Source organism: Giraffa tippelskirchi, chromosome 9 (genome assembly GCF_054371585.1).
Source record: "Giraffa tippelskirchi isolate mGirTip1 chromosome 9, T2T-mGirTip1v1.2.pri, whole genome shotgun sequence".
NCBI lineage: Eukaryota > Metazoa > Chordata > Mammalia > Artiodactyla > Giraffidae > Giraffa > Giraffa tippelskirchi.
The window spans coordinates 146300331-147451992 of record NC_137283.1 but is presented as its reverse complement, the minus strand read 5'-3'; the positions used below and the strand labels follow the sequence as shown (position 1 = coordinate 147451992).

Here is a 1151662-nt window from a genome sequence, read left to right as displayed (position 1 = left end):
AAGTAACTGTCTTTGATTTTTCTAACCATGGCTAAAACATTTATTTTTTTCTAACATTGACTTTGAGATTTTCTCCAAATTCTTGGAGATATCACGTGCATAGACAGGGTATGGCACATTTCGCAGCAAATACATTTGCTGCCAGAATGATCAAGAGTTAAAAGAGAAATCACACACAAAGGCCGACATAGGAACAAATGTCCAACTTGCTTTACTTGAGAAGTACACTGCTATAAGTGGATGGTATTATTCTATACCAGTGTAAATGGGGAAGGTACTTCATCATCAGGCAGCCTCCTGTTCCAGCAAGTCTGCCTCCAAAGATAGCTCCAAACGCACATAAAGGACTCAGGCTCTATAAGTCAGGGAGAATGTCAGGAAAAAGAGAGATCAGTCGATATCTCAGAAAGTTGGTGCCAAGAGGATGGAAGTAAAAATTGAGAGGAACAATCTATAGCCAGGACTGGATTTAGAAGAACATTAGTAAGGAAGTAAACGCTGAAAATTCAGAGTGTAAATGCCCAAGAGGGAGCCATTTTGACAGAAATGGTGTCATAAAGGGTAAGTGAGAAAGGTCATTTCTTTACATTTTATACTGGCATTACTGCATTTTCTTTGCAGATTGTTCTTTTTTAAATTTTTTTCTCTTTCTTTTTTTAATTTTTTTAAATTATGAAAGTTTGATAACACATTTTCAGGAGACTTGGAAAATACAGAACAAAGTTACATATAGTTCCACTATATATTACAATTATTTTTTAAATAGATAAATTAAGATTTTTAGTTGGAGTTCCAATATCAAACTCTCGAAAATTAATGGAATGAATATACAGAAAAGTAGAAGGATGTAGTAGACCTCAAAAGCACCATGAACCAATTGAACATAATTAAGATTTATCCAATTTTCACACAACAGTAGGATACAAATTTTATTCAAATTCCGATAGATTATAAACTAGGAGACACTGAAACATACCAGGGATATAAAACAAGAATTTGCAGACTGTTCTGAAGGAGCTAAATTATGTATCTTAACATCAAATGGTAATCAGTTATTAATACTCATGTCCTCTTGTGCATACACTGAAGTTACTTGTGCTTAAACAGACTAGTCTGTAGGAAACAGTATTTTTCCAAGTATCCTCAGCTTCCTAAAAGAAACTGTTGTAAAAAAATAATGAATTGAGTTCACAGAATACCAAATTTGAATAAGAAACTTACATTTTTATCTCATTCATTAAAGAAATTTTATTTTCCCCTTGTGTGGTGGAAAGGTTTCCAGTCCCTCCAAGGAACATAGGGATCTAAGGCCCTCCAAGAAAATACTACTTTTAAAAAATTTATTTTATTCAAGCAGAGTTGATTTACAATGTTGTCTTCATTTCTGCTGTACAGCAAAGTGATGAAGCTATATGTATATGTACATTCTTTTCCATATTCTTTTCTATTATGGTTGATAACAGGATATTAAATATAGTTCCCTAGGCTATACAGTGGACCTTGTTGTTATTGACTCTATACATAGTAATTTGCATCTGCTAATCCCAAACTCCCAATACTCCCTGATTTATTGACTACACCAAAGAGTCTGACTGTGTGGATCACAACAAACTGTGGAAAATTCTTAAAGAGATGGGTATAACAGACCACCTTACTTGCCTCCTGAGAAATCTGTGTGCAGGTCAAAAAGCAATAGTTAAAACCAGACATGGAACAACAGACTGGTTCCAAATCAGGAAAGGAGTACATCAATGCTGTATATTGTCACCCTGCTTATTTAACTTATATGCAGAGTACATCATGCGAAATGCTGGGATGGATGAAGTGCAAGCAGGAATCAAAATTGCTGGGAGAAATATCAGTAACCTCAGATATGCATATAACACCACCCTTATGGCAGGAAGTGAACAGGAACTGAGGAGCCTCTTGATGAAAGTGAAAGAGAGTGAAAAAGCTGGCTTAAAACTCAACATTCAAAAAACTAAGATCACAGCATCCAGTCCCATCACTTCATGGCAAATAGATGGGGAAACAATGGAAACAGTGAGAGACTTTATTTTTTGGGGCTCCAAAATCACTGCAGATGGTGACTGCAGCCATGAAATTAAAAGACACTTGCTCGTTGGAAGGAAAGTTATGACCAACCTAGACAGCATATTAAAAAGCAGAGACATTACTTTGCCAACAAAGGTCCGTCTAGTCAAAGCTGTGGTTTTTCCAGTAGTCATGTATGGATGTGAGAGTTGGACTACAAAGAAAGCTGAGCACCAAAGAATGGGTGCTTTTGAACTGTGGTGCTGGAGAAGACTCTTGAGAGTCCTTTGGACTGCAAGTAGATCAAACAAGTCAATCCTAAAGGAAATCAGTCCTGAATATTCATTGGAATGACTGATGCTGAAGCTGAAGCTCCACTCCTTTGGCCACCTGATGCGAAGAACTGACTCATTTGAAAAGACCCTGATGCTGGGAAAGACTGAAGGCAGGAGGAGAAGGGGACGACAGAGGATGAGATGGTTGGATGGTATCACCGACTCGATGGACATGAGTTTGAGCAAGCTCTGGGAGTTGGTAATGGACAGGGAAACCTGGTGTGCTGCAGTCCATGGAGTTGCAAAGAGTTGGACACGACTGAGCAACTGAACTGAACTGAATCCCAAACTCCCAATTCATCTCTCCCACACCCCTCCTTCTTGGCAACCACAAGTCTGTTCTCTGTGCCTATGAGTCTGTTTCATAGATAAGTTCATTTGTGTCATAGTTTAGATTCCACATATAAGTGATACTATACTGTATTTGTCTTCTTCTTGCTGACTAACTTAGTATGATAATTTCTAGGTGCACCCATATGGCTGCAAATGGCATTATTTGTTTTTTAATGGCTGAGTAGTATTCCATTGTGTGTGTGTGTGTGTGTGTGTGTGTGTATACTTTCATGGTGGCTCAGTGGCAAAGAATCCACTTACCAATGCAAGAGACACGGGCTCAATCCTTAAGTCAGAAAGATCCTCTGAATAAGGGAATGGCTACCCACTCCAATATTCTTGCTTGGATGATCCCATAGACAGAGGAGCCTGGTGGGTTTATAGTCCATGGGGTAACAAAAGAGATGGACATGACTTAGCAGCTAAACAACAATAACCACATCTTCTTTATCCATTCATCTATCGATGAACATTAACATTACTACCTTGTCTTGGCTACTGTAAATAGTACTGCTATGAACTAAGGATGCATGTATCTTTTTGAATTGTAGTTTTATCTAGATCTATGCCGAAGAGTAGGATTACTAGATTACATCCAACTTCTGTTTAGTTTTTTGAGGAACCTCCATACTGTTTTCCATTGTGGCTGTACCAATCTACATTCCCACCAATAGTTTAGGAGGGTTCCCTTTTCTCCACATCAGCATTTGTTATTTGTAGACTTTTAAATGATGGCCATTTTGACCAGTATGAGGTGGTAGGTACCTCATTGTAGTTTTGATTTACATAAGAAAATGTTACATTTTAAGAGACCATTTCCTGTAGACCTTAGACATATAGCCGGTTCATATATAGATCATGCTATATTTGTAATAAAACTGTGATTGAGTTTTAGCTATATTTGAAAGATGAGCATTAAGTAACATTCTCCCTAGGAAACCTCAGCAGAGGAATACTCCATTACTCTGGATGAGATTCAGAACCTGATGCAGGTTTATGCTAACGCTCCAAATGATTGGGCTGATTGCTCTTTGGTTGACTGGTTATATCTAGTAGGTGCATGCTAAGTTGCTTCAGTTGTGTCCAACTCTTTGCGACCCTATGGACTAAAGCCTGCCAGGCTCCTCTGTCCATGAGATTCTCCAGGCAAGAATACTGAAGTGGCTAGTTGTTTGCACCTCTAGGGGATCTTCCCAATCCAGGGATTGAACCTAAGTCTCTTATGTCTCCTACGTTGGCAGGTGGGTTCTTTACCACTAGCCCCCCTGGGGGATGCCCCCCCCACTGTACTGGTCCCAAAAGAAGGGGAACCCAATATTATAATTTCAGGGCAGCCTAAGACAACAGGGCACCCATGCGATGCCTTCCCGCTCTTAACACCACCGAATTCCAGTGTAGAAGTGCCATCCATTCTCCAGACAGATAAGAGTGGGTTCGACTTTCTAGGGGACCCAAGTGTCCAAAAATTCCACTCTCCTTTCTCAACTGAAAACATGAGGAGAAAGAAGAGAAAACTGGAACAGCATACTCTTCTCCTTGGCTAAGGAAGTTCCTTTCAGAAGGCTCAGAGGCAATATAAATACTTGTGTTTTATCCAGTCCTTTAAAGTCTGAATCTCTATGTGAAGGGTCAACTGTTTAGGGAAGAAAAAAAATCTGTTTCAGTTCATTAGTCCTTACTTAAACCAACAGACAAGGAAATATTACTGATTTTACAGGGAAAATAGGTCTGCTGCTTGAACAGAAATTTGAACATGCCATCTGCCTTGAAGTGCCAAAAGAGTTCCATTTCACCTTTTACAACCCCAAAGCTCTCCTGTTTATTATTCAAAGTATTTGTTGGTTGAACTAAAGGTAAATTCTAAAAACAAAAATCTTGTTTCCCTATCACCTTTAGTGCCTGGTTGAGGGGAATTACCTTGTGTTTGACTCAATTCATCTTTCAATATGGGATTCCGCCCGTGTGTTGTGAAATCTCCTAAGGTTATCAACAGAGCCCAGCTTTACAAGATGCTTCCTTGGCTTAACAATGAGGAGAAAAACAATCTGTGCTAGGTATTTAATTCTATTTTTATGATGCATTTCTTTCAAAGATTTTTCAAGTGGAAATCAAGGACTTTGTAAAATTATCTTGAAAAAAATCTTTGTTCTTGGCCTTGGGAGATAACGTTGAAGGGAAAGTATGATGTGGGAAAACCAGGAGGGAGAATAGATGGGAAATGTGAAGATACAAAAAGATGGCATCCTTGAGTCTCCATCAGTGCCTGTATTCACCAAGCCACCTTAAATAATCACACAGTCTAAGGAAAACGAGTAGGCTTAGTACAAAGGCAACTTTAAGACAATCCCCCCAACTCCTCTTCCAAGCATATTACTGCTCTAGAGCCCATACTAAGTAGGAATTATTGTAATTTGTAGCTTTCTCATCTCTTTTTCTGTGTTGTTATCAAGTCATGATAAATCTCGAATTAAAGCAATTTACAAGCGGATAATATTAATAAAGATCACATTAGCAATAACACTGGTTAAGCACTTCTTTATGCACTTACTATATTAAGTGCTTTATTAAGCACGCACCATAGGCCAGTCTCTGCTAAGTACTTTTCGTGCTTTATTTCACTTGTTTCTCATGGCTACACTGTGTGAAGTAGGAACAATTATTTTTTTCCCATCTTAATAATTGAGAAAACTAAATCTCTGAGAACATAAATAACTTGCTGAAAGTCAGCTAGTGAGGGGCAGACCTGAGAGGTTAACACAGCCAGGCCAACAGCAAAAACCAAGACCCCAGGCAATATTGCCAAGACAGTGAAGAGGTGTTTGAATTTTTAGTCTGTTAACACAGGCAGTTTGATGGCTACTGTGAATCGAAATAGGAACATAGCTTGGCTTGTGCAGGGCAGAAAAAATGTTTATTCTGTTTTCTAGGATGTAGGCTGGTGACAGAAAGTAGACCCTAGAGAACAGAAGCACTTGGTTTCAAATGAACTATCTGCATTAAATATTCAGCTTTCCTGCAGCTTAATGCGAGTACAGAACCAAGAGAATGGGCCAGTTGGCAAGGGCTCAGGCTTGGTGTGAACAAATCTCTGCATTGACCCTGTGGACAGCCTAATACATTATTAACTAGTCAGACCCCAGAGGGGGCCCAGGGACCCATAGTTTCTTGGGGGCATTGGTGCTGCCTCCCTAGTTAGACATGATGTCTGTCAGACCTGGGCTCTGGGTTGGTATATACTGATGTTGGTGAAGTTCACACAGCTAATTTTCTGTACCACCAGCCAAATGCAAGAAAAATGTGGGCTCTTGGACACTATGAGCTCAGTACCTTTGCTATTGCTTGAGTGGTAGGTGTGTTTATTTCCCCTCTGATACCTGGGCAAGCACCCAGGTCCAGGCCTCTGGCTAAGGAAGCAGGAGGCAGAGGGAAATTGCCAAAGGACTGGCTCCAGCAAATGGTTCCTGCTAGCAGCTATTTGATCATCACAAACATAAAGAGGAGGGGAAAGAGCCAAATCCATTTTGCAACTGGAGTTCTTTGGGTGTTCAGTTTCTTTGTAATATACTGTTAATATGATTAAAATGGAGGCATTCAGACTTAAACGGTTGTTGGAATAAATTAGAGACATCAAAATTGGCAGAGTTTAGGTTCTGAAGAACTCCATTCTGTCAGCTCTCCCTGAAATTTAATCACTCTAATATCAAGCTATTTTTCTTCATGTTGTGAAATTTGGCAGCAAGCAAAATCAACAGGGTCACAGCTTTGAAGAGGAATTTGTTGCATCTTGGCAGGAAAATGACGGAGATTCTAATGCCTAAGAATTCTTCTTTCAAAGGACCTAGGAGAAAGTCACTCTTAATTATTTAGATTACTGCAGGGAGTATGGAAAAGGTTTGTGTGTGTAAGTGTGTGTGTGTTTGTGTTCATGTGTGTGCGTGTGCGTACATGTAAGTACAGTCAACAGACACTGAAGTCAATTTGGTGAAACTGATTTTTCTATGTAATTCTGCTCTCTTTAAACACTTTTCCGCTGGCCTTTCAAAAAGAAGCAGAAGCAAAAATTCAAATAGAAAAATACCCTTAAACATACATGTGACAGAGAAAACGTGCAGGGAATGAGAATGAGAGAGATGCTTTCGTATTTCTACACACACATGCATGTGTGCATAATGACATTTCAGTTGCCCACACAGCAGGTGTAAAGAAACTTGGTCAAGTTGAGTTAACCATGTCTTGATGGTTTGTTATGTCTCAAGCATTTCTAGGTGGCTCAGAACCAAAATTCTTGAAGAAGGCAAATTCAAAAGTTTTTCTGAATGGTCTTTATACCTCAAACTTCCAGATTCTTTATCTTGGTTTGTCTCTACATCCTCAACTCATTAAATCTAGTGCAGAAGGGCTGGAAAACAGATAATTGACATTGGCTAATGAACTAATAGGAGTTTCTAGGCTAGTTATTTCCCAAAGAACCCTTCACTTCTTCCTCCAAACACACATACACACACACACACACACACACACGAATACACACACACGTGCACTCAGAACTATCTGCTCTTCTATATGTGTGTGTCCACCAGATTAGAAATGGCATCTATTTTCAGGGTATTTTAAAGATTTCCCTGCAGGTTATCCAAACAGTAGCTTTGGAAAAAAAAATAAAACCCTCATAAATGACCACATTCAGATTGTCTTTTGAATGATGCCCTTGCTAACCATGAAAATAAGCTCTCTCCAGCATGCCTGGGGCAGTACTAAAAAAGAATCACGCAATGGCCTTAATGAAAATCCAGTTTTAGGACTAGGAGAAACTTAATATACTGTGTCTTCTCTCTGAGGTCATGGCTCTATTCTCAAGGAGGTTAGAGCAAATAACATTTAAGGGTGGAAAACATCACATGTAAAATACGCACTGGACAGAGAGCTTAAATTACACTACTCCTAGATGTGCAAGGGAACAAAATGGAGACTTTAGTACCTATGGTATGTCAATTTGGGCTTATACACAATCAGCCAAAAGGCAGAGTCTGGGAATCAAGTTCTTTCCATTTTTAGGCCTTGATTCTGTCTAGTTTGGGTTTTCCCAGGTAGCACAGTGGTAAAGAATCTGCCTGTCAATGCAGGAGACGCAAGAGACATGGGTTTGATCCCTGGAGGATGGGTCCTTCCTTTCCTGGGTCGGGAAGATCCCTGGAGTTGAAAATGGCAACCCACTCCAGTAATCTTGGAATGTTCCATGAACAGAGGAGCCTGGTGGGCTACTCTAATTTTTGACCTCATACAAGTCACCTCCCCTATTCAGGATTCTTATCTGTAAAAGCAGGATGAACATATTGATCTCCATACCATTGTGACTGAAAAGCATGAAGATGATTCTTAGACATCAAAGTATTTTGAAACTAACAAAGTGCTTTACAAATGGAAACCATGATATTAGGATTTACACAGAGGAAAACCAATACATGTAAACATTAATAGAAAGGAGAGACCTTCCTTCCAGTGAGGAAGAGGCTCTTGAAAAGGTAGAAGGGACTGACTGCCATTATTTAAGGCCTGTGGCATGAGACTGTGTAATAAGTACCTTTTCCATTCCTATCTCCCAAGTGGCCACTTGGTTTGAGAGCCTACAAGGTCAGTGTGAGTTGAATTTCCAGTCTGCTGATGTGTGTTGATGTCATGGTTGCTGAGAAACTTGTGTTTTCCCCCAGAGATGATTTGATATGCTTTTCTATAGATTCCGAATTCCTGATCTTTTCCCCCCTCTTAGTGCTAATGTAATGAAAACAGAATTATTACCTAATGATCCAAAGTCCTAGTTAATTCTCCAGCTGACCATAATTGTGATTCTTTGACCTCAAAATTCACAGTGAAGTCTGTCAATGGTGGAGCATTCTAACCGGAGCCCAAGACTGCAGTGGGCAGTGGGAGAAATTCAAGTGAAAAGGATCTTCTTTTAATTAATATTATTACCCACCAACAAAGGAAAGGAGAGGCCTCTTGGGCCTCAGATGCTAACGGGAGCAAGGTTAGTGAACCTCTGTGTTTTTATGTGGTTTTTTTTTTCCTAAAAAGTTACCAGCTTTTCAAATTACAAGCCTGCTCAGTCCCCTAACAACCTAGATAGTAGTTTTTCTATAAATAGCTTATCTCATTACATTCCTGTTTATTCTCTGTCTAAATGGTTTTGTGCTTCATCCTTGCCTTCTGTTCATAAATTCCTAGGCTCAAAGCCAGCTTTGTATTTTCATCCTTTGGCGTAAGCAGAGTATAGAGTGGAAATGAAGAGGATGAAAGCAGTGATTCCCTCTCTACACCCACCAACAAGTGCCCTAACCCCATGGCACCAAGGGCCAAAATGAAACTTTGGTCAAGAATGTGAATGAGCTAGGTAAATTATAAAACCTTAGATAAATATACATGCATATGCATATATGAGTATTCATTTGCATATATGTATATATAAACATATATTCATGCATATATGTGCATATGTACATGCATATATATTCATTCATATTCTTTAACTAAGAATATGTCAAAAACTTAGTAAAAGGTAAGGAAGACAATGAGTGCCATCTCGTGGAAATACCAACCACTACATTTCCCAAATTGTCTCTACAACAAACATTTTTTTAAATGCCAAACCAATATTCCTGGGAGTAAAGATTTTCTTCCTATCTTTCCAAGTTGTTCATCCAAATTATAATGTGTCTGCTATATACACAGTGTCATGATCCAATGTGCCAGGATACACCTTAGGGAATGAACCATGTTCATGGTGATGGGTACTGTGATGACTCAGGAGAAAGTGCTTTCATTACTCACTCCAGTTCAGGTATAAGTCTCAAAAGTCATGATAATAAGTGGAAAAAATGATAAATCTAGGACTCACAGTGTTCTGTACATGACATGGTCTGTGACTGGTTGATGTTGATGCAGCCAAATTTTTCTACTATGTGAAAGTGAAAGTCCCTCAGTTGTGTGCGACTCTTTGCAACCCCATGGACTATACAGTCAATGGAATTCTCCAGGCCAGAATACTGGAGTGAGTAGCCTTTCACTTCTCCAGGAGATCTTCCCAACCCAGGGATCAAACCCAGGTCTCCCACATTGCAGGCAGATTCTTTACCAGCTGAGCCACAAGGGAAGCCCAAGAATACTGGAGTGGGTAGCCTATCCCTTCTCCAGCAGATCTTCTGGACCCAGAAATTGTACCGGGGTCTCCTGCATTGCAGGCGGATTCTTTACCAACTGAGCTATGAGGGACGCCCAATCATCACATTATTTGCACTCTGCTCACAAGCAAAACTCAATTGATCTATCCTAAGACAAGTATTTTTAATTTCAATAAACTGACATTGCAATATAGTAGCCTAGATGCAGGTATAGTACTACAAGCAGTTGTAACCAGTGACCTGAGATACAGACGTACATGAAATGCCTGCTCATACTTGTCGTATCCAGATATGCGTAAGAAGGTGAACTGACTTCCTGGTGCAAACACGACCAGGGACAAGGCTTTCATTCCAGGGCAGGGTGAGAGTCAGTGGTGAAGCAGGGTTTCTGTCAAACATGTGAGCATAATTAACTAATAGGAGCTCCTCACTCAGCAGAAGAAAGTGTTTTTGTAGCTATTACACAAATGGGAAATGCAGAAGGGTAGCCGCGTCAGAGCTTATGGCCATGAGTGAAAAAAGAGCACTAATGTTAAGAGTCGCTAACATCTACCCTTTCATTCACTCATTGACAAATATTATAAAATGCTATGTGTGTAGTCTGCATGACAGATAATGCAAGAGATCAATCCAGGCAAGAACTAACAAAGTTCCCTACCAAAAGGGCTTCCATTCTAGCTGAGATTACAGACAATAAATAAGCGAAACATTCTGTTTGTTTGAGGATGATAGAAACTAGGGAGAAAAGTAAAGCAAAGAGGAGAGAAAACCCTGACGGGGAGAGTGTTGCAATTTTACATAAGGTGGCCAGGGAAGGCCTCATGAGATCAGGACATTTGTGTTGAAACTTGAAGGATAAAAGAGAGCAAGGTTTGCAGAAATGTGGGGCAAAAAGCGAAGAGCCTGAGGCAGGCCGAGAAGTAGATTTCCCAGCACCAGATGCTAGGTTAGGGTCTATTCACATTATATCCTCTCTACAACCCTGATGGAAATCCCCTTTGACAGTGAAACATCCAGCACACCAGGAGACTGCCCAATGTGCCCAAGCTGGTACTTGGTAGAATTAGGTCGGAACCCAGCTTAGCCCTGGGCTAGATGTGTTTTTACCCACTAAACCCAGTAGCTGATCAAATGGGTCTCTTCTGGAGTTTAGGGAGGAGGAGCTGTGGCAGGATCATAAAGGAAGGATGTTGCTAGGGCCAGAGCCTAGAAACACCTATGATGTTATTGTTGTTTTGTAAAAAACAATAGGTACTTTTCATACAGACTATGTTCTTGTCATAAGTCCAAGGAATAGAATATTACTGTGTGACCTCATCTGATATTCCACATGTTCATATTTAAATTAGACCTTATAAATATTCTAACAGCATATGGACTGGTAACTTCAATTACCAATTGGGTGATCCTCCACCTGGGTTTGTGTAGAGTTATTGGAACGGAAGGAATGAGGATATTAAAGTGAGTGTGTGCCTACCAGACTAAAGGAATTGACCCTTGTCCCTCCATATCACAGAGTTTGGGTTTTAGCTTGATGTTCAGTGTATAGAAGAAATAGATCCCAGCTCAACAGCGCATGCTCAGAGTAGAGACGCTCCAGAGTAGCACGTGGGCTCTGCACTCTGTTCAGGGTAGGAGAGACAGCCCCATACACATCTCAGACACCAGACATTTGTCGTGGGAGACAGGAAGCACGACCACCGGCCAGTATCGCCTGCAGCCTGTCCTGTCTCCTAGGACGGATTTCTTTTGCCCGGGGCTGGAACAGTCAGAGCAAAGTAGTGGCTGCAGTAGACTGCTCACCTGGTGTGGCTGCTGCCCGGTATGGACGGCCCCCATTACACAGCTCTTCTTCTCCCCCAGATCAGCCTGCCCACCGTGAGTGGGAGGATACAAACTGCTGCTGCTGCTAAAGTCGCTTCAGTCGTATCCGACTCTGTGCGACCCCACAGACGGCAGCCCACCAGGCTCCCCTGTCCCTGGGATTCTCCTGGAACTGCTTAAATGCCGATGGGATTTCCTAGGGGTGGCGCAGTGGTGAAGTATCTACCTGCCAATACAGGAGAGGCAGGTTAGATTCTTGGGTGGGGAAGATCCCTTGGAGTCAGAAATGGCAACCTACTGTAGTATTCTTGCCTGGAAAATCCCATGGACAGTGGCGCTTGGCGAGCTACAGTCCACGCGGTCACAAAGAGTTGGACACAATGAGAGACTGAGCACAGACACGCAAATGCAGATGAGGTTATGTTTTCACATTATGGGTCCCATTACTCTTTAGAAAACACTTTAAGATTTTACTGCCCTGAGATCTTAAAAACACTTTAATATTTTACTTAAAAACACTTTAAGATTTTACTACCCTGAGCATGTCACCAGGCTGGTCAGCAAGGGGACTTGAGAACTCGCCTGCTGACCCAGTTACAACCCAAATCATCACCGGTGAGAGTCAATTCTCCTCTGAAGTCTTTTTGAGAAGATTTGACAGCACTTTTGATCCCCACTTCTATATTTAACAACAATAATAGAAATGTTTTTGGAACATTTTTTACCCATCTTGTTGTCCTTTAAAGTTTTTTTTTTTTCTTTTTTCCCTATTTTCAAAAGAAATTGCAGCTTCTGAAGTTAATTCACTGACTGCTTGAAAACTATTCAGTTGTCCTGAAGAATCTGGTGTCAACTCACAATAAGATCTAGAAATCACATTTTATACATTTTGTGCTAAAAAGTGATAGATGTTTGATATATCCTGTGCTGTCTTGGCTTTTTTCTTTGACTTTGGTTTTTTTGTTTGTTTTGGTTCTCTTATCTCATTGACTTCTACCTCTTATAGGAAGAATCCATCATTATATAAAGAATCAGTACTGATTTAAAGGTCCATATGCAATTTTAGCACAGGAGAATCTGCCATAAGCATGGCTGTACCAAGTGGTTTGTATGCAGAAAGGAAGCAGTTGGGGCAGGGAAGTGAGGGAAGGGGAGTCGAGGCCATACAAGGAAGTGACTAGGTAACACAGGAGGGACAGGAAGTGAGCTGCCTTGGGGTAGGATGTCCACAAAGGCTATCTTTGGCCCCAGCACCAAACTGAAGGGGCTTCTTTAACCTCCTCTTTTGGGTGATGTGCCTTCCTGCCCCCTCCCTGAGTCCTGCTTTCCTCAGGATCTATCTTTCTCTCTCCAAATTTTCATATGAAAAATGATACTAACAATAGTTACCTTTACTTGAGCACGTGTGGCAGTTAATCCTTTTAAAAATCCAGCTTTGGCCATATAAAAAAAGTGCAGAGAGATTAAGAGATTTGTCCTATGTTACACAATTTGTAAGTGGCAGAGCTGGGAATTAATCCCAAATTGGGCAGACTCTGAGCTCATCTTTCTTCTGTTCTATGTGACCACTTTGTGCCTGTTCTAGAATCGTTACATTTTGTGATCATGTTCAAAAGGTCCAGTGAGTTCCAAGCTTGAACTTCCAGACACTTTCAGAAGCTGAAGAGGATGGGAGTAAAACAGCAGTGCATTTTAGAGGGTCTTCTCAGTGTCTGTCCTTAATGCAGCATATTGCCCTGTGTGTATCAGTTCTACTAGAATTTAAAGACCGCATGTGTCAAGCTCTGTGTGAGGCTCTGGAAATGATAACGACTTCCCCTCTCTTGCCCTCAATAACCTTCTGGAGAGTTCAAGTTGTTGAGCAACGTCTCCAGAATTTTTTTTCTTTTTCTTGTTAAAAGTAATTCTGATCTCACCTTAGCAGAATTCTATGGTATCAGTTACTAGAGATATTTAAAATTTTCATTCCCATGCTCAATATTGACTCCATTTTTCAAGTTTAGAGTTTATCTGTTCATCAGTTAGAAAACAGTAAACATCTAGTATTTAGTATGCCTGGTATTAAGCTTATACTGAAGTAAAGGACCTGAAAGAGTCCAAAATTTTTCACCAAATGAAACCGATAGAGCCCTGGCCAAGTTACAACCTTTTTCATTCTAGGTTATTACATGATATTGAATATAGTTCCCTGTGCTATACAGAAGGCTCCTCTTGTTTATCTGTTTTATATATAGTAGTGTGTATTTGTAAATCCAATATTCCTAATTTATCCTTCCCCTCTCTCTCACTTAGGTAACCATAAGATTGTTTTCTATGTCTGTGAGTTTGTTTTGGCTTTGTAAATAAGTTCATTCATACCACTTTTTTAGATTCTACAAATAAGCGATATCATATGATATTTGTCTTTGTCTGACTTATGTTGGTTAATATTTTCACAGCTTTTAGAGGTGTTTTTTAATCTGATGATAGTGGAGAAATTTCTGGTACTGATGAAAAAAACTTAGTCATGTGATGAAAATTGTTGAAGTTAAGAAGCAGGTACATAGTGGCTTATTCTGCCATTTTATATTTTTTCATATGCATGAAATTTTCCAAATTAATTTTTAAAAAATATTACCCATGTATTATCTTTTTGTTTATACCCAGGTTTAGCCATCTCATCTAACAACACAGCAAAAACTTTGCCCAATGTTTTGCTGAAATCTAAATAACCTTGGTCAAGAACATTCCTCTCAGTTACTTGTTTGGCAAATCTTCAGAGTTCTTCCAAAACTGGAATTAATCATTAAAAAGTTAAATGAAAAGAAACTTAAATTATCAAAGTCTCTGTTAGTTTGGCTTCCAATCTTGGCCATAACTTTGTTGCGTATAGCAAACAGTATTCTTGTGTTATGTTATCACTGCTATAGCATCAGAGTTGTACATTTATGTATATTTTGGAACCTTAGTTATTTTCTGAGTCAAAGGATGAGACAGCTCATTCATCTATGAAGAGAACTAAAGGTCACTGGGTACAAAGACATCAATGGAAATATAATAAGAAGGAGTCATATTTACCAGAATTCCTCTAGGGAAAAAGAGTTGCAAGAAGTACTATGATGAGACTCTAGGGATGAGAATAAAGACTTCCAAGACTTGTGCTCAGGTTTCAAGAAAAAAAACCTGATTCTGAGGTTAGTGGGTCAGTTAAGAGTGAGGAGATATACAACAGTGTTAAGTTCATCGGGGATGAGGACTGAATTAGTCAGAACAGCTCAGCACAGCTGGTGCACCCCTCCTTCTCTACCTCACCCCACAGAATGTGTAATGTCTCTCCTTCACAGGTGTCGAACAAATACATTTAAACCATCAGTTTGAAAGGGCAGCAAATTATTAAGTCAATCTTGGGTCTCAGAATTTAATCTGCAAAATATTAAAATGATAGCCAGATTATTAGAAAGAAAAGGAACACGTTACCAACGCTTTTCTAAAGATCTCACTCTCAGGATGATTTCACCCAATTTTGCTTTAAGAATTGTAAATGTTACAGGTTCAGAGACTTAGGAGAGGAAAACGCACAACTAAAAAGAAGTGAAATGCCCAAGAAAATGGACTGAGTCATACATACCTCGGAAACCCAGACACCCCCAGGGCCAAGAGAGAGTTGTCCAGGAGGACTTTATCCACCCACTGTGGCCAAAGGACTGAAGTATTAGTAGCTACGAGGTGTTTCCACTCGTTTTCGTGGGCACTCTGAACCCAGTTGCTGTAGATACAAAGGATGTGAAACTCATCTAACTAGCTCTGGGTTAAGAAAAGGGCAGGTATAGTCATGAGAATGGTTAGAAATGCCTAAAGAACTTCTTTGAGGGTGTATCGTCCAAAACACAAAAATGTGAAAGACATGACCTGGATAGACCCCCACATCTCTCTCATCAGGCCTTGAAAATTAGTCTCCTCTTGTTAAATAGGAAAGGTTACCGTTTAATAGTTAATGAAGGCCAGGGAATCTGAACAGATAAGAGCCAGATCTGTGCAGACAGCATTTGGGACAAACCCAAATCCTCTTATCTCTTCTCAGAAAGTCGGCTGTTCAGAAGATATTGCTTTAAGGAGAGGGAGGACAGGAACAGAAGCACAGACGAGGAGACCCACTATCTTTCTGAAAGAATGCAGACCCCATGAAGAAGTGATGCTCTGCTGCTTTATGGGGAGATACAATGACATGCTATATTTTTCCCCTTAATTCAATACACTGATGCCCTGGTAGTTAAACTTTAAAACATGTACACTATTGTGGATGTATTATAAGATTCCTACTTTCTTTTACTGCTTGCACTGCTCTGTGATCTATATTGTTTTATACCCAAGTGGCTCATAGTCCTCACATGAGGAAATGTTCTGAGCTGAGTGAAACCCAGGAGGAAATGGAGAAGAGGTTAAGCTTTCTTTCTTGGAGGCATTCGGCTATCATGTCTTTGGGCTCAGGGTTATTGAAAGGCAGACAGTAATAAAGGTATCTTGCTCCACTTTGACTCCCATACCCTACCCCACCCCACCTTTTATGTCTCTCTCTTGAAACAAAGCTATCCCAACCTCTCTAATTCCCTGAAAGCTCTATCAACACAGGTCCTGATTTCCTGTCGACTAAAATGATGTACAATGTGAGAGATGCAAGTTTTATTTGGGGCAAAATGAGGACTGCAGCCCAGGAGACAGAACCTCAGATAGCTCTGAGAGACTGCTCCAAAGAGGCAGTGAGGGAAGGTTGATATATAAGATTTTGGTGAAATGGGAGTTCAGTGCAGTCAGGCGCTTAGTTTACAAGGTTTTCTGCGAGGAGCTGATGTCACCATGAAGGGATTTAGTGCTTTTGTAGATGTGAAGAGATGCAAGGATTTGGGATCATGAAATCAGTTCCTAAAAATATCTAACTAGCTAAAGACCTGTTCTACCCGTTTCCCTGGAGCACGGAGTGCCTCACTCTCCACCTTGAATTTCCCTCAGGGGGTGTTGAAGCTCAGCAGCTGCAGCCACACAGGGTTTAGTCTCCACAAAGGCAGAAGTCAGATGCCCTTGTTGTTGTTCAGTCACTGACAAAGGTTCTCGGCAAGTGCCATTTTGTATTTGACACTCCTTCCATGGACGCTTTTCCATCCTTCTTTGACAGTATTTCCCTCCCATTCGCTGGGGACCAGATAGAAAAAAATGCCTCCTGCCCCTGCTACTTCGCTGACTGTTCAGTATGTAAGCTCCTGTATCTCTGTTCTCTCCCATCTTTTCATCCCCAAAGGATCCTGTGCTGTTCTTCCTAATACCTCTCTTTTCTCTTCTGCCCTCCCTTTCCAACTTTATTCTGTGTCCTCTCTTATGCTATATCCACAGCTCCCCTTTCCCTGAGCTCCTTCACTGAGCATTCCTCTCACATCCTTCCTTAGCTAGTGCTTAAATGAGGCTATTTTTCCAAAACAAGTGGAGGTAGCCCAGTCCCCCAGATCCAGCGACTTGGGTAGTAGACTCCTCATTCTCAAGCCTACTTTCAGGCAGGAGTCCTTCTCTATTATTTAAAAAGCCTTGCTCTTTGGAGACTTGGGACATCCAACTAAATCCCCATCCCTCTTTACCTCACTCCTTTATTAAATTCCTCGGTCTCCTCCTCATTCTTGGGAAGCACCTGGTTTACAGCCTTATTCTCTATCATGGGTTACTTTTCCTGTTCACGTGAATTACTCATGCAACACTCTGGTCTCTGAATTTTTAATCTTCTCAGAGCCAATCAGCTTCCGTTTTCCCCACTCCAGCTCCTCATTCTTAGGGTCCCACACTTACCAAGACCCTTCTCTGATCACAGTGTCCTACACTTTCAGCCTGCTCAACCTATGTGGTTGTTGTTCAGTCGCTGTGTCATGTCCGACTCTTTGCGACCCCATGGACTATAGCCTGGCAGGCTCTTTATGTCTATGCATAGCATACTCCATTATCAACAACATTCACCAGAATAGTACATTTTCTAACAAGGATGAAACCACATCGACACATCATTACCTGAAGTCCATTGCTTACCTTAGGATTCACTGTTGGTGTTGTATCTTCCATAGGTTAGGACTGATGTAGAGTGACTTGTATCCTTCATTATAATATAATATAGAGTATTTTCACTGCTCTCAAACCCTCTGTGTTCTGCCTGTCCGTCGCTCCCTCAAACTCAAGAATCAGTTTTAGTTCTTATATGAGATTTCACTCATGTAATAAATGAATTTAAGCTACTTCCTTCTCTTTTGATGCTTTTAATACTTCAGTGTGAAATGGAGTAGTTGTCACTACAACCCAAAGTATTGGTTATAGTACAGTGATTCTAGGGCAAAATTTAATTTGAAAGCAATTTAAAATTTTTATTTTTAGAGTTACGTTGTGCCTCTCATTCATTTCATAGGAATAAACCCTAAAATCTACTTTCTGCATAGTTTGATATATTTTATTCTTTATATTCGGAACATAAGCATAAAATTAGTGTGTATTGCTGTTTGAGAATAATCCTTTGCTTCAATTCCTTGACTAGAGACTTAAAGCCTTTCTCCTTTGTATTACCTGAACAAAATACACCCTATTCTCTTGCTAAATATCTAGAATAGAATATACATCACTGAGTTAAAACAGCTGATGTGGATCTTCTCCATTATTGATAATTTAGTGATCAAGATTGATACTTTTTCTCAAACTTCAATTTGCTTGCAACAATTCAAAAATGATAATGCTTGTTCCTGTGTTAACCATTATATCTCATTACAATTCCAGGATTATCTCCCTATTGAATTTGAATAAATGGAGAGAAAATAAGAAATGCAAAAGATCACAAAATAGTAGTTTGGCTGAGATTTAAAAACAGGGTCATAAGTAACTCAACACTGAACATTACCATGTACAAGAAGTCAGGTTAAAAACAAACCCAAACCCAAATGCAGTTGCTAGCATGTTTCAAACCCCTTTATTTCCTGCCTATGCCTACCAAGTCCTACCTATCTATCAAGTTCCACTGAGTTGATTGATTCCAGCAGGTCACGTAGATAATTCCTAGCTAAAGAATGACTTTTAGGGGTTGGGACAGGTCAGTTTTAACAAAGAAGAGATGAAGTCATGGTTGAAGAGCCAGTGATGTGTGGGCTGAGTTTCCTGAGAGGCACCTACACTCTACCCAGTAGGGAAGTTCTAAACGGGATCCAGTTCATGAAAGGTGGAAGGAACTGAAAAACATGCCGGACAGACTGCCAAACACCAAAGGCTGCATCGTATTCCCAGGAAAGAGGAAGTTAAGATAATGCACAAACACAAGATCCCTGACTGCAAAACACATTTTTGCTTAATAAGAAAGTTTGGGAGAAGAAACACCATACTATTGAAATTCATTTGTTTTGTAGCAGAAAAAAAGCATTCAAGTAAGCCTTTATTGAATTAATCACTTGAGTTAGAGCTATGAAACATGATTTGTATCAGAATGCAATCAGATGGCAGCCTTTCTCATTAAAAAAAAAAACAGTCTTTATTTTAATGCCATGATTTTTAAGCAATATCAGGGATCTTAAATTTGAATTCAGAGGCTCTTGCAGAAGGGTTATAACACATCATTATCTGCCTCTAAACTCTTGTAGGCCAAATCCCTCACCTCCCTCCCAGAACTGTTTTTCTGAAACACAGGTCAGCTTGAGTAACTTTCCTCCTCAAAAACCTACATGGTTTCCCACTGCTTTGGGAGTAAATTTCTAGCACAGTGTTCCAAATTCTCTATAATGTAGCAACTTTTTGCCTCCCTTGGTTCATAACCCAGAGGTTCTCTGAATTAATCATTTACCTCCCTCCAGAGCTTTGCTCAGGCTGTTCCTGTAGCTTGTTTTGCCTTCCCCCTTGCTCTGCATTTTAAGATTCCTTAGTCTTCACTTGACTACACCTTCCCCTTGAAGCTTCTATTAACGCACCAATGTGAAGGTACCTGTCCCTCTCTGTAATGTCCAAGTTCTGTCACACTCACACAGCTGCTACACTGCTCTGTATGGTTGCCATTTGAACTCTTGTCTAAGCTCCCCTGCATTACAATCAACTTGTTTAATACTTTAAAAATATATATATTAATGTTCACTGCTACTGGGGCTTTCTCTAGCTGCAGTGAGCAGGGGCTACTCTCTAGGTCAATGTGCGGGCTTCTCTTGTTACAGAGCACAGATTTTAGGTGTGTGGGCTTCAGTAATTGTGACTCACGGCCTTAGTTGCCCCATGGCACGTGGGATCCTCCTGAACTAGGGATGGAAACCACGTCTCCTGCATTGGCAGGCTGATTCTTAACCACTAGACCACCAGGGAAGTCCTTTAATACTTCCTTTCACTATGGCAGTGATTCTCAAATGTTAGCAAACATCAGAATTACTAGGTGGGCTTGTTGAAATACAGATTGCTAGGACTCCAGCATTTTTGATTCAGTAGTTCTAGCATGGGACCCAGGAATCCACATTTTAAATAACATTCTCTGGTGATGCTATTGATGAAAATTTAGTAGGTGTTTTATTAAGATGTTTAACATTGTGTCTAAGAATATAAATGATCATGGTTTTCACTTACGCATATGTAAAAGAATGGACTTTATACAATCTCTAAAAGTTAAAAAATTTATGTGTTAGTATCATCCAAATAGTTCTGATGTGTACTAGGACCTTTGAAATGGGCTGATAAAGCACATGGTGAACGAAGATCTACCGGTAGGGAATTGAAAGGAAAGTGCAAATTTTCCTCCAAGACTCATGACAATTAAAGTAGTTTCTGTTTTACCCACCAGGAAATGGGAGCTAAGAAAGGTCCCAGAGCAGAGGTATAGCAGGACCTGGGCTCTGTCTGGTCTTAGCCTCCCGTGCTCATCTGCTGTGAGCTTCCCCCATAGCTCAGGGGGTAAAGAATCCACCTGCAATGCAGGAGACATGGGAGATGTGGATTTGATTCCTGGGTTGGGAAGATCCCCTGGAGGAGGAAATGGCAACCCACTCCAGTATTCTTTCCTGGAAAATCCCATGGACAGAGGAACCTAGCAAGCTACGGTCTACGGGGTCAAACATGACTGAGTGAGTAAGCACATATTGTATGCTCATCTGCTGCGCTTCCAGCTCCCCACCAGAAACTGCGCCACCTTTGAAAGAAAATATTAAGTTCAAGCTCAGGACATGCATGAATGCTCAGAGACTTCAGTCGTGTCTGAGTCTTTGCGACACTATGGATTCAGGATCACAAGCAAAAAAGTCTCTGTTTATTTTAAATGAGTTGTAACGAGTAGGTGGCACGTATATGGCACCAGGTGTGTGTTCTCTACTCCCTCAGTATTCCCTGGAGGCATGGACTCTACTCTTCCGTGTCTTTTAAGCCAGGACATCCAATTGCCTGGTCATGACCTAAGGCTCAGTGGTATTAACCTTTTCTTTCTATTTTTTGGGTAAATGTGCACATGGCTCTTTTTCTCTCTTTGGGGAAATCTGAGAGATTAGAACTACTGCCACCCAGAGGTCAGAATAAGTCAGTGAAACTGATGATTTACCCAAGAATGAGTGTATATGTGGATGTAGGGAGCAAAGTTTCATAAGAGAGTTATGAGTTTCTAAACATTATCTGGCTGCTCTCAGAGATTAAAATAACCTAGACAGATGTGTTTCCTCTATGACAATCAAATGGGGGTAATGAGAGTATTCCTGAGCTCAGACAACCTTCTGTTGTAGAGGTGGTACATGTTGGAGGTGGTTCAGGTTGGAGGAGGTACAGGGTAGACTTTTCTCTGGAGCAGGAGCTTCAGCATCATCTAGGAACATGTTCCAAATGCAGGTTCTCAGGGTTCACACCAACATGCTGAACCAGAAATTCTGGGGTAGTGCCTGGAAATCTGTATTTTAGCAGGCCCTTCAGGTGATTCTGATTCAGGCTAAAGTTTAAGAATAACTGCTAGTGTTTAGCTATCAGTAAATTAGGCTGCCCCTCAAACTATACTTTATTTTTTCAATGACTGTCACCAAGTCATAAGCAAGCTGCACTTTGGGACAAATTCTCTAGATACTCCAAAGTGGTTTTTGATAAGGAAGATCATTTTTGGAGAGATTTAAGGAGAATGTAAAAGCTTATGTATTTTCTCTTGTGTGTTTGTTATTTTAAAATTTTGTTTTGCATTGACTGTGCATTTGAGAACAGACATTTAAATTATAGTATGGAAAAAGGCTTTGCTATGGAAGTTTATATTTGAAAGTTCACTTGAAATGTTGTCAGATCAAGTCCTTAGAGTTTAACTAAGAGGCTTAGAAGGTTTCCATGCCTTCCTGAATCTCACAGTACTGTTAATCCTATTGCTTTCTCTCTGTCCTCCATGAGGCACTCTACTTTCACTGGGTTCTGCATAAGTAAAGGTGATATAAAAATAGTAGTAGTAGTAATAATAAGTAAATAGTGCCTTTCATTTACTTTGGCCATCATATACCATACCTCTATAAATCAATGTCTAGATACAATATTTCCATACAGTAGTTCAGAATGTCTCTCTCTTTGGGTCTTTATAATGTTTAATTCAATTTTATAATTGTTTTGCAATTATGAACTGTTCTTTGAGACTGATAGCATTTAAGAGTTCTAGTCTTGAAGTAGTCACACACGGTATACATACCTCGTCATTCTGCATCTAATTGTAGAATACCCCCAGGAAATTTTAGGGTTTCCATAGAGCCTGAATTAAGCATTTCTGCTTAAAGAAGCTCAATTTTAAACTGTGGATGAAAAAATCTCTTTCGCAATTATTAATTTTAGCTAAAGATTTTCTTTAGAAGACTTCTTTGCTTCACCACGGGTCCCACATAAATAATCGGCACCTGGTTTTCCCCACCTTCACCTTCATTGCCCCAAACTCAGCCATGCAATTGTAAACTTGCAGCAGCAGAGTCTAAGGGGCGAATCCTCCAGTTTGCCTTCCATAGACATTCTCTCTCCTTCTCCACAAGGACCCCTGCCCTGCCACCCTCCATTGGCACTGTCAATATTATTGGAGGGTGGGGGCAAGTTCTGGAGGCAATTTTTATATGCTTCACTGTACCAGAGATGGGCTTCCCAGATGGCTCAGAGGGTAAAGAATCCGCCTGCAATACAGGTGACACAGGAGACACGGGTTCAATCCCTGGGTCGGGAAGATCCCCTGGAGAAGTAAATGGCAACCCACTCCAATATTCTTGGCTGAAAAATCCCATGGACAGAGGAGCCTGGCATGCTACAGTCAAGGGTCAAAAAGGGGGTTGGACACAGTGGAATGACTAAGAACACCAGAGATAAGCAGAACATACAACTCACCACTGTGTGCTAGACAGGCAGATGCCACCAAAATTTTATGAACATTTGGAAAGCTTGCTTATTTTAGGGTTTTGTTCAGAAATAAGTGCTTGGAACTTCTGTTTCTCTCTCTCCTCTGTGGCTCTGTCTCTCCAAATGATGAAATTCCCAACTAGCGACCACAGAGAGCAGATTAGTGTGAAATTTGTTCTAGTAAAGAAGCTGGTCCAATCAAAGTGCCAAGGGACATGCCACAACAGATTTACAGTTTGCACAATAAATAAAGAGCCAAAGAGCCCGAAGGGAGGTGAGAGCCAAGGATGCCCTGGAGGACTGAGGACTGAGGCAGCCACAGAATCAGTTGATACTGAGGCAGTTACAGCGCCAACAACCTCTGTTAGGTACACAGACATTTGGAAACAAAACAGTGGCTTCCCTGGTGGCTCAGAAGGTAAGGAATCTGCCAACAATGAGAGAGACCCGGGTTCCATCCTTGGGTTGGGAAGACCCTCTGGAGAAGAGAATGGCTTCTGTTCCAGTGTTTTTGCCTGGAGAATCCCATGGACAGAGGAGCCTGGCAGGCTGGAGTCCATGAAGTCGAAAAGAGTAGGACATGACTGAGGGCCTAACACTTGAATCACATGATAAGGAGGCCCCGGGTAAGCATGGGACACTGCTCCTTAGGTGTTAGTTATTCTAGAATTCACTAGCATAGATGACTGATTGACCACATAAGCCACAAAGAAAAATTTGAGATTCAGCATGGTTCCAGGCATTTAAATTGGAGTTGATCAGTTAAATGCAGGGGCATGCAGACAGTGGGGCTTAGCTGGAAGAAGTACATTAGGTAGGTTGTGCCAGTGGATGGGGTAAATGGCAGGGACAGGAGGACTTAGAAGATCCAAAGAGTGGGTAGAATTTCATAAACTGGGTTTATTTATTTTTTTCTTAATATGCTTTTCAATTTTCTTAACCAATTAAGAAGAAAGGGTCATTACTGTCTAGGCTGAAAAAAAATCTGGCCCTATTTTAAATCCTTTTGTGAAAAGCTCAGTATGACCTAGGGATGACAAATGACTATGTAAAATGGGATCCTAAATAAACAGTTAATCCTTTGAAATATGCAAATTATCTTAAAATCTTACTGAATCTAGTACATTTTTTTTTTTCAAAAGGGCCTTCTTTTAAGTTGAACCAGCATCTCATAAAATGTCATGGGTTTTTCAGTCGATAAGCTTCAAAACATATGTTTGGGATAACGATGTATAGCGAATGTCTTCATTATTCATGACAACAGTACACACACCATTTTAATCTTCATTATCCTCTGTAGACAATAGCTAATTTATCTGCAGCAGGACTCTGAGCAGTGAAGTGTTATTTCTGTTATTGAGTAGGCAGAGGGATTAATGCAAGGTGAAAGACCTTGATTCTCCAGGGTCCCGTTTCTCAGCACTGATCCAGCAGAAATATCGAAGATAAACTGTTGACTGTCAGCAAACAGAAAGGTAGAATGTTTGCCAGTTTGATTGGAAAGCTGTGCTGGCGTTTGCTTACCCTAGAAGGCTTAAATGAAGCAAGAATTTGAAACACTTAAGAGCCCATATGCATTTCTACCGAAATGCTCCAGTTACAATGACAGACTCTTTGCTACCTGTGGGCTCCCCATGTCCTTCCCTCTAGGGAGACAGAGGCAGTTTAGCTTGGCTGTCCTTAGAGCATCCTCTTCTCTTTCTGACTCATTCGAATCAGACCTCCTCAAAGTGAGCAGTTTCACCATCAGGCAAGTCTGCAATGCTTTCTCTCTCAGTAGCAAACAACCTTTAGCTATTCTTCCTAACTCTGCCCCCTGTCCCCCAACCTCACGTGTGAATCTCTTTTGTCAAGTACATTCACAGCTATGGGAGAACAGCTGGCTAGCTTTCTGGCTTCCTAGGACCAATAAAATTCTACTGCCCTTTCTTGATTTTTTATTTTTTTGACATTTTTATGCAATTTGCCTAAAAGTAGTTCTGATGAAATTAACCAGAAGTTGATTTTAGAGGATCTGGTAGCGCCAAAGTTTATTTTAAGATGGTATAACTCTTGATCCTCCATGGTCCTGGATCTTTTCTTTTCCTGTATTGGTGAATCCAGCTTCAAAATAAGGGGTCTCGAGTAGTTGCGGTAGTTCATACCGTTTCACTACTTACTAATTATGCAAATTTGGAAATTTGAGCAAATTGTTTTGTTTAAATTTTGGTTTCCACGTCTATAAAATGGGAGCCATCCATACAAGGCACTTGCATAATACCTATCTCATACCAAGCATTAAAAAATTGTGAACTACTATTTATTATTTGAGAGCCATCATAGCTTGAGAATTAAATGTACAAAAGAAGTTGGATCTTTTTATCAGGCTAATGGAGTCCTTTGAAGCTTTTTGAAAAATGTTTATAATTTGTTTTGTTTCCTACTTCTAGAAAGAAAAATAGACCCTTCCTTAAGAACAAAGAAATGGCTTACCCGTGGCTCCCTGGAACCATTTAAATTTTGTTAACAGGAGCAAACCAGCATCTCCCCAGCTTTATGCCAGCTTTGGCTGCTCTTACTCCCTTTTCCAAATTTCCTCTTCAGAAAAACAACTGACACTTTCTTACATCTTCTTCTCCTCCATATTTCAAAGTCATCCCTCTGGATGATCCTAACCTTTGTCACCATGCTCTTTCTGCCATTTCTTTTGAGTCCACATAGTTTCAAGAAGCTAGACATAGATAAAAACGAAGCAGATCTGCCCACAGGAGTTTATAACAATGATTAGGAGAGGGGGGCACTGCAGGGGGAAATAGTTCATCTTGATCCTAACAAAGGAGAGAAGATCTTCAAAAGACGAGTGCCTTCCATTTAGTTTAATTCTCCTTGGCTTTTCTTCTTTTCCTCTTCAGAACAGTTCTTGTCTGAGTTACTTCTCCTGAGATGATGTGAGCAGAGGTGCACAACGATAGTGAAACTTTTATTAATTCTGGCTCAGTCCCAACCACAGAGCAAAAGACTCCTTCAAATCTAGGAAGCAGTCAGTGGCTGGAAAAAGCAGAGATATGAGGACAAGGAGGGGAGGGGAGATGGATGGTTGGTATGGACAGGCTGCAGAGAACAAAGCAAAGTCATCTCAGAGTGGCACCTCTCAGAGCTGTCCAGACAGAGCCAGGAACCTTGTCCCTTTCCACAAGTGGTGTTTGCTCCCCTGTGACAAGCTGATGGAATAGCCTATCGGAGAATCTTTTGTAGTCTTTTCCACTCCCAAATAGAATACAGAAATTGCCATACTGTTCTCAAGTCCAGATCAATAAAAAGGTTGTATGTGAAGTGGGCTGAATGCTTCACCGACTGATGTCCCAAAGTTGGACAGTATATAAGAAAAGTCTGGAGTAAGTTGTTGCTTTAGGAAAGGTGGTTTTGTTGGGAACAGTTCCTATTTGGGGGAACATTTTGGCAATATCATTTGAATAAAACATTAATATTTAACACCCACAAAAATCTCCATAGATGTGTATACAAAGTTTAAAGTAGGCATAGAATTTTCCTGAAGTTCTAATGTTTCTCCCTGTATTTTACTCTTTGTGGTTAAAGAAATCAACAAACGAACATAATAACCTGCTTGAAAAATGGCTAATCTCATAAAGCATTCTAAAAATATTTACAAAATTAAGACAACTATTGCAGATTCTATCATCTTGTCTGTCTTTCTTTCTCATATGTTAACAAAGACACGGTGGAGATATTGGCTTGGGGACATTGAGTGTTTCTCTCTGCTTATGAGATTCTGTCTTGACTCTTTCAAAGGCAGAAAATAATTCTTTTAGCTTGATAATGAGCCCAGGTACCTTTATTTACTCTTTTATATGCTCTATAAAATGTTTCCCTGTCTCTTATTCTTTTTATACGTGCATGTAAGGGCCACTTTCTTCTGTGGGAAAGAATAACTCCATATACAATCCTGAGTCAGTTATTGTAAGTCTGAAACCCAACACTGTATCATTTTTACTGATGCTGTCAACCGCTTACTATCTTCATGGTGGCCAATTCCAATTAATGTTTTATCTCCATGAAAACTCAAAGGCATATAAGCCTAGACACTGGCTTTAACTTAAGGGCTTATTTGGTTGATTTTCCTAAGATATCATGTAACAAGATTTCCACTCCTCCTGCCTCCTCCAGTCCCTCTCAGAATGACCGAGAAAGACCTGAAAGCTAAAAGAGTGATCACATTTTGATCAGGTGTAATTTAAACCTTCGTCTGAGTCTGAATGAACATTGGGAAGCAGAAATAGCAGAGTTTACTGTAAGGCTTGGGGAGTGCTGAATTGTTCTGCATAAAAGTGAGAGGAAGTTAATCTTTGTGTTCACGTGAGAACGAATACAGAGAAGCTGGGGTGGGTGAGGCTAGGGACGTGGAAGCAAGGCAAGTGACTTTCAGGCTAGAAATCTCTTTTATTCGATTCTAGATTTTTGGTGGAGAGGCAAAATCAATCTTTTCCTTTCTTTTAACATCTCTTCAATCCTTCAGTAAAGTCTGATACCCACTCAGAAGATTTTTTTGTATAGAAATCAAGGGAAGAGACTGAAACTGGACTCAGCCTTTGGGTTAGTGTGGCACAGGAAACGCTGGTTCATCTGGGCCAGAAGGCTGGAACCAGGAGTCTCCCTGAGAGTGTGAGTCCCAGAAGGAGTTAAGGGAATCTTTAAAAAGATAATGCATTTTCTCTGGGTTATGGTATAGGAATTGGGGCCAATTTTACCAACATCTTATTGAGGCAGCGTGACCCCAGAGGGCAACCGATTATGAATCTGTGGCCCTGAGTAGGTTTGAAGCCTGACTACTATTAGCTAGTTAATCTAAAGTTAATATAAAGAGGGTAGAGCTTAGTTTTTTCATTGGTAAAATTGGAATAATATTTTTTGTAATTCAGTGTCATCAATTGATGCTTAAGATGGTTAAATGGAACATTGTTGAAGAAAGGGATAGTCTCAAAGTAGCACACTCCCCCCCCATATTATATTCAAATGTAAGGAAAAATGTATCTTTACAATTGAGAAATTGCAAGCAATCTTATAATTGAGATGTATCCAAGAGATCAAACTTAAAATGGCCAATGAGAGTGATAACGATACAGAGATTTGTGGAAGAACATCCTTGATTTTGAGAGATGCATGCTGCAGTAGAGGCAAAGTGTCATGTATAACTTACTTTAAAATGTACCCTATTATGCACATGTCTGCCATATGTATACCTATGTATGCACATGGGCTTCCTTTGTGGTTAAGTGGTAAAGAATCCACCTGCCAATGCAGGAGATGTGGGTTCAGTCTCTGAGTTGAGAAGACTCCCTGTAGAAGGAAATGGCAACTGTCTTTAGTTTTCTTGCCTGGGAAATCCTATGGACAGAGGATCCTGGTGGACCGTAGTTCATGGGGACATAAAATGTTAGACATGACTTAGCTACTAAACAACAACATATAGTGTTAGTCTCTCAGTCATGTCCAACTCTGCGACCCCATGGACTGTATAGCCTGCCAGGCTCCACTGTCCATGGGATATTCCAGGCAAGAATACTAGAGTGGAAAGCCATTTCCTTCTCCAGGGCATCTTCCTGACCCAGGGATTTGAACCCAGGTATCCCGCATTGCAGGTGGATTCTTTACCACCTGAGCCACCAGGGAAGCCCCTAAACAACAACATATATGCATATAGATAATATATGTATGTTTGCATGTGTTTCTCTCTCTCATAAATATATTAGTCTCTCTCCCTCTCTCTATATATATATCATATAATACATATATGCTGTGCTGGGCTTAGTCATGTCCAACTCTTTATGACCCCAGGGACTGCAGCCTGCCAGGCTCCTCTATCCATGGGGATTCTCCAGGCAAGAATACTGGAGTAGGTTGCCATGCCCTCCTCCAGGGGATCTTCCCAACCCAGGGATCAAACCAAGGTCTCCCGCGTTGCAGGCAGATCCTTTACCAACTGAGTCACCAGGAAAGCCAAAGAATACTGAAGTGGGTAGCCTATCCCTTCTCCATGGATCTTCCTGACCCAGGAATCAAACCGGGGTCTCCTGCATTGCAGGTGGATTCTTTACTAGCTGAGCTGCCAGGGAAGCCCATAATACATATATACATATCTCTCTATACATATATATTATTCTCTCTATATATATTGCATATTATGTAGATTTAGCATGCAAATTGGGCAAAATGTTAGCAGTCAGTGAATATAAGTGAAGAGTATATGTATTTATTTTACTGTTCTCTCAAAAAGGTTTTCAAAATAAAATGTTAACTGTGTAAATAACTGAAGTAAAATACCTAGCATCACATCTGGCATGTGCTTGTTTTGCATTGATTACCTTTTCCTTTTTCTTCCTTTCCCCTCTACTACATGTGTCCACTTTCCTCCAATTGTGATTAGCCCTCATTATGCTTGTTTAAATATACCTTAGGTGTAGTTGCATTACCCTAATATAAAAAGTAGTTTCTGAAAAAGCAAAAGCATGAAAAAGGAAGAGTGCTATAAAAATGCCCGGAGTGATGCTAATTGGCAGCTCTGGAAGGTTGTTCTGTTCTCTAAAAGAAGTGTCCCATGGTGTAGCATATTAAACACTTGGCATAATTAAGAGGAAGAAATCAGTAGTTCAGAAAAAAGAAAAGATACTCAGAATATAAACATTTCTCAATACTGAAATAGACCAAACATTTTACTTCAGAGTGCTGATTCAGAATGCAAAACCAAGATTATCTTTTCTTAGAGCTTTTCTCCCCAAAGTATTACTGATAGGTGGTAATGCCAGTGGAAATGATGAACATTTATATGGAAGTTGCCTCAGGGTCCTGAATTATGTGCACAGCTAATGATATACCATTGAAAGATATGTCTGAAAAACCTACTGGCCAGCTTCACTAGTGGGTAGTGTTCTGGGGTAGCTTTTCTTTCTCTGTGACAGCTAAATGCCCTTAAAGTTGGAATGGATGTAGGGAGGAAATGGAGTCTGTGTGACCCTTTGGGCCAAGATTCTCTTGAATTCTACTTCTTCTCTTGGTCCCTTTGTAAAATGAGCCCCCTGCCTTTTTAAAAATTAATTCTACCATTAATCCTCAAGCTTCCCTGGTCAAGAGAAGAGAGTGGAAAATTATCTACCCCAACTTGCAGAGCAAGGAAACAGGAGGACTCATGGGGAAATTATTTTCTAAAACCATGCAGTAAAAACTCAGTCTATCCTTCTAGTTTTCTTTTACTCCATGTATATGAAGCACTATGTGAAATACAGAAAGATGTGAGGAAGAAAAGCATTTAGGGTATAATTTCTGCTAACTAGATAATTATGACAGCAACAACAAAAATATATGATTGTGTGACATTGCTGTGCTAACTGCAAAATTCTACCCATATGTAGGTTGCTATGATTTTATTCACCAAAGTCATCATCATCATCTTCTTCTTCATCCTCCTCTGTGTTTATATGATAGAATTCTTGGAAATTGAGGAAGAAAGAAGAAACATTATTTACTGTTTGGGAAAACTATAAGTAAATTTTGAGTGAAATCCATCATACTGAAGATTTTTAAAGACATACTTGTGCAAAGAGTGGGGCAATTGTCTTCAAAGGGAAGATGTTGCTGGTGTGATGAGGAATGAGTTCAGTTCAGTTGCTCAGTCGTGTCTGACTTTTTGTGACCCCATGGACTGTAGCACTTCAGGCCTCCTTGTCCGTCACCCATTCCTGGAGCTTGCTCAAACTCATGTCCATTGAGTCAGTGATGCCATCTAACCATCTCATCCTCTGTTTCTCTCTTCTCCTCCTGCCTTCAGTCTTTCCCAGCATCAGGGTCTTTTGCAATGAGTTAGTTCTTCACATCAGGTGGCCAAAATATTGGAATTTCAGCTTCAGCATCAGTCCTTCCAATGAATATTCAGGACCGATTTCCTTTAAGATGGACTGATTGGATCTCCTTGCAGTCCAAGGGACTCTCAAGAGTCTTTTCCAAAACCACAGTTCAAAACCATCAATTCTTCAGCACTCAGCTTTCTTTATAGTCCAGCTCTCACACCTATACATGACTACTGGAAAAATCATAGCTTTGACTAGACAGGCCTTTGTTGGCAAAGTGATATCTCTGCTTTTCAATATGCTGTCTAGGTTGGTTATAAATTTTCTTCCAAGGAGCAAATGTCTTTTAATTTCATAGCTGCAGTCACCATCTGCAGCGATTTTGGAGCCCAAAAAAGTAAAATCTCTCACTGTTTCCATTGTTTCCCCATTTATTTATCATGAAGTGATGGGGCCGGATACCATGATCTTAGTTTTCTGAATGTTGACTTTTAAGCCTGCTTTTTTGCTCTTCTCTTTCACTTTCATCAAGAGGCTCTTTAGTTCTTCTTCTCTTTCTGCCAGAAGGGTGGTGTAATCTGCTATCTGAGGTTATTGATATTTCTCCCAGCAATCTTTATTCCAGCTTGTGTTTCCTCCAGCCCAGTGTTTCTCATGATGTACTCTGCATATAAGTTAAATAAGCGGGGTGACAATATATAGTCTTGACGTACTCCTTTCCCAATTGGGAATCAGTCTGTTGTTCCATGAGAGGGAGGATGAAAAACTAACTCTAAGCAGTAGAATGGTGAAGTAGCAAGAAATATGGCAATCAGGGTTGGAATAAAATGTGAGAGGATGGGAGGCCCAGCAGTTAGAAGGCAATGAAGCCTGTAGTCTTAGATTTTAATGGGATTCAGGAGGCAGGTAAAGAACAACTCTAGGATTCTAAGAAAGCAAATATTGTGATAAAATGACACTTGGGAAGATGAATTATTTTCAAGTATTTTGCCAGCATTGCTTTGCTGAAAAAGGTCCATCTAGTCAAAGCTATGGTTTTTCCAGTAGTCATGTATGGATGTGAGAGTTGGACTATAAAGAAAGCTGAACACCGAAGAATTGTTGCTTTTGAACTGTGGTGTTGGAGAAGACCCTTTAGAGTCCCTTGGACTGCAAGGAGATCCAACCTGTCCATCCTAAAGGAAATCAGTCCTAAATATTCATTGGGAATTTTCATTGGGAAGGACTGATGCTGAAGTTGAAGCTCCAATACTTTGGCCAATACCTGATATGAAGAACTGACTCATTGGAAAAGACCCTGATGCTGGGAAAGACTGAAGGCAGGAGGAGAAGGGGAGGACAGAGGATGAGATGGTTGGATGGCATCACCGACTCGATGGACATGAGTTTGAGCAAGCTCCGGGAGTTGGTGATGGACAGGGAGGGCTAAAGTGCTACAGTCCATGGTGTTGAAAAGAGTCAGACATGACTGAGCAACTGCACTGAACTGTACTGTGGACAGTTGAAACCGGAAGAGGAAGGAGGTTTTTAAAATAGAACTAGTTCAAGGAAATAAAGATCTTGCTTTGATCAGCTATACTAAGATCAAAACAGTGGATGTTTTGAGAATACACCTGGCACAAATTGCTCAAGAATTAAGGTTTTTGCTAGACCTTAGGTGTGGGGGGAAAAAAGCAGACTATAAGGTATCTAGAGTCAGAAAAGATTCCCCTGGGAGCCTGAAAAAACAAGAGGGATCTAAGTGAGACTCAAGCCTGTTGTTAGACGAGACTGGAAACCAGATTAGTGTTAAAATCCGGTGCAGGGAAGATCTTGTCTCTCCCAGCCATCATCTGAAATCTGCTGATCACTGGCTCCTGCTCTCTAGTTCTCTGTGTCTCCAGAGTTACTGTGAAAGAATCTTCTCTCCATCTCAGAGCTGCAGGGCTCCAGACGTCCTGTTGTGGTCTCCCATTACCAGGACAGAGTCAATGCCAGGGCAGTGACCGTTAGCTTGCTGATGCATGTGTGTGAGGTCTTGCTATTGCTGTTTCTTCTTGTTTTGTTTCAGAGAATTTCAAATAAGAAGTGATTTTAAAAATTGATGTCATCTCCTTATTGCTGACTTGTATACTCTCCTTGCAAAGAAAGAATTGAGTCGCCCTGCAGTGTTCTCCCTCAACTCAAATGTGCTGCATGGCACAACCATGGGTGTACACACACAGACAAGATGCAGAGGATGCTATGATGATCTGGAACCATGTCCCTGTCTGCAGCTCCCATTCTCCTCACAAGGTGCCATAGTTTCCTCTCCCTGCTGCCCAGTATTGTGGGAAGAAAGAAATTCTAGAACCTTGTTTTTTAATTTATCTTTTTACTATATATTTTGCTATCAGGACACCCAAGAACTCCTCATACCATCGTGTGTGTGTGTGTTAGTTGCTCAGTCATGTCCAACTCTTCATGATCCCATGGACTATAGCCCACCAGGCTCCTCTGTCCATGAGATTCTCCAGGCAACAATACTGGAGTGGGTTGCTATTTCCTTCTCCACATACCATCATATTATATATTTATCACGAAAATGACTAAGTCCACAGGGGCCTAGGGGCTTCCCAGGTGGCTCCGTGGTGAAGAATCTGCCTGCCAGTGCAGGCAACATGGGTCTGGAAAGATTCCCTGGAGGAGGAAATGGCAATCCACCCCAGGATTCTTGCCTGGAGAATTCCATGGACAGAGAAGCTGTCAGACTGCAGTCCATGGTGTCACAAAGAGGCAGACATGACTGAGGAGACTGAGCAAGCACACGTGCATAAGGCAGATATAATTATCCTTCTCCTCATTGTCTTTGTTTTTTACGTTTTTAAAGTTCGTTTGATGTGGACCATTTTTAAAGTCTTCATTGAATTTGTTAAAGTATTGCTTCCGTTTTACGTTTTGATATTTGGGCTGTGAGGCATGTGGGATCTAAGCTCCGTGACTAGGGATTGAACCTATACCCTCTGCCTTGGAAGGTGAAGTCGTAACCACTGGACCACCAGGGAAGTCTCCATCTCATTGTTTTTGAATGTGAAAAATTGAGGTACAGAGTAATAAAACAACTTGCCCTAGATTATGCAGATAATAATGGGGAAGTTCCAAACACTCAGGTGTCAGCTTTGGGGGCACTTAACCCCTATGATACAGGATTTCTCTGAATGAAGATGGAGATGTATGTACCTCCAGGCAATGCTATTTATGTGAACAGGTTAAATCTGGCAATTCATAAACTTGAAAAGAAGTTTCATATGTTGAAAAACAGCAAGGCTTCCATTCTGCCTCCATTTCCCCTCATGTTAGCCCACTTTCACATTTTCTCCAGTCTTGGGAGTGGGAGAATTGAGGCATTATGGATCTTTCTGCAAATTCCAAGGCCATGGGTAAAAGCCTAAGTCCAGGGCCCTGCCCGCATAACTCTTAACCTCTCCAGAGGATACAGATATCCTCAAATTTGGATACCCTGGGCTGCTTCTGCAAAGAGAGACTCAAGATATAAGGAGAGTGTACATCAATTATATCTCAATTTTAAAATGTTGAAAAAAAAGGATAGAAGAGTGGATGAGGGGGTTATCATCCTGTATAGTAGAGATAATGTATCATCTGTCATATCATCTTTGTTTCCCTTAGGTATCATATGACCAATCTTCAAATTTCAAAGGCAGCTGGTATAAATAACTCAGAACTCTTATTTTTATCATTCCAGGATACCACTGTGGTAACTGCTGTGGTTGTTTTTGAGTCACTAGCCCAAATCCAGCTTTACCAGTGACTGTTCATCCATGCAATTAAAACATAAAGGGAGGGTGGTGGTGGTGATGGTGCTGGGGCTTCTTCCCTGAGCAGAAGGCTATGGCCCGAGCAGTTTCTAGTGGTAAAGACTGTGTTTCCACTACAGTGGTCATGGGTTCAATCCCTGGTTGGGGAACTAAGATCCTACATACTTGTGGCAGGGCCGAAAAAAAAAAGAAAAGAAAAGAAGGGGTCTCTGGGTATGACAAGCCTCATGACCTCTAGATGAAAACACCTCCATTCTAGCCAATGTGTGCACTCACTACAGCCCAAACCTATTTTATGCTTTATGCTTTGGTTTTGGTTTATGTCTTTTCCTCTTTCAGTAGTATCTCTTCACTTTATTGGCCTAAATCCTTCCTATCATTGAAAACTCAATTGAAATTGTCCAAGAAGTCTTCCAAGCTTATCCCACCTGGAGATTGTTGCTATCATATTTTAATTTATGTTCCATTTATTTTGCACACATCATTTACCACTTTCCATAGCCTACTCATGAGTCAGTGACTCATCTCCCCAGTGACATTATATGCTATTTGAGTCTACATAATAGATATTTAATAAAAGCCTGTTAATTGAGAGTAACTTCAACTAAAATCTCTGGAAACTCATTGGGGTCTTAATTTTCTCTTGTAAATCAATATCCTGAAGGGCTGCCCCACCCCCCTGAAGTACTAACGTTACAGAAGTGTGTCAAGGACAAAACCAAGAGTAGAATGCTGTCTGTTAACCAAAGAGAGGGAAGAAGTATCAGAGGAGACTCTGACAAGGAGATTCAATGACCTTGACTACCTATTTTAAGGCAGCAAGGATTTTAGGCTCCCAGAATCTATCCCATCCCAAGTAAAGCCACCAAAAACAATGGCATTAGATGGGTGGATTATCAGACTCATTTCCACTAAGATCATGCCATCCTGCAAACAAATATAAAAGAGGAGATTCATGAATTAGAAAATCAATTTAGAATCTATGGGGAAGCCAAAGGATATCTTAGCTTGACCTTTAGCACACAGTTTATTTCAGACTAAATTTTATTATGGAGACACATTCCACAATAGGCTTGTAGTGAGGAATAGAATCTAATCAGAGCTGACAGCAGCTCCCAGCCTTAGCACAACTAACAGTCTGAATGAGAACTTGACTAGGTGGGAATCTGAAATGAAAATAGGGTGAGCTTATAAGACGAGTATCTCCATGAAACCCAAGGAGAGGCTAGCAGGGACACTAGTTACGTGGATTAGACTGGCAATGGTTAAAAAGTTAAGTAACTCACTGCACTGAAGAAAGAAGCTAAATAAATGCTGTTTTTTGAAGTCTGTCTCTCAGCAAAAATTCAAGTGAGAACAGAAGTAGCTAAAATATATGAATGCAAATCAGAGGGAAAAAACCCACAAGACAAAGAAATGGTTTAGGAAAATAATTCTTTGAATTTAAAGGATTAGCATGAAAATACTCTACTCTTTCTTTAAGGATCCTAAGGAAACAATTTTTAGAACCATTGTGCATGACTGCTAAAAAAAAATTCAATTCTGATTTGCAAAGAAGACAAAAATCTTACAATCATTTCACAGAGTTAGATATAAAAATATAAAAATGATTTCCTTACAGTTAGGCAATGAGTCAGCATGGGTCCAAGTTTTGGATGGATCTTTTGGCATCAAATCTGGAAAAATGCTTTCAAATTCTAAAATCCTATACAAATGGATAGAATAATTACCAATAGCTTCCCAGGTGCCTAAGTGGTAAAGAGTCTGTCTGCCATTGCAGGGGACGTAAGAGACATGAGTTTGATCCCTGGGTCAGGAATATTCCCCGGAGAAGGAGGAAATGGTACCCCCACTCCAGTATTCTTGCCTGGAAAATTCCATGAACAGAAGAGCCTGGTGGGCTATGGTCCGTGGGGTTGCATAGTCAGGCACAACTTAGTGACTGAGCCCAGTGCAGCACAATTATCAATGAAGACCTATTGCTTTTCACATAGAAAGCACCTTACAAATCAGGTTAAATTGATTGTACACAGAGAATTGTTTTTATGTCATTTCTTTCTCTCTTGAGTTGTTTTATTATCTTTTTTTCTTTCCTTGTCTTTTTTTAATCTCACTTCTTGGTAACACTTGTGCATGATATAAATAAAAAGTTTCCCCACTTTTATTACTATAGGCAGTCAATAGTCAGTTTTGTTCATTTCTTATGTATACTTCTAGAGTTAATCTATGCACTGATAAGCATATATGGACAAATAGAATTATACATTGCATGTTATTCTGCATTTTGGTTTTGTAATTACATTTGTCCCATATGAACTTTTACATAATTGTCTGCCTTATCTGTCTTGGATGCCATATAACACTTCATTGTACATATTTATAAGTTAGATATATATTTAATTACTCTCTACCAGTGCACATTTAAGTTGCTTCCAATTTTTGTTTTTATTTCCAGCAAGGCTTTAATTAATATATTTGTTCAAAGACATTTTGCGTGAGTGGGAGTATATTAGTAGAATCCATTCCTAAAATTAAAACTTTCCAGGTAAAACGGTAGGGTGCATCTGTAATTTTGATGGATATGGCTAAATTGTTCCTTATAGGATTTATACCAACTTATATTCATAACAACAAAGAGTGAGAATTGCCAGTTTCCCCACACTCTGGTCATGAGCATGTTCAGTTCAGTCACTCAGTCTTGTCTGACTCTTTGCGACCCCATGGACTGCAGCATGCCAGGCTTCCCTGTCCATCACCAACTCCTGGAGCTTACTCAAACTCATGTCCATCAAGTCGGTGATGCTGTCCAATCATCTCATCCTCTGTCGTCCCCTTCTCCTTCTGCCTTCAATCTTTCCCAGCATCAGGATCTTTTCAAATGAGTCAGTTTTTCGCATCAGGTGGCCAAAAAATATTGGAGTTTCAGCTTCAGCATCAGTCCTTCCAATGAGTATTCTGGACGGATTTCCTTTAGGATGGACTGGCTGGATCTCCTTGCAGTCCAAGGGACTGTCAAGAGTCTTCTCCAACACCACAGTTCAAAAGCATCAATTCTTTGGTCCTCAGCTTTCTTTATAGTCCAACTCACATCCACGCATGACTACTGGAGCATGTTATTTAAGTTAAAAAAAATCGTTGGCAATTTAACCCAGACACAATGTTATCTCCATATTTTGTTTTTCACTTTTCTTTTTCATTTCTTTTCTTGAAGAGCTGCATCATTTAAAATATTTTTAATATCTATATTTTAATTGTTAAATACATTTATTAAAATTTAAAAAATTTAACACTTAAAATGTATTCATAATTTACATCTTATTGATATAAATTGTCACATTTGCACTTCACCTGTCATAGTTTTCTCTGAGCCTCTTCATTTTCTCTTCTTAAAGTGGAGAAGTGTATTATCACCAATGTGGCTTTTATTTAGCACATCACTATATCCTTTGGCAACCTTATACATCTGTTCATTTGTTATCTATCTTTAAATGTCAAAATATTCATGAGTACAATCTATCTGGTTATATTAGCCAATAAATGACTTGATTGGCATCAATGAGGGAAAGTGTCAGAATAAAACTGAGGGTTTTCCATGTTTCTCCTTTGAAGATGATTATGAAGTATCATTAGAGTTTTTTTCTTGCAATGAGCACATTTTGCAAATTTTTTATGTGATTTCAACTCATAGTCAAACCGAACTCCCCTGTTTCATCTTTGAAGTTCTTCTCAAGTCTCAGGAATGGAAAGGAGATAAGCTATTTGAATCTTTTAGGAGGTTCTGAGGTCAGGAAAGAAAGAGGAGATGACTTTTACTAGGAAGGAATGGACTGCATTTTTACATACACAAATAAGGTCTGTACTATCAATGAAAACCTCCCATGTGAGACCTTCTGGTGAATGATTGATGCCATCCCTCATGTCTGCTGAAAACCTCCCTTGGTGTGTGCAGGCTGCATTTCTCTAATCTTATTTCCATGAAAACACCAGCAGAGAGTGACAGCCTACATTTGGCAACACTCGATTGTGTCACGTGACTCAACAGAGCAACTCGGAGGTGGACAAAGGAACTGCACTAGTCTCCGTTGTCAATTTTATTGACAGAAAAATGAGCCATTAAAAAAAGGGCATCTGAAATTATAGACCTAATTTAGTTCCTGTGTCTTAACCAGCAGTTCAATAAAGCTTGAAAGCAGTTTCCATGTACCTAAGTGGCTGAGTGTACCTGTTTTAAAACCTGTTGAGTCAAGTGCCCAGAAAAGTCAGAGATCTGCTGATTTCTGTTCCCTTCTATAAAACATATTGCCTACAAACCTGGAAAATATTCAGCCCTCTGCAAGATGACATCACCTGACTAAGAAGTACAGTGTACACAGCCAATAAATATTTGATGATGTATTTTTGAAAATCATTACTCTTACTCACTTGCATTGTAGAAATCTTGCATTATTGATTCTGACAAAAATAATAATTGGAATTTTAAAACTATCATTTATATGTAAGCCACCTGAAAGTTAGGGTTTATTCAATGTTCTATTTTGATTTCATAAATTAGATGAGAAAGATTTAACCTTTGGGACCATATATAAAAGGACAATCCTTTTTCTAACTTGCTTCGATAGCACTCTTTGAAGCAGAGTGTGACTTTATCTGTTCATAGGTTTGGGGAACTTACAAAATTTAATTATCCACTGAGATTTATTTATTGTTTTCAGATTAGAATATTGAAGTCTAATATTTTCAAGGGGAACAATGACATTGACAAGGCATATTTTTGTTTAAAGCTTGAAAAGGTAGAGGCAATTAACTGGGTTTAAAAGAAAGAGAAAGAGCACTGTAAATGTCTTAAATATATAGGAATATCTAAATATTTCTTATAACTCAAGGTATTCAATTTAATAAAATTGATGAAGGATAATGTGCAGTTTGTGGCATCTTTTCCTTAGTACTGAATACAGCCTAGTGACTTGCTATAGCGTTTACAACAGAGATCACACCCACTACCCCCATGAGTTTGTGGCTGAACTTGAACCTAGAATGAGCTTGTAAAAGGCCCTGCTGACAAAAGTCGGAAAGGCACCTTAATGGATAATGTGGAGTGTTACATAGAGTGAGTCACTAGGGTTTCAAGGCAACATCAATTTGGCCATAATATGTTTCCATGGTTTCCACACTTATCACTCTCTAACTTGGTAATGAGCCCGAGTAAAATATGACCTGACTGGATTATAGCAATAGGAGAATGTGAAGAACACTCTTTTTATAGTTTCTTCTCTTATAAAACACTTGACTGACTCCTTTTGCTAAAGCTATCCTAACTTTTACTGTATGGGGCGGTATGAGGTCATCAGCTCTCAGTATTTCAGGAGGATTCTATGTTGCAATCAGGTCAATATTGTGTGTCTTGCTTGTGGTATTAGAAGAAAAATATATCTGCCCAGGAACAAGAGTCAAAACAACAATGCTGGACAGAGGTGTAAACAAACACAAATACCCAGTGATGCCAGTGTCTATAAAATACATGAAATGCACAAAAATCTGCATCCCTTATGGCTAAGTAACAGAGCTGGCAGGTAAAAGTAAAAAAAAAAAAAAAAAAAACAACAATCTGCTGTAATAAAAGTGTTCATGCAGAGTTGTCTGGAGAATAGACACAGTGCATTCAACTTTCCCCTCATTAGGTGATGATCAATGCTTAGGTGATGAAACCACGTGGGAGCAATTTATCATGTTGTGATGTTTTAAAGGTCATGGCATCACGAACTCAATGGACATGTCTGAGCAAACTCTAGGAGACAGTGAAGTTCAGGGAAGACTAGCATGAAAGTCGCTCAGTCGTGTCCGATTCTTTGTGACCCCATGGAGTATACAGTCCATGGGATTCTCCAGGCCAGAACACTGGAGAGGGTAGCTGTTCCCTTCTTCAGGGGGAACAGATTCCCAACCCAGGACAAAGTGCACTACAATTGGGAGGAAGGAGCTTGCTCCCTGTAGTATTGAACTCCACACCTGTCCTCTCTGCCTCTCGCTTCTCTTGCACTTGGCTTGATTCACTGAAAGTGACAGTGAAAGTCACTCAGTCGTGTCGGACTCTTTGCGACCCCATGGACTATACAGTCCATGGAATTCTCCAGGTCAGAATACTGGAGTGGGTGGCCTTTCCCTTCTCCAGGGGATCTTCCCAACCCAGGGATCGAACCCAGGTCTCCCGCATTGCGGGCAGTCTCTTTACCAGCTGAGCCACAGGTAAGCCCAAGAATACTGGAGTGGGTAGCCTATCCCTTCTCTAGAGGATCTTCCCAACCCAGGAATCATACTGGGGTCTCCTACATTGCAGGTGGATTCTTTATCAACTGAGCTACTAGGGAAGCCCCACTTGACTTCGCTTGACTTGGACTTGCACTTGACTTGTACTTGGCTTGACTCACTGCTGCCTCTCAACTTCCTTTGTTGGATGAGAGGCTTTACTGATAGGCTTTGGGGTGCCTAAAGCCCATCAGGTGGGGAAAGTGGCCCTGCTGACAAAAGTCGGAGAGGCACCTTAATGGGGAAAGTGGCATGAAGGACCTTTATCTCAAGCATTTGGCAGAGAGGTACAGGCAGCCCAGGTATACCTGTAGAACCCTGAGACAGTGTTGCCTGACAACAGGCATCCTTGTGCTTGGGTGATGATTGCTGCTGACACCCGAGTCATGCATGAAGAGTCCCTGGCCAAAGGTCATAGAGACCTGTTTTTCCTGAGCTTTGGGAAAGCCCTTCTAGTGACCACTGATGAAAACCACTGGAGACCAAGTTTATTTTCAGTTTTTTTTTTTTTTCCAAAGAAAACCAGAGAGAGAGAAAGAGAGCGAGAGATGTCTCTACGTTCAAGGCTAATTAAACAGGGGTTGCACAGTGACCATGAAAATTCCTATCCATTTTCATGTTCCAATACCTTGGAGACCAAAGGATAAGAGTCTCAGAATAGAGAAGTCATCTTGTTTTTAAATTCCTCAAATGTTTACATCCGAGTAGAAAGCTCTGGTCGTGACCAAGTTATCTATTTCATCCCATCGCTAGTTGTGTAACCTTGAGTAACTGATTTGCCATCTCTCTGTTTTGAGTTCCTTATTTGTAAAATGGGAATAGGAATGATTTCTACAATAGTGTCATCATGAAGCTTAAATGAGACAATGCCTCTGAGGATGCACTATATGATAAAGACCCAATAAATATCACTCAGCAGTATTATGATTTCAGAGGAACAGAAAATATGTATTTTTTCTAATTACTACATATTTTCTAGCTGTTCTTTGCACAGAATACTTTTGCTCAGAAAAAAAAATAACCTTCCAGAAGTGCTTTTATATCCCCAGGGGCTATTAAAATGTCTAGTTCTATTATAAAGACTTCTGCTTTCAGCCCAACAGACATGCTCAGAAATGGAATGGACTCTGGGGCAGATGGGGTTTCAGGTTTAATGACATCAGGTACAAGGCAACTCCCACCTTAGGCAAGTTTGAAAATACCCTCTCTGCCCTTCCTAAACCAAAATCAAGCAAGTTACAGAGTCAATAAATTATTTCTGGGCTCATGGGTCTGTTTTCACTAATTCTTTATTAATTATGTATTATTTATTGAGTTCTATATGTGAAAGTGTTGTAAGCTAGCTGGCTTTGGGACTGTATGTAAAAAATATATCACACACAGTCTATTGACCTCCAGCAGCATATGTATAGTAAAAACAAAGTCATATTTAAAATTATCATAATAAAAGGTGTGGAAACTCCTGTGGGAGTTATGTAAACACAGAAGCTCAGAACATTCACTTTTTTCCTACTGAAAATTTTGGATTTTGCTGTATAATTATGCTTTGAATAAAAATGTATTTAGGGAGGAGAAATGACATAAACAAAGGTGTGGAAATGCTAAACATTATCACTTTAATAAGGAAAACTACTAATTTGCATTTTCTACTGTGTGCTAGGCTAGCAGGTATATATATATATATATTTATTTATTTATATATATATAATCAAATTCAGATTCTAGAGAGTATGTCTTAGAGTAAGCAAGAGATTAAACTGCAAAAATAAGCTAGGACAAGAACAGGGTTTATAATCCTTCAGTAGGAAAAAAGTGAATGTTAAGGAGGTCAGCCCTCCCTAACAGGAATAAAGCAGTTTTCTGATCTGAGGTGAACTTCCGGCCATGGTGCCCAGTGGAAGGTGATCAAATGAGTGTAGGTTTGGTCTGGTGGGTCAGACGAGAATCCTGGGTTAGCTCCCAGGATTCAGCATTTCACAGTCATCCTATGAGGCAGGTCCTTGCCCACTTTCAGGTGGTAAGAATGAGGCTCATAAGACTTAGGTAACTAAGTCAAGGGCATTTAGACAATTTCAGAACTGGAACTAGTATCCCATACTTGCTTGGCTGACTTCCAATACATGTCCATTCTCAAATACAGGTTGTTACCCTGTGGCTCTGAAACACCTCATGTTGTTGATTTTAGAGAGAAAAGCGGAGCCTTTATGCAAAGAAATAACTGTAACAGGTTACAATAAGTGGCAGTGAGCCCAGTATGCTTGGCTTGCTTGAACTGCATGTAAATTGTAGAAATGCTAATGGTTATAAATGTGCTAATATTTATTTGCAAGGAGTTATAGGGGTAACTACAGAAAACTTGAGAGAGTCCCAGGACCTGAGGATTCAGAATTCATAGGATTGAAAAGTGAGAAAAGCTTTGAGATCATCTAATTTGATTTTATCAGTAAGGAAACACAGAGAAGCCGATGGCACCCCACTTCAGTACTCTTGCCTGGAAAATCCCATGGACAGAGGAGCCTGGTAGGCTGCAGTCCATGGGGTCGCTAAGAGTCAGACATGACTGAGCGACTTCACTTTCACTTTTCACTTTCACGCATTGGAGAAGGAAATGGCAACCCATCCCAGTGTTCTTGCCTGGAGAATCCCAGGGACGGGGGAGCCTGGTGGGCTGCCGTCTATGGGGTTGCACAGAGTCAGACGCAACTGAAGTGACTTAGCAGCAGCAGTAAGGAAACTAAGGCTCAGAGAGATCAGGTGAATTATCAAGGTCATATGGACAGTGAGTGAGTGAGGGCTAAGTCTTTCTATTATATATTAACTAATTGCTTTCTTATGAGAAATTGGCTCACATGATTATGGAGGTTAAGAATCTTTCATCTGCAAGCTGGATATCTAGCTTTACACCAGTGGTATAATTTGGTCTGAGTATAAAGGTCTGAGAACCATGGGAGCTAATGGTACAAACCACAGTCCAAGGACTAGAGAAGATGAGATGAGATGTCTCAGCTCAAGGGGGAGGCAGAGAAAAATGATCTTCATTCTGGGGTTGTTGCAGGCAATTTCGTGTTTCTAATATCCAGATCAGAATACTCATGATACTCAATGCACGGTTCTCCTATGCTCTCCATGCCTGGACCTGTGTCATTCTGTTTAACACATAAATTCATTTTCTGAATATTTAGGGACACATGTTATAATACTTTGGGCTTCCTAGATGTTCAGTTCAGTTCAGTTCAGTCGCTCAGTCATGTCTGACTCTTTGCGACCATAAGGACTGCAGCACGCCAGGCCTCCCTGTCCATCACCAACTCCCGGAGTTACTCAAACTCATGTTCATTGAGTTGGTGATGCCATCCAACCATCTCATCCTCTGTCGTCCCCTTATCCTCCCACCTTCAATCTTTCCCAGCATCAGGGTCTTTTCCAATGAGTCAGTTCTTTGCATCAGGTGGCCAAAGTATTGGAGTTTCAGCTTCAGCATCAGTCATTCCAATGAATATTCAGGACTGATTTCCATTAGGATGGACTGCTTGGGTCTCCTTGCAGTCCAAGGGGCTCTCAAGAGTCTTCTCCAACACCACAGTTCAAAAGCATCAATTCTTTGGTGCTTGGCTTTCTTTATACTCCAATTCTCACATCCATACATGACTACTGGAAAAACCATAGCTTTGACTAGACAGGCCTTTGTTGGCAAAGTAATGTCTCTGCTTTTTAATATGCTATTTAGGTTGGTCATAACTTTTCTTTCAAGGAGTAAGTGTCTTTTAATTTCATGGCTGCAGTCACCATCTGCGGTGATTTTGGAGCCCCCCAAAATAGAGTCTGTCACTGTTTCCATTGTTTCCCCATCTATTTGCCATGAAGTGATGGGACCAGACGCCATGATCTTAGTTCTCTGAATGTTGAGTTTTAAGCCAACTTTTTCCCTCTCTACTGTCACTTTCATCAAGAGGCTCTTTAGTTTTTCTTCACTTTCTGCCATAAGGGTGGTGTCATCTGCATATCTGAGGTTATTAATATTGCTCCCAGCAATCTTGATTCCAGCTTGTGTTTCATCCATCCTAGCATTTCTCATGTTTTACTCTGCATAAGTTAAATAAGCAGGATGACAATATACAGCCTTGACATACTCCTTTCCTGATTTGGAACCAGTCTGTTGTTCCATGTCCAGTTCTAACTGTTACTTTCTGACCTGCATACAGATTTCTCAAGAGGCAGGTCAGGTGATCTGGTATTCCCATCTCTTTCAGAATTTTCCAGAGTTTGTTGTGATCCACACAGTCAAAGGCTTTGGCATAGTCAATAAAGCAGAAGTAGATGTTTTTCTGGAACTCTCTTGTTTTTTCGAAGATCCACCGGATGTTGGCAATTTGATCTCTGGTTCCTCTGCCTTTTCTAAATCCAGCCTGAACATCTGGAACTTCACAGTTCATATACTGTTGAAGCCTGGCTTGGAGAATTTTGAGTACTACTTTGCTAGCATGTGAGATGAGTGCAATTGTGCGATAGTTTGAGCATTCTTTGGCATTGCCTTTCTTTGGGATTGGAATGAAAACTGACCTTTTCCAGTCCTGTGGTCACTGCTGAGTTTTTCACATTTTCTGGCATATTGAGTGCAGCACTTTCACAGCATCTTCTTTTAGTATTTGAAATAGCTCAACTGGAATTCCATCACCTCCACTAGCTCTGTTCATAGTAATGCTTCCTAAGGCCTACTTGACTTCGCATTCCAGGATGTCTGGCTCTAGGTGGGTGATCACACCATCGTGATTATCTGGGTCATGAAGATCTTTTTTGTACAGTTCTGTGCATTTTTGCCACTGCTTCTTAGTATCTTCTGCTTCTGTTAGGTGCATACCATTTCTGTCCTTTATTCCTAGATGGTGCAGTGGTAAATAATGTGCCTGCCAATGCAGGAGACTTGAGTTCAATCCCTGGGTCCGGAAGATCCCTGGAGGAGGAAATGGCTACTCATTCCAGTATTCTTGCCTGGAAAATTCCATGGACAGAGGAGCCTGGCGGCTACAGTCCATGGGGTCACACAGGACTGAGCACACACGCATATGGGTTGTAACTCTTTAGAGTCCCTGATGACTGGTACAACTTGAGTAGGTGCCAAGCCCCACTCTGTGGCAGAGGCAACATGTGGAGTGAAGAGCAAGTCCCAGGTGTCTCCCTTGTAACTTTGTGCTTTCTCTCTCATATATTGACTGTGTCCCTGCGAAGCTTGGACCTCTGATGGTCAGCCTCCGGACAGCACAGGATAATGTAGCCAGGAGATACACCACCAGTTCTCATGCAGTTTGTCCGTGTCCTCACTCCACACCAACTGAATGGAAACCAGGAACTCACCTGCTCTTCCCAGGAACTGACCTTGCACCGCTGTCAGAGGGGCTCCTGTGCATGTTTGCTGGGAGGCTCAGGGACACAGGGGTCCAGTCTGTGGAGCATAATCAGGCCCTCAGGCTCCTTCCCACAGACACATACATTCTAGGGGCCAAGGGTGTCTAGATATGTGTCTAGCAAAGCCAGAGTCACTGTTCCAGGCTTTGGATCCCTGCCAGTATCTCTAAACCCAAGTGAATGTGGGATAATGTGTTCATTCTACCTGTCACAGGCAAAGGAGGTCGTAGAAATTAGTTAATGAAAAAAGTACCTGGGAGTTTTGCCAAGCTCATTTTTAGTTCATTATGCCATCTATTATTAATACATGATTGCATAATGATCACTTGGTCTGACTTCTTTGCCTTATGTACAAGGTGGTGGTTTTCCCCATTTGTGCTTGTAGACACTGTAACAGAACTGTGTTCAAGGCTGAATTTTTAAATCTGATTATCTTAATACTTGGAAATTCTTGCTGATAAATACAGGTCTTTTGGGGGGTTCTTAACTGATTTTGTCATGAGGCTCACATTTCAGAACGTAGAAAAGAGAAAAAGAATATTACCATTGTGAGTTGAGCAACTGGGAAGAAATGCAAGATGAAGTGAAATGGTGAAGAATGTGGAAAAAAGTAACACTGCTATCTTAGTGTTCAAAATAAACTAAGATAATTTGAAGAATAATAGGGTTTCCCAGGTGGCAATAGTGATAAAGAACCCACCTGCCAATGGAGGGGACATAAGAGACAGGGGTTTAATCCCTGGATCGGGAAGATCCCCCGGAGGAGGGAATGGCAACCCACTCCAGTATTCTTGCCTGGAGAACCCCATGGACAGAGGAGCCTGATGGGCTATAGTTCATAGTGTCCGAAAGAGTTGGACACGACTGCAGAAGTGACTTAGCATGCACACATGCATGGAGAATAATACAGTACGCAGATTTTTTTTTTAATTGCCACAGAAAAATGGACACAATTTCAAAAGAAATGAGATTCTCAAAACATTCTGATGATACAATTTTGGAAGACCTTGATTGCAAGGCTGTTTAAGAAACCAGTGCAGCAGGAGAAGGCTCACTGTCTACCTTTAGGATTTTGACTAGAAAAAGGAAGGACCAGGGCATAACAAAGACAAATTTTTATAGACCCATAAGGGGAAGTGTCTTCTTTTCCAAGAAGACTAAGGTGTGTCCCTACTTTATTCATCTTCATAACTTCAGGACTTATTGTAATATTAGGGTCACTACATTTCTTTCATTGATTCTGCATTTTGAAGAAATTTTATCCCAGGTTCTTATAGTAAGATGCTGATATGATCTCAGCATCATTGTAGATAATCATAATGAACTACAGAGAATAAGACAGATGTCAAAAGATACAAAAATATTGTGGCAGAGACACCTAGTTGACCACCCCAATAGCTAGTCTCCTTTTTCTTTTTTGGTAATGGAACTCATTTCATGCAGGGGTAATGCGTTCCATAAAGGGCATACAAGTCTCAGCCTGTCTTACAGCTTGGTATGGCCATATTCTGGCCAAAGGATTATAACAGCCAGTGTTAATGTGCTAATGTGAAGTATAAGAGCCAGCATAAATGTGATTTCTGAGTTGACTGAGATCACTTAGCTGGGGTTTGTGCTCAGTCACTCAGTCATGTCCAACATTTTGAGACCCCCATGGACTACAGCCCACCAGGTTCCTCTGCCCATGGAATTTTTCAGACAAGAAATACTGGAGTGGGCTGCCATTTCCTATTCCAGTAGATCTTCCTGATGCAGGGATCAAACCCTTGTTCTTGAGTCTCTAGGATCGGCAGGTGGCTTCTTTCCACTGCATACCTGGAAGGTCCCTGAGCTGGGGAGAGTGGTCCTTTTGTCCTCTTGCCGATCTAACTACCGCCATCCCGTAATGACGCCATTTTAGACCTTGACACAGTGTAAGGAGGGAAGTTATGTGCTGACAATAGTGAAGGATAAAAATTGGAATCAGGATTCTTGATGGCTCTGTGGAGCCATCATACCTAACTCTGTTTACTCCTGGATTTCTTTTATTTAAGAGGGGGGAAAAAACCCACTTTTATTTGATTACGATTATATTATTTTGGAGTATCTCTTACACAGCTGACCCTAACTAATAAAATTTCCAGAGACTACAAATGGTTTTCAGAGACTAGAGATAAGTACTTGTAAATTCCAGGAGAAACCATCCTGACACATTCAACAACAATAATTCTTGTCAAATTACCTTAAGTTTTTTGGCCTTGTTATCAGATTAGATTTCACCTAATAACCAACATTTTGGGAAGACTTACTGCTTGCTGTTTTAAATCCCTTACGTATATTATCTTTTATAATCATCACAACAGGTACTTTGAAAAACCCCATAAAGCAAATGATAAAACAGAGACAGAGAGGTTTAAAAAACTGATCCAGTGGAACACGGTTGATGAAGACAAGATACACACTCAAGGAGTCTGAGAATAGAGGCCACTATCTTAGCTCGCTTACTGCACTGTCTTTCAGGGGCAAGACACAGATAACAAGTGAATTTTAATTTTGGTGCATTGGATACAATCTCATAAAAGCAGGGTGGAGAAATGATAGATGGCCATTTAGATAAATTCAAGATGCCCAGTCAATGTCATCCTGGAAGGAAGTGTCCCGGTCCTTGTCAAGGTATCTTAATGCACTTCTGTTTAAGAATTTTATTAATGGCTAAGGCCATATCAGGTCTATTTATCAAATATGCAAGAACTAGCCTGGAAAGGAGAAGATTCATGAAAACATGGGAGGTCTCATCAAATATTTATTCCATAATTTTAGAGCTTTAGCAGCCTCAGAATCACCAGTTTAATGCCTTTCAGGAATGGTGGGGATGCAAAGTGGCTACGGGATCTATGGGGACACTCTTGAAATTCTACAGTGTTTGATAATATTCTGATAAGTTATATATTTACCCTTTGACCTAGAAACTCCACTTCTATATTATTAACTAGATACACTGGTGAAAATAAAAAACAACCAACCAACCAAACAAACAAAAAACCCAAATAAATGTAAGGGCAAAAATTCACAAAGCTATACTTTGTACACTAGTTACATACAACTTAATTTATTTGATATCTCAGATAGTAAAAAATCAGCCTCAATACAGGAGACCTGGGTTCAATCTCTGGGTCTGGAAGATCCCTGGAGGAGGAAATGGCTGCCCACTCCAGTGTTCTTGCCTGGAGAATTCCATGGACAGAGGAGCCTGGGAGGCTACAGTCCATGGGGTTGCAAAGAGTTGGACACAACTGAGAGACTAATATTTCAGTTAATTTAAGAAATAAAGTTGTAAGGAAAAAATAAAAATTAGATGGACAGGGGAATATGTAAATTAAAAGAGACTTAACCTATTGTAAGTATAGGGTCTCATTTGCTTTCTCATTCAAACAAATAGGAAGAAAGGGGGGAAAGAGACTGGGGGGTGGGGAGAATGCACAAGCTGGTGAAATGTGAGCACTGCATGTATAGTTTAAGATATTTAGGAATTATTTGTTGTTACAAAGTCACAGTCTTAATATTTTAGAGAAACTGTGATTCATTATGGATAGTTTTATATGATGTCTGGGATTTGCTTCAAAACAAACCCAGGGAAGACAGAAACTGGGTGAAGAAAAAGATGAAATAAGATTGATCGCAAGTTGGGTGCTATATTTATATCTAGGTATTAATTATGAAGGCATTCATTGTTCTGTTACATCAGCTCTTATACATGTTTGAAATTTTTCATAACCCAAAGTAAAAGTTAAACTATATTTCTCAATTTTAAATAAAATATTTTAACATGTTAAAACTTTTTCCTCTTGAAATGTACAGATACAGCTCTTTAAGAAAAGAAACTTGCCAAGAAAGAAAAAAAGGTATCAATAGCAAAAACACATTTGATTTGAGGCAGAGCTAAGGAGAAAATTTTGGGGTTCCAGAAAATTATTTTAGTGCTCTTTTTATTTTATGGTTGACTTTCAGTCAATGGGCAGTGATGTCAAAGGCAGCATACTGTTTTCTGATTGATTACTTACTGAAGTAACCAATCAAGGTTATACAAAGGTATATTTTGACTCTAAAATAACAAAAAATTTTCCTCCAATTGAGGCTATTGAGAGAAAAATTTTCGCCAGATTTTGGCTAGCCCAGGTCTGGTTGAATACACAGGTTGAGACTTGATGTCCACCTGTTAGGGATGCTATAAAGAGAATTCCTGTATCAGCTTGGAGGCTACATTAGATGAATTTGAAGATCTCTTCCTACTTGCTGATGCAATAATTCTATAATGAGATTATCCTTCTTGATTCAACACATAACTCATAACTCTTGCTGGAGGGCTGGCATGTGCTGTGGGGAGCAATGGTACCTGATTGGAAAGAAAAACACTTGATTTTCAGGTACAGACTGATGCAGTCCTTCACAAACCAAAAACTTAAAGACTCAAATTATTAATGTGAATAATTGCAGTTTTAGTCATTTTGGGTTTTAATACATATATTTAATTCCTAGAAAGTGTAAGGTGTTTGGCCATAGATGAGAAAGGCCCTGGTTCAAGTGCTGAGTGCCTAAATGGGTTTGATATCTATGACTTCTCCTCCCCCTTCCCATAACTTGTTTTACCTGCATGGAAATATGCTCAGAGACAAAGTTCTATTACTTAACTTGAGTTCTAAGTGTGAGTTGAAAGCAACATGTCACCATTCCCACCATTCCCAATAAACCATTTTAAGCTTTATTTCTAACTGGAATAAATATATTTATTTAAAAAATAACTCCTGATAAATCAAAAATGAAAGAGGAGATATTACAACTAATACCATAGACATATAAAGGATCACAAGAAACTGCTATGAACAATTATGTGCTGACAAACTAGACAATCTAGAAGAAATGGACATTTCTAAGAAATGTCAGGAAAATTTCCTATAAATCTACAAACTTCCAAGACTGACAAATAATGAAATAGAAAATCTAAACAGAATAATGATTAGTAAACTAGATTGAATCAGTAATTAAAAACCTCCCAACAAACAAAAGTCCATGAATGAATGGCTTCACTGGTGAATTCTACCAAGCAATGGATAAGGAAGCTGTGGTACATATAGACAATGGAATATTACTCAGCCATTAAAAAGAATACATTTGAATCAGTTCTAGTGAGGTGATGAAACTGGAGCCTATTATACAGAGTGAAGTAAGTCAGAAAGAAAAACACCAATATAGTATATTAACACATATATATGGAATTTAGTAAATCGGTAAAGATAACCCTGTATGCAAGACAGCAAAAGAGACATAGATTTATAGAACAGTACTTTGGACTCTATGGGAGAGGGCGAGGGTGGGATGATATGGGAGAATGGCACTGAAGCATGTAAATTATCATATGTGAAACGAATCGCCAGTCCAAGTTCGATGCATGATACAGGATGCTCGGGGCTCGTGTGCTGGGATGACCCAGAGGGATGGGATGGGGAGGGAGGTGGGAGGGGGGTTCTGGAAGGGGAACACATGTACACCCATGGCAGATTCATATCAATGTATGGCAAAATCAATACAATATTGTAAAGTAAAAAAATAGATAAAGAAATAAAAGAAAAGAATTAGTAATAATTCTTCTCAAACTCTTCCAAAAAATAGAAAAAGAAGAAGCATTTCCAAACTCATTTTAAGAAGCCAGAATTACCCTGATACCAACCATATGAAGATATCACAAAAAAAGGGAAAATTACAGTTCAGTATTCCTGATGTCCACACTTAGCCAAGGTAATCTACAGATTCAGTGAAATTTCTATCAATATTCCAATGATGTTTTTCATAGACTTAGAACAAACAATACTAAAATTTTTATGGAACCATAAAAGACCCCAAATAGTTAAGGCAATCTTGAAAAAGATGAACAAAACTAGAGGTATCACACTCCTTGATTTCAAACTATATTTCAAAGCTATAGTAATTATAAACAATATGGTATTGGCATAAAAATAGACACATAGATCAGTAGAACAGAATAGAGAGACCAGAAATAAATCCATGCATATATGGTCAATTAATTTATGACAAAGGAGTCAAGAATATACAATGGGGATATGACAGTCTCTACAATGAATGGTGTTGGGAAGGATGGACAGCCACATACAATGGAATAAAACTGAACCAGTATTTTATACCATACAGAAAAATTAACTCAAAATGGATCAAAGACTTGAACATAAGACCAAAACCATAAAACTCCTAGAATAATACAGGTGGTGAGCTCCTAGACACAGGTCTTGGTGATGACTTTTCAAATCTGACACTAAAAGCAAAAGCAACAAAAGCAAAAATAAACTAATGGAACTACATTGAACTAAAAAGCTTCTGCACAGTAAACAAGATCATCAACAAATAGAAAAGGCAACTAATGAATGGGAGGAAATTATTGCAAATAATTTATCTGATGAGGACTAATATCCTATATATATATATATATATATATATATATATATATATATATATATAAATACCTCACACAGTTCAATAGCAAAAAACCCCACACAATCTGATTTTAAAAATGGGCAGAAGTTCTGAATAGACATTTTTCCAAAGGAGACGTACAGATGGCCAATGGGTGCATAAAAAGATGCTTATCATCACTAATCATCAGAGACATTCAACTCAAAACCTCAATGGACTATATCATCTCACACCTGTTAAAATGGCTACTATCAAAAAGACAAGAAATGACAAGTGTTGGAGAGGGTGTAGAGAAGAGGAAACCTTTGTGCTCTCTTGGTGGGAATGCATATTGGTGTAGCTGATGACAAAAGCTCAGCTCCTCTGTATACTAGTGCCAAATTGAATCTCAGAGACAGAGTTTTGGGTAAAGTAGAAGAGAACAGCTTTATTGCTTTGCCAGGCAAAGGGGAACACAGTAGGCTCCTGTTTTGGAAAAGTATGTGTCCCAACTTGGTAAGGATAGTGAGCAGTTTTCTAGTAATCATTCAAAGAGGGTGTGAAAAGCTCATGAACATTTTTCTCATGGGTTGGTGGTGAGGTAAGTCAGCATCATCAGCTTCAGGTTCCAACTGGTCTGGGGTCTATAAGCTTGTGGGAACCATACCATCCTTAATCATTAACTTCTCTCACCTGTGGCTCAGGAGACCTGGGTTCGATCCCTGGGTTGGGAAGATTCCCTGGAGAAGAGAAATGTTACCCACTCCAGTATTCTGGCCTGGAGAACTCCATGGACTGTAGAGTCATGGGGTCGCAAAGAGTCGGACACGACTGAGTGACTTTTGCTTTCTCTCACCTGTAGGAAGTTTCAGTATCTGCAAAACAGCTCAAAGAGATTGTTGTATGTATCTGTTGATGGGGAACCACAGCCTTGTCTCAAGGCTGCACTGCTGTTTCTCTTGACTGTTTGTTTCCCTCCCTTCCCTAATTAACAACTCCTTGAATCTGCCCATTGAAACTCAGGGGAAGTCATGGAGGCTGAAAGAAGGCTATTTCCTATAATCAAAGAAATGGGGGATGCAAAGGCTTTGTGCTCAGGAGCCCCACAGGGCCCTGCTCAGTATCACAGCCACTATGGAAAATATTAGGGAGGATCCTCAAAAAATTAAAAATAGAATTACAGTAAGATTCAGGAATTCCACTTTGGAGCATTTATCTGAAGAAAATGAAAACACTAACTCAAAAGATGTATGTACCTACCTGTTCACACAGCATTATTTACAATAGCCAAAATATGGGAAGCTACCTGAGTGTTCATCAATAAATAGAGTAGGTAAAGAAGACATGTGTATATATACATATATATATATATATATATATGTATATACACACACAAAATGGACTGTTATTCAGCTAATGAAGTCCTCATTAAAAAATAAATCTTGCTATTTGTAGCAACATGGGTGTATCCACAGTGTATTATATTAGGCTAAGTGAAATGTCAGACAAAGACAACTGTATGATCTCTCCTATATGTAGAATCTAAAAGAATAGACAAAAAAAAAAAGAAACCAGAAGATCATAGATACAAAGAACAGATTGCATGCTGCGTGCTAAGTTGCTGCAGTAGCATCCAACTCTGCAATGCTATGGACTGTAGCCCGCCAGCTTCCTCTGTCCATGGGGATTCTCCAGGCAAGAATACTGGAGTGGGTTGCCATTTCCCACTCTAGGGGATCTTCCTGATTCAGGGATCGAAACCCGCTTCTCTTATGTCTCCTGAATTGGCAGGCAGGTTCTTTACCACTAGCGCCACCTGGGAAGCCCAAATTGGTGGTTGCCAAAAGTGGGGGGTGAGAAGTGAGATAAATGGGTGAATTTTTTTTTTCAGTTTAAATAAATTGAATAAAATTTAAATAATAATAAAGAATTCCTAGTGTCAACAAATTAACAGGGTGAGGGTTGAGGTGGGTGTTCTGAAATGACACAGTATAACTAATCCAGCTGTTTTGTTGATTCCAGAGAGAAACTAACCACATGGTCTATATCAGAGATGATCGGGAGTCCTGCTGCTCAGGCTGAAGGTGACTGCCATCCAGGAACTCAGAGTTAGCCTTGCAATGAATGGTTCAGGGAAAAATAAGTGCTGGACTTCCAAAGATCTGAGTCCCTCCTGTCCCTAACATTGCTATTAGCTTCTCTCTCTTTCTGTAGTTGTCAGTGACACTTCTGCTTTATTGATTATGCCAAAGCCTTTGACTGTGTAGATCACAACAAACTGTGGAAAATTCTTCAAGAGATGGGAATACCAGACCACCTTACCTGCCTCCTGAGAAAGCTGTATGCAGGTCAAGAAGCAACACTTAGGACTGGACATGGAACAAAAGACTGATTCCAAATCAGGAAAGGAGTACATCAAGGCTGTATATTGTCAGCCTACTTATTTAACTTATATGCAGAGCACATCATGCAAAATGCCGGGCTGGGTGAAGCACAAGCTGGAATCAAGATTGTCGAGAGAAATATCAATAACTTCAGATATGCAGATGACACCACCCTTATGGTAGAAAGTGAAGAAGAACTAAAGAGCCTCTTGATGAAAGTGAAAGAGGAGAGTGAAAAAGCTGGCTTAAAACTCAACATTCAAAAAAACGAAGATCATGGCATCTGGTCCCATCACTTCATGGCAAATAGATGGGGAAACAATGGAAACAGTGAGAGACTTTATTTTCTTGGGCTCCAAAATCACTGCAGATGGTAACTGCAGCCATGAAATTAAAAGATGCTTGCTCCTTGGAAGAAAAGCTATGACCAATCTAGATAGCATATTAAAAAGCAGAGACACTACTTTGCCAACAAAGGTCCATCTATTCAAGGCTGTGGTTTTTCCAGTAGTCATGTATGGATGTGAGAGCTGGACTATAAAGAAAGCTGAGCACCAAAGAATTGATGGTTTTGAACTGTGGTGTTGGAGAAGACTCTTGAGAGTCTCTTGGACTGCAAGGAGATCAAGCCATTCAATCCTAAAGGAAATCAGCCCTAAATACTCATTGGAAGGTCTGATGCTGAAGCTGAAACTCCAGTATTTTGGCCACCTGATGCAAAGAACTGACTCATTGGAAAAGACCCTGATGCTGGGAAAGACTGAAGGCAGGAGGAGAAGGGGATGACAGAGGATGAGATGATTGGATGGCATCGCCAACTCGATGGACATGAGTTTGAGTTAGCTCTGGGAGTTGGTGACAGACAGGAAGGCCTGGCCCGCTGCATTCTATGGAGTCACAAAGAGTCAGACACGACTGAGTGACTGAATTGAATGGAACTGAACTAAGTGACATGAATCTCATCTCCATTCTATATGGATTATTTCTGATCTAATTCTCATAGCCCCTGCATTGCAAGAGATAGATATAAAGATCAGATGGATATTACAGGAAAATTGGATTGTTCTGCAGCGAGTGAGATATGAAAAAGCCTTTACCCAACCAAGCAGTAGACAGAATTGTCATAGTAACTTGTGTTTCAAATAAAATGCTTCATAGATCAGAGGTGACACTGCCTTTTGTAAAGTGTGAAATTGGTCGTTCTGTCAGGCAGAATGATGATCAAAAAAGGAAAAAGAAAGAATACACATAGTTTACTATCTATTTATTATGTTATGATCTGCCTCAATTCACAAATATCTACCAATACCAGTATCTATAGATATAGTGATAAGATTCTTTGAAAGGCTACATATTTACTATATTTTCATGCTTGGTCCAGAGCAAATCTGGTTTGAACCTGCAGATAAATCATCTCCAGCTCTAGAATGCTAAAGGGTTGACTTTAAATAGGCACCTGCTAGATTTCCAATGTGACAGATGAAAATGTCTTGCACTTATTACTCAATTATATTTCCTCTTTTACACTTCAGGCTATATATTGTTGCACCCTTGACACTGTTTTTCAGTTCATTCTTCCATCTTCCTTAATCATTTTGGCACCCAACTCACAATTTTGCTCCTTATGTTCTGCCAAGATCCCTGGTGTCCCAGTCAAGTCCATGGCCATTCTAGCACTTACACTTTAGCACATACCACTTTGTATTAAAGTTTTACAATATATAACATATTACATAAAATTTTATATAAATATATAAAAATAATTTTTATCTCTCTGAACACTGTAACTATAACAAGCTTTACATTTCCCATACACAGACCATAATGTTTTACTGCAAAAATATAAGCATAACCAATATTTGCTGTGACCCAGCGTGTGCTGGGGACAGCTTTTATCTTGCTCTCACCCTTCTTACCATCCCTGTCACCTTGAATCCTCCCTAGGGTCTAGCATCTATCATGGCTATGATGGTAGAAAGAGATTTATAAATGTAATCAGGCTGCAAAGAAGATACACTTTTAGGAAAACTCATGAGAAAACTGGCAGGGAGCTCATCTCAGTGCAAAATATCTGCTTATCCCTTTGTCTCTGCTCTACAGACCAGATCACTTCAAGGGATCCGCCCTCTTTGCCAGTCTCCCAACTTTCAAAGGCCTCTAACAGTAGACCAAATACCCAGTAACTCACCCAGGGGCAGAGGTAAGTAGAGGAAGCCGTGATTGTTATTTACTTATTTATTTTTGAAAGGGTATAAAGGCTTCTAGAAAAGGGTATGCAGGGTGAAGATTGGGGATGTTCTCTGTGAAAAAAATGGGGCTCAGTAAGGCCCTTTGACCGTGGATGGAGCTAGAGGGCAGGTTGGAATAGGTAAGAGAAGTTATTTCCAAATCACCATCATTTTGTGGACTTTGAATGTATTATTAAATATTATTAAAGATCCTCTATGATTCCACATAAATGCTTAGCCAGCTTACAGGTGAATCTTTAAGTCCCATAGCAAGTGGTGAGTGTTGGCAGTATACTTAGGAATGGTACAATCTCAGTGTCTAGGTGAAGTACAACTTTGGATGAGAAAGGACTGGAAAAGAGAAAGGAGTCATTTCCAGAAGAAGGTGCTGAAGTATGGCTCTGGGCCAATTTGTTGAGAACCAATTTACTAAAATTAACTTCATGAATGACCTCCTGATTCATGAGGGTTTTGTTTAAGTGTTGATATAGTTCCTGCCACTACCTCTGCCTCTCCTTGACCCTGCCTCTGAACTTGACCCTGCCTCTCTAACAAACCAGCCTGGGTAAAACTCTGAGACAGGGCAAAGGAAAGCACAGCTGATGATAAAACTAAAACTTTTAAAATATTCTCCCCAGTTTGGCCAACTGAGCATTTGACAAGCTGTTTTGGATAAATTGCTTTTCAGTGCAAGTTGGTGGTTCAGTCAATGAACTTGCTTCCCCAAAGTAGGATTATTTCCTCATTGTCCCTTTCTTTCCTAGCATGGGTTTCTGTCTCTTTCACATTCAGTTAAGATAAACAGAGATGAGATCCGTGAAGACATGCATGCCCAGCTACGCACAGACGCACACCATGAGATGACACGTGCACACCAGGATGTACAAACCAGTCATAAAATCAGAAAGACTTCTCAAAGGTCAGCGTGTTCCCCACGGCTACACTCTTGTCTGATTGTGATGCAAAATTACACAGAATTACGCAAAATTACACAGAATTACGCAAAATTACGTGATGCAAAATTACACAGAATTCTTGTGTTTAGTCTTTCTGACCATGGTGGGATTTTAGTTATTAAAATTGAGTAATCAAATTTAAGAATTATCCCAGCCTGGATCCCCAGGCACAGTCCCTCTCTAATTTTCCTGGCTGTGAATCTTTCCCGCTAAAGGATCCTTAGTCTGTATCAAAGCATCTGTCTATGCAATGTCATCAAGTCTCACGTGTCTTAAATGCCAGTGTCTCCCACTGCATGTTCCTTGATTCTTCAGCTTCTATACACTCCTTTGTTGCTTCCACCAGACTCTAAGTCTGTTGGAAAGGTCCTTAAAGGAAATCTGAGAAATTCAAAAGAAAGTGGCAGAGGAATGCCAATTAGAAAAAACAACAAAATACTAGTAGTAACCTGTATAACTGGCAGAGCATAAAAAAGGAACTATACCTGTGTTGGTTCATAATTGTTGGTGAATGTACAAACTGGCATCATGTTTCTGGAGGGCATTTGCAAATACACAAACTGAGTGTCTTAAAATATCCACTGATCTTCAATTTATCTTCCAAGATTTTTCCTAAGGAAATACAAATTTACATAAAGATTATTATCCCAGTTATACATACCATTGTAAAGAATGGAAATATCTTTAATTTCCATCCCTATGGGATTAACTGAATATATTACACTACATTTATATGATATATGATAAAGAATACTATGCAGGTATTAAAAACGATCACAACAAATTGAGGAAAATAATAGATTTTTAACCAGTATGTATAATATCGTAATGCTTTTTATAGTAGCATACACAACATTAGGAGGGAAAAGACCATTAATTCATATACTAAATTAAATGACAGCATTTATCTCTAGGTTAAGGGAATGTGGGTGAATTTTATCCTTTTATTTCTAGACCTATATTTTCCAAACTTTCTACAGTTAAGATGTTTTCAATGAAATAAGCTTGATCTCTTTCTTATTTTTCTTTAAAAAATAATTTCATGGTTTTCCTATATGGAAATAATTAAGAAAAGAAAGAGATTAAAAAGGCAGCTCTAGTTCTTTACTAGAAAGAACTACATAATACTTTTTCTCTCCCTTTTAACCAGTATCTTTTTGTAGAATACAGTATCAAAAGATCATGACACATTTGAGGGAAATTAAAAACAAAATACATGTGCATACACACACACGTGTGCATGCTCACCTTAAATGGTAAAATAGCAACAAGATGCAAGCAATTTCAGAGGAAAATCAACCGATATTCAATTTCCTATTCCTTCTTTAAACTGCCTGATAAGCCCAGTAAATTTGAGAAGGGATGAATTTCCTCTCTCCTTCCCATTAAAAAATAAGCTGTAACAGTATGTTTTATATTATGTGACTTTTACTACAATAAAAAATATTAAAACAAACAAACTAAAAGAAAAAAAAAATCAAGCTGTATTTAACGCATCAGCAAGGTCTGAAGCAAGGCGCTGGTAGGACCCCTGGCTGCTGGATGAATGGATAGAAAACGCTGAGCAAAAACCACTGCGGCACAGCGCACATCAGGCGCCCTGCTCGCTTGAGATCAGGGCACAGAGAAGCTGCTCACCGAAGGGTCCTATTATCATTTGGTCTTAAAAAAAAAAAAAAAAATTAGGACAGTCCTTTTTGGAAAACAAACAGGAACACTGAACTCGTGTCGCCGGTTCACAGGCAGCTGACAGCTGTAGGCAGCCGCAAGTCAACCAGAAGAACTACTGAGCCGTTTCCAGGGTTTCATGGGAAGGAGAATGACTCCCGAGAGCCCGTCCTTCCCTCTGGGGAAATGGGCGGCTGGGTCCCCAGATGCGCCTCTCTCCCGGAGTCAGACCCGCGTCAGCATCGCCAGGCCGGCGGGTCACCCGGCCGGAGCGTGCGCTCTCCGGTTGCATAACCGTCCCGCGCGGCGGTCTCCCGCCCGCGCGCTTGTCGTAGGCGCCCCCTGCTGGACAGACAGGAAAATGACACTCTCGTTGACATCCCCTCTTCAGTTCAGTTCCGTCGCTCAGTCGTGTCCGACTCTGCCACCCTATGGACTGCAGCACGCCAGGCCTCTCGGTGGACATCCTCTGGCTCCAGGCTTTCTTCAGTAGACCGCGTTTTCTCACTGTGCTCCACCAGAAGCGCGTCGACTGCGGAGAAAGAGAAGCGATGAACCTTCACCCCACAGCACAAACATCCACTGGAGCATTAGTCCGTAGACAGTTTCCGTGGGAGGAAGGGGTCATTCTCAGCAGTTTCCACACTTGGCTTCAGCTCTTGCCTTAAGCTGGAACACTGGAGAACGGAGAGGCCGGGCCTCCCTCTGATAGAGCCTAGAAGGGGCCAGGCAGGATTTCTTAGTGTCCAGGGGAACCTGAAGGGACAGAGTTGCAGCTTTCTCTTGCCTTTAACTCCTCATCGTATCATAGAAGCAGAAAGACCTTCAGACCACAGGGACGTCCTAAAGCGGCTTTCTTTTTCCCTTACTCCAATCTGGGCAAACTATTTGTCCCTTCTGTCAATCACAAAGGTCTCCCTAGAATTGTAAGCTGTTGTCCTCACCCAGGTATAAGAATATCAGAAGAGTTCCATCTAGCCTCTTAATCATCTCTTTTAAAGTTTTATGACCACTCACTTGTGTGGGCTGTTGTTGTTCAGTCCCTAAGTCCCGTTGGACTCTTTGCAACACCTGTATCCTTCCAGGCTTCTCTGTCCATGGGATTCTCTCAGCAAGAATACTGGAGTGGGTTGTCGTTTCCTTCCTTCAGGGGATCTTCCTGACCCAGGATCGAGCCTGAGTCTCCTGCATTGCAGGCAGATTCTTTACCGCTGAGCCATTGTAACAGCACACAATTTCCCATACCCTGTATGCTTTCCCTGAAGGAAGGTGGCATCGTTATTGTTCCGCTGAGTAAAGGTTAATGATATTGTCATCTTCCCTCTGCTCAGCTTGTGATCAATGTGACACGTTTCTCACTGGAGCTGTGGCTAAAGTGTGGCTGGGCTGATCAGAGATGATGGGACCAGCAGGGTTGTGCCAGAGCAGGACGTGGGCCCCCAGAGTACTCTCTGAATCTTTTAGGCAATTCTTGCCATTTAATCTTGGTCCAAGTTACTTATGCTCCTGTCTTCTCATGGTTCTCAATCGTGACTGCACTTCAGAATCACCCAGGGAGTTTTTAAAAATCACTGACACTCATGCCCTGAAATGATTTAATTAGAACCTCTGGGAAGTAGAGCCAAGGTATCTGTATTATTTTTTTAAGATTCTCAGATGACTACAAAGATCACCAAGGCTTAAGACCACTGCCTTAGTCTTTACCTTCCCAGCTTGTAGGACATGATGTTATACAAAATGGGAACTCAGCAATGTTTGATGAATGAGTGAGTGAGTGAGTGAATGAATGAAGTCTGAGAAGGGCAAATACAGGTGTATACTCCTTTATGACAAATGGGCTAAAATGTTGTGGTTAATGAATTATACTGATAGTAGATCAAACAATAAAGGCAGACCCAGAACTAGGTGTGGAAAGCTCCAAAGACAGGCTTAAGGGGATGGGTCTGGTGGTTAACACTGACGAGGAAAGCCCTGAAAGTGTATATTGTCAGTATTTGTCTTGTAAAATCCTCCCTTTCTCCTTGGAGGGTAAGGACAACAGGACAGGAAGGAGTGGGAGAGAGAAGAAGAAATTGAAATCTCACAGCTGATTAGAAAAAGATGAGGGTGGTGCTGCCTGTGTTTCAGGGAGTCAGTCTGACAGAAGCCCTTGCTGAGCACATAGCACATGGAACCTGGGGTGCTTGGGTTGGTGGAAGTAGAGAACCAAGGGGGTGTTTAGGGAGCAGGACGCAAACCCATCAAAGAAACGCAGGGGCAAGAATACACATTTGGAGAGTCCAGGCAAGTCCAGTCTCCCTCTCAAACTAGACAGTGACCTTCTTGAGACCAGGAGCAGTATCTTTCTCAGACCTGTTCTGAAAAGTTTCTAATTTCTCAAATATGCGGAAGTGGGCTTGGCTTCTCAAGTGAGTGCAAGCAATAGGGGAACTGACTGAAAAATTACGGACAGAATCAAAATTCAGTGGGATTGTGTAGGAGTTAAAATTCAGGCAGTGAAGGGTGGGGCAAGTGCATCACTAGAGAAGAGCCAAGTGCTTAAGAAAGAAAATGGGTCTCAGGCAGGACAAGGGTGGCCCTCAGGAACTACATCTCCAGGCTGCAGCTGATCAATTTTCCTAAACAACCAAGGCTATTTCTTTTTTTGTTTTCAGATTCTTCATATTCAAAATAGAATTAACAGCATAGAGTTTCTCTTTAGGGTTGGGGCAGAGCAGTGTGTCTTAGGTCTGACTTTAGAATGATCTGCTTCATAATTCTGAGGAAATCATTCTCTCCCAGAGAATTCCAAATACATCTGGTTTATTTAATGCAATGGAGTTGGTAGTTAAACATGGAGACTTTTAGGTAAAAGTGGAAGGAAAAAGTTCTCTTCCCATTCTGGGATGAGGGAGGGGGCTTTGGTGAGGTCTTGGACACTCACAAACATTCCCTGGTTTGGCATTCAAGAGCCTTGTCCAGTCTAATCATGACGTGATCCACTGTATGATACAAATGTGAACACTTAATTTAAAGCATCCTCTTTCTCCCAGCTTGGGCCTCAGCCAGGCCTGGAAGAGCCAGAGGGACAGCTGAGAACCTTGGAGCCCGCTCACTTGCTAGCTGTTGTTATTTGAAGCCTACTGAGTTTAGGGAAGAATGGATACATATATGTATGGCTGAGTCCTTTCGCTGTTCACCTGAAACTATCACAGCATTATTAATTGGCTATACCCCAATACAAAATAAAAAGTTTTTAAAAATAAAATAAATATTAAAAAAATAATAAAGTCCACTGAGATTGGGTCCAGGGGAATAGATGGATGAATAAGGTTGGGGTGAAGTGTTAGAAGCCGGAACAGTTGTCACCTCTGGTCAACGCTAGATGTTTGAAGCTCTCTTGGGGGATGTTTGTTTGTGAGTCTTTGGAGGTCCTTCCTCCGGAGACCCTGACCTGAGCTCCCTAGAAATGGACAAATCCTGTCGCCTGTCATCGGCAGTCAGCTGTGACTCCCAGCTCCGTCCCTGGAATGAGAGAGGAGGACTCGCCCTGCTTAAGAGAGGGGAAGCTAGCTTGAAATGAGATCCGGCCCCTTCTTCCCCTCCTGAGGCTTATCACATCACCTCTGACTTTAGTCTTTTCAAACGTAACTCAGAATTTAGATCTCACGTTCCAGGACGTACTCATCAAACGCTCCTAAGAGTCCCCATAAAACCCTGCTCATTTGGGCTTAGAATATGGGGGCATCCATCCCCTTCCCCATGTTGGAAGGACTCAGGGAACATAACAACTAACTCCAGGTATGTTCTTTGGGCACTTCTATCGTAATCTTTTATAAAAGTTGCAGGTGAGGTCAAGCACCTCCCTTTACAACACAGGGATGCTTGTCACCTCTAGCAGTTTTAAAATATACCTATAAATTCTTCTGGACTCCCTACTGGCTCAGCAGTAAAGAATATGCTTGCAATGCAAAAGCTACTTGAAACATGGGTTTAATCCCTTGGTTGGAAAGATTTCCTGGAAGAGGGCACAGAAACCCACTCTAGTGTTCTTACAGACAACTCCATGGACAGAGAAGCCAGGCAGGCTATGGTCTATTGGGTTGCAAAGAATCAACCACGACTGAAGCAACTTAGCATGCACGCACACATAAATTCTTTTATACTTCTCTCTTTGAGAAATGGAGCCTAATTCCCTTACCCTTGGGTATGGGCTGGACTTACTGACTTATTTCTAGTAAATAAAATAAAAAAGTGATGTTATGATAATTCCAAGATAAGGTCATAAAAAGACATTGTGGCTTCCTGCTTACCCTGTTCTTCTCCTTGGATCACTTGCTCTGGGGGAAACCTGCTTCCATGTCGTGAGGACGTTCACACAACCCTCTGGAGAGGTCCAGGTCTGTGTGGCAAGTAACTAACCTTTCTGACAGTTGCCCCTGAGTGAACCAAGGAACATGCATCTTCCAACCCAGTCGCCTCCAGGAGCAGCTCTCCTCCAAAGATGGAAAGAGTTGGTGGAACCATCTCAGCTGCTTCTCCCAGTGGGTGGGACAACTTGAAGACATGCTCTACTCACTACCTCAGGGTCTGCAGAGGGATGGAGTCCCACTTCCACAGGAATAACTAGCCCATTTATGGGCTACACTGGCTTCCTTCCCTTCTAGGTCTCACTTTCTCACTCCACTGCTGGTGTCTCCTGAGTCATTTTCCAGGAAGCATTAATTATTTGTACTCAAATTCTGTCTCAAGGTCTGCATGTGAAGAAACCTAAATTTTGTTCCTTCCACCCCTTTCCTCTTTGTCCCATCCCCTCGCCCCCATACTCTCTTCCCTTGGAGAAGATGGACTGAACTGATTGGTGAGTTTTAGAGAAGGTGTGGAGAGTGGATATCTCAGCCAAGGCTAAGTTGTCTCATCAGAGATAAGTGTGTCAAGGTCAGTGTGTGTCCTGTCTTCTTGAAGCCCACAGTTTCTGCAGCCAGTGCTCTGATTATCAGGATATACTCTGCCTTTGCATGGAGTAGCTGAGATTTGAGGTTTGCAAGTTCAGTGGGGATTAGATATTTTAGATAACTTGATTGTGGATAATAGATCAATCTATAATTTTCAATTCAGTCCTCTCTCTAATAAGCAACTGTCATTCTCTTTCCCAAATTATTTTAGTATTCAGGAAGGGTAAAAAAAGACTGTTTTTTATTTGTGCTCTAAAACTTCAACTACATGAAAAATATAGAGGGGTGAAATGTCTTATTTATGAGCATTTTCAAATAACCTGCAAAATTAATTGTAGAACATTATACTGACTAGCTGTTCTTTGTCTATTAAAAAAGCTCAATCTTTAAGTAAGCTACCGTTGTTAAATGTTTATCTCAGGTAATCAAACCCTTCAAAAGTCTGAAAGGGGAAAACAACATGGCAGGAAGCAAGTTTCCATCTAACTCTGCTATAGGGTCCTAGAATGATGTGGGAATTTTAGCTTCACAAAATGAAATACCTCTTTGCTTAGTGTGAATTTGTTTCTGGCACAGTTGGAAGTCCTTAGTCATAAGCTTCTGGGTATTTTCTAGTCAAGATGGTATTTAACATTTACTTTTTAGCTGCATTAAGTTGAATTCCATTGCACCCCCACACATCGCTACCATTCCCTCAGAAAAAAATAATTACAAAATGATAAAGTTTTTTTTCAATAAAAAGGATGTGGCCCACTCAAATATTAAATTCTTTTTGAAAAAAAAAAAAAAGGAACAGAAACACACAGTAGAAAGTAGAGCTAAAACTGTGGATGTATCAACTTGAAGGAACAGAAACAGGCATTTTGACTTCTGCAGGATGATGGAAACCAAATATATCCCATAGACAACAGGAATGAACCAGAGGCAGAGTCAGGGTGTAAAATTGGGACCTAGGGTGGTATTCTCCCTCCAATGAAAGGAGACAATGAGTGTGCTCACTGTCAAGTGCTGTGACTTGTCTAAGCTGCACAAGGGGAAGAAGAACGCAACCAGTACTTGAGCCAAGCCACCTATGAGCAAATACGGAAGCCAGAAGTCAATGATCTTTAAAATGCTGTGTGAATTTAACCGTCTCCCCAGAGCGCCCTTTGCAGTCAAACTCTACCAGTGGCTACAAATGCACTAAGAATATTTGCCATTGTGGTCTCTCACTCTAATTATTAAAGGATGTATTTATTACTACAAGAAAAAAGTCAGCCCAGAAGAAATAAGCAGAATTCCAGACAATGCAGCCAGTTTAGAAAAACCGTTAAAGTCTGTCAGGAAAAGTTGAGCTGTATGTATTCATGAGTTTTGTTAGTCTGCTAAAATGTTGATGTATGACAGATAACCTTCATTTATAACCTTCATTTATGTAAATGGTTTCTTCGGCCTTCCCAGGTGGCTCAGTGGTAAAGGATCCACCTGCCAATGCAGGAGATGGGGATTCGATCCCTGGGTGAGGAAGATTCCCCTGGATGAGGAAATGGCAACCCACTCCAGTATTCTTGCCTGGGAAAGCCTATGGACGGAGGAGCCTGGAGGGCTACAGTCCACAGGGTTGCAAAGAGTCAGATACGACTGAGCATGCACAAACCTCCAAGTTTCTTTAAGAAAAGGAAATCAGTCCCCTTGATTGAAATGATAATTCATACGAGTGGCCGAGACTATATCAGGAGCAATAGTGACAGAGAAATACAAGCATGTTTGTGCTTCTGTTTTTAAGAAAAAGAGAATAATTTTGTCTTACAGTTGTGCCATTTTTTTCCCATAGTATGAAAGACTATAGTGAAGAGAAAAACTTGGAAACTGTATTTTACTTGGTTTGTAATACCTAAATCTGCAAAAACCAAACAAAAAACAACCACAAAATATTTAAAATTTTTGGAGAACAAAATTTTGAATGAATGTGGCTTAACGGTAAAGAATCTCCCTGCAGTGCAGGAGACACGTGTTCAATCCCTGGATCGGGAAGATCCACTGGAGGAGGAAATGGCAGCCCACTCTAGTATTCTTGCCTGGATAATTCCGTGGATAGAAGAGCCTGGAGGGCTACAGTCCATGGGGTCGCAAAGAGTTGGACAATGACCAAGCAACTAACACTTCAATTTCAAGTCTAACTAAATTTATGTGTATTGGCATACATAGAGCATACACCTGAGTAAAAAAAATCATTTTGTAGAATATTTAATAATGACACCATATAAATTCAGTTTTAAAACCATGTTGAACATAGGCTAATACTCGTGTGACTATCACTTGTGTCCAAAGAAATTAGTACTATCATCTTGCAATTTCTTCTTTTGTCCCCGGAGAAACTCCCCTTCCTAAAGGTAACCACTATTCTAATACTACAGTTTTATTTTGTTTTCCAACTTTATATTAATGAAATCACTTAATATTAATTCTATTATATCTTCATTCTTTCATTCAACATTACTTTTGTGATATATTGATTTGGGTTTAATTATTTATTTGGAGGAAAATTCTATGTATCATCTGTTCATTTTGAAGTCATATTGCATCATATTCTATTAGTTATGATACATTGAGCTTATGTCAGTAACAGTAGTAAAACACCCATAAAGTCTCAGTGGATTAACACAAAGTGTTTATTTCTTGCTCCTGCAAAAATGCTCTGCAGGTCAGGTGAATCTCTGGAACTATCGTCCTCTACACACAACTCAAAGACCCAAGCTGCTTGGGTCTTTTGACCGTGATATTTCAAGTGGCTTCTACACTTGCTACCAATAGGGAAGCAAAGGAGGTGAAATCACAGGGTGACTGTCTTCTATTCCAGCATGGAAGTGACATATCGACTCACATCCATTTGTCACAATTAGTCATAAAGCACTTCTCACCTGCCTGGAAGCTGGAAAGTATCATCTTCGGGATGCCTAAGCAAGAGAGGAGAACCAGATAATGGTGGGCATTAATGAAGTCTATCACATATACCTTAATAATATAAACTTTTAGATAGATCTATCATAAATTACATATTGTAACTATGATAGAAGAATTTTGGCTACTGTTTGTAATAAACTAATGATGGATGAAACTTATTTAAGCAAGATAGGAAATTCAGCTGCAATAAAGGAAAAAAGTGACAAATTTAACTACAAAATATGATGAAATTATTGTGTATTAAGGAACATAGTAAATAAATTAAAATCTAAACAAACTGAAATGTAAGTAGCAAAAATGTTCCATTAAAATTGTTATACATTAAGGATATTAAAGATGCTTATATATAATGATATGCAAGGTTTTCTATGATTACTAAGTGAAAAAAAGCCAAATTGCTGAATATCTAATGTTATTACCTCTTTTTGGCAAAAATGATTGGGAATGACACTATGAATAATGATTATGTCTGGGCTCATACAGCATACTAATTACTAGTTTCAAGATCCTGAGACAATGCAGAGGATCACATCCCAGCTCCATAAGTTACTGTAAAACTGGGTAATATAATCTCCTCCTTTTTAGTCTTACATTTTTTAAAAACTGAATATCTAGGATGCTAATTATTCTACTTCACAGGGAGGTTGTTATAATTAAATAAATAGACTAATTGTCAGACAGTAGATAAACTACACACTGCAGCTCTTATATATGTTGTTATTATCTGTATTATTCAAATTTATTTTAAAATGAGCATGTATTAGCTCAGTAAAAATTAGAAGAAATCTGTAAGGTGCACTGAACTTTTCAAATAGGTTTTCCTATACTACATATGACTGCTCTTTCCTAAATAATTTGAACAAATGCATAAATTTGAATAAATCTGAATGTTTATAGGTGCCATCTCTTGATTCCTGGGGCTAGTACTGGCTCCATTTCCACTTTCCTGCTACTGACTGATTGAGATGCTTCTCCAGTTTTTGACTCCTAGATAAAGCAGGTTTTTTCATTTTGAGTACTATAATCAAAAATTTTTATCATCTTTACCTATTTCTCCTATACATTTGGAGCACTGTAATTTTAAATAACAAATGAAATATATATTTTTTCACATAAGGTATAAATAGCCACCATTCTTTTGTCCTTACTTCTGTCTTATTCCTTTTTGTTTTCATTTTTTGAGGGGAGAAGAGACTTTAATGTAGAAACCCTGACTCCATGGTTCCCACTTACCTGCCTTTTGGGGACACTGAGAGAAGTTAGGGAGAAGTTAGGGAGCTCCTAGAAATGTGATAACAAATTTTGAGGATTAAGGAAAAGCAAAATCCTAGACTCAGACTATCTACCCAGTGACAATATTCTTTGGAAGAGTGTGGTCTATGTATGAAGTATTCAAAGCATGAACAAGCCTTCTTTCCCTTAAATTATAATCAAATGCTTTATTGTTGTCGTTCAGTCACTCAGTCGACCCCATGGACTCTTCGTGATCCCATGGACTACAGCTTGCCGGGCTTCCCTGTCCTTCACCGTCTTCTGAAGTTTGCTCAAATTCATGTCCATTGAGTTGGTGATGCCATCCAACCATCTTATCCACTGTCGTCCCCTTCTTCTCCTGCCTTTAATTTTTTCTAGCATCAGGCTCTTTTCCTTTGAATTAGCTCTTCACACCAGGTGGCTAAAGTATTGGAGCTTCAGCTTTAGCATCAGTCCTTCCAATGAATATTCAGAGTTGATTTCCTTTAGGATTGACTGGTTTGATCTCCTTGCTGTCCAAGGGGCACTCAAGAGTCTTCTTCAGCACCGCAGTTCAAAAGCATCAACTCTTCGGCATTCAGCCTTCTTTATGGCTTGTCCTTTAGCAATTGTGAGGAGGAGGACGGATGGAAGGTTGAAAACTAAAAAGGTGAAGACTATGACAAAGCTGAAGGAAGGACATTGAATCAGTGGATATTTGTAAAGATGTAATTTTTTTCCCCTTTGCTTCGTTATGAGAAAATTTACATAATGAACTTTAATTTTGTTGGGAATTGAAGCAAATCAGTTTGCAATATCTAACTTCCTTCCCCTGGCCTTCCTTAGTTTTAGGTCATCACATATTAGGAGTTATTCTGGGTGCCCTATTATTCAGCCTTGTATCTGGGGCTTGGGAATCACTTCACATTTCAGCAGATCTTTAAATGTGGCATCAAGTTATCTCATAATTGACTCGTTGCCACTTGGTGTTTCAATGCACAACATTTCAGCCAAATTAAAGTACAACAGATGGGAAAAGTCACTTGGAAAGGAACACTAGTGAATCAATTTAACTTCCTCTTGGCAAGCTAGGATTAATATACTGATTTCAGATACCTAAGGATTCATTTCAGTTGGGGTTTGGAACATAGGTACGTAGGTTGAAAACCCAAGCAACATTTAGTGCTTATTTTGAGCCTGTAAGAAAATCTCCCCATTTCAGCTGGTTTTTTATCATAGTCATCTTGTATCATCATCACCATAGGTATGGAGATGCTGTTTGAGCATTGCACTGCTGCTCACTGCTTGTGAGATCAGCCAACACTACTGGCATCAGCTTGGTGCTTGTCAACCTTGTTCACAGACAGGAATAAAGCAAGAAAATCAGAGCTAGTCAGGACAACTCTAAACAAAGCCCCAAACACAAAGTTCTCAATGACATAATCTTCTGCTGTAATATAATGTCCCATTTAGGGTATTTGCCCTGATACAATTCACTGATCTTATTCAGATTTCTGTAGTTTCACTTATAGTCATCTCTCTGTGTGTATTAATTTTTATGCAGTTTTGTCACTTGTGTAGATATGTGTGTCCATTACCATAGTCAAGATGCTGGGTACTTTCCACACAACAACATTTCCTTTTTAAAATGAAACCAAGATCCTCTCTCCAAATTCTGGCAACCATGAATTTGTCCTCCACTTCTAAAATGTTGTTATTTCTACAAAGGTATATAAAGGGAATCATATAGTATGTAACTGGGGGGTTGGTTTTTTTCAGTGATTGTCATTCCCTAGAAATTTATCTGCTTCATTGTGTGTTGTTTTTTTTTATTTTTTAATTGCTAAGTAGTATAACCATGGTATATGACTAGCACCATTTATTTGCTTAATAATTTACCTATTGAAGTACATTTGGGCTGACTCTGAATTTTGGCTATTGTGAATAAAACTACTATGAACACTCATGTAAAAGTTTTTGGGTAAAATGTAAGTTTTCATTTCCTGGGATAAATGCTCAAGAGTTCAACTGCTGGATTATAAGCATGGGAATTGAAGCACATCAATTTGCAACATCAAGTTTCCTTCCTCGCGGCCTTCCTTGGTTTTAGGTCTTTACAGATTAGGAGTTATTCTAGGTGCTTTCTCATTCAGCCTTGTGGCTAAGGTTTGACTGATTTAATTTTTTTGAGAAACTGCCACATTGTTTGCCAAAGTTGCTGTACCTTTTTATATTACTACCATATAAATGTATGTGTGATCTAGTTTTTTCTTATCTTCACCGGCATTTGGTGTTATCAATATTTTTAATTTTAAGCACTCTAATAAACTATACAGTGGTATCTTATTGTGGCTTTACTTTGTGTTTCCCTGATGGTTAATGGTCGAGCAATTTTTGTTGTGTTTATTTGGTATCTCTTTGTTCTCTTCAGTGATGTCTCATGTCATTTGCCCATTTTCTAATTCCTACTGTTGGGTTTTGAGAGTTATTCATATAAATACTAGTTCTTTGTCAGGTATGAGGTTTGCAGATATTTTCTCCCAGTGTGTGGTTTGACTTTTTCTTCTCTTCATATGATGCTTTGCAGAGCAAGTTTTTAATTTTGATGAGGCCCAATTTACCAATTTTTCCCTTTAATGGATTGTGATTTTGGTGACAAATCTAAGAATTCTTTGCCAAAGATCCCAAGGATTTTATGTTATGCTTTTCTAAAAGTTTTATGTTTCCAATTCAAATCTATGGTCCATTTTGAGTTAAATTTTGTTTGAGGAAAGAGTTTTAGGCTGAGATTCTTTTATCTTTTTCTCTTCTTTTCTTTTTTCTCCTCCTCCTCCTCCTCCTTCTTGTCTATGGATACACAGTTGCTCTGGCAACATTTATTGTAATGCTATCTTCCTTCCACTGCAAGAGTTTTGCATCTTGATCAAAAATTAGTTAGGCATACTTGTGTGGGTCTGTTTCTGGATTCATTATTCTGTTCCACTGATTTATTGCCTATCATGCTACATTTATCACATTGTTTTGATTATAATAGGTAGATAGTTAGTTAATATAGGGTGGAGTAATCCCTCCTTTGTCAATATTATTTTAGCTAGCCTAGGGCTTATGCCTTAGAGAATCTTTGGTCCCTGGGGACAATGATGCTTCTTTGACCAGGTACCAGCTGTAGCTGGGTTTCTCCTGATGGATCACTTGACCTGCCTCGGTATCTCAGTGAAAAGGGGGAGTTGCAGACCTGGCAAGGAAGCAGAATGCTTTCTCTAGCTGCTTATTTATGGTGGGGCTACCGTTTGATCATCCTTGCCTGTGATGTCAGCTTACCTGATATTGTCAGAAAGATTCTCATTCTAACTGGGAGAACATCAACCTATTTGATTGCCTTCTTTTGCTACTTTGGTGATCAGAAAACAATGAGTTGTTGTGTGTGCATTAGTTACTCAGTCATGTCCAATGCTTTGCGACCCCAAGGACTGTAGCCTGCTAGGTTCCTCGGTCATGGAATTCTCCAGGCAAGAATATTTGAGTGGGTTGCCATTCCCTTCTCCAGGGAATCTTCCTGACTAAGGGATCTAATCCGGGTCTCCTGAATTGCAGGCAGATTCTTTACCATCTGAGCCACCAGGGAAGACTTCTTTGTTGTGTGGGGAGAAGAACTATGGCCTTGCTTCTGTGTTCTTCCTGCAATCCTGGCATCCCAAACCAGCTCACTCTCTTACAGTACTCCAGAAGTCTCCTTTGGTTGTCTCTGCCATCATTTCCAGATTTTATAGGTCTGCTTAGTGGGGAAGACGAAGGATAAGGCTGTAAGTCAGTGTCTATCAAATAGATATTTTAAAAAGCAAATAGATAAATAACTGCTTATTTAAATAAAAAAAGATACTGGTGTGTCAAGGGCAACATTTGAAGCTTTATGCAGAATTAAATAGACATTTCAGAGTCTTGAAAACATGTGCCTTATCCCCAACCAACCAATGTTCTTGTGCTTTATTAAAATGCTCAAACTTTTATTCTTTTCTCTTTTTCCTTTGACAAAAATAGAGTCTGGGCTAAATTCCAATTTGAATAAGTATACTGATCTTCCAAATTCCCCTGGCAGTGTAAATCACATGCAGTTTTCTTCGTGTTCTGTCTTTAACTAGTGAAACAAGACGGCTGTGCACATTGAGATAGATGCCGAGTTCTACTGAGAGCTGCCTGGAGATGAAACACCTTTTAATTAATTATCCCACCAGATTTGCAATAACACCAAAGCCCACCAAGCTGCATATTTGAACCAGCACTCTTTCTCTCAAATTGTTCTTGCCATTGTTTTTGAACCTGATTAATGCTTTTATGAAAATAAAGAGATCTGTTTGCTGAAAAAAAATCATGTTGACATTTTCAAGTGCAACATTTGGATGAGTGTATTAGCTCCTGCCAATGAATCTGTACACGATCCGGTTCTTTTCCCTCCCATGTGATAATTCTACTGCAGGAAGAATCTCCACTGCTACCTCTCAATTGAACATCTTCCAGTTAAATCTCTTTGCTCTTACTTCCTTCTTTAATGACAGCTCTGATGTCATATAGTATTTTGTATTAGATGTCATTCTCTTTTTCTTTTTTTTGAAAGACATAATCTTAAAAACTTAGGATTGGAAAAGGTTAAAAATTCACAAGATGTCCAACTTAAATATTTATAAGGAAGATACATTTAAACTAAACAATTTACACTATATTTAAGAACCTCCAGAGAAGAAACTTTCATGACAGCTAGTGCAGATACATTCTAATATTGAATAGCTTTGCTTCCAAATGAATGTCTCCAAGTTGACTAGATATAAGTTCAGTTCAGTTCAGTCGCTCAGTTGTGTCCGACTCTTTGAGACCCCGTGAATCGCAGCACGCCAGGCCTCCCTGTCCATCACCAACTCCCGGAGGCTACCCAAACCCGTGTCCATCCAGTCGGTGATGCCATCCAGCCATCTCATCCTCTGTCATCCCTTTCTCCTCCTGCCCCCAATCCTTCCCAGGATTAGGGTATTTTCCAATGAGTCAACTCTTCGCATCAGGTGGCCAAAGTATTGGAATTTCAGCTTCAACATCAGTCCTTCCAATGAACACCCAGGACTGATCTCCTTTAGGATGGACTGGTTAGAACTTCTTGCAGTCCAGGGACTCTCAAGAGTCTTCTCCACCACCACAGTTCAAAAGCATCAATTCTTCGGTGCTCAGCTTTCTTCACCATCCAACTCTCACATCCATACATGACTACAGGAAAAATCACAGCCTTGACTAGATGGACCTTTGTTGGCAAAGTAATGTCTCTGCTTTTAAATATGCTATCTAGGTTGGTCATAACTTTCCTTCCAAGGAGTAAGTGTCTTTTAATTTCATGGCTTCAGTCACCATCTGCAGTGATTTTGGAGCCCCCCAAAATAAAGTCTGACACTGTTTCCACTGTTTCCCCATCTATTTCCCATGAAGTAATGGGACCAGATGCCATGATCTTAGTTTTATGAATGTTGAGCTTAAAGCCATTCTTTAAAGAAAAAATAATTTGCACTAAAAGAAAATATTTAATTATGCTACTATCCCTTATGCTAGTTGAAAACTGCAAATAAATTTCTAGAGCAGTAGTTGTAAGAATTTTATGAGATATAGGCATCTTTAATAATCTGATGAAAGCTGTAGATTTCATCTAAGGAAAATACATATAATTACAAGAGGCTCAGGAGTCACCTAAAGCCCATCCAAAGTCCCCAGGCTAAAGAACCTTTACTCTGGAATGTAAGTCATTGTTTTTTAAAAACTTCTAAAGTGTATCTTCTAAAATTCAGAATCCAACTAATTCAGAGAGTAGAACCCCAAATGAGCTTTAAGTGTATGAGTTATGGTCCTTTGGTTATGTATAAAAGAAACAAACTCTGGTTAACTTAAGCAGAAAATCATTGGAGAGATATTTGAACAGCTCATAGATCTGAAGAAAAACCCAGACCAGAAAAGATACCAAGTGAAGTAACACATACTAATATAATGGACAGTCCTTTGAGATGCGCATGACTCAGCTTTAGCTCTTTTATTGATGCTAACACACACATGCGCGCACACACACAAACACCAATAGAGGAGATTTGGGGCAGGCAAGAACAAGAAATTAAATGTACATTATAGTATCCTCAGGCTCCTAGGAAGATAAGAATGGAAACTATTGCTATCTCTTATTTTAACTGCCTTTTCTATTTTTATTATGGCCACAATTATTCTAGTCTCATTAACTTATACCTACTTACAAATTATCTATAGGAACTTTGAGGAACCAGGATACAAACACTGGTCAGTTTCCAAGAAGGACATACTTTCAAACAGCTACTTCAGATATAGCCAAAGAGTATAGTAGACAAGAAGAGATTCAGGGACCTTGCAGCTCAAATGAACAAATAGGTCTTCCCAAAGTGCAAAATCAGACTTGATCAAGGATCTTCTGCACTGTTTGGTGGAGGCTTCACAAGTCTACCCAGCAGAATTTCAGAGTTGCTATGATACAGTGATGGGTGTGTCTCCCATCCTTGCCCTTTCATTCACTGTTTATTCTGTGATTCACACTTGTATCTCCTTGTATGTTGGAGTTGTCAACTACAAATTGACACTTGCCAAGAGCACTGCCAGGTGGCACTACTGGTAAAGAACCCACCTGCCAATGTAGAGACATGAGATGCGGGTTCGATCTCTGTGTCGGAAGATCCCCTGGAGGAGGAAATGGGAACCCACTCCAGTATTCTTGCCTGGAGAATCCCATGGACAGAGGATCCTGGCAGGCTACAGTCCATAGGGTCACACAGAGCTGGACGTCACTGAAGTGACTTAACACAACCAAGAGTTCTGTCTCTTTGGAGCAGTCTCTCATAGCTATCCGAGGTGCTATCTCCTGGGCTACAGTCCTCATTTTGCCCCAAATAAAACTTGATTCACAGCTCTCAAGTTGTGCATCTTTTTTAGTTGACAGAGTTGTGTGAGGGAAAGGGCCAAAAATCAAATAAAGGGATGCTCTTCTAGCCAAAGTCATCAGTAAAAGGTATATGCTGTCATCAGATTGGAATGTTCTCATTTCAGTTGCATGGATCTGAGCTCTCTGGTTGCTTTAATGATATATAATTTAAGATCCTATCTGGAGAATGAAGCTGTCTCAACTAGACTATGATACATGTCTCCTGTGAATGTTGTAAAATACCATTGTTGACAACCTGCCATCTGGTGTTATCACAGTCTCTTAGTGGTGTAAATCCTTTTTTAAAGCTCTGTAGATTGTATTTTTCAATATTTTCACTTGAAGGCCAATACATTTTTGAAAATGATCATAAGCATTTATATAAGCCTATATTCACATCAGCTTAATAACCCAGATAATGCAAATCTATTCGATATCATTTACTGAGAGCCTACTCTGTGCAGTTCTGTGCTATAAACTGTGGATAATTAAGATGCATAAGATATGACAATTTTAATGAGGCCCTGACACTCGAGGAGACTATAAACCATTACACAACAGAGAAAAAATCTTCATACAATGCATTATAAATTATTCTAATGTGACAAACTAGTAAAATAGTAATGAGACAGCTGAAGAGATGAAGTTCATCAGCCAGACTGGAAGTATCCAGGGTACTGAAGGGCCAGGATTATTGAAATGTGTGGATGATAGATGAGCTTCTCATGAAGAATTTTCACTTCCCTTCAGGAAATTTTTAAATCATTTCTGTAAACCACACATGAAACTCTTTGATTTTCTCCTGCTTTCTTGTTCTTTGCCTTTATGAAACTAGACATGACTAAAATGTTGATAAATGGAAAAAGAAGAGTAAATAGAAGTCTGAATGAATCATAAATTGGAAAGTGTCTTTAGATTTCAAGTTGACTATTCTAAAAACTATTTTCATAGAGTGTTACTTTAAAAATTTGATGACTTCAAATGATTTGCTGTGGAAATGAAGGTCCTTATACAAACTTAAACATTATTTGCCAAAGGTTGTTTTCCACACATCCTAATGTAAAAATATGCAGACTTTGGGCACATGCTACTTCAGAAGCAACTGAGTTAAAAGTTAGCTGAGTTCATGGAGAAATACATGAAAACTTCAAAGGTCCTTGAAAGAAAAATATATAATCATGATTTTGTATTAATCAATGGAATAGTCTTTGATGAAGTTATATTTAATATAATTTTGGCCATTTGCACAAGTTTGAGCTAATCTACTTGGTGAAAAAAGCATGTAAAATATTTTTCAAATCCATAAAATAGTATAAATATGTTAACTAACTTAGCCCAATTTCACCCATGAGCTACAATCATGACATATGTTAGTTAACCTTTTAAAGATTAACTGATAAGTCTTTAGTGAGTGAAAATTGCTCAGTTGCATTGAACTCTTTGCGACCCCATGGACTGTATAGTCCATGGAATTCTCCAGGCCAGAACACTGGAGTGGGTAGCCTTTCCCTTCTCCAGGGGATCTTCTGAATCCAGGGAGTGAACCTAGGTCTCCCATATTGCAGGCGGATTCTTTACCAGCTGAGCAGAAGGGAAGCCCAAGAATACTGGAGTGGGTAGCCTATCCCTTCTCTAGAGGATCTTTCCCAACCCAGGAATCGAACTGTGGTCTCCTGCATTGCAGGCAGATTCTCTACCAACTGAGCTATCAGGGAAGGCCATAAATATTTATTTATTTGTCTGTGGGTCTTTAATTGCAGTATCCAGGATCTAGTTCCCTGACCAGGGATGGAATCCGGTCCTTCTGCACTAGGAATTCAGAGTCTTAGCCACTGGACCATCAGGGAAGTCCTGGACCACCAGGGAAGTCTTTACTATGTAACATATTAATTTGAGGGCTTCCCTGGTGGCTCAATTGGTCAAGAATCCACCTGCAATGCGGGAGAACTGAGTTTGACCCCTGGACTAGGAAGATCCCCTTTCCTGTGGCTCAGGCGGTAAAGAATCTGCCTGCAGTGTGAGAGATTTGGGTTCATTCCCTGTGTCTGGAAGATAACCTAGAGAAGGGAATGGAAACCCAGTCCAGTATTCTTGCTTGGAGAATACAATGGCCAGAGTAGCCTGTCAGGCTACAGTCCAAGGAACACAAAGAGTAGGACACAACTGAGCGACTAACACTTACTTACATTAATTTGACATAGTTTTCACTAAAGCAAACATCATTTTTTATGAGTTCTTTTGTGTCTAAATATATCAACCACCTACAGTGAAAGAAAGAGACAACCATATGCTATCTGAATTGGTGATTCTGAATCAATAGTTTGATAAACATTGAAAATAAAGATGATCATTATATTATATACCAGATAGGAAAGTGATTTACAGGTTAGTGAATTTTTATAATTTACAAAGTGTATTAGAAGTGTTGAGCTTATTTGAATAAAGTTAGAATTGTTTCAAGTTACAGGTTGAATATATGTATCTATGTGTATATATATATATATACACACACACATACCATAGATATATATAGTAGAGTGATTATACTGGTTCATTTCAAAACAAATACCACTCATGTGGTGATGCTGCCATCTGTGCTCATACCAAAAACCAAGATATTAGCCTTAAGTTCCAGGCACTTGTAAAACCTTCAATATGTAATGAAGCTCTTACAAGAAAACACACCTGTGGTTAGAAACTATTTTATCTAAATTAAGATGAATAAAATCTGTTTTATAATTGAGTAGACAAAAAATACAGTGAATGGAGGCTCAATCGGTAAAGAATTAGTCTGTAATGTGGGAGACCTGGGTCCGATCCCTGGGTCGGGAAGATCCCTTGGAGAAGGGAATGGCAACCCATTCCAGTATTCTTGCCTGGAGAATCCCATGGACAGAGGAGCCTGGTGGGCTACAGGTCATGGGGTAGCAAGAGTCAGACATGATGTAGCGACTAAACCACACAACCACCACAGACAAAAAAATATTATAATAACCTTTTTGAAATAAAGTTCTTTCATGATGTTAATTTCAGAAATGTTCTGTAAAGGTCTTTGAAGTTTTTCATTAGGCTGGTATAAATAATCACACCCAGGATATGGTCCAAGCTAGGGGTTAAGTGTGGTATCACAATGTTTCTCCTTTGAGGTAAAGTTCATTACTGCCTGGCTTTTCCTGCCACATCTCCCCCTCTTTTTCCTTTTTCAAGAGTCAGTGGAGGCAAGGATTTCTTTTGAATGAAAAGACGCAAGGTAAGTATCAGTTACCATATCAAAATATATGCAGCATTTCACATGCAGAATATATCTTATATGTGCAAATAGTTTATATTAACAGGGAGCTTGAGACTAGAGATCAATGTTTTATTGTTTTGGAAACTTGATTTCTAGAAGCCAGTTAAAAGTTTTTTGAAGTTAGCAATTTTCTGATCCACTTAAATGAAGGCTATCTTTTGTTACATTTCAAAAAACACTTTAGTTGACACTTTGATTTTGCAAATGGAAAAATTACAATTTTATTTTTCAGTGGAGGTGTCGGAGTCACTGAGGAGTTAAATTGCTTTTTTTTTTTTGTAGTTAGGAGACATGGATTCTAGTTTATTTATTTATTTATTTTTTTTTTAATTTTTACATTTTTTTTTTTATAAATTTATTTATTTTAGTTGGGGGCTAATTACTTTACAATATTGTAGTAGTTTTTGCCATACATTGACATGAATCAGCAATGGGTTTACATGTGTTTCCCTTCCTGGACCCCCCTTCCCACCTCCCTCCCCATCCCATCCCTCTGGGTCATCCCATTGCCCCAGCCCTGAGCATTTGCTTTTGTAATGATGTTTCATTATCACCTGAATTGCACCCTGGGGATTATAACCATTGACTCAGAGTTGAACCTTGAGGGTAATAACTATAGACTCAGAGGCAGGCCTATGCCTGCTGAAGAGGAAAACAAAAGCTGTCTTTTCTGCTTTTACAAGAGACCCTGAGAAAGGAGGAGTTTGTTGACCTTGAAGTACTTGGTGGGGGGTGGGTAGGTTGTAAAGAGGCAGAGTGTAGGAAACTGCTGCTGCTACTGCTGCTAAGTCACTTCACTCCTGTCTGACTCTGTGCAACCCCATAGACGGCAGCCCACCAGGCTCCCCCGTCTCTGAGATTCTCCAGGCAAGAACACTGGAGTGGGTTGCCATTTCCTTCTCCAATGCATGAAAGTGAAAAGTGAAAGGGAAGTTGCTCAGTTGTGTCGGACTCCTAGCGACCCCATGGACTGCAGCCTCCCAGGCTCCTCTGTCCATGGGATTTTCCAGGCAAGAGTACTGGAGTGGGTTGCCATGTCCTCCTCCAAGCGATCTTCCCAACCCAGGGATCGAACCCAGATCTCCTGCATTGCAGGTGGATTCTTTATGGTCTGAGTCACCAGGGAAGGCCATACTATGGAATATTGCACAGCAATTAAAAAATAATACATTACTTTTGACTAGATTTTTTATTATATGGTGAGAAAAATCAAGATTTTTTAATGTATAATAAAATGTCAATTTATAAAACAAGCCACGATATAACATAAAATATTGATGTATAATTATAGGAGATAAGTCAAAAATATGGTAATATCCACACTAGATTGTTCCCATGGATTATTTGGGAGGGAAGATTGGTAGATCATAGGGCTGTAAATGGAAGGGTAGGCAAAGTGTAATAGAGAAAACATGCATGTATTTGCATACTTAATTAAGTAAATTTACAATATATTTGTATAAAGAATTACTTGTATATGGAATTATATGTATTCTGTATACATATACATATATATATAAAGAATTACATTTTTAATAATACTTAAATGAAAAAATAAAACCATCTGTTGAGGTGGAAGGGCTTCCTTGGTGGCTCAGAAGTAAAGAACCTGCCCGTAATGCAGGAGACCCAGGTTCAATCCCTAGGTCAGGAAGATCCCCTGGAGAAGGAAATGCAACCCACTCCAGTATTCTTGCCTGGGAAATCCCATGGACAGAGGAGCCTGGCGAGCTACTGTCCATGGGACCGCAAAGAGTTGGAAACGACTGAGCAATTGAGCAGACAGGCGCTGAAGTGGAACAGTTTTGACTGGTTCAAAAATACTGTGGGAGTTTTCATCACAGAAAGTCATGAACTGGAAATGTGTATTCGGGAAAGTCAGTTTGTATGATGTGTCTCAGTTAAGGCATTCACTGTTTTTTGGAAACTAGCATACAAGAACATGTTCTGTGTTACAAACTCTGCAATGCTGGTACACAGAACAAGAGATGTGTGTGATCACATTCTCTATGCCTGGGTTCCTCTGACTCATTAAGTGTCCAAACCCTTAACAGTTTGAGTGTGTGCTTAACCCACAAGTGTTCTTGTCCAATGAAGGAGGTTTGTTGACGTTCTGCTTTGAAAGATTTTTAAAAAGGTACAAGTCTGAAGCAAATAGTTTTATTAAAACAGTTTCTTTTGAAGTTTCATTTATTTGGTGAGTTTCTTTCTTTCTTCCTTTTTTGAGTGTGCTTTTTCATGCTTGCATCTAGACTCATATAGTGTCATCTCTATCCTATTCAGTGATTTCAAAGCATATTTTAAAAAAATATTCTATTTGAAAGTCTTTAAAGTTACAGAAAAACAACAGCCATTTTTCTCACTGTTGAATTTTTCAAAGGGATTACGAGCCTATTCTAGAACTAACTCAGAATGAAGCAATTCAGAGTGAGACACATAACACTTTATTACATTCCAAATATTTTGAGACTATTTTTTATTGAAATTAGAAAATTTTAAACTCAAATAGTAGCTTTCTGGGAAAAACCAACAAATTAACATCAAAACACGGAAACTACTTCTAAGGTGGGAAAATTACTTTTCATTTGACCTAACCTCTTATTTTTATCAACCGGCAAAGTTAAAGATAATGAAAAATAGGTTTTTCTTCTCCGGAAGAAAGGTGGTGTTGGGCATGTCCTGGTCACTTTTTCTTCTCTTTCTTTTTTTTGTGTGTGTCGGGAGCTGGGACCTTCTTTTCCGGCTCCACTCGGTTTGCGGCTTCCTCTGCAGCCCGAGCCTCCAGCCTTAGGCGCTCAGCTTCCAGTAATTTGTTCCTATATTCTTCCCGGATGTTAAAGATCTTCTGCCGGGCTTCGTCTAAGGAGTCCTATTCCGAAAGGAAACGACAAAAACAAAAACAGCACCCAAGTACCTAAGATCCACGGGTAGAGCCTTATTAAGTTTCCAGAAAAAACAAACTACACTCCCTTTCCTCATGCCAATAGAGTCATGTAGGAAATTACTGAAGGAAGATGAAAGTTAGGGTATGATCTCAAATGTTCACTAATGAATAAAACATGAGATAACAAAGGGCACGTGAGGTTTTACACAATGGTAAATAAAAGCATGAGTTGGAGAAAAATAAAGAGAAAGGTGAAGAAAGGAAGAGACAGATTTTGACAAAGCAACTACCTGCTTTAAATGAGTTCAGATATAATCTGTATAAAATATTCAGCCCGGCGTGTTTCTCACAGTAACTGTGCTCAGTAGATGACTAGTTCCCCACACATACTCTAGCCCTAACAAAATGTCTGAGCTGTACTTGGGGAACTTCCAAATAATACCACTCCTCTTCTTCCTCTCTCTTTACCTTCACTTCTTAAGGTGGATGGTGCCACCACTTTCTGAGCTTTTGAGAGATTCTGTGGAGCAAATTGGGTTGACACTTTTTTTGTTGCTGTTGTTTGTTTTTTCTTTTAATTTATTTTTTAATTGGAGGAAAATTACTTGATAATGTTGTGTTGGTTTCTGCCTTACAACACAAATCAACCATAATTATACATATACCTCCTCCCTTCTGAGTCTTCTTCCACTCCCCTCCCCTCATCCTGCTCCTCTAGGTCGTCACAAACCGCCAGGCTGGGCTCCCTGTGTTACAGAGCAACTTCTCACCAGCTATCTATTTTACGCATGGCAGGAGAAGGAAGTGGCAACACACTCCAGTATTCTTGCCTGGGAAATCCCGTGGACAGACGAGCCTGGTGGGCTGCTGTCCATGGGGTCGCACAGAGTCAGACATGGCTGAAGCAACTTAGCATGCATGCATGCATTGGAGAAGGAAATGGCAACCCACTCCAGTATTCTTGTCTGGAGAATCCCAGGGACAGAGGAGCCTGGTGGGCTGCTGTCTATGGGATCGCACAGAGTTGGACTCGACTTAGCAGCAACAGCAGCAGTGTATATATGTTGACATTACTTTCTCCATTCCTCCCACTCTCTCCTTCCCCCAACGTGTCCACAAGTCCATTCTCTGTATCTGCGTCTGCGTTCCTTCCCTGCAAATATGTTCACTGATACCATTTTTCTAGATTCCAGATATATATGTGTTACTATATGATACTCATCTTTCTCTTTCTGACCTCCTTCACTCTGTATGACAGGCTCTAGGTTCACTCTTAAGAGTTTTTGTACTGCTGGCTTAGGATTTGGCTGCCTCAAATCTGTTAAGGCCATCTTCCTCCAGCTGCTTTCCAAATTCACAGATGTTTTGCTATTGTGTCCTCTCCCATTCTTCCCATTTTGTGAGTAAATTTCTAGTACTGTATTTAAAAGGGATTTCAGGGAGTGAGTAAATTAGATGTATAATTAATTTGCCAATTTTCTGAGAAGTTCGGAATGAAAGATTTTCAAGACTTCTTTCTACCTAGTTAAAATGTGAGTCTCTGATATCTTTTTAATATTACAAAAGAATCTATCAACTGTGATCCAAGTGTATGCCCTTGTACACTCACCCGCATTTCTCCATACATTTCCAGCACTTTTTCTTTCACTTTAACCCTTTCTTCTTGCTTGATATCACGAATGCTAAGGAGTCTGTTCCGATACTGTCGAAACTGGTGGACCTCCTCTGCCTTTTGCATTGCCTGTTGCTGATTTAGCTCATCTGTTTGCAGCAGAGGCTCAATATTTGTTTTTCTTGATATAAAAACATCAAAAGAGAAACATAAGTCATTTGATAACTCTGAAATGACCTTCAGCACTAAAATAATTTAAAATCTTATCAACAGAGTAGTGATCTGAATCAAATCAAATATAAGAAACAGAAAGAATAAACCACTATTTTTACATGGACTCGGCTCCATTTATTAAATCACTAACATTTTAGAAAATCATTTTAGAAAAATACATTAGATGTACTATTTGAAGAGGTGTTTGTGGAATTGGTATTTGAAACTATGAGAATATTTTGTAGGTTTGTTCTTTTTAATTTATAAGCTAGCTTTGAAAGTGTTTAGAAATGTACTTCATAAAACTTATAATTGTGCTTGTATAATTACCTCTATTAATCCTATTGTTTGGTTCCTAAGAAAATTCAATCTAATTGAATAACAGCAGCATGTATGATGGGGTTTTTCCATAGCTCAACTCACCTTAACCAGGCTACAAATTAAGTCCTTACAGAAAATATTTAAGTGCTTCTATAACTGACTTAATAAAACATTTGCTAAATTTAACATATAAGCTATATATTTCAAAAAATTTGAATGCACTGAAAATATATTAAGCATTTAATTTCAAATTTTCAGTTGTTTAGCAACTGCCAATTGACAATATGTTCAAAATTCTATGACCACAGATGTCTACGTTAATCATGTTATTAAAACTTACCGTATATATTGATTTACATCTACACATTCTAATTTCTTTCGAATAAGCTGTGGAGACATTTCCAAAATTGTTGGGGATCGTGAACGAGGCCCTATTTAAAAAAAAAAAAAGTCCTAGGCTTTCAAGAAGGAATCAACAATGACTAAGTAAATAAAGTATATCTTATTTAAATTGAAATATGTTGGGCTTGCCACGTTTAATGTGATTTAATGATTTATTGAAATATAATTATGCTTTATGCTTATCCTCTAGCTGGTGTTACTATACTTGTAGTTAAATGGTGATAACAAAATTAATGTAGAAAAAAGTGAATATGCTCTATAAAAAGAGTTACAAAATCACTCTATTTTAATTAAATGAAAGCAGAGATCAAAGAAAGCCATACTATGTTACAAAATTTCATTATAAGAAAGTTAAATAATCTAATATTTAAAGAGTTTGATCTATCCTTGCAAGCTATACTAAGCATTATAGGGGTGGAATATAAAAATGTTTTTAAGACAGTAGCCAGGAAACTGAAACAACTGAAATGTCCAATGACAGATGAATGAATAAAGATGATGTGGTATATATATATATATATGTATATATATATATATACAATGGAATATTACTCAGCCATAAAAGGAACATAATTGGTTCATTTGCAGAGATGTGGATGGACCTAGAGTCTGTCATATAGAGTGAAGTAAGTCAGAAAGAGAAAAATATCATTTATTAATGCATATACACAGAATCTAGAAAAATGGTACAGATGAACCTATTTCCAGAGCAGAAATAAAGATGCAGACATAGAGAATGGACATGTGGACACAGATGGGTAAGGGGAGGGTGGAATGAATTGGGAGATTAGGATTGACATATATCCACTACCATGTGTAAAATAGGCAGTTAGTGGCAACCTGATGTATAGCACAGGGGGCTTAGCTTGGTGCTCTGTGATAATCTAGAGGGGTGGGATGGAGGGTGGGAGGGAGGTACAGGAGGGAGAGAATACATATATAAATATTATAAACATATAGCTGATTCACTTCTTTGGATGAGTGGGAATGCTTTGGGCTATAAGTCTCAATATACTAAGAGAGCACTTCTCCTTAAATTGACCCATAAATTCAGTGTAATTTCTATCAAAATCTTAGTAGATATTTTACAAAAGATGACAAGCAGACCTCAAAACTTATATGAAAATGGAAATACCAATAATAACCAAAATAATTTTGATAAAGATTAAGGGGAAGGATTTCAACTTCATGATTTCAGAATTTATTGTGAAGCTAACAATAATCAAAACATTATGACTTGACAGCTTTTTAAAAATTTAACCATAATTTTTGATCCCTATTTGTATAAAATATCCAGGAATGGCAAATCTATATAGACAAAAAGACTGAGGCTGGTGGTGGGAATGCAGAGTGACGTTGAGAGGGCACAAAAGAATTTATTTGGATAAAAGGAATATTTTGAAACAATATTTTGCTACTGGTGGCACAACTCTGTAAACTACTAAAAAGTATTGAATTATACCTTCAAAATTGGTAATTTGAAGGTATGTAAATTACACTTCAGTATTTTTTTAAAAGAGATTAAATGGTCTGGAAAGGCTGAATGGTTAATATCTTAGTCTCTAAAGTTTTTTTCTTGAATCTATTCTTGTGGGTTCATATGAGTCTGTGGGGGTTCAAAAAAAGTTACTTTTGATTTTCAGTGTTCACTTGTTATACATTACCTAATCTACTGGACTAAAAGATACTGGGTCTTTTTTGTTTTTCTTTGAGAATAATTGCTTTACAATGTTGTGTTAGTTTCTGCTGTACAACAAAGTGAATCAGCTATATGTTTATAATATTTATATAGGTATTCTCTTCCTCCTGTACCTCCCTCTCACCCTCCATCCCACCCCTCTAGATTATCACAGAGCACCAAGCTAAGCCCCCTGTGCTATACATCAGGTTGCCACTAACTGCCTATTTTACACATGGTAGTGGATATATGTCAATCCTAATCTCCCAATTCATTCCACCCTCCCCTTACCCATCTGTGTCCACATGTCCATTCTCTATGTCTGCATCTTTATTTCTGCTCTGGAAATAGGTTCATCTGTACCATTTTTCTAGATTCCGTGTATATGCATTAATAAATGATATTTGTTTTTCTCTTTCTGACTTACTTCACTCTATATGACAGACTCTAGGTCCATCCACATCTCTGCAAATGGCCTAATTATGTTCCTTTTATGGATGAGTAATATTCCATTGTATATATGTATATATATATACCACATCATCTTTATTCATTCATCTGTCATTGGACATTTCAGTTGTTTCTGTTTCCTGGCTATCATTTAAAAATATTTTTATATTCCACCCTCATAGTGCTTAGTATAGCTTGAGCAGATAGATCAAGTACAAGGATAGCTACCCCTACCCCCCAAAAAAGAAATTACACTGAATTTATGGGTCAATTTAGGGAGAATTGCTATCTTAGTAGGAGAAGGCAATGGCACCCCACTCCAGTACTCTTGCGACTTAGCAGCAGCAGCAGCAGCTATCTTAGTATATTGAGTCTTCTAGCCCAAAGAATTCCCACCTTCTATCCCACCCCAAAAAAAGATATCTCAGGTCTAAAGGCAAAGGAGAAGCCCCAGCGAGTTGGTAGAAGGGGCAAAATCATGTTTAGAATCAAACCCCATACCCACCAGAGACGCCAGAGGGCTCAAACAAAACCTTGTGCGCACCAGGATCCCGAGACCCCAAAGAGACTGAGCTAGACCTGAGTTTGAGTCCCCTGCATAGGTACAGGTCAGCAGTGGCCTATCAAAGGGGCAGGGGCTCTGGGTGCAGCTACCTGGTCACACAGCCTGTGGCATAAGCCCGCTTGGAGGAGGTCGCCATTAACTCCACCATAGAGCTGCTGAGCAGACAACCCACAAACTGCAGAACAATTATATCAGAGAAATTCTCGCATTGTTAAGAAAGTTCTAGGGCCCACAACAGATTCCCCAAACTAGGGATCTGGCAAAGGAACTGAGAACCCCCAGGGAATTTGATTTTGGAGGCCAGTGGGATTTGATTACAGAACTTACAGAGAACTGGGGAAACAGACTATTGGAGGCCACAAACAAAACCCTGCATGCGTCAGGACCCAGGAGAAAGGAGCACTGACCCCACAGGAGACTGGCCCAGACTTGCCTGTGAGTGTCCAGGGGTCTCCGGCAGAGACATGAGCTGGCAGTGGCCTGCTGCAGGCTCGGGGGCATTGAGTGTGGCACTGCGTGCATGGGACCTTTTGAAGGAGGTCACCATTATCTTCATTACCCCCACCATAGCTTTGTCTCAGGTCAAACAGGGAGGAAACCCCACCCATCAACAGAAAATTGGGTTAAAGATTTAGAGTATGGCCCCCATCAGAAAGCTTCCATAAGCCTCTTATCCTTCTCCATCAGAGGGCAGACAGACTGAAAACCACAATCACAGAAAACTAACCAATCAGATCACATAGACCACAGCCTTGTCTAACTCAGTGAAACTATTAGCCATGTCATGTAGGGCACCCAAGACGGACAGGTCATGGTGGAGAGTTCTGACAGAATGTGGTCCACTGGAGAAGGGCATGGCAAACTACTACAGGATTCTTGCCTTGAGAATCCCATGAACAGTATGAAAAGGCAAAAAGATATGACACTGAAAGATGAACTCCCCAGGTCAGTAGGTGCCCAACATGCTGCTGGAGATCAGTAGAGAAATAACTCCAGAAAGAATGAAGAGACGGAGCCAAAGCAAAAACAACACCCAATTGTGGATGTGACTGGTGATGGAAGTAAAGTCCGATGCTATAAAGAGCAATATTGCATAGGAACCTGGAATGTTAGGTCCATGAATCAAGGCAAATTGGAACTGGTCAAATAGGAGATGGCAAGAGTGAACACTGACATTTTAGGAATCAGAGAACTAAAATGGACTGGAATGGGTGAATTTAACTCAGATGACCATTATATTGACTACTGTGGGCAAGAATCCCTTAGAAGAAATGGAATAGCCATAGTCAACAAAAGAGTCCAAAATTCAGTACTTGGATGCAATCTCAAAAATGACAGAATGATCTCTGTTCATTTCCAAGGCAAACCATTCAATATCACAGTAATCCAAGTCTATGCCCCTACCAGTAATACTGAAGAAGCTGAAGTTGAATGGTTCTGTGAAGACCTACAAGACCTTCTAGAACTAACACCCCAAATAGATGTCCTTTTCATTATAGGGGACTAGAATGCAAAAGTAGGAAGTCAAGAAACACCGGGAGTAACAGGCAAATTTGGCCTTGAGTACAGAAAGAAGCAGGGCAAAGGCCACTAGAGTTTTGCCAAGAGAATGCACTGGTCATAGCCAACACTCTCTTCCAACAACACAAGAGAAGACTCTACACATGGACATAACCAGATGGTCAATACTGAAATCAGATTGATTATATTCTTTGCAGCCAGCAATGGAGAAGCTCTATACAGTCAGCAAAAACAAAACTGGGAGCTGTCTGTGGCTCAGATCATGAACTCCTCATTGCAAAATTCAGACTTAAATTGAAGAAAGTGGGGAAAACCGCTAAACCATTCAGATATGACCTAAATCAAATCCCTTATGACTATACAGTGGAAATGAGAAATAGACTTAAGGGACTAGATCTGATAGACAGAGTGCCTGATGAACTATGGACAGAGGTTCATGACATTGTACAGGAGACAGGGATCAAGACCATCCCCAAGAAAAAGAAATGCAAAAAAGCAAAAAGGCTGTCTGAGGAGTCCTTACAACTAGCTGTGAAAAGAAGAGAAGTAAAAAACAAAGGAGAAAAGGAAAGATATTCCCATTTGAATGCAGAGTTTCAAAGAATAGCAAGGAGAGATAAGAAAGCCTTCCTCTGTGATCAATGCAAAGAAATAGAGGAAAACAATACAATGGGAAAGATTAGAGATCTCTTCAAGAAAATTAGAGATACCAAGGAACATTTCATGCAAAGATAGGCTCAATAAAGGACAGAAGTGGTATGGACCTGACAGAAGCAGAAGACGTTAAGAAGAGGTGGCAAGAATACACAGAAGAACTGTACAAAAAAGATCTTCACGACCCAGTTAATCACGATGGTGTGACATCCTGGAATGTGAAGTCAAGTGGGCCTTCAGAAGAATCACTACGAACAAAGCTAGTGGAGGTGATGGAATCCCAGTTGAGCTATTTCAAATCCTGAAAGATGATGCTGTGAAAATGCCACACTCAATATGTCAGCAGATTTGGAAAACTCAGCAGTGGCCACAGGACTGGAAAAGGTCAGTTTTCATTCCAATCACAAAGAAAGGCAATGCCAAAGAATGATCAAACTACCACACAATTGCACTCATCTCATACACTAATAAAGTAATGCTCAAAATTCTCCAAGCCAGGCTTCAGCAATACGTGAACCATGAACTTCCAGATGTTCAAGCTGGATTTAGAAAAGGCAGAGGAACCAGAGATCAAATTGCCAACATCTGCTGGATCATCGAAAAAGCAAGACAGTTCCAGAAAAACATCTATTTCTGCTTTATTGACTACGCCAAAGCCTTTGACTGTGTGGATCACAATAAACTGTGGAACATTCTCCAAGAGATGCAAATACCAGACCATCTGACCTGCCTCTTGAGAAACCTGTATGCAGGTCAGGAAGCAACAGTTAGAACTGGACATGGAACAACAGACTGGTTCCAATAGGAAAAGGAGTATGTCAAGGCTGTCTATTGTCACCCTGCTTATTTAACTTATATGCAGAGTACATCATGAGAAATGCTTTGTTGGATGAAGCACAAACTGGAATCAAGATTGCTGGGAGAAATATCAATAACCTCAGACATGCAGATGACACCACCCTTATGGCAGAAAGTGAAGAAGAACTAAATAGCCTCTTGATGAAAGTGAAAGAAGAGAGTGAAAAAATTGGCTTAAAACTCAACATTCAGAAAACTAAGATCATGGCGTCCAGTCCCATCACTTCGTGGCAAATAGATGGGGAAACAGTGGAAACAGTGGCTGACTTTATTTTTTTTGTGGAGGGCCTTCAAAATCACTGCAGATGGTGATTGCAACCATGAAATGAAAAGATGCTTACTCCTTAGAAGGAAAGTTATGGCCAATCTAGGCAACATATTAAAGAGACATTACTTTGCCAACAAAGGTCTGTCTAGTCAAGGCTATGGTTTTTCCAGTAGTCACATATGGATGTGAGAGTTGGACTATAGAAAGCTGAGCGCCAAGGAACTGATACTTTTGAACTGTGGTGTTGGAGAAGACTCTTGAGAGTCCCTTGTACTGCAAGGAGATCCAACCAGTCCATCCTAAAGGAGATCAGTCCTGGGTATTCATTGGAAGGACTGATGTTGAAGCTGAAATTTCAAATCTTTGGCCACCAGATGTGAAGAGATGACTTATTTGTAAAGACCCTGATGCTGGGAAAGATTGAGGGCAGGAGGAGAAGGGGATGACAGAGGATGAGATGGTTAGATGGCATCACCAACTCAATGAACATGAGTTTGGGTAGGCTCCAGGAGTTGGTGATGGACATGGAGGCCTGGAGTACTGCATTCCATGGGGTCGCAAAGAGTTGGACATGACTGAGCCACTGAACTGAACTGAACTGAGAATTGCAGAAAGTTTGCATTGTTTTAAGTCACTAAGTTCATGATTATTTTTACAGGATAGGAAAATCATACAATTAAGGTAATTTGTTTTTATTTTTATTAAGTATTTTATTTAGTTGTACACCTTTGGAATTTTGAAATGTTTCTTAATCAATCTTTTCCATTTTATCATTGCTTTTTGGTAGAGGCTATGTCAAGTTTTCACTGTGCCATGCAAAAAATCCCAATCTCCCACTGACCATTTAATCTTGATTTTCACATGTGGTTGTAAAAGTCTCCAGGAATATTGTAAAGTTATTAATTCATAACAACTTATTAAAAAGGATTATTCATTCATAAATATAATCTAATGCAAAATTTTATAAGCATAAAAAATAATATCATCAAATTAGTTTTTCATTTTTCAAAAGTATGCCTTTATCAGCAGGAGACAAGTGAGAAAAAAGAATACCATACTACAAACCCCAACTTTGCTCCATCATTGAAACAGAAATTCAGTCAAGTTTTTCACTTTATAACATTAAATAAAATATTCCTAAAATATTGGCATCTTATATACAATTCTAGAAGGACTCTTCTAGAAACCAGTGATTAATAACTTATTTTTTCATTATGGTTGCTCTGTGATCTTAGATTTCTAAAGTTCAAGTGTTTTTCTTAGGAACATATCTACTTTTGTTGCATTTACTTTTGGCATTCAAACTTGAATTGTTTCTATAAGACACCAACTCTGCTGACTCTGATTGGAAAGAAAATGTTTTTGATTAATTAGACGTTTGTGTTCTTTTGATATCCGAGCCTGTAAAGTCAGATCCGACTCTCTGCGACTCCATGGACTGTAGCCTACAAGGCTTCTCTGTCCAAGGGATTTCCCAGGTAAGAGTACTGGAGTGGGTTGTCATTTCCTTCTCCAGGGGCTCTTCCCCAGCCAGGGATCGAACCCGGGTCTCCAGCATTGCAGGCAGTTGCTTTACTGTCTGAGCCGCCAAATAATATATATTTTAACAGAGAGGGTGTAAAAGCGGCCGAGAAGGTTAATCTTCATGTTCATCTGTAAAACTGTTGTGTCAGAATAAAGTGTATCCGAATAAGGGGCTTCCCAGGTGGCGCAGTGGTTAAGAATCCACCTAGCAGTGCAGGAGATGTAGGAGACACGGGTTTGATCCCTGCATTGGGAAGATCCCTGGAGAAGGAAATGGCAACCCACTCCAGTATTCTTGGGTGGAAAATCCCATGGACAAAGGAACCTGGCAGGCTACAGTCCATGGGGTCACAAAAGAGTTGGACGCGACTGAGCATGTGTGCACAGAATAAGGTGTAAGCAGAGTATGGACTTGGACCTCCATAACGGTGTAGCTCAAAGTGTGTGTGTGTGTGTGTGTGTGTATGCACGTGCACGCGCACATGTGTGCTATCTTCTGTCTGCAAACAGATACTCTATGGGATGAGTCCTGAGAGTATACATTTAGAAATATTTTTATAGCAATTACTCATCACTGGATCATTTTATTGTATTCTATAAAAGTTTCAGTTTGCAACAGAACCAGCAGAAAACTTTTCATTGTAGATTGTAAGAAAATAACCATTTAAAAGGCATAGTGAAGAATGAGTGAGTGAAGTTGCTCAGTTGTGTCCAACTTTTTGCGACCCCATGGACTGTAGCCTGCCAGGCTCCTCCGTCCATGGGATTTTCCAGGAAAGACTACTGGAGTGGGTTGCCATTTCCTTCTCCAGGAGATCTTCCTGACCCAGGGATTGAACCCGGGTCTCCTGCATTGTAAGCAGATGCTTTACCGTCTTGAGCCACCAGGGAAGATCCATTGACTTATTGTAAAGCCTGGAGAAAAGTTTGGGAATAAAGACAAAGGCACTTTCCAAGGCCCCCAGAAATAATAGGGAAGTTGAAAGCCAAGTTTGAACTCGAACTTGATGATGGCTTGGTGTTACAAAAAAAAATGCTTGGATGTGAAATCAATAATGATATTGTTTACATGTCCTCTGGCATTATGGAGGAAGTTGTTCTAAGTTACCTTTTATATATGAAGATAGTAGCAAGAGTAGGGTAGTATTTGAAGAGTCACAAACAAATGAGTAAATAAATGTACATATATGTATATGTATGTTGCTATTTGGGGATTCCCAGGTGGTGCTAGTGGTAAAGAACCTGCCTGCCAATGCAGGAAACATAAGAGATGTGGGTTTGATCCCTGAGTTGGGAAGATCCCCCCAAGTAGGGCATGGCAACCTACTCCAGTATTCTTGCCTGGAGGATCCCATGGACAGAGGAGCCTGGCGGGCTACAGTCTACAGGGTTGCAAAGAGTTGGACACAATTGAAGCAACATGGCACACACATATACTGCTGTTCAATCGCTAAGTCATGTCTGACTCTTTCGAGCCCATGGACTGTAGCCCTCCAGGCTCCTATGTCTGTGGGATCCTCCAGGCAAGACTGCTGGAGTGGGTTGCCATTTCCTTCTCCAATGTATGTGTGTATATGTATGCAAATGTAAAGCCCAGAGCATGTAAAGCTGTCACAGGGTCTACAATCTCCTATGGGTAAGGTGTGTTCAGGAGTGAGGGCCAATTTGTGATGCACCAACAGCAGAGGTGGGAGCAACACACAAAATTCCAGAGAACAGCTAAATAACCGGCCCTGTGATTCTCAAGCAGGATTGCTGCTACAGCAGCAGTATCTGGGTATACAGCAGAGTTTCAGTGCCATATTATATACTAGAACCACACAATAGCACATCCCTTTTTGGTGGGAGGGTAAGTAAATTTCTTTTTGATGGTGTATAATTAAACTTATCATTTTATATTAAGATAAAATGATAGTAAGACATATTTAAGAGTGCTTTGAAGAATTTTTTGCTTGAGGACAAGCTGCTTTGTCTCTAGATCTTTCATCTCTGCTCATTCTTACCTGTCCTCTCTGTTTTGTGACCCCTCCTTATTACCCAAAACTATACCCTCATAATAGGTTAATATCTAAAATATACAAACAGCTCATACAACTCAATATCAAAAAAATAACAATCTGATTAAAAATGGACAGAAGACCTGAAAATACATTTTTCCAAAGAAGACATACAAATGACAAATAAGCACATTAAAAGATGCTCAACATGCTAATCATCAGAGAAATGCCAATCAAAACCACAATGAGGTATTACTTCACACCTTTGGAATGACTATTGTCAAAGACACTATAAATAACAAATACTGGCAAGGGTGTGGAGAAAAGGGAATCCTTGTACACTGTTGGTAAGGATGTAAATTAGTGCAGCCATTGTGGAAAACAGTCTGGAGGCTCTTCAAAACACTAAAAATAGAGCTACCGTATGATCTACTCCAGGGTATATATCTGAATTCCACTCTTGGGTATATCGCTGAAGAAAATGAAAACACTATTTCAAAAAAGATACACGCACCTCAAATGCACAAGTTCCATAGCAGCACTATTTACCATAGTCAAAATATAGAAGCAACCTGAGTGTCATCAGCTGATGAACAGATAAATAAGATATGTTGTGTGTACACACACACACACACACACACATATATTTGGCCACCTGCTGACTCATTGAAAAAGACCCTGATGCTGGGAAAGATTGAGGGCAGGAGAGCAGGAGAGCAGGAGGTAACAGAGGATGAGATGGTTGGATGGCATCATTGACTCAATGGACATGAGTCTGAGCAAACTCCAGGAGATGGTGAAGGACAGGGAAGCCTGGCATGCTGCATTCCATGAGGTTGCAAAGAGTTGAACATGACTTAGCAACTAAATAATCAATCAATCTATCTATCTATATATAATACAATGGAATATATTGTATATATAGTGGAAAAATTTGTGTTAGAATAGAGGAACACAAATATTTAACATTTGTTATAAAAGATGTAGGACACTATAGATAAAACAGAAAGAATCTATATTTAGTGACAATTGTATATGCTATCACTGCAAAAAGAAATTCTCACTTTTATCTCTAGGTAAAGCATTTATTAATCAGGTCCTTGAGCAGATTACCACTCTAGTAATTAAAATGAAGACCTATGAATCCTATATACATATTTTTCTGTGTTCAACCCTAGCCATCATATATGTTAACATAATATCTTTTCCAGAATCTCTATTTCAAAATATGGATTTATCTTATCAATAAGGGCAATACTTACGGATATTTTCCCTCCGTAAGCTCTGCTCACGCTCTTCCTTCCCTGCTGGGGAAGATCCTCCACTTTCACTGTTTGTCGACTTTGCTAGATCCTTCACGCCCTTGCCTGTTTGCCACTTCTTCCACAACATGCTTCCTGATGGGTATAGACTCTTTGTTATCAAAATTCATGCAACTCTTTCTATCTGACTCTTTTACGGCACTTGAAGATATTACTACTAAATACAACATATGCAGCACTAAAAAAACTTGCATTCTATGAAATCACACACACAAAAATAACAAGACATATAGAATACATAAATATGTGAAGTTCAAGAATGGGAAAAATTAATTCATCGTGATAGAGATCAGATGAATGGTTTCTTTGAGGAAGGAAAATTCTGGGAAAGAGAATGAAGAGGACTACTGGGATGTGTTGTCGTGATCTGAACAGTGGCTCATGAGTATACGTGTATGTGAAAATACATCAAGCTGTTCAATTAAAATATGTGTCTTTATTAACTGTAGTCTACACGATAAGGTCAGCCTTCTCTGAGCTCTGTTCTCCACTCAGCTTTTGTCTTTAACTGGTGGTGAATCCCAGTTTTAGCAAAGAATCCAGCTAAACTAGTTTATTGAGAAGCTCCCCACCACTGATATCCAATTAAACTTCTTATCCTTCTCACTTGATATTTAATCAAATTTCTCTTCCCTGACCCTTGATACCTAACCATATTCATAGAAGTATTTTTTCATTAGTTCCCTGATTGCTATAAATCTTCATTTATTTCTCTTGTGTTCAGAATTGAGTTCAATCTCTCTTCCTACAACGGTCTTGAATAAAATCTTCTTTGTCATTTTTAACAAGTATTCAGTGCAATAAATTTTCTTTTATATAAACCTAACATAACATGTAAAAAATTAATAATAAAATCTAGCGCTTAATGAACAAGGACTGTATTCTATTCACCTTTTATTCCTAACATTACATTGAAAGGAAAGTGAAAGTATTAGTCACTCAGTCATGTCCAACTCTTTGTGACCCCAAGGACTGTAGCCCACCAGGCTCCTCTGTCCATGGGATTCTCTAGGCAAGAATACTGGAGTGGGTTTCCATTCCCTTCTCCAGGGGATCTTCCCAACCCAGGAACTGAACCCAGGTCTCCTGCATTGCAGGAAGATTCTTTACCGTTTGAGCTACCCAGAAAGCTATTACATTAGACTCTACTTATTATAGGAGTGAGTACTTTAAGAGTTAGAAATATTTCATTTTTTGTCAATTTTTAGATATATGATGTAGGAAGAATAAGGTGACCCTCTGAGTTTTTGTCTTTAAATGCTATAAAATAGGAATAAATAGTAAGGTCTACCTCATAGTTGCCATAGGTTAAAGTCAGGCAATAAACAAAAGTACTTTGTGCCCACCCCAGAAAAACAGGATTAGGATGAAATTTACTGCTTATACTTTTCATATGAAAAGTTATGGAACATTACTTTTATAACAGTTATTGAGTTATACTCCTGAAGATGTGAAAGTGGAAAAGCACAACTTGTGAAGTGAATGTCTTTAGCCTCCCTGGACAGTTCAGTGCGGTGATAGATGTAGGCTGATAAGTATTTGTGGGAAGACTCTCGGGTGATGAACAGCACTGTATGCATGCTGGCTCTGTTTCTTGGTAGCTTGTGAATTTAGAAAATTACTCTGGGTCTGTGTCCTAGTAAGTTGGAAATAATATTATATATATCAGTGGGATGATGTGAGTATTAGATGAGATAGAGGTAAAGAATCTGTCAGCCAGTGCAGGAGATGCATGTTTGACCCTGGGTAGGGAAGATCCCCTGGAGAAGGAGATGGCAACCCATTCCAGTATTCTTGCCTGGAAAATCCTATGGTCAGAGGAACCTGGTGGGTTACAGTCCATGGAGTCACAAAGAGTTGGACACGACTTAGCAACTAAACAACAACACCTGATTAGTATTTCATAATCCCAGACCCAAGCAAGTCGCTCAATAAAAGTAGTTAACTTCATTATTATGATTCTTATTGCTATTATTTATTGTTATTGGGATTAGAAAAGTGCCAGATTTATAGTTGTATCCCTACCTTCAAGTTCATATACTGCTACTTTCTAACCAGACTGCACCCTTATTTCTGGTTTCATCTTTTCTTAAGTGGTTAAAATCACATCTACTTGGGGACAAAGTGAACATCTGCTTGGTAAAAAGAAAATGCTTCAGAACCTATTTTCTTATTGAACAGTCCATGACTTCATAATCTTATAAGGAAATAGATTCTAAATTTTTTCTTTTTAGCAACCATGACTTGTTGACTAGCTATTAAGAAGTACAGGTAATGGCTCCGTGCTTGAGGCAGCTGGAACAGGGCCCACTGACCTTCTTCCCCTGCTTTGATTTGGCTTTCAGACACAGGCACACACTCAGCATCAGGCGTTTTCCTAATGAACTGGCTGAGATAATGGAGACGAGCCTGGGCAGCCTAAAAGACAGACAGCATCAACACATAGTCCAGGAAACACCATCTCAACAGTACTCATGACAAGGGGGAATGTCAATGAATATGGCAGTCTGGTCCAGGCCAGCTCTTACGAATCATCAAAGAAAAAAGTTCTGAACCATTCATGATTTTGACAGTGATTTGTGAGAACTAGTGAAGAAGCAGTCCTAAAACTGACACTGGGCATGCCAGCTTAGATCCAGTTGCTTCTTAATTTTTTTCGTCTGCCTCAATAACCCTGAGTTGGGGATATGAAGCATATATAATAACAATGTTTCACTATGGCAATGATTCTTATATAAAATAGAGAGAGGAGGATTCATGAAGTATGTGTATTTCACAAGGGCAGTGTATGCTTACTGTTCATCTAAGGCATGTTCAGAGTACTTGAAAGCATGTATTAGACATTTTTATGCTTTTTTAGTTGGCAGTGTTAAGGACACAGAGTGTTAATCCCAGATGATGTGAAAGAACAAGGTGACCTAAGGTTTGGGCCATAAGTGGTACCATAATGTGCTTTGCTTTCACAAGTCATCTGGGTATCCAGATAGTATTAATAACATTTCACAATGTGTCCAAATGTGGTCTTAATATTTAGTTAGTTGATGTCTGACAAAATTTCAGATATTTCCTGAAGTAAAGACTATGTGGTTTCACCAATATAGCTCTTCCTTCAAACCATGCCCAGGAATGAAAGGTAAAGGACAATTTTTCAAACTCAGATAACCTTGATCGATCTTCCTGGCTCTGTCATCTCCCAGGCTTGCTTCATGGCTCGGATTTCATCTGCTCGTTCTGTATCTTTTTTCACTTCAAAAAAGTCTGCTTCATTGTGTTCAGTGACCAGCCTCAGAATCCAGTAGGGTTTATTCGGGTCTTCTTGTTGAGGGTGGGCAGCATACATCTGATAAGGCACAGTAAGAAAGTTGGGGTCAGATGCTTTCTTCCTTTCAAAAGGGTCTAGATTTTACCTTACGATCCATAATTTCACTATCAAGTATTTTACCTAAGAGAAATGAAAACATGTGCTTGCAAAAAGACTTGGAAAAGAACATTTATTATAGCCTCATTCATCACAGCCAGAAAATGGAAAACGATATAAACATCTGTCAATTGATGAATGGATAAACAGACTGTAGTTTATTACTTTGTTGTTGTTTAGTTAGGAAGTTGTGTCAGACTCTTTGCGACCCTTTGAACGGTAGCCCACCAGGCTCTTCTGTCCATGGGATTTCCCAGGCAAGAATTCTGAAGTGGCTTGCTATTTCCTTTTCCAGGGGATCTTCTCAACTCAGGGATCAAACCTATCTCTCCTGCTTGGAAGGCAGATTCTTTACCACCGAGCCACCTGGGAAGCTCACATGGACTACTACTCAACAGTAAAAAGTAATAAACTATTAATGCACACCATCGTGTGATTGAAGTTCACACAGACAATATACTGAAATAAAGAAGTTGAGCATAGAAGAGTACATCTTGTATGATTCATTTGTATGAAATTCCAGGACAGGCAAAACTTGCTTGGGGGAGAGGTGTGGGGATGACAGACTCCACTGTGGAGAGGTTTAGGGGAATTGCTAAGCTTATGGAAACGGGCTATAACCTAAACATTGACAGAGATATGGGTTACGTGATGAGTGCACTTGTCAAAATTCATCTCACTGAAGTGTATATTTAATATTGCTGTATTTCACTGTATGCAAATTTCAACTAAAAACTATAAACAATTCTAAATTCCACTTAGGCTCATTCATACCATCTCTTTACATGAGGGCAGAAATAGTTATTTCCAAGTCTGCATATATTGATATACGTTTGTTATGAAAGATAACATTTTGATGTCTTGTAGGATCACTTTCATGCACCTTAGGCTGGGAGCCGATTGTCATAGGACTTGAAAATGTCTAGAAAACTGAGACTTATGGATAGCAATCTGGTAGGGGGAGGAGCTTGAATCTGATGTGGTTTCTAGCACTTTCCATAAGACTGAGACAATGTCAATTATCCATATTACATAATGCAGATGGGGAAGTGGAGATTAGGGGAGGGGCACTGAATAAAGTTTTCATAAGCAGTTTGGTTTTAACATTACTGAAAAGATCTAGCTTTCTACAATATTCCCTTAATACTCTGATGAAAATTTAAATCTCACAATTGGAAATTCTTTTATTTGTTCTTTCTAAAGCACAGCACACAAGCTCTTGCCATCTTTCACACTGCTTAATAAGTAAGTTTTTAAGAAACTTCTCCAGGATAAAGTTTTGATTAGGGAAGGGAACACTTTCAAGAACTAAGGGAAAGCCACCTGTCTGTAAGAATTTATGGACTGAATTTAGCTTATTTGCTTTAATTTGGAATAGTTTCATTGTAGTTGTTAATGATAGGACTATTTTCTCAGAAAATTCAAATAATTGATTTTATATCAGCAAATGATAAACTGGAGCTACATTTGGAAAAGTTAACACTCAACATTATCTTGAAGTTTCAAGGCAAAAAAAGTGGTTGATTGGAAATTCATCTATATTTTTGAGCCACATAATGTTGCAAGAAACACATTTTGGATAGAAAACATCATCTGATCCTTTCACATTTCAAACATAATTGTAATTTGATAGAGAATGTTCCATTTTTCTGCTTTTTTTTCAGATGATATTACACTAAAAGGCAGCATTTGGACTGCAGAATACAGCTAGTGAGAACATAAGTAATGTAAATTTAGGAAGAGATTAGCTTCTTTACATGAAATAAGGTCAGTGATCAAATAAATTCAACATGATTTTGGTGACTAAAGCAAAAATGCAAAGTATATGATGTTTGGTTCATATGCTAATAAATTTTCAAACAACCAATATCATACCAAAAGCTACTAAAATCAACTAGCACAATATTAAGATTCCTAAAGCTCGGTTCATTATCAATGTCATAAAACCCAACTCCCATATGAATTCTGAAAGCAAACATACACTTTGTGCTTCACATGATGGTCTAAACATCATATTTTTCAGGATTCCCTAAAACTCTTGGATGTTTGAAAGTTACCTCATGCTGAATCGCACAATTCCATACTAAACTTGATGTATCTTCTGAACAGACTTCCATTTTGGAGAATATGCACACATTCCTCACAGTTTGGAAAAGAACAGAAGGCTTTCACACATGTCCATTTTTAGTTTTATCCAATCATTAGCTTTCTGAATAACTTTTTTGGACAATATTTTTGCAAGTTTTTCCATTTTTTTCCTTATTTTCTTTCTATGGACTTCAACCCTTTTACCTGAATCTTATCCAGCTTTTCATTTCAGCTTTCATCTAGAGGTACGTGTTTACACATTATGGGATTGAATCTAAAATAGGTAACAGGAAATAACAGAACATCAAGTATTATATGGGTTTTTTCTGTATCTGTAGCACTGTTGATAATTTCAGTTCAGTTTTCAAGTGTGTGAATGTCACAGTGTTTCTCACGTCACTCTCATAATGTCCAATGCCCAATATTCAATGTCCTAGGCACGCTAATGGGATGTCTGACCAAAGACATTTACACTCGTTCATTGCTAATACAGAGGGGTTAGTTGGAAGCAAACTTCCCTGTTGATGAAGATCATTTTCCAAATGCACACTTTGCAAAGTAGCCTGGAGCAGCAAATGCAGCTCTGGTGGCCTACCACATCTTATACTGACAGCCTTCCAACAACTAAGAGCTAGTAATAAAATCTGTTGGCATTATCCCTCTGTTTACCATGGTACCTACTGCAGCCACCTTAAGACTTCTGGGATTTCTTGCTATTCCTATCACTAGTGTGTATCCCATTCTATCCTTAAGAATACTTCCCAAAGTTTGACTATCATAAAATGCAGGGCTCCGATTCATTTTGACGGTTCCAACAATGACATTTTGTGAAAACACATCTTATCCTCATTTTTGACAGAGTTCCTTACTTTTACCCAAGGACATATGAAATGATTCCAACATGAAGCTAATATGGTGCCTGTACTTCCACCACAAATGCAGTCAAAGAACTGATAAACTGGCTTGTGAGTGAGTTCAGCTGATTTCCATAATGTCTGAAGAGTTGTCACATCCCTTATACCTCCATCTTCAATTGTGCAAATTCTTCCTCTCACTGGATTCATGTAGCCAAATTAGAGCCAAAATTTTTGTAACTGTAGTCTGAAAAATGCCATCTTCAATTTGTCTCAGTCCTAAAAAATATGGAATAATTCTTTCCTTGGCAGCCACTCCTTTTCCCTCAGGAGAAAAGTCACTTCTTCAATCCATTAATGCAGAGCTTTGGGTCAGTTGTTCTTAATGCTTGAATGAATGCCCAGGTTCTGTCATCAATACTCATCCTGGCAGTTTTTTCTTGATGAAGAAATAAATGCTTTTTCTTCTCTCCATTTTTGTCTTTGCTCCTAGTCTTGCTTACTTTTATCTGCCTCTTCCTGGAACTGAATCATACTTTAATTTGGTAACGAGTACACCAATATAACTACCTACACTAAAGCTCATCCACCTTCATTGAAATGAGTAAGAGAGATTGCAGTACTTTGTTTAGTAGTAATAGAAACTAGAGGAAGCTCAGGTGACCCACTGGGACTTACAGGCTTGTCCACACCATATAAAGAAGATTCTGAGTCTAGCTTCTTACAAGTCAGGACACCAGTAACTGAAGAACTGCATTTTCTCTTTTCAGTGTTTCTATTTTCAATTTATGATTTGTCTCGGAAATGTTTATTTTCTTTTTCTGAGACTTTCCCCCTCACCTTTCAAGTATGAATTAATATGATTTGATAAAAGGTAGAATGACTCTCCAAATCTTGTGGTTAAACCATTTGTGCAATGAAAACGACTTTGTTTACTCTTTCTTCATCTTTATACCCTGACTTCTCTTTTCTGCTGATTTAACACTGTTTTTTCAGAGATTTGGCAGTTTGCTTACCATTTACCTGTTTTCATTGGCCACTGTAGGATACTTTTCTTAATATTTGAGAACTTGCCTTATTGAGCTAAACATGAAATCATTTCATTCTGATTGCCGAAAAACAGCCTTTGAAACAAAGCTCAAGGATGACATATGAATGCTCACTTTTCTAAGTCCCTTAGGAGCACAAATGCTTAATTTCAAAATTCTAATATATAAACCTTGATTGCTTGTAGAGTACCAGTGTTACTTGAAGTATGTGCTTCATTTTGGTCTGTTTACATTTCATTTTTCTTATACGAAATCCTCTTTGTTGGCTGATGTGGCTTATCCTCCAATAATGCTGAGGTGGGCCTAAGAAATACAGTTGCTTGTTTCTCTACTTCTTCAAAAGACCATTTGCATTATGGGATGCAGGCTGAAACTGCTTCTGTAGCAGTGGCAAATCTCCTCTTCCTGGCATTCACATTGGACTGGAGCTGGCTTGCAACAGCTGAGCTTTCAATGCAAACAGAGGAGCAGCATCTTGAGCACCACCAGCCCCTCAGTTTCCTCTTGCCGCCAGTGGAAGTTAAGTTAAGGTTATTTACCTTTCAATGTTTCCAAAGGCATACTCCAAGAGCTAAGAAATTACATCTTGAAAATGTAAGTAGACAGGTTTTTCTATGACTGGAGTATGGGAAAACAGAGTCATCATCTTTGAAACTGTTCATTTTTCTTTAGTGTCTGTTTTACTACCAATATCCTATTTGGTTACCCAAGCTGGGAGATATCCTTTGTTCCTTCTTGCTCTTTGTCATCCCCTTTGAATTAATAACTACATACTGAGTCTGTTTCTTAGCTATTTCTTTATTTGTCCTCTTCTTCCTTTCTTTGACCTGTATCTGAAACAGCTTGTACTCTATTGTCTGGACTATTGCGGTACTTTCTGATGGTCTTCCTATCTCTAGTCTTTTTGACTTCAATTTCATACCCTTAAAAGTCATCAACGTATCTGAAATGTAAATCTCATCATGTCAATACACTTCTTATAGGCCCCACCTCCCACCTCCAGCCCTGCAAAGCCTAAGCTGCAATCACCAATGATGGGAAGATTTTGTCCTTATAGATAATTTGTCTTGAGTTCAGTGTTTAAACAGCTTGAATCTGAGTATATTTAGGACTGTACTTGTACTCCTCAAATTTCCCACCCACATACTCCTCCTTACCCCTAATCATTGGGATTACTTAACTGGCAGTGAAAAAATTTGGAATCAGGATCCCTGGCTTATAGAGTCCCACCTTTCTAACCAGGCTTGAAGGCTCCTCTCCACTTGACCCTTACTTACCCTTCCAGCCTCATACCTCATAGCTTAGTGACTAAAAAACCAGATTGTGTTGGATTTTGCCTCAGCATGTCTTTGATCACTGACTCAGTTCAGGATTCCTCTAGGCAGAGGTACCTATCCTTTTTACCACTGTGCATATCATATGTAACATCACAAATCTCTTTTTACCTTCAGTCTCCTCCATTAGACTGTGAGTTCTTTGAAGGTAGGGGTTGTATAATAGTAATATTAGAAATCCAAGTCCCCCAAACATCTTACATATTAAAAGCTCAATTAATGCTTTTTGATACTAAACTAAAGAAGACTGATTACAGAAGATGTCCAAGGAATGTATTTAAAGTATCCAGATGATTGCTGAACACAAGGAGATGGAATTTTTCAGATTTTTCCTCAAAAGATATGGTTAAATAGTGACCCAATGAGCCTAAAGCTATAAAGCGATTCTGATAAGAAAAAGCATCACACCCACCTGAGGCTCAAAGCGAGGTGCTTGTTTTTCTTTGGCTGTCTTTTCTTTCTCAGAAGACTTTTCTTTACCTTTTCTTGTTGCTTTGGAAGTTCCTGAAGATTTTTGTCCCTCACTAATAGTGTGGGAATCTGGACTTCCTAAGGTAATTAATTCCTCATGTTTCTCTCCATGTGCTAGCAGAAAAAAAGGAAACCAGTGAGTTATGATATAACATATCATATAGGAAAAAGGGAAGAAGTCAAAGGAAAATGGTTAGTACAGACTTTCGGATTTTTTTTTCTTTTTTTAAGCAAACAAGTAAACAAATGAACAGAATTTTTATAAAGACCTATGAGACTCACTTTTATATAATCGAGAGATAATTCACATACTATAAACTCCCCACTGAAATTATAAATCTGCAGTTTTGGCTTATTCATAAAGTTATGTAATGATCACTACTATCTAATTTATTCCTGATCTGGATGTTTCTAGGTCCTTTTCTTGCCTAATTGCCTTGACTAATATCTTCAGTACAATGCTGAATTGATTTATCTCTGTTTTAATATTTATTAATCCCTTCCCACTGCCTATTTTGGGTTTAATTTTTTCTTTCTTTTCCAGTTTTCTGGTTTTTTTTTTTAAGGTGGAAAGTTAAGTTATTGATTTTAGATCTTTGTTCATTTTAAATGCAAGCATTTATAGCTATAAATTTCCCTCTTAGTTCTGCTTTCATTGGGCTTCCCAGGTGGTACTAGCGGTAAAGAATCCGCCTGCTAATGCAGCAGACATAAGAGACATGGGTTCAATCCCTGGGTAGGGAAGATCCTCTGGAAGAGGGCATGGCAACTCACTCCAGTATTCTTGCCTGGAGAATTCCAGGGACAGAGGAGCCTGTTGGGCTATGGTCCACAGAGTCACAAAGAGTTGGACGCGACGGAAGTGACTTAGCATGCCTGCAGGCACTGCTTTCATGGCATCTGGTATGTTTTGCTATGTTGTTGTTTTTCATTCATCTCTAAGTACTTTTAAATTTCCATTATAGTGCACTTCATTTCTTCATGTGGATACAAGTTACTGCCTAGTATCCTTTGATTTCAGCCTGAACGACTTCGTCCGGTGTTTCTCATAGAGCAGATTTGTTGGTACCATTTTTTTCAGTTTTTGTTTTTCTGGAAATGAGGCTTTGAAAGAGATTCAGTTCCATTTTCCTGTACCAGAAACACAGACTGTTAGATTTCAAAGATACTGCTTTGCTGGAGACCAGGGGATGGGACTGAGATTAAGTAAAAACCCTATAAACCTTCCTGTCCTTAAAGAGATAGGGTCATTTTTCTGGAATAGAGCCTTTGATGATTTCCAGAATTCTAAAAGTTGATTCTGATAATCTCTGCTAGTTTTTCTTATTGTTTTTATGGAGGAATTAATTTTTGGAATCCTTTTTTTCTTTTTTTGGTATTTCCATTGATGTTCTCCTAGATTTCTTTTCTTCTTTTAAGCTTCGGAGTTATCTCTGCACGATGTTTGTCTGGAGCAGAGTCCTGAGAGAATGGAGAGTTCACATAGTCCGGTTTTCTCACAGTTGCCTGGAGACCTTGTCATAAGAGCATGAAATAGCAAAAAGTTCTGTGGAGGTAGGTGCGATTCCACTCCAAACAGCTCAGCTCTTGAATGTGATGAGTAGGCAAAGTAAAAAGCGGACTGATTTAACTTGTGGGCAGAAAAGTGAAAATAATAAGACTACAGAAAGAAAATAAGGTTACTTAAATGAGAGCGAGAGTGAGGCACAAGGGTAGAGAAATGATGACTCACAGCAACTTAGTCAAGAGACAAAGAAGAAAGGAAGACAAAGACTTTTATAGGAAGCCACACAATAAAATCATCTTTTATCAGAAACCCAGGAGAGACTGTAGAGACACTGCAAAGGACATACTTTCTCTCTGGTTTTTTGAGATCCTTGGTTAGCCAAAAACTTTGAGGGTGAAAAAGCACTACTTGCACAGAAATGGGAGCCCATGTATTTCAGCACTGCTTCCCTGCAGAGCTCCTCATGGTGCCTCTGGTACATACAGATGGTGCAGTACCAGCTCTCCACCTGTAGCCCGGGTATGAGAAAACTGGGCCTTGACCAGTCTCATTGGCTATAGCTACCACCTCGGTTTCCTACCCCAGTAAAATACAGGTCCCAGAGGTCTCAATGGCAGCAAAGTCAGGATTTAACTATATGTTAGAGATCTATCTGTGGCCAGTGTTACATAACAGGACCTCATAAAAGCTAGAGTAGAGGAAGTCATTCTTTTTACCTTGTGCTGCCAGACAACTCTGTTACCAGTAATGCTATGCTTATCGTAAAGCAGCAATTCACAATTGTAATGAATGTATGAATTACTCAGGGAGACTGAAAAATGTAGATCTTGAAGCCCAAACCTCAGAGAGTCAAACCCCTTCGAGTCTAATATTGTTGTTGTTGTTCACTTGCTCAGTTGTGTCCAACTCTTGCGACCCCATTGGACTACAGCACACTAGGCTTTCCTCTCCTTCACTGTCTTCTGGAGTTTTCTCAAACATATGCATTGAGTTGTTGATGCCATTCAACCTGCTCATCCTCTGTCACCCCTTTCTCCTCCTGCCCTCATCTTTCCCAGCATCAGGGTCTTCTCCAATGAGTCAGTTCTCTGCATCAGGTGGCCAAAGTATTGGAGCTTCAGCTTCAGCATCGGTCCTTCCAATGAATATTCAGGATTGACTGCCTTTAGGATTACCTGGTTTGATCTCCTTGCAGTCCAAGGGACTGTTTCTAACTGTTTCTAACTGTTGCTTCCTGACCTGCGTACAGATTTCTCAGGAGGCAGGTCAGGTGGTCTGGTATTACCATCTCTTGAAGAATTTTCCAGTTTGTTGTAATCTACACAGTCAAAGGCTTTGGCGTAGTCAACAAAGCAGAAATAGATATTTTTCTGGAACTCCCTTGCTTTTTCGATGATCCAATGGATGTTGGCAATTTGATTTCTGGTTCCTTTGCCTTTTCTAAATACAGCTTAAACATCTGGACGTTCACGGTTCACGCACTGTTGAAGCCTGACTTGGAGAATTTTGAGCAGTACTTTGCTAGCATGTGAGATGAGTGCAATTGTGCGGCAGTTTGAACATTCTTTGGCATTGCCTTTCTTTGGGATTGGAATGAAAACTGACCTTTTCCAGTCCTGTGGCCACTGCTGAGTTTTCCAGATTTGCTGGCATATTGACTGCACCATTTTGACAGCATTATCTTTTAGGATTTGATTATTCCAACTGGAATTCCATCACCTCCAATAGCTTTGTTCATAGTGATGCTTCCTAAAGCTCATTTGACTTCACGTTCCAGGATGTCTGGCTCTAGGTGAGTGATCACACCATCGTGGTTATCTGGGTCATGAAGATGTTTTTTTTCATAGTTTTTCTGTGTATTCTTGCCACCTCTTCTTAATATCTTCTGCTTCTATTAGGTCCATACTATTTCTGTCCTTTATGTACCCATCATTGCATGAAATATTCCCTTGGTATCTCTAATTTTCTTGAAGAGATCTCTAGTCTTTCCCATTCTATTGTTTTCCATATCTTTGCATTGATTGCTGAGGAAGGCTTTCTTATCTCTCCTTGTTATTCTTTGGAAGTCTGCATTCAAATGGGTATATCTTTTCTTTTCTCCTTTGCCTTTCATGTCTTTTCTTTTCTCAACTATTTGTAAGGCCTCATCAGACAACCATTTTGCCTTTTTGCATTTCTTTTTCTTTGGGAAATGGTCTTGATCACCGCCTTCTGTACAATGTCACGAATCTCCATTCCTAGTTCTTCAGGCACTCTATCAGATCTAATCCCTTGAATCTATTTGTCACTTTCAGTGTATAATCGCAAGGGATTTGACTTAGGTCTTACCTGAATGGTCTGGTGGTTTTCCCTACTTTCTTCAGTTTAAGTCTGAATTTGGCAATAAGGAGCTCATGATCTGAGCCACAGTCAGCTCCCGGTCTGCTGACTGTATAGAGTTTCTCCGTCTTTGGCTGCAGAGAATATAATCAGTCTGATTTCAGTATTGACCATCTGGTGATGTCCATGTGTAGAGTCTTCTCTTGTGTTGTTGGAAGAGGGTGTTTGCTATGACCTGTGTGTTCTCTTGGCAAAATTCTGTTACATCTCTTATATAACATGTTTTTATGTCTCTTTTACTGGCAGGAGAGTTCTTTACCACTAGTGCCATCTCAGAAGCCCTGACACCATGCCCACAGACATTAAATAATCAATAAAGAACATGTGAAATCAGATTATATGAGGAGAGAGGTGGGAGGGGGGTTCTGGAAGTGGAACACACGTACACCCATGGTGGATTCATGTCAATGTATGGCAAAACAAATACAATATTGTAAAGTTAAAAAATAGATAAATAAACTAATTTAAAATAAAAAAATAAATAAAGGATTTTTTAAGATTAAAAAAAGATTATATCTATTAATAGTATCATACACTCTACATTTTTAAGATGTTAAGAAATGTCAGATGAAATGGAATCTCAAGCTGCCCCATCAGGTACTTCTGGGGCAGTCTTTTCCTACCACTCATAGTTCTTAATGAGTCATACACTTAGGCATATTTGATTCCACTCAAATTAGCATATTCTACAGAGGAGGGCATGGCAACCCACACCAGCATTCTTGTCTGGAGAATCCCCATGGACAGAGGAGCCTGGTGGGCTATTGTCCATCGGGTCACAAAATCTGAAATGACTGAGTGACTAAGCACAGTACATATTCAAGTTGACATACACGAGCATTATATAACTGTGTATATTTATATATTCATATATATATGTATGGTATTTCTATTTATATTTACCAAGTTTGATTGTAATTGTATTGGTGTCTGTGTGCTACATATATATATAGATCTATAGCATTTGGTTTCTTCAAAGACTCTGAACTGAAAATATACCATGCATATAGGTTTTTGTTTATATTTACCATGTGTGATTGTAATTGTATTGATGTGTGCATGTGCTATATACATATATGAATATATAAATATATAGTATCTACAACCTTTGGTTTCTTCAAAGACACTGAACTGGATACAAAATGCATGTATTGTGCCTGAGAAAAGCAACAATGATATTTATTTGAATTCAGGAAATTATTTTATATTTCTGCTAATAAAATTAGCACTGGGACTTGCAATCAAATACTTTTGAGAATGATAAAGCTTATGCTTAATGCAAATAGTTTAGAACTTCAAATATGTCGGCCAGGAACATAAACAAAGGGCTTCCCAGGTGACTCAGTGGTAAAGAATCTGCCTGCCAGTGTAGGCCATGTGTGTTTCATCCATGGGTCAGGAAGCTCCCCTGGAGGAGGAAATGTCAACCCACTCCAGTATTCTTGCCTGAGAAATCCCATGGACAGAGGAGCCTGATGGGCTATGGTCCATAGGGTCAGACATGACTTAGTGATTAAACAGCAACAACAAACATAAAGACTTTAAAATAACAAGATGGCGAATTATTATACATATAAAGGCAGATAGTATCACCAAATATTACCTGCTCAGGATTCTCCATTTTCTATTTTCTTAACTGAAAGTGAGCAATTTTTACTAAAACGTAAAGTATTGAAATATACTAAAGGTGGCACTGTTGCTTCATGTTAACCAGAGGCCAGACTTTTAAAAGTTTTATAATAGTTTCAGGCTTTACATTTTATCATGAGTTGTAACAAAGTAAATTTTTGAAAAAAATTAAATTAATATATTTTATTTCTCATATAAATTAGATATTGAGTTTAAATCAGTTAATGGGGCAGTATTTCCATTTAATTTACATATAATTTTAAATTGGGTCACCAACTTATTAATGAAAGAAATGCTTGACCAATTTATATTTGATATATTTATAATTGAAAAGTAAGCTAAGTTAATAATTTCAAGACAATGATTACTCAATTACTCAAAAATATATCTCACTCTTAAGGTTATAGTTTGTAGGCTATGGATTGTAAATATAATTGACAAATGGAAGTGGACACATTGGCATTTTTTAATTTAAACATATTGGCTACCAAAAAAAGCACATTTATAAGCATGAAATTACAGAATGATTATTCTGAATTCAAAAGCTATGTAACTTTCAAAGAGATTGTCCAACAAATTTTTTCAAATAAAGAATTTTCCAAGCTCATTTTAAATACAATTCAATCCTGAATTTCTTTGCTACTTTCAGCAAAGGTGACACAAGGTGTCATTTAATTTTAGCAGGTGTCATTTAATTTTAAGTGTCATTTAATTCATACTTAAAATTGTCAAATGTGATGTCAAAAAAAGAAGACATGCAATTATTCCTAAAGACATTTTCTAGTTGGTACACACAATAATGATAAAAACATTTTTTGAAGTGCTGCTGGGTTCTAGTAACTTTATATATATTGTCTTGGATCTTCATAACAACTCTGAAACAAAGGAGTTATTATATAACACAGAAGTTATTATAATTTTACAGGTGATAAATAACCCAGTTTCCACTACATGTACAGTAGCTTAGCCACTTTACTGTAATTCTCCATTTAATGTTAACTTCCTTTAAAAAACTTAATTCATACTATTAACTTGTACCATAACCAAGATCTACATTTTACATTATTCTGGTTCTTAAATTATACTACTGTGTTCAGATACTGAAAATCCACCTGTGCTGGATTTTGAACTTAAGAAACTTACACGTTGTACATTACATCCCTGGGGGTTATTTATCTTATAACTGGAAGTTTGTGTCTTTTGACCACATTTACTTATTTTATATATCCCCCAGCTTCCTCTTTGGCAACCACCAATCTGTTCAACGTTTCTATCAGTTCTCTTATTTCAGATTCTGCATATAGCATTTGGCTTGCTCTGACTTTTTTCCACTTATCATAATATCCTCAAGCTTCATTCATGTTGTTGCAAAGGGCAGGTTTTCTTTATTTTCATGGTTGACTGATATTCCATTATACACACACACACACACACACATATATAGATATATATATATGTCTTTACCCATTCATCCATCAATGGGCAATTAGGTTGTTTGCATGTTTTGGCTATTGTAAATAATATTGCAATGAACATGGAGGTACAGATATCTCTTGACGATAATGATTTCATTTCCTTAGAACATATAACCAAAAGTGGAATTGCTAGATCTTATGGCAGTACTATTTATAATTTTTTGAGAAATCTTCATCCTCCATCTGTAGTGGGCGCACGAATATACATTTCCATTAACAGTGTATAACGGTTCCACTTTCTTCATATTCTCTCCAATACCCGCCATCTCTTAACTTTTTGGTAATAGCCATTCTAATAAAATATCTCATTGTGGTTTTGAATCATGTTCCCCAATGATTGGCGATGTTCACCATCTTTTCATGCGTCTGTTGGCCATCTGTATGTGTTCTTGGGAAAAATGTTATTCAGATCCTTTGTTCATTTTTTAATTGAATTGTTTCTTTTTTGATACTGAGTTACACGATTTCTTTATATGTGTTTTATGTTTATATCAGTTCAGTCGCTCAGTCATGCCCAACTCTTTGAGACCCCATGAACTGCAGCATGCCAGGCCTCCCTGTCCATCACCAACTCCCGGAGTCCACCCAAACCCATGTCCGTCAAGTTGGTGATGCCATCCAACCATCTCATCCTCTGTCATCCCCTTCTCCTTCTGCCCCCAATCTTTCCCAGCATCAGGGTCTTTTCCAATGAGTCAATTCTTCGCATTAGGTGGCCAAAGTATTGGAGTTTCAGCTTCAACATCAGCCCTTCCAATGAATAACCAGGACTGGTCTCCTTTAGGATGGACTGGTTGGATCTCCTTGCAGTCCAAGGGACGCTCACTTTTCACTTTCATGCATTGGAGAAGGAAATGGCAACCCACTCCAGTGTTCTTGCCTGGAGAATCCCAGGGACGGGGTTGCCTGGTGGGCTGCCGTCTGTGGGGTCACACAGAGTCGGACACGACTGAAGAGACTTAGCAGCAGCAGCAGCAGCACTTTTACCAGCTTTTCGTATTGTATTATGCTCTTTTGTAGTGTGCAATTTTAGTTTTAAAATAATGTACATAGGTTAATTTTATGATTGGGTAATCTTGCTTGAAATTTGAAAAGAATATACATTGAAAATATTCATTCCTTTAGATTTAATTATTATACTTTGTAAGGGTGGCTCAGTGGTAAAGAATCTGCCTGCAATGCAGGAGATACAAGTTCTATCCCTGCACCGGGAAGATCACCAGGAATAGGAAATGGCAACCAACCCCACTATTCTTGCCTGGAAAACTCCATAGATCAAGGAGCCTGGCAGGCTGTAGTCCATGGGCTCGCAAAGAGTCAGACACAAGCATGCACACATGCAATATATGTTTAAGAGTAGAGGCTGTTTCAGATTTTCTTTAAAATCTAAAGCATCAATCTATTTTTTCCTGCTCAGAAATATTGAGAATAGTTTACATTTTGAAAAAATAAACCTGAATTCTCTTTCAGTGGAAGATTCTTCTTCTCTTAAATATTTTAAAAACATATCTTTAAAGTTATATTTTTTAATAACTTGGACAAAACTAATTTATAATTAGAAAAGTTTAGAGTACCTTTGTTAGATAATCATCAAGTAATTTTTACTAACTGGACAAAATTTGTTTAAACTTGACTGAACACTCATATATTTTTTGGTTTTCATAACCAAAAAGTGAAAATGTTGAAACACATAATCAGTTAATAGAACAGGAAATGCCACTGGATTAAAGCATAAATTGTAAGCAATAATGTTTTAGTAATTACATGACAAATTTACTGTTGAATATGTATAGATGATATAAAATGCAGGAACCGTATTTGGAGTGACGTACCTTTGTTATCATTTTTCTCTAAGTCTTTTAGTGCTTGAACAAACATCTGTTGATTTTCAGTGAGAGGCCAACTGTTATATAACACCAAACACTGTATAATATACTTGTATACCTGGAAAAATGCAATATTTAAGTATTAAACAATAAAACTAAACATAGTATATGCTTAATCATTTACTATTTTATGCACATAATAAATGCATTTTTTCTGGATCATACAATAATGATTTAATTAAATACTGTTAGATGTTCTCCAAAATTCTGTAATACCACAGTCTATAATATCCTCTCATCCCCACCAACACTATCATATATTCTAGTATTTATAATTTTTGCATTCATGTTTATAAGTTAAATTTATTTTACTTTTGTTACTCAGTTTTGGAATCTGAATTACATTAATCTCTTAAAAAAAGACTGGAAGGTTTATACTGTTTGTCTATTTTCTAGAATAATTTGCTCCTCAAAAGTCTGTTAGATCTGTCCTGTAAAGCCACTAGGCCTATGCTTTTTGGAAAGGTATGACTTTGATTATCATTTGTTTTATTATTCTTATTATTTCATATTTTCTACTTTTTGTGGAGCAGCTAGTCTCTTCTTCCTCCTACCCGAGGAATTTTAGAATTAAAACAATTTTTCTAAGTTTTAAATTAGCTAGTATGTGTGTGTGTGTGATCAGTTGCTCAGTTGTGTCCAATTCTGTGGCCCCATGGACTGTAGCCTGCCAGGCTCCCCTGTCCATGGAATTTTCTAGTCAAGAATACTGGAGTCAGTTGGCATTTCCTCCTAGAGGAGATCTCCTCAATCCAGGGACTGAACCTGTCTCTTGTGTCTTGCAATGGCAAGCAGATTCTTTACCACTAGCACCACCTGGGAAGCTCTAGCTAGTATAAAGTTGCATATAATATATAAAAAAAAATTAAACCTGTTGTTTGCATTTATACCTTCATCCTATTTTTTTTCTATATTTGATTCATTTATGTTTTCTTTCTTTTTTCTTACTTGATTGGTCTTTCAAAAAGCATGTCGTCTTTATTAATCTTAAAAAGCTTAGAGTTTAATTGTTGTAGATTTTGTTCCCTGTTTCTTAAATTTTTACTCATTTTATCAATATTTTGGTTTACAAATTTTGATTTGTAGTTTTCATTTTTATTGAGCCTTTGTATTTAATCCTTTTAAAGGATTTTTAAGCTTAAGAATTATTTAGTATATTTACTCTGTTTTCACATTTATGTGATTTTAAGCTGATAATTATTAATTTCTACATTATTAAATTATGTTCAGATAATAATTACACAATATAGTTTGGGTTTTTTTGAGGCTTCTTGTGTGTTCTATGAAAAAGTATATTTACTTTTTATGAGATGAAGTGTTCTATATAGATACCTAAAAGATTAAGCTTATATTTAATATTTCAAATCCTAATTATCAAATGTATTTTGTTTTTCAACTTAATTTACTCTTTTCTGAAAAGTATGTGTTAAAATATTCAAGTATTAATTGCTAATTGATTTTTCTATGTAATTCTGTGTGTGCTCAGTTGCTCAGTGTCCAGCTGTAGTTGTGTCCCATGGACTGTAGCCCGCCAGGCTCCTCTGTCCATGGAATTCTCCAGGCAAGGATACTGGAAACTTGCCATTTCTTTTTCCAGGGGATCTCCCTGACCTGGGGATCAAACTCAAGTATCTTACATTGGCAGGTGGATTCTTTACTGCTGAGCCACCAGAGAGGCTTGGTTTTGACATTTTGTTTTTATTTTTCAATTAGTTTATTTTCTTGATCTCCAATGGATAAATCATGTTTTTATTTGCTGCCTTAAATTATATACATTGTTCTTTATTTCTCCAATTTTAGGAAAAGAATTGTTATTATTTATGTTAAACTTTTAGGAGCAGTACAATTGAATAAATGTTCTAAATGTTAATTACCTGCTGTGGTGTGCTAGCATTTTCATCTATAGTGGGTACGTAACTGGTTTCTTCATCCATAATAGGCTGACCAGTGTCTACTATTGCACTTCCAGGCCTTTTATAGGATTTCTGACCTCCTGCAGATTTTTTCTTCATGTATAAATCTTGCTCTTTCTTTAAAGCAGCATGAGTTGAAAGAATTTGCTTGCTGGCTGAATATGAGAAATATTGTTTATGTTAAAATATGTGGAACACATAATTATTACTGTGTTATTTATTGTATCCTTATAAAACACACTCAAAGGGACAGGTCAACTTATTTTGTTTTCATGAGATAAAAAACATCACTGGCTTCTAGGAAATATCCTGGTCTTAAAGAAACACTGTAATGGTATATGACTTGGTAGAACAATGCATTTTCTGAGTAACCACTGATTGCTACAAGAATGTACAATTCAACAAATTCTCATTCATTTGGTGCCATTTGAATGACAATAAACTATTACCACATATTCTGACTATTTCAGTGTTTAATACTATGCACGTGCATGTTACTGTAGTTTTTAATGTCTATATTATTTCATAATTGACAAATCATATAAGTACCATTACATTACTCACATGATTTGTTAATTAAATACAGCTATCAAATGATATAATTTACATAAGTTCTTAGTCCTAGATGGAGCTCCCATAAAAATAAATTTCTTACATAGAAATTTAATAAACTAGTTGTAAAATCTGTATGTTGAAGGTATAAAACATTATTGAGAGAAATTAAAGATATGTGTTCATGGACCAGAAAATTCAATTTTGTTAAGATGCCAATGCTCCCCAAGTTTAACAAAATTCCAATAAAAATCTAAAGCTATAAACCATATGGTATATCCATACAATGGAATAATACTCAACAATATAAAAAGGAATGGAGTAGGAACAACATAGAAGTACCTTAAAAACATTATGCTGAGCGTGCTAAAAGAGTATTTGCTTTTTATGAAGTTTTAGAAGATGCAAAACTAGTTTACTGTGTCGGGAATGTGAACAGTGCTTGCCTCTTTGGGTGTTAGGAAATTGAATAGAAATAGCCTGAGAGAATTTTTCTGGGTAACAGAAATGTTCCATATCTTGTCAAGAGTGTAGGTCACACTGATAGATAAACTTATCAAAACTCATCAACTTAGATTTATTTTTTTGCTCTATGTAGACTATACTTCAATAAAAAATTCAAAATGAATCACACAAAGTCCCTATCCTTTCCTTCATTACTTCCTTCAAATGTGTAGTTAATCATTCATAACCCACTGTTATGAAAAATATTTGAAACAAATATAAAATAAGGAAAACATCTTCCTTAATATATGATAGTCTACACATAAATTAGAAAAAAACAACTAATTCCAATAAAAAAATGGGCAAAGCACTCAAAATATTTTTCAAAGAAAGAAATATTAAAAGTTGATATATAAAATATATAAAAATATGCTTAAACTCACTAATGATAAGCAAAATATAAATAAATCTTCTTTAGCATTCAAATTGAAATCAGAAATATGAAAAACCAAAAAATATGATAACACTGTCATTCAGGGGAGTGGGTAAAAGAAGATAAATTTATACAAACTCAACGGAGGGCAATTTGACAATATATACCAAAATCACTACTGTCTGTACCCAGTGACTCAACAGTTCTACTTCTAAGCATTTATCTAATATATGCATATTACACTTTTAGAAAAACGTCTATTCAGATTTCTTTAAAAACTTAAGCACTGTTTATATAAACTAATGATTAGAATGATCACACATCACTATCAGTAGGAGACTGCTTGCATTAATTATGATAAATCATCAATAAATTTGAACCTTATACAACTATATAAAATAAAATGTTTTACTACTACTCATCCATATTTCTTCCTCAAATCCTCAATTGCTTAGATTTGAAAATTTTGTGGAAAATTATGAATTTTATATTACCCTTAAAACATGAGTACTGATATAAAATATTATTACTAATAAGTATATGAGATATACAGACATGCTTTTAAAATTTCCATGAGATAGCAAAAAACCTAAAGAGGCTTAAGATTTTTGTTCCTAGCTCATTTCAAAGCCTTCAGTATCTTTGCAATGGAATTTATTCCTTTTTTAGTACCGCATAATATTTGTTTACAGGCTTCCCTGGTGGCTCAGATGGTAAAGAAACTGCCTGCGATGCAAGAGACCTGGGTTTGATCTCTGGGTCTGGAAGATTCCCTGGAGAAGGGAACGGCAACCCACTCCAGTATTCTTGCCTGGAGAATCCCATGGACAGAGGAGCCTGGTTGGCTATAGTCTGTGGGGTCACTGAGCTACTTAACACTTAACTTTTCCATGTTTGCTTACAGAATATATAACTTAATCTGTCATGTCCCATTTCACTACAAATATAACACACATAAACACATTTTTTGCGTGTATTTTTAGTGGAACCCTTTCAGAAATACATACAGTAAAAAATTCATAAATGGATATGTTTCCAAGAGAAGCACCTTAAAAAATGTTTAGAAAGGAAAAGAAATTTTAATATCTGCTTATATGATTCATAAACATAAACTAATAGCATTCTTTAAAAATAGGAGTCTGTCTGACATCTAAATAAAGAAAATATCTAATGTATGATAGCTACTCTATCAACTTCTATGGAGAAAATTTTCAGTCTTTTCTGTGAACCATAAAGAAGTCCTGAATAGTTGGAAATAAATAGGCTTTACTTGCATAGAAATTCAATACTATGAAGGTATAATTAATCTACGTATTCAAAGCAATCAGAAGGAAAACTATTTTTTGGTTTCAGGGCAAATTTAAAATACTGTATTTAAGTTTATTTAGAAATACAATTATGAAATAGAAGAACATTCTTGGATAATGGCTCTAATTTGGGGTCAATTTCTGAATTATGTTCTCATTATCTTTCTCCTCCGTTGCTGTCATTTTCTTGGCCAGAAGTAAAAAAACTATCACTGTGTCAAATGTTTATGTGCGATTCTCTTGCTAAAGCTAACTTCTTTAAAAATTAATTTATATTTTTGAAGGATAATTGCTTTATAGAATTTTGCTGTTTTCTGTCAAACCTCAACATCAATCAGCCATAGGTATACTTATATCCCCTCCCTTTTGAAACTCCCTCCCATTTCCCTCCCCATCCCACCCCTCTAGGTTGATGCAGAGTCCCTGTTTGAGTTTCCTGGGCCATACAGCCAACTCCCATTGGCTATCTATTTTACATAAGGTCATGTACGTTTCCATGTTATTCTTTCCATACATCTCACCCTCTCTTCCCCTCTCCCCATGTCCATAAGTCTATTCTTCATGTCTGTTTCTCCACTGTTGCCTTGTAAATAAATTCTTCAGTACCACTTTTCTAGATTCTGTATATATGTGTTAGAATACAGTATTTATCTTTCTCTTTCTGATTCACTTCACTCTGCATAATAGGTTCTAGGTTCATCCACCTTATTAGAGCTGACTCAAATACATTCCTTTTTATGGCTGAGTAATGTTGCTCTCAGTCGCAGAGTCGGGCACGACTGAGTGACTGGACTGAACTGAATATTACTCAGACATAAAATGCTAACTTTTAAAGTGAAATACTTATAAGCTATACGAGCAGGAGGAGAAGGGGACGACAGAGGATGAGATGGTGGGATGGCATCACCAACTCAATGGACAGGAGTTTGAGCAAGCTCCAGGAGTTGGTGATGGACAGTGAAGCCTAGTGTGCTGCAGTCCATGGGGTTGCAAAGAGTCAGACATGACTGAGCGACTGAACTGAACTGATATGATAAACTACAGTGTTTGCCTCTATGAATACAAATCAAAAACTTTGGAGAGTAATGTTAGGGGCAACTAGTTACTTAAAGAAAAGATGTAAGGCCGTAAATAGGATAGGAGAATCGCCCACAGTACCTGCTAAAGTTTTGGAATTACAGTATTCCTGCATGAAGTAAAGCAAAAAAAAAAAAAAAAAAAATCTGTACAGCATGGATTAGAGAAAAGAAAACAAAGTCATCTTCAAGAGTAAGAGTGGCATTTGGACTGGCAAAACCTAATAGTACCCTTACTGGTCTTAACATACTTGAAGAGAAATATGTATAAATATTATATCTTGTTATTTGGGCTTACCCAAATAAATATATAGAAATGGTGCAGGCAGATTGGCATGAAAAGCCACAAAGCAGAAACATGAACTAGTACTGAAAATGATCTAGAGGATGTTCAGGGATAAAGGGAAAAAGATGGGAGGAAAGGAGACATGATCTGAATTAATTTGCTGTTTTAACTAAGCTCATTGTATTACTGATATAATAGGGAATTTCCCACCTTCCTGTGTCTAAAGCATGACATTTGTGCCCTAATTGTGTGGTTACAATGTAGTGTCTTCTCAATTCTCTGCTCCTCCAGATTTTCATTCATATTGGAAAGGAATGTCCCTGGGCTGTAACAACAGTTTCCAGGGTCAATAAGAAAGGAGAAAAAGAGTCCTGATTTGGTTGCATTTATTTTAAAAAAGAGAAAGAATATTAGAATATTAGAAAATAGGCAACAGGTAAATTCTTTTTAGTAATTTGCTTATATACTTGAGATAATCAGCATAAACGCTATTGGGAATAATGAGAGATCAGGAAGAATGCCAGCCACCACATAGTTATGCAAAGATCAGCTAGACAGTATAATCAATTTTAAAATAAGGCATGAAGGCAGAAATCAGAAAAAGCAAGCTTATCAAAATAAATGTAAGAGGATTACATCACCCCATTTCAGAGATTAGAATCTTAGATTTAATGGAAAAAAATACCCATTTATAAGAGAAAGGTTGAAAAGCTAAATGTGTCAACCAAAATGAACAGGCAAATGAAAACAAATGAAGAACTAGCATTACTATCATACAATCTATTAAAGTTAAAAAAATACTGCTTTATATTCATTTAAAAGATATAGCATATCAATAAATATAAAGCAAATGCAGAACTTTTTGCAACTAACAATGTAACATATAGATATGTAAACTGGAAAATATTAGAGATAAATTTGTACACATTTTACAATTAAAATAGATCTTAACATACTTTTTTAAAAACTTACAAGCCATTAAGATAAAATGTAAATGACTATTGAAATTTTAAATATTGCAACTAGCAAGTTTTCTTTTTATTATATATACATAGAGAGAATGTGTGTGAGTGCACATGTATTTAGACATCAAATCATTTACCTGAAAAATAGAGAATAAGTGTTCTTTATAAACCTCAATGTAATACTAACCAAAACTGATTTGAATTAGGTAGCAGTGAAAACATCTATCTAATGCTCAAAATAGAAAATATATAAATCACACTAACTCCAAAAGTTTAAGTAGATATTAACAACAGAAAACCAGCTAAAACAGTTATTTGGAAATTGTAAAAATATTATAATAGTTAAAAGCGAAAGGGAAAATATGATCTAACAAACCAAATAAAATAGTATATTCAAAACATAGGAATGTATTGAAACATCATGGATAAATAAGTTTTATTTCAAGAATGTATTCCAAATTAAAAATTAATTTATTAGACTCAAAGGAATAAAATTTGATGATTTTTAGAAACAAAGAAGTAACCAATAAAGTTCCAACCCTATATTAAAATCCTTAGCTATCAATAGAGAAAATCTTTCTTAAATATTATAAAGGGCATTTATCAGAAGTCAACAACAAACATCATACTGAGTGGTAAATGCTCTAAGCCTTCCTATTTAAGAATAAAATAGGTTTGAAGACCCCAACCAATGTCACAAATAAGAAAAACAAATATCATTTACCAAAACTGGTAATATTTTGCTTTTGTTTAAAATGAGAATGTAAAAATGGACAGTAGAGGTGTAAAAGCTAATATGCTAACAGTATTTCTTTTTTCTGGGTTGTATGATTACAAAAAATTTCTTGCTACCTTGTTTATAATTTTCTATTTTTCAGCTTTCTACATTGGGCATGTGTTACTTTTATAGTCATAATCAAGTTATTAAAATAAATGAATGTATCTTACAGTATCACTGTTATCTCTTATTTCAGAAATAATTTTATTAATTAAAAGATCTTGTAACTATTACATTGCAGGTAATAATTTCAACATTTTTATTAATTTTAATAAGCAGAATATTTTCTAAAGATAATGAATTTGTAATAAAAGTAAAAAAAAGAGACAGATATAAAGAACAGTCTTTTGGACTCTGTGGGAGGAGGCGAGGTTGGGATGATTTGAGAGGGTAGCATTGATACATGTATATTATCATATGTGAAGCAGATCGCTGGTTCAGGTTCAATGCTTGAGGCAGGGCGCTCAGGGCTGGTGCACTGGGATGACCCTGGGGGATGAGATGGGGAGGGAGGTGGGGGGGGTTCTGGATGGGGAACACACGTGCGTCCGTGGCTGATTCATGTCGATGTTTGGCAAAAGCCACTACAATATTGTAAAGTAATTAGCCTCCAATTAAAATAGATAAATTAATTTAAAAAATTCTTTCAAAATAATAAAAATCTATTTCTTATTAGAAAATCTCAGAGGGCTCAAGTAATAAAGCTTTTAAAGTACAATTATAACAAATCTATTGCTCTGCAGGGACTAATGTCGTGCACAAATGCAATCGTTTTCGAAAAATACTATGGTATCAAATTTTACCGATTTTACTTGCTATTTTATCTTAAAACATTTTTACCATCAGTTACATAAACATCTGTTTATGAATCTATATGTAACCAATTTTAAAAGCCACACTTACACTGGGAGCTCAAGGCTTTCTCATTCCCCAAGAAGTTAATTGCCGGTATGATAGCTTGACCCTTCCCTGTGGAGCTCACGATAACTTCTTCATTTTCTAAGATCTGTAGCTTGATGAATACATCTGGTTTGGATGTGCGTACGTGTATTGTAACAGGATGTGGCAATGCAACTTTAACCGAATACCTGAAAAGAAAACACATTCATCTTTATCAACAGGCTTTTCTTCAAATCACTAAGGAAATTGTATCATTTACTGACGTGATAATCTACAAGTAAATCTACTTTATACAGTCAGTTAAAATCCTGGAAATGTTAGTGCTATTATAGACTTTGGCAAAAGATCCCGGTATGCTCCGGTAAAATGAAATTACGTATGAGGTGTTTATTACTGTCACATCCCAAGCAGAGATATGTAACGTTTAATGAAATTACATATGAGGTGTTTATTACTGTCACATCCCAAGCAGAGATATGTAACATTTTATTTAGATATGATATGCACTCACTGATAAAATCTGATAGATTGCAAACTATGCCACATCGCACCTTTCCATCACGCCCTCCTCTCCAGCGGAACAAAGAGCACAATTGGCAGCAGCTTTCAAAACTTCACTGTCAAGTGTTTTCTTTGAGTCACAAGAGTAGAAATCAAAAGTAGTACTTGTCACCTGTGCTCTCACCCTCTGACCATGCCAGTTGGGAACCTCTTGGAAAAAGAATGAAAATATGCAGTCTAATTCCTTCCTAACTCTGTCCCTTAATACAGTCTAAGATCTCTAGTCTTTTTGTTGGGGTTCTTTCCTTCTTTAGGTGAATCGTTGCAAATGCTCAAGATTCTATAAACTTTCAGTTTCTCTACGAATATGCTTTTCTATCTTCTCTCTTCTGTATCTTAAGTTTCCTCACTTTACTACTTCTTGATTTTGGCTTTTGTACCCGTGGAGGTCTCACCTGTTTAAAAACAGATCAAAACAAGACAAAAACCAAACTGAAAAATCTCTTCAACCAACCCTGCTGTTCAGCCTCAGCTCTATTTTACTCCCTGCTTACAGTCTAAGGAGAGTTGTCAACTTCTACTGTCTCAGCTCATCACCTTCCATTCACTCACAACACCCCACTCTGCCCCCAACAAGGTGCTAAACTTGCTCTTGCCATGGTTTCAAACAGCTTGTCACTAGCCTAGAGAAATCTCAGTTCTCATCTTCCTTGACCTCTCAGGGGAATTTGACAGGGTTGAATCAACCCTCATTTCTTCTTTCTTCAAAAACTTTTCCCCATGGGCATAATAATTTTTGTACCTCCTAGTTCAGGGGTGTTTTTCAAGACTTCTCTCAGATCGACATTCTCATGAATATCAGAGAATCTTAAAATTCTGCCCAGAATCTGACTCTCTTTGTACAAACTTTCCCAGCCACTTCAATGGGCAGAAATAGAATAATCATTTCCAAAACCATGTTTCCAGCCCAGCGCCCCTATGCAATGTCTCTCAGACATTTCACTGGCCTACCAGTGACTGCAGCCATGAAATGAAAAGATGCTTGCTCCTTGAAAGAAAAGCTATGACAAACCTAGACAGCATATTAAAAGGCACAGACATTACTTTGTCATATAGGTCTGTATAGTCAAAGCTATGGTTTTTCCAGTAGTCATGTATGGATGTGAAAGTTGGACCATGAAGAAGGCTGAGCACCGAAAAACTGATGCTTTTGATGTGGTGTTGGAGAAGACTCTTGAGAATCCTTTGGACTGCAAGGAGATCAAACAAGTTAATCCTAAAGGAAATCAATCCTGCATATTCATTGTAAGGACTGAGGCTGAAGCTGAAACTTCAATACTTTGGCCACCCGATGTGAAGAGCTGACTCATTAGAAAAGACCCTGTTGCTGGGAAAGATTGAAGGCAGGGAGGAGAAGGGGATGATAGAGGAAGAGTTGGTTGTTTGACATCACTGACATGGATGGTGATGGACATGAGCTCAAACTCAGTAGACATGAGTTTGAGCAAGCTCTGGGAGTTGGTAATGGACAGGGAAGCCTGGCATGCTGCAGTCCATAGGGTCGCTCACAACTGAGCGACTGAACAATAACAAAAATAGGATGAGGGCCAAGAAACCACACGTGCAAAATGGGCTGGATCTTACATAACAGTTATACAATCATATTGCTCTCTGTTTTCAAAAAAGTATAAAACTGAAGTTCAAAATTAGGATTTTACCAAAAAATTTGTTATTTTTGATAATATCAATATGTAAATAAAATATGTAAATTTAAAGTCAACTATTTAAAACAAGATATTTTAAAGGAATGCATTTCCTTTCTGTTACATACCTGAATATAATTTTCTTATCATTGGGCATGTAATAATCTCTGATTTCCTTTATGGCAAAGGTATTACATGGAGGGTCTCGAGACAGGCACGGGAGTGGATGATAAGAACCAATGAGGCGCAGTTTCCATCGTGAGGATGACACATACATGTCACCAGTATATGCTTCAGCCACGAATGTGTAGCCTTTCTACAACAAAGAAGAATTACACTGAAGTAAGTAATATTGTTACTAGTTTTCAAAGATACAATATATGGTTTCACTAGGGTTGATAGTATAGTGGTCAGCATAGCTGCCTTCCAATATATGGGTGGTGCTAAGTCGCTTCTGAACGTTGAGCTTTAAGCCAACTTTTTTCACTCTCCTCTTTCACCTTCATCAAGAGGCTCTTTAGTTCTTCTTCACTTTCTGCCATAAGGGTGGTGTCATCCGCATATCTGAGGTTATTGATATTTCTCCCGGCAATCTTGATTCCAGCTTGTTTCTTCCAGCCCAGCGTTTCTCATGATGTACTCTGCATAGAAGTTAAATAAGCAGGGTGACAATAGACAGCCTTGACGAACTCCTTTTCCTATTTGGAATCAGTCTGTTGTTCCATGTCCAGTTCTAACTGTTGCTTCCTGACCTGCATACAGGTTTCTCAAGAGACAGGTCAGATGGTCTGGTATTCCCATCTCTTTCAGAATTTTCCACAGTTTATTGTGACCCACACAGTCAAAGGCTTTGGCATAGTCAATAAAGCAGAAATAGATGTTTTTCTGGAACTCTCTTGCTTTTTCAATGGTCCAGCAGATATTGGCAATTTGATCTCTGGTTCCTCTGCCTTTTCTAAAACCAGCTTGAACATCTGGAAGTTCACGGTTCACGTATTGCTGAAGCCTGGCTTGGAGAATTTTGAGCATTACTTTACTAGCATGTGAGATGAGTGCAGTTGTGCGGTAGTTTGAGCATTCTTTGGCATTGCCTTTCTTTGGGATTGGAATGAAAACTGACCTTTTCCAGTCCTGTGGTCACTGCTGAGTTTTCCAAATTTGCTGGCATATCAAGTGCAGCACTTTCACAGCATCACCTTTGAGGATTTGAAATAGCTCAACTGGAATTCCATCACCTCCACTAGCTTTGTTCGTAGTGATGCTTTCTAAGGCCCACTTGACTCCACATTCCAGGATGTTTGGCTCTAGGTGAGTGATCACACCATCGTGATTATCTGGGTCATGAAGATCTTTTTTGTACACTTCTTCTGTGTATTCTTGCCACCTCTTCTTAATATCTTCTGCTTCTGTTAGGTCCATACCATTTCTGTCCTTTATCGAGCCTATCTTTGCATGAAATGTTCCCTTGGTATCTCTAATTTTCTTGAAGAGATCTCTAGTCTTTCCCAATCTGTTGTTTTCCTCTATTTCTTTGCATTGATCGCTGAGGAAGGCTTTCTTATCTCTCCTTGCTATTCTTTGGAACTCTGCATTCAGATGGGAATATCTTTTCTTTTCTCCTTTGCTTTTCGCTTCTCTTCTCTTCCCAGCTATCTGTAAGGCCTCCTCAGACAGCCATTTTGCTTTTTTGCATTTCTTTTCCATGGGGATGGTCTTGATCCCTGTCTGCTGTACAATGTCACAAACCTCTGTCCATAGTTTCTATTTCTATTTCTAGTTTCTATTTCTTCATGGGAAATAGATCGGGAAACAGTGGAAACAGTATCAGACTTTATTTTTTTGGGCTCCAAAATCACTACTGATGGTGACTGCAGTCATGAAATTAAAAGACGCTTACTCCTTGGAAGGAAGGTTATGGCCAATCTAGATAGCATATTTAAAAGCAGAGACAACACATGTAAACCCATGGCTGATTCTTCTCAATGTATGGCAAAAACTATTACAATATTGTAAAGTAATTAGCCCCCAACTAAAATAAATAAATTTATAAAAAAAATAAATAAATAAAAGCAGAGACATTACTTTGCCAACAAAAGTCTGTCTAGTCAAGGCTATGGTTTTTCCAGTGGTCATCTATGGATGTGAGAGTTGGACAATGAAGCAAGCTGAGCGCCAAAGAATTGATGCTTTTGAACTGTGGTGTTGGAGAAGACTCTTGAGAGTCCCTTGGACTGCAAGGAGATCCAATCAATCCATCCTAAAAGAGATCAGTCCTGGGTCTTCATTGGAGGGTCTGATGTTGAAGCTGAAACTCCAATACTTTGGCCACCTCATGCGAAGGGTTGACTCATTGGAAAAGACCCTAATGCTGGGTAGGATTGGGGGCGGGAGGAGAAGGGGAAGACAGAGGATGAGATGGTTGGATGGCATCACCGACTCGATGGACATAGGTTTGGGTAGACTCTGGGAGTTGGTGATGGACAGGGAGGCCTGGTGTGCTGCGATTCATGGGGTCGCAAAGAGTCGGACACGACTGAGCGACTGAACTGAACTGAACTGAAGTCGCTTCAGCTGTGTCCAACTCTGTGCGATCCTATGGACTGTAGCCCGCCAGGCTCCTCTGTCTATAAGATTCTCCAGGCAAGAATACTGGAGTGGATTGGCATACCCTCCTCCAGGGGATCTTCCTGACCCAGGGATTGAACCCATGTCTCTTATATCTCCTGCATTGGCAGGCAGGTTCTTTACTATTAGGGCCACCTGGGAGGCCCCTTGCTATATATGGTTTCACAGTACTAAAATGCTTTATCTTAATATACATAAAAATCTCCAAATCTCTTGATAAGTGACAAATCACTTAGTATTATGTTTTTTTGGAGAAAATCGAACACTCTAATATTTCTGTTTGTATGTGTCCCTAGCCATTAAAAAATGCTTAACTGTGGTAGATGATTATGACATTTCCTTGTAATTCTTCTAATGCTACCTAAGACAAGTTAGTATTTTTTTTTTTATCATTGCCTCCTGGATTAGCCCAATAGCTTCCTACTTCATTTCCTTGTCTTTTCAGAATCACCTTTCTAAATATGAGATGAAAAAAAGCAGAAGAGTTTATGGAAATATAGTTCCTTTGGTATGACAAGTAGCAAGTAAAGCTATTGAATTAGCAGAGGTCTGGTTCCATGGAACCCAGTTGAGAGCCTGGAGATGAGCTTTTAAGGTGGAGAAAAGAAGCATTTAAGGAACCTGGGAAAGTGACAGCACACAGAAGTTCAAAGCAATTCTGAGTTTATGATTCCAGACATTTCTAACAAGGCAGAAAAATACAGATTTTGTATTCCAGTTGCTCTCTGATGCAGAGAAAACTCTCTGATGTGTTTGTGGTGGTTTAGTTGCTAAGTTATATCTGACTCTTTGCAACCCCATGGACTGTAGCCCACTAGGCTCCTCTGTCCATGGGATTCTCCAGGCAAGAATACTGGAGTGGGTTGTCATTTCCTTCTCAAGGGGATCTTCCCGACGCAGGAATCAAACCCGGGTCTCCTGCATTGCAGGCAGATTCTTTACCGACTGAGCTACAAAGGAAGCTGATGTGTTTAGATTTCCAGAAACAAAAATTAGACATACACAAGACAGAATGAATTCATAACACTCTAATAAATGTCTAGGGATAGTAACTAAAATCCCAATACCTGTAATGAGCTCAGAATTGCAACACCTATAAAGACCTTTGATATTATGTTTGGGGCAAGTAGAAAAGGGAGATAAATCATGTATACTAAAATATTTTTACCTGCAAAGATTTATTGCTGTTTTTATTATTTGAGCTTGTGGGACTAATGTATCAAAGAAGTCAAACAAAATTACGTGACTCATTTCATGTTTGTCTAGACTCAGAGAACAATTTTGAGAGAGAATAAAATATTTATAAAATGGTAGGATAGATATATTGATAAGTGATAATCTAAACTAAACTAGTGATAGAATTTTAAGAGAGAACCGGGCAATTTTAAAGGATCTCAAGACTCTGGAATAAAAGTGTAACACAACAGAGTACCAAGTACTGAGAAACCACACATTAATTATTTCAAATCACAGGTTATGGTCTTTGAAAAATTATGAAAAAAAATGTCAAATTATTCTGAAGGATTGACTGTGTAACCAGATTTTTTTTTAAAACTTAGACCCTAGTTCTATGGATATACATTAGAAAAAGTTGACCTAAAATAGGCTACATATGTGTCAAATGCCTTTGCAAGTGCCAAAATGCTATTGCAATCATAGACTAAAAACAACAGGGCAATGATTATCCTTTAGGTCGGTTGGAAGTCTTTTTCAAGGCTGTTCTGTTCAAGGCAGTTCTGGGAACTACTTTGTAGAAGAGCTTAGTAACTTGGAGAAACATTTGAAGACCAAGAATCATGATGAAAGGAAAACCATACCACAAAAAGGACAAGAGAAGCTATTTTGCTATTCATACAGCTCTATACTTTCCTCCACATTCTCTCTATTTTTTTCTAAAAAAAACACAAGATGAGAGGGTAGAAGACAGGAAGTATTTGAGAGAGGGAATGGCTATGTTTGCTGCAATTCCAAATTTACAATTTAGAAATAATATTTAAACAGAGATAGAGTGTTCTCCTGAATAGTGACTCAATGGTGTCATTTAAAGCTACCCCCAAAACTTAACGTTTACTCAAGGAAGAGAGGTTTACAGTGGAACTACTAAGCAAAAGCTAAACCAAACCCAAAGTATGCTACATGTGAATAAGGATCAGAGTCTTGTGTGGTTCCAACTAAATATCCAACTAAAGATCTCTACCAAAAGTAAGTATCAATGACTAACATGATCAGTATTAGTATACTTACCTGGTGAAGTAAAGAGCCCATCTCTAGAATTTAATAACATCTGTGAACTTAGTAGAATCTCCCTTTGAATGAAATCATCTTTTTCTTATGGATCTTTGAGACGTTTGATTTCCAATTACAAATGTAAGAAATTTTTATATTCAAAACGAAATCTAGGCCAAATCTTGGTGAGTGGCTGTATAAACACAATCTTCAAACATATTTAGGAATCAAATAAAATACCCAGTGGGAAACTGAGACAACCTGATGATGATTTGTGCTCTTTACCTCCATTTTCATTTTAAGGGTTTGTATGATTTTATAATTTTAATAATGGAGATTTCTAACATTTTCCTTTTGTCATATTTTCTTTGGTGAAACAATAAGAAGGGGACTAAAAGGCGAATGTTCTGGCACTCACATTAAGTACCTATTGCTGTCAAATACATGAGACTTCTCTGCAGAAAGACCAGAGCCTTATTATGGACTGAAAACACATCTGTTCTACCTTCTGCTGGAAACTTTCAGGGTGCTGGCTTCTCACTGCCATTCTATCAAATGAGGAGAATCAATTTAAACCTACCTTATTCTTGGTATAAAGATAAGGTACCACTTTTTGGAACACCTTTGGCACTTGTTCCATTGTGTCATTGTTAACAACGTGGAGCATACAGACTGGAAGTGTAGTATATACTTTGGGAACCAAAATCATATCTTGAGGAACCAAAAATGTTTCTCTGTAATTACAAAAGAGTGAAGTTTCCCTTGGTATGAATCATAAAGAAAGTCTGAAATTAGGTTTGAAGCCAAGAAATAAAAAAATAAGTTTAAATTTGCAAATAACTTAAAGTTACACATACTGTTTTCCTTTATAATTCTAATTTAATTATTAATAATTAATAATAATTTAATTCTAATAATTTATACTTTTTTTTCATGCAAATACTAACCTTTTAAGAAATCCTATTTATAAATAATTTGTGACTCTAACATGCTATTGCTTGGAAATTAAATGATTTATTTCTATACTAAAAGCATATCAGTTTATTATATTATGTGTGCATGCTTAGTTGCTCAGTCGTGTCCAACTCTTGAGACCTCATGGACTGTAGCCCACCAGGCTTCTCTATTCATGGGATTTTTCAGGCAAGACTACTGGAGTGGGTTGCCATTTCCTCCTCCAGGGGATCTTCCTGGCCCAGGGATTGAATCTGCATTTCCTGTATCTCCTGCATTGCAGGTGTATTCTTTACCTGCTGAACCATCAGAGAAGCCACATTCATCAAAAGATCTAATAGTTACTTCATATTCTTCATATTTTGTTTAATGAAACATAGATAAAATTTCTATAATAGCTCATTTATGCACATCAGATATGGAAGGAATTTCAACTAAGTTCTGAAAGCAACTTAAACGTTCATACTTTTACTATCACAAATAAAACTCTCTATATATGAATATTTTATGCCACTTAGGGCTGATATTATTTGCCAATATATGATAGCCTCACCTGAAAACTATAAACCAAGTATTTGGTGGCTGGTCTGTGTAAGTCACAGTATAGTCAGCAAAAGCAATCTTAGTTTCTTCATCTTGATAGCATGGATAAGATTCCATAGATTTGCACTTGCTTTTAAACATAAGTCTGGAAAGGTAAAAATAATTTAAGTACCAATGGCAAAAGCAATTTTTGAAATAAATTTTATTTACAAAAAAAAGAACCACCCCCCCCGCCGCCACCAAAAAAAACCCCAGCATAAAATATGGCAGTTCACTGTTGGATGGATTGAGTACTTCATCAAATGAAGGCTCGTTGTGTGTGGCTCAAAGGCAGAGGTGACCATTTCAGGTCAACCATGATGTCTCTCGAAAGTGCCCAAAGTTATCTGAAGTTCTTAGTTGAAGGAGAACCTAATTCATGACTCTGGGAGTAATTGAAATTTACAGATGGGAAATCAGCACCAAAGATCAAGCTATAAGGGTGAGAAAATTAGAAGCAGGAAAACTAGCAATAAAACTGAGTAGGAGCCACTGAAAGTCTGGGGATTTGATGTAGAGAATAAATAATAGAACATAGTTTACAGTGAGGAATTGATTTGCAAAAAGAAAAGATTTTAAAATAAACCCTAAAAGCAAAGGCCATGAACAATGGGAGAGTGCCAGAGTTTTCCTTGTACATGATTTCTAGTGCAACTATGTTTCTCCATGATTGCCCCACTGGAAGGCTGTGGTATATTCTGGAACACAATGGAAATGATAAGAGAGATCCTGGGTCCTGTAGCTCCCACCCATCCAGGAACCAGAACCAGCCTCAGTAGCACTAGGAGTCTCAGGTCTTTTGTATAATGTTGAGTATTAGCTGGGAGAGAAGCTCTAATGGTCATAGACAGTGGCTCTCTGTAGAGGTCTAGACAGAGCTAGAGTTGCTCTTGGCTTCCAGATGGTGGATGGCTTGACTGTACTGTCAGTGGGAAGCAAAGCCATAGAAATCCTCAGGGAGGACAGGATTCACCTGCTCTTTCTGATGCTGGTCTTTGGTAGTGGAAGGAAAATGATAAGTTTATATTTGCACACCAGCGTCCTTAGTCGTGTCCACTCTTTGAGACCCTTTGGACTGTAGCTTGCCAGGCTCCTCTGTTTATGGGGTTTTTCAGGCAAGAATACTGGAGTGGGTTGCCATGCCCACCTCCAGGGAATCTTTCTGACCAAGAGATTGAACCCACATCCCCTGTGTCTCTTGCATTGCAGGTGGATTCTTTACCCCCTGAGCCATCAGGGAAGTAGGGTATTAAAAAGCTTTTAAAAATAATTACAAGAACAAAGACCAGGTTGGTTATATCTTCTGGTTCATGTGGCATTTTTTTGGTACTTTCTATATACACAACCATGTTGCCTGTAAATGGTGGTTTTATTTCTTCCCTTCAAATTCTACTGACACTTATATTGCTTTATTACCTTTTTGCTCTTTTCAGAATTTCAGGATTACCTTGAATAGAAGTGCTTGGGCAGGCATCTTTGTCTCAATCCCCAGCTCAAGGAAAAGCTTTTAAACTTTCACCACTAATTATGTTTACAGTAATTTAAAACATATACTAGGTACCATAACATATTAGGGAAAATCTTCTCTAAACTTAGTTAGCTAAAAATTTTTAAATTTTGAATTTGTGTTGCTTTTTTTCAAATTTTTTTTTGTGAACCTATCCAGAGGACCAAATGATTTATTCTTTTTCCCTGTTAATGTGCCGTATTAATGCATTCCCTAATGTTAAACCACTCTTGCATGTCTCAGAGTGGGAAACCCACTTAATTGAAAGATATTACCTTTTTATGTAATTCCAATTTGATTTGCTACATTTTTTCATCTAATTTCAAGAGGGTGACTGGTTTGCAATTTCATTTTTTTTTTTTTTACTATGTTTGCTGAGATTTTAAAATTAAAGTTTTGAGTTGGTAAATGTTTCCTCTTCTTTTCTGTTCTCTAGAAGATGTGTAATATTAATCTTATTTCTTAAATTCGCTGGTTGATCCATTTAGCATATTGCTAGAGAATATATTATGCATCCTTGCCTTATCAGTATTTCATCTAGATTATTACTTTTACTGTTTCTGCTGTAATGCCAGAATCTTAGAACTCTGTAGCTCCATTTACCCAATTTCTGCATTTTGCATTGCTAAGGTTAAGATTTTACCACTACATGTAGCTATTAGTCGAATTGTCCTTTGAAAATGATGTCTTATTTTTCTGGTAACTTTGAAGATTTTTCTTCTGGCCTTTGGTTTTTAGTGGTTTGACTATGATGAGTCTAGGTATGGTTTCCTTTGTGTTCTTCCTGCACAGACTCTGCATACAGTCTCTTGAAAATACAAGCTGATGTATTTTATCAGTTTTAGAAATTTATCAGCTATTATATTTTTATATTCTGGTACTATAATAATATAAATATTGGACTTTCTAAGCATGTCCTACATTTTCTTTAGTTCTTTCCTTATTTTCCACTATTTTTCTATTGACCTATCTCCCAGTTCACTAATCTTTTCCTCTATTCTACCTGATATGCTGTTAAACTAAAACATTTTAAATTTCAGTTGTTAGAAATTATATTTATGTAATCTCCATTTAACTGTGCTTTATTAATCTAAACTTTTAATCTATTTTCTCTTTATTCTTTATTTTCTTAAGCATTTCCATAATACTTACTGTTAGAGATGTGGTCTGCTAGCTCCTACATCAAAATGATCTGCTCTTTTTTATATTTGTTGTTGTTCAGTTGTTAAATCATGTCTGACTCTTTACAACCCCATGGACTGCAGTGTGCCAGGCTTCCCTGTCCTTCACTATCTCCCAGAGTTTGTTCCAACTCATGTTCGTTGAGTCAGTGATGCCATCCAACCATCTTATCCTCTGTCGCCCTCTTCTCCTCCTGCCCTCAGTCTTTTCCTAGCATCAGAGTCATTCCAAGAAGATTTGTGGTTAAAATGCAGTTTTCCTAAGGCCCAATTTACCTCACACTTGTCCCTGTTTCTAGAGTGCTGTTCCAGGGATTTCAAGTGATGACTTTCACTGTTGAAGCCTGGAGTGCTACAGTCCGTGGGGTTGCCAAAGAGTAGGACACAGATTAGCAATTGGACATCAACAATAGCAATAGTCTCCCCTAGCAGGTCCTAAACTTTTAACTTGTGTTTCTTGAGCACCAAAAGACTTCAAGAAACTCTGCTTTGCTTCTCAGAGTTTTCCTGCTTAGAATATTAGATAAGTGCTGTGAAGACAAATAAGAAGTAGTAAGTGGGGAAGTTCAGAAGCAATGGTATGTTTCTAGCTTCAGTGATTAGGGAAAAACCCTACAAATATGGTGGCATTTGAACTGGAACTTGGCGGATACCAAGATACTGCAATTAAAAAAAACATCATTACACTGCTTTACCTTAAGAGAGAAACTGCATACTGTTCCATATTCTGTTCCAACACAGCCCAAACTTTCTGAAGAGTATCTGCAACACTGGCATTTTCCTTTGTATCTAAAAATAACAATATAAAAGCTGTAAGGTGCCTGAAAAATCATCTTGTTCTAAGCCCTTCTTTTACAGGTGAAGCACTTGAAACTCACAAGTAAGGTGATATCCAGAGTCAGAAGCTTTACTAGCAATAAAACCATGTTTAAAATACAAAGCTATGAACCTCTAGCTGAGAGTTCTGATCATCATTTTATGCTGTTTCTCTTCATCTCTCGTTAAAAAATCATAAAATGCTCTTTGATCTAATTGAATATACTCATCAAAGAGTTTACAACAAAAGATCACTTATCACAGCAGAAAAGTCCTTATGAATGCCCTTGTATCAGAAACTATAATCCATCCATTTTTTTCTAAAGAACAGTGGCTAATGGGATCTCACTGAAGCTTAACCTAAAGCATAATCCACAAAAGGCTTAAAGAGGAGATGATCTGACAAGAAAAAATGTGAATCCATCATAAGCGTCTCAAATTTAACAAGTCAGAAACTGACTTTTTTTTCTAATTATCTTAATTTCTTCATAGAACTGACTGGTATCTGAAATCATTATCTTAATATATTTACTTTCCATGCCTGGGACCACTATAACACAAGATTCATCAGAGCAGAAACTTTGGAAGTTTTACTAATTTCTATAAGGCCAGAACATAGACTAGTTCTGCACACACAAGAATTATTCAATAATTATATGTTGAGTGAGAACACAAATACTATTAAAAAGCTGCTCATTTTTGTCTTTATAAACAGAAAAAAATTATTATATGAATATACTTTTTACAGTATATATGGACAAACAACAGGGATATTTTTCTATCACAAAACTATGCAATGCAGTCTGTTTGTTTAACATTTATGGATCTATAGTTTTTACTGCTTTGATGAACATTTTGATATTGCTCATTAAATGTTTCAGAGATACTTTTGCAACAAAATGTTTCAAAATACTCAAAGAATTCTATGGGAGGCAAGGCTTTTTACATAAAAATGTCAACAAAATTTCCAGAATGAAAACAATTCAATATAATTTTTTGCCTTTGCAGTGTTTTATTTTGAGCTGATAAAACAGATCTTTTTACAAAATAGTTTCATATACAAAAATATATTTGATTTGATAAATATAATAATACACTTTGAATGCATTTTATGCTGAGTGTATGATACCACAGACATACATGGAAACGTCTTCATTTAATTCATTCATGCATTCACTTTGAAAAATGGCCTAGAAATGTAAAATTATCTATGACTTAGCTGAAACTGACTGCTGTGCATTCCGCTAGGCACTGGGGATGAATGGGAAAAAGGCCAGTTTCCTGTTTTTAAAGAACTCACAAAAGACAGGGAAAATACAGCTGATCATTCATTCAGCCAATATTTGCTGTGTGCTCAGTCTGTGCCAGACACGGACTAAAGCCACACTGCAGTAAATTGCAGGAACAAGAGTTTGAGCATACTTACCCGCACCCTGAACTCAAGAAATTTCAATATTTATAGAATTAAAAACAATTAGCTGAGCCATAGAGTTGAATGAACCTAAAATACTTTTTTGTTAGCATGTAAACAAACATTCCGGAGAAGGCAATGGCAACCCACTCCAGTGTTCTTGCCTGGAGAATCCCAGGGACGGGGGAGCCTGGTGGGCTGCCGTCTATGGTGCCGTCCGACATAGAGTCGGACACGACTGAAGCGACTTAGTAGCAGCAGCAGCAAAAAAATATTCATCTTTATTTATGCAGGGGCTTCCATGGTAGCTCAGACGGTAAGGAATCCTCCTGCAATGCAGGAGATCTGGGTTCCATCCATGGGTTGGGAAGATCCCCTGGAGAAGGGAATGACTACCCACTCCAGTATTAAGGCCTCCATGGACAGAGGAGCCTGGCAGCCTACAGTCCATGGGGTCGCAAAGAGTCAGACACGATTGAACGACTTTCACTTCACTTATTTATGCAAGTTCATTTTATAAATGATTGAAAGAGTATACCTGGTGTTCTCGCTTTCATAAGCAATCTGACATATGTTCCTCTCCACATGGCTTGAATTTTAATTGCCGCTGCTACTTCCTCTGGAGAATACTCTTTATCGCTTGTTGGCACACTGTACTTAACATCTACCCATTCCGCTAGAAAGAGAAAAACAAACCTTGGACTGAAAGTTAATCTAATCTCTACTTCAGTTTTCACTGCCTTTAACTTTTAAGGCCATCTGCATGTCAAGTGCCACAAAGATAGATTTGTTCTTATATTTAACATTGCCTTCTGCAGGTGGTTCCTTTTTAGAATAAAACATTCTGGAGAAGGGAAATGCTAAATACTGACACTTTAGTGAAATACTGTTGAATGCCTCTGTGAAAATAGCAAGAAGGGTCTCTTAAAGTTGAAAGAAAATGTTAAAATCGTGGGAATAGAGCATTGGGAAAGGAAGAAATGAGGGTTACTGAGATCAGAATATCTTCCCAGAATTCCTCAAGTTGTACTATATAGATTAGTGACTGTCTGCTTTTTAAGGTCAGGAACAAATAAAACTGGGATATTCTGGGCTCCCCTGGAAATACGTGAAACAGGGGACACATGTCAGATCTTCGGAAACTTTTGAGCTTTCTCAGGGCGAAGCTTGAACCCTACAACTGTCAATACTGACATATTCGATCTATGCCACAAAAATTGGGGGTGCATTTTTCTTAAATTATGTACCCTATATAAAGCTAGGAACTCCTTGGTCACATAAACACCTAAAATTAATCAGTACCTAAAGAAGCCTCTTCCAAAGAAGAATCGAGTAAATCCAAGTCCAAAACCATAGCACGGAATGCAAATTTGATGTTGGGTGGAGGTTTTGTTATTTGAGCTTTTTTCATTAAACGCCATAAAGAAATATGAAAAACCTGAAAAAGATAAAATGTATTAGTATATTTTCTAAATCAAGGAAATACTCTTACCTAGTCAGAGAGGCTCTAAAAAAGTTTCTATTTCTCAGATATACACATCATCTAACAGAAGACTCTTTGAAGACTCCCTCATCTGTTAAGAGACCAAATTTATTTAACATCTGATGAATTTTAACTTGATAAGATTTAATCAACACAATGTTTATAATGTACATTCAACCAAAATTAATATTAAATTGACTGAGGAGATACAGTATAAAATAAAAATTATTGTTCTAAGCAAGTTAAATACCAGATTTCTCTTATTCTGAGATGCCATTTATTGTAAGATAGACTATTAATTCATGTGCTTCAGGAAAGAAAATATGCCACTCAAGGTTTTTGTCACTTTCTGTCACTTGTGAGCATTTACTTCCTATTGAAAAATCTTTTATAAATTTATTTAGGCATAACTTTTCATCATGTATCACACTTAAACATATACGAAAAAATAAAATAAACTACATATATTGGTTAAGTATTCCAAAACATATTCATACTCAAACTCCTACTCTTGCAAAACACTTTTTGCAAGCACTTAACATGTGTGTTTTCTATACAGTTCTGTTCATTGTGTTGTCAAAAACTTTGAGGATGCACCATTGCCTAAAGAGCATTCTTCTTTTGTCGCTGGGTTTTTTCTCAAGCCACTGACCCTCATTCTGGAAGTGTTGATGCCAATTCATTCTTGATTTCACCAAAGAGGACTGATGGAAGGTTTCTAGACAACAACCAGATCACATATTCCTTCTTTCAAGTTCTTTTTTTCACGATTTTTATCCTGAAATGTTGACAGACCCCACATATCCAATCACACCATTGGCGATGATAACCAACCACGGCACATTTCTGCTTGTTTACTTGTAGCTATTTACATGTTCACAGAGAGTAAAGCACTTGATAGATTAGGTAGGGCTGAAGTGAAAGTCGCTCAGTTGTGTCTGAGTCTTTGCAACTCCATGGACTCTAGAGTCCATGGAATTCTCTAGGCCAGAATACTGGAGTGAGTAGCCGTTCCCTTCTCCAGAGGATTGTCCCAACCCAGGGATCGAACCCAGGTCGCCCACATTGCAAGCAGATCCTTTACCAACAGAGACACTAGGGAAGCCCTAGGTAGGGCCCCCTGGGCACTATTTGTGGTGACTTTCATCCAATCATACCTCTCCCTCTCCCTGAGCTCTTAGGAAGTCATTCTGGTCTGAGGAAAACCCCTTTCTCTTCATACACATGGTCATCCCAAATGCCAGGTGAATTTAAGATTCCCTATGTGTAACAAATGGTGCCATCAAATTCTTTTACTTAAAGACTATTTATCATTTATCTTGAGAATATGTATGTAATGGGCTCTATCTGATGAACTATACAAAAGAGAAATTTCCTTGGGTCTTTGTAATCTCTTTAGCAGATTGCCCTTGATGTGTATCACATTCTAGTTTAAGGTTTATGCGATGATTTTCGTTTTCTTCTACCTTTGTGGAGTTTTTCTTGGTTTGAAGATTGTTCTTAATTATCTTTCCCCAACAACACCTTATGCTCAGTTAAAGTGGAATAACAGGGAAATTGAATTTCTAGTATCAATAATTTCTAATATAATTATATCTTATATAGTGTACATATTGTTTGCTTATATGAAATTAAAAATTGACTGAGTGAAATGATTCTAGACAGAGACTATGCACCCTTCACAAAAGTTAACTCAAAATAAATAGTAGACGGAAATGTAAAACATAAAAGGATAAAATTTCTGGAAGATAAGATAGGAGAACATCTAGATGACCTTGGGTAGGGCGGTGCCTTTATGTACCCATCACTAAAGCCATGACCCACAAGAGAAAGAATTGATAAGCTGGACTTCACTAAAATTAAAAACTTCTGCTCTCTACAGAAAATGTCAAGAGAATGAGAAGATTTTGACTTCTCTAATGACTTCATCGACTGGGAAAAAACATTTGCAAAAGAATATGTAACACTCAATGATAAGAAAACAAACAACCTGATTAAAAATGGGCCAAAGACTTTAACAGACACCTCACCAAAATAGATATACAGATGGCAAATAAGCATATCAAAAGATGTTTCACATTGTATGTCATCAGGGATATGCAAATTAAAATGACTTACCACTGTGCTTTAGGAGAGCCCAAATCTGGAACACTGACAACATCAAATTCTGACTAGAATATGGAATATCAGAAAGTCTCAATCATTTTGATGGGAATGAAAAATGGTACAACCACTCTTGAAGAGCCTGATGATTTTTATAAAGCTAAACATACTCTTGTTATATGACCCAGCAATTACACTCCTTTGTATTTACCTAAGTGAATTGAAAATGTATGTCCACCCAAAAACTTGTACACGGTTGTTTACAGCTGCTTCATTCATAAATGCCCAAACTTGGAACCAACAAAGATGTTTCTCAGTAAGTGAATAAATAAACCGTGCTATATCCAGACAATGGAATATTGTTCAGAACTAAGAAGAAATGGGGCTTCCCAGGTGGTGCTGGTGGTAAAGAACCTTCCTGCCAATGCAGGAGATGTAAGAGAAGTGGGTTCAGTCCCTGGTTGGGGAAGATCCCCTGGAGGAGGAAATGGCAACCCACTCCAGTATTCTTGCCTGGAGAATCCCATGGACAGTGGAGCCTGGTGGACTACAGTCGATAGGGTCTCAGAGTCTGACATGACAGAAGCAATTTAGCATACGAGAAAAAATGACCTATGAAATCGTGAAAAGACAAGGAGGGAATTAAATGCCTATTTCTAAGTCAAAGAAGCCAATCTGGAAAGACTACATTATGACATTTTGGAAAAGGCAAAACTATGGAGACAATAAAGAGATCAGTGTGTGCCAGGGCTCGAGGGAGGGGAGGGATGAGTAGGCAGAACACTTAGGATTTTTAGGGCAGTTAAATTACTATGTATGATACTACAATGATAGATCTATGTCATTATACATTTGTCCAAGCCCGTAGAATGTATGCCAAGAGTGAATTCTAATGTAAACTGTGGGCTTTGACTGGGCTCATCAGTTGTAAGAAATGTACAACCCAGGGGGGATGCTGGTAAGTAATGGGGGAGGTGTGTGGGGGGTGTAGGGGATATATGGGAAGTCTCCATACCTTCTGCCCAATTTTGTGATGAACCTGCAACTACTTTAAAAATTGTCCTTAATAAAACAAAATTTAACTGGGTATCCTGTGTTTTAATTTCTAACTCTAGAAACACTACTCCCCAGGGGCTATTTGACAATATCTGAAACCATTTTTAGTTATCACAACTGGTGTTTAAAGGGTGTAGGCAAGGCATGATGCCACTGACAGTTCAGGACCACAGCAAAGATCAACCGAAAGGTCAACAGTGAACAGGAGTACCACTCTCTGTTTTGTATAACTCCTTTGAGGCTTTCATTAAAGGAGGGTGGCAAAAGTAGGAAGTCAAGAAATACCTGGAGTAGTGGGCAAATTTGGCCTTGGAGTACAGAATGAAGCAGGGCAAATGCTGATAGAGTTTTGCGAAGAGAATGCACTGGTCATAGTAAACACCCTCTTCCAACAACACAAGAGAAAACTCTACACATGAACATCACCAGATGGTCAATACAGAAATCAGATTGATTATATTCTTTGCAGTCAAAGATGGAGAAGCTCTATACAGTCAGCAAAAACAAGATCGGGAGCTGACTGTGGCTCAGATCCTTATTGCCAAATTCAGACTTACATTGAAGAAAGTAGGGAAAACAACTAGACCATTCAGGTTTGACTTAAATCAAATCCTTTACAACTATAGAGTGGAAATGACAAATAGATTCAAAGGATTAGATCTGATGGACACTCGAGTGTCTGAAGAACTACAGATGGAGGTTCGTGACACTGTAGAGAAGGCAGGGATCAAGACCATTTTCCCAAGAAAAAGAAATGCAAAAAGGCAAAAAGATTGTCTGAGGAAGCCTTACAAACAGCTATGAAAAGAACAGAAGTGAAAGGGAAAGGAGAAAAGGAAGGATATTGCCATTTGAATGCAGAGTTCCAAAGAATAGCAAGGAGAGATAAGAAAGACTTCCTCAGTGATCAATGCAAAGAAATAGAGGAAAACAATAGAAGGGAAAGACTAAAGATCTCTTCAAGAAAATTAGAGATACCAAGGGAATTTTTTATGCAAAGATGGACACAATAAAGGACAGAAATGGTATGGACCAAACAGAAGCAGAAGATATTAAGAAGAGGTGGCAGGAATACACAGAAGAACTATACAAATGAGATCTTAATGACCCAGATAATCACAATGGTGTGATCACTCACCTAGAGCCAGACATCCTGGAATGTGAAGTCAAGTGGACCTTAGGAAGCATCACTACGAACAGAGCTAATGGAGGTGATGAAACTCCAGTTGAGCTTTTTCAAATCTTGAAAGATGATGCTATGAAAGTGCTGCACTCAATATTCCAGCAAATCTGGACAACTCAGCAGTGGCCACAGGTCTGGTAAAGGTTAGTTTACATTCCAATCCCAAAGAAAGTCAATGCCAAAGATTGTTCAAACCACCGCACAATTACACTCATCTCACATGCTAGTAAAGTAATGCTCAAAATTCTCCAAGCCAGGCTTCAACAGTATATGAACTGTGAAATTCCAGATGTTCAACCTGGATTTAGAAAAGGCAGAGGAACCAGGGATCAAATTGCCAACATCCATTTGACCATCAAAAAAGCAAGAAAGTTCCAGAAAAACATCTACTTCTGCTTTATTGACTATGCTTAAGCCTTTGACTGTGTGGATCACCACAAACTGTGGAAAAATTTTCAAGAGATTGGAACCCCAGACCACTTGACCTGCTTCCTGAGAAATCTGTATGCTGGTCAGGAAGCAACAGTTAGAACTGGACATGGAACAACAAACTGGTTCCAAATCAGGAAAGGAGTATGTCAAGGCTATATATTGTCACCCTGATTATTTGACTTATATGCAGAGTACCTTATGAGAAATGCTGGGCTGGATAAAGCACAAGCTAGAATCAAAGATTTCCAGGAGAAATATCAATAACCTCAGATACGCAGATAACACCACCCTTATGGCAGAAAGTGAAGAAGAACTAAAGAGCCTCTTGATGAAAGTGAAAGAGGAGAGTCAAAATGTTGGCTTAAAACTCAACATTCAGAAAACTAAGATCATGGTATCTGGTCCCATCACTTCATGGCAAATAGGTGGGGAAACAGTGGAAACAGTGAGAGACTTTATTTTGGGGGGCTCCAAAGTCACTGCAGATGGTGACTGCAGCCATGAAATTAAAAGACGCTGGCTCCTTGGAAGGAAAGTTATGACCAACCTAGACAGCATATCAAAAACAGAGACATTACTTTGCCAACAAAGTTCTGTCTAGTCAAAGTTATGGTTTTTCCACTAGTCATGTATGGATGTGAGAATTACACTATAAAGAAAGCTGAACACCAAAAAAATTGATGCTTTTGAACTGTGGTGTTGGAGAAGACTCTTGAGAGTCCCTTGGACTGCAAGGAGATCCAACCAGTCCATCCTAAAGGAGATCAGTTCTGGGTGTTCATTGGAAGGACTGATGTTGAAGATGAAACTCCAATCCTTTGGCCACCTGATGCAAAAAACTGACTCACTGGAAAAGACCCAGATGCTGGGAAAGATCGAAGGCAGGAGGAGAAGGGGACGACAGAGGATGAGATGGTTGGATGGCATCACTGACTCAATGGACATGAGTTTGAGTAAACTCCAGGAGTTGGTGATAGATAGGAAGGCCTGGCATGCTGCAGTCCATGGGGTCGCAAGAAGTCGGACACGACTGAGCAACTGAACTGAACTGAAAGCCAGGATGCTGCTCAGCCCCAACAGTGTGAGGAAATATTGATACCTCGAGAGCGTCCACCTATCAGTGGGGAAGGAGTTGGTGGATAAATAGTACAATCACCTCATCCTTTAGTAGGATGTTTCTGAGGGATACCCTCCACAGTTCACCAGGATCCTCTGGAGGACTGAGACCGAGTAACCCATAGCGATCATTATCATATCCTTTAACAAATATGCTTTTCTTTCTCATTTCATTCTTCCGACTCTCTCATTTCTGCTTGCTGTCATACTTTCCAAATTGTCTTCATCCAAAACATTTTCTCAGCTCTGATTTAGGGGATCTTATCTAATATGAGGTATATTATTACAAATAGAACATGTTCTTCTAGGAACTATATAGCTTGAACATACTTACCCTGAAGTGCTGTGTACTTAGTTCTTTATCCTGGAGGGGGATAGGGTACTGAGCTGTTTGTAGATCCTTCAGGGCTGCAGAAAGTTTAGCCTTATCTCTGAAATTAGCAATCACATGTCCAACAGCTTTCAAAATTGTTAAAGCCTGCTCTGTAAATCGGTAGCTCTCCTGTGAAGACCAAACATAGTACTCAGCCTCATTTTCATTTAGGTGTAATTAGGTTTACAAAGATTTAGTTTCTTTTAATATATTAAAAATCTGTTACGTGACTGACTCAATAGTTATTTATGGAGGATTTACTCGATCAAAGTATTTCACCAGGAGTCACGGGCAGAGAGATGTTAAACAAGGAACATGACTGTTGCTCTTGTAGGAACACACAGAAAGAACACTAACCCTGCTGGGAGCCAGGGGAAATTTCTCCACAGTATTACTATCCAACTTTTGTTCTGAAGAACGTCTAGGAATTAGTCTGACAGCTGTGTGGTATTTGATGACTGAAGGGCAGAGAAGAGTTCAGGGAGAGAGCAATTTAAAAAAAAAAAAAGAAAAAGCAAGAGGGTGAACTAGCATGGGCTTCTGGCTTCCTTCTGCTATAAACTTGAAGAAACAATAAAGCAAGGAGGAGACAGGGATATCAGGGAGGAACTTATTTTTAAAGATGGAGAAAACCCTGAGGAGTTGCAGACAATGGAGAAGTTGCAGAGCAGAGGGTGCTTACAGGCAGTCTGCAGAGGGTCATGTAGGAGGAAGTCTTTGTAAAGTCTGCATTTGCCCCTTTCCTTAGGGGCGCTATCATCACTCCACAGTTCCCCGTAGAAATTCTAAGGACTAGTCCAGCAGGAATAGCATGAGAATGGAGTGAGAAGCTGATGAAAGCAGAGGCAATTGACTTGCCATATTAATGCATTTACTTCCCCTTGACTTTCTCCCAATCCCCTCAAAGCTTTGGGAAAATTCTCTTCTTAATAGTGTCTCTCTGAAATGAAACCATAACCAAAAAAGTCACCTGGTTAAGTGGTAGCATTGGGAGTGATCAAGGAGGGCTCTGAGAAGCTTGAGTCTCTGCTTTTGAACCAATCTATATCCCCCTTTCCTTCTTGATTAGAAGTGAAGATTACTGGGGCCTAAAAGTCAGCCCCAATAACTTATAAGATGGAGGAGCTGATAATCCCAGGAAAATATGAGTTCACAGACCTAAATAGTTAAACAATTAGGGAATTAAATCACCTAAAGTAAGAAACAAACTGCTTCCATTTCCTGACTATTGTAAACAGTTTTGCTATGAACATTGGGGTGCATACATCTTTTTGAATATATGCCCAAGACATATGTCCAGGAGCTGGATTGCTGGATCATATGGTAGTCCTATTTTTAGTTTATTTAGGGCTTCCCTCGTAGCTCAATTGGTAAAGAATCTGCCTGCAATGCAGGAGACCCAGGTTCAATTCCTGAGTCGGGAAGATCCCCTGGAGAAGGAAATGGGAACCCACTCCAGTAGTCTTGCCTGGAGGATCCCATGGACAGAGGAGCCTAGCAGGCTACAGTCAATGGGGTCACAAGAGTTGGACATGAATTAGCGACTAAACCACCACCACCGTGGAACCTCCATACTGTTCTACATAGTGGCTGTATCAATTTACATTCTAACCGACTGTGTAGGAAGGTTTCCTCTTCTCCATACTCTCTCCAGCACTTCTTTTTTGTAGATATTTTGATGATAGCCATTTTGACCCATGTGAGGTGATACCTCATTGTGGTTTTGCTTTGCATTTCTCTAATAATTAACAGTGTTGAGCATCTTTTTTAATATACCTGTTAATCATCTGAATGTCTTCTCTGGAGAAATGTCTATTGAGGTCTTCTGCGCATTTTTGATTGGGTTGTTTTTTGACATTGAGTTGTATGAGCTGTTTGTATATTTTGGAAATTATCCCCTTGTCAGTCACATCATTTGCAAATATTATCTCCCATTATCTCCATCTCCCATAGGCTGTTTTTTTCATTTTATTGGTTTCTTTTGCTGCGCAAAAGCTTTTAAGTTCGATACATGCACCCCAATGTTCATTAGCACTATCTACAGTAGCAACCTAAATGTCCATCAGTATATGCATGGATAAAATACTGGAATATTACTCAGCCATAAGAAAAATGAAAAGCTGCCATTTGCAGTAACATGGATGGGCCTCAGAATATCATAGCGGTTAAGTACATAAAGACAAATACTATGTGATATCACACGTGGAACAAAATAAATAAGTACAAATGAATCTATTTACAAAACTGAAAAACTCGTAGACATAGAAAACAAACTATAACTAACCAAAGGCAAACAGGTAGGGGAGGGAAAAATTAGGAGTATGGTTTTCAAGGATACACACTGCTACATATAAAATAGATAAGAAACAAAGATCTACTATATAATACAGGGGACAATATCCAATATCTTATAATTAACCTATAATGGAATATAATCTGAAAAATGGAATATAAGCTGAAACACTTGGCTGAACACCTGAAACTAACACGATACAGTAAATCAATTCTACTTCAATTCAAAAAATAAAAAAGAAACAAACAAACTAGATAAGCCATACTATGTAAAAAACATTTTTTTATTTATTTGTTTGGAGTTTGAGGCAGAGAAAGGTTTATTTCAGGGCCACGCAGGAAGATGGTGGCTCATGCTCTAAAAATCCCCAAGTTGCCTGAAGGATTCTTTGTTTTTAATATTATACTATCATCATGTGTGCTCAGTCACTCAGCACAAAATCAGTTGCCTGATTTTGAGGTCCCATGGATTGTAGCTCACCACGCTCCTTTGTCCATGGAATTTTCCAGGCAAGAATACTGGAGTGGGGTGCCATTTCCTCCTCCAGGGGGTCTTCCCAACTCAGGGATCAAATCTGCGTCTCTTGTGTCTCTCGCATTGGTAGGAGGATTCTTTACCACTTAAGCACATTTATTATTCATCTAAATTATATAATTGTGGCAATTAAGTTGGCTGTCTTTTTTTTTATATTTATCTTGAAGAATCGGACATGACTGAGCGACTAACACTTTCAATTTTGCAATTTTGTTTAGTACAATTTCTTTTAGATAACACTGATATTTTTCCAGGTAAAATTTTTTTTTTTTACACAGAAGAGAAAAAACAAGAATTTAAAATAAGCAGGGTAAATCTAATTAAGGTTTTAAGGGACATAGAAGGTGGGCTTGATGATCTTCCTTCTGTGTCTATTGAGCCAGAGTCAGGTCTGATGAGAGATGATGCAGACAGAGAGGAGGCGGCCATAGGGCATCCTCAGGACCACTGCCTGGAGAGGCAAGAATGCATGACTGGAGCGTATCTGGGCCTTGGAAACATGAGCACGGAGTTGGTTTTGAGCCATCCTGCTTCCGCTCTGGACAAGAGGTTTACTGACTGGCTAAGTGGGTCCCATCTCATTAATATGAAGTTGTGATATATGGAGATAGATTGGAAGAGCAGGTAAAGCTGAATTATGCAGTAGAAAGGCCCTATAAATACTTGTCTCCCAAAATGCATATGCATATGTCTAAAGATGTCCTTGAGAGGATGTCTAGACCAAGACAGGACCTGAAGGAAGATTTATTTATCTCTTTTCTTTCAGACACTATCAGAGTCGAGGAGCTAGAAAAGCCAAGAGGTTAAGAGCAGATGAAGAAATGACTGACACTTTCATGGATCCTCTCCCCCTGAATCTCAGAGTCCCTTCCTTAGGACAAAGAAAGAGGAAAGGAACATATAAAATATCAAAAATTTAACCTGCATTGAAAAAGGCTGTACTGATCCTTTATGTTTCTCAAGGGAACAATAATATTGATACTATGGGATCTGCCTTAGGTGTTAACAGATATGTAAGGGAATTCAACAGAGCAGACGTGAGTAAACAAAATAAATGAAATAGAATAATAATTATTTTTAAACAAAATGATTTTATTTGTATCCCTACAGAGTTTAGACTGCTTGTTAACATGTTGTATTTGAGAATTTCTTACAGAATATACTTAATAGTTTTAAAAAGTAAAAAAAATGAATAAATTGAATAAAAAAATAGAAATATGATTTAGTTCAGGATCTTTGAAACTAAAGCACACACACAAAAATCACAGTTGCTAACCAATTTACCGGCTCAAAGTTGGGTAGCACAACATCTTCATCCCCAATGACGAAGGTCACCATGCTGCAGATGTGTATGGAGTGGCCCATGGGGGAGTATGCAGTGAAGAGCAGCATGTGTCTCCTAAAGAGAGTGGACACTACATATAGATCGAGGGTCTCCTTTGTGGTAGTCCTTGCCTCTGTTAGCTTCTTGATGATACTTTGTGCTCAAATGAAGTCAAAGGTTAGTATGGGCGGAATTTTGTAACACAGATGAGGTAATGACTGATGAATTTTTACTCTGAAAGAACCCTCAGAGAGCATGGAATCTACATTTCACTAATTATGTTGGATAAAAGTGGTCACACTAAATGACAAAGTTGCGCATATTGGAGACATCTCCCATGCACTGCAGACGTATTGCAAAAGACTGGCCCTGATTTTCCCCTCACAACAGTAATAATTCACATTGGCCAAGTGCTTTGTAGATATCATAGTCATTTTCTCACAAATGCATAGCTTCACGTATGTTACTCTTTTCTCTCCTACCAGGTTGCAGCACCATGGAGAGGACTGAGAGCATGTCTGAAACCTTTCTGCTGGCTGCTTAGGTCCCTGTGGGGGGAAATGTAGATAGAAGTAGTACATTGTGAAAGTGTTTAGCTGCTCAGTCATATCCTACTCTTTGTGACCCCATGCACTGTGGCGTAGTCCGCTAGGCTCCTCTGTCCATGGAATTCTCCAGGCGAGAATACTGGAGTGGATTGCCATTCCCTTCTCCAGGGGATCTTCCTGACCCAGAGAATGAACCCAGGTCTCCTGCATTGCAGGCTGATTCTTTACTGTCTGAGCCACCAGGGAAGCCCAGATAAAAAGTAGATTTTTTATCAGTTCCCCATCCTTGGTCATCTTGATGAATGAGCACTCAGACAGAATAATGATTTCTGGGAGAATCTTTCCATACTAGAGTTTTTAGGGAAGATGTGAAAAATACAGTATTTTTAAAATTCATTATTCCTCTAAGAATATTGGATGCTTGCCATAGATTGTTTTAGCACTTTATTTTGTTGCTTGGGCTTTGCTTTTTGAATAAGAGCCATAGCTTTTCATTAATCACATAGAATTATCATGATTGATCTTGGGAAATTCAGCAAAATATTTATCTTATCTGAAATATGAGGTAATATTTTGAACTTCACTTATCAAAAATCATGAAAACTTTTCAATTATATATTTTTTCTTTAAAATGGAAATGTGATGTGTTTAACCAATTGTATCTTAATTTAAAATAAAACTACAGGTAAAATAAAAAATAACTACAGGTAAAACTATAGATTTATAGAAAAAAATGCTGTTTTTCAACCTGTTTTTAATTAAAATCATGGTTCTTATTAAGAACTATGGCATAATAAAACAAAAAGATCATTTTAAATAAATTAATTTTAGGAAATACTGGGTTAAACATGTTTAAAATGTACTCTTTACTAAAGAAGTTTCAGCTCTTTTGACAATTATGCAACTTTCAAAAGGTACAGCATTTCTTCAGTTTATTTGTTCACAGAATTATTTTTCTTAAGAATCAGGATGATAGACCTATACTTTGTAAAATCACTTTAGGAAACAACATATTAGATTCCATATTGTTTCATTATTTAGTAGTCAAAAGTTTACAAGCCTTCAAATAATTCTTAGTATGGGAAAAATGAAGTCACTCCATACCCAACAGGCAGGCGAACCACTGTAGCCTTGGTAGCATAGGTGTGAATTGTCACAACAAGATGGCGTGGCCTCAGAGATTTCCAAGAAACCGTCTCAACTGTAAGTAGTCCAGGCTCTATGGGAGGGCTGTTCTTTGTTAAAGCTTTAGGAAAAGTTAAAAAAATTATATATATATATATATATATAAAATTTGATTGTGAGAGTATAGTTGGCTATCACTAGTATTGCTTTTTTATCAATATGCTCGGTAAATAGTTACAGGAAATAATACTCGAGAGGAAGCAAGATCTTCATTCCTATTCCTACTTTTCTCCTCATAGTCATTCCCCCAGCTGAAGAAACCAGGAATGGAAAAGTTAGAAAAAAAGAGGTCAGCCAGGGGTATTTCATTGTAGTATACCACTGCTTTTCTTATGTAGGGCAGTAATCACAATATCCTGCTGGATGCAATTTTAAAGGAGGAAAATTACTACATCTGGGAAAATGAGAGATTTCCCTAAGAAAGTGCCAAAACAAGGGCAAAATATGCTACATTTTATCTAAGTTTTTTACCTTTGATTCTTAGCTTTAAGTGTGTGGAGAAATAACAGATAATTAACAAAACTTTCATTTCAATTAAATTAACATTTTAAATTTAATTGCATTTTGTAAATTAATTAAAACAATCTAATTAAACTTTAATTAACTTTTTTTAAATCTTAAAATGGGTAGAAAATATTATTCTTCATTGGTAGCTGAGGGCAAAATATTTCTTACCTTGTTTTGCAGCTAACTCTCAAGCTCATGTTACAGGCCACCACGTGATCTGAAACATTTCCATGCTTTTGGAGTTTCAATGTTCTAGGATGTGGTGCAGCTTAGGAACTATTGGTTAGGTAGACATACAAAACTCACACCACTGAAGTCTGGAAAGTTTATTCAACAAATATTTATTGCCTACCTGCTAAACATCTGATACCACTCAAAACATTGGGTATATCTTGGTAGGAAAACCATAGTCTCTGCCCTCAGGGTAGGCAAGAAATTCAATATTAAGCATGCAGCAAATATTTATACCTGTACAGGGTCAGGGCTGTTCATTTGAGTTACATATAAATGCTTTAATAAACCAAGTCAATCAAAGAATACTGTTTTGTGCATATGTGCATGGTTCACAAGTAACCGGTCTTAGAGAAGAAAAGGAACAGTCTATCTGTTAGAATAGGAAGGAAAGGTGACTAGGGCTTGAGAGAGTTCAATATGAGGAGATGAGGAGGTCATTTATGATCTCTTCTATCTCTTCAGTGAAAACAGTAGCAAGGTCATCAACTGAAAAGGAGGAAGGATGAGAGTGGGAATTGGAGATATGAAGATGGAGAGATATCTGCAGGTTTGCAATAATCATCCATAAGAATGAAAGTTGAGAGAATGAATGAACTTGGGGAATGTTGACAGTGCTTAGGTCATTTGTTTGTTTGTTCTTTTTGAGGTTTGTGGTCCTCAATTTAAAATGGGTCTATGCATTAGCTCAGTTACACTCAGCTGCTCTGATGCAACCCAGGTCAGGCACAGAGATATTTTCAACCAGTATTAGGGTTTTGTCAGGAACATAACTTGAGAGGGTAAGGAAGCACTTGTGTTGAGGGCACATGTGAAGAAACACCAATAAATACAATGATGGACCATGGAAACTGTGCTGGGAATCAGAGAAATAAGGATCTGATGAGGGTGGACACAGAAAAAGTTGTAAGGTTGATGAATGGTGGTCCCCATTCAGTCCAAGAATTGTAGGGGTGGGAATTCTAGACAGAGTGAACTGGAGCTTCAGGTGTGGGGGTCAGAGAGCTTAAAATTGATTGAGATAATACAGTTATTGGTACAATAAAGTCTAAATCAAACCATGATAGTAGGGGCCCAGGGCGGGATGGAGATAAAGGCCTTTAGAAGAGTCAAATCAAAGGAGAAAGAGTTCGTGATTTTAAATAGATCTTGAAAGAATCAAGAATGATGACATGTATAGGGGGAAAGAGAAACAGAGGGACTAGGTGTGCTAAAGAGGTGACCACATGACCAGAATAAAGAGAGAGATGGGTGGCAAGAGTGAGCATACTCCTTGATGTCAGAGGAGCAGGAAGATCTTAGGAGGTCTAGAGAGGGAATAAGTTCCTTCATTCAGTGTCTAAAACTTGTAGTATACATTTCCCCTGAATAGAAAGTGAGCTGGGCTTTCAGACTGTAATTTTCTCATAGCCCTCTTACCTCCAGATTCTCCCCAGCGTACCAATGCAGAAAAGCAAATCAGCAGTTCAATGGGCTTTAAACTGTCCACGAATAGGTGATAGGACACACGTTCATCTGAAAACTGCAAGAAATAGACTAATTGTTGCATTTCATATCAGCCTATTAAGGCTGGTATTTCCCACTTCTAATGAAAGTACAATACCTGACATTCATCGAGCATTTAGTGTGTTCTAGACACCACAACAAGTACTTTACAGATTTAACGAAAGGAAGGAAATCACACTGGTGCATGCTGGTGTCTGAGAGACTGAGACCAGCCACCATATCAGAGAGAGCCAAAGCTCTCCTCTCTGAGTAAAGAAAGTGGGTATGCTTGTTCCAGAAATAACAGTAGAGGGAGAAATTGAGCCCACAGCTGAGCAGTGCTCAGAAAATAGGTCCCTGATAAGTAAACAGGGAGAGAATAGAAATGCATTAAGGTAGGCTACTTGGGTTTCTCTGTTGGCTCAGATGGTAAAGAATCTGCCTGCAATAAGGGAGACCTGGGTTCAATCCAATGGTTGGGAATATCCCCTGAAGAAGGGCATGGCAACCCATTCCAGTATTCTTGCCTGGAGAATCCTATGGACAGAGGAGCCTGGCTATAGTCCTTGGGGGTCACAAAGAGTCACACACAACTGAATGACTAAGCACATGCTACTTGGTGGTTTTTGCTAATACTCCTTCATTCTACAAGGTCTTCAGAAATATACCCATTGCATGCTTAATGATCCAAACTGGGGGCTTCCCTTGTGGCTCAGCTGGTAAAGAATCTGCCTGCAGTGTGGAAGATGTGGGTTTGTTCCCTGGGTTGGGAAGATCCCCTGGAGAAGGGAAAGGCTACCCACTCCAGAACCAAACTGGATTTTTGATTAGGGCATGCAAGAAAGTACTGTCCACGACTGGAATATCTCTTAGTGGACAGGCACATAAGGATTACATGAATATGATTTCAATCCATCTTAGGTGGGTACTATTAATATCTATAATTATGGATGAAGAAACTGAAACACAGAGAGAGTAAGTAATTTCATCAAAGGTCACAGAGCTTGCAAGTAGCAAAGCTGAGATTCAAAAGTAAGTCTGTCTGTCTACTAATACCTAATTCCAATGTTGGTCTTTCAATTATTGTGCTATTACTGCACTTCAATTTCCCAGTGCTTCAACATAATTTTGACTGATGGTGTATGGTAAATGTGTTAATTTAATTGTCATTATACTTTAAAGGCTTTCTATATTATTTTACAACAATATTTAAATAACAAGTTGAAATGCAAAAAAAAAAAACCCGTTATATTCTGAAAAAGAAATCCTTAATTACAAAATATAATAAGATTTCTAGAAATGTTTGATGCAATATAACTATTTAAAATGATTGCATCACTCAAAGTTTTCCAATAGTTAGCATTTGACACTTTATTTTAGTTTTATTTTGTTTTCTTTTGTCTGCAACATGTTGGTGATAGAGGCAGTTGTTTCAAATACTCCCTGTCTAAAACTCTGAAGGACCCTGGAATTGCCAGTGTAGCCTGTGTGAGCAAGGAGGAGGCTCTACCTATAGCTCATTTGCCATAATTTTAAATTGTCTGAGAATTTGAAGATGAGGTGGCCCTGGAGGCCACATGCAAGGAATCTGCCCTGGTGCAGGCATGAGACATCTTTGCAAGCCCCCTGCCAACTCCCATGACATCACCCATGGGGACAGCTAAGGGACGTGCAAGGACAAGTCTCAGATTCTGTGTTCCTAGTTCAGCAGGCAGTGCCTGTGGCCACTAAAATCAGGACTAAAAGTGAAAGTGTTAGTTGCTCAGTCGTGTCCGACTCTTTGCGACCTCATGGACTGTAGCCCGCCAGGCTCCTTTGTGTGTGGGGTTCTCCAGGCAAGAGTACCGCAGTGGATTGCCATGCCCTCCTCCAGAGGATCTTTCCTACTCAGGTATCAAACCCGGGTCTCCTGCATTGCAGGCAGATTCTTTACCATCTGAGCCACCAGGGAAGCCCCTAAATCAGGACTGCCTAGCCTCAGATCATGGGCAGTCCAAACTAAAGGCCATTAATGTTGGGTACTAACAACATCCTCTAAGTCATCATTTTCTCAGACCATTGATGTTAAAAAAAAATTCAGGGGGATGAAGGGACACATGATGGATGCTGTCACTTTATTTTGCCAAGCTGGAACTTTAAAAGGAAAATAAAATTCTGTATTTACCATCACTTCATAAAAATGTCCAAACACACACACATACACACACACATATATATTAAGGTGGTAATGTATAAAAAAAACTCATGTGCCAAATGCTCTTAGTAATAATAATGACAGCCAGCATTTATTTTCACTTACTAAGTATTAGGCATTCTTCTGTTTTACACAAATTCTCTTGTTCCTTTCTCAACTCTGATGTAGGTCTCTCACTGCCATTGTATAAGTAAGTAAACTGAGGCAAAGAGTCCTATCCCAACTGAAATCTGCTTTCAAAACCAGGCAGTCTGGCTCCAGAGCCATGGATCTGCTTCCTGCAAGGCTGCACTAGTAAGAAAGGAACAGGCTTCACTGAGGACAAACCTGGTTCTCCTGATGTTTGTGCCACTTACTAGTTTGGTGATCTTGGGCATTTTACCCAAACTTGGTCTGCCTCAGTTTCCTAACCTGAAAATTGATAATAATAACAGTCTTTTCATTGGGTTTGCCTTGAAGAGTTAATGCAATAAAGAACCTAGCTCGAGGCTGGGAACAGAGGGAGCACCTATAAATGACTATCATTTAATTGTTGCCAGTAATTTGAATATGATGACATTCCTAAATTAACTGTAAATGGTAAATAAATATCATACCACACACTGGGTTCTGCTATTCCCAATTAATAGTTTGGGTTTAGTTTGTTTGCTTTTGCTTTGTTTGTGTTTTTATCTTCATAAAGTCAAAGTATTCCTCTGGGTACTTTTTGTAGACAGACTTCCGAGCCAGGTCAATCATCCTGCCAGCCCCAGTCACTAGTACGGAGCTGATCTGTACTTTCAGAGCAGGCAACTAGCTCTGGAGGGATGCTCAAAAAGGCTTTCTCTGTCTGCATTTTCATCTAGTACAAGTGCAAAGGGAGAAGTCATCTCCAAGCCTCCTTACTTCCTCCAACACTGCATTAGCTCAGAGAGATGTGGAGTTAACCACTGGGGTATTATCTGCGTAAGTGATTAGTAGAAGACCCTAACAATTTTTTAAATACAATTTTATTAGAAGTTTAGAAATGCTTGATAAATTTGAAAGTGTTTTTCACTAGCATGATTCCATCAAAAATTTAAGAAGTGAAAGAGACGATATCATAATGTATTTACCTTGAATTCTGATTTTTGAAAGTTAAGGCAATATGAACTTGGTTTGTGGAAAATATATATAGTCCTGAAAAACATTTATAACAGGTTATTGTCATTATATGTAACAGAGTAGTACTACATATTAAGTTTCTCAGATATGAATAAGGTACAAAACAGGTAAAGATAGATGAAAGTTACAAGAAATAATAACAACTCAGAGAGGAAAACATGGTTGCCAGGGCTGGGGGTGGGGAAAATAAGAAGAGATTTGTAAAAAGAGTACAAACTTTCTGTTACAAGATGAATAAGGTTTGAAGATCTAATGTGAAACATGGTGAGTATTGTTGATAACACTGCATTGTATAATTAAAATGTGCTCAAAGAACAGAACTTAAATGTTCTCACATAAAATAAAAAGATAAACATATGAGGTGATAGATAATGTTAATTAAATGGATGGGGGGAACTTTCACAATATGTGTTTTAATTCATCACCATGTACACATTATTATTATTAATTTTTCTTATAATTGCTTTACAAAGTTGTGTTAGTTTCTGCTATTACAATGAAGTGAAACAGCTATATGTGTACATATATCCCCTCCCTCTGGAGCCTCCCTCCCACTTCACCCCTCTAGGTTACCACAGAGCACTCAGCTAAGCTCCCTGTACTATATAGCAGGTTCCCACATCTATTTTACATATGGTAGTGTATATATGTCAGTCTTAATCTCCAAATTCATCCATCCTCCATGCATACTTTAAGTATTTATAATTTTATCTGTCAATTGTACATCAATAAAGCTGGGAAAAATAATAACTGTATTGAATTAGTTGCCTGACAGGGACACAAATGATCTCTCGGTGAATAAACTTACACAAAAAAATAAGTCTTTGAGAAGAGGCTAAAATTGGCCTGAGACTGATTTGGCTACTCATGCTTCATGTGGACAATCAACTCATCCATATTTCCTTCTAATATTTTTGTTTACTATTAGATCAACACAAGACTAACACTGGCCTAACTCTTTTAAATGAAAGCTAAAAATCAAAGGCTTATATATCCATTATATTACACACACACATGAAATTTATACTTACTGAAAGCATACACAGAAGTCTTCAAAATCCAACCATATTTCTTTAGAAACACTGTTATTTATTGTTGTAAGTTCCTCCTGTGATTTTTCCTGTGTTGCTGTTGTCTGGCTGATCAAATCTTTTTCCAAACTGATTCCCTCCGCTGGATGGACTGTGTCATTGAATCCATAGTCTGCTGGTTCATCTGTGTAGAGCAGAAGACAACAGTATCAAACACACCTAGGCTGCTAAATACTAAGTTATTAAGGTATGGAAAACAGTAGAGGGGAGCTCATATACTGAAATCTGTTTTCGAGACAATATTTCCTGAGATTGTCATTTCCATGCAGGCCTCAGATTTGCAGAGGTCCATGCAGAGACCCATTTTCATACACTCAGGAGAATTTAATGCTAACTTGTATGCAGAGTGTCCAGAAACCCTGAAATAACTTTTGTAAATTTGTGCACACATTCTTTAGAGATTGTAAAGTTATAACCAAATTTAGCTACTTTACGCTTTATGTATGATCAAACCAGTCACTCCTAAAGGAAATCAACCCTGAATAGTCACTGGAAGGACTGATGCTGAAGCTGAAGCTCCAATACATTGGCCACCTGATGCGGAGAGCCAACTCATTGGAAAAGACCCTGATGCTGGGAAAGATTGAGGGAAAGAGGAGAAGGGGAAGACAGAGGATGAGATGGTTGGGTGGCATCACTGACTCAATGGACATGAGTTTGAGCAAACGCAGGGAGATAATGAAGGACAGGGAAGCCCGGCATGCTACAGTTCATGGGGTCACAATGAGTCGGACATGACTTAGCAACTGAACAATGCATGTAAAATCTGCTATAAACTGACATTAAGAGATGGGATGACCCAGACAATAGAAGAAGAAACAAAAACTTGAAAGATCTACGGTGATTGACATCTTTCTATAAGACAATTGATCTCCATAGTCAGTGATTCTGCAATCTTATTTTATGTTTATCAAGGCCATAAATTTCCCATATACTTTCTGGAACCACAGTGTTATATATACACATGCCACACAACACTGTTTTTGGATTTGAGCCTTGGGAGTTTGCTCCCTGGGTCGAGAAGATCCCCTGGAGAAGGGAATGGCAACTCACTCCAGTAATCTTGCGTGGAGAATCCCATGGACAGAGGAGCCTGGTGGCACTCCATGGAGTCACACAGAGTCAGGCAAGACCAAGCAACTACAAGTCCATGGGTCACAGAGTCAGACACGACTGACCAACTAACACTTTTACACACATAAGTCATTATTTAGGAACTGAGGAATTTGCAGTGGTTTTAGTGCTTTGATCCTAATGTGCATGCATTAAAACACATGAGCATGACTCATGGGGCTTTAATCAGATTGTCTTTCATTTTGACTTTAAGCTTGAATTTAACAAGTGAGATTATCTGATTTTTCTAGCCAGGAGCAGATTAGACTCAACACATCAGAGGAGACATAGGAGGGGGGTTGCTGAGAACAGGAGAAGGGAGAGCAAGAGCTGTCAGAAAGCAGAGACCCCTTTGTATTTTGATATCTGAGAAAAAAGTCATGAGAAGATTATTGATTTACCTTTTCCGAGTACAGCTTGTGAAGCAACATTTCCCTGTGAATTGAAAGGAACACACTGAGAAATCATTTATAAATTCAACAAAACATGACTGCTCTCTAAAGCACCACGGTTTTTAAAAGGGTTCTTACAGTCTTCTAAACACTGGAGAAATCGAAATTTCTCTAAATCCTTACTAAAATATACAGCAAAATGGAATTTGTTTTAAACGTTAAAATCCAAAAGATGTGAATTTGACTGAGAGTTTACATTTGTGATATTAAAATACTGCTTATATGAGCTTATTACATGTTTGAATCTTATAAGAAAATTTAAATTAAAGTAATAATATCCCTGAGTAGATGTGTTAGATGGTATGAGGCACCGATAATTTATACAAATTGACTAAAATGAAATTATGATTAATGGTTAGTATACAGAAACTACCGGGGCTTCCTTTGTAGCTCAGTTGGTAAAGAATCAGCCTGCAATGCAGGAGACCTGGGTTTGATTCTTGGGTCGGGAAGATCCCCTGGAGAAGGAGATGGCAACCCACTCCAGTATTCTTGCCTGGAGCATCCCATGGACAGAGAAGCCTAGTGGGCTGCAGTCTATGGGGTTGCAAGAGTTGGACACGACTGAGTGAATAAACACACATACAGAAACTAGAAAGGATTCTTTAAAATTAAAAAAATGGTTTCTCAAACTTTTAACAGGGAAAATACATTGAATGCACATGTAGTACTCTGCTATTTCTGGAACACAATTAAAATAATTTAAAAGATAAAATTGTATAAATTTATACAGACTGGTGATGGGTGATGTTAACAATATTTTGGATGACGTAAAGTGGGTGGAGAAGACAACAGAGTAAAGATAATTGAATATGAAGTGTTAGTGAGAAGCAAGCCCATCCAAGCTTTAGAAGCCCAGAAACAATTAGCAGGCATCTGAGAAGGAGAATACTCCAATACTTTGGCCACCTGATGCGAAGAACTGACTCATTCGAAAAGACCCTGATGCTGGGAAAGAATGAAGGCGGGAGGAGAAGGGGACGACAGAGGATGAGATGGTTGGATGGCATCACCGAATTGATGGACATGAGTTTGAGTAAGCTCCCAGAGTTGGTGATGGACAGGGAAGCCTGGCGTGCTGCAGTCCATGGGGTTGCAAAGAGTCGGACACGACTGAGCGACTAAACTGAGCTGAAAAGGAGGAAATGAGGTACAGGCTGAAAATACAGGGGTGGATTGAGTGTCTATATAAGGAACAGACGAGTCCCCACTTCTCCCTAATCCCTTCTGGTTTAGCATCTATCCTTCTTCAGCCTAAATAAGACACTGGAGCTTGATTCAAGTGGAGAAATTAAATGAAAAATCTCCAGATCTGGGTTCACAGACAGTGTGGGAAGCAAGAGAGGCTACTACAAAGAGAGGAGACGAATTAAGTGAACATGCACATGATGAAATTTGAGACTCAGGAACTCTGCTGCTTGGCTTTAATAACTCTGGTGGATAAGAGTATGACAATCCTCACCATCACATTCCACCCCAGCAGGGAGATTAGAGAACCCTTAACCTGAGAAACTGAACAGAGCTGGAAGAAAAGCTCAGGGAATCTCATATTTGGAGCCAGTCCCACCCCCAAACGAAGCTCATTTATCCCCAATTATCTCAAATTAAAGCTACCAGCTAACAAGCTCTATCCATGCCATAAAGCTTCTTCCGATCAGCAGCCCTTTAATGTCATAAACTCCATATATGTATAGCAAAGTACTGCCAGGCAACTGAGCAGAGAGTCCCATATAAAAGAAAGAAACTAATGGACGTGGGTAGAGAGATTCGTAGAAACCAGAAATAATAATATAGGGAGACGTTTTAAAAGTTAGTATTATCAGAAAGTTAAGAAGATAGTCATTTATCAAATAGTAAACTTCTATAAAAATACATCAAGGACAAGGTAGAGCTCTTAGAATCTAAAAATAGGAAAGTGAAATAAATTCAACAGAAAGTTTGAATGCAAAGTTGTTTAAAAAAAAGACAAAGAGGCTAAAACTGAAAAAACTTTTCAAAGAAAACATAGGTGAAGAGCTTCGTGACATTGGATTTGACACGGGTTTCTTAGATTTGACAACAAAAACACAGACAACAAAAGTAAAAAGAAATTGGACTAGGTAGAAAATCTCTGTCATTCAAAAAGAGATAATCAACAGTGAAAATGCAGCATATAGAATGAGAGAAATCATTTGTGAGTCGCATGTGTAATAAAGGGTTAACATCAAGAATATACAAAGAACTTCCTGCTCTCATAATCTTCACTTCTGCATCTTTTCTCAGGGAGTATTAGAAGATGCGTGCCATCGGAATTAGAGTATAAAGTAGGAGGACAGCATAGTTTCCAAAAATTAGAAAATCCATCAGAGGAGAGAGAAAGAGAAAGTCCCGCGATGACAGTTGCAGGTTTCTATCAGTTTGAACAAGAGCAAGAGAGCTAAGGATTCCAGGAGTGATGTCTCCAGGAAAATAGTCGGCATTGATAGAGTTATCTCACATGTTCCTGCGGTGAAGGTGTTCAGAGGGTGTTTGTTTAATGGTGTTTCTTTAAAAAAAAAAAAAAATCATTTGGGACAGCTTCCTAATGTGTCATAGAAAAAATAAGCAAGTGAAAAAAAAAATGAAGCAATTAGTTGAACAAAAAGTTGTATAAGAAAAAATACCTAATCCTTCCACAGCTAGAATATTTTTAAAGAACAAATATTTTTATCCCTTATCATCTTTCTTCCATTACAGCTGGAAGTAATGATGAAGGTTGAAGAAGCAACAGGTAAATAATTAATTCTTGACCTGTGCTAAATCTTAATTCCTAGGGAATATCTGAAAATAGCCCTGTTTTCCCTATCATTTTTATCTATTTTGAGGCAAAGTTAAGGCAGTTTTGCTGTTTAAAAACATGAACCATATAAGGCTGAGCTAGTCTGTGATAACAAACCAGTCCTGAAATCTCAATGGCTTTAACACATAGGGTTAATGTCTCTCTCAGATTCAGTTCATTTGGGGGGACCCCATTTAAAGGGTTCCTTTCCCAGCTGAGACATACCAACATAAACCCTTGTATTTTGTAGCCCTGACCCTGGGACACATGGTTTCCTGATTATTGTGGGAGGAGCAGAGGGCTGCAAAGCCACATGCAGTCACATCCATTGCCTCAGCCAGAAATAACACATATCACTGTTGCCTGTGGCATATTAGCTAGATTGGGTGTCCACAGCAAGCTCAAGGGCAGGGCCAGCTCCAAATGACCTGTGTGGAGTACTGTGAAATGAGTACATAAGAAGCTTGTTTTCAGTATTATTTATTGTGCTCAAATGCATTTGTGTATAATATATTTCACAGTTTAAGGGGGAAAAAAACTTTCATAGTTAAGAACTGGACTAATAATAAGAGTAACATAGTTACCTGAGACATATTTTTTGTCAATTGGTTTAAATCTATCTGGCTAAAGGTTGCAGTTTCATCATTTTCAGTAAGGGAAGATAAACCAGATCCTGGAACCAGGCCTTTCTTAATAAAAGATCGTACAAAATGACTAATGAAAAAAAAAGAACAATTTCTGTTAATCTCTTGTTTAAAGCTACTAATAAATAACTGCAGTTTTTATTGAGATACAAGTGACATACAACATTATTATTAGTTTCAGGTATACAACACAACAATCAGTATTTGTATACAGGGCAAAATGGTAATCACAACTCTAAGAAACGTACATCACCACACATAGTTACAATTTTTTCCCCTTGTGATAAGAACTTTTAAGGCCTACTCTCTTAGTAATTTTCAAATATATAACACAGTGTTATTAACTATGGCTTCCCTGGTGACTCAGCAGTAAAGTCTACCTGGGTGGATCCAGGAGACACAGGTTCAATTCCTGGGTTGGGAAGATCCCCTGGAGGAGGAAATGGCAAACCTCTCCAATATTCTTGCCTGGGAAATCCCATGGACAGAGGAGCCTGGCAGGCTACAGTCCAAGGTGTTGCAAGAGTCAGACATGACTTAGCAACTAAAGCACCATCATTATTAACTATAGTTATCATGCTACACATTGCATTCCCAGGACTTATTTATTTTAAAACTGGAAGTTTGTCTCTTTTGATTTCCTTCACCCATTTCATCCACCCTGACCCCCTGCCTCCGGAAGCCACCAGTCTGTTCTCCTGTATCTACGAGTTTGTTTATTTGCTTAGATACCACATGTAAGTGAGAATATATGGTATTTGTTTTCCTCGTCTGCCAAATTTCACTTGGCATGATGTCCTAAAGATCCATCTATATTGTCCAAAATAGCAAGATTTCCTTCTTTTTTTAGTGATTGAATAATATCCCATTGTATTAATGTTTTGTCAACAATAGAAAGTCCTGATTTTGTTCATTTTATCAGTCTCCTTCCACAGCCAATAGTATTTTTTTTCTTTGTGTTAAAAACATTTAATTGCTTTCTATACTACTGAAGCACTAGTCTCTGTCAGTCACCGCAACACTATAAAACTTTTCTGGGACACAGTTTATTTTAAAGCTATGGTGGTCATCTTTTTGATGATCAGAACACACAGGAATCTTACATTTGGAATTGATTTAATTAAGTATCAGAGTAATGTATCAGTGAAATAGGAATTGGAGTCATTCGATGCATGAGACAAATGCTCAGGGCTGGGGCAATGGGATGACCCAGAGGGATGGGATGGGGAGGGAGGTGGGAGGGGGGTCCAGGAAGGGGAACACATGTAAACCCATGGCTGATTCATGTCAATGTATGTCAAAAACTACTATAATATTGTAAAGTAATTAGCCCCCAACTAAAATGAATAAATTTATATAAAAAAATTTAGTTATGGGTGTGTGATATTTATAGTAGCTACCCAAGTACACAGTATTTTCTTTCAGGTTATTCCTGACATGACCCCCAAATCACCATTGCCACAGTTAGTTTATAAGTACAATATAATAGCATCACTGATTCAATGGACATGAACTTGGGCAAACTCAAGGAGATGGTGAGGGACAGGGAGGCCTGGTGTGCTGCACTCCATGAGGTTGCAGAGTTGGACATGACTTTAAAACTGAACAATAACAGAAATATATTTGTTATAGTACAAATATTTTACATAGGTGTGTTTCAAAGATAAAATTAATTTTCATGTATATAGAACTTCCTTTACTTTTGGATTTTTCCTTGCTAGTGTTTGGTAAAACTTGCTTTACCTCAAGGAAAGCTTTAGTCTCAGATTTACCTGAAACTGCCGCTAGAGGGTAGCACAAACACTTGTGAGGCTCTGATTCTTGCAAACAAGGCCAGGAGCCAGGAACAGGCAAACCAGGCATGTGGTTGCTACAATGACAATGTTCCAAGGAAAAGGAGTTGTGTAGCAGTCACACTCCAGGGCTCATCAAAAACAAACCAACCGACCAGCTTTCTCTTATGCTGACCTGAGAACTCTGGCTATCTAGCAGTCAGGTAGGGTGAAATGCCGTTCACACATATTTTTGCTTTTGTCTAGGCCAGTTACAATGGATATACGAGGAAATCCGTAACAGGTTCAAGCAGTGAATACGTTAACTGAATCCAATCAAGTGTTGAAGTCACCTGGACCTGGGTTACAGAATTTCATCCACTTTAATTAGGTAAAAAAACTGAAAGAAGGAATAAGAAAATCAAGTAAGGGAGTCACACGGGAAGTTCAGGTTATGAAATCAATCCTTTTGTGGTCCTTCTTAGCATAGAGATTGTAGACGTCAGTGTGCAACACTGAATCCTGAAAAAATTAGTCCTGGTGGTCTGCAACTCCTGGTCATACAACCCACAAAATATTTGAGTAGTACGCAATCTCAGTGAGCTAACAGATAATCAAAAACTATTTGGAATGACAAAGTTATCATCTTAGTGGGTAACACTAACTATAAAATTAAGTAGAAAAATTACAAAGTTTACTATTTTTATGTTTAAGAAAATTCTGTCTCTACATGGTATTTTGTGTTTGCAATAGATGAAAAAAATGTAGCATGTTACATAATCTAACAAATTAGGCCATAAAATATAGCTTTTTATTTAATTTTAGGTTTATAATGAAGTTATGGAGGCGTCCCTGGTGGCTCAGTGGTAAAGAATCCGCCTGCGATGCAGGAGACTCATCAATCCCTGGGTCGGTAAGGTCCTCTGGAGAAGGGAATGGCTACCCACTCCAGTATTCTTGCCTGGAGAATCCCATGGACAGAGGAGCCTGGTGGACTACAGTCCATGGGATTGCAAAAGGTTGGACACGACGGAGAGTTATAGGTATAAGAGAATTTTTGGTTTGTAAAATCTAATAGTTAAGTGCAGTCGCTCAGTCATGTCTGACTCTTTGTGACACCATGGACCACAGCACGCCAGGTCTTCCTGAACATCACCAACTCCTGGAGTTTACCCAAACTCATGTCCATTAAGTCGGTGATGCCATCCAACCATCTCATCCTCTGTCATCCCCTTCTCCTCCTGCCCTAAATCTTTCCCAGCATCAGGATCTTTTTCAATGAGTCAGTTCTTCACATCAGGTGGCCAAAGTATTGGAGTTTCAGCTTCAACATCAGTCCTTCCAATGAACAACCAGGACTGATCTTCTTTAGGATGGACTGGTTGGATCTCCTTGCAGTCCAAGGGACTCTCAAGAGTCTTCTCCAACACCACAGTTCAAAAGCACCAATTCTTATGCATAGGAAGAATCAAGGTTCCCCAGAAACATCATTTTGATTATTTGAATTTTTAATGATTTATATAATTGGTAAGGGATTTCCTTGGTGGTTCAGACAGTAAGGAATCTGCCTGCAATGAGGGAGACCTGGGTTCAATCCCTGGATTGGGAAGATTTCCCGGAAAAGGGAATGACAACCCACTCCGGTATTCTTTCTTGGAGAATTCCATGAACAGAGGGGCCTGGCAGACTACAGTCCATGGGATCGCAAAGAGTCGAACATGACTGAGTGACTAACATTTTCTTCTTTCTCATATAATTGGTAAGAGTTTATCTATTTTTTTTTTTGGCTTTTAAAGCACTTAAAGAAAAATGAAATATGCCACTGTTGTAAATGCAATTTAAAATGTTTAAACAATTCAGCTGACTTTTTTATTTAAAACTTTTATAGAAATTAATAATTTATTTATAAGATTTTTTATAAGTTAAAATGAAAGTTTGAGGAAAACTAGATTTGCAAATATAGAACAGAACAAATCTTTCAAACCAAAGTAGCAGCAAATTGATTTTTCTGTTCATAAGCTTCACATGGCTAACTATGTCTACTTTGCAGCCTAGCAGTCCCTCCTCACTCACTTTTCAGTGTTTAATCGTTGATGGCACAGAACTGCAGGAGGCTTAAAAGTAAGAAATTTCAATAATATTTCTAACATTTTCAACTTAACTAGAATCCAGAAATTGTAGATTAACTGGCTATGATGCAAACAGGCTCTAGAAGTAGGAAAATACAATGAATAGACATCTGATCTAAATTCTGACTGCTTTTATTCATCAGGTTATACTCTTATCATGGATTTTAATATATCCAAGGGAAGGATAAACCATGTCTAGTGGTAATTGTATTCATGACATATATAAGCCATTCGTATACATAAAAGCCATTCAAAAATTTTAATGGTTTAAAAATTTAGAAAAAAGTACACACATCATAAATGTAAAACTTGATGAAAACCTACCAAGTAAACATGGCCATATCACCATTATTCAGATCAAGAGATACTGTCAGGCCCCACAGATCCTGCCAGGTGTCCTCGCCCATCACAGCCAACACTCCTCCCCACAGGTAACTTTCCGACTATTGATTTCCAGCACTATATATTGCTTTGTTTTTCTTTTTAATATCTGTATTAGTAAAATAATTAAAAGTAAACCACATACATTTTGTACCAGATTTCTTTGGTCTAATTATTTTGTATGTGACATTTATCCCTGCTGATTTTTGTTGCAGTATTTCTTTCACTTTATATCTATGTATTATCATATTATATGTCTTAGGTTTTACTATGTTATCCGGCTGCAGTTTTCTCTGTATTTACATTATGTGACTTTTCTTAGAAATTCCTGAATCTTGATTTTTTTTAACTTTTGGGATAATTTTCCCATTATATTTTTATTTCATGATTATTCCCTAAACTCTATCCTGTACTTCTAGGACACATATACAAGTATGTTGATCTTTATCAATTTGTCTTATAAGTCTTTTACTGTACTTTCCCTCATTTTTTTCTTTTTGGTTTTAGTCTCTGAAATGAGTCTGGATATTGTCTTTTGACCTGTTTTTCATTTTTCTAACTTGTCTTTTTTTGTTTTACCTAATCTGTGATAAAACACATCCGTTGAATTCTAAATATCAGTTATTTTGTCTTCCTTGGTTCTAGAATCCCATTTTTTAAACCATTTTACTTACTATTGAACATTATTTATTTTTATTTTTTACAACTTTATCGAGGGGTTATTGAAGTACAGTTAACTGCACAAAGAATAAATTTGATAATCCTTGATATATGTACATATCCATGTGTTAGTTATCAATTGCTTCATAACGAATCACCATACTTTTAATGGTAAAATCATATCATCCACTACTCCTTTTCATTTCTGCTATCTGTAGACTTCATTTTCACCACGATGAACTTCCCAGGTGTCACTAGTGATAACGAATCTGCCTGCCAATTCAGCAGATGCAAGAGATGCAGGTTCAAACCCTGGGTGAAGAAGAGCCCCTGGAGTAGGAAATGGCAACCTGCTCCAGCTCCAGTATTCTTGTCAGGAAAATTCAATGGACAGAGGAGCCTGCCAGGCTACAGTCCACAGGTTCACAGAGTCAGACACAACTGAGTGACTGAGAACATAAACATGAACTCATTAAAAACATTAGACCCAGGATCATAGGTTTTATTTCTATCCCTACTATCACATTCAAATATTGGTAAATTTAGATTCTTCCTTCCCTTCTTTCTTTTTCTTCTTCATTGTCTTTGCTGTTATATTTAGTTAGCTCTTTTTGTTTGTTTCTTTCCTTCTAAGAGTGACAGACTTCATCTCCCAGGTATTTATGACAATCATTTGATTTTGTGATTTAATTTACCAGGTATTAATCAAAAACATTTCCCAATGCTAATGTTTAAAGTAAAACAAAATACTGTGTTGTTCTCAAACAGATGCCAAAGCTATAAAGCCTGACATATTTAGGCCTTATTTTAACCAATTCAAAATTTATCTTAAATGTTTATTACTGTGAAATAGAACCTAAATTTTTGTTTTCCTATAATCACTGCATTTATACAAACTTTAATACATTTGCCACCAAACCATACATTTTTAACTACGCAAATCACAAAATACTTCATCTGTTAACAAGAGGTATTCATGGGAAAGACTTAAATACTTACGTTTCTGTTGGAATTGTAAATGGAGTCATTCTATAATTCAAAAATGGACTTGAAATCTCAAGAAACTGGTCAGGCTTCTTTATTACTATTTCTAAAAAGAGAAAGGTAGTGTTCTATACTTGTTAAAAGAAATATTCCAAGATTATATGTAGAATTTAATATTTAATGCAATACTGATTAGATTATCTATTTACTCAGCAAATTTCAATAGACTTAAATAGAAATGTATGTGATACATAAAGTTTTCTACTAAAAAGCCTTTATAGATCCTGCCAATTTGAGATTTCTTTAGTCTTCCTTCAGTTGTTTTCCAGATTTACAACATGAAACAATGAAATCTCAAGGGAGAAAGTCAGCCATGTCTTCTAGAATTATTACTGTACTTGGCATTTGCTGCTATTTCAAGTACATGAAAGACTTTCTATAAAAGTCTTTTACTAAAAATGCTTTCTTTTAGTTAACCTCTAACAACACAATTGCTCAAGACATGAAAAAAAAAAGTGGGCTAAATACATGAAGTTAGTAGTAGAAGAACAGAAAATGTAACAAGTAAAAGTCAGAAGTAGAAAAGAAAGCAATAGGTCAAGAAAATAGTTATGGGTATTCCTAAAGGTGTCTGAAGCTGACACAGAAGTAACTTCTCAATGGATAAGGCACACAGCCCATGCACTAATATGGTGAACACTGAATTAAACGTTAGGCATGATTATCTTAACAAAAGCTCCTATAGCAGTGGAAAAGATGCCCACAGGATGAAAAGAAGTGAGAATATGACACAGTGCATATATGACTTTTCTGTGCTTGTTCTGTGATCATCTCTAAATTGATCTCTTTCTCTGTTTCCTGTTCATTTTCACTTGAAATACTAAACCCAGTGGAGAGAAGAAAGACAGCGATGTGGTAAGCCTCGAAGTGGAAGACCTCAGTTCTGGAATCCCATCAAGCCTGAGGTTTTCTTCCACAGCTTACAACAGAGACATAGAGTTATACAACAGTCAGTAGCAAAATCAGAAAATAATTGTATGTTTAGTATTTTTCCTTTTTTCATCTATTTCTGATGTTCTGAAAGAAGAACTGTTTTAAGTGTGGCTGTATGCATTTAGGGTTTCCCAGGTGGCTCAGTGGTAAAGAATCCACCTGCCTTTGGAGGAGATGCGGGAGACAGTTTCCATCCCTGAGTCAAGAAAATCCCCTGGAGGAGGAATTGGCAACTCACTCCAGTATTCTTGCCGGGAAACTCCCGTGGATAGAGGAGCCTGGCGGGCTACAGTCCACAGGGTCACAAAGAGTAAGGCACAATGGAGCACAACAACCTATGCATTTAATTAAAATATAGCTTTTAATTAAATTAAAATATACCAAGATTTTTCTCTCAAGCATCATGTAAATGCTGTTATTTGGAAAAATGAAAGTGGACAGGAAGGAAAGAGGGAGGGAGGAAAGTTGGAAAGTTCCTGGAATCAAAATCAACAGTTGGCACTGGAGTGGCATCAACAGCCTGTTGCAGAAACTCAAGGAATGTAAGGGAATAACTGAAATAATAAAGCAGGTGGGAGAGAGGCAGACAAGGCTAGTAAAAAAGAAAATGAACTGACCGTTTCTCACTTACATCTAAGCCAGATATTTCTTTAATCTTTGTTCTTTTCTGGCAAGGATAAAACATGTTGTGCTAGAAAATTTTTGCCACCAGCTGTACTGGTTGTATCAACGTAGGCAGAAAGCAAATGTGAGGAAAATTACATGGTTAACAGTTGTTATTTATATCTTAAAAATATGTAAATTATGGTCAGAAGTAGAAGGCAAGGAACAGGTAAATACTCCAATCTCTGTGGCTATCGTAGTTTTAGGATCCTGAGTACCACTGAGACTTATGTGTTACTCTGTGGCTGAGACACAGTTCTTTTGTCCCATGCACTGAAGGATCAGCAGTACTTGAATTGGTAGCAGGAACACAGCAAGCACCATTATTAAGAGTACAAGCCGTGGTTCATGGGACCAACCACTTAAAGCTTATTTACATGCTTCTTAGGGATGTCTTTAGTAAATTGGCACTACGTATGTTCACTGTGGCTTTGTCTTCATTGTTCATTCAAGGACAGGTCTAATGTAATAACCTCTAGAATGTGATGACCTGTTACTGGATGAATACAATTAGAAGATAATGAGGTACTGGAAAAGAAAAAGAAAGAAAATGAGAAAGCAAGGAAATGAACGCACAAAAAAAGATAACAAAAGAGATAATTTAAGCTTTCTGGAATAGGAAATATATACACACACACACACACACATATATATATAAACCACAGCACTCCAATTCTTTATCATCTTTCATTAAAAGCTGCAAGTATACAGAAAGGCCATATGTTTACTTTGAATCAACATAAACAAACTGAGCTATTCTGTTAGGCCATAATTGTTTAAGTTTTAGTTTTGTTTTTTCATTCTTTGGGTGATGGCCCAGTAGGACACCATCTTTGAATTGACTGAATTCATTTGTGGTCTTGCTCATTTCTTCTCTCGCCATGTTGGTCGCTCTTCCATTCAAACATGGTGCTCACAGAAGGAGTGTAAATGAAGACATAGAGAAATGATTCAAGGAATAAAAAATTAGACTTGGATTATAAGGAATTCAGAAGTAAAAGACAAGAATAAGAATCAGGTGGGAACAGACGCCTTAGCATATTCTCAGCCTGTGTGAACCTGTGTATTTCCGAGCACAACTGCCATTCACTGGCTACACGACAATACTGACAGGAGCCATCCCAGGCAGAAGTCCTACTCCTACAGCAATTTCAAATAGAATTCAGTCAATTCAAAGATGGTGTCCTACTGGGCACCACACAATGATCCCCATGTTCGAAATTCGCACCAGTGGGTTAACATATATGCTATTTAACTTTCTGTATTATTTGCTCCAAACCATTTTTCTGTCACAGTTATAATCATAGTGCCATCACCCAAAGAATGGCCTTTATTTATCTGGTCAGTTTAGATGTGAAAACCAAACTAATCAGAATCTGAGATGTGCAGAAGTCATCCTTTCAGACATAAAATTAGATGGAGTCTTTAAGTGTAACGTTGGATTGCTTTCTTGATATATCTCTTGCATTACAAATAGAACTATTATAACTTCATAGAGAGAAATGTTGATTAGATTTTTGGACAATATGAACCCTACCTTTAGCTTCATCTGTTATAACAGCTTCCTTTTTTTGACGAAAGAGTTTCCAGGGAGGTACAGGAGGTGGTTTTGGCGGTGCTATAAGGGGGCAGGATCTAGTTCTTGTGACCAGCACAGGATGGCTATAGATATGGGAAAGCCCATATTCTCTAAGCTTCTCAGCAGAATCAGCCTAAAAAGTGGAAGGCAGAGTTAAAAGGATTCTTGTATTTGCTTTATGCATTTAAGATAACACTTTTCATCATTATAGAAATAATATCACCACTAGAGAGATATAGTGGTAGTATTTCTGCATCCTTTAGTGTAAGCACTAGGGCTTCCTTGGTGGCTCAGATGGTACAGAATCTGCCTGCAATGCAGGAGATACAGCTTCGATCCCTGGGTCAGGAAGGTGCCCTGGAGAAGGAAACAGCAATCCACTCCAGAATTCTTGCCTGGACAATCCCATGGACAGAGGAGCCTGGCGGGCTACAGTCCGTGGGGTCGCAAAGAGTCGGACATGACTAAGTTACTAACACACACACATAGTGTAAGGGCTATTACTCTCTGTATTTCTTTCAATCTTTTAGGGTATCTGGGGCTCCCTTTATTTACAAAATGAGGGACTAGAACTAGAAGTCACTTTTCAGTTCTAAGAGTTTAAGATTCTATGATATTGCAGAAGTCTCGGAATATCAGTTTTGGTCCAAAATTAATCAACTATTACTTTTGTTGGGCAGTGGAACACTAGAAAACAAAACTATCAAGGCATTCAGAAAATGTAAGATATAATATTAAATAATTAAGTATGGTATTTTCATCTATTGTATTATTTAAATAATTCAAAAAAGTATTAGCTTGATGTAAAGTATGTAAGCCAGTTTCTCATACTTCATTTTATTTCCAACATACTGCACAATAGTTCTGAATAAGGTAAAGTAATGCTTAATAATTGTCATGGTTTGATATTGAGAAATTTTGTTTAAGGGTCCCAAATTTCCTTACAATAGAATTAGGGACAGAGAGTAATTTAAAATAGTGAAACATTCTAGTGAAATATGTAATAGGCCTCTTCAGGAAACATTTTTGAATAATTAGTGTTTTTGTTGTTGTTTAATCACTAAGTTGTATCTGGCTTTTTGCAACCCCATGTACTGTAACCTGCCAGGTTCCTCTCTGTCCACAGGATTTCCCAGGCAAGAGTATTGGAATGGGTTGCCATTTCCTTTTCCAGGGGAATCTTCCTGACCCAGGGATTGAACCCGCATCTCCTGCACTGGTGGGCAGATTCTTTACCACTGAGTCCCCTGGGAAGCCCAAATGTAAGACAAACCATGTATTTCCTTACTCATAACACCCTTTCACTCCCTTACTCAGTCCACCTCAGATATTCTAAAAGTAAAGGTTTGAAAAGATAGAGGAGGCTTTTTTAGAAATCCCAGTTAACCCATTTAAATAAAACAAAAATCATAAATAAACAAATAAAACTAAAATTTAGGAGACCCAGAAGGAATAAGATGGGGGGAGAAGGTAGGGTAATACGTGACACTGTTTCTTTCCAAGTTTTGCTTTGTTTTCTTGCCTTCTTTACCAATTCCTCACATAAAGGTAAAGTGTTGACTTTATTTTACATGTTGGTTTTGTTGTCTTTGGGGCCAGAATTTTTTGCTATGTGCTCCATTTAATAAAATTCCATTAGAAAGAATTTTCTTCTGTAGATTTATCTTCAAAACATGATGTCATCTTTATGTTCTGATTTTTACCAAGAGACCCTGCTTATCCTAATAGCTAATGTAAAAGAATCAGCAGGAGACTGTAATGTTGGAGGCAGTTCATTACAGCTTGGAAGCTCATTTCATTACTATTACAGATACTGGGCCAATTCCTGAACCACTGGACCCTGTAAGACATTTCAACCCTCACAGGGAGGATTTATAACACTCTGCATGTCCAGGCTCCCTCCCACACCTCAGACTGTCTCTAAAACTTCTCCTTTTGCAATCTGTGCAAACTCTAGTTGTCCCCCGAACCCAGTGGGTTATCCTTCACCGCCAAACTTTCCAACATAAGCTTCCTTCTGCTTCACACATATGCTTTTTCCTATTTTTCAGGCTAACTTTAAAGCCACTGCTCAAAAAATTTTTATTTTTTCCTTTGGAAAGACTTCCCTCAGTTCAGTTGAGTCGCTCAGTCATGTCCGACTCTGAGACCCCATGGACTGCAGCACACCAGGCTTCCCTGTCCCTCATCAAGTTCAGTAGCTTGCTCAAACCCATGTCCATAGAGTCTGTGATGTCATCCAACCATCTCATCCTCTGTTGTCCCCTTCTCCTCCTGCCTTCAATCTTTCCCAGCATCAGGGTCTTTTCCAATGAGTCAGTTCTTCCCATCAGGTGGCGGAAGTAATGGAGTTTCAGCTTCAGCATCAGTCTTTCCAATGAATATTCAGGACTGATTTCCTTTAGGACTGACTAGTTTGATCACATTGCAGTCTTCTCCAACACCACAGTTGAAAACCATCAATTCTTTGGTGCTCAGCTTTCTTTATGATCCAACTCTCACATCCATATATGTTCAGTTCAGTTCAGTTCAGTTGCTCAGTCGTGTCCGACTCTTTGCGACCCCATGAACCGCAGCATGCCAGGCCTCCCTGTCCATCAACAACTCCTGGAGTCCACCCAAACCCATGTCCATCGAGTCAATGATGCCATCCAGCCATCTCGTCCTCTGTTGTCGCCTTCTCTTCCTGCCCTCAATCTTTCCCAGCATCAGGATCTTTTCCAATGAGTCAGCTCTTCGCATCAGGTGGCCAAAGGATTGGAGTTTCAGCTTCAACATCAGACCTTCCAATGAACACCCAGGACTGATCTCCTTTAGGATGGACTGGTTGGATCTCCATGCAGGCCAAGGGACTCTCAAGAGTCTTCTCCAACACCACAGTTCAAAAGCATCAATTCTTCGGTGCTCAGCTTTCTTCACCCTCCAACTCTCACATCCATACATGACCACTGGAAAAACCATAGCCTTGACTAGACGGACCTTTGTTGACAAAGAAATATTTCTGCTTTTTAATATGCTGTCTAGGTTGGCCATAACTTTCCTTCCAAGGAGTAAGCGGCTTTTAATTTCATGGCTGCAATCAACATCTGCAGTGATTTTGGAGCCCAGAAAAATAAAGTCAACCACTGTTTCCACTGTTTCCCCATCTATCTGCCATGAAGTGATGGGACCAGATGCCATGATCTTAGTTTTTGAATGTTGAGCTTTAAGCCAACTTTTTCACTCTCCTGTCTCACTTTCATCAAGAGGCTCTTTAGTTCTTCACTTTCTGCCATAAGGGTGGTGTCATCTGCATATCTGAGGTTATGGATATTTCTCCCGACAATCTTGATTCCAGCTTGTGCTTCCTCCAGCCCAGCATTTCTCACGATGTACTCTGCATAGAAGTTAAATAAGCAGGGTGACAATATACAGCTTTGACGTACTCCTTTTCCTATTTGGAGCCAGTCTGTTGTTCCACGTCCAGTTCTAACTGTTTATTTCTGACCTGCATACAGGTTTCTCAAGACACAGGTCAGGTGGTCTGGTAGTCCCATCTCTTTCAGAATTTTCCACAGTTTATTGGGATCCATGCCATCAAAGGCTTTGGCATAGTCAATAAGGCAGAAATACATGTTTTTCTGGAACTCTCTTGCTTGTTCGATGATTCAGCTGATGTTGGCAGTTTGATCTCTGGTTCCTCTGCCTTTTCTAAAACCAGCTTGAACACCTGGAAGTTCACGGTTCACATATTGCTGAAGCCTGGCTTGGAGAATTTTAAGCATTCCTTTACTAGCGTGTGAGGTGAGTGCAACTGTTTGGTAATTTGAGCATTCTTTGGCATTGCCTTTCTTTGGGATTGCAATGAAAACTGACCTTTTCCAGCTCTGTGGCCACTGCTGAGTTTTCCATATTTGCTGGCATATTGAGTGCAGCACTTTCACAGCATCATCTTTCAGGATTTGAAATAGCTCAACTGGAATTCCATCTCCTCCACTAGCTTTGTTTGTAGTGATGCTTCCTAAGGCCCATTTGACTTCACATTACAGGATGTCTGGCTCTAGATGAGTGATCACACCATCGTGATTATCTGGGTTGTGAAGAACTTTTTTGTACGTGACTATTTGGAAATAGATAGCTTTGACTAGATGAACCTTTGTCAACAAAGTAATGTCTCTGCTTTTTAATATGCTGCCTAGGTTTGTCATACCTTTTCTTCCAATGAGCAAACGTTTTATAATTTCATGGCTGCAGTCACCATCTGCAGTGATTTCCCTAGTCACCCACTAGACAGAAAGATGTGTCTCTGCTATGTGTTCCGTATACATTTTTTTCACTCCTTTATTAATTCATTTATTTGGTTACTCATTCAATGCACTTTATTTAAATGCTACATCTACCATATTCCAAGCAACTTCTATTATGCCAATATTCTAACTCTATTACTGTTTGCTTGTCTGCTTTTCTCATTGACTCTAAACTTTGTGGGGAGAGTCCTTATTAATCATGCTCAACATGGTGTCTTCCTCAGATTCCAGCTAGTTGTTTAGCAAAGAATAATTAATTAACATCTGTTGAATTAATGAATAAATGTGTGCTTTTTTTTTTTGCCTTTTAAATTAAAATTTTTTGTTTACCAGTTTTTCAGTAGAACAGACAAAAGTTCAAGTGAATTTTTCTGTGCCTTCTTTTTCTGTGTAATGAAGATGTAAATTTTATCATTTTGTTTTTCAATTTTAAAAAGTATTTAAGTACTTCCCATGGAACACTCCACAAAGCATGGCTCATGGGCTTTTGTAGTCCACAGTATTAGAGGGTTTAATTTCTCTGGAATAGCTAAGGCAATGGCCAATGTCACGTAGTAAGATTAACAAAAAAATAAAATCAGGGCTGATGTAGCCATCCTAAAAAGAGACTTAAGTTGAGGGGCCCCTGAGAAGCACACTTGGATTAAACCATGGCTAAACTTGAATAACTTTTAATTAAAAACAGAGGAACTGCTCTTTTCTCTACATTCATAATAACATATTATGTCAGATTGTCTTGACAATATTACCCTTGTTACACTGCAGACTTTTGCAGTAAGGAATGTTTCCTATCTTAAAAAAAGAAGGAGAAGGGGGAGGCAAGAGAAAGGAAAGAAAAGGAAGAAGAAATGATAACATCTATGCTCTTTGATCAAATCATCCAGAAGACAAATGTAAGTGCAATAATCATACAATTGGTGTATTTACATTTCAACCAAATTTCCATTCAATTTTTTAACAGTAAGCTGCTTCTAATTAATCAAATGATTATATTACTGTCTTCTTATACTTTAATGTAATGATTTCAGACACATGGAATTCTAGCAATAAAGTGCTGGATGACTGAAGTCCCCCTAGAGGGTTAGGGATCAATACAAATGCAATAAGGTGTTTGTCTAAGTAGATCGAAGAGTAATCTGGTGAGCTTTACCCTTTAAAAGGGAAGGAGAAAAAAATGATTTTTTATGTCCCAAACTCAAAGATAACATAAAAATTATGGGAAATCCATACATCTCATGTAACTGTTAAATATTATGTTGTCAAATGTTTAACATCACAGGAAAATGTTAATGATACAGTGTCAAGTGAAAAAAGTCATTTCCAAACAGAAAATAAAATAGAATTTCCCTGAGTAAAAAATTTATATACATATACATGTAGAAAATATGCAGAGAAGAAAAAGAAAAAGCAAAGTATATATGCCAAAATGTTAATGGTGTCTATGACTAGGCATTTATATTACAAATATTTAAATTTTATTCCCTTTGTCCATATTTTCTAAATTTTCTATAAGTTGTTAACTTTCTAAGAAAAAAGCAGTTAACATTTTTGCGTGTATTATTTTAAGGCATTCATAGCAGTGGTTTACTAGATATGAATTCATTTAATTTGTCTTAGGCTAAGAAAATATGTATGAACTGTTTATAGAATGGTGATGTATTATTACTTAGAAATGATTTACACAATTCTCACTGAAATACATAATTTGATGCCCTTTATTTACAATGAAAAGAATTGATAAACTATATGAAACTACATCTTTTTTTTTTTAAGATTAAACTATTGCAATCATCTGGGCTTCCCTGGTAGCTCAGCTGGTAAAGAATCTGCCTGCAATGTGGGAGACCTGATTGGATCCCTGGGTTGGGAAGATCCCCTGGAAGAGGCCATGAAAACCCACTCCAGTATTCTTGCCTGGAAAAGCCCCATGGACAGAGAAGCCTGGTGGGTTACAGTCCATGGGTTTGGTTGCAGAGTGGGACGCAACTGAGGCACTAAGCACAGAACAGCACTAAGAAAACTGCCTGTACTGAGTCCTTGTACCTAAGTGTTTAATTACAGAGACAACAAGACAGAAATTCAAGAATAGAATTTTAATTGAATTCTGGTATATTTTCTACTTTGGTTGTTGCAAAGGGTGTTGACAAACTTTGGAAAATTCTTAGAGATTGGAGTACCAGACCACCTTACCTGTCTCCAGAGAAATCTGTGTGCAGGTCAAGAAGCAACAGTTAGAATTGGACATGGAACAATAGACTGGTTCAAAATTGGGAAAAGAGTAGACAAGGCTGTCTACTGTCACCTGGCTTATTTAACTTATATGAGAGTACATCATGCAAAATGCCAGGCTGGATGAATCACAAGCTGAAATCAAGATTGCTGGGAGAAATTTCAACCACCTCATATATGCAGATGATAATACTCTAATGGCAGAAAATGAAGAGGGGCTTCTTGATGAGGGTGAAAGAGGAGAGTGAAAAATCTGACTTGAATCTCAACACTTACAACTAAAGATCATGGCATCTGATCCCATCACTTCATGACAAATAAAATGGGAAAAAGTGGGAGCAGTGACAGATTTCCCTTTTTTGGGCACCAAAATCACTGCAGACTGTGACTGTAGCCATGAAATTAAAAGACGCTTGCTCTGGGGAAAGAAAGCTATGACAAACCTGGACAGTGTATTAAAAAGCAGAGACATCACTTTGCTGACAAAAGTGCATTATAGTCAAAACTGGTTTTTCCTGTAATCATGTATGAATGTGAGAGGTGGACCATAAGGAAGGCTGAGTGCTGAAGAATTGATGCTTTTGGATTGTGGAGCTGGAGAAGACTCATGAGAGTTCCTTGGACAGCAAGGAGATCAAACCAGTCAATCTTAAAGGAAATCAACCCTGAAAATTCATTGGAAGGACTGATGCTGAAGCTGAAGCTCTAATACTTTGGCCACCTGATGTGAAGAGCCAACTCACTGCGAAGACCCTGATGCTGGGAAGCACTGAAGGCAAAAGAAGAAGGGGATAGCAGAGGATGAGACGGTTGGATGGCATCTCAGACTCAATGGACATGAATTGAGCAAACTCTAGGAGATAGTGGAGGACTGGCTTGCATTCCATGGGGTTGCAAAGAGTCAGACATGACTTGGCAATGGAAAAACAACACTTTACTGCAACAAATGACCACATACACACACAAACACTGTAAATTATACTGAGTTTCTTGGCCTTGAGTGCTTACCATCTTCTCTAATAAAAATATCTTCTTTTCAAACAAATAGAGAGGTGTAAAGGTTGCATATACAACCATCTGAGGGGACTGTATTGCTGAAGAACCTGTAAATCCAAACACATATTGCATCATGGAAATTCTAGCCAAAATGGGTCTGGTAGGTCATGGTAGACTGTTCAAATTTCTTAATGAACTTATCTTTCTGATGAAAAATAGGTAAATGACTTTACATGAATTTAAAAAATGTTAACTCTTAAATGTACATCTATTGTATAGAATGTCTCATTAGTTTTACTTTCATAATAGTACCATACAGTTCATTAAGAAATCATTTTACTTCAATGTAAAAAAGTTATTACATAAACTCACTCTAGCTATCAGCCTATGTAACTTAACGTTCATAGAATCTTTAATTTGAATTTGAAGAAGTCTGGGAGTTTCTATGTCATTTCAAGGAGAAAGAAAACACAAATTAATCCTCTCATGAGAAAGGGAAACTAAGAAGGTAACTTAGTTTGAAATGTATAATGCTTGTAGATTTGCTTCTGAGAATCAATATTTATTCCCTAATATCCCTGAAATTACTACATTTGATTCATGGTGTTTTCGTCCTTTAAAGATTCTGGTCAAAGGAACAGAATTTATTTTCCTCTTGTTTTTATTTTTAATTGAAAAGTTTTGTTTTATTCCTTTAAAGTTCAAGCAGTTATGTATAAGTGCACTGCTGCTGCTGCTGCCAAGTCGCTTGTCGTGTCCGACTCCATGTGACCCCATAGACAGCAGCCCACCAGGCTCCCCCGTCCCTGGGATTATAGTGATTATTATTTTTTTCTTCTGTGAATATGCCTCATATCAATTTGATTCTTAGGCCAGCTAGAAGAATCTGGAGAGACTAGAGGGAAATTTTTTCCTTCTCCCATACATATTTTTCATGGAACAGAGATCTGAACCCAGGCAATTTTAATCTTCAGTCCAAACTTTGAACTATATTCTGTATCTTGAGGTTCACCTTAACTGTGATTTTGGTAGAAAAAAATGCATTGTTACCTTCATTTTTACAAAGAAACTCAGAAAAATGTTTTGCAATCTCACAAATATAAAAATTGTCAGTAATTTTGGGGATGTTATATCATCGACTATCAAAAAAGACTGCTTAAGGTATCAATATAAGAAAAAAATGCTTAATAGAAAATTAAAAATACAAAAAAATGACTAGTGTTTGTATTTTCTTTACCAAACCACCAAATAGCTTTCTGCAAAAATGCAAAGCCATAGTTATGAAACTGTTCTCACAAAAAAACACAGTAATGTATTCAGAAAGAAGACAAAATGAAAAAAGAATGATAAAGCATAATACTGGAAGTAAATGGACATATTTTCATGTAAAGAGAAGTGAACTGAGAATTATACATTCTGGCAAGATAGATGATCCAATGTTAGGACTATAAAGTTTTTAAAAAAGATTTTATATATACATGTATATATATAGAATTTATATAGAGGCGGACATATACTAATATATATCAATATCTAATCAAATATTTATGTAAATATACTTATATATTTTATAGTGTAAAATATGTTATATATACTATAATAATATATATTAGTCTATATCTTCATTCATGTAAACACTTCTGTGACTGTTGTACCACAAGTACTTTGATAATCTTAGCTTCTGTCTCATATGTAGGATCTTGCTTCATTATGCACAACCATCTGAGAGCTTAACAATTATGGGCCACTCTGAAAAGCTTATTTAGATATATCTGAACAAGAAATACATTTCTGTGCTCCAATGTTCTCCAGCATTTTCGGAAATGTGTACAGTAATTATTATTCTAGGGGACTGAGAGCTTACAATCTGACAGAGACTGTAGAGAATATTGTACATCTGATGAGGGTCTTGAACCATGTATTGACCATTTGAATTTTTCCTTTTCTCTTTCCTTCTCTCCATCTTTACTCCTCTTCTTTCCAAGATCTTTTGCATCAGCTTTGTCTAACATGTTAAAAAAATACAATAAATCCTTAAACTACAAAATCTCAATCTATATTGCTTATTCAATTAGTGTTGAAGAAGAAAGCTAAAACAATAGTATTATTTAAGTGTAAAAAAAATACCCACAAACTTCCCCAAACACTACTCGCCTTGAATTAGTCACATCAAAACAAAACAAAAGCTTTAAAAATTGACATATATTGTGAAAGACATGGCAGTATTGACTACAAATAATTTTATGCTAAATGTAGATAATCAGATGAATATAATTTATTTGTATAAAATCATGGTGTTAGGCTAATCTCATTTTAAAAAGAAAAAATTATCAGGAAAAAAATGTATTTAAAGTTGAGTCCTAAATGTGGAGCCCTCTTAGACTTTCTTTATTTAGGGCCTGCATTTCAAGAAACTCAGCTTTCTGCTTCTAGAATATCTTCTGGTGGAGACTGGCCACCAACCAACATCCACACCAACATCTTATTATCCACAAGATGTGCATAGTAAACCCAGTACCCAGAACCATCTACCACTTGAATTTCCATCCATATTTACATTTGTGTGAAACGTGTTTTCCTTCACCTTAAAAAATTCCCTGAGATTTTTTATTTCCTAATAAATCCCTTCCAAGTCTAAAACAAAAATTTCAAATTTCTGCCATTCATTTTTTTGTCATTTTCTAAATTTGTAATCAGTATTGATCAGGTTGTTTTCTTTGTTTCCAGTTTTTTTAAATTTATTTATTTTAATTGGAGGCTAATTAATTTACAATATTGTAGTGGTTTTTGCACATCAAGTTGTTTTTTTTAAAAAAATTGAATATATAAAAAAACTATAACATTAACAACATGTGCTGTTTCTTAGCCTGTAAAATAAAACTATCTCGGATCTTAGCTCTATATTAGATTTAACATCTATGTTAGATACAAAGGCAAAGATAACTATAAGTGTAGGATGAAATATCCAATTAGGAAACAAATATAAAAATATATGACTTCATGTGTGATTTTTAAAATAGGCTTCCCTGGTGGCTCTGACAGTAAAGAATCTGCCTGCAATACAAGATACCTGAGTTTAATCCCTGAGTCAGGAAGATCCCGTGGAGAAAGGAATGTCAACCCATTCCAGCATTATTGCCTGGGAAATCCCATGGACAGAGGAGCCTGGTGGGCTACAGTCCACGGGGTTGCAAAGAGTCAGAGACAACTGAGAGATTAATACTTTCACTTACACTAAAAGCCTAGTCAAAACTCATAATTTAAAATAATGTATACTAAAATCTATAAATAAGAAAAACATACTCTTCACATAGAAATTTGGAAAGTATGCAAAAATATTTACCAAAATGTGTTTTTGCCAATACCATGAATAAATTTATTGTTTCTCTGTCATTTCATTTCACCCATCTGGCCACCCCTCTGAGTAAAATTAGCAGCTGAGTCCTACGTCCTAATGGAGATAATCTTCCCCTAGTTCTGCACAAGCTTCTGCCCTATTTTAAATAATCATGAGAACCTTCATCTCCACCTCCACCTTACTCTCAGCTCATAAATGGTCTGCTTATAAAGAGAGAGAAGTCTTTTTTCAGAAACCCTCAACTTCTCTCTATCAAACCCATTCACCTACTGATATCTACATCTATCCTCTCTCTCGTGCCCTGTGCCAATCTGTTAGGATGGAGGAGACATTGCTCCCCAGGTTGGACCAATCCCTTCACTTTGGCTCTCTGGAAACCTATGCTATGGCTGTCATCTCAACTACCTCTTCAAAATCGCCACTTAAAAATACTCAACCCTTCTTCATTAGATAAAAGTTTAAACTTTTAAACATTAGTTAAAAGTTTTTCACGAATCCCCCGTTTTCCTTGATAGCTTCCACTTTTTTGCTCTCCTATTCTTCACAAATTTATAACAGAGTTGTTTATACATTATTTTACTTCCCACTTATTTCTTAATCTCTCCAGTGTGTCTTCCACTTTCATCATTTACCAGTGCCCAGTGACCTCTGTATCATACAATCTAACAGAGAAATTTGAATTCCCATCATATTTCAACTCTCAACATTATTTGGAACAGACAACCTCTCTGATTCTTGAAACATTCTTTTCCTTTGATTTTCAACAGTGACGTGCTCTGCTGATCTTCCTATTTTTCTGGTCATTCTTTAGCCTCCTTTGCCAGCTCGTTATTTTGTACCAGCTCTCAGATATTTAGCTTCTTTAAGGCTAAGTCTTAAGGTTCCTAGTCTTCTCACTCTACACCATCTCCTTGGGAATATCATTCATCATTTAATTTAGCATGCATTTGTCAGTGATTCCCAAGTGCATATCAACAGCCTGGAACTCCTGACATGAAAAGTACACTTGATTTCTTAAAGGCACCTTAAACTCAACATGTTCTAAATCATTTTGTGATCTCTCCTCCTAAAGTGATTCCTCTTTTTGCATTCAGTTCAGTTCAGTTCAGTTGCTCAGTGATGTCTGACTCTTTGTGACCCCATGAACCGCAGCACGCCAGGCCTCCCTGTCCATCACCAATGGCCGGAGTCTACCCACACCCATGTCCATTGAGTTGGTGACGCCATCCAACCATCTCATCCTCTGTCATCCCCTTCTCCTCCTGCCCTCAACCTTCCCCAGCATCGGGGTCTTTTCCAATGAGTCAGCTCTTCTCATGAGGTGGCCAAAGTATTGGAGTTTCAGCTTCAACATCAGTCCTTCCAATGAACACCCAGATTGATCTCCTTTAGGATGGACTGGTTGGATCTCCTTGCAGTCCAAGAGACTCTCAAGAGTCTTCTCCAACACAATATTTCAAAAGCATCAATTCTTCGGCACTCAGCTTTCTTTATAGTCCAACTCTCACATCCATACATGACCACTGGAAAAACGATAGCCTTGACTAGATGGACCTTTGTTGACAAAGTAATGTCTATGCTTTTTAATATGCTGTCTACGTTGGTCATAACTTTCCTTCCAAGGAGTAAATGTTTTTTAATTTCATGGCTGCAATCATCACCTGCAGTGATTTTGGAGCCCAAAAATATAAAGTCAGCCAGTTTCCACTGTTTCCCCATCTATTTTCCATGAAGTGATGGGACCAGATGCCATGATCTTAGTTTTCTGAATGTTGAGCTTTAAGCCAACTTTTTCACTCTCTTCTTTCACTTTCATCAAGAGGCTCTTTAGTTCTTCTTCACTTTCTGCCATAAGGGTGGTGTCGTCTGCATATCTGAGGTTATTGATATTTCTCCGGGCAATCTTGATTCCAGCTTGTGCTTCCTCCAGCCCAGCATTTCTCATGATGTACTCTGCATATAAGTTAAATAAACAGGGTGACAATATACAGCCTTGACATACTCCTTTTCCTATTTGGAACCAGTCTGTTGTTCCATGTCCAGTTCTAACTGTTGCTTCCTAATCTGTATACAGGTTTGTCAAGGGGCAGGTCAGGTGGTCTGGTATTCCCATCTCTTTCAGAATTTTCCACAGTTTATTGGGATCCATGCCATCAAAGGCTTTGGCATATTCAATAAAGCAGAAATAGATGTTTTTCTGGAACTCTCTTGCTTTTTTGATGATCCAGCAGATGTTGGCAATTTGATCTCTGGTTCCTCTGCCTTTTCTAAAACCAGCTTGAACACCTGGAAGTTCACGGTTCACATATTGCTGAAGCCTGGCTTGGAGAATTTTGAGCATTACTTTCCTAGCATGTGAGATGAGTGCAATTGTGCGGTAGTTTGAGCATTCTTTGGCATTACCTTTCTTTGGGATTGGAATGAAAACTGACTTTTTCCAGTTCTGTGGCCACTGCTGAGTTTTCCAAATTTGCTGGCATATTGAGCGCAGCACTTTTATGGCATCATCTTTCAGGATTTGAAATAGGTTAACTGGAATTCCATCATCTCCACTACCCAGATGAATTAAACATACTACCATCTATCCAGTTTTGCAAGTAAGAATTCTATAAATTCTCTTTGCCACATCCAGGCAGTTTTTACTTTATAAGTATCTCTCAGTCATTTACTTATGTCTGCTTCTCCACTATGACTATCCTATTAACCTACTCCAAGCTACTATCATCTCCAACATGAACTTATACAATAATCATCAGATTGTTTTTCTGTGACTTCTCATGCCACTGAGCTTCCACCTCCACCTGCATTCCAAGTTATTTTTTTTCTCAGAGAACCAGAATATCCTTTTCAAAATGTGAAATAGATCATGATTCAACTCTAAACTCTTCAGTAGCTGTCAATGGCTCTTTGGTAAGGATCAAACATCTTAGCATGACCTAGAAGTTCTGACATGATCACTCTCCTACCTACTTCTTCATGTTCTTCTTAAGCCCCTTAATTCCTCACATCCTCTCTTCCAGCTGAAAACATCTACCAGGTATTCCAAGTCACTGTCATTTCTGCTGCTGCCTCATAATATTTATATATGCTCTCTCTTCTACCTAGAATTCTTTTCCTTCCACAGTCCATCATCTTTCCTCAGATATCCTTCTAATTTTTGCAAACGCGGCTCAAAATTCCTTAAGGAATTCCTCCCTCGTGCCCCAGACTAGGTCTCCCATATGAACGACCTATAGTTTCCTGTATTTCCCTTCAAGACTCATGCCTTAGTATGTATTTATGATTTTTAAAATTAATGTTAGTCCCTCTCACATTACCTAAGCTCTAAAAGATGAGATCCACATCTGATTTCGTTCAAGTTACCACTAATTCTTGTAACACTTATAGGTATTCACAGCAAGTAGTACATTGATCTTTGTGACTCCATGGACTGTAGCCCACCAGGCTCCTCTGTCCATGGAATTCTCCAGGCAAGAATACTGGAGTGGGTTGCCATTGCCTTCTCCAGGGGATCTTTCTGACCCAGGGTTTGAACCCGAGTCTCCAGCATCGCAGGCAGACTGTGCACTGACTGAGCCACCAGGGAAGCCCAAGTACATTGAATGAATGGTTAACTGGATGGGTGGATGCTGCTGTTGTTAAGTTGCTAAGTCATGTCCAACTCTTTGCAACCCCATGGACTGTAGCCTTCCAGGTTCCTCTGCCCATGGGATTTCCCAGACAAAAATACTGGAATGGGTTGCCATTTCCTTCTCCAGGGGATCTTCCCAACAGAGGGATCAAACCTTCATCTTCTGCATCACAGGCGGATTCTTTACCACTGAGCTGCCTGGGAAACCCGGATAGATGGAGGATAGACAGATGTTAATTTGTGATACATGAGAAAGGTATTCCAGGTTCAAATTAATTTAAGATACACTAGGTAAAACAAATTTAACCTGGCTATTTTTTCATTTTTGCTTTCTTTCATAAACTAATGCACATTAGATTATTTTAAGAGGGATCCATGATGGAGCAGATATCACATATACTTAATTTTTTTGCTTATCTTTGAGGAATATTTACAGTAGTTATATCAGGGCAGTATATGATTGGAAATGCTGATGTGCAGGATCTAAATAAGAACAAAAAATCAATATCTTATAAAACATAAATATCTGAAAGACCATTATAGATGTTATCACAGTTACACAAAAAATTGAGTATTTTCTAGTATATTCAACTCTACTCACAAGCACTATTGTTCATATGTATGGCTATATGAAATATTTCAGAAAGTATAAAATGATCACTTATTAAATATATTTCTCATTTTAAGAAAAATGCTTCTACACTTTGTAAAATAACTTGAAAATATATTTTTTAGATTTTAACTTTCACCTTATAATAAACAACCTGCAAATCATAATCTAATGATGATTAATCTGTGTTCATTTCACATTTTCTGAAAAGAAAAATAGGACCACTTTTCAGGTTTGGTATTTTGGCCCTTTCCACTCTACATACGACATATAAGAAAGATGTGTTTAATGAAGGGAAATTGAAAACTTAATGTCTTTTTCTATATTAATACTATATTAATTTAATATCATTAAAATATATAATTACCTTTGATTATAAGGAGAGCAAAATATAGTGAAATAATTAACATAAACATGACTGCAGCTCTAATATTCAGGAAATAGAGAAACTTGAATGACTGTTTTCACAACACTTAATAAATGACAATGCTTATAAATAGTTATTAAATTCAGCAACGATTATAAAATGTTTATATACAATATCCATACTGAATAATAGTGTGATATAAATTGTCTTACCTTTTAAAACCCTTTCACTTTTTTCAGGCAATTTTAGTGTCGTTATTGAATTTTCAGGTTTGAATTCCTTGCCATCTTTCACTTCTTTCCCATCCTTCACGTCTTTTCCTTGTTCTTTTAATTTGGCATCTATGTCAGTTATTTTACTTTCAGAGCCAGACTCATCTGACAGCTTAAACTCGGGCAATATTTCTCTCAAGAGCTCCCAAACTTTGTCCTTATATCCTGGGCTTAGGTGAAAAACAAAATTAATTTCCAAATTAAACTTTTTACTCCATATCAAGAAATTACTGACAGAAAAAACATGAACTTGCTGTTTCACAAGACTGATCAATAGTTACTTCACATTTTAATTAAAAACACCGTTATATATTCATTCATTCAACTAGCATTGATTAAGTGCCTACTCTGTGCTGGGCTTTGCTGATGCAAAGAGACCAAACACAGAGTTTCAGTTAAGATGGTGATATAGGAGGATTCTAAACTCACTTCTTCCTAGGGACACAGCAAATTTACAACTACATACAGAACAGTTTTCTTTGGGAAAAAAAAAATGCTAGCTGAGGAATTCCTACGTATCTGTCAAATGAGAATGAATAGGAGAGGCTGAGACACAGTCTTGCCATAAAACCCAGCCAGTGCAGTGACCCACAATTTGGAGAGAACTCACATTCTTAAGATTTTCCCTGAGGAGGCAAGAGTTTGCACCCTGCACCATCTGGCATTCCAACTTCTAAGACCTGAAGATCAGAGAGAAGTTCCCCAAATGCACAGTTTTGAAAGCCAGCAGGGTTTTCATCCATGAGGCCCACAAGGTTATAGCAAACTCAGAAAGTGAAAGTAAAGTGAAAGTTTTAGTCACTCAGTCGTGTCTGACTCTTTGTGACCCTGTCGACTGTAGCCTGCCAGGCTCCTCTGTCCATGGGATTCTCCAGGCAAGAATACTGGAGTGGGTTTCCATTCCCTTCTCCAAGGGATCTTCCTGATCCAGAGATCGAAACCAGGTCTCCTGCATTTCAGGCAGGTTCTTTACTGTCTGAAACAGTTCTTAAAGGGCTTTCATGGACTCACCAATCCCAACGCCAGTGTATAGAAGAGCACCCAATAGGAGACTTTAATACCCCACTTTCTTCAATAAATAGATCTTCCAGACAGAAAATCGATAAGAAAACATTGATCTTGTGAAAGTTGCTCAGTTGTGTCTGACTCTGCAACCCTATGGACTGTAGTCTGCCAGTCTCCTATGTCCATGGAATTCTCCAGGCAAGAATACTGGAGTGGGTAGCCATTCCCTGCTCCAGCAGATCTTCCCAACCCAGGCATCGAACCGGGTTCTCCTGCATGCAGACGGATTCTTTACCAGCTGAGCTACCAGGGAAGTTCACTGGTCTTGAGAGATACATTAAATAAAATGGACTTAGACACATACAGAACATTCCATCCAAAAGCAACAGAATACACATTTTTCTACATGGAGTATTCTCCAGAATAGATCATATTAAGTCACAAAAAATATTTTAATGAATTCAAGAAGATTGAAATCATAGCACTCACCTTTCCAACCACATCTTTTCTAGTATGAAACTAGAAATTAATTACAAGAAGAAAACTGGGAAATTCATGGCTATGTGGAGATTAAACAACATGTTACTGACCAACCAATGCGTCAAAGAAGAAATCAACAAAATGCTTTGAGATAAATAAAATGGAAGTACAACATAACAAAAATACAACAGATACAACAACAGCAAAGCAAACGTAATAAGACAAAAGTAATTCTAAGAGGTACATCAAGAAATCAGATCTTAAAAAAACTACCTAACTTCACACCTTAAAGAACTAAAAGAAGAACAAATGAAGCCTAAAGTTAGTAGAAGGAAGGTAATAACAAATGTGGTGGTGATAAGTCACTTCAGTCATGTCTGACTCTTTGAGACCCTGTATGGACTGTAGCCCACCAGGCTCCTCTATCCATGGGATTCTCCAGGCAAGAGTATTGGAGTGGATTGTCATGCCCTCTTCCAGGGGATCTTCCCAAATAACAAATATCAGAGTGGAAATAAATGACTGAGAGACTAAAAAGACAATAGAAAAAAATCAAAGAAACTAAGAGCTGGTTTTTGGAAAGGATGGACAAAACTGAAAAGCCCTTAACTAGAGTCACTAACAGAAAACAAATAAATAAAATCATAAATGAAACAGACATACTGTACTTAATACACAAAATACAAAGAACCATAAAAGACTAGAAGAAACAAATATACAACAAAGCGGACAACCAAAAAGAAATGGATAAATTCCTAGAAACATACCACTTACCAATACAAAGAAACAGAAAATCTGAACAGACCAGGTTTTAATTTTAACTAATTCAAATTAAAATCTGAATTAATCAATAAAAAAATAATCCAGTTAATAAATGGGCAGAGGATCTGAACAGACATATTTCCGAGGAAGATAAACTGATGGTCAACAGGTACAACAAAATGCGCTAAACATCACTAATCATCAGGTAAAATGTAAGTCAAACTCACAATGAGTTACAACCTCACATGCATACTAGTTATCATCAAAAAGACAAAAAATGACAAGCATTGGCAAGTATATGGAGCAAAAGGAACCCTTGTACACTGTTGGTAGGAACACAAGTTGTTATAGCCAGTATGGAATACAGTATGGAACGTCCTCAAAAAATTAAAAATAGAACTATCACATAGTACCACAATTCCACTTCTGGGTATTTATCCGTAGGAAATGAAAGCACTAACTCAAAAAGACAGAACTTTGTCAAAAAGGACAATCTCATGTTCTCTACAATGTTATTTATAATAGCCAGGAAGTATGTGTCTACGGATGGACGAATGAGTAAAGTGTAGTATTCATATACACAATGTAACATTGTTTAGCCATAAAAAAGGAAAGAAATCTTGCCATTTGCAACAATGTGGATGGACTTTGAGGACATTAGTAGTGGTGGTTTAGTTGCTCAGTCATGTATGACTCTTGCAACCCCATGGACTGTAGCCGGCCAGGCTCCTCTGTCCTCTTGTCTGGGATTTCCCAGACAAGAATAATGGAGTGGGTTGCCATTTCCTTTTCTAGGGGATCTTCCTGAACCAGGAATAGAGCCTGGGTCTCCTGCATTGCAGATGGATTCTTTACTAACTGAGCTATGAAGGAAGCCCCTTGAGGACATTATAATAAGTGAAATATGTCAAAGAAAGACAAATACTGTATGATTTGTTTCACTTATGTATGGAATCGGAAAACAAACACACTCATTGATACAGAGAATAGATTTGTGGTTGCCAGAGGCAAAGGGTGGGATTTGGGCAAAATAGTGAAGGTATTCCAAAAATACAAATTTCCAGTTTTACAATAAATGAGTCAGAGCATTGTAATGCACAGCAGGGTGACTGTGGTTAATAATACAGTAGTGTATACTTGCAAGTTGCTAAGAGAGTAGATCTTAAAAGTTTTCACAAGAAAAAAAAATTATGACCATGTGTGGTGATGCCTGTTAACTAGCTCCGTGCTGACCATTTCTCAATATATAAAAAACATTGAGTTACTGTGTTGTATGCATTCATGCTAAGTTGCTTCAGTTGTGTCCGACTCTGTGACCACATGGACCGCAGCCCATCAGACTCCTCTGTCCATGGGGATTCTCCAGGCAAGAATTATTGCAGATGGTGAGTGCAGGCATGAAATTAAAAGATGCTTTGCATCTTTGATTGCAAAAAAAGCTATGACAAACTTAGATAGCATATTAAAAAGCAGAGACAGATTTTCTTTTCTTGGGCACCAAAATCACTGCAGACTGTGACTGCAGCCATGAAATTAACAGACACTTGCTCCTTAGAAGAAAAGCTATGACAAACCTAGACAGCATATTAAAAAGCAGAGACATTACTTTGTCAACAAATGTCTGTCTAGTCAAAGCTATGGTTTTTCCAGTGGTCATGCATAGATGTGAGAGTTGGACCATAAAGAAAGCTGAGCACCAAAGAATTGATGCTTTTGAACTGTGGTGTTGGAGAAGGCTGCAAGGAGATCAAACCAATCAATCCTAAAGGAAAATAACCCTGAATATTCATTGGAAGGAATGATGCTGAAGCTGAAACTCCAAAAATTTGGCCACCTGATATGAAGAACTGACTCATTAGAAAAGACCCTGATACTGGGAAAGATTGAAGGCAGGAGGAGAAGGGGATGACAGAGGATGAGATGGTTGAATGGCATCACCGATTCAATGGACATGAGTTTGAGCAAGCTCCGGGAGTTGGTGATGGACAGGGAGGCCTGGCGTGCTTCAGTCCATGGGGTCACAAAGAGTCAGACACGACTGAGTGACTGAACTGACCTGAACTCCGTAGTTCTCAGTATGCTTTTGCTATCCTATATCCTTTCCTCAGTGAGTGAATAAGCACAACTACATTTTGGGTTCACCTGTACGTGTATGTAACCCTCAACTCATAAGCTCCAGCTCAAATCTCTCTTCAGATAACTAGGCTCATGTGTACAACCATCTTACAGACATCTATTCAATTGATCAACCAACAAAAACATCCTGTTGACCATCTTCTACTTTTCAGTCAACTTAGAAAAGTGAGAATGACCAAGACTCTCTCCTTGAAACTCTCCTCAATTAAAAAATATATCCCATTGATCCTTCTTCCTCCTACTGCAGTAGACAACCCTTTCAACGTTCTGGTTTTTTTTTGTGGAACGTTCTCTCTTTTCTTTTTTTAATATTTATTTATTTGGCTGCAGCAGGTCTTCGCTGCAGCACACGGAAACTTCCATCTTCACTATGGCATGTGGGATCTTTAGTTGTGGCATATGAACTCTTAGTTGCAGCAGGTGGGATCTAGTTCCCTGACCAGGGATCAATCTGGGGCCCCCTGCATTGGGAACGTGGAGTTTTAGCCTCAGGACCATCAGGGAAGACCCCCTTTCTCTGTTTTTATTAGTTTTTTCCATAGAAGCCCTTCTGCAATACTGCACAAACCAGTTTCCCTGCTCCAGTCCTCATATCTGTTCTCCTGCTCTGAGCAAGCCTCCAAACTCGCAAGCTTGATCGAGATCATCCTCCTGTATAAAATCTCTCAGCGACATTCTGTTATGAATTTCTTAACTTCGTCTGTTTTGCTTCTGTACACCTCTCCACCCCCTACTCATCTCTCCTCTAGAATCCAGCAGCCATAATCCACTCCTGCAGATTCATGTGCTTTTCTGGGAGTACGCCATGCTGTCTTGCACTTCCATGCTATTCTTTCTTCTCTGAGTTGGCTTCCATGCCCCAATAAACCTCACTAGTTTCAACTAATCCTTTGAGATCAGTTTAAGCATTACTTTCTGGGGAAATTAAGCTATATGTTCCTGCACTGGATTACCAAAGAATCTTTTGCACACTTCTAGTTTAGCCTTTTAAAATATTTTTAAAATTATTCTATCAATAAACATTTATTCAGATCATACTGTGTACCGGTCAGGCAGTGTCATTTTTTCTAAGCACAGGAAGTCACAACATTGAGAAAGACAAAAAAGAGTTCCTATTCTCATACCGTACCATCTCAGATGGAAGGCAGTGATAACTTCTCAGCGGAAGGTAGTGATAACTTTCATAATAAAAATAAAATAATAAACAATGGACTATGGAATCATTTGGGAAAGAAATCATTTAAACCTAGATGGCTGAAAAGGCTTTTCTGAGGAGCTGATATTTAAGCTTGGTGAGATCTAAATGTTATGACATATCCAGCCAAGTAAATATTTGATAGAAGATCATTTAAGGCATAAAGAAAGAACAGTTCAGGTTAAGACCCTAAGGGATAATGATTTTAGAACATTTGAGAAGTGGAATGAAGATGTGGGTGGCCAGGTAGGATTTTTCTTTTTTTTTTTTTTGCATATAATCCCTCAAAGGCTCTGCAACCTAAGTGGTGCAATCATAATTGAGGTATAAGAGAAGGTTGCAAATTTTATGCAGTCACAAATGATAGACTAGGAAATACTAAAATCAGGATTAAAACAGATCTTTTTGAATCCAAAACCATGTGTTTTTTCCACCTACAATGTAACAGATGTTATACTGTGAAAAAGAAACATTCAAACCCCACAGGATGAGACTATACAACTTCTTGGACAGTTAGACTTAAGTATGGGATGATGGAGTGCTCCATTCTCAAATGAATGACATCAAGATCAGATAAATTTGGGTAGAAAAACATCATCTCTTCATTTGAAATTGCCAGACTTTTAATATCCACTCTGTGTTTCTAGTATAACACAGAGAGTTACAACTTTTTGTTTTCAAATGATAAGACAGTGTTAACTGTAGGAAAATATGAGGCAAGGTCAACAATTGCAAACCTAGCAATGTCTCCCTTTGGTACTTCTATGCGAGAGGGAAGGGAAAGGGCTGTCTGTTGAAGACATCACAAAACACTTTTCACCCTATTGATTTTCATATAGAAAAAGTCAGTAATGAACACAACTTGAAACTTCAATATTCTGATTCTCCTGGACCTCTGTTAAGCCATGACCATGATCGATGAAGCCCCAGAGGCTGTCTTGGCACATGGAATCCTTCGTAGTAACAGAAACATCCAACTTCTGAACAGACTATGGCTTTGATCTTATCGTTCTCCTGCTTTCCGTATCCTTTTCCTCCCTTCCTCTCAAATCAAACCCAGCCAACAGTAGAGGCTCTGATCAAATCAGAACTTTCTCCAGGAAGCCATGCCCGACCCCTCCCTGCATCCTTGGCAGACAGTGATTTCAAATTAAACATTTCTTAACAATCATTATTACAGTTCCATGACATTCTTTTCATTTAAAATTATACACATATATACACATGAATTAACTTTGTGATTTTATAGTGTAATTGAAATTTTAAATTATATGAATAATGTGGCAGAGTATTCATAATAAAAAATCCTACACATTATGACATAAATCAAAGAGAGTACGTATCTTTTACTTTTTGATTATATTTAGAAGCAAAATGACAAACTTGAACATCTGAGTCAGTCTCACTTATTTGTTTAGACTTTTCTCTGCTTCCAAAGGTTGATTATTAGCTTTCATACCTATTTCTACATAATATTAAATAATCTAGTGATATGCATTAGGGGAAAGAAATTAGCACTAATTATGTCTCTACCGTACATCAGCTACTTTTTCCAATACTCTCACCATTTCAATTCCCAGAACAGCCATATAAGATAGGTAATTTTTTACCCCTATTTTACATACGGAAACTCCGGGCCCCCAAAATTATATTACTTGTAAAATTTACATGGCTTGAAGTAGGAAGTATAAAAATGTAAATCTAGATATATAGTTCTGATCCAAAGCTCAAGATTTCCTCCCTTATATCATTTTCATAGACATTTTATAAGCAATCGTATATTCATGCAACTTGAGCATCTAAAATATTGCAATTTTAAATTTAATTATTAAACTGGTCTTATAATCATGAAAGTATATGAACACTGTTTTCAATTTTCATGCATAATTTCACTGTATGATTCTAGCAAAAGACTATTCACAATTTTTAATTTAATAATTTTCTAGTCAAGAATTATTTTGATCTCCTGTTTCTTTACCACCCTCTGATAGATGTCTGATGTTTTCATGTCTCTGGTATCTTTACTGCAGGAAAAATTAAGGGAAAATTATAAGTATTCCATCAACATTGAAGATAAAAAAATTAATGAAGTCCATGTTTGTAAATCCCACCCTCTCTCTACTTCTCCTTGCTGACATTGACCATATTATGCCAATAAGTACTCTCTTAGATATCAGAAAATGATTTTCCATGAGAAGATATAAAAGGCTGCCATCTGGACCTTTCTGAAGGCAAAAAGCAAGGTGGTTCTCTTCCAGGAAAAGGTGTCAAGGAGTTTGTCTATCCTCCTAATTTTTCCCTACAAATATTTTTATTTGAACTAAGCAATGGCTAGCTTATCCTACTGAAAGGATGTTTTAAATCCAAGTGACTAGAACCTGTCTTCAATCTCCTTTAACCTGGACCCTGGGAATGCTAGCTTTCTAACATCAAAGATCAGAGATGATCCAAATTGATAACTGTACTGTGGATTTGATCTTGTAAAAATCAGCATTCTGATTGACGGGATGTTTAGATCTACTGATATAATTATTCTCTATGCACCTTAGTCTGATTAATTTTCTGTGTCAATGGTAATATGGTCAAATCATATGTCTATAACCTTTATGTATGAAGCAAAAAATATTTGTGAAATTTTAAGTAAGCTTTGCATTAAATGCTCTCTTTTTACATAGACAAACAATTTTCATATATCTAGATCATATGAGAGAAACACTATGTGCTTTTGCTCCAGAAATATTTAGATTCAAATTTTACCTCCAGGTACAATGTACACAGCTTCAGGGAATTCAACCACTACGAGCTTCAGTTTTCTTATTTCTAATGATATACAACACTGAGCTGATAAGGTCATTCGGATAATCAAATAAGATCATCTTTTCAGGACTGTGAGTTTTAACTGGAATGATATATTAAAGTGCCTAAGGTCTAATAGACATTTTAGTGTTATTTATTCCCTAGTATAGGTAGCTAGTAAAGTAATGCTCAAAATTCTCCAAGGCAGGCTTCAGCAATACATGAACCGTGAACTTCCAGATGTTCAAGCTGGTTTTAGAAAAGGCAGAGGAACCAGAGATCAAATTGCCAATATCTGCTGGATCATCCAAAAAGCAAGAGAGTTCTAGAAAAACATCTATTTCTGCTTTATTGACTATGCCAAAGCCTTTGACTGTGTGGATCACAATAAACTGTGGAAAATTCTGAAAGAGATGGGAACACCAGACCATCTGACCTGTCTCTTGAGAAACCTGTATGCAGGTCAGGAAGCAACAGGTAGAACTGGACATGGAACAACAGACTGGTTCCAAATAGGAAAAGGAGTACGTCAAGGCTGTATATTGTCACCCTGCTTATTTAACTTCTATGCAGAGTACATCATGAGAAACGCTGGGCTGGAAGAAACAAGCTGGAATCAAGATTGCCGGGAGAAATATCAATAACCTCAGATATGCGGATGACACCACCCTTATGGCAGAAAGTGAAGAGGAACTAAAGAGCCTCTTGATGAAGGTGAAAGAGGAGAATGAAAAAGTTGGCTTAAACCTCAACATTCAGAAAACTAAGATCATGGCATCTGGTCCCATCACTTCATGGGAAATAGATGGGGAAACAGTGGAAACAGTGTCAGACTTTATTTTTTTGGGCTCCAGAATCACTGCTGATGGTGATTGCAGCCATGAAATTAAAAGACGCTTACTCCTTGGAAGGAAGGTTATGGCCAACATAGATAGCATATTTAAAAGCAGAGACATTACTTTGCCAACAAAAGTCCGTCTAGTCAAGGCTATGGTTTTTCCAGTGGTCATGTATGGATGTGAGAGTTGGATGGTGAAGAAAGCTGAGTGCCGAAGAATTGATGCTTTTGAACTGTGGTGTTGGAGAAGACTCTTGAGAGTCCCTTGGACTGCAAGGAGATCCAATCAATCCATCCTAAAAGAGATCAATCCTGGGTGTTCGTTGGAAGGTCTGATGTTGAAGCTGAAACTCCAATACTTTGGCCACCTCATGCGAAGGGTTGACTCATTGGAAAAGACCCTGATGCTGGGTAGCATTGGGGGCGGGAGGAGAAGGGGATGACGGAGGATGAGATGGTTGGATGGCATCACCGACTCGATGGACATGGGTTTGGGTAGACTCCGGGAGTTGGTGATGGACAGAGAGGCCTGGCATGCTGCAATTCATGGGGTCGCAAAGAGTCGGACACGACTGAGCAACTGAACTGAACTGAACTGACAGGTAGCTAATTAAAAGTTGCTTTCATTTTTCTGTACTGAATAAATGTATGAGTAAATATTTTGCCATAGTAAATAAGTAGCATTGTTTTAATATTTGTGATTCAAATATTTAAGGATTAAATTTACTATATATGAGGAAAAAGAATTAATCCTGCAATTCTCAATAAATTTTATATAATACTATAACATGCTATTTTCCAAACATTTTGAAAAATGTGGCAATGTTTGAAATTTTCTTTAAGACCAAGAATATTTTAGTTAAAGAAACTTTACTGGGGAAGAAACAAAAAAAAAATATGAGTAATTTAATGGTCAAACATACTGGAGAGAAATGACTTCTGGTAACCAGCCTGTGAGTGCGTGAATCACTGTGAACTCTCCCAGTTCTCTCCTCTCTGCCACGTGGATGCTGAAAAAGCAAAAACACAATAACACAGTCAATAACATTTGAAAACAGGGAGAGGTCTTTAAAAGACAGGAATCTCTAACAAGCCGTGATAAAAGAATAAATGGGGCTCCCCAGATGGCTTAGTGGTAAAGAATCTGCCTGCTAAAGTAGGAGAAGTAAGAGTTTCGGTTCAATCCCTGGGTCAGGAAGATCCCCTGGAGTGGAAATGGCAACCCACTTAAGTATTCTTGCCTGGAAAATTCCATGGACAGAGGAGCCTGTTGAGCTGCAGTCCATGGGGTCACGAAGAGTCAGACACTATTGAGCACACACACACACGCATGATAAGAATAAATGTAGGGGTCCCACTGGTTATAAATGACAGCATGAGAATATACTTTTCCAACAATCAGATGACTTGTTTTGATAAGGCATTTAAATCGATCCCTGATAGCTCAGTTGGTAGAGAATCCGCCTGCAATGCAGGAGACCCTGGTTCGATTCCTGGGTCAGGAAGATCCCCTAGAAAAGGGATATGCTACCCACTCCAGAATTTTTGGGCTTCCCTTGTGGCTTAGCTGGTAAAGAATCCTCCTGCAATGCAAGAGATCTGGGTTTGATGCCTGGGTTTGATGTCTGGGTTGGGAAGAGCCCCCTGGAGTAGGGAACAGCTACCCACTCCAGTATTCTGGCCTGGAAAATTCCACAGGAGGAGCCTGGCAGTCTATAGTCCATGCGGTTGCATAGAGTCAGACACAACTCAGCTACTTTCACTTCACTTCATATATATATAGATGATATATAATCTCTTCTGTATATTCAACATATTATCATGTTCTTTTAAAAATAAGGCAGTGTCTTTCCTCTTTCAAGTTTCAGTAATTATCATAAGATTCCTATGAGTCTGTATATTAAGCCAGTCTCACACATGGCAGGGCAAGATGAGCATCAGACATTTTTGATAAAATCCTTAGATAATTTTAGAGAAGCCAGAAACATCCATTCTATCTTGTACAAAAGAGTGGATCTGCCACTATGGCATAAAGTCAATGAGACTGTGATTGATTAAATATCACTCCTCTTATTTTAATCCTTTACTTTTAATATTTTTCTGAAGTGATTAGTCTATTTTCAGTAACACACACAAATGCTATATCTATATTTTGCTCAGGAATCAGAGCTTCAGTTCCACCTTATGCCAGTGGTGGTGACTGATGGTATTGATTGGTATACATGTTTTTTAATTCAGAAATAAATCTAAGTCACACACTCCATCATTTAGAAATTTAAATAGGTTTTTTGTTTGCAGATTATAAACCGTGATGTGTCCACATATCTCCAAGATAACAAATATCTACTGGAATAGATATTCACAGTCCAACCTCCTCTTTGAATAATCATATTTAGGAGGTGACTGAGCAAAGCTCATAAAAGTAATGTTTTTTTCCTCTGCATATGTCACAGTGATATTTAAATAACTACTAAATATTAATTTTTAGTGTAGAAAGCTAAAACTCACATTAAGAAATTCATTATCTACTGTAAGATCTGAGAAAAACTTTTGGATAAATATAAATTGGACCACGTAGTGATTTCCACTTCAAGGTCTAAGAAGCATCCTACATTAAGTCTGGTCCTTTATTTACAAGTTAGATTTGTTTGTTTTTCAAAAATAACCATAATGTCATTTTTCAAGTTGCTTTAAAATTCTACTGTAGCTTTAAGAAAGATAAAAATGCCACTCCAGTTATCCGGGTCACGCATTTACTGCTTCACTGGCCTAGCTGCTCTCATTCTCAGGACTTCAAGTTACATCTGAGGATTAGGAACATTATTTCCTTTCAAAGATAAACAAACATAGTTGTTACCATTTTAAATACTTAGTAGTATTCCGCTATCTAAATGCTCCGAGCTTTTTAAAATGATTGAAATTAAGGGTTGCAAACTGGCTAACACAAATTCCGGATAGAAAATTGAGGGTTGGTAACAGAAAAGAGAGATGAAGAGGGTGGCAGTGGGAGGGGCTGTTTTTGTTTGTGTGGCTTTGGGAGAGAAAAAGGAAGCTGAGCCAAAAGAAAACCTCAAAAAAGCAGACCAGGCTTCTGACTGACATAGCTGTGTATTATAAAAGAAGGGGAGGGGGCTGAGCTTTGAGCCAGTGGCCGGAGTGGCCTGTTAGAGCAAGTGGGAGTGTTCTGCTGAAAAGGACCTGCGGTGATAAACTGCAGGAGGCGGAAGGGTAGCAAATTCAAGCTGGTGCATTGTGTGTGAGAATTCTCCCACGGATTGGAGACACACAGTTGCCTTGCATTGGCAACTCAGGTATCAAAGCTTTTTTGCACCACTCAGGCCAGAATAAAACACTAGTGGTAAAGAACGCACCTGCCAATGCAGGAGATACAAGAGATGCAGGTTCAATCCCTGCCTCAGGAAAATCCCCTGTAGAAGGAAACAGCAACCCACTCCAGTATTCTTGCCTGGAAAATTCCATGGACAGAGGAGCCTGGTGGGTTATAGTCCGTGGGGTTGCAAAGAGTCAAACACGACTGAAACAACTCAGCACTGGCACAAGGGCCAGAATAGAAGGACCACAGTCTGCAAGTGGAAGCGAAGGCACATCTTGTATAGGCTGGTGCAGGAATCTAAGACACAAGCAGATTTCCCAGGAATATTGAAGGAAACATGATAGTTTTCATTGTGAATGTATACAAACGACCAGTGTTACCTAAACCATGAGGAACACATGGACATCCTTCAGAAGAGATCAGATTTTCAAGATTAGCAAATGATGGCTGCATACACAGAGCCTAAGACTTTAACTGGATCCAGGATACACTGGAGCAAGAAATGGCAACCCGTTTCAGTATTTTTGCCTGGAAAAATCCCATGGACAGAGAAGCCTGGTGGGCTACAGTCCATGGGGTCGCAAAAGAGTTGGACATGACTTAGCAACTAAACAACAACAGGACATATATTCAATAATTAGATGAACCAGTATTTTCCCCTACAAAATAACTTCTTTGTTTCATTAAACTGAAACTTTACTTTCCATGACTGACTTTCCAGAATCAGTTTTGAGCATTTTTCTTGGGGGAATTTTGTCTCATTGCTGGCTAACATAACACTTCAAACCAGTGGCTTTGGAATGTTTATTGTTATATTAGAAAGTTTACACTGTTTGGAGAAAATGCTTTTTAAAAACGATTTTTTGAAAAATAAAGCTATGCAATATTGATGCATGGTTGTTGTTGCTGCTGTTTGCCATTTTGTTTTTATACAAGTGGGTGATAATTCTTTATTCTACTTACTCAACATTTGCCAGCTTAATGATAGCTTTACACAAAAGCATTGGCCAAAGTTCAAATTCATAGGTTGTAGCTGGAAGCAATAGATTATTTTCTTCATCAAAAGGCAGAAAGTCATCAATAGTTATCTTTCTCCAGCAACCCTAAAGATGAGAAGAAAGGAATATACCGTCAGTGATTTACATTATTTTTTCACACACATTCTTGTATACTGCTGACATTATTATTTACAATTTTTATAATTTTATTTTATAATTGTTATTTTATTTTAGCATCTTACATCTAATGACTGACCTACTAGTATTGCAAACTACTCTGAGAATTTTAGCTTATTATTTTATTTATTGTAATTAAAACATATCTATATCTATATCTATAGTGTCACTATTTATGAGGTTTTCTAGCACATTCTTGGATGCCCCATCCTACATAATGGGGTAAATTGAACTATTTCAAAATGCAAACCAAAACATCATACAATCATGGATAAGTTTAGGCACAATTAAATAACGTATTTGTAGTGATGATGCAAATTCTCCAAATGTAACTTTAGTAATGATTTTCTATCCTCATAGGCTTAGTGAGATTATACTTCCAATTATCATATTACTTTTACTCCTAATTAAAGATCTATTTTGGACATAAAGTTGGTTAATTCTTTATCTAATAAAATCATGATATATTTACCTATATATATCACTTCATAATTAAAAGTTTGAGATAAATGATAAAATTAATGATTGTGAGCTCAAACTTCTTTAAACTTTGGTTTTACATGTGAGATTTTATTTTGAATTCATTCCTTTTCCCAAGAAACATTTTTCAGCAGTGATGCAAGCCTTGTGAACTCAAAGATCTGCATAATATATGGCTTATACCTATATCATTGAATTGTTTATAGTCTAAAGAGGGAGGGCATATAGGAAAATAATACAAAATGTAATATGTAATATGTTTCAAATGCTCTGGAATAAGAAAGGAAAATGTGACTAATTTGCTCAGGGGATGTCTTCACAGGAAGTTGACATTTGAATTCAAGCCTCAACGAACAGTATACTTTTCCTAGGTAGATAGGAACAGTAGGGTGAAAATGTCCTCTTTTTATGACACTTGTAACTGAACTCATACTACATTATTTAGTGGTTATGTGACTTTTTATTTCTTTCCTTGTGGATAATGTAGGGCAAGATAGGTTTGAAGGAACAGATATTTAGCTATCCTCTCTTCTAACATTAAGTAAAACAACTCAAAATAATACACAGTAAAATTGAGTGGTTTGATCTCCTTGCTGTCCAAGGGGTGGATACATAAATGAAATGTTATGTATATATAACTGAACTGAAATCACTCAGTCGTGTTCGGCTCTTTGCGACCTCATGGACTGTATAGCCTACCAGGCTCCTCAGTCCATAGAGTTTTCCAGGCGAGAGTACTGGAGTGGGTTGCAATTTCCTTCGCATTTATATATGTATACATAAATACAAATAATTTTTGCATTTGGTATTTTTGGACCTAACAAAAGCAGAAGATATTAAGAAGAGGTGGCAAGAATACACAGAAGAACTGTACAAAAAAGATCTTCATAACCCAGATAATCACGATGGTGTGATCATTCACCTAGAGCCAGACATCCTGGAGAGTGGAGTCGAGTGGGCCTTAGGAAGCATAACAATAAACAAAGCTAGTGGAGGAGATGGAATTCCAGTTGAGCTATTTCAAATACTAAAAGAGGATGCTGTGAAAGTGCTGCACTCGATATGCCAGCAAATCTGGAAAACTCAGCAGTGGCCACAGGACTGGGAAAGGTCAGTTTTCATTCCAGTCCCGAAGAAAGGCAATGCCAAAAAATGTTCAAACTACCACACAATTACACTCATCTCACATGCTAAGAAAGTAATGCTCAAAATTCTCCAAGACAGGCTTTAACAGTACATGAACCGTGAACTTCCAGATGTTCAAGCTGGTTTTAGAAAAAGCAGAGGAACCAGAGATCAAATTGCCAACATCCTTTGGATCATCGCCAAAGCAAGAGAGTTCCTGAAAAACATCTATTTCTGCTTTATTGACTATGCCAAAGCCTTTGACTGTGTGAATTACAAAAAACTGTGGAACATCCTTCAAGAGCTGGGAATGCCAGGCCACCTGACCTGCCTCCTGAGAAATCTGTATGCAAGTCAGGAAGCAACAGTTAGAAATGGACATGGAACAACAGAATGGTTCAAAATCAGGAAAGGAGTATGTCAAAGCTGTATCTTGTCACCCTGTTTATTTAACTTATATGCAGAGTACATCATGAGAAACGTTGGGCTGGAAGAAGCACAAGCTGGAATCAAGATTGCTGGGAGAAATACCAATAACCTCAGATATGCAGTTGACACCACCCTTATGGCAGAAAGCGAGAAAGAACAAAAGAGCGTCTTGATGAAAGTGAAAGAGGAGAGTGAAAAAGTTGGCTTAAAGCTCAACATTCAGAAAACTAAGATCATGGCATCTGGGCCCATCACTTCATGGCAAATAGATGGGGAAACAGTGGAAACAATGAGAGACTTTATATTTTGGGGCTCCAAAATCACTGCAGATGGTGATTGCAGCCATGAAATTAAAAGACTCTTGCTCATTGGAAGAAAAGTTATGACCAACCTAGGCGGCATATTAAAAAGCAGAGACATTACTTAACCAACAAAGGTCTGTCTAGTCAAAGCTGTGGTTTTTCCATTAGTCATGTATGGATGTGAGAGTTGGACTATAAAGAAAGCTAAGTGCCGAAGAACTGATGCTTTTGAAATATGGTATTGGAGGAGACTCTTGAGAGTCCTTTGGACTGCAAAAAGATGCAACCAGTCTATCCTAAAGGAAATCAGTCCTGAATATTCATTGGAAGGAGTGATGTTGAAGCTGAAACTCCAATACTTTGGCCACCTGATACGAAGAACTGACTCATTTGAAAAGACGCTGATGCTGGGAAAGATTGAAGGCAGGAGGAGAAGGGGACGACAGAGGATGAGATGGTTGGATGGCATCACTGATTCAATGGACATGAATTTAGACAAACTCCAGGAGTTGGTGAGGGACAGGGAGGCCTGGCATGCTGCAGTCCATGGGGTTGCAAAGAGTCGGACACAAATGAGCGACTGAACTGAACTGACTGAATTTTTATCATAGCATGTAAATGATGTATATTGGACATTTTTACTGAGTTTACTTTTAGTGCTGCATAATTTTAAAAGACCATCAAAATGTTTAATTATAGAATCCTTGTATGGAAAGATGTCTTTTTGTTAAGATAAACATAAGTTAATAAAAGCTACTTTAGAATAGTCATGCTCAAATTTTAGTATTTTCCATGATGGGAATACCAGACCTCCTGACCTGTCTCTTGAGAAACCTGTATGCAGGTCAGGAAGCAACAGTTAGAACTGGACATGGAACAACAGACTGGTTCCAAATAGGAAAAGGAGTACGTCAAGGCTGTATATTGTTACCCTGCCTATTTAACTTATATGTAAATTACATCATGAGAAACGCTGGGCTGGATGAAACACAAGCTGGAAACAAGATTGCTGGGAGAAATATCAGTAACCTCAGATATGCAGATGACACCACCGTAATGGCAGAAAGTGAAGAGGAGCTAAAAAGCCTCTTGATGAAAGTGAAAGAGGAGAGTGAAAAAGTTGGCTTAAAGCTCAGCATTCGGAAAACTAAGATTATGGCATCTGGTCCCATCACTTCATGGGAAATAGATGGGGAAACAGTGTCAGACTTTATTTTTTTGAGCTCCAAAATCACTGCAGATGGTGATTGCAGCCATGAAATTAAAAGACGCTTACTCTTTGGAAGGAAAGTTATGACCATCCTAGATAGCCTAGTAAAAAGCAGAGACAATACTTTGCCAACAAAATCCGTCTAGTCAAGGCTATGGTTTTTCCAGTGGTCATGTATGGATGTGAGAGTTGGACTGTGAAGAAAGCTGAGCATTGAAGAATTGATGCTTTTGAACTGCGGTGTTGGAGAAGACTCTTGAGAGTCCCTGGCTCAGAGGTTAAAGCGTCTGCCTCCGATGCCGGAGACCCGGGTTCGATCCCTGGGTCGGGAAGATCCCCTGGAGAAGGAAATGGCAACCCACTCCAGTATTCTTGCCTGGAGAATCCCATGGACGGAGGAGCCTGGTAGGCTACAATCCATGGGGTCGCAAAGAGTCGGACACGACTGAGCGACTTCACTCACTCACTCACTTCACTCACTCACTTGAGAGTCCCTAGGACTGCAAGGAGATCCAACCAGTCCATCATAAAGGAGTTCAGTCCTGGGTGTTCATTGGAAGGACTGATGTTGAAGCTGAAACTCCAACATTTTGGCCACTTCATGCAAAGATTTGATTCATTGGAAAAGCCCCTGATGCTGGGAAAGATTGGGGGCAGAAGGAGAAGGGGACAACAGAGGACGAGATGGCTGGATAGCATCACTGACTTGATGGACATGAGTTTGGGTAGACTCTAGGAGTTGGTGATGGACAGGGAGGCCTAGCATGCTGCGATTCATGGGATTGCAAAGAGTCGGACACGAATGAGCAACTGAACTGAATACTTCAATTCCAGGTCATGATAACTACTGGCTATATACATTTATACCCTCTTTCTCCTCTGACCAAGCTGAATAGAAAATAAAAAATATGTTTTATAAATAATAGTTCAAATCACAATTATAAAAAATCAAGAAAAGTGTAATCAGAGATTCAGTTCAGTTCATTTCAGTCGCTCAGTCTTGTCTGACTCTTTGCGACCCCATGAATTGCAGCACACCAGGCCTCTCTGTCCATCACCAACTCCCGGAGTCTATCCAAACCCATGTCCATTGATTCGGTGACGCCATCCAATCATCTCATCCTCTGTCATCCCCTTCTCCTCCCACCCCCAATCCTACCCAGCATCAGGGTCTTTTCCAATGAGTCAACCCTTCTCATGAGGTGGCCAAAGTACTGGAGTTTCAGCTTCAACATCAGACCTTCCAATGAACACCCAGGATTGATCTCTTTTAGGATGGATTGATTGGATCTCCTTGCAGTCCAAGGGACTCTCAAGAGTCTTCTCCAACACCACAGTTCAAAAGCATCAATTCTGCGGCGCTCAGCTTTCTTCACCGTCCAACTCTCACATCCATACATGACCACTGGAAAAACCATAGCATTGACTAGACGGACTTTTGTTGGCAAAGTAATGTCTCTGCTTTTAAATATGCTATCTAGGTTGGCCATAACCTTCCTTCCAAGGAGTAAGCGTCTTTTAATTTCATGGCTGCAGTCACCATCAGCAGTGATTTTGGAGCCCAAAAAAATAAAGTCTGACACTGTTTCTACTGTTTCCCCATCTGTTTCCCATGAAGTGATGGGACCAGATGCCATGATCTTAGTTTTCTGAACGTTGAGCTTTAAGCCAACTTTTTCACTCTCCTCTTTCACCTTCATCAAGAGACTCTTTAGTTCTTCTTCACTTTCTGCCATAAGGGTGGTGTCATCTGCATATCTGAGGTTATTGATATTTCTCCCGGCAATCTTGATTCCAGCTTGTGTTTCTTCCAGCCCAGCGTTTCTCATGATGTACTCTGCATATAAGTTAAATAAGCAGGGTGACAATAGACAGCCTTGACGTACTCCTTTTCCTATTTGGAACCAGTCTGTTGTTCCATGTTCAGTTCTAACTGTTGCTTCCTGACCTGCATACAGGTTTCTCAAGAGACAGGTCAGATGGTCTGGTATTCCCATCTCTTTCAGAGTTTTCCACAGTTTATTGTGATCCACACAGTCAAAGGCTTTGGCATAGTCAATAAAGCAGAAATCGATGTTTTTCTGGAACTCTCTTGCTTTTTCGATGATCCAGCGGATATTGGCAATTTGATCTCTGGTTCCTCTGCTTTTTCTAAAACCAGCTTGAACATCTGGAGGTTCACGGTTCACGTATTGCTGAAGCCTGGCTTGGAGAATTTTGAGCATTACTTTACTAGCATGTGAGATGAGTGCAATTGTGCGGTAGTTTGAGCATTCTTTGGCATTGCCTTTCTTTGGGATTGGAACGAAGACTGACCTCTTCCAGTTAGAGGTTTCCAAAAAATCGAGTGGTCATTATTATATAAATGAGACTATTTTCCCCTATTTTTATATTTTCTCCTATTTATATAATTTCTAATTTCCCCCTATTTCCTCTCCAATAACAGGTGTGCTATTCCCACTCAGGGCAGAGCTCTGACTTCCACACTTGATCTGAAGTAAACAAAGCAGTTTCTCTCCCCAGCAGAGTCAATGGGAAGATCTGACTTCCATCGTCCTTCCTTCCTTTTCTTCAGGAAAGAGGAGACGTCTGGCCTGGAAGAACCTATTATTTCCATAGCCACTCATGCAGTAGAGCACACTTTCCCCTCCTCGGCTGCAGCAAGGAGACTGTGAGATGGTTAACTGTGAGATAGTCAGGTTTTATAAGTTAAACTGAGATTTGAAAGTGGAAGTGAATGTCGCTCAGTCAGGTCCGACTCTTTGCAACTCCATAGACTATACAGTCCATGGAATTCTCCAGGCCAGAATACTGGAGTGGGTAGCTTTTCCATTCTCCAGGGGATCATCCCAACCCAGGGATCAAACCCAGGTCTCTCTCATTGCAGGCAGATTCTTTACCAGTTGAGCCACAAGGGAAAAGTTCACAAAAGTGATCCAGGGTGTACATCACAAATCTAAACAGGTTGCTGCTGCTGCTGCTGTTAAGTTGCTTCAGTAGTGTCCGACTCTGTGCGGCCCCATAGACGGCAGCCCACCTGGCTCCCCCGTCCCTGGGATTCTCCAGGCAAGAACACTGGAGTGGGTTGCAATTTCCTTCTCCAATGCATGAAAGGGAAAAGTGAAAGTGAAGTCGCTCAGTCGTGTCCGACTCTTAGCGACCCCATGGACTGCAGCCTACAAGCCTCCTCTGTCCATGGGCTCTTCCAGGCAAAAGTACCGGAATGGCTTGCCATTGCCTTCTCCCTAAACAGGCTGACTACCTGCTAAAATAGATGTTTTAATTAGAAACCAAAGTCATTAAGATATAACAGCAATAACATCCAGGAAACTGTCCAAAACGTCTCCTCAAACCAAAACCCAGGAATATCTTAACTTCAGTAAGAAAATGCAATCTATAGGCCAGAAAGTCAAAATGACAGAAAAGCTGAAATTTTTAGGCTTGAACTATAAATCTGCTGTTAAAATATGCTCCAACAAGTAATTATGAACCCTCTTGAACCAAAAAAATAGAAAATCTCAACAAAGAGAGAGAAAATATTTAAGACGATGAAATAGAAATTTTGAACTTAGTATTAAACAATAAACAAAACTGTTGATAGCAGAAAGCAAATTTCAGAGAAATTAGTGAACAGCAAGTTAAATCAATAGAAATTATGAGCAATAAGGGAAATATAGATTTAAAAATTATGATGAGTTTCAGGGACCTGTGAGACAATGGAAAAATATATAACATGCTATTAGAGTCAAAACACACACACACACACACACAAAAGGTACAATCAATATGAATATGGAGCTGCAATAGGTTTGAGGAAAGATTGAAAACTTTCCAAATTTGTCACAACCTAATCTTACAGATTTAAGGTGCTCAGAATGTCCAAAACAGGATAATGTCAGAGAAATCAACATCGAGGAATCTACACACATTAAAGTCAAACTTCTAAAAACTCGAGACAAAGACAAAAGCCTGAAAGCAGCCTGTGAGAAGACATCGCCTACAAGAGAACAGCAGATTGCTTTCCAGAAACGACAGAGGCCAGAAGAAAGTAGCACACTTAATACTGAAAGAAAAACAACTGTCAACCCCAAATTCTGCACTGAGTGAAAATATTAAGAATAAAGGTGAAATAAAAATGTTTTCAGATAAAGGGAAGAGAAGATAATTTGTCACCAGGCAACTGGTTGAAAAAAAATGGCAAAAGGAAATTACTCAAAGGCAAAAAAAAGAAAAAGATAATGGAACATCAGGAATGAAGAGTAAAGGAAAGAGTAAACATATGGTTAAATTATGGAGTATTCTTTTCCCCTTGAGCTTTTAAAATTTTATTTGAGATTTAAAAGCAACAGTTTTCATGAGGGCCTCAACATATGTAGAGGAAACATTTCAGACAACTATGTTATAGATAGAGAGGTGTAAAGGAGTCTAAAAGGTAGGTAAAATTATATTCCAGTTTAAGCGGTAAAATGATATTACTGGACTGTGATAAGCTATGTGTGTATATTTTAATCCCTAGATCTATCACTACAAAAAAAATCCTCAAAAACACTAGGGATAATAATTCAAAAAGACACATGCAACCCAATGTTCACAGCAGCATTATTTATAATAGCCAAGAAGACATGAAAATAGCCTGAATGTCCATTGACATATGAATGGATAAGAAGATGTGATATTCTTATATACAACAGAATATTATCCAACCATTAAAAATGAAATACTGCCATTTGCAGACATAGATGGACCTAGAGATTATTATACTAAGTGAAGTAAGTCAGACAAATACAAATATTACATGATATCACTTATATGTGGAATCTACAAAATAATATAAATGAACTTACTCACAAAACAGAAACAGACTCACAGACATAGAAAAAAAAGAAAGCAAAAAACTTACGGTTACCAAAGGGGAAAGAGGGTGAGGGATAAATTAGGACTATGGGAATAACAGAAACACACTACTGTATATAAATTAGATAAATAAGGATATACTATATAGCACAGAGAACTATATTCAATTTCTTGTAATAACCTATAATAGAAAAGAATCTGAAAATTATATAGATATGTATATATATACATAAAACTGAATCACTTTGGTAAAACACTGGTCATAGCCTAAATGTCTGTCAATATGAAATTAGCAAAGTATCTATCCAATTGTCTCCTGCTATCTGTAGGGGAACTGGTTCCAGAATCAGTCACATGTACCAAAATCTGGACATACTCAAGTCCTACAGTTGGCCCTACTCCCTTATTTGAGAATTCAACCAAGGGCAGATCATAAATATATGGCTGTATTTATTTTTAAAAAGTAAACTTTCAAGTGGACCTGGGCAATTCAAACCTATGTTATTCTAAGGTCAACCGTAATTATTGTTATGTTCAAGCAATGGAGTACAAGGTAGATCAACAAATATTAGCATAAAAAATGTCCATGGTTAGGGAAAACATACAGAATGATGAATACTATATGATGTTACTGCTAGTACAGTTTATATATAGTGTGTTTACATATATACTTCTAAGAAAAAGGTTTAAGAGGATAAACATAGATAATTTACTATGATTGTCTGGGTAGGTAGACTCATAGGGACATTTCATTTACTAATTTAAACATTTTAATAGTGTTTGAATGTGTTTTAATAAAAGCATATATAGAGTTAATAATGAGTTTTCCTAGTGGCTCACTGGTAAAGAATCTGCCTACAATGCAGGAAACCCAGGTTTGATCCTTGAGTTGGGAAGATTCCCTGGAGAAGGGGATGGCAACCCACTCTGGTATTCTTGCCTGGAGAATCCCATGAACAGAGGAGCCTGGTGGGCTATAGTCCATGGGGTCGCAAAGAGTTGGACATGACTGAGTATGTTTTAATAAAAGCATATATAAAATTAAAAATAATGAATTGAGAATAAAAAATTTCCATTTTGAAAATAAAAGTAATTGAATAATAGGAAAGAATTTGTCATGGCATATGCCTTGAAAACACTGTTTAAAGAACAAAAATGTCACTGTGTGTGAGAGACTTTGTTTCAAATGCTGACTGCAAACTCTGCCCAGACTGTGGGTTGGGGTATGGAAAGTACAATAGATAGGGTTTATGCGGGTGTGTCCTGCACCCACAGTTGAATAAACTCCAAATTCTATAATAACATTGTGCTTAAAAAGTATACAAGTTAATCAGAAATAAAAAATAGTATGCTTTTGTATGGAGAGATAGATGACGATTGGGGAAAACCACTGGTCTCAATGTGTGTGTTTTCTTGCTTATTCAGAGCTAAATGAAAGCACTCAGAGAAAGATTGCCAAGAGCAATACATATTTCAAGTGGAGAGCAATAATGTAATTGCTTTTTTCAAGGAGCCCAAGGAATGCTGATATTGGAAAGTACCGAGGAGACCATATGTAGCTCAGTAGCATTGTTATCACTGCCAGGTGAAAGAAAAAAGAAAACTTTGTTTTATGATACTGTTCTTCATGCTACCTAATAAATTTTTGTCTGGTTGATGTCAAAGAACTTTGAGGCTATTCTCTTAGAATCCAAACTGGAAAAAAAATGGGAATACTTTTACAGGAGAAACAATACACTGGTATAAAAACTTGAACTTTAAGTGTCATGCCAAAGGGTTCTCAGTGGTTGGCTTACTTTGAGGACGTGACTAAAAGTGAAGTGCTAGTCACTCAGTCGTGCCTGACTTTGCAACCCCATGGACTGTAGCCCGCCAGGCTTCTCTGTCCTTGGGATTCTCCAGGCAAGAATACTGGAGTGGGTTGCCATTCCCTTCTGCAGGGGATCTTCTCAACCCAGGAATCAAACTCGAGTCTCCTGCATTGCAGGCAGATTCTTTACCATCTCAGCCTCATAAATGCTTCAAGGGGCAACAAGAAAGAGGGAGGAGAATACATGTAAAAAGGCAGAAGGAGAAATCAATGTCCAGTAAGAAACAAATAAGAAGGTGTCTATAAATGGAAGGGGAAAAAAAGCAATGAGGAGCAGCCTTAAGGTGTACAAGACTGTACGGGGAAGGAAAACTGAGGTAGGGCAGAGGATGCATCTCCAGTATATCATCTTGAATCAAACAGTAGAAAGTAACAGAGAATGTATGTATGAACACGTTTCTGAAATATTTGCAGTGAAAACTGAAGGATAGACACATAAATACTGAATTAGAATTGGAAGAGGAAAAAGCCAGAAATTAAATTGTGTATGTCCGGAAAAGGACATACATAGTGAAAATAACAATTCATTTTACCTTTTCAGAAATAATTTCCTCTAACTCTGTACTACACCTCATCTGGAAAGAGGTGTTGACTTAGCCCTACCACCTGGGAATTAGGGGGAGAGAGGCAGAAATGTTTGATCTTAGCCCAGAGAGAATAGATATCAACTAGAAAACCAGGTGGCCATCTCTATTCCATGAACATGGTCTCTCAAACAGCAAAGTTCTTGTTTCTGTCTCTTTAAAAATTGCCTCTATCTATTCACTTCCCTGGTGGCTCAGCCTGTTAAGAATCTGTCTGCAGTTCAATCCTTGGGTTGGGAAGATCTCCTGGAGAAGGGAATGGCTACTCACTCCAGTACTCTTGCCTGGAGAATTCCATAGACAGAGGAGCCTGGTGGGCTACAGTTCATGGGTTGCCAAGCGTCGGACATGACTGAGCGACTTTCACTTTCATCTATTCACTATCATCACTCAGTATTTTACTATACTCTCTAGGGCTACAGTCCAATTTTAAAGAATGGATCAAAGTAGAAGAGAACTAGCAAGAGGTTACTGTAACTTGGCTTCTGTATTTACTTTACCAAAAGAACTATAGATTGGGCCAATGGTGAAAATAAGAATATATGTATGAACAAAAGCCCTGGGAAAAGAAAACATCTAGAAAGCAATAGCTTCATATTCATATATATATATATCCTTATATTAATGAAATGTTGGGAAGGATTGGGGGCAGGAGGAGAAGTGGACGACAGAGGATGAGATGGCTGGATGGCATCATCGACTCGATGGACATGGGTTTGGGTAGACTCTGGGAGGTGGTGATGGACAGGGACGCCTGGCGTGCTGTGATTCATGGGGTCGCAAAGAGTCGGACATGACTGAGCGACTGAACTGAACTGAACTAAGTGGATATTTCATACTCAGTGCATAAAGAAAAGTGAAGCAGATTCAGGGGAGACAGCATCAGGGTTTCAGGCAGGGTGGAGAGTGCTCAGAATGAGTGCCTGAAGTGTTCAACACAGGAGATACTCAGGCATTGGCTATTATAGTCTAAAACAGGTTACCAGCTACTTTTTCCATATGTAAGAAAATGATCATTCACATAATCATGTACAGAGGAAAATAGACGTCAATATTGTTACCCCCAAAATTCACATATATATTCTAAGTAAATAAAATTTTGGAATGCATATTCCTTCTGAATGAAAGATGAATCAAAATAAAATGTTCCAGAGAAGGGAAGCTGTAGTAAAAACAAACAAACACAAAACAATGATGAGGAGTAAGGATTAACCCTTTTATATGTAGAACAAGGAATAAACAATTATAAATATGTGTCCAAAGATAAATACTAGTAGAAATGTTTACCCAGAAATGCTAAGAAAACATTGAAATGAGAGTAAGAGGTGCATTTTATTCCAAAAAATCAAAGCAAACTATAAATTCCTTATAATTAAAGTAATATGGTATCTGAAGAGAACAAGGAAAGTAGTGAAAGAAAAGAGAGTCCCAAATCAAACACAATTTCAAATTGGAAAATTAGTGTATGATAAAAGCAGTTTTTAAAATCAATGGGTAAAAGATAAAATATTGATATAAAATGCTGGGGCAACTGGCTGAGGTTTTTTAAGTAAAAAAAAAAAATAAACCAGTTCTTCATTTCTCACAGTAGATGAAACAAATGAAAGATCTAAACATTAAAATAAAACTAAAGGGAAATATTTTTTGTATTCTTGAGGTAGTACCTTATTTAAATGACAAATATCCTAGATTCTGTAAAGAAATATAATGACATAATTGACTACATAAAAATTACAAATCACAGTCAGGTGGAGGCCACACAGCTAAAAAGACTAATTTAAAAAGTGCTTCCTTTATATTCACATTTATTATTACCTACAATGTATAAAGCCTTCCCAAGTGGCTCAGTGGTAAAGAATTTGCTTGCAATCAGGAGACAGAAGAGACATAGGAGACACAGGTTCAATCCCTGGGTTGGGAAGATTTCCTGGAGGAGGAAATGGCAAAGTGAAGTTTGGGATGTAAATTGCCTGGGAAATTCCATGGACAGCGGAGCCTGGCAGGCTATAATCCATGGGGTTTCAAATAGATGGAGACAGCTCAGCAACTAAACAATAACAATGTATAAAAGAATACAATTCCATAATAAAACTTTAAATAACCTGTTTTATAAGTAGGCAATAGGGGCATACCAGAGGAACTAAGCAAGTTTGGGCAGTTGAACCACAGCAAGGTCATATTGTGAGAGAATCGGGCGGATGTGATCACTACATCCCCTCTATTTTTGCATCTGGACTCAAGATGGGCAGGAGAGCATCTGGGAAGCTGATCGTGTGGGTCTCCCACTGACTCTACCAAGGGGTAGGAGGAGGAATGACCCATTCCTTTGGCTTCCACAATAGGAGGCAGCAGTGGGGGAAGAGAGGAGCAAAGAAAGAATATGGGAAAGAGGGGAGGAAACTACTAGTGTTGAGAATCTACTATTTGTCAGGACGTTGTCCGGTTCTTTTACGTAATTACCACATTTTATTGTTCCCTGTATTTGTTCCAGGACATATTGCATGCCTATTCTCTTGAGGGAGATGGTCTCTCTGCCTTTCTGTGCAAGGGACCCTGAAGGGCCCATGTGGCCCTAAGAATGGATCTGGAGATACTGAAGATGAGAAAAGCTTTCTGTCAAGTCTCAGTGAGCACAAATAAGACCATGCTCTTCAGAGATGAGTGCCAGCAAGGGGCCTATCACATAATTCACATGGAGCTAATCATCTCAGTGCTCAGCAGTTTAGCATCATTCCCCACACGTGACACCAAAGAGGGACCAGAAGAAGTCACTGGACATGGGGTTGTCTTTCTGATTCCTAGCCCTCTTTCCCAAGAACTATAGTATCTAAAGAGGCAGGTTAAATGACTGTGTCAGACTGACATTTCCAAATTAGACTAAATTCATTTTTAAAAAGTTTCTGAATTCAGGAAGGTGTAGGTTTCTGAGGAATCTGTACAGTTAAATAGAAATCACATTTTCTTTGCAAAATGGTATACAGTGTTAATAAACATTGACCCTATCCAGGAAGAAATTAGAAAAGATGGGAGGATGTCAACGAGCAGAGAGAGAGAGAAACTAACAGGGTTGGTTTACTGTTCTGCTGACGCTGTTTTGAAATTCTTGATAATTTTGAACTTCGTCCCAACTCAAGTTTAGGCAAATGTACAGAAGTGGGTCTAAATACCCAGGCATCTGACCTCCTTACTCTTCCCGTGTTTACTTTCTTTCTATAATCCTACACTGTCCTCTGTGTATCCACATTCTTAATGCCAAATCCTCCCTCTCATTCCTCTGTACACATGTAATACTCTAAAGTCTACTCTGTCAAATCTGCCTCCTGATTGGTCAACATAGAAGGGTAAAGGAATTTAGGAAGTTATTTTCTCTAATAACACTTTGACTTTCAAGGTCTTGAAAAAAAGGTGTTATAAAAAAAAATAAACCCAAACTCCCATTTTGGATTTCAAAGGCTAAGATTCCCTTCTCTACCTTTCTATTGTGCATGCTCAGTTGCTAGGTCGTGTCCGACTGTTTTGCAACCCCATGGACTCCTCTGTCCATGGGATTTCTCAGGCAAGAATACTGGAGTGGGTTGCCATTTCCTTCTCCAGAGAATCTTCCCAACCAGGGATCGAACCAGCATCTCCTGCACTGGCAGGCAAATTCTTTACTGCTGAGTCACCTGGGAAGCCCCTTCCTACTGTAATGATCCTATTGATTCCTAAGCATTGGCCTTTCAGCATTCCCCAACCCAGGAAGAATAGATGGCTCCGGCTCATTAAGGAGAAAGCCATGTTCTTAGAAATACACGATAGCATGATTTACTTTCCTCATTGCCTCAGATCTTCAAGAATACTTTTCCTCTGTTGCCAGGCCCAACTTCGTGGGTATGTGACTCGTGCAATCACGTGGGACCCCACACTCTGCAGGACCTCATGCCTTGCTTAAAGTGCTGATATCACCATCTTGAAATGGCTAATAACTTTTGAACAAGAGACTCTACAATCCCATAGCTGGGCCTGCCTGCAGCTCTGGGCCTTTAGAAAAGAGCATTCCACCATGACAAACCCAAAGGTGTTTAATATAATCTAGCATTGTTCAGTGGGGTGTGAGTCTACTTCATTGTGTTAATTAAGGGGTTTTGAATTCTCTACTTGTGCTTTCTACTATCCCGTTTGCTTCTTTTCAGGCGAAGGTAAACTATTTCCTGTGTCAAAGTGAGATTTTTTAACATGAAAACAAATATGAAGTTCAGGGCAAAAAATGGATCAGATCAGGCCCTTCAGGAGAAGCAAAGAGAGGACTGGATCACACTTAAGCTCAAACACTGTTTCCCGCCCATGACCCTGATACCACATCAGAGAAGGCAGAGCCCTATGCATCCACCTGCCTACCCAGCCTGCCCACCTGGAAGGTCAGAGGCAGCAGAGGACTGCCCCTCAGGGGTCCCAGCAGCACTAGTTTTACAGAGTGAAGTAAGTCAGAAAGAGAAAGACAAATATCATATATTAATGCATATAATCACTGCAGATGATGATTGCAGCCATGAAATTAAAAGACGCTTACTCCTTGGAAGGAAAGTTATGACCAACCTAGACAGCATATTAAAAAGCAGAGACATTATTTTGCCAACAAAGATCCATCTGGTCAAAGCTATGGTGTTTCCAGTAGTCATGTATGGATGTGAGAGTTGGCAGTCCTGGTCGTTCATTGGAAGGACTGATGTTGAAGCTGAAACTCCAATACTTTGGCCACCTCATGTGAAGGGTTGACTCATTGGAAAAGACCCTGATGCTGGGAAGGATTGGGGGCAGGAGGAGAAGGGGACGACAGAGGATGAGATGGCTGGATGGCATCATCGACTCAATGGACATGAGTTTGGGTAGACTCCAGGAGTTTGTGATGGACAGGAAGGCCTGGCATGCTGAGATTCATGGGGTTGCAAAGAGTTGGACATGACTGAGTGACTGAACTGAACTGAACTGAATGCATATATGTGAAATCTGAAAAAAAATGGTATAGAAGATTTTATTTGCAAAGCAGAAACAGAGACACAGATGTAGAGAATAAACATATGTATATCAAGGGGGAAGGGGCATGGTGGGATGAGTTGGGAGATTGGGATTGGCATATATGCACTATTGGTACTATGTGTAAAATAGATAACTAATGAGAGCATGCTGTAGAGCACAGGGAACTCTACTCATTGCTCTGTGGGGACCTAAATGGGAAGGAAATCTGAAACAAAGGAGATATATGTATATGTATTGCTGATTCATTCTGCTATACAGTCAAAACTAACACAACATTGTAAAGTAACTATATTCCAATAAAAATAATATATATATATATATTTAAACATTAAAAAAATAAAAAGCACAGGGAACTGGTATCACAGAGGATGCAACTGTGTTCTTTTAAATCTCAAATTACATATGCAGGACTTTTCCCCCAGTAGGTACACAGTTGACAGCCTTTATAAACTGTCTCATTTTCTATTAGCTTCTTTAAAAGCAGGTAAGAGAAACATATTGCAATATGAAAGACACACAAATGTTAACACATGTGTACAAGAACTTACCATCCAGTAAAGCTTCACTACATACTTTCCATAGCTATTAAACAAGGGCATGTGACCCTTCACAGCCTTGCATAGAGAGTATATGTGTTCCCAGGGCTTCCAGACCAGAAGAGGGGGTTCCCCTGCTGTTCCTTTAAAATAATTGGTCAAAGCACTCCCATTGAATATCTTCCACACGGTATAGATTTCGCTGATAATCCATCTCATTAGCTAGAGGTAAAGACCAATAGTGTTCATTAGTTATTTTTCAATTGTTGGCACTGTAATTTTGGGAGTGGGTGGAGTTGAAAATCTACTTCCAGTAGTACTATTAGATTCTACGTGTAATATATTCTACATTTTTATTTCTGACCTACAGAATAAAGTCATATATCTTGCTTTTGTTCTCAGAAAATATAATCATAATACAAGCTAAAAATCCTTAGCTAAGAGCTGTCTTTCAGAGTAAATGGTCAGTGATTTGACACTGACCACCATTTTAGCTGTGTGTGTGTGTGTGTGTAAGTGTGTGACAGAAAAGGAGAGAGAAGGGAGGAAGACTGAATACTTCTGAGAGCAATGATGGCTTTATTTTGGAATTTTTATAAAGGATTGAGCTGTGAAAGTGAACGCATTAGTTACTCAGTAGTGCCCAACTCTTTGTGAGCCTATGGACTGTAGTTCACCAGGCTCCTTTGTTCATGGGATTCTCCAGGCAAGAATACTGGAATGGGTTGTCATGCCCTCCTCCAGGGGATTTTCCCAGCTCAGGTATTGAACCCAAGTTTTTTAAGTCTCTTGCATTGGCAGACGAGTTCTTTACCACTGCTGCTGCTGCTGCAAAGTCACTTCAGTCGTGTTCGACTCTGTGCAACCCCATAGACGGCAGCCCACCAGGCTCCGCCGTCACTGGGATTCTCCAGGCAGGAATACTGGAGTGGATTGCCATTTCCTTCTCCAGTGCATGAAAGGGAAAAGTGAAAGAGAAGTCGCTCAGTTGTGTCCGACTCTTAGCGACCCCATGGACTGTAGCCTACCAGGCTCCTCCATCCATGGGATTTTCCAGGCAAGGGTACTGGAGCGGGGTGCCATTGCTCTTTACCACTAGTGCCACCTTATTGAGCTACTATTCTGTAAATGTGAGAATTTGAGAAGATAATGATCCTTCTATCTCAATAAGATCAATTAGAAAAGCAATGAGACATGAGAAAGAAGTAAAACTGGGCACACACTTAAATACACTCTAAGTCCCGTATTCATGTGTTGATCAGCAGGTACAGCAGTGCTCCAGGTAAAACTCCCACCTGCAAGGTTTTCATCAGGCGGCAAGGCACAGTGAAGAGTTGAACTTCAGAGTATGTTTCACTGCCTAGTTTGTAAGGAGATTAAATACTTCAGTCTGAAGTCATAAGATTTATATTTTTCTTAATTTGGTTATCTAGAAAGCTTCTTAAAGGTAGGTTAAGTTGAAAAAGACAAATCAGATATCCTCCTATGTACCTGGAGATTTCACTATAGAATTATTTTATACTTCCTTTGTGGAATTCAAAATATGACACAAATGAACCTATCTACAAAACAGAAACAGACTGACAGACATAGAGACAGTCTTGTGGTTGCCAAGAAAGAAGGTGGGGGGGGGGAAATGGACTGGGTGTTTGGGATTAGCAGATGCAAACTATTATGTATATAATGGATAAATAACAAGGTCCTACTGTATAGCACAGTGAACTATATTTAATACTCTGTGATAAACCATATAGAAAAAATATACAAAAGAATGCATGCATAATATATATGTATATATGTAGAATTGAATCACTTTGCTGTAAAACAGAAACTAAGATAACATTGTAAATCAACTACACTTCAATAAAAATAAATAAATAAAACATTTTACACTTTCATGGAAAACATGCTAAAGTGTTTAGAATTCATAAAATATAAAACATTTCAGAGATAATTTGATACTACTCAGTACAACCTGACAAAAAAATAAATACTTTTATTTTAGTATTGGCCAAGATGTTAAAGATAAGAAAGACAAAATGTTTGAATTGATAATAACTACATCCCACTCCTATGACTGGGCCATCGGAGAAAATAATGAAAAAATCCCTGTTTCTGATCTAACTACCTTAGGAAAGTGGAACAAGTCTACTTATGATGGATAGAACCCCGGGTGGAGAGGGAGAAGGTGAATTCCCACAGGCTGTGGGACTGCTGCACTGAAAATCTGTCTTGTGTAGGTGAGGTATTGCATTTGAACTGAATTTCCTGATTCCTCCACATTGGCAAGTCAAACACCACCAGACACCCTAATGTAGGCTTGGACTGGCAACAACTTTATGTTAATTGCTAGGCACATGGATCCAGAAGAGAAATGCTCAGCTGGTGAGAACCTGACTACCCTGGTCCATGGCACAAGCAGTGCTAATATTAATATCTCCTCCACCGACTCTCTTGCTAAACTCAATTAAAGAGCTTCTCTTCCTCTTTGAGTGTCTGGGTATGAAATATTTAGTTATACTAAAATTTAAAGGTGAGGAACAACACTGAAATTGACCACCTGAGAGTTGTTTAAGCAGGCCCAGAAGGCATTCTTCAAGGAGCTTTTTGGTTCCTACTTCCCCAACCTACCTCACTGCAGAGTAAATGCTCATTGGCTGAAAACAAGTCAAACAGGATTTCATTTTTCACAACCACTGGAGCCTGAAATAAAAATATATAGAGAGAGATATTGCTCCTTGGGAAAAATTAAGGAAATGTAGTTTACTGATACAATTTCATGTGCTACATACAGGCCAAATTTGATTTCGTTTCTCACAGAGGAATTGGAAGAAATAAAAAAAAAAAATCTTATTCTATAAGATAACCTCTGATAGAGCTGTGACATTAATTTAATAATGTAATGCCTATAAAATACACTATTTTAACATAATAAATTGTTGTAAGATGTAACATATGCAGATAAATTTAGCATGCATACACACACAGAGTTTAAAACCTGATTTGAAATTTAAATAAACCACTCAAGTTAAACCTGAAGCTTAGTTAACATCTGGTAGCTAGAAAAATCTCTTCATCTTGGATGAAAAATATTAACTGAGACAGCTTTTAAAAATCTTGTTTGACTTCAAATCTTGTAAAATCTTTTAAAGTTAATTTTGTGGTCATTATTTCATTTGTATATATCTAAAGTTGCTTTTATATATGAAGATCAGTAAAGGAAAAAGATAATAGGGAAAAATATGACTTGTAGCAAATGTTTTTAATTAGTTACAATTAATATCAACTTTATATACTTAACACACCAAATTAACATGAAAATGACTTTGATTAGCAAAGTAGATTTTTATAGAAACTCAATCATCTGTATAACTAGCACCTTGAAAACTCAATAAAGTACTTTCAAATGTCTGAGAGAAATTTACCTACAACTACCTTGAAGGCCAGAATTGACTCTTAAGTTCATAATTTACAAGCGCAATTTATAAAATTACATACATATATTGTATCAAAAACATATATATATATATATATTCAGTGGCTTCCCTGGTGGCTCAGCAGTAAAGAATAATGCAGGAGACACAGGAGATGTAGGTTCGATCCCTGGGTCAGGAAGATCCCCTGGAGAAGGAAATGGCAACCTACTCCAGTATCCTTGCCTGGGAAATCCCATGAACAGATGAGCCTGGCAAGCTACAGTCCATGAGGATGCAAAGAGTCAGATATGACTTGGTGACTAAACAACAACAATACATATTCAGTAAATTTTATATAGAAAGGTCATTATTGTTTCACAATATTTTTGTCTAAACTTTATGTATGTCCATATTTATTGGCTCAGATGGTAAAGAATCTGCCTGCAACACAGGAGACCCAGGTTTGATCCCTGGGTCAGGAATATTCCCTGGAGAAGGGAATGGCACCCCATTCCAGTATCCTTGCCTGGAGAATCCCATGGACAAGCAGAGCCTGATGGGCTACAGTCCATGGGATCCCAAAAGGTTGGACACAACTGGGTGACTAACACTTTCACTTTTTCTTGTCCATATTTAATGTCTCAAAATCAAATGTGTTTATCACTGTGGACTCAGACAATACAACTTGGCCAGCACTATTCTAAAACTACTGCTTGGCTGGACTTTCAGTTCTGGCTGTTATGGTCCACTCCCAGCACGACAGACCAAGAGAAGGGGTCAGTGCAAAGGGAGAGAGGTAAGAAGATGGATGACAGTATTTCAATAAGGTGGAAATGTCATTGTCAACAATGAATTCATTTATTTTTAGTACAAGTGTATCTCTCAGACCTAAGATATGCTAAAAAGATAAAAAGGTAGAAAACTTTCCTACTTATTCAAACTTACAACACTCTCACTTCATGGAATTTATAGTCTTCATTTGCTTGGAATGTAAATTCTGTACTTAGAGTGAGTAGAGCCTGAGTATTATTAATAATACATACATGTTAAGTTAATTGTATTAATATCACAGAATTTGCGATCTTCATTTCAAAGCCACCTAACAATATAACTGATTTAAAAGTAAGATTTGTATAAATTTGATTTATTTAAAGCTTTTTACAGACAGGCATTGAAAAAGTACTCTGATGGACAAAGATGTACTTTCTTATTTTCTAATTTTGATAAATATTTAAGGTTTAGTGTTTCTGACTTTCTTAACTAATATCAATAATTGAAAATATGATGGATAAATTCTATTTTCTTCATTAGTAGCAGTGCTGCTAAAAGCTTAAACTCTTAGGAATAAAATCACTTTGCATAGAAACAGAGATGCAATGAATTCCATAATCACAGACGAATCCACTCCATTTTAATCTTCTGACTAGCATTAAGTACCTAATTTAGCCTACTAGTTTTCTATGCATTAGATGAAAGTGGGAGATTCAAGAAGGGAAAAAAAGACATTAGTGATAATTAAGCCTATAAAAATACCAAATATATTCAAACTAACATAGCTATTAATTAGGAAGATAGATCAATGTATCTAAAGCTTTACTGTATATAAGCACTATTTAAAATGAAGTTTTCTTGGGTGATGTGCACATCAGTATGATTCAAATGGAGCTCAGATATGAAAGTGGCCCTTGGAAAATGCTTCAAAAATTCCTGGAAGAGAGAAACCCAAGTGCTATTCTCTTGGACTGGAAAATTAATGCTAATGAACTCTAACCTAAAAAGACACTTCCATAAGATAAGAAGCAGAGAGGAGAAAGTGTGTCAGGATTTAATGAAAAACTTTGTGCAACATTTTAGGTTGTAATTTGACATCATGCAGAGAAGAAGAAAACTTGAGGCCTTAAGCAAAATGTCAATATTCTTTTGGAAACCAGTACAAACTATATTGATAAATATTTATTTCTAATTTAAATGCCAAAAAGTAATTACCTTTTCTTACTAGATACCACAGGAAAACTCCCTTAAGTTGTTTTTAAAATGCAAATTTTCAAAAGTAGGATATTATATCTCATAGCTAATACAAATTTTGTTTAATAGTAAAATTATCTCTTACCCGATTGATTAAAAAATCCTGTGGACGTTTCCAGGAATAAATTTTCAATGATGATGGTAACTCAATTTTTCCTTCAGGGTCTTCAAAAAAATGCTACAAAAAAAATGTGTTAAGTTTTTTCTCTATATAGTTTTATTAAAATAAAAACAACTCTACCCCAATAAAAATAAATATATCAAATGGATCTGAACAATAAAGAAGCATTTATAGAGGAATTTGTGTGACTGTTCTCAGAGCTAGTTCATAAAGTACTTAGAGAATATTGAATTAACATTGCTGTAATTAATTAATGAAACCTTGGTTATTAAATAGCATTTTGATTGCAGAGGAAGTAGTCCAAACAAGCATGAGCTGCTTTGGAGTGTGAATTAGGTATGGTAGGGAGACAATTTTGAATGGGCCAGTAAGGCCATATTTTCCATTGAAAATATTGTTTTTTTAATCTAAGTAGAGAAGATTTAAAAAATATTTACTTATTTTTCAATGGCTAGAATCATAAAAAGGATTGCATGTAAATGAAATTTGTACCTTTGACCAGTGCTCAGCTGCTCAACTGAGAATTTGCAAAATCTATCTTGCTGATGAAAATTCCCAAACAATCCCTATAAGACCTGAATTTCTATTAAAATATGTAAAACATGACCATTTTCATTTGAACTCAGAAAGTTCAAAAGTCCTTTGCATCTAAACATTTCATAATTACCTTAGGTATGGCACAAAGAATACATTATCTCACATATTGTTATTTGAAATTGTTCAATACTAACAATGTCAGCAATTAATTATATTTACTGCCTTTTGTGTAAACAAATTACTGATATGAATCATGCAGTTTGTGATTCTTCACTTTGTGAACAAAATGTAAATGCTAATAAGTACCACTTCTGAGAGTTCTTTGCAAATAAAGACAATAGAGTTCAACCTAGCCATTACGGCAATTTTGTGTTTTGAAAATTGTACTGTGTTCTAAAAGTACTTCTGTTAAATGAATTACTGCATCAAATAAATGGGCCATATTTAAAATGAAACCCAGACTAGTATCTTCTACAAAGAGGTTTTTAGAAATAAATATTCTTAAGTAAGCAATTTAACTGGAAAATGCAGGAACTCAATTCTCAGCTCCAATCTCAGGGATGCACCATGTTTAAAAGCCACAGGTAGGAACTTTACTGGTGGTCAGGGGTTAAGACACTGCCTTCTAATGCACGGGGTACAGGTTCAATCCCTGGTTAGGGAGCTAAGATCCCACGTCTCGTGGCCAAAAAAAACAAAAAATAAAACAGAAGCAATATTGAAACAAAATCAATAAAGATTTTAAAAATGATTCACATTAAAAAAAATCTTTTAAAAAAAGTCACAGGTAAATGAAGGTTGAGAGAGATTTTTACTGAAATATCTTGGGGTACAGATATAAGAGGGATTCAATTCTTACCTTGTAACATCTCTTAAAAATTTATCTTTCCTATAATCTCTAAATAACAACAGCTCACAATTTCGTGGGGGCTTCTCAGTTCCTAAACCAACATTTCTAAATACCTGGTTACCAAGTCTCTCGAAATCTATTAGCTAGCTTATTCTATCCCTTTCATTCTTATGAATTTTTGGTCATTTCTCTCCTCCCATTTACTTAAATGCAGTTCACCAAAGCTCAGGACTAAAGACCTGGAGAGACAGGTAGGATGAGGGGAGTCAAGGTGGACACAAACAAAATTTCTCTTTTTAATGGAGGCTGTGGAGAAGAGTGAGCACGTGCACATGTTAACAAATCCTATTCCACTTGCAATCAAAAACCAAACTGAAGTCTAGCCACATTCAAGTCTACTTACAAGTACAGGGCTCTTCCCCATTTTGTCCTTTTCTTTCGCACCTTTGCCAGCATCCCACTTCTCGGCATTTATGTCTGCTTCGCTCCATTCTGGCCAGATTGGAAATTTCCCCTTCTTCTGTTCAGACGGTTGTACATTACTGCCAAAAGGGTACTGACTAGAGACAGAGAGGGGAGGTGGTTTGAATTCAAATCTCTGAGATTTGAAATACTAGCTAATTTCATGAAATAAATTTAATTATCTTATTAGCAAACATATTAAACATATTTTCAATACAGTCATACCTGTAGATAGACAACTTCAACATGTTAAGGTTTTAAAGACTGAAATACCGCAAACAGATTATTCTGTAAGCAAATTTTGAGCATTAGCTCCTATATAGCATCACTGACTCAATGGACATGAATTTGAGCAAACTCTAGGAGATAAAGAACAGGGGAGCCTGGTGTGCTGCAGTCGATGGGGTTGCAGGGTCAGGTACGACTTAGCGACTGAACAACAACAAGTCCTTACTTTCTGAGGCGGGACATTCATCATCAACATAGAAGGGGAATAACAATGAAGGGGAATGGTGGTGGTTTAGTTGCTAAGTCATGTCTGACGCTTGCAAGCCCATGGACGATAGCCCACCAGGCTCCTCTGTCCATGGGATTTCCCAGGCAAGAATACTGGAGTAGGTTGCCATTTCCTTCTCCAGGTAAGCTTCCTAATCCAGGGATCGAATCCCGGTCTCCTGCATTGGCAGGCAGATTCTTTATTGACTGAGCCACCAGGGAAGACTATCAAGGGGAATTTTTATATATAATTCATACCCCCCAAAATTCTTTCTTTGTATAATAGTAATACATTAGCTATAGTAATAGCTTTCTGAAGAAGAGTGCAACTATAATTTGGATTTTTCCCAATATAAAACGTCCACTATGGTCATCATTTTAAAAGAAAATTTAGAAATACATATCAGATAAATAAGAAAGGCATACTCACATCATTCTAGAAACCACATCATTAAAAATTATTCATCCCCTCAGGTTAATGTACAAGGATATACATCTCTCTTTAAAAATGACATTATTCATCATGTTCTCTTTTATAGATTGCTTTTGTCCACTTATCAGTACACTGTTGATAGTTTCCATGCAAATAAGTGTTTACATATCTAAATACTAATTTAATGATTGCATAATATTCCATTGTATGATATATTGTCTTTCATTTAACTAATTGTCTATATTTGGAAATTTGAGGCTTTTAATTTTTAAATTATTCCCAATTATTAGCAAGACTGTGATGGCTGCCCTTTTGCCAAATCTTTGCATACATTATCATTTCCTTAGGACAAATTTTAATAAGGAAACTTACTGCATCAAAATGCTTGCATGCTTAAAATTTGTGGTATATATTTTGACTAATTTTCTACAGGAAAGTTGGACTTACACTCTCACCATTAGTATACTGGAGTTTTCCTATCTCTAAACCTCTGTTTTTGCTTTTTCTACATTTTAATGAATGGTAAAGTCTAAAAAAGGCATCTCTAACTATTTGAGTTTTAGCTACTTGTGAGGCTGGAACCCTGCTCTGGACCCTGGGATAAGCAGTGAACAAATCAGACTTAAATCTCTACTCTTATTGAGTTCAGACTCTAGCAGTGGAGACACATAATAAACAGTGTAAATTGAGTAAAATAAATAGTATTAGTATAAAGTGAAAAACACTAAAAAGAATTACAAAATAGGAAATGGAACATTTACAGTTCAACTCTCACATCCATACATGACTACTGGAAAAACCATAGCTTTGACTAGACAGACCTTTGTCAGCAAAGTGATGTCTCTGCTTTTTAATAAAGTACCTAGTTTTGTCATAGCTTTTCTTCCAAGGAGCAAGCATCTTTTAATATCATGGCTGCAGTCACCATCTGCAATTTGGGATGATGCAGATGAACCCACTCTTCATGTTAGTTAAAGTTAGTAATCAGCACTAGTTCTCTGTATCAGTCTCTCTGTGCTTGGGAGCATTTCCTTTCCTCTGGGGAGCAAGATCTTACCTTATATCTTTTAAAACAAAAGGTTCCACTTTCATAAACTGATAAGCCTTCCCTGGCAATCTAGCTGTCATTCTGACTTTCAGTTCCCTTCTTATTTCTGGATCCTGAATATTTTTATTTCTTTATGTATGTGTTTCTAGGTGTTATTATTTTTACAAATTGGAATCCACCATCTTGCTGGAAAAGAAAGTCTGATAATACATACATTGTAAAGGGGTGGTTCTAAGTAGCACGTAAGAAAATATGAAAAGGATGACTACGATAGTTATCAGGGAAAAGGGGCAATTTTTCACAATATTAATTTAAAAAATCAAGGTATAAATTAGTGTATTATAGTATCTCTGTTTTACTCGATGTTGGTACAACCTTACAGATAAAAAAGAAATTAGCAATTTTTTATCCATTAAAACCATGGTAAAATTACCTCATTTTTAAAGTTTTTACCTCAAGTTCAAAACCACTAAAAACTCATTTTGTAAAAGGAAGATTTAATTAAAAAAAAATAAGGGTTCTATTAAGACTATGTTTTGCTTTCCTCTTCATTCTGTCAAGTGTAAGTAAATATAAACTGGCTCCCTCCCTTAAGCTGTTAAGCCTTATTGCTAATTGGCCTACTTTCCTTGTAACATGTCAAATTTATTTCCATCTATATTAAAGATCACTTAGAAAGAATCTCATTAGAGATATTTTATACCAGCTCAGTAGCTCCCCTATTGTGCTAAACACACAATACAAGCAGTGGTCAAATACAGCCCAATGTCAAATATACCATAGACTTCGAATGATTGCGTACAATTGTTGCTTTTGAAACTCTCAGCACAGTGTGCCTTTGAATATCATTGCCAGAATGTACCTACTGTTCTAGCATAGTTGGGATCCTTTAAAATATTCAAAGCCCATTATTCTTGATTTCATCATTTCTGAGAATAAGATAATCCTTAAACACAAAAGTAACCCAGGACTTTTGAAGATTTAGGAAGTGGTACTTTTGGGAAATAAATTTTAAAAAATTGAAACATGCAAAGAAATCAAACCTGCCCCTGAAAAAATCAGGGGTATATGCAGAGTTACTCTATTCATATAGCAATACACCCAATACTAGTAAATGATTTAATTAATTAGAATTACAAGTTGTATAAAAGATTTTGGAGGTAAGTATTTCCTCTAGTTATATGACTAAATGCTTTATTCTACACAGTTAATCTAAATATTCTATTGAGGTAAGTGAACCATCCTGACCCTTTTAGGAGAGGCTAGCAATTTATAAGCAAAACATATCTGTGGAAATTTATTGTTTTAAAAAATAAATTAGTAAAAGTCAACAAGGATTGTTTATAATATAAAATATGCTCAGATACTCAGTCATGTCCGACTCTTTGGGACCCCATATATATTCCAAATACCAAATGATATTCCAAAGGAAACCAATGTTTAGAGGGAAGAAAATTCTAGAAAGCCAGGCAAGGGGCTGGTTTCTAGAACAGAAATACAAAATGTAAAGGTTCTTCTGGGGAAAAGAGAGCAAACACAAAAGAAGCAAATTTATAACAGAGGGCCAAGTCAGACATCTGACATGAAAATGATATATCAAGTGGGCAACACATACAAAGGTGTTAAATTAATTATATATTTCATTACTAAAATGAATTTATCACGATCGAAAGTTATTAAAAATGTGAGTGGCTGGTTGCAGAGTGTGAGGGATGGGCAAAATGGATGTAAATGATCAAAACATGCAAACTTTCTATAAAAAGTAAATGTCATGACCATGTAATGATTAACATAGTGACTGTAGTTAATAATACATTGCTGTAGCTTTGAAAGTTACTAAAAAGTAGATCTTAAAAATTCACATCACAAGGAAAAATATGTGCAACTATGTACCGTGACATGTTAACTAGACTTACTGTGGTGATCATTCACAATGTATACAAATATCAAATCATTATGTTCATAGCTGAAACTAATATAATATTATATGTCAGTCATATCTTAATTTTAAAAAGTTAATGGACTAATTACAGAAAGAACTTCTAGTGGTGGTTTGGGGGCTGGAATAGTGTAATCCACAAGCAAGTACTGGGAACTGGGTGTAATCCACAAGCAAGTACTGGGAACTGGAATTGAGTAAGCTTAAAAGTTTATTTTGGAAGAAAAGCTGAATTCACCCTGCAAATGTCAGGAGACCAGAAATAGGCTTCTTGAATGAGCAAGTGGCTTCCCTGGTGGCTCAGCGGTAAAGAACATGTCTACCAATGCAGAAGACATGGGTTCGGTCCCTGGGTCAGGAAGAGCCCCTGGAGGAGGAAATGACAACCCACTCCAGTATTCTTGCCTGGAGAATCCCATGGACAGAGGAACCTGGTGGGCGACAGCCCACAGGGTTACAGAGAATCGGACACGACTGAGCAACTGAGCATGCAGGCACGAGTGGGTCGAGTATTCATGAGCTCCTAGCTTTCAACGAAGTCTGGAATAACTCCCCTACAGTTTATGGTGTAAGAGGCAATACATCAATTTCTTGTGATTCCACAAGGAAATAGCCTGGCCAAAAGGGAAAAAATGGGGACGGAGTGGCTCTCTACCTCTATGGATGGGGTACTAGGAATAGCACTTCATGCATGGGAAAAAAGTCTCCCCATGATAAGACTTGACTGGAAGCAAGGGTGTTGTAAAAATGCTCCCACTGATCAGAAAAGAAAAATATTCTTCAGGGGGTTCAGAAAAGCAGCTACTTGCCAACTGATGGAAAGCAGTTTAATAATGTAGCAACTATCCTGTCCTTTTCACTAGAGCATCCCTGCAGAATGTCAGAATGGGTAGGAAGAGACTCATCCTAAAAACCATCCAAACCTAATGGCAGAAAATAGCATGCATGAGCTTAAAATATCTACAAAATATGAACATTACAAAGCAAAAAAAAAAAAAGAAGGAAGGAAACTTTAAACTCAAAGGACAGTCAGGAAATCACACTCCAGGAAAGATAAATACGGTAGCAGATTTAAAAGATATTTAAAATGAATATATTTAGAATTACCAAAGAGATAAAGGAAGAAACGTTTCTGCTTTACAATGAGAACAAGAAGATACTAAACAAGCAAACAAAAAATAAGACCAGTATAAAAAATAGACATTGGAAAATTTTAGCAATGAAAACTTCAGATATTGAAAGAGTAGACTAAATAAAGCTGAAGAGGACTAATGATTTAGAAGGTAAAATTTAAAAAAAATCAAGTTCTTGCATAGATAAAGAGAAAATGTGAAATGACAAATAGATAGATCATTCTCAGAAGGATGAAATGGTTAAAATGGTGGTGGGGGTGGGAGGGGGTTTAGGAGAAATATTTTATGATATTACTGCTGAAAAATGCTCAGAATTGAGAAAGACATGTCTTCAGATTGGAAAAAGCACATCAACCAATAATAAAGCACAAGTGGGAGGTCAGGAGATGGAATTCTGAATCCAGGTTTATCAGCTGGAAATTATAGGCCAATGCTGAAAATGAAAATCTGAAGAATTGAGCAGTTACCTAAAAATAAAGTACAATCAAATTGACAGCAAATAGTAGACAATATAAAGCAGTGAAGTGATGTCTTCTAAGCTGAGGTGAAATAACTGTTAACCTTGGAATTAAGACTCAATTAAGCTCTTAGTCAAAAGTGAGATAGAAACATTTATTTTAAATTAGATAAAAAAACATTTTTAAAATGTGAATTTACCATAACAGATTCTTGCCCCCTCCCCGCCAAAAAAATAATGAAGGATTTATCTTCAGGAAAATAGACATGAACCTAGAATTAAAGTGCGGAATACAAGTTTGCAATGGTAAATAAATGAATCACTGTAACATTTTGGTAAAATCCTAAAAATTTATTTCATGTAAACAAATAATGATAATAATGACTTCATGCTTTTGAAAGTATCCAAAATAAAAGAGATGAGAAAGGGAGGGAATTCTGACAGACACCAGTGTGCCTAAATTTTCTTTAGGAATAATACTAACTGTGGACTTTGTAGGAAAATACTTAAAAATGAGTGTATTTTAAAAGATCAAGGATTGCCGGGATTTCCCCAGAGGTCCAGTGGTTAGGACTCTGCCTTCCCCTGGTAGGGGAATTAAGATCCTACATGGCATGCAGTGTGGGAAAAAAAAAAAAAAAACAAATTGAGGAATGTCTTGGTCAATTTGGGATGCTATAGCATCATACCATAGAATCAGGGGTTTATAAACAATAGAAATATGTTTTTCACAGTTCTGGAGTCTAGAAGTCTGACATCACGGTGTCAGCATGGTCAGGTTTTGATGAGAGCCTTCTTGTGTTTTACAGATGACTGATTTTCTCTGTGTCCTCATGTGGAGCAAAGAGGTAGATAACTCTCTGGCCCCTTCTTCTAAGGGCACTAATCCCAAGCATGAGGGCTTCACACTTATGACCGTATTACTTCCCAAAGCCTCACCTCCAAATACCATCAAATGGGATAAGGGTTTCAACAAATGAATTTTGGGGTATACAGACATTCAGCCTATTGCAAGGGGTATTTCAAGAAATAAAATATAAAACTTCCAAACTAAGAAGAGAACAGAAGGAGAGGATCTGACATTAGGGAACAGCTCACTATGCTTTGGGCAGAAGGGAAATAGGAAATACAGAATTTTAAAAACTAAGGTCAAATGAACAAATATGACTGGAGACTAAAACATTTTAGGAAAAAACACTATTTCAGAATGAAAAAGGAATCTCGACCAACAGCTCGCTTATTTTTAACTCACATTTATTGAACACCTGCTGTATGACAAGCATTAGATGATGGGATTACAGACATGTAAATATATATCTATGTTCTTGAGTTTATTTTGTAAGGCAAGCAGGTAAACAGAAAATTTCAGAATAATGTGGTATGTGCAGATATGGAAGTATTCACAGGTGGTAAAGAAGGGCTATTGTGCCCAATATGCGGCAATTAGGAGAAACTTCCTGCAATAAATAGCATCTAAACTGTCTCGAAAGAGAACTACAAATTTTCCATATTGAAAAAAGAGAAAGGACATCACTGTGAAAGGAAAACAGCATACAAGACAGTGGCAAGAAATAGCAGTGTGGGTTTAGAGAATTACGGATTCTTGAGTATCTGCGTGAGCATGTAGCACAAGGTGAGGGGAAATCAGGTGGGAGAGAAACACAGGTAGGCAGGCTGCCTCCATTAAGGATTTTGCCGAGGCACTTGAACCTTATTTTCTAGTTATTGGTGACTTGGCCCACTATACCAAGAACATGCTTTATTTTTAGAGACATATTATTTAGCATTTACTCATAACAGACCACTGTTTAAGACAGGAAGTTTAAGGAAGACTGAAGCTGCAATACAACTCAAAAGTGAGCACAATATAATAATTATGAACATCTTTTTTTGAGATAATCTTCGTAAGATCTGGAAGTTGCATTCTTTTAATTAAAACTTCTGTATCATGATGTCTCCATTACATCAAAAACCAATGTTAAAAAATATAACATCTTTGTGACACAATGGACTGTAGTGCACCAGGCTCTTCTGTCCACAGAATTTTCCAAGCAAGAATACTGGAGTAGGTTGCCATTTCCTCCTCCAGGGATCTTCCTGACCCAGGGATCGAACTTGCGTCTCTTGCGTCTACTGCATTTGCAGGCAGATTCTTTACCAGTGTGCCCCTAGGAAGCAATATACACTGGCAATTATAGTAAATTTAGAATTTTATTTTAAAGTAAAGAATCCTATTCACATTTACAATATATTATTTGTGGATACATCTCAATCAGTTCAGTTCAGTCGTTCAGTCATGTCTGACTCTTTGCAACCCCATGAACCGCAGCATGCCAGGCCTCCCTGTCCATCACCAACTCCTGGAGTCTACCCAAACTCATGTCCATTGAGTCAGTGATGCCATCCAACCATCTCATCCTCTGTCATCCCCTTCTCCTCCTGCCCTCAATCTTTCCCAGCATCAGGGTCTTTTCAAATGAGTCAGCTCTTTGCATCAGGTGGCCAAAGGATTGGAGTTTCAGCGTCAACATCAGTCCTTCCAATGAACACCCAGGGCTTTAGGATGGACTGGTTGGATCTCCTTGCAGTCCAAGGGACTTTCAAGAGTCTTCTCCAACACCACAGTTCAAAAGCATCAATTCTTCGGCGCTCAGCTTTCTTTATAGTCCAACTCTCACATCCATACGTGACCACTGGAAAAACCATAGCCTTGACTAGACGGACCTTTGTTCACAAAGTGATGTCTCTGCTTTTTAATATGCTGTCTAGGTTGGTCATAACTTTCCTTCCAAGGAGTAAGTGGCTTTTAATTTCATGGCTGAAATCACAATCAGCAGTGATTTTGGAGCCCCACAAAATAAAGTCAGCCATTGTTTCCACTGTTTCCCCATCTATTTTCCATGAAGTGGTGGGACCAGATGCCATGATCTTAGTTTTCTGAATGTTGAGCTTTAAGCCAACTTTTTCACTCTCCTCTTTCACCTTCATCAAGAGACTCTTTAGTTCTTCTTCACTTTCTGCCATAAGAGTGTGTCATCTGCATATCTGAGGTTATTGATATTTCTCCTGGAAATCTTGATCTCAGCTTGTGCTTCCTCCAACCCAGCATTGCTCATGATGAACTCTGCATATAACTTAAATAAACAGGGTGACAATATACAGCCTTGATGTACTCCTTTTCTTATTTGGAACCAGTCTGTTGTTCCATGTCTAGTTCTAGCTGTTGCTTCCTGATCTGCATACAGGTTTCTCAAGAGGCAGGTCAGGTGGTCTGGTATTCCCATCTCTTTCAGAATTTTCCACAGTTTATTGTGATCCATGCAGTCAAAGGCTTTGGCATAGTCAATAAAGCAGAAATAGATGTTTTTCTGGAATTCTCTTGCTTTTTCTATGATACAACGGATATTGGCAATTTGATCTCTGGTTCCTCTACCTTTTCGAAATCCAGCTTGAACATCTGGAATTTCTCAGTGCACATACCATTGAAGCATACTTTGGGGAATTTTGTACATTACTTTCCTAGCGTGTGAGATGAGTGCAATTGTGCGGTAGTTTGGGCATTCTTTGGCATAGCCTTTCTTTGGGATTGGTATGAAAACTGACCTTTTCCAATCCTGTGGCCACTGCTGAGTTTTCCAAATTTGCTGGCATATTGAGTGTGGCACTTTCACAGCATCATCTTTTAGGATTTGAAATAGCTCAACTGGAATTCCATCACCTCCACTAGCTTTGTTCGTAGTGATGCTTCCTAAGGCCCACTTGACTTCACATTCCAGGATGTCTGGCTCTAGGTGAGTGATCACACTATCATGGTTATCTGGGTCATGAAGATCTTTTTTGTACAGTTCTTCTGTGTATTCTTGCCACCTCTTCTTCATATCTTCTGCTTCATATTTTCTGCTTCTTAGGTCCGTACCATTTTTGTCCTTTATTGAGCCCATCTTTGCATGAAATGTTCCCTTGTTATCTCTAATTTTCTTGAAGAGATGTCGTCTTTCCCATTCTATTGTTTTCCTCTAATTCTTTGCATCTCTATAAATATTGCTTTAAAACTTCTCATCTTAATAGTCAAAAATAAAATGCAGAATTTAAGTAATAAACCTGAGACATATGTCCACTTCAGTTGGAGTAACAGATTTCAACTTAGCAATATTAGTAATTGCATTAAATGTAAGTAGTCTAGATACCAAAATTAAAAGGGATAGATTATAAGATTAGATAAAAATCAAGATCCAACTATATCTATAAGAAACACTTTGTATATATATAAACAAATAATAAAGGGATGGAAGAACATATATCATGTTCACATTAATAAAAACAAATGCTTGAAAAAGATTTCAGAACAGAGAATATTGTCAGGGATTGAAAAATTTAATTTCATAATGATAGAAAAAGAAAATTCATTGACATGATGTAATAAATCTAAACTTTTGTTAATACATGAATCAAAATCAGATAGATCTATAAGAATCAAAAGGTAAATTCATAAATATAGTGGAAATTAGAACTATCATTCATAATATCTGATAGAACAAGCTGATCAAAAGTCAGTAGGGCTGTAGAAGATATAGAATATAGAATACTATCCATCAAAATTGGCTTAATTGACATTTATAGAATATTTCATCCCAATAGACACATATTCTTTTCAAGAAAATATCATTTGTCAAATCAGACCATAATCTGAGACATCAAACAAGTCTCAATAAATTTAAAAGAATTCAAGTCATACAAAGTATGTTCTCTGGCCAATGGAAATTACATTAGAAATCTCTAACCAAAAAACCTGAAAATTTTGAAGATATTTGGAATGTAGATAAAATGTTTGTGATTAAACAATGTGTTAGAGAAGAAATCAAAAAGGTAGTTATGAAATATCTGGATTGAATAAAAATGAAAATATAACATATTAAAATGTACAGGATGCCACTGAAGCAATAGGGGAAATTTATAATACAAAATATCTACGTTAGAGAAGAGTCAGATTTTGGAACAATGTACTGTTTCCACCTTAAGAAATGGGGAATAAGTAGGCAAGTTAAATCTAAAATAAATTAACAAAAAAACATGAGAACAGGTTAATAGAATTAGAAAACAACAAAATGATCAAGAAAAATCAGCAAATCAAAAAGCTAGTTCTTTTATTGATTAAACTCTAGTCACATTGATCAGGAATATAAGAGAGAAGATACAAACTACCAATCAGAAATGGAAAAAGGGACATTACTACCAACCCCACAGACATTTAAAAGATAATAAGGAAATATTACAATGTTATGTCCATATACTTGATAACTTAGATGAAATGGATCAGTTTCCTGAAGAATACAAACTAAGAATACTCTGTAAAAAGAGATAGATTGGATTGGAGATGTTGAATATCCCTGTATATATGTATTAACAAAGTGAATTTAGCATTAAACATATGCCCACAAAGAAAACTCCAAACCCAAATGTCTTCACTGATGAAGTCTATGAAATATTTAAGAAAGAAATAATATTAATTCTGTACTAATTGTTGGCAATAACATGAATGAATATCAGAATAATTATGATGACTGAAAGAAGCCATTACAAAAGCCACACAAAAGGAGCTTTATAATTCCATTTATATAAAACTCCAGAAAATGCAAACTAATTGACACTGACAGAAAATAGGACAGTGATTGCCTGGGGACTGAGGACAGGGAAGGACAGAAGGAAGGAATCACCAAGAGATCAAGGAAAGCTTTTCAAATCATAGATCTGTTCATTATCTTGATTGTGTTGATGCTTTCATATGTGTGGATGCATGTCCACGTTTAGCAGAATGCATTCTTTAAATATGTATGTCAAATACAATGCAATTTATTGTATGTCAAATTTATATCAATAAACCTACTTTTTAAACAGAAATGAAAAGCCTGGGGATTTTAAAAGGCAAATTTAGGAAAATCCAAAATCACTTTGTGATAGCAATATTATCTGTTATTAGAGTCATAATACATAGTTAAATTAAATCTTGATTCTGGGATATATTTGACTGCCAAGTCATATGCAACAAAATGTATTTTGTCTACATATTCTGTCTTTCATGTATACTGTTCCTGGCAAATTAAACCTTGTATAATTTAGAGTTGGGGGAAAAGTCAAAACTGTTCTTATAGGTAATAGAAATAGTTCATACTTGCATTAATATATATTTGATAAGCTGGTTATTAATAAAATACCAATAAAACAACTTTTTAAAACTTAGAAGCACTTGTTAATCACCTACCTAGCAAAGATGACAAAATGATTAAAAATTCTTAGGTTGCTTACACACATTATTCATTATTTAATACAATGAAACATATATTAATACATGAGTTGAAAACCAAAGAAAACTTTAGCTGACACAAAATCATTAGAGACTTCTAAGACAAAAAGTTTGAAAAGAAGCAGTATATTATTTACACACAAGCACATATATACTCCTATATATGTTTTAATTAGATTACTTCCACTGTAAGGATGTTAAAAGTTCAATAACGTGTGGGTCTGGAGTTTTGCTATTTTCTTTGAGCATGCTGTTCAAGGTAAAGACATGATTTGATTCATAGTGGGAGGTAGTTTATTTATGCAATGTGCAATCAGCATGCCTTATTAAGTAGGATCAGGTAATACCCTGAAGAAATCAATATGAATAGAATACACAATTGACTTAATTTGCATCAGGGGCATTCTGAGCCATATTCTTCAGAAACATTAAATATGTGAAGAAATAAATTGCAACCTCTAAAAAATTTTTAAATTAATAATAGTAAAAGCCAGATTGTTATGTCAACTTTTACTCACTTGGTTTGATGAAAATTATTAAATTGGGCATTTAGCTTTAAAAGTTCAACATTTATCTATTTTTTAATACACTGTACTTGTGTGTATATGAAAATAAATAGGTGAGGGATATTGAGGTACAAACTTTCAATTACAAAATAAATGAGTCAAAGGTAAGAAATGTACAGTGTAAGGAATATAGTCAATAATTATGTAACAATAATATCTTTGTATGGTGACAGACAGCAACTAGATTTATCATGGTGATCATTTTGAAATATATAAAAATAGCAAATCACTACTTTGTACACGAGGACCTAACAGGGTATTGCAGGTCAATTATACTTTAAAATCAAAGAAATAAAAAAAACTCATAGAAAAAGAGGTTGGATTTGTAGCGACCATAAATGGGAGTGGAGAGGTAGAATTGGATGAAGGTAGCCAAAAGTTATAAACTTCTAGTCATAAATGAGTACTAAGGATATAAAGTACAACATGATAAATATGCTTAATGCTGCTGTACATCATATAAATGAAAGTTGTTAAAAGAATAAATCCTAAGAGTTCTTATCACAAGAAAAATTTTTTTTCTAATTCTTTAATGTATCTACATGAGATGAGAGATGTTCACTAAACTTATTGTGGTAATTATTTCATGATGTATGTAAGTAAAATTGTCAAATGAATGCTGAGCCAAGGTAGAGAAGCAATTTGAAGGGAAAATCAAAATAATATGGAAACCAGCTGGACATGATGGGCAAAGGAGGGTGAAAGTCAAAGATGACTGCTCTTGAAACTCAAGGTCACACAGAGGATGGTAGTAAGATTCTCTAAAATGAACAGGGGAAATCTACACATTTGGGAGAGATAAAGATGACCTCCATCTTGGACATGTTTAACATGGAGTAAGAGAGTACATCCAAGCGGATTTGTCCCCTTGAACTTGAGCTCAATTACATGATAAGAACCATAGGTGTTACTTCAGTCATCTTTAGATGATCAAAAGGGATAAAGGAGAAGACAGTGAAATAAGACCATAGGAGAATGACTTAATTTGGGGAGGGGTGGGTGGAAGAAAGAAAACAGCAGGTCAGAGAGAAAGGAGAACTCTGGGAAGGGCTAAGAGAGGGTAGATTTAGTTGGAGGGACACATGTTCCTGTGAGCCCTCTTGAGAGATGGGGAGAAACAAAGGGAGAGAGAGAATCGGAGGGGCTGCTTCTGCTGTTCTGATCCCAGTGTACACAGGCCCCCAGGATCCCGAGCTTCTGCCACTTTCCAGGATCTAACACGGTTGAGCAGCAAAGCTGATATTTTAACGAGAAAAGACAAAACACGGTATGAAAATACATGAAATAATGCCCTTAATGACTTTAGCCAAAATCCATGAGAGAAAAGACAGGTCCATAGTACCCGTGGCCTAGTACACGCACAGGCTCCAATCAGCCTTATTTTTTTTCCTTCCCTTTTAAACAACTCCAACTATTTTCTTCCTGAACTCATTCTTTGTCTGTGGTGCAAAGCAATCCCAAATCCCTCCTAGACTTTGACCCAGGGTGGAGCGAACATGTGCCGTGTCCCAAATTTATAGTTAATTCATTACAACTGTGAGCAGTTTGTACAGTACAGCCTTCACCTTCAACTGTGACCTCACCTGGTTAAACTCTCACTGTGTTTCTGGCTCAGACCTGGGGCAAAAGCAGGCAAAACAGAACATAGTCCTTCCTGCTTCCTCTCCTTCTGCCTGTGTATCCACAAGGTTTGGTGAACTGTAGTAACCTTTTACATTAATTTATAACTAAACTGGACACAGGTTCCTCCTGAACTCAAGATTGAGTGGTAAAGAAATGGGAACAGAAAGGACACATTAACTGAAGCAAAATATGTAATTTTGGTACTTATCAGGTCAGAAGGATGAAATAAAAACAATCACAAAATATTTGGACTATGGTATTCATTTGGCACCAGAAAAAACGTATGATTATATTCACGTCCTATATAAAGTTTACTTTTGATATGTACCATATGTTAATTAAGCCATACAAATCAGCGTGGCTATAGCCCTAGACCCTGGAATTAACTAGCCTGAACCCACCTTAGGAAAGAATATAACAAAATTTCAAAGCACCTAGTTGAATACTTCTGATAACATATACATGTCTTATTTGTGAAGGGTCAAAGAGAGAAAGATTAGTAATATTTCTATCCAATATTTCATATTATATACATTATATGAAATTACACAAATTATACCAAAGGTATATTTATGATGTCTTGGATACAGATTTTAGTCATTTTTGTCTCACATTAATAGTTTATAGATTATTTAATTCCTTAATTTCAATAATCTTTTACCTGTAAATGTCAAAATAATAGTAAAGCCAACTAAAATATTTTTCAATAACCATTTTTGATTGAGGTAATATTACTTTGTTCATTTAGAAGCACTAGCAACAGTGTTTTCTTTTTTTTATGTTTTATTTCTTTTATTTTAAAATTATTTATTTATCTATTTTTTTGCTTTACAATATTGTATTGGTTTTGCCATACATTGACATGAATCTCAAAGTACAAATTTGATTTTGTTTTTAGGTAACCCTAAGGTACAAATTCCATGAGTTTGTACATTTAAATCTTTTTAATCTAACGTCTTCTACTCCTCTAATAATGGAGTAAACTGAGAAGGAACCATTTCTCCTTCAAAACTAAGGAAAATAAAAACTGGTTGATCAAAAAAAAGTTTCATTGCTAACCCATGTCAAGTTTCAACAAATTATTAAACAAATGCTCAGATTAATATTATTTCAAAGGGAGAACTAGTGGCAGACACCACTAAAACTAACAGGGTATTCCTATCCTCAGTGAGCAGGGCTTTTTAGCTGAGATATTTATATTTTAAAAATATACAACAGACATGTATATAGTGCCTTAATCTGTGCCAAGTGAGTGTTGCCCTGTGTCCCTGGGATAATTGACAGGGCCTCTTCCCTCTGGGTCTCAGAGTCTCTCTCTGATTCTGAGTCAGAGGGTTTCACGGCCAAGCTGCCACAGCAGGTTTCTATTTTAACTAAAAGTTCACTCACCAGTGCTGTGCTGTGCTGTCACTCAGTCATGTCCTACTCTTTGCAACCACATGGACTGCAGCCCGCCAGGCTCCTCTGTCCATAGGAATTCTCCAGGCAAAAATACTGAAGTAGGTTGCCATGCCCTCCTCCAGGGGATCTTCCCAAACCAGGAATCAAACCCAGTTCTCCCACAGTGCAGGCAGATTTTTTACCATCTGAGCCACCAGGGAAGCCCCCTGTCCCCAGAGGTCACCTTTTAAATTGAGAGTCCTTAAGACATTAGCTGGTGAGATCCTCAGAGGTGACCTGGGAACCATAAAACTCACTGTGAATCTTGAGCTGTTTTCTGCTCTGCTTCTCTTCCTTCTCTGCCTTTTTCTGTGGAGCTATAAGGACTAGACCTAGAGCTATACAAGCCATCTCTCTCTCTCTCTAGTTCTCACACACATTTTTTTTTTTTCATTTTGACTTCTGGTGGTAGAGGAATAGGTTATTTATTATCTATCAACCACTATTGCATGGTTTCATTGAAACAGCTCTTAGACCTGGTATAATCAATAATTCACTTAATTTAATCCTCAGTAAGATATGTATTCCTCTATTTTATATTACTCTCACAGTATTAATCATAATTCCACTCTTGGAATTATGTAATAGTCTTGTTTTCAATGTTTTATATAAATAAATATGTTGAACTTTTTTTGAGAATTCTATGAAATTTAAATGCACACTTCTGTAAGTATAGAAAAACTTGAGCTTTTGAAACATATTTCACCCTGTTTTGAAAAGAGGTCTAACTATATTCAATACCCCATGATAAACCATAATGAAAAAGAATCTGAAAAAGACTGTATATATGTGTATAACTGAATCATTTTGCTGTACAGCAAAAATTAATGCAACGTTGTAAATCAACTATGCTACAATAAAATACATTTTTTAAAAAGGGGTCTAATGATATTTCATCATCTGTAAGAATCTGGAAGGTTGCATAATCCTTGTTAGTTCAACAAATTATGTTTGTTTGATCTTGGTTTTAATGTCCTATTGGAAGTGGAACAAAATTTTGGAAGTATAGGTACCAAATTGTATCCCTATCTCAAATTTCTCGTTAAAGTTCTAAATATGTTAGCATTTCAAGTGTAAGCATTAACACTCCTAATAACTTTTAATACTTGAATTGCATGGCTTCTTTTCCTCCTTTTCAGTTGTCTGTCATCTATACCCAGACTTATATTCAGTACCTCTAAGAAGACCAAATGTTGGGCTTCTGTCACTACAAATCCTTCCAGTGGCATCTAAGCAGTGAAAGTAACTTTGCAGTGCATACCAGTTTTCATACTAAGCTTCCCAGGTGGTTCTATTAGTAAAGAACCTCCCTGCCAATGCAGGATACATAAAAAATGCTGATTTGATCCCTGGGTCAAGAAGATACCCTGGAGGTGGAAATGGCAACCCACTCTAATATTCTTGCTGTAAAATCCCATGGACAGAGGAGCCTGGCGGGCTACTGTCCATTGGGTCCCAAAGAGTCGGACACAACTGTAGTGACTTAGCACATCACTAGTTTTCAAATTGATTAATTTAAGTTGATTTGTAATTTCAAATTGTTATTAGCTACTAATAATGAAAGACATGGCAAACCACTCCAGTATTCTTGTCTGGGAAATCCCATGGATAGAGGAGCCTGGTGGGCTACAGTCCATGCAACTGCAAACAGCTGGATATGACTGAAGTAACTTATCACGCAAGCACACAGAGTTTTAAAAAATCTGAAAGAATCATGGAAGTTTGGAGTTAGAGAAGAAAAAAAGAGTAGGGAGGACAGGGAATGTTGAAACGGGAGCAATTTCAAGTAGATGGCCCTTCATATAAAGGAGAAAAGCTTGAATAGTGAAAGAGAAAAATGACATATCCAATGTCAGAAAAAATGGTCCAAAGGTGAGCCCTATATCAGAGATGTTATTCTTGCTGATACAAAGAAATGGGAAATATATGAAATAGAAATAAATCAATCTAATGTAAAAACTGACAGCTTAGTTACCTGGCATACTTATTCTTGGTGATTCAAAATAATATTTATTTATGCATTTGGTGACAACTGGACATACAGTGTTCTGCTTTTTCAGTTGAAACATTAAAGTTTTTGAATTTTGCCAATAGTAGACCAGATCAGAAAGGGAGGGAGAATTGGGGTTCAATCAAATTTAGAAGGAATGAAACCAAGCTAGGTAACTAAACTATGAACTCATTTAATAAACAAATGGCAAATGGTCATTATGTGCTAGCCACTCAGCTAGGCAAAAGCCAGACATGGTCCTGCCCCCAGTTTGACACATAAGTTTAGAGAATACAAGAAATTTGTTACAGATGGCAGCTATAGGACAATAAGGTTTAATGGGACAGTCATTTTCAAAGCTCTGAATACATCTTTCACTTCTGTACTCGGGACAATGTCAGAGTTAGTTGCATTTATTGGATGTGTAATCATAAGGTGTGGTGAAACAATAGCATATAAAAACTTACACTGTCACCAGTATATTTCGAATGACAGTTACCTAGGAGCCTTGCTAGACTTTGATCCCTGGGCTCCATACTACTGTGTGCTTAGTCGTTCCGTCTTGTCTGACTCTTTGTGACCCCATGGACTACAGCCCGCCAGGGTCCTCTGTCCATGGGGATTCTCCAAGCAAGAATACTGGAGTGTGTTGCCTCTTCCAGGGGATCTTCCCAACCCAGGTATCAAACCCAGGTCTTTAGCATTGCAGGCAGATTCTTTACAAACGGAGCCACCAGGAAAGCCCATGCTAGGTGACTCCTAAATCTATGACTTGTCCTGATGCCTATCATTAGTTCTTCAGTAAAACTTAGAGGATAAACATGATTTACAATGGACTTCACATCCTATTATATAATGTAGCAGCAAAATCTAATGATTTAATGTTTAATACACAATAGCTAGTTTCTAGCAAAGCCTAGATATTGTATAACTATTTGTCCTTACCTTTATTTTCATAAATATATATATATATACTTATGTACTTTTATTGCTATAATTCAATTCAGATATTTTCAGGAAAAAATAAGCATCATCTCAGAAAGAAATGGAATGCCCCAGTAAGGAAAGAGTTAACAGCTTATCTGCAGGGATCTTATCTCTATCATGTGATAGAATCACCACAAAACTAGGCCAGGTACTGTGTTTTATGGTATCTGGTTTGATCAGTTTTTTTTTTTTTATTGTGAGTTAACAATCTTATCTCTTTCAGCATATAAACTGTCTAAAATCAAAGCTCCTTAAGAGCTATGAGCCTTTAGTGTGCATTAATTATAATCATCACTAAGTTTGCTCTCTTTTTTTGGTGTATTCAAAAACTCTTTAGCAATCCTGTTATTGTTTCTTATTTAATCACTGCCATTCACTCACTCTTTAAATAAATATTTTGAGTGCCTACTATATATGACCCAAACATCACTCTAGGTACTTAGGATTCAGTAGTGTATAAAACAGAAGAAAAATTATTGCCTTCAGGGAACTTCTATTTTTATTAGGATGACGTATGAATAACCATTTTTAAATAACCAATTTTAAAGCAAAATATATAGCATGCTAATGAGAAAAACAATTAATGACCAAGTAAAATATATAGTAAATTAATGAGAAAAACAATTAATGACAAAATAAAGTGCAAAGGAAAAACAGGAAGTTCTTGGTTTTGTCAGGAAAGTGGGGATTGCAACTTTAAACCAGCTGGCCAAAGGAGCTAACATAAACAAACGTCATTGAGCTAAATATCTAAAAGATGTGAGGGAGAAAGCCATATGGAAATGGCTTTCTCGCAGAGGAAACAGCCAGAGCAAAGGCCCTGGGGTAGGTATTCCAGATGTGAAAAGGACAGTATGTGAACAAGGGGGAAGTAAAGTCAGAAATGAACAGGGGAAAAGGGAAAAGACCCTGATTCTATATATGACACTGTAGGACTGTCCTACACTGGTATGTATCAGGAGAGCAATTCTGTTAAAAATGACTTATGTATATAAAATAATAACTGAAATTTAAGTTACTAATAAAATGAATGGATTATCTGCCAGGAAGCTAGAAGCCTGCTTATGAGAGAGAACCGAACTAGGAACTAGAGAATCTCAGACACGGGAATGAATGTGGGAGAGGAGTTCAGGGAGTGAAAAAGTTTAAAGTTAGAAGGCATCAGTGAACAGAAGTTCAACATGGGATTCATCAGGTGAAGACAGAGATGAAGAACTGCTGCTGCATGCTAAGTCGCTTCAGTCGTGCCCAACTCTGTGCGACCCCATAGACGGCAGCTCACCAGGCTCCTCTGTCCATGGGATTCTCCAGGCAAGAATATTGGAGTGGATTGCCATTTCCTTCTCCGAGATGAAGAACTAGGCATCCAAAATCTAAGAGTCCAAGTAAAAATAATCTACAGTCCACCCCTCAAAGGCACAATGGGAAAAAAATGAATGATCCCCTTGAAGTAGGTTTAGCAGCTGGTGCTCTCTTATAAATTTTGTAAGTCCAAATAATAGCCCCAAATCTGTGCTGTTAATAACTAGGTATTTTGGGGGGGGGGAGACCAAAGCGGGGGTGGGGGTGGGGGACATAATAAGGAGGTACATACACAGCAAAAACCACCCCAGATCAGAGAAGCATCATTTAGATTCCATGAACTAGAGTCTGTATACTTTCTTGGAGTAAACATTAGTAACATGAATTATATATCTATATAGTTTTAACTTGTAAAAACCATTTCATGTCTGATAGAATCTGACTAAAGCTCTTCAGTTGTTGGATGGGGCAAATACAAACTAAGGAATCATCAGCAAGGTGAAAGGCCTCTCTGCTGAGACTGGGCCCATGCAGATGTGGTCCTAACCTTGAGCCTCGCCTCTCTGGTAAGGAAGCCGCAGCCCTTCCAAGTCCCTGGGTGGACCCTGAAGGAGAGGAGTGGCAGGAAAGGGTGGGAGGTTCCTGGACTGGAGCCAGAAGTGCAGCCACCCCGCCAAGCAGCTGAAACAGGGAAACCAGGGGCTCTGGGAGGAAGTGGATCCAGGCAGGCATGGACGAAGAATGACGGAAAGAGTCACCCAGGTCCGGGTTCTTACATTTACAGATGGTAAAGAAGCTGGAGGAGGCCGTCTAAACTCCTGCTTTGGCGTAGTTTGCTCCAGGGAAGCAGAGTGGGACAAGGGGAAAGGACAAAGGATCAGGCCCGCGGTGGGATGGGCAGAGGTCCCTTACTCTTTAGATTTATCTGATCCGTGCGCCGAGTTGATACGATGCACCTCTCTCTTCCTGGCTTGTTTTGTGGTCATGGCAGAGGTAGCCACAGGCAGGAGCTGAGCTCTGAGCTCTGAGCCGCCTCTGCCGCCCTGGCTACGCGTCTGCCGTTGCTAGGAGACGGCCAGTGCGCGTCCTGCAGCCGCGGTGCCGGTGCTGGTCAGGTTTTAGCTGGGGCGGCCCTAGCGAAGGCAGCTCTGAGGTTGCAAAGGGACTGCGAGCGCCTAAGAGCTCAGGTCTCCCCAGCGGGGTGGAAAGCTAGGGGTTGGGTGTCCGGCGGAAGCCGGCCCGGGCGTGGATTTGACCATAGGATTGATAGGTTCTGATAAACTGGAGTTTTTCTACCAGGTTGACTCTGCCAGGCTTTGCTTTTCGGAAGCATATACCTAGATTAACTCTTTTGGATTTGAAGACATATACTATAAAAGTCTTCCAGTGGCGCTAGTGATAAAGAACCGGTCTGCCAATGCAGGGACTTAAGAGACCAGGGTTCCATCCCTGGGTGGAGAAGATCCCCTGGAGGAGGAAACAGTAACCCACTCCAGTGTTCTTGTCTGGGAAATCCCATGGACAGAGGAGCCTAGCAGGCTACAGTCCATGGGGTGGCCAAGAGTGGGACACGACTGAAGCGACTTAGCACACACTGTGCAAATCCCCTTTCCCCAGGTCTTTTCTCCTGTGAACAAATTCCTCTACTAATAATTAAGGAGACATAATGGACACAGTGAATTTGTCAATGGCTCAATCAGGGTTTCAGTAATGAATACAGGGGGTGCAGGGGGGATCTCTGCAGGGAAGGCAAGATCATGATCTTAGTTGCTTAAGGTTTGATAATGATGATGTCTGTGATTAAATAAGTTGGAGGTCTGGGTTGTTCACATGAAAGAATAAATCCAGGTCATGGAATGGAGTGGCCTTTGACAATTTACTTGAGAAGACGCTGGAGCCAGAAGACCCAATTGAAGTAAACCAAGACCAATTAAGCCTCTGGCTTAATGATCATCCAGTCCTACTGATATTTATAGTTATCTTGCCTTGGGCAAGTTCTTCCTTTGAAGCCTCCCGTTTACTTACTTGTACTTACTTGGGTTTCCCTCATAGCTCAGTTGGTAAAGAATCTGCCTGCAATGCAGGAAACCTGGATTCGATCCCTGGATCAGGAAGATCCCCTGGAGGAGGAAATGGCAACCCACTCTAGTAGTCTTGCCTAGAGAATCCAATAGAGAGAGGAGCCTGGGAGGCTACAGTCAACCGGGTCACAAGAGTCCACGAGTTGGACACGACTTAGCGACTAAACCACCACCATATTTTCAGGCACTGATTTACTTACTTGTAAACACGAGATGCTAATACCTAACACAAGTCTCTTTTGAAGATAAATGAGATGTCTTTACAATGCTTAGCACACAATGAAAGCACAGAAAATAGGGGCTCCTGCTTCAAAATGCCTTCAAATACCAGTCAGATAACATAAATGAATGAAGCTGAGAAATGCTCAGACTGGGAAAACTTTGAAGGGCATTAAAATAAAACCAAATATTACTCTGGCCCAATATAATCTCAGTTTAGAGAGATTTAACCATCCACAGGCCTGAGGTTTAGAGCCCCTCATACTAGCCTAGAGATAATTGTGTGTGTGTATGTGTATGTGTTTAGTCACTCACTCATGTTCAACTCTTTGTGACCCCATGGACTGTAGCCTGCCAGGCTCCTCTGTCCATGGGGATTCTCCAGGCAAGAATACTGGAGTGGGTTGCCATGCCCTCCTTGGGGGATTTTCCCAGTCCATGGATTGAACCCAGGTCTCCCACATTGCAGGAGGATTCTTTACTGTCTGAGCCATCTTACCCATCTTGAAATAAACATTCCCTCTGTTCTTGGAACTGTTCATTGGCCCAGCTCTACAGGAGAGAAGCAGGTTCCTGAAAAGCAAATCTTTCAACTGCTCTGAGGAATCAATGCCTAGACTTCTTCATTCAGCGTGGCTTTTGCTTTGTCAGACTGTGTTAGTCTTATTGGGGTTTACATAGGTGACAATCAGACAGCAACCTCTTTGTATTCTATCTGCAAGGTAAGTGACTTCTATCAGCTGTGCTAATATTATGACTGCAGAAATGCCCTACAAACAGCTGTATATGTGAAGAGAATGAAGATATCTTGAGCACTCTGCCTCATTTATCACAGGGCTGAGATTTCCAGAGAACTCCCCTGAATGAAAGTAAAGGGTCAAGCTTCATGAAAATAGTATTTTAATACTAAATCTGATTAGAGTCATCCGTGCAAAGCCATAAGCATATACAAAAACTATTGGGTAAAAATAGCACAGTTTTAAGCAACCAACCCATGGATGGGCGAGTTTCCTCTTGAGCAAGGGCCATCCCTGAAGCCATAGTTAATGGCTGCAAGATGCCAAGGCCATTACATAAGAGTCTGTCCTTCAGTTGGAAATTAGATGATCTGCAGCCAACACATATTCTACAGATGAAGAACCCCAAACCAAGAGAAGAGCAAATGTCTTGCAAAAAGGTGCTTGGCTTCTTGGTAGCAGAATTTGAACAAGAGTAAATAAATGGAGGAGCCCTTGCTTAAGCCAAACATATCACTACTCCACCCAGAGACTGTTTTCTTTTTTTTTTTTTTTTTTATAAATTTATTTATTTTAGTTGGGGGCTAATTACTTTACAATATTGTAATAGTTTTTGCCATACATTGACATGAATCAGCCATGGGTTTACATGTGTTCCCCTTCCTGGACCCCCCACCCACCTCCCTCCCCATCCCATCCTTCTGGATCATCCCATTGCCCCGGCCCTGAGCCCTTGTCACATGCATCGAACATGGAATGGTGTTTTCTTATCTATTGTGTGTGTGTGGATTAGTCACTCAGTCGTGTCCAGCTCTTTGCCACCCCATGGACTGTAGTCCCCCAAGCTCCTCTGTCCATGGGATTCTCCAGGTAAGAATACTGGAGTAGGTAGCCATTCCCTACTCCAGGGGATCTTCCCAAGCCAGAGATTAAACTTGGTCTCCCCTATTGCAGGCAGATTCTTTATCGTCTGAGTCACCAGGGAAGCCTTTTCCTATCTATTAAATTAGGATAAAAATAAAAGAATTGATATCAGGATGGAATGAGATAATAAAAATCTGTTTTTAAAGTATAAAGTTGTGCTTTAATTCTTTGTCCAATGTTCTTTCTCTTTTATAATATTATGTATGCAGCATGCAGAAAAGGAATTCCCCTTTTTTTCTGAAGCCAAACTCTGGTCAGGTCATGATTTTAAGAGGCAAATATGCTCCTCTATAAATCGTAAGATGGTGTTTGTACGTGCCAGTGCAAAAAGAACAATTAGCCCTACATATATCTTTTTCACAAACCCATATTCTGATGTGCAGATGGTAATCATGGTCAGTGTCATTTTGAAATGTTAATAATACCTGTGACTTATTGAGTTCCTGTGACTTGCCAGGCTTAGGGAGGGGAGCTAACTCCTTAGAGTGTAGACAGTAGACACAGAACTGAATTTAAATACTGACTCTTATAAGTTGACTTGCCCTGGATAAGTCATTTAAATTCCCTGAGTCCCATTTTCTTCATTTGCTAAAAGCAAAGAGTAATACTTCCCTGAAATGTTGTGCTTGGACCATTATCAACACTCAAGTCATGATAGGTAACACTTCCCTTACTTCACAGGTAAGGACACTGAAGTGCAGAGAGGTAAAGGGACTTTGCCTCTGACACAGGGCTGGTGGCAAAGAAGGACTGGCTTGGCTCCATGGCCTTGGCCTCTGGAATCCTCTGACCAACTATACAGACTGTGGTCTTTCAGATGTGCTCCTGAAAACAGCAAATCCAGGTGACTGCCCTGCAGCTCAGCTTAGGGGTTTCCAAGTTCTCTTGCTGTTTAACAACTTTCAAGAAATAGGGCTTGTATTGCATTAGAGCTACCCTTTCTTCAGTCTGTACTTAACTTTTTGAGGAAGAGTTACAACTTCAGACAACAGTAACCCTGGCTCCATAGGGAAGTGGTTAGAAATACTTACTTCCTTGTGCCTGCGGAAACAGACCCAGCGGGGGTCTCTCTTTGGATTGCCTGGGGAAGTGAGTTTCAGTAACCACTTCTCTACCCTACCCTGGGAGCCCCAGAGGACAGGAACTGAGCAGGGAGAGTGGCAGCTTTTCTGGTTCTTAGAGCCGTAGCTCTGGGCAGCTTCCCACTTTGTCCCACAGCCACAGGACATGACACAGAGGGTGCTGGTCAGCCACCTCTTTGCAGTTAGGTCAGTTATCAGCTTGCTCACCTTTAACCAAATCAATGAGGAAGCATAAATTCTACCTGACCTGCTTGGGGTTCAGGTTAACTGCCCTTTCAAGTTCTGTCCTTCAGTAATCTCTTTTCCTTAGAAATCAATATCCTTCTCCTTTATTTTCCACAGAGCTTTGTTTATTTTTTTTAAAAATCCAATCATGTTGCACCTCATTTTTATCATTACTTAGACCCTGGCCCTCCTCATTTATAAACTGTAAGAGCTCTTAGAATTTGGTGAACCAAACTCACTTCAAACTCTGCATAACCAGAACTTAACATTTATTGAGCACTGACTATATGCTTGGCACTGTACAAAACTATTGTTCTGTAATAACCCACTTAATCACCATAAATGCCCTAGGGATGTGCTAGCATTACAGTCTCTCTTTTGTAAATAAGAAAACAAGCTGAGGCTAAATTAAATTAGTAAGTATCAGGCGGCATTCAGGCCCAAGCAATCCGGTGCCACATCCATGCTTTTTATAACCATATTATTCTGCTTCAGACTCCCTCAGTAGTTGCAACCCTATGAAGTGTTGCTATCAGCCCAGTTTGTAGAGAAGGTACATGAGTTTTGGAAAGCTCAGCACCTTGCCCAAAGTCCAAAGCACAGAGAGGGTGGAGCTGGAATGTAAATGTGAACAGTCTGGTTTCAGAGTGCACGCTTTTATTTTATTTCATTTCACTTCATTTCATTTATTGTTGTAAGTAAGCAATACAAAATCTATGTATCTAATAATTTTTTTGGTGCATAACATAGTGTCACTAACGGCTCAGTACTTCAGGCACTCTGAAGTGCCTGAAGAACTATAGACGGAGCTTCCTGACATTGTACAGGAGGCAGTAATCAAGACCATTTCCAAGAAAAAGAAATGCAAAAAAGATTGTCTGAGGAGGCCTTACAAAGAGCTGAGAAAAGAAGAGAAGCTAAAGGCAAAGTAGAAAAGGCAAGATATACCCATTAGAATGCAGAGTTCCAAAGAATAGCAAGGAGAGATAAGAAAGCTTTCCTCAGTGATCAGCGCAAAGAAATAGAGGAAACCAATAGAATGGGAATGACTAGAGATCTCTTCAAGAAAATTAGAGATACCAAGGGAATATTTCATGCAAAGATGGGCTCAATAAAGGACAGAAATGGTATGGACCTAACAGAAGCAGAAGATATTAAGAAGAGGTGGCAAGAATACACAGAAGAACTATACAAAAATGATCTTCATCACCCAGATAACCACGATGGTGTGATCACTCACTTAGAGCCAGACATCCTGGAATGTGAAGTCAAGTGGGCCTTAGGAAGCATCACTACAAACAAAGCTGGTGGAGGTGATGGAATTCCAGTTGAACTATTTCAAATCCTAAAAGATGATGCTGTGAAAGTGCTACACTCAATATGCCAGCAAATTTGGAGAACTCAGCAGTGGCCACAGGATTGGAAAAGGTCAGTTTTCGTTCCAATCCCAAAGAAAGGCAATGCCAAAGAATGCTCAAAATACCACACAATTGCACTCATCTCACACGCTAGCAAAGTAATGCTCAAAATTCTCCAAGCAAGGCTTCAACAGTATGTGAACTGTAACCTTTCAGATGTTCAAGCTGGATTTAGAAAAAGCAGAGGAACCAGAGTCAAATTGCCAACATCCGTTGGATCAGAGACAGGGGTTTGATCCCTGGGTCAGGAAGATCCCCTGGAGAAGGAATGGTAACCCACTCCAGGATTCTTGCCTGGGTAATCCCATGGACAGAGGAGCCTGGTGGGCTGTAGTCCATGGGTTTGCAGAAGAGTGAGACATGACTGAGTGACTAAACAACAACAATTGTAGGCACAATGTTGAACAGCAGATTTCTAGAGCTTCTTCATCTTATTTAACTGAAACTTTTTACCTGTGTAAGCTCTCAAGGTGGGTGTTATACTGTCTGCTTTAAACAGAACGAGTATAGAACATTCTGTACTACATGTCCTTGAAAACATTGGTATAAATTGCAACTTAGATTCAGTTTTGAACCCTAACATCCAGTCTCTTTAGAGCCCACTAGTTCTGGAGGACTTGGAACTGGCAGATATGAAACCAGTTGTCCCTGCCAGAGAAAGCCTCAATATTCAGGACAAACCTTAACGTATAGTTTTGATTGTCTTTGAAAAGAAATTCTGATCAGAGATTCTTAACAAAAGTGGGATAATAAGGAAATAATGTTTTCCTGAAAGTAGCTGAAAAACAATTTCCATTTCAATAAGCTGTTCAAATAAGAAACAACAGTTTTTCTTACTGTAAAAAGAAGAATTCATTAGGATGCAAACTGACCTGCATTAATATGAGGCTGCAATCACCTATTAATATGAGGCTGCAATCACCTATGGAGGTGGTAGTTCTCAGACTGGACTAAGGCATTTCCTCCCCCACCAGAGAAAGCTCCTCACTCAGAGCATGCTGAGAGCATCCTGCATCTCAGTGGTGTGTATAAGGAGAGGGATATATGGGACAACTCTGAAAGATCTTTCTCTCTTCAGAGCTCCCTCATTATTGGCAGAGATGTCTCTCACAATAGCATTGCAGTTCAACCTCTGCTGCCCAATTCTTCTTGCCTTGCCCTCTGAGAGAGGTTACTGAGAACCCTTACTAATAAACATCATGCACACAAGTCTCAGAGTGTGGGTCTGTTTCCTAGGAAGTCGCCTAGAACAGTCAATAGCAGATATGACTGTAGGAAGCAGACTCTAGAATGAGTTATGGGAAGCCTTCTGCTTCCAAACAAGATGAAGGAACAGGGAGTGAATTTACATTCTCAGAGGCGATAGCCAATACTGAATAAAATATATGAGGACATTGACTTTGAGGCAATGAATCAGTGATCCCAGAGATGAAAAACAAACAAAGGTGAGCTTTTCAGAAATAAACCATGCTTTTATGAACAAAGGAGGCAAGAATATACAATGGAGAAAACAGTCTCTTTAATAAGTGATGCTGGGAAAATTGGACAGCTACATGTAAAAGAATGAAATTAGGATGTTCTCTAATACCAAAAATAAACTCAAAATGGAATAAAGACCTACATATAAGCCTGGAAACCATAAAATTCCTAGAGGAAAACATAGGCAGAACAGTCTTTGACATAAATCATAGCAATATTTTTTTATCCTTATTCTAAAGCAAAGGAAATAAAAGCAAAAATAAACAAATGGGACCTAATTAAACTTAGAAGATTTTGCACAGCAAAGTAAACCATCAACAAAATGAAAAAAACAATCTACTGAATGGCATAAAATACTTATGATATGACTGGTAAGAAATGAATATCCAAAATATATAAACAGCTCAACAACTTAATATCAAAAAGCAAACAACCAAATTAAAAATGAATAGACAGTTTTCCAAAGAGGACATGCAGATGGCCAATAGGCACATGAAAAGATGCTCAACATTGCTCTTCAGGGAAACCAAATATAAACCACCATATCATTTATACCTGTCAGAATGACTTCAATGGAAAAGAACAGAAATAATAAATGTTGGCAAGGATTTGGAGAAAAGGGAGCCTTCCTGCACTGGTGGTGGGAATATAAATTGGAACAGATGCTAAGGAAAACAGTATGGGGGTTTCTCAAAAAACTAAAATAGAACTACCATATGACCCAGCAATTTCACTCCTGGGTATATATCTGAAAAAAAAAAAAAAAAAGACCACTAATTCTAAGAGATGCATGCACACCAATGTTAATAGCAGTATTATTTACAATTGCTAAGATATGGAAATGACCAAAGTCTCTATCAACAGATGAATGGATAAAATGCGGTGTGTGTATACTTATCTATCATCTATCTATCTATCTGTCATCTATCTATCTATCTCTATCTGCACACACATACTGGAATACTACTTGGTCATAAAAGGGATGAAAATGTGCCATTTGCAGCAACGTGAATGGATTTGGAGGGTATTATGCTATATGAAATAATTCAGAGAAACTCAGATGCTCTATGATATCACTCATGTGTGGAATCTAAAAAATACAGCAAATTAGTGAATATAACAAAAAAGAAACAGATTCAGATATAAAGAACAAATTAGTGGTTACCAGTTGGGAGATGGAGGGAGGTCAATATAGAGTAGAAGATTAAGAGGTACAAACTACTATGAATAAAGTAAGCTACATGGATATAATATACAACAGGAAAAATATAGTCAATATTTTATAATAGCTATAGACATAGCATACACTTGACAAATTGTGAATCACAATATTGTACACCTGTAATTTATATAATGAGACTTCTCTGGTGGTTCAGCAGTAAGAATCAGCCTGCCAATGCAGGAGCCTCAGGTTCGATCCCTGGGTTTGGAACATCCCCTGGAGGAGGAAATAGCAACCCACTCTAGGATTCGTGCCTGGGAAATTCCATGAACAGAGGAGGCTGGCAGGCTACAATCCATGGGGTTACAAAAGAGTCAGATGTGACTTAGCGACTGAACAACACAATTTATGTAATATTGTAAATCAACTATACTTCAGTTAAACAGACAACAAAAAGATGTGCTTTTTAACTGTCTCAGCTCACTGTGAGGGCCTGGCACAGGGCAAAGAGCCCATGCAGAGCCCGATGGTGTCCCTGGTTTGGGGAGATGGAGCTGGAATCCAGGAGTGCTAGCAGGCTGAAGCTTCTAGATGAGAGTCTGTCGAGGAGAGAGCAGCGCAGAGAGGAGAGCCTGAGAATGGGTCCTCAGTGTCTGTCAGAGTGCCGGTCTGATCAGCTGGAGCACAGATGGAACTGCCCTGAGGCATGCCAAGAGCCCTGGGAAAGGGTTAGAAGGGGCATGAGCCCACGTGGGGCCTGTTCCCATCAGCATGACTGCAAAGACCTTGGAATTCACTGGAGATGGAATATGGAGTTTTGTTCCCTCAACAGTGGTGAAAATTCCACCCTAAATGAAACTCCTCACTGTTCCCATCTAACAAGACTTAAAAGCAAGACCTGAAATGATCAAACTATTTCCAAGGAGGTTAACAGCTTCCCTGAACAAATTTAAGACTATAGGAGTGCAAAAATAACCAGGACTCGACAAGTAAAATTCAAAAAGATTGGTATCCAATAAAATTTACTGAGCGTAAAAAAAGAAGCAGGAAAATACGTCCCATTAAAAGGAGGAAAAAAAAAATCAACCAATTGAAAATGACTCAGAAAAAAACATGGATGATAGAATTAGCAGACAGGACATTGAAATAGGTGTTATCATGGTGTACCACATGTTCAAGAAGCTAAAGAAAAATTAACTACGTTAAATTCTTCTTAAGAACATCTAAAACTGCACATTCGATGTCTATGTTGAAAAAATACACTGACTGGGATGAATGGCAGATTAGAGATTGCAGAAGAACAGATCAGTTCATTCAAAGACACAGCAACAGAAACAATCCAACATGAAACAGAGGGAAAAAAAGAATAGGATCTCAGAGAGCTGTGAAACAACTTTACATAGACTAAAACACATGCAGCTAGCATGTGTGTGTGTGTCCTAAGTCACTTCAGTCGTGTCCGACGTTGTGACCCTGTGGACTAGCCCTCCAGGCTCCTCTGTCCATGGGATTCTCCGGGCATGAATCCTGGAGTGGGTTGGCATGCCCTCCTCCAGGGAATCTTCCTGACCCAGGGGTCAAACCAGCGTCTCTTACGTATCCTGAATTGGCAGGCAGATTCTTTACCACCAGTGCTACCTGTGAAGCCCCACATGAGACCGGAGTCCCTGAATAAACGAGCAAGGAAGGCAGGTATGGGGGTTGGGAGAAGAAGATCCAGAAAACATTAGATGCGAAAATAGTGATGAGAACTTTTCCAAATTTTGCCAAAGCTGTAAATCTCAGAAACTCAATAAACTCTGCTGCAAACAAACAAACCAAAAAATCGTGGAGAAAACTACACCCAGGGACATCATAATGAAGTTGATTAAAATCACTGTTAAAAGGAAGACCTTGAAATGGAACTTCATGGATGAGCAACAGGTACTGTGCAGCCTGCCACTGGTGAGAGCTGGAGCACTGGCAGCTCCTATGTGGGATTGCAATGCAGTTGCTCAACACTGACTTGTGGTAAACTAGGGCAGGATAATAGCAGAAGAGAATGCACCAACAGCTATGTCTCAGGCCTATGGGAGGTCCAGGGAAATACTACTTAGAAAGACTAAGAAACTGGCTAGCTTTTGCCATCTTAAAAATATTACATATAGTTACAATAATTGTTTTAAGAACTTATTATTAAATTTGTCATCTATGTCATATGAATGTCATATTATCTAGGACAATTCCAGTTGACTTAATTTTGTTTTTCCTCCTAATGGGATATATTTTTTATTTGTTGTGCTTTTATTATCATATTGTGAATTCTACTTTGTTTGGTGCTGTCAATGTACTCTCTGAAAAATAATGATTTGAAACTAGTTGTGTTTATTTGGAGGTTTAGTTTACCTGGACATTTCATTTTATGCATTGGGTAATAGCAACCCACTCCAATATTCTTGCCTGGGAAATCCATGGACAGAGAAGCCTGGTAGGGTACATACAGTCCATGGGGTCACAAAGAGTCAGACACAACTTAGGAACTTAATAACAATAACAAATTTCTAAATATATGAAGAAAATTTGGTTCCTGCCCCTGAAAAACTAATAATCTTGTGGGGTGAACAATAACTGGAGTGATATTTATAAGACAATGCAGTGAATTCTATACAAAAGGTGTGAATCAAGCATGGAAGCAACCCTGAGTAAGAATATCCAAGAGGATGTCCTTAGGAAATTCTTTTGGAAACAAGTGTCTAGCTGAGGTCAAGGCCACATGGACTCAGGCAAAGGACAGATATCTGGTAATAGGGGTGGAGTGCCAATTGAGATCTGGATCATGGAGTAGCCCTGGGTGACATACTGCAGTAAGAAGTTCTGGATATTGAGAGACGACATTTTGAGGTGCCTAAGAGTGAAAGATTAGGATAAACATCTCCATTTTCTCACTTTTGTGAGGGAATGCCACCATAGTAATATAGTAAATATTAATATTTACTATAAATATTATAGTATATAAATATTACTATAAATATTTATTAATATTAAATATAATATACAGTAAATATTCTATATAGATGACTGGATTAAAAAGATGTGGTATATATATGTATATATATACACACAACACAGCTCTTACACACATACATACACACAAAGGAATACTACCCAGTCATGAAAAAAAAGAAATCCTGCCATTTGCAGTAATGAGGATGGACTTTATTTCACTTATACTAAATGAAATAAGTCAGACAGAGAAACAAATACTGCATGATATAACTTATATGTGAAATGTAAAAAATAATATGAATGAATGTATGTGCAAAACAGAAACAGACTCACAGATATAGAAAACAAGCTTATTGTTACCAAGGAGAAGAGGGAATGGGGAATGGGCAAATTAGGGGTATGAGATTAACAAATACTATGTGTGAAATAGATAAGTAGCAAGGCTGTATTATATGTATATATTGTGTATAGCAAGAGGATTATAGCTATTATCTTATAATAATTTATAATGGAGTATAATCTTCAAGGATAGTGAATCACTATGCTGTACATCTGAAACTAATGTAATATTGTAAATCAACTATACTTTAATAAAAATAAAATATAATATTCTGTATAAACAGTATTATGTGAGTTTATGGACATGTAGACTTGCATTTCAACCTAGCTCCATGACATCCTAGAGGTATTATGCTAGGCAAGTTATTTAACTCTCTGAAGTCATTTTACTCATCTAAGCAATGGTTATAAACTGGTTATTGTGAAGACTGATTGAGATGCATATGCTTTGAGAAACAAAAACAAAGTAAAATAAGCATAATCATTCCATGAAGATTCACTATTTTTCTACATGAAAGTTCTAAAATTACTTGGCAAAAACTGTAGTTGCAAAGAAGAGATTAACAGGATTTCATGCTATGATGATTTATAAGGGTTTCAAATAATTTTTAAAGTTTTTTGGAGGGTAAGAAAATAATTTTGCATAATAAGGAAGTATAATCTTTAAACATGAAAATTAAACAGAAAAAAGTAAGGCTTCCTGATTATAACTAGCTATATTATTCTCCTCCCCAAACCTTCACCTTATATACCTGTTTCATTTAGAAATCATTTTCTATTTTGACCTAACTGCTAGTAATTCTATACATCTATGAAGTTTGTTGAATTTTCCATACATTTATGCCTCACATATATCTTACACATGCTACTTATATAAGAAGAGTTAACACATAGACATATATTTCATTGTTTAAAAATGCACACCATAAAGTTCACTGGATGTGTGATGCAAGGGAAAACTTCAAAATGGATTTTTATTTAAATGCATTTATTTTGGAATTATGAAAGTGGAAAAACAAGTTTAAAAAGTCTCTAATCCCATCTTCCAGAGGTAACCACTGATATTTCTTTGATGTGTAGAGCCTTCTCATCATTTACACAACTGTTTTATATAATTGAGATTATATTATTTGACTTTTTGTTCCACTTAGCTATGCTGCCAATACTTCCCATGTCATTTAATGACTTTCTACATGACAATTTTTAAAGCTGTGTAGTAAGGTATCATATGACTATGTGTCACCATTGTTCTATTGTTGAACTTTCAGGTAATTTCCTGTATTTAATCAACATGAATAACAGGCTGATGAAATACATTACAGTATAGATTAACAGGGGCTTCCCAGGTAACACTAGTGGTGAAGAACACACTTGCCAATGCAGGAGATATAAGAGATGTGTTTTCAGTCCCTGGGTCAGGAAGATGCCCTGGAGAAAGAAATGGCAACCTACTCCAGTATTCTTGCCTGGAGAATGCTATGGATCGAAGACCCTAGATTAATAGGAATGGGGAACTGGAGACTTGGACTCTGGGGCCATGTCTAAGTAGTTTTGGATAAGTCATTTCACTTCCCTGAGTTCCAGTTTTCTCACGTAGAAAACTGTCAGGTTGCACTAGATGAAATCCCAGATCCTCTGTAGTGCTGCCATAGACACTGGCGCTTCTGGGATGAATGAGCTCTTCGGTGGGGAAGGTCTTGCACAGGGTGTGGCCCTGGAGAATGCTGAACAACAGGAAGGTTGTGTAAGGTCTACACTCTATGTATGGTTGGTTTGTAGAACTAAAGCAGCAAGAAGTGATTAGTGCACTGGAAAAAGTGGGAAAGAACCAACACATTTCTGATTCTGCCGCCCTTTCCCTCTCCCATGAGAGCTAAGAAAGATTGACATCCAAACTTGCCGTCCTTCAAGACTCCAAGTGTGTGTTGCTCAGTTGGAGGATGATGCTTATGTTATTGGGCATTTTACACTATTTGCATTTGTGCACATTCTCAGCTTCATGTTCAAGCTGGATTTAGAAAAGGCAGAGGAACCAGAGATCAAATTGCCAACATCCATTGGATGATACAAAGAGCAAGAGGATTCCAGAAAAACATCTACTTCTGTTTCATTGACTACGCCAAAGCCTTTGACTGTATGGATCACAACACACTGTAGAAAATTTTTAAAGAGAAGGGACTACCAGACCACCTGACCTGCTTCCTGAGAAATCTGTATGCAGGTCAAGAAGCAACAGTTAGAACCAAACATGGAACAATAGACTGGTTCCAAATTGGGAAAGGAGTACATCAAGGCTGTATATTGTCACCCTGCTTAATTAACTTATATGCAGAGTACATCATATGAAATGCTAGACTGGATGAAACACAAGCTGGAATCAAGACTACTGGGAGAAATATCAATAACCTCAAATATGCAAATGACACCACCCTTATGGCAGAAAGTGAAGAGGAACTAAAGAGCTTCTTGATGAAAGTGAAAGAAGAGAATGAAAAAGCTGGCTTAAAACTCAGCGTTCAAAAAACTAAGATCATGCCATCCAGTCACATCACTTCATGGCAAATCGATGGGGAAACAAAGGAAACAGCAAGAGACTTTACTTTTTTGGGCTCCAAAATCACTGCAGATGGTGACTGCAGCCATGAAATTCAAACGATTGCTGCTTGGAAGAAAAGCTATGACAAACCTAAACAGCATATTAAAAAGCAGAGACATTACTTTGCCAACAAAGGTTCGTCTAGTCAAAACTATGCTTTTTCCATTAGTCATGTATGGATGTGAGAGTTGGACCATAAAGAAAGCTGAATGCTGAAGAATTGATGTTTTTGAACTGTGGTGTCAGAGAAGACTCTTGAGAGTCCCTTGGACAGCAAGAAGATCCATCCAGTCAATCCTAAAGGAAATCAGTCCTGAACATTCATTGGAAGGACTGATGCTGAAGCTGAAACTCCATCCTTTGGCCACCTGATGGGAAGAACTGACTCCTTAGAAAAGACCCTGATGCTGGGAAAGATTGACGGCAGGAGGAGAAGGGGACGACAGAGGATGAGATGGTTGGATGGTATCACCAACTCGATGGACATGAGTTTGAGCAAGCTCCAGGAGTTGGCAATGGACAGGGAAGCCTGGCATGCTGCAGTCCATGAGGTCGCAAAGAGTTGGGCATGACCGAGTGATTGAACTGAACTCAGCTTCATAAACAATTTTTAAAACAATGTTTTGACCCCACCACATGGCATTTGGGATCTTAGTTCCCCAACCAGGGATTGACAACATCCTCTGCAGTGAAAGCATGGATTCTTAACCACTGGACTTCCAGGGTAGTCCACAAATTCATTAACAAGTTTTTAAAAAACAGCTTCAAAACACACATCAATTTAAAAATAACTAACTTAAAATAAGTTAGTTTTATTGCAACAAATTTATAGACCTTATGAACTTACATTCTAGAAGAGGACAGACAAAAAACAATACACAGAATCTATTATGTTGTTCTAGTATCTCAGGTGGGGCTAACTGCTAAGCAGAAAAAAGGAAGTAGGTTAAAGGAAACAGGAAATGTGGGAACTAAGGAGGATGTTGCTATATTATATGGAGGGCACAGGAATGGCCATTCTGATAATATGACATGTACAGAGAGACCTAAAGTAAGATATCAAGCCACATAGACCTCCAAGGGGATGTATATTCTAGGCAAGGTCAATAGCAAATATTTTTTTGAGGCGGGAGGATATATATTGTGTTCTCTGCTACTGTGACTAGAACAAATAGAACAAGAAGAAAAGCAGAAAAGATGAAGTCAGAGAGCCGGCTGGGTTGCAGATCCTATTGGCCCCTCTCAGAAACATGGCATCTATTCTGTGTCAGATGGAAGCAATTAAAAGAATTGGGGCAGAGAAGTGACATGATCTGGTTTAGGTTTTAAAATGATCTTTCAGGGTGCTTTATTGAAAATACACATGGGTAGGTACTGAGGGATGAGTAAGGCAGCAGCCAGTGAAAACTGGTTAAAACGTTATTGCAGTAATTCAGACCAATGCAGTGTTGGCTACACAAGGGCAAGAGTGTAGGGGGTGAGAACCAGTCAGATCCTTGGTGTATTTGAAGGAATAGCTAAAAGGATTTGCTGATAGATTGGATACATGGTGTAAGATAAAAGAAGAATCAAGAATGACAGTGAGAATTTTAGTCTGAGCAATTGAAAAAATGGAACTTCCATCACTGAAGTGAGAAAGACTTTGAGAGCAGAAAGTTTGGGGAGAAAATTAGGAGTTCAAGTTTGAACGTGTTTGGTTTGAGCTGCCAATTCAAAACACAAGCAGAAATTTCACAAGCATTTGGATAAAGTAGTTAGGGGTTCAAGGGACATGTCTGGGCTAGAGACAGAAAACTGGGGGGTCTTTATCATAATTTACCCATCCCATAAGAAATATTTTTTAATATTACAAGAAATGTATGAAAAAACTCAACGAGGTCAGAAAATGATTAACAAGGATTTATGTTTGAGTATTCCTGCAAGTTGTCACCAAAGTAATTATTTTTAAATCAAATCCATGATGCTTAGATGAAATTCTGCTACAGAAAGATGTCTTCTATGGCTTTAGATGATTATTCTAGCTTATAAAAATCATTGCTCTAGTGTTCTCCCTCTGCACTGTTGGCTTAAATGAAACTTGTATCAGAAAGGAATGAGGTTTTACAAGCAACCATTGTCTTTTAAAGCTGGAATGGCCTTAACAACCTCATTTAATTTTATAGGAAGAAGAAAAAATGGAAGTTCAAACAGTTCCCAAATTCATTCATCTAGTATACTTATTAATTATTTACTTAACATGAGAAATTAAGTTGGGTGGTATTCAATATGTTGGAGATAAAACAGTCAACAATAAAAATGAAGACTCTGTCACACAGGATTTATAGTCCCTTTTGGGGAACTAGAAAACAAACCTGTAAATATACAATATGACACATAAATGATAAGGGCCCTGAGGAAAAATCAATCTAGGTAAGGACAGAGTGATAATTATTATTCAAATCAGGACACTTTTTACAATAAAAAGAATTGAAAACTAGGTGGGAAGCTGTATAGTTAGCAGGCATAAGCTGGGGCATCTAGCTTGGACAAATGAAAATGTTAGGTCTCCCAGCTAAGTAGGATGGGGTGATGGTAAGTGGGTGAGTTAGGTTTATTCATATAAAGTGATCAGGAGTCAGGTGATACAATGACCTCTGAGGAAAGGCCTGAAGACAGTGAAGGAAGAAGCCATGAACGTATTGGAGTAGGCTGTGGCAGACAATGGAGGAGGCCATGGCAACCCCCTCCAGTATTCTTGCCTGGAGAATCCCATGGACAGAGGAGCCTGGTCCATAACCACAGAGGGCTATGGCCCCATGAAGTCGCAAGCAGTTGCATGTGGCAGACAAAGGAAACAGCAACGAAGCCTCTATGGAGGAAGGCATTTGGAGAAAGAGCAAGGAGCCCAATGTGTTTGTTAGAGAGGGAACAAGGGGAGTAATGGTAGGAAATGAGACAAGATGAACTTTTAGACTATTAAGGTGACATGTGTTTATTGGGCTTAATAGAAGCAGCCATTTGTTTGTTATGATGTAAGGAGTGACATCTAATTTTATTTTTAATAATAATAATTTGGCTGCCCTATTGACTATAGACTGGCATGGGGATGGGAGCTTAAACCAATGTTACAATGCCTGCAAGAAAAGTACTTGGTAATAGAAAAACAACAATACAGTATACTAATGCATATATATGGAATTTGAAAGATGGTAACGATAACCCTTTATGCGAGACAGAATAAGAGACACAGATGCATAGAACAATTTTATGGACTCTGAGGGAGAAGGTGAGGGTGGGACGTTCTGGGAGAATAACATTGAAACGTGTATATTATCATATGTGAAACAGAACACCATTCCATGTTCGATGCATGAGACAAGGGCTCAGGGCCAGGGCAATGGGATGACCCAGAGGGATGGGATGGGGAGGGAGGTGGGTGGGGGGTCCAGGAAGGGGAACTCATGTAAACCCATGGCTGATTCATGTCAATGTATGGCAAAAACTATTACAATATTGTAAAGTAAAAAGATTATATTGTTGTTGCTCAGTCAAAAAAATAAAATAAAATAAAATAAAATTGTAAAAAAAAAAAAAAAAAAGAAAAGTACTTGGTAATAAATTTAACAAAAGCTGTACAAGGCTCCTACCTGAAAATCTTATTGCTAAAATTAAACAAGACCTAAACAAATGAAGAAATACATCATGTTCATAGATTAGAAGACTTAATATTGTAAAAATGTGTCAATTTCCCCAAATTCTATAGAATCAATGCTTTCCAGCCAAAACTCAGTTGTTTTTTTCTTTTGGCATAAATTGACAATCGGCACTATTTGTGAAGAAATGCCAGTGACTTAGAAATAATTTTTAAAAATATTTAAATAGAACAAATTTGCAAGATTTACTTTTACAAATTTGAAAGAATTACTATAAAGCTATAATAATTATTGATATGGAATAGAATAGTTTAACTAAAATAGGAAGTCCAAAATAGATGACATACACAATAAAATGCAATAATTTTAAAGGTGTTAATGAAACTTAATGTGGACAAAGAGATTATATGTGGTTTTTAAAATACACTGTCAGAAGAACTGGCTGTCTATGTGAGGAAAAAAGACAAAGAAACTTGAACCAATATCTCACTCCGTATACAAAAATTAACTCAAGATGGGTTGTAGATCCAAACATAAAAATCTAAATCTCCTTAAAAGAATATTGGCATATATCTTTGCAACTTTCAGATGTTCAATGATTTCTTAAAACATAAAGATCACAAGCCATAGTAAAAATTTTAATAAGCTGAACTTCATTAAAATTAAAAAAACTTTTGGGTAAAATCATCGCAATATGCTTATACAATGAAATATTTGTATTTAGAATATAAACAGATTTTCTAAAATTCAAAAATAAAAAAAATAACAAACCTAATAAAAGTTAGCACAAAACATGGACAATCACAAGATAAGAAATATCAATGGCCAATAAGCAGTTATTAGGGTAGTATAAATTAAAACACAGTGAGATATAATGAGTATGTATAATACAGACAGAGTATAATCCTGAAATCAAAAAATAGAACTAACAGCAGTATACTGGACTTTTCTATGTCAATCTGATTAAATTTAAGGTTATCATTCCCAGAGTTTTATTTTTTGTTTTAGATTTGGCCAAAAGAGAAACTTGTGTATAATTTAAAGCATATAAATAAAGCATTACCCTTGGAAGTTTGTTGGTATCTGATTTAGTGTCACACCAGTGCAGATCTATTCACGGAGTCATGGCATGATCTCATTTCACAAGGTTGGCCAACTCATCTTCCAAGATGATCAACAGCAGCCCCAGGTTTACCATCAGATGCTTGACTCTGGACCCATAAAAATGTTAGCGACAAAACCCATAGAATTCACCATGAACTTCCTGTCCTTGGTGAACAAACCTTATTAGGTTTGTTATTTTTTTATTATTGAATTTTAGAAAATCTTTTTATATTCTAAATACAAATACAAATACTGCAACAGCTATTCAGCTTCTCAGGTTTCCCTGAAACCTCTAACATGTCTACTTGCACCAGAACTTTGGGTAGACTCATAAATGACTCTTTTTATGAATCTCCAACAACCCTTCCATTCACTCCATCTACTTTTACTTTCGTTTGAGGTCTAATTCCTACAATGTATCCGTTATTCCCCTAACACTCATGCTACATCTGTTTTCCTGACTAACTCTTGACGACTATAGTTCTTGTACCCTCATCTGTATTTGGATCTGATTTAGATAACTAGATCCTAAACTTTATGACTGATGGCAAAACTGAAATGAAACTTTGGGGAATTCTGGAACTAGGATTATATTTTTTCATTTGAAGATACTGTAAAGGCTTTGTGATCAAAGATTTCTGAATGGTAGATTGCTAAAAGGCCTCAAATACTTCCTATTCCTGCAGTAATACTCCTTTCCAATGTGATTTTTCAGTTCTTTCTATTAAAGGTGGAGCCTAGTTCCTCATCTTTTAAATATGTTCTTGGCCACATGATTTTCTTTGGCTACTAGAACATTGACAAACATAAGCCAAGCAGAGGATTAGAAAGTGGAAGTGGAATGGAGTTTGTTTTTTCTTGCTGACTTTGTAACCAGCCAGCCATGTGGGTGAGTCTTGGTCAGCCTCTGAAACACACCAGGCCAAGTCATGCCTGTTATCCCAGTTGACAATGGAGTGATCACCAAATATACAAGTGAGGCTATCCTAAGCCATCAAGTTCAGTGAATTGGCTCAGATTGGTGTTATTTTCTGGCACCAAGTTATGTAGCAATTTGTTATGAAGCAAAAACTAACCAGTACACATATTAAATTTTGAGAGGATGCCAAGCAAGGCCAACTGTTAGTCACTGATGATGGGAAATTACTCTGGAAAACTGTTGGGCAATTTCTTATAAAGTTAAGCACACGCCTACGGTAATATCCAGAAATTCCAGTCTTAGATATTTACCTAAGAGAAATGAAAACACACAGTCACATAAAGATCTGTACAAGAAAATTCATAGCACCTTTATTCGTGATAGCAAACATTGGAAATAACCTAAATGTCCATCAACAGGAGAACAAACAAAATGTGAATATTCGGTAATACCACTCAGGAATAAAAAGAAATGAATGAGAGAGGCATACATAGATAACTCATGAAAACTTTAGACTTCGTGAATGGAGCAAGATACAATTACCATGGAATTCCAAGTACATGAAGTGCCAAGAGAAACATACAAGGTAAAAGAGGCAGAGGATTAATGTGTATGACAAACCATGGAATCTAAGCTGGGTGTGGAGAAAAACTGAGGACAGCTTAAAACCACCATTTGATTACCCCTCATGCCCTGCCTGTTCATTGTGATCGCCTGAGTAGTCCTAGGCCAGAGATGTTACAGTTGGGACCACAGTTATTGGGTGGTTTTATTGGGCTTGAACATCTAAGATGATTCACTCACCTGGCTGTCAGCTGATGCTGGCTGAAGCCTGGAAGCTCAGCTGGGCATATTGACTGAAGCACCTCATAGAGACCTTCAGGCAGCTTGGACTATTCACGGATGGCAGCTAGGTTCTAGGAGGCAGAGTTATAGGAATGAGTGTTCCCAGAGGACAGGGCAAAAGCTGCCTGTCAGTCCCCTAAAAGGCTAAGCCGAGGTACTGCCCTGGCGGTCCAGTGGTTGGCAGTCTGCCTTGCAGTGCGGGAGACCTAATTGCACCCCTCTTGGGGAGCTAATATTCCATACGGTGCAGAGCAACTGGGCCCATGCTGTGGCAACTACTGAAGCTCTGGCTCTTTGGAATCCTCCTGCCACAACTAAAGTGTCCCTGCGCCACAGCAAAAGATCCCACATGATGCAATGAGTATTCCCAGTGCCAGGGCTAGGACCCGATGTAGACAAATTAAAAAAATAAAAAAAGGGCTAAGCTTAGAACTGGCACGGAGTCACTTCTGCTGTATTAGTTAAGCAGTCATGGGACAAGACTAGATCCAGGTTGAGGGAAAATAAAATTTACTTCCTAAAGGAAGAGTTATAAAGAACTTGTGGCCATCTTTAATCCACCAAAAGAAAGGGAAAATGTTAGTCACTCAATCATGTCTGACTCTGCGACCCCATGGACTGTAGTCCATCAGGCTCCTCTGTCCATGGAATTCTCCAGGCAAGAATGCTGGAGTGGGTGGCCATTCCCTTCTCCAGGGGGGGTCTTTCTGACCCAGGGATTGAACCTGGGTCTCCTGCATTGCCGGGAGATTCTTGTCTGAGCCACCAGCAAATCTCTTGTCAATAAAGCTATTAGTGTTAGCCACTCTGTCGTGTCCAACCCTTTGCGACTGTGTTAACTATAGCCCACTAGGTTCTTCTGTCCATGGAGTTCTCCAGGAAAGAATACTGGAGTGGGTTGCCATTCTGTTCTGAAGGGGATCTTCCCCACCCAGGGATAGAACCCGGGTATCCTGCATTGCAGGTGGGCTCTTTACTGTCTGAGCTATCAGAGAAGACCTTCAATAAAGTTATGGATTACATGAAAGGTGGTTTGAGGAAAAACATTGCTTACATTTTCCATTTCTTCAATCTTTACCTCAATAATATAACAAACACAGGGCAAATAGTACCACATTCATAATCAATCTATAGTTCACATTCTGTTTTTTTTTTAATTGGAGATTATTTACTTGTTTCTGTATAGTATAACTTTAAAAGCACATCTTTAACACCCACATTTGTTCCTTGTTTTCCACGTTTACTTTCATGAAAGTAAAGTCAGAGCTGCCAGAGTTTCTTTCAGCTCATAAAGCAAGATCTCTCTACCGCTAGGTTATGTTTCCCCTCTCCTCCAGCTACATCCCACACAGAGCATTAAATGTGAACCTGGATGACCTCCTTCATTATTTATTCCCAATTTCTAGCCTCTGCATGGTAAAATTATAACTGAGTGGGAAGCAATTTCTGTTCAGTTTAAGAATCTATGGAAGTCATTCAAGTAACTTGCCCATAGCAACAGAGAGAAGCTAGTGTCATACTTACAGCTTAATACTGAGCTCTGCACAAATATAATTTTCTTTTCTCATTTACAAAAATGAGTCCTTCAAGTGTCAGAGCGGGTATGTTCATATATGAGAAAGCTCAATATAAAAAGTCATAAATGATAATTCTAAATTAAAGATTCAGTGTTTTTCTTTGCATTAACATTTACCTCATATTGGGAAGTTCAATTTTAAAGTGTCTGTCAAACTGTTATTGTGTTTAGTGTAGAGAAACTTATTATATGACCTGGCATCTACTCCATGAACCTGTACTGAACCTATAAGTGTCCTGATTGCTGTAGCTATGGAATGAGTTTTGAATCAGAAGGTGTAAGTCCTCCCACTTTTTTCTCCTTCAAGATTGTTTTGGCTATTTGATGTTTCTTGCATTTCCATGTGAATTTTAGGATTAACTTATCTCTTTCTGCAGAAAAAAAAGGCAATCAGGCATTTCATAGGGATTGCATTTAACCTGGGGACTATAGTCATCCTAACAATATTAAAAATTTGAATCCATGAACACAGATGTCTTTCTATTTATTTAGATCTTTCATTTATTAAAAAAAAAAAAAAGGCTTCCCTAGTAGTTCAGTTGGTAAAGAATCTGCCTTCAGTGCAGGAGACCTGGGTTCGATCCTGGGGTCAGAAGATCCCCTGGAGAGGGAAATGGCAACCCACTCCAGTACTCTTGCCTGGAGAATTCCAAAGAGAGAGGAGCCTGGCAGGCTACAGTCCAAGGGATCACAAAGATCAGACACGACTGTGCAACTAACTTTCACTTCTCATTTATTAAAATAACATTTTGTTGTTTTTAGCTTACAAATTGTATACTTCCTCGGTTAAATTTATTCCTAAGTATTTTGTTCTTTTTGATGGTATTGGGAATGGAACTGCTTTGTTAATTTCATTTTCAAATTGCTCATCGCTACTGTACAGAAATATAACTACTTTTTTATGTTGTGAATTGATCTTGTTAATGCCAATTTGCTGAGCTAGTTTATGAAAAACTAAAGCTACTAGTGTTTGGGGCTTCCCTGGGAGGTCACCGGTAAAGAATCCATCTGCCAATGCAGGAGACGCAGGTTCTATCCCCGGGTTGGGAAGATCTCCTAGAGTAGGAAATGGCAACCCATTCCAGTATTCTTGCCTGGAAAATCCCATGGGCAAGGGAGTCTGGCAGGTGATAGTCCATACAGTCCCAAAGAGTTGTATATGACTTAGCTGCTAAATAACAATAACTAGTGTTTTAGTGAATTTTTTAGGGTTTCTCATATATAATATCATGTTTTCTAAAAATAGAGATAATTTTACTTTCCAATTAAGGTGTCTTAATTCTAGTCCTGTCACCCCTTCTGGAGTTACATGAATCTATACCTTCATGAAGCTGTTTCATCAATACTGGTTACTCTTTATAAAGAATATTGACAATGAAGCCCAGTAGCTTATTTCTCAAACAAAGTCTGATTTATCTTGGCTCTACTGTAGCCATACTCTTCACCAGTTCCTTGAGTTAGTGTTTCAAGAAGGATTTGGCCAAGGGTAAAGTAATGTTCAAAATTCTCCAAGTCAGGCTTCAGAAATAGGTGAACCTTGAACTTCCAGATGTTCAAGTTGGTTTTAGAAAAGGCAGAGGAACCAGAGATCAAATTGCCAACATCCATGGGATCATTGAAAAAGCAAGAGAGTTCCAGGAAAACATCTATTTCTGCTTTATTGACTATGCCAAAGCCTTTGACTATGTGGATCACAATAAACTGTGGAAATTTCTGAAAGAGATGGGAATACCAGACCATCTGACCTGCCTCTTGAGAAACCTGTAAGCAGGTCAGGAAGCAACAGTTAGAACTGGATATGGAACAACAGACTGGTTCCAAATAGGAAAACGAGTATGTCAAGGCTGTATATTGTCACCCTGCTTATTTAACTTATACGCAGAGTATATCATAAGAAACGCTGGGCTGGAGGAAGCACAAGCTGGAATCAAGATTGCTGGGAAAATATCAATAATCTCAGATATGCAGATGACACCACCCTTATGGCAGAAAGTGAAGAGGAGCTAAAAAGCCTCTTGATGAAAGTGAAAGAAGAGAATGAAAATGTTGGCTTAAAGCTCAACATTCAGAAAACTAAGATCATGGCATCTACTCCCATCACTTCATGGCAAGTAGATGGGGAAACAGTGGCTGACTCTATTTATTTATCTTTTTGGTTCCAAAATCACTGCAGATGGTACCTGCAGCCATGAAATTAAAAGACGCTGGCTCCTTGGAAGGAAAGTTATGACCAACCTAGACAGCATATTAAAATGCAGAGACATCCCTTTGTCAACAAAGGTCTGTCTAGTCAAGGCTATGGTTTTTCCAGTAGTCATGTATGCCTGTGAGAGTTGGACTATAAAGAAAGCTGAGTGCCGCAGAATTGATGCTTTTGAATTGTGGTGTTGGAGAAGATTCTTGAGAGTCCCTTGGACTGCAAGGAGATCCAAGCTGTCCATCCTAAAGGAGGTCAGTCCTGAGTATTCATTGGAAGGTCTGATGTTGAAGCTGAAACTCCAATCCTTTGGCCACCTGATGTGAAGACCTGGTTCATTTGAAAAGACCCTGATTCTGGGAAAGGTTGAAGGCAGGAGAAGGGGATGACAGAGGATGAGATGGTTGAATGGCATCACCGACTCAATGGACATGAGTTTGGGTAAACTCCAGGAGTTGATGATGGACAGGGAGGCCTGGTGTGCTGCAGTCCATGGGGTCACAAAGAGTTGGACACGACTGAGCGACTGAACTGAAATGAACTGAACTGAACTGAAAGTTATCAGGTGTTATCAAGGCCAGAAAAAAGCTACCAAGCCAGTGTTAACCTTTTGCTTCTAAAAGTGTATGCAGTCATATTAAATTTTTACAACTATTACATTAATAAGTATGCTGCCTCATATTACATTTTTTATAAACACAGTACTTTAAGAAGGGCACAGACCTTTTATGTAAATATAGTCTTTTGATACTGGTCTTAACCATCAATCTATTTCTACATTTTAAGGACATTTATTTATAAATATTTTGTGCATAAAACTGTTTTCACAGTAACTAGGTATGAGATGTTTAAACAGGACAGAAGCTAGTACGTGCTCTCAAGGGAAGTTGAATGAAAACCACCAAAAATGTCTTAATTATTAAGTAAAGTACATTTTTCTAAAAGTCAATATTTGCTTGCAGAGAATGTAATCAGTTAGTTGGAACCTGCTGAAGAAGTAATCAAAGTAATATTCTTGAGAGTGCATACATGTCTTACATGATATTTGCTCTAACAAACATTTACTCTATCAACTTCAGGAAAAATATCATTTTTCAAAATAATAAAATTATCTCAATTTTTATCTGCATCTCTAATATTTTGGATCCCACCAGTGTAAACATTTTCCCACGTGTTAATTTTAGGGCACAGTAGTTTAAAAAGCCATATTCAGAAAGTATCTACTTATTACTATTTTTTAAAGTTGCATTTGAGTTTTTTATTGAATGAAAGATTAATTACACTTAATCCTTATAAATTCTTTTTCAACATTTACAGAAAAATAACATAGTATTTTGATCTTTTTTCATAGTAAATATCATTAATAGATTTCCTAATAATTCTAATACTAAACAACTGTATAAACCTATCCTGGGCATTTTATGTTGGTCTTTATTGTACTGTTGGTTTCATTTATTAATTATTTATAAAGGGTTTTTGCCTCACTTTAAGGTTGGTAGCTAGTTTGCTACTTTCATGCACCCTTGTCAGGTTCAGTATAAATATCACGCTAACTTCATTTATGTATATTATTTAATCCTGGAAAAAATGTTTTGGTCATTTTTATTATAAAGGGCTTTCATTCTAACAAATAATATTTCTTGATGGTTGAGAGTTTTGATATTTATGTAATCATCAACTCACAACAGTGGGTTGTTTCAGTCTTAATAGTAAACTTGAAATTATAATGAAACACTAGCAAGATTGAACTGGAATTCATAGAGTTTGTTCCTCTGTCTTGTGTGCATGTTCAGTCACTTCAGTCATGTCTGACTCTTTGCGACCCTATGAACTGTAGCCCCCAGGCTCCTCTGTCCTTGGAATTCTCTAGGCAAGAATACTGGAGTGGGTTGTCATGACCTCCTCCAAGGGCTCTTTCCCACCCAGGAATGGAACGCGGGTCTCCTGCATTGCAGGCAGATTCTTTATCACTGAGCCACTGGGGAAGCCCCTTCTGTCTTACCCCTTCCATTTCTAGAAAGCCCATTATTTCCTCTGATTCTGACATTGTACGGTAAGTGTGGGTGTGCAGGAGGTCAGTGTTCCTCAAGGCCCAAGGGACACACTTTGCATTGCCAAAATTACCTTGTAGCACTTTTCAGATTTCTTAATCACTAGTAACTAGTCTTTTTCTAGTTACAGTCTGGTAGAAACCATCCACAAACTGGCTGGAAGTTAGTGTCATCACTTGCTCATATTTAGTCAGCAAAAAGGTATTTTTCATGCTTTCAAAGCTAATTTCCTTTAAAATAAAGAGTTCTCTTTGTTCTACACTTTGGAATAGTTTATATGGTATTGGAAAGACGAGTTCCTTAAAAGTTTCGTTGAGTTCCCCATGATATATTCTAGACTTGGTGCAGTTTTTGGTGATAGCAGTTACAAAGAAGGCTGCCTTGGTAAGTTAGATTTTTTTGACCATTTATTTCTCAAATATAAAAATTGGATTATTTTTATCCTTGAGGAAGTTTAAGAAATTTTTTTCCTTTGAATTACCTTACATAGGGTTGAACAAAATTTTCAACTGGGATCTTTTACTTTCTCATTTAAATTCCATTATTTTCTTTATGCCATAATTTTTTAGGCTTATATATTTTTATCCTCTTCCTTCAAAAAACTTTTCTTACAAAAATTGTTTTCTAGTAAACAAACATCTGCTATCAGTATTATTTTTCTTCCTTGACTCCTCTTCTAAATTCTTGTATTGAAGGTATATTCCATTCACTTTTATTCTTTAATCATTACAAGGTAAGCATTTTGATTTTGGAATTGTTATCTGAAGTTTGGTGGTTGCTATATTTGGTGTCTTCATCATAGTTATTTTCTAGACAGCCTATAATAATAGGTTTGATTTTCTCCTTGGTCTGAGATATAAGTCCAGGTTAATTTTTGTTTAGCTGGCTGTTTAGTTGGTTGTGTGCCTTCTGCTGTTTTCTGATCTAATTGCTTTGTGATGAATGTTGTCAACTCTTTTTTTAAGAATTTGAAGTTTCTTTATGGGTAGTCCAATGATTTTTGTGATTGATTTTTCCATGATTACTGGAAAATAAGATATATCTTTTTGTGGGAGTGGGGAGTATGTGTGTTTGCAGACAATCTATCTTATATTACTTCACAAATGATTGAGGAAAGTTTACCTGAATTCTTGTACTTCATTTTTTTTCCTGAATACTTCCTAGAATTTGTTTTATGAGTGTTGATGATAAACATATTTATCATTGTTAGATTCCCATTATGGATTCCTCTTTGTAATAAAATGTTCTCTCATGTCTCATTTGCAGCATTTGCCCAACACTCAGCTTGATTGATATTTGTGCTTTTTTTTTTTTTTGGTTTGTTTACATTGCCTTATCATGTCTTTAACATCTTATTGTTTTCAAATTATGAATCACTTTACTTTAGCATATTCTGAGCATGCCAATTGTTAGAGCTCTATTGTCCATTTCCATTCCTTTTCTCTGGTTTTTAAAACAACTTTATTTCCATTTCTTTTGGCCTTGTTCAATTCTATACCCCTTACCACGTTTTCAGCTTTTTGTTCTTTATATTGCTTCCAATTTGACCTTCATTTTTCTGATTTTTCCCACTTTCAGTAACTTTTCTGACCCATGAAGTAAGTATAGCCGGTATTACGAGTGTGTATTCATTTCCTAGGGTTACTCTAACAAAGTACCCCAAGTTGAGTGGCTTTAAACAACAAAAATTCATCATCTATGGTTCTGGAGACGGAAAGTCTAGAATCAATTCCAGCAGTGCCATGCTCCCTCCAAAATCTATAGAAGAATCCTTCCCTTATTCTAGTTTCTGGTGATTTTCTGGCAGTCTCTGGTGTTCCTTAGCTTGTGGATGTCAAGGAACTCCAATCCTCTGTCTTCACATTACATTCTTCCTATGTCTTCACATGTCCATCTTCTTATGATGACACCAGCCACATTGTATTGGGAGCCCACCCTACGCTAGTACCTCATCTGAGCAAATTATATCTGCAACCATCCTGCTTCCAAATATGGTCACATTCTGGGGTGCTGGGGGTTAGGACTTCAACATATCTCTTGTGGGGGACAGAATTCAATACGTGACAGGATGCAATCTGCCCTGAGTTCCTAATTCTGATTCATCTCTTGTTTTTTTCAAAAAAATCTTGGAAATATGGTTGGTTATATAGATGCTCCATAGTAAATTTTTCACTCTTGGTTCCCCTTCCTATCTTTTCTTTTCCTGATATCTTTGTATAAATTCTGATCTGGTTATAAAGCTGTAACATACTTAATGAAGTAATTTTTCTTAAAGATATCAACTTATCTTGTTGTACATCAAAACGGTTTTTAAGAAGCAAACAATCATGGTTATTAAATAGGACAGTAATTTTGAATTCAGCGTATAATACCTCATTTTTATTTCAGATATATTTTTCAGAGTTAAGGTTAATTTCCTATATACTAATAGTGCTTTAGAAATAATGAACTCCACCATTTGAAAGTGACTTCAAAATGAATGTTAGAACAGAGTTAACCAGCCATGACATACTGGATATTTTATTTAAAACATGGGAACTAGGAAAAGAAAGAAAAATTATATAAAGACCCAGCAGGATTTGGCTAAATTTCCTTTCTAATGTAAGCAGACTGAGTAGGTGGAGAAGCTCATAGGTAATTCCATTTGACAGACATGTTTCATTTTCTCTTTTAAGTTCACCATTAACCCTGGTTTGAAAAGAACAAGAAGTCTTCAAAAATGTACTTACAAATATGTCATTTAGAAAGGTTAAAAGACAGACTAACTCCTTCATAATGTGCAGTTCCAAAAATATCACTACTAGAAGTAGTCATTTGAAAGCTTGTCCAACTCATTAAGAAGAAAATAAATATCAGTTTCCCTTCTTTACCTGTTGATTTAATATATTACATGAAGAATTAAAGGAGAGCAGAAAGCCTTTACTTGTCTCCTTTGAATTATAAGTAGAGGATTCTGATGCTGACATTCCAATGGTAGCACATGCTCGTGCATGACCGTTGACTTGAATAATGTCTCAGTTATCACAATGGATTATGTCTGGCACCCACAGTTCAAGATAGTCTTAAGTAACAGTGAGTTAAAGAGCTGGGTACAGGAGTCGATTTCATATACTTTTGATTCAGATTACTTTGGTTCATCCTCGAGTTATCTTAAAATTTGCATGAAGTACATTCTTCTTTGTGTTCCTTCATTGAGTCATGAAATGCCTTAAAAGTCTGCAGCAGAATGAAGTATTCATTTCATATTCCCTTTACAGTTTAAACAAAAATGTATGGTGAGAAAACACTGAAATATTATATAAATTCAAAACATAAGAATGCAATATTTTACATTTAACACTGACTTAACCAGTCAATCTTCATCTTCTTCCAAAATGGGCCTTTAAATGTTTGAATACAAGTGGCTTTTGTTTAACAATGACCATTACTTTAGAATATAATATGCTTAGGTTTGCATGTATTTGAGGAGAGCTTGTACATCCATCCTGTCATCAGTTCCTGTTTTACTTATAATTCATTTCTGTGGAGAGACAACTGTTATACATATTACACATCAGTTGCAACATACAATGAATTTATCATTAATCATCTTATTAGACAGAATTGAAAAGAAACATGTTCAGTTAGTAACACAAAAAATATCTAGAGTATATATATGCAATTTTAAAGCTGTTATGCTATGAAAATTAGATTCTACTCCCAGCTATTATAGTCATTCTGAATCACATTGGCTAGAAAATTCTGTAATATTTTACAGTACTAACTTTCCACAAGAGAAAAAAATTGGAGAGTATTTCAGTTTGTAATCAATAAAACAAATCCTCAGAATTTCATCTTTAAGCCACAGACAGATAGTGAAATGGTATGTTGAATTGAAATTGAAGCCAGTTTCAACTAGTGTTATTACGGCTTCACTTAAAGCCATTATTGTATTTTTTTAAAGTGCTGTAGGCTCTCAAATTACAATTTAACAGCATGACTAAAGCTATACTAAAAACTCAAAAGCAAAGTTTTCTTAAAGGGAGGGAAATGGCAGGTATAAATTTAGTGCATTTCAAAAAAAAAGCAAAATAATCCTACTACTAAAAGATAGCATTACATGTTAACTTAGAGTGAACATAACATGTATAACATATAAACACGCAAACCTCTAGAGCAGGTTTGGCAGTGAGAAGAAGACTGAAAGATAATTGGTTTGATTTGGGAAATGTTGATGAACTAGCAGGACAATGCCAGATGGTATTCAGGGGACTTTTCAGAGGCAATAGATTTACCTACTAATCTGTACATAGTTCTAGCAGTATCTAATATGTAACTCTAACCAAATCACCTACATTCTACCTCCTCATCCCACCATACACAACTTGGAGAATCAGAAATAAAAAGACTGGTGATTTTCTATATTCATATTTCAAAAAAAAAATCCTGTTTTGGAAAAGAAGTGGGTGGTTCTTATGATTTCACGTACAGATAAAGCCGTTCTTTAAACTGCACGATTGTTTATTCTTGGACACTGGCTAGAGTGAGCAACAAAATTTCACTCCATGCAAATGTAGATGTACATTTTAAACTCTGAGCTGAATAAGTCCAGCTATTAATCTTAGGAAAATTAACTGGTTTAGTTAGTTGACTAATATGTGTAAGATACAAGAAGGGCCAAATCATAAAGGATGTTATTAAATGTAGTAAAAAGTAAAGATTTCAAAGATAATTCAAAGCAGTATTTTTTTTAAGTATTATGATTTAAATGGAAATATTCCTTTTCATTTCAGTAGTCGCTTAGGAAACATACTGACCAATGAAAAATGAACTATACCATAAAAATGTAAATATTATCTGAAAAGCTCAAGTCAGCCTTGACCAAATTCCCCAATTCTAACCCTTCCCTGAGGCAGTTATAATCAGGAATTTGGCATTTAGCTGTGCAAAGTCTTTAAATTCTTAATACATCTTTTTATATAATTGTTACTGTAAAGAATCTGCCTGCAATGCGGGAGACCAGGATTCAATCATGTTGGAAAGATTCCCTGGAGAAGGTAATAGCAACCCACTCCAGTATTCTTGCCTGGAGAATTCTATGGACAGAATCTTGGCAGGTTACAATCCATGGGGTCACAAAGAATTGGACAGGACTGAGCGACTAACACTTTCACTTTGTTACTATACGGCTGTATGGTATCTCCCTGTATGGGTATTCAGTCATCCATATCATTTTTCCCCTATGGATAAGCATTTAGGTTACCTTTTTTTTTTTGCATGTTTATACAGTCAATGCTGGGCTTCTCAGGTGTGTCAGTGGTAAAGAACTCCCCTATAATGCAGGAGATGCAGGTTCAATCCCTGGGTTGGGAAGATCCCCTGGAGAAGGGAATGGCAATCCACTCCAGTATTCTTGCCTGGGAAATCCCATGGACAGAGAAGCCTGGTGGGGCCACAGTCCCTGGGGTCAGAAAGAGTCAGACACTACTTAGCGACTAAAGAACAACAACAAACAAATCAATGCTGCAGTGAACAGGCTCCTCTATATTCTTTGTGCATATAAGCAAATGTTTACCCAGAGTTGACAGTAAGGGCAAATACACATTAGAAGTAAAAGGCGTAATTCTCCCTGTGAAAAATAAGGAAGGGACTCTCCCTGCTGCTGTGTCCCCTTATTCTTTATAGTATTTGCATTTGAAAACTTAAGTTCTTTCTCTGTGTCTTTGAAATGTATGGAAATCATTTTTAAAGATAATAAGACCCTCATCAGCTTGCTCAAGGACCCAGGAGCCATCTCTCTGACATGTGATCATCAAGGAATATAGGGTTCCATCTCCAAGTTTCTCTGGAAGCAGAGAAGCCTAACTTTGTTGGGAGCCTCACACCAACTTGTGAAACTACTTCCTGCCATAAAGACATAGGAAGCTTACTTTTTCCTTTGGATAAACCCTGTTAGCTAATGCAAATTGTCATCCCAGTTATTAAATGCATTTTGGATTCACTGTGTGTGACCAATGGGGCTGATAAGCCCTCTTGCCTGAGGACTAATTATTGCGTACTTTGAGAATACAGTGGAATGAGTTGGATCTGTTGGCTATGTGAAAGGGTAAAATTCCTTTCGGTCTTTACAGTCGCTTAGCATATTGCCTGTGATGAGCATGTTCTAGTTTCATGTTTATTCAATAATAACTGCTTTCTTTCTGTTCTACCTTTGTGGAGGGGTTTTCTGGGTTGGGAGGAGGTTTTGTTCTTAATTCTCTTTCCCCAACAATAGCAGTTCCACTTCTAGGTAAGATGTGGGACTAAGAGTCTAAAGTGAACAGCAACCAGGAAGAAAAACTTGGAGGTGTCTGTCAAATCTAGTTGACAGTGGATTATGAATATCTATATTCCTGCATGTTCATCCAGATCAGGGATATAATCAAACTCATACATTTTTTGCTAATTTTCCTGGATACTTAAACTTGACACATGAATTGACTCTTCTGTAAGTGCTGGTTTTATATTATTTGCTTATTTTTACTCTTGTCTTCTAGAATTTCTACTATTATTATTATCCAGTTTATAAATCCTCATCCAAGTTGAAAATATTTTCTTTGCTATATTTGCTATAATTATACTTACATCATTTGCTATCCAAGATATATTACTATAACAAAAAACATCTGTTTTCCTTTTTGGCTTAAAGAATATGAGGATTTAAGGATTTTCTTTAGCCCAATGTCAAATTTTTTTCATACATGCTAAAGTTTTTGTAGTTTCATTTCTTGTTTTCACACTTAGGTTATTAATTTACAGATTGTATCATTTTAGGGAACAGTGTAATAGAGGTAGGAACAGAGATATGACTTCCTTTTTCCAAATGGCTACATTACTGGCAGATTAGTCCAGGCTTTCAAAACCCTTAGGTCTCCATTTTCTGTTGTGGATGAAAGCGACTTTATTCTGCTGGTCTACTGTTTAAGGGGTTCAGACTTCCAAGCAACACTAATTTATAAATGGAAATGGAAGTGCTATATTTTGGGCATGTTCATGGTTGATGTAAAACCACAGATTTCAAACTAAATTACACTTTAACTATTGCTACCCAATTGATAGGGTTTTCTAAATGAACATCACCATTTTTTTTTTAAAAAAGCAGATTTCTGAGCACTATTCTCAGAAAATTAAATCCGAAGTGAGCTCAGGCATTTTCAATTAGTGATTAAGTGAATGAGGAATTTCAAAGTATTCTCTTCTTTCTTTTAATCATTTATGTAGCTTACCCTTGTAGGGGAGCAAAATTTTCCACCCCAAAATATGTCTCTTTGACATGAGGGTTAGGTTAGGTTGATTATTTTCAAGCAACTCTAGACTCAGTACAGAAATGGTATGGACCTAACAGAAGTAGAAGATATTAAGAAGAGGTGGCAAGAATACACAGAAGAACTGTACAAAAAAGATCTTCATGACCCAGATAATCACGATGGTGTGGTCACTCACCTAGAGCCAGACATCCCGGAATGTGAAGTCAACTGGGTCTTAGAAAGCATCACTATGAACAAAGCTAGTGGAGGTGATGGGATTCCAGTTGAGCTACTTCAAATCCTGAAAGATGATGCTGTGAAAGTGCTGCACTCAATATGTCAGCAAATTTGGAAAACTCAGCAGTGGCCACAGGCCTGGAAAAGGTCAGTTTTCATTCCAATCCCAAAGGAAGGCAATGCCAAAGAATGCTCAAACTACTGCACAATTGCACTCATCTCACACGCTAGTAAAGTAATGCTCAAAATTCTCCAAGCCAGGCTTCAGCAATACGTGAACCGTGAACTTCCAGATGTTCAAGTTGGTTTTAGAAAAGGCAGAGGAACCAGAGATCAAATTGCCAACATCCGCTGGATCATTGAAAAAGCAAGAGAGTTCCAGAAAAACATCTATTTCTGCTTTATTGATTATGCCAAAGCCTTTGACTGTGTGGATCACAAACTGTGGAAAATTCTTCAAGAGATGGGAATACCAGACCATCTGACCTGCCTCTTGAAAAACCTGTATGCAGGTCAGGAAGCAACAGTTAGAACTGGACATGGAATAACAGACTGGTTCCAAATAGGAAAAGGAGTGGGTCAAGGCTCTACATTGTCACCCTGCTTATTTAACTTATATGCAGAGTACATCATGAGAAACGCTGGGCTGGAAGAAGCACAAGCTGTAATCAAGACTGCTGGGAGAAATATCAATAACGTCAGATATGCAGATGACACCACCCTTATGGCATAAAGTGAAGAGGAACTAAAAAGCCTCTTGATGAAAGTGAGAGAGGAGAGTGAAAAAGTTGGCTTAAAGCTCAACATTCAGAAAACTAAGATCAGGGCAACTGGTCCCATCACTTCATGGGAAATGGATGGGGAAACAGTGGAAACAGTGTCAGACTTTATTTTTTTGGGCTCCAAAATCACTTCTGATGGTGACTGCAGCCATGAAATTAAAAGACGCTTACTCCTTGGAAGGAAAGTTATAACCAACCTAGACACCATATTAAAAAGCAGAGACATCACTTTGCTGACAAAGGTCCATCTAGTCAAGGCTATGGTGTTTCCAGTAGGCATGTATGGATGTGAGAGTTGGACTGTGAAGAAAGCTGAGCGCCGAAGAATTGATGCTTTTGAACTGTGGTGTTGAAGAAGACTCTAGCGAGTCCCTTGGACTGCAAGGAGATCCAACCATTCCCTTGTAAAGGAGATCAGTCCTGGTTGTTCATTGGAAGGACTGATGTTGAAGCTGAAACTCCTGGCCACCTGATGCGAAGAGCTGACCCATTGGAAAAGACCCTGATGCTGGGAAAGATTGAGGGCAGGAGGAGAAGGGGATAACAGAGGATGAGATGGTTGGATGGCATCACTGACTTGATGGACATGAGTTTGGGTGGACTCTGGGAGTTGGTGATGGACAGGGAGGCCTGGTGTGCTGTGATTCATGGGGTTGCAAAGAGTCGGACATGACTGAGCGACTGAACTGAACTGAGACTCAGGAAGTCTTTTTTTTTTTTTCACTTCCACCTTAACTGCCTAAAAGGATTTAGATAAAAGGTCTGGTCCAGGAAGAGCAGTCACCAGAGATACCTACAAAGAGCTCGGGTTAGGTGTGGTGGCGGGGCACTCAGCAGGGCCTGGAGACCAGAGTTCTCTATGTGTCATTGTCTCTGCTGGCAAAGCAACACTTGTTTACCAAACATTTGTTTTTCCACCTCCATGTGAACTGCTTTCCTCCCCTTTGAAGTCACAACCCTCACCCTCTTTTCTTTCTCTCAGATGGTAGATAAGCCTCAATTTCCTAAACAGTCCTTGGGTTTCCTTTTCCTGTGGGGTCCTGTTTGTATGCAACTGAATTTGATTTTTTATTAATATGTCTCATGTCAGTTAATTCTTAGACCAGCCAGAAGAACCTAGAAAGGGTGGAGGACACCTTTTATTTCCCTGACACCCTAAATTCAAGTTTTATGTATAAGTTGCAAAAACAAATTACACTGAGAATTTAGGACTAAAGCCAAAAAAAAAAAATTACTCAGTTTTACTTCTACAGTGTACAGAATAATAAATAGAAAACTACCTCACACTGACATACAGAACCCTGCGTGTTTGCAGAAAAATAATTTTTTTAAGGTGCTATCAATCTTCAAAAGGTTGATGGCAAATAGATGAGGAAACAATGAAATCAGTGACAGACTTTATTTTCTTGGGCTCCAAAATCACTGCAGATGGTGATTGCAGCCATGAAATCAAAAGACTCTTGCTCCTTGGAAGAAAAGCTATGACAAACCTAGACAGCATATTCAAAAGCAGAGACATTAGTTTGCTGACAAAGGTCCGTCAAGCCAAAGTTACGGTTTTTCCAGTAGTAATGCACAGATGTGAGAGCTGGACCATAAAGAAAGCTGAGTGGCAAAGAATTGATATTTTTGAACTGTGATGTTCGACAAGACTCTTGAGAGTCCCTTGGACAACAAGGAGATCAAACCTATCAATCCTAAAGGAAATAAATCCTGAGTATTCATTGGCAGGACTGATACTGAAGCTGAAGCTGCAACCCTTTGGCCACCTGATGTGAAGAACTAACTCATTTGAAAAGACCCTGATGCTGGGAAAGATTGAAGGCAGGAGAAGGGGACGCCACAGGATGAGATGTTTGGATGGCATCACTGACTCAATGGTTCTGAGTTTGAGCAAGCTCCGGGAGTTGGTGATGGAGAGGGAAAGCCTGGCATGCTGCAGTCCATGGGGTCGCAAAGAGTCAGACTCGACTAATCAACTGAACTGACTGAATCTTTAAAATTATTCTAAGAGAAGAAAACAAATATGGTGAAAATGGGCTAAGAAAGTTCTGTACTCATGATTTTGAATCTACTGCTAAATCAATTTAAACATGATGAATTTCCTGTAAAAAATAAAAATCAATATATGAAAAAAGAATATTCCAAGCAGACTTCAGTCTTTCAGTGACTGTCTAGAGTAAGTTTTATATTGCTGACGTTTTGGTTTTGGCATGAATGTTTCATAATACTTATACTTTTGGACTCTGGAATTTAAGAAAGCTTTAAAAGTTGAACTTTGTGCCTAGACTAGAAAAAAATTTATTTAAAGTATGACACATATGTTTCCTAGAAAGGGAGACTTAAGGGTTGTATTAACTAAGTAGTGTTACTTAAATCAAGGTCTGCTTTCTGTTCCTTGGCCTAAGGAAAATCTGATTCTGTAAAGAATCCTTGTCCAAAGAGGTTAAGGATTTGATTTACTTAAATATATAACATATAAACCCATTGGTAATTCCTAGCCAAGGCTCAGGTTTAACACAGAAGAGCAAGCTACATTTTACCACTCATAACAGTGACTACTTATTCTCAGAATACACCTGTCAGAGCAAATGCAATTTGCTGGGGTTTTTTCCCCTGCTAAATAAATGTATAGATCTTTCCTATTTGAGCTCATGCTTAACATACAAGGCCTCATTATGCCCTGGTTTTGGGATGTCACAGATAACCTTTAAATTTCCTTTGAAAGAGATAAGTTGAACCATTCACATGATATCAACTCTCTTAAAAATAAAGGGCAAAAGAAAAATAAAGGAAAAAGTAACAGACACAGACTTTTCTAAGGCAGAAAAGTATTCATCATATGACCTTTCTAGAACTACATGAATTCAAAACAAAAGTTTCAGTCAAAAGATTTATTTTTTTCCTGAATTGAGTTAAATGACAATACAAATATTGTGACCCTGCTTTTAAGTTTCTCACGTATTGTACTTTAAATGTTCATAACTTTGTGTAAATCCACGTTACCCAATTTCTTTCACAAAGCTTGATGTAGAAATCTTAATTGTACACACTTAGAAATAAATTCTCTCCTAAAGCATTATTACAGATTTGAAAGGACTAGTTAGAACTGCAACAATTACGTCAATTGAGTCCTTAGTTATCAACAAACACACAGAAAGAAGAGAGGACAGAACCAACAAAGGAGAGAGGAGAGATGTTCATTTATATTGTTTCCAACTGGTAGCAACCAGATCGGAAAGCCAGGGTGGTGGGAGTGCTTCTTGAGGCCTTAGGAAGGGATTTTAAGGTATTTAAGGGGAATAATCACATGCTGCACTAGCCAGGGCTAGTTAAATTATAATATTTTAAGGATAACAATTTTACATGAAGTACCAAAGTTCTGGCTAGAAACATAAATTGCTGAACAGAAACTTCCAGCTTTCCATGGCTAAGAGTTTAAAGTGATAGTGAAAGTGATAGTTGCTCTGTCGTGTCTGACTCTGCGACCCCATGGACTGTAGCTCACCAGGCTCCTTTGTCCATGGGATTCTCCAGGCAAGAATACTAGAATGGGTAGCCATTCCTTTCTCCAAGGGAATCTTCCCGACTCAGGGATTGAACCTGGGTCTCCTGCATTACAGGCAGATTCTTTACCATCTGAGTCACCAGGGGAAGCCCTAAGAGTCCAAAAGCCTCTCTCAAATATGAGGACGGGACAAAAATATAGACTCATGAAACTACAGTGAGGCTGCAGTCAATGTTTATTACCACTCAGCTTTCACACTGAAAGTCACAACTTGTAAGTCTTAACAAATACTGAGCAACTGTTATTTTAAAAGTTGTTGAAAAGGACGTAAACATTATCCTGAATATGATGGCAACAACAACAGAAGCCTAAGTGCTCAAGGTAACGGGGTGGAGCCATTGGCAGGACTCCTCAGCCAGGGTCCTTTTCAGAAAGTCTCAGGCTCCCAAGGTGGCGTCATTCATTTTCAGGCGCAGCCCTGGGCAGATTTACAGAGCAGTGCATCCACCATCTGTGATCCAGTTTCAGGACCTTGCTTCCAATCAGTCAGACTGTGCCCGCAGGAGAGAAGCAGACGCCAAGTCAGCAACACTGGGTCTTCCCCTCTTTTTTCACAGTCTCCTCGTCCAGTTTAATTCTGCCATCGTTTTCTTCGTTAGGGAAGCTTTGGTGGTTGGCAAGAATGTTCTCCACCAGGAACCGGGCTGCTTCATCGATGTTGACATTATCCTATAGGGCAGAAACAAGGATTAATTCTTAGAGGAAAGCATTAAGAGTATTACTAGGAACTAGAAAAGTGTGTCATAGAGGGTACTATAAGGACAGCTCCATCTCCTGCTCCAATACTAAAAGTGTTTGCTGAGAGTCAATACTATTGCCTAACAGATCTAGGGAACCCTCTTCTTCGTACAAAGGATCCCTCTTTCTGATGTTCTTGTTTTTTAATGTTTTAAACTTCGGTGCTGAGGTTCAACGAACTATCTCCATGGTTGAAGATGAATCTTCATCCTGTTCTAGGTTGCCAGCCACATAAGTGAAAGCACAGATATAAAAGGGCTTCCCTGGTGGCTCAGAGGGTAAAGCGTCTGCCTGCAATGCAAGAGACCCGGGTTCAATCCCTGGGTCGGGAAGATCCCCCGGAGAAGGAAATGGCAACCCATGCTGGTACTCTTGCCTGGAAAATCCCATGGACCGAGAAGTCTGATAGGCTACAGTCCGTGGGGTCGCAAAGAGTTGGACACGACTGAGCCACTTCACTTTCACTTTTCACTTTACAGATACAAAAATGAAACAAAACTCAAAAATCTGTTCTTGAACAACTACTTCCAGTATTTGGGATACCTTGTGGAAAAAAAATGTTAAAGGGTTCAAGCCACATTAAAATATGATAAATGTAGCATATCACTTCTCCACTCCTGACTGCAAATTATGACTTTTAGTTGATGTATATAAACTGAGCTGAAACAATGTTGTAGGTGAGATGTTAAGGATGCTCTAAGGAATCACTAGCTATCATATTTGTGTGACTGATTGATATGCTGTCATTGTATATATAATAAGTAACACATAGCAAAAACTGTGCTTATTTATAAAGTAGAGGAGCAGTTAGCTTCAAACTGATTTCTGCTAGACTTCCAGGGATCTGAATTTCTGATGGGAACACAGCAAAAAGGCAAGTTTAAATTCATGCGTTTTGTGGACTCCAGGAGATAGTGAAGGACAGGGAAGCCTGGCGTGCTATATCCATATGGTCTCAAAGAATCAGACACGACTAAGTGACTGAACAACAATACATACATTGGAATTTGCTTCTATGTTTATCTGTTTATACATATATGTGAGTATGTGTGCATGTATGTGCATATGTGTATGTGCACACACACATATATACACATAAACACAAGATTTATATGTATGTATGTGTGTATATATGTTAAACATTAAGTTCATACGGACCTTTCCAATTCCAGCCAATACCACAAGGTTCATCCTAGGCTTCTCCCTTATTTGTTGTAACTTTCTCAGACAGTGAGAACTCTGTCTGAGAAGTAAAGACCTTTGCTATTTATTCAGGTATCTTTTCTAGCACCAACACAAGCTTTTATTTTTACCTCTACTCCTAAGGTAAGTATAAACTTTAATTAAAGTATTGATCTTTAAATGCCCTGATATCCCTTAGTCTCCACCATCCCCATTATACTAAATAATTAAAACATTCTCTAACTGCACCTAATTGTAACTCATTAAGAACAGAAAGTCCCATGCTATAGTGTAATTAGTCACACATTTTCTTATTGGAAATCCATTATTTGCCATAAAGGTGAAGAGACTAAGCTCATGAATTTAAACTTGCCTTTTGGCTGTGTTCCCATCAGAAATTCAGATCCCTGGAAGTCTAGCAGAAATCTGTTTGAAGCTAACTGCTGGCGAGCTCAGAGTCAGAGGTGTTAGTGGCATGTAGGCAGTACTTTAAGCCTTGACTAAAAATTTTAACCAAAATTTTATATTATATTTCTCTTGAAATACTCATCACTAAGGAAATCTGTAGGAAATATATTTGTAGGAAGGCACAGAACATATGAATATTTTCCTTTTTACCTCTACAAGCTACCCTGTCTATACATATAATGAAGCTGATGACTTACACAGCCTCAGGCTACAGGCCACATGATACTATTGTTTATGAATCTTCCATCAAGATTCTGGGGAGAAATTTGGATTTATCACCTGAATGATTAATTAAAAAAAAAACAGAACAGGAATTTTTATCTGTAATACATTCATCTTCTCTGTCAAATCTCTGGCTCTAGTAAACATTTACACACACCACTAATTTTTTTCCAACAAAGCTGGGAAGTAAACCAAATCCCTTGACAGATGCAGAGAGAAGACAGAGGGCATGGCTCCCAGAACAAGTGCCTCTATGCAAAGCCATCCTTTCTGCAATCTCTTCCTTCCTGTTTGGCCGAGTGCTCACGCAGTACACCTCTGGGCTTCATCTCTGTTCCACCACTACTTTTTAAACATGAATCTAAATTTTAATTTATAATAGAGTAGACTTATTATATAATAAATAGCCTTTAGCTTAGAAGTAAACACTTCTGCCTCTAGCAGACACTGTTCTTCCCAATGACCCCCCCATCACAATATTTTCAGAGCACATTTTGTGTATTCTCCCATAGGTTTGCTTTCATTATTCTCATCTTCAGTGACAGCAAATAATCTTCCACTTTTAGGGTGGGTTTCTAGTAAAGCTAAAAGTAACCTGGTAAGTAGGTGATTTGGAGGGGAAAGAAAAAAAAAAAAAAAATATATATATATATATATATATATAAACCACTCTGGTAAATCCATCTAAATCCTCTCTATACATAAGAAATTCACTGAAGTATACTAAAAGCTGAAACTGTGTTAAAATTATATCAGTTTGGTTTCGAGTTTGTCATCATCACAGAATTTCACCAACATTCATCATTCTTCCATATCTGATTGTTATTGGATCTCTAAAGTGAAACTTACAATGCACATAAATACACTCCAGCACAATATTTTGTGCTTGGGATTTTCACCTTTGCTTTCCAGTATATCTAGACTATTAAGATTTTCATCAGCCAATCTGTATTTTTCTTCAAAAAATATTTTATCCAGTTTTCCATCATGGTTGAAAGAACAACATCTTACTCTACTGTTCATGACGAAATATGCAACAATTATTGATGCTTTCCTTTTGCTCAAATTTTTCATATACATTTGATCTACAATTCCTCCAACATTATCTGAATACACCTCTCTGACCTTTTCGATGCCTTTGTTAGTCCTGCAATGACTTACATCTTCACTAAGGACATCTATGTCCCTACGTTTTGTTAAGTCTTCTGTAAAAATCAAAATTAGTTGTGCTTGACAATATACTTCATACCCCATAAACCAAGGGTGTATGAAAAGTACTTTGTTAAAGGACTCAAACTCACAGAAAATTTCATTTGTTCTTTGCTCTAATAATGTTGAGTTTTATTTTAATGTAAAATCTGCCCTTCTATTCACCTCCCTACTAGCCAATTCTGAAAGCATTCCTGCTGCTGACTGAAATAAGCTGTAACATACCCATGCTTCACCTTTCACTAGGCTTCCAGAAACCACTCGGGTAAATCCGTCTAAATCCTTTACCGTTTGAGGTCAGATGTACGAGTTAACTGCAGAGCAGATACAAACGCACAGCAGAGCTTACCTTCGCAGAGGTTTCAAACCATCCTGTGAAGCCATGTTCTTTGCAGAACTGGTCCATCTGGGAAGGAGTCTGCCCGCTGTCGTTTTTCTGGTCACATTTGTTAGCTAAAAGGACAGCAGGAATAGGGCTGCCGTTTGGAAGATGGACTTTACTATCCAGATCACTTTTCCATTTTAAAACAGCATCAAACGTGGAACCTCTCGATATATCAAAGACAACGAAGGCACCGACAGCTTCTTTGTAATATACTCGCGTCATGTTGCCAAAACGCTCCTGTCCTAGAAATAAATATAGTGAAACATCAAAATCTTAAAATTCGGTCAGAGGCTATATTTAGATATAACCCTTTTTAACCCTAAGAATAATGTTGTAAACATATCTGTCATTCCAGAGCAACAGAGATGGGTGGGATTAAGGACACCCACACAGAACCACAACTCATAGGGCATAAGTGTGCTCTCAGGACACAGTTACCTAGCTTTATGTTCTCTGTGCATGTACACTACATTCTCCATAAACATCAAGAAGACAGTGCTTACAGCTACAGAACCCATCATGTCCCCCCTCACTTGCCTTGGTCTAAGAGAGGTACTAAAGAAAAAAAAGAAAGTTGGGTGTGGATGGAAGAGACAAGAATAGAAGAAAATAGTCTTGCAGGAAGAAGATAAGTGTGGTGGGTAAAACACTAGTCAAAAAGATTAGGCCTGGACCTGAGATAAAGGAACTCATGTTCTTAACTCCTCTTTTTTCACATCTCCAGCAAAACCCACTTTCCTTTTCTTTTTTTAATTTTTTTAATGGAGGATAATTACTTTACAACTCTGTGCTGGTTTCTGCAGTACAACAATGCGAATCAGTAATTATACATATACTCCTTCCCTCTTGAGCCTCCCTCCCTTCTCCCACCCCACTTCTCTAGGAAGTCACAGAGTGCCAGGCTGGGCTCCCTGTGTTATACAGCAACTTCCCACTAGCTACCTTTTTAACACATGATAGTATATATATATGTAAATGCTACTTTCTCACTTTTGACTCGAAATGTAAGACTGCTCTCCTCTAAGAAGGTAGACGTGCAAACCCACTACTTTAGCAAAACATGGTACAACTGTGTTGTTAAAAGAAGGATCAACTACAGAGCTCTTCGGATATCACTGTACTTTTAAAATAGCTTAACATGTTAAACACGTTTTTTTGGAAAAAAATCTACCATTAAACATACCATATAGGTCTTGGCAAAGCATTCACTTACTATCTGATATTGACTTAGGAAGAATTCTTTTCTTCATCTGAGAGATGGAAAAACATGCAAAGGCTGCTTGGCCAGGACTCCAACAGCTCCAACTAAAGAAGATGGGACTAAGACCGGATCTCCTGACTCCCACATGTGTGTGGAAACATGCCAGTCATTCTGACCTACCCTGCAGCTGCCCTGACTTCTAAAGCTCTTACCTTTAGTGGGGCAAATTACTGACTATAGTGCTAAGGGAAAATGACTGCAATCACTGCAAATCTAAGATTTATAACTCTTTGTCTAATGATAAAAACATGTGCTATGATGGAACATTTTCCTATTAAAACATACAATGAAAAACAAGCTTTTATCTAATTTTACTGGTAGTAAAGAAAGCAAAGCTGTCACCTAAATTAATCATTTTTCTCCTCCAAATTCTATGCCATCATACATTTTTAGATATTATTAATGGAATAATTAAAGAAGAATGCAATAGTCAAGATTAAATAGATAAACAGAGTTCATTTAGCTTATGACTGCTCCCCAGAGGGGCTTATCTGAAGCTGTATTGTGATAGTTCAGGGTTCCAAATTTTGTTATAACGAACAGTCACGTGAGAAATCTCATTATCGTGTTCACATATGATTAGTGATGTAAATCTGACAAGCTAACTATTTAGTTTATTTGCTCACAATGCTGACATTTATAAAAAGTTCATGTTGTATCCTTTTCCATTAACGTACATTTAATTATCATACCAGGCATGCTGGCAGAGACTAGACCCACTATTCAAGGTCAGTATCACCATTTTGTAAACACTGCACACATGCATTAAGGTGCACCTAATTTCAAACAGAGAGCACACACTAGTAATGATTTCGATTTTTCTCAATTTTAATTATCTCATGTGAAACGGCTACAGCAATAAGAGAAATGAGTACTGTTAACTTAGTCCAGATAACAAGATAATTACATAATTATATGAAAACACTCCTTCGGGCTACCCTTTAATTTAGAAGAAGGTAAGGTGCCAAACTAACAAACGTATATAGAAATCCAGAAGTTATGAAGAACTATTGAGCTCTAGTGACTTTTGTTCCTAAAATCATCTATAAATTCCCTCCCCAAATATTTCTTTTTACCAGCTATGTTAGTGAACATTCAAGTTTGTATTCATATAAAACTTCTGGTTAAACCATAAAAAAACAAGAAATGTATAAGACAAGGGATTTTTGAGGAGGATCTTGTGACTTAAAATACCCATTCCAATAAAAGCAAAAATAAACAAATGGGACCTAATTAAAATTAAAAGCTTTTGCACAACAAAGGAAACTATAAGCAAGGTGAAAAGACAGCCTTCAGAATGGGAGAAAATAATAGCAAATGAAGCAACAGACAAACAATTAATCTCAAAAATATACAAGCAACTTCTGCAGCTGAATTCCAGAAAAATAAACGACCCAATCAAAAAATGGGCCAAAGAACTAAACAGACATTTCTCCAAAGAAGACATACAGATGGCTAACAAACACATGAAAAGATGCTCAACATCACTCATTATTAGAGAAATGCAAATCAAAACCTCAATGAGGTATCATTTCACACCAGTCAGAATGGCTGCTATCCAAAAGTCTACAAGCAATAAATGCTGGAGAGGGTGTGGAGAAAAGGGAACCCTCTTACACTGTTGGTGGGAATGCAAACTAGTACAGCCACTATGGAGAACAGTGTGGAGATTCTTTAAAAACTGGGAATAGAACTGCCATATGACCCAGCAATCCCACTGCTGGGCATATACACTGAGGAAACCAGAATTGAAAGAGACACGTGTACCCCAATGTTCATCGCAGCACTGTTTACAACAGCCAGGACATGGAAGCAACCTAGATGTCCATCAGCAGACGAATGGATAAGGAAGCTGTGGTACATATACACAATGGAATATTACTCAGCCATTAAAAAAATACATTTGAATCGGTTCTAATGAGATGGATGAAACTGGAGCCCATTATACAGAGTGAAGTAAGCCAGAAAGAAAAACAATACAGTATACTAATGCATATATATGGAATTTGAAAGATGGTAACGATAACCCTATATGCGAGACAGAATAAGAGACACAGATGCATGGAACAATTTTATGGACTCTGAGGGAGAAGGTGAGGGTGGGACGTTCAGGGAGAATAGCATTGAAACATGTATATTATCGTATGTGAAACAGAACACCATTCCAGGTTCGATGCATGAGACAAGGGCTCAGGGCCGGGGCAATGGGATGACCCAGAGGGATGGGATGGGGAGGGAGGTGGGTGGAGGGTCCAGGAAGGGGAACACATGTAAACCCATGGCTGATTCATGTCAATGTATGGCAAAAACTATTACAATATTGTAAAGTAATTAGCCCCCAACTAAAATAAATAAATTTATAAAATAAAAAAAATAAAAAATAAAAAATAAAAAAAATACCCATTCCAGTTCCAGGGCCAGGATTCAATCCTCCTTGACATTCTCACAGCAGACAGTGTGCTTTCTAACACCACCATATATGACAAATCTAAGCGGTGCCAACTACACTGTTAAGCATTTCATGCAAAGATAAGATGGGCAACATAAAGGACAGAAACACCAACAACCTAACAGAATAATGTTAGTCGCTCAGTAGTGGCCGACTCTATGATCCCATGGACTCGCATGGATCCCATGTAGCCCTCCAGGCTCCTCTGTCCATGGAATTCTCCAGGCAAGAATACTGGAGTGGGTGGCCATTCCCTTCTCCCAGGGATATTCCTGAACCAGAGATTGAACCTGGGTCTCCTTCATTGCAGGCAGATTTCTTTACCAACTGAGCCACCAAGGAAGCCCAAATACAAACAAAGCTAATGGAGATGATGGAATTCCGGCTGAGCTATTTCAAATCCTAAAAGATGATGCTATCAAAGTGCTGCAGTCAATATGTCAGCAAATTTGGAAAACTCAGCAGTGGCCACAGGACTGGAAAAGGTCAGTTTTCATTCCAATTCCAAAGAAAGGCAATGCCAAAGAATGTTTAAATTGTCATACAATTGGGTACATTTCACATGCTAGCAAGGTAATGCTAAAAATCCTTCAAGTTGGATTTCAGCAGACTGAGAACCAAGAAATTCTAAATGTACAAGCTGGAATTAGAAAAAGCAGAGGAACCAGAGATCAAATTGCCAACATTTGTTGGATCACAGAACAAGCAAACAGAAAAACATCTACTTCTGCTTCATTGACTATGCTAAAGCCTTTAACTGTGTGGACCATACAAATTGTGGAAAATTCTTAAAGCAATGGGAATACCAGACCACCTTACCTGCCTCCTGAGAAACCTGTATGCAGGACAAGAAGCAATAGTTAGAACCGGACATGGAAAAACAGATTGGTTCCAAATTGGGAAAGGAGTATGTCAAGGCTGTATATTGTTACGCTGCTTATTTAACTTGTATGCAGAGTGCATCATGTGAAATGCTGGGCTGGATGAATCACAAGCTAAAATCAAGATTGCTGGGATAAATATCAATAACCTCAGATTTGCAGATGATACCACTCTAATGGCAGAAAGAGAAGAAGAGGGCTAAAGAGCCTCTTGATGAAAGTGAAAGAGGAGAGTGAAAAAGCTGGCTTAAAACTCAATATTCAAAAAATTAAGATCATAGCATCCATTCCCATCATTTCATGGCAAATAGATGGGGAAAACGTGGAAATAGTGACGGACTTTATATTCTTGGGTTCCAAAATCACTGCACACAGTGACTGCAGCCATGAAGTTAAAAGGCACTTGCTTCTTGGAAGAAACCTAAGACAAACCTAGACAGTGTATTAAAAAGCAGAGACATCATTTTGCCAACAAGGGTCCATATAATCAAAGTTACGGTTTTACCAGTTTAGTTCAGTCGCTCAGTCATGTCCAAATCTTTGCGAACCCATGAACTGCAGCATGCCAGGCTTCCCTGTCCATCGCCAACTACCGGAGCTTACTCAAACTCATGTCCATCGAGTTGGTGATGCCATCCAACAATCTCATCCTCTGGTGTCCCCTTCTCCTCCCACCTTCAACCTTTCCCAGTATCAGGGTCTTTTCCAATGAGTCAGTTCTTCACATCAGGTGGCCAAAGGATTGGAGTTTCAGCTTCAGCATCAGTCCTTCCAATGAATACTCAGGACTGATTTCCTTTATGATGGACTGGTTAGATCTCCTTGCAATTCAAGGGACTCTCAAGAGGCTTCTCCAACACTACAGTTTAAAAGCATCAATTCTTTGGTGCTCAACTTTCTTTGCAGTCCAACTCACATCCGTACATGACTACTGGAAAAACCATAGCGTTGACTAGAAGAACCTTTGCTGGTTTTACCAGCAGTCATGAAGAGATGTGAGATTTGGACCATAAAGAAAGCTGAGTGTCAAAGAATTGATGCTTTCGAATTGTGGTACTAGAGAAGACACTTAAACTGCAAGGAGATCAAGCCAGTCAATCCTAAAGGAAAACAACTCTGAATATTCATTGAAAGAACTGATGCTAAAGCTGAAACTCTAATACTTTACCACCTGATGCGAAGAGCCAACTTATTGGAAAAGACCCTGATGCTGGGAAAGATTGAGGGCAGTAGGAGAAGAGGGCAACAGAGGATGAGATGGTTGGATGGCATCACCAACTCAATGGACATGAGATTGAGCAAACTCTGGGAGTTGGTGATGGACAGGGAAGTCTGGCATGCTGCAGTCCATGGGGTTGCAAAGAGTCAGTCAGGACTGAGCAGGCTGAACAACAACAACACTGTTAAGCAAATGAAAAGTAAAGGCACAAACTGGGAGAACAAAAGGTACATAGATATTATATCTGATTTAAAAAACGTACTTAGAATATACAGAATTCTTAGAATTCCAAAATAAGAGAACAGAAAAGAATTTCACAGAATAAGCAAAATAATAAAACACTTTACCAAAGAATTTATATGATGATAAATAAGCAAATGAAATGATGCTCAAAATTATTAATCACTGGGTTTAAACCACAACTGAGCTGATCCTTTATACCCACAAGAAAGGCTATAATGAAAATGTCTGACTATACCAAGTGCTGGTGAAGTTTTGGAGCAACTGGAGCTCTCATACACAGCTGGTAAGAATAATACTTAAAAATAGTGCAACCATGTTGGAAAACAATTTGATACTTTCTCAAAAATGTAAGCATATATCTAGCATACAACCAAGCCATCCCACTCCTAGGTATTTGCTAACAAAATGAAAGCACACATCTATACAAAGGCATGCTCATGAATGCTCAAAGCAGCTTCATTTTTAATAGCCCCAAACTGGAAGCAACCCAAATGTCTATAATGGACCTCAACTCAACAATAAAAAAGAAAGGAACAAATTATGGATGAATCTCAAAATAATTATGCTGAGTCAAAATAACCAGGCCAGAGGAGGGGGAGGGTAATACTGTGAGTCTACTTATATCAAATACCTAAACATTAGAAACTATAGTAATACAGTAAGAGAAAGCAGATCAGTTGATTATGTTGGACAAGGGAGGGGAATGGATTAGAGAAATTAGATTTAAAATGATAAAAAATGCTTGCAATCTTGACTATGGTGATATTTCCCAAGTGTAAAACATAAAATTGTACAGTTTACTCTATGTCAACTATACCGCAATAAAGCTATAACAAATACCTACCTTATATATGGTCACTGGGAAGTTAAATGTAAAATGCCTGCCTGGGAGTATATTTAGGGCTGAGTTTGGCAGAACTCAGCTAAATAAAGTTTTATTGGAATATCATCCTCATCTATTTATACATTATATGCCTGATTTCATTCTATAATGGTGGAGTTGAGTAGTTGCAATAGAGAGTAGTAAATGGCTCACAAAGCCTAAAATAATTACTATATGAACTTTACAAAAATAGTTGAATGATTTCTGTGCTAAGGGTTTAGGGACAGTCTATACCTTTACTTGGAGAAGGAAATGGCAGCCCACTCCAGTACTATTGGCTGGAAAATCGCTGGTAGGCTACAGTCCATGGGGTTGCAAAGAGTTGGACACAACTGAGCAACTCCACTTCTATACCTTTATTAGGAGTGGTATATAAATTCATGAAAGTACACCCTTAGCTTCTCTGTATGGAGGTTATACTTGAAGTTCAAAGAGTGTAAAATGCCAGGTCCATAAGTGAGCACTGAATAAATACTAGCTAAGTACTATCACTGGGCTTCCCTCATGGCTCAGAGGTAAGGAATATGCCTGCCAATGCAGAAGACGAGAGTTTGATCCCTAGGTCAGGAAGATCTCTTGGAGAAGGAACTGGCAACCCACTCGTGTTCTTGCCTGGAAAATCCCATGGACAGAGGAGCCTTGCAGGCTGCAGTCCATGGTGTGCAAAGAGTTAGACACAACTGAGCGACTAATGTGTTCACTTTCACACATGGCAAAGCCTTAAACTATTAGGTAGTTTCACCTCAAAGTGGTGAAAATGGCTTGCAAAGGAAAATAAACTTGAGAAAAGTACAACCATCTTAGAGAATCAAATATCAAGCACCCGATAGTCAAGCTACCCCAGAAAATAATGTTGTCTGTTTAAATCAGCCAACTGTTTTTAGAGACCGTTAAGAGATCATCAAAGTTCCTCCAAGCTCTCACTTCTGATATTTTAGAATATCAGAATTCTATGCTATATATCAGAAAACTATGCTATAATTTTAATGTTATAATGATTTTCTGGCAATTCTGCAATCACGAAATCCAGAAGACAGCAATGGCGATCAAATGTAAATGACCCACCATCAAAAGGCCAAGTCCATGCATTTATGGGAGTAGCTTATTCTCCAAAAGAATAAGAAAAATATACTTCCTACTGTACTGGGTTCATAATCTCTTTTTTTAAAAATTCAAAAGTGCTTCAGGGATTTTCCTGAACTGGTAAAGACAAGTGAAAAACAAGTTTCTAAAACACGTGTCATTGAATTAGGGAGTGAAGAAAGATAAAAGGAGTTCATTTAGAATAATAATCTTAACATAAAATTAATGGAGCTGTTCTCCAAAAATTGAACAAAGTGAAACTTAGATTTAGCTCTGTTGTTTTAAAGGTTTAAATGCACAGGGTTGCTAAGCTCTTTCGGTTGTTAAGCTGGAAAGTAAACTTTCCTACAAAAATAAGAATTGCAGCCTTTATCTTTGTTATGACTATTCCTTGGGTAATTTTAGCTATTCCCTTATTACTATCTAAAACAAAGGAGTCCAGTGGAAAACACAACTAATGTTCACGAATAATCCATTTCCCTCCACTTCTGAATACATGGAGGACCACACTGTCCTGCCCCAACTAAACCAGCTGTGTTCATGGAATGTGGACAGAAGTGTCCCTGCCCAGCAGAATCACTTGTCGGATGTCAGCAAGGTTACCCCTACTTTGAGGTGATGGTACTAGATGGTAGGGCCTCTGTTAGCCTGGGTCTTCAAGGGGCTCCAGTGAAAAACCACCCTCACATTCCTCACCAGCCCCCCACTTCTGCTCCCTACTAAGGACATGTAGAAAGAGCGTCAAAGTGTGTCAGTCGCTCAGTCATAACCGACTCTTTGCGACCCCATGGACTGTAGCCCGCCAGGCTCCGCTGTCCATAGGAATCTCCATGCAAGAATACTGGAGTGGGTTGCCATGCCCTCCTCCAGGGGATCTTCCTCATTTTAAGGCTGTTGGCACCCTACCACAACCTAGCCTATCTTGACTGGTGCAACTCCCAAAGATCTTTTTACTTCTTATAGCTAGATTTGATCACAACTAGAAAATATGTACCAGGCACTGTGCTAGACACTGGTGAAACAATGGCTAGGATCCTAAGAATCTGAGTCTATCTGAGGAAAGAAACCAAGTGATGCCATGATGTGTCTGGTGTAATCAGAGATACAAAGAGCTTATTATGGTATTCAACAAGGGGATGTCATTCACTGAAGTGAGTAAGCTAATCTTACTAGTCTTTTTGAAAGATACATTATCAAAAAATGCCTTTCAAATTCCTATACTATGAAAATATAGTATCTTCATAAACTTTATTTATTTCCATGCTGTGACTTTCAGTTTGCATGCCCCTGGGGGCAGCCAGCCTAGTCAGAGCCATGCTCACCATCCATGGACTAAAAGGCTAAGCTTTAACTGCTGGAGGCAGTTTCCCCAAAGCACTGAGTCATCACTAGGAGAAACAGGCATTCTACTTCCCCTTTTACAGCACTGCAGAAGCCAGCCCTTCCTAGCTTCAGAAAAGGGCTAAAACATCAAAGTAATAGGTAAGACTGTCATATGCAAACTAGAATTGCATTAGAAATCCATGGAATCTTACTTTTTTTTTTTTTTAATTTTGGAAAAGAAAAAAAAATACTCTGAGGGGTGGCCAATCAACCATTTTAAGTTTAGTCTAAGAAATTTTTATTATTCTAGGACTCTTCTTTCCACAAGTACATAAATAAAAGAAGGACATTTCTGCCATGCTGAATGGTCCTGGATTGTGTCCTGTGATGGAAGCAGACCGGTTAGAGGAGAAAGTATGCAGTTATTAAATATAAAGACATAAAGACAGCTGCATGTGTCTTATTTCATGGTGTATGTGTGTCTGTGTGTGTGTGTGTGTGTGTCTGTGTGTGTGTGTGTGTGTGTGTGGAGTTAAAGTGTACAGCAATATGGAAACTCAGCAGAACCTGGGAGATCTTCCTCTTACAAGGTCTGTAGTAGTAGTTCAGACGTGGTGGGGAGAACTCTGAGCAACAAACACCACCTTCCTAGACCAGAGCTGTAATCTTTTACAGGAAGAAGAGGGGCCACTTTACACTTTTCTGATACTCTAACAGACAAGATCATAAACTAGAAGATGACGCTCCAGATTACCTCATCCAACCTCCCTTATTTTAAAGACGAGAAAATAAAATCTCAGGGAGACAACATTACTCAAGTGTCTTAGGTTGATGTGTTATCTATCCAATGTGCTGCCTGATCTGGTAGCCAAGCGTTTTCTGGAGTATACATTGCTCCCCATGGCCCCGTGTCTCCAAATAGATTCAAAGTAGCATGAGCCTGGGAAAGACATTCCTCAAGGATGCACAGCCCTGCCACAAAAGTTACAGGCTTGCTCTGTGTCCCCGAGTGCCTGACCACAGAAGCTAAGGACATGCCTCACTGCCGAGTGCACTAGCTAGGCTGATACTAGGGACAGGCTTTTTCAACCATATTGCTGTGGGCATATTGCCTGAATATTCCAAGTGGCTCTAAAATGTGTTATCCTTTAAAAAGATGTGTTACTTCCTTCTCTAGAGGAAGGAACCCTGATTACAGCTAGATATCTTGGCAATGAGAAAGGGAAAAAAAGAGCACAGTGTTAGTCATCTAGGCTCAAAGACATTTTAAAGATGCATGACTTGGTAATATATACTCTAAAGGATGATGACCTGTAAGGTACACATGTTGGCAAAAGGATTAAAATGCTTCCCCAATATCTGGAGTACCCAACACTAATGACTTTGAGAAGGAGTTGAGACAACTTAATACATTTCCAAGAATATGTATTCTAATCAAGGAAAAGAAAACCACAAAACGGCTTGCCTTCTCTCTTTTTAGTGTAGGCAAATTTTCTAAAGGGAAATATTTGCTTTCAGATTTGAAAGCAAAATAGTGAATTTTGAACATTTATCAGAAATACAGGCCAGAGATGCTTTCTCTATGGTTTTAATCACCATTTTTTAATATTTGTCTCAATATTTTATGTTCATGTGCCCATTTGCCAAAAAACCTAAATATCTCTAAATGTTATTTGAAATTCAAAATATAAGTCATACAATGAAAAATAAATCAGAGAAATAAGACAATCAATGCTTAGCTTTCCAACTATAAATGCTTATCCTTTCCCACCCATTAAGAATTATTGGGCTTTGCAGGTGACTCAGAGGTAAAGAATCCACCTGCCAATGCAAGGAACATAGGGTTAGATCCCTGAGGCAGGAAGATCCATCCATCCCGCCCATCCAGGGTTCTTGCCTGGAGAATGAAAAGGCAACCATTCAGTGTTTTTGCCTGGGAAATCCCATAGACAGAGGAGCACGGGCTACAGTCCATGGGGTTGCAAAAGGGTTGGACATGACTTAGCAACTAAACAACAAGAATTATTGAGCTACACGTTCTTGCTTAAGGTGACTGGGCAAAAATGTAGTTTCTAGTGAGTGTGTATAAAGTTCTTTAAAAACATATCCTTGAAGTTCAGTAAGCATTTCAGAGATAAAGCATTTCTAACACACTTGTGTGGTTGGTGGGTAATAGATCAAGACCCAGCCAAAATATAAGTCCACTCACTGGTTCTAGAAAGAGATTTATCTAGCCACTAAAAATTTTTATAACTTGATATAGATAATATGGTGATGTCATAATGGGTCTTAGGTTTTATATGTAAGAAACTACAATTCATAGTCACATAGGTTTTGCCGTTTTTAGGGCATCTATTTAATGACTTTTTATACTACTACTTTATAAAGCCCTTATAAATGTGCCCCAGAGTTACACTTAAATATTTAACGTGCTAAAATCATACGCAATGTTAGAAGAAAAAAAAATTTCCTTACATTAAAAAACTACCATAATACTGACCAATAAAACAATGTAACTAAAAACCTATTCCCCCCACCCCCACTGGTGTACACAATTTTCCATAAAACAAATGACTGTATTACCCTCAAATAAAACGAGTCTAAGGTCTGAGTCACCTGCAAAGCTAATACATCAAATTAGCACCATATGAGGCTGGATTTGATATGTACTGAATTTCATATTTTAATACTGTACCATGAAGAAGGTAAAAGGAGTCATGTGATTTTACACAATGCCATTCATTTGTCTGGTTTTCTTTTCTATCATGTGTAAAGCAGAAAAAGAGATAATATAACATGACCATTAAACCTTGGCAATCGGATATATCTGGATTCATGCCCTAATTCTGCAAGTTACACGTGTACAGACCTTGGGGAAATCCCTTAACCTTCTTAAGTCTCAGTTTACTCAACTGTAATTTCCCCAGAAACCTATGTATTTCCATATGTAAAATAGATAGCAAGTGGGAATTTGCTGTGTGACACAGGGAGCTCAATCTAGTGCTATGTGACAACCTAGGAGGATGGGTTGGGGGAGGCAGATGGGAGAGGGATTCGGGAGGGAGGGGACATATGTATACCCGTATCTTACTCTGAAAGATGAACTCCCCAGGTCGGTAGGTGCCCAATATACTAATGGAGAAGAGGGGAAAATAGCTCCAGAAAGAAAGAAGGGGCTGAGATGAAGCGAAAACAACACCCAGTTGTGGATGTTACTGGTAATGGAAGTAAAGTCTGATACTGTAAAGAACAATATTGCATAGGAACCTGGAACATTAGGTCCATGAATCAAGGTAAATTGCAAGTGGTCAAACAGGAGATGGCAAGAATGAACATTAACATTTTAGCAATCAGTGAACTAAAATGGACTGGAACAGGCAAATTTAATTCAGAATACCATTATATCTACTACTGTGGGCAAGAATCCCTTAGAAGAAATGGAGTAGCCCTCAGAGTCAACAAAAGAGTCTGAAATGCAGTACTTGGGTGCAATCTCAAAAATGACAGAACGATCTCTGTTTGTTTCCAAGGCAAATCATTCAATATCACAGTAATCCAAATCTATTCCCTGACCACTAATGCCAAAGAAGCTGAAGTTGAATGGTTCTATGAAGACCTACAAGACGTTCTATAACTAACACCAAAAAAATATGTCCTTTTCATCATAGGGGACTGGAATGCAAAAGTAGGAAGTCAAGAGATACCTGGAGTAACAGGCAAGCCTTGGAATACAAAATGAAGCAGAGCAAAGGCTAACAGAGTTTTGCCAAGAGAATGAATTGGTCATAGCAAACACCTTCTTCCAACAATACAAGAGAAGACTCTACACATGGACATCACCAGATGGTCAATACTGAAATCAGACTGATTATATCTTTGCAGCCAAAGATGGAGAAGCTCTATACAGTCAGGAAAAACAAGACTGGGAGCTGACTGTGGCTCAGATCATGAACTCCTTATTGCCAAATTTAGACTTAAATTGAAGAAAGTAGGGAAAACCACTAGACCATTCAGGTATGAACTAAATCAAATCCCTTATGATTACTTCCAAAGAACAGAAAGCCTTCCTAAGTGATCAATGCAAAGAAACAGAGGAAAGCAATAGAATGGGAAAGACTACAGAACTCTTCAATAAAATTAGAGATGCTAAGGGAACATTTTGCCAACATCCAACGGATCATAGAAAAAGCAAGTGAGTTTCAGAAAAACATCTATTTCTGCTTTATTGATTATGCCAAAGTCTTTGACTGTGTGGATCACAATAAACTGTGGAAAATTCTGAAAGAGATGGGAATACCAGACCACCTGACCTGCCTCTTGAGAAACTTGTATGCAGATCAGGAAGCAACAGTTAGAACTAGATATGGAACAACAGACTGGTTCCAAATAGGAAAAGGAGTATGTCAAGGCTGTATATTGTCACCCTGCTTATTTAACTTATATGCAGAGTACATCATGAGAAATGCTGAGCTGGAGGAAGCACAAGCTGGAATCAAGATTACCAGGAGAAATATTAGTAACCTCAGATATGCAGATGACACCACTCTTATGGCAGAAAGTGAAGAAGAGCTAAAGAGCCTCTTGATGAAAGTGAAAGAGGAGAGTGAAAAAGTTGGCTTAAAGCTCAACATTCAGAAAACAAAGATCACGGCATCCGGTCCCATCACTTCATGGGAAATAGATGGGGAAACAGTGTCAGACTTTATTTTTGGAGGCTCCAAAATCACTGCAGATGTTGATTGCAGCCATGAAATTAAAAGCCGCTTACTCCTTGGAAGGAAAGTTATGACCAACCTAGACACCATATTAAAAAGCAGAGACATTACTTTGCCAACAAAGTTCCGACTAGACAAGGCTATGGTTTTTCCAGTGGACATGTATGGATGTGAGAGTTGGACTATAAAGAAAGCTGAGCACCGAAGAATTGATGCTTTTGAACTGTGGTGTTGAAGAAGACTCTTGAGAGTCCCTTGGACTGCAAGGAGATCCAACTAGTCCATCCTAAAGGAGATCAGTCCTGGGTGTTCACTGGAGGGACTGATGTTGAAGCTGAAGCTCCAATACTTTGGCCACCTGATGGGAAGAACTGACTCACTGGAAAAGACCCTGATTCTGGAAAATACTAAAGGCAGGAGAAGGGGATGACAGAGGATGAGATGGTTGGATGGCATCACCAACTCAATGGGAATGAGTTTGAGCAAGCTCCGGGAGTTGGTGATGGACAGGGAAGTCTGGTGTGTTTCAGTCCACGGGGTCGCAAAGAGTAGGCCACGACTGAGCGACTGAACTGAACTGATCTGATTCATGCTGTTGTATGGCAGAAACAAACACAATGTTGTAAAACAATTATTTTTCAATTTTATAAAAAGTAAATTGAGAGACAGTGACTAGAAAGCAGCTTTTCATAAATGTTAACTGTGATTATGTGAAGGGTTTTTTATTAAAACTTCCTACCTCTGAGATTCTATGCTTATATTTGGAAATATATTTCCACTTGGGAAAAAAAAAGCATTATAGGGGAAGACGCAAAGTTGCTATTTAAATCTTGTACAAAGCACTGTTTGTGCCCATGCCACCACCTTTTGAGGTTGAGATCAAACCTGTCTGTCAAGCAAAAGAGTAACAAAACTGAACACAGAAAAAAAAAAAGTTAAAAAATACCTAAACTAAAAGAAAAACAAACTCCTTTTGAGATGGCAGCAGCAGTCTCAATAAGCAGCCTTCAAAATTACCTATTCCCAGATACACAACCATTCAGAAACTGGATTTTTCTTTTTGCTTATTAGAAACAAGCAAGCTTTTGTGGTATTTAGGTCACAGTGTAAGGTCTGTTTTTATTCAACTATTTACATCTTCTGTGGTGACTGTAAAAAGAACATCTGACTTAAATCAATTTAAAGAGAGGAATAAAATCAAAGTATCTTTTTGGTTTGTGTCCAAAGTCGGAATAGTTTTGGAAGTTTGAGATACTGGGTTTTTCCTTTCTTAAGCACAGCATTCAGTGAGAGCAAGACATGGCTCATCTCTGTCCTGTGATTTATCTTGTCTCCTTTCATCACCTCTTGAGACAGCAACAGAGATAAGGAGTGGGTGATACAAAACAGACAGGAACTTAGAGGCCAGGAAAGGTGGGTGTGAAGGAACCCGGGGAGCAGCAGACTTATTCAGTGGAGTGCAGTAAGAGGATGGGTTTGTTGGCAACAGACAGCACAGGCAAGACACAACCACTCTTCTCAACTTGAGCGTGAATCAGATCACCCACACTGTGTGTGCTCAGCTGCTCAGTCGTGTCCGACTCTTTGTGACCCCATGAACTGTGGCCCACCAGGCTCCTCTGTCCATGGGATTCTCCAGGCAAGACTACTGGAGTGGGTTGCCGTGCCCTCCTCCAGGGGATTTTCCTGATCCAGGATAGAACCTGTGTTTCTTATGTCTCCTGCATTGGCAGGTGGGGTCTTTACCACTAGCGCCACCTGGGAAAGGTTACCCGTGGTGCCTGGCAAATTACACACTTCCAGGCCCTCCCTCTAGGAACTCTGACTTGCTAAGCATGGAATATTGCTAGTTGCCTCTCCAGTATCCCCTTCACAGAATTTTATTTGGGGAAGCAGTGTGTCCAGTTTGAAAACAAACAGAAAAAGCCCTAGATTTCCCAGCTTCCCTTGCAACAAGGCATGGGTGTCTGACTGGACCAGAAAGGCAAAGAATACAGCCAGGGAATAGCTGAGTGGTGAAATTTCAGCTTTGGTTCATGAAGAATGAATGGTTGTGTTCACTAGCAGTGGACTGCTCAACCACAGACTTACTAGGTGAGGGACTTAACTTTTCTCTTGTTAAACCATGATGTATGGGAATGTTTGACAGATGAAGCCAGCTCGGCTTATAGCTGATGCTAAGGAAGATGCATTTAAGCACCTCAGATCAGTCTGATGGAGCAGGTCCCATACAGTCACACTAAAAAAAAAAAAAAAAAAAAAAAAAAACCCAATACATATATTTAGCTTAATTTCAAAGCAATCAAAAATCACTACAGAAAATGCTTAAGGAAACTATCTGGATAGAAGTGAGTGAAAAAAATGAGGAAGAAAAGAATGTAAGATCTCCTGTCAGAAAGACCAGCACAAAGCCTTAAACTAAACCTCCCCTATCCATTTATTTTTATGTGGTTTGTCGCTCTCAAAATAAAAGTGAAGAAAGGACATGTTTCTAGCCTCCGTGACTGTAAAAAGTGCAAAAAGCTCTTTTGAAAATATAACTGAATAAAATTCTAAACACCTTTTCCTTGATCATTTATCTCACCTCCAGAAATCTCCTCACGTGAGTCAGCACTTTTTCACCATCCAAGAGAAGATCTCTACAGCCACAGTGCGACTTAAACTTGTCAACTGAGCCCACTCTCTATTACTTCAGCGTTGATTAAGTGTGAAATCCTCACTATTTTGAGGATACGCTATCCTTGTACTCCAAATCTGAGGCCTTCAAAGTTTTTTCCTTTGGAAGATTACTTTTTCTCATCTCTTAGTCCACTTTAATAAGTGCCTAGAAGTCTGTATTCATCAGGTTTTTTTTTTTTAATATATTTTATGATACTTGGACATCTTGGGGCCTTGTAGACCAGGGGAGGGACTGGACTGTCCCCCTCCACCCCCTGCTCAGGGTTATCTAGTTATCAGAGCAAACAACTTGCTGAGAGCACGTCTTCAATATGCAAACCAATCAACCCCGAGTCCTTCTCCTCTACTTGCTCTCTTTCATCAGGCTCTCGCCGTCTAGGTCTGAGACAACTAGGGACCATCCCTATGGCCCTCGGCAAACTGAAATCTTTCAAACTATCCAATCCTAAACTTGCTCAGCTTGCCTATGCTGCAAGGTCCTTTCCTTTCTTCAAAAATCACAAAAAAGGCTCTAGCCCTTGCTCTGCTTTCTCCCAGCTCCTTTTGCCTCCTGAATGACCCTGGTGCTTCCCTGTGTGGTCCCGCATGGTGTGACATGGTCCCTCCTATAGGGAACTATCAGTAACAAACTATCTCTTTTAACAGCAATTGTCTCCTAATGTGGTGATCTCATTTCACTTGAATAAAAACAAAACCTTGAGTACATGTTAAAAGGGAATAAGAAGCTATTGTAACATTGTTTGTTAATCGGCTATACCCCAATACAAAATAAAAATATCTTTTAAAAAAGAAAAATCATTGAAATTTACATATCAAAAGCTTAAGAAAGCTGGAAGGTCAGGATGCTGTTGCTGCTGTTTAGTCACTAAGTCATGCCTGACTCTTTGTGATCTGATGGACTGTAGCCAGCCAGGCTCCTATGTCCATGGGATTCTCCAGGCAAGAATAGTGGAGTGGGTTGCCATTTTGGAAGGTCAGAATACCATAGACATAAGGCTGAAATTCCTGAGATATATTTGAAAATAACTGCACCTCTGGAATAATGCATGGCATGCAGGTTTAATCTGTGAGATCACAGAGTAGTCGAGACAAACAGCTGTAATTATTACCTTGTTTTCCAGGGTATGCTCTACAATCAAATACCAATAAGATAGCTTCATTAACTTCAGCGAAGTCCACAGTTTGGAGAGTCTTTCAAAATGTACAAAAAAAAAAAAAGATGCAGCCAATCAAAAAGTGTCTGCCTTGGAAGTAGTATGCTTCATAATTAAGTATAAGAACTAGAAACTCTGGACTGATGACATAGAGATGTTAATGATTACAATAGGTATGAAATATGAGTCATATGCTCCAAAACAGGGCTGACCAGAACATTTGAAATTTAGACAAAAGTTTATGTCATTCTTATGTTACCAAAAATCCACTCTGCTATTAGAGACATGAGACCTGTACTATAGATTACCTGTGTTTTCTTGGTCAGTTTACCACACCTCCCTGGGTTTACACCATAGGGTCTCTAAAAGCCTTTAATCCTATTCAAACAATAGAATGATTAGGCAAATGGCTAGCAGCCAAGTTGAATTTTAGTACTTCTTATCAGAACTTGGCTCTCTGTACCTCTAACCTGAGCAACTTTTACCTTACCTGGGCTAACTGAAGCCAATTAAGGATGGTAACATATTCAAAAGAAGGAAAGGCAACAGGCATGTCATTACCAGGGGAATTTTCTTCATGTCAGTTACACAAATATGCTGTTATGTTGAAATTCCTGTCTGGGCATCTGTGAAAGCACAGTCCAGACTGGGGAACCCAAAGGTGTGTCAGGGCTTACGAAGTAAGGAAGATTTGAAGATGTAAAATGGGACAGTAGGCTTTGCTTGGAATTCAGCACAAAATTGAGCCAGAATAAGGCTGAAGATGGCAAGACTGTACAAGTCAGATGTAATAAAGACTTTATTTCAATCCTTTTAAATGAATTACTAAGTAACTGACTCACATTAAGCCCTAAGAAAGTAACTGTAGGACTAAGGCAGAGACTACATATAACAGAGACTAATTCCTCAAAGAACTGCTTCTTCATATTTAGAAAAAACTTGAACATTAATAATCCTTGACTGATAGACACTCTGAAGGTCAAGAAAGCATGAGATAATATTCCAGGCTCTTGCTCATGAAGAGTTGGAGTGTTATCAAAGAAGACAAGAAGAGACCACTAGTTATAGCAATTGGCAATATGCGAGAGAGGACAAGGAAGACAAGATCAACATTTTATTTTCAGACGGGAATCAAAAAACTCGAAAGTGAATCTAAGTATGGTTTATATAACTTATAAGGTCTTCCAAGCATGAATTTTATGCTCTGATAAATAATGTTTGCATGAATTTCAGAGTACATTGTTTCTGATTTGCTCTCTGGCCCAAAGGAGTATTACCCAGATTTTTATAAAGAAATTTTGATACTAAAAACTGAAGAGTGGTAGAACAGGCTCCCTGTCTACTCTAATGCCACTATGGCCTAAGTATTATTTGAATTAAGGGCACTTAAAACACAAGGGCAAGATGGGTACTCCAACCTCCCCTTCTTCTTCCTTAAATCAGGAGATAAAACTCCCGTTTGAAAGATGTCCTCCCCATAAGGAAGGAAGGAACCGTGCTCATCACCAGAGATGATCAAACAGAGAACTCTGCGGAAGCAGATCTTGTTAAAATAGCTCTTCTCTTCCTTTAGCATCCCACAGAGTTTGGTTATTTTTCTACAGCTGCCTTTGTTCAACCTAGTATAAAGGCATTTATATTTTTCTACTTTTGGGGGTTCTTCCTTTCCTTATGAGGGCTCCTGTGTCACATAAAGCTTCCCTGATAGCTCAGTTGGTAAAGAATTCGCCTGCAATGCAGGAGACCCCGGTTCGATTCCTGGGTTGGGAAGATCTGCTGGAGAAAGGATAGGCTACCCACTCCAGTATCCTGGCCTGAAGAATGCCATGGGCTACATAGCCCAAGTGGTCGCAAAGAGTCAGACACGGCTGAGCGACTTCCACTTTCAAATAAATTTCTGCTATTAATCTGTCTTACATTAATTTAATTCTCAGGACCAGCTGAAAGTTCTAAGAAGGCAGAGATAAAATTTTGCCTTCCCTATAAAAGCAAATCATTGCAATGAATGCATGCAGACTAAATTATACTAGATCTAAATGGACAAGCTTAAAAAAAAAAAAAAATTTAGCCCAGAACAGCCATTCAACCTACTTGGAAAATTCTACAGTTGCTAATAAGCTTATAATAAGTAGTGAGCCAAATACTCATTCATCTATAATACGTGTTAAAAGGAAGATCAGATACTGCATCCTAATTTAGTATACATTTATTAAACTCTCTCTTTAAAATCTTATCAAAGACTTCAATATTTCAGTATATTTCAGTAATGTGTTGAGCAGCAGTCTCAAAGCAGATATGAAGTAAAAGAAAGGAACTGCCTAACACAAAATTGTGTTAAACTGCATCTGCACTTTAAAGCTGCATTCATTTGATGTAATAAGGATTTATAAGGCCTGTATCCATGAGTCACTACGGTTCTCAATTTGAAGAGTTTAACTTAAACTGCTTGGCTACATTTACAGAAAACATTTGGGTAACTCCTGCCTGTTATGCTTGCCAGAGCTTTCAAGTATAGAGACCTGACATAATTTCTTTACACCTTTTTCACTTCTAGAACAGCAACAAAAGTCTAACCAGTAATAACAGCACACTTTAAGTTAGTCATGTCGAGTGGCCAGCTCCACCTACTATTTTGCAATCAAGGAATACCTCCCCCCTTTGAGACTTAAATACAATTCAACTTTGTTGCTACACAAGGCAAATATGTTTAGCCATGGGGAACTATTTGGAGTGACCTTCACTTTGCCTCCATTACATCATGACTACTTAATTCAAATGGTATGAGCTAGGATTCATCAGTAGCTCAAATATTCAAACCAAACCTTGGTTTGGTAATGATAGAGCCTTAAGTTAAAGCCACATTATTTTTTGCTCTTAGTTTCCTTATATACTGAAAACCTTATTTAAAAGATGAACCTTATAATTTCCAATCATCTCATAAGTTTACCTCTAATCTTGTTAATTGCTGGTGTGTACTTGCTGGATGGAATCCCTTTTGGAGATTCTGAAAGGTCTGCTTTCCTTCCTGGAAAGGCTCAAGCTTTGGATTTAGGCAAAACTGCAAGAAAATTCCACCTGGGCCGATATGTACCAGAGTCTGGTAGAGACAGAATAGGTTCCCCTCCTGGTAAAACAGGTCTGGTTAAGCAGGATGAAAAAAGGGGAAGAAAACTCTAACTCATGCTTCTGCTTTCCAAGTCTCCAAATAAAAGCATTTGTCCTTGAAGCTTAAAAAAACACAACTGTGCCATAAAAAAATCTTTTATTTACCTGCAGAAGGACCCAATCATAATTTAATTGCTAAACACCATATTATTTTACATGAAGAATAAAGCAAACTCAATAATCCTCCTAGGCAGGGACTTAAAATCATCTTCACGGAAATTCACAGCTACACTGAAGGTTTCTGTAGAATGATTATCACATGGTAAGGCAACCTTTAGAATCCATGACTTTGTCAAGGAGCAATACTCTTACTCATATGGGCTCTGTGAAAAAGCAGGAAGTGTTTTGAAAGAAGCCTCTGGCTTCAAAAGATGACTTTTCAAACGAACATTTGGTTTTCTGTAACCAAAAAAAAAAACCAAGCTGAGCCCAAAGGCTGACTATCCCCCTTTCTTAGAGGTGACATACATCACTTTATTTTCCTATCAGAGGTAGAGAAGCCTAGTCTTAAATAAACGAGTATATAGGTGGTATTTCTTCAATATCGTCTCATATGTAATAAGCTGTTGATGAAAAGAGCACTACCCAGCAGACAGACCTGGATCCCTGACTCTTCACCAGTTGGGTGACCACACCTTTTACAGGCTTCAGTCATACAAGTGGAGGATGAAGGATGGTCTCTTTAATCCTGAACATGCCCCCATCTCGAAGGCAAATTGAGCTTAACACTCATAATGACTGAACAGGGTAATTCCTGGTACCACTTCCATATTTCAACTTTCTCAAAGTTAATGGCTTATTAAATGCACACCTCCAACCCACCACACCAGCCAGAGTTCAAGTTTCCATACATTAGAGGAAGGAGAATCTGTACCCTCCACACACAGGGATACTATGCTCCAAAATGACAATGGAAAGCAAATGCCAGGGAAATAATATTATATTATATATTGGGTGTGGGGAGGCAGGAGTGGGGCTAGGTGTTGGTTCAGGCGGGGAAGAGGAGCATAAGGTTTCAAGAGAAGTTTTCCCAAATCTTTGCCTGGGTAGCCTGCCCTAGGAATGCGGGCACGGCGTACAAAGAATGGGGTTTCGCTCCCAAGGAAGGGTCTCAGACTCAAGGTGGATGATGAAAACACTCCTGAAAAGAAACCCTCTTTCTAGTCTTGGTGGTGTCCCTAACGAGGAGTGTAACTTTGGGTAAGTTGTTCAACCACTCTGAACCTCTGCTCTTATCTGTAAAATGTTAACGCTAATGAGAGGAGCTAGCCCCTTCCCCTCCCTCTTCCTCGTCAAGATTCAGAATTAAAACTCGGGAAAAGCCTCCGTGACTTTCTCACCTCTGGTCGGGTGAGAGCTCCAAAGCAGAGGGCCTCCTATCTCTTAAACACACCAGAGCTTTCCACAGACAGAGCTGAGGCGTCTAACCCGAGTTATTTTCTCTACGCATTTATTTATCTTGTTCTGCTTTTAAATTTTCGACTACCATCGCCTGCTCCACTGCGCTGACTCCCCCTGGAGTCCAACATCCCCTTCCATCTTTCCAGGTGGTTTAGTCCCTTTCTTTTAAATTCACTCGGGCAGGCAAGTTCTGGCAAAAGACAGAGAAAGAAGCAAGGAGACCGAGGGCAGCCGAGCGGCCCCCGGGCTTCCGACGGCGGGGAAACCCCGCGGGCGCCCCCTGCTCGGAGGCCGCCGTCCGCCCGCCTCGGGGTCCCCGCATGTCCCCGGCTCCGGCCACCCGCTTACCCGCGATGTCCCACAGCTGCAGGCGCACCAGCGTCCTGCTGTCCCAGTTGAGGACCTTGAGGGCGAAGTCCACCCCGATGGTGGCCCGATAGTGCTGGGAGAAGAGCTGGTGGACGTAGCGCTTGATGATGCTGGTCTTGCCCACGCCGAGTTCGCCGATGACCAGCACCTTGAAGAGGTGCTCGCTGGTCTCCGGCGGCGCCGCCGCGGCGGCCGCCCCCCGGCCCGGGTCCCCGGCTCCGCCGCCCGCCATGAGCGCCCCCGACCGCGCTCCGCCGGCCGGCGGCTCTCGGCGAGCTCGGGGGCCCCGCCCGGCCGCGCCCTCCTCGCGGAGCCCCGGGAGCCCCGCCGGCCGTCGAAACTTCCCCGAGACCGGCCGCGCTGCCGCACCGCCTGACGGGTCACAGGACCCGGAACCCGCCGCCGCTGGCAGCCCGCGCGGGGCGGGGAAAGGCCGGGGGTGGGGGACTGGCCTGGCGGGGGAGGCCCGGGCGAGAGGCCGCAGCTCGCCGCCGCCTGCGCTCTGCGCGGGCCGGGCCAGAACTCGCGGCACTTCCTCTCCCCGGGCGTCCCCTCCTCGCGGCGGCGCCGAGCTCGGCCGCCCCCTAGTGGCCGCGGAGGGTAGCTGAGCACCGACGGCGAGGGGGGACCGGGCGGGTCAAGATCAGACCACCCAGCCAGGTGGTGAAAGCCCCTAGAGAGAGCGCGGAGGGGCGAGAAGCGGTCGTCCAGCAGGGACCCCAGCCTGGTAGGCGCGGGCCTGGGAATCAATCTCCTTCCCTGGCTCTGCCCCGGGGGAGTTGAGCACGTTGAGATCCTTGCCTTTGATTGATCGCCAGTGGTCCACTTTAGGAGTGAAAAAGAGTGGACGGATGACTGAACTTGACAAAGGACTGAAAACGCTTTTGTATCGATGAAGAAGGGATTCTGAGGAAGAAGACATATGGCCACTAAAACGATCTTATTTTAATTCCCCAACAAACCATGAAAACCTTTTTTTAAGTGTTTCCTTAGTAGAGACTCTTGAGATTGATGCTAGGAATTGATTGAAAAACAGTATTGAGAGCTTTTATTTAAAAGAAGAAAGATAGGAGGCCTTACCTTGCCTGCTGTGTTTGTAAAATCGAGGGTTGTCCTCCGCCCATAATATTTAGAAACACCTGTGCTGAAATCTTCTGGGAACTTCCTTAAGTAAACTAAAGCCTGCCACTCGGCCTGTCCTCTGACAATCAGTGAAAAATGTTTTTCAGAAGTGGAGGCGGTTTAAAATTGACTTCTAAGTCAAGGTGGGATAAAATCTTTAATAGAATAGCTACTGAAAAATCATGGCTGTGTCTTTAAAGATGTTTTATGGCCAGCTGGCTTACGGCTTTTATGTTCACTCAACTGAGAGCCCTTTCAATAGTCTTTAGCTTGAGGAAAGAGGAAATTTTCCCTTACTGCTTTAGTACAGTATATTGTTCCATACCTACAGATTACCATAGATTTTTATGAGTTTCTTTTTTCTTTCACCTTCCTAGGTTTCCACTGGCATTAAAAATAGAATTGTGGTGCTTAAAAAAAAAAAAAAAGCACACGTAAATGATTTAAAATTAGAAGTGGTCCCAGCTAAAGGAACGATAAGGCTTGGATCTGATGGTTCTCAATCTTAAGCGAACAGGGTTTAAAACAGACTACACACTAGGCCCATCTCCAAAGAGGTTCTGAGTCTTGTGACTGAATAAATAAAACTCTGTTTTAAACAAATGTTTCCATTTACTGCCTGGAGGGATGGCCTCTTTAGAAAGTCACCCTGTAATGCCCTCTCACATTTACTCACATTTGGTATGTACTACACTCCCCATCTGGAATATATTCCAAACCTTTACCCCACCCCAGGCTCTTCCAAAGGCTTCTCCAAGTGGCGCTAGTGAGAAAGAACCCGCTTGCCAATGCAGGAGACATGAGAGGTGGGTTTGATTCCCATGTCAGGAAGATCCCCTGGAAGAGGGCATGGCAACCTACTCCAGTATTCTTGCCTGGAGAATCTCCATAGACAGAGGAGCCTGGTGAGTTACAGTCCATAGGGTTGCAAAGAGTCAGACATGACTCAAGCAACTTAGCACGAAGGCTCTCCCAAGTAAACTTTGTCTCAACATTCAAGTGCCAGATCAAGGGATTACCTGCTATTTTCATTCCAAATTTCCCTGGCAGATTTATGAATTCATTTATTTATTAAAAAGCTTCTGATGGTGCCAAGAGATGTTCTAGATATTCCAAGTACACTGGTTTGAGCAGAACAGAGAAAATTCTTTTTCTCAAGGACTTTATTCAATACTGGAAACAAGACATAATTAAAAAGCAAATAAGTGAAATAATTCAGATAGTTATACATTTTATGAATAAAATAGGAAAATGCCATTTAGCAAGTAATCATTGAATGAACAACAAAAACTACACTAATCAGCTGGCCTACTCTAAAGGAAATGTTGAAAGTAGGTGCCAAGTTGCATTTGTTTACCATGTGGATAACCAATAGACCCAGGGCTGTTTATTGAAAAGACCATCCTTTTCTCATTCCTCTGCAGTGCTGCCTTAGTCTTAATTCCAATGGTCATATAAGACTGGGTTTGTTTCTGCACTCTCATCTCTTTCATTAGTCTATGTCTGTGCTTTCACCAATTACTTGCCTTAGTTATTGTTGTTGTTTAGTCACTAAATCATGTCCAACTCTTCTGGGACGCCATGGACTACAGTTCACTAGGCTCCTCTGTACGTGGAATTCTCCATGCAAGAATAATGAAGTGGGTTGCTGTTTCCTTCTCCAGGGGATCTTCCAGACCCAGGGATCGAACACAGGCCTCCTGCATTGCAGGTGAATTCTTAACTGCTGTGCCACCAGGGAAGTCCTCACCTGCCTTAGTTATTATGTAATTCTTTTTCAGGTTTTTTGTTATAGCCTTTCTTGTTCCTTAGCATTTCCATATACATCTTAAAATCAGCATCTTATTGTTCACAAACATGCCTGCTGGGACTTGCACTGGAATTATATTGAGTCCCTAAATCAATCTGAGGAGAACTGAAAAACTGAGTCTTCAAAAATATTTGCATGGTATATCTATCATTTATGTAGGTCTTAATATCTTTCAGTCATATGAAGAGGTCTTGAATTGTGTGTAGCTGGCTTATAAAAATAAAGTTGATTTGTGTAGAATGAATTTAGATTCAAAGACCCTGATAATTCTAAAATTTTATAGAATTGCATTTTCTATGTATAGAAACATATTTTTTCTTACTTTTCAATCATACATCTTGTTTTTCATATTTTTTTTTCACTGACTAGGGCTGCCAATAAAATTTGGAATAAAAATGGAGGAGTAGGCAGCCCAGTTTTTGAGAGGAGGTTTTCAACATATTAAGTTTTTAAATAACTTTTTGTTTTAGAATAGCATTAGATTTACAGAAAAGTTCAAAAATAGTACAGCGAGTTCTTACCTACCTCATACCTGCTTTCCCTTGTTGTTAATATCTTACATTAATATTGTACATTTGTTACAATTAATGAACCGATATTGATACAATTAACCAAAGTCTATACTTGATTCAGATGTCCTCTGTTTTGACTTAATGCCCTTTTTCTGTTACAGAATCTAATTCAGGATACCACACGATATGTAGTGAACATGTCTTCTTAGGCTCTTTTTTGGCTCTGATAGTTTCTCAGACTTTTCACATTTCTGATGGCCTTAACAATTTTGAGAAGTACTGGCTAAGTACTTCTATAAAGAAAGTTGAACACCGAAGAACTGATGCTTTTGAACTGTGGTGTTGAAGAAAACTCTTGAGAGTCCCTTGGACAGCAAGGAGATCCAACCAGTCCAGCCTAAAGGAGATCAGTCCTGGGTATTCATTGGAAGGACTGGTGTTGAAGCTGAAACTCCAATACTTTGCCCACCTCATGCGAAGAGCTGACTCATTTGAAAAGACCCTGATGCTGGGAAAGATTGAAGGCGAGAGGAGAAGGGGACGACAGAGGATGAGATGGTTGGATGGCATCACCGACTCAATGGACATGAGTTTGAGTAAACTCCAGGAGTTGGTGATGCACAGGGAGGCCTGACGTGCTGCAGTCCATGGGGTTGCAAAGAGTCGGACGTGACTGAGCGACTGAACTGAACTGGCTAAGTACAGTTGACCTTTGAACAAAAGCGGTTTTAAATGTGAGGACAGAATCACTACATAAACTATTTTGAATTCTTCTGCATGTAGATTTGTCTTTTCTCCCATTTATTTATCTATTCAGTTATTTATAACAATATCAGGAATTGATAATACCATCATTCTGGACTTACAGAATGGGCTTCCCTTTAATGGGCATTAATGGTAAAGAACCCACCTGCCAGTGCAGGAGACATGAAAGATGTGAGTTTGATCCCTCAGTCAGGAAGATTCCCTGGAGGAAGGCATGGAAACCCACTCCAGTATTCTTGCTACAGTCCATGGGGTCGCAAAGAGTCAGACACAACTGAGTGACTTGATTTGACCCATAGATTATTTAAAGTATATTAATTTGGAAATATTTTGGGATTTCCCAACTATTCTGCTACTGATTTCTAGTTTAATCCTACTATACTCTGAGAACACAACTGAATAATTTCTATCCAATATGGCAGCCACTGGCCATATGCAGCAATTTAAATTAAATTAAAAATTTTAACGTATTTCTTTGGTCACAACAGCTATATTTTAAGTTCTCAATAGCCATACGTGGTCTCAGTTCAGTCACTCAGTCATGTCTGACTCTTTGTGACCCCATGAATCCCAGCATGCCAGGCCTCCCTGTCCCTCATCAACTCCCAGAGTTTACCCAAACTCATGTCCATCCTCTGTCATCCCCTTCTCCTCCTGCCCCCAATCCTTCCCAGCATCAAGATCTTTTCCAATGAGTCAACTCTTCGCATGAGGTGGCCAAAGTATTGGAGTTTCAGCTTCAACATCAGTCCTTCCAATGAACACTCAGGACTGATCTCCTTTAGGATGGACTGGTTGGATCTCCTTGCAGTCCAAGGGACTCTCAAGAGTCTTCTCCAACATCACAGTTCAAAAGCATCAATTCTTCGGTGCTCAGCTTTATTCACAGTCCAACTCTCACATCCATACATGACTACTGGAAAAACCATAGCCTTGACTAGACGGACCTTTGTTGGCAAAGTAATGTCTCTGCTTTTTAATATGCTGTCTAGGTTGGTCATAACTTTCCTTCCAAGGAGTAAGCGGCTTTTAATTTCATGGCTGCAATCACCATCAGCAGTGATTTTGGAGCCCCAAAAAAATAAAGTCTGACGCTGTTTCCCCATCTATTTCCCATGAAGTGATGGGACCAGATGCCATGATCTTTGTTTTCTGAATGTTGAGCTTTAAGCCAACTTTTTCACTCTTCTCTCTCACTTTCATCAAGAGGCTTTTTAGCTCCTCTTCACTTTCTGCCATAAGGGTGGTGTCATCTGCATATCTGACGTTATTGATATTTCTCCCAGCAATCTTGATTCCAGCTTGTGCTTCTCCCAGCCCGGTGTTTCTCATGATGTACCCTGCATATAAGTTAAATAAGCAGGGTGACAATATACAGCCTTGACGCACTCCTTTTCCTATTTGGAACTAGTCTGTTGTTCCATGTCCAGTTCTAACTGCTGCTTCCTGACCTGCATACAGGTTTCTCAAGAGGCAGGTCAGATGGTGACCATATTGATTAACACAACTAAAGAACTTCTATATCATTGCCGAAATTCCTTTATTTTTTTCCCAGCTTTATTGAGATAAAATTGACATTGTATAAGTTTAAGGTATACACTCTGCTGATTTGATTACACTTACATACACTGCATAATAATCACCACCATTGCCTTAACTAACATTTCCATCACATCCTATAATTACCACTTCTTTTTTGTGATGAGAACATCTGACTTAGTCTTAGCAACTTTCAAAAACATAATGCAGTATCACTAATTACAGTCACCATGTTGTACATTAGATCCCCAGAACTTATCCTCCTTAGCTGGGAGTTTGTACCCTTCAATTGACATCTCCCCACTTCCCCCACCCTCAGCTCCGGTAATCATCATTATATTCGGCTTTTATGAATCTGGCCTTTCTAGATTCCACATGTAAGTAACACCATGCAGTCTTTCTCTGTCTGACTTATTTCACTTAGCATAATGCCCACAAGGTTCATCCATGTTGTCACAAATTATAGGATTTCCTTCTTCCTCAGGTCTGAATAATATTTTATTGTATATATACCACATCTTTATCCATTCACCCATTGATGGACACTTAGTTTGTTTTCAGTCTTGGCTCTTGTGAATAATACTGCAGTGAATATGGAATGCAGGTATCTGAATGTGATATCCTGTATCCCATATGGTAGTTCTATTTCAGACAGCACTGTTACAGAACATGACATAGGAAAATATCTTTATGATTTCAGAATAAGTTAGGATTTTTTAAAGCATTCACAAAAACCATTATGGCAAAGGACAATAGGCTATGTTGGACTACATAAAACTTAAAAAATTTCCCTTTAGAGACTGAAAGTTAACAGAATATGGAAATATATGTGCTATGCAATTTTTAAAAAGCTCAATTATGAAGCATATAATTAATAAAAATTTTTAAGAAAATACATAGGGCAAAATAGAAGAAGGAAAGAAAAAGACTTAAAAAGATATTTCACAAAAGAGGATTCAGATAGCCCACAAACATATGCAAATATGACCAGCCTCATTAGTCATCAGGGAAATGATAATTTAAACCATAAGTCAATGTGAAATCTTTTCACACCTTCATTAAAAAGTGCTGACAAACACCAATCGCTGGCAAAAATGTGGAGCAATTAGAGCTCACATACACTAAAAAGATAAAAAGAGGGAGAACTATTCCTTAATTTTAAGAAATTGCCTTATATCATGATTATAGAGGTTGGCAAGTCGAAAATGTGTGGGACAGGCTGGCAGGATAGAGACCTGGAAAGAGTTGCTGCTGCAGCTTAAACCTGAAGGCAGCCTGCTGGTGGAATTCCCTCTTCCTCAGGGGAGGTCAGTCTTTTACTTAAGGCTTTTAACTATTTAAATGAGGTCCAACTACATTATGGAGCGTGATCTGCTTTACTCGAAGTTTACTAATTTAAATGTTAAATTCACCTAAAAAATATCTTCAAAGCAACAAGATATGTTTGACCAGTATCCGGGTACTGTAGCCTCTGCAAGTTGACTCATAATATTAACCATCACAGCTAGTAATCCCATATCTATGCTAAAAACAAAAACCAAAGCCAAAAACAAAACTCAACTTTTTACAAATGTTCACAAGGTCATGTACAATGCATCATCATTGACTGTAAGAGGGAAAAAAGTAGAAACAAAAGAAAAGGAAAAAAATGAGCTATGATTTGTATATTTAAATAGTGGGGTAACTCACTGGAGATAAAGTAAATGAATCCTACATGAATACATGAAGAGATCTATAAAATATTGGGTGAAAACAGTTGATTTTCAAGTTATTTTGATGATATGAAGCCTTTTGGGATACAAAAGGCAGTTTGCAGTTACTTTTTGGTTTCCCTTGTTTTGTGAGCTTTTCTTTCCTCTCACCTCCTTGTTCCCGTGCCAGTGTCTTGTTTACTTTCCAAATAAACTACTTACACTCAAAACTATTTTTGAGTGAACTTCTGAGGAAATCAAACTAAGCCATGTGGCATGCATAATTCAAATAGGAAGTAAAAATATTATGTGTGTAAATATACTTAATAGAATATAGTATATTTCCAATGGGCTTTCCAGATGGCACTAGTGGTAAAGAAACCCCCTCCCAATGCAGAAGACCTAAGAGCTGTGGGTTCGATCCCTGGGTGGGGAACATCCTCTGGAGGAGTAAATGGCAATCCACTCCATTACCTTGCCTGGAGAATCCCATGGACAGAGGAACCTACAGTCCATAAGGTTGCAAAGAGTTTGACATGACTGAAGTGACTTAGAACACATATTTTCAATACAGTTCTTTCAAAAGGATCTTGTTGTTGTTTTTTTTTTCCTTTTAAGTAATAATTCATTTTTTCTTCTTTATGTTTGGTCTTCATTCTGATATCTCCCCTAAATTCTCAAAAAGATCTGTAAAATCTCTCATAAAATAGTATATCAGATAAACTATTAGCTCCATGATTTTCCATGAAGATATTCATCCTGTATATTCATCCTTTCCCTAATTTGGACTGAAAGCACAAACTGCACAACTGGTGTGCACAACTAGTGTTCTGGAATTTTCCTTTGCTGTTACTCTGGAAACTTCCTTCATGTCTTTTATATGTTGGAGCTCTGACATCTTGGACCCCAAGTCTACCTCATCTTAACTGGAGCATGTTTTTTAGTAACTTCTGAGAGAAGGTGCTTTGAAAGTAAATATTTAAGTCCTTACATGCCTGAAAATGCTATTATTCTACCCTTATATTTGATTTAAGGTTTGAATAGTTATAAGATTTTACATTAGAATTTTTACCCTCTCAACTTTAATTTCAAAGGCATTTGTTTAATGAATTCTTGCTTTCAGCATTGCTTTATCAAATCCAATGCCCTTCATCTCAACCTTTTTTCTAATGTAAACTATTCATTTTGTATGGAAAGTTATAGCCTCCTCTTTATTCTTGATTTTCTGAAATTTCATATCTGCGCTGGTGTGAATATTTTTGTAATCATTGAGCTGTTTCAAGAAGGACATTTGTGTCAATCAGTTCTGGAAATTTTTCTTGTATTATTTCTTTTCTAAATTCTCCCCCTTTGTTTTCTCATTGTGAGACTTTTAGTATCTGGCTACTTAAAATCTTAGACTGAGTCTTTTTTGTTTCTTTCAATTTTTGTATTTTCATCTTGTATTAGACAGTTATTATTATGATGATGATGCTGCATAACAAACTTCTTTAGAGCTCAATGTTATGCAAAATCAAGTATTCATTTTCTTGCTCATTAGGCTGTAATTGGCTGGGGCTCCATAAGGTTTGATTGCAGTCAGCTGGACTTGGCATATCTTTTTATTTAAAAAGAAAATAATACTGTTATAAAATGGAACAAAAAGCAAAGAAGAATTTTTGGAAATAAAAAATATGATTGCAAAAAATAGCAATAGAAAATCATCCAGAAAGAGCCCCCTGCAAAATGAAGTATAGCATAAGTGTCAAAAATTAGATTATATTTTCAGAAAATATTTCTTCCTTTCCCCCCATAAAGTAGAGGATATTTTCCCACTCCATTGATGTTGGACTTGAACTATAAGACCAAAAGAATGTGTGCATCGAAAAAAACACATGCACCCCAATATTCATAGCAGCACTATTTATAATAGCCAAGACATAAAAGCAACCTAAATGTCCATCAATAGATGAATGTATATCACATGTGTGTATGCTCAGTTTTGTCTTTGCAACCCATGGACTGTAGCTTGCCAGGTTCCTCTGTTCGTGGGATTTTTAGGCAAGAATACTGGAGTGGGTTGCCATTTCCTCCTCCAGGGGATCTTCCTGATCCAGGGATGGGACTCATATCTCTTGTATCTCCTGCATTTTCAGGTAGATTCTTTACCACTGCACCACCTGGGAAGCCCTTACATATATATACGCATATAGTAGAATATATGCTAGTGTATATATATACTCAACTATAGAAAAGAACAAAGTAATGACATTTGCAGCAACATGGATGGACCTAGAGGTTATTAATATTACTAAGTGAAGTAAGTCAGAAAGAGAAAGACAAATGCCATATCACTTCTAGGTGGAATCTAAAATATGATACAAATGAAACAAAGTCACTGACATAGAAAAAAAAAAAAACAACTTATGGTTACCAAAGGGGAAAGGAGATGGGGGAAGGATAAATTAGAAGTTTGAGATTAGCAGATACAAACTATAGTATATAAAAGAGATAAACAACAGGGTCCTACTGTATAGCACAGGGAAATATATTCACTATCCTGTAATAAACCATAATGGAAAAGAATATGAAAAAGAATACACGCATGTATCACTGAATAACTTTGCTGTACACCACAAACTAACACATTATAAATCAACTTTAATTCAATAAAAATTTTTTCATGAGTAAATATTGAAAGACCACTAGACTCTATTCCAAGACTTGAGTTCACATTTTAGATTTATCCATTGACTAAATTCGTGATCTTTTAATAAAGATGTAGGATTTAGAGAAATTTCTAGTTGTGTCACTTTTTAAGTGATCTCAAAGATCACAACATCTGTCTATATTCTCTCAGGTTTAAATGGAGTAAAAAAATTTTGGCACAAAGTGATATAAAGATAATATCCATAAATATGCGGTACATTTGATAAATGTATAAAATGTGCTAAAAATAGATCTTCCTTTAAGAAGCTATTGAAAAGCTAGTCCTGTGTTCCTTGCTTGTCAGGTTCTTTGCTGTGCGTGTGTAAGCAATTTTTCTGTCTGCACTTCTGTTTAAATTCTTAGCCTCTCATTTTTCTTAAATGTCAATAGTAATGTAATATGATTAGAACAAAAGCACAAAGTGCCCTTATTATTAGCATAACTTTAAGTAATTGTAAATGTAACAAATATTTTAGGTGTATCAGCGAAATTTTTCACTATTTTCCCATAGGTTATATAGTGCTATGTAACCATTGTAATTTTAATTCCATGTTCCTTTCATATAATTTTCAATGGTTATTGTAGAATAGCTTGGCAAAATATAAATGAAATTCTAGCCAGTTTGGACAATTCTCCTTACTGCCTTCTGTTTCTATATTGTGCAGGATAATCTAATATTCATGAGCTCATAGAGCCAAATCCAATTATAATCTTTTCTCAGTTTGTAGATTTCTGGTAGTTTACATTGTAGACTCTTGTGGAGGCCCTACAGTTGTGTGGGGGCAGGAGTAAACTTTTAACTATTTCTTCACAGTTAGTTGACACCGTCTTCCAGGGAAAGTACCATCATCAGCTTTATGACTGATCCTTATATTGAATTGAATATCCACTTTGAATCCACCAAAGGCCATTTTTTAATCAATTTATCTTCTTTGTTATTTTAAGTATGATTTTCATGTCTAAACTAGTCATTCCAATTTTTATTCAATTGCCTGGAGATTTTAAAAGGAAATGGAAATGATAGGAGAAAGAATATTTATCATGTGCCTCTTTTCTGGCATTTTGTTAAATATTCTGAACCATTCATTTGAGAAAATATGAGTATACAAATCTTGCCTTCTCCTGTCTTCATGGTTTAAAAGAAAATTTTACAACAGAAAAGGCACATTTCAACACAGATTATGCCATGTTTTTAAACTCTTTATCTTTTGAATACATTTTGAAATGTTCAGTTGGTAAAGCATAGAACCCCCTTGCAAATAGCAATTGCTTGTCTAGTTAATGCATGAAGCACTTTGAAGAAACCGTTTGTGGATACTAGTTCAAAGTCATTGCAGATAATGTAAGTTCACCTTAATGGAACATTTGCTCTTGACAAATATTATTGTAAACCGTATAACCCCTACGTGGGGCTTCTCAGGTGGTGCAGTGGGTAAAGAATCTGCCTGCCAATGCAGGAGACATGAGAGACCCAAGTTCAACCCCTGGGTTGGGGAGATCCTCTGGAGAAGGAAATGGCAACCCACTTCAGTATTTCTTGCCTGGGGAAATCCCACAGACAGAGGAGCCTGGCGGGCTACATACTGTCCATAGCGTTGTAAAGAGTTGGACACGACTGAGTACACACACGTATAATACCTATTTAGCTGCCCAACTCTATAATATGGGTACTTTTACTATCCATATTTTACAGATGAGGGGATAAGCTCTAAATGATACAGGTAAGAGGTTGTAGGTTCCAGACGTCTGATTCCAGAGTCCCTCCTACTCACACTTCAGTACTACAGACGCCAGCCCTCATCAGTTAGTAGCTTAAAGGGGGCAAGTAAACACTCCTCTATCACCCATAACAACTGAAACTGGCTGCAAGAGGGCAAGCTTTGAGAATTCCTTCCAACTCAACAGGGACAGAAATACACCCTGGAACTCATAGCTAATTAATCTAGGAGTATTCTTGTAGCGAAAGACCCTGAAGTTTCAGCAGCGGATTGTCCAGGATCTGCAGTTATGGCATTTTGAGTCAGTGAGAATCTCAAGGGGCTTTCAAGATTTGCTACACATTATTTAAATATGTGTTGGCAGTTGAAGGATTACATATCACAAAATACCTTAGTCAAAATTTCTGGACTCTGACCTTTGAAAACAAACCATGAGTCTGGAACTAGCGTACTTGATATAACTGGACATAATTGGGGCTTCCGTAGTGGCTCAGACTCTAAAGAATCTGATCTGCTTACAATGCAGGAGACCTGAGTTTGATTCCCTGGAGAAGGGAATGGCTACCCACGCCAATATTCTTGCCTGGGAAATCCCATGGACAGAGTAGCCCTCCAGGCTACAGTCCATGGGATCACAAAGAGTCAGACACAGCTAGTGATTAACTCTTCCACTTTTCACTTCCACTCTGAAAAGCAAGACAGTGAGACAATGATTTTCTTTTTCTTTCTTCCAACAATTATGCATAAAAATATTTACTGAGGTCAAGTTCTATTCCATCAATGGTTCAAGTTGAGTATAAATTGCTTGATGCAACCAAGGCTGTTCTCAGTTTCATTTGTGTGGTAGTCATGTGTCTCTGAGTTAAATTTTTTTTAACAAACAAACCTCAAATGGTGGTGGCTTAACCTAGAAAAGGTTTATTTTTGCTCATATAAAATCTGATGTGGATCTGGGTGAGTTTCTAGGCAGCTGTCTACCATGTGAGGTTCTGGAATCCAGGCTGCTTCTGTAATCACCAGACCAGAGCAGAAGAGAACAGGGTGGTTTTGTGTCAGGTGTTCAATGCTTTGGCCCTAAGGGACTCACATAACTTCTATTCCCAAGGCATTGGTTAAAACTAGTCAGGAAGGCCTGCCTATATATAAGGGAACTAGGAAAGTATAAGCCCATTGTGTGCTTAAAGAAAGAGAAAACCAGAAGTTCCTCTCATATGTAGATTACTATTTCTAGGAGACTAAACAAAGAATAAGCAAACACATTTATATTATAAAACATAGTTATAAATAGTTATAAATATTTTAATATGAAGAGTCTTATTTATGCATAAGAAAGCTAAAACTCAGGCAATTGTCTAGCGGCAGATATATTAAGGAAAGTGTTTTACCTATCATATGTTTTGAAGTTTGACCCAGGGTTTCTCAGCCTTGGCCCTTTTGACAATTTGTGCCTGGTGACTCTTTATTGTGGGGGCTTTTCAGTGCATTGTATGATATGCAGCAGCATCCCTGGTTCCTAATCAGTAGGTGCCAGTAGCCAGGACTCTTCCTTCATCCAGAGGTGAGAACCAGATATCCCTCCAGACATTCCCAAGTGACTCTGTGAAGGCAAAATTGCCCCGATGTGGGAACCACTGGTTTGGACTATTCCTTGTATTTTTTCCAACATCAAACCTAGAGTCAACACAGTAACATGCATGTATATATATCTTATTTACATCAGGGGCCCCCAACCTCGGCAGACAAATGCCTGATGATCTGAGGTGGAGCTGATGTAATATTAATAGAAATAAAGTGCACAATAAATGTAATACACTTGGATCATCCTGACCCACCCATCACCTTGTCCGTGGAAAAATTGTCTTCCATGAAACCAGTCCCCACTGCCAAAAATGTTGGGGACCGCTGCTTTACAGTATACAAAGCACTTTAGACAACATCATCTCAATCAAAATAACTACAAGAGAATGTGAAGAAACAAGTTGGAAAAAGGCAAAATGCTTTGTCCATATCACAAGGGAGGCAACTCAACCAAAGCCCTTTTACTCTGGATTCATAAAGGTTCCTAAGTGTTTATTGGTAACCTCCTGTGTGACAGCATTGTTCCAGTTATAGAGGATATAAAAATAAAAGATCGGCTCCTGCTCTCAGGAGACTCACAGTCTACTGAATCAAAGAGACAATTTAATATGAAATTACATAGGAGGTAATTAAACTAAGTGCTCGATAGAAGGGCTTACAGCTCTTCAGAGGGAGGTACTTCACCCACTGAACTATCAGAAAACTATCAGAAAAGAGATAGAAATCCTGCAACAGAAAGGAAGGAATAATAGGAAGCTATGGAGCAGAGACTGCCAAATTTCATTTGAGTCATCGTGGGGGAATAATGAACTAAAATAGAGAAGCGTAGAGCAGATCGAGAGGAAAGAAAATAATATTCTGAGCTGTGGGTGGGAGAAATTGTGAAAAAGTACTGCTAAGTCCTCAACCTGCAGGCAAGTGTTCTCTGAATGGTTGCAAGACCCAGAAACATCCTCACCTTGCAGGCTTTCTACAAAGTTGATCCAAACGAATCATGCCAAATCCAAAGAAGAAATCCTACTATAGGAGATCATTAAAAATTAAAAAAAAAAAAAAGCTTAAACAGTACATTTCTGAAGCAGAAAAAAAAAGTGAATGATTAAGATTAGGTTTAAAGAAGGGCATCTTTCATATAAATGACAAGCAATATAATTTCTGAAAAATGAAGCCTCATAGAAGGTCATTGGGCAGGTCATTCATTCAAGATTTGAGCTGTAATCACTTGGAATGAACTTGTTCTAACCTTCTGATTTATGTCTTAATATTTAATTATCTCAATTGTTTTTCAGTTTAAGAATAATATTTTTTAATGTGGATATTCATTAGCCTGAGTCTGATTCTCTGTCAGTGTGATCTCATAATTTGGCCAAACAAATGACTATAAGCTCCATAAAATATGCTTATTCTTTAAAACACCCACTCATGATACTGGGGATAGTTACTGAGTTAAACATGTTTTAATTCCTTGTTGGGAACGCAGAGAGGGTGCAAAGCTTACTTTCTCAAACAGGACCATCTAGGGCCTCAGTGCTCTTTATGCTTCCATGTCAATCAGCTCACTTCTCTCTCAGCCTTTAGTCTTCTCAAGCGGTTCCTTCTGCCATCACCCTTCACAACTAGCAAACAGCGAGTCATCCGTTTTCCTGTCCCTGTATAATGTCACCACCTCGACTCACTCTACCCTCTAGTCATGTTTTTCCTGTTACCCGGTTTGAAATCATACTCCTGTTTTGTCATTCTGAACAAATTCTTACTCCTCCTTGCAACTTTGTCTGATCTGAGACGTCAAAATTAGTCCCCACTTTCTGCATTCAACTCTTTATGCTGGGGTTACTACTGGAAGTTACAGCATTCCTTGTGTTGGTTGAGGGTAATGACGCCTCACTCTGACTCACTAGCTCCCCAGTTTCCCCACTTGCCCCCTTAAAGAAAAATATATAATGAATAGGGCATGTATGCTAAGTCGCTTCAGTCATGTCTGACTGTTTGGACTTCAGCCTGCCAGCTTCCTGTCCATTGGATTCCCCAGGCAAGAATACTGGAGTCGGTTGCCATTTCCTGCTGCGGGGGGATCTTCCTGACTCAAGGATTGATTGACCCGCGTCTCTTACATCTCTGGCATTGGCAGGTGGGTTCTTTACCATTAGTGACACCTGGGAAGCCCAATGAACAGGGCACAATCTGCAAACTTGACTGGAAACATCTTGCAAAAGTAAAACTTGAAAAACCAGTATAAAGGAAAAATAAAATCTATGAGGAAGAGAGCAGTTTAAAGAGAAGTAGACTGAAGAAAAAAAAAACTGTAAGAAATAAAAATATATGGAGGCCAAACAATATGCTACTAGAGACAGGTGGAAATTTGGGGGAAGAACTGAGGGGAGAAAGTTTCAGTTTCTTTATGATTTAGGTAGGGAGGAAGTAGAGGTGTGTAATTCGATGGGGACAACCTCTGGGTTGAATTCCCCAGAGGCACACCCACTGAGTGCCTGGAAGTCCCCCAGGAGACTGGTTTCCTGTGATACTGAGATTTATAATAAGACATGTACATTTGGTCTTCTCCTCAGTTTCTGGCACAGACATCCTGAAACCTTTGGAATCTCTTAAGTGATAAGAGCAGTAAAAGTGTCTATTGTTAAATTAATGATATGGCTTTTGGAAAACTCCTAAGGTTGAGGGCTGGTTGCCAGGGGAGTGAACCAAAAGATTAGAGAACTGGAACTTTCCATTCTAACCCAACTTCTTGGGAGAGAAAGAGGCTGGAGATTGATTTCAGTCATCAATTGATTCAATCAATTATGTCTACGTAATGAAGCCTCTGGACTTCCTGGTGGCTCAGTGGAAAAGCAGCGACCTGCCAGTGTAGGAGACAAGGGCTCAATCCATGAGTCAGGAAGATCCCCTGGAGAAGGGCCTGGCAACCCACTCCAGTATTCTTGCCTGGAGAATCTCAAGGACAGAGGAGCCTGGTGGGCTACAGTCTATGAGGTTACAAAAGAGTCCAACACGACTTAACGACTAAAACAACATGAAACCACCATAAATACCTCAAAGCACAGTGTTAGGAGAGCTTCAGCCCTGGTGAACATGTGGACAACTGGGGAGAGTGTTGAGCCCAGAGAGAGCATGGAAATCTGCCCTTTCCTGTGTGCCTTGTCCTGTGTGTCTCTTCCATCGGGGTCTTCCTAGTTATGTCTTTTTATAATAAACCAGTGACCTAGTAAGTAAAATGTTTCTCTGTGTTCTGTGAGTTGCTCTAGCAAATTAATTGAATTCAAAGAAGGAGTTGTTGGAACCGAGCCAATCAGTCAAAAGCCCAGATTGTCACATGGGCTTCTGACTGGCATCTGAAGTTGGGCTGAGGGCAGTCTTGTGGGACTGAGTCCTTAACCTGGGAACCCTGGTGCTGTCTTCTGGTAGACAATAGTCATGTACTGTTGTGAGAGCTAGACCATAAAGAAGGCTGAGCACTGAAGAATTGATGCTTTTGCACAGTGGTGCTAGAAAAGACTCTTGAGAGTCCCTTGGACTGCAAGGAGATCAAACAAGTCAAGCCTAAAGAAAATCAACCCTGAATATTTGTTTGAAGGACTGATACTGAAGCTGAAGCTCCAATCCTTTGGCCACCTGATGCTAAGAGCTGACTCATTGGAAAAGACCCTGATGATGGGAAAGATTGAGGGCAGGAGGAGAAGGGGATGCCAGAGGATGAGATGGTTGGATGGTATCACCAACTCAATAGACATGAGTTTGAGCAAACTCTGGGAGATAATGAAGGACAGGGAAGATTGGCATGCTGCAGTCCATGGGGTCACAAAGTGTTGGACACGACTGAGTGAATGAACAGCCACAGCTGGTGTCAGAAATTGCTTGGTCATGAGGGGAAAACCCTCCAAAACACATTGTTACTGATCAAAAACCTTTCTTTCCCTGCATCCAGAGAAGGAAGCCTTGAGCTATTATGGGAATGGAGGTGGGAAAGACCTCAGCCTTAATGTCTAAAGTTTTATTGAATTGCCCTTGCTAGCCTAGGGTTGAAATCTCAGCTCTGCCACTTCTAGCTGTGCAATCTCGAACAATTTACTTACACTCTTTAAGCCTCTTTGAGTTTATCCCCTGAAAGTTTTATAAGCATCTTATGAAATAAAAGAGATTGAGCAATTGCACAATTTCTGATATGGCATAGATACTCAATAGATGACAAGCTCCTCCCATTTCTCACCATGACAGGCAACTTGAATAGTGGGTAAAGCATTCAGTTAGATAAAACTAGATTCAAGTCCACACTGATTTAGACCTGGGCCGTATTCAGACCTACCCCTTGCAAATGTGGAATCTTGATCATGTTAAGTAATCTTTACTACTCTCCCTTTTCTCAGTTTTAGAAGAAACAATAAAAAAACATCTCCAAGAGGTCTTGTGAGGATTAAAGTAAGAATCAGACATACTGTTTATATAGCCCTTAGCATAGTTGCTGGCCTGGACTAAATTGAATAAATTCTAGCCAATATTATCAGTACTCCAGCAATTATTTAGGCTTCTTGCCCTTCATTAATCTTTCTCAGGCTGATGATCAATGAAATAATTTAGTTCACAAAAATACATTTCATTCTCATTATGGGTGAAGCACTAGGCTAGACGCGGAGGGGAATCACAGAAAAATAAAATATCATGCCTGTCTTCAAAGTATTCACAGTCTTACCAAGTGGACAGACATGTACTTATTAGCAGGAAAATGATAAATAGTTGCAAAATGAGAGGAGAAAGGGTTAATTCTTAACATAGAGATCCAAAGTTCCCCAGAAAGCTGAGTTCCTAAGGTTGAGTAGCATTCCAAAGACAGAGGGTTAGAGGAAGGGTGACTTAGGAATTTGTAAAGACTTTGTAGCAATACTAAATATGAAATGCTTGATGTGTTTGGAGAGTAAGTAATTCTTGGGGTGTGTGTATGCGTTGCAGGTTATTGTCAATAATCATATACTTAGTTTTTTTCTTTTTCAATGGTGGGAGCTGTTTCTTATTCAATTATATATTTCACAAAACCCCTCATGGTATCTTGCACAAAGTAAAGTTCAGTGAAATGAATTAAATTGAAGATACTTTCACTTAGATTTTGATTTCCCAAATATCTTAAGGTTTATTGCCTTTTTTGCATAATAAGTTTTTTTATAGAGTCATGCCAATTAATATGCTTAGGTATCTCTACTGAAAGTGTTTCAGAAATATTAACAGCAAAAATTTTTAAATTTTCCTAGCAATTTATTTGACTTGAAATTGTTCAGCCTTCGTACTAACTTCTGTAAAAAAAAAAAACCGTGCAACAATTTAGACACCACCCTGGCTTTTGATTCATGCTGATAATTATGAGGTTTCTTCTAGTCAAGGAGCAGTAACCAAGGAGTACTGCCTCTTTGAGTGAAAGGACCTGGAGGTGGAGATGGAGAGAAGAGGTCATTTCCCTAGCAAGGAGGTGGCTTATCCAGAAATGCACAAATGTTAAAACAGCAGTGAGCAAAAGATCGGTGAGCCATGTCCTCATCAAACGAACTCGGCTGGATTATTCACTGCTGACCTAGCCTACCTGTGAATGAAGGGGAGGAGGGAGGAAAGAGAGTGAAAGCAAAGAAGGCATGGTAAAGCTGTTTGTTTTAGGTGTCACACAGGCAAGAACACACTTTAGAATTAGGGGTATTGCCAGAGGCAATCAATCCTCAGATGTATTGGAATCAATTTTGTTTGATTAAGAACATAATTTTAAAAAAGGATTATGAGATTCAAAGCATTATTATTTCAATGTTTATATTACGCATGAAATATTACCTTGTCAGCTGACCTTGAATTTTATCCAGCGTGTCCTTCCATCATCCAGTTTTTCCTCACTCCTGGACCACACTCTCCTCCAGCTACCACCTTTTCTCTCTTTCCATTTCCTCCCCTCCCTTGCTCATTTATAGGAAAAAATTACAAAAGTTGTCTCTCCTTAGTTCTCTTCTGCTGGTACTTCTCTCATTCTCTCTTGTAAAGACAACGGTGTTCTTCCCAGCACTGGTCCACTGGGCAGCTCTGGGTTCTCATCTTACTGGATCTCTCACTGATACACTCTTGTCTCTTCCTACTGAGCTCTTTCTCTCTGGTTGCCCTCCTCCCTCTTCAGCTGCTCTTTCTCAGACTTTTGTGACTCTCCATCACCCTCAATAACCACAATATGGTGATGTTTCTTGGGGATCCTGGTTCTCTTCTTTACCTGCATGACTCCCTAGGTAATATTATCAAGACTTACAGTTTTATATGTTGTCTGTATTTTTTTGACTCTGAAATGTTCACCCTTGATGTGTCTCTGAACTCCAGTCTTTTATATCCACTCACCTACTTACCATGGCCTAAGCCAAACTTTCAATTCCCACCCACAATTTGTTCTTCCATAATGTTTCACCATCTCAACAAACATCATCTCCACTCTTCTGTTGTTCATACCCCAAATCTTGCAGCTATCCTTGACTCTGTGCCTTCTCTTACTCCCCACATCTAGTCTGCTAGTCATTACTTTTACTCAGTGTTTTTAAAATATTTTCTAATTGCCTGCTATATATCTGATACTGTGCTGGGAGCTGCAGATACAAAAGAGAATAAAGCAGACAAAAGCCCTGCCCTCAAGTTTTGGTGACTTAAAATGGATCCACAGTCCAGTCAACTTTTGTCTCCCACACATCACCACCACCCTAGACAAAACCACACACATCTCCCTGGATTAGTGCTAGAGCCTCATGCTTCCTCTTGTGTCCTCCATAGTTCTCTTCTCTCCATCCTAATCAGAATGATCACAAGGAGTGCTCAGTCACTCAGTCGTGTCCAAATCTTTGTGGCCCTACAGACTGTAGCCCACCAGGCTCCCTCCGTCTAAGAAATTTTCCAGGCAAGAATACTAAAGCAGGTTGCCATTTCCTATTCCAAGGGATCTTCCCCATCCAGGGATCGAACCCTCGTCTTTTGCATCTCTTGCATTGGCAGGCGGATTCTTTACCACTAGCGCTGCCTGGGAAGCCCAGTCAGAGTGATCATTTGGAGGCATAAATCAGATGATGCCTTTCCTCTCCTCGTAACTCTCTAGTGGCTCCTCATCTCATTTAGACAAAAATCCAAAGTCTATCACAACACCCACAGGGCTTTCTGTGACCAGGATCCTGCTATTGCTCTGATGTCCCCTCCCTGAGGTTGTTCCAGTCACATCAGCTTCCTTGCTCTTCCTTTCAACACTTTAAACCACTTACTGCACGTGACTTTATTCATGCTGCTTGGCACATGTATACACTTCAGATAGTCCCTAAAGCATCACCTTACTGAGCAGGCCTTCCCTGATCTTTAATATAAAACAGCATTCATACCTTCATCACTCTGTAGTCCCCTCACCTGTTTTATATCTGTCTGTTTGAATGTATGTCTTGGCAGCCTCTTCCATCTGGAATGTAAGCCTTTGAAAGGACTTTGTTTAGCTCGCTACTGTATCTCCATCTCCCAGAGCAGTCCTTGGAAAATTCTATGCACTCGATAAATATTTACTGAATTATCTTCGGTCCTGGGATTCCACAATTTTTTAATTTACGAGTGTGTTAATATAAAGTCCCTTTGGATCAAGTGTCTGCATTTGGAAGTCAACAAACACCAGATAAGTGTGCCGTTCATGGCCTGGGAGCAGAGTGACTCAGCTGCCCTGTGACCCCATAACGTTTTGTTCTATCAAAATTAACCATAAACTTTCAAATCTGAAAGTGAGGTATCCCATCACTTTGTTATGACTAGTTTCTCATATTTGCTAGACTATGAAACAGAAAGCCTGTTGTAAATATGCAGTGACAAAAGTCCTTGGGAGGTGGTACAGATGATTATCAGTCAGTGATTTATAATCCTGATTATCAGTCAGTGATTTATAATCCTTTATATCAAATTAGTCATCTGGAAATTAGGCATGTGGATACACAATGAAGACAAGTGAGCTATATACAAGGGGTGAGTGCGGGGATAAAGGCATGCACTTTTATTCTTAGATAGTGAACTATGTAGAACACCATTTCTACTTGCTCGTGAAGGCAAGAGCAGTAGAGAAATCCTGGATAAAAGGCCCATATGCAGATACTCTCAGGAAAAAAAAAACAACAGAAAAACCAAAACAGTAATGTGGGTGCCCTGAAAGGACTAATTTAAATAAAAGATGAGTTTTCATGCAATCAGACCATTGATCTTTTATTCAGCTACTACCACCCGATTCACCTCCACCTCAATCCAGCCATGTGGAATGTTTTACCATTCTGCGTCTTTGGTAGCTCTGAGCTTTTACGTGTTCTTTCATATACTTAGTCTGCCTTTGCCCCATAAACTGCAGCTGCTGCTGCTAAGTTGCTTCAGTCGTGTCTGACTCTGTGCAACCCCATAGATGGTAGCCCACCAGGCTCCCCTAGCTCTGGGATTCTCCAGGCAAGAACACTGGAGTGGGTTGCCATATCCTTCTCCAATGCATGAAAGAGAAAAGTGAATTGCACACCCCAAATTCTGTCGGTAAGATCCAGTTCCAATCTAAAATTCTTGATAAACTCTCTTCTGAATCTTGTGATCAATTTTGTTGCTTTTTCTCCTCTATCGTCATATCCATTTGTACAATGTGTCTGTTACAGAACCTCAGTGCATTAACTTGCTTGTGGCTTTAGCACATCTCTGTTGGCTTCTTGAAGATAAGAGATATTTTCATTATTGTTGTACCTCTAGCACCTAACCTAATGTTTTCTTATAGTGAAATACCTTTTCATAACTTTATTGAAATTAAGAAAATAGCCGTAAGTATTATGCCTTCTACAAAGTGTATTTTAAACTTCCAAAGAAGCTACCATAATGCAAACCTATTTGTATAAAACATGATATATCAAAATGATCTTTTTAAATTTATCTCAGAGACAAAGACTAGTGTAGTAGATCGTAATTTTTTTTTAATGTTGGGAAGCACCTGTTTACAATAACATAATGCCTTTTCATTGCTTTTTCTGTAGAAGAGCATAGAACATCATATTGGGATCAATTCAGTCATCCTCATAAGATTCTCTACTAAATAGGAAGAAAATGGTGATGTCCAGATTGATTTTCATCTTATGTTGGGTTTATAAATGCTGGAACTAGAGCATCGACTGGTAGAATGGCTTACTCAGTTATTAAGTATGATATAATCACCTATCTATTTTATTTACTTTTATTTCCCTTTTAGAACTTCATCCTTAGTTTTGTACCTCTCTTGGTAATATCTGGATATTGAAAAAACTTTTAGTTTCAAAACAACAATCATTAACTGTTCCTTGAATGTATTAAAAGTAATCTCTTCCATATCCTTTTCCCTTTTTTTCAACAATGACCACATTCTGCTTCTTATTATTATTATTACTATTAGCGTTTTAACTCTATCTTTGAATCTGGCCTCATTTTTAGACGTTTATGAATCTGACCCTGGAAGAGAGAGCTTTCAGGACAAGGACTGTTGTTCATTTTTATAAACTCCTAATTCTAGAAGGTGCTTCACCTTTGTAAGCTGCCTGTGTGAGATGTTCATTCCTGGATTCTTCCGGATCTTGATGAGACAGGAATGTCAACACATTAAAAGAAAAACAAAGGCCATTATTCTCCTTTAATTGCCCATTAACCATGATGCTAAATACTCCACAGCCAGCCCCTACAATGTTGTCAGCCTCCTGTGTGGGTGAGATTTTTCAAAGCTCACATGTGCTTAGACACCTCAGGGTGGGCGGAGCTGCTGTGGATAAAGCTGTTGCTATGTTCTCAGTCTGTAGCCAAACCCACAGGAAAGCCCACTAGTAGATCCAGCAGGGGAAAGGTGTTCTCCTCACTTCTACTTATAGCACCCCGGGGTAGGATCTGGGCTTTCATGGTAGCATCCAGTTCTAATTTCTGATTGCCTCATTTGAGCTACAAAGGGACATGCTTTCCCCTCCTATTTGTAGAACTGTAAAATACCAGCCAGCATGATGTCTCAACAAAAAAAAATACATATATATTTCCACAGCTTTGCAGACACACCCATTTTTTCCCTCAAGGCAAATAGAAAAAACATGAGGACATATTTGTGGATGCTAAGTCGCTTCAGTCATGTCTGACTCTTTGCAATCCTATGAACTATAGCTTGCCAGGCTCCTCTGTCCGAGGGATTCTCCAGGCAAGAATGCTGGAGTGGGCTGCCATGCTCTCCTCCAGGGGATCTTCCCAACTCAGGGATGGAGTCCAAGTTTCTTCTGTCTTCTGCATTGGCAGGCCGGTTCTTTACCACTGGTGCCCCCTGTTGTTGTTGTTCAGTAACTCAGTCATGTCCGACCCTTTGCAACCCCATGGACTGCAGCACGACAGTCTTCCTGTCCATCACCAACTCCCGGAGCTTGCTCAAACTCAAGTCCATCAAGTCGGTGATGCCATCCAACCATCTCATCCCCTGTCGTCCCCTTCTCTTCCTGCCTTCAATCTTTCCCAGCATCAGAGCCTTTTCCAATGAGTCAGTTCCCCTTGGGAAGCCTCTTAACCTCCTGGGCTCCTATGAGAAGGGAAATCATTTCATACCCTGGCAGGGGCCTCAGGTCTCAAGTAGAGTAGTACTCACAGCATCTCCCTAAGAAAGCACTCAATCTATATTGACAGGATTAAATTATCATTTCATCCCTTGCTCCTTCTGCTACTCTGCTTCACCATAGAACCGAGTTCACCCCAACACACAACTCAGGTGATTAAAGATGTTAAATAAAATAAATTTGTTAACCAATTCTAAAGAACTACTGAAATTAGTGACTGCAATTCCCATTTTTGTCCATCTGAATTGTAGGGGGCCTGATCCATTTTGGCACAACAGGTCATATTTGGTTGCTATTTAGTCACAAAGTTGTGTCCAACTCTTTGCGACCCCATACTCTGGGACCTCTGACTCCTAGGGGACTGACATGCAGTCTGTAAAGCCATGTCCACCAAGCATTCAGCTACCATCGTGTTGAAGGTTTCTGTAGTAATTTTTGACATTAATGTACAAAACAAGCTTTACAAGACTGAAGTCTGCAAAGAGAAAGGAATTACTCATTTAATCTCCAGTTAGGGATCCTATAATCAGTTTTTGATTCCTTTTAGGGAAATTTCTTTTAGACTGAATATGGTCTTAAGGTTTTGAGTAAAGACTCAATTATCATCAAATCTGAGTTCTTTAGATTTGTAGTGCCGTGCCCGGGCATTTGTGGGCTTCCTTAGTAGCTCAGATGATAAAGAATCCGCTTGCAATGAAGGAGACCCTGGTTCGATTCCTGGGTCAGGAAGATCCCCTGGAGAAAAGATAGACTACCCACTCCAGTATTCTTGGGCTTCCCTGGTGGCTCATATGGTAAAGAATCTGCCTGTAATGAGGGAGACCTGGGTTCGATCCGTGGGTTGGGAAGATCCCCTAGAGGAGGGCATAGCAGCCCACTCCAGTATTCTTGCCTGGAGAATCCCCATGGACAAAGGAGCCTGGCGGGCTACAGTCCATGGGGTCACAAAGAGTTGGACATGACTGAACTACTAAACACACACGTGCTGTAGCCCGCCAAGCTCCTCTGTCCATGGGGATTTCCTAGGCAAGAATATTGGAGTGGGTTGCTATTTCCTTCTCCAAGGGATCCTCCTAACCCAGGCTGACTTTATTGCAGTTTGCAAAAAAATAAAAAAATAACTCATTCTTTTCCCTGAAGATCCACTTCTCTAAGAAGCCAATAGCATGTCTCAGGCCACATTTTCTTCCCAGAATATATGAATGTATTTTGATAAACTTTTGACCTTTTCATTTTGTCTTTGTCTCCCTCAGCAGATATAAATTTGTTTGAGCCAGACTCTAAATATTTTTTTAACTTTTTATTTTGTATTGGAGTATAGCTGATAATGTGATCATTTCAGATGAATAGTGAAGGGATTCAATCATACATATATGTATACATATATCCATTCTTCCCCAAACTCCCCTCCCATCAACTGCCACATAACATTGACCAGAGTTCCATGTGCTATACAGTAGGTCCTTATTGGTTATCCATTTTAATTATAGCAGTGTGTACATGTCCATCCCAAACTCCCTAACTATCTCCTCCCCCATCCTTCCTCCCCTGCAACCATAAGTTCATTCTCTAAGTCTGTGCAGACTGTAAATATTAATGTGGTCTGGAGATTGGGGAAAACAAGACAACTTTTATCCATGGGCTATACTCTAGGGAGAGCTAGGTTATTTTGGGGGGAAAATTCTTGCCAGATTTACTGCTAAACAGAATTTAATGTCATTGCTTTGGACAAATGCACTAGACGGAATCAGAGTTGTTAACCCCTCCGCTCTCCATTTACCGGACTTCCTGAGAAGGCCAACATGGATTGTATAGAAAATAGTCATTTCCCTAAACTTAACTTTTTACATAATATTTCCTGAACCTATTTGTGACCCTAATCCTACTGTTGAAATGAGACTATAGAGGTGACTAGGCTTGGATGAGGCTATCAAATTCTGTCAGTGATTTATTGTTCTGTGATGTTCTTTGAAACCCTTGATGCTTCGAGAAAAGAGCATCCCAACCACCCCTTACCAGTAGATCATTAATTTAAAAATCAATCTTTCATGTTTGGGGAAATCTGGGTTTCTCCCTGCCTATAAATAGTAATAGTGATGTTGGTCAGGTTTTTCATCTAGTCTCCTTTGAAGTGGAGGACAGAGAAAAGTTCCTACAACTTTTTATCAAATTTAAATCTCAATACACTATAAAAACAAAAACAATAAATTGTTGCAGGATGTTCTGAGATAGCTGTCACAATCATCAGAGTAGAATTTTTGTTGGAAGTTGTTAAGGCATAGATCTCAATTGATTTGTGAAGTGAGGGCTAGAGGTATTTTTCTGTTTTAAAATCCAGACAGCTATCCTCAAAGTAAATGTTACTCACTTTGATGAAAGAGACTAGGCTTTTTTTTGTTTCCTGAACTATCAAAATTAAATTAACTTTATGAGTTTAATTTGCAAAATCATCTGAATTACATTAACTACAAAAATCATTTGATACAGTATCATGTGAATTAATTCCCCTAGAAGATTTTAGGAAATGACACCAAAGTACCTGCAGCTTGAGGCTTTCAATAAATCATGCCAACTGCCACAATAATCCCATCTATTTTAACTGATTTGGGTTATGCCTGGTTAATGATGGTTTGGGCTTCCCTTGTGGTTCAGCTGGTTAAAGAATCTGCCCGCAATGCGGGAGACCTGGGTTCGATTCCCTGGGTTGGAAAGATCTCCTGGAGAAGGGAAAGGCTACCCACTCCAGCATTCTGGCCTTGAGAATTCCATGGACTGTATAGTCCATGGGGTCACAGAGTCGGACACGACTGAGTGACTTTCACTTCACTTCACTTCACTGATGGTTAGTGTTCTTTATTTAGAGCTAATTTAGAATTACTCACAAAGATCATATGGGAGATAGGACAGTTTTTCAACTATCCTGATGTGATGAAAGTGGAAGGCTTTGTTTCATGGTTTTGTGTTCAGAAGAACCTAGGCTGGTGTATATTTAGACTGTTCCTGCTTCTCAGAAGGTGTGAAACGAAGTCTCTGGGCAAACTTTTTTCTTTGTTATGGCACTGACATCATCAAACTGTTCAGCTAGGAATTACATGTTTTGCAATTAACATGTTTTTCCTATTTAAAATATAAATTGTGGTTTAATTAATGCGGTCTTACACAATTACCCTGGATATTATTTTTTATGCTTTAAGAATCATTTCGCTTGACTCTTTCTTAATATTAAGCTATCCAAGGGCCACTTTCAGACAATCTCATCAATATCTTTGAATGTTTCTGAAACTTGTTCATTTTATTGGTGGGAATAGACAACATGGGGGGCAATTGGACTGAAGAGTGTTTCTTGCATCAGCTCTGACAGTTGTTTATGCTCTGTATCCCTCACTGATTCTTCTCCAGATCTCAACTACAAATATTCTGCTCCCTCTCCTATAGCTTTGTCCAGAGTGCTACTCATTATTTGTCTTAAGAGTCATATTATTTTTAGTAGCTCAGTCAGAGGTTTAGGGATACAGTTTGAACAAACGCTACAAATCCAATAAAGAAATCCCAAGTGTTTCAGCCTCCCTGGCTTCTTGACACTGCAGCAGAGAGGCTGATGAGGAGGAAGGCAGTTCAGATCTCACCAGCATTTGCAGCACATGGCTCAGGGGGGCTCCTACATCTTCTCTCTTACTGGCCCAAATGTCTCTCCTCACAAGTGTTCTAGCACCGGCCCTCATTTTTTTTTTTCTTACGGAAGATTGATCACTCTTCACATGATGTATCTCCAGAAGAGAAGATGCTTCAGTGCAGACGTTTTCTTCCTCAATGGTCTCCCAGATACACTTGGAGGTGGCAGTAGATTTGCTTTCCAAACAGCAACTTGTCAGAGGGCATATCATAGAGCCAGCAGAATCTTTCTTTTTCTTTGAAAATAGAAACATTTCCTCTGCAACCTATTTTAATGTACTCCAGGGATTCCCTTCCAATCTGCTGTTTAAGAAAATGGATAGCCAGTGGAGCAGATACGATATGCGGGTGATGGAGAGGTGGAGACTGCTGTTCGTTTCCTCAGGGGAGATAAACCTGTGATCTGCAGTTGGAATGTAAGGTCCCAACATTCTGACACATAGTGTGTTTGTTGGGGAAAAACTGTTATGAACTGAATATCTGTGCCCTGCACCATAATTCTTAGGTTGAAATCCTAGCCTCTCATGTGATATCTTGGAAGCTGAGGTCTTTGGGAGGTGATTAAATCAGGAGGGCAGACCTTCATGGAGAGAATTAGTACCCTCATAAGAGACCCCAGAGAGTTCCCTGACCCATCTTTACCACGTGAGGACATTGAAAAGACAGACATCTAAGAACCAGGGAGAAGGCTCTCACCAGATCTGCCAACCCCTTGATCTTGGACTTCCCGGTCTCCAGAGCTGTTAGAAACAGATTTCTGTTGTTTATGAGCTACCCAGTCTGTGTTCCTTTGTTATAGAAGTCTGAACAGACTAAGACAAAAATAATCTCATGTACTGCAGTGTCTCAGTACTCCGAGAGCTATCATGTGGGCTGAAACCAACAGAGTAGAAATCTCATTTTCCTTCTCTTTCTTTCTCCCTCACACACACACACACATATACACACTCAGACATATATATATATACTTTCTAAAACAGGACTCAGAAACTCTTGTTTTTAATGGAGAGCCCTTTGATTAAGGACAAGATGCAACCAACTTTCTTCAGCACGTTTCCCTGTTTTAGTGTTTAAGACATGTTTCCTTTAAGGAATCTTGCTAAGAGGAATTCTCTTTACTCCCTATTCATTAGTTGTGTGCATTCATTTAATTATCAGTTTGGAAGTGTGGCCATGTGCCAATTTTAACGTAAAATAAGATTCTTCCAACTCCTACCCTATTCTTGGTGCTCAGACCATCGTCTAAGTCGAATATGAATAGAGAAAGTAGAGTCAGTATTTCGTCTTGGAGATTAGCATGGGGTCTCAATAAACGGCAGGTTAAGGTGCACATTCCACTTTAAATATTGGTGATTTTTTAAAAGTTTTATAATAAAAAAATTCTAACTTTTCTACTTGCTAAAAATGATCAAGTACAGCTGTTCGATTTAGTAGACAAAGTGAAACAAAGTATGCAGTTCTGAAGATCTGTTGGGCAGTTTACTCACCTTTTTAATAACCTGATTAAGGTGTATCTAGCACCTAGGTGTGCCCCTTAATATTTTCTAGAATAATTTTTCTTACAGTTGTTCGATTGAATTATTGGTTTCTCCTCCTCCTTTACTATTTTTTTCTATAAATTTTTCTGTAACAGCTGGTACAATCTTCCCTTCTGCTAATTATTGCAGTAAAAATGGAAAAACTGAGTTTCATGTAAAAAATACCGGATTGGGACTTCCCTGATGATCCAGTGGTTAAGACTCAAAACTTTCACTGCAGAGAGGCACAGGTTCAAACCCTGGTCAGGGAACTAAGGGTTGCATGCTGCATGTTGCGGCCCCAAAAAAAAAACACTGGATTACTCGAGCTTGTAATATAATAAAACTCGATGGTGGTTATATCTAGATAATTTATGTAGGCCTAGGAATTGACAAGCAATAAGATTGGAGAATCATTGAAAGTTTTTAAAATAAAATTTAGCACAAAATTAAAGTATTATATTTCAAAATTAAAATAAATTATGGGCATACTTGGGTATGTGTACACATATGCAGACATTTTTCAAAGAGGTAGGCAATATGTATTACGTTAAGCCTCCTTTTCACTGAAAGTTTAGTATAGTACACATTTTTAGGGGATACTATGATAACTTTGACCATTATTATTATTTATTTTTTATGTAAAGCCGCTAGTAATTCTTATGTCAGGTAGAGCTGTATCTAGCATTAAATTCCCATATAAATATTTGCCATTTTAATTAAATGTGGATAAATTCCTAATAGACAAACATTTATCATGTGCTTTTTCTGTGCCAGATACACTGATTCTCAAATGAAAAATGACTTAAGGAACTGGGAATGCCTAGCCTATAATAGGCAAGATTGATGCAGGCCTCTATGGCATTGTTCGCATATTTGAAGAACTGGCTGTAGATAAGAGATTCGCTTTACACAGTGTAGTTCCAGAAGCAATAATATTCATTTTTCATTCAGTAGACATTTATGAGAAACTTCCGTGTGCCAGCCGTTGTCATAGATGCTGGAGATACCAAAGTGAATAAGACATTTTCTGCTCTCAAGAAGCAAACTTCTGTTGAAACTCAAATAAGTGAAAGCTTAAAGGAAGACAGTTTCAGTTCAACACAAAAACTGCTTCCCTAACAATTAGAACTACCCACAAAGGTAACTTGGGAGTTCTCACTCTAAGTTCAGCTTTAATACTCCAGGGCGGTATAGTAGAAGCAGAGTCCTGGGCAATGGACTTAATAAGTGTTTAATACTAGACATGAGTGAGTGACAAAATATCACCACAGTATAGACATCAGGCCATGGCCGGTAGTGGAAAAGCAAGGGAGCCCAAGGCTCTAAGAGGAAACCTAGAAGCTGGGTCAGTAATAAAGGTACAGGTGAGTCAGGTGAAGAGCCTCGGCAGTATAGGAAGTGCACAATGAAGGCTATTGGCAAACATGGGTACCTTTGAGGCCTGTGGGAAATGTCTTAATAGTATGAAATAAAAAGATTTTCAAAGTCCCTGACAAAGAACTAAACAAATGTGAACGTTAATGAGGTGACCTTTTTTAGCAAATAAAAGTAACTATCATCCAGTTAACTTTGAATTTTAGGTAAAAAAACATTTTTTTTTAGTATATGCGTGTCTAAAATATATAATTGGACACATTTATACTTGACTCTGAAGAGACAAGCTACTGGCTCTGTCTGGGCAAGGAGCCAGTGCATAGTTCTACTTGATTTGGAGTTTTAATGACTGTAGAACCTGTTCTTTGATTTCTCCCTTTGGCAGGGAAGCAAATCTGAAGTCTTGTCTACTTCTGAGCACAAGGCCCGGTCCAGCTCTATGAGGCAGCCTAACAAAGCACCCAAGGTGCTGCACAACCCAAACACAAAATAGACAAACTTTTAGCTAGACTCGCCAAGAGAAAAAGAGGAAGAATCCAGGTAAATAAAATTATAAATGAAAAAGGAGACATTATACCTGATAGCACAGAAACTTAAAGGATTATAAGACACTACTATGAAAAATTATATAATACTACAACAAATTGGGCAACCTAAAAAAATGAATAAATAACTAGAAACATACAACCTACCAAGATAGAACCATGAAGTAGAAAACTCTGAACAGATTAATAATGAATAAGGAGATTTAGTCATAAAATTAAAATTAAATAATGACATTAACTAGTGCCATTCTTTTTCAAATTCTTTCAAAAATTTGAGGAAGAGGAAAAACTCCCAAATACATTTTGCAATGCCAGCGTTATCCTAATACCAAAGTTATACAAAAAACTATAGGAAAAGAAAGCTATAAACCAATATTCTTGAAGAATATAGATGCAAAAATTCTCAACAAAATGCTAGTAAACCAAATTAAACAGCACATTAAAAGGATCATACACCATGAAGTGAGATTTATCCCTGGGATGCAATGATGGTTCAACATAAGGAAATCAATAAATGTGATATATCACATTAATAGGAAGAGAAATAAAAATATTATCACCTCAATAGATACAGAAAAGGCATTTGATAAAATTCAACATCCATTCATGATAGATATTCTTGACAAATTGGAGATAGGAAGGAATATACTTCAATATAATTAAGGCCACATATGACAACCCACAGCTAACATCATAGTGGTGAAAGGCTGAAAGAATTTCCTTCAGGGCAGGAGCAAGACCTGGGTGCACACCCTCACCAGTCCACTCAATATAGTACTGAAATTCTAGTTGAAGCAATTTAGCAAGAAAAATTAAAAATCATGCTGTCTCTGTTTGCATAGAGCATGATCTTTATATAGAAACCCCAAAAGACTCCACCAAAACACTGTTAGATCTAATTAAGCAGTTCAGTAAAGTTGCAGAATACAAAAACCAATATACAAAAATTAGTAGTATTTCATACATTAACAAGGAACTGTCTGATAAAGAAATAATGATCCCATTTACAATAGCATCAAAAAATACTTAGCAATAAATTTAATCAAGGAAATGAAAGAACTATATGCTGATAGCTATAAGACATTGATGAAAGGAATTAAAGAAGACAAACATAAATGAAAAAAAAATTCAATGTTCATGGAACCTAAGAATCAATATTATCAAAATATCCATACTACACAAAACTGTCTACAGTTTCAATGCAATACCTATCAAGAATCCAATGGTATTTTCTATAGAACTCAAAAAAACCTTTAGGAAGCCAAATGAACAGGATGAGTATCTAGGTTGTGTGTTAAGATACAATAAGGAATCAAAGTTATTTCTAACTTTAATGGTTCTATTTTTTTGTTCTATTTGAAATTTTTCTGTCTGTAAGATAGTTAATAATGACTTCCCTGGTGGCTCAGATGCTAAAGAATCTGCCTGCAATGCAGGAGATCTGGGTTTGATCCCTAGGTCGGGAGGCTCCCCTGGAGAAGGGAATGGCTACCCACTTCAGTATTCTTGCCTGGAAGATTCCATGGACAGAGGAGCCTGGCAGTTTACAGTCCAGGGGGTCGCAGAGTCAGACACGACTGAGCGACTAACAGTGATAATTCCAGATGCTTTGAAAGGGAAGATTAGTGGAAACTTATCTCATTATGAATGAAAAACAGACTTTGAGGTTCTCTGATAAGAGAAGGAGTCTCATATGCAATTGTATTTACTGGCCTGGAGCTTCTGAAGAAGTTTGATTCTCAACATACAGTTTTGGTAAGTATCAACATACTCATAGCAATTGAAGTCAGAGAAAGGGAATGCTAAAAGAAGTTGGGAAAATGACACCATTTTAGGGAAAATGGACATCAATAGTTACAATGGAGAATAAATTAATCATCTGAAGAGTCAATCAGTTGTGTGACATTTGACATGCTTTTTTTCTTTTCTCCTTTCTTTTTATTTATCTCAGGCCTCATTTTTATCATTTATAAGTTGGGGAATACAACTTATAAGTGATAAATTTATAAGTTGGCACAGGTAGGCAGTTAATAAATTCATGAGCATCATAATCTGTGTGCAGCCACTGGCTTCCCTTCCCACCTGCTCTGTATACAAAGTTCAGTCTGTTTTGCACCACAGTGGTTCTTAACATTTTTGTTTTGATTGAGCTATAGAAACAACCTTGTGCAAGCATGGTCTCCCTTTCTAGGAAAGATGCATATGAAGAGCGGAAAACAAAAACTTACATGCAATTTCAAGATCTTGGATTCCCGAAGTCCATCATGACTCCGCAGTATTATTTGAAGGAGGGAGACATTCAGATTGCATGTGCATTATTTCCACTTAGGTTCTGGAGCCTTAACCCTAAATCCATTCTAGCTTTGTAGGCTGTAGTACAGTCTCAGGAGTTCTTAGCGTTCTTACATTTAAGACGGACGTAGTGTTCTTGTTCTCTGTGGACATATATTGGGTGAGAAGAGGCAAGGTGTGAAAAAGTTCTTTATTCATTTTTCAATTGCCCCATATGGTAATCAGGCAAAGGACATACTGTGTTTTCATCTTCCAGCACCATCTATGATATGACCTCAGCTTTTTCAGTGTCCAGTAGCAACCCACCCTTCATTCACAAGTGAACATGTATTGGCTTTTCCTTTTCCTGTTTTTCTTTCCCTCCCCCAGCTTTCTTTTATCTTTTTCCCTTTTATTCTAGAATTCTTCGATTCTTTCATTCAACTGAATGTGATATGGAAGAAAAATGTGATTTGGGTTCTCTGATGTCTTTACTTCACATTTTATATTCCTTATTTGGACTTTTACACAGTCACACCTTTATATCTTCATTTTGATCTCTCCTTTCCCCTCAGAAAGAGTGGTTCCAATTTAAACAGACCTAAATTAACTCCCCTCCCACCAGTAATTTCTACCTTCTGTACTAAAATTGAAAAGTTCTTATCTCAGTTTTATATCTGGATTTCCCTCTAAATATTCTCAAAATCTTCTATTAAATTATCTCTTAAAAAAATCAAGCATTTACTCTGGAAGCTCTCTCATGCTATATGCTTTTCTGTTTTCTAATTTTTCAATTTGTGTTTTATTTTATATTTCTGTTTTTGTCACTCCAAATTGAAAAGAGTTTGCTGGGGCTGATTTAGCCCAATAGTCACCAGAACATTTTTTTTTAAAGATAAATGTCCCTTGTTACTTCCTTTTTCATTCGTCTATGTTAGAAGTTGGTGGCTGATGTCTCATAGCTCTCTCCAGATTGTATTTTCCATCTATCAGTAAAGCCAACATCTTTATGACATATGGTAAGGAATGACCTTGAGTTTTTTTAATAGATGGAGTGAAGTCTCATTTATAAAATTATATTAACGCATCTGCATATTTTTAAGCCTGTTGACTTTCCTCTGTCATCAGAAGCCATGTTCAGGGAACAATAAAGACTGTCATTTTAAACTGTGTGTACACAAAGCACTGGTAGTGTGCAGCAAGCCATCTGCTCTGCCCCTCGGTTTATTTCTTTTTCTATGCAGAATTATGCAAAGGTTTTAAAATGATAATGTTTTATGCTACCCATTTAATCTGCTACAGTTTTCATCAACTTGTCTTATGATAAGATTACTTCTGATGAACTAGGTGCAAAATTCCAGTGTTAGATTGATTCCCTTCCACATTCGCCTGTCATTTAAACCAGTAGCTCTTCTTCAAATGTTGTATGATACATGTAGCACCTGATTATTTCAAGAAGATGGGCTATCCTATTGCTGCTTTATGCAGGATGAATAAAATGGCACAGTAGTAACTTTTAACAATTTTGATTCTGAATGGAAATGAATACCTAGTTTCATTATATGGACTTCCCTTTAGCCCCCACATTCATCTTTCTCTCCTCTCCTAATCCTGATTATTGACCAGAATTAAACAATATTTACTGGGGCTTCCCAGTTGGCATAATAGTAAAGAATCCAGTGCCAGTGCAGGAGACCAGGGTTGGATCCATGGGTTGGGAAGATCCCTGGATGAGGAAATGGCAATCCACTTCAGTATTCTTGCCTGGAAAATTCCATGGACAGAGGAGCATGGTGGACTACATTCCATAGGGTCCAAGACTAATATAGTCAAAAAGATCTGTTCCTTTGTGAGCCTTTGAGGAAAATCCCACATCTATCATCCTGATATTAAAACAAAAGTAATAGTTTTATTTCAAATGATGAATATCAGAAAACTTAGGTTATAACAGAATCCATGTTTTTCATATGAAGCAAATGTATAGAGGTCAGCAACCTTCAGAACTCATGGTCAAGAATTACGAAGATATTTCCAAAGATGTGGAATCTTCCAACAACTAGAATAAAGATATGGGGAGGATTTGGGGGATGTAATATCTGGTGTCCACAGTTGAGCTATTTCAAATCCTGAAAGATGATGCTGTGAAAGTGGTACACTCAATATGCCAGCAAATTTGGAAAACTCAGCAGTGGCCACAGGACTGGAAAAGGTCAGTTTTTGTTCCAATCCCAAAGAAAGGCAATGCCAAAGAATGCTCAAACTACTGCACAATTGTAGAGATATATTGACAGAGTTGTAGTAATATGTAACTAATCAGAAAATTTAACCTTGCCTAGGACTGTTTGCATCATAGAAGAGAAGCTCCTATAAACTAAAGAAGTTTTCAGGGATAGCCCTGGAGGAAAGCACCACTAAAAGGATTTCCAATAAACAGAATGAAGGCCAAGGAGGCCAATGTATATAAATGGGGTATTTCTGCCAGTACTTTATTTTGACTTTGGAGACTATAGAAGGTACTTGGCATATAAAGTAATGAGTCACTGTAGACCTGAAGTTCCTGAAGACTGCAGCACTGAACTTCCTATGATTTTATTATTACAATTTCCTTAGAGAAATTTCTACCATTAAGATCTTGTTTTGATGAAGTCATGGGATAAGAAGGATTAGAAGAGGCCTTTTTCCTGTCTTCTGACTACTGCATGTTTAATGATGATGGACAAAAGAAAACTAGCATGCTAGATATTTTACATGTATTTGCTTTCATTCTTAAAATGTCCACATAAAATAATTCTATGGTCACTTCGTTTTACAGACAAATTAAGCTAAGATGAATTAAGCAATTTGTTCAAAATTCTTTAGGGATAAAAACCTATATAAGTCTATGAGTTGCCATAGCCTGAGCTGATCTTGCGTGAAAGTGCTCAAAACAAGAAAACTGCATTTCACTTTATCATTGACTGAAAAAGCTTATAGCTGGATATTATTTTTTTTCACACATTAGTCCATTCCTCTCACCTGACAGGTAAGGCCGGAGTCAGAAATCACACGGCAGAATATCAGGCTCAAATTAGACCCCAGAAAGCTTTATATGTCAGATACCATGGCCAAGGGAGCATTTTTCTCCATTTCTTTATAGGGGCCCAGGAATTATGAAACTCTGAATAATGAGAACTGAAACTCTCAGACACTCTTTAAGAAATTTAAGATAATTTGAACTAACACATTTTTGGTCTGCATTCACTTCTATGGGGTCAGACTGCATGGATGCATGTCCTAGTTCCATCATTTAATGCTGTATGCCTTTGAGCAAGTTACTTGATCTCTCTATGCCTCTGTTTCTTTATGAAATGGGAATAATAGTAACCTGTTTTGGGGGGGCGGTTATTGTAAGGATTTAACAAATTAATAAAAATCTACCAAGAGCTAAAACATAAGATAGAATTAGGGGACAAAGACCTTAAAATAAGTTACTATTAATACAAATATATACTATACATTAAAATTTTTAAGTAGAGACATGATGACTAAAGTTAACGTAGTGTCCTGGAATAGAAGAAGGACATCAGATAAAAACGAAGGAAATCTGAATAAAGTATGAACTTTAGTTAATAATTATATGTCAGCATCGGTTCATTAATTATAACAAATGTACCATGCTCATATAAAATTTCAATATTAGACGAAACTGGGAATGAGGTACAGGAAAACTTCATGTACAATCTTCCCAATTTTTCTGCAAATCTAAAACTGTTCTAAAAATAAATTGATTTTTTAAATGAGACTAATCAAAAAAAAAAAAATCAGTCCATTGAAAATTTAAATTTCCTATGCTTACCTTCGTCTCTCTCTTCTCCCAAATCCCCCCTGCCTCCCAACAAGGGGCCAGGAAAAGCAGGTTCTATTTCCTCAGGGTGTTTTAGGAGGGGCTGATCTTTATACTGTGCCCAGGAGGTCTCTGGAACCTCCTGCTAAGCCAGAGTAAGTCAGTCTTCTATCCCACTCTCTGTCCATGCCCTCCTGTAGTTGAAGATCTCTGAGTGAAAGGTGTGTGGCTATTTAAAAAAAAATATGTGGCCATCCCATGCCATGTGGCACGTGGGATATTAGCTCCCCAATCTGGGATCAAATCCATGCCCCCTGCATTGGGAATGCAGTCTTAACCACTAGACTACCAGTGAAGTCCCATGTGTCTTGTTTTTAAAGGAGCCCCTAAATACACAGTGCCACGAATTCTACTCCGCCATGGTCATCCCAGAATATCGAAACTGTAAGGTACCAGGTCTGTTCTTCCATTTTAGCTTTTTCTTTCACCTATTTTGCTTTTTGCTTTATTTTTAAATTTATACTGAACCCATTTGTTCTAACATCAGTCCTGCTGAGGAGTGTCAAGTGGTTGGGGAGAATCTGAAGCTGTGAGTTTACAAATTCTGGTCTCACCCCTTCCAAATTCCCCTCTTTCCCTACAAAAATTCCCAGCTCTTCTATCTTCCTGGAGGAGTGTGCATTCCCATACACTTTATTTTTTTTTTTCTAACGATGGATTATGCTAAAACTCTATGTGTTGAGAGTGAAACTATGTCTTCCTGTTGTGTTAGGGAAACTTTGAAAATTTGCAGAATCTTTTGACAAACTCTGGTTTTAAAGACTATTGTCAAAGTAAGTACTCAAATGAGGTAGGCTGAACAGTGACCACCTGACTTTAGATTGGACATTTTCTGTTCTCTGAAAATTTTAAGTTGCACGATTCAGCCTTAATGCTTAAGGCACTACCAAAAAAGGAAAAAAATATAGCTGTCTGTTACTAAAAGGAAAAAATTCTGAAACATTTTCTACATCACACTGATAGAAGTACTATTTTATTGTTAAAAAATATAGCTGAAACTTGTAATTCCAGTATTTTGGAGGACTAAATAATGCGTATGCTATTGGAAATTTTATAAATGCTTGCAATTTTATATATACTTATGTTATGATGAAATATCTGATGATATGTTTGGAGAGTTAGTCACTCAGTCATGTCCAGCTCTTTGAGACCCCGATGGACTGTAGCCTGCCAGGCTGGTCTGCTCTTGGGATTTTCCAGGTAAGAATACTTAACTGGGTTGCCATTTCCTTCTCCAGATATGTTTAGGTAAAGCCATATTTTATGTAAGATAGTATTCAAGTTGTCATTAAAAAAGAGCTAAACAAGTGGTCCTTTAGAAGCTCCTTAAACACTTAAATTTATACTTGCAAGATCCATTGCCTTAACGTTATAGATAATGACAGAAATGATTTTCACATGTTCACAGAATCAACCTAATCAGATGAACCCTGCTACAGGAAACTTTTTACTTTTAAGATTAGTCTATTTGCCTTTTCATCACTTATGAAATTGTATAGATTAGGCATTTAAGTGGTCACGCTAGAATATTTTGGAGATGATTGATTTTGTGCTTAGAAAGCTCTGTTTTTCCAAAGATGATCTTCAACCTACATCTTTCTCCTGAGCTCCAGCTTCTTTTTCAGCCTGCATGCTTGGATAGCTTTACTTGGCTGTCTCACAAATCACACACACACACACACACCCACACACACGTTTTTTTCCCCCAGCAACCTCAAATTACTAGTTATGGCCAGAACATGTCATGGTCTATGACAACATGCAGACTTTCTTACATCACTATCTCTCTCTGAATTCCCTTGCTAGAATTCCACTTATCTCTTCATAATTTACTTTAAAATTTCCTTAAAAACTTAGTCCAGTGAACCTTTTTTTTTTAATCTCCCTATTCTCTTCTCCTTCAAAAAAATGTAATGACTTTTTTCCATATTTCTCTCAAGGTGTGTGAGATCCTGGAAAGGGGAAGTTATGATTTTTTTCTTGCCTGCAAATAAATCATTGTGTTAGAATGGCAAGTGTGTGTGTGTGTGCATACATATGTGTGTGTGTCTTGTGGATAGTCATGTGTTTGGAGGCACCTGTTAGCCAGGACTGGTCAAGATGAGTAGAAATAAGACAGAAGTGATTCACATTTCTGTATGATAGAGTAATAAGTATTTGCAGATGTGTTCTGGCTGTTAGAAAGTTCGGAAGTTTATAGAGTGGTGTTGGAAGGGATAAGGTGACTAACAGCACAGTAGGAAACCAGGTCTAAGGAGACTGACCAGTTACACCAAGATACTTTGCTAAACAGTGATGTCATTTTATTTTTAAATAATTTTCTGTGCAATGTTACTACCAAATCTTCAGTGAAACTTAAGTTGGTGGTGCCTTGGGAGGAGAGGAGAAGCCTAGATGATTGGTAGTAAAGCTATGCAGACAGAGCACACAGCAAGTGAGCGAAGTGCCAAAGCAGGCTTACCAAAGACAATAATACAGTAATGAAAGTTTGAGTTCAGTATACAAAAATCTATTGCATTTCCCTACACTAATAGTAAATCAACAGAAAGAGAATAAAGCAATCTCATTTACAACTGCATCAAAAAAAAATAATATACCTTGAAATAAATTTAACTGAGGAGGTGAAAGCCTTGTTTAAAAAAAAAGTTTGAGATGTCCAAGAGAATGCAAAGAATTTCTGAATGTCTGGAAATTTTACAAAGCACGTTAGAGTTTTCACAAAAGTTGAGATGAAGTATAAAATAATTGTATTGGGTGTTAAAGGACAAGATGCCCCCAGAATGTTAGAGGATTTGAGAAGATTCTACTCTTGCAGAGTTTAAACAAGTTTAGCATTGACATTAAAAAATAATATACTACACTACATTTTTTATGATGCCAAAATGACATGGTTTACCAACTAAAATTTTTCTTTCCTCTTAGGAGATATGAGACTGTTTCCTTGTTTTTGAAGTTGACATCTCTAAAACAGCCACACTCCTAGAGAGAAACAGACCTTATTTTAGCACCTACTATAAGGTGAGGCTTTTCTAGTTCACATGTTTAGGGCACCCAAATCTCATAAATTTATTTAGCAATACTGAGGGAATTATTTGCCCTGGGATTTATGATGACAAGCGTATCATTTTTTGATAATGAATGTATCCACCATATGACAATAACTAAATCAAGGGAACTAAATATTTATCTTAAATATATATTATTTTAAAATTTATTATATTAAAATATATATTAAAATTGATGAAAACCAAAGTCAAAGAAAAAATCTTAGAAGCAGGCAGAGGGCAGCAAAAGACACATTTACATTTAAATAAAAGCAAGTCTGAGCTGACTTTCCCAGAAAAAATTATGGAGACCATAAAACAATGAATCATAAATTTTAAATGCAGAAAGGAATTAGCTATTAAATTAGGAGAACATCCTTCAAATTAAGGCACACCAAAGATACTTTTAAAGGTTCCCTGGTAGCTCAGCTGGTAAAGAATCTGCCTGCAATGTGGGAGACCTGGGTTGGATCCCTGGGTTGGAAAGATTCCCTGGAAGAGGGAATGGCAGCCCACTCCAGTACTCTTGTCTGAAGAATCCCCATGGACAGAGGAGCATGGTGGGCTACAGTCCATGGGGTCACAAAGGGTTGGACACAACTGAGCCACTAAGCACAGCACAGCATAGCACAAAGATACATTTAAGCAAGAAAAATTTGAGAGAATCATTACCAGTAATCACACACACACACACACACACATACACACACACACAATTGCAGGAAGTTCTTCAGCTAGAAGAAAAAATTATTAATATTACAGTTAGAAGAACAGAAATACATGATTTGCCTCTCTTGGGGTTCACAGAACTTCTCCAATCTGTGGACTGTTACTTTCTTTGGTTTAGAAAACATTCTTAGCTCGTGTGTGTGCTCATTTACCTCAGTCGTGTCTGACTCTTTGCAACCCCATGGACTGTAGCCTGACAGGTCCCTCTGTCCGTGGGATTCTTTAGGCAAGAATGCTGGAATAAGTTACCATTTCTTCCTTCAGGGGATCTTTCCATCCCAGGGATTGAAACTGCATCTCCTGTGTCTCCTGCCTTGAGGCAGATTCCTTATCCACTGAGCCACCATTATCTCATCAATCATTGTCTGCCTTTTTACATTCTCCCCTCTTTCTGGGATTCCAGTTGTACATATATTAGTCCTTTAAACTGTCTCTCAGGTGGCTTAAGACATTTTCTATATTTTCATCTTTTTTTTTTTAGATGGGTGTACATTTATTTATAGTCATCATATTCTGCAGTTAACATCTGTGAACTTCATTTTCTTTCTTTTTAAATTAGTTTATTTTCTATTTTTTAACTTTACAATATTGTATTTGTTTTGCCATACATTGACATGAATCCACCATGGGTGTACATTTTCCCCTTCCAGAACCCCCCTTCCCCCTCCCTCCCCATCCCATTTTGCCATGTTTTATTCTGTATGTTTTCTAGTGACTTGGTTTTGAGTTCAAAATTCTCAATTCTGGTACACCTAATTTACTATTAAACTCTTACCCTCTTTTTTAAATATACTTTTTAATTGAAGGATAATTGCTTTACAGAATTTTCTTGTTTTCTGTCAAATATCAACATGAATCAGCCACAGGTATACATATATGCCCTTTCTTTTGAACTTCTCTCCCATCACCCTCCCCATCCCACTCCTCTAGATTGATACACAGCCCCTGTTTGAGTGTCCTGAGATGTACAGCAAATTCCTATTGGCTATCTATTTTACATACAGTAACGTAAGCTTCCATGTTACTCTCTCCATACATCTCACCCTCTCCTCCTCTATCCCCATGTCCATAATTCTATTGTCTATGTCTGTTTCTCCACAGCTGCCCTGCAAATAAATTCTTCATTAGCATTTTTCTAGATTCCATATATATGCATTAGTATACAATATTTACCTTTTTCTTTTAACTTGCTTCACTTTGTATAATAGGCTCCAGGTTCATCCACATCATTAGAATTGATTCAAATGCATTCCTTTTTATGGCTGAGTAATATTTCAATGTGTATATGTACCACAACTTCCTTATCCATTCATCTGTCAATGCACATCTAGATTGCATCCATGTCCTAGCTATTGTAAATAGTCCTGCAGTGAACAATGGGATACATGTATCTTTTTCAATTTTGGTTTCCTCAGGGTATATGGCTAGACGTGGGATTGCTGGATCATATGGTACTTTTACTTCTAGTTTTTTAAGGAATCTCCATACCATCTACCATAGTGGCTGTATCAATTTACATCCCCCAAAACAGTGAAAGTTCAGTTCAGTTCAGTTCAGTCACTAAATCATGTCTGACTCTTTGTGACCCCATGGACTGCAGCACGCCAGGCCTCCCTGTCCATCACTAACTCCCAGAGCTTACTCAAACTCATGTCCATTGAGTCAGTGATGCCGTTCAACCATCTCATCCTTTGTCATCCCCTTCTCCCATCTGCAATCTTTCCCAGCATCAGGGTCTTTGCTAATGGGTCAGTTCTTCCCATCAGGTGGCCAAAGGATTGGAGCTTCAGTTTTAGCATCAGTCCTTCCAATGAATATCCAGGACTGATTTCCTTTAGGATGGACTGGTTGGATCTCCTTGCAGTCCAAGGGCCTTTCAAAAGTCTTCTCCAACACCACAGTTCAAAAGCATAAATTCTTTGGTGCTCAGCTTTCTTTATGGTCCACCTCTTACATCCATACATGACCACTGGAAAAACCACAGCCTTGACTAGACGGACCTTTGTTGGCAAAGTAATGTCTCTGGTTTTTAATATGCTGTCTAAGTTGGTCACAACTTTCCTTCTAAGGAGTCTTTTAATTTCATGGCTGCAGTCACCATCTGTGGTGATTTTGGAACCCAGAAAAATAAAGTCTGACACTGTTTCCCCATCTATTTGCCATGAAGTGATGAGACCGGATGCCATGATCCATCTTGTCACTGCCTTGTAATCTTACATTGAATACATTAACCAATTATTTTAATGTTTTAAAATGATAACTCTGGATATCTATGTCTCTTATGGATCTGTTTTTATGATGGTCTTTTCCTCTTGGTTTTTGGTAAGTTATTCTTGTGGCATGCTTGATCAATTTTTGATTTAATGACATAATTTGTATAAAATATAGCCTATGTATATTGAAGCTCTTGTTGACATTATCTTTTTTCATAGAGAATGAAATTTTGCTTTCAGGAAAGCTATTAGAGTAGGGGCAGGTCATATAGGATTCAAAATTGGATTTCACTCTTTTGTGAGGGCTAGTCTATTTCTAGTTGGATCTTATGGTTACAGTGTAGACTTTTCAGGCTCCAAACTGGAAGCTAGGATATGCTTGATTGGTCTTAAGCTGTAGTTTTTGTTTTTACGATCCCTCAAGATTGCCAGACTCTCTGCTCATCTTGCTCATTTCTTACCCACCACATTCTACTTGTCCTCTTAGCCTCTCTAACACAATGTACTAAAAAATGCCTTACTGCTGCTGCTGCTGCTAAGTCGCTTCAGTCGTGTCCAACTCTGTGCGACCCCATAGACGGAAGCCCACCAGGCTCTGCTGTCCCTGGGATTCTTCAGGCAAGAACACTGGAGTAGGTTGCCATTTCCTTCTCTAATGCATGAAAGTGAAAAGTGAAAGTAAAGCCGCTCAGTCGTGTCCCGACTCTTCACGACCCCATGGACTGCAGCCTACCAGGATCCTCTGTCCATGGGATTTTCCATGCAAGAGTACTGGAGTGGGTTGCCATTGCCTTCTCTGGAAAAAATGCCTTAAGGAGTTAGGTATTTTAAGTTGATAGTTCTAATGGGGGCTCTATCCAGTTTGTTTTCCTTTGTTTCAGGGTCCTAACTGTTGAAGCCTTGGCTTCCTTGGTTTCTCTTCAATGGTATCAACCAGACTTTTTTTTTCTCCAGTTTTTGTGTTTTTTCACCAGCCATTTATGGTGAATGTATTGATCTGTCATGAGTTACACCAACACCACAATTTAAACAACTCTGAAGCAGTTTTTATTTTTCAGCTTCCAATATCTTTGTTTTCCTAGAACTGGACACAATTAACTCTTCAAAGAAAGCCATTCCTCAATATCTTAAGCCTTGTAATTTCAGACTTTTGTTTTAACAAGCTTTACATTATTTATAAATATGAAAATGCATTTAGAAAAGGGAAACAAAGTTAAAAAGATTTTGCCAACGTGTTTATTCAGTATTAATAGAACTACATAAAATCAAATACTGTGTGTAACATATGAGTTTTAATATTGCAAATTATAACCCTCTATAAGGTACGTCATGTAACAAGCCACTCTGCTTTTCTGTCTTAAGCAACATGAAGTATTGTAAATGATAGATCACACCAATAGCATTTCACTGTGTATTGAAATCAGCTTAAGAGACAATCCTTTTACTGGATATAGGTTTAAAAAAAAAAAAGAAACAGCACTTTGATCCCTACCCTGAAAATAAGCAGGGTAATTAATTAATCAAATTTCAGAACATCAGCTATAGGTCACAGGCAACTTTTTCCTAAGCAATTTTATAGAAAGTTTTGATGTTGGTCAAAAGAAGACACAAGTTGATTATTCAACTTCATTTTAATGTGTTTCAATATTCTATAACAGATTTTGGTTAAGATAGTTCCATTCAGTTCAGTTCAGTCGCTCAGTCGTGTCCGACTCTTTGCAACCCCATGAACCGCAGCACACCAGGCCTCCCTGTCCATCACCAACTCCCTGAGTCCACCCAAACCCATGTCAATTGAGTCGATGATGCCATCCAGACATCTCATCCTCTGTCGTCTCCTTCTCCTCCTGCCCTCAATCTTTCCTAGCATCAGGTTCTTTTCCAATGAGTCAGCTCTTTGCATCAGGTGACCAAGGTATTGTAGTTTCAGCTTCAACATCAGTCCTTTCAATGAATACCCAGGACTGATCTCCTTTAAGATGGACTGGTTGGATCTCCTAGCAGTCCAAGGGACTCTCAAGAGTCTTCTCCAACACCACAGTTCAAAAACATCAATTCTTCTGCACTCAGCTTTCTTCACAGTCCAACTCTCACATCCATACATGACTACTGGAAAAACCATAGCCTCGACTAGACAGACCTTAACATCTCTGGTTTTTAATATGCTGTCTAGGTTGGTCATAACATTCCTTCCAAGGAGTAAGCAGCTTTTAATTTCATGGCTGCAATCACCATCAGCAGTGATTTTGGAGCCCCCCAAAATAAAGTCAGCCACTGTTTCCACTGTTTCCCCATCTATCTGCCATGAAGTGATGGGACTGGATGCCTTGATCTTAGTTTTCTGAATGTTGAGCTTTAAGCCAACTTTTTCACTCTCCTCTCTCACTTTCATCAAGAGGCTCTTTAGTTTTTCTTCACTTTCTGCCATAAGGGTGGAGTCATCTGCATATCTGAGGTTATCGATATTTCTCCCAGCAATCTTGATTCCAGCTTGTTTTTCATCCAGCCCAGCATTTCTCATGATGTACTCTGCATAAAAGTTAAATAAGCAGGGTGACAATATACAGCCTTGACATACTCCTTTTCCTATTTGGAACCAATCTGTTGTTCCATGTCCAGTTCTAACTGTTGCTTCCTGACCTGCATACAGGTTTCTCAAGAGGCAGGTCAAGTGGTCTGGTATTCCCATCTCTTTCAGAATTTTCCACAGTTTATTGTGATCCACACAGTCAAAGGCTTTGGCATAGTCAATAAAGCAGAAATAGATGTTTTTCTGCAACACTCTTGCTTTTGCAATGATCCAGCGGATGTTGGCAATTTGATCTCTGGTTCCTCTGCCTTTTCTAAAACCAGCTTGAACATTTGGAAGTTCATGGTTCACATATTGCTGAAGCCTGGCTTGGAGTATTTTAAGCATTACTCTCCTAGTGTGTGAGATGACTGCAATTGTGCGGTAGTTTGACCATTCTTTGGCATTGCCTTTCTTTGGGGTTGGAATGAAAATTGACCTTTTCCAGTCCTGTGGCCACTGCTGAGTTTTCCAGATTTGCTGGCATATTGAGTGCAGCACTTTCACTGTATCATCTTTCAAGATTTGAAATAGCTCAACTGGAATTCCATCACCTCCACTAGCTTTGTTCGTAGTGATGCTTCCTAAGGCCCACTTGACTTCACTTGACAAATACAATACTTATGACTTTTTATGAGGTGATAGGTGTTGTTTTTATATCTTTGAAAAGTTTCTTATAATTGGAAAGTTTGGACAATCATCACTATATTAAAAATGTTGTTTTTCCTCACTGAGTCTAGGTTTTCTTCTATATGAATAGAAATTTTACCCTTCTACCACATAGAATGTAGTGAATGTTGAGGGCATTCAATAAATGTTAACTTCCCTAATAGTCCTTCCACACATATACCAGAAAATGTGGTTTGGCTCTACAACATAAGCTATCAAGTTAAAATCCAATTTATCAATTCTCAATTCCGACTTCTTAAAAAAAATCAGTAGGAAGAGGGCTATTCAAAAAGTTAAACTGCTAGTAGAAATTACTACTAAAGAGGTGCAAAAGAATGACGGACTTATAGTTCAGGAATATAACTGAGAATTATAGTGCTAAGTTTAAACTTTAAGTGAAAGTGAAAGTTGCTCAGTCATGTCCGACTCTTTGCAAAGTCCATGGAATTCTCCAGGACAGAATCCTGGAGTGGGCAGCCTTTCCCTTCTCCAGGGGATCCTCCTAACCTAGGAATCAAACCCAGGTTTCGCGCATTGCGGGCGGATTCTCTACCAGCTGAGCCACAAGGGAAGCCCAAGAATACTGGAGTGGGTAGCCAATTTCTTCTCCAGCAGATCTCCTTGACCCAGGAATCGAACCGTGGTCTCCTGCACTGCAGGTGGATTCTTTACCAGCTGAGCTATCAGGGAAGCCCAAGCTTAAACTTTAAAGAGGTCATTTAAAACAAGCTGCTGCTGCTGCTGCTAAGTCACTTCAGTCGTGTCCGACTCTGTGTGACCCCATAGACGGCAGCCCACCAGGCTCCTCCATCCCTGGGATTCTCCAGGCAAGAATACTGGAGTGGGTTGCCATTTCCTTCTCCAGTGCATGCATGGGAAAAGTGAAAGTGAAGTCGCTCAGTCGTGTCCAACTCTTAGCGACCCCATGGACTGTAGCCCACCAGGCTCCTCCGTCCATGGGATTTTCCTGGCAAGAGTACTGGAGTAGAGTGCCATTGCCTTCTCCGTAAAACAAGCTAATTTATGGTTATTTCTACTAAAAATACAATCTACCATAAAAGTAAGAGCCTGAATGAGACTCTAAGCTTCACGCACATCCTTTAATTCTTACAACAAACTTTTATGCTGTAAATGAATGCTAGTATTATTCTCATTTTATAGAGGAGGAATGTTACAAAATTTGTGTAAGGTTGCAGACCAAGTATGTAATGAGGCAGGTTTTAACTATACTAAGGAAACCCTGTCCAAATCTGCTGTGAGACATCACCTCTGAATTGCTTCAGATGCATTCTGGACAATAGGATGATCTGGAATTTGAGGTGGGAGGAGGCAAGATCCTGACTGCTCTCCTCCCTTCCCCCAAGAAAAGGTACACATCTTTCCTTCCTTGTTTCTTGAATCTGAGCATTAAGCATTTCCTCTCTTCTCTTTCATAGTGAACAGCTTCCTTTGAATTTCTCCCAGCCCCATTGTTCTGTAAATGTTTCCATTTGTAGAGACATCAATTTAAGGGTATCCAGACAGCTCTGGCTTTTCTTTTTTTGTCAAACCACCTGATTCTATCCTTCCTATGAAATGTTTATTTGAAAATAGCAGAGGGAAACTTCCCAGGTGTGTAGAGAGAATTAAGACTGCTAAGGCACATTTCCCAGCATAATTCTCTGAAGTAAAAAGTGATCTATGATGGAGCCCTGTAATTAAGTGGCAATTACATTGTTAATTCCTCTGAGGAATGCCAATGGCATAGTCTAAGTTGGTGAAAAATAAGTTAGCAGAATCAAGACTAGTGCAGCCTAGACTCACCTCTTTTCTTCTTTGACTTCCAGCTTAGCTGGTTGTCATGGTTGAATAGGTGGACTCAGGTCTGAAAGAGTACTTGGCCTTACATTTTTCCTAATTAACTGTCTTAATAACACATTCCTCTCCTGAGAACATAACTGCTTCTTGGAGCCAAATTCTGCCACTCTTGTGAGCATTGATTAACCACCACACTCACTCAGTAATCATGTGTGCATGTAACTGAGCAGGACCTAAGAGGCCTTCCCAGATAGACCTCCACCCATGTCCTCCGCCCTCCTTTCATCCATAGAAAAACCTGAGCCAAAGAATGAATTTAATCAGAGAAGTGAAAACATACAGAAAAGAAGACAGTCAAGTAAGATAAAAATAATAATACTTTAGCCATTAAACAAAGTCAAGGACCTTTAAAAGTTCTTCCTCAAGGACTTTAGATAATATTCTTAGCCATGTCCTTAGAGCTGTTTTGCAGGTACTGAGACCCCCATCAGGAGGAAGAAGTTAACTGTATGCTGCCCACAAGCACATACAGCCCAGACTACCTGGAACCAGAAGGCTGATGATACTGACTCTCAATTACCTCACCGCCAACCAATCAGAAGAATTTCCAGAAGCTGATCATGCCCTGTTCTTTGAACACTGTAAGACTCCTCACTACCCCGTCCAGGGTGAGTCACACAGTCTTTTATTTTTTGGCCCTGTTGCATGGTATGTGGGATTTTAGTTCCCCAACCAGGGATTGAACCTATGCCTCCTGCATTGGAAATGCCGAGTCTTAGCCATTGGACCACTAGGGAAGTCCCGTCACACAGTCTTGATGGCATTGGTCTACTGTGGCCCCCTTCGTCTGGCAAGGCAATAAAAACTACTGTTTTCTACCTCACTCCAAATCTTTTCAGCACCCAATTTCTTCAGCAATTTCTATTCAGCAACTTCACCCAATTTCTACTCAGCACAGGTGAATAGAGGCCGAGTTTCAGCAACATATACAACACTTTACTGAAAAAACCTGTGACTGAGGATAAACATGTATTTGCATAGGCAGAGGATTTCAGGAATCACTGGACTCTGAAACCATATCTGCCAATGCAGAGAAGCCTTTGGGAGCATGGACGATCCAGGGAGTAATCTTTGTTGATTAAGAGCTGTTCATCTCTCAGTTTCACTCTGTGCTGGTGAAACATTCTATCACTATTCTATCACATAACATTGTATCACTATTGTTCAAGTAGTCAATTCTTTTGTTACTGTTTGGGAAATGGTATAGATATACCATATGAGTCACTTCTAGAGCAGCTCTTACTGGTGTAAAAATGGTTCATTTCCACTGTGATATACTTAAGAAATATTCTTCCTCTCACTGTATTGGTCTTTCTCCCCGCCCCCTGCCCCGACCTCTTTTCTTCTTTCAAAGTAGAAGGGAGAGAGAGAGAGATTCATAGATTTCATCTGTGATGATGTCCTTTCTTTCATTTTTGTAAGTAAGTGTAGGAGAAGTATGGCTCAAACTCCTCTGACCAAATGGCCTTCACACTTTAAAAGTATGGTCCATTTATTCAGGGCCCTGGGGTTCTGTTATAAACTTCAATGTGCAAACGCCAGAATGTAGGAAAGACGAGGCTTGAGAAAAGACGAGAGGATACTAAATATAATGACAAAATACAAAGGTCTACAAGTGAAGTGGAGCAGACAACTGCAGGCATCAGATGTGAAAGAGATGTGATGGATCCAGTGAGTCTCGCTGTGTGTGAAGGAGAGAAATTGGGTTTTGAAGTTATGAGCTAAACCTCACCTACATCAGCCAGTTAAATAGCATGGCAGTAAGCTGAGTGCCTGGGCTTCCCTTGTGGCTCAGCTGGTAAGAAATCCTCCTGCAATTCGGGAGACCTAGGTTTGATCCCTGGTTTGGGAAGATCCCCTGGAGAAGGAAAAGGCTACCCACTCCAGTATTCTGACCTGGGAAATTCCATGGACTGTTTAGTTCATGGGGTTGCAAAGAGCTGGACAGGACTGAACGACTTTCACTTTCAAGATGAGTGCCTGGCTGATCAGGCCTGGGGTGGAACTCTGTGATGGAAGACACTGTTCTCCATCCTGAGTGAATGCCCTCCACCCCCACAGGGGAGAGAGAATATAGATTCCTCATCTCACCTGATGTGCTCATACCTGTAGAGATCACAGAGATAAATGTGTTTTCTTCTTATTTTTTTGAGACACAACCACTTAGACAAAAAGAATATGCAATTTATATGTAACTTTCACCACTCTGTTTTTTTTAATTCAACAAACGGTCTGAAAAGTGGAAAGGATCCCTTACTTTCCTTGTGGGATTATTCAGTTACAGAGGATATAAAGCAATCCAGCTGTGCAGAAAATGATGTAATCTATTCATATGACTCTGAGTACTTGTAAAAGAAAAACATGCCGTGATAACAAGAACGTGTTTGCCATATTCTAGTCCTGTACATAGTATGTGAGAGTAGGTTATTTACAGGTGTTTTCTAGGTATTGATACTTATAGTAGAGCCCATTGGATTTGTGATCAGGCTTTAACTATCTTGCAGTCCTAGAAGGACGCTTACTACTTCCTATAAATCAAGAGTATCAGTATGTTCCTATTTCTTAGAGACAGGAAGTTTCATTTTAGATTCAGCTGCAAAGTGCATAGATAATATAGTGTTCCCTGGGAGAATGTAAAGAAGTATTTAAGTGGCATATATTATAGAGTAAAAAAAAAAATGTTGTGTTAATTTGCATCCCAGGAAGGTCAAAAGGTAATTAAGATTGCATCTCAGCTTCTTTTAAGACACATAATTCATTTTAGTGCTTCTAATGATCAGAAAAAGTACTCTAATAGTGACAATGGGGAATGAAATTCTCTCTTTAAACTTGAAACCAAGGACATGGAAAAATATCTCAGTTTTTCTTAAAATGTGACCTAAATAGAATCACTTGGAACTCTTGTTAAAAGTACAGACTACTGAACCTTGCCCCCAAATTATCAACTGTTGCCACTAACTTATAAAGAAAGAGATCACAATACCTAATACCAATTTCCTTTGCTTGGTCTCATACATTCCTGAAGGGATTTTCACTTCCAAGTTGGGAAATTTTGAGCATCGAAATAAATAACCATATTGATGGGTTATAAATTATTTAACAAATGAAAGTAAATACATACATAAATAGGGATAAGAGAAACTATTATTTACAAATGAATACCAAATAATAAATATAGAAAAAAATGTTGTAACTTGAAAAACCACTACTTACTCCTATTATAGAAATAATTATTTCAATAAATGCTGAATTTATTGTGGGCTGAGGAGTGAGATACTTTTATGGCCCAAAGTATTTTCATTTTTCATGAAAAATATGTATTAACACCAGCAAGGCTAGATCATCAGGCAGAATAACTGGGCAGTGTATATAGGGGACCTCAAGGCAATAGCTTACACTTGGACCCTGAACCAAATGGAAAGACAAGAACCCTGTATTCTTCTCAGGAGCCCACACCTTTGTTTTGACTGAGAGGCATCCATGGAAACTCAGGAAGACGTAGGACTTCAACAACTATGGCAGGACCTCAGAGCTCAACACTGAAGAGACTCAATTTCTCATCCTACTCTACAGGGACCACGGGAGTTCCTACTCTTCCTCTTCCAGGACTGGCCCAGGAATCAGGTGACCTCAGGCTGGGTCCAGATGCACGGAGCTGTGGAAGGCATGAACCAGGGTAGCCAAGCCTGAATCACAAAATAGCTTATCGTCATCTTACTACAATATTCACTTCCCAACTGAGGGCAGCTGGGACCCCCAATTTTCCTCAAATATGCAGAACTTTTTCATCTTGGTCTGTCTGAAACCCTTCTGCTCTTGGGACTCTCTGGGGACATAGCAATAAAACAGTAGAATATTTTGGTTATTGAGGTTTTAAATCATAATCATCAACTCGCTTTTGAATGTCTCATTTTTTTTTTCTCCAGAAAGAATAATTTGCACAGATAGGCAGTATTAAGAGCTCTGTATTTCTCCAAATATTCAATGTTTGTCCATGGAGGTAAACAGCCCACAGTAAGTCCCCTACATACAAATGACTTCCATTCCAAGAGTGCGTTCATAAGTCCAATTTGTTTTTAAGTCCAACAAAGTTAGCCTAGGTGCCCAACTAACAGAATTTGTTATAGAGTACTGTATTGTAATAGGTTTATAATACTTTTCACACAAATAATATATAAACAAAGAAAACATTTTTAATCTTACAGTATAGCACCTTGAAAAGTACAGTTGTACATTACAGCAGCTGGGACACAGGGGCTGGCATCGAGTGAACAGGAAGAAGAGTTACTGCCTGGAGGAGGGAGAGGAGGTGGGAGATGGTAGAGCTGAAGGACTGTCAGCAATAGGAGATGGAGGGCAAGTTACAACTTCTCTCATACCTGACGTTGATGGCACAGGTTCTGGTTCCTTGCTGGATTCAATTCCATCTACCCTCTTAGAAAATGATCCAGTGATGTCTGGAGAGTAGCTTTTTTTTTTTTTCTGATCATAGATGGCACGGAAACACTGGATTGTATTCTGAAGGTTGCTGCTGCAACCTTCTTGAACTGTTCTATGTTTGATTCTATGACTCAAAAACTAACAGTGACTCCTCAGATAGAACCAGCTTACATGACTGGACAGACAAACGTACATTCACATTTTGAAAGTTTGCAACTTGAAGGTTTGTATGGAGGGGACTTAATGTAATCCTAACTGAGGCCGACACTGGACCCTATCACAGCCAGTTCCCCATGCTGCTTCCCACACCATCCACATCACTCCTCTCTTTCTAGCTTCCAGATTTAAAATCAAAACAGAACAGCAGTTGACAATCTCTGAATGGGTGAACTCACCAGAGCTCAGTAGCATATATATGGTACTTGTTTCTTATTAAAATTTCCCTTAGCAATGATGAAGTAAAACAAGTGCACAAGACAAAGGCATAAATCTAAATAAATGGGCTTCCTCTTAAGCCTAATTTTTATAGATATCTACACCCAATATGGACTTCCCTGGTGGCTCAGCTGGTAAAATCTCTGCCTGCAATGTGGGAGACCTGGGTTTGATCCCTGGGTTAAGAAGATCCCCTCGAGTGGCTACCCACTCCAGTATTCTGGCCTGGAGAATTCCATGGACTGTGATTTAAATCAAATCCCATATGATTGCACAGCAGAAGTGACAAATAGATTGAAGGGATTAGTTCTGATAGACAGTGCATGAAGAACTATGGATAGAGGTTCATAAATTCCATAGGAGACAGTGATCAAGACCATCTCCAAGAAAAAGAAATACAAAAAGGCAAAATGGTTGTCTGAGGAGGCCTTACAAATAGCTGAGAAAAGAGGAGACGTGAAAGGCAAAGGAGAAAAGGAAACATATACCCATTTGAATGCAGAGTTCCAAAGAATAGCAAGGAGAGATAAGAAAACCTTCCTCAGTGATCAATGCAAACAAATAGAGGAAAATAACAAAATGGGAAAGAATAGAGATCTCCTCAAGAAAATTAGAGATACCAAGTGAATATTTCATGCAAAGATGGGCACAATAAAGGACCGAAATGGTATGGACCTAACAGAAGCAGAAGATATTAAGAAGAGGCGGCAAGAATACACAGAAGAATAATGCAAAAAAAGATCTTCATGACCCAGATAACCATGATGGTGTGATCACTCACTTAGAGCCAGACATCCTGGAATGTGAAGTCAAGTGGGCCTTAGGAAGCATCACTACAAACAAAGCTAATGGAGGTGATGGAATTCCAGTTGAACTATTTCAAATCCTGAAAGATGATGCTGTGAAAGTGCTACACTCAATATGCCAGCAAATCTGGAAAACCCAGCAGTGGCCACAGGACTGGAAAAGGTCAGTTTTCATTCCCATCCCAAAGAAAGGCAATGCTAAAGAATGTACAAACTACCGCACAATTGTACTCATCTCACACACTAGCAAAGTTATGCTCAAAATCCTCCAAGCCACGCTTCAACAGTACATGAACCATGAAACTCCACATGTTCAAGCTGCATTTGGAAAAGGCAGAGGAACCAGAGGTCAAATTGCCAACATCAGCTGGATTATAGAAAGCAAGAGAGTTCCAGAAAAACATCTATTTCTGCTTTATTGACTATGCCAAAGACTGTGGAAAATTCTTCAAGAGACGGAAATACCGACCACCTGACCTGCCTCCCAAGAAATCTGTATGTAGGTCAAGAAGCAACAGTTAGAACTGGACATGTAACAACAGACTTGTTCCAAATCAGGAAGGGAGTACTTCAAGGCTGTATATTGTCACCCTGCTTATTTAACTTATATGCAGAGTACATCATGCAAGATGCTGGGCTGGATGAAACACAAGCTGGAATCAAGACTGCCAGGAAAATATCAATAACCTCAGATATGCAGATGACACCACCTTTATGGCAGAAATCAAAGACCTAAAGAGCCTCTTGATGAAAGTGAAAGAAGAGAGTGAAAAAGTTGGTTTAAAACTCAACGTTCAGAAAACTAAGATCATGGCATCTGGTCACATCACTTCATGGCAAATAGATGGGGAAAAAATGGAAACAGTGACAGACTTTATTTTTTTGGGCTCCAAAATCACTGCAGATGGTGACTGCAGCCATAAAATTAAAAGATGCTTGCTCCTTGGAAGAAAAGCTATGACCAACCTAGACAGCATATTAAAAAGCAGAGACATTACTTTGCCAACTAAGGTCCATCTAGTCAAAGCTATGGTTTTTCCAGTGGTCATGTATGAAGGTGAGAGTTGAACTATAGAGAAACTGAGTGTGGAATAATTGATGCTTTTGACCTGTGGTGTTGGAGAAGACTCTTGTGAGTCCCTTGGACAGCAAAGAGATCCAATCAGTCCATCCTAAAGGAAATCAGTCCTGAATGTTCATTGGAAGGACTGATGCTGAAGCTGAAACTCCAGTCCTTTGGCCACCTGATGCTAAGAGCTGACTCATTTGCAAAGACCCTGATGCTGGGAAAGATTGAAGGTGGGAGGAGAAGGGGACGCCGGAGGATGAGATGGTTGGATAGCATCACCAACTCAATGGACATGAGTCTGAGCAAGCTCCAGGAGTTGGTGAAGGGCAAGGAAACCTGGCATGCTACAGTCCATAGGGTTGCAAAGAGTTGGACACGACTGAGTGACTAAACTGACTGACGGTGTAGTCCATGGGGTCGCAAAAATTCAGACACGACTAAGCGACTTTCACTTTTTTCCACAGCCAATATAATCTCTAGACAGATAAGTTTTGTTGAGAATAGCAATGATTTCTATGAATGGGCTCACAGTGTAATAGCAATCTAGAGACCTTAAAAACATGAATTAATAGCCCCTGGAATGTTTTGCAAGAGAATGAAAGCCAAAGGTATTGAGGAAAGCAATGGGAAGTAAAATGAATAGATCAAAATCTTGTTCTAAATCAGCTTTCAGATTTAAGCCTCTTGACAGGTATGGTTCACACAATACTCTGTTTCACAGCATTGATATGATTTCAAAGGTGAGGGGGTAGTTTTAAGATATCCCACATAATCCTTGTATTTCCAACTGTTTTCTTGTTCGTAAAAACTTGTAAGCTGTCTGCATCCTCTCTTTTGGGAAAGTCAGCACAGGTTTGTTAGTCACAAAGCTGCATAACACATCCTTAGAAAAATGTCAAATCTCTCGGTTGTGAGGTGTAATTTTGCCTTATTCAATTAAATGACTTTTCTCAGTGTTGAGATGCATAGCTGAAGGGGAGCATGCATTTCTTTAATTAAAAAATGACTGTGAACTGAAGGAATCATTTAATCATGTGGAACTAAGTAGAGAGACTAGACTCTGTTTATCTCTAGTAGAATAACAAGCTGCAAATAAATGTAAAACATTGCAGGGCATAGGTAAACCAAGGATGGTTTTCAAAATAACACATCAGGGTTATATTTCACAAATAATATTTATATTGTTAGTTACTGAATTGTTTGCAATCTGTATGCTGCGGCAGAGAAACCCCAAATCTTTCCCAAATAGATCATTTTCTTAAACGCTGAAGTCACTTGGCATTCAGAAATCAGAGATTTTTGATTGGTGAATTTTGGGTCTGCCACTAACTAGGAGACAATAAGCAAACCATAAGAGCTTTCTAAATATTATTATGTTTTTCTGTAAATGGGATGTAAGGATTAAGTACTAAGATAATTTTTTCCTTACATAAGGGACAGAAGTAGATTTCTTCTCACACCTCCTTCCGGCCAAAGTTAACTCCCACGTTGGTCTGCCACTCTGGATGACGAGCCACCCTTCTGATGGCTCAGGCTAGAATTCCAGGTGCGATGCTGATCTTAAGTGGCCTTCGCCTACAGCAGCTTGAAGCAGAATTTCGGTTTCTGCCCAGAGTTTGAAGTCAGGAGACAGCAGTAAGAACTCTGAATCCCAGCCACTAGACCACCAGGGACCAGCGGCCAGAGACAAGGCCTTGGCCCTTTGACTTTGCAGAAATGATTGAAATGAAACAGAAAGAAACAAGTGTTTATTAGGAGGAAAAAAAGAGTACATGTGCATACACACACGGGTGGGCTCAGAGGCAGAATCGCACCCTCATGGTAGTTTGAATCACTTATACGGGGCATTTGTTCCCAGTTTCTTCTGGCCAATCATCTCGCTTTGCCTGGTTCTGAGCCTGTGTTTGGTGTATCTCAGAGTCCTCCTTTGTGGGCGTGTGCCTCTCTTAACCAGTTTGGATTCTAGCAAAAAGGCCTCTGCCATCAGTCCCCTTTTTGATCTCCTAGGACCTTTCGGTGCATGTATAGTTGGGAAGCTCTTCTTGACCTCTAGAGAGAAATACATGATCTCTTTTCTGGGTAGGGCTAGCTCCTCCTCTTCATCTTGGAGTCGGTGTTCACACGGGACAAACTCCAGCTCTTCAGCCTGGGGCTCATCTATTTCCCCTACCTCAGTGCCTAGAGGGAGGCAACTTGTCCCATTGTTTACAAGATTCTGTTGATCACAGAGTGTTTGCATGAACTCACTGAAAAGGGGCTGTCCTTCAGGAGAGCAAGGAGACCAACTGATCTCAAAAGGCATGGTAGGGATCTCTGTGCTAAGCAGGTTCCAAACAGTAAGATTCCATAGATAAGTACAACTTCAAATAAAATAGAAGAGGATAAGTGTCTGGTTGCCGATTTTTATCATTAAAAAATATACTCAAAAACACAAACAAAAAAAACATACATCTTGATTGATATTTCATAATTGTGCTATTCAGTCGCTAAGTTGTATCCTACTCTTTGTGACTCCATGGACTGTAGCCCGCCAGGCTCCTCTGTCCATGGGATGTCCCAGGCAAGAATACTACAGTGGGTTGCCATTTCCTTCTCCAGGTATTCCTTAATACAAAATCATTTTAATACCAATAACATTTGGAAGACATACATTTGAAGGAAAAAACTTTCTTTTGAATGAAATAAATTTAATTATATAATAAAGGTATTGCACTGCCTATATTTGATTTATTTTGCTGCAGACTAATGGAAAACCCTGTGTGGGAAAAAATGGGTCTGTCCATAAACATTGAGAAATCATTATTTTAATGAGCCTTACAAAACAAAAGCTAGCTTACTGATGGAAATCCCTATCAATTTTTAAGCTTAGTTATAAATGGATTTTTAAAGCTTGCCTGTTTATTTATCCTGTAAAAAACCTCCTTCTTTTGTTATTATCTGATCTTGGTACATGACATTTGTGGCTGATAGTGGTAGACTTGTCTTCTAGAACATTAGAAACACTTAAGCTAGCTTCAACATTTGTGACTGTCTGGAGATGCAAAAAAAGAAAAGAAGAAGAAGAAACCAATGCTGACTGAAACCAATGCAGTCTAAAATAATGCAATTTTCTTAGAAATAGGAAATTTACTGTGTAAGATGCAGTCAGTTCTTACAAGGCTAGCCAAAGCCTTATACAACACCCTAAATATTCTACTATACTTATTTGGGCAGCTGTCTCAATAATTTCACAATTTGATTGATGTTCTTGATGTCATTTTTACTTGCTATAGTTTTCTTGTTAATAAGATTGCTATACAAAGGATACATGTCACAAGCCATGGTTCAAAGTATTGCAGCCATCCTATGACCATCTAAAAGAAAAACACAATGAGAGAGAAAAAAAAAATTGAGAGAAAATAGCTTTATAAAACCACCAAATATACAGAAAAATTTTCATTAGAAGGTAGATGCTAGTAAAGAGAAAGATGAATCTTAAATACTATAATTTAGAATGTCAATAGCCTGGGAGATAACCTTGACTCTACCAAAAGTATATGGGAATTCACAGGCATTTCTGGAAGGCAATGCATATCAGGATTATAATATCTTCTGTGCAACATAGATTTTAAGTCTCTTTTCTATTGCAGGGATAAAATATAATATTATAACGATATATTAAAATGAAGAATGGGGTTAATGAAATTTGGGCGTTGGGATAATATTCAAATAGTGCTTAGTGAAACTAACTGTTACAATTTCTGTCTTTTTTATTTGTTCTATTTAGTGTATTTTATTTATTCAATACACTGCTACTTCTCTTTTTCCTTCCAAGTTGTATGTCATTCTGCAAATACTCATAATACATAATTATTCATTAGTGAACACTCTGAAATTACTTACTTATGCTAATTACCATTGAAAGACAAATCCTAAATGTCTAATGGAGAATAAATCTGCTTATTATGTACAGTTACATTCAGTTTCACCTGAATGATTGTAATTAAATGTCACTAAGTAGTATATGATATTACTCCTTTTCTTCTCCAACTCTAACCTGTGCTAGTGGTTTATCTGCATCACGGCCTATCCTATCAACAGATCTATTGTTGCACAAAGCTACTGAGTAATGGTTGAATAAATTTAAATCTTAATTAACTGCTAATTAGAAAGAAAACATGGAGGGTCACCCCCCAAAAACATAAAATCTACTCTTTTCCTAATAGGTTTTAAAAGGCATTTCCTAAACCATACATCTCACAAAATTAATAGGTATTATCAGGAGACAGCTTGCATGTTGAAGAGCCAAGAATCTTGTGGGAGAAGCCTGTTGATTCACTGCTACTGTATCATTTTTTAAAGCAGTATGGAATTAAACTTTAATTTCTATGAAGGAAACACTGCTAATGCAAAATGAATTCTGCTAAGCCAATTTCACTTCCCAGCACACTGCTCTCATTAGATCAAAGAAGTTTCGCTGAGAGCTCAGGAATTGAACACTGAAATACTAACATAAGCTACAATAAAAGAATATGGTGGAATCTGTTGCTTTGATAGTAGCTACAGGCCAATGGTGATGGTTATTATGGCTTCTGTCTCTAAACTTCCACCAAGTGTGACTTCACTGATTATCCCAGACTTCAGTTCCACATTCCAATTTTCTGTTTAGTCACTGTCCTACCATCATCTTAAAATCAATATACCTAATGCTGAATCTATCATTTTCCTCCCAAATCAGCAAATTTTTTCAATCTGCTTTCTAAAGGACCTGTGCTAGATTTTTAATTAAAAATAAGCCTTGTACTTCAAGAACTTCAACATTAGCATCCAAAACATTTTACCATGTTGCTCTGTTCTAGTCACTGCTACTTTTAGTTTTGTTTTGTTCTTTGTTACTAATATCTTTAACAATCTGTGGACTTTTCCCAGAAGGATACCCGTGTATCTACAAACCCAGTATTTTTTTCAACATTTAGGGGCTCAAAGATACCTAAAAAGCCACAAATAAATCTCGTATGAGTCCCAACATCCCTTTGTTCTTCCTATAAAATTAGGCTATTTGATGTTTCCTTCATATTCACTGTATTTTCCTGATACTGAGCTCCAGTTATGCTATACCAGTCACCAGCAACTCCCTCTTTCATATATATCTGTTCTTCAAGTGAGAGTGAAAGTGTTAGTCGCTGTCATGTCTGAGTCCTTGCAACCCCATGGACGGTAGCCCCCCAGGCTTCTCTTGTCCACGGACTCTTCCAGGCAAGAATACTGGAGTGGGTAGCCATCCCCTTTTCCAGGGGGTCTTCCTGACTCAGGAACTGAACCTGGGTCTCCTCCATTGCAGGCGAATCCTTTACTGTGTGAGCCACCAAAGAAGCCACCTAGTCTTTGAAGTCTGTCTCTAACGTTGCATCCACAAGAAGGTATTTCTTGGGGGTTTTGACTATCCAATAACTATCCTCCCTTTTGCTGGCAGTAGTACCCTTATTTTGGATGAAATACTCACCCCTCCCTTATAGAGTCCATACCCCTCATCTCGCAGTGGTTCCTGACTGACTCCAACCAACTAGCACTTTCAATCTCTTTGGTCACAGAGATTGACTGATAAATAGATACATGTCTGAGAGGCTAGCAGATGTCTGATGGGGGTTTCTGGGAAAGTACACTCATTACTCTTTGGTGGAGATCCTCTTTTCCTCCTGGAAATTAGAAAGGAAGCATATAATTCCTCTACATTCTGACTACTCTTGTAGTTACAAGGAGTGCAGATTTAGGCTTAAGCAGACATACTAGAAGAAGTCAAGAGAAATTTGGAGAAACTAGGTGTTGAGTTACACTATTGAGCCACTAGACCATGACTGGCTAGAAGCCCACATTTTATATTATTCAATACATTTTCTACGTCATTTGAGCTAGTTTGAGTTAGGTCTTCTATTGCTTGCAAACTAAAAATTTCTGAAGTATACATTTCCCAAACAGTCTTGATTTTCCTTTTTAGTACATTGTGACATTTTATGGGCTCAATTTTTGTGTCAGTTGGTCTAATCTATGTGTAATGGTCTATGTGGCTTATTTTCCATCTGGTAAGAAGTTCACGCCTGAAAAACTATACATCAAGCATGTCTTTAACCTTCATTTCACCTTGCCTGAGACCTTTCATTTCTTTATATATGATTATACATGATTTCCTTATATATTAAACATTAACTTTAGAATGTTTCAGACACTGTGGTAAGCGCAGAGAACAGGAGCAGAAAGGGCAGAGGGTTGCCTATTGGTAGCAAGCCATCCGAAAATTTAGTGGCTTAAATTGGTGATCATATATTTTACAACAACAAAATATTTTACTGATAAATATGTAATTTGACCAGGATTTTTCAAGGGCAATATGTCTCCCCTCTCCATGGTAACAGCTGAACGGGAGGGATCACTTCCAAGATGATGGACTTCTGTGGCTGGCAAGTTGGTATTGTCTGTGAGCTGAGAGCATAGTCACCCTTGACTTCTCACCATGCAGATTCTTTCATGGCACTACTTGGGCTCCTTCATATTATGGGGGCTTCGCTACAAAAGCAAATCTTATAAAAGACAGGAAGTGGAGGCTGCTAGTTTCTTAAGGCTTGGATCTGGAACCTGAAGCAATTTTACTTCGCTAACACATTGGTCCAAATAGTTGAAGATCCTGTCAAAATCCAAAAGGAGGAATAAATAAATCCCATCTCAGAGTAGAAGTATTTGTGGCCATCTTTAACGGACAACAAGGATATATAGAATATGGTCTTTTACCTTAAGGAAATGAGGCTCAGTGGGTATGAGAATGAGACAAGAGACATACAGATGTGAGAATAAGAATATGAAATAGTAAAGAATATGAAATATAAATAATATTCATAAATAGTGCTAGGAATGATTGGTATTCTTGCAAAATTCACATATTGAAGCCCTAACTTCTAATGTGACTGTGTTTGGGGATAGGGCCTCTAGGGAGGTAGTTAAGGTTAAGTGTCACAAGCGCAGGGACCTGATCCAATGGGACTTGTGTCCTTATGAGAAGAAGAGGGGACACCAGAGATGTCTCTCTTCTCTCTCCCCATGAATGCACAGAGAAGAGGCCTTGTGAGCAAAGAGCAAGAAGGTAGCCGTCTACTAGCCAGGAAGAGAGATCTCACCAGAAACCAACTCTAGCAGGACCTTGATATTTGCTTCACAGCCTCCAAGACTGTGAGGAAATAAATTTCTATTGTCAAGGCCACTTAGCCTGTGATTATTTTTTATGGAAGTCCTAGGGAACTAATGATGCTAGTTAGAGATATAGATTTTGATAGGATAGATATTAATAGATAGATGGATAGCATATCCTACCCAGACTTTGCCTGAGGAGGTCAGAGGAAGGCTGCCAAGTTGCACAGCTCTAAGAGACATAATTTATGTAAAGCATGTGTGAATTATTGTGAATTATCTGAATGCTGCAGACCTGGGAGAGAGGAGATATTACAGAGAAGGAGAAGTTTGAATTAAGACTGGAAGTTTAAGTAAGTCGTTCATGGAAAGATAAGGAAAGAGAAGCATTCCAGGCAGAAGGCAGAACCGGTGAAAAGTTATAGGTACATGAAACTGTGAGGCATTTTCGAGAAACCAGGTTGCTTTTTAAGGTGAGAGCAGAAGGCATGTCGGGGTGTTTCTGCAGGCAGCATCTGTGAACCAGATGAATCACCTGTTGCTGTATTTGTTATTGCTTTTGCTCAAAACAAAACAAAACATCACCGGAGTGATTCAGGTTTCCCTCTTTTCCTCATTCTCTATGCTGAGCTGATTTCCAAGTCTTATCATCCTTACTTTTTAATAGCCACCATGTATCATGTTCCTTTCAATTCTTACCAGTATTTTTTACTCATGGTTGGAATTCAGCATAACTCCTAAGTAGATAACATTTACTCCTACTCTGTCCCCACTCCTGACCGAATTCAAAGAGTATAATTAGTTGGGTTGAGTATTTTAAAAACCGTTTTGGTGGTTACTGTGATTATTGCTGACTTGTAAGTGGTCTGATAGGGTTGACAATCAGTTTACCAAGTCTTGAATATGAAGTGAGGTTTTTAAACAGAAGATGATTTAAATGGCTGTATTTGCTTTAAATGAAATATGGCAGTAGATTATTATGGTCCCGGGCAGGCTGCTCCAAAGTATGCCTCAATGGCATATGGATTATTTTGAATTAAAGTCATCTAAGAAATTGCCGATGTGAGAGGGACACTTTGACCCTCCTCACTGTCCCTCAGGAAGCAGGAGAGAAATGTCCCATGTGACAGATACACTCTCTGCATCTAGAGGGAGAAGGACATCTTTGCTGCCAGAGATACGAATTTGGGGGCAAGAAGCTTTATAAATAAAACATGTTATATTACTTCCTTCATTTTCTACACCAAGCCCAAACTCTGTTCAGATTTTTCCACTGGTTCAGTGCCCAAAGCCTAGGTTTCTTTGTCTTCTCAATTTCTCAGAAAAAAAATTATTATTATTTTTTTGGCTAAAAAGTATAAAAACTGTTCCTTTCGCTGCTTTTTAGGTCCTATTGCTATGAGACTTCTGTGTGCACAAATTAAAATTTGTTTCCTTTTCTCCTGTTAACCTATCTTGGGTCAATTTTATTTCTAGTCCTGTCCTAAGAACTCAAGAAGGGCAGGGCAGAATTTTTCCCCTCCTCAATAAGGTAATTTTGATTTAGCTGTATTTCATAGAAGACTTAAGTAGAGGTATGCTATAGGTATGCCCACTCATATGCTTTTTTGGTTCTTCTTTGGGAGTCTACACCTTTTTCATACGTGTATTTATTCTGAGCAATATGAAAATGCTGTTCTCATTATTAAGCCATTTTCTCTCATGCCAAAGCTCCCTCTGGGACAGAGGAGTGCGTTAAATCAAGCCTTCTTCATTGACAGAACCATAATCAACCTGAATCTTATTCATCTTTGTCTTTATGAATGTTTGCATTAGCTGCAAACCACAGTTTTGCTTTGTCAACTCAATCTTTATTAATGTCCAACAACAGAGAGTACTCAAATGAGCCTAGAGAGCTGCAGGAAAAACAACAGACATGCCTCTCCTGCCAGCTTCCCACTTGTTGGCTATGCTTCCTACCTGTGCTTCCCCTGACATCACCCTGGCCTTGATTCTTCATTCTGACACTAGCTGCACTGTCCTAAAGCAGCAGCTATAGTGAATTTGTGGGCTTCCCAAGTGGGGCTAGTAGTAACGAACCCGTATGCCAATGGATGAGACACAAGGGATACCAGTACAATTCCTGGGTTGGAAAGATCCCCTGGAGGAAAGCATGGCAACCCACTCCAGTATTGTTGCCTGGAGAATCCCATGGATGGAGAAGCCTGGCAAGATACAGTCCATGGGATCACAAAGAGTCAGACATGACTGAAGCAACTTAGCACACACGCATAGTGAATTTGTAGTTTTCCTCCATTCTCCAAGTCCGCCTTACCGTGCCTGCCCAGAGACACAGCACGTCAGCTCTCTCATTCTCCTCAGAGTGCTGTCCCAGGCCATAGGCTCTCTCCACCAAATTGCTGAATTGTCATAACTCCAACCTCTCTGTGTCCTTTGTGTCCTGAGCACTAGAAGTGGTAACTGCTTCCTTCCTTTGCCAGTTCATACTTCAGAGTTCTCTTTTTACCCTTCATTACCTAGTTACTAACTTTTACCCAGTTAGTTATTTACATTAGCTTCTTGTTGTTCAAATAACTGGCATATGAGTCAAGGTTCAACTAAAGAAAAAGAGACTTCAGAAGATTTTATATATATAAAATAAGGAATTGGCTTACATGAATATGGGCGCTGACTGGGCAAGTCTGAAGTCCACGGGGCATGATGTCAGGAATGGCAGGCAGGAACCCTTGTACATGGGCTGAAATTACTATCAACAGGAAGGATTTCTTCTTCATTAAGAAAGCCTCAGCTCTTCATTTAAAACCTTTCAAAAGGTTGAATCTGGTCTACCCAGATTTAAGCTGTTTCTCAAGGTCAACTGATTATGGTGCTGTGTGTTTAGTTGCTCAGTTGTGTCCAACTCTTTGAGACGCCGTGGACTGTAGCCCACCAGGCTCCTCTGTCCATGGGGATTCTCCAGGCAAAAACACTGGAATGGGTTGCCATGCCCTCCTCCAGGGTATCTTCCCAACCCAGGAATTGAACCTAGGTCTCCCACATTGCAGGTAGATTCTTTACCATCTGAGCCACTAGGGAAGCTACCTTAATCCACAATAACTTCACAGCCACACCTAGATTCCTATTTGATTGAATAACTGGTGACTATAGCCCAGCCAACTTGACATAGCCAAAGACTTCACAGCTGATGTGGTCTCTGTTTCCCTGCCAGCCTCTAACTCATATAGACCCTCATCCATGTGTAGATAGCTGGATATTCCTGTCTGAACAATGGCAAGAAAGAACTGCTGTGAGAACTTATTATAAAACTAGATCACATGGATGTGAAGTGTGGTGCCAGCTCTCTTTATCTTAGAATGTTACACACAGTGATCAATATTTAGGAAACCTGATTTTATCCCTGCCTTTGGCTTCTTATATTTAATTATTATCCATGAATTATGAAGAATACAACTTAAATTTCTATTGAACAATGAAAATATTTTTGATAGAAGAGTGCATTAAATTGTCTACTTGTTTGAAGGTCCATCTAGTCAAGGCTATGGTTTTTCCAGTGGTCATGTATGGATGTGAGAGTTGGACTATAAAGAAAGCTGAGCACTGAAGAATTGATGCTTTTGAACTGTGGTGTTGGAGAAGACTCTTGAGAGTCCCTTGGACTGCAAGAAGACCCAACCAGTCCATCCTAAAGGAGATCAGTCCTGAGTGTTTATTGGAAGGATTGATGTTGAAGCTGAAACAACAATACTTTGGCCATCTGATGTGAACAGCTGACTCATTTGAAAGACCCTGATGCTGGGAAAGATTGAGGGCAGAAGGAGAAGGGGACAACAGAGGATGAGATGGTTGGATGGCATCACCAACTCAATGGACATAAGTTTAGGTAAACTCTGGGAGTTGGTGATGGACAGGGAGACCTGGCGTGCTGCGGTCCATGGGGTTGCAAAGAGTTGGACACGCCTGAGCAACTGAACTGAACTGAATTTACCTTTATCTTTCTAAATGCTGCATTGAATTCCTCTATATAAGAAATTCTGTAAAATTTGATTTTTGTCTCTTCACTTACTGTTTTGATCTTAGGCAAAATACTTGATGACTTCTCAGATCCTATCTTTTCTGTTTATCCTATGTTACTGTGAAGTTTGAATGGGATAATATATATATATATAAAAAGAGGCATTGTGTATAATAGCAGGCATTCTCTTTACTTCAGGAACATTCAGCAGGATTTTAAAAAGAAGGGCATATATTTCTGCCTCCTCTGCTCTAATTGTTTAAGTTATTTTTCTATTTCCATCTTGAAAGGCTTTACTGCATCTCTGAATTTATTTGTTGGGCCTGCTTTTCCAAACAAAATTATTTCAGAAATTGTTTCCTTTGGAAAGTGAAAGTGTTAGTCATGCACTTGTATACGACTCTTTGTGACCCTATGGACTGTAGCCCTCCAGGTTCCTCTACCCATGGGATTCTCCAGTTAAGAATATTGGAGGAGGTTGACATTTCCTTCTCCAGGGGAACTTCCCAACCCAGGGATTGAACCCAGGTCTCCTGCATTATAGGCAGATTATTTATTGTCTGAGCCACCAAGGCAGCTATAAAGAGATTTACAGCTTTGGTTTTCTAGATTCATTTTTCAGAATTATAGACAGGATGAGGAGAGATTGTTTAGGTTCTATTAAGTACTTGGTGTTCCCAAGTGGCTTTTATAGAGTTGGTGAACCAAAATTAAACCCTAGAGACCAAAGGGAGATTTCATCTTTACTCTTATCCCATCCTTTACTAATGCTCTGAACATAAATGAACATGGACTCCAGGTCCTGATTTTATTCCATCTGATCCTCATGCTTACATTATCATGGTCCCGGGGAATAATTTCCTTCATACTGATATTTGTGGCAAGGAATATAGAATATGAGTCTATTGAAAATTTCCTCCTGGGGAAAAAAAAATAACTATTTCATTCTCTTCTAGGGTTTATTTTTGAAAAGCGCAACTCGGTAGGCCCAAAACTCTGTGAGAAAGACACATCTTTTTTTTTCATGATACAGTCCTCTACTTATACACACATAGCAGTGATGGATTAGTGGGACAAGAAACTAAGGAAGGGACAGCTTTGATATGCATGAGAGTCAGTTTGCCAGGGCTTCTGTTAAAGTAGCATAGACCGGATTGTGTCAACAACACAGATTTGTTTTCTCACCTTACTGGAGGCTAGACATCCAAGATCAAAGTGTAGTCCCACCAGATTTCTTCTGAGGTCTCTGTTCTTGGCTTGGAGTTGGATGAATTTTTACTGTGTCCTTTCATCGTATTTTTTCTGCAAACCAGCATCCCTGGTGTCTCTCTCCTTATAAGGACACCAGTCAGATTCAGTTAGGGATAAGCCTAAGGGGCCTCATTTTAACTTAATTGCCTCTTTAAAGGTTCTGCCTCCAAGTAAAGCCACATAATACTGAGGATTAAGGCTCCAACACAGGAATTCTTTTTAAGGACTTAACTCAGCCTGCAGTTTCTACAACATTCAAATAGTTCAGCACGAGGTACTGTGATAATGCATTTTATCATGTAATTTTAATATAATTTTCATAGCTCTATTATTTTTCCCACTGTAAATGTGAAAAAATTCATGCTGAATAAAGAGTATTTGGTGGGGTCCAAGCTTTGTGAGGGGAGAAATGATCTCTGGCACCAAAGTAAATATGAGAAAGTCATTGACTTGGAGAAGTTGCTGTCCCTGGATAAAGGAATGTTACAAGATGACAAGGAAGCAAGTTGTGCTTCAACTTCACATCGACTTACTGAGACCATCCTGTAGTTGTGACTGAACTAGGATCCTACTCCAGAGAAGCTGATCATTGCAAATAACCATGAAAAGCTCCTCCAATTCAGATTTACTTCCTATAGTAGCCTTTCAGAGGGTGCCCTTGGGTTCCCGGAGCTCTGTCTCCAACATATGCAGAGAGAGGAAGTTCTTCAGGATATATGCTCCCTCCACTTGCGGTGACCTATTTGCCAGAGGGTGACTGGACCCTGATATAGAAGCCCAACTGGACAAACCACAGTGTAATTTATGCTTCTGACTCTTTGAAAAAGACCCTGGGACTGGGAAAGATTGAAGGCAAAAGGAGAAGGGGGAGCCAGAGCATAAGATGGTTAGATAGCATCACCAACTCAATGGGCATGAATTGGACCAAATTCTGGGAGACAGTGAAGGACAGGGAAGTGGGGCATACTGCAGTCCATGGGTCACAAAGAGTCGGACACAACTTAGCCACTGACAACAGTTTATACTTCAGAGCCCCTTAGAACTCAGGTTAAGACTGGGGCTTTGCCAAAAACCTCTCCCTTGTTTGGCTTCCTCTTTTGTGCCCTGGATTCCCCTTTTCTTGTTAGTGGCATGTCCCTACTAAATTATTTCCGTATAAAGTTTTGACTTCAGGTCTGATTCTAGGTCAACTTCTATGGCTAAATTACCTTCTGTGGCTAAATCTTGTTCCAGTTTGTTCCAGTTCTTTAGAGGAAGCAAAAGATTAAATCAAACCCCAGTACTGTTTGTAAAGGGATCAGAGAGGGAAACCTGGGTTTAATTTCTGATTGAGCCATGTATCAGCACAGTGATACTGAAATTCTTCACTTATTCCAGTGCAAAAGACAGAGCCAGACCAACAGATTTAAAAAAAAGGAATTTGTTCATGTTGAGTCCTGCCCCAAGGCCACAGGCGTGAGGCCTTGTACCAAGGCCACAGAAGTGGAGCCCAGAACGAAGTCACACCCGAAGCTGACTGAGCCCCTTTGTAACCATTGCCAAAGCTACCCTGATCATCATCGGCAGGCTTCCTGACCCACGTTAGGCAAAAATGCCCACCCAGGTGCTCAAGCTATAACACCCTAACCAATCACCCAATGCCAACCTTCTAGCAGGAATTTACTTTGTCTTGAGGCTATAAAACTTTGCTACTAACCCACAAAATCTGTTGACTCTCCCTGGTCTGTCAGGAGTCAGCCTGCTGCTCTGGCAGAACCCACTTTATCTCTGCTCTTTGTTCTTGATAAACTCACTCCCTTCTGAACTGTTGGGTGCTAGAAATTCTTTTCCAACCTGTGCTTAGACTGCTACAACAGTTCATTCATATAACTCTAAATCCAGAAGCAGCTCAGACTTCAGGCATACCCATGTCACTAGGAATTTGTTTCATTACTTTTGATTTTTCCTTGCACCAAGGCAAGAGGGTCACCATGAGCTCCAGGTTTATATACCTTGCCAGTTTAGCAATCTTCCCAGAGTGAGGGCATCTCTTCTCCCAAAGCAAACCTCATGGGGCCTGGGATTTACTCAACTGGCCCAATTTAGATTAGGAGTTAATGCTTGAATTGGTTACTCTTTCTGTCCTTGGGCAGATTTCTCTCCCTGGAGCCAGGGCAGGATTAGCCTCAACTCATCCACACCACTGAAAGCAGGGATGACTTGTCTGCTGTGAGTAGACAAGATTAACTAGTTCCTCCAGTGAGCTTAATCAATATAATTAACATATATGAACCACTCCATTTTCTCCTCACCATTAACTGGAGATAATTATAGTTTATCACATTAAATGACATAGGAAAATTTCTCAGGACAGTGCTTGGTACAAAATAATTGTTCAGTAAGAGATAACTATCAGTAGTACAACGTTGATAGAGTTGTGTTTGGCCATCTCAAGGTTCCTTCGGTTTAAATCATTTCATTTTTCTATTTTAGGTGTTTGAGTAATGAAATCAAACAGAGAGAATAAATGAAGACAGAAATAATGTCCTAAGGATCTATGATCTAAATTGGCAAAGACTTCTTCCTAGAAGTCAGGAAGTACTTAAAGTTATAAAAGAAGGCAATACTAACGTTAAATTCTATTATGAATAAAGTTGTGGTATTATGTCACTATAAAGATCACAAATCACATTTTATTCTTTGGAGGAGAGAGAATTATTGGGAAGAAAAAATCGTTACAGAAATATACAAATATTAAAATTTTATGTTTTTCTACTTGACATAATTCTTGTTAAGTTGGTGAGTAAATGGTAGAAAAATATGACATATATAGACTTTTTTTTTAATTTTTATGTGCGTATGTGTGGGATCACAAGGAACATTATACATGACTCAATAGAAAAAATAAAATTTCTTTTCCTTTGCTTTATAGTGAGGTATACTTTATCACTTTGTATATCAATGTGATAGGAGATAGTAAAACAAACTTTTTCATGATGTATTATTTCTGGTTGAATTCCTGGGTGTTATTTAATCATTTTCCTGATTGAATGTAAATATATTTAAGCTATGAAGTATAAATTGACCTTACAGTTAAACATTTAGCCTTCTTTCTTAAAAATAATCTTAACAATGTTTCATATTTCAAAATGTAGCATTTAAAAATACTTCAATGGTGAATTATTGTTAACTTAGAAGAACATAGAAGGAAAAAGGAAGTCAAACTACAATAATAGCTTTATCTTTGTCATTTTGGTTCCAAACCTATGAAAAATCTTCATTCCATTCTGAAAGCTATTTTGTATCTATAATTTTCTAGATAATACAAATTCTTTTAAATTAGTCTTTAATTTAGAGATATTCTTTCACTTCATAAAAATGTATTCTCTCGTCTAAAAAGATTTTCCCCATCTTATTAATAATATCATTTCACTCATTTTGAGAAGAAAAGAACATGTTTTATCAGATACCCAGCCATACCCATGTACATGTAGCATTCAATGTGCCATAGCATCAGGAAGGGATGAACATGTGCCAGCTCTTCCATTAGTGATGGGCTTCTGGCTAAAAGCCCTCTTTCCTTGCCTTGGTCAAGCATGCATCACGAGAGACTGGGAAAAAATGTTCCCATTAATTTTTTTTAACCCCGAAGTCATTTACTCTATTATGCATATGAATGGACAAAACAACATTCCTTAAAATTGTGAGATGGAATCACAGGCAGACATTAAGAAGCATGACATAGTTCTATATGTAATGTTAAGAAAATTCCCAAGATAGCTGAAAAAGCAGAGTACAAAGCAGGGGTAGATGGCATGGTCTCATACATAAAATATAGAGTAACATAACTATCGCTATGTAGAATAATTCTTAAAAGATAACAAGATCTGGATGCAATTGATCACCTTCAGGAAGAACTGTAACTCTGGGCTCAGTGTTCACTGTGTACCATTATCACGGTGTTAATAATGCAACATTAGAAAAACTGTAGCATGGAAGTATAGAGTGGTATAATAATCATCTATGATTTATCATTCATAGTCAATAAGTTGTTTCAGTCATGTCCAACTCTGCAACCCTGTGGACTGTATCCTGCCAGACTTCTCTGTCCGTGGGATTTTCCAGGCAAGAGTACTGGAGTGGGTTGCCATTTCCTCCTCCAGGAGATCTTCCAGACCCAGGGAATGAACCTATGTCTCTTACCTCTCCTGCATTGGCAGGCAAGTTCTTTACCACTAGAGCCACCTTAGAATAGTTGTCAGAATTTTCTATACTTGCTTATTTTTTCTCTCTTTAATTTTTAAATTATTTTTAAAATATATTTTCTAGATATTATGTCACTTCCTTGGTATTTCAATGTACAGTGTTAAAAATACAGATTTTTTTTTAACTTTCCTATTCATATTATCATTATCTCTACTTACACAATATTTTTTTCTTAAAGCTACTGGGGTTTTCTTGCTATTTTGTTTTGGTCGGTTTCACATTCATAGCAAAACTGAGATGAAAGTACAAGGATTTCCCATAGTCTCCCAGTCCCTATACATTCATAGCCTCCCCCACTATAAATATCCCCACTAGACTGAGACACTTGTTACAGCCTACATCAATACATCATAATCACCTAAAATTCAGAGTTTACTTAATGTTCACTCTTGATGTCATACATTCTATGAGTTTGGACAAATGTATAATGACATGCATCCATCATTTTACTATGATGCAGAACATATTCACTATCCTAAATATCTTAGCTTATTTAACTTACATGCAGAATACATCATGTGAAATGTTGCACTGGATGAAGTGCAAGCTGGAATCAAGATTGCCGGGAGAAATATCAATAACCTCAGATATCCAGATAACATCACCGTTATGGCAGAAAACAAAGAGGAATTAAAGAGCCTCTTGATGAAAATGCAAGTGGAGAGTGAAAAAGTTGGCTTAAAACTCAACATTCAGAAACTAAGTTCATGGCATCTGGTCCCATCACTCATGGAAAATAGATGGGGAAACAATGGAAACAGTGACAGACTTTATTTTCTTGGGTTCCAAAATCACTGCAGATGGTGACTGCAGCCATGAAATTAAAAGACACTTACTCCTTGGAAGAAAAGCTATGACCAACCTAGGTAGCATATTAAAAAGCAGGGACATTACTTTGCTAACAAAGGTCCATCTAGTCAAGACTATGGTTTTTCCAGTAGTCATGTATGGATGTGAGAGCATGGATGTGCATGGACCATAAAGCAGGCTGACCACTGAAGAACTGATTCTTTTGAACTGTGGTGTTGGAGAAGACTCTTGAGAGTCTCTTGGACAGCAAGGTGATCAAACCAGTCAGTCCTCAAGGAAATCAGTCCTGAATATTCATCGAAAGGACGGATGCTGAAGCTGAAACTCCAATACTTTGGCCACATGATGAGAATTGACTCATTGGAAAAGACTCTGATGCTGGGAAAGATTGGGGGCAGGAGGAGAACGGGACGACAGAGGATGAGATGGTTGGATGACATCACCAACTTAATGGACATGAGTTTGAGTAGGCTCTGGGAGTTGGTGAAGGACAGGGAAGCCTGGTGTGCTGCAGTCCATGGGGTTGCAAAGAGTTGGATATGACTGAGCAACTGAACTGAACTGAGTCTTTTGTCAGTTGTTTCATTTGCTATTACTTTTTCCCATTCTGAGGGTTGTCTTTCCACCTTGTTTATAGTAGGAATCGGTTTTGATTACCTACACACTGTGAAATGACCACCACAATCAAGGCAATTAACAGATATACTACTTCACATAATTGCATTTGTTTTGTTTTGTGTGGTAAGAACATTAAAACCTACCCTTAATAAATTTTAAGTCTTTAGAATTCTGGATCTAAAGAAATAATATAATAAATGAAATAAAAAATGCCCTGAACATAATTTTTTGAGTGGAAGTGGTTTCTTTTCCAATGGTGCTTTAATATTTAATTCGATGCTCTTCAGAGGTAAGTGATGCACTTTCCTATTTATTATTTGTTCATTTTGTTTCTATTGCCTGCAGGTCTCTTCTCTCCTCCCTGCATTCTATTCTTGAAACATTTCAGTGAGAGGTGGCAGGCTGGTGAGCCTGTGGGAAACAGGTAAAGTTCAGGTCAAAGACACACTGAAAGCTCATTATCCAAGCAAATATTGCAATGGTTTTGGAGAGAAGTCTGACCAGGGACTAGTAAATTTTTTAATGAAGAAAATAAAGTTTCCTGAAGAAAGATTCAAAAACACAGATCTCTATTTCTTGTTTAGTGTAGAACTTCCAAGTCAGAGAATCAGGTCTTGCTAGGCCTCCCTTGATAATTAGGCAAAGGCAGAGAGAAGCACAGCTCACAGGCTCCTGCTTTATTCTCATTAGTTGGCATTACCTGTCATTGGGTTTGAGCAGTCACATTCTGGACCTTCTGACTTGAAGTGTGGTGTGATAGAAGTAGACTGAAATATACCAGAAGCTAAGTATCTAAGACCTGGCTTAGCCATTGACTAGCTCTGGGGATGTGGGCAAGTCATTTAACTCCTCCTCCTCCTTATATATGAGTGCTTGATGGGATTTAGAATACTTTAAAGGACTGTTGTAAGATTGATTCACATGTGCTCATGAATGTAAAAGAAGTCTGAAAGCTATAAAAATTTGGTACCATGATCCATCTTCTTGGTAATGTTTTACACAAGCTTTTTTTTTTTTTAATCTTTTTTAAAATAAAGTTTTATTGTTTGTTTTCATGTCTAGAAATGTTCACCTACTAAGAATTAAAATAGGTATAGACCTTTCCCTTTAGCAGATGTGAAGGTTAAGGATATAAAATGAAGGTGGTGTAGATGAGGCTGTATGCAAAATTAAGATAATCACAGGGGTGGGGGCTTATCTAGGAAGTGACAAAGGGTTGAGTTTGGAATACTAGTTTACCTTCTTTCAAATTGAGGGAGTTTTCAATGTTCAAGTTAGAGTTTAGAATCTGAACATCAGCAAGTTTGAAGGAAAAAGAAGCAAAAAATGTGGAAAGGAAAATAGAATCTGGCTGCAGTAAGAAGAGAGAGTGAAACTGAGAGTTGCTCAGTTGTGTCCGACTCTTTGTGGTCCTATGGGCTGCAACCCACCAGGCTCCTCTGTCCATGGAACTTTCCAGGCAAGAATACTGGAGCAGGTTGCCATTTCCTCCTCCAGGGGATCTTCCCCTAGGGATCAAACCTGGGTCTCCTGCATTACAGGCAGATTCTTTACCATCCGAGCCACCAGGGAAGCCCAGTAAGAAGAGAGAGAAGGAGAAAGAGAGAGATACAGAAGAGAGCGGGAGAGAGAGAAAGAGTGAGGCTGACCCAGAATGAGAAGCTTGAGGTTACTGGTAATCTCTAGACCTAAAACGGTCTCTCAACTTTAGCTGCACTCTAGAATCGCCCATGGCACTCTAAAAATACTGATGCTTGGGTCCTATTACCAGAATTCTGATTTGATTGGTCTGGGATCAATTTTTAAAAGTTATTTTCAGATGATTCTAATCTGAACAAAGCTGAGAACCCAGAATGGAAGCAGCACCTTTCTAATTTAAATGTGTCTGTAATTCACCTTGAAAATGCAGATCTGGGTTGGAGCCTGGGATTCTTCCTCCCTAGGAATCTTCCAGCTCCTAACAGGGTCCTAATAAGCTTCCTTTAACTTCTGGACAGTTATGTGAGTTAATCCAAAAAGTAACAAAATGATGATGAAGATGATGTTAATAATGAAGAAGGAGGAGGAGGAAGAAATGGCAGCTAACATTTAACGAATATCAAATATGTGACAGGCACTGCACTGGGTGTTTCCCAGGGTTAAACAGTTAAAATCCTTAGAACAACCCTATGAGGGTTGGTATTTTAACTTGGACAAACTGAGGCTTAAAAAGTCTCAGGTATCTTATCTAAGTTTAGAAGTCTAGTAAATAGGTTTGAATTCTGGCAGTCTGACACTGAGCCTGCTCTTAATGACTCTATTATCCTGATTCTGAAAAGCTTCTATAGGTTTAATTTTAAATGATAAATATACCACAGGAGAGAAAATCTGAAAGAAGGAGGCAATTCTGGAAGCTTCTGTGATACTGGCCCCAGACATAAATAAGGTGAAAACCTATACCTGATTATAGCTTTTGACTGCGGGAACAGCTGAGGGGCGCCACCGTGAGAATTCTTGCAGAGAAAGCGTCGCTTTTATTCTGGATAAGGCAAGTCACAGACTTCTCCAGAGTCTCAACCTTGACTGTTCATTATATCACTTGGGCAAATTTAAAAATCCTGATGTCTGGTGTATACCCCAAAACAGATAAATCAGACTCTCTGGGAGTCGGACCCAAAGATTAGCATTTGTTAACGCCTCCAGGTGATTTCAAATTGCAGCTAACTCTGCTGATCACTGGGTTTTGAGAATGGGATCCCGGGAGGAAACTGATACCACTGTTGATAAAGTCCAAATGTCACATTTCCTGAGCAGTCTGTTCTAAAAGCTGGAGGTATTTTCCTTTTTACCTTGAACTGCCCTGGCTTCTATCTCTTCCTGTCTGAGAGCACTGACCACATCCAGCCTTTAAGATGGGTATTTGTGCCTTTATTCAATGCTCTTTGGAGCCTATAGCTTCTGAGGGCAGATAGTAGAAGGCCGTACTTACACAAAAGGTTTCTCCCTAGAAAGTGTCGCCAAGAGAAGTCATCTTAACAATCTCCTCTGCAGTTTTTCCACCACTAATGGTTTTGGAAAAAGAAGAAACTATTGATGACAATCTCCCTTTGAAATTTAGCATTAGTTATTTATTGACTGATTTTATGGCTTGATTATAGACTAACTGCAGTGCCAGAACCACTCTCTTCCCTCTGACGGCCAGGTGGGTGACCATGCAGCAGACCTCGGCAGCGATGATCGTGGCTGCTGAGCAGAAGGAAGGCTCTGAACACCACCAGAACTGGTCACTCCTACTCTTGTGTTGGACACTTTTTATACTTGTCTGCTTTTTTAATTGCCAGTGAGTTCTTAAGCACAGAGTGGAGTGTCTGGCTTTCAGTTCTTTATAACCAATTCTTTAATGAGTCACACATGATATGCTTAATGATTTATATAAGAACCATAGGTAGTCTGATAGAACATAGATTAAAGGTACCCATGTCTGCATGAACTGGGAAATATAAAGAATACAGCTGGTGACTTTGTTGTTGCACATAGAGTTTATCTTCCAATACTATCTCTCGCATTCCTACCCTCCTCGTTTGGTGTTCAGTCCAAATCCCTCTCTTACCTACTGGAGGATGTTAGTTCCAGCCGGAACTAGATGAAGAGTAATAATGACAAGAGGAGAAAGTTCTTTGTCTCCCAAGAGTTGCTGTTTAGCATTTACTGTAGCTTTTATGGGCTGCCTGGACCACCAAGGGTGAACTATCAGTTTGTTATACACAATGTGAGCCAGGGTTATAGACAGGAGCATGATTTTTAAAAATAAGCTTCTCTATTAATACAATTCTTGAGGATTATTTTTAAATCCAGTGTTTATACTTGCTACACTTAAGACACTGATTCTTGAACCTTGCTGCATAATAGAAACACAAGGTCATTAGACCCAAGTATGTTTTATTTATTTTATTTTTTAAATTAATTAATTTATTTTAATTGGAGGCTAATTACTTTACAATATTGTAGTGGTTTTTGCCATACATTGACATGAATCGGCCATGGGTGTACATGTGTTCCTCATCCTGAACCCCCCTCCCACATCCCTCCCCATCCCATCCCTCAGGGTCATCCCAGTGCACCAGCCCTGAACTCTCTGGGTACTTCTAAAGTGCATCGCATGTTTAAGAACTTAGAGGCCTTAGAGTAACATTCGCTATTGTTAACTGATTTAGTTTAAAGCTGGGGGCTTGAAAGATCCCTGCAATGCTGATTTTCTGTCTGTTTCCAGCCATGAAGGTTGGCTTCCACTGGAATAAACACAGTCAACAACCATTAGATTGTGAGATTCCCATCCTAATCCCTGATTCTCAGCAACAAACTACTAAACGTGCGAACTACTGGGATACTCATTTATACCATAAGGGACTCAGGAAAGAAAAGAATCTCCATAAAGTCTTTGGCCAGGTGACATACGAAGCTATTGACATTTTATTTCAAATCTTTGAAAGAAATTATAACAACTCTGAGCACCTATGTGGTCAAATTGGGCAGTGTTATACTCATAAATAACTTTTCTAACTTTACTTTTAATATAGAGAAAAATGGTATTTGCTAAGGGATTAAATTCACCCATATTTTAGGTTTAATTCCTGGTGTCTTGAGGGATCCTATGATTTCTAAAATGTGAAAAGATTTTCCTCTCCTTTCTTTCACTTTGGCAGTGGAGGTAAAGTTTTTAAAAAATATTCAATAGTGATTTAAGGCTGTTTCTAGACAGCAGCTTAAAGAGAATCAGCTTGAAAATAGTGGATTTTTTTAAAAAATATAAGTATACAGAGATTTGTTTCTTATTAAGCTTTTCATAAACATTTTTGGAATTAAATTTAAAACCCATTCATGTTGGTTGTAAGGAAGAGGAATGTAGATACTATTTATTTGAATAAAGCTGCTTTATAAAGTATTCATAATGACCTGCAATATCATAATTTTTCATACATAGGCACCAGAAAAAATGAGATGTCATTCAATTTTATCTGCTTATGCCAACAGAACTGGCAAACAGGAGAGACTACAGTCAGGGAAAACTAAATCTTTCATGAGTGCATATTTTCCCTTTAGTTTAGCCTTTATATTCAGACAAATTTAGAATGGTAGAGTGTGAATGGGAAAGTGGATAGTATCTATTGAATAAAATCTCTGGACTTTCAGATCTAAAATTTGGAGAGTCATTGCAACAACGTAATGAGTTAAGCTCCCTGTGCTGCTTTGCAGGTTCCCACTAGCTAACCATTTTACATGTGGTGGTGTATATGTGTCAAACCTGATCTCCAATTCATCTCAGCTTGGTGCTCTCTGATGACCTAAATGAGTGGGATGGGAAGGTAGGAGGCAAGTCCAAGAGGCAGGGAATATATCATGGTTAGATAGCATCACCGACTCAATGAACATTAATTTGAGCAAACTGTGGGAGATAGTGGAGGACAGAGGAACCTGGCCTGCTGCAGTCCATGGGACAGCAAAGAGCTGGACATGACTGATCAACAACAAATTAGCTAATTCACTACATTGTAAAGGAGAAATTAACACAACATCATAAATCAACTATCAAGCTGAGTTGCTCAGTCATGTCCGACTCTTTGGAACCCCATGGACAGCAGACCCTGGTAGGCTACTGTCCATGGGATTATCCTCATAGGAATGCTGGAGTGAGTTGTCATTTCTTTCTTCAGGGGACCTTCCCAACCCAGAGATTGAACCTTGTGACCTGCATTTTTTGCAGTTCTTGCATTGGCAAGCAGGCAAGAATACTGGCGTGGGTTGCCATTTCCTTCTCCAGGAGATCTTCCCAACCCAGTGATTGAACCTGGGTCTCCTGCATTGTAGGCAAATGCTTTACTGTCTGAGCCACCAGGGAAGTTACTAAGCCACCTGGGAAGCCCCCAAACAACTATACTTCAATAAAAATAAAAGGAAACAATAAGGACTTACAGTATTTCTGTAGGTAGGAGAGGCTGAAACAATACTTTTGACTAGAAATTTACTACCTGTTAGGATGAGAACTTCTCTGAAAATCTGTGCAGCAAAGACCCCCATCAGAAAGGTGAAAGTAAATAATGCCATAAAGTGCACCCTCTTTGTATCTTGAGAAGAGACATGTCAACCCACAGGGGTCACTGCATGCCTTGCAAATGTGGGTCAATGGTCAGGGGCCCTTTATCATTTCCATCTCTCTAGGTACTGTGCCTCTGAGGCTGTCTTTTGCTAGAGAAGCTGCAGTCACTCTCTCCATTAATTAGAAATAAAACATGTCTAATCAAGGAATAAAGGACACCTATTTCTCCAGGAGCAATAGATTGTATTTTGTCAAATCAGATATCATCAGCCTGAGTGAGCAGAAACTGCTCACTAATTAAAAGTCCTCTCTCCTAGAAAAGTATTTCATCCTATTACTAGGGTTCTACAATAATTTTGTAAATGTATGAATTTCATATCTTATTATCTCATAATGTTTTAACTAGTTATTTAACAAGTCATGTCCAAATCTTTGTGACCCTTTGGACTGTAACCCTCCAAGCTCCTCTGTCCAAAGAGATTTCCCAGGCAAGAATGTTAGAGTGGATTGCCATTTCCTCCTCCAGGGGATCTTCCCAACCAATGGATTGAAAGCAGTGTCTGCTGCACCTCCCGCATTACAGGTGGATTCTTGACCACTGAGCCATCAAGGAAGGCTTGACACTAACAAGTTAGGCAGTAAGAAGTTAATTTCCATTTAGCTAAAAATTATGAGGAAAGAAATTTAATGACGTTTTCAACCACTTAAAAATGCTGCCCCTTGACCACCACTGCTTATGGTGAATTAAGTTTCCCATTACAGAAGGATGAAGGTTATTTTAAGTCACTATTAGCTACTTGAAGTAACAGAACCTTCCCTGAGGCACTGGTAGTACCCTTTGCCATCAGCCATCAGACTGGGTTTTGATAAGTGGAAAGGATTGGTCATGGAAATTTGTGCTAAAAATTTCTGCCATGTGTTAGTCCTTGTGGCTACATGAAAGCAGATTACATTGTAGTGAAAACCTGAAAAAAGATAACAAACCTAAAGAATCTACACTAGCAAATATTTTGTGTGCAGTCAAGGTGGTGACAGTGTGGAAAAGTCTGGGAGACTTAGGGGTCTACATGGTTTAGTGATCAGTAGGTAAGCTCTGGATTCTGATGATCCTGTGAACTTAGTCATCAACACTTATTAGCCGTGTAACTTTAGGCAAGCTACTTAGTATACCTGAGTGCCAGTTTTCTTACCTGTAGATTGCAGATAATGGCCATAATAGAGACGAGGAAACCTGTTCGCCATCGGCCTTAGGCATTAGGATGACTGCATTTTCCAGCCTCCCTTGCAGTTAGATTTCAGGGGACGAACCTCCAGCTCATGCATTTGCTTTACTAAAATAACTTAGAGACCAAGTTCAAGTTGCTACCAGGATGAAGTGGGGGTGGCAAATTTTATGTGAACATGAAATAAACACTGTATTCTTGAGACACTGAAATTTCAGTCCTCTCTCTCATTCTTCTTTCCTCTCTTTTCTCCTGCGGCTCCCCCTGCTTACTCCTTCCCTCCCTCCCTTCTTTTCTGAGACTGTAGCACAGTGTAGCATATCCTGATTAATACAGATCACAGCTACTTACAGAATCAGGATAACAGGGTTGTTAAGAGCAGGCTCAGTGTCAGATTGCCAGAATTCAAATCTATTTACTAGATTTTTAAACTTAGGTAAGATACCTGAGACTTTTTAAGACACAGTTTGTCAAAGCTAATAATACCAACCCTTATAGGGTTGTTCTAAGGATTTTAACTGTTTAACCCCTGGAAACATCCAGTGCAGTGCCTGTCACATATTTGATATTCATTAAATGTTAGCTGCCATTTCCTCAACAGATGTAAAGCATCTAAATGTTTCTTTCACTAAAAGTGATACATCTGGTTCAGGGAAAGATGCAATGTATTGAAAGAACCCCAGATTGGAAATCTTCAGCTACATCCAAAATTAGCTGTTTGCTTGTGAGTAAATCACTTAACTCCTTTCCACCTCAACATTTTTAATCTCTAAAATGATGTATTTGAATTGTATAAAATAATAACAAATGTATTAAAGACTTATTATGTAGCCCTATGTCCCTAGCATTATATCTTTGACACTGTTTAATCTATAGGTTTAATTTTAAATGATAAACACACCTTAGGAGAGAAAATCTGAAAGAAGGAGGCAAATCTGGAAGCTTCTGTGATACTGGCCCAGACATAAATAAGGTGAAAACCTATACCTGATTCTGGCTTTTGACTGTGATTTACCCACAAGCAAACAGCTAATTTTGGCTGTAGCTAAAGATTTCCAATCTGAGGTTCCTTCAATACATTGAACCAGATGTATCACTTTTAGTGAAAGAAACATTTAGATGCTTTACATCTGTTGAGCTGAATTTATTTAAAGAAGGAGCTACTATGTTGAAGCTTTAGTGACATCTGAACAACATTGACCTCAATCTTGTTGAGCGGCACTTATTAGAAATTTAATGAATTATCTTTTTATCTACCTATGAAATTTTTCATACTTTCATACTTTGAGAAGAGGGGTCATACCCTCCCTAACATTTTTTTATTCTAAATTCTTTTAGTAAACATTTTGGAAATAATAATTGCCTATTTGAAAAACAGAGTGACTCTTTTAAAAAATTCCCAGTATATTTAATTTAGAATGGTATATCATTTGTTAAATTGCAGAACCATAGATTATAATAACTATTATAATTATAAACTTTTTACTATTTATACTTTTTACTTCAAGTATTTCCTAATACTTTTATAAATGATTATAATTAGACAATGATTTTGAGTTTTTCTTTTTTTTTCAATTGGTAGCTTTCCATTGTGAGTCAATATGTGGTGATTCTGCTTGTGGAGTTGGGCAAACTTCCCCAACCCCATGGAATTCTGAAGCCCTTTGGGAGATGATTCACATCCAGTTCCCAACCGGTGATTCTAGAGCAGGCAATATAAATTTTCTGTCATTTTGCTATTCAAACTAAGTGTGTTTACTTGTTTTAAGAACTCTCAAAAACTCTCAAAACTGATTCCAGTGTAGTATTTTCAATGCAGTAACCAGCATAGTATGGTGGTTCAGAGCATGTGATTTGGGATCCAGGACATGTACTGTCATCTCTATGGATATCCTGTCAGCTTTGAGATCTTAGGCAAGTTACTTCATCTTTTTTGAGCCTCAGTTTTCTCATTTATAAAATGAGAATACATTCTAACTCAAAGAATGTTACAAAGTTAAGTGTGATGCAAAATAAACATTGTTTGGGAGGGAATAAATAAAATTATAAAATGTGCTGTGCTTAGTTGCTCAGTCGTGTCCGACTTTTTGCAACCCCATGGACCGTAGCCCACCAGGCTCCTCTGTCCATGGGGATTCTCCAGGCAAGAATACTGGAGTGGGTTGGCACTTCCTTCTCCAGGGGATCTTCCCAACCCTGAGATCGAACCCAGGTCTCCTGTGTTTCAGGTGGATTATTTACTGTCTGAGCCACCAGGGAAGCCCTGTTATCAAATAACTGATAACATAATCTTGGAAACAAACCTAAAGAAATATTGTATATAGAAAAAAGTTTTTGGTGTGAAATAATTCCTCATATTATTTGTAGGGTTCAAGAAGTTATAAACAATCTAAGTATCTAATGGCAGGGGAATGGTTAAATAAATTGCAAGGTATGCATATAATAAAGATTATGGAGTATCTTTGTTCATGTATATAAGAAATGCTCTTAATGCATTAGCTTGAAAATACTAAGTTCAGTAAGTAGGTCACTTTAATGATTTACCCTAACTGCCTGCCTGATCCGTGGCAAATACCACAGCACTTCCAAATTCTGTTGAGTTGTTGAAGGGGAGAGCCTTGCCTTCAATGTAATTTGCACACTGCCTGCACTTCTGCCTTCAGCTGCTGTTTTGTGATCTGCTTTGGCAGCTCTCTGCAGTTACCTTACTTGTCCCTGTTGCTGATCCCTGCTTGGTTTCCCAGCCATTTATCCACATCTTTTCCTGGGTTGGACTGCCTACATACTGACCCTGCCCCACCCTTAACCTTTAACAGCCTTTGAGGCTCCCTCCCTTGTTGTTGCTAAGAGCTCAGTACCACCTGCTCTGATCTGTTACTGATGCCCCCTGTATCATTTCACTAAGCTGCTATAGGCTGGCCAGCTCTCTGCTCAACTGTCCCCAAATATGTGCTCTGTCCCTCAGGATCTCCATCACTTACCTTTCCTCTTGGCCTACCAGGAGATCCCTGCTCCTTCTTGTGGCTGATTCTACATTTTAAATGTGGGGGTTGGGTGCAGGGGTGAGAAGACTTGTTAGCCCATAGACATCCATTCTTACCATTGAGCCACAGGGCTCTGTCCATTGCCAAGTGATAGGTTCTGATGGGCTTCATCCCTGTCCTGGTCTGGTCCAACCCTATTGCTTTTTCTTGCCCAGATTCTATCCTCCTTTCTCATGACTTTGTTTTTCTCTTTCAGGTCATCTATTGCTCTTCTCCATAAACTGCTCTATCAGCTATCCTGCTATATGTTGCAATTTGCTATATAGTTGCACCTCAGTTGGGAACCAGGCATTAATTATTCTCCCAAAGTGTTCCTGGATTCAGGCCCAGGGAGATTGGGAACTTTGCCTAACTTTACAAGCAGGTGATTCCTTAGCTCTAATCAAGTGGAAATCCTTGTTTAAGTCATATTGTTAAATGAAAAAAACAGAGAAAAAATATAAATGAAAGATGATCCTAACTGTTAAAACTATACTTACTTTCATGAATATTCCTGGAAGGAGAAATCAAAATGTCTGTAATGTTAGTATTTGGATGCAGTGACTATAGAGCATTTTTTTCTTTCTTTAATTCTCTAGCTTTCTACCATGCAACTTATTTTTTAATGAAAAAAAATGACAATTTAAGAAAATGTTGCAAAGAAATAATCCAGAAGCTAATAAAAAATTTGGAGAAGGGAATGGCAACCCACCCCAGTATTCTTGCCCAGAAAATCCACCGACAGAGGAACCTGGCAGGTTACAGTCCATGGGGTCGCAAAGAGTCCGACATGACTTAGCAATTAAAAATACAACAACAAATTTATTTAAAGGACAGCTGCCCTTAAACTTTGATTTGTGACTTTCCTGTGCTATATAGGAACAATGGTCTTTTTATTTATTTTTTTTTTAAAAAATAAATTTATTTATTTTAGTTGAGGGCTAATTAATTTACAATATTGTAGTGGTTTTTGCCATACATTGACATGAATCAGCCATGGGTTTACATGTGTTCCCCATCCTGAACCCTCCTCCCACCTCCCTCCCCATCCCATCCCTCTGGGTCATCCCGTTGCCCCAGCCCTGAACATTTGTCTCATGCATCGAACCTGGAATGGTGTTCTGTTTCACATATGATAATATATATGTTTCAATGTTATTCTCTCAGAGCTTTCCACCCTCACCTTCTCCCGCAGAGTCCATAAGACTGTTCTATGCATCTGTGTCTCCAAGAATATTGGAAATAAAAGCAAAAATAAACAAATGGAACCTAATTAAAATTAAAAGCTTTTGCACAACAAAGGAAACTATAAGCAAGGTGAAAAGACAGCCTTCAGAATGGGAGAAAATAATAACAAACGAAGCAACAGACAAACAATTAATCTCAAAAATATACAAGCAACTCCTGCAGCTCAATTCCAGAAAAATAAACGACCCAATCAAAAAATGGGCCAAAGAACTAAACAGACATTTCTCCAAAGAAGACATACAGGTGGCTAACAAACACACGAAAGGATGCTCAACATCACTCATTATTAGAGAAATGCAAATCAAAACCACAATGAGGTACCATTTCACGCCAGTCAGAATGGCTGCTATCTAAAAGTCTACAAGCAATAAATGCTGGAGAGGGTGTGGAGAAAAGGGAACCCTCTTACACTGTTGGTGGGAATGCAAACTAGTACAGCCACTATGGAGAACAGCGTGGAGATTCCTTAAAAAACTGGGAATAGAACTGCCATATGAACCAGCAATTCCACTGCTGGGCATGCACACTGAGGAAACCAGAATTGAAAGAGACACATGTACCCCAATGTTCATCGCAGCACTGTTTATAATAGCCAGGACATGGAAGCCACCTAGATGTCCATCAACAGATGAATGGATAAGGCAGCTGTGGTACATATACACAATGGAATATTACTCAGCCATTAAAAAGAATGCATTTGAATCAGTTCTGTTGAGATGGATGAAACTGGAGCCCATTATACAAAGTGAAGTAAGCCAGAGAGAAAAACACCAGTACAGTATACTAATGCATATATATGCAATTTAAAAGATGATAATGATAACCCTATATGCGAAACAATGGTCTTTTTAGAAAAAATCATTTATTTTTGACTGTGTTGGGTCTTTGTTGCTGTGTGTGGGCTTTTCTCTAGCTCCGGCAAGTGGGGGGCCTACTCTCCAGTAGTGGTACATGGCCTTCTTATCGCGTGGCTTCTCTTGTTGCAGAGTGCAGGCTCTAGGGCACACGAGCTCAGGAGTTGTGACTCACAGGCTCTAGAGCTCAGGCTCAGTAGTTGTAGTGCGTGGGCTCCGCTGCTCCACAGTGTGTGGAATCTTCCCGAATGAGCTATCGAATCCTGCATTGGCAGGTGGATTCTTAACCCCTGGACCACTAGGGAAGTCCTAAAGAAATAGTTGTTTCTTTGGCTGGCTTTTTTCAAAGCATTTTTTCTTACTTCAAGTCCTTCAATACACATTTTAGATTTTTTAGAAGCATTTGTTCTTACTTTAAGTCCTTCAATATACCTTTGTCTTGCCTTCTACAGATCTTGTTTTTTATTCCTATCTTTACCAGTGTCTGTATCTGTGAGCATGTATGTTATCTGCTACCTACCTCTCTATCTATCTATCTTTCTATCTATCAATCTTGATATCATATCTAGAGCAAGTATTATCGGTGCCCTGCTCAGTCTTGACACTCACCTTCCCCACACAGGCCAACTCCTAGTTTTCTGGCTGCTAACATCTGCAGCATCTTTGCCTGAAGGCTTTCTCTGGAGACAGGAACATGCCTCAGAGACACACTGGAAGCAATTGGAGCCAACATGCACCTCCCCACCGATGATCCTCAACCATGACAGGAAGCAGTGATTCAATGCTCCCAACTCCTCGGCCCTCTGGGGAGCAGAGGCAAGGATGAGTCATGTCCACCACTATCTCCCAGACTCTCAGTGGGACTGAGTCCACAGAGGTAACCTGCATGGCCACGCAGCCATATCAGCTGCCTCATTTTCCCATTCTTCTGCTGGCGCTTCCAGGGATCAACACACTACTTTTATTCAAATTCTCTTCACAGGATCTGTTCCAGGGAAATCCAGCCTACTAAAACATCCTCATTCATACCTATTTCCTGCAGTTTATATGAAAATGGCTTAAGGGGCATGGCTGGCTCTGAGCTAAGTGTGAGCTCAAAATGTGGCAAGACTGCCACCAAATTAACATAACACTAGGCATCGAAAAATCAAGAGAGTTCCAGAAAAACATCTATTTCTGCTTTATTGACTATGCCAAAGCCTTTGACTGTGTGGATCATGACAAACTCTGGAAAATTCTGAAAGAGATGGGAATACCAGACCACCTGACCTGCCTCTTGGGAAATCTGTATGCAGATCAGGAAGCAACAGTTAGAAATGGACATGGAACAGCAGACTGGTTCCAAATTGGAAAAAGAGTACATCAAGGCTGAATCTTGTCATCCTGCTTATTTAAGTTATATGCAGAGTACATCATGAGAAACGCTGGGCTGGATAGAAAACAAGCTGGAATCAAGGTTGCCGGGAGAAATATCAATAACCTCAGATATGCAGATGACACCACCCTTATGGCAGAAAGTGAAGAAGAACTAAAGGGCCTCTTGATTAAAGTGAAAGAGGAGAGTGAAAAAGTTGGCTTAAACTCAACATTCAGAAAACTAAGATCACGGCATCCGGTCCCATCACTTCATGGCAAATAGAAGGGGAAACAGTGAAAACAGTGTCAGACTTTATTTTTCTGGGCTCCAAAATCATTGCAAATGGTGACTGCAGCCATGAAATTAAAAGCTGCTTACTCCTTGGAAGGAAAGTTATGACCAACCTGGATAGCATATTTAAAAGCAGAGACATTACTTTGCCAACAAAGGTCTGTCTAGTCAAGGCTATGGTTTATCCAGTAGACATATATGGATGTGAGATTTGGACTATAAAGAAAGCCAAGTGCTGAAGAATTGATGCTTTTGAATTGTGTGTTGGAGAAGACTTTTGAAAGTGCCCTGGACTGCAAGGAGATCCAACCAGTTCATCCTAAAGGAGATCAGTCCTGAGTTTTCATTGGAAGGATTGATGTTGAAGCTGAAACGACAATACTTTGGCCACCTGATGCAAAGAACTGGCTCATTTGAAAAGCCCCTGATGCTGGGGAAGATTGAGGGCAGGAGGAGAAGGGGATGACAGAGGATGAGATGGCTGGATGGCATCACTGACTCAATGGACATGAGTTTGGGTAAACTCCGGGAGTTGGTGATGGACAGGGAGGCCTGGCGTGCTGTGGTCCATGGGGTTGCAGAGAGTCGGACACGACTGAGCGACTGAACTGAACTGAGGCAGCAACACTAGAAGAATGGTTAAGAGTCAAGATAAAATAAGAGAGAAGAGGGCAGGGCACAACCTTTAAGAGGATACGAAAAACTGGTTAGAGCCAAATCCATCCAAGGTGATGGATAACGAGTCAACTTCTACTAGACCTTGAGCCTCAGTAAATGCTCACTGTAACACATCAGCAAGTTAAAATGACACACGCACAGGTGCCATGACAGTTCCAAGGCTGATCATAAATCCTGAGACCAGGTGTGTGATCTCAGGCAAAAGACTGTGGATTCAAGTCCTGATCTCAGTTGCACTGTTTCAAATGTGTCTGTGCAGTACTATGCCTAGTTCTGGATGTAGAATTTTAAAAAGGATATTCCAAGATTGGAATATGACCATAGCCTGATTAACAGTTTAGGAACCTAACAACAAAGCTAACAGTGAAAGAAGTAAAGCACTTGGCTTGGAGGATAAACCACTAACTAATGGCATAATTGCTGTTTTCAAGTGGCTGAAGGGAAGTCCTGTGCCCAGTAAACTAAATATGTTCAGTCTTTTTTTCAGAAGTCAGAACTTGAACTGGACAAAAGTTGTTGTTCTGTTGTTTTTTCAGAAGTCAGAACTTGAACTGGACAAAAGTTGTTGTTCTGTTGTTAAGTCGTGTCTTGATCTTTGTGACCCCATGGACTGCAGCACGCCAGGCTTTCCTGTCCTTCACTATCTCCTGGAGTTTGCTCAAACTCATGTCTATTGATTCAGTGATGGCATTCAACCATCTCATCCTCTGTCACCTCTTTTCTTCCTGCCCTCAATCTTCCCCAGCATCAGGATCTTTTCCAATGAGTCGGCTCTTGGCATCAGGTGGCCAAAGTATTGGAGCTTCAGCATCAGTCCTTCCAATGAACATTCAGGACAAAAGCTAGAGAAAAGAAGCAAATTTTGGCTCTGGAAAATGAAGATTTTTCTAACAATTAGAGCCTTTCCTTATCTAATGCAAGATCTCTGTCCCTGGAAATATTTAGGCAGAGGGTAAAAGTCCCCTAAATCCATTCCATCCCTTAAAGCAGGTCACAAATATGTAAGCCTCTGTGATTCTTACCGAAAACTCATTTTTGTCACCAGCCTTTTGTCTCTGCAATTCCATCAGGCTGCCATCTTGTCGCATACCTTGCTGGTGCTATCTCTTAGTTTTTCTGGTTCCCCAGAGACCCTCATCCTGGATTTGCACAGTAGTTCTGTTCTCTGACCAGCTTTGGGTATTAACAACATAGTTTCGGACTTGTAGTTCCAGGATCCAGGACCGTCTGCTCTCTCTCTTTGCACAACTGCTGGCCATAAGCCTTGTACCAGCCAGTCCCTCCCTGTCCAACCCTAGTCAATAGTGGCTTCTCGCCTGGCCCCAGCCTGACATGGGAAGAAGAACTTCCCAATAAGATAGATCTTCACTGAGGTAAGAGTTTAAGTAATCTCTAAATTTACTTCCAACTCTTTAATTCTATGATGATTTTCCTCTTCAGCTTTTATAATATTCCTTTTTAAGCTTTTTCCCTTTGTTTACTAAGCTATAAGCATTGCTTCTCCAGCTACCCTGAGAAAATAAAGCCAGTTTCCAGTTTAATAGCATCACTTCTTGAATTCTTGAAGTTCGGTCTTCCTTTCTCCCAAGGCTTGGTGACACGATTAGCCTTTCACTTTTTCTAAAGGGATATACTTCTGTAAGGAAGGAATCCCCAGCCCATGCATCCCCATGGATGACTTATTTGCCCTCTAACTGGTTCCTTCTTCAGCAGTCTGTGTCTTACCTGCAGTTCTCCTGCAGAGGACGCTGTTTCCCACACCTAGCACTACCTTGCCAGACCTCTGGCCGGGCTCAGGGAACACTGAGTATTGCCACCCTCTTCTGCAGGCAAAGCAGACCTGCTGCCCAGTGGGACTGCTCTCTCTGATGCCAAAAGAAGAGCTTATTTTTCATGATGAAAACATGTGCTATTCCAGTCAGCAGATTTAGGATCAGTAGGTAGAAATACAGAGCTCTGGACCCCATAAGGATCTTGGAACAAATTTTCAGAGAATTGGGCTGGGAAAACTATATAGTGTTACAATACTCATTTACTTTCTCAGCAAATACTTAGTGAGTGTCTGCTTTGCCTTGAAGACTCAGAAATCAGGTATTAGAACGCAAAAAAGAAGTAACAGTCTCAGGAAAAGAGACATGTAAGTTATAATGTAATCTGGGATGTGAATAAAATATGGGAATATGAAAGGGAGAGCAGTCCCAATTGACAGTGACTCCTATGTATTATCCTGGGTTCTGGAGAAGAGCACGAATTCACAGGCTTAGCGTGGGGGTCAATTCCCTGCTGAGCCACTTACTGTCTAGGAGATTTTGGGCAAGTGCAAATTATTTTAGTTCTTTAAAATATTCCTTATGGCTGTAGTACTGGGAAGATTAACTGAGAATGAATGCAAAGGAGCTGCAGGGACTTCTCTGGCCTTCCAGTGGTTGAGAATCCATGCTTCCACTGCAGGGGCTGGGGGTTCCATCCCTGGTCAGAGAACTAAGATCTCAAGGGGTGGAGGTGGGGAGAGGGGGGAGACTGCAACATTTCTGGCCCAGAATATGTTTGAAAATACATTGCTTCTCTTCTCTTTGGTGGCTTTTCAGGATAGAAATTGTTGGGGCAGTTCCTCATACTACATTTGTGGTATCTGGATTCCAATTTCACCATCTCCAAATGTCTCCTTTGTGATGAAGCTTCTGGACTCTCCAAGCAGAGGCCTTAATGACTCATGATGATACATGGCTGCTTCTTTGGACTACACATCTGAAATGTTATCATTTTCTCCTTTTCTTCCCCATTCTTTGCTTCTCATTCTCTCTCCTATGGGTTTTCCTCATCAGACACCAAGCCCCCATTTCATAACTTCTCATTCTATTTTCTGGGCACAATGCAGATAACCCCGGTGTCTCAGCTCCTGATTCTGATAGTTTCTTCAACATCAGCCTGCCTGGTTAGAGGCTGCTCTTTCCATCTAAATGCATCACGATCTCATGGATGTGGCCCTGGTATCACTGAGTTTTCTCTTCGAATGACACTCGGTAGATGCCTTACTTTGCAGGTGTCGCATTCAGAGATGTGAATAAAAGAGGCTCCATGGTTTTGAGGACCAGTGAAGTCTCTATTGAAACGTAGAGGAATAGATGTTGGGATGAGCAGGAGGATATCAACAAGGTAAGAAACCAGGTGTCCCTATAGTGTGAGCCAAGGGGAAAAATGCTGTGCGGGGCACGGATGAAACTGGGATGGGGCTTTTGGATGCCTCTATCTCTAAAACTTTGCTGGAGATGCTGGCGTTTGTCAACCTCACATATCCTACCAGAAAAGCTAGATGACAATGTCTGCCACACTACTGAAAATCTAAATTCTGGAGTTCACTTTAAACTGATACGTCCTTCCTCAGAATCAAATTATGCTCTACTTTGCCACCTACCTGGTCTGTAGATTTTGTGTGATGATCTCCAGCTTTCACCTAAAAGACATGTTCTGAGCCAAATCAAACCACTGAAGTTATTTTTTTATACCAGTCAATTTCTGTCACTGTCATGCTTACAAACTAGAGAGAGGGAACATACTCGTTTAATAAATAGAAAATATTTATTATACAGCATTATCAAGATTATTTGACAAAAGGCAGTAACGAGCCAAAGGAAAACACTTTCATAAGAAGCTAAACAACTTGTATAAGCACACACATTAAGGTGGAAAGTTTCTGCCCTTTTTGTATAGGGTATGTATGGGTACATTTCCAATTTTGAACAATTATGATATAAGAGCTAATACTCTATTGTACTCAGGAAAACTTTTAATCATGGTAATTGTAGGCATTCAGACTAATAATGTGACTGGTGTTGAATGTTTTCACCAAACATCTGAGACTAAAACCTCAGGACAAACTAACATAGTATTTGAATAGTAGAAGTTTTTCTGATCTATTCTTACTTTAAAAGCTTCTGAATGCACAAGTTCTGATGTTAAGAACAGATGTCAATGGCATTAGGATAAAAAACTTGTTTCACTAATACTAGATTGTATACTTTCCCTTGCTAGTTTGCCAATTAGCAGACCATTTATCAAGCACTGGAACCATCCATTTTCCTCATTCTGCCTCATGACAGTGAAAATGGAACTAAAATCACATTTCAGTCATGAGCCTTTCTACCAAAGGTATAATAAAATAACTTTTTAAAAAGTAAAGGCAGTCTATTCTTGATATAAAACTGACTAAACTTGGCAGTAGGATATGGGAAGACATAAGAAATATGAGCCTTAAACATTGGAGTGGATGATAAATTCTGAACAAATGATGCAGTGGGTATTTAAAGAGTCTAAGATAATTTTTGGCTGAGAAATCAGCAGCTTTAACATGAAGGAAGCACATTAAACGACTGAACATAAGGCATAAACAAAGATATTTAAGGGGATAAGATTCATTCCCAAATAATACAAGAATCAAAACAGCAAGAAAAATTTATTTTATTGGGGGAAAGGGAGGAGTAAAAATGAAACAACTGGATTACACAGACATGGATATTATACACCACAAATAACAAAAATAAAAATAAAAGCTAGGACAGTGAAAATATATGAATGAAAGAACATGGAAATAAAAACAAAATAAAAAAGTAAGGAATAAATAATTTGAAAAATTATGGCAAGACAGTGGTTAGTGTATGCTTTAAGCACATAAAGCTCAAGTAGCAGTGGAAAATTTTTTTTAAAAATTATAAAGGAAACAGAAATAATGTAAATACTATTTCAATCTTATGTTTTAATAATGATGTGTGCAATTATATAAAATCTACCTTTTTACTGTTGCCCACAGTTTTTGTGAACTTTTAGTATAACAAATCTTCAAACCACTTCATTAATAACATATTTCCACATCATAAAATATCTGAAAAATAAGTTCCCTCTTAAAAGAAGAAGGACCATCTGAGCAGCATATGAAAAACATTGGACCAGAGCACTCCAACCTTCAAAGAGCTCCTGTAGATATTGATGACAATGGTATATAAAACATTACTGGAACATAAACATATCTATACTATATCGGAGAGACAGTCTTCAGTTGCAGTTAGATTGACATTACATAGCACAGTTTTTATTATCACAGTATACAAGGACACAGGAACACATTCACTTGCTAGTTACAAGGACTTCGGTGACAACTGGAAAGAATTGTTTGTCATTGAAACCAATAATAGCTGCTATGAGTACACCATTAAGTTCAAAGATAGATTTGTTTCTGTAGTACATAGGAGAAACAATGGCACCAAATACATACTGCATCTTAGAAAGTTCAACTGGTAAGTATTATTTGCTACAGTAAATGGAAGGTAACAATTTTGCCATGTGGTTTGTTCTCTTCAACATAAGGGCAACAAAGGAGAGCCCCCTTGGCACACAGGTAAATCCACAAAAGTCTTCTGCTATCTCAAAACAATCTCATCTGGCCTTTTTTTTAACGAAATCACCAATAAGCGAGCATCAGATATGGGAAGCTGATTTTGCTGATTTTGTTCAAAGCCCCAAGCCTCTGCACTGTCCTGTTTCTCCTTGCGCCCTCCCTTAGCACTACTGATGAAGCGCTTTTGGTTGATGATTTTGCTCCTATTCCTGTTCTCCTAAATAGAGGGAAATCACAGAGCAGCAAGGTGTCCACGCACCTTTCTCCAAGTGTGACAGCAAGGCTGGCACTGGATGGGCGTGCAGTTGGTGAAGACGGACCCCTTTTTGGGCCAGTTCCCCCGAGGGTCCCGGATACCAGGGTTCTGTGGGCCCAGTAGGGAGAAGAGCTTGAGAAACGAGCTGCTGTCCATCACTGTTCTCTGGGTGGTTCCCTTCCTTCACCCACCTGCTCCATCTGGCTCCACCAAGCTCGTTGGAAACACCAGGATGACGAGCTAATGATTAACTGAGCGGTCCTCCCCGCTGTCCCATTCTAAATGGGCCAAGTGGGTGGGCATGTATATCTATGCGCAGCGATCCAAAGAGATTATGTGGGTTGGTTTTATTTATTTATTTATTTTTGCGACAAAAGTTACAAACTACATGGGATTGTGCTTTGTCGGAATTCCCTTTCTTCCCAGAGAAGGGTTTTGAATTCAAGACTCGGAATCCTCGCCTGGATCCTTTCTGGCTTGCGGAGTCCCACACCTCTGGCGTAGCATCCTTGCTTCCCGACTCCACCTCCAGCCTTGGCTTCCTGCCCAGCTTCCCGCACGTCTCTCCCGGGGAGGTGCTCAGGCTCCCCTGACCCACCACCTCTGTCCTTTCCCCCATGGACACCTCCTTCCTACAGGGTGGACGAGCTCTGCTTATAGTCCCTCAGGATGACCGAGGCGTAGGTCACATTGGGAGGGGTGCAGAGCACCGACTCGGACACGGGGGAGCTGGGCACCGAGCTGCCCGAGGCCACCGAGTCGCGGAAGGGGGACGGGGGCGTCAGGGCAGGCGAGGCCTCCGGGGTGGGCTTGCTGGGCCCCGGCAGGTCCCCCTCATCCTCTTCCTCCTCCAGCTCGTCCTCCTCGGTGTTCCCTTCCCTCTCAGACAGGTACTCCTGCAGCAGCTTGAACCTCTCGCTGTCGTCCTCGTCGTCGTCCTCGCCGGGCGGCGAGGCGGGCTCCTCCGCGAAGGGGCTCAGCGGCAGCGGCAGCGGCAGCAAAGGCAGGTGCTGCGGTGGCGCCGGTGGAGGGAACAGGGACCGCCCCCCGTTCCCTGCGGCCCCGGGGACGGCGAGCACCGAGCTGAAATCCGGAATCCCGGCGCTGAAATTGTTGACCACTCCCTGCAGCTGGTCCAGGAAGGATTTCTGCGGCAGCGGCGGCTGCTGGAGGGGCGGGGGCAAGCCCTTGGGGACGGCCGGCTCGGCCAGGAAGAGGGGGGTCTCCTCGGCGGTCAGATGGGGCGGCAGAGGCGGGGTGCTGGCCGCGGTCGGCACGCGGCGGGGCGCCGCCCTAGAAGGACTGCTGGGAGGGCTGAAGCCCACCGGCTGGGCATCCTCCTCCTCCACGTTGTAAAGGGTCTTGGTGCTGGTATCGGAAAAGGTCAGGCTCTTGCCAGAGCCTTGGTAACTTTTAGTGAGGGGTTTGATGACGGCTGTTTGGTTGCAGGCCGTCTCGTTGGTCTTCACGTGCACCGAGAGGCGGTGCCACATGTGCTGACCTTTGGGCACCTGTCTTCCACCTGGTTCAGACCACGACACAGACTTGCCATTAGAACTATGAATAGAACAGAGATGGGTTTATTTGCGGGCATCTTATGCACACAGGATAACATACACATAGAACCTTTGCAAGCCTAGCTCAAAGCAATTTGGCTCCCTTCCACTGTATGTCTGCCTGTCGCACACACTTCCACCCTCTCCTTTTTACCCATCAGACTCCAAAAGCTGCAGCAATCACAGGTTGCCTCTGAAGCTGCGGCCAGGGATTCCATCCACCCCAACCCAAGGCAGGACATTTTGACCCTGAGAAAAACTGCAGTGGAGAAGACCCAGCTTGTTGTAGAAGCAGCTATTTTCCTTTAAGTCTGATTTCACAGCTATTACACACACACACACACACACACACACACACACGCTCAAAGGAGATGAAAATATTGTTGCTCAGTGCAAGCTTTTGAAAGATTCCAAGATTGACAAATTAAAAATAAAATCTTAGTCACACATAGACAACAGAGCATAATGACCATAGCTATTGTCTCCCTTTCTACTTAGTCCCTGGAACAAATTAAGACCCACGTATAAAATTACTCTCATCGTCCTGTGAGGTTATAAAACACATCCTCTCAGATGCCCATTCTGATATGCAGGTATTTCATGTGGTACTAGAGGCAGCATGGTCATGCACATGGCACCTGTACAGAAGGAAAAAAAAAAGGAAATGACAGAAAAACCCAGACCCATGCTCCACTTAAGAGTTTCCCAACTTTCAAGTTTCCTTTTATTTCAAAGCATTATTCCTGATGCATATGGTGGATCACAGTTCACTCATAGCAGGTAGCTTGGGATTTTCACACTGGCAACATTTAAGTAGGTGTGTTTGAAAGAGTTGGAACTGGAAAGCCCAGAAAAATATAAATATCCATATCCTGTTTTAGTCTACTTGCATAATTGATGCAAAAGGACAAGATTAAGATTCAGACAAAGCAGAAGTTACTGAGATCAAGACCTCACCGGGGCCTTTTCTTCATTGATCATTGACGAAGAAAAGGCTTAGGGCACCAGGGGTCCTATACCCTTCATGGGATCCTCATAAAGTCAACCAAATAGAATATATCTCTGAAAAAGAAAAAAAAATGAGATGTAGTGTTGCGCATATATGCACATTCTATTCTGTCTGTTCTAATAACTCTGGTCTTACTTTTGGACTCTTAGTTTATTTTCTGTATAATTTTTAGCAGATGGTGGTACCTTACCATAGCATACTATTAATAACAACAGTGTTAATACTTAAATCAGGAAATAATTTTTTGCAAGATTTTGCTTTTTCTTTGTATCCATGAAAACAACAGAGGAAGTGGCACAATGATGACACATTTTTTGACATTAAAAGAAAGAAGGAAAATGCACATATTTTCTTAGGTGGATATGTGAAATAGACTTTTTCATATCATAGTCTTTTGTTTGGAAAACTTAGGAAATGATCAATGGTTAACATGTTTTATTTAATCATTTTGAAAATACAAGAATGAATACTTTAAAAATTATGTGTGAGTGCCACATATATGATGACGGTAATGTTTTGACATTTCAAATTTTATAATCCTGAAAAGTCAAGTGAATCAAATAAGTACAGATTTGTGTAGAAAGTCTGATATCAATTCTAGAAAATTCTGCATATAAAAGTTCTAAAATAGATATAATAGCTAAATTTTCTTATTATTTGGGAAGAAGGTTGTTTCTCCATATAGCTGATAATCTATGCTGTATTTTTAACAGTCAGATAAAAAAATCTCATCTCCAAAATATGATATCAAAATTAATATTTCATGCAAGCATATGCTTAATGTATTCTCTAAGGATGTCTAACTGCTTGTGAATGTGAAATTACCGACTTATTAGGTTCTATACAGTCTTGTTAGAATAGCTAACTCTCTCCCGAGGTGAGCAAACTAAAGAATAAGCTGATGGTGTTCCTGCAAAGAACAGCCAACCAACCAGCCAAAGCCAAACCAGAATCCACAGTTCCTCCTCTGAGTTTGAAATTCTGGGCAAGCTCACCTCCCACTTTCCTCTTTCCCAATTTCCTCCATCTCCCACTCTACTTACACTGTTTCTCTCTTTACGCATTTAATATGCCTCTTCCAGAAAGTATAAAACTGCCTAGTTGCCTCTTGCCTTGCTTAAATATGCTTTAATATACTTTCCAACGGCAATGCTTTGCAGCCCTTTCAATGGCAATGGAAACAATTTTTCCTTCTCCAAATGCTTGCCTCTCCATGCTCATTAAGAAAATCACTAAACTAAAAGGCTGCTTATGTCTTCATTTATTTGTATATGTGTATGTGTATGTGTATGTGTATGTGTATGTGTATGTGTTTTAAAAACCAGTTCCCTCCAGAGCTAGTCTGACCTAATTCAATCAGTAGGCTTAGATAAACAAAACATTGTCCAGTTTCCATATATGCTAACAAAAAGGGCAACTTTGTATTCCTGGGACTAAGTTCACCCCCTTTCTCACTGACTCGCCTTGCCTTCCTCCTTGTACAGAAGTCCTCTACCAGCCTCTGTTTATATCCTTTGAAAGGCATTATTAATCATCTTGCAGACAGAGACAATCACAATTCAGTTCTGTTTCATCCAAAACCATTTTTATTCTTGTGAGGGGAGATTTCCACCCCAGCAATCAAAGTTAGCAGCTTTCCTTCCCTCAGAGTCTTGCTCTAGATTTTCTGTAAAGTACTGTTTAATTAGGAAACAGTCCTAATGCCCTAGGGACTTTATCAGATTAAGAAAATTAGATTAACCTTTTTTTTTTCAAGGACAAAATAAATTGCTTCTTAAAAACTAGAGATATTGGTGTAATATTGGAGTTTCATTTCATAGAAACTACAGCACAGGGTATAAACTTTGGTCCTTCTGCATTAGTTATCTTTAACCTATAGTCAGCAGACAGCTTGAACGGTCCATGAATCTACATGTGCATTAAAGCACTGTTTGTAGGCTAAATCAATATTATGTCTTTGTAGATTATGTGCTGCTATTTTTAAATGCAAAATGCTGTTATTGATAAATTGTACTTCTAGATACAAGTGTAACTAAATTCTGAGAAGCTTTTTTTGGTGTGTTTTGTGTTCAAGCTAATAAAGGTACGATTACTATCACAGGTTCAGGTGAGTATTTGATAACCATTTTGGTGTGAAAAGTGATTATCCTATTTGAAAAGTTTAGGAATTCATTGCTGTGATATTAAGAGAAAAATGTATAAAATACGGGGCAGTAAAAAGCAATAAATACATTATAAAGATGCAATATTATTATGAAATAATACTTCTATTTAATCCCAGATAGCTTTAATACCTTATCTTTCAAAGCCGCCAGCTTCTTTCTTCTATTATTTAATGTTACTTGGTTCCCTAATCTTAGGAAAAGCAATCTGATTTAGAAACACCACAAAATTGTCAGAAAGCACCTTGTCAGAGGATACCTTGAGTGGCTAAATATATTTACCGATATTGAAGTAATTGGAGGAAATTGCTGCTAGGCCTGGGAGGGACTAGAGACACGGAGGATGAGATACACGGAGAGTCACGCAGAGCTAGGAGGGCAGAGGGCTGCAATTCCAGCTCCAACTGGCTCAGGATCTGGCTTTGGTTTTTCTTTCATTAGATAAGTATCACAATCCCCCCAAACAGAAAACCCACTATTTACAGCACTTTAGAGAAGAGTTGGAAGTGGGTGGTGTAAATAGATTAGTACATCTTTGGCATTCAGAGTGATCCTGTCTGTTTTATTTGTTTCGGTAAGTACTAGTTACATCTGCAGAGTACGCTGCTCTCTGCTCCAGAGAGGCCTAAAATGGGAATACCAGTGGGTGGGTGTTTGAGATCCAGAGGAAAGCATCCTGCACAAGCTGCCTGAGGGGAAAGCTTGCTCAACACCTGTCTCCCTTATGTCCAACTCAAGTCTCTGCCACTGGGCTTAATAGCCACACAGCAGATGGAAGGATGGCTTCTAAAGAGCCTAGGCAAGGCGAGGTCTTCCCTTGGGGAAGGAAGTCTCAGTTCTGGGAACCTAAGCAGGGTAGCATTTGTTTTCTTTGAAAATGAAAATGGAAGCAGGAAATACCACTGGGTCATAGCGTGGAGAGAATGGCTCACCAAGAAAACAAACCACAGCCACAGGCTTGTGGACAGCTCTGCTGTGACCCAGCAGCTGTGGTCGGGACATGTGGCCTTCCAAGGAAAGGCTGGTGTTGCCCTAAGGGAGACCTGCCTGGATGGGAGGCCAGAGCTGCCCTGTCCAGGTATCTCACCTCCATGTTCTTCAGCAAGCTGGTAACAGAATGCAGCTTGAATAGTGATTCTTGTAGCATCTCAGGCATTGGGAATGGTTTGAAATCATTTGAGTCAGACTCCTGTTTTCTTAGGCAACCCCAAGCTAGTTTTCAATACAAAGAACTCCCACTAACTCCAGCTTCCCTTCTTGAAAGCTTCCCCCCCTAAATGTGCATATTCAGTATATATTCTCTGGAAGCTTCTCTGAACATTCAATATTCAGAAACTTCTCTGAATATTCAAAATTTCTCATCTTACTGAATCAGCACTGCTTATAAGGTAGAGAATTTCTGAATGTGTTGGTGAAGACAAATGCTTTTTAATATTATGAGAACATGGAAGTTGCTGTTGATATGAAGCCTTTAGCAGCATTGTGAATTTTATCCCTCTCCTTGCTGATTCTAACTTCATCATAAGCTGATCAGAATATCATTTGACTTGCTGAAATTTACAATATTACAAAGTCTAAGTGTATAATCCGCCTTTGAGAATCTTCAGATTAATCATGTTGAATATCCTAAAGTTATATGATTTGGGATAAAAGACAACATAAAGAAAATCTGTTTGATTTCTCCAATAAGCATTGTGCTTTCTCCAATAAATTAATAAAGAAAAAGACATCCACAAGTGAAATTAACTCATCAAGGTCAACAGAGTATGGAAGAGCCCATAAACTTTGTCCAGGTGTAGGGTCTACTGTCTCAAGAAAACTGACAAATATATTTCCAACTAAAGAGTAGAATTCTGATGGTTTCTAAACTTTTTCTTTATTTAAGACTTTTCTTATGTGGACCATTTTTAAAGTCTTTATTTAGTTTGTTACAATATTGTTTAGATTTTGTTTTGGTTTTTTGGCTGCAAGACACATAGGATCTTAGCTCCTGGACTAGGGATGGAACCCACAGCCCCCAGCATTGGAAGGCAAAGTCTTAACCACCGGACTGCCAGCTAAGTCCTTAGACTTTTTCTAGGTATATTTTAAATGGCCTTTGGGTGAACTTAATCATGATTGCTGGCTGAGGAAAAAAATTCCGGTGCAAACGTTTATTTATGATAACATATTGATACAGTGGTGTTGTTTTAGTGGAGGTAAACTAGCTGTAGTTATATTCTTCCAGGAAGTATAGATAAGCCTAGATTATGTTCCTTTTGAAGAAAGTTCAGATGAAGTATTATAGTTTATTCTATGCTCCATGCTTCCAGACCTATCACTTTAATAGCAAGTCCCTTGATGTTCTTCAGCAGTGCCTGGAGTCCTCACATTTGCCCTGGAAATAGAGGGCAGCTGCATTGCTCTGCAAGGCTTATTCCTTAGAGGCAAGAGAGATCCAGGCAGACCTTAAAGATCCAGTAGGCAGCTTTATTTCTATCACTAGTCCTTTTGCCTGGCTTGTTCACAAGAGCTGTGGAAATCGGAGGTCACAAAAAGAACATAATCTTTTTTTTTTTTTTGCAGGAACAACTAAGGCTAAAAATAGCCAGTCTTACTCTATAGTACATAGCTTGGAAGCTACTAGTTTCCTTTATTGTCTCCAGGAAGCTTGAATAGTCTTATTTTAAAACTTCTTTATAATCAACCTATTTGCTTTGTTGACTGTTGCACTATTTTTTGTCACCTACCATGGATGGACCACTTTCCACCTTTGTTGTTTTTAGGCACTCACCTTAAAGTCATGAACTGTTAGGTGCCTCTCCTCTCTCTCTGGCCCTGCTGTCATGACAGGACAAGCACGTCTCCTAGACCCATCAATTCCTTTTGACAGACAGCCAGCAGCTGTCATCATCAGGATGTCCTTACAGTGTCCTTGGTCAGACTCAACCCTTGATGCAAGAAACACTCAGTGCTTTTGGACTTGGGAGAATTAGAGAGAATGCATCCTGGTAGATGCGAGAGGCTCTGATCTTGATGTGCAGAGTCCTCCCAACTGCACCTGTTTCCCTCTAAGCGTCAGTGCGATTTGATCAAGACCACACTCGTTCTATTGGGGCCTTTCCAGGGGACGTCAGAACACAACTTCCCAATGCACTCCACTGAGTGAAGAGAAGAGCAGCTAGGACTCCGTTCACTGGGCTCCATGGCCAGGCTTAGTAGTGAACATTTGAACAAATTGGGCTCTTCTCATCTGAAGAGCTATTCGAGGCACAGACACCTCATCAGGGAGCTCCCTTCTGCTGCAGGAATGTGTACCTTTGACTCTCCTAGGAGTTTGAAGGGCTGTAAAGGAACAGCTGAGAATGACCACAGACTCCATGCACAATGAATTGAACATGGTTTATGTTCTTTTGTTGACTTAAAGAGACACTGTCAAGATCTAAAGGTCAAAAATTGGACCAAACATGCACCGTTTTTATCAGATGGAGAGAATCTGATAAAAACACCCCAAATTCTGGGAAAATAACTCCTTTCCTTTCCTTTTTTTTTTTGCAAAACTCACTTTTTTGGGGGACTCACAAAACTTTTGTTTTGTGCTCCCCAGGGGATAGGAGGCACCCAGCAGAGATTCATCTTGGTGCCCACCCCCACTCCAACTGACAGTATGGAATTCTTCCATTCAAATTATGGCTTTACTTAAATGCAGACAGGATCATATCAAACATTTGTGCAGCAGCAAAAAAAAAAAAAAAAAAAAGGCAAAGAAAATAAAAGAGCTCTGTTTGCCCAGGAGAAGCTGACAAATTTGTGAAGGGGGAAAATTCACTTTCAAGCTTGTGAGTGGGAGTCACAAACAAAAGTGAACCTCTAGAATGGGGAAAAGTGTTGCATCTTGCATGAAAACATAAGAAAAAAAGCAAAAAGACTAACAACTTGACAGTGTCCTTTTAAGAATGATGGACAATCAAATTAAGGCAGTCGTGCAAACCACGGCACGTAATGGTTCCTCGTCCTTGATGGCATGCACCACTTCTGTTTCCATGTTAGAAAGTAGAAAAACCCAGGAGAGAGAAAGCAAGGGGGCAAACCACTCTATTTTCCATGCAGCTTCTCTTACACATTCACTGCAGTGTGGGGGTTTTCAAAGCTGCACATGTGCCGACGGACACTGGCTGGTGGGCGAGAATTCTGGCTGCCTCTTCCTGAGGATTGAAAAGAAAAAGATACCCAGTGAGTGAGTGGTTACACAGGTACATAGAGATGGCGATCATACCGCTCAGGCGGTGCCTGGCGGGGGCAGGGCCGAGCCTGCCTCCTGAGCCTTTCTCTGGGTCACTCCACCTCCACATCCTGCATCTTCCTTGTCCTGCCAAGCTGTGTCTTACTGCCAGGATCAATTCTGAAAGTCACATCAGTGGAGTGCATTCTTTCCTTTACCTGGCGGGACCATCTCTTTCCAAGTGGCAGATGCATTTTTTTGCTGCCTATATGTCTCTCCCAAATTGGCTCTTTTCCCTCCAATCTTGATACCCTCCTTTATTCTTAGAGGCAGTGAATTCCATCTGAATCTTTCAACCCACTACCCGCCTTAGTGTATGCTTGCAGATTTACATCTTACACTGTGACTTTTAATTGTAGTGCTAATCTGACTCCATATTATGCTATCATAAAAGGAGTGCTGTCACTTCACATAAAGTCACAGGTATCTCTTGGCCCTCACATGATGGAACATATCTAGAGGTGGAGAGAAGGGAAGTGGCAAGAGACTGGATAAGCCTCCCTCCAGGGAAGAAATTCATCTCAGTCCCTGGCTGGATGTCTCTTTATATAGCACAGTATGTGGGTCTGGTAAGTGGAGAAGATCCTTGACTAGACATGACAAGGCTGATGTGCTGGCCATGCACAGGTGGCCTTTTCAGCATTTGTTGGAGTGAGGGTAACTGGATTTCCCACAAGTTAAGGAAACATGAGCGTCCCTCTTTAGAAGTTGGTGGGACAAAGCCATCTTAGTCTCATTCCATATTAAGAGGGCAGCCAATCACAGAAAAGAATTTAGAAAGAAGATGCTAAAGGAGAACCATTAGCAGGTGCTATGAGTGGTGTGGGTAAGACTGCAGTCATGAAGTCCCCTGTAAGGCTTTCTCACAAATGTTCTCTGCCAATCATCCTTGGGCCAATCTACCCCAAGATCCTGGTGACAATTATCCAGTGTTAATCAGAAGAGGACCACAAGAGCTCCAGGCAAATCAAAGACCTTTGCCAACCTTCCTGTCTCTTTTTCTTATCAAAGCAGGCAGAAGAGGGGATGTTCAGATGAGGGAAGGAAGAGGCAGAGAAAGATTTCAGGCTGAGGCCTGACATTATTCAGGGAAGGAGAGATGTGAGTTTTGAGATCTGAAACAAGAGCACTGTGGAATGTCTCTTTAATTCCTGTAAGCAAGGACTCTAACCTGAATGTAGAAGGTCAGAAAAAAGATTTTTCCTAGCACAGTTGAAGGTGAAGGAGAAAAATAAACCTGATCAATATTTACATTTCCATCAAGTTTAGACCATTCAGTAAACCATTTGAGAGTGCATGATCTATTCAGAAGGATCTGAAATTCTCATCCAGAGATAAGAACTTGAAACACTTTGGTATAATTTCATTTGCACTCCACTAGTCCATTTGCTCAAGAAAATTAGACAAAGAGATCATGTTTGCTGTTGAATAAGTCAAAGCAATGTGACACTTAACGTGCCCACCTGAAGTCACAAAGATCATGAAAACATTAGTGGTAGATGCTCAGAAACAAAAATTTGACATTTGAATATATAAATGAAGTTATTGGCAGAAAAGGGCATTTCACCTATAAAATAACATTAAAACAATTTCATTTCTCATGAGAGAAGGCAGAAGATACAATCAAAGCATTTGGCTTTGCCTTGCTAAATTGCCTGATCCCCTTGAAGCCTCCAATTAATTCTTCTTTAGATAATGTCCATAGGTGGCCTGGTCCAATGCTACAGGGAAGATAGGACCCTGGCAGAGCTGATTTCCTGGCCCTTGACCAATACAGACACAGGTGGGTCCCTCATCTGAAGGGCTCTGAACTCAGGGTTTAGTGCTCTCAGTTCATCTTTTTGAAATTCCCAAATAATTTTATCACTTAATTTGTGTTTTATAAGTGATGTTCCATGTGGAAACTGAGTATGTACTGAGGGGTTTAGAGCTTCATCTCACGCATAGTCCTGGCTCCCCGGACAGGTTTTCAGCTTCTTGCTTCCCTCCACATCCCACACCCTTCTACTCTGCCTTGGCAACCAGAGCCCATCCAGCCTCCCACTACCCACCCCTGCCCAGTGATCACTGCCACCCTCCTCCCTGCCAGGCAACCGTCGGCATGGATGTAGGAAGATCAGATCAGGATCTGGCAACAAGGTCTTGTTACCCCACAGCATTGCAAGGGAGCAGGTGGCCGCGGCCATCTCCTCCCTGTACTGGCACGTCTTCTGTGCATCTGGCGGGTAACAGGGCAGGGATGAGCCTCGTACCCCTCCTCCATGCAGGTACCTTGCTGGTCTCTGAGGTGTTGTTGCAATATCCTTGGGAGTCCCCAGTCCACCATGAGTTGGGGCAGGAGGCACTGGGAAAGGGGAGTTGCCCGGATTTAGTTTCTGCATGGCATCTACTCAGTAACTGGCTGGAGGGGAAGCCGGCTGGAAAGAAAAGGCTTTGTATTTTAGTACCGTTACCATTTTTCCCTCTATGTTTTCAACCAGGGGCTCCAGGTCTTCATTTTGCACTAGGCTATGCAAATGATGTAGCTGGACCTGTCTGCTGAGATGTATGGATGATGAGAAAAAGCATGGGGAAACATCCTGGCAGCTTAGAATTTGACCTGCTGACATTAGCATAGGTGCACACAGTGTGGCATACCTGAACAGATCAGCAGTGGTGTCTCCTGGAAACTGGGGCAGGAAGCTGCCCCCTGTAGCTGACTTGAAACCACCCTTGCAGCTATAGATAGCTCCGTGCTTCCTTTGGGGGCTGTAATCGTATTGACAGCTAAACTTCACACAGTAATTCCAAACAATACCAAAGCCATTTTTACTATTGATTGACATACCTGAAAAAAATGACAGCTTCTCCTTCATGGTGCCATTTCTTTAGTTTCTGACTTTGACTTTGTGTTGAAGTGAAATGTAAATGACCCATGTATACAGATGTTACTTTTATGTAAGAAGTGGATTATTAAAGGTTACAAGTCAAGAATTGAAAAATCTGATTCCAGTGTGGCCATTTTATCAACTGCATAAAACCTGAGTGAAGGAGCTGGACTTCAGGGTATTTTTAGCAACTGTAGAACCACATATTCAACCAACCCCAGAGTCCGCAAGCCAGAGTAAAAGCTTGGAGGGAAAATGCAGCATATGGGGGCTTGTCAAATATAAGTCCCAAATCTGTGCTGAATCTTTTGGCAGAAATTGTGGATTTAATGAAACCCCAGAAGTTTAGTTAGAAAGATTCATCTTCAGTTTCTTCTGAAGTGAATTATTTTTTTCTTTTCTTTCCCCTTCCATGCTTCTTTTCTTCCTTCCCTTCCTTTCCTCCCATCTTCTCTTTCTTTCTTTAGAGTTCCTTCTAGTTGTGTGCCTAGCTTCTCCCATCTGTTACCATTGTCCACATAATCTTTCTGGTGAAGATTCTTGAGAGTCCCTTGGATTTCAAGGAGATCCAATCAGTCAGTCCTAAAGGAAATCAACCCTGAGTACTCACTGAAAGGACTGATACTGAAGCTGAAGCGCCAATAGTTTGGCCACCTGATGTGAAGAGCTGACTCATTGGAAAAGACCCTGATGCTGGGAAAGGTTGAGGGCAGGAGGAGAAGGGGACGACAGAGGATGAGCTGGTTGGATGGCATCACCAACTCAATGAACATGAAGTTGAGCAAACTCAGGGACATAGTGAAGGACAGGGAAGCCTGGTATGCTACAGTCCATAGGGTTGCAAAGAGTCGAATACAACTTAGCCACTGAACAACAGCAACAACATCACTCTTTGAGTGTACTTAGCCCCATATGCTTTGCTTTCATGTGTTATTTTCTTTACAGCAAGTCACCCATACATTGGTTTCTATGCTAAGAACTATTTTCTTATGTCAGCTTGAGAAGTTGTTACAGACAAGTCTTACTCATTATAATATAGCAATAAGATTTCAGGCCAAGGATTCAGGAGACCAGATACTCTCCAACTGTGTATTTGCCTCTTTCAGACTCAGTTTTTCATCCATAAAGAAGGATTGTTGAAACAGTACATGTGAAAATGCTTCCAATAGCAAAATGCCATCCCTGCTTAAAACATTACTAGAAGTGTCCATGTAATTCTCCAGGCAAAAATGCGGGAGTGAGTTCCCATCCCCTCCTCCAGGGGATCTTCCCGACCCAGGGATCAAACCTGCATCACTTATGTCTCCTACATGAGTAGGTGGGTTCTTTAACACTAGTGCCACCTGGGAAGCCCAGAATACTGGAGGAACAAAACACAGACAAAAGACTGATATTGTAAGTCTCAGTGTGTATTTAAGTTAGACTAACTCACAGTATCTCAAACTTTACTTTGTTTTACTCATAAATTTTAACCACTTGCCTTATTCAAGAATTATAATAACTTCTAGTAGAAAATAGTTTTCTCTCTAGAATATTTTTCCCCAAAAAACATTAGCAACATTGAGTAGATGTATCAGGAGTGGGTAAAAGCTAGGTACAGAGCCAAGCTAGCTGTCTGTGTCTGAATCTGCATGTCTATGACAGGTTTGGAGGTGAGTCTTTTAGCAGAGATAAAATGGTCTATACGATTCCAGATGGTCACCATGGAAATAATGTGGCAGCTCTCCAAGTAATCATAAGGATTGACAGCAACCACTCAAGAACATTTTTGTAGAAGATATCTATCTTTTTTGTTATAAACAAATAGGATAATTTGTACCTCTGACTGCTTTCTGAAGTCAAATGCATTTTTCTATTATCTGAATTTAAATATATATTTCTCAGCATTCATGCATCAGAGTGGAAAATAGAGCTGACTGTATATATAGACCTATTGTAAGTGGTTATTGTTTCACTCTTCTTTATAATACCTGCACATATAACATAGTTTAGTAAGGTTTTTTTTCTATAAACACGATGATGTAGTATAAAATATTGTTCTATTTTAAAATTTTTAATTGTAAAGATTTCTAAGTTAATAAGAGACTATAGAAAATGAGCTAATAAAATTCAACTCAATTACCATCATAGATTTGTCAAATATTAACATTCTGCCTTATTAGGGTTCCTTTTCTTTTGAAAACATTAGGGATAAATTTGAAGCACTCTGTATATTATTCTTAACACTAATCCTCTTCTTTTTTTTATTAAATTAGTTTATTTATCCATTTTTTAACTTTACAATATTGTATTGGTTTTGCTATACACTGACATGAATCCACCATGGGTGCACATGTGTTCCCTTTCCAGAACCCCCCTCCCACCTCCCTCCCCATCCCATCCCTCCGGGTCATCCCAGTGCACCTCTTCTTTTCAAGAGAAAATTTGGTATATATCATACTTGGCATATACTAATACTTTTTCAACATGTATAGTCATGCATTAATAAATATTACTATCATTGTGATATGATTTAGCATGTTATTAGATTTCACATTCATAGCATCACACAATATTTCCATTCAGCAATTTGCACTTTTTGCATAGTATTATGTTAATATACATAGCTCTAGTTAATTAACTTAAACTAAATCAAATAAATACCTCATTATCAAGAATATAATCAATTCTCCTACTGATGGCCATTTAGATTGCTTCTTACATCCTGCTATTTTAAGCAATATTGCAGTAAACATTCTTGGTTATGTCTCCTTGCACACGTATGAGAAAGCCTTTCTCTGGTGTGGATTGGGAAGTAGAATTGATGGATTTTTGCAAATGCACAGTATTCTTTCTTATATACTGTCAAATTGCTCTGCAAAATGCTTGCAAAATTTTAAGTGGTATGTGAGAATCCCTATTATTCTTTCTAATTCAGTTTGTTTTTCATACATCTTTAAAATTGACTCTTTATTATGAAAAATGTTTTAAATATATGAACATGGAAAAATGCTAAAATGAACCCCATATCCATATTAGCAGCTTCAATAATAGTCAATATGTATGTGAAACTTGTTTCATCTATACTTGTCTTTTATTTATTTTAAAGCAAATCTAAAACAGTGTCACTCCATCCATAAAGAATTTAGTATATATGCCTGCCATACAGGTACACAATTTTATAATAAAAGGAAAAATATTTCCTAAAGTACATTAATTGGAGAAGGAAATGGCAACCCACTCCAGTATTCTTGCCTGGAGAATCCCATGGGCAGAGGAGCCTGGTGGGCTACAGTCTATGGGATTGCAAGAGTTGGTCACAACTTAGTGACTAAACCATCATGGAAGTACATTAATAGTGATACTTTAATATTTGATATTGGGCTTTCCAGGTGGCTCAGTGGTAAAGAATCCGCCTGGTAATGCGGGAGATGCAGGAGACGCAGGTTTAATCCCTAGGTTCCCTGGATCAGAAAGATCCCCTGAAGGAGGAAGTGGCAACCCATTCCAGTATTCTTTCTGGGGAAAACCCCATGGATAAAGGAGGCTGGTGGGCTTCCGTCCATAGGTATGCAAAGAGTCAGACAAGACTGAGCACAATATTTGATATTAAATTTTTTATATTAAATGATCAATATTTTTATTTCCCTGATTGTCTCTATATTTTTGAAGTCCTTATTGAATTTGTTACAATATTGTTTCTGTTTTATGGCTTGGGATTTTTTGGCCAAGGGGCATATGGGATATTGGCTCTTGGACCAGGAATCGAACCCACACTCCCTGCATTGGAAGGTGAAGTCTTAACCACTGGATCACCAGGGAAGTCCCATCTCTATATTTTTATTTTACTTTTGATTTTCAAATCATCATAGAAATAATATTTACATACATATTTTGTCAGTGAGTCTTATATCTTTTTTAATCTATGGATGTCCCCTCTTCCTTTTTGCTTGCTATCTATTTGTTAAAGAAGCATCCAGATTATGGATTTTATGGATTGAGTCTCTATGTGTCATTTAAAGTGTTTCTCTGTTACCTGTATTTCCTAGGAATTATAGTTAGATCTGAATTCTTGATCAGCTTCATGATCAATTGTATGGAGAGAATAGTTCATTAGAGATGGTGTTTTCTGTTATACCATATGGGGAAGAACATAAATTGGGTCTTCTAGCAATCACATTAAGACTGATCAGTGGATTTAAGGCTATCAACCTGATGTATAGATTATAAAACTTCCCATCAGTCTTTCACCTAATTGTTTTAGTAGTCATTGGTGACATTACATAGATCATTTACTTTTTTACAAAACAATAAAATAATGCAATTTTCATTCTATCATACCTTCTGTAGCTGTTAATTAGATTTCTCTTTAAAAGAAAAAAACTTGTCAGTTACTTAATTCCTCTGAGATAAAGTTCAAACAGAAAACACAAGCCAAATGGATGAGTCTTATTTATCAATGCTCAGAGTAATGATTTGGTTTTCTAACACCTCCAACAGTGATCAGTGTCTCACCTGCGGGTCTGTTTCTGTTGTCTGTTTTCTTTGTGGTATTTTTGTTGTTGTTATATGGCTCTCACTTTTCCATGCCTAAACATACATTATAAATATATAAAATAAGATTCTATAGATGTTCTAAAGGTTCTGAGTTATCTCCACCAGAGTTGCTTCACCATTTTTTTTTTCCTGCTAAGTAGAGTGGGACATGTGTGCATGCAAAGTTGCTTCAGTCATGTCCAACTCTTTGGGATCCCATGGATTGTAGCCTGCCAGGTTCCTCTGTCCATGGGATTCTCCAGGCAAGAATACTGAAGTGGGTCATCATGCCCTCCTCTAGGGGGTCTTCCTGACACAGGGATCTAACCCACATCTCTTATGTCTCCTGCACTGGCAGGCTGGTTCTTTACCACTAGCACCACCTGGGAAGCCCAGTTAGAGTGGGACATATCAACCTAATCCAGTCAGGAACTGAGCTGAGCAAAGTTGTTTTGCAGTTTGCATAGGAATCAGTCTATCACAGGATATATCACTTCAAGATTTTTAACAGACCATCTTCACAAATTTCCCCTAGAATTCTAAGATGTTTATCAAGATCTTGATTAGACTGCAATCTGTATTATATCTTTGCATCTCTCCTGTGATCCTTTTCACCTACTATGTAACTTATTGATTTTAATTCTTATCTCCAACAGTAGGCAGGTCATAGTTTCTGAGGGTAGGATCCATGATTGATTTACCATTGCATGCTACTTTAATCTCCTTTTATCTGTCTCAATTTTTGGAAATAAAAGAAAACCATGTAATTTTTCATTCAAACTGATTACTTTGAAGAATGAAGGCAGTGCTCTTAAAAATTATCACGGAAAAAGGCATAAACTGGGACTTTCCTGGGCATAGAGAGATATATGATCATCTATTTACAGTAAGTATTGAATGAATGATTGACTAAACAAAACAGGATGAAGAAATATTCCTAATATGAAAACAATACAGAAATAATCCTGAGTTTCTTTATCACTTTGGTAATTGCAGGAATATCAAAAGCATATTTTATTTTTGATAATAATTCCTAAATTAATTCCCATACTTAATATCAACTGTCATAAAATCTCCAGCAAAGTTTACATTAAAAAATTAGGAAAAATAATGTGTATGTGTGTGTGCAAAAACTAAACTATATATAAAAATGTTAATGATGGTTTTCCTCTATGTATGGGTAGAATTGTAGGTAATTTTTATTAGCTATTTTGTGTTTTCCTGTATTTTACAAATTCTTAATTAATATTTATCACTTTTTAAAATACATAAAATAAGCTGTAACAGTTAGTATAAAAAGAAATTTATGATACATAATTCAGAAGTATAATTCCCTCTACTTTTAGCTTTATCTCAATGAACTAAGGTATTATATGGGAATTGTGAATATATTTTCTTTTGCTGAAAAAAGTTAAGGCAAAAATCCTAAATATATATTCAAATATATGAAGAGCTACTAAGTAGAAATCATAGAAATTTGAGGGAATTTCCTGGCAGTCCAGTGGTTGGGACCCTGCACTCTCAGTGCTGAGGGCCTAGGTTCAGCCCCTGGTTGGTGAACTAAGATCCCACAAGCCATGTGGCCAAAATAAATAAATGATAATTAAAAATAAATTACAGAATTTGGAAATTCATACTAATATTTTATAGGTTCTGAAGTCTTTCTTACTTCAAAATTCTGGTAAATTTAGTCTTTATACTGTAAATAAACTGCTTTATTTTCTGTATATTCTCAATGTTTATTCTCACATATAGGCATCTTTATAAGTGAAAAAGTAGGGGGCAGTCCTAAGATGGCAGAGGAACAGAACAGGGAGACTACTTTCTCCCCCACAAATTCACTGAAAGAACATTTGAACACTGGGCAAATTCCACAAAACAACTTTTGAATGCTGGCAGAGGACTCCAGGCACCCAGAAAGGCAGTCCATTGTCTGCAAAAGGAGATGTTTTATCATTGGTGCTGTATGGATGGAGAAGTCTTGAGGCAAATTCTCCAGCAATGCAGGAACATAGCCCTGAGCTTTAATATACAGGCTGCCCAAAGTCACACCAAACCCACAGACATCTCAAAACTCACTACTGGACACTTCATTGCACTGCAGAGAGAAGAAATCCAGCTCCACCCACCAGAACACCGATGCAAGCTTCCCTAACCAGGAAACCTTGACAAGTCACTCATCCAACCCCACCCACAGGGAGGAACCTCCACAATAAAGAGGAACCTCCACAATAAAGAGGAACCACAAACTGCCAGAATACAGAAAGGCCACCCCAAACACAGCAATCTAAACAAGATTAAAAGGCAGAGAAATACACAGCAGGTAAAGGAACATGATAAATGCCCACCAAACCAAACAAAAGATGAGGAGATAGGGAGTCTACTGAAAAAGAATTCCAAATAATGATAGTAAAAATGATCCAAAATCTTGAAAACAAAATGGAGTTACAAATAAATAACCTAGAGACAAGGATTGAGAAGATGCAAGAAAAGTTTAACAAGGGCCTAGAAGAAATAAAAAAGAGTCAATCAATAATGAATTTGCAATAAATGAGATCAAAACACTCTGGAGGGAACCAGCAGTAGAATAACTGAGGCAGAAGATAGGATAAGTGAGGTAGAAGATAGAATGTGTGGAAATAAAGCAGAGAGGAAAAAAGAAAAAAGAATTAAGAATGAGGACAACCTCAGAGACATCTGGGACAATGTCAAATACCCCAACATTTGAATCATAGGAGTCCCAGAAGAAGAAGACAAAAAGAAAGGGCATGAGAAAATACTTGAGGAGATAATAGTTGAAAACTTCCCTAAAATGGGGAAGGAAATAGTCACCCAAGTACAAGAAACCCAGAGAGTTCCAAACAGGATAAACCCAAGATGAAACACCTCAAGACACATATTAATCAAATTAACAAAAATCAAGCACAAAGAACAAATATTAAAAGCAGCAAGGGAAAAACAACAAATAACACACAAGGGTATTCCCATAAGGATAACAGCTGATCTTACAATAGAAACTCTTCAGGCCAGAAGGGAATGGCAGGACATACTTAAAGTGATGAAAGAGAAAAACCTACAATCCAGATTACTGCACCAGCAAGGATTTCATTCAAATATGAAGGAGAAATCAAAAGCTTTACAGACAAGCAAAAGCTCAGAGAATTCAGCACCACCAAACCAGCTCTTCAACAAATGCTAAAGGATCTTCTCTAGACAGGAAACACAGAAAAGCTATAGAAACTTGAACCCAAAACAACAAAGTAAATGGCAATGGGATCACACTTATCAGTAATTACCTTAAATGTAAATGGGTTGAATGCCCCAACCAAAAGACAAATATTGGCTGAATGGATACAAAAGCAAGACCCCTATATATGCTGTCTACAAGAGACCTACCTCAAAACAAGGGACACGTACAGACTGAAAGTGAAGGGCTGGAAAAAGATATTTCATGCAAATAGAGATCAAAAGAAAGCAGGAGTAGCAATACTCATATCAGATAAAATAGACTTTTAAGTAAAAGCTGTGAAAAGAGACAAAGAAGGACACTACACAATGATCAAAGAATCAATCCAAGAAGAAGATATAACAATTATAAATATATATGCACCCAACATAGGAGCACCACAATATGTAAGGCAAATTCTAACAAGTATGAAAGAGGAAATTAACAATAACACAACAGTAGTGAGAGACTTTAATACCCCACTCACACCTATGGATAGATCAACTAAACAGAAAATTAACAAGGAAACACAAACTTTAAAGATAAAATGGATCAGTTAGAACTAATTGATATCTATAGGCCATTTCACCCCCAAACAGTGAATTTCACCTTTTTCTCAAGTGCACACGGAACCTTCTCCAGGATAGATCACATCCTGGGCCATAAATCTAGCCTTGGTAAATTCAAAAAAATTGAAATCATTCCAAGCATCTTTTCTGACCACAATGCAGTAAGATTAGATGTCAACTACAAGAAGGCAATGGCACCCCACTCCAGTACTCTTGCCTGGAAAATCCCATGGACAGAGGAGCCTGGTAGGCTGCAGTCCATGGGGTTGCTAAGAGTTGGACACGACTGAGCGACTTCACTTACACTTTTCACTTTCATGCATTGGAGAAGGAAATGGCAACCCACTCCAGTGTTCTTGCCTGGAGAATCCCAGGGACAGCGGAGCCTGGTGGGCTGCCGTCTATGGGGTCGCACAGAGTCGGACACGACTGAAGCGACTTAGCAGCAGCAGCACAGGGAAAAAACTATTAAAAATTCCAACATATGGAGGCTAAACAACACGCTTCTGAATAACCAACAAATCACAGAAGGAATCAAAAAAGAAATCAAAATATGCATAGAAATGAATGCAAATGAAAACACAACAACCCAAAACTTATGGCACACTGTAAAAGCAGTGCTAAGGGGAGAGTTCATAGCAATACAGGCTTACCTCAAGAGACAAGAAAAAAGTCAAATAAATAACCTAACTCTACACCTAAAGCAACTAGAAAAGGAAAAAATGAAGAACCCCAGGGTTAGTAGAAGGAAAGAAATTATAAAGATTAGGGCAGAAATAAATGCAAAAGAAACAAAAGAGACCATAGCAAAAATCAACAAAGCTAAAAGCTGGTTCTTTGAGAAGATAAATAAAATAGACAAACCATTAGCCAGACTCATCAAGAAACAAAGGCAGAAGAATCAAATCAACAAAATTAGAAATGAAAATGGAGAAATCACAACAGAAAACACAGAAATACAAAGGATCATAAGAGACTACTATCAGCAACTACATGCCAATAAAATGGACAACTTGGAAGAAATGGACAAATTCCTAGAAAAGTATAACTTTCCAAAACTGAACCAGGAAGAAATAGAAAATCTCAACAGACCCATCACAAGCACAGAAAACAAAACTAATCAGAAATCTTCCAGCAAACAAAAGCCCAGGACCAGATGACTTCACAGCTGAATTCTACTAAAAATTTAGAGAAGAGCTAACACCTATCCTACTCAAACTCTTCCAGAAAATTGCAGAGGAAGGTAAACTCCCAAACTCATTCTATGAGGCCACCATCACCCTAATATCAAAACCAGACAAAAAAAAAAAAAAAAGAAAACTACAGGCCAATATCACTGATGAACATTGATGCAAAAGTCCTTAACAAAATCCTAGCAAACAGAATCAAACAACATATTAAAAAGATCATACATCATGACCAAGTGGGCTTTATCCCAAGGATGCAAGGGTTCTTTAATATCCACAAATCAATCAATGTAATACACCTCATTAACAAATTGAAAGATAAAAACAATATGATTGTCTCAATAGATGCTGAGAAAGCCTTTGACAAAATTCAACATCCATTTGTGATAAAAAAAAAAAACCCTCCAGAAAGCAGAAATAGAAAGAACATACCTCAACATAATAAAAGCTATATACGACAAACCCACAGCAAACATTATCCTCAATGGTGAAAAATTGAAAACATTTCCCTTAAACTCAGGAACAAAGCAAGGGTGCCCACTCTCACCACTACTATTCAACATATTTTTGGAAGTTTTAGCCACATCAATCAGAGCAGAAAAAGAAATAAAAGGAATCCAGATTGGAAAAGAAGAAGTAAAACTCTCACTGTTTGCAGATGACATGATCGTCTGCATAGAAAACCCTAAAGACTCCACCAGAAAATTACTAGAGCTAATCAACGAATATAGTAAAGTTGCAGGATATAAAATTAATACACAGAAATCCCTTGCATTCCTATACACTAACAATTAGAAAACAGAAAGAGAAATTAAGGAAACAATACTATTCACCATTGCAATGAAAAGAATAAAATACTTAGGAATAAATCTACCTAAAGAAACAAAAGACCTATATATAGAAAACTATAAAACACTGATGAAAGAAATCAAAGAGGACACAAATAGTGGAGAAATATACCATGTTCGTGGATTGGAAAAAACAATATAGTGAAAATGAGTATACTACCCTAAGCAATCTATAGATTCAATGCAATCCCTATCAAGCTACCAACGGTATTCTTCAGAGAACTAGAACAAATAATTTCACAATTTGTATGGAAATACAAAAAACCTCGAATAGCCAAAGCAATCTTGAGAAAGAAGAATGGAACTGGAGGAATCAACCTGCCTGACTTCAGGCTATACTACAAAGCTACAGTCATCAAGACAGTATGGTACTGGCACAAAGACAGAAATATGGATCAATGGAACAAAATAGGAAGCCCAGAGATAAATCCATGCACCTATAGACACCTTATCTTTGACAAAGGAGGCAAGAATATACAATGGAGAAAAGACAATCTCTTTAACAAGTGGTGCTGGGAAAACTGGTCAACTACTTGTAAAAGAATGAAACTAGAACACTTTCTAACACCATACACAAAAATAAACTCAAAATGAAAGACCAGAAACTATAAAACTCCTGGAGGAAAACATAGGCAAAACACTCTGTGACATAAATCACAGCAGGATCCTCTATGACCCACCTCCCAGAGTAATGCAAATAAAAGCAAAAATAAACAAATGGGACCTAATTAAACTTAACAGCTTTTGCACAATGAAGGAAACTATAAGCAAGGTGAAAAGAGCCTTCAGAATGGGAGAAAATAATAGCAAACGAAGCAACTGATAAAGAATTAATCTCAAAAATATGCAAGCAACTCCTGCAGCTCAATTCCAGAAAAATAAACAACCCAATCCAAAAATGCGCCAAAGAACTAAACAGACATTTCTCCAAAGAAGACATACAGATGGCTAACAAACACATGAAAAGATGTTCAATGTCACTCATTATCAGAGAAATGCAAATCAAAACAATGAGGTACCATCTCACACCAGTCAGAATGGCTGCTATCAAAAAATCTACAAACAATAAATGCTGGAGTGGGTGTGGAGAAAAGGGAACCCTCTTACACTGTTGGTGGGAATGCAAACTAGTACAGCCACTATGGAGAACAGCATGGAGATTCCTTAAAAAACGGGAAATAGAACTGACATATGACCCAGCAATCTCACTGCTGGACATACACACCGAGGAAACCAGAATTGAAGGAGACACATGTACCCCAATATTCATCGCAGCACTGTTCATAATAGCCAGGACATGGAAACAACCTAGATGTCCATCGGCAGATGAATGGATAAGAAAGCTGTGGTACATATACACAATGGAATATTACTCAGCCATTAAAAAGAATACATTTGAATCAGTTCTAATGAGGAGCCTATTATACAGAGTGAAGTAAGTCAGAAAGAAAAACACCAATACAGTATACTAACGCATATATATGGAATTTAGAAAGATGGTAATAATGACCCTATATGCAAGACAGCAAGAGACACAGATGTATAGAACAGTCTTTTGGACTCTGTGGGAGAAGGCAAGGCTGGGATGATTTGAGAGAATAGCATTGAAATATGTATCGCCAGTCCAGGTACAATGCATGAGACAGGGTGGTCAGGGCTGGTGCACTGGGAATACCCTGAGGGATGCGATGGGGAGGGAAGTGGGAGGGGGGTTCAGGATGGGGAACACACGTACACCCATGGCTGATTCATGTCAGTGTATGACAAAAACCACTACAATGTTGTAAAGTAATTAGCCTCCAATTAAAATAAAAAGAAAAGAAAAGAAATGAAAAAGTAAACACTCAAAATTAGAAAAAAACTACAACTTAAATTACATAAAAGGAAAAAAGAAAACCCTGGTAAACTGATAAACTGCCAAACTGCCAAAGTGAGTCTTTTTATTATTTTGCTCTGATTTATCACAGAGATTGAGAGAAAGAGATGATGAAAACAACTTGCCTAAAACTAAAATCATCATCTCAGGATGTTTTGAAATCAGACAGAAGACAAAATTATTACTTTGGTAAGAAGCTTAAAATTAATGATAACAAAAAAGAAAATTCACTTAACTTTGTGACATTTTTAATATTCTTGACTAAAGCATTAACATTAGATATATGTTTCCATTATCATATATGTTTAAGCAGAGGTATTAAAATCTTCATGCCACCACCCAGCAAACCTGAAAAGAAACTGATAGACAATTATCATAGAATTTCTTTTACAGTATTAGAAGTAGTCACCATAGCCCTAAAAGAAATCTTGACAGTATCATAACCTGATAAAGATTGCGATAAACCTCATAAAATTGGCATAAGAGGACTTCTGTTTCCAGCTAAGATGTAATTCCTTGGGATAAACTAGCTCCCCCACTGAAAACAACTACCAAAAAGCAGGCAAAATATTTTGAAAAACCAGTTAAAGACATTGAGAAGCTCTCATAGCAGCCAGAATCCAAGAGACTAATAAGTCAGAAAGAAGTGAACTTCAGAGGGGTAAGGAGATAATCTTCAAGTTATTTTTTCCATTGGAACATTCAGTGATTCTTGATACAGAAGAACAGATTTGAAGAACAGATTCAGAGTGCAAGCAGAGCCTCTTAACTAAGAAGTAATGAATAAGTTTCAGAAACACTTGAAGATATTAAAGAGAATCTCTGAAAGTTGCCTTTGGACAGAAAGTCATGTGAGGGTGGGACAAACTGGGAGAGTAGGATTCACATACATACACTACCATGTGTAAAATAAATAGCTAGTGGGAAGCTGCCATACAGCACTGGGAGGTCAGCTTGGTACTCTGTGATGACCTAGAGGGGTGGGATGGAAGTAGAGGAGGGATGCTCAAGAGGGAGGGGATACATGCATACATATAGCTGATTCACTTTATTGTACAGCAGAAACTAACACAACATTGCAAAGCAGTTATACGCCAATAAAAAAATAAAATAAAATACACAGCTATAGTAGAAAAAAAGTATACAAGTTCACTTTTATGAATTAAGAACAAGCAAGACTAATCTATGGGGATGAAAATCAAAATAGAGTTTGTCTCTAGTCTGGCGGGTTGCAGTTCATGGGGTAGCAGAGTTGGACACGACTGAGGGACTAACACTGTCACTTTTCTAGATAGTGGGGGTCTTCCCTGGTGGCTCAATGGTAAAGAATTTGCCTGCAATTCAGGAGACGAGTGTTCAATCCCTGGGTTGGGAAGATCCCCTGGAGAAGGAAATGGCAACCCAATCCAGTATTCTTGCCTGAGAAATCCCATGGACAGATGAGCCTGGTGGGCTACAGTCCATGGAGTCACAAAAGAGTCAGAGTCGAACGCAACTTAGTGACTAAATAGCAATAACTAGACAGTGGGACAGATCAGAAAGGAACATGAACAAGCTTTCCAGGGTGATAGCAATGCTCTGTATTGACTGTTTTTTAGTTACAGAATTTCAATTGCATTTTCAGGAAATGTGGAAAATTATGCATAGGACTTTGAATACAAAACTGTATATAAATAGGAAAAGACAACAATTAATAGTTACTTGCTCTCAGGGAATCAGAAGAAGGGGTGGAGAGTTGCAAGTTTCAATATTAAAACATTTGATGGCATTAAGCCAATATAGTTTGCTTCTTCCTTTTAATCCTGGGAATCATCTTGCCATTTGGACCCAAGTTTTCAGAGCCCATGGGTCACCATCTCCTTCCCTCATCTCTGCATCAGGGAGGTCTATGGCCATTTCCAATGCTTGTTTGCTGCTGCTGCTAAGTCGCTTCAGTTGTGTCTGACTCTGTGTGACCCCATAGATGGCAGCCCACCAGGCTCCCCCATCCCTGGGATTCTCCAGGCAAGAACACTGGAGTGGGTTGCCATTTCCCTCTCCAATGCATAAAAGTGAAAAGTGAAAGTGAAGTCGCTTAGTCGTGTTGGACTCTTAGCGACCCCATGGACTGCAGCCCACCAGGCAACTCCGTCCATGGGATTTTCCAGGCAAGAGTACTGGAGTGGGTTGCCATTGCCTTCTCTGAATGCTTGTTTGAGTAACTGCTTTTCTCTGCTTTTGGGTCTTATCAGTCTCCCTCTCTTATAGAACAACCACATCTTGGGTGTGATAACACATTTAATCTGGTAACAGTTCGTGTATTATGGGCTTTGGAGCTAAACTACCCTGAAGTGACTGCACATCTACACCTACTCTGAATTTCTGTGAACAATCTTTCCTTCTATTTTTATCTCTTAAGCAATTCTCTATGTTCACTCTCTTTACCCACAACTGTCAAAACCCTAGGTCAGGTCACTATAATTTCCTACCAGCCTCCTCCCAGAGCACCCAACCTTGCACCTTGCTCTCTGTGTCCTCCACACTGAGGGTGGAGTGCTAGCTCTAAAGCATACTTCTCACTAACGACAGTGCCCCCCGCCCCCCTTCCCCGCTTTGTGACTGGGGTGGTCTTCCATTGCTCAGAGGATGCTGCTGCTGCTGCTGCTAAGTCTTTTCAGTCGTGTCCGACTCTGCGACTCCATAAATGGTAGCCCACCAGGCTCCCCCGCCCTGGGATTCTCCAGGCAAGAATACTGGAGTGGGTTGCCATTTCCTTCTCCAATGCATGAAAGTGAAAGTGAAGTCACTCAGTCGTGTCGGACTCTTAGCGACCCCACGGACTGAAGCCTACCAGGCTCCTCCATCCATGGGGTTTTCCAGGCAAGAGTACTGGAGTGGGGTGCCATTGCCTTCTCCAGCTCAGAGGATGAGAACCACACTTTTGAGGTCCTTATGGAGGCCCTGCATGATCTGGTCTGAGCTGACCCTTCCCATCTCCTTATCATACTTACCTTTATTCTCACCTCTGGCATCCTGGAATTGCTTGACGTCCTTCAGCCATTGGTGGCTTTTGTTTTTTTGGTCTTTTAGCTCAGAGCCTTTACACTCTGATTCCTTGACTTGTCTGCCCCACTAACTCCCTTCCTGTCCTAGTTAACCCCTTTTCTCCTTCAGAAGTCTTAACCTAAATAATCCTTCATTCTGGGAACATGTCCAGCTTCTACACATCAGGACTGGTTAGATCCTCTTAATAACACTCTTATAACACCTTGTATTTATCCTTACAAACACTCACTACACCTGTGATTACATGTTTAATGTCTGGTCTCCTGGCTAGGATCCAACTTTCCACAAAGACAGGGGCTGGATCTGTTTTGTCCACCATGGCACTCCCTGCCCTTGTCTCAATGGCCAGCACACATTAGGTGTGTGCGTGAGTCATTAGAGCTTTTCTTCCTAATGTTAAAAGGGGTTTGTCAGACCTTGAGCCCATTCCAACCATCAGAGCAAGAGTAATTTTATACTAGGATCGGCCCGGGAACAACTTTTGACTTTAAACAGTTGGAGCTAAATAAAACCTTACTAAAATGGCTTGCAGTTTTATCTCTTTCAATAAAACACTGACAGAATCACCGGCTAAAGTCCCTAAGCTGTCCAGGGATGGATCTATAACCATCCTTCCTGCTCCCTCTCCTCTCCCCTTGCTGCCCCATTATCATAACTTCTTTTATCTTATGTTGATCATGTTAAGTCTTCATTTTTTTTCTTTGTTAACACTTTTCCTACTCCCCCATCCCACACCCACCTAAGCCAAATAACAAGCAGTGTGAAGTTTAATCAAGTGAAAAATGACATTAATTCCCACAGTGTCTGAGAGCCTTTACTAAGGGCAAGCCCACAGTATTTATTTTTACAACTGAGAAATCAGAGACAGGAAAGTATTTTGTATTGTTATCGATTTCTTTTAAACAGTTGTTTTTCAATATCTTTAGCAGCATCACTAGGGACTTGACCTAATTTTGTTAGCAGCAGACTCCTCATTTATCTTGAAGATAATCTGCATAGAGGGTGTTATTAAGTTGCCTTCAGTTATAGTAGATTTCCTTACCCCTCTGAGATAAAATCAAATTATAGACACTTTTTGGGTTAACTGGATTAAATATTTGCTGATTTTCTTTTAGTATTCTATTAACCAATGTTAATAGTAAGTAGTACTTTATCATTGGCCTGTAATTTATGATGCATTTTAATTCATTCAGAGCACAATATCCTAATGATCCATAATTCCTTTTTAAAAAACAGCTTTTCCCTTCCTCTCTGTTCATCTTGGGGCTTCCCAGGTGGCTCAGTGGGTAAAGAATCTGCCTGCAATGCAGGAGACGCAGGAGATGTGGATTCAATTCTTGGGTCAGGAAGATCCCCTGACACATTCCAATATTCTTGCCTGGAGAATCCCATGGACAGAGGTGCCTGGCAGGCTACAGTCCATAGGGTCACAAAGAGTCAAACACAACTGAAGCAACTTTAACACACACATGCTCTGTTCATCTTCAGGCAACTTAGAAGTATTTTACAGCCAGGATCCTCTGTAAGGTAGCGAAGACAAGGCCTAGTTTTTACATTTGTCTGACTCTACACCTCCTATCTTCATAACAAATGCTATGCCAGAGTGATGCATTTTCTCGCCCCTCCATTGGCATATCTGCTGGAGTGTGTAATAGTCACTCACATATTGCACAGATAGGTGATTATTTGGCTGACTGGTTACCACCTGCAGGTTTTGGAGTTTCTTTCCATCAAACTTTCTAAATATAAAATGCTGGTGCTTAGAAGTGACTTATTCAGATGCCGAAGAAGAAAGGAGTGTTGGTGTGATGGAGATGGAATTACTCTCATGGAGATACTTGTAGGGCTTCTGCTCATGTCATAATTATACCCCTTTTCTGACAACTGCCTCCTGGGAGTGATGGGCCCCTGGGAGATGGTTTCATCCTCTGTGACTCCATCCTTTGTCCATCATCTCCTTGACCTGGGATAGACATCTGAGTCAGGCTGAAGCAATCAGTTTCTGCCTGTTTTATGTAGAGGCATGTGGGTCGAGGAACTTGAAGCAGTGTCTTTGGTAACTGGAACTATAACAACATGTAAACTCGGGAGCACTGGGATGGTTGTCCTTGGACTGATTGCAAGGGCCCAGAAACGGAGAAAGCAGATGTATGAGGAGAAGAAGGAGGCATGGAGGGAGCCAGGAGATTACATAGAGCACTGAAACCTTTTTCCTCAGGAGACCAGTCCACTTTGTGGCCCAGAAGCATTCCAAACTGTTATCGTAACATATCAGAACTTATTCCTTATATTCTTTCTATTAAATACTCCACCCCCTTTTGCTTGCTGCTGCTACTGCTGCTAAGTCACTTCAGTCGTGTCCAACTCTGTGCGACCCCATAGACGGCAGCTCACCAGGCTCTGCCGTCCCTAGGATTCTCCAGGCAAGAACACTGCAGTGGGTTGCCATTTCCTTCTCCAGTGCATGAAAGGGAAAAGTGAAAGTGAAGTCGCTCAGTCGTGTCCGACTCTTAGCGACCCCATGGACTGTAGCCTACCAGGCTCCTCCGTCCATGGGATTTTCCAGGCAAAAGTTCTGGAGTGGGGTGCCCTTGCCTTCTCCACCCTTTTTGCTTAGACTAGCTTAATTTGGCTTTTATAACTAGCTTTGAAAGAGCTCTAACTAATGAGCCTATAGTCACTGTTCTCGACATGCAGCTTCCAAATCCTCTGGTACTTTCTTTCCAGTTTCTTCATTGTGCAGGCTGCTAATATTTCTGCTCCTGAACTAGCTTTGCAAACGTGTTGCTCACATGGCCTGCTTCCCCTTTGAGTAGATAACACTTTACACTGGACACTGAAGCTAACAGATGGAATGCAAATGATCTCATCTCTCTTTAGCTGTGGCCAAGCATAGACAGGGTGCCAAGTCATGTCAAACAGGGTGTCCTTCCTCGCACACCTCGCACACTGAGTAACACCTGCACGCCTGGACTCTCAGCAGACACACAGCTCCTCCATTCTGTCCAGTGTGGATATTATAAAATGATAGTAATGATGCACACACCCAGCTTTCATCTCTCTCTTCACATGAAGAGGCAGCACAGAGTTTCATGTTAGCATGCGAATTTTCAGACCTCCTCCCCCATGTTCATAACTTTAGTGTCACTAGCTAACAGTTATTGAGGTTTTACCGTGTGTTAAGCATTGCACCATACTCTGTATAAATTTTTCCATTTATTTATACAAATGGAAAATAAATTTGCTTAGGCCACCTTAGTTTGGCTTCTGTAACTTGAAGTCAAAGAGTTCTAATTAATGAGCCTGTAAGCTTTTTCCTTATGATCTAAGAACATACATGATTATGTTTAGCCTGAAGGCCTCCATTGTCTCCTCAGATAGTTTTTGTCATTTAATAGGTGACTGTTACATAGAGTAGGACCAAGAATAAAAATTACCTGTTACATAGAGTATGACCTTGCAAAAATAAGGAGCCCAGACTCAGTAAGCTTCTGACTCTAAATTTACACACCCACCTGAATCACCACATTGTACCATTTCCTATTATTTCACTCACTGGGTTTTATTGTAATGGGGTGCTATAACATTAAACTGTGAACTGCTTGAGGGCAAACTCCATGCCTCATTCATTTTATTGAATGTAGGCATGAATGAATGCATTTTTGAGGTAACAAACAGAAAAGTGATTAAAATCATATTTTAATTAAAGTGATAAAAATTATTTCATCCAGAAAACAATGATGTTACTCTCATTTATTCCTCTCACAAAAATGGTCTTGAACTTCCCAAGTCTTAGTTTCTTTACTTATACAACAATGTTCCATGTTGTTACTTTGGGTCATTATAGATGACATCTGGAATGCTTTTGAATTCAGTTCAGAAATTACACATTATAAACATAGGAGAATAGAATATTAAGTTTGAGAACTTGAAATATGTATGTCATGCAAGTTCATTTGAATTTGAAAGAAATATAAAAGACGGCCTATATTGAAAAGGAATATGTTCTCTTTGAAGCTGTAGCAGAATCTGTGCCCCATGGTCTCAACATAGAATTAGAAAACATAAATGATGAGTGCTGAAAGGAGCTATTTCTGTGTTATCTGCAGAATGCGTAAATTATTCAGAAGAGGAGGAAAAGTAAACAATGATGACTGCAGATTTGCTGCACCTGCTGGAAACAAGCGGTGTCCATCCCCCTGTGCTCACGTCCTTCATCCCTTCCCCTGCACTGAAGCCTGTGGTCTCTAAAGATGGTCTCTCACCATGGCCGCTCCTCAACATACAACTTATTCACTGATTTATTTTCACCTTAAATTATGGCTGATGTGCTTTTAGGTCATAGTGTTACATCTTTCAGAGAGTAAAGGCATTTCAGCTTGTTGTTTCCAGGGAGCATAAGGCTTTATCCCAAACAAAATATCCCCTCTCTGGCAGGCTCAGGCACTATGACTGACTGTCAGGAAGAGAGCCAAGGGTTTGGATTTCTAGCCCCTTCCAATCAGAGCTGAATGAAGGGAACTGTTTCTTCCTCATGTGAGTCTGACTCTGAATACACAGCATGCTTCTTTCTTCTACAGATGACCTGTACTTAACAGCTGGGACTCCTCCAGCTCCACTCACAATGCCAGGACAGCACACCTTACTTTTCAGCTTTCCCACATTTGTCCCATCTCAACTCTTACAATGTTTGTATCCCCAGAGATCTGATAAGACCGGTAGTAAAGCTTTTGTATTTTCAGGTTTTATTTAAAATTTCTCTGATTTCCCAGCTTGATTCTTCTTTTCTAATGTCAGGCAACACACATGTAACTAAATGAGAACTGGCATCAACCACAATCAACATGCTCTGCAGAGCTGGTGCTTCATTATGACACTTGTCAATTGAAGTCAAATAGCTCTATTGCAAGGGCACAGTTCTGGGTCAGACTGCCCAGCATAAACTGTAGGATCTCTATATTTTTGATTTCTCCTTGTCTGTCAGTTGCTTTCTCAGATACTGTAAGTGAGCCTACATTTCTCCTGTATTATACCACTCCTGTCTCTTCCCTGGCCTCCTTAGATAGTGTCTAAACTTCTTAACTCCTTTAATGATGAACTCCTAAATTTACTGCAATAAAAATTCTCATATCACACCGCTGAAATCACTCAAGGATAACCATGGTGTCTCCATCCATGGAGATCCCAAGTTCTATCATCCTGAAACAGTCTGTTATGGGCTGAATGGTTGTGCTTCCCCTAAATTCATTTGTTAACATCTTAACCCTCCAACGATGGTATTAGGAGGTGGAGCTTTTGGGAGATGATTAGGGTTAGATGGCAGCTGTCTGCAACTCAAATGGGAGAGGTCTTACCAGAACTCAACCATAATGAAACCCTAATCTTGGACTCTCAGCTTCCAGAACTGTGAAATGGTAAATGTCTGTCTGTTAAGCCTCCAGTCTGTGGGATTTTCCTATGGCAACCGAGCTGATTAAAATAGTCTCTTGCTTGGTTTCCTTGATAATGCAATTCCTCTGCCCCCCCCCCTTTTTATTATGTGTTGTTTATTGCTTTCAGTTTTCCCATATTTATCTTCTCTCTTAAATGTAGGTAAGTGTTCCCTAATGTTCTTCCTCTGACTTTCTTCTATTCTCATGTCACAATCACTCTATCAGCTGCTGAAAACACTGACAATTAATCTCCAAATCTAGAGCTCTGGCTCAGACCTGCGTCTTAAGCTCCTGACTTAAATTTTTAAATGACCTTACAGATGCATCTGTTTGAATTGCCTTTACAGGATTTTTGATTGCTTAAGTCTGAAACCCAACTTAGCAACATTTCCCCAGTCCTATTCCTGTATTCCCAATCAGTTTTCATGGTAGTTGTACTTTTCTACTACCAACTACTACATGGTAGTTGTAGCTGAAATTATGACAGTTGTTCAAACAATAATTTCTATTGTTCATGTCTTTCTTCCTCTCCCCAAATCAATATTTCAGTTCTAATGAATTAAGCTCAGAAAACTTCTTCATATGCATGCCTTGGATTTGACTTTCTTTCTTTGCTCTCATTTAAACCCTTTATTTTTAACCTGTCCTCTGGATTATTGTAACACTCTATTAACTAGTCTACAGTATTCCCATAAAGCTCACACATGATAATAAAATTTCACAAAAGTCATTAATGCACCTTGTGGTTTCCATAAAATATATCCAAATTTCTTCTTAGAACATTGATCACTATCTGTAATCTGTCCTCTTTCTGTGTTTACAAATTTTCCCACACTACTCCTCTCCATGTACTTCACTCAACAGATCCCATATTTCAAACCAAAAGTACACTAACATTTCTGAATTCTTTGCTTATATTATTTTCTGCATGTGAAATGATCTCACCATAGCACATTTTCTCCTGTTGAAAAGCATCCTTTATGGTTAAATTCAAATGCCACTTTTATACTTTTATCAAGAAGTCTTTCCTCATCTTTCCATAGACTCCACTCCATTCAGCTGAGCTGAATCTCTTTCTTCCCTGAACACACAAAATGCTATATTGGTCCTCTATTATGGCACCTAATCTGCATATTTAGTTGTATTTTTTAGTGTTTCCCTTACTATATTGCAAGACTGGTACAGTCTGTGCCTATCCCTTAAATCTTTTTTATCCTAAATATTAACTAGCACCATACCAAGTACCTAAGTGCTTTTATGAAGCATATGTTACTGTTGACACATTTGTTGATTAAATAAGTGGATAATAAACAGTATATCCACCATAAATGTTGCTCTCAAGTAGTGAAATTCTATGACAAGTACTTCAATAAAATCTTCTGAAAGTTACTATAAAACCAAGTGAAGAATCACAATGACTTTTAAAGCCATTTATTATATGATTAAGGGAAAAATAATTTTAAAATGACAGATTTTCTCATTTACAAGCTAGAAGAGTGAATGAGTTCTTTTTATGAAAGAGAACATGTTATCTCTATTTGATTTTGATGTCTTCTGGCTAACAGCCGTAGTTCCTTTCATAATCAAAGGAGGAAAGATTAGAGCATACGCACTAATGCTGCAGACTTTTTTACCTTTTCTTGTGGACAAAACAATATGTTTCTAGCAGACCAAAAGGAAGATGTCCTCAGAACATCATTTCACTTAGTATTTCACTTAGCTTTTGCCCTCATTAAAAGCATATATACAGATGCTTAAGAAATAATCACAAGAACATATTAATACACTATTTACTTAGAAGTCTATGTTTTAAAATTACCTCCTTGCATCACTCTAATGCCTTCTTCTGGTGATGTCATTGTTTTTAGTTTTGTTTGCAATTATGCACCCCAAAAAGTCACAGGAGTGTGTTGTCACGTTTCAGCTCCACGTGCCCTCAAACTGTTTGGCACTCATTGAGGTTATTTATCCAAAAAATGACTAGAAATGTTAGTTTGACATTTAGCCATTGATATAATTTTTTTTTTAAAGAAAGCATGTCATTTACATAATATTTTAAGCTTTTAGTTGCATAATGCTAATTCATTTTGCTTTAAAAGGAAGTGACAAGTAACTCAGACCTAAATAACTTAATTACTCATATCTATGGGTTTCTATGTTTATTCTCCTGCCAAGACAGAGAATTTTACCAATATCTTTATATTAAGTTAGGGCCTGAATATGTTCCCATTCAAATACATTAACAGCTTAAGATACTAGCCCGGTCAAAGATAATTACGTTATTCAGTTGATCTTCCAGGACAGGATTATGCCTAGTAGGACTTCTAACTATAAGCAACTCAAGTAATCCAAACATCCAATGTATTGATTAAATTCCTCCTAAATTTTATTTCAGAAAACAGAAAGGCAAGTGCCCAAACCTTTGATTGTGTCAGATATATGGCTGTGAACAAAACAACAAATTGAAGTAAACTTCGCAAAAACAGACACACAACATCAGCCATCTCCTCTATCTCAGAAACAGCCTGGTATGAATATAGTCGGACGTGCAACTCCTCAGAATAATATTGAAAAAGGATCAGTTGGAAGCTCTTCATTACAGCATCTGTTCTGTGTTTATAGCTACATATGCAGACTGCTGAACACCCACAGCGCACCATAAACGCAGGGATTACACACCCAGAATGGCAATACGCTCACTGGGTGATGTGTTCCCTAGAGTTTTCAGCCCCTTGCTTCAGTTGGCAAAACTCTGCATTTTTTGTTGCTGTAGAAAATATTAGATTGTTTGTGGTTTTTGCAACTTCGGAGACAAACCAGGAAATCATAAAGCAGCAATAAAAAGGTAAAAACAGGTCCTGAGATGATTGTTATATTTTAAAAGTACAGTCTCATAGAGAGTTACAAGAGAAGCAACAGCAGAGTAAGTAAGAAAAATGAGTAAATAAATGGTTGCTTTCCATGGAAATTTAGCCTCAAATACCCTCTGTGGGTCAGCTCAGCTATGTGATACACTTTGGAGGAGCTACCAATTGTACAAAGAAAGCTGCATATTAGAATTACTAATTAGAAGTATTATTTCTTATTGTCAGAATCTAATAACATGTGATAAATAAATGATAGACAATAGTTGAGCAATGCATTAAGTGCTGAAAGCAGTGCTTCCTAGACAACCAGCCCAGTTTAGACCAAGGTGATTTTTCTCTCAAAAGTGTGATTCCAATGAAATTAACTTCTAAATTCATAATAATGCTGGGAATATTCTCAACTCCAGTTCCAGGTGTGAGAAGGTAATCAGAATAAGCACAATACCTGGGGACTGTATACATGGTAAGCTGACTTCACTTTATCCCAGCAGTGAAGCAACATGTACCAAGGATTCGTCACTGCTCTCTTGGACAGGTGCCCATATCTGTCTCTCACAGAATCACTGAGAGAGCTGTCAAAATGCATAATCCTGAGGACCAACAAAAGATATCTTGACTACATAGGTTCCTTCTTTCCATTAATGGCTAGAAGAACAGCTTTCAGAAATGACTCATGAACAAAAATCATAAGAAAATTTCTGAAGAACCGTAACGAAGGCAGTTAGAAAACATGGAGCTGAGTAATGGTAGATGGTGGAGTGGAACACTCAGAAAGCCATATGGGGTGCAATAGAAGTCTCTTAGTCTTCAGAAATATTCCAGTTTAAGGAGTGTTTTCTCCCTTCTTTTCATTTGGTTTCCTCTCATTCCTTCCATCTAAATGATGATTGTCATGATGCCATTGTACATCTGGACTCTGTGGCTATGGTCTGTTTTTTTGTTTTTTGTTTTTCCATTTCGTGGCGCTGTTGTTTTGCTTTCATGCTCACTGGAACTGAGGGGATGTTGGTTAGAAAGAAAAATCAGGGCAGGGGAAGAAAACAACTAAGTGGCTTTAATAATCAGCATTTCATGAAGAAGTAGATGTAAACTATTGACTTCATCCTTAACACTGAAAAAAATTATGGATGCTTTATTTGAAGTAATAATAAAACTTGGTGGACTTCAAAAATATTTATTTCCTAGAGACTCTCTCATCTGAGCCTCAAACCAATTATATAGTTTCTATAAAAGAGACCCATGGTGCTGCTTTGCAAGCAAAGATATAAAACCCAGAAGTTTAAGGCATGTATATTTTTGATATATGTTATGATGAGAAATTTCATGCCAGTTAAGGCCTAGGCAAAGAATAACTAACTAAATGGAATTTATTTAAGAGTCACACAAATTCACAGTAGTTTGGTGTCCTCACTTAACAAAAGGGGGAAAAATAATACCCATTCCTCTTATCTTGCTGACTTATTCAAGTGCACAGAATAGTTCTAAAACAATTACATAACTATTACTATTAAAAGTCTTCACTTTCATAGGATTGTTTCAAAAAGTAAAATTAATACTGCTACTGGGGGAAATAGTTTCATTTTTGGAAAATTAAATTACTGTTAGAACTTCAAGCATGCATGTTATTTTAAATGTTGTAAATGTGACATGAAATCTGTTTCCATGGGTCTCAGCATGAGATGACACATGCAGATTTTAGCATATGCTTCCCTGCAAAACAGAGTCAGAAAAAAGATAGGAATGTGTGTATTATATAAACTACTCAGAAGAATTACCAAAATAGAAAAAAGCTGGACTTTGATATTCACACTGACTCTCAAGTTTGAGCTCTTTACCTTAATCTGGCTTCTTGTTTCATTTGGTGCTTGATGGCTAGGAAACCATTCTGATCATAACCTTGCAGTAGAGATAGGTCAATTCATGTGTAGCATTATGAAGTTTACAGTACACATAAAATAAAGAGGTGCCTGGTAAGACAGTTGCATAAGGGAACTTATTTCAGGATATACTTGGTGCTTAACTAAACTCAAAGTTTGAAATAGGCCAGTTCCCCCAGGTGCTAAATTTCCTCCCTCTCCATCCCAGGTGAATAATGGTATGGCTCCACAGTGATAAAAAAGTAAACCAGAAACTATCTCAACCATAATCTAAACTAGAAATTAGAACTAGAGATTGCATCTCTGACCAGACCCCAGAGATGTACTGATACTCCACAGGAGGACACTAAAGGAAAACATTAGGGGCAGAACAGAAGCTGTAGATTCCAGGTAAGAGTGAATATACGCTCAGCTGGTTGTTGCTTCACATTCTCTGCTCTTTCAAAGAAATGAAAACAATGAAGACCTTTAGTACTAACACATTCCCACTGCAACAGAATGTGAGATTTGAAAAAAAGAAAAGATTAAGAAAGGACATGAAAAACATTGGGGAAATGGAAGAACATGATTTAGTCAAATAGAAGAAAATAGAAAGAGAGAGGGAGAGACAGAGAGAGAAATAGAAAAGGCAAACCCAGGCCAGACAACTCACTTGGCATTCCCTGCCCCTGGTTTCTTTCTTCGGAAAATGCTGAGTAAAGTGTTGGAGCGGCAGGGCAGCTTGCCATCGCCAACGTGCATGCGGACCACGTCCGAGGTGGTGAAGGCACTGCGGACATTCCTCTCGGGTTTGGCAATAATGATGTACATCTTGGGAGTGAACATGCACCCCAGGGCCACCGTTACACTGAGGCTCACTGCAAAGCAGGTAGTAATGATCTTGTAGTTGCTCCCAAAGTAAATGGGCACGAAAGCCAGCCAGATGATGCAGGTGGTGTACATGGTAAAGGCAATGTATTTGGCCTCATTGAAGTTGGCGGGCACATTGCGGGTCTTGAAGGCATAGTAGGTACAGCTCATGATGAGGAGCCCATTGTAGCCCAAAGGGGCCACCACCCCTAGGTTGCTGGTATTGCAGATAAGGTAGACTTCTTTGATGCTCGGGTAGGACAGGATGGGCATGGGGGGCTCCATGATGATCAGGGTTATCACCAAAGTTAGCTGCACGCTGATCAGAATCGAGGCAATGATCACCTGGGCCCAGGCGCTCATAAACCTGGGCTTCCGGGTGCAGATCTTCTTCTTGCTGCCAGCCAGGATGCGTGCGATGCGGTTGGTTTTGGTCACTAAAGCGGAGTAGCACATGGCAGAAGAGAGGCCGACCAGGAGGCGCTGCAGGTAGCAGGAGGTGGTAGTGGGCTTGGCAATGAGGGTGAAAGGACACACATAACCAAGGAAGATGCCAGCTAGAATGATGTAGCAGAGCTCCCGGCTGGAGGATTTGACCACTGGTGTATCTCGGTATAGCACGAAGATAAGGGTGACAAACAAGGTGACAAGGATACCCAGGCAGGAAAAGGCGATGGCTATGATGGACTCTATGTTGCTCCACTCAAGATAGCGGACAGGAATGGGTTCACACCCTGTGATGAGAAAGATAGTTTTAAAATGAATCCAAGATTTTGCTGATCAGTAACAACAGTGCTTACTAGTTGCAGGGGCATAGCTATATTCACATCTTCCATGATGTATGGTGTTTTAGTTCTTTTCTTAGAATGCCTCCTTATCACAAAAATAGAGATATACCATTGTTTTCTCTGGACTGTCATGCTCCCAAATCTAGTCTCATTGCAAGCCTAATGTGACATACTTAAGCCTATAAATATAGTCTTTTCTTAAAGCGTTATAAGTGGATGCTGCTCTGTGGATGGAACTCAGTTCTACACTCTCAGAAAATGAAAGGGAAAAATGGAAACTAAACATGTTTGCATTGAAGGTTAGATGGTCACAATGTAACAGAATAAGTTAATAAGAAGTAAACTAACAAAATTTTTATTTTTATGTAGCTATTGTTCAGAGACAAATCCAGCTCATAGACACAAGTCCAGCTCATTAGAAAAGCACTTTCTTTCTTTCTTTCTTGCCAGCCAGAAAGCTGTTTTAAACATAAATTCCATTTGAATTCCTTAGAAGAATCTGTATTCTCTTATTTCCCATATATTATATTACTCACTTTAAGTTACTTACTTTAGGTCTTAGTGTCTCACCCTTTTAGTTATGTATGATCTCTATGTGGCATCTGAGGGCCTTTGACTTATCAGCCTCTAATAGACATACTAAGGAAGAATGAAATCTTCCTTCACCCACCTCTTGAAAGGAGAGACAGCCCTGTTTCTAAATGCCTGGCTTATCTTTTCCTTCCAGAATAAAGTCTGTTTTGTATTTCACAGAGAGAAAAACATTTGTCAAGTCTTGGCAAAAACCCTTTCACATGGTTTTGTGTTTGGTCTGGGCCGTTATTTCCCAAATTGTGAGAATAAAAACATGTATTTCCATAAATTTAGGAAAAGATTCATTGTTCTGAAGCCATGAGAGCAAGGAACCACCAGAACCTGTTTTAAATCTGTTGTCATTCAACAAGCGCTGCTGTCAGTGAACACAGCTTTTGCATGTTAACGAGTCAATGTCAGTCCTGGCTTCTGATAATCACTGAATCAGGAACAGACTCATTTTAATACATAACTGTCGACCACTCACAAGCACACACTCCTGGATGACCAGAGTGGACTCCCTCTTTTGTGTGTCAGGCATTTGTCTGTATCAAAGTCTTAGATCTTCCTGGAAGAATTCCTCCTTCCAAAATAACTCACATTTTAACTCTAAATCTTTCTGTTTCCTTGATAAAGTTTAGAAAGATGATTTGATAGATAGAATAATAATGACCATTATGGGGGACGCAAGCAATAAATTAAAATATTTAAGAACAGCTTGGAGAAGGAAATGGCAATCCACTCCAGTATTCTTGCCTGGGAAATCCCATGGACAGAGGAGCCTGGTGGGCTACAGTCCATGGGGCTGTGAAATCAGACACGACTTAATGACTAAACAACAACAGTAGACAAATTAGGAGATAAAATACTTAGTAGTCAATACAGTAAGCTCCCTACATATGAACAAGTTCTGTTCTGAGAGCACGTTTGTAAGTTCAATTTGTTCATAAGTCTAATAAAGTTAGCCTAGGTACCCAACTATCATAATCAGCTATATATCACTGCTTTGAACTTGCTTCTGGACATCCTGGACTTGAAATAAAGACACTATACTACTGTACTCTATACAACACTGTACAGCACAGTACACAAAAGCACAGCCACTTGTACAGGATGCATTCTGTGACAGTGTACGCCAGACACCTGAACTAACTTACACGATTGGACATGTGAACACACGTTCCCATCTTTGAAGGTTCAAAACTTGAAGGTCGGTATGTAGGGGACTTACTGTATTCAGCTCTTTTAATTGGCATTCTGAGGCTGCTAAATAAAATTCAAATTCCAATGGAGTCTTTGTCAAGGCCTTTGTAACATTCCGAAAGCTACTCTCTTTGCATTTCTCTTTTTCTACGCAACCTGATTTTATAAATGAGATATTCTGTCTTTGGAGTTTTCATTAGCAAAGGATACTGCATTTAAATATTTTAGAACACAAGTCAGATCCACTGAAGTCGAATTAAAACCCTGGTCTAGAGCCAAATTGAGAGATATAATTAATGATTTTCCTAAACTTCAGGGGTACAGGCAAAATATTTTGGGCAGAATTCAGGATTTTTATTAGACACTTATTGTCCTGCACTGCAGATATGTACCAATTAACTCAATTAATTGTTAGCCTCATGTGGGAAAATATTTTAAAAGGAGTGGATTAGAAAAGGGAAGATTTAAATAACTCAGTGGTGTAAAATTTTAAAATAGAAAATACATTACATAAGGCAATTTCAGAAGTTTTTCTTTCACTAAACATTCAAAACAAAGATGAAAGATAGATTTTAGGAAACTTTCAAACAATTATGGGGTAGATTCAAAGCTGATGTAACAAGGACTACATCCTCTGTGCAAATGGGCTCAGATCTGAATAAGAAGAATCAAACATAAAATGAAATGTTAAAATTAAAAATTACCAAGTTACAAAATATCCAATATTTGACCAGACATTTTCAGATAGACTTTAAAAGTAAATAAGCTAGAAATCAATATAATAATGGATCCTTAGTTAAAACATTTAAAAGGGTCTCTACTCTCTGTGATTTGGAAAGCTATAGATAAGAAAAGGGCTTCCCAGGTGGCACTAGTGGTAAAGAACCGGCTTGCCAGTGCAGGAGATGTAAGAGATGTGGATTCAATCCCCGGGTTGGGAAGATCCCCTGGAGGAAGTGTGGCAACCCACTCCAGTATCTTTGCCTGGAGAATCCCATGAACAGAGGAGCCTGGAAGGCTACAGTCCATAGGGTCCCAAAGAATCGGACACGACTGAAGTCACTTAGCATGTAGCATGCAGATAAGAAAACATACAGGTATCACAAATAAAGGTGTCATTTAAAGAATCATCACCCCAACCTAGAGCCTGTTATACAGAGTGAAGTAAGTCAGAAAGAGAAAAACAAATATCATATATTAATGCATATATATGCTTCCCTGGTGGCTCAGTGGTAAAGAATCCACCTGCCAAGCAGGACACCTGGGTTCAGTCCCTGGATGGAGAAGATTTCCTGAAGAAGGCAATGGCAACCCACTTGACTATTCTTCTCTAGGAAATCCCATAGACAAGAGGAGCCTTGTGGGCTACAAGCCGTGGGATCTCAAAAAAGTTGGACGTGACTTAGTGACTAAACAACAACAATGTATATATAGGGAATCTAGAAAAATGGTACTGATGAACATATTTGCAGGGCAGAAACAGAGATGCAGACATAGAGAACAGACTTGTGGACATAGCAGAGGAAGGAGATGATGGGACGAATTGAGGCAGTAGGAATGAAACATTTACATTACCATGTGTAAAACAGATAGTTGGTGGGAAGCTGCTTATATAACAACGGGAGCCCAGTCCAGTGCTCTCTGGTACCTAGAGAGGTGGGAGGGAGGCTCCAGAGGGAGAGGACACATGTATACATATGGATGATTCACATTGTTATGATGAAGAAACCACACAACATTGTAAAGCAATTAACCTCCAATTAAAAAAAAAAGAATCAACCTCATATTAGTAAAACTCAGGACAACTGCCTAAAATCTGTCTAATGACTAAACTCTGGGGAAGACGCTGGCACCCATGAACTCCCTGTCTGTCCTCTGAACTCCAAGAGGAAATAATATTTCTTTGTTATTGATATAGACGCCTTTAATGTCTACGAATAGTTTCACTATTAATAGAACATCAAATACCTCGGTTTAATAAAATAGTGAAAATCTTATGCACCAACACATAACTGGGACTTTGAGACTATTATCATAAGAATACATTATTCTTGGTGACACAAAACCCACAATTGTAACATGTAGGGTTTACTGTCAGACAAGATGTGCTACAGTTCTTGCACATGGTCAAGTTATAGCTGATTTAATCATGAAAATACCTGTACTATGTATAATTAAAGACATTATCCAAGTAATGCCTTGTGTCCTAGAATTCCTATGGACAAAAGACTCCACAGAAACAGGAAGATGAACTGAAATAGAGCACATAAGCATGCAGATTATCATAGGTATCTAGATCACCACAAATCTTTAATTTTTGTATAAATATGAAAATGCTACACCATGATCTAGATGTATTAACAGTATGAAAGAAAGAAAAGTGAAAGTGAAAAAGTGAAATGTTGGTCTCTCAGTCAAGTCCGACTCATTGCAGACCCTATGGACTGTAGCCACCAGGCTCCTCTATCTATGGAATTCTCCAGGCAAGGATACTGGAGTGGGTTGCCATTCTCTTCTCCAAGGGTTCGTCCCAACCCAGGGATCAAACCCAGATTTCCTGCATTGCAGGCAGATTCTTTACCTTCTGAGCCACTGAGTAAAGGAAATTAACAGTATGGCAATATCAAATAATTATTGTTCATTGTAGTAGGTAGCCTCTAAGATGATTCAGATTGATCCCCACATCCTGGGATTCATGTCCATGTGTTATGCCCTCCCCTTGAGTGTGAACTAGGCCTATGACTTGCTTCTTTTCTATAGAATATAGCAAAGTGTATAGGATGTCTCTCCCATAATTAAGCTATATAAGATAACAATCTTCATCTTGTAGCAGACTCTCTTGCTGGCTCTGATGAAACAACTATTTTGCTAATGTCCACATGGCAAGGGACTGAGAGCAGTCCTCATCCCCTGCTGCTGCTGCTAAGTCGCTTTAGTCGTGTCCGACTCTGTGCGACCCCATAGACGGCAGCCCACCAGGCTCCTTTGTCCTGGGATTCTCCAGGCAAGAATATTGGAGTGGGTTGCCATGTCCTTCTCCAGTACATGAAAGTGAAAAGTGAAAGTGAAGTCGCTCACTCGTGTCTGACTCTTCGCGACCCCATGGGCTGTAGCCTACCAGGCTCCTCCATCCATGGGGTTTCCCAGGTAAGAGTACTGGAGTGGGGTGCCATTGCCTTCTCCGCCAGTCACCAGCAAAAAACAAAACAAAACGAAACTGAAGCCTAAATTCAAGTCTTTGATGATTGTATTCTGCCAGTAACTAGATAAGTGAATTTGGAAGTGCACCCTCCCACAATCAAGCCTTGAGACTAGACACCATCCATAGCTGATAATTCAATTTTTAGCTTTGTGAGAGATTATGAAGCAGAGAACTCAGCTAAACTGTGCCCATATTTCTGACCCACAGAAACTGTGGGATAATAAATGTGTATCATTGTAAGCTACTAAAGTGAAGTCGCTCAGTCGTGTCCGACTCTTTGTGACCCCATGGACTGTAGTCTACCAAGCTCCTCCGTCCATGGGATTTTCCAGGCAAGAATACTGGAGTGGGTTGCCATTTTTGGAGGTAATTTGTTTGGGGGTAATTTGTTACACAGCAATAGATAACGAACTTACCCTTTAAAGCCAACCTCTTAATTCCATAGCCAATGCTTAGTCTCTTTGCCCAAAGATAATTGCAGGCATAAACTAAGTTAGTCAAAATATCTTTAGGTTTTGTACAAGGTCCTTAAATCCTTGTACCATGTTTAATAAATCCTTATTATTAACTGAAATCGCCCAACATTTTCTGATAATTAGCTAGTTATGAACTGTTGCTAATTCTTCCCATATTACTAGTCACTGAGGTAATAAGTGAGCATAATTAAGCTCTATAACCAAAGGAGGAGAATCTCAGGATTGTGTTTATGTTATTCAAGGAGTGTCCTTGTCGAATAGAATTTTGAATACCCAGTACTAAATATTAACATTGTTTCACCATGGGTCTTATACTAAAAATAAAAAGAAAACTGCTAAGTTTAATACATAATAAGTAGTCCAGCCAGTATTATAAAATGCAATACTCTACCACAATATAAATATTTTTAATATTTGAATTTTGGCTTCCCTGTATCCTATCAAATCTTAAAAGAAAAGAGGCAGATACATAAGCTAATAACTGGTATGATTTCAGAATAATCCATTTATTTAGCACTATAAAGACACATTTAAAAACATCTTTAAATATTATAAAAACACATTTTAAAAAGTTTTCAGTTATTTTTAAAATAAACAAATGTATTAATTTCTTGATGTGTTGATGTTATATAAAATAATTGCTGCCATAGAAGTTCAGACCCATAGTATTAAAAGATGGTACTATAAAGGCTAATACTAGTACTTCAAGAATATAATATAAATATTTTAGAGATGATTATACTATGCTGACTACTCTAAGAGTCCTTACACAAGTCTCATATAAAACAATAATGAATAGTGTATTAATAATAACAAAACAGGACAAGCAAGTGCATTAGCTCACATATGTGGACAGGATGGATATTTTGTATAATAGAGAAGTTCAAGAATTCAGTTATAGGAACACAAAGTCTAGCCAGCAAAGAAATTCTTAAAAGAAATGCCAGATCTACAAGGATATTATCTGGCAAAGCCAGAATGGCTGTCTGGCAGCACCACATGAAATATCCAATAGACACCAGATAAAATTCTGATGGAAAAAAATGAAAGAATTCATTTCAGTAGAAACAAATTTGCCACAAAATTAAACAGTAATGGGAAAACATTTCCAGGATAGCAGATGCAACCAGTTCATGCTTCATGTGTAATTAAATTAATCTGGGAAAACTGTAAAGGTGGGGATACTGACTGACACAATTGTGAAAGAACCCTGTGAGTAACTCCAAATGCATTGCCTACAGTTATCTCCTTCCGTGGTTTATAAATATACATTAGTTTAAGCGGTGTGAATATTTTCTGATGCATTCTCCTGTTGACAAACCACAACACTTATAATAACTAAAATATGATCAGACTTGCAGTCTTAGCAAGCATGTTCCAACTTACCAATGTAGGGATATGGAAACATTTCATTGGAACATTTATTCATGAATTGAAGTTATAGAAAGCTGTCCTCATTCTCAAACTTTTGAACAAATAAAAGGGAACCTTAATACTGCTGGAGGTTGCATTTCTAAGTGATTTTAACCTGAGGATTTTCAGAGAACCTCCAGAAGCTGAAGGCTCATGGAAGCTAACTACTAACGCAAGAACTCTGAAGCAACATGATCGTTACACATGGTCTTCTGTGGAGGATTATCTTCAGATTCCTACATGTATCATACTCTCTTTTGTATTCTCTTGCTTATTCATACTTTTCTTCTTGACTGATTAAAATCTATACAATTTTTGTCCTTAATTTTCTCCTTACTGGTAATAAGTACTTGTCTAAACCTAGGTTTTACTAGAGACAATCATACTCTAACTCAATAATCCAAGTACTATTGTTAAGTACAGTATTAGGACAATCTTTGCATATGCAAATATTTCACAAGTTCAAATACTTGGAAAGATTCAGAAGACTCACAGAACATGCTCATGTAATGTCTTCATTCAAAGGCAAAGGGAAAAGTACAGTGAGAGAAGGACAGTGCAGGTCAGCAGCCAGGGCTGAGAGGTATCCAGGTACCCCTGGAGGGTGGGTAACTCTCCTCCTTAAACCTCAAAACAGGACAAATAAGTACATTATCTCACATATGTGGACATGATGGATACTTTGTGTAATTCTCTCAAGATATCAAAACTAGCACTTCTCAAATTTAAGATGGGCTCATTCCAACAAGGGCATGCTTTATTGGTGGATTGAGCTACCAAAATCTGCACAATGAACATTGATTTTGAGATAGCACAAGATAGAAACTCTCACTGAAGTCTTTCATGGCCCTCAAGTTGTATAGCTAAGTCGATCTGTCTAATAAAATATGCATCAGTAAATGAACTAACTTTGGTTGTCGCTAGTGGAGTTTCAAACTTTAAACTGCAAATCATAAATCCTAGCCCCCTTAATGTAACCAGTTTAAAGTTTAAAACTCCACTGGCCTGGAGAACGAGATGGCAACCCACTCCAGTATTCTTGCCTGGAGAATTCCATGAACAGAGAAGCCTGGCAGGCTACAGTCCATGGGGTCGCAAAGAGTTGGATATGACTGAGCAACTAACACATTAATGTAACCAGAAACTAAAGACTGATACTCAGCCATCTCCATAGGTAATCAGTCTTTAAAGTCTAGCTGTAAATTAAGCCTACCTTACCCAGTGTACTATACACAAATGAAGAAAACCATCCTTCTAGTAGAAGTCTAAGTATTCTTGTGTTGCAACAGTAGCAGTTTGTCATAACAATACCCCAAAGCAGTATACCTACCCAATCAGTAAGATTGCTTTATCTTTTGTGATGATCCTAGATTCTTTTTCCTATGTGAAAAGCAGGATTTTCAATGTCAATCCAGGACCACCCAAAACAGAATCACTTGGGGATTGGGATTGACAATTTACATTTTGAATAAGCTTCTTAAAAATTGTTTTTTCTTCTTTCCTTTCCTTTTTTTTTTCTATTTTTTTAAGACATCCTAAGTTTGAGAAGGAGAAGGCAATGGCAACCCACTACAGTACTCTTGCCTGGAAAATCCCATGGACAGAGGAGCCTGGTAGGCTTCAGTCCATGGGGTCGCTAGGAGTCGGACACGACTGAGCGACTTCACTTTCACTTTTCACTTTCAAGCATTGGAGAAGGAAATGGCAACCCACTCCAGTGTTCTTGCCTGGAGAATCCCAGGGATGGGGGAGCCTGGTGGGCTTCTGTCTATGGGGTCGCACAGAGTCGGACACGACTGAAGCGACTTAGCAGCAGCAGCAGCAGCAGCAGCTTCACTATTTTGAGGGAATTAGACAAAATATCCATTATCCATATATGTTATATGATGCAATGTACTTTATTTGTCCTATATTTTTAAAGAGAAGGGTTTCCCAACCTCCAGTGTTTGGTAATCCCAAGACTGGAAGGGGTGGTGGTTAAATTCAATCAGTGGTTTAGAACGAGTGGCCTGAGCCTACCTGGCACGCACAAGGAGAAGACTTTAATAGGAGTTGTGCATACTGTATCTAAAGCACTGAGAACCTAAGGACTTGGCAGTGTTCATGGTTAGCGTTACCCCAGACAAGTCAGTTTCCTTCTAGCAGACTACAAGCTACTGAGCAAAAGGACAAGGGTTAACTGCTAATTTTTGAACTAAATATTGGCTCACTTATAACATCCAAATGCATTAGAGGAGGTTAAAATTTAATATCTGAATTCTTTCCAATTAAGTAAAGACAAATTTAATATGAAACAAAAAACAAAGATAGGCCACAATTATTCCACCTAAAGTGTGTGGGGGCATTTAATAACATTTACAATACTGCTTCACAATTGCATAAGGCTTCATTGAAATGCTTTCTCTAACATTATTACATTAATATAAATTACCTACCAGGGGAAATTCTATTTATTATTCAATCTTTAAGCTCAAATGTCCCTTCCTCTTTCTCTTGCCAGGGAAAAGATGACTGCTTTTTTCTCTGTACTCATATGAAATTTTGTACATAGTCCTGTTCCAGGACTTATAATTGTCTGCTTACATGTCTAGTTTTTTTTTTTTTTTAATGTTTCTTTTTTTTTATTTTATTTTATTTTATAAATTTATTTATTTTAGTTGGGGGCTAATTACTTTACAATATTGTAATAGTTTTTGCCATACATTGACATGAATCAGCCATGGGTTTACATGTGTTCCCCTTCCTGGACCCCCCCCCCCACCTCCCTCCCCATCCCATCCCTCTGGGTCATCCCATTGCCCCGGCCCTGAGCCCTTGTCACATGCATCGAACATGGAATGGTGTTCTGTTTCACATATGATAATATACATGTTTCAATGCTATTCTCCCAGAACGTCCCACCCTCACCTTCTCCCTCAGAGTCCATAAAATTGTTCCATGCATCTGTGTCTCTTATTCTGTCTCGCATATAGGGTTATCGTTACCATCTTTCAAATTCCATATATATGCATTAGTATACTGTATTGTTGTTTTTCTTTCTGGCTTACTTCACTCTGTATAATGGACTCCAGTTTCATCCATCTCAGTAGAACCGATTCAAATGTATTTTTTTAATGGCTGAGTAATATTCCATTGTGTATATGAAGTTTGTCTTCTAGGATATAAACCTTGTCTCATTCACCCATATGTCCCAATATCTCAAAAACATACCTGGCACAAAGAAGGTGGTTTTGTATAATACAAAAGTAAGTAAATAAGTAGATAACATGAGAGGTGGCTGCAACTGTTAGGTAGGGAAAAATAGTTAAAAGTTAATGTCTATAACAGTATTTAATATTTTTATTGTAAGATTAGGGAAGTCTGACTTTATGAGGAATTATTTTATACTATTTGACTTTTTAAAATGAATAAGTAGCATTGGGTTTCTTATAATTGGTCCATGAATTGTTAAACCATTATCAAGTTGTATGTCATGGCAGAAGTAATCTCTGTTTATGCACCATAAGAAGTAAAGTGTGAAATTTAAATGCTGAATTAAAATGTGCATTTTCCCAAGAAGAAAACATGAGAAGCTTATTAACAGCTTCAGAAGACACTTTCTCTAAGAAATATACATTTTTTTTCTTCATAGCCAAAAAGCAACATACCCTAATAAGAATAAAGACTCACTTGTTAACATGTTTTTATTCATTAATTTTAGTCTTTGGAGCATATATGAAAAGTATCCGATAAGATGATTTTAAGCATATTTTTAACAAACTTTACCTTCAGTAAAAAGCACTATTTTCCAAAGAAGAATGATTTCTCATTTTAACTAAAGTTCAGTCCAAAAAATCCACCCATGAAAATAAAACACTTACTTAAAGGCAATGTATATACTCCTCTTAGTATTTTACTGATTTTTGTTTTTCTCTGCCTGTGAGTCTTCTCTTTTCACAACTACTGCTACCATGGCAACAGTCAAAAACACTGCCATGAACTGCACCCTTGCTCTGAGCCTGACATGGCACCCAGTAAGTGGCAAATTAGACCTCATTTTCCATTCATGTGAAAGAGAGGAAGAGATGCAGAAACAATAGGCACCATTAAAAGTAAATATAAATGAGGATTAAAGATGCATATTCTGAAAGATCTTAAACATAAGAGTTGTGACATAATTTGGATGTATGATCCAAATTTAGCCACTTGCCTGTTGTTACCAGATACCAGGCGGTTGCTTGGCTCAACTTTTTTGAATGTTAGAGTGATTTTTACACATATGATGGATGATAGTAGATTTAATTCTCTAGAAAGATAATTGCATTAAAATTCATCTATTTATAATTAAGGAAGATTTTTGTTTTTAATTGTTGCTAATCTATGATGGTTATCATTTGGCCGTGGACAGACAATATATCCACAATGGAAGCTCTCTAGGGGATAAAACCTATGACTTTGAGTTCCGTTATTATATTAGATCTTAAAAGTTTTTCCTATTTTAATATTGGATAGAAGTTCTTTTCATGTATGAGAGAAGTCTCAATTAAAGGGAAGCTGAGACAGTAGGAAAAGTCTGGGGAAGCTCCAAAAATGTAGACAGGAGGAAAACTTGTATCTCAAAGCCAGGACTTCTGACATTTAAGATTAATCCTAAAAAGGGGCTAGTTTTGTCTTTGATTCTCTTTCTCGTCAGCTGCAGTCTCAGTCAAAAAGCAGAGAGGACTGACTCTGAAGTCAAACCTAGTTTTCAAGCACAAGGGTGATCTGAGGAGACTGCTTTCTTAAGATAAACAGGACAGGAAGCACACACTGAGAAAGAAGATCAGTTCGTGAAGATGTGAGCATGTCGGGGAGGAGGCTTGTGTCCAGAACAAGGTTGGAAAAGCTTCTTCAAGTCAGTCCAATGCATGCAACCATGAGATAAATGTAAAGTGAAAGAAAGGTCTTTAGACCCAGAGACAAAAACCCTGGATTCTCGAGGTGGCTTCTCCTATTAACCATCTGTATTGACCTAGATGAACTTGGGTGAGTTCCTTCTCTCTAATTCTCTCAATAGAACAAACATTTATCAGGCAGTAATTATGTATGTTCAAGGCACCAGGCTGTGAGCCAGAGTTTCCCAAGGGATGAGACAGGGACTAGAATCTGATGGGTCCCGTCTCAGAACTAGTGAATGGGGATCTCTGCAGATGAGTAATTCCTGGGTGATTTTTAGGTATATTTGAAGCTGAAAACCAGCTTTCAGCAAGAGAATTAAAAAACAGGTGAGACAGAGTTTGTACCTTCAAAAACATTGTAATTTCTTTTCATTTTAAAATGGCCTTTGTACCAGGTGATTGCTAAAAGCTTTGATATTCAGTTTATTTTCTAACCATATTAACATTTTACACGGTCTCTTACTTTAAAAAGTATAATTTTAATTATTGACCTTGTTCTACTTTGGCAGCCATTTCTGATGTTCTCTGAATAAGCCACACAGTTTTTTAGTTTCAGTGTCTTATTTGGGAAGAAGTGAAAAAGTAAACAGCACTCATGAATGTTACCCTAATGATTTTCAACAGCACCCAGGGAAGCATGGGATCAGCAGTCAATGATCCCTGCTTCTAACTAGTTATGACCCTGGGCACAAAAGCACACCTCTCCAGGCCTCAGCTTTCATGTTCTAAAATGAAGGACTGCGTTATTCAGATGATAAAGTCTCTATGAACTCAAAGTTTCTATGGTTCTATCACTCTTAAAATTTATGAACAACATCTGTGACACACGTGTCATCTGTAAGGTCATATCAGAGCTTTTGGAAATCAAAACTCATATGTACATGCTAAGTCGCTTTAGTCGTGTTCAACTCTGTGGGACACTATGGACTGCAGCCCGCCAGGCTCCTCCGTCCGTGTGATTCTCCAGGCAAGAAGACTGGAGTGGGTTGCCATTTCCTCCTCCAGGGGATCTTCCCATCCCAGGGGTTGAACCTGTGTCTCTTCTGTCTCCTGCATTGGTAGGCAGGTTCTTTACCACTAGTGCCATCTGGGAAGCCCCAAAACTCACATATCTGAACATTACTCTTGGAAAGCTTATAAACTTGGGTAATCCATCCATAGGAATCCCACTGATTTTATGAGTAAATCATTGCCTGCATTCATTTATTCCTTTTTACTTCCATGCAGCTGCTCTGTTCACACCCTTTGAAATGACTCATTTGGACCAACACAGTAGCTTCCTCACTTCTCTCTGTTTTCAGTTTAGGTTCACTATCCTTGTCCATACTGCCACCATGGTTATCTTTCTGAGACCCCAATATCATGACATTATTCACCACTTTAAATGCCTCTGTGGTTCTCCTATGCTTAAAGCCAAAATCCAAACATGTAGAGTAAGTTCTTACAGAAGTTCCTTACCATTTGCTTCCAGTGTCCTCATCCAATCTCATCTCTGACCACATCTCTACCAGGCCCTTTGATTTACCAAACAACCCCATATACTTGTTCCACGGTTTTCCCCAAATGTACTACATGCTTTCATGTTTCCCATGTTCTACCTCCTATCTGGATTTTTTTAAATCTCTGTGTCTGCCTAACAAACTTTACTGAACTGCAACTGAACTGAACTGAACAAGTTCCAAGACCAAATGAAAGAGTTGGACACAAACTTTACAACTACTGTAAAATTTATCAGGCAGACAAGGAGATGAAAGAAACTCCAGGTAGAGAGTAGAGTGTGGGAAACATTTATTAAAATAGAGGCTTCCCAGGTGTCTAAGTGGTAAAGAATCTGCCTGCTAATGCAAGAGATGCTAGAGACTCAGGTTTGATCCCTGGGTTGCAAAGATCCACTGGAGGAAGAAATGGCAACCCACTCCAGTATTCTTGCCTGGAGAATCCCATGGACAGAGGAGCCTGGTGGGCTACAGTCCATAGGGTTGCAAGAGTCGGTCATGACTGAGTGATTAAGCACATTATTAAAATAACTATTTTGTTTTATATTCTTACATGTTTCTTCCCTGATATATGTTAAGTAAAATAAAACTGAAGCTGTGTTTCACTTATTTTTGTACCTTAGATGATCAAGAAATATTTGCAAATATAAATTCAGGTTACTAGAAATATCTTCAGATAAAAATTATAAAAAGAAAAACAGCCATATGACCCAGCAATCCCACTGCTGGGCATACACACCGAGGAAACCAGAATTGAAAGAGATGCGTGTACCCCAATGTTCATCGCAGCACTGTTTACAATAGCCAGGACATGGAAGCAATCTAGATGTCCATCAGCAGATGAATGGATAAGGAAGCTGTGGTACATATACACAATGGAATATTACTCAGCCATTAAAAAGAATACATTTGAATCAGTTCTATTGAGATGGATGAAACTGGAGCCCATTATACAGAGTGAAGTAAGCCAGAAAGAAAAACACCAATACAGTATACTAATGCATATATATGGAATTTGAAAGATGGTAACGATAACCCTATATGCGAGACAGAATAAGAGACACAGATGCATAGAATAGTCTTATGGACTCTGAGGGAGAAGGTGAGGGTGGGACGTTCTGGGAGAATAGCATTGAAACATGTATATTGTCATATGTGAAACAGAACACCATTTCAGGTTCGATGCATGAGGCAGATGCTCAGGGCTGGGGCAATGGGATGGCCCGGGGGGATGGGATGGGGAGGGAGGTGGGAGGGGGGTTCAGGATGGGGAGCACATGTAAACCCATGGCTGATTCATGTCAATGTATGGCAAAAACCACTACAATATTGTAAAGTAATTAGCCCCCAACTAAAATAAATAAATTTATTAAAAAAAAAAAGAAAAACAGGAACAATTGGTATACAAGAATACTCTTTGAATACACTTTTATTCATGTGTAAATAAACTTTCAGTATGGATGATGGAAAACTTTTAAGAGCTTTAAGAGTACCTTTGACATGAGCAGTAACAATGTAAATAAATATTGAAAAAGATGTGAGTTAATCACTCACATTTTAAACAACAGGCACATTGCAGAAGTCAATGTTCAGGACAAGGTTGACAAGTGAGACAGTTCCTACCTGTCAGATCTGCATTGGGCCACCATCCCAAGTCACAAGCTTTGCAAGTGAATTCATCTTGCACATATTCATTCTCTTTGCAGGCAGTGCAAATCCAGCAGCAACTGACTTCCCCTTTCCGTATGACCTATAACACAGGGATATTTCATATGCCTTAAATTTAGTTTCTTTTTTCAGATGAGGACTTACTTTCATACTGATTTTTTTTTTTGAAGATTAACTTTCCAAAAAAATCGTACATATTGAGGAATCTCAAATACTTGGATTGAAGTATACCTCATTGCCTTAGAGTTCAGATGTGAATTTCAGTTCACTCCATGTTGTATTTGGAGGATTTTCAATAATCATTTCTTTTATAAAAGAAATTAAACAGTTGAATGTTATCATTATATATATATTAATATGCATTAATAGTTCTCTGAAAAGTAAAAGTACATTCTTCTTTTTCATATTATGTTGTAAGCTCCCTGATCTTTACTTTCATAATGTCTAATATGTTGTTAATCCTATTGTTTAAAATATGATTTCTAATACTGTTTGTTTTTCATTGTGTAAAATCCATCTCCATGTGTCTTCTCATGATACGCAAGTTCTTTTAAACCCTTTTGTATTATTTATAGTAGCTATTTTACTTTGACTGTTAATTCCATCATCAACATAATATCTAGGACTGTTTCTATTGCTTGATTTTCCTTCTGGTTATTTGTCACATTTTCTCACTTTGTCATAGGTCTAAAAATTTTTAACCAGATGCTGTACATAAGGTATAGAGTGCTGGATTATTTTTCTTGAAGTATTGGCCTTTGTTCTGGCAGGCAGCCTGGTTGCCTGTGGCTCAGTTTGAGCCTTGTTTTTCATCTTTTAGGGCAAGTCTAGAATATTCTCTACTCTAGGAATAGTTTACCCTTAAAGTGTGACCTTGCTGGGCTCTCTGCTTAGCTCTGTGTATTCAGCAAGGTATTTCTACTCTGGCTTATGGTAACTGGGACAATTCCCAGCCTTGTGGGGCCTCTGGGAACCCAGCACCCCAGTAATTTTTATTTCCTTGGACTTTTTGAATTCTACTATACTCATGCAGGGGACTTCTCTGGTGGCTCACATGGTAAAGAATCCGCCTGCAATGCAGGAGACCAGGGTTCAATCCCTGTGTGGGGAAGATTCCCTGGAGAAGGGAATGACTGACCACTCCAGTATTCTTGCCTGGTGAATTCCATCCTGGCAGGCTACCGTCCATGGGGTTGCAAAGAGTCAGACACAACTGACCAACTAACACTTTCACTTCATACTTATTTGATAGAGTCAAATACTGATGGGAACTCATACGCCAACTGCTGGAACTCTTTTTCTGCATTGATTCATTCTCTTCTTTTCTATGCGCTATAGATTCTATCTGCCTTGGCTCTCCTAAACCTTGGTTTCTGTCTTCTTAAATTATCAAGATAGCCAAACTCTGTTTGTGTTCTTTCTCACTACACAACAACCAGGAAATTGCCTACAGACAGAATGCCTGAATGATTTTAGGGTTCACTTCTCTGTTTCCTTTCAATTCTTTGAAATAAAGGTCATACACTGTTTTCCAATGTCTGAACACAGTTATTTCATGTATTTTGTCAAATTTTCTGATTGTTTACAGCAGAATGCTGTCTGAAATTTTTTACTCTCTCATGGCTGGAAACAGAAGTCTTTCCCTAATATGTTCAGTCATTTCAGTCACTCAGTCGTGTCTGACTCTTTGCAACCACATGGACTGCAGCACACCAGGCTTCCCTGTCCATCATCAACTCCCGGAGCCTGCTCAAACTCATGTTCATCGAGTGGTGATGCCATCCAACCATCTCATCCTCTGTCGTCCCCTTCTCTTCCCGCCTTTAATCTTTCCCAGCATCAGGGTCTTCTCAAATGAGTCAGCTCTTCGCATCAGGTGGCCAAAGTCTTGAGCTTTAGCTTCAGTATCAGTCCTTCCAATCAATATTCAGTACTGGTCTCCTTTAGGATTGACAGGTTGGATCTCCTTGCTGTCCAAGAGACTCTCAAGAGTCTTGTTCAACACCACAGTTCAAAAGCATCAATTCTTTGGTGCTCAGCTTTCTTTATAGTCCAACACTCACATCCATATATGACTACTAGAAAAACCATAGCTTTGACTAGACAGACCTTTGTTGGCAAAGCATTGTCTCTGCGTTTTAATATGCTGTCTAGGTTGGTCACAGCTTTTCTTCCAAGCAGCAAGTGTCTTTTAATTTCATGGCTGCAGTCGCCATCTGCAGTGATTTTGTAGCCCCCCAAAAATAAAGTCTCTCACTGTTTCCATTGTTTCCCCATCTATTTGCCACGAAGTGATGGGACCCTAACATGTTAGATATTATCAAATATTCTCATATGTAAAGTCAGAAATTAAACAGTAAATATTGCCATAGCTTAAAATCATATAAACCCTATCCTTTGTGAGGATAAAATTATCTTCTTGTAGATCAGGTCAAAATGTATTAATCAACCACTATTTTAAAATTACATGAAAAATATCCCATGACAATATATTTTCAGAAACTGTAAAATGTTTTCTTTTTCTTCTTTTACTTTCAAATAACTGTAGAAAGTAGACTCAAATTGTCTTTTTGAAAAATCCATATCTATCCTCAGAGTAAGCATTAACTGTATGCTTTATTCCAAATTTATACTGTATTCCAAATTACAAGTTTTTCTAATGTTATGGAAAATTTTTAAAAGTACTGCTTTATTATTTTAATTAGTGTAAGAAGTACACAATATTGTCTATCTTGTCATTCAGCTTTATCTTTTTCCTAACTATAAAATTAATACTATGAATTAGACAAATTCAAAAGATAATAATTCTAAACAAATTATTTATGCAAGATGACTAGTGAAAAATAGATCCTATGGGTAACTGTCACATGGAAAATACTTAACGTTAGGTTTTGAATGACTGAATAAGTGATTAGCTTACACATTTAATAACTAATGAAAAAGGAACTGCTCAGATGGAATTTTTAAGTTACTCCTTCTTATTCAGCCACCAAATATGTGAACTTTTGCCATATAACATCTAAATTATGAGACTTGTCTTTCTGTCTCTCAGCTACCCCTCCAGGCTTAAGATTCCCTGGTGGCTCAGATAGTAGAGTCTGCCTGCAATGCGGGAGACCTGGGTTCAATTCCTGAGTTGGTAAGATCTCATGGAGAAGGAAATGGCATGCTGGATTTTGGTCCCTGCCTCTAATCCGGTAACATGGATTTAATTTCTTCTCACTCCCGAGTAACATGCAACTCAACTGCCAAGACTATCTCTGTGGGCTGTGGACTCCTATGAGAAGGGAATCATGCCTTACTTTCACTGTTTTTAGATTACAGTCATCAAGAAATGTACCAAGAGCACACAGAAGGTGCCCTCTGAATAAAGGTTGAGTTGAATCTTTTTTAAAAATGTAATTAAGCCATTCGAGGAAATTTAGTGCCTCCCTTGTCTAATATCTTCAAAATATAAGCTCTTTGGTCAGGTGTTTACTTAGATCCCAATCCTTTTTTCTGCACTTGAGTCTGACTGTTAGTGATTTCTTATATAAGTCCACCAAACAGACATTATGTCCTCATTAATGTCTATATAACTGTTTGTTTTGGAGGGAGGTTTCAAGTAGGGCAGATATATCATCTGATTTTTCATCTGACTTGCTTTCTGCAGGGATTATTATGGCTATGGTTTGGAGAACAGATTTTAAGGAGGGCAAGAGAGAGAGTGCATGTTGCTTAATCCATGGTTTTAATATGCAACAATATAGTAAAGAAATAAATATATTTTAATAAAAGAAAGAATATTCTTTTCCATTCAAAGAACTCTCTTTCCTCCATCAGTTCATCTATGTCACTATACTTGAGTCTTGACACAGGCTCCAGGAAGTATTTCTGGTTCAGTGAACCCTCTGAAACATTATCTTATTTAGAATCCTCTGTAATTTCTAATAAGATATAGTTGGCATTTTACTACCACAAGTTAGTCAGCTTTTGTCCATTAATTGTGTCACATGTATATGATAGAAATAGTAGTGTTAGTCACTCAGTCGTGTCAGACTCTTTGTGAACCCATGGACTGGAGCCCGCCAGGCTCCTCTATCCATGGGATTCTCCAGGCAAGAATACTGGAGTGGGTTGCCATCTCCTCCTCTAGGAGATCTTCCTTACCAGGGGATCAAACCCACATCTCCTGCATTGCAGGCAGATTCTTTACCATCTGAGCTACTGGGAAGACCCACATGTATATGATAGATATGCTTCATTCAGATACTTAAAAAAATTCTTAAATTATTGTCTCTAACTTATGTTTTCATCTCCTCATATCACAAATATTTTAAATTATTTTTATATTTTTATACTAAGTGATATTTCTTTTGCATGTAGTAGATAGTCAATAACTGAATATTGTTTCATTTTGTTACAGTAAAACACTTTTTATGACAGCTCTGAGTCATGATAAGAGATTTAATGTTTCATTGAAATTTTCCTTGAAGGACCAAGACTTCCCAAGACTCAAAAACTGTTTCGATTCCTTTTACATCCCATGTACTGGTGCTCTGTTTATTGTTAGCAAGACTAGATGACTTGCTGCTTCACACAAGGCTATGATTCAATTCCATATACACTGTAGGAGTCTTATTTATGCCATAGGACAGCAAGTGTTCTTTTTATGAATATGTTTCCGAATAACTTGAAATAGACTTTTTTTAGTTTAAGCTTTATTTAGAAAAGGATAAAAGAAAGTAAGCAGCTTCAGGAGAATATAATGAAGGAAAAGTAACAATACATTAAAGGAAACAGAGACATTTTCTTCAGGAGGGAAATGCCTGGAAAACTAAACAGAATAAAGACATGGGTCCTACCTAATTAGGTCTGTAGGAAAACCAGCTGATGTTTAGGTTTCCTTTGCATTTACAGTGCTAGCACAGTTCTTGGCACATATTAATTATTCAATAATGTATGTGAAAGGAAAGAGAGAAATAATAAGGAATAGGACATAAACAAGAGAAATGAAAATGAAGAATTTAAGAAAACAAAAAATTGGAGGGATTGAAAGCTTGGCAAGGACTATAGAAAAATATCAATTTAGGAAAATCCCTACATTGTAACTTATTACAGGGAAAATGTAACAAAATCATATAGGAATATAAAATGATCACAAAAATGGACATATATTGAACCAGCCCATGTGTGAGGAACTCTGTACAGAATTAAACTAACGTGCACAACCGTTCCATGGAGTGAAGTTAATTATGTACATTTTGCAGGTGAGGAAACAGCTGCAGAGGGGTCAGCAGCTCGTGCAAACCTTAGTCACATCATCTCCAGTTATTGTCAAGATCTAGGCTCTTCCTAGTGTAAAAACAGTTATGACAGTGATGATATGTTATACCAAGAACCAAAATTACATCTCAGAAGTTGGCAGATATTTATTTACTTATCCAATCTTTATTTAGTGGCACCGTATGTCAGACATGGTACGATGCACAGGGACAGATAAATAAAAAGACCTGATGATCACTGAGGTTAAGAAGCTCAAAACTCTGACAGAGTAGAGTAAGTATACTGATAGAAGAAGGAATGAAATGCTTTTGCAGGGCATATGCAGTCAATTATTTAGCCATTCATTCATTCTCATTATGCATTCAGAGTGCCAGGCACTGCATCAAGGCTAGAGACCATCAGTGAATAGATCATATCCTTATCTTTGAGAAGTTCTTATTCTAGAGAAGGGCTTTGAGAAAAACACAGAAAGAAAGAGGAATAGGGTCCAGGACAGGGACCAATAGGAGGCAAGAGGCCTAGGAATCAGACTTTAGAGGCACTTAAACCTTTCAGCATGTGGGGTCCACCCTGCACTTGCAAGATCTTGAGTGGAGTCGGGGTGGGGGTGGGCAGATCTCTTTAGTGTATGTGCGGGAGGCTTCTGACTTGCCTCATCTTAGTCCCAGTCCTGTTAGGGAGGAGGCACATGGAACTGGGGAGTGCAATTTTGCATGTGATGCTCAGGTAAAGCGTCACTAAGATAGGTCATTTGGCTCCTGTAAAAATTAACTTTTTAAGAAAGATATGCCATTTGAGTAAGGACTTGTGAGCAGGAAAGGAGGAAGCTCTGAGTACATCTGGTGGAAGAGAGTTCTAGGTGGTGGGATCAGCTAGAGCAAAGATTGGAAGTAAGAGTTCTCTGCATACTCATGCTATTGCCTTCCTCCTGTACTTTTCTCTATGTGGGTAATGTGCCAATAAATGTTTACTTTAAAAAGACTTTGGGCCCTGCTTCAGCCACAGCCACCTGCAAGACACAGGAGATCTGCTGGGCTCCTTCTCTGCTCCATGTCATGTGACTCAGCAGCAGCTCCTATCAGAACCTGTCTCCAAAAGTGGCAGACAAGATAGACCTGAGGCCAAAGTGAAAAGAAGAAAGTGTTAGTTGCTAAGCTGTGTCCGACTCTCTGTGACCCCATGGACTATAGTCCACCAGGCTCCTCTGTCTGTGGGATTCTCCAGGCAAGAATACTGGGGTGGGTTGCCATTCCCTTCTCCAGGGGATCTTCACCACCCAGGGATCAAACCTGGGTCTCCTGAATTGCAGGGGAATTCTTTACCATCTGAGCCACCAGGAAGTCCACCTACAGTGATCATCAAAAAGTTCAGCAGCCAGGAGATCAACTTAAATACTGGTCAAAGCTTGAGAGATGAAGCCATCAGAGTGACTGTGAATAAATTAATGATGATTCCACAAAATTTCTCATAATGACCAGTAAAGTTTCCTCTTCACCCAGAGAAACCATAGTAATTTCACGATTTCACATACATAATAAACCCCTCAATATTTTGTCTTCAACTGTTTCCAAAATTTTAGCCAATATGGTTTTAGTAGCTGGGACAGATCACATCATTATTATGCAATCATAAGCTTCTCAGATAAAGAATTTTTTATATTTCTGTGGACAACTTTTACTGAGATTCTGCCATCCTGCAGCAGACTTTGGAAGATATTACATAATGAAAGAACCATGTCTTTGTTTCATTGGTTACATTAACTATCAGTTCAGTTCAGTTGCTTAGTCGTGTCTAACTCTTTGTCACCCCATGGACTGCAGCACACCAGGCTTCCCTGTCCATCACCAACTCCTGGAGCTTACTCAAACTCACGTCCATTGAGTCAGTGATGCCATCAACCATCTCATCCTTTGGCGTCTCCTTCTCCTCCTGCCTTCAATCTTTCCCAGGATCAGGGTCTTTTCAAATCAGTCAGTTCGTCACATCAGGTGGCCAAAGGATTAGAGTTTCAGCTTCAGGATCAATCCTTCCAATGAATATTCAGGACTGATCTCCTTTAGGATGGACTGGTTGGAACTCCTTGCCATCCAAGGGACTCTCAAGAGTTTTCTCCAACACCACAATTCAAAAGCATAAACATTAACTGTGAACAACTTAAATGCATAGTTTGCTTTGATTCACAGAAAGAGGAGGCTGAGGAGGATAGGACAAGTGTAATTGATGATGTTATTGCTAACTTTCGTAGCTGGTCTTATAGCCATGTGAGAACTGCCCTTATTCTTAGAAAACAAAAGCTGAGGTATGAAGTTTCATGATATTTGCACTTCACTTTCAATGGTACAGGGAAAAAATAGTTAACTCAGTCCTGAAGTATACAATCTCAGTCCTGAAGTATACAATCTGTAAAAACAGGTGTATTTGGGCTTTTTTCACATATATAAGGTGAAACCTGTATGCAGGTCAGGAAGCAACAGTTAGAACTGGACATGGAACAACAGACTGGTTCAAAGTAGGAAAAGGAGTACATCAAGACTGTATATTGTCACCCTGCTTATTTAACTTATATGCAGAGTACATCATGAGAAACGCTGGGCTGGAAGAAGCACAAGCTGGAATCAAGATTGCTGGGAGAAATATCAATAACCTCAGATATGCAGATGACACCACTCTTATGGCAGAAAGTGAAGAAGAACTAAAGAGCCTCTTGATGAAAGTGAAAGAGGAGAGTGAAAGAGTTGGCTTAAAGCTTAACATTCAGAAAACTAAGATTATGGCATTCAGTCCCATCACTTCATAGCAAATAGATGGGGAAACAGTGTCAGACTTTATTTTTCTGGGCCCCAAAATCACTGCAGATGGTAACTGCAGCCATGAAATTAAAAGACGTTTACTCCTTGGAAGGAAAGTTATGACCAACCTAGACGGAATATTAAAAAGCAGAGACATTACTTTGTCAACAAAGGTCTGTCTAGTCAAGGCTATGGTTTTTCCAGTGGTCATGTATGGATGTGAGAGTTGGACTATAAAGAAAGCTGAGCGCAGAAGAATTGATGCTTTTGAACTGAGGTGTTGGAGAAGACTCTTGAGAGTCCCTTGGCCTGCAAGGAGATCCAACCAGTCCATCCTAAAGATCAGTCCTGGGTGTTCACTGGAAGGACTCATTTTGAAGCTGAAACTTGAATACTTGGCCACCTGATGCGAAGAGCTGACTCATTTGAAAAGACCCTGATGCTGGGAAAGATTGAGGGCAGGATGAGTATGGGACGACAGAGGATGAGATGCTTGGATGGCATCATCGACTCAATGGACATAGGTTTGGATGGACTCAGGGAGTTGGTGATGGACAGGGAGGCCTGGTTTGCTGTGGTTTATGGGGTCGCAAAGAGTCGGACATGACTGAGCGACTGAACTGACTGATGTGTATTTTACTATATGATAATATGGCATGTGTAATGAAGAACCACTTATGATATAGTCCATGTTCACACAATGTCTCCATAATTCTACCTTGATTGGCCAGGTCAGAAGAGAGGGAAGTGGAGGTCCCTACTCTCCATGACGAAACTCCCAAATCCAGTTCAGTTCAGTTCAGTTCAGTCGCTCAGTCGTATCCGACTCTTTTTGACCCCATGGACCAGTAAAGAATCCAAAAACAAACTTAAGGGAAGAAAAAAATAAAAGAGAAGAGAAGGGAAAAGAAAGAATAGGAGGCTAATGGGACCAAACTCCAGGACCCTTTCCCTGGGATTCTCTGCTAGTTTCCCCATCTCTGTCAAAGTCTCCCAACTGCCTTCTAATACTCATTGCCTCCTTAACTCTAGATTCTGGTTTCCCTTAGCATTTTTAAGTGGATCTCTATTTATAATTTTGTTGTGAACTATTCAGAAAATAAGCTTCAGCAATTGAAATTTGTAGGAATTATGCCAGTTCATATAATGGAAGATGGTTGAACATGTGGCTGTGGGTTGATAAGAGCTTTGGGTTGGCTCTAAGCCCAGCTCGGCATTTGCTAGCTGAGAAAGCTTGGGGCAAGTGACTCAAGCCCTCTGGGCCTCTGATTTCTGATCTATAAAATGGGGTGATAATACCTCCTTTAAAAGAGTTGTTTTAAGGAAGAATTGAAATGATGTCAGTAAAGCATCCATTATTGTACTTGCATAAGGATATGTTTGATAAAGGTTAGTCCCCCATCTCTACTGCCTCTCTGCTCCTTTCTTCCACTTTCACTTCCTTTGCCTCTCCACCCCTTCTTACCTCTTTCCTGCCTTCCCTACACAGAGGAAAAGAGCAGCAGGCTTGGTGTAGGAGAACAACACACTGTTCACTTGCAGACCCATGGTCCACATTTTATGTGCTACCTCAGATTCTTTTGGCCTGACCTGTGTCAGGCCTTTGGCCATGCTCTTGGGCATTCTGGACACTTCTGCAACCCCACCTCAGTTTCTACCACTACTGTGTCATCTTAAGGCATCTCCAGGTGGCTCTCTCTCCCATGGAGGAGGCACTGGCGTCTAGAACTGCCTCCATTGCACTCACCACAGCAGGAGCTGTAAGACCCACAGCTGCTTCCTCTCCCCTCACTGCTTCCAAATCTGAAGAAGGTCCACCTAACAGGACAGGGACTCTCGCTGTCCCAGTAGCCGCCTAGAGGGATCAGGTGACGTCACTTCCTGTGAGCAAACGTTGACCACAGGAAGCAGAAAGTAGAATAGCAGGAGTGTAGACATTTTTCTTCTTTCCTTGCTCCAATAAACAGTCTGAGAAGGCTGTCCAGAGATCTCGGTGAGGCTGAGTTGTGCTCAGTGAGGCAGTGTCCTGCTCAATGATGCGTCACCTCAGTGGGAGAGGTGTTTTTCCATGCTTCCATGTCTCCATTCCGTTTCCTCTCACTCCTGCTTCCATGGGATCCTGTCTCCCAATAATATATTAGCACTTAAGCCTTGCTTAGCTTTCAGGGTTCAAGAGAACCTGAGCTCAGGACCTGTGAACTGTATTTTCCAGGCTCTCTTGCTAGTGTCTTCTCCATAGGGATGGAAGAATGGAAGGACCTAATGGGAGACTGAAGAGCCAAAGAGAAGAGAAGCCTCGTATTGAGCCATTCTCCCTCCAGCTCAGGACGTGTCTCAGGTAGTATCTATGACCTTTCTTGTGTCCCTTTGGCCCTGGGGTGGGAGTAATTCCTGCCACTGCTCATCTCTGAGTTGCATCAGTGCCCCCTCTTACTTTTATAACCAGTCTTTTTTTTTTTTTTAATGTAAAACTCCCTCTGTTGAACCACCTAGTGTGGGTCCTTTCTTTCCTGACTATACCAATAAAACACAACAATGAAAGCTTGATTTTATTTACCTCTGTTTGTGGTATGACTGAAATAAATTTCTCCTCCCTAAAATATTTTATTTATAAGATATTATATTTATATTTCTAAAAATCAGTAATATAAGAAAACTGGACTTCTAACTACTTCAAAGGAAATTACCATAAGAAAGCTTCATGGGTTATCACAAAACAAGTCAAATGATCATTTCAGCATTTGAAGTGACATTTGACATTTAAAATAAATAATCCTTTCCCAAAAGTTATGCTTCTCAGTTAATACAAGTGCAAGCCCTACCATCACCTTTTACGTTGCTTCTTTCCAGTCTCTGTAGTGGCTACTGAGAGATCTTGCTCTGCATCCTGAACCTGCTAGGTGGCAATTGACAATGGAAGAATATAAATGCTATTATTTGGTAAATGGGATTTGGATATCATTTGTTTCTGTACCTCCCATGGTGCTTATGGGAAAGAAACACACATCCCCTCTCTGCTCCACTCCAGATGCTATTGAGCATAGGCATGCTTTCATACTGCAGGGTACATGGTGTTACAAAAATTGGACCCCAAGAGATTTTCATTTGTAGCGAGTACTCTGTAGTGACTCAGCAATGATTTCTGGGATCTCTTTTGATAACACTGCATGGGTGTAATGCAAATGTAATGCCGGAAATACTTGAGCATCGAGCTTAGAGATGTATGCAGACAGCCTTTCCTCTGAACTGGGGGCCTGGAGAGAGTCTATCTCTGGAGCATAGAAATGGGACTACACATGGCAATGTGAGCTCCCATTCACTGCCTGCCAGCAGTGAGAGTAACAGGAGGGAATTCTGAAAGGGAGCTGGAGTGCAGAGCATCTTCAGAATGATTTGTTTTCTCTTGCCAGGGTTTTGCTTGTTTCAGTTCAGTTCAGTCACTCAGTCGTGTCCAACTCTTTGCGACCCCATGAATCGCAGCACGCCAGGAGTCTCTGTCCATCACCAACTCCCGGAGTTTATCCAAACCTATGTCCATCGAGTCGGTGATGCCATCCAGCCATCTCATCCTCTGTCGTCCTCTTCTCCTCCTGCCCCCAATCCTTCCCAGCATTAGGGCCTTTTCCAATGAGTCAACTCTTCGCATGAGGTGGCCAAAGTATTGGAGTTTCAGCTTCAACATCAGTCCTTCCAATGAACACCCAGGACTGATCTCCTTTTCTTATATTCTGAAAAGCCAAACTTTGTATTTCCATAAACTTTTTTCAGAGTAGTTTTCTGCACTAAACATGCAGTTCTGTCACCCAGGCTGAGAAGGAGGTCTGAGATGAGTTGCCTCAGGAGTTCTTTTCATACTCAAAGTGACTGATTCCCTTGCGAGTTTGAGTCCACCTGCACAGCTCTTCTTAGATGTTGTGGGTCCCAGATCCTCCACCTTCTTTGATCAGTAGGGATAAAGTGGTAGGTCCAGCAGCTGCAGCAACACTACTAGACTCTTGCCTTAAAGACCCCTGAGTATATTTCTCAGGGTGACTTCTGCAAATGGCATAGCAGCATGATGGCATGGTGGGAAGCAGGAGCCTCACACAGTATCCATTCCAGCCCCAGCTGTGCTTTGTGACATTTAAGTAACAGTCCTGTCTGCTCCCAGAGATGAATCACAGAAAATTAGAGATGAGAAAGACCTATTAGGTCATTTAATCCACACTCCTGCCAGTTCACAATCACCCCTCTATGCTCCATTTCCTAATGCATTAGCCAGTTTGGTTTTTAAATAGCTTGGGATACAGAGTGTGCTCTTTCCATGCCTTCTACATCAAGACTCCTCTCTACTCCCATTCGGCCAAATGCCCAATATAGGATGTTTATTTACTCTAGTTTTAAATACACAGTGATATCACAGTCACTCACTTGCCCCAACCTGGAAAAGCTTCTGGGAATAATTAGAAAGTGAAGACTCTCTTTCGGCTGGAAATAGTTTCAGGAAAGTGAAAGAACTTGGTAGAGAAAAGAGAAGTGGTAAGCAGTGCTCCTGTGTTACCTCATTTCAACATCTTTTATTTTAGTTTTACACTAATTTGGCATTGCTCAGCTTCTGCTTTCCTTAACAATAGCTAGAACTATGACTAAGCAGTATCATTGGCTTTGGCTTCCAAGTTTACTTCTGTTTCAATTTTTAATTTGATTATTCATATCCCCTTGCTTTCTATATTGTATTTAACATCACAGCTCATCATTGCGATGCAAATAAAGATTGTTCTAAATATCCCAATGGTTTTCCTATTTCATTTTCCAATCTCAGTTTGTCTTTTCAATTTTTGCTAAACACAAGAACAGAAACAATAAGCCTAGCACACCCTTTCTGGACAGTTTTGTTAAAGAAACATGTGTTTTTCTTTGCTTATGCATAGGCAGGAGGTCTCCTCAAGGACACTATCCAAGAATGCATCGGTGGCTGGCTTACCTTGATTTGACCCTTTAAGCAAGGCTCACTGCATACAGACCGTACCATTCCACTCTTGTTCATTTGGATTTTGTAATCATCGATGTTCAACACCCCATCATGCCAAGTTCCAACATGTACATAGTCATAGCGATTGGCTTCTGTGTACTGCAGATTCATAATATCATACCTACAAAGAAAACAACATGTGTGTCTTGGAGCATATGGACATGATGTTGAAACTAAGGGAATTTGGTAAATAGATAATAATAGAGAGAAGAGAAATAAAAGTTAGAAACACCCCCTGTCCTAACACGAGCTACTGTCAATATTTTAGTTTATTTAGTTTAGTTATGTGTCCTGTGATTTTCCAAAATGTGTATTCCATTCTTCAGTCTCTGTATCATCCATATTTGTTAAAGAATATATTATTCTTGTACTTTTCTTTCTGTATATTCTTGAAGATAATTCTATATGTGCTGGGTTGATCACCATACCCTTCAAATCATTATTCACCAGATTATCCTTTGATCAAGTAGCAATTCTTCAGCTCATTAATTTTTAACTTAAATACTTTTATTCCAAATTTCTTTTTCACATTCAGCTACTTTAATTACACTGGATTAAAAGAGGTGAGTCTCATCAAGTCTGGAGTCTTACCTATTTAAGGTGCTAATAGAGCAAGAAATCTGAGAAATGCATCTTCAATTAGCAAGGATATTGAGGATTTAACATTTTGAGCATTGACATTTAAACTTGTCTCTTCCTTGATTAGGACAAACATTTCTGAAACCAAATAATTGGTGTCAGGTATTTCAGTTATTTAAACACTGCGATGCTACCCAGAGGTAAAATCCACATTTAGAAATCTTCCGTGTGTGTTCTAGGGGCTAGATGCATTGTTTCCCAGTGAAGGCAGTAGAGAGCATTTTCCAGTTTGATGGAAAAAGCACAAGATTTGATGTTAGAATGTATAAGCTGAAATCTCTTTTCTAACATTTTACCTGTAGATTGTATGACTTTGGAATGTCCACTAAACTGTTTAAAGGCTCATGGGCTTCTTGTGGGAATTTACTTACATAGAGTAGGTAAAAAAAAAAAAAAAAGTTTCATAATTGAGAGACATGTATATGAAAGACAATATCACTATGTCATATTCACATTTGCAGTACTATTATTATTATTTATGTGCTAAAATACTCTTGTTATTTCCATTCTGTAAGAAAGTGAGAACATCTTTGTGTTGTCATAGCCATTTCCCTTTCTCAGCTCTCTTCCTACTCCCTGCTATGTCCCTACCTATGTCATGTCATCCTGGAATTATTTCCCTCCAAACCTGATTCAGACTCAAAATCCTCCTCAGCCCAACACCCCAGGAAGCTACCAGTCAGCCTTGGTTGTCATCTGAAATCTACTGGCTGTATCTGGCTTAGTTCTTTATTTTGTCATTGTTTAGTCACTAATTCATGTTCGACTCTTTTGCGACCCCATGGACTGTACCCTGCCAGGCTCCTCTGTCCATCGGATTCTCCAGGCAAGAATACTGGAGTGGGTTGTCATTTCCTTCTCAAGGGGATCTTTCTGACCCAGGGGTTGAATCTTCATCTCCCGCTTGGCAAGCAAACTGTTTACCACTGTACCACCAGTTCTTTATTTAGACAACTAATATCTTTTAGTAGCTTTGCTGCCTGTTTTTAATAATGCGCAAATGTATTCTGTCACCCACAGGGTTGCTAGTAGCTTCTCCACAACCAGATTCTGGCAGTTTCTATAAATAGCAACCCCTTAAAGGGAAAGGGGATTCTAGGGGAGTAAAGAAAGTCTTTGCTCCACTTTTCCAGATGAACAAAACTTACCTCGAGTAAGAAGAGAGAATGGTGCACCTGGAGTGCATTGTTTATCTCTCTGCTTTCTGGTTTTTGGTAATAGAGGGTTCTCATTCCTCTGGTTGCTGAGACAAACCAGAATGTTCTCAGAGTAGCTCTCTGACTGACAACCACAAGAATATTAACTGCAGGCTGACAGCTCACACTCATCCAGCTGATCAATGATACTAATCCATACCTCCAACATTTTTCCATTTTTTATATTCCTTATGGTAGGTAGCTCAGTCTATAAAGAATCTGCCTGCAATGCAGGATACTTGGGTTCTAATCCTGGGTCAGGAAGATCCCCTGCATAAGGAAATGGCAACCCACCCCAGTACACTTGCCTGGGAAATCCCATAGACAGAGGAGCCTGGTGAGTTACAGTCCATAGTGTTGCGAAGAGTCAGACATGACTTGAGTGACTAAACCATCTAAACCACCAACCATGGTTACAGAGCCTACTGTGAGTGCTTTGTATGAGTAGCTTCCTTTTTCATTTCCTTTCATCTTTATGTTTTGTTCCATGTTACATTGTTAAATCTCTTTATATACTTTCAATGAAGGCTTAGGTGTAATGCTAGCTTTAGAATATCTTTTTCCTATAAATCAGTTCCTTAAAACTTATATTTTACCTTCCCCATTTCAATAGGACAAATCAGTTCACACTTTATTAGCATTTAGAAACTGAAAAATTCACAATATTTTGGCATGAAAACATATTTTGAAAAAGTCCCAAAAGCTGGAGGAAAAAAAAAAAAAAAACTTGATGATACCAAGGGAAAAATACTGACTTACTAAAAAGAGGCCTTCCCCTGTGCAGTGTGTGTTAATGAACACTGCTCCTTTCTCTTGACCCCACAGTCCCTTCTCAGCATGTTGGAGGTTATTTGGAATATCCTCATGCTATAAATTACAAGTTTGCAGCATCCTTTCAATGCATTCAATGTCTTTGCATGATGATTAACTAAAATAATTACAGGAGGGACCAAAAGCATGAATGGTGCTGTGACAAGAGATAGAAACAGAGGGAAGTGGTTGAAATAGAAATTGAACACAGATTAAGGTGACCAATTTCAGACATGAGGAAGTGATCCTCGCAAAGGAACCCAGGGGGAAACTCATGATTTAAATACTTAATTAAAAATGAAGGAGAAACAAGCTAAAATTGTGGGTCTATATTTTAGATGATTTACAAATAGAGAGAGGAGGTGGAAACTTATATTTCTGCAGTGGGGGAAATGTACCTGGCCCTGTCCTAGGCACATTATGTATGCTATAGAATCATGAAGGAAGGTTTCCATCCCCAATCCAATCCTTTACAGAACTGGTTTGAAGTAGAATCCAGGATTACAAGCATGGGTTTAAAGAGGGGGTGGGAGGAGGTGGTCAATGTTCTGCATCTTAGACCCATTTGTGCCATCTGGTACCACTTCCTAAGGTGCTCAGCTCCTGGATACCTTCCATGTGCCCAGCCCCTGAGTCACTCCATCCTTCCCACTCTCATCTCCACTAAAGTTGCTCCCACCTAACTGGCAGCTTGGAAGGAATCTGATACATCCATGGCTTTAATTGCTGACTATTACCTATTACCTATACCTATTACTATATAATTTATCCTTCCTGGAGCTGTTGGATTTTAACAGGGAGAATCCACTGAGGCCCCACAAGGCACTCGCTAAATGCAGAACTTTAAGCTTCCATGAAAGGAAGAGATATGTGGAGAATTATTTAGGGTCAAATATTCTCTTACAGTCCCTTTGAAATGACATTAAGGTGTCAGCAACTTTGCCTAATTTTAGGATTAGCTAAAAGGCAATGCGATGTGGCAAAAAGATTACAAGTCTCAGAATCAGACGGCACTGCCTCTACCAGCTACTCTCTGGGTGACTTTAGGGGAGTTTCTTAGTTTCTCTGACACTCAGCTTTATCATCTGTAAAAGAAGATAATAATATGCCTGTGGCAATGAGGATTAAATGATTTGCTGTTCCATTTTATCATAACATATGCTTTTCTAAAATCTCCCATTCTGCAAGCTTTCATACTGAAAGATAACAGGGCTTATGAGGGGGAAAAAAAAAAGAGAGATTGTGGGCATTCTGTGCAGCAGCCAGACTGAGGGCCTTTTTTCTTTCCTGTTGTAGGTTTTAATTTTTATCCCACTATTCTGATCATCCTTTGCCTAAGAAAATCCCTCTGAATGAACACAGCTACTCTTTATACTGATATCATCCTCTATATACCAATTATATAGGGACTAATTGGTGTTATAAGAGCAAGTACTGCAGAGGAGACAGTATATAAAATGACTTGGGGAAAAAATATATATATATGTACATTTAGTTAGATTTAATTTTCCTTTGCTTCTTGATTAATTCTTTGGAAGCCATAGAGACTCAATATGAGGCAGAAAATTCTTTTCTTTCTTGTTCCAAGAAACATGTTAGTGGGAACATAAGGTAGCCTGAGAAAAAGGGACACATATGGTTCTCTTCATATATTAAGCTCTTTAAGCAGATAAGATTAAAATATTCCACAAGCAGTATGGCATTGGGATTGATCAATCAGAACATGCTGACCAGATGTTGGCAGTACCAGGGAGTTCTGCTGCTCAGGTATACTCACTCTGGTTTCTTGGGCTTTCAGGAAGGTGCCAGGCCTTCTAGGGGAAGACCAAAGATGATAGTGGAGTGTGTTTTGGGGGAGCAGGGTTGGCACTAGCAGGATGTAGGATTGTGGGTGTTTACCAATAAGTATTCGATGTTTTGTAATGCCATTTCCATCTAACATTAGCCCCATCTTTTTAGCTATCTAGTTGTATTACCCTCATGACACCCAGAAAACATGTGACCAAAAGGAGCCAGAGTGTCCATCTGTCTGGCTTAGAGAGGATCACAGGGTTATTTGGATACATTATAGAAAGGTCTGCTTTACCTTCCAGGAGCATCCCCTTTCTCATCAAACCACACCTCCTCTCCAGACACACCGATGAACGTGGATTTGATGAGGAAGTCCAGGAGTTTGCTGCCATCGATGGGCTTCATGGCATCGCAGAGGCCCACGTGGCCAGGGCAGAGGGCCTGGTGCATGTTCTGTAGCCCGTGTGCCATGGCATAGATGGCATTGATGACAAACCCCATCTTACTGTCCTGGACATAGTTCTCTTCTAAGCTTTCATTGCCTGTAACATAAAAACAGATTACTTCCAAGGTTGCAGTCATGAAGTCTAAACCTTCATGTTTAATTCTCAAATGCTTTTCAGGGCTCTCAGAAGAAGGGAAAGCCAAACATACCTGTCTAAGCTTTGTATTTGTGACTAGCTCTAGATAGATGGTATATTCTATCTTCAAATAGTTTATTCAATTTTATTTTCTGAATTCAATAATGGCTTTATAACAAACAAAACAAACACCACAGAGGTAAAAATAAAGAACATTCGCATATTGCAAGGAAATCCTTAAGGAGCAATGAAAATAACTCTTATTTCCTCTGGGTTCACAGAGATTTATATTAAAAGTCTCCCTATATCACAGTCCTGGAAAAGTGTTTTTTATATCTTTTGTGACAATCTACAATCTGTCATAAATAATTTTGTACATTATCTAAACCTCAATATTTTCTTTTGATGATTCCACTAATTTGATCATCTCTAAGATCACAAAAACCAAGAGTGAAATGAACTGGTTAGTATGAATTTCTTCTTATATATGATTTGCTATACAGAAATATTTGAATAAGATTTGCTAATTATCAGAAACTCAGGTAAAATGCTTCTTGATGGAAGAGTCACACTACACCTTTAATCTAAGCATTTAGTTTTATCTCTGAATTTCAAAAACTCTACCATTATTCCCACCCATGTCACAGATGACAGCCTAAATAGGTCATTATACCCTAAAGTGCCTGGGCTGGAGAATAGCAGAATATTTTAGGAACTTAGAGAACTTGAAATGTTTGGAAGAAGTGGTAAAGAGTTTTGACTTTGATGTTGAGCTTGAGATGAAATAAGACATTTATAAAGAGTTCTAAGACTAATCTATTTAGGTACACTTGAAAATGTGAAAAATACACATTTGCATCTATCCTGTGAGTGAGATTTGAAATACCCAGGCCAGGTTGAAGGGGGGAAAAATTCAATTTTAACTCATCTTCCAGTGCTGCTTAATAGGAAATTGTTAAGAGTGTGATTTTCTAAAGTAGTTTTCCTAATTGAAAGAAATAGGAGCAAGAGAGGTAGACAGGGCATTTTAGAATCGAATTGTGCAAAATAAGTATAGAAGTTTTATAAAGCAGAAAACAAACATCCTCCCTGCAAAAACTAAGAAGCCATCGAAATAAGATGATTTATGTCACCCAGAACCCCTGGATCTTAAATGTTAGTTTGTTTTTTCTCTATATTATATCAGGATATAAAAGAGGTGAATTAATGCCATATGTCTGATAAGTTTTAAATGGGCCTTTAAAGACTGTTCGAAACCTCCAAGTGTTAGAGTTAAATGTTAAAGCTGTTAGAATTAGAGAAATTCCCAGCAGTTAAAGACGAAGGAAAAAATAGACAAAAATAGGATGACAAAATAACCTTCAATATAGCAGTTACTTAAAGAGTTCTAGCAACTATTAAAGGAAAGTTCCACTAATACCATCCATTTGAAGTGGCTGCTATTAAAGTCAGCCCTGGGAGCAAACTATAAGAAAATACGTGTTCTTTACCAATTGGAAAGTTTTCTATTGGGGACAAACCTTATGACCATTGAGTTTGCTGTTTTGTTTTTGTTTTGATAACTACTATTAAGATGTATATAATGCACCTTTAATAATAATTATCAAATCAAAACAACCTGTATCTATTACTAATGTTATGATTAAGGTGAGTGAGTGAAGTCACTCAGTCGTGTCCGACTCTTTGCGACCCCATGGACTGTAGCCTACCAGGTTCCTCTGTCCATGGAATTTTCTGGGCAAGAGTACTGGAGTGGGTTGCCATTTCCTTCTCCAGGGGATCTTCCCTATCCAGGGATCGAACCCAGGTCTCCTGCATTGGCAGGCAGGTTCTTTACCACTAGCTCCACTCCAATTCGGATGAAGAAGCCCATCCTGTCAGTATTTATCGTACAGAGAACCAGGAGGCTAAGCACAAGTCTTCAGGGAATATTGTTATGCAAACCCTTTTTCCAAATAAATACAATCAGCTTGTGTGCTTGTGTGGATCTGAAGTGACACAAATACTTCCCTACCACCGACTAGTCCACTAGGTCTGCTCTTGAAGGGGATGTGCCTGCTGTCAGTAAGAAGTCTCTTTCCAGCTTCTACCTCAGCTCAGGATGAACCAACATTTGGAAAGGTTTGGCACTGAATTAGAAAAATCACATGGCCTTTACGGGATCATTTTCTTTGCCGTAGCAGTGGTCCCAGATGATGTTGCAAGAATTCATCAACAGACAAACAGAATATGTGACAGGTTTTCCTATTGTCCAAAGATCCTATATTTTCATGACCAGTGAATACAGAATCCAAACTAATAATACTGTCACTTAGTGGGAAGGTGTAAACACTCTGACTCTTGGGAGTTTAGTGCCTTTTTAATAACACTAGTCTCAGAGTTATTAGTGAGAAGGGGATTTTATGATTCATTTTCTGTGGTGCGTTAACTGTTACAGGCCACTAGGGTATCATTAAACCATTACTTTTTCTAATATACTAAATGGAATCAAATAATCGTGGTTGACTGTGTTTATTTACCTTCAAAAGAATACCTGCCTAACTACTTCACAGTGGAATGTGAAAATAGCTACCTTGATTCGAAATGGTAATCTTGTTCTTACTGCAAGAACACAACAAGGGCTATAAATTGCTGCCTGAGTGCGGCAGCAGACAGAGGCTCCACGGGGAAGAAACAGACTGTGTACCCTCTGAAAACAGGACATGCACGGTGGTAGGGCAAAGGCTTGGCTATTCTATCTGCTGCCTAATTTAGGGTGGCTATCCAGCAGAGTGGTATAGCAGAAAGAGCTCTGGGCTAGACACTTAAACACCTGGGACCTAGTGAAATGGAGCAGGACCCTGTGAGGCTCCCCCAGGTAGAAATCCTTTCTGTGTCCCCAGTTTCTTGTTTTGGGCTTCCCTGGAGGCTCAGATGGTAAAGAATCCGCTTGCAATGCCAGAGACCAGGGTTTGAACCCTGGGTTGAGAAGATCCCCTGGAGGAGGGCATGGCAACCCACTCCAGTATTCTTGCCTGGAGAATTCCTATCGACAGAGGAGCCTGGTGGGCGATAGTCCATGGGGTCACAAAGAGTCAGACAGGACTGAGTGACCAAGCACGATTTCTTGTTTGTAGGAAATGGGCTTCATTCGGCTTCCTTGACCATCCCTGAGTTCCAAAGTGCAGATTCCAACAGTTGCTTATGGGGAAGAGAGGGAATGCGGAAACAAAGACGGAGCAGTCAAGAAACAATAGTACAGCCAGGGGGCTATACTGATCCCTCCGTAAGGGATGAACATAACAATATCTTCTAGTTCTTTTGTAGGAACCAAGGCCTTCACCCAGGTGGAGGACAGTAACAGGAGCCCAGGAAATTGTCCTGTTACCACCCCTGATCAATCAGAGAAAGTCATGTACCTTTCCGTCCTCACCCCAAATTTGGACTATAAAACTTCTCCCTGCTGAGCCATTAGGGAGTTCCGGTTTTTTGAGCATGAGCCACTCATGCTCCTTGCTTGGTCCTGAAATAAATCTTTCTCTGCTCCAAACTCTGACATTTCAGTCTGTTTGGCCTCCCTGTGTGTTGAGCACATGAACTTGTGTTCAGTAACACTAGAGGCATTTCTGCTGTAATATATCAACAATACATGTCCAACAAACTCTGGAACTTGGACAAAGGTCTGGATCTCCTAGAGTCCAGTTTCCTAGGAAGCTAAAGTCTCAATTTCCTAACATAAAAAATACCACAAGTGTATTCAGATTATCTTTCTGAAGATGTCTTTCCCCCTCTGAAGTGTCTATGTTTTGCTTCTCCAGTTGTACCTTTATTGGTACTTAGCAAAGTCCTTTACATATATTATCATTTTTCAACTCTTAAAACTGTATGAGTTTCGGTCTATTATCACCATTTTACCATTGAGAAGGTTAAAGCACAGATAAGTGAAGTCTCCATTGGGGAGAAATGCCTTCCTTTCCCTTCACTTAATGCTCCTTTGTGAAGAGACTCCTACTGAGCACCACCTCAGGCCTCTTGTCTTGCCCTATGGGAAAGGAGGGATGACTCATTTGTTTGCAGTATTGGGAAAAAGAAATGCATGCTCAGCTCAACCTCTTTCTCTCTCATCTAGAGGCTGACACTTGACAGTTCTCAATGGTTGTAGTTGATTCTCCAGCCTTTGTTAAATGTGGGCAGCAGCTGTCCAGTTGAGCCAGTAGGCTGTGTGTGTGTGTGTGTGTGTGTGTGTGTGTGTGTGTGTGTGTTGGTCTCTCAGTTGTGTCGGACTCTTTGTGACGCCATGGACTGTTGCCTGCCAGGCTCCTCTGTCCATGGGATTCTCCACGCTGGAATACTGAAGTGGATTGCCATTCCCTTCTCCAGAGGATCTTCCCAACCCAGGGACTGAACTCTGATCTCCTGCATGGCAGGCAAATTCTTTACTGTGTGAGCTACAGGGAAGTCCTTGGGCCAGTAGAATAGACTGGTTAATCTATCTCGTATTGCACATATTGAGAGAGTCATTTCCTAGGCAGGTTGATAAGAAGTCTAGGGGTCCCCAAGGAGAGAGGGGTCTGGAATTCTCAAGGAAGAAGAAAGGACAAACTTTTTTTTTCTTTTCTCTCTACATTCCTTGGGCTTCCCTGGTGGCTCAGACAGTAAAGTGTCTGTCTGCAATGCAGGAGACCTGGGTTCGATCCCTGGGTTGGGAGGATCCCCTGGAGAAGGAAATGGCAGCCCACTCCAGTATTCTTGCCTGGAAAATCCCACGGACGGTGGTGCCTGGTAGGCTACCGTCCATGGGGTCGCAAAGAGTCGGACACGACTGAGCAACTTCACTTCACTACATTCCTTAGGATTATATAACAATAATGTATCCTCCTGAGGACAGTCTCTGGATTAAACCTTCTGGCTAATCCTGTTATCTTAGAGTATATAACTCCACTGCTAACACTAGCAAGTAGGTACTCTTTCTGCCCCCTTCTGATGCCTATGTCAGCAGCTTTCTCTAGCTCCTTTATACTTTAATAAAAGTTTATTACACAAAAACTCTGAGCGATCAAGCCTTGTTTCTGGCCCCAGATTGAATTCTTCTCCTCTGGAGGCCAAGAATCCTGGCGTCTTTATGTGGGTCAACAACAAACCTTTCAATATCTTATCCATGTCCCTAATCCAGTTTAGATTTTTTTGTTTTTCAGTTTTTTTGTTGACTTTTAGAAAATTTTTCAACAAGGTATAACTCACATATGGTGCAGAAATTTTTGCTATACAGATTAATAAATGCTTACATATGGAGTTGGTGATGGACAGGGAAGCCTGGTGTGCTGCAGTCCATGGGGTCGCAAAGAGTTGGACACAACTGAGTGACTGAAATGAACTGAACTGACGTATGGACCTACTCATGTACCTGCTCCCCAGATCATGTTATAGAGCATTTTTAGAGGCTTCCATTTACTTACAGCTTCCTTAATTTATCTCAGCAACGTTTTATGATTTTTCAGTATGCAGGCATTTGATTTTTATAGCACTCCTACAATTGGTTGGATGGCATCACTGTCTCAATCAACATGAGTTTGTGCAAACTCCAGAAGATAGTGAAAGACAAGGAAGCCTAGTATGCTGCAGTCCATGGGATTGCAAAGAGTCAGGCATGACTTAGTGACTCAACAACAACTACAATTGGTGCACTTGAAAAACATTTTAATTATTTGTTGCCTGTATAGAGAAATACTATTGATATTAATATTTGTATTTTGCTCTTGTATTCTGCAAGCTTGTCAAATGTACAAATTAATTCTAAATTTTTTAATAAATTATTTTGAGTTATCTATATATGCAATCATTTTATTAATAAAACATATTTTATCTCCATCTGTTTCACTCCTGGGTCTATTCCTTAGTTAGGTTCAGATTTGAGAAGGAAGCACATTGGCTGGGTCACTGAAATCCCAGGGGTTCTGCATTCAAGGCCACATAGCTACCAAGGACAGAAGCAGTGGTCTTGGGTGCTGGATCTGGTCCCTGCCAAGTGGCACTGTGCACACAAGAACAGCCCTATGCAACTGATGGAGCAGTTCTAGAACAGATGAGACAACAGTTAGCAAAAAACATTAGTTTGACTTTAGTTGTTCTGGGTCTTTAGTAATATTGTCCCAGTGTTAATGTCCAAAATGGAAAAACTGAAAATAATTTGAAAGAATTCTAAAGTGCAATGAAGTACTTTTGTTGATGCTGTTCTTTCCATTGAATTAGTACAACCTTCCCACTATGCATGTAGGTCTATTTATGCTGCTTTTTCAAATCTAGACCCTCAGCATTAAATTCCAAATAAAAAGAAGCAAACGAATTATTTTTTCTCATCATAATGAGGAAGTGTTTGGAGAAATATTAGTAAACATAACTATCCCTGGAGAAAAGATTCTTCTGATTTCTTGGCCTTTTATCTCTCTGCTGCCTCTTTTTACTGGAGAGCACTAAATATTCAATACATACTTTGATATACTCTCTATTCAGATCGAAACACAAAGAATTGTAATTATTTCATATTGCTAACATATCAAGCAAAGAAAGTGAAATTAATATTCTTTTAAATGAACTATCAGATTAATTGAAGGAAAATTAATCAGGTCATTTTTAAAATATGACCTCAAAGGATGAAAATGCCCTCAATTTTTCTTAAAGGCCTGGGCTGTTAAATTTTCCTTATGCTTTTCCAGGAAGAATTTGTGGTAAGACAACAGTCCAGCCTTTTTCATGCTCGAGTTTTAAAAGTTCCCTCTGACTCTATTTTCCTCTTTCTCTAAACATTTTCTCTGTTCCCATAACAGAAAAATATGACCCTTCCATTATTTTCTATTCAATTTGCTAAAATAGAAATGAATTTCTATGTAGGATTGAAAAGAAGAAAATAGGGGTCATTTACTTGAGTGTGTGTTTTTATCACTGTTATTAGCTGAATTTCTATTACTTAAACCCAACTGATCTTAACATATGTGAACAATACAGACATATTTAAAAATACATCATCATAATCTATTGTTAAGAGAAAAATCTCCCGGTTATATGGCTCATAAACAGCAGGCTCCTTGTAAATGGCTGGTAATGTATAGTAAGCCTTCATGTCCCTGAAAATACAATTGCCTTTTAGCTAACTCATATTTCAAAAGATTATGGTGTTAAGTGAAAAACAAATGAGGACAATCCCTAGTGTGTTAAAGTGATGCTGAGGATTAGTCAGTGACATTCAGTCGAACTGTGGGGCTCTTTGTTTCTCTACAGAGAGAAAATAAGGGCAGCCCGTCGTGTGCCTTTGCCTTTATCGATCTGGCACAAAACCATGTCATGGAGTTATAAACCACTCCCTCTGGAGTAACTAATCTTTGCAGGTCTGCAATAAGCATTTGGCAGGTAATCACAGAGATGGAGTATGTTACTGAGAGCTGGCTGCTTTAGCCAATGTGGGAAGTTCGAGTATTGTTAAAATTCATCAGGGGCTAACCCCCTCCTCAGCAACCTGCTGGGTCAGAATCCTTGGCAAGCCTATTCATCTTGGCTTCTTCCAAACTCTAAGGAGGCATAATATGCTCAAAGCTCCACTTTACTTTTTTATGGATGATAGAAGCATGCTTTCCTTTACAAATGTAAGGGAGTTCCATGATTCAAGGCTATTCGAGTTCTTGTCAACAGTTTGTCCTCTTGTAGTATCCCGAGTTTCACACTGCAGTATTTAGATTGAGTTAATAAGTCAGAGTGGATTTTGCAGAAATACAAGAACTATTTGTGAAAGCTCTACTTAGCTCTACCGTTTTAGTCTAACAGCATCTTCTGGTAACCAATATAGGGTCTTGTTTATTACAAAAACAAAACCATAAAAGTTACATGGTTTTAGCATTGTAAATCCACTTTATTGATTGACTTCAGGTTAATACAATACAGTCTTTATGACTTGACAAAATGCTGTACATAGAAAGTCTATTTGGGGACATATTAAGATATCTTATACTTCAGCCTCTTTCCTGGAATTCACATGCTAAGTGATAAAATGGAAGCTCGGAATAGAAACCTTCCTTGTTCTGCATAGGCTCTGGGGTTTAAATATAGGCCATAAGGTTTATTACATGCCCCTATCACCTACGAATGGGATATACTCTGGATTTCCATGTGAGGTTCATTTATGCAGGGCACTATTAGTTAATATTTTACACTGACATTTTACCTAGATTTAACTATCCTTTTAGACCACAAGGCTATCTGTTCCAAAGTTGGTTGGGATTTCTGGAATGATATATTGCCTTTTATGTGGTGTCTCCCAACAGCATCTCTAGAAAGAACCAAATTCAGAATTCCTAAGGGCTTAATAAGAACTCATGGCTAGTGAGACTTCAGGTAATATCTGTTACAGAATTGAAAGAGTAGCTCCTAAGATTAATGTTGTCAAGGGTCCATGGCTAAAGCACATACAGGATTCAGACCTTATGCAAATTTGCTTCAATGTGTCAATCACTCTGCTCAGGTTGTGAAAGGCATACAGACATAAGAATGCCAAATATAGATTCTGTAAGAGGGACTCCCTGAGGGTTCATGGGCTGATCCAAATCTATTAAAATTACATTCAGGAGTAGAATATAAGCACTATATTCTAGTTGGTAAAGTTGTTTATCCTAAGGTACGGGCTAACAGTTCTGAAATAGCTGTACACATATACCAAGGTTGAGAAAATAAATGAAGAAATGGATGACAGAAGACAGACTCCAAGTTTATTACACCCGGAGTGGGGAAGGTTACTGATAAGCAAAAGGAAAACGCTAGAATAAATCATGCGTTACTGGAATCAAGGTAAATGTATCAGTATGAATTTAAATTTAGCTTCGTACATGTACTGATGAATCAATATAGAAATAACCATGCTTATGCTTACATGCGGATTGGTATACATATAGTTTCCAGCTCTGTCCTTGGACTTATCAATCTTAACAAGCACACCCAGTGCCCAGATTTTGGATTCTAACACCACTCTCTAATAAAGACGATTAGGATGCTTTTGGAGGAATAGCCAATTGTAGGGCTGGGGCAGGAAGTATACAAGATGAGCCTGAAATATCATGCAGTGACAGAAAATAAGGAAGTACTTAAGAAATAAAGCAATAGAGGCATGCCAAAGGAACACTAGAGTCAGTTGAAAGAACTCCTGATGGCCAAAGCTTAGACAATTTGAGCAAGAAAATCAATAAAATAGTATTGAATTATAAACCAAAGTATAAACATAAATATTCTTGAGTCCAAACTGATATAAATAAAGGATTAAATAAAAAAAATAAATGAGGAAGAGGCAAATCTCCTGTATGTAATTCCAAACAATTTATGTAGCTACTCTGCCCTCAAGAAGCTGGAACATAATTCTGACTCCTTAAGTGTGGGATACTCTTAGGAAGTGGCTTTCAAAGAGTACAGTACAGAAAAAAAAGGATATAAAAACCAGAAACCTCATATATGCTACCTTTGCCAGGTTATCAATGTTAATATGGTCAGTGATAAATTGATGGGGTGTACTCTTGATATATCATATTGAGAAAGACACTTCACCTCTGTGATCTTCCTCCCAAAACACATACTCTCTGTCTGACTATGAGAAATACATTAGGCAAACTCTACAAAATACCTGAGAACTGTCAAGAACTGTCAAGATCATAAAAGCAAGGGAAGTTTGACAATTATCACAGTTGAGAAAAGCCAAAGAGATACAAAAAATAAACATAATGTAATATCCTGGATGGAATCCTCGAATGGAGAAAGGAAAACTGATGAAATACAAACAAATATGGAGTTTAGTTAATATTAATGCACCAATGTTGACTTATTAATTGTGGCAAATGTCTCATAGCAGTATGAGATGCTAACCATGGGGGAAACTGAGTGTAGAGTATTTGAGAACTCCTTGATATATCTTTTTTTTTTGACTGTGCTGGGTCTTCATTGTGGCACACAGGCAAGAACTCTCTGATATATCTTTGCAACTTATATTTAAGACTACTCTATCAATAATATACAAACTAATTTTTTAAAAATATACAAGAATTAGCACCCAACCTGGACTAGTGTCAGGTAATAAGAGGTAACAGGATTGAGTGCTTGCTATGCAATGAGAACTTGATCAGGAGCTTTACATATATTATCTATTCACCTCACAATGACACAAACTGGGTGATATTACTATGCCCAGGTTACTAGTGGAAAATCCAAGGACTTGTTCAAGAACACAAAGCTGGACAGTGTGTGGCAACTAGCCTGACACCCAGCTAACCCTAGAGCTCTCACTCTTAGGTACTACATTGCTCTACGTCTTGCCTAATTGTAATCCAAGAGTATATTCCACTCATTAGGCTCATGGAGAGATGTGATATTTGATGACATATTACTAAATATTCATGTGTGCAGAATGAAGTTTGCCCTTGATTGTAGATTATATATAATCTGTAAAGAGAACATCCACATATTTCATCACACAGTGACATTGTCCTAATTTATTTCACATGGATGATGTGCATGGATGATGTTGATATAGAGGCAGAATATAGAGGCTTCATTCAATACTCCACAGAGAAAGCTAAATCCAACAAATAAAAATCTTTTGAAAGGACACCTGCCACTAAGAGTCAATATTGTAGATTCTCTGACCCTAGATGCTTCATTCAATACTCCACAGAGAAGGCTAAATCCAACAGATAAAAATCTTTTGGAAGGAAATCTATAACTGAGAGTCAATATTCAGATTCTCTGAGCCTCAGACTCACCTAACCACAAGAAGCTATTAACAGGTTCCCCAAGCTTTTAACTGACTTTCCAGACTGCTGCAGGGGCAATCCTTCTGGGCATGATTGCTGTCCATGCACTTAAAAAGTTGAAAGTACACTTTCTTCTAGGGGGAAATACCCACGGAAAGTTAACTGAAGAATCTAATTAAACAAGTGGCCCTTCAGGCAAGCATACAGTCTTGCTTGGTGATATCAGTTGGAAGACACAACATTAGAACAAACTTTGAGGAGGCCCCAAAGTATCACAAGGAACTCTCTCAAGCAGCACCCATGCTCCGGGCATGTAGTTAAAGTATACTGGGGTCAAGTCTTTGCAAAATGACTCTGCCTAAGCTTGTCAAAACACACTTATCAAAAATGCACTAGGGGAACATGGAATTTAACATCTCTGGCACAATATTTCTGTTGACTACTGGACTTTTTAGTGCATTCTAGGATGCCAGGTGTTAGAGTCTACTTGGATGGTGCCTCAATCGTGGAATTCAAAACCTATTGAAATAACTGAGCAACACATTAAGATGTTTTCCTGGTAGTTTCAAGTTATTCTTAGATAGGGATATGAAACAAACACAGACGTGGTCAAGATGATGCTTTTTCTATACTTATTCCTTGTTCATATTTGTAATCAGATTGAACTTTTTTCTAGTGTAACAAAGATAGTTATCTTCCATTAGGACTTGGAATTTAGACAAAATCGGTGTGCCTCCTCACCTTTCAATGTATCTGTTTGATTCTCAAAAACATAAACAAGTAGCCAACTCTAGAAAGAAAAAAGAGTTCAGAGAACTTGACAACCACTACGATTTAAACTTACATAGCAGAAATTGACAGAATTAGCCAAAACCACGGCTAGATGGAAGAAAGGAACAATAGGTAGCCATAACTCATCACAAAGATATAAGAAGCCTAGGCTCTTAAACTACATTTGTACCAAAGCCTGTGTTGTTTGAGGGCATTCCTGCTTCTGGGTGTAAAATTCAATGAGAGTAGAACTGTTTATTGCCATGTATGTGTGTACGCACACATGTGTGTGTGAATGTGTGTGTATGCTTGTACATGCTTTGCGTTAAAACAGCTGTATGTGTGCATTCAAAGCACTGATCTATTTTGAGACCTGATATTTTGCAGTGTTCCCTTCAAATGAACTTAACATAGATAAAGGAAGCCTCCTACTTCAACAGAGGGCATGCTGAGTTGTCACAACACTCTGAGTGAGATTAGAGCTGTGGCATTGGTACTCCTTCACTCATTGCTTACACAGCTAGGAACAAAATGGCAGCATCAGAGATGAATTTACCCTAAACTAGAGATCAGAAGACCAATGCGGAGATTAGTTTGCTGAGAAATGAGCACTGGAGCCATGGCATATACATTCACTCTGTCTGTGCTCAGAAATATTTGGGAAGAAAAAAACAAGAAAGAGATTGACCAGGATGACACTGTCACACTGATCAAATATAACAGCTTCTTATAGTCATGAGGTCAACAGGAAAACCATTAAAAGCATCTTCTCCATGAACATTTGGCATTGACTTTTCAGTCGTGCCCACAGAACCATAAAGGCAGCAATGATTTCTCTGCCTCCACAACTCTGAACCAGAATCACCAGATACACTTACAACTGCTCACATAGACAGGAGCAGCATAAAATTCACCGGTGGATTTTTTCTAGGAGAAAAAACATACTTTGTGTATTAACGGATATTGTGGTTTATTGGTGAGTTGCTATTTGCGTGGCCTCCTGAAGACAATGGAGATACAAGCTTTAGAAACCCAGATCAGCTTGTGATGCAAAGAAAGGATGGCTGAGGGCCATTTTGCCACAAGAAATCTACCATAACACATTCCCTGTGTTGTGTGTTCAGCTGCTCAGCTGTGTTTGACTCTTTGTGATCCTTAGGACTACAGCCCACCTGGCTCGTCTGTCTATGGGATTTTTCAGATACGAATACTGGAGAGGGTTGCCATTTCTCCTCCAGAACACATTCCCTACTCCTACTGAAAACTGCAAAACCACCATCATCTCATCAGAAAACCACCTGCAATGAGAGCATACCTTGCTCATTCTCATGCAGTAATAAGAGGTATTTAGACAATTGTCATCTACTGACATTTGTTCTCAGAGTGAATGACTGACAGCTCAGGAATAGGATCATGATCTAACTAAGGCTTAATTATTATTGATGGAGACTAGCATACCTTTAAGAACACTCAAAAGGAAACCTGATATGATGACTGTAAGCTATTACTTGAGATTATGAACACAAACTAATATAAATGAAGTGTCTATTTAACCTATTAGTCAAATTAGAAGCTCTAAATGTCTATAACAATAAAACAAGAAGCTGCGTTTAAGTAGAACAGAAGGAGGGAAGTTCAGGCAATTATTTCAGTCTAAATCAGTGAGAAAGTTCTTCAAATCTCTTAAAAGGTAGAACCAAAATATGCCATATCTAAGCTTGGGAACTGAGTGCTGTTGGAAGAGAGCTGTTTAAGTTTCATAGCCGTTTGGTTCTCTGATGGGATGAAGAGGAATGAAGATGTCAGTATCTGGAATAATAGAGACTTCAAATAGCTTTTAGAATAAAATTACAGTGAGAAATGCCAGCTCATTCACTTAGGCTATTTAACAAAATAAGAATTGAACACTGCTGTAATGACATTCTCATTTTGAAAATCATTCATCCAGCCATCCATGGCACACATTCCATGTCAACCTCTGTGTGTATATTTTGAAGAGTCAAATTGCATGAGTCCTCCTAGACAGAGATTGAGGAAAGAAATCAATCACTGTGGAATTACAGGGAAGCTTCATGCAGGAGGGTGGACATAAGGCCGCTGCTAAACAAAGGTAAGACACAGAGTAAAGAAAAGAGAAAGCCAGAGAAGGGGCTTCCTATGTAGCAGAAACATTGGAAAATCTTTAAAGCCAGGAGCTCAAGACTAGGAGGAGTAAGGTTGATTCTTGCTGAGTCCAGAGATGTAGTAGATACTCTTAGTGCCCTGCTCTGATCAACTTTACCGGCCAGAATACAGATGCCCCAGATGCTGCAATGTGACTGATGACTACCTATAGTTGCCTTCTTTGAAGAATTGCTCTCAGACAATCTGGAGATGCCTCATCAAGAAGAGCACCCACCTCCACTGGCAATACTCCTTATAAGAACTCAGCCAATGACTGATTGACTCCAAAGTTCAAAAAGCTGGCCTCCTTGCTAACTCTGTGGTCAGTCTGTATTCCAGAGCACCTGGGTGGGATCAGACTCCAGCTCAGACATTGCCAACTTATTTCCCAGCCCCATCCCGATCCCTTTCTTCTTCTCTTGAGAGCACACCTCAATATATTATTAGCAAAAGACTCTTTGCATCTGGCTCTGCTTCTCAAGAACTCAACCTAACATAGGCCAAACAGCCGTAAAGTACTAGACCATAGCCTATTGGCTATGAGACTCAAAACTCTTCCCAGCTCTTCCACTCCACAACAGGATTGATTGTGAGGCACTTCTCTCAGTTATTATCAGCATTGGACTCTTTTAAGGTATCTTCTAAAAGGAAGGTTCTGAGCTGCAGCCTAGACCCATTAAAAAAGAATCACCATTACGGAGGCTGGGCTTCCCGGATAGCTCAGTTGGTAAAGAATCCTCCTGCAATGCAGGAGACCCTGGTTCGATTCCTGGGTCAGGAAGATCTGCTGGAGAAGGGATAGGCTACCCACTCCAGTATTCTTGGGCTTCCCTTGTGGCTCAGCTGGTGAAGAATCCACCTGCAATGCAGGAGACCTGGGTTTAATCCCTGGGTGGGAAGATCCCCTGGAGAAGGGAAAGGCTACCCACTCCAGTATTCTGGCCTGGAGAATTCCATGGACTGTATAGTCCATGGGGGCACAAAGAGTTGGACACTACTGAGTGACTTTCAATTCATTCAGTTCAATCAATTACTGAGACCAGAGCACTCTGGGAGAGTCTCATGCACTTTAAGGATTAAGAATGATGCACTAGGACTTGGAGCAGGATGTTATTGATGGAAATCAAACTGGTGGGCAAACGAAGAGGAGAGGGACATGGGAGTTGGGAATAAAACTGAAAGAGGGGCTTCCAGATGGTCCAGGGGTTAAGAATCTGCCTTGCAATGCAGAGGACGTCAGTCTGATCCCTGGCCCAGGAGGATCCTTCATGCCATGGGGCAACTGGGCCCATGAGCCACAATTTACTGAGCCCACACTCTGGAGCCCATGAATCACAATTATTGAGCCCATGTTCTGCAACTGCTGAAGCCTGTGCATCTAGAGCCCAAGCTCTGCAACAAGAGAAGTTCAACTACTGAGCCCACATACTATACTTACTAAAGTCAGTGCCTAGAGCCTGTGCTCTGCAACAAGGGGGGCCACTGCAATGAGAAGCCCATGCACTGCAACTAGAGAATGGCCTTTGCTCGCTGCAACTAGAGAAAGCCTGCATACAACAGCAAAGACCCAGTGCAGCCAAAAATAAAAATAATAAATAAATTTTTAAAAAAGGCTGAAAGAGAAGTAGAGATTTAATGAAGAATTATAGCAATGCAATGCAAATGATGCATCTTATATTAAAAACAACTTCCCTAAATAGGGATTCAGAACTGGAAAAATATGTAACAGAGAATTATGTGTCTTTTATTCATTGGTGCCACTTCTTTGACCCTTAGGGCTCTTCCTTATAAAATGGGAATAATGAAGCCTCCACTTAACAACTTACATGTCTATTATGGAGACAGACTGAAACAATGTTTTAGTTGCTTTAAACCAGTTGGAAGAAAGGGTGTTACATAAATACAAATTCTAACAACCGTTAATACCTTCTTGGTTGAGTTTCAAAGCCACAGTCAAGATTTAAAGCCTTACAATATTCATGAAGCTGTAATGAAGTTCAAGAGGTTTCAGACTTAATCTGCAAGATGTCAGTCAATGAAAGGGATTTCTTATTCAATTTCTAAATTATTCCTAACTGAAGGCAGATAGCACCTATAAGCATTCTGCAATTGGAGACTTATATTTGCTTTAAGAGTGAGACTGCATAATAGATAATTTTTCTCACTAAATTTTGGCTGAATTCCAAAGGGAAAAAGATTTTAAAATGAAATTCTTTACACAGGAATTCACTCAAGGATGAGGTCTAGTCCTATGTCACTGGGACCATGGAATGGTCTTGGCCTGAGAGAAAAGAAGGTTGTCAAGACAAAGGCCTTAAGCTTATGGTGATTTATTAGTGACACAAAAGACATCATGGCACACTAATAGCGTGTGAAGATGCAGATAATGATCCATCAGGTGCCTTCCACACTATATAACCACTCTATCATCCCACACCTACTTTCCCTGGGACTTTTCCACATCTGACAGATGTAAGTAGATGGGAAGTATATATGCAGATAGAATGGCAGACTTGCATTCTGGTCTTAGCCTGTTCATATGAAATGATACAACTATAAATCATTAACACATTTTGGCCTTGGCTTCGCCATATGTTTTCAGAAGGATAATAAGGTCAAATGTACATGTATTTGTGTTGTGAGAAAATTTACATGGTATTTGTGTTGTATGACTATGCACAACACAGTAAACCTTTCTGGGTCAAGGTTCTTCATCTTGTAAAATAAGAAAGGATGATCTGGGTAAATGTCTACGTTTCCAATCTGGATCCGAAGTATGGGCAGATCTACACCCTAAAGTTAATCCACTGGCTGAGAATGAAGCCATCCCATTACCCATGATTGACAGTGGCATTCTGGGGACTAGCATGGAAGACTGAGGAGCCTCATTCTTTCTGGTCACTGTTTTTCAATTTCTTATTTCCTAAACTTTACATTGGGACTAATAATTAAGGTAAGTTGTATATAAGTTTCACTTTTGGGCTTCCCAGGTGGTGCTAGTGGAAAAGAATCTGCCTGCCAACGCAGGAGATATAAGAGACGTGGGTTCAATTCCTGGGTTGAGAAGATCCCCTGGAGAAGGAAATGGCAACCCACTCCAGTATTCTTGCTTGGAGAATCCCATGGACAGAGGAGCCCAGTGGGCTACAATCCATGGGGTCGCACAGAATCAGACACGACTGAAATGACTAAGCACACACATGTTTCATGTCTCTGCCACTGTTTACTTCCTGGTAGAAATTCTCATTAGTAGTGAAGTGGCTGAAGGACAAGTAAGGCAAAGGGAGGAAGAAGAGAAGATCAAACTGCAAATCGAGGACTTTATAATCATAGTATGTGACTGGATATTTTCCGATTGCATCTTTCTAGAATTGAAGGAACTAAACATGGTTGTGGGGAGAGAGTATAAGAGATTTTTTTGCTTGAGCTGGGCAAAAAAATATGATACATATTAAAACAAGGATGTAAGAATCAGCAGCTCAGGATTTCAGATTTTGTCTCTAAGGTCTAGAAGCAGTCATTGTTTGCACTCATGTATGGAGATTAATTTCTTCCTGAGAGTAGCATATCCTGAGTGACAGGAACAGTCTCTTATCAGGCAGTCAGAGTCTCTCCTACCAGCTGAATCCTTTCAAATGATGCCAGATGATTCAGCATCTATGCGTGCCCACATTACCAACAGGATGTAATAAAATCCACATGTAATTTCTTCCCTGATCATTGTCCTGAAGAAGCAAAACAGAGATGGGGCAAAAGACTTAAGATTCACATTAGGAAAGAATTGAACAACAACAACAAAAAAATTGAGGTACATCAGTGTTGTTCAAATGCCAGCAACTACTCCCCAGAGAGGTCATATTTCATGCATGCTACAGCATATTAAAAAGCAGAGACATCACTTTGCTGACAAAGGTCCATCTAGTCAAAGCTATGGTTTTTCCAATAGTCTCATACAGATATAAGAGTTGGACCATAAAGAAGGATGAGTGCTGAAGAACTGATACTTTTGAATTGTGGTACTGAAGAAGACTTCTGACAGTCTCTTGGACAGTAAGGAGGTAAAACCAATCATTTGTAAAGAAAATCAACCTTGAATATTCATTGGAAGGACTAATGCTGAAGCTGAAGCTTCAATACTTTGGCCACCTGATGTGACAAGCTGGCACACTGGAAAAGACCCTGACACTGGGAAAGATCGAAGGCAGGAGGAGAAGGGGATGACAAAGGATGAGATGGTTGGATGGCATCACCGACTCAATGGATATGAGTGTGAGCAAACTCCAAGAGATAGTGATGGACAGGAAAGCTTGGCATGCTGTAGTCCATGGGGTCACAAAGAATCGGACACAACTTAGCGACTGAACAACAACAAGGTAAGGTTGCCAAGATAATTTAACTAAAATTTTACAAGTGTCTTTTATGAAGATGATAAGCTCTGATAATGAATAAGGAGTGATAGTTTTTACCTTGTGTGGTAGGCAGAAGGCCGCTCTACAGATGTGCACATGTCTGGAACCTGTGAATGTTCTGTTGCATGGCGAAGGTACATTGTAATTATGGTTGAGGACTTTAAAAATAAGGGGATTATTCTAGATGATTCAGATAGTTCCAATCTAAACTACCTAAGTCTTGGATATAGAGAACCTTGGCTAGATGGAGCAAAAAGTGTGTCAGGAAACAAATGGGAGGATTTGAATCATGAGAGGCATTTTCTCCTCGCTGAAGCAGTCATATGGGAAGTAGGAAAAAGTGAGAAACTTATAGGAACAACTGTTGGCTGACAGGCAGCAAAGAAACAAGGACAAGCTTCAAAGAACAGATTTCAGTCAACAACCTAAATGAGCTCAGGAAGGATTCATCTCTGGAGTCCTGTGAGGCACCACACATGACTCAGTTGGGCCAGTTATGCCAAGATTTGTGACCTACACTCTGTGAGATAATAACTGGGTGTTATCTTAAGTTGCTGCGATCATTTGTTAAGGCAGTAGTAGGAAACGAATGGGCTTCCCTGGTGGCTCAGATCGTGAAGAATCTGCCTACAATGCAGGAAACCAGGTTTGATCCCTGGGTCAGGAAGATCTTTTGGGGAAGGGAATGGCTACCCACTCCAGTATTCTTGCCTGGAGAATTCCACGGACAGAGGAGCCTGGTGGACTATAGTCCCATGGGGTCACAATGAACTGGACACGACTGAGTGACTAACACTTCCGCTTTCAGAAAACAAATATTACTCGCACTGACTGATATACTGACTGATATGGTGTATTAGCTTCCAGCCAACTACAGAAGGAAATTCATAAGGACTCTCAAGGAGAAGATACCTAGCTTTTATATTTCATGAAATCTACAACCTTATTGGTGGTGGTCTAAGGGTACATCTCTCTGAATATTTAAGAAATAAAGAAATGCTGACCTGAAATGATAACCAGACAGTATTCAATCTCCATTCTAGTTCTATGATTTTTTCCAACTTCCAAAAGATTGAACACTCGAAAGCCCATCTTTTCCCTATCAACCAGTTGATTTTAAGGCCGTTTTTCAAAGGCAGTTGTCGGTCAGAATGTATTCTTTTACTGTCACTTACAGAAGTTTCAAGTCATCTTTAAAAATAAACATGTTTGAGGTTATAAAGCTTTCTTTTAAAAGAAAATGGGAAAAAAACTGACATCTATTTGTACACTGCTTACTTTCCTTCAAACCTTCTGAAGAGGGTATTAAGACTCATCCTGGAGTTGAAGAAACTAAGGTGGCTCCCTACCCCATAGCTAGTGAGAAACACATGACATAGAAATTCATTTTGTCAGTTTTCTAAGCATGGAGTCTTAAAAGGACTTTTCCAGGTAACTATTAATTATATCTCTTGCTTATGACAAACTTCTGAATTTATTAATAGTATTTGAAATTATATATACACACACACACACACGCAAGAGTGAACTAGATTCTGTACTTTGGTTTGTGCAATACCTTTTCCCATTGTTTCCTGTTCATTATCCATTTTTCCCTAGCTTAAAAAAAATAAGTATAAAAACACAATATCGTTTGATTCTACAGAGATCGATTCCTCATCTTCTAGTGCCTTCTCTCCAGGCTGGGGCAAACACTTATGGCCCTGGCTGCAGTGGAGTGAGCTCTAAGTTAAGATGAACATATTCTGTCATAATTCCAGGACAGCTGATGGAACATTCCTGGTAGTTCCCTGAAACCCATTCCTACAGGTGCCTAAATTCTGCCATGGTGGCGCCCCCATCAATTTCTCTGCTGGGAGGTTTGGCTTCAGGACCATCCACACCATCTCTTCCTGCAGGAATCTAAACTTCACAGCACATTTTTTATAGCATGGGCTTTTCTGTCCTGTCAGTTACTATACCTCATATCAGGTTCCATATCTCATGATTTAGTACTTCATTATTTTAGCCTATCGTGCCGTGATATATAATCTTAGGTCATGTTAGTTAATTGAATCATGTGAACATGTCCTATCACCTCAGTCAGACAATAAATTTCTGTGAGCACAGGCACCATTTTACTATCTTGTGCTCCCCATTACATGCTCACACAGCATTTGGGACATAATAGCATAGAATAAGCATCTGGTAGATTTACTGATATGCAACTTAGATTTAACTGAATAGCTGCTGGATGTTGTCCTTGTTACAGAGTATATGTATTATGCCCCTTTTGTTTTTGTCTAAACATAAGGACTTTTAAAAAGCAGCATTGTAAAATAAAAGTAATTGGTAGAGTGGGGATAATGTCAGGCTGACAGTGCAGTATTTAGATGTGGGTTTCTCTGATGGCTCAGACAGTAAAGAATCTGCCTGCAGTGCAGGAGATCTGGGTTGGGAAGCCATCCTGGAGAAGGGAATGGCTACCCACTCTAGGATTCTTGCCTGGAGAATTCCATAAACAGAAGAACCCGGCGGGCTACAGTCCATTGAGTTGCAAAGAGCTGGACACGACTGAGAAATGAACACTTTCAAGAAAAGGAAACAAGTATAGGAAGAAGAAAAACATTTTTTAAAATCTAAGATAAAATAGAAAATTTAAATATTGGATCAACAATATCATTACAATATGTAGAAATCAGTTATGTATAAAATAAAGTTTATAATATAAAAAGATAAGTGAAAATAAATTTGATAAGGTAATGGGAATGTGGAAAAACAGATTTCCCATAGATTTCTGTTGTTATTTTAAAAGTAGTAGTAGTAGTGTAGCATTAGTTGCTCAGTCGTGTCTGACTGTCTGCGACCCCATGAATGGTAGCTTGCCAGGCTCCTCTGTCCATGGAACTCTCCAGGCAAGAATACTGGAGTAGGTAGACATTCCCTTCTCTAGGGGATCTTCCAGACTGAGGGATTGAACCTGGGTCTCCTGTACTGCATGCAGATTCTTTACTGTCCAAGCTACAGGAAAACCCCTATTTTAACATTATGTTCCTAGTAAAAACTTTTTGAAAGTACATGAATTCCAATGGAGATAGTACAAATATCAGTAGTTACCAGTGCCAGGAGTTGGGAGCGGTGGGTGGGGAAAAGGAGGAATGACTACGAGGAGAGCAGTGGATTTTGAGGGTAATGAAAATACTCTGAATGATACTATAATGGTGACTATAGGTCATTACACATTTGTCCAAACATGGAAAGAACAGAGAAATTTTAAAAGTGTGATATATAAGATAAATATCACATGTCATGTTTAGGTAAGTAAAATGGTTTTAAATGTGTTATATTTATGTATATACATAAAGAGTTAATATCATTAAGGCAATATTACAATTTAAATATTTGTGTAAGAGCATCACATAATTTATTTCACTTAATTTTAATATTTGCACTTTAACATTGGTATATACTTCCCATGTTACAGATGAGGGAACTGAGGCCTCAAAATACTTAAAAATTTTTTTTTCCAAAGTCACACATATCAAGGAATAAAGCCAGAAATCAAATGGTGCTCTACTAACCCACATCTAGGCTAGAGCAGGACTTTGTGTGTGCATATGTGTGGGTGTATGATACTTTTAAAAGAGCTTGTAGCTCACTTCATCGACGCCATTGCCTTCCCTCCTCACACTTGAAATGCATGCAGCCATCATGACCTTGGCCTACCTTAAAGATGTTACAGGGATTAGCCCTAATAAGCCATTTTTTTATTCTCCATAGAAATGATATTAAGGAACTTGTTTAGCACATTACAAAGTGGACTCTTAATCATGGCTCCAAGACAAAGTTGTCTCAGAACTCCATACCAGGAAGAGCTTCATTTCTATGAAGGATGGTAAGCAACTTGTGTGTTTGTGTCTTTTGGACACCGTGGTTCAAAGCTACAGTTGTTACCCATCTCTAGCCACAGAACACAATCCCATGACATGTATTTTGTCTTTAAAGACAACTTTGACTTGTTCTCTTTTTTTTTCCCCTCTTTTACCCTGCCTTTAAAATCTACAAAATTTTCATACTGTATAAAGTTACATTGTAACTGCCACAACCAAGAGGAGCCTAAGGAGACAACATGGCTGAATGTAATGTGATATTCATTGAATGGCATCCTGGAACAGAAAAAAAAGGACATTGGATAAAAATTAGGAAAATTTGGATAAAATATGAACTTCAGTTAATAAAATGTGTCAGTATTGGTTCATTAATTATAACAAATACAATGCACCAATATAGCATGTTAGTAACGAGGGAACTTGATCATGGGATATACAGACTCTCTGCACTATCATCGTTTTTCTGTAAATCCAAAACCATTCTACAAAAAAGTTTATCTAAAAAAAAAAAATCAAGACACATATAAGTCACCTTATACTATAGCTAACTTTTCAGAATATTTATTTTCTATTCATTTCACTTAAAGTCATATTTGAAACTTTTGCAGATTGCCTTAAATATTATTGGAAAATGGATAGGTATTAACACATAAAGCACATACAGACACGTACACAAAAACCTTTAGTTAAACAGTCTAGCCTTAAGCACAGTTTTTCATAATGTCTTTAGTCTCTAGGGGCTGTGCTGAATAACTGGAAGACTTCTACACACTTCCTACATTCTGTATCCTGATTCATTTATTATTTATTATGTTTATTATTTTTCATTATGTGAACTTATAACATCTACTCTCTTAGCAATTTTCAAATATACGGTAGAGTATTATTAATTATAGCTGCCACACTGTACATTGCATTCACATGACCTATTTTATAACTGGAAGTTTGTATATTTTTTGTCTATGTTTTTATTATTATTTATTCATATCACTTATTTTTTAAATGATGATATATAGGTGTATTTTCAAAAACACTATTTGATTTTTGTTTGTATTTTTACTTTTCAACAAAGTTAATTCTAAAAGCTACATAACCACACCTCTAACTTGTTCACATCACTTTAAAGTCTAGAATTTACTGTCTATGACTTAAACTTACCTGCAAATTGAATAAGTGATTAATGACATGACAGATTTCCTTTACTGTGCAAAGATTTTAAAATGAAAAAGTTCAAGTTTTATAACAAGAATTTAAAACTAAAAACAATTTTAATTTCAAGAAAAGACCTTCTAATAAAGGGCACAATAAAGGAGTCCCAGGAGAATTTTTTTAAATTATTAAATCTGAGAAAATATTCAGCCTCAGTGATAATAAGAAAGATAAAAATTAAAATGATACTAATTTTCATATTTTATTTTAGGAATTTGAAAAAGTATAATGCCTAAGGAGAAGGCAATGGCACCCCACTCCAGTACTCTTGCCTGGATAATCCCATGGACAGAGAAGCAGTAGGCTGCAGTCCATGGGGTCACGAAGAGTCAGACACGACTGAGCGACTTCACTTTCCCTTTTCACTTTCATGCACTGGAGAAGGAAATGGCGACCCACTCCGGTGTTCTTGCCTGGAGAAACCCAGGGACGGAGGGGCCTGGTAGGCTGCCATCTCTGGGGTCACACAGAGTCAGACACGACTGAAGCGACCTAGCAGCAGCAGCATAATGCCTAATCATAGTGTGCCAGGGACTTTTGGATAACATTGTGAAGAAGGTTGCAGGTGAGAATGGCTAGGAAGCCATTTGCTACATTGCAGTATCTTCTTACCCTGTGAATACAGAGACTTGGAAAATTGTTACTTAAGAGAGAATGACCAGCTGATGCTGAAGATGAAAGTCCAATACTTTGACCAAGAACCGACTTTGCTTAGAACCAAGATCCTGATGATGGGAAAGAATGAGGGCAGGAGGAGGAGGCAGCAGAGGATGAGAGGGTTGGATGGCATCAGCAACTCAATGGACATGAGTTTGAGCAAACTCCGAGATAGTGTTATCTATCTCAAGAAAGTGAGATAGTGAAGGACAGGGAAGCCTGGCATGATGCACTACATGAGGTCACAAAGAGTCAGATGTGACTGAGTGACTGAACAAGGAGAGAATGATGCAACGAGGCTGAGGTCATTTAATGCCTAGGAGTTGATGTAAATAAATTGTTTTGAAAAGGGGGGAAACATAGCTCTGAGACATTCAAAGGCCTTTGTAGTATGTTGTAAGAATTTGTGCATGCTTATTATTTTTCAAGAAATATCTATGTTGCTAAGAGGTAGTATTGACCTTGCTTCCTTGGTAGCTCAGTGGTAAAGAATCTGCCTGCCAACGCAGGAGATGCAAGTTCAATCCCTGAGTAGGGAAGATATCCTGGAGAAGGAAAGGGCAACCTACTCCAGTATTCTTGCCTGGGAAATTCCATGGACAGAGGAACCTGGCAGGTTCCAGTGGAGTCTCATAAAGAGTCAGATATGACTGAAGTGACTCAACAACAACAAAAGATGAGAATAAACTCTGGTTCCAGAGCCTTTAAATAAAGACTTCTCTGGTGGAAACAAGAAAACTCTGTACAGTGATACCTAATTATTACTTAATCTTACCTTAGTTAGAAAAGAAAGGGATTTGCTGACAAGCCCTTCTGACTGATGTCTCACTGTTTCGGGATTCTGAATCTTTCATTCATTGTCTAATAAAAATGACCTATAATTAATTTAGTCCCTGGTAAAGAGGAAGGGAATTTTTCTCCCTCTTCAGCAAAAATATTTCAATTTTTTGACTTTGACACAGTAATTCTGTCAATTAAAGTTTTGAGTTTAAAATTCTAAACATTTTAACCAAACATTTTAGATATATGAGATTCACCCTCATGAATAAATGGCTGCAGTTTAATATTGGTTTAATAGTTATTATTAAGTATTATGAAATAGTTATTCTTCCTATTATAAGACATTAAGTTAGGGATCATTTATTATAGCAGCATATCCTAGCCTATTCTGACCAAAATTGATACTTAAACTAGGAGTGTGATACAATAGCAACAAAAATGACTGTGAATCATAAAATATGAGGTTTATAGAAACAGGTTGCAAATGGCAAGGAAACTATGACTAGTATCTAAAAGGATATAAATCATTATTATGCAGTGACATAGCATTCAGTAACATTGTCAACCTATAATAACTTGGAAGGAAGATATTTTATCAAATGAGCTTGCATATTTCAGTGAGGAGGTAGGAAAATTAAATGTACAGAGATGAAAATTAAGTCAATTTTCATTTCCAATCTTCAAGACAAAACTGAGATCTTTATGGTACAAAGGAAAAATGAAAATTCAGCTTCATGACAAAGACCAAATCAAAACTCATGCTATTATAATAAAATCTCCAAAGGAATTAATTTGGCACCCACAAAGTTTTCAGATGAACACAATTGCTAAGAGAACAGACAAAGACTGGTTTTTCAATAAAGTCAGTTAGGCTCAAGTTTTCTAAAATTAAGTCTAGAAAGTGAGGACTCTCTAAAAAAGAACTGTAGGCAAAGCTATTGGCACATGTTGTGATGGAAACTTAGTTAAAAGAAAGCTACATTCTTGGAAAAAGTTTTACTAAGGAAAACAAAAAGGTTACCAGCTTAGACTAAAAGAAATTATGACCATTGAAGATCTAAATGGTCCTTGTGCCACAACCATTTAAGGCCAGGAAGCAGACTGAAAAAGTTACTTGGCCCCCAAAGAAGACAATGCCCAATGCTTCATCAGAAGAGACCAAAGAGGATTATGGGAAAGGAGGGACCTTACAGGGGTTGGATGCAAAGTCCATGAAGAACATGAGAATGGGAGCTTCGCTGAGGGAGCATATCAGAGCCCATTCAGAGAACATTTCTCAAGACAGCAACGGAAGCTTGGGATATCGTCCCAGTGGAATTTTAAAATTTCTATGGACCAATCACTGCTGTGTATCTCTAGGATTTTGTCTCTTTCAAAATGACTGCTTTTATAATTCTTTCATTGCTCCTATTATGCAGTGGGTGCAGAGGGACTTGTCTCTCCTGTACACAGGACCATGAAAGAAGAGCCATGTTTAGCCTGACTTAGAGAATATTAAATGATCCAAACTTTGAGGCTGATCATTGGATGGGTCTCTTGTGTTTTCTCTGTTGAAGAGTAAATGAATGCATTTTTCAGGAAGAAATTAGATTTATCTAAATAATTTCAACCTGAAAGACAGGGTATGGTAGACCTGTTGTTCACAAAATATTTGCTGCCTTTTCCTGGGAAAGTATGATGCTTCTCCACTCCCTGATTTCAGGCCAGGCTAATGTAACTTTCTTTCATCAATGAAGTATTATTAAAAGTAGTGGGTGTCAATTCCAGGTAGAAACTCTTAAGGGCCAGCATAGGATTGGCCATACTCTATTCTTCGACTGTAATAATGGGCAGTATTCTAGACTGAACCTTCACTGTCAGCTTAGTTTTGGAGTAAAGATGACCTGGAGAAAAGGCATAGAAAACCTGCAGTGGAAATGGGACATGAGACAGAACTAAGTCTGTACTTTGAAGGTACTGGAATTGTGGGGGACATTTGTTACTGTGTAGTCTATCCTAACTGATTCATATTCCTGTTTCCATTTTGTATTTTATATTTACATTTTGTATTTTATATTTCAATTATTTATACCTGAGGAAACTTTAAAAATGTGGAGTGATAAAAGAAGGCACTCCAAAAAATCTTGAAGGGAAGTTCACTTTGCCCAAGAAAGAAACTCGGGATCTTCTCACACTTACTAAGAGCCACACTTATGGTCAGATATTAAAACTAACCATCTTCTAAATTGGAAATCTAAATTTAATATGGAATGCAGAAAAACACAATATACAGGCACAAGGGCAATAAGCCCAAATAAGCTTGATTAAATTAACAGTCTTTGGCAGAGTCTGTGTTGCTATTGGCTACAGCTTTAGAAGATGACCGTGAAGAAACAAATACACTTTTATATTACTCAGCAAACAAGCCCTGAGATAATTTGGGATTTGAAACTTGGGACTTGAAGATTGAAACAGAACAGTCTTCTGGGTGTAAGGACAAGAAATCAGGAAGAACAGAGGTGAGTGTGGCTGACACCTGTTAAGCTCAGGATCTCACTGTGTATGCCTCTCTAGGACTTTGCAGAATGAAGTGATCTGTAAGTTTTCTTTAAACCAACTCACATTCACTCAGTAATTAATATAGAGATGAATGAAAAACTATTGAAAAAAGCACAAACTATGATTCACCAGGCTCTAGCTCTCACAGGCAGCCAGGCTCCTGGAGGATATATGATATCTTGGTGTATACTTGTGGGAGAAAAATGGAAAATTATTATAATTTTTTTTTTGGAAAATTATTTACATGGAGTGAATTGAGGTATAAGAGACAAAGAGCATTTGTAAGGACAGTCCTCCAATTGTGGCTTTAGAGAAACTTGAATTATCCAGGAAATTAGTTCTTTGTTCTCTGTGGTAAGAGCATGGTGTTTATGATGTTCTCTAATTTGTGGGTGTGTAAGAACAACTCCACCAATGGGAAACCAAGAAATGGGGATTAGGGAAGTGTGAAAGAAGGGTTGCCAGGCATTCAAACACCATTCTGGTTAGCCAGAGGCACATGTTCTCAACTGCCTGGAGGCTTTACCAAAATGAGAGACAGGGCTGAAGCAAGAGAATGAGCTAAAGAAGCAGGCTATAGAAAAGACTTAGAGAAGTTAATCCCTTGCCCTGTCTTGAAATCTACTCTGCTAAGCAGAATAATAGGCCCACAAAGACACCCACACCCTAAAGTTTGGAACCTGTGGATAAATTAGGTTACATGGCAAAAAGGACTTTGCAGATATGATTAATTGTCCCTTGAGATGAAATGAAACTCCAATACTTTGGCCACCTCATGCAAAGAGTTGACTCATTGGAAAAGGCCCTGATGCTGGGAAGGACTGGGGACAGGAGGAGAAGGGGATGACAGAGGATGAGATGGTTGGATGGCATCACTGACTTGATGGACATGGGTTTGGGTAAACTCCGGGAGTTGATAATGGACAGGGAGGCCTGGCGTGCTGCGATTCATGGGGTCGCAAAGAGTCGGACACGACTGAGCGACTGAAGTGAACTGAACTGAGATGAAAAGATAATCCTTGATTACTTGGTGGGGATAATATAATCACAAGTCAAAAGTGGAGAACATTCCCTGGGTGTGATCAGAGATGTGACTATGGAAAAAGGGTCAGAAAGATGTAACATTGTTGATTTAGAATAATAACAGCTCAGCTGCTAAAGAATCCACCCACCAGTGCAGGAGATGAGGAGTCATGGGTTCAATCCCTGGGTTGGGAAGATCCCCTGAAGAAGGAAATGGCAACCTACTCCAATATTCTTGCCTGGAAAATTCCATGGAGAGAGGAGCCTGGTGAGCTCCAGTCCATGGGGTTGCAAAGAGTCAGATATGAGTGAGTATGCATGCACACACACACCAAGAAATGTGGGTGACCTCTAGAAGTTTAAAAAAGCAAGAAAACAGATTCTTAGCTAAAGCCTTTATAAAGGAATGCAGCTCTGCTGACACTGATTTTAGCCCAAGAGACCCTTGTCCTTGCTCTAGCCTACAGAACTGTATGATAATAAATTTGTGTTGTTTTAAGGCACCAATTTCATGGTAATTTGTTATGCAGTAATATACAATTAATAAATGTAGTAATTGTTCAGTCTGGACATAGAGAAACATAGTATTTAGCCATGACTTACTGGTTTTAGAATGCCAGTGTTTCAAACAAGCATGCCAATAAATAAATAAAGCAGACATATGAGACTGATTCAGCATTAGAAATTACTAAATTCTCATCAGCTGCCACAGCTGCCACAGCCAGGGCCAAAATCTTGGCAAGCTCTCAATTTGGACAGTGATATATGGTTCCAAATTTTGAAAACTGGAAACAAAAAACAGAGAGAGAGCAAAATTACTCACAAATTTTAAGTATAGGTTTTTCCCTGTCCTTAATATAAATATTTGATTCTACCTCAGAAGTTCTGACTTAACTGGTATTGTATGGAACACAGACTCGTACAGTAGCATATTTTTAAAGAAACTTTCTTTATGATTTTAATAAACCAAAAAGATCACAAATAACAAACATTGGTAAGGATGTGGAGAAAATGGAATCTTTGTACACTGTTGAAGGGATGAAAATTGTTGCAACCACTGTGCAAAACATTATGGAATTTCCTCAAAAAACTAAAAATGAAAACTACCATATAATCCAGCAATTACACTCTTGAGTATATATCTGAGGAAAGTGAAAACACTAAATCGAAAGGATACATGTACCCGGATGTTTATAACAGCACTATTTGCAACAGCAAAGATATAGAAGCAATGTAAGTGTTCATCAGTAGATGAATGGATAGACTGTGTGGTATATATTTACAGTGGAATACAACTTAGCCAGAAAAAAAGAATGAAGCTTTATCATTTGTAGCAATGTAGATAGACTCGGAGGGCATTATACTAAGTAAAATATAAGCCAGAGAAAAAGACAAATACTATATGATATCACTAACATGTGGAATCTAAAAAAAAAAAAAAAAAAAATGAATACAACAAAAAAGATGCAGAGCCACAGATATAGACAACAAAGAAGTGGTTACCAGTGGAGTCAGGGAGGGGAAATATAACGGTGGGGAAGCAAGAAGTACAAACTGTTAGGTATAAGATAAGCTGAAGGATGTATTGTATAACATGGGAAATAGAGTCAACATTTTGTGATAAATGTAAATGGAACATAAACTTTAAAACTTGTATACATTTTGAAAACTCAGCAATTGCCACCGGACTGTAAAAGGTCAGTTTTCATTCCAATCTAAAAGAAAAGTAATGCCAAAGAATATTCAAACTACTGCACAACTACTCTCATTTCACATGCTAGCAAGGTAATGCCTGAAATCCTTCTAGCTAGGCTTCAACAGTATGCAAACCAAGAACTTTCAGATATGCAAGCTGGATTTAGAAAAGGCAGAGGAACCAGAGATCAAATTGCTACCATCCATTGGAACATAGAAAAAGGGAGGGAATACCAGAGAAACATCTACTTCTGTTCCATTGACTATGCTAAATCCTTTGACTGTGTGGATTACAACAAACTGTGGAAAATTCTTAAAGTATGGGAATACCAGACCACCTTACCTGCCTTTTGAGAAAACTATATGCAGGTCAAGAAACAACAGTCAGAACCAGAGATGGAATTGGTTCAAAATTGGGAAAGGAGTATGTCAAGGCTGTATATTGTCACTCTGCTTATTTAACTTATATGCAGATTGCATCATGTTAAATACTGGGCTGCATGAAGCACAAGCTGGAATCAAGATTGCCAGGAGAAATATCAATAACCTCAGATATGCAGATGACACCACCCTTATGGCAGAAAGTGAAGAAGAACTAAAGAACCTCTTGATGAAAGTGAAAGAGGAGAGTGAAAAAGTTGGCTTAAAACTCAACATTCAGAATATTAAGATCACGGCATCTGATCCCATTACTTCATGACAAATAAGTGGGAAAACAATGGAAACAGTGAGAGATTTTATTTTGGGGGGCTCCAAAATCACTGCAGGTGGTGACATCAGCCAAGAAATTAAAAGATGCTTTCACTTTGGAAGAAAACTATGACCAACCTAGACAGCATATTAAAAAGCAGAGACATGACTTTGCCACCAAAGTCCATCTAGTCAAAGCTATGGTTTTTCCAGTAGTCATGTATGGATGAGAGAGTTGGACTGTAAAGAAAACTGAGCACTAAAGAATTGATGGTTTTGAACTGATGTTGGAGAAGACTCTTGAGAATCTCTTGGACAGAAAGGCTATCCAACCAGTCCACCCTAAAGGAGATCAGTCCTGGGTGTTCATTGGAAGAACTGATGCTGAAGCTGAAACTCCAATACTTTGGCCACCAAATGAGAAGAACTGACTCATTTGAAAAGACCCTGATGCTGGGAAAGATTGAAGGCAGGAGGAGAAGGGGACGTCAGAGGAAGAGATGGTCGGATGGCATCACGGACTCAATGGACATGAGTTTGAGTAAGCTCCAGGAGTTGGTGATGGACAGAGAAGCCTGGCATGCTGCAGTCCATGGGGTCACAAAGAGTCAGACACGACTGAGCGACTGAACTGAATGTTATATCAACAGCCACAGATAATAACACTCTAATGGCAGAAAGTGAAGAAGAATTAAAGAGCCTCTTGATGAAAATGAAAGAGAAGCGTGAAAAAGCTGGCTTAAGATTCAACATTCATAAAACGAAGATCATGGCATCCAGATCCATCACTTCATGGCAAATAGATAGAGAAAAAGTGGAAACAGTGACAGATTTTATTTTCTTGGATTCCAAAATCACTGAAGATGGTGACTTAAGCCACAAAATTAAAAGATGCTTGCTCCTTGGAAGAAAAGCTATGACAAACTTTAATAGCATATTACAAAACAGAGACATCACTTTACCAACAAAGGTCTGTACAGTCAAAGCTATGGTTTTTCCAATAGTCATGTACAGATGTGAGAGTTGGCCCATAAAGAAGGTTGAGCACCAAAGAATTGATGCTTCTCAAATGTGGTGTTGGAGGAAACTCTTGAGAGTCCCTTGGACACCAAGGATACCAAACCAGTCAATCCTAAAGGAAATCAACTGTGAATATTTATTGGAAGGACTGATGCTGAAGCTAGCTGAAGCTCTATCCCTGGCCACCAGATGCGAAGAGCCAACTCATTGGAAAAGACTTCGATGCTGGGAAAAATTGAGGGCAGGAGGAGAAGGGGGCAATAGAAAATGAGATGTTTGGATGGCATCACTGACTCAATAGATGTGAGTTTGAGCAAACTCTGGGAGATAGTGCTTGACAGGGAAGCCTGGTGTGCTGCATCCATGGGATTACAAAGAGTTGGACATGACTTAGCAACTGAACAACATCAACTAAAATTTTAAAAAGAAAAGAAATAGCAGACAAACACTATGCTTATAGTACAAGATTATTTTCAGAACTTCATCTAGGTGTAATAATGAGTGAGATATGCCTGAGTCATTCTGATATCCTGATCCAAAACAAGTTCATTTTATTTTCATTCTTCCAACCAAAAGATATAAATACATGTGCTATGGACTGAATGTCTGTTTCTCCTCAAAATTCTTAGGTTTAAACCCTGATTTCCAATGTGATGGCATTAATATTTGGAGAGAGGGATCTAGGGAGATAATTAGGTTTGGGGTGTGATGTCCTTGTGATATGATTAGTGTCCTTGTGAGAAAAGGCCTTGCTTCCTGTCTCTATTTTCAGGGAAACCAAGAAAAGAGCCTTCACCAGAACCTGATCATCTTGGCACCCAGATTTCTCAGTTTCTAGCCTCCAGAATTATGAGGAAAAAATGCTTGCTGTCTTAAGCCACCCAGTCTATGGTAATTTGTTATAGCAATTGGAAAGAACAAAGAATATCTAAGACTTTTGAAACATATTTCCATAAGACAACTTCTACCTGCATGGCCGAAGAATCAATCTATGACTGTTTTGTTTTAAGTGTGTTTATTTGGCTTAGCTGTAACTGTGCCCCACTTGTCAGCACTGTCTGTACAACTGAATTCCTAAGTAGGGAATAAGTTTACTGCCTTGGATCAGGGGGCTTTGAAATCTTCATTGCATTATCTATAAAAATGTTTAGCTTTGTTTCATGAGATACAGAGCACAATATTGTACTATTCTTTTTACAGTAGGGTAAGACTGAGAATTGTAGCATTGGTTTGAGGAATTCTGCTCCTCAGTTTAATTAACCCAACTATTGCTCCATGTGAAGTTCATGGAATATAAGGCAATGGAGACCCTTTATCAGTTATTTATGGCAACAATAATGCTCCATCGCAAAATACCCCAAGGCTCAGTGGCTTAAAACAACAATATTTATTTAGCTCAAGAGTCTGGGGGTCAACTGAGGTGTTCTGCTGCACTGGGTTGTACATGACTCATCTCAGCTGGGGGCTTTTCATGTGTAGACAGTAAGCTAATGGCTTGGCTGGGAATTGGCTTATTCAGGATGACCTCAATAGAGAGGTTATCCTATTTTTGCCCCATGTTCTCTCTCATCTTCTAGAAGGCTAACTCGGGCTTGTACATAAGGCTGAGGGAGGACTCCAAGCAGGAGAATGGGAGTAGGTCAAGCCTCTTGAGACCTAGATTTGGAACTAATAAGCTGTGAGGTCAATCCAGATTCACAAGGTCATGGATAAACACCGATGATATTCTCTAGGAGTGCGTATTGATATTTGGGCCAAACTCACAACAGGCAAAGAGAAGTTATTACTTGTCCTCCTGGGCTGAAAGAAATTGCAACTTATTTCAGTTCATAGTTCATCTTGATCTGAATCAAACAGCAATAAACTAATTTCATACAAACTTACATAATAAGTTAACTCAAAATAGAAAGTTCATAAAGTGTAAAACCTGATGAGGCAAATAGTTTATAAAAATTAGTAACCAATCTAGAAATTGTGAATGGCAGGCTCCAAATTCTGGGCAAGAATACACAGGTTCAGAGGCCTTGAAATTTTGTTGTATCAGACTGTCATTAACTGACTAGTGCTCAGTTGTTGGTAAGCATTGCAGATGTCTTTCATTATGTCTTGGATAATAACCAAGTACAAGGATATACTAGCTTTAAAAAGCATTGTGACCATCTGTTCTTGATTGGTACAAAGAATAAGAAGAGAAAGTAAAATTTCGGCTATAAATACACTAGATTATAAAAAAGGCTGATGGCAACATAGTGAACCCAATATATTCATACAGTTAATATACTGCTAGCCACAGTAAATCTTAACATTGCCGTATTTCAAAACAATGATAATATTTGTTTTCAAGGAACCTCCAAACTATCATGTTCTTAGACCAATAATTATATATTCAGAAATCTACAGTGAGGGAACAATCCAAAAATAGTAATCATGAACAACAATCATGAAAACTTTCTGTACCATATTGAGCTGATTTTTTTATAAGAAGGAAAATTGGAAGTGACCTAAACACTCAACTATGTGAGAATGGCTAAGTAATTATAGTATAATCATCGAATAGAATATTATGGAGCTATTAAAATGGTGGTTATAAAGGCCACACAGCAATATCAAAAAAGTAAAGCATGATCCTAAGTAAATAAAGATACAGAGTTATACACACACTATGAGTATAATTATGCAAAACAAAATGTGCTGGTAGGAGTTGCCTTTTGGAATTCCTTATTTTAGAAAGCCTTATAAATGTTCATGTCTTTTGATTGAGTAATTCAACTTCTGGAAATGTATCCAAGAAAATTATCTGATATGCAAAAAGGAAAAATTTGGAAGGAAGAACTTTTATTGCTTCATTGTAGTTTTAGTTTCAATTGTGAAGATATGAAAAAGAAATGATTTTAAATAAATTATAGCTCATTTGTTTTCAGAATGTTATATAACCATTACAAATGAAAGAATTTAATGACAAAGAGAACTTTGTCATTTTTTTAAAGTTTGCCTTCATTTTTAAAAGCAATATATAACAAAAATTTAAGTGTATTTAGTAGAAATACATCACAGATTTAACAGTAATTAACAATGGCTATATAAAAGCAAATTTTTAATGCTTTTCACGTTTATTATGCTTTTGTATATTGTCAATTTGCCTATACTAAGCATAGTAGTATGTACTGCTTTGGTAATCAGATAAAAGCATAAAAGCCTACATAGAACAAAGTAAACAAAAGAAAATATTGGATTGGCCCAGAAGTTCATTTGCAGAAAAACCTGAATGAACTTCTGGGCCAATCCTATATATACATTGCAACTGTGTATGAGTAATTGATTAAGGGTTGTGTGCTTGTTTTTTCTAGTTTACATAGCTTGTAACATAGTTATATTAAATTTGTAATTTCAAAAACTGTATATATTAATGAAATGACCCATGCCATATCTTATTTGTCATATGGTAAGACATGACAGTAATGATAACTCGTTACATTTATGTAATGATTTACAAGTTGCAAAGTATCTCACTTGCATTATTCCATTCAGTTCTCACACCTGTGTGAAGTCGAAATTGTTACCATGTTCCAGTTGTAGAAGTTTAGACTCAGAGGTTAAGTGAGGTCCTCCAATGGCCGACTGAACCTGTGTTGGACCCAATGGTTTAACTTCCAAGTGTTCTCTCAGCTTCCATGGAATCGTTTTGGAACTTCTTATCAGGAATGATAAAGCACTGTCACTGCCAACAACACACAAATGCTGCAGGCAACTAAGACACTTACTGGAAGACAGTGATGTTGATTTGCTTTGTACCTACTTTTTCCACTGTCCTTGCAATGATTAATTTTTTAGAAATTAAACTTCGATGTTTCAGTTAGTGCTTTTCCAACACATCTCCAATCCCTTGATATACTCAAGTAATTAAGCAGTGACGTAGCCCTTGCATGAAGTACTTTTTAATTAGCTACAGTGATTCCCAAATTATTCAGCCTCAGTTCAGGACCCTTAATATTCAAACTGACAATCCAGCGCATGTAAACTCTTTATTTAAATAGTGATATCTGAAATGAAACTAATAAAGTTTCTATGGAAACTAACTTCAATATCAAAACTTTCCAAAACATCAAAATGACCCAATTAGAAGTGGTAAAAATAAATGACAGAAAGTGTAGCTATGAATAGTATGGAAAGGTTACTTCTACTTCTTTACATTAATTTTCATAAGTATGCCTGCATATTCATTAGAAGACTATGCAATTCATTTGATATTTAAGAATATCAAGTAGATAAGAATGTTACATGAAGTGAAATTTGATGTTGCTCTGCAATAAAATTGAAGTCAGGAGATTAAAACTGAAGAGTTAGTTTACATGACTGTGTAAATACAAAGATATAGATAAACACTACTAAAGATAAAAGTCTGGGATTTTTGCAGAAGAAAAGATGAAAACTTTTATGAATTATTTCCAAGTAAAAAAGTTAAATAAGCCCTTTGTCATCCTTACAACTAAGAACAAAGGGAAATATGTGCTAAACTTGACTCCAGAATGAAATCCAAATAAAAGCATATTTATTAACTTTTGTAATCATATAAGAAGCTCTTAAAAAAGGCTTTGCAAGTCAAACATAATATGAGAACAATTCACGTATGTACCATTTTGTTCCTGCTATGAATGTTAACCAAGTTTAGATATTAACCTCGATATTTGCATGTAATATGACAAATGAAAACCCAAAGTATTATTGTACACGGCTGCAGAATTCTAACGTTTGTTTCAAAAGCTTAGGTCACAAGATATTTCCCTGGGAATCCCTAAATAAAGACATCCACACATGTTTAAAAAGTAATATTCTGAACTTTACTAATGAAACAAAATATCACAGTGACATATATAGTTGTATCACTAATAGGCTCTCAAACTTAACTCATCTGAAATTTATCTCCTGATCCTTAAAACCTACTTTTCCTGGATTCTTCCTCATCTCAGTCAACAGTGACACTATCTTTTCAGTTGCTCAGACCAGTCATTCTTCACAATTCTGTCAGCAAATGCCCTTAGCTCTCATTCAAAAGAGCCTCAGAATCAATCACCTCTCTCCATCTTGCTCGCCACAACCATGGCCCAATCCACCACACTCTCACCGGCAGTATTATAGCAACCTCCTCACTGTTCTGCTTCCCTTTTGTCAAAACTGAAAAACTGAAGCAAGTAATTCTGTTCAGAAAAAGTAAGACTGATCCCATCTCTACTGTGCTCAGACTTCCCAGGGGCTTCCTATCACACTCAGAACAAAGCCAAAGTTTTCACAAGGCACAGTGAAGTCCTGCAGGACTGTTTCCCCATGTGCCTCTCCTACTGACCTCCTGTTATTCCAGGAACTCACTGGCTCTGGCTGCCTGAATTCCAGACTGTTCTCCCTCTAAACCAGGCATTCCAGTGCCTCTATTTATTTGCTATTTCCTCTGCTTGCAATGCCCTTCCCAGGTGTTTGCATAGCTCTCTCAAGTCTTTTTGGCTGCACCACACGACATGTGGGATCTTAGTTCATGGACCAGGGATTGAACCTGTGCTTCCTGCACTAGATGTACTGAAAGCCTGGAGTCTTAACCACTGCAGCTGGTGCACTGAATTTTTTTTTAAATTGGGGTATATTTGCTTCACAACATTGTGTTAGTTTGTATTGTACAAGGAAGTGAATCATCTATATGTATACATAATCCTGTCTCTTGGACCTCCCTCCCGCCCCTCCCATCCTACCCATCTAAGTCACCACAGAACACTGAGCTATACAGCAGCTTTCCCACTAGCTATCTATCTTACTCATGGTAGCATATATATGTTAATTTCAATCTCCCAATTTATCCCACCCCCTTTCCCACTCAAACCATGTCCACATGCCCATTTTCTACATCTATGTTTCTATTCTTGCCCTGCAAATACGTTCGTCTGTATCATCTTTCTAGATTTCACATATATGCGTTAATATATGATATTTGTTTTTCCCAATGAAATTGGGTCACTTGTAGAGACGTGGATGAACCTAGAGACTGTCATACAGAGTGAGGTTCTAGACATTTCTAAATAAAATCTTTTCAGCCCATGTCCCATCACTGTGCTACAATCCAAATTTTGTCATAGATAGTCTTTAGTTCTCTGGTACTTCCTGGGGGCAGGGAGAAGGGAGACATGCTATGGAGTTCATCAAGCTCTGAAAGATCTTAACAATGCACTGCCCTTCTTGAGCATCCTCTAGTGGTCAGTGCATGGGAGGGAGGGGTATCAGACCCACTGAGAACCATCATTAAATGATTTTCTAATATCAAAATATGAACATTATTAATTCTACAAATAATTTGTGTAATTAGCCGTATTCTTAAATAATTACCAAGATGAAATTATAGACTTTTTCACATGAAAAAGAGGAAAGTACTATTTTTTGGTCACCTGTGCACATAAATACCCATGTTGGTGATGTGACCCTGGGTGGCATCTTATCTTCTTTTGGCTTTCATATCAAAACAAAGTCATAAAGAAGAAAAAGAGATCAAACCAGTGCTGCTTACTGATGTCTGTGGTTAACATCTCCTAAGCATGTATACAATAAATCTCTTTCCTCTGGCCTGAATACTAAATACTTGAATTCTTAGTTTGCTTTTCCTTTATTTGTTATTTCTTATAACTTGTTCCACCAGAGACCAAAGCAGTCTCCATGTCTCCAGAATATAGAAACATGAATCCTTGGGGGAACATACACTTCCTCCTTGTTCTAGCCATTTTATAAATTAAATTGGAAGTTTAGTCTTTGTAGCTCCAGCCTTGGCACCTTCTACATTCATTGAACAAACTGGAGGAAATGACCAAAATTTGAGCTGTGATTTTGTGAAGATGAGTTACCTGTGCAGATTCTTTTAAAGTTGGGGTTTTCCAGAATGTGTCCTGGTAGGCGGCACTGGAACCGATGTTGCCAGAACTCAGGGAACCAGGGATTCCTTGTATTAGTGTCCAGCCTCAGTTTCAGGAAATAATCATCAAATGACCTGACCTCTGGAGACTGCAGCTTTATCGTGATTCCCCCGTTGGCTTCCACCTCATAACCTTCAATGACTTCATCTCTGTCTGCCCATCCATCACTAAAAAAATTGGGGATTGGGGTGGGGAGAGAGAAAGACAAAAGTCTCACAAATAGAGCTCTGAGTTATGCATGAAAGAAGCAGTTCAGCAAGACTGAAAGTTTGTTTAAGCCAATATTGTTATCCATCGATCACTTTTTTGTGGAGAGTGTAAAACTGTAGAATCATCATATCTTGTTTGTTTTTCACAATATTGAAAGTGATGATGAAGATGATGACAGTAACAATCACAAGAACTAACCATTGAGCATGTACTAGTCATCAGATTCTGTGCTACTCACTTTTACTGAGTCAGATATTCAGCAAATAGCTGAAGTCCTGGTGAATCCCAGATATGGGTTCAGGCAGTCTGACTCCAAAGCACATTGCTGTTTACAACTAGATCACAAAGCTTCTCGGTTGCTCTTCAAACCAGGAGAAAATAAAACCCAGGTACTCAGGTCTCGAAAAGAGGTAAGGTTTCAAGGTTGCAATCAAGACCATTAAATGAATTACATTATATGTAGTAGAAAATTGATTTAGCTCAGAAACATGACAACCACAGATTTTGCTCCTGGATATTGTTCAAATTTGCATCTCTTAGAAGTGATCAGATACTTTTTTTCCAAATGCTATTTCAAATTAGCAGCATTAAGAGAAAACGATCTAACTCCGTAAAATAAAAATAATCTTCCTGCTTACTAAATGAGAGTTCACTGACACTTCATCCGTAGGTTCAAATCTTTAAAGTTTATTCATTTTCTAGAACATTCACATCTCCCATGATTGATGTTCCTCCAGTTTAACTCAAGTGTACATATGAGCCAGATCAAACCTGATGTGAGTGGCTGTGATCCCGTCCCAAGAACGGGTCAAAGGAAAAAATGCATTAGATAGACTTAAACAGGCAAAGAACAGTATATAAAATACTATCTCAATAGGCCAAAACTGCTGAACTCAGTTCTACTGAAACACAACCTGGAAGGGTTTTTAAGCGTGAGTATGAGACTTCCCTGGTGGCTCAGTGGTCAATAATCTGCTTTCAATACAGGAGACACAAGAGATGTGGCTTCGAACCCTGGGTTGGGATGATCCCCTGGAGAAGGAAATGGCAACCCACTCCAGTATTCTTGCCTGGAAAATTCCATGAACAGACGAGCCTGGTTGGCTACAGTCCATGGGGTTGCAAAGAGTTAAACATGACTGAGTGCACGCGCGCGCGCGCGTGCGCACACACACACACACACACACGAGTTAGAGAGGAAGTGTTGGAGGACTCAGAGTGGAGCTTGGCCAATGTGATTAAATAATTTACATTTGATAACTGTCACTTATCTAAATTAGGCTCCCATCTTTCCACAGAAACTGAGATAGGGGTCTGCTATCACTCTTAATGTGAAGTGAAGTCGCTCAGTCATGTCCGACTCTTTGCAACCCCATGGACTGTAGCCTACCAGGCTCCTCCATCCATGGGATTTTCCAGGCAAGAATACTGGAGTGAGCTGATCACTCTTAATAGCACTCTTAATAACTGGAAAAGGTCAGTTTTCATTTCAATCCCAAAGAAGGGCAATGCCAAAGAATGTTCAAACTACTGTACAATTGCACTCATTTCATATGCTAGCAAGGTAATGTTCAAAATCCTTCAACTTAGCCTTCAATAGTATGTGAACTGAAAACTTCCAGATATGCAAGCTGGATTTGGAAAAGGCAGAGGGACCAGAGGTCAAATTGCCAACATCTGTTGGATCATCAAAAAAGCAAGAGAATTCCAGAAAAACATCTACTTCTGCTTCATTGACTATGCTAAAGCCTTTGACTATGTGGATCACAACGAACTGTGGAAAATTCTCAAAGAGATGGGAATATAAGATCACCTGACCTGCCCCCTTATGCAGGTCAAGGAGCAACAATTAGAACTGGACATAGAACAATAGTCTGGTTCCATACTGGGAAAGGAGCTCATCAAGGCTGTATATAATCACCCTGCTTAACTACTATGCAGAGTACAGCATGCAAAATGCCAGGCAGGATGAAGCACAAGCTGGAATCAAGATTGCTGGGAGAAATATCAATAACCTCAGATATGCAGATGACACCACTCTTATGGCAGAAAGCGAAGAGGAGCTGAGGAGCCTCTTGATGACAAGTGAAAGAGGAGAGTGAAAAAGTTGGCTTAAAAGTCAACATTCAAAAAACGAAGATCATGGTATCCGGTCCCATCATTTCAAGGAAAATAGATGGGGAAACTGGAAACAGTGACAGATTTTATTTTCTTCGGCTCCAAAATCACTGCAGATGGTGACTGCAGCCATGAAATTAAGGACACTTGCTCCTTGGAAGCAAAGCTATGACAAACCTGAAGCATATTAAAAAGCAGAGACATTATTTTGCCAACAAAGTTTCATCTGGTCAAAGCTATGGTTTTGCCAATAGTCATGTATGGATGTGAGAGTTGGACTATAAAGAAGGCTGAATGCCCAAGAATTGATGCTTTCAAACTGTGGTGTTGGAGAAGACTCTTGAGAGTCCCTTGGACTGCAAGGAGATCAAACCAGTCAATCCTAAAGGATATCAACCCTGAGTATACATTGGAAGGACTGATGCTGAAGCTGAAACTCTAATACTTTGGCCACCTGATGCAAAGAGCCTACTCACCAGAAAAGACCCTGACGCTGGGAAAGATGGAAGGCAAAAGGAGAAGGGGATGACAGAGGATGAGATGGTTGGATGGTATCATGAGTTGAGCAAACTCTGGAGATGGTGAAGGACAGGGAAGCCTGGTATGCTGCAGTCCATGGGATTGTAAAGAGTCGGACACAACTGTGCAATGGAACAACGACAACAACATCACTCTTAATAATCACATTTCAAAGGGATGGATCCTAGGTCACTGAGAAAAAATTTCTCTGTTGTAAAACTAGCCAGAGGTTGGGATAAATTTTACATTTCAAAGGGACAGAGAAAGAATTGACACTGGCATGATTTTGAAAGTAAAAGCTCTGAGAAAAGGATCCTTAAAGGGCTCAAAGTCAGGAAGAAATGTATCTAAAGTCTAGTCAAGCTTTGAGGAACATTAAGGGTGTCTTGGTCAAGGAGTGGGTATATTCCTCTACCCACTGAGTGGTGCCCTGCAGTTTCTGGAACACAAACATTTAGTCTTTGCCAGAGAAAGTTTTGGGTCAAACACATATGACAGGCTGTAGCTCACTCTTCTCCTTAATACCTGAGGTGTCCTCCACTTAGCTGAGCTAATTAGTATAATTTTATTCCAGAATCTTACCAGTAAACCACATAGGAGCTGCATTTTCAACAGATCAAGGGTTGTAGAAGGGTTGTATCAAGGGTTGACTTAACACGATTCAGAACTAAAGGAATTTTGAAGTAAGGTATAGTCTAGCTAGACCAGAGAATGTCTATATGCATCTCATAAATCCACTAAAATACACATTGCAATATTTTGCATGGATCTTTCTTTTCTCTTTCTCCCCTTTCTCCCTTCCTCCCTCCTTCCCTCTTTTCTTTCCTTCCACATTTACTTAGCACCCTCTATGTACCAGATGTTCTGCTCTGCTCAGGATTCAGTTGAGAATGAGAAATGCTATTCTCTTCCTCCCTAGTGTTACAGACTTGGGGAAAACAGATGTTAAACAAGACTTGCAAATACTATGGAGGTAAAGAAGGAGAAGTGACCAGTAGTTGGAGAAGGAGGGGCTTCAGGGCCCAATTAGTCTGGTGTGTATGTGAGTGTGGATGAAGAGATGATAAGGGATGGCTTTCCTGAGAAAGTGATGTCTGAGCTGAGACCTAAAGGATGAGTAGGCATTAGTCAGGTCCAGATGGGAAGAAGGCTTGGTTAAGAAAGTTCCTGAAAGATTATGCAGCACACAGGAAAGACCAAGACTCATTCAAAGAATTTAGGGTCCGTTCACTGGAGCATAGAGAGACATTAGCAAGAGATGAGGATATGGGCAAAATTCCATCCTAGGAATTGTTAGCCTGAGGACTACAAGAGGTCCTCAAGGTATTGTAAAACTATTATTTAATGAGATCATTTAGCTCTGCTCCTGGTGGTAAATGACCTGAGTATTTTGGGGAACAAATCCTCGGAAAATGATTGCCAATCAAATAGGTTAAAAGAGAAAAAAAGGTCCACTCTTATCTTTCCATATCCTCTAGTTAGAAAGGTTTTAACTAGTTTAATTATTTAGATTTATTCACATTTATATCATAACTACACCTATAGCAGTTTGAAGATGAGAGCTATTGCTCATGTCATACTGAAAAGGAGGGTAAAAGTAAAACCAGTTTAGCCTTTGAAGAAATACTGCCTATGAGTCTGCATTTAAAATCAAGATGACTTATTACTTGAAGGAAATAATTACTTTTTTTGATGTTAAGCTTAGGGATGAAATCTGTTTCTCTTAAGTTTTAATATTATGTTAGACTTTTACGCATGCGTATAGTCCAAACAAGAAACCCACACTTTTTAAAAGTATGAAATGAAATGAGCCTTCTCTAATGTTTATTTGCATTCTTTAAAAATAAACCTTAAGTTTGTAAAAGCAAATAGCATGTGTCGGTGCTGGAAGCAAAGAAAGTGTGACCTCCTGACCTTTTGTACACTAATACAGAGAAGGACTTCATAAGAGGAAACATTTGTATATGAATACAGACAACCTGAAGTTGGGGAAACTTCAAGGGGTTTAGTGGAGAAATCCCTACATCCCCTTTGCCACTGGACAAAGCCCTTTCCCACTCCCTATAGATGACCCCCTTCTGGAAATTAGAGCTGGCGTTAGATCCAAGAGATCATAAAATCAAGGACAACCAAAACATGATAGAGAAAATATTCAAACTAAGATTAATTGGTGAATATCCTTTGAAGTGTTAATTGCTAAAGTTTTGTATGAGGTCTTTAATCTATCACATGTAAGATGTAAGGGAATACTAACAAATAAAAAGTCGCAGAAGAACATCCTTAAAGCAACTCCTTGTTTGTACATATTTTAAACATTTCTTCTGTATACCACTTAAATATATTTACAGAGACTTTTGAAAAATTTTCATTGTTTAGGTGTAGTATTGGGATTTTTGATGGGGATATTGTTTTGGTGAATTCTCTGTGAAGCACACTTGAAAGCAGCTAGCCAGCAGCTCTCCTGATGCCTATTATAGATTTTTCTCTCCTTGTTGGTGGTGGTAGGCTGGTGATAGAGTGGTGTGGTAGGGTGATGGTGATGATGGTAGTAGTGGTGATGATGGTGGTGATGATGGTGGTGGTGGTGGTGGTGGTGGTGGTGGTAGTAGGGTGGTGGTGGTGATGGTAGGGTGGTGGTGGTAGGGTGGTGGTGGTAGGGTGGTAGGGTGATGGTGGTAGGATGGTGGTGGTAGTGGTGATGGTGATAGGGTGGTGATGGTGGTGGTAGCCTGGTGGTAATGGTGATGGTGGTAGGGTGGTAGTGGTAGTGGTGATGGTGGTGATGGTGGTGGTGGTGGTGATGATGGTGGTAGGGTGGTGGTGGTGATGGTAGTAGTGGTGATGATGGTGGTAGGGTGGTGGGGGTGGTGGTGGTAGGCTGGTGGTAGTGGTGATGGTGGTGGTGATGGTGGTAGGGTGGTGGTGGTAGTGGTGATGGTGGTGGTGATGGTGGTAGGGTGGCAGTGGTAGTGGTGATGGTGGTGGTGGTGGTGATGATGGTGGTAGGGTGGTGGTGGTGATGGTAGTAGTGGTGATGATGGTGGTGGTGGTGGTAGTGGTGATGGTGGTGGTGGTGGTAGGGCGGTGATGGTGGTGGTAGGGTGGTGGTGGTGATGGTAGTAGTGGTGATGATGGTGGTGTTGATGATGGTGGTGGTGGTGGTGGTGGTGGTGATGGTGGTAGTAGGGTGATGGTGGTAGTAGGGTGGTGGTGGTGATGTTAGATATTGCTTGGCCACAGATGTCCTGTGGGCATCTGCTCAACCTCAGGTGTCTGGAGTGAATCCTGCTGTGCTGATTGCTGATTATCCTCAGGCACTGCTGAACTCTTATGAGGCACATTCACAACCTCTAGTAGCTTCTGCTGCTCCATTTCCCAATTTTGACTTCATTTTCTATCTGGGGTCTGGAAATGGAACTGTGAATGAACAGGGTGAACATTTAATGGGAACCTACATGTCTTGAGTATTCCTCACAAATATACAAGACTCCTTATTTTCCACACTTCTCAACATTTTTAAACAGCAAACCTTTCACAAGTTTGTTCTCTTCTCACAAAAGCATTGTTCTAGTTCTGCGAAATTTCACAGTCCAAACTTATAATAAGATTCCTTCTACTCGATAAATTCTGATATTAATAAGAGAATATTATTTTTGATTCTACCTATTCCAGCTTGATAGGAGCTGTAGAATTGTTACTTTTGTATTATATCAGTTAAAATAATTTAATAAGCAAACTGACAGTAAAAAAATGCAATAGTATTCATTTTAAAAGCCATACAAAAACATTCTAGAAACTCCTATTTACATTCAATTAAAATAATTACAGTCTTGAGAGTAAAGCAACTTGATTTGTGTAATGAATTCAAGTGATTGTGTGTACCCGATAATAAAACTATAATTCTTTAAAAATAATCCAAAGATTATCCTATAACCAGGGAAAGAAGAAAAGCATAATAAAAATAATAATTTCAGAAACACATGTAGACAGGCACAACATTCCATAAATTACAATGCTTAACTATATTTACAAAGGTTGAAGAAAAATAGGGTAATGTAATTTAAGTCAAGTGATGTCAATTATGAGAAATATTTTGGAGGTAATGACAGCATTTTCAATAATAACTGAGACTGGCTTTATTCATTCAATATTCATTCACTGAGAGTCTTGAATGAGTTCAGCATTTTACTGATTGCTGCAGATAACATTGCTCGAAAGTAGAGGCAAGGCCCCTGCCATTAGGGTAATTATAGGGGTGGGTAGTCTGGCCACTAAATACACAATAGCCATAGAGTTGCAACCACTGAAAGAAAAAGAAGATAGGCTGCAGAAGCACAGAGAAGGAGCAAAGGGGTCTTGCCAAGGGAGATGTTACCCAAGGGGAAATAACATCTAGGATGAGACCTAAAGGATGAGTTGAAGTTGCACAGGTAAAAGGGAAGACTGGAAGAGGGACCAGCTAAAGAGGCAACAAAACTGTCAAACAACAGTGAGGCTTTCAGTTTAGAGTGTACAAGGTAAGGAAAGATAGGACAAGCAAGGATGAGATCTAGAAGAACCTTAACATCTTTGTTAAGGGTTTTGGATTTCATTTAGGATGATGAGAAACTACTCAGATTTTCAGCAGGAATGTGGCATGATTAGATTTGTTTTAGAAAGGTTGTTACTTGTGAAGATTCTTTGTTTCTAGAATTCCCAGACAAAAACTGTAGAAACAAACATAGACATGCACACACACATGCACACACAGCCTAATTACATTATATTAAAAAGCAGAGACGTTACTTTGCTGACAAAGGTCCATCTAGTCAAAGATTTGGTTTTTCCAGTGGTCATGTATGGATATGAGAGTTGGAGTATAAAGAAAGCTGAGAGCCGAAGAATTGATGCTTTTGAACTGTGGTGTTGGAGAAGACTCTTGAGAGTCCCTTGGACTGCAAGGAGATCCAACCAGTCCATCCTAAAGGAAATCAGTCCTGAGAGTTCATTGGAAGGACTGATGTTGAAGCTGAAATTTCAATACTTTGGCCTCCTGATGTGAAGAGCTGACTCATTTGAAAAGACCCTGATGCTGGGAAAGATTGAGGGCAGGAGAAGAAGGGGATGACAGAGGATGAGATGGTTGGATGGCATCACCGACTCAATGGACATGGGTTTGGGTAAACTCCGAGAGTTGGTGATGGACAGGGAGGCCTGGCGTGCTGCAGTTCATGGGGTCACAAAGAGTCGGACACGACTGAGCGACTGAACTGAACTGAAAAGTTAAATATGTATATAGTTGATAAGACATTAGTTAATGACTGCATTTGCTTAGAAATGTTCAATGACTCTGGTAAAGAAGGTAATTCAAGGTCTACTTTCTGATACCATCATAGCTCCATGATTTCCCAAACTGCCTAATGATGTGGAAAACTAACTCCCTGAATAAATAAAAGTGGCAAAGCATTCTTTCACTGTAAGTTGATGAATGTGCAAATATTGTTTTTTTGTGGCAGTTCTTTTAGTATATGTGTGATTTGAAAATGATAAAAATTAGAAGAAAGAAATCTCTGCTCTGATTTAAATTCTCTTTCAGCTTTATGGCTGAGAAGTACAAGTAGCTCGAAATTTTATAAAATTATGAAGAATTGTTTTATCCACAAATGTGGTTGACAGTTTATGCTTTATATAAAGGTATGTTCTGATGCTGAAACTGTCAGCATCAGGAAAACATTTGGAAGTACTTACCTAAGTTATGTCCCTTGGGAGAGAATGCAAATCAGTGCAATGCTTCCCTCATTGAGAAAGTCTTGATTTAAAATAAAATGTTAGCTGAAGTAAACAACACTAGTGACATAGCATAAATTTTGAGTTGTGTAAGACCCTATATTGGCTTCTCAATATGGACTCTTAGCATTTCTCTGCTGAAAACTATCTTCATAGACTAAAATTATCAACAGTGGTGATACATACTTCAAGTAAACCAATAAATGCTACAAACTGGAGATTCTTTTTTATTTCTTCCCCACACAGCCAGTTATGATAATATGGAATCTGACCATAAACAGCTATGTTTCGTATTGAAGAAAGATGTGCCAGGAGTGTCTAAGCTGCAAAATAAGCACTTTGTTTCTTCAGGATAAAAAATAAGGTTTGTTCTGACATTTAAATATATTAATAGGAAAGTCTTACTTGCTCTATTGACTGATACTTTGGATATACTTAATAACCTTTATATTTCTATGAAAAGCAATAATTTATTTATTTTTCCAAAGGAAATCTAAGATTAAAGAGCAAAATTAAAAGTTAGAAACCGTAAAGAGCAGGTTTTTTGTAGATTGCTATAAGTTAGCCGCTCAGCCGTGTCTGACTCTTTGCAATCCCATGGACTGTAGACTGCCAGGCTCCTCTGTCCATGGAATTCTCCAGGCAAGAATACTAGAGTGGGTTTCCATTTCCTTCTCCAGGGGATTTTGCTGACCCAGGGATCGAACTTGGGTCCCCTGCATTGTATCACAGTTTTAACTTTAAAATAATGGTCAGTGAGTAAAAATTGATCTTGATATTATCATCTTCAAAGTGTTGTCAGCAAACACTATGAATTTGATTGCTTATTCTCCTTGGACTCCCTAACAAAATACCATGGCTAGAGACTGGTGGCTTAAACAACAGAAATTAATTTTCTCACAGTTCTGGAGAATAGAAGTCCAAGATCAAGGTTCCAGCGGATTCTGTTTTGCTGAGAGCTCTCTTCCTGGCTTGCTGACTATGTAATCACATGGACTTTCTTTGGCATAAACAGAGACACAGTGAAAGGGAACAAGTCCTTTGGTGCTTTTTCCAACAAGGACACTAATCCTATTGGATCAGGGCTCCACTCTTATGACCTTATTTAACCTTATTTATATCCCTAAAGTCCCTATCTCCAAATACAGTCACATCAGAGGTTAGGGCTCCAAGAGATGAATTTGCAGATATTCAATCCAGTCCATAGCAGATGGAATAATACTAAAGTTATTATTCATTTAAAAATCTTCATGTAAGAAATTAATGTATCCAGAATTCACATATTTCAACAAAAGATAATTTAAATTGAACCAAAAAAACTATGGAATAAATTATTGGAACTGGCTCCTGATAAAGGATTAAGAATTACCTTTGAAAATACACCATCACTCACTTTACTTGATTACAAAATTTAAAATAAATATTCAAAACTTGCTGAAATTGCTATAAAATCTCTTCTTCCATTTTCATCAATAGACTTTTGTGAGGCTGGTTATTCTACAAGGAATTTTATGAAAATAAAATAAAGAAGCAGTTTATACATGCATAATCTTATGGAAGCAACTTTGTTTATCCAACTGAGATTAGATAATTTAATAAACTCATTTACCATTAAAAATTTAAAAATATTGATATGCATGGGTTTTGTTCAAAGTATGCACATAAACATTTAACATATGGAGTCTCTACTTTGCTTACAACTTTTTGTTGATTTATAATTATAGAATATTAAAAGTTATAAGTATAATAGTGATTTTCTCTACTAGTCACCTAGGCACACACTTTCAATGAATAACAAATTTTTTTTTGGTAATTTTTTTTCTCCTTTATTTTATTATATTTACTGACATGAGATTTTATGCCTGTTGAATCTAATAATTTAACTTTGGGCTTGTATTTGCATGTTTTTATGCTGTATTTAATTTCTTAGCAATTTATCTTTTTTGTATTTTATCAAAGTACAATCCACACTAGATTGGGGCTTAAAAAAAGAGAGTTTGAGAGGCACTGTTCTAGAAGATCTCTCTATCCTTTATGCTTTGGAAATTGTTAAGATAAAGCCTTTGCTATTACAACAGTTCCAAAAAAGGACACCTCAGAAACACCATCTCAATGCTTATGGTAAATGAAGCTATGACTACCAGTAGAGTCTTTTCATTTTGTTGGGAAGCTTGTAAAATTCTACAGAATGAAATGACGATTCTTTGCTCTCTGTTTTAAATCCCTGGCAGTGTTATTGCTGCTGAGCCTTTCTTTTTCAGGCTCCTATGCTGTTTGAGTGAGAGGCTTCAGTTTCCTAGATAATTGTTAAGAACCAACTGAAGGGAGGCAAGAGATTTAGAAAAAGAATGCAATAAGGAGGCAGACTGATTCTGATTAGAGCATAAACCAGATTCTGGCACTCCTCTGCTTACAGCAAACCAGTGCCTTTTCATCTCACCCCAAACCTCTTAAAGAGTACCTTAAAAAAACCTGCATATTCTGAGCCCTGTTAAACTTTCTCATTTCTACAAGTCTACCTTTTATGCTACTCTAGCCACACTGGCCACCTTGCTGTTCTTCAGTGAGCCAGAGATATACCCTGGCCTTAGGATCTTAGCACCAGCTTTTATTCTGCCTGGAATTCTAGAATTCTCATAACTTGAATATTTGCATAGCTTTCTCTTTCATTTTCTTCAAGTCTGCTCATATATCACATTCTCATAGAGGTCTTTCCCTATTTAAAGTTGGGATCTTTCTCTCTATTCCTTTTTTCTATTCCCCTTTTCTCCTTAAAATATCACCATCTGATATACCATATAAATATATTTTCTATGTCCTTCCAGTAAAATGGAAGCTCCACATAGACAGAGAGGTTTTTTTATCTTTTTTGTTCACTTATATCAATATAATCCCAGAATTTAAACTAGTCCTTGGTTCATAGTAGTGCTCATTATTACATTTGCTAAATGGATTAATGGATAAAAGACTCTGTGAACTAATGTGTATTCAAGAATCCATAGAAAATGCTATGATCAGTGGTATGCTAGAGGTTACTCATACCAGCTGGCAGGAACCCATTGTCAACATCTTTTCCTAGATCTGCACTAAATGATTTCATGTCAGTAGGTTGAAATTGGCCATAATGCAAGTAATTACTTCATGTATATATCAGATTCCATAAGAAAGTATCAAAAACTAAGTGGCTTAAAACAACAGAAATATATTCTCTCAGAGTTCTGGAAGCTAGAAGTCTGAAATCAGGGTCCCCTGTAGTCATGCTTCCCCTGAAACTCTAGGTAGAATCCTTTCTTGCTTCTTCTGAGTTTCTGCTGATCACTATCAATCCATGGCATGCCTTAGCTTGCAACTGCAGCATTCCAATCCCTGCCTCTGCTGTTCCCCTGTGTGCATCTGTGCTTCTGTGTCTCTTCTCCACTTATAAAGCCATCAGTTATACTGTATTGAAGGCTACCTTACTCCAGTATAAATTCACCATCACTGTACACTTGCAACAACTCTATTCCTAAATAAGGACACATTCTGAGGTATTAGGGATTAGTATTCAACCTATTCAACAAATCTTTTAAGAAGGCACAATTTAACCCATAACAATGGGCAACCACTACAAATCAAGACTTTATCGTTGTACTTTGTTTCATTTTTTTTTTAAGAGAAGTAAGTGGAAGTGTTAGTCACTAAGTCGTGTCCAACTCTTTGGGAACCCATGCATTGTAGCCTGTCAGGTTCCTCTGTTCATGGAATTCTCCAGGTAAGAATACTGGAGCGGGTTGTCATCCTGCATCTTCTCAACCCAGGATGGAACCCGCGTTTACTGCAGTGCAGGCAGATTCTTAACCACCTGAGCCAACAGGGAAGTCAGTTGCTAATCTACCAGCATACCACTAACTACAATATGTGTGACATTTTCTCTGAAATTTAGGATTTGTTGTGAACTGCTGACTTGTTAGATGAGCTAAAGGTTATTTAAATGATTGTCGTTTGGTTCTAAAATATCCATAATTGAAATTAAATGCTATTATTTTTAAATAAAAAGTTATTTTTATGAAAGTTATTGTTACATGGTTTATATATTTGAATCACTTTACTTTTTCTTTCTCAAGAATAGATAATCACATGCTAAGAAGCATCAAACAGTACAAAACATCCCCAGGACAGACCAAAATACTTTTAATAAATACTATAAATTTTAAAACAAATTTATAGTTTATATTTGCAATTATTTGAATTTGAGCGGTATATTTGCAGCTTTTACACTATAATCAGATGTGTATCTGTGAATGCTTTAGGTCTCTCAGCTTCAAGTTCTTAATGATACAGTAATAAGTTGAGTTATGTCTATAATTTAGTAAATCATTCTAATAATACAAGAAAATTAAAACAAAGATAGTATATATTTACAGAGTGCTTTCAATTTTACATTCCATGTTCAGTAATTCATTTAGAGTACATTTTGATTCATTGAAAAATAAATTCAGATCTTCTTATATTAGCTGAATCAAATTTGTTGCATTATTTCATTTAATAAATATTTGCTGATATCCTACTTAGTGTCAAGCACTATCAGATCCTGAGAGCACATTAATTAATAAAACCAGAAATGTTCTTATTCTTCAAATTAATTTAAATTTAAATTCAAATTTAAATTCATATGTGGTGCTCCTACTTCTGGCCACACTGGAGTAACAAGTAGCAAATCTACTCTTATGTCTGAAAAAACCAAAACATTGGTCCAAATATATAAAACAATGGCTCTCAAGACATTTTACATTGGATTCTGAAGGACAGTGGCCTCTGGAAAGTGAACACCAAATGAGATGAGCCCTACAATTGTTTGGCCTTACTGCCTGGAGGTGTCCAAATCACAGAGGGAGATGGGGAGGGGGAAGGAACGGACTCATGCACAGTCCAGTGGAGTCACTGAGTTGAGTGGCAAGAGCTGGGAGTCAGGGGAACCAAGGTGGCCAGAGTTCACAGAGCAAAGTACTCAGAAGGGAGAGTTGCTGGGATAGAACACTCTGCAATGCTTTTCCCAAAAGCATTCTGTTGGATATTAGAAAGCCTGTGCAGCTGATGAAATTACTTAAGGCCAAAGAAACAACCAAAAGGATTTGAGGGAATAGTGCTGGAGGTCACACAGAGTTGGGAATAGTAACTATTCTCAGTAGCTAGAATGGAACACATCATGGTTCACATGGAGTCGCCTAAAGTACTAATGAAGTTCTTGCCTCAGTAGTTAACAGAAAATTTGCTGTAGACTAAACGTTATGCTGGTCTCACTTACCAAAGCTTAGAAGCAAGGTCCAAAAAAACCCCTCACAACCATTTCCACCGCCCCACGAGACTGTTTCTAAATGGCTTCACTTCTTCCAAGAACTACAGCAAGAATATTTCTAGAAATAAGAAATATCCTGTAATCAACAAGACAGAATTTATAATATCTGAATTTATATTATAAATTTATCAGAATTTATAATATTTATAAATATTACTAGGCATATAAATTCATGTGCAGAGTGAGGGAGAAAAAAGATCCTCAAATGACAAAGAATAACAAAAAATTATCATGTGGTGATGCAGTTTAGGCAGAGAATTTTTGAAGAATCATATGGTATGAATGAAGAGGCCACCATTTTACTTTGGGTAGCCAGAGAAAGCATTGGGTGGCCAAGGAAACATCTCTGAAGAGATAACCCTTATTCTGAGATCTGAGCTGTGTGAAGATCGGAGGGAAGAAGGTTTTAGGTAGTTGGCACAAAGGTCCTGAGGTAGGAGCAAGCAGCTGTGGCTGAAGGCCACTCACTTGCCACAGAAAATGTAGGCTCAAAATCTTTCCACTTATCAGATCAGAAGAGACATGAATAGATATTTTTGGTTCTTCAGCTGTCTACTATATGCTTGCTATATAGGAGAAGAGAGAAGCAGAGGATGAGACGGTTGAATAGCATCACTGACTCAATGGACATGAACCTGAGCAAACTCCGGGAGACAGTGGAGGACAGGGAAGCCTGGTGTGCTGCAGTCCATGGGGTCTCAAAGAGTCGGACATGATTTAGCAACTGAACAGCAACAACATGTATTTGCTACTCTCTAAGATATCATAAAGTTTTACATATTTTCAGTTTTCTTAAGTCCTTATTAGGAAATAAAGTTGATATGAAGGTGGTCTCATTTTGATTACCTAGGCTGACGAGTGACTCCTGAGAGTAAAACTGGAGAAATCAGGGATTTAGAGCAAGTTGTAGCCGCTATTTGTACCTCATCTAGCACACTGTCTTTTTATGTAACTGTGAGCCTAAAAATACATCACTGTTCAAACCACAGAGCTATCCCAAGTGCCCCCACAAAAATCTTAGAATCATGTTCTGTGGAATCTCAATATGGCTCCAAAATCGCTTTGTGTTACAGCAAGCTATTGGCAATAGGATTCCAGGGGACTAGGTCAGAGCAGAGCCATTTGTAACTTCAATTCCGCCAGGTTTGAATGGAATCTGGAACATTGGTTTCTTACTTCACTGGAGTTAAGAGTCAGCTTATCCAACAGGCTCCCTCACATCACTAAAATTTTCATTACCATTTATTTATAGTGGTCTCTGTTTCTAAAGCCATCCTGGGGTTGTGCAAAGTTGTCTGCTTAGAAACTATGGGCTGAAACAAGAGCTACGCACATTTCTGTGGAGGAAAGAAAAAAGAAATATTCCCTGATGGAAGGTAATGGATACTCTAATCACATTTGATGTAATATCACATGGGAAAGGGCACATGAGTATGCATGGAGGCAGAGAAATAGGTGTAATAAATAATAATGAGTGAGAGGTTTATAAAGCAGAAGTAAAGAATGAATGAGTTATGAAGATCTTGCGTTACTCTCAGCAATTGTTTTGGATAGGTGGTTTCTTGAGTTGCAGGGTCATGGGAGGACTAGAATGGAATTCCCAGATGAGACACCTCAGGCAACAAGAATAATTTTCAGTGCTACAGGTAATGTAACTTTGTGTCCTCAGCAAATATTTGTGGAAGGAAAGAAAGAACAAAAGAAGAGAGGGAGGAAGGGAGAAAGAAGGATAAGAAATGAACATAGGAAATCCACATTGTTGAGAAAGTGAGCAGTACACATATAGAGGGCTCGTTTTCCAGTGCTGCTTTCATACAGTCTGAGCTGACAACCATGCTGTCAGGATCTTTTGAAGGTCTTTTTAAAAAAGTGATCTATTTTTCTTACGTGAACGAAAGGTCAAAGCACACCAATTTGTGGCTTTTCAGAAGCAAGTCCAATGGTTTAGTAACTTCAGTAATGAATTCTTTTAACAGACCAGTGCAAATTATCCTAATCTCAAGTTTCTAGATTCTACAATGTGAAGGAAAGAATGTTCTTATCAAATTTGAATCAATAGCTATATGACTTGCTAATTCACCCTAGTTTTTTCAAACTATGACACATTTTTTTATTATTAAAGTAGCTTTTTTTAATTTAATTGCTAAAACTCCATACATTGTGGTCAACTAATTTGATATGGATATTTGTCTTACTTCAATTATCTAGAAATACAGAATAAAATGAAACCAAAAAGCAAAAAGTAATTCTCAGGCGCTAGAAATGATGAGAAGAATCAAAGCTGAATGATACACATGCGGTAATGAGCAGTCCATACGGATTTGGCCTCTGTAAATGAGGGAACTGAAAGTGATTTCCAACATCCATTTGGTGATGTGAACAATTGTTTCCTGAACCATGCAAGTCAGGGTTTGAAGCTGACACCCTAGCATGAGGCTGGGAGCTTAGCTTTGATGGGTTGCAAAATCCCACAGAGGGACCGAAAGTTTTGCACACCAGACTGAGGAGGCTTCAGATCAGTCCAGGGCCTACGACTGAAAACACACAGGGAAAAGTCACAGTGCACATGTGTGATGTCTAAATTTACACAGCCTGTATGGTACAGGAGCCATAAGCACAGAAATTATCATAAAAACTGCCTAAGATTATTTAAAACCCCTAGACTCCAAATAGAATGCCACGGGAAGTCAATATTTAAAGATCCTTTCAGAATCTAGGGAACTCTGAATTCTCATCAAAAAAATAAACCTACTAAGATCAGCTCATAACACACACATACATACACACACACACACACACACACATCCCAAGAATACTAAATTTACATTAAATACACATTAAATTTTCCTTTTAAAAGACAGTAATTCTAAAACTACATTTTAAAACCTATCTTTATGTTATTAGAAATTCTAAAAGCATAATAACATAAAATTGTTGAAAGCAAAAGAGTCAAAGATCCTATTCTGAGGAAAATGGTAGAAACAAGATTGTATGCATGCTAAGATGTTTCACTTGTGTCCGACTTTGTGGCCCTGTGGACCATAGCCCACCAAATCTCCTCTGTCCATAGGATTCTCCAGGCAAGAATACTGGAGTGGGTTGCCATGACCTTCTCCAGGGGATCTTCCCAACCCAGGGATGGAAAGTGTGTCTCTTACATCTCTTGCATTGACAGGCAGATTCTTTGCCACTAGTGCCACCTGGGAAGCCAAGAAACAGGATTCAACATTCTTTCAAAAAAATTAACTCCTAAGCAATCTAATAGAAGGCAGAAAAGTGGGATCAAGGGAGAACATTGGAAAGGTAGGACAAATAGCAAGCATAAAACAAAGTGATGTCACTAATTCCAAATACATCAGTGTTGTTGTTGTTCAGTCACGTCCAGCTCTCTGTGACCCCACGTACACAGCACATCATGTACAGAGCAGGCCAGGCTCCTCTGCCCTCCATCATCTCCCAAAGTTTGCTCAAATTCTTGTCCATTGAGTTGGTGATGCTATGTAACCGTCTCATTCTCTATCATGCCCTTCTCCTTTTGCCTTCAATCTTTCCCAGCATCAGAGTCTTTTCCATTGAATCAGATCTTGGCATCAGGTGGCCAAAGTATTGGAGCTTCAACTTCAGCAACAGTCCTACCAGTGAATACAGTGTCAGACTTTACTTTTAACACTAGACACAACCACAGCTGAGTGTCATTTCTGCTTTGGCCCAGCCACTTCATTCTTACTGGAGCTATTAGTAATTGCCCTCCCCTCTTCCCCAGTAACATATTGGACACTTTCTGACCTGGGGGTCTCTCTTTGAGCATCATATCTTTTTGCCTTTTCATACTGTCCCTGGAGTTTTCCAGGTGAGAATACTGGAGTGGGTTGTAATTTCCTCCTCCAGTGGACCACATTTTGTCAGAACTCTACGTGATGACCTATCCATGTTGGCTGACCCTGCATGGCATGGTTCATAGCTCCATTGAGTTACACAAGCTGCTTTATCATAACAAGGCTGTGATTCATGAAGGGGAAGCATATCAGTAACTACAACTAAATTCACATCATGTTAATTCTGGCCTCACAGAATGTTAGGAACTCATTCAATTTCAGAAGAGTTCTGAGAAGGATTTGGTGTTAATTCTTTTTTAAAGGATTGGTAGAATTCATAAGTTAAGCCATGCTGCCCCAGACTTTTCTTTGTTGGGAAGTTTTGACATTGATTTAATTTCTTTACTTACTATAGGTTTACTCAGATTTTATATTTCTTTTTGAGTCAATTCCGGTAGCTTGTATGTTTCGAAGAATTTTTTTCATTGCATCTCGGTTATCTGCTTTATTAGAGATGGCTTAAGTTTTGAAAAGTAATCAGTGTAATGCACCATAATAACAGATATAAGGAGAAAATTCATATTATTATCTAAATAGATGTTGAAAAAATGTATTGCCTAAAGCTTAATATTTGTTCAAGATTTAAAATGCACACATAAACAGAAAATGGAATTGAGAAAAATTACTTTTATTGATAAAAGCTATCAGGAAATTACACATAAAACTTTATACCTGAATATATTTGTAAACTATGCAAAAGAATTTACTCACAGTTACACACTCAAGTGAAGTGTATACATATGTGCATCATAAAAAAGGAACAAGAATGTTCTCAACAAAGTGTCTCTAAGAGTTAAGAACCATAATCATCCTAAATGTCCATCAAAAGTAAAGGAGATAAATGCTATCATAGTTGTACAAGTGAATCCCACAGAGCAATGGGAATAAGCCAACTCTTCTATGTGCAAAAACACAGATGAATCTCATAAGCATACCACTGAACAAAAGAACACAAAAGAGTAACTTCTATATAATTCGGATTATATACAGTTCCAAATAATCAAAAATGATCTTTGGTCTTAAAAGTCAGAATCATAGTTATATTTAGAAGTGTGGTAGCAAGTTAGAGAGGGTCTAAGGGGACTTTGTAGGTGCTAGGGATAGTCAATTTCCTCAACTTGGCAATAATTAAATGAGTGTTTCCACTTTGTAAAAATTTACTGAGCTGTGCACATCTCATATGCTCTTTTATATATAGGTCAGACTTAAAAAAATAATCAAACTTCACAAATAAAACACAAAATCAACTCCTAAAATGATGATGGAAACTTTCCTAAATATCAGAAGAACTGCACACACACACCCACACCAAACAAATCAAAGCAAAGAAAACACCCAGGGAGAAGATTTAAAAAGTATAAAATGACAGCATAATAACATGGAAGAAATTGGACTAAATATATTTGTCATTTCAATTAAAGGAATATTGACTTAACCCACTGATTATAATAAAAATAATATATTAAACTGAATTCCAAAGAAAGAATTAAAATTCTGTTAAATCACACAGATTCACCTAAAATAATTTTTTTTTAAAAATTGAAAAAAAAAGATGTGCAAGAGCACACCAAATAAATGTAAACAAAGAAATGATGTAATATAATTTTAATATTAGAGAAAGAGTGATTTAAGGCAAAAGTCTGATCTTAAATTCATCTGATTAGCAACTTTAATTCCATGTGAAATATAATTACCCTTTGCCATGTGACATAATGTATTCACAGGTTTGGGGAGATTTAGATGTAGGTGTTATTAGGGGGCCATTATTCTGTCTAACACAGTCTGCCCTCTGGTACATACTAATAAAACTTCACATCAACACACATGTAAAATCATTCACTCCATTCTAGCACCTCTAAAAGTCTCAGCCCATTAACAGCATCAACTTAAGTCCAAAATCTCATATAAATCTCATCAGCTCAAAATTCCCAGTTCTGGTCATTTAAGTCATCTAAATCAAGTATGACTAAGAACTGATCCATTCTGGGGCAAAATTCCTCTGCATCTATAAACCTATGAAATTAGAAAACAAGTTATCTGCTCCCAAAATACAACAGCGGGACATACATGGAGTACCAGTCATAAGCATTCCCATTTAAAAAGAAGCACTTCACATGAAAAGATGCTCAACATCACTCATTATCAGAGAAATGCAAATCAAAACCACAATGAGGTACCATTTCACGCCAGTCAGAATGGCTGCTATCCAAAGGTCTACAAGCAATAAATGCTGGAGAGGGTGTGGAGAAAAGGGAATCCTCTTACACTGTTGGTGGGAATGCAAACTAGTACAGCCACTATGGAGAACAGTGTGGAGATTCCTTAAAAAACTGGGAATAGAACTGCCATATGACCCAGCAATCCCACTGCTAGGCATACACACTGAGGAAATCAGAATTGAAAGAGACATGTATACCCCAATGTTCACCACAACACTGTTTATAATAGACAGGACATGGAAGCAGCCTAGATGCCCATCAGCAGACAAATGGATAAGAATGCTGTGGTACATATACACAATAGAATATTACTCAGCCATTAAAAAGAATGCATTTGAATCAGTTCTAATGAGGTGGATGAAACTGGAGCCTATTATACAGAGTGAAGTAAGCCAGAAAGAAAAACACCAATACAGTATACTAACACATATATATGGTATTTAGTAAATCGGTAAAGATAACCCTGTATGCGAGACAGCAAAAGAGACACAGATATATAGAATGGTATTTTGGACTCTATGGGAGAGGGCAAGGGTGGGATGATATGGGAGAATGCCACTGAAGTATGTAAATTATCATATGTGAAACGAATCGCCAGTCCAGGTTCGATGCATGATACACGGTGCTCGGGGCTGGTGCACTGGGATGACCCAGAGGGATGGGATGGGGAGGGAGGTGGGAGGGGGGTTCTGGAAGGGGAACACATGTACACCCATGGTGGATTCATGTCAACATATGGCAAAACCAATACAATATTGTAAAGTTAAAAAATAAAAATAAATAAATAAATAAAAATAAAATAAAAAGAAGTAGTTCAGTTCAGTTCAGTTGCTCAGTCATGTCCAACTCTTTGTGACCCCATGAACTGCAGCACGCCAGGCCTCCCTGTCCATCACCAACTCCCAGAGTCCACCCAAACCCATGTCCATTAAGTTGGTGATGTCATCCAACCATCTCATCCTCTGTCATCCCCTTCTCCTCCTGCCCTCAATCTTTCCTAGCATCAGGGTCTTTTCCAATGAGTCAGCTCTTCGCATCAGGTGGCCAAAGTATTGGAGTTTCAGCTTCAACATCAGTCCTTCCAGTGAACACCCAGGACTGATCTTTAGGATGGACTGGTTGAATCTCCTTGCTGTCCAAGGGACTCTCAAGAGTCTTCTCCAACACCACAGTTCAAAAGCATCAATTCTTCTGCGCTCAGCTTTCTTTATAGTCCAACTCTCACATCCATACAAGACCACTGGGAAAACCATAGCCTTGACTAGATGGACCTTTGTTGGCAAAGTAATGTCTCTGCTTTTTAATATGCTGTCTAGGTTGGTCATAACTTTCCTTCCAAGGAGTAAGCGGCTTTTAATTTCATTGCTGCAATCACCATCTGCAGTGATTTTGGAGTCCAGAAAAATAAAGTCAGCCACTGTTTCCACTGTTTCCCCATTTATCTGCCATGAAGTGATGGGATTGGATGCCATGATTTTAGTTTTCTGAATGTTGAGCTTTAAGCCAACTTTTTCACTCTCCTCTCTCACTTTCATCAAGAGGTTCTTTAGTTCTTCTTCACTTTCTGCCATAAGCATGGTGTCATCTGCATATCTGAGGTTACTGATATTTCTCCCAGCAATCTTGATTCTAGCTTGTGCTTCCTTCAGCCCAGCATTTTGCATGATGTACTCTGTATATAAGTTAAATAAGCAGGGTGACAATATACAGCCTTGGCATACTCCTTTTTCTATTTGGAACAAGTCTGTTGTTCCATGTCCAGTTCTAACTGTTGTTTCCTGATCTGCATACAGATTTCTCAAGAGGCGGGTCAGGTGGTCTGGTATTCCCATCTCTTTCAGAATTTTCAGTTTGTTGTGATCCACACAGTCAAAGGCTTTGGCATAGTCAATAAAGCAGAAGTAGATGTTTTTCTGGAATTCTCTTGCTTTTTTCATGATCCAGTAGATGTTGGCAATTTGATCTCTGGTTCCTCTGTCTTTTCTAAAACCAACTTGAACATCTGGAAGTTCACGGTTCACATATTGCTGAAGCCTGGCTTGGAAAAAAAAGTAGAGAGAGAAAGAAAATGGAAGGAAAAGCAAATTCAAAATCTAGCCTGTAAACCACACAGGTCTCAAGGCCTGAGAGTAATCCTCTGTGGTTCAAAAGTTCTGCCTTCCTATCTTGAGGCTCTTTGCCCTCAGAGATATCCTTTCTTTTTGTATGCAGTACAGCACTTGTTAGCAGCTGAAAAAATTGATCTGCCTATTTCCTACCTGTTAAATTTTGTGTTTTCTTTCACTTTTTACTCTCTTTGTCTCTTTTAATCAAAGATGTCAGTATTTCATGTCAGTTGAAAGTGAAAGTGTTAATCACTCAGTCCTGTATGACTTTTTGCGACCCCATGGACTGTAACCTGCGAGGTTCCTCTGTCCGTGGTATTCTCCAGGCAAGAATACTGGAGTGTGTTGCCATTCCCTTCTCCAGGGGATCTTCTCGACCCAGGGACTGAACCCAGGTCTCCTCACTTGCATCAGATGCTTTACCATCTGAGCTACTAGGACAGACTCAAAAATCTTGTGGATTTCTTGTGTACATCAAGGAAATTTGTCCCTTTAGACGTGAAGCTCTTTCACAGACCACTTCTAGAAACTCAGTTAAATCACCCAGATAAACCAGAATAATCTATCTCAAGATCCTCAACTTAACAACATCTGCAAAGTTCCTTTAGATATGTTAAGTCATATACTCATAGGTTTCAGGGATAGGACAGGGACTTTATTTATTTTATTAATGTTTATTATTCTGCCTATCACAGAAAGCAAGTGAGAAGAGGTTACTATCAAGGTGGGTCTTGGAGCAAGTGTATGAATCGTCTAGTCAGACAACTTGGGGGGACCTACAAGTCAGAAGGAATGGATAGTATAGATAAATAAGCTATGTAAAGGAAAAACATGCCTGGGTAAGGTTCTAGGAGAGGTTATAAAGCTGAGAGGCCAAAATTATACTGTAAACATGGGCTGGGACAACATAATCAGAAGGGTAGCACACTAGGGTAGGATGCTCACATTTCATGCCAGGTGCAGTGGGAGATTGAGTAAATTTTGCAGAACAAGAGCAACATAATAAAATCTATTTTAGAGATAGTGTACAATAAAATCTATTTTAGGTGGTAGTACAGAAAATAGATAGAGAAGTCAGAATGTCAAAGCCTACACAAATAGTTGTAAATAGTTTGATTTACAAACTGAGCTAATTGGATTTTGTATGTGTACCTTAAGACCCTCTCAAATACGTTAAAATAATTCAATGCCAAATGGTTAAATGAAGTAATAAAGAGTAGAATAGCCTACTACACCATGAGTCAAGCTAATGAAAGTACGTGGTTTTGTATGCGTACTTTAAGATCCTCTTAAAAAGTGATAAAATAATTTAATGCCAAAATGGTTAAATGAAGTAATAAAGAGTAGAATAAGCCAAGGGGGATTGTACTGGACTGGTTACATGCAGCCCCAGCCAAAATTCTGGGAAGAAACTTTAAAACTTTATTATTGCAGAAAACTGGTCTTCTCATTAAAAAGAAATTCTCTCTTGGCCAACAGCCAGTGGCTTCATACCAAATTGAAATGATAATCTAGATTATTTGAGCAAAATTTTTCCTTTAAGTTTCTGATGCTGTATTCTTTTTCTTCTGGGTTAAATTATTGGACTGCCTGTCCACATTAATCAAATATAAAGAATAATTGTTCATTTCACCATTTCACTTAATGTTAATACAGCACTGAAACATTTGATTTTCATTACATTTTCCCCTAGAAAGATAATATGCTTGCCATTTAACATTATTTTCATTTGAGGTTCTTTACTATTTCCCATAAATCTAAACAAGAGGCTGTCCGTTTTTGGCTTTTTTTCCCCAGAAACAGCACATTCTGCCAGGACATTGTTTTCATTATGTTTTTTGTAACTAGCAGAGGCCATCAATGTCAGTTGAGTTTGGTTGTTAAAATCCAATTTTTAAATCCCTTCCAGCAAAGACTTGTTAACAACTGAGCTTTCCAATCTTTCTGTTGGTTCTTTATATCTAAACTTAACTGAAAGCTGACACATTGGCAAAATGTGTCAGTATTCATTCTTACAAATATTTCAATGATTCACTTAAGAACTTGAATTTACTGTAGTAATAAAACTGGAGTACTTGGATTTATTTTATATATAAAATCCTAAAAAGCTATCCTTAAATTAAGTTTCTAAAACATAAGCAAGTAGAGATGCTATCTTGAAGTAGCAAGATATTTAAATGTAAAGCTCTTTTATTTTTTATTTTTTTATTTTAGTTGGAGGCTAATCACTCCACAATATTGTAGTGTTTTTTGCCATGCATTGACATGAATCTGACATGGATTCACACGTGTTCCCCATCCTGAACCCCCCTCCCAACTCCCTCCCCATCCCATCCCTCCAGGTCATCCCATTGCACCAGCCCTGAGCACTTGTCTCATGCATTGAACCTAGACTGGCGTTATGTTTTATATATGATAATATACATGTTTCAATGCTATTCTCTCATATCGTCCCACCCTCACCTTCTCCCACAGAGTCCAAAAGACTGTTCTATGCATTTGTGTCTCTTTTTCTGTTTTGCATAAAGCAAAGTGTCAACTGGTAAATTTTTTAAAAGGCACATTCATTAAGCTTTTTTTCATTTTGTACTTTTGTATATATTGATTTTTCTCAGACTAGGCAACTTTTAGAAATTTGGAAATTTAGATGACAATGACTTTTTACAATAATTAGAATGTACAGAATTTTTAGCATCTAAAACAACTGAAATTCAATATTTTCACAAGAGACATTGATCAATGCGATGTTGATTTGGTTGTGCGAGCAGAGATATATTAAAATGGATACAACAATCTATAACTATATGAACAAATATAACTTAGTTTATACATCCTAAAGTTATAAAAGGATAACTTTGTATAGGTTGGAATTCTCTAAATATAGATTTTGTTCAGCATACATTTAAAATATTAAATACACATAGCATATTTTCCAGGTATTATGTTATTGTGCTATGAGCCATTGAATAAAATAATATGAGTCCTGCTCTCAAATTCTAACAAAAGATCAAGCATAAAATAAATACACAGCATTATATCAATTAATTCTCAAACAACTTAAAGTGGTAACGGGAATAATATATAATGCAATCACAGAGGTCATCATAGATAAGCACTGTACAAAGAGATGAGAGTAGCAGAGGATGCAGGGATCAAGTTTATAGTTATTTCTAAACGTAGGATGAAGCTATTGAAGGACGGGGAGTTTTACATAAGAGAGTAAAGAATTTGATTTACACTGATGGGAAAAAAAACCACTCTCACTTGCAGGGATACAGATTAAAAAGCTGTGGGGATAGAACCAGAAAAAATTAGTGAGAGGCTATTGGATCAGTATGGATTAAACATTATGGTGCCTGGGACTCAGTTTGTGATAGGGAAGCAGACACATAGGTATTTTAAAAAGAAACCCATGAGATATTTAGAAACGGAGTCAAAAATACTGGGTGATGAACTAGATGTGAAGGATAAAGGGGCGGGACAAGAATGACTCTATTTCTGACTTGAGCAACAGGTAGATGGCAGTGATATCAACAGTGATGGGGAAAGTTAAGAAAAGAGAAGTTAAGAGTTTGGTTTATGTGTTAGGTTTGAGATAGTGAAGCAAATGCATGATACATAGATTATTTCCCAGAAATACAAAAATTTTCCATCAGATAAAATTCAAGAATTGAATAGACATTTGTCTAGATGACTTGAAAATCTCCTCTATAAAATTTTATAACTGTATGGAAAGCAAAAAATAAAACAATTTGAAAGAAGCATTGTGAATTATTAAATTTGCTTTCATTAGGTGAGGTGCTCAGGACCATGACTTTTATATCTTATTTGCTCCCACAAACTGATCCATCACTAAGAAAAAAGCAGATCGTGTGTGTATGCATGTGTGCTCAGTTGTGTCTGATTTTTCACGACCCTATGGACTGTAGCCCAACAGGCTCCTCTGTCCATGGGATTCTTCAGGCAAGAATGCTGGAGTGAGTTGTCATTTCCTCCCCCAGGGGATCTTTCCAACCCAGGAGTCAAACCTGTGTCTCCTGCATCTCCTGTATTGGGAGGTGGATTCTTTACCACTGAGCCACCTGGGAAGACCCAAAAAGCAGATGAGCTGAAGCTAAAACTTCCAGTATCTACATACATTTTCAATCTACATCTGCAACCCACTCCAGTATTCTTGCCTGGAGAATCCCTGGACAGAGGAGCCTGGTGAGCTCCAGGTAATAGGGTCACAAAGAATCAGACACAACTGAAGTGACTTAGCACGTATGTGTGTATCCACTAAAGAAAGCAATGGCTTTGGAGAAGCCATTTTTTTCCCTTTTTTAAAATAAAAATATGTCATTGCCACCTTTATCACTAAAATTCTGTGTTTACATTATTAAGATAATAATTTTATTATTTTTAAATCAACATTTCCTGATCAAGTACTAAGAGGAGGTTATATATATATAACGATTAGATTTCTCAAGCCATCCCCAACCACCACACTTTGAGGCCCTGAGCCCCCAAATTCCCATCTCCAACGTGCTGATCATTGATCTGCTGCCTTCCCTGTCCTCATGGACAGAAGCTCAAACAAGCAGAACACGGAGACTCAGTGTGAGCAGACCCACTCAGAACACCTGCACTTAGCAAACCTTAAATTGCCAAAACCGCAGTACTTAAAATCAATTTTGAGCTATTTGGAATTTTTGAAGGAAACAGTACTGAGAAGCCAGATGTGTCTGTATCATATGTGAGTAATATATGATGTGAGTAATATATGATGTGAGTAATATATGAGTCATAGGCCAGAAATACTCCAAGGTTGCATTGCGTTAAGCGTGTCGATCCTGGAACCATGTTGCTCGAGTGGAGTTTCATCTATGCCCCTATCTAGCTTTATAAGACCTTCTCTGTGGCTCAGATGGTAAAGACTCTGCCTGCAATGCAGGAGACCTGGGTTTGAAGCTTTATAACCTTGGATAAATTATTTAAGAGATTGGAATCTCAATTTTCTTATCTATTAAATTTGATTAATATATCTATCTCATATCTTTACAGTGTCTTAAATAAATGATGAACTTTTGGAATTCTGCCTGTCATCACTTGTGTCCAATAAATATGCATTATTATAATTTTATCCCAGTCTTTTTCTAAGGATACATGATTTAATATAGGAGATGAAAATCACAGGCCAACACAAAGGTCTTCAATAACATGCCAAACTAACTTTAAATTACAAGGCAAATATGACAAATGAGAGCAGAACTTGCTCCTTTTCTTGCATAAAAATGCTGTAAAATTCCACCTTCTTGTGCCTTTTTATCACAAGGTCCATTTGATGTTTTCCTCATCGCTTCTTGGCCTTTTGGCTAAAAATCAAGTGTGATGTTTTCCTAAATAACTTCTATATACCCAATGGCATAAAACCAAGAATCACTTGTATGTTTAAATTTCTCAACTCAGGAGTTCAAAAGCACTTTGGGACTTGTACCTGGCTGAATTTTACATTCTGGTAGGTATAAATAGTAAATTAAAACGAACCACCCTAAAAATCAGTGGCTTAAAACTGCAGTATTTTTCTCTTATTCATGTATCTGCAGGTGGGATGGGTTTCACTGATTTAGGCCCAACTCTTCTGGGATGCTCTGCTTCAAGCTGGCCTTGTTGCTCGAGTCTGCTCCTTATGTATTCACTGTGAACATGATCTGGGGGTAGGGCAGTTGTGCTATTTGCAAAGCTCTCCTTGTGGTGATGGCAGAAGCACAAGAGAAGAAGCCCAACAGTGCAAGGAACTTCAAATCTCTTCTAGTGTTACTTTGCTAAAGTTTCATTGGCTTAAGGAAATAATATGGCTGATCCCCAAGTCAAGACACAGAAATACATAACCTTTTCTGCTACAAAAAGGGAGGTAAGTGAACATGTCTCTCAGTTACCTATCTAAGTTAATTGTGGATAATGGTAAATAGTTGAAAAGTAGTTTTAGGGTAATTACATTATGGGCTTTCCAGATGGCACAGTGGTAAAGAATCTCCCTGCCAATTCAGGAAACTCAACAGATAGTTTTGATCACTGGGTCAAGAAGATCCCCTGGAGTAGGAAATGGCAACCTACTCCAGTATTCTTGTCTGGAAAATTTCATGGAAGAGGAGCCTGGCAGGTTACAGTCCACAGGTCTCACAAAGTCGAACATGGCTGAGCATGTACACATTACAGAGATGAAACTCCTGTGGATAAGGTAAACAGGGAAGGCCTTAAAGAAGGTGATACTTGAGCCGAAACTTGGATAATGGAAGACAAGTGCAGATAGAGAGAAAGAGTACTCCAGTCACAGGTATAACTCGGAGACAGGAAAGAGCTTGGCCTATTTGAGGTCCAGAAAGAAGCCAGTGCCTAGAGCATTCTCAGCTCTAATCTTGAAATGAAAAACCCTTTCAGATTTCTTAAATTTGACTTCTGGCCTTGATTCCCTAGTACCTTGTGCACTGATCACCAGGATTTATAATTATTGGTTACCTTGTCAATCCTCTCCACTGAAACGTCAGCTCTTTTGGTGCAGGCGTCTGCATCTTGGCAGTTTCTTCTTCACAGTATAGAGCTCTACTCAACCCAAGGTTTGCAGATGCACACATTAACAAAGGCCAGCTTTTTACAGTTGAAGAATAAGTGTAGGTCCGAGGTGGGATCAATTCACAATCCAGAAGAAATGACAGAAGGTGCCATGAGAGTCACAGGTCACATTTTGAAGCCATATTTCTTTTGTCATGTGAAGTGATTCAGCCTTCATTTTCCTTTTCCAGGCATATAAAAATGTGAGTCAAGATCTATCATGTATAAGATACACAGAAACATAAAAAATAAATAAGACCATATTCTGCCCCCTGAATTATAATACAAAATTATATTACTAAAGCTATGATAAACCTAGACAGCATATTAAAAAGCAGAGACATTAGTGTGCCAACAAAGGTCCATTTAGTCAAAGCTATGGTTTTTCCAGTAGTCATGTATAGATGTGAGAGTTGGACCATAAAGAAAACTGAGTGCTGAAGAATTGACACTTTTGAACTGTGGTGTTGGAGAAGACTCTTCAGAGTCCCTTGGACTACAAGATCAAACCAGTCAGTCCTAAAGGAAATCAGTCCTGAATATTCATTGAAAGGACTGATGCTGAAGCTGAAGCTCCAATACTTTGGCCACCTGATGCAAAGAACTGACTCCTTGGAAAAGACCCTGCTGCTGGGCAAGATTGAAGGCAGGAGGAGAAGGGGACGACAGAGGATGAGATGGTTGGATGGCATCACCGACTGAATGGACATGAGTTTGAGCAGGCTCCGGGAGTTGGTGATGGACAGGGAAGCCTGGTGTGATGCAGTCCATGGGGTCACAAAGAGTCAGACACAACTGAGTGACTAAACTGAACTGAAATGAAATGAAAGCACTTTAAACATTTTCTAATTGTTTTCATTCTTATCACATTTTGTTCTTTGTTGACTGTAGTAAAAGGGCATTTTCAATAACTATAATTTCTTTTGGAGCCTGAGTTAGCTAGCTTGGGAAAAGAGAGCTATTCCAGGTGCCTTTAAGATCCAAGATAGAATTTAAAGTTGGGAGGGACATTTGAGAGCATCTGGCCCATTAAGGATTTGGAGGCTGAGACCAAATGTATTAAGTAAATTGCTAAATGTAATGTAACTAGCCTTGAGCTGGACTGTGGCTGGAACCTTGGTTCCTGAGTCTTTTATTACTTCACTCACTATTACACTAGTCATAAAAAAGTGGCTGAGAATTTGCTTTGTGATGAAATAGCTTAGTTCACTTATATTACCCTAGTCATAAAAGAGGCTGAGTATTAGGCTTATGATGAAATTAACAAGCACAAAAGATAGATTCAAAAAATCATAAGCAAAAGTAATGTAGGAAAAACAATACTCATCAGAAATTAATTCTTTCAAAGTTTCTTTGTTGTTGTATTTTTTTAAAATTGAGTGCTATCCAGAAATGTTAGTTAATAAAATAACTGTAGTCAATAAAGTAGCTTTTCTAGTGTAAAGTTAATTCCCAAAGGCAAAAAAAGATGAGTGATGTTGGTAGTAAAAAATAAATAAATGTGTAAAAATGTAAAGGAAGTAGTGAGTTAGATTAAGGTAAAGCGATACAGTCCATTACATAGAAAATGTTCATGTGTTCAAGAAAGAAAAATCATATAATCCAGGGTCCATGATTCCCTGAGTATATCAAGGGATATAGCTATTAATCTAATAAGGCTGACAAAGAAACACAGTCAGTGACATGGTATGATGCTTTGTCAACCTGACAACAAACAAACAAATAGAAAAGCCCTTGAGACCGTGTTAGCAAACTAGAAATATTTAGGTTCCAAAGAGAGTGACAGCTATGAGAATGAATTATGAAAGATTAATAGCCATCCTGTGTTACGTTCTCACTGTAAACAATAATAAAACTGGACAAATATACATAGCAACTGCTTTCAAGCATAGGAGAGAAGATAGCTCAGGGATCTAGTCATTGAGACACGGAGCCACATAAGACAATCTCCACAATAATGTCAGTTTTCTGTCTGGAACCGTTATGCAAATCACTGTACTGGGCAGTAGAGCCCAGAGAGCTGATGTCTTGGTGAGTGGAAGAAATAAAATTTAGAGTTCACGATATCAGGTGCTGATGGAATCTGCAAGGCAGAGTAACATAGATGAGGGAGCTGCATTGAGATGGAGCTCCACAAATCTGCAAAGAAATCCTCCTGAATACAACAGAAAATGCACTAGGCAAGATTCCATGAGGCTGACAAAATATGGCTACTAGGGGGATATGAACTGAACTGAGACCACACAGTGGTGGAAAGTCTTAGGGTTCTAACTAACCAGAGTAGAGTTACCTCACTAAATATCCTGAGCATTCTTTTAAGAACACATAGAAGAAGAGCTATTCTGAGCCCATATAAATGGCTAATCCAGATCAGTGGTTCTTAGCTAGTATAATTTTTGACCCTTTACCAAGGAATCTTTGGCCATGTTTGAGACCTCAGTATTTGTTGTGTTTGTTAGAGGAGAATGACTAGAAGCCAGTGGGTAGAGAACAGGGATGTTACAATGCACAGGGATGCTATATTATACAAAACAAGTATTTCCCAATCCAAAATTTCAAGCCTGAAAGCAAGCCTTAAAAGGATAAAACTGTAAGTTACCTAGCTAATAGAACAACTCAAAGACAAACTCCAGACCTTCAACAATTTTGTTGTTTAATTCAACAACATTTGAATTAAAAAGGTAATGTTTAATAATGACCTGCTTACAAATCGCTAAAAGCTGAAAAATTCATAATAAGTCTAAAAATATCTCAGGTGGTCTAAAGATACGTAATGTACCTTTAGTAGATCCTATTTTTTGTCAATGTAATTTGAAGCTGAATATTAGGCTTTTAATTTTTGAAAAATCTTGTTGGCTTTAGGAACATTTAGGAAATATTTCTGAAGTGCTATTTTTAACTAAAGGATAGAACTGTCTTGAACAAATACTGTGTTGGAATGGGGGAAGGGGTTCCCCTAAGCACTCTCAGCCTCAATGATTCACCTGAAGGACTCATGAGATGCAAAAAGCTGTTACATTTATGGTTATAGTTTGTTACACTAAAAGGATACAGATTAAAAACATTAAAGGAAAAAGTTGCAAAGAGAAGTCCGGGAGAAACCTGGAGAAAGCTTCCACAAATTCTTTCCTATGAGAGATGATGTAAATGTTCTTAATTCTCTCAGACATGATATAAGAGAACACATGAAAAGTGCTTCCAACTAGGAAAGCTTACCCAAGACTCGATCTCCAAAGTTTTTATTGGGCTTCCCTCGTGGCTCAGGTGGTAAAGAATCCGCCTGCAATGTGGGAGACCCAGTTTTGATCCCTGAGTTGGGAAGATCCCCTGGAGAAGGGAATGGCTACCCACTCCAGTATTCTTGCCTGGAGAATTCCAAGGACAGAGAAGCCTGGTAGGTTACCGTCCATGCGGTCGCAAGGACCCGGACACAACTGAGTGAATAACACTAACACACATCCTCTGCTTACAAAAATTAGACAACAAATTTTACCTCTAAATGGTGAAGGGACAAAAGTCCAAATTCATATAAATTTTTTACCAGGGAATTCAGAAGAACTCCACTCACCTTCAAAAACTCTTTCTAAATTAACTGGCTCATTTTTATTAGAAGTTAGTTATGTAGGCATGCAGCTCTTGTAACTGACCTCAGCTATTCAGTCTCCGATCTTCCAAAGGCAAAAATGGTGTTCATCACAGATCACATTGTTAGCATAAACTCTCTGATCTAACTGGGGCTGGGTGGCCCAGTATCGTGTAGGCACGCAGCTATCGTAACTGACCTCAGCTGTTCAGGCTCCAACCTTCCAAAGGCACAGTGTTCATTGTAGATCATATTATTAGCATAAACTATCTGATCTAACTGGTGCTGGGAGGTTCAGGAGCCTCCAAAGGCCACTCCTGAAGATGGACCTTTCTTGGAAATGCATTGGGTTTGAGCAACCCAAGCCTACTGAGTTAACTCTTTCCTGCCTGCACCCTAACATTACAAAATTTACTACACAAACAGCCAAACACCAATGTTGCTGGAAAATTTTAGACTCAAGTGTATGATCATGAAATGTACAAATCTGCTTATTTGTTAACTATTTTACTCCTTACTCAATATTTTAAAATAAGTATTCAATTTTTCCCAAATACTCACAGTATATATAGTTTCCTGATGTCTAGACTTCAAAGACTGATATGTTTCATCTTTTCTCAATTTTTTTCCTTGTCTCTAAATCTTATAATTTAAAATTATTAACATAATGAATCTTGAAAAAATACAGTATGCTCTGAAATCATTAACATAAAATGTATGTGTAAGTAATCATTATGTTATATACTAATTATGTAGAAAGGTAGAATTTATTTTTAAAGGTAGAACTACCAATATAAATTATTAGCAAATCCCATTTGCTTTCAAGAATGGGAAACTCAATTGTTGGTTTGGAATGAAATTCTGTAGATTATCTAATCTAACAGAACCGCGCTTTTTTTTTTTCTTTTTAATGATGGCATGACTCAAGTCTTGGGAAGATCCAGTGATTTTCCTTAAATTGATCATGTAGCAGAGAATAAAGAATGAGCAACTTGTCTTGCTGATGTTTAGTCTAAGGTTCTTTTCGCTGTATTTGTTACCCAGTATCAGTCAGTCAGTCAGTTCAGTTGCTCAGTCCTGTCCGACACTTTGAGACCCCATGAATCGCAGCACGCCAGGCCTCCTTGTCCATCACCAACTCCTGGAGTCTACTCAAACTCATCTCCATTGAGTCGGTGATGCCATCCAACCATCTCATCCTCAGTCGTCCCCTTCTCCTGCCTTCAATCTTTCCCAGCATCAGGGTCTTTTCAAATGAGTCAGCTCTCCGCATCAGGTGGCCAAAGTGTTGGAGTTTCAGCTTCAACATCAGTCCTTCCAATGAACACCCAGGACTGATCTCTTTTAGGATGGACTGGTTGGATCTCCTTGCAGTCCAAGGGACTCTCAAGAGTCTTCAACACCACAGTTCGAAAGCATTAATTCTTTGGTGCTCAGCTTTCTTTATAGTCCAACTCTCACATCCATACATGACTACTGGAAAAACCATAGCCTTGACTAGATGGACCTTTGTTGACAAAGTAATGTCTTTGCTTTTTAATATGCTATCTAGGTTGGTCATAATTTTCCTTCCAAGGAGTAAGCGTCTTTTAATTTCCTGGCTGCAATCACCATCTGTAGTGATTTAGTATCAACTGTAAATAAAGGTTTAACAAATATTTTCAGGCAGCTCTAGGCTGATAATCTTATTATGTTATTTAAATAATAATAAGAATAAACTCATAATACTTTTGGCATGTTATGTCTTCAGCATAGAATCTAAAATATTTTAAAATGACTGAACTAACATTTAAATGTTTACCTTTATTGGAAAATAAAAAGATGTAAAATAACAGTCCCTGGCCTAAAGAGATTCATAATTGATTAGAAGTAAAAGTCTACTAATGTATATAAAACCACAATACAAGTTTTAATAAATTGTATGACATTATTAATTATAATATTTATACATTATAATTATTAATAATAAATATTAATATAGCTAAATAGCTATAGAATTTTAGTGGCACCTGAACAGAGTCTTGAAAGTTAAACTTCAGTAATCATAAGCAGCATGAACAGCATGACCAGGAGAGGAAACAAAATGAGAAGAAAAAATTCAGTGCAGAAAAAACGAATTTTGTTTATGAAACAGTGGAGTTTTGAACAGAGGAATTATCTGGGCTTTGGAGACTGATCTTCCTCATCTGGAGTCCCTGTGTGTACAAGCTGTCCCACGAATGTGTCTGGCTTCCCCCAGCTGTCATTCACTTACACCAATGTCCTTACTTTTTCCTTCCTAAAAGTTCTAACTGAAGCCTGTACAAGAACTCATAGTGACATCTCCTGCTTTTGAGTCTCTGTACTGTTAGTACTTGTATTCTTTTTCTCCTTCAGTTTAGCTTTTTGAAATAAATATCCACTTCATTTAGTTCTTCACAGGTTCCACTGTGCTCACAGCAGTCCTTTAACATAAATGATTCAATGAAGTGTTTCATGACTGGATACCGATTTCTTAGAATAATTAGGCACTAAGGTCCTGGTCCTAATGCATTTCAGTATCAGGCAACTATTAAAGCAAAGGGTCTTCTCATGAACTAAGCCAAATTGTCCTGTTTCTTCATTTATAAAGTAGGCATCTTTTTATTATTTTAAGCAGATATCATAGAAGTGAGATGAAGACTCATTACTACTGTATATTCAACATTCTGAAGCATGCAAATAAACTTCATAATAGCATCGAAAATTTTTATATTTACTTTTAAAATAATTGAAAATACTTTCGTCTTTTGCAAAAAACATTTTTAAAATACTGTAAGAATAAAAATGAGTTAGCAATAGTTGACAAGAATTTGTCCTAGTCAGAGATTTTATAGCTAAATGAGATATCTTACACATAAAATGAAATTAAACTTCACTTCCACAAATTACTCTATTTCTTATGGTTACAGAAGATATACTCTTTTCACTACTTTTCAAAAATAGCCTATAGAGATTGATTTTTATTGAAAATGGACAATCTGTCACACATCTGGACAATACGTATTACAGGTATGCAATTTTAAAAAATATTTTAATGTTAATCTAATTTAAAACATTCAGGTAAAATAGAGAAAACTTAGTAACATAGGTTATTTGCCATTAGTTTTTCCATAAGTTTTACTTATTCAGAAGATATATTGGTAACATTCCTGTGTTTGATTCCTCTTTATTTGAGTGACTGAAATATCAATAAACTTCATGCACATGCATACCTTGAACAATTCAAAGGCCACATCCTTATTGTAGTTACATGAAAAAAGAGACTTCATATTTGTCATAACAGAACAATTACAGAGAGACTGATTCTGTAATACAAGCTTTTCTATATACCTGCATAATCATATATTATTGAAATACATTTTAACAAAAGATAAAGGGTTGAATTCCATTACCAGGAACACACAACAAATACTGTGAATGCTTCAACATTCAAATAGAAATGAAGGCAGATTTGTCCATAGAGTGCTCATAATTGCTTTTTCATTTAGCTACATCTAATAACCCTCTAACAATCATCCATCTGGGGAAAAAAAAGAAAGGGCAAGTTCCAAAACATTGAATCCAGTCCTTTGTACCGCTGAGTAATCTCTTTTGAAAGGGGTATTTTGCATATACTCTCTGATTGATGAAAGGAGCCCTTTCTAAGTCTTGATCTGGGGAAATTAAAAGAGAGATCATGTGACTACCATTAAAAATCTGTGAAAATGGTGCATCATAAGCCCTGGGTACCACTTAGAATTTGTAAGGGCAAGAATCAACTAAGTAGGTATTTCTGCTTTTTGACAATTTGAATAGACTTAAAAACATCTAGCTGAGATTTTAGAAGACACAGGGCACAGCATTAGCAATAAGGTCAGTTAGGACAAAATCCCAGATTCATTTGCCATGTTCTTGCTTCATGTTTGAAGAACATCTCCTTCAAGTCACTTGTTTTGTTACACTAATAGACTACAGAGCTTTTCTCCTCCCCTGGGTCTACATTCTTCTCCCAGGGCACACACAGGCCATCAGCTGAAGGTTTTCACCATATGAGTCCTACACCAAGAAAGACCTATACTATTCACAGGACCATGTGAATATAGTTACCAAATGTCTAAAGACTGTCTGCAATGCAGGAGACACGGGAGACGTGGGTTCGATCCCTGGGTCGGAAAGTTTGCTTGGAGAAGGAAATGGAAACCCACTCCAATATTCTTGCCTGTTGGGTTACAGTCCATGGGGTCCAAAAGAGTTGGACACGACTTAGTGACTAAACAATAACAACATTAAAAGTGCCAGAAGGCCGAGAAAAGGAGGGCACCAAATTTTGGCAAAAATGTAAATTTGGCACAGAAATAAATTCTTATGTAGACAGCTTTCAAACAGTTTATGCAATGTTCAAACAATTTATGCAACATTCTTGGATTCATTGAACTATAAGCCAAGTTTCTCAATTTGTGCAGTAGGCAAGACCTGCGTTTTGTCTCCAAATCATGTTGCATTTTCTATTCATCCCAGGTACTCAATGATCTCATTTCATTACATGTTCAAGTAGCTCCTTATTTGCTGATCTTCATAATAACATCTAAGCTCCTTTGCAAGGCTTTCATAGGACTCCATTCATGGTCACAAGCCTTATATCTCTGTTTTCACTCCCCATCCCATGCTTCATTAGAGGAACTTATCAATCCCCCAAATAGGATCTGCACTTTAATTTTTAATCTCTGGGTCTCAGTCTTTACTGTTTATGCTAACAAAATTTCCACATCCCTTTCCCATAAGCTGCCTAAATTCTACCAACAGTCAAGACATATGAAACATCCTCTATGAAGTATCTATTAACCCTCTTCTCTTTGCCAAAAACACTTTTTTAAATTTTTTAAGTTGTTCTTGCTTTTATTTATTTTTGATTGAATTGCTTTACAATATTATGTTGGTTTCTGCCACACATCAGCATGACTCAGCCATAGGTATACATATGTCCCCTCCCTCTTGAACCTCCTTCCTACCTCCCACCCCATCACACTCCTCTAGGTTGTTACAGAGCCCTGGTTTGAGTTCCCTGAGCCATACAGCAAATTTCCATTGGCTATCTATGTTGCATATGGTAGTGTATATGCTTCCATGTAATGTTCATAATGTACACTAAGGACTACAAATATTTGTGGGCATGAGGAAGCTACTGGAATCATTCAGTAATATACTGAATAAATATCATTCATTTATTCTACCATTCTAAGCACTATAAAAGACACACTATCTTTAAGAAACTCACAGTTTGGTGATCTAACAAGTATCCAGGTGAAGGGATATCTCTTTATTGGTTTGTATCTCACAAAGTGAGTAACTTTATATTTCAAACATAAAATGTTGCTGGTAAATGTTTGCTGACTTGAAACCCATGTAATAAAATCAATTCTAGCTAAAGTATTAGGAAATTGTATTAATTTACTAAGGAGAATTGGTATTTTAAAATTAATAAGCTCAAAAAGAGATGCCAAGTACACTCCAATGATGTTTTAGGAATACGGATTTCTTAGAAAATCTCACATTATAGAAAATAGTCAAATATCTACATCATGCATTCATCATATTTATATGGAAGTTATTCATATATATCCATGAGAGAAGGCAGAGCTAATTTTACTGTATATCTGGACATAGTCTTCAGTTCAGCTCAGTCATGTGTGATTCTTTGCGACCCCATGGCCTGCAGCATGCCAGAATTCCCTGTTCATCACCAACTCACGGAGCCTGCTCAAACTCATGTCCATTGACTTGGTGATACCATCCAACCATCTCATCCTCTGTCATCCCCTTCTTCTGCCTTCAATCTTTCCCACTATCAGGGTCTTTTTCAACGAGTCAGTTCTTTGCATCAGGTGGCCAAAGTATTGGAGCTTCAACTACAGCTTCAGTCCTTCCAATGAATACTGAGGACTGATTTTCTTTAGGATTGACTGCTTTAATATCCTTGCAGTCCAAGGGACACTCAAGAGTTTTCTCTAACACACATCACAGTTCAAAAGCATCAATTCTTCGGCACTCAGTTTTCCTTATGGTCCAACTCTCACATCCATACATGACTACTGAAAAACCCATAGCTTTGACTGTATGGATCTTTGCTTGCAAAGAAATGTTTTTGCTTTTTAATATGCTGTCTAGGTTGGTTATAGCTTTTCTTCTAAGGAGCAAACATCTTTTAATTTCATGGCTGAATTCACCATCTGCAGTGATTTTGGAGCCCAAGAAAATAAAGTCTGTCACTGTTTCTATTGTTTCCCCATCTATTTGCCATGAAATGATGGGACCAGATGCCATTATCTTAGTTTTTTGAATGTTGAGTTTTAAGCCAACTTTTTCACTCTCCTCTTTCACTTTCATCAAGAGGCTCATCAGCTCCTCTTCGCTTTCTGCCATAAGGGTGGTGTCATCTGCATATCTGAGGTTATTGATATTTCTCCTGGCAATCTTGATTCCAGCTTGTGCTTCATCCAGCCTGGCATTTTGCATGATGTACTCTGCATATAAGTTATATAAGCAGGGTGACAATACACAGCCTTGACATACTCCTTTCCCAGTTTGGAACCGGTTGGTTGTTCCATGTCCAGTTTTAACTGTTATTTCTTGACCTGAATACAGATTTCTCAGGAGGCAGGTCAGGTGATCTGGTATTCCCACCTGTTGAAGAATTTTCCACAGTTTGTGGTAATCCATATAGTCAAAGGCTTTGGTGTAGTCAATAAAGCAGAAGTAGATGTACTTCTGGAACTCTCTTGTTTTTTCGATTATCCAATGGGAATTTGATCTCTGGTTCCCCTGCCTTTTCTAAATACATCTTGAACATCTGGAAGTCCATGGTTCATGTACTGTTGAAGCCTGGCTTGGAGAATTTTGAGCATTACTTTGCTAGCATGTGAGATGAGTGCAATTGCGCGGTAGTTTGAACATTCTTTGACATTGCCTTTCTTTGGGATTGGAATGAAAACTGAGCTTTTCCAGTCCTGTGGCCACTACTGAGTTTTCCAATTTTGCTGGCATATTGAGTGCAGCACTTTAACAGCATCATCTTTTAGGACTTGAAATAGCTCAGCTGAAATTCCATCATATATCTGGATATAGCCTTGGAATCCAGCAAACACTGATAGAATGTAACTATGGATGATCACTGGGCAAACTGGAAAGGAACTGCCTTTTTTAAGATTTGGACCATAAAGAAACTGAGTTCTGAAGAACTGATGCTTTTAAACTATGGTGTTAGAGAACACGCTTGAGAGTCCCTTGGACAGCAAGATCAAACCAGTCAAACCTAAAGGAAATCAACCCTGAATATTCATTGGAAGGACTGATGCTGAAGCAAAAACGCCAATACTTTGGCCACCTGATACAATGAGCCAATTCATTGGAAAAGACTCTGATGCTGGGAAGAATTGAGGGCAGGAGGAAAAGCGGGTGACAGAGGATGTGATGCATGGATGGCATCATCAATTCAACCAACATGAGTTTGAGCAAACTCTAGAAGATAGTGAAGGACAGGGAAGCCTAGCATGCTGCAGTCCATTGGGTCACAAAGAGTTGGATACAGCTGTGTGACTAAACAACAACAAAATAGCCACAAGCAGAAGTATACGCTCTTACAAATGCTGCCAATTATCAGTCACAAAAGACTATTGCATTTTAGAAATAAGGTCTTATCTGTCCATTGAAGGCATGTTTCTAGCTTATAAATCATAAAGCAGCAATAAATGTGAGTTATGAAATTCATTTGAAAATGGCCTTTTAATGGGCTGTAGTCTCACACAGAGAAAATTTAGTCTCTTGCTTTGGCAGCTGCTCTTCATTCCTTTCTACAAACAAGGCAAGCAATTTTTAAGCTGACAAACAGCCTACATTTAGGAAAATGTAATACTATGGTTACAAACCTTAATGGCAGGCAAATCTCTAAAGACTCAGACATTTGGTTTGAATGAGATAAATGTGCAAAGGACCACCCACCTATCAGCAGCCTTTCTGAACTCTTAGTTTTTCTCCTCTTCAGGATTCCCTAAGTGGCCCCTTTGTCTCTTTCCCTCTAATCTCCTCCACCCTCCTCCATCAGCTTCCCTACAAGGCTCTCTAGAAAGCCAGAAGTCACTCCCACCTCATTAGTCACAGTATGGTTCTAGGCTTTAGGCCAGGGCAACTTATCAACTGGATGTTAGTAGAGCTTTATTTAAAAAAAAAAAAAAATTCTTCATTGAGTATATTAAAACCCCAGCAATTAAAAGAACCTGTAAGTATGCTCTTCCCCAAACGGTGCTCACAAAAGCAAATTTGTAGTTTTAATTTCCATGTGGTTCACGCTAGTTCGGTTTCTCCTGGATCGAGACTGTAATGGTCTCAGGCAATACGAAGGAGGAAGCGGGAGGCGGTTTTGAGAAACACAAATTCTCTGAGGTCATCAGTAACTCCTGCTCTATGTCCTCAGGACAGCACATCCTTCAGAAATATTTTTTTTTTTCTCCTTCTGTTCTGGAATTCTTTTTCACAAAACTTAATTAGGGAGAAAAATTATTGAAAAGCAACATTTTTTCCCAATGTTGTCCTTAAAATATTGACATAATGCAGAAGCTTTTTCTGCCTGAGGTAAACAGGCAGTTTTAATGAAGGATTTAAAGGCACTGAACCAGATAAAAACATACTGAGTTCTACACTGTACTTTATTTTCAAAATATTTTGTATGTCCAGCATGTCTTTCTGAAAAAGCAAAGCAAAGAAAAAAAAAGTGTGGCATCTTGAATCTCTTGTTAGGAAAGCAATTTTAATAAGTGTGCCTCTTTGTTCTTTCTATTTTTTTGTTTTGAGTTCTTGAAATCACATACTGTTTAGGAAAAAGTTCCTCCACCTAGGTGTAATTTACCCAACTAGTTTATCTTGTGATGGATTAAAGCATAAAGCTTTATTTTACTATATGCATATAATGTGTAAATTTAGCCTTCCTTAATATCATTTCATGTCTGAATTCCATGCAAATTGCTTTTCTACCATCTCTTGGTTCCTTTAAAGAGATTAGTTTCCTACATTACATTATTCCATTTAATCCAGTTGAGCAAGGATTTCTTGGGCATGAACTTCAACCATATCACATTGGTTTGGGTTCCCACACCATTCTGGTTTTCACATTCTGAAATGAGTTTGAATCCAGATTTCCTTATCTGTGAAGATAGTGTATATATTACATGACCTCTATTGTCTCTTTCAGCTTTTACATTCTTTGCTAACTTCTAATGTGAGAATTAAATGAATATGAAGCATGAACCCACCTTGAAACTATAAAAGGACATGCATATATGAATTAGAGACATACAAAATTACACAGCAATAATTTTATATAGTGGTAACATGGAATCTAGCTTGATGCTCCTTTCAGAATAATAGGCAGCATTTATCTAGACTCAATTGATAGTATCAAAGTGTTATCATTTACTTAACATTTCAAGTTAACTTATTTCACCTGGCCTGCTTTAGAAGGCATGTGGGTGGTAGAAAAGAAGATTCTTTCCTTAACACACACTTGTTTTTGTTTTTCTTGTTTGCCTTATACTTACTGACCCTGAATATCTTTAGTAAGTCTAAAAAAAAAAGAATTAGAGTTTTAATCAACCTTTTGGGTAAATGATAACAATGCTTCTTATCTGTTATTTTTACCCCCTCAGACATAACAGAGTATTTTTATTAATATCCATTTTGAAATTTCTGTAGACTATATTGGCTGTAGCAGTCTACAACAGACCTATTTTTCAGATTTTTATTCTAGCTGTTTGTCAAGTGGCTACCTCAGAATGTGATGAATATTATACTTATTTAGTATTCTAGCCTCACTATAGGTGAAGATTTAATGCAATTGTGAGGTTATAAATATATTATTATTATGAATTTACTATGATATTTTAAAACAATATGTAACAGAATAGCTCAACTATTTTGTGAAATGACGCAGAAATATTCAGTTGGAACTATATGCCATAAAAAAGGTCATGATCAGGCTGCATTTTAACTGTGTCACAAATTTTCAGACAAATAAAATTTTCTTTAGCAAATGATAAAATTGCCGGTATCAAAGATTAGTGAATTTTTAAGAAATAAGCATTTTACACTTGATTTTGCAAAATAAATCATTATACCAATATTATGAAGTGGCCCAAACTCTTAAGTCATTCAGTCTAGGTTGAAATCTCTACAGTTATCTCTGTGCTTAACTTCTCTGTGCCTCATAGGTAATAAAATGGTATATTCAAAGCACTCACCAAAGAACATGCACTCAACAGAAGCACCAATTATTATATTATCCCCATACTGCTCACTTAGAAAGACAGTGCAGAAAAGATACCTGTGTACATGTCCATGTTAGACAATATGTAGCAATTTTTTATGTAATTCTTGAATGTATATGAATTTGTACTATCTGCCAGAGTAATTCTGGCATTATTTTTTTAATTTATCATTATTTTTTAGTAAATAGAAATGAAAAATAAGAACTGTATATATTTAAGTTACATGGTGAAAGTGAAAGTGTTAGTCACTCAGTCGTGTTCGACTTTTTGCGACCCCATGGGCTGTAGCCCACCAAGCTCCTCTGTCCATGGAATCTTATAGGCAATACTGGCATGGGCAGCCATTCCCTTCTCCTGGGGATCTTCCCAACCCAGGGATTGAACCTGGGTCTCCTGCATTGCAGGGATATTATTTATTGTCTGAGCCACCAGGTCAACGCCATTTGAAATTTTCATAATGTATTCTTTCAGAAATGTATACATTTCCAGCTTCAGTAAAGTAGCAGAAGTGAAAAGTAAAAATCATATATATATATGTATATATATATATTTGAGATATATCATTTGATATTTTTGATATATACACATCATGAAATAATCACCATAATTAAGTTATTCTATTCTTTTGTGGTGAGACCATTTTAAGATCTCCCTTCCTAATACATTTCAAGTATATAATACTATATTGTTAGCTATAGTCACATTGCTGTATGTTAGATCTCCAGCACTTATTTACTTCACAGGACTGGAAATTTGTACCCTTTAACCAACATCTCCTTATTTTCCCCTCCTGCTAAGTTCCTACCAACCACTATTTAAAGAGAGAAGAGTAAAGGTAAAATTTTTCTAGTATAAAATTTTATAAGTATTGGGTTATAAATTAGCATCATCACAAATTGTGCTTTCAAATACTCAGCATAGTACTTCACCCATGGTAGGTATTCAATAAATGTCTGTTAAATGTAATAATAATCATGATTATGGTATTGGAAAGAGCACAATACATTGTGTTCCATGATGACTTCTGATTGTGCCTAATGCATATCATCTGTTCTTTCAAGTAAAATTGTTTAAAATTTATTGAAAAATTAGCTTTTCCTCTATAAAATGGCATGAACATCTAAAAAAACTCTTACTTTTCAGACTGCCTGTAATAACTGTGACTCAATCAACTCTTGATGGCATATGATAGAATTTTCTGAGAAAATTTCAAATTTAGAACAATGTTTCAGTGAAGACCGCCTGATATTTACCCATATCATTAGTATCAGTTCAGTTCAGTCACTCAGTCATGTCTAACTCTTTGTGACCATATGGACTGCAGCATGCCAGGCATCCTTGTTAATCACCAACTCACAAAGCTTGCTCAAACTCATGTCCATCGAGATGGTGATGCCATCCAACTATCTCATCCTCTGTTGTCCCCTTGTCCTCCCACCTTCAATCTTTCCAAGCATCAGGGTCTTTTCCAATGAGTCAGTTCTTCTCATCAGGTGGCCAAAGTATTGGAGCTTCAGCTTCAGCATCAGTCCTACCAATGTATATTCAGGACAGATTTCCTTTAGGATTGACTGGTGTGATCTTCTTGGTATTCAAGTGACACTCAAGAGTCTTCTCCAACACCACAGTTAAAAAGCATCAACTCTTTGACACTCAGGTTTCCTTATAGTCCAACTCACATCCATACATGACTACCAGAAAAACCATAGCTTTGACTAGACAGATCTTTGTCAGCAAAGTAACGTCTCCGTTTGTAATATACTGGCTAGGTTTGTCATAGCTTTTCTTCCAAGGAGCAAGCGTTTTTTTGTTGTTGTTGTTATTTTTTAAATTAGTTTATTTATCTATTTTTTACTTTACAATATTGTATTTGTTTTGCCATACATTGACATGAAACCACCATGGGTGTACATGTGTTCCCTTCCAGAACCGCCCTCCCACTTCCCTCCCCATTCCATCCCTCCGGGTCATCCCGGTGCACCAGCCCCGAGCACCATGTATCATGCGTCAAACCTGGACTGGTGATTCGGAGCAAGCATTTTTTAATGTCAAGGCTGCAGTCATTATCTGCAGTGATTTTGGAGCCCAAGAAAATAAAGTCTCTCAGTTTCCATTGCTTCTCCATCTATTTGCCATGAAGTGATGGGACCAGATGCCATCATCTTAGTTTTCTAAATGTTGAGTTTTAAGCCAACTTTTTCACTCTCCTCTTTCACTTTCATCAAGAGACTCTTTAGTTATTCTTTGCTTCTACCATAAGAGTGGTATCATCTGCATATGTGAGGTTGTTGATATTTCTCCTGGCAATCGTGATTCCAGCTTGTGTTTCATCCAGCCCAGCATTTTGTATGATGTAATCTGCATATAAGTTAAATAAGCAGTGTGACAATACACAGCTTTGACATACTCCTTTCCCAATTTGGAACCAGTTCCTTGTTACATGTCTAGTTTTAACTGTTGTTTCTTGACTGACATATAGATTTCTCAGGAGGCAGGTAAGGTGGTCTGGTATTCCATCTCTTGAAGAATTTTGCACAGTTTTCTGTGATCCACACAGTCAAAACCTTTGGGGTAGTCAACAAAGTAGAAGTAGTTTTTTTTTCTGGAACTCTCTTGCTTTTTCAGTGACCAACGGATGCTGGCAATTTGACCTCTGGTTCCTCTGCCTTTTCTAAAACCAGCTTGAACATCTGGAAGTTCTCAGTTCACATACTGTTGAAGCCTCACTTGCAGAATTTAGAGCATTACTTTACTAGCATGTAAGATGAGTGCAAATGTGCAGTTGTTTGAACATTCTTTGGCATTGCCTTTCTTTGGGATTGGAATGAAAACTGACCTTTTCCAGTCCTGTGACCACCGCTGAGTTTTCCAAATTTGCTGGCATATTGGGTGCAACACTTTAACAACATCATCTTCTAGGATTTGAAATAGCTTAACTGGAATTTCATCACCTCCACTAACTTCATTCATAGTGATGCTTCCGAAGGCCCATTTGACATTCCAGGTTGTCTGACTCTAGGTGAGTGATCACACCATCGTGGTTATCTGGGTCATGAAAATCTTTTCTGTATAGTTCGTCTGTGTATTCTTGCCACCTCTTCTTAATATCTTCTGCTTCTGTTAGGTCCATACCATTTCTGCCCTTTATTGAGCCCATCATTGCATGAAATATTCCCTTGGTATCTCTAGTTTTCTTGAAGAGATCTCTAGTCTTTCCCATTCTATTGCTTTCCTCTATTTCTTTGCACTGATCACTGAAGGTGGCTTTCTTATCTCTCCTTGCTATTCTTTGGAACTCTGCATTCAGATGGGTATATCTTTCCTTTTCTCCTTTGCCTTTCACTTCTCTTCTGTTCTCAGGTATTTGTAAGGCCTCATCAGACAACCATTTTGCCTCTTTGCATTTATTTTTCTTGGGGATGGTCTCGATCACTGCCTCCTATACAATGTCATGAACCTCTGTCCATAGTTCTTCAAGCACTCTATCAGATCTAATCCCTTGAATCTATTTGTCACTTCCACTGTATACTTGTAAGGGATTTGAATTAGGTCATACTTGAATGGCCTACTAGTTTTCCCTACTTTCTTCAATTTAAGTTTGAATTCGGCAATAAGGAGTTCATGATCTGAGCCACAGCCAGCTCCTAGTCTTTTTTTTTTTTTTTTTATAAATTTATTTATTTTAGTTGGGGGCTAATTACTTTACAATATTGTAATAGTTTTTGCCATACATTGACATGAATCAGCCATGGGTTTACATGTGTTCCCCTTCCTGGACCCCCCACCCACCTCCCTCCCCATCCCGTCTCTCTGGGTCATCCCATTGCCCCGGCCCTGAGCCTTTGTCTCATGCATCGAACATGGAATGTTGTTCTGTTTCACATATGATAATATACATGTTTCAATGCTATTCTCCCAGAACGTCCCACCCTCACCTTCTCCCTCAGAGTCCACAAAATTGTTCTATGCATCTGTGTCTCTTATTCTGTCTCGCATACAGGGTTATCATTACCATCTTTCAAATTCCATATATATGCATTAGTATACTGTATTGGTGTTTTTCTTTCTGGCTTACTTCACTCTGTATAATGGGCTCCAGTTTCATCCATCTCAGTAGAACCGATTCAAATGTATTTTTTTTAATGGCTGAGTAATATCCCATTGTGTATATGTACCACAGCTTCCTTATCCATTCGTCTGCTGATGGACATCTAGGTTGCTTCCATGTCCTGGCTATTGTAAACAGTGCTGCGATGAACATTGGGGTACACGCGTCTCTTTCAATTCTGGTTTCTTCGGTGTGTATGCCCAGCAGTGGGATTGCTGGATCATATGGCAGTTCTATTTCAGGTTTTTTAAGGAATCTCCACACTGTTCTCCATAGTGGCTGTACTAGTTTGCATTCCCACCAACAGTGTAAGAGGGTTCCCTTTTCTCCACACCCTCTCCAGCATTTATTGCTTGTAGACTTTTGGATAGCAGCCATTCTGACTGGTGTGAAATGATACCTCATTGTGGTTTTGATTTGCATTTCTCTAATAATGAGTGATGTTGAGCATCTTTTCATGTGATTGTTAGCCATCTGTATGTCTTCTTTGGAGAAATGTCTGTTTAGTTCTTTGGCCCATTTTTTGATTGGGTCGTTTATTTTTCTGGAATTCAGCTGCAGAAGTTGCTTGTATATTTTTGAGATTAATTGTTTGTCTGTTGCTTCGTTTGCTATTATTTTCTCCCATTCTGAAGGCTGACTTTTTGCTGACTGTATAGAGCTTCTCCATCTTGAACTGTAAAGAATATAATCAATCTGATTACTGTGTTGACCATCTGTTGATATTCCTGTGTAGAGTCATCTCTAAGAGGGTGTTTGCTATGACCAGTGCATTCTCCTGGCAAAACTCTGTTAGCCTTTACCTTGCTTCATTTTGTACTCCAAGGCCAAATTTGTCTGTTACTCCTGGTATCTCTTGACTTCCTACTTTTGCATTCAAGTCCTCTGTGATGAAAAGGACATCTTTTGGGGGTGTTAGCTCTTGAAGGTCTTGTAGGTCTTCCTTGAACCGTCCAACTTCAGCTTCTTTGCCATTAGTGATTGGGGCGTAGACTTGGATTACTGTGATTTTGAATGTTTTGCCTTGGAAACAAACAGAGGTCATTCTGTAGTTTTCTCAATTGCACCCAAGTACTGCATTCCGGACTCTTTTGTTGACTATAAGGGCTACTCTACTTCTTCTAAGGGATTCTTTCCCACAATAGTAGATATTGTGGTCATCTGAATTAAGTTTGCCCATTCCAGTCCATTTTAGTTTGCTGATTCCTAAAATGTCAATGTTCACTCTTGCCATCTCCTATTTGACCACTTCCAATTAACCTTGATTCGTGGACCTAATTTTCCAGGTTCCTATGCAATATTTCTCTTTACAGCATCAGACTTTACTTCCATCATCAGTCACATGCAAAACTGGGCATTGTTTTTGCTTAAATATCATTAGTATAGCCATCAAGAAACTCTGAACAATATTTGAGAACATTTTAGGAACTCTGATGTTAATTTCTTAAATGTCACAAAATAGTAAATTATTTATTATTGAATATTTTGTTTCTGACATTTTTCTAGGAGCTATAGATAGATCATTTCACTACATCATTCTGACTTTACACTGCTGTTTTATGGAAATACAGTCTATTGCTTTATAGAGAGAATTTATTTTTTTAATAGAATAGTTTAAGCAAACAAAGTGTGTGTGTGTGTGTGTGTGTGTTTTCCATTAGATCTAAAATATGACTGGTATATGGTCTTGGCTATTTCACTGGGGTCTCACTAGGATATGTCAGTCAAATAAATTCAAGATCCAGTGAGCATATGTTAATTCCCTATCACAGAGAACACAGGTTGGTTCCAGGTATACAGTGAGTATGAGGATTTAGGATCCACCCTCAGAAGGTATTAATAAAAGTTGTAGCTGGAAAGGTAGGACAAAGATGCACATGCTCACAAATTATACAAGGCAAAATACCATGAGTTATAAAAGAAGAAATCGCAAAGGAAAGAAAATTCATAGCCAACTAACAGAGGGAGAAGGGTCTCAAAAGCTCAATTTCAGAGGAGATTTATAAGCTGAATTTAGATGATCAGGGATGATTTTGATAGTTTTTAAAAATATAAATCATGGACATCACCAGATGATCAACACCAAAATCAGACTGATTATATTCTTTGTAGCCAAAGATGGAGAAGCTCTACACAGTCAGCAAAAACAAGACCGGGAGCTGATTGTGGCTCAGATCATGAACTTCTTGATCATGAAATTAAAAGATGTTTACTCCTTGGAAGAAAAGTTATGACCAATCTAGACAGCATATTAAAAAGCAGAGACATTACTTTACCAACAAAAGTCCGTCTTTAAGAAAAGGGATCATCATAGGACTCAGATTAAGTTCTAGGAGGTGGTAATGGCTTTAGCTTTTTTATATATTTGATCATCAAAAGCTGTTTATAATTTAATTTTACCAAGTTAAAAAAAATCTTGAGTTAAGAGAAAACATGAGAAATCTTGTCAGATTCATATGGCTGGAGACAAAGTGGTTAGCAAAAGTGGTCAAAGAAAGTGGTAAACTGGAAGCATGGTCGGAATCTTAAGGGCTTTAAATATCTTGCTGTGGCGTTTATTCTTTATCTGGAATACTTGGAAAGCTATTCAACAGGAAGACATGAATAGAGAGACACAAAATTGTAAGGAAGGGAGTGACATGAACAAGGTCAAAATCTAAAAAGATCTCTCTGGCAGCACATGGAGGATGGCTTGTTGGAAGAGGACATGTTGAAGAGACTGGTATAAGGAAAGCGAGTTACAAAGAGAGAATAGTGCAAATGAGAACTGATAAGGTTCTAGGTCAGTGAGAATGTGGTTGGAAATAAGTGAATGATTGAAGAGGTATGAAGAAAGGAGATTCCTGTAGAACCTTGTGATTAATTAGATGTTGGTAGTAATGTAAGGGCTATCTTGGTAGCTTAGCAGGTAAAGAGCTATGTGATGATCCCACTCTGGGAAAACAGGAACTGAACTAACAGCTAGTAAGGAAAAGAAAGTAATCCTCAAATATAGCTATGGTTGAAAAAAATGATAATTTGCTAACATCTGTTAAATAAGAGTGGTGGATGCATGGATATTACATGATTCTTTGTTCCATATTTTTGAAACATTTAAATTATTTTAAGGAAAGGTATTAGTAGCACTTGCCTGGTTTCTCCCAAGTTTGTCTTATGTGCTTTTTCTCCTTCCTGACTTTGCTCTGTATACTTTCATTACAAAAAATCAATCTCTCTCCTCCATTCTCCCCCAATGTATACATATGACTGAGTCCCTTCACTGTTCACCTGAAACTGTCACAACATTGTTAATCACCTATACCCAAATACAAAATGCTTGTGGTGTTAAATAAAAATAAAATAAAATAAATCAAAACTGTGAGAGTTACTAGATACTGAGTCCTATGAGTACATCACGCAAATCATTGAACCTGGATCTGGTCTCCAGGACCTCCAGACGTATCTGGATTCCAGGTACTTTCTTTTGGAAAAGTCTCTGAGAGAGTCTGAAGATACATACACCAATATAGACTAAGAAGTCTACTGACAACCAACAGGTATTTAAGTCCTTGTTCAGCTTCTTCAAGTTCATCTCTAAGATGCTGTCTTTGACTGACAGAAATGAAAGCCCAAAGAATCTTAATGAAAGAAACTCCAGCGAACCTCAGCTTAGACATTCAAAGTGGTAAGGTAAAGAAAACTGCTAAAGGAAAATCAGCACATTTTTGAAAAAGTCATGTAAAGCCTTATAACAGACACAGGGTAGGTAGTTTTTCAGATAAAAATGTTGATAGGTATATTCCATTTCTCAGTTCATGTTGTAAGCTGTGGAGTCAGATGTATCTAAGAACAAATCTCAAATTTATCACCAATAATCTACAGTTATGTCCCTTTGGGAAAGTAACTTAAACTATTTGGGTTTTAACCTGCTCATCTGTGAAATGATTTGCTATCAGTATTAAATAACACATGGCCCAAGGGCTTCCCTGGTGGGTCAGAAGGTAAAGAATCTGCCTGCAATGCGCGAGACTGGGGTTCAATCCCTGGATCAGGAAGATCCCCTGGAGAAGGGAATGGCAACCCACTCCAGTATTCTTGCCTGGAGAATTCCATGGACAGAGGAGCCTGGTGAGCTACAGCCTATGGGGTTGCAAAGAGTCGGACACGACTGAGCAACTAACACACAAACACACACAGAATGACCAGCACAGAACTTAGCAAATGATATGTACTTAACAAATACTATTCATATAAGATTTTTCATATATTCCTGAGCACTGTATATTCTGCATTCTGATTTAAGAAGGCAGAACAAGGACTGTAGTCAAAAGCTCAAGGCACTAATCAAGACCAAGAGAGTGTCTAGAAGTTCAAGAGGAAGAAGAAAAGAAGAGGATAAAAATCTCTGAGGGCCTTTGGAAACTAAACCTGTATGAATGACTCAGTAAACCGTGTAACATACACATATGCCACTAAGTGATTTGAGTAGTTATTATTACTCAACCTAATACCTAATATAAACTATAGTTCAAGATAAAACATTGCATATATACTTTCAAATTTTATTTTGAAGATTCTTTGCTCATTTTATGTTGGATTTTCACATTTACTAGCATATATGGTATTTTTAAACTCTTCAATATGCATTATTTAGAAAAAAACTCACACTAAGGCCTCAATTTCATTGAAAACTTTGAAGTCATATGGATTAAAATATTTATCTGAAAATTATTCTCTAACTCTTATATTGTATGGTAAGAATTTTATTGTCACCTTTGTGGTTAGGCTGAATCTTTTAAATAAATTAGATTTCTGATAGAACTCTTATTCAAGTTCTATTACCTGGATAATACAGTATATAACTATAATATTCTATAACTGAACTGAATTATCTGATGACTCACTTAAGAGCATTGAATACACCTATCTAATTTGTTCTAAAGGCCAATAAACAAAATTTCCAAACCATATGTATTCAAACCAAAATGGATATATCTTTTTAATAATAATGCTCTCTAAATATCAGAGAGTACAGCAAATGCTGGGGCTTCCCCTGTGTCTTAGCGGTAAAGAATCTCTTCTGAAGGAGATGCAAAAGATGCAAGCTCGATCCGTGGGTCAGAAAGATCCTCTGGAAAAGGGCGTGGCAATCTACTCCAATATTCTTGCCTGGACAATCCCATGGACAGAGTAGCCTGGTGAGCTACAGTCCATGGGGTCATAAAGAGTTAAGACTCGATTGAGCAACGAAGTATGCATGCATGCACAGCAAATATTCAGTTGCCACATAGTACTTTCTAAGACAATGATATTTGGTTAGTGAAAATTGAATCCCTTGATTTACTGGAATTAGATTACTACTTAGGAACAAGAACAGTATTAATATACAATTTTCATTAAGATGCTAATTTATTTAACATTACTTAATTCTCCAGCGAGTACACTTTCTATAAAGAATTGCATGCTGAAGTAATGTAATTGCTGAATATTCCCAACAGTATAAGAACTCCACGCATTCTCTCAAATTGATTTGTAATGGCATTATAGCAAAAGGCTAAGACTTATGCATTAGCCTACTTCTTTTATTCCCATGAGATAATTAAAGATTCAAATTTAAATGAAAGTCTTGATTGTGCCATAACTGTGTACTTAGTTTTTGTATAATAGATTAAACTAACCATTCTGTTACTTTGTCTGGAAAAAAACTATAGAGATTTTAGTCATTGAGATGCAAATAAAAATCAAGTTGCAAAAGATTATAGTGCTAGCATACAGATAGACATAGAAAATATTGTGTTAAAACAGTAAATACATTTATAATGTGTGCAAAGTCACAGAAGAATCTAATTTGGATTGTTTCTAAGTTACTATTTATCAGCATATTGTTTATTGAAAACTCCTACCCCACTATTGTGTAATTTTTTCATATATTCAAAATTATATATATATATATAAATTTGTAAAGAAAATTATATATATCACCTATAATCCCACTATCTAGAGAATAATAGTACTATGTTTGATTAAGTCTTTCCAATCTTATTTTACATATATTTTTATTTAAAAAGCCCAAATCATCTAATAATTTCATGTTCAGAGTTTTAGTAATGATTATATAATAAAATGTTAACCTAACTATAAAACACTGATGAAAGAAATCAAAGAGGACACAAATAGATGGAGAAATATACCATGTTCATGGATTGGAAGAATCAATATAGTGAAAATGAGTATACTCCCAAAGCAATCTATAGATTCAATGCAATCCCTATCAAGCTACCAACAGTATTTTTCACAGAACTAGAAAAAACAATTTCACAATTTATATGGAAATATAAAAAACCTCGAATAGCCAAAGCAATCTTGAGAAAGAAGAATGGAACTGGAGGAATCAACCTGCCTGACTTCAGGCTATACTACAAAGCCACAGTCATCAAGACAGTATGGTACTGGCACAAAGACAGAAATATAGATCAATGAAACAAAATAGAAAGCCCAGAGATAAATCCACGCACCTATGGACACCTTATCTTGACAAAGGAGGCAAGAATATACAATGGAGAAAAGACAATCTCTTTAACAAGTGTTGCTGGGAAAACCAGTCAACCACTTGTAAAAGAATGAAACTAGAACACTTTCTAACACCATACACAAAAATAAACTCAAAATGGATTAAAGATCTAAATGTAAGACCAGAAACTATAAAACTCCTAGAGGAAAACATAGGCAAAAAACTCTCCGACAGAAATCACAGCAGGATCTTCTATGATCCATCTCCCAGAATATTGGAAATAAAAGCAAAAATAAACAAATGGGACCTAATTAAACTTAAAAGCTTTTGCACAACAAAGGAAACTATAAGCAAGGTGAAAAGACAGCCTTCAGAATGGGAGAAAATAATAGCCAACAAAGCAACAAAGAATTAATCTGAAAAATATGCAAGCAACTTCTGCAGCTCAATTCCAGAAAAATAAACAACCCAATCAAAAAATGGGCCAAAGAACTAAACAGACATTTCTCCAAAGAAGACATACAGATGGCTAACAAACACATGAAAAGATGCTCAACATCACTCATTATCAGAGAAATGCAAATCAAAACCACAACGAGGTACCATTTCACGCCAGTCAGAATGGCTGCTATCCAAAAGTCTACAAGAAATAAATGCTGGAGAGGGTGTGGAGAAAAGGAAACCCTCCTACACTGTTGGTGGGAATGCAAACTAGTACAGCCACTATGGAGAACAGTGTGGAGATTCCTTAAAAAACCTGAAATAGAACTGCCATGCACACCGAGGAAACCAGACTTGAAAGAGACGTGTACCCCAATGTTCATCGCAGCACTGTTTATAATAGCCAGGACATGGAAGCAACCTAGATGTCCATCAGCAGATGAATGGATAAGGAAGCTGTGGTACATATACACAATGGAATATTACTCCGCCATTAAAAAGAATACTTTTGAATCAGTTCTGTTGAGATGGATGAAACTAGAGCCCATTATACAGAGTGAAGTAAGCCAGAAAGAAAAACACCAATACAGTATACTAATGCATATATATGGAATTTGAAAGATGGTAACGATTACCCTATATGTGAGACAGAAAAAGAGACACAGGCGCATAGAACAGTCTTATGGACTCTGTGGGAGAAGGTGAGGGTGGGATGATCTGAGAGAATAGCATTGAAACATGTATATGTGAAACAGAACGCCAGTCCAGGTTCGATGCATGAGACAAGCACTCAGGGCTGGGGCAATGGGATGACCCAGAGGGATGGGATGGGGAGGGAGGTGGGAGAGGGGTTCAGGATGGGGAACACATGTAAACTCATGGCTGATTCATGTCAATGTATGGCAAAAACCACTACAACATTGTACAGTAATTAGCCTCCAACTAAAATAAATAAATTAATAAAAAAGATAAAAAAATAAATAAAATGTTACCACATAATGAAGTTATTTAACATATTTTTATAAACAATAACAGGAATATTTTCTACTGCCCAGTAACCAGACATTTCAGGTGTTTCTAACATTTTTTTCTATTGCAAATGAAGTGAACATTCTTTCACTTACATTGTAATCGATATCCTTGAAATTTTTCTAAGTAGGAAGTCAGGAAGGGGAAGTACTGAGTCAAAAGCAATAAACTTTTTAAAAGTTCTTAATACATAGCCCTAGTTTGCTTTTCAAAATGTTACACCCATTCACATCCAACAGTTTCTGAGTGTTCATCTACTCAGAGTCTCCAGCATGGAGAAATATCATGTAATTATTTGGTTAAATCTTTGGTAATTTGATAGGTAAAGCATTGTATCAGGTCATTTATTTAATTTGTCTTTAGTAGTACTGTAAAATATATATTTAATACTATATATGTGTGTGTGTATATATATGTATATGTATATATATATACATATATATATATGTTTGAAGAATAACTTCAGCAACATGGTTTAATAAAATGTACCTTGTTCGTGTCCCCTGTTAGCAACAAAACTTCTGCATCCACCCATGTACAAAAGTGCCTCTGGGGAAGTGGTGGTATCCAGCACTATATACCAGGGGACTGGCAAGGAGCCCTGCCCACCTGTGCATCCAGTAATAACCAAAGAGACCTCAGTCCTGGCAGTGGATCCTGCAATGGCCCATGAATTGACCCCAGTTCCTCTTAGCTGTGGTCCAGGAGACCTCAGAAAACACTGTCTTAGTTACCATCTGGATAAGAGAGCCTTTGTGGAAGTCCAGGTTTCCAGCAGAGAAGTTTCAGCACACCACTGGAGCAAAAAACTAAGAATCTGGATGCATTGAAGAAGGGTAAAAGGAATAGTTCAACTTTACCTGCATCAGCCCTCTTCGAAAGTGGCACAGCTCATGGCCAAAAGGGATCTTCTCAGCATATGATTTCTCCGATGACAGGGGAAAGGAAAGACATATAACTGAGCCTCTAACTTCCCCAGCTGTGTGGGATGCTGCCAGAGGGGTCCATTTCACTCTTAGTCTCGGCAATGATTTTTTGGATATGACATCAAAAGCTAATGCAACAAAAACAAAAATCAACAAGTGGGATGACATCAAACTGAAAAGTTTCTCCACAGCAAAAGAAACAATAACCAAATGAACAGGCAACATATACAATAGGGAAAATATTTGCAAATGACATATCTGATAAGGAGTTAATATCCAAAATATATAAGCAACTCATACAACTCAGGAGCAAAACAAACAATTCAGTTAATGAGCAGAGGAACTGAATTGTCATGTTTCCAAAAAAGACATACAAATGACCAAGAGGTATACAAAAAGATGTTCAATATTGCTCATTATCCACAAAATTCTGTGAACAATTTTTTTTCCCTTTCCTTTAGTCATAAAAATCTGAAGTTAGCCCAAGTTTATACCTTTATGGCAAGTTTTCTTTGTTTTGTTTTGTCATCTTTGTTTGCTGATTTGTAAGAATATTTTACGCTTTTGAAACTCATAGATAGTGCAAGAACATGTCTCAGTTCAGTTCAGTCACTCAGACATGTCCAACTCTTTGCGACCCAATGGACTGCTGCATGCCAGGCCTCCCAGTCCATCACCAACTCCTGGAGCTTGCTCAAACTCATGTCCATCGAGTTGGTGATGCCATCCAAGCATCTCATCCTCTGTTGTCCCCTTCTCCTGCCTTCAATCTTTCCCAACATCAGGGTCTTTTCCAATGAGTCAGTTCTTCGAATCAGGTGGCCAAAGTGTTGGAGTTTCAGCTTCAGCGTCAGTCCTTCCAATGAATATTCGGGACTGATTTCCTTTAGGATGGACTGGTTTGATCTCCTTGCAGTCCAAGGGACTCTCAAGAGTCTTCTTCAACACCACAATTCATAAGCATCAATTTTTTGGTGCTCAGCTTTCTTTATGGCCCAACTCTCACATCCATATGTGACTACTGGAAAAATCATAGCTTTGACTAGATGGACCTTTGTCAGCAAAGTAATGTCTCTGCTTCTTAATATCCTGTCTAGGTTGGTCATAGCTTTCCTTCCAAGGAGTAAGCATCTTTTAATTTCATGGCTGCAGTCACCATCTGCAGTGATTTTGGAGCCCAAAAAAATAAAATCTGTCACTGCTTCCATTATTTCCCCATCTATTTGCCATGAAGTGATGGGACCGGATGTCATGATCTTCATTTTCTGAATGTTGAGTTTAAGCCAACTTTTTCACTCTCCTCTTTCACTTTCATCAGGAGGCTCTTTAGTTCTTCTTCACTTTCTGCCATAAAGGTAGTGTCATCTGCATATCTGAGATTATTGATATTTCTCCCGACAATCTTGATTCCAGCTTGAGCTTCATCCAGCCCAGCATTTTGTATGATGTACTCTGCATATAAGTTAAATAAGCAGGGTGACAATATACACCCTTGATGTTCTCCTTTCCCAAATTGGAACCAGTCTGTTGTTCCAAGGACATGTCTAGATGCTTTTTTTTAAACTAATTTTATCTGAAGCTTAGCATGTCTTTTCAATGGGTCCTTTCTTTGCAACCAAAGCCCTTTTAAAATTATGCTGTATATTACTACTTCTGTTTGAATGGTCTTAGCCTCTCTCATGAGAATGCCTGTCATTCATAGTTTGCATTTTTTTCCCATATATAATCTGTTTTCTCATTACTTTTATTTGCTTTCTTATGAAATCTTGCATATTAGTAGTTCTCAGCACTGATTTTCTGTTTGGGTCACTTTTGAAACTAAATACAAAAATAGTAACAATAATAAAGATGGCTGGGCCTAGGACTACCCACACCACACAATTTACAAGATATTCTATGCTCTATTGGCAATGACTGCTGGAGTTATGCAATGATGTGGAACCGTGTGAGTCCTGTTCTACATCAATTAGATCAAGGTGTATGGTAGAGCACTTATATTTCAAAAATTTTCCCCCAGTGATCCCAGTGTGCTGCCATGATTAGGAAGATGGGAAGCCAACAGCATGTGCATAGGGCTTAGCACATTTCCTGAAACATATTAAATATGGTATGATTTTATTGTACAAGGGAAAATAAAATAGTCTTACTATAAATTAAAACAAGGAGATATGTATTCCATAAGAAAACTGAAAAATACATGCAAAAGGTGTAAATTATATCCAATTGGGGAAAATCAAGAAAATCTTTACTGTAAGACAGTAGAGACAGTCTCAGAATATTAAAAGAATTTCAAAAAATAAGATGGACTATTCTCAGTGGAAGAAACAATGTAAGCCAATGTGCAGAAGCAGAAATCTCTCGCTCTTCAGGGAAATGATCTAACTCATCTGGAGCACTAAGTAACACAAAAGCAGCAGTGGGAGAATCAAACCATGAATATCTCAGTGAAATCCACCCACAATTCTCTAAAAAACAAAGAACTACTGTATTTTTGGTAAAAGAAATGACATTATAAGAGCTTTTCATTAGGAAGATTATAGGCAGAGATGTGTAGGATGGATTATAGCAAGGAAAGCTTGGAGTTTAGAATCAAATGTAACAGGCAAAAAGAAAATAAGTTTTAAGGTTTAAAGGGGCCCAAAGAGTTGCCACTTTCCTCTGATGAAGTTCTGGATCAACTAAAATTGATAAAGGAGATGACAGATGAATATAAAAAGTGTTGAAGATCATGGTTTAGGGGTGCAGCAACAATCAGCTTACTAATATGGAAGCATTAGGCAGACTTTTCTACAATCAGAATCTGCTACAAAATTTAGATATAAAGGAGAAATCAGAAAGGCAAAAAAAAAAAAATGGAGGGGTTAAACTAAAATCTAGGGGATCCTTTCCCAAAAATACTCGGAGAGGAAAGAGGGAAGGGCCAGGCCTAGAGTAAATAATGGAGGAGCTTTCGCTACAGGAAGTTGACAAAGGTGTTCCTTTATCCCCAACAGAAGGGCTTCTATTTCCTTGGGAAGAAAAAAATGATAGCTCACATTTACTACCAGTGAAGGACTTCCTAAGTGCTTTACCGACACTGTTTCATCTAATATTCTAAGAACCCTGGGATATGCATGTGTATGTGCTCATTCGCTTCAGTTGTGTCCGGCTCTTTGCGACCCTGTGGGCTATAGTCCGCCACGCTCCTCTGTCCATGGGATTCTCCAGGCAAGAATACTGGAGTGGGTTGCCGTGACCTCCTCTGGGGGATCTTCCCGACCCAGGGATAGAACCCAGGTCTTCTGCATTGCAGGCAGATTCATTACCAATGAGCCATCAGGGAAGCCCACCCTGGGATATAGGCACTGACTGGAATGCAAAAGTAGAAGTCAAGAAACACCTGGGGTAACAGGCAAATTTGGCCTTGGAGTACAGAATGAAGCAGGGAAAAGGCTAATAGAGTTTTGCCAAGAGAACGCACTGGGCATAGCAAACACCCTCTTCCAACAACACAAGAGAAGACTCTACACATGGACATCACCAGATGGTCAACATTGAAATCAGACTGATTATATTCTTTTAAGCCAAAGATGGAGAAGATCTATACAGTCAGCAAAAACAAGACTGGGAGCTGACTGTGGTTCAGATCATGAGCTCCTTATTGCCAAATTCAGACTGAAATTGAAGAAAGTAGGGAAAACCACTAGACCATTCAGGTATGACCTAAATCAAATCCCTTATGATTATACAGTGGAAGTGAGAAATAGATTTAAGGGACTAGATCTGATAGAGTGCCTGAAGGACTATGGACAGAGGTTCGTGACATTGTACAGGAGACAGGGATCAAGACCATCCCCAAGAAAAAGAAATGCAAAAAAGTAAAATAGCTGTCTGAGGAGGCCTTACAGATAGCTGTGAAAAGAAGACAAGCCAAAAGCAAAGAGAAAAGGAAAAACATACCCATTTGAATGCAGAGTTCCAAAGAATAGCAAGGAGAGATAAGAAAGCCTTCCTCAGCTATCAATGCAAAGAAATAGAGGAAAACAATAGAATGGGAAAGACTAGAGATCTGTTCAAGATAATTAGAAATACCAAGAAACATTTCATACAAAGATGGGCTCAATAAAGGACAGAAATGGTATGGACATAACAAAAGCAGAAGATATTAAGAAGACGTGGCAAGAATACACAGAAGAACTGTACGAAAAAGATCTTCACGACCCAGATAATCACGATGGTGTGATCACTCACCTAGAGCCAGACATTCTGGAATGTGAAGTCAAGTGGGCTTAGGAAGTATCACTATGAACAAAGCTAGGGGAGGTGATAAAATTCCAGTTGAGCTATTTCCAATCCTAAAAGATGATGCTGTGAAAGTGCTGCACTCAATATGCCAGCAAATTTGGAAAATTCAGCAGTGGCCACAGGACTAGAAAAGGTCAGTTTTCATTCCAATCCCAAAGAAAGGCAATGCCAAAGAATGCTCAAATTACAGCACAATTGCACTCATCTCACACGCTAGTAAAGTAATGCTCAAAATTCTCCAAGACAGGCTTCAATAATATATGAACTGTGAACTTCCAGATGTTCAAGCTGGCTTTAGAAAAGGCAGAGGAACCAGAGATCAAATTGCCAACATCCGTTGTATCATCGAAAAAGCAAGAGAATTCCAGAAAAACATCTATTTCTGCTTTATTGACTATGCCAAAGCCTTTGACTCTGTGGATCACAATAAACTGCGGAAAATTCTGAAAGAGATGGGAATACCAGACCACCTGACCTGCCTCTTGAGAAACCTGTATGCAGGTCAGGAAGCAACAGTTAGAACTGGACATGGAACAAGAGACTGGTTCCAAATAGGAAAAGGAGTACGTCAAGGCTGTCTATTGTCACCCTGCTTATTTAACTTATATGCAGAGTACATCATGCAAAATGCTGGGCTGAATGAAGCACAAGCTGGAATCAAGATTGCTGGGAGAAATATCAATAACCTCAGATATGCAGATGACACCACCCTTATGGCAGAAAGTGAAGAAGAACTAAAGAGCCTCTTGATGAAAGTGAAAGAGGAAAGTGAGAAAGTTGGCTTAAAAAGCTCAACATTCAGAAAACTAAGATCATGGCATACGGTCCCACCACTTCATGGCAAATAGATGGATAAACAGTGGAAACAGTGGCTGATTTTATTTGTCTGGGCTCCAAAATCACTGCAGATGGTGACTGCAGCCATGAAATTAAAAGATGCTTACTCCTTGGAAGGAAAGTTATGACCAATCTAGACAGCATATTAAAAAGCAGAGACATTACTTTGCCAACAAAGGTCCGTCTCGTGAAGGCTATGGTTTTTCCAGTAGTCATGTATGGATGTGATAGTTGGACTATAAAGAAAGCTGAGCACTGAAGAACTGATGCTTTTGAACTATGGTGTTGGAGAGGACTCTTGAGAGTCCCTTGGACTGCAAGGAGATCCAACCAGTCCATCCTAAAGGAAATCAGTCCTGGGTGTTCATAGTAAGGACTGATGTTGAAGCTGAAACTCCAATACTTTGGCCAGCTGATGCGAGGAGCTGACTCATTTGAAAAGACCCTGATGCTGGGAAAGATTGAAGGCAGGAGGAAAAGGAGATGACAGAGGATGAGATGGTTGGATGGCATTTCTGACTCAATGGACATTAGTTTGGGTAAACTCCGAGAGTTGGTGATGGACAGGGAGGCCTGGCGTGCTGCAGTCCATGGGGTCGCAAAGAGTTGTACATGACTGAGCGACTGAACTGAACTGAATTTATATTTTACGAGGTTGAAAGAATAAGTAAAATGGGTAACATGGCACTGCTCACAGTGTCAGATCCTGAAGTGAACCTAAGGCATTGTGATTCCACAGTCCACATACCTAACCTGTATGCCAAAAGATGGCAAAGAAAGACTTTGGGAAATGCCTGCTCCCAGGGTATAGCTTGAGGACAAGGATTCCAGGAAGGAGTAAAAGATAGGAATTTTGCAACATGAAAGATGTTGAGTAGAAAAAAAGCACCTCTTAGATCTTCTTGTCATGAGGACCCAGAGAAGAGTTTCAGTAGCCTAGTAGAGGTAGAAGCTTGATTAGAAACACCAACACATTGACGAATATGAGGAAGTAGAAGTAACAAGTATATATGTTCAGGAAACATTAATATCATCTGAAGAAAAGGGGAGTGAAAGTACGATTACTTGTGAGACTAGAAAATGAGCCAAGGTGTTTCAGGTAGTTTGTTAGGGTATCTGAGAACATTTGTAAAAGAGAAGAAACTTCCAGGGGAGAAGGGAAACTTGAAGATGCAAATGAGAAGGGGCAAAATTAGGGGGTTGGGTTTCAGAAGAGGCAAGAGAGAATGAGATTGAATAACAGGAGAAAAAATATACCTTGAAATCAGAGGTTTCTTCTGGTGGAAAGAAAACACAGAGTTATTGATATTTGAAGGGAGAGAAATAGAGGAGTCCTAATGAGGCAGGCCTCAAATCCAAGTTTGAGAAACCACTCCACCGTTTGACAAGGAGAGATTAAGAACCAAAGGCTTGAATACAGGTGGATTGTCAGAGTTCTCTTTGGAAATGGGATACAGAATCAATAGAAAATAAATTAAACTGCTGAGAAGTGAGGACCAAAGGAGGCAAGCTAATATGGATATACAGTGGATCCTGACAGTTGGGGGAAGAGGCCCTTCTGAAATGATTTAAATAATAAATGGAGAACAAAATGTAATTCATAATATTTTAAACCTATAAAATTTCTGATTGTGTATTTGAAGCATAAAAACACAGATTCAAGTCCTTTTGGTGGAACCCATTATGAGCCTAATGCTTTGGTGATAGTCTCACTGCCCTTCCCCTCCCCAATCGCCCCCATCCCCATACACATACAAATTAAAGAATTGAACCAATCATTTTACAAATTCCAGCTCCTAAACTCCAAAACCAATTAACTCAATATTTTAGATCAAAATATATTTTTGTTCTGAAATAAAGACAAATATCTTTTTCAATATGGGGAAAATTAAGAAAAGGTGTGCCTAATATTCCAAGTCTTATTCTAGAGAGCAGTAACAGATGATGTGTGTGTGTGGAATAGAAAATTTTCTATGGTATTTCAAGAAGGGAATCTTAGTTGTGCTGAGACTTAAGCCGCACCTTATTCTCTTAATTTTACCATTTCTTTCTTCAGTACTCTTTTCTTTAAACTCTATGTCACTTAAAAATCTTGATTCTTTGGTCTAATCAATTCTTTAGGGAAATATGACTAACATTATGACATTAGGTCAATAAAAATGAAAGAGGCTTCAGATATCTTTGTCATTCAGCCACTGTCTGCAATTTTATTTGATGGGCGAGTGGGAGGCAGAATAAAGGGGGAAAGATGGTATGAGAGAACTTGACATTTACAGAGTATCTATGATTTGCTAATATTATATACACTATAATAAAACGTTTACAGGCTATGCATTGCAGCATATTCGTAAGTCATGAAATCAACTTAGTGGGCCATGACTTGGCTTTTAAAAAATGGAATAAATAAAGCAATACAAAACAGAGTATAACACATACAGTAAGAATAAGTTTAGTTTAGAGAAAATTTTGTCCTGGTTATGGATGTACATATGCACATCTGTACATATGTATGATGTACATATGTACATCTGTAAACCCTAGATCGTGATTTAAAATATATTCTTGCTGTGGATGATGGTCAAAATAGCTCCAAAGCCATCAATTTAATGTTTTTGGCCAGCAAGAATCCATTCCACTTTCCCCAACATCCTAAATGTTTTGAGGGCTTTTTGGACTGGAAATTTCCAGATTGGATCCCTGGTTGAGAAGCTAAAAGGGGCCAAATCAGCTAATTGAATACTCTATCCTAGGACTTAGAGTCCTAAGCAGGTGATGCAAGACTGAAAAACATAAATAGTTGGCATACTTTTTCTAATGTTTGCATCCAGACAACTCTGCTTAGGTTATGAGACCATTTCTGTGATTCCTGTTGCCTTAGTTTCTGCACATTACTGCCCATTTTCTAGCTTCATGTCAATATGTTAAGCCCCAATTTCCTTTTGATAAGTCCTTTAGGTGCTCATTAGCCAGAGTTAGCTTCTGTTATTCTAATTAAAGGACCCTCGACTTATACACGTTTTCTTTTAAACCTCAAAACTATTCTGCGATGTAGGTATTGCTTTTATTTCATTAGTAGGGAAAGTGAGATTCATGGTGATCTGGCAATTTTGCCAAAGGTTATCATGCAGGTATGGAATTCAGACAGGTCACTGTGACTTTTGAAGTTTATGTGTTTTCTACTAAATAGTGTACATTGAACTGGCAATAGGAGACAGTGATATATTTCACATGCAGAATAATTTTATGCAGAGGATGTGTCAGGGTATAGTTCTTATTTTATTTGAGTGAATTGAAATCAATAATTTTCTATTAGCTTCAATATAAAGTTTAGCAGTCTTGAGATTTTACAGAGGGTGTTAAGATTGTGTATGTTGAGAGAAAATATAGCTTACACTGTTTCACTGATAATTTCATTGAGTTTAAGAAAAAAACATTATATCTCCTATTAATTGCATCCCCTTAGCAATGAACCAGAGTTCTGGAACTCTCAGGATCTATGAAATGAAGGTGAACAGCTCAGGAATTATCCCAAGAAATGCATCAGTGTCAACAAAAGAGAGACTGAATAACTCAGCTAAACAATGCTGTTTTTCATTAACATTGTGAGTTCAGCTCCTTCATCCTTCTAAACCTACTCTGCACACACACACATACCAATCAGCCAATCATTTATTTATATTAATTCCTTTTGTTACTATACACCCATAACAGTGCAGTCCCCCATTTTCTTTTGCTTGCACTGCTGCTGTCTTTTAGCTTGTATCCCTAAATCAAGCCTCAATTAACTCAAATCCATGCTTTCCATTGCTGCTGGAACAGAGCATAGTTCTCTATCATTTCTGCTTAAAATGTCTCATGGACCTTCCATTATTTAAAGAATAAATTCCATCATTATTTTAATGCATAGCAAAATTCATCAATACTTTAAAGCTCACTTTCCCAAACAAATTATGTGGTTCTGAATCTGTGCTTTTGCACACATTTCAACTGTATGGGATGTCCTTTCTCAAGTTGCCCTACTGTAAAAATCCTACTGATCTCTCAAGACCCCAGTTTTGAGGTTACCTCCCACGAGAAGTTGTCTCACATATTTTCTAGAACCATTAAAAAAGTTCATTGCATTCTCCTTTATTATCTCTGTGAAATGAAAGTTACACAGTCGTGTCCGACTCTTTGTGACTCCATGGACTATATAGTTCATGAAATTCTCCAGACCAGAATACTGGAGTGGGTAGACTTTCCCTTCTCCAGGGGATCTTCCCAACCCAGGGATCGAACGCAGGTCTCCCGCATTGCAGTCAGATTCTTCACCAGCTGAGCCACAAGGGAAGCAAGAATACTAGAGTGGGTAGTCTATCTCTTCTCCAGGGGATCTTTCTGACCCAGGAATTGAACCGGAGTCTTCTGCATTGCAGGCAGGTTCTCTATCAACTGAGCTATCAGGGAAGCCCTTTATTATCTCTATGTCTTGCATATATAGTTTGTTGTTCATCCATTTATGCAATAAGTATTTTACTGAAACACTGTTCTAGACTCAGGAGATCACTAGGTGAAAAATACAGGCAAAAATATCTGCCTTTACAAGGCAAAATAATCAATAAGAAAAATTAGTAAAATATATCAAATATAAGATGGGCTTCCCAGGTGGCTCAGTGGTAAAAAATCTGCCTGCCAATGCAGGAGACACAGGAGATGTAGGTTCTATCCCTGGGTTGGGAAAATCCCCTGCAGAAGAGAATGGCAACCCACTTCAGTATTCTTGCCTGTAAAATTCCATGGGCAGAAGAGCCTGGAGAGCTACGGTCCATGGGGTTACAAACAATCAGACATGACTGAGCATGTACATATCAAATGTAAGACTTCTTAGGGACAAAAGGAAGTATCAAGGGAGAGGGTGACAAATTATGAGGGTGGTCAGGGAAGGCTTCACTGAAATGCATTTGAGGAAGAACATAAAGCAGATGAAGGTGTGAGCCTTGGGAATGTCTGAGGATGTGTGTTTCAGGCAGAGGGAACTATAAATGCAAAGGAGTCTAAGAAGGAATGCATTGGGTAAAATCAAGAAAGAGACTGGAATTAGGGTCAAAATATGCAGTCAGAGGAGAATAGATCATGAAGGATGCAGCAGGCCCTTTAAATGAGATAGAAAACTGTCAGAGAGATGCAAGTGGAAAAGGGATATGATCTGAGATGATTTCTAAAGATCACTGCACAAATTCTGTCCTCACCCATATGACCAAATCAAATGCTGAGACCAGATTAGACAGACAAGGTGTCTTTCCTTTCTTGAGATGCTTAGGAACAGCTGTGAAAACAGAGCATCTGCTGCTTTTGGCCTAAGGTAGTTTCCAACCAAAAACTGCCAGATAAATATAGCAAGTCTGTCCCTCACTTCTAATGTTTGAATTTTATTAATAGGTCACGAATAATTCAAAGGAGAATAATGTATGATCTACTTTCTCTAGGGCTGCCCATTTACAAATGTGACACTCAGATCTGAAAATAAATTTAGTGCAAGGAAAAACATAAAAAGGATCTTGAGGTGAGAAAAGCACTATGCAAAGAGGATTGGGAAACTAATTTGGAAGTTATTTTGTGATGGAGCTTTAGGGATTTAAGTCAATTAAAATTAGAGAGGGAGAAAGAAGGGCTAATGCCATGGAGTTGATATTTAAGATGCCCGACTGTGAGAGGTTAAAGAAAGAAGTTCTAGATCATATTTTTATAGTTTTACTATAGACAATTACCTGTCTGTGATCATTTAAATGACCCTATTTGGAAAGAGATTCATAGATGTTGAAGTTTCCACTTAGATTTATTAAATATTTTTCCAAGGATCTTGTTTTTAGTCCTGAAAATCAGAGAAACTCAAGCCAGTAATTCTTTAATCAAATGATTGCATCTGTACTGAAAAGTGAAACGTTAAAAAACCTGAAGCCCTTTAAGACATTCATTTTGCTAAAACAGTCCCATCTGTCACCTTTGAGTCAAGAGAAGTACAGGAAACTATGGTAGGCTTTTCTTCACCTTTGTATAATGTCATAGTTTCCATTTATTAAAATATTTCCGGTAATATGTTCCTTAATTTTATCAGCTACATAATTTATCACGCGACTGTACATGCACAGAAAAAATAAGTGTAGTTTCCATAGATGGCATGATAAGGCGAGCTCTGGGCCCGGGTGAATCCAGTACCACCTCCGCAATACATCATGTGCCGCTGGTCACATTTGGTAACGTCTCTGTGACTTAGTTTTCTCCTCTGTAAAAAGAGGCTTACAACCTACCTTATAAGTTATTATGTCAGTTACATGGGATGATAAGTAAAATGCTTAGAACAGTGCCTAGAATAATATAAGAGCACAATCACAATATTAAATATAAAGAAAATACATAGAAAACTGGATGATACCACAGGAAGCACGGTATAGTAAATGTGCCTATCAACTCTCCAATGTATGAAAACAATTTTTAAAAATACACTTAATCCTTGGTACATCTGCCTGCCTCTACTGTATTTATTGCCAGTTCAATTTACCTGTCCTGGAAGTAATTTATACAACTTTGCTCATATCTTTGCATTCCTTTTCATTCATGAGGCCCAAGTTCTTATCAACAACAGAGCTTTTTAGAATGGAAGCAGCCACCTTGCTGTGGGTTAACCTAAGGGAGGGGAAAAGAATATTAGAGGGAGGTAGGAAGAGAGGGAGAAGGGGGCCTTTATTAACCAACAAGCTCTGTCTGAACACCTAACATTTCACCAGAACAAATGATCCACCCCCTATCCAATTCTTAAGACCCAGCATCCAACAAAATATTCTCAGGGAAACAGCTAATATTTATTTTCCTCTTTGTACAGCTTTACCAAGACTAGGATGAGTCTCTAAAAAGTAGGTTGATGTTATTATGTATGAAAAAGTATTGTATGTTATTACATAGAATGTGATATATTTAATATACTTCTATAATGGGCTTCCCGGGTGGTGCAGTGATAAAGAAGCCGTACACCAGTGCAGGAGATGCAACAGATGGGCTGGATCCCTGGGTCAGAAAGATCCCCCGGAGTAAGGAAATGGCAGCGCACTCCCATATTCTTGCCTGGAAAAGTCCATGGACAGAGGAGACTGGCGGGCTACAGTCCACTGGGTCACAAAGAGTCAGACATGACTAAGCAAGTGAGCATGCACTTCAATAATACAATATATAATTGATTATATAGTATTATATGTTAAATAAGAGTATATATAGTGTATATATTTATATAACAATACATATTTAGATATGTATGCATATATATGTATATTTTAAGCTGTTGTAATATTGATTCCTCTAAAGTAGTGGGCCACCTACTAATTTCCAGCAACTAAAACCTGTTTCTCTCATTTATGCAGCTATATCACTGGGATACAGGCAGCCAGGGGACCCAAGATCCTTGCCAGATATGAAAGCTAGATCCCAAGTTGTAATAAACAACCTCCCTTCCTGGAGAATTTAGCACTGGGGCTGAGAAAGAGACCTCTCTTCTCACTAGAGTGAGTGCCACTGACAAGCATTCCTCCATGTGAGCTGAAGAAGAGAAAGCTGGTCTGCAGAGGCAGAAGAAAGTATTTTGAGAGGAGTATAGATAAGAGAACATGCAATTGACATTTATTTGCCTGGTACCAGTTGTTTTTCTGATACCTAGATGTGATTTCCCCTATCCTAAATTATAAATTCATCTTTTTCACCCATAGGTTAGTTTGTTCAAATAGGTTTCTGTACTTTGTAGCCAAAAGAGTCTTTATTAATATGTTCAGTTTAATCAAAATACAATATATATCAAGTACTTATCATGTTTCTTATACTGGATATACAAAATGAAAAAATATGGTTCTGGGATTTTAGATGTAGCATTGATCAAGAAATAACAGAAAAAAAATACACAAACTGTGACGGAACATAGTAAACATAGTAAATGGACCCTTCCATGGAATGCAATCTAGGTATTGCTATTAATAAGCAATACTTAATCGTTGGTCCCTCAGCATAATTCCTCCTGTGATATCCTCTTTAAAAAAATTTTATTTATTTTTGGTTGCACTAGTTCTTTGTTGCCATGAGTGGGCTTTCTCTAGTTGCCATGAGTTGGAGGCTACTCTCTAGTACTGGTGTGCAGGCTTCCCACTGCAGTGGGTTCTCTTGTTGCAGAGCACAGGCTCTAAGGTGTGTGGCTCAGAAGTTGCAGCACATGGGCCCAGTTGCCCTGTGGCATGTGCAACCTTCCTGGACCAGGGATTGAACCCATGTCCCCTGCATTGGCAGGTGAATTCTTAACCACTAGACCACCAGAGAAGTCCCTTTGATCTCCCGTTTGTTGAATGTGTTCATCCACAGATTGACTCCCATACATTATCAACTCCAAAGCTACTACTGTCATGTTTAGCAGGTAGATGGTGAGCTCTTCACTGAGCCCTTCTCCTCTGTAGAAGTGTGATCTAGGAATCCTACTGACTTCCTAAGCCAAAGAATCTCATCAAAGCTATTGCTCTCAATAGCTTCCCAGGTGGCACTAGTGGTAAAGGGTCCGCCTGCCAATGCAAGAGATATGAGTTCCATCCTTGGATCAGGGAGATCCTCTGGAGGAGGAAATGGCTACCAACTCCAGTATTCTTTCCTGGAGAATCCCAAGGACAGAGGAAGCTGGTGAGCTACAATCCATGGGTTGCAAAAGAGTTGGACACAACTGAGCAACTGAGCACAGCAAACTACTCTGGTAGAGTCTTCCAGGCAGCAGGTCGTTGTTGCTGTTGAGTTGCCAAGTCATGTCCAACTCTCCACAATCCTGTGGACTGCAGCATGCCAGGCCTCCATGTCTCTCACTATCTCCCAGAGGCAGCAGGTACAAACCCAGATAATGCTAAGCTGTTGAAGTGATACATATCCCTGCTCTCTAGAGTATACTTCCTAATGATTGAGAATTTTCTCCTGGAATGTTATGGAATAAGACTCCAAACACAAAGGTACTATCCTGAACATCTGTTATTTTGTCGACTGGAATATGTGTAACATTTAAAAACTGTAAACATAATTTAATTCAGCCTTGTTTAAAATTAAAAATTAATGTCAGAAGTTGCTTCAGGAGGTTGGAAATGTTTAGCTGAAACACTGAAACAGGGCTTGCAGAAAACGATTCAATGAGCTGACCACTGTACCTTGTTATATCTCTAAGATAAATACAAGTCACATCCTTTAAAGGCATTAAGACCATAAATACTAGGCAGTTGAAGAGGAAAGCTCTTTCTTGTAAGATTTGTACATTTGGCTCATAGCTATTAGAAAAGCACTTCCCTCCTTGGAGGTTTCTCAATTATATTTTACTTTTAACAATAATGACAAATTGTCACATGAATGTTAATCTCAAGTCTATGAAACATAAGCATTTTAGGAAAATGAATGCATTCACTATATGTTTATAATAGGAAAACAAAGGCTTTGAATATTTAAGCACTCTCTATGATTGTGCTATGGCTATCTCAATCTTGTATAAAATCAGGTCATATTCTCTTGACTTTAGAAACCAACTATTTCGATCTTTATGTCATTTTTGATAACAGTATAAATAGTGACTATGATAAATATCTTAAAGCACATAGAATTTTGGTTTCTTCAACATATTTATAATTGAATTTTAGAAAGTGTCCATTCCATTTCCAATGATTCACTTTGCACAGTCCACTGGACAGAGAAATCACTCATATTTGAATAGCTCAGAAAGAAAAGGATTATAGATGTCTCTTGTTAGGGACACAGCTCTTCTTTCCCTATTGTTCTACACATTTATATTATTAACATTATTATTGCCCCTAAACATAAACAAATTTGTGATCTTTATTTTACACTATCTACCTTTTCAATTACATATATGTTTTCCATGGTTTATTTACTTGTTCCCATTAGGAAATGTTAAAGCATTAATAAGACACAAGAAACTGCAATTACCCTTAAGAACAAAAGAGTAATTTACTATCCTACCAAACAACAATGCTGACTCTTACTGTTAGTAATTCATAATAAAAGCAGCAGCAGATCAGTCAAGGAAAAAACAAGTTGAGAATGCTGCTGCTGCTGCTGCTAAGTCACTTTAGTCGTGTCAGACTCTGTGCGACCCCATAGACGGCAGCCCACCAGGCTCTGCCGTCCCTGGGATTTTCCAGGCAAGAACACTGGAGTGGGTTGCCATTTCCTTCTCCAATGCATGAAAGTGAAGAGTGAAAGTGAAGTCGCTCAGTCGTGTCTGACTCTTGGCGACCTCATGGACTGCAGCCTACCAGGCTCCTCCGTCCATGGGATTTTCCAGGCAAGAGTATTGGAGTGGGTTGCCATTGCCTTCTCCGCAGTTCAGAATAGAGGTGGCAAAACAGGCATAGTTATTAAACTTGCAACTGCTAGTGGCTTTAAAGTATCGGTGACAGCTGATACATACCTAAAGTTATGGCCACAGAACAGAAGAACCGTTAGTGAATCGATGGCTGCACTTCTGGTTCTTCTCCTATTCCCTGTATGAGTAAGTACATTGTGAGAGCTCACTAACCAGACTAATAGGGGTTCTTAGGAAATAAAAAGAGGCTGTCTCCAAACATAGAAAGGAGGTTGATCTAAAAGTCCTACTACTGACTGTTGATTAGAATTCAAAACAAATATTAACTTTAAAAGTTATCAGTACTGGCCAGTTCCCAAACTACCCAGAAAAACCTTCATAGCCAATGAAGTAGTAGGGATATAATAAAAATTAACTTGTTGCCGACTCATCTAAGACCCTTTGAGTTCTTTTCACTCTTAAGAGTGGCCCTTAAAGATCTGAAGTGCTTAAGGGTTAGCTACTTCTGCCAGATACGTAGATAATTATTGAATAAATGTTTATTAGAAAAGAGGCATAAAATAGGTCATATATCATTCTTTAAGTCAAAACATTCTTCAATTTTCTGTCTCTTTAAAGGACTCTGACTATATCTGATCTGAAAGGATTACTCAAGGCAGACACAAAAATATCCCAGAGATATAATTATGTTATCCCTATGACTTCCATTAGGAAAAGTAGAAAATCTCCTAAACCAATGTCTAGACAAAATACCATTTAGAAACTGAGTCTGGAAACTTTTCTGAGACTACAGACTCTAGCCATTACTACATTCTGATTCCCTAGTTAGAGTATCTTTAAAATATTTTAGCCAATCCGTATATCTTGAATACATTTTATTTCACCAATGAAAGCTCATTACTAGCACTCATCATGCTATGTAAGACAAGAGTTTCACTAATATAAATCCACTTCTGGCATTCAATATGCCTTTTAAACTTTCTGTATTAATCTAGATTGCTGAAAAGTTTGTTGTCACTGTCTCTGGATTATCCCTGGCCCTATGTCTGAAGGTCAGGTGACCTTCCCAGGACTCAGCATGACTACTTAGAGTGCTTGAAGTAGTAGATGAGTTACAATATTAACTAAATAACCCACAAATAATATCATATGCATTCTTCATGATGAAGAATGCTGGTTTGGCCCCACATAATTTTTCTTCTCTACCTTAAGAAATTTCTACACCTCAGATGGCATCATCTCAAGGCTTCTCATGTATAATATGCTGTAAAATTTTTCCTGAAAGCATAAAGATGAGAAAAGGACAATATTCTAAGCATTCAGACATACAGCCATTATAACAAAGTGCTTGCAAGATAAAGGAAGACAGAGGAGAAGTTGGCTGTTGATCATTCCTTTTTATCCCTACTACTTCTCAGGCAATGGATAGAGGAAAATAATCACCAGATTTGTAAAAGTTTGGACAGAACACAGGAATTTCATGCAACTGATTTTAGAGTTGCTGATTTAAGCTGGTCCAGTGGCTAAGCCTCCACGCTCCCAATGAAAGGGGCCTGAGTTTGATCCCTGATCAAGGGACTAGAATCCCACATGCTGCAACTAAGAGCTTGTATGAGGAATCTAAAGATTCCACATGTCACAACTAAAAAGATTCTGTGTGCCAAAACTAAGACTCAGCACAGCTAAGTAAATAACTAAAGCCTTTTTAGAGTCAAAAAAAAAGAAAGAAAGAAATATGCTTATCTGCTTGAGGATCTTTAGGGGGAGGGTGAGATCATTTCAGAAAATGTTCTTCCATAAATGATGTACATGAAAATTGATGTCTCATAGCTACCAAATCTTTCCCATACTCTTCACTTTTGGTTCCTAAATGATTTGTGATAACTGGTCCTCCTTCACCAATTCTTTTTTACTTATTGGAAAAAGGCAGCATATAGGGTTTGGAGGCATACAGAGCTATATACCTAACAGGGCTTTACAGCTTGCTAGCTGTGTGACAAAACGTTCTGTATTGTGAGGATCCAGGTTTGTCTTAGTTTAAGGCTTATAAACAATAGCAGTTTATTTCTCACAGGTCTGAAGATTGGAAGTCTGAGATGAGAACGTCATATGTTTGAATTCGGGTGAGTACCTTCTTCCAGATTGCAGGTGGTCATTTCTTCATTGTATTCCCAAATGATGAAGAGAGAATGAAAGCACTCTCCAGAGTCTCTTTTATAAGGTCACTAATCCCATTCACGAAGTCTCCACTCTCATGACCTAATTACCTGCCAAAGGTCCCACCCCTCAAAACCATTATATTGGGAAGTGAGAAAGCAGGGTTTTAATCTATGAATTTGGAGAGAAGGAAACATACAGTCCGTGACAGAGATGGTATACGTAAGCGATCTGACAGAGGTCTAGACACACAGTAGGCACACAGTAAGCAGCAGGTGGTAAAATCACCCCTCACCAGGAACTCTTCACCCAGGCAGGATGGTGTCACTGTGCTCTGGAACACACTGTGCTAATACCTGACCCTGAACATCTGCCTCAGCTGCTCCTGCGAATGCTGTCCCTTTTCACTTCCAATTCAGATTCAACTCATCCGTGAGGTCCTCATTTCCCCTTAATATTGTTATGAGATACATCTTACAAGTTTGTTTGTTTTAGTCACTAAGTCATGTCCGACCCTTTGCAACCCCCATGGACTGTAGCCTGCCAGGCTCCTCTGTCCCTGGAATTCTCCAGACAAGAATACTGGAGTGGGTTGCCATTCCCTTCTCCAGGGGATCCTCCCAACCCAGGGACGGAACCCGCGTCTCCTGCACTGCAGGCAGATTATTTACCGCTGAGATACCTGAGAAGCCCTACATCTTACATAAACTGCCCTAAACCTGACTGTGAATTTTTCATAAGTCAAAAATTTTCCTGGTTCCTGGTCCCAACATCCTAGTTACTGAACAAGGCAGCCTCATAAGGATTGAGCAAAGAAAAGAGAACAGAACATCTTCTTTCTGCAGATCCTCAAAGGACACTTTACAAAATTACTGATTAAAACCTCTCTCTAGCCAGTGGTAGGCTGCAGTCCATGGGGTCGCTAGGAGTCGGACACAACTGAGCGACTTCCCTTTCACTTTTCACTTTCGTGCATTGGAGAAGGAAATGGCAACCCACTCTAGTATTCTTGCCTGGAGAATCCCAGGGACAGGGGAGCCTGGTGGGCTGCTGTCTATGGGGTCGCACCGAGTGGGACACGACTGAAGCGACTTAGCAGCAGCAGCAGCAGCAGCTAGCCAGTGGAGGGATGGGGTTGAGGATGCTAGGCAGAGCTAGTACAGAGAAATTTAACATTAGAGGGTGAAAAACTGGGTTAGGGAAAATGATTCCCAGCAAGGGTGCCAGTCAATGGGGAAAGTCAATTTATTATTGAAGAAAACCAAAGTATGATGTAAATGGTTGGAAAACCCTCAAAATCTAAGAGAAAGCATCATCAGGTAGGAGAGGAGCCCAGAAGGACTCCTGGTTAGTATCATAATGAATTTGAAGTGCGGAAAGAGTGTATATAGATTACAGTTTAAAAACAAAATTTAGATTGATAGAGAGCTAGCTATCAATAGACTGATACATACAAGAGAAGATTTTAAAAGGATGTTAAAACCTCCATCTAATATTATCCCCTTTTAAGAAATATTTCGTTTCTGATTCCTCCCACAAGACGGTGAACTCCTCAAAGGCAGACAGAGGCTCCCTGATTTTCCTCTGATTCTTGAGGTGATTATCCAGAAATGTTTATTAAAAGAAATGAAACGTCAGGTATCGTCTATGGGTTCGATTTATTGATGCAACTAAGCGCCAGGAGACTGTCTCCTGCTTTGACTTTGCGTGTATGTAGACAGCATCTTTCTTCTATAAGAATGAGCCTCATTTCCCTCAAAACATCTCAGTCTCATAATGAGAAGCAGGTGTTCTTCTCATTTCTTAGATGGATAAATTACAAAACAAAGAGGTGAACAGACGGCAAAGGAAAAGCAGGCAGCTGCTGAAGCAGGAGTGGATTTTTTTATTGTGTATCCCTATCTAGCAGGCCTTGCATGCTGATTTCCTTGCGAAATCTGCTCCAATAAAGCAGCCATTTGCCAGAGTGAAAGCTGCGTCTCTTCTGCAGAGGACCCACATTCAGTCATCAGGTTCAGGTCTCACTGCCAAGAGGAAGTTTATTTCAGGGCAAGCTTGGCAGGTATATATATGAATTTCTGGCAACCAAGGCTCTGCCATAGAGAGTGTCATTAATTTTGGGCAGTTTATGTTCAGTTGGATTAGCCCCAAAGCAGCACAAGCTTTAATGATATCATGCTCATAAAACAACCAACCTGAGGTAGAAGCCCAGTGATTGCCTGGATACCTTCTGATGGCTTTTCCTGAACCTTCTCCATCCTTCTTCACCCTGCTTTGGGCCCCAGGACACTAACCCTTATGAATTGCCACTGAGTTTCTTATCCTCTGGCTTAACCACTGTGATCACTAGCAGAAAATCAGAGAACAGGAGAGAGAGATTCATTCCCAGCTCCCTTCCTGCCAGGCTGCAGTGGAGCCCCCAGCTCTATTCCTCTAATTGGGATGCAGCTTCTTTGTTGTTCAGTTGCTAAGTCGTGTCTGACTCTTTGTGACCACATGTACTACAGACGCCAGCCCTCCCTGTCCCTCTCTATCTCCCAGAGTTTGAAACTTCTACCTGGGGTACCCCAGGTAGTATCCCTCTGACCTCTTGATCTGGCAGCCCTTTCCTTCATAGTTTCTTGGTAATTCCCTTAACCTTGTCACATCTTTGGGGAAAAGTCTCCTTGATGAATTATCTTCATTTACCCATTTAGATGCCTCATGGGTTTCCTGCAGGGATCTTGACAGATATATGAATGCTTGCTCCTTTCCAGTATAAACATCAGAACTAGAGAGATCTTGTGCTGCTTTCCATGGCACTGAAGAGTGTGGAAGTCAGTGGATCAAGGTTCTGTTCACATCATGTTTGCAACTCAGAAAAAATTGCTGGGGGAAGCGTCAGTCCTTGGCTTGCTCTCACCAACCACGCCTCTAGGTGCCCTACACGTACGTGTCAGCCCATTCCGCCTCCTCAGTAGCACTGCAAGTAAACATGATTATCTCCATTTTACAGCGAGGAACTGATGGCTAAAGTCAGACACTGGCAGGAAAAGCTTGTACTCTTTTCACGACCTCACAAATCTCACTCCTCTGGGGCTGTTTTCTCCATCATAAAATGGGACTGCTGGACCATATCAGTGGTTCCCAACCCTGGTTCTATAGCTGGATAGCTTTGAAAATACCACAATTCAAAACTTCAGCAGTTAAATTTATAAGTTCCTTTTATGATTCAAATCAAATAAGAACTAAGATTGAGACCACTGAAATAAATGTCCCATAAAGTTTCACTTAATTCTAAAAATTTTATAATTTCAGTATTTTTAATATATTGCTTCAGTTTGGGCTTATCATAATTTTATATTGCCATATTTTTTGATCTCTCTCTTTCTTCCTTCTGTATTGCAGTAAGAAAATATTTTTGTAGAAAGAATGTAGTACAAACACTTGTATAACATTATCTTGAAGTATCTATCACACACTGATGGAATGTTGGCCATATAAAAAACCCTTTCCTGTGTGATGAATAGAATGCAGTCTTTGCCCTCAAGAAACTCAATCTAATGGGAATACAGATAGCAAACCAGACACCTATAATGTAATGTAACAAGAGTAGTTAAAGAGATATATATATTGCATATGTCAGTTTCAGAAACTCCTACAGTACAATGTCATGACCTATGCCGCAAAATCTTAGGAGAACTATCTCAAAGACTTCATTTTTTTTTTCAGAGAAGGAGTGGGTCAATTTTATCCACATATGAATATAAACAATTCAGCCCATCTGAGCTGTGAATGCAGGTTGCTTGGCAACAGCTCTTACAGTTGTGTTATTTGCTATGAAATGAAAGGAACTGGTACTTTTCTCTTTAAAACAAAAGAATATTAATAACAGCAATAATAGTGGGTATTTATAAGTCTTTTGTGTAAGAGCTGCATAATATTTTAGTTCATGCATGCTTTTGAGTCAAAGTTAGGCAGTTTTTGGAAAGGTAAGGAGGTTGAGGGAGAATCTCGTAGTCAAACACCATCATTGGGAGAATATACGACAGTCAGCTGACCTGATTTAATAAATTCAATGCACCTTTACTGAGCATGGTTTTTTATCTTCAACTCTCTATCTACAAGGTGTCTTATGAAAAGTGAGAAGAAACAGGGATAATATATGCTAGGGAAGGAGCACACAAATATGGTCAAATGTATATCCCTGGTGATTAAGATATTTTATTAAACTATTAAATCATTTCAATTGATTTCACCTTAGAGAAAAAATACAAAGCATCTCCCAAGTAGAGCTGTACCTCTATAGAAAAATCAATGGGAAGTCATAAGGGGAAAATGTTTCACTTCTTAATAGGAATGATTAAGGATATAAAATTCATATGAATCCATCTTTAACTTTAGAGGAATCTTCCTACCACCATATCTCAATAATTATAGTAGAAAAAATGTCCAATGAAGAGCAGAGTTTTTCTTTTCCATTAAAAAATTTTAGATCAGGAAAAAAAATACCAATCACACTTCACGGCCACATCTTCCTGCACTAACTCAGTTCTCTTTAAAGAAGAAAGCAGCTCCTTTACTCCCTACTATTATAAAATATGACAGACAGTTTATTCCAGAGCATTTGAATCTGTTGGAGAGAGATGAATGAATTAAGTAAAAAATGCCTTACAAATATGATTACAAACAAATGTCCATTTAAATATATTACTGCCATCTTGCACTTCTCATAAGGATCATCCCAGTTTCAAAGTCCTATCCATCTTTCATTTACTTATCAGCTCTAAATGTTAGCATATCAGTAAAACCAAATGGTAGAAAACAATTCGGATGTCTAAACAGTGTTGCCTGTGTTATGTTTGTCATTTCGCTGGTTCCTGAGCAGACAGATGGGATCTAACTTGTCACAGCAAGCTCCAGCAGAAAACAACATGAAACACACATACAAAATGATGAGTGTCAATGAAGCTGCAGGCGCATAGTGTGCATTAGTTAGTAGTAATGATTTGTAACCTGAGAGCACTACAGCAATCCATACCTGGATATAAAAGTATCAGAAACAAATTATTCCCAGAGCTTTTTGAACATATATGTTTAGTGCTCAGCATAGTTAGATGCTTAAGTTTTCAGCATATGGTCTGAGTTCATCCCTTCTCCTTGTAAAACCATGGGATTTATCAACCCTGGACACACAATGACATCACCCTATCAGAAACCATGGCTTCTCATGCCTAAGAAGATGGAGAGATTGCCACTGCCTAGTCTTATGTGCTTACTTACCATGACACCAATTAACCCCCATTACTCCAGTCACCAAGAAATGTCTGTGTCATTGATTCTTTATATGGGAAGTGATAAGAGTGGGCAGTCCTCCCTTTTTCCTGAAACACCATCTTCTCTGAAGGGGGCAGTATGATATGAAAAGGGATATTTAACAAGATACTACAATTCACTGATGTTGAAGCTGAAACTCCAATACTTTGGGCACCTCATGCGAAGAGTTGACTCATTGGAAAAGACCCTAATGCTGGGTAGGATTGGGAGCAGGAGGAGAAGGGGACGACAGAGGATGAGATGGTTGGATGGCATCACCGACTCGATGGACATGGGTTTGGGTAAACTCCGGGAGTTGGTGATGGACAGGGAGGCCTGGCAAGCTGCGGTTCATGGGGTTGCAAAGAGTCGGACACGACTGAGCGACTGAACTGAACTGATAATTCACATTTGGAAAACAAACTAAAATATATTGTTTCTCAGTATAAAATGAAGCATAACAAAAATATGACTTGAAGAGTTCTATAAAAGCTACACTTTACTTTCTGCCTATCAGTGATTTTCAGTGAAGTACATTAGAGATTGCAAGGGAATTAGAATTATATTTATGAAAAGTAAGCATCAGGAATTCCAGCTTCTGCTTGGAATGTAGAAAGCTGAAAATAGTGTCACTTCCTTCCTTACATTAAAAAAAGGCACAAATCTGTAAAATCACCATGTTTCTTGAATCCATTAGATAGCAGAGTCACAGAACAAGCAAGAAATCTTAAATCTAAGGAAAAACAAATGTTTTCAAGGAGAAATAGCACAGTAGCCCTTGATTACCTGAGGCAGATCCTGGATACCCAAAGCCAAACATGAAGGTGAGAGCAATTCTACTAACACTTGCCACCCTGCTGAAGGTAGAATGTGAGCTACTGTAACAACATATGGCTGTTGGGCACCCCAAACAACAAGGAACCACACAGCCACTGTCAGACTCTTCTTCACAAACCTCACTGGATGTCCTCATATAAGATAAGAGTATACAGGAAGTGTCAGGAAGGACCTAGAATAGGTAGTGGAACAGCATCCCTGAAGGAAAGACACAGAGACCTACCTGGATCCTTTCCCCTTATATTTCCTATGGACCAAAAACCTCAAGTCTCTATGGACCAAAAAGCTCAAGTGTCTGGGGGAAATGGGGAAAAAATGCCATCACCCTTAAGGCACAGGGAACAATCCATGTAGTCAGGAGAAGTGAACAAATAATATTCTCTAACTATGGGAGTAGGAGCAGAAACAGACATTGGGCCCAGACCATTAGATAGAGGAGAAGAGTTACTGAGATGGTCCCTACCTTGAGATGCAGGAACAAAGTGCTGCCTAAAAATAAGGCTGAACCAGAACAACAGAGATTGTTGCCTCAGTGCCTACTGACACCCTGAATTAAGTAACAGCAGTGAACTACTAGGGGATGGATAGGAGCATAGAGAAAGAACTTTTTTAAAGCACAGGCATCAAGGGAAACTCTCATGGTGAAGGTGGAAAAGACTTCGGAAAAAATCTCTCTGGCTGGGGGACTTCCTTGGTGGTCCAGTGGCTAAGGCTCCATTCTTCCAAGGCAGGGGCCCTGAGTTTGATCCCTGGTCAGGGAACTAGATCCCACATGCAGCAACTAAAGATTCTGCACACCACAACTAAGACCCATTGCAGACAAATAAGTAAATAAATATTTAAAAAATAAAAAACCTCTCTGGTTGGAAATTAAAGTGAAATCATGAATTTGAAGATAGAGGATGACTATTAACCATGCTTAAAGCTCAACGTTCAGAAAACTAAGATCATGGCATCTGGTCCCATCACTTCATGGGAAATAGATGGGGAAACAGTGGAAACAGTGTCAGACTTTATTTTTTTGGGCTCCAAAATCACTGCTGATGGTGATTGCAGCCACAACATTAAAAGACGCTTACTCCTTGGAAGGAAGGTTATGGCCAACCTAGATAGCATATTTAAAAGGAGAGACATTACTTTGCCAACAAAAGTCCGTCTAGTCAAGACTATGGTTTTTCCAGTGGTCATGTATGGATGTGAGAGTTGGACGGTGAAGAAAGCTGAGCGCCGCAGAATTGATGCTTTTGAACTGTGGTGTTGGAGAAGACTCTTGAGAGTCCCTTGGACTGCAAGGAGATCCAATCAATCCATCCTAAAAGAGATCAATCCTGGGTGTTCATTGGAAGGTCTGATGTTGAAGCTGAAACTCCAATACTTTGGGCACCTCATGCGAAGGGTTGACTCATTGGAAGAGACCCTAATGATGGGTAGGATTGGGGGCGGGAGGAGAAGGGGACGACAGAGGATGAGATGGTTGGATGGCATCACCGACTCGATGGACATGGGTTTGGGTAGACTCCGGGAGTTGGTGATGGACAGGGAGGCCTGGCGTGCTGCAATTCATGGGGTTGCAAAGAGTCGGACACGACTGAGCGACTGAACTGATTAATCACACTGAAACACAAATAGAAAAAGGAATTTTTCTATGGACAATCAAATGGCCTAATATATAGGTAATTGGAATCCCAGCAGAAAAAGAGAAGGAGAAAGAAATAAATTTGAAGACATTATGGCAGAGAATTTTCCAAAATTAGTGATAAACAACAAACGACAAATACAAGAAGCTCAGAAATAGTGACTGGAATCAACAGAAAACACAGATACAAATCCCAAGGCATCTCATATGTAAACTTCTGAAAGCCAATTGCAAAGACATAGAAATACATTACATGCAAAGGAACAAAGATAAGAGTTACAGAAGATTTCTCATCATAAATTATACTAGGCAGAAAATGTAATTTAAAGTTTTGAAAGACAAAAAAAATGTCTATTAACTCATAATTTTATACCCAATGAAAATATCTTTCAAAAATAAAAGAAAAATGAAGATATTTCTTTGGGGAAAAAAAATGGAAAATCAATTGTAAGCAGACCTTTACTATAGCATCAAAGGAAGTTCTTTAGCCAGAGGAATACAATGACAGAGAAAAATTTGGATCCATAAGAGAAATGAAGAGAATTAGTAATGGAGATGAACTTAAGATTCATTTTTTATCATTTTAAATTAGCCTCCAGTTAAAATAAATAAATTTAAAAAGAATTAATTTTCTAAAACAAAAATAATTGCAATGAATTTATAAAATATGTAAAAATAAATTGATGACAAAATGATATAAATATGAGAGGAAAAAATGGGGAGTTAACTGTTATTATGTCTTATACTACATATGAAGTGGAATAAAGTTATTTGAAGGCATATTCTCATTGAATGATCTGGATATTGTAAACCTAAGGGCAACACAAAAATATTTCACATAGATAAAAAAAAAGTAAGATAATAGTGGATGTAAATGTATCATCTAAATATTCAATAGAAAAAAAGAACAGATAAAAATATCTTTCAAAAATAAAAGAAAAATAAAGACATTTCTCTGGAAAAGAAGTGGAACGTTAATTGCCAACAGAAGCCATTTGAGAAGATGACAAATGTTAATCTGATCATATCAATCATTACAATGGTCTAAACAAACAAATTAAAAGAAAATAAAATGCTACAGTGGATATAAAAGCAAGACTAAATTGTATGCTATCTAAAAGAAACTATTTTAAGTATAAAAATATAAATAGGTTAAAAGTAAGAGAATGGAACCAACCAAAGTGCCCATCAATGGATGAATGGATAAGCAAAATGTGGTATATCCATGCAAGGGATATTATTTATTCACAAAAAGAAATGATGTAATAATAAAAGCTACAGTGTGGATGAACTTTGAAAACATTATGCTGAGTGAGAGACACCAGCCATAGTGAGGAGTGACTTAATGGGTGAGTGGTTTCTTTCTGGCTTATTTCTCTTAGCATAATGTCTTCAGTGGTTTATTTTTGAGTTAATGAAACGTATTCTGAAATTGATAGAGTGGTGGTAGCTGGACAACTCTGAAAACATCCTAAAAATCATTTAACTCACTTTAAAGAAGTGAATGCTTCAAAAAAGTAGAGGAAAAAATATTAAACTATTAAAATGGATGCTGAATTAGCAATATAAATTATATAATACAATCAAATAAAGAGCAACATTATATAATGATAAAAGAATTAATCCAAATAGAAAATATAACAATCTTTTATGAGTATGCATCTCCATGTCCCAAAATACATGAAGCCAAAAACTTTTAAAATTGAAAGAAGAAATAGAAAATTCAGTCTTTTATTAAAACATGTCAGCAGCTTCAGTTCAGTTGCTCAGTCGTGTCCGACTCTTTGCGACCCCATGGGCTGCAGCACATCAGGCTTCCCTGTCCATCACCAACTCCTAGAGCTTACTCAAACTCATGTCCATCAAGTCAATGATGCCAACATAGCAGGAAACAATTTATGAAAACAATGTCTCAACTACTTTTTGTCTCATAAACCCATTCACAATGGATCTGATAAATGCATTCCATAGAGCTTCACTATGAGCAACGTTAAACTTTCCCAAAGATTCCTATTCATTTGTTTATCCCAAAGAGCAACTGATATGTTTCCTTTAGCTTCTAATGTGCTGTTACTAAGCAGAAAGGACATAGGATTGTAATTAAGAGTACGAACTTGGGAGCAAGCATGCCTGTGTTGAAATCCTACCTCCTATACTTATATGATCTTAGGTATAGTATCAAACTTACAAGGTTGTTGTGAGTATTAAATGATTTATTCATTTAAAGCAGTTATAACACTGGCCCTTGTATACAATAAGAACTCAATAAGTGACAGTTATTTTTATTAGAAACATATGCTTTTATTCTTAACACATTTGGCTTCCTCTCATTATTTTTGGAGAATACTATGCAGAAGAGATTTCTAGGACAAAACACAGATTCATAGAATGAAGAAGCTAGAAGACATCTTTCATTACATTTCTTTTTTTTTTTCTTCATTTTTTTCATCACATTTCTTAAAAAAAATCTTGAGGGATCCTTTATTCAAAACTTATTGTGAAGAGAATCTAATGGGTAAAACCAAATATTACTCTGGATCCCCAGGTGGCTGTGAGAGCTGGAATGTGAAAGCTGAGTGCTGAAGAATTGATGCTTTTGAGCTGCAGTGTTGGAGAAGGCTCTTGAGAGTCCCTTGGACTTCAAGGAGATCCAACCAGTCCATCCTAAAGGAAATCAGTCCTGAATATTCATTGGAAAGACTGATGCTGAAGCTGAAACTCCAATACTTTGGCTACCTAATGCGAAGAACTGACTCATTGGAAAAGACCCTGATGCTGGGAAAGATTGAAGGCAGGAGGAGAAGGGGACAACAGAGGATGAGATGGATGGATGGCATCACCGACTCAATGGACATGAGTTTGAGCAACTTCCGAGAGCTGGTGACAGGCAGGGAAGCCTGGTGTGCTGCAGTCCATGGGGTCGCAAAGAGTCGGACACAACTGAGTGAAATATACAAGCAACTCCTGCAGCTCAATTCCAGAAAAATAAACAACCCAATCAAAAAATGGGCCAAAGAACTAAACAGACATTTTTCCAAAGAAGACATACAGATGGCTAACAAACACATCAAAAGATGCTCAACATCACTCATTATCAGAGAAATGCAAATCAAAACCACAATGAGGTACCACTTCACGCCAGTCAGAATGGCTGCTATCCAAAAATCTATAAGCAATAAATGCTGGAGAAGGTGTGGAGAAAAGGGAACCCTCTTATACTGTTGGTGAGAATGCAAACTAGTACAGCCACTATGGAGAACAGTGTGGAGATTCCTCAAAAAACTGGGAATAGAACTGCCATATGACCCAGCAATCCCACTGCTGGGCATACATACTGAGGAAACCAGAATAGAAAGAAACACATGCACCCCAATGTTCATCGCAGCACTGTTTATAATAGCCAGGACATGGAAGCAGCCCAGATGCCCATCAGCAGACGAATAGATAAGGAGGCTATGGTACACATACACCATGGAATATTACTCAGCCATTAAAAAGAATACATTCGAATCAGTTCTAATGAGGTGGATGAAACTGGAGCCTATTACACTGAGTGAAGTAAGCCAGAAAGGAAACCACCAATACAGTATACTAACACATATATATGGAATTTAGAAAGATGGTAACGATAACGCTATATGTGAGACAGCAAAAGAGATACAGATGTATAGAACAGTCTTTTGGACTCTGTGGGAGAGGGCAAGGATGGGATGATTTGGGAGAACGGCATTGAAACATGTGTATTATCATATGTGAAATGGATCGCCAGTCCAGGTTCAATGCATGAGACAGGGTGCTTGGGGCTGGTGCACTGGGATGACCCAGAGGGATGGGATGGGGAGGGAGGGGGGAGGGTGGTTCAGGATGGGGAACACGTGTACACCCATGGTGGATTCATGTCAATGTATGGCAAAACCACTACAATATTGTAAAGTAATTAGCCTCCAATTAAAATAAATACATTTATAAAAGAAATAAAATAAAATATATAAAAAAAAAAAAGAATGAACTGAACTGAACTGAATCCAGGTAGCAGTAGTAGTAAAGAAACTGCCTGCCAATGTAGGAGACAGAAGAGTTGCAGGTTTTATCTCTGTGTCGGGAATATACCCTGGAGTAGGACTTGGCAACCCACTCCACTATTCTTTCCTGGAGAATCCCATGGACAGGGGAGCCTGACAGACCAAAGTCCATAGGGTCGCAAAGAACTGGACACGACTGAAGTGACTTAGCACGCATGCACTCTTTGTAAAATGTAGGAAGGAAATTAAGTTCAACAGCACTTGCTGATCACGTCCTCTTTCACTTGGCTCTCTTTCAGTAGCCAAGAGAAAGTCCCTTTGAATCCCTGGGGCTCCTAGAGGCACAAAAGTCACTGATTTACTCACACTTCTAATTTTATAGACAAGGCCCCTGGTGGCCATAACATTAGTATCAGTAGAGGTTCATTTAAGACTAGAATTACTCTCCAGGAAATTTTTATGCCATATGATACTTAAATTTCCTCAACATGCAGCTTTAATATGTCAAAGTTTACATAGAATTATTAAATTCTGACTCAGAGTTTTTCAGTGGTAAGCAACAGAATCTGACCTGCTAATTAAGCAAAAAAGTATTTAGTTTATCGGATGGCTCACATATTAACAAAAGACTTGAGAAACAGGTTCAGGAATGGACTGCAGTCAAGAGAGGCCAGACAGCAAACAGTCATTCACCAGAATAGTTCATTTCAGATTCTCTGTCATTACTGTTAGATACCACTATCTTACACACTTCTCTTGGTGTCAGAGAAAAGGAATGTCTGGGCCCCTGGGATTCCTGAAACAGAAAATGAAGCCCTAACTACCCTTAACTCTCACATGAGCAAATGTGTATTATAAATGCCTCCTATAAAAGGAGCTACACAATCATAATTTTAAAAACTCTTTCAGAGAGGCTATAAGACTATATCAAAGATAGGTCTATATGAATTACCATAATGATAAATTTTATGAATCTGAATAATTACCATATCCTTGAAACTATAACTCCATCATTTCCCATTAGTATCATAAGAACACACTTCCCCAAAACTAAAAAATAAAGGAAATCTTCATATGCTATCAAAGTGTATCTCCTCTTTCAAGGGCTAACATCGATAAGCATACAATGACAAGATGTTTGTGTGCTTTCTACAAATCAACTTTATACTAAAATTTCTCTTCTCAACTTCTAAATAATGAATAAGTATTCTAGACTGGCGGATGGAAATTATAAGCACATATATTTACTAAAATTGAGGAGGAATGTAAGAAATCGTAATAGAGCAAGGACAGGAATATGGGATTGCCACAAAGATAATAAAGTTTATAGATGTGTTTATAGTTTGATATAATCGAAAAAAAGATAAATTGGAGAAGATGCAAGAATCAATAGTTCATATGCCTGGTAGACTGTCAAAGATCAGACATCTCAAGAGAACCTTTGACAGGGTGAAGACTGCAGTAAACTCATGATTGAGTTCTCTTATATGCTCCTATCATTTTAAGTTCACATCATTTTAAGTTCAGAGAAGGCAATGGCACCCCACTCCAGTACTCTTGCCTGGAAAATCCCATTAACGGAGGAGCCTGGTAGGCTGCAGTCCATGGGGTCGCTAAGAGTTGGACACGACTGAAGCGACTTAGCAGTAGCAGCATATGCTCCTATAATGCAATTTATCTCTGTTGTCAGTTGGAGGAGAGTTCTGTTCTCCAGAGTTACAACTGTTACTCCACTGTTCAAATTTAAGAACCAAACATAGGTTTCTGATTAATTATCGATCCAATTCAGCGAAAGTGGGAGCTAAAAAAGTAACGCAAAAGAGACCAATCACAGTTTAGGGTTTTAGTCAACCATTGATAAATGCTTTGCAGATATATCTGAGGTCCTAAAATTTTGTACTATTTACCACATAAGAGATAAATGTCAGAGAAAAGCTGTAGACTAAGTTTTCAAATCTTGGTCTCACTTGACAACAATAAGAAAAAAAAAAATCTCTAAATCCAGGTCTCTATAGTCTGATTTGCATGTACAAATGCTCTCTGAAATAGAATGAATTGTTTTGCCAAATGAAATATCCATTACCTTCAAAACAAATGTCAATGCACAACTTCACTGCACAATGATTTCAGTTTAGATGCAATAAATGTGTGGTGCCTCCTACTGCTTAATATGAGCTCCCTTCAAAATAAAAGGATTCCTCATCTTCTAAAGGATACTGCCCATGTTTCTGTTCACATTCATAGAAGCTATGGTTGCAATTCTCACCTAATTGCTGCATCTGGTCATTTGATATATTTTATTGTTGTATCTGACCTTCTTGCTCTTTCTAACGAAAGAACTTCAAGGAAACTACAAGAGAGTTCAATATATAGCCCTGGACCTTCTTAGGCACTATATTTGAGCTATCTAATAGGTAAAATGCTGGAGCTTCCAGTAAAGGAGCTGAAACAAGAAGACAGCACTCCTACTGATGAGTCAAAGGTACCATGATTTCTATAGACAAGATATTTATCATGCAAAAGAGAAAAAAGGTTGTATTTTTCTTAGGTTTGCCAAGAAGCAGTATCTAGATGGCCCGGGAGATCTTAGCAGAGAGAGATTGGCAATATTTCCAGATGCCCAGGGATGACGTAAGAAACAAGCAACCAGATGAAGAAGATGCATCACCTTGAAGGGCATGGTGAAGCTCTTCCTAGAATCCATGAAAGTTCCCCAAGAGTAAATGTCAACTTTGGTCCTGGTGGCTTTCCAGATTGATATCAATTCACCAGTATCAATCAAATAAGACCTGTTCTCTTGCCATTTATCCCTCCCAAACTATGCAGCAGTTATTGGTTGAGGAGATATTGCTAGCAGAGGATAAAACTGTTTAATTTGTCCCCTAGTCAGACTTCAAACATCTACCTTTATCAGGCTCTCTTTAAGGTAAACAGAAGTTTTAAGCATAATCAAAATTCAAAGTTGTTTATTATTACACTGGATTAGACATATTAACTACTGAACAGAGAATTTTTGTGAATGAGAAGTGAATGTGGGACTTTTATTATCTAAGTTATGAGACCTACTCTGAATATCATTTAAATGCAGAAGACAAACTAGCATTCTTTAGTGTAAGATTAAAAGGAGGGTTGTATAAAAAATAATGTCTCTTTATGATTGCACCCTCTGAGTTTTGCTCTTTGAACATAATGAGTACAAGCCCCAAGCCCCTTCTGTCATTAGGATGAGATGCACAGGCCTTATTTAGCAAGTTGTACTTAGTTCTTTTAGGTGTCATTAAGATAGTTTTGTCACCAGAATATATTTTCAGAAGTCATTTGCTGCACTGTTTTTAAAAATATAATAAATTTTGCATTCCAGCAAATACCCCCCACCCCAACTCACTGGTATTGACCAATTATATTTAAAGGTTTTTTTTTGTTTTAAACTCCTTAGAGTAAAGCATTGGGGAAGTGTTATCTGTAACCAATTATTAGATAATTCAATATTTATTTGTTTTAACAGTTTATAATAGAATGGTTGAATTTTAGCTTCATTGGATGATGACATCATATCTAGGCCAATGAGGTTTCTATGGTAACACAGCTGGATTTCTGGCAGGCCCAAACTATTCATAAGTAATAGAGCTATTAGGATTATTTTTCTCCCTTAAAAATGGATATTCCATAATGTTAAGAATCTATATTATATACCTTGGCCCTAAGGATGTAGCTAAAATGCATCAAAACAGTAAACTATTATCTTCATCATATTTAAAATGAAAGAAACTCATTTTCTGTGGTTGAACATTGATTATAAAGGATACTATATATACATATATATATATATATATATATATATATACACAGATATCAGAATATGATGCTATATACAGAAGTAAGCCTAGAATCACAATACATTGCATTGTGATTTCTTTTAATGTGGTGTAAAACATAGCTGAAAAAGAGTGATACACTGGTGATAAAGAGGGTGTCCAAAGACAGTGAGATTGCTTTGTGTTCCCACTACAAGTATTATTTTTGTGCAAGTATATTTTAATGTTATTGCTGAGAAAAATGAAATTTCCAAAGGCTGCAGTATAGACCATTTTAAAGGTTTCATTCAATTAAAAAAAAATGGTTTCTTGCAACTGGAGGGAACGAAATTCTTTTTCCAAATCTCAGTAATTTTAAGAAAGTTGAAATCATACCAAGCATCTCTTCCAACCACAACAATGAGACTAGAAATCAACTACAAGAATAGAAGCTAACTGCAAAAAAATGCAAACACATGGAAGCTAAACATTGAAAAACCAATGGGTCAGAAAGAAATGAGGAAATTTAAAATTACCTGGAGACAAATGAATTTGGAAACACAATATCCCAAAATCAATAGGACACAGACAAAGTAGGAACTTCCTCAGAGGGAAGTTTATAGTGATTACAGGCCTACCTTAGGAAATAAGAAAAATTTCAAATAAACAAGTTAACCTTACACTTAAGGAACTAGAAAAAGAACAGTCAAACCCAGAATAAGTAGAAGAAAATAAATACTAAATGTCAGAGTGGAAATAAATGAAACAGAGACCAGAAAAAATATAAAAGATCAATGAAATTAAGAGCAGTTTCTTTGAAAAGATAAACAAAATTTATAAACCTTTAACAAGAAAAAAAGAGAAAGGGCCAGAAAAAAAAAATCGTAAATGAAAAACGAGAAGTTACAACTAACACCACAGAAGCACCAAGGATCATAAGAGATTGCTACAATTATATTCCAATAAAATAGATAACCTAGAAGAAATGGATAAATTTCTAGAAATGTACACTCTCTCAATACTGAATCAACAAAAATTGAAAATATGAACAAATAAATTACTCAGTAATGAAATGAATTATTGTTTTAGAAACTTCCAACAAACAAAAGTTCAAGAAAGGTAGTTTCACAAGTGAATTGTACTACACATTTAAGGAAGAATTAAGTTCTATCATTCTGAAACTATTCCAAAAATTGAAGATGGAAAGAATGCTTCCAAACTGACTCCAGGAGGCCAGTACCACTCTCATACCAAAACCAAACAAAGACAACACATTAAAAAAAAAGAAAATTACAAGGCAATGTCACTGATGAATATAGAAGCAAAAACCTTTAGAAAAATATTAGCAAAACAAATTCAACAATAGATTGAAAGGATTAAACACTATGATCAAGTAGGATTTATCCCAGGGATGTAAGGATGGTTCAATATTTTCAAGCAACTCAATCCATCTGAAATACTACATCAACAAATTGAGGAATTAAAATTATAGATCATCTCAATAGATGCACCATCGTGATTATCTGGGTCATGAAGATCTTTTTTTGCACAGTTCTTCTGTGTATTCTTGCCACCTCTTCTTAATATCTTCTGCACCTGTTAGGTCCATACCAATTCTGTCCTTTATTGAGCCCATCTTTGCATGAAATATTCCCTTGGTATCTCTAATTTTCTTGAAGAGATCTCTAGTCTTTTCCATTCTATTGTTTTCCTCTATTGATCGCTGAGGAAGGCTTTCTTATCTCTCCTTGCTATTCTTTGGAACTCTGCATTCAAATGGGTATCTCTTTTCTTTTTTCCTTAGCTTTTCACATCTCTCACTCACACTCACCTAGAGCCAGACATCCTGGAATATGAAGTCAAGTGGGCCTTAGGAAGCATCACTATGAACAAAGCTAGTGGAGGTGATGGAATTCCAGTTGAGCTATTTCCAATCCTAAAAGATGATGCTGTGAAAGTTCTGCACTCAATATGTCAGCAAATTTGGAACACTCAGCAGTGGCCACAGGATTGGAAAAGGTCAGTTTTCATTCCAATCCCAAAGAAAGGCAATGCCAAATAATGCTCAAACTACTGCACAATTGCACTCATCTCAACGCTAGTAAAGTAATACTCAAAATTCTCCAAGCCAGGCTTCAACAATACTTGAACCGTGAACTTTCAGATGTTCAAGCTGGTTTTAGAAAAGGCAGAGGAACCAGAGATCAAATTGCCAACATCCACTGGATCATCAAAAAAGCAAGAGAGTTCCAGAAAAACATCTACTTCAGCTTTATTGACTATGCCAAAGCCTTTGACTGTGTGGATCACAATAAACTGTGGAAAATTCTGAAAGAGATGGGAATACCAGACCACCTGACCTGCCTCTTGAGAAACCTGTATGCAGGTCAGGAAGCAACAGTTAGCACTGGACATGGAACAACAGGCTGGTTCCAAATAGGAAAAGGAGTACGTCAAGGCTGTCTATTGTCACCCTGCTTATTTAAGTTATATGCAGAGCACATCATGAGAAACGCTGGACTGGAGGAAGCACAAGCTGGAATCAAGATTGCTGGGAGAAATATCAATAACCTCAGATATGCAGATGACACCACCCTTATGGCAGAAAGTGAAGAAGAACTAAAGAACCTCTTGATGAAAGTGAAAGAGGAGAGTGAAAAAGTTGACTTAAAGCTCAACGTTCAGAAAACTAAGATCATGGCATCTGGTCCCATCACTTCATGGGAAATAGATGGGGAAACAGTGGAAACAGTGTCAGACTTTATTTTTCTGGGCTCCAAAATCACTGCAGATGGTGACTGCAGCCATGAAATTAAAAGACGCTTACTCCTTGGAAGGAAAGTTATGATCAACCTAGAGAGCATATTAAAAAGCAGAGACATTACTTTGCCAACAAAGGTCCGACTAGTCAAGGCTATCGTTTTTCCAGTAGTCATGTATGGATGTGCGAGTTGGACTATAAAGAAAGCTGAACACTGAAGAATTGATGCTTTTGAACTGTGGTGTTGGAGAAGACTCTTGAGAGTCCCTTGGACTGCAAGGAGATCCAACCAGTCCATCCTAAAGGAGATCAGTCCTGGGTGTTCATTGGAAGGACTGATGTTGAAGTTGAAACTCCAATACGTTGGCCACCTATGCATAGAGCTGACTCATTTGAAAAGACCCTGATGCTGGGAAAGATTGAGGACAGGAAGAGAAGGGGATGACAGAGGGTGAGATGGTTGGATGGCGTCACCGACTCAATGGACATGGGTTTGGGTAGACTCTGGCAGTTGGTGATGGACAGGGAAGCCTGGAGTACTGCGGTTCATGGGGTGGCAAAGAGTCAGACACAACTGAGCAACTGAACTTAACTGAACAATAGATGCAGAAAAAGTGTTTAACAAATTCAACATCCATTTATAATAAAAATTATTGTCAAAATGGATATAGAAATAGCATACCTCATCATAAGAAAGGCCATATATGACAAACCTACACCAACATTATTCTCTAAGTGAAAAACAAGAGGCATTTCCTCTAAAATCAGGAAGAAGACCAGGATGCCCACTCTTACCACTTTTATTCAATTGAAAGTCCTAGCCACAGCAAAATCCATTGTGTTTGTTTTTTTTTTTTATAAATTTATTTATTTTAGTTGGGGGCTAATTACTTTACAATATTGTAATAGTTTTTGCCATACATTGACATGAATCAGCCATGGGTTTACATGTGTTCCCCTTCCTGGACCCCCCACCCACCTCCCTCCCCATCCCATCCCTCTGGGTCATCCCATTGCCCCGGCCCTGAGCCTTTGTCTCATGCATCAAACATGGAATGGTGTTCTGTTTCACATATGATAATATACATGTTTCAATGCTATTCTCCCAGAACGTCCCACCCTCACCTTCTCCCTCAGAGTCCATAAAATTGTTCTATGCATCTGTGTCTCTTATTCTGTCTCGCATATAGGGTTATCGTTACCATCTTTCAAATTCCATATATATGCATTAGTATACTGTATTGTTGTTTTTCTTTCTGGCTTACTTCACTCTGTATAAGGGGCTCCAGTTTCATCCATCTCAGTAGAACCGATTCAAATGTATTTTTTTTAATGGCTGAGTAATATTCCATTGTGTATATGTACCACAGCTTCCTTATCCATTCGTCTGCTGATGGACATCTAGGTTGCTTCCATGTCCTGGCTATTGTAAACAGTGCTGCGATGAACATTGGGGTACATGCGTCTCTTTCAATTCTGGTTTCTTCGGTGTGTATGCCCAGCAGTGGGATTGCTGGGTCATATGGCAGTTCTATTCCCAGTTTTTTAAGGAATCTCCACACTGTTCTCCATAGTGGCTGTACTAGTTTGCATTCCCACCAACAGTGTAAGAGGGTTCCCTTTTCTCCACACCCTCTCCAGCATTTATTGCTTGTAGACTTTTGGATAGCAGCCATTCTGACTGGTGTGAAATGATACCTCATTGTGGTTTTGATTTGCATTTCTCTAATAATGAGTGATGTTGAGCATCTTTTCATGTGTTTGTTAGCCATGTGTATTTCTTCTTTGGAGAAATGTCTGTTTAGTTCTTTGGCCCATTTTTGGATTGGGTCGTTTATTTTTCTGGAATTCAGCTGCAGAAGTTGCTTGTATATTTTTGAGATTAATTGTTTGTCTGTTGCTTCGTTTGCTATTATTTTCTCCCATTCTGAAGGCTGTCTTTTCACCTTGCTTATAGTTTCCTTTGTTGTGCAAAAGCTTTTAATTTTAATTAGGTCCCATTTGTTTATTTTTGCTTTTATTTCCAATATTCTGGGAGGTGGGTCATGGAGGATCCTGCTGTGATTTATGTCGGAGAGTGTTTTGCCTATGTTTTCCTCTAGGAGTTTTATAGTTTCTGGTCTTACATTTAGATCTTTAATCCATTTTGAGTTTATTTTGTGTATGGTGTTAGGAAGTGTTCTAGTTTCATTCTTTTACAAGTGGTTGACCAGTTTTCCCAGCACCACTTGTTAAAGAGATTGTCTTTTCTCCATTGTATATTCTTGCCTCCTTTGTCGAAGATAAGGTGTCCATAGGTGCGTGGGTTTATCTCTGGGCTTTCTATTTTGTTCCATTGATCTATATTTCTATCTTGTGCCAGTACCATACTGTCTTGGTGACTGTGGCTTTGTAGTAGAGCCTGAAGTCAGGCAGGTTGATTCGTCCAGTTCCATTCTTCTTTCTCAAGATTGCTTTGGCTATTCGAGGTTTCTTATATTTCCATACAAATTGTGAGATGATTTGTTCTAGTTCTGTGAAAAATACCATTGGTAGCTTGATAGGGATTGCACTGAATCTATAGATTGCTTTGGGTAGTATACTCATTTTCACTATATTAATTCTTCCAATCCATGAACACGGTATATTTCTCCATCTGTTTGTGTCCTCTTTGATTTCTTTCACCAGTGTTTTATAGTTTTCTATATATAAGTCTTTTGTTTCTTTAGGTAGATATATTCCTAAGTATTTTATTCTTTTTGTTGCAATGGTGAATGGTATTTCCATTGTGTTTTTATACACTGACAACAAATTCTCAGATGGAGAAATTAAGAAAGCAATCACATTTACAGTTGCATCAAAGATAATAAAATATCTAGGAATAAATTTAAATCAGTAAGTAAAAGACCTAGACTCAGAAAGCTATAAAATACTGGCAAAAGAAATTGAAGATAACACAAACAAATGGGCAGATATGTCATACCCATGGAATGGAAGAATTAATATTGTTAAAATGACCATACCTACACAGGGTAATCACAGGTTCAATGCAACTCCTATTTTAATAGTATTTTCCACAAAACTATAAAAAATAATTCTCAAATTTTTTGGAAACACAAGACTACAAATAGCTAAAATTATCTTGAGAAAGAAGAACAGAGCTAGAGGTATCATGGTCCCTAAATTCAAACTGAACTACAAAACTACAGTAATCAAAACAGTATGATGCTGGCATAAAACAGACACACAGATCAAAGAAACAGAAAAGAAAATTGAGAAATTAATCCCCATTTATATGCCTACAACAAAGGAGGCAAGACTATACAATGGGCCAAAGACAACTTTTCAATAAATAGTCCTGGAAAAACTGGGCAGCTACGTGTAATAGAATCAAATTGGATTACTTTATCACATGATATACAAAAATAAACACAAACTGACTTAAAGACTTAAATGTAAGACCTGAAACCATAAGAGCCCTAAAACCAAGCACAGGCATTATGCTCTTTGACATCAGGCTTAGCAATAATCTTTTTAGATATATCTCCTCAGATAAGAGAAACAAAAGAAGAATAAACAAGTGGAACTATATTAGACTAAAAACAAAAGGTTTTACACAGAATAGGAAACTATCAACAGAACCAAAAAGCAACAGACTGAATGGAAAAAGTGGAACTATATTAGACTAAAAACAAAAGCTTTTGCACAGAATAGGAAACTATCAACAGAACCAAAAAGCAACAGACTGAATGGAAAAATATATTTGCAAACAATATATCTAATAAGAGTTTAATATTCAAAATAAACCAGGAACATGATAAAACACACAAAAAAACAAATAATTAGGTTAAGAAATGGGCAGAAGACCTGAATAGACATTTTTCCAAACATGGCCATCAGATACATGAAAAGATGCTCATAAGGAAATGCAAATCAAAACCTCAAAAGATAACATGTTAAACCTCTCAGAATGATTATTATAAAAACAACAAAAACAACAACAAATTCCAAGTATCAGTGAGGATATAGATAAAAGGGAAACCTTGTGAACTGCTGGTGGGAATGTAAATTGGTAGAACCACTATGGAAAACATTATGGAGGTTATTCAAAATATTAAAAATAGAACTACATATGATGCAGCAATTCTACTGAATATTTTCCCAAGGAAAACAAAAATACTAATATAAAGTACAGATGAAAGCAACCTAAGTATCCATAGATAGTTGAGAGGATAAAGAATGAATATATATATATATATACATATATATATATACACACACACACATATATATATATATATGGAATTATGGAATATTATTCATCCTTGAAAAAATCATAAAATCTTGCTATTTTCAACAGAAAATGGACCTAGAGATTATTATGCTAAGTGAAATAAGTCAGACAGAGAAATACAAATACCGTATGAATTTACTTATATGTGGAATCTAAAAAACAAAACAAACAAGCATAATAAAACAGAAACAGATTTATAGATTCAGAAAACAAACTGATAGTTGCCAGAGGAAAGGGGGCAGGGAGATGCGTGAAATAGGTGAGAGAGCTTAAGAGGTACAACCTTAAGCAGCTGTGAAACTGATGAGTCACAGTGGTGTGATGTTCAACACTAGGAGTATGGTTAATTATACTGTTCATAGCTTTGTATGTAACATACATAAACTGGGCTTATCATGGTGATCAATTTGTAAGGTAGAAAAATATCAAATTCCTATGTCGTACACCTGAAACCAATATAAGTCAATTATATTTCAATTAAAAAACATAAAAAACTCTACACTTTTATCAATTTTCAACATACAATACAGTATTGTCAACTATAAGAAAGCATAAACTGTGACAATCTTTCTGAGAGCACATAAAATTCAGCACATGTTGAAATATTTATTAAAAAATAAAACGACTTACAGCATCGGATCTGATATTACACATCCAATTAACTATACATTTCATTTCAAGTGAGGAAATTCAATATCAAATTGACAATTTAATAATATGACTATGGGTGTAAGTTCCTTTTCATAACTATTTGAATTTTATTAGCTTCTGAACTCAAAGTAATATACTTAAATGTATCCAAAAATTTGAATGAGGTATGCCTCTTATATGGATATATGAAAAATATTCAAAATATATAAAATTAAAATTTTAAAATATATATATTTCCAAATGACAAATTTCATTTGCATGAAAGTATTTGTAAACAAAGTAAAATTTACTCAAGTTTAAGCAAGTATGATGAACTGGATTTGAAAACTCTTGGTTTTATTCTTCCCCAAGTGAAGTGAAAGTTGCTCAGTTGTGTCCGACTCTTTGTGATCCCATGGACTATACAGTCCGTGGAATTCTCCAGGCCAGAATACTGGAGTGGGTAGCCTTTCCCTTCTCTAGGGGATCTTCTCAACCCAGGGATTGAACCTGGATCTCCTGCACTGCAGGCGAATTCTTCACCAGCTGAGCCACACAAGGGTAGCCCAAGAATGCCGGAGTGGGTAGCCTATCCCTTCTCCAGCAGATCTTCCCGGCCCAGGGAAGCCCTATTCTTCCCCCAAATAAACTCCTATTTTGCCATTAATACAAATGCCTTTTCGCTTTAGATCATTATTAGTAATTTATTTTTACTAAGATTTTATAAAAAATATATTTAACCACTATGGATATACATAAGATTGAATAAACACTTTACAAAATAATACTTAATCTTTATGATATATGACATGTTAATATTTCCTAAAAACAATTCTTCATCTTTATTACATGTCATGCTGTGATATTTTCTATTTTTTTTCCATTTTTTAATTATGACTTGTCTTCATCTACTAATTGAGCCTATGACCCACTAATGAGGATGACCTATAGTTTGAAAACTACTGCACCAGGCTGCCCCACAGACCGACTATCTTACCACTTATTTCATTCATTCTTCATTTTCCAGAGATGCTCTCTTCTTTGCATGAAACCTGGACACAAGTTTTACCTGAGACTCCAAACTCTTATTCATACCCCCTGGTGTCTTTATCAAAGCCTTTTTCAACAAGGCTGGCCTCTCCCTACATAGACTTTGTCATACCAGCTGCCACAAAGATAACATATTCTCTTTAGTCTCACACACATTTAAAATATTACCATGGGCAGGAACTTTAGTTAGTAAAGTGTTTTCTACTTAAAAAAACATACTTCAAACCCATCCACCCAGATTGTGATTTGAATGCAGTTTCTTAAAGCAGATGTATTTGATCATATCATTTCAAACTCTAAATGAGAAACGAGTGCAAAGAAAAGTCTAAAGCTTTTAAAAATAACCATTCTCTAGAGCAATCAAGGGAATTAGAGAAAAAAAGAAGTCACAAAATCATTTCTGAAACGTAACATAATTCAGCTCTTCAAAGATGAAGAAATCAGGCAAACCATGGGTAGGTAGCTCCAAATCATTTCACTCAAGAAATAAGAGAACAGATTTAACTGTGGTTGTAGCCACAATGTTTTCCATATAATATTATTTCTAGAAAGGCATGTTACAAACAAACTCTGCCTGTGATTGGAAGTATGTCTCCGTTTCTCAGTTGCACTTGTGATTAAATATTAACTTTATCTAGTGAGTCTACAGAATTTGACACACAATGGCTTAACAAAAGGCAAGATATTGTATCTGGAATTATAGATGCATTCAGAGAAGCCAGTGTTTTATGGCAGGTATAGTCTACCACCTGTTTAACTAAAGCAGGATCTAGATCCTTTCAGATTCATGCTTCTGATTTATTTATGTGTTTTATTCAGCAAGGAACTAATTTATTTATGTCTGTGCTTCTGATACTAACTGACTTTGTCAGAATCTTGCAAGCACATCACTGATTTATACATCATTTATGATTTCTCAAAGTTTCCTTAGTAAAGTTCAGACTCTATACTCATGAATCAATGGCAGAGCAGGGCACTTATTTCAGAGAACATCTTTATCCCAAATATTTTAAATTGTGCATTTGCAAATGATTTTCTGCTTCAAAAATGTTTTCACATACACAAAAAGAAGTGTGTCTATATTGTGTCTGTTCAGTACTTCACCACCACAGTAAGAAATAGTTTCATTTTGGTAGGTAAGAGATAGTTATTAAGTGAGCCGCCACTCCCCACCCCGCCCTGATACCTTGGATAAGGACCATGACAAATTATTAAACTTTCTAAGCCTGGTAATTTTTCTGTCTCTAATATGGAGATAATAATGGTGCCAACTCACAGGGTTATGATTATATTGCAAAGAAATGAGATACATATAGCAAAATACTTGAGAAAACATTTATGATAAAAGAGTTTTACTTCTGTTACAACACAGCTCATCTGCCTTACAAAAGCGATTCTTCCCTTCAAGACTCAGCTCAAAGAACACCTTCTCTATGAAGTCCTCATCTTCTTCCTCTATTCTTGCTCCCTAAATACAGTATATTTTACTTGTGCCTATCACTATTTTTATATTGTATTGTTACTATTGGGAATGTATCTATCTCTTCATATAGACTGTGAATACCTTAAAGGTAAAGGATATATTTTAGTTAATGTGACATTTCAATGCTTTACTGCAGGGCTTAATGCATAGTAGGTACCTATATTCTTCTCCTATTGAATAAATGAATGAGTCTATCATTGGCATTTTCTGTCTTCAATTGCTTGATGAATATCTTAAAATATTAATAGTTGGGAACTCTACAGCACCTGTGCTAATGGTTATGTAGAATAATTTTATCTAAGTGAAACAATGTGAGAGGTTAAGAAGGATATCCTAAATTGTGTTTATGATACATTGTGACAAAATCCCAACATGTTCCTGAAATCTAAAAATTGTATTACCTGAGTCATACTGGTATCAGGACACAAAGAAAATACAAATATTAACTAATCATTAAATGGATAACAACAAATAACTTGTGATTCCTTCACTTTTATTTGGAAGCATTATTGGGTTAAATACAACACTGGAAAAAGCCATCGGATCATATTAGCTCTTATATCAAGGTACAGCCAACTCATTTTGAACTCAAATAATTGTCAAAGAAGAATCACCCCTATTCATCAAAGTCTTTAAGACAAGGATTTTGAATAGGCTTCTCCAAAGAAATCTTGATTAATGAAGCCAATGTACCAACTGAAAAGACTGCTCTCTGGGTGAAAAATTTGGCAATAAACAAGCAACCATTTAATAGCCACACTGCAAAGGTTCTCAACAAGACAAGACTATGTTGAAATAGTTAACTTATTTCAGAATGGCTAACTTATTCTAGTAGGTATTCTGTGTGCCACAATGAATAAGAAATTTTCTTTACTTTTGCCTCCCTTACTTCTCTGGCCTGTGGTTCATTTATACTTTTTTTTTTTTTTCAATCTTTGGCTCTCATTTATTTAATTTTTTTTTTTGTTTTCAATTAAATTTTTATTTAATCAAATTCTACTTTGAGTTAAAGCTTTTTAAGTTGTCTTGCTCTTTTTTCTCCTTTTTTTTTTTTTAATAAATTTATTTATTTTAGTTGGGGGCTAATTACTTTACAATATTGTAATAGTTTTTGCCATACATTGACATGAATCAGCCATGGGTTTACATGTGTTCCCCTTCCTGGACCCCCCACCCACCTCCCTCCCCATCCCATCCTTCTGGATCATCCCATTGCCCCGGCCCTGAGCCCTTGTCACATGCATCGAACATGGAATGGTGTTCTGTTTCACATATGATAATATACATGTTTCAATGCTATTCTCCCAGAACGTCCCACCCTCACCTTCTCCCTCAGAGTCCATAAAATTGTTCCATGCATCTGTGTCTCTTATTCTGTCTCGCATATAGGGTTGTCGTTACCATCTTTCAAATTCCATATATATGCATTAGTATACTGTATTGTTGTTTTTCTTTCTGGCTTACTTCACTCTGTATAATGGGCTCCAGTTTCATCCATCTCAGTAGAACCGATTCAAATTTATACTTTTTAACTACAAGAACCCATATCACTCAGGGTGATTATATGTACTTGTCTTCTCAAGTGAATTATAGACTCCCACAAGACACCCCAGCATTATTCATTGTTTGATAATCAGTGTCTAGCGCAGTACTTGGCATATAATACTATCTCCTCAAAAAATGATTGTTGATTGGAATATTTAGATGTTTCTAGCACCAAATCTTTTCTAGCTTTATAGTGTAATAGGTTCTGGGAAGACACCTTGCAAACAAAAACTAAATGGGCTGCTTGTCTGGGCACCATATTGTTCTGAAAATGGGTGGCCTCCAGCAGGTGGTGCTCGGTTGGGAAAAGTTTCTTAAGAGAGGCCATCATCAATGGAATGTTCTCAACAATTTATTGAGTGATAGCTTTACTACAGTGTGTGAGGCAGCTCATGAGAGTATGGCAACTCTGCTGTGAATGTTGCACAGCTCAGAGGAACGTATCTGTTCCATGTTAAGTGCTACACCTTTAAGCCATAGTTTCCGTTAGTCCCTGTTTCTGTTACACTGTTAAACTCTCTAGCTGGCTTTTCTAAGCTTCTCTAAGAGAGCTAGTCAGCTAAAGAATATCTTTTCACTGGAGACCAGAGAATACTGAACTTTACATTAAGCAGTTGACATGGCAACTAAAGCTTTCACCATTCAAAAGAAAATGACAATAACACACCAGATGATTTTAAGTGGCATTTTTGAGACAGTAATATTTGATACTGTTCTCAAAGTAGAAGCCTACTACGTTTTTCTTCCAATAAATTATCCACTCCAGTTTCATAACAACTGGATATAAGTTTATTTAAAAGTAAATTTTAAAATAAAAAAATTAGTTTCAATGGGGGGTAGACATATTCCTGATTTTCAGTCTCTAGAGTTAGTTATGGTTACCTAAAAAGATAAAACCATCTTAAAGCACAACAGTATTAGTATATTTTTTCATATGAACAAATCTAATAATACTGTGGCCAGATTTATAGAACAGTATTGGAATAACTTTTGCATAATATACATTAAGACAAGAAGTCTTGTTGTTTTGTTGTAAACTTTTTAAAATAGAAAATTATAGAGTGATGGTAATAGTAGTAGTTCTTTATTTTATAAAATACCATTTCTTACAGGAAGAATATCCTAGTAAGATCTCAGAGTAAGGGCACAAAATTAGGATGATTCTGTAACATCATCCACATGTTTTTGTTGCCTATTTGAAAGACAAATTTGCAGGAGGAAGGCAGTTATAGATTTGTATAATAGGAAATAACATGGAAAAAAAAGAATAGAGAAAGGGTGGTGTAGAAAATAGCTGAGAAAAAAGATGGAAGCCAGATAGAAAAGATATAAAAAAGAGAAATCCTACACAGACGGGGGAAAAAAAATACTTGTTTAATCATCCTAGGACTAGCTGTCATTAAAGGAGGAGACCAATTAGAAGACTCTGAGATCTCTCTATACTGTTAAAACCAAACTGAACTGAACTTTGAGGGGCTAGCCTGGGAACTTAACCACCAAATATTTAACATGATTTTGTGGGGAAAAAATCTTTATTGCAGCAGCAAATAATTAATTCAAGGAAAAAATAAATGTCTCCATTAGAATCAAGAAAAGGATGGGGAAGGAAAAGAAAACAATAAGCTCATGTTCTCCCCTCTCCAAAGCAGAGCTATGCACTGATATTTATAGGCCTGAGGCATTAATGTTTTTAGATAATTCAGATATTGTGTCCAAGTGAAAAACTTGCATTAATTAATTAATTTCAATCTACACTGAAAAGTAGAATGTAATGATGAATATCTTGAAAACTACATTTTTAGAAATGCACAGATAAGTTGTTTTAGTCAAGCAGTCGATGAATACTAATTCTTTGTTATTTAAGTGGATCTGTTGCATTTTGACACATTGTGATAGTCTTTGGATGTATCAACTTGGCTAAGCTATAGTCCTCAATTATTCAATCAAACACTAATCTAGGTGTGGCTATGAAGTAATTTTGTTGTTATATTGAAGTCTATAGTCAATTGACTTCAAGTAAGGGGATTGTTCTAGATCATTAGGTGAGCCTAAGTCCATCAGTTTAAAAGTCTTAAAACAGTGTTGAGGTTTCCCTAATGGAGAAGAAATTTCAGCATTGGAAAGATCCCCAGCCTGTTCTTTCTGATGATCTTCCCTATGGATATTGGATTTGCTCAGCCAGTCCCCACAATCACATGAGCCAATTCCTTGCAGTGAATCTCAGTATGTACATATCCTAATGGTTCTGGCTTAGATGGTAAAGAATCTGCCTATAATGTAGGAGACCCAGGTTCAATCCCTGGGTTGGGAATTTCCCCTGGTGAAGAAAATAGCAACCCACTCCAGTATTCTTGCCTGGAGAATTCCATGGACATAGAAGTCTGGTGGGCTACAGTCCATGGGGTCTCAAAGAGTTGGACACGACTAATGGTTTATGTTTTTCTAATTGAGCCCTAATATACATGCTGGCCTCTGAATTACTGGGGAATTTTCTAGAAGCCAGGAATGTAAGTGGAACATAAGCCAACTAGTCAGTGGAATGCAAAAATGAAACTGGAAAAAATTATATTATTAACATTTAGAAAAGTTTAAAGATAAACACTATTGTTCATAGCTTACTACTGTTTATCATCTGAGCTATTAGCTCATAGAAGGCTTAAGTATTTTCACAGTATTTCTGAAAGATACAATTTGAGGTGTTTGAGGAAAGTTTGTAGATGCTTTTTAAATAAAATCTTAATGTATTCTGTTCAAGCCACTTAACACACTACTCAGCAATTAATCTGAAGCCCTAAATGGATCTCAATAAAAATGTCTGTTGATAATTAAATTGATTTTATTTGGTTAAGTGATATCAGACTTTTACCATCTAAGAGGCCCAAGCAAATTTTCATTTACTAAAAAAAAAACATTTTTATGTTAAAACAAAATTTGCCTGCCTGCTATAGCAAGTGGTAAAAAAATTGTTTTCCTTGCTTTCTATAATCAGAAAGAGACTCAGGTTTTCCTGGAGACACATAGGTCACCAAATACTAATGGCCAAATGTCAGAACTGTCAACTTCTGCCAAAAACAGGGATTAGAAACTCTCTGGACCAAAGACAAATTCAATAGTTATTACTTTCCAAGAACTCTAGTGATGCCTGGGTTTTGAAAAGCACTGTAGCAAGCTAAATCATTTATTTTTTTTTTCCTTCTATATAACTCAAATAGAAAGTAACACTGATAGAAGCTGAATGAATCAATGGAGCCGAAAGCAGGGAGGAAGAAGGATTTGAATAGGTTATAATTACTTTATATTGAGAAGTTTTCTCCTGAGTCATGTTAGAAGGGTGGTATGGAGAACAGGCACTCTATTTTACTCCATATGTTTAACTTAGGAGGTGAAATAGGCCCTTTCCCATTCTTGGTACGAGTCTGCATTCTTTAGCACACACATGCCTCCTGTGCACCAAGGGAGCCAGAACCATAGTTCTCAATGCCATGCAAGCAACCCTTGCATTTGAAGGACTGTTGGATTGTCCTGAAATGGGTCTCTTTTATTTGCGTAGGTCTATTCACAATGAAGAACTGGTAAGTGAATAAGCCCTTTTCCAAATACGTTTCCTAGTGGTAAGGTAGGAGGTGAACTCAAGATGTCTGCTAAAAGTATATTAACTTGGACCACGGTGGCAGGCGGCAGGCTCTCAAGGCTCTTGTTCTACTTATGCTTATCCCTCTCCCACCCACCTGGGACAGCCCTTCTCTATCTGTACCAGCCTATCCGTAACTTAGCCACTTCCTAGCAACATAGGAACAAAGAAGCAGCAGCTTTTCTGCCAATCCTGGTCTTACCACTGAATCATCTGTGTTACAACAGTGTGGTATGGTTAAAAAAAAAATGTATAGGATGTGGAATTATTATTGCTATCAGCATCAGCATCATTATAGTGTTATATATAGTATCTTGCAGTGTTTCTGCTTCATACTGTATTAAGCACTTATTTTCTAGTTTAATACTATACTAACATTATAGATTAGAGTTATTATTGTCTTTATTTCATAAAATTTATAGAACTTTGAGGATATAGAGTTCAGGAATATAATACAGAAGCTGTCATATTTCCAACAAATTGCAGATTTTGTGACTTGATTTTTCTCCTTCTTGCCTCTTAAGATCTTGCTTTTAATTCCAAGCCCCTTCTTTTTTATTTCTCCCTACTTCCCCAAACATTCTAACTCAATATGCTCTAAATCAGTTAAAAATTCTGAACAGGGAAAATCCAAGGGAACCTCTGTGATATTGCAATTGAAAATGTAATAGTTTATAATTCTACCCTAATCTTTCATCTCAAAATAATAGTACCTTCAGAAAATACAGCATGGTCATTCTTTGCCTACAATCACATTGTGCAAGGTGGCAATGTTCTACTTGCCAAGATTCCTTTCTATTTAAAACAGATTTGTAATATCACTCTATTTCTTAAGTGCAACAAGAGCATGAAGTTGAAAGGCTTATCTCAACATTTACCCTCCCTGTACTTCTGCCCCCCACTTTCTGATAGTTTTGAGAGTAAAGTATCTATTAATCATCAGAAACACCATGCTTTAATGAATTACAGAGGGTAAACTAACAATACCAATTGGATTTATAAGGTAAATAAGCAGAATCCTAATAAACTGATACTCTCATTTCAATGATAATGCTTCAAACCTTAACATCGTCCTTTCATGAATGAAATACACTCTAGCTTCCCAAACCATCATTCTGCTTTTGTAACTTGCCTCCAACCCATTTTTCATGAACCTTTGAAATCTATATGTTTTCTCTGAAACCCTCTGTAGTAGAAGAAATAATATTTTAAATGCCTGGAGCCATCCATGAACTGTCAACCTTTATGTGATGTTCCATTTCTTCTTTGTTCTATGAAACCAAATTTAAAGTACAAAGAAGTGAATGAAGTCAGGATGAAAAAAACTGGCAAATTCTACCAACCTTCACCTACTTAGTCAAAAATGTCCCAGATCTTTAAAGCATTTGGGGACCAAGTTAATTGCACTCTCTAGGACAAATCATCCCAGGTGAATGACTTTCTATTTTTGCCTCTCTGACTCTTAACCCAAGATCTGGAGCATTTGCTCAATATTCTAAAAATAAAAATATCTGTTAACTGCAACATGGTCACAGGAAAGAGCGTAAGATTTGGATCTAAACGATTCATACTTGAGCTCTGGTTACACCAACTTCTACCTTCATACTCTTGGTAAAGGAAATAATTTGAGTCTCTATCTTTACTAGAATATTAGTAAGACCTAATTTGTGGGGTTTCTGTCAGGGTTTATTAGGTAGTAGATATAAAAATGTTTAGTAAACTGCAAGAAAATGTTAAAGTAATATACAAAGTTACATTAAGATTTTTACCCGTTGATTATACTTCCATATCATTGTACAATCTTTCAAAAATTTACTGTTTAAGTAAAGTTATCTTGGTTTTTTTAAAAAAACTATACTGCTCATAATTATTGGCAGTAATAAAAATTTAAGAGGGAAAATGATTTCAACTGAGAGCTGGAGGTAATTCAAAATTGCTACACAAAATGAATGACTATGATTGACAAAATACTAGCAGTAATTTATGTTTCTTCTAGGTAGAAATATATGTATAATGTGATATATATACTATATACAATAAAAAAGATAAAAAGCCCTATGTTAACTTCAAAATGCGTAACAACAATAACAATACCACCGGAAATATAACCAGTCAGTTCTTGCTCCAACATGAGTAGAGTGAAGACAAAGTGGCGGTGGGTAAGGGTAAGGTAAATTTTTATTTAGATGCTATTTTTATTAACCAAACAAACAAACAAAAAAAAAGGAAATAAATGATGTTAGTCTTATTAACACTGTTTCTCTATCAGAATTACTAATGAATATTGTTTATACAGGACTTAAAGTTGTGAAAAGTAGAAAGATCATTCCAGTAAGTTAACAGTTTATGCTTTTTCAGTGTATATAACATATCTTTTATTTTCAACACAAAAAATTATGTACATTTTTAAAATAAGAACTCATTCTATCTGCTCACTCTAAGTAAAAAGTGGAAAAGTTTTAAGAAATATCATTATAGAAGTATCACGTTATTAGTTTTCTTGGGTTTCCAGCTAGGAGCCTCAAGGTGTTTCTTTACTCCAACTTCAACTACCTATAGTTCTGTACTTGTGACATCTGAGGACAATAAATCAGGGTAACCTTTAAGGGAAAAAGTGAAATAACAGGAAGGTGGCAGGGAGCCCAAGGGCTGTATATATGAAAGAGAGAAAGAGGTCATCTGCAACAGCAGAAAGGAGGAAAATCATCAGAAGTTGATTAGAATAAATGTTTCTATATATTGACTATCTACTATGGGTCAAAGACTATTATCTCTGATTTTAGCAATGATTTTTCAAGGCAATCATTATAAACTCCATTTCCTAGATAAGACAATAGGTTCAGACAAACAATATATAATAAATTAACATACATAATGTTCAATTAATAATTTGCCTTTGGTCCCACAGATACTGTTTTGGCCAGTATTTAAACCCAGATCTATTTGACCCAACTGCCTTTTATTCTGTCTCACCAAAACAAGTTGTCCATGTTTTGAGTTCCCTCTCTATCTTGTATAGGTGTGGTTTTAGTGGTGTTTGATGGTATTATGGCCAGATATTTTAAAATGTCTACATCTTGTACTGATCAAAATTATTTCTCTCTGCAGGGAAATAAGACATGAAGTACTAATTAACTAATAATGGTGGAAATACTTAGAATAGAGCTCTGGTAAAAGATTATTTAAAGGACCTAACAATTTCCAAGTCTGTCTAAGGATCAATGGAATGAAAGATATTTTAAGCAGAGAGATGGAGACAGAGATCAAGAAAGAAGGGGTGGGGGGTATATAAGTGTGTGTATTAAGCAAACTCCAAAGGCCCTTAGAACACGTAGCCAGCCATAAGAAACCAGAAAGAGAATAATAATGAAGCATGGTTTTGTGAAAGGCAGGAGAGACCTGGATTCAATTCCTGGGTTGGAAAGATCCCCTGGAGAAGGAAATGGCAACCCACTCCAGTATTCTTGCCTGAAGAATCCCATGGACAGAGGAGCCAGGCAGGCTACAGTCCACGGGGTCACAAGAGCCAGACATGACTTGGCAACTAAACCCCCATCACAGTTTTTCACCTTTTAAGGAATGATAACCCTGTCCACTGATAGTGTCAAGATCTGGGACCTGGAATAGCAACTCCTCCCTTCAGTGGGGATGTCTCTGAAGAAGGTAAGGACTAGCAGTGGGAGTGGAAAAAGGAATAAAACTGTCCTTCCTTTTCAGTGCATTGCATAGGCCCTATCTTCTCCCACACAGCAGTGACATTTTCTCCGGCTTCTCTGCCTGTCACTCCTGACCGCAGCATCCCACCTTTTACTCACCAGCAAAACCATCCCCACTGTAAAAGTCTTAGAGTTATAGCCCTGATTCTGTTTCCTAGGATAGAAACAACTATGATGATCATGCTTTAGAGACACTCATCCTTATCTTTCTCTGCCATGGGACATCAGCCTGTTCCCTCCTTTGAATTCCTTCCATGTGGGCTGAAAAGGTACCACATCCTATAGAGATTAGGCCAACAAGGTTATGCTGCCCACAAAGACCTCTGCTCCCTCGGCCCTGGGAAAGCATACCCGTAGCTTTGCATATTTGGTATGGAACGTGTGGGATGAGAACCAGTTAAGTGGACAAAAACTGAATGAGGAAAGGTGAGGCTGACTCTCAGTTTGGTTACAGTTCAAAGATTGTGTAGTGTTCTCAGTTTGCCTTTAGAAAACCTATGTCCCAGAAAAAGAATCAAAGTAGTCAAAGGGCCAAATCTAACTTAAGAGGAGAAAAAATAATATTTAATTTCAATGTGCCATTTCTAAGTATAGTTATTTTGTCTTTCTGCATTGGACTCCTCAATGAGAAGAATATACTGCATGGTGATGATAAAAATCCAGGTTCCGACTTACTTAACTATAAAATAAAGTCTAAAAATTTTTCTATGTAAGAATTAGTCAACCCTCTGCAACTCTCACCCTGCTATTTCTGTTGCCTTTACCTTTGCAATCAGCTGTCAGATCAGCTAGCCATTAAGAGTTTGCCTCTTAGATTTTCACTCACTAGAAATGTACATGTTGGGTTAAATAAATCCTCAGAAAGAAATAAAGAAAAGGAAAAGGCAGAACACTGTAAAGTTTTCCATAAAATTAATGCTACTTTTTTGAAATAAATGTATGCTATGAAAGAATTTAAAATAGGAGCTCAAAAGAAAAAGAAAGAAGAGATTAGTTTGTAGGAAAAGGAGCCATGGCTAAGTGATTTCCTTTGTCATTTTTCACAAAAATCTCTTGTTATAAACATTCAGTACTTTCGAACACACCTTAAGTTGAACTCCAAAACATCCCAGAGCCATTTTTCGCATTACTTTAAACCTCACTAAGTAGGAATAATATGAGTGTTGAAAATAATGGAATCACTGTGCTTAGTCGCTCAGTCATGTCTGACTCTTTGTGACCCCATGGACTGTAGCCCGCCAGGCTCCTCTGTCCATGGGAATTCTCCAGGCAAGAATACTGGAGTGGGTTGCCATGCCCTCTTCCAGAGGATATTCCCAATCCAGGGATAGAACCCAGGTCTCCCACTTTGCAGGCAGATTCTATACTAACTGAGCCACGAGGGAAACCCAATGGAATCACTAGATATTTTTAAATGCATGTATTTTTCATGTGTTCATTCACTCATTATTGAAATATTATGCAACATCATGTAAAGAGGTGACCTCTGTGTTAAGATCTAGGATGCAAGAACACTATACAGAGCCTCTCCCTCAGAGGATAAGAGGGTATGTCTTAAGATGTAACATGAACTTCAAAGTGAAAGTCGCTCAGTTGTGTATGCTCTGCGACCCCATGGACTATACAGTCCATGGAATTCTCCAGGCCAGAATACTGGAGTGGGTAGCCTTTCCCTTCTCCAGGGGATCTTCCCAACCCAGGGATCGAACCCAGGTCTCTCGCACTGCAGGCGGATTCTTTACCAGCTGAGCCACAAGGGAAGCCTAACGTGAACTTCAAGGCAGGCTGTAATTTGGCTAAAACAGGGGCTGTCTTAGACCTCAGCTCTGTTCCCTATTGCTACTCCATACTCTGAACACATACACAAAAAATCCTGCTGAATGTTTGTAATGGTGAGAATTTCCAAAGCACATGTAACTAGGGTTTCTAAATTGCTTAAAGTCTGATTTTTTGGCTGCACTGTAGGGCTTGCAGGATCTCAGTTTCCTGACAAAAGATTGAACCTGGCCGCAGCAGTGAAAGCCCCGAATCCTAACCACTGGAGTACCAAGGAATTCCCTGATTTTTCAAATTATTAACAAACAGGATTTCTTTTATAACTTGTAGTGTTATTAATTTATTTAATAGACTCTTTTAGAAAGAACATTAAAATTAAATCTTGTTTCTGAATTACCACAAAAATTAATAAAAGTTATTGTAAGTTACTATAGTTATTATAATAAAATTTATTATAAGTTTTCAACAGGGATACTACACACTCTAATATTAGACTCACCTGTAAATTTGATGCCCTGGGCTATACTAACCACACCCATCTCATGGGACTCTGTGATGTTACACAAGAATGTAATGGTTGACTGAGTGCTTTGCAAATGATTTTAACTATAGTTACATGGGATCTTTCCAAATGAGAAAGAAAATTAAAGGAAAATACATTTAGATAGAGATTTTTCAGGGTTTACCTAGACTTCTGTGCTAACTCTGAAAGATAAAGAAATTAGGGCAAATTGGGAAAAGCTTCTATCAATAAAAATCTCTGTGCTACAACACTCTTGCCCAAGGCCTTATTATAACATTTTAAATGAGAGCAGTATATCTGCATTTTTCTCTCTTCACTCACATCATCAAGTAATCCAAAAATAAAGGTTTTTGTGAAGTTCCTGCTAATGCACCTTATAAATTAACACATGCATAATGTTAGAGAGAAGACTGGCTGTTATCAGTTTGACAGTATCTACTTATCACTTCTTTGAAAGCTGTAGGTGCATGCAATTAACACTCAATAAGAACTTTATACTCAAAAATACCACATACTCTACATGCATTGAAGAACAAGGGAGCTCATTCTGATGAAAAGTTCAGAATAAACAATGATAGAAAAAAATACTTCCTTTTCATTTGAGAGATTTTTGCCATACACTCGCCCAAAAGATAAGGGAATTAACAAAGAGTGATCATAATAAATGCTCCAACATCCAAATTTTGGAAAATTTAGGTGAGAGATAAACTTCTGCATTCTTTTTTTTTTTTTTTCTGTACTGTGGACTAACATTTAGAATATAGACTCTAGTTTCAGAGTTTCAAGAAGTCTTTAAGAACTTTGTTAAACAGAGGTTAACTAAGACTCCTCTGATATACTACGTTTCAGACATATGCTCAGTTGATCTTATCCAGAAGGAAATTTGAGTGCCATTGTGTCCACTGATTTACAAACTTGACTACAGTAGAAGGAGCTGGCTTTCCACAGAAGAAATGAGTTCTTCCCATTCCAGCATAAAGCTGTCACTAAGATGTGGCTAAGTGGTTAGGGGCTACATTTCCTACAGCCCTTTTAACCTAGGTGTGCCATTTGACTAAGTTCTGGTCAATGGGATCTAAGAGAAAGGGATGAGTGATACTTTGTCTGTTAGCTGGAAATAGAGGGTTCTAATGCCCTGGAAGATGACAGAGCAAGAAGGTTAAAGATAAAACTCCCATAGAGAAGAAAGCAGTACAATTACCAGGAACCTCTGCATTGAACACTTCACTTGACAAGGAAATAAACTTCTCTGTATTAAACCACTAAAATTTAAGGATTTATTTTTTATAGTAGCTACTGTTTCCCTAATGAACAAAATGCTACACAACAGAATCCGCAAGGGAAAGCCCATGACTGCAATTTTTTTTAAAGTACTTTTGAGTGTCCTGCTGACAGCCCAGCACCTATCCCTGGTCCTGAATTTGTAAACCTCATCTTAGAAAAGAGAGGACATTGATGTCCACAGAGGAAAGTCACTTGTCTGGAATTGCACAGCTTAACAGTGCGAGGGCTAGTAAGATAATTCTGGCCCCCTGAAGATATCAGCCTAAAGGAAAACAAGAAGACTGGACACCATAGTAGAAGCCAGCTGAGGTTAATATGATCTGTGTTCATTTCACTAATAAGCCCCAGAAACTTGTATTATGAATTTCAGATAATATTTAATTTAACAAAACTTTCACTGCAGTCCTGAATACTGGGATTGTGCTAGGCAGTTTCAGTTCTCCTATCTAATGCAATATTCACAGAAATTCTGTGTGATAGTTATTAGGATAGCTACTTATGCTGGCAGGACAACTGAAGCTCAAAGAAGGAAAGGAAATTACTCAAGATCCCACTGCTAATAAGAGTGAAGATCTGTCTAGCTTCAAACCTCAAAGATCCCACACTAACCAGCTACTAATCAATTGATGTTGATACATGAAAACCCAAACCATCACTATAGCCTATTTAAATTAGAGAATTTGGTTTGTACACAAGACAAACACAGGCTTTCCTACCTCCTCTGGAAAGCATGTCTCCCTACACAGGTGCAAGGCCTGCTCAGGATGCTTGCTATAAGGAGAGAAGAAAAAAAGTCTAAATCTGCCAGAAGTCTGAGTAAAAAGAAAGAGCAAAAATAAAGCCCAAGAAGGCATGTTTACACATTAGAATAGCCAGAATAAAAAAGACAATAACAGGTTCTGGTGAGGATTTGAAGAAAACTGGATCTTCATACTGATGGTGGCAATGTAAAATGATGCAGCTGCTTTGGGAAATAGTCTAGCAGTTCAACAAAAGACAAAACATAAAATTATTCAATATCATATACCACATCTGCTCCGAAATATATACCTAAAAGAAATGAAAACATGTATCTACTATTGAAAGAAGCCTGTCAAAAAGGACTACATATTGTATGACTCTGTTTATGTGAAATACCCAGAATAGGCAGTTCCACAAAGGCAGAAAGTAGACTTGTGGCTGCGTAATCCTGGAGTGGGAGGATCTGGGGGGAAATGGGGAGTAACTACTAATTGGCATGAGGTTTCTTTGGGGATTATGAAATGTTCTAAAATTGACGTGTTCTTTGCACAATTCTGTGATTATATTAAAAGTCATTGAATAAAAGTCATTAAATGGGGGGAAAAAGAAGGCATATTTAGTGATCCTCTCCATCTCATTAATCAAAAGAGCCTTCCTCTTGGAAGGTAGGCCTGAGAATGTAGAGAGAGAGTAAAGTTTGCTCCCAATATATGTGAAGTTCTCATTTTATAAGCCAAACAAAAGTACAGAGAAAGAGTGATACAAAATGGTTACCTCTTCCCACTCTTACTCCCTACTGCCATTTCCCTTACTATGTATGGTATGTTGCATTCATAGTCAAGTCATTTAAAAATGTGCATTGTTGACATGTACAACATGTCACTAGAATAGAAGTAGAGGGAATAGTGATGTTTATAGTGATGATTAACATGTATTGAGCAGTACAATCTTCAGACAATCTTCTAAAAACTTTGCATGTAGTAACTTGTTTAATTCTCACAACAACAGTGTAATAAACTGAGGCACAAAGTGGCACAATAAGCAGGTAGTTTTTAAGGGGCAGAGCCAAGACTTGAACCAAGACCAGCAGGCCTGTGTTCTACACTCACACACTATATTGGCCTTTGATGACATGCTTACCCTCAAACAACTTACAACCTTGTAGGACACTTAAACCAGAACAAGAGACATGTAGGGTAGTACCAACTTAGTGCCATGTAAGTTCAGTGCAGGACTAAGTGGTTTTCTGAAAAGAAAAACATTTGGCTTTATGGATATCTAGATACTTCCTAAACAGAACTGTGTCTGCACCTCGGTGCCAAATAGGGACTGAAGGATGTTAGTCAATCTGTTTAGGAAGTTCAATGGGGGGTTAGGTATTGAGATAACTGGGAGGTAGGATGGTTGTAGTAAAAGAGAGCTCTTATTTCAAAAGATCAAAGGTAAAAAGTCCTAAAAGATACTTAAGTTGATGGTGAAATTGAGAGACATGGACAATGCAGCTGAGAAACTGAAAGAAATATAAGATCAAAATGTCAGTTGGATTTTAAATCATCGATTTGAAGACTCACGATAAAGAGGAAAACTATAACACAGACCCTGATGTCACAAAGAAAGGTAGACATATGCCATGGAAGCTGGCAAATAATGACAAAGAAAATGTCCTCAGTAGATAACTTAGACAAATTGACACATGAAGAACTGAGGTTTTACCCAAGGTCAAATGGCAAATAAGTTACAGAGCCAGAATTCTAACTTTGCTCCTTATGATTTCACTGTCCCTGCTCTGTAACCAGGATAACATTTTTTCACCATACATGTTCCATTGCCCTTCTATAAATAGTTTGCATTAATTAGAAAACCCAGATATTAGCCCCATTTTTTAAATTTCAATTTGATATTGTATAATTGGTGAATACAACTTTTGTTTCAAAATGTTTGCATTAAAAGGAGTATCACATAAAATTATTATTCTACAGATTTTCCCTTTGCATAAGGCAAATGCTAGCATTTGGTTATTGACTCTGAGAGCAATAAACCTTGTTTACGTTGAAAGTTAAGCAATTTTATGTGTGATGAGGCTAGTAAGTATTCTGGATAATTGGTTACTTGGTTTCATTTTAGCACAATCAAAACACAATGATAGATCAATATGTTTATTCCAGTTTTTCCAACTTCTCTTGTGATAAATATTCTTTTGACAACTTTGTGTGCTGCATGTTCTTTTCAAGCACAAAGAGAAACCATTATATATTCAATACCAAAGCTTGTATTAGTTTGTAATAGACCAGAGATTGACCAATAGGAAAGAACAAAACGTGACAGACCGCTTTTAGCTTCAGCAGAAGAAAAAACAAAGAGAAAAGAGAGCAAAGCAAAGAGGCACAGAGAAATGAATAAAATAACTGAAAAAGGAGAGAACTGGGGAAAGGTAAGGGAGGCCATGCTGAACCAAAGACTAGTTTAAAAAATAAAATTAAAAGATGGAAAATAGAACTAAAGTTCAACATTTTCTCCCTGCAACTTAGATAAAATCATTGCATTGACTTTGACCTCATGTAGAGGAGCCTACATGGGCAGTGATTATGATTCCAAAACAGAAGGGCTATTAGAAACAACTCAAATCCACTTTGGATACTTTAGAAAAAGAGCTCAGAGGGAAAGACTGTGGCTTAAGTTGGAAATAAAAGTGATAAAAAGGATTGACAGGAGAAGAAAGCCCTCTAAAGAAGATAACTCTGTAACCCCCTCATTCATTTATGGCACAACCTTCATTGTCTGTGCCAGACACTGTACTGAGTACTTGGAAAACAAATATGGATAAGACTTGGTGCTGGCCCTCAAAGAACTAACAATTCTTTTGCTAGAACCATACTAGTACACAGATCATCACATCACACTGAGGAAAGTGCAAAGACAGAAAAACACACAAGGTGTGATTAAGCGAATGAGGCCATGTGGGTGAGCATCTGAATTCAGACTAAGAAAGGAGGTTAGGAGAGAATTAAATCAGTGAAGCTTCCTAAAAGCTCTGAGTTACTTACACAAAAGGGACTTGAAGGCCCTTCTTTCAAAATAGCAGGGGTAGAGTATACAAAAGCACAGACGTGACAGAGAAGGACAGGTGCACAGAGGATAAGGCAGTTGTACAATGGTATTCGGAAAAGCAATACAGAATCAAATCAAAAGAAGCAATGAGTAGGATACCAAGGAGTTATCCAAAGCACTACAAGCCACTTCAAATAATTAAATCAGAGAGATGGCATGTTTTGATACAGCAATATGAGGAGGAAGTGGAAATAGAGTCAAGACTGGGAAAGATAAAATTGCAAGGATGAAGTCAAGAAATTCAGTTCGGAGTTGTGGCAGTAACCTAAACGATAAATGATTAAGGCTTGAACCAAGGTTGGAGCGATGGAGATGGAGATGAAGGGACAGAGACAAAAATTATTAGAGAGATAAAACAGCAAAACATGGTGACTAAATGTATGTATAGATGCATCTGTGTGTATGTGTGAAAATTCAGGAGTGTGAGTTGGGTGACAGAGAAGTAGTTTGGGGTACTTTTCTCTAAGACAGGGAATTAAGAGGAAGAACTTGGGGGGGGAATAAGAGAACTTTTCTTTATTGCAGGTTTTTGATTGCTGATTCTACCTCCTGACAAGTATTTCATCTATTCAGATTTCTATTTTTTCATGATTCAATTTTAAAAGGTTGTATGTTTCTGGAAATGTATCCATTTCTTCTATGTCATCCAATTTGCTGCTGTATATTGTTCATAGTAGCTTCTCATGATCCATTGTTTTTCTGTGGTTTCACTTGTAATATTTTCTTTCATATCTGATTTTATTTAAGTTCTCTCTTTTTTCTTGGTAAGTCTAGCTAGCAATTTGTCTATTTTCTTTATTTTTAAAAACCAGTTCTTAGTTTCATTTATTTCTTCTTTTATCTCTTTATTTCTGTTTCACTTATTTCTGCTCTGATATTTGTCATGTTCTTCTGTCTGCTTAACTTTGGGCTTACTTTGTTCTTTTTCTAATTCCTTAATATACGGAGTTAGGCTGTTTATCTGAGACCTTCCTTTCTTCTTGATTTATGCCTTTATTGCTATAAACTTACCTCTTAGAACTGCTTTTGCTGCATCCTGTAAGTGTTGGCATATTGTGTTTCCATTTTCATTTGTCTCAAGATTTTGTTTTACTTCTCTTGGTTTCTTTTTTGATCCATTGGTTGTTCAAGAGCACACTGTTTTAGCTTCATGTATTTGTGAATTTTCTAGTTTTCTTCTGGTAATTGATTTCTACTTTTACACTACTGTGGTCAGGAAAAAACTTGATATGATTTCAGTATTCTTAAATTTTAAGATTGTTTTAATGATCTTTTTGTTCTACTGTGTCAGTCGGGCATGTCTGACTAGCAGAAAAAGAAATTTTAATTTCTAGGTACACCAAACATTACTTTTCAAACGTCAAATCCCAAATGTAATGACTAGCCAGATAAGTAGTCAGACATGAGTTAGATATACATAGACAAACACAAAGAAATGTGTGTTAAAATGAAAAAAAAATAGATGAAACAAAAAAAAATGATGAAAAAAATCATGTTAGAGCTATTAAAGTTTGCAGTAATAAAATAAAATAAAGAAATTCTGGGACATCTTAAATCCACACCTCCCTCATCCAATTCCCAGAAAGCTGGGTTTACTTAAACTTTCATTCCAAATTTCCACCGATGTCCACAGTACTGCATTAGGTGAAGGCGTCATCATGACCTTAGAATCTGAAATAGAAGGTTATTCTGTGCATTTGCACATTCAGAGCAAATGATAACTTCCACACATTCTCAGTTTTAGAGGTGGTTCATATTAATCATCAGATTCTCATTCCATTCCATCTCTTACCTTCTGCTTCATATTTCCCATCACTTTATCCTATGTGCTTCATTCTATATAGTTTCCTCAGATTTATTTCACTGAAAATCTCTTCAGTTGTATAATGTTCTATATAACCACTTCCTGAATTTTAGTTTAATGACTACTTTCTTTGTTGGCAGATACTTTATTTTGTTCTTTGTCGAATGTGAAAGCTACTTTGTCATTGTCTTCTATTGTTTTTCTATGACTCTAATCTTCTTTTTGCTTAAGTCTTTTTAATAGTGTAATAGACTGTTACATGACCTCTATGCAATTGCTTTATTATCTCAAGTTCCAAGGGAGCTAGTCCTTAAATACTTGTTGGTTAACTCCCTCAAGCTGAAATATTTCCTTGTGTGTTTTCTATTTTTTCTCATGAGCTCATTTTTAGTAGGAATTTTTTTTTCCTGTATAAGTCCTCTGCACACTGGATTGGTCATTATATAACTGCTTTGTCTTTGCTTCTTCAAACCCTCAGGGTGTTCACTAGTTCAGAATGTTTTTTAATTAATTATCTGTCTTGAAGAGTTCAGCAAAATATTTGCAAAATAACTTCAGACTCCACACCCATTTGTGTTTCTGAACTAGGACTTCAGTTTCTCGCTGGAATATCTTTTTCCCACTGAGGTCTGTGGTAAAGTCAATTTCTTTGTTACATTCTTGTGCAGATGAACAAACTTTTCCTATTTCCTCTTTAACTTTATTCTTTGTAGAGGTGCAGCTTTAGCGTGGCTGTTAGTTCCCATTCTCTTACTCAGGTTCAAGGTTATATATCTTATTCCAACACGGACTCAACTCTACTCATTAGCACCAAGATCTTATATCAGACATAATCTGACATCTCTACCCTCCAGTCTTAGTGCCAAAGCAAAACACTTAACTTACCATTTTGGCTTTAATTTTTCCTTTTATTCTGGCACCAGCAATTCCCTTCCTTTCTTTAACAACCACAGTTTTTATAAAATTTAAATATATCCAAATTTTCTATTTTTTAATAGCAGGAAAAAGATTCATGCTAGCTCAGGTGATAAAGATGGAGATAAGTTTTTTATGGTAGATATAACTTTGGTGGAAAGGGCCAAAATGTAGTTTCTCCAAAGAATGTAGTTGATGTGGAGAGTTTATAACACTTGAGTTTAAATCCTAATTTCCTACTAACTATAACACTGCAATCAAATCACATACCCTCACTGTGATTTTGTTTTTTATTAATAAATTGTGGAGAGCACAAATGATTTTGACATATGTAAAACTCTCTAAAATCTGAAGTATCATGGTAATGATATAAAAACATTGTTTATTTTACTTGTGAACCAGAGATCAGGAAAAGCGTCAATATTTCAAAATGACATGCCAAGATACTTATAGAAAGCATAGAGATAGGAGAAAGTTCAGAGGCAAGAGAGGCAAGCTAATGTATTAAATTCATACTTAGACAGGAATAGGAATTTCTACAGAAACATGGGACAGATGGGAAAAGCAGCAAGATGTCATAGTGGTTCAATCCAGAACTGTGAGAGGCTCAAAGGGCTGGTGGGAATCATATGAGAAGTCAAAAACAGGCCAGGTCACTGAGGAAAACAGAAAAATAGTCTGCTTGCATAGGACCCAGATCAAGGGTCTTAAGGTTTAAGAGACATAAGAAAATTAATAGAAAACTTTCTTCAATTAAGTAAAATGAGAAAAACAATAATGGTACAAAAAACAGGAAAATGGTACTTAGGAAAAATATCAAAACTAAAGAAGCACAAACTTTGGAATTGTTATTCTGTTGAACATCAAATGTTTTCTGTTATATCTATTTCTATTTTAATCTCAACATTTATAATATTATTGTATATATTGGCTTAGCATCTTTCTATACTACTACTTGATGTACTCTCTAAGGGAAAGAGTGTTTTCTCCAATTCTAGCCCTTGGCACAGTGGCCTAGTATAGAGTACATTTTCAACAACTGAATCTCGAATGGACAAATAAGAAAGTTGATATGACAGGGAGGCAAAAGCCAGGGGAAAGAGGCATGTGCAATGTTAAAAAAAAATCAGGATTTACTTAAACCAACAGTTCTTTTTTTTAAATTTTAATTTATTTTTAATTGGAGGATAATTACTTCACAATATTGTGTTGGTTTCTGCCATATATCAACATGAATCGGCCATGGGCTTACTTTTGTCCCCTTCTGCTTGAAACTCCCTCCCACCTCCTGGCCCATCTCATCCCTCTAGGTTATCACAGAGCACGGGATTTGAGATCCCTGCCTCATACAGCAATTTCCACTGGCTCTTCTGGTAACTTGGAATTGGCAGATGATATCACAGAGCCACAAGCTCCACCTCTGAGTGCACAGAGAGAAAAGAGGAGGCCTCTGGAAAGTGGAGGAAAGCAAAAGAGTGAATGCTTTTCTTCAAAGAGAGCAGAAGAGGGCAAACTCAGCAACTCATACTCATCAACCAGATTACTGAGAAAAGTAAACTAACAGTATCATAACTGGGAAGCATTAATTTTGAGTTCATATTGAATCTCCTTTGGTGACTTTAACCCTTATCTTGCCTCTTTCGTTATCATAGGCATACATAATGGCCTGCCTCAGGGAGATAATCAGATCTCTCATAGCTCAGTTGGTAAAGAATCCACCTGCAATGCAGGAGAACCCCAGTTTGATTCCTGGGTCGGGAAGATCTGCATTTGAAGGAAAAAGCTTTCTTTTGAATGAAATAAACTTAATTATATAATAAAGGTATTTCACTGCCTATATTTGATTTATTTTGCTGCAGATTAATGGAAAATCCTGTGTGGGAAAAAAAAAAGGTCTGTCCGTAGACATTTAGAAATCATTACTTTAATGAGACTTACAAAACAAAAGCTAGCTTACTGATGGAAATTCACATTTGGGGTGGGAGGCCGGAATTGGAATCACAGATAGCTGTGGCATCTTTGTTGATACGACAGGAGATAGTCCATTTCAAACCACACATGAAATGACTGTGCAGAAGTGAAAATAACATATCCCCCTGCCTGAGACTTGCCATTCTAGGAAATATTTGCAAGAATTAAATGACCTTTTTACTTTTTGTTTCCTCACCTCTCCCCATCAATGATTCATAAAAGAACCTGGCATCCAGGCCCCAGGAAGATGGATATTATGATCTATCATGTGGGGAGCAGAGTGAGCTTGGACTCCATAACAGTGTTATGTGGTCTTGAAGGGAAGACTCAGAATAAGTTAGACTAGCTTTGTGAAGAGTCAAGTGAAAGTATCAGTCACTCAGTTGTGCACAATTCTTTGCGACCCTATGGACTGTAAGCCCAACAGGCTCCTCTGTCCATGGAATTCTCCAAGCAAGAATCCTGGAGTGGGTTGCCATTTCCTTCTCCAGGAGAACTTCCCCATCCAGGGATCAAACCAGAATCTCCCACATTGCAAGCAGATTCTTTACCATTTGAGCCAGCAGCGAAGCACTTGGGAAGGGTAAGTCATACCAAATCAAATTATTTTTGAAACGAAACAGCAGGTTGCACAGATCCAAGAAATAACTGTGTGTGCTTAGTCATTCAGTCATGTCCAACTTTGCAACCCCATGGACTGTAGCCTGTCAGGCTCCTCTCTGTCCATGGGGATTCTCCAGGCCAGAATACTAGAGTGGGTTGCCATGCCCTCCTCCAGGGGATCTTCCCAACCCAACTCTCCAATGGTCAATGATTTAATCAATTGCGCTTATGTAATAAAGCCTCCCTAAAACTCATAAGAACAGGGTTTCGAGAGCTTCAGCGTAGTGAATATGTGGAGACTGGGGGAGACTGGCATGCTCAAAGAGGGTCTGGAAGCACTTCTCTTCCCTGTGCACCTCTTCCATTTGTCTATTCCTGAGTTATATCCTTTTATAATAAGCTGGAGATCTATTAAGTAAAATTTTCTCTGAGTTCCGTCAGCACTCTAACAAATTAAACAAACCCAAGGAGGAAGTCTTCAGAGTTTCTGATCTACAGCCAGTTACTCAGAAGCCCAGGTGACAACATGGACTTGTGATTGGAGCCTGAAGGGGAGGGGGGAGCAGTCATGTAGGGCTAAGCCCTCAGCCTATAGAATCTGTCACTCAGACTACCGAGCTGGTATCTGAGAATTGCTTATTGGTGTGGTAACTCCCCCAGGACTCCCCCACACATATTGGAAATTGGGTCTAAGAACACATTAAAAAATATTTTTATGTATTACATATACTATATTGTATAACTTTTATATAATTATAAATATATTGTTCAGATATCACATTTTCCCCCCCAAAACTCTAGTTTCTTGTGAGAAATTAAGGCAAAGACAAAAACTAATATCTGGAGCAGAAACCAGTAATGGATGGTTAGCGTCAATTTCCCTCTATGTTTAACTATCAGAATCCTGGAGTTGTATCTTAGCACCTGGCTACCAAGTGAGAGACTATCAGCCTCCCTTGCAGCTAAGTGTGAGTAGATGGCTAAGTACATGCTAATGAATCATGAGCTGAACTAATACATGCCACTTTCATTCTTTTCTTTTTTTTTTTCAAAGGGCTACTCACCTTGAGCAATCTTTCCCTTTCTTGCTGACCAGGAAATAGCTACATCTGGGGCAGTTGCCTTGGACTTAGTGAAGGAAATCACATACTTGGAATGTCAGATACAACTCTTTCTCCAACCAAGTCTCAGATAGCTCTGGGTCATATTCAGTCTGTCAGCTTTGGACCACTCACATCTGGACTGTTGAGTGAGAATCAATGTTTTATCTTACTTAAGTCATGGAATATTTTAATCATATATTTACATATGGGCCTAGCCTGCACCTTAAGTCACTAAATTATCAAAGTAAGGAAATGTGCTACAACTGTTCATTCTTTCAAGGTTCTCCTATGAAGCGTCACACCAATCTATGATTTCAGGTTTGTTACCATCCATACACTCAATTACATCATAAAATGGTGAATAATATTTAGAGTGGTTTGCAAGCTTTAGGATACATAGGAATAACTCTGTGTGGGGAAATGCAAGAATTGGAGTATTTACAAAACCACTTGGATGATTCTGTTCCTGGTGGTCTACAAAAGATGTTTTGAGGAACTGTGGAATATTGGTGGTAAGAGTCAGTTTTGTCTGATGAGAATCAGTCTTAGAACCACCAATACTTTGTACCTAAAATCAGTGTGTCATGAACCACTGTATGAAACATAAAGTGAAAGGAGGAAAATGAAGGTTATAATGAGTCTTCTAAGATAATCAAGACTAGATTGGTCCATTCTTTTAAAAGGTATAGATCAAGTTCAGTTCAGTTTAGTTGCTCAGTCATGTCTGACTCTTTGTGACCTCATGGACCGCAGCACACCAGGCTTCCCTGTCCATCACCAGCTCCCAGAGCTTGCTCAAACTCATGTCCATTGAGTCAGTAATGCCATCCAACCATCTCATCCTCTGTTGTCCCCTTTTCCTCCCACCTTCAATCTTTCCCAGCATTAGGGTCTTTTCCAATGAGTCAGTTCCTCACATCAGGTGGCCAAAGTATTGGAGTTTCAGCTTCAGCATCACTCCTTCCAGTGAATATTCAGGACTGATTTCCTTTAGGATTGACCGGTTTTATCTCCTTGTAGTCCCAGGGACTCTCAAGAGTCTTCTCCAACACCACAGTTCAAAAGCATCAATTCTTCGGCACTCAGCCTTCCAAACTATTAGAGCAGTGGTTCTGAACAGGTAAGCTCACCTTGGAATTACCTGTGGAATTTTTTAAAGTACAGATGCTTGTCCTCACAATTATCTGTTGATTTAGAGTATTTGGAAATCAAGTCCAGTTTTTGTTTTGTTTTGTTCTGTTTTTTTAAAGTCAATTATAATTCACATTCATGAATAACAAGCAAGGTGTTACTCAATTAAGAAACGATTTTTGGAGAATTTTTGAAGTCAGTTCTTTTTAACTTGGAAATGAGACAGAAAGTGGTAGCATCATTTAAAAGTTTCTGGTTTTAGAGAATGAGAAAATAATTTTTTACTAATTAATGGATGTGCTGGGGGATGGAGACTAAACCAATGTCTCAAGGTCAACAAACAAAAATTAATTCAGCTCTTTCTATAAGCTAGGTCCTCCCAAGTGTCTCAGTGGTAAAAATCCACCTGCCAGTGCAGGAGATGCAGGAGACTGGCTTCGACCCCTGGGTTGAAAGATTCCCTGGAGCAGGAACTGGCAACTCATTCTAGTATTCTTGTCTGGAGAATCCCATGGACAGAGGAGCCTGGCAGTGGGCTACAGTTCATGGGATTGCAAAGAATAGGACATGACTGAGTATGCACACACGCACTATAAGCTTGGTCTTGTAAGGAATTCAAAGAATATATTCTTTGGCTCATGAAATCATCTCATTACTTGATAATTGCATCCGTTTGTACAAGCAACATACATAAATTATTAGGGGAGGGTAGAGAATAGAAAATTCTAACAAATTTAAAGAGCATGAGAATATGAGGGAGTCTTCATGGAGAAAATCACTTGAATTTTGAGACTGAGTACAAATTGCCATGGAAGGGAGAATTTTTCAGGTCCAGAAATGGAGATGTCTGTGGCACATTGAAGATATGATAAAAAGAACTTCTGTTCTCTTGGAAGAGGAAAGAAATTGTTGTAAAGACTGTAAAGGATCTTGAATGCAAGCACAAGGAATCTGGACTTTGTCCTATAAACAAGAAGGAATCAAAGTTGTTTGTGCCTTGAACTGATATGGATGAAGAAGTGTTTTAAGAAAAATTGATTCAACAGTGGGGTGCATGATAGACTTGAAAGAAAAGATGTCTGGAAGAGATAAAATGAGAAAAAAACAAATGTTATTGCTGTGATCACAGCAGTATGGTGACCACAGGGGTTTTTGAGATCCCTGCTAATTCTGTGACCTATGAGAGCTCTAAGAGAAACACTAATATCTTTTTGAAACACTTTAAATGGCTTTGATCACTATGTGCAGAGATAAACCTAATGGACTTTAGTTTTACAAAAAGGACATCCTGAGTAAGACAGAAGGCTTGCTATTTAACCAATTGAACATTCAATCTTGAAAGTGTTTTTTTCCTAAGAGTAAGATAAGAACAAGAATAACATTAAGAAAACAACTATGCTACTAAGCCCCAAGTGATGATTTGCCTAATCATTCTTACTATCAAAAATAATTGCCAAAAACTTTTATGTTTATTTGGCTTTTGTTTTGTCTTATTTTGTTATTGATTTTTAAAGCAAATAGCTCGTCTGATACACCTTTTGTGCCTAGTTTTGTTGCAGATATTTTTATTCTGTTTCTTAATGAATATAAATCACATTTCAATTAAATTAATCTCAGTGAATGTAATGAAATAAAATGAAACTGTAATGAGATTAATCTTATTGAAATTGTAATTTCAATGAAATTAACAATTTTTTGTTGTTTTTCATTAAATATCTTTGCCCCTCCAATACTTAGTGCATCACTGGGTGTACCATGGAATTTTTTTTTAAGAAGATGGTCTTTTGCCTGAACAAATTAATGAAGTCCTAAGGCACTTAAGTGACAAATGTGCCCAGGGCATACCTCACATACAAATAAAAGGGAGTAAAGGAAAATTAGAAATGAATTCTACTTAATCAAAGACTTCATGGAGTGGCATGAACTCTGACTGTCCTTATTTGGAAAATACCATATCTTCTAGTTCCCCATTAGTAAAAAAAAAAAAGAATATTCTTGATGGAGAATCTTGATTTATTTTTCAATGCCTTTACTTTTCCTTTATTCTGAATGTCGTTGGTATTGATAAAATATTTCACTACAGTTAGTTGATCAATATATTCTAGCTCCTCAAATGTTTGAATAATAAAATCATGTTCAGATGTTACATGTGCAAAAGCTACTATAGTTAGAGCTTCAGATCTTCTAGACAATCAACTAATCTTTTAGATAAAGTAAAAGGACCAGGTCATCAGCAGCAGTGCTGGTGACCAGTATTTCTCATTCTCCTTCTAGACATATAGTAATATTGCATTTCTTCTCCTACTTCTAAAGTTAGATGTGGTCATGTGACTTGTTTTGACCAATAAAATATAAATAAAACAGACATTTGCTTTTCTAGGCATAAGCCTTTAAAGTTCCCATCTGTCTGTCATGATACCAGCAACACTCCAAACAGGCTCCCTCAATTATATGCTTAAGTGAGGACAATATACATTATAACCACTATAACTCAATGTACATAAAGTGTGAGCAATAAAAAAGCCTTTGTGGTTACAGACCACTAAAAGTTTATGGATGTTCTTTACCAGAACATAATCTAGCACATCTTGATTAATAAAGACATTTGAACAAGAGAAGACAACTGCAACAAGAAAAGTTACAAAACTTTTAACAATTTGCACCGGTTTAACAATTTCCCCGGTGGCTCAGATGGTAAAGAATCTGCCTGCAAGGCAGGAGACGCAGGGTCAGGATTGATAGGGGTCGATCCCTCAGTCAGGAAGATCTCCTGGAGAAGGAAATGACAACCCACTCCAGTTTTCTTGCCTGGAGTATTTCATCCACAGAGGAGCCTGGCAGGCTACAGTCCATGGGATTGCAAAAAGTCAGATAACAATTTCACTTTCAAGCAGTAGTTACTATCAGTAGTTACTATCAAACTGTTATCTGTTAATCAGTAGAGAAACATCTGGTAAAAGTGCCACTTATAATAGTTTGGTAGGCAGATCATATACCCAATGAATTTCAACCATTTAGAAAAGAAGTTGGAGAAAAAAATGTTTTGCATATATAGATAGCTATTAGCCACACTTTGCAAGGCACTAGAAAAAAGAGATTTAGTCAGGAAAATATTAACTGGTTTGTAAACAAAAAAGAATGCAAGTTGTTCCCAAATTCAGGAATGCAGAGAAGAGGCAAATGCTTCCCAGACCAAGATAAAATTCATAGTCTTTGAGCAATAAAAACCAAGTAAAACTCAGCCTCACAGGCAAGGGTCATATTAAGGGTACTCGGATAAATATCTGACTTAATGAAAGTGTCTCAGAGTGAGACTGAACTCAACTCCTCCAAGCTCAACTGGTACAAAGTATCTGCAATAATTCAAGGTTCAGAAATAAGCAAATGAGAAAGTTAAAAAATATTTGTTGTTCAGTTGCCCACTCCTGTCCGACTCTTTGTGACCACATGGACTGCAGCATGCCAGCCTCTTTGTCCCTCACCATCTCCCGAAGTTTTCCCAAGTTCATGTCCATTGCATTGGTGATGCCATCCAGCCATCTCATCCTCTGATGCCTCATTCTAAAAATTATGGCTATCTTAAAAACTGTTTTAGAAAGGACTGAGGGTGGGATTGCTAGCAAGATGTACTGACAAGAATCAAATAGATAAGATACAGTATTTTCAGAGCATTTTGCTGCTATTAAGAATTATCATTCTGGACTTAAAAAGACTGCCATTGATCTAGGCTTAATTCATTTCTTGAACTGTCGATCATCTACAGGCAGAAAGTAGACTTAGGAAGCCACTCAGTTCTAAAAGAAAGTATTTATTCCTAAACAAATTGTTCAGGTGTGCCCACAAAGAATCACAGAAAACAAAGAATTCCCAGAGGGTCACAGAGAACACTAGGCAAGCGAGCTATCCTCAGATAGTGGAACCAGGGCCCTATGCAAGGATTTTTCTATCCCCAAGGTGGTGGTGTTTTAGTTACTAAGTCACGTCCGACTCTTGTGATCCCATGGACTGTAGCCCATCGTGCTCCTCTGTCCATGGGATTTCCCAGACAAGAATACTTGAGTGGGTTGCCAATTTGCTTATCTAGGGGATCTTCCCAACCCAAGGATTGAACACTGGTCTCCTGCATTGGCAAGTGGTCTCTGCATTGCACGTTGGATTCTTTATCAACTGAGCTACCCGGGAAGCACTTTATGAATATTTTGACTCTATGGGATAGTAGAATTGTTCTGTACCAGACTAGCATCTACTATATACTTTTCTTTATTTCCTTTCCAAGTCAGAATGTTTATTGAAGTTATCCGATTTTATTATGACCAATGAATATTGGACTGTAAGAGGAAACTAACTTATATCTTTAGTTCACATATCTCCAGATTAAAAGGAGCCATATTCAGACCTGATGGACAGCCTACTGCTTATTTTCAGATGTGATAATCTATGAGATTTACACTATCACTGGATGAAACTTATGGGTTGTCTCCACTGGCAAGAATAAAGTGTATTTTTGCACATGGTAATAAAAAATATGGCCAAATATTGCATTTGTCATCAACATTTTACTGGAGAATGAATATTTCTGGCTTGCCTTCTTTCAGATTCATGGTAGGATTGTGCTTCTTTTTAATAATACAGTTTATTCAGTAAAATGTGAATGGAAGCTACGTGGTCTCTTTAGAGTAAACGTTTTTAAAGGAAGTATTCTAACATATCGCTGTCCTGTTTCCATGTTAACCAGTAGTCTTACAGGTCATGAAAGCTACATTTCCCTGAATGAAAACAGCATGAAGCAGAGCCCCGTAAACCTGAGACAACAGGTAATGTGAGGAATAAATAAACCTTTTTTTGTTTGTTTTGGGCTTCCCTCATGGCTCAGACAGTAAAGAATCCGTCTGCAATGCGGAAGACCTGGGTTCAGTCCCTGAACTGGGAAGATCCCCTGGAGGAGGGCATAGCAAACCACTCCAGCATTCTTACCTGGAGAATCTCACGGACAGAGGAACCACTAAGATGTTAGAGTTGTTTGTTACTGCACGATGCATGCATGCTAAGTTGCTTCAGCCATGTCTGACACTTTGTGACCCTAAGGACTAAGCTTGCCAGGCTTCTCTGTTCATGGGATTCTCCAGGCAAGAACACTGGAGTGGGTTGCCACGCCCTCCTCCAAGGGATCTTCCGGACTCAGAGTTACTGCACTGTAACATAACCCATTTGACTATCATAAGACACACAGGTATAGAAGGTCAGTGTTTAGCTTACCACAAGCACTCAATAAAGATTTGGTAATGGAATTGAATTTATGCAGGCATTTTAGTGTTTAGTAACAAAACTCCAAATCTCCAGGAGATTTTTGTCTAGTAACCAAACTCCAAATTAAAGAGAAGGCAATTTTGTGGATTCTCACAGCATTCAATGCAGTTCAATTCACATAATCCACAGATAGGCAGTTAGAAAACAGAAAAGAGATATCAGCACAAGACTAGAGGATTTCTCAATATTGTAAACAATAGAACAATAAGCAGTCTCAGGAAGCAGTGAGTTTCCAAACAAAAATAGAACAAACACCAGTTTGAGAATGTGAAAAGAGACTTCTGTTTTGGAATGGAAGTTGAGTGAATTGACCTTTACATTTTATTCTGACTCAGAGATTCTGTAATCTGTAATTGTCTCCCTCTCTGTCTCTTTCAAACTGACTTAAAACAAGATAGGTGGAAGCTAAGTACCTAGACTGAACCCAAGATTTATGATAATTCTCTTAAACTTTATCATCTGACAAGTGTTATTATATGTCTGTGGTGACCCACTTTAATATTGAATTCCTGGCTAAATCCAGCCAGTGTTCCAGGTTCCACATTTCACAATGCTTCAGGGTTCTCAGTAGGGAGGAGACCTATTTAACTGCCCACTCCAATTGTGAATTACAGGCTAAATGGCCTGATTATTGCCATAATTCCTGAGGTATATCTTTTTTGCACTTGTTTCCTAGTTTTATAGAGATCACACATATAATTTATCATGATATAAACATTTATGCTATAAGCATGAGACAGAAGTGAGGATAGTGATTGGAACTACCAACATTTGAAGTCAGATTAAGGAGGGAGAAATGCGGAAAGGAAAGAAAATATCGGTGTTTCTAAGAAAAGAAAATATCTGTGTTAGACAAGAGAATTTGCCAAGCAATCATCTTAGTCATGATGACTGTACATAAAGACCAGACAATTACTTGATAAAGGTACAAAAACAACTTTAAGATCATAATATAAGTAATAAGAAGGGAATATAAATATCACCTAATTCTTTTATTTAAGGTAATTTAGCTGTTTTCCCTTTCGGGTCCTAGTAGCTGACTTCAAGACCAGTAACCACCATTTTTACTGTTTTAACAAGTAACATGTGTATCTCCTCTCCATCCATCATTTTACTTGACCCTCAAGGCAATCTTAAGATCTGAGAAGTGGAACAGAAAATGATAGTTGCTGACAAAAATTCATTCTCCCCTTCTTGCATAATAAGAGTTCCTAGTTGGACACATGGCCAACCAAAAGACAGAACAAACTTCTCAATATCTCATGGCGTTAACTATGCTGTTGTAACAAAGTCACGGTGGGATATAAGGAGTGTAATGGAACTTCCAGGTTCCATTCTTAAAGGAAGGTCTATACTCATCTCCTTCCAAACTGCAACATGGATGGCATAGACAGTTCTCGTGAACACTGAAGATGAGAACAACATCTAGGGGAGGACAGAACAACAAACTGGAAGGAACCTAAATATCTGGAAGACTTCATGGAGGAGACCAGCCCTACTAGCTTTGAACTGTCTACCTCCAGACTGCTACGTGTTACTTTTCTTCTTTTTTTTTTAATATAAATTTATTTATTTTAATTGGAGGCTAATTACTTTACAATATTGTAGTGGTTTTGCCATACATTGACATGAATCTGCCACGGGTGTACATGTGTGGTAACCAAAGTGAGTGAAGTCGCTCAGTCGTGTCTGACTCTTTGCGACCCCATGGACTGCAGCCTACCAGGCTTCTCTATCCCTGGGATTTTCCAGGCAGGAGTACTGGAGTGTGTTGCCATTTCTTTCTCCAGGGGATCTTCCCAACCCAGGGATCGAACCCAGGTCTCCCGCATTGCAAGTGGACACTTTACCCTCTGAGCCACCACACACTTGTACTCTAATTAATAAGACAAAAAAGTATTTTTATTACCCATTTTATGAAAAAATATTGATACTCAGCTTGCTTAGAATACTTGGTCACTGGTTAGTGCCTCTTTTCAAAGAAAGTGCAGTGGAATATTTTGTTCATTTAACATATATGACTTGTTTTACATTGTCAAATACCATATCTCATTCTGGTCCAGGAAGAAAGAAAAATATGCAAATATGCAGTGCTAGAAATGAGTCCTTCATTTAGCCATATAAAAAAACTTAGAAAACTAAGAAGGTTTTTTTCTGAGAATGGCTCCTATATGGATGAGCTAATAATCCAAAAGTTTAAAGTGTATTTATGTAGGATTTTGTCAAGTATTTTATTTAAAGAGCAATAAGAAAGGGCAAGGAATTATTGTTTGTTCTTCTAATAGGACATGTAAATGAATGATTTTTTTAAAGGATATTTCCAATTCAGATAATGTTGCATGTATAGCTGTAACTGACTTGGGGGGCACTGAGGGATGGAATTAGTTAATTTCTTGTAACCAAGACAAATTCAAAAGAGGAAAAGTTTCATCCACCTGTCATTTAGAAATTCCACTAAAGAGAACTCCAGAACACATGACTTTTCAGAAAGAAACAATTTTCTAGAAGAAAAAAAAAATCACTCTAGCAATCAAGCTTCTTGTCTTCCCTGCTGATTAATGAAGTGAATTTGTCTGTAAATCCTAGGTGGCAAAACTATGATTCATCATATAATGATCTTTAGAGTATATCCTATTAAAATGAGATGTGGGTGAAAAAGGTTAAAGTTCACAGTAATAAAGTAGATCAATAATCTTCATGCTCTGAACAATCGGGTTCCTTTCCAATGAAATGAGACCCCAGATAAGTTATAGAAATACTTCATTATAATTTTACACAACAATTTTTATGACTAACACATCTATTCCTTTTCATTTTTCCTTTTTAATGATGTTTCCATGCTTCCTTTATATGTCTGCAGTTCTTGTACTGTGTGTTCCAAGAACAATATCTTTTTTAAAAATTGGAGTATAATTGCTTTACAATGTTGTGTTAGTTTCTGCTACACAATGAAGTGAATCAACTATATGTGTATAAATATCCCTTCCCTCTTGGACCTCCTTCCCTCTACCCCCATCCCACCCATGTAGGTCATCACAGAACAGGCGCTATATAGCAAGTTCCCACAGCTATCTATTTTATACATGGTAGTGCATTTATGTCAAACCTAATCTCCCAATTCATCCCACCCTCCATTTCTGTAAAGAACAATCTCTTATTTACTCATAAACTATATTATTTCCTTCTGCATTTATTTAATAAATAACTTCTACTCAAAAATTATTACAAATTGATTATTATTGCCAACCATTCTGACCCATATTTATCCACCTCCTCTTTTCACCTGTTACCAGATTCAGACATTCAGTTCATAGCACATTTGACAAAGGAGGGGCAAGGAGAAAAACTACTCTTCTTGCTATTGATTCTGGAAAAGAGAGAAACTGGCAGCTTGAGCTATAATGACATTTTTAATCAATCTATGAATTTTTAATAGCTTGCTATTATTCTGATCTCTACTGATACTTTTTCTTTAGGAGTCAGTCAACAAAAAATATAAGTGGCTATTATATACTAAGCACTACAGACAAATTGGGAATACAATAGTAATCACAGCAGAGTGAACTTGTATTGGATATGCATTCCCCTTTTTTCCTTTTCCTTTTTCACTTGAAAACTGGCAGTTACTGGTTTTGCTTCTTGATCTTGTTTTGATCTTGAACATGTTCATAACTTAGAGTGAGGACATAAGACATATTCTGTTTAGTGAATTGAAGCTATCACAAAGACTTCATTATTCAGTGCCTCAGACGCTTCATTTCTCACCATTACTCTTTAAAGAGCTTGTGAATTTTGGTTTGTTGTTTTTTCTTTAAGAGGTGGCAAGTTATGTGTGAACATTTCAAGTTTGCTAGTCTCTTTCTAAGCTAATTTTGTATTCACTGAAATATCTTGTTGAAATGCATGCACTACACATCTATTTGTGTACTAGAGGTGTGTTATTGCAAATTATCCTTGATAGGCAGCGAAAATAATGTCAATACAGTCATCTTTTTCTTGGCTTAAATGTTCCTTAGCAGATGTTTTATTATAATTTTTACATTCCATACCCTATGGATTTTTATATGTGTTATCACATTGAGATTTTTTTCTAGTTTGACCAGGATTATATATGTTCTGCCATTATAACAATAGCTAATTAGAAATGTCTACTATTTATAATATTTCCTGAAAGTGAATTTTTACTCATGAGTCAGTTTTGCTTCAAGTTTCCTAGATCATTTTGTAGCTAAAATTCTGTGTGCTTAAAAAAAGAAAACAGGCTATGGTCTGGAAAGAATAAACCATAAAAAACTAGTAAAGGTCTATGAAGAAATTAATTTAAATAAAATTTAAATTTATGACATTCAGATGCTATTTTGATTTTTTAAAAGTAAAAACTAATAAAGTTATAAAACCTACAGGACAAAAACAAAAGGAAAAATGTTTGTTTTTTTCTTAAGATAGAGTAGAAAGGAATTCTATCAATTGATATTACCTCACACAATATGCATTTCGTGTTTATTCCCCCAAGGTCTCTAAGATCTAATTTGCTTTGTGTGTAAAGGCAAGAAAAAATGTTTTTCTGTTTTACAAAAGATAATTCTGTAAGGACACCTTATGATTGAGACTCAATTAAGAGTATTTTTTTTCTCCTGCACAGTCAACAGAAATAGACTGAAGCATAGCTTTGCCCTTTCATCACCAGTGAAAATAGACCAGTATGTAATTCAAAATCTGGTGCTTGATATAAGAAGTAATAAAAATTCAGTAAAGCCTTAAATGATTTGATACTGTTTTGTGGAAAAAAAAATCAGTTAAAATAGAATATCTGGATAAAATAAATATTACTTAAAGAAATAACACAAAAATGTAATTTTAGAGAGATTTATAAACTATAAAGGAATAAAGAACAGGAAAAAATGAGGATTCTGAGTTCTCATTCTGGGCATGCTACTTACTCTATACAATTTGAACTACTGGCACCTTGTCCTTCAATTTTATTTCATGTAAATGAATGATCAGAGTGTTCAATTTCTTGATACTATATTAAAATCAGCCCACTCCTCCTCCAAATGTTTAGCTGGGGTCACCAAAACCATCTCTCTGCAAGTCCAACTAAGCCTTTTCTTGACTAGAGCAACTAGTGCAATTCTGACAGGGGGGTCTAAAATCAGTACCAGCATTAGATGTGAGAAAGCATGTGCACTCAAGAGTGCTGATTTTATTTTCTTCAGCATATTTTATTCTCCCAATTTTTATAATTGAGACTCTCCAGTGGTTTGCCATTGGGTACCCTATTTCCTGGGCTTCCCAGGTGGCGCTAGTAGTAAAAACCCACTTGCCAAAGCAGGAGACATAAGAGATGTGGGTTCAATCCCTGAATCTGGAAGATCCCCTGGAGGCAAGCATGACAACCCACTCCAGTATTCTTGCATGGAGAATCCCTTGGACAGAACAATCTGGTGGGCTACAGTCTAAAAGATTGCAAAGAGTCAGACATGACTGAAGCAATTAAGCACGCACACACACACTGTTTTCTATCTGAAGATAAATTGCTAAGAGTCTATGTGTCTGGGCTCTGACCACTGTCTATTTCTTATAAGACCCACTTCCCAGTCATCATATACAACCCTTACTTTCACTCCTCTATCTACAGCCCAGATTAGAATACTTCTTTGGGTAGGCTAATGCCTTTGAGTTAAAATAAGAGGCCTACGCCATTCTCAACTTCACCTTAAGCTGTGCCAGTGGATGATGCACAAAATGAAACAGTGGGAAAGCTGGGTTAGACCAGACATTCCCAAACACAAATACATCAACACAATGTCTGCATAATATTTGGTATCCTAATGAAAATGGCCTTTAAATGAGCAACTTAATTTTTAAAAATACACGAAATGTAGACAATCAAAATTAACATAAACAGTGATAAGAAAGGTTGATAGCCTTTACCCTTAATACGATATTATGAGAATGGTACTTTACCTATGTGGACCTGTAACTCCAGTCAAATTATGAGAAAAAAAGATCAGACAAGTCTTAGTTAAAGAACATTCTACAAAATACTCCCCAAAATTGTCAAGGTCATTATAGATTAGGAAAATCTGAGAAACTGTCACAGCCAAGAGGAGCCTAAGGAGACACGACAGCTAAATGTAATGTGGAATCCTAGAAGAGAAAATAGATATTAGATAAAAACTAAGAAAACCTGAAGAAAGTACAGATTTTAGTTAGTAAGAGATATAAATATAATAAAATATATGAATATAAGATATTAATAAAGGAAATTGGGTTTATGGGAATTAGCTGTACTATCTCAGCAACTTTTCTGTAAATTTGTTCTACAACAGTAAAACTGTTCTAAAAAAGTAAAGTTTAAAAAAGTAATACATAAAAAGTTTATCAAAATAATATACAAAAAGAGTTATGTTGGCTAATTCTAAAAATCAATTATCACCTGCAGACCTATAAGGCACAGAACTTCTATGACTATGAGAAGTCATAGTCATAGACTATGACTATGTCATTTCATTTTTCTGGACCCTAACACAGTCATTTTTCTGGGCCCTAACTCTGTTTTAAATGTATTTTTCAAGGCAAGGACTACAAATCACCAAGCTGAAACTGCAAAAATACAATTAATCAGTGGAAAAAATTCAATGAAAGCAAAAATGCCATGCAAAAAATAACTGAGAAAGTGAAATTCATGATATCAAAATGTCACTCATAAGTCATCCTAGCTTAGAACAGTTGCAAATATGTCAATATCCGATCTTAATGTAATATAAAAATTACAAAATAGAAATCTAGGATCATAAAACATGTGAGAATATGTATTTTCATGTTTATATATATGTGTGTGTGTGTCTTACAATTTCATAGAAGATAAAAGAAAACCAGATTTTAAAAATACATATTAATAGTATCCTTGAAGAAAAAGATGAAATTTAACTTGTGCAAACTATTTTCAGAATACATCAAGCAGAAAGAAAATGAAGAGAATCTAAAATTTTTAAGACTAAAAAAATGACTCAGCCTATTCCATCCTCTTTTATTCTAGCATGCTGTGAGTTGTCAGAGAAAGTCACAATGGGAATACATGTCGCTTCTTGTTACTCCACTGGTCTGGACTTAGGAAATCATACATTGGAACAATGGTCTAAAGGTCAGAGAGAGAGGGTTCACTCACTTTGTTGCTTCCTCTCCTGGTGCTGCATTCAGAAAATAACAACAGACTTGAAGTCAAATATTTAATTCTTCAAGAAGAAAAGAATGCTCAGACTGTGTCCATTTAGTAATATGACTAAATTTTATAGCTAACATGTATTGGTTTAAACAAGAAAAGAATGCTCAGAGTGTGTCTATTTAGTAATATGACTAAATTTTATAGCTAATATGTATTGGTTTAATGATAATGCAGGGAGATTCTGTTAAGTGTTTAAAATCTATTACCTCCATTCGAAGTTGCAATAGCTGTATGTAATAGCTCTATGTACAAACCTTCTCAAGCTCTCTTAGCAGTATATAGGGAGGCTGGGGTTAGAATCCAAGTGTTTCTGACTCTTGTCACTGCTGGTCAAAAGCTATCTTTTTAGAATAATTATTTGACATAATTTACTGTTCAATTTAGAGAAATAAGTTCATTAAAAGATTTAATTATCTTTTCGAAGAATTTATTGAATGGATTATTTTAGTATATATCAAATACAATTTCCTTGTTGCTTAAAAAACATGAAAGAATTATAATATTTAATTTATCTTGAAGAGAAATATATATATTTTTTCTCTTTCAAGTATTATTGAGCTGTTGATTCTAGAGGAGATAGATAAAACGATCTAAATCAAAATTTTAGTAAATCAGGGTCTCTGAGTCTTTTGTACTAATTTTCTCATCCTAATTTGACCAGAGAAGAGCATGGGGAGATAGTAAAATTGTAAATATGTTCTGTAATGCTCAAAAGGGAGGTAAGCATATCGATTCATCAATTCTAAAAAAGCAGTTACAACATATCATAATTTAAAATCATGTAGACCAATAAATCTTTCTAATAGAGCAATCTCTTCCAGTTCCTGACAGGTGGTTCTGCAACTTCTGCTTGACTATTTTGACTTAAAACATCCTCACTGACTTTAGAAAAATGTATTTTATTGTTGGATAGATAATCACAATTGTCAATATTTATTGGATATTTACTGTGTGTCAGGTACTAAACTGGACATATTGGCTTAATACCAAGTATGTAAAGAATACTGTCTGAGTTCCAGGCATTGTTATAGGGGTACTAGGAATTCAACAATGAGTGAAAAAAAGACTCTATCCTTAACATGTTTATAGTTTATCATTTAATCAACAAAATATCTTATGAGGTAAGTACTGTATTTAGTAGCACTATTTGTCTCCCTTCTACAAGTGAAGAAGGAAAGTTAGATGCTTTCCTATAGCCATAATGCTATTATAACATATAGGTGTACATAAACCAAGTGTTACATTATGTTCTTTGAAATATAACAGCATATTTTCAAAGTTCAATATAAGCCATATCATATTTAGAAAATACATTAGGTGTTTCTCATATCTCACTAAGAGAGTATACCATTCACATGTTCTTTTCTTTTCTTTTTTGGTGTTTTTTTTTTTTAATGTATTGATTTTAGTTAGGGGCTAATTACTTTACAATATTGTAGTGGTTTTTGCCATACATTGACATGAATCATGTTATTTTATCATGAGAATTGTACATAAATACTTGAAAGTTTGTGATTTAAAAAAAAATGTTTTTCCAATGAACTAAAAGAGGATATTTTCTTTTCTTTCCTTTTTTCTTTTTCAATTTTCCTTTATTTCAACTGGCTAGCCCAATCCTTTCAAGAATCAGACCTCACTTAGCTCAATGCAGAAGAGAATATTTTGAATCTATGAAATGGATTCTGCATTGTATTTATGTGTATTGCACTGTTTTACTTTTACTATTTACCATTTTGAAAACAAAAATCCTAAAAAATCAAACCAATTTCTACAAAATAAAATGCTCCTGCTTTTAATATACTGTTTCTCCTATGGATAATGTAATGCTATGCTATGTAATAAATCCAATCAGAAAACATCATCTACACAAGTGTGTGTGTGTTAAGTCACTTCAATCATATCTGATTCTTTGCGAGCCTATGGACTGTAGCTCACCAGACTCCTCTGTTCACAGGATTTCCCAGGAAAGAATACTGGATTGAGTTCCCATTTCCCCCTCTAGGGAATCTTCCCCCACCCAGGGATCAAACCTGCATTTTTTAACTCTCCTGCATTGACAGGTAAGTTCTTTACCTCTAGGACCACGGGGAAGCCTATAAAAGTATATTCAGACAAATAGTGGAAACAACAAACTGTGGAAAATTCTTCAAGAGATGGGAATACCAGACCACCTGACCTGCCTCCTGAGAAATCTGTATGCAGGTCAAGAAGCAACAGTTAGAACTGGACATGGAACAACAGACTGGTTCCAAATAGGAAAAGGAGTACATCAGGGCTATATATTGTCATCGTGCTTATTTAACTTATATGCAGAGTACTTCATGAGAAATGCTGGGCTGGGTGAAGCACAAGCTGGAGTCAAGATTACCAGGATAATATCAATAACCTCAGATATGCAGATGACACCACACTTACGGCAGATAGCAAAGAGGAACTAAAGAGCCTCTTGATGAAAGTGAAAGAGGAGAGTGAAAACAGTTGGCTTAAACTCAACATTCAGAAAACTAAGATCCTGGCATCTGGTCTCATCACTTTACGGCAGATAAATGGGGAAACAGTGGAAACAGTGACAGGCTTTATTTTGGGAGGCTCCAAAATCACTGCAGAGGGTGATTGCAGTCATGAAATTGAAAGACGCTTGTTCCTTGGAAGAAAAGTTATGACCAACCTAGAAAGCATATTAAAAAGCAGAGACATTACTTTGCCAACAAAGGCCCGTCTAGTCAAAGCTATGGTCTTTCCAGTGGTCATGTATGGATGTGAGAGCTGGTATATAAAGAAAGCTTAGTGACGAAGAATTGATGCTTTTGAACTGGAGTGATGGAAATCAGTCCTGAATATGCTTTGGAAGGACTGATGCTGAAGCTGAAACTCCAATAATTTGGCCACCTGATGCGAAGAACTGACTCATTTGAAAAGACCCTGATGCTGGGAAAGGTTGAAGGCAGGAGGAGAAGAGGATGACAGAGGATGAAATGGCTGGAGGGCATCACTGACTCTATGGACATGAGTTTGAGTAAACTCCGGGAGTTGGTGATGGACAGGGATGTCTGGCATGCTGCAGTCCCTGGGGTTGCAAAGAGTTGGACACGACTGAGCGACTGAACTGAACTGAGACAAATGGTGACAGGTCTTCCTAAAGCTTTTCAGTGGGATGATACAGGGCAAGAAGAGGTAGTAATAATTGTCTGCAAAAAATCTCAGGAAACACAAGTGATAACACTCACAGAGGGTTCATGCTTGTGCCTGTGCTCTGTCATGTCCGATTCTTTGTGATTACAGCCTGCCAGGCTCCCTGTCAATTTCTGGGCAAGAAAACTGGAGTGGGTTGCAATTTTCTCCTGGAGATCTTCCCAACCCAGGGATCAAACATGCATCTCTTGTATCTCCTACATTTGACAGTGGATTCTTTACCAGCTACACGACCTGGGAAGCCCTGCTAGCAGAGGGTACTTATGTCCTTTAATGCTATCATTGCAAAAAATTTCACTATGATTCCTGCTTTTACCATATTATCATAATGGCTTTAAAATCAAGATCATAAAATGACTAAAAGCTAAACTCTTATCAAAAAAGAGTGAATTACAAATGCAAGTACTGTGATTCTGTTCATACTACTGTACTACTCTCTAATATAGTCCTGCATTCTGGTATTCACTTTTTTATGCACTCTCCTTCCCTTGAGTCACTGGACCTAGTGATATGCTTCTAATAAATAGAATTTGGCAAAAGTAATGGGATAGCACTTCCACAATTAGGTTACAAATAGACCATGACTTCCATCACTTCCTCTCTCTCTCTCTTTCTCTCCCACTTTCACTCTCATGCCCACCCATTCTCTTTCTCTCTTGCTGGCTTGCTCTAGAGAAGCCAGATGTTACGTAAGCTTCCCCATGGAGAGGCCCATGTGGCAAGAAACTGATTATCTCAAGCAAACAGCCAGCAAGAACTTGAAATCTGGCAACAGCAAAGTACATGAGTTTGGAAGCAGATTCTCTCCAAGTTGAGCCTTGGGATAGCAAGATCTTGGATAGATGAAAACTATTTGCACTTCACAAGTCATTCTCTATGCAAACATCTTTCCTTCTACACAGACAACTCAAGACACAAAGTCTCTAGGAGACAAGTATAAACATTTCTAATTTAACAACTTGAAACATAGTTAAGGAGCTCAGGGTATCCTTTTTAAAATTTAAGCTTCATTGAGTGATTTTATATCAATCAGTATAAAATTTTCTAATATTTCCAATAGTAGTGATCAAAGTCAATAAATCAATTTCATAATTTTCAATATTCTACTTCTACTTTGACAAAACATGCAAGCAAATTGCCCTTCTATACTTTGTTTCTGACACAATTTTTGCAGTTTCAGCTCCCTTGAGTATTTAGGTAAGCTTGCAATCTCCATGGACATTGACTAGAGTGAATTTTAATAACTATACAGTATGCTATATTTGGTGAGCAAAGAAGGAAAAATATACTGGCTTGTTTCCTCATTGGTGAGGAATGCCAAACTCAAAAGCCTTTTAGGTAAAACTCCCTAGTTATTGTATAGTGCTTTCACAAATCACTGAAACTACATCTTCATTTTGAAAATTTGCCATGGTGATTTCTAGGGAATATACATGTGCAGAAATAAAACTACTACTATGAAAAAATAGTGTAAAAATAGTGGGAGGGGGTTCAGGATGGGGAACACCTGTACACCCATGGCTGATTCATGTCAATGTATGGCAAAAACCACTACAATATTGTAAAGTAATTAACCTCCAATTAAAATAAATAATTTTTTTAATTACTAAAAAGAATGTTTATAACAGGCTTGTTTCTAAATGATGTCAGATAAAAAATAAGAAGCCAAATCCTTCCAAATATGTGAACATCCTTGACACAGACTATAACTATAATAAGGGCTCTGGGTAAGTACCTCAGTGAAAAAAATGCAAATTTCCTTCATGTAAGTATCAACCCTTATAGCTAAATCCCTAGAATGATTAAACAGTGAGAAGTTATTTATTTTTACTCTCTGAAACAGGTAAAGCTTAATTATTTTGCTATCTATCAAAATTTAAAAAAAATGGGACAGGGTTTTTTTGTTGTTGAAAACCACACATTTTAGGTAACATATTGTGGCAACTCTGGATGCTATAATGGTTAAGGGTTTGCCAGTAGGAAGAATTATCACATCAAAACAGTCCTATTTCCAACCTGATCACCTCCTCTCCTCAGAACAAACCAAAGATTAGCCTCAAAAATTACTCATGAATCAGAATATGGAGAAGGTAACCTCCCAGACATTGTTTAAAACATCGGAGCAATTGGCCAGTAATTAATGAAGCCTAAATTTGAGTATAATAACAAATGAGATATACAGTTTAACAGAGAGACCATGAAAAGAGACAGTCAGTGACACCTTGATTAAACCACTGTCACCCCAAAGTGAGTATGTGCACACCCAAGACTACATGCGCCCTCTGAGAAACAAAATCAAACACTTCATTGAAACATGTATATTATCATATGTGAAGCAGAGCACCATTCCAGGTTTGATGCATGGGACAGATGCTCAGGGCTGGGGCAGTGGGATGGCCCAGGGGGATGGGGTGGGGAGGGAGGTGGGAGGGGGGTTCAGGATGGGGAACACATGTAGGCCCGTGGCTGATTCATGTCAATGTATGGCAAAAACCACTACAATATTGTAAAGTAATTGGCCCCCAACTAAAATAAATAAATTTATTAAAAAAAAAAAACCAAACACTTCACACTGAAGGAAATAGGCTTCACTAAAATAGTTTAGTCAAGGCACAAAACAGATAAAAACACAAGCAACAAAAACAATCTCCAGGGAGGAGATAGGAGAATCTGTATACAGAGTTGCTACAATATATTACCTAAAAAGTGTGGTTTTCAACAATACCAAAAAAAAAAACAAAAAAAACAAAAAACTTGTGATATATTAAAAAAAAAAACAACACAGGAATGTGTGACTCATACATACTTTTAAAAAAGCAGGCAACTAAAACTGTCTGGGAAGTAGACCATATGTCAGCTATAACAAAGCCTTCAAAGTATCTTTTATAAATATATTCAAAGAACTAAGGAAATCATGTTTAAAGAAATAAATGCCTAACCAAATGTCATCAAAATATAGACATTATAGAAAAATCAAGTAGAAATTCTAGAATTGAAAAGTACAATAAATGAAGAACTCAGTGGTAGGTTTGAACTTCAAGAAGAAAGAATAGTTGAACCTGAAGATTTATCAATAATTACACAATTCAAAGAGATAGGAAATAGAATTTTTAAAAATGAACACAGCCTCAGAGAAATATAAAACCCTTTGTATGCTATGTATACTATAGCATACATATAATAGGAGTACCAAAAGAAGTGGAGAAAGGAAATGGAACAGAAAAAAATATTCAAGGAAAAATTGTCTGGAAACTTCCCAGATTTACTGAAAACCTTTTATCAATACAGGCGAAAATGAACTCCAAGTAGGACAAATACAAAAAGATCCACACTCAGGTACATCATAGTAAAAGCCATGAAAATCAAGAAAAAAAAATCTTGAAAGCGGCAAGAGAAAAACAACTCATTACAGGCAGTTGAATTTCACCTAATTAAGAAACGATCTCATGAGAAACAAAGGTGGCCAGAAGGCACTTGAATGACATAGTCAAAGTACTGAAATAGTCAAAGTGCTGCGGGAGATGGGAGGAAGCTTCAAAAGGGAGAGATATATGTATACCTATGGCTGATTCAGGTTGAGGTTTGACAGAAAACAACAAAATTCTGTAAAGCAATTATCCTTCAATAAAAAAAACTTTTAAAAAAAGTGCTGAAATAAAAAGCTATTAACCAAGATTCTAGCAAAATTGCTTCTCAAAAATGAAGGTGAAATAAACATATTCTCAGATAAAGAAATACTGAATGAATTTATTTCTAGCAGGTCCACCTTACAAAAGAATAAAATAAAATCCTAAAGAAAATTCTTTAGACTGAAAGCAAGTTATCCCAGATGAAAATTCACACACACAGACACAAACACACGCACACACAGCACAAGTAAATACAGTTAAATAATTATAAAAAGAAAACAGTATAAACACATCTTTTCTTTATATATCCCTAAATGATTTTAAAAGTAATTGTATAAAACAATATGCATATAATTATATGCAGGGACCTATACATACAGAAATGTAGTATATTGATAACAGCACAAAAGTTGTGGGTGGTAGCAAATTTATATCAGAGCAAGGAAATGATACCAGATGGAAAATTTTATCCACAGGGAAAAAAAGATGTAGAGAATCAGAAACAGCACATAGGATGGTAAATATAATGAATTTATAAATATATACTTACTCTGCTTTCTTTTATCAGCTTCCTTAATAAATGTAAATTGTATAAATTAATAATTATAACAATGTCTAACTGGATTTTTTTACATATATGTATGTAGTATGTATAACAGTAATAGGACAAAAAGAATTAAGAGGGAATAGAGCTATATTCATTATAGTCAAACCTGAAAATAACCCAAATGCCCACCAAAGGGAGAATGGATAAGCAAATTCAAGCATATTCATGCCATAGACTACTACAGTTGACCCTTGAACAATGTGTAGGTCAATCCACTTATAACATATACCTGTAGCAGTATTCCATACCTGTGTTTCCTCCCCAACTTCAGATTCAATCAACCATCAACCATGTAGGACTTGCAAAATTTAACACTTGAGAAAATAACCATGTAAAAGTAAACATGTGCAGTTCAAACTGATGTTGTTCAAGGATCAATTGTACTCAACAATAGTAGTCCATTGGTCTGCTATGGGCAATCCCAGACTTGGAGATAGCTGAGGTTAAAACTGCTACATGTTTACATGCTTTCTATCCTACATATTGATTAGTCTGAGAATTGGGACATGGCAATGTTTTCAGGGGCAGGTCAACAGGCCAGTATGGGCATCAGGAGGAGAGAGAAACACAGGAAATAAGCAGAGTTGCAAACAGTATTTATTACTATTACTGCTACTACTGCTATAACTACTACTACTAACACTACTATTATATATTACTTTCAGATGTATCTTTACTTTTAAAAGAAACTTTTGAAAGTAAATAAATTTCAAGGTAAAGCAAAATACAATCTAAAAGTAAATAAATAAATAAAAAACCACCTGGAACTGAAATGGTGATTGATAGGCAGTGGAATTAAATTTTTCACCTCATCTTCCCTTTCAAATATATCTTGTAAGCAATTCATTCATAGTGAACATCACCAAGTGCAAAACCCTGATGCAGGCATCACATAGTTGTAGTTCTGAAATTTAACTCATCTTGAGTCCTTTTGGAAAAAGGAAGATCCAAAGGCCTTCACCAAGAAATTCTACTAATGGTGTGGGGTGAGATCCAAGAATCCACATTTTTAAGAGACCCTGATGAGTCTGATGTGCAGCCAGATTGAGAATTGAGTGTCATGGAAACTACAAAAATGTATTAAGATAAATTCCCTGTAGTCTTCAATCAGCCTCAAACACAAACTTGGGTAAATCATAACAACATCCTTTTTCATTCATTCAAATTTGAGCCAGTGCCTTATGATCCAAAAGGCACTTGAAACCCTTTCATTCAGTATTTTTAATATCTTCTAGGCAAATAGAGGCCATGAGAGTAGAGTCTTTCAGTTTTCAGGTGTGTGTTATCTGAAACACAGAAATAAGTATTGATGTAAAGGAAGAGTTAATAATTACTAACTGTCCCCCAATTTTGTGGAAATCCTGAGCATTTCCATGGCTGAGTTCTATGCTCAAAATAACTGTCAGTATCCTACAAATGATGCTTATTCTCCAGAGTACTCTAAATCTCTTCTTCCTTAGCACACATTTCTCATGGTCTTTTTCTAACTGTAATCTTCCACAAAGCTCCCATTTATCTGCCTTTGGAAGAGGAGTATTTCAAGGAAAGGATAGTCTGTCAGCAGGTTAGTGATCATTTTCTGCCCTTGGGATCCTAGAGAAGGCCAGCTTATGAATCTTTAAGTCGTGACCGTTATGCATCAGAAGATGCTCATCAGTTTTGGCCACTTTCTGATTATAATCCATTTTGAGGGATGTCACACTTCACTGGAAGTCCACATTTACTTAAAACACATAACCTTTGCAATTTTGCCTGAAGGCTGCACACTTTAGATATTTCCCTATTTTTTTCATAATGGGAGGATGGGATCTAAAGTAATTCATTTTTCATTAAAAACATATGTGTGTGGAACATAATACCATGGTATATCATCTTATGTTTCAAGAGTATAGAGGTCACTCTTCTAAATATGTGTTTAGTTACTAGAAAAAAAGACCAAAAAAAAAAAAATACACTGTAAAAGAAAACAAATATTTCCTTTGTTTTAAAATGAAACTGTAAACTTCTTTCCAGATAAAGTAATTGCTCCATTCCAGTCATATTTTAAAAATGTGTCTAAGGTTGTTTCTTATGCTTTCAGCTCATACATTGTGGTGTTAGTGTTTTCACAAATAAGATTTTAGATTGGGGATTTGGAAGATTTCTCTTTAGTGACAGATAACAGAAAGTGAATCTAGTGAATGAGAAGATTACAAAGGTGGGAGAGATGACAGGTAAAACAGTACACACCAATAAGAAAGGGATGTGAAAAAGAAGTGAAAGATGAAAGTGTGAGTGTGTTAGTTGCTCAGTGTGAGCAACTCCCTGTGGCCCCATAGACTAGCCCACCAGGTTCCTTTGCCCATGGAATTCTCCAGGCAAGAATACTGGAATGGGTAGGCACTCCCTTCTTCAGGGGATCCTCCCGAGCCAGGGATCAAACCAGTCTCTCCCACATTATAGGCAGATTCTTTACCATCTGAGCCACCAGGGAAGACCCAAAAAAGGAATAGGCACTTGAAATGTAAGGACCACATACTATAAATTGACTGATCAAGATATAATAGAAAGCAGGGATGAAATGGAAGGTTATTGACCTAATTATCTTTATTGGATGATTGCTACTTATAGTGTAGAAATAAGATGTCAGAATCTACTAACTAGAAGGGTCTAGGAAATACATAACTAAATATGTCATACTTAAGTATATCTAAACAGACCCCTAAAAAGGTAGAATGTAAATCTACTAGAAGGGCTTCCCAGAGGAAGAAGCCAGGGTAGATGCCAAGGAGAACGCCAACACTAGGAATAGGATGAAAGCCAGAAATCACTTCTTCAACCTCAGTAAAGACTGTGTCTCTGACAGACATAATAGTGACCCTCAGTCAGTTTTGGTTTAAAACAAATAAACATTTTGTGAATAGACAAATGCAACAACCTAAGCAAATATTAGACCCAACTTTACAGATGAATTATAGAAACAGAGGCTGATTGAAGAACGTCAACCCTTACCACACTAGGTAAAACTTACCGATCCTGGAATATGAAAGAGAATTCAGGACCACACACAAAGCTATCTTATCTCACTGTGACACTCCAAGCTTTCTGACATAGTTCCTAAATAATGAACATATAAGGAAAAATATATATATATAATCTGGTTCCTACCATTATGTGTGTGTGTGTGAGTCACTAAGTCATTTCTGACTCCTATCATTGAAGAGGTTACAATTTGATATTTGTATATCTATATGATGCTAGGGTATAGTAGGTAATTTGAATTTTGCCTGATCAAGATGGTGGAGTAGAAGGACATGTGCTCAACTTCTGCCAGAACACAAAAATCACAGCTTAGATTATTCAGATATGACCTAATCAAATCCTTTATGATTATACAGTGGGGGTGATGAATAGATTCAAGGGATTAGATCTGATAAAGAGAGTGCCTGAAGAACTATAGATGGAAGTTTGTAACATTGTATAGGAGGTTCGTGACCAAAACAATCCCCAAGAAAGAGAAATGCAAGAAGGCAAAATGGTTGTCTGATGAGGCCTTACAAATAGCTGAGAAAAGAAGAAAAGTGAAAGGCAAAGGAGAAAGGGAAAGATATACCCAAATGAATGCAGAGTTCCAAAGAATAGCAAGGAGAGATAATAAAGCCTTCTTAAGTGAACAATGCAAAGAAATAGAGGAAAGCAATAGAATGGGAAAGACTAGAGATCTCTTCAAGAAAATTAGAGATACCAGGGAATATTTCATGCAATGATGGGCACAATAAAGGACAGAAATGTCAAGGACCTAACAGAAGTAGAAGAGATGTGGAAAAAATACACAGAACTATACAAAAAAGGTCTTAATGACCCAGACAACTGTAATGGCGTGGTCACTTTTCTAGAGCCAGACACCTTGGGGTGTGAAGTCAAGTGGGCTTTAGAAAGCGTTACTATAAACAAAACTAGTGGAGGTAATGGAATTCCAGCTTATCTATTTTAAATCCTAAAAGATGATGCTGTGAAAGTGCTGCATTCAACATGCCAGCAAATTTGGAAAACTTTCAGCAGTGGTCACAGGACTGGAAAAGGTCAGTTTTCATTCCAATCCCAAAGAAGGGCAATGTCAAAGAATGTTCAAATTACCACACAGTTACATTCATTTCACATGTTAACAAGGTAATGCTCAAAATCCTGCAAGCAAGACTTAGCAGTAAGTGAACTGGGAACTTCCAGATGTACAAGCTGGATTTAGAAAAGGCAGAGGAACCAGAGATTAAATTTTCAACATCAGTTAGATCATAGAAAAATCAAAGGAACCCAGGAAAACACCTATTTTTACTTCATTGACTATGCTAAAGCCTGTGATTATGTGGATCACAAGCTGTGGAAAATTTTTAAAGAGATGGGAATACCAGACCACCTTAACTGTATCTTGAGAAACCTGTAGGCAGGACAAGAAGCAACAGTTAGAACTGAACATGGAACAATGGACTGGTTCAAAATTAGGGAAGCACTATGACAAGACTGTATATTGTCACTCTGTTTATTTAACTTCTATGCAGATTACATCATGTGAAATGCTGGGCTGGATGACTCACAAGCTGGAATCAAGACTGCCAGGAGAAATAACAAACTCAGATACACAGATGATACCTCTTTAAAGCGATGAGGAACTGAAGTGCCTCTTGATGAAATTTTAAAAAGAGGATGAAAAAGCTGGCTTAAAACTCAATATTCAAAAAATGAAGATCATGGCATCTGCTCTCATCATTTCATGGCAAATATATGGGGAAACAATGGTAACAGTGAGAGACTTTATTTTCTTGGGCTCCAAAATCACTGCAGATGTTGTCTGTGGCCATGAAGTTAAAAGACGCTTGCTCCATGGAAGAAAAGCTATGACCAACCTAGACAGTGTATTAAAAAGCAGAGACATCACTTTGCCAAAAAAGTCCATATAGTCAAAGATATGGTTTTTCCAGTAGTCACGTACAGGTATGAAAGTTGGACCATAAGGAAGGCTGAGTGCCAAAGAATTGATGCTTTCAAAATTCTGGTTTTGGAGAAGACTCTTGAGAGTCCCTTAGACAGCAAAGAGATCAAACCAGTCAATAGTGAAGGAAATCGACTCTGAATATTCATTGGAATGTCTGATGCTGAAGCTGAAGCTCCAATCCTTTGGCCACCTGATGTGAAGAGCTGATTCTTTGGAAAAGACCCTGATGCTGGAAAAAAATTCAGGGCAGGAAGAGTAGGGAGCAACAGAGAATTAGATGGTTGAATGGCATCACCAACTCAATGGACATGAGTTTGAGTAAATGCCAAGAGACAATGAAGGACTGGGAAGCCTGGTTCACTGCAGTCCACTGGGCTGCTAAGAGTTGGACATGAATTAGCTATGGAACAGCAACAACAACAACTTATTAATTTAGTAATTGGGGTAACTGTTTAACTTCTTTATCTTGCAAATCAACCTTTCAGCTTGTTAAGACTGGAGATATCATATATTATTAGTTTAGTACATACCAAACCCTCAATAAATGGTAGCTATTTTTATGTATTTACACAAATAAACCATGCTTATTTTCACTTTCTTCAAATAAAATATAGGAATTAGAACAAATGTTTGCTTAATTTTTAGAATTTTAATAATTATAACAGAGAATTTCAAAGAACTATTACCTACTTATTCCAAATCAGGTTTTACATAGGTATAGTTCCATAGATGGGCTTCCCTGTTGGCTCAGTGGTAAAGAATCCACCCACCAATTCAGGAGACGTGGGTTTGATCCCTGGGTTGGGAAGATCCCCTGGAGAAAGAAACGGCAATCCACTCTAGTATTCTTACCTGGCAAATCCCATTGACAGAGGAGCCTGGCAGACTATAGTCCATGGGGTCACAAAAGAGTCAAACACAATTTAGAGACTTTGTTTTGGTGTTTTAGTTGCTAAGTCATGTCTGACTGTTTTCTTAGTGACTAAACAATAACAAGTTCCATAGATAAAGACTGGTATGCAAATAGAGAATTATATTGTGGAGTCTCAATGTTAAAGATAATCAGCTTGAAAATCAGGGCTTCCTTTTTGAAATATCATGTAAAACATTTAACACTAAGAAATAAAAAGGATTCAAATAATTTGAAATGTAAAATAATTTATCAGAGATATCTCAGTTTATTTTCCCAAATAAGGTGGCTCTAACCAATGAAATAAATCTCTAAAAGAGAAAACAAACTGAAAAAAAACACAAAAACTAAGAGCTAATATCTCTTACATAACTAATATCTCTTACAGTATAACTTAATGAATGAATTCTGCAGTCATATTGCCTAGTTTCACATCCCAACTACAACAGTTTTTGACAAGTTCTTTACATCTCCATACATTAAAATAAGTGATATCAGTACCTATTTTATCAGATTGTTATGACAGATAAGTTTATGTGTATAAAGTGCTTACAGGGGCTTCCCAGGTGGAACAGTGGTAAACAATCCACCTGCCAATGCAGGAGATGCAAGAGACGTGTGTTTGATCCTTGGCTCACAGAAGATACCCTGGAGAAGGAAATGGCAACTCAGTCCAGTATTTTTGCCTGGAAATTTCCATGGACAGAGGAGTCTGGCAGGCTACAGTCCATGGGGTCGCAAAGAGTTGAACATGACTGAGCATCTGAGCATTGAACACATACAAAGTGCTTAGAACAGCGCCTGGCATACAGTGAGTCCTAAACAAATGTTATCACCATTATCATCATCACCATCATCATCACCATAACAATTAAAATATAATTATAGATATGCTCTGCATAATTTGAGAAGCATCTTGAAGGAGGTAGTTTTAAGAAGCAAGAAAGAATGATTCTTTTGTGTGATGATTAACTTGACTATGATTAGTTAACTTACTTGATAAGAATATTATTCCAATTTGTCCAAAGTCAAAGGTTTGATTTTTACGTGGATATGCTGGCTACATTCCAAGACAACAAATTAAGACACTAATTCTAAGCAGTTCTATTCAATAAATTCTCCAGGTTTTTACAAGGTGACTGGCAAAAAGTGTATATTGATTAATCTAAATTCATGAATAACTTTAGAAAAAAATGAATCTATAAATACAATCTTTTTGAACACAGTTCAGTCATATGGTCTTAATATATTATAAATTCTAGAACTGGAAAAATATCTAAAGATGATCTGGAGGCAAGTCATTAATTTTTATAAGGAAAAAAGACAGTCAGAGACAAAAAGTGACAAGATCACATGATTACTCTGTGGCTGAGCTAGAACTCTTAGCTCATATTTTCTTTTGGTTTTCGACTACGTATAGTCATTAAATACAGGATTTTTAAGATCTCTGAGAACTTTCTAAAATTCTATTTGTCATGATGGTTTATTATTCCATTATAAAGAACTCAGTCCTGGTGACAGAATGTAGACTCTGAAGGCCATTGCAAGGACTTTGTTATGAGAAAAATGAAAAGCCATTTTCAGGCATTGAGCATGTAAGATTAAAAGACATTACCTGACTTAAATTTTTAAAAGACCCCTTTGCCTTAAGAATAGATGTGGGAAAGGGCAAGGATCAATTAGTAGGTTTTTACAAAAACCCAAGGGAGAGATGATGTTGGCTTGGACTGGGATCGTAATAGAAAGAATGCTATTAAGTTATCAAAGTCTGGATATGTTTTGACTGTAGCACAAACAATATTTCTTTCTGTGTTGGATGTGAAGTGTAAGAGAAAAGAGGAGTCAAGGGAAGGTAAAGGAATACAAATCTCCATTCAGGAATTTCTATTATTTTTTTCTTAACTAAATGTATCTCGCTGCAGTCTACACCATGATTTACTTATCTTCATCTCTATGAAAAGAGGTCCATCGTCACCTACACAATGTCTTCTCTGAAATCAGCAGCATCCAGAATTATACCATGTATTGTGAAAGAAAATAAATAGTGGCTCCTGACCTCAAAGGAGTTTATTGTTTGGTAAGTTAAAGCCCCTTATATGGGAAGGAGATATATTTGACAGCATTACAAATGTAGCTAGAAGTTGCAACTTGGTGTTAAACTGGAACCCTTCTGGACATGTCTGCCGAAATTAGGGAACCAAGCACATAAAATGTCATTGGCATGAGGAACAGGGGAGTGTTTGGGTTAGAATTCATCATACAGGAATTGGGAGAATCAAGCTTCTGAAGGAAAGGCTAATTAGGTATGCTATAGTGTTACTTCTTGTCTTTATTGCCAGCTCAGCTCCCTCTGGACTCATATCTGGATTCATATCTCTCCCAAGGAAGGGAGAAAGCTGTGAACAAAGAATGGAAAAAGGCTGTTTTCCACCAAATGCTCTAATATATGAGAGTAAAAGCCACTTTGATAGACCCTCATGGTATACAGCCCAGAAAATCAGAAAAGCACTGTATGCTGTAGCTTTGATATCTCCAGGGTTCCAAGCTTTACTGGCAGTGACTATTGTATAGGGAAGTGTCCTTAGAAGCACAGGTGCTCATTGTGATTACAGTATCTTTAGGATACATCAGTAGAACCCAGAAGAGGTGAGGCAGAGAAAGAGAGGAGTAAAACAAGTAGATATCCCAGGTAGGTGACCTCATCAGGAGGAAGCACATGTGAGATTCAGAAATACCTATATGGACTCAGTTCCATTATTAGAAGGTAAGCAAGACTCAGAGAGATAAGATAAGGGAATGAACTCTTAACACTTCAATTACTCACTACAGAATTTTGTATAAACACATCTCATAACCAGGTAGTCTTTATACCCCCCCAAAGCTCACATATTTGCTACATTCTGTTCAAGATCGCCAGAATCCAGGTAGTGAGCTTCTCTTCGGAGATATTAAATGGAATGAACCCAGCAAAACAGACTTTTCTTCTTTTGAATATGGTATCCATGAGAATTTTTTAGAAAAACCAGCACCTTTCATAAAAGCAGTCACTTTAAAAATCAATTAAAAAATTAAATATCTATATGCCATCTGTCCTGGTGCATATATTAAGAATGTTATTCCATGTAACATTTCAACAATGCTGCTTACATTCTTTTTCACTCATAAAGGAAGTAATATTCCTTCTTTAAACACTGCTTCTTTAGAGATGCCTTCTGAAATAGCTTCACACAACTGCATCATGTCAAAAAAGCCAAAAAGACACTCTGTGGCAGTGTGCCAATTTCACCCAAATGCAATCATTTTTTAAATCTTGAATTATACTTTGACCTTGACTTCATAGTTCTTCATGCCTAGAGATCATTTCTTTGTTTCTTTATTCATTTAATTGTATTTCTGCCCTACCTTCTACTCAAAAGTTTTTGACAGGCTCTTGCATCTAGCTCCAGATGATAGTGAGGGTGGTTTTACTAACATTTCAGTCATTATCACAAGGGCAGGTGAGTGTCCACACCACTGCTGCCCACTTTCCTAGAGAAGGGGGTCAAGGCACTTGGCAGGTGAGAAAAGACTGTACTTTAGCCAGAAGAGAAGATGCAGGAGAAAAAGAGATCTAGAAAAAATGAGTGGGACAGAGTCAGAGATCAGTGGAAGCTTTCATTCTGGTATGTATAGTAGGTTCCCTGGAAAAATTCATCAGTTCCGTCATGTATTCATATTAGAAGAAGGCAAATTAAACAAGATACCTGTTAGGTCAAAGATCCTATGAAAAATATGATGATACTGAAAATCTGTTCCCACACAAAGTACACATGGTATAGAAAGAACACAGACTTAGGAACCCACCACCCGCAATTGCAGAAATCACATGCTGACAACATCACTATTTGCCATCCCATAAATGTAAGAGATTATATGACCAAGTACCAGAGTTTGGCTGCATGTCCACACCTGCATTCAGCTAGTCTTTTACATTTCAGACCTGAATATATATTTTCATCTTCACTACTACCCTTCATCCACCAAGACCTCATTAAGATATCTATGCTTAGGAATACAAGACAAAAGCATTCCTGTGGTTTGGGGAGGAGGAGAGGTAGAAGCCCAGAGCAAATGAAAAGAACAATTCACCAGGACAAAGCATTCTAGCAACAATTTTCCGCTTTTTTCTGAAACAATCTCATCATCTTGTCATCCACTGCCTTGCTCTTATCATGAAAATGACAATAGCCCCACTCTCAGTGAGATTCAGGACCAAAGTTCATCTCACAGTTTTGGAGTCAGGGAGTCCAGTTTAATGAGAGCAAGTACCTGGGTGCCAAAGTGTGTGTGTGTGTGTGAGAGAGAGAGAGACAGAGAGGCAGAGAGAAAGAGATAGAGAAAGAGAGGGAGAAAGAGATAGAAATTTACCTTCCAATGAGTGAGAACTCGCCCACGACGCCAAGGCGCCGCATGGCGCTCAGGAGGCCCCGGACGGTCATCCCTTCGCAGAAGCACACCACCACTCTGGCCTTGGGAAGCCGCTCTCGGAGCTTGCGCAGGAGTCGGTCAAAGCTCTTCTCCCCAGCATTGCTGTAGATTTTGTCTGAGTGGGCGATGCAGAGGCCTTCCTGGGCGGCCAACTCTTTGAAAGCATCCATTCCGCTCTCCCCATAATTCCCTGTCCAGAAACAATCAGCAGATGTTCACGACAACCTGACAAAGACAGCACTCACAAGCTAGAATAAAGACTCATTAGTCCCAGAGAACAGAGAGAACAGACTTGGCAAGTAATTTAAAAATATAACTGGGACTGAAGGAAGATCTGGATGGAGTAAAGAAAATAATCAAGTGTAATCAAACTATCAACACTGAAAGAAACAGAAAATTAATAACTTGGGTGTCCACAGTGAAAATGGTTTTGAGACATAAAAGATGCTGTCCTGTTTTATAGCCATCATCACTAGTGGTTGTCCCAGATTTTAGCGATATGGGAGAGGTCAGCACATTGAGATAGGAGGTCAACCAGCAAAATGAGACATGTTCAGTTGAGGACTTGCTTCATCTGGCTGCCAGGTTAAGAGCAGACACTCATGCTGATAGCAAGTCCTGCCACATTTCCATGAAGAGAGAGTAAGCCAAGCAAATGGGGCACCTGGCCAGGCTGGAATACACAGATAAAAACCTTCTACAGGGCTCAGAGCTGCTACAGGGATCAATCATAAAATTCTTTCACTTTATCAACATCCTCTGATAAAGTGAAAGAATTATGGGAGATTTGGTGTTATGCTTTGATTTTAATATTATTATAATAAAATATACTTCAAAAGCAAGAAATAGAAATCAATGAAATAAAACAAGTATCAAGACTTCTTCCCTGGTGGTCCAGCAGTTAAGGATCTGCCTGCCAATGCAGGGGACACAGGTTTGATCCCTGATCTCAGAAGATTCCACATGCCCCTGGACAACTAAGCTCCTGCACCATAACTACTGAAGCCCACAAGCCTAGAGCTCCTGCTTCACAAGAGAAGCCACTGCAATGAGAAGCCCAGGCACCGCAACTAGAGTGTAGCCCATGCTCGTCATAACTAGAGAAAGCCTGTGCACAACAATGAAGACCTAGTGCAGAAATAAATAAATAACAAAAACCCCACAAAAGACAAATATCACATCATGTCAGTTCCCCATCTCTCTTATTTCATGGCTGAAGTTAGCCCCCACCTCCTCTGTACCTCCACTCCTGTCTCCAAGTTTAGGGATTTTGGTACCCAAGTAAATGACCCAATATCATATCCTCACATTTTCTCAACCTCCTTATCCAGTGATATTTCCTGTAACTCAGCTACTTTCATGTTCACATGTTTAACCTTGTATTCACAAATGTTTCTAATATCTCTGAATGTGGATATCAAGCATCCCAGTCTCTGTTTTTGTCCTCATCATTCGAGCACATATATTTTACTACCCCATCTCCAGCAATTTTTCAACCTCATATTTTATTTTGTACTCAGCTCAGAGTAACTTGCCAGTTAATACTGATCATATCCCTTGATTTTTATAATTTTTGTACATTACTTGAAATTTTTTCTTATTTAATTTTCTCTTCCCCTTAGTTCCATGAGAACATCTTGTTCTGAATAAGTTATAATTCATTCATTCAATGATGTAGTGTTAGTATTTAGAATAATTCTAGACATTAAATGCACAGTAAAACTACATTTATTGTAATAACCCAGTAGAGGAAGAGGCAAAAATTATAAATAAGCAATGTAAACAAAATAAGTAAAATTGGGTGACAGTATATGAAAAAAATCACTGAATCTCACTAATTATGAAGACAGTACCGTTAAAACAAGATGCTATTTTTTCATGATACTCTTTATTTATCAGATTGCCAGAATTTCAAAGATTCATGATATTCATTATTGGCAAGGCACAAATACATTCACTTTTGGTAAGAGTAGTTCAAATTTTAGTGGACAGTTTGGCAGTAGCTTTCAAATTTTTTCAAGGTAAATATCACATATCACATTTATTGCATAAAATATAGCAAGAGTTAAGTAAAAGAACTTTAAAACAATGATGCTTACGATTGAACTTAAGATTGAACATAACAAGAACTTGCTATTGAAATCTCAATATCTATAAAATTTTCATGGACATTGTTGAAACCTGGTAAGATTATCCTGTCTTTTTTAAAAGAAAGCATTCTTATTTCCTGTTTCATAATACTAAATTACCAAATTAAAGTTTTTGCCTCTTCTTTTAACTACCTTCAGTGGCCTCATATAGTCCAGTGAAGCCCAAATGGAAGATTGAACACATGACAAAATCCTCAGCATCCTGGACTTTGGAAACATATCATGGCTCAGACAAGAGGCACTGACTGATAATAAGGGGAAAGACTGCAGCTGGCAAGTGAATGGCTCATGTGTCTGCAGCAGAGGGTGCAAGGAAGGAAGTCAGATGCCGCTTACTCACAATAAAGGCAGGTTCAGAAATCTATGAGGTACATAGACATCACCAGCCAAGTCTTTCAGCCAAAGGCACTAAAAAGGCATCATAAGGGAAGCAACTCAACTGCTAGGGTCTATCTTTGGAATCTGATCACAGAAAATGATTTTACTTTTTTATCAAAACACAAGCAGACTAAATGAGCAATAACATTCTATGCATTCAAATAAGAAAATCCTTGGTTTTCAATCTAGTAAAGGCTTTAGACGTACTCTATCCAAACCCTTCAGGCTACAGCAAGGAAACTGGGCCAAGTAAAATGGCTCACCAATAGGCATGAAGCTTCTTTGTGTTAGAATTGGAACATCTACCTTATTCCTAAGTTACTGCTTGTTTCTTTTATTTTTTTGACAGTTTGAAAGAATTCTCATTGACCAACTTAATAGCAACAAGAAATTAAACATGTATGTTTTTATAACTTTTTAAAAAATGTCAGCATAGTTTAATTGCTTCTACGACATACTTGTTTCAATTTCTTTATTCATATTTTCTTGTTTGGAGGGTAGTTATTCATTATACCAATTGATTGAGAGCTGAATATGATGTGATAGACCATATTTAAACTGCTCATTTCTCTTATGAAGGCTGGGACTCCAAACTAGCATATTTCTATGGAAGTAATTCTAATGTAAGAACAAGAATAATAACTTGCACATTTATAAATCTTTATATTTTAAATATCGCATTCATAAATATTACCTCATGTGTACTTGTTACATTGATGATAGTACTAGATACAAATACTATACAAAACAGGAAGAGAATCACCTCTAGGAAACTTAAAATCACATTGCAGTACTTTCATTTAGTAGAAATGACATGACAAACTTGAATGTAAATATTTAATAGGGATGCTGTAGGTTAGGAATCAGGAAAAGCTGCCTAAAGAAAGTGCCTCTTGTTAGCGAGGGTATGGAGAAAAAGGAATCCTAGGACATTGTTGTGCATGCATACTAAGTCGCTTCAGTCATGTTTGACTCTTTGCAACCGTATGGACTGTGGCCTGCCAGGCTCCTCTGTCCATGGGATTCTCCAGGAAAGAACACTGGAGTGGGTTGCCATGCCCTTCACCATGGGATCTTCCTGATCCAGGGATCGAACCTGGGTCTCCTGCATTGCAGACAGACTTTTTACCATTTGAATCACCATTGTTGGCAGGGATGTGAATTGGTACAGCCATTATGGAAAACAATATGAAGTTCTCCAAAATTTTAAAATGGGACTACTATATGATCCAGAAATCACTCTGAAAGTGAAAGTTGCTCAGTCGTGTCCAACTCTTTGCAACCCATGGATTGTTGCCTGCCAGGCTCCTCTGTCCATGGAATTCTCGAGGACAGAATACTGGAGTGGGTAGCCATTCCCTTCTCCAGGGGATCTTGCCAAACCAGGGATCAAATCCAGGTCTCCCGCATTGCAGGCGGATTATTTACCATCTGAGCCACTAGCTAACTAATCCCTCTACTAGGGGTATAAACAAAGGAAATAAAATGAGTATCTCAAATAGCCAAGATATGGAAATAGCCTAAGTGTCCACTGATGGGTGAATGGATAAAGAAAAAGTAATAATATGTTACATACACATGGAGTAGAATATTATTCATAGAACATTAGCCATAAAAATGGAATATTAGCCACAAAATGGAATATTTGTCATTAAAAATGAAGGTAAGGCCATTATAGTCAAAGATGTGATTTTTCCAGTAGTCATGTGTGAATGTGAGAGTTGGACCATAAAGAAAGCTGAGCACAAAAGAATTGATGCTTTCAAACTGTGGTGCTGGAGAAGACACCTGAGAGTCACTTGGACTGCAAGGAGATCAAACCAGTCAATCCTAAAGGAAATCAACCTTGAATATTTGTTGGAAGGACTGATGCTGAAGCTGAGGTTCTAATCCTTTGGCCACCTGATACAAAGATCCAACTCACTGGAAAAGATCCTGATGCTGGAAAAGATTGAGAGAAGGAGGAGAAGGGAGTGATGGTTGGATGTTTGGATGGCATCAATGACTCAATGGACATGAGTTTGCACATACTCTGGGAGATAGTAAAGGACACGGAAGTCTGGCATGCTTGTAGTTCATGGGGTCACAAAGATTTGGACACAACTTAGTGACTGAACAACAACAAAAAAAGCCACCATTTGCAATAACATTGGTGAACTTAGAGGACATTATGTTAAGTGAAATAAGTCAGACATAGAAAGACAAATACTGTATGATCTCTCTTGTATGTGAAATCTAAAAAAGTCAAGCTCAGAGAGCCAGAATAGAACAGTGGTTACCAGAGGTAAGGAAATGGAGAAACTGGGGAGATGTTGGTCAAGAATGGAAAATTTTAGTTATGAGTAAGTTTTGGGGATCTAATGTACAGCATGATGACTATACAGTTAGTGACATATATATATAATAATAATAATCTATAGCTAATAATATGTATTGTATATTTCAATTTGCTGAGAGTTTCTTAAATGTTCTCAGAAAAAACAAGAGAAGTAACTGGATGAGGTAATGGATGTGTGAATTAACTTGACTGTAGCAATCATTTCACAAAGTCTCTGTATATCAAAGTACCACATTGCACACCTTAAACATACATTATTTTGTTTGTCAATTATACCTCAAAAACCTGGGGAAAAAGAACATGCTTTTATTCTGGATCTTAAAATAGAAACAGATTTTTCCATAGACAGAAAGAAAACTAAAGGACATGTACTCTTTGCCTGCCTCCCAGGTCACAGTCAAATGATGCCAGCCTGAAAATAAATTACCTAGCACAGAACCTGCCTTCTGTCTCCCTTCCTCCTTCCATCTGACCACCCAGATCTCCTTTTGCCTTTCCTGGTAGTGAGGAATTTTTTAAGATACTTTTCTGTGAGGCTTGGAAGGAGTTTTGAATATATAAAGAACTAACATAATAAAACTCTTAAAAGTGCTATATAAGTTTTAATACCAAAGAATCCCAAAGGAAATCAGTCCTGAATATTTCATTGGAAGGACTGATGCTGAAACTGAAGCTCCAATACTTTGGCCACCTGATGTGAAGAATTGACTCATTGGAAAAGACCCTGATGCTGGGAAAGATTGAGGGCAGGAAGAGAAGGGGACAACAGAGGATGAGATGGTTGGATGGCATCACCAACTTGAGGGACATGAGCTTGAGCAGGCTCCGGGAGTTGGTGATGGACAGGGAAGCCTGGCGTGCTTCAGTCCATGGGGTTGCAAAGAGTCGGACATGACTGAGCGACTGAACTGAACTGAAGTGTTAGTACTTGGGTCTGGTAAGGAGCTGCATATTATCATTCAATTATCAAATAGTTTATTGAGCTCTCAACTTGAAAAAAATCCCTAGGCTCTGCACTTTGAAGAACTGCCCAGAATTATTGGACGTTCGCTTTGCCTTCAATTTGATGAATATTTGCTATGTGTCTGGCACTGTGCTAAATACCTAAGCATTTTATTTTTTCATTAGGAGCACTCCATATAAAAGTTATAGCTCAGATGGGAATGTGGAGCTCTAAGAAGTTATATACTTTGCCTAAGATCAAACAGTGAATGTAGGATTCAACATCTAACACAGAAGCTCTTGCTCATAACCACCATTTTATACTGCTTCCTACACAGACTTATCATACAGCTATGAAATCATGACACAAGCACACAAAATACAGCAGCAGTACTAAGCTGAATACACTATATGTGATATGCAAAATATCACAATTCTAAATTTCTGAATGAGAAAGCAGAGATGATCAGAGAATACCTCTTGGGAAAAGTAGGAATGAAACTGAGTTCTTGAAGAATGTAAGCAAGGGACTGGCTTGCAGGGTAAGTGGAAGTGAATGAGAATTCGCAAAAGGTACTTTTAGAGACAATGAATAGAGAAGTTTCACTGGAGCAGAAGGTTCTTGGTTTATAGAATGACACTCTGTACAGAAGATCTCGAGTAAAGCATCTGGCATGCCACTACAAGAGTGCAACATGGAAATGTGCTATATGTTGTTGTGTTGTAGCAGATTTTATAATAGACTTTATCACTGTTATGATGTTGCCCAAATCCTAGAGAGTAAGAGAGAGGAAGAATGGCATCTGACAAAGCCCATAAAATACAAAATTGAAATATGTTGAAACATTTTTATTCTACCTTAGTTATATGAGAAAAAGATTTACAGAGAGTATTCTGTAAAAATTCTGTAAGAATATTCTGTAAATAAAAATTCTGTAAATTTTCAGAGTAGCAAGATATTCTGCAAACCACGCCTTTAAATAGAATATATGGGGGGATTAATGAGAGAGAACATGGGGTTTGCAAATAAATCTCTATAGTTTGAATAACAAAAGTATCTAAACATAATAGATGTGGACATTATACAAGGGCAAATATAATAAAAGTACTGAAAATAGGGGTGAAAACTAGAACTATCTCAAGAGCATAAAAAACAATGACAACACCTCAATTTCTTAAGCTATAGTGATTTTTTAAGAAGTTAGATATGATTGGTGTCCTTCAGTCCATGGGATCACAAAGAGTTGGACATGACTTAATGACTGAACAACAACAACAGATATGATTATTATCAGATCATATTGACAGACATTAATACACAAAAGATTGATTTGTAGTGATTTGGTACGTAAGTTTCACTAACAAGCTATGAAATAAAATTGTCTTGGATTTCATAATCACCTGTATGAACTATCATCATGGGAAAAAGTAGGTACTTAAGGCTGGTCTTATATTGATTGTTTTTTCTTCAACTCTTAAAATATTGAGGATATATTTCAGGGAACTCAAAACTGGGGCTCTGTGACAACCTAGAGGGGTGGGATGGGTTGGGAGATGAGTGGGAGACTCAAGAGGGAGCAGATACATGTATAGCTATGGCTGATCCATGTTGATGTATGGCAAAAACTAACAGAATATTGTAATTATCCTTCAATTAAAAATAAATAATTTTTAAAGTCTCAAAAAAAAAAAGAAGCAATCTGAATTCTATTTGGTGGCTATAATAACATTTCAGCATTTATTTTGAATGAAGTACAATTTCTGTTACTGCATCTTCATAAATGACCTTGGCCAAACAACAGCATTCAAAATATCTCATCCCTACACATGTACAACTCAGTTATATGAGGGGAAATATTTATACAGGGAAAATATGTAGATATTTCTTCACTTTCCTTAAAGAAGGAATGGTATTACTTTCAAAGACTCACTAGTCTTATGCGCTGGACTCCCTTAGTCTCTGTCTTACTTCATGCTTACATTCCTCCCTTGGTATTCTGTGGGAGTCTTAGAATGTTGTGTTGTGTTGTTGTTTAGTCCCCAGAACTATTATTGTGTTGCTATTTATGCTAACTCATGTCTGACTCTGCAACCCCATGGACTACAGCCCATCATGCTCCTCTGTCCATAGGATTTCCCAGGCAAGAATACTGGAGAGGGTTGTCATTTCCTTCTCCAGGGGATGTTCCCGAACCAGGTATCAAACCCGTGTCTCCTGTATTAGCAGATGGATTCTTTACCACTGAGAAGCCCAAGAAGCCCCTGGTTGATGATACATCCCTTGGGCTATGGGCCAGTCCCTATCCAAGGTCCTGAAAACTTGCTTTTCTGCCTCCTGTGACATCTTGGACAAATAAGAAAATATCCCATTTTTAAAAGAACTTTGGTGATAAAAATTGATTTCACAGCACCGTCAAGAAACCTACTGCCAATATCCACTAATCATTACTATCAGGAAAATTTTCTTTGTGATCTAAATCCTGTACGACAAAATGTAAATTTATATCTCCTCCACTCTCAGTGGAGACACATGTCAGCTTGTTTGAATTCTTTCTTTTTTTTTTTAAAGTCTTTCTGGAAGCCACAATTCAGCTTTCTCTCCTCCCAAAGAAACAACCCCTATTCTTTTAACTTTTCCTGGCAAACTTTTAATTTATTTGGTTCTCCCACTTAACATGTAGAAAGTGTTATATTTTCCTGCTCCATTCATACACCTGCAGTCAGCATTATGGGTCTGGTCAGTCAGAGGTGAATGAGTCATCATCTGCCTTAGAAGTACACAAGGGAATTTATATGTTAGGTCAGTGAAGGATGTCCCTGAGACAAGGCAGTCAGAGCAAACAGAAGAGAATCATTTTTATCAGCAATTTCACAATACCACCTCTAATTATTCCAGTTTGGACAGGTAGAGTTATAGCATTCAAGTTGAAAAAGAAAATTAACCAAAAGTGACTGTCATCTCTATGCAATAGGATTGGTCCATCTTTGTCCTTTTGCCCCATCCTGTTTTCAGGTATGACTTATAGCTGAGTAAATGAGAGGATGAGCCTTGGAGACAGACCAACCTGGTTTGAATCCTGGATCCTGGATGAGGAGATAGCCTTAAGTATTTTCTTTGGACCTTTCTTTCCTCCTGTGCAAAATGGGGGTCATAGCATGCATGTCAAAAGATTGTTGTGATTATTGAATTATATGTATTAATGAATACAAAGCTCCTGGAACACAGAAAAATCCAAGGAATGGTGCCTAGTGTGACTCTCTATGCTTCTCTAAAGTTGTAGAATCTAAAATTGGACATAGGCTTTCTCATTGACTCAAGAGCTTTAGATTCCTTTATTTCTGTGTTCCTATTTATAAAACTCAAGCTTGTGACTGTTTCTTTAACAGCAGTTTTTTGCTCTCCACTCATGGTCACCTTGTTCCCAAGTTGTCCCTGGATCATTTTTTCTGTCATTGGTGCAGAAAAAAAGCAATTCCTTTTCCATTTTATTTTTGGACTATTGGTGTTTACACAATGCATTCAAAAGTCTGTGTTTGTCTATATTGAGTCTCTCTGTCACTGAATTTTCTTTAAGTTTCAGTCACTTAACCTATTTTAGAGTTTTATGTAATACCCCAGTTTGTTGTTTCTCTAACTCAAATTCTTCATGATATGGAGAAAGAAGCTAAGAGAAGGGAAAATGTAAGTGGTATAAAAATGTAAAAGACATCATCATTCTTGGAGAAAAGCAACATTTTACCATTTCAGTTGTCACATGGAAGAAACCGGTTCACAGAAGCAGTTCCTATCTTACCCATCCACTGTCCTTGCCTGTGTGATATTGAATATACCATCACAACTGGGAAAGCTGTACCTAGTAAAAAGTTCAGAAGAAGTACCCCACACCACACCACAAACACACACACACACACATACACACACTTTAGTATACTTTTAATGATAATATCTGGTATTGGCAAGAATTCATGGAAATGAGCACCCATATACTGCTAATGGTTGTATAAACTGTTTTGATTTTTTTGGTTGAAAATCTGTAGTAGCAATACTTCAAATTACATTCATATTTTTCAACTCAGAAATTTAAGTTTCAGAAGACAATTCCATTGTCAATCTAGTTTCAGCTACAAAGATCTCCATCACAGCATGCAACTGGAAAATATAATAGAAAGAAACAAAAAAAATCCTAAAATAGGCAAGAAAAAATGCTGTTTTCTACAGGAAGAGATGGTTAAATAATTATTATATACTGATATAAAGAATACATGCAGCTGTTTTATAAAGTGGTATGAAGTTGTATTCCATGTAAAAGGAAAATCAATATTAAGTATTAAAATGTTAAAAAATAGTATGCAAACTATAAAGCGAATTTTTAACGTATATGTATGTATATAAAGTTTGAATATGCAGAAGATAGAATTAAATATAATTATATTTTTATATTTCTATTATCATTGTTTTTAAATTTACCTAAATAATCATGTATTACTTTGTCAATAAAAATGTTTGAAATAAAAATACATTAGGGTACAGTTTTCATCTGAATATCATGCCAAACATAGCTATTATAGGGTATTCAGAAAACTTTTTCAGAATGCAAATGAACCTCTCATAAAAACAATGTAATGATTTTTCTTCCTTTAGAAAGTAAGAAATACCAATGGCATAGTCACTGTTCTAAAGCTGATCATAAGCTGTATACCATTTCCTTGATATGTACCTACTTAGGTTGAGAGGGTCTGTTTAATATATACAGATTTACTGTTTGAAATCCTGAAATCTGATATGAGTCTCCTTAATTTATTAATTTAAAGAAGTTGTTAATCTTGTCTTTTTTTTTTTTTTTTAGATTGCTTAATATTTATTTTGTGACTGGTAAAGCTTCAGCTTGAAACCATTCTTTTGTTTTAGTTTATAAACAACTATCGATATAAAAGATCCCATCAAGAAGCTCTCATTTCCAGTTTTACTTACAGGCAACAAAAATGTTAAAGTCAGGGATATCAAGCAAATCCATACAGGGTACATGTCTGGTCTGAATTGAAACGGTTGATATGTAAGATAATGGTGAGTAGGAGCTGTTGTAAACTGCAGGATGTGCACCAGGTTTGAGACGATTCATCAAGAAAGTCCTGGGCAGAAAAGAAGTGACCACTTCCTTCACTTTGGGCTCACCATCTCTTTGCTTAAATGCCACCATTGTTTATCCTGCTTTCAATACCTTCTCTTCTGTTGATATGGTTCTCATCAGTGGATTTCTTTTAAAGCTTTACTTTTTCCTAAAATATTTTTATGCACGAAACAGGATGTATAACCAGCAATCTATAATCAGGGATATCTTTAGCTGTGTTACAGCAAAAGACCTGGAGGACAGAAGGCAGAATTTCCCAGAGGGCAAATGAGTCTAAGTTCACAGAAGTTTCGATGACTCTTCAATATTCTTTTTGTTTGTTTTTTTGTTTGTTTTTAATAAATTTATTTATTTTAGTTGGGGGCTAATTACTTTACAATATTGTAGTGGTTTTTGCCATACATTGACATGAATCAGCCATGGGTTTACATGTGTTCCCATCCTGAACCCCTTTCCCACCTCCCTCCCTATCCCATCCCTCTGGGTCATCCCATTGCCCCAGCCCTGAACATTTGTCTCATGCATTTAACCTGGAATGGTGTTCTGTTTCACATATGATAATATACATGTTTCAGTGCTATTCTCCCAGAACATCCCACCCTCACCTCCTCCCCCTCAGTTCAGTTCAGTCGCTCAGTCATGTCCGACTCTTTGCAACCCCGTGAATCACAGCACGCCAGGCCTCTCTGTACATCACCAACTCCCGGAGTCTACCCAAACCCATGTCCATTGAGTCAGTGATGCCATCCAACCATCTCATCCTCTGTTGTCCCCTTCTCCTCCTGCCCTCAATCCTTCCCAGCATTAGAGTCTTTTCCAATGAGTCAACCCTTCGCGTGAGCTGGCCAAAGTATTGGAGCTTCAGCTTCAACATCAGCCCTTTCAATGAACACCCAGGACTGATCTCCTTTAGGATGGATTGATTGGATCTCCTTGCAGTCCAAGGGACTCCCAAGAGTCTTCTCCAACACCACAGTTCAAAAGCATCAATTCTGCGGCGCTCAGCTTTCTTCACCATCCAACTCTCACATCCATACATGACCACTGGAAAAACCATAGCCTTGACTAGAGGGACCTTTGTTGGCAAAGTAATGTCTCTACTTATAAATATGCTATCTAGGTTGGCCATAACCTTCCTTCCAAGGAGTAAGCGTCTTTTAATTTCATGGCTGCAATCCCCATCAGCAGTGATTTTGGAGCCCAGAAAAATAAAGTCTGACACTGTTTCCACTGTTTCCCCATCTATTTCCCATGAAGTGATGGGACCAGATGCCATGATCTTAGTTTTCTGAACGTTGAGCTTTAAGCCAACTTTTTCACTCTCCTTTTTCACTTTCATCAAGAGGTTCTTTAGTTCTTCTTCACTTTCTGCCATAAGGGTGGTGTCATCTGCATATCTGAGGTTATTGATATTTCTCCCGGCAATCTTGATTCCAGCTTGTGCTTCCTCCAGTCCAGCGTTTCTCATGATGTGCTCTGCATATAACTTAAATAAGCAGGGTGACAATAGACAGCCTTGACGTACTCCTTTTCCTATTTGGAACCAGCCTGTTGTTCCATGTCCAGTGCTAACTGTTGCTTCCTGACCTGCATACAGGTTTCTCAAGAGGCAGGTCAGGTGGTCTGGTATTCCCATCTCTTTCAGAATTTTCCACAGTTTATTGTGATCCACACAGTCAAAGGCTTTGGCATAGTCAATAAAGCAGAAATAGATGTTTTTCTGGAACTCTCTTGCTTTTTCGATGATCCAGCGGATATTGGCAATTTGATCTCTGGTTCCTCTGCCTTTTCCAAAACCAGCTTGAACATCTGGAAGTTCACGGTTCACGTATTGCTGAAGCCTGACTTGGATGAAATTTAGTCTGGGAGATGTAAATTTCATCATCCGCTAAGGTTCTGCCCAAAGAAAAGATATAAAATGCTCACAACACTCTCTATGCTGTAAATTCCTTACAAAGTCTGGGCAGCAGGTCTGGTCATCTCTTTTCCATGATAAGGAAACACTTCAGGTTGAAGCCGGGATGGTTGGCCCACTGAAGGCCCTCTCCTTTGAGTAAAAGGTTAAAACAGTGTGAACAATGTCTAAGTATCATTTGGGTGTTTTTATTTCTAATAGGGAATAAAGATGAATAAAATCTGTTTAACCAGTTACTGTGCCTTCGTGTCCTGGGTATTCTGTGTCATTGAAGGTAAAAGAAATCAAAGTATAACTTGGTCCAGGCAGGATAAGCAATGCTCATGTTACAGATCCTAAAGCAGTGGTACAAAGTGAACATTATAGGGACCTTATTGTTTCACAATAATCTTCATTTAACTTCAGTACAACCTTGTTGCCTAATTTTGCCATGATTTTTCCATTTATAAAGAAAATATAGGCCTGAGAAAGTGAAGTGTTTTGCCCCAAAAGTGTCAGAGCCAGAATTTGAATTCAGATATGTCTGACCCTGAAAACTATAGCCTTTAATTACTTACCTACAGCATCCTTTATGTTATATACTCTAGTAGTTTTCTATTCATTATCCATTCCCCTATCCTTCCTTACTAAAAAATATCCCTTTTTGTTTGGAGTGACAGTGCATAGTCAAAGGTATCTACTTTCCCAGACTCTTGCAGCTAGAAATGCAAAAGTGACCCAATTCCAGACAGTGAGATTTAAGCAGAAGTTGCCAGGTGAGGCTTCTGGGAAAATTTTGAAAAGGTCAGACGAAACAAGTATGCTTCTTAGGCCTTCTGTTCTTTCTTTCTTTACACCAGTATATGGACCCAGGCTTAGATGTGCAGCAGTCATGTTGTCATAATGAGAGGTGAACAATGAGAATGAAGCCTTCCACAAAGTCTGGAGGAGTGGAAAACATAATAACCCAGCTACCCAGTAGCATGACTACACTTCATTCTAGCCCTGCACTAGCTACCTTTGGATGTCTTCTTGAATGAGAAAGGAGAAACTCAATGTGCAAAGCCACCATTAGGATGGTTTTCTGCTATTTGCAGATGAACACATTTTTGATCTTCTATATGACATTTCAATATAAAAATTCCAGAATGAGAGCCAAAAATCTTGACTCTAATTTGCTGTGACCTTGAATTGTTTACCATTATCTTCTCCTCAAGTTCAAAGTATGGGGTTCATACCAGGAGATCTTTAAGGTCCCTTTCAATATGAGCATTTGGTGATTCTAGAACAATATGAATCAGCACTCTTTCATAATCCCAAGCTTCATGTCAAAACATATTTCATATTCTCAGAACCCAGAGTAAGCATCTGCTTAGCAAAATTTTTTTCGACAGCTTTTTTCATTCCCAATCTGATTCTTTTACAAGTACATGACTGTAGGGGAGGATAAAGCATTTGTTGTGTAACCATTTAAAGTGTATCTTGCCTGCAGGTTTATTTTTGCCAATACTCACTTTTAGGTATACAGTCACTAAAAAGCAGGGAACAAGACACAGCCTTGCAGAAACAAGCATCATATTAGAAAGCAAGTTTGCTTACAGAGCAAGCTCATTAGGTGAACCTGAAATAATAAAGAGACACATTGTCCAGCATCACTGGAATGACATTCAGCAGGAGCCAGCTTACCCTCTCCGTGCAGCTACTTTTAGCCACCTTTTGCTCAATGGGATTAACCCAACCCCATTACTAAGCCCTCTGTCTCCTTCTACTTAACCCCACTTTTTGTATCTTTACATCATCAGTAAAACTTTCCATTCAACAAAGTCAAAATAGATTTTACCTTGGATCAAAAGGAAATTAGCCTATGAAGTAAATGTTGTCATTATTTCAAAGGACACGAGAGCCTCGTGCAGAAAGTGTAGTGAATTAAAAGGCCCTTGGATTTGTGCCTATAAAACCTAATCAGTTCTGCCTTAGTCTAACTATTATTGCTATTGTTTGGTCGTTGAGTCATGTCTGACTCTTTTCGGCCCCGTGGACTGCAGCACGCCAGGCTTCCCTGTCCTTCACTATCTCCTGGAGTTTGCTCAATAACTATGGCCATGTGCAAGCACCTGTACTGCCCTGGGTTCCAGTTTCTTTATCTATAAAGTAAAGGGGTTGCACTGGACAATACCTGAGGCCTCATTATGAGGCTGTAAGGCTGGCCTTGGTTTTCTACCAAGGTGGGTTTTCTATCATGGTGGGAAAGACTCATTCTACACCATTTTGTGGACTTCCCTGGTGGTTCAGATGGTACAGAACCTGCCTGCAACGCAGGAAACCCAGATTTGATCCCTGGGTTGCGAAGATCACCTGAAGAAGGGAATGGTACCCACTCCCATATTCTTGCCTAGAGGATTCCATGGACAAACAGAGGAGCCCAACAGGTCCATGAAGTCACAAACAGTTGAACACGACTAAGTGACTAACACACATACATATACACACACCATTTTGTATTACAGCACCTTAGTCTGACCTGTGTGTCACCTGGATTGATTGAGGCTAAATAGAAGACTTTTCTGATGATTTTGCCAATGATCTTGAAGTAACACAATTTGCTTATAGGAAAGATAACTTTGCAGAATGGTGAAAAGCAGGTACTCTGAAACCACAGAGTCCTGGGCTCAAATTTTGACTCACCCACTATTTGGTTGTGGGACTTCTGTTGTTGGTGACCTCTCTGCTTTTAGGTTCATCTGTGTGATGTAAATAACAGTATTATCAAAACCACCTCTTAGACTTTCTATAAGGATTAAATGATTTAATAAATGTAAATATTAGCATATGAGAGTTTGTTAGTATTTATTTAGCTAACATTTCTTCAGCTCTAGGTGCTAGGCACCAGGTGAAGCCACTTACATTCATTATGTTCTTTTGTTCTCCGAATCCCACAACACAACATTTCTCACATGATAAAACTGAGGCTTGGAAAGGTCACTTCTGTCCCTGCACAGCATAAATGAGGAAGAAAGGAACTCAAATCTGGCCATCAGAGTCCTATTTGACAGGTTGTAGGGGCACCAGATGTGTGAGCATGTGTAGGGATGAGTCAGCTGGGTCAGGGAAACTGCAAGGAAGGGTGACAGGCTGCCTCTATGCGTGATGATGTGCAAGGCAGGGTCATTGAAGGGCCAACTAAGAATACAACCAAGTAAATGTCACTGGGCATTTTATCTCCTCTTCAGGCCAGGGTGTTTGGAAGAAGGCTTATATACACTGCTACTAAAAGTGCTAGCAAAGGACTTGGGCCCCCCAGCTCAAGATGCCTCCTACCCTGATACCTGAAGTTCTACCATAGGTAAGACATAACTCTTCTTTCTCCTAAAAAGAAAAAACATCCTGGGAAAGATAACCCTTTAAAGCCCTGACATCCTAATCTGATTTGGTTTAGCAGATCTTTCTGAAAGTAGTGGGCCACTGGAGGGATCATTATTCCATGGGTACAAGGGATTGTGAAGCAGAGCAGCACACAGAAGGCAGTGTGTCAATTCCATAACACACTAGGCCCCAGGTTCTTCCACATCATTATCTGTGGAGCATTTACAAACACCCCCTGATGGTGACTATTAGTCAAAAGTTTCACAGTACATTTGACAAGAGAACTACCAAGAAAGAACCTCATGAACATGGAAGATGAGAACATTTCATGACAATGTTAGAGTTAAATATTATATGTAGATAAAATACAAAGGAAGAGCTCACGAAGACCCTAAGTGAGAATATCATCCACTGTAATTTCCCTTCACCTATATGTGAAGGTGAAAGCTATTTTCCCTTCATCTATATACATTTCCTTATCCTTATGCATTAATACAGTATATGCTTAAATTAGTAATTTTAAAAAATAAAAATGTGTTTGGGTATTAAAGCGTTTGTTTTCATCAATAAGAACTAAGAAAGAAGATGTTATTTCCAAGAAGCCCAATACTTGGCATCAAGTATCTTAGATAATCTTCAGCTATGACATTGTAGTGCAGAGTGAATTCTTAGTAGGATTAGGTTTCTTCTGAGTTTTCTTTCAATTCCAAGAGCTTAAAGTTGATGAAACATACAGGTACTGTTAACAGGTACTGTCTTACAAATAGCTGACAAAAGAAGAGAAGCAAAAGGCAAAGAAGAAAGGAAAGATATACCCAACTGAATGCACAGTTCCAAGAATAGCAAGGAGAGATAAGAAAGTCTTCTTAAGTGAACGATGCAAAGAAATAGAGGAAAATAATAGGATGGGAAAAGACTAGAGATCTCTTCAAGAAAATTGGATATACCAAGCGAACATTTTTTTGCAAAGATGGGCACAACAAAGGACAGAAATGGAAAGGACCTAAAAGAAGCAGGAAAAATTTAAAGGAGTTGGCAAGAATGCATAGAAGAACTATACACAAAAGGCCTTAATGACCCGGATAACCATGATGGTGTGATCAGTTACCTAGAGCCAGATATTCTGGAGTGTGAAGTCAAGTAGGCCTTAGGAAGCATTACTACAAACAAATCTAGTGGGAGTGATGAATTCCAGCTGAGCTATTTCAAATCCTAAAAGATGATGGTGTTAAAGCGCTACACTCAATATGACAGCAAATTTGGAAAACTCAGCAGTGGCCACAGGACTGGAAAAGGTCAAGAAGGGCAATGCCAAAGAATGCTCAAACTACCACACAATTGTACTTATTTCACATGCTAGCAACGTAATGCTCAAAATCCTTCAAGCTAGGCTTAAGCAGTACACAAACCAACAACTTTCAGACGTATAAGTTGGATTTAGAAAAGGCAGAAGAACCAGAGATCAAATTGACAACATCCATTGGATCATAGAAAAAGCAAAGAAATTCCAGAAGAACATCTACTTCTGTTTCATTGACTATGCTAAAGCCTTTGACTGTGTGAAAGTGAAAGTCACTCAGTTGTGTCCGACTCTTTGCCACCCGTGGACTATACAGTCCGTGGAATTCTCTAGGCCAGAATACTGGAGAATACTGGCCAGAATACTATCCTTTCCCTTCTCCCGAGGATTTTCCCAACCCAGGGATTGAACCCAGGTCTCCCAAATTGCAGCAGATTTTTTATCAGCTGAGCCACAAGGGAAGCCCAAGAATACTGGAGTGGGTAGCCTATCCCTTTTCCAGCGATCTTCCTGACCCAGGAATTGAACCAGGGTCTCCTACATTGCAGGCAGATTTTTTACCAACTGAGCTATCAGGGAAGGCTTTGACTGTATGGATCACAACAAACTGTGGAAAATTTTTAAAGAGATGGGAATACCAGACCACCTTACCTGCCTCCTGAAAAACCTCCATTCAGGTCAAGAAGCAACAGTTAGAAATGGACATGGAACAACAGGCTGGTTCCAAATCAGGAAAGGAGTATGTCAAGGGTGTATATTGTCACCCTGCTTATTTAACATATATGCAGAGTACATCATGAGAAATGCTGGGCTGGATGAAGCACAAGCTGAAATCAAGATTGCTAGGAGAAATATCAACAACCTCAGATATGCAGATGATACCACCCTTATGGGAGAAAGTGAAGACAAACTAATGAGTCTCTTGATGAAAGTGAAAGAGGAGAGTGAAAAAGTTGGCTTAAAACTGAACACTCAGAAAACTAAGATCATGGCATCCGGTCCCATCAGTTCAGTTCAGTTCAGTTCAGTCGCTCAGTCGTGTCCGACTCTTTGCAACCCCATGAATTGCAGCACGCCAGGCCTCTCTGTCCATCACCAACTCCCGGAGTCTACCCAAACCCATGTCCATCGAGTCGGTGATGTCATCCAACCATCTCATCCTCTGTCGTCCCCTTTTCCTCCTGCCCACAGTCCTACCTAGCATTAGGGTCTTTTCCAATGAGTCAACCCTTTGCATGAGGTGGCCAAAGTATTGGAGTTTCAACTTCAACATCAGACCTTCCAATGAACACCCAGGATTGATCTCTTTTAGGATGGATTGATTGGATCTCCTTGCAGTCCAAGGGACTCTCAAGAGTCTTCTCCAACACCACAGTTCAAAAGCATCAATTTTTCAGCGCTCAGCTTTCTTCATCGTCCAACTCTCACATCCATACATGACCACTGGAAAAACCATAGCCTTGACTAGATGGACTTTTGTTGGCAAAGTAATGTCTCTGCTTTTAAATATGCTATCTAGGTTGGCCATAACCTTCCTTCCAAGGAGTAAGCGTCTTTTAATTTCATGGCTGCAATCACCATCAGCAGTGATTCTGGAGCCCAAAAAAATAAAGTCTGACACTGTTTCCACTGTTTCCCCATCTATTTCCCATGAAGTGATGGGACCAGATGCCATGATCTTAGTTTTCTGAACATTGAGCTTTAAGCCAGTCCCATCACTTCATGGCAAATAGATGGGGAAACAATGGAAACAGTGAGAGACTTTATTTTCTTGGGCTCCAAAACCACTGAAGATGGTGACTTCAGCCATGAAATTAAAAGATGCTTGCTCCTTGGAAGCAAAGCTATGACAAACCTAGGCAGCATATTGAAAAGCAGAGACATTACTTTGCCGATAAAGGTCTGTCTAATCAAAGTTATAGTTTTTCCAGTAGTCATGTATGAATGTGAGAGTTGAACCACAAGGAAAGCTGAGCACTGAAGAATTGATGCTTTTGAGTTGTATGTTGGAGAAGACTCTTGAGAGTCCCTTGGACTGCAAGGAGATCAAACCAGTCAATTGTAAAGGAAATCAATCCTGAATATTCATTGGAAGCACTGATGTTGAAGCTGAAGCTCCAATCCTTTGGCCATGGCCACCTGATGCAAAGAACTGACTCATTAGAAAAGACCCTGATGCTGGGAAAGCTTGAAGGCAAGAGAAGAGGATGACAGAGGATGAGATGGTTGGATGGCATCACCAACTCCATGAATATGAGTTTGAGAAAGCTCCGGGAGTTGATGATGGACAGGGAAGCCTGGGGTGCTGCAGTCCATGCAATCGCAAAGAGTCGGACACAAACGAGTGACTGAACTGAACTGAACTAAAAGTGGAAACAGTGACAGAGTTTATATTCCTGGGCTTTAAAATCACTGCTGATGATGACTGCAGCCACAAAATTAAAAGACACTTGCTCCTGGAAGAAAAGCTATAACAAACCTAGACAGTGTATTAAAAAGCAGAGACATCACTTTGCCAACAAAGGTCCATATTGTCAAAGCTATTGTTATTCCATTAGTCATGTACAGATGTGAGAGTTGTACCATAAGGAAGGCTGAGCACCAAAGAATTGATGCTTTCAAATTTTGGGGCTGGAGAAGGCTCTTGAGAGTCCTTTGGATAGCAGTGAGATGAAACTAATCAATCCTAAAAGAGATGAAACCTGAATATTCATTAGAAGGGCTGATATTGAAGATCCAATCCTTTGGCCATCTGATGTGAAGAGCTAACTCATCAGAAAAGAGCAAATTTAGGGCAGGAGGAGAAGGGGGTGAAAGAGGGTGAGATTGTTGGATGGCATCACCGACTCAACGGACATGAGTTTGAGCAAACTCCCGGAGAAAGTCAAGGACAGGAAAGCCTGGTGTGCTAGTCCACGGGGTCACAAAGAGCAGAACACAACTTAGTGGCTTAACAACAACAGGTATTGTTGAATCAGCTCTTCCAATGACACTCTGCAAGTTTTATGGGTGCCAAATCACAGTCTTCCAATATCTGTGACTCATTATAGAAAAGTGAGGGCAGAAATGTAGAAATTCAAATATGAAGCTGTCTAATCCCATGTTTTTTCACCATCACCATGGGACATAAAAAAACAAGTATTATATTGCAGGAATGGAAAAATAAATGAATGGAAAAGAGTCCATGCTGTAGATAAACTCAGGCTTCAAACTGCCAACATCTGCTGGATCATCGAAAAAGCAAAAGAGTTCCAGAAAAACATCTATTTCTGCTTTATTGACTATGCCAAAGCCTTTGACTGTGTGGATCACAATAAACTGTGGAAAATTCTGAAAGAGATGGGAATACCAGACTACCTGACCTGTCTCTTGAGAAATCTGTATGCAGGTCAGGAAGCAACAGTTAGAACTGGACATGGAACAACAGACTGGTTCCAAATAGGAAAAGGAGTACGTCAAGGCTGTATATTGTCACCCTGCTTATTTAACTTATATGCAGAGTACATCATGAGAAACATTGGGCTGGAAGAAACACAAGCTGGAATCAAAATTGCCAGAAGAAATATCAATAACCTCAGATATGCAGATGACACCACCCTTATGGCAGAAAGTGAAGAAGAACTAAAGAACCTCTTGATGAAAGTGAAAGAGGAGAGTGAAAAAGTTGGCTTAAAGCTCAACGTTCAGAAAACTAAGATCATGGCATCTGGTCCCATCACTTCATGGGAAATAGATGGGGAAACAGTGGAAACAGTGTCAGACTTTATTTTTTTGGGCTCCAGAATCACTGCTGATGGTGATTGCAGCCATGAAATTAAAAGACGCTTACTCCTTGGAAGGAAGGTTATGGCCAACCTAGATAGCATATTTAAAAGCAGAGACATTACTTTGCCAACAAAAGTCCGTCTAGTCAAGGCTATGGTTTTTCCAGTGGTCATGTATGGATGTGAGAGTTGGACGGTGAAGAAAGCTGAGCACTGAAGAATTGATGCTTTTGAACTGTGGTGTTGGAGAAGACTCTTGAGAGTCCCTTGGACTGCAAGAAGATCCAATCAATCCATCCTAAAAGAGATCAATCCTGGGTGTTCATTGGAAGGTCTGATGTTGAAGCTGAAACTCCAATACTTTGGCCACCTCACGCGAAGAATTGACTCATTGGAAAAGACCCTAATGCTGGGTAGGATTGGGGATGGGAGGAGAAGGGGACGACAGAGGATGAGATTGTTGGATGGCATCATCGACTCGATGGACATGGGTTTGGGTAGACTCCGGGAGTTGGTGATGGACAGAGAGGCCTGGCGTGCTGCAATTCATGGGGTTGCAAAGAGTCGGACACAACTGAGCGACTGAACTGAACTGATAAATGTAATTTAATGAAATATTTAAATATATAAATGTTATATATTTATCTATCATATTTTATATTATACAAAACATTATAATTATTATAGACAACACTGTATATATATATATATATATATATATATATATATATGTATAAAATATATTGTAACTTGGGGAACTTTATAGGTTATCCAGTCTATGAATGGGGCTTCCCCAATGGCTCAGTGGGTAATTGGGACAGTCCCCTGGAGTACGAAATGGCACCCTACTCCTGTATTCTTGCCTGGAGAATCCCATGCCTGGGAGGCTACAGTCCATGTGATCACAGAGAGTCAGACATTACGAGCACATGTTATATAGTCACATAGTCAAGTCTATGATGCTTGTTTTAGAAGTGAGGTTCAAAAAGTGAATAAATCTACCCAAGGTCACAGAGAAAGTTAGTGGCAGTACTTTATCAAAACCCACGGCTTCTAATTTTGGAGACACCCACCTCCTACCAAGTTGCCACATAAAATAGAATTCCAGGTTATTATTGAGAGTTGTACACACACAAAAAAGAAATATAGTAAGAGAAAACCAGTCATGAATCTACTTTAATATTATAACATTCTAGGACAGTGGAGACAAATTCATTCTCAGCCTTTGCTCAATGAAATAATGAAATGTGTGCCATTCTCTCAATTCCAAAATCTTGATAAACAGACACTTAGAGGAGTAGACAGTGTTTAACTTTTCTAATTTCAGAAACATATATAAGGTTCTGGTAGAATAATTATGGAGCTAACTTTTTTCCAAAGAGAAACAATAGACCTTGGGAGAAATAGAGCCTACTAGGCTCTTTCAATTTACTATCATGTGGTTGGCTAAGAAAGTGTCAAGAGCTTTCATCTGAGGTCGTCAGTCACGCTAAGAGTGCTAATTCAACTATAAGAAGAATTATTTAACAAGGGAAGATGAAGATGTATGATGGTAGATAACTTTCTGTGCATGCATTTATTTTCCTCTGGTAATTGGAATGAACTTCATAGAGGATCAGCTCTACAAATGTGTCACTCTGCACAACAACATCATAGCTTGAGCTTGGGCTTCCTAGTCTTGAAACTCTCAGAAATTAGTTGCCTCCTTTCTGAGGGTTTTGTTGTTGCAATTAATGATAATTCAATATAGAAGCTAAGATACTCTGGAGTTCTGCCTTTCGGAAACACAAAAGAAATTTATTAATAATAAAATATAGTAAAATGTGAGTTCACTAATGGAAGAAATAGCTCATCACAAAGTTTTCTTTAAGTTTTGGAAAGGCATTAGGCTCTTTGTACATGAAACTTTAAAGAACAATATTAAAACTTAAAAAACATAAAGCCAAACTACTTAACTAATTCTCAGTTATTCAACATTTACTCTCCCTTGGCTATCTGACATCCTCAACCTGTTATTCATAAGAAATTGTATTATTTAGTTTCATCACTATTTATTTACATTTAATACATAAATGTTATAACTCACAAGTGCATTGACTGATACAATGCCTTATAAAGTTGTTTGCTTTTTTCTCAGGAATGAGGGACGGAGTGAGGGAGGAAATGGGAGGAAAAATTAAACCCTAGAGCCTCTGGAAACAACACTAAGAATAAAATTAAACGTTTTAATATATTCTCAAAATCTTGAGCCACAACAGTATGATTTGAAACTATACTGTGGTAAAGTTCTCCATGATTTCTAATTAGACTAACAGTCTTAATTATATACCAAAGCAACATCAGGGTTGAGTTTCGACTACTGACGTATCTTTTCCTATACTTACCTTGCTAAACTCAATGTATCTGACATAGTCTGACCAATAGAAATGTGTAGATTGCCAAATGAATGCATGTGACCTGCATGATTATTTTGTTCTCAATAGGAAAAAAAAAAGTGCTCCTGACATCTTTGACTCTAGCCTTAGGGATTTGGGCTCTGGCCAAGCCAGGATTTGAGCTGGTAACCCAAATTCCATGAGAAATTAGAAAGCCCACCCACACAGAAATCAAGCTGGGCTCTATCTGTTACTGGAGAAGACTCTACAATACCGAGATCCTCATACCACCCACACAGGACAGTCCTGAGTTAGAGTTTGTAACCCGTAACAACATGAAATGGCCATCAAAACATGACTTTCTGTCTCAAACAAGCATGAAGTGGCCTAGCTGAGCTATGAACTGAGTTTGAGAACCATTCCAAGGTGAATTAGAGACCACAAATCCTTTCAACCTTCCCAAGTTGCTTTGTGCACAGTGGACACAGAAATGCCTCCAAGGGAGGTCCTGGCTTTGTCCTGTCCATAAGCTATTCCTGTTAGGCTTCATGCAGGACAAATGTTGAGTAGTGCTTCATAGAATAATTGAAATTGATTTCCTGCCACAAACACATTCACACACACAGTGGGCAGTTGAATGAAACAACTACTCTTTAAGAAGACAGGCATGTATCCTGGATATTTAACATCTCTGCTAACTTAAATCTCTGCTAGTTTGAAATCAATCACTCCTATGATTCGAATGTTGGGGTGTTTAACATTGTCCCAGAGGTCCCTGAGGTTGTCCTTATTTCTTTTATTTCTTTTTTCTTTTTTCCTCTCTGCTTCATTTATTTCTACCATTCTATCTTCTACCTCACTTATCCTATCTTCTGCCTCCATTATTCTACTGTTGGTTCCATCCAGAGTGCTTTTTATCTCATTTATTGCATTATTCATTATTGATTGACTCTTTTTTATTTCTTCTAGGTCTTTGTTAAGCATTTCTTGCATCTTCTCAATCCTTGTCTCCAGGCTATTTATCTGTAATTCCATTTTGTTTTCAAAATTTTGGATCATTTTTACTATCATTATTCTGAATTCTTTTTAAGGTAGACTCCCTATCTCCTCCTCTTTTGTTTGGTTTGGTGGGCATTTACCATGTTCCTTTACCTGCTGAGTATTTCTCTGCCATTTCATCTTGTTTAGATTGCTGTGTTTGGGGAGGCCTTTCTGTATTCTGGCAGTTTGTTGTTCCTCTTTATCGTGGAGGTTCCTCCCTGTGGGTGGGGTTGGATGAGTGGCAGTGTCCTGGTTAGGGAAGCTTGCGTTGGTGTTCTGGTGGGTGGAGCTGGATTTCTTCTCTCTGGAGTGCAATGAAGTGTCCAGTAGTGAGTTTTGAGATGTTTGTGGGTTTGGTGTGACTTTGGGAAGCATGTATATTGAAGCTCAGGTGTATGTTCCTGCACTGCTGGAGAATTTGCATGGTATGTCTTGCTCTGGAACTTATCCTATCCTTGGCTCTTGGGTGGTGCTTGGTTTCAGTGTAGGTATGGAGGCTTTTGGATGATCTATTATCGATTAATGTTCCCTGGAGTCAGGGGTTCTCTGGTGTTCTCAGGTTTTGGGCTTAAGCCTCCTGCCTCTGGTTTTCAGTCTTATTCTTACAGTAGCCTCAAGACTTCTCCACCCATAAAGCACCGATGATAAAACATCTAGGTTAACAGTGAAAAGATTCTCCACAGTGAGGGACACCCAGAGAGGTTCACAGAGTTACATGGAGAGGAGAAGAGGGAGGAGGGAGATAGAGGTGACCAGGAGGAGAAGAGAGGGAATCAAAATGGGAGCGAGCAATCTAGCCAGTAATCAATTCCCTATGTGCTCTCCACAGTCTGGAACCCTCAGAGAGGTTCACACAGTTACACAGAGAAGAGAAGAGGGAGGAAGGAGATAGAGGTGACAAGGAGGAGAAAAGGGGGAATCAAAAGGAGAGAGACAGATCTAGGCAGTAATCAGTTCCCTAAGTGTTCTCCACAGCCTGGAACACACACAGAAATTCAGAGTTGGGTAGAGAAGAGAAGGGGGAGGGAGAAGATAGAGGTGACCTGGGGAAGAAAAAGGAGAGTCAAAGGGGGAGAGAGTAATCAAGCCAGTGATCCCACTCCTAAGTAAACATGAGTACTGAAGATTGGATTCTTAAAGGTACAAAATTGATAACAAATACCAAAAGGCAAAGATTAAAAATCTAGACTAGAGGTTAGACTCTCAAAAATACAACATTAAAAAAAGAAAACAAATCACAAAAATTATAAAAATTATATATGAAGTTTGCTTTAAAAGTAGGATCTTTTAATTTTGCAAGTTAAAAACATTTTTTTAATTTAAAAAAATGGTAATAGTAGAAATATATCTAGGAATTTCTCTGGAGCTGTTGCAGGCAGTGTGGGGTCAGTTCAGTTTCAGATAGTTCCTTGTTCTAGCTTACTTCTCAAGATCTATTGGCCCCTTCCACTGAAGTAAGTATTAACTACAGGGTTTTAATCTGTTGCACCTGTCACTTCCAAAGCAGTTCCTTCTGTTTATTTTGGCTTCTTCTGTTTGCAGGTCTCTTCAGTGTCTAATTTCTACCCTGACACAAGGGGGCAAAGGTAGTCACTTATTCAGGCTCACTTGTTCAGTAGTACTGTGAGGAGGGAGGAACACTGCAAACATATATCACTGGCATGTGTGGGGATTGCTCGCAGTGTCTTGGCCACACTGGGTTTGCCCCTGCTAACAGCATGTGTGCTTTCGCAGTCTACACTGCTTAGGCTCCAGGTTACTCTGCAGGGAAACTGTCTAAAGCGGGCCCTGGGTTGCATGCACTTCCCAGGTCTAAGCCACTCAGGTTTAGGTTCTCAGGTACTCCACAAAAGTACAGACTCGGTTGGGCCTGTGCCCCAACATTCAAATCATAGGACTCCCAGAAGAAGACAAAAAGAAAGGCCATGAGGAAACACTTGAGGAGATAATAGTTGAAACTTCCCTAAAATGGGGAAGGAAATAGTCACCCAAGTCCAAGAAATATAGCCTTGGTAAATTCAAAAAAAATTGAAATCATTCCAAGCATCTTTTCTGACCACAATGCAGTAAGATTAGATGTCAATTACAGGGGAAAAAAACTATTAAAAATTCCAACATATGGAAGCTAAACAACATGCTTCTGAATAACCAACAAATCACAGAAGAAATCAAAAAAGAAATCAAAATATGTATAGAAATGAAAATGAAAACACAACAACCCAAAACCTGTGGGACACTGTAAAAGCAGTGCTAAGGGGAAGGTTCATAGCAATAGAGGCTTACCTCATGAAACAAGAAAGAAAAAGTCAAATAAAAAACCTAACTCTACACCTAAAGCAACTAGAAAAGGAAGACATGAAGAACCCCAGGGTTAGTAGAAGAAAAGAAATCTTAAAAACTAGAGCAGAAATAAATGCAAAAGAAACAAAAGAGACCATAGCAAAAATCAAGAAAGCTAAAAGCTTGTTCTCTGAGAAGATAAATAAAATTGACAAACCATTAGCCGGACTCATCAAGAAACAAAGGGAGAAGAATCAAATCAACAAAAGTAGAAATGAAAATGGAGAAATCACAACAGACAAGACAGAAATACAAAGGATCATAAGAGACTACTATCAGCAACTATATGCCAGTAAAATGCACAACTTGGAAGAAATAGATAAATTCTTAGAAAACTATAACTTTCCAAAACTGAACCAGGAGGAAATAGAAAATCTTAACAGACCCATCACAAGCACAAAAATCGAAACTAATCAAAAATCTTCCAGCAAACAAAAGCCCAGGACCAGACAGCTTCAGAGATGAATTCTACCAAAAATTTAGAGAAGAGCTAACACCTGTCTTACTCAAACTCTTCCAAAAAATTGCAGAAGAAGGCAAACTTCCAAACTCATTCTATGAGGCCACCATCACCCTAATACCAAAACCTGACAAAAATGCCACAAAATAAGAAAACTACAGGCCAATATCACTGATGAATATAGATGAAAAAATTCTCAACAAAATTCTAGCAAACAGAATCCAACAACATATTAAAAGGATCATACATCATGACCAAGTGGGCTTTATCCCAGGGATGCAAGGATTCTTCAATATCCGCAAATCAATCAATGTAATACACCACGTTAACAAATTGAATGATAAAAAACCATGTGATTATCTCAATAGATGCTGAGAAAGCCTTTGAAAAAATTCAACATCCATTTATGATAAAAACCCTCCAAAAAGCAGGAATAGAAGGAACATACCTCAACATAATAAAAGCTATATATGACAAACCCACAGCAAACATCATCCTAAATGGTGAAAAATTGAAAGCATTTCCCTTAAAGTCAGGAACAAGACAAGGGTACCCATTCTCACCACTACTATTCAACATAGTTTTGGAAGTTTTGGCCACAGCAATCAGAGCAGAAAAAGAAATAAAAGGAATCCAGATTGGAAAAGAAGTAAAACTGTTTGCAGATGACATGATCCTCTACATAGAAAACCCTAAAGACTCCACCAGAAAATTACTAGAGCTAATCAATGAATATAGTAAAGTTGAAGGATATAAAATTAATACACAGAAATCTCTTGCATTCCTATACACTAACAATGAGAAAACAGAAAGAGAAATTAAGGAAACAATTCCATTCACCATTGCAATGAAAAGAATAAAATACTTAGGAATATGTCTACCTAAAGAAACAAAAGAGCTATATATATATAGAAAACTATAAAACACTGATGATAGAAATCAAAGATGACACAAATAGATGGAGAAATATACATGTACACCCATGGCTGATTCATGTCAATGTATGGCAAAAATCTCTACAATATTGTAAAGTAATTAGCCTCCAATTAAAATAAATAATTTTTTTAAAAAAAATTTAAAAAAAAGAAATTGGTCACTATTTCTGGAGGCTGCTTCTTATGCAATGCAAGCTCTAGGAACGGGGAATGTCATCTTCTGTTTTTCTTCCTATACTACCCACATATTGCCATTTTGGTAAATATTAATAGATGTCACGGAGAAGGCAATGGCAATCCACTCCAGTGTTCTTGCCTGGCAAATCCCATGGACGGAGGAGCCTGGTATGCTGCAGTCCATGGGGTCGCTAAGAGTCGGACACGACTGAGCAACTTCACTTTCACTTTTCACTTTCATGCATTAGAGAAGGAAATGGCAACCCACTCCAGTGTTCTTGCCTGGAGAACCCCAGGGATGGGGGAGCCTGGTGGGCTGCCGTCTCTGGGGTCGCACAGAGTCGGACACGACTGAAGCGACTTAGCAGCAGCAGCAGCAGCAATAGGTGTCAAAATAATCTAATAAAAATACTCAAATACTTAACCTCCAAAATAAAATAAGAAGTCTTTCACTCCAAGTTTATCATTCTTTAGGATTGCATAAATTGAAAAAAAAAAGTCACACTTTTGAGAACATCAGAGTAAAAATACTCCACATGAGTGGAGTATTCTCAAAAGTATGAGTGGAGTATGAATGGAAAACTCTCAAAAGTCATTAAGTTTCTGAAAGCCACAACTAAAGACTTTATCAATACACTATGGAGTTGTGCCATATACTATGTAAGACTTCTCATAGCTTTAACATCTTCTGATTCCACAATGGAAATACAAGGTATGGCCAAAGATTCTGTGTGAGGGAATGAAGTTATCAGAAAGTATAAAAGAAAAGAAGACTCTCAGAAGCTTGTTGCTGTTGCTTAGTCTCTAAGTTGTGTCTAACTCTTTGCAATCCCAAGGACTGTAGCCCACAAGGTTCCTCTGTCCATTGGATTTCCCAGGCAAGAATACTGTTGTAGGTTGCCATTTCCTTCTCCAGGGGATCTTCCTGACCCAGGGATTGAACCTGCATCTCCTGTGTCTCCTGAATAGTCAGATGGATTCTTTACCACTGAGCCACCAGGAAAGCCCACCTCAGAAACTTTACTTTCTGGAAACATCACATAACTCCATTATTAGTCGTTTTTATTAAAGCAATTTTGCAGCCTACGTAGACACACATTCAAATATACTAAATCTGAAAAATATTTCTGAAAATTTTCTGAAGCTTTTCCTCAAAAAACCTAAGTTTGCATAGCAAATTCATAATTCACAAAGCTCTTGTGTGATCTTGTTTAGTCCTGAAAATAATTCTGCTGTTAGGAACTGAGAGTACATATGCTACCTACGGGTTCTAAGGCCCTGGGTCCCAATCTTGACTTGGTTTCTCACCAACTGAATTCTTGGTAATCCAAGACTCAACTATGCCTCACTCTGCTCATCTATAAAATAGAGACAATAATGCTACTTACCTAAAAGTGCTATGGTGAGAAATTAAATGAGGTAATGTACGTTTGTCAATCACTTAGCACTTGGTGCTTATTCTCAATTTTCAATTTAGCATGCTTTCAATATTCTAAATTTTTAACATGGAAAGAGTCAGAATGGCTTCCCTATTGTTTAAAACACTGAAGCATATAGCACACACTCGCACTAACTCAGTCATATCTAGCTCTTTGTGACCCCAAGGACTATAGCCCAACAGGCGCCTCTGTCCATGAGATTCTCTAGGCAATCTTTTTGACCCAGGGATCAAAACCATATCTCTTGCATCTCCTGCATTGGCAGGTGGATTCTTTACCCCTGAGCCTTCTGAGAAACTTATTAATTATTCAATAAATGTGTGCTATTATTATCCTTATGGCAGATTATATTTTCCAAAGATGTGACACCAATATACACTATCCATGCGTTGCTTTTACAATGTGACATTGTCACTTCTGCATTGAGAAATGGAGTCTGTGTTCCCTCCTCTTGAAGTCATCCTGTATGACTTCTGGAGGTAAATCATACAGGTGATACAACTTTGCCCAGCCATCTAGAGATGTCTGCCCTTGGAAACCAGTTACCACAAGATGAGGGAGTCAAGCAGCCCCTTTATCGTGGAGAGGGTGTGTGTAGGTACTCCAGCCACAGAACAAGATCCCAGCACACAGCCAGCATCAACTGACAGAGAGGTGAGTGAGTGAGGTTACAGGTCACTTCAGCTCCCAGAGTTTGAGCCACTCCAGCTGATGCCAAGTAGAGCAGAGAGTTGTCCCCACTGAGTCCCATCCAATTGTAGATTCATGAAAAAAAGGTAATTTTGTTATTTCAAGTTGCTAAATTTTAGGAAATTGAATTTTGCCTAAGATTACACAGATATTAAGAGGTAGCAAGTGAACTTGGAGGCAGATTTTCCAATTAAAATCATGTTTTCTTGTCACAATTTAAAACTCAGACAGTTATCTTAAGCAAGAATGTCTTGAGTATATACCTGGCTCATTGTCACATTGTAGGTTGATCTTACCCCACCTCTCATCATTTGAATTCAAGAAGCCTCCCACCTTGGTGGCTCAGATGGTAAGAATCTGCCTGCCAAATAAGAGACTCAGGTTAGATCCCTGGTTTGGGAAGATCCCTGGAGAAGAGAACGGCCACCCATTCCAGTATTCTTGCCTGGAGAATTTCATGGACAGAGGAGCCTGGCAGGCCACAGTTCATAGGGTTGCAAAGAGTTGGACATGACTGAAGTAACTGAACACACACACACACATACACACACACACACACACACACACACACACACACACACACACAGCCTCCCAGAAACCACATCTCAGAAGCAAACACCATCCATGGGCAACAGCACGTACATCTTGACTTCTGACTTAGGAATTTCTGTTTCTGCTCTGCTTGTCTCCTCATTTGGCTGCCAGCTTAGACTGCCTTCCTGACTTCTGATCCTGGACTAATCATGCAACACTACAGAACTTTTAGATATCCCCTAGTTCTCCCCACAATCTCTTTGCTTGGAGTTCAGTAAGCATAAACCCACACTTAGTAACATAACGTTGTGAAATGTTAACTATGCTTCTCAAATGAAAGCTAATGTTAACTTCTGAGCCAAGAAAATTTTAATATGAAGCTAATGAAGCTGTAAGCTTTAAGGCTGCTAACTTAAATACAGTTCCTCCAAGGCTGTGGAAGAGGCTGTAACAATATACTTACGGACGTTTTTAAAATTAAATTTGCTAAGTGCAATGTACTTTCAACAACCTTGAATCTTCATCTATTCCTGAGAGTGGCTTAGTCAAGCACACACCACAGCTATTAACTTCATTTTCTTTAGGAGTGTTTTTGAATTAACTTGAAATCTTAAAACTGTTTGCAAAAAGAAAAGTTAAAACAACTTATTCATAGTCTAAAATTTTCAGTAAAGTTTATTGGAGCTTCTCAAATTAAGAAATAAAATCAGGATTTTAATAACCAAACACACAGGGGAATTTTTCCCTCTCCCACAGTAGTTACAAGTTCAACTGACATGCTACAACTAATTATATATTTAGAATATGCAAGTATTTGAAAATTCTTCTATAATAGACAAGTACAAAGTGAGATTTTTAGTTCAGAGACTATTTTGATGCCCTGCTTCAGTCATTTTAGAAAATGAGCTTTCAGTTCAGTTCAGTTCAGTTCAGTCGCTCAGTCGTGTCCAACTCTTTGCGACCCAATAACTGCAGCACGCCAGGCCTCCCTGTCCATCACCAACTCCCTAAGTCCACCCAAACCCATGTCCATCGAGTTGGTGATGCCAACCAACCACCTCATCCTCTGTCGTCCCCTTCTCCTCCTGCCCTCAATCTTTCCCAGCATCAGGGTCTTTTCAAATGAGTCAGCTCTTCGCATCAGGTGGCCAAAATATAGGAGTTTCAGCTTCAACATCAGTCCTTTCAATGAACACCCAGGACTGATCTCCTTTAGGATGGACTGGTTGGATCTCCTTGCAGTCCAAGGGACTCTCAAGAGTCTTCTCCAACACCACAGTTCAAAAGCATCAATTCTTTGGTGCTCAGCTTTCTTCACTGTCCAACTCTCACATCCATACGTAACCACTGGAAAAACCATAGCCTTGACTAGACGGACCTTTGTTGGCAAAGTAATGTCTCTGCTTTTTAATATGCTGTCTAGGTTGGTCACAACTTTCCTTCCAAGGAGTAAGCAGCCTTTAATTTCATTGCTGCAATCACTATCTGCAGTGATTTTGGAGCCCAGAAAAATAAAGTCAGCCACTGTTGCCACTGTTTCCCCATCTATCTGCCATGAAATGATGGGACCGGATGCCATGATCTTAGTTTTCTGAATGTTGAGCTTTAAGTCAACTTTTTCACTCTCCTCTTTCACTTTCATCAAGAGGCTCTTTAGTTCCTCTCCACTTTCTGCCATAAGGGTGGTGTCATCTGCATATCTGAGGTTATTGATATTTCTCCCGGCAATCTTGATTCTAGCTTGTGCTTCCTCCAGCCCAGCGTTTCTCATGATGTACTTTGCATATAAGTTAAATAAGCAGGGTGACAATATACAGCCTTGACATACTCCTTTCCTATTTGGAACCAGTCTGTTTTTCCATGTCCAGTTCTAACTGTCGTGTCCGACTCTTTGTGACCCCGTGGACTGTAGCCTACCAGGCTCCTCTGTCCATGAGATTCTCCAGGCAAGAATACTGGAGTGGGTTGCCATTTCCTTCTCCAGGTGATCTTCCTGAACCAGGGATCAAACCCGGGTCTCCCACATTGCAGGCAGACGCTTTAACCTCTGAGCCACCAGGGAAGCCCCAAAAATGAGCTTGACTCTATTTTAAACTGATAATACTAATAACTTTTAAAGGTTAAACTATATCCACAATATGTTTTAAAATATATGTATATTTGTGTATAAACACCTATATGCCAAAAATATACAGGAAAGCAATATATCCAAAAATTAACAGTAAATATCTTTTGGTGGTGAGATTATGGTTGATTTTTCTTTCCTTTATGTTTTCCTCTATTTTAGAAATATTTATCAAAAATGTAGACTATCTTTATAATCAGAAATCAAGGATAAGCATTCACTGTCAATAATTCCTTTTTACTTACATTGGTCCAAATAAAATCATATTTTCATGTAGTTCAGTCTTCATTAAGATTAACTCAGTTTGTACCACAATTTGGGCCAACTTTTAGGATCTCCGTTAAAAGGAACCTTCCTAAAATCTACACACACACACACACACACACAAATAAAGTAGAAGCTCTTTGAAACAGAAGATTATTTTTCTCTCATTTATGGCTTATAAGTAGCAGTAGGTAGCAATATATCATTTCAGAATTTTTTAAAAAGTGATTATAAAACAATCTGAACTTGAAGAAGCTAAGACAAATACTCTCACCAGTTGAATTAAACCACAAATTCATTTTCACTTGATGTTTTGACTTCCCTATTGCTTTTAAGCTTTTTCAAAATAGATTGCTTTCTTCTAGAACCAGGTGATAAAATGAAGGAGTAATTCAACATTAATTAGGAGTCTGAAAAAGTAAAATGGGGAAAAAACCGGGAACATATGCAAGTATGATAAGCATTCACATAAATAGTAATTTAGAATAGAAAAGGAGGAAATTAAAAGAGCCTACTTGCTTAAAGGAGCTATTAGAGTTGATAAAAACAAAATTATTAACCAAGCCTCAGATATACTTAGAATATTGACTTAAACTCACAACTTATAAGTTACACCTTTAGTCTAACTAATAAAGTAGTGAGAGCTATAAAGAAAAAAAAATAAAAATAATGAAAGGTGAGAAGAGGAAGAGGAAGGAAGGAAAGAGGGAAGGAAAGATGGAAGGAGTGAAAGAGGGCATGAAGAAAGGAAAGAGGGCAGAGAGGAAAATCAGCTATACTATAATCAAGACTGCAAATGGCCCAAAATAGCCAGAACATAGAGAAAATATAGTCACAAATAATAACTGAGCTAAGATATAAACATTTTTGTGCATATTTAATTGTATTAATTGAAATAATATCAATTAAAAATAAAGTGAAATTAACTTTTCAGGATGGGAATAGTAAATATAGTTTTATCTACTTCCAGACCCTGTATTGGCAAGTAATAAGCTAAAGATAAGCTAGAGAAGAACCATAGAAAGTAGTCTGGATCATTCTTATGCTCAATCCTATCAAGATTTGGAGTGACTGAATCATACCAAATGAAAATATTTTAAAGAATTATTTTTTCCTGTAAATGATGTCATTAGCATTAGATAATTAAAATAAATTTACTTGCATCACTAATAGACAATTTTCTCTTTTTGTTTAAATGACTAACTGGAATTTTTTTTTTAATTTCCTTATTTCAAGAATCCTAGGCAATTTTTCTCTTCCGAGAACTCTGCAGCCATTAATGAAAACTGAAGAAATGCACTGGATTAGATTCTCTAAACTGTAAATGATCAGAGATGATGTGTTTAAGAGATAAGCTGCTCTTTAAAATTATAGGGGGACCAAAATGCCCTCAGTTTCATCTTCATTCATGAATATTATCATTGAATGGTTGTTGATTTTTTAAAAGAAATATTTATTATAGTATAGCTAATCCTTGTGTCACAGAAATAAATATAGCTTAGATCATGAAAATTATTATTGCCAACATATGATATAGATATAAATGTATATAAATATATATACACTTACTAATGTATTATAGTGATCACTGTCTACAAACTGATGAGGAAAACTGTCAATAGAATAATATATTTGGAGAAATTAAATATTTAGTTGATTTAGAGACAATCTCTTCCAAAACCAATGCAAACATTTAATGTCTTCTTTGAAATCTAGAGTGAGGAAAATATTATGTTTACCAGTAGTCTTCAACCAAATTAAAAAGTCATAAAACTTAGTATTTTAAGTTATGCAGTGTTTAAGTGTTTAAGTCTCCAGTGTTCTATATTTAAGTCAATTTATTCTTTTTAAAAGAAAATACAGCTTTGGAAGCATCATATTGATTAAAATCACTGGCTAGTTCAAATTCCTCAGGCATTTTTTTAAATCTGTAAACTAGGAAAATAATATTGAATTTCTATAAAGATATAGAAAATGTGTGCAAATCATGTGTTATACTACCTGGCATTTAATATTTCTGAAACAGCCAAAGCCTAAATTGAAAGAAAAATTATGAGTTTTGTAAAATAAACTATGCTGATTCCTCAGAAGAAATTGTTTTGTTAATATTAAAAACTGTTTTTATGCTTTATGATGGATATCTGAGCATCTGTATTAATCTTTCCTACTTCCCATAGAGCCATTCAATTAACAGAAGTGATTTAAAAATAAGAATGAATCCATGGTAGCGCTAGAAAGCTGGGAAGGGTGCCAGTAGCAGACGAGAATAGTGGAGAATTTCTAGAAGATATAGGCAGATGGGATCAGATTGATAGTAAAATCTGATAGAGCTGAACCTGTAGCACTGAAAATGCATAAGAGAACAGTACTAAAGAAGTGTGTTCCTTCTTTTCAGAACCCAAGAAAACACCAAGATCAAAGACAGCATAGACTAGAAGCACAGTTAGGCGGTGGAATGGTGAACTGTAGTGGAATGGAACTGCTGATTGTATCATGACCCTCACTAAATCCTCAAGAAAATTTCTCTAAATAAAATTAAGGATCTGCCATAAGAAACTTACAGAAGTTATTGAAACAAAAGAAGAATATCTCAGTGGTACCCCCAGCTTCCCTTAATAGATAGATGTATGGCAGCCCATACAACTACTAAGCAAAGTTTCTGGGTAATCTAGAAGAAATATCTTTCTGGTCACCATCATGTACCCTTTCTCTACACAAAACTTCTCCATAAATAGAATCTAAATTCACTCATGGAAGGAATTATTTTATTTACTTTCTCAGGGGGAACCATCTCTAACTATCATTACTCACCAACCTCAACCCTCAATTTTAAATACAAATACCACAGAAAAGTCATCAATGCCAAAACAGGTGTTAGAACAACCAGAGAATTCATATCTGAGGAAACAAACCTCATATAAGAAACAGAAGTTACGCTAAAGATAAATAGAATTCTTAGAGATTTGAAAAGATGTCATACAAAAAATAATGAATTACTAAATCAAAGAGGCAATTTCATATGTTTATGACTCTGACTGTGGTGATGGATTCACAGATTATTGCTGTTGTTCAGTCACCCAGTCATGCCCTTCTTTTTGTGACCCCATGGACTGTAGCATGTCAGGTTTCCTGTCCTTCACCATCTCCTGGAGCTTGCTCAAACTTGTGTCCATTGAATCAGTGATGTCATCCAACCATCTCTTCCTCTGCTGTCCTCTTCTCCTCCTGCCTTCAACCTTTCTCAGCATCAGTCTTTTCTTATGACTTGGCTCTTCACATCAGGTGGCCAAAGTATTGGAGCTTCAAATACAGCATTAGTCCTTCCAATGAATATTCAGGACTAATATCCTTTAGGATTGACTGGTTTGATCTCCTGGCCAACACCACAGTTCAAAAGCATCAATTCTTTGGTACTCAGCCTTCTGTATGGTCCAACTCACATCCATACATCGATTCAGTCCAGTTCAGTTGCTCAGTCATGTCTAACTCTTTGCAGCCCCCTGGACTGCAGCACACCCGGCTTCTCTGTCCATCACCAAGTCCCAGAGCTTACTCAAACTCATGTCCAGTAGTCAGTGACACAATTCAACCATCTCATCCTCTGTCAATCCCTTCTCCTCCCGCCTTCAATCTTTCCCAGCATCCGGGTCTTTTCAAATGAGTCAGTTCTTCACATCAGGTAGCCAAAGTATTGGAGTTTCAGCTTCAGCATCAGTCCCTCCAATGAATATTCAGGACTGATTTCCTTTATGATGGACTGGTTGAATCTCCTTGCAATCCAAGAGACTCTCAAGAGTCTTCTCCAACACCACAGTTCAAAACCACCAATTCTTCAGAGTGCAGCTTTCTTTATAGTCCAACTCTCACATCCATACATGACTATTGGAAAAACCATAGGTTTGACTAGATGGACCTTTGTTGGCAAAGTAATGTCTCTGATTTTTAATAAACTGTCTAGGTTGGTCATAGCTTTTCTTCCAAGGAGCAAGCATCTTTTAATTTCATGGCTGCAGTCACCATCTGCAGTGATTTTGGAGCCCCCAAAAATAAAGTCTCTCACTGTTTCCATTGTTTCCCCATCTATTTGCCATGAAATGATGGGACTAGATGCCATGATCTTAGTTTTTTGAATGCTGAATTTTAAGCCAGCTTTTTCACTCTCCTCTTTCACTTTCATTAAGAGGTTCTGTAGTTTCTCTTCACTTTCTTCCATAAGAGTGGTGTCATCTGGTGTCCTGATGGTGGTGTCAACATATATACAATGTATATATTTATATTTTAAGTTTGCTTTAAAAAGACTGCCAAGAACATAAATTCTTGATTTTTAACAAAATCCTGAAGTGGGGGAAGAAAAAGGAAAACTGAATGTTCTGTCTCTTTGAGAGGGATGGAAGTGAGAATATGGAGGCTATAGATTTTTTTTTTAATTGAAGTCTAGTTGATTTTCAATACTGTGTTATCTTCAGGTATACAGCAAAATGATTCATTTTTTAATATTATTTTCATTTATAGGTTATTATAAGATATTGAGTATAGTTCCCTGTCATACAGTAAATCCTGTATATAGTAATTTGTATCTGTTAATTTTATACTCCTATTTCATCAGTCTTCCTCTTCCTTTCCCCTTTGGTAACCACAAGTTTGTTTTCTATGTCTGTGAGTCTGTTCCTGCTTTGTATAAAAATTCATTTGTATTATTTTTAGATTTCATATATAAGTGATATCACATAATATTTGTCTTTCTCTGTCTGACTTACTTCACTTGGTATGATATTCCCTAGGTCCATCCATGTTTCTGCAAATGATAATATTTCATTTTTTTCCATGGCTGGTAATATCCCATTACTTTTCTTAGGTGAGTAATATCTCAACCAATCATCTGTTGATGGGTACATGTCTTGGCTATTATAAAAAATTTTGCTATGAACACTAGAGTGCATACACCCTTTTAAATTAAAGTTTTTAATTCTTTTCAAATATATGACCAGGAGTGGGATTGCTGGATCACAGATTAACTCTATTTTTAGGGTTTTTGATTTTTTTTTTCTTTTTGGCTTAACTGTGCATCTTGTGGGATCTCAGTTCCCCAGTCAGGAGTCAAACCCATGCCCCCTGCAGTGGAAGCATAGAGTCTTAATCACTGGACCCCAAGGGAATTCCTGGAATTCCTTATTTGTAATTATTTTTCAGGAACCTCCATACAGTTTTCCATAGTGGCTGCACCAATATACATTCCCACCAACAGTGTAAGAGTGTTCCCTTTTCTCCACATACTCTCTAGTATTTATTATTTGTAGGTTTTTGATGATAGCTATTCTGAAAGATGTGAGGTGATACTTCATTGTGGTTTTGATTTGTATTTTTCTAATAATCAGCAATTTTTGATTATCTTTTCATGTGCCTGTTGGTCATCTGTATATCTTCTTTGGAGGAATGTTTATTTAGATCTTCTGATGATTTTTTTGATTAGGTTGGAAGCTATAGATGTTGACTGCTTTGAAATTGACAGGAAAGCATAAGATAAATACGCTTATATAAATATATTCATTAGTAGAACTAAAATAGAATAATATCAAGATAGTTTTGGACTAAAGAATAAATGCGATGTAACCAATCTGACCAAAAACATTAAAGAATAAAATAAATAAGAAAATAATCAATTGTAAAATGGGAAAAGGACTACATAATGTAAAAGCAATTGTGATAAAATATGTAGATTTTCTTAAAACAGAAACTTTCAGATTGGACCAACAAATATCCAGCTATATGCAAGATACAAAAATAAATAAATAAAATATCACAGAAAGGTGACAAATGAAGAGCTAAATATACCCACTAGGCATATATATCAACAATATTTTTAAAAGAAACAATAGTAATATATTAATAGTAAAGTGGGCTTAGAGCAAAAAATAATTATATGACTGTAAAAGAGGATATAATAAACATAATTGTTTATCCAAATCAAATGTCCTCAAAATATTAATAGATAAGCATTCACTTCAAAAATCTAGAAAAAATAAACCAAAATGAAATGAAGGAAAATTGAAAAACAACAGATATTAATAAAATAGAAAACATAGCAAAATAAACACAACAAAAATAAAATGAATATCAGACTTTTAAAAAAATAGACAAAATGGACCAATCTCTTCCAGATTTGATCAAGGGAAAAAGCAAAGAAAGAAAACAAAAGCACAAGTTAACTACATTGAGAATTAGAAGTGAGGGGTGGAGATATAGTGATAGATAAACAGAAGATTTCTTTAATGAGATACAACCTTACGCCAAAACCTTAAAATTTATATGGAATGGGAAATAATATAAATGTCCATGTTTCCCCAACAAGAATTGAAAAAATTTTAATAAACCAATAACCACAGAAGGAACTAAAAATAAAATTAAAGATTTATCTCCCCACAAAATATACTAAGCTCATATACCTTTCCAGGTAAATTTTATCAAACCCACAAACTAAACAATAGTAAGAAGTGGAAGTTAGAAAACTTTTTGTTTGAGTCTAGGAAAGCATTCAAAATTGATTATGAAACTGAAAAAATGCAATACACATGTGCATACACACATATAGTATACTATGAATTCTGATCTCTCATGAAAATTAGATGAAAAGTTCCTAAATACAATATGTAAGAGAACACATACAGAAGGATGTTAAAAGATTATATTCAATTATCAGCCTGGATTGAGTCAAGAAATAAGACTCAGTCAACATTAAAAATGTATTAGAGTCAATGTGTTAACTATTTAATTACATGATCACCCTGACATGAAGAAAAAGTCGTTGATAAAATTCAAGATTTATTCTTGAGTTCTAAAAATTAAACTGAGTTAAAGATGGGCAATGTGCTTCTCAGGTGGATCAGTGGTAAAGAATCCACCTACCAATGCAGGAGATATGGGTTCGATCTCTGGGTCAGGAAGATCCCTTGGAGGAGAAAATGACAACCCATTCCAATATTCTTGCTTGAGAAATCCCATGGACAGAGGAATCTGATAGGCCACAGTTCATGGGTTTGCAAAGAGTTGGACGTGACTGAGCAACTGAGTACACGTGCACACAAAGATGAGTGAAATATCTCTTAAGTTGTTGAATGGTACCTATCAAGTACAAATTTTAAAATATTAAGAGGCAAAATCTGAAGAGATCTTAAAAACAATGAAATACCTTTGTTTCTTCATAGAAATGTAGTTACATACTATAACTACAGTGTAATTATATGGCATTGTTTATAGCCAATGCAAATGACAAGAAAAAAAAGTATTCATAGACCATGAAATAAGACAAGAAAAGAGATGAGTAATTAAATATTAGCTGTAAAGTAACAAAAGTTATTTTATAGACTATGTTTGTGTGCTGGTTAATACCAGAGATAAACTAGAAAACTAGTTAAAACTAAAACAAAAGTACATAATGTTGATCAGATACAAGATCATCCAACCAAAATCAACAGCTTTACTATAATCAATTAATAAATATTGCGGAAAAAATTCTAATTAACAAATGAAGTAGTAAATCTAAAATTACTAGGAATAAACTGAATAAGAAATGTGCTAGACCTATATGAATGGGAAAACAGTATTATAAAATTATAGCTTAATTCTCAATGCTTTTTTTACTGAAATTTAACATTCAGTGCTGAAATTAATTTGAAGAATAGAAGATAATATAATTAAGCAATATGGAGAAAGAATAAATAATGAGAATATAAAGCTACAACTAGATCAACAGAACTTTGGTAGTGGTTGCCACATACTGAGGACTCACTATGAACCAAGAAATACTCTACACATGATGTACACACACACACACACACACATACTCATTTAATCCTCAAAACAACTATATGATTATTATTATCATTTTAAGATGAAGAAATGAACCACAGAAAAGTTAACTAACATACCTAAAGTCACACAGGTAGCACTTTAAAAATCTATAGGATTGAGGGAAGTTGCTCAATTTTTCCTCATAAATAACAATTGCATCAATCAGGATTTTACTAGAACTATAATAGCACCTGAAGTGTAGATTTTCTGGGTTATTCAAAGAATTCTCATGTGGTTTAGTCCTTTGTCATGCAACTGATTAAATGAATACGTTTTTCAGGAAAAACAAAGACCTTATCATATCTTCAGTACCCAAAGTACTGGAATAATGACTAGACAACAGGCTTAAACACTAAAATTCTTGTCTAAAGCATCTTATTTTGTGTGCACTTTCCACATCTTTAAAACGGGTGGCAATGCATTATTTTAGGGATTACATGAGAATATATGTGATTTACATAGTCTATTTTTTGAGTGAATAAATAAATAATCCTATCAGCCAAATATAACTAAATATTGTAATTTTAATACATGCTCTCTAACCAGTAAACACTACTATCATTTATTACTATATAATAAATATTTTTTACTATGCTTATGTTGCCATTTAGCCATGATTTTGAAGGCCATATAGTATTTCACAAAGTAGAGGTGTCCTAATTTACGTAAGCATTCCACAACTCTTGGTCCTTTAATTTGAGGTGTGTGGGTTTTTTTGCTTTTGTAATTATGCATAATACTTCAATGAATTTGTTCTTGTATATAATTTTCTTCATATTTCCCATTATTTCTATAAAAAACAGAATTTCTCAGAAAACATTATAAATATTTTAATTTTCAATGCATATGCTAGATTGCTTTCCAGTGTGTGGAAGAGAAATCTACCATCATAGTAGAAGGATACGCATTTCAAAGTGCAGTTTTCAGAATTCATTATTCACCAAAGTAGAAGGATACCCATTTCAAACTCTTTGCAACTTTCAGTATTCATTACTTAATAGGCTTTTCTCAATTTAATAGGCTCTAAAAATCATCATTATACTGAAATCTTAAAACAGTGTTCTTAATAACAGAGCTGTTTTTAACAAATGAGATCTTCCTTTCCAAACACTTGAGGTAGTAAAACTAAGCAGCAGAGTTCACAGTTCCAAGTGTGAATACACATCCTCTGTATTTCTTCTTTCAGTTTCAACATATTATTACAAACAAACACAATAATGATTTGAGGAATTCAACACATAGATCCAAAATTTTACTAAGGGTAGTTAAGATTTAGGAGGGGTCAATAGCTTAATTTTTGAGACTTATGGCAAGAAACCCTGTCCATACAAAGCATTTCTCAGTCCAGAGAAAAGATTCAGGATATTTTTATTTTCATAGGACCTTACTCTAAAAAGTATCATTTGTTTTACCATTATTCATAAGCTTCATGGCAAAAAAAGCTTAGAGAGAAAAACTGTCAATGTTCTAGACATCAAAACATCATCTCACCCTTGACTTTATTTAAAAGTTTCAAAGAATGAGTTCTGCACTTTGGAAATTTAAGAGAGAAAGAAATTTAGATAGTCTCTTTTGAAATCTTCCATTAAAAAAAATATATATATGCTTCTGTGGAGGGCTGAATTAACAACACAGATGCAGCAATGTAGTTAGCGCAAGTAAGGCCCTATTAGTATTCTATATCTTCTTGGACTGTCAAGTTCAAGAGCTCAGAAGTTAAATGTAGTTTAATTACTGTCACAAGTGGGATACTGTAAGGGTTTAAGCTGCCAGAGGGAGTCATCAAACAACATACAATTCTAGTGGCTCAAAGTAGTCTATACAATTTACTATGTGTGTGTTTAGTTTCTTGAAAAGACCTTGGCACTATGAAAAAGACAGGACTACAGGGCATGATCTGTGCCTTCAAGAAGTTCCAATTTGGGCTGGGAAACAAAAGCTAAATCTCACTTAAAACAATTAAAGACTAGATAAATCAAAGGAATAAAAGTGCTTTTGATTTCATGGCTTTCCTTCTGTCTTAATAGTGGATTTTACTTGATGTTTCTGTCAAAAAGAAGTATGGAGCTTGAAGACTTAAGGAGATGAAAAGAAAATTTCATCAAATAATGATTTGTCTTTAACCTATTGAACTTTTATTCTCTCTATTGATTATTTCTTCAGCTAAATAGATAGTTAAAAATCAAACAGATTTTTTTAATGTATGTTGAAGTTAAAGCCAGCATACCTATTCGTCATCTGAAGGTAAACTTATATGAAGAAAATGACGGAAAACAACAAAAAGGGCCACCAATTCAAGGAAGAGCTAAATTGGCTCAGTTTTGGAGCTTCATGAAGCCCAAAAGGCATCTCTAATTCCAAACAGCAATTTAAAAATCAGTGCGTGTCTCTGAGTGAGTGATCTGAATGTGAACATACAAAAGGAACAAGTAAGAGTTTTCTCACTTCTTATGCATAGAAACAGTGACAAATGGCTCTTGGGAAGCTGTCCTTCAGAAAGAAAACCTTTACCAGGGAAGCCCAGATAGAGGGGCTTCTATCTTGATCTCTCTTCTGTCAGAAAGAAAAAAAATACATGCTCTGAAGCAAACAAAAAAATCATACACTTTGGCATTTCCAAAAAGAAATAAACTTTCAAGGTCTAAGTAACAGTATGTATCTCAATAAAGAACTCACTGGTACTGCTTATCTGAAAAGCAGATAGCAGATGGTACGGCAAATCAAAAGAAAGAAAAACTCTTCTGAAGATATTGCTTTTTCAAAATGCTAAATGGAGTCTTCATCCCTTATATTTATATTGTTCTTTCACTCTCTTTTTGGATAACTATATAGAACTCAATGTTTTTTTCCAGAATGGCAATTAAATATAGATTGATGTGAGAATTATGCATCCTTATCATACTCCACTACACACAAGTTGCTATTACAGAACTTATTGGTGACCTGATGTGTATGAGGTGATGTTGCACAGGCAGAATCAGGCAGTTTGGTTGAATTACTGAGAACAGCAGAAGTCTCTACCTTAGAAGGCTATTGATGAGCAGCACACTAGGCTGACCCTCATATGTAATGAAACCCTATCAGGTTTTCTGTGTCATGGTGCATCACATTGTAGAGGGTAAAATAGCAAATATTCCTTGCATTTAAACAGTTTACAATATAGTTATAATAAAATATACATTGGGTTGACCAAAACGTTTGTCCAGGTTTTTCTGTAAATGTTGTGGAAAAATCTGAATGAACATTTTGGCCAGTCCAATATATGAAGGTGGAATAAAAATGCAGGCATTGTGCTAACTGCTTTTCTTTGTCAACCCATTCAGCACCCTCAACTATATGGGGGTTTTGTTGTTCTCTCCACTGATTTCCTATGACAATTAGAATAAAACCCAAACTCCTTACCAACACTAAAGTCCTCACATGATTTGATTCCTCCTCTCCTCAGCAACCTCAACCCTACCAGTATGATCACAGTCCTTGCTCACTATACTCCAGCCAGACTGGCCTTTCTTCTGCTCCTCTGAGAAGTTAATCTATCTCAAACCTCAAGGACTTCGCCCTTCCAAGTCTCCCTGCCTGGAGAACTCATCATGTCTTTGCAAGGCTGATTCTGCATATCGGTCAGGTCTCAAGCAAAGCATAAACTTCTTTAGGGTAAATTTCCTGGCCATTTCTAATGTAGACCCCATAGTCACTACTTCATCATTTCGTTTTATTTTTAAAAATCATTTAACACTTGCTTACATTCTATTATTTATTTAGTCTATCCCTCTCATACTCTTTATTGTATTTTTTTCACCACTTTGCTTACCAAGTATATAATAGGTATTCAACGGATATGTTGAAATGAATTAATAAATCCTCACTTCACTTATGAATTAACAGATGTGTAAGATCAAAAAACTGGTAAGTGGCATAAAGACTTGAACCCAAGTTCAGGTGACTTCAAGGTCTATGTTTTTTACCTTATCTCTAAATATCTAATTTTGCATAGTCAAATAATGACACAAAGAACTTATGAATAAATACAAAAGGCATAAATAACAAGTATTTGTTGTTATATGGAAAAATAACTCCAGACTTGCTTGTCAGAGATTGCTTTCAAGAAGGAGGTGACCTTGAACTGAGCCTGGGAAAATGGGTCATCTTGTGATTGGCAGAGAGAAGGAACTGGGTGAATACAGACAGAAGGGAGGCACATGTCATCTCTGGGATGGTAGGGAGCACATTCTGATAGAAGAAGATGATTGAAGTACACTGAGTTTTGAATTATTGCATCCACATTTCAGTATGAACATTGTCATCTATCAGCTAGCTGGCTTGGCAGTCACATAACTTCTTTGATTTTCAATTTCCACATTAGAAAATTTGTACTAGCTATTTCAAAGTGCTAATGTGACTAATGGAAATATGCATATGAATAATATATATTACTCATGTATAGTATAATAATATAGTGATTGTAATATAATACATAATAAAGTTATAATATATAGCATATGTATTCATATATAAATATATATAAATGTGTCCTTGAAAGCACTTGAAAAATGTATAGCTCTCTGAAAACAAAAGACAGATGCAGCATAAAATGAAGAAAGCAAATTAAATACTAGCAGAAAGATTCCCTGTAGCTCACTCGGTAAAGAATCTGCCTGCAGTACAGGAGACCAGTGTTCAATCCCTCGGTCAGCAAGATCCCCTGAAAAAGAAATGGCAAACCACTCCAGTATCCTTGCCTAGAAAATCCCATTGACAGAGACGCCCCTGCAGTGGGCTGCAGAAGAAGCAACTGCAGAGAAGTGAGCTGCAGTCCATGGACATGCAGAGAGTCTGGAACACTGAGCAACTAAGACTTCCACTTTCTTTGCCATCTGAGCCATCAGGGAAGCCCTAATACCAGACCATATATTAAATCAATATAAGTAAACAATTACATAAATGAGAAACTTTTATGATTATGACTCAGTAATTAGAAAAGACCTAATAGAAGCAGAAGAGATCCAAAAGAAATGGAAAGAAGACACAGAAGAACTGTACAAAAAAGATCTTAATGACCCAGATAACCAAAATGGTATAGTCTCTCACCCAGGGCTAGACATTCTGGAGTGTGAAGCAAGTGGGCCTTAGGAAGCACTGCTGCCAATAAATCTATTGGAGGTACTGGGATTACAACAGAGCTATTTAAAGTCCTAAAAGATGATGCTATTTAAGTGCTACACTCAATATGTCAGCAAGTTTGGAAAATCCAGCAGTGGCCACAGGACTGGAAAAGGCCAATCCTTATCCCAATTCCCAAGAAGGACAGTACTAAAGACTGTGCAAGCCATCAGACAATTGCACTCATTTCCCACGCTAGTAAAGTTGTGCTCAAAATTCTCCAAGCTAGGCTTCAGCAGTATGTGAATGGAGAACTTCCAAATGTTCAAGTGGGATTTAGAAAAGGCAGAGGAACCAGAGATCAAATTGCCAATATTTGCTGGATCATACAGAAAGCAGGGGAATTCCAGAAAAACATCTACCTCTGGTTTATTGTACACTAAAGCCTTTGACTGTGTGGATCACAACAAACTCTGGAAATTCTTAAAGAAATGGGAATACCAGATCATTTTACCTGTCTCCTGAGAAACCTGTATGTGGGTCAAGAAGCAACAGTTAGAATCCTGTATGGAACAACTGACTGGTTCAGGATTGAGAAAGGAGAATGACAAGGCTGTTTACTATCACCCTGTTTACTTATATGCAGAGCACATCATGCAAAATACTGGGCTGGATGTGTTACAAGCTGAAATCAAGATTTCTGGGAGAAATATCAACAACCACAGATGTGCATATGATACAACTCTACTGACAGAAAGCAAAGAGAAACTAAAGAGCCTCTTGATGAGAGTAAAGGAGGAGAGTGGGAAAAAGCTGGCTTAAAACTAAATATTAAAAATACTAAGATCATGGCATCAGGTCCCATCACTTCATGGCAAATAGAAAGGGAAAATGTAGAATCAGTGGCCGATTTCCTCTTCTTGGGCTCTAAAATCACAGTGGATGGTGACCGCAGGCATGAAATTAGATGATTGCTTCTTGGCAGGAAAGTTATGACAAACTTAGTGTGTTAAAAAGCAAAGACATCACTTTGCTGACAAAGGGTCATATAGTCAAGGCTATGGTCTTTCCAGTAGTCATGTATGGATGCGAGAGCTGGGCTATAAAGAAAGCTGAGTGCAGAAGAATTGATGCTTTTGAACTGTGGTTCTGGAGAAGACTCTTGAGAGTTCCTTCAAAAGTGAGATCAAACTAGTCAGTCTTAATGGAAATCCACCCTGAATACTTGTTGGAAGGACTGATGCTGAAGCTGAAGCTTCAGTACTTTGGCCACCTGATGTGAACAGGTTACTCATTGGAAAAGACCCTGATGCTGGGAAAGACTGGAAGTGGAAGGAGAAGGGGATGACAAAGAATGAGATGGTTGGATGGCATCACTAATTCAATGGCCACGAACTTGGGCAAACTCCAGGAGATGGTGAGGGACGGGGAAGCCTGGCATGTCACAGTCCATGGGGTTGCAAAGAGTTGGATACGACTTGGCAGCTGAACAATAACAGCAATCAGAAAATCAGAGACCTATAAGGAGAAAAACACATCCCTATGTATGAGTAAAAAACCATGTCCTGAATTTAGAAACTGGGTTCTCAGCTAAGAAAGGTAGGAAATATGCCTCCTGTATTCCACGGATATATTTTAAATATCAATTTTTCAATACTTTCCTGTCAAATGTACAAATTACTGTTTTATAAGATAAATGTAACTGAGTGGTGATTAAAGGAAACAAAACCAACAACCATTGAAAAGGACTTAGTGCTTTCCCAGGAGTGCTCAGAATTTCTGGAACAATCTCAATTCCACTTCAGACTTGAAGCATGAAGGCTCCAGCAAGAACACTCACCTCAGGTCCATAGGAGACAAGGCTCTAATTGCCTACAGGAAGTCTGGAGGGAATCTCAGCCTAGCCATGCTCTGGGGCTCTTTTTCAGTGCTTGGAAGCACTGTAAGTAAGTGAATGAATATTAAAGCCAGAGAAAAATTATGCAAAAACTGACAATAGCAAAATTGTTACTTAAGCTAGTATACTACTATGTTTTGCATGGATGTCTCTATTTTACATATTGCTCCTTTAGTGAATTTCTGTATTTGGTCCCATATAGGAGAACAATACTACTTAAAATAGATACATGTCAAGAAAATCTCAAGAGCATACTAAATGCTTTTAATCCCAGATGAGGGAAAATAAAAGGGGTCAAAGAAGGTCCTTCTCCTGGTGACAGGGCAATATACTGCGTTAACGATGTCAAGGGAAACCCTGCAAACTCAGCTCACTGTAGTAAAGGCATATTAGAGGGACACTGAGGCTAGGGGAGGAGAAAGCACTTATAGTCATATTGTCACAGGCTGCCTCAAGGTTAAAAAGCAGGTTAGCTACCCTTGATAGCACTGAATCAATAAAGTGATAAGGCTAGAAAGCATTCATCTTTGCTTAACTAATCATGACTGAGAACTTACTCTGCACATATCACCATTCTAGGTGCACTGGTGTGCAGAAAAATGATCCGGCCTCAGAGTCAGCCTTCAAAGAATTTACAGGCTAGTAGAGGAATCAGCTCTGAAACTTAAGGAGTACTCCCAGAAAGTTGACTAGATTTAAGTGAGTAGAGAGTTACAGATGATGCAAGTGACTTACTTAGGTGATAAATTAGAAAATTCCATTAATAGTTACAGCTTTGTGGCTTAGATGGTAAAGAGTTTGCCTGCAGTGCAGGGGACCCAGGTTCATCCCTGGGTCCGGAAGATCCTCTGGAGGAGGGCATGGCAATCCTCTCCAGAATTCTTGCCTGGAGAATCTCATAGACAGAGGATCCTGGTGGGCTACATACAGTCCACAGAGTCGCATAGAGTCTGACACAACTGAGCAGCTAACACACACACACACATTAACATTTACTGAACTGGTCAAAGGCTACAAAGATCTACAATCTGCCTGGATAGAAAGTTCTCCTCAGTTTGGAAGACATAATCATGACAGAGCATGGTAGAAAAAAAATAAAGAAGTAAATATCCTAATGAGAACTAAATTTAAAAAATTTCTCCTGCATCATATGGTGTATCACAAAGGACACTACTATTCAAGGAGGGTAATTTTCCTATAGGCTTCCCTGATAGCTCAGTTGGTAAAGAATCAGCCTGCAATGCAGGAGATCCTGGTTTGATTTCTGGGTCAAGAAGATCTGCCGGAGAAAGGATAGGCTACCCACTCCAGTATTCTTAGGCTTCCCTTGTGGCCCAAGAAAAATATGGAGAACCACTGCTTAATCAGCCAGGATTTCTTTCTCCTTCTATGAGGAGAACAGAAGCACAGTTCTTTCTCAAAAGATATCTGAGGTTCTACAATGAGACAACATAACTGTGCTCATATTGTAATGGAAGCTGACATGATTATGCAGCTGACCTTCTGTCTCAGAGTCGAGACTTGCATTAGAAGTTGCACGGAAGTGAATGTCCATTAATCGAGTCATTTTTCCAATCACATTCTGCATAGGAGATGAGTTGTCCCTAAATAAATGATACCACCCAAAGACCAAATGCAAACACCACTTAACTATATATTAAATCTTTAAAAGCTATGACTTGAGAAAAAACAGTTGCCAAATAGAAAACGTTCTGTTACTGGTGACAATCAAATTCCATTGTAACAAAACCCTAGGGACTGTTTAGAGTCTTTTATTGCACAAAGATCTGATCTACGAGCTATGGCTAAGACTCTCTGGACTAGAAGGAGAGAGACCGGGACTTTAACTAAGCTTCCAATCACTGTATGATCTGGGCGCTGACCTTGAGCCTCCAAAGCTTCAGAGTCCCAGCCTGTCCAGCAAGAATATTGAATGAGTTATCCTCCAGTTCAGTTCATTTCAGTCCTCAGCCATGTCTGACTCTTTGAGACCCCATGGACTGCAGCACACCAGGCTTCCCTGTCCATCACCAACTCCCAGAGTTTAATCAAACTCATGTCCATTAAGTTGGTGATGCAATCCAACCACTTCATCCTCTGTCATCCCCTTCTCCTCCTGCCTTCAATCCTTCCCAGCATCAGGGTCTTTTCAAATCAATCAGTTCTTCCCATCATGTGGACAAAATATTGCAGTTTCAGCTTCAACATTAATCCTTCCAGTGAATATTCAGGACTGATTTACTTTAGGATGGACTGGTTGGATCTCCTTGCAGTCCAAGGGACTCTCAAGAGTCTTCTCCAACACCACAGTTCAAAAGAATCAATTCTTCGACACTCAGCTTTCTTTATAGTCCAACTCTCACATCATGTATGACTACTGGAAAAATCATAGCTTTGACTAGACCGACCTTTGTTGGCAAAGTAATGTCTCTGCTTTTTAATATGCTCTCTAGGTTGGTCATAACTTTTCTTCCAAGAAACAAGCATCTTTTAATTTCATGGCTGAAGTCACCATCTGCTTTAATTTTGGAGCCCAAAAACTAAAGTCTGTCACTGTTTCCATTGTTTCCCCATCTATCTCCCATGAAGTGATGGGACTGGATGCCATGATCTTAGTTTTTCTGAATGTTGAGTACTAAGCCAACTTTTTCACTCTTCTCTTTCGCTTTCATCAAGAGGCTCTTTAGTTCTTCTTCACTTTCTGCCATAAAGGTGGTGTCATCTGCATATCTGAGGTTATTGATATTTCTCCTGGCAATCTTGATTCCAGTTTGTGCTTCATCCAGCCCAGCATTTCACATGATGTACTATGCATTTAAGTTAAATAAGCAGGGTGACAATATACAACCTTGACATACTCCTTTCCAATTTGGACCCAGTCTGTTGTTCCACGTCCAGTTCTAACTGTTGCTTCTTGACCTGCATATAGATTTCTCAGGAGGCAGGTCCAGTGTTTTGGTATTCCCATCTCTTTCAGAATTTTCCACAGTTTCTTATGATCCACACAGTCAAAGGCTTTGGTGTAGTCAATAAAGCAGAAATAGATGTTTTTCTGGAACTCTCTTGCTTTTTTGATGATCCAACTGATATTGGGAATTTTATCTCTGGTCCCTCTGCCTTTTCTAAAGTCATCTTGAACATCTGGAAGTTCACGGTTCATGTACTGTTGAAGCCTGGCTTGGAAAATTTTGAGCATTACTTTGCTAGCATGTGAGATGAGTGCAATTTTGTGATAGTTTGAGCATTCTTTGGCACTGCCTTTCTTTGGGATTGGAATGAAAACTGACCTTTTCCAGTCCTGTGGCCACTGCTGAGTTTTCAAAATTTGCTGGCATGTTGAGTGCAGCACTTTCACAGCATCATCTTTTAGGATTTGAAATAGCTCAACTGGAATTCCATCACCTCCACTAGCTTTGTTCATAGTGATGCTTCCTAAGGCCCACTTGACTTCACATTCCTGGATGTCTGGCTCTAGGTGAGTGATCACACCATCGTGATTATCTAGGTCATGAAGACCTTTTTTTGTACAGTTCTTCTGTGTATTCTTGCCACCTCTTCTTAATATCTTCTGCTTCTGTTAGTTCCATACCATTTCTGTCCTTTATTGTGCCCATCTTTGCATGAAATGTTCCCTTGGTATCTCTGATTTTCTTGAAGAGATCTCTAGTCTTCCCTATTCTATTGTTTTCCTCTATTTCTTTAAACTGATCACTGAGGAAGGCTTTCTTATCTCTCCTTGCTATTCTTCGGAACTCTGCATTCAAATGGGTACATCTTTTCTTTTTTCCTTTGCCTATAGCTTCTCTTCTTTTCTCAGCTATTTGTAAGGCCTTCTCAGACAACCATTTTGCCTTTTTTCTTTCTTTCTCCTTTGGAATATTCTTGATCACTGCCTCCTGTACAATGTCATGAACCTCCGTCCATAGTTCATCAGGCACTCTGTCTATCAGATCTAATCCCTTAAATCTATTTCTCACTTCCACTGTATAATCTTAAGGGATTTGATTTAGGTCATACCTAATGGTCTAGTGGTTTTTCCTCCTTTCTTCAATTTAAGTCTGAATTTGGCAATAAGGAGTTCATGATCTGATCCACAGTCAGCTCCTGGTCTTGTTTTTGCTGACTAAATAGAGCTTTTCCATCTTTGGCTGCAGAGAATATAATCAATCTGATTTAAGTATTGACCATCTGGTGATGTCCATGTGTAGAGTCTTCTCTTGTGTTGTGGGAAGAGGGTGTTTGCTATGACTAGTGAGTTTTCTTGGCAAAACTCTGTTACCCTTTGACTTGCTTGTTTTGTACTCCAAGGCCAAATTTGCCCGTTACTCCAGATACCTCTTGACTTCCTACTTTTGCATTCCAGTCCCCTATAATGAAAAGGAAACTTCAAAAACTTCTAGTTTTGTGAAGTTAAATATTGTAATTTGTTGTATCAAAAATATTATGAAATACAAATACTGTGCTAAAACTCAAAATGCTGCTATACCAAAATTCCAGTCTCTTACAGGCAGAGTATTAATGACATATGTTTGTGAGTTGCTTGTCCTTTAAAATAGTTTACTTGTCTGTTTTACAAGTAGTCCCTTTTATAACTCCAAGTTTCTAAGAAACATTTGCCAGGTTCATATTAAATAACAGTTATAAACAAGGCTCTCAAAAACCTAATTAAAAAAAAAAGGTTGTTTGCTTGTCACCATCATTTTCAACCACTGATTACAATGTTTTTTCCAGTTATTTGTAACTTATTCCTCTTTACTTGTATGTGTTATACATTTTAAGTACAAGCCATTTGGCTTAGGAATATTACTAATTTAAAGGTTACTTGCTCTATTAATAAAATGACAGATTGCCTCTTTCTATTCCCCACCAATATATGAAAAAGATAATCTTCCTTTCCAGATTTTGCTCTTTCAGTTCCTCAATCCAGCACAATCAGATCTTTATCACCCACCATTCTCCTGAAACTAGTCACCAAAGCCACCATGACCCTGAAATTAATCATCCCAATTGCTTATTTTTCAGCCCTACCTATTGTAAAATATAGATGACAACATAGAAAAGCTCATAAAACATAAATATGTGGTTCAAAGATTTCTCCCATGGGAAATATCCATTAAGATATCATGCAGATCAAGAAAGAGATTCTAGCCTCCTCCCCTCTTGCCTACTCCAGGTCCTTATCCTTCTTTCAGATAATCACTATCCTAATTTAAAGTATTTATTCTTCTAGCTTTTTTTTTACATCTTAATCAACTAGGCAAGTATTTCGAAAAGCAATATAGGTTTAATTACACCTGCCATCATAGTCTATCTGACTTTAAACACCCAAAATCACATTTGTAACACACTGTTTTTTCTTCCATGATTTTCATTTATGAATATACTTCCATTTGTTTGTTCATTCCACTGTGGGTTCAATGGCTTATTTTGAAGTCCTCATCCCAGGGAGTATCTCTGGAACATGTAACAATGTTGACCATTGCCTCTTTGAAATTCTCTTCACTCCCACCCTTTACAGCAACACTCTCCTGTGCTTGTGCTTAGTTGCTCAGTTGTGTCCAACTCTTTGTGACCCCATGGACTGTAGCCCACCAGGCTCCTCTGTCCATGGGATTCTCCAAGCAAGAACACTGGAGTGGGTTGCCATTCCCTTTTTCAGGGTATCTCTCTGACACAGGGGTTGAACCCAGGTCTCCTGCATTGCAGGCAGATTCTTTACCATCTGAGACATCAGGAAAGACTAACGCAGTCCTAAGCTTCCCTGTGTTATTTTGATGGCTCTTCAGTGTTTGTCACTAACGGCTCTTCTTCAATGCTCCCCATTTAAAACACTGATCTTTAAGTATCTCTCTTTATCTCCTCTTTGTACATATTAACACTAGGCAATTACTCCTTCCTTAGCTCTGGATCCCAACTAGTAGGATGATTTTTCATGACTTCCTGCCTTTCTTCACCTTCATCTCTGTTTAGCTTCTCTCTCCCCCAGACATGTTACAGAGCTGCTAAAAGCTACCCTCTAAACACGCCATTCCCTTCTTTCCTTCCTGTCTTTCTATATGCTACTCCTCCAGTCAGGAATTCTCTTCCCTCTCTTCATCCTCTAATTTCCAGATCAAACATTTTCTCCTGTGAAATCTTTGGGACCCTCTGGCAGTTTTAACTGCTCCCTCATCCATGTTCCATGAGCTCATTGTGCAGTTCCTTGTCACAGCATTTACTATACTCTATTGTGAAGATCTGCGTGTCTCTCTCCCTCACCAGAGGACAAGGAATCCTGTCTTATTAATCTCTATATCCCTGGGGGTGCTCAATGTGCAAATGTTGCCAGAATTAAGGAATCTGTTTACTTGGTAACCTTTATGTATTTCCTATACGAAGGAAGGCTTATAGCATTCACATTTGTGCTGTGCTTGTCTGACAGAGATGCATCAAACTTTTATGTGGCGGTTGGGTATGTTGCAGGTTGGGTTTCCTCAGAAGCAAACTCTGAGATGAAAATTAACGTGTAGGATGTTTGTTACAGAAAGCTCTTGGGATCAACACCTGTGGAACGAAATGAAAAGAATGAGAGAAAAAGCACAACTGGGCAGAGGAAGATGTCAAGCTCTCATGCTGTTGCAATGGAAGCCTTAGCTGACACTGTAGGGGATTCTGAAGCTGGAATATTCCAGAGAGCTGAGCTTCCATGTTCCCTCATCTGCATCAGAGGTGGGCATGACCTCTTTAGTGTGGCCAATCTGGAGGGCTCTGACAGCTAAAAGAGATGCTGCCAGCTGGCCCTTGCATCATAGTGCCCATTGCAGTTTGAAATTCTGCCTAAAAGAATTTCATAAATCAGCCTCTTGAATTATGTATAAAGTCTGTTAGGTAGGATTTCCAGTGTCTCAAGATGTACCTATAATATTATGAAAAAATGGTAAATGTCAATTTTACAATGTTTGGTATAAAAATTTCTGTTCTTACTTTACAATCTATTTTGCCTTCTCTAGCCTTGTGCCAGCATTCCCAATGGACAACTGCCCCAGAGACACTCCCGCAAGAAGGACATCCCAGAAATTGTACATAGAGACTCTTGCAGTGAGAATTTAACGTGACTCCATTTGGGAAGACTTAAATGATAGAAAATGAGATATTTGGTTGTTCACCAGTTAACTTTTATGAAGTGTACAGTTCAGTATTCTCCACAATTCTGTGAAAATTGGAAATGAAAATTTTAAAAATATTAAGTGACAAAGTGTCTGAATATCCAACTTACAGCTGAATATTTCAGTTTCTTCACAAATTTTTTCTTCCAGTATTTTTATATACCTAAAAGTGTTTTGTTTTTTTTTTTTAAAAAAGAGGAAAGCAAGGAATGTACTCTTATATGACTCTCTCTTGGGCAATATCAAAATACATGCTGTCAAACTAGAAGGATATTTTTTCTTCACATGAAAAAATAATAATTCTATCTATTCCAGAAAGAGTAAAATTTGTAGTTACTCTATTTCTTCCAGAAGAATCCATCAAATCATCAATCTATGAAGCATGCGGGTGCTCTAAAATAATAGCACTAGGATATCGGGTACTAAAGACCAAAATGCAAGAAATCTACACTGATAGATTTTGATTGCTGAGTTCTGAGGCTGGCATGAGAAAAAGAGTCCTATGACTGCCAGGTTTCATGAATGAGCAAATAGATGAAGAATAGTGCTTTTAACCAGGGAAAATGTATAGGAGGAGGATCAGGCTGGGGAGGAAAAGATTATGAGTTCAGTTTTGTAAATATTGAGCTCAGATATCTGGACACCATCCAGTAAAGATACAAGATAGTTTTAGATCTATCAGCCTGCTCAGGGCTGAGCTAGGAATATGAATTTGGCAGGCATAAGTTTATAGATTCATTCATTTACTGATTCATTTATTTATTCACTTATTCAATTAGCTATGAGCTAGGTACCAAGCTAGGGCCTAGATATAAAGAAATTAGTGGGGCTAATGATAGCTAATGCTTTGGGAAGGGAAGAAATTACATGGGAAGGAATAGGAAGAGTGAGATGAGGACAAATGACAAAACCATGGTGAGGAGCTCAGACTGCGGATATGGGCAGTGGAAGAAAAACATGAGAAAAAGACTAAGAAAAGGAGACTGAGTGAGCAAAAGGAGAACCAGAGGAGAGCAAGAACCCTGAACTTAAGGGAGAAAGAAGTATTGGAGCATTTCATCTGTGAAAACAATATCTGGTTTTGCAAAAACAATAGAGTTCTGCCAAACGAACACACTCAATGATAAATTTTACCACTGATATTATTATTACTGCTTTCTAATCATTATGGCTATAACGAATAGTTTGATCTTTATGAATAATGTTCTATAATCTAAAAATGTCCACATAAGGACTTTGAAAAAATGGCCCCTGTCTTTAATCTTCAGGAGATCCTTGGTGAGCGGATGCCATGCGGTGGTGGTGATGGTGGTGATGGCAGCGAATCAGATCACAACAGGCTGGGAAGTTACTGTCTGAGAGGGAAGAAGGAAGACATATGAGTGCAGACTATCATATCTAAGTTGTTGGCCATAAAAGGAAAGAAAGAGGAGAGTAGACAGGGTGCTTCTAGAGGATTTTTTTGAATGGGTAGAAAGTGCATGCATGCTAAGTTGCCTCAGTTGTGTCTGACTCCTTGCAACCCTTGGTGGCTCAGCTGGTAAAGAATCCAGCTGCAATGCAGACCTCGGTTCTGTCCCTGGGTTGGGAAGATCCCCTGGAGAAGGAAAAGGCTACCCACTCCAGTATTCTGGCCTGGAGAATTCCATGGACTGTATAATCCACGGTGTCACAAAGAGTCAGACACAACTGAGCTACTTTCACCTTCACTGTCACTTTCCTTGCACCCATATGGACTGTATCCCACCAGGCTCCTCTGTCCTTGGGATTTTTCTGACAAGAATACCAGAGTGAGTTGCCATTTCCTACTCCAGGGGATCTTCCTGACCCAGGGATTGAACCCATGTCTACTATGTCTCCTGCATTGGCAGACGAGTTGTTTACCACTAGCGCCACCTGGGAAGCCCAGGTAGGTAGTATGTTCGTATAATAAAGCAACTAGCTTCGTACGGCTTTCCTGATAGCCTCAGTCGGTAAAGAATCCGCCTGCAATGCAGGAGACCCCGGTTCGATTCCTAGGTTGGGAGGATCTGCTGGAGAAGGGATAGGCTACCCACTCTGGTATACTTGACCTTCCCTTCTGGCTCAGCTGGTAAAGAATCCACCTGCAATGCGGGAGACCTAGGTTAGATCCCTGGGTTGGGAAGAGCCCCTGGAGAAGGGAAAGGATACCCACTCCAGTATTCTGGCCTGGAGAATTACATGGAGTGTAATGGGGTCGCAAAGAGTGGGACACGACTGAGTGACTTTGGGTTGGGAAGAGCCCCTGGAGAAGGGAAAGGATACCCACTCCAGTATTCTGGCCTGGAGAATTACATGGAGTGTAATGGGGTCGCAAAGAGTGGGACACGACTGAGTGACTTTCACTTTCACTTTCACTTTCAGCTTAGTAGAGGAAGAAATATTGAGGATATGAGTAACAAGAAACAATGAGCAAGGTCTTGGAAGGTTCAGATGGACTAAGATCAAGAACAAAGTTGGATTTATAACAGTGTCCAAAAATACCAAGTGCCTCAGAAAAAGTCTAACAAAAGATATGTAGAGGATCATTGAATTATACTAAAGAAGACTTCAAAAACTGAAATAATTTCATTTCACAATATATACATATATTAAATTATCACTTTGTATATTAAAAAATACATTGTACAATCTTATTTGTCAATCATATACCACAAAACTGGGGGGGGGTGTATCTGGAAAGGTACATAAATACTTTTTCAAAATACTGAAATATATATCCAATTCACAGATTGGCAAGCTCACTAGTGTAAATATTTCTCCTGAAATTAATTTATAGATTCAATGAATTCTTTATCATTAGGTCATTTCAGTGTGTGGGGGATACTTAACAAGCATATTTTACATGTGCATTAAAAAGGTCAAGAATAACCAAGACATATTTGAAGAAGAAAATTAATATAGGAAGAACTTGGTTGATACAAAGCTGTAGTAATCAAGATGGTGAACTTTTATTGCAAAGGTAAATATTTATACCAATGGAATACAACTGAACTCCAGAAGCAACTCTACACACTAAAGAACACTTGATTGGTAACAAGCTAGCACTCCAGAGCAGTGGAGAAAGGACAGTTTTCAACCAGTGGAATGATAATAATGGGTATCTATATATACCAATCATTTACAGGTGAATTAAAAGTCTAATTGGAAAAGGCAAAATTTTTAAACTTTTAGAAGAGACTATAGGTGGATATCTTCATAAACTTGAGCTAGGGACTTTTAATAAGAGAAAAAGCACTCAATGTAAAGGAAATATAGATAATTTTGACTACATTAAAATTGAGAACTTCTGTTTACTCTAGGACTCCATGAAAAGGTAAAGAGATAATCCACAGAGTGAAAGATGATATTTGCAAACTGATAATAGTAGATCTCAATACATAGTCAATTCAAGGAGAAGTACAGATAAATAAAAAAAAAAAAAGAAACACAATCCAATTTTAAAAATAGGCAAAGAATTTAAAGTTTCACAGAAGTAAAAATTCAAATCACCAATAAGCGTATTGATATTTTTTAAAAGGTACTCAACATCACGGGCAGTTAGAGTGAATGAAAATTAAAATAATGAATTAACACTAAACATCCCTAAAGATTGGAAAAACATAAAAGTCTATTAACAGGTGTTGGCCAGGATTTACATTGCCAGTGTACATTAGGAACTGTACACTGCTGGTGGGAATATAAACTCATACACTCTGTTTGGAAACATAGCAGTATTATCCAGCATAGTTAAAGCACACATACCCTTAGCCTCAGCAATCTCACTGTTAGGTACATACCTTAAAGAAATGTGTGCACCAAAAAAAAAATTAAAAAAAAAAAAAAAAAGAAATGTGTGCACCAAGAGTCATCGTTCATAGCCCCAAACTAGGAATATCCCAAATTGACATTATCAGTAGCATGGATAATTAACTGGTATGTTCATTTAATGGGAGCTATGAAATATTAAAAATGAATAGACAAACTAAAGTCACATGCAATAACATGAGTAAATGTACATTTACATTTCCAATGTAAATTTAAGCAAAAACAAGACACAAAATAATACTTATAATAGGATTCCATCTATACATGGTTCAAAAATAGAAAAACTAACCTTTTTTTTTTTTAGGGATGCATACATAGTTGGCAAAATCATACAGATAAGCAAAGATAGTATTACTATAAAAATCAAGAAAGTGAGGCGGTCCTAAGATGGTGGAAGAATAGGACGGGGAGACGACTTTCTCTCCCACAAATTCACCAAAAGAACATTCAGACGCCGAGCAAATTCCACAAAACAACTTGTGAATGCTGGCAGAGGACATCAGACACACAGAAAGGCAGATCATAGTCTTCGAAAGGAGGTAGGACAAAAGATAAAAGATAAAAAGAGAGACAAAAGAGGTAGGGACGGAGATCCGTCCCGGGAAGGGAGTCTTAAAAAAAAGAGAGAAGTTTCCAAACACCAGGAAACACTCTCTCCGGCAGGTCGGTGGCAAGCCTTGGAATCGCAAAGAGCAAAATAACCGACCGGGAGGAAAAATAAATAAATTATTAAACCCCGTGGTTTACGTACCTAGCAGCAATTCCCAGCTGGCGGAGGCGCACAGCCCAGACGCCCGCTTCCCCAACTAGCAAGCGGAGACCCAGCAGGGAGGGGCAGGCCGCATTGCTTTGGGTTAGGACTGAGCCTGAATGCCCCATGGGCAATCTGAGGGAACTAGATTGAGACAGCAACCTAGACCGTGGGATAGCTTTCCTGCGAAAAGCCCTAACCTAAGACACCACCAGGCCAGCTCACAGAACAAAGGACTGAGCAGAGTAAACCAGCCGCAGACCGTCCCATCCCCAGCAGGAGACAGGAAGGGGAGGGCAGCGAGAGCCGGAAGGGCGGAATCGCGGCCCCAGAGAGGCATTCTATACCAAACTGCAAACAGACCTCGCTGCTAACCAGGACTGCTTGGAACTCTGGAGGGTCGACACCCGCCGAGAGGGTCGCAGCCAGAGATCAGCTACCCAGGGGAGAGCACGGCACACCTGGGAAGCTGTGCCCGTTGTACACCCAGAAAACTGAGCGGCTCAGACTGGGGAAGGGAAAAGGGCGCAGCCCCCAACCGCGCTAGCCAAAAACCTGGTCACCAGCACAGCTCGGACCTAGGAAGGGCAGAAAACCCAGGCTCAACCAAGTCTGCGCCTTTGTGAAGTACCCGGGAACCAGAACCTGAGCGGCTTAGACCTCGGAAATACAGGCAATCCCAGGGGCTGCTTCAGAAAGTTCCCGGCAGTGCAACCTAGAGCCTGAGCAGTGTAGACTGGGAAAGCACACACACCGTGAGCGGGGCAAACCCAGAGCGGCTGAAACATTGTGAGCACACGCCAGTGAGATTTGTTTGCAGTGTTCCTCCCTCCCCACAGCACGACTGAACAAGTGAGACTGAAAAAAAAAAAAAGTGACCACCACAGCCCCCCTTGTGTCAGGGTGGAAATTAGACACTGAAGAGACCAGCAAACAGAAGAAGCTAAAAGAAACAGAGGAATCGCTTTGGAAGTGACAGATGCAACAGATTAAAACCCTGTAATTAGCACTGACTACATAGGAAGGGGCCTAGAGACCTTGAGAAGTACAAGCTGGACCAAGGAACTATTTAAAAATGAACTGACCCCACACAGTCCATAACAGCTCCAGAGAAAGTCCGAGATATATTTTTACTAGTTTCATTTTTTTAATTTTTAAAACTTTTAAATTATTTTTTTGTTAATTTTTAAAATTTTATTTTATTTTATTTTTTTATTTTTATTTTTGAGTTTGCTATTACTCCTTCAATTTTCATTTTTATAACCTACTATAACCTTGCAAAAAAACAAAAGACCCTATTTTTATTTATTTATTTATTTTTTCTTTATGACATTTTTAAAGTAAACTTCATATATATATATTTTATACTTTTTGTGACTTTGGTGGGAGTTTTTTTCTGTTTTTTTTCTTCTTTTCTTTATCCTTCTTTAATATGGTATTTTTGAGAACCTAACCTCTACTCTAGACTTTTGCTTTTTAGTATTTGTTATCAACTTTGTATTTGCAAGAACCCAGTCTTCAGCACCCGTTTTTACTTGGGAATGAGATCACTGGCTTGATTGCTCTCTCCCCCTTTTTAGCTCTCCTTTTTCTCCACCAAGTTGCCTCCATCTCCCCACTCCCCCTTTTCTTCTCTACCCAACACTGTGAATTTCTTTGTGTGTTCCGGGCTGTGGAGAACACTTAGAGAACTGATTACTGGCTGGATCTGTCTCTTCTCTTTTGAGTCCCCCTTCTCTCCTCCAGGCCACCTCTGTCTCCTTCCTCCCTCTTCTCTTCCCTATGTAACTCCATGAACCTCTCTGAGAGATCCAGACGGTGGAGAACACATAGGGAAGTGATTACTGGCTAGCTTGCTCTCTCCGCTTTTTATTCCTCTCTTCTCCTCCTGGCCACCTCTATCTCCCTCCTCCCTCTTCTCTTCTCCATGTAACTCTGTGAACCTCTCCGGGTGTCCCTCACTGCAGAGAAACCTTTCATCATTAACCTAGATGTTTTATCATCAGTGCTATATAGATGGAGAAGTCTTGAGGCTACTGTAAGAGTAAGACTGAAAACCAGAGACAGGAGACTTAAGTCCAAATCTTGAGAACACCAGAGAACTCCTGAATCCATGAAGCATTAAACGAGAGGAGGTCATCAAACGCCTCCATACTTACACTGAAACCAAGCAGCACCCAAGGGCCAACAAGTCCCAGAGTAAGATATACCACACAAATTCTCCAGCAACACAAGAACATAGCCCTGAACTTCAACATACAGGCTGCTCAAAGTCACACCAAAGCCACTGACATCTCAAAACTCATTACTGGACACTTCATTGCACTCCAGAGAGAAGAAATCAAGCTCCATCCACCAGAACACCGAAACAAGCTTCCCCAACCAGGAAACCTTGACAAGCCACCCGTCTAACCCCACCCACAGTGAGGAACATCCACAATAAAGAGGAACTACAAACTGCCAGAAAACAGGCCACCCCAAACACAGCAATGTAAACAAGATGAAAAGGCAGAGAAATACCCAGCAGGTAAAGGAACAGGATAAATGCCCTCCAAATCAAACAAAAGAGGAAGAGATAGGGAATCTACCTGATAAAGAATTCCGAATAATGATAGTGAAAATGATCCAAAATATGGAAAACAAATTGGAGTTACAGATAAATAAGCTGGAGACAAGGATCTAGAAGATGCAAGAAAGGTTTAATAAGGACTTAGAAGAAATAAAAAAGAGCAATTATATAATGAATAATGCAATAAGTGAGATCAAAAACACTCTGGAGAGAACCAACAGTAGAATAACGGAGGCAGAAGATAGAATAAGTGAGACAGAAGATAGAAGGATAGAAATAAATGAAAGAGAGGAAAAAAGAAAAAAGAATTAAATGAGGACAACCTCAGAGACCTCTGGGACAATGTTGAACGCACCAACATACGAATCATAGGAGTCCCGAAGAAGAAGACAAAAAGAAAGACCATGAGAAAATACTTGAGAAGATAATAGTTGAAAACTTCCCTAAAGTGGGTAAGGAAATAATCACCCAAGTCCAAGAAACCCAGAGAGTCCCAAAGAGGATAAACCCAAGACAAAACACCCCAAGACACATAACAATGAAATTAGCAAAGATCAAACACAAAGAACAAATATTAAAAGCAGCAAGGGAAAAACAACAAATAACACACAAGGGGATTCCCATAAGGATAACAGCTGATCTTTAAATAGAAACTCTTCAGGCCAGAAGGGAATGGCAGGACATACTTAAAGTGATGAAAGAAAATAATCTACAGCCCAGATTACTGTTTCCTGAAAGAATCTCATTCAAATACGAAGGAGAAACCAAAAGCTTTACAGACAAGCAAAAGCTCAGAGAATTCAGCACCACCAAACCAGTTCTCCAACAAATGCTAAAGGATCGTCTCTTGACAGGAAACACAGAAAGGGTGTATAATCTCGAACCCAAAATAATAAAGTAAATGGCAACAGGATCATACTTATCAATAATTACCTTAAATGTAAATGGGTTGAATGCCCCAACCAAAAGACAAAGACTGGCTGAATGGATACAAAAACAAGACCCCTATATATGTTGTCTACAAGAGACCCACCTTGAAACAAGGGACACATACAGACTGAAAGTGAAGGGCTGGAAAAAGATATTTCATGCAAATAGAGACCAAAAGAAAGCAGGAGTAGCAATACTCATATCAGATAAAATAGACTTTCAAACAAAGGCAGTGAAAAGAGACAAAGATGGACACTACATAATGATCAAAGGATCAATCCAAGAAGAAGATATAACAATTATAAATATATATGCACCCAACATAGGAGCACCACAATATATATGGCAAATGCTAACAAATATGAAAGGGGAAATTAACAATAACACAATAATAGTGGGAGACTTTACTACCCCACTCACATCTATGGACAGATCAACTAAACAGAAAATTAACAAGGAAACACAAACTTTAAATGATACAATAGAGCAGTTAGACCTAATTGATATCTATAGGACATTTCACCCCAAAACAATGAAATTCACCTTTTTCTCAAGCGCACATGGAACCTTCTCCAGAATAGATCACATCCTGGGCCAACATCTAGTCTTGGTAAATTCAAAAAAATTGATATCACTCCAAGCATCTTTTCTGACCACAATGCGGTAAGATTAGATGTCAATTACAGGAGAAAAACAATTAAAAACTCCAACATATGGAGGCTGAACAACACACTGCTGAGTGACCAACAAATCACAGAAGAAATCAAAAAAGAAATCAAAATATGCATGGAAACGAATGAAAATGAAAACACAGCAACCCAAAACCTATGGGACATAGTAAAAGCAGTGCTAAGCAGAAGATTCATAACAATACAGACTCACCTCAAGAAACAAGAAAAAAGCCAAATAAATAACCTAACTCTACACTTAAAGCAACTAGAAAAGGAAAAAATGAAGAACCCCAGGGTTAGTAGAAGGAAAGAAATCTTAAAAATTAGGGCAGAAATAAATGCAAAATAAACAAAAGAGATCATAGCAAAAATCAACAAAGCCAAAAGCTGCTCTTTGAGAAGATAAATAAAATTGACAAGGCATTAGCCAGACTCATCAAGAAACAAAGGGAGAAGAATCAGATCAACAAAATTAGAAATGCAAACGGAGAGGTCACAACAGACAACACAGAAATACAAAGGATCATAAGAGACTATTATCAGCTGCTGCTGCTGCTGCTAAGTCGCTTCAGTAGTGTCCGACTCTGTGCGACCCCATAGACGGAAGCCCACCAGGCTCCGCCGTCCCTAGGATTCTCCAGGCAAGAATACTGGAGTGGGTTGCCATTTCCTTCTCCAGTGCATGAAAGGGAAAAGTGAAAGTGAAGTCGCTTAGTCGTGTCCGACTCTTAGGGACCCCATGGACTGTAGCCTACCAGGCTCCTCCGTCCATGGGATTTTCCAGGCAAGAGTACTGGAGTGGGGTGCCATTGCCTTCTCCTTATTATCAGCAACTATATGCAAATAAAATGGACAACTTGGAGGAAATGCATAAATTCTTAGAAAAGTACGACTTACCAAAACTGAACCAGGAAGAAATATAAAATCTCAACAGACCCATCACAAGCACAGAAATTGAAAGTGTAATCAGAAATCTTCCAACAAACAAAAGCCCAGGACCAGACGGCTTCACAGCTGAATTCTACCAAAAATTTAGAGAAGAGCTAACACCTATCCAACTCAAACTCTTCCAGAAAATTGCAGAAGATGGTAAACTTCCAAACTCATTCTATGAGGCCCCCATCACCCTAATACCAAAACATGGCAAAGATGGTACAAAAAAAGAAAACTACAGGCCAATATCACGGATGAACATAGATGCAAAAATCCTTAACAAAATCCTAGCAAACAGAATCCAACAACATATTAAAAAGATCATACATCATGACCAAGTGGGCTTTATCCCAGGGATGCAAGGATTCTTCATTATCAACAAATCAATCAATGTAATACACCACATAAACAAATTGAAAAACAAAAACCATATGATTATTTCAATAGATGCAGAGAAAGCCTTTGACAAAATTCAACATCCATTTATCAAAAAACCCTACAAAAAGCAGGAATAGAAGGAACATACCTCAATCTAATAAAAGCTATATATGACAAACCCACGGCAAACATTATCCTAAATGGTGAAAAACTGAAAGCATTTCTCCTAAAATCAGGAACAAGACAAGGGTGCCCACTCTCACCACTACTATTCAACATAGTTTTGGAAGTTTTGGCCACAGCAATCAGAGCAGAAAAAGAAATAAAAGGAATTCAGATTGGAAAAGAAAAAGTAAAACTCTCACTGTTTGCAGATGACATGATCCTCTACACAGAAAACCCTAAAGACTCCATCAGAAAATTACTAGAGCTAATCAACGAATATAATAAAGCTGCAGGATATAAAATTAACACACAGAAATCCCTTGCATTCCTATGCACCAACAATGAGAAAACAGAAAGAGAAATTAAGGAAACAATTCCATTCACTATCGCAACAAAAAAAATACAATACTTAGGAATATATCTACCTAAAGAAACAAAAGACCTATATGTAGAAAACTATAAAACACTGGTGAAAGAAATCAAAGAGGACACAAACAGATGGAGAAATATACCATGTTCATGGATTGGAAGAATCAATATAGTGAAAATGAGTATACTACCCAAAGCAATCTATAGATTCAATGCAATCCCTATCAAGCTTCCAATGGTATTCTTCAGAGAACTAGAACAAATAATTTCACAATTTGTATGGAAATACAAAAAACCTCGAATAGCCAAAGCAATCTTGAGAAAGAAGAATGGAACTGGACGAATCAACCTGCCTGACCTCAGGCTCTACTACAAAGCCACAGTCATCAAGACAGTATGGTGCTGGCACAAGGACAGAACTATAGAGCAATGGAACAAAATAGAAAGCCCAGAGATAAATCCACGCACCTATGGACACCTTATCTTTGACAAAGGAGGCAAGAATATACAATGGAGAAAAGACAATCTCTTTAACAAGTGGTGCTGGGAAAACTGGTCAACCACTTGTAAAAGAATGAAACCAGAACACTTTCTAACACCATACACAAAAATAAACTCAAAATGGATTAAAGATCTAAATGTAAGACCAGAAACTATAAAACTCCTAGAGGCAAACATAGGCAAAACACTCTCCGACATAAACCACAGCAGGATCCTCTATGACCCACCTCCCAGAATATTGGAAATAAAAGCAAAAATAAACAAATGGGACCTAATTAAAATTAAAAGCTTTTGCACAACAAAGGAAACTATAAGCAAGGTGAAAAGACAGCCCTCGGAATGGGAGAAAATAATAGCAAATGAAGCAACGGACAAACAATTAATCTCAAAAATATACAAGCAACTGCTGCAGCTCAATTCCAGAAAAATAAACGACCCAATCAAAAAGTGGGCCAAAGAACTAAACAGACACTTCTCCAAAGAAGACATACAGATGTCTAACAAACACTTGAAAAGATGCTCAACATCACTCATTATCAGAGAAATGCAAATCAAAACCACAATGAGGTACCATATCATGCCCGTCAGAATGGCTGCTATCCAAAAGACTACAAGCAATAAATGTTGGAGAGGGTGTGGAGAAAAGGGAACCCTCTTACACTGTTGGTGGGAATGCAAACTAGTACAGCCATTATGGAGAACAGTGTGGAGATTCCTCAAAAACCTGGAAATAGAACTGCCATATGACCCAGCAATCCCACTGCTGGGCATGCACACTGAGGAAACCAGACTTGAAAGAGACAGGTGTACCCCAGTGTTCATCACAGCACTGTTTATAATAGCCAGGACATGGAAGCAGCCTAGATGCCCATCAGCAGCTGAATGGATAAGGAAGCTGTGGTACATATACACAATGGACTATTACTCAGCCATTAAAAAGAATACATTCGAATCAGTTTTAATGAGGTGGGTGAAACTGGAGCCTATTATACAGAGTGAAGTAAGCCAGAAAGAAGAACACCAATACAGTATACTAACACATATGTATGGTATTTAGTCAATCGGTAAAGATAACCCTGTATGTGAGACATCAAAAGAGACACAGATAAATAGAACAGTATTATGGACTCTGTGGGAGACGGTGAGGGTGGGATGATATGGGAGAATGGCATGGAAGCATGTAAATTATCATATGTGAAACGAATCGCCAGTCCAGGTTCAATGCATGATACAGGGTGCTCGGGGCTGGTGCACCGAGATGACCCGGAGGGATGGAATGGGGAGGGAGGTGGAAGGGGGGTTCTGGAAGGGAAAAACATGTACACCCATTGTGGATTCATGTCAATGCATGGCAAAACAAATACAATATTGTAAAGTTAAAAAAATAGAAAATAAACTAATTTAAAAAAAAAATCAAGAAAGTATGAACACAAGGGGAAAGCAATGAGTTTGCAACTGGTATGAGTTTGCCTGGCTGGTTTCTGCTCTCTCTGCCTTCAGTAGCTATTCCAAATCTCCTATATAAAATGTTCTATTTCTTGGTCTGGATAGTGTTTACACAGGTATTTGCTTTATAGTTACTTATAAAACTGTCCATATGGATCTTTACGCACTTTTTAGCGTGCAGGTTACATTTCTCAATGAAAAGTTCTGGGGAAAAAATATAGGTGGTGAGACAGGAAATATGACATTTACTTTGTAATTTATTGTGAGAATTAAACATAATCCATATAACATGCTTAGCTATACACCTAAGATGGAACACATGCTCAAGTATAATAATTATAATTTAAAGTATCTGTGAAGAAGAGCCAATATGAAAAAAGACAACTGCTGTTAAAAGCTAGATTTATTCTTTCAATTAAGAAATACTTCAAGATATACTTTAACTCTTTAGGACTATTTGTGGTTACCACTAATCCCAGACCTTTTTGTGTAGATGTCCTCACAGCAGAGCAATAATATATTAATTTCCTTTTCTAATAGATAAGCAACGTATATCGGCATGTGGTTATATGTTATCCTATTGAAATAAGTGGCTTGATCCATACATTCCAGAGGTTAGCATACTTATATTTTTAAATGATCATATCTTAGATATTTCATTTTCTTCCCCTGTTCTTTACTATTCAATTTTAGAGATTGAACTGGTACCATGGTACTCAGATCAACTGAGTTAACCACTCCGATTCATCTGAAAACTGCTTATTGTTAAGACTTAGAAGCAAAATTTTGTTCTTTTAAGTGGTATCATTTCCACAAATATTTGTGCAGCTTGTGTGTACCCTGAAAGGCATTGTACCAACTGTGGGGATGAAGAGAGAAAGTGTTGGCCACACAGTCATGTCCAACTCTTTGCAACTCCATGGACTGTAGCCCACCAGGTTCCTCTGTTCATGGAATTCTCCAGGAAAGAATACTGGAGTGGGTAGCCATTCCCTTCTCCGGAGAGTCTTCCTGGCCAAGAGATCAAAGCCGGGACTCACTCCATGCAGATTCTTTACCATCTGATCCACCAAGGAAGTATGAGTGTAAGGGGAACTAATAGGAGATTTACGCATGGCCAATAAGAAAGTCACAAAAATTGAGTTCAATAGATAAATATGAAATAAAATAATCATAAAATGAAGTTTATACAAATGCTTAATGAAGTTTTAATACACTGTAGGAATATTTCATTCAGGCTGGGTAAATCAGGACAAACTGTCATTTGAAGAAGACTGACAGACAATCTAAATTTGGCCCTTACCATGTGCATGACCTCAAACAAGTCCCTCAGGCACTCCAGAATGAGGAAACTGCAGAAGCAAAGGACAGAAGTCCTAGATGTGCTCAAAGATTATAAAAGAGATAGATAAAGGTGGAACATTCACTTTGCAGAGAGATATAAAGGAAGAATCTACTGGATAGGCAATGTGGAACCCACCCTTGAGTATACAGAAGTGGCCTTAGCTTTTACAGAGTAAGTGGGTTAAACTGACCCTAACAAAAGACAGAAAAAGGTAGCTCATCACATAGCTTTGCAAATATGTTCCAGAATTATAAACGTTGATGAAATTCTTTTAACAAAATTTACTCACTCACATTTACTTGTTACTTGAGGTACTTCCTATCCTGTAGGGGTGAATACCTGTCCTGTATCTTTATAAAGATACAGAATATAACTGTATTCTTTTCTACTGAAGAACTGAAATGATCAAAAATCAACTAATACAGTCAGAACATGAATTTAAAATAAAACATTACACATAGATATAAAGAGTTTTTCTGAAGCAACAGGCCAGAGAGATGAGGAAAAGAGTAAACTCAGAATTCACTCTGGAACCCCCAATTAGGCAAACATCTCCCTAAACTTTAGCAGATTGTCCCACATATTGTCTATATTTCAGTTCCAGAACAAAGTTAAAGCATGTACAACATGAACTTTTTTGAGTATGTTCCCCATAAACAAGACCACCTTTCCACTCAAACCATCTATTTCCCCAATTTACTATTGTCAGTTACATAATCTAATACAACTGTCATTCCCTGGCTGGGGAGAACATGAAAATTTTAAAAAGTAAGTAACTGTGAAAAAAAGTAAATTCACAGAGTGTTTTCAGACCAAATATCATCTGTTTCCTGTGCTAAATCCAAATGCATTTCAGTGGATAACATTAAATGCTATTCAACTCTGAGAATCAAAACTGTCTCATAGCTAAAAATTATATCATCAAATTTATTACTCAAGCATGTTCCTATGGTGAATTTCTGATTCTCTCTTCTTCATAAGAATTACACCCACCCAACATCATTTCTCCATCAGTTGACAGAAGACAAACAGTTGTCTGCCTGGTCATATGTGATATGCCAGCAAGTAAACAAGGGGTTGAAGGAGGGAGACAGTTTTGTGTTTTTTTTTATGTTTATAATTAAGTTAATGCCATTAATATTGTATTTCAAAAGTGAAAAGCGTCTGTTATGACATATGGTATTACTGCCTATCTGAATATGTGGGAATAAACAGCTACTGGCTCCTTTATGCAGGCCAGCAGCTGAGACTGTACTCTCACTCCCTTTTGGCTGATGACTGCAACTAAGGCCACTGACTCTCTGTGACCTTCAGCAAGTTCTGTTCTCTCTCAAGGTTCAATTTGATCCTCGGAAAATTAGGAAGGATGAACCAGCTGTTCTCTAGGTTTCTTCCAGCCCTCTGAATCTGTTAAAGAAATAACAGTTAAAAGGAAGTTTAAAAAAAAAAGGGAAGTAGCTGCTGAAAATTCCAGCAAAGTCAGGTATAATGTGGACAGCTCTAGGCTTCAGACTGATTAAAACAAGAGAATAGTTTTAGCTTAGTTAAGTTAAAATAGTTTCAACTGGGCTGATAATAAATCTAAGTCTTGAAGTCAGAATACTCTTAGGAAACATAGGAAGAGAGTCATACTTGGAGATGTCTGAAATGGAATGGACTGACTTGAGAAGAAGTGAGTTCACCATCATGGGAGGTTTCAAGGAGAGGATGGGAGCTCACTTGGCAGGGATGTTGAGGAACTTATAAATTGAGCCCCAAGATCTTCTCCAAACAGGATACAAAATGTCACTGATAAGTTGCTACGCTGGATCCCACGGCAGAACTGTATCTCATTATTCAGCCAACACAATTTTTGAGCCCTACCCTGGACCATGTCCGTATGCTAAGTCGCTTTAGTCATGTCTGACTCTTTGCAACCCTATGGACTGTAGCCCTCCAGGTTCCTCTGTCCTTAGGATATTCCAGGCAAGAATACTGGAGTGGGTTGCCATTTCCTCCTCCAGGGGATCTTCCCAACCCAGGGATCGAATCCACATCTCTTATGCCCCCTGCACTAGCAGGTGGGTTTTTTACTACTAGCACCACCCTACCACGCAAATCCTATAAGGCATGCAGTGATGATTCAGAGAATACACTGTGCTTCTGAAGGATAAGACAGAAATTTGATAATGTAATAATAATGCATAGAAGAAGCACAAAAATCACAAAAGATCAGAGGATGGGAGAGATTACTTCCAAGTTTGCAGAGCAAAGATGGAGCAGTAATGAAGAGTTTATGGAAGAGATGAAGGTGGAGCAGACACCTGAAGAGAGGCCTTGGATGCAGAAGGGAAAAAATGATTTCTAGGATTCTTCCATTCTTGAGATTCAATGTGCTTCACAAATATCTGAGAATGACATTAAAATAAACACAAATACACAAGTTCCCCTATCTTAAAGTACCAATTCTGCCACCTCCTTAATCCATTAGGCTAATCAGGTAAGGACCAATGGGATACACCCTCCTATTGGGAGAAGTCAGACCAGAGCAGGGGTTCATATTGAATATGAAATCAGGATAACATTATGAGTGATGTAAACAAACTCAAGGCATCACATGCAATTGTGATGGTAAGACCAAGTTTTAAAAAGACATTGTAGGATTACATAATATGTTCACTCTATAGACACTGGCTAAATTTTGATTCTAATGATAAATGCATATGCAACATAATGCTGACCTTATGTGCACTTCTATCCCCTTGGTCAGACAGGTCATTTAGTTGGACGATATACTAGTATATGAACATCAGAATTCAGTAGTATAATAGCTTTTATGTTAATTGTGATTGTTAATGAAACCACATTTGGCATTCTGGAGGAATCATCTAATGGCAGCTCATATGAAATGCCAGCCTTGTCTTTTTTTACATAACCACTGCCTTGAATCTCTTTTTAAAATTAGTACATGATTCTTAGAGCATGATCTCAGATTTGAGAGATCAGTCATGACCCTATACTAGATCCTCAGTGACCTAGCTAAATGAGATTGATTGTTATCCTATTCCAGTGCAAGTAATTATGGTTTAAAATGAGTGTTCAAGTCTTTGCTGAGTTTGAGTACATGCCATTTAGGATAACTTTTTTTTAATTAATTAATTTATTTTAATTGGAGGCTAATTACTTTACAATATTGTGGTGGGTTTTGCCATACATTGACATGAATCAGCCCTGGGTGTACATGTGTCCCCCATCCTGAACCCCCCTCCCACACCTCACCCCATCCCATCCCTCAGCGTTCTTCCAGTGCACTGCCTTTGAGTGCCCTGTTTCATGCACTGAACTTGGACTGGTGATCTATTTCACATATGGTAGTATACATGTTTCAATGTTGTTCTCTCAAATCATCCCACCCTCACTTTCTCCCACAGAGTCCAAAAGTCTGTTCTTTATATCCGTGTCTCTTTTGCTTTCTCATATATGGGGTCATCATTACCATCTTTATAAATACCATATATATGTGTTAATATACTGTACTGGTGTTTTTCTTTCTGACTTACTTCACTCTGTATAATAGGCTCCAATTTCATCCACATCATTAGAACTGATTCAAACGCATTCTTTTTAATAGCTGAGTAATATTCCATTGTGTATATGTACCACAGCTTTCTTATCCATTCGTCTGCTGATTAACATCTAGGTTGCTTCCATGTCCTAGCTGTTGTAAACAGTGCTGCAATGAACATTGGGGTACATGTGTCTCTTTCCATTCTGGTTTCCTCGATGTGTATGCCCAGCAGTGGGATTGCTGAGTCATATGGCAGTTCTATTCCCAGTTTTTTAAGGAATCTCCACACTGTTCTCCATAGTGGCTGTACTAGTTTGCATTCCCACCAACAGTGTAAGAGGGTTCCCTTTTCTCTGCACCCTCTCCAGCATTTATTGTTTGTAGACTTTTTGATAGCAGTCATTCTGACCGGTGTGAGATGGTACCTCATTGTGGTTTTGATTTGCATTTCTCTGATAATGAGTGACATTGAACATCTTTTCATGTGTTTGTTAGCCATCTGTATGTCTTCTTTGGAGAAATGTCTGTTTAGTTCTTTGATCCATTTTTTGATTGGGTCATTTATTTTTCTGGTATTGAGCTACAGGAGCTGCTTGCATATTTTTGAGATTAATTTTTTGTCCATTGCTTCATTTGCTATTATTTTCTCCCATTCTGAAGGTTGTCTTTTCACCTTGCTTATAATTTCCTTTGTTGTGCAAAAGGTTTTAAGTTTAATTAGGTCCCATTTGTTTATTTTTGCTTTTATTTCCCTTACTCTAGGAGGTGGGTCATAGAGGATCCTGCTGTGATTTATGTCAGAGAGTGTTTTGCCTGTTTTTCTCTAGGAGTTTTATAGTTTCTGGTCTTACATTTAGATCTTTAACCCATTTTGAGTTTATTTTTGTGTATGGTGTTAGAAAGTGTTCTAGTTTCATTCTTTTACAAGTGGTTGACCAGTTTTCCCAGCACCACTTGTTAAAGTGATTGTCTTTTCTCCATTGTATATTCTTGCCTCCTTTGTCAAAGATAAGGTGTCCATAGGTGCGTGGATTTATCTCTGGGCTTTCTATTTTGTTCCATTGATCTATAGTTCTGTCCTTGTGCCAGTACCATACTGTCTTGATGACTGTAGTTTTGTAGTATAGCCTGAAGTCAGGCAAGTTGATTCCTTCAGTTCCATTCTTCTTTCTCAAGATTGCTTTGGCTATTCGAGGTTTTTTTTATTTCCATACAAATTGTGAAATTATTTGTTCTAGTTCTGTGAAAAATACCATTGGCAGCTTGATAGCTTGCAATGAATCTATAGATTGCTTTGGGTAGTATACTAATTTTCACTATATTGATTCTTCCAATCCATGAACATGGTATATTTCTCCATCTCTTTGTGTCCTCTTTGATTTCTTTCATCAGTGTTTTATAGTTTTCTATATATAGCTCTTTTTGTTTCTTTAGGTAGATCTATTCCTTAGTATTTTACTCTTTTCATCACAATGATGAATGGAATTGTTTCCTTAATTTCTCTTTCTTCCTTCTCAGTGTATAAGAATGCAAGGGATTTCTGTGTATTAATTTTATATCCTCAACTTTACTATATTTATTGATTAACTCTAGTAATTTTCTGGTGGTGTCTTTTGGGTTTTCTATGTAGAAGATCATGTCATCTGCAAACAGTGTAAGTTTTACTTCTTTTCCAATCTGGATTCCTTTTATTTATTTTTCTTTTCTGATTGCTGTGGCTCAAACTTCCAAAACTATGTTGAATAGTAGTGGTGAGAGTGGGCACCCTTGTCTTGTTCCTAACATTAGAGGAAATGCTTTCAATTTTTTGCCATTGAGGATACCATTTGCTGTGGGTTTATCATATATGGCTTTTATTATGTTGAGGTATGTTCCTTCTGTGCCTGCTTTCTGGAGGGTTTTTGTCATAAATGAATGTTGAACTTTGTCAAAGGCTTTCTCTGCATCTATTGAGATAATCATATGGTTTTTATCTTTTAATTTGTTAATGTGGTGTATCACATTGATTGATTTGTGAATATTGAAAAATCCTTGTATCCCTGGGATAAAGCCCACTTGGTCATGATGTATGATCTTTTTAATATGTTGTTGGATTCTGTTTGTTAGAATTTTGTTGAGGATTTTTGCATCTATGTTCATCAGTGATATTGACCTGTAGTTTTCTTTTTTTGTCGCATCTTTGTCTGGTTTTGGTGTTAGGGTAATGGTGGCCTCATAGAATGAGTTTGGGAGTTTACCTTCCTCTGCAATTTTCTGGAAGAATTTGAGTAGGATAGGTGTTAGTTCTTCTGTAAATTTTTGCTAGAATTCACCTGTGATGCCATCTGGTCCTGGGCTTTGTTTGTTGAAGATTTTTAATTATAGTTTTGATTTCCATGCTTGTGATGGGTCTGTTAAGATTTTCTATTTCCTCCTGGTTCAGTTCTGGAAGGTTATATTTTTCTAAGAATTTGTTCATTTCTTGTGAGTTATCCATTTTATTGTCATATAGTTGCTGATAGTAGTCTCGTATGATCATTTGTATTTCTGTGTTGTCTGTTGTGATTTCTCCATTTTCATTTCTAATTTTGTTGATTTGATTCTTCTTTTTTCTTGATGAGTCTGGCTAATGGTTTGTCTATTTTATTTATCTTCTCAAAGAATCAGCTTTTAGTTTTGTTGATTTTTGCCATTAGGCTCTTTTTTTTCTTTTTCATTTATTTCTGCCCTAATTTTTATGATTTCTTTCCTTCTACTAACCCTGGGGTTCTTCGTTTCATTTTTTTTTCTAGTTACTTTAAGTGTAAAGCTAGGTAATTTATTTGATTTTTCTCTTGTTTCTTGAGGTAAGCTTGTATTGCTATGAACCTTTCCCTTAGCACAGCTTTTACTAAATCCCATAGGTTTGGAGTTGTTGTGTTTTTATTTTCATTTGTCTCTATGCATCTTTTGATTTCTTCTGTGATTTGTTGGTTATTCAGAAGCATGTTGTTTAGCCTCCATATGTTTGTATTTCTAATAGTTTTTTCCTGTAGTTGACATCTAATCTTACCGCATTGTGATCAGAAAACATGCTTGAAATGATTTCAACTTTTTTCAATTTACCAAGGCTAGATTTATGGCCTAAGATGTGATCTATCCTGGAGAATGTTACATGTGCACTTGAGAAAAAGGTGAAATTCATTGCTCTGGGGTGAAATATGCTGTAGATATCAATTAGGTCTAACTGATCCATTCTGTCATTTAAAGTTTGTGTTTCCTTGCTCATTTTCTGTTTGGTTGATCTATCCATAGGTGTGAGTGGGGTATTAAAGTCTCCCACTATTATTGTGTTACTGTTAATTCCCCCTTTCACACTTGTTAGCATTTGCCTTTTGTATTACGGTGCTCCTATATTGGGTGTATACATATTTATAATTATTATATCTTCTTCTTGGATTGATCCTTTGATCATTATGTAGTGTCCTTCTTTGTCTCTTTTCACAGCCTTCATTTCAAAGTCTATTTTATCTAATATGAGTATTGCTACTCCTGCTTTCTTTTAGTCTCCATTTGCGTGAAATATCTTTTTCCAGCCCTTCACTTTCAGTCTGTATGTGTCCCTTGGTTTGAGGTCTCTTATAGACACCATATATAGGGGTCTTGTTTTTTTATCCATTCAGCCTGTCTTTGTCTTTTGGTTGCGGCATTTAACCCATTTACATTTAAAGTAATTACTGATAAGTATGATCCCATTGACATTTACTTTGTTGTTTTGGGTTTATAAACCTTTTCTGTTTTCTGTCTAGAGAAGATCCTTTAGCATTTGTTGAAGAGCTGGTTTGGTGGTGCTGAATTCTCTCAGCTTTTGCTTGTCTATAAAGCTTTTGGTTTCTCCTTCATATTTGAATGAGATCCTTGCTAGGCATAGTAATCTGGGTTGTAGTTTTTTCTGTTTCATCACTTTAAGTATGTCCTTCCATTCCCTCTGGCCTGAAGAGTTTCTATTGAAAGATCAGTTGCTATCCTCATGGGAATGCCCTTGTGTGTTATTTGTTGCTTTTCTCTTGATGCTTTTAATATTTGCTCTTTGTGTTTGATCTTCATTAATTTGATTAATATGTGCCTTGGGGTGCTTTGCCTTGGGTTTATCCTGTTTGGGACTCTGGTTTTCTTGGACTTGGGTAGCTATTTCCCTCCCCCATTTTAGGGAAGTTTTCAACTACTATCTCCTCAAGTATTTTCTCATGCCCTTTATTTTTGTCTTCTTCTTCTGGGACTCCTATGATTCGAATGTTGGGGTGTTTAACATTGTCCCAGAGGTCTCTGAGGTTGTCCTCATTTCTTTTAATTCTTTTTTTCTTTTTTCCTCTCAGCTTCATTTATTTCCACTGTTCTATCTTCCACCTCACTTATCCTATCTTCTGCTTCTGTTATTCTACTGTTGGCTCCCTCCAGAGTGCTTTTGATCTCAGTTATTGCATTATTCACTACTGATTGACTCTTTTTTATTTTTCTAGTTCCTTGTTAAACATTTCTTGCATCTTCTCAATTCTCGTCTCTAGTCTATTTATCTGTAACTCCATTTTGTTTTCAAGATTTTGGATCATCTTTACTATCATTATTCTGAATTCTTTTTCAGGTAGGGAGCCTATTACTCAGATAGGGAGTATTCCCTATCTCCTCCTCTTTTGTTTGGTTTGGTGGGCATTTATCATGTTCCTTTACCTGATGAGTATTTTTCTGCTTTTTCATTTTGTGTAGATTGCTGTGTTTGGGGTGGCCTTTCGGTAGGCTGGAAGTTTGTGGTTCCTCTTTGTTGTTGAGTTTTCTCCCTGTGAGTGGGGTTGGACTAGTGGCTTGTCAAGGTTTCCCGGTTAGGAGAGCTTGCATCTGTGTTCTGGTGGGTGGAGCTGAATCTCTTCTCTCTGTAGTGCAATGAAATGTCCAGTAGTGAGTTTTGGGGTGACTATGGGTTTGGCATGGCTTTATAGGATAACTTTTTTTCAATAGCTGACATTATTCCATTAACAATGAAATGATTAATTATGGTTATATAGGGTAATTTAAGTAACTTGACTGAAATGCAGATTTCTTGGTATTACCAAGCTTATGAAACCATTGATATAGTATAAAAATATAGTAATATGTCCTGTATCAGTCACATGAAGATGTTAACATTGTGATTGATTCCAGAAACTTATGTTGAATAGAATAGAAATGCTGATGACATAAGTATGAAAAAAAAAAGAATTATAAGGCCTCATGTTTAAATGTAATAACTACCAGAAAGAGTTATGCCCTTGATCAGCACTACTGATTGTTAGCTACCTGGATGGAGCAGGTTCCTCAGATAAGGAAAAGGGATAGTTACCTTAGATTTACTATTCCCAGCACTCACACTGCCTCTATATTTAGGGTATCCCTCTCACTCTCTCCTGTTTGTAGAGACCTGGAGTTCATTGGGTTTAATCCTAGTTTAATAAAGTTTACAACTGATTTTTCCATTGGACTTCTTTGTACCTGGTTGTCTTTATATATCCAAAATATATCTGAAATATACAAGATACACAAGAAAGTCACATGATCAGTCAATATTGGAAAATGTTGGGAGGGGGGTTGTTTTGGTTTTTTATAAGCACTATTAGCAGAGGCAAATATGTAAGCTTTGGGTCCCGAATTAAAATTCTTCAAAGTCTTACTTATTCTCAGACTCATTTTTATTCTTTATTTTAGAAGGCCTAATATGATATGGGCACTGAGATTTATTAATACAGTTTTAATATGCATTTTCTATTATTAATGTAGGAGTAAACTAACAGATATGAAAGGATATTATCCTAAGTCTAACAGGAAAAAAATTGTTATTAATATTTATATCAAAAATCACTCCTAAGGGAATAGACCTTATTCCCTGGCACATATAATAAATATATATATTATATTATATATTATATAGGTATATACTAACATTGAACAATTGTAAAATGAAATTTTAAAGTATCATTTGTGTAACTTTTAACATAAAAATATTAACTCAAAATAGATCATAGACTTAATGCATCATGGATGTTTGGAAGCCCTGTGTTGAGCATCTTCATGGATTTGGTTATGTATGTTTGGGAAAAGGAGCTGGAGAAGGTTAGATTAGCAAAATGGAGATTGAATCATTTAGAATTTCTAGGGAAGTATGGGAAGGTATATAGGGGAAACAAAAAAAGGGGGGGAAAAAGAGAGGCTCAGAGAGAATATAAAACATAATGCCTGGGCCTATGATTAAGACAGGAAATCTCTGAAGAGTAAGCATAAAGGATTTTAGAGAACAGGGATGTGTAATGTGGGTATACATGTTTTTGACTAAGTTATGCATCAAGAGACCCCTCTCTTCAACTCTCAGTTCACCAGTCAAACCTAGTAAACTCATAGATGCTTTGAGTCTGTGTAAACCAACAAATATTCTAGGACCACTTCTGAATTAAATGCATACAGTACTAAACAGCACATCTAGAAGCAGGTGACCAGCATTCAGGCAAGACTATGAAAATACAAAGCCCTGAAAATTGACAGAAATCTTGCCAAGGCACAGAATTAGAGAGTTCAAGCCAATATTATCTAGAGTAGTGAGACTTTCCCACATGACATCCCATTTTACATGCTTACAACAAAATCTAAATATATCTATTCAGAACATTCATTGATGTGAGAAGAAACTGAAGCAATATGCATGGGCTCTGGTCTCTGAGAGATTTCAAACTAGAAATAGAGGAACACATTCTAAAACATTAGAAAATAATACATAAGATGAATAATGTAGTATAAGATTCTGCTCCTGCCTCCCCTACATTCATTCACAAAGTTTAGAAACTTTTATTCCAATCTCTGGGAAGGGGAAGGTTGGTGCTACTAGAAATATTTCCAACTCTACTCTATAAGCTGTTCCTCCTCTCGGCAAGAGAAATCAACTTGGTGAAATTGGCAAGTGCCTAACTTTCTGCCAGTGGGAGTCATTTTGGCTCAAAAACTAGAAGGAAGGTCTATTCTCTTCCTTTGTCTTTCCTCTGCTAAATCAGATGCATTAGGCATTGGGCTTCCGGTTTTTAGGCAGTAAGTCCCCTTAGACTCGTGTCAGAGCATCTCACCTGTGACAAGATGCATAAATTAAATCTGCAAGAGAATCAGAAGGCCTGTATATGTCCTTCATCCATACGCACATTGAAATAAAGCCAATACTTCATGCCCATATGGCTCTGTGTAAACTCTCAACCAGATCCATGCAAGTGAGACAATATCATAACATAAATTTAATCCCTAAATATAATACAGAGCCAAAACTCTGTGAAGATGTTAAGATCATCCAATGATTAGTGCAGGCCAAATTCACCCAGGTATAATAAGGTAACAAGGGCTTAAAAAAGTATAGATAGTTGGGAATGGAAAAGTGAATCATGGGCTTTGGAATTACTTCAAGAAATTCATAGCTTGGGTGACTGATATGGGGTAAACGAAAGGTGGCAACATGCATAGTCAACAATTCAAAGGTGCCACCATGTTTGAATCTCTTTTAGCTTGTCCTTTCTCTGAGTTTGCAACATTCTTCCATATGTTATTTTCAACTCTCTAAATTAATCTGAGTGCTAGCTTCTTAATTCTATTAAAATAGCGGGCATAAAATTGTTCACAATCCTTAATTACAACCACGTTTATCTGCTGAACTCCGTATCTCCATTTCAAAGCTGTCCCTACATTACTGTAGCTACTCACGGAATTATCCTTCAAAGATATAAACAACAAAATTATTTTTCTACTTAAAACCTTAAATGAGTAACTATGCAATAAACTCCAAAGTTTTTAGTATGAAATGAAGGGCTTGGAAATTTAGTTTCAGCATAACTTTCCACCTTTGTTTCCAGCTGTGTTCTCCTGTGTTCTAGCAACACTGGATCGTCACTGCTCCCTAAACACACCCTTCAATTGTATGGCTCTCCTCCTCATTTATCCTGATCCTTTCTTTAAAAGAAACCTTTCCAGCTACCAAAAATCTAGCACATTTCTATTTCTCTGTTAGAACTCAGCTTCCATGTCATACTCCTGTGTCTCAATCCAAATCTTATTCAGAGCTAAGTGCTTCATCAGCTATAAAGAGCTTTTTATGCATACTATCATAAAGTATACATATAAATGCACACTAGCAAAAACAGTCAACTCATTGGAAAAGACCCTGATACTGGGAAACATTGAAAGCAAAAGGAGAAGAGAGTGGCAGGGGATGAGATGGTTGGATAGCATCACTGATTCAATGGACATGAACTTGGGTGAACTCCGGGAGATGGTCGGGGACAGGGAGGCCTGGTGTGCTGCAGTCCATGGGGTCACAAAGAGTTGGACACGACCTGGCGACTGAACAACAACAATAATCACAAAAGTTAGGAGGAGAACTTACCTGCCTCCTGGCTTTACATTTCAGTACTGGAGAGAGTGCTGCTTCTCAAGAGGGCTTTCTCTGCTTCTTCACCTACACATTCACAAGGGAGGGAGGAAAGACTTCTCTGATCTTGACAAGGGGAAGAAGGAACTAAGATAAATAGTTCAACTCCTTTCTCTGTTTCAGAATACAAAATCTTTAGGATACAAATTTTTTCCTCCTTATCCATTAGTCACTTTACTAGGAAGGTTCTATCTTATAAGGTCTGAGTTTATGAGGCCTTGTGCTTCCTTATTCACTCAGTCGTGTTTGACTCTTTGAGACACTTTGGGCTGTAGCCTTCCAGACTCTTCTGTTCATGGGATTTTGCAGGCAAGAATACTGGAGTGGGTTGCCATTTCCTTCTCCAGGGGATCTTCCTGACCCAGAGACTGAACCCACATCTCCTGCATTCCCTGCATTGCAGGCAGTTCAATTCACAGGTGAGTTGAGGGAGCATATGAGAGAGTAGAGTATGGCTATAGGTCAAGCCACATTCTCTAATTCACATCAGTATAAAAGCAGATATTTTTCCCACCACCTTTTTTTTAATTCCTGAGTATACTTTTGAGTGTTTTTCCAAGCTCAGGAGACGAGGAACATTATTGATTGGCCTTTTCTAGCCCTAACTTACTGGTTCATGGGCTGAAAACACACAGCAATAAACCCTTGGCCAAAATGTGGGCAGTGCATAGAAAGACAGGAGTGAAATTTGAAGCCTTTGGAAATCTGAGCCACTGTTTTTTTTTGGGGGGGGGTGTTTTTGTTTTTGTTTTTACCTCAGTGGTTTACCATGGCTTTTATTATCACTATGTGGCTGAACTTTAATTGTTGAGGGAATGTGGGGCTTAGTAATCATGGTCTGTGTGTTTCTTTGTGGCTAAACTTGACCTGACTTAAACAGCACAGCTATGGCTTAAAGAAGGCTAATGGGACAGGGATTACACTGAGGTAAAAGAGTCTATTCTGTTCCAATAAAGGCTAACTTTAAACTAAGCAGAGTTTTCACACAAAGGCTCTTTAGGCATTTGAGGGTAAATCACATTTAATTTGTTTTATTGTATTTCTCAGTCAAATACATAAGGTAAGTCTCTAAAGTATAGAAGCAGCCAAGTTACTCCTAGGCCACAAAATTCTACTAAAGTAGATCTCAAATAAGGCGCAGGTAAATAGTTCTACATTTGCTGCCCCAAACTGCACTTTTGTATGTTTTGAAATACAAGAGTCAAAAAGAAAACTATGGAGAAACTAATCTATTGGCTTCATATAGCTTTTTCACAAGTCTTTTAGAATTATCCTTCAAACTGATGGCCTCACAGAGGCTGTAGCTTGCTATTGAAATGACTAGGACACCAGTTTTGCATTTCAGGGATTTACTATGACCTAACACACAGAAATGACATGGATGTTATTTACAACAGCTAGGACGTGGAAGCAACCTATATACCCATTGACAGATGAATGGATAAAGAAGTTGCTATACATATAAATGGAATATTACTCAGCCATAAAAAGGAATGCATTTAGGTTAGTTCTAATGAGGTGGATGAACCTAGAGCCTATTATACAGAGTGAAATGTCAGAAAGAGAAACACAGATTCTATATATTAACACATATGCATGGAATCTAGAAAGATGGCACTGATCAACCTATTTGCAGAGCAGAAATGGGGACACAGGCATGGAGAACAGACTTGTGGACCCAGTGGTGGAAGGAGAGGAAGGGATAGATTGAAAGAGAAACACTGAAACATATACATTATCATATTTAAAACACATAGCCAGTGGGAATTTTTTGTATGACACGGGAGCTCAAACCCATTGCTCTGTAACAACCTAGAGGGGTGGGATGGGGTGGGAGGTGGGAGGGAGGTTCAAGAGGGTGAGGACATGCATATACCTAAGGGTGATTCATGTTGATGTATGGAAGAAACCAACACAATACTATAAAGCAATTATCCTCCAGTTAAAAAACAACAACAACTAAAAAGGAACAAGTGTGTTTAATGCAGGAAGAAAAATAAACCAAAAATAAAATAGCTGTAAACTCAAGAGAAGAAGAGGAATTTAAAATGCCTGGGCCTGGAACATATTGTTGTTAAGAATCATGCTTACTGAGGAAGCCAAGGAGGGAATGCATTGGCTTGTTATACTTCAGCTGGAATGCCAGAAAAGAAGCAATGAGACAGAGAACAAAAATGATACTGAATAAGCTGGAGGAAAAGAGTTTTCCTTAGACAGAATGATGAGATCTTAGTGTATGAGTGAGACAATTGTCAAAGAAAAAACTGAGATCTTTAAGACCAGGCTAGAATACCTGCTTTTAAAAAAATGAACCTGTGTGTAATAGCTCATAAAGAGGGTGCTTGAAGACGAATAGGTATTTTAGCATTTACTAGATCAGACAGCATAAAAACCCAGCGAAATCTAATAGAGCAAGAGAAGCAAGATCTCAGAGAGGAATTTGGAAGGCTTCCCCAGAAGGAAGTATGACCCAGGAAATTACTAAGAAGCACATTTGTGAAGTTGTCTGTAAAGAATCCACACTAAAAGCAAGTGGACAACCACTCTCAAAGACCTGAACAATCTCAGGTGATTACAGGAAATCATTTAGATAAGGCTTAAGGAAACACAGCTATTCTAATAGGAATGCAGCTATTGTTTATGCCCTAAAGGCACATGACCAAGAACTGTATGAAATTTGGACAACTGACACTGACAAGAGAAGGTGCACCATAGTAAAGGGAAGGTAGGCAGGGCGATAACTTGCATTCGGATATGGTTCTTCTGAGAGAACACATCCCGATCTTATAAACAGAAATTCAAGCAAAGGTGCAATGGCACAATATGCCATAAACAAAAATATCTGGATGTAAAAATGAAGACAGAGTAAAAGAAAAAAGACATTTACATCTAGACATTTTTTGTGAATACGAATTCAGACTTTGCCAACTTGTGCACTATCTGAGAAAAACTTTTTAATCAAGTATCAAACAAAAAGGAGATCTCAGGGTAGATGAAGATGAAAAAAAGTAGTAATCACCAATCTTTGATCTCTTTCTATATCTATAGTCAGAGCACTAAATAAGAACCTCTTTCTGCACAGATATGAGACAAAAATAAAATTAAAAAGTAAAGGCACAGAGGAGTTGAATATTCATCCATTCAATAGAAATAGAGAATGTATAATTCTTGTGTGTCCCTGCAACATTTATAAAATTCAAATATATAACTGTACACAAATGTACAATTGTACAAATCTGAAGCTATTTTAAAAAGGACTCAGTCTAATAATAAAACAAGCATGCTGCATAAAAATATTTTATGTACTTAGAAGTTAAAAATCATAATTCTAGGTTACATTTAGATAAAAGAGGAAAAACAAAAGAAGAGAAGAAAATTTTGAACTAAAGAACACAGAAAAAGCTATACACAAAAGAAAGATTAAAATTATATGCCTTCATTGTGTCAAAAGAAAGAAAGAAAACATCATTTATTTTGTAATTAGACAAAAAAATAAACCAAAAGAAAATAGAACTAGTTTAGCTAAAAGCTGAAATTAATGAGAGAACACAGTGGCAGAATCAAAAATGATGGCTCTTTTTAAAAGACCATTAAAATTGATAAACCTATTATAAGCATATTTAAAAGAAAATAAAAATAAACAAAAGTAGTCAAAGTGTGGAAGAAGAAAGCAAACATACAAGGGATGCAGGAGCAATAGAAACCATATAAAGTGAACACTATGACAACAACTTTGAAAACTTAGAAAGAGCTTTTCAAATCTTCTACTACTAGTGATGATTTAAATCAGTGCCTCTCAAACACAAGTCTATGTATCACGTAGAATATTGCTAAAGCGCAAGTTCTGATTCACTGGGCAAGGTGGTATCTGAGACTTCACATTTATTAATAATGAACCCCTAGATGATGTTAATGTTGCTGGTCCTAGGACCATACTTTGACTATCAAAGTTTTAAGTCACATTGGGATTATCTTTCATTTACAGGCAGTTATAATGTAGCTATAAATCCACTGGGGCTTTTCAAAAGTATATTTTTAAATTTTTTAATGTCTTTTGTGATAGTTTATTCAAGTTTTATAACGTTTCTTGAGTTAACTTGGCAATTTGTATTTTTCTAATACAACTGGATACACACCCTAAAGAAAATAAATTAACCTTTTTCCATCCATGGGATTTTCCAGGCAAGAGTACTGGAGTGGGTTGCCATTTCCTTCTCCAGGGGATCTTCCCAACCCAGGGATCAAACCTGGGTCTCCCACATTATAGGCAGACGCTTTACTGTCTGAGCCACCAGGGAAGTCATACAAAAAGAAATTCTGGACAAAGCCCTAAAAGCATAAATATCTTTTGGGCTGGGTGGGATAAATAAGAGGATGGATCTCCTTACACAAAATTGGAGTCTCAGCAGTTATTAATAAAAGAAAAATATCTCTTTCAGCAAAAATTTTAAATTTTATCATGAAAACTCTCTAATAAGCTAAGTCAACAGAGAACAGACTAGAGTTTTAAAAAACCAGCAATATACAAAACTAAAGGTTAATATTATAATACACAAAGACACAGGGTTCAAACCTAGGTCTTCTGCATTGCAGGTAGATGCTTTACCCTCTAAGCCACCAGGGAAGCCCCATTAATAAAAGAAAGATATCTCTTTCAGCAAAAAATTTGAATTTTATTATGAAAATTCTCTAATAAGCAAAGTCAACAGAGAACAGACTAGAGTTTTAAAAAACCTGCAATATACAAAACTAAAGGTTAATATTATAATACACAGAGATCTATTACAAAATAAAATGGAGCCAAAAATATACCAAGAGGAGAAAATTGGCAAAGAATATGAAAGAGAAATTCACAGAAGAGCTAACCCTAATGATGAGGAAACATGAAAATATATTCAAACTCACTAATTGCAACTGAAATGTAAATTAATGTAACCATGAAAGATCTCTTGATACCTATCAAATGGGAAAGAATTATAAACTTATTACTAATAAGATTAAAGGAAAAGGTATGCTCTTTCACATTGCTGGTGAAGTGTGAATTGTTATACCTTCTTCAGAACAAAATCAGGCATCATATTTTTTAATTAAAAAATATAAATAGCAATCAAACTCCTGGACAAAATCTATCCTATAAAATAAAACCATAAATATATAGATATTTATTGAACATTACTTCCAGTCAGAAAGAAAGAAAGACAGTCACAGGGGGAAAAGTTCTATGATTTTCCTATTGCTAGGTAACAAACTAGCACAAATTTAATGACTCAAAACAACATACATTTACATATAAGAACTCAAGGTGCAGCTTAACTGGGTCCTCCCCTTAGGGTTTTAAGAGGTTGTGATCGAGCTATCATCTAGGCTGCATTCTCATGTGGTGGTTTGACTGGGGTAGAGTTTATTCTCAGTCTCATTCAGTTTATTGGTAGAATTAATTTCCTTGTGATTATAAGATTGAAGTCTCTGGCTTTTTGCTGGTTCTGGGCTAGACACTGCCCTCATCTCTCAAGGGTCACCTGTTTGTAGGAGCCTTCAGTTCTGTATGAAATGGGCCTCTCCAACATGGCCACTTCACCAAGCCAGAAGAGTCTCTTGCGGAAAGGTGCTATTGAGACAGTCTTATATAATGTAACAGTCACCAGAGTGACATCCATCACCTTTGCTGTACTCTGTTGATTAGATGCAAGTCATAGGTCCTCCACACATTCAAGGGGAGGGGATTATACAAAGGTTTGAACCCCAAGAATGCCATCTCTGCTTCCACAGAAATCAAATCGCATAGATTAAGGAAGAACACGTAAATCACTATATGTTTACACCAGTGAATATTATGCAGTCTTTGTAAAGAATAAATTTATATCACTTGATATGATAGATTTCTAAAGGTGGTGTTGAATGAGAAAGGCAAATGCAAGCAACTTGAATAATTTAGATAATAAATTCATAAAACAATTAATCCACCCCTCTCCATGGACTCCTTTAAGGCTCAGCTTTTAGAAGAAATAAATTTTCCTAAGGTGTCAGCTAAGAAAGAAACAGATGTGGGAATACGGGGAAATTTCTCCTAGGAAATGGGTTTCATAGGCCTCTTTTATAGCTAGAAGCAGTGGCAGCCACTGTAAAAGCAGACCTGCTCATATATACGCGAATTTTTCTCCCTGTTTATAGCAAATACATGTTTCCAAACTAACATCTTGGTGAACACATTATTCCAGTTCAGTTTAAATTTATGTATCATGGTATCTGGACCACTGGCATACACCAATATCCTGGCAAGACTTAAAATACAATTGCCTCTACTGATCTTTTCCCCAACATCATGAAATTCCTGTTATGACCTTTGGCCATGTTAGTAGGAATCTTCATTAGACTAAACACGGTTCTGGAAACATTATCTAGCTTGGGATTATAGTTCTAGTGGGCTTCTCTGGTGGTTCAGATGGTAAAGAATCTGCCTGAAATGCAGGAGACCCAGGTTCTATCCCTGGGTCGGGAAGATTCCCAGAGAAGGGAATGGTTACCTCCTCCAGTATTCTTGCCTGGAGAATTCCACGGACAGAGGAGCCTGGCAGGCTATAGTTCACGGAGTCACAAAGAGTTGGACGTGACTGAGTGACTAACACCCTACACTTCTAGTAACTCCAATTTTTGCTTGTTTTTAAATTTAATCTTTTGGGGCTTGGTCTTGTAATGTCAAGTGTTTATTTACTGAACTTTGAAAATGAGCACATATCTGACAAAGGATTCAAAATTCTCAAAACTCAACAGTAAAATAAAACAATTTGAAAATGGGCTGAAAAACATGAAGAGACATACTGAAGAGGATATTCATATGAAAAACAAGAAAATGAGAAGCTGTCCAACATCACTAGCCTTTAGGGAAGAATAAATCAAAACTCTAATGAGTTATTACTGCACACCTATCAGGAGAGCTTATTTTTTTTAAAAAGTGGCAACACCAAATACTGGTAAAGATGTAGAGAAGATGAATCACTTATACATTTCTGGTGCAAATGGAAAATGGTTTAGCACTGTCTAAAAAAATCAAAACAGTTATTTATCCTATGACCCAACAATAGTATTTCTAGGTATTTATCCTAGAGAAATTGTCCACACAAAAAATTGCACACAAATGCTCACAGCAACTTTATATGTAATATCCAAGAACTGAAAACAACTCAAATATCCTTCAGTGAGGATGTTTAAACAAATTGTATATATCCATGTATAGAACACCACTCAACAATAAAAAGGAATAAACTCTTAATACATACAACAACTTGAATGGATTACAAGAGCATTATGCTTGGTGAAAAAACTCCAACACTGAAAGGTCTCATGCTGTATGATTCCTCTGATAAAACATTCTCAAAATGACAAAATTATAGAGATGTGAAACAGACTAGTAGTTGCCAGGGACTAGAGATGATGCAGGTGAAGAGTGTGGGTATGACTATAAAGGAGTAGCATGAGAGATCTTTATGATGATGAAAACAGTCCCATATTTTGATTGAGGTGGTGCTACAAACAGCTACACATGTGACAAAGTTTCACAGAACTACACACACACACACACAGACACATACAAGAGTGCATGTAAAACTGGTGAAATCTGAATAATATCTATGGATTGGATCAATGTCAGTTTCATGGTTTTGATATGATACTAACTGCCATGCAAGATGTTATCACTGGGAATTAGGCAATGGATATACAGGAGTTCTCCATAATTGCTTCTTACAACTGCTAGAAAATTTATAATCATGTCAAATAAAAAGATTAAAATATTGAGGTAAAAGGAAGGGGTCAGGTTGAAAGGACCTTATCATTCCAATACTAGACAGCTCAAGCTGCAGACAATGAAAGGAATCCAGTTCTATCTAGACCGTGGAGTAGATGCCTCTGCCTGAGACTGAACGTAAACAGAAAATGGGTGACATGCTTTTTGAAAATTAATTCCTTTAGATTTTGGCTTAAAATTTGTGAACCTTAATGTTTCAGACAAAAACAAGGTAATTTTTATCTCTTTGTCATGTGAATTCAATAAAAGGGGGAAGCTCCACATTTGGATACATTTTTACACTACCATTGTAATATAATCAGAGCACCTTTTTGTTGCCATTTGCTCTCCCTGAGTAACTTTCAGGGAATTATCTTGATTACAAGGCTAGACATAATTTAGGTTGGGGATAAGAACAAGGAATTGCAGTCCTAGACAGTAGCAAGGTCTTAGAAGTAATTCAACTGATGAGCAGCTCTGATCCACTGCACATCTACACTGCCCACCAGTGGTCTCAGAAAGACAGACTAGGAAGAGTGGTGATGTTGTAGGTAGATGTTCCAGAAGGCAAGAGTAGGATAGATTTATGATCTCTGCCCACTGAGGAGAACAGTCATACTCCTAAAGACCACAGGCTAGAGTATTAAACTCAGAGGCTGAGAAAACAAAAAAGCTGGAGTAGAGTTAGAGGTAGTGCTTGTCTTCTACTTTTTATATATGTATACAAGAGTTGGCTTAAAACTCAACATTCAAAAAACTATGATCATGGCATCCGATCCCATCATTTCATGGCAAATAAATGGGGGAAAAATAGAAACAGTGGCAGATTTTATTTTCTTGGGCTCCAAAATCACGGCAGACAGTGGCTGCAGCCATGAAATTAAAAGATGCTTGCTCCTTGGAAGAAAAGCGATGACAAACCTAAGCAGCATATTACAAAGCAGAGACATACTTTTGCCAACAAAGGTCCGTCTAGTCAAAGCTGTGGTTTTTCCAATAGTCATGTACAGATGTAAGAGTTGGACCAGAAAGTGGGCCGAGTGCCAAAGAACGGATGCTTTTGAATTGTGGTGATGGAAAAGACTCTTGAAAGTCCCGTGGACAGAAAGGAGATCACACCAGTCAATCCTAAAGGAAATCAATCCTGAATAGTCACTGTAAGGACTTATGCTGAAGCTGAAGCTCCAATCCTTTGGCCACCTGATGTGAAGAACCGACCCATTGGAAAAGATCGTGATATTGGGAAAGATTGAGGGCAGGAAGAAAGGGGGCGACAGAGGATGAGTTGGCTGGATGATATCACTGACTCAATAGACATGAGTTTGAGCAAACTCTGGGAGATGGTGAAGGGCAGGGAAGCCTGGGATGCTGCAGTCCATGGGATCGCAAAGAGTTGGACATGACTTAGCGACTGAACAATAACAAGAGAGAAAACTCTGCTCCTTGGGTGACAACAGTACCTGGCCCTTTCTCAGTCCTCTTTTCAAGGTAGGACGATTACTCTCTGATTAGCAGTTTGGGGAAGACTGAGCTTGTGCAGCTCTCAGCCCCCTTTTCCTACAGAATAGTCTGCCATAGGGACACAGTTTTCCACTGTTGTATTGTAAGCTAATTGGGACAAGTTTTGTCCTTCAGGGAGAAAGCTGTAGTTTGAGATGGATGGGTTCAATTCAGTGGGATACTGGGGGGAGGAATGGCAAATCAGAATTTCTGTAACTTATTATTGCCATAGGTCGAGCCAAAAACTCTAACTTAGCCTTAACAGAAAGAAAAGTGAAGATTTGATTACTATCTCTTGGATTCCTTCTTAATAATTCCTTAAACATAAAGAGGAGTATTACGTGTTGGCTTCTTCAAACCTAACATATATCACCTATCATACAAAGCAAGAAATACCATTCACATACTCCAGGACTGAGAGTTGGACTATAAAGAAAGCTGAGCGCTGAAGAATTGATGCTTTTGAACTGTGGTGTTGGAGAAGACTCTTGAGAGTCCCTTGGACTGCAAGGAGATCCAACCAGTCCATCCTAAAGGAGATCAGTCCTGGGTGTTCATTGGAAGGACTGATGTTGAAGCTGAAACTCCAATATTTTGGCCACCTGATGCAAAGAGCTGACTCATTGGAAAAGACCCTGATGTTGGGAAAAATTGAGGGCAGGAGGAGAAGGGGACGACAGAGGATGAGATGGTTTGATGGCATCACCAACTCGATGGACATGGGTTTGGGTAAACCCCGGGAGTTAGTGATGGACAGGGAGGCCTGGCATGCTGCGGTTCATGGGGTCGCAAAGAGTCGGACATGACTGAGTGACTGAACTGAACTGAACAGTCTTTCATTTTTGTATCCCCAGAATGTAGACTGTGACAGCATAAAGTAATAACTTTTTCAATTTTTGCTAAATAAACTCACCAATTCCACAATAATTTTCAACAGTTACATCCAATATCATTCTCAATTTTAAAGTATATAGTGAGAGAAATTATCCAAGAAAACTCAGGTCCTTATTCCTCAAAGCCACTAAAAGCATAACACCTGGATTAATAACAATAAAAGAAAATGCTAATAAACACTTTTGAAATCAACATATTCTGAAAAGAACACTGGTTTATACATGTCTACAGTCAATTAAGTACCAAGATCTTTCTTCTCTCTCTATGAAATATGGAAAAAAGGGGCTTCCCTTGTAGCTTAGTTGGTAAAAAATCTGCCTGCAATGCAGGAGACCTGGGTTTGATTCCTGGGTCAGGAAGCTCCCCTGGAGAAGGAAATAGCAACCTGCTCCAGTGTTCTTGCCTGGAGAATCCCATGGACAGATGAGCCTGGTGGGCTACAGTCTATGGGGTCGCAAGAGTCAGGCATGACTGAGAGAGTAAGCACACACGAAATATAGAAAATGCCACTTGTATCTATTTCCCCTACGTATCTAAATAGAGAAGCACTGAGAAGATATTTAAATAAAAGTTTAAAGCCTGTAACCTACATTTAACAAAGGATCTAGTCACTTTAAATACCTGGTAGGTATCATTCAACCAGAGAGTCTTACATGTGATCTAAAAACAGCTGAGGCAAACAGTGACATGTCAGAAATAGAATTACTTTAAAAGAATATCTATGACATTTTAAATTCCTTTTCTGAAGATTGCTCAAGTTCTTTGTCTATTTTTCTTTGAAAAACTAATAGTTTTCATATCAATTTGTGTCATTTTTATCTGGTAAGGATAGAAGCCATTTGGCATCTCTATTGCAATTATCCCCCCAGTTTCCCACTTGTCTTTTAATCTTTTTTATAATGTGTTTAAACATACACTGTTGTTTTCATTGTTAGATAGTTGTATCAATCAACCTTTTCCATTGTTAGCTCTTCTATTGCTTTAATGTTTTGAAAATTATTTTCTGTCCAGATACTAAACATTCACTTTATTTTCTTCCAGGTTTTTCACAAACAATAAATGCAAATATTACTTAGAGACTTGAAGAAAAACATGACTAAATAGAAAAGCTTATCATGCTTTGCGTGGGGAAAGCATTGCAAAGTATTGACACTATTTTAAAAGTTTGGATTCTTTCTAAAATCCAGTTTTACATAATCCTAGTCAAAATTGTAAGGGTTCTTAGTCTAATCTAGAAAAATAGATAAACAGGAAAGAATAGGTTTGTGAATTTTTACTTTTAAAATGACATCAAAACATGTAAAAGCTGTCACAGTTAAAATAAATGGTAGTAATGTCACTGAAAATAGATGAATGATGATAAATAGATAGAGAGATGATAGATGGGGGGAGAAATCAAGATCATTAGAATAGAATAGCTTAAAAAGGGACTTTAAATATGTTAACATATGACAAAGAATACATCATGAATCAATAGGGGAAAGGATGGGTTTGATCAGTTAGTGGGTATCATCTGCGTGTCTCAGGAACCACTCAGGATACTGGGAAGAGAAAACAAGCTAGGTTCTGCCTTGTCGAGATTATAGTCTAGTGGGGAAGACTATTATAAGCAATTACACACATGGTAAAGGAGATGAGTGGGGCACTAGGAGAGTGCTTTAAAGGATGAACCAACTTATATTCAGGCGTCTGAGGAAGCTACCATGAGAAAGTGGCTTACAAGCTGAGATCTGAAGATAACAAGTAGATAACAAGTAGTAGATAACAAGTTATCCTGGCATGGAGAAGGGCATGGTGAGCAGACAGAGGTTCTCTGTGACTGGGACACAGGGAATAATGAGACTGTGGTAAGAAATGAATCTTCAAGGGTAGGCAGGAGTCAAATTATGCAAGACTCTGTGTGATGTATTAGAGATTCTGAACTTTACATGAGGGCACTGGGAAGCTACTGAAGAATTTTAAGCAGACAGATGATTTGATCAGATTTTCCATTTTAAAATGGATCAGAAGGGGAAGAGGTAGATGCCATGACTAGCTAGAAGGTTGCTGGAGAAATTGTTAAAGTAATTCAGGTAGCAGATGGTTATGGCTTGAAGTGTTGACAATAATGACAGAGAAAATAGAAATACTTGATGACTTTACAGTATATTGCATACTGTTTATTTACAGTATATTGATAGAGTTTACAGTATATTGATAGAATTCAGTGTTTTATTAAATGTATAGGGGATAGAGAAAGGAAGGAAGCAAAGATAATCATTTAATGAATATTTAGGACAATAGACTTAGTAAGGGGGATCCTACTTCAAAAAGATCCTACTTCAAAACAGGTATCAAGACAACCTCCAGATGGAAAAAGAAATTAAATGTTTAAAAAGTTGGAACCACTGAATTATTTTATTTTATTTTTGAGGGGAGAAGACTTGAATGACATTTTTTTTAATTTATTTATTTTAGTTGGAGGCTAATTACTTTACAATATTGTAGTGGTCTTTGCCATACATTGAATTATTTTCAAGAATCAGGCACCTCTGGAGTATGCTCCAATCTGCCTATATACCTGCATACGCCACCATCAGTCAGTCAGTCAGTCAGTGTTAGTTGTTCAGTCGTGTCCAACTCTTTGTGACCCCATGGACTATAGCCCATCAGGCTCCTCTGTCCATGGAATTCTCCAGGCAAGAATACTGGAGTGGGTTTCCATTCCCTTCTCCAGGGGATCTTCCCAACCCAGGGATCTTTACCATCGAGCCACCAGGGAAGACCATACTCCACCACACCTAGCTCCCAAAGCAGCACTGTGTAGAACACCCATCCACCCAGTACTCAGAACCCTTACTTGTGTCTATAACTTAGCTTATATTCATCTTCTCATAAGGGCCGCTCTTAACACCCATCTCTATTGACAAAATCCTACTGATCCTTCAAAATCCAGCTGAAAGGTCACTTCTTCCACATAACCTTTCCTTGCTCCCCAATAAAAATAATTTTTCTCTTGCTGTCTTAACATTTTGCCTATATGCTTTGACAATAATTCTTAAATTCTGTCATTCCACGGTTGTGTGTACATATCCTAAAGACTCACAAACACCTTGAAAGTATCATATCTTTATAACTACAATTCTACCATGTTCATTATAGCCCCTACAACACCTGGAACACAGGGCTCAACATTATGTAAAACTTACACATTTCATCACTGAATTCGATAATAAATAAGGACATTCATTTAATTTTAAATAAGTGCTTCTAGGCAAAATCAGACATTTGACACTTATCTAACTCACAGAAAAATTCAAGTTTTCTAAACCTTATCTTTCTGTAAATTATGAGCTGCCTCAGGTCACATTCAGTTCACTTTATATTAACTTCAACTTAAAAGAAATTAACACTCTTCTTCAACTCTTGCCCCTGTGTGTCCTCAAGCCTGCTCTGTCTTTTCTCTTTTCAGAGTAAAGAGGTGGCTCCCAGTCATCACTAATTCTGTACTTCAGGGCTACTATTTTTGAATAAATGTTTTACTGCATACCTTTAACACAACCCAGACCTCTCTGCAAGCTTTAATTTTTTTATTTCTTTATTTCTTATTTCATTCTCCCTGTCTCCCCCACTTCCTCTCTCTCTCTCTCATTTTTTATTTTGAAAGAATTTCCGATATATAGAATACACTAGTAAATTCTGCAGACTCCCTCAGATTCCCCCAAATGTTAATATTTCATCACAATTGCTTTACCATCTTCTTACTCCCATACCAACCATTTGTGAGTAGGTTACAGTCATGATGCTCCTTTATCTCAAAGCATTTTAGTAACTCAGTGTGTTTTAAATGATGCTTTGCCAAGATGGACATTGTTCAGCCTGGCCTTCAGTCATCTATTCTCATGGGAGGCTACTGCATCACCCTTCACTACTACCCACAGCAAGGCCCCTCAGATGCTGCTCTCCCAGTCATCCCCAGCCATTCCTCCTGGACACTCAGCGAACATTTAGTGCTCCCACTCCACTGAGGATGGTGGGAAATTTGGTGGGAATAGGGTAAGGTAGTTCCATGCTACTGACGAGCAGAGAGACAACCAAGTGCTCCTCGTTCTTATTAGGGTAGAGAACTATGAAACTGTCTTACCCCTGTATGCCTGGACACCACACAGTCATTTCTACTCTATTGCTTCCAAGCCACAGGTGTGTGTGTGTGTGTTGTGTGTGTGTGTGTGTGTGTGTGTATGCCTGGACACCACACAGTCATTTCTACTCTATTGCTTCCAAGCCACAGGTGTGTGTGTTTGTGTGTGTGTGTGTGTGTGTGTGTGCGCGCGCGCGCATGAGCTCAGTCATGTCTGACTCTTTGCAACCCCGTGGACTGTAGCCCATCAGGCTCTTCTGTCCATGGAATCTTCCAGGCAGAAATACTGGAGTAGGTTGCCATTTCTGACCCAGGGATCAAACCCACATCTTTCATGTCTCCTGAACTGGCAGGCAGATTCTTTACCACTGGCTTCCAAGCCACAGTTGGGAACACAAAAAGATAGTCTTGCTGACTGTATTCCCCTTCTCCCTTCCACCCTCTGTGCCCCACCCCATTCTCTCAAACCCCACCAAGACCAGAATGCTCTGATTACCTGAAAACCATCTGAGAGCTGCAGACTCAGCCCAGGGGAATATGGTAGGTTGCTAAGTCGCTTCAGTCATGTCTGACTCTTTGCAACCCTGTGACTGTAGCCACCAGGCTCTTCTGTCCATGGGGTTCTCCAGGCAAGAATACTAGAGTGGGTTTCCATGCCTTCTCCAAGGGTCCTTTTTTAGGACACTTCAACATCCAACTCTTATATTTACCTTGTAGCTTTATCCCTTCTCTCATAACATTAGGACCCTTTCTAGTTTCAGGAATGAAGAACTGGTTCTCCCTGCATCATGTGCAATTCTATATTCTGTGTCTCCATTCCTGCCCCCAGGACCTAGGATTTGAAACACAAAAGGTAAGATTTAATGTGTTTGCTTTTGTGTTTTTTATCTTTCCTTATTTGAAGTAGTGTAGCCAGAAGCTTGTATACGCAGAAGAGAGGAAAGTAATCTGTTAATGTTCAGTGTATCATCACCCTACCCACATGAAAGTATACACGCATTTTTATGTTAGCAAAATATATAAAATAGTGAGTAAACTGATTGCTACACTGACCTCAATATCAGCTCCTTGTACATACTAACAAAGTAAAATCGCCATCTCCAGTGGAAGCTATAACTCTGTCTCTGCAAAAGTTTCTTGAAGATATTGTTGTTCTTTGAGCCACCAAAATCACATATTTACTGACTTTATTGGTGACATTCAGCCAGTGTCATTCTCCCTTTACAATTATGCATTGTCACTGTGGCAAATCTCTAAAGAAGACTCATGAGAATCTCTCAAGTCTCATTTTCACTGAAGAGAATGAAAACAGAGTACAGAGTAAAATACAGGTCTCTGTTTCACCACCTTGAGTCACCTCTTAATCTCTCCAAAGCTTTGAAGAGATTTGATGGATGTGCACCAACAGGCAATGAAAACAAAAATTCTAACTGATAGTTCCTCTAAACTCTTGGCTTTAAAAAACGGCATCAGTCTGGTTTTCATTTCTGATGATCCATGAGCTATCGGTGTTATGTATCATCACGATCAAGGAGACATGGCTCTTACTGATCGCTTAAAAGGAAAAGACATGTTCGACGTCCTTGGCACTTAAGAGTCCTTGCATACAAAAGGACAAGAGAGTGTGGGCTTGGACAGTCTCCTTACCTGTGTCTTAGTTTCCTCCTATATAGCTAAAAAATGTATTATTTTTTGAGTGTTGGAATGACATAATAAGTTTTGATAATGGGAGTATTTGTTATAAAATTTCAACAATTTAAAAACAAACAGGAAAACTGTTATCCAACAACCTGCTCCAGTAAGGAAAACTAATTCTGAGGCTTTTCCTCAGAGGAGTTTGCCTTCTTTCTTCTTTCTTCCCTGACTTCTCTCCCATTTTATTCACAGAGGGCCTTCCTCTCCCACCCACAACCTCCAAGTTGCACAAATCTCATATCCAAGACACTGAATGGGGTGTTGCTTTTAAAGTAAAAATCACCTCAGTTTGTGATATCCAACAAAAGAACTCTGCAACAAGTGTTTCTGTGTAACATCTATGATGATGGTTGTGGTACCATGTTCTTGGGCTTCCCAGGTGGCACAGTGGTAAAGAATCCACCGGCCAATTCAGGAGACGCAGGTTGGATCCCTGGGTCAGGAAGATCCCCTAGAGTAGGAAATGGCAACCTGTTCCAGTATTTTTGCCTGGAAAATCCCATGGACAAAGGAACCTGATGGGTTACAGTCACAAAAAGTTGGTCTCGACTGAGCAACTGAGCACACATATACCATGCTCTTGGAATCATAAGAAAAGCTCTATGAAACAAGATATGAGACTGAGATTATTAAAGTGCTCCAACAATATTAATTTCTTGAGTTCTTGCTAAAATAGTTTTAAATACTACAAAACATAAATCATAATAAATAAGGTAATTTGCCCCGCACTTCACCAAGAGTATTAAATCTAGTGATAACATAACTCTTTATTTCTGCATCCACAATTCATACCAGTAGTATGGTGATAAATACATTCTATTCATTTTCTCTGATACTCTGTCTCAGCATTTTCGGACTATCAATGACTCCCAGCAGACATCGCCTGAACTGACACATATCCAAATGCTGGTCGTGGTTAGCACTTGTGCTGAACAGCCAGATCTTTCATTTTTTAAACAATGTATTTCCACAGCTGCTATCTCAAGTGAGTTATTCATCTGGAGGTCTTTCAGACTGCCATCAGAAACAACACATAAAGAAGCTAGTTCAGACACGGCACAGGAAAAGAATTTAGCAACAAAAATCCTGTCTTTCATCTTCCGTCGCACTAGCAGATCTCAACCTGAATAATAATGAAGATGCTTCAGATGTGATGTTACACTAAACACTAGGAAACATTTCCAGCCTGTGTAAAATTTTTGCTGACAATGCCTACTCTTTTTGTAACAAAACCAAGACCAAAAAAAAGGGCAATCTTTTTCCTAATAATGTTCATTTGTTATATTTTGTTGAATGTGTCAACTAAACTAGCATCTGCTTTGTTGAAGGAATTAAAGCAAAACTCGCTGTCTCACTTTAATATGCAGTACCTCTGTTATCTGCATTTTCTCCCCCACCCTTTGACCCCTCAGCTTAGTATCTGCTCTTTTCCTGGCCATCTTCATCTGCTGCCCGTCTGGCTCCTCTGATCGGCTCCTCTGATCAGCACAGCAAACACTGAGTCACTCTGCCTTGTCTTGACCTCTTACTCAAGTTCTTCTGCCAAATGAAGTGGAGAATTAGCTCTGTGCCCTAACCAGTGCCTGGTACATGAAGGCATTCAGTAAATCCCTGTGGATGTAAAAAATGAGCCAGTTAATCTAGAAACAAGTTTTGAAGGTGAAAGGAATTCCTCTAAATTCCCAGGTAAGAATTTAGGTGAAGCTAGATTTTTGCCCCTTCATTATTTAGAGATGACATTCATTTTCTAATTTCTGTAAGCAGAGGATAATTGGCTATTATTTATAGTCCTTCGGAAAGTCAGTAGATATCTATTGATATCTCTGATGCTCAATTCAGACAATGTTCATTCTACTGCACCACTTTGCTTCCTAAAGTCACCTTTGTGTTGTGGAAAATTTCTGTCTCCTCAGGGCTGAACTGGAGCCGCAGCGATTGAGGAGATGGAAAAGAGAGGTGAGAAGGCTGGTGCAGGAAGAGGAGTGGATAAGATTAGCCTCTGGAGCAGAGAAGCAACAGAATAAAACCCACTTGGATGGAAGCAGAATATTGTGCTGTTCCCTTCCATCTCTTGTACCCTCATGAAGGGCCACTATTCAAGTAAAATATGAAAGAAATAGATGTACTGTGTGCACGTGTCTGTGCATGCCTTAGCCATGGTGGTATGGATAATTCGTAATTCTATTTAAATCACAATGCTCAACATCTTCAAGTATTGGAAAATTGGGTCTCACATATTTTTATTTTAAATATGTATCATTTACTCCATACTGTGGCTTCAGTCACAAAAGCCATAGTAAACATGATTGAAAATGAGAAAGGTAAATTAAGGGTCATTTTTAGTGACAATGCCAAAAGAACAGCAATTGACAAGCATGACCAACTCAGGACAAGACTGATAATACACTCATAGCAAAGGTTCCTTTTTGAAATTTGCAGTAAATCTAATAATTCGTGTGAGGACTTGCACAGAAAAGGCTTTGCAAGCATGCCAAGTGTTGAACAGCTATCACACTTCTTAGCAGAATACTGAGGTAGAATTCTCAATAATCCTTGAAATGCTCTTGCTTAAAGTTTACTATCAAAATTTAATAATCTAACAGTTTGTAAATAACCAGTAAGGCTCTCTCACAAATTTTAAAATGAAAGTATATGGAACTGTGTGTGTCATTGGCAGGTTAAAACAAACAAAATATTGCATGTCAAACTAATCCCCAATCCATGGGGAGGGTCCTGGCTTCCCACCAAGAACCTCTCACCACCAAGCAAAGCTAGTAAAAAACAGACCCCTGGGTCCCTAGAAAAAAATATCTTAATATCAGTCTTTCTTTCCCTGCCTTTCCCACTTTACACCTTGTCCAAGGTCATTCTCTCTTATAGGAATGAAAAATCAGAACCTGGCTCTCCTGTGAAGACAAGAAGGAAGAAACAACCTGGTGGACATCATTCTCGAAGCAATATATACATCATTAACAATCCTTGACTTTCCCAGGCAGATGAGAAGGTGGAGGCTGAAATGCCTGGTCCAGAGCTCTGCTGTCCAGAAGAAGTGTTACATCCCAATTTATACAGAGACCATCTGCCAAGAAGCAACTTTCTGTTGGTCTCTCTCACGAGCTCCAAACTTTTATATACTACTCACTGCACTAACTCCACTCCAATGTTGAAAAGGCATTACATGACCTAAACTGAGCCTCTAATCCTGCCTCCAAACTTCATTCTTCCAATTTGTTGTTGTTCATTTGCTAAGTCATGTCCAACTCTTTGCAACCCATTGGACTGAAGCACACTAGGCTTCCTTATCCTTCCCCATCTCCCACAGTTTACTCAAACTCATGTCCATTGAGTCAGTGATGCCATCCAACCATCTCACCCTCTGTTGCCCTCTTCTCCTGCTCTCAATCTTTCCCAGCATCAGGGTATTTTCCAATGAGTCAGCTCTTCACATCAGGTAGCCAAAGAATTGGAGTTTCAGCTTCAGCATCAGTCCTTCCTATGAATATTCAGGGTTGATTTCCTTTAGGATTGACTGGTTTGATCTTCTTGCTGTCCAAGGAACTTAGGAGTCTTCTCCAGAACCACAATTTGAAAGCATCAATTCTTCAGTGCTTCTTCAGCCTTCTTTATGGTCCAACTCTCACCTCCAGATATGACTACTGGAAAAATCAAAGTTTTGACTATATGAGCCTTTGTCGGCCAAATGATGTCTCTGCTTTTTAATATGCTGCCTAGGTTTGTCATACCTTTTCTTCCAAGGAGGATGCATCTTTTAATTTTGTGGCTGCAATCACCATCCACAGTGATTTTGGAGCTCAAGAAAACAAAATCTGCCACTGTTTCTACTTTTTCTCCATCTCTTTGCCATGAAGTGATGGGACCAGATGCCATGATCTTAGTTTTCTGCATGCTGAGTTTTAAGCCTGCTTTTTCACTGTCCTCTTTCACCCTCATCAAGAGACTGCTTAGTTCCTCTTCACCTTCTGCCATTAAAGTGGTATCATCTGCATATCTGAGGTTGTTGATATTTCTCCCAGCAATATTGATTCTAACTTGTGATTCATCCAGCCTGGCCTTTCACACGATGCACTCTGCATAAAGTTAAATAAACAGGGTGACAATACAAAATAAAATAAGCAGGGTGACAAGCCTTGATATATTCCTTTCCCAATTTCGAACCAGTCCATTGCTCCATGTCCGGTTCTAACTGTTGCTTCTTGATGTGCATACAGATTTCTCAGGAGGCAGAAAAGGTGATCTAGTATTCCCATCTCTTAGAATTTTCCACAGTTTGTTGTGATTGACTCAGTCAAAGGCTTTAGTGTAGTCAAAAACAGAAGTAGATGGTTTTCTTGAATTTCCTTGCTTTTTCTATGATCCAATGGATGTTGGCAATTTGATCTCTGGTTCCTCCAACTTTTATAAATCCAGCTTGTACCTCTGAATGTTCTTGGTTTATGCACTTTTGAAGCCTAGCTTGAAAGATTTTGGGTATTATCTTGTTAGCATATGAGGTAGTTTCAACATTCTTTGGCATTGTCTTCTTTGGGATTGGAATGAAAACTGACCTTTTCCAGTCCTACGGCCACTGTTCAAAGAGTTTTCCAAATTTTGTGGCATATTGAGTGCAGCACTTTAACAGAAACATCTTTTAGGATTTTAAATAGCTCAACTAGAATTTCATCACCTCCACTAGCTTTGTTTGTAGTAATGCTTCCTGAGGCCCACTTGACATCATGCTCCAGAATGTCTGACTCTAGGCGAGTGATCACACCATAATGGTTATCTGGGTCATTAAGACTTTTTTTGTGTAGCTCTTCTGTGTATTCTTGCCATCTCTTCTTAACCTCTTCTACTTCTGTTAGGTCTTTGCCATTGCTGTCCTTTATTATGCCCATCTTTGCATGAAATGTTCCCTCTATATCTCTAATTTTCTTGAAGAGATCTCTAGTCTTTCCCATTCTATTGTTTTCCTCTATTTCTTTGCATTGTTCACTTAAGAAAGCTTTCTTATCTCTCCTTGTTATTCTCTGAAACTCTGCATTCAGTTGGGTATATCTTTCCCTTTCTCCTTTGCCTTTAGTCATTTGTCTTCATTTCTCAGCTATTTGTACCCAGGCCCAAATACTTGGAGTTATCCCCGAGTCTTCTTTCTCACACTCATATCCAAACTACCAGGAAATCCTTGGGTTGTACCTTTCAAAAATACCAAGAATCCAGCAACTTTTTGCCACTTCCACTGCTGCCACCCTGATTCGAGTCAACATTCTGTTTCACCTGGAATACTGCAATAGGCTTCTATTCAGATTCCCAGCATCCTCCTCTGCCTCTGAAATTTATTCTCAATATAGTTGCCAAAGTGGACCTTTTAAAATGAAAATAAAATTCCCAAAGTTCTCAATTTCACCTGCATCAAAAAGCCAAGTCCCATCTGTATGTCTTCTTTGGAGAAATGTTTGTTTAGGTCTTCTGCCCATTTTTTGATTGGGTTGTTTGCTTTCCTGGTATTGATTTGCATGAGCTAGTAAAATAGATGTCCAGTGAGAATTTGCTGTGTGACACAGAGAGTGCCACCTAGCATTCTGTGACAACCTAGAGGGGTGGGATGTGGTGGGATATCAGAGGGAGGTTAAAGAGGGAAGGGATATGTGGTCGATTCATGCTGATGTGAGGCAGAAACCAGCGGACTGTTGTAAAGCAATTATCCTCCAGTTATTTTCTTTTTTAAAAAAGGCAAAAAAATAAAAATACAAGCCCCACTAATGTCTCACAAAGCCTCTCATGGGCTGTCCCCTGGTTCTTCTCTGATCTCACTCCCTTCTACTCTCCCTCTTGCTCACTTTGTACCAAAAAAAAAAAAAGAAATGGCCTCCTGCTTGTTTCTCAAATTCACCAGTTATGTTCCCTCTTCAGGGCCTTTGTACTGGACCTGAAACTCAAAACAAATATCTACATGGCTGATTAGCTCATTGTTATGGATTGAACTGTGTCCTTCAAAAAGATATAATGAAGTCCTAATCCCTGGTACCTGTGAATGTGGTCTTATTTGGAAATTGGGTCTTTGCAGATATAATCCAGTTAAAATGAAGTCATTAAAGTGGGGTATAATTCAACATGACAGATATCTGTAACCTGGTTTCAGAGGGAGTATGGCCCTATCAACACCAAGATTTAGAACTTCTTCTAGCCTCCAGAGCTGTGAGACAATAAACTTCTGTGGTTTTAAGCCTTAAATGTGTGATATTTTGTTATAGCAGCCTCAGGGAACTAATACATTCATCTCCAATTCTTTCTGCAGATGTTATCTTCTCAGTGTAGCCTACCTTGACCACTGTATTTAAGACCTAGCCCACTCTGGTTCTCCACATCACTGTAACCTTGTCCTATAGTTTCAAAGCACTTAGCTTTGAAAATATTATATAAGTTAGTTATTTACCACTTTTCTTGTCTTTTTCCAATAGGGAATCAGCTCTCTGAGGCCAGAGAATTTTGTTCACTTATATATTTCCAGGACCTAGCATAGTGCCCGACACAGAGAAGGTGATCAAAGAATCTTTGTTAAATAAATGAGGAGAAATAGTTGTGCCTCCTTCATTTTAGAGTTTGACATTGGGCTTTCTCATAATGGAATGTGCTATGGGATTGCTTTATTAACCAGGGCAACAATGTAAAAGGATTAACATCTTAATATTTCTTCCATACAGAACACTATCAGGAACCAATCAAAGCACTGAGATATATGGAATCCAATTTGAGGAAATACGATCATATAGTTTCATAATATAAAAACTCTGGAAAACAGATCCTTATTTGAATGATAAAAGGATAAATTACATAGAGGAGACATAGGATGTAAAGCAAATTATAGTTTCTATAAATTAAAATGCTGGTTACTTGGCAGCATAACTTTTTTCCCTAAGCTGCCATAGTCCCTGATTATTTATAATTTGGGCAGGTATTTTAGGCCTTTCTACTTGTCATAGGCCCAAGGATTAATGTTATTAAACAGTTATGTGAAAGTAAATAGGCATTTTCTGTGGAATATTTGTTAGATTTATTACTCTGAAATATTCAATAAAACATTGTTGCTACTTATAAAAGAAAGAAGCCCAAGTAATTACAGCCAAAAGCAAAAGGAGCCAAAATGAATTAAGAATAAGGCTTGTTACATAAAAAGGAACGAAATTGTACCATTTGCAGAGATGTGGATGGACCTAGCAACTGTCATACAGGCTGAAGTAAGAAAGAGAAAAACAAATATTGCATATTACTGAATACATGTGGAATCTAGAAAAATGGTATATATAATCTTATTTGCCAAGCAGAAATAGAGACACAGCTGTAGAGAACAAATGTACAGATATCAAGGGGGAGGGAGAGGGGGTGGGATGAATTGGGAGATTGGGATCGGCATATAATATACCATTGATACTATGTATAAAACAGATAACTAATGAGAACCTTCTGTATAGCACAGGTAACTCTACCCAGTGTTCTGTGACCTAAATGGGAAGGAAATCCAACAAAGAAGGGATGCGTGTAAACATACAGCTGATTCACTTTGCTGTGCAGAAGAAGCTAACATAACATTGTAAATCAACTATATTCTGAGAAAAAATAATTTTAAAAAAGAATAAAGCTCATGGGGCAATATTACTTTGAACCCAACATCTAAAAACAAACAATTTTACTAATGAAGAAACTTGCCAGGAAGTGGCTAACTGTACTCAAGTAAAAGGTGAGCATAGCCATGGGCACAGGAGAAATGATCACAAAATTTCCCACGACTGACCGGTTCATTCATTAAAAGATGTCCTGGTCTCTGGATATCTCAGACCAGCAGCCCTGAATTCGAGTCCTGATAACCCTGCACCTTCTTGGGCACTGGAGATGCCTGAGGGCTGAGGGGCAAGTGAGCATAAGAGCCACGCGTTGGGGACCCCATTCAGTCCAGTTCAGTCGCTCAGTCGTGTCCAACTCTTTGCGACCCCATGAACAGCAGCTTGCCAGGCCTCCCTGTCCATCACCAACTCCTGGAGTTTACCCAAACCCATGTCCATCGAGTCGGTAATGCCATCTAACCATCTCATCCTCTGTCGTCCCCTTCTCCTCCTGCCCCCAATCCTTCCCAGCATTAGGGTCTTTTGCAATGAGTCAACTCTTCGCATGAGGTGGCCAAAGTATTGGAGTTTCAGCTTCAACACCAGTCCTTCCAATGAACACTCAGGACTGATCTCCTTTAGGATGGACTGGTTGGATCTCCTTGCAGTCCAAGGGACTCTCAAGAGGCTTCTCCAACACCACAGTTCAAAAGCATCAATTCTTCGGCGCCCTCTTAATCTCCACTTAGGACAAATCAGGTAACTAGAAAGGTAACAAAAACATAGAAATGGGGAAGTCCTCACCTTTAGAAGATAAAAGTTGCAGAATCTTGTCACTCCCACTCTAATCCCGCACTAGAGAAGATAAGAAAGCATGGGAAATGATCTGGCCACAACACCTCTCACCCCACCCATCTTCAGCATATATGCTCTTTCAAGATAATGACCTCCTGGGCAAAGTAGAACTTTCATCTTTTTATCTCAGCACCTTTTTCAAACTTCATAGGATAGCTACTTCCCAAATCCAGTATTCCTATAATACTGAAATATCCATGCAATCCTTAATTTCAGTGATTTTTACAAATTTTCATTTGTAGATTATATTAACCATCAAGTTTTCAAGACTAAATAATAACAGTGTTTCTACCCAGTCTATATATAGTTGCCTCTATATACACTTGATTGTCTTCATGGCTGGTTATATTTGTGCTCCACATACATTTGTTTTTTTCTCAAAATTCAATGCTAGAGTTTTATCTTTACAGGTATATATACACAAGGTTTTGCTCAGTTGTAGTTATTTTTTTCCAGTGCCTTTCTAGATATCCTTGCAGCCATTTAAAATTATTATTGGTAATACTCATAAGGCTTTTTAGTTGCTTTTTCCCTTATCATTTCCAGTTTTGTAGGGAACAACCTACAATGACTTCTAAATTTCCTTCTTAGTCATATTTGATAGTTTATAGCCTATGAAATTATAGTTTATAATAATTTATTACATTTTTATTATGATTTATAGTGTATTTATATTGGTTGTATCCTTTGATTGTGTTATATAAATAGGTCAAGTATTAGCCCCAAACACAAATGAAAAGTAAAGTTTAACAACATGCTCATTCACATAACTAATAAGTGGTGGAGCGTTTTTACCCTTATTCTCATTCCATATTTTTTACACAACATTGTACTCAAAAGTGCAAGCCTCCACTTTATAAGGAAGAATACTTTGAAATGTTATCATCTAAACCACTTTAACAGTGGTCCACAATCTTTCCCGCACCAGGAACTGGTTTCGTAGAAGACAGTTTTTCCGGGGTAGTACGGGAAGGTTAGGGCTGTGCATACAGGTGTCAGATCACAGCCCAGAGGTTGGGGATCCCTGCTCTATAATGTTCTAACCCACATTAAAAATATTTTGACTTCTTAAGCTTTAGTGCCAGATATCCACTTTTAGCCTCCAAAGTCGACAAATTAACATAGTTTGACATATAGTCAGTTGATCTTCTCCCTTACAGATCCAGCAATTTCTCCTAAGTCCCTCCACCACAGTAATAAATATTCCCAGGCCTAATAAACACACCTGACATATGTAAGCATAATTATTAATAATATATAATTGCATTTACTCTATATAAGTATATTCTATAATATATACATACTCTCTCTCTATATATATACTCTATAAGTATATTATTAATCTATAATATTAATCTCAAAGAGGGACAGAGTATTAGGTGGGAGAGTTGGAGGAGTATTACCTAAGGGAGCAAATATTTGGACCTACATATACTGGGGGCCCCTGAGACTCATGTGCACATCTTCTCAGTATATCACGACCAGTTTGCAAGTTGCTTGACAGTAGGAAGCATTCCTTATTCATCTTTGTATCCCAGGCACCTAGCATATGACCCAGCATATCATAAAAGCTTAATGAATGCTCACTGGTGAATATATCAAGTGTGTTCCAAATTTCATAAAGAGTTTCTGCTTTTGTCATCAATTCCTCCTTTGATCCCTTAATATTGTCTTTTGCTTGAGAATTAATTTTCTTTCACCCACATGAACTTTTCCTTTCTCTATCTAGCACAAATTAGAAACCCCATATTTCAACACAGATTCTTGTGTGATATGTATCTGAGAGCTATATATGCTCTCTGATCTCAGAATTAGTGCCAATTCAATTTTTTTCAGGATCAAAAAAAAAAAAACATTTTGGATTCTGTTTATTCATTTTCTTTGCTTGTGATTTAGACCCTTGCTTAAACTTTTGAAAGTAAAAACAAATACTATCTATTGGTTCTTCCTTTTGACATCTATCAGGAGATGTTTTATGAGTACCTGGTATGGTCCTGGCACTGTGCAGGATATTATAGAATAATGTACAAAAGGAGAAAGGGATATGACAACGTAGCTGTGCAGATTTTATCCTGATATTTCTCAGAAAATATCAGAATATGTCACTGTTCAGACTCCTACATAGGGAAGACTGGGAAGGAAATTTATGAGAAAAGGAAAGCAAAAGAAAAGAAGGACTTCCTAATGAATACCAGGGCTCAGAATATACTTGTGTCCAGTGGGAATATGCAAGGTGTGCAGATAATCAACTGAGAGCTACACTACATCTCTTTCAGATATATCAGAGTCAGGTTCTATATTGAACAAGAGGTAGAATGATTTTGAAAAGGTTGAGAAAGATTGGTTTAATGTATATCATCATTTTCTCTTCATTAAATACTAGTGTCATGGATGTTGCATTGTGCTGCCAAGATCCCATCTTTAGTAATGACAAATTTATTCCTCAGCTGCTGAGACAGCGCTCAGCTGTCAACCTTTTTCCAGAACTGCCTTCACTCGAAGATTTCCCTTATTCAAGGTCAATGTCAAGGGCAGCCTGCAACCAATGACAATGCAGAGGTATGAAGGCCGAGGCCCTCAGCCTAACTGAATATGCCTCTGATGGATACAATATCAAACCTGCAGAGTTCCCTGTCCTGTTGATTGAAGCTTTGATGTTACTGCATCGCACCTTCCACCCAATCCTGTTTCCTTTCCTCACTTTCCCTCATAGATGTGGATTCAAAAGCATTCCTGATAAGCTTCCTGCAGGCTAATCTCCATCTCAGAGTTTGCTTCCTGGGGACCTGACATAAGAGGACTGGGAGAAAAAAACAGATCTTAATAGTGCTCCATTTCTCTTAAAGAAACCACACTACCTTTTCCAAAAGGTCTTGCTTTTTAAGCCCAAATGATTTTAGAAAAAAATATAATAAAAGAGCAAAACTCCAGAATGCCTAAGAGAATGAAGATCTGCAGCAATATTGAACATGAAGTCATGTGGCATTCATAGTTATGCATGAACATGAGGTCCGTTTCTAGGTAGACTTCTATTTGAAATTTCTTCTTCCAGTAAATAAGCAGAGTATAAAATCCCTTCTTTCTGCCACAGGGAAGAATATGGGGGTGATGGGTAACAGTCCAAGGCAGTGCTAAAGCACTACAGTGAAGAGAAGGACCAAGATGGAAGCCATCTAACATAAGTATATTAGAAGTAATTCCCTTTAAAAATAATAAAGACTCTGTACTTAAAGTAACCTTTGAATAATAATCACATGGACAGAGCCCAAGAATTTCCCATCAATGTAATAATAACCTGGATGCAAAGAGGCAGATCAGGGTGAGCATGAACAGCATGAACAAAGAGAATGACTCGCAAATTTGGAAGAAAAACTCAGAAACACCAAAAGCAAAGTGATTCCTCCACCCCCATAAAGTTAAATAGTTCACTAGTTCCTTAGTGAATTAAATTAGATATTTATATCAAACCTTTCCTTATGGTACTTATAATTGCTGCATATAATTAAACCTCAGTTAAGTGTTTATATAATTTTCATTATATGGTATAAGTTCAGCCATTTTCAACTAATATTTATGTTGTAAGTTCTCAGGCCAATAAATCCTTCCTGATGATCATTTAGAGAAGCAATTGAACCAAGTGCATTTGTGAATGAGTAATAAGGTCTAGATTCTACTGCCAAGCATTGACAAATAGGTTTTAGCAGCATTTCTTATAGAATGGATTTCCAAACAAAGTTTAAATCTGGTTTGGGACTTCTTATTTTACATCTTAAAAGTACTTTAACATAGATTCTACTAATTTACCTGGTATAATAGCAAAACTCGACGCTGCTCTATAAATCTTATATCCCCTGGGGAACTCTCCCTTTTCTGTAGTTGCCAGACTAGAAACTAGGCACCTAAACCATGTGGGAGATGGAGAGGGCATGGTTCCAAAGGAAATGAAAAAATGCTTTGGCTGGCAGACAAGATTACAATCTTGGCACTTCTACTTATAAGTTAGTGACCTTCACCATATCTCTTAACCTCTGTGAGTCTCGCTTTTTCCCTATGAATATTATATAAAACACATACCATGAGATTGCTACTGCTAAATGAAATCATGTGTATTAAGTGGCTCAAAATGTGCCCGTTCTCTTCCCAATGTAGTCTCTCACTTACATTCTTTATGCTTACACTTTATGACAGCTTTCTAGGATATTTTTAACTGATCTTAAAAATTGGTCCAGGTGACAATTAAGGAATAAACTCATTAGAGAAAAAAATAAGAGCACTAGAGCAAAGATAGAGAAGTATTTTGAGGGTCTTCTCTGAGATTATAAGCTACTCAAGGGTGGTCAGATCTATTTATCTTGGTTTCCCTAGGGCCAAACACAGAGACTGGAAGATAGCAAACAAACACTTTTACTAGGTTTGTAGGGGGTGGGGGGCGGTGTTTATTATGGCAGAAAAACATAGTAGATAAAGATGAGCTTTGGAGGTGATGGGTCCAGTTCTAGCTCCCGTACTTTATAGCTTCGTGTATGTAAACTCCCTAATCCTCAATTTCCTCCTCCCTCTTAAAGCTGTTATAAAGAACAAATGAGCTTATACATTTAAAGCACCTTACATAGTCCTTTAAGAATTATATGCAGAGTCACTTATGGGATTCCCTTTCCAAGTCCTTCCTCTTTGGAATCTTGTTGTTTTTTTTCCCTCCTAATTGTCTTTAAAAAATTTAACAGGGCTTCTTCTATGTAAGGAAAATCTAAATCTAGTTTAGTTTTTTAAAAAGAACTTGAAGGTGAGGGTGGGACGTTCTGGGAGAATAGCATTGAAACATGTATATTATCATATGTGAAACAGAACACCATTCCATGTTTGATGCATGAGACAAGGGCTCAGGGCCGGGGCAATGGGATGACCCAGAGGGATGGGATGGGGAGGGAGGTGGGTGGGGGGTCCAGGAAGGGGAACACATGTAAACCCATGGCTGATTCATGTCAATGTATGGCAAAAACTATTACAATATTGTAAAGTAATTAGCCCCCAACTAAAATAAATAAATTTATAATAAAAAATAAAAAATAAAAAAAATTAAATAAAATAAAAAAATTAAATAAATAAATAAATAAATAAAATAAAAAGAACTTGTAGTAGATAGGTTAATTATAACCTATTTTGAAGCCATCTTAATAGTTTAAGATAATTTAAAATAACTTTACTGAGAGCCATGTTTCATTACTTACTGATACAACTCTCTCTTACTTGGATAATCATAATGGTCATCTTATTAATTTGTTCTATTCCATTCAACTAAATTTTTAGTATTCCAAAAGGACACATATGCTTGGTAACTGACTCTCTAAATTATAGTCAAAGTACTACAAAGGTAAAAACAAAACATGTCTATAAGCTCTTTTGAATAATAGTGCCTTGAATAGGTCTAAAATGAAGCACAAATTTAATTTATGCAGTTCCTACTGCCACAGAAGATTTAAAGTCTGTATCATATTGAATATGCGTTTGAGTAATAAGCAGACAAATAGCCAAATTTCCAACTCATGTGATACTCCCTGTAAAGAATTCATTGTTATTGTCGATAGTCAAATTTAATTATTTAATTAACATGAAATCAATTAATACATCAAATTTTTGTCTCAGTGAGATGTATTAATGTTAGAGTCAGAGGTATCATGCCAGAAATTCACTAGTTCATTATTTCCATTATTGCCATTATTAGGCAGAATGGTCTTTGAGAATTAGCTATGTTTCTGGACTCTTCCTGTCTCCAGTAAGCATGGATTAGCAAGGATTAGACTGCATGTAAATAAATATGAAAGGCAAAACAAAATGACATCCAAACTATAGCTCAAAGAAATCAAATGTTGAGTTAAAATGTCAGCATTTTCATTGGAGATTTGGAAGACTGAATATCCTACATTGTTAACAGAACAATATCTCAAAGACCTTAGATTGTTCCCTAAATATCCCACATTTGTAGAAGTCATAGAGAGGTTTATTTACTGCTATCTCTCCATTCCCATATACTATTACATATAATATTTTCTTTAGCAAAAGATTTTAAACCTCTCTATTAAAATCTTTACCAGCAACAGGTCTTACAATATAGTTCATTCCATTTGAGAATTCTAGTTTGGACCTTCACCCTTAAATTAGAGGAATAGAATGTCTTGCAATTAATATCCATATGTCCTATTCTTGACCCCTTAAACACATAGAACAAGACTAATTCCTCTTTCATGAAACAATACTTCTGATAATAAGGACGACTAGTGTTGCTTCTTTTCCTTTATGATTCCTATATCATTTCATATGGAATGGACCCGTGTTGCCTCTACCTGCCCAACATTTCTTTTCCTTGCTGGACTACTCCTTCCTTGACTTTGGAAATCTCATTCCATGTGGATCGGGGTGGTTGATTCTGCCTCTCCTCTTGCTCACAAGACTTAAGGGGCCAGGCCCATCATCATGAGTCAATAAATGCCCTTTTTAACTATGTAATTTACATAGGGCATCTCACTTTTGCTAAATAGATAATGATGATGGGAACAAACTCAACCACAATGCACTGTGTGCCAGGCACCATCTCACTGCTGTTGTTGCTGTTAGTCACTCAGTCCTCAGTCGTGTCCGCCTCTTTGAGACTCCATGGACTGTGGCCCGCCAGGCTCCTCTGTCCATGGGATTTTTCAGGCAAGAATACTGGAGTGGGTTGCCATTTCCTCCATTGAACTGCCAGCTTATTACCTTAAAAGGTTAGGTTAGGTTGCCCTTAGGTTACCTAAGAGGTTAAAGAACTCATTCAGTACAGGGCAGAGGCGGGATTCGGACCAAAGGCAGCCTGGATCCAGAAACCGTGCTTTACCATTTTGCAGGGCTGTCCCATCACCTGGCTTTGAGACACTAAATGCAGCTAGCTCTGAATGTGGTTCACACACAGCCTGTGCCCATTCAACACAGAATCATCACATTTTCCTCCAATTAACTTTAAAAATTAATAAAGAAACTGATAATAAAAAAAAATTTGACCACATTTTTTACAGGACTCACATTAAGAAGGCTCTCTCCTGCATTTAAAGTAGGTATTTGGAGATTAAGGAAGAGTTTAGAACTAATAGTTGCTTTTCATAGACAACACAAGCTTAAAGGGCAACTTAGTCTATATTTTTATATTAAAACAGTTTTAAAATAAACATTTTAAAGTATTAATGACAAAAATATCAGATCTTAAAAACGATCTAGTAACTTTGGCAACCCTCTTTACTAAGGTAGAACAGTGCACTGACTGTCTTCTAGTACTTAGATAGTGATCACTTGTTAAGTATAAGATCAATATTAAGAAAATATCTATAAATATCATAATCACTGAATAGTTATAATTAAAAAGAAAAAAAAATTAAAGACAAATTTGACCCCCTCTCTTTTTGCTTTTGTGAGAAATTTTAAATTACTACATCAAGGAAGTCAAATATTATACAGTAAGAATCGGGAGAAGCATCACATTTTAGCAAAAAAAAGATTCAAATGTTGTCATAGGTTTGAACATTTCATGAAAATAGATAAAGCATGATAGAACATTGGTACAGAATTGCAGAGTTTAGTGTTGAATCTTACATTGTTTAAACTATTAATTATTCAAAGCATTTTAAATTTTGTTGCTGTTGTTCAGTCTCTCAGTCTTGTCTGACTCTTTGAGACCCCATGAACTTCAGCATACCAGGCTTTCCTGTCCTTTACCATTACATTATTTTAAATTAATCTATAAAAACAGACTTAATGAATTTAGGTGAAAACCATGTAACAACTCTATTGTTCAATTTGACAATACAAAAAATATAGAGCACTAATAGAATTAATACAGTTATTTCTAATATTAATTGTATTTCCAATCCAGAAAAACAGATACACACACAATTGTGCACACACATACATTATTCCAGGAACTCTTACAGATTCCTGGGGCAGACTTGCTAATTCTGAACTATTTGCAAATTATCCATTTTGAGAATCATCCACTTTGAATTTTATATCCTCAGTTGTTTTTTCTCTTTGGTTATAAACCAGCATGCTAATCTAGGCAATTGCAATTGGTAGGTTCTCAAGTGAATTTGCATATAAGTTTAGGTGAAATTGTAATTATGCAAATATGAAACAGGAAAAAGTCATAATGCATATGAATTCAAAATAACGCATAAATGATTTCTGGATTGCTTTTTGTTTCCGTGACATTGCACCTCTTAATTGGCATAGATAATAAGTAGACTGTACTTAAGTATGCAATTTATTTCAATATCTGTAACTCTTATCCTATTAATACAGGCTTTGCAGTGATTCCAGTGTAGCATGTATGACTGTCCTTGACCTAAATGTGCAACATAAGAAGTACATAGGATCCACTCCACATGGTTGATACAGAGTATGATGTATCATGTAGCCTAGAAGTGGTTGCTGTGCTAAAATAAAACATAGCTCTGAAAAGTCATCTGGCTTCATCATGTATATGGAACTGTATAAGCAAAATATGAGGTAAGAAGTAAATTCAAAGCTTTTTTATCTAAGTATAAACTGAGAACAGAGGTTATATAGATCTGGAAATAAAAATAACAGAAAGCTCCCTTCCCAAATTCCCATGAAAAGTAAAAGCAAATGTCCAAACTGAGAGGGAACAAGTGTTCTTAATAAGTTTAGAAACCAGTTAATACAAATAAAATGACCTTCTAGAATCCAGTCAAAAGTTCTACAAACTCTCAAGTTGATTGGACTGAATTAGGAAACAGCGCAAGTAGTGATCCAAGCTCTGCTCATCCATTTTAAGGAATTTCCCCTTCCATCTGAATTCTGACCAGTCCTTTCATAGCCAGGAGGAGAAACTACCATTCTTTGAATGCCTGCTCCGTGGCACAAGTGTGTCCACTGCTCTGAAATCAGCCTGTCCTCCAGTCTCAGGTCTGCACACGGAGGTTGGCAGCAGAGGAGCAGACAACAGCGGCTCTAAGAAAAGTCCTGCCTATTGGTTACCTTGACTTACCAGATCTGGTCAGACGGCTTCACTCAAAGATGGGCACCGGGGAAAATAGTCAGCGTGGGTCCATGAAACAAAATTTGTAGTTCAGGAAGAAAGGGAACAATTCTCTAAAGGCTTGATAGGGGGTAGGGAGCCTCAAAAATAGAAATGTAAAGCAGTTTTAGAAAATCTACTTGATGTTTAAAATGAGATTTTTAAAAGGATACCATTCCTAATAACCTATGGAGGAGGGCATGGCAACCCACTCCAGTATTCTTGCCTGGAGAATTCCCATGGACAGAGGAGCCTGGTGGGTTACAGTCCATAGGGTTGCAAAGAGTCAGACACAACTGAAGCAACTGAGCAAGAATGCATGCATTCCTATTAAACAAGAATGAACTAAGGCAAGAAAAAAGGATATGAAGAGATTACAGGCAAATAAAACACAGAGAAACTGATGGGGAAAAAAAAGATGACAAAACAGGCCTGGTAGAAAACTAAATACAGTGAACAAACCTAAATATAGAACAAAAATCTACTTTAAATGATAAAAAATAAAAAGGTAAAAGACATTTTTAAAGCAAGACATAGAATGGCAATCCCTACCAGCAAAGAAGACAGTAGGACAGAAGAAATTATCACAAAGAGTGAACAAAAACCAGAACTAAGTGGGAGACTTGGAAACTGAGAGGATTTACAAAATGGGATGAGAACTTTGGCAATCTAAATACATACTGGTAAGTTTTATTGTTGTCTCAAAGATCAAGAATGCTAAAAATCCTAGCTGGGAAAAAAAAAAAAGTTCACCTTCAAAATAAATCAAATTGAAAGTTCCATAGATTTTTCTCCTGCAACAGTGTCTACCAAAGAACAATGAAGCAACATTCAGAGGTTTGGGGGACTCCCTGATATATAACATCTCAGAAACTATGACACCAAAATACCTTCTCTGCAAAATTCTCTCAATGATGTACACTATGAGATGAAGTAAGAACCATATCATGAGCAAATAGATGATAGAATATGACCAAGGTAAGCTTTGAAATATTTTAAAGATACAATGATGTTAGATTACAAAAAGACTGAGACTGGTGAGTATAAATAATTTCTGTAACTAAAGAAAAATCAGGTGAAGTTAATCTTGAAATCTAGTGATTTATTTTTTATTAAAATATAGAATTATATGGATAGACATATAATGAGTATATTTAGTATTCACTGCATAAAACACCATATAAACATTAAGTATGGTTTATCGACAATAAGTGATAAGACACTACTTAGAACTTTCTGTTCCAAGTTTATTAATCACTGCATCACTGCATGCATGTTCAGTCGGGTCCAACCCTTTGCAACCCCATGGACTACAGCCTGCCAGATTCCTCTGTCCATGCGATTTCCCAGACAAGAATACTAGAGTGGGTTGCCATTTCCTTCTCCAGGGGATCTTTCAGACTAAGGGATCAAACCTGTGTCTCCTGCATCAGCAGGCGGATTCTTTACCACTGAGCCACCTGGGAAGCCCAAGCTTATTAATATGTTCATCATCACACTATGCAGTTATGGACTGGAGCTGCTGATACTGCCTCATGAGATCCAGTTGGGCAACTCTTTCCAACTACAAGTTCAGTGACATAAAATCATTGGCTTGATGTCAGATATAGTGGGAGAATGCACACAATGAGAATCAGCAAATGCGGCAAATTAGGGCTTTTCAAGAAGTCTTCTAGAGAGCAGAACACTACTGGATATGTTTGAGGGAAAACAGATCAGAAATATCCTGAATGCTTAAAATGAAGGAAACTTCAGCACATCCAATTCTCAAATATCACGCCACCATTTTAAATTGCAGATATTGAGGCTAGAAATTGAGGTAGAAATTCAGAACACTGTTTATTACGTGAGATTAAGAGAAAAGAAGATAATAATGTTTTCTCTAACTGTGTAGTGGCATTACAGTCACCCAAGGTCCTCAATTCTAAAGTTAATGTAGAAAAACTGGAAGACGTCCAGAGAGAAGGGAAAACATGGAGATAGGACACAACTATTTTTAAAGAATAAATCCAATGGAATATTTTAAGGTCCTTCAAGGAACAGACAATTTTTTTCCCTCTAAGATGCCAAGTTTAACTCCATGTAACCAATGACTAATTAAACAGTTGAGATGTGAGAGATGGCTTTAAATGGAGGGAAGCAGGAATAACAGAAGAGAATTTGGAAGTTAATTTCAAATCTCCAAGACTTACATCTGCAGCATACAATATACAACAACCTGCTTTATTCAATTTGTACTTATATTCCTCATGTTGCAATGAGGTATGTGATTGATTAGCATGTTATCTCACTGACATATAGTGCTTTATGTTTTGTAAAGCACTTTCACATCTAATGGCTTCCTGTGTGATCCTCACAATTCTACAAGATGGGGATTTTCTAAACAGCATTTTTTACAGATGAAAAATGGAACTCAGAAAGGTATGTAACTTTCAATGTCATCCAGCTAGTTATCAGCAAAGACAGAGGTGCTTAAGTGTCGTGCCTAAGTTGTTCCACTATACTGGGGATGATTCCCAATTTACCACGTAAGATATTGTGTGGGTACATTTATTACATTTAAACCACTTGAAGTTTCACATTGAACAGTGACTACAAAGGCAGTGCCCTATTCTTATTTTTGGCTCCAAGGAATTATGTGGTAGAATAAAAGAAATTATGTGACAATGAAAAGAGGGGGGAAACCTGTCATTTTATGTTATTGTGTACTTGCCCTTGGGGCTTGGATCTGTGTATTAAAGATACTGGTTACCATGATGTTTCTACTGAATTTCTGAACTATGATCTGGTTATGACAAAAAGGAACATATTTGCTAGGACAGCACAAGCAAGCCTTGCCTCAGTAGGGGAGACAGACGAGGAAATGTGACAAGGACACTGTGATTTCAAGAACTGCATCTGTTCTCAGTTCTTCTGGTGAAAGCTTATTAATATGTTTACTACCGCAGGAGATGGCCAAGTTCTGCAACTCTGCTAACAATGTGCTTAGACTCAGAGACAAGTTGACAGTAATTTCTCTGGTCAGTTTCAACAAATGTTCATAAACAACTCTCAGACAGGCCAATAGTAGGCAGATTTCAAGTATTTGGGGAAATCACACCAGTCACAGTGAAAATGAAAATGGTAATGAATGTGAAGATCAGTTATTGCTCCTTAAACAATCGTAGATGCTGTGAAACTTGAAAAGACACTAAATTACATATTACTTGGCCTGTATCCACTAATTTTAAAAATGAGACTGACTTGCCCCACATTCAGTTCTTACTTTGTTAGAACCCAGAGCACCCAGCCCTACAGGTGGTGCTGGTCTGACGAAACCTGCTCATCTAAGCCAGTGGTCACAAACAGCCAGTAAAGGCATACTTAGGCTTTATTTGGTCTATGTGAGGTTTTAAAAAATTAATTTGCTAAAATTTAAAGCTAGAGACATTTCAGATAGAAAAGCCAGTTTACAGCTTTCCTTGAAATAAGAGATCTGGCAAGAGCCAGCCCACATTCTCCTTCAGCTTCAGTTTGCTGGAGATGATGTGGTTCTCACATGTTGAACCTCACCCTTTATCTTCATCCACTTGTCCTCTGTAGACATTAGAGTTTGTGGTCCCCGCTGTCATGCAGTTGGCTTTTAAAAATCAGATTAAAAAGTAACTAATTGGGACTTCCCTGGTGGTCCAGTGGTTAAGAATCCATCTTGCAATGCAGGGGATGCAGGTTCAATCCATGGTCCAGGAACTAAGATCCCACGTGCCACAGAGCAACTAAGCCCATGTGCCACAACTAGAGAATCCATGCACCGCAATGAGATCCCATGATGCAACAAAAATCTGATTCAGCCAAATAAAAAATAAATAAATAATTTGTAAGTAATCTTATAGAAAGATGTGCTGTGCTTAGTCGCTCAGTCGTGTCTGACTCTTTGCAACCCTATGGACCGTAGCCCATGAGGCTCCTCTGTCCATGGGGATTCTCCAGGCAAAAATACTGGAGTGGGTTGCCATGCCTACCTCCAGGGGATCTTTTACAATATTCCAAACATATCAAAAGAAAGAAAGAAAGTGAAGTTGCTCAGTCGTATCCGACTCTTTGTGACCCCATGGACTGTTGCCTACCCAGGCTTCTCCATCCATGGGATTCCCCAGGCAAGAGTACTGGACTGGGTCGCCATTTCCTTCTCCAGGGGATCTTCCTGACCCAGGGATAGAACCCGGGTCTCCTCCATTGCAGGCAGATGCTTTACCCTCTGAGCTACCAAAGAAGCCCAAACGTATCAACTTCTCCATTATGAAACAGAGGCAAGGAATAGGATTTTTAATCTGACAGTGATTATATACACACAAGAAGGTTTGGGGAGAAAAGGAGGAAAATTGCAACAGCATATTATTTGAAAGCATTCTTTGTATGGTTTTGAGTGAGACTGAATTTATATAAATAGTAGATATGTTAATAACTAATAAATCAGTTGGAAGGTTTTTCTCACTGATTAGTCCCTAGCTGCTTTCCTTGAAATTAATTCAGTAATTGACTAAATTCAATTCTTCTGCCTTTTTATTTAATGAGCTTGTGTGTATAAATAAAAAATTATTAAAACTCACTAAATAGATGAAACAGGCATTTCTTTTACCATTGGCAATCCTGTGTGCATTTCTCCAAGTTATTTCATACAGTTGTGTTTCCATTTTTGTTGGCCATCATTTTTGTTTCATTTTGCTTAATGAATGAAAAACCAAAGATTATCCATCTTTACTGCTGCTGAGGGAAATCATTTATTACTCTACATGTTGCCTATATACTCTCAGGAATGAAGCACACCTACCCACAAACACAAACACACGCCACTCCATCATAGTCTTATTAGATTTCTACTTAGAGTTTCAATACAAAAGTTGGTGTTTACAAAAGAATAAATAAGCAAGCTAATATGTTAGGAATTGGGGATCATAACCTTGAAGTATCTTTCATTTTGAATGGAATGAGTTCTCTTTCTCAGGAAAAATTATTTTAAAAACTCAAAAATGAAAACAGAAGAATGCTTTTCTAAAAATTAAAACAATTCAGTGTTCTTAGGAGTGGGGAGGGAGGCTCTAGAAGGAGAGAATATATATATATATGTATATATAAAATTATGTCTGATTCACATTGTTGCATGGCAGAAAATCAATACGGAATTGTAAAGTAACTACTCTCCAATTAAAAAGTTTTAAAATTTTTAAAAATTAAAAAAGTCAGTGTTCTAAGTCCTTTCTAACCTATTTAAAGTATTAAAATCTATAATTCTTATATCAATATCAATGCTAGAGCCTTGACATAAACTTCCTCATGTGCCAGCTATATGCAAGGTATTATGCTAAAACCAAGAAATGAATCTAAACATCTCCAATCCTATTTATTAAATCTCAATTACTTCAAAATAGTTGGAATAATTATGCATAGTTATTCATATAGACATTCATGTGTCTATGAAATATAGTTGATGTGTGCCAGGCACTATATTGGTCTCTAAAAATACAGCATAAACAAGACATGAAGGTCCCTACTTGTATTGGAAGTTTAACCTATGTCCAAGAAAAGTCTGTTCCTCCCCATTCTTATCTCTTCACTTAGCCAAAGCTCAACTCGCCCCATTCATCCACCCACCACAATCACCCCTGTCACTTGCCTTCCACACCCACCCACCCACCTTCTTGTGTGTATATAATCACTGTCAGATTAAAAATCCTATTCCTTGCCTCTGTTTCATAATGGAGAAGTTGATACGTTTGGGCTTCTTTGGTAGCTCAGAGGGTAAAGCATCTGCCTGCAATGGAGGAGACCCGGGTTCTATCCCTGGGTCAGGAAGATCCCCTGGAGAAGGAAATGGCGACCCAGTCCAGTACTCTTGCCTGGGGAATCCCATGGACGGAGAAGCCTGGGTAGGCAACAGTCCATGGGGTCACAAAGAGTCGGATACGACTGAGCATCTTCACACATCTTTCTTGCCACAGAAGATAAGGGAAGGAACCACGGGTGACGCTAAGAGTGACCCAGACATCCCTTTCCTACAACTGCCTAGTCTCAGTAAGCCTCTAAGAAAAGAATATCATCCACTGTTCTGGAAGTTGAATCCTTGTCCTACTCTTGCTATGAAACCTTCCTCGTGGACCATTAAAAAAAACAAATATAAAAACATATATCGTACCCAGTGTACACCAAATTTCCCAGTGCCTCTTTGAATCTAATGACTATCTCTAAAGTCTTTTTCTTCTTCTTTTCCGTAAATGTGAGAAATGAATTTCTATGTCTCCTGAAATAAAACATGCCAGGCCCAACATTCTGTGGAGATCATATAGGCAACTGCTATGGATAGGATATTTTACAGCTGACAGATACCTTAGGATAAAAGATAAGGCACTGAAAGTGAGAACTAGTTAGAAAAAGCAATGTGTGCTATGAATGTTTTACCTCCACAGAAAAATGACTTCTGTTATATAATTGCTATACCAATTATATAATTAAATCTATTACATTACTGTTTAATCTAAAAATATGGAAGGAACAAAATATGGTGCTTCCTTCTCATCCCTCCTCCAGTCAGCCATAGGGTATAAATAATAAAAGAATGCTTTGAGTAGTTAAGGACTGGTGGATAATTCTACAATAGTTTGAGTAAGTAAAAAGCTGATACTTGCATCTAAGAGTAAATCAGAACAAATGAAGCATCAAAACATGGTGCTAGAAAGCAGACTTATCATGTTTATCTAAAATTCAAGAGATTACCAGGAATCTCTGACTTCTGTCCCTCTGTTTAAGCAGGATTTAAAGACTCTATATTAAGAAGCATGTTTTACTCATTTTTCTATCCCTCACACTCAATAGCTATCGAATTTAATTAAATGTCAGAAGCAAATCTTGGGTTTATTGAGCTTCAGCTCAGACTGATAGTGCGCAGCTAAGCAAAAATTGGAAGTTTTTTTTTTTTTTAAAGTTCTGTAAATGTTCTATAAAAGCTCTCCATGCGTTAAGTGTAACCTCTTCATCTCTGCAGGTATAGGTGAGGAAAATTCATGTATTAATAATATGATTTATATAGCAGTCTCAAATCTGTCTATACAAAAGAATTACCTGCGGAGAAGGATAGTAAAAATTCAAGTCCTAGGACATCATCCTCAGCAAGTTTAGAACCTCAGATGATTCTCAGAACTCATATTTGGGGTTCACTGGTGGAGATGAAAGGTCCCTGGACTGACAAGTGAGTTCTGATATCTGCTGCACCACAAAGATAACACTTGACCTGGAGCAGCACTCAGTCTGCCAGTCTTTTAGTCATTCTACAAGTACTCATAGAAAATAAACTATTATCATCTCTGGGTTTCAACTTCCTCATCTGCAAAATCAGGCCATTGGAAGGGATGATCTGAAATCCCTTAAGATCATCCCTTAAGATCCCTTAATTCCATTCTATATCACCAACAAAAGTCCATCTAGTCAAAGCTATGGTTTTTCCAGTAGTCATGTATGGATGTGCTGCTGCTGCTGCTGCTAAGTCGCTTCAGTCGTGTCCGACTCTGTGTGATCCCAGAGACGGCAGCCCACCAGGCTCCGCCATCCCTGGGATTCTCCAGGCAAAAACACTGGAGTGGGTTGCCATTTCCTTCTCCAATGCATGAAAGTGAAAAGTGAAAGTGAAGACGCTCAGTCATGTCCAACTCTTCGCGACCCCATGGACTGCAGCCTAGCAGGCTCCTCCGTCCATGGGATTTTCCAGGCAAGAGTACCGGAGTGGGTTGCCATTGCCTTCTCTGGTATGAATGTGAGAGTTGGACTATAAAGAAAGCTGAGTGCCAAAGAATTGATGCTTTTGAACTGTGGTGCTGGAGAAGACTCTTGAGAGTCCCTTGGACTGCAAGGAGATCCAACAAGTCCATCCTAAGGGAAATCACTCCTGAATACACATTGGAAGAACTGATGCTGAAGCTGAAATTTGGCCACCTAATGCGAAGAACTGACTCATTGGAAAAGACCCAGATGCTGGGAAAGATTGAAGGAAGCAGGAAATGGGGACGACAGAGGATGAGATGGTTGGATGGCATCACCGACTCAATGGACATGGGTTTGGGTGGACTCCTGGAGTTGGTGATGGACAGGGGAGACTGGTGTGTTGCAGTCCATGGGGTCACAGAGTTGGACACAACTGAGTGACTGAACTGAACTGATAACCTACACTATGATCATTCCACTTGCATTTTGTCATATGTCATATAAAGTAATTGTATGTCATTTTAAGGCCCCTATTGAATTAAATTCAGAAAATATATATTGAAAAACGTATTATAACCAAGCATAGCACAAGATCCAAGCACTAGACATATGCTGGGGAAAATTTGAACCTTGCTTCTTATATTCTTCATAAATATTTTTGAGTGAATGAATGAAAGACTGAATGGGCAAGTAGACATTGCTTCCTAGTCAAGCCTCAACTTCCTCATCTAAAACACTCTGTATATAAAAATTACTTTTTAAACTAGGGATATGAAATAAGATTTTATCTTGAAGCTAAGTGTGGATGATTGAGTACTATGTTGGGAAAACTATGTTACTGAACCTAGGAGAAAAGATACTACAGTGAATTAGCAATGTCTAGACATATTTGTCAATCTTGTTATAAACATTAACCTTTTCACTTATTCATTTAAAAACATATATTCCAAGACATTTGGATGCCAAGCACTGCTCTGGGCTCTGGAAATAAAATAGTGTCCTGTTAGTATGTAAGACTAAGAATAAATGTGTAAACAACTTCATAAATGAGATTGTTAGTAGCATAAAGTAAATAAAACAAAGCAATAAAAGAGAGAGTGACAGGAGAATGATGATATGTTGGATGGAGAAGGCCTTCCTGAGGAAATGACACTTGAACTAAGGCCTAAATGAAAAGAAGTAGCCAGTCACTAGAAGATCTTAAATGGATTCCAGCCAGAGGAAACAGCTAACACCAAGGCCTCCATGAGGGGACAACCCTTTATGTGTCCAAAGATGGCAGCAGGCCCATGGCCAGAGCGTGAGGAAGAATGGGACAGATGATATTAGATGGTACCAGAGCAAGTTTATTCTTTCCATTTGCAGGGCCAGACCCACTCTTTGTCCCCTTTGCTTTCTAACCCCAGACCCTCCGTCCCATGGAAGGCCTTATATACACGTGTGTGTACAGCTCTACTTGCCTTCCGGGCCCCATCAGAACCTCTGCTGGTGAAGTCAGGCATCTGTAAGTTTTAAAACTCCCCAGAAGATTCCAACACAAAGCCAGAAGTAAGAACTATTGCCCTAAGCTAAAAAGTAAAGATTTAATATATGAACAGAAGAAGGGCTGAGTTTATGGCCCAGAAAAATAGTAAGGAAGGGGAATACAATAGTCAATAAAATTTTTAGAAATATCTGAGTACAGAAAATGCTCCCAAATCACTAACTACTTTCCTAAGATTCAAATAAAGACTATCTCTTCCTCACAGCCTCACAACTCTGAGAAACAAGTCCTACTTAACAAAGGTCAATTTATTTCAACTAACATTTGCAACCTAGTGCAAGGAGTCTTAATAGGTGCTATAAGAATCACAAAAACAATACAATAGATACTACCCTCAAGAAAGTTATAATCAGAACTACAAATATATACATTTAGCCTCATGAACTTATTGACATGACTTGAACCCCACCACTTCCTTCCTAGTATCATCCATTTCAGATTTCAACCTTGTAGAGAATAGAATACTTTACTTTCTATAAACCAAGATTATATAAGTGTTCTTAGGAAGTGACCGTGACAATGATTAAAAATGATCATAAGGGGTTTTCAGGAAACACGTGTTATACATGTGTTCACAGCTAGAACCAAATAAAAATTTTAAAATAGAAATAACCTGTGATGTCCTTCAACTGGCCTATGCAATATTGGCTCTCCCCTCTCTCTGCCCACCCTAGATGCATATCTGAAAATTCTGATGTAATAACTGAAAAGAGATTTTAGTGATACATCTTCCAAAGGCACTACATTTTACCATGAGCTTATTAAACACTCAAAATTCCCCAGATGAAAAGTTGTTAAGGGAGGCAAATTATATGGCACCTCCTTTTTTCTCTCTACCAATATATTCTGTGCTAACTCTGAAAGATACCATGTTTCCAAAGAGAGAAAAGGTAACTCCCAACAGAAGCTAAACAAAGGAGAATATGCCATATCACACAGTCACCTTATTAGCCTGTGTGTATATACATACATATTTTATTGAATTTTTAATATATGCCAGTCATTATCTTATTTAATCTCATGAGAAGTAAATACAATTGTAATCTCAAGTTTCACAGATTAGAGGAGTGAGAGTTCAAGTGACTTGCCTAAAGTCACAAAGCTCAAATATGACAGAAACGGGAAAAGAAATAGTTCTGTCTAACTCCAGAAACTCCCTCTTAATCACAAATCTTCCTGCTTTAAACGCACACTTTGTATTGTGCATCTGCTTGAACACAGTTTCAAACACAGGATCCAAAATGTAAAAGGCCAATAGTTCCATTGGTAAGTCAAAGTCATCAGTATACTTCTCCCAGGAATGGAGGGTCACACTGCTCTGTTACAATCATAGATTTTCATGAACCCCTACTCAGAATCCTAGCTTCTCACATCTTTGGGCTCATTCAGTCCAACCCCACCTAATGCCTGAATTCCTCCTACAACAGCTCAAGAATCTCACAAACATATGCCTGTAATCACACGAGGGACCAAACAAGAGAAGATGGATTCCACATGAACTAACACTGCACTGGAAAATCAATTGGCAGTTTGTACATTCTACTTTTGAGAATAAGTCAGTTCAGAGCATTATTAAATTTAAAAATGTAATAAACTCCCAGGACTAAAGTGCTAGAAATTTCCAGAGAGAATAAAAAACATCCTTCTCCTTTGCCTACTGAAAAATATCCCTTGTTTTTAGAAATATAGGTATGTTTGTTTTCTTTTTTTTTAACTGAAGGATTTTTCTGGACACACATACAAAAGACATATGTTTTTATCATTGTTTCCAGGAGTTACAAATTTGAAGGTTTTTCAGAAAGTATCAGGTATGCTTTAAAGCAAATCTATATGTAGCCACCTGGTAATATCTCCCTTTGCCTGTCCTACAAGCCAAACTGGAGCAAACTTTAGTGTGGAATAATCCTTTTTACAGACACACATTTCAAAAGATGAAGAAGACCAGAAAGGAAGACTGAGAATGCATTTATTTAATCTTTTCTGAAGTGATAATGGGCTGGGCTTTATGGTCCTCCTGGTTGACTAGTACAGGGATGTTGGATACAACATGATAAAATATGATTTTTTTTTAAGATATCATCTGACTCATGCAAACACAGTCTAGGCCCTGGTTGTTTAGATTTTCCTTACTCATTTAAATAGGACTTCAAATGCTGACACTCTCTAGCCCCAAGTTCTTAAGCCTGTTAAGTACCGTCTCGCCTTATCATACAGATCATATCGTGGTCAGACACTTGGAATGACACTGACACTCATTCTGACCCTGTATCTGTCATTTTTTTACCTGTGTGACTCAGAAAAACATTTTTAATTTTTCCAGAATAATAACAGTACCGAACTTATAGGATTATTGGGAGGATCAAATGAAGTAATATATATAAAACTCACAGCACAGTGCCTGGCACACAATAAATGCTCAATCAATGGTACTGGCATCATTATTATTTAATAAAAATAGACATTTAAGTCATATTAGTGTTTATGAGTAGAAATCAGCAGTCAGATGGTGGGAGGTTAAAGGTTAAGCAATCAAGCCTATAAATCAGATAAGCATCAATTGTACCATAAAGACTAATCTTTCTTGGCATATTCAGGAAGTCCTAAGCCAGGTTTATGATAATTTGAGAACTGTATTAGTTACTTAGGGCTGAGTTAACAAAGCATGAAACAAAGCATGAACTAAGTGGCTTATGTAACAGAAGTCTGTCATTCTAAGTCAAATATCAAGATGCAACAGGGTTTGTTCCTTCTGAAGGAGAGCCTTTCCATGCCTCTTTCCTAGCTGGAACTCTTTGACATTCCTCAATTTGTGGATGCATCATCTTCATCTTTACATGGCATTTTCCTGTTTGTATGTCTCTCTGCTGATCCATATTTCCTCTTTTTGTGAGGACATCTATCATATTGGATGAGGGCCCACCCTAATGATCCCTTTTAACTTGATTATCTCTGTAAAGACCTTATCTCCAATTAAGGTCACATTCTGAGGTCCTGGGCATTAAGATTCAAGATTTTTGAGGGAGATACAATTCAACCCAGGGGGGAAAAAAAAGAGAGATACCACAAAATGGGAATTATATTCAAAAAAAGCTTGGAAGATATGCATTTTAATATAGTTTTTTTTTTTTTCTTGAGCTACTCAAAAATGCAAGAGAAAGCATGTTGTAAACTACTAACTTTGTTGCTTGTGTCAGGATGGCATTATTATGGCAGAATGAATCTTTATCTCTTCATAAAGGTAAGGCATTGTTGGTTTTCTTTAATATATTCTTAGAGAAATAGGAAGTCAAAGGTTCCCAATATCATGTGCTGTGCTAAGTCACTTCAGTCGTGTCCAACTCTTTGCAAGCCTGTGAATTGAAGCTCGCCAGGCTCCTCTGTCCATGGGATTCTCCAGGCAAGAATAATGGAGTGGGTTGCTGTGCTCTCCTCCAGGGGATCTTCCCTACCCAGGGATTAATTCTGCATCTCTTATGTCTCCTGCATTGGCAGGTGGGTTCTTTACCACTATGCCACCTGGGAAGCCCTGCCAGCCCAAAATGCCAATTTGATTACCTTGTAACAGACCACCACTTGGTTATTCATTCAACATGTATTAATCCAGTGCCTACTTGGTCCTTGACACCCTGTCAGAACTTACAAAGATTTTGAGGAAATCTAAAATAAGGTACATGCTGTAAAAAGTGTTTTACCTGCTTGTGAGAATATGAATGTATGTTTCTTGCTTTGTTTGCCTTAAAAGTTATGGGACAAAGTCTCTAGTGAATCCAGAATATGTGTTCCCTAAAGGTCGATTTCCAGGAATTCTTGTATGCTCTTAAGGAGGGATCTTGTCGTGTCAGCAACGGTGGCTTCAAGGCTAGGTGTCGAGTGGAAATATGCCTGTCAAATGACATCTTTCACATGTAAGACAATTCACATTTTTAATTAAGTGCCATTCCCAAAGATTACAGCTATTCTTCTAGATTAAGACTTGGCCCCTGCAATGGGATGACCCAGAGGGATGGGATGGGGAGGGAGGTGGGTGGGGGGTCCAGGAAGGGGAACACATGTAAACCCATGGCTGATTCATGTCAATGTATGGCAAAAACTTTTACAATATTGTAAAGTAATTAGCCCCCAACTAAAATAAATAAATTTATTAAAAAAAAAAAAAAAAAAAGACTTGGCCCCTGTATGGACGGACAATAATCCCCAATCCAGTGAGTACCAGAGTAAATCCTACTTAAATAAATACCATGGAGAAATACACTGCAAAAGGCAGAGAACACAACCTTCATATATGCAGAAGTGAATCAAAGTTATCCGTGCATGATGCCAGAGGGGACGGCAGCTTTGGGTGACAGGTGGCACGCCTCTCTGCCAAGAAGAAGGCGTTGCTCCTGGCAGTTTTTTTAACTGAGGCATGTGACCTAAGTAGTGGCATTTCACAGCTGAGAAACCAGCTTGTAATACGCCTTTTGCTTCACTGAGAGGCGGGCCACATGTCCACAGAGGCCGCAACTCTAGCTGCAAAGCGTTGTAATGAATTCTTTCCACAGTAAAAATCTTTACTTTGCTAAGAAAATGTAAATAGAGTGTGTGATTAATAACATTTTGCCAGACAAACAAGAAGGTGGCTTCCTTGCAAAGGTGTCACAGTCTAGCACAAATGCTTCAAGGAGGGGAAAAGGACCAGAAAAATGAATGGGCAGGAAAAATTAAAAATAAGTCCCTATTCATCACCCTTTGGTAGAAATTTGCAAAAAGGGGCCACACTATTTTGGCTAAATTAGCAGATGGAGGACAAGTTCAAAAACTCTGACACTCTCAGCACTCTGACATCTGCATCTACTTTTCAGGTCAACTGTTCCACACTCTGTCTCTCCTTCTGGACCATAAGTAATGATAGGAAGTACAGAATATTCATAAAGTCTGGAAACATAGACTTTATTGTTTTGTTGTAGAATAACAAGAATATATATATATATATATATATATATATATATATATAGTCATAGATACCTTTTTACTATAAATAAAATAGCCAACAATTTCTTATGGGTATTTGCTAATGTTACCAAACTTGATTAACCTCTGCAGTCTAGATTCATTTTTGATTCCTGATGCCTAGAAAACTACTAGATGATTAGCAGGATCAGTATTTGTTGAATAAGTGAATTAACTGGTTGGCTCATTGATATAAAGCTGGCGTTTGCCCTTCAAGGCAACAGAAGAAAAAGATTGGAGAGTAAGAAGAGTATATGAAGGTAAATGATGTGGAGATGCTTCAGGGATTACAGAGAGCAAAAGCTGGGATGCAGTGAAAGTCTTTTCTCTGTGTGCAACCTCAGCTAAGTCACCTAATTTTTCAAATCGGGGACTTAGATAAATGTTTCCTTCAATGCAAACTCTTATCATTCTAAATAAATGGTAAATAGAAGTGATTGCTTATAACTTTGGGGGAAAAGCAGAGGCCAGAAGATGGTTATTAATAATTAAGGGAGGCTTCCCTGGTGGCTCAGTGGTGAAGAGTCTACCTGCCAATGCAAGAGACACAGGTCGCATCCCTGTTCTGGGAAGATCACGCATGCCAGGGAGTAACTAAGCCATGCACCACAACTATTGAGCCTGTGCTCTAGAGTCTGGGAGCCACAACTACTGAGCCCACGTGCTGCAACTACTGAAGCCCATGATCCCAAGAGCCTGTTTTCCACAACAAGAGAAGCCACCACAATAAGAGACCATCACCGCAACCAGAGAGTAGTCCTCACTCTCCACAACTAGAGAAAAGCCTACGTTAAGCAACGAAGACCCAGCACAGCCAAAAGTAAAAGAAATCGTTTTAAAAAATAATTAATTATATTTTTTAAAAATTAATTTTCTAATATGGGCTTCCCTGGTGGCTTAGATGGTAAAGAACCTGCCTGCAATGTGGGAGACCCAAGTTCAATCCCTAGGTTGGGAAGATTCCCTGGAGAAGAGAATGGCTGCCCACTCCAGTATTCTTGCCTGGAGAGGATAGAGGAGCCTGGTGGGCTACATTCCACGGGGTTGCAAAGAGTCGGACATGACTGAGCAACTAACACTTTCACGTTTTCACTGTATAACACAACTAGCTATATTTATATGAAATTTTACAGGTTCAAAAGCACTCCATATCAGTTCATATGAACCTTATAAGAGGCCTGGAAGAAAGGCATTCCTGATCCTTTATAGATGAAACCACAGACTTCAGTGGTTCGTTGATTTATCCAGAGTCACGTGGATAGCCAGCGGAAGTCAGCGAAACCCTGGTCCTCCCACTCAGTACATTACTGCATGTGGGCACTACAGGGAATATTGGTACTGAACACTATTATTCATAAAAGAGAAGAAAATGAGAAAAATATAACAACTTGAGGGTTTTAACTGACAGTAAATGTAGTGATTTTTCCTTAATAATTAGAAAAGTGAAAAGTGGTAAAGATGGATATTAATTAAGAATTTACCCAAGAAACATACAATTAATTGGACTTGTTCTTTGTTTTATTCTACTACTGTAAGAAGCAAACAAAAAGGAAAACTTATTTATGAAGAACTTTGTAACAATCAAATGCTTTCAAGGTTGTTGGTCTTTAGAAACAGAATAATTAGTCTACTGTCTTATTCCATTTACACTGATGGGGGTGATGAGAACTGAAGTGAAACTGCAAGCTCTTAAATCATCAAACCTCTTACTCAGGCATAAAAGGGGACTGAAACAACCCTCCCCACTTAATTCAATTAAACAAATATTTATAGAATGTCTTCTGTGTGTAAGGCACTGTTTTAATTGCTGGAGATTCATCAGTGAAATCAACAAAACAAAGAACCCATCCTCTAAAAATGTACCTTTCATCAAGGGATATAATCTATTGGGGCAGGGTATTCTAAAAAGAGAAGATTTACATTTAACTAGAAATTTGATTAACTTCAATGCCACATTCAGCAATTCTTCAGGCTAGTTAATGCATATTTAAAAAGCATTGATTTTAAGAAATGAATGAATATCTTTAGCATAATTTTCTATATATGCACCACATTTTAAAAGTCATTTTCTTGCCCATTTCAGGAAGATAGAGTATTGCCTTAAGACATGTATAAATGATTCTGAAGGAAATAATTCATAAACCATGACAGTGCATTGCCATATGATACATATTATCAGAAGGGGCTTCCAGAGGTTCTACCCCAATTGTGGTAAATGGACCAACATTACCTGAGAGCCTAGTAGAAATGCAGATTCTCAGGTACTGAATCAGAATATGCAATTTATCAAGTTTCCAGGTTATTAGTATACATGCTAATGTTTGAGAAGCACTGCTCTAATGCATTCCTCTGCACCTAGAATAGCCTAAAAATAATCTACTAAAAAGGAGAATATAAGCACTTCAAAAATTAATCAGTCACTCAATTTTTTTTCAATTTTTAAGAAGTTGTTTCTTTCCAAGTAAAATTTTACTTTTAAAATGACAGATCAAGGATATTGCATACTAAGCACTTCTTTGGCTTGTACCAACATAGAAGAAAAAATGAAATTTGCCTTTCATGATTTCAAACCTAGCATATACAATCAAAAACAAAAGGTAAGTCATGCCTTCCATATATTATTGCATAGGCCCTTCCTCTACACTGTGATTAAATGATGGTCTTTCCTAACAGGCCTAAGAGACATAGGGTCTTTTTGATGTCTCATCCTACATCAAGCTTAGTTCCCCAGGCAATTATGGTCTGGCAGGCACATGATGAGAACACCACGAAAAGTTAGGAAAGGGGTAAAAAGCAAGCTACCTATCCATATGTCACTGAACAGTCACTTTATAAACATATTTACCTTTTCCTAAGAATAGCGGGGGAAAAGGCTGTTGCAAAATTCACAGAGGCACAGCATCCCTACTCAGTGTTCATCATGGAAAAGAGAATGTTTCACCCACACATACACCCTGCCAAAACCAGGCACAACCCCAGCACAGCCACGTAGCAGACCCCAGAATGCACTGAAAAAAAGGAAAAGACAGTGGTGGGCAGAGTATCCATGAGCCAGAGGAAGGCATTTTTCACTAATCTGAAGGAGTATCATTCTCCTCTAGTACATGATCAATGCTCAAAAATTCTTCTGTCACACTGAACACACAAGAAACTTTTCTTCCACCTTTAGTATACTCAACTGTGAGTGTAACATAACCACCCAACCTTCTACAGTTAAGAAAACCTCTCAGCTTCTATTACTATTTTATAACATACGGTAACTTCAATAGGGATTTATATCTACGTTAGAGTTCCTTTCATGTACATGTGTGCATGCTCAGTCACTTTAGTGCATGTCTAACTCTTTGTGACCCTAGAGACTATAGCCTGCCAGGCTCCTCTGTCCATGGGATTCTCCCAGCAAGAATACTAGAATGGGTTGCCATGCCCTCCTCCAGGGGATCTTCCTGACCCAGGGATAGAAAATGCATCTCCTGCATCTCCTCTTTACCACTGAGCCGGCAGGGAAGATTTTCATGTACATGTGTATGTATTAACACCCTTATTCCTCTTAAAATAGACTTGAGGGGTTTTGAAATTATAAAAATTATAAAGTAGTGCTGCTGAAGTAAGGTGGAAGATGCTAATATCTACATATATAAACTAAACATTTTCTGTGCTTGAACATCAAATTTAGGTTTGAGCTTCCTGGTAGGCAACGAGAAATAGGGGAAATGCAATACTCTCATTACCATTTAAGATTAAACATGTCAGTTCTTGAAGGAAAAGAAGTTATTTCATCATATTAAAGCCTAAAAGGAATTGTTAACAGTGGGTTTTATACAAGGGGCATTGAACGACATAATAATATTTTCAACAGCAAAAAATGTGAAAATTACAAAGCATTATTTACATTTCCAATTCTTGTTCTGACCATTAAGAAACCAAAAGGGATAGTATTAAAATGCAATTTAGAAAATGCAATTCTTTAGGAAGAGTAAATAGAATTAGGTATTTGGTATTCTGGAAAACTAATATATGCAAAGTGGTTGATAATCATCTCTTAGATGATATTTTTAATTTACAGTTCCTTCATCTGGCCTGTGACAGGAGTTTGGTAAAGTGTAATTCTAGGCTATGATCTCTGGTAAGCACCTAGTATCCTATGTGATTAACTAGAGAAATATTCTGGTGTTTGGATATTGGGGCCAGCAGGTGGCCAAGAAAATGAACTGCTATGAAATCTGAGACTCCTCCCTTGTATCTGGGGTCTATACACTACTGGAAAGAATATCAGAACAGTATGAACTGACACTACTAGAAATTCATAGTTTCCAGTAACAGTTGGGTCCTCTAAAAATTTACTCTATTTGTGTTTGGCCTATTCCCTATCCCTTTCCATCTGCCTCACTGAATAATTGAGAAAACAAAGGCTACCCCTTCTTTGCTCTCCTTCCCCAAATTTAACAGTACCACCATCCAGAGGAAAGTCTTCTCCCATTCAAGTGTGGCCCAACCACAATTTTGTCTTGCTTCCTCAGCAACTTTGCTTCATCAATTATCTTCAAATTTTCCTTTTCTACCACTCTTTCCCATCATCCTTTAAAACTGCTTAAAACTTTCTCATCCTAGAGACTGTTTCACTTGGAAGTGTATTTCTGTCCAGGTACCATCCTGTCTCTCACTTTCCCTTTTCAGTCTCTGGGAACAATGCTGTACACCTGCCATCTCCATTTCTTCCTGGCCTCTGCTCTTCCACTGGATTTAGAAATTAAGAGATTCTTGAGAGGCAGATACAAGGAAGAAGTGGAGGCTACTGGTATGGAGAATCATTTCTATAAACCTTCCTTCTTTGTCAGCTCAGTGATATTTGTCACTGTTCTCTTGAAACTTTCTCCTACCTTGCCTTCTGGGATGTCTGACTCTTTCCTGGTTCTTCCTCTTTCTCCTTCTAGTTTTCTAGCTGTCCCTTCTCCATCCCCTTTCTGGATCCTCTTCCTAATTTTAACCTTTCTTAAAGTTCTGCCCTTAGCTCTCTTCTCTTTTCACTCTATATCCTCTCCGTTGGCAATTTCATCTACTCCTGTGGTATTAGCCACAGCAATTTGATGACAAATCTCAAATCTTTTCAGATATTTGGCCTATGAGATATCTCAACTTTATTGTCCCATAGTTACCTCATACTGAACCAGTCCAAAACTCATGTTTTTCCCAATCTGTGCTTCCTCTTTTCTTCCCTATTTTGTTGTATAAAATGGAAACCTGAGAGTCATTCTAGACATCCTGCTTGACCCTCATAGCCAATCAGTCACTAAATCCTAATCTCCCTAAAGCTAAAAAGCTAGTCACACTTCTGTCTGTTACCTCTCTAATTCATGTCTACTCCCATGGTTGTACTGAATGGTAATCATTATATGGTGAACTTCCTGACAGAGAGATTATCTATAGTTCAACTATCTCTGGGCATCAGTGACTGTATCAGAGGGCCTGGTCCAGAGAAGATGCTCACGAACATTTACTTAATTAAGAGAGAGATTTGAAAATGTCTTCTTTTTTAACCTACAGAATAATATCTATTGACCAAAAAGTGAAATAGTATTATATACATATTTATCCAGGAAAAAGTGATATTATTTATCATAATTTGTTTTCACTGTCTTGATATCCTCAAATCACTTGTTAAATGCTACTGTAAACAGTTTCTTCTCTTGAATACACTGTTGGCAATTTGTCTATTGATCTTTTTGTTCTGCCCTTCATAATGTACAAATTATATAATGTGTTAGAGCACCAAAGAGAACAGGGGAAACTGCTTCATTGTCTCCAGCAACAATTATAGAATGACTATAGAATAATCAAATAGCCAAAGGACTTTCACTTAGAACCACATGCTATGGATGCAACTGTTATGAAGGAAAGAATGAAAAACTGAATGTGCTGCTCAAAGTTAGCAAATTACCAAGATATACCCCCTTCTCTCTTTATTTGCACATGCTCACCCCCAATACGTTTCTGTATTTACTTCATGCAGGCTCTCCTGGACTAAGGACATCTTATTTAAGGTTTGAATGGTCTGATGAGAACAACAAGATCTGACATTTATTGAGCTCTATACAGCCCTGTCTCATTTCATCTGCACAGTAAACCTAAGGAATTGTTTGTGGACATTTTTACCCTGATGGCTCTCTAAACGTGGCTGATCCCAAGAAATCTTTATGTCAGTTCTACTCCTGACCCGTGAAATCCACCTGTACTCATCCTTTTTTAAATCTTCTCATCCTTCTTCAGACTTCAGCATCCCTGGTTACTTGCTATAGAGAAGGCACTGCAGAGCTGTCTGAGCGAATGTAATCTCCCACTCTTGACCACAGCCCTCACAGGGATGGAATATTTCCTTCTTTCTTAAAAAAAAAAAAAAAAAAGTCCTCCTTCTTGGTCTTTATTTTCTGCATTGAAGGGGCTGAGAGGAAAATGGCACATTTATAATCCCATCAGCTAGAATTTCTTGTGGAGTAGACACTTTAAGCTGGAAGTTCATTTTCTCTGAGAAAGGAGCTCTCTTACAAGCTGGTAACAAGCACAAATATAGAAATAGAGTTGCTCAGATCTAGAGAAGAAGTCAGATCAAATAAGAAAATAGTTTGATGCAGATTTTCCAGGGAAATGTGGAGAGCAGTTGAGCTGGGAAACAAGAGGATTGTTATATTGTTCAACGGCTTTTTGGTGTTTAAGAGTTTAGAGCTAGAAGAGTCCTTGGTGAGCTCAAGGTGCCAGACTGGACAGAGTGCGTGGGCTGCTGAAGTGAAGATGAAGGACACAGAGTTGAGATCAACGACCTATGAGGATAAGTATCAATGGGTCACACATGCGAATGCTGGGATCACCCAAGAGTATTGAAAGAAGACTCTCAGCAGTAAGAATGAGTTTCCAGTGACAGAAGAGTCTCTTGGAAGCTGCTAATTGACTGCAGCAAAGCTGGGAAGAACATAGCCAGATTGGCTGATATAAACCTCACAAAAGAGAGGAATGCATGAGGGTGGCTCATGTGATTTAAAAATTAAAAATCAATCAATCTTTGGCTTACAAAAGTATCTCACGTGAAGTTGAATTAATCCTAGCTTTGTTACTAATGAATGCTATGGTCTTAGGAAGGTCGTTTTGGGCTTTTGTTTTCTCATTTGCAACATGAGGAAGGTTCCTAAAACCTATAGCACAAACTGAACATTTATCTTAACCATAAACTGCATTTTTATCTTTTGCTACTAGGTTTTAGGATCAAAAATCTTCACCTTATTAACTGATTCCATGTACTTATTCAGTTTTCTTCAGCTAAGAAGGGCTAACTGATGGCAGTTTAAGAAAAACAGATGAAGGTTCATTATACACACCATCTCCTTGTTCTCTGAAACACTGCTGTGAGGCAAATGACATGGTAGTGATTATCATTCCCATTTTATATATAAAACTGAAATGAATGTATACTATTTTCATAGTCTTTTATCCATTTATTTTCTAAGTGTTTAAATGTACTTTCTGGAATCCATAAGCCTATAACCACCTATATATTTGTATTTCTTCCACACACTATGGGACCCTTAGGGGCAATAGTAACAATAATGAAATAATCATAAAAATAACTATTATTATTTTAATTTATATGTTCCAAGCACCAAGACCAATGTCTGACATGTAATAGACAAATGAATTTATCAATGAATAAAAGGTCATATGTTCATTAGAAAGCAAATAGAGTTTCTTGGCAAGCAAAACAATGCTCCCCCAAATTGTCTTGCATTTCAACTGCCAATTAAGACTTTTATCTGAATCATTTAGATAACTGCCTTGAATCTTCAATTTTTTGGCCATGAAGTAATTAAAATAGATGATCCTAAATCGATAAATGAGGCTATCTGATCACCAAGTTTCTGTTTGCACCAGTATCCTTCATAAAAACATTACTGCCATATTTGAACCTCGACATCTTAAGTGCAAGAAAGTAAATTTTCCCATGAGACTGAAGAAAATTAAAATTATAATCTTTCATGAAAATTACCATTTAAAATGTTGTAGACATTTAGAGAAGGCAATTAAGCATGAAAAATAAGTAGAACTTAGACACATGAAGTACATAAATATTTCCACATTAAGTTTAAAATCTAATGATAGCTCTTTAATGGATAAGACAGCTACATCATTTTGACAAGACTTTATGTCTCAGCCTGACTCTGATTTTCAACTACAGCTTCTCTGAAAACTGACAACCCTCTCCTACTGAGATGTTGCTTCCAATCTAATATCAAAACACGGCATGCACTATGAGTTGGTTTTTTCAGTGGTTGTAGGTGCTTACTAAACTATTGTCTCCTTGGCTATGCTTTCCCCAGCCACTGTGGTCTAACATGGCATGATGAAAATATGGCTTCTGACAAATCTCTTTATGATGATGCCACTCCAGCCACTGCCCAGAAAGTTACTGAAAGTCCATAAAAATGGTCATTGTATATTAGTTCCATAGATCACTAGGAGAAAAAATTTTAGTGCTTGAAGAGGACTGGCAACTGCCAAGCCACATGATAGAAACACAAAATAGAAGTTTCTATCACCATCTACCCTATGCCTGCCAGCTACTTCTAAAATTTGTTCCAAAGCAAACAGACTCACAGGGTGATGGATGGTTTGGCAGAAGAATCAAGAAGAATTCAAGCTTTCTCAAAATAATTAAAATGCCTCCTTTTTTCATCTTTGGATTTCATCTTAATCCTTTGTACATAGTACCTGTTAACTAAACACCGATGAAATAACTTAGAAAATGGCTTAATAAGTCTAGTCAATATAGAAAAAATGAAAAAGACAGGAACTCAAAATATGGCAACCTAGGGCCATTTTCTATAAGAATGTGGCTTTTATGTTTTTCAAAAGGCTTTAAGATTACCACTGTACCCCAACACATGTAACAGTTGGGATTCATAATGATTACTTCATATAGTCAAGAAAAGTTGCTATTAAACCTAGCATGCTCTTTAAAAGACGTCAGGGAGCTACATAATACAATTTTCAAAGACCATCTTGTAACATGTTTAAAACGTAAAAGGTTGGAGTTTAAAGAAATCAGCTCTCATGTACTCAAGTTAGTCAGCCAGGTAACAAAGGCTCTGGGTACACAGGTTTACTTGGATGTGAACACTTTTTTAAAATCACAAATAGGATAACTTATGAATGTCCTTAACTTTTCTTTTGTCCAGATAACCACTCTCGCTAGTAATGTATGTGCTTTTAGACAAAGTTCACATCAAGCTGAAATCTTAAAACCTAAATCCATGTCTTTAAACATAAAGAATCATGGTTTTGAAACCTACTTATTATAGGCCTATTGTTATTGTTGTTGTTTAGTCACTCGGTAGCATCCAACTCTTTTGCAACCCCACAGACTATAGTCTGCCAAGTTCTTCTGTCCATGGGATTTCCCAGCAAGAATACTACAGTGGGTTGCCATTTCCTTCTTCAGGGGATCTTCCCAACTCAGGGGTTGAACCCACGTTTCCTAAATTGGCACATGGATTCTTTACCACTGAGCCACCTGGAAGGCCTGTTAATTACATCAAAATTCTTCTGGTCCTTCAGAATTGCAAAACTGAAGGTATCTTTGACTCTTTGTCTCTAACTCTTCAGTACGTCAAATCCTCCTATAAAGTATTCCTTTGAAATATTTTCATTCTTTCCAATTATTTTTAACAGCCTAGTAACTAGAATTCTACAAAAGTAACCTTTCATGGCTAGTTTTCTTCCATGTCCAATGCATCATCCCTACACATTTCAGAAAGAATTCACTTTCTTTAAACTACCTTTGAATCATACCAAACTGTGCTTTGATATTCCTTTCTTGAAATGAAAACTCTTTGTCTCAGGCTGCAAGATTCTCCATTATTTGTCCTTCATATCGATAAAGAGTCATGGAATCACAGAATAAAAGGACCCACATTTGAGTTGCTACCTTTATTACTAGTTACTGGCCCACAGTCTCCACTCTAGCCAAGCAGACCTGCTTATTTTATCCCCAGTGGGGACATTCTTCCTACTGCTTTTATCTTTTACAAATGCCATATTAAAAAACTAATCAAAATTCCCTTTCTCCAGCTTTTTTCTAGCTAGTTCCACTTACCAGTATTTTCTCTCAGTGTTCCCAAAACACATATAAACTCATGTTTCTAAATGTCTATACTAATACTTTGCTTTTACTCATTTTACATATACTCAAACCATAATCCCTTTCTAGAGTGTAAAGAACTCAATAACTAAAACCAAGTATTCAAATTTCTTATAAACAGTTTTTAGTAAATTTTTTATTCAAATTGCAAATGTGCTGTGATGATTTTCCTATTTTAAAGCTATTTATTTATCTTATAAAGTGGTATAGCATGTAATGAAAAAACTTACTGTCAAGGGAATTCATAACAGACTGAGTGACCACCAGACCAACAGTTTGCTTGTAAAGGGCTATGGGGATTTACGTTTAGCTCTCTCTTAGTCAGTTTTAACATACATAGTCCAATCATGAGGACACAAAGCTGGGATGCTAAGATGAATTAAATAAAAAAAAAATTCCAGAACTTATTGATAAGTCAGATTTAAGCTAAAAATTTTACATTTAAAGGAAACAAAAACAAAGTCTTATTCTTATAATAATAATTGTTCAAACATAAAAGAAAGGAGATGTGGCCTAGCAGCAGCACATATTTTTTAAAATGACTTTTGGATTATAACTTATCTAAGAACTACCTGAGTTATCTACGTCAGTAATGGAACTAAAATTTAAATGTATAGGTAAAGGAACTGGTGAGCTATGGCATAAAAGAGAGAGAGTTCATTAATACCAAATATGTCATGGAAGAGAAATTTGAATTGTTTGGATAATTCCCAGTAGTTGACAGAAATTTCAGGCAATAAAGTCACTAAATAGAAAAACTGACTAATGGGTGAAACTCTGCCGATGAATTTAAGTTGTATATTCTTCAACTCTCATTAGAAATCCCAATCACATGTCAATGTATGGCAAAACACATACAATATTGTAAAGTTAAAAAATAGATTAAAAAAAAAGAAATCCCAATCACAACTAGCAAACTTAGAGTATATGGGAACCACTTTTTGGCAAAAATGTAATAGTGGTGTTTTACGACTCTTTAGTTGGTCAGCCTAAATAACTTTTTAAGACATTGTATTCCATATTTTGTGATAAAATAGAACATTTATTAAGGTGACTTAACTGTGAAATAGGTTTGAATAAAGATAAGAAAGGTATAAAGAAAGTTGCTGGTGTATAGACAGGAAATACGATATTTAGTAAAAATAAAATTCTTGTAGGTCATTGCATTAGCTAAAGTAACAGTTAACTGATGTTCTTATGATTTATGAGGATTTGTTCTCTGATGCCATTAGAATTTTAGAGTGTTTTATATCAAATAGAGAAAAGCTTCTAAAAATATCAGATTTTGAAAAGAAGCCAAAAAAGGCAACTCTCATATTAAGTGTAAGCAAATGTCCAAAAAAAGTGCACCACAGTAAAAACATAACTGTAAACAGAAGGGTACAGCAGCATCACTAAATCCCTTACCATATCAATACTCCCCTGACACTATGAGACAAAATATTAGGAGAAATGAAATGTATTCAATCCAAAAAAATAACTTTCTGAAGCTACAGACTCAAAGAATATTCTTTATTGCACTTAATCAAAGCTTTGAATTTAATCAACTAGGATAATTTTAAAGTATTGTTTTCTAAAATTTTCTGAAGTGATAAATTTGGTTTTTGGTGGGGAATCTGCATTTTACCAGAAGGACAGAATACAATGTCCTTGGCCGAGATATTCTTCACAGAAGTAGGCTATTTTTGTATTCTATGATTAGCATATTTAAAGACACACATTCCAGGTGAGCAGCTTGCTCCAAAGTACACTCCATTTTTCTTTGTGGACAAGGCTCTATTGCTTCAGTGCCCTCCTTTGATTCTATTTCAATATGCCTCCCAGGAACTAATCCTGAAAAGATTTCTGGAGAGCCCATTGCAGGTAACTTCACGTGAACTGATTCTCTTTTTATGTCAGCTAAACTGACAGTTGTCATGAATAGAGGACAAGTATGACACAAATGACATGGTAGAAGATTGACAGTATGTAAAAGAATGTAACAACTGAATTCTACCTAAATAAAACAAAAACAAAAGCAGAAAACATCTCCAAGCTTAACTTGTATATAAAGTAAAATAACGGAGGGATATAAAACTTTTGAAAGAATAGGATGGTTCATCTATGGTTTTAAAGTCAATCAATATTAACCATATAAATGAGGGTACACTAGTCATCTAATACTTTTGATGTTAACTATACTAGTCTAACTTCTAATAAAAGGAACTGTGATGATAAATTGACTAGAGAATGGCTCATTTAGAAAGGAGAGGTGAAGGTCACTGGAGGTCCCAGAATATCTAAACTCCAAATTGCTAATATCCAGACCAACTAGCTTTCCTCCTGAATAGTACCCAGATGGCAGAGACAGCACAGATATGTGGTCTTAGCTGCTTTTTGACAGGCAACTGTCACCAGGAGGTGACCCCATCATTCTGAAGACAGGAAAATTACTAAATGATGCAAGAAAGTGCCTGCAGGCCAGTACACTATGGGTCCCTGAGAAGCAGGAGGGCAGAGCCTCAGAAAAAAATAAATTTTCAGTTGGAGCTTATACAAAGGACGCTGTTATATTTCTTCACAGATAGAAGAAAATAAAAGCAATTTAGCTTCCACAGATATTATATCTAATAAGAGAGGATATAAATTCTCTTTGAGAAGAAATAAATATTAAAGGCCAGGTGAATGTCATCATTTCTTGGTAATAAAATAGACACCAAAGTTAGCTCTGATGCTGTTCTTTGAACACAATCCAGTCTGGAATCAATTATCCTAATGCTATGGGGGCATTAGCCCTACCACACAACACAAGTCAGAAGGCAGAGAGGAAACAAAGTGATCCAAACTAACACAAGGGTGGAATTTTAATACCAGCCTTTCCTCAACAAAATTGGCAAACACAAGTCCAATTAATTTTCCAAAAAGATAACTCTCATTGTCAGAAAACAACCCACTATAAACAATTATTTTAGCAAAATGAAGCAACTGGAAAACATGTCGAAGAGTGGAAGGGGGGTCTTTTCTCCACTCCTGTCTACCCCCCAAATAAAATGACATAATAAAATACAGACAATAAAACTACCTTGTAAAAATGATAAAGTATTACATCTTCTTGAAGGAGGAATTTACACTTCTAATATCTATAACCAATTATCTAGCTCATTTGAGGAAGAGTTATTAAATAATTAAATAAATCACATTCAATCTACATTTTGCCATTCCCTGTTAGATCTCTCTAATGCTGATAATTAACACTTTTTGACTTGTACTTTAAAGATGCTCCATCTAAGCACTGGAGGAAACAATATTAAACAACAAAATAGAGTAAACTAACACTAAGCAAAAAATGCAATGAGTTTACATCTGAATTTAAATCTATGTCTTAAAAGAGTAATATAAGACTTTGCTGAAAAAGAGATACACAAGTTCACTAAGAAAAATTCAAATTCAGAAACAGGAGTCAGTTGTGAGAAGTCATAATATTGCAACAGGAACATTTTTTCCCCAAAAATTAAAGTCTTAAATTATAATGTACAATTTTATATAATTTTTGTTTTTCCTAAAAACTCTGCTCCCTCTAAAGCATCAGTTTTCATTAACATAACCATATCACCACTTCAGTAAGAATGTTTCTTAATTTCTATATCAGACTTCACACCAGTGACTGAATATTGTATATCTTGTTAAAAGAACATGAAGTCATACCTATGGCCTTTATATTAATAATCTGATATTAAGAAATATGAATGCAGCAATAACCTCAAGATTCTCTTCCATATGCCAGCAGATACACATGAGTTGTCCTGGACATTGATTTGTAACCTGGGTCTCAATTTCTCTATAAACCTGGGGGAGTTAAAAGTAAATGACTAAAAAGTCACATTTTATCCAACAATCAGTATAGGGTAAGATGAGAAGAGTAAAGAAAAGTTATATATAAGAAATTATTTAAGAATTCATGTCTGTAAGATTGTATACATCAAAGTTTTTAGCCTCAGGTAAAATCTATTTCACTTTTAAAAGCTATTTTAAACCTGATATCTACTATCATTTTGTTAGTAATTTATAATTTGTCTAACTTCAAATTCTAACAAGCAAAGTCATTATGTTAGGAGAAAAAAAAACAAACTAGAAACCAAAATTCAAATCCAAGAGGTCATCAGTGCTATTGCTCATAAAACAAGATAATTCTTGGGGGGAGTCAGGACATATGGATCATTTTAAGTAGGAAAAAATTTCCTATTAAGTAGGAAAAAATAATGTACTATTTAAATTATTCATTTTTCCTTTGTACCTATAAGGCACCCTAGAATTTAAAATACATATCTAGTATATTGAGGAAGATGACTTCATTAATCCAACATTCACAGGTAAGTTTTAAATGTGTAAGAAGGGGGCACACCAGGACAAAGAAGCACCTTCAGCTGCTTAAGACAAGATAAAAGTTTTCAAGTACAATTTAGGGCAACAGCAGTTTGTTTTCTGATCTCTCACATTGGATTAGTCTATTAAGCATGGAAAACCACAGCCAGTCATTTAAGGGTAGTATAAAGGGGCAAATAAACTCTGAATACAAAGAAAAGCAAATACGTAAATCCAGAAACTACAATTTGGCACTATTCATGGAGAGTTTGGTGTCTTTTGGGTTTCTACTACCCCCAGAAACACCAGGGGACAGTTTTCCTGCACTATTATTATAGGAGAATGAGGACTAGGCAATGCTTGGATGGACACGTACTGAAAAAGGTAGAGTCTGTCCTATGGCGCTAGAAATAAACAGGAATAACACTATGAACCCAAGCTCACATCTGTGCAATTCCCTGGTTTTCTTGGTACTTTTCTTCCCCAAATGTAATGCCTACCTTCCGTGTGGATTGCGGAGACATAGGTCCAATTGTACCGCTTGACTATGTCAAGCATCGCCCTTGCCTGCAAAGTGTCAGAAGGGACCACCCTCAGGAAGTATTTGTACAGAGTTTTGTCACTCAGATCGATGCTGGTGGCAGAGTACGCGATCTGGGGGATGTCAAAGAGCTGCAGCAGGTTCTGTACTTGAATGGCGACGGAGCTGGAGCCGGGGCCGATCACGCCCGCAATGGGCTTCTTAGTCCTGCCTGGGGGGAGGGTCTGACCGTCCGGCAGGCAGCGGTTGAGCCCGTCCCTGTCATCTCGAATGGAAATCAGAGAGTCCCGGATGAACTCGATGCTCTGCTCCAGAGCCACGGAGGAGTGCCAGCAGGAATCCCGGATCTCACTGCCCAGAGTGATGTTGGGCAGGAGGACTGGGTCCGCGTTGATCTTATCCAAAGTGTGGAACATGGCCTCCACCCTTTGGATGCCGTACTGCTCCCTAATCTCCCCACACTTCCTCTCGGGCACCTTCTCGGCAGGAGGCTGGTGGTGGACTGAGAAGAGGGCCCCGATGATGACATCTCCGTCCATTCTGGCCACCGAGCGCTGAGATGAGGCTCCTGCCAGCAACACTTTCCTGCCGGGGCCTCTGGGGAGAAGGGTCATCTCCAAAAAGATAGCTGGGAAGAAAACCAAGAGGAACCGGACCATTGTGCTGAGGACGCCGTCCAGCCCGCCAGCCGCGTGCCCACGCTGGTCCAGCCAGCCGGCTCTGCGCGCTCACAGCGTGGACCCGACGCCTGCCTCTCGCCGCTCGGTCCAGCCTGCCAATACCAATCGTCCGAAGACTTCGGCGTCTGCACCCCCGCCTCCTTCCCCTCCGCCTCCTCCTCCTGGTCCTCCACGACCACCTTTACGCCTTGGCGGCGTCTCTAGAGGAATTCGAGTCCCCCTTTCTTCACTGGTGCATCAGGGTAAACTGACCAAGGGTGCAGTGGGAGTCGTGGTGGCTGTGTGAGCTGGACGCTGCAGACAAAAGAGGAAGAAAATCAAAGCTCCCTTATCACAGGACCTATGTCAAAGCTCTACGGTCAGTGCTGGTTATTAGTTGCCCGACCCATTCCATGATAGGGGCTGGAAGGACATCATAATATCGGCTAGAAGGACAGCTTGAGAGACAGCTCTGGTCAAGGCGGAAAGTGGTCGTTCTGCCCCCAGTGTTCTTCTCCGTCCCATGTCCTGGGAGGCGCAGAGCCCCGCCGACCCGCCCTCTCCTGCACCTTCAAGTCTCTTCCAGGTCCCCAAATATCCTCAAGCTTACAGACTCGAGGGGGAGGAGGGAAGCGGGAGGAGGAGCTAGGGATTCCGACCTTAGAGAACTTCCCAGGTATGAAAAGATCAACTTTTTTTCCCCAGAAGAAATTTGGAAACTCTTTCATTATGAAGGTGGAAGCGCTACTTCCAAATAAACTCGAACCAGGAGTCACCTTTTACTTTAACTTTGAGGGGCTGAAGAGACCCTAACATACTACCCAAATAGTAAATATAAATTTGCCAGCTTGAGGAAATCCATATTAGTTACTAAGGCAACGCCTGGTAAAGTCTCCACATGTCGGAGTTTGGTACATCGCCCCCATCCCCCAGAAGTCATCTTACTGTAGACTTTGGGGGAGGGGGGGAAGGGTATAGGTCGGGTAACTAGTTTTCTGCGATCCATGAGGGAGGGAGGGAGGGAATGGAGGGGTCCCTGCACCTCCCTACATCTGGACCTTTGGCTTTGCATAGTTGCTAGAAAGGGAACAGAGGGGAGCTTCCGGGTTGCTCCTGCTGTGGCAGCTGAGCCCTGCAGCCTTCAGAACCCTGGACAGTGCTTGGTCAAGCTGCCGAGACAATCTCCCGCAGGGCCGGTTGCTGACCAGCGAGTTGCAATTCTTTAACCCCCACCCCCACCTCTGCCAACCCTCGACTTCTCTCTTTCGACCCCCCTCTCTGCGTTCTTTACACACACACACACGCACACACACACACACCCCTCCTCGCTTCCCCTACACCCCTCCATCCTCATTCTCTTCGCCTCGCAGCTAGTGCTCCTGAAGGTATATTCAAACCCTACCGCTTCGGGGACTGAGGCGCCAAATCTCAGCCGCCTGCGGGGTTAAAGTTGGCTCTCTCTCTCGTCCCTCTCCGGCTCCCTTTTTCAAGGTGAGAGTCGGACGAGAAAGGAGCTAAGGGAGCAGGCGTGGAGAAAGCGCACACACAGAAGGTGAGGTAGGCAAAAGAAGAAAGACAGCCCAGGCATCTATGGGTCCCGACGCTTCCTGGGGAGGCAGGACTAGAAGAAATAAATAATCGAGGATGCCTCTGGGACGAGAAGAAAAATCCCATAGATTGGGACTTTTTTCTGCCACAGTGGCTGGGTTTGCCCGCCGCGAGGTGTCTGCTCACCTGGGTCTGCTTGAAGAATTTGGACTTGAGACGTACCTGTGTCCCAGTAGACAGCGCTTTGGTCCCCGGGCCAGAGCACCGCGGCCACACGCGGTTCGCAGACGCCTCAGCTCTAATCCAGACGGTGCAAGGATGCGATCTGGGCTGTACACTAGTGCCCTCTTTCTTCAGCACTATTTTACCGCAAGGAAAAAAGAGGGAGGGGGGAGGGAAAAAAAAAAAAACAAAAACAGGTCACCCAAGGCTTGCCTCTTATTTCACACATAAAAACCAGTCATTTAATGGAGGAGTGGGGGATAAAATTCAAGAACAAGTGGAGAATATTAATTCCTTTACTACCAGAGGGTTCTTAAAGAAGCTGCCAGGTATATGAACAGTCAGATTTGGGGAACCGCTTAGACTGCTTTACAGTGGCTCTTCCTTTTATGCATTTCAGGGACCCAAACACATTTTATCTCCTTGGAAGTAAAAGCCCTACTGAGGGAAATGGAGTAAGTGCATGGGAAGACATCTAGAGAGGCTCTGTTGGTAGGTTGCAAGGGAAAGGGGGAAGAGGCTGCAGGGGATGGGAGAAGGGGAAGGAGAGGTACCCACATCATGAATCAAGGTAAGTCAAGTGAAGAGAGGCAAAGCAGGTCAAGATGTAACTAAATTGAGAATGCGAGTCAGGTCACATGAAAACACTGGAGTGAAAACACTCCTCCAAATTCCTCTCAGGCTGCCATCACCCTCCCAGCAGGTCTACAGTGTTGCTTCTTACTGTGTGAAAAGTGCAAGTTAAACCGCATTCCTCTGGGAACATGTTGGCTGAGCAGAATGTGTCCCGGCTCCTTCAGAGGAGAAAGACAAGTGACAGTGTGCCTCCCCTCTCTTGCTCAAAGCTTCCTATTTGTGTCATGTGCAGAGAAGAGAGATCAGCATATGTGGGTCCCTTTATAATTGCCTTGCTCATGTCAGGCTGGAGGTGACAAACCCCATGAGGCAGTTTTAAAAACTCTTTTTTAGCATGTTCCATGAAACAGGCAGGACAGGAAATGCCTCCAGTCAAGAACAGAAGCTCTCTTTTGTTCTGGATCTGTTTGTTTGTTTGTTTTCCAAGTCGCAGATTTTTCTAGATTTTTCTTAAGTAACTTAAAGAGTATAGAATTTTTTTCTTTTTCCACAAATAATGAATGGAACCAGGTACACACCCTTTAGCTCTAAAAGATCTCAGTTCTGGAAGTAAATATATGTTTCCTCAAGGAAAATAAGAAGTTTCTATCTCACATATAGAGTAAAATAGTTCTCTACTGGGACCCTTAGGAAGATATCAACATTAAGAGCAAGCCACAGGTGTTCATGATATCTCAGAATATTCTATTTCCTCTATTAGTTATTTAATCTCCATTTTAGATAAGGCTATTCTAGTAACATAAAGCCTAAACATGATTTTCCTGGGATATTTCATAGATACAGTGAATATACCAAGATTTCAGTGCATATATAAACCATTAACTATGATTTGCAAAATTAGAGAAAGCAATGTCTCTGAAGTCCATATTTAGCTTAAATATGTGATCCTCAAAGATAAATATTTTCAATATATCACATTGATATAGGTTAGAAAAGATGCTGCTGCTGAAGGAATAATTAAATATTCAGACTTATTTGTTCTCAATACAGTCCAAGTAAAAACCACACATTCAGTTTGGCTGAAACAAAACATTTTAAAAAGGACAACTTATGGATCCTAACTTAGAATGTTTATACATAGGCATGAACTATGTATGATAGATGTTAAGGAAATTTTTAACTTCAAATGTGTCAATTTGAAATTATCAATTAAATGTATTGTTAATTATTTAAGACCAAACTTTAGAAGGTACAAAGACAAAAATAAGTCAAGAAGAAGGTACAAGAAAGTAGAAGATAAGATGATCTAAATATGCTCCATATCCAAATACGCTTAATCTCTGGAAATTAAGACTTTACCAAGGAAGACATGATGTAACACATGTAGAGACATATAAGAGAAGGTTCTATTACTATAACTGAAGAGAATGACTAAAAGAATGAATTACACACAAACTAACAAATATAGGTCAATAGCTAATCTATTAAAGAATGTTAAGAGTATATGAGTCCAGAAATAGAGTCAATATAAGTATTTATGGAGAAGGCATTGGCGACCCACTCCAGTACTCTTGCCTGGAAAATCCCATGGACGGAGGAGTCTGGTAAGCTGCAGTCCATGGGGTCGCTAAGAGTTGGACACGACTGAAGCGACTTTGCATGCATGCATGAGTATTTATTCAGTGCTGGTAAGGTTCTATCTTATATTCAGCATCTAATTTGTATTATAGCAGGGCAAAAAGTGTTAGGAGCAACTTGGTTTGAAAATCTGTTTAATAAAAAATATAGTGGACATTAAGTGGAAGAATAGCCAACATGTTATCTTAAGATAATGATTTAAATGTGCTGCTATAACAATTCAGACAACAAAATTATCATTATCCTTATATGGTAATAAAACAGGTATTATCCAAAAGCAAAACTGTGATCACTTTCCTTAGGAATGTGTGCACAATTTTCATTGCCCTCCATCATAAAGGACATCATAAAAGAACTGGTCTAGACAATAAACGAGAAAAAGGATGTAAAAATTTCCACACAAAATCAGTTAAAAATTCATACCCTTCAAATGAGAAAGATAAGAGGTGAGCAAGAACAAGGCTTAAAGAAAGAAAGAAAGCAAAAGAAAGGAAGAGATAAGCCAGGCACATATTCCAAGTTTGACTGTGTATGCTAATGGGTATTTTGGAAAGTAAAGTCTATAGAGTTATTAGAATATAAAACTGAAATATACACAAGAGGTAAAAAACTCATTACTGAAGAGGTAGTACTGAATGAAAACAGAAATAGGATCAAAGAAGTTCTTTGTAGAAAATTTATTTGTGGATTATTGATATGTAATATATTACTAAGGGAGTAAAACAGATGTTCAAGGTAGATCCGTGTTGTGGGAGCGATTATCATGATTTTTGATAAAATACCATGGTCTGTGGACAACTGATTTAATCTAGTAAGGTATTTCTTATATTCTTATCTTTAATTCATGGGTTCAGCAAGATAATTTAAGCCTCAGTTAGAATTTTCAGCTTATTTATACTATTTAGCTACCTATGTTGCTTAAATCAAAGGGGAAATTGCCATATCTTCATTTACTTCATGCTCTGTTCCAAAACACTAAAATTGTAAAATAAAACCTCTTCTTTTCAGAAATTCAAAACACTTTATAAAACACAGTTGATTAAAAAAGTAAACAAAATATTTAAAATAACTAAAATAAGTTGAATTTATTACATATATTCAATTGTTTCATTAACCTGATAGCTTAGGCTATAACCATTTGTGCAAAGATAGAACCAAATGCATCAGCTTCCATAAGCAATTAGAACTCATCAATGGACCAATGTGGATGGACTGGAAAACATACATTTGGCCACATGCTGTTCTGCCACAATTGTCCAAACACTTGTTTTTAAAGTACTAAAACATAGTTGAGGAGAATAAGGCAAACAATTATTTTGGAAGAACAATGAGGGCCACAATTACTGTCTGTTTTATTCCCCTCTGTATTCCCAGTGTCTAAAACAATACAGACATCTGGTTCATGATAGGTGTTAAAATATTTGTTGAATAAATAAATGGATACGTTCTCCCTGAATACTAAAAATATCAGCTCACTTTAGTGACTTTCCTTAAGATTAAAGGCAGGCAGTTTACTGACATTTCTAATTTATTCTTTATATAATGTAGACAGAGTAATTATTTTGCTGCTGCTAAATGTTTCTCAAATGTAAGTAACCGGCCTAATTAGTATTAAATCATTTAGAAACATACTTATACTACAAACTTTATTACATATGAAGTATTAAAATTTGTTCCCAATGTAAAGAAACTATTTTCATTACTGTATTGCATATGTTAATCAATATCAAATAAAACTTAGCCATTTTATAAATGTAAAAAGAAGATACATGAATGGAAAATAAACCTTATCTAATATTATGATTATATGATTTGAAAATAACTATGTGAAAAGATTTTCAGAACCATCTCATGAGATACATAAAATAGGCATATTATCCTAGTCTTACAGATGGAAAAACTGAGGCACCAACAATCTATTTCTTGCCTGAGCTTAGTGGTCAAATTAGGAGCATTGTCTCATGACACTACGTTTATTCCAAATTCACAGGTTTATAAAAGCTGACTATATGAATTGAGCTAAATGTTACTTTTCTTCATTTTTCCTTAAGTTTTGAACTGAGACAAAATGCTTAAGTAATAAAGAAAATAAATTTGAATTCCTTTCCTTTGGGCCTTTCATCTGTTGAGGGCATAACATTACAAGTGATTGTTCTATTTGCTTAATATAGCCATCTTTTATAACAGTTCTAATAACAGCAGTAACCTACTTGCACAGTCTCACAGTCAACTCTGAACAATTAAGCAAGAAAAACATCTAAATTTTCAGACCCAGTAAAAACTTTTATTAGAAAAGGCTTTCTCTTACTACAGTTTCACCAACACAATAAATTCAATTATTATTCCCATTTTAACTCATCAGAAAAGGCTTTCTCTTGCTACAGTTTCACCAACACAATAAATTCAATTATTATTCCTGTTTCAACAGCAATATATTGTACTCCCATCTCACAGTAACAAAAACTACATGGTTGCTATCCATCCTGCAGATCATCAAAATATTGATCTACCAAAAACATAGCATTTATCATTTCAATCACATGATTCAAAAACTTATAATATGGCCCAGTTGCCAACAGAACAATGTTCAAAATCCTTAATAATAATGTCTAAAGGCCATTGACTGGGGAAGAAATTCACAGAAGCAAACGTGGAGACTATTCATACCCAATTCTTCCCTTCCCTAAGTCCTAAGAGAAAGGGACTCTGGCTCAAATATGCCCAAAGGGTTATCAGAATAATAAAGATAAGATACATTTTAAAGTTTCCTAGATAATTCTGGTTTGACCCTTAGTTAAAAGCCACTGATAAAACTTCATCCCATTCTCCTACTCACACTTTTTCTAACCAAACAAGCCTTGCATTTTCCCATGCCTCAGTTCATGCTTCTTGCAGGCATATGTGTTAAGTTGCTTCAGCCATATCTGACTCTTTGAAACCCTATGGACTGTAGCCTGCCAGACTCCTATCTCCATGGAATTCTCCAGCCAAGAATACTGTGGTGGGTTGCCATGCCCGCCTCCAGGGGATCTTCCCCACCCAGGGATTGAATCTGCATTTCTCATGTCTACCTGCATTGGCAGGCAGGTTCGTTACCACTAGTGCCACCTAGGAAGCCTTCATGCCTATTACACCACAAAAAAAAATATTCACTCACCTTTCATTTCTTTCATATGTATTTGCCCTTCCTCAAAATTTATGGCAAATTCAACTTATCCATGAAAGCTTTCAGTTCTGTGAGAAATCATAAAATAGCGCTTATTTGGCAATTTTATGTGAAATAATATTACTGATTTTTTTAAAATCTGCACTTCATCTGGCCTCATTCACAACTGCTGTGGTCACTTTCAAAATAGTGACTTAATCCAGCTCTAATGAAGTTAAAAATATTTTTGAATAGTTATGAAAGTTCTTAATAAATAGCAATATATTGTTTTTGAAATCATTAATCATAGTAAATAATCATCTTTGCATACAGACAATTTTCTGGAAGTGGAAAATTGTCATGAAAATTCTTAATAATAGTAATCAAGATCCTTGAAAGAAGAGAACTGTATCTGCTTACAACTGAATTGCCAGAACCAGAAAAAAAAAAAAAGGCATCTAAAACTCATTAAGTATTTGTTCAATAAATGATTAAGTTTTGAATTAAAAAACAGGTGTGATTCTAAAGAAAATTTTTGGAGGGGGATCTAAAGGAAATTCTGAATAATGACTCCAAAAATGTATGAGCAACTTAAAAATCATTGGCTTTCAGAAGAAAATGACAATCTCTTGGATATAAAAGCTGAGTCCAGCTTTGGGTTCACAATGGCAGAGCAAAAAGACATGTGCTCACTCCTACAAGAGCACCAAAATTACAACTAGCTGTTGAATAGCCATCGACAGCAAGACACTGGAACTCACCAAAAAAAAGATACCTCATGTCCAAAGACAAGGCAGAAGCTGCAACAAGATGGTAGGAAGGGTGCAATCACAACAAAATCAAATCCCATACCCACTGGGTGGGCAACCCACAAACTGGAAAACAATACTACCAAAGAAGTTCTCCCACTATTGTGAAGGTTCTGAGTCCCATTTCAGGTTTCCCAGCCTGGAGATTCAACAAAAGGACTGGGAATACCCAGGGAATCTGACTTTGAAGGTCAGCAGGATTTGATTACAAGACTTTCACAGAACTGGGGGAAATAGACTCCATTCTTGGAGGGCACAAACAAAATCTTGTGTGCACCAAGACCTAGGGAAAAGGAGCAGTGATGCCACAAGAGACTGAACCAGACCTATCTGCTAGTGTTGGAAGGTCTCTTGTGGAGGTGTGGGTCTGCAGTGGCTTGCCATGGGGATGGGGGCACTGGCAGCAGCCTTTCTGGAAGGGGCCCCTTGGTGTAAGTCCTCTTGGAGTTTGCCAGGAACCCTATCATAGAGCCCATAGACCTCACCCATCAGCAGACAATTGGATTAAAGTTTTATTGAGCACAGGCCTCCCCACCAGAGTAAGAACTGGTTTTTCCCACCGCCAGTCCCTCCCATCAGGAACCTTACCCAAGCCTCTTAGTCTCCTCCATCAGAGGGCAGACAGAAGAAGCAAGAAGAACCACAATCTCACAGCAGCTAGAACAAAAACCACAATACAGAAAACTAATCAGAAAGCTAACCATTATCTTTATTACATCCACCATAGTTTGGTCCCAGGTAAATAGCGGGGAGGGAACACAGCTCCACCCATCAACAGAAAATTGGATTAAAGATTTACTGAATACGGCCCCGCCCATCATGGTAAGACCCAGTTTCCCCCTCCATCAGTCTCTCTCATCAGGAAGCTTCCTTCCATAAGCCTCTTATCCTTCTCTATAGGGGGCAGACTGAAAACCACAATCAAAGAAAACTAACCAATCTAATCACATGGACCCTAGCCTTGTGGTCAATGAAACTATGAGCCATGCTGTGTAGGGCCACCCAAGACAGAGGGGTCATGGTGGAGAGTTCTGACAAAATGTGGTCCACTGGAGAAGGGAACGGTGAACAACTTCAGTATTCCTGCCTTGAAAACCCCATGAACAGTATGAAAAGGCAAAAGGATAGGACACTGAAAGATCAACTTCCCATGTTGGTAGGTGCCCAATATGCTACTGGAAATCAGTGGAGAAATAACTACAGAAAGAATGAAGAGACAGAGCCAAAGAAAAAACAACACCCCGTTGTGGATGAGACTGGTGATGGAAGAAAGGTCCAATGCTGTAAAGAGCAATATTGCATAGGAACCTGGAATGTTGGGTCCATGAATCAAGGCAGATTAGAAGTGGTCAAACAGGGGATGCCAAGAGTGAACATTGACATTTTAGGAATCAGCGAACTAAAATGGACTGGAATGAGTGAATTTAACTCAGATGACCATTATATCTACTATTGTGGGCAAGAATCCCTTAGAAGAAATGGAGTAGCCATCATAGTCAACAAAAGAGTCCAAAATGCAGTACTTGGATGCAATCTCAAAAACGACACAATGATCTCTGTTCATTTCCAAAGGAAACCATTCATTATCACAGTAATCCCAGTCTATGCCCCAACCAGTAACGTTGAAGAAGCTGAAGTTGAACAGTTCTATGAAGACCTACAAGACCTTCTAGAACTAACACCCAAAAAAGATGTCCTTTTCATTACAGGGGACTGGATGCAAAAGCAGGAAGTCAAAAAACACCTGGAGTAACAGGCAAATTTGGCCTTGGGGTACGGAATGAAGCAGGGCAAAGGGTAATAGAGTTTTGCCAAGAGAACACACTGGTCATGGCAAACACCCTCTTCCAGCAACACAAGAGAAAACTCTACACATGACATCACCAGATGGTCGACACCGAAGTCAGATTGATTATATTCTGTGCTGCCAAAGATGGAGAAGCTCTATACAGTCAGCAAAAACAAGACCGGGGGCTGACTGTGGCTCAGATCATTAACTCCTTATTGCCAAATTCAGACTTAAATTGAAGAAAGTAGTGAAAACCACTAGACCATTCAGGTATGGCCTAATCAAATCCCTTATGATTATACAGTGGAAGTGAGAAATAGATTTAAGGGACTAGATCTGATAGACAGAGTGCCTGACGGACTATGGACAGAGGTTCATGATACTGTACGGGAGACAGGGATCAAGACCATCCCCAAGAAAAGGAAATGCAAAGAAGCAAGATGGCTGTCTGAGGAGGACTTAAAATAGCTGTGAAAAGAAAGGAAGCCAAAAGCAAAGGACAAAAGGAAAGATATACCCAATTGAATGCAGAGTTCCAAAGAATAGCAAGGAGAGATAAGAAAGCCTTCCTCAGTGATCAATGCAAAGAAATAGAGGAAAACAATAGAATGGGAAAGGTTAAGATCTCTTCATGAAAATTAGAGATACCAAGGGAACATTTCATGCAAAGATGGGCTTGATAAAGGACAGAAAAGGTAGGGACCTAACAGAAGCAGAAGATATTAAGAAGAGGTGGCAAGAATACATAGAAGAATTGTACAAAAAAGATCTTCACGACCCAGATAATCACAATGGTGTGATCACTCACCTAGAGCCAGACATCCTGGAATGTGAAGTCAAGTGGGCCTTAGGAAGTACCACTACAAACAAAGCTAGTGGAGGTGATGGAATTCCAGTTGAGCTATTTCAAATCCTGGAAGATGATGCTGTGAAAGTGCTGCACTCAATACACCAGCAGATTTGGAAAACTCAGCAGTTGGCCACAGGACTGGAAAAGATCAGTTTTCATTCCAATCCCAAAGTAGGGCAATGCCAAAGAATGCTCAAACTTCCGGACAATTGCACTCATCTCACACGCTAGCAAAATAATGCTCAAAATTCTCCAAGACAGGTTTCAACAAAATGTGAACCATGGACTTCCAGATGTTCAAGCTGGATTTAGAAAAGGCAGAAGAACCAGAGATTAAATTGCCAACATCTGCTGATTCATTGAAAAAGCAAGAAAGTTCCAGAAAAACATCTATTTCTGCTTTATTTACTATGCCAGAGCCTTTGACTGTGTGGATCACAACAAACTGTGGAAAATTCTGAAAGAGATGGAAATACAAGACCATCTGACCTGCCTCTTAAGAAACCTGTATGCAGGTCAGGAAACAACAGTTAGAACTGGACATGGAACAACAGACTGTTTCCAAATCAGGAAAGGAATATATCAAGGCTGTATATTGTCACCCTGCTTATATAACTTCTATACAGAGTACATCAGGAGAAACGCTGGACTGGATGAAGGACAAGCTGGAATTAAGATTGCCAGGAGAAATATCAATAACCTCAGATATGCAGATGACCCCACCCTTATGGCAGAAAGTGAAGAACAACTAAAGAGCCTCTTGATGAAAGTGGAAGAAGAGAGTGAAAAAGTTGGCTTAAAGCTCAACATTCAGAAAACTAAGATCATGGCATCTGGTCCAATCACTTCATGGCTGCTGCTGCTGCTGCTAAGTCGCTTCAGTCATGTCCGACTCTGTGCGACCCCATAGACGGAAGCCCACCAGGCACCCCCGTTCCTGGGATTCTCCAGGCAAGAACACTGGAGTGGGTTGCCATTTCCTTCTCCAATGCATGAAAGTGAAGTCGCTCAGTCATGTCCGACTCTTCACGACCCCATGGACTGCAGCCTACCAGGCTCCTCCGTCCATGGGATTTTCCAGGCAAGAATACTGGAGTGGCATGCCATTGCCTTCTCCTCACTTCATGGAAATAGGGGAAATAGCAAATAGGGGAAACAGTGGAAACAGTGACAGACTTTATTTTTGGGGGCTCCAAAATCACTGCAGAAGGTGATTGCAGCCATGAAATTAAAAGACGCTTACTCCTTGGAAGGAAAGTTATGACCAACCTAGACAGCATATTACATAGCAGAGACATTACTTTACCAACAAAGGTCCGTCTCATCAAGGCTATGGTTTTTCCAGTAGTCATGTATGGATGTGAGAGTTGGACTATAAAGAAAGCTGAGCACTGAAGTGTTGATGCTTTTGAACTGTGGTGTTGGAGAAGACTCTTGAGAGTCCCTTGATCTGCAAGGAGATCCAGCCAGTCCATCCTAAAAGAAATCAGTCCTGATTCATTGGAAGGACTGATGTTGAAGCTGAAACTCCAATATCTTGGCCACCTGATGCAAAGAGCTGACTCATTTGAAAAAACCCTCATGCTGGAAAGATTGAAGGCAGGAGGAGAAAGGGATGACAGAGGATGAGATGGTTGGATGGCATCACCAACTCAATGGACATGAGTTTGGGTAAACTCCGGGAGTTGGTGATGGACAGGGAGTTTTGGAGTGCTGCAGCCCATGGGGTCACAAAGAGTCAGACGCAACTTAGTGACTGAACTGAACTGAACTGACTGAATCAGGATGAAAAAATGAAAAAGCACAAAGTTATGTCTCAGATGAAGCTGCTGCTAAGTCGCTTCAGTCGTGTCCGACTCTGTGTGACCCCATAGACGGCAGCCCACCAGGCTCCCCCATCCCTGGGATTCTCCAGGCAAGAACACTGGAGTAGGTTGCCATTTCCTTCTCAAATGCGTGAAAGTGAAGTCCCTCAGTCATGTCCGACTCTTAGCGACCCCATGGACTGCAGCCCACCAGGCTCCTCTGTCCATGGGATTCTCCAGGCAAGAGTACTGGAGTGGGATGCCATTGCCTTCTCCGTCTCAGATGAAGGGACAAGGTAAAAACTCAGAAAAACAACAAAATGAAGTGGAGACATGCAACCTTCCAGAAAAAGAATTCAAAATAATGATAGTGAAGATGATCCAATATCAGGAAAACAATGGAGAAGATGCAAGAAATGTTTACCAAAGAACTGCTGCTGCTACTGCTAAGTCGCTTCAGTCATGTCCGACTCTGTGCGACCCCACAGACGACAGCCCACCAGGCTCCGCCATCCCTGGGATTCTCCAGGCAAGAATACTGGAGTGGGTTGCCATTTCCTTCTCCAATGCATGAAAGGGAAAATTGAAAGTGAAGTCGCTCAGTCGTGTCCGACTCTTAGCGACCCCATGGACTATAGCCTACGAGGCTCCTCCATCCATGGGATTTTCCAGGCAAGAGTACTGGAGTGGGGTGCCATTGCCTTCTCCGAAAAAATAAAAATAAAAAAATAAAAAATAAATAAAAAAAATAGAGATACATTAGAAGGAATCAATTGCAGATAACTGCTATTCTGGACAAAATGATAGAAATCACTGCCACAGAATAGAATATAGAAAAAAATAATGAGAAAAAAAAAAGAAGACAGCCTAAGAGATCTGGGGGACAACATTAAATTCGCCAACATTTGTATTATATGGGTCCCAGAAGGAGATGAAAGAGAGAAAGGATTTGAGAAAATATTTGAAGAGATAATGGCTGAAAACTTCCCTAACATGTGAAAGGAAATATTCAAGTCCAAGAAGCACACAAAGTCCCAGGCAGCATAAACCCAAGGATGAACACACGGAAACACATAGTAATTAAATTGACAAAAATTAAATACAAATATAAAATATTAAAAGCAACAAGGGAAAAATGACAACATACAAAGGCACTCCCATAAGGTTATCAGCTGATTTCTCAACAGAAACTCTACAGACCAGAAGAGAATGGCATGATATACGTCCTACTTAGAGATCTACCAGGAAAAGGTATTAGACCTCTTGGAACCTTCATCGGGAGACCTGGTGATCCGAGAAGACTGCCGAGGAAACATCCTGATTCCAGGCCTCACGCAGAAGCCCATCACTAGCTTTGCTGATTTTGAGCGGCACTTCCTGCCAGCCAGCCGAAATCGGACGGTAGGAGCCACCCGGCTCAACCAACGCTCCTCCCGCAGTCATGCTGTGCTCCTGGTTAAGGTGGATCAGCGAGAACGCTTGGCCCCATTTCGCCAGCGGGAGGGGAAACTCTACCTGATTGACTTGGCTGGCTCAGAGGACAACCGGCGCACAGGCAACAAGGGCCTGAGGCTGAAGGAGAGTGGAGCCATCAATGCCTCCCTGTTTGTATTGGGCAAGGTGGTGGATGCCTTGAACCAGGGCCTCCCTCGGGTGCCCTACTGGGACAGCAAGCTCACTCGCCTGTTGCAGGACTCTGGGTGGCTCAGCTCACAGCATCCTCATTGCCAACATTGCCCCTGAGAGACGCTTCTACCCGGACACAGTCTCTGCACTCAACTTTGCAGCCAGATCCAAGGAGGTGATCAACCGTCCTTTTACCAATGAGAGCCTGCAGCTTCCTGTCTTGGCACCTGTTAGACTGTCTCAGAAAGAACTGCTAGGCCCATCAGAGGCAAAGAGAGCCCGAGGCCCTGAAGAAGAGGAAACTGGGGGTCCCGAACTCCCAATAGCTCCAGCCTCTGCCTCCCAGAAACTCAGCCCCCTACAGAAGCTAAGCAGCATGGATCCAGCAATGCTAGAGCGCCTTCTAAACTTGGACCGTCTGCTGGGCTCCCAGGGGAGCCAGGGGACCCCTCTGCTGAGCACCCCAAAGCGAGAGCGGATAGTGCTCATGAAGACAGTGGAAGAGAAGGATTTGGAAATTGAGAGGCTTAAGATGAAGCAAAAAGAACTGGAAGCCAAAGTGCTGGCCCAGGAGGCTGCTGACCCCAAGGAGAAAGAGAACTACTCTCCCACAATGCTCCGACCCCTTGCTCGCCATACAGTCACAGTGGCTAAGCCCCTCAAAAAGGCAGTGGTGATGCCTCTACAACTGATTCAGGAGCAGGCAGCATCCCCAAATGCCGAGATCCATATCTTGAAGAAGAAAGGCCGGAAGAGAAAGCTGGAGTCCCTAGATGCCTTACAGCCAGAGGAAAAGGCTGAGGACGGCTGGGAGCTGCAGATCAGCCCAGAGCTACTGGCCCATGGACGCCAAAAAATATTAGATCTGCTGAACGAAGGCTCAGCCCGTGATCTGCGCAGCCTGCAGCGCATTGGCCAAAAGAAGGCTCAGCTCATCGTGGGCTGGAGGGAGCTCCATGGCCCCTTCAGCCAGGCGAACATCCTGGGTCTTGCCGCGGGCCAGGGCTGTGGCCCCTCCTGACTGCCGGCTCCCCTCCTCTGTCCCAGCTCCTCCCCCCCCCCGTTTTTTTTAAGTCCTTGTGTAACTGCTTGTCTTGTAAATACAGTTTTCACTCCGTTAAAAAAATAAAATAAAATAAAATAAAATAAATAAAGTGGTAAAAGAAAAGAACCAAAACCAAAAGTATTCTACCCAGCAAGATCCTACTTCACATTTGATGGAGAAATCAAAAGCTTTCCAAACAAGCAAAAGTTAAGAGAATTCAGCAACACCAAACAGCTTTACAACAAATGCTAATGGAACTCCTCTAAGCAGGAAACACATAGAAGGAAAAGACCAACACAAAATAAACTCAAAATAATTAAGAAAATGGTAATAGGATTATACATATTGAAAATTACCTTAAATGTAAATGGATTAAATGCACAAACTAAAACATTATATTGTTATTCCTATGGTTAACTTTACAGAAAGTAATAATTGGGGCAAAGTATGCTTTTTAATACAAATTACCATATATAAACTATCTAAGCTTTACAGTATATGCTGCCTTTAACAAAGACCTGCAGAGAGTCTATCCAAATGGTAACCAGTCCTTCTGTATTCCCATGATGGATAACAAGAATTCCAATGCTTTATTTACAACAATGCAAAATGTTGCTGTTGAATTGATATAATCTAGGCAAAACCAAGAAAATCTAATTTTGTTAATCTAAGGTAAGACACCTTAGTCTAACTAAACTTCCATTAGACTTTTAAAAAAAATATTATATTTTCTGTAAATCAAAACTACAATGAGATATCACCTCACACCAGTCAGAATGGCCATCATTAAAATGTCTACAAATAATAAATGCTGGAAAGCATGTGTAGAAAAGGAAACCCTCCTACACAGTTGGTGGGAATGTAAATTAATACAGCCACTATGGAAAACACTATGGGCATTTCTTAAAAAACTAAAAATAGAGTTGCCATATGATCCAGAAATTCTACTCCTAGGCATATATCTAGGGAAAATTCTATTTGCAAAAGATATATGCATCCCAATGTTCATAGAAGCACTATTTACAATAGCTATATAATAGTATTTGCAATACTATTTTCAAGACATGGAAGCAACCTAAATGTTCATTGACAGATGAATGGATAAAGAAGACATGATAAATATATATACACACACACAAAACACACAGTGGAATACTACTCAGTCATAAAAAAGAGGGAAATAATGCCATTTGCAACAAATATAGGTGGACCTAGAAACTATCATACTAAGCGAAGTTAAATCAGACAGCAAAAGACAAATATCATATGATATCACTTATATGTGGAATCTAAAATATGATACATACAAATGAACTTATTTGCAAAACAGAAGCAGACACATAGAGAATAAACTTATGGTTACCAAAGGGGAAAGGGATGGGGGGAGGATAAATTAGGAGTTTGTGATTAGAAAACACAAACTACTGCATAAAAATACATAAACAACAATGTCCTACTGTACAGCACACAGAGCTATAGTCAATATTCTCTAATAACCCATAATGGAAAAGATCATGAAAAATAATATATATATAAACTGAAACACTTTGTTGTACAACAGAAAGTAAAACAACATTATAAATCAAACATAATTCAATTTAAAAAAAATTATGTTTTCAAGTTTCCCACACAGTTATCTTCAAGGAACCTCTAAGAGCTCCCAGTATTGCTGGTCAGGATCCACAGCTCTAATAAACCCTAAGGAGCATACCTTGCAAAATCAAATCATTTTAGTGTTAACTGATAGAACAATTCTAAAAATCTAAGTATCATAAGTGATACATCACTTTAAAAAATTACTTTTGGTGTTTTCTATTCAAAAACAGGTAAAGAGTCCTAATTTTGGAATGTAAGAAATGTATAAGAACAATGTGATGTAACATCACCATGAATGACAATGTTTCATTAAACCCATAAGAGCCGAGATGACACCCAGCAGGGGATCATGGTCAAGAATCAGAGCCTACTCGATAGAGGCAGCAAATATTGACCTTGGTTTTAAAGGAAAAAAGGAATATGAATGACTGAGTAAAAAGAAACAAGGTATAAGGTATAAGTTAAAAGGTATAAGATCTGTTCTGTTTATTTGTTTATTCTGTTTTTTTAGGATTTCCAAATCAGAAATTTTACCAAGTCCTGGTAGCCTGTTCCAGGGTATGTAACAAAAAAGGGAGTGAAAGTCTCCAAGGTACAAAAGAGTTTCAGTTGGCTTACTATTTTCCCTGTGCCTGTAATTTTGTTCTGCTTTGTTTTTGACAATTACAGATTTCAACATAGAAACAGCCATCCAAAGAAAACAGCTTCTAGATGTATGTTGTTCTTAAAGACTGGTTACTAAGTATTTTCAGATCTTAATTTTGAGTCAGGTTCTTATTGTAATTATTGATTTCACTTTGAAGTTTAAAAATAAGAGTTACTGTGCACTCACATATCCATTCCCTTATTCAACTTATAAAAAATCCTGTCATTTTACAAGCCATGTTATAGAGCACTCTAATAATATTGCCCAGTGTCTTTATTTTAACAGAAAGTGCTCAAATTCTGTCTAAGACATAATAAACTATAATACCAGAAAGTTCAGGAGTCAGTCCATTGAATGACTAAAAGCAGTATATTCATCCATCCTCTCATTTACTCAACAAATATTTATTAACGATCAAAGCACACACGCACACACACAGACACACTCCAAACTCTTTTGCAGTGATAAATGACTATCAAAACACATATTTTCAGTTCTAATATGTTGAGCTTTAAAAACTAGAAATAACAAGTGAGTATTTAACTCAATAAAAGCAAGTTGAGCTTCATTTCTTCCCAATTTAGATTATACGTGATATAAACAGCACACATCGCTCCTCTTCAAGAAAGGAAACTACATGGAAATGTCAAATTTACTTGTGGTTTCATTAGTCTCAGATAACCCTACATTCAAACATAAAATTTAGAGCCACAGGAAAAATCCTTCTGAAAAATAGTATTTTTTTTTAGATGATACACTTATTTTTGTAATCAAAATGGTTATTGCTACTCTATCTCATCCATGTTTTCATTTTTTATAACACCTCAGGAAACTCATCATCGGCTCCTCAGTGAAGACTATATTGAGGATATTGTTTTTGTAGTACACAGTATTCTTTTGAGACATTCAGGTGACATCTCTTTCTGGTCTTAGTATAAGTGATGACCATATTTTAAGCAACTAATTAACTTCTACATTATGTTGCCTTGAATCACATATTAAAAATATGCTTCTGCTTTGCACTGACTTCTAGAAAACTCAAAGTAATATCTTTAATTGAATCCCAGCAAGTATTAATAAGGGCTTCTCAGGTGGTGATAGTAGTAAAGAGCCTACCTGCCAATGCAGGAGATGTAAGAGACCCAGGTTCGATCCTTGGGTCCGGAAGATCTCCTGAAGAAAAGCATGGCAACCCACTCCAATATTCTTGCCTGGAGAATCCCATGGACAGAGGAGCCTGGCAGGCTACAGTCCATGGGGTCACAAAGAGTCAGACACAACCGAAGTGACTTAGCACACACAAGTATTAAATATACAGAAGTTCCATAAGACTAATTCTTACTCCATGAGTAAAATTCCTGAAGTGTACTGGTGTAATACTGCTATCCTATTAACTGGTCTTCCCTGATAGGTCAGTTGGTAAAGAATCTGCTGCAATGCAGGAGACCCCGGTTGGATTCCTGGGTCAGGAAGATCTGCCAGAGAAGGGATAGGCTACCCACTCCAGTATTCTTGGGCTTCCCTTATGGTTCAGCTAGTAAAGAATCTGCTTGCAATGCAGGAGACCTGGGTTCGATCCCTGGATTAGGAAGATTTCTTGGAAAAGAGAAAATCTACCCACTTCAGTATTCTGACCTGGAGAGTTCCATGGACACAGTCCACGGGGTCACAAAGAGTCAGACATAATGGAGTGATTTTCACTTTCATTAACTGAACCAATTTTCCACAGAGTTATATTCCTTGATGCTGAGCTTTTAATACTGACCTTCACTTGTTTAAAATATCTTTTCTCCTTTAATATGCATTTTCTATTTTCTCTCTTGAGTTCATAGCTAATAATAATTTGTACATACCTCTTTACTTATATAAATACACACTACAGCACAGGTATGAACATAACCGTGTACTTGATATACAAACACAATAACATTTCCATGAGACTGGTTTATTGGAGAGTTCATTGGGTTATAAAGATGAAACAGTTGGTTTTGTTTTGCTTTCCAAAAAGCTATACAAAACCCCTACCCCCTTGTATTTTATTTTCCTCTTGAGGAACTATTCTGTCATCATGATATCTATATAATTTACTAACCATTTTAACTTTTAGAACTGTCTGATTCATTTTTTAAATTTAGTGTTATTCATTTTAAAGTTTAATTCCATATCTGATTCAAGACCTTTTTACACTCTCATTCTAACCTAAGCTACAGTTATCACCCTAGAGGCTGAGATCTGGGACCAGGCTATCTGCTTACTATACCTCTCCCATTTCTCTTGTCCTCTTCACTGTGCCTGATTGCTCCATCACTGAGAATACCTGAACCAGTTGAGAAGTGGGGCTGAATAAAATAGTCTTACAGCTTAGAACTTGAGTCTAAGATGCATTTCTCAGTTCTACTTTACCATGGGGTTATTGGAAGCTTGCATGATCATTAATGATGTGGTTCTTGGATGCCTATTCTATTTTTTCTTAGATGCGGACCTTGCACAGAAACCTAAGTAGAGAGGGGAGAAGAAATAATCTTGATGTTCTTGGGACCATAGCTGAACTAGCATCAAAGTAGTACCAAAATATGTCACCATTACCCTCTAAAAACTATGCCTCACAAAACTATTCAGAATCTTTGGGCATACAAGTCAACAAAATCATTTTACATGATAAGCATCTATGTGAAGAGAGAAAAGTAGCTAATGTGACAGGTAGTTTTACAAGTGTTCTTGGCTACTTGTGTCTATGAGACCAATAAATGATTTGAGAATTCACAGGCAGATGTGAGTGGATATTAGGAAACTAAATGCCAGCTCCCTTCTTGCAGTCATAAGAATCTTCTTGGGAGTTCAAGGGTAGCCCTGAGGAGAGAGACAGGAGAACAGCTTTTCTCTGTAAACAAAGTCCCCTTACAATGACTATAAGTGACGGGACAGATAGGTGGTGTCAGAGACTCTTCTTGGAACTGGCAAATCTCAGCAGGTTCTAAAGGATGATAGTCAGCTCCAACTGCTGGTAGGTATAGACTGCAACTGGAGAAGGAAATGGCAACCCACTTCAGTATTTTGCCTGGAAAATTCCATGAACAGAGGAGCCTGGTGGGCTATGGTCCACAGAGTTGCAAAAGAGTCAGACACAACTTAGCGACTAAACAGTAACACAGGCTGTAACAATTGTAATACTTTTTGCTTTTAATGCTAGCTTTGGGTGTTAGCCATAATTCCAGAACATCAGGAAAAATCCTATTTCAAATCATGTCAAGACTTCTCTAACAGAATCTTAGTTGTATTCAGCTAGCTGGCTAAGATTCCCTGATCTCACGGAAGGTAAGTCTTGCTAGTTCTATATACAAAGCTAGTGGAGGTGATGGAATTCCAGTTGAGCTATTTCAAATCCTAAAAGATGATGCTGAGAAAGTACTGCACTCAATATGCCAGCAAATTTGGAAAACTCGGCAGTGGCCACAGGACTGGAAAAGGTCAGTTTTCATTCCAATCCCAAAGAAAGGAAATGCCAAAGAATGCTCGAACTACTGCACAATTACACTCATCTCACACACTAGTAAAGTAATGCTCAAAATTCTCCAAGCCAGGCTTCAGCAATACGTGAACCATGAACTTCTAGATGTTCAAGCTGGTTTTAGAAAAGGCAGAAAACCTGAGATAAAATTGCCAACATCTGCTGGATCATCGAAAAAGCAAAAGAGTTCCAGAAAAACATCTATTTCTGCTTTATTGACTATGACAAAGCCTTTGACTGTGTGGATCACAATAAACTGTGGAAAATTCTGAAAGATATGGGAATACCAGACCACCTGACCTGCCTCTTGAGAAACCTGCATGCAGGTCAGGAAGCAACAGTTAGAACTGGACATGGAACAACAGACTGGTTCCAAGTAGGAAAAGGAGTACGTTAAGGCTGTATATTGTCACCCTGCTTATTTAACTTATATACAGAGTACATCATGAGAAACGCTGGGCTGGAAGAAGCACATGCTGGAATCAAGATTGCCTGGAGGAATATCAATAACCTCAGATATGCAGATGACACCACCCTTATGGCAGAAAGTGAAGAAGAACTAAAGAGCCTCTTGATGAAAGTGGAAGAAGAGAGTGAAAAAGTTGGCTTAAAGCTCAACATTCAGAAAACTAACATCATGGCATCTGGTCCCATCAATTCATGGCAAATAGATGGGGAAACAGTAGAAACAGTGAGAGACTTTATCTTTCTGGGCTCCAAAATCACTGCAGATGGGGATTGCAGCCATGAAATTAAAACATGCTTACTCCTTGGAAGGAAAGTTATGACCAACCTAGACAGCATATTAAAAAGCAGAGACATTAGCAGAAAGTGAAGAAGAACTAAAGAGCCTCTTGGTGAAAGTGGAAGAAGAGAGTGAAAAAGTTGGCTTAAAGCTCAGCATTCAGAAAACTAACATCATGGCATCTGGTCCCATCAATTCATGGCAAATAGATGGGGAAACAGTAGAAACAGTGAGAGACTTTATCTTTCTGGGCTCCAAAATCACTGCAGATGGGGATTGCAGCCATGAAATTAAAACATGCTTACTCCTTGGAAGGAAAGTTATGACCAACCTAGACAGCATATTAAAAAGCAGAGACATTACTTTGTCAACAAAGGTCCATCTAGTCAAGGCTAGGTTTTTCCAGTAGTCATGTATGGATGTAAGAGTTGGACTATAAAAAAAGCTGAGAGTCAAAGTATTGATGATTTTGAACTGTGGTGTTGGAGGAGACTCTTGAGAGTCCCTTGGACTGCAAGGAAATCCAACCAGTCCATCCTAAAGGAGATCAGTCCTGGGTGTTCATTGGAAGGACTGATGTTGAAGCTGAAACTCCAATACTTTGGCCACCTGATGCGAAGAGCTGACTCATTTGAAAAGACCCTGATGCTGGGAAAAATTGAGGGCAGGAGGAAAAGGGGACGACAGAGGATGAGATGGTTGGATGGCATCACCGACTCAATGGACATGAGTTTGGGTGGGCTCTGGGAGTTGGTGTTGGACAGGGAGGCCTGGTGTGCTGCAGTTCATGGGGTCACAGAGTTGGACACAACTGAGTGACTGAACTGAACTGACGTCTTTTGCTAGCCCTAGAAAATGACTCATGATTAATAAAAACTAGTCACAGAAATCCCACTATCCCACTTTCCTTCATTAAATATTTTCCCCAAATTTCTTGGAGATAGAGGTGCCCAGGTGACAAGTTATATTCAATGAGACATAAGAGAAAATCTGCTAGGAGGCTTTGGGGAAAATTGGTGTTCCTATATAAAAAGATAGACTTTGCAAGAAGAAACTTTTATGTCCCAGCCCTTTCTACTCAGTATACTGGTTGTGTGGTTTTGGTACCCGCAAATGCTGCAACTATCTTGAGACAATGTCTAGAGGGCCACTGAAAGCATGGAGATGCTAACAAAGTGAAATGTTATCCTTGAGCTGCTATACGCAACCTGCAATTGCCTTCTTTCAGATTTCTTGCCTTTGTTATATAAGGCAAAATCCATTAAGAATTCTTCTAACTGCATCTGGATTCCTTCTCAACCAATGATGTTTTAAAAATGCACAGTTAAATTATTAACGATCATGCATTTTTCATTAAAAAAAATATATTTACCTCCAGATAATTTCCTCCCAGATATCTGGACATGCAAGCACACTCTATCTTGATGACAATCTCTCTATCAGTATGAAAGGCTAAATATTGCTTTCAGGAACAATTACTCATTGGTCTCATTATCTTCAATAATTGTGATTTTGAGGGACTGGAAATGAAGAACAACTTTTCTTTAAAAATAATGAAATATTTCCTTGGACTTCCTTGGTAGTTCAGATGGTAAAGAATCTGCCTGCAATGCAAGAGACCCAGGTTCCATCCCTGGGTTGGGAAGATCCCCTGGAGAAGGGGATGGCAACTCACTCCAGTATTCTTGCCTGGAGAATCCCATGGACAGAGGAGCCTGGCGGGCTACAGTTCATGGGGTCACAAAGAGTTGTACACAACTGAGCGACTAATACTTTTTTTCAGTTTAAACTGTTCCTATCAAGTTAATCAGCCTCTAATTCCTGCAGTTGGAGCTAGAGAATCAGTAAATAATAAAATAGAGTTCTAAAGAGTGTCACAAATGGAAAAAATAGGGATATATTAACTTTTAAAGTAAATACATGACACAAAAAAATCCCTATAATTTAAACATTTGTCTTGGCAGACATATAGATGGTTAAACTTGGGAGAAAGCTCTATGTGACGTTAATTTCTATTACTATCTGCTGAACAGGTAATTTCAATAAAGTCTTTTGGAATAGCTTACAAGAACCATTTTATATCATACATTTTTGCAAGGAAAGCTTTTTAAAAATTAAATTTAGTCTATCATGTATATGATGAGAACAATAGAGTTGGTAATTCATTATATTAATATTTCAGCTTATTTAAATACATAATTAATATCTTTCTAGACAACTATACAACTTTTCATTCCAGATTTACTTTAGAAAGAGTTGCATACTCCTATATCTTGAAATCTATTTTTTATATATAAACTTCCTTTCACAACATATGTTCCAGTTACAAAATCACGCTTATTTAATTTTAATAACTGACTAAATGTGATAGATAAATGGAAGAAGATTTATAAACACAGGCCTCTCTCTCTTTCTGCCCAGGAGAGTGATACCATCGCTCTTTTAGTTGCTTTAGAGTCTAGTTATTGTAGCTAAAAGTAAATGGCTATCTTCTGGTTAGAGATTTGATATTTCAGGGAGAAACAAAATATTTGTGTGCTTACGCCAGTTAAAGCAGCTTTGTTTCCCACAAGTTATGTAAGACAGATTATTTTTCATGCTACTATTCTCAAGCTAAATTTGCTTATATTTCAACAACAAAACTCATTTGGAATTTTCTTGTGTTACCACTAAGGAATCATTAAGCTCTGTATCACAAGCTAAATGTGCACATTTCAAAAAAAAGGGCCCTAGTCTTCCAGTATATCTATTCTCATTGCTTGCATGGCATTTATCCCTATTGTGTTCTCAATGCATAAACCACATACACACAAATCTGGGCATAATTGGAAAAGTAAATAATTTTTTCTGTTTCTTAACTCGTGTGTTAACCAACCAAACACAATATTCTCTGATTACAGTATTCTAAAAGAGACAGATACAGATGGAATTGTGACTTAGACAGTGCTCATTTTTTAATGGCTTTTTAACCTCATCTCTGGAACAATTCTTCCTATTTTCTGTAGCCCCAACCAACATATCATTAATTCAGCTGGCCACTCTCACAAAAGCAGTTGAGCATGACAGACTCTGCTGGGTTACTACTTATCATATGTGTTGTATACAACTTCTTTCCCAGTCCCTGAAGGCTCTCCTTTTCCTAGGAAATCTAATACTAATCTAGCTGACTAGGTTTAATTAGGAGGGTCCCCATGCCATTTCCATATTTATTATAATCTCTGAAAATAAATATATTTTTAAAACTCTAACTTGCTATGTAAATATAAGTGGCCATTGTCTTAGTCTATTCAGGCTGCTATAATGAAACACAAAAGAAAGGGTGATTATATTATAAACAACAGGAATTTATTTCTCAAAGGTCTAGAGGCTGGAAGTCTGAAATCAGAGAATCAGCACTGACAGGTGAGGGCCCTCTCCTAGCTTAAAAGCTTGTTCTTGTATCCTCACATGCCATGAACAGCAAGAGATCTAAATGCAGTCTCTTTCACAAGAGAAATAATTCCATTCACGAAGCCTCTGCCTTTATGACTTAATCATGTCCCAAAGACCCCCATCTCCTAATACCATCACCTTGGGGGTTAGGTTTCAACATATAAATTTGCGGGGGACACATGAACATTCGGACTTCCCTGGTGGCTCAGTGGTAAAGAACCCACCTGCCAACGCAAGAGACGTGGATTTGATCCCTGGGTCAGGAAGATCTGCTGGCGAAGGAAACAGCAACCCACTCCAGTAGTTTTGCTTGGCAAATCACATGGACAGAGAAGCCTGGTGGGCTACAGTCCATGGGGTCGCAAACAGGTCGGACATGACTTTGCCACCAAAACAACAACATAAACATTTAGACCATAATAGTCACCTACATCCAACATCCTGCAATTTCTTCAAATAATTCAGTTCTGTTTTATACCTCTTGTCTTCCATATTCAAGAGGCTCTTTTTACTGAGGATACCTTATCTCTTTGTCTACTTGGCACATACCTATTAATCCTTCAACACTCAATTATCCTCAGAAAATTCAAACCATCCCAGTAGTTTATTTGCTCATTTATGCCCTCACAATAATCAGCACTCTACTATAGCACGTACAAAAGTTCATTATACTAATTTTAACACAGCTATCTTTTCTTAATAGATAGTGACGAGAATTGACAAGGATTCTATCTCATTCAACTTTATATTCCCACAACTTGTAAAGCATTTGGCATCTAATTCTGCAAAATACTTACTGAACAGAGTGTATCATATGTAAAGTAAAAAAAAAATTGCTGCATGTGATATCTTTATCCAAAGAAATAAATATCTGGTGGCTCAGAGGGTAAAGCATCTGCATGCAATGCGGGAGACCTAGGTTCGATCCCTGGGTCAAGAAGATCCCCTGGAGAAGGAAATGGCAATCCACTCTGGTACTCTTGCCTGGAAAATCCCATGGATGGAGAAGCCTGGTAGGCTATGGTCCATGGGGTCGCAAAGAGTCGGACACAGCTGAGTGACTTCACTTTCTTTCACTTGTATACCATCAAGTACCAAAGCAGCTGTGAGAGGGATATTTTACCAATAGAGGAGTGGGGAGTTGGTTTTTATATCCTTTAGCGTTAGTCACTCAGTCATGTCCGACTCTTTGCCCATCAGGCTCCTCTGTCCATGGGATTCTCCAGGCAAGAATACTGGAGTGGGTTGCCATTCCCTTCTCCAGGGGATCTTTCCAACCCAGGGATCAAACCCAGGTTCCACATTGCAGGCAGATTCATTACCGCCTGAGCCAGGAAAGCTCTCCTTTAACTTATATTCATATTACTAATGCTTCTATTATGTATGCCTAGGGTACATCTGCCTCATGGACTTCATAAATTTTCCTTCATATTATATAGTAATAACGTAGCAGAGAAGTCAGCTCTGTACAGAATTGAGCCTATGTTTTTACCTTGTCTGTGCACTACTTGAAACCTCATTCAAACTAGTAAAGCTTCCTATAATTTTCAGGCAGTTTCTCTACCAAGTCACAGCATTTTCCTTCAAAAGGTGGGTGATGATCATTTTCCTAAAATTTGGTCCTACAGTAGAAAAGCTCTCATGTTTCCCCAAGAAATGAAAAGATATTAAATTATAAAGAGAAACTCAGACTAAGTTAGGAAATCTGCCTAAACTGATATTTTGATGCTTTCCACAAATGAGTTTAACACACCAGGTTAAAAAAAAAAAAACTGTTCTGAAATAGCAAAGAGACCCATATGACATAACATTAATGAAACATTTTTTGTGACTTCCACATAATCATATTAATCTTTAATTAAAAAATAAAGCATATGATACAAGGAACCTAAATTTATTAACATCTACAAACACATTTTTCCATCATTCATTTCACTATTTTGAATTTTCTAATGACTATACAGCCAGGAGTCACTATAGAAAGAGTACACTTCTTTTAAGCTTGCACTGTAAAGTGGATGAGGATGATGGAAAACTTAACTAAAACTGCTTCTAATTTAGGGCAGAGGAACTTTAATAAATCTGAAGAGTTTTCCAAATACTTACCTGTATTGCAGATGACTGAAAATACACAATCATAAATGTTCTATTTTACATAAGAAGATGTTTTTTTTGTAATCAGGGTAATAATCATGGATAATTTGGACTTTTTTAATGTTTGATTAAATATTCCATTTCTGCCAGTATATCCACTATGAATTACCCTCCTTAATGACACAAATTTATGCATTTCAAATTGATTTTCATATACTATATTTAACTGGAAAAAAATTGAACAAATATTCTGCATGGGAGAAATAGTCATTAAGGCAACAGGACTCATTTATCGGTTTCTGGTCGAACAGGTGAAATTCCTCCCACCTCTTATCAAACAAAATATAGAAAACCCACATTTGTTAAAAATATTTGAATTAGCCCCCAACTAAAATAAATAAATTTATTAAAAAAAAAATATTTGGTACAGGCAAAGCATTCTAGCTATTGTAATATCGTTTGGCTAAGAATTTCTTCTACATGGATAATCACCTTTCAAAGGCTCAAAATACAATGAGTATATAATACCTATTTGATTACAAATGAATCATTTTATGATGAGGGCAGTTCAAACTCGTGAAATTTCTCAGTTACCATTTTTTCAGCTTCATTGAGGTATTGACAAATATAACTTGTATATATTTAAAGCATACAATTTGATGGTTGAATATATATGTACACTGTGACACGATTGCTACAATCAAGTTAATCAGCATATCCATAACCACACATTGCTATTACAATTTTTGTAGTGGGAACACTCAAGATCAACTCTTGTAGCAAATTGCAGGTGTAGCATACAATATTATTAACTATAGTCACAGAGAGCTGTCGTAGCTCAATCAGTAAAGAATCTGCCTGTGCTGTAGGAGACCTAGGTTCAATCCCTGGGTTGGGAAGATCCCCTGGAGAAGGAAACAGCAACCCACTCCAGTATTCTTGCCTGGAAAATCCCATGGACAGAGGCACCTGGTGGGCTACAGCCCACGGGGTCACAAGAGTCAGACATGACTTAGTGACTAAACCACCATAGTCACATGCTGTTCATTAGATATCCAGAAGTGATTCATCCTACATAACTGAATGTGTTTACTCTTTGAACAACATCTCGCTGTTTCTCCCATCCCTGAGTCCCTGGCAAACACCTTTCTATTTTCTGCTTTTACGAGTTCAAATGTTTCAGATTCCATATATAAATGACATCATGTAGTAATTTGTTTTTCTGTGTCTGGCTTATTTCACTTGTCCTCCAGGTTTGTCCATTGATGCTTTTGAATTGTGGTGCTGGCAAAGACTCTTGAGAGTCCCTTGGACAGCCAGGAGATCAAACCAGTCAATCCTAAACAAAGTCAAGTCTTAACATTCATTGGAAGTATTGATGCTGAAGTTGAAGCTCCAATATTTTGGCCACCTGGTGTGAAGAGCTGGCTCATTGGAAAAGATCTTAATGCTGGGAAAGATTGAAGGCAAAAGGAGAAGGGGAAAGCAGAGGATGGTTAGATAGCATCACCAATTCAATGGACATGAGTTTGAGCAAACTCCAGGAGATAGTGAAAGACAGGGAAGCCTGGCAGGCTTCAGTCCATGGAATAGCAAAGTGTCAAACATGACTTAGTGACTGGACAACAATAACATACATGTAGTCACATTATCTTTATCCATTAATCCATTGATGAACACTTCAGGTTGTCTCTATATATTGAATACTGTGCATAAAGCTTCAATGAACACAGGGGTGCAGATTTCTTCAAGATACTGATTTTATTTCCTTTGGTTACATACCCAGATATGAGATCGCTAAATCATATGGCAGCTGTATTTTTCACTTTTTGAGGAAAATCTATGCCGTTTTCTATAATGGTTGTACTAATTTACATTCCCATCAACAGTGTACCGGAGTTCATTTTTTCCTATATCCTTGTCAACATCTCTTCTGCCTTTTTGTAATAGCTGTTCTAACAAGTTTAAGGTAATAGCTCATTGTAGGCTTGATTTCCACTTCTCTGATGATTAGGGATGTTGAGCACCCTTACATTCACATACCTGTTGGCCATTCAAATGTGCTCTTTTGACAAGTATGCATTCAGGCCCTCAGTCCATTTTTTAATCAGGTTTGTTTTTGTTTTTATTGTTTGTTTTTGCTGTTTGACTGGCTGAATTATTTATATATTTCATATTAAACCACTTACCAATTATATGGTTTGCAAATATTTTACCCCATTCTGTAGGTTGCTTTTCCTTGAAATCTCATCGAAAAATAGACAAAATTCATTGCCTGTTTTTGCTTTTGCTCCTGTGATTTTGGCATCATATGCAACAAATTATTGCCCAGATTAATGTCAAGAAGGTTTTCCCCTATGTTTTAGTCTAGTAGTTTTACAGTTTCAGGAATTATGTTTTTTCCTTTAATCTGCTTTGAGCTGATTTTTGTAGATGATGGGAGAGAAGGGTCAAATTTTATTCTTCTCCATGGGGATATCCAGTTTTTCCAATATTGGGAATAGATTAACTTTTCCTTATTATGGGTAATTAGCATTCTTGTCAAAGATCAGTTGACTGCAGTTGTGTGGATTTATTTCTGGGCTCTCTACTCTGTTACACTGGCCTATATGTCTTTTTTTGCAAGTATACTGTTTTGGTATAGCTTTGTAATATAATTTGAATTCAGGAAGTATGATACCTCCAACTTTGTTTTCCTTTCTCAAGATTCTTTTGGGGTTCCATATGAATACTAGAATTGTTATACTACTTCTGTAAAGAATGTCATTGGGACTTTGATAGGGCTTACATTGAACCTATGCACTGAATCTATGCACTCTCCCATTGAATCTTTGGGTAATATGGATATTTTATGAATTCTTCCAATCCATAAACAAAAGATGTCTTTCCACTCCTCTGTGTCTCTTGATTTCTTTTACCAATGTTTTATAATTTTCAGTGTATAAGTCTTTTGTGTATTATGTCAATATTACATCTAATATTTTATTCTTTTTGTTGCTACTGTGAATTAAATTGTTTCCTTAAATTCCTTTTCAGCCAGTTTGTGTATTTTGTATTGTTTGTGTATAGAAATATGACTGATTTTTGTATGTTGATTTTGTACCCTTCAACTTTACTGAATTCATTTATTAATTTTAACAGGTTTTGTTACTTGAATCTTTAGAGTTTTCTACATATATAATTATGTCATCTGCAAATAGAGAAAAATTTACTTCTCCCTTTCCAATTTGGATGCTTTTTATTTCTCTTTTCTTAACTCATTGCCTTGGCTAGGACTTCCAGTACTACATTGAATAGAAGTGGTAAGAGTGAGCATTATTGCCTTGCACCAGATATTGAAAGGAAAGTTTTCATTTTTTCCTCACTGAATATGATGTTAGCTGTGAGCTTTTCATAAATGGCCTTTGTTGTGAACTTTGGAAGAATGTATTCTGTTGCTTTTGGATAGAATGCTCTGTGTATATTTGTTAAGTTCATATGATCTGATGTTTCCTTAATGATATTCTGTCTAGATGATCTATCCATTGATATAAATTATTACATTTCTATTTCTCACTTTAGTCTGTTAATACATGCTTTATATATTTAGGTGCCTCTATGTTAGATGTACAAATATTAGATCCCTGATGTTGGGTTGACCCCTTTATGATTATAGAATGCCTGTTTTTGTCTCTTATTATAGTTTTTGTTTTAAAGTCTATTTTGTCTGATATAAGTATAGCTACCCCATCTTTCTTTTAGTTTCCATTTGCACAGAACAGCTTTTTCCATTCTTTGATTTTCAGTCTGTGCATTTCTGAAGTGAGTCTCTGGTAGAAGCGTAAAGATGAGTCTTATTTTTTACCCATTAAGCTACTCTATGTCTTTCAATTGAGGAATTTAGTATATTTGCATTTGAAGCAATTATTGATATGTGTTTATTTACAGCTATGTTGTTAATTATTTTCTAGTTGTTTCATAGTTCCTCTCTGTTTCTTTCTTCTCTTTCTCTCCTCCTTTGTAATTTGCTAACTTGGCTTATTGGTAACTTTTAATTCCTTTCTCTTTAACTTTTGTACATCTGCTTTTTGCTTTGTGGCTACCATTAGGCTTACATATAACAACTTATAAGAACTTAAGTTTGATAACATTCTAAGGCTCTATATTTCTGCTCTCTACCTCCACCAGGTTTTATATTTTAGAAGTCACATCTTATATCTTTTTATCTTGTATGAAAGTATTAGTCTTTCAGTCGTGTCCAACTCTCTGTGATCTCATGGACCTCTGTCCATGGAATTCTCCAGGCAAGAATACTGGAGTGGGTAGCCATTCTGTTATTCACGGGATCTTCCCAGCCCAGTGATTGAATATGGGTCTCCCACGTTGCAGGCAGATTCTTTACCATCTGAGCCACCAGGGAAGCCTTGTGTATCCCTTAACTAATGATTGCAGTTACAGTCCTTTATCATATGATTCTTTTGCAATTATTCTATCCTACTCTGTATCTCATCTTCTAATTCTCATGAGATTGTCTGCTGTAGAGCAGATTATTTCAATTTTAATGAAATTAAATCTAATAAATGTAACAAAATAATTTATTGTTTTATTGAAATTTAATAAAATAATAACTGTCCAGCTTATCAGTTATTTTTTCACACATTATGCTTTTGGTATACTATCTAAAAGTACCCCCATCATCACCATACCCAAAGTCTTCTAGGTTTTCCTCTATGCTATCTTTTAAGTTTTATACTTTTACATTTTACATTTATAGAGTTGAACAAAAAGTTTGTTCTGGTTTTTCCATAAGATGTTATGGAAATACCCAAACAAACTTTTTGGCTAACCCAACAGATCTGTGATCTATTTTTAGTTAATTCTTATGAAGGTAATTTTGGCATTTTTAAAGTATGAAATGATTTCCAGGATTTGTACCCCAGTTTATAACATTATAGCTATGGAAAATAAGGATTTGGTTTACACAAGCTTGTTTTTTAACCATCGAAGACTCAATTAGTTCTTAAGTTGAAAGTCATTCGCGCAAGTGGTTTCTAAATATCTGTCTTTACATTGGTTTCACTAGAGTTACCTGGATGGTTGGACGGATTTTTGGTTTATTTTTCAAAAGTTAATTCTTAGGATCTAATAATCAAAAAGAGACTTTATGGCACATGAACATAATTGACGATTATACACTACTACTGTGCAGTAAGTAAGGTATTTAAGTTTATTTAAGGGGGATAGCTCAGCTGGTAAAGAATCCACCTGCAATGTGGGAGATCTGGGTTCGACCCCTGGGTTGAGAAGATCCCCTGGAGAAGGAAATGGCTACCCATTTCAGTATTCTGGCCTGGAGAATTCCACAGGGTCACAAAGAGTCGGACATGACTGACTGACTTTCACTTCACAAAGGCCCGAAGGGCCAAAGAATGTTCAAACTACTGTACAAGTGCACTCATTTCACATGCTAGCAAAGTAATGCTCAAAATCCTTCAAGCTAGGCTTCAGCAGTACCTGAACTGAGAACCTTTGGATGTACAAGCTAGGTTTAGAAAAGGCAGAGGTCCCAGAGTACATTGTCACCCTGCTTATCTAATTTATATGCAGAATACCTCATGCAAAATATTGGGCTGGATGGATCACAACCTAGAATCAGGATTGCTGGGAGAAATATCAACAACCTCAGATATGCAGATGATACCACCCTAATGGCAGAAAGTGAAGAGGAACTAAAGAGACTCTTGATGAACATGAAAGAGGAAAGTGAAAAAGCTGGCTTAAAACTCAATATTCAAAAAACTAAGGTCATGGCATCTGGTCCCACCATTTCATGGAAAATAGAAGGGGGGAAAAGTGGAGACAATGAAAGATTTTATTTTCTTGGGCTCCAAAATCACTGCAGATGGTGACTACAGCCATGAAATTAAAAGATACTTGCTCCTTGGAAAAGCTATGACAAACCTAGACAGCATATTAAAAGGCAGAAACTTTGCCAACAAAGGTTCATATATTCAAAGCTATGGTTTTTCCAGTAGCCTTATACAGATGTGAGAGTTGGACCATAAAGAAGGCTGAGTGCCAAAGAATTGATGGTTTTGAATTACAGTGCTGAAGAAGACTCTTGAGAGTTCCTTGGACTGCAAGAAAATCAAAACCAGTCAATCCTAAAGGAAATCAACCCTGAATATTCATTGGAAGGACTGATGCTGAAGCTCCAATCCTTTGGCCACCTGATGAGAAGAGCTGACCCATTGGAGAAGACCCTGAAGCTTGGAAAGATTGAGGGCAGGAGGAGAAGAGGACAATCGAGGATGAGATGGTTGGATGGCATCACTGACTCAAAGGAGATGAGTCTGAGGAAATTCCAGGTGATAGTGAAGTACAAAGAAGCCTGGCATGCTAGAAAAGAAGCCATAGCAGTCCATGGAGTCACAAAGGGTCAGACATGACTTAGTGACTAAACAACAACAAAAGCAAAAGGCGGATTTAATATGATTTAAAGAAAGTGGAAACTCATACCTAATTTTACCACTGTCACCAAGATTCACCTAAACAATACACCAGTGATCAAATCTGAGCATAGTGCTGACCTTCCAGTGGATGGAAGCTTTAGAAAGGTGCTTTATCCTCTGACAAGCATCATTTTATGCTAACACTACTGTGACTAAGTTTCTGTGAGACTATAGACTCTGAAAGTGCTACATCATATGTATATTTTAAAATGACACATGATAGCGGCCCTTGAAATATTCAAAAATATTCCAGTTCTATATTCTTAAAATTGCATAATAAATATTACTTAAGTCTAAGCATCAAGAGATTTATCTACAATGTCCCTATTCCTTAATGTTTAGAGACCATATTGACAGAACCAGTTGGGGAAAAAAATATGCCAGTGGAAAAAGTAACAACAGGGAATGGAGGTGAGGAGTGACTGAGAAGGGTATCAAGGATACAGGTTATGTTATCTTCATTGATAAAAACTGTATATAATCTCACATCTTTCCTTACCCATCAGACCCAACTTCAGCTGTCTCCTTGAGTTTACCTAATTTACAAGCATTGCTTTATTAACATCCAAAATAAGTACTTACAAAATGGTGAATTCTGTTCTCCTTATGTCATAAATTCATGTCCTGTGCAGCATTTTGGGTATAGATTACACATTTTGCTTTATAAATCATGAGAGGCAGAGTTTTCGGATTACAGGTTAAGCTTGCAGCAGTGGAGACAGAACAAACCTTGGACTTTGAAATAAATTTGACCTGCAAATTATCAAGGAAAAGTTAAATTGAAAGTTAACAGTTAAACCTATCCATGGTTAGCCAAACAAAATCTTTGAAGTTCTAAACAGGAAGACTTGTGTTCAAGCCACATAACTCCTGTCTCCTAATGTATCAGTCATGCTACAGTCAAGCATGCCCAGTCTGATATTATTTCTTATTTGTTTGACCTGGCACACACTCACTTCAACACAGCTGATCACCTCTGTCAGCACCAGTTTCCCAAAACAATGTTTCTTCCTTCCACTGTCTGTTAATACTAGACACATTTTAACAACGGTTTTGGACATTGTAATTCATTCTGAAATAGTGATTTTGACACAGATATTTTCACTTTGTCAGAAAGAGGAAAAACAGTCCTAAGGCAGATAGGTAGCCAAGAAAATGGAAACAAAGAGTCCTCTTTGCCTAGCCTCAGTAACACTGAGTAGCCATTGGCTTCACTTTCACAGAGTAGCCAAATCTAAGTAGAATATGGAATAAATTTCTCAAGGAATTTTATTAATGATCTTTCTATAAAAGAGTGTCCCTGATCGGCTGATGTCCAATCAATTATTTCTACTTGAGAATGTTACTACATCTTTAGCATCTAAATGGGTGGATGAATTGAATTCTGCCAGGAGTGAACAGCACAACTGTACTCATCTCACATGCTAGCAAAGTAATGCTCAAAATTCTCCAAGCCAGGCTTCAACAGTACGTGAACCATGAATTTCCAGATGTTCAAGCTGGATTTAGAAAAGGCAGAGGAACCAGAGATCGAAATGTCAACATCCACTGGATCATTGTAAAAGCAAGAGAGTTCCAGAATATCAACTACTTCTGCTTTATTGACTATGCCAAAGCCTTTGATTGTTTGGATCACAATAAACTGTGGAAAATTCTGAAAGAGATGGGAATACCAGACCACCTGACCTGTCTCTTGAGAAACCTGTATGCAGGTCAAGAAGCAACAGTTAGAACTGGACATGGAACAACAGACTAGTTCCAAATTAGGAAAGGAGTACGTCAAGGCTGTATATTGTCACCCTGCTTGTTTAACTTATATGCAGAGTACATCATGCAAAATGCTGGGCTGGATGAAGCACAAGCTGGAATCAAGACTGCAGGGAGAAATATCAATAACCTCAGATATGCAGATAACACCATCCTTATGGCAGAAAGTGAAGAACTAAGCAGTCTCTTGATGAAAGTGAAAGAGGAGAGTGAAAAAGTTGGCTTAAAGCTCAACATTCAGAAAACTAAGATCATGGCATCTGGTCCCATCACATCATGGCAAATAGATGGGGAAACAGTGGAAACAATGGCAGACTTTATTTTGGGGGGCTCCAAAATCACTGCAGATGGGGATTGCAGCCATGAAATTAAAAGATGCTTACTCCTTGGAAGAAAAGCTATGACCAACCTAAGCATATTACAAAGCAGAGACATTACTTTGCCAACAAAGGTCCATCTAGCCAAGGCTATGGTCTTTCCAGTAGTCCTGTATGGATGTGAGAGTTGGACTATAAAGAAAGCTGAACACCAAAGAATTGATGCTTCTGAACTGCGGTGTTGGAGAAGACTTTTGAGAGTCCCTTGGACTGCAAGGAGATCCAACCAGTACACCCTAAAGGAGGTGAGTCCTGAGCTTTCACTGGAAGGACTGATGTTGAAGCTGAAACTTCAATACTTTGGCCACCTGATGTGAAGAAATGACTCATTTGAAAAGACCCTGATGCTGGGAAAGATTGAAGGCAGGAGAAGGGGACGGCAGAGGATGAAATGGTTGGATGGCATCACTGACTCAATAGACATGAGTTTGGGTAAACTCCTTGAATTGGTGATGGACAGGAAGGCCTGGCATGCTGCAGTCCATGGTCGCAAAGAGTCAGACACGACTGAGCAACTGAACTGAACTGAACTGATGTGAAGAACTGACTCACTGGAAAAGATTGAAGGCAGGAGAAGGGGATGAAACAGGATGAGATGGTTGGATGGCATCACTGACTTGATGGACATGAGTTTGAGTAAGCTCCAGGAGTTGGTGATGATGGACAGGGAATCGTGTGTGCTACAGTCCATGCAGTCGCAAAGAGCCGGACTTGACTGAGTGACTGAACTGAACTGAACTGAGGAGTGAACAGCTGCTTCACAGCTGGGAGCTTCCAGAATGCTAAGGTGCAAAACTGGGTCACTTTTTTTGAAATTAGCTCTGGTGATTCTATATCGAAAAACACATTACCCCGTAGAGAACTGTTCAAAGGCTATACTTTGAAAATACAGGACTGAACATACATAGCATTGTAAAAACTGTTAAAATCTTAATTGTAAGCATATGCTACTGTATTAGAATTCTATCTCTGTATTACATCAGAGAGTTGAAATCACATCTCTAGATATATAACTGGATCCCTAGTTTACTATTTTTGTACAGGTTAACAATGTCTGTAGAGATTAATTACTCGATAACATTGAACAGAAATGAAATGAGGCTGGGCTTATTTTAAAATATCTCCGCCTGGCACCAGCAGGACTTGGTAAAATTATGAGCTTGATTTTCTGCTCCATTAGTGAAATGTGACATAAAACTATCAAAGATCACCTGTCGCAGCACCATATACATTTAAGTATGGAGTTTCAAATTACACTTCCAAAAGAAAGGCTCCATTATACACTGCCCCTAATAAAAGGATTAGTTCTCCAATGAAGTGGGATTCTGCTTGCCTACTCTTCCAGCACTAGCACTACTTTTTTAGCTTGCGTCCGGAAACTCTGGATAAGGTTACTGATACCCATTGAATTCTAAGCGTTTTGTTTACGGAAACAGCTTCTCTTAGACTTAGAGGTTCGTCATGAAGTTCGGTACTAAGAATATCGACCACTCTGGACTGTCTCCACAGCTAATGGATCCTCCTATAGGCAAGAACTTATTTTTGTGCTTCTGTGATCACACAGGCCTAGACGCCCTTCCGCAGCATAATTCTAAGTCCTCATTAGGTACTCAGTCATGGAGTGTCCCATGCCTCAAAGTGTTACTCGCTTAGCCGAGTTCGACTCTTTGCGACCCTGTGGACTGTAGCCCACCAGGCTCCTCTGTCCATGGGATTCTCCAGGCAAGACTACTGGAGTGGGTTGCCATTTCCTTCGCCTGGGGATCTTCCCGACCCAGGGATCGAACTGGGGTCTCCCGCATTGCGGGCAGATTCTTTCCTCTCTGAGCCGTTCTTTTCCAGGCTCTTGGTTCTGAAGCCGCTCAGTGATTTCGGAGTTACCTAGGCATAAGCCTACCTCCAAGAGAAAAGGCTACCACTCAGTGAAGAAAAGGAAAAAAAAAAAAAAAGCTTAAGATATTGGAAGCCCAGCTTCGTCACGATAAGTGTAGTTTTTTCCTCATCTTAAAATATTTACTCACATCTCCCTGGAGAGTCTTTTAAAATAACTTCTGAGTTAGATAAACTTCATCCGTAACTAATTAGTGACTGCTTTCTAGAAACAATCTACAAGGTGTACCTGCAGAATTCTTGTCTTTTTATTAAAGCCACAACTCAACATCTCTTTCAAGTGTGGCGCGTAACCTTCAGCCAGCAGCCTCGCGCACTTCTAAATCCGCTTAGAGCGCCACCTTCTCCTTCGAGGTTCAGCCTATCACGTATTCGCTAATTCCTCAGTGTAGCTATCGCGAGACTCCAACGGTATCCTTCGAGAGTCTCTAACTGTGTGGACTTGCGCAGAAGAAACTCATGAAGCTACGGTCGGAGAAAGGGGCGGGGCGTCCCGACGTGCGCGTTCACCTTGACCCCACGCTCCAGCGCGCGCTCGGCATCTAGGCGCTGTGGTTTCTGGGCCCCCCGGGAACCCCAACACAAACCAGCCTAAAGCGCGCGTGCCCACCTCAGGCCGATGTTCGGTGGATAGCGAATGCGTGCCCAGGACCTGCAGGGGCATCAGAGGGCCCTGGGCCTTGGTGCAGAGAGGCTCTAGGGGCTTGGAGAAACAGTCTAGGTAGGCGCTTGGGTGATAGAGGGTCAGGGGTCAGAGGTCGGGGCGGAAGGCATTTCTGGACGCAGACGAAGGTCTCCGGGAGGGACGACTCCGTTGTTTTGGAGCCCGGGAAACTAAAAGGCTGAGAGGAGGCCGCGGCGCGAGTCTCCCCGACCCTTCCCCAGACCCTTCCCCAGACGTGCGGGCCGGGGGACCGCCGCGGCTTGCCCCGGGCGAAGAGGAGCCGCGGGAGGGAGGCTTGCTTTCCCCCCGCGGGCTGGGGCCTACGGTGTCTCTTCCGAGCGTCCTAGGGCCCTTGATCTCGCTCCTCCGCCTCCGGGCAGCTTGTTTGCCCGGGCTGCTGGGAGCGATCGGCGCTGACAGCCTTGCTCAGACTCCTCAAACCGCTTTTGAGTCTTTCGGAAGAAAACAGAGTGGGTATCACCCTTCTCCGCAGATACGCCCCTGGCGATTGGAACTGGTCAGCTGCCTAGCTTATTGGTGTGCGGGATTGTAAATGTAGAAAAGGGGAGGCCGGTGCCTCTGAGTTAAAGTTCTCAGGTACCTCAGGAATCAGGTTAATTACATTCGCATTCAAAACCAGCTTTGCATTTTGTGCCTTTTGACTCCGTGTTAGTTTCTATTTTTCTGAGCCAAGATATGTTTTCTGATGGTTGACGGTCACTGTCAGATTAAACAGGATTAGTAAACAGTGACTCTGTGCTTTTTCTCTAAGGGACTTGACCTTAGCCATGAAGTAAAAACCGTAGATGTTTGGTGTTTTCCTATTTCCGCCTGCAACATGGAAGACCTGGGTTCGATCCCTGGGTTGGGAAGATCCCCTGGAGAAGGGAACGGCTACCCACTCCCAGTATTCTGATTTGGAGGATTCCAAGGACTGTATATAGTCCATGAGATCGCAAAGAGTCGGACACGACTGAGCGAGTTTCACTACTTCTGTTTGAATTAACTTGTGACTTTAATAAACAATACTTTTAGAGTCATTAGAGCTATTTTCAATTATTCTGTTGGGTGATAGCAAGAATGATGAAACTCCCATGAATCGTGATCCATGATACCTGTACCGTCACCGGAAAGGCTAGTTGGTTTATGATGAGAAATCATGCTGGAAGCAAGATAGTAGTGAGCAGTAGTGGGATAAATGTTCTTTATTGCAAAACATGGCACTTCCTAGAGTTTACAAAATCCACTTAGCCAATAAGCTGGCAGTTGAGAATAAAATGGTTTTGAAGGATGCTGTTTATATATATCCTCTTCTTGTCAGGCCTAAAGAACTGTACTTACAGAATTATTAAATCTTTTATTAAGAGTTCAGGCTAGAAAGATTTGGGGGAATAGAATCTACTGGTGAAAAAACTCAAGGCCTTTTATAAGTGTCTGTGACTGACTGTATTCTAGATTTCTGCAGAGGAAAATACTCTCAACTTGCTGGGGTTATCACTAAGAAAAAGGTTGTGGTAATGCTAGGTCATTGAGAACTTCTCAGTCATCAGTAATGATTGAATATCACTTGCATAAGGCTTACCTTGCAGAGCGATAAAGGTTGTGGTAATGCTAGGTCATTGAGAACTTCTCAGTCATCAGTAATGATTGAGTATCACTTGCATAAGGCTTACCTTGCAGAGCGATATCGCAAATGTATATACTCTCTGTTTTCCTGGATAGCCTAAATCAGGACCTACCATGGGTTTGTTCTATATCACTCAGTATTGGCAATTATCTTTTCATGAAGGGATAGTAACTTGGAGGGGGAATAATCTGAGTAAGTTTAATTGATATCCATCTGTTGTATTGTCTTAGCAACTTAACATTTTATGTTTATTTTTGTAGCAATCTATCTTTGTTTTCTGTTAAAGACACAGATCAGTCAGTTTTCTGTTTCACTCTGGGCCAGAAATTGTAAGGAGTAGTTTCACACCGCCTGTAGTCTTTTTGAATGTGGTTAAGTGTGATTCGTTCAAAAAGAAATTTGAGTAAAAGTACTTCTGGGTCTGTGAGAAGAGAGAGAATAGTCACAGAGTTAGAGATCTTTGTTTCAGATTACTTTGTATATCATTTCCATCCTGGCCCTGACCCAGCATTGGGAGTACAGTGCTGAATAGGGTACTGTTCCTGCCCAGCTTTCAAGTAGTTCAAAGTCAAACAGCTAAGAACACTGTAGCAGTTGGAATCAAGGAGAGGCCCTTAACTCAGATACCTGGTTGTGGAACGTTTTGTGGGAGATTAGGATATCAATAGGCTGAAAAGCATGAAAGGGCACTTCAAGCAAAAGGCATTTAAAGGAATGAGAGTGAAAGTGTGGTCCATGTAGGAAACTGTGAGGTATAATCATGTTACACCCAAACACTGGTATTTAAGGAGGAGGAGAAGGGAAGAAGATTCATCTGGTATGAGGAAAATAAGGAGAAGGATTTAGAATTAGAATATGACTAGAGATATATGGAATTTTACTGGGACTTGACTTATTAGCTGCCAGTTAACATTATGGTTTTGAGTAGCTTTGATCAAATAATTTAATCTTCTTTGGTTCAAGAATTATCCCTAGATAAAAATCTCCTAAAAAAAAAAAAAGAGTTAACCAAAACAGTGTGGTGGCGCAGAGGGAAGGCAGATCATGAATGTTTGCTCAATAGAGAACTGAACGAAAGGAGAGCCTGCTAGAAACCCTGGTATTTATTTTTCTTGAACTTATCATTGTAATTGATAAATACTTTGATAATACTGTGACACTGGAAGAATCAAGTTGGAAGCAAACATCTGAGTGAATGTGCAGATTATAGTGGTATATATAATTTAGAAGATACTGCATGAGGATGAGTGTTACCAGAGAAAAGAACAAAGAGTAAAAAGAAAGTGTTCTGGTTCAGTAATATGTCTATTACAAGACTGTTGTAATAGAAAGGGCACGTATTAACCTCTGTTCACAATTGATAGCCTCAGACTGGTCATGGGACTACTATTGATGCACCACCAGTTGAGCAGACATTTCCCATCTGTGCTGTACTTTGCCAGGAAAGAAATGGATTTCTGTAGGCAGCTAGCTATCCATAACAAGGTTTCTCAAACTTGGCTGCATGCTAGAATCACCAAGTGAGCGTGAAAGTGTTAGTCGCTCAGTTGTGTCCAACTCTTTGTGACCCCATGGACTGTAGCCTGCCAGGCTCTTCTGTCCATGGAATTCTCCAGGCAGGAATACTGGAGTGGGTTGCCATCCCCTTCTCCAGGGGATCTTCCCAGGGATTGAACCCAGGTCTCCTGCGTTGCAGGCAGACTACTGTCTGAGCCACCAGGGAAGAATCACCAAGGGAACCTAAAAAAATAATGGAGGTAGTGCCTGGGCCTTGCCCCAGAGATGATAGTTTAATTGGCTGGGCTAGTACCAGGGCATCAGGATTCTGAAAATTTCCCCCAGGTGGTTCTAGTGTTCAGTCAAGTTTGAAATACACTGACCTGTAGTTCCCCATCCTGCCACTTTAAAGTTTGGTTATTGTAAAGTGTAGTTTACAGTGTTCTCAGGGTGATGATAATAGCAACTACCACTTACTGAATATATGCTAAATTTCAGTTGCAGTGCTCTTGTACATACACAAAGAAGCTAGATAATTTATAAATGCCAAAGCTAGAATTAGAATTTAGGACCCCAAAACCCACATTCTCTCATATAAGCCACATTGCTTTGCCAGATAGGAGTTTCTGTAGCCAGTTGCTTTGCCATTAGAGTTAATGTTTCCATCATCACCATGTTACTAATATGATGGTGAGTGAGATAGATTGTGTAACTGGCCCAGTTCCCTCCGCATATGTCCCCACCTCTTGCTTTGAGTCCATCTGTGTGAACTTGGCCCATGGAACCTTAGTGTTTTTACCCTGAAAGTGAAAGTATAGTTGCTCAATCGTGTTTGACACTTTGCGACCCCATCAACTGTAGCCTACCAGGCTCCTCTGTCCGTGGGATTTTCCAGGCAAGAGTACTGGAGTGGGTTGCCATTTCCTTCTCCAGAGGATCTTCCCTACCCAGGGATCGAACCCGAGTCTCCCACATTGTAGGCAGATGCTTTACCGTCTAAGCCACCAGGGAAGTCCATTTTTTACCCTGACCAAGTGCCAAAAAGTACTTGTGTGATTGGATTTGCACTCTTACTCCTCATCACTGTCATAATAACATTCTTGGGTTTTTTTTGCTGGTACAAGGAGAAGGATGACTATACCTAGGAGATCCAAGCTGCTTTTCCTGAAACCTATCCTATATCAGCCAATCCTAAGCTAATCTGCAGATCTGTGAGAATAAACGATTGCTGTCTTCAGGCAGAGCTTTGGGTGATATGTTATACAGCATATTTATGATGGTGGCTAACTGATAAACTGGTGTAGAAGACTGACTCGATTCCAGTATTCCAACCTGTGCTCTGAGGAGAACTGGACACAGACAAGCACTTAGCTTATTAGGGACTTTCTATATCATTCTGATCTCTTATCCAAGGTAATAGAGGAGATAAGATGCTTGAAAAGTAGTTAACTGTAGTCAGAGGTTGATTGTAGACCGCCACCTCCATATTCACAAACCAAGCACTGATTAAGGGAATGGAATTCTCACGATTGACTTAGAACAGCAGTTTTTGGTAGACATTTTGCAATTATGAAAATGTTCAATTACTGTCAGTCCAATATGGTAGCTTCTGGTCACATATAGCTTTTGAGCATTTGAACTATGGCTAGGGAGAATGAAGAGCTGAGTTTAAATCTTTTTGCTTTTAACTGAAATACTACCTCTTAAAGTTAGACACAGCTGTCAGCATTCTTATGGGACTACACAAACAACTTCTTTGGGGCTGCTGAGGAAACCACTCTCCTTTGAAGTCACAAAGCTAACATGTTTTTCAGTAAGAGAAAGGTTCTGTCAACAAGGAAATGTGGTAGATCTTAGGTAGATAAATAATAGTACTGTTTGTTTCATGGTTATTGTCCTGTTCAGATTTTTCTATTTATTGGGCCAGCTTTACTTGTTACATTTTGTTAGTAAATTATGCATTTTATCAATACATTTCAAGTTTATTGGAATAAAGCTATTAAGAGTTTTTAATTCCCTTCTGTACCTGCTTTTTGTTTTTGCCTTTTAAATTAGTTTTATTAAGGTAAATTACGTACAATAAAATTCAACAATTTTATATATACAATTTGATGAATTATGACAAATGTATAAAATCAAGTGATCACCTGTGGAACATTTCTGTTACCCAAAGGTTTCCCTTCTGCTTCTTTGCTGTCAGTCACACCTCTTAACACTTCCTGACCCCTGGAAACCATAATCTGCTTTCTAACACTAGATTCTTACTTTCTCTAGAATTTCATATAAATCGAATCATGCACTATAGAGTCTTTCACATCTGGCTTCCTTCACTTAGTGTAATGTGTTAAAAATTCATCCATGTTATATGTATCAATAGTTTGAGTAGCATTCTGTTTGTTTATCCATTCATCAGGTGATGAACATTTGGGTTCTTTCCAGGTTTAGGCATTTATTAACAAAATTGGTATTAACAAATTCAAGTTTAAGTTTTTTATGATTCTGTGTTTTTTATTTCTTTTAGGTAAACACCTGTGAGTGGGATTAATAGGCTGTGCAGAAAGTATATATTTAATTTGTAAGAAGTTGACAAACTTTTCCTATTGGAATGTTTGAGAATTCAGTTCTAGTTGTTCTGTGTCCTCGGTCTTTAACATTTTAACTGTTCTACTAGATATGTAGTTTCTCATTGTGGTTTTATGAGTTGAATTGCAATGTCTTAATGACTGATGATAGCAAGGATATTTTCATGTGCTTATTTGGCACTTATAGATCATCTTTTGTGAAATGACCGTTCAGCATTTTTGTCCATTTTTTAAATAAGGTTTTTCTTAAATATTGGTTTGCAAGAGTTATTTATATGTTTCACATATAAATCTTTCATCAGATCTCTGTGCTATTTTCTCTTTTTATGAAAACTTGACAATTTTAAGTTTACAACTTTGTTTAAAGTTAATTATCTTTTAAAGGAGTGTAAAAACAAGAGAAAAAGAATATTATATTTATGCAGATATTTTCCATTCATAATGCTTTTTTTTCTTTGTGTAGGTCCAAATTTCCATCTAAATCATTTTCCTCTGCCTTGAGTACTTCATTTAACATTTCTTGTGCTGTGGGGCTCCACTTAAGGTTCCACTACCAGGTCCCACCACTACCAGCCCCACCACTAAACATGGCAGCCCCCTTGATGATGCTGTCATCTCTTGTGCTGATACATTCACGCTGTCATTTAGCTTTCCATTCTGATTGCTTCTGTGTCATTCTTTAGGAAGACCTCAAAGTTTCTGCTCAGCTGAGATGTCCCATCGTTTTGTATTGCCTTAGACAGGGCTAGATTCGGGGCAGAATAATTGAGAATGGGGTGTTAGCAAGGGTAGAGCAATGTAGACTGCTCTGTGTGCTGAGTTTGTCTTCACAAAACCAAAACGCAGCTTGTTGTTTGTACTGAATTAAAGACCCTGGTTTGATCTACACTACTTTTATATCCTCTCCTCAAATATGGGATGATGTTGAATACTTACTGGGGACTCATCAAATACCTGGCTGGATTTTATTAAATGAGATTACTGAGAATATTTATTAAACTACACTTGAATCCAAATTTTATTTATACATTCCTTTCTCTTTTTTTTCAGCTACATGGTTGAAATACATTGGATTAGGCACCAACCATCATTGTGACTTTATGATTTAAATTCTCTGAGTTCTGTGTTGCATATAGGAATTGGCTATTCTTTTGGGAGAAGGGAAAGGCTACCCACTCCAGTATTCTTGCCTGGAGAATTCCATGGACTGTATACTCTATGAGGTCGCAAAGAGTCGGACACGACTGAGCAACTTTAAAATATATATATACATATATATAGTTTAGGGCCTGCCTTATATAGGCTACTTTCAACTTAATTGAAAAAGCGTTCGTTTCATTTTTTCTGATATTTTTAAATTCTTTTCTTTTATTGTCTATGCCTTATCTCCCCCTCGTTGCTATCTGTCACCATCTTATTTCTTGTCCAGCTATCCTCTTATTCTTTCTATCAGCTAATTCACAAAAAGAAATACATTTCCATATTTTCATTTTCCTCTTTTGAAAAAGAATATATTTTTAGAGATTTTTAAGCTATGTCAGGGTCAAGTGAAGTTTTGTTAACTCTTTGGAATTATAAAACAAAATGAAATCCTGTAGTGATTATATGGGTTTAAGTATTACTAAAAGTTTTCAAATAAGCATTTCCGGAATGTTTGAGAGATTTACCTTACCATCATGCATTTAAAAATCATTAAATGTATTTTTAGAACTTATTTTAAACAAAAATCTGTCTATATTAAATTTCTCTAAAATACCATTAAGATCATTAGGATTTGTGTGATACAAAAGATTATAGTCAATGTGTTCCATAACTGTATTTGACTTATTAAAAAAAAATTATCCATTGCTTTATGTATCTCTTTAAAGATTTCATGTTATGTGTGGGATTATTATTCTATGTTGAACTGCTCATCTGAATACTTATATCCTCTCTTGGAATGTCTGCTGTTGTGTTTATCTTCTAGGGTTCATATTTACCAAGAGAACTTGAGAATGAGCAGCCGACGGAAACGTGCTCCCCCAGTGAGGGTAGATGAGGAAAAGCAACAGCAGCTTTGCTGGAATATGCATGAGGACAGAAGGAATGAACCTCTCACCTTAACTGATGACGAGCAGTGCTGCCCAGGTTTGGGCTCCTCTCCTGCTCACCGCATCCTCCTAGACGACAGTCTAAAGGAAGAAGTGGCTCATAGAGAAAAGAAGAGATGTTCCGAAGCCGTGAGCATCTCAAAATCAATTGATAAAGAAGAGACTGGTGGCATTTTTTCCCCTTTGTCTAAAAAGCTGAATATTGTAATTTCCCCCTATCACTTTGATAATTCTTGGAAAGCATTTCTAGGAGAATTCACTCTTCAGCTTCTTCCTAAACAGTGTTTAATTGAAAATTTTTCTGAAAAGAGTTTTACACTGACAAGTTCCGAGTTGAGCAATCAGTTCCTGATCTATATTCGTTCAGGATGTGAAAATGTAGAGAAAAAAGAAAGAGGACTCAATGAGCCAGTCAGTAGCTGTGACAAGGGAATTCAAGTGGAGTCGTCCTTCAGCAGTGAAATGTTAGAAGATTTGGGATGGCTGCAAAAGAAGAAAAGAATAAAACTTTACCAAAAACCAGAAGAAAACAACAGTATCAAGGTATCAATTTATATGGTATCCCTTAAGGTTCTTCATTGGATACCCCATTTTGAAGTTAACTTAGAAGCTCTGTAAAGCCAGCGATAAGCATTTCATTATTAAGTGTCAAAGAACACTTCATTGCGGGCATTCAATAACTATAAAAATATATATATATATATATATTTTATATATCATAGCCTGTCATTTCCATGCTGTACTTTTTTGGGATCTTCCTGATTCACCTTTTTCAGCTCTACTCTCAGTGCCTTGTTTTGATCTTCATTATCTCTTTCTCTTCCAGTAGCAATCCTTCCGTCATTGCCTTTCCAGTTCTTTCATCTCCTTTGTCTCTGGGCTGGTATGATATGAATGCAAATGGAATTCTAGTCTGTTTATGCCTGCAGAATTAACTGTAATCTGGCATATAAGTCTCTCCTTTGACAGGCCTTTGTCTCCTCCAGCTTTATCTGTCTCCTTCTCAACTCTTTATCACTCTGCTTTTTATTCTGTCCCAGAAACTACAAATTGATTTGTTTCCTGCATACACCCTGATGTCTTTCTGCATCTGTGCTTTCGCTGTCATACTTCCCTCTGCCCAGGTTGTTGCTTCCTCATCCCTCAAAACTTCTGGTCATTCCTCAATGTGCAGCTCAGGGTTTACTTCATCTGGGGAAATCTTTTCTTAAACTCCATGGGTGGTGTTACGTGCTCTTCCCCCATAATACCTGACGCACACGCTTATTTTTGCCTTGATCACTTGTAGTGTACTTCCATTTTAGACCTTCCCCCCCTCACTCAACTATGAAGTTTTTTTAATCTTCACAGCCCAGTAGAATACCAAATACTAAACAGATTTTCAGCAAATGGATGAATATATGATTCATTTCAGGCTCTAGTATTCACTAACTTAGTAACTTTTTGTGAATCTTTTAAAGACTCTACTTTCAGCTTCTTTCCATATGAAATGTAAATAATACTCATTCCTTTTACCTCATACAACTGTGCTGAAAATCTGAGGAGGTAATGTAAGTAAATGTACTTTGAAACTATAAAGCAAATTAATATGTCTTCATGCTAATACTTGAAATATACTTGAATATACTTGATTCAATACTTGAAATTCTAAAATGTTAAATTCACTTTTGTTCGGTTGAAAACATCAAACGTGTGTTATACATTTTTTTTTGTTTTGTTTTGTTTTTTTTATAAATTTATTTATTTTAGTTGGGGGCTAATTACTTTACAATATTGTAATAGTTTTTGCCATACATTGACATGAATCAGCCATGGGTTTACATGTGTTCCCCTTCCTGGACCCCCCACCCACCTCCCTCCCCATCCCATCCCTCTGGGTCATCCCATTGCCCCGGCCCTGAGCCCTTGTCTCATGCATCGACCATGGAATGGTGTTCTGTTTCACATATGATAATATACATGTTTCAATGCTATTCTCCAAGAACGTCCCACCCTCACCTTCTCCCTCAGAGTCCATAAAATTGTTCTATGCATCTGTGTCTCTTATTCTGTCTCGCATATGGGGTTATTGTTACCATCTTTCAAATTCCATATATATGCATTAGTATACTGTATTGTTGTTTTTCTTTCTGGCTTACTTCACTCTGTATAATGGGCTCCAGTTTCATCCATCTCAGTAGAACCGATTCAAATGTATTTTTTTTAATGGCTGAGTAATATTCCATTGTGTATATGTACCACAGCTTCCTTATCCATTCGTCTGCTGATGGACATCTAGGTTGCTTCCATGTTCTGGCTATTGTAAACAGTGCTGCGATGAACATTGGGGTACACACGTCTCTTTCAATTCTGGTTTCCTCGGTGTATATGCCCAGCAGTGGGATTGCTGGGTCATATGGCAGTTCTATTCCCAGTTTTTTAAGGAATCTCCACACTGTTCTCCATAGTGGCTGTACTAGTTTGCATTCCCACCAACAGTGTAAGAGGGTTCCCTTTTCTCCACACCCTCTCCAGCATTTATTGCTTGTAGACTTTTTCTCACACTAAAAAGCAGTTATATCAATAGCCCTATTTGTAGCTTCAGAATTGACTGAAGGAAAGGAGAAAATCATTTAGAAGCATTAGATTGTAATTAATTCTTCCCTGTACAGTCAAACTCTGCAACCTAGCATCCCTTCTCTGGTGATTGTGAGTGCCACAAATTGTGGCTCAAGTTAAAAACAGATTTAAGAATTTGTGGTTTGTACGTCTGTGTTCTATCCACTTCTCCCCCACATCAAGTCTTGGTCTCTTCTGTCTTCCCTAATCCCTACTTTTATAAATATTTAAACACTTACTGCTGCAATAGCAAGGCATTTCTAAGCAAACACAGAGCAGAATATAAATAATAATGAAAAGTACTCTTTGCCACTTATTACAGTGTAATGCTGATTGAATTTTGTTCTTTACTGAAAAAATATATGAGACTCTTAGTGATCATGGAATCGGGCCCAGCATAATACAGAGAAATGAAGGAAACTGTGTTTGTTGATTATCTGCCATTCAGTTCAGTTCAGTTCAGTCACTCAGTCATGTCCGACTCTTTGCGACCCCATGAATCGCAGCATGCCAGGCCTCCCTGTCCATCACCAACTCCCAGAGTTTACCCAAACCGTGTCCATCGAGTCGGTGATGCCATCAAACCATCTCATCCTCCGTCATCCCCTTCTCCTCCTGCCCCCAATCCTTCCCAGCATTAGGGTCTTTTCCAATGAGTCAACTCTTCGCATGAGGTGGCCAAAGTATTGGAGTTTCAGCTTCAACATCGGTCCTTCCAATGAACACCCAGGACTGATCTCTTTTAGGATGGACTGGTTGGATCTTCTTGCAGTCCAAGGGACTCTCAAGAGTCTTCTCCAGCAGCACAGTTCAAAAGCATCAATTCTTCAGCACTCAGCTTTCTTCACCCTCCAACTCTCACATCCATACATGACCACTGGAAAAACCATAGCCTTGACTAGAGGGACCTTTGTTGGCAAAGTAATGTCTCTGCTTTTAAATATGCTATCTAGGTTGGTCATAACCTTCCTTACAAGGAGTAAGCATCTTTTAATTTCATGGCTGCAATCACCATCAGCAGTGATTTTGGAGCCCCCAAAAATAAAGTCGGACACTGTTTCCCCATCTATTTCCCATGAAGTGATGGGACCAGATGCCATTGCTGCTGCTGCTGCTGCTGCTGCTGCTGCTGAGTCGCATCAGTCATGTCCGACTCTGTGACCCCGTAGATCGCAGCCCACCAGGCTCCTCCGTCCCTGGGATTCTCCAGGCAGGAATACTGGAGTGGGTTGCCATTTCCTTCTCCAGTGCATGAAAGGGAAAAGTGAAAGTGAAGTCGCTCAGTCGCGTCCGCTTCTTCACGAACCCATGGGCTGCAGCCTACCAGGCTCCTCCGTCCACGGGGTTTCCCAGGCAAGAGTACTGGAGTGGGGGGCCATTGCCTTCTCCCCAGATGCCATTAGGAACTTTTAAAATTATACTAAGTGGGCTATCTCATATAGTCTTCTCCATTTTGCAAACGAGAACATTTGGGTTAAAATCAATCATTTTGTTTGTTCTTTTAGCTCTTAAGTATCAGTGCCAGTATTAAAATTCAAGTATTTTGACTGGAAAGCTTCATACTACATTGTTTCACCAAAATCAAGCTGTATAACCTTAATCAGAGCCTATTTTCCTCAACATGTTAGTGTTTGATCTAGTAATAGGGACTAGTAAAACCTATCTGTGCTTAACGATCTTGGGGAATCTGTATTTTTAACCAGCTTCACTGATTATTCTGCTGATCATCTAGCTGGAAAATCATTGACTTGGTAGGTAAAATTGGTGTTCTCATCAGTCTCGCAGATTTGGTTCCAGTTAGGGAAATATTTTTTTCTAGGTACTTAAATGGTACATCACACATATTAAGCACTGCATTTACAGAATAAATTTGTTACTGAAAGCAGAAATATATGAGATTTGGTAGGTATATATTTAGAATTTATGGGGTAAATACTCTGAATACCTTTAAAACTGATGGTGTTAAAAATGTGTTTCTTATATGGTCATAAAAAAATGGTGTAGTACAATCAAAACTTTAATGTTGATTAATTATTTGTAGGTTGGAATTTATCTTTTGGAAGCTGGCCTAGCAAAACCAGATTTTCTGAGTGATGCAAGTTCAAGAATGAAAAAGTTCAATCAACTCATGAAGAGAGTTATGGAAAAGCTATACAATTTTATTATTCCAGGTAATTTTTAAAGTAAACTTTAAAATTGCTGCTACTGAAGAGCTTTGGATTTCTCCCAAATCCTGTATATAACAACCAGAAAAACAGCTAATAAAACCATAATAAAATTGAACAACCAACATAAAATTGCTATATGGCAAAATTATACTTATCTTAAATGCCCCCACTACTATACTTTTTGTCTTTTTTTTTTTTTTTGCTTAATAATATGCTTATAGTGTGTACTCAAGAAATGTTGATGGCATCAATAGGCAGAATATAAAGGGATCTGAGCTGATTGGAATTTTTGCATTATTCCTGTGTGTTTTGTTGTTTTTTTTTTTATTTTGTCATGGCCAGAGATTCTTGGCCGGCCTTTACTCCACCTCTCCTTTGCAGTCTGACAAATAATCTCAAGAGCCTGCTTCCCATAAAGACCAGTTAACTTTGCTACTGTTTCTTGGCAAGAAGTTGCATCCTTGGTCAGGACTGCAGTTTCAGAGTTGTCTGCCATTGGTTCCCAAGGGAGAGTGTGGATGGCTTGCTGCAGCCCATCAGCACGACTGGAAAAACGGCTCAGATTCTCCAAGTCCTGCTCATGGTGGGTCAGCCTTATTTCTGGTGCAAATCAGAACAGTTTCACACTGGGATATCTGGGAAATCAGTTTCTAAGCTTGGTTATTGAGTTGTTTTTCTGCAGTACATTCTTTGGGAAGCTTCATAATACTAATAATAGTGAATCATTTGCATGCTAAAGACATAAAAGAAGGAAAATCACTGGTTTCAGAATTGGAAGGAATGCTTTCACGTACATCTAGAACTTTTTTAAAGTTATGATAAGAATCCATTATTCTGCCTTTTAAAAATAATAAAATTGGAACTTTTCAAAAGAAAACTTCAAATTTAATTACTAATAATATGCACCTACACTAACAGAAATAGCCAAGCATATAACTACACATTTATTGTAAACTTTTGAAAATCTTAAAAGGACATAATTTTTATTGAAAAAAGTTAATTATGTATTTTATGGTACAGTCTTTGTTTTAAGGCATATGAGGTATGTCCTACAAATGTGTGTAGGCCTGTTTGAAACCATTCAGTAATAAATCATTGGCTAAAGAGGCCTTGCAAATTTTTCAAGAGTTTGAGGGGTTTTTTTTTTCCCACATTGTAGGCGTGAATCTTTTTCCACAGGGCAGTTGTGCCCAACAAATGAATATGAAATTCTTACGAATTTGTGTTGGTAGCATAAGCCCTTAATCTCCTAATTGGCTGCTGCTGCTGTTACCAAATACCTATCCTTTTTTAGCATAAGAAATAGAATGGGAAACTTTATCTTATTAGATGTAGAAAATTGTCTGCCTGTGGATTTTTTTAATATTATAAAAGTGAAATAAATTATTCTTCTACAAACTGCAATAGATATTCACATTCAGTTCCTCAAAGGTTTATTAAACATCTACAATGGGCATAGCACATGCTGGCTGCTCTGAGGAGCTATGAAAACAAAAGACAGCCTTTGCTCTCAAAGAGCGTTACAGTTCAGTGGGGAAGGGATGAATGCACACAAATGATTATACTACGAGAAAGACTGCAATGTATTGCCATATCCAACGTATAAGACTGTAGCATGAACACAGAGGAGAGTATTCTGATCAGGGAAAACAAAATGTCATGAAAAAAGGATCAGTTATATTATCTTGAAGGGTGGAAGCATAGATTTTTGATCAGTCAAAAGGCACACTGAGCAAAGCCGCAGAGTTGGGAGAGTACATGGTATGTTTTGGAAATGAGAATTGCTTATAGTTACAAATGTAGATCTTGTTGTTTTGAGTACACTTGTTCTTGGATATACAGATGTGTTGGAAGAGGATGAGGAAGGTTCCGATAGTGAGCCAGAGGGACAGGACATTGATGAACTCTATCACTTTGTGAAGCAGACACATAAGCAAGAAACTCGGTCCATCCAAGTGGATGTCCAGCATCCTGCGCTGACCCCTGTGTTGAGACCATACCAAAGAGAGGCTGTCAACTGGATGCTACAACAGGAGCATTTCAAAAGCACCCCTGCTAGTGGCAAGTATAAGATACTTAAAGAAAGGCAAATTGATCAGAGGGATTAGATGAGAGAGTTAGGGTGAAGGAAATCTGTCAGTAAACAAATCGTATTGAAAGCATGGGATAGAATGGGTATGTTACTGTGAACAAAATTATTTTCTAAAACATCCTTCAAAATTGACACCTAGAGAAGTTCATTTATGAGTTCCCTCATCCATAAAAGTTTGAACTGATTTTTCCAGCCAGAGTAAAGGCTGCCTTGATGGAATTTTTAAAAACGAAGAAATTTTTTACATGCCTTTCCAACTAAGAATTGCTTTTGTAACCTGATCAGATGGGAATCTTGCTAATATATGGAAGAAACTGTACAATTTAATCATGAATGTTAGGGACAGAAAGTAAGTTTATAAAAGGGGGAGACTAACATGTGACTAATGTGAGCTTCCTAGTTGTACTTATTTTCTTTACTCCACAAAATAAATAATAAAATGAAATGTCATCTAGTAAGTGTTTTCATAAAAGTAGTCGGTTTATGGGAATCATTTGTGTCACCGCTTTATCATTGTCTTTAAAAGAATGGGCACTAGATGAGATTTTTACATGACCCTAGGAAGTGAAGTGCTAACTATTTCTCCTTTTTCCTATATAGATTTATTTTAATTAGTGATGAATATCTCTTTCGTATTTCTCCTACTTTTTTATCCAACAAACTTTTTTAAACTTTTTATTTTGGAAGTATCAGTTCATAGCCAATATTATTTCTTACTCTTGCGTCTCCCATATTCTGAATTATTTTGAAGTAGTAAGCCCACATGGAGAAGGAAATGGCAACCTACTCCAGTATTCTTGCCTGGAAAACCCCATGGACATAGGAGCCTGGTGGGCTACAGTCCATGGGGTCGCAAAGAGTCGGACACAACTGAGTGACTAAACAACGACAATAACCCCACATATTATATCATTTCATCTGTTAATATTTCAGTTTATTTCATTAAAATATAAAGAAAGGCTCTTTTAAACAAATATATATATATAATGAATTTTGAAACCCCAAAATTTCTTAGTATCACTGTCTCTCTTCCTTCTTAACCCCCTTTCTATTTCTCTCTCTTTAGTTTATTCAAATCTGAAACCAAATAACATCCATATAATATTGGAATTACTTGCTGTCTCTTAAGTTTCTTTTAGTCCATAGGTTTTATTTCCTCTCCTATTTTTTTTCTTATATTTGTTGAAGAAATTTTATAGCTCTATAGAATTTCCTACAGGCTATATTTTTTCTCTAAAATAAAATAATTTTTTTTAACTAAGGAATTTTATTAAGGTGTAAGATACAGTAAATGCATAGATCTTAAGGGCACAGTTTGATAAGTTTTGATAAATCTCTGCATCTATGTAACTAGCAATTCAGTTAAGACATAGAACCAGACTTTCCCAAAAGTAGACACTGGCCACCCGTGCCTATTGAGACTTGAAATGTGACTGTCCAAATTATGTGGTGTAAGTTTAAAATACACACTAGATTTCCAATAGTACAAAAAGAAAAGAATGTGAAATATCTCACTACTACTTTTTATATTGATTACATATTGAAATGATAATATTGTATTTTGATTAAATTAGACTAAAAAATATTAAAATGAATTTTACCTGTTTCTTTTAATATTTGTATCATACACTGCTGACATAAAATATTTCCATCATTCCCAGCACTTTCCATCATTGCCTAGTCAGTTCTCCTACAACCCCTTCAGGAAGCAACCACTGTCATCATAAATTAGTTTTGCTTGTTTTTGAAACAGACAATAATAAAATATGTCCACTCAGGTGGAGGGAGTTGCCTTCTTTCAACATAATGTTTCTGAGGTTCATCCATGCTGCGTGTATCAGTAATTCATTGTTTTTTGTCCCCAGGCTAGATTTTGTTGATTAAATCACATGCGTCATTTAGTGGTTTCTCAGTTCTCTATGGTTCCCATAAATTAAAACTTTTTATCTTTCAATTTTTTTCATTTTATAAAACCTATATGTCTGTATTCCTACTTTATCTATTAATCACTGAAGAAGGTAACAAAAAATGACTAACCATTTCACTGGTAAGTAGAGACATACTTACGACTTAGCAGTTGGTTTAAACAACTTAAAATATTTAGAAGGGATAGTGGAAGACGCTGGTTGACACAGACTCAGTACTTCATTGCTGTAGTTTTAGATTTTCTTTTTCCTCAGTTAAGCCTTTCCTCTACTCAGACCCATATGAAAGGTTAGATCTGATATAAGTTAATGTATTAGCACAGTATCATTTATCTGCGAAGTTATTTAACAATATAAAACATTTAACTTCTTAAAGCATTTATAAAAGACAAGCTGCTTTCATTTATTAGGTAAGCCTTGATGATATGTATTGCTTTTCTTTTCCTGTTAATCCTCTATACTAGTATAATTTGTACATTTTGCTATACTTTGCATAATTAAAACACAATTGATAAATTATAAAGTATCCAATATAATTGCAAGTATAATTTGCTTTAGTTTTTCTGTCTTATCACTTGCTTTTATGGAAAATATTTGTGCGCAAAACAAAGGAAGCAAAAGAATGATATCTGAAGAATGAGAGAGGGGTCCTGGCCTCTTACTCACATGTATGTGCCTCCCCATGGTATCCTGACTGCTGATTTACTTTTAATGTGATTACCTAGCAGAATGGGAAATAAACAGAAAATGGTTTATTTTTCTTTAGAAAATGCCCTACACTTTCTGTGGCGAGAAATTGTTACATCTGAGGGTTTGAAACTCTACTACAATCCATACACAGGCTGGTAAGGCAAAATTTTGCTTATGTGCTTGATATTGAAAACAAATATTATGAAAACCTATATGAGATTGATGGCATATGTCTTCAGCCTTGGCAGTACCTCAGAAAAGCATACTAAATTAAAGTCACATTAGACAGTTTTATAGATAGGATAGACATGGAATTAATAGCACTTGTAATTTTTTGGTAGATAAATGCAGTAGGGTAGATGTAGATATGTAGTTATTGATATTTAAAGAGAGTATAACTTTAAATAAAAATATCACCTAATTATGGGTCAGTTCATTAAATTTGTTAATTTTATTATAGAAGAGTTTTAGGAATCATTAAATATGATTAGTGAATCAGTAGTTCTTGCCATTTTTATTCACAGATTGATAAAGGTCACAGAGGTAGACATGCTTCCCTTTATTTATGGGAGAAAAAAAAATGATGATAGTACCAATTCTGTTTCTGCACGCTTAAGTTGTCAGCTCAGGCAGCTTTTTTTATTCTCACAGTTCTTATATTCATGATCTAGGGATTATAATTGCTGCAACTGAAAGTATAGTTTTAAAAAGCTTGAGACTTTTATGCATTTCTCCCAGTTCTCTTTAGGAACAGTGTGATTTATATTTGCATTCCTGTGATGTGTTTTTCTTGTATTTTCCTTTAGCATCATTCGTGAGTACCCAAATGCTGGACCACAGTTGCTTGGTGGGATCTTAGCAGATGAGATGGGTCTTGGAAAGACAGTGGAGGTTTTGGCTCTGATTCTGACACATACTCGACAAGATGTCAAACAAGATGCTCTCACTCTTCCTGAGGTAGGAGGAGTACTACTGGGCTTGGGAAAGCAGAGCATATGTTCTCCAGAAAGCATCGTATGTTGAACATTTGGTTGGCACTTAAGTCAACACTTTCAGTTTATTCTGTGGCTTATGATTTGTATTAGTCGTTAACTTCACATAGGCACAGAAAATGGGATATTTGTGACCTGGCGGAGTTTTTTAAAGTGATATCGGCCAACCAAGAAGGGGATAGATATGCTGTTATTTATCAAGCTTCCTTCTAGTTGGCAGAGAAATTCTCTTATGAAAGTTTGATTACTTCCTCAAATGTCACTACTTCAGATCTCCAAATTACTGCTACATATTTTTGAGAGCTGTTTTTCAAAAATTGTGCAAATCTCAGATATGTAAATATTAGGGTCAAATAATTAGAACTTTGTTAAAGGGTAAATAGCTTAGTAAGTAGATTTCTCAATGAAATGAACAAATGAAACAAACAAAATTTCTCGATGAAACAGTCTTTATTCTAAAATGTATATGTGTTAGTCACTCAGTCATGTCTAACTCTTTGCAACCCCAGGGATTGTAGCCCCCCAGGCTTCTCTGTCCATGGGATTCTCCAGGCAAGAATAGTGGAGTGGGTAGCCATTCTCTTCTCCAGAGGGTCTTCCCTACCCAGGGATTGAACCTGGGTCTCATGCATTGCAGGTGGATTTCTTTGCCATCTGAGCCCCCAGGGAAACCCTCTAAAATGTATAGTTGTGTTTAAAAATATAAGTTTTAGAGTTTATAAGAAAAAAAAACTTCACTGAGACTCATAGCTTGTAGCTTATATTTTCAGATAATGAAATCGTCAATTAGCACATTAAATCCTGCCGAAATGAGGCCACTAGTTAAAAGCATACTCTAATTACCTGTAGGGTCCACCATGCTCACAACCTTAGCAGTTATGTGATCTTTTGATAGAGTAAAGTTTGCAAAATTATCCTTTCAGATTTGAGTAAGGGATAAAGTAGGGAATGTCTGTTTCCTTTGTAGAAAAATGAGTTGGTGTGTACAGTTTTAACTATCAATAACTTCCTTTTGGGGGTTCCTGCTCATTAGCTGTGTTAATTTTAACTATTTTGATTACTATTACAAATTGAGTGGGCTAATACAGTTTTTAAACAAGCCTTAAAATGTTAATTTCAGAAGTTTCACACTTCAAGTAATTTAATATGCATAATTTTTTTAAATGATGGCTAGCTGTTAACTCTGAAATAAAAAATAAGGTTTGTATGTGTAAACAACATATTTAGCCCTTTCTTTCATAATTTGTTACAACTCGTTTGCATCTCCTTAATAGGAGGGTTAACTTTGTGAAGCAACTCAGAATACTGAAAGCAAAACACTGTGTAACTACTTAATGTTGTTTATATCAGGGAGAAGTGGTAAATTATTTCATTCCATCACATTATTCTGGCGAAAATGTAAAAAAGACAGAAACCCAAAATATGGAATTTGAACCAAAAGAAAAAGTTCAGTGCCCCCGTAAGTATGAAATCTCTTAAAGGTAACACCTTTTGCAGTGATATTTGTTCCAATTCTTATAATCTTTAATAGCAATAACTTATAATTGTTATAAATAATTGTTTTTACAGTTGTTTATACTTTGCATAAAAGTTTGGTTACAAGGCATATTATCTTAACAAAAATAAAGATTTATTCTTTGGTTTGACTTGATCCAGATAGTTTGTTGCTTAATTTGTAGATTAGCAAATTAATGTAATTCTTCTTAAATTATTTTCATTACTGTAATTTATTTCTTAATTGAGACAAGTTTATTACATATTCTTCAAAATGATGATGTACAGATAGCATGTCTTTAATAAATCTTTATTTTTTACTTAACATGGTTCTTAATGCACATTAAGATTAACTGAATTTTATTTTCTTTTCACTTTAATTGTTTTGACTGAGTTAGTATATCCTTTTGCATTTAGCTACACGTGTGATGATCCTGACAGCTGTTAAAGAAATGAATGGAAAAAAAGGAGTTTCTATTCTTTCCATCTACAAATATGTCAGTTCTATATATAGATATGATGTTCAGCGGAACAGGAGTCTTCTGAAACGGATGCTCAAATGTTTGATTTTTGAAGGCCTTGTGAAACAGATCAAAGGCCATGGTTTTTCTGGTACTTTTACATTGGGGAAGAATTACAAAGAAGAGGACATATATGATAAAACGAGAAAGCAGGTAACAGCATTTATTAAGTAGTTGTATGTGATACTTTACAAAGTAAGTTGACGGATCCCACCTGTCTAAAGCTCTTACAGCCAGATGATAAAAAAGAAACATTAGGAAAAACACTAATGGCTATGACTTCTGTTTTCTACTTTCTGAATAAAAGTTCCATCAGAGTAGAAACTAAAAATAAGCATTAATTGAGTGGATTATGCAGTTAGTTTGTAAAGCATAATATAGGTTAAAATAACTTTTCTTCACCCTCATGCTATTGTCAGCACTCAAAAAGCGTGTTCCATACTTTAAAAATATTAATACATTACATCTGCATAACTCTTTACATACTGTTTGAATCTAAAAAGTTCTCATTTTCCCTTTTAAAATATTTACATTTTGTTACAAAACTTCTTCTTCTGGGTCAATACTACAATTTGCTTTTAAGAAAATAGTTAAAAATTTGTGAATATAAAGCAAGAAAAGACTGATGACAGCAATTCAAAATGTGGAGTTACTAACTTAGTTACTGTGAAAGAAATGGCAGACCAAAAAGTTCTCTTCCAAGAGTAGTGAGTCTGCAGCATTTTCTCCCCAGCCAGGTTAGAAGACTGCAATGAACTTCTGTGCTTTTAATAATCCTTCTGCTACCAAAAAAGGAAAATCTCCTTCGGTTAATGCCAGTCATTCCATGTTAATGTCATTCATTCCTCTGTTCACCCTTGACTGTGACATCACTTCTAGGAAGGTGCAGCTGGCATCTGCCTCCCCAACACAGCCCCTGTCTGTTATATAACCCCCTTATGCAATCCTGTAGCATCATTTTAAAGGGTTGTGCTCAGTTGTGTCCTACTCTTTTGCAACACCATGATTTGTAGCCCACCAGGCTCCTCTGTCCATGGGATTCCCCAGGCAAGAATACTGGAATGGGTTGCCTTTTACTGTTCTCTCTTTTCCAACAGACTCCTTTGAGACCAGGAGCTAAATACACCTCATACTTATATCCCCAGCATCTAACATGTTGCCTGGCACAGAATTGGCATTCAATAAATAATTGCAAGAGGGTACACCAGTAGAAAGGAGAAAGAAAGAAGGAATTTATCTGTTTATAGCAGTAACTAGTAGATTAATTTTTACTTCGGTTAAAAGCTATATTTTAATACTTGATATTTTTATAATTGCCCCTGTTGTTGTTGAGTCACTAAGTCATGAGACCTCTTTTATGACCCCACGGACTGTAGCCCATGGACAGGCTCCTCTGTCCATGAGATTTCCCAGGCAAGAATACTGGAGTGGGTTGCCATTTCCTTCTCCAGGGGATCTTTACAGCCCAGGGATTGAACCCACATCTCCTGCACTACCAGTGGATTCTTTACCGCTGAGCCACCAGAGAAGCCCATAATTACCCTAGATTGTATCTTTATGTATTATAAACTACCAGTCTTTTATTGATTTAGACCGACTGTAAATTATAAGAGGTTGATAGCAAAATTAGTAGCTCCCTTTATTTCTAAGTTTTGTTCCTTCCAAATCTTCATTAAACAGCAGTGGAGTTTTCTTTTCCTTTTGGGCCTGCAGGGAGAGGAGTTCTTAGAGTAATTTGAAAGCCACTGATCAAGAGTGATTCTCCTCAGGGAAAGAGTGACAAAGACTGCCTACAAGATTTTTATGTAAATCACATGAAGTTGGGTGTTTAATTTTAGCTATGTCACTCCATTGAAATAAATTAATGTTTTTCATAGGCAGTGGGGAGTCCAAGGAAAACTCAGAAAGAATCCAGAAAATCAGGAAACAAGGACACAGACTCTGAATATTTGCCATCAAACACCTCTGATGATGATGATGATCCTTACTATTATTACTATAAGCCCAGGAGAAATCGTAGTAAATGGAGGAAGAAACCTGTTCGATCCACAAAAAGGGAAAAAAGCCAGCTGAACATCAGTCTCAACCCACAAGATCACTGTCCACCTACTGGTAATTCTGAAATTACTGATGTTACACCATCTGAAAGTACATGTGTCTTTGAAGTCAATCAAGAACATTCAACAAAGGACCAAGCTGAATCTCTAAATCCTGTTGGTGATGACGTGCCACATTCTAATACCATGGGTCCCTATAATTCTTCCAATTATCGCTTTGAGTGCATATGTGGTGAACTTGACCAGGTAGACTGTAAGCCTCGTGTTCAGTGCCTGAAATGCCACTTGTGGCAACATGCAAAATGTGTGAATTATGAAGAGAAGAATCTGAAGATTAAACCTTTCTACTGCCCCCACTGCCTTGTTGCGATGGAGCCAGTATCTACAAGAGCAACTCTGATCATCTCCCCCAGTTCCATCTGTCATCAGTGGGTGGATGAAATCAACAGGCATGTGAGGTCATCATCTCTTCGAGTCTTGGTAAGACAGTTCGGACTCTTTAAAGGGATAGGAAAATGTAAATGTTTGCTTACGATAATTTTTATAATCTCTGTCACCTTGTTTTTATCCCCAAAATTAACTTAATGAGATGATAATATTAAGTCAAAACTTGAAGAGGAAATTGAGAATAAGAAAAGGAACAGTAGACTGTTTATTCTTTTCTGACATCAGAAGTTAAAGTACTTTGAGTGGAAAGTTATGAAAGTTTTTGAAAAAGTCCTCAATTCTATAAGGGAAAACATCTTTGTATTCAGAAAGAAATGCAGTTCAAAGGCAGCATTGTTTAATAGTTATCTGCTTGTATGATCCGACATCTTTTAGCTCCAGAATCTTCCTCTGAAGCCTGTTACCCCTTCTGTAAAATAACAGTTTACTCATTCAACAAATATTTAGTGAACACCTGTTACGTGCCAGAAATTGTGCTAAGTTTTGAAAATTGTACCCCCACACACTTTCTGTGAAGAGTAAATGATCTGATAAAGTGCTGGCACATAGTGAGTCTTCATTTAATGTTATTGTTCACTTCTGTTAGTATTTTTTACTCTTTGTGTTCCTCTTTCCTTCTTTCCTCACAAATGTTACTAGAAATTTTCTATATTTCGGCCACTATGGTAGGCATGTATATAATACAGTAGTTTATAAAACACCGTCTTTGCCACTGAGGAGCTCTGTTCTGTAGAGGAGGCAAACCTTGGTTTGTATCTTGACTATGAGTTTTGAGTAAGTCCCTTCATGTTTCCTATGTGTGAAATAGGAATAATAACAACTAACAGAGTTGTTGTTAAAGGTGGGAGATAAAACTTTGCAGTGCTAAAACATGAAAGGCATTCAGTAAATAATAGCTCTTTAGTTCTACTTTCTCACACCATTGTGCTTTTGCACTATTGATTCCATCTACCCACCTACTTAAAAGTCCTTTTGCCCTTTCTTCCACCCCTGAAAACTTTTGAATGTACTTTAAGATCTACTGCAAATTTGAATTCCTCTCTGAATTTACCTTAGCCATAAAATTGGTCTCCACTGTGATGCTATTGCATTTACTTCTGTTACAGTTCCTTTCACATTGCTTATGTTTTTAGTCTTCCACACTAAAATACATCTTTCTCTAGATAGGTCTGGGATGTATCTTATAGGATGTTTGGTTAAAACAAATAGAAAGAGCTCAGTAAGTGTATAAATGAATGTCTGTGATTATATCCTAGGTATATCAAGGAGTGAAGAAAGATGGTTTTTTACAGCCTCATTTTTTGGCAGAACAGGATATAGTCATCATTACTTACGATGTCCTCCGTTCAGAACTAAACTATGTAGACATCCCACACAGCAACAGTGAGGATGGGCGTCGCTTAAGGAACCAGAAGCGCTACATGGCTATTCCCAGTCCTCTTGTAGCTGTGGAGTGGTGGAGGATCTGCCTTGATGAAGCTCAGATGGTCGAATGTCCTGCTGTAAAAGTGAGAATTTCTGCAGAATCGCTTGAGGGCTGGGGAAGAGACTGGAGGAAACTGTTCATAGGAAATTTAATAGTTTACATGTAGTTTAACCCACAGTATTGACATTTGCCAAAAGTTTGCCTTTGGACACTCTGCATTTGCTTTCTCTTGTGCATGAGCTGTATAATCCTTAGGAATTATTTGGTACTCGGAATCATTGCTCTGTATGAAAAGTTCATGTATATTTGAACAAGATGGTAGTTTTTATGTGGTGTAGATCTAAGTAAACTCTACTTAGGGACTTTTATCAGCATTTCTGCTACATGGAGTGCTCACCATACAGGCTCCGGTAACTGACAGCTTTTTATCAGAGACCAAATGGTAATGGAAAAATGCTAGAGGAAAAACCTTTATTCAGACTTCATTGTATGTCTTTATTCTGTCTTCTTTGCCCAGTCTGTGACCTGAACTGAATTTATAAGTCATGCCTATTAGCACAGTGGTTCTTCTCATCTGGAGGATGGGGTGGTCTAAGGAATGTATCAGTCAGCTGGGGCATTTTCATTCTACCTATACGTGAACTTCCTTTCCTCTTTGAAAGGACACATGGCAGCCTCCTGCTAATAAGAGCTCTATACTAGAAGATAGCCCACTGAATATGACGTTCAGTATTGAATGTGCTAACTATTCTGTAAGGGCAAATGTATCTGACCTGAAGCCTGGGCTTGAGAGCTGTTTTCATGAGTAAACACAATCCTTCTGCATTTTGCTTGTGTCTCTCTTTTCATTCTCTCCCATCAGGCTGCAGAAATGGCTCAGCGCTTGAGTGGGATTAACCGCTGGTGCATCAGTGGCACTCCAGTACAGAGAGGATTGGAAGGTAATGGATGGTTTCCTCACATATTGTATTTATTTGAAAAACCTAAATTTTTTGAGCAAAAAGTATTGCTTAACTTTTGCTGAAATCCTTAGGTGATTATGCATATATTTAAATATATTTATATTTGATCCTAATAGTTTCAGACATCTACCTTTTTAAATGGAATCGAGTGATTTTTGTTTATATATATATATATATATATATGAAGACAGATATGTAGTGAGTAGCCCTACTGTCCCGATTTGAGCAGTTATTGTGCCTGCCTGAACACTATAGACACAGGTCAGTATTGAACTCTGGGGAGAACTTGACAAGAAAGAAAGAGAGAGAGAAGAAAAAGGAGTTAGTTTCACTTGGCTATGTCTATAAAGATAAGGACTTCCCACTCAGACATTTTAACTGATGCTTCTACATCAATCTCATTCATATAACTAATATTTTCCATAGAACATAGACAACATTTTTAAAACTTTTGTCCAAGTTGCAAATATTTGAGACTAAAAGTTTAAATAAGTAAATATTTGTTTACATAATAAATTTCTTGAAAAACTGTCACTAAAATGTGGTTTAATTATAAAAATGTAAATATCCTTAGTCCTATGGCAGATATTCATCTTCAAAACCTATCATTCTTGAAAATTCAGGTTTTCATGTATCACTTGTTCTTAGCAGGATAACTTACCATTCTACTAAAGTAAAAATATCAACATCTATTACAATGACCTGAGAAACAATATTTTTTGATGATCATTTTTAGGAGAAAAAGAGTTTTTTAAGAAGATGTTTAAGTATATATTTAAATACCTGTGTAATTTTACTAAGTTACATTAAGACACATATTTGTAGAATAATATTAGGCTAATTAAAAGGCAAAATTTAGTGGTCTGCTGTTACATTGGAAACTGTCCAGTATGTTGATATTTAGGTGTTAATAAGATCTCATTGAACTCAAAAGTTAGCTAAGAAGGTATAGAGAAAATGCCTGTCACATTTACTTTATTCTCATTTTGATGTTAAAAGAATATGAGCAGTAATTCTGCAGTTCCCTGGGTACTTAATTTGGGATGAATAAGATGTTGGCAGGTGTTTTGAGTAACTAGCACCCTTTAACAAATTTTTGATTGATTTTTTAAACAGCTTTATTGAGGTATGAATGACATATAGTGAAGCTATAAATATTTAAAATGTAAAATTTGTAAACTTTTGACATATATATTTACCAGTGAGTTTATTTCCACAGTCAAGATAATGACGCCAAAAGTTTTCTCATGTCCTGCTGCTAAGTCGCTTCACTTGTGTCCAACTCTGTGCTACCCCATAGACAGCAGCCCACCAGGCTCTGCCGTCCCTGGGATTCTCCAGGCAAGAATACTGGAGTGGGTTGCCATTTCATTCTCCAGTGCATGAAAGGGAAAAGTGAAAGTGAAGTCACTCTGTCGTGTCTTGACTCTTAGCGAGCCCATGGACTGTAGCCTACCAGGCTCCTACATCCATAGAATTTTTCAGGCAAGAGTACTGGAGTGGGGTGCCATTGCCTTGTCCTTCTCATGTCCACGTTACCTTAAAAAATAGCGTTTCCTGAATGTCTGGAAATTTACTTTATTTTTCATCTTTGCTTCCGTGATTCTCTGATATCCTTAATGCTATCACGCTTATAATGTATCTGGTCTTTTGTTTTTTGTTTTTTTGTGTGTTAATAGTAACTGTGGTGGGAATGTTAGCCTGATGTGACTTCAGTTCAGTTCAGTCCAGTCACTCAGTCATGTCCGACTCTTTGCGACCCCATGGACTATAGCAGGCCAGGCCTCCAAGTCCATCACCAACTCACGGAGTTTACCCAAACTCATGTCCATTGAGTCGGGGATGCCATCCAACCATCTCACCCTCTGTCGTCCCCTTCTCCTCCTGCCCTCAATCTTTCCCAGCAACAAGGTCTTTTCAAATGAGTCAGCTCTTCGCATCAGGTGACCAGAAGTATTGAAGTTTCAGCTTCAACATCAGTCCTTCCTGTGAATACCCAAGACTGATCTCCTTTAGGATGGACTGGCTGGATCTCCTTGCAGTCCAAGGGACTCTCAAGAGTCTTCTCCAACACCACAGTTCAAGAGCATCAATTCTTCAGCACTCAGCTTTCTTTACAGTCCAGCTCTCACATCTACACATGACTACTGGAAAAACCATAGCCTTGACTAGATGGACCTTTGTTGGCAAAGTAGTATCTCTGCTTTTTAATATGCTGTCTGGGTTGGTCATAGCTTTCCTTCCAAGGAGTAAGCGTCTTTTAATTTCATGGCTGCATTCACCATCTGCAGTGATTTTGTAGCCCCCCAAAAATAAAGTCTGACACTGTTTCCACTGTTTCCCATCTATTTGCCATGAAGTGATGGGACCGGATGCCATGATCTTAGTTTTCTGAATGTTGAGCTTTAAGCCAACTTTTTCACTCTCCTCTTTCACTTTCATCAAGAGGCTCTTTAGTTCTTCTTCACTTTCTGCCATAAGGGTGGTGTCATCTGCATATCTGAGGTTATTGATATTTCTCCTGGCAATCTTGATTCCAGCTTGTGCTTCCTCCAGCCCAGCATTTCTCATGATGTACTCTGCATATAAGTTAAATAAGCAGGGTGACAAAATGCAGCCTTGACGTACTCCTTTCCCTATTTGGAGCCAGTGTGTTGTTCCATGTCTGTCCAGTTCTAACTGTTGCTTCCTGACCTGCATACAGGTTTCTCAAGAGGTTGGTCATGTGGTCTGGTATTCCCATCCCTTGAAAAATTTCCCACAGTTTATTGTGATCCACACAGTCAAAGGCTTTGGCATAGTCAATAAAGCAGAAATAGATGTTTTTCTGAAACTCTCTGGCTTTTTCAATGATCCAGCAGATGTTGGCAATTTGATCTCTGGTTCTTGTGCCTTTTCTAAATCCAGCTTGAACATCTGGAAGTTCACGGTTCAGATATTGCTGAACCCTGGCTTGGAGAATTTTGAGCATTATTTTGCTAGCGTGTGAGATGAGTGCAATTGTGCAGTAGTTTGAGCATTCTTTGGCATTGCCTTTCTTTGGGACTAGAATGAAAACTTACCTTTTCCAGTCCTGTGGCCACTGCTGAATTTTCCAAATTTGCTGGCATATTGAGTGCAGTACTTTCACAGCATCATCTTTTAAGATTTGAAGTAGCTCAACTGGAATTCCATCATCCCCACTAGCTTTGTTCATAGTAATGCTTCCTAAGGCCCACTTGACTTCACATTCCAGGATGTCTGGCTCTAGGTGACTGATCACACCATCGTGATCATCTGGGTTGTGAAGATCTTTTTTGTACAGTTCTTCTGTGTATTCTTGCCACCTCTTCTTAATATCTTCTGCTTCTGTTAGGTCCCTACCATTTCTGTCCTTTATTGAGTCCATCTTTGCATGAAGTCTTCCCTTGGTATCTCTTAATTTTCTTGAAGAGATACCTAGTCTTTCCCATTCTATTATTTTCCTCTATTTCGTTGCACTGATCACTGAGGAAGGCTTTCTTATCTCTCCTTGCTATTCTTTGGAACTCTGCATTCGAATGGATGTATCTTTCCTTTTCTCCTTTGCTTTTCACTTCTCTTCACAGCTATTTGTAAGGCCTTCTCAGACGGCCATTTTGCTTTTTTGCATTTCTTTTCCATGAGGATGGTCTTGCTCCCTGTCTCCTGTACAGTGTCACAAATCTCGGTCCATAGTTCTTCAGGCACTCTGTCTACCAGAAATAGTCCCTTAAATCTATTTCTCACTTCCACTGTATAATCCTAAGGGATTTGATTTAGGTCATACCTGAATGGTCTAGTGGTTTCCCTACTTTCTTCAATTTCAGTCTGAATTTGGCAATACGTAGTTCATGATCTGAGCCACAGACAGCTCCCAGTCTTGTTTTTGCTGACTGTATAGAGCTTCTCCATCTTTGGCTGCAAAGAATATAAACAGTCTGATTTTGGTGTTGACCATCTGCTGATGTCCATGTGTAGAGTCTTCTCTTGTGTTGTTGGAAGAGGGTTTTTGCTATTACCAGTGTGTTCTCTTGGCAAAACTCTGTTAGCCTTTGCCCTGCTTCATTCTGTACTCCAAGGCCAAATTTGCCTGTTACGCCAGGTGTTTTTTGACTTCCTACTTTTGCATTCCAGTCCCCTGTAATGAAAAGGACATCTTTTTTGGGTGTTAGTTCTAAAAGGTCTTGCAGGTCTTCATAGAACCGTTCAGCTTCTTCAGCTGACTTATTATTGTTGTATTTGGAAGTAGAAGTCTCATTTGTTTTCTTTGTGTGTTAGACCAGGGTTTCTCCACCTTAGCCCCATTAACATTTTGACTCAGATAATTCATTTTTATTAGGAGCTGTTCTGGGTATTTTGGATATTGAGCTTTTCCACTCCTGGTGCTGGTAGTGTTCTTGCAGTTGTGACACCCACAATTGTCTCCAGTCATTGCCAAATGTCCCCAGGGAAAATCACACCCTTCCACCCCAGTTAACAGCCACTCTGCTAGACTGAGAGAGATAAATCAGATTTGATGATTTATTAATTAGCAACATTTGTTTTTACTCCATGGTAAAATCAAAAATTTTAAGTCAAACCATTAAAAGTCAGAGACTATCTGTATTCTCAACGTGCTTTTTTTCTTTCTTTTCAGATCTTTTTGGGTTAGTGGTATTTCTCGCTGTTGAACCTTACTGTGTCAAACACTGGTGGGTTCGACTTCTCTATCGTCCTTATTGCAAGAAGAATCCTCATTTCCTCTACAGCTTTATTGCCAAGATAATGTGGAGGTCTGCAAAGAAAGATGTGATTGACCAAGTCAGTAGGATAAGTATTTATTGATTAAGATATTAGGGAAAAATTTAACAAGAAGCAGAGTTGGGATGAAAAATTAAATTTCCAGGTGACTTTTTTTTTTCCTCCTCTGTTTAGATCCAGATACCCCCTCAGACAGAAGAAACCCACTGGCTTCACTTTTCTCCGGTGGAAAGACATTTCTATCACCGTCAACATGAAGTGTGCTGCCAGGATGCAGTGGTAAAACTCAGGAAGATTTCCGACTGGGCTTTGAAGCTCAGCAGCCTGGACAGAAGGACTGTCACCTCCATCCTGTATCCATTGCTGAGGCTTCGACAGGCCTGCTGCCACCCACAGGCAGTTCGTGGCGAGTTCTTGCCACTCCAAAAAAGGTTTTATTATCAGTTTTCTCACACTGTAAGAGATAATAGAGTAGTAATAGACAATATTGGGGGAAGCAAATGGCAACCCACTTCAGTATTCTTGCCTAGAGAATCCTGTGGACAGAGGAGCCTGGTGGCCTGCTGTCCATAGGGTCGCACAGAGTTGGACATGACTGAAGCGACTGAACTGAACTGAACTGAAGCGACTTACCATGCATGCATGCATAGACAGTATTAAAGCAATTAGCTTCCTAGTCCAGTTTCATTCAGGGCCTTAGAACTGAGTTGTCATCTGTCTTTAGCAGTGTGGTGATTTTTCTTCAATATGGAACCCCATTTGTGAAGGAGAATCACATCAAAATTATTTTCATGGTTTTGAACATTTTTTAAGGACTGTTGAAGGGTTTTGTTGTCTTTTGGTTTTTTGTTTGTTTATTTGTCTTCTGCTGTCTTCACTTTCACTTTTCACTTTCATGCAATGGAGAAGGAAATGGCAACCCACTCCAGTGTTCTTGCCTGGAGAATCCCAGGGATGGCGGAGCCTGGTGGGCTGCCGTCTGTGGGGTCGCACAGAGTCGGACACAACTGAAGCGACTTAGCAGCAGCAGCAGCAGTACTCCAGATATGAAACACTTTTGTTTATTTTGCATTATATTTTTTGGTTCTGACATCAGGGAATTAGGTGAATTAGATTCCTATTAAATATTTTCTTTATAGTTATACTAGCTATATTCTCTAATTATTCCTTTCAATACTCTGTTGTCCCAGAAAATTTGTTTGTTCATCAGACTGTGATAGGAACTAGCCTCTTTTTTTTCTTTTTTTTTTAGCACTTGATATTAAAAAGATACCCTTTCAGGTGCTATAAGAAATATAAAGAGGAATTTGACTCTTATCCTTGCCTTTGAGCAGTCTGTAGATAACTAAAGGCAATGACAAAGATTAGTGAAAGTGTGAAGTAAAATGTTAGTTCCAAAGTGGAATCTGACTCTGCAACTCCATGGACTGTAGCCTGATAGGCTCCTTCTCGGGGGATCCTCTAGGCAAGAATACTGGAGTGGGTTGCCATTCTCTTCTCCAGGGGATCTTCCTGTCACAGGGATCAAACCCAGGTCTCCTGCACTGTAGGCAGATTCTTTGCCATCTGAGCCATCAGACAAAAGTTGATAGATCTCTATAATGTAAAAGAAAACATGATGTATTTCACAAGAGGTAAATATGAATTGCTGCAGGGCTTCCTTGGTAGCTCAGACAGTTAAGAATTTGCCTGCAATGCAGGAGACCTGCCTTCAGTCCCTGGGTTGGGAAGATACCCTGGAGAATGGAATGACTGCCCACTCCAGTATTCTTGCCTGGAGAAGTCCATGGACAGAGGAGCCTGGCGGGCTACAGTCCTTGGGGTTGCAAGAGTCAGACACGACTGAGCGACTTCACCACCACAGCCACCACTTTGCACTTTAGGAAGATTTTTCTAGTTCTGCTCTCCATTGACTGAAATGAGAAAAAGTTAAAGAATGAGAGTTTCAAAAGAAGGCTTGCTAAAATAGTAAACTAATAATGATAGTGATGAAAATGGAGGTAAACAGATATCAAGGATCACAAAGACTCTGTATGAGACTGGTACTCTTGATCTTATGTGATATTATTCTCTCACTTGGAATCTTCTTTCTAGTTCTGAACAACCTGCCTTTTCTTTTAGCACCATGACAATGGAGGAACTGCTGACATCCCTGCAGAAGAAGTGTGGCACTGAATGTGAAGAGGCACATCGGCAGCTGGTCTGTGCCCTCAATGGCTTAGCAGGCATCCACATCATTAAAGGTAGAAGGTGATGCTTTGTTATCTTCGATTCTTCTAAATACTTAATGAGGAAGATTAGTTATAATGTAAATCAAAGTCTCCCCAGAAAGACACTTTCACACAGTATTAATCATAATTTAGTAGGTCCAACTTAATGGAGAGCAGTTATACAGAACATTTCCAAAAAAAAAAAGTTTCAATATGCCTTCACCAAACATTTCCACTTTTAGAAGTTCTTTTGTTGAACAATCGAAACAACCAAAATAATGAACAACTGAAACAACCAAAATGCCTAGAAATAGAATGGTTTAATTGTGAAACATTCAAGTGAATGTTGGTCATTGACTTACAAAGTAGTATCACTTGTAAGTTCAATCTCCCAACAAATATTCAAGTACTTGCTGTGTGCTGGCTATGATTTAGGTACAAAAAATAATGCAGTAAAATAAGTGTCAATCTAGCCTCGTATCTGAAAAGTTATCATTTTCCTATAAGCATTTTATAGTATATATAATACTATTATATATATATTCTGTTTTATCCTCATAATTGCCCAATAGTTTAGTCATTACCATCCCTATTTGATTTGAGAAAATAGGTTCAGAAGGCTTAGTTGCTTTCTCAAGATTACAGCTAGAAAGTGACAAAGAATTTGCCCTGGATCTCTTGACTTCACATCAGATATTTAATTTTTTTTGTTATACTATGTCCTCTTCTTTATCAAATAGGCATTTGTAAACCTCAGTATTACACTATATAGTAGGTTGCAATTCACCATCAAAAATTTCTGATGTTGAGTGATATGTCACTTGTAAATGATTACAATAATAAATTTCAGATTTCCCAACTTGATTATGAACTGCATTTCTCATTTTATTCTGTGTTGTTATGACTCAGAAGCTTAGACAGTAAATGAATTTCTTCACTTGGCCTTTCTTCCAGTCTCCTTGTCAGACTTGTCTCTTTTCCCCTACTGTGAAATTATGCACAATATGGGAATTAGGGGGAAGGTTATTCATCTGATCATTGTCCAAACACTGTAGTACTCTAACAGGATCAGCGTGTGGCTGGCTTCTGTGTGGCAAAATACCATGCAATGATGTGGCAGAAGGTGCATTGCTGCTCTTTTCAGGTAGTTTCCACTGCATTCTCACCATAGTTATTTGTCTGTGGTTGGAAACTATTGCTGATTGTTAAGAATTCCTATTGGAAAGTCCATTAATAAGTGGTATGTCTATTCTCATTTAATTGTAATTATAAACCTAACTGTGGGGGATTGACTACTCTTAGTTTCTAGTTTAATTCATAGTAGTATATTAAACAATATACATTTTTAAAAATAACATTACATATTTAACATATAATTTAAACTCTTCTAATATTAGAGATCAGATAGTAAAAATATGACTTCTAAATGAAATCTAAAATTAATATCAAACTCTAAAGGGATTCACATATTATGTGCAAATACACATATATATGATATACAGTGTATATTTTAAGGTCCTCACTGGTTATGGTGTTAAAAACATGATGTTATTTCAATTTTGTGTACTATATACATGGAATATATATGTATATATATTTGTATATATATGTGTGTATATATGTACATATATACATACATGTATACATGTAGATAAACACACACACACACATATATAATACAGAAGTGTTTTAGGTTCAGTTTTCTGAGAAAAAAAGCTTTTTTTCCTGATCATCACATACATTCTTCATTTCTACAGTGTTTTTTTGGAAAAAATTAGTTTGGCAATATCAAACCAGTACAATTTATCTAGTTGTTACTATGTTTAGTGCCATCAAGTGGCAAAGAATGGGTATTTCCATATTTGACTTATATTTGCATAGCTTATTGAATATGGATATTTTTATGTCTTTCCCAGACATAAAAATTTTTTTCACTATAAAAAATCTTTTTTTTTTACTAAGCAGTGAAAAGAAAACATATTATAATGAATAGCTCAGTTTCATCTGCTTTTATTGTAGTCTAGTCATTGTACCTCCTTTAAAAAGTATAATAATTATGAAGAGAAAATTGTTAAATGATTATTCTTTATAAATGACAGTATAAATATTAATAGAATCCATATGTCTTTTGAAAAGCTAAAGAGAGCTTATTGTGTGAAGATAATTGTGTTACTCCTACATTATAATGCAACTTTATTATTGTGAAAATAATCTACTTTATAAAAATGAATAGAGATTAGATGACTTGTCAAGTACTGTGAAAATGTGTGCTTTAGAAAGCTTTATATTAAATAACTGGTAAAACTAGATATAAAGCAGTGGTATAAAAGCAAGTGTTTTGTGCAACAATATGAATGTACTTAATGATGTTGGACTGCACTCTTTTAAAAATGGTTTAAATGGTAAATTTTATTTTATGTATACTTTACCACAATAAAATATACATATATGGAATCAGCTTTAACAGAGAGAGTATGTGTTAGTCACTCAGTTGTTTCTGACTCTTTGCATCCCCGTGGAATGCATGGAATTCTCCAGGCAAGAATCCTAGAGTGGGTTGCCATTCCCTTCTCCAGGGGATCTTCCTGACTCAGGGATCAAACCCGGATCTTCCGCATTGAGGGCAGATTCTTGACCATCTGAACCACCTGGCACATGTATATATATATGTGGAATATTCATTATGTCCATGAGCAAAATTCTAAATCCATGATATTAATGAAACTAGTTTAAAGTTTAAAATAAGCAAGTGTATGCAACGATCAGGATAAAAGCTTTTTCCTCAGCAAACTGAAACTAGAACATCTCTTATCTTTTTCTCCCTTGTGTTTCATGATTTTGCCACTGTTAGACTTTATTTTAATTGTATGTATAAATTACTGGTTTCGAGTTTTTCCCCAGGCAGCAAATAAGATAGGTTCCATTATTCAGAGCCATTAAAAATGTTTCACCTCTCCTTCACTGAAGTCTAATGAAACTCTCTGAAAGAATCAGGTAGTAAATATTTTAGGCTTTGGGAACCATAAGATTTTTGACAACTATTCAGCTGTTGTAATACAAAAGCAGCCACAGATAGTACGTAAAGTCCGCCTGACTGAGTTCCACTAAAACTTTATTCATGGACCCTGAGATTTAATGTCATGTCATTTTCACATGTCACAAAATAGTATTATCTTGGTTTTTATTTCAACTATTAAAAATGTAAAAAAAAATTCTTAGTGTGTAGACCCTACAAAAATACAGTCAGATAAGACCCATGGGCCATAGTTTGTCAGCTTGTGCTTTTATACTTTTTTATGACTTTATTTGAATGAGCTACTTTTTAGTTATAACAAAAAAAGCATAAATCTCTTAAACTAACTGTAAATTATATGACCAGAAATAGAAAGAATTCTAAATTTTTGAAATGTAATGATAAACTGTAAATCATTCTAGCCTAATACCAACAGAAACAATACCTATCAAGAAGAGTGCATTATTTTTCTGAGAAGTATGTGTACATTGGTCATAGTGTTTTGAATATTTGTTTATAAACACATGTAAGTACCGTAAATTTGTCCTTAATTTCAAACATCCTAATGACTACTGCTTGGTAGTCATTAACTGCAACAGGAAGAAAACATTAGTTTAAAAGTTAATACAGAGTTTGTTTTTTAGCATAATTTTAAAACATTGTATTTGTTTGGTGTTCTATTTATGTGAAATTTTAACCCCCAAGAAAGGGTGCTATCATCAACTTTTTTTACTGGGCAGTCATATTAATACCAACTCAACTTCCTTTTCATAAAAAATAAATTAGGGAGTTCTAATCAATGCTGTATTTTTACAGTAGGTGTTTTTAGATGACTTTGAGAGCTAAATATGTGATTTTGTTATTCTTTAAACATATTTTGATTATCCAGGTGACTATGCCTTGGCAGCAGAACTATACAGAGAAGTGTTGCGTTCATCTGAGGAACACAAGGAAAAACTCAAAACGGATTCATTGCAAGTAAGTAAAACTAAACAGTTTCAAACTATTTGATCTTTGTAAAATAAATTTTCTGAATATTTAAGAGGACGAAAGGTAACAAGTGGAGTGAGTCACAATCACTGGGGATAAAGCTTAGAATTCATGTTTTCTTAACAAGCACCCAGGATGTCTTTTTGTATAGACCCAGAAGTTTGAGAATCACTAATATTCTGTCTACTTAGGCCAGTATTGGCCACAAGGCTGACTAGATAAGCCTAACCTACATTAGAAAAGCAGCTCAAAACATTCGTATTTCAAAGAATGGCATCAGTTTTATCACTTTTGCATATTTACATCAGCAGATTTATTTACCTGATATTCAGCAAAAAAAGAAATTGAGTTACACTCAGCAGTGGAGCTAAGTAATATTAGTTATCCAGTGGTCTTCGAATTTAGTTTTTGGAGGTATTTTAGGGAGATTTGGATATTTGAATTATAACACTTAAGTGTGAAATATCCTCTTCTTCTTGATTCTATCAGTGGATCATATAGACAAAACTCTCCAGCTAAACAATAAATAAGGTCCCTTTTATGAATCCTGGTAAGTTTAGGCTTGAGTTCCACGTGAGGCTTCTTTTTTTACTGTTGAGAACCTAGACTTTGGAACCTACATATTCACCTATGTCTGAGCAGGTGTTATTAGGAATGTATGGGGGAGAGGGAAGAGGAGAGAAAAATACTAGTATCCTTATACTATGTATGCGTGGATGAGGATTACAGAAGGTTTTGGACCTTAAGCAAATGTGTTTACCTTATGCGAGAAGGAGAAAGTGCAACATACTGTGCTCCTGAATAAAGGAAACAAAAGTGGGCAGGTAAGTCCAGTGTGCCTGAGTTCACGAGTGAAGAGTAAGCCATCAGTCAGCCTGGTTCTTGCTTTGAGTCACAGTAACCTCACCTGCTGACCAAGCCTGACCCACCGAATGTATAACTTTGTCCAGTCAAATTAGCCACTCTACTCTGTTGGTTTAAAATGTGTAAGGGAACAGAGAGAGACAAGTGTTCCTCCCAGTCCATTCCACCAGCTTGTGCAGAATGCAGCAGAAGCCTCAATACAATCACAGACTCAATATCACAGTGAGATGCCTGGCTTATATTAATATTTAATACAGAGATTTAAGATGGAGTTTTCTCCTTTATTCTACACCATCTTCACCTCCAGCCCCTTCTCTTTTCAGCCCTTAAATTCAACAGATCCAGACCACAGCCCTGTTTTCTTATGTATTTCATTATCTTTGGTTTTATAATATCATAAATTGCTAGGCTCATCCAGACTAATTTTCCAGGAGAAGAGGAATCAAGTCTGTGTAGTCAGCCTTTCTGCTTTACTGGACATATCCATATTTCCACATATAGACAAGTGCATGTATAAGAGAAGAAGTTACCTATATAACATACTCTGTTAAATAAATAACATAGGCATGTTTCATAAGACCATATATTTTAACTGAAAATTTACATCATTATGAATTAAGATAATTACAGTGAAACTGACTCTGAAGAAAGTTGGTATTCAAGTTATTCTTAAAGGAAAAAAATTCGGTGATTTGGTCTTAAATGCATTGTTAGTGTTCTGTATGCCTCAGTGATAGTAGATTCTCCCCTTAGAGTCCACTGCATTGGCTGTCATAATTGCTGCCTTTTGTGTGTTTGTAGAGACTTCATGCTACCCATAACTTGATGGAATTGTTGACAGCCAAGCACCCAGGGATACCTCCTACCCTGAGAGATGGCAGACTTGAGGAAGAGGTAATTTTTTTTTTTCGTTCTGTCTAGAAAAGACTTCATGTTCCATCTAATTGATACTTCCTAGGAAATCAAAAGGTAATCATGCTTCCTTGCTGCTTTGATGTTCCAAACTTTGCTGTGGTGATTTTGGTTGGCATAAAATAGCAACTCTCCACATTATTTTGTTTCTCTGATAATCTTGCAGCTGTGTGGCAACTACTTGTAGACATGGCTGCTGGTAGCCAACAGCACAGGATGTAAATAAACAACAAATTAAGGAAATTCTTGTTGATTTCATGACAGATCTGCCAAAGGTGTAGTTTAGTAAAAATAAAGTTTTGTACTTTTTCCACCCTTTGATGTATTATTTAAAGCAATAAATAAACTCAAATTTTCACTGTAACTTATGTCCTCTCAAAGAAATTCCCTCTGCAATGAATATTGCCTCTTGTTAGAAACAGTGACTTGAAATATTTTTAATACACTTATTATGCCAATTCCCCAGTGAATTTTTACCTCATTAAAGATCAGAAAGATGGCAAACCTAAAAGCAAAAGAGTAGTAGATGTGTTTGAAATCTACTGAACCTGTAAATGGAGCCTTTATGTAAATTACGAGGATAAAAAATGAGATTTTGTAAGTATGTACTTACTTGTAAGTAAGTATGTAAATATTTTGTAAGTATGTAAATATTTTGTAAGTATGTATCTAGTTAGATAGTAATCTAACATCAAGTGTATGAAATTATCAAGTGAAAAAGTGTATGAAAATTTTCAAGTGAAATTTTATTCCCAGTGCAGGCATCTAATCCTTATATGTAATAAGTCACTCTGTTAAATGCTTTCATTGACAAGAAGCTGTCTGGGAGACAGTCCTATCTATTAGTAGACAGTTCTAATGACTAGCTAATTATAGCCAAGAAATTGTAATGGATATTAATTGGAACGTTGTGACAGGAAAAGGAAAATTGCATCATGAGGTGGAGGGTTCATACTATGTAGATGTATTTCCAAGGAAATCACTTTATCACTTTTGCCTAAGTCTCACATGATATGAAGCCTTGGTATTTCAAAGCTGGATGAAATCCTAGAAATCATTCACTTCCACCACCTCTTTTTGCAGATGAAGTAACTGAAGCCTAGGAAAATGAAATGGCTAGTAAAAAGGGATGTGTCTATTCAGTTGACTTCATGAAATTGCTGTTGTTGTAAGTCAGAAGTGGTCTAGTGTTGACAATTTCTTATGGCTTATCCCACTACTAAGTGAAGCATTGGGATTTCCAGTTCAGTTGTCATTCCAGTTTTTCTCCCACTGTCCCACATAGCCTCTGATCATCCCCTTTCTTCATTCAAAAAATAGTTTCAAGAGTCAGTTAAGTATTTAAGTTAAATGGACAAAAGTGAATTTTCCTAAGTTTCTTAATGGAAACTTACAAGAATAAAATTTTTCAGTGTTTCTATTGCTTCCAAATAACATGATCTTTTTTGTCTTGAGAAGTTGAAAGGGCCCCAATTTTTCAATCTTTTTTGTGTTAATCTTCTAGGACTCACATAACAAAATACAGACTAGGTAACTTAAACAATAGAAGTTTCATTTCTCACAGTCATGGACTGGAAAAATTAATGTTCTTAAATGTTTATGCTGCCCAAGGCAATATACAGTTTCAGTTTAATTCCTATTAAAATTCGAATGTTATTTTTCACAGAAATAGAATAAACAATCTAAAAATCTGTGTGGAGCTAGAAAAGATCCTGAATAGCCAAAGTCATCTTGAAAAAGAAGAACAAAGCTGTAGGCATTATGCACCCTGATTTTAAGCTATATTATAAAACTATAGTATTTAAAAGAATATGGTGTTGATATAAAAGCAGAAACATAGATCAATGGGAAAGAACAGAGAGAGCCCAGAAATTAACCCACCCACATATGGTCAGTTAATTTATAAAAAAGAACCAAGATTCAGTTCAGTTCAGTAGCTCAGTCGTGTCCTACTCTTTGCGACCCCATGGATTGCAGCATACCAGGCCTCCCTGTCCATCACCAACTCCTGGAGTTTACTAAAACTCATGTCCATAGAGTCAGTGATGCCATCCAACCGTCTCACCCTCTGTCGTCCCCTTCTCCTCCCGCCTTCAATCTTTTCCAGCATCACGGTCTTTTCCAGTGAGTCAGTTCTTCCCATCGGGTGGCCAAAGTACTGGAGTTTCAGCTTCAGCATCAGTCCTTCCAGTGAATTTTCAAGACTCATTTCCTTTAGGATGGACTGGTTGGATCTCCTTGGAGCCCAAGGGACTCTCAAGAGTCTTCTCCAACACCACAGTTCAAAAGCATCAATTCTTCAGCACTCAGCTTTCTTTATAATCCAACTCTCACAACCATACATGACTACTGGAAAAACCATAGCTTTGACTAAACTGAACTTTGTTGGCAAAGTAATGTCTCTGCTTTTTAATATGCTGTCTTGCTTGGTCATAACTTTGCTTCCAAGAAGCAAGCGTCTTTTAATTTCATGGCTGCAGACACTATCTGTAGTGATTTTGGAGCCCCCAAAATTCAAGTCTGTCACTATTTCCTCTGTTTTCCCCATCTATTTGCCATGAAGTGATGGTGCTGCTAAGTCGCTTCAGTCGTGTCTGACTCTGTGCGACCCCATAGACGGCAGCCCACCAGGCTCCGCCATCCCTGGGATTCTCCAGGCAAGAATACTGGAGTGGGTTGCCATTTCCTTCTCCAGTGCATGAACAGGAAAAGTGAAAGTGAAGTCGCTCAGTCATGTCTGACTCTTAGCGACCCCATGGACTACAGCCTACCAGGCTCCTCCATCCATGGGATTTTCCAGGCAAGAGTACTGGAGTGGGGTGCCATTGCCTTCTCCGATGAAGTGATGGTACCAGATGCCATGATCTTAGTTTTTTGAATGTTGAGTTTTAAGCCAACTTTTTCACTCTACTCTTTGACTTTCGTCAAGAGGCTCTTTAGTTCTTCTTCACTTTCTGCCATAAGGGTGGTGTCATCTGCATATCTGAGGTTATTGATATTTCTCCCAGCAATCTTGATTCCAGCTTGTGCTTCATCCAGTCCAGCATTTCTCATGATGTACTCTGCATATAAGTTAAATGACCAGGGTAACAATATGCAGCCTTGACATACTCCTTTCCTGATTTGGAACCAGTCTGTTGTTCCATGTCCAGTTCTAATGGTTGCTTCTTGACCTGCCTACAGATTTCTCAGGAGGCAGGTCAGGTGGTCTGGTATTTCCATCTCTTGAAGAATTTTCCAGTTTGTTGTGATCCACACAGTCAAAGGCTTTGGCATAGTCAATAAAGCAGATATTTTTCTGGAACTCTCTTGCTTTTTTGATGATCCAGTGGATGTTGGCAATTTGATCTCTGGTTCTTCTGCCTTTTCGAAATACCACTTGAAGTTCGCGGTTCACATATTACTGAAGCCTGGCTTGGAGAATTTTGAGCATTACTTTACTAGCGTGTGAGATGAGTGCAATTGAGCAGTAGTTTGAACATTCTTTGGCATTGCCTTTCTTTGGTTTGGAATGAAAACTGACCTTTTCCAGTCCTGTGGCCACTGCTGAGTTTTCCAAATTTGCTGGCATATTGAGTGCAGCACTTTCACAGCATCATCTTCCAGGATTTGAAATAACTCAACTGGAATTCCATCACCTCCACTAGCTTTGTTCATAGTAGTGCTTCCTAAGGCCCACTTGACTTCACATTCCAGGATGTCTGGCTCTAGGTGAGTGATCACACCATCGTGATTATCTGTATCATGAAGATCTTTTTTCAGTTCAGTTCAGTCACTCAGTCGTGTCCGACTCTTTGCGACCCCATGAACCGCAGCACACCAGGCCTCCCTGTCCATCACCAACTCCCTGAGTCCACCCAAACCCATGTCCATCGAGTCAGTGATGCCATCCAGCCATCTCATCCTCTGTCGTCCCCTTCTCCTCCTGCCCTCAATCTTTCCCAGCATCAGGGTCTTTTCCAGTGAGTCAGCTCTTCGCATCAGGTGTCCAAAGTATTGGAGTTTCAGCTTCAACATCAGTCCTTCCAATGAACACCCAGGACTGATCTCTTTTAGGATGGACTGGTTGGAAGATCTTTTTTATATAGTTCTTATTCAGTAGGGAAAGAACAGTGTCTCTTGTTTTTTTAATTGAAATATGGTTGATTTGATATGGGGCTTCCTTGGTGGCTCAGATGGTAATGAATATGCCTGTAGTGCGGGAGACCCAGATTCAGTGCCTGGATCGGGAAGATCCCCTGGAGAAGGGAATGGCTCCAATATTCTTGCCTGGAGAATTCCATGGGCAGAGGAACCAGAGAGACTACAGACCATGGGGCTGCAAAGAGTTGGACACAACTGAACAACTAGCACTACTACTACTGTAGTTAATTTATGATATAGTATACAGCATAATGATTCAGTATTTTTATAGATTATACTTCATTATAAGTTATTGCAAGGTAATGGCTATAATTCCCTGTGCTATACAATATATGCTTGTTGCTCATCTGTTTTATATGTAGTAGTAGTTTGTATCTCATACCCCTGATTTGCCCTGTCCCCTTTCATCTCCCCAGTGGTAACCAGTAGTAGTTTGTTTTCTATGAGTCTGTTTATGTTTTGCATATATATTCATTTTATTCTTTAGATTCCATGTGTAAGTAATATGATAAAATATTTGTGTTTCTCTTTCTGCTTTGTTCACTGAGCATGATATTCTCTGGGTCCATCTATGTTTCTGCAAATGGAAGAATTTCTTTCTTTGATTATAACTGAATAATATTCCATTATGAATATTTACAGCACCTTCTTTATCCATTCATCTCTGTTGATGGGCACTTGGGTTTTATCATGTCTCAGTTAATTGTCAATAATGCTACTCTAAACATCAGAGAATGTGTATCTTTTTGAACTAGTGTTTCAATTTTTTTTCCGTCCATATACTCAGGAGTAGAATTGCTGAGTCATATGGTACTATATTTACTTTTTTAAGGAATCTCCATACTGTTTTCCTTAGTAGCTATACCAGTTTACATTCCCACCAATAGTGTGCAAGGGTTCTTTTTTTCCCATGTTATCCCCAACACTTGTTATTTGTAAACTTTCTGTTATAGTCATCGAAAAAGCAAGAGAGTTCCAGAAAAACATCTATTTCTGTTTTATTGACTATGCCAAAGCCTTTGACTGTGTGGATCACAATAAACTGTGGAAAATTCTTCCAGAAATAGGAATACCAGACCACTTGACCTGCCTCTTGAGAAACCTGCATGCAGGTCAGGAAGCAACAGTTAGAACTGAACATGGAACAACAGACTGGTTCCAAATAGGAAAAGGAGTACATCAAGGCTCTATATTGTCACCCTGCTTTTTTAACTTATATGCAGAGTACATCATGAGAAACGCTGGGCTGGATGAAGCACAAGCTGGAATCAAGATTGCCGGGAGAAATATCAATAACCTCAGATATGCGGATGACACCACCCTTATGGCAGAAAGTGAAGAGGAATTAAAAAGCCTCTTGAAGAAAGTGAAAGAGGAGAGTGAAAAAGTTGGCTTAAAGCTCAACATTCACAAAGCTAAGATCATAGCATCTGGTCCCATCACTTCTTGGCAAATAGATGGGGAAACAGTGTCAGACTGTTTTGGGCTCCAAAATCACTGCAGATGGTGACTGCAGCCATGAAATTAAAAGACGCTTACTCCTTGGAAGGAAAGTTATGACCAACCTAGACAGCATATTAAAAAGCAGAGACATTACTTTGACAACAAAGGTCTATCTAGTCAAGGCTATGGTTTTTCTAGTAGTCATGTATGGATGTGAGAGTTGGACTGTGAAGAAAGCTGAGTGCTGAAGAATTGATGCTTTTGAACTGTGGTGTTGGAGAAGACTCTTGAGAGTCCCTTGGGCTCCAAGGAAATCCAACCAGTCCATCCTAAAGGAGATCAGTCCTGTGTGTTCATTGGAAGGACTGATGTTGAAGCTGAAACTCCAATACTTTGGCCACCTCATGCGAAGAGTTGACTCATTTGAAAAGACCCTGATGCTGGGAAGGATTGGGGGCAGGAGGAGAAGGGGACGACAGAGGATGAGATGGCTGGATGGCATCACTGATTCGATGGACCTGAGTTTGGGTAAACTCCAGGAGTTAGTGATGGACAGCGAAGCCTGGCTTGCTGCAATTCATGGAGTCTCAAAGAGTTGGACACGACTGAGCAACTGAACTGAACTGATATAGTCATTCTGACATGTGCGAGGTGATAACCTCATTGCTGTTGTGATTCATATTCTCTAATAATTAGTGGTTTTGAGCATCTTTTCATGTGCCTTATTAGCCATCTTTATGTCTTCTTTGGGAAAATATTCAGGTCTTCTGCCCATTTTTAATGAGGTTGTTTTTTTGATATGAGTTTTATGTGTTGTCTATATACTTTAGACCTCTTATCAGGGATTTAGATATTAACCCCTTATCAGACAATTAAACAATAGGCAGAGGATAGGAATAGACATTATTTCAAAGAAGACATACAGATGGCCAAATGCACATGAAAAGATGCTCAACACTGTTAATCATCAGGGAAGGCTAGAAGTCTAATATCAAGGTATCATCAGGGTTGGCTGCTCCTAAAGACTCTCTCTTTGGCTGGTAGATGGCTGCCTTCTCACTGTGTCCTCATATGGCCTTTTCTCTGTGCACTTGCATCCCCAGTGTCTCTCCCTTTTCTTTTAAGGACACTAGTCATGTTGGATTAGGGCTCTCCCCTTATCATCTCATGTATGTGCATTTGCTCAACCACTTTCTTAAAGACCCTGTCTGTAAATATAGTCACATTGGGGGTTAGAGCTTCATCATACAGATTTTGAGAGAACACAGTTCAGTTGACAAAACCTGTGTTAGTGTATATTCTCAAGTATTAGTTCTAAACTGAAGTAATTCCAAGGAATTATAATAACTGAATGAGACAAGAAGTTCTAAAATGTATTCCTGCTTTGCCTTATAGTTTAAAATGTTACTGCTCTTCCTCCTCCCCCTTTTTTTAGTTAAAAAATTAGATAGAAATTTGGAGAGCAAATCCTTCGAATTCCTTATATTATATGACTTACAGGTAAATGTAAGTCAAGGTGTCCTCCAGATAAATTCTCTTCAATATACATATTAGGAACTTCTAGCATTGCTTTTATGTTCTCTACAGTATACTTGACTTCAGTGCTTAAATTAAATATATTTAAATAAATAAAATAAGCACACTGTTCTTGAAACATCATACTAGATTATTTTCTTAAACTAGAGTGAAAGTTTATACTTGTTTCCTGTTTCAACACAGGCCAAACAACTACGAGAGCATTATATGAGCAAATGTAACACAGAGGTTGCAGAAGCCCAGCAGGCTTTGTTGCCTGTGCAGCAGACTATCCGTGATCTCCAGAGAAAGGTATGTATATAATCTTCCTTACTTACGTTTGTCTCCACATAACATTTTGGTGGTGCGAAGACCTTCAGGAGTGCGAAGTCAAGTGGGACTTAAGAAGCGCTGCTATTAATAAAGTTAGTGGATACAATGAAATTTCTGAACAAGTATTCAGATCCCTAAAGTATGATGCCATCAAGGATTTGCATTCATTATGCCAGAAAATCTGGAAGACCCAGCAGTGGCCACAGGACTGGAAAAGGTCAGTCCTCATCCCAGTTCCCAAGAAGGGTACTACCAAAGAATGTGCTAACCATTAAACAATTACACTCATCTAGTGCACTCAAGCTAGTATGGTCATGCTTAAAATCTTGCATACTAGGCTTCAGCATTATGTGAACCAAGAACTTCCAGATGTCCAGCTGGGTTTCAAAAAGGAAGAGAAACTAGAGATCAAATTGCCAACATTCGCTGGATTATATAGAAAGCAAGGGAATTTCAGAGAAACATCTATCTCTGTTTCATCAACTACACTAAAGCCTTTAACTGTGTGGATCATGACAAACTGTGGAAAGCTCTTAGAGAAATGGGTGTACCAGACCACCTTACCTGTCTCCTGAGAAACCTGTGTGCAGGTCAAGAAGCAACATTTAGAACCCTGTATGGAACAACTGATTGGTTCAAGATTCAGAAAGGAGTATGACAGGGCTATCTGCTGTCACCCTGTTTCTTTAATCTGTATGCTGAGCACATCATGAGAAATGCAGGCCGGATGAGTTACAAGCTGGACTCAAGATAGGCAGGAGACACATCAACAACCTCAGATATGCAGATGATACCACTCTAATGGCAGACAGCAAAGAACTAAAGAGCATCTTGATGAGGGTGAAGGAGGAGAGTGAAAGAGCCAGCTTAAAACTAAGTGTTAAAAAACTAAGGTCATGGCATCCGGCCCCATTATTTCATGGCAAATAGAGGGGGAGAAGGTGGAAGTAGTGACAGATTTTCTCTTCTTGGGCTTCAAAATCACTGTGGATGGTGACCACAGCCATGAAATCAAAGACAAATGCCTCTTGGCAGGAAAGGGATGACAAACGTAGGTAGTGTGTTGAAAAGGAGAGACATTACCCTGCCAACAAAGGCCCATATAGTCAAGGCTATGGTCTTCCCAGTGGTCACATATGACTGTGAAAGCTGGACCATAAAGAAGGCAGAACACCAAAGAATTGAGGCCTTCCAACTGTGGTCCTGGAGAAGACTCCTGAAAGTCCCTTGGACAGCAAGGAGATCAAACCAGTCAATCTTAAGAGAGATCAACCCTGAATATTCACTGGAAGGACTGATGCTGAAGCTGAAGCTCCAGTATTTTGGTCATCTGATGCAAACAGACAACTCATTGGACAAGTCCCTGATGCTGGGAAAGATTGAGGGCAGGAGAAGAGGGCGTCAGAGGATGAGATGGCTGGACGACATCACCGATGCAATGAACATGAACTTGGGCAAACTCCAGGAGATGATGAGGGACAGAGGGGCCTGGTCTGCTGCAGTCTGTGTGGTCTCAGGGAATCGGACACGACTGTGACACTGAACAACGACAACCTTTTGGTTTGTGTTCTGATCTGGGGAGAAGCTTGAACTTTCTTATCATCTTGGAATTCTTAGCACCTAGTGTAGTGAAGTGAAGGTCGCTCACTCGTGTCCGACTCTTTGCGACTCCATGGACTATACAGTCCGTGGAATTCTCCCGGCCAGAATACTGGAGTGGGTGGCCTTTCCCTTCTCCAGGAGATCTTCCCAACCCAGGGATCGAACCCAGGTCTCCCGCATTGCAGGCGGATTCTTTACAGCTGAGCCACAAAGGAAGCCCATATAGTACCTGGGCCACAATAAAAGTTTATTTGCTGTTAGCAGTGTTTGTTGATTGAGTGAACAGATACAGAGAGAAATCACCTATTTTGAGTTTATTCTCTTTGATTTCTATTAAGGTATAATGGGGTTTCCTCTACCCTTGGTATATAACAAGTTGTCTTTTGAAGAAAGTAGACTTCCACAGCCTTCTTTTGATCTTAGATATGCATGTTTCCAAAATCTTTCAAGGTTTGGAATATTAGAACTATAAGTATTTTTCTTATGAAATATGTGCCATTTGTCATTCTAAAATTTCTCTTTCATGAAGTCAAGAGCAAAGTTTAAAGAGGAGGCTACACAAAATACATTTTTATTCTTTGGTTTTAATCAGTTACACCATGTGTTATTCTTCCTAATTCATTAAGTATTTAGTATTCGGGCATATAATTTCATTAATTACCACAGATTATCCATTGAGTAGAATCTTGTTCATTTAGTGGAGGATAAGCATGAAGTCTTTATTATGCTGAGAAAGAAACCTGTTACCTTTTCAGATATATAGAATGAATACTGAATTTTAAACTATTTTTTTTTTAGCACAGCTTTGTTATACATGTATGTACAATAAATTCTCACTCATTTAGAGTAATCATGAAATAGGTGTTCTATTTAATTATATATGCAGATATTGTATTCATTCATTGTATAGCCAACATGTCTGTTTGTCTCCCTACTACTATTGTGATTTTCTTGTAAGTGGCATTTATTGTTCCTTTCAACTTTTCACGGAATCCTTTCCAGTGATAGAAATACAGTGAGTACTGAAAAGACATTAATTTTCTTGTTTACAGATTCATTCTAATTCTCCTTGGTGGCTGAATGTGATACACAGAGCAATAGAATTTGGTATTGAAGAGGAACTTGCTCAAAGAGTACGAAATGAAATAACCAGCAACTACAAGCAACAAACTGGCAAGCTTTCTATGTCAGAGAAGTAAGAAAGTAGCACAAAACAGGATAATTATATTACTGGTCATCCCAAATATTCAGATCGTTTGGTATTAAGAGTTACAGTTAAAGATCATAACATACTGTGGCTATGAACATCTGAATTTTATATTTTGTTAAGTGTATATTTCAAACCAAAATATGAGGTATAAATCTAAAAGATAAACCTTTTTTCCTGTATATTAGTCATTTTTAAATGTTTTCTTTTTTAATGCCGCCTTTTTCTATTTTTTTAATCTGCTTGAAGTATTTTTTTTGTATCTTTCTTGGATAAAGTTGCTTAAAACCAAGTTGAAGCAGAGTTTTGAAATAGGCTCTGTTTTGGAGACTTTTGCCCTTGGGGTAAGCCATTCCCATTTCCCTATGTCATTCATTCCCTAAGAGCTAAGCTCAGTGCCACAGTGAGCAATTTTATATTATAGAGTCCTTGTCTTCCCGTCTTCTCATCAACACTTACCATTCTTTAAGATAGATACACTGGATTATTGCTCTTGATGTATGAACGGTGAATAATTCTTTCCAAAGAACAGATATACTCTGTCAAAAGTACCTTCAGTGGTTTAACCCAAAGGGATGTCTGCCTAGTGTGGGAAACTTAGGTGTTGTGGCAGAACTGGATTCTGGGTGGAAGGACCTCTGCCTCTCAGATCACACCCCAGTAGGAGGTCAGCCTTGACATTAAAGCTGGTTTTCAGTGAAAAATTCAGTGTATGAATGTCTGTTAAATATTTAAAGCATTTTCATTTGGTCTTCTAAAAACTTTCCCAGATGCCTGCTAACGCCCTAAAAAGATATGCTCCATTTTCCATTTGTCATTATTAACTGGGATGTTACTATACTATCATTTTTTCATCATACAGAACTTGATAGACTTCTCATTTCTAAAGTATATGTGGTATTGAGTTCAGTTCAGTCTCTCAGTCGTGTCTGACTCTGCAACCCCATGGACTGCAGCACACCAGGCCTCCATGTGCATCACCAACTCCCAGAGTTTACCCAAACTCATGACCATTGAGTCGGTGATGCCAGCCAACCATCTCATCCTCTGTCATCCCCTTCTCCTCCCACCTTCAATCGTTCCCAGCATCAGGGTCTTTTCAAATGAGTCAGCTCTTCGCATCAGGTGGCCAAAGTATTAGAGTTTCAGCTTCAACATCAGTCCTTCCAATAAACACTCAGTACTGAACTCCTTTAGTATGGACTGGTTGGATCTCCTTGGAGTGCAAGGGACTCTCAAGAGTCTTCTCCAACACCACAGTTCAAAAGCATCAATTCTTCGGTGCTCTGCTTTCTTTATAATCCAACTCTCACACCCATACATGACTACTGGAAAAACCATAGCCTTGACTAGACGGACCTTTGTTGGCAAAGTAATGTCTCTGCTATTTAATATGCTGTCTAGGTTGGTCATAGCTTTTCTTCCAAAGAGCAAGCATCTTTTAATTTTGTGGATGCAATCACCATCTGCAGTGATTTTGGAGCCCCCAAAAATAAAGTCTGCTACTGTTTCCACTGTTTCCCCATCTATTTTCCATGAAGTGATGGGACCAGATGCCACAGTCTTAGTTTTCTGAATGTTGAGCTTTAAGCCAACTTTTTCACTCTCCTCTTTCACTTTCATCAAGAGGCTCTTTAGTTCTTCTTTGCTTTCCTCCATGAGGGTGGTGTCATCTGCATATATGACATAATATTTCTCCCAGCAACCTTGATTCCAGCTTGTGCTTCATCCAGTCCAGCATTTCTCATGATGTCCTCTGCATATAAGTTAATTAAGCAGGGTGACAAGATACAGCCTTGATGTACTCCTTTTCCTATTTGGAACCAGTCTGTTGTTCATGTCCAGTTCTAACTGTTGCTTCCTGACCTGCATACAGATTTCTCAAGAGGCAGGTCAGGTGGTCTGGTATTCCTATCTCCTTCAGAATTTTCCATAGTTTATTGTGATCCACACAGTCAAAGGCTTTGGCATAGTCAATAAAGCAGAAATAGATGTTTTTCTGGAACTCTTGCTTTTTCGATGATCCAGCAGATGTTGGCAATTTGATCTCTGGTTCCTCTGTCTTTTCTAAATCCAGCTTGAACATCTGGAAGTTCACAATTCACATACTGTTGAAGCCTGGCTTGGAGAATTTTGAGCATTACTTTATTAACGTGTGAGATGAGTGCAATTGTGCGGTAGTTTGAGCATTCTTTGGCATTGCCTTTCTTTGGGACTAGGATGAAAACTGACCTTTTCCAGTCCTGTGGCCACTGCTGAGTTTTCCAAATTTGCTGGCATATTGAGTGCAGCACTTTCACAGCATCATCTTTCAGGATTTGAAATAGCTTAACTGGAATTCCATCACCTCCACTAGCTTTGTTCATAGTGATGCTTCCTGAGGCCCACTTGACTTCACATTCCAGGATGTCTGGCTCTAGGTGAGTGATCACACCATCCTGATTATCCGGGTCATGAAGATCTTTTTTGTACAGTTCTGTGTATTCTTGCCACCTCTTCGTAATATCTTCTGCTTCTATTAGGTCCCTACCATTTCTGTCCTTTATTGAACCCATCTTTGCATGAAATGTTCCCTTGGTATCTCTGATTTTCCTGAAGAGATCTCTAGTCTTTCCCATTCTATTATTTTCCTCTATTTCGTTGCATTGATCACTGAGGAAGGCTTTCTTATTTCTCTTTGCTATTCTTTGGAACTCTGCATTTCAAATGGGTTTATCTTTCCTTTTCTCCTTGGGTTTTGGCTTCTCTTCTTTTCACAGCTATTTGTAAGGCCTCCTCAGACGGCCGTTTTGCTTTTTTGCATTTCTTTCTCTTGGGGATGGTCTTGATCCCTGTCTCCTGTACGATGTCACGAATCTCCATCCATAGTCCATCAGGCGTTCTGTGTATCAGATCTAATCCCTTTAATCTATTTCTCACTTCCACTGTATAATCGTAAGGGATTTGATTTAGGTTATACCTGAATGATCTAGTGGTTTTCCCTACCTTCTTGAATTTAAGTCTGAATTTGGCAACAAGGAGTTTATAATCTGAGCCACAGACAGCTCCCAGTCTTGTTTTTGCTGACTGTGTAGAGCTTCTCCATCTTTGGCTGCAAAGAATATAATCAGTCTGATTTTGGTGTTGACCATCTGCTGATGTCCATGTGTAGAGTCTTCTTTTGTGTTATTGGAAGAGGGTGTTTGCTATGACCAGCACGTTCTCTTGGCAAATATTAACTGCTTTTGAATGCACTCCCTTTTTCCTATTAAACTCAAGCGTCACTGTTCTCAGATAAGTTGTTATTTATGTCACAATTTGTTTTATCTAGTGTTAAAGCTATGTCCTAATGTGTTCTGCCAGCATTGTGGAATCAGCTGATAAAGAAAAGATAATTTTATATGTCTTGAATTTGTTTTTCTTAAATCATGCAGAAACTACTTTTAGAAATTGTAAATCTCCATATTATTATATATCCCCTATTAAATATTTTGAGGTCTCACAGCTGTAAAAGGACCAATAGGAAACATAAAATGTATGATTCATTACACAAACATGAATTTTAAAAGCCCTAGACATAAGTAAAAAGTAGGAAAATACATTTTTAAAGTTAATATTGTTTTAGATTATATGTATTCAGACATCATCTTAACACAGCTGCTCTGTTTTTTAATGAAATTTTTATCTCAGAAACCAAAGTACTCCTGTTTGCTTGTTAGTGATTCTTAAGGAAGGCTATGTAGCTTGGTGATTAAGAGTGCAAGTAGGTTCTTGAGTCACACTGCCTATGTTCATACCTCAACTCCACCCCTTATTATCTCTGTGTTCTTGGGAGAGTTATATAAGCTCTCTCTGCCTTGGTTTCTTCATCTATAAACCCACAAAGCATTGTTGTTAAGATTAGGAAAAAGTGCTTACTTACAATACTACCTACCATTAGTCTGGTGTTTAAGAGTTACCATCTATTATTATCTTTTCTCTTCATTTTAAGACCTGCAAGAGAGAGCGTCGCTAAGACTTGTAAATGCTAATCTGTAAGGATATTTTTCAGTCCTTATGTACATGCTCAGATCTGAGTCAGTAAAGAGAATTTTTCCAAAGTCACTTCTTCCTGTTGGTTCAAAAGTTAGTTTTTGAAGAACAATTTAAATTTTTAATAAGTTACAAATAAAAAACTTTGTTTTCTTTTTGTGACTAGTATTGATAACTAACCTAATTTTACGTATCTCTATGTAATTTTTTTAAAAATACTGAGCAGCTATTCTGTCTATTATACACGTTTTTTAAAAGGGGATATAACCTAATTCTTACCTTCTAAAAGTTAGTTTAATGAGAAGGCAAGAGTTATAAGTAATTTGAGAAATATGAGCACATGTAAACAAAATACTGGGACTTCCCAGGTGGCTCAGATGGTAAAGAATCTGCCTGCAATGCAAGAGACCTGGGTTCGATCCCTGGGTTGGGAAGATTCCCTGGAGGAGAGCATGGCAACTCACTCCAGTATTCTTGCCTGGAGAATCCCCGTGGACAGAGGAGTCTGGCGGACTATAGTTCATGGGGTCACAAAGAGTCAGACACAACTGAGCAACTAAGCACAGCATACCAATGCAGGAGATCTGAGTTTGATCCCTGGGTCAGGAAGATCTCCTGAGGAGGAAATAGCAGCCCACTCCAGTATTCTTGACTGGGAAATCTCATGGACAGAGGAGCCTAGTGGGCTGCTGTCCATGGGGTCACAGAAGAGTTAGACATGACTTAGCAACTAACAGCAACAAAGTACAAAAATGAATAATTTTGTTAATAAACTCCATGAACAGAAAGAAACAGACTAATGTGAAGTATTGGGAAGGCCTTTTAGGAAGGAAAGTAGTCTCTCATGAACAATTTGGAGAATGGTATACGGATTTTAGGAAGAAGGATATCAGTCAGTTCAGTCGCTCAGTTGTGTCCGACTCTTTGCGACCCCATGAACCACAGCACGCCAGGCCTCCCTGTCCATCACCAACTCCCAGAGTTCACCCAAACCCATGTCCATTGAGTCGCTGATGCCATCTCATCCTCTGTCGTCCCCTTCTCATCCTGCCCTCAATCTCTCCCAGCATCAAGGTCTTTTCAAATGAGTCAGTCCTTCGCATCAGTGGCCAAAGTATTGGAGTTTCAGCTTCAACATCAGTCCTTCCAATGAACACACAGGACTGATCTCCTTTAGGATGGACTGGTTGCATCTTTTTGCAGTCCAAGGGACTCTCAAGAGTCTTCTCCAACACCACAGTTCAAAAGCATCAATTCTTCGGCATTCAGCTTTCTTTATAGTCCAACTCTCACATCCATACATGACTACCGGAAAAACCATAGCCTTGACAAGATGGATCTTTGTTGACCAAGTAATGTCTCTGCTTTTTAATATGCTGTCTTGCTTGGTCATAACTTTCCTTCCAAGGAGTAAGCGTCTTTTAATTTCATGGCTGCAGTCACCGTCTGCAGTGATTTTGGAGCCCAAAAAAATAAAGTCTGACACTGTTTCCACTGTTTCCCCATCTATTTGCCATGAAGTGATGGGACCAGATGCCATGATCTTAGTTTTCTGAATGTTGAGCTTTAAGCCAACTTTTTCACTCTCCTCTTTCACTTTCATCAAGAGGTTCTTTAGTTCTTCTTCACTTTCTGCCATAATGATGGTGTCATCTGCATATCTGAGATTATTGATATTTCTCCCAGCAATCTTGATTCCAGCTTGTGCTTCTTCCAGCCCACCGTTTCTCATGATGTACTCTACATATAAATTAAATAATCAGGGTGACAATATACAGCCTTGATGTACTCCTTTTCCTATTTGGAACCAGTCTGTTGTTCCATGTTCAGTTCTAACTGTTGCTTCCTGACCTGCATACAGGTTTCTCAAGAGGCGGGTCATGTATAGTCTTAAGCTAAAAAGCAAACAAATCCCATTTTATTTTTTTACTTTTTAATTTCTTATTATTCTAGGCTTTGTTTTTCCTTTCATAAATGCATACACACACATCCATAAATTTTTTGTCTTAACCTGTTTCATTTATAGTTGATCATATTGCTTAAGAGCTTTAAAATTTAACTCTTAGTTCTACCACATAGCTTTCTAAATTTAAATTGCTTATTTAATTCATTAAGCTTTATCTACGTTGTGAGGACCATGATGTCTATTGAGGTTAACAGAAGAAGTGCTTGGCAAAGTGGCTAGCATTTAGTAAATGGTTAATAAAAATACATGTGTATATTTATAAGTTCCTGGTAATATGGAAAATAACTGTTGGCCATTTTTCTTCTTTCATCTCACTTTTCTGTCTTTACTTTTCATCCCGCAGTCACCAGCTCTCCATGAAGAGCATCGAAGTCAGGGGGCATCAGTCAGAGTTAAAAAGAAAAAATGTGACAATTCTAATCTTTCACAGACATCAGAGGCAGAGACATAGGTTTTGCTTACTGTTTTTTGGTTCTGAGGCCAGCAACTATCAGATGTTTTCGTTATATTTTATAGTGGACTACCCAGTGTTATTATCTTTGTTTACTAGCCGATACCAGTTGCATACACGCCTAAGGTAAACTCACCCAGGTGTGACTTGATAAAATGTTGCAATTTCTTTAACACGCTACCAACCACTTTTTGAATTTTCAAGAAATTGACCTGCTGTTCTTTGTTGTGTGTGGTACTGGTGATGGGAATCAGGTTCCACGACTGCCGAGGACTTCAGTTCTTACTGACAACACATATGGAAGAGCTCAGTAAGTTCCAGAAGCAAGTGAGAGAGGCTGTAAAAAACCTGGAGGGACCTCCATCTCGGCATGTTATTGAGTCTGCAACAATCTGCCATCTCCGACCAGTCAGACTTCCTCTCAACTGGTGGGTAATAGCAGAAATCACCTGGTGAATGGCGGCTTTCCTTTGAGCTAGATTTCTTCTTAGAGAAGAAACAGCGGCTAACATAAAACTTGTTTTCATTTGAATTCAGATAGAAATAGAGATGTGTTGTTAATCTAACTTAAAAAAATAAAAATCTCTCTAAGACCACATACCAGAGGACTATGTATTTTTTTTTTTCTAAAATGGCATATTTGTTGTAACAAAAATGTGAAGTATAAAATATGCAACCTCTTTTAGAGATTACCTGATTGCCAGATATGTCTGTGACTCTTTCTGTCATAATTTCTTCTTTTCCAGCTGTGTCTTTTGTAAGGCTGATGAATTGTTCACAGAGTATGAGTCGAAACTATTTTCTCACACGTAAGTTCTCTGATAGATTAAGGTGAAACATTTTACAAGACTTGGTATGTTTGGGGTTTTTTTTTAATATTTATTTTTATTTATTTACTTACTTAGCTGCACTGGGTCTTAGTTGTAACAGACAGGATCTTTTTAGTTGTGGCATATGGGACCTAGTTCCCTGACCAGGGATCGAACCTGGGCCCTCTGCATTGTGAGCTCAGTCTTAGCCACCGCACCACTAGGGATGCCCCAAGACTTGGTACTTTAATGTATAGGATTATATTTTCCTCAAAGTAATTATTTTTCTCTCTTTTTCAGTCAATTTATAAACTTTAACGTTTGACCATGTAACATGCTTGGTTTCCCCTTTGCTGAAGTTTACCCTCTAAATGTTCATGTCTTGTGTTGATAGTAGTATGTGTACTTGAAAGGATGACACAGACTGTCCAGTCCAACAGATTTGAACTCAGATCGCTGCTCACTAATGTGCATAGGGGACTTCTCTCAGCCTCAGGATCCTCATTTGTAAAATGAAGATACTTATAACCATGACATTAGCAAAATTATCCTGATTTTACAAGCATGGAAATTGAGAAAAGGTTAAGTTCTGATTGCCTCAAAAAAAAAAAGAAAATAGTGTACTTTCAGGTCATCTTGTGGCCTTTATTGTTTTGTTTTTGTATGGTTGATGGTGGTTATTTGTGTTTTGTATTTTAATTCTCAGAGTAAGATTTTAGTCTGGAATTTATAGCCGTTTTTTACTATGCCAGATTACTCTTAAAAGAACACTGGTCAAATGTATGATGCCTCAAGGCTGCTGTGGTTTTTCCAAAGGCTTGCTAGCATGATCTTATAGACATGACATTGAAAGTTGTTGATATTGTTGATGAAATGTTTGTTTTTGACCTTGCTTTCCTGTTGATCCTGCCAATATCATTTTTATGGTACTTGTTACCCACTGACAGTAGTTATTGTGGTTTTCTTCTCAAACACCTTCAGAGTCAAAGGCCAGACTGCAATATTTGAGGAGATGATAGAAGATGAAGAGGGACTGGTGGATGATCGAATAACTACCACCAACCGTGGTCTGTGGGCAATAAGTGAGACAGAGCGATCTATGAAAGCTCTGCTGTCATTTGCAAAATCACACAGATTTGATGTTGAATTCGTTGATGAGGGAAGTAATTCAATGGATCTCTTTGAAGCTTGGAAGAAGGAATATAAGGTAAGCTAACAGTAATTTAAATCTTCCTGTATTAAAAATTCTCCACCTTTACATTAATTTTAATTGCTACTTTCCTTTTTCTCTCTTCAATTTTTAAAAATCTCCTTTAGAAAGTTGAGGTGTCATAATTTATCTTTCCGTGAAATGTAATGATTTTACTAATTAATAATAAATATACTGAAGAAATAAGCAATTTCTATTTATTAAATTACTAAAAATAATAACTAAAATGAAATTTATATGAAACCTTCTATTTAGCCTTGAAAGTATGTTATTATTGTTTTAGCTTGACCTTAAACTGCTATTATTTGAAATCAGAGTATGACTTTGTTTCCTTTTTTGTTTTGTTTTGTTTTGCTTTTGTTTTTGCTTTGTTTTGCTTTTGCTTTTGTTTCCTTTTTTGTTTTGTTCTGTAAATAACAACCAAATATCAGCAACCTTGAAGACTGAAGAACTTAGTAAGTAGTTCTCAACATACAAGACTAGAAACCATTGCAATTAATAATGCACAGAGGGACCCTTCATATTCATACTTTAATAATTTCATCAAATTCTGTCCTTGAGATTCCAGAATTTATTAATTTTGAATTTTCCTTTTATATCAGTTCAGTTCATGTCCGACTTTGTAACCCTATGGACTGCCCTACTCCAGGCTTCCCTGTCCATCAACAACTCCCAGAGCTTGCTCAAACTCATGTCCATCAAGTTAGTGATGACATCCAACCATCTCATCCTCTGTCATCCGCTTCTCCCGCCTTCGATCTTTCCTGGCATCAGGGTCTCTTCTAATGAGTCAGTTCTTCGCATCAGGTGGCCAAAGTATTGGAATTTCAGCTTCAGCATCAGTCCTTCCAATGTATATTCAGGACTGATTTCCTTTAGGATTGACTGGTTTGATCTCCTTGCAGTCCAGTGGACTTTCAAGAGTCTTCTCCAACACCATAGTTCAAAAGCATCAATTCTTCAGTGCTCAGCTTTCTTTATCTTTATGGTCCAAGTCTCAAATCCATACATGACTACTGGAATTCTTTATATGTAGATTTGTTAATCCCTTGTCCTACTTTGCAAGTGAGATGGGGGAGGAAATAAATAGGTTTTTTTATTTATGCCATTATAATACCATTTGATATCTTTTATTTATTTAATCTAAAGCTCTTCCTTTTAAAGCAGGATAAAAATTTCTCTCAAGAAAGAGAGGCTAAGTTGTCTGTCAGTTCATGCATTTGATAGTGTAGGGAATGATACTTCTGTAGAGTCCAAAGTGTTGGTTTGTAGTACTTTTTTTCTCTTCACATTGCTCTTCTAAAAGCAAAAGCATATTAACACTGCTAATTACAGCAGGTCATGGAAAAAGACAGTACTGTATACAGTGTTCACTTGCCCCTACAGTCTTCCTTTGAGCTCACTTTAGCCATATATTCTGTGTCAGAGGAATGCTTATCACACATTTCACCGAGATCTTTGTGCATTTTTTTCTCTGTGACATTGCAGACTAAACCCTTTTAGACCGTGTAAATGAAGCAGCTACTGCTACATGCATCAGGATCTAACTTAAAGCATAATGTTATTGAAGACAGCATATCAAAAAATTTTATAATGATTGATAACATTTTTACAAATTTCAGAAACTTATATAACCAGATTATTAAGTATGTGTAGATTAATATAACTCCAGTGAAAAGTACAGAATAATAAGTCCAGTTCACAATAGTGGTTACCCCATTGTTGGCGGTTGAAGGAAGAACGTGTGAGGCAAGAGAACAAGGCAGTTGAGAAGGAACACAGAGGCTTTCTAAGGAACTGACATTATTCTCTTTCCTAATTTGGATGATTAAGACTCAGTTGTGTATTTTAATATTTTCATTATCCTATATACATATTAAAATTGAGAATGTGAAACATTTTATAATAAAAAGTATTTCTTTAGAAAATAAAGCAGCGATTCCACCAGTCTAGTATTGAGCTCTAAAAACCTTTGATCCTACCAAGAAATCTTGGAGTGTGCTGTTCCTCAGATTCTGAAGTGATATACTCTAGTGTCCTGTGAAGATTATCCAGTTACACTTCATCCCAAAAATGGCCCAAGATCGCTTGCGCCTTCGACCCTAATGAAAAAACTGTTTATGTCTTAAGACCTCACTAAAGACTAAGTGATTTTAACCAATTTTAATTATGTGCTTTACCACTGTCTGTCTTTTCTGTTCCTTCAGCTGCTTCATGAATACTGGATGGCTCTGAGGAATCGTGTGTCTGCTGTTGATGAACTTGCAATGGCCACAGAACGGCTAAGAGTCCGTGATCCTCGGGAGCCAAAGCCCAACCCACCAGTTCTTCATATCATTGAACCACATGAGGTAATCTGCAAGTGAATCACAGAGAAGAGCACAGCAAATAGATACTCACAAAAACCTGAGACGCATAGAAGGGATCAGGACAGTGATGTTTTCAATAAATGTTTCCTGACTACTCTTAGTTTGAGCCCTATGATGTTTTTGTTTTTGTAGGTCAAAGATGAGCAGTTTCATATCTATCATGTGCTTAGCATCACTGATTTGGTACATTTGCACGTTTATGTGTTTCTCTTCCTATTGCATATTCATCTATTCTTGAGCATTTTCTGTGTGCAAAAACCTAAAGATACTCTTGGTCAGTTTTTAGACATGTGTCCTGTTACCCCAGCTTTTTCAGAACTAGAACTGCTTCCCCAAAGAGTGGCCAAGAACCTACCTTGCCCTGTTTTCCTTTGCTAAATGATGAACAGATATTGACAGGTTACTATCTGTTAAATCCCTCTTTGTATCTCAGAATTTAAAAAATAACTCCACCAACCTTTCTTCTTCCTATTAAAAATATAATTTTCTTTATTACTTGGTTTTGTTCCTTAAATCTTTTAAATCCTTTTTTCTGTAAAGTTTGGAGACTGTAACTTAGAAATGTTCATTATATACTATTTCACTTCGTTTTTCAAACAGAATTCTCAATAACTTTTTCTAAAACAGATTCCTCTTGTTTTTACACTTTTTTTCTGTTTACTGTATCCTACTGAGGGAGCACCACAGCGAGGAGGAAGGCAGATTCTTCTCTGGATTTCTTAAAGTCACTTTATTTATATGACTAAAGTAGAATAACATTTTTTTCCTTATCCCATGAATGTACTGTTACTGACAAATCATACAAAAAGCCTTTGGTTGGCTTATCCTACTTCAGGTATATAGGGACATTTTTATCTAAAAGAATTCTATATTAAAGTTTTCTTTTATACAGCAAAATATATGTATTTTTTAAAATATATTATCTAGGATCCATTTTGCACATTTGAGTTTTCACATGTAAATATGTTTCTTAAACGTTGTAAGGATGAATTAAAATAGAAGAATTGTGTGTTTTTAATATAATGTTACCATCTTAAAATAAAGATGTTTTATTTTGCTTTTTAGGTGGAACAGAATCGTATAAAACTACTAAATGATAAAGCTGTTGCTACATCCCAGCTGCAGAAAAAGCTTGGGCAACTTCTTTACCTAACTAACTTGGAAAAGGTATTGTTTTTAAAAGATGTTACTTTTTCCCATATCACACTGTCAATAAGCCACTTTATTGACTCCTTTTATTTAATCTATTAGTCCCATAATTAATGCTGTAGGTGTTTTTTTAATCATTCTTTTGTTTGTGTTAGTTATATGTCAGAACACTAGCTATGTCTGCAATACCTGTGCAGATCAGAAAAGAAGATGATGTCTATAGAAAATATGTTATACAGATAATGTAAAGGGTATGCAGTATATAGCATAGCACGATGTAAACAGACTAGTTCAAAACCTTGAATAGTGATAGTATTACAACATACCTCTGGGTGAAGATTGCACTGTATAATACATACACCTGCCTCCATTAATGCATGCACAGATTTTTTTTTTAATTTGTTATTCGAAATTGTGAAGTGTGTTTGGAAACCTCCTAAATAAGAGGGCATGGCAATGAATTATTTAATGTAATTCACAGCATATTTTCTGAGTAGTAAGCAAAGTACTATATCAGACATGGATGAATGTAATTCAGCTTTCTGGCAAGCATAAGTGTGACAGTCAACGGGGTAACTTATCAGAGAACTTATCAGAGTAGTAGATTTTTGGATAGGAAAAATGAAGAAAAGAGTGGACTACAATTGGTCTTGAAAAACTGGTGCAAAATAACATATAAGTGAATGTCATTAAATCTCAGTGATGACAAAATGAAAAAACATTCATTATCGGTAAAATAGCATGGTCATTCAGAAGGTAGACTTTTGACCTAGATAGTGCAATCTGGATCATGAAGCCACTATTTTCTAGATATAGGACTTTTTTCAAGTTATTTTCTTCTCTTTGTCCCATCTATAAAATGAGAATAGTAATACTCTTGTAGGACTCTCTTGGGGATTAAATGAATTAATATATGTAAAGTATTAGAGTGTTTCCTGGCTTATTAAGCCATTTCAAGTTGATATCCTCTATATGTTGAGTTATTTTTTAAAAGGTTAAAATCCCAAAGATATCTGTGTGGGAAAACCCATTGACTAAAATTAGAAAAAAAAAATTTAGTTTATAAATGAAGAATAAACTACTACACATAGAACAAATCCAACCCATCACCAGTTTTTGTAAATTTTAAAGATTTATTGAAACACAGCTATTGTCATTCATTAAGTATTGTCTGCAGCTGCTTTTGTGCTGTGTAATAGCAGAGTTGAGTTGTTGCAGCAGAGATCATATGGCCCACAAAGCCTAGAACATTTACTACCAGGCCCTTTATGGAAAAAATGCTAATTCTTACGTTAAGCAAATTAGAAGAGAAGACAAATGGTAGATTGCTTATAAAATAATATAGTAATACCTTCTCTTGTGTGCATGCTCTTAGTTACTCCACTCCCACACTGACTCTGGGCTTAGCCAGATGACTTGCTTTTGGCCTTGTGTCATAGCAGAGATTTGAAAAGTCTACACACTTTGGGGACTTCCCAGGTAGCTAAGTGGTAAAGGATCTACCTACCAATGCTGGCGACACAGGTTCATTCCCTGGGTCAGGAAGATCCCCTGGAAAAGGAAATGGCAACCCACTCCAAATCCCATGGACAGAGGAGCCTGGCGGACTACAGCCCATGGCATTGCAAAAGAGACACAACTTAGGAACTAAACAACAGTAATGCACTTTGGCATTCTCCCAGTTGTGTTGTTTTTCTGGACTCTCAGACTTAGTGAGGAAGCCCAGGTTCCATTCTTGAGGAGCAAATACTTCAACTTAGCCCTCTCCCCAGACCAGCTGATAGACGGTGTGGGGCCAGCCTGAGGCAAATCAGCCCATCCCAAAATTACCCAGGTGACCAGCAGAATCAGGAGAAATAAATGTTATTTTTAGCCACTAAGGTTTTAAGTGGTTTGTTACATGTTACCTGAAATAAATCATTAATTAAAAAAGGAAAGGATAATTCAGTTCAACTTCTTTAAATGCTTGCATACTTACATTATAGTTAATGGAGTTGTTTTAACCATTAGAACTGCTGAATTCATGCACAATTTACTTTTTTTTTCCTGCTTATAGAAGTCAAAGGGTAATCAAGAACGGTTTAGTAATCTATGAGTCTAATTTACTTTCCTTTACATTGTCCTCAGTTTTAAAACTTGTTCATTTTGATGACTTTGTTTTGGAAATCTTCCAGTTTTTAAGGAGATTTTGAAAAGCTATTATATTTTGACATGATTTCCAGGCATAGCTAGCTCTCAAATCAATACTATTTCTGCTTAGCGAAATTAGAGAAAGAGTCCTGAGAAGAATTCAGCATTAATAAGGAATTATGTGAATAAATGCTGCCTCTTCCCATGTCTGTGATCCCATGCCAACTGGATGTGCAGAATACCTATTTCTTTATTAAAAAAAAAAATCTAGCATGAAGTAAAATTTGAGAATTTAGCTAAATTGTATCAATATTTTACTTTTAATTTTGCCTTCTATAATAATCACAAATAATCATAAATATAGTAATATGACCATTTTAACAAGTGGTATTAAAAACTGTGTCCATTTTTGTGTTCACTCCTTAAATAAATGTTATTTGTAAATCTCAGGTTTGATAGTATTAGGTAATATATGAATTATTAGGTCATCTCAATTATTGTGCTAAGTGCTAAGTCGCTTCAGTCGTGTCCGACTCTGTGCGACCCCATAGACGGCAGCCCACCAGGCTCCCCCGTCGCTGGGATTCTCCAGGCAAGAACACTGGAGTGGGTTGCCATTTCCTTCTCCAATGCATGAAAGTGAAAAGGGAAAGTGAAGTTGCTCAGTCATGTCTGACTCTTAGCGACCCCATGGACTGCAGCCTACCAGGCTCCTCTGTCCATGGGATTTTCCAGGCAAGAGTACTGGAGTGGTGCCATTGCCTTCTCCGTCTCAATTATTAGATTATTTTAATTGCAAATGCCAATATTTACTTTTATAAATGAGTTGTAAAACATGTATCAGCTTTTAAAATATAACTAATACATGTATTATTTCTTCTTTTTTGGACAGTCTCAGGACAAAACATCAGGAGGTATTAATCCAGAACCTTGTCCAATCTGTGCTCGGCAACTAGGAAAACAGGTGAAATTATAATAAATACTACGTGCATTTATAAAATACTTTACAGTTTTCAAAGTCTTCTACAAACAAACTCCCCCGTTCTACTCTCAAACCTTGCTTGCAAGGCAATTATTATCTCTGTCTTAAAGGTAGGGCCAAAGGTTGACTAACATACTTAATGCAAAATATGTTTGAGCAATGTTTTCCCTTAAGTGATAAGTCAAACATGTTTCTAGAACAACCCCATCTTTTTCATTACAGATGAATAATTTTAAGCATTGTTTTCAGTCACTTGACTGTCAGTTTATCATGGATATTTGGGAATTGTAGAGAAATACAATACAGCATACACAGATTTACTTATGGTATTACAAATGTATAGTAATATCAGCTCAGTCGCTCAGTTGTGTCCGACTCTTTGCTACCCCATGAACCACAGCACGCCAGCCCTCCCTGTCCATCACCAACTGCCGGAGTCTACCCAGACAAATGTCCATTGAGTCGGTGATGCCATCGAACCATCTCATCCTCTGTCGTCCCCTTCTCCTCCTGCCCTCAATCTTTCCCAGCATCAGGGTCTTTTCAAATGAGTCAGCTCTTCGCATGAGGTGGCCAAAGTATTGGAGTTTCAGCTTCAACATCAGTCCTTCCAATGAACACTCAGGACTGATCTCCTTTAGGATGGACTGGTTGGATCTCCTTGCAGTGCAAGGGACTCTCAAGAGTCTTCTGCAACAGCACAGGTCAAAAGCATCAATTCTTCGGCAGTCAGCTTTCTTTATAGTCCAACTCTCACTTCCATACATGACCACTGGAAAAACCATAGCCTTGACTAGACTGACCTTTGTTGGCAAAGTAATGTCTCTGCTTTGTAATATGCTATCTAGGTTGGTCATAACTTTCCTTCCAAGGAGTAAGCGTCTTTTAATTTCATGATTGCAGTCCCCATCTGCAGTGATTTTGGAGCCCCCAGAAATAAAGTCAGCCACTGTTTCCACTGTTTCCCCATCTATTTGCCATGAAGTGATGGGACCAGATGCCATGATCTTAGTTTTCTGAATGTTGAGCTTTAAGCCAAGTTTTTCACTCTCCTCTTTCACTTTCATCAAGAGGGTTTTTAGTTCTTCACTTTCTGCCATAAGGGTGGTGTCATCTGCATATCTGAGGTGATTAATATTTCTCCCAGCAATCTTGATTCCAGCTTGTGCTTCCTCCAGCCCAGCGTTTCTCATGATGTACTCTCTACATAAGTTAAATAAGTAGGGTGACAATATACAGCCTTAACGTACTCCTTTTCCTATTTGGAACCAGTCTGTTGTTCCTGTCCAGTCCTAACTGTTGCTTCCTGACCTGCATACAAGTTTCTCAAGAGACAGGTCAGGTGGTTTGATATTCTCATCTCCTTCAGAATTTTCCACAGTTTTGTGTAATCCACACAGTCAAAGGCTTTAGCATAGTCAATAAAGCAGAAATAGATGTTTTTCTGGAACTCTCTTGCTTTTTTGGTGATCCAGCAGATGTACATAGTTCTTACTTATTATTATTAATACCTAATAGTACCAGAATTTAAAGCACAAATAATAGCAATCCTAAGGGAATTTATGTGTTTGAATTTATTTTATGAAATGTGATATATGATACTGTAAGTTCCTACTTTGTATGATAAATATGTAATAGCAGAATATTCATTGTTTTTTGTTTTTTTTAATTTGAAAAAGGTCTTTTTTTTTTTTTTTTTTTTTAATTAGTAAAAGTGTCCCTGGCACTTTCTTCTTACGAAACTAAAAGTTTAAATATATGAATTCCGTACTCTAACCAGCAGTAATAAGAAAGCACATACCTTATAGTCTCCATGATTTATGGAGAAGATTTTATATTTTATATAATCTTAAAAGGATAAATTGGAAACTGCACAGAAGAATATTAATCTCAGTAATACTGGAGATTACTGATAAAATTAGTGATTAAAACATTTTGACAAAAATTACTATAATAATGGAAAGGATCATGGTATAAGTAGTTTCTTTGCTTTTGGTTTTGATGAGATTCATGCAACTAGTTTGTCTCAGAAATTTTATTATCTTTACCATTTGCATCTCATTTTCTGTATAATAAATGCTTTAATATGTAAAAATTAAATCTGTTTAATAAGTTGTATAAAATGTATTGACTATGATATCTCAAAATTAATATTGTGGTCAATCTATTGCTCCACTATTAGAATAATTTACATTTTTCCTAAATACTGAAATGAGAACACCAACATCTTACAAAATATTGATGACTAACTATTCCTCCTATTAGTGTAAGCAGAACTATAAACTATGGTTCACTAAAAAATAATTTAAAAGTATAATTTAGTTGTTATGACTTAAAGGTTTTTTATTATATATCATGAAATATTTAGGAAATGAAATGATGGCTCTCTTCCTTTCCTTTTAATAGATTTATAGATGGGAAGGCATCTTTGATAGCATCTCGCTGAGGCATATTCTGTGTGTTTTCTTCTTTAGTGGGCAGTACTGACCTGCGGGCACTGTTTCTGTAATGAGTGCATTTCAATTATTATCGAACAGTACAGCGTGGGGTCTCACAGAAGCTCCATTAAGTGTGCCATCTGCCGCCAGACCACATCTCACAAAGAAATCTCCTATGTCTTCACCTCAGAGAAAGCCAGCCAGGAAGAGGACATCCCTGTGAAGGTAAGGTTGATTAAGAACATGCGTAGTCAGAGCAGTGTAATAGGAGTCAGTATTTGGCAGTGAGAGCATCAAAATCAGAGCGAGGCTGGCTCAGTGACTATGAAGCAATTACTGTTGACTGTAGATATACTGCCTGAAAGCCTCAGTACACCTACTCATTCCTCACAGTAGGAACACAGGAATGCTTTTTCAAACATAGTAATAATTATGCCCACTATAGCAAAAAAGTGACATCTTGGAATCCCAGTCCTTTTTTTTTTTTTAATAGTGTTTCTAAGCACTGCAGATATTAGATGGAGCTCTAGTTCAACTCCAGGTTTCTTTTTCTTCATTCGTCCATTCAGTCCAGTATATCAGGAAAAATAAGATATGCCTCCCCAAGTTGAGGGATAAAATAAATTGATTCCTGAAGTTAGTGAAGACTGTCATAAGGAGATAGTGCATTTTTAGATGGCATGGATTGATATTTCAGACTATAGCCAAAACTTGCTTTATTTTCTTATTTTTTTTTCCCATGCTTCATTCAGAACTTTAAGAAAGAAGACTATAATTTAAAATCCAAATAAAATAAATTCCAAATTTGTTGTTTAGTCGCTAAGTTGTGTCCAGCTCTTTTGTGACCTCCATGGACTGTGGCCCACCAGGCTCCTCTCTGTCCAGGCAAGAATACTGGAGTGGGTTGCCATTTTCTTCTCCAGGAGCTCTTCCCGACCCAGGGATCAAACCCATGTCTCCTGCATTTACCACTGAGCCACCAGGGAAGCCCAAAATCCAAGTAGGATATATAATTGCACTTTCTGCCTGAGGGGGTATTTATTTAATGAAAAGCCTGTACTGGGTTTTTTTTGTTCTTTGTTTTATGTAAACATGCTTTTTTTGTTTGTTTTCTAACCAAACTTAGAGGACAGTTCAACAGATGAGTATGGTAGAGAAAGTAGGCCAGAAGTAGTTGGAAGACTGATGGAGCTGGCTCATAAGCTAGAAGTAGTAAAATGAAGTGAAGTGAAGTCACTCAGTCGTGTCCGACTCTTTGCAACCCCATAGACTGTAGCCTACAAGGCTCCTCTGTCCATGGAATTTTCCAGGCAAGAGTACTAGAGTGGGTTGCCATTTCCTTCTCCAAAGTAATAGAATATTGTTCATTAATTCCTTCTCCTTCTGGTTCCCTGCTGCTCTCTGCTCACTTACTGTCCAGAGTTGTATTTTGTGAGTAGACTTAACCACAGGTCCATATCAGAGAATAGGAGACCTTTTTGTATTATTACTATTATTGAAATATAGTTGATTTACAGTATTAGTTTCAGGTGTACAACAAAGTAAATCAGTTAAACATATACATGTGTCCACTTTTTTTTTTTAAAGATTCTTTTCCCATATGTGTCATTAAGAGTATTCAGTAGAGTTCCCTATGCTATGCAATAGGTCCTTACCAGTTCTCTATTTCATATAGAGTAACGAAGGCATACATCTTTGGGTTTGGTGAGCCTTACTAGCGGAGAAGGCAATGGCAACCCACTCCAGTACCCTTGCCTAGAAAATCCCATGGACGGAGGAGCCTGGTAGGCTGCAGTCCATGGGGTCGCACAGAGTCAGACACGACTGAAGCGACGCAGCAGCAGCAGCAGTGTATATATGTCAATACCAGTCTCCCAATTTATCACTCCCCTGGCAACTGAATTTATACCAATTTTTTAGATTCCACATATGAGCGATATCATGTGATACTTGTGTTAGTCCTTTTCAAAGAAGATAGGTATTCAGTACTCCAAATGTGACTATAGAAATGGGTAACTCAGGTGAGGTGGTAGAAGCTGAAACAATGAGATTTGAATGTTGAATAAGTGGTCCAAGTGGATGATATATAATATCTGAAGTTGATTATACTTTAGCCTATTGACCACACAGAGAACTGCTTTCTTTTTCAGTTACCCCTACTCCTTTCTTCCTACTCTTACAGTTTTTTCCTTCCTTTCCCTTGCATAAAAAGTGTTTTTTCTTTCCCTCTCTCTTCTCCTCTGGCCTCAGGTATCTCAGGGGCCACAGATGGCATGTGTGGCTAAGAAGGGCTGCTGACCCTTCAGTGAACACATTCATGACAGTACAGGGAACAAGCATAAGAAGGAACTGCTGTGTCAGACTTCATGCAGTAAGGTTTAGGAAGTGATTGCCCTGGCTACCAGTAAACAGCACCATGTCTCTGAAACTGAGTCCATCAAACCCAAACACCTGTTCATTTTATGGCAGCTTTCCTAGACACCTAGGAGAAAGCTCAGGACAGTTACATATGCTGTCCTGTTGGGACAGGAATATCAGTGTACAAATACTGTTTATTATGCTCTTTTTCCTGTCTTTTGTGGGTATTGATGAACACATGAATTAATTGAAGGATCTAGTAAAAAAAATTTTTTTTATAGCATTGAAACATGTTTACATTACCATATATAAAATAGATAACCAGTGTAAGTTCAGTGCATGAAGCAGGACACCCAAAGCAGGTACTATGGAACCACCCATGGGGATAGGGTGGGGAGGGAGTTGGGAAAGGGGTTCAGAATGGGGGGGACACATGCATACCTGTGGCTAATTCATGATGATGTATGACAAAAACCATCACAATAATATAAAGTAAATATTCTCCTTAAATAATTTTTTTCCAAAAAGAATACAGAATTTATCAAGTTCAATTCTCTTATCTTTTAGATGTATATATACTTATGTTTCCTTTTTATTAAATACATGACTGAATATTGTACTTACTATGCGAGCAAGTTTTATCACTTTTCCACATTCTCACGTTGCTTCTCTCTGCATTTACTTTTGGTTTTCTGACACTATTTATGTCTGCCATTTCTGCTTCTGCTGCCTGTGTCCTTTTCTGACTGTCACATTTCTGCCACCTTCTTGAAGCATCTCCTTGTTTTCTCAGACTTGCACTGCATTCTGACCCTCTGAGACTATCCCACTTAATTGATCACGTCATCTGTCTTAGAGTTGAGGGATATAAAGATGGCTCTATGTAAATACTGAAGGCATTGTTTTGAAATTTATTTCATTGAAGTTTTTATCTGAAATGTTCACTTCACTCTAAGCATTCATGTCAAGATACTTGGACACAGCAAACAGTGTAATTTCATACATGGTGCTTAATCATCTAGCTGATCTCTGGTGAAGGATATTTAGAGAACATAAAAATAGAATTAAATAGTATGACATTTTTTTTCTACTGGTATTTCCCAATGTAAGGAATCCTATTGATTGACCACAGAAATAAAATGAATAGTGTGTTGATTAGTGAATTAAGGGATGCATTTAAGTTAAAGACTGTCTCTACCGTAAGAGCAGTGTCACAGTATTCCTGAATGACCCTTGGAACCTCCTGGGCATTTCGCAAAGTAAACAAAATTCCCCCTGCGAGTTCTGACAAATGCCAGGCATTTTAGAGGATGAAGTAGGCCTCCTGGCAGAACATAGGCTCCACGTGACCTGTTCCCTCTGTCCTCAGTTTGGCTCTCTTTCATACAAAGCATTTTTGTCATTGGAAACCCTGACCCTGTAATGAACAAGACTCTTATGTCATAAGAAGTTTCTCTCCAAGAGCGAATACATGGATATAGCCACAGTAAAACAGCATCCGCTATGCTTTTCAAACTTTTGAGTGCCTAGTGATCAAGTGCTCTGTTTTCTAAATTAAAGTATATTTTCAGGCTGCATTCCCTTAACTTTTAACTTGTTAGATGTTGGATCTGTTCCAGGAATCTGCATTTTTAACAAGCAAATCTATCGCTGGTAAAGATGTTTTATACAACCTTTTTGTAGAGAAAAAAAATACTGTATTTCTACATTAAAACTCAGAGAAACCTTACTATGTGTAGAATCATGTCATTTCTTTTCCTTTATTTTTTTTTTTCAGTTTTTATTCAGTTGACTCGAAGGTGACTTGTAAAGTCTGTCTTATACTTTCCAACTATAATTAAAATATCTAGGTGGAATAAAACTGATTGTAAAATTCTGACTGAGTTTAAAGTTGACATAAAATAATTTGGTAAATATAATCCACAAGGGGTTATATTTAAATATGCTTCCCTAAGTATTCTTATATAAGATACTCGATATTATCTTGTTGTTGTTGGTCAGTCGGTCAGTCATGTCTGACTCTTTGTGACCCCATGGACTGCAGCACCCCAGGCTTCTCGTGAGCTTGCTCAAACTCATGTCCATTGAGTCGGTGATGCCATTCAACCATCTCATTCTCTGTTGTCCCCTTCTCCTCCTGCCTTCAATCTTTCCCAGCATCAGGGTCTTTTCCAATGAGTCAGCTCTTTGCAGCAGGTGACCAAAATATTGGAGCTTCAGCTTCAGCACCAGTCCTTCCAGTGAGTATTCAGGACTGATTTCCTTTACGATTGACTGGTTGGATCTCCTTGCAGTCCAAGGGACTCTCCAGAGTCTTCTCCAACACCACAGTTCAAAAGCATCCATTCTTCGGTGCTCAGCTTTCTTTATAGTCCAACTCTCACATCCTACATGACTACTGGAAAAACCATAGCTTTGACTAGATGGATCTTAGTTAGCAAAGTAATGTCTCTTCATTTTAATATGCTGTCTAGGTTTGTAATAGCTTTTCTTCCAAGAAACAAGTGTCTTTTAATTTCATGGCTGCAGTCACCATCTGCAGTGATTTTGGAAGCCAAGAATATAAAGTCTGTCACTGTTTCTATTGTTTTCCCCATCTATTCCCCATCTATTATATTTACATATAATATCCCCCATAACCTTTAGGTCCAAATAAAATTTTTAACTTTTTTTGCAATTGCTAACTTTTTATCTCTTTGAAATAATTATTCAAAATACTTTAAAGGACAGGATAATATTTTTGTGGCTAAGTGCACTTGTAAAATTTCCCACCTAGGCTGCCTGCGTGGAGTTTCCACTGAACTTTATTGAAGAAACATGTGAAAAGCCCAACCATTTTCCCAAGCATGTACTTGAAAAATATTCCTGATTTGTGAGATCAATCATCTATAAACTGTGTAACTGCACTAAATTGTATCTGTCACTATCAACTTGGGTTTTTAGCATGGTGAACAGGTGCAGACAGAAATAAAACAATGTTAACTGATCTTACTCAACTATAACTACTATGGACAGCACAGGCAAATTGGAAGAGTCAGCTCTACTTTAAAAGGAGAAAGTCAGAAAGTCCCAAGACAGGAAATGACTCCCTCCATACTGTTTTCCTAAAAATAGGAAACATGCAGGTTATTTGGAAGTTACAAACCAGTAAGGATACCAAAAGAAAAATCTGTGACCTATTACCAAATTATAGCCCTAGTTATGACTGATTAAAGATTATAGTTCTTTTGGGGGCGTGAGGGAGCTAAATTGTATAAATTGGTCTTTAAAAGTGATGTTCTTCAGTTAAATGAATCTTGAAAAAAAGCTCTAATCTCAGGACCTTTGACTCTTATAGTAAGTTTAAAAGATTGCAAAAAATCAATCCAAGTAATAACTGGAAGATTTAAATACTAACTCCGCTCTGTTTCAGCTGTGATTGTCCATTTCTAACAAGGTTGACACTCCTTTCCTGTGGCAGCTAACATAAGCGAGGCACCCATTTGACCCTAGAGCAGTGAGAGGTACTGTAGGTACAATATTACACAGCACTAGAGTAATGACGTAATTCAGAAGACCAGTTCATTTGTAATAAAATAGTTGCTCAGTCATGTCTGACTCTTTGCAACCCCATTGACTGTAGGCTCCTCTGTCCATGGAATTCACCAGGCAAAAATATTGGAGTAGGTAGCCATTCCCTTCTCTAGGGGATCTTCCCAACCCAGGGATCAAACCTGGATGTCCTGCATTACAGGCAGATTCTTTACCATCTTAGCCACCAGGGAAGTGTTTATCACTTAGGATAAACACAATCCCAATTGTATCACTGATACAATAAGTTTAAAACTTCCCAGAATTACAAGTCTCCCACCTGTTCCCCTAAAACCCTTATTCATCTGTTAAAAATCAGTATAATGTTATTTTTTAGTGGAAGTAATTTACACAAAAGATTAAAATAAATTCAGAATAAAATGAATGGCACACAGTGAAAACTAATGTTCTCCTTCATCCATCCTACTTTGCCTTGCCACTGTGAACAATTTCTATTTTTAGTTACAAAGATCACCTCTATGATTCTCAGTAATATACATCAGTTTTGTTTCTTAAAGTACTAGCTTTAGACAGTATCTGCTGACTCCTCACTTTAAAACAGGAGGAAATTAGTGCGTCTATTCCTGCTTCATTCCTTTCCTGTCTATTTTTGCGATAGTATCATTTTTATGTTATGATATTTGTACATCCACATTTTGTTATATAAATACTTTTCATTACAGAACCAAGCAGAGTGATGATCGAAGTCATGCAGGAAGGAGCAGAATCCTGACCTTGTATTATTTAAATTTCAGTTTTCATTGAAGAATCTTTTTAAGTACCCCAGTCTAATAGAAGTTCTCATTTTTTTAGCTAGCTTCCTGCACTTCTGTGTCAGCCTTATCTGATATCATTATTCGTGTAACCCTCATTCTTTGATTCTTTTTTTCATTGTGCTATAACTGCATCAACAAATTTTAACATGATGAGCATGTGAATGGCAAATCAGTTTTTGCACTTCTGAAAATGACTTCATTCTGCCTTCACTTTAGAGTCATAAGTGATTGACCTCCTTACTATGAAACATTATTTGACATGTCTTGTATATATTAGTTTGTATTTCACATGTATAGAATATATAGAATATATACACTAATATGATGGCTCATACAGTAAAGAATCCGCCTGCCGTGTGGGAGACCTGGTTTCAATCCCTGGGTGGGAAGGATCCTCTAGAGAAGGAAATGGCAACCCACTCCAGTATCCTTGCCTGGGAAATCCCATGGACAGAGGAGCTTGGTGGGCTACAGTCGGTGGGGCCGCAAAGAGTCGGACATGACTGAGCGACTAAGCACACATAAGCACACAATGTAGTATGAAGATATGTTAAAGATAACATACAAATACATAGTATCTATAAAATCTCTAAGGATATGGTCTGCCTGTAGAATCTATAGACATGAATATTTTCTGTGATGTTTGATGAAAACTGAATACATTCATCATCTCCATTGTGTTGACTTTTTTCTGATGCTCTTCAGAACACAGCAGACACTTTAGCCTTTAATTCTGCCAGTGGAGCTGAGCCTGACCATGAGAATCCTATATAGATACTACGAAGGAAAAGGTATGAGAGAGGCATATGGAAAGATTTAACAGAGGAAGTAAAAGGAGCCGAAGGAAGGAGGACTAAGACCAGTGAAGAAGGGATATAACAGGCAACGAATTGTTGGTTCAGTCATGGATTGCCAAGCCCTGCTTCAGAGTCCACAGTTTCCACTTTCATTGTATAAGTCACTGAAGAAAAAAATACAAAGCAATACTATCTTTCTAGTCATACAGCACTATTTTTCTTTTCTTTATATGAATCAAGTACAAGTAGCATTTTGCTGCTCCAGTTGGAAGGTGCCGTGTCTGTTCTCCCTTCTCCAAGTCAGGAGTCTCAACAGATAGGACATAGATGTGGAGGGAATAGTGTGAAGCCAACTGCTATGTGTCTTCTCTACCATACTCATGGATTTTTCCTAAGGTGCACCCTCTTTCCCGAGTAGTAAGACTTCAGGGAATAAAAAGCAGTACCTCTCTCTAAGTTGCATTGGTAAAATATTTAGACCCATTCTGGAGGAGACGGGTTGATCAAAGTCTAAATTAAATATTAGACTTGATTTGATTGCTTTATTGATTGCTTAAATTGATTGCTTTATTGTTAGAATTCTTTTAGTTTCCTACATATATGATAGAAACAAAACTGAGTTTTCTATCCTTCTAACACATTTAGTTCAGTTCAGTTCAGTTCAGTTGCTCAGTTGTGTCCGACTCTTTGCGACCCCATGAATCGCAGCACGCCAGGCCTCTCTGTCCATCACCAACTCCCGGAGTCTACCCAAACCCATGTCCATCGAGTCGGTGATGCCATCCAACCATCTCATCCTCTGTCGTCCCCTTCTCCTCCCACCCCCAGTCCTCCCCAGCATTAGGGTCTTTTCCAATGAGTCAACCCTTCGCATGAGGTGGCCAGAGTATTGGAGTTTCAGCTTCAACATCAGACCTTCCAATGAACACCCAGGATTGATCTCTTTTAGGATGGATTGATTGGATCTCCTTGCAGTCCAAGGGACTCTCAAGAGTCTTCTCCAACACCACAGTTCAAAAGCATCAATTCTATGGCACTCGGCTTTCTTCATCGTCCAACTCTCACATCCATACATGACCACTGGAAAAACCATAGCCTTGACTAGATGGACTTTTGTTGACAAAGTAATGTCTCTGCTTTTACATATGCTATCTAGGTTGGCCATAACCTTCCTTCCAAGGAGTAAGCATCTTTTAATTTCATGGCTGCAGTCACCATCAGCAGTGATTCTGGAGCCCAAAAAAATAAAGTCTGACACTGTTTCCACTGTTTCCCCATCTATTTCCCATGGAGTGATGGGACCAGATGCCATGATCTTAGTTTTCTGAACGTTGAGCTTTAAGCCAACTTTTTCACTCTCCTCTTTCACCTTCATCAAGAGGCTCTTTAATTCTTCTTCACTTTCTGCCATAAGGGTGGTGTCATCCGCATATCTGAGGTTATTGATATTTCTCCCGGCAATCTTGATTCCAGCTTGTGTTTCTTCCAGCCCAGCGTTTCTCATGATGTACTCCGCATATAAGTTAAATAAGCAGGGTGACAATATACAGCCTTGACGTACTCCTTTTCCTATTTGGAACCAGTCTGTTGTTCCATGTCCAGTTCTAACTGTTGCTTCCTGACCTGCATACAGGTTTCTCAAGAGACAGGTCAGATGGCTGGTACTCCCATCTCTTTCAGCATTTTCCACAGTTTATTGTGATCCACACAGTCAAAGGCTTTGGCATAGTCAATAAAGCAGAAATAGATGTTTTTCTGGAACTCTCTTGCTTTTTCGATGATCCAGCAGATATTGGCAACTTGATCTCTGGTTCCTCTGCCTTTTCTAAAACCAGCTTGAACATCTGGAAGTTCATGGTTCACGTATTGCTGAAGCCTGGCTTGGAGAATTTTGAGCATTACTTTACTAGCATGTGAGATGAGTGCAATTGTGCGGTAGTTTGAGCATTCTTTGGCATTGCCTTTCTTTGGGATTAGAACGAAAACTGACCTTTTCCAGTCCTGTGGCCACTGCTGAGTTTTCCAAATTTGCTGGCATATTGAGTGCAGCACTTTCACAACATCACCTTTGAGGATTTGAAATAGCTCAACTGGAATTCCATCACCTCCACTAGCTTTGTTCGTAGTGATGCTTTCTAAGGCCCACTTGACTTCACATTCCAGGATGTCTGGCTCTAGGTGAGTGATCACACCATCGTGATTATCTGGATCGTGAAGATCTTTTTTGTACAGTTCTTCTGTGTATTCTTGCCACCTCTTCTTAATATCTTCTGCTTCTGTTAAGTCCATACCATTTCTGTCCTTTATCGAGCCTATCTTTGCATGAAATGTTCCTTTGGTATCTCTAAATTTCTTGAAGAGATCTCTAGTCTTTCCCAATCTGTTGTTTTCCTCTATTTCTTTGCACTGATCGCTGAGGAAGGCTTTCTTATCTCTCCTCACTATTCGTTGGAACTCTGCATTCAGATGGGAATATCTTTCCTTTTCTCCTTTGCTTTTCGCTTCTCTTCTCTTCCCAGCTATCTGTAAGGCCTCCTCAGACAGCCATTTTGCTTTTTTGCATTTCTTTTCCATGGGGATTGTCTTGATCCCTGTCTCCTGTACAATGTCACGAACCTCTGTCCATAGTTCATCAGACACTCTGTCTATCAGATCTAGTCCCTTAAGTCTATTTGTCACTTCTACTGTATACTCATAAGGGATTTGATCTAGGTCATACCTGAATGGATTAGTGGTTTTCCCTACTTTCTTCAATTGAAGTCTGAATTTGGCAATAAGCAATTCATGATCTGAGCCACAGTCTGCTCCCGGTCTTGTTTTTGCTGACTGTATAGAGCTTCTCCATCTTTGGCTGCAAAGAATATAATCAATCTGATTTCGGTGTTGACCATCTGGTGATGTCCACGTGTAGAGTCTTCTCTTGTGTTCTCTGAAAGGTTACCGAGTGTCTACTGTAATTTGGAGTATTGGGCTAAATACTTTGTACATATTTTCTCCTTTAACCATCACAGCAACCTTTGGAAATAGATATAATCATCATCCCTGCTTGACAAACTAAGGCTTAGAGAATCTTTCTAACAAAGGAGCTGCAGAACTGGCAGTTGAATTTCAATTTATCTCAACTCAAAATCTCATGCCCTTTATCTCCATGTCATACTGTCTCCACAGCATTCTAGGAGGAAAACTTTCTCAGTGAAGGCTACAAAAGCACTTGCTTTATTTCTTCATTTTCTTATTCCTTTATCTTAGAAATGGTTATGCAGAGTCCAAAAAGCAGTTTTTCAGTGTTTATCTAGCTTTGTATAAATCTGCTTCTGTCCAAGTGGACATCATTAGTACCTCTGTCATTGTCCTTTGTATTTCCCTTGAAAGAAAGGATTCTTTGTGGGTTAGATTCTTTACTGTTTGCTTATGTTACAGTTTTGATTCATTATATTCTGAACAATTTCAGTGCCATACTATCTAAAGTGACAAGTGTTTTTTAACATATATTCTGCTTATCTAAAATAACAAAGTTTTGTAATTGCAAAATGTAGCCACTTAACTAAAAAAGCTTATCTTAGGGTCTTATCACTGTATGAATTTCTAGAGTGCTTTTTTATATTTGATTTTCTTGGAGTATAAATCTGTAACCTCTGCAGTTTGAGACTAAAGAAAATTTCCAGCAAATACAAAATGAAAAAGAATAAACACATATGTACCTGTCATACAGTTTTGATAGTGTTTTACATTGACTTTCCATTCCATTGTTAATTGGATTTTATTTGATAATAATGGATTTTCTTCTTTGTGTTCAAAGGGCAGCCATTCTACAAAAGTGGAAGCTGTGGTCAGAACTCTGATGAGAATCCAGCTTAGAGATCCAGGGGCTAAGGCGCTTGTTTTCTCTACGGTACAGTCAACATCCTCAGTGTTAACTCGGACCAGCTTTCTGTTTCTAGTCAGTTTATATCTGAGAACTAACTGTTAATGTTTGCCATGATGTAACTGAGATTTAGAATTACTGATTGACTTTTCCTTGTTAAATTTTTTTTCTATATCTATACATTGGATGGAATTATTTTTAGAGAAATTTGATGATGCTTCACAATGCAGTTCCCATAGCTGTATTTTATGTTTTTATATTAATTTTACTTAGGGATTTTCTTATGTTACTATTTTAAAATTGAAATCGATAACCTTGAAAGTCATTTCACAAATGTACTTGGTTAAGGAAAAGAAAATTAACCTATTGAATAAAAGGTATTGAGTAGAACTTCTAGTTTTCATTTTTGAAAGATAAATAACCACATCTATTTATATATTCCATAATTTATTTTCTATTATTTCTGTTTATCTTAATTCATTTATTAAAGATACTCATTTTTTTACCCTGTCTTTAACCAGCATTTGATTTAAAATATCTTTCAGGATAGAAAATAATATTAATGGTATTACACTTGAAGTTTTTGTGTTTGTTTACTTAATTCTGAGGTATAAAGCTTATTTTGGTTTAGTCCCTTTTCAAATCCTTTTTACGTGAAAGCTATGTGTAAACATTTGGTTTTCTGTTTTCTGTGTTCTTAGTGGCAAGATGTATTAGACATTATTTCAAAAGCTCTCACTGACAACAACATGGAATTTGCACAGATCAGTCGTGTTAAGACATTTCAGGTATGTAAAGATTTTCCTCATGTTTTTTGGAATGAATTCAGTTACACACTGAAACTACTCTTAACTAGCTTACTTGCATTTATTGTTGTGTGTCATGTAAACCACAAAAACACAGTTTGAGTTCTTGATTGACTATAAGATTAACATTTAAAGGCAAAGTAAACAAACTGCATTTACTTTCCATCTATTCACTTACACCCATAGCAAACCATATTTAAAGATCTTAAGACTTGAGGTCCTTTTCTTTAACATAGGAAAAGATGGCCTATAGTATACCTTTTGAATGGACAGAGACCTCATGCCCCTAAAATTAAGTTCTAGAAACACTGCATTAGGCAGAACTGCATATGGTCAAACTGTGCTTACCTCACACTCAACAGAATAACAGATACAAACCTAAGAGAAAAACACTAAAAAAAGACCACGTGAAAATTCAGCAGATTCATGTCTCTTATACTCACTCTAGCACTTTCTTTCTCTCACTTTCTTTCCTCTAAGCTCACATAGTTTCATTTGCATACATCGCATACATGTATCTTGTGATTCTTCTATGTATTATAAAGAACACGAGAGGTTGTGTGACACTTTTTTTTTCCTTAAAGTCAAGCCACATGATTTTGTTTCCTAAAATTTGTCATCTTACGTTTAATTTTCTTAATTATTGCATTTCACAATGACCTAGATATCATTAGGCATTTTAGCATGAGCTATAGTATCCTGCTCTTATTTTTAACTATCCAGCTAAAATTTAAATGTACCTTTCTCTTTTTAGGAGAACCTGTCAGCATTTAAATATGATCCCCAAATCAATATTTTGCTGCTGCCCCTGCACACAGGTTCTAACGGATTAACTATCATTGAAGCAACTCATGTTCTCTTGGTGGAGCCCATATTGAACCCTGCCCATGAGCTTCAGGCCATCGGAAGGGTGCACCGGATTGGACAAACAAAGTAAGGACTAAAGTTAACCTCAGTCACATTTGCTTCTGTTTCTAAGATACAGATCAGCATTTAAACTCTTCATTTATGTTCATCTTAACCTATTCATTTTTAGTGACTTACTTGTATATTAAATTTTTGATTTTTATTATACAACCAGAAGATATTTTGAAATTTCTAGTGACTCTCCTCCAAACAGCAAATCCCCAAATTCAGATTTTTGTCTTTCCTTCTTCAGAAGCTACCCTGCTCATTTCATCAAGATAGTTTCTTAAAATACCTAAGACAACTATTAAGCTGACAGCATCTGTCATAACTTTGAGAAGAACTGATGTTTGATTGGCTGAAGTAGCCAGTATTTAAAAGAAGCCATATCTCATGCATAACTGAAAACAAATAGCTCTTTTATAAATGCTTCCCCTTAGGAAAGTACAACCTTCCTGATCCAATAGTTAAAGTAAACCTAATAGTAAATATTATGTAGTATGTACCACTTTTATTCAAATATCAAAATGAATAATTATCCTTTATACAGCCTCTCAGATGCACTACCTCCTGGATATTAGATGCTTTCAATTTGTTCTAATGCATCCATACTCAGTTCAGATCAGTCCTTTAGTCATGTCCAACTCTTTGCGGCTGCATGCACTGCAGCATGCCAGGCTTCCCTGTCCATCACCAACTCCCAGAGCTTGCTCAAACTCATGTCCATCAAGTTGGTGATGCCATCCAACCATCTCACCCTCTGTCATCCCCTTCTCCTCCTGCCTTCAATCTTTCCCGGCATCAGGGTCTTTTCCAATGAGTCAGTTCTTCACATCAAGTGGCCAAAGTATTGGAGCTTCAGCATCAGTCCTTCCAATGAATATTCAGGACTGATTTCCTTTAGGATGGACTGATTGGATCTCCTTGCAGTTCAAGGGACTCTCAAGAGTCTTCTCCAGCACCACAGTTTAAAAATATCAGTTCTTCAGCACTCAACTTTCTTTATGGTCCAACTCTCAGGTACATACATGACTACTGAAAAAACCATAGCTTTGACTGAATGGACCTTTGTTGGCAAAGTAATGTCTCTGCTTTTTAATATGCTCTCTAGGTTTGTCATAGCTTTTCTTCCAAGGAGCAGGCGTCTTAATTTCATGGCTGCAGTCACCATCTGCAGTGATTTGGGAGCCCAAGAAAATAAAATCTGTCACTGTTTCCATTGTTCCCCCATCTATTTGAAGTGATGGGACCGGATGCCATGATCTTCATTTTTTGAATGTTGAATTTTAAGCCAGCTTTTTCACTCTTCTCTTTCACTTTCATCAAGAGGCTCTTTAGTTCCTCTTTACTTTCTGCCATAAGGGTGGTGGCACCCATACTAAGCACTTGTTAAATAAATATTGATTGAACACTTGCTGTATGTCAGGTATTATTCTAGACACTGGAGGCTTCCCTGGTGGGCTCAGCAGTAAAGAATCTGCCTACAATACAGGAAATGTGGGTTCAATCCTTGGGTCCAGAAGATCCCCTGGAGGAGGAAATGGCAACCCATTCCAGTATTCTTGCCTGGGAAATCCAGTGGACAGAAGAGCCTGGCGGACTAGAGTCTGTGGAGTCACAAGGGTCCACCATGACTAAGTGACTAAACAACGATGACAAATATACTAGACCCTGAAGGTTCAAATTGAATAAGATATAATCTTGTTTCCCCAAGGAGATCACTATGTAATACAGGAAACAGATGATTTTACATATTATAGTAGAATGTGCAAAAATAAAAATACTGTGGTAACAAAGAAGAGTGTGATCTCTTGTGTCCTAGAGAGTCAGGAGAGACTTCATTCGATTGAGTCTTGAAGGAATAATTACTCCAGAGTTGGGCTAGAGAAGGGTGCTCAGACAGCAGAGAGTTGCTTGTGCAGAGACACAGAGGAGAAAATCCACATGATGTTTCTCAGGACCTTCAGGAGTTTGAAGTTGCTGGGGTATAAAGTATGTGGAGAGGAGTGGCAGGAGGTAAGGTCTTGTATGCCACACTCAGGAACATAGCCTGCTCTGTAAGCAGTGGCCGAGAGAGCAAATGATGACTTTAATTTTAAGCAGGAAAGAGACATTCATCAAGCAAAATATGACAAAGTAATATAATTGCTATAAATGTAAGATTGTTCTAAAGTACTACCAAGTATCGTTTAAAATGTAGTTATGTCTTGCTGGGTTTTTTCTTTGTTTGATTTGGGTTTTTGTGGGGGACGGGGATGGTTTTGTTTGTTTGGTTTTGGGCCATACCACACTGCATGCGGTTTTCTTAGTTCCCTGACCAGGGAGCAAACCCGTGCCCCCTGGAATGAAAGTGCAGAGTCTTAACCACTCAACCACCAGGGAGGTGCCTGTTTGTTTTCATTTTGTCTTATATTTTTAAATACTGACTTCTTATCTTATTGTTTTCTAAAGCATACAGTGGGCTTATCTCAGATGTAAGACCACAAGTCTATAAAGGGTACTCAATACTGCTTAACAATCCTACTTTGCTTCCCTAGTATATAGATTTTTCTGCTTTCTGAGGAAAGGATCTGAAGTCTCTCTGTTCCTCCTCCTTGTTGAGGGAGAAAAAGGAAAACAGCTACTGTCAGAGTATAAGTAACTCATCTTTCCATCACCAACTTGAACTGTCTACCTCCACCAGTATCCACATAGTTCATTCAGTAAATTTTTATTGAGCTCCTTCTGTGTGCCAAGTACTGTTCTAAGTACTTGAGATGCCCTCACCGAGCTTAAATACTAGTTGTAGGGGGTTGGTAGAGACAGATGGTAAACAATAAACATAACAAGTAAATACATATACTATGTTAGGAGCAGGCTAAGGAGGATTAAGAGTGCAGGTGGCTGGGCAGGAAGGGAATCCAACCTCCCTCCCCCTCAGCGTAAGCTTCGTCCCTGCTAGCCTTCCTTCCGCCCCTCAGACTTCTGAAGCTTGTGCTCGGACTTGGCATTGATTTACTGCGGCTTCTGTCAGGCTGCTCCTCCCTCTCCTCCTCTACTTATAGTCACCTATTCCCAACAGTCATGTTTCAGGGCATATGTCAGCCTCCTCATGACCTTGTCTATACCTGGAAATGTCTTACATGGTGTGTTTTTATTACATCTGCCCTCAGTAGAGACTGTAGATATCGGTTCATTGAGATTAGTTTGTTGTGTTCACTGTTGACCAAACCCCCTCACCTCAGCACCTGGCTTAGTACCTGCCACAGCAGATACTAACTGACTGATAAATATAGTGTGTAATATATGAAGTTTCTTCATTCTAATCTGTTCTACAGGTGTTTTTAAACTTATCATTGTTATGTACCTTCTAGACCCACTATTGTACACAGATTCTTAATAAAAGCAACAATAGAAGAAAGAATGCAAGCAATGCTGAAAACTGCTGAAAGGAGGTAGGTAACCGTTCACTTCAAGGGGATGGCAGAAGTTTTCCTATCATATAAGGTTGTGTAAGCATGTAGAACTTCTTCAACTAGATAATCACTTAGTCAACCGAAAGATTTAAGTGCAAATACTTTTCTAGAGCAAGGTATGACATTTTACCTATCCAAAATTTCCCAGCTAATACTCCAGGCATTCTATATTTGACTTAATTTATTAATAGGGATTATAAGTTTGAGCAAACTCCGGGAGATAGTGAAGGACAGGGAAGCCTGGAGTACTGCAGTCCATGGGGTCCCAAAGAATTGGACACAACTTAGAGAATGAACAACAACAGCAAAAACATAAAAAAATATTTAAACGATTCTACTGTTGAAGAAACTTGATTTCAGAGCTATTATACTTTCAATCACCCATGTATATTTTGCCAGCAGAGGGCTTCGAGAGAACTATCCTACATTTCCTTGCCACACTGGATTACTTTTCAAATGAAATCTATCTTTATGCCCAACCTAAAAGCCTTGATCTGAAATCTGTAACATGAAACTTAACAGCACACTTGTTGGTCACATGCAAGTAAAAGGTGTGGACTTAAAACTATGCTGGTAATTGTGTTATTACTCTTACAGGCAGAGCAGAAGCAGGGAGACTAAAACAGCCTTAATTTTAAAAACTCAAGTTTGGAATCATGAAACTTCCTAACATTTACTTCCTAATGTATTTTCTTTCAAGTCATTTTGAAACATAAACTAATGCCTAACTGAAATCTGATGAGATAGGTGTGATTGGAAGATACACTCAGAAGAGATGACTGTCTTGGAAGGGATGGTTTCTGCAGAGGTATTAGTACTTTGCACAGCAAAGAAGCCTTTGGAAACCAGAAATTCTCTTTCATTGGTGGTCTGTGGGAAAGAGAGAGGCTGCCACAAAAGCTTTTTGCCTCAAACATGAAAGCTTTTTCTTGGTGGTGTTTCCGAATATAACAGAATTCAGTGATTATATTTAAGCTGCCTCAATAACAATAGCAGCTTGAATTTTTCTTGAAATAAATTAACTTTGGTACTAAGAAGGTAAGTTGTAAGGTGAAAGCCTTAGTAGTACTTGGCAAGGAGTTTTGTTTATTAAGTGTACAGAGGAAAACATTTTATGGCAAAGTTTGAAAATGCTATATATAAAACTTTCCTAATTTTAACAAGCTGTAATAATGATCCCATCATCTTCTAGGAGTTTCTTATAACTCAGTTACAAAAACTTAGGAACATACTCTTATATTAAGAATATAATATTACTATATTTCTATGTCTTACATTATTATGAGACCAGAGCAGTATATATAGACAAACATAATAATTTATTTCTTGGGGTTTCTTTCTGATTCTGCTCACTTGGAAAATCCTGCAGTCACACGAACCCTTCCGCAAAGCATTCCGAGGCCTCCGTCTTGACTGTGGCTGACCTGGCAGACCTGTTTACCAAAGACACCGAAGACCTTGAATGAAGTACGCTTGATTCAGTCCAGACTTTAGTGTATTTTAAATTTTTCATAGTTTATAGAATAAAGTTATAAGTAAAGCCATCCAGTAGATGTCAGTAAACACTGTTCTTAGTTGAATGAATTTATCTCTTTTTTGGTTGTACAGTCCAGTAGTTTTTGAGTCCTTTTCAATATACTATTTCCATAATAACTATAAAGATCTTTAATTTTACACTCCTAATAAAATATTTGGGCTTCCCAGGTGGCAAAGTGGTGAAGAATCCACCTGCCAATGCAGGAAACATGGGTTCGATCCCTGGGTCAGGAAGATCACCTGGAGGAGGAAATGGCAACCCACTCCAGTATTCTTGCCTGGAGAATCCCATGGACAAAGAAGCCTGGCTGGCTATAGTCCACGGTGGTCGCAAAAGAGTTGGACACCACTGAGCGACTGTGCGCGCGCGCACACACACATACACACACAAATACTTATTTTTATTCCAAAGAATATCTCTATCTGAGGGAATTAAGTGAGGTATTGTGTACTTTTCTTTTGATAAATCAGTCTTAAAAAGAAGTTAGAATAAGAGAGTAACTCAACTCTTCTAGTTTTGTATGAGTCGGTATACTCAGCCAACTTAGATCTCATTTTTGGAAGAACCTTCAGTATCTTTAGCACAGGATTCACCAATATCTTATTAGTAATATTTTTAAAAGATGGTGAATTATATTATCTCCCAGTTCTTTGAGTAGTTATAGACTGTAACTCCATAAATAGTAACTTCAGAGTAATGCAGCTTCAACAGTAAGTTAATATTAGACAATTATTTCTTTTCTCTGTATCTTACTACTAAAAATCAAAACACTGAACACTTTAAGTATTTCCATTATATGTTAAATATTATCAGTGTAAGCAGTTAATGTAGCTTTATTAAGTGTATTAATGTTCAATTAAAATTGTCTGTTTTCTCTACTTTTAATTTGTGTTACTAAATGTTTACATTTTAAGATTAATCTGTAAATATTGCAGTGTCTATAATTTCAGTTCTTATGATTATAGCAATATTGCAGGGTTTTTTGGTTTTTTTTTTTTTTACCATTATTACATACTAATGTCTTGGATTCTTTTTCTTTCCCATGTTCTTGTGTAACTAGACTTTTTAACCACTAATATCTAAATTTATGATAGGGTTTGTTTATTTCATTCCACTAGTACTTCCCTCAAGGACTAGCATTTGATCTTTGGAACAAGAGAATGTCATATTCACATAAGCAAATAATTGCAAGTGATAATAACCCAGTGTTTCTTCTTCTGTGAAGAATTAATGGACTTTGAAATTGTTAAATAAGGAGTAGCTTGTTGTATCCTAGCCATTTGATGTAATGCAAATGTTCTTGATTTATTTTCTTTGAGCCTTCAGAGTTTCAAATGACCCTCAGGACTCATTAATTCCTACTTAGTTGCCCAGAAAACTAATAGAAATATACCCTGGATCACATTCGTCCAAGAGGCTTTGGTGCTTAGTTAAGGTGCATTTTCTTATTCTGGTTTATAGAGTGACATAATCCAACTGAAGAAAACACACACATATTTTTGGTGCTTATTCTTCAGTTGAAGGAAGATATGCATTGATTCTTTTATATGAAATTAGACAAAGCTATTATTTTTGTAGCTCTTTACATATTATAAAGAGCTTTCCTATACATTTATGTGTTTAATTTGCCCAACAGTCCTGTGAAGTTGATGAAATGTATAACATTCCTGTTTTAAAAGTGGAGAACTGAGATTCAGAAATATTGAGAAATATGCCTGTGACACATAGCAAGTAAACAGTGGAGCCCAGGTCTCTTGGCTCCAAATCTCATGTTCTTTCTCTAAATCATACCTTGCTGCAATTCAGAAGGCCCTTGGTTCTAATTTAATGATGAACATGTTTCAGTATTTCTTTCTGTTTCCTAGTATTCCTTTTTGTGCTACAGTTTAGGGAAAGGAATTTGATAATGCTTCAATTTTGTATAAAGAGAAATATAAAAATATAAATAGATAAATATACCTATCTGTATTAGAGAAAAACTGCTCTTATTTATTTCTGTAAAATGTCATCAATTAAATAAATATTTTAGTGTAAATTAAAAGTTGGGCATTTATTAAATTTCTGATCCATAAAACATACTGCATGATTTTCATTTCTTGTTTGTTTTAGTCTTTCAATGAAAGGTGTCAAAATTATTTAAACCACAGAACCCTATATTTTATAGACATTTATTCTTTCTCCAAAATAGTTGTGACAGTTCAGTTCAGTCATTCAGTCGTGTCCAACTCTTTGCAACCCCATGGACTGCAGCATGCCAGGCCTTCCTGTCCATCACCAGCTCCCAAAGTTTACTCAAACTCATCTCCATTGAGTCAGTGATGCCATCCAACCATCTCATCCTCTGTCGTCCCCTTCTCCCACCTTCAATCTTTCCCAGCATCAGGATCTTTTCCCATGAGTCAGTTCTTCGCATCAGGTAGCCAAAGTATTGGAGTTTCAGCTTCAGCATCAGTCCTTCCAATGAACATTCAGGACTGATTTCCTTTAGGATGGACTGGTTGGATTTCCTTGCAGTCCAAGGAACTCTCAAGAGTCTTCTCCAACACCACAGTTCAAAAGCATCAGTTCTTCAGTGCTCAGCTTTCTTTATAGTCCAACTCTCACACCCATATATGACTACTGGAAAAACCATAGCTTTGACTGGACGGACCTTTGTTGGCAAAGTAATGTCTCTGCTTTTTAATAAGCTGTCTAGGTTGGTCTAGCTTTTCTTCCAAGGAGCAAGCATCTTTTAATTTCATGGCAGCAGTCACCATCTGCAGTGGTTTTGGAGCCCAAAAAAATAAAGTCTGACACTGTTTCCCCATCTATTTGCCATGAAGTGATGGGACCAGATGCCATGATCTTAGTTTTCTGAATGTTGAGTTTTAAGCCAACCTTTTCACTCTCCTCTTTCACTTTCATCAAGAGGCTCTTTAGTTCTTCTTCACTTTCTGTCATAAGGGTGGTGTCATCTGCATATCTGAGGTTATTGGTATTTCTCCTGGCAATCTTGATTCCAGCTTGTGCTTCATCCAGTCCAGCATTTCTCATAGTTGTGACAGTTCTCCCAAATAATTGTTCAAAATAAATTCCAATCTAGTCTCCACATCTTGGCTGCAAACAAAGGGCTTTTTTTCCCTCCTTCTGTCTCTTTATATTCTCTGAAATATCACTGTACTTATAAATAGTTGTTCTTAAATGAGTACTTTATTAATGAACCACAGAGGGAAAATAATAAGGTAATTCTAGTCCTTAGTGAACTGAAGTGTGTTTGGAACTGGGACTGTATCTCTCTCTCTCTTTTTTTTTTTTTCTAATTGTTTGTTTAATTCTTTTTGGTTGTGCTGAATCTTTGTTGCTACATGGGCTTTTTCTCTAGTTGCAGTGAGCGGGGGCTACTCTTTGGTTGCGGTGCACAGGCTTATTGCAGTGGCTTCTCTTGTGGAACATGGGCTCTAGGGCATACCAGCTGCAGTAGCTGCAGCACGTGGGCTCAGTAGTTGCAGCTTCTGTGCTCTAGAGCACAAGCTCAGTAGTTGTGGCACATGGGCTTAGTTACTCCACAGCATGTGGGATCTTCCCAGGTCAGGGATCAAACCCAAGTCTCCTGCATTGACAGGTGTATTCTCTACCCAATGAGCCACCAGGAAAGCCCTGCATCTCTCTTGAATGAATCCAAGTAAGCTTACTAGGACTGAAAAGACTTATTTATATATAATATGAAATACACAAAACTAATTCCTTAGTCTCTTGCTTCAAACTCAGGTAGCTTTACTATATTTATTGCAGCTTCAGCTTTTCTCTTTGTGATCTCAGCAGAATGGCCCATGTTTTAAAGATAGCTTGTTAGGGATTGGTCCCTTTTATACTGTATTAATAACAAACTTAAAACTCTCGACATGATAATTCAACATACAACCACAAATTCTGTACAAATAGTTATCAAACTTGACAGTATTTGTCAAAATATTTAGGATTTGAATTTAACAATGCAAGATTAATCATCAACCCAAGTTACCCTGTTAAGTAGACAAAGAAACAAATGATGTCTTTTAAATCTTGTGCTCTCCTTTACAAGTTCTCCCAATATTTAGTTGTGCTTGAGTTTTTTATGTTTATTAAACTATAGGATAATCTTTGAGAAATGCAAAAATCACCTATGCTAAAAGAGCTCCGGCCTTGTTAAGCAGAATGAAAAGTATCTTAAATTTTTCCAGAATTTAAACAAAATCCCACGATTGTATGCTAGATCTTCTTAATTTCTTACTGGCATAGCAATATAAAAATGACATGCTACTAAAACAAAACAGTACAAGCAATATGTTTTAAACCCGTCTACTCTGGTAAAGAAAATCTAATCTTCCATAATGCTTCTTCAAAGTGAGATCAGTCAGCTAGCTCTACATTTTATATAATGTACAAGAATTTCTGTGTACCTTCATTGTGTTGTGGATTTCACATAAATGCTATCACACGTAAGGCTTGAATATGAACCACTTGTGAGCCTTCCTTTAAAGAAAGGAGTAATGAATAAACCGCAAAGGGAACTCAGTTCTCATAGTGGGTATGTGGTGTTGCCTCTGAGTTAACAGACTACCACATATAGAAAATAGCAGGAGAACTTGGCTGGGACCAAAGTTGACATCTCCAACTTTCCTTTGCCTTCAGTCAGCCTTTCAGAGCCCTGCATACTTTCTCTTTGAAGGTCCTGTACCACCCTTGAGCCCTATTCCATTATTTATTATCAGTGACTCTCAAGACCAATTTTGTTCATTAAAACTGTGTTATATTGGAACCAAATCCTTCGTACTATAGCTTATGCTTTTTCCTTGCAAAATAGAAATAAAATTTAACCTCCATTACCTGTGTAACAATTCTTTGTATGGATGACTAAATTATTCAGTAACTTTTTCTTTCTGCCATTCAGATATTCCATCCCTTCAGCCTTTTCTTAAAGAGCTTAATCTCCAAACCCCTTTGATATCTTTGTCTCCTAGTAAACCTGCTCTTATGTTCCAAACCCTCAATAGAGCCTATTCAAAAAACAGTTTTGAGCAAGAACCTATTTTCAGCACGTGGGATCTTTTCACATCTGTGATTTGTATGCCTCACAGTTCTGATGACTGATCCTTCCAGTACCTTGGGGAGCAGACATTTATGCTCAGATTTCCTTAGAAAGAAGAAGAGGTTGCCCAGATGAGCTTCAGAGGGGAAGTCCCCCTGTGTACAGTCTGCAGGTCCCTGGAGAGAGTTTTGTAGCAGCCCAAACCACCTTCCCAGTTGGCTCAGGTGGTAAAGAATCTGCCTGACAATGCAGGAGCGGTAGGAGACAAGGGTCCTATGCCTGGGTTAGGAAGATCCCCTGGAGGAGGAACCCATTCCAGTATTCTTCCCAGGATAATCCCATGAACAGAGACACCTGGTGGGCTACAGTCCATGGAGTCACAGAGTCAGCCATGACTGAGCAGGCAAGCAAAGCAAAGCAAACTGACAAGCATAACCCATATAAACAAAAGCTCTTCAGAGTCCTCAATAATTTTGATGCACCTAAAGATCCTGGGACCAAAAATTTTGAAAACGATAACAGCCTAGTTTTAAATTAACTTCATCGTCTCCTCAGCAGGAGCAAGTCAGGGAATGGGCAAATTTTTCTGGCCACATTGTAAGTTGCTGTATGCACAGTTTTGTTGATCATGGGCAAAGGCCTATTGTAGGAAGAAGTCTGTCCACACAGCAGCAGCAGTATTTGCAAGTCTGGTAGACTACAAAACAAAGAGTTCCATTTAATTTTACACCTTATACTTTGTTTAAAAAAAAACTGAAATGGTTGAGGTTGCATGTAGCAGCTTTTGAAAGCTGTGTCCACAGGAATGTAAACAAGTGATATTCTGTGACTGCTCCAGGACCACAGAAATTATCATCACCTGTGATGGTCAGATTTAAGAGTCATTTTGTCTAAGCTATAGTCTCAACCAGTCAGATATTGTGTGGCCATGAAGTGTTTTCGTCGATTCGACTAGTGTCCATAATTGGCTGACTTGAAAGGAGGTTATTCTAGATGAGCTGGACAGGCTTGATTTAATCATTTGAGAGTCTTTCCAAGCAGAGGTGAGACTTCTCAGGAGAAATTCCTCCCATGGACAGCGACTTCAGCTCATGCCTTAGAGTTCCAGCCTGTCCTTCCTGATGGCCTGCCCTCTGGACTTCAGACTTGCCTAGCCAGCCTCCACAATCACATCAATGCCTTGCAATAAATCCTTGAATATGTATCTCCAACAGGTTTTGTTTCTCTGGTTGAACTCTTGATCTAGGCTGTCCTTGGAGAAACAAATGGGTGATATGGTTTATGCTACTATTTTTAAATAGCATTGTAATGTTTCTAAAAAAAATACACTCAAAACTATTTAACTGTGACTTAAACATCTAAAGAATAAAGAGTGCACCCCAAAGAAAGTATAGTTCATGAGTATCATTGGCTCAGTAATGTGACTCCATGTACACATTCCAGGGATCAGCAAGGAGGTCCATTAAGATGTGGAAAGAAGATATTGGAACTCATTCAGAGTGGAGGGTTTTTTATAAAAGACAAATTAAGCTTCCTCTTATTTAATATGCAGACCAACATCTTTATTCCCATCCATGTATATGGCAGTTACATGTCACCTATGTAAGTGAACATGGGAGCTACTCATACTATCAGGTAAAATACTTGTGAAGAATTTCATCCTTATAAGATTCCGGCAGGGAGGAGCTGGTTTACTGAAGTCAGAACAGGCCTGAAGCATCCATTACAACATTGATTCTCCATGGAGAAAGGAAATTTTGAATACAACATGAGTTCTCAAAAGGAGTTAGTGAAATAATTTCTGAAAGTTTTTAAGTACAAGTGAACTTTAAGACTCTTTTAAATCCGGTAGTTAAATCACCATGGCATTTTCCATTTTAGATTTTCTTTCTGCCAAAATATTCAGTGCTAAGTTCCAGAATCTGTTTAGCCAAATGAATAATAAGTACCAAAAAAAGGAGGCTGCTATTTCCTTTTCTAAAAAGTGAGTAAACATAGAATGCATCTATTTCTTTCTAAAAACATCAAGTAACTCAATGAATTCAGTAGAAAAGGCATTATATGTTTGCTGTTGGGTGTGCAGTAAACTTTTGCTGTTGTTTTTTAGTTGCTCAACCATGTCCAACTCTTTGCAGCCCCATGGACTGTAGCACGACAGGCCTCCCTATCCATCCCTATCTCCCAGAGTTTGCCCAAACTCATGTCCATTGAGTCGAGGATGCCATCCAACCATCTCATCTCTGTTGTCCCCTTCTCCTCCTGCCCTCAATCTTTCCCAGCATCAGGGTCTTTTCCAATGGTACAGTTAATAGTTGCTGAATTTAATTGGTTGGAATAACTGATAAACACTGTTCACCCTAGAGGAGAGTTGTGTGGGTTACTAAAATCGGCAGATATCCCGTCTGATAAAGAGAATGAGCTAATGAACGTTAAAATCATTTAACACTTTTCCTCTAGCCGCGCTATTCCTATGTGTTTCATATTTAATAGTAAGATGTGCTGTTTGATTCTATTCTCTGATTGTGATATCAGAAACTGTTACACTATTACCTCTCTAAGACTTATTGAAAATTTCCTAAAGCTATTTGTTTCTTTTGGACTGCTATTAGTCCAGCTGCCAAGAAAAGGAGTGCCTCTGCCCTGAAATCACAAGTCAACTGCTTTGACAGTCAGCGGATCCCAGACATGAAGGAACAGTGAAACCTGCTCAGAAGACCACTGTTCAGGATAATACACTATTGTGTGTCTCGTACTAGATGAAATAGTGGGTTAATTTTCCGTTTCAGTTAGAGGCAAACTGGACCTTTAAAAAGCACTGATATTAAAAAAAAAAGCACTCATATTCAGTAATAAGACAATCCAATTTTTAAATGGGCAAAGGAATTTTTAATAGACATGTTTTATTTCAAAATGAAGATACCAAAAGCTTAATAAATCTAAAAGTCCTATAAAATTACTTTAAAAAATAACTATGTATATTTCATATCGGCACGATGTTATATCACTAATGGGGCTTCCCAGATGACACTAGGGGTAAAGAACCCACCTGCCAACACAGGCAGATGTAAGAGACACAGAACTACAGTCATCGTACTGTACAGCCTCATAACTGACAGTCTGTACAACTTGACCTGTATCTCCCCTCTGAGAAAGACAAGTGGCCATAAGCACATGCAAAGATGATGAACGGCATTAGTCACTAGGAAAATATAAAAACCATCAAAACCCTAACGAAGAGGTTGGGGGAGGGGAGAGGAATGAGGAAGCAGAGCACAGAGGACTTTCAGAGCGGTGAAACAATTCTATAGGACAGCTACAACAGTGGACCCATGTTATTTTCCATTGTCTGCAACACCAAGAGTGAAACCTAATATAAACTATGGACCCTGGATGATAAAGATGTGACAAAGTAGGTTTCATCAATTGTAATAAATTACAAGTTCACCACTCTGACATGTGCTATTGATAGTGAGAGAGTTGAGGTGGGGTAGACATGGATGGGAGTTTTCCGGGAACACTGCTCAATTTTGCTGTGAACCTAAATGGGCTCAAAAAATAAATAAATAAACCCTATGGGGAAAAAAAAGACACAGAAATAAATAAACCCTGTGGTGAAAGAAAGAAACACATCATGAAGTGCCATTTCACACCCACTGGGATGACTATAATCAAAACAGACAATGACAAGTTTGGGCAAGGAGATGGAAAGTTGGAGCCTGCACACACTGCTGCTGGGAATGTAAAATGGCACAGTCTCTTTGGAAAACAGTTTGTCCATTTCTTAAAAAGTTAAACATAATACTTTCAGCTCTGCCACTCCTATGTGTTTACTAAAAAGAAAACATATATTCATATGAAGAACTGCTTGTGGATAATTTGGCAGTTCTGCACGTTGTTAAACATAGAGTTACCACATGACCCAGCAATTCCACTCCTAAACATACTAGTCATCTAGGGCTTCCATAACAAAATACCACAGACTGGTTGCCTTAAAACACATAAGTTTATCTCTCACAGTTCTGGAGTCGAGACGTTGAAGATCAAGGTGTCCTCCCGTGGTCTCTGCTTTGTGTACATACACCCTGTGTGCGTGTATGTCATGCAGTCATGTCCACCTCTTTGCAACCCCAAGGACTGTAGCCCACCAGGCTCCTCTGTCCATGGGATTCTCCAGGCAAGAATACTGGAGTGGATTGTTATTTCCTTCTCCAAGGGATCTTCCCCACCCAGGGATCGAACCTGCATCTCCCACAGCTCCTGAATTTGTAGGCAGATTCTTTACCACTGAGCCAACTGGGAAACCCACTCATATACCCTTGGTGTCTCTCTTTATAAGGATACAAGTCATATTGAATCTTGGTCCCACCCTAAAACTTGTTCATGTCAACATTATTTACAATACAAAAGTGGAAACAATACAAATATCTATCAAATGACAAATGGATAAACAAAATGTTATAAATACACAATGGAATATTACTTAGACACAAGAAAAAATCTCTGATACATACTATTAAAGGATAAATCTTGAAAACATTCTGAGGGAAAGAAACCGGTAGTAAAATACTATATGCTTCTATGTATATGAAATGTCTAGAATAGTCAAAATATAGAGTTAAAAAATTCCTTACTGGTTGCCTAGGTCTGAGGGTGCTCGGTATGTGGAGTGACTGCTAATAGTTAGGAGGTTTCTTTATGGGAGGATGAAGATTCTAAGTTTTTAACTTAGATTGTAGTGATAGTTGCACAATTCTTTGAGTGTACTTTAAAAATTGAATAGTACACTTTAAATGGCTGGGTTTTATGGTGTGTGAATTTTACCTCAATAAAAATATTTTAAAACATTTTTTAACACAGAACAAGATTTTTTAAAAAGTCATTTGGCATGCAAAACCTTTGGCAGAGTGTATTCTAGATTAAAATGAGACAGATGTTCTTCAAAATATCAGGCACACGTTGTCAAGAATTACCAGGGGTCTATGAATCTCATTGATATCTGGCAACCACAGTTAAAATCGTGTGTGTGTGTGTAGCGTCTCAAATTGTTAGCTATAATTGACGCTCAAGAGAAGAAATAGCCTTGGGACTGGAATGGCTAACGAAGGCGTAGATAAAGTTCTTAGAAGTGAAATAAAGGTGACTATTATCTTTCAAAATCTCTTTAACCCTCATGATATTCTTCTGTCGTTGTTTTAGTCCCTAAGTCACGTCCTACTCTTTTTGTGACCCCATGGACTATAGTCCTCCCGGCCCCTCTGTCCATGGGATTTCCCAGGCAAGAATACTGGAGTGGATTGCCATTTCCTTCTCCAGGGAATCCTCCCAACCCAAGAATCAAACCCACATCTCGTCTCCTGTGTTGTAGGCAGATTCTTTACCACTGAGCCACCTGGGAAGCCCCGTGAGTTTCTTGGTAAAGTCCTAATCTGGTACACTTGCCAGTTTCTAATGAAAAATCAAATGGTCTTTCAACTCAGCTAATGACTGTAAACCATGTAACCTCGAAGTAGTGTGTTCTTCCCATCCGAGAAATGCAACAGAGTGCCAATCTTCCTTTGGCACTCAAATATTGAGCTGAACAATAGAAATGGAAGGCTCAGCTAAAGGACTGCAATTGTGTTGTGAGCTATGGAATGAGCTATGAGCAACGGCATAAGCCAGGGATTCTCAACCTCAGCATTACTGACATTTTGGACTGAATGATTCTTTCCTGGGCTGACTATCCTGTGCACCATAAGCTGGTTAGCCATATCCCTAGTCTCTACTCACTAGATGCTATTAGCCCACCCCACCCCCAAAATGATGACAACCAAAAATGTTGCCAGACATAACTAAGTATCTCCTGGGGGTGCAAAATTTAGAACCACTGGCAAGTTAAGAAAGACTTAATCATTTCCCATGATAATAACACAGACCATACATTAAAAGGAAAATTCCATATATTGGACTTTTAATTCACTAGTATAAGCTCGGTTGGTTTGAAATATTCAGAATATTGTGTATGTAAGTGACCATATTCTTTGCCGAGTTTATTTGGAAGATTGTCATAGTTTGCTCTAAAATCTGAATCTGATGCTGAAATGCCAACATGGAGCCACAGGGAAAAAAATTATATTTTCATTATAGTAAAAGACTGCCCTTGGACACCTTTGGACACTTATAAATGGAAACATTTCAAAGCAATTGAAATGTAATTGTATAACCTACTTTACTGTGTAGTAAAAGATTTGCTGTCCACTGACAGAATTTGAAAATACACTCGATGTCTTTATCATTATGGGCACCACCTCGGCATGGCAGAAATCACCTTCATTGTCCTTCTAGTCTGTCAATAAATCATCTAAGAAAGAAGGATATAATCATGTAAGTTCTGATACATTGTACTTCAAGAGTTTTAAATGTGAATTTACTGCATTCTGAAACTATGGTGTGGATGACATCTCCCTACACATTTAAATATGTGATATCAATGTAATATCACTGTGATGTTAGTTTTCCCACTAAAAATCTTCACCTACCTCAAGAGGACCATACATATACCTGATGTCTCTAGGGTTAAATGATTCCTTTCTTTCCTTCCTCCTTTCCTTCTCCCTTCCTTCCCTCCTTCCTTCCTTCCTGCTTTCCTTCCTTCCTCCCTCTCTCCTTCCTTTTATGAGCATCACTGAGACACTAAAGCTAACACCCTCACCCACTCTTGCAATTATTCTACAGAAAAACCATTGACAAGCTAGCCTCTCTTATGAGTAGAATGCGAGGCTTTACCAGGAACCTTCCCCAGAGTTCAAGTCCAAATTATTAGCTACAGATGTTCCCAGGTGGCTCAGTTATAAAAACTTCGCCTGCCAATATAAGAGATGCAGGAGGACAAGGGTTTGACCCCTGGGCCGAGAAGATCCACCAGAGCAGGAAATGGCAACCCACTCCAGTATTCTTGCCTGGAAAATCCCATGGACAAAGGAGCCTGGCAGGCTACAATCCCAGCATCACAAAAAAGTTGGACCCAACTGAGTAACTGAGCATGCAAAGGAATACAAACTTACAGAAGGAAAGTGTTCTCCCCAAACTTTCAAAAAACTAAATGAACTTGTTAATTGGAAGTTTTGTTAACTAATGGTATAAAATAAAGCTACTGGCTATCTTCTGTATCTCAGTGAATGGCACTCCGTCTTTCCCTTACACAAGCCAAAAATCTCAGAGTCATCCTAATCCCTTTCTCTGCTCTCATCCTTCACATCTAATCCATCAGTCCACCCTCATCATACATCTGGACTCCAAGCACTTTTCAACACCTCCAAAGCTTCCACCAGCCACACCATACTCACTCTTAACTGAATCATTGACAGGTTCTTAGAACCTTTTCCCAGCATTGCCACCAACGTGATCCTTTGAAGATATAGGACAGATAATGTCCTGGCTCTGGGCAAAATTCTCTTGGTTATTCAACTCACTCAGAAAGAAGCCTAATCTTCATGAAGGCTGGCAGGCCCTGTCTGATCTGGGTCCCTGCTGCCTCCCTGTTCTCATCTCCCACACACCCTCTCTATCAGTCTGCTTCATTCTCAGAGTGCTTTCTGTACCTGGAACATGCCAAATGTGCTTTCTCAGGGCCTTTGAAATGGCTGTTCCCTCTGTCTGCAATGCTTTTCCTCCAGGTACTTGCATGGCCCTAGCTTCCCTGGTGGCTCAGATGGTAAAGAATCCCACCTACAATGTGGGAGACCTGGGTTTGATCCGTGGGTTGGGAAGATCCGCTTGGAGGAGGGCATGGCAACCCACTCCAGTATTCTTGCCTGGAGAATCCCATGGACAGAGGAGCCTGGCGGGCTACAGTACGTGGAGTTGCAAAAGAGCTGGACACGACTGAAGTGACTTAGCACAGCACAGCACTCACATGGCCCACGGTCTAACTCTTTGAGAACTGCTGCTCAGTGAGTTCAGTGCCTATAGAAACTCTCCAACGGTGTATCTCCTTTTTAATTATAAAGACCTTAGGTTGGTCAGAATTACAATGTGGCAACTTTCCAGTGTTCTGTGATATTATATGATAAATTGAAATAGAAGAAAAGCTGCGTTTGTCTGCCATCCACTTAAAAGGATCAATACATTGCCATTGAATGAAACAAGTACCCCTTCAAAGTGTCTGAGGAACCAACTTTAAATAGAGTGTAAGAAGTAAAGTGGTTTTTCCAGTGGTCATGTATGGATGTGAGAGTTGGACGGTGAAGAAAGCTGAGCGCCGCAGAATTGATGCTTTTGAACTGTGGTGTTGGAGAAGACTCTTGAGAGGCCCTTGGACTGCAAGGAGATCCAATCAATCCATCCTAAAGGAGATCAATCCTGGGTGTTCATTGGAAGGACTGATGTTGAAGCTGAAACTCCAATACTTCGGCCACCTCATGTGAAGAGTTGACTCATTGGAAAAGACCCTGATGCTGGGAGGATTGGGGGCGGGAGGAAAAGGGGACGACAGAGGATGAGATGGTTGGATGGCATCACTGACTCGATGGACACGGGTTTGGGTAGACTCCGGGAGTTGGTGATGGACAGGGAGGCCTGGCATGCTGCGATTCATGGGGTCGTAAAGAGTCAGACACGACTGAGGGACTGAACTGAACTGAAGAAGTAAAGTAAGGAACTGTCATATGCCTCAGGGCAAATACATTTACCATTTAAATGCGGGTTTCCCTGGAGAAACCCTGAGTGAGTGTTAGTCTAGTTGTGTCAAAAAGCAGTAATACAATTGCCTTCATAGCCCAGAAAAAGAAAAAGATTGGCATTGAATCTTCAAACATACTTGCAAATTAGCTGTGCTGTAGTAATTTGTATAAAGATTTCTCTTAAGATCAGCAGCTAAATCACACACACTACAGCAGATTATGTTTTGACCTGCAACATTGTTTTATGCAGAAATCAATGAAGTCATCACCTCTTCCAAAGATTTGATTCAGGTGGTAATTCCAAGATGTTTTTGTTGTTGTTGTTGTTAATGTTGTTGTTGTTTTTACAAAGGATTTCCAGCGTCATTAATATGGATTTATTTGAAATACATAAAAGTGGGGAGGGAGGGGTTCCTCCTTGTATAGATATCCTGGACTGAAAGGGCAATATGCCCCATTCTCTCCTCAGGTGGTAGAGGCTACCACTTTAACAGGAGGAACCATGGCCATCTGCAGAAGTCCAATCATTTTATGGTCAACCAAGTACACATGCTATGCATTTTTAAACTTCCTTCAAGTCAGTTAATGACTTGGAAAACACGGAACAGATACATTTATTGTCTGCATAAAAATATACTAAAGTCAATGTTAGTTTCATTGGTTGAAAGTTAGAATTAACCTATGAAAAATAAAGTGAGGGGAACAGATAAATCCTCTTTTTGAATATCTATTGGGACATTTTAAACACCTTTCAGGTTTTATAAATTTGACTTCTTTTAAACAAGCAGCAAAGAAAATTGAGTTCTCTGGATGGAGTTCACATTCCTTTGAAAGAGCCTGATCATTTAGTCATCTCAGTAGCATCTCAAAAATACCAGATGACAGCTGATATTAACAACTGCTTTCCAAACACTGCCTGGAGGAAAATATATATTTCTAGCTGCTTCATAACACTTAGCATAAAATAATCATGCAAACAATTTAAAACACAAATCCATTACCTGATGGCTCAGCGATAAAAGTATCTGTCTGCAATGCAGGAGACATAGGTGATGAGGGGGATCCCTGGGTCGGGAAGACCCCCTGGAGAAGGGAATGGCAATCCACTCCTGTATTCTTGCCTGGAGAATTCCATGGGCAGAGGAGCCTGGTGGGCTGCAGTCCATGAGGTCACAGAGTCGGACACAAATGAGCACAGCACACACATTGCAAAGTAGTACTAAGCAATACTTGAATTGAATTAGTGTTGCAAGCAACTTATTAGTTGTCTTCAGGCCAGTGCTCTTCAGGCCCTCAAAAATAAACCCCCCCCCCACCTTATTGTGTGAATTAAATAAATTAATACAAGTATTACTCTTAGAATGCCTGGAGAAAGAAAGGGCAACCCACTCCAGTATTCTTGCCTGGAGAACCCCATGGACAGAAGGGGCTGGTGGGCTACAGTCCGTGGGGCCACAAAGAGGCAGAGCATGTGTAGACAGCACACAGGGTTTCCCAAATGGGGCCTGCGTGTGAGTCTTAGACTCCCTGGAACCAAATTTAGAGACCCCCTGCTCTATACAATCACTCCTACTTTGTCTTGAAAAGCTTGCTGAAGCAGATGAAGCAAGATGCAGCTGAACCCAACTCTTGGAGAGACTGCCCAGAGTCTCCTCCTTCAGGACACAGCTCCCTAAGAGAAGCCAGTTCTGGAATTTACTCTGACACCCATCGCTTCTCACTGTGGTTGGGATGGCAGCTTGAACTTGAATGAAAAGTAACCACTTGTTTCCTTCCAAGTGCAGATGGGGAGAGCATTAGAGGTGTCAAAAGTGCCAAAATGGGAACTCCAAAAGGGGCTGAAGTCAGGGAAGATCATAACTATAGGGAAAAAAATAGTCCAGAATAATGAAACTACAGCAGTTTATGAAAATGTGGCAGTTTACAGTTCTGAACATCCCATGCTAGAAATAAATAGAAAAGCACCACATCTCAAATTATCTGTTTCTGTTTTGAATTTTATTTATTTCATGCTTTAGATTTACTGGACTTAAAAAAAAAAAAAAGGACATTAACAGAAAAAGATAATGCCAGTAACTACTTTGCCTACTGCTAAAGACCTAGCTATGTGGCAACTGAAAAAGAAACAAATAATCATTTCAGCGTAAACTATCTCAGAAATCTGGGACATCATCAGATGCTACAGGCTACAGCCCTGAGGGTTTTGCCTTAAATCAGAGTCACAGACAAGAGGAGAAGAGGTGAACTAATTTGTCAACAAGATATGAGAATAAACCACTCATACTGAGAGATGCATTGTGGCTTCATGAAACCACTGCCACTCTTATGATTCAAATTACTCATGTGGATAAATAATAAGTAAAAAAGATTATCGTGTAAGATTTTAACACAATCTACTTAGCAACAATATCCCAATAATCCCTGGAGGAGGAAATGGCAACCTATTCCAGTATTCTTGCCTGGAAAATTCCATGGACAGAAGAGCCTGGCAGGCTACAGTCCATGGGATCAGAAAGAGTCAGACACGACTGAGCAAGAGCACAACACAACAACAACCTCAATAATACGTCACGAGAAAGTCTTCAACCCCCTGTATCCTACTGAGCAAAGGTCCTGCTGCCTGACAGCTAGCCACTTAATGAGTCGCTAAAAGCAGCAGGAAGCAGCAGCCAGAAGATGCTGCTTGTCAAAGTTACCTTTCTAAAAATACTTAGATCACGTCATTTCCCTACTTAATACCTATTCCAGCTCCTTGTTGACAATGGAAATGTCCCAAACTCCTGAATAGGGCACAACTGTCCTTTATTAGCTGGCCCAGCACTACATGTCTGTTCCCATCTCAGCCACTGCTATGAACTGTATTGTTCCCCACTCCCCAAATCCATATGATGAACCCCCCGTGTGATGGAGCATTCCCTGGTGGCTCAGTTGGGAAAGAATCTACCTGTAATGCAGGAGACTGCCAGCAAAGCAGGACACACAAGTTCGATCCCTGGGTAGGGAAGATCCCCTGGAGGAGGTCATGGCAATCCCCTCCAGTATTGTTGCCTGGAGAATCACATGGACAGAGGAGCCTGGCGGGCTATGGTCCACAGGGTTGTAAAGAATTGGACACAACTGAAGCAGCTTTCCATACACGCACATTGCAAAATGGCAGCTCACCAATGTCATTTTCATCCAGATGACTTAAACTATTTGTTGCTTATTGAAGGGGCTATACCACTTAAACTTGGGCAATATATTACAACATATGAGCATTTATCCTTGCATTTCTTTGGAAACCTGGTCTTACATATGTCCACTTTTTATGGCTAGTCTCAGTTATGGTAAGCATGTTATTCTGAAGATTTCTCCTTTGGTTAACCTTTAATCAAAATTTCTGCATTCATTTTTCTTATTTTCAAGCCCCAACATAAGTAGTTCTTCATCTAAAAATCCTTCACCCCTTCACCTGTGCTTCCTTGGGTTTTCTTTTGCACATTAGTGATAGCACAGTGTATTAGTGACGCACTGTGGTGTTTGATTGGCTTACACAGCCGCCTCCTTCAGGCTGGGTGGCTGTGCCATGTGTACCTTTATATCCTATTCATTATTACAGAGTCAGACACAGTTGTTGTTCAACGCCTGACATCCTTAGAGCCAAGCTCCAGTCTAATGAGATTTAACACCAGGCAGAGTTTGATCTTACTCATTTATTCATGCATCCAACCAAAATTAACTGAGCACTTACCATATGCCAGGTACCTGTTTGTGCCAGAAGCTGAAAATACTGAGACTAGTAACACTTCGTCGCTTCTAGCTCTATAATCCAGGAAACTTTGGTTGCATGTGAGAGAGGGTTTTCTAAGACACTCACGGAAATAGTTTGATGGAAAACAAAGGCAAAATTTTCTGTACTTCTTCAGTACTCTTATACAGGCATAAAATCTCTGTTTCAGAGAGAAATGCCACATCCCATATATTCTGAACATAGAGTTTGACACTCAAAACATGAAAGTAGTTGTTTAACACTGTCTATGCAACTGGTAAACTGTACTTTAGATACTGTGAGTATGAACAGTGGACACAATACCTGTCCTTAAGTACACATTGCATTCATTGATGATAAATACCTGTGTTGAAAATAATTTTAGCAGTGTAGGTGTTTCTATTAGCATACAATTTAAATTTAGGTTGCAGAAGGCTAAATGGTGTTTAGAGATTAACAATAGTTCAACAAAAACCTGCTTTCAATAACATTAATGAGACTGCAAAATAGGTTTTATCATTCAGAAGGAACAGAGATAGAATTGAACTTAAGATTCAAAAGCAGTTTATACTCTTCCTGCCATTCCGACACATGCTGCTTGTCTTTCTTTTTTTCTGTTCTTCTAATTATGATGTTCACAGCCTGCAAAGCTGACTGGCCATTGTCAGCAAAACGGTCACAGTTTTTTGTATTAGTTTGGAATCAGAAACATCAATTAGAAAATAATTCTGTAATGTCCACTAACCTGTCCTCGTTCTAACTGGCGTCTTGTTACTGCTTAGTTGGTGACCCTTACTATGTTGACTTTTCATTTCTTTGTTTTTGTACTTGTATTACAAGTGTCTTTCATTTGTCATTTGAAAAGCGCTCACATATTGCCTTTTGGAACACACAATTTTGTACCCAAATTGGTATTATTATCTCAAGGCATTGATTTGACCAGATGGCTAAGTTATTCTGAATAATAATGATGTATACTTTATAGTACAAGTAAATACTATGTTCATAGAAAGAACAGCACTGAGAAGAGTACATTAAGTTGAAATGTTAAAAATTTATTTTGATTTTCCCATAGAAACAATGTTACAATAGAGTTCCCAACCAGAAGCCCCATGCCCAAATTCTGTAAATTATGTCAAATGTCATACTAAATAAAAATAAGTAGTATATCATTTGAACAGTGTCCTTTTTCTAAAGTCCATATAGATTTATTAGAAAAATGCAAAAACTAACAAGAGAAAATTGCATTTCATATGACAGGCTAATTAGGTGAGATGAACTTGTTGGTCTTTTGCTGAATTCCAAGTCAGGATTAACTTCTTCAAAAGCAATTGGACCTACATTTTGTTTACGTCTGATCTTATCTATAAGTACATGCGTGCGTGCTAAGTGATTTCAGTCGTGTCCGATTCTTTGCGGCCCCATGGACTGTAGCCTGCTAGGCTCCTCTGTCCATGGGACTCTCCAGGCAAGAATACTGGAGTGGGTAGTCATTCCCTTCTTCAGGGGATCTTCCTTACCCAGGGATCAAACCTGCATCTCTTACATCTCCTACATTGACAGATGGGTTCTTTACCAGTAGCTCCACCTGGGAAGCCCATCTATAAGTGCATACACATACAAAAGCTGCCTGAGCAGAAGTTTTGGCTTGCTTTTCATGTTTCTGAAGATGCCCACGCTGTATATTTTATACCACCAAAATATAAGATCCATAACAATCACAAACACAATGGTTAATATTAGATTTGCTTTCTATTCAGCTATGAATTATATAATTGGTTAGTGAGTCACTAAGTGATGTCCAACTCTTTATGACCATGAATTATATGGACACACAGGCAGATGACTCATTTGAAAAGACCCTGATGCTGGGAACGATTGGAGGTGGGATGAGAAGGGGACGACAGAGAATGAGATGGTTGGATGGCATCACCAACTCAATGGACATGAGTTTGAGTAAACTCCAGGAGTTGGTGATGGACAGGGAGGCCTGGCGTGCTGCAGTCCATGGGATTGCAAACAGTCGGACATGACTGAACGACTGAACTGAACTGAACTGAACTGACAGGCAAATGAGAAGAGCAAAGTCAACACAGACCACAAGTAAGCTCATGTCTGTCAGCCCCATCATGAGGAGCCATGAAATCCAAACCACAGAACTCTGCAGGTCTTGGTCCCCAGTAGTAGATGGCCAGGATGCTCTGTCTTCCAGCATTAGTGTTTCGAACCTTTAGATTTTCTGTAGTTCTGTGATGCATTTGTTGAGAATTGTAGAAGGAGGAAAGAACAGAAGAGAGTTGCTCTGTTCTTTAACAGTTTTTTATTGAGGTGTACATTCACATAATAAACAGCACACATTTAAATTTTCAGCTTTATAAGTTTTAACATCAAAATATCCTCATGAGCCCATCACTACAGTCAAAACCATGAGCATCTTCACCATCACAAAAGTTTCTTCATTTATCTTTGTCATCTACCCACCAAATCCCCTCAATAGATCTGCTTTCTGTCACTAGAGATTCATCACATTTTATAGACTTCTGAATGAATGAAATCAAACAGAATGCACATTTTTTTGCCAGGCTTCTTCCCCTAAGCATAATTTTTTGAAGATTAATACATATTGTTACATGTATCAGTGACAGAGGCAATCATAGTTCTCACCCTATCCATTTTTGTCTCAAAAGGATCTCTCTCCTGCACTGCATGAGGTCTAGAAAACCATTGTTTTATATATTCAATTTTATTATTTGTTTGTTTCATACACGAGCGTGAATCCTGCCCTTGTTCTTTCGTCTTGCCAAAGAGCAGGAGTCCCTGTCATAGAGTTTTGCAGGAATAAAGGATTGTTGTCGAGGCTTATTTATCCCTTTCTAGGTTTTAAAACATTTCTACCTAACATAGTATTCGTGTACTTAGCATGTGTTCTACTGTACCAAAAGAGGGAATGACATCAGACAGCATCAATCCACTCTCAGGGGACACCAGAAAGTAGCAACCCATGACCTCTGCTTTGCCAAACTTGTCCTTAAGAAGGATGCTACTATAGAGTTGACTTTCCTTCTACAATGTAAGCATTTGAAGTTCTGAAAAGAGGGGGAAAAAAAACAAAGGACACTACACAGTTCTGTGCTGTGTATATTGAAGAATAAGGCAATTCGTGGGATTATAAGTTTCCAGTACCATTAGTTTCTGTATTTAAAAATTGCATTCCATAAACTGACTTTCCCACCTTTTGAAAACCCAGTTGTCTCTGGTAATACAGCCATTTGAAAGGTAACAACAATAGTAAATAAATGGATATTGAATGCTTACTATCTAACAGGACATGTTCACACCTATAAAGCCAGCTCTGTCTAGGGTCTTCTTTCAAAGCCAGTGCAGGCTCATGCTAATTTGACAAAAAGACAAGCTGATTAATAATATTAATGAGCACTAAAAACTGACATTATCCACAAAGCAATATTGGAATTCTTGGTTCTTGTTCATTCACTAAGTCATGTCTAACTCTTTGCAACCCATGCACTGAAGCATGCCAGGCTTCCCTGTCCTTCACCATTTCCCTGAGTTTGCTCAAATTCATGTCCACTGAGTCAGTGATGCTATCTAACAATCTCATCCTCTGTCATCCTCTTCTTTTGCCTTCAGCATTTCTCAACGCCAGGAATTATATCACCTTCATAACCATCCTATGGGAAGATATTGTTGTTATATTTACAAAGAGTCTCTCCTCGACGGAACGTTAGTCCAGTTCAATCACTCAGTTGTGTCAAACTTTGTGTGACCATGTGGACTGCAGCACGCCAGGCCTCCCTGTCCATCACCAACTCCCAGAGTTTACTCAAACTCATGTCCATTGAGTCGGTGATGCCATCTAACCATCTCATCCTCTGTCATCCCCTTCTCCTCCTGCCATCAATCTTTCCCAGCATCAGGGTCTTTTCCAAAGAGTCAGTTCTTCTCATCAGGTGGCCAAAGTGTTGGAATTTCAGCTTCAGCATCAGTCCTTCCAATGAATATACAAGACTGATTTTCTTTAGGATGGACTGGTTGGATCTCCTTTCAGTCCAAGGGACTCTCAAGAGTCTTCTCCAACAGCACAGGTCAAAAGCATCAATTCTTCAGCGCTCAGCTTTCTTTACACTCCAACTCTCACATCCATACAGGACCACTGGAAAAACCATAGCTTTGACTAGACAGACCTTTGTTGCCAAAGAAATGTCTCTGCTTTTTAACATGCTTCCTAGGTTGGTCATAACATTTATTCCAAGGAGTAAGCGTCTTTTAATTTCATGGCTGCAGTCACCATCTGCAGTGATTTTGGAGCCCAAAAAAATAAAGTCTGACGCTGTTTCCACTGTTTCCCCATCTATTTCCCACGAAGTGATGGGACCAAATGCCATAATCTTAGTTTTCTGAATGTTGAGTTTTAAGCCAACTTTTTCACTCTCTTCTTTCACTTTCATCAAAAGGCTCTTTAGTTCTTCTTCACTTTCTGCCATAAGGGTGGTGTCATCTGCATATCTGAGGTTACTGATATTTCTCCTGGAAATCTTGATTCCATCTTGTGCTTCATCCAGCCCAGCGTTTCTCATGATGTACTCTGCATATAAGTTAAATAAGCAGGGGACAGTAACAGCCTTGAGGTATTCCTTTCCCTATTTGGAACCAGTCTGTTGTTCCATGTACATTTCTAACTGACCTGCATACAGATTTCTCAAGACGCAGGTCAGGTGGTCTGGTATTCCCATCTCTTGAAGAATTTTCCACATTTTTTTGTGATTGACACAGTCAAAGGCTTTGGCGTAGTCAATAAAGCAGAAGTAGATGTTTTTCTGGAACTCTCTTGCTTTTTCGATGATCCAGCAGATGTTGGCAATTTGATCTGCTTCCTCTGCCTTTTCTAAACCCAGCTTGAACATCTGGAAGTTCACAGTTCACGTACCGTTGAAGCCTGGCTTGGAGAATTTTGAGCATGACTTTACTAGCGTGTGAGATGAATGCGATTGTGCAATAGTTTGAGCATTCTTTGGCATTTCCTTTCTTTGGGATTGAAATGAAAACTGACCTTTTCCAGTCCTGTGGCCACTGCCGAGTTTTCCAAATTTGCTGGCATATTGATTGCAGCACTTTCTCAGCATCATCTTTTAGGATTTGAAAGAGCTCAACTGGAATTCCATCACCACCACTAGCTTTGTTCGTAGTGGTGCTTCCGAAGGTCCACTTGACTTCGCATTCCAGGATGTCTGCCTCTAGGTGAGTGATCATACCGTCGTGGTTATCTGGGTCATGAAGGTCTTTTTTGTATAGTTCTTCTGTGTATTCTTGCCACCTCTTCTTAATATCTTCTGCTTCTGTTAGGTCCATACCATTTCTGTCCTTTATTGAGCCCATCTTTGCATGAAGTGTTCTCTTGGTATCTCTAATTTTCTTGAAGAGATCTCTAGTCTTTCCCATTCTATTGTTTTCCTCTATTTCTTTGCATTGATCACTGAGGAAGGCTTTCTTGTCTTTCCTTGTTATTCTTTGGAACTCTGCATTCAAACGAGGGTATCTTTCTTTTTCTCCTTTGCTTTTCACTTCTCTTCTTTTCATAGGTGTATATATAAGGCCTCCTCAGATAGCCATTTTGCCTTTTCACATTTCTTTTTCTTGGGGATGGTCTTGATCACTGCCTCCTGTACAATGTCATGAACCTCTGTCCATAGTTTTTCAGGCATTCTGTCTATCAGATCTAATCCCTTGAATCTATTTGTCACTTCTACTGTATAATTGTAAGGGATTTGATTTAGGTCATACCTGAATGGTCTAGTGGTTTTCCCTACTTTCTTCAATTTAAGTCTGAATTTGGCAATAAGGAGTTCATGATCTGAGCCACAGTCAGCTCCTGGTCTTGTTTTTTGCTGACTGTATAGAGCTTCTCCATCTTTGGCTGCAAAGAATATAATCAATCTGATTTTGGTATTGACCATCTGGTGACGTCCATGTGTAGAGTCTTCTTGTGTGTTGTTGGAAGAAGGTGTTTGCTATAACCAGTGCGTTCTCTTGGCAAAGCTCTATTAACCTTTGCTCTGCTTCATTCTGTACTCCAAGACCAAATTTGCCTATTACTTTAGGTATTTCTTGACTTCCTACTTTTGCATTCCAGTCCCCTATAATGAAAAGGACATCTTTTTTGGGTGTTAGTTTTAGAAGGTCTTGTAGGTCTTCATAGAACCGTTCAACTTCAGTTTCTTCAGCATAACTGGTCGGGACATAGACTTGAATTACTCTGATATTGAATGATTTGCCTTGGAAATGAACAGATTATTCTGTTGTTTTTGAGATTGCATCGAAGTACTGCATTTCAGACTCTTTTGTTGACTATGATGTCTACTCCATTTCTTCTTAGGGATTCTTGGCCACAGTAGTAGATATAATGGTTATCTGAGTTAAATTCACCCATTCCAATCCATTTTAGTTCACTGATTCCTAAAATGTCGATGCTCACTCTTGCCATCTCCTGTTTGACCACTTCCAATTTGCCTTAATTCATGGACCTAACATTCCAGGTTCCTATGCAGTATTGCTCTTTACAGCATCAGACTTTACTTCCATCACCAGTCACATTCACAACTGGGTGTTGTTTTTGCTTTGGCTCTGTCTCTTCTTTCTTTCTGTAATTATTTCTCCACTGATCTCCAGTAGCAGTAAGAAGTAAAATCAGCTTTGAGCCCGCCAGTGAGACTTTGGAGTCTTTTTCTTGTAATACTTTCTCCCAATTAGCCTTTGATTTTATTTTCAAAGTTAAAGCCATGGATTATCACAGCTTTCTGAATGGCAGAAGTTTGTTTTTATTTAGAAGATGAAAAGCAAATCTTTCAGTCTTTTGCAGCAGTGCTCATGTCCCGTTTCTAGGCATAGCCCTGTTACTTCCTCATTATGTTCCTTTGCCAAAGTTCTTTGTCTTTTTCAGGGCAGAAGTAATACTGCAGAAAGCTGGGTTGTGAATTGTCCACTCAGTGCTGTGCAACAGAAAGTTCTGTGGTGATCTAAATGTTTTATGTCTGCACCAGTCAATGGACTAGCCACCTGCCACATCTGGCTGTTGAATGTTTGAAGTGTGGCCTAATGTGACTTGGGAACAATATTTTTCATTATTTTAGTACGGGTTAATTTAAATTTTAAATAAACCTCCACATGTGGCTAGAGGTTACTGTATTAAGCTGTGCAAATCTATCACAATGAAGTTTCCATTTCTCACCCATGGAGTGGCATAAGAAAGCATTTGTAAGATATTAATTCAAATCTATGAGAACCAAATGAAGGTTATAGCTTCTCTCTAGGATTTTATTTTAGCCACTCTTCCTTTTTCCCCTTCTCCTCCAGACGGTACATACACACACTCTCTCTCTCTCCTTATTTCTCTCTCTCTCTCTCTCACTGTCGCGTTAGATGAATAGCTGTTTCCTGAGTATATCTTGAACTTCTGTGTTGCTGAGACTTTACAGCTGTGGTTTTACCTGCCTGGCATGCCTCTCCCCCTTTGCCTTGCATATGTCTCTTTCATTCTCGAAAGTCATCTTTTCTTTCTTGCTCCCCTGGTTCCCATGGACAGGGTCCCTTGTTCCAGTGTTGCTAGGTAAAGACGATATACGATGGAGTATCTATCAAGTCATACACAGAGAACAGATGGATGGAGTAGCAGGGAAAGAGACAGGAGGCAAGCATATCCAAATCCAAATCAATATCACAGAACTGCAGAGGGGCATGAAATGTCCCTGGTACCACATCAAACATCTTTTTGTGATAAACCTCAGCTCTCCCTCTGTTATCTGTAAGATGGTTTAGTGCATATTGCTGTTTTGAACAGGGTTGCTATAGTTCCTTCAGTTGAGAAATGCGAGTTTGTGTCATAAATGTACCCCATCATCTCATGTGGAGCATAGAATTGCCAGTTTGGGGTTTTCCAGCAGAACATGATGGGCCCCCCAGAGCACTTGGATACGGCTCTCAAGAAGGGTAGAGTTCAGGAGTCTTTACTCTGTTACTATTCAATATGTTCACGGTGTCCCTAGAGTTGGTAAGAATAGTGCAGACTACAAAAGAAATCTTTCAGGGCACTTTGGAAAGAGTCTTTTAAGATACTTCTCATTACTAAAGGACAGCTGAGATGTGCCACTCAGATACAAAGAACCTGCCCGTCAAGTGAATGCAGTGAGCTGACATCCTCCAGCTTTCATACCTTCAGGAGCCTAGACAGCTCCCAGGCACTGCTTGGGCATGGCTTACAGGAGCCCTGCCATCTCTCTCCAATGCAGAACTCCTCTTCAGTCAATCTTTCCACCACAGCTCCCTTTTGGGTTGGCCCCAAATAAAATGAAAACAGACTCATAAATGAGGGAAAAAAACAGAGGGGAGGGGAAGGTGGGAAAGGGCAAAATAGATGCAAGTGATTAAGAGGCACAAACATTCAGTTAGAAAATGAATAAGCCACCAGTATGGAATATATAGCATAAGGAATATGGTCAATAATATTTGAATAACTTCGTATGAAGGCAGATGGTTACTAGAATTACTGTGGTGATCATTTCATAATGGATGCAAATGTCAAATCACCATGCAGTACACCTGAAAAACAAACTTCATCATTTTTTTTCATAACCACACAGAAGGCTGATTTAGAGAAAATTAACAGTCAAGTTGCAACCAAAAAGGCATAAAATCTGAATGTGCAGTTAACTATTAGATCCTGTGGAAGCAAAAGCCAAAACAAAAGAGGATTCTTTGGATTTTTGTCAATTTTTGATCTATTCTTTAGCATGCCGGGTACACAGCCTCCCTGACATGGGTCATTAAAGCCCTTACAGATTACAAGAGAAATCTTCTTGGCTTCCCCCACCCAAGCACACTTTTATGCATGTGTTGATCAAATAAATTTAGTTTATTTGACTGGAAACAACTGTTATCTTCTCAGACATTGTTTCAAAAAGATAAGGTGGAAATTTTTGAGTTTTCAAGGCCATATGCAATAACATTTCCTTTTAATCAGAAACTAGGCCTTAGCCAAAAGGCTGAGAAGTGATTCCCTTTCTAATCAGGAAGAAACATTACTAATGTGGTAGTTGTGACCTCTACTCAGTTATGTTCCTTATTTTCAAGTTCAATTCTTCAGCTGGGTTCAGAGTGTTATATAAGAAAAAGTTGAAGATGTGGATCATTATTTATGAAGAATTCAATATCAAACTTTTCATATTATATTCATTTACTTCTTTTAGTGAGATTTTAGGCCTGTAATTATCCAATTTGAAAACCGCTGAGTTATCCTTCACCTAATGCCAGGTTTGATAGGCAAAACCCTACTAGTAACAAGAACAAATAAGAAAACAGACAACCACATTCATATAGGAAGCTCTGTAATAGAAGAAAGAGCTAAATCCAGTTTGGGGAGAGTAAGAAAGTAAGACAAAAACTGGAACCTGAAAAATGAGCAAGGATTAGCAAGATTTCAGCAAGGGTTGGGGAAAAGGGAAAATGCTGAGTTAGAAAGAATAGCATTTGCAAATTTCCCTGAAGCAAAAGAGACTGGATAGTGTTTAAGGTTAAGTGTAGAGTTTGGAGGGCTTCCCTGGTCACTCAGATGGTAAAGACTCTGCCTGCAACGCAGGAGACCCTTGTTTGATACCTGGGTCAGGAAGATCCCCTGGAGAAGGGAACTGCTACACACCTCAGTATTCTTGCCTGGAGAATCCTATGGACAGAGGAGCCCTGTGGGCTACAATCCATGGAATCACAGAGTTAGACATGACTAAGTGGCTAACATTACACTTTTCATAGCATTTGGAAGAATGAGGGCAGGTGATGCTGAAAGGTAAGATTGGAGATGCAAATGGGACCAGATCTACAAGGAAGGATGCATTCATGGAGCCTTCACCTTTAAACTTAATTGCTAAATTACATGTATGCTAACTCCTCATTTATTCCCCACAATAAACATGCTTAGAAAGTGTATTGTCATTTTTATAAAAGAAATTAAATTGGCTCAGTGGAAAGTGATTTGCTACATTTATTCCACAAAGGTACTCTGTATTCTGTGCTTGAAACAATCCCCTTGATATGAAAGTGACAGGTGGTTGAGGAAGGAATGTTGAGAGCCAGAAGGAATGTTGCCTTTCTTTCTGCAGCTCACAAGTTGTTCCCAAGCCACAGATTTCCACACCCTTCTGCACAACCCATTAGGAAATTCATCCATGACTCTTGTAGGATTAGACCTTAGACTGATTCCCAAGGGGGGTCTTTGGCCAAAATAAAAAGTGACTCATTCGACAGAATTAGGACCCTGAGATTCTTGCTTCTATTTTTAAAGGTATTAGATCCAGAGAATCCAAGTTATAGTGACAAACTTCATGGGCAAGTTGACTGAGTAAGAATGACAAAACAAAACTTCCCTGGAGTGTAAATTGCACAGTCACAACTACTTGGCAAGGTTAAGAACAAAGCTCATACAATAGCTGAGTAATGTGGTGACCTGACTGTCCTCTCCATAAAAGTGACTGGTCACCAGGCTGACAGATATAAGCTAACTCAAGATAAAAGAGGGTTTTAAGTAATATAAAGTTAGCATTATTTTATATTGCACTTATTGCTCATTTTTTCAAGGGTCTTTGCCTCAGCCTTATAAAACAATGCCTAAAACATTGTATTAATAAATTAATATGTAATATGTGTTAATACATAATACATAATAAATTAATATGTGGCAACAGCAGGATTTCTGTTCTTTGAGCAAGTATAATCTTTGACTTTAGGTCTTCTCGATCCTTTCAAGTTGGGAAGAATAAAACTGTTAAAATAATGAATAAAATTATCTAGGAAACAAGTCCAGATATTTAGGTCTGTTGAGGTTTCTTATAGTTATCTGTACTCCATATCACAGTTCAACTATATCACAGTTCTGCTGTTAGCAAACTGGCAAACTTCCCATTGGGGTTAGGGATGCAAAAAGAAATAAAAAGTATGTTCTCTCTTAAAACAAATATGACTGTGTGACTTTGCATTCCCATTAAAAATTAATGGGTATATTGGAACTTTCTCAAAATTAGGTTGGAAATTTATTGTAAACCACTTTAAGCTTTGGGGTGGAGGGGGCAGGGTTTATTGCCTTAAGTAACCAGACAGGCCATTATGGCCTGGCTGTGAAGAGGTTCAGGAGAACACGCACTGTCATCAGGCTCTTCTCCACCTCAGCTGTGTTGTCCTCATTCTCAGGCTCTTTCCAAGAGCTGACAAAGATGGCACTTAGCCACTCTAGACTCCATTATCTTTATGGCTGTAGGTCCCAGTGAAAGAGAGCACCTCTCCTCTTGACAATTAGAATTCCTTGCCCACCCTTGAACTGTTTGCTGTGTGCAAGGGAGTGAAGGAGTCTTGACTGATCTGGCTGAGGTAACTGCTACCTTGAACTTGGATGGATGAGGAGTAGGTAATGGGTTGGGTCTCTAGAAAGAAAAAGTACAGAGTGAACAACAAAAAGAAAACAAATACAAAAAATAGGTTGCAGATATCTTCTAGTTCAGTTCAGTTCAGTAGCTCAGTCATGTCCGACTCTTTGCGACCCCATGGACTGCAGTAAGCCAGGCTTCCCTGTCCATCACCTTCTAGACAGGCAATCAAATAAAGAAAAAGTTTCTTTATCAATAGCTAAAATATATAAGCATCTTTAGAAAATAATTTCTCACAGTTCTGTCCATACTTCACAAGAATATGTTATAATACTGTTTAGAAGGAAAAATTATTTGTCTCTTCTACCAAAAAGGATTGTTTAAGATCACAAAAAATTTCCCAGGACACTGTATTAAAACATATTTTAAAATAGTGTATTTAAATTCAAATGACTATCAATAGACATATTATTTGCAGTGGAAACAAAAACACTTTGCTCAGAATATGTCTTAATGGAAGTTAATTGGCTCACATATCAAGCAAAAAAAAAAAAAGAATCAGAATGACATTTTGGGAACTGACTAAAACGTTGGTCTACCTCTGAAACTTATTCATTGTGCTATACAACCAAAATCCACTAGCTTATTGATGAAAATTCTTAGAGTCCTTCAAAACATTCTTTGTATAAGATACTTTTAATAAAATATTGACAAACATATCTTTATACATAACTTAGAGGGGTTGATCTTTATTCCATTACTGTTAAATAAAAGGATGCTTTGTTGCTGTTTAGTCACTAAGCCATGTCTGACATTTCTGCAACCCCATCGACTCCTCACTAGGCTCCTCTACCCATGGGATTCTCCCAGCAAGTATACTGGAGTGGGTTGCCATTGCCAACTCCGAGACATCTTCCTGACCCAGGGATTGAACCTGTGCCTCCCGCATTGGCAGATTCTTCACCACTGAGCCACCAGGGAAGCCCTAAATAGATGCTTGTGTGCATGCTAAGTTGCTTCATTCATGTCTGACTCTGCAACCCTACGGACTGTAGCCTACCAAGTTCCTCTGTCCATGGGATTCTCCAAGAATACTGGAGTGGGTAGCCTTTCCCTTCTCCAGGAGATCTTCCCAACCCAGGAATTGAATCAGGGTCTCCTACATTGCAGGCAGATTCTTTACCAGCTGAGCTATGAGGGAAGCCCTGAAGCGGGTTGCCGTTTCCTCCTCCAGGGGATCATCTCACCCCAGGGATCGAACCTGTGTCTCTTACCTCTCCTGCGTTGGCAGACAGGTTCTTTACCACTAGTGCCACCTGAGAAGCCCAAAATAGATGCCTACTCTTAATCTATTGCTATTGAAGCCAATTTTGAGAGTGGAGACGGGGAGAAGAAGGGGTGGAGTAGGGAGAGAGAAAAGGCTACAGAAAGAAAACTGCCAGTAGTTTATGTTAGACAGAAAGAAAGAGAGAGAGAAGAAGAGAAGAAAAAACAAAACAGGAAGAAAATAAAAGAAGAAAGACCAACTTGTGAAAAAGCTGGTACAGTATCAGACTATAAACAAAACGCCTTCCAGAGAAGATTATACAAAAGGCATTTCACAAGTTAAACAATCCCCTGACCATCAAGGTTGTGAAAGAGACAAGAAACTAAAACAGGAAGCAGTCTCTCCTCTCTCTGTATTGGTTAAGACAGAAATTCCTAATGTCTTTGAGGCTGAATCGCAGTCTCATCTTGAGTTTGAGTCCCTGACATGCTCTCCAACCCCTCATTTCTTCTAGAAGTGTGAGATACTATCTATTCCTCATGAAATTAAAGCTAATTTTATTTTAAACACATTTTATTCCACCATTCAATTTGCTTGGGCTACACTGTGAGCTCTTCCCAAACAGCAAGGGAGGCCGTAGAGTTAGCAGATGAGAGCTGCCTGGGAAGGAGCTGACCTTTACAGGCATGGTGCGTGGTGGGCTTTTCCATCCACCCTCCCTTTCTCCACTGGGCACCTAACTATATTTAAGTATAATTTCACCCTGCCTGAGCTTTTTCTAGGTAAAGACTGGTTTCTGGGTCAGAACCCTGCTCTGTGAATACCACTAAGGTCCATGGAGGATGTTTTGCACATATAGGATTTGATAATCACAATTTATCTTTTATTTGAGCAGTTCTGAGCAAAAGATAGTTAGGTGCTTAGATATAAAAGAATCACAGTACCTCCTTCTCAGGCTTCCCTGGTAGCTCAGACAGTAAAGAGTACACCTGCAATGCAGGAGATTTGGGTTCGATCCCTGGGTCAGGAAGTTCCTCTGGAGAAAGGAATGGCTACCCACTCCAGTATTCTGACCTGGAGAATTCCATGGACAGAGGAGCCTGGCAGGCTACAGTTCTTGGGGTCTCAAAAGGTCGGACATGACTGAGGGCCTAACACACACACATACACACCTCCTTCTCGCAGAGCAGCTTATGGTATTATTAAGAGAAATTTGCCCAGTGGTGGAGAAAGCAAGAAAATTTAGTGCCTGGAAACCAGATGTCTGCACAAGCTGGTTTGTCTTGAATAATTATTAATAATACCTCCTTTTACTCTCGAAAAAGTTCTGGTGCAGATGAAAAAATAGTAGATCACTCTATAAACAACCCTAGAGATATTTTTAAAGATACCCTTGCAGTCTGTGGACATGGATATATACTGTGACACACACAAGAGCTCCTTGACAATAATTTATTAGGGTAATTGCAATAATCAGAAGTCTGAAAACATATCACAGGCATTCGCTTCATTGTCCTTTTACAGATACTGCATTTTTTTACAAACTGAAACTTTGTGTGATGCATTCCAAAGAAATAATGACTGTGCTGCTCTGCATGCAAAGTGGACTCTTGAGGAGGAAACTACTCCTGGCGAAGATGCTGACAAGATTGTTGAAATGACAACAAATGATTTAAAATATTACCTAAAATTAGTTGATAAAGGAGCATGGGGTTTGAGTGTGTGTGTGCTAAGTTGCTTCAGTTGTGTCTGATTCTTTGTGACCCTATGGACCATAGCCCCACCAGGCTCCTCTGTCCATGGGATTCTCCAGGAAACAATACTAGAGAGGGTAGCCATTCCCTTCTCCAGGGGATCTTCCCAACCAAGGGATCGAAGCTGCATCTCTTACGTCTCCTGCATTATCAGGCGGGTTCTTGGAGAGGACTGAGTAATTATGAAAGAAATTCCACTATGGGAAAATGGTATCAAAGAACATTACCTGTTACAGAGAACTCATTCATGAAAGCAGGAGTCACTCAAGGTAACCAACTTCATTTTTTCTCTTATTTTAAGAAATTGACATAGTCACTTCAGGCTTCAGCAACCACCACCCTGATCAGAAGCCATCAATACGGAGGTAAGATTCTCCAACAGTGAAAAGAATATGACCCACCGAAGGCACAGATGATGGTTAGCAATAAAGTATTTTTAAGTTAAAGTATGTATATTGTATTTTTAGACATAATGTTATTGCACACTTAAGTGTAAACATGACTTTTATATACACTGGGAAACCAAAACATTCTTGTGACTCACTTCGTTGCAATATTCAATTAATGGTCTGGAACCAAACCTGCAATATCTCTGGGGTGTGCCTGTAAGTAATTAGTGATCCATTATCTTATTCAGTTCTAGATTTTCCACTGAACCTGTCTGTCAGCTCTTCTGAGCCCTGAACAATAGACAGTGAGCACATAGGCACGAAAAGAAGACAGGGCTGTCTGGGAAGCAGGGGAAAGGCTTGCACCAACCAGGGGAACTGGGAGAATATGAGCCCTGGGAAGAAACTCACATGTTTTTAAACATGGAAGTCATTACAAAGTGATGAGTCCAGAGGGGAGGGAAGGGGTGATAGGAAATCATATGTTGCCTCTGCCTGGTTCTGCTCCTGCCTATTTTATCTTACCTGTGGCAAGGGGTGAGGAAGTTGAAAAAGCACTTATATTAAGATAAAAGCGCTTGTATTGCCATGGTCAAGCTTGGAATATACTCTGCCCAACATCACATCAATTGTCCAGGATGAACTGCCCCTCCTGGTCCCCCCTCTTCCTCCCTCCATTTGTTTACTTCCAACAGTAAAAGGGAAGTTACGGTGCAAGCATGAAGGTGACAACCACTTGGGAAACAAGTTCCTGATAGAATGATGGCATCGTCAGTGGGTCTGTTCTGTTACCTAAACTGCATTTGGGACACTCATAGTCGCAACTCAAACTGCGAGAACGTTTACAACGATAATCATCGCTAGAATTGCAGGGAGGAAAGAAAAGCATGTGGTTAATAAACACTACTTAACTTAAAGAAAAGAACATTGATCCGTATACATGCAAATACTTCCTCCACAGCAGAAATGCCTAATTTTTAAATAAATAAATTAAAATTTATTCCTAGTTTTAAACAAACTGTTTCTTCTGGTGTTTGATATATTGTAACACATTATGAAAGCAGATCAGCAAAGCAAAGATGTCTGCTTGGCATTACTCCTTGAGACTATTCAGTTTTCACTGATGAAATAGGATAAAAAGTCACTTGTATTAGGACTCTCCAGAGAAATGAAACCAATAATAGATATATATTTTTTTATAAAAATATATTAAAATAAATATAAATATAAAATATGAATATAAAATAAATAAAAATATATTAAAAGTTTATCTAATATAGATCATTATATATATAATTTACAAAACAAGTTAGATCTATAAGTATATAGATATTTATATTATATATATTATCTCTTCTGTTTTTTATCTCTTCTGATACATATAAGAGAACAAGAGAGAGAGATTCATTTTAAGGAATTGCCTCATGCAGTTGTGGAGGCTGGCAAGTCCAAAATCTTCAAAGTAGGCCAGGAAGTGCAGACATAGGCAGGAACTGTTCAAGGCCACAGGCTCTCTGCTGGCTGAATTCCCTTTCTTCCTAAAAGGTCAGTCTTTTTCGATTAAAGCCTTCAACTTATTGCATGAGGCCTACTTACATTAAAGAGAGTAATCTGCTTTACTCTCAAAAATCTTTTACAAATCTTTTACAAATCAAAGTCTGCTGATTTAAATATTATTCTCACTTAAAAAATACATTCACAGAAATGTCTAGAATAATGTTTGACCAAGTGTCAAGATAGCGTATCCTCACCAAATGGACACGTGAAATTGACCATCACAATCAGTGTCCCCAGTGTGATGCTACCTTAGTCTTGGTCACACCTTCAAAGCCTACTTAATAGTCAAAGGCCAAGAAGTATTTGTAACTGAGGCACTATATTTGTAACATAAATAAAAATAAGACACCTATAGAAAATTATTTGCAATTAGTAACATGGGGCAGAGTTCTTTCCTAATTTAGTACAAAATAAAATAAAGAAGGCAATGGCACCCTACTCCAGTACTCTTGCCTGGAAACTCCCATGGACAGAGGAGCCTGGTGGGCTGCAGTCCATGGGGTCGCTAAGAGTTGGACATGACTGAAGCGACTTAGTAGCAGCAGCAGCAAAATAAAGAAATTAATTCCCTTGATTTTGTCCAGGTTTCCTGAACTATATTGTGAAGGATACCATCTCTAGGCAAGTGATCATACTGATTCAGTCTTTGCAAACTGAGAAACATAACAATAAGGTGTAGATAAATACAGAAGTTTACATTGACCTTCAGACTTGCTGCTTCTGACCTAAATAAGAGAATATGCAGTTGATTTATCTCAGAACATTGTCAGGAAACAGTGTTTTTAACTTGGAAATGCAAAAGGTTTTTTTTAAAAAGCATGCTTGAAATGATATGGAAATGTGTTTCACCACTAGAACTGCCTTTCTATTTTTAATCAAGGATAGTTTCCTAGTGTGCAGTAGTTACTCTGCACAGCCCCCAGGACAATCTTGGAGTGGAGTGGTGACCCAACAGTGACTGTCCCAAGAGGTTCTCTAGATGCCAGAATACCTGAACCCCAAACAGAGCCCCCTAAGCTGACATGTGGGGCTGTCAATAGAACAGATACTTTAAGTAGAAACTTGAAACCTACTGTCCCAGAAAACCATCACAGTGTTTATTTTTCTTTCAGAGAAAAGTAGGCTGTGAAAGATATTTTTCAAAAATAGACTAAGACACTTACATAGTGAACTTAATATAAATTATCTCCCTATAAATGTAAGACATCACCCTGAGATGAACTGTTCTTTATAAAAGAAGTAACACTGATTCCCGGAGATGAGAACAAAATATTGTTTGTGGTGAATAATTTCTATTTGCATTTTATCCCTGGTAGTAAATAATTATTTTTACCATTTGAGATTTAGATCAATGAAAAGTGTGAAATATTCAATGATTTTTTCCTCTTGTTATACTCTCTTGTTATAGAGAATATTCTCTATAAACATGATTGTTCATTGTTTTGCTCCTTCAACATATTTTGAAAGCTGTGTGCTGGCATTGTGAGATATGCCAGAGATTGATCAAGGAGTAAGACTCAGCTTGTTACCTCAAAGAACTCCAGTGCTAGCAGGCTAAGGGGAACAGGCAGGTAAGCACCAAGGGTATGTGTCATGAAAATAGAGGAACAAAGACACGGGGAGGAGGGATAAGCCTTATTCAGAGAGAAGAGGTTAATGACTGTCAGCCAATAAGAAATACGTAATTTCCCTAAATGTGTGCTATGTGCCCAGCACTAGATGTCATCACCTTCTTTTGCCCGGTGTTAATCCCTCAGCAGTGGAGACCCTGAATCAAGTTGAAGATACGTTGACCTCATGGCTCTTCAAGTGGGCTTCATGGAACATGGGATCCAAAAGAGGGCACTTCTCACAAAGCTTGATTACAAGTCAGAACAGAAGCTCCAATGAGAGGCTGCTGACTGAAGCATGATCTTTAGGAAACTCAGAGCACATCTTCCAACATCTGTCAAACATGAGGGCTATTACCCCCATCCTCCTGTCTCAACCACCCTCCATTTGAGAGGTGTGAAATAGTCTGTGTGTATTTACTTATCAACATTTATTGTCCATACCCTGCTGCCTACTTCCAGAAAGAATTTGGGAACGCTCCCTTTTCGTAAAGATATCCATATGATATGGCCATTGAAAAAATAAAACAATACATGTTAAGTAATTGAGGAGGTAGTGAGTATTTTAACCTAGTTTGCTGCAATTGAGCATTAAATTTACCTCTATTCGTACACTGATAGTTAAGGGGGGAAAAGGAGAGAAAGAGAAGATGGGGAAGGGTGAACAAGACGGCCCTCACGTAACTTTTATCATTAGATAGAAAAGAAAATTAGCAATTCAGAAATGTCTTTACTCTTTCTCTAGGGCAAAATCCCTAAGAGAGGAATAGTGTAAAAATGTCTTTACAAAGGGAATTATGTAAGCAATATTTATGCAAAGGATGCGGATACATGCTCTGTGTGTTTATATGTGTGGTGTGTCTGTGTGTGGTATGTGTGTGTGTGTTATGAAAGCTGAAAGCAAATTGTTAAAGCTTCCAAAAGGTCCTTCTATAGGGAGCCAACATAGTGATAATAGCTCCCATTTATTATATGCTGACACTGTACTAGGGCTTTATGTGTATTTTCTCTGATAATGTAAGATAGATGCTATTTTTCTGATAATGATGTGAGATAGATGTTCTTCCACAAGCTACTTAGAAAGAAACTTAGACCAAGGAATTTGACAAAGTTGTAAAGCTAAGATATGGATCTGTGTCTGCCTGATCTAAAGTCTATGTTCTTTCCACTCTACCCACCAAAGCATGTAGAATTCTGTTGATTTGACATGGAGACAGAAGTAAAACAACCTGGAAAGTGCTGATCATCATGTCCTTGTATCTCCAATAACTATTGTCTATATCCACTTTTTGACACATTCAGAAGAGCAATCCATATGAGTTTAAGATTGCTGACAAAAATCTGCAATGCTGGTATTTTGCAAAAGAAAATTTAAATGTTTTATACACTGGGTCTCTAAGAAGCATAGCAGAATTTCTTTTAAATGAAGGTCTAGCCAGGTATACACTTTTCAAGGTGAGGACTAAATCCTATCTTCCTGCAAGGCTAGGCTGTGGGGCTGATTATGGTTAGGGTCAAAGCTTTTCTTCCTAACCAGGTTAGTGGGCCAGATTCTACACAATAAAGCTTAAAAGCAACATACAGCAGTAAAGACTCTCACTTGAAAGTGACAGAAATCCAGTTTGAATCAATATGGAAAAAGGATTAGTGATCTTACAAAATCAAAGGAGGGGTGAACATCCAAACCACCAGAAAGGTAGAGATTGTGCCCCATGAGTCAAAAGAATTTCAATGCCCCTAGGTCTCTTTTCTCTCTCTCTCTCTTACTTTCTCTCTCATTTGCTGTCTCTTCCTCTATGCCAAGTTCTTCTTGCACTGAGTTAGGCTGTCTCCATGTGGCAGGAAATATGATCACTCACAGTTCCCGAGTTTTATATCTCAATTCCATCATGGGGCAGGGCTATCTCATACAAATTACTTCTTCCTCCCCAAGAAATAAATAAACAACCCGAGTAGAACATCTTGGTTTGGTTGCCCAACAACTGTGGAGGACTCAACACTTTCAAGGAAGCAGAGTTGCTCAGAGAACTGCATGATTGCAGTAGAAAGAAGAGCAATTTCCAGAAGAGTTGTTTTTCCAGAAGTCAGGAGGTGATTGGTAAAACAAACAGTAAGTACACTCCATAAGATTGTCTTGTGTCAGTGACTTTCAAAAACAAAGATTAGCAACAGTCAAGTATTTCTGTATAATAAAACAATATTTTGTTTAACTGATGGATTAAAATTTTCATTTGTTAACACTCTTATCGCAAAAGACATTCGAGATCACTTAAAGGGATATATAAAATAAACCAGTTACCAATAATATGTGCCAGTAAGTCATAAACTACAAATTATATGAGAGTCAAAAAGTTAAAACAAACATGGAGGCAAAAGTAGAAGTAGAAATTAATTAGTTGAAAAGTGCAATCATACTGTTTATTTTGAGCTACAAATTTTGCTCTATAAAGGGGAATGATGAGACAATTCATGGTACCCATAAAATAAAAACAAATCTATTTCTCAAAATGACCAGGATTAGTCCCTATCAGTTCAGCTCAGTTCAGTCGCTTAGTCGTGTCCGACTCTTTGTGACCCCATGAATCGCAGCACACCAGGCCTCCCTGTCCATCACCAACTCCCGGAGTCCACCCAAACCCATGTCCATCGAGTCGGTGATACCATCCAACCATCTCATCCTCTGTCGTCCCCTTCTCCTCCTGCCCCCAATCCTTCCCAGCATTAGGGTCTTTTCCAATGAGTCAACTCTTCGCATGAGGTGGCCAAAGTATTGGAGTTTCAGCTTCAACATCAGTCCTTCCAATGAACACCCAGGACTGATCTCCTTTAGGATGGACTGGTTGGATTTCCTTGCAGTCCAAGGGACTCTCAAGAGTCTTCTCCAACACCACAGTTCAAAAGTATCAATTCTTCGGCACTCAGATTTCTTCACCGTCCAACTCTCACATCCATACATGACCACTGGAAAAACCATAGCCTTGACTAGACCGAACTTTGTTGGCAAAGTAATGTCTCTGCTTTTAAATATGCTATCTAGGTTGGTCATAACCTTCCTTCCAAGGAGTAAGCGTCTTTTAATTTCATGGCTGCAATCACCATCAGCAGTGATTTTGGAGCCCAGAAAAATAAAGTCTGACACTGTTTCCACTGTTTCCCCATCTATTTCCCATGAAGTGATGGGACCAGATGCCATGATCTTAGTTTTCTGAATGTTGAGCTTTAAGCCAACTTTTTCACTTCCTCTTTCACTTTCATCAAGAGGCTCTTTAGTTTCTCTTTACTTTCTGCCATAAATGTGGTGTCTTCTGCATATCTGAGGTTATTGATATTTCTCCCAGCAATCTTGATTCCAGCTTGTGCTTCTTCCAGCCCAGTGTTTCTCATGATGTACTCTGCATATAAGTTAAATAAGCACAGTGACATATACAGCCTTGATGTACTCCTTTTCCTATTTGGAACCAGTCTGTTGTTCCATGTCCAGTTCTAACTGTTGCTTCCTGACCTGCATACAGGTTTCTCAAGAGACAGATCAGATGGTCTGGTATTCCCATCTCTTTCAGAGTTTTCCACAGTTTATTGTGATCCACACAGTCAAAGGCTTTGGCATAGTCAATAAAGCAGAAATAGATGTTTTTCTGGAACTCTCTTGCTTTTTCGATGATCCAGCGGATGTTGGCAATTTGATCTCTGGTTCCTCTGCCTTTTCTAAAACCAGCTTGAACATCTGGAAGTTCACGGTTCACGTATTGCTGAAGCCTGGCTTGGAGAATTTTGAGCATCCCTTTACTAGCGTGTGAGATGAGTGCAATTGTGCGGTAGTTTGAGCATTCTTTGGCATTGCCTTTCTTTAGGATTGGAACGAAAACTGACCTTTTCCAGTCCTGTGGCCACTGATGAGTTTTCCAGATTTGCTGGCATATCGAGTGCAGCACTTTCACAGCATCATCTTTCAGGATTTGAAATACCTCAACTGGAATTCCATCACCTCCACTAGCTTTGTTCGTAGTGATGATTTCTAAGGCTCACTTGACTTCACATTCCAGGATGTCTGGCTCTAGGTGAGTGATCACACCATCGTGATTATCTGGGTTGTGAAGATCTTTTTCGTACAGTTCTTCCGTGTATTCTTGCCATCTCTTCTTAATATCTTCTGCTTCTGTTAGGTCCCTACCATTTCTGTCCTTTATCGAGCCTATCTTTGCATGAAATGTTCCCTTGGTATCTCTGATTTTCTTGAAGAGATCTCTAGTCTTTCCCAATCTGTTGTTTTCCTCTATTTCTTTGCATTGATCACTGAGGAAGGCTTTCTTATCTCTCCTTGCTATTCTTTGGAACTCTGCATTCAGATGGGAATATCTTTCCTTTTCTCTTTTGCTTTTCGCTTCTCTTCTTTTCATAGCTATTTGTAAGGCCTCCTCAGACAGCCATTTTGAATCATTTAGTCACTTAATATCTCAGAATGCCAGTTACCTCATGTGAAAAACAGAGATAAGAATAAGGCCTCCCAAATAAGTTGTCAGGAGAGTCAATCTATCTAAAGGCTCTACTGAAAGTGTTCCTTGAACAGCAGGGCACTGTGATAATTTTTCACGGTCAAGTTATAGTAACACATGAATAAAATTCTCAAGAACAAATTTGATATTTGATTGCAACTTCTGTTGCTTGATAAAAATATTAACAGCCACAATTCTCAGTGGTTGCTAATATTCCTCAAAGTCAGATTACAGATATTTTTTTTTTTACTTTAAAAATCTTCCTTCATTGTGCATTTATTTTTTTTATTTTATTTTATTTTATTTTTTATTTTAGTTGGGGGCTAACTACTTTACCAGAGAAGGCAATTGCACCCCACTCCAGTACTCTTGCCTGGAAAATCCCATGGACGGAGGAGCCTAGTAGGCTACAGTCCATGGGGTCGCTAAGAGTCGGACATGACTGAGCGACTTCACTTTCACTTTACCCTTTCAAGCACTGGAGAAGGAAATGGCAACCCACTCCAGTATTCTTGCCTGGAGAATCCCAGGGACGGCGGAGCCTGGTGGGCTGCCGTCTATGGGGTCGCACAGAGTCGGACACGACTGAAGCGACTTAGCAGCAGCAGCAGCAGCAACTACTTTACAATATTGTAATAGTTTCTGCCATACATTGACATGAATCAGCCATGGGTTTACATGTGTTCCCCTTCCTGGACCCCACACCCACCTCCCTCCCCATCCCATCCCTCTGGGTCATCCCATTGCCCCGGTCCTGAGCCCTTGTCTCATGCATCGAACAAGGAATGGTGTTCTGTTTCACATATGATAATATACATGTTTCAATGCTATTCTCCCAGAACGTCCCACCCTCACCTTCTTCCTCAGAGTCCATAAAATTGTTCTATGCATCTGTGTCTCTTATTCTGTCTTGCATATAGGGTTATTGTTACCATCTTTCAAATTCCATATATATGCATTAGTATACTGTATTGGTGTTTTTCTTTCTGGCTTACTTCACTCTGTATAATGGGCTCCAGTTTCATCCATCTCAGTAGAACCGATTCAAATGTATTTTTTTAATGGCTGAGTAATATTCCATTGTGTATATGTACCACAGCTTCCTTATCCATTCATCTGCTCAGATTACAGATATTATGTGCCCTCTTGCTGCAGTATACTTATTCTTGGCAAGTATTCTTGCCAAAAGATAGAATTTGACTCTCATCAAGTGTCTAGATATAGTGACTGATGTACAGGAAATCTTTGCAAAGCTAGAGGGTCATCAGTAAAATCTAGACTAAGGAAAACCCTCTAGGACAAATGACCTGGTTTCTTTAATAAAGAAACTTCAGGGAATAAAACAAAGAGAGGAAAAAAAGATGGACATGGAAACTGGAGGTTTAAAGTGATTTAAGAGGTGCACAAATTAATTGCAAATGTATGGCATAGCATCCAGTTTATTCAATAAATCCTTTTTAGGAGTTAAAAAGAGACAGGGAGAACCCAGCATTTAAGGTAGATTTCATCAAAATCTGAAAATATTTGTTACTCAAAAGACATCTTAAGGGAAGAAAAAGACAAGCCATTGACTAGAAGTAAATATCAACAAAGCACATGTAATAAAGGACTTTTATCTAGAATAGAAAAGGAATTCTCAGCACTTAAGAAACTAATTTGAAAGTGCCAGTTTGAAAAATGGACAAATGAACAGATACTTTATCAAAACGACATGGGTAGAAAATAAGCAGATGAAAGATGCTCAACATCATTACTCACTAGGCAAATGTGAATTAAGAGCATAATGAGATACTACCATGTATCTATTAGAATGGCTAAAACTAAAAGAAAAGAAAAAACCTGACAATATCAAAGACTGGGATGGATGCAAAGCACCTGGAACTCTCATACACTGCTGCTGAGCCTGCAAAATGGTTATCCTAGAAAATGGTTTGGCAGTTTCTTACAAAGCTAAACTACACTTGTGAGTCAGCAGTCATACCCTCAGGTATTTAGCTAAATTTACTTATAAATGTGTGTTCACACAAAAATCTACATGTGAATGCTTACAGAGGCTTTAATCATAGTATATCAAAACTGAAGAAAACTGCATATGGATGGTTAAACGAACTGTGGTATGTCCATACAATGGAATAGTACTTAACAAAAAAGGGAGAAATTACTAATTACATAATCAACATAAATGAATATCTCTACTTTAAATGTGTTTGAAATTTTCTCTAATACAGCATTTATTTTTTATCTTTTTTTATCATGAATCTTGTTTTATTATAGCAATTAACCTAATAGTAATTCTTAAAAATGCAGCATACTGTATATTGTCTAACATAAGTAAACATACTTATTTAAACAAATTTTGGCCACCTGATACGAAGAACTGACTCATTAGAAAAGACCCTGATGCTGGGAAAGATTGAAGGCTGGAGAAGAAGGGGACAGCAGAGGATAAAGTAATTGGATGGCATCATCTACATGATGGACATGAGTTTGAGTAGGCTCTGGGAGTTGGTGATGGACAGGGAACCCTGGTGTGCTGCAGTCCCTGGTGTCACAGAGTCGGACATGACTGAGAGACTGGACTGAACTGAACTGAAGTTGCACTACTTTTTGTAATGAAAGATTTTTACTAAAGACTGAGTAACAATTTAATCCACCATCTTTATAGTTCTTACTATGGTCTTTTGGCCCAAACTCTGAGTACTGCTCCCTATAGTGAAAAGACTTAGAAAATAAAAGTTGTGGACTCTTTTACATAGAAACTTAAAGTTTGTTTTTGATTGTAATAAGAACACTTAACAAGGGATCTACCCTTAAACAAATTTTTAAATGCATGATACAATACTGTTAACTGTAGGCACAATGTTAGAGCAGATTTCTAGAATTTATTCCTCAGGTATAACTGAAGCTTTATACATGTTGAATAGCAGTTCCCATTTCCCCCTCCCCCAGACCCTGGCAACCACTTCTGGGTTTACATATTATACATCCAAAATAGATAGAATCAGGATATTAAAGAGATATCAACATTCCCATGTTCATTATTACATTATTCATAATAGCCAAGATCTGGAAACAACCTAAATGTCCATTGACAGGTGATTAGATAAAGAAAATGTGGTAGATACATACAATGGAATATTTTTCAGCTTTAAAAAGAAGGAATTCTTGCCATTTGCAGCAACATGAATGAACCCAGAGGACATTATGTTAAGTGAAATGAGCCAGTTGCAGGGCAAGTACTGTACAATTCCACTTATATGAGATATCTAGTGACACTTTTAAAAGAATGGATGATAATTAAAAAAATAGAACTCTTCACTCTATGAATTTTTTAAAAAATATATAGAAAAATAAATCTCTGCCAGGGAAGCCAAGGAAAATATGGAAATTTAAAGTGTGAGTTGCTTTTTAAATTCCCAGATGGTACCAGTCTTCACTGGAAATCCATCATGCCTGGCATCAGTTCTTATTTCCAGATTACTCCATCTCTACGCTAGTACTAGTTTGATCCTAAGGTATGAAGTTCTGAGCTTCTGAGCCATTATTATCAAGGATTTGCCTCAGAGTCTTACATTAACCTAAAATATTTTAGTGTTCAGTACAAATCATAGGCCTCTGTATATTTCTCTCATTGTTGCTGTCTGTTCTGAGAAATGCTCTCTGCTTTCTGGTTTTAGAGTGCTTTCTCTTCTAGTTAGAATGACTATAAGAGAAGAGAAAGGCTACTCACTCCAGTGTTCTGGCCTTGAGGATTCTATGGACAGTCCATGGGGTAGCAGAGTCGGACACGACTGAGCGACTTTCACTTTCACTTTTCATACCAATTGTACAAATTTTATTTCACGGAACCCTGCTTCAGCCTATGGAAAATGCAAATGTATTCATAGGGGAAGATAACAGACACATGTATAGGGTCTTATTACAGAGTACTCAGTAGTTGGAGTAGGTCCTCTTACAATGGAGTCACTTCTGTTTTTAAAATGTCCTCCCGGCATATATAGTCTTCAAGTTTTTAGTACACCTCTGTTCTTCATTCCTAATGAAGTCACAGAGGACAAGAGTTGGAGCAGGAGAGTCAGGGCCACAGGCAGAGGAAAACCATCAAACCCGCGGACCAAGGCCAGCCTGGCTCAGGCCAGAGCAGGAGGCAGCCAGCAGCAACCAGGCCAGCAAGACCTGGCATGGGTGCCCGGGTCATGCAGCCAGAGGCAAACAGGTTAGAGGAGGTCAGAGCCGAGCAAGGCCTCTCGGAGCTCACGGGACAGAAGGCTTGGCCTGGCCCTGCCTTTCCCTGTGACCAGGCGTCTGTGAAGTGGTTGTATTTCAGGCACTGACTCCAGCTGCCTTGCTGTTCTCTCCTGTCTCCTGCGCTTCTGAATGACAGTAAATTCCTTAGTTTTTGCCCCTTCAGCAGCTCATTCTGAATCTAAAGTTGCAGTTAATATTAATCAAATATTTAACTAATATTAATCAGGGCAAATTGCAGAAACTATCAGTAAGCAATTTGGACTGTCTGACTTCTATGAGATATGTGGGTTATTTTTTAAGTTTAAATGTTTCATTTCCAAACATGCTCTTTTTCTTGTATTAAAACGTAGTAGTTTTTTTCCTGTGTGGTTTATAGTAGAACATTTTATGAAATACTTTATTTAAATGGAATTATGAATGAAATGAGACATTTAAATCTATGGTTCTCTAAATCACAAATATAACAAAACACTATTATGATAGAGATGACTTTTTGAGATGTCTTTCAGTCTAAAATTAGAAACTAAACTACCTTTATAACTGACTTCAATCTGGGCATCACTAAAAAAAAATATGAAGAAAGTGGTTTGTTTCCCTTCCAGGAACTACTGATCCCCACAATCATAGGTATCTTTCTTCTTCCACTGAACTCCCTAGTCCTTAACCCACAAATCCTTAATACCTATAGAATGGATTCAGGACCTAGTTCCTAATCTTCTCACCACCAAACTTCCCAAATAGATAATTCCTTTTCCTCTTCTCTCCATGAACATAGAAACAACATTATAAATGATAATTTCGTTACCACCCTGAGAAGGCATAATATCACTTACAAGTTAAGAAGCTCAATCTTTCATTAGCCTCTGTAGTATATAATGTGTAGTGGCTACACCCAGATAGAGCATACTGGTGGCCTCATTAGGAATTGCTGGTTGTGAGCTGAACAACTACAGAAAGAAACCCTTATAAACAATCTGAAAAAGGAGGCATCAGTTCCACACACAATATGTTGCTCTTTTTAATGTGAAGTGTGGCCTCAAAGTGGTACAGGTGAACTTATTTACAAAACAGAAACAGAGTCACAGACGTAGAAAACAAATTTATGGTTACCAGAGAGGAAAGGGGAGGAGGGATAAATTGGGAGATTGGGATTGACACATACACACTGCAATATATAAAATAGATAATTAATAAGGACCTACTATATAGCATAGAGCTCTAATGGCCTATATGGAAAGAAAAATCTAAAAAGAGTAGGTATATGTATATGCATAACTGGGTCACTTTGCTGTATACCTGAAACTAACATGACATTGTAAATCAACGATACTCCAAGAAATTTTTTTTAAAAGCGTGTCAGACAATTGGTTTGCTGAGTTTCAGCTGTTTTGATTCTGCAGTTAACACCATGACCTTGTATAAGTATTCAGTGTCTGCATTTAGTGTCTTTATTTAAAAAATGATAGGATAATCATCTCTAAGGTCCAACTTATTTGCTCATCTTATTCCTGAAAGAAGGAAAATACAAAATCAGTGGACCCCAGCTCTGCTTTCTGTTCTGTGATTCTGTGTTGTGAGACGTGGAGGTCAAACTTGCTTGCATGCTGCTTGCTCCTATTTCCTCAAGTGCTAAGTAGGGATAACTTGACTAACTCATGAGATTGATAGTGAAGTTACAATAATTGGTTATATAAACAGCTTGAAATAATTTATTATAATATAGTGTATTATACAAATGTAAGGGACTCTCCACTTAAAATTGTGCTCAGTTGCTCAGTTGTGACTGACTCTTGCCACCCCATGGACTGTAGCCCACCAGGCTCCTCTGTCCATGGAATTCTCCAAGCAAGAATACTGGATGGAGCATGCACAGGGACCCATAGGGAATAAAGAGGACTTCTTTACCACTTCCCCCCAAGTCAATTCTTTTTTACCATCCACCCCCTCCCATTCCTAATCCTGAGGTCCTTATCTTTTCAGGATTCTAGGTCAAACTCAAGGGTGCTTTAATGTTGCCGTTTATATCATTCCAAGTCAGGGGCCTCGTAAACCATGAGTTTGTACAACAGTTAGATTAGGTGCATTTACTTTGATGTACTTTGCATCAAGGCCAGTCCTGAAAAGTACTGAAGTAGTCCCTTAGTATCCGTGGGACGTTGGTTCCAGGACTCTCTGTGGATACCAAAAATTAGAGGATGCTCAAATTCTAGAGTTGGCATGCCATATCTGGTAGCTCTCCACCTGCCCTAGATTAAACTGACCGACCTCAGATCCTCTACTACTATATTTACTAAAGAAAAATCTGCACACCCATGGATCCATGCAATTCAAACCCATGTTGTTCAACAGTTAACTGTATTTTTCTTTTCTTTCCAAAGTCTGCTTTCCTCTATTTTACAAATGCCTATGTTCTTTAACAAACATAAAAAGCACTTAACCAAATGTGGGAAGCAATTGAAAGTTATTCTAGTGCTGAGGCATCAGTCAGTTCTATTTCTATAATGTCAAGGAACATTTTTGTGTGACCTCACTAGGAAGGGAAGAGATAATGTTTGTAATGTTTCTCTGCATAAAATATGCTGAGCAGTGAGTGAGCAGAATCAGGGTGTGGCTGGCTGCTTTAACTCTGGACACAGATTAGGCCCCCCAAAAAGATGACGAGGCATTTGAATTGTGGTGACATAGGCTTTAATGAATAACCTAAGTGGGCTTGCTCTAGACCTCTCCATTTCTAGTTGGAAATGAAATTAAGCTTCTGATAAGTAAACTGCAAGTCCATTTACAGTTAATTTAATTTTTTTTATGTGCGTTTGTTTTCAATATCTTGTTAATTAAATCACAGTGTATGGTAGTCAGGTCCTTGACTTGGATCCTGGATCACAAATTGATTTTGCTGTCCCTTCTACTCATAAATATGGATGATACGAAAATCCGTAATGCCTCGGGTAACATAAAATGACAGTGAAGTTAGTTCCAGGATTTCTATGAAAAGGATATTAAGGGTAATTCACTTTTGTCATCCTTTGGGTCCTAAAACTTGCTAAAGCTTCTACATGGATCAAAACTTGCCCAGCAGTATCAAGGAAAATTGAGGAAGAGGATGTCAGAATTGTATCCCCCACAATTCTGATTGTACTACACCTTAATGCACAAATCGGGGCTTCCCTGGTGGCTCAAACTGTAAAGAATCTGCCTGCCAATGCAGGAGACCTGGGTCCAACCCCTAGGTTGGGAAGATCCCCTGGAGAAGAAAATGGCAACCTACTCCAGTATTCTTGCCTGGGAAATTCCATGGACAGAGGAGCCTGGTGAGCTACAGTACATGGGGTTGCAAGCTTAGGACATGACTTAGCAACTAAACCACCATGAGTGTGCAAATTGTATGAAAACAAACAAACAGATGCAGACCTAGACCTGGGATCACTGAGACTCTTTCCAGAGTCCATAGGTGAAACAAATAGAATATGGATATAAACTTCCAGAGCTAAATGTGGAAGCTTCCATTTCTCTTTTTAATCTTCTCACCATCCTGAGCCCTACATTTCAGATCTTTTTCAGGGTTATCTGTCTTTTAATAGGTGATCCTAGAAGACCTCGTAGTCATCAAAGAAACACATTGATAATTTGGTGTTCCACCCTGAGGACTGGTCTTTCACACAGCTGTGTAGACCTCAGATTTCCCAACCTTGAAGAAGACAAGACACATTCTCTGCTAGAATCTTGTTTTCTTCAAAGGAAAGTCGGTCCAGAGAGGAACCAGGAGGCCATTTCCCAGACAGCAGCTTCAGCTTAGTAAGCTGATAGGAATGGAGAAGGCTCTCACCCTTTAATCCTTTGAATTCTGGAGAAGAGAATTAGAAAGGCCCACTCTCATCTACACTCTGAAAGACACCTAATTTTTCTTTTATTAGGAAAACTCCCCTAAGTTCGCATGTTAGCTTTCAGTACTAATGTGACAGAACCTTTCCTATCACAAGCCTTTCCTACATTCCTGCTGACCTGCTAGAATGATCGCTAGTATCAGCTCACACTTATTGGACCTCTCTCTACTGGTCCAGTGGCTAAGACTTTGTGCTTCCACTGCAGGAGGCTTGGGTTCGACCCCTGGTTGGGGAAATAGGATCCCACATGCTGCATGGCCAGTCAAAAAAACCAAAAACAAACAAACTTCCTTCTTCCAGCCCCACCGTCTATATTTTTCCTCTAGCTCCATCTTCTATATTCTGAACACATACTGAATTGTCTGTGTACCTAGAGAGAAATGAAAGTGTGTGTGTGCATGCTAAGTTGCTTCAGTCATGTCTGACTCTTTGCAACCCCATGGACTATAGCCCACCAGGCTTCTCTGTCCACAGGATTCTCCAAGCAAGAATACTGGAGTGGGTTGCTGTGCCCTCCTCCAGGGGATCTTCCCGACCTAGGGATCAAACCCACCATCTCTTATGTCTCCTGCATTGGCAGGAGGGTTCTTTACCACTAGTGTCACCTGGGAAGCCCAAAAGAGAAATGAAAGTAATGCTGGTTAATTTATTGATTCAGGAAATGCCCTGTCTAAGCACGACAAATTAACCAGGCTTGTCACTTCAGATATTTCACTGGAGTGGGAAATAATCCATTGATCCTGAAGATCAGTTTGCCTCTGCTCCTAGTAATATGCCAAGGTAACTGTGGGCAGGTGAAGGGCTAGCCTAATGTTATTATGCACTCTCTTTCCTTTATTCTCAATGTGTAAGGTCTGGCGAGAGAAAAGTCTGTGAAAACTTGCTGCTGTCTCAAAGTACAAAATAATAATAATTTACTATTATTGCGGCAACACAAATGTCTGTTAACAAACATTTATTTAACATCATCTATATCATAATCCCCTGTGTTCTGGGGAAATAAACATGACAGACAATAAACCCTGACTCTGGGTCATTTGGGCTTACTAGACTGGTACTGCAAGGCTTAATAGAAGCATCAGTTGTAAATGTTGATGACAGGACTCGCTGCCTTTCACAGGCTCATCTCACAGGCTGGCTCAGTTGTTTCTGGGTTTTCCCAGGGAGTGTGACACACGTGCTCAGGAATAAACCTACTAACGATCCTCTGCACCGGCTCTGCCCAGTGCCTTCCGTGAGGACATGCTCTTACCCCTGGTTTCCACAGGTGCCCCTGTCATTCTGTCAGGCTCCTCCACAGTTTCTCCACGGTTGTACGCAAGTGGGAACAAATTTTCCTCTACTCAACACAATATCACAACTGGGCTTGAAGCAGCACAGAAATAGCTCTTCCAGCTTCTACTACCACATCTTCCTAGCTAAGATGCCTGAGTTCACTTCTAGAATCTGCCTGAGGATAAGATGCCCAACATTACTGAGTGCTCATATGTGCCAGGCATTGTTCTAAGCACTTTATGTGGATGAACTCATTTAAACCTCACACTAGCCTATGTTGGGGGTAGGTGTGGTCTGTGCTATTATCTTTTCCATCTTAAAGATGGGGAAAATAAGGTGTAGTATGTTATCATACCAGTTATCTACTGGTACACAACAGTTGACCACAAAGTTAGTGGTTTAAAACAATAAATACTTATTATGTCACATTTTCTATGGGTCAGTGCATAACTTAACTGGTGCCTCTGCTTCAGGGTCTCTCATATGGCTGCAATCAAGGTGCTGGCTAAGGTTCAGGTCTCATCTGAAGTCTTGACTGGGAAAGGACCTGTTTCTGATCTCAAGTACATAGCTATTGGCAAGATTCACTTCCTTTGGGACATTGAATTGAGGGCCTTAGTTCTTAGCTGGCTGTTGTCCTGTGGACACCCTCAGTTCCCTGCCATGTGGGCCTTCCCAACAGGGTGAATTATTTCATCAAAGCAAGCAAGAGAAATAGTCTGCCAAGAAGATAAAAGTCACAGTATTTGTAGCCTAATTGTGGAAGTGATAGCTCAGCTCCTTTGATATATTCCATTGGTTGGAAGCAAGTCACAGTTCCTGCCCACACTCATAGGAAGAAGATTACATAAGTGTCCATACATACAAGGAGACATGAGTCATTGGGGGCCATCTGGAGGTCTGCATGCCGCCTGCAGAGAGGTTAAACCAGTAACTTACTCTCTTATCCCTTTGGGACAGTTATAACAAAATATCACAGATTAAAGTGACTTACAAATAACAGACATTTATTTTTTCCAGTTCTGGAGACTGGACAGTGCAAGACCATGGCACCAGCCGATTCAGTGCCTGGTGCCCTTCACTGTACCCTCACTTGGTGGAAGGAGCACAAAGACTGCTGTAGGGATGATTTTATAAGAACAATAATTTTATTTATGAGAGCTCTGCCCCCATGACTTAATCACATCTTACAGGCCCTACCGCCTAATACCATCACCTCAGGGATTGGGTTTCAAGACATGAATTTGGGTGAAGGCCACAGACTTTCCATCTACTGCACTTACCCAAGAATTAACAACTAATAGACAATTAAGTCAGCATTTGAGTACAGGAAAACTAGCTCCAAAGGATAGTGAAATTCAAATGGACTGTAAATTAGGCTACACTCAGAACAAGGATGTACTTTTCTTTTATCATCCTTTGAATGAGTCACTAAAATAAAAGTTGCTGAAGATAGAGGCTTTTTTGTGATTATTGATTTTTCCCCCATACAGGTTTTCAAAAAACATGAAAACAACACTATGTGACTTAAACACAATTATCTAGATTGCCGCAGGTTCATGGGTGCTCAGTAGTGTCCGACTCTGTGACCCCATGGACTGAAGCTCACTAGACGACTCTGTCCATGGAATTTTCCAGGCAAGAATCCTGGAGTGGGTTGCTATTTCCTCCTCCAGGGGATCTTCCCAACCCAGGGATCAAACCAGTATATCCTGTATTGCAGGCAGATTCTCTACCACTATGCTACCTCAAAAACCTATCTAGGCTGCCAGGAGCTTTAAAAAAATAATCAGAATATGTGGTAAGCCTGTTTCCTTCATTTTCAGGTTGCAACAACTATTGTCTACAGCTAAGTAACAACTTAGTAACCATGGGCTTATCTGATTCCAACAACTCCCTTTGAGCCTATTTATTGTTACTAGCATGCCCTTTTGGAGAAGGCAATGGCACCCCACTCCAGTACTCTTGCCTGGAAAATCCCATGGACGGAGGAGCCTGGTAGGCTACAGTCCATGGGGTCACTGAGAGTCGGACATGACTGAGCGACTTCACTTTCACTTTTCCCTTTCATGCACTGGAGAAGGAAATGGCAACCCATTCCAGTATTCTTGCCTGGAGAATCCCAGGGATGGCGGAGCCTGGTGGGCTGCCGTCTATGGGGTCGCACAGAGTCGGACACGACTGAAGCGACTTAGCAGCAGCAGCAGCAGCAGCAGCAGCATGCCCTTTGAGTGTAGGCATTTGACTTTGCTACCATCAAAATTGAATAGAGGGCACAGTAGGCCTGAACACTGAATAGTGAGCCTATTTATGGGGTAACTTAAAATTGGTTTCTCCCTTTTATCTAACCTATATCAAGTTTCTTTGAATAATATGGTATTTATACATATAAATTAAATATCACCCTCAAGATGTGCTGTCAGCTTAACAAAGTTACACATATTTATTTGTAGACCATTGATATAAGACAATGTCATTATTATCCCCACCTGCAAGAAAGCTACCTGCTTAACTGCTCATGCACAAACTGTTCTACCTAGTGGTAGCTATCTGAAATATAAATGCAACACCTTAGAGGCATTCAAAAACCTTTTGGGAAATAGAATTATTCATTTGTTCCTTTATTTGATCATTAGACATGTATTCTGTATGCTAGGGCATGCTAAGTCACTTCAGTCATGTCCAACTCTTTGCAACCCTATAGTCTGTATTCTAGTAACTATACTAATAGGTCTAGTTATAATAACTAAAATTGTGAAACACTGAAATGCAAATGATTGATAATATCAACAGTGTCCTATACCAAGTCTGTGGTATACAGGAACAATACCTGGGTCCTTGTAGTTCAGTTGCTCAGTCGTGTCTGACTCTTTGGGACCCCATGGACTGCAGCATACCAGGCTTCCCTGTCCTTCACCATCTCCCAGAGTTTGCTTAAGTTCATGTCCATCAAGTCAGTGGTGCCATCCAACAATCTCATCCTCTGTCGTCCCCTTTTCCTCATGCCCTCAATTTTTCTCAGCGTCAAGTGGCCAAAGTATTGGAGCTTCAGCTTCAGCACCTGGGTCTTCTACTTTTTCCAAAATTTCAAGCTGCTTTGGTTCAAAGGCCCTCAATGGTAGTGGTTTAGTTGCCCAGTTGTGTCCAACTCTTGTGACCCCATGGACCGTAGCCCACCAGGCTCCTCTGTCCATGGGATTCCCAGGCATTGGAGTGGGTTGCCATTTCCCTCTCCAGGGAATCTTTCTGACCCAGGGATTGAACCCATGTGAAAAAGTGTCTCCCGCATTGCAGGCAGATTCTTTACCACTGTGTCACCTGGGAAGATAAAAATTCTCTTGATTATTTAAATAAAATTGCAAGGTTGATTTGGGGTTATGAACATTATCCTTGGCAAGCTGTTTCTAAATTACCATATAATTGTATGTTATTTGTCACATTCTCCATACTTCAAATAAACTATATAGGAAATATAATTACAGCACTTAGGTTCTAAATTCTGGCAATTAGGTGATTCAAACTGGCTCTTTCTCTCTTATAATTCCTTAGGCACATATCATAAAAGAGGAATGGTATCCCCACCGCAGCCCCAGCTGGTAATTCTGATTGTCCCATGATTTCACAGCTGCAAATCAGCCCCCACCCTTTCACACTTGTCTCAGGCCAGTGATGCTTTCTTTAATTAGGACATGACAAACTTGAGTCCTGATTTGTCTGTTGCTTTGGTCCCTGGGTTACCTGAGTACAGGCTTATCTAATTGGGAAAGAAAACCTACTTTAACAGTGATGCTATTTGCCTGACACTGAAAAAAGGGAAGAGCAATTTTTCTGGTTGTTGAGTTTGCTATCTTTATCGACTGCATTTGCATTTGCTGAGAACTTCTCTCTCTTACAATTTATTCTCGTGTCTAAGCCTTGTACCTATATTTCTGTTGTTATTTTCATTCTTATGGTTCTTAAACCTTCTCCAACTTGAAAATGGCCTCTTAAAAAAGCCACTAAGAGCTAAGCCTGTGAGAGACAGCCTGCAGAATGTGATTTGAGGAGATGCAAGGCTGTCCTTTTTGAGGGCAGATGTGAACCAAACCTAATACTGCCCTTTCTTCCTTTTTTATTTTAAGTTGTCAGGGTCGTTGTCACTTCTGTCAGTGGTTAAGTCACATAGATGATAGCTTTGTTCTAGAAGTCCAAGTCGCATATAGGTAATAAGAGAGCTTCTGTAAGGAAATTTGTGATTCCTGGCATTCTCTCTGCTTAAAACTAAAGTTTAAGACCTATTTTCTTAAAAAGTTACCAAGAGAAGGTTTCCTGAGGAATGAGACCATAGGACAGAAAGTGAAGATGGGGATAGAATAAAATGAGAGAAGCATATGTTTTATTTGTTTTGGAAGTGACAAACAAACATTAAGCATCTACATACAGGAGGTAGTCAAGGCTGTGGTTTCTCCAGTGGTCATGGATGGATGTGAGACTTGGACTATAAAGAAAGCTGAGCGCCGAAGAATTGATGCTTTTGAACTGTGGTGTTGGAGAAGACTCTTGAGAGTCCCTTGGACTGCAAGGAGATCCAACCAGTCCATCCTAAAGGAGAACAGTCCTGGGTGTTCATTGGAAGGACTGATGCTGAAGCTGAAACTCCAATACTTTGGCCACCTGATACGAAGAGCTGACTCATTGGAAAAGACCCTGATGCTGGGAAAGATTGAGGGCAGGAGGAGAAGGGGATAACAGAGAATGAGATGGTTGGATGGCATCACCGACTCAATGGACATGAGTTTGGGTAGACTCCGGAAGTTGGTGATGGACAGAGAGGCTTGGCGTGCTGTGGTTCGTGGGGTCTCAAAGAGCTGGACACGACTGAGCGACTGAACTGAATACTAGATACTGAGGGGAGATACGAAACAACGCAAAACATGCTTCCGTGGGGCTGGAGATACTGTAGGCTGATATACACTGGTGAAGCAGGTGACAGTGGCGTGAGGCAGAGGTCAAAGTGCTGCACATAGGCAGGATGTGCTACAGAAGCGCCTCACGGAGGACATGGGGTCAGAGTTTCACAGCTAAGAGGAAAGAAGTTCAGACACTATTGTTACATGAGCAAAGAATTGGAATTGGAATTGGACTGTGTATAGTGTCTGATGGAGACAAGAAAGAAACTGATCGGGCTAGAATGAAAGATTTACCTCGGGCAGTTGAAGACAGGAACTGAGAATTACCCCCATGAGCATCAGATAGTCACCATCGATATCTGAATAGAGAAATGACAAAATGAAATGGATGTCCTAGGAAAAATGAAGTTGGTGGTGGTTTTGAGGTGGGAAGCACTGGAGGAGGAAAGACAGGTCAGGCAACAGCAGAAGTCCAAATGTGCCTAGGATGGTAACAGGAAGAAATAAACAGGATGGGAAGAAAGGATTTTTTTTAAATTGCCTGCATTAGGAAATTATTGAGATGGAGGGGGCAAAGAAGACTGTGAGGTCTACCCCCTAAATGACTCAGCTTGAGACGGGTGGAGAGTGACCCAGTGGTAGCTAAGTGACTTAGTAAAGAGGAAAATCCGAGATGTCAACAAGTAGAAACATGAAATCAAGAGATTTTAAAGTTACAAAGGGCTTCAGAGATCATCTATTCTAGCCCCTTCATTTGACAGGAGGACAGCTGAGGCACAGGGCAGACAAGTCACTCAATCCAGGGCAGTGAGCAAGCATAGGGAAACCGAGGAGCAAAGGAGGGCCAGTGTAGCAGCCCATGTGGATGGCTGCCCACATCTTTTCCCACAGGGCCATCCTGCCTGCTTCACCATTCATTCTGTCTAGTTCTCGCGACAGTAGTTCTCAAACTCGGGACTAAGGACCAGGGCCCATCTACTGCCAAATTATTAATAGACAAAATAAAAATAGACTAAGTTTTTCAAAAAGCTAAATTCATTTATTTAAAGAACTAACCTTCACTAAGTGATTACGTCCTTGCTTAATAGCTGGTGTTACAATCCCCTTTCATTTAGGAAATGAGGCACTGATATGCATAGTACAATTTTTCTTACCTTTTTTATCACTAGCTTTTATATACTGTTAGCGCTTAGTCATGTCTGATTCTTTGTGATCCCATGGACTGTAGCCTGTCAGGCTTCTCTGTCCATGGGATCGTCCAGGCAAGAATATTGGAGTGCGTTGCCATTTTCTTCTCCAGGGGATCTTCCCGTCCTAGGGATCAAACCTGGGTCTGCAGCATTGCAGGTGGATTCTTTACCACTGAGCCACCAGCGAAGCCTGTAAGTTCTTTTCCAAGATTTTTTTTTTTAAGTTTTTTAAAAGCTAAAAGTCTGAGAGCCATTTCTCAGCATGACAAATTATGTGAGCTCTCTTTTCTAAGGCATGTGGGTGAAAACCTAGTCACACAAAGCATTACTGAACAGTGTTTTCCTGTCTCTGTGCCCTGTTGCCAAGGCCAGGATTATAGTCATCTCTTTAACCTTCTCTTGCCTTAGGACCGGGCAGGAGCCCTCGGGATGGACACTGGGGTAGAGATGAGGGGATGTGAAAGTGAAAGTCGCTCGGTCGTGTTGGACTCTTTGCAACCCCAGGACTGTACCGCCCATGGAATTCTCCAGGCCAGAATATTGGAGTGGGTAGCCTTTCCCTTCTCCAGGTTTCTTCCCAAACCAGGGATCGAACCCAGGTCTCCTGTATTGCAGGCGGATTCTTTACCAGCTGAGCCACAAGAGAAGTCCATGAGGGGCTATAAGGGATAACTACTACCAGGCACTTTTACTCCCTGTCCCTTGGCCTTGGACCAAGGCATGGCAGTAGTAGCAGGAAATGGACCCCAGTTCTTTGATATGGATCTGTGATATTTTTTCAACCCTTAGTCATTTGCAAAATAACCTGCAAAAGCAGCTTCTAGCCGCCTTTCCATTAGATAGCATTGTCTTTCCCACAAAGTCAACCTCGCTGCTATGATCTGTGTGGAGGATCACAGTCTCTCACAGAAGCAGACTTTGGTGGGCTGCTCCATCAGGGCTTCACAACACTTTCCTGAATCCTGATGGGCTGAGCTTGGTCCCAGCGGAAGCAAAACTTACAAGAATCTGGACACCCAAGAAAAAGATATGCAAAAAAGTCAAAATGGTTGTCTGAGGAGGCCTTACAAATGGCTGAGAAAAGAAGAGAAGTGAAAGGCAAAGGAGAAAAGGCAAGATAAACCCATTTGAATGCAGAGTTCCAAAGAATAGCAAGGAGAGATAAGAAAGATTTCCTAAGTGATCAATACAAAGAAATAGAGGAAAACAATAGAATGGAAAAGGCTAGAGATCTCTTCAAGTAAATTAGAGATACCAAAGAAACATTTCATGCAAAGATGGGCACAATAAAGGACAGAAATGGTATGGACCTAACAGAAGCAGAAGATATTAAGAACAGGTGGGAAGAATACACAGAAGAACTGTACAAAAAAGATCTTCATGACCCAGCTAACCATGATAGTGTGATCACTCATCTGGAGCCAGACATCCAGGAATGCAAAGTCAAGTGAGCCTTAGGAAGCCTCACTACAACAAAGCTATCAGAGGTGATGGAATTCCAGGTGAGCTATTTCCAAGTCCTAAAAGATGATGCTGTTAAAGTGCTGCACTCAATATGCTGGCAAATTAGGAAAACTCAGCAGTGGTCACAGGACGAGAAAAGGTCAGTTTTCATTCCAATCCCAAAGAAAGGCAATGCCAGAGAATGTTCAAATTATTGCACAATTGCACTCATCTCACATGCTAGCAAAGTAATCCTTAAAATTCTCCAAGCTAGTTTTCAACAGTATGTGAACTGAGAACTTCCAGATGTTCTAAATACAGATGTTCAAGCTGTGTTTAGAAAAGGTAGAGGAACCAGAGATCAAATTGCCAACATCCATTGGATCATAGAAAAAGAGAATTACAGAAAAACATCTATTTCTGCTTTACTGACTACGTCAAAGCCTTGGCAGTGTGGATCACAACAAACTGTGGAAAATTCTGCAATAAATGGGAGTACCAGACCACCTTACCTGCCTCCTGAGAAATCTGTATACAGGTCAAGAGGCAACAAACAGCTAGAACCCGACATGGAACAAGGGACTGGTTCGAAATTGGGAAAGGAGTAGTCAAGGCTGTATATTGTCATCCTTCTTATTTAACCTATATGCAGATTACATCATGTGAAATGCTGGGTTGGATGAAGCACAAGCCGGAATCAGGATTGCCAGGAGAAATATCAACAACCTCAGATATACAGATGACACCACCCTTATGGCAGAAAACAAAGAGAAACTAAAGAGTCTCTTGATGAAAGTGAAACAGGAGTGGGAAAAAGCTGGCTTAAAACTGAACATTTATAAGGAATTAAGATCATGGCATCCAGTCCTATCACTTCATGGCAAATAGATGGGGAAACAATGGAAAAAGTGAGAGACTATTTTCTTGGGATCCAAAATCACTGCAGATGGTGACTGCATCCATGAAATTAAAAGACGCTTGCTCCTCGGAAGAAAAGCTATGACCAACCTAGACAGCATATTAAAAAGCAAAGACATTACTTTGTCAACAAAGGTCTATAGAGTCAAAGCTATGGCTTTTCCAGTAGTCATGTATAGATGTGAGAGTTGCACTATAAAGAAAGCTAAGCGTCAAAGAATTGATGCCTTCGAACTGTGGTGCTGGAGAAGACTCTTGAGAGTCCCTTGGATTGCAAAGAGATCCAACCAGTCCTAAAGGAAATCAACCCTGAATATTCACTGGAAGGACTGATGCTAAAGCTGAAGTTCCAATACTTTGGCCACCTGATGCGAAGAACTGACATTTGAAAAAACCCTGATGCTGGGAAAGATTGAAGGAAGGAGAAGGGGCCGACAGGGGATGAGATGGTTGGATGGCATCACCGACTCAACGGATATGAGTTTGAGTAAACTCCGGCAGTTACTCATGGACAGGCAAGCCTTGCGTGCTGCAGTCCATGGGGTCACAGAGTCGGACACGACTGAGCGACTGAACTGAACTGGGCACTATGTCACACAAGACTAGTGCACATTAGGTCAGCCGGCAGGAAGGCCTGCTTATCAAAGATTCAGTGACAGCTGCCACATTTTTCCCCTAAATATGACCTAAGGGGAAGACTGCTGCACCCAGAATTAAGGGATTTGGGTTGCTCATCCTACAATTAAAGTAGTCACTTTAAATTGGGTCTGTTTCCTGAATTCCAAAACTGCGTGTCTAGGATTCCGTTCAGGAATACAAGCTTCTAAAATCGAACAGGATTTGGTAGACTTTCGGGGCAGAAGTCACGTGGAGTCCCGCGGGAACCCCCTAAGCGGAACGCGCGGAACCCAGAGACCTCTGCCTGCAGACCACACCCTCTTGCCACGTCCCTTCCGGGGAGGTGGGCGAGTGACGGTGGGAGCTCAGCGTGCGCGCCCCCGGTGAGCTCAGCGTGCGCGCCCCCGGCTGGCTCGGCGCGCGCGTCTCCGCCCGACTTACCACAGATCCCGAGTCTGGGCTGGGTGGGCGGGGCACAGCGGAGAGGAGCGGAGCGGGGCGGGGCGCACGGAGAGGACCGGCGCCGGGTGAGGAGGCCCAGGAGGAGAAGGAGGAGAGAAAAGGCGGCGGCCCGGTGGGGCAGAGGCGAGCAGGAGGCGGGTTGTACGGGGGTGTGGGGCGCGGAGCGGCGCCGGGACAGCGGGGAGCAGCTGGGCACGGCGGCCGCGGCAGCTGGGATTTGGGCCGCGGTTCGGCCGGGCCGGCCGGTGAGTGTCTGGGGCAGCCTGCCCGGGAGGCTGGCGCGGCCCGGGCTGTGCCCGGGGGCAGAGGCGGCGGCCGAGCTGGAGTAGGCGGTGGGGCGGGCAGGCCGGGCCGGGCCTGGGGCGGAGTAAACACGGCCTCGCGGGGACCCTGCGAGTCCCAGGCCGGGTCCCGGCGGCGAGAGGGCGGCGGCGTCGTGGCCTCTGCGCCCAGCCCGCTTCCCGGCCGGCCCTGGAGGCCGCCGGCAAATGGCGCCTCAGACCCCGCGGGCCGACCCCTCGGTGCCACCCGGGCTCGCGGGTCTGTGGGTGAGGGTAGGTGGGGGAGAAGCCAGAGTTAAACTTAGGAAGCCCTAAGAGCCTCGAAAACCCGGCTTCTGTTCCCTTTTGCAGATTAGAAACTTGCTTTGTTTGGGGACAGACGGGTTAAAGTAATACTGAGAGGCATTGCCGACTGTCTCCACGGGATGAGTGAAGTTGGTAACTTTTCCATTCATGGAAGTGAGAGGATCTTTGTCTTAGCCTCAGTGCTCGTTAAAGAGAAATACCGTGATTTTATAGGTCTGAGGGGTATGACCATTTCCAAGTTGTTTGTGTCCTGTCTCGTGGAAGTGCATTGCTGGGAAGGGAGCATAGAGTGCACATTGAATTCAAAGTAATCTCCTTTGAGCGTGTTTTTTACGCGTGTATTTAGAGAATAGAGTCAGAACAGCGTGTTGTCTATCATGGTGCTAGTACTCCATTCCCCGCTCTCCCTGTGTCTTGTTTTTCTTTCCGAGCCATGTCGTAAGTCTTGGATAAAAGATGCTTGGGAAGGAATTGACCTTTTATTCCATAATTACTTCGTTGACTCGGATCCAAGATGAAGTTATTTATGGGCATTCTGGTATCAGTGTAGATTAACTTAAAACTTGACATACAAAACCCCAAGCTTTCTAAGATTTTAATTTCTGTTTGCTACATTTCAATCCATTTCTGTGTCCTTTAGAGTCCTAGAAATTCTATTAACAGATTTTGCGTTTCCTCATATTTTTTAAACTTTTCCAGAGTTGTTGACAGCAAAGAGGGAAGAGAGGAGCATAAAATGTAAGAGGAGGGTTTTCCTAAGGGTTCGGATTTTCAGTTGTAAACTAAGTTTTCGCTGAATCATGTTCTTTATGCTTAGTCACTGTTAATTACTACAGAAGCTTAATTGAGGATAACATGTTTTGCTAGCTTTTAAATTGCTAATTTGTTTTTATTTGGTATTTTAATGCGGTGACATAGCTCTTTTGTGTATGTGTGATTCTGGAAATGTTAGTGGGTGGAGTTTTGAGAGTGTTAACAGAGAACTGAAGTTTCCGATATAGGCAAACTTTTATGCATTCTAAGTGTACTAGGTATTTAATTTCAATCCAGTACTTTTGTATGGCTAACATTAGAGATTTTTTTTCTAAATAAAGTGTCCTAATATGCTATTAAAGAAAAATAATACATATTTTGAGATACTGTATATAGAGGAGTGCTTTAAGTTCACCAAAATAGGTCTTGTTTCATGTGTGTTTACTATTTGATAGACTATGTTACTAAAATGTGACTTTTAATGGCATAAGCCTTATGCTATTCGGTGTGCTTTTGGCAACTCCTGTAACTAAGTTACCATGACTGCTTGTTTCATTAAAAGAAGTTAGCACATGCTGTGGAATGACATGGTATTTGTAGAATTTATTAATATTCAAGTCTTCAGTCAAAAAGCTGTAAAATATTATTTAATTTCAAATTTATTTTTGATGAAATAAATGAGATTGGCTTTGGACTAGTGGTTTTTACACTATAGGTAGCTCAATAGTTAAATACAAGATACACATGCCTCAATTACAACTCAGTCTGTGAAAATCTTTTTCCAAAAAGGTTTGTCTTTTTCTTTAAGAGTGGGTAATGTTAGCATTAGATCCTCATACGGTTGTTTTTAATAAATTTCATAAGTATAAATGACCTGATATGGAAACGATTATAGATAAGTTTTGTGCATGTGTGTGTCTGTTGTGTAAAGTAAAGTGCATCTGTTTTCTGAGCAATACATGTTTGTGTTGTACTGGACACGGTAATAATTATAGCCCGCCTTTGTAGAGTACTAGATTGTTTTCACAGTAGAGTAATTGCATCACGGTCACAAAGCTGAGCCTTGGTAGCCCGTTCCCTTGTGCCATGCTGCCCGTTGTAGTAAGTTGAGTTCCACCATTCTGGTGGATTATTTTTATCTGAGTATCAACTCAAATAGGTTCTGGTATGAATATTAACTATTAATGTTTGTTATTTTAATTTCTGATGTAAGTCTATAGTAATTTCTTTTGTTTATTTAGTGGAGAACAATTTCAAGTAGTTAGGACTTTAACTTTGGAATCAGTTACCTATGACCATATTTAGAAATGCAAGATGTATGTTTTGATTATATCATAACTGGAAGGGTAAAAACTTGAAAACAAAATTCCACGTAATTAGGTCATCATTCTGTTAAAAAAAAAAGAACCAAAATTTAATAAAAGAATGTATACAGTGTAACCAGTTTAGCCATTTTGAACTCATCAGTAGGCCAGGTAGTTTGAGATGGGAGTTTAATGATCTTGGATTTTTCAGGCTTGGCTAGTCATCCCAGCCCCCTTTTTTATACCAGTGAAATAAAATATCCAGTTGAGGTTATATTTTTATTATGGCCTTTAAAACTGAGTGCACACGATCAGTAAATCAGCAGCTATGTTTGTATTTATTGTGCAGTAGCAACTCTGACTATGCAATAAGCATGAGACTTGCTCTGGAGGAGTTAAAACTGATTGCTAAATATGAAATTTCAGTCATAGACTTCCTGGTTATCTAATGAGCAAGTTTGTCTATAGTTCCATTTCAGCCTTTCATTGAAGCAACATTTTATTGTCTCAGTGGAATTTTTTTTAAACTAATATCATTCAGTTCAGTCGCTCAGTCATGTCTGACTCTTTGCAGTCCCATGAACTGCAGCACGCCAGGCTTCCCTGCCCATCACCAACTCCCAGAGCTTGCTCACACTCATATCCATCGAGTCGGTGATGCCATCCAACCATCTCATCCTCTGTCATTCCCTTCTCCTCCTGCCTTCAGTCTTTCCCAGCATCAGAGTCTTTTCCAATGAGTCAGTTCTTTGCATCAGGTGGCCAAAGTATTGGAACTTCAGCTTCAGCATCAGTCCTACCAATGACTATTAAGGGTTGATTTCTTTTAGGATGGCCTGGTTGATCTCCTTGTAGTCCAAGGGACTCTCAAGAGTCTTCAACACCACAGTTCAAAAGCATCAATTCTTTGATACTCAGCTTTCTTTGTGGTCCAACTCTGACATCCATACATGACTATTGGGAAAACCATAGCTTTAACTATATGGACCTTTGTCAGTAAAGGTCTAATATCATATTGATTGTAATATTAAGGAAGTAGACTGATGCCACTTCCTTTTTTGAGCTTCCTTTCCGACCTTCTATGTACTCAGTCACCTGCACACATGTGGACACCTCTATCTCTGCTTTTATTTTTGAATTGCATCCCTCTATATTCAGTAACCTGTAACCAGACTGCAGGATTCATTAAAAAGTTAAATATACAGTTAAACATTTCCTTCTGTGCCTTGTATTACTATTATTTTTTTAAAACAATGGAAGATTGAAATTAATTTTCTTTGATTTACTTTTCCCTTTGATTTGCTTTTTTTGATGGACAATTTAACTTATTCCACATGTAATGCCTGGAACATATGCCCTAGATACTTAGTAAATATTTGAATACTTTTGACTTTTTATAGAAGGTACAGTGAGGTAATTTTTAATTTTGACTCAATCTGGTTGACTAATAGTAGATTTATAAAGTGTGTTTTTATGATGTATGTAGCTTTCCATGGATATTTCTTGTATTATAATAATTTCACTCATATTAATAAACGAGGCTCTAATTGAGGCACAATCTTGAATACAAGGAACACTGGAGATCCCCTGGAGAAAGAAATGGAAACCCACTCCAGAATTCTTGCCTGGGAAATTCCATGGACAGAGGAGTGTGGTGGACTATAGTCCATGGGGTCGCAAAAGAGTCAGGCATGACTTAGTGACTAAACAAGAGCAACGTGACTAGTATTACCAAGGAAAAATGCAGTGTGTAATGAGCACATGAATATATGGAATCCGTGTCATATCTTGCCCTTGGGTATGTGGAAAAGTACCATTTAAGCTGATAAAGATTTGAGACAACAGGAAAGGCGGGGGGAGAGTGTGTTTGTGTGTGTCTATATCTGTGTCTGTCTGTCTTTGAGGCAGAGGCAGACATTAAGATCAGCCTGAGGCAGCAAGTTGTGTTGAATATTTGGATGACTTGATTTAGCATATTTTAAAATCATGCTAACTTGCAGTTCTTTATTTATCTATTGCCTTATGTATTGTAATGAAATTGGAAAAGTAATTCTTTTTTGAAGGCAATATCTTTATGTCTAGAAATAGCCTTAAATAACAACATCTCATTTCATTGTATGGGCAAATGCCGTATCTTAAAATTGTTTTTATAAATTACTTGTCAGCCACAGATTATGAGTTGGCCTGGAATTTCTGTTGGAGAAAATTGAAACTATTGTAAAGCATTTAATCATTTACAATATTTTGCAGTCTAATGAAACTTTTTCCAGTCATTCAACTTTAAGTATAAATAGATATGTTATTTGGAAGGTTAAGATTCTGTTTTAGAGTTTTTTTAAAAACTTAATATTGAGGAGTTTTAAATTAAGCTCATCTTGAGCTTGAAGCTTAATTTTAGCAATATATTTTCTGCCGGACCTGCTGTGTCACTGTTCAACTGATAAATCAGGGATTGACATTTTAAACTTGTTTCATAGAATTCCTGAGCGATTGTGAAATACTTTTTGGAGGCATATTTAATTTGATAATAGCGATTTTGAAAGAGGATGGATCTGAAAGTTTTAAATTCTGAAAGAATACCCCAGAATACTCTTTGGGTATTGTCTAGTGCATTTTTAAAAATCTTATTTCTTAATATATTTAATTGTAAGATGGACTTAAACTTGATTCCTTCTTTGTATAACTGTTTTGAGTAAACAGCCCAGTTTACAAACAGTAAATTTGTACTGTTTCGTAAGTTTATATTGAGCATTACATATGTAAGTTTTTTAAAAAATAATTTAGTAAAACATTACTGTTCAAAGCAAAGTAATGTGCTGTTATAATTAGAAAGGACCAAAAAGACTTTCTTGACCACAAGAGTGATTAAGTGCTGGGATAAACTACAAGCAAAGTTGTGTAACCTCCATTCCTCAAATAACATCTTAAAATTGCATCACTGGTTACTGAAGTACTGTCTTATTTTCTTAAACTTTTGTAAATAAGCATATCTGTTTTTGTCCATATATATTGATTAGATACAGATTGCAGTCCTAGCTCTGCCACTCACTAGGTAGATGACCTTGGGTAAGTCACTTAGCCTTTCTGTACCTCAGTTTTCTCTGGGCTGTTATGAGGATTAAGTGACATTAACATGGTATATATTAATACCAAGAAGGATAGAGTAGGTACCTAGTTAATGTTCCTTTTTCCTTAAAGCCCCCTTCAATAAATAATAAATGTTATGGACTCATTGCTGTGGATACTTTTATTAATTTTTTAAACATTTATCCAAAGGAGGAATAGTGTGGAGGAGTCTATTTATTTTGATCCTTGAGAGCCCTTCACTTCTGCCTTTTAAAGTTGTTGCTGTTATACATTAACTGAGTTGTTTGTAACAGTTGCTATTTTAAACACATCTGAATTAAGGGATGTTTTGAGATGTGTTCTGTCTGGTGTGATCATGTGATGTGCATGTAACATAAAGTGTTCCTACTAGTTCTGAGAGCATTGGTTACTTCTGTTGGAACTGCTTGTATTTTTAGGTTTCTCTCTTAGTGACAGTCAAGTTTATAACCTTCAGCATGTGAGATGAACTCAGTCTAGTTGTTGCAAAATAAGAAAGCTACAGCTGTTTTCACAGTCTAATCACTCAGTAAAATTTGTCTTCTTATTAAAGTTTCTCTTTGCATAATTTACAAATGTTATCATTAGTCTGTCATTTCTTCTATTTTGACCCCTTTAGCAGGATATCTTTAATTTATAGGTCATTTCCTTGGCTTTAAATTTTATAGGAATAAACATTCAGAAGTATTCATAATTTGTAATTTTTAAAAACATTTTAAAATGTAGTTTTGTTGGTAAATGTATGCTTTGTTTTCTTCTGTCCCTAGCATCAGTACGTACCGTAATATCAACTCAGAACTTTGCTGCTTAATCAACAAAAACTCTGTCAATGATAGACTTTTGCTATTTGAGTTTGAGGAAAATTAAGTCTGTCCTAGAGACAAAGAAATAGCAATCTGGGGAATAGTTATTTTTCATTAGCCACTTAGATGCAATATTGAATTTATAGAAAAGAATATTGAAAGAGCTAGCAATCTCTTTTGCACTGAAGTGAAAAAAATAGGCTAAAAATTGGCTTCTTATCCAGAAAATTATTAATTTAATTTGGGGAATTTTGAGGTGAGTTACCTGTGTCATATGCAAATGGAGGTATACAGTAAGTAAGTAGCTGTAGAGATCTGAAGTTTGGACGAGGGATCTGGGCAGGAGGTACAGATAAGTTTTCAGCATATAAGTGGCAGTTGAAGCTTTTGAGAAATTGGGAGCACCCTGGGAGAATGTATAGATTGAACCAGAAATAACAAGGATCCTTGAAGAAGAGAAATATTTTAGAAGAAAAGATTAAGGAATAATCAGAGGTAGGGGGAAAAGCAGGGAAACGTGAGATCATAGAAACCAAAGAAAGATAGTAGTTCGGAAAGGAGGAGGAATTAGTCAACAAAGTGATGTAATGGCTAAAAAAGATGAGGTCTGGAAAAAATGCCCTTTGAATTTAGCACTGAGGATCTTGATGCAGCAGTTTTAATGAGTGGTTGTAAAAATAAAGCCACATTAGAGGGCTGAAGAGTACATGGGAAGTTAACAGGGTTTGTTTATTTGTTGTTTTTCTTTTGAAAGCTTGAGTGAATAGGAACAAAGTAGTAGCAAAAGCGAGATACTGCTTTATTACTTAAGGTTTAAAGATGAAATAGCCTTCTAAATTTTTGCTGCTAATAGGAACAAGCCATTAAAGAAATTGAAGATTTATAGAAAAAAAGACATTGAATAGGCTTAGTAATTATAATTTAAATTGGTGCATTGTGGCAGTGCTTTCTCTTCTTTGTGTATAAAACTTTTCTTGATAAAAGCAAGGAAGACCATTAGTTATATATAATCCTTGTATGTTATTTTATGGATGCTATTTCTTTGCTTAAAATCCTCCGTGATTTCTAACTACTGGAAGTCTGAACTCCTTAGAATAACATACAGCATACTTTCCATGATCTGTCTTATTCCTATCCTGCCTCATCTCTCACAGCTACTTTGCATGTCACCTGTGATCCAACAATACTGGGAAACTTGAGGGTCCCTCAGCATGTTTTGCCAGTTTTTGCATTCTATATTTGCATACGCTGTTACTTCAGCATGGAATACCCTTCTCCCTTTCTAACTCTACCCTCCTATGCTTCAGACTTCTCATCTTTCAAGACTGCTGTGAATTCTTCTTTACTCTCTTCTCATATTGATTATTTTCTCTGTCATGTTCATATTAAAAAGTGGCATGATTTTACTTTCATCTCTGATATTGTGCTGTAGCTCCTTGTGAAGTGGCACTGTGTCTCCTAATCTTTATATTGCCATACCAAACACAGAGTCTGGTACACGGCAATTAAGCAATAAATAAGTGTTGAATAAAGGAGTGGAAACTGGCCCTCGGAAGTAGGTAATTTGCCCACTGTCACAGAACTGGAGCTAGAACTTATATTTTTTGGTTAAGTGCCCTCTATGTTTTATTAATAATAAGGCTTACTCTCTTGATTTGTTATAGAATTTCTTAAGGCATATGTAGAAGGAGAGATCAACAGCTGAAATCTGAAGTGAATTTATATATTTAGAAAGAATATAAAGAAAACCTCTAACCAGATTCTAGTTAAGTATTTTCATGACATTCAGATTATTCTCTTTTAGGAATATGATGAGGTCTGTGCAATGTGGGATACATGATAATCAGTTTAATTAAAATGTAAAAAGATATAAGTGTTCTGAAATCTTGAAGTTAAATATGCATTAACTTGTTTTTGGTATTAATTTATATACTATACAATATACTAGAATTTAAGTATTATATTTTGAAACGTTTGGCCTTTTGAGCAGATTGTTACATGTTATGTAAAAATGAATTTTTGACTTCTTGAATTGATGTTCTTAATTTGGTTCAAGATGGATCAATTATATGTAAAATAAACTCATTAAATATGTTTATTTTATATATTTCATACTCATATAAGCCAATATACCTTCATGATTTGATTTTTATTCTTAAAACATTGGTTTAAAAATCAGCCAGTTTTTGCCTAACATCTTATTTCTTTTCCATCTCGATAACCAGAGCTGGACTGGCCATCATGGAGGTGGAGCTGCAGCATTCGCACTGCGTTAATTGTGTCAGTAGACGATGTATGACAAGACCAGAGCCTGGGATTTCCTGTGACTTGATTGGTTGTCCATTGGTTTGTGGAGCAGTTTTCCATGCATGTAAGGCTGATGAGCATCGACTTTTATGTCCATTTGAACGAGTGCCTTGCTTAAATAGTGACTTTGGATGTCCATTTACAATGGCTCGAAATAAAGTTGCTGAACATCTAGAAATGTGTCCTGCAAGTGTGGTGTGCTGTACTATGGAATGGAATCGATGGCCAGTTAGTTATGCAGACCGGAAATCATATGAAAATCTAAGCAGAGATGTTGATGAAGTGGCACAATTAGATATGGCCTTGGCCCTTCAAGACCAACGGATGCTCTTAGAATCTCTCAAAGTAGCCACCATGATGTCAAAAGCAACTGATAAAGTGTCAGAACCTAGAGAACAGATCTCAGTTAAACCGAGTGTCTCAGAAATACCACACACTAACGGTTTAGTGTCTGTTGATGAAGAATCTTACGGTGCACTTTATCAAGCTACTGTTGAAACAACCCGAAGTTTGGCTGCTGCTTTAGATATTCTGAATACTGCTACAAGAGACATGGGCATGTTAAGCGCAAGTCTTTGTGCTTCCCCAGATGAAATGAATGAAGAGCAAAATGCCAGAGAAAGCTTACAGAATAGAAACCTGAAAGACCAGGACCATCTTTATGAGGATGAGATGGGAGCAGTTGGTGGGATTGACCATAAGGACGCGAGTCAGAATGCCCCGTTGGAACAAAATGGTTCAAGTGATTTATTATGTGACTTGGATGCCGGTTCTTATGGCACTTCTGCTCTTTGTAATGGCTTTCCTTTGGAAGATATATGTGCACAGGTCATTGAGCAGAACCAGGATTTACATACTGACTCAAAACGAAGCAACTTAACAAATGGAGAATGTGTAGCATCAGATGGCTCTTCAGAACCTTCTAGTTCACTTTTAGTAGCAGCACAAGTTAGGGAAGTAATACCGCCTAATGCTTTGCCTAATGGCACAGTTCAGCACATCCTCATGCCAGATGGTGATGAAGACTTGTGTTGGAAAAAAGTAGACTTAGGGGACCTACGGAATGTGGATGTCTTATCCTTCAGTCACCCTCCTTCATTCAAATTTCTTTCGAATTCATGTTGGTCTAAACCAAAGGAAGATAAAGCAGTAGATACATCAGATTTGGAAGTTGCGGAAGATCCAATGGGTCTCCAAGGAATAGATCTAATCACAGCAGCATTACTGTTTTGTCTAGGAGATTCTCCAGGTGGAAGGGGTATATCTGATAGTCGCATGGCTGATGTTTATCACGTTGACTTTGGGACTCAGACTTTTTCACTTCCATCTGCCATTTTAGCTACAAATACAATGGTTGGGGAAATAGCTTCAGCTTCAGCTTGTGATCATGCCAACCCACAGCTTTCAAATCCGAGCCCTTTTCAGACACTGGGGCTGGACTTAGTATTGGAATGTGTCGCTAGGTACCAACCCAAGCAGCGTCCAATGTTTACATTTGTTTGTGGACAATTATTTAGAAGAAAAGAATTTTCATCACATTTTAAGAACGTGCATGGTGACATTCATGCTGGACTCAATGGCTGGATGGAACAGAGGTGTCCTCTAGCATATTATGGTTGTACCTATTCGCAGCGTAGATTTTGTCCGTCAACACAAGGAGCAAAGATTATACATGACCACCATTTGCGGTCATTTGGAGTTCAGCCATCTGTATCTACAGTGTTAGTAGAGCCTGCTAGAAACTGTGTGCTGGGTTTACATAGTGACCATCTAAGTAGTCTTCCTTTTGAAGTCCTGCAACATATTGCAGGGTTTCTCGATGGCTTCAGCTTATGCCAGCTCTCATGTGTATCCAAGTTAATGAGGGATGTGTGTGGTAGTCTTCTCCAGTCTCGCGGAATGGTCATACTTCAGTGGGGGAAAAAGAAGTATCCAGAAGGAAATTCGTCATGGCAGATAAAAGAAAAGGTTGGTGTCATTTAATTGTATCAACCCCTTATTTGACATATAATAGGCACTTAATAATATTGTTGCTGTGAAATTGATCATCCTTGTTGTGAAATTGCGTGCATGCATGCTAAGTTGGTTTAGTCATGTCCATCTCTTTGTGACCCTATGGACTGTAGCCTGCCAGTCTCCTCTGTCCGTGGGCTTCTCCAGGCAAGAATACTGGAGTGGGTTGCTAGGCCCTCCTCCAGGGGATCTTCTGACCCAGGGATCAAACCCGTGTCTCTTAATGTCTCCTGCATTGACAGGCGGATTCTTTACCACTAACGCCACCTGGGAAGCCCATTGTGAAATAGAACATCCTTAAAAATAATTCAGTATGATGACAGACTTTTTTATAAAGATAATCAATAAAAATGTGAATACATTGTTAGAATTGTTAGTCATAATCACATATTTACTGCAGATATCCTAGAACTAGATTCTAATGTCATATGACAGAGGCCACTTGTAGTTCTTCAGTTAAGGGGTTCTGTACCTACTCACTTCTGAAACAACTCCCTTTGCTTGAGTCCATGTTAACCACCTTCTTTCTAATTTGGGCTCCATCTGAAACATTTGCACTGTAGGATGATGGAGGAATCAAGGAAAAGGTTTCTTTTTAATTGCTTGTAGTTGGCAGCTTCTGTACCTTCTTAGCCCTTTCATTCTTAGAACTTGGTTGTTACAAGTAAAACTTAAATAAGGAGACATGAAAAAAAATCTGCTACTAGCAGGTGACCAGTAGAGTATTTAGTGTATGTTTTTCAGTCCCTAAGTTGCATCCGACACATTGCAACCCTATGGACTGCAGCAGGCCAGGCTTCCCTGTCCTTCACTGTCTCCCAGAGTTTGCCCAAATTCATGTCCATTGAGTCTGTGATGCCATCCAACCATCTCATCCTCTGCTGCCCCCTTCTCCTTTTGCCTTCAGTCTTTCCCAGCATCAGCATCTTTTCCAGTGAGTCGTCTCTTCACATCAAGTGGCCAAAGTACTGGGGCTTCGGCATCAGTCCTTCCAATGAGTATTCAGGGTCGATTCACTTTAGGATTGACTTGTTAGGTCTTCTTGCAGTCAAAGGGACTCTCAAGACTCTTCTGTATCACCACAGTTTGACGGTGTCAATTTGGGATATAGAGAACAAAATGGGTGGATGTGGAGATGGCTTGAAGTGAAATAAGGGCAGTAGGATTTGATGTTGTTGGTGGGGACTGTGGTTTTAGCACAGAACAAGGGTGTGTTGCAGATTGGAAGCTTGAGCAGGAGATTTAGGCAGGTCTGGGAACAAAGCCTAGCTCCACCATTTTCCTTGTGTGATATCTTATTTTTGCCAGCTTCTGTTTGAGGCACTATCCAGTAGAAACTAGAAGTCATTACAACTGTCTTTGATTGTAAGTGATTTTTCATTTTAGAACATTTATAATATGAAACTGATTTTATAAAGTAAAAAAAAATTTGATAACGTTCATATTGGTTGAACAGGGGTCATATTTCTGGGTACTTTATTTTTACCACCCTTAGGTTTTCTCTTGTTTTTACTCATTGCTCCAGGTTTTGTTTTTTTTTTCATTGCTCCAGTTTTTGAGAACTTTGCATCTTCTTCTGTGCTCTCCTGAAGCTTTGACCGGTAAATGAGCACATTAATTATTTTATGTAGAAAATTTCATACTTGCTGTGTATATGTGGGTATGTGTGTATCTTCATTTACTACATGATTTGGTGTGTTTCTGCCATTGGGCTGGGACACTCAGATCATGGTCCCTTTTTGTCCTCACCCACTAATATTCATCTATGAGGTGAAATATTTTCTGGGTATTCTGTTACTACAGAAAATGTCATCTACTCTTGGAGTTCAAATTGCCATCATTTATACAAATTACTTACATGTGTATGTCCCTAGCCATTTTCTCCTCTGAATTCCAGGCCATTATATATAGGCACCTACTGGACATCTCCACTTGATTATCTTCAGTAAACTCAGCATATCCAGCCTACTCCATTTCTCTACCCCTCTTAATCTCAGAAAGTTGCATTATCATCTCTTAAGTTGCCTAAACTAGGAATTTGGGAGTGAAGGTTAAGCCCTTTTTTCCACCTTTATTTCCTTCTCCTGGTATTCACACAGTCCTATTGTCTCCCTTCTTCATACCTCTCAAGTTCACTTCCCGTTTCTACTGCTATTTCCCTGGTTGGTCCCGCCTGCAGTTCTCCTCTGGGTTACTATAGCAGCCACTTCCTTACTGGGCTTCTGTTTCCAACTAAGTCCTTCTCCAACATACTGTCTGTAGAAGACGTAGAGTGATAAATAATTTCTTGAATATGGTTCTTATGCTGTAGTGCTTAATAACTTTTAAAATGTCTGTCCATTGCCCTAGGTTAGGGGCAGATTCCTTAATGAAACATTTAAGAGTTTTCATAATTCTGTCCTTACTTACCTCTTCAGTTTCCTTTATATTCCAGCCATGGAATTTACTGATAGTTGTTGAATGTTTTCTTCTTGCCTTAAGGTGTTTGAGTACACTGTCCCTGAAACTTCCATTTGAATGCTTGAAATGTGTAGATAGTGTGTACTTTTATTAATTTATTTAATCTACTGTCCCTATTTATGGATAGAAAAACTGGTTAAGTAACTTGTCCTTGGATTCAGACCTGGGAACCTGTTTCTGGAGCTTGTGATCATCATCTCCTTGGTATATCCTGCTTATTCTTTAGATTTTATCTTGTCAAGAAAGCCTTCTCCGAAAGTTCTTGGGGAGGTGCATTTTTTCGCAGAAATGCATTGTATAATGATATGGAATTAAAAATTGTTCATTTTACAAAAAGTTCTATAAAAATTTCCAGAAACATTGAAGTACTTGTATTCGTCGGTATTACAAAATGCCTTTACTGTTTATAAATAGTGAAAAGAAAAGGTTCCTCTGCACAGTATCCTAGAGTGTTTTTTAGTATACTTCATATGGTGTAATGGAAATTTTTTTTGGAGAAAAAACACTTGTATTGTCAATATCTCCTATATACATAGTCCTTTGGGTAGGATGAAAATCTAGTACAATGTTTGTTATTTTAGGAAGTGACTCTATATGTTTTATAGAAATTAAAAATTGCTTAATAAGCCAGGCTGGATGTGATTTTTTAATGCTGAGTTTTTTCTTTTTTGTTATTAGATTTCTTAAAGTCATCATGTCATAGAAGTTATTTATCTTATAAATATTTAATAAAAAGATTTGTACTGAAATGAATTTTGTAGCGAGCTACTTGAAACTTTTTTCTCTTAACAGTTAGAAATGAATGTAGTTCGAGCAAGAAATATGTTTTAATTCTTATAAACTGACTGGTTTAAATCTGAAGTAGAATTTTTTTCTAGGTATGGCGATTCAGTACTGCATTTTGTTCTGTCAATGAATGGAAGTTTGCCGACATCCTGAGCATGGCTGACCACTTGAAGAAGTGCAGTTACAATATTGTAGAGAAGCGGGAGGAAGCAGTCCCATTGCCGTGTATGTGTGTGACGCGAGAACTCACTAAAGAGGGACGTTCACTTCGCTCAGTGTTAAAACCTGTACTTTAAAAAGTCAAATTCCACTTGCACACACATGCAAGCTCCTAGTATAACTTCTTTGTAATATGTGACACTTTATTAATGTATTAAAGATTACAGCTAGCTAAATTTATTGTCACTGTGTATATAATGTTTTGAAGTGACATATATTTTTATAAAGTACTGATTAGTTGGGAAAAAGTTGCCTTAATATTGGAAATGTGTGAATTTTTTGCAACTTGCTGGACAGGGTGATTTAATTTTTAGCTACATAATTTTCAGAATTAGTATTTTTAATGGTGTGCATATTTTGGTTCTTACATTTTTTGCTTCTTAAACTAACAAGATCCTGACCAAACAATTTACTCCTCATTTTCTGTGGGTTACAACCTATGCATTCAAAAAGCAAAACTTTGATTCTGATTTTTATTACATCATAGGCTCTTCAGATAAAACATTCAGTTGCTTAAGCACTGCATAAAAACATTATAAAATTTTTATTTCCTAGTGTTCCCCTTACATAATTGTTGATATGGAGATGATCTGTAATGTATACATAATATTTAAATCGTGAATGATGTTGATAATGCCATTTATCGTGTTTTAAAAATAGTCCACAAAAATGTTGTCTCCTTTTTGTATTTACACCTCTCATACAGAGAGTTACCATATGCAGCTTTCTTTGGTTAGATGCCACATCCAAAGACTCATGGCAATATGTTACGTGACAGGTTAAAGCAAAACCAAACAAAAAAAAAAAGCCTGTGAATTTAATTTGAAATTGTATGTGATATTATATATTAGGAATTTGATATTTGGAGAGAAGAAAATACAGCCAACCCTTCATATCTGCATATCCATGGATTCAATCAAAGAATGGAAAATATTTGGGAAAAAAAAATTCCAAAAAAACACAACTTGAATTTGCCACTCATCTTCAACTATTTACATAATATTTGGGCTTCTCTAGTGGCTCAGACAGTAAAAAATCTGCCTGCAATGCAGGAGGCATGGTTCCATACATGGGTCAGGAAGATCCCCTGGAGAAGGAAATAGCCACCCACTTCAGTATTCTTGCCTGGAGAATTCCATGGACAGAGGGGCCTGGTGGGCTACAGTCCACAGGGTCGCAAAGAGTCAGACATGACTGAGCGACTAACATTACACTACTACTACATTATATTTACAATTATTTACATGGTGTTTACATTACATTCAGTTCAGTCTCTCAGTCTTGTCCGATTCTTTGTGACCCCATAGACTGCATAGCATGCCAGGCTTCCCTGTCCATCACCAACTCCTGGCGCTTGCTAAAACTCATGTCCATCGAGTCGGTGATCCCATCCAACCATCTCATGCTCTGTCATCCCCTTCTCCTGCCTTCAATCTTTGCATTAGGTACTGTTAATAGTCTAGAGATGATATAAAGTGTATGGGAGGTATGCATGGGTTATATGCAGATACTGTGCCATTTTATATGAGGGAGTTGAACATCTGTGAATTTTGGTACTGCAGGGAGTCCTAGAACCAATCTTCTGCAGACACTGAGGGACAACTGACTGTATGCCCCATTTTAAGTTTGAGTTGGGCATGTTCTGTGAATAAATTTCAGATATTCAAGTGCAAAGGGCTTGACTTTTTTCAAAAGTGTTTAAAATTTTTGCCTTTTGGTGTTTATAAAAATCACAATTATGTTGTTTTAAGACATGTAAAAATGTGACATTTGCTGTCCTTTTAAGATGACAATCATAAACTGCAGAAAAGCCTGTCTTGGTTGACAATCTCTTTAAAACATTTCCAGGTTAATATTCCATACACTTCTCTACCAAAAAAGTAAGAATTGCACCTTTATGTAAAACTCAAAATTTAACAGAAATATCTTCAAAGACCTGTTCTTGAAGTATTTTATTACAGTTTTCAAATTTATTTATACTATCATTAACCTGATGAATATATCAGTATTAAGAAATAAATGGCAAAGATGGGGACATGTACTTAAATAATTTAGGTAACCTCTGGCATTTGGTAGTCTGAAATGGTTACAAATTACTTTGTTATATATAAAATTTCAAAACTCTGTTTTGTTTTCTCTTCCTACATTTGTCCCTAAGAGTGCTCTATTGTTAACTAGATTCTTGATTCCCGTAAATGGCAATCGGGCTGGGAAGAGGCATTCTTTGGGCATTACAAAAGAATTCTGAATTACTTAAAACCTGATTTGGTTGGATCAAGTCCTTATTACAGTTGAAAAATACAGCATTGAAGACTAATCAGTTGTTTTGCCTCACCTGTCATTTTAATTAGTAGAATACTTATTTCTCAGTGCTTAAACTGTCATTTTGAGCTGTGAGATTTGAATTACATAAATAGTCTCTTTCTGTGAAAAAGTCAGAAGTAAGATATCAAATACTGTAAAATATAATTCTGCCTCTTGAAGTTTTGCTGAAGAATATGTCTGGTTAGGATAGCACAAACATTAACTTCTTGTTTTATGGTTGTGCTTTTTAAAAATCCTTGTTCTTTAAGTTTAGACTCATTTTCACACTAGATCATGAGATATTTACCATTTTTCACCTTTTGTTTTCTTTTACACATCTTTGGCTGTTTTCTTTTTGTTTGTTATGCCACCATATTATTTTGTTAAAATGTTTTCTTTGTGTAGTATTTGTTCAAGTTCTAATAAAATTAATATTTTCCTTTATATGGCTCAGTAACTTGAAAAAACTTACATTTAAATAAAATATTCATCCTTGTTTGACAAAGTTGAGACACAGTCATACTGTTTCTATAGTGGGATTTTCTGCATGTTATAGGAGTTGCTTGATGATTATTGCTCACCCATGTTTTACTGGTGAACATTATTACTATTTTTATTTAATATGGAAAACTCAATAGTTAGCTTTCTCTGCCCCTTCAGTGTCTTCTTGAAAGTAGTCCCACCTGGGGCTATTGAACGGCTGAAGAGTTTCTGGCAATAGTATTTTTATAAACCTTGTAGTGGGAACAATCTGTCTAGCCTTTTAAGCATGAAAAGGTTTGTGTGTTGGCCAAGTATGCTGTCATTTGAGAAGTCTTTATTGATTCCTTAGTCTTTGCTAACCAGCAAGATAAAGGCAAGTATTAGGAAGGGGGGAAATATCTGAATTCACTTTTCTCCTCTGCCTTCTTCCCCAGAACTGTGTATTAGCTTAATCTCAACCTTTCTTTTTCCCTCTCTCCATCCTTCCCTCTTTCTCTCTCTCCCTCTCTGTCCCTCTTTCTTTCTGTCTCCTTCACTCTAGCTTCTGAGGTTCACAGATCACTTAAGAGTAGTGGTTCCCAAATTGTGGTCCCTTGACCATCAGCATCACCTGGGAATTCATTCAAAATGCGGATTTTTGGACCTCTTCACAGACTTACAGTATCTGAAACTCTGGGGTGGGAACCAGCAATCTTTTAACAAAGGCCTCCCCGGAGGATTCTGATGCATGGTAAAGTATGAGAATTTAGAGGAAAGCCTGGGACATGCCCGGTCTTCTCATGAATAATACGTTGTCAGAACAGATACATGTGTGTATGTACCTACATGTATAATCCAAAATTAAGAGTAATAGTAATTTATTAGTATCACTTAAATGATTAAATTTAATGATATATGTTGTCTTGATCTTACAGCCATATGACAAATATTAATACATTGGGTACCATGATTGTTGGACATTTTTTTAAAAAGCTAGTATTTACTAGTATTTTAAATTTACTCTTATTACTAGTGTTTCACTAGTGTTTCTTCTGGTCAAGGTAAATTGCAGATTGTTTATTAGCACTAACATTTAGCTTATCATCATTCATTCTCTTGTTTAGTGGTTGTAGACTCATGTGAACATACTAGATTTCTAGGATAAACAGGGTAGAAATAAAAAGAAACTGGATTAAATTTGAAAATTCTGTAGGAATTCTTTCAGTGCTGTCAATAAGAGGTATTATAGACTGGGTTTCTGATTTATCAGTAATACTGACTCTCTTTTGGTCTTTGGCCCTGTGCTGTATGTCCCAAGAATATTGTTGCTATTATTAACTATCCTTTAACATTGAAGATTGGGATCCTTGCAGATTTGGAGTTTATACAACTACACTGGTAATAGGTTTTTAATTTCTGGCAATTTGTATGTAGGTGTTGGTGTTTAGAAGCAAAACATGATTTCATGTTTTGCATCCCAGTTTAAAAAGACAGATTATTTTTTAAATTTTCTAAGGGATAGTTTTGGAAACATTAAAAAATATTTCATGCATGACACACCACACTGGAAGATGATTAATTGGAACCTGCAGAGGTGGGTGTTAAGAATTAGAGTAGAAGGAAATCCCTCATTCTTTCAAAAGGCTGGACAGAGCCTTCTGATGGAAATAATTTCTCTGATGTGTAGTTTTGATAAGCTTGTGAGGCCTCGGAAGCAAGAATGTGTAAGTCATGCCTTTAATCAATTCATCAGTGACTCATCCATTGTGGTTAAAATAATTTAGTGATTTTTTTAAGAATTTGATATAAATCTGATTTCCGAACAAAAAAGTTTAATACGTACAAGTAAAGGCCAACTAGTAAACTTCTTTTTAAGTAAAATAAAGGAAGAGGAAGAATGGTTTCCTTTAAAGTCCTCTTTTTACACTATTTTCCTTGATTTAAAAGAATTAAGTAAGTTCAAAAGGTAAGACCTTTCTTTTAAGTTACCATTGTGTGGATGAAAAAACCTAGGTACTCAAAGTTTAGGTACTGATGAGTGTATTAGAGTGCTTGAGGGCAATGTGTTCTGACACAGTTGTTTACAAATGCAGAAAGAGAAGGGACATTCAGATGTAGGGAAATTATTCTGGAAAATATTGTTATTGTTGCCTAGAATATTTGATTCCTAACAAGTGTTTTAGAATGAGTTATTGGGTAATACCAAAAGGAAACAAAGTATTAATAGAAATCAAGTACAGAATGCTGCTCTGAAAATCCTTTGCAAAAATAGAGTCTTTTGCTGAGTTTTCAGGAGTATTTTGCTGCATCTGTGATTTGTAAAATTCTGTAAATGTGTTGTTTATACATATATTTATTTGTATATGAAATCTCCATAAATTGGCCAGGTAGATTTTAATAAGCAACATGTTGAGATATACAAATGGAGATACATCTTGAAGTGCTATTTTACCTTAGGACATTTCAAAACTGACATTTTGTATTCAGAATGTTTGACATTCCGGTGTGTTATGTGGGGAGTGACTTTTCATGAATTTAGTAAACTACATAGAAATGAGTTACATACAAGGATGATTTATGAACATGCTCTATAGAAATACAATAAAACTCATTGGTGAATCTCCTATTTTATAATTTTTTTATTTTTGACATGCTGTACTGAAGCATCTATTATTTACTATGAAGAAAAGCATTTCTGAAGCAAACTGACAGCAGAAACAAGGGAAATCTGTTTCTTTTTCACTAACACCAGTAGAATTTTAAGCATCTCCTAAATCGTATTATTAACCTATTTGCTTGTAAATATGATAGGAAATGATCCTCCAATACCTGAGTTGTTGTAGTGGTGTTTAATTGTTTGAAAGAAATAAAACTGCATTTCTGTTGAACTCTTTTAAGACTGACCAACTAACCAGGTCAAATTGTCCTTTCTCAGTAAAAGCAAATTCATCAAGTTTAATTTTTACCTTTTTCTAATATAAATTATTAGAATTTTTTCCTCAGATCTTCAAACAGGTAAATAGGTAGATATATGTGTTGTTTCATCCTTGTGGCAGAGGAACTGACTAGAGTTAGATAGCTTTCTATACCCCTTCCAGTCAGAGAGTAACACTATTAGATTATTATTCAGTGGTCTAATACAAGAACAGGAGCAATAATTTGTTCTTGCTCAAAAGATTAAAGTTGAAAAAAGAAGATCCTGCCTTTTGTTGTCCTAGATTTATTTTTTTTTTCCATTGAGGTCCTCCATTCCACATTAATTGTCGTTGTTTCTTGTTTTATTCTATGACTTCAATTTTCTGATTAGGTGGTCAAAAAACCCAGATTAAGCACATAGAGTTTTTCAGAAACTTCTTTTGCCGATCAGCCTATGTTTTGTCGCTTGGTCAAGAAAGTTCAGATTTGATTAAATAACTTAGTTGTTTTTAAAGTCTTTTAAAGCTCACAAGTTTGTAGGGTTGAAGAATTATCAGTATTCAAGCTTAATCACATTATTTGATTAAAAGAAATCAAGTCATAGAAATAGAAACAATAATGGGTTACTACTTCTGTTCAAGAGTAAAATTACCCAGTGAATATTTAATTATGTCAACTGGATATCTTTTATATCAACCGATAACTTGAAAAAGCTGTTAACCTATATTAGAGATTTGAAATGAATAGTGTTGATTGCTTACAACATTCCAGTAGTTTTATGATTAAAAACTCTGACATATGAAATAAATTGCTTTAAATGATTAATAAATCAGTGGATATGAATTCTAAAGACTTTCATGCTGCATTTAAAATGTTGAAGATGTATTGTTCATTTGAGCAGTGTTTAAGCACCAATCAATCCTGAAAACTTGAATTGCATTCTGAGAGGTAATTGCACTGACTCGTTAACTTACCTCAGATGTCATTTAGTTTCCAAAGTATCTTCTTTTCCTCCTGATTTACATAGTTTTCTTTATTTTAATTGCAAAAGGATATGGTATTTCTTGAAAAACATGCTAAGTGAAAAGCTGTACACAAACGGCCCCATGTTGTAGGATTCAATTCCATTTATATGAAATAGTCCAGAATAGGCAATTGCATTGAGAGAAATCAGATTAAGGGTTATGCAGAGGCAATAGTAGGAAGTGACTGCCTAATTGGGTACTGGTTTCCTTTCGGTAGTAAAAATATTCTAGGACAAAACTGTGGATCGCACAATGCTGTGAATGTACTAAATGCCACGAAATTGTTAACTTTAAAATGGTAAATTTATGTGTATTTTACCCCAATGTTTTTAAAAAGGAGTGTTTGCAAGTCCTTACTAAAGCCAAAAAGTAAAGTGTCCTCAAGTGTGCATGCTCAAGGTATGGTTTAGAATTAAATAACAGCGTTAGTAATGTAACACATTTATTCAGTTTAAAATCCTGGTGAAATTCATGAATTCCATCACAGAAGTACTGCTGACAGCAGCAAAAATAAAACTGTAATTCATCTTAATTCTTCTTATATTTAAAGAACTGTTAACAGGGAGTATTGGCGTCCATGTTCATTGTTCACCTTTTATATTTTCTATTGGTTCTTTGTGGCACAAATCAATCATACTTTTTAAAGATCCATATATAGAATCATGCTTTGAAAAATGTATAATTTTCATGATCATTTTTTATAGTTTTATATTTTGTGTTCCTTTTAAAGAGCAAATACACTGATAATACACTGATGTATTAGATAAGACTAAATTAATAAATGGAACTGACGTGTATACATTTTGTATTTTGAATTGTCTTGTGGGAAAATACCTGAATCTTGGGATTAGTAGGGACTTTAATGATGATTTAATTTCTCACTTTGTGTTTGGAGAAATCGAAATGTTTGTCTGTGTTCATTAAACAAGAATTTCTTGAGTGCTGATGCCAAGCACTGTGTAGGCTGGATTCTGGAAGGTTATGACATGCCTCATGAATTAGTACTACCTGCTGCCTCCTCCTCCTCCTATGACTACTGTGTATCTGGTAACTAAGCCAGGTACACGGACAGATGGATAAATTCCAGAGAAGGAAAGACTTTAGGCATTTTTAAGTGTTCTTCATATATATCTTCCTCAAATTCAAAAGACATATCCTTTAGTACAGTAAAATACACATGATTCCAAAGAGTCTACTACTTGAGGAATGCATTTATTAACAGGTTTGTTTTCACGACTTCAGGAAGGAGGTATTTTTAGATTACTTTAAGCCATTACTTACCATTGTGTTCTAAAGAGCTGACTCTGAAAAAGTGTTGACTAAAATCGATACTAAGAAAGTTAAATTACTTCGCAAATAACTGTGCATCTCATATGACTGGGGGTATATATGCCAACTAAGGTGCAGGTGTGCTCCAACTTGAGCGATAAGTATAATTAAATGAGCTGAGAAGACTGAGGCGGCCAGTGTGATCTAAACTGTTAAGATAAATGGGGTAGACAAAAGGAGACTTACACCACAATAGGTCCACTACACCTGGCAACAAGGTCCACAGTCAAAAAACAGGAGAAAGGGAAATAATTGTTATAATTTATACACAATTTGTTGTGATTTTTTCCTTTCATGATTTATCAATTTCGCGATATTTCTACAATAGCTAGGACTTCTTATCAAAGAGGTTATTTGACCCAGATTTCCTTAATCATTACTTAGCCATCATAATCTATCCTCTTGCGGGCTACATTTCTGCACCATTTCTCAAACACTTTATATCCTTTCACATCTCTGAGCCTTTACATATGCTTCTTTTGCCTACAGTGAAAAGGGAAATTGTTAGTTGTTGAGTGTTTCCGGCTCTCTGATTCTTTGTGGCCCCGTGGACTCTGTCCATAGAATTCTCCATTCCCTTCTCCAGGGAATCTTCCTGACCTAGGGATTGAACCCAGTTCTCCTGCCCTGCAGGCAGATTTCTTTACTGTCTGAGACACCAAGGAAGTCTTGCCTAAGATGGCCTCCAAATTCTTTGGTAAACTTCAGATGCTCAGTGAGGATCCAGTTCTGATATCACCTGTTTTTTCCCAGACCATCCCAAGCCAATGAGTTGCCCTCATCTATGTCCTTATCCACTTTTAAAAAAATAGTAGCTTTTTTTTCAGTATTCATCACACTTCACTGTCATTTGCTGATATCTGTACCCTCTAGGCAGAAACCGTGTCTCATTAGCTTTGAATTCCTGTGCCTAGCAGAAGGCCTTACACACAGAAGGCATTCAGTAGATGTCTGCTGAACTAATCATGAAAATTGAATATTTTTAATGCTATTTCAGTTAGCTGTTAGTGGTTAAGAATCTGCCTTCCAATGCAGGAGACTCAAGAGACACAGATTCAATCCCTGCTTTGGGAAGATCACCTGGAGGAGGAAATGGCACCCTACTCCAGTATTCTTGCCTGGAAAATCCCATGGACAGGGGAGCCTGGCAGGGTTCATGAGGCCACATGACTGAGCACCCGCAGTTAGCTTTTGCTGCATAACATGCCACCCCAAAACTTCATGGCTTTAAACTAGTTTAATTAACTCATGGTTAGTTGACTGGGTATGGTCTGGCCTGGCTTGGCTGATCTCTGTCTGGTTGGCTTATGTATCCACAGTCAGCTGATGGGTCAGCTAGATGTTAGGTGATCTAAGACAGCGTTACAGATATATCTGGCAGTTGCCAGGTTGTTGGCTGGAGTGGTGGGGATCATTAGGCCACATGTCTCTCACCATCCCTCAGGCTAGCCCAGGCTTATTTATGTGGCAGTAGCAAGAACATAAGAGAGTAAGCCCCAGTGTGCAAGCTGCTGCTTGTCACCTCTGTGAATGCCCCATTTCCCAAAGCAGCTGCATGGCTAAGCCCATGTGCAAGGGATGGAGAAATAGATTCTGTGTCTGGGTGGGAGAAGAAGCAAAGGCATGTTGCAAATGAGTGTGTGTGTAGGAATTGGGAGAATCTGGCCCTTTAAATCTACCACAAATGCCCAGGAAATTTCCAATTTGGTAGTCTGCCTTTCCTCTTTAGATTTTTCTAGCAAAATCCCCTAAATATTACACAGTATTCAAAAATTAAGAGCCAGTTCCAAAATGGAGGAGAGCATCACGATTTCTAAGGACAGGGGGAGGGGCTGCACAGGTCAGAGGAGCAGCAGCAGGAGGGGAGCATTGTGGTAGAAATGGGAGCTTTTTATACTTTTAATGTTTACAGGATCTGTAGTCATCACCTATCTCTCATTGCTAATATTAGTCACTTGTAAGTTCTTTTTTGTTTTTCTTAACCAGTTTTGGTAAGGCTTTATCTCTGAACTTTCTATCCTGTTGCATTGGTCTGTATGACCCAGCATTCCCACTCCTAGGCATATACATGGAGAAAACCATAATTCAAAAGATACATGCAGCCTGATGTTCACTGCAGCACTGTTTACAGTAGGCAGAGCATGGAAGCAATCTAAATGCTGATCAATAGAGGAATGGATAAAGATGATGTGGTACATATATGCAATGGAATACTCAGTTGAGTTCAGTTGAGTCGCTCAGTTGTGTCTGACTCTTTGCGACCCCATGAAATTGCAGCACGCCAGGCCTCTCTGTCCATCACCAACTCTCGGAGTCTACCCAAACCCATTTCCATCGAGTCGGTGATGCCATCCAACCATCTCATCCTCTGTCGTCCCCTTCTCCTCCTGCCCCCAATCCTACCCAGCATTAGGGTCTTTTCCAATGAGTCAACTCTTCGCATGAGGTGGCCAAAGTATTGGAGTTGCAGCTTCAACATCAGTCCTTCCAATGAACACCCAGGATTGATCTCATTTAGGATGGATTGATTGGATCTTCTTGCAGCCCAAGGGACTTTCAAGGGTCTTCTCCAACAACACAGTTCAAAAGCATCAATTCTGCAGCACTCAGCTTTCTTCACCATCGAACTCTCACATCCACACATGTCCACTGGAAAAACCATAGCCTTGACTAGACGGACTTTTGTTGGCAAAGTAATGTCTCTGCTTTTAAATATGCTATCTAGGTTGGCCATAACCTTCCTTCCAAGGAGTAAGCGTCTTTTAATTTCATGGCTGCAATCACCATCAGCAGTGATTTTGGAGCCCAAAAAAATAAAGTCTGACACTGTTTCCACTGTTTCCCCATCTATTTCCCATGAAGTGATGGGACCAGATGCCATGATCTTAGTTTTCTGAACGTTGAGCTTTAAGCCAACTTTTTGACTCTCCTCCTTCACCTTCATCAAGAGGCTCTTTAGTTCTTCTTCACTTTCTGCCATAAGGGTGGTGTCATCTGCATATCGGAGGTTACTGATGTTTCCCCCGGCAATCTTGATTCCAGCTTGTGTTTCTTGCAGCCCAGCGTTTCTCATGATGTCCTCTGCATATAAGTTAAATAAGCAGGGTGACAATATACAGCCTTGACTTACTCCTTTTCCTATTTGGAACCAGTCTGTTGTTCCATGTCCAGTTCTAACTGTTGCTTCCTAACCTGCATACAGGTTTCTCAAGAGACAGGTCAGATGGTCTGGTATTCCATCTCTTTCATAATTTTCCACAGTTTATTGTGATCCACACAGTCAAAGGCTTTGGCATAGTCAATAAAGCAGAAATAGATGTTTTTCTGGAACTCTCTTCCTTTTTCGATGATCCAGCGGATATTGGCAACTTGATCTCTGGTTCCTCTGCCTTTTCTAAAACCAGCTTGAACATCTGGAAGTTCACGGTTCACATATTGCTGAAGCCTGGCTTGCAGAATTTTGAGCATTACTTTACTAGCATGTGAGATGAGTGTAATTGTGCAGTAGTTTGAGCATTCTTTGGCATTGCCTATCTTTGGGATTGGAACGAAAACTGACCTTTTCCAGTCCTGTGGCCACTGCTGAGTTTTCCAAATTTGCTGGCATATCGAGTGCAGCACTTTCACAGCATCACCTTTGAGGATTGGAAATAGCTCAACTGGAATTCCATCACCTCCACTAGCTTTGTTCGTAGTGATGCTTTCTAAGGCCCACTTGACTTCACATTCCAGGATGTCTGGCTCTAGGTGAGTGATCACACCATCGTGATTATCTGGGTCGTGAAGATCTTTTTTGTACAGTTCTTCTGTGTATTCTTGCCACCTCTTCTTAATATCTTCTGCTTCTGTTAGGTCCATACCATTTCTGTCCTTTATCGAGCTTATCTTTGCATGAAATGTTCCTTTGGTATCTCTAATTTTCTTGAAGAGATCTCTAGTCTTTCCCAATCTGTTGTTTTCCTCTATTTCTTTGCACTGATTTTTGAGGAAGGCTTTCTTATCTCTCCTTGCGATTCTTTGGAACTCTGCATTCAGATGGGAATATCTTTCCTTTTCTCCTTTGCTTTTCGCTTCTCTTCTCTTCCCAGCTATCTGTAAGGCCTCCTCAGACAGCCATTTTGCTTTTTTGCATTTCTTTTCCATGGGGATTGTCTTGATCCCTGTCTCCTGTACAATGTCACGAACCTCTGTCCATAGTTCATCAGGCACTCTATCTATCAGGTCTAGTCCCTTAAATCTATTTGTCACTTCTACTGTATATTCATAACGGATTTGATCTAGGTCATACCTGAATGGACTACTGGTTTTCCCTACTTTCTTCAATTTAAGTCTGAATTTGGCAATAAGCAGTTCATGATCTGAGCCACAGTCTGCTCCTGGTCTTGTTTTTGCTGACTGTATAGAGCTTCTCCATCTTTGGCTGCAAAGAATATACTCAATCTGATTTCGGTGTTGACCATCTGGTGATTTCCACGTGTAGAGTCTTCTCTTGTGTTGTTGGAATAGGGTGTTTGCTATGATCAGTGCGTTCTCGTGGCAAAACTCTATTAGCCTTTGCCCTGCTTCATTCTGTACTCCAAGGCCAAATTTGCCTGTTACTCCAGGTGTTTCTTGACTTCCTACTTTTGCATTCCAGTCCCCTATAATGAAAAGGACATCTTTTTTGGGTGTTATTTCTAGAAGGTCTTGTAGGTCTTCATAGAACCGTTCAACTTCAGCTTCTTCGGCGTTACTGGTCAGGGCATAGACTTGTATTACTGTGATATTGAGTGGTTTGCCTTGGAAACGGACAAAGATCATTCTGTCGTTTTTGAGATTGCATCCAAGTACTGCCTTTCAGACTCTTTTGTTGCCTATTCAGTCATAAAAAAGAACAAGACAATGCCATTTGCAGCCAGATGGACCTAGAGATGGACCTAGAGATGGTCATACTGAGTGAACTGCTGCTGCTGCTAAGTCGCTTCAGTCATGTCCGACTCTGTGCGGCCCTATAGACGGCAGCCTACCAGGCTCCGCTGTCCCTGGGATTCTCCAGGCAAGAACACTGGAGTGGGTTACCATTTCCTTCTCCAATGCATGGAAGTGAAAAGTGAAAGTGAAGTTGCTCAGTTGTGTCTGACTCTTTGCAACCCCATGGACTGCCGCCTACCAGGCTCCTCCGCCCATGGGATTTTCCAGGCAAAAGTACTGGAGTGGGGTGCCATTGCCTTCTCCTACTGAGTGAGCTAGAGAAAGACAAATATGATATCACATGAAATCTTAGAAAAGATGAGCTTATTTACAAAACAGAAGTAGAGTAGATATAGATATTGAAAACAAACTTATGGTTACCAGGGAATAAGAGGTGGGAGGAGGAGAGATAAATTGGGAGACTGGGATTGACATATGTACTACTACATAAAATATAGATAACTAATAAGGACCTACTGTATAGCACAGGGAACTCTACTCAATACTTTGTAATGGCCTTCATGGGAAAAAGAGTGGATATATGTATATGTATATGTATAACTTATTCTCTTGCTATATACCTGAATCTAACACAACATTATAAATCAACTATACTCCAATGAAAATTTTAAATAAAAAATTAAAAAATAATGCAAAAAGATATATCCCGCAAGCAATAATCAGAAGAGAGTTGAGTGACTCTGCTCATGTGGATGTGACTGGTGATAGACGCAAAGTCCGATGCTGTAAAGAGCAATATTCCATAGGAACCTGAAATGTTAGGTCCATGAATCAAGGCAAACTGGAAGTGGTCAAACAGGAGATGGAAAGAGTGAACGTCGACATTCTAGGAATCAGCGAACTAAGATGGACTGGAATGAGTGAATTTAACTCAGATGACCATTATATCTACTACTGTGGGCAAGAATCCGTTAGAAGAAATGGAGTAGCCATCATGGTCAACAAAAGAGTCCAAAATGCAGTACTTGGATGCAATCTCAAAAACGACAGAATGATCTCTGTTCATTTCCAAGGCAAACCATTCAATATCACGGTAATCCAAGTCTATGCCCTGACCAGTAACGCCGAAGAAGCTGAAGTTGAACGGTTCTATGAAGACCTACAAGACCTTCTAGAAATAACACCCAAAAAAGATGTCCTTTTCATTATAGGGGACTGGAATGCAAAAGTAGGAAGTCAAGAAACACCTGGAGTAACAGGCAAATTTGGCCTTGGAGTACAGAATGAAGCAGGGCAAAGGCTAATAGAGTTTTGCCACGAGAACGCACTGGTAATAACAAACACCCTATTCCAACAACACAAGAGAAGACTCTACACATGGATATCACCAGATGGTCAACACCGAAATCAGATTGATTATATTCTCTGCAGCCAAAGATGGAGAAGCTCTATACAGTCAGCAAAAACAAGACCAGGAGCAGACTGTGGCTCAGATCATGAACTGCTTATTGCCAAATTCAGACTTAAATTGAAGAAAGTAGGGAAAACCACTAGACCATTCAGGTATGACCTAGATCAAATGCCTTATGAGTATACAGTGGAAGTGACAAATAGATTTAAGGGACTAGACCTGATAGACAGAGTGCCTGATGAACTATGGACAGAGGTTCGTGACATTGTACAGGAGACAGGGATCAAGACAATCCCCATGGAAAAGAAATGCAAAAAAGCAAAATGGCTGTCTGAGGAGGCCTTACAGATAGCTGGGAAGAGAAGAGAAGCGAAAAGCAAAGGAGGAAAGGAAAGATATTCCCATCTGAATGTAGAGTTCCAAAGAATCGGAAGGAGAGATAAGAAAGCCTTCCTCAAAAATCAGTGCAAAGAAATAGAGGAAAACAACAGATTGGGAAAGACTAGAGATCTCTTCAAGAAAATTAGAGATACCAAAGGAACATTTCATGCAAAGATAAGCTCGATAAAGGACAGAAATGGTATGGACCTAACAGAAGCAGAAGATATTAAGAAGAAGTGGCAAGAATACACAGAAGAACTGTACAAAAAAGATCTTCACGACCCAGATAATCACGATGGTGTGATCACTCACCTAGAGCCAGACATCCTGGAATGTGAAGTCAAGTGGGCCTTAGAAAGCATCACTACGAACAAAGCTAGTGGAGGTGATGGAATTCCAGTTGAGCTATTTCCAATCCTCAAAGGTGATGCTGTGAAAGTGCTGCACTCGATATGCCAGCAAATTTGGAAAACTCAGCAGTGGCCACAGGACTGGAAAAGGTCAGTTTTCGTTCCAATCCCAAAGAAAGGCAATGCCAAAGAATGCTCAAACTACTGCACAATTACACTCATCTCACATGCTAGTAAAGTAATGCTCAAAATTCTGCAAGCCAGGCTTCAGCAATATGTGAACCGTGAACTTCCAGATGTTCAAGCTGGTTTTAGAAAAGGCAGAGGAACCAGAGATCAAGTTGCCAATATCCGCTGGATCATCGAAAAAGCAAGAGAGTTCTAGAAAAACATCTATTTCTGCTTTATTGACTATGCCAAAGCCTTTGACTGTGTGGATCACAATAAACTGTGGAAAATTATGAAAGAGATGGGAATACCAGACCATCTGACCTATCTCTTGAGAAACCTGTATGCAGGTCAGGAAGCAACAGTTAGAACTGGACATGGAACAACAGACTGGTTCCAAATAGGAAAAGGAGTAAGTCAAGGCTGTATATTGTCACCCTGCTTATTTAACTTATATGCAGAGGACATCATGAGAAACGCTGGGCTGCAAGAAACACAAGCTGGAATCAAGATTGCCGGGGTAAATATCAGTAACCTCCGATATGCAGATGACACCACCCTTATGGCAGAAAGTGAAGAAGAACTAAAGAGCCTCTTGATGAAGGTGAAGGAGGAGAGTCAAAAAGTTGGCTTAAAGCTCAACGTTCAGAAAACTAAGATCATGGCATCTGGTCCCATCACTTCATGGGAAATAGATGGGGAAACCGTGTCAGACTTTACTTTTTGGTGCTCCAGAATCACTGCTGATGGTGACTGCAGCCATGAAATTAAAAGACGCTTACTCCTTGGAAGGAAGGTTATGGCCAACCTAGATAGCATATTTAAAAGCAGAGACATTACTTTGCCAACAAAAGTCCGTCTAGTCAAGGCTATGGTTTTTCCAGTGGTCATGTATGGATGTTAGAGTTGGGTCGTGAAGAAAGCTGAGCGCCGCAGAATTGATGCTTTTGAACTGTGGTGTTGGAGAAGACTCTTGAGAGTCCCTTGGACTGCAAGAAGATCCAATCAATCCATCCTAAATGAGATCAATCCTGGGTGTTCATTGGAAGGTCTGATGTTGAAGCTGCAACTCCAATACTTTGGCCACCTCATGCGAAGAGTTGACTCATTGGAAAAGACCCTAATGCTGGGTAGGATTGGGGGCAGGAGGAGAAGGGGACGACAGAGGATGAGATGGTTGCATGGCTTCACCGACTCGATGAACATGGGTTTTGGGTGGACTCCGGGAGTTGGTGATGGACAGAGAGGCCTGGCGTGCTGCAATTCATGGGGTCGCCGAGAGTCGGACACGACTGAGCAACTGAACTGAAGTGAACTCATATCAGACAAAATAGACAGTAATAGAAATATGTTACTAGATATGAAGAAAGATTTTATAATGATAAAATGAGCAACCCATCAAGAAGATATGACAACTATAAACATATGTGCATCTAATAAGGGAAACATAAGATATAAAGCAAAACCTGTCAGAATTAAAAGGAAAACTAGACATTGAACAATAGTTAAACCTTCAATAATTCAAATTCAGTAATGGATAGAACAAGCATCCAAGAAAATCAAGGATATAGAAAACTTGATTAAACACTATTAATCAATTAGACCTAACAGACACCTATGAAACATTCCATCTAACAATAGCAGAATACCTATTCTTCTCAAGTGCACATGGAGTATAATCCAATGCAGATCATATTTTAGACATGAAACAATATACTTGAAAGGATTAAAATCACACATAATCTCTGACCACAAGGAATAAAATTGTATGTCAATAATAGAAGGAAATTTGGGAAAATCACAAATATGTGGAAACTAAGCATCACACTCTTAAATAATCAATGGATCAAATAAGAAATCATAAGGAAAATTAGAAAATAATTTGAGATGAATGAAAATAAAGACACAAAATACTGAGATAGGATGAAGCTAAAGCAGTGCTACAAACACCTTTATAAATGTCTACATCAAAAAAAAAATCTCAAATATCTCAAATCAATTAGCTAATCATCTACCTTAAGAACCTAAGAAAAAAAGAACAAACTAAACTCCAAGCAAACAGAGAGAGGAAATAATAAACTCTATAGGAGAAATAAAGGAAATGGAGAATAGAAAGTATCAACCAAACCATCAGTTAGTTTTTCAGAAAGATCAATAAAATTGACAAACCTTTCCCCAGACTAACCAAGCGAAAAAGAAAGAGGACTTAAGTTACCAGAACAAGAGATGAGTAAGAGGACATTGCATCATTCCATTTATACGAAATCTCCAGAATAGGCCAACTGATAGAGAAGGGAGGTTGATTACCAGTTTCCCAGGACTGAGATAAAAGGGATATATGGAGTTACTCTCTGTAAGTATGGGGATTCTTCTTCAGGTAGTGAAAATATTTTGTAAAAATATACTTGAGGCTTCTCAGGTAGCTCAGTGATAAAGAATCTGCCTGGCAGGTGACGCAGGAGATGCAGCTTCGATCCCTGGGTCAGGAAGGTCCTCTGGAGGAGAAAATGGCAGCCCACTCCAGTATTCTTGCCTGGAAAATTCCATGGACAAGAGGAGGCTGGCGGGCTGCAGTCCATGGAGTTGCAAAGAGGTGGACATGATTGAGCATGCACATGTACTAAAGAGCAGTGAATTTTGCACCTAAAAAGGATAGTTTTGTGGCATAAGCTCTATCTCAACTTAAAATATCCACACACAGGATTTATAATCATTAACCTACATAGAGTATTGAAATTTTCACCTGTGCTTTGTTTTGTCTGCTCTTAATTTGATCATCAAATTTGTTGTTACAAACAGAAATGTTCAGAGCATTAATCTCATTTGTGTGCTGCAAAGTAGATATAACACTCATAATTTCCTCATTTATCTTTGCTTCCTTCTGCATTAAAAATTTATCCATGTGTAAAATTAAAGTACAAAAAACTGATTACAACATCACAACTGATAGGCACTTTGAATAATTGATAATCCAGCAACAGTAAAATGTTCAACAGTGATAGTCACCCGTTAATGAGTGCAGCACAGAAAGAGACTTCGGTTATTTACCATTCTCTTCGTGTTGACTCCAACATCCTCTCCTGTTTTTGCTGCTCAACCAAACACTTCTGGAAAGCCAGTGAGTGGAAATGATGTTTACATGGTGATGAACTTTAAACAGTGCACCATCGTCAAACTTTGGGTCTTTGATACTAACAGCAAGTTAGTATGAGACACTGGAGTTGAGAACTTGAGGACAGTGCAATCCCTAATTTACTGAAATATTTACCTCTTAAAATAACCTCCTAAAAATAGTTAACTCTTTATCGTATTACTGCATTCACATTGCTGCTCTCTACCATTATTCAGCTTCTTTTTCAAATTTGATCAATACTTTCTTAAGGAGGTATACTGTAAACCCTAGAAAATCCTGATATCAAGGGGTGTGTGGAAACTTTTAGTTCACTGTTCTCATTGAGGGTCAGTGTGAAGAAAGTACTTTCTAAACAAAACACCAAAAGGCATGCGGAGCTACTTGGCCACTCTGCATTCCCTCGTGTCTGGAACATCTCCATTCCTTCACTCTCAGTGGGGAAATTTGCTTGTAACATAACAGGCAACAGAAAACTCAATCAGACAGCCCAGCATTCTCCTCCTCATATTTATTCTAAATTTTCTTTTTGCATGTGTACTTATTTTTCTCTCCCCCCACCAACCTTTTTACTTAAAATATTCTTCCTAAGTGGTTTGCAAGGTTAATCTCTTAAATCAGTACTCTGGATTTCATCTTTCTCTCCATCCAGGGAAATATGCTCCATCCGTTAGCATTTATTGCCCTGTACATTCAAATTCCATCTCCATATTAAATACTCTCTCAGTTTGTAAATATGATTGCATCCTTCATCTTAAACAGAAACCTTCATATGTGTTTCACTGCCCTCCGCCCTTTCCTCCATCCCATCATATCTCATGGTTCTTCATATCAAGCCCCTTGAAAGTGTAATTTACCCTCCTGTGTATTTATTAGTTCATGTCTCATTCACTAGCCACCTTAAGCAATTTGCTTTCCCCTGCAGCAATGGCAAAGAAACCATGTTTAGTAAAGACTTTTTAATTGCCGATTCCATGAGAGTATTTTTCTGTCTTTATCTTATTTAAACACTGTGACACTTTAAACTCTTGCTTCCCATGTCTTAACTACTTCCTCCTATTTTTCCTTTAATTTATTTTGGCTGCTCATAACTGGTCTTCTAAAGGGCATGGGCTATGTCTTCTTTGTGTTTCCATTACCAAGCTCCTGCCAGGTGGAGCGGAAACACAAGTAATTGTCAAATGAATGAGTAAGTGCTCCTTCTCTGTGTCAGGACTCGCAAAGAGTTGGACATGACTGAGCAACTTGCACTTTCATATGGGTCTCTGAATCTTTTCTCTGCTTTGCCAAAGTCTAAAACTTCTTTTTGGGTTATTCTGTTTGGGGATGGACCAGAGCCTGAAGAGATCATTGGGAAAGCTGTGTGTGTGTGTGTACACGCGTGTGCGAATGTGTGTGTAGACCATTAAGTGAAAAAAATTGAGAAAAAGAAAAAATTCCATTTTGCCACATATATAATAAAATGTAAAACTAAGTATCTTTTAAAATATTTTTATATTTATCTAGAGATACAGATAGATATTGAGCATTAAAAAATTTGACCTTATCAAGCAGAAATGTAATGCTTATTCCAATCACATCGCTAGCTCCAGACAATTGACATTTGCTGTGTAATTTCATCTTTTGAGTATGTTCAACTACGTGTCATCAGCCCATCTGCTTGTCTACAGTTTCCTCAGATACTGATTATAAATAACCGCTTGTTTAATACTAATAACTCTATAAAGATTTTACCACTTACGTGTTTAAGTAAAAAGCTTATTTGTTCATAATTTGTAGACTAAATATCCTCCTGTTATTTTTTCCCCTGAGGTGACCTCCTAGCAACCCATTGTTCTTTTTTTAATATTATACTTCATTTTATTTTATTTATTTGGCTACACCAGGTCTTTAGTAATGGCATGTGGATCTTTTTTTGTGTCACGTGAACTGTTAGTTGTCACATGTAGGATCTAGTTCCTGACAAGGGATTGAACTTGAGCCCCTTGCATTGGGAGTGCAGAGTCTTAGCCACTAGACCATCAGGGAAGTCCTGTAGCTACTGTTCTTATCCACGTCCTTGTGATTTGGAGCTGCTCATGTCTCCTTCTTACCGCAACTAGGACGATCATTATTCTCCATCCCCAGGGCCATTAGTGCTCTTAAATACATACCCAGCTCACCACCCCCCACCCCACCCCACCCTTCACCCCCCCACCCCCACCCCCACAGAGCCAAACTACACTGAAAGGTCATTATTTTTCTACCTCACTACTCTTATATTGGTTTCCTTTTCTTCTACTGTTGTTAATCAGCACACACACACACACACACACACACACACACACACACATCCTAAATCTCTTAGGATTAGTGTTTAGGATTTTAGGATTGTGTTTTTGCCGTTTTATTTAAAAAGACTCACAAATTCTCTTTGGGATTTGTGAATCCCAAACCTTATGATATTATAATTTAACAAAATCTTTTATTCAAAATCAAATCTTCAGTGGTCAGGGATTTAAATGATACTCCTTTTGCAGAATCAGACAATTAAATTTATCTCATTTATTTACAGTGTGCAGAAATTGAGAAAAATGCTACCTAACATCACTTTTTAAAATCATATGAGTTTCTCAGAAATCTATCATTCTTGATTTTGAGACATAAGTTAGTAATATTGTCCAGAGTTAGCTTCATGTGTTATCTTTAGCTTAGCTAGCAATAAAAGAATCATATATCCAGAGAGCTCACAGAAAAGTTATCTTGACATTTTTAATATTTTCTACTGAAGATGTGGCATGTATTACATTTGGGAACTTATATGTAATTTTACTATTGAAAATTCTTCCCCTTAACCATAATAATTTATTTTGTATTTATCCTCAGTAAGGCCAAAGTTTAAAATAAACATGGTTCTTTATGACCTTTTTTTCTAATAAAGGATCACTTTACTGTGAAGAAAGAAAGAAAATGTGGTTCAGACATTTCAAAAGAAGTTGCTAGAAGTTGCAAAGTAAGATCAATAAGATAAAAGAACATGAGTCAGAGGGCAATAAGATTAGGGAAAAATAGTGATTAACTCATGGAAATTAAGTGGAAATTAGATGGAAAGAATAAAATGGGAAAGAAAAAAATTTTATGCATGATAGGCAATGAGGAGAAGAACAATGAAAAAATATAATTTTCAAAGCTTCTATTTCAGTTCATCTTGAAAAAGTTTATACAGGGGCATTATTCCAATGATTTAAAGTTTTATGTTTCAGAATAATATCAAACTTTGATGTTATTGCCCATCATGCATAATAATTTTTTTCTTTTTCATTTTATTCTTTCCATCTAATTTCCATAAGTTAATCACCACTTTTCTTTAATTTTCTTACCCTCTGGCCTACCCTCTTTTATTTTTCTTAGCTTTAAAGTAAATTAAAATACAAAAATACAAGATGAGCTAAACATTTATCCATCAAAGTGAATTTTTGTCATAACAAAAATTGGATAGACTTGAGAGGTAACCAGAAAACATATCTTACCTCTGTTAAATTGGGTATTAAATTCCTCCTACTTGATTATTTACATTATTCTGCTAATTAACACCTATTTTTCCTAATTGTTTGACTTCCCAAGAATATGAAATTCAGTATTTCTTTTAAAATAGAATTCCTTTATATTTCTTAGATTACATCAACCTCTTTAATGTATAAGTATTAAATAATTGATTTTTTTTAGTTTAGACACATGTTTTCAAGGAAAGTGTAGGTTGCTTTTCAAAGTAGGCCTCCCAAATCTCTACTTAAATCATTTTGAATTGTTTTGGTAACCTCAAGTCTCAGTAATATGTTTGATGTCTCTATTAACTTAGTGTCATTTGAACTGTAGCATTTATATGGTAGCAAATAAAAGCAAAGCCTTACAAATATCTTATTAAAAAGGACTTTGGCGTCAAACAGTTTGGGGTTTGAATATTGGGTCAACTCTTTCTAACTTGTAACAGAAGAATAATTTACTTAACTACTTGAGCTTCACTGTCTTAGTCAACAAAATGGAATCATAATTTCAAGTTAAGAAAATTAAGGAGATTTTATTTTGTGATATAACTCAAGTTTGCAGCCCAGTGACCACGACAAGGCAGCTCCTATTAAATGGCCACTTCTATTATTATTGCCAAAGTATTTGAGAAAATCCAAGTATTTCCTAAGCAATTTGACTTTTTCCCAAACATTTTACTTCTTTATTTGGATATTTCACTTATCTAAACAATGAGATGCATTATAGACTGTTCTATATAAACAAATACTAACCCTGTGAAATTTCTTTGTGCCTAAAATAGTTTTGTTTTGCATATTTCTTCTTGCAGAAAAATGTCACACTTTCAATTTTTCAAGTAGAAATTGTCAAATGGGTCTTATCCATAAAGAACTGTTTTCTGAAGCCAGTAAATACAAGGGAATTTAGCAAAATTCTCCCCCATTTCACCTTCTTTCCTATCGTTACTTAGCAACCAGCTAATACTTTTGAAAAATCTCCTTTGAAAACTAAATTACCATGAGATTTGTGTCTATTGCCAAAAGGAAGATCAAATATGCGGTCACAATTTCCCTAAAGGACACAGCTGAAACCTAGTTAGTATATTCTCGTTGCCTCTAAGAGACTGATGTTCTGCTCTTTCTGTTTAGGAATACCATTATGTGCTGTTACTTAGGCATAATAACTTCATAATAACATCCCTGAGACTGGGGTTGTAAATGGGAACATGTCATGGAGCCAACTCCTCCTCTTTAATACTTAATATGAGCCAGTCCTCCAGAAGCGTTCCTTATTTGGTTTGAGAACACGCCACATAAAGTGTGATATGAATAAAGTACATTCTGGTTTGCCTAAGATGGATCTTGTTTAGATCTGTTGTAAGTCAGTTAACACAGTTCATTATTTTAATACTTCTTTCCATCTTCAAAATTGACCTGCTTTGGACAATAAATTTCATAGTCACCCTAGATTTGAAAAATCGGGGTTGGCCCAAAAGAGAGTCATGAAAATAATCAGAGGTATAGGAAATAAATTCTATGAAGAAATAACAAAAGGAATTAAGTTTATTTATTTGTATAAGAAAAGAGAAAATAGGGAGATTACGCTCTTCAAGGAGAAAACACAGAAGCAGTTACTCTAAGAAGAATCAGAAATCTGTGTCTTCTTTCCCACCGAGGGCTGCATAGAATTAAAGTTTTCTCACTGGAGATATGCCGTGTAGAAAGCAGAGGTTTGGAAGATGCTGCACACACTGAGTTGAATCCTAGTGAACGTTACTTTTTCCTATTTTGGATATTCTTTAAAGAACAAATAGAATATGAACATACTTTATGGTGTAACAATTCTACTTTTAGTTACATACTCCAGAGAAACTTGTGCATGTACATCAGGATGTAGATACCAGGCTGTTAACAGCTCCACTGTTTATAATAGGACCATACTAAAAATAATCTATCTATTGACAACAAAATTTATAAAATATGAAATATTCAAGCAATAAAATATACTGTACATAGACAAAAATTGCATTTCGATGACCCAATATGAATGTATCTCAAAAATATAATGTTGAACAAAAAGCTTAAATTATAAAAGAATACATGTGGTATGGTTTCATTTACAAAACATTAAAAAAATAGGTGAAACAATTGTTTAGCATGTGTGTCTCCAGAATCCTAAATCAAGGATTCAGCTCAAAAGTTAATTTGAAACTTATGAAACTACTGATATCTAATAATTTATGACTTGCAAAAAATGACAAATATGGTTCAATCCAATAGTTTATTTTGGGAAGGAAAGAAAAATATTAGTAACAGCAGGGGAATAGACAAGAAATGGAAGCAGACAACATATGATACTTTTCAAACCAGCTACTACTATGGATGACTAGAGCTTAGCCCCATTAGGGAACTCAGGGGAGTCAGAATTAACTTATTTTAGGGGCAAAGAAGTTAAGATATTTATGCACCATTTCTTGTTAATTTTTATTGGAGAGCTGCTCCGGAGTTTGCAGAGATGCCAGACAGCACTGCTGACTACCTCAAACATCTCTAGTTTGATGGGAGCAGCTGAGATATCCGCTACTAAAGGCATTGTTACTTGTACCATATGCTGGAATTGCTGTAGAGACCTTTTTCTTCTGGGCTCGACCACAACTGGTAGTCTTCCAAGGGACCCAATGAATGGGCTGAGGTGATATTCTCCTGAGGTATATATTTTCCAAAATCCAAAGAGGCATAGGTGCCTCTTTCTTAGTTGTAGGAATTGCAAGATGGCAGTTCTTTACTCCCAAGGGAGTATGCTGGCACATCTCGGACTACTGAATCTCAAAACACTCTATTGGCTCCCCAAGAAGCAAAGTCAGCTGATGGCTTTGCTTAGCCTGTATTCTATATAAAATCTAGCCTGCTCACCCCATTGTCTTTTTATCCCTTCCTTAATACTCTGCCTTGGCTTCCCTGGTGGCTCAGCCAGTAAAGAGTCTGCCTGCAATGCAGGAGAACTGGGTTTGATCCCTGGGTCAGGAAGATCCCCTGGAGAAGGAAATGGCCACCCACTCCAGTATTCTTGCCTGGAGAATTCCATAGACAGAGGAGTCTGGTGGGCTACAGTCCATGGGGTCACAAAGAGTCGGACATGACTGACTGACTAAATTTCTTAATACTCTGCCAAGGCAATTTCAACATTCACGTCATTCACTATGCACTATCTTTCCCCACCAGATTTGAAGGAGCCATTCCTAGAATGTATTAGGACTGACTTCAGGAGTCCTTGCTAAAGATGATATATCCCGAATTATAGGAAAGGGCCTTCCTTCAAATAAATAACCCGATACCTTATCCAGCTTATATTCCACTCTCTCATTTTCAGGTATACCCTGTCAATTTCTGCCTGTATGTTTTAGTGAGGCCCTGTAGCACATTTGCGGAGAGGGCAATGGCACCCCACTCCAGTACTCTTGCCTGCAAAATCCCACGGACGGAGGAGCCTGGTGGGCTGCCGTCTGTGGGGTCACACAGAGTCGGCCACGATTGAAGCGACTTAGCAGCAGCAGCAGCAGTAGCACATTTGATAAATGGTTTCCTCTCAGAGAAGAAGAGTTTGTTTCCTATCAGACTACATTGAGACTTAACCCTAGTAATTGCTAGGTAATAATGAATGGGATACTAGTAACCTCTGCCATACTATATGATGGCTATGTGTATAGGAAATAAAACTATAAAGAGAAATAAGGAAATGATTATCACAAAATGAGAGTTTTCAATGTTCTTTAGTAGATATTAATGATTTGCACAGGTAATTTTTACCTTGGCATCTCAAACTGCTGAAGCATTAGTATTATTAAAGATTAATGGAGACACATTACTGAATATCCAATTTACTAATGAACATATGCCAGCTAGGTGATCTGTGTAACCTAGCTAAGAAATAAAGCAAAATGACTTTTAAGCCCTTGCATTTTAAACATAGACTTCACTGCTTATTCTGAAGGTCATGACTGTTTAATTTAGCACATATTCCTGACTTCTGAAAATATCAGTCTTAAAATCCATATTGTTGACAGTTCTTTCCTTCCATTACCTTCATAACCCTTATTACAAAGGGAAAAATTAATGAGTTATTTTTCCCCAGAGGTTTGCTTATGTGAACTAATTGTTCTTTCTTATAATGAAAATGTAACATTCCAGATATATATTATGTTCTTGCTTGCAAGCAACCAAATTCTTAACAGTAGTGATGATGAGGATGATGACACTAATATTTGCATAGTGTTTATTATCTGCCAAGCAGTGTTCTAAGCGCTTTCCCATATATGATATCTCATTTGATTTCTTCATCAACCCACTGAAGCAGGTTCATTTTTCTTCTCATTTTACAAGTGAAGAAAGTGAGATAGAGTTTGAGAGCTTAAACAAGATTACATAGTCAGGGATAATGAGCACAAGAAACACAAGTTGAATCAGCTGACACCAAAGAAAAAGAGTAAAACAGGACATAAAACCTAAGCACAGAAGGGCAGGAGAAGTGCTGACCTGAAAAAAAGGATTCATAGCCTTGAATAATGAGATGATTCTGTCTCTTGTCTTTGCTTCTCTTAGTGTGTCAGCTCCCATCCCAGACTGTCCCGGTGAGGCTAGACCCTTTGATGCAGGTAGCTCTCAGCTTTAGTCTTAGAATCTAATATTCAAAGAGTTTTCCTTCTCCAGTTGGGGAAGAAATCTTAATAGACCAGCTTAGATCATGTGCCATTCCTTCGACAAGGGTCAATAAACTGTATCCTGCACCTAGTTGTGTAATAAAGCTTTATTGGAACACAACCACACTCATTATCTTACACATTGCCCATGGTATATTTGTGTCACAAGTTGAGTTGTTGGGACAGAAACCAGGTAGTTCACAAAGCCTAAAATATTTACTATCTGGCCCTTTACAGAAAAGGTTTGCTGGCCTCTGCCTTGGGGCAATCACTGTGGCAGCTTGATCGTAGCTCTTTATATTGTTGTCACTTCATTTCAACCATGTGCCTGGTTGTGACTACTTGTGACTGGTTTGCCCTACAAAGTATCTTCAAAAAATTACAGTGTGATCCAGTCTAGAATCTGAAAGCTTCTTGTATACAAGAAAGGCAAGGAATCAGCAAAATGTAAGTTTTATACTATTGAAGAAAGAATTTATCATTAGTGAAAAGATCACAATTCCCTTTATGTTCAGTTGCCTCAGTCGTGTCCGGCTCTTTGTGACCCCATGGACTGTAGCTGACCAGACTCCTCTGCCTATGGAATTCTCCAGGCAAGAATACTGGAGTGGCTTGCCATTTCCTCCTTCAGGGGATCTTCCCAACCCAGAGATTGAACCCCCTTCTCCTATGTCTCCTGCACTGCAGGTGGATCTTTACCGACTGAGCCACCTGGGAATCCCACTAAATCTTCTAAATCTGTTTTATTCATATCTGGGTCAAAATTCTAGATGTCTATAAGGAGACTGTAATGTTAAGCTTTTTCCTATTTTCATGCAAAGCAATATCCAAAAGTGCTTTATGGGATGTGACAGAGATGTAATATGCGGGGGCTTCCCTGGTGGTCCAGTAGTTGAGACTTCATCTTCCAGTGCAGGGAGTGCAAGGTTAGATCCCTGGTCGGGGAGCTAAGATTCTACATGCCTTGTGACTAAAAAACCAAAACATAAAAAAGAGAAGCAATATTGTCACACATTCAATAAAGACAGAAAAAAACCAAATTGTGGTATGTGAAACATATGAAATAAAGTGCGTGACTATTCTAAAATGTAACTGAGTCAGGCAAAATACATGTCTCTTATATGATTATTTTAGAAAACCAACTTCCAGAATCCTTATCCTTTGCTCCTTTAAAATGACTTTACCCTAAACATGCTTGGAGGTTTTCTGCTTCCGCTTTTGTGGACGCAGTCCCCGGGCTTGGGATATCTGTGTCCCCTTATCTCCATCTCTTGCTGCCTCTCCCATGTTCTGCTTCCAAGTTGTCGATGACCTGATTGTCAGACCCAACCATCCAAGTCCTTGGTGCTTCAGTCCTGTTCCTACCTTTTTGATTTCTGTTTCTAGTTGTCAGTCTTTGCTCTGTGACAAGTAATTTAGTATCCTTATATTAAAAATAATATCTGTGCTGTAAATCTATTTTTCACTTGTGTTTGTCTCCAATGACTACACCATAAACTCCTTGAGGGCAAGGATCATATATTTATGAAGTCCAAATTGCCTAATCCAGTGCTGTCGACTTCAACGGTATTTGTATATTGATTTTCTGATGTGAATTAGTTGCTTTTGGGGGAGGGATTTGAAAAAAAATGAAATGGTTATTTTTCCTATCTACCACAGTAAAGTACAAATTAGAACCTTAGTGTATGGTCAAGGGAACAAAGTCTCTTCTAGATTTTTAGAAACCAAGTTTATGTGTGTTTTCCTTTGAAAAGCAGAGTTCACAATTCACATGACTTATAGGGGCAATACAATAGTTCACTTGCATTTTTTTGGTACATCCTGCAAGCTCTTTTTTTTTTTTTTGTGGTGGCATAGAGAGAATAGCACTTCACTCCATCTGGTTCATATTTATATTGATAAGTTGAAGTGGAAACTGCTAAGTCAGGTTCAGAAAACTGTTTCCCTCATCACAGCCTCTTCTGGCCTCCTTTTAAGGAAGGAAGAAGTAGAAATTTTGTTCCCTGCTTCATTCATCTCTTGGAGTTTCTGGAGCTACAGAATGGCTGTGAAACCACTAGCTCTCTATGTCTTAGCAGAAGGTACAGACTCCTCCACTTGGTAGACCTCCAAAGGCAGATAATCTCATCATAGAGAATGTATATAACATCTAGACTACTGTTCTACATCTAGTTAGATACATCTGTTTTGTTTTTTTTTCCAGGCTGATATATATAATCTGCTTAGAGCTGTAATTTTTGCAAAGGATCAGTCCTAATGAGTGAAAATATTGATATTTTCCAAACTGTGTCTAAATAGTTATCTTTTTTTTCCCCACTTTTTAAAAAATAATGCTTTTTCTTGTTCCCTCTCTCCCCTCCTTCCTTCTTACACAAGCTTTGCATTGTGGTACTGTGTCTATGAACATATTATGTGGTAGACTGCTGCCTTTGTTTTTGTTCATTTACTTTTAAAAAATTGATGTACAATATTATGTTACAGATGTATAACACAGTGATTCACAATTTTTAAAGGTTATGCTCCATCTGTAGTTACTATAAAATATTGGCTGTGTTCCCCATGTTTTACAATATATCCTTGTAGCCTCTTTCATACCTAATAGTTTGTCCATCTTAAACCTCTATCCCTATATTACTTCTCTGTCTTTCTCCACACTGATGACTACTAGTTTGTTCTGTGAGTCTGCTTCTTTTTTGTTATATTCATTAGTTTGTCGTAGTCTTTAGATTCTACATGTAAGTGGTATCATACGGTATTTGTATTTCTGTCTGACTTGTTTCACTGAGCCTGATGTCCTTTAAGTCCATCCATGTTGCTACAAGTTTTTATGGCTAAGTAGTATTATGTGGTATATATGTGCCACATCTTCTTTATCCTTTCATCAGTTGATGGATACTGAGGTTGCTCCCATATCTTAGCTTTTGTAAATAACGCTGCCATGAAAATTGGAGTGCATCTTTCTTTGCAAATTAGTGCTTTTGTATTTTTTGACTAGAAACCCAGGAGTGGAATTGCTGGGTCACATGGTAGCTCTATTTTTAGTTTTTTGAGAATCCTCCATACTATTTTCCACAGTGGCTGCACAAATTTACATTCACACCAACTGTGTATGAGGGTTCCCTTTCTCCACATCCTCACCAACATTTGATATGCATTTGATATGTGTGCTCTTTTTGATGACAGCTGTTTGGACAGGTGTGAGGTGACATCTTGTTGTGGTCTTGGTTTATAGACACCTGATGATTAGCAATGTTGAGCATCTTTTCATGTGCCTGTTGATGATCTGCGTTTCCTCTTTGGGAAAATGCCTATTCAGTTCTGCCCATTTTTTAATTGGCTTGTTTTCTTACTTTGGAATCAGGGCTTTAGTTTACATATATACCTTTGTAAGAAAGAACTGGGAATATTTTCCTCTGGGAGGAGGAAGTAGCAGTGTGTGTCACCCCTAGTACTCCCAGCCCCCATGGCTTTCCATGGATTTACCCTGTGGTACTAGGCTTACCAAGAAGCAGATGTTTTATGGGAAGACAAAAAGCACCCCTAGTACTCCCAGCCCCCATGGCTTTCCATGGATTTACCCTGTGGTACTAGGCTTACCAAGAAGCAGATGTTTTATGGGAAGACAAAAAGCACCCCTAGTACTCCCAGCCCCCATGGCTTTCCATGGATTTACCCTGTGGTACTAGGCTTACCAAGAAGCAGATGTTTTATGGGAAGACAAAAAGCACACAGATTAAAAGGGTTTGCAAGTGCAGCATGGGCTGCGTTTCAGCTCCACTGATCCTCCAGCTCAGTGCTTCTGTGCAGGATGTGAGCTGCACAGCCATATGCTGGAGAAGCTGTTCCCGAGTACAGTTCCTGGCTCTGTCATTTATCAGCAGCACGGCCTGAGGCAAATCAGTTAATGTTTCAGAAACTTTCATCCTTCTGTATAATGGGGATCATAACTATGTCATGGAAGTGTGGAGAAGGTTAAATAAGATGAGGTATGTTAGACACCCAGCACGGTGCCTACCTTATAGTAGATCAGACCTCTATACATGAGAAGTTATTATTATTATTATTGTATATTGTTAGGAAAAAGTATTCAAAACTTAGAAGTAAGATGCAAGTTGACTGCATGTCAGGCAGACTGGAACAGTGTCCATCAGATGCATTCAAGAATTATTCTTCCTGCCTTGATTTATGTTACTATTTATCATTGATTAGGACCCTACCCCCAAAGTTATGTATTAAATTTTGTAAATGTTGGTGGTTAAAGATGCAATTGATTTCTGTGTGGTAGAACAGAGAAACCCAAAGGTCACAGTTTTATTGCCCAGTGGGAAATTAATCAATTTTGTATCTAACCTAGTGATCTAGCAATCTTTTAGTGACTATAAACTTTGCTTCTTGAATTGTTTTTGAACCGTCTTTATTGTCCTGCTGGTTCCTTTATTAATTTGCAGGAGATTCATTCTGGAAAATTATACTTTGGCAATGTCCCTAGTGCCTTCTTGGACAAGTATATTTCTTTAAAAAGTGGTTGGTTCCATTAATTAAAATATGAGGATGTGCCCTCCTTCTAAACTATTTCTGCATTTCCAGGGAGCTCTGAGAAGAATTAAAGATTTAGGGAAGGCCCACGGCATTTATTCAGATCCTGCTTTATCCTTTCTTTTCTCTTGAAGGCTAGTGGGGTTCCCCTCAGGGTTCTCCCTTATGGTTCCCACCAATGCCTACCTTCTCTCTAGGATCCTGGCCTTTGTCCAGCTGATGGTGAAGTAAAGGAATGTTGTCACACCAACTTTCTGCCTGCCTTCCTCTTCCCACCTCAGAAATAGGCACCCTAAACTATTTCATGTTTAAAGTATTTTTACTTAATATAGGCCTTCCTTAATAGGACCTCCCTGGTGGCTCAGGTGGTAAAAGCGTCTGCCTACAATGCGAGAGACCCAGGTTCGAAGATCCCCTGGAGAAGGAAATGGCAACTCACTCCAGTGCTCTTGCCTGGAAAATCCCGTGGACGGACAGAGGAGCCTGGTAGGCTACAGTCCATGGGGTTGCAAAGAGTAGAACACGACTGAGCAACTTCACTTTCACTTTCCCTGCTGGCTCAGATGGTAAAGAATCTGCCTGCAATTTAGGAGGCCTGGGTTTGATCCCTGGGTTGGGAAGATCCTCTGGAGAAGGAAATGGCAACCCACTCCAATATTCCTGCTTGGAGAATTCCACGAATAGAGGAGCCTGGTGGGCTACAGTCCATGGGCTTGCAAAGAGTCAGACATAACTGAGTGACTAACACACATACTTAATATAAACACATATAATACAATGGTTAGGAAAAATATGCAAAGGGTAAATTACAGTGCATTCAAATTCTTAAAAAGTGCTGTCAGGTTTGCCTCCTGGCTTCCCTGGACCCCCAACAACTGTCCTCCTCCCCCACCTCAATCTCCATTCTCCATTTAAGGATAAATGAGCCAGCTCTGCTTTCAGCTAACCTCTTTCATTTTTCTCAAACTCTTTGAAAGTTCCCTTGGGAGTTTTAAATCATCCCTTCTACTGCTCTTTTATTCCCAAGAGGTGTGTTATCAGGCTCTCTACCCTCCTGGAGAAAGGTGTTAATTAGCCTGCCATTCAAGTTATCCTGGCCCTAGGAGGATCTTTTTACCACTGAAGGAACTCTAAGCTGGTGTCTCTAACCTCAAGGTCCGGCCACCTAGCTTGGCTCTCTCCTTTCCATAGGAAAAGTCAGTGAGGTAATTGCCTAACCGAAACCAGGCTGACCTGCTGAATAGAAGTTCCCAACTGAGAAATTCCGGGAAGACATGTGGATTCTACAACTCGGAGAGTGGGAAGGAATGTGTGAGGGAAAGGGCAAAGTTAATGCCTTTGGAAAAGGTATGTGTTTTATTGTCATGTTATACTTGGAGCATTTTAAAAATTAACCTTTTTGATTGTATAAATTACAGAGAAATAAGCATGACAAAACTAGCTGTTGTTGATGATGCATTGAAAATGCAGTACTTCCCTATGACTGTGCGGGGGTGGGAAATGGAATTATTGGAATCTCCTAGAGATAGAAGATTTTTTACATATATCAGAAAGGAACATGGATTTTTTAAATAGCTGAGAAATGTTGTGGGATTTTTGAACAAAGCCTTGGTAGAGTTCAAATCCTTCTACTGCTCCAGATCCTCAAAGAGATTTCAAGTAGCTTAACCTACAGTTTTCCAAGCCAGAAGAGAAGCTGCAACATGCAAACGTTTTTAAGCTGTATTCAGATTCTCTCTGGAAGGTTTTTTGTTTGTTTTTCCTTTTGTTTTTTTTTTTTTAAGCTACACAATTGGCAGTAGTATGTGACCCATTTAATTCAGTATATTCTGACAAGTAATAAACCAATCCTTATAATGGTTTCTAAACTACTTGGTTGAGATATGTTTTATGTCAATGAGTGTGTGAATACATACACAATATCATAAGGAAAGATTTATGATAACTTACTGACTAGTGAAAGATTGCTTCAGAAAACAGAAATTACCAGATCCTGGTAATAGCTTTCCCTGAGGAAGCTTTGAAAGAATTTACATTTGAATTGGATCCTGAAACTCTAAATTTGAACTTATCACCCATCTGTGAATATATATTATAGTTATATATGAGATAGCACTACAGAAATGAAATTAAATGACAACACGTTAGTGTGGTCTTTTAAAAATTATTATCAGAATTATGTTACTCTGCTGAGCTAATTCTTGCTCTAATTCAGCTGGTCATTATAGCATCAAGAATCTGACTCCCAATGGGTTTCATAAATAATCTCTTTTAATAAGTATCCTCAGTTATTGAAATGTAAAAAGAAATCTCACATAGACAACAAGGAAAAGGAGCTGGAAATAACACAGCTTAATGATTGGTAAATATTTTCATACTGCCTTCTTAAATCTGTGTTTCCACTGCCAACAAGATAGGCATATTAAGGCATTAAAAGCTACCGTTTTTCTAGCACCTGAGGGCAAATTCACATTAAATACCAAGATATTTATGTTTTTTACAGACTCATTGATCAGTTGAGACTGCCACTTATGATTCATCTGTTCCAATTATTCCTAAGCATGAATTTCGTTACAGGAAATAATTACATAAAGTTCATTTTTTAAGAACTAATGGGGAATAACCTATTTAAATATGCTGGGATTTCAAATTCTGTAAATGATTTCATTATCAGAAAACAAATATTAAATTATCTTTAACCATGAGCTCAATGGATGTCTTTTAGCTTGTGGTTCTGCCCCTTCCCTGCTGTGTTTACTAGACCTCTCTAGCTTGGTTCTTCACATATAAAAATGAGGATAACAACTGCAGTCATCTCATAGGAGTGATGAGAGAATTAAATGAGATAATATGAATATGAAAAGAAAACCCTATGTCTGGCACATAAAAAGGGCTCCATAGCTATTCTAATTATCACTGTTAAAAAGTTCAAATGATTGACAAAGTATGAATGAGACTTTAAAATATGTCTTTTAATCCATATCTGTCTCTCTTCCCAATTGCATTTTACCAAGGGTACAATGTAGCTAGCACATTTATACTATATTTAAATTCATGCCAAAAATAAGCCGTTGCAAATTTTGTTTAGGGCCTTAAAAATGGTGCTTCCAACTGTTACTCAACTTCTTTATGAGGAGAGAGGAGAAAAGGAAATAATGTCTCTTGAACAAATACATTGTTTTCGTTTTTTGCTACGGTTTCATCTCCAGAATGGGTAGTATTCCCTTTGGAAGAGCCGGTGGGAATAATGCCATTTGGAAAGCACACAGCACAGGCAGCATGCAGAACTCAAGAAAGTTCTCAACTGTCAGCTTCCAGGGTCTTTGCATGGCCAAATGACTCTCATTTTCCTGAAATTACCCTGAGAATATTGTGTAACAGCAATTTGAACAAACTGACTCACTTCCACCGTGATTTACTGTCTACTTTGCTACCGAATTAGCCATATTTGGCCAGCTCTTCTGTCTTCACAATTTTCTTTGTGTTTATCCTTATGCTTAGCAACTAACCAAACACTGAGTGGAATATCAATATTTAAAATGAAATGTATTAATAGCTTACTAATTGTTCCACTGAGAGACTGAGTTTGTAGCTTACATATTTATACTTCTTTGTTTTACTTATGATATTCTGAAGGCGTGAAATGTTGACTTTCTCTCCGACTATTCACAAGCTTTAAGCAAATGAGTGTGTGTTCAGTAGTGTCTGACTCTTTGCGACCCCATGGACTGTAACCCACAAGCTTTTCAATACTGGTAAAAAGGTGTCCTTTAGTGTTTTTAGTTCACAGAAGATTGCTATCTTAAGTGCTGGTGAATACAGACAGGTTAAGACCACAAGGAAAATTGTAGTAAAGAATCAAAAAGTCACAAATATGTAAACAGGACAACTGGTTTTTTTAAGGCAGTGACCAAACTTAAAGCCCCTGTCCTCTGCACCCCATCCCCAGTAATTTTCTTTTGACCAAACAGCCTGTGTTTCTGGGCCCAAAATGATGTTTTAAGTTGAAAAAATATTGCTGACTTTTACTGAAAGCAAATTTAAAGCAAAAGGTTTTATTTTATGCCATTTAAAAATTATCAAAGCCATACATTTATAGTCAGAATTACCATTATTTTTTGTTTTACCCTGGAAAAGCTTGAAAATGTTTACTGTAAACCCATTTTATCCATACTAAACGTATTATAACATTCTCCCCAAAAAAGAGAAAGTGATCCTGTGTCATTTCAGGCATCACGTTGGTCTAGGCAAGGGAAAACTATGAAATGTTTTTGCATGAGACCGTGGCTCTGAGTGGTGCCTCTTCCACTAACCAGAGAACCGTTAGAGCTGGCAGGGCCTTTACAGGTCATTATTTTATTTACTCAATTCACAGGTAAGAACCTGAGGCCCAGAGAGTAAATGAACTATGGAAGGTCTGGAGTTGATGTTCTGAGGCGTCTAGTAGTAAGAGTTGTTCTGATAGGCTTTTGCAGACTCTTTAGTAAGGGCAGTTTTTATTACTCTTAACACAAGACCTGTAATACAGGGAATTATACAACATCCTACTAGGGCCATTCCTCCAAATACAATGATTAGGGAGGTCAGGACAGAGGTCATTATACCTTTCCATTTGCTGAACCACTATCAGGATGGAGAAAGGATTATCTATCCCTGAGTTTTCAGCCAACACATTAGCCAAGGTGGTAAGACCTTGCAGGGCTCTTGTTGTTGTGCCATAAGGGGTGGCACTGTTGGGTATGAAAGTACAACATTGACCTCCTGTCATGACACATACGGGCTTCTTTGGTGGCTCAGTGGTAAAGAATCTGCCTGCAAGGCATGAGACCCATGAGACGCTGGTTTGATCCCTGGGTCAGGAAGATCCCCTGGAGAAGAAAATGGCAACCCACTCCAATGTTCTTGCCTGGAGAATCCCATGGACAGAGGATCCTGGCAGGTTACAGTCTATAGCGTCACAAAGAGTCAGACATGATGGAAGTGACTGAGCCTGCACACATGCATAAAACATACTCCCTGCTTTTCTGCCAGGATCATGTCTAAGGCCAGTCTCCCAGGTCATCTTACTGGTTGAGTCTAATTGTTTTTATTCCCTTGATAGTGCCTCTAGTATTGTTGACAAATCTCCGCTGGTTATAATAAATATAGTTTGTCCAATCCACATTTTTATTGATGGTGGACCATCAGAATTGCCGGAGTCCAGCTCCAGCAGGTCCAGAGTTCCCTCAGGATGGACGGCGTCGGCAATGCGAATGAGAAGACACAGCGAGTCAGCGTTTCCAAGTGTCTCCTACTTTTATTGTTTTTTAAGACAGCTTTTATATTTTTAGTGGTATATAGAAACAAATGTAAAGTATAGAGTCATATCAATTTAGCTTAAGGGACATATCAATTTAGCTTAAGGGACATACCAATTCAGCTTAATGGGTATATCTTAATGGGCCTATCAATTTAGCTTAATGGGCCAGCAGTTTCGACCCTCATCGAAGCCGTTTACATGTCTTTAGTTACAAAAAGCCTCATTTTGTTTACATCATCTTTTGGCCTGGTGGCCTGCTAACACCTTGTGACTCTCCATTGATATGGGTTGATCAGTCAGAACACTTTTGTATCGGGCACATCAGGAAAGAATTCATCAACAGGAAGTTTTAAGGTAAAACCTATTTTTGGTAATTTACTCTATGCCTTGAGCTTAACAGAAAAGAATGTGGTTCCATAAAGTCATAGAACAGCAAGCTGAAGTTCAGCTCTAAGTAAGGATCATCAGTTAAATCAACAATTGTCTTATTATTTGTATTAAAGCTAAACTTCTATTTATATAAATCTTTAACTATTATGCTTTCATTATATAGGCTAAATATGTTAAGAGTAAAAACAGTGAGTAAATATAGATTAAGTAACAGTTTCACAAAGCAATATTTTTTATATTTCCTAACAAGCCTTTTTTCCTGAGAAGGGTTTTGTGCCCATAGGGGCTTTCTGTGCGGAGGCTCTCAATGCTGTTTTATTACTAGGGAGCAGTCATGCACATTAGCTCCAAAGGCACAGGTACATTTATTAAACAAACCAATATGTTAGCAAAAGGAATTTAGATCAGCATACTCTATATCCCAGATAATTTTATTTAGGGTGCTACCGTTCAGGGGCCTTGTTGATTTGAGGTTTCAGAATGATCTATTTTAGAAGGGAATCAGGAAAGGCCTTTTGCCTAAGTCACAGAAAATCAGAAGAGGTTTATTATAGCAAGCATCAGAAAGAGAGATATCATCTTTAAGGTGAGTGCTGAGGCAGCCTCCTGAGAATCCCTGAGGCCTGAGTTGCTCTGCTCGTCAGGTCTTCTCCTCATGACTCTGTCATGGGTGGGATCTCGTGAGCTGGCTCCCGGCACAGAATAATACTGGTTCTAATCCCTCTGCTATCTGGTTTCTAGCTTTGCTCTAGGGTTTGGTGTAAATCCTTCACTTCTACCATGGTGACCTTAGTAGGGTCATTAGGAACTGAGGGTCAAGTTGGTTCAGAGTTCTGGGTCTATGTCACTAATGAGGAGGTAAAATTTTTAACAAGCTTAATAGCTAGCTTTCCCAGTGGATATCTCCCAGATATGTCTGCCCCTAGTCCATACCAATGCTCACGAGATGGATGCTTATCTCTGGTTTGACTGTTAACAGCAGTGGGTTACATTGTAGATTCCCATAATCATCTCGGGGTACCCCCCTTGCCAGGGATAATCTTTTAGTTCCACTAGGGTGGGAGCTGCTTTATATGGCTCAGCCGTGTAACCCATCCTGGGTAGTCCACCATACTTCGGCCCAACTATAGCAGGGGAGTTGGCATGGATCATTTCCTGACATGCCCAATAAGGTTCAGGACAAAGGTACTTATGTTCTTCAGATAGCTGTTTTTGGCTGTGTAGGTCACCATAAGGCAAGACCTGGAAAGCATCAAAGTTCACAGTTAGGGGATCCATGCTCATGGTCACATTAATAATTAAGTTGACCTGATAAGGGCTGCCCCCAACAATCGGCATCTTGGTATACAGAATGACCAAGAGGGATATTAAAGTCTTTTCAAAGACAGCTTTGTAGGATTGGGGTGTTGGACCACAGCCCATTGTTCTTTTTTTTAGGGGATGGAGTCCCTTTGATTCTTCTGTAATGAGTCCAACCTTTTCTCTGCAGTGTGGGCAGCTGTTTCCTTCATGAGCCGCACCTTTTCAGGTCCTTCCCAGCCAGTTTGAGTTTGTCTTCCTTCCAGGTTTTTCTCAGGACACGCTCACCAGGCCAATGAGGATGCATGGGAAATCCAAGGATGGAGCCTGAGCCAAAAGGCCCTGCAACTTAAGAGAAGGCAGAGAAGAGGAGAGGCCAAGCATATATTTCTCAAAAATTGGTCTTCAGTTTCCATGCTTGGCAGGTCAGCAATTTGACCCAAATATGGTAACCCGTACAGTATCTCATATGGAGATAATCTAGTATTCTTACAAGGGGCAGTTCTGATTCTGAGAAGAGTAATTGGGAGGCACTTGGTCCAAGGAAGTTTGGTTTCTAACATTAATTATTTATTTGTTTTTCTTCATACCTACCTACCTTCTGGCTTCTCTTAATTTTTCTAAACTTCTATATTTCCAATTGTCTAGTTTCTGTAATTTCTTAGAAATATCTGGCCAAGTATTAGTTACAAAATGTAATTTCAACATATTTTAGTCAAGACGATCATCTAAATTCAATCCAGAGTATATCCTTATTTGGTATTTTAACCTACTCAGAAATTCGACCAGCCCTTCATCTTTTCCTTGCTGGATGTCAAAGGTCTTAGTAATATTTTGGGATTGGGGAACGGACTCTCTGATCCCTTTTATAATTAGGTCCCTGAGATCTTTCATATGACCCTTATGTTCAGGATTGTTATTATCCCATTGTGGCTTCTTGGTTAGGGAATTTCACTTCAGCTACTAAGGCATTTGGGCCAGCTGGGTATTCCGTTTTCCAAGCAGCCGGCCATCGCTGCTCTCCAACTCACTGATCTTTCCTATCCAGAAAACACAACACCTAAGATAGACATTAAGCTCAGCCCATGTGAAAATTTGGGGGCCTAACAGTTGATCTAGCTGGTCTGCAACCCCAGGTGGATCCTCTGATAGGGGCTTCAGTTCTTTCTTCAATTCTCAAAACTCAGAGCTGGTAAGGGGGACGTCCACAAATCCAGTTCCCCCTCCTCCTAGGGGAACTTCTCGGAGGAGGTAGAGGGCCTGAGGTTTCTCTCTCTTGAGGGGAAAGGGTAAACTTTGAATATCCATTTTACATTGTTTTATCTCCTTCCTCAACGGAGGAAAAGAGGGAAGCAGTGCTGGAGAGGGTGCTGAGGCATGGTGGCCAAGCTTGGTTTCCCTCTCTTCTGTTCTTATTTCCTCTTCTATCTGAGGTGGTTCAGGCTGTTCCTGGGCAGTTCAGGCTGTAGGTATCCTGGGTTAAGTGGATGAGGCAAACAGTTGAAAGGATCTCACTTATTATTTTCATTCTCCTTTCTTTACCTAGTTCCACCTTTAAGGGGAATAGAACCACTGGCCCCTTTCTCCAACAAAGAACATAATCTATTTCTTCCTGGGCAACTGGACTCTTGTCATTAACAAACTTTATAAGCAATTGGCACATTCAATCTTCATCTGACCCAAACTTAGGCCAAAATACTGATGGTTTCAATATTGGTTCTTGAGTCCAAATGAAACAGAAATACTTTACCATCTGTTGTTTCTTTTTCCCTTTTGTCCTAGGATTATCTCCCCAGTGTTGGAGCATGTGTCCTAGGGGACTGTCTAGGGGAATCTCGTTGTTGGCCTTTCTCCCCTTGGAATCCTTCTTGCCTAAAGAAGAATTCTTACTACCCATCCCTATCATCTGATTCTTGGAGGAGGGCATGGCAACCCACTCCAGTATTCTTGCCTGGAGAATTCCACGGACAGAGGAGCCTGGCAGGCTACAGTCCATACGTTGAAAAATCGGACGCGACTGAAACGAGTTAGCATACACACATCTCCTCTGAACAATCAGAGGCTTGACTGGAGGCTCGTACCCCCACCCCCAACCCCTGCCCCTTCCTTTCTTCAGAGGTTTCTTGCACTCTTTTCCAGTCTCTTCAATTCCGTCTCCTGCTGTTTCCCTTGTGGGAGAAATATCCCCAGAAGAGGTGCTTCTTAGCTACTCTTAGGTCAGTATAAGCCCGCGACTGGTCCGAAAGGACTGTCTTGTGCCATATGAAGTCACCAAAGAATATTAGTGAAAACTTGGATCAGGACTCCACACTCGCCTCGTGTTCAGGACACATCTCACGCACACACAGACAGCTTCTGGGATGACCTGACGCCAAGGAAATACTTTGTCACCTCTTGTGACGTTTCTTGCCTTACTCCTTGCACGAAGTTACCTGGTTGCTGAGGTGCTTGCCTGGGCCCTTCCCCTGTGTTGCGGATCAACTTCAGACCTGGAGCCCAAGGGATCGCAGATTTCCCCTCCCCAGAAGCCACCTGAACAAAACAGTGGGATGCATCTCCTGGGGAGGGAGTGGGGCACTGAGGTGGTGGGTGGAGGCGGTGTGGGTAGTTCATTCAACCTCTCCAGGTGATGTGGATCCCCGACGAGCCCCCAAATTGTTGGAAATATAATCCAGCTCGTGCCGGGGAGAATGAGAAAAATACTCGACAACAGTCTGACGGGCAATCACACTGAGCGGGAAGTCCGCTCCCCTCCGTGTTCATCCGACATGTTGCACTCTACTCCAGGAGATGGTGAGGGACCTTAAGACTGACTGGTTTGATCTTCTTGCTGTCCAAGGGACTTTTCAGGAGTCTGGTTCAGCACCACAGTTTGAAGGCATTCTGCCTTTGGGTTCTGCCTTCCTTATGGTCCAGGTCCAGCTCTCACAATCGGAAGTGACCACTGGGAAGACCACAGCCTTAACTAAACCGGCCTTTGTGGGCAGAGTAATGTCTCTGCTTTTCCACACACTAAGTTTGTCATAGCTTTCCTGGCAAGAAGCAATCCTATTTCAATTTCATGGCTACAGTCATTGTCCACACTGATTTCATGGCTACAGTCACCGTCTGCAGTAAGTTTGGAGCCCAAGAAGAGGAAATCTGTCACTATTTCTACCCTTTTCCCTTCTATTTGCCATGCAGTACAGGAACTTAAGACTACAAAATGGCGTGGGTTTCCTAGGGAGGAGGTTGATTATATTCTTTCATAGAAAAGACCACATTATTCCTATACTCACAGAAACAATTTCGAGTCTTTTGGAAACGTCACTGGAAAATTTTGGAGTTTATGGGGAGTTTGCTTTCCTAACCCTTTTTTTTTTTTTTTTGCTTTCCCCGGGTCCCCAGCCAACCGCGGAGCCGCTAAAAGAGGCCGCGGGCCGGGCGCAGCCTCCTTCTCCGGGCGCGACGGGTCGTGGGCGCAGCGAACCACTTGCCGCGGCCAGAGGCCCCGGCCTGGATCAGGCTCTGGGCTCCTGGGCCGCGTGATGCAGCCCAAAAAAGGTGCAGCCTCGCACGTGTCCCCGCCGGCGTCCGGGACCCAATCGCCGCGCCCGCCTAGCGCTCGGGCCGCGTCCGCCGGTCGCAGGGACACGGGGGACCCGGAGTCGGCGCCATGCGGTTCCGCTTCGGTGTGGTGGTGTCGCCCGCCGTGGCCGGGGCCGGGCCGGAGCTGCTGGTCGTGGGGTCCCGGCCCGAGCTGGGGCGCTGGGAGCCGCGCGGGGCCGTGCGTCTGAGGCCGGCTGGCACCGCGGCGGGCGCGGGCGCGCTGGCGCTGCAGGAGCCGGGCCTGTGGCTCGGGGAGGTGGAGCTGGCGGCCGAGGAGGCGGCGCAGGACGGGGCGGAGCCGGGCCGCGTGGACACGTTCTGGTACAAGTTCCTGAAGCGCGAGCCGGGAGGAGAGCTCTCCTGGGAAGGTACGGGGGCTGCTGTGCCCCCCTGCACCCCGGAGCCCTGGCCACAGCCTGGGGCGGGCTCCACTATGCCCAACGCGGCTCCCCGGGCGCTCGGCCCGGATGTCGGGCTTCGCCCGCCGCCCGGACTGCCCGGGCGCCCCGGGCTGACCCTGGTCTGGCCGCCCAGCTGTCGCCACCAGCCGGGCGTCCCGCTCCCCACAGGTTCCGCTGGTGGAGGCTGTGTTCCCGGCCTGCTGTCTGTTCGGTCTCTGCCCCTCCGGCCTCTTTCCCACACACCCGGGACCTGGTGTCTTGCCCCCGCTGCCCCGGCCCTCGGGCCTTCGCCCGCCTCGCCCCCCGCGTTCTCTCTGAGGGCGTCCCGGGCCTCCCTGGGCCCCGCCGCTGCTGGGTTTTGCTCCTCATCTCCGCCGTGACTGTTTTTGTGCCCTCATTTTCCTGCCCCAATTCACTAAAAAATGACCCAACCAGTAAAGCTAGCCCTGTCGCTAATCCTAAACGACAGCATGCTGCTTAGTGTATTTTGTTTTTCTTCTTTTCCGTTTGAGACCGAACTAATGGCAAGACGTTGAGCGTGTTCTCTTTTCGAAATTTTTTTCAAAGCCCCTAATATGTGGCTTCCCTGGTGTCCCAGAAGGTAAAGAATCCGCCTGCACTGCGGGAGAATTGGGTTCGATCCCTGGGTCGGGAAGATCCCCTGGAGGAGGGCATGGCAACCCACTCCAGTATTCTTGCCTGGAGAATCCCATGGACAGAGGAGCCTGGCGGGCTACAGCCCATGGGGTCACAGAGAGTCGGACACGACTGAGCGACTAAGCACAGCATAATTTGGCAGTTGAGATATGCTCCAATTTCTTAAAATACAAAACCAATATATGCTGACTGAAAAAAAATAAAAAGCAAAAACATGTACAAAAGTAAAAACTTGTTTCCTCCTTTCACCCTAAGCCCACATATACCAATATATGATGTGTCTGTTTATATCACACCCAATTTGTATAATATATTATTCTACTTCTTGCCTCTTCTTGCTCTGCAACATGTTGCAAAAACTTTTTAGTGTTACTCTATGTAGATGTATTTCATTTTCTAAATGGTAAGGAAATGTTCTGTATCTACCAAAATGTGCATTTAGATTGCTTTCCATCTTCTTCTGTTACAAACAGTAATAGCTTAATTGAAAGTCCTTGTATAACGTTCTCTTTGAGCATTTGGGAATGTCCTTGTAGGGTAGATTCTGAGAATTGAAATTGTTAGGTCAAAGAGTGGCCATATTTTACATTTCAGTAGTAGCAGTAGTAGTGTTAGTTGCTCAGTTGTGTCCAACTCTTGGCAACCCCATAGACTGTAGCCCGCCAGGCTCCTCTGTCCATGGAATTTTTCAGGCAAGAATACTGAAGTGGGTTGCCATTCTCTTCTCCAGGGGATCTTCTCCATCCAGGTCTCCTGCATTGCATGCAGATTCTTTACCATCTGAGCCACCAGGGAATAAGGGCTGCCAAATTATTCCCTGAAAAAGTGATGCCAAGTGTAGACTCCTGCCTGTGTGTGAATGTAGACAGCCCTTTCTTTAAATGAAATGTGCAGAGTAGGGGACTGGAGTGTGTGGCTCAGTGGTTGTCTAAAGTGGATGAAAGGTCTCTGGGGAAGTTTATATGACAAAGTGGGCGATTTAGCCCATAGTGATGTGGAAACAAAGAATCAGCAAAGAGCACGAGTGTTCTGTAATATGTTTTTATGTTATCCTTGTTCCTCTCTTTGTACCCCACTGAGTTTCATAGTCTGGTACCATTTATTGTCCTTTTGTATTACCATGCCAGAATTGAAAGGTACTCTAATCGATTATGCCCTTCTTTATAGGATGTTCTATTATTAGTAGTATTGGATAGTTATTTTCATAATAAAGTAATATCGATAATTTTAATAAAAATTAAGATGGTTAAAAACAAAGATCTTCCCTTTCCCCAGTTCCCCTCCTTTTCTATTTTTAGTTTTTCTGAATTCTCCCAAATTCAGATATTCTTCTGAATTTCTTTAATGTATCAACTTTAATTTTTCTGTTTTTAGGTTTTCTGAGAGTTGCCACATGAATTATATGTTACACTTTAAAATTAGACAATGTCTACTGACAGCTGCTATATACCTATAAAATTAACCATCTTACTTGCTGTGAAATATGAGAAATTTAGCTCAGGTTCATTCTCTCTCTCCTCTCTGCTGACTTTTATATTATTATTTTACATTATACCCATGTAGTTTACTGTTGACTTTCTATTATATAGAAATTTCTGTATTATACTTCTTTTATATAGAAAGTTGCATGTGTGCATGCTAAGTCACCTCAGTCGTGTCTGATGCTTTGCGGCCCTATGAACCGTGGCGCCCTCCCCAGGCTCCTCTGTCCATGGGATTCTGGAGGCAAGAATACTGGAGTAGGTTGCCATGCTTTCCTCCAGGGGATCTTCCCGACACAGGGATAGAACCTGTGTCTCTTATGTCTCCTGGATTGGCAGGCAGGTTCTTTACCACCAGTGCCACCTGGGGAGCCCATGTATATGTAAAAGGTTAAGAAAAATAACACCTACACATTCCTTTCCTTTTCCTTACTTTGGTTAATCATTATTTCTATGTTAAGTTCTATACAATTTGTGTTTTGTTTTATAATTGTTACTATGCCATTTTGTTTTAGGCTGATAGGTTGATTCGAAGAATTATAAGTTAACAGACAGCATAATGAGAAGCAGCATAGCCAACGTTTAAGAGCCAGAATGTCTACTTCACCAACCAGTGTGTGACCTTGGGCAAGTCACTTAACTTTACTGTGCTATTGTTGAAAGGACCAAACTGGCTAATAAATCTAAAGAGCTTAGGATATGACATATATTAAGTGTTAAATAAGTGTTACTTATTGTTATTTTCACTATTATGATTGGGAAATAAATATTGCAGAACCAAGTAGTGCAATTACACTAATTAAAAAGTTTGGAAATATAATTCTGTGACATGAAACCTGTGTACCAGGAGGAAAAGCTCTCTTACACTATAAATCATGCTCACATTTTATTTAAAATGATACCAGAGTTCATTTTACTTTATATTTGGGTGGCGTTATTCTTTTACACCTTGTTTTAAACTTTCTAGTTACTTTTTAAAAATAGGAACAGCACATTGATCCTCAAAATTTCCTAGCTTAAATGAACTATTTGATGAATGCAAATTCCTCACTTTCCGAAAACATTCTGTTCCTTGAAGAATTGGGGTTTTGTTCTAATTTTCACTAATATTGATATATATCTTTCTGAACACAGCTATCTGGGATTTATATTATTGTTGTTGTTTTTAATTGAACTCCTGTGTTGGTTGCATTGTTTAGGATTCCACATTTTCCACTTTCTTGAATAACTTAATCCTTTCTTTTGATTGTATTCTCAAATAATTTGAAGAAACAGTAAGTGAGAGATAAACTACCTGAGTTCTTAAATGCCTGAAAAGGTCTTTATATTGCTTTCACACTTGATTAGTTATCTGGTAGAGTGTTCTAGTCTCAAAATAATGTTCTCTTTGAAGGCACTGCCTCAGTACCTTCTAGCACCAGTTGTAGTTGATAATTCTCATGTCAAAGTAAGCCCATTTCTTTGTAGGCCTTCTTTTTTCCTCTTTGAAGCTTAAAAACTTTTCCTTACATTATTTCACCAGGTTGTATCTGAGTCTTTTGTTGTTGTTTTTGTTCTTATGACTTGACAATTGGTTGGCTTTTTCGATTCCAGGAATTATTTTTTACTAATGGAAACTTTCTATTGTTTCTTTATTTCCTCCTCTCTGTTTTCTCTGTTCTTTCCTCTGACATGTCTTACTCATATACTGTACCTTCTGCTTTTATGTGAGTATCTCTTAGCATTTCTCCTGTGTTTTCCATCTTTTGTTTGGATAGATTTCCCCGACTATGTTTCCAGATCACTGTTTTGTTTTTAATACTACCTAGTCCATTATTTTCGGAGAAGGCAATGGCACCCCACTCCAGTATTCTTGCCTGGGAAGTCCCATGGATAGAGGAGCCTGGTAGGCTGCAGTCCATGGGGTCTCGAACAGTCGGACACAACTGAGCAACTTCACTTTCACTTTTCACTTTCATGCACTGGAGAAGGAAATGGCAACCCACTCCAGTATTCTTGCCTGGAGAATCCCAGGGACAGGAGAGCCTGGGGGGCTGCCGTCTATGGGGTCGCACAGAGTCGGACACGACTGATGCGACTCAGCAGCAGCAGTCCATTATTTACTTCTTATACTAAAATTTTTTTTTTGACAATCAGTTTTAATCTCCCACATTTGTCTGTTATTCTCTGATTTCTTTTTTTCCAGAGCTGATTTTTCTTCCTGTATGGATAATTTATATTTAAATCTTTCTGAGGACATTAAATAGAACTGATTAAAAATTGTTTTTGTCTTGCATTAACTTTTTGTCCCTTCCCCTATAGCAATATTTTTTTAATGCTAAAAGTTTTCCTCAAGTGTCTGGTAATCTTTAGGTGACCATTTATTTTTATGAATAAAGGTTATATTGATTTGTAGAGACAACTGTGCTGGATCCCTGCTGAAGTTGCTTATGTTTATCCAAAATCTCCTCTAAATGGAAGGACACTCATGGGATATGGTGTAATTTGTCAGATTTTGTGGAGGGGAAATTTTTTTCACTTAGGGTTAATGGGTGAGGATCCAGAGGACTCCTGGTCTTTATCATTAACAAAGTAAAACAAAACAAAGCAAACAAAAACATGACTATAGGAAGAAACATTTCAGTCTAGTTTATTCCTGAATGGTGCTCCCTTTTTCTTTTACCTCCAAGTCGGTGGGTACATAGTTATCTCAAGATCTGTTCTGTCCAGATCTCTAGATCCTACTCCTCTTCTCAGGTCCTTTCCAGGAAAACCATTCCATCCTATATTTAGAGCATAGTTATTTCATGTTAGGGATAAGGTAGGGTGGAAGGAGGCAGGTGGGAGACCATTTCTTCAACTTTTTTCTAGGTTGGCATCTATTTGTTAAGTCTCTTCTTACAAGTCTTTCTTCTTCTTCTTTTTTTTAAAAATTATTTATTTATTGATGCCATTCCCCATGGCATGTAGGATTTTAATTCCCTGACCAAGGATCAAACCCATGCCCCTGCAGTGGCAATAGAGGAGTCTTAACCACTGAACCACCAGGGAAGTCCCACAAGTCTTTCTTAACTACGTTTTTATTCTTTCTCTTGGCACCTGTTCCTTTCCTTATACCTCTTTTATAGTTTAAAATTGCATTAGTTATAGTGACTTGGACTCTGATTGTAAGTAATAGAAACTGAGTATGAACAGTAGGGAGGAGGATCTCCCCACCTCCAAAAAATGCGGACTGTTTGAGAAGCAGTTTGGAAGCAATAGACTGCAAGTTAGGCTTCCATGGTAGCTCAGCTGGTAAAGAGTCCGCCTGCAATGCAGGAAACCTGGGTTCAATTCCTTGGTCGGGAAGATCTCCTGGAGAATGGATAGGATACCCACTCCAGTGTTCTTGGGCTTCTCTGGTGGCTCAGACAGTAAAGAATCCACCAGCAATGCGGGAGACCCGGGTTCGATCCCCGGGTTGGGAAGATCCCCTGGAGGATGGCATGGCAACAGGCTGCAAGTTAACAGAAAACACAGCAAGCAGTTGCTTAAACAAATAAGTGTTAGTTTTTGTGCTATAAAAAGTTCATAGGTAGGTGATAGTGATAATGGTTCATAGCTTGTGGATATCAGGTGAGGTGCCATTGTATTTTCTTAGCTTTTTCCTCAAGGCTACTGCTGCTGTTCTAATCACTGCATCTGCATTCAGTAGAATAAGGGAGGAGAGGGAAGAGTGGAAATGTCAGCCATAGCATCCCCTTTAATCTAGCATTAACTTTGCTGGCATTCTCCCTACCCTTCAACACATATACAGGTATACCTTGCTTTATTGCACTTCACTTTATTGGGCTTTGCAGATGTTACATTTTTTTTTTCTTACATTGAGGATTTGTGGCAACTTTGTGTTGAACAAGTCTATTGGTGCCATTTATAAACGGCATTTGCTCACTTAATGTCTCTGCGTCACATTTTGGTAATTCTTGCAATACTTCAAACTTTTTCATTATTATTATATTTTTATCTTTCTGGGAGAGATTCACCATCCTAGATGCCATTCAGAACATTTGTGATTCATGGAAAGAGGTCAAAATATCAAAATTAACAGAAGTTTGGGAGAAGTTGATTCCAGCCTTCATGGATGACTTTGAGGGGTTCAAGACTTGAAAGAAGTATCAGCAGATTTGGTGGAAATAGCGAGAACTCAAATTAAAAGTGGAGCCTGAAGATGTGACTCAGTTGCTTCAATCTCATGGTAAGACTTTCCCCATGAGGTGTTGTTTCTTATGAATAAACAAAGAATGTGGTTTCTTGAAATAGAATCTACTCCTGGGAAGATGTCGTGAAGACTGCTGAAATGACAAGAGGATATTTAGAATATTACATAAACTTAATTAATAAAGTAGCAGCAGGGCTTGAGAAGATTAGCTCCAGTTTTGAAAGAAGTCCTGTCATGGGTCAAAGGCTATCAAATAGCATTGCATGCTTCAGAAATACTGCTCATGAAAGAAAGAGTCGATTGATGTGGCAGATTTCAGTGTTGTCTTTTTTTAAAGAAATTGCTACAGCCATTCCAGCCTTTACCAGCCACCATCCTAATAGGTCAGTAGTCATCAGCATCAAGGCAAGACCCTCCATCAGCAAACAAAATTATGACTTGGTGAAGGTACAGATGATGGTCAGCATTTTTAGCAGTAGAGTATGTTTAAACTAAGGTATTTAAGTTGCTTTTTAAATTTGCTTTATTTTGATATTTGCTTTATTTTAATAGCCTTGAACTGAATCAGCAATGTCATTAAGGTATTCCTATAGTTCTTTTTCATATTTATAATTGGACAGAACTGTTGTACTGGGCTACATCTACTGCAAAAGCCCTAATGAAAAAATTAGTCATTTCTCCAAAGAGCTTTGGTTTGTTTTATTGTAGAATGGTATTAAAAACCACCTTTGGATCACAGCTTTGTCATTGTAAAGGAGCTATGAGCCATGCCATGCAGGGCCACCCAAGATGGATGGGTCATAGCAAAGAGTTCTGACAAAACGTGGGCCACTAGAGAACAAAATGGCAACTCACTCCAGTATTCTTGCCTGAAGAACCCCATGTACAGTCTGAAAAGGCAAAAATATATGACACCAGAGGCCCCTCAGGTCAGAAGGTGTTCACTATGCTATTGGGGGAAGAGCAGAGGACAATTACTAATAGCTCCAGTAAGAATGGAAGTGGCTGGGCCAAAGTATGAATGATGCTCAGCTGTAGATGTGTCTGGTGGTGAAAGTAAAGTCCAGTGTTGTAAAGAACAATATTGCATAGGAACCTGGAATGTTAGGTCCATGAATCAAGGAAAATTGGATGTGGTCAAGCAGGAGATGGCAAGAGTAAATATCAACATCTTAGGAATCAGTGAACTAAAATGGATGGGAATGGGTGATTTTAATTCAGATGACCATTACATCTACTACTGTGGCCAAGAATCCCTCAGAAGAAATGGAGTAGTCCTCACAGTCAAAAAAAGAGTAAGAAATGCAGTGCATGCTATGTGCTAAGTCATTTCAGTCATGTCCAACACTTTGAGACCCTATGGACTGTAGCCTGCCAGGCTCTTCTGTCCGTGGGATTCTCCAGGCAAGAATCCTGGTGTTGGTTGCCATTTCCTCCTCCAGGGGACCTTCCTGACCAAGGATCAGAACCTGTGTCTCTTATGTCTCCTGCACTGGCAAATGGGTTCTTTACTGCTAGTGCCAACTGGGAAGCCCAAGAAATGCAGTACTTGGATGCACTCTCCAAAAATGACAGAATGATCTCGGTTCTTTTCCAAGGAAAATTTTCAGCATCACAGTAATCCAAGTCTATACTCCAAGCACTGATGCTGAAGAAGCTGAAGTTGACCTGTTCTATGAAGACCTACAGCACCTTCTAGAACTAACACCAGAAAAAGATGTCATTTTCATCATAGGGGATTGGAATGCAAAAGAAGAAAGTCAAGGGATACCCAGAATAACAGGCAAGATGGGCCTTGGAGTATAAAATGAAGCAGGGCAAAGGCTAACAGAGTTTTGTCAAGAGAACACACTGGTCATAGCAAACACCATTTTCCAACAACACAAGAGTCGATTCTACACGTAGACATCACCAGATGGTCAATACTGAAATCAGATTGATTACGTTCTTTGCAGCCATAGACAGAAAAGCTCTATGCAGTCAACAAAAACAAGATCTGAAGCTGACTGTGGCACTCTGCCTACCAGATGTAATCCCTTGAATCTATTTGTCACCTTCACTATATAATCATAAGGGATTTGATTTAGGTCATACTTGAATGGCCTAGTGTTGTTCCCTACTTTCTTCAATTTAAGACTGAATTTTGCAGTAAAGAGCTCCATCTCTTATGCAATAGATGTAGCCCAGTACAACAGTTCTGGTTTTGTTCATTTTTTGGATTTTAACCATTCTAATAGGTGTGCCATGGTATCTCACTGTTTTAATTTGCAATGCTATAAAAATAAATTATGTTGAGTATTTTTGTAAATACTTATTTGCCATCTGTAGAAGATCTTTAATTGGATGTCTTCTCAGTTCTTTTCTCTATTTTTTAGTGGGTTGTTTCCTTGTTACTGATTTTTAAGAATTCTTTGTGTATTTCATATACAAATTCTTAAGAGAGATGTTATCTGCAAACATTTCCTCCCTGACTATGACTTGTATTTTTATTCTCTTAGTAGTGTCTTTTACCATGAAAAACTTTTAATTTTAATTCAGTCCAGTTTACCATTTTTTCCTTTCCTGGGTTGTGCTTGTGGTTTTTGAATTAAAAAACTCTTCCCCAAATCCAAGGTCATATAGATTTTCTCATATGTTGTCTTCTAAAAGTTTTATAATTTTGCACTTTATTTGCAGGTCCATATTCCATTTTGTTCACGGTTCATGTATTGCTAAAGCCTGGCTTGGAGAATTTTGAGCATTACTTTAGTAGCGTGTGAGATGAGTGCAATTGTGCGGTAGTTTGAGCATTCTTTGGCATTGCCTTTCTTTGGGATTGGAACGAAAATTGTCATTTTCCAGTCCTGTGGCCACTGCTGAATTTTCCAAATTTGCTGGCATGACGAGTGCAGCATATAGAGTGATGCTTTCTAAGGCCCACTTGACTTCATATTCCAGGATGTCTGGCTCTAGGTGAGTGATCACAACATCGTGATTATCTGGGTCGTGAAGATCTTTTTTGTACAGTTCTTCTGTATATTCTTGCCACCTCTTCTTAATATCTTCTGCTTCTGTTAGGTCCATGCCATTTCTGTCCTTTATCGAGCCCATATTTGCATCAAGTGTTCCCTTGGTATCTCTAATTTTCTTGAAGAGATCTCTAGTCTTTCCCATTCTGTTGTTTTCCTCTATTTCTTTGCACTGATTTTTGAGGAAGGCTTTCTTATCTCTCCTTGCTATTCTTTGGAATTCTGCATTCAGATGGGAATATCTTTCCTTTTCTCCTTTGCTTTTGGCTTCTCTTCTTTTCAAAGATGTTTGTAAGGCCTCCTCAGACAGCCATTTTGCTTTTTTGCATTTCTTTTCCATGGGGATTGTCTTGATCCCTGTCTCCTGTACAATGTCACGAACCTCCGTCCGTAGTTTACCAGGCACTCTGTCTATCAGATCTAGTCCCTTAAATCTATTTCTCACTTCCACTGTATAATCATAAGGGATTTGATTTAGAAAAGGCAGAGGAACCAGAGATCAAATTGCCAACATCCGCTGGATCATCAAAAAAGCAAGAGAGTTCAGAAAAACATCTATTTCTACTTTATTGACTATGCCAAAGCCTTTGACTGTGTGAATCACAATAATCTGTGGAAAATTCTGAAAGAGATGGGAACACCAGACCACCTGACCTGCCTCTTGAGAAATCTATATGCAGGTCAGGAAGCAACAGTTAGAACTGGACATGGAACAACAGACTGGTTCCAAACAGGAAAAGGAGTACGTCAAGGCTGTATATTGTCACCCTGCTTATTTAACTTATATGCAGAGTACATCATGAGAGACGCTGGGCTGGAAGAAGCACAAGCTGGAATCAGGATTGCTGGGAGAAATATCAATAACCTCAGATATGCAGATGACACCATTCTTATGGCAGAAAGTGAAGAAGAACTAAAAAGCCTCTTGATGAAAGTGAGAGAGGAGAGTGAAAAAGTTGGCTTAAAGCTCAACATTCAGAAAACTAAGATCATGGCATCTGGTCCCATCACTTCATGGGAAATAGATGGGGAAACAGTGGAAACAGTGGCAGATTTTATTTTTGGGGGCTCCAAAATCACTGCTGTTGGTGATTGCAGCCATGAAATTAAAAGTTGCTTACTCCTTGGAAGGAAAGTTATGACCAACCTAGGTAGCACATTAAAAAGCATAGACATTACTTTGCCAACAAAGGTCTGTCTAGTCAAGGCTATGGTTTTTCCAGTAGTCATGTATGGATGTGAAAGTTGGACTATAAAGAAAGCTGAGTGCTGAAGAATTGATGCTTTTGAACTGTGGTGTTGGAGAAGACTCTTGAGAGTCCGTTGGACTGCAAGGAGATCCAACCAGTCCATCGTAAAGGAGATCAGCCCTATGTGTTCATTGGAAGGACTGATGCTGAAGCTGAAACTCCAATACTTTGGCCACCTCATTAGAAGAGTTGACTCATTTGGAAAGACCCTGATGCTGGAAAGGAGTAGAGGCAGGAGGAGAAGGGGATGACAGAGGATGAGATGGCTGGATGGCATCACCAACTCAATGGACATGAGTTTGGGTAAACTCCAGGAGTTGGTGTTGGACAGGGCGGCCTGGTGTGCTGCCATTCCTGGGGTCGCAAAGAGTTGGACATGACTGAACGACTAAACTGAACTGAACTGAGTCCATTTTGTGTTAATTTTTATGTGTGGTATAAGGTCTGTATCAAGGTTTTTTTTTTTTCCCTTCTGCATATGAAAGTGAAAGTGAAGGTGCTCCGTCTTGTCTGACTTTTTGCAACCTCATGGACTGCATATGAGTGTCCAGTTTTTCCAGCACCATTTTTGGAAAAAACAATCCTGTCTTGTTTGAATTGCCTTAATCAAAAATAGGCTGACTGTATTTGCACAGATCTATTTCTGAGCTCTTAATTTAGTTCCACTAATCTGTGTCTATTGTTGTACCATATCGCAATGTGTCGATCACTGTCGCTTTATACTAATCTTGAAATAGTGTAGCCTGAGTCCCCCGAGTTTGTTCTTCTTCAGTGTTGTGTTGGCTTTTCTTGGTCTTTTGCCCTTTCATATGTATTTTAGAATCAATTTGTTGAATCTGCAAAATGGCTTGCTGTAATTTTGATTAGGATTGCATTGAATCTATAGATCAAGTTCAGAAGAATTGACATTAACACTATTAAGTCTTTCAATCTGTGAACATGGAATACATTTCCATTTAATTAGGTCTTTGTGCAGACTTTCTTGGTGGTTCAGTGGTTAAAACTCCACGGTCCCAATGCAGCGGGCATGATTTTGATCCCTGGTCAGGGAACTGTATCCTGCGCATGGCAACAAAGATCCGAAGTGCTGCAACTAAGACCCAGTGCAGCCAAATAAATACATTTAAAAAAGTGTAATTAGGTCTTTAATTTCTTTTACCAATGTTTTGTAGTTTCCAAATACAGATCTTATACATGTTTCATTAGATTTATACATAAGTTTTTTTTTAATGGGGGGGTGATATTTTTAATGGTGTATTGAAAAGCTTTTCAATTTTAAGTTTCAATTGTTCATTGATAGTATATAGAAAAAATTGACATTTGTATCTATTGATTTTTGTTTGGATGGTAGATATTGTAATTTTACATTGTTTTTAAGAAAGTTTGGGATTTTTGTAGCAGTTCTTTATTGATTAGCTTGTCCCTTTTGAGGTTTATTTTGAAGGCTTATAAGAGCATGGCACAGTAGCTTTTACTGTAGAGCTAGTTTAGCCCCACTGCTAAGCAATGATCCCTCTACATTTTCTCCTGGTTGCTTCATGTATTAAATAAGATCTTCTTACTCTATCTGATGAAAACTCAAATGTTTCCCAGCTCTCTGTGAGTTGTGCTAATTCTTTGGCTTACAAATTTTAGAAATTTCTGTTTTCTTGTCATTGGTTATATGGCTCTGTCAAATTCCAACTTATACATCCACAGATAGGCATGAAACCAAAGAATCTAAGAGACCTTTATGAAGATTTTTGGACCTCCCCATATAGCTTTCTCCTTTCTAGAATTAGGTCCTACAAATTCTAGTCAGTTTATTCTCCCTATATTTGTATTTCTAGTTCATCAATCAGTGACATCATTGGATGCTATTTGGGATTCCATCCCTGTGTCACGGTTCAGAAATTCTCTACAGGCAGAAATCCATGGCATTCATATTGTTCCCCTTGTTTTATTTCCTTTTCTCAGAGATATCTGTCCTGTACTGCCTTTTGTTCAACATCCAAAAAACATTGTTCATATATTTTGCCATTTTTTAAGTTGTTGCTTTTAAAAGAAGGCGAAGTCTCTGTAACTTGCCTGTAACAAGTCAAAGGTTGTTGCTGAGCCGTGAAAGACGCCGGGATTCTTGGCCTGTGGAGGAGAAGAATTCAGTCCGGGGCCAGAGACGAGGCTTGATGGCTCAGAGCTTTTGTGTAATAAAGTTTTATTAAAGTGTAAAAGAGATAGACAAAGCTTCTGACAGCGACATCAGAAGGGGCAGAAAGAGTGCCCCCCACTAGTCTTTAACCAGATGTTTTATGTCTATTAGAAAGCTGTTAATTAGATAAGAGAGACACCTCAAGGCTGACGGAGTTTCACCACAATATGCATTTTTGAGATAGGATGGCACAGGTGTGTCATCCCCCAGCCATGAAACGATTGATATGAATACTGGTTTGTTTAGCTGTTATCAGTTCAAGGTTTGAGAAAAGAAAAACAGTTAGTCTTAGGAGAAATCATTTTGAACAAAGACCAATTCCAAAGCAAATACATAGTTTCATTATCGCCTAAGAAAAACATTTCCATAAGAAAAATGCATTGGTTAGCTCAAGGTTTGAGAAAAGTTAAGTTCAGGTGGAACCAGGTGTCATCATGGCAACACAGAATTTTAAGAGAAACATCCTTTTAATTTTGCGCAGAGAAGGAAACAAAATCTGACACTTGTAGTTTGTTTCCTCCTGCTGCTTAAGGGAGAGAGAAAAATATCTGACACTTGCAGCCTATTTCCTCCAATTGGAGACCCCTGGCCTTCTTGCCTGTTACCCTCTCACCAGTCTCATTTCATTTTTAAAAGTTTGCTGTTAAATATTTTTACAGCATATTATTAAAAATTTTGCAAAACGACAATTCCTTTTGTTGTTTAATTTATTTCTAATATATTTGTGTATGCATGTACATATGTATATATGTGCGTACACCACAGACACACACACATTAGAATCTAACCTGTATCTTTCTTGTTAAAATTAGGCTTTTTTATTTGGTAGTATTTCCTTTCCTGCTGAAGATTACTAACTCTTTAATTATAAACTGGCATTAAATTTTGTTTCCACTCAATTATGCTCTGGATTAGGCATCCTAATCTTAGATTTTAATGATCATAAATTCAACATTCAAATTATCACTATTTCTTACTCCACTTTTATTCCTCTGGAAAAGCTAATTTGTCTTCATTTCATATTACCTTTTTTGCCACAACAGTGATTTGTTTTGAGTAGTATTGACACGTTACAAGTTTTAACCCTTAAATAATTGATTATTATAATTTAGGAAGATTATGCAAATAAACATGCAACTTTATGTTTTTAAGATAATGCATTTTTTTGCTAAGGCTGTCATAATAAACTCCTATTGACTGGAAGGCATAAACAACAGAAATTTATTGTCTCACAGTTCTGGAGACTAGAAGTCCAAAATTAAAATGTGGGCAGGGTTTGTTTCTTCTGAGATCCATGAGGAAGGGCTGTGTTCTGGGCCTCACCCGTTGACTTACAGATGATTGTCTCCTCCCTGTGTCTTCACGTCACCTTCTATGTGTCTCTCTGTCCAAATTTACTCTTTTTATGCAGATACCAGTCATACTGGAATAAAGTCCACCCCAATGCCCTCATTCTAACTTTATTACCACTGCAAAGACTCCCCAAATAAGTTTACTCTGAAGAAATGGGCATTGAGTAAGGCTTCAGCAATACAAATTTTGCGAGGCACAATTCAACCTATAACCAGTAGTAAATCTTTTCCAATATTTATTTCATTTATCAAACTGTTCTCTACATTCTGTATTATTAAAGCAGGTTATCATTTGTCTTTGGGTAGAAAAAATCCTTCTGTATAGTTACTTCACTGTTATCAATATTCTAGATGAAAGCACCTATTTGGAAGGCAATAAGAAGAGAAACAATAGTATAGTAGGAAGAATGAATATTTGCAATAAGATAAACCCAGGTTAGACTGCAGATTCTGCCAGAATTATTGTATAACCTTACATAAATTACCTAATGCCAGGAGTTCATTTCTTCCCTTCTACAAAGGGGTAATTAACACACCAGGGCTATTGTGAGGACTAATTTATAAAGTATCTAGAAAAACGTAGTAGCTTTAAGATAGTCAGCAGTTTCTAGCAACTGAATTACCTGTGCCTTTCCATTTTTACTAAGATGAAATTTCTTGATGTTAAAGACAGTTTGTGTTTATTGAGACATCAGTTTTAAGTAATATTGGACTACTCCATACCCTGATCCCAAACCATACCTGTGTTGCCAGTGTATTCTAGACCATGCTGCAGCCTCTTAAAAATTACTTGCATCACCCATTTCTACTATGCTTTTGCTCTTTCTATGCTATGCCTTGGTGAGGACTGGGTTTGAGTAGAGGATAGATGGGTACGTACTACATAAGAGATATTATCCACATTCCAGTCCAATTTTGTGAATACAGTGCACTCACTCTTAATTGGATAAACTTTGAGTAGAAGAAAGTCCTCTTAGATATAACTTTTGTCCTTTGTTTCATCCATTAGGAGATGAGGGTCTTTCAAGAGCATAACTATGTTTACTGCACTCAAACTATCAAATCATTAAAAAGGAACACAAATTGAGGTGCCTGGTAGAGCATTATATGAGATAGCTTAAAGAGATAGTTATGAAAAACAAGTATAAGTAAAACTTTGAAGAGTGACACGTGAAATGCTAAGAAAGAAATATTCATTTCAACAATAGTTTATTACTGTTGAATGAAAAATTCTACTCACTAAAAATTACAATAAATTTAATTTTACTCTTTCTTAATCATCTGAAACCATCCTAGGAAACCTGAGTTTATTTTGAACCATAACATCACCAATTTGACTCTCCTCACTTTTTGATGGATAAAGTGGGACCCATGCTAAGCTCACACACTGCTAGCCTGTGAGAAACACTAGGCTAGAACACAAGTGTCATGATTTAGCACTTTTCCTTCCAGACAGTATCACCTCTGCTAGGCAGGGCATGGAGATTTGATGAGTGAATTTTATTTTATTACTTTTACATTTTTAAAATTGGCGTATAGTTGCTTTACAATTTTGTGTTAGTTTCTGCTGTACAACATGAATCAGCTATTTAAGTATACATATATACCCTCTTTCTCGAGCCTTCCTCCCACCCTCACTGCCCCACCCCTCTAGATCACAGAGCACTGAGTGAAGCTCTCTGTTACCTGTGTTACACATGGCAGTGTATATATGTCAATGCTTCTCTCTCAATTCATCCCACTCTCTCCTTCCCCCGCTGTGTCCGCAAGTCTGTTCTCTACATCTTGTCTCTATTCCTGCCCTGCAAATAGGTTTGGTGAGTGAATTTTAATATTTTGTACATAAACTCTGAGCTCTGGGACTTCATAGGTGAGCAGGAGGTCATGGTGGCTGTGATACCTAGGCTATCTCTGCATGGTCACTGAGAAGGGATTTGATGGAGAAACAATGGAGAAGTGAGTTGAGACTCGATTTATTCCAAATGGTTCTTTCTTTTGATACTCTCTTAATCTTCTTCCCACCTTCTTTTCCTTCAAAATATTTTTTTAATATGTTGTTTCAGCTAAAATGACTCAAAGTTTTGAGAACAACAGAAATGATATTGAAATCAAAATAAACAGCATTTTTTTCCTGCTCTTGGACCAAACCATGGTCTACCACATATCCACATATCCAAAATGAATTGTGCCAGACTAAAATAATCCAGGAATAGATGTTATTACACTTCCCTGATAGCTCAGTTGGTAAAGAGTCTGCCTGCAATGCAGGAGACTCCGGTTTGATTCCTGGGTTGGGAAGATCCGCTGGAGAAGGGAAAGGCTACCCACACCAGTATTCTTGGGCTTCCCTTGTGGATCAGCTGGTAAAGAATCCATCTGCAATGTGGGAGACCTGGATTCAATCCCAGGGTTGGGAAAATCCCCTGGAGAAGGGAAAGACTACCCACTCCAGTCTCCTGGCCCGGAATATTCCATGGACTGTATAGTCCACGGGGTCGCAAAGCGTTGGACATACAGTTTCTCATTCCATCTCCCCCAGTACCTGGCCCTCCATAATTTGCCAGAGAACTGAAATGAAAATGCTTGCTGCTTTTAGATGTCTTATTCATGTCCTCTAGAAGCAGAATGGGGTTCTAATTTTCGTGAAAATTAAAGAAAATATCGTTGCATCCTCACCCAGAGAGGAGGGAGTAATGCTCTGGAAATTTTTTTTTTCGTAAGAGGTGGCAGAACAACTAAAATCTGAAAAATGTCCCTTAGTGCTCCTGTAGAAACAAAATAAGCTGGATAAAATATCAGTTTAAACCAGTATAACATATTTTATGGTGGGGAATCTAGGGAAATGAAATGTATATGGTGGGGATTTTATCCAACCAACATGTTTGTGTAAAGATAAAGCTCAGGAGTGTCTGGGATATGAGAGTGAATGAGAAAAAGATTTATAAATTGTGATTTGTAGAAAGTCAGAGAATGGATAGCTTAATGAGATGAAAGAAGCCCAAGGAGATTTGAACTTTCTGTGAAAGAAACTGACTTGGCTGACAGGTCAGGTCTGCCCAGCTGGGTGGGTCTCTGCTAAGCATGAGAGAGAGCTCTGTCTTGGTTACCAGTGTTGTCGCCAGTGTTTCCATACCAGTAAGCTAATGAAAATGTTTCATTATTCCAAGACAACCATCAATTTGAGTTTCTTTATTTTCTGTTAAAAATTTTCTGTTTTCTGCTCTGATGGTGGGATCATGGGCCCTGTGCAGCTGGCTGAGGTCTGTAGTACAGCCAGTATACAGTGGAGTGAGATACTTAACATTTTCAGCTTCATGACCTTCATTTTTTTAAATGTTAAATCATAATGTCACATTAACAAAGAGCTTTATCCCAAATTTTAGCTAATTAAAGAGAATCAGAGGGATGGTTGCTTTGAAATCATTTCCTTTTTTCAGCTTACTTGTAAAAGGCTCTATTCTATGAGAAATAATAGATCACCATTTGACCTGTTATTGACAAAATTTCTATTGTAGTACAATCGACTTTCACTTAGCATAATGTTTTCAAAGGTTCATGCATATTGTAGCTTGTTCTAGATGTTATGTTTGTAGATTTGTACCTTTGGAAAAAGTTAATATAGCATTTACATTTATGTCTTTACTACATTTATGTCATATACTACTGCCTTTACTGACCACAATCGCTAAAAATCTGTTTGTTGAGTGTGAGAGTCACTATCCAGAAAAAGAATAATTCAGAGTCCCATACACAGAAAATTACATTTGGAAGTTATACTATTATTTCTATGATTTTAGATTCAGAACTATTCTATTGCTGCTGCTTAGTCACTTCAGTCATGCCAACTTTGTGTGACCCTATGGACTGTAGCCCGCCAGGCTCCTCTGTCCATGGAATTCTCCAGGCAAGAATACTGGAGTGGGTTGCCATGTCCTCCTCCATGGGATCTTCCCAACCCAGGGATTGAACCCAGGTCTCCTGCATTGCAGGCAGACTCTTTACCACCGAGCCATCAGGGAAGCCCTCAGAACTATACAATATATCACCTATTGAATTCTGAGTTTGTGCAGATTCTGAATGTTGTGCAGAACGCATTGGTTTAAAGTGTTGCTTTAACAGTTACTGATTCAGAATAATTATGAGGAAGAATTGAGTTAATATAGAGGAGCATTCTTTGTAAATTAAAGTGATAAATATTTTGTATTAAAAATATTAAGATTTTGCTATTGGCCTATTTATCTTTATTATCTTTTGGTTACATTTCCAATATTATTTGTAATGAAGGAGTATCCGGTAAAAATTTATTAAAAGTACTTTACCCCTGAGCTGTGTATGCTTTTTTTTGCACGGACTTTTGTCTTTACTTAATCTGTTTAGAAATCTGAATCTGAAATTTTCACTTGATAATGTTGTTTTTGCTGGTGGTTGAAGAGGTTTTATTATTTATCAGAGAGATGTACTTAGAATTCATTAGTGGATCAATCTAATCAGGTGTGAATGTATAGAGGCATAACCCAAATCAAACTTAAAAAAAAAACTCTTCTAGGTAGTCTGCTCTTACAAAGGGGAAAGTGTCATGAAAATAAAAATGTATCAGTATCATTAAACCACCAATTTTATTATTATTTAAAACCTTACTTTGGTTTTAGCCTTTGAGAAAAAAATCTTTATTACTTTCCCTCCCTCAATTAGGCAAAAACTAACAAATCAGAACTGTATTGATTCGTTTATTCAATTCATTTAACAAACAATTTTGAGGCTCAGTTATCCACCTGGACTTGCAATAGGTGCTGGGAAACATAGATGAAAAATTCACAGCCCTTGCATTTGAGAGACATATTCTAGTTGAGAGGAAAAGTCTTTTAATCAAGTAAGGATGGTGACAGAAATCTAAGAATCTATATATGGTGTTATGGAGGAGGTTCATCCAGGTGGGAATTCAAGAAGGAGTTGGGGAAGTCTTTACACAAGGGTAGTATTTTGAACTTGGTATTTAAAGAATAATAAGTTCTTCCCTGCCCCCTTTTATCTGTAACTATGAAAATAAAAACTAGATTATTTTAAAAAATCTGCCTGATGTGTATCCAACAGGAAATTGGTATCCTGCCTTTATCCTCCTCAAGTGAGAGTCCTGGTTTTACTGAAGTGAAAAGGACAAAGCCCAAATCTGAGGGCTCCGAGGCATGTAAACCATTCAACCTTTTGTGGAGGGGCTCCCTGCGTGTCCTGGGGTCAGGCGGGGTGAGCTGTAGGAAAGTAGGGTTTTGGTAAAGGAGGTACTGTAAGAGCAGCTGGTGAGTAGGGTGGGAATGGTGTCTGCAGGGGACCTGGGGGCATCTGCTGTGGGCTGATGAGGAGGGCCTTCTTTCTTGGGACTTAGAGGACTTGGGCAGAGGCAGACTTTCTTGCCACATTGCCCATTTTGAACCTTCTCTGTTGGCATCTTTTTCTTCAAATATAACTCAAGTAACTCTGGTGAAGTTTCTAGGTACATCAGTGACCCCATCTCTCTCCCCATGCCAACCCTTTGGAGCATTGGAATCACCAGGGGAGCTGTTTAAAATATAGATTTTGGGTCAATCACAGACTTAACAGAATCTCCAAAAATGATGCTTGGAAATCCATGTTTTTAACAGTTTTGTTGAGATATAATTCACATGTCATACAATTCACCCCTTCAAGTTGTATAATTCAGGGGTTTTCAGCATATTCACAAAGCTGTGTAACCACCAACACCAATTCTCAAATATTTTCACTACTCCAAAAAGAACCTTGTACTCATTATTGATCAGTTCCCATTCCTCCCCATACCCCCATCCTCTGGCAAACCCTATTGCACGCTCAGTCTCTATGGGTTTGCCTGTTCTGGGTATTTCATGTAAATAGGACCATACAATATGTAGCCCTGTGTAACTGACTTTCACTAAGCATGATGTTTTCAAATGTTCATGAATCCTGTAGCATGTCTCAGTTCATCTTGCTTTTATGACTGAATCGTATTTCACTGTATGAATGTGCAACATTTTGTTTATTCATTGCTCAACCCATATGGACATATGGGTTATTCTAAGTTTTTGAATAATGCTGCTATAATCATTTGTGTACAATTTTGTGTGGACCAATGTTTTTACTTTTTTTGGGTATATACCCTGAAGTTAGCTGCTGAATCGTATGGTAACTCCATTGTTAAACTTTTGAAGAACTGCCAAACTGTTTTCCAAAGTGGCTGCAGCATTTTAAATTCCCACCAACAATGTTTCAGAGTTTTCGTTTCTCACTTGGTTGACAATGCTTGTTATTTTCTGGTTTGAAGTGATGTTTCATTGTGGTTTTGATTTGCATTTCCCTAATGGCTGATGATGTTGAGCATCTTTTCATATACTTGTTGGCCACGTGTCAATCAGAAGATACATGTGTGTTGTATATTCTTAGAGAAATGTCTGTTCACATCTTTTCACTCATTTTTCATTGGGCTGTTTGTGTTTCAGATGTTCAGTCATTGAGAGTTCTTTTTTTTTTTTTTAAAAAAACTATCTCAGGTGACATTGATGCAGATACTTGGATGGATAATAAAAACTGTAGAATAGGCAGTGGGCATATTAAAGCGTGAAATGCATGAATTGGTTTTGTGTAGTGCTTCACTTTGTTGTAAACAAGTGGAGCAATTTGGTTTAATGCTGCTTTATTGGAATTATCTGTTAAATACATCTCTCCTTTCCTGGCTAGCCCTAATATTACCATATGCATCTTTCTGCGCACTGTTGGGTGTAAGTGCTCTGTGAGCTTCTTCCCCCAGATCACCTCTTCTATTAAGTTACCTTCTTTCTTAGGAGGACCTCCTCCAGTTCCATGATGATATAGCTCTAGCTCTAATCCCTCTTCTGGGTTTCAGGCTTATCTATTCCATTGTCTATGAGACGGTTTCATCTGGATGTCCTGCAAGTACTTTAAATTCAGGATATTCAAACCTCAGCTTATAATCAGCCTTTGCAAAGCTTCTTTTTCTGTTGTCCTGGTTTGAAGACACTATAGCTTAGTCACTCAAGTGTATAAAACATTCATACTTCTTAGACTGGAATGCCTGCATCATGAGTCTCTAGGGCATTTCCTAGGCCAAGGTTTTGAGTTAATAATTCTGAGATTGTCCAGGGAGTAAGAATTTTACAAGTGCTTTTGATAAGCAGCTGACTTGGAAGAGATTCTGCAGGTGAACTATTTCAGACTGCACCTGCATCCCATTTTATGTTCATCTTCCTGCCTCTGTAGTCAGTTTGGTTCCTTGGCATTTCGGTGGCTTCTACAAGTCTAACTCCACCACATCCCTTCTCTATTCATTCTTTCTTCCACACTACTGTCTTCCTAAAGCACAGATTCGATAATGTCCCATATGTGATCGAATATTCTTTGATGATTTCTTATTTCCTATAAAATGAGTCTAAACTTCTAGTATGACCTTTCAGTTTCCTCAAAATCTGGCAATTATGTACTTTAAAAAATTTACTTTGCCTATACTTTCCTGCTATTTCCTAAAAACAATCTAAGTTTCAGTCCACCTAGATGCTTATTTTCTCCCAATATTGTATGCATCTCTTTGTTAGTGGTGTATCCTTTTCTTGGATTTCTGTTAAATCCATAGCAGTCTCAGATCTGTAACAAACCATGCTGCATTATTCCATTGGCTTTGGGGAACTAATACGAAAACCAGTTAGAAGTAACTTCTTTAAGGAAAAGGGAATGGCAAACCACCTTGCCTTGAGAATCCCAAGAACAGTATGAAAAGGCAAAAAGATGTGACACTGAAAGATGAACTCCTCAGGTCAGTAGGTGCCCAACATGCTACTGAAAGGCAGAAAAAAAAAAATAGCTCCAGAAGGAATTAAGAGGCTGAGCCAAAGCAGGAACAACACCCAGTTGTGGATGTGTCTGGTGGTGAAAGTAAAGTCGGATGCTGTAAAGAACAATATTGCATAGGAACTGGGAATTTTAGGTCCATGAATCAAGGTAAATTGGAAGCAGTCAAAAAGGAGATGGCAAGAGATATAAATATAGCTTATTTAACCTCTTTCAATAATTTACATTTATTATAAAATTATTAAGTACAACAAATGACTATATAATATAAAATTGTTGAATCTATCTAAAAAAACCTTCTGATTCATGCATAACACACACACCTGCATATACATACTTCTTTGGATTAGGAACATAGGGGATTATTATCTTACTCCCTAAGGGGTGTCTGTCATGGTCCATTGATGGCATTTCTAGGCAAGCTTGCTTTCTTTTTCTCTGGCAGCTGGCTAGGTCATCAGTGTTGATTAGATTCAGTAGAAAGGTTTTCATTTTAGAGCTTCTGATCAGAGACTTAACATTAGCATAGGCAGAGAGAATGAACAATACACATCTCTCCTGCTAGAGCAGGTGTTACTGAGCTATGAAAATAGCATGGTTTTGTGAACTCATATATCTTGGTCACCCTGCTTATTTAACTTCTATGCAGAGTACATCATGTAAAATGCCAGACTGGATAAATCGCAAGCTGGAATCAAGATTGCCAGGAAAAATAACAGCCTCAAATATGCAGATGACACTACTTTAATGGCAGAAAGTGAAGAGCCTCTTGATGAGGGTGAAAAGGAGAGTGAAAAAGCTGCCTTAAAACTCAACATCCAAAAAACAAACATCATGGCATCTAGTCCCATCACTTCATGGCAAATAGATGGGGAAAAAGTGGAAACAATGGCAGATTTTATTTTCTTGGGTTCCAAAATCACTGCAGATGGTGACTGAAGCCATGAAATTAAAAGATGTTGTTCCTGAAGAAAAGGTATGGCATACCTAGAGAGCATATTAAAAAGCAGAGATATCACTTTGTTGACAATGGTCTGTATAGTCAAAGCTGTAATTTTTCCAGTAGTCATGTAGGGATATGATAGTTGGACCATAAAGAAGGGTGAGCGCTGAAGAATTATTGCTTTTGAACTGAGGTGCTGGAGAAGACTCTTGAGAGTCCCTTGGATAGCAAGGAGATCAAACAGGTCAATCCTAAGGAAAATCAATCCTGAATATTGATTGGAAGGTCTGATGCTGAAACTGAAGCTCCAACACTTTGGCCACCTGATGCGAAGAGCTGATTCATTGGAAGAGTCCCTGATGCTGCGAAAGATTGAGGGCAAAAAGAGAAGAGGACGACAGAGGATGAGATGGTTGGATGGCATCACTCAATGGACATGAGTTTGAGCAAACTCCATGAGCTAGTGAAGGACAGGGAAGCCTGGCATGCTGCAGTGCATGGGGTCGCAAAGAGTTGGATGTGATTTAGTAGCTGAACAATAACATGTTCATCATATATGCAATTAGTGCATATCCTGGTTCTGTTACCACCACTCAACTTGTTGTAGGTTTAACATATGTGTAAGTAAGGCAGCAATGATGCATGATAATAGATATAATTTGCATTTATCTAGCTCTGGTAGCCCCACCCACATAGCTATCATTTTGTGTATATGTAGATTAAGTAACCCTGCCATGTGGTGAGAGTAATCCTGCCATATCTGATGTGATATGGTATCCTTCCCTGAACACAGGCAGCTTCTATGAGTTTCTATTGATCAAGTGCTGTACCCAGGACTATGACTTAGAGTCGTCACTCACACTTACAAACATTCTAAATACCTTTTCTTGGTCTACTTGTTTAATACATACTCATTTTTATTTCCCATTTATGAAACAAATATTTCAAGCCCTCTAGCCTTCTATGATAGATTTTTCTTTTATTTATTTAGCCGTGCTAGGTCTTAGTTGGAGCATATAGGATCTAGTTCTCTGACGAGGGATCAAACCCAGGTCCCCTGCATTGGGAGCTTCTTAGCCACGGGACCACCTGGGAAGTCCCTAACCTTTCTTTTTGATATTTAAGTAAAGTTGCTTGAATCCCCATCCCACATACTGAGGGATCTGACCTCTTTCCTCTGGGTAACCAAGAACCACTTTTTCTCAGTGTATTTGGAACAGTTCGGGGTATGGTAGATGATTATTGTTTACAAATATCTACATCCTTTCCCTGTGGGAGATTGTTCTTCTTTGCCCTGTTGAAGATGTATACCTTTGTCATGTGGCTTGCTTTAGTCAATAAAGTAAGAAGAAATGATGTATGTCACTTCCTGTTGCTTTGCCTTACTTTTTTCTGTCTGACAAGAGATTACTATTGATATTCCAAAAAGTGGTTCCTCTTTCTAAAGGTCCCAGCACGGAGATGAGGACAACATGAAGGAGAGTCCTTACTTAGCCAGTCTGTAATGAGCTCTAGCACAGAAGAGAAGTAAACCTTTGCTTTTCTATGCCACTGAAAACTTGGAGTTGTCAGTTATCACAGTGTGTGTACGTGTGTGTGTGTGCTGTCACCAGTCATGTGTGACTGTTGCAACCCTATGGACTGTAGCCCACCAGGTTCCTCTGTCCATAGGATTCTCCAGGCAAGAATACTGGAGTGTGTTGCCATGCCCTCCTCCTGGGGATCTTGCTGACCCAGGGATCGAACCTGCATCTCCTGCACTGCAGGTGATTCTTTACCCATGAGCCACCAGGAAAACCCCAGTAGGGTTCTACTTTAATCTATATTCCTGAAATCCCTTGGAAATGTTTGAAAAGACCAGATAATCTCTGAGTCTCACTTTTCTCCTCTGTGAAGTGCAGGTTTTGGTCAAGGGTGGAGATAGAGGCTCTTTTTAGAAGGAACTGCGTGGTATTAGCTGGAGAAGGCAATGGCACCCCACTCCAGTACCCTTGGCTGGAAAATCCCATGGATGGAGGAGCCTGGTAGGCTGCAGTCCATGGGGTCGCACAGAGTCAGACACGACTGAAGCGACTTAGCAGCAGCAGCAGCAGCAGCGTGGTATCAGCAGGAGTGGACTGGGTGCCAGCAGCCCTGAGCTCTGGTGTTTGCTTTGCTGCTGGATAAGTATAGGACTCTGTCAAGTCATGTAATCTGCTATAACCTCAGACTCAGGAAAAGAGGTACTCACAAGTTTGTTGTCTGTCCCACTGTTTTTTGTGTGTGTGTGTGTGAGAAATAATATATTTGAAAGTACTCTGAAAATTATTAAGCTCTATTGTTCCAGTTGAAAAGTGGTGTGAAATTCTTGCATTCTTTTCAAATTCCAAGATTTTATTTCTATCTTAATTCCACTGGGTGGCAGTATTTCACTTGCACTCTACTATAATTTTACAGTTTGTATATAATCTCATAGAAAAGAATTTAATCACCATCTCATTTTCTCCCAATCTTATTTCCTTCCTTTCCCATCCCATGCACTTCCTCCCAAAATAATTCTGAGAATCTGTTACCATTTGTTTAAAAGTGATTGAATGACATAAATGTGAGGACAATCACTAAAACTTAGCAATTTATCTAGAACTTTTGGAACCCTGGTTTGATCCCTGGGTTGAGAAGATCCCCTGGAGAAGGGAATGGCTACCCATTCCAGTATTCTTACGTGGGAAATTCCATGGACAGAAGAGCCCTCCAGGTTATAGTCCATGGGGTCGCAAAGGAGTCCGATACGACTTAGCAACTAAACAACAACAACAAAGTGATGGTCTAGGTCTACTTGAGTTGTCTTTCCATGTAGCATGAAAAAAAAAATCAAGATTCTTTAGCAACATAATGGATTGCTAGTTTCCACTTGGAAGGAGACCATCAATGCAATTTCTAAACTGCCATAATTGCTGCATTCTATATAAGAGAAAGTAACTCCTTTGAAAAGCTGTTTAAAAGTTGCTTATAAAATGGTGTAAATAGAGAAATCTTTATTTTTAAATGGCTGACGTTTGATAGAAAATTTAAATTTTAATTGGTTTTTGTCAAATAAATGTTTGCTCTTTTCAAGGAGGAAAAAAGTAATGATAGAAAGATAGATGTTTAAACATGAATTGATTTGTTAAAATGAATTTCATTTCTTTCTCTTATGGTCATAATTATGAATCATATATCCTCTCTTCTTATGTACAGAATAGTGATAAGCTGTTTGCACTGTGTACATGAACAAACACAATTTTTTTTTTTGTGGGAGATGATCCATAGCTTTTTATTGATTCTCAAAAGAATTTATGACTCCAAAAAGTTTTAAAAAACTCTGGCATTTCATCATCATTACATATTTTAAAGTAGGCTTAAAATTTTTTTAGAATTTTAGCTTCATAAAATATCAATTCTCATTTATGCAAATGGAAAAAATGGAGGAACAGTGTATCTTAGTTAAGGATTTTTTGGCTCAGATGGTAAAGAATCTGCCTGAAATGTGGGAGATCTGGGTTCGATTCCTGGGTCAGGAAAATCCCCTAGAGAAGGAAATGGCAACCCACTCTGGTATTCTTGCCTGGAGAATTCCATTGTCAGAGGAACCTGGTGTGCTACAGTCCTTGGAGTCACAAAGAGTCAGACATGACTGAGAGACTAACACTTCCAGATTAGAAAGTGACTGAATGGCTAATAGATTAGTTAGGTGGATTCATTGAAGTTGTACGACTGACCTAAAGTACTGATTGATAAACCAGTAGGAAACGAAGCAACAGACAAACAATTAATCTCAAAAATATACAAGCAACTTCTGCAGCTGAATTCCAGAAAAATAAACGACCCAATCAAAAAATGGGCCAAAGAACTAAACAGACATTTCTCCAAAGAAGAAATACAGATGGCTAACAAACACATGGAAAGATGCTCAACATCACTCATTATTAGAGAAATGCAAATCAAAACCACAATGAGGTATCATTTCACACCAGTCAGAATGGCTGCTATCCAAAAGTCTACAAGCAATAAATACTGGAGAGGGTGTGGAGAAAAGGGAACCCTCTTACACTGTTGGTGGGAATGCAAACTAGTACAGCCACTATGGAGAATAGTGTGGAGATTCCTTAAAAAACTGGGAATAGAACTGCCATATGACCCAGCAATCCCACTGCTGGGCATATACACCGAGGAAACCAGAATTGAAAGAGACGCATGTACCCCAATGTTCATCGCAGCACTGTTTACAATAGCCAGGACATGGAAGCAGCCTAGATGCCCATCAGCAGACGAATGGATAAGGAAGCTGTGGTACATATACACAATGGAATATTACTCAGCCATTAAAAAAATACATTTGAATCGGTTCTACTGAGATGGATGAAACTGGAGCCCATTATACAGAGTGAAGTAAGCCAGAAAGAAAAACAACAATACAGTATACTAATGCATATATATGGAATTTGAAAGATGGTAACGATAACCCTATATGCGAGACAGAATAAGAGACACAGATGCATAGAACAATTTTATGGACTCTGAGGGAGAAGGTGAGGGTGGGACGTTCTGGGAGAATAGCATTGAAACATGTATATTATCATATGTGAAACAGAACACCATTCCATGTTCGATGCATGAGACAAGGGCTCAGGGCCGGGGCAATGGGATGACCCAGAGGGATGGGATGGGGAGGGAGGTGGGTGGGGGGTCCAGGAAGGGCAACACATGTAAACCCATGGCTGATTCATGTCAATGTATGGCAAAAACTATTACAATATTGTAAAGTAATTAGCCCCCAACTAAAATAAATAAATTTATTAAAAAAAAGAAACAAAAATTATTAACAATATAAATAAATGTGGCTTAATTTTACAGAAAAAAAAAAAAAAGAACCAGTAGGAACATGAGGGTAAGGGCAACTGGCGTTTCACAAGTCACTTTATTCTAGGTCCTTTCCTGCTAAATCTCTTTATTAGTAATTTAGGAAGCATGCTTGTCACGCTTGCTGAAGAGAGGAACATGGGAAATTGTTGCTATTTCGTTTGAGAGAAGCATTATTTAAAATATTAAGTCCCCAAAATAGGAAAAAACCAACAAGAAATTAATAAAAGTCAAGCCTTAATGTGCATTAATAAATCATTTTGTAAAAATAGAGACCTAGAGAATTTGTCTTGAGAACAATTCAAAGTGAAAAGATTTGAGAGTTCAATTAGTTCTGATTTTAGGAAGAAGTTAGTGTGGTTTGATAAGAGATTGGTCAGAATTTGTAAACCAGCTGAGGTGCTGGAAAAAAATCAGTGGTCTTATCTTTGGAACACAGAGATCCAAACAAAGCTGTTGTTAAAAAATTTTGAGCTTATTTTCGAGGTATACCTGTTTTGCATATCAGTGACCAGTTTTGCAAACAGACTAAGAGTGGAAGAGATAGAAGAGTAATAGTTAAGTGTTCCTACCGAGTTGGTATTGAACAGCAACCGTGGTAGGTACTGTGCTAAATCCTTTAAATGGATCACTTAATTGAATTCTCTCAGAACAACCCTATGAGGTAGGTAGTACTACTCTTCCTTTTTCACAAATGAGAAAACAGAGGCACAGATTGCTTAAATGACTTATTACTGTTTACAAGTAGTGAATAGTATAACTTGGAATGCAGTCTGAGTTTGAACGTAGAGTCCATACTCTTCACTGCTGTGATATCCTCCCATCCAGGGGAATAGTAATATGGAGCCGACAGAGGAGAGTTTCAACAGAGTGCACACTATCATTACAAGCTGGAGCTGGTAAAGAAAAGCAAAAAATGAATCTGATACTATGACTTCATTTAAAGTTGTTCCCCCCCTCCCCGCCCCACAGTGGGCCGATGAGGGCAGATGCCAAACTGTAGCCCCTGAAGAATGAATAGGGAAATGAGGATATTTATTGAGAACTGGGGCAGGTAGAAGGAAAATGAGGTTGTAAGAGATGATGGTGGGGCAGAGACTAAGGGAAAACTGGAAGAGGAGGAATTTGGGGAGGTTTAAGGATAGGAGGTTTTATGAAGACCTACAAGACTTTTTAGAACTAACACCCAAAATAGATGTCCTTTTCATTATAGGGGACTGGAATGCAAAAGTAGGAAGTCAGGAAACACCTGGCATAACAGGCAAATTCGGCCTTGGAGTACAGAATGAAGCAGGGCAAAGGCTAATAGAGTTTTGCCAAGAGAACACACTGGTCATAGCAAACACTCTCTTCCAACAACACAAGAGAAGACTCTACACATGTGTATCACCAGATGGCCAACACCGAAATCAGATTGATTATATTCTTTGAAGCCAAAGATGGGGAAGCTCTATACAGTCAGCAAAAACAAGACTGGGAGCTGACTGTGGCTCAGATCATGAACCGCTTATTGCCAAATTCAGACTTAAATTGAAGAAAGTGGGGAAAACCACTAAACTGTTCAGGTATGACCTAGATCAAATCCCTTATGAGTATACAGTAGAAGTGACAAATAGATTTAAGGGACTAGATCTGATAGACAGAGTGCCTGATGAACTATGGACAGAGGTTCGTGACACTGTACAGCAGACAGGGATCAAGACCATCCCCAAGAAAAAGAAATGCAAAAAAGCAAAATGGCTGTCTGAGGAGGCCTTACAAATAGCTGTGAAAAGAAGAGAAACAAAAAGCAAAGGAAAAAAGGAAAGATATTCCCAGTTGAATGCAGAGTTCCAAAGAATAGCAAGGGGAGATTGCTATTAAGCCTTTCTCAGCAATCAGTACAAAGAAATAGAGGAAAACAATAGCGTGGGAAAGACTAGAGATCTCTTCAAGAAAATTAGAGATAACAAGGGAACATTTCATGCAAAGATGGGCTCAATAAAGGACAGAAATGGTATGGACCTGACAGAAGCAGAAGATATTAAGAAGAGGTGGCAAGAATGCACAGAAGAACTGTACAAAAAAGATCTTCACGACCCAGTTAATCACAATGGTGTGATCACTCACCTAGAGCCAGACATCCTGGAATGTGAAGTCAAGTGGGCCTTAGGAAGCCTCATTAAAAACAAAGCTAGTGAAGGTGATGGAATTCCAGTTGAGCTATTTCAAATCCTAAAAGATGATGCTGTGAAAGTGCTGCACTCAATATGTCAGCAAATTTGGAAAACTCGGCAGTGGCCACAGGACTGGAATAGGTCAGTTTTCATTCCAATCCCAAAGAAAGGAAATGCCAAAGAATGCTCAAACTACAGCACAATTGCACTCATCTCACATGCTAGTAAAGTAATGCTCAAAATTCTGCAAGCCATGCTTCAGCAATACATGAACTGTGAACTTCCAGATGTTCAAGCTGGATTTCGAAAAGGCAGAGGAACCAGAGATCAAATTGCCAACATCTGCTGGATCATCGAAAAAGCGAGAGAGTTCCAGAAAAACATCTATTTCTGCTTTATTGACTATGCCAAAGCCTTTGACTGTGTGGATCACAATAAACTGTGGAAAATTATGAAAGAGATGGGAATACCAGACCACCTGACCTGCCTCTTGAGAAACCTGTATGCAGGTCAGGAAGCAACAGTTAGAACTGGACATGGAACAATAGACTGATTCCAAATAGGAAAAGGAGTACGTCAAGGCTGTATATTGTCACCCTGCTTATTTAACATATGTGCAGAGTACATCATGAGAAACGCTGGGCTGGAGGAAGCACAAGCTGGAATCAAGATTGCCGGGAGAAATATCAATAACCTCAGATATGCAGATGACATCACCCTTATGGCAGAAAGTGAAGAGGAACTAAAAAGAGCCTCTTGATGAAAGTGAAAGAGGAGAGTGAGAAAGTTGGCTTAAAGCTCAACGTTCAGAAAACTAAGATCATGGCATCTGGTCCCATCACCTCATGGCAAATAGATGGGGAAACAGTGGAAACAGTGGCTGACTTTATTTTTCTGGGCTCCAAAATCACTGCAGATGGTGATTGCAGCCATGAAATTAAAAGATGCTTACTCCTTGGAAGGAAGGTTATGACCAACCTAGATAGCATATTTAAAAGCAGAGACATTACTTTGCCAACAAAGTTCTGTCTAGTCAAGGCTATGGTTTTTCCAGTAGTCATGTATGGATGTGAGAGTTGGACTACAAAGAAAGCTGAGCGTTGAAAAATTGATGCTTTTGAACTGTGGTGTTGGAGAAGACTCTTGAGAGTCCCTTGGACTGCAAGGAGATCCAACCAGTCCATCCTAAAGGAGATCAATCCTGGGTGTTCATTGGAGGATCTGATGTTGAAGCTGAAACTCCAATACTTTGGCCACCTCATGCAAAGAGCTGACTCATTGGAAAAGATCCTGATGCTGGGAAGGATTGAGGGCAGGAGGAGAAGGGGATGACAGAGAATGAGATGGTTGGATGGCATCACTGACTCAATGGACATGAGTTTGAGTGGGCTCCGGGAGTTGGTGTTGGACAGGGAGGCCTGGCATGCTGCAGCTCATGGGGTCGCAAAGAGTCGGACACGACTGAGTGACTGAACTGAACTGAACTGAAGGCTAGGAGATTCCCTGGTAGCTCAGGGGTAAAGAACCTGCCTGCCAATGCAGGAGATGCAAGAGATGCTGGTTGGAACCCTGGGTTGGGAAGATAACCTGGAGAAGGAAATGACAACCTGCTCCAGTATTCTTGCCTGGAAAATTCCATGGATAGAGGAGTCTGGTGGGCCACAGTCCATGGGGTCACAAAGAGTTGGACACGACTGAAAACACACACTCAGAAGGCTACTCCTAGAAGGAGAGTCTGTGTTACAATGAAGAGGTTATATTAGCCAAGATAAACACAATCAAGAACTAGAGAGCCTATATTCTCTATTTTGTTAAGGGTGGGTTGTGGGCAATTTTCAAGGTTTTAGAATATATTAAAATGCTTTTAGTTTTATTTTCAACTTATTTAAAAATATTTTACAAATAAAAATTTAATGCATTAGGTACTTTTGAATTATATCAAGGAGAGACATGAGATACCAAAAGAAATTTGGTCTATCTTCTGAGATGATTTGCTGGAGAAAGATGATGTGTTCCAACCCATTACCATCACCCTCAGCAGCCTACTTAGCATTTGTTTTTCTCCATTTTCTAAGGATATTAGAAATCCTTATTTGTTTTGGTAGCAATGGGATCAGTCATTATTGCTCTAATCAGTGTGGTAGTCTTATTCATCTTGGTTAACAATTGGTCTAAGGATGTCCATGTTGCCTAGTTCTAGCTAATGAGATGTAAGAGGTCTTTTGGGTGAGGCTCCCAGGAAAGCTTTCAGTTTTCTCACGAAAAGGAACCAGGGGCTCTTCACTCCTTCTCATGACTAGTAGAGTGTCACCCTTTGAACATGAGTTGACAGGCATGACAGCAAAGTCAATGTGTGAAGGATGGCAAAGCAGACATTTAGAAGGTACTTGGTATTTCACCAGTTCTGGACTGCCTGGCTTTGCATCTTTTGTTACATGAGAGATCTATATGTGTTTATTGAAGTCACTGTTAGTTTTTCTGTTGCTTGCAGTCAGACATAAGACTCAGAGAAGCAAAAATCTTCATCAACTATTTTTCGTACATATGTAGTTTATGGCTTTGATAAATTTTAAGAAAATCTCTCTAACTTATTCTTTTTTATTTTTACAGCTTATAATGTCTCATTAAAAAGGTTTTAATCTGCCTTATCAATTTCAGAAACAATTTAGTGTTTAAAAACATTGGGCCACTCTATCCTTTATTTCAATTAGCTATTTATTTCCAATTTCTTTTCAGTAACTAGAGCAGTGCTTATGTGATGTTTACATTAACTGTGTCTCTATCATAAAAAAAAAGTACTTTTGTCATGGAAGAAACTAAAGCATGAAGCCACAGAGACGGTTTTCACCTCAGACCTAGACCAGTTCAAGGGAATGTCTCATTAAACCATTTCGTCCACTTTCTAAAAAATCTTAATTGCAGAGAGATTTCGTGCCAAAGCATTGACTGACTTTGAAACTACTGAAATGCCTGTGCACTGCATGAGCTGGGTCAGGATAGAGTTAAGTGTAAAACAGTCCTCAGTGTTTTCAGAGTTCCTGGGTTGAAGATGATTATTTTGAGTTCTTTGCATCTAAACGTGGGACATTTGAGACATGGTTACTAGGGAAGGTATTGCCTTCTGCCTCAGCATTGTTTGACTTAAAGTACACAAAGATCGGGGCTTCCCAGGTGGCACCAGTGGTAAAGAACCCACCTGCCAATGTGGGAGATGTAAGAGACGCAGGTTTCTTCCCTTGGTTGAGAAGATCCCCTGGAGGAGGGCATGGCAACCCACTCCAGTATTCTTGCTTGGAGAATCCTATGGACAGAGGAGCCTGGCAGGCTATAGTCCATAGGGTCTCAAAGAGTTGGACATGACTGAAGTGACTTAGCACCCATGCACGAAAGATAAATGACATGAGAGCTTTTTTCGTGGCCTTCAAGGTATGTCAAACGGAGTAGTGAAATTTGGTTGAAAGCATTTGTTTCATATATTGAGTCTAATATTAATGTAAATGCTTTATTTTTATAGTGTAACTTGGATTTGTGTTCAGACAATAAAATACAATTAAATTTCTAGTCAAGTCTAAGAGTGCTATGGAGAGAAAAATTGACCTGACAATTTAACAACAACAAAAGTCTAGACACTACTATAAAAATTGTTTAAATGGCAGTAGGAAAATCAACATTAAAAATTATGAGAGCAATCAAATAAAAATATATTAAATACATGAATAAACATCACTGCATGTGACATAGAAAGTAAATGCAGTATGTAGAAATATGTCCAATTATGCAGAGATGGAGCATTTTAATATTTGGATCTTCTTGTTTAATCTCTTGAGTCATGGCATAATTAGCTACCACAAAATCTGACCACTTCAAACAAATCAGGTGGTCAAATCTTTTGGCTTCTCTCTAGATTACCATCACATTGAATGAATTATTAATATTTAGTCTTGGTGCTTTGAGTTCAAGCCTATTAAGAGCAATCTAAGTTTCAGATTTTCTCTAAAAATTTTATAAAATGGAGAGGTTTGTTGTTGTATTTAATTTTAAATGGAAGCATAATTGCCTAGTAATGCCATTTTGGGGATGTTTTTAAAGAGAATCTTCAATCTTTGTGATGCTTTCCATTTTAAGATGTGTGCATCCTTATAAATCACTAATTCATAGAAATCATCTATAATAAAAAAGGAAGTCTGGCTTCCTAAATAATGGTTAGAAAACTGGTAATTCTCTTTTATGCTTTTCCAAGTCATGAAATCTGGTTGTTTCACATTGCTTGCTTTAGAATTTGGGAAGTATTATGGACCCCCTACAAGTCCATATTTGTTCACACTCTACGCACTAAAATAGACATTTGTTCTTGCTATCTATTTCCTGCTTTAAACCATACTCATTGATACACTGTTGTGGATAGTTAAGTGTCTAAAGCATCCAGTATTGTCATCTTTGTTATGTATCTAAAGCATCTGATATTGTCATCACAGTTTGTGATCCATCCTCTTTATCACAAAACCTTTCTCACTAGATGTAGCTCACACTGATACGCCATTTTCAGTCTTCTATATCCATGTGAAAAGTGAAAGTGAAAGTCTCTCAGTCATGTATAACTCTTTGCGACCCCATGGACTATAGAGGCCTTGGAATTCTCCAGGCCAGAATACTGAGTGGGTAGCCTTTCCCTTCTCCAGGGGATCTTCCCAACCCAGGGATTGAACCCAGGTCTCCCGCATTACAGGTGGATTCTTTACCATCTGAGCCACCAGGGAAACCCATGTACACACCACAAATCTGTCATAGTTTCCTTTTCTAGTGAGCCAATTGCTCTTTAGAATACATCCCAACATCGCATTCCAGTCATAATGAATGGAAAATGTCCCTGGAGATTAAGCTTATTTGCAGTCCTTGATAGTCTGCTTATGTATCAGTGTCTTAGGTAGTTTTAAAATTATTTTCATCATTTGGTTTAGTTTTGTTTCATTCATAAATTGCTTTGTGTAACTGTTGTCTAATCAACAATAATCTATTCATTGTGAGACTCATGTTGTAAATTTCATTTGTCTACTTCAGTTTACCCCAGGACTGGATATACAACAATCTCTCAATAATACTTGGATAGTCCATTAACTGAGTTAAACTCTAGAATATTTCATATATGTGAGTGCATTTGTCTACTACAGCTGCTATAACAATATACCATTGACTGGGTGGATTAAATGACAGAAATTTATTTTCTCACAGTTCTGAAAGTTAGAAGTCCCAAATCAGAGGGCCAGCAGATTTGGTTTCTGGAGAGGACTCTTTTCCTGTTTTGCAGATGGCTGCCTTCTTGGTGTGTCCTCACATAGCCTTTCCTCAATGCCTGCATGGAGACAGCGGTTCTGGTTTCTCTTTCCCTCCTTAGAAGGGCACCAGTCCTGTTGGTTTAGGACTCCACACTTATGTTCTCATTTAACCTGAATTCCCTAACAGCCCTATATCGAAAGAGAAAGAGAAAGTCACTTTGGGGGTTAGAGTTTCAACATATAAATTTCAGGGGGTGCCTGATTTTGTTCGCAGCGAAGAGAGATTAAATTATTAGCAAACCTTTTAGGAAAAGAACTATTGAATTTTGCTTTGCCCATAACCATTTTTTAATTATATTTCTTCAACCTGGCTTGATCTAAACCTCGATTTAATCATGGAAAATTTCCCTCCTAATATTCTGCTCTGCATGGTTTGGCAGGTGTTAATTAAGTTTTTCTTTAAAATTCTTAGCTGGAACTGATCAAGGCTCTTTGGGGAGTTTTACCTAAAAGATCACCTCTGGAGGCCTGGCAGAGAGTGAATCCAAGGCTAAGCTTTATTAATCACTCCTGCTATTCCTGTTTTCTGCACACCTTAACCTCAGCTTTGAGAAGACCAACACATTACACCTGCCTAATAAGCAACTGTCTAAGGACTTTTGTTGATTGTCTCATAGAATTTGAAGCATAAGTGAATGGTCTTGAGTCTGACTATTAACGAGAACAAGTGAAGCCAGGCCTATCGCGTACAAAGGTAGGACCTCCGGACCTGTGGTTCTGTCAAGTAACCATCTTAAGCTGAGCAGCTTATTTTGAAGGGTTAGTCAAATTTACCTGTACAGATTTACAGAAAGGATGATGCTTAGATATCACATTTCAACTTACCATTTGCCTTAAAAATATCAATCACCCATAATAATCAGTTGTTTTTAACTTGAAAGACAGTCACACACATATATACACATTTGCATGCATGTGCATGCACACACACACACACACATACGGAGGAGTCAGATGTTTGATTCATTATCATAATCATCCTGTCACACTCAGTGTTTTCCTTTCTGGTCCTCCAAATTCTAGCCTCCTTAACAATAATATTCTCATGTCTAATGTAGAAAAGCCTTATCTCTAAATCTAGTTCCTATTTTCATCATTGTGATGTGTCTTTGTAGTCATTACTATAATTTTAAACCAAAACTCTTGGAGCTCTTTCCTGAATTTGTGGAATTGTTTTGTATTGGAGTTTTCCTTGGAGTTATTTTAGCTTTAACTCATGGCATAGCACTCGTGAGTATATAAATCTCCTATTATTTAATGCAATGTTGTTATACAGGAAGTGAACTTTCATCTACATACCTATCTGAATTGGTATAGAACTTTCTTCCTGCCCATAGATAGTCTTTGATTTTCTAATTTTCATTAGCCAGATTTCATTTTTTTTGCCATTAGCATGAAGTGTTGTCTACTTTACACTTTGCATTTAAGATTTTTGCATTCTATAATCAAATGAGATAAAAAATCTATAAATAATAATATTCTTTCATAATTTTGTATTATTTATTATTTTCCTATTAACTTTTCTTGTTTTCTCTCTTAAAATTTTATTTTGTGGTGTGTGCACAGATTCTGAAAGCGACTGTATAACTGCATAGGGTTAGATATTAACTGTGGTCTTCCTCCTTATGATACACGTATGTATCCCTGTTCCTATAGATTGGGGAGGATGGAATGCTCTCTAAGATAACTGTGGAGAAGGGAAGATTTAAATCCTCTGGGTCTTCCTTACATCTGCTTCCCTGCTTCTGCTCTGCTTAGCAGATATAGCTTCTTGTTGCCCTGCTTATATTGCTGTGTTATACATCAAGTCAACCTTGGCAAGAAATTAAGTTTTAAAATGAATTTTCATTAACAAACTATCCTCTCTCTTTCTCCATGCAAGAAATTTCTGTTTGAATGTAGTAGGTTATATTGAAGGTTGGGTGGGGGGTTGGTGAGTAGAGAGGAATATTATAGAAGGACAAACAACTTCAAATTAGGTGTTAAAGTGCTTGCCTTTACCTGCTCTCTGGTGGTCTCATGACCAGGGCGTTTTGATTATCAACTGCACTTTACATAGTCTGAGAGCTGCATCTTCCCATCTCTCTTCTCTTTCTCCATCTCACCTTTCCTTCTCTTTCTCAATCTTCACATTTCTTTTCCCATCCTTTCCTTCTTTGATCGCACCCATGTCCTCTCTTCTGTGATGCAGTTCAGCTGTTTCTCACCACTACTCCTAAACTCAGCTATTTTCAACCATTGCCTGCTGCAATTTATCAAAGTGTTCAGTTGGAACAAGATCCACCCTCTCAAAGAGGCAGTTGGTTGAACAAAAATACTTTTTTGCATTTTATTTTGTTTTGCTTTTGCCATTGGAGTAATATCAAAATGCCAGAGCTGGTAATGATTATACCATGTTTGTACAACTTTATGCACCAATAACTTCTGGAGTAGTAAGTAACAGATGGGCATGAGAGCGATCTGATTTCGGTGAATTACTAGCTAAAATAGAGATTAATGTGTTAGGTTCAAATTGATGTTCATGTGCTAGAAATAAAAAATGCAAGGTAATTAAACTCCGAAGAGGATAGATTAAAATAAAACAACATATGCAAAATAATTAGAATTTTAAGTAGACTGCTATCCAATAAATTTTGCTTGTCCCGTATTTCAAACGTTCTGACTTTATAAAAAAATTAAGTCATTTTAACTTGAACTTTCAAACTTACAGAACTATTTAAAATAATGTGCTAGTCAAGAGTTTTAGATTTTTTGAGGTTTCTTACTTCTCTGGCTTTAATTGGAATTCCAGAAAGCAGTCCTCTTACTCCTTCACATTCATTCGCTTTATTTTAATTTACGTGATTTGCCTCAATGAACAAATAACATTATGGCCAAGTCCGCTCTAAGGAAATAGGCTTTTATTGTTTATTAAACGAATCCTTTTCTACTTTTCTGCCAATAACACAGGTTAGTTCATCCTGCCTTAGTGAGTTGTTTGTATGTTTATTTTTTAAAATTAATGCTAATAAGTGAATGACAGTGGGCGGCTCCAATGAAACCAATAATTCACTCCTGCAGGCTCCCTTCCCATCCTACCCCAACCTTCAAAGAAGCCACAAAGTTACCTTTTAACTTTGATACAGCGTAGCCAACTGACACTTTCATGAGGTATAAGAGATCTGGAAAAGTTAGCTAAACCTCTAGGCATAAATGATCACAGTGCTAGTAAACAATGTGTTTACTAGCATGAGATGGTTGGATGGCATCACCAGTGCAATGGACATGAAATTGGGCCAAGTCCAGGTGTTGAAAGACAGGGAGGCCTGGTGTGCTGCAATAAATGAGGTCGCCAAGAGTCGGACACAACTGGGCGACTGAACTACACTTTGTACTCTTAGGCCAGTCCTATGGAACAAAAAGTGAATTGGAAACCGAAAAATTCTCTAGTCTATTTGGAAAAAACAGGCAAACCAAGATTTATTTATTTTTAAATGAAACTTTTTAGTTGGAAGTAATTGTTTATTTGCATATAGTTGTAAGAAATAATATAGAAAGATTCTGAGTAACTTTTGCCATTTCTCTCATTGGTAACATATTCACCACCAGGATCTCCCTTGTCCTCTTTACAGCCTCACCTGATTTCTACCTCCTCCTCCCTCCAACCCCTGGCAACCACTAAACTGTTCTCCATCTCTATAAATTTTTTTTCAAGAATGTTATAAAAATGGTATTATACAGTATGTGGGATTGGCATTTTTTTTTCAGTCAGCATAATTTTTTTGAGATTCACCCAGATTATTGCATCATCAACAGGTCATTCCTTTTTTTTTTTGACTGAATCATGGTATGGACATACCAGGATTTGTTATTCACTCATTGAAACACATTTCTATTGCTTTTTTTGTGTGTTTTGTTTTTTGTTTTGTGGATTCCACATGTAAGTGAGATCATATAGTATCTGTCTTTCTCTTTCCATAATCCTTTCGGGTCAATCCAGGTTGGATTGATACTTTGACCACCATATAATTTCCCTCGCTATCTCTAGTGATTTTCTTTGTTTCCAGGTTCTAGTTTATATGATAATAATGTAACCACTTCTACTTTCTTTTAATTAATGCTTGCATGGTGTATCTTTTTCTATACTTTTACTTTCCACTTGCCTGTTTAATCTGAAGTAAGTTTTTCCTAGACAGCAAATAGCTGGTTCAGTAAAAAAAAAATCTACTCTGAAAATCTCGTATTTTAATGTGTATTTACCCAGTTTATGTTAATGAAATTATTGGTATATTAGGACTTAGGTTTGCTATATTTTCATTTGTTTATGGTCATTTTCTCTGTTTTGTTTTGTTTTCTGCTTCCTTTCTCTGCCTTCTCATGGAAATATGGTTCATACTTAAACATTTTTTTTGAGTTCCATTTTGATTTACCTACATTATACAAACATAACTTGTCATAGATGACTGGTTTCATCATTTGCCATATTAAATAAATTGGAGGAATCTTATTTCTTTGCCCTTCTCCATATAACTGCCTTAAATATTTCCACTACATACATGTAGGACATCAGAGAGCACTGTAATATTTGTTAGAAACTCAAGAGAAGAAAGAAAATCTACAGTATTTACCCATTTGCTTATCATGTTCTTCCTTTCTGATGTTAAACAACTTCCTTTCTATTTATAGAGATGTTCTGTTAAGCAACGCCCCCCCCGCCTTTTTTTTTTTTTGAGAAAAATACTGACATTAGAATGATTATTTTCCTAAATTGTTATTTTTCTCTGTGGCTACTTTCAAGACTTTTTCTTTGTGTTTAGTTTTCAAAAATTTAATTATGATATGTTGTGGCATGGGTTTCTTTTTGTTTATCCTCTTTGGAGTTTTCACAAGTTCTCAAACCAGTATCTTTATTGGCAAATTTAGAAAATATTTAGACATATTTAGATATCATTTTTCTCAAATATTTTTCCGCTACATCCCCTTTCTCATTTCTTCTTCAGACACCATTTACAGGAATGCTACATCTTTTGTTATAGTCCCACAAGTCCCTAAGGCTCTATTTTTTTTTCCATCTATGTTCTCTCTGTTGAATAATTTCTGTTCTATCTTATAGCTTGCTATTTCTTTTCTTTCTGACCTCCATTCTGCTCTTGAGCCCATCCCCTGCCATTTAGTTCTTGTTTACATCTTCTATTGCCTTGCTAAGACCTTGTGATTTTTTGTTTCAAGTGTGTTCAATGGAATGTTGAAGCTTAAAGTCTTTGTCAGATAGTTCTAACATGTCTGTCATCTTGAGTTTAACATCTTTTGAGCATTTTTTCTCATTCAGTTTGAGATTGTTGTGATTCTTCATATAGTGAGTGACTTTCTATTGAAGCTGGGGCATTTTAAGTATTTTATAATGAGACTCTGCATCTGATCCACCTTCTGGCTCTCTGACACTGCTTCAGCAGGAGGGTGGAGGTACCATCTCATCACCCGGGTTCCCCATCCAGTTTGCATTGACAGCTGAAGGGATCAGACTCCTTGTTACTGCTGAATGGGGTGGGAGCTCCCACTCTCCACTACACCTTCACTGATATGATACCTCTCTGACTGAGAGAGGTAGATGTGTCTTGTTACTACTCCTAACAGATGTATTTGTAAAAACGAGTAATTTAAAACCCAAATTCTAGGAATGGAGAATTCTTAGGAAGTTCATGTTACATACATAATTTTTCTTGAACAGTATAATTTATGTATATTTGAGTTCCTCAGTCATTATGTTTATTAAAGTTATAACATGTAAATTGTTGTAAGTCTTGTACTGATCAGCAGGAGCCATAGATATTATTCTTTCATTGCTAAAAAGTAATGTCTTCTTTTTATAGCAAATCCAATGGATTCAAAATAATTTAGAGTGAAATAGTCCTTCCTTCCCAGTTACATTCTCCAGATATAACCACTGTTGCTAGTTAGACAGGCATCCATCCTGTTTTTAGTCTGTGGTTTCAGTTCTACTCCCCCACCTCACTTACTCACTCCTAGTTTTCCTCTACAGCTTCTCTTTCTGTTCCTCGTTTCTAATCTTATCCTTCTCTATCCAGCTATGAAATGTTGAGATGCTTTCAAACTTGGTTCTAGAAGCCTTTTCTCCTCAATCAACATTGTTTTTCTTTGTAAGTCATCTATATCCTTGTCTCAGTTACCATTTATACTTAGATGACTCATGAACTTATTTTTCTAGTTCAGATCTCTGGTCTGACTGTCAAATCAATAACTTTAGCTCTCTTCTTAACAGCTCCTTTTGTGTCTAAATAGCGTTCCAAGTCCCAAATGCCAAAACCAGACTGACCATCTTTTCTTCCAACTCTGCCTGTTTTCACATCTCAGTAAATGGTATTACTATATATTGAGTTGTATTTGCCAGAAGCCTAGGAATCATTACTGATTCTCTTTATTTTCACCTCCCATATCCAATTAATCATTAAGTCCTGTGGCTTTTCCCTCCTGAATTGTCCCATTCCTTTCTATTTCTATCTTCAGGCTTTTATCACCTCTTACCTGGGCTAACATAGAAGTTTCCTAAGTGGACTTTCTGCCTCTAATCTCATTGTGTTTGAATTAATTTTTTACTCTGTAACCAGAGAGATATTTTCACAATAAAAATTTGGTCATGTCAACTGCCTGCTTAAAATAATTCATTTTTAAAAATTGCTTTTATGGGAAATACCTAAATCCTTAACAAGATTTAGTACAACGCCTATCATATAGTCAACATTCAATAAGTATTTTTAGGAGAATGAATAGATGAACTGACATAGTTTGTAGTATTTGCTATTAAAATAGGATTGTTACACACATGTATGTATCCATGCATCTTTCTTTACTTTTGCTATGTTTCTGTTGGGTATGTTTCTAGAAGTGAGATTGCTAGTATAGTTTGGTTTTCTCTATTAAACATCGAGGTTAATAAGGCAATTGGTGTAGTACCCTGTAGCATCAAGAGGAAAAGAAGAATCTAAGCTAGGAAGATCAATGATGGTTTGTTAAAGGTGCCATCCTGTACCCTCTGTCTGATGAGGGGAATTATGTTCTAAATAATTGCCTAATGACTTAAGCATTTTAAAAAATAGATTACATGCTAAATAACCTTAGATAAAATATTTTAGAAGACAGAGCAAGGAATGAATGACTCAAATTTTCATATTCATAATAATTGTGACTTATTCCTATTTTATTTTGATTATATGTTTTTCTTGGGCTTCTCTGGTGGCTCAGATGGTAAAGAATCCACCTGCAATGCAGGAGACCTGGGTTCAATCTGTGGGTCGGGAGATCCCCTGGAGAAGGGAATGGCAAACCACTCCAGTATTCTTGCCTGGAGAAGTCCATGGACAGAGGAGGCTGGTGGGCTACAGTCCATTGGGTTGCACAGAAGTGGACATGAGTGAGTGACTAACACTTTATATGTTTTTCTTATTAATGACACTATATGAAAATTAGGTAGTTTAAGGAAAGGGTTGATTTGAAATGGGGTGCTCACATAAGAAAAGATTATAAAAATAGTGTAGAAATAACAATTTTCATAGAAATTGAGGGTCTGTTTACTAGTGTAGTTGATACGGGGCAGAATTGTGATGTAAGCAAATAATGTTATCAGAGGCATGTTGTCCTGTCTCTGCCTCTTTTGCGCCACTCCCTGGAGAGCAGAGGGTCTGTCTTGGTGGTTTTGTAACGTAAGCAGGAGAAAACAGCATGAAGGTATCAAGCGCCTAAAAGGTGGGGGACTAAGGGTACCAGGTTACTGATCGCTCTGTACTTTGTTCTGTGATCCTGGGCAAGTTGGTTAATCTCTGTGATGCTTAGTTTTCCCATCTGGACATAATACTAACCACTGATTTACACGTAAACTGGATTCGATATGGTCCCTTTATTTTATTATTTATTAATGTATTTATTTTTTTTTAAATTTATCTGTTCTTTGAGCTGATACTGAAACACTTTATTAGTGATTTTAGTCATAAATATGCATTCCAGGGAGGTAAAAATATGCAGCAGAGGGACATTAATGTCTTTTAGAGCCCTTATCATCAGCTTGAAAAGTGAAAAGTGAAAAGTAAAAAGTGTTAGTCGCTCAGTCTTGTCCAACTCTTTGTGACCCCATGGACTGTAGCCCACCAGGCTCCTCTGTCCATGGAATTCTCCAGGCAAGAATACTGGATTGGTTTTCCATTTCCTTCTCCAGGGGATTTTCCTGATCCAGGGATTGAACCCAAGTCTCCTGTATTGCAGGCAGATTCTTTACCGTCTGAGCCATCTGGGAAGCCCCTTTCAGCAGCTTATCAGGCTGCAGAGTGACTCACAATGGGCTCTTAAGGCCCTGAGTGGTCCCATGAATTCTGAGTTAATATGCTTTTATAAATATCCATGTAGTCATTGGGAGCATAGTACTCTGAAGTTAACAAGTAATTCTTTAGATATTTTTACTATGTTCCCTCTTGAGTTCAGTCGCTCAGTGGTGTCTGACTCTCTGCGACCCCATGGACTGCAGAACGCCAATCTTCCCTGTCCATCACCAACTTAGTCTATTTTTGTTTATTCTGAGACGTGTAGATTATGCAGCTTTGTATTTATTTTTGTCTTGCTATGAATTTTGCATCAGCAACTCTATGACTGTTGAAGCAAAGCATTGATGTAATTGCTTTGTTTGTCATTTCTTCTTGTTCTAGGCAACGGGCCTCACCACGACCGTTGCTGTACTTACAATGAAAACAACTTGGTGGATGGTGTTTATTGTCTCCCAATAGGACACTGGATTGAGGCCACTGGGCACACCAATGAGATGAAGCACACAACAGACTTCTATTTTAATATTGCAGGTCACCAAGCCATGCATTATTCAAGGTAAAAATAGTGCCATGTTTATAAGCATAGAAGTAGGACAAGGGTAGCATTAGGACAATGGAAGTGGTCACTGTGTTCAAAACTGCAGTCTCTCCCTCTGGAGGGTTATATAGGCCTGTGGTACTTTGAGGAGGTAAATTACAGTGAATTACTGTATGAGCTTTTCTGGTTCTAGACATGAAGGATCCTTTTTTATAGAATTTTTTTTACTAAATACATACTCTGGCATCAACATATTTTGATCAGACACTAGTTAACCAATTTTTGTACTTATGTAGTGGGTTAAAAATAAAAACTAGACTAAAAACATCCTAAATCAGCTTTTGTATCTTATGCTACTGACCAGCAGTGAAATAAAAATTGATGTCTCTTTATAAACTATGATTCAAATAAATATGTGTGAAGATCTAGACATAAGACTAGATTGTATGTGGTCATTTGCTTTGTTATTTATTAACAGATTTATTTTTATTTATCTGTTTATTTAATTATTATACTAACAGTATGTGTCATAATACAAATTCAACACTGAAGAGAATGCTAAATGGAAAGTAAGGTTCCATACACTTTCCTTTCATTCCCACTCGCTAGAAATAATTATTTTAAACTATTTTATTGCTAGTTTTTCTGAAACTTAAATCCAAATCTTAAATAATATGCATATATTTTATTTATTAATATGTCAATTTAAAAATAGCTTTTGAAAGAAACAATACTGATGAACTTACAAAACAGAAAGAGACTCACTGACTTAGAGAACAAACTTACGGTTGCCAGGGGGAAGGCAATGGGGAAATGATAGGGAATTTGATATGGACATGTACACACTGCCATATTTAAAAATGGTAACGAACAGGGACCTTTGTATAGCACACGGAATTCTGCTTAATGTTATGTGGCAGGCTGAATGGGAGGGGAGTTTGAGGGAGAATGGATACATGTATATGTATGCCTTAGTCCCTTTGCTGTTCACCTGAAACTATCACAACATTGTCTGTTGATCGACTATACTCCAATGCAAAATAAAAAGTTAAAAAAATTAAAATATTTCAGAAAAATAGAAAAAAAATAGCTTTTGACTCCCCTCTATGACATGAAACAGATTTAGCTCACTTATTTTTTCTCCCCTCCTCCAACCCCTACCAGACTCATTAAAAAAATTCTTTTGTTATTTAACATCATAAAATTCTATTTCTTGACCCATAAATTTTTGACAGTGCCCCTTGATTTTCTAATGTGTGAGATAAGAGATTTATTATCCCTATATTTTCCTCTACATCTACTTCCACCCATTAACTTCTGTTTTTCATTATTTTTACATTTTTAAGGGTTATAGAAGTTGGATTTAATTTAGCAAATATAAATGAATCTTTCATAGTTTGATGATTTAAAATTTAAAACCAATATTCAACATTTAAAATTCTCTGTATATATTATTTACTGTAGGACACACAGTATTTGTACCATAGACAAAGATGCATTCTCATGTTCTTAAAAATTGTTTTGCTTTGAATGAGAGATATGACTAATATAAACAGGGTTGTAAGGGGTAGGAGAGAGGGAGAAAACAACTTCATCATAGTGTTAGGAAATGAATATTCTTCTTGGACACACTTTTTCTTATAAATTCATGTTAGATGTTGGCTTTACTGATGGATTGGATGCACAGCAGGAGGAAAAGAGGAGTTCTATATAACTTGTGTTATTATGGTCTGAGAAACTGTATAAATAAGATAGGGAAGATTTAGGAGAAGAACAATTTGGAGTAGGGACTGAGATGAGAGTTTTATTTTAGACATATTGCCTTTGAAATGTAGGCTAGATTGCAGAAAAGAAATCCATGTATTGTGTGGAGTTGGATCCTTCTCTCTTTCATTGTTTGTTTAAAAAGTAACTGCTAACCCTTAATTTTTCATAGTTATTATTTGAAAGACTAGGTTATTTACTAGTTTTGGAGTTTCAGGGATAGATTGGGAATGGTGATATAAACTTGGGGTTATCAATATACAGGTGACATTCAAAGTGATCAGTCTAGTTGAGACCATGTAGCAAATAAATAAAATAAAGAGAATGAACTGGCAACCCACTCCAGTACTCTTGTCTGGAGAATCCCATGGACTTAGGAGCCTGGTGGCCCATAGAGTCACAAAGAGTCGGACACGGTTGAGCGAATAGATGACTCGATGAAAATAAAGAAGTTACAAAGAAGAGTCGGGGTCACACAATTTAGGAACGCAGGAGAAAAAGAAGATCAAAAGAAAAGAATGAGAAGGAACATCCATCGAGATGTTCTGACACTTAATGAAGATGTGTTGATGGATTATTTTTCATTTTTGCTGAGCCACATTTTCTGAACCCTTTCGTGTGTTGAGTCACATCTTGAGCTCTAGGGATTTTCTTCTGCTATTGGATTATTTCTCCTCCTTCCTTGTCTTTGTTCTGTCATTGAAGACACTCTTTAGATGGATGTTAGACCTCTTGGGTTTATACTCTATTTTTGACTCTTTAAAAATATTTTTCAGCTTCCGGTTTTATTGCTTTACATTTTGGGAGACTTCATTGTTTTTCCAGCTTACCTCATTTCTTTTCTCTTAATTTTGGTTCTTAATTTTCATGGGCTCTTCCTTATTCTTTTATTCTCTTTTTGCATATTTGTTTGTTCTAGTTTATGAATGAGTACTTGCTGAAAGTACTATGGAGAATTATTTTAAAGTTATCTTCTATTCCTGGAGTGATCTTGTTTCCTCCTAAATCAATTGTTCTCTATTCATTTTTGATTCTTATCTCTTTCATTGTTTAAAAAGTAACTGCTAACCCTTAATTTTTCATAGTCATCATTTGAAAGAGTAGGTTGTTTATTAGTTTTGGTGGGCATGAGTTTCATCTGCCATTACTAGCTTCTATACCTATGGCGTGTTCACCCAGGCTGTGTGCATTTGGGTGGATCACATCTCAGTGAGTGGAAGAGAAGCAGACAATCAGCCTGGGCCCTCCAACCACCCCTCCCAGAATGAAGAGATGGGAGGATCTGTGTGGGGCACACCTCTCACTCTGAGAACTTTCCCTCCACAAGTAAACGTTTCAATTTTTTGAAAACTGTTTCAGTTTTTAAAGAAGGTATTTCTTCAGTTTCACATATGGGATCATGGCTGTATATGGATTGAATGTGAAACATAGTTCATGTACTCATTGTTTATACAAGAAAGGTTACATTAAAAATTTTCTTCAAAGCAGTTTAGTTTCACCAAGTCTCTGTCCTACTGAATTTTCAGGTAATTCAGCCTGTTATCCTCCTTAGGTATAAAAAGAAAAATATATATAATATATAAAATTATATAATAATATATATACATAAAATAGATAACAGACATATAATATGTATAGTATACAGAATATATATATTTACACATGGGGTATACTACATATATATATGTAGTATATAATACACAGATACAATACCTATATGCATATATAAATAAGAAAAAAATCTCATACTCAGAATTTTGGGCATAACAGTATTTCTATTTATTTATTTCTATAATAGAGATAACTGGGAACTTGTAAATAAGTAGCAATTGTTCATAGTGGATCTGTTGGCATCTCTCTGATTTTTAAGAAGTTCCATTAACTTCCAGTGTTTCTCACAGTTCAGTCTCAAGATTACCTACTTGAAAAATCAATTGGGTGGTATAATTTTTAAAAATAAAAATCAATTGGATGTTTTGTTTTTTCAAAAATATAGATTGATGAGCCTCATAAATTCCTGGAATCTCTTTTCCAGCCTCTTCATATGATTCTTTGAGGCATAAGAATTTGAGAACTTCTGTGATTAGCTGAATAAAGACTAATTTAGATTTTAAAAGTGAAGACTTTTATGTGCTATCAGTTATTTCAGTCTAACTCCCCTTATAAATTTTAGCTACAATTCATCCTCACGTGAAACTGGACAAGATGAAAATGTAAATTCAGTTTATGAGTTGAAAAGACAATAATATATTTCACTGTTAAATTGAAAACATCTAATAGCTATCTACTTACTGTACTCATTTGACTGTACAGTGCTGAAACAATTTGTGGATTTGTTTTTGTTGCTGAAAGAAATGCAATCCATGATATGTTATATGTTTGAGCATATGTAATAATAGAGATAATCAAACTCACCTAATAATTTATAATCACAAATTATCAGCCTTTAATTTGGATACAGGAATGGAATTTTGCCTAGTTTTATTTTTATGGTTGGGGTAAAAAAATTATGAGGTCAGTACCCTTCATAATGATAAGACTGTCAAGATCTGAAGATTTAAAAAATATCTAATAATTAAATGTTACGTTCAGTTCAGTTCAGTTCAGTTGCTCAGTAATGTATGACTCTTTGCGACCCCATGGACTGCAGCACGCCAGGCTTCCCTGTCCATCACCAACTCCCAGAGCTTGTTCAAACGCATGTCCATTGATCAGTGATGCCATCCAACCATCTCATCCTCTGTCATCCCCTCTCCTCCTGCCTTCAATCTTTCCCAGCATCAGGGTCTTTTCCAATAAGTCACTTCTTCACATCAGGTGACCAAAGTACTGGAGCTTCAGCTTCAGCATCAGTCCTTCCAACGAATATTCAAGACTGATTTCCTTGAGAATTGAATGGTTTGATCTCTTTGCAGTCCAAGGGACCCTCAAGAGTCTTCTCCAACACCACAGTTCAAAAGCATCAATTCTTCGGTGCTCAACTTTCTTTATAGTCCAACTCACATCCATGCATGACTACTGGAAAAACCATAGCTTTGACTAGATGGACCTCTGCTGGCAAAGTAATGTCTCTGCTTTTTAATATGCTATCTAAGTTTGTCATAGCTATTCTTCCAAGGAGCAAGCGTCTTTTAATTTCATGGCTGCAGTCACCATCTGCAGTGATTTTGGAGCCCAAGAAAATAAAGTCTGTCACTGTTCCCATTGTTTCCCCATCTATTTGCCATGAAGTGATGGGACTGGATGCCAGGATCTTCGTTTTCTGAATGTTTTAAGCCAGCTTTTTCATTCTCCTCTTTCACTTTCATCAAGAGTAATGTTGTGTAGTGTGACAATTTCATTCACTGAGTCAGTGCTGGACCATCAAAGATGCAGCAACAATGATCCCTGCTGTCAGGAATTCATCTTCTTGTGGATGACAAACATATTAACAGCTCTAATATCGTAAGATAATTGCTGAAGTAAAGTTGTATTTGCAGGGGAATGAGGGACCGGAGGAGAAATCTTTAGTGCAAAGAAATCTTTATGAGTAGAACTTGAACAGAAACGGGGGCAATTTTTTCTTTTCCAGGAGGACATTTGGGGGAGGGAAGTCAAGGTAAAAGACAATAGCAAGTGCCAAGGTATGGAACTGTGAGAGCAGTATTAAGTTGACCTAATCAGGATAATTTTGAGAGTAAAAATAGGTACTTTTGATAATTAGCCTGCATACAGGTATAAAGTAGGACTGTTCTGAGAACACCAGAACATAGGGCCACCTAGAGAGCAGGTCATGTAGAAGAGAACATTCTGGTATGTCCGCATTATCAGATCTAGAGAGATAACCTCCAATAGAGGGACTGTCGGAGAAGGCAATGGCAACCCACTCCAGTACTTTTGCTTGGAGAATCCCATGGACAAGGGAGCCTGGTGGGCTGCAGTCCATGGGGTCGAAGAGTCGGACACGACTGAGCGACTTCACTGTCACTTTTCACTTTCATGCATTGGAGAAGGAAATGGCAACCCACTCCAGTGTTCTTGCCTGGAGAATCCCAGGGACGGCGGAGCCTAGTAGGCTCCCGTCTATGAGATCGCACAGAGTCAGACACGACTGACGCGACTTAGCAGCAGCAGCAGCAGCAGAACTGTGGATGTCCTTTACAGAAATTCACACTCTATGGTGTGACCATGGTTAGGCGATTTGTGTATACCTTGTCGTTTCAAATGTTAACCAAGGTGTACATGCACATGTTTCACGAATCTAGTAGATCAACAAGCTTTATTATGAAGAGAAGTCTGCCACTCCCCAAACTCCACATCACCACTCATTTGGTGTGTCTCTGGGCAACTGCCTTCATATCTTTAAGCTTATTAGTTGCTAATTACCTTCAGATGAATGATAAGTAGTGCTTTCCAGGTGGTGCAGTGGTAAAGAATTCCCCTGCCAATGCAGGAGACACAAGAGATGTGGATTTGAATCCTGGGTTGGGAAGATCTGGAGGAGGACATGGCACCCCAATGTAGTATTCTTGCCTGGAAAATTCCATGGACAGAAGAGCCTGGTGGGTTACAGTCCATGGGATCACAAAGAGTCGGACATGACTGAGTGAGCACACACACAAACAAATGATAAAAAATATGACTATATTACTACTTCTTGATTTTAGTTTTTGGTATTATCTATTGCTTTCATACTACGAAGAATGAAACTGTAGGTATTTTTTCTTCCCGTTCCCCCACAAACCTCAGTGACATCATTCTCTTGTTCAGTCCTCCCAATATAGTTATACCATCATCCTAATGAGATCAGTATCCACGTTTATTCGTATGCCTGTGTAAATGCTATTTAACACCCCTAACTGTTCACACATGCCTAAGTCTTCTGTGAAGATGTATTCCTTCCAGGTTTGCTATTGATTATTGAAGCTATTATGGCTCCTGATTCTTTAGGTTTGAACTATGTTTTTTCCCCTCTGGAGAAGCTGTCAGAATCTTCATTTTCAGTATTGTGAAATTTAATGATGGAATGTCTTGATGTGGCCATTGTTTTATGCATTTTGCTAAGCTCTCAGTGAGTAGATTTCCTAATTCTGTAAATTCTGAAATTCCAAATTCTTTTTAGATAAACTACTTGAATTATTTCTTTGATGATTTATTTCCCTTTCTGAACCTTCTATTATTTAGATACTGGAATCCTAGTCTGAGTCTTTTATATTTTGCTTATATTTGGGATTTTTTTTTTTCTGTTCTTTCTAACATTTTCTTAACTTACTTAATCATCCATCACTACTATTTAGTTTTTTATTTCTGCTATCATTTTTTTTGTTTTCTAGAAGCTCTTCATTTAATTATCCGTGTTGCCCAGTTCAGAGACTTGTTTAACCTTCCACAGAGAACACATTTCCACAGTTTATCAAGAGCATGGAGGGAAAATGTCCCAGCTGAAGACAGTGGGAAAATGAATCTCAGAGTCTGACTGTGTCCTGAATGGACTTGCCAGTTCTGTGCTTTTCACTTACATCTGGAAGTACCTGGAAATCCAGTTTCTGAGCCTGTTGGGGATTCTGTAGTTCAATTCCAGTCGGTTCTCAGCTTTCTTCACTGTTGGCTTTAAAATTTATTTTTCCTCAGTCTGTTAAATTATTCAGTAATCAATCAATTGCTTTCCAATTTCAACAATTTTGTTGTTCCTCAATTTTCTCTTTCTTGGGGTTTTATGTGTTTAATTTCCCATAGAATCTCTTTATTCTTGTTGTAAAGGGATTTGGTGAAAGTCAAGTTAGGTGTGTGAAATCAATTTTTCTGCAATAAAATTAAAGTTAAATAAAGAATTCAAAATGTCTGACATAAACTTGATAAAGAGTACCTCAATAAATATTAAATACATTTCTTCATTTCTAACATTTAGTTTGCATTTTGTCCTCCAACCTAAGTAAGATTCTACATGCCAGAATGAGATTTTAGAAATGGGTATGCACTTCCTTATTCATATATTTGGTACCAAACTGCATCTCTCTTGTCAATAGATTTTTTTATGCAAAAGAATGAATGTTTGCATTAAAGACACAGATAACTAACCTAATGAGACTTTAGTGCGAAGGGACTGTGCTGTCTGTATCTTGAAAAGGCTTATTGCCAATTAAACACATTTCAAGAGCCATAAATTAGACTTTATGAATCACACTTTAAACTCTTATAAAAATGTTATAGTTTAGAAAATGTGTTATAAAAGCACACCTATATTTCGTAGCCTCTTTGGTTTATAAAGAAAAGATATTGGGTAATTTTCAAAACTCAAAATTATTTTATACACTGTAGAATAATTATTTCACACATTTTGGATACTGTTTTATCTAGCACATTTTCCAAATGAATGGCATTAATTACTTTGGAGAATGAGTGAGGAATTTGGTGCCAGCCTAGCTCTCTCATTTACTGCAGGGCAACCTTGGGACAATCCTGTAACAGTTCTGAATTTCACTCTCCTGATTTGCATAGTGAGCTAGTTGAACTTGATGAACACTAAAGACAGTTCTGGAAATAATCAAGGATTACAGTTAAAGACAAAAGCATTATGCAACATTTTGCTGATATATTATATTGACGTAACAGTGACTGTACTCCATATCAGCGTCTTTGGTTTCAGATGGAGCCACCAAATGCCTGTAATCTCGTGCTGCTTCTAGGTGACACTTTCCCTCCTTTTTGTAAGCCCAGGACCTAGATTCAGTCCTACTCTACAGAAATATTTGGAAATATACAACTTTATAGTCAGTGTATAATTAATCCTTAATCCTTAATAAGTATGTAAATACTTATTCAGTTGAGTTCACTTACTCAGTTGTGTCTAACTCTTTGCAAACCCACGGACTGCAGCACGCCAGGCTTCCCTGTCCATCACCAATTCCCGGAGCTTGCTCAAATTCATGTCTATCAAGTTGCTGATGCAATCCAACCATCTCATCTTCTGTCGTCCCCTTCACCTCCTGCCTTCAATCTTTCCCAGCATCAGAGTCTTTTCTAATGAGTCAGTTCTTCGAATCACGTGGCCAAAGTACTGGAGCTTCAGCTTCAGCATCAGTCCTTCCAATGAATATTCAGGACTGATTTCCTTTAGTTGCTTGATCATGTCCAACTCTTTGATTTCCTTTAGGATTGACTGGTCGGATCTCCTTGCTGTCCAAGGGACTCTCAAGAGTCTTCTCCAACACCGCAGTTCTAAAGCATCAATTTTTCAGCACTCAGTTTCTTTATGGTCCAACTCTCACATCCATACATGACTACTGGAAAAACCATAGCTTTGACTAGATGGACCTTTGTTGGCAAAGTAATGTCTCTGCTTTTAATGTGCTTTCTAGGTTGGTCATAGCTTTTCTTCCAAGGAGCAAGTGTCTTTTAATTTCATGGCTGCAGTCACCATCTGTAGTGATTTTGGAGCCCAAGAAAATAAAGTCTGTCACTGTTTCCATTGTTTCCCCATCTATTTGCCATGAAGTGACGGGACCTAATACCATGATCTTCATTTTTTGAATGTTGAGTTTTAAGCCAACTTTTTCACTCTCCTCTTTTACTTTCTTTTTTTTTTTCTTTTTTCTTTTTTTTTTTTTTTATAAATTTATTTATTTTAGTTGGGGGCTAATTACTTTACAATATTGTAATAGTTTTTGCCATACATTGACATGAATCAGCCATGGGTTTACATGTGTTCCCCTTCCCGGACCCCCCACCCACCTCCCTCCCCATCCCATCCTTCTGGATCATCCCATTGCCCCGGCCCTGAGCCCTTGTCACATGCATCGAACATGGAATGGTGCTCTGTTTCACATATGACAATACACATGTCTCAATGCCATTCTCCCAGAACGTCCCACCCTCACCTTCTCCCTCAGAGTCCATAAAATTGTTCTATGCATCTGTGTCTCTTATTCTGTCTCGCATATAGGGTTATCGTTACCATCTTTCAAATTCCATATATATGCATTAGTATACTGTATTGGTGTTTTTCTTTCTGGCTTACTTCACTCTGTATAATGGGCTCCAGTTTCATCCATCTCAGTAGCACCGATTCAAATGTATTTTTTTTAATGGCTGAGTAATATTCCATTGTGTATATGTACCACAGCTTCCTTATCCATTCGTCTGCTGATGGACATCTAGGTTGCTTCCATGTCCTGGCTATTGTAAACAGTGCTGCGATGAACATTGGGGTACACGCGTCTCTTTCAATTCTGGTTTCCTCGGTGTAAATGCCCAGCAGTGGGATTGCTGGGTCATATGGCAGTTCTATTCCCAGTTTTTTAAGGAATCTCCACACTATTCTCCATAGTGGCTGTACTAGTTTGCATTCCCACCAACAGTGTAAGAGGGTTCCCTTTTCTCCACACCCTCTCCAGCATTTATTGCTTGTAGACTTTTGGATAGCAGCCATTCTGACTGGTGTGAAATGATACCTCATTGTGGTTTTGATTTGCATTTCTCTAATAATGAGTGATGTTGAGCATCTTTTCATGTGTTTGTTAGCCATCTGTATGTCTTCTTTGGAGAAATGTCTGTTTAGTTCTTTGGCCCATTTTTTGATCGGGTCGTTTATTTTTCGGGAATACAGCTGCAGAAGTTGCTTGTATATTTTTGAGATTAATTGTTTGTCTGTTGCTTCATTTGCTATTATTTTCTCCCATTCTGAAGGCTGTCTTTTCACCTTGTTTATAGTTTCCTTTGTTGTGCAAAAGCTTTTAATTTTAATTAGGTCCCATTTGTTTATTTTTGCTTTTATTTCCAATATTCTGGGAGGTGGGTCATGGAGGATCCTGCTGTGATTTATGTCGGAGAGTGTTTTGCCTATGTTTTCCTCTAGGAGTTTTATTGTTTCTGGTCTTACGTTTAGATCTTTAATCCATTTTGAGTTTATTTTTGTGTACGGTGTTAGGAAGTGTTCTAGTTTCATTCTTTTACAAGTGGTTGACCAGTTTTCCCAGCACCACTTGTTAAAGAGATTGTCTTTTCTCCATTGTATATTCTTGCCTCCTCTGTCGAAGATAAGGTGTCCATATGTGCGTGGGTTTATCTCTGGGCTTTCTATTTTGTTCCATTGATCTATATTTCTATCTTTGTGCCAATACCATACTGTCTTGATGACTGTGGCTTTGTAGTAGAGCCTGAAGTCAGGCAGGTTGATTCCTCCAGTTCCATTCTTCTTCCTCAAGATTGCTTTGGCTATTCGAGGTTTCTTATATTTCCATACAAATTGTGAGATGATTTGTTCTAGTTCTGTGAAAAATACCATTGGTAGCTTGATAGGGATTGCATTGAATCTGTAGATTGCTTTGGGTAGAATACTCATTTTCACTATATTAATTCTTCCAATCCATGAACACGGTATATTTCTCCATCTGTTTGTGTCCTCTTTGATTTCTTTCATCAGTGTTTTATAGTTTTCTATATATAAGTCTTTTGTTTCTTTAGGTAGATATATTCCTAAGTATTTTATTCTTTTTGATGCAGTGGTGAATGGTATTGTTTCCTTAATTTCTCTTTCTGTTTTCTCAATATTGGAGTATAGGAATGCAAGGGATTTCTGTGTGTTAATTTTATATCCTGCAACTTTACTATATTCATTGATCAACTCTAGTAATTTTCTAGTAGAGTCTTTAGGGTTTTCTATGTAGAGGATCATGTCATCTGCAAACAGTGAGAGTTTTACTTCTTCTTTTCCTATTTGTATTCCTTTTATTTCTTTTTCAGCTCTGATTGCTGTGGCCAAAACTTCCAAAACTATGTTGAATAGTAGTGGTGAAAGTGGGCATCCTTGCCTTGTTCCTGACTTTAGGGGAAATGCTTTCAATTTTTCACCATTGAGGATAATGTTTGCTGTGGGTTTGTCATATATAGCTTTTATTATGTTGAGATATGTTCCTTCTATTCCTGCTTTCTGGAGGGTTTTAATCATAAATGGATGCTGAATTTTGTCAAAGGCTTTTTCTGCATCTATTGAGATAACCATATGGTTTTTTTCTTTCAATTTGTTAATGTGGTGTATTACATTGATTGATTTGCGGATGTTAAAAAAACCTTGCATTCCTGGGATAAAGCCCACTTGGTCATGATGTATGATCTTTTTAATATGATGTTGGATTCTGTTTGCTAGAATTTTATTAAGGATTTTTGCATCTATGTTCATCAGTGATATTGGCCTGTAGTTTTCCTTTTTTGTGACATCTTTGTCTGGTTTTGGAATTAGGGTGATGGTGGCCTCGTAGAATGAGTTTGGAAGTTTACCATCTTCTGCAATTTTCTGGAAGAGTTTGAGTAGGATAGGTGTTAGCTCTTCTCTAAATTTTTGGTAGAATTCCGCTGTGAAGCCGTCTGGTCCTGGGCTTTTGTTTGCTGGAAGATTTCTGATTACAGTTTCGATTTCCGTGCTTGTGATGGGTCTGTTAAGATCTTCTATTTCTTCCTGGTTCAGTTTTGGAAAGTTATACTTTTCTAAGAATTTGTCCATTTCTTCCAAGTTGTCCATTTTATTGGCATATAGCTGTTGGTAGTAGTCTCTTATGATCCTTTGTATTTCTGTGGAGTCTGTTGTGATCTCTCCATTTTCATTTCTAATTTTGTTGATCTGATTCTTCTCCCTTTGTTTCTTGATGAGTCTGGCTAATGGCTTATCAATTTTGTTTATCTTCTCGAAAAACCAGCTTTTAGTTTTGTTGATTTTTGCTATGGTCTCTTTTGTTTCTTTTGCATTTATTTCTGCCCTAATTTTTAAGATTTCTTTCCTTCTACTGACCCTGGGGTTTTTCATTTCTTCCTTCTCTAGTTGCTTTAGGTGTAGAGTTAGTTGATTTATTTGATTTTTTTCTTGTTTCTTGAGGTACGCCTGTATTGCTATGAACCTTCCCCTTAGTATTGCTTTTACAGTGTCCCATAGGTTTTGGGTTGTTGTGCTTTCATTTTCATTCGTTTCTATGCATAATTTTATTTCTTCTGTGATTTGTTGGTTATTCAGAAGTGTGTTGTTTAGCCTCCATATGTTGGAACTTTTAATAGTTTTTTTCCTGTAATTGAGGTCTAATCTTACTGCATTGTGGTCAGAGAAGATGGCTGGGATGATTTCAATTTTTTTGAATTTACCAAGGCTAGATTTATGGCCCAGGATGTGATCTATCCTGGAGAAAGTTCCATGTGCACTTGAGAAAAAGGTAAAATTGATTGTTTTGGGGTGGAAACTCCTGTAAATATCAATTAAATCTAATTTGTCTATTGTATCATTTAAAGTTTGTGTTTCCTTGTTAATTTTCTGTTTAGTTGATCTATCCATATGCGTGAGTGGAGTATTAAAGTCTCCCACTATTATTGTGTTATTGTTAATTTCGCCTTTCATACTTGTTAGTATTTGCCTTATATATTGTGGTGCTCCTATGTTGGGTGCATATATATTTATGATTGTTACGTCTTCTTCTTGAATTGATCCTTTGATCTTTATGTAGTGTCCTTCTTTGTCCCTTTTCACATCCTTTATTTTAAAGTCTATTTTATCTGAAATGAGTATTGCGACTCCTGCTTTCTTTTGGTCTCCGTTTGCATGGAATATGTTTTTCCATCCTTTCACTTTCAGCCTGTGTGTGTCCCTAGTTTTGAGGTGGGTCTCTTGTAGACAGCATATATAGGGGTCTTGTTTTTGTATCCATTCAGCAACCCTTTGTCTTTTGGTTGGGGCATTCAACCCATTTACATTTAAGGTAATTATTGATAAGTATGATCCCGTTGCCATTTACTTTGTTGTTTTGAGTTCGTGTTGAAACATCCTTTCTGTGTTTCCTGTTTAGAGAAGATCCTTTAGCATTTGCTGGAGAGCTGGTTTGGTGGTGCTGAATTCCCTCAGCTCTTGCTTGTCTGTAAAGCTTTTGAATTCTCCTTCATATCTGAATGAGATCCTTGCTGGGTACAGTAATCTGGGTTGTAAATTATTCTCTTTCATTACTTTAAGTATGTCCTGCCATTCCCTTCTAGCCTGAAGGGTTTCTATTGAAAGATCAGCTGTTATCCTTATGGGGATCCCCTTGTGTGTTATTTGTTGTTTTTCCCTTGCTGCTTTTAATATTTGTTCTTTGTGTTTGATCTTTGTTAATTTGATTAATATGTGTCTTGGGGTGTTTCGCCTTGGGTTTATCCTGTTTGGAACTCTCTGGGTTTCTTGGACTTCTGTGACTATTTCTTTCCTCAATTTAGGGAAATTCTCAACTATTATCTCCTCGAGTATTTTTTCATGGCCTTTCCTTTTATCTTCTTCTTCTGGGACTCCTATGATTCGAATGTTGGGGCGTTTCATATTGTCCCAGAGGTCCCGGAGGTTTTCCTCATTTCTTTTGATTCTTTTTTCTTTTTTCCTCTCTGCTTCGTTTATTTCCATCATTCTATCTTCTACCTCACTTATCCTATCTTCTGCCTCCGTTATTCTACTGTTGGTTCCCTCCAGAGTGTCTTTTATCTCCTTTATTTCATTATTCATTCTATATTGATTCCTTTTTATTTCTTCTAAGTCCTTGATAAACATTTCTTGCATCTTCTCAATCTTTGTCTCCAGGCTATTTATCTGTAACTCCATTTTGCTTTCAAGATTTTGGATCATTTTTATTATCCTTATTCTAAATTCTTTTTCAGATAGATTCCCTATCTCCTCCTCTTTTGTTTGGCTTTGTGGGCATTTCTCATTTTCCTTTACTTGCTGAGTATTTCTCTGCCTTTTCATCTTGTTTAGATTGCTGTGTTAGGCGTGGCCCTTCTGTATTCTGGTAGTATGAAGTTCCTCTTTGTTGTGGAGGTTCCTCACTGCGGTTGGGGTTGGACAGGTGGCTTGTCAAGGTTTCCTGGTTGGGGGAGCTTGTGTCGGTGTTCTGGTGGGTGGAGCTGGATTTCTGCTCTCTAGAGTGTAATGGAGTGACCAGTATTAATTTTTGAGATGTCTATGGATTTGGTGTGCCTCTGGGCAGCCTGTATATTGATGCTCAGGTCTATGTTCCTGCGTTGCTGGAGAATTTGCGTGGTATGTCTTGCTCTGGAACTTATTGTCTCTTGGGTGGAGCTTGGTTTCAGTGAATTTATGGAAGCTATTGGATGGTCTCTTATTAATTAATGTTTCCCCTGGCTTTCAGTCTTATTCTTGCAGTAGCCTCAAGACTTCTCCTTCCATACAGCCTCAATAATAAAACTTTTAGGTTAATGGTGAAAAGATTCTCCACAGTGAGGGATACCCAGAAAGGTTCACTGAGTTACATGGAGAGATGAGGTGGGGGGGGTGGGTTGAGGTGACCAGGAGGGGAAGAGGGGAATTCAAATGTGGAGAGAGCAATCTAGCCAGTAAGCACTTCCCTCTGTGCTTTCCACAGTTTGGAACCCTCAGAGTGATTCACAGAGATACATAGAGAGGGGGGAGGAAGGTAATAGAGGTGAGCATGAGTAGAAAGGGAGGAATTAAGAGGGGAGAGAGAGATCTGGGCAGTATCCTGTTCCTGAAGTGTTCTCCGGTACCCAGAACACCCTCAGAGATTCACAGAATTGGGTTGAGAAGAGAAGGAGGAGGGTGGGAGATAGAGGTTCCCTGGGGGAGAAGGAAGAGCATCAATAGGGGGAGAGAGTGATCAGGCCAGTGATCACACTCCTGAGTAAAAATGGGTCCTAAAGATTGGGTTCTTAAATGTACAAAGTTGATATCAAATATGTAAAACAAAGATTAAAAATCTAGAGTAGAGGTTAGACTCTTATAAAACTTACAATCTAAAAAAAAAGAAAAAAGGAAACAGTGTAAAAAGAAAAAAAACAGTAAAAGAGTAAAAAAAGAAACAGTAAAAAAATGTAGAACAGGAAAAAAAACATTAAAAAAAAGAAAACACAAAAGGTATAAGATATATGTATGTAGTTTGCTTCAAAAATAGGGTTTTTTTTTTTTTGCAAGTTAATAGTGGGTTATGAAAATGAAAGTTAAAGGTGTAATAGAGGACTTGAAGAAAAAGGAAAGAAGAGAAAAAAATTTTTTTAATTAAAAAAAAAATTAAAAAAAAAAATAATAATAATAGTAAAAAATATATATATCCCGGACTTTCTCTGGAGCTGTTGTGAGCAGTGTGGGATCTGCTCAGTTTTAGATAGATCCTTATTCCTGCTTATACTTTTCAAGATCTATAGGTCCTTTTTAATGCAGTCGGTATTAACTACAGGGATCTTAATCTGTTGGTCTGTCCCTTCCAAAGCGCTTCCCTCTGTTTATTTGGCTTCTGTTTGGAGATCTCTTCAGTATCTAATTTCCGCCCTGCAACAAAGCGGTGGAGGTGATCTCTTTAGGTTCGCTTGTTCAATCGTGCTGTGGGGAGGAAGGAACACTGCAATTCTGGCGTGTGTGTGGTAAGCTCGCAGTGTCTCGGCCGCACTGGGTTCGCCCCCGCTCACGGCGTGTGTGCTTTCCCCGTCTACCCTGCTCAGGCTTCAGGTTACTCGGCCGGGGAGCAGGCCCTGAGCTGCGTGCACTTCCCAGGTCTAAGCCGCTCAGGTTCAGGCTCCCGGTTACTCCACAAAGGCGCAGACTCGGTTTCGCCCGCGGCTTGTGCCGTTCCCGGTCGGAGCTGCCCAGGCGGCCAGAAGTTTGGCGAGGGCGCTGTCCCCTGTTGGGGCGGTGCGGCTTATCACCACCCTGGTCCCCGCCTCGGTTTACGGGCGCGCCCGGCTCCGGTGTGCTTTGTGTCGGTTCTGGGGAGCTGGTCTCTGGCTGCGACCCTCCCGGCGGCTGTCGACCCTCCGGGATCTCAGGCAGTCTTTGCTTAGAAACTGGGAGCCTGTTTGCAGTTTGGTAGGGGGTGCCCTCTCTGGAGCCGAGTTTGCCCCTTTCCGGCTCTGGCGGGCCCCGCCTGCCCGCTGTGTCCGGCGGGGGATGGGGCGGTCCGCAGCCGGCTAGCTCTCCTCTGGTATCGCTCAGTCCTTTGTTCTGTGAGCGGGCCGGCAGTGCCTTAGAGTTGGGCTTTTCGCGGGATAGTTCTCTCTCTCTCGCTGTCCCACAGTTTAGGTTACTATCTCACGTTAGCTCCCTCAGATCGCCCTCGGGGCACTCGGGCCCGGTCCTTACCCTAGGCAATGCCGCCCGCTCCTCTCCGTTCAGCCCCCACTTGCTGGTGGCGGATGATGCGAGCGTCTGGGGTTCTTTGCTGGGAGTTGCTTTAGGCACGTAATCTGTGGATTTTATTTATTTTTTCCTCCCAGTTACGTTGCCCTCTGAGATAAAAAATCCTCCCCCACACCCGCCGGTGAGAGGGTTTCCTGGTGCTTGGAAATTCCTCCTCTTTTACGACTCCCTCCCCGGGACGGGTCTCCGTCCCTAACTCTTTTGTCTCTCTTTTTATCTTTTATAATTTCTCCTACCTCTTTTGAAGATAATGCGCAGTTTTTGTGAAAGCCTGACGTCCTCAGCCAGCCTTCAGAAGTAGTTTTGTGAAGTTTGGTCAGCGTTCAGATGTTCTTTCGATAAATTTGTAGAGGAGAGAGTGGTCTCTCCGTCCTATTCCTCCGCCATCTTAGCCCCGCCTCTCCTCTTTTACTTTCATCAAGAGGCTCTTTAGTTCTTCTTTGCTTTCTGCCATAAGGGTGGTGTCATCTGCATATCTGAGGTTATTGATATTTTTCCTGGCAATTTTGATTCCAGCTTGTGCTTCATCCAGTCATAATGATATTTTTACATTGCTCATATTTATAGTAAAATTTTGACAAGAAATCTCTCTTGGAGTAAATGGAGAGTAGACACTAAGTTCTATGTACTACAGAATCTAATTACATTGTGCTGCTTCTGTAGTTCACAATCAAAACATTTCTGGTCAAAGGAAGAAGGTAATTTCAGTTGATATTTGCATTTGATTGAATGATTTGAAATTTTTCTAAACATAAAAGCCAAGATTATAATTGTTCATCATACTAGGATAGAAAAGCAACATAATCTTCCTTCTTATTGAGTTCTTCTGATTGGCAATAAATCCATTAATTTGCCCACAAAGGTCTGTATAATCAAAGCTATGGTTTTTTCAGTAGTCATATACAGATGTGAGAGTTGGATCATAAGAAGGCTGAGCATCAAAGAATTGGTGCCTTCAAACTGTGGTGCTAGAGAGATTCTTGAGTCCCTTCTACTGCAAGGAGATCAAACCAGTCAATCCTAAAAGGAAATCAACCCTGAATATTCATTGGAAGAACTGATGCTGAAGCTCCAATTCTTTGTCCACCTGATGCAAGCTTCCAACACATTGGAAAAGACCCTGATGCTGGTAAAGATTGAAAGCAATAGGAAAAGAGGGTGGTAGAGGATGAGATGGTTAGATAGCATCACCAGCTCAATAGACATGAATCTGAGCAAACTCAGCGGGGTAGTGAAGGACAGGGAAGCCTAGCATACTACACAGTCCATGGGGTTACGAAGAGTTGGACACAGCTTAGTGACTGAACAACAATAACAGCAACAATTTAATTGAGTGTGTGAGATTTCTTTAAAGAGTTCCTTTTCCCTATATAAATAATGCTGTTCATATTTTATAAGGTCAACTTGATGGATGTCCTGTTTTTCTAATGATTAAAATACACATTTTTATTTATAAAATTTTTAAAATATATTATACATCTCATGTTATATAGATGATTATATTGTGATGATTTATTTTCAGTATCATATCAAAAAATAAGTGATAAATATTGGCATCTTAATGGTAATATGAACTAATTGTAAACATACCCCTTAATTCTTTTTTCTTGGGCGTCATTTAAAACGTGTCTGCTAAAGTTTATGAAGTCAGTTTCTGCTGATAGTGCTGTTGCGGCTTAAGTACGATATGAAAGGAAGCAGCTGGATTCTGTGCTGCCTTTTTTATTGTCAGCAACATTGTTATTTAAATTATGATTGAAGTGTCTTGTTTAGGAGACTGAGAGAGAAACTTGATGAAAAGAGAGAACTTGATTTTCAGATCTCAGAGTGTGTCTATAGGAATGGTAGTAAGAAAAAGGGACTATTCTATCCTATAAGTTAAGCAATTTGGATTCCTACATCATTATGTGGGGGAAACACGACAAATTTACTACAAAAGAGAGCAGAGAATCAAGGAAATATAGGGTAGGAGAGGGTACTTTGTAAAATGGGTGCTATTACAGAAGGCTTGGGTGTTAATGACAATGAGTCCATAAAGTGGAAAAAATTAATGATTTAGAGGAGAAAGGGAAGAATCATGGGGCAAAATATTTTTTTGTAAACAAGAGTGATCTGAATACATGAGAGCAAAGAGTTCATCCGTGGTCTCGGAGGAAGCAGATAACGGGTATGTGTGTAGGTAGGTCAGTGAAGTAGTGAGGGCGTGTGGATTGCTTTTCTTTTCTCCATGAGATAGGAAGCAAGGTCATCAGATGAGAGTGAGAAGAGACAGGAATTTTAGGTTTGAGTGAGTAGTATAATGGCTTCCCAGGTGGTGCAGTGGTAAGAATCCCCCTGTCACTGCAGGAGACGCAGAAGTTGTGAGTTGGATTCCTAGGTTGGGAAGATCCCCTGGAGGAGGAAATGGCAACACACTCCAGTATTGCCTGAAAAATTCCACGGACAGAGCAGCCTGGCTGGCTACAGGCTACAGTCCATGGGGTTGCAGAGTTGGACATGACTGAGCAGGCATACACTCGCGACATGGGTAACTAATGGAATGTAAATGTACTGACTCATGAATTTTAATTTTTACAAGACTCACCCAATTCCAATATTACAGTGGCTGTGACAAGCAAAGAAGTTATTCCCTCATTTTAAATGAGTACAGAAGATAGAATATTTTTGACAGTTTTCTGTGTAATTCTACCCAGATCAGAAAGTAGTCTAAGTAATTATGCTGACCATTATGGAAGGTCCACTTCCAGAAGAACAGTGGTCCTACTTATATTGGAGTCAGTGAACACTCTGGGGAATGCTCTTTCCTGTTTTCAGAGGATTGGTATATGTATATTACTTTGCCGGTCATTGATTGTGATCATTTAAATAGATTGAAAATGACTAGTTTCTTAGATCATAGTCTCATTTTTGGCCAAACAGAATGCAAAATTATGAAACCCATGGAGAAGGGATCAATGAAGAAAGAGTAGTGAAAATGCACATGTTACATACTAAATAAGATAATCAGTTTTGCTGTTGAATATTTCTACATCATAAAAGCCCTATTATGACTTGTACATTCAAAGATTATTTTTGAAAAGCAAGATCTTTATTTTCATGCTTTGATAAGTTGTGAATTGCCTTTTTTGTTCTTCTGTCTCAAAGTTCTTTAAATTTTTTGCTTTGAAGGTCCTGTAGACTTATTGTTCCTGATAAATAAATCAATAGTGATTAAATGTTAATTTAGTTGATTAGCATATGTAAATGCTAGGTGTTTCACCAAGTAGTTGATAAATACTCTGAAAAAAACACTGAATGTGGCAACACACACACACATAGACCCTAATAACACCTACTTGTGCAGGCTTTCATTTTATAATGAAAGGATTGTTTTCTGCCCACAGGCTACACGAAGTGTTTAACAGGACTGCTGGGGCCTTACTCTCAGATTTAGGCTAATGAAATCAGGGAGTAGATATTAGAGGATGTACAGAGGATTCTACTGGGCAAGCAAACCTGTAATAATGCTTTATGTGCTCAGTTGTGCCCGATTCTTTGCAGCCCCATGGACTGTAGCCTGCCAGGCTCCTCTACCCATGGAATTTTCCAGAGAAGAATAATGGAGTGGGGTGCCATTTCCTCCTCCAGGGTATCTTTCCAACCCAGGGATCGAATACACATCTCTTTTGTCTCCTGCACTGGCAGGCGGGTTCTTTACCACTGCACCACCTGGGAAGTCCATAGAATGACAGGAAAGAAATTTATTCCTTCTCTACAAGAGTCTGAAAAATCTTCCTGGAATTTGCATAGGGGAAAGTATCTAAACCTAGAAACAAATATTTCTAAACACTGTAGGAAAATGGAGATTCAAAAATTGTATGAAAGCCCCTAATACACTGGCAATATTAACACTTGACATTAATTTAATTAAAAATCAAAACCACTTTTGGATTTTGAACTTAGAAAACTGTTATGGCTTTTTATTACTTTAACTTAGAAAAGGCAAAGTAGATTTTCCTAGTATTTAGCTTTTTGAAATAGAAATAGCCTTATAAGGCATGTCATCCCATAGTTGATCTTTTATTGCTTAATTATGAAATGAATTTTAATGAAAACAACATAGCTTCCATCTGGAATTCAGTGAACTATGCCATTACAGAATAAGTTGAGTTTTAAATGAAAAAAATAGGAAAGGCATCTTCTAGGGTTAGACATAAAGTGAAAATGAAAGTGAAAGGCGCTCAGTCGTGACCAACTCTTTGCAACGCCATGGACTATACAGTCCATGGAATTCTCCAGGCCAGAATACTGGAGTGTGTAGCCTTTCCCTTCTCCAGGGGATCTTCCCAACCCTGGGATCGAAGCCAGGTCTCCTGCATTGCAGGTGGATTCTCTACCAGCTGAGCCACAAGGGAAGCCCAAAAATACTGGAGTGGGTAGCCTATCCCTTCTCCAGCGGATCTTCCTGACCCAGGAATCGCACCCGGATCTCCTGCGTTGCAGGCAGATTCTTTACCAACTTAACTGTCAGGGAAGCCTTTAGAAATAAAAGTAAGGAACAACTAACTCTGACGGAAGCTGCCTCAGAGGTCTAGTAATTGCAAGGAGAAGAAGAAATAATGAGTCTAGGAGCAAAAACCATCTATTGTGTTGTAAATGGTGAATCCAAACTACAGATCTTCATTAAAAATAAGAAGGCCAAAAATTAAAAAAAATGCTATAGAGTAGTTCAGCACAGGTCATTTAATAGAGCACATCTATAAATAAAACACAAAATAAAGAGAAGGTGAAGCATGACTGCATGCTTGGACAGATGCAGACAGTATTTACTATCCAATTTTGGCTTAACATATTTTTTTCTTGTTGACTTGACCAATTTCTTCAGCTTATTTAAAGATGTTTGTCTCAAGCTGCTCTCTTGCTAATGCAAATAGATTTTCTGGGACAATCAAAATATTAATAGCAAATGTAGCATGCACATAAAGGTAGCTAGCATGCTAAGACAAATAAAGGAAACAAAGTTTTATCCCAGAAGTTGAAAGACCAAACATAGATTTATGATATACTAAGCTGATGGGAATTTGATAGTAACAGTTTAGGACAAGGTTAAAGAGCAGTCCCCAGAGATGCATCACTTGAGTGATCTTATGTCTGAGTTCAGCAGACTCTGGGAACAGAGATTGTAAATCTGCTGTTTTAAGAGCGAATGTCCATCATTTGATGAGAGCATGAAATTGGTCCTTAAAATGAACTTGAAAATCTTCACAAAAGGCTGCTTCGTGTTTCTAAAATTCTAATTAAAACCTGCCCTGTAGCAGCCTCAGATCCCAACTGACCACACACTGTTACAAAAATGCTGCTTACATTGAAAGTTAGGTCTCTGATTACGGATCAGGTGGTTAAGAGAAGCTAGCACAGAAGGAGAAGGAGCTAATGGAAGAAAGGAAATAAAGAATGTAAACGAAAAAAAGCATAGAATACTGAAAAAAAATTCTAGCATTTCCTAAAAAAATTGACTAATAAATGTAAGATTCAGATTATTTTACCTGTTGAAGTACAATATTCAATTGCTCCCATTTTTATCTCTAAGGCTGGGCAAATTTCATGTTGCCACCCTATCAAAGGAGAGTTATAGAGCCTTGGAGAACAAGGATATTTTGACACTTTAAATACTGTGCATGGCATCCTGCAGATAGAACATAGTCACGCTGGTTCAGGAAATTATCCCATCCAGCTTCATATGGCTCCTTTGGCCTCAGGACTGTACCTGGGTCAACTGTTTTCCATGATGACGACGCTGTGTCATCATGTTGACATATCTGGATATAGATCAGGCCCCTTCTCTTGTGCCACCTACCCCTTTTCTGGTAATGAGAGTAAAGACTCTGTCTATTCCATTCACTGTTGTATTCCCAGTTGTGGTGCCTCCATGTTGTAACCCGTGTAAAAGTTAATTAATGATGAATCCTATAGGAAGACTATATACTCCTTCAGTGAAGGATATATGCCTGAATTCAGCGTCACATCTGTTCACTGCTTTAGAAACAATGCCTTGCACATAACTGATTGTTATAGGTGCAGAGGATCAATGCATATATTAGATGCATATATTAGATCAATACATATATTGAATCACAAAGCATAGAGGGGAATTTTTAGATCAAGGTAGTTGAATGCTTCATGTTCACTGTGCAGAAAAAGAACAGAGCAGGTCTGAAATGACTTATTCTTTGAAAGACCTGCTTACAAGGTTGGCTGTCTTGCTGGTCTCTGGGAATCTAACTAATAAACAACCCCCCCCCCCACTCCTGCAACTACTGATAAAAAAAAACTTTCTCTAAAAAATAATGGTGGCTTACTATGCCCAAACTGCCAAAAGATGTGTTTATACTTAACACCTGCCTTCCTTTTGGGAATCTAGAATTTTGGTACATATTAGGCAGGGCTTCCCAGGTGGCGCTAGTGGTAAAGAACCTGCCTGCCAACGCAGGAAACATAAGAGATGAGGGTTTGATCACTGGTTGGGGAAGATCCCCTGGAGAAGGACATGGCAACCCACTCCAGTATTCTTGCTTGGAAAATTCCATGGGCAGAGGAACCTGGCGTGGTATAGTTCATAAGATAGCCGAGAGTTGGACACAACTGAAGTGACTTAGCATGCACACAGGCAGAGGATACCTACATCTCAGCCTCCAGTAAAAACCACTGATGGTGTCTCTAATGAGCTGCCCTGGTAGAAAATTCTTCCTGTTTATTTTAACAACTTGTTGCTGGAGGAATTGAGCATGCCCATGCAATTATGCTGTGTGTTTTGGGGGACCCTTGGAAGCTTGCATCTGGTTTCATCCAGACTTCTCCTATGTACCTTCTGCTGATTTTGCTTTGTATCTTTTTACTGTAATAAAATCTCAGCACAAGTACAACTATATGCTGAGTCCTGTGAGATCACCTAGTAAATCACCAAACCTGGAGTGATCTTGAGGAGCCCTGACATACTCACTTTATGGCATTCAGCCTAGGTAATGTGTTTAGCCAGTCCTGGCCAGGATTGCAGGATCTTGGAAGGCCCATCACCACCAATCAGCAGAGGTGTAGGTAGCCTTTTAGTCTTATACTGGTATCTGGTCATCCTGGTGGGAATCCAAGGTACATGCATGCTTAATCTGTGTGAGTGGGCTTTTATCCCCATCATATTTTAATGTATTCATGAAAAGCATGTGCTCTGAGTTGAACTGCCAGGTATTGAATTCCAGTTTTACCACTTCCTAAGCAGTAGAGCTTTGTTACTTAACTGCTGTGCATCATCTGTAAAATAACAATAAGCTCAAACCTTAATAGGCTGTTGTCAGGATTAAAGGAGATAAAACATTAACACACTTAGTAAGTGCCTAATACATGCTTAATTATTTTCACAACTGGCACTCTGAACAAGCAGCAACTTTATTTTGTCTTCCAGAATTCAGTAGGAAAATTCTCCCTGAATAAAAGTTTGGGCAGATCAGTAATTTCCTTGGTCACTTATAGACAATAAAAACTCTATATGTATTTGAGTCGTAAAATACAATCATAATTTTCTACTCAGAAATTTTTCTCCTTTGAAAAAGTCAAATCTTTCAGTTTAATATAAAATGAAATCTTTTAATATTCTTACCTTGAATTCAATCTTGCCTACTATTCAAATCTTGTTCCTTGATTAATTTTTGCAAATTAGAATCTAGTGATAAATTAATAGTAAAAAGACAAATTTTTGTCTATCCACTTATTTTATTCATTTCCAAATTACAGTGTTTTTACTTTGCCTTTTATATTTAACATGTAATTAGATTTATATTTTGTGTCAGTGGAAAAGTAGTTTTCCATTAATAGGTAAATATAGTATGTTAATATTTAGTGTTGTAAGATGCTCAGTTTTAATTATACCATCTTAAGTTTCCTGTTTTTAATGCTTTCTAAATATTTCCTGTTATTACTTCTTTTCTATATTATCTTCTTTCTGGTAATTAGAAGATATACAGAATGTTTCTTGTCTTCCTTTAGGTTATGTTTTGAATGTGAACATACTGTTACTTCAAATTCAATTTAATCAATTAAAAGCACCCAACGAGGCCTCCTCTTGAATGACTGTAGATATCATTACATAGATAGATAAAGAACCCACTCTCTCTTGGCTACAATCTCAGTTCTTAGTATTAATGTTTTTTTTCCCCTGTCCTTTATAATTATTTATTTTTATTTTTAATATTGTATGGCTTTATTTTTTAAGTGATAGCACATTGTTTTGTCATTATAATCAACTCTTTAGATGTAATTACATATTTAAATAAATTGCTTGATGATCATGTCTTTCATATATGGGCATTATCTGCTCTGAGTCTTTTTAAAGTCATCCCCAGGTTGGTTAAATTAAGTTACAGGGTAGTTTTTCAAGAAGGATTCATGGGAGTTTATTTCTTAAATCTTTTACATATTTAATATGTGTTCATATTATCTTTATACACAGATGGCAACTTGATTAGATATAGAGTGTTTAATTACTTTCAAATATATTTAGATGTTATTTTTAGTCTCCTGACTTGATTATCACTATGGAGAATTTTGAGGCCAGGCTTATGTTTGGGGGATCAATGACGAATGGTAAGATTAATTTTATTTATTTATTTATGGTCATGCCACACAGCTTGTGGGATCACAGTTATCTGACTGGGGATGGAACCTGAGCCTATGGCAATGAGTGTATGGAGTCCTAACCACTAGACCGCCAGGAAATTCCTATTTGTAAGATTTAACGTACCTACCTTTGACCCTATATAACTGACATCTTTAGGGTCAGAAGAAGTTCAAATGGTGGTTATCTTTATAATGACTAGAAAGGAGCGTGAGGAGAGTCTTCTAGGGCCTGGTAGAAATTCTGTTTCTGATTTTGGGTCCTGGCTATATGAATATATTATTTATAAAAAAATCATTGAGCAGTATACTTACGTGTATTTTTAGTGTATATTACATTTTGGTGGAAAGTTTTTTAAAGTTCATGTATTGAGTATTGCAGATACTTAGAAAACTTGATAGGGTGCAAACTCCTAATGTGTTACCAAAACAACTGTTGCAGCATTTCCTTTCAGTAAGGGAAGGGAAGGAAATTAAATTCCCATTAGAAGCAAAAAGAAAGGGATGGTAAAGTACAGGCAAAGAAAAACAAATTTCCTTAAATACCATTAACTGATTTTCAGTAGATCCACCTAAATTGTGTTTTAGATCTTTGGTACTGTACTTATTTTACTTGTTGATGTTCATCTCAAGAATGCAGTGAGGCCAAAAGATTATATTTGTAAAAGTGCTTTTTTGGTGTTCATTAAAACAGGATGGGAAAGCCAAAGTAATAGGAGTATAGCCTTTTTATTGACCATAAAAGGAACAAATAAAGCCTCTTATAAGTATATTTGAAGCATCACTGGTCCTAGTCAGAAAATGGAATTATTTAGTGTTTCAATAAAATGGAGGGACCATACTCTTTTTATGAACGGTTAGTATCATGCCAGCTACCTGCTTTTAATATCAATGAAAAGAGGATGGATGGAATTTTCACACAGGTAATGTGTGTAGGAAACAATAAAACATACCCCAACCTTTTCTGCAGATCTTCTTTGGCCTATTTAATAAAGTAACAGAATCCCAAGTTATGAAATTTTTTCATGCACTTGAATAACCGAGAGGTCTCAGTGCAGGCAGGCAAGTCACTAGAGCCGATAGCCTAGCTCAGTCCTCCCAATCACTGCCACACTCCTTCTCCTCTTTTGGTTATTTTATATTCATGACCATTAGTCCTTCTTCCCTTTTGTAAATATAAAAATATACCATTCAATTCCTGATTCTGTTTGCTGAATAGAGAAAGCAATTCATTAATACATCACTCAATATTTCTGGTTGCAGAAATGCTATGCATTGCTAAACAGAGGAAAAGCCTCTCAGGAAAGAACCTTTACATTGATAGAAACAGGTGTTCTCTTTTAGTTGTCAAGTCAACTCCCTTCTGAGCATCTCAGATAAGTGGTCCAAATTACATCTAAGAGGGAAACTCACCAAAGCATAATTACTTTTCATCAGGGTGCCACGAATAATGAGAAGAACAGAGCGCTGGAGGTATATTCTAGTCTACTTAATCACCATCACTTTAAAAAGCTGATGTAGAATTCCTTACTTCAAGACAAAATTGTATGGCTTGGGTGGTAAATTAGGCATATTTTCTAAACACTAAATTATATTTCTTCTAATTCACACTTGGCTAAGAAAAGCTGACTAGTCTTTGTAGCAACGGAATATAAGCAATAAGGTTTGCAGCTGCGATTTCAAACAGTGCATTTTTGTCTATTCTTCAATAGCTTCCTGTGTTTCTATTCATACTGAATGAATCCCTTTCTTTATCTTTCTTGGTAAGATACATTTCAACAAGGTTGCTATCTGTGCAGGATGCAGTCAGATTCCTTATATCACCTGGCTCTCCATTCCCCTCCTCCCTTACCCCCCACTCCAAAGCTCAACTAATGGAGAGCAATAGATTATTCATATGGGTAGAAATAGTAAAGCTTTGCCCAGTGATAAACAATTATTGAGCACAGTGCATAAGAAATTCTGGTCATCAGAATTTTACCTAGCACTTATCTGCATTTAAGAAAATTTCTAAAGCCAAATAACTTCAGTGGAGGCATAATGGGAAATCTGAGAACAATAAAATGAGTTTTGAGTAAGAGCTCAACCATTGATCAGCTGTGAGAAAGTTGCATAAACTTTGCTGTTTATTCCTCTATAAAATTAGGATAATCATACACATATATGTAAAGAAACAAATAGCATAACAAAAGCATTTTTCTAGGAAAGCATTTTTCTAGGATTGTTCTTGATTAATAGTAGTAATTATAAAGGGAATCTAATATTTTGGGGAGGATGAGTAGACTTTTGGGAAAGTGATGGGAAAACATGTTCTTCCTACGTAGCACCTTTAAAGAGGGTCAAGGACTTCGGGTCACCTTCTGTTTTTCCAATTGCTTTCCATTTTTTCCTCATCAGCAGTTCTTCTTCTGTGATCTTTGCTGTTTATCTTCCAGGCCAATAATTGAGAACCTCCATATCCAGCCTCTCTTTGCCTCCCACATCAATGACTCTTTTTTTCTCTCTCTCCAGCCAACTGGGTGGATGGAATAGACATGCCTATTCATAGAATAAAATTTGTCTTGGTTAAGTTACTATGGAGAAGAGCTGTAGGCTTTGCAGTACATTACACATCTAAGATAGGCATTGGCAAAGGGTTGGACAGTATATATTTTAGGCTGTGGGCCATATGGTTTCTGTTGCAGCTACTCAACTCTTTTGTTGTAGTGTGAAAGTAGATCCAGGTCTATGTAAACAAATGAGAATGGCAGTGTTCCCTGAAAACTTTATTTACAAAAACAGATGGTTGGCTGGATTTAGCCCACGGGCCATGGTTTTCTGGGTCTCTAAGACATGGAGATGAATCACAGGATACTCGTGTTTAAAGGGACATGGCAGTCAGGTAGTCCAGCTTTCTCCAAAGTGTGATCTGTAGAAAGCTGTCCCCCTGCAACCAAAGGCTAACTGGTCAAATATATTTTGAAATGCTACATGATGAACCCCCTTCTTAGAGGTTCATCAATGCACTAGCAATACTCAGGACCCTGACTCTTTTCGGGGGTGTAATATTAGTAGTAGAAATGGTAACTAATGCTTTAACAGTGATTACTACATGGCCAGAACTATTGTAAATGCTTTTACATATATTATTTCATTTAATCTCAAAACCCTATGAAGTATGTGGTAATTTTTTTTTTAATTACTTACTTATTTGACTGCACTAGATCTTCTTTTGTTTTAGTTGTGGCACGGGAACTCTCAGTTGCGGCATGTGGTATCTAGTTCTCTGACCAGGGATCAAACCCAGGCCCCCTGCATTGGGAGGTCGGAGTCTTAGCCACTGGACCACCAGGGAATACTAACGACGTAGCTGTTAACGCCACTTTATATTTGATGGAGCTGAGGCACTGAAAATTTACTTAATCTGCCCAAGGTAGCATAATCAGTGGTGTCCCGATTCAAATTTAGGTGGCCTGGCTCCATGGTCTGTGCCCTCAGCCACCCTTCCACCTCTGTGTAATGCCTTGACATCTCTGGGAAATAGTGTGAACTGAGAAAGCACGTCTTTCTTCCAGTTCTCTCAGTTAACACATTGGAAAAGCAACATCTAGAGAGATTCAGGTGACTTTGCAAAAGTCACAAGTATAATTAATGACTGAGGCCAGTCTACAAGTCAATTCAATCAGTAACTGGTACTTGAAGAAATGCTTAAATTAATCCTTTATAAAGACAGAAATCCTTTTAATAATGAATAATCATCTCTAATTTCCCCTTTTTAATTCAGATTTTTATAATGAGCTTCATTTCAATGGGGGTAAATGAAGAGTTTGATTTTTAAAAAGTAGAATTATTTTCACTTTAAAAATTCTGATAGGCAATCTCCTCTCAAAAGAAAGATGATGAATGTTTATCTCTAACTCGGACCTCTTTCCTGGCTCTGAGTCCTTGATTCTCAAGCCTCAATGTATAGTAGAATCACTTGGGGCACTTGGACAAAACGATGCTGGGCCCCACCTTACAGCTTCAGAAACTACGTTTTAACTGAGGATCTGGTGTAAGTATTTCAAAAGCTATCCCCAGGAGATTCTCATGTGGAGCCGGGTTGTGAATCACATTTGTTCTTGTCTGCTAAATTTGTCCAGCTGCATTAACAGCTTACATTTAAAATACTACACGGCATGAAATGAAACCTATGGCTATGGTCCGTGGGTTATAATTAATAAAAATGTGGCCACATTCCAAGCATGAGTGGAACTTTATTATTGCAGATAAATTGTACCACTGGCTATAATATTCAATCAGTTTTATGTGAGTGGGACTTTTGGATTGACACGCATAGCTGCAGAACCAGACTACCCAAGAAACTCAGGGATTCTGGCAGGTTGCCAGGAGTCTGTGTGGCTCAAATAGAGGCTGATCTTGACTTCTTAAAAAAATGAAGTATAGTTGATTTACAATATTGTGGTACTTTCAGGTGTACAGCAAAGTGATTCAGTTATTTTTTTCTGATTATTTTCCATTATAGGTTGTTACATGTTTCTGACTATAATACCCTGTGCTATACAGTAAATTCTTATTGCCTATCTACTTTCTGTTAATCCCATCCTCCTAATTTGTCCCTCCCCTCTTTAATTTGATGTGGCTCTTTGATACCTTGGACTTAAGGTGGAAGAAACATGTTTTAAAGGATTAGGTTTTGCCACTATTCTCTATCTACTTACAGATATTAAAATAATTTATAATAGAAGAATTTAGAGAATGAATTATGTGTAGTAAAATAATTTAGGTAGAAATTGACCATCTATGAGAGGAAATGGGATAGAAATTATTAGCAAATTGAGATGGTCTAATTACTACTATTGAACACTAAGTTTGTCTTTAACTTTTCTGGTAGTTAAGGCAAAAAACAGAAAAGTGTTGGGTGAAGTAGCTTTATATTATGGCTAAAAACAACTTCCGAATTTGTCTGCAGAGAAAACTGTTCTTTTTAAACTAATTTCAACCAGTAATTTAACACCTATATCCTTGGGATAACACAATTAAAAATATCTTCACTACAGTTTCCCAAGTCATAGAAATGCTGTTTAATTGGTGATAGCTGTAAGAACCATCATGCAGTCAAATGAACCAAGTAAAGACACTTGTTCAGTCAATCATTCACTCATTCATTTACTCAATCACCTATTTGCTTTTAATTGCTAACATTATGATGGATACAATGTTAAGTTCTGGGAATACAGTGATCAATAAGATATCATTCTTGTTCTCAAACGGCTCACAGTACAGTGGGGAAAATGCTCAAAGAAACCAAAATTTTGAGTGGGAGAGGTCAGAGCCTGAAATAAAGGTGTGTGTATGTTGTGCTGTGCTGTGCTTAGTCTCTCAGTCATGTCCAACTCTTTGCAACCCTGTGGACTGTAGCTCACCAGGCTCCTCTGTCCGTGGGCATTCTCCAGGCAAGCACACAGGAGTGGGTTGCCATGCCCTCCTCCAGGGGATCTTCCCAACCCAGGAATCGAACTGGGATCTCCTACATTGCAGGTGGATTCTTTACCAGCTGGGCTACCAGGGAAATCCTGTGTGTATGTTATGGGAACACAAAGAAGGAGGACCTAAGTGAGATTGTGAGGGACCAGGAAAGATTGAACAGGTTTAATCAGATGGATGAGCAGTGGAAATGAATCCCAAGAGGAACAGCGGCAGGATTAGTGGCAGAGAAGGGACTGTGTTTGGTGGCTCAGGAGAATGACTAGTATCTCCCTTAACTGGAGGGTGGGGTTCATATGGGGAATCAGGATGAGAGACATGTGCAGGGATCAGACTCCAAAGGGTCAGGCTGAAGACTTGAGACTTCATATGAAAGTGATGGGTAGTCACCTTAGTATTTAAGGCAGTAGAGTCACGCAGTCAGATTTGTGTTTTAGAAAGATCACTTTAGCTACAGTGTGGAAAGGAGACAGACTGGGAGGTTATTTTAGAGTCTATTAGTGTAATTCACTTCTAGAGTATTGAGGATCCGAAGGAAAGCAATGGGAATAGAGAACAGAGGTCCGATTCTACAGCTTCAGGGGCTTGACTTATATGACTGAGATGATGGCCTATAGGGAGGGGAAGTGGAAAGAAGGGAAAAAAAGTTCCCTGGCTTAGGTGACTGGGTGACTTGTGGCACAATTCATGCATGGGTCTCTAGAGCACCTGGGAGGATCAGGTTTGTGGATCAGGAGCAAAGAGTAGAAGATGGTGGAGACGGGTTCAAGTGATACTTATGGGACTATGAGTTCAGAATTCCAGTACAGCAGTGAGGTCTGAGCGGCAGGCAATATATTTGAAATTTACCAGCATGTAGATGGCAGTTATCCCACTCCAGTACTCTTGCCTGGAAAATCCCATGGACAGAGGAGCCTGATAGGCTGCAGTCCATGGGGTGGCAAAGAGTCAGACACGACTGAGCGACTTCACTTTCACTTTTCACTTTCATGCATTGGAGAAGGAAATGGCAACCCACTCCACTGTTCTTGCCTGGGGAATCCCAGGCAAGAGGGACAAGGGAGCCTGGTGGGCTGCTGTCTATGGGGTCACACAGAGTCGGACATGACTAAAGCGACTTAGCAGCAGCAGCAGCAGCAGATGGCAGTTATAGATGGAAACGTATGTTAGTGAGATAAGAGTATATAAATCAAAGAGAGACCAGAGTCTGAAATGCTGAGAAATGCCCTTAAAAGGCTTCTAAAGGACAGTTTATGAAGGAAGCAGAAGCATAAGCAAGAATAAACTAGGCGTTTGTGGGATAATGGACGTGATCAATAGAATATGTGTAACTTGGGATATGTAATCAAGATGTAATTTGGTAATTTGCTAGGTGTAATAGGGAGGTAATTTGGGACAGAGATAGAAAGTGTTCATTAAACCGTGAAATGTCAACTGTGCCAGATGGGACTTGACAGGTGTTGGATCTCTGGCTGCTGGACTGATTTCTCTTAGTAGGAGCCTGTGGATGATTTATATTATTTAAGAGACAGAGATTTAGATACCAGTTATGTTTCAAAAGTTTAAAATCTGAACATTCTTCCACACACTTAAGCCCAGTTGTGAATACAGAATAAGTTTCCTGAAAACTCTTGAAAACATCTAAACACAGCACAAGGTGGGGGTGATGATGTCCTTGGCCATGAAACATGGAAGAGGCAATTTTAGCTTAAACGATGTAAGGCCAGTTTTTCCCAAGGAAGCCCTTAAATGAATGGAAGTTAAATATGCTCAGTGGAATGGATGACCTGAAATAAAACTGTATTGAGAAGGTCTTGCCAGAATGAATTAACTGCATATAAGAGCACCACATAACTGAATGCAATCTCGTAACTTTAAAGAAAACAGAAGTCTTTTTGATTCAACCTCCTTAAGCAGGTTAATTGACTGTCATGACTGTATTTTGGACATCATGAAATATACTTGCCCTGAATGCAGGCAGAATGAAAGAAGCAAAATTCACAGGGATTTTCTAGGTCCCAGTAATACAATATTTATAGCTACAAAGCAAAGACATTACTTTGCCAACAAAGGTCCATCTAGTCAAAGCTATGGTTTTTCCAGTAGTCATGTATGGATGTGAGAGCTGTACTATAAAGAAAGCTGAGTGCAGAAGAATTGATGCTTTTGAATCAATTCAAAAGTTGATTTGGTGTTGGAGAAGACTCTTGAGAGTCCCTTGGACAGCAAGGAGATACAACCAGTCCATCCTAAAGGAAATCAGTCCTGAACATTCATTGGAAGGACTGATACTGAAGCTGAAACTCCAATACTTTGGCCACCTGATGCGAAGAACTGACTCGTTAGAAAAGACCTGATGCTGGGAAAGTTTGAAGGTGGGAGAAGAAGGGGACATCAGAGTATGAGATGGTTGGATGGCATCACTGACTCATTAGAAAATACCTGATGCTGGGAAAGATTGAAGGTGGGAGAAGAAGGGGACATCAGAGTATGAGATGGTTGGATGGCATCACTGACTCATGAATATGAGTTTGAGTAGACTCTGGGAGTTGGTGATGGACAGGGAGGCCTGGCGTGCTGCAGTCCATTCGGTCACAAAGAGTTGGACATGACTGTGTGACTGAACTGAACTGAACTGAACTGATAGCTACAAATCTCTCTCTTCTGTACTTGCCATCCAAACTACTTACATCTCAAGGGGGAGAGGAGGTGTTTAATGTTCATCTTTCTGCAACCTTATCTAACTTCTGACACCCCTGACTATGAAAGTGAAAGTCGCTCAGTTGTGTCAGACTCTTTTCAACCCCATGGACTATACAGTCCATGGAATTCTCCAGGCCAGAATTCTGGAGTGGGTAGCCTTTTCTTCTCTAGGGCATCTTCTCAACCCAGGAATCAAACCCAGGTCTCCTGTATTGTAGCTGGATTCTTTACCAGCTGAGCCACAAGGGAAGCCCAAGAATACTGGAGTGACTAGCCTATTCCTTCTCCAGTGGATCTTCCCGACTCAGGAATTGAACTGGGGTCTCCTGCATTGCAGGTGGATTCTTTACCAACTGAGCTGTCAGGGAAGCCCACCCTTGACAGTAACACTGCCAATTGTATCAGAGCTCTCAACCATTTAAATTCCCTGGTGTTCCATGAATTTCAAGTCTTGTGTGTATCATTCCCAGTTTTCAGTATCTACATGTAAAAAAACTCAAGTTTCATTTTAAAAAGATAACACAATAGGCAATTTTTCATTCTATCAAGAGGCCAATAAGCATTGTAAATAAGAAGAAAACAGGAATGTTTTAGAACCAAGGGAGGTTATTGTCTGCATATAACCATTTGGCTTTCTACGGATTCTTCAGTGAGAAATCAAGAAAGAGGGCTAAAGAGATTTAATTTTTTTTTCTGTAATTAGTAGAATTTTTTAAAATAGCAAGCCTCTCTGCTCAGGGATTAGGTCTGTAGTATTAGTATCAACAACAGAGATAAAAGGTTTGTCTTTCTGTTTCTACTTGTAAGAGGACCTTATTTTGTTTCCTTCTCAGTACACCTGAACATTATGAATTATGTTGATCAATTGTGATGTATGGGGCTACCCTAGTGGCTCAGTGGTAAAGAATACACCTGCCAAAGCAGGAGACTCAGGTCTCCTTGCTACTCAAAGTATGTTCCAAGGGTCAGCAGCATTGATACTATTAGAAGGGAGCTTGTGAAAATGCAGAATCTCGGGCTCTAACCTAGATTTACTGAATCACTATCAGCATCTTCTCATGATCCCAGATGATTCCTCTCTACATTAATATTTAAGAAACGCTGGTCTAGATGAATAATGACCATACAAATACCCTGAATGAAGAAATTATAAGAAAAGCACCTGCTATGGCTCAAAGTACCTAATAGAATCCTTTTCACCATAGAACTTCCTTGTATTTCAATCAAATGATTAATGGCACTGATGAGGAATTAACATCAGAAAGAAAAACAATCATGAATTTTTTTCATTTTCCAGCCATTTTGTATTCTAGCCGAAATAAAGACCTACAGGTGCAAAGAACAAATTTTTAAAAAATAACTCCTTAGGGAATCGATTAAATACATCAGTCAGTTTCATTGTGTACCACTTTGTCTGCAGTGGCTTCCCTGGTGGCTCAGATGGTAAGGAATCTGCCTGCAATGCAGGAGACCTGGGTTCGATCCCTGGGTCAGGAAGATCCCCTGGAGAAGGGAATGGCAACCCACTCCAGTATTCTTGCCTGGAAAATCCCCTGGACTGAGGAGCCTGGTGGGCTGCAGTCCATAGGGTCACAAAGAGCTGGACACGACCGAAGTGACTTAGCACGCATGCACACACAGAAGCTTAAAGCCATTTTAGAATCTCTCCCTTTCCTCAGTCCTTTCATCCAATTAATATGCAAGTTCTCTTGGTTGCACTGCTAAAGTACATCTTGAATTAATCCACTTCTCTATCTGCTCTACTAACTCTATTCCAAGCCATCACTATTCAAAAGGTCTTCCCTCTTTCTCATAGCAGCCATAGTCACCTTTTAAAAACTATAAAACAAGTCCATGTAACTCCTAGACTTAAAAATCATTCATTGACATTTCACTGCTTTTATATTCTTGTACAAATTCCGTAATGGATCAGTGAGGCCTGGCATGGTCTTTTCCATCTATCTCATGCCACACTTCTTCCTTATTCCTTTCACTCCATTATCAGTTCCTGAAGTGTATACTTTCTTTCTCACCATAAAGCATTGTATCTCTCTTGCTTGTTTTTGTACATCATTTCTCAGTTTTAATGTCATCTTTTCAAGGGAACCCTTGTACATTGTTGATAGGAATGTAAATTGGTATAGCCTCTATGGAAAACTGTATGGAGGTTCCTAAAAATCTAAAAATATAGTTGCCATATGATCCAGGAACCTACTCCTAGGCATGTGTGTGTGTGTGCTTAGTCACTCAGTTGTGTCTGACTCTTTGCAACCCTATGGACTTAGCCCTCCAGGCTCCTCTGTCCGTGGGATTTTTCAGGCAAGAATACTGGCTCGAGTGGGTTGCCATTTTTTCCTTCAGGGGATCTTCCCGACACAGAGATTGAACCCACGTTTCCTGTGTCTCCAACATTGCAGTTGGAATTCTATATTGCAGTGGGTATTCTTTACCCACTGAGCCGTATACATCCAGACAAAAGCATAAGTCAAAAAGATATATGAACCCCTATGTTCATTGCAGCGTATTCACAATAGCCAAGACATGGAAATAATGTAAATGTCCACTGACAAATGAATGGACAAAGAAGATGTGGCACATATATACACTGGAATAGTACTCAGCTATAAAAAGGAATGAAATAATGTCATTTGCAGCAGTATGGATGGACCTAGAGTTATCATGGGCTTCTCCCCATGGCTCACGGGTAAGGAATCCACCTGCAGTGCAGGAGCTGTGGATTTGATCCCTGCTTTGAGAAGATCCCCTGGAGAAGGGAATGGCAACTCACTCCAGTATTCTTTCTGAGAAATCTCATGGACTGAGCCTGGAGGGCTATAGTCCATAGGGTTGGACTGAAGCGACTAAGCATGAGCATCGGCATGTAGAGTTACAATACTAAGTGAAGTAAGTCGGAAAGAGAAAGACAAATACCATATGATATTACTTATATGTGGAATCTAAAATATGACACAAATGAACTTATCTACGAAACAGAAACAGACACAGATATAGAGAATAGACTTGTGGTTGCCAAGTGGGGAGGGGAGTGGGAGAGGGATGGAGAGTGAGTTTGGAGTTAGCAGATGCAAACTAGTATATCTAGAATGGATAAATAATAAGGTCCTACTGTATAGCACAGGAAACTATATTCAATATTCTATGATAAACCATAATGGGAAAGAATATAAAAAAGAATGTATGTATATGTTATAACTGAATCACAATTATAAACTGTGCAGCAAAAATTTACACAACATTGTGAATCAACTATACTTCAATTTAAAAAAATAAATAATGTCACCTTTTCAGGAATGACCTTCCTGATTGTCTTATGTAAATTCTAGTTCCTCTGTGGTTCTCTATTTTAGCTCCCTTTTTATGTCCTCTGTAGCACAGTTCAGTCACTCAGTCATGTCCAACTCTTTGTGACCCTATGGACTGCAGCACACCAGGCTTCCCTGTCCATCACCAACTCCAGCAGCTTGCTCAAACTCATGTCCATCGAGTCGGTGATGCCATCCAACCATCTCAGCCTCTGTTGTCCCCTCTCCTCCTGCATTCAGTCTTTCCCAACAACAAGGTATTTTCCAGTGAGTCAGTTCTTCACATCACGTGGCCAAAGTATTGGAGCTTCAGCTTCAGCATCAGTCCTTCCAATGAATATTCAGGACTCATTTCCTTTAGAATTGAATGGTTTGATCCAAGAGTCTTCTCCAACACCACAGTTCAAAAGCATCAATTAATTCTTTGGTCCTCAGCTTTCTTTATGGTCCAACTCTCACATCCATACGTGACTACGGGTAAACCCACAGCTTTGACTAGATGGACCTTTGTTGGCAAAGTAATGTCTCTGCTTTTTAATATGCTATCTAGGTTTGTCATCGCTTTTCTTCCACGGAGCAAGCGTCTTTTAATTTCATGGCTGCCGTCACCATCTGCAGTGATTTTGGAGCCCAAGAAAATAAAGTCTGTCACTGTTTGCTTTGTTTCCCCATCTATTTGCCATGAAGTGATGGGACCAGATGCCATGATTTTAGTTTTTTGAATGTTGAGTTTTGAGCCAACTTTTTCACTCTCCTGTTTCACTTTCAACAAGAGGCTCTTTAGTTCCTTTTTGCTTTCTTCCACAAGGGTGATGTCATCTGCATATCTGAGGTTGTGTGGTGTGATGGTGTGTGGTATGAGGTTGTGTGGTGTGAGTGTGATCACTCACCTAAAGCCAGACATCCTGGAGTCTGAAGTCAAGTGAGCCTTAGGAAGCATCACCATGAACAAAGCTAGAGGAGGTGATGGAATTCCAGCTGAGCTATTTCAAGTCCTAAAACATGATACTGTTAAAGTGTTGCACACAATATGCTGGCAAATTTGGAAAACTCAGCAGTGGCCACCGGAATAGAAAGGGTCAGTTTTCATTCCAATCCCAAAGAAAGGCAGTGCCAAAGAATGTTCACACTACCATACAATTGCACTCATCTCACATGCTAGCAAAGTAATGCTCAAAATTCTCCAAGCCAGGCTTCAACAGTACCTGAATTGTGAACTTCCAGATGTTCAAGCTGGATTTAGAAAAGGCAGAGGAACCAGAGATCAAATTGCCAACATCCGTTGGATCATTGAAAAAGCAAGAGAATTCCAGAAAAACATCTACTTCTGCCTTATTGACTATGCCAAAGCCTTTGAGTGTGTGGATCACAATAAACTGTGGAAAATTCTTCAAGAGATGGAAATGCCAGACCACCTGACCTGCCTCCTGAGAAATCTGTATGCAGGTGAAGAAGCAACAGTTAGAAATAGACATGGAACAACAGACTGGTTCCAAATTGGGAAATGAGTATGTCATGTTGTATTTTGTCAGCCTGCTTATTTAACCTATATACAGAGTACATCATGCAAAATACCAAGCTGGATGAAGCACAGGCTGGAATCAAGATTGCTGGGAGAAATATAAAAAAATCAATAGCACAATCCAAATTAATTTATACATTTTATACATTTGAATATTTGTTTGGTTATTGCCTGTTTTCCTCAAAGAATGTAGGCTCAAATAAGGGCATACCTTGACTGTTTGCTCACCACTGTTGGTTGAGTACCTGGCAAAAAGCAGACATCATTACATTTTTGTTGAATAGACAAGATGACTTTAAAATAAATACAAAATTCACATGCTTAATTTTTTATTACTTCCTTGATCTTCTGTGTTACCTAATTCATTATGCAAGTGGTTAATTTTGAACAAATCCTCTCAAGTTCATTATGTGAAGAAATATTAAACATGACATTTTACTCTTTCAAGGAATGCTCAGCACTGGAAACAAAATTAACATGCCAAGAGGCTATTTTAATAGAACATTTGTTGAAATTTGTATCAAGGTAACCAACTGAGGCTGCTAGCCTAGTTATTTGTCTCAGTTTGTGGTACCTTGTGATTGACTAAGAAAGTGAAGTGTGCTAGTTGCCTTCTTTACCACTATGATCTGTCAATATGACATGCTGCTGCTGCTGCTGCTAAGTCGCTTCAGTCGTGTCCGACTCTGTGCGACCTCATAGACGGCAGCCCACCAGGCTCCCCCGTTCCTGGGATTCTCCAGGCAAGAACACTGGAGTTGGTTGCCATTTCCTTCTCCAATGCATGACAGTGAAAAGGGAAAGTGAAGTCACTCAGTTGTGTCTAACTCTTAGCGACCCCATGGACTGCAGCCTACCAGGCTCCTCCATCCATGGGATTTTCCAGGCAAGAGTACTGGAGTGGGTTGCCATTGCCCTCTCCACAATATAGCATATAAACCTACATTTCAGGGCAACATATATGCAAAAATAAGAAGGCCAAACTCTCTGGGATCTAAGAGTCTGAAGAAGTTATGAATCTGAGAGACTGTGCTCTTATACATTTCAGTTCTCCATTGTCATTCATTCTCTGAAAGCCAAGGAGAGGGTCCCAAGATTCTTCTGTATTTATCAAAACTAAATACCTCATGACTTTAGAACTGAGTTATTATATCAAGGAAAAAGGCAAAAGCGCAGCCAGGGGCCTGATGAGCTCTTCTGCCGTGTTGTAGGTGCTCAAGTGATGGACTGAAGGACCCAAATAAAGGAGGGAGGGTGGGCAGTGTTGTGTGTAAGAGAATAGTTTGGCACCATAGTCAAACATTAATTGTATTTGTAGAATTCTGAACATCAAGATGAAAGTTGAAAAATATCTATTAAAATGCTTAACTTTATGTGCACCTGATATATGGATATTTGAAGAGCCTGGTTAATTGTATATATTTTACCTTTGAATTTTAGACCTTGTATTCATTTCCTAGGGCTGCCAATAACAAAGTGCCACCCACCAGAGGGCTTAAATAGCAAACATATATTGTCTCACAGGTCCGGAGACTTAAACTATGGGATCAATGTGTCTATAAGATTGATTTGTTCTGGGGGGCTGTAAAATCGAAATCTTATTCTCATTATCTTCACATCATCTTCTCTCCATACATGTCTATGACCAAATTTTCCCTTCTTATGACAACATTCCTATTGAATTAGCCTTCCCTCGTGGCTTCACTATAACTTGATTATCTTGTAGAGAACCTATCTCCAAATACCATTACACTTTAAGGTGCACGGGGTTAAGGACTTCAACATAGGAATGTGGAAGAAATGTGATTCAACCCATAACAGACCTTCACAATTAATTTACTTATATGGCATTTTATAATATAGAAAATAAAAGAACATATGTCAAAAATATTTGCTTCATGTGGCTAAAAACTACATTGCACATCCAAAAAGTCTAAGAGGCTAACTGCACGAAATTCACATATGCTCTCTATACTCTGTAGTCTATGACCCAGAAGCAATAATAAAATTATTTTTTATTGAAGAAGTTAATTAGCATCACTCACTAAATTAGAATTTGTCTTTGAGCAGTTATTCAGCCTTGACTGAAATCTGTTACAAGCACCCATTTGGGGTAGAAATTTGGCATTAATAACTTAACACCTGACACCAGAGAACAAATTTTCATTGGAAGGAGCTATACATGCTAATGAAGCTTAGAGCTTACTGGAGGTTGATTTTAATGTTTCTCTTGCTTCCTCACTAATGAGATCTAAATTATAGGACTGATAGACTTTTTTCTTCACCCATTACTTAAAAGCCAGATCACATTTTAATTTCACATCAGATTGCCCACAAAATATTAAATAAGGTAAATGTAGCACAATTATCTATCTTAGGAAATGTGTTCATTTTTCTTTTTGCTCCTAAATTCTTAAGCTGGATTTTGTGAAGAACCTCAGCAAAATCTGTTTTCTCTGTCTTTGAAATGGTTCTGTGTCTGTATGGCTAAGAATAGGTGCCACAATTCAAGAGCTGTATCTCTTAGTGTGATAAGAAATAAACAAAAGCTTATGTTCCTACATTGATGCTACCATTCCTGTAGTTTTCCTAATTATATTTTCCCTGTGGACAAAAAAATAATGCTAATTTTCACCTTCAGGAAAAGGTTATTCTGCCATTTCTTATGGCCATTAAGAATGGAATTTGCGATGTGGAGCCTGTACAACTGTCTCCTTTCCTGATATCTTTCTTGTCTTTTCCACACCCCCCTCCCCTTCTCTCAATACCCTGTGATGTTTTGTGCAAAGTGCTTGGGTGCTCATTCTGCCTATTGTACTCATCATTGCCAGTGAGGGCTCCTTTGATTGACAGCTGAGATGGCAAGTGAATTCTGATTCATATGCTTCAGTAGCTGTTGTACCACAGGTCCCAGCCTGACAAGTGAAGCACAGGGTGTAGTATTGTGGTGTAATTACCTGGAACCACAAATCCAGATTAACTCAAATGAATGCAATTGCTTCTGATTTGCAATCCAAGAAAGTAAGGTTCCAGAATGTCAGCCATCCATGTCTTTCCCTTGGTCTTTAACCAAGTTGTGATATTACTAGGCTGGATTTTATCTAAATTCAACCTTGTCGAATCATAGTGGCAATAGTCAAAACTGAAGTGAGTAGTTTTTTTCAATAATGGTACATTCTTGGGACTCCCCTGGTGGTCCAGGGGCTAAGACTCTGTCCTTCTAATGCCAGGGGCCCGGGTCCAACCCCTGGTCAGGAAACTAGATCCCACATGCCTCAACTAAGAGTTTGCATGTCACAACTAAAGATCCTGCACCTCCCAACAACAAAAAAATAGATCCCACATGCTGCAACTCAAGATTCTGCATTCCACGTACTCTCTCACAACCGAGAGTTCCCATTCCTCACTATCTGTCTAGCAATCATTTGTGGTCTTGAAAATAGTGTTGGAGAAAGTAAGAGCTTCACTTTACCTGTTCATGTGTAGAGTTAAGCAAGTCCACGTCCTCTGGTCTCCATAATCTTCATCGCTACCAAAAGGTATTGAGATTTATATACTCAGCTCCTCCTACACATTTATTGGGATCTTCAACCTAATGATTCTGTAATCTAGCTGCATATATTATACATGCAATATGGTTAATTTCTAAAAAAATAAAAATCAATTCACAGAATCTGAGACCTAACTTTGGAGCCACTTTGTGAGTATAGATAGATACTCTCTGGGATAGATCCTGGTAATAATTTTTATAGAAGCACCACATGTGACTTGAATGCAAAGCCACATCTGGGAACTTCTATTCTGGGTTGACTGTCAATATCCATTTGGTACAGTGATTTTTCTTTGACCTTTTCAAATAATCTATAGTGAAGATGCCAGAAATCTCTGATGTAATTCATGACTGATAGTGAGTTATTCATAAAATAGTTCTCTGGAAGTTTTATGATGTCATTTACAATATAATTGCAAGTTATGATTTTTATTCTGTTATTGAGTCTTTGAAGTTTGGTATGTCTTGCCATTAAAACTACCTTTACAGAAGATTTTTTATTCCCTAAATCCCATATTTCAACAAATTGCTTCTCACCTTTAAAAAAAAAAAATCTCAATTTTATCATCTAAAGTATCATTGACACCAAAAGGAGATTAAAACTAAGATGAGTAAAAATTGATTTTTAATGGTGTTAAATCATTCTCTTTTGAGTGGAAAAGTAAAAGTTTAATTACTATTTAGAAAGGACACACTTGAGATGTATCACCTACTATTAGAGACAACAAACTGAAACAAGATGCATATCAAAGGCACATTAGCTGTCTGATTAAGCATAATCTATGGATCCGTGTGTTTCCAACAAGCCCAGTATTTTGTCTCCATATCCCATAGAATGGTTCCATCTAATTTACTTTACAACTTCATTTCTCTCTCTTTCAATATGCTGCTTGTTTTCAGAATTTATCTTTAGTTACCCACCTCCTATGTTCAGGACATCTTACTTTAAAAAATCAGCAATTATTTTATATTAATTTCTTAAATCTGTACTCTGACTCCTAGCATTTTTAGAGGACAAATTCATTATGCTATGTGAAAGTTGGAAATATGTGATATAGAAACTGGTGTTATTCATGTGTATCTGTCAGTGTATATTTCAAGGTCTTATTTCCATTAGAAACTTGATGTGGGAAATATGTACGTTAAGGTACCAACTTTGGGCCTCTTTATCTGATTTATTCTGAGTTTCTTAAGGTTACTGGTTAGTTGAAATACATTTGAAGACAAGGACTGAATGAGATGATAATACTGTTTTTAAGCAACACAGTATCATCTATATATTGAGTCTGGTTTGGGATTCTGATTTCTTATTTCACAGGCTCAAATGTCCTGATTTACCCTTTGTATATCTCTGTGAACTCGTTGGTTCTTATGCAAATCTTGCATACTAGCCACTTTATTTTGGCATTTATTTACTAGCAAAATACTAATGCTCCAACCCAAAGAGTACAATATTTGAGAGAACTCCAGGTAACATTTGAAATTTAGCTTGGCTGTCATGAATATTCATTTTAATATGTAACCAGTTCACTTCAAGATTTTTGCCAATAAAAGTACATGATTGTTCAGAAGGCTGTGTAACTGAGCTGTCTACTTGCCTCTTTTCCAGTTGAGTGTACTTAAGTATGCTCAGTGAAACCCCAAAGTATAGGTATGGCGGCCCAATACTATTACCTGCTTGGCACCCAGCAGGTTGCTGCAGGAGGAGTCTATGGAATAGTTTGAAAGAAGGGAGGGAATGTCCAGATAGAGGAAGGTTCCTGCTCTCATTACAACAGCCAGAGAGAAGAGGCAGTGACCCATGGGTGTGACGTTTCCATTCCTGCAAAGACTTGACTACTCAACTCACAGAGTCCTGGTCAGACATAGCTCTAGGGTGCTTTAAATGTGTCCCTGCTGGTGGTCTTTCTCTCAGCCCACTGGGCCCAATGGAGTGTCTGAGAATTCTTTGGGGTCAGTAATAAAGTGAAAAAAACCTTTGCATCCTATGCCCCTCTTCACACGGGCTTCCCTGTTGGCTCAGACTGTAAAGAATCTGCCTGCAATTCAGGAGACCTGGTTTTGATCCCTGGGGCTGGAAGTTCCTCTGGAGAAGGGAATGGCTACCCACTCCAGTATTCTTGCCTGGAAAATTCCATGGACAGAGGAGGCTAGTGGGCTACAGTCCATGGGGTTGCAAAGAGCTGGACATGACTGAGCAACTAACACTTTCACTTTTCCCCTCTTCAGGGTACCATGAAGTCTTTTCTGGGTTTCCAACATTTCTTTTTGTTTAAAATTTTATCCTTTTATTTTTTCCACAATAATCTTCAATATCCACAAGGAAATTCCTACCCCCAGATGGCATCAGATTCCACAAGTTAATGGTTCAGTCCTATAAGACACCCCTCGTCCCCCATCCTGCCCTCCGAGGTCAGTTGCAAGCCCAGGTTATTACCTGTGTTTCTGACTGACTGGCTACACACTGGGGATTCCCCATGCCCCTCCTTAGATTGCATTTGATTAATTTTCTAGAGCAGGTCACAGAACTCAAAGAAACACTTTACTTACTAGATCACCAGTTTATTATAAAAGAATAACTCAGGAAGAGTCAGATATCAGAGATGCCTAGGGGAAGCCAAGGGAAAGGAGCAGAACTTCCATGCCCTCTGCTCTCCCAGTATCCTGTATTCACCAACCTGGAGGCTCCCCAAACTTTGTTGTTTGGGTTTTTATGGAGGCTTCATTTCATAGGCCTGGTTAATGAAATCCTTGGCCAAAGGTGACTGATTCAACCTCTAGTCTCTCTCCCCTCCCAGGAGATCAGGGGGTGGGATGAAAATTCCAACCCTCTAATCACAAGGTTGGTAACCGTGGCAACCAGTCCCACCCTTAGCTGCATTTCAAAAATTACCTCATTAAGAAAAGACACCTTTATGGCTGTCATCACTTAGAAAATTTCAATGGATTTAGGAGCTCTGTGTCAGATACGGGGATGAAGAACAAATATATGTTTCTTATAATAAATCACAGCATCATAGTATGTCTACTTATTTGTTGTTATTGTTTTTATAATGTCCTCCAATAAAATTTTATAGTTCTTTCTGGGTTAAAGACATTCCTAGATATTTTATAATTTTGTCATTATTTTTGAATAAGACTTCCCCTCCTCCTCCCAATCTATTTATACCTGGCTATTAGTAGTACAGAGAATGGTTATTTGATTTTTGTGTATTTTCCTTCATCCAGATAATTTAATCTTAATACTTTTAATATTGTTCATAACTCTTGTAGTTGAATCTTTTTTTGACAGAGAGATATTTCTTCTTCTACATTATAGCTTTAGATGAAGCATATAGAATAATGTTGAATACTAATGGAAATAATCTTTACTTTGATTTTATTTAAAAGAAGGTTGTTATTAGTTTCTCTTAATATCATACTATTTGAAATTTTTATAAGAGCTTTAAACAGGAATGATTGCTGAATTCTAGCACATATTTTCCAGAATTTATGATATAATCATAGGAATTTTGCCCTTTATTTGTTAGTACTTAGAAATATGTTGATGGATTTCCTAATATTGAACCACATATACATTCATGGAATAAGTATAACATGGTGGACTTATTTTGATATATTGCTAGATTTGGTTTCCTAATGCTTATACCCTACCTTCTAGTTAATTGAATTATTTGTTTCCCTCAAAACTCCACCACCAGTATTTTTGTCTTTTAATAATCATATTGGCTCTCATGTTCTTTATACAGCTTTTCCTGTGCCAGTGTTAAAGGTTAATCGCATTTTAATACTGCATGTTTTATGCGGCTGCTATAACACCAACAATAGTTACAGCTGACTCCATGTGTTCTTCTTAGGATTCTACCAAATATCTGGCTGGGTAGCTGCCCTCGCCAAGTGGAACATGTAACCATCAAACTGAAGCATGAACTAGGGGTTACAGCTGTAATGAATTTCCAGACGGAATGGGATATTGTACAGAATTCCTCAGGCTGTAACCGCTACCCAGAACCCATGACACCAGACACTATGATTAAGCTGTATAAGGAGGAAGGCTTGGCCTACATCTGGATGCCCACACCAGATATGAGCACTGAAGGTAAGTGTCCGAGGGAGCTTGTTGAATGTGTTTCAGAGAAGCCCTTGTTGGTTTTTTTCCTCTCTGTCTGTCTGCCTATCTACCTACCTACCTTTCTGTCTATAATTCAAAACCTGTATGTGAATGATAGATATGGAATGAATATAAAGTTTTTGGGTTAATATATTATATATATATATATGGTATATATAAGACATATATATATATCTTTTGACACTTTGGCTAAGATTCTGTTTCACATTGGTTCCTTTATTTATTCATCAAACATATTTATTGTGTATCTACTATGTGTGTGGGGCCCTAGGCTGGTAGCTGGAAATTCAAAGGTGAAGAAAAGCAGGCACAGTTCCTGTCCTCATGAAGCTATAATCTAATAGGGAAGATAAGCATTAATCAAATGACCGCAAATAGAAATGTAAAGCTCAGGTCAGTTTTCTGATTAGAAAGTTACATAGATCCTGCAATGAGAGCACGCACAGGCAAATCAGACCTAGGAAAAAGGGCCAGGGAAGGTTTTCTTGGGTGTGCTTGAGCTGAGATCCGAAGTGGGGGTTGGGCACAGGTGAGGTGGGCAGGAGGCTTCCAGACAGAGGGAGTAGCTTGGAAAGAGTCCTCCTTGCAGGAGAGCACAGAGTACTGTAGGAACTGATAGATGGTCAGTGTGGCTGCAGGTCTGGGAAGAAGGGAACAAAGTCCTGCAGGACTTGGGACACAAAGAAAACTTGAGACTCTACCCCTATGCAGTGAGAAGCAGTTGAAAGGGAGGGAGGCTGAGAGATGCCAAGATAACCATTCTCCTCGCCACCCCCCAAAAGTGCCCTTAGACTGCAGTGTGGAGAACATGGGGATGGGCCCACAGCGAGTCTGGGGAGGCCGGTTAGGAAGTTACTGCAGCAGTTAAGGTGAGAGGTAAGGAGAGAGAACTGCAGCTTGGGGCAGGGTGGCATTAGTGATGCTTCCATTTACTGCACAAACACTGGCTGAACCTGTCTTTGTGAAGAGGGAATTAGGGTGTGACAGGGGTGCTGCCAAGAATCAGAGACAAACTAGGAACAGTTTGATCTCATGGTAAGAGGCAGTAAGGCAAGTTCAAAGCTAATTAAAATGCAAAGAAGAAGGTGATGAGAAGGATGAGTCACGCGCTCCAGGAGGGTTATGGTGTGGGAGGAGGAGAAGAAATGCAGAGAAGCAAGGGAGGTGATGTGAGTGTCCTGGGATTTGAGGTGGGCATGGCAGGTCAACGTAGAGGGAGAAAGGGCATGCTGGGTGGGAGAGACAACCAAGGCACAGAGGCGTGGGATTTTAGAGGGATAATCCGTATTTAAGCCTGGTTGGGGAATAGGGTTCTTGAAGGAAAGGAGCAGAGATCTCTGAATCCAAGAGAATAAGCTACTCGAATAATATCAATCAGACGCCAGCAGAGGGCAGCAGAGAGCTATGGACTGGCGCAGAATGAGGGCGTTTCAGTTCAGTTCAGTGGCTCAGTTGTGTCAGACTCTGCAACCCCATGGACTGCAGCACACCAGGCTTCCCTGTCCATCACCAGTTCCTGGAGCTTGCTCAAACTCATGTCCATCGAGTCGGTGACGCCATCCAACCATCTCATGCTCTGTCGTCCCCTTCTCCTCCGGCCTTCAATCTTTCCCAGCATCAGGGTCTTTTCCAATGAGTCAGTTCTTCGCATCAGGTGGCCAGAGTATTGGAGTTTCAGCTTCAGCGTCAGTCCTTCTGAAGGCACTTGGTGAACTGCTATTCTGGAGGAAAGAAGGAAGACAGTGATGCCCAGTGAGGAAATGTTTCTATCATCAGTTGTCTTCCCCCCCAAATACATTTTGTATAAAACTCTGTTTTGAACAATTTCGAACGTTAACTCATTTAATTCTCATGACAAGAGTCCAGGCAGGTGTTGTTATCTCCATTTTGCTGAGAAAGAATGAGGGACAAAAAAGTTAAGTAACCTGGCTGGTGTCATACAGCAGAGACAGCCTGGATTTCAACACATGCAGTCAGACTCAGAACACTGTGCCTGCCACCGTGCAATGAAGCTTCTCTACACGCTCATATGGACTCTTCGTGCACTTTATACAGACCACCACCCACACTTTCAACCTGCCATGTTCATCATCAGCTGGATTTAGACAAAGACATGAGTTTTTTGGTCTTCCCTGGTGGCTCAAAGTGTAAAGAATCTGCCTGCACTGTGGGAGACCTGGGTTTGATCCTTGGGTTGGGAAGATCCCGATACCCTGATTCTGGCCTGGAGAATTCCATGGACTGAGGAGCCTGGCAGGCTACAGTCCATGGGGTCGCAAAGAGTCGGACATGACTGAGTGACCTTCACTTTCATTTCATGAGTTTCTGGGGAGATAGCTTGTCTCCCCAGTCAATACACTAAGATGTAGGTGGGGATGGGGGACTCTGACAGTCTTAGGACCTTGGCCATCTTAACTCTTTATGAATATTTATGGTCCTGCTGGCCAGGCTGGGCTGCTCAGAGGGTCTGTCTGAACTGAACTATCACTGGGGATGAGGTATTATTTTTCTTTCTGAAGGAAGAGATAGTTTGGTTGGTTGGTTGCTCTTCTTGGTAATTAATGCTGATCCAAAGGAGCTTGATTAAGCTTAAAGAACTCTGTCTTTTTTCAAGGAACGAAAAACAAAACAAAACATTATTAGCCCAGAAAAGCACAGTGACCCTGGGTCATATTTGCCCTGTCCTTTTGCTTCTCTGGCTTCAAAACTGAGAAGGTTGTTAGGATAGTGTGTCTATAGCTTCCAGGGAGTGTTTTGATTTTCACTTCTTTGGTTGTGATCTTCTAGCTTCCTTACCCCATGGGAATAGGATGTGAGACTAGGCTCAGAGAAGCTGAGATAAATATGGCCTGCCCCATCCCATGCACTGATTATCCCCAAAACCCTGCTAACTGGTAGGCAATTTGCCCGATAGTTTGGGAATATGCAGAAGCCTGAGGGAAAATGCTATCCCCAAGGAACCACTGTAATTGTATTAAAATCTTGTGGGGGTCATGGAGTCACCAGGACCCATGTATACAATGGACCGTCTTTCACACTGAGGCAGTTTGGAAACAAGAGAAATGGCAGCAAAATGAAAGCTCCCACATGAAAAAAGCCAAAACCCAAGAGTAAAGAGTTTCTTTGGTTGTTTCTTTGGTTCAGCAAAACCTGGGGGAGTAATCAAAGGGTTAACAACCACTCCTGAATTGCAGAGGAATTTTTGACCAATAGATCAATCTCCATGGCTCACAACATTAGCACAATGAACACATAGATTAATTCAGCTGAATATTTTTAGAACTCTGGAGAAAAATCCATCTGGAAGTGTTTTGAGCCGCAGCATAATGCTGTCAGATAAAGTCTGAGAAGGAAGACAGTTCGTTAGGCCTGACTGTCACCACTGGTTGTCACAGACCTCTTATAATCAATTGTGCCATCGATTCTCACTCTTGTACTTTTTGTCATGCAGAAGGGTTGGGATTGTTTAGGTTTTTTTTCTTTTCTTTTGAAAGAAAATTTTTTTGTTTGTTTGTTTGTGTCTTTCACCTGAGAGACCAAAAGCTCCCAAATGTAGCACTCACCTGAACACATAAAATCTGTTAACTAGAAGTAAGTTATCCTTCACACAGGAAGTACTCAGACTGTGTTTTGACCTCTGTCAGTGCAGTGCCGTTTATAACAAACGGTGTAACCTTGCCTCCACAAACGGTGTAACCTTGCCTCCACAAACGGTGTAACCTTGCCTCCCAAATGGGTTAATATGCTCTCCAGAGTCCTTGCCCACCCCTTTGCTGTCACGGTCTGAGCCTTTTCTCTGACTCAACACACTAAATGCAGTGTTGCCATGAGGCAAAGACACTGACCTTGGAGCCACAGCACCTGGGCTTGAGCCTCGTCACCGTGGAGCAGCTGTGTGATACGGGCAGACTTGGGAAATGGAGAGTAATAATATCTGCCTTACAGGATTATAACAGTAGAACAAGATAACTGATATGGAAGAGCTTTGAAAATTCCAAAATTGGGACCATATTATCAGTGCCAATTTCTTCCGTTTCTATTAAAGGGTGTTATGGATAACAGGGACCTTATCTATATTAAAGAAAAGAAGATGCACTCAAATAAAATTGTAATATATTCAGCACTAATCTGCCTCTGGATTAAGAAAGCAAAGAGGTGTGTGTGTGTGTTGGGAAGGCTGAAACTTGTGCCAGGAACAATTTCTTTCAGGGTCAGCCTTAGGTCAACCTCAGATATCTTCAGGGACCCCCAAAAGCCATTCCAGAGTTGGATTAACTTAGAGGAGATGTGGACCAGAAGTTAGATAAGAAGGGTCTTGGACTGTCTCAGATCAAATCGGTATTAATGGTTTTGTTTTACTTTGTTTTAATTCATGTATTCAGTGAATGTTTATTGAGCATCTATGGGGAGTCAAGGCCTGTTTTAAATTCCAAAGTAAAAATCACAGATGGTGGAGTGTTTTGTTGGACCTGCACTGGCTTTAAAATTTTCAACTTACTTGCCAACATTTAAAATTTGGAATATTTTACATTAAAAAAAAAATCAGTGGTTCTCTCTTGCCTTGGGGTATTATTGTTTTTAAAAGTGGAAACATTTTATTGAATTAAATTCCATCTGGAGGCTAAACATATGAAACATTCAAGTTAGGGGCTCTGGTTGACACTGGCTTTATTGTGTGAGCCCTGATCCTGGGGACCTTCGTGTGATTCCTTGGTGGGTTATGTATGAGAAATGGAATATTTTCTGCCATATCAGAAAACAAGGATGTCAAGTCATCAGTGATTCCAGCCCTCAGATTCCAGTGAGCTGGTGAGGTCAAAGGGCACTGAGGAAGAAGAATACCCATAATCTACAGCCCTCAGACTGCAGTCACTTCCTTTGGTTGAGCCCACAGGAGCTCAGGATGTGAAGAGCACAGGATACTGGCCCCAGAATAGCTCAGAGGCGTATGAAAGGAATGGTTCCAGTGAACCCAGACTCTTGCATCTTCCCCTACATAGAAAAGATACATTCCTTAACTGGGGACGTCTGGTTTCCTTTACTTAACAATAATCTTTTGATGTTCAAACTCCCTGCCCTTTGTTGTAAAACTTCTATATAACCTGGCTCATCCCCTCACCTCCTCGGAGCAGTTCTCTCAGGGTGACTTGAGATGCTGTCTCCCGGGCTTGAAGTCCTAAAAATTCCCATCAAATAAAACATAACTCCCAACTTTTAGGTTGTGATTATTTTTTCAAGAGGACATGTATTTGCTCAAGCCCCTAGAATGGGTTTTCAAGCAAGAAGGCATGCACTTGTAGGGCACAGACAGCCGTCTGGGTAGGGACAGAGATGCTGAGCCCCAGGGAGGGTGTCATTGTCCCACTGGGGTGACAGCTGCTGCATGACTAGGGAAGTGGGGGACAGGGGCTCACTGGGGCTTCACATTGACTGCATGGGGGCCAGCAAGCCAACCATGGACCAGGTAGGTTAGGGAAGATAGTAGTACAGAGGTTAAAACCAGAGACTTCAGAATTTGGATGGCTGGTTTGGAGTGGTCATTAAGGAATAACCTTGCACAAATTTCTGATATAACTGAGGGAGATAATAGTGCCAACCCCATATTTGTTGAGAGGTGGCTGTAAAGAAACTATTGCACACACAGCTTAGAACAGCGCTCGGCAGATAGAGCTCAGTACATGTTCTCTGTCATCAGTCAAAGTGAAGTGAAAGTCATTCAGTCGTGTCTGACTCTTTCCGACCCCATGGACTGTAGCCCACCAGGTTCCTTTGTCCATGGAATTCTCCAGGCAAGAATACTGGAGCGGGTAGCCCTTCCCTTCTCCAGGGGAGCTTCCCAACCCAGGAAAAGGACTTGAGTCTCCTGCATTGCAGGCTGATTCTTTACCATCTGAGCCACCAATCAAAGCAGGGTCAAGATAAAGGAGGGCTCCAGCTAGGCCAGGCTGAGATGGGTGGGCATCCTAGATAGGCTGGTGCCCCTTTTTATTCTTTCTTCATTTTTTATGTTATTTAAATAAGTGTTCAGCAGTCCTTAAGTGGGACGGCTGAGTGATTCTAGGAGAAGACATCTAGTGGGTGAGACCTGTGTTTAAACTGGGAGCCTTCTGGAGTTTCTGAGTGGCAGCTGACATTTACATTCCAGGATTATGTGTCTGAGCTCACTGAACCTTAAACTAACACAAATCCTTTTTCAACTTCTAAAATACCTGTTGAAGAATCTTTTACAGATAAAAAGGAAAGGGGGAAATACTAGGTCATTTTGGCCATTTGATGCAGATCCTTCCTTGGGGGTACTTCTGGCCAGAGGGAAGGTCAAGGGAGGGGGTTCTGATGGGTCCATGTAGACCTGGCCAGGGCAGACTGGTCCTGATGCTACGGAAGCTGAGTGTTAACTTTGGGTCTCACTCCAGCAGCTCCTCCTGCCAATGGCCACTGTGGTCTACTTGTGTATTGGGCATTTGCTGAAAACTCCCAATAAAAATGTTTCTGTTTATTCCTTGGCAATGAACATGGAAACTGGAGAAGCAACTGTAATGGCGAACTTGAGAAGTGATGCCAACTATGCCAGGAGCAGGAAGAGCCTAAGCTTCCTGGATCCATCACTGGGAGTTCCCTTCCTGGCCAACAGTCCTTAAACTTCTAACACCCCCCTCCACGGAAAGAGGAGTTCTGCATTTGAACAGGCCTCACAGTTATCACGGAGAAGGCAATGGCATCCCACTCCAGTACTCTTGCCTGGAAAATCCCATGGGTGGAGGAGCCTGGTAGGCTACAGTCCATGGGGTCGCTAAGAGTCGGATACGACTGAGCGACTTCACTTTAACTTTTCCCTTTCATGCACTGGAGAAGGAAATGGCAACCCACTCCAGTATTCTTGCCTGGAGAATCCCAGGGACGGTGGAGCCTGGTGGGCTGCCGTCTATGGGGTCGCACAGAGTCGGACACGACTGAAGCGACTTAGCAGCAGCAGCAGCAGCAGCAGCACAGTTATCAGCATGGTCACTCACACAGACCTTGGAGGTTTTACTTCACCTGAATTCCCAACTCAAATAGTGGACCAAATATACAGTCCTCTCCCTGAGACCTCCGGCAAGACCACTCTCTGATACAGATGGTGTCTTACACCTTGTTCCATCTCCGGTGTTACTTCACCGCCTCTAGGAGAGTGCTGTGAATAACTGACTGTATGGCAGGCCCCCCAGGCTCTGTCCTCAGAGCACTGTGCAACCAAGCACAGAGGCATAGATCGATTAAAGTTTATGGCACAGTTTGGACTCAGAAGTCAAGCAAGGCCTAGGGGCTGGTGTGACTTCATTTCAGATCCCCTCAGGAACCAGGCAGGGAACGTGAAAGTGTGGCAGCAGGCACTGGGAGAGATGGAGCTGCAGGAACTGTGAAGTGTGCTCTGCTTAAATCATTCCTGTTAAAACCATCTCTAAACTGCCACGGGGGGCCTTTCAATTCCTTAGTCAGAGGGAGTAACAGAACACCAGGAGCTGCTAAAATCCTTTCTGGCTTCCATATAGATCTCCGGCTCTGATAGTATAGCAGGGTGGGCCTGAAGCTAAGCCCCCTCCTGTCACTGGGAGGGTCTTCAGGCCACAGTGGGGTTTTGGTAACTCTCTCCTTCTAAGCTGCTGATACCTGATTGCAATGTGTTGTGTTGGCCCCTTCAAGGCACTTGCATTTAAAAAAAAGGACATCTAAGGAAAGTTTAAACTTACCTGAACAGCTTCATGGGAGAATTCTAGGCCTCAGTGAGGGAGGGGCGTTTCCCACTTCTGCGGTCATCCAGTGGGATGGTAAGTGTGAAGGCTGGACAGGCCTTCGCTGTGGCCCTCGAAAGATCCCCCCCAGGGCTGTGGTGTCTCCGTGTGGTTGAGGACAGAGATCAGCTGGAGGATGTGAGGCCATAGCACACAGTTTTCACCCGGGACTCTGTATAGTTTCCCTCTTCCACCCATTCTCGAAGTAATTTACAATGACCATCCTCCACCTTCCAAAAAAATCCACCAGATTCATTTTGCTCTGAGAATCTGAGAGCAGAAGAAACTCTAGGCATCTAAGAGTTTGCTGGCTTTAAGGGGCTCTCTGTCCCTAGGATGATAGAGAGGGCGTGGGTCCAGCGGGCCTCAGCAGAGCATTATATATCCTGTCTCAGTGTGCTGAGGGGAAGACGCTGGACATCGAGTCATCAGGACAGGAGCCACAGGGCAGCAGCACCTATAATCATAATTGCCCAGGAAAGGGAAACTGAATCCGTTTTAATACACACTGATGGTGGTGGTGTTTAGTCACGAAATCGTGTCCAACTCTTTGCAACCCCCTGGACTGTAGCCCCCCAGGCTCCTCTGTCCATGGGGATTCCCAGGCAAGAATACTGGAATGGGTTGTCATTTCCTTCTCCAAGGGATCTTGCTGACCCAGCGATCGAGCCAGGTCTCCTGTGTTGCAGGCAATTCTTTACTGTTGAGCTACCAGGGAAGCCTCAATACACACTGTTATCATGAGGGAATACATGAATGACTGGCTATCCAATGTGGGTCAATTAACAAGTTAGCCATTCCCTTGGACAAGTCAAAATTAGCTTGTGTCCGATGAGACAGATGGACTCCTTTAACCAATACGGACTAATTCTGTTTTGCATTTACCTGGAAGATCCTATTGGATTAAAGGAAATTCAGTTGATAGGACCTGTGAGCTTCTCTTTGAAATCCTTTAAACCTCTGCCCAGACCCCTCTGATAGATGAAAGGACCCATGCTTCTGAGGCTAGGCGCTAGTGAACTTCCCTTTGAAGGGAGGTTTGCACGGATGCGGGCTCACTCAAAAGAGCAGCAAAATCCAGTGACAATTCAGATCTGATCTACTGCCTCCCGGCTGCTCTTTCCACTTTATGATGCGCAGGCTCTGCTATCGGCTCCCCTTTCCCTTCTACACAAAGGAGAGAAGCGAGCTCCGCCATGCCCGCCTCTCCCACCGAAACGCCGCGATGTCTGGGGTGCGCCGCTGGAGTGACTGTTAGGGGCGGTCCGGGGTGGCTCCGGTCTCACCGGTCTGTGCTGTGCTTTCTCAACCGCAGGCCGCGTCCAGATGCTGCCGCAGGCGGTGTGTCTCCTGCACGCGCTGCTGGAGAAGGGACACACGGTGTACGTGCACTGCAACGCCGGCGTGGGGCGCTCCACCGCCGCCGTGTGCGGCTGGCTGCAGTACGTGCTGGGCTGGAGCCGCCGGAAAGTGCAGTATTTCCTCGTGGCCAAGAGGCCGGCGGTGTACATTGACGAAGAAGCCCTGGCCCGCGCAGAGGAAGACTTTTATCAGAAATTCGGGAAGATTCGGTCTTCCGTGTGCGGTGTGTAGGGCGATGATGGATCCGCCTCCCTCCCTCCCTCCGGGTTTCCTTAGGAAGCCTGAAGTGATGCTAGTCACTGACCTAGAAGCCAAGATTCTTCCTCGACTGGAAAGACGGGCCCTGCCACCTCCACCCCCCAATCCCGACCCGCCTTCTTTAGTCTGGGGCTGACTTTCGGCTCTGCTTTGGTTGAACTGGATCCTCTTTGAAATATTTTGCAAAGGGTGCTGTGACTGACCCCGAGAAAAATCCACGAGCAGCTGGGCTGTGGAGTTCAGTTCCAGCATCAGACGGAAAGAGAACCGGCTCAGGTCTGTGCCGGCGGGCAGATGGCCCCTGCTGCACCGTCAGTGCTTTGCTGTGCTGTGAACGCACCACTTCTTGGCTTGTTGCCTTTGTGACTTGGCAGGCGGAAGAAAAGTTCAGGAGTTACCTAGATGTTGTCACTGTGTGATCACACACACACACACAGCTTTTCTGCTGAAGTGGAATTAAAAAGTAATAATTGGTCAGTTGGCCAAAGAAGAGAATAGAATGGATGAGAGCCTGGACTATAATAAAGAGACAGCCCCATATGACCCAAAGTGACGACTTTCTAGTCTTTTTTTTTTTTGCATCCTACTTCAGAGTTGTTAAAACGTGTTCCAAAGTGTCACTTTCTTTATGTATGCGCAACACAGTGTGATGACCTCAGTAGCGTTACTATCTTTATGTGTTTTAGCTGAGGCTCTGTGAGCAGAGCTAGGGTGCCTGGGTGTTAAGGCTGGTCAGGGATGAGCTCAAGTTTATCACCCAGGTTTATTTGACTCAGTGTTGTGAAAAGCACAACACCTGTGGTGTTGCCAGCACACTTTCATGAATTCAGTCTCTCCCAGTGGAAGGTCAATTTGTCTGCAGCAGTTTCTACAGTGAGAAATGGAGCAGTGTTCTAACAGTCACCATAGAATTCAGGAAAGTTAGTTATCCTAATTTAAACCACAGTGGGCTGTCTCCAGGTCGGAGTGGCCCAAGCCATAGGTTGCTTACAAGAGCAGCTGTGTTCCCAGAAGAGCCCCAAGTGCCAAAGTCCATAGTTAATTGTTTCACAGATTAGGGGTGATCATGGTTTACCCTAAGTTTAATGCAAAACAGTTACTGTGCCTCCAGACAGTGCAATTCACTATCTGGGGCTCTATAAGAAATTCAAAGATTAATAAGATTTTGCCTTCAGAAAGCTCATAGCCTAGAAGCATCCCTGTGTTCAATCAGGTGCACTGCAGGGTTGAACTAGTAATGATTGGCTGGTATGGGAAAGGGGAAATAACTTTTATTGGGTGCTTTTTATGTGCTGGATGCTTTACAATCTTATGTAATGTGATCTTCATGGTACCCCATGTGGAAGGTTTTTATTATCTCTGTTATAGAGATGAGGAAACTAAGACTCACAGAGATGAAATCAACTGTCCTCAGTCATGTGGTGAATAAATCGATAAAATATGATAAGGTTTGTTTGACTCACAGCCGTGCTTTTTTCTGTTAACCTACAACACTTATTTATTTTTCTGCTCCTTCTCTTCTTCCATAAATATTTATTGATAGTTGTGAGAGAGTCTGATTTAGGAAGTATGGGGGCGAGAAGGACGAAAGGTGAGTTCCAGTGGAATTCAGAGGAGGGAGAGGTGTCCTATAACTGGGACGCAGAGGAAATGGTGTTTCATTTGAGCAGAGAAGGCTAGGCAGGACAAATGTATCCTATGATTTTCAGAGTAAAATTTATAAGCTAGGATTATATAATGTGAAGACCAGCTCTCTTGCTAAAAACAAGTAGAAGTAACTACTGTGTTCAAGTAACCCATTTAAAGTCATAACATGTTTGGTAAAATTTAATCTTAAAAATGGACTATTTCTAATTATATAAATGTGTGTGTGTGTGTGAATTTCTTTAATGTCTAGGAAGTCCAGCTATGTAACTTCCACTATAGAAAGACATTTTTTAGGTAGATTTTTCCCTTTTTTGCTTTGATAGACAAAATCAGTTTAGGACTATTAAAAAATGTTTTGGAACAACTTCCAACCTCAATGAATGGGATGTCCAATGTATTTAAAAATCACCTGGAATTTTTGCTAAATAAAAGCATTAAAAATGACCTCTGTGTACAGGATTTTTAAAATGTTTCTAACTTAGTTTGAAATCTCGAAGAACAAACTGTTTCCTTATTTGAAAAAGAGGCAGTGGGCTGAGCTAAATTGTTTTTTCCTTATCACTCTCACTCTCGCATTACTGATCAAAATAGGCAGTTATAGGACAAAAGAAAGTCAAAGGTGAGGACACCACAAAGACGTGAAGATGGAAAGCTCAAGGGTGTGTCAGAGAAAATCAAAGTGATGTTGTGCCATTAGCTGCTTGTCACTGGCATTAACAAAACTTTTCAGTCACACATTTTTCAAAGAAAATCACAACATCTCACCCAAGGTAAAGAAATGTCTGCATAAGTTTACTTTCTCTTAGACTCGAAACA

At 38.4% G+C, this 1151662-nt stretch overlaps 6 protein-coding genes, 3 long non-coding RNA genes and 2 pseudogenes across 49 annotated transcripts; 6 read left to right on the top strand and 5 right to left on the bottom strand.

Moving 5' to 3' along the window:
• The first annotated feature begins 50216 nt into the window (after positions 1 to 50216).
• Positions 50217 to 99600, top strand: LOC145521378 (uncharacterized). Of its 2 annotated transcripts, XR_014065354.1 has the most exons (7): positions 50217 to 50260; positions 52026 to 52151; positions 54843 to 54904; positions 57305 to 57404; positions 58197 to 58357; positions 67679 to 67954; positions 99408 to 99600. It is a non-coding gene; the product is annotated as an uncharacterized LOC145521378 (long non-coding RNA). The 2 variants fall into 2 exon arrangements; XR_014065353.1 differs by lacking the exon at positions 99408 to 99600 and having other exon boundaries at positions 58225 to 58357.
• On the bottom strand, positions 57425 to 60324 carry LOC145521377 (uncharacterized). The gene is made up of 3 exons (XR_014065352.1): positions 59637 to 60324; positions 58874 to 59000; positions 57425 to 58769 (listed from the first exon to the last, which is right to left on the bottom strand). It is a non-coding gene; the product is annotated as an uncharacterized LOC145521377 (long non-coding RNA).
• ADGB (androglobin) lies at positions 67624 to 244446 on the bottom strand. 8 transcript variants are annotated; one of them, XM_081529900.1, is made up of 36 exons: positions 244306 to 244446; positions 223621 to 223777; positions 221795 to 221887; positions 218900 to 218971; positions 216281 to 216490; positions 199651 to 199790; positions 196277 to 196363; positions 186082 to 186311; positions 179768 to 179908; positions 177916 to 178010; positions 170351 to 170525; positions 167173 to 167263; positions 161172 to 161301; positions 157740 to 157773; positions 156166 to 156349; positions 155086 to 155149; positions 151732 to 151834; positions 149494 to 149635; positions 147802 to 147916; positions 143652 to 143819; positions 137247 to 137382; positions 136483 to 136620; positions 134413 to 134506; positions 131001 to 131135; positions 130074 to 130227; positions 124771 to 124958; positions 122442 to 122626; positions 115659 to 115852; positions 113731 to 113842; positions 104850 to 105022; positions 98858 to 99034; positions 98010 to 98112; positions 95635 to 95769; positions 84796 to 84886; positions 83919 to 84102; positions 67624 to 67926 (listed from the first exon to the last, which is right to left on the bottom strand). In XM_081529900.1, exons 1-36 carry the CDS (start codon positions 244377 to 244379, stop codon positions 67912 to 67914), a joined length of 4719 nt encoding a protein of 1572 aa, XP_081386026.1. In that variant the 5' UTR covers positions 244380 to 244446; the 3' UTR covers positions 67624 to 67911. The 8 variants fall into 8 exon arrangements, with proteins under 8 accessions (XP_081386026.1, XP_081386030.1, XP_081386024.1 ...); XM_081529898.1 differs by lacking the exon at positions 67624 to 67926 and adding an exon at positions 81850 to 82294 and having other exon boundaries at positions 156166 to 156351; positions 157736 to 157773; XM_081529897.1 differs by lacking the exon at positions 67624 to 67926 and adding an exon at positions 81850 to 82294.
• LOC145520857 (calcium-independent phospholipase A2-gamma-like) lies at positions 101253 to 104401 on the bottom strand (annotated as a pseudogene).
• Positions 244447 to 282974: 38528 nt separating the features above from the next.
• On the bottom strand, positions 282975 to 310228 carry RAB32 (RAB32, member RAS oncogene family). The gene is made up of 3 exons (XM_081529896.1): positions 309826 to 310228; positions 286986 to 287263; positions 282975 to 283486 (listed from the first exon to the last, which is right to left on the bottom strand). Exons 1-3 carry the CDS (start codon positions 310076 to 310078, stop codon positions 283340 to 283342), a joined length of 678 nt encoding a protein of 225 aa, XP_081386022.1. The 5' UTR covers positions 310079 to 310228; the 3' UTR covers positions 282975 to 283339.
• Positions 310229 to 402247: 92019 nt separating this feature from the next.
• GRM1 (glutamate metabotropic receptor 1) lies at positions 402248 to 850097 on the bottom strand. The gene is made up of 13 exons (XM_081529880.1): positions 849976 to 850097; positions 846295 to 846465; positions 820674 to 820742; positions 819289 to 819365; positions 813918 to 814054; positions 811448 to 812462; positions 667091 to 667340; positions 513878 to 514113; positions 475136 to 475382; positions 470357 to 470525; positions 457295 to 457421; positions 441408 to 442338; positions 402248 to 405015 (listed from the first exon to the last, which is right to left on the bottom strand). The coding sequence occupies exons 6-13, from the start codon at positions 812145 to 812147 to the stop codon at positions 404091 to 404093; spliced, it is 3585 nt and encodes a 1194-aa protein (XP_081386006.1). The 5' UTR covers positions 812148 to 812462; positions 813918 to 814054; positions 819289 to 819365; positions 820674 to 820742; positions 846295 to 846465; positions 849976 to 850097; the 3' UTR covers positions 402248 to 404090.
• Positions 467287 to 470161, top strand: LOC145521370 (uncharacterized). The gene is made up of 3 exons (XR_014065349.1): positions 467287 to 467386; positions 467606 to 467731; positions 468804 to 470161. It is a non-coding gene; the product is annotated as an uncharacterized LOC145521370 (long non-coding RNA).
• On the top strand, positions 813792 to 827176 carry LOC145521930 (kinesin-like protein KIF22 pseudogene; annotated as a pseudogene).
• SHPRH (SNF2 histone linker PHD RING helicase) lies at positions 849301 to 934142 on the top strand. 19 transcript variants are annotated; one of them, XM_081529868.1, is made up of 30 exons: positions 849301 to 849384; positions 858083 to 858749; positions 862846 to 862975; positions 864815 to 865033; positions 867756 to 867834; positions 868486 to 868636; positions 870022 to 870130; positions 870583 to 870839; positions 872564 to 873223; positions 874447 to 874698; positions 875479 to 875557; positions 880215 to 880378; positions 880493 to 880749; positions 882440 to 882561; positions 886431 to 886519; positions 888197 to 888289; positions 895613 to 895720; positions 898396 to 898538; positions 905233 to 905406; positions 905725 to 905787; positions 906769 to 906994; positions 909205 to 909348; positions 910432 to 910533; positions 913538 to 913609; positions 916102 to 916290; positions 927366 to 927506; positions 928133 to 928219; positions 928992 to 929170; positions 932497 to 932577; positions 933968 to 934142. In XM_081529868.1, exons 2-30 carry the CDS (start codon positions 858111 to 858113, stop codon positions 934062 to 934064), a joined length of 5106 nt encoding a protein of 1701 aa, XP_081385994.1. In that variant the 5' UTR covers positions 849301 to 849384; positions 858083 to 858110; the 3' UTR covers positions 934065 to 934142. The 19 variants fall into 19 exon arrangements, 12 of the variants coding, with proteins under 12 accessions (XP_081385994.1, XP_081385998.1, XP_081385996.1 ...); XR_014065348.1 differs by having other exon boundaries at positions 849302 to 849384; positions 927371 to 927458; XR_014065344.1 differs by having other exon boundaries at positions 849302 to 849384; positions 927366 to 927458; positions 929056 to 929170.
• A 58875-nt stretch (positions 934143 to 993017) lies between these two features.
• On the top strand, positions 993018 to 1010089 carry FBXO30 (F-box protein 30). 13 transcript variants are annotated; one of them, XM_081529884.1, is made up of 4 exons: positions 993018 to 993069; positions 1001221 to 1001321; positions 1001782 to 1003831; positions 1007215 to 1010089. In XM_081529884.1, exons 3-4 carry the CDS (start codon positions 1001798 to 1001800, stop codon positions 1007416 to 1007418), a joined length of 2238 nt encoding a protein of 745 aa, XP_081386010.1. In that variant the 5' UTR covers positions 993018 to 993069; positions 1001221 to 1001321; positions 1001782 to 1001797; the 3' UTR covers positions 1007419 to 1010089. The 13 variants fall into 13 exon arrangements, with proteins under 13 accessions (XP_081386010.1, XP_081386019.1, XP_081386013.1 ...); XM_081529893.1 differs by having other exon boundaries at positions 1001782 to 1003835; XM_081529887.1 differs by having other exon boundaries at positions 1001221 to 1001326.
• Positions 1010090 to 1049058: 38969 nt separating this feature from the next.
• EPM2A (EPM2A glucan phosphatase, laforin) lies at positions 1049059 to 1151290 on the top strand. Of its 3 annotated transcripts, none has more exons than XM_081529863.1 (4): positions 1049059 to 1049408; positions 1093406 to 1093580; positions 1139536 to 1139777; positions 1148895 to 1151290. In XM_081529863.1, the coding sequence occupies exons 1-4, from the start codon at positions 1049108 to 1049110 to the stop codon at positions 1149170 to 1149172; spliced, it is 996 nt and encodes a 331-aa protein (XP_081385989.1). In that variant the 5' UTR covers positions 1049059 to 1049107; the 3' UTR covers positions 1149173 to 1151290. The 3 variants fall into 3 exon arrangements, with proteins under 3 accessions (XP_081385989.1, XP_081385991.1, XP_081385992.1); XM_081529866.1 differs by lacking the exon at positions 1049059 to 1049408 and adding an exon at positions 1055575 to 1055792; XM_081529865.1 differs by lacking the exon at positions 1139536 to 1139777.
• Positions 1151291 to 1151662: the final 372 nt, after the last annotated feature.

Excerpts from the sequence above, each read along its gene's own strand:
- ADGB (XM_081529898.1), bottom strand. The coding sequence starts at position 244,379 with ATGACCACAAAACAAGCCAGGAAGAGAGAGGTGCATCGTATCAACTCG. Across the intron at positions 130,228-131,000 it reads ACTTGGTTTATAGTTTTCAG|AGAAACATTTTTGGTTCCTC; the intron begins GTGAGGCTATCA and ends TTGTAATTACAG. Across the intron at positions 105,023-113,730 it reads AGAGAAAAATGATAACAAAG|CACATGGAGAGAAACATGAG; the intron begins GTACGTCACTCC and ends TTTTTCTGCTAG.
- GRM1 (XM_081529880.1), bottom strand. The coding sequence starts at position 812,147 with ATGGTCCGGTTCCTCTTGGTTTTCTTCCCAGCTATCTTTTTGGAGATG. Across the intron at positions 667,341-811,447 it reads CTCCGCAATCCACACGGAAG|GGAATTATGGGGAGAGCGGA; the intron begins GTAGGCATTACA and ends GTTTCTGGACAG. Across the intron at positions 442,339-457,294 it reads GCCCAATGCAGATCTGACAG|GGTGTGAACCCATTCCTGTC; the intron begins GTAGGAACTGTC and ends TTCTCATCACAG.
- EPM2A (XM_081529863.1), top strand. The coding sequence starts at position 1,049,108 with ATGCGGTTCCGCTTCGGTGTGGTGGTGTCGCCCGCCGTGGCCGGGGCC. Across the intron at positions 1,093,581-1,139,535 it reads CAAGCCATGCATTATTCAAG|GATTCTACCAAATATCTGGC; the intron begins GTAAAAATAGTG and ends TGTTCTTCTTAG. Across the intron at positions 1,139,778-1,148,894 it reads ACCAGATATGAGCACTGAAG|GCCGCGTCCAGATGCTGCCG; the intron begins GTAAGTGTCCGA and ends TCTCAACCGCAG.
- FBXO30 (XM_081529882.1), top strand. The coding sequence starts at position 1,001,798 with ATGGAGGTGGAGCTGCAGCATTCGCACTGCGTTAATTGTGTCAGTAGA. Across the intron at positions 1,003,832-1,007,214 it reads CATGGCAGATAAAAGAAAAG|GTATGGCGATTCAGTACTGC; the intron begins GTTGGTGTCATT and ends ATTTTTTTCTAG.
- SHPRH (XM_081529868.1), top strand. The coding sequence starts at position 858,111 with ATGAGCAGCCGACGGAAACGTGCTCCCCCAGTGAGGGTAGATGAGGAA. Across the intron at positions 880,379-880,492 it reads AGAAAGATGTGATTGACCAA|ATCCAGATACCCCCTCAGAC; the intron begins GTCAGTAGGATA and ends TCCTCTGTTTAG. Across the intron at positions 909,349-910,431 it reads ATATCATTGAACCACATGAG|GTGGAACAGAATCGTATAAA; the intron begins GTAATCTGCAAG and ends TTTGCTTTTTAG.
- RAB32 (XM_081529896.1), bottom strand. The coding sequence starts at position 310,078 with ATGGCGGGCGGCGGAGCCGGGGACCCGGGCCGGGGGGCGGCCGCCGCG. Across the intron at positions 287,264-309,825 it reads GCAGCTGTGGGACATCGCGG|GACAGGAGCGTTTTGGCAAC; the intron begins GTAAGCGGGTGG and ends ATTTATTTCTAG. Across the intron at positions 283,487-286,985 it reads GGTTTGAAACCTCTGCGAAG|GATAATGTCAACATCGATGA; the intron begins GTAAGCTCTGCT and ends TCTGCCCTATAG.